Genomic DNA, 1,153,433 nt, shown 5'->3' with positions numbered 1-1,153,433 from the left:
CGTGCATAACCTAGCAAGAACTTCCTTTGTCTGCTGTGTGTACCAGCGTTCTCCTTTTGCCGCCATGGTTGCCAAATAAAAAATAGAATAGAAAAACGAAGAGAAGGGAGGGGATACTCGCAAGTACACAAAATTATCTCAGGACTAGTAACCACGGAGTCTGTTCTCCAAAACCTATGATGCAGGATTCCCGCAGGTACCGTGCAGGTTTTTAGTGAGAGGAATGATTGCTGAAACCAGATCACTAATGCTCTATGATCATCCCACCGCTCTGCCACCAATATGTCACGATCCCACCGCTGACACCAATGTGTCACAAACCACCGCTGACATGGGTATGTCAGCTGACGGAGGGATGCGACGCACTGCCGACACACGGCTATCACAGGCACAGTGGGGGCTTATCTTAGTTATCACACTGCTGGCACCATGTGACAAAAAAAACAGCAAGCTACTCTTGCCCTAACAATTTATCACAGGGGGTGTCACATCCACCATGTCCGCCATGTCTGTTTTGCCTCATGAACCCCTGGAGCGGTGTGCACGTGCACCTTGTATCTGCTATCCTACTTGTTCCCTAGAGCAGTGTGCACACTCACCTCATGTCTGCTGAGCTGCAAGATGCCTGCGTTTCTGCTTTGCCTTCTGTGATCTTCTCGTCATGTCTAGAATCCCTGATCATGTGACGTTTCCTAGGATCCTGCACTGTCTGGTTCTGCAATCATCTCGTCATGTCTGAAACCTTGATCATGTGACGTTTCCTAAGATCCTGCACTGTCTGGTTCTGCAATCATCTCGTCATGTCTGAAACTCTGATCATGTGACCTTTCCTAGGATCCTGCACTGTCTGGTTCGGTGATCATCTTGTCATGTCTGAAACCCTGATCATGTGACTGCGCTCTGTGATCCTGGAGCATCTGAACTAGGAAGTTCTCCCCTGGTCCTGACCCGGAAGAGGAGGTGCTGTGCCCTATATGAGACCACCCCTTCCTTTGCTCAGGGCCTGATTATTGTGTTGCTTCCCTGCATGGCTCTTGGTCTGTGGGGTTGCTCCCTCTACTCTGTGCCCTTGCACTTTGCTCTGTAGTGCGTCTCTGCACACGCTCCGTGCTCGTATTCCGTCTCTTGTCTTGTGCCATGTCTTGTGTTGTCTCTTGTGCCATGTTTGTCTTTGCCTTGTAGTCCTTCTGCTGTTCTCTGTCTTAGTCTGTTTTGCTATGTCTCGCCTTAGCTATTCTTTGACTTGTAGTCCTTCCTCTGTTCTCTGCCTTACCTGTTTCGCCATGTCCGGTCTTTGCTATTCTGAGCCTTGTAGTACTTCTCATGTTCTCGTTTCTGCCTGGTTTTCCGAACTCTGTCCTATGGTGCTCTCTTGCACATTTCCAAGTCTAATCCCAAGGTCTTCCCTTGGCCCGGCTCTGGGCTTCTGCCTACGCTCCGCTGCTAGACTCTGTCCTGGCTCTGTTTCTGCCTATGTTCCGCTCCTTGTTCCTTGCCTTGTTCTTGCCTTGAACCCCGGCGTGGGTTCCCCTTGGCCGTCTCCTGTGCCGTGGTAAGTGCCTCGTGTTTGTGTACAGCCGTGTGCACTGGCCAGTTAGGCATGCCTCCTGCGTGGCTCCTAGCACGCAGCCCTTCCTTGAACCCTGGCGTGGCTCCTAGCACACACCCTGCTTTGAACCCTGGCGTGGCTCCTAGCACGCACCCTGCCCTGAACCTGGCGTGGCTCCTAGAACGAAGGTTCCTTTGCCTGCCTCCTGTGCCAAGGTCGTGCCTCGTGCTGGCGTTACAGCCGTGTGCACTGGCCAGTGAGGTGTGGTTCCCGCGTGGCTCCTAGCACGCGTCCTGCTCTGAACCCTGGCGTGGCTCCTAGCACGCACCCTGCCTTGAACCCTGGCGTGGCTCCTAGCACGCACCCTGCCTTGAACCCTGACCTTGGTGTGTCTCTACACACGCACTCTATCTTTTACCTTGTGCTTTGGCGTGTCTCTACACACGCACTGTCTTGTACCTTGGCGTGTCTCTACACACGCATTCTGTCTTGTACCTTGTACCTTGTGCCTTGGCGTGTCTCTACACACACACCCTGTCTCAATTTGTGAACCCTGGCGTGTCTCTACACATGCACCTTGCCTTGCACCTAGCCTTGAACCCTGGCATGTCCCCTACACACGCACCTTGTCTTGCACCTAGCCTTGGACCTTGGCGTGTTCCCTAACACATACCATGCCTGGATATCTGTCGTGCCTCCTTGCCTGAACCCTGGTTTGCCTGCCGGATGCCCGGAACCTGCCGATCGCTGCCAGAGATCGTAAGCTGAATGACTGCAGCCTGATGTGTTATGATTGAGTCACCGTAGGAGGCAAAAATAGAAATGCTAGCTAAGTCCAGAAAACCAGAGAAGTTGGAAGCTATCGGATTACAGACCCCTGAACCTATCAACACAACTAGCAGTAGCCGTGGGGGGCTCCTACGATGCCCTAGGCCCCTCGATCACAGCCGGAGGACTATATAGCCTAAAGACAGAAAGGGAAATCTAAACTGCCCCAGAGCAGACCCCAAAGCAAAAGGCAGCCCCCCACATATAATGACGGTGAAGCAAGAAGAAAGAACAAAACACAGACAGAAAGATAGACTGAGCACAGATGGGGCCCAAGCTAGCTTGGATAGGAAAGGACAGGAAGGCTGCTGTCTGCAATCCGTGAAAAAACCCTATGAAAGTAAGAGCCAACAAACTGACAGTAAAAAAGGCCCTGAAGACGCTAGGCTTCAAAAAAGGCTATGTCAGTACTCAGGAATATTCTGAAGACAGAGCAACAGGCAAAAGGAGATTCAGCTCACCCCAGCAGGGAATGGCAGAATCCAGAAAAGCAAGGAAAACAAAACACTAATGCAAAAAGGCAAAGCAGAAATCTTAGCTTTAGATGAGCAGGAATCAGACTGGTTTCCTAGAAGTCCACAGAGAAATCACCCGCAGGCCAGAAGGGCGTCGGCAGCCTTATATCCAGTCATTAACTCCACTCAGCCAGTCATCATCATCAGCCCCAGGTGTTTGACAATCAGGCTCACTACCTTTCTTCACCAGAAGAGGGAGTTCCTCGGGCCTCAGTAGTGAAGGGGAAAATGAACTCACAACAGTACCTCCCCCTTGAGGAGGGGTCACCGAACCCTCAACCACGCCACCAGGGCGATCAGGGTGAGCCCGATGAAAGGCACGCACCAATCTTTTGGCATGAATATCAGAGGCAGAGACCCAGGAATTATCCTCCTGACCATAACCCTTCCACTTAACCAAATACTGGAGTCTCCGTCTAGCCAGACGGGAATCCAGTACTTTCTCTACCTCATATTCCATGTTACCTTCAACCAATACAGGGTCTGGAGGTGCAACCCCCGGAACAACAGGTTCAACAAACCTCTTCAACAAAGATTTATGGAACACATTATGGATTTTAAATGTGACAGGAAGAGCCAAACAAAAAGAGACCGGATTAATAATCTCCAAAATCTTGTAAGGTCCAATAAATCTAGGCTTAAACTTAGGAGAAGCCACCCTCAAAGCAATATTTTTTGATGATAACCACACCATATCACCAACCTTAAACTGGGGACCACTGGTCCTATGTCGGTTGGATAACCGCTGGGCCTTTTTCTGGAAGAGAGATAACTTATCCACCACTTGGTCCCAGATCTGGTGCATTCTCTCCACCACAGTGTCAACACCTGGGCAGGCAGAGGGCTCCACCTGCCCTGAAGAAAATCGAGGATGAAACCCAAAGTTACAAAAAAAAGGTGACATCAAAGTGGCAGAACTAGCTCTATTATTTAAAGCAAATTCGGCCAAGGGCAAAAATGAAACCCAATCATCCTGATCAGCAGAAATAAAACATCTCAAATATGACTCCAAGGTCTGGTTTGTTTTCTCTGTCTGCCCATTGGTCTGAGGGTGAAAAGCAGAGGAGGACAACTGAATTCCCAGCTAGGAACAGAAAGTTCTCCAAAATCTAGACACAAACTGGACTCCTCTGTCAGATACAATGTTCTCAGGAATACCGTGCTAGCGAACCACCTGTTGTAAAAACAGGGGCACCAATTCAGAGGAAGACGGCAACTTAGGGAGTGGTACAAGATGAACCATCTTAGAGAACCTATCACAAATCACCCAAATAACAGTCATCCTTTGAGAGACAGGCATATCAGAGATGAAATCCATTGAAATATGGGTCCATGGCCTCTTGGGGACAGGCAAAGGCATCAACAACCCACTAGAGCGAGAACACGATTTAGACCGGGAGCACGTCCCACAGGACTGCACAAAATTCCTGACATCACGAGACAAGGAGGGCCACCAAAAAGACCGACTCACCAGATCTCTAGTACCAAAAATACCTAGATGACCAGCCAAAGCAGAGAAATGAACTTCAGACATCACTCTCTTCTTCCACTGGTCAGGAACATACAACTTTCCACTGGGACAACGCTCAGGTTTGTCCTCCTGGAACTCTTCCAGAGCACGTCTCAAATCGGGCGAGATGGCAGAAAGAACTACCCCTTCGCCTAAGATGGTAGCAGGCTTGGTCACCACAGGAGAATCAGCAAAGAAGCTCCTAGAGAGGGCGTCAGCCTTGACATTCTTAGTTCCAGGAAGAAAAGAAACCACAAAATCAAAACGTGTAAAAAACAAGGCCCACCTAGCCTGTCTAGGGTTCAAGCGCTTAGCCAACTCTAGGTAAATCAAATTCTTCTGGTCAGTGAGGACCAAGACTTGATGCTTAGCTCCCTCCAACCAATGTCTCCACTCCTCAAATGCCCATTTCATGGCTAACAGTTCCCGATTCCCCACATCATAGTTACGTTCAGATGGAGAGAACTTTCGGGAAAAGAAAGCACAGGGATTCATTTTAGATGTTACAGGATCCTTTTGGGACAAAACAGCTCCTGCACCAATCTCAAAAGCATCCACCTCTACCTGGAACGGAAGTGAGACATCAGGTTGCCGCAAAACTGGGGCGGAGGTGAATCTTCGCTTCAGCTCCTGAAAGGAAGAAACAGCCTCCGGAGACCAATTTAACACATCAGCACCCTTCTTTGTCTAATCAGTCAATGGCTTGGCAATACTAGAAAATTTTGCTATAAATTTCCGATAAAAATTAGCAAAACCCAAAAACTTCTGGAGGGCCTTCAAAGAAGTGGGCTGAACCCAATCGTAAATGGCCTGTACCTTGGCCGGGTCCATTTCAATAGTTGACGGGGACAAAATAAATCCCAAAAAAGAAATCCTCTGTACTCCAAAAAGGCATTTAGATCCTTTGACATACAGGGAATTCTCCCTCAAGATCCGGAACACAGTCCAAATATGTTCCACATGAGAATCCCAATCCTTGGAGAAGATCAAAATATCATCCAGATAGATACTCAAAAATTTATCGACAAAATCTCGGAAAATATCGTTCATGAAGCACTGGAAGACAGAAGGGGCATTAGTGAGCCCAAAAGGCATCACCAGGTACTCAAAATGTCCCTCCGGAGTATTAAACGCCATCTTCCATTCATCCCCCTGCTTAATGCGAATAAGATTATACGCCCCCCTGAGGTCAAGCTTGGTAAACCAGCAAGCACCTTTAACTCTGGAGAATAGATCATAAATCAGGGGTAACGGATACTGATATTTAACAGTAATTTTGTTGAGAGCACGATAATCAATACAAGGTCTTAATGATCCATCCTTTTTGGCTACAAAAAAAACCCGGCACCTAAGGGTGACGAGGATGGTCTAATATGACCCTTCTCCAACGCCTCCTTAATATAGGATCGCATAGCCTCGTGCTCGGGTACAGATAAATTGAAGAGCCGACCCTTGGGAAATTTACACCCCGGGCTCAGTTCAATTGCACAGTCATAACTCCTATGAGGAGGCAGAGATGCAGACTCATTCTCACTAAATACATCATAAAAGTCCGCCAAATAATCAGGAACATCATGAGGAGAGTTGGAAAACACCGGAGCCTCACTAAAGGCACACCGACAACCCCAACTCACCACAGACACAGATTTCCAATCCAAAACTGGATTATGAATTTGTAACCAGGGAAACCCCAGAACAATAGTATCATGCAGATTATGTAACACCAAAAACCTGCAATTTTCTTGATGGCCTGGGGCGACCCGCATTACCACCTGGGTCCAAAACTGAGGTTTATTTTTAGCCAAAGGAGTAGCATCAATCCCCCTCAAAGGGATAGGCGTCTGCAGAGGTGTCATTGGAAATCCACAACGTTTAGCAAAATCCAAGTCCATTAGGTTTAGAGCTGCTCCCGAATCCACAAAAGCCTTGGCGGAAAATGTGGACAGGGAGCAGATCAGAGTAATAGCCAGAAGAAACTTAGGTTGAACACCACCAACAGAAAACGTGTGTGCAAGGCGTTTCTCGCGTTTAGGACAGACAGAAATAATATGCGAGGCATCTCCACAGAAAAAACACAACTTATTACGCCTTCTGAACTCCTGACGCTGCTCTCTGGAAAAAACTCTATCACATTGCATAGGTTCAGACATCTGTTCAACAGGTGGCAACACCTCTCGTGCAGCTCTGCGTTCGCGCAAACGCCGATCAACCTGAATGGCTAAAGACATAGAATCGTCAAGACCAGAGGGAACAGGAAATCCCACCATAGTATCTTTTACGGCTTCTGACAACCCCTTCCGAAAGAGAGCAGCCAAGGCATTATCATTCCAGGTAGTAAGTACTGCCCACTTTCGGAATTTTTGACAGTACAATTCTGCAGAATCACGACCCTGGTTCAATGCCAGCAGGGTCTTTTCAGCCTGATCAATGGCATTAGGTTTGTCATACACCAACCCCAAGGCCTGAAAAAATGCGTTCACATTAGTCAGAATAGGATCATCTGGTTTCAAAGAAAACGCCCAATCCTGGGGATCGCCACGCAGCAAAGAGATGACAATTTTAACCTGCTGCGCGGAGCTCCCTGACGAGTTAGGCTTCAAGGCAAAAAATAATTTACAATTATTTTTGAAATTCAAAAATTTAGACCGATCCCCAAAAAATACATCAGGTGTAGGAATCTTTGGTTCAGCAGCATGTGAATGAGCAAGGTAGGCGGAAATTCCCCGCACTTCCGCAGCGAGCTGCTCCACACGATCAGACAATTGCTTTATCTCCATTGAGAGAAAAAAAAATTCCCCCTACGGCCTCAGAGATATAGAGGAAAAATATACACTTTTTTTTTTTTATACAATTCTTTCCTGCAATTGAGTACTCTAGGATCTGCGGTATGGCGGGTGATTCTGTTATGATTGAGTCACCATAGGAGGCAAAAATAGAAATGCTAGCTAAGTCCAGAAAACCAGAGAAGTTGGCAGCTATCGGATTGCAGACCCCTGAACCTATCAACACAACTAGCAGTAGCCGTGGGGGGCTCCTACGATGCCCTAGGCCCCTCGATCACAGCCGGAGGACTATATAGCCTAAAGACAGAAAGGGAAATCTAAACTGCCCCAGAGCAGACCCCAAAGCAAAAGGCAGCCCCCCACATATAATGACGGTGAAGCAAGAAGAAAGAACAAAACACAGACAGAAAGATAGACTGAGCACAGATGGGGCCCAAGCTAGCTTGGATAGGAAAGGACAGGAAGGCTGCTGTCTGCAATCCGTGAAAAAACCCTATGAAAATAAGAGCCAACAAACTGACAGTAAAAAAGGCCCTGAAGACGCTAGGCTTCAAAAAAGGCTATGTCAGTACTCAGGAATATTCTGAAGACAGAGCAACAGGCAAAAGGAGATTCAGCTCACCCCAGCAGGGAATGGCAGAATCCAGAAAAGCAAGGGAAACAAAACACTAATGCAAAAAGGCAAAGCAGAAATCTTAGCTTTAGATGAGCAGGAATCAGACTGGTTTCCTAGAAGTCCACAGAGAAATCACCCGCAGGCCAGAAGGGCGTCAGCAGCCTTATATCCAGTCATTAACTCCACTCAGCCAGTCATCATCATCAGCCCCAGGTGTTTGACAATCAGGCTCACTACCTTTCTTCACCAGAAGAGGGAGTTCCTCGGGCCTCAATAGTGAAGGGGAAAATGAACTCACAACACTGATGCCTTGATCATGTTGATCGTCGCCAGCGGTCCGAAGTCCGATGCCATTTTGCCTTTACCTGTACCTAGGCGTGCCACCTGGCATGTACTATGCTATGGACCTTGGCATGCCCACGCGCGCACCTTGCACGTTTTGCTTGTTTTCACGTTTGCACTGAACGTGATCCTGAAGATCTTAATGAAGATACCTTGCACTTACCTCTTGTCTTGTCTTGTTTCCTGCTTGTCTCTGGTCGTCAGAAACTCCCATAGTGTTCCCCTGAGTCGGCCGTCTGATCCCAGCATTCGTGGTGGCTCACTCCCTTGGTCTTGCCCCTGAACTCCCTGTATAGGGGGTGGATTCTCACAAGGTCAGCTCGCCCTCGGTGGGTGGGTGCCACGACCCAGAGGGTCCACTCAAAAAATGGGCTCAGCAGGAGCTGAGTCCGTCACAGGGGTGTTATTTTGGATGCCCCACCACTGCTAACAATCTTCCACGAACTGCGGGGATTTATGGATATCCCACTTTCTCAGTTCCACTTTGGAACTCGCAGCTCTCCGGCGCCCCCTTATCCTCAGGTCAGTCAGGGAACTACACCTAGGATAATTGGTCACCGGACGGACTGCTTGTTGTGCACGGGCGATCAGGCCGCTGCACTGAGGGAATTATCAATGCATGGCCTAAGCAACCCAATCAGCATATGAACACCCTTCCATCACTGCCAGCTAGCCCAACCAACCAAAACACACCACGCCGCCACCAGCTCCAGATTTCTCTGCTTAAGTTATAGACTTAATAGAGGGGTTCGAAGCCAACCCAATCAGTAGCGTAATTATCTTAAAGGCGCTTAAGTTCATCTCTTAGAGCATGAAGACAGACTAATAAGTTTACAATTTATTCCCCAAAGTGGGGCAGTGATTACAAAGATAAAACGATTTTACAATGTTGAGACAATAGATATGTACATTGCAAATATAAAATAAATGGGATTAAAAGCAGAAATTAAATTTACAGTTGCTTAATGGTCTTTAGGCAAGCCATGTGGCCGGGGGAGGGGCAGTCAGCCATACATCCCCATTCATCTGCGAACCTCTAGGCATGAAGTCTCAGGCAGAACTGACTGGTTTGTTCAAGGGATTGCCTTATGGCCTCTGCTGTGTGACATCACAGAAGGGGGAGTCTGGAGAGGTTTAGCCCCTTTCTCTGGAAGTTACAATCTATTTACAGAACTTATAATAACTATATCTTGTAGAGGAGAGCTCGTATAAACACGCACGTGGTATCATCCTTCGTAGTTTGTTGATTACAATAATTAAAAACCAAACATGCAGTAGTTCCGTTACACCGTTTGGGAGTAATCCATATGTTTCTGGGGGTGCTAGAACCGTGAAAATTAGGGATCAGAACGTCTGTTTCGTTGCCTACGCAGAGATGTGATTTTTATAACTCTGCTGCGAGCGAAGTGCACGCTAGAGATTCTTTTAATATTTCCTATACCTGTATCCAGCCTCATGGCCAGGACAAAGACACTCTTTCCACTCAGCTTAATTAACATTCCTTGCGGGGGGGAAGGAGAGAGAGAAGAATCCTCACTGACGTTTCAGGTTTCACAGAGCTGCAAGCAGAGAGACACTGGTCTGTGTCTGTGTAAACTGTGGGCGAAAAGAGGAGTGGGTCGCAGCTGACATGCAGGGTCTCACAGAATGGAGGATTCTGGAAGGTTGCAGCAATATCATATCTTACAGACATATCTTATTATTATAGTACCTCGTATAGAAACACGCATAGTATTATCTTTTCCAGCTCATCGCTGGCGATCATTCAAAACCCAACTCGAACTAGTTATTTCACATGGTTCAGGAGAAATCCATTTCTCTGGTTCTGTTGGGGCTAGAAGTTAGCAAGAACCACTGTGGTGAAGCACGATCGAAGCACGTCCTGATATGTCAGTTTCATATTTCTGTCACGGACAGGGTCTGAGGTAGGCCCATTTTACTACCTCCCATATATATGAGAGCACATGTTCTCTTAGACAAAGAGCATTCCTTTCTGCTAATTAACATTCGTGGGGGGAGGAAGGAGCTAGTGTAGTGTTACAAGCTGTGAATTCAGCTGCAGGCAGGGGAATACAAAGCTGCAATGCGTGACAGGCACACAGGAACAAGAACAGGGGGAGTCGACTACAGCGTGAGTGAGGGGAAATAGAAGAGTCTGGAATGTTCCAGCAACAGTGATAATCAGGGGAATCTTACATCATATTTTACATTATCATTACACACACACACATACACACACATATATATATATATATATATATATTGCATAGAGAGATAGAATAGCCGGTAATTCATTTATCGGCTTCTGTAAAATCACTGCAGGAGCCGACAGGATAGAAGACATGGTTTACATACACTAAATAGATGCTGAATAGTAAGATATGTATATGTCAGTGACCAATACAATTAGTAGTGTGTGCCAAAATTAGGGAACATGTATGTAATTAATGAAAGATTCTTTTGGGGGCAAAAAATGGCGTGGGCTCCTGTCCAATTTTCCAATCCAGAGAGGAAAAGCCAGCGACTGGGGGCCGATGTTTATAGCCTGGTGTGATGGGGTATGCAACAGAGCAGGAAGAGACACCAGGTCGATAAACAATCCAACAAGATTTATTTGAACTGAGAACTGGGCAGCACAAATGAAGGTAATTCTGTAGCATCCATAATTAGCCCACAATGAGTCCACACAAAGGGAGCAGATCCAGGGGCACCACCTGGCAATCCGACGCCAGGAAAATAGAAATAGTTCTTGCGTGCATTCAATGGATCCAGTAGATGAGGGACATAACACAGTCCCACGTGTCAGCTTCTAACAATACACACGGTCATCGGGATCTCGCCTCAGCATAAGATGCCAGCCCTTCACAAGCCACCACACAACTGATCTCGGCCAACACATGAGTCTATTGTCCTGTGTCCTGGGATCAGCCCATGGATGGGGAGATACACACCAACTTTTAACATGTGGCAACATTGAGAAGTTTCCAGAAGCTATTGGATGTGTCCCATGCTGAGAAGAACAAAGACAGAATCCCCCACTAGATGCAGTATAAACAAGTGGACCTACATTACAGTCCAGGAACACAGGCCGGGGGAGGGACGCGCTGTTACACCTAGGAAGGGGTTAATACCCATGGTTCTTCCCAGGCTATGAATATCATCCCACAGCTGTATATTTAGCCTTTACTGGCTATTTAAAAAGGGGTTCCCTCTATAATTAATAAGCAGAAAAGGCTATGCAGACAGCTGGGGGCTATTTATAGCCTAGGAAGGGGCCATGGATATTGCCCCCCCCCGGCTACGAACACCAGCACTCAGCTGCCCCAGAAATGGCGCATCTGTAAGATGCACCAGTTCTGGCACTTAGCCTCTCTCTTCCCATTGCCCTGTAGCGGTGGCATATGGGGTAATAGTTGGGGGGTTGATGTGACCTTTGAATTGTATGGTCATATCAAGCCCAGCTTAGAAATGGAGAGGTGTCAATAAGACACCTATCCATTACTAATCCTATAGTTGTTATAAGTTCAATAAAGACACAGCCGGAATAAAGACTTTTAATGAAATAAATAAACACACATTTTTTTCCATCTTTATTTCACTCCCAATCCATTCGAAGCCATCGTTCTTCTGTAAAAAATCCAGAATAAAAGAGCAACAATATCCCATACCAGTCTGCCGTACAGTCAAGTCCCACGCCGCAATCTATCTGAAGGGGTTAAATAGTTTACAATCGGGACCAATGCTAATGCGACCAGCCCGGCTGTAAACCACGGAGGAATGAAAGAAAAGCTGCCTGCACAGCCTTCCCGCCTGACCGCAGATGAACTGATTAGCGTGGGAAAGTTTCTAAATACTTTCCCATGCTGTCAGTTCAACGCGGGTCAGGCGGGGAGTCAGTGCAGCCTTAGTGACATCTTTTTTCTTAATGTGTGTTTTTTTTAACCCTTTCAGACTAGTGGATTAATAATGAATGTGTCTTATTGACACCTCTCCATTATTAACCAGGCTTAATGTCACCTTACAATAGCAAGGTGACATTAACCCCTTATTACCCCATATGCCACCCGCTACAGGGCAATGGGAAGAGAGTGGGTAAGTGCTGGAATTGGCGCATCTTACAGATGTGCCTTTTCTGGGGTGGTTGGGGGCAGATTTTGTTAGCCAGGGGGGCCCAGAAACAATGGTCCCTCCCTAGGCTAATAATTTCTGCCCTCAGTCACTGGCTTGCCCTCTCTGGCAGAGAAAATTGCACGTGAGCCCACGTCAGTTTTTTCCTTGAATTAATCCTTTAATTTAACACCTACAGCTCCAAAATTTAACACACATACACTGCTAACATTATTAGTGAGTAGTGAGGGACATATATAAATCTAACGGATATGCAATGGTTTACTGTATGTAAACTATGTCTCATATCCTGTCGGGTTCGGTAATGATTTTACAGAAGCCGACAATTGAATTATCGGCTATTTTGCTATCTACCTCTGTATGAGATATAAATAAATATATATATATAAATATACACAGTATATATATATATATATATATGTGTGTCTCACTGACATATACACTCACTGGCCACTTTATTAGGTACACCATGCTAGTAACGGGTTGGACCCCCTTTTGCCTTCAGAACTGCCTCAATTCTTCGTGGCAGAGATTCAACAAGGTGCTGGAAGCATTCCTCAGAGATTTTGGACCATATTGACATGATGGCATCACACAGTTGGCGCAGATTTGTCGGCTGCACATCCCTGATGCGAATCTCCCGTTCCACCACATCCCAAAGATGCTCTATTGGATTGAGATCTGGTGACTGAGGAGGCCATTTGAGTACAGTAAACTCATTGTCATGTTCAAGAAACCAATCTGAGATGATTCGAGCTTTATGACATGGCGCATTATCCTGCTGAAAGTAGCCATCAGATGTTGGGTACATTGTGGTCATAAAGGGATGGACATGGTCAGCAACAATACTCAGGTAGGCTGTGGCGTTGCAACGATGCTCAATTGGTACCAAGGGGCCCAAAGAGTGCCAAGAAAAAATTCCCCACACCATGACACCACCACCACCAGCCTGAACCGTTGATACAAGGCTGGATGGATCCATGCTTTCATGTTGTTTACGCCAAATTCAGACCCTACTATCCGAATGTCGCAGCAGAAATCGAGACTCATCAGACCAGGCAACGTTTTTCCAATCTTCTACTGTCCAATTTCGATGAGCTTGTGCAAATTGTAGCCTCAGTTTCCTGTTCTTAGCTGAGAGGAGTGGTACCCAGTGTGGTCTTCTGCTGCTGTAGCTCATCTGCCTCAAAGTTCGACGCACTGTGCGTTCAGAGATGCTCTTCTGCCTACCTTGGTTGTAACGGGTGGCAATTTGAGTCACTGTTGCCTTTCTATCAGCTCGAACCAGTCTGCCCATTCTCCTCTGACCTCTGGCATCAACAAGGCATTTCCGGCCACAGAACTGCCGCTCACTGGATTTTTTTTCTTTTTCGGACCATTCTCTGTAAACCCTAGAGATGGTTGTGCGTGAAAAACCCAGGAGATCAGCAGTTTCTGAAATACTCAGACCAGCCCTTCTGGCACCAACAATCATGCCACGTTCAAAGGCACTCAAATCACCTTTCTTCCCCATACTGATGCTCGGTTTGAACTGCAGGAGATTGTCTTGACCATGTCTACATGCCTAAATGCACTGAGTTGCCGCCATGTGATTGGCTGATTAGAAATTAAGTCTTAACACACAGTTGGACAGGTGTACCTAATAAAGTGGCCAGTGAGTGTATATATATGCACTGTATATATAGACTGTATATATGTTTTCACAAATATTTGAGACTATGGACCCATTTTGCAAGCCGGCGAGAAAATCTCGCTGTACGAATGCCATATGGATGTCACACGGATACTTTGATGCGAGAAAATCGTATCCTCGCATTGCACACAGATGAAATATGGATCACTGTTCATGAAACATTTGTGCGATTCTCGTCCGTGAAAAACGAACCGATTTTTTTTTTATTCATCTAGTGTGACTCTGGCCTAAGATGGAAACCCTGAAGTAAGGGCTCAGTGTAGAGCACAAGATAAATGTGATCAACAAACATCTAGGATGTAGTTGGTGGGCAATAGCAAAGGCAGCTGCCAGTGGTGGATCTTGATGATTAACATGTCCAAGTGCAGGCAGTGCACTAGAACATCTGAGACTTTAATTTTTTTTTCTTATGGGCCTAATAAGTTACAGGCAGGCTGACGGTGACATCATGTCGACACAAGTGCTTTTATTCCACTCTGCTCTTGTGAGCAGACATGACTGCTGATGTCATGGTGATTGACAGTCATCTCATCGCTGCATAAATACACAGAAATGGCTGTCAATCAGCATAATATCGGCTGTCACACTCCATTGATAGAGCTTCCCAGAAGAGAGAGAACTGCTCTTTACAGTCATGGCCAAAAGTATTGACACCCCTGCAATTCTGTCAGATAATATTCAGTTTCTTCCTGAAAATGATTGCAATCACAAATTCTTTGGTATTATTATCTTCATTTAATTTGTCTTAAATGAAAAAACACAAAAGAGAATGAAGCAAAAAGCAAAACATTGATCATTTCACACAAAACTCCAAAAATGGGCCGGAAAAAAGTATTGGCACCCTCAGCCTAATACTTGGTTGCACAACCTTTAGCCAAAATAACTGCGACCAACCGCTTCCGGTAACCATCAATGAGTTTCTTACAATGCTCTGCTGGAATTTTAGACCATTCTTCTTTGGCAAACTACTCCAGGTCCCTGATATTTGAAGGGTGCCTTCTCCAAACTGCCATTTTTAGATCTCTCCACAGGTGTTCTATGGGATTCAGGTCTGGACTCATTGCTGGCCACCTTAGAAGTCTCCAGTGCTTTCTCTCAAACTATTTTCTAGTGCTTTTTGAAGTGTGTTTTGGGTTATTGTCCTGCTGGAAGATCTATGACCTCTGAAGTAGACCCAGCTTTCTCACACTGGGCCCTATATTATGCTGCAAAGTTTGTTGGTAGTCTTATGACTTCATAATGCCAAGCACACAGTCAAGCAGTCCAGTGCCAGAGGCAGCAAAGCAACCCCAAAACATCAGGGAACCTCCGCCATGTTTGACTGTAGGGACCGTGTACTTTTCTTTGAATGCCTCTTTTTTCTCCTGTAAACTCTATGTTGATGCTTTTGCCCTAAAAGCTCTACTTTTGTCTCATCTGACCAGAGAACATTCTTCCAAAATGTTTTAGGCTTTTTCAGGTAAGTTTTGGCAAACTCCAGCCTGGCTTTTTTATGTCTCGGGGTAAGAAGTGGAGTCTTCCTGGGTCTCCTACCATACAGTCCCTTTTCATTCAGATGCCGACGGATAGTACGGGTTGACACCGTTGTACCCTCGGACTGCAGGGCAGCTTGAACTTGTTTGGATGTTAGTGGAGGTTCTTTATCCAACATCCGCACAATCTTGCATTGAAATCTCTTATCAATTTTTCTTTTCCGGCCACATCTAGAGAGGTTAGCCACAGTGCCATGGGCTTTAAACTTCTTGATGACACTGCGCACGGTAGACACAGGAACATTCAGGTCTTTGGAGATGGACTTGTAGCCTTGATATTGCTCATGCTTCCTCACAATTTGGTTTCTCAAGTCCTCAGACAGTTCTTTGGTCTTCTTTCTTTTCTCCATGCTCAATGTGGTACACACAAGGACACAGGACAGAGGTTGAGTCAACTTTAATCCATGTCAACTGGCTGCAAGTGTGATTTAGTTATTGCCAACACCTGTTAGGTGCCACAGGTAAGTTATAGGTGCTGTTAATTACACAAATTAGAGAAGCATCACATGATTTTTCGAACAGTGCCAATACTTTTGTCCACCCTCTTTGTTATGTTTGGTGTGGAATTATATCCAATTTGGCTTTAGGACAATTCTTTTTGTGTTTTTTCATTTAAGACAAATTAAATGAAGATAATAATACCAAAGAATTTGTGTTTGCAATCATTTTCAGGAAGAAACTGAGTATTATCTAACAGAATTGCAGGGGTGTCAATACATTTGGCCATGACTGTAGATATGAAGTAGCAGAATTGCTGACAGGAGTGGTCTGTGATTCCTGTGAGTCTCTGACAGCGACATTTAACATGATTGCGGTGGAAGCTCGTCAATAATCCCGCCTATCTTCGCCCGTGTCGCCGAAGAGGTGGCATTACAGCCAGGGCTGCAGCCTTGCTCAATGTAGCACAAGCAATCAGATTATCGCAGCTTCTAGTCTCCCATGGAGACTATTGAAGTCAGTGTAAAGTAAGATAAAAATGTTTTTAAAAATATTTAAAAAATGTAGAAAATTTAAATCACCCCCATTCGCTGAATTCAAAATAAAACAATTAAAAATACATATGTTTGGTATTGCCGAATTCAGAATCATCCGATCTATCAATATATAAAAACTAGTTGGAGGCCCGATGCTATCGCATTGGGAGGGCAGTAATGTCTCGATGAGAGCAGGCTTTGCAGCAGTGAGAATCTCTGCCCCATGTGCTTACACATCTATCCACTCTCTCTTTCCCCATGTGCTGACTTCTCCCGTCTGTGCTCTCTTCTTTGACCTGTCTGCCCCATGTGCTATCCCCCTTGTCTGCTGTCTCTCTCCTTCCGGTGCTGTGTTCTCCCCACATGTGCTGTCCCGTCTGAGCTGTCTCCCCCCTGTGCTCTGTCTCTCTCACCCCTATGTCTGACCATGTACAGAACATACCACAGCTCCTTGGCAGGGGAGGTAGCAAAAGACAATACTGACATTACAGCAGGAGATCGCAGAGGATACATTTTGTGATGTAAAATATTGTTTAAAAACAGTCAGTGAAATATTTTACCTCACAAAATGAAACTTCTGTGATCCCCAGCTGTAATGTCAGTATTGTCTTTTGCTTCCTCCCCTGCCCAGGAGATGTAGTATGCTCCGTACATGGGCAGACACAGACAATTTTTAAAATGAACTTTTGTTCGTGGGAAAACCCCTTTAATGTGACCAGCTTTCTTTGCCTGTAGACACGTAGCGCATCAGCCGAATGATTCACTGTGCCTGCTCGGAATTCACGCAGGCGCAGTGCAACGATGTTCCGCTGGTGGTACCGCCCAAGTGGCTATGTGAGTGTGTGAGTGTGACTGAGTGTGAATGTGAATGTGTGACTGTGTGAGTGTGTGAGCACGAGAGTGAGTGTATGAGTGTGACTGTGAGAATGTGAGTGTGAATGTGAGAGTGTGAGTGTCACTGAGAATGTGAGTCTGAGTGTGAATGTGTGTGTGAATCTGAGTGTGAAAGTGAGTGTGTGTGAGAGTGTATGAGTGTGTAAGTGTGTGTATGTGAGTGTGACTGAGTATGTGAATGTGAGTATGTGAGATTGTGTGTGTGTGGTGCGTACAGCATATAGTGTGTGTGAGATTGTGTTAGAGTGTGTGAGTGAGACTGTGTGTGTCTGGTGAATACGGCATATAGTGTGTGTGACTGTGTGAGTGTATGAGTGAGTGTGAGAGTGTGTGAAAGTGTGTGTGTGTGTGTGGTGCGTACGGCATATAGAGTGTGTGTGGTGCGACGGTGTTCCGCTGGTGGTACCGCACAATACGTTTTCATTTTGATACACCCATCACTTGGGTGTCCCAATATGGTGGTCGGTGAACTTCCTCTGCTTGGAATTCTGGGATTCAGTGACATCTGGACAGAACAGGAAATGAAAACGTTACAAGGCAATTATATAGATAGATAATTAATGTGATAGATAGGTAAACGGCGAAGCAAGAAAAACATCAAAACACCAGAATTACAGTTTTTGGTCGCTGCAATATTGCATTAAAATGCAATAACGGGAGATTAAAAGATCATATCTGCACCAAAATGGTATCAATAAAAACATTAGCTCAGTGAGCAAAAAATAAGCATGGTGAAGAGGTTAAAGTGAATAGGTAGATGCATGTGTACAAAGGGATTACATCTAGTACAAAGAGGCGCAGCAGGAAGACAACCATGGATGGTGTGTGTTATCTTCATCTAGGAACCATTTGGGGAAAGGATGTACTGGCAGGTATTAGGTAACAATTTCCGTGCATACAAGACATAATAAGTACCCATATAGATGAATACCAGGAGGAAACAGAGAGCATGCAATAAAAATTATATCAAATTTTATTCAAGTAAAGTACTACAAACAACATGTGTGTAATAGTGTACATTTTAAGGACAAAAACAGACAGTATCCACCCATGATGCCCCAAACCTCCGTATAGATGGAGAATAATCCCAGACTGGGTCCCCGGGGAGTGCTTAAACCCCACAAACAAGGTTGATGTACAATGCCCAGGCAAAATGGCCAAAAGATAATTGTAATAGGGTAGAGGGCGTCATAATAGTAAAATAAACCGCAGGTGTAAAGCTGCAGTATGAGAGTGGGGGAATGTAAACCCCAGGGGCACTTACCGGGAATGGAGGCAAGGGGGAACCAGGCTGTACCACCCCCGACGCGCGTTTCACGGCATCTCAGGCCGCTTTCTCATACGTCATATGATGATTATAGGGCTTTTGATTTCAAGTACCCATATAGGTAGGTATTTCACATAAAGAAAGGGTGTAGCTCATATTAGGAAGGTCACATACCAGGCATTTGAGGGTGCAATATAACAAAATATGAGATGTTGCGGTGCAAGCACAGAAGGTGGGCATTACATATGTAGGCAGCTTCTATATAGGCAGTATTGTTGTCTTACGTAGGTAGGTTACATGCAATAGGTGGGAAGCCACATTTGGGTAGATCACACAAAATTAGATGTTCGATTGTAAGTAGCTAGGATAGGATTGGGGCACTGCACATAAATGTGCTTCTCACAAAATTAAAATATCAAAATCTTAATTTATTTCAGTTTTTCAATACAAAAGTGATACAATAAAATGGATTTTAATTGCCGAGTAGGAAGAATCCACTGGAATTATTTGTTGTTTCCCGTGGCTATTGCATCATAGGTGTGCCTCTCCCATTTCAACTCTGTGTGGCTTCATGGCAGTAAGTGGATCTCCTGAAGACGACAGACTGGGTGAGCTGGCTATGACTTTTAGGCTATGTGCCCACGTTGTGTTTAAATCCGGACACTGAAAACCGGACTCCTTCCCAGAAATCGCGCGTTTTTTTCCGCGCGATTTTACTGCGATTATGTTCGCGATTTTGCCGCGATTTTCGCGTGCGATATTCGAGCACTTTCCAAGCGATTTGAAGCATCGCTTGGAATGTGATTGACAGGTTGGTCACACTCGTCAAACATAGTGTTTGACAAGTGTGAGCAGCTTTTTACTATTGAGGCCGCCTATGCGGCATCAATAGTAAAAGATAGAATGTTAAAAATGATAAAAAAATAAAAAATCGGGGTATATTTACCTTCCGTCATCCCGCACAGTCTCAGCGACGCTCCCGTTCCCAGCGATGCCTTGCGAGACCTGTGATGACGTTGGTCTCGCGTTGCTATAGCGATCTCACGAGACCGCTAGAGTCACGCGAGACTACATCTTCACAGGACCTTGCCGCAAGGCATTACTGGGAACGCTGAGGCCCGGGAAGGCTGCGCGTGACACCGGAAGGTAAATATACCCCAATTTTTAATTCTTTTTTTACAGGGGTATGGTACCCAGGGCCTGGAGGACAGTCTCCTCTCCTCCACACCGTGGGTACCAACCGCACATGAGACGCTTAACTTCGCGCATGGTGGGCATAGCCACATGCGGGAAGTAAGCGGTTCTCATGCATTCCTATGAGCATGCTGCGATTTTTTCCGCGATGCGATTCCGCCACGGAAAAAAGCGCAGCATTAGCACAGCATGTGTGGAATGCCATAGGAATGCATGGGGTGCGTTCTGTACAAGATTTTTAACCGTTTTTGCGCCGAAAACCACGGCAAAAATGCTTAAAAATTGCATCGTGGGCACACAGCCTTACTGTTTTAATTTATTTTAGTTCTTCAATACAAAAAGTGAAACGCATATATTATATAGAATCATAACAAACAGAGTGATCTATTTCAAGTGTTTATTTCTGTTATTGTTGATGATTATGGCTTACTGCCAATAAAAACCCAAAAGTCATTATCTCAGTAAATTAGAATAATTAGCGAAAACATCTGCAAAGGCCTCCTAATGCTAGGTTCACATTAGCTTTTCTGTGCGCAGCGTATCATCTGCATGCACAAACGCATGCAAACGCATGTTTACACATCGTTTTTTATCCGCATCATCTTACGCATGATGCAAAAAAAAGCTGCGTGTGCATGCATTTGTATGCGTTTTGGCATGCGTTTGCGTTGTTTATGCGCATGCGTTAGAAATTTCCAATGTTTCACAGTAGCTTTTCCTTGACATCAGACACCCAGTAGGCGTGTCTCATGGGATATATATATATATATATATATATATATATATATACATACACACACTGCACTGATGAAGTCCTCGTCTCTGCTGTATCTAGCTGCAAGATGGATCTTGACATGGACAGCTTCTATGAAGATCAATATTCAGAATTGAGAGTCCTCGATGGTTGATGCCTTTTAATGGCTAACTGAAAAGAAGGTAACAAATTGCAAGCTTTCGAGACTACTCAGGTCTCTTCATCAGGCATAGACTAATACAAAATCTGAAGAGTCACAAATTTATGCACAACACAGCACAGAAAAAATGCAATAGATGAGACAAGTGACGTGAAGCAGAACTATCATTATGGGAGAGGGAGAAACATAAATATTGGACCAGTTCATAGATATGGTGTCTGGATGTTTTATTGTCCTCTGATTGGGGTCTCCTAATGTGTTGTGATGCCCCCACAAGGTCTTTGGAGCAAATTCCTTAATTGATGTAAAATACATAAATCCATGCGACACATTCATTCCAGCATTGATAGTGTCAAAGGTCATCATGAGCTTGTACTCCCAGACTCTTCTCTCTCTCTGAGATGTGAAGTTACCTTTCAATACCAGTAATTTCATATCCATGGTGATGTGATCAGGCATACAAAAATGTTTTGCCACAGGTAGATCCATTCTTTTTTCTCTTATTGTGTGATGATGAGAATTCATCCTTGTTCTAAGCTTTTGCCCTGTCTCCCCCACATACAGACCCCCAGTTGGACATTTAGTACAAATAATTAAGTACACCACATTAGATGTGATGCAGCTAAAAGTACCTGGGATCTTGTAGTCCTGATGTGAATTGGGAATCTTTATCTTGCCCGTGGTCATTATAAATAGACAGGTTTTACTCTTTTTCTGGTTGCAAGGAAAGGTTCCTGCAGCTGTTGGAGAGGACAGGGAGCTTCTGACAATGATGCTTCTTAGATTTGGGGGCTGCCTAAAGCACAGTAGTGGGGGGTTTGGAAAAATGGATTGTAATCGAGCATCTTTTTGTAGTAAAGGTTGTAATTTCTGCGCAGCTCCCCTTAGCACTTCCAGATTTGGATTGTAGGTGACTACTACAGGCACCCGGTTATTTTCTTCTTTAGCTGTGTAATGTAGCAGGTGATTCCTTGACATTCTGGTGGCTCTTGTAATTTGGTTTTCAATTGTTCTTGGATGGTAGCCCTGATTCAAAAAGGTCTTTTTGAGGTAAATGTCGCTGTCCATTTGTGCACGTTTTTTCAGAAGTGGTTTTAGTTCCGTAAAGATGTGGTACCACATCTATGAAGATCTGGATTTACAATTGAAATTGGCTGCTGCCTTTGCTGTGGCTTGTCAAGAAGAAAGAAGAGAAAGACGGAGAAGTCGTCGTCGCTATTGGCAACACCCCATCCTTGAACTCAGAGAGCCGTGGAGCCTACCACTCTTTGTACACAGAGCTGTGGCAAAACCTGGAGAAGTTTTTTGACTACTCAAGGATGTCGGAACAGAGCTTCCATGACTTGCTGCTACGTGTCCAAGGATCCATCGCCAGGTAGAACACACAGCTCCATTGAGCAATTCCTGCTGAGGAATGTCTGTTGGTCACCCTGAGTTACGTAATTTGGAGAAAAAAAACACCTGGCATTAATATGATTGCTATAAAAGCCATGTACTGACTTTTTTTTTCTCATTTTCTGTTCTGCCGATTCCTGGCTACCGGAGAGACATTATCATCACTCCATTTTCAATTCAGGATTGGAGTGTTCACACTTTCTGGGATTATTGGCGACACCTGTCGTGCTTTAGGTGACGTTCTGCTGCAAGAATTCCTCCCCCAACCCACAACTAAAATATGGCTGGAAAACGCTTCAAAATTCCAGGAAATCTGTAATTTTCCTAACTGTGTGGGGGCTGTGGACGGCAAACACATTCGGATTACGAAACCTGCTGGAAGTGGAACAGAGTATTTCAATTATAAAAAATACTTTTCCACTGTTCTAATGGCTATTGCAGATGCCGAGTGTAGATTTGTTGCCGTAGACATTGGCTCATTTGGATGAGGAAATGACTCACAGACTTTCAAAAACTCTGACATGGGCCAACGTTTGTATGGGAATGATTTTAATTTTTCGCAGCCACGACCTCTTCCCAACACTGAAGGACCGCCAATGCCTTTTGTTGTGGTTGGGGATGAGGCGTTCCAAATTAAACCATACTCAAGTCGGAACTTAAATCACACAAAAAAAATTTACAACTACCGACTGACAAGGGCACAAAGAACTGTGGAGTGTGCATTTGGATTGCTGGTATCTAAATGGTGCATTTTGGGTACATCCATTAATCTAAAAATTTACACTATTTTTTTTATATCAATAATTTTTATTAAGATTTTATATAAAACAGATTAACAGATTATACACCGCAACAAACATGCGGACAGTTGAAAAATTTGTCCTATAACAGCAGGACACTAAAATTCAAAATAAAAACAGATAACAGCTGAAAATTCTGCATAGTAGGGTTAGGGAGATACAATTTGCAACATAGGAAGCAAGGGTAGGGATGATAGGTAATAAGATCACAGGTCCACCAATCAGGACTGGAAGGACGAGAATTTGGACACCACCCAGGGGAGCCAGCGATTCCTTATTTTATTTTTGGTAAACATATCTGAGGTCAGAAGGAGCTCTTATTGGTAATGTTTATTGATTTTTTGGATAATTTCCAATTTAGAGGGGATAGCTATTTCTGTCCAGTGGTCTGCCAGACACATACATGCTGCTATTAGAAGGTGTGATACAATTAGTCTCAAATCGCCAGGGAATATATGTAAACCGATCCCCAAAACCGCTAGCGGACCGCTCAAACTTCCAGCCAGGCCTGTAACTGAGGTAATAATGTTAGACACTTCTTCCCAAAAAGGCCGGATGAGCGGGCAATCCCACAACACGTGCCCTAGGGAACCAACACCCGAACAGCCCTTCCAGCAGGATCGTGGATAGGAACCATGGAATTTGGAAATCTTCAGCGGGGTGTAATACCAGTCAAAGTGAACTTTCTTAAGCTGCTCAAGATGATTGATACAGGAGGAATATTTCTGCAAGTCTCCAGAAGCGGACCACCATTGGTCCGGGGTTGAGGAGAAAGCAAGAGCCCCTTCCCAGCGCCTCATATACGCTTGTTTAGGACCATTACCGGGGGAATTAAACACTTTATATACTACCGAGAGGCCGTGTTTTTGAGAGGAGGAAGAACTAAAAAAACGCTGTATTGGCGAGCAAACAGCATTATGGGAGAATAAGGGAAATACACATGAATTTAAAAAATGCAGAATTTGCAGGTACTGGTAGAAGTTATTTCTGTGAAGGACAAATTCATCTATTAGGACAGAGAAAGGTTTCAACTCCTGAATTAAGAGGATATCTTTCATGACCACAATACCATTCCTCACCCAATTGCCTAACGTGAGGCCATCCACATGAAGCTCCAAGGCTCTAATAGAGATTGACTCAAATTTAATCACCTGACGACAAGACACCACATCAGACCAGTAAGAAAATGCCACTTTTATTATCTGCAAGGGAAAAGAGGGGGCAAAGGAACTAAGCACTCGGGCCTCCAGTAGAAATCTCAAAGTCCCACGCGGGGCCAAGTATTTCTCCACAAGCACCCATTTGTGAGTACTAGAATCATCATACCACTCCCTTAACACCTCTAGAACTGCTGCTTTATGGTACAAATAAAAATTCGGGACCCACAGACCACCATGTGAATAACTGTAAAATAAGGTAGACATACCAACCCTAGGTTTCTTTCCTGCCCAAATAAATCTGCTCACAACTGCCTGCAGAAGAGAGAGAAACCTCTTGGGGAACCTCAAGGGAAGACAACGGAATAAATAAATAATTTTTGGTAGGAACATCATCTTAACTATCTGAATGCGCGCCATCCAGGAAAGGGGTAAATGTAATTGATTGTCTATGTCCTTTCGAATGGAATCAAGCAGAGTATTAAAATTCTGTTTGACAATATTGGAAAGTTTACAAATCCTTAGTCCTAGGTACGAGAAGCCGTCCCGGGCCCAAGCATATGGGACAAGTGAGGAGATTCTATTTCTAACAGATGGTGGAACATTAACCGAAAAGAGAACCGATTTTCCTTCGTTTAGCTTGTAATATGAAATCTTAGAAAATTCAAGGAGAGCGTTTTTGATCCCTATCAATGATCTTTCACTATCAGTGCAAGAGAGAATTACATCGCCTGCATATAGACCGATCTTATGCTTTACAGGGCCTATTTTAACTCCAGAGATTTCCGGGTTCAGCCTAATGGACTCCGCCAGGGGCTCCATGACTAAAGCAAAAATTATAGGGGAATGGGGGCAACCCTGGCGGGTCCCATTAGTCAGGTCAAATCTATCAGAATAGAAGCCAGCTGCACAGACCGAAGCATTTGCTTTTTTGTATAAGGCCATAATAGCACCCTTTATATTACCAGAGAAACCAAATGTGTCCAAAACGGCGTCCACATAGCCCCAGTGTACCCTGTCAAACGCTTTTTCCGCATCTAGAGACAGGAATACACCGGGGGTACCACTGGACTCAAGAAAATCAATCACTTTTCTAGTGCCATCTCTAGCCTGCCTTCCTGGGACAAATCCCACTTGATCAGGGGAGACCAGGGCCGGCAAAACTGAGAGGAGTCTATTAGCCCAGACTTTTGCATATAACTTCACATCACAATTCAAAAGAGAGATAGGTCTGAAGTTACCAGGAGAGGTTGGAGGCTTCCCCGGTTTAGGAATAGTAGTGATTGTCGCAGCCAAGCTTTCAGATTGGATATCAGATGAGTTTAGCAAGGAAAGAAGAAATTTCACCCTTCGTGGGCTGGTGTGTTTTAGGATCTGACTTGAGATTATATAGTTGGGAATAGTATTCTTTAAACTCACTAGCTATATGAGTAGGGTTTAAAATTTTGGACCCGTCGTGCTTAATTAAAAAGGGAATGGCCATCCGAGCCTCCCTTTTCTTCACTCGACTTGCTAGGACCCTACCGGCTCTATCACCCAAGCTATAGAATTTGGATTTAAGCTTTTTTAGATTTTTTTCATAGGAATACAGCATAATTGATCTCAGCTGATCTCTCAGACCTCTAATAGAGTCAAGGAAAATGTCAGAGGGGTGGGCCTTGTTTGCCCTTTCCAGGAGCTGGAGTTTAGACAAAATATCATTAAATGTTTTAAACCTTTCCCTTTTCTCCATTGCTGCAATTTTGATGAGTACACCTCTAGCAAAGGCCTTATGGGCCACCCAAAGAGTTTCATCCGAGACCATTTGATTATCATTAATGGCAAAAAATTATTTTAATTGCATCGCTGGTATCTTGGTTAGTGAGGATATAATCATTCAGTTTCCATTTGGAAGGAGACCGGGTAGGACCCCCGTCTGAAATTGTTAACATAACGGGCGCGTGGCCCGACCACGTAATGGGGCCAATGTTAATCTGGTCACAACCCAACAGTAACGAATCATCTACTAAGATATAATCTATTCTAGAGTAGGTATTAAACCTTAGGGAGTGAAAAGATTAGTCTCTCTCTCCTGCATGAGCATATCGCCATATATCATGAAAACGAAACTCACGGATCAGATGGCCCATCTCTTTTCTGGCCGGGGCTTGGTGGGAACAATCTAGGAATTTACACATAGGGACATTAAAGTCTCCGCATATCACCGAGGAACCCTTTGCTATTCCCCTAAAAGTCTCCAAAAATTTACGTATGAATCTCAACTGGCCCACATTGGGAGCATACACTGAAGCAATAGTAAATTGCACATTGTTTAGTAGACCAATTAAAATGACATATCTCCCCTCAATGTCCCCCACCACCCTTTCAAGCTGGAAGGCTACAGAGCTTTTAATGAGGAATCCCACACCCGCCCTTTTGTGGACATTTTTGGCAAAAAACTGATGAGGATAATTAACATTTTTCATTCTACCATTATCCTGGGCTAATAAATGTGATTCTTGAATGCACAAAACATCACTACTCGCCTTCCCTGCCTCCTTCCAGACCCATGACCTTTTATGCGGAGAATTTAATCCCTTTACAATTAGAGACTATACCTTTAAACCCATGGTATGTAAGGCCAGAAGTGGCTGTGATCGCTGAGAATCTGCTTCCTTTGGAGTATTAACCCTGCAGAAAGAAACGGTACAAACAGGCAAGACCTATCGACAAATAACATGACGTAATTGTTTTAAAGAAAAACTGAGAAACAAGTTGCTCCTCACATAACATGACGGAGCTACACAAGGACTAACAAGCAGTCAAAGCAGTAAGAGCGAAAAAAAGACGCTCGTGGGGCAGGAACTGCAGGTGGGCTGGTTGCGGTCACAAAATTTAGTAGCCAGCACCCTCTGCAGAAACAAAAAAAAAAATCCAGAAAAATGGAGACCACAACCTCAAAAGGCGAAAGTTATGGAAACTTCAAGCTTTAAACCATTCAGGGTTAATTCTCCTGTTTTGGGGTGAACCTTTATCCAAGGAAGATGGCGGAGGGGGTGGAATATCCCAGTCCTCAAACACTTTCCCAAGTTGCGCAGTAGAGAAGCAAACCCGAGTGTTACCATATTTACTGACAATGAGCTTGATAGGGAAACCCCAACGATATATAATGCCTTTATCCCATAGAATCTTTGTAAAAGGGGTTAATTCTCTCCTCCTCGCAAGCGTGCCAGCTGAGAGGTCTGGGAATACCGAAAGGCGAGTAAACCTGTCTGGCAGGGAAGGTTTCTTCTTTAAACCAAGCAGGAAGGCCTCCTTTGTTTTATAGAGGTGAATGCGGGCAATAGTATCTCTGGGAATCGAAGGGTTAAGTCCTCGAGGCTTAGGGATTCTGTGAATCCGGTCCACTAAGATATATCTCCCTTCTGCTTCAGGCACAACAGCTTGAATAAAGTCCTGTAACAGGGGGAGCAAATCTTTATCATGTACTTCTTCTGGTATTCCTCTTATTCTAACATTGTTTTTCCTGGATCTGTCCTCCAGGTCCAGCATTTTAGATGTTAACTTGCGGACTTCAGCTTTAAGTTCCTCATGCTCATCTATCAGTGCATTGTGGGACCCTGTTAACTCCTCTATTTTGTTCTCTAAATAATCTGTGCGGTTCCCTATAGCTCCTACTTCCCCCTTCAGCTCTGCCAACATGCTCTTTATATCATTTTGCATAGATTTCCTGAAAGCTGCAAAGAGGGATTTCATCTCCTCCTTTGTGACAGGCTGGTTGTCAGGGCTTGCCATTTCCACAGTGCCCGCAGTCTCCATGGAGCCTTCTCTGCTTGAGGCAGAGCAAGTAGCAGAACGTGCTGATCCTGCAGACTTTGCAGCATGAGGGGAGGCAGCAGCCATCTTAGAACTCCTCTCCAGCCTGGAGCCTCTGGCAAAGAAGTCAGATACCTTTCTGGGGGAGCTCCGGAGCCCGGTTTTGGACCGCCTCATCTGATCCCAGGGTGATACTAAGTGCCTGGAGAAAGATTCACCGCTGAAGGAACAGCCGGTAAGATGTGTGAGCCGCTTCACCGCCTGAAGTCTTCAGAGCTCCTGGATTATGTGACCAGCACCATGCTCTGCTAGGCCACGCCCCCTAAAAATTTATACTATTGATGAGGTTGTGAAAGCGTGTGTTGTTCTGCACAACTACATCCTGCTAAAAGAGCGACAAAACTTACAACCTCAGGAACCTGTTACATTGCATGATTACCAATTTCACCCTCTGAGAACTACAGTGGAAGTTGCCCAGATGAGGGATAAGTTTGCTGCTTACTTTGTTTCAGATAATGGATGTGTGGCATGGCAAGACAAAATGATTTAAGCCGCTAAGTAAAATGTACCTTTAATTTTAAAATGTACCTGTTATGTGTAAATGCACCTGTAATGTAAAAATTACATACCTGTTATGTTTTATGTTTAAATGTACCTGTGATGTAAAAATGTACATGTAATGTTAAAAGTTATCTTTAATATTTGCTGAGTTAAATAATAAAATACCTCCAGTAAAACTTACAAGTTCCCTCAAAAATACAATGTATGTGTTTGTGGTGGCGGTGCATAAAGATACAAATAAAACACAAGCTATAGTGCAAACAAAATACAAATTTTATTTAAAAAAAAAATTAGCAAAAAAGAAGAGTTAAGGATCGGGGTGATTGGGTTTAGCATCGTAGTTTACCTGAGGGTGAGATGGGATGGACCTTGGTAGTTGATGAGGAAGGGGTTACAGAGGAAGGGTCTACAGGGAAGGGGCAACAAACTGAAGGATTTGATCATGGATGGCAGTGGAGACATTGGGGATAGATGACAAAGTGAAATCATGGGAGTCAATAGACAAACTGGAAGGTACAGACAGAGACACAAGGAAGGTAGTGACAAATTGGTAGGAGAGGGTGGAGGTGGTGCGTTCAATTTGGGAATGGTTTTTTGGCTCTGGGTTTTCGTTCTGGTAGAAAGATGTTTCTTTTTGTCTTCGGTTTTCTTAGCCGAGTGGGAATGGTGGCCTCTGTAGCAGTCATCTAGCATGGTGCTGGACTGGGCAGCATTGTGGATACTGCTGGCTGCAGGGGTGCTGGACTGGGCCGCATTGTGGATAGTGATGGCTGCAGGGGTGCTGGACTGGGCTGGGGTGCTGGACTGGGCAGCATTGTGGATAGTGATGGCTGCAGGACTGGGCAGCATCATGGATACTGCTGGCTGCTGGACTCTGGAACATGGTGGATGCTGTCGGCTGCAGGGGTGATGAACTCGGCAGCGTGGTGGATCTGTGAACTGGAGGCGGTGGTGGAGGATAGTTCGGTGCTGTGGAAGTTGGAAAATAGATAGGCTGCTGATAATATCCTCTGGCCTGTGGATTGTAGCTTTGGGACTGCTGCTGCTGCAATGCGTGGCTGTAAACAGCCTGGCAGGCTTGCATGATGTTCAGCTGGAGGTGAGGTGTAAGGTTTTCCGACACGCTCTGCTCTATTGCTGAAAAAAATGTCATGCCGGTCTCTCAAGGTCTGTTTCCATGCGGTCAAGGCGTTTGTTGACATCCTGTATATGTGTCTTCACATGGTTGAACCCACTCTTCAGTCTGTCACCAAGCACCCTAATCCCATCCTGGAAGACCGAGCTTAAGTGCATAAACTCGGGCATGCCTGACCTCTCCCAGGCCCTCTGCCACTATCGAGAAGACCCAACTAAAGCAGAGGAAGAGGGCTGGGAGAGGGGGAAACCAGATGAACCGGCTGCCTGTTCCCCAGCCTGTGAAGCCTGCAAGGTTGCTCCGTTGCTGGTGGATGATTGGGACTGCGTCTGTTCAGTGGCTGGTAGATGAGGGGCCGCTTCAACAGAGAATGATCCAGGATGTGTTGTGCTGCACCAGGTTCTGTGTGGAAAAGAAAAGAAAAACATTAGCTATAAAATCCAGGTTGTGATGTGCTGCTCCAGGTTCTGTGTGGAAAAAAAAAATAAAACATTATTAAAAAGAAAAAAAAACAAAAGATACTTAAGTTCTCTGAGCAAGCACAGGCCTCAGAAAAGCAAGGATACGGTGGTATTTGTATTTCCTTAACCTTTGTACGTAACCCCCCTTCTCATGTACAGCACCATGGAATTAATGGTGCTATATAAATAAATAATAATAATAACCTTTGAGCAGCACCACTTTGAACCAGAATCTCCTCTCTCATGTCCTTGTAGAAGCGGTCCTTCATCGAACGCCAACAGATTTTGATTCTCTTCACTGTGAAGGGGGAAAAAAAATGAAAAAATTAATTAGAAAACAATGCACATACATACAGGTTCACTGCAGTGTTAGACTACATTGCAATACTTACCAAAATCATTTCTGGCACATGGCACGCTCAATCAGCCAGCAGCAATGTTGCCACTTCTTCACAGAGTCGTTGAATCACCACATTGTCGGCGTGCTGATGGTTGCGAGTGTCCCACAACAGTATTCGCTCTTGCACAAGGTTGATTAGATGGTTATTGATCAAATATAAAAAGGAATTTTAAGTAAAACTGGAAAAAAAATTCTATTACAACTCTGATGAAAAGACTATTATTATTATTAATTTATATAGCACCATTGATTCCATGGTGCTGTACATAAGAAGGGGTTACATACAAATTACAGATATCACTTACAGTAAACAAACTTACAATGACAGACTGATACAGAGGGGAGAGGACCCAGCCCTTTCGGGCTTACATGCTACAGGATGGTGGGGAAGAAGACAGTAGGTTGGTGGGTTGCAGCAGTTCCGGTGTTGGTTGAGGTGATATCTCCAGTAGTGGTGAGGAGGTAGCGGGGTCATTGCAGGCTGTAGGCTTTCTTGAAGAGGTGGGTTTTCAGGTTCTGTCTGAAGGATCCGAATGTGGTTGATAGTCGGACATGTTGGGGCAAAGAATTCCAGAGGATGGGGGCTATTCGGGAGAAGTCTTGGAGGCGGTTGGGTGAGGAGCGAATAAGTGTGGAGGAGAGAAGAAGGTCTTGGGATGACTGTAGATTACGCGAGGGAAGGTATCGGGAGATTAATTCAGAGACATATGGAGAAGACAGGTTATAGATGGCCTTGTAGGTCAGTATTAGTAATTTGAACTTGATACGCTGAGGGAATGGAAGCCAGTGAAGAGATTTGCAGAGGGGAGAAGTGGAGGAGTAGAGAGGAGAGAGATGAATTAGTCGGGCAGCAGAGTTAAGGATGGACTGGAGAGGTGCAAGGGTGTTAGCAGGGAGACCACAGAAAAGGATGTTGCAGTAGTCGAGGCGGGAGATGATGAGGGCATGCACAAGCATTTTAGCAGATTGAGGGTTGAGGAAAGGACGGATTCTGGAAATATTTTTGAGCTGGAGGCAACAGGAGGTAGAAAGAGCTTGGATGTGCGGTTTAAAGGACAGGGCAGAATCAAGGGTTACTCCGAGACAGCGGACTTCCGGTACTGGGGAGAGCATGATGTCATTAATTGTGATAGATAGATCAGGTAAGGAAGAGATGGAGGAAAGATGATGAGTTCAGATTTGTCCACATTGAGCTTGAGGAAGCGAGAGGAGAAGAAGGAGGATATGGCTGACAGACACTCCGGGATTCTGGACAGCAGAGAGGTGACGTCTGAGCCAGACAGGTAGATCTGAGTGTCATCAGCATAAAGGTGGCACTGGAATCCATGGGACTTTATGAGTTGACCCAGGTCAAGGGTATAAATTGAGAAGAGTAAGGGTCCTAAAACAGAGCCTTGGGGGACTCCAACAGAGAGAGGGTGGGAAGAGGAGGTAGTGTGGGAGTGGGAGACGCTGAATGTGCGGTTTGAAAGGTATGAGGAGATTCAGGATAGGGCGAGGTCTTTGATGCCAAAGGAGAAGAGGATCTGTAGTAGGAGGCAGTGGTCAACTGTGTCGAATGCAGAGGACAGGTCTAGAAGGAAGAGTATAGAGTATTGTCCGTTTGCTTTGGCTGTAAGTAGGTCGTTAGTAATATTAGTCAGGGCTGTCACAGTGGAGTGATGGAGGCGGAAACCAGATTGTAGACTGTCAAAGAGCAAGTTAGATGAGAGGTGGGAGGAAAGTTCAGCGTGGACGTGCAGCTCCAGGAGTTTGGAAGCGAATGGGAGCAGTGACTACTTACGCCCCGTCTTTCCTCCTGAGACACATGGGCCAGACGATCCTGGGAAGCTTCATTTCCACTTGACTGATCCTGGGCGGTACCTGTAAAGAAATTACATGACTTAACACATGTGTAGTATTGCCAGTCAATACACACCAATCAGTATAGAATATGTGATTACATAATCGGTGTCATGTCCACTTGAGGACATGTTTGAAGAGCAGGTAGCAGTAAAGTGAAACACTACAGAAAAGAACAGAGAAGAAAAATTAAACTTGTTAAGATCCAAACACTATGTAGGCAAAAAAAAAAAATCAATGGACACCAATACTTACATTACAAGCAGTAGTACAACAGCACAGCAGTAAGCACAGGCCAGGGACAGACGGCAGCACCAGATAACAACCGCAGCACCAGGAGACAACCACAGCACCAGGAGAGTCAACCAGTCTACAAGGAATAGAAAAAGCAGTGAGAGATAAAGACATTTTCAAAGCTTCTATACTTACATAGACAGTGTTGTCCTCACCAGGACAGAAAGCAGCACCAGGAGACAACCGCAGCACCTGGAGACAACCACAGCACTAGGAGAGTCGACCAGTCTACAAGGAACAGAAAAATCATTGAGAGAGACAGACATGGGGCCGTGGCCTGGCTGCTCTGGGGATAAGATGTGACTGACAACAGCACCTGCAAAATTTGCATTAAACTAAAGGAAAAGTGAGCCCTTTGTTAAAAGCAGACCATGACAGTCGACCAGAACTTATCCTGCACCTTTTGGGGTGAAGCTAGGACCGCAAAGTGACACCTTGCCATCCCTGGCTGAGCAGCAGGACAGATTGTGAAGATCCAGCCGGGAAAAGACAGACGCCATTTGCATACCACAAGGAGCTGTGAACCAAGGCAAGTGGTTTGTACCACGGAGGTACCGTCCATCGGGACTGTCGGGCTCCCTCCTCCCCCCCCCGTGCCCACACTGGCTAGTTTCGCTGCCGACCCACCATCCCCCTTCGACTCCCGGCGCTGATACCCTGATCATAGTGGGACTGCCCCTGCACACTTCCGGTGCTTCTCTCCTCTCCCCTGCATGACTGAGAGGCATCTGCCAACGAGCATTTTGCAGCTTGTTGTCACCGCTGTGAGGCGCGGTGCTCCCTCTCCGATCCCCACCCCGCTTGTAACCGGGGACGGGGGCCTGAGGGATAGGACCCGAAGCTGTGGCGAGGGTGCCTGGTATTTTCCCGCCCTTGGCTGGCGCCATATTGGTTGGTGCGCTGCAGCACGGAGAGCCGGAGTAGTGGTGGCCGGAGCAGGAGGTGTGTGGTCGTCTTGCTGACACCGCTGCTGCTCAGGACCCCCCATGTTGAGGATAACCGGCTGCTCCCCTCCTCCACCCATTGCGCTTGGTGCTGGAGCTGCTAAGTGGAATTTGTGTCTACAGAGAGGGAATAAACTGTGTTGCTGCCGTTATGATGTTCCACGGGAGTTCCAGTGGAGCTTTGCTGACACCTAGTGTCTGTTTAAAGAATCTGCTTATTCCAGATACTATACTTGGAGCTCCTGTGAGAATCCCCCAGTCCATCTCATCCTGAATAATATCAGGCTACTTAGTATAGGGGCGAAGCCAGGCCTGCTGCACCTCAAAGCCACATCACTAAATGAATTATATAAAAAATCCTCCAAAACGGCACATTAGAGCACAATTTCACTGTTATGACTTTACTCTGTGCAACTGCTATGCTCTACTAAACCTCACAGCTTGCTGGAAGGGGGAGAATAATAGCAACTTGACATAAACTAAATCTCAGAGCCCACTAAAATTTACCATGGGGAAAACTAATGTAAAGACCTTGAAGGGATCTTCTAAAGCCACAAAATCTATAACACAGGCTGAAGTGGACAAATTCCTGAAAAAACAAGCTACTCTCCCAGATCCTATTAAATCTCCAAAGCAAATTAACTCATAATTGGAAGAGGACACGGACTCAGTCTTAGAGAGTGACTCTGACAGGGAGGGAGCTATGAAAGATAATTTGGTGTCCCGCTCATTTATTAAAAGAATCCTCTCAAAAGTTATGGAACCTATAGGAAGGGAATTGGCAGAGATAAAACCGGACTTGTCGCAACAAGGCCATAGGCTTGAAGCGGTTGAGAGTTACCAGACAACATTGACACAACATACCAATACCTTACATGATTGTCTCAGCGAACATGAAAACCAGACACATGTGATTCAGTCTAAGTTAGAAGACCACGAAAATCGTGAGCGTAGAAACAATATTCGCATTAAGGGGCTTCCGGAATCAGTGGCATTTGAAGCAGTAACTAAAGCTTCAACAGAGATCCTTAGCAAACTATTGCTGGATGACGACCCCAGTGAAATTGAACTCATTAGGGTGCACAGGTCTCTACGTCCCAATCCGCAACAGGGAGAACCCCCACGAGATGTGCTGTGTCGCTTTCTTGATTACCAAGTGAAAGACCTGATTCTCCACAGAGCACGTGAAACACAAGAAATCATGTACGAAGGCTCACAAGTAAGACTTTTTCAAGACTTATCGGCCACAACACTTAAAAAGCGTAAGCTCCTAAAACCTTTTACAGAAGCTCTGATACAAAAGGGGTACTGCTCTGATACAAAGGGGTACTGCCTGAATGGGAATGGCTATTCCCATTCAGGATCTTCATAACAGCTGGAGACAAAAAGCTACAGGTCAGGTCATCCTCTGACATCAGGGAAGTATGCAAGACCCTGGACATTTCCCTGGAGATATTCCATAGTCTTGAGACATTCCACTCAGCCTCACATTATCAACATTTGTCAACTCCAACTCCGTGGCACCTGGTAGGGACTCCAAAATTCCAGAGACAAAAGAGGAAATCTACCAGGACCCCGACTACAAGAGGAGACAATGAAGCAACATGAATTCAAGATTTCCCAGCCATCTCGCTGTTTCACCGAAGATTCTCTCATTGACCGCAGAATCTCATAGTTTATACTTTTATGAGAACTAGTTCAAAACCCATATTTTGGTTAATGTTACATTTAATATCAACATCCTCTTACATTAAGGTAGACATATACCCTCGGGGCTCTAGGAACTAGAGTATATTCTCCCTTAAAAGAAGCCCGCAAGAATGACATGCAAGTTTTCTAACATTGTTTATTGTTGTTCTTTAAATATTGTGCTGTTTACTAACATCATTATGTTTTCTCTTTTCTTCTTTCCTCACATCATCCGTCCATCTTGTTTTTCTCCTCTCCTCACCCTTCATCCTAACCCCTGCATCAAAAGGCACCCGGGACATCAGCGGACGCTCATTCAACTAATCCTAATTCGTCTCATCATCCATATACATGGCTACCCATAATAAGGTATTTACCTTTGCCTCTTTTAATGCAAACAGCCTAAATTCCCCGATCACCAGACAACATACATTAGACGTTCTTAAAAGACAAAAAGCTGACATCTTGCTGATCCAAGAAACACACTTCAAACCAGATAAGTTCCCCAACTTTGAGCAAACATTAGGACACATGGTTTCATGCTACGACAACTCAGATGGGCTCAAAAGGTGCCTCTGTGGCGATACATAAAATGATGAAGGACCCCAATTGTCGTTTTGTTCTAATCAAAGGTCTTTTGGTCGGAAACTTGATCACTATCTGTAGCTTATACGCTCCCAATAAGAAACATTTGAAATGGCTATTGGCGACTCTTAGGAAAATAGAAGACTTTAGGGAAGGGACTCTCATTATAGAGGGAGACGTGAATGTGGCATTGGAACCTTTGATTGATACCACAAAAAGGAACAGCAAAATATCCCCAAGAGATCTAGTTAGGATTAAAACGCAGCTTGGATCTGTGCAGGTGCTGGACATTTGGAGATATCTACATCCAACTGATAGGGACTTTACCTACTACTCCCATTCGAATAGGACTTATCACCGACTGGACTACATTTTCAATCCTAGGCAACTACTCCCCAATGCTCAGAGTTCAGACATACTTCCTAATCTGTACATATATGATAATGCCCAGTATCAGAAAACGAGACAAGGCGGTGACCATGGTCCAAAAACGCCTTGTACAAGGATTACCACTCCATATGCTAATCTTAAAAAGGAGAAAACGGAGTAACGGATCCAAAATATATGCAAAAGTATAAATTTTATTAGTACTCACATCAAGTGTTGACAAGTATACAAATTGACTAAAATAGGGGGGATAAACCCCAATGATACAACAATCAGGACAGACAAGGACAGGGTAAATAAAATGATACCAATGCTCCAAATCTACATGGCACAACGTTCAGTCAGCCCATGGGCATTGCACATAACAGACATATGTCTAATAATAAAAGATAATGAAATATGGCATACTCAGTTGAATGTGTATTGTACATAGTTGTACATGTCTAGAGCGCAAAGGAAGGAGAGGAGTCAATGTGCAAGTCCAATGGACACTGAACAAAGATGAATCAATGACATGTGAAAAGATTCTTAAATAGTTAATGACAAATGTATCAACATATCAAAACTATGCAATTGTGCCAGAGAGAACCCGGGAAATAACCCAAATGACCGAAGTGTGGAAACAAGTAAAGGCAGGCTGCTTACCAGGGAGCAGAGGCGGTGAAGGCCCATACAACGACCCCCGACGCGCGTTTCGCGCCCGCCACAGGCGCTTTATCAAGGGAGTGTTGACTGAGGTGAACCACCATGTTTTTATGCAGAAAGACCTCCCACTTGAAAGCGGTCACATGGGGCAGGTCTACCAACCAAAGGCAGCGGACAGAGCATGCGCAGTGCAGCTCACTCAAACCAGGAAATGATTAATAGTATGGTCACAAAAAACCACACTTATATAAAAAACTAGATAGCATCGTTACCCTAGACGCCTGCGCAGTGTATTGCGTTGACAAAAAGTGTCAGAGCTCAATAAATAATAAAGATGTAATCAGACCATAATAGCGGCGCATACTCAGTGCAACACCTCAGTCCTCCAAGAAATGGGGCAGGCGTCACGCGTCAGGGAAAACACAAGGGGAATTAACCCCGTGTATAACCTGAGGCGGACAGACGCCCAAACCCATACCGGAGCAACGGGTGAGCACAGGGATGCGCACTAAGGTCACAGCATAAGGAATCAGGAGAAAAAATTTTAAAAAATAAATAAATAAATAAATAATAAACCAGGTCACGAGGACAGACCATGGAGGAAATACAGTGAAAATAGTGACATCAATCATAATTGGGGCAAACAATATAAACACATTATATAATAATGTGTGCTACCGAAAATCCGGAGCACCAGTAAGGATTGTAAAGGCACAATAAGATTGATGCAACAGTCAAGAGAAACTTTTTTTAAAGTAATAGATGAGTGACCCGAACACAAAGGAGTGTCCGCATTCTCCATAATATCAATATGCCATGAAACGATGATGAAGATAGATATTCTTTCCAGATCCAACAGATAATGAGCGCAGGCGTGGGTACGGACATCCAGAATAGAGGGGTCCACACCACACAATGGTACCAGTGAGTCCAGATGTAGCCAACACAGAAAACACAGGAAAACTAAAATAAACATAAAAAGACAAAAGGTTAAAATCATACAAACCGAACGTTGATAGGGCCTAAAAGTAAAAATAAAACAGTGGTGAGTGCAGCGGAGACAGCAGAAGCTACAAAAATGAGGAGAAACTCAGAGATTCGTTAAGTCCTTTGGGGGTCATGGTATCCAGAGTGACGATCCACTTAGCCTCTCTCTGGGCCAACACCTTTTTGTAGTTTCCAGCTCGGATTCCCAAATGTACACATTCAATACCTCTTACCATGAAGGACCCAGGGTCACAATCATGGGAGGATCTGAAGTGACGTTGGATGGTCTTAAGAGTAGTAGGATCGACCACAGTCTTGGCCGCCCGAATGTCCCTAACATGCTCACGAACTCTCACACATAATTCTCTTGATGTGAGGCCCACATATATCAGTGGGCACCCACATGTCGCGTAGTATATGACATTAGTACTACTGCAGGAAATATGTTGTTTGATGTGAAAATCTTTTTCACCATCGGAGGACTGAAAAGAGGAGCAGCGAAGGACATTCGGGCAGGCAACACAGTGGCCGCAGGGAAAGTACCCCCGAATTGGACCAGTAGATCCAAAGGGGTTCATTGTCGTCGCGATGTAATGGCTCTTGACCAAAAAATCCCTCAAGTTTCTACATCTTCTTGAAGTCATCAGAGGACGATCACCGATAACCTGGCCCAAAGATGGCTCCGAGCCAAGAATTGCCCAGTGTTTGGCCAAAATGCTCCTCATGTGTTCCCATTCATGGTTGAAGGTAGAGATGAAACGTATTGGGGCAGATCCACCTGACTTAGCAGATCTCCCAGTATTATCACGCCTCGGATAAAGCAAGTCCCTATGGGCAGTAGCCCTGGCTCTACTGTAACCCTTTCGTATGCTCCTGTTACTATATCCCCGGTTGCGAAAACGAGTCTGTAGGTCCCTAGCTTGCCTTTCAAAACCATCCTCGGTGGAGCAGATCCGCCTCATCCTGAGGAACTGACCGACAGGAACGGCCCTGATGGTGGAGGTGTTATGTGCGGACTCAGCATGGAGTAAAGAGTTAACAGAAGTGGGCTTCCTGTACACGTCAGTCTGGATCCGGCGTGTATCGTCGATCTCCAGTGTGACGTCCAGGAAGTCAATAGTTTTAAGATCATATTTAAATGTCAATCTAATGTTAAAAGTATTAACATTAAGCCATGCCATGAAGTCCCTGAGCTGCTGCAGCGTCCCGTCCCAAAAAAATAAAACATCATCGATGTAGCGGTGCCAGCACAGCACATGGGAAGCGGCCGGCGCGCCCTCGTCGCCAAAGATGGATCTCTCCCAGGCACCCAAGAAGAGATTAGCGTACGAGGGCGCACAGGCCGCGCCCATCGCCATGCCGCACCGCTGAAGGTAAAATTGATCTTTGAATACAAAAAAATTGTGGGTAAGGACAAACTGCAGCAGCTCAAGGAGTAGTCCACACATCGGGCCGTCCAGGCCGGACATCCCCAGGAAGAGGCGGACCGCATCCAAACCGAGGGTATGGTCAATACATGTATATAGGGACTCTACGTCCGCGGTCACCAAAAAGGTGTGACCGTCCACAAGGGCGCCGTCAACCCGCGTAAGGACGTCCGTTGTGTCTTTAATGTAAGATGGTAATAATTCTACCAGTGGTTTGAGGTAGAAGTCAAGAAATTTACATACTGGGTCACAGAACCCTTCAATACCAGACACAATCGGACGGCCAGGCGGCTCGACGGCGTCCTTGTGGATCTTGGGCAAGAGATAGAAGGTGGGTGTCTTTGGGGTTCGGACCATCAGCCCCTCAAAGACCGTTTTGGTTATAATACCCCCCTCCAAAGCTCGAACAAGAATGCGCTGAAGGGAGAGCGAGAAGGAGGCAGTCGGGTTATAGGATAACCTTTCGTAAGTATTACGGTTTCTCAATTGCCTATGTGCCTCACGTTCATACATATGTGCAGGCCATACCACGACATTCCCCCCCTTGTCAGCAGGTTTAAAAACAACCCCTGAAAGTGATTGTAATTCGGAGATAGCCTTCCGCTGTCTCCATGTGAGGTTGTCAAATTTACGTCTAGATGATAATTTTCTGAAATCCTCTGCGACTAGTTTTGTAAAAATGTCGATGGCAGGACTAAGAGACAGGGGGGGGAATCTCGTGGATTTCGGCAAAACGTGTGGAGGAAACTTACTCCTACTTGGTGGTGTCTGCTCATCGAGAAGATCCTCCAAAACTCGAAGTGCCTCCATCTCACTCTCCGTCAACGACTCCTGAGAGATATTCTTATGGTGTAGCTGGCGTAATAGTAGCTTTCTGGAGAACAAGTGAAGATCCTTCAGTGCTACAAAAAAGTTAAAAGGATTAGTGGAGGAGAAAGTCAATCCATGACTCAAAACCTCCAACTGGGGTTGTGTAAGAGCATGTGTTGAGAGGTTAACTACCTGAAGGCCACCAGCTGAATAATCAATAAAATTGCGTCCGGTGTATGTCTTCTTTCTGGCAGATTGCCGTGTAACCACACGTTTAGTTACAGGATCAGAGTTGGAACTGAGGGTACCACCTGGATGAGACAGCTGCACCGATGCCTCATCATCAACAGAAACAGTAGATTTAATAGATGTAGATCTAGATCGAGAACGTGACATACTCCTATGTAACTGTCTGGATCTATCAGGAGGATGGCGCCATCTGTACACATGGGCCGTTAATTTATCCTGTATATCTCGTTTGAGTTTCTTCGTCTTGGTTGCTTGTGTTTCTTGGGCCCATTTTTGGAGGTCAACATCAAGTTCATCGTTAAACTTTTTGAGTGATTCCCCAGTTAAGCCTTTTTGTAAATCCAATTGAATAATTTCGATCTCACTCTCAAGAAGAGTAAGCGTATTTTTATTTTGTGTTTTCAATAGGTCCAAAAAACCCATAGAACATACATTGGCCAACTCCTCCCACTTGGCTTTGAAATCATCATCCTGAATGGGGAAAGAGGGGAAGACCTGGATACGCAGACCCCTAGGAATAAGATTATTCTGAATATATTTGTCAAGAAATTCATGGTTCCACCATATACGTGTGCGTTTCCTGAGCAGATCTCTGAATTTCAACATAGCTGCTTGCATATCACCGCCGCAACCACCAGTGTCCCCGCCACTGCTGTCCTGGAAGGCATCATTAAGCTGCGCACGCCACGTCGTGTCGCGTGCACGAAAATCCATGTTCGGGCAGAAAGATTCTGTGAAAAACACAGATACAATCAGTACATATATGATAATGCCCAGTATCAGAAAACGAGACAAGGCGGTGACCATGGTCCAAAAACGCCTTGTACAAGGATTACCACTCCATATGCTAATCTTAAAAAGGAGAAAACGGAGTAACGGATCCAAAATATATGCAAAAGTATAAATTTTATTAGTACTCACATCAAGTGTTGACAAGTATACAAATTGACTAAAATAGGGGGGATAAACCCCAATGATACAACAATCAGGACAGACAAGGACAGGGTAAATAAAATGATACCAATGCTCCAAATCTACATGGCACAACGTTCAGTCAGTTTTTTTCTCCTGATTCCTTATGCTGTGACCTTAGTGCGCATCCCTGTGCTCACCCGTTGCTCCGGTATGGGTTTGGGCGTCTGTCCGCCTCAGGTTATACACGGGGTTAATTCCCCTTGTGTTTTCCCTAACGCGTGACGCCTGCCCCATTTCTTGGAGGACTGAGGTGTTGCACTGAGTATGCGCCGCTATTATGGTCTGATTACATCTTTAGTATTTATTGAGCTCTGACACTTTTTGTCAACGCAATACACTGCGCAGGCGTCTAGGGTAACGATGCTATCTAGTTTTTTATATAAGTGTGGTTTTTTGTGACCATACTATTAATCATTTCCTGGTTTGAGTGAGCTGCACTGCGCATGCTCTGTCCGCTGCCTTTGGTTGGTAGACCTGCCCCATGTGACCGCTTTCAAGTGGGAGGTCTTTCTGCATAAAAACATGGTGGTTCACCTCAGTCAACACTCCCTTGATAAAGCGCCTGTGGCGGGCGCGAAACGCGCGTCGGGGGTCGTTGTATGGGCCTTCACCGCCTCTGCTCCCCGGTAAGCAGCCTGCCTTTACTTGTTTCCACACTTCGGTCATTTGGGTTATTTCCCGGGTTCTCTCTGGCACAATTGCGTAGTTTTGATATGTTGATACATTTGTCATTAACTATTTAAGAATCTTTTCACATGTCATTGATTCATCTTTGTTCAGTGTCCATTGGACTTGCACATTGACTCCTCTCCTTCCTTTGCGCTCTAGACATGTACAACTATGTACAATACACATTCAATTGAGTATGCCATATTTCATTATCTTTTATTATTAGACATATGTCTGTTATGTGCAATGCCCATGGGCTGACTGAACGTTGTGCCATGTAGATTTGGAGCATTGGTATCATTTTATTTACCCTGTCCTTGTCTGTCCTGATTGTTGTATCATTGGGGTTTATCCCCCCTATTTTAGTCAATTTGTATACTTGTCAACACTTGATGTGAGTACTAATAAAATTTATACTTTTGCATATATTTTGGATCCGTTACTCCGTTTTCTCCTTTTAAAGATTAGCATATGGAGTGGTACTCCTTGTACAAGGCGTTTTTGGACCATGGTCACCGCCTTGTCTCGTTTTCTGATACTGGGCATTATCATATATGTACTGATTGTATCTGTGTTTTTCACAGAATCTTTCTGCCCGAACATGGATTTTCGTGCACGCGACACGACGTGGCGTGCGCAGCTTAATGATGCCTTCCAGGACAGCAGTGGCGGGGACACTGGTGGTTGCGGCGGTGATATGCAAGCAGCTATGTTGAAATTCAGAGATCTGCTCAGGAAACGCACACGTATATGGTGGAACCATGAATTTCTTGACAAATATATTCAGAATAATCTTATTCCTAGGGGTCTGCGTATCCAGGTCTTCCCCTCTTTCCCCATTCAGGATGATGATTTCAAAGCCAAGTGGGAGGAGTTGGCCAATGTATGTTCTATGGGTTTTTTGGACCTATTGAAAACACAAAATAAAAATACGCTTACTCTTCTTGAGAGTGAGATCGAAATTATTCAATTGGATTTACAAAAAGGCTTAACTGGGGAATCACTCAAAAAGTTTAACGATGAACTTGATGTTGACCTCCAAAAATGGGCCCAAGAAACACAAGCAACCAAGACGAAGAAACTCAAACGAGATATACAGGATAAATTAACGGCCCATGTGTACAGATGGCGCCATCCTCCTGATAGATCCAGACAGTTACATAGGAGTATGTCACGTTCTCGATCTAGATCTACATCTATTAAATCTACTGTTTCTGTTGATGATGAGGCATCGGTGCAGCTGTCTCATCCAGGTGGTACCCTCAGTTCCAACTCTGATCCTGTAACTAAACGTGTGGTTACACGGCAATCTGCCAGAAAGAAGACATACACCGGACGCAATTTTATTGATTATTCAGCTGGTGGCCTTCAGGTAGTTAACCTCTCAACACATGCTCTTACACAACCCCAGTTGGAGGTTTTGAGTCGTGGATTGACTTTCTCCTCCACTAATCCTTTTAACTTTTTTGTAGCACTGAAGGATCTTCACTTGTTCTCCAGAAAGCTACTATTACGCCAGCTACACCATAAGAATATCTCTCAGGAGTCGTTGACGGAGAGTGAGATGGAGGCACTTCGAGTTTTGGAGGATCTTCTCGATGAGCAGACACCACCAAGTAGGAGTAAGTTTCCTCCACACGTTTTGCCGAAATCCACGAGATTCCCCCCCCTGTCTCTTAGTCCTGCCATCGACATTTTTACAAAACTAGTCGCAGAGGATTTCAGAAAATTATCATCTAGACGTAAATTTGACAACCTCACATGGAGACAGCGGAAGGCTATCTCCAAATTACAGTCACTTTCGGGGGTTGTTTTTAAACCTGCTGACAAGGGGGGAATGTCGTGGTATGGCCTGCACATATGTATGAACGTGAGGCACATAGGCAATTGAGAAACCGTAATACTTACGAAAGGTTATCCTATAACCCGACTGCCTCCTTCTCGCTCTCCCTTCAGCGCATTCTTGTTCGAGCTTTGGAGGGGAAATTATAACCAAAACGGTCTTTGAGGGGCTGATGGTCCGAACCCCAAAGACACCCACCTTCTATCTCTTGCCCAAGATCCACAAGGACGCCGTCGAGCCGCCTGGCCGTCCGATTGTGTCTGGTATTGAAGGGCTCTGTGACCCAGTATGTAAATTTCTTGACTTCTACCTCAAACCACTGGTAGAATTATTACCATCTTACATTAAAGACACAACGGACGTCCTTACGCGGGTTGACGGCGCCCTTGTGGACGGTCACACCTTTTTGGTGACCGCGGACGTAGAGTCCCTTTATACATGTATTGACCATACCCTCGGTTTGGATGCGGTCCGCCTCTTCCTGGGGATGTCCGGCCTGGACGGCCCGATGTGTGGACTACTCCTTGAGCTGCTGCAGTTTGTCCTTACCCACAATTTTTTTGTATTCAAAGATCAATTTTACCTTCAGCGGTGCGGCACGGCGATGGGCGCGGCCTGTGCGCCCTCGTACGCTAATCTCTTCTTGGGTGCCTGGGAGAGATCCATCTTTGGCGACGAGGGCGCGCCGGCCGCTTCCCATGTGCTGTGCTGGCACCGCTACATCGATGATGTTTTATTTTTTTGGGACGGGACGCTGCAGCAGCTCAGGGACTTCATGGCATGGCTTAATGTTAATACTTTTAACATTAGATTGACATTTAAATATGATCTTAAAACTATTGACTTCCTGGACGTCACACTGGAGATCGACGATACACGCCGGATCCAGACTGACGTGTACAGGAAGCCCACTTCTGTTAACTCTTTACTCCATGCTGAGTCCGCACATAACACCTCCACCATCAGGGCCGTTCCTGTCGGTCAGTTCCTCAGGATGAGGCGGATCTGCTCCACCGAGGATGGTTTTGAAAGGCAAGCTAGGGACCTACAGACTCGTTTTCGCAACCGGGGATATAGTAACAGGTGCATACGAAAGGGTTACAGTAGAGCCAGGGCTACTGCCCGTAGGGACTTGCTTTATCCGAGGCATGATAATACTGGGAGATCTGCTAAGTCAGGTGGATCTGCCCCAATACGTTTCATCTCTACCTTCATCCATGAATGGGAACACATGAGGAGCATTTTGGCCAAACACTGGGCAATTCTTGGCTCGGAGCCATCTTTGGGCCAGGTTATCGGTGATCGTCCTCTGATGACTTCAAGAAGATGTAGAAACTTGAGGGATTTTTTGGTCAAGAGCCATTACATCGCGACGACAACGAACCCCTTTGGATCTACTGGTCCAATTCGGGGGTGCTTTCCCTGCGGCCACTGTGTTGCCTGCCCGAATGTCCTTCGCTGCTCCTCTTTTCAGTCCTCCGATGGTGACAAAGATTTTCACATCAAACAACATATTTCCTGCAGTAGTACTAATGTCATATACTACGCGACATGTGGGTGCCCACTGATATATGTGGGCCTCACATCAAGAGAATTACGTGTGAGAATTCGTGAGCATGTTAGGGACATTCGGGCGGCCAAGACTGTGGTCGATCCTACTACCCTTAAGACCATCCAACGTCACTTCAGATCCTCCCATGATTGTGACCCTGGGTCCTTCATGGTAAGAGGTATTGAATGTGTACATTTGGGAATCCGAGCTGGAAACTACAAAAAGGTGTTGGCCCAGAGAGAGGCTAAGTGGATCGTCGCTCTGGATACCATGACCCCCAAAGGACTTAACGAATCTCTGAGTTTCTCCTCATTTTTGTAGCTTCTGCTGTCTCCGCTGCACTCACCACTGTTTTATTTTTACTTTTAGGCCCTATCAACGTTCGGTTTGTATGATTTTAACCTTTTGTCTTTTTATGTTTATTTGAGTTTTCCTGTGTTTTCTGTGTTGGCTACATGTGGACTCACTGGTACCATTGTGTGGTGTGGACCCCTCTATTCTGGATGTCCGTACCCACGCCTGCGCTCATTATCTGTTGGATCTGGAAAGAATATCTATCTTCATCATCGTTTCACGGCATATTGATATTATGGAGAATGCGGACACTCCTTTGTGTTCGGGTCACTCATCTATTACTTTAAAAAAAGTTTCTCTTGACTGTTGCATCAATCTTATTGTGCCTTTACAATCCTTACTGGTGCTCCGGATTTTCGGTAGCACACATTATTATATAATGTGTTTATATTGTTTGCCCCAATTATGATTGATGTCACTATTTTCACTGTATTTCCTCCATGGTCTGTCCTCGTGACCTTGGTTTATTATTTATTTATTTATTTATTTTTTTAAATTTTTCTCCTGATTCCTTATGCTGTGACCTTAGTGCGCATCCCTGTGCTCACCCGTTGCTCCGGTATGGGTTTGGGCGTCTGTCCGCCTCAGGTTATACACGGGGTTAATTCCCCTTGTGTTTTCCCTGACGCGTGACGCCTGCCCCATTTCTTGGAGGACTGAGGTGTTGCACTGAGTATGCGCCGCTATTATGGTCTGATTACATCTTTATTATTTATTGAGCTCTGACACTTTTTGTCAACGCAATACACTGCGCAGGCGTCTAGGGTAACGATGCTATCTAGTTTTTTATATGAGTGTGGTTTTTTGTGACCATACTATTAATCATTTCCTGGTTTGAGTGAGCTGCACTGCGCATGCTCTGTCCGCTGCCTTTGGTTGGTAGACCTGCCCCATGTGACCGCTTTCAAGTGGGAGGTCTTTCTGCATAAAAACATGGTGGTTCACCTCAGTCAACACTCCCTTGATAAAGCGCCTGTGGCGGGCGCGAAACGCGCGTCGGGGGTCGTTGTATGGGCCTTCACCGCCTCTGCTCCCCGGTAAGCAGCCTGCCTTTACTTGTTTCCACACTTCGGTCATTTGGGTTATTTCCCGGGTTCTCTCTGGCACAATTGCGTAGTTTTGATATGTTGATACATTTGTCATTAACTATTTAAGAATCTTTTCACATGTCATTGATTCATCTTTGTTCAGTGTCCATTGGACTTGCACATTGACTCCTCTCCTTCCTTTGCGCTCTAGACATGTACAACTATGTACAATACTCATTCAATTGAGTATGCCATATTTCATTATCTTTTATTATTAGACATATGTCTGTTATGTGCAATGCCCATGGGCTGACTGAACGTTGTGCCATGTAGATTTGGAGCATTGGTATCATTTTGTTTACCCTGTCCTTGTCTGTCCTGATTGTTGTATCATTGGGGTTTATCCCCCCTATTTTAGTCAATTTGTATACTTGTCAACACTTGATGTGAGTACTAATAAAATTTATACTTTTGCATATATTTTGGATCCGTTACTCCGTTTTCTCCTTTTTAAGATACTTCCTAATCTACATTCAGACCACTCTATAGTAACTCTTCGGATGACGTTAGTCAAACCTTTCTTCATAAATAGAACATGGCAACTAAATGAGTCGACACTGGCCTATCGAGAAGTTCGCGCTCATATCACTAAAGCACTTAATAAGTACTTTGACCAAAATGACACAGGGGAGGTTTCAGCTCCGATTTTGTGGGAAGCGCATAAATCAGTAGTCAGGGGGGAACTAATATCGATCAATTCATACCAGAACAAACAAAGACAACGAGAAATGGAAACTTTATATGAAGAAATATTTGACTAGGAAACCAAGCATAAAAAACAAGCAAATTCACAATTGATGACCACGCTGACCAAGAAAAGACAACAACTGAAAGACATTTTAAATATAAAATAAGCAAAATGGAATGCCTCGTGGCGAACTAGAATGTTTGTGCATGGAGACAAAGCCACTAAATTTATGCTCTCAAGAATAAGAAGGCGTCAAGCCAGTACCTACATTCATTCAATTAAAATGTCGAGTGGACTGGTCCTTCTGGGAACGGATGCAGAAAAGGTCTTCGACAGGGTAGATTGGATCTACTTAGAGGAAATATTAATTGAATTTGGATTTCCATCTCAAATAGTCTTAACCTTAATGAAGATGTTTAAAGACCCAAAGGCCTGCACACGACAGGGTTGCCCACTGTCACCATTGCTTTTCGTGTTAGCGATGGAACCCTTGTTAAGCGCTGTGCAACAATGTCAAGAAACAGAGGGCATCAAAATTGGAAAATTGCACTATAAGACAACGGCTTTTGCTGATGATTTACTTGTCATGATGACAAAGCCACTCAGAAGCTTCCCTGCCCTTGTGAAGATTGTAGACGAATACAGTAGTCTTTCAAACTTTAAGATTTATGTGTCTAAATCTGAGGTATTGGATCTAAATGTTCCACAGCATACTCTTAGCAAATTGAAGAATCTATACCCATTCACTTGGCCCAAACGTTATATCACTTATCTAGGAGTTAAAATAAGCAGAACTGATAAAAAGTTACTTGCACACAATTATTACCCACGCCTAGATTATGCTGCCGCTATCATTCGGTCTTGGAGAGATCCATTTTATCATGGGCGGGAAGGAAAAATCTTTTAAAGAGAAGCCTGATACTGCCCAAGTTTACCTATATGTTCCAAATGCTGTCCATTCATATCCCAGATTCTTACCTTAGCAAGGTAAATTCCCTTTTCTCTAAATATATGTGGAAAAGCACAAAGCCTCGTATAGCTTTCCGCACACTGACATTGCCTAAAGTGAGGGGTGGAATGGGCGGTTTTAGGAAGTTTCGCCCCCAGCATTTCGCCCCCAGCAGTTCGCCCCCAGGTACACTTCGCCCCCGAATATTTCGCCCCCAGGTTGTTTCGCCCCCGCACATTTCGCCCCCGCACATTTCGCCCCCAGCAGTTCCGCCCCCGGATGTTTCGCCCCCAGCAGTTCGCCCCCAGCAGTTCGCCCCTGGATGTTTCGCCCCCAGCAGTTCGCCTCCAGCAGTTCACCCCCGGATGTTTCGCCCCCAGCAGTTCGTACCCGGATGTTTCGCCCCCGGATGTTTCGCCCCCAGCAGTTCGTACCCGGATGTTTCGCCCCCAGCAGTTCGTCCCCAGCAGTTCGCCCCCAGCAGTTCGCCCCCGGATGTTTCGCCCCCAGCAGTTCGCCCCCAGCAGTTCGCCCCCGGATGTTTCGCCCCCAGCAGTTCGTACCTGGATGTTTCGCCCCCAGCAGTTCGTCCCCAGCAGTTCGCCCCCAGCAGTTCGCCCCCGGATGTTTCGCCCCCAGCAGTTCGCCCCCGGATGTTTCGCCCCCAGCAGTTCGCCCCCGGATGTTTCATCCCCAGCAGTTCGCCCCCAGATGTTTTGCCCCCAGCAGTTCGCCCCCGGATGTTTTGTCCCCAGCAGTTCGCCCACAGCAGTTCGCCCCCGGATGTTTCGCCCCCTGCTTTTTGCCCCCAGATGTTTCGGCCCCAAATTAGGCAGGGAATTTTGGCCTTGTGTTTTAGCCCTAAGACCGCTTTCACAGTAGCCACTTTCCCAAGTGCTAAGCACTGGAAAATCGCTAAGAAGATTGCCAATTTTGAATATACTACATGGTGGCCCGATTCTAATGTATCGGGTATTCTAGAAGGCACAGCCACGTGGTATGTTGCACAGGTTATGTAGTATATTGGACAGTCCACGTAGTACATTGTACAGGCCACATAGTATATAGGACAGCCGACGTAGTATTTTGGACAGCGCACGTAGTAAATTGCACAGTCCACATAGAAAATTGCACAGCACACATAGTAAATTACACAGCGCACATAGTATATTGGCCAGCCAACGTAGTATATTGCACTGGTCATGTAGTATATTGCACTGTCCACGTAGTCTAGGAATGTGGGCACTATATTCGTGTTTAAAAAAAAATAATAAAGATATACTCACCTCAGCCACGGACCCTGAAGTCCTCGCGCCTCTCTGCAGTGCTGGCGGTGGCTTCCAGTCTGAGCGTAGGACCTGCCATGATGTCGCGGTCACATGACCGTGACATCATCGCAGGTCCTGGACAGTGTGCATTGGAGAGAGGCTCGGAGGACAGCGCGACGTTGGAGGGGGTGAGAATAACTTTTTTTTTTTATCATTATTATTTTTAGCATTACATCTTTTCACTATTGATGCTGCATAGGCACCATCAATAGCGAAAAGTTGGTCACACAGGGTTAATAGCAGCGTTAACGGAGTGCGGTACACCGCGATCCGTTAACGCTGGCATTAACCCTGTGTGAGCGGTCAGCGGTGAGTGCAGGGCAGTGAAGCAGCGGCCATTTTTATGGCAGACTGTGACCGTCGCTGATTGGTCGTGGGCGTTTTGCCAAGACCAATCAGCGACTTGGATTTACATGACAGACAGACGCCGCGACCAAAGAATATACGAATAAAACGTTACAGACAGAAAGACGAAAGTGACCCTTAGACAATTATATAGTAGATAAGTCAATGGCTAGAAAAGCGAGGTGTTGTTTCGGCCAGCTCTTTTTATTTTATTACAGGAGCTATTTTTGAGCACTTAGCGTTCATCAATAGCCTGTATCTTATGGGTCATTACCGAGAGCGCTCACAAAAGCGCTCTGAAAAATGCCAGTAAAGCACGTGCTTTGGAGTTCTAAAACAGTGGCAGCATAAGGGTGCTTTCACACTTCCGCTACATATGCACTACAGGCCGCCCGTTCGCTTCTTTAATGCCGCATTCCGCTAACCTGCAGCGGAACGAAAAGAAGAAAATGCTCTTCTTTTTGTTCTGACACTGATAGCGGAATGCGGCATTACGAAAGCGAACGGGCGTCTGCAGATCGCGGAACCCAGCCGTTCACTTCTATGGGCAATGCAAGCGGAATGCCAGCATTCAGCCAGCATTGCCCTGGGGTCAGCTGGATGTCAGATCCAGAGCGGATCGACCTCTGGCGGCCACAAACACAAGTGTGAAACCACTCTAAAATTACAGTGTGCAAGAGGCCTAAAATCTAAACAATTTTGAACTTTTACCTGACCCAGCACTGACCTGCTTTGTTGCAAGTTTTGTTGCAGATGTAACAAGTAGCATGGTCACATGTCCTGCAAGTTACATTAGACTAGCTTTTATTCCATCTGTATATCAGAATATAGCAGTGTCTGAAATCTCCACAAAGAGAGAAGTGTACTGCCACAAAAAATCAGTCAGCTTCCACAGCAATTCACTTTCTACAACTATGAATTCAGTTCTGTCCAAACGTGGAAGGAGCAAGTTGGTCCATGAGAATCACATTTACTTATTTTCCAAATGAACCGCTGATGATGTCCATTCCATCTGGGTGTGTGAAAAACGGTCGACTTGCAAGGGACGTGTTTGGACCAATGAAGAATCTGGCGAAGTTGTGAAAGTAGTCAATCTTCACAATCACGCAGCACAAGCTGCAAGACCTGAAGCAATCCGACTTGTTAATGAGGCTGTGACCAGGGCAAGGACAACACAGGAGACACCACAACAGATTCTCACAGAAGTCATTTCAGGAGCCCATTCTAATGTTGCAGCACTTCTCCCAAGGAAAGCATCACTGAAGAGGACAATACGATTAGCAAGGCAACTTGGCAATATCCCAAGGTTACCTCAAACCCTTGATCAACTTGTTATCCCCCTCGAGTTCCAGGAGATCAGTATTGATGGTGTCCAGCAGCAGTTCCTTCTGCATGACTCTGGTAAGCTACTTAACCATTTAACATTGTATTAAAACAATTCCATTATGCATAATTATTGCAAAGTTTATTTTGCACAAATGTGAAAAATGCTACACTATAAGGTGCTGATATAAAATACTATGTGATTTTTGCCTTCAAGGGAAACTTTGAGGGTAATATAATGTAGTGAGGCCTACTGATTCCAACTAGTGTTGGCCGATCACTGGAAAGATAGGATCAGATCGGGCTGATCATACCGAAAGATTGGAATTAATTCAGATCCAATCTCCAGAGCTAGATGTAGATATATATATATACAGTGCCTACACGTAGTATTCAACCCCCTGCAGATTTAGCAGGTTTACACATTCGGAATTAACTTGGCATTGTGACATTTGGACTGTAGATCAGCCTGGAAGTGTGAAATGCACTGCAGGAAAAAAAGGATGTTATTTCTTTGTTTAATTTTTTTTAAAATTGTGAAAAGTTTATTCAGAGGGTCATTTATTATTCAACCCCTCAAACCACCAGAATTCTGTTTGGTTCCCCTAAAGTATTAAGAAGTATTTCAGGCACAAAGAACAATGAGCTTCACATGTTTGGATTAATTATCTCTTTTTCCAGCCTTTTCTGACTATTTAAGACCCTCCCCAAACTTGTGAACAGCACTCATACATGGTCAACATGGGAAAGACAAAGGAGCATTCCAAGGCCATCAGAGACAAGATCGGGGAGGGTCACAAGGCTGGCAAGGGGTACAAAACCCTTTCCAAGGAGTTGGGCCTACCTGTCTCCACTGTTGGGAGCATCATCCGGAAGTGGAAGGCTTATGGAACTACTGTTAGCCTTCCACGGCCTGGACAGCCTTTGAAAATTTCCTCCCGTGCCGAGGCCAGGCTTGTCCGAAGAGTCAAGGCTAACCTAAGGACAACACGGAAGGAGCTCTGGGAAGATCTCATGGCAGTGGGGACATTGGTTTCAGTCAATACCATAAGTAACGTACTCCACCGCAATGGTCTCCGTTCCAGACGAGCCTGTAAGGTACCTTTACTTTCAAAGCGTCATGTCAAGGCTCGTCTACAGTTTGCTCATGATCACTTGGAGGACTCTGAGACAGACTGGTTCAAGGTTCTCTGGTCTGATGAGACCAAGATCGAGATCTTTGGTGCCAACCACACACGTGACGTTTGAAGACTGGATGGCACTGCATACGACCCCAAGAATACCATCCCTACAGTCAAGCATGGTGGTGGCAGCATCATGCTGTGGGGCTGTTTCTCAGCCAAGGGGCCTGGCCATCTGGTCCGCATCCATGGGAAGATGGATAGCACGGCCTAACTGGAGATTTTGGCCAAGAACCTCCACTCCTCCATCAAGGATCTTAAGATGGGTCGTCATTTCATCTTCCAACAAGACAACGACCCAAAGCACACAGCCAACAAAACCAAGGCCTGGTTCAAGAGGCAAAAAATCAAGGTGTTGGAGTGGCCTAGTCAGTCTCCTGACCTTAACCCAATTGAAAACTTGTGGAAGGAGCTCAAGTTTAAAGTCCACATGAGACACCCAAAGAACCTAGATAACTTGGAGAAGATCTGCATGGAGGAGTGGGCCAAGATAACTCCAGAGACCTGTGCCGGCCTGATCAGGTCTTATAAAAGATGATTATTAGCTGTAATTGCAAACAAGGGTTATTCCACAAAATATTAAACCTAGGGGTTGAATAATAATTGACCCACACTTTTATGTTTAAAATTTATTAAAATGTAACTGAGCAACATAACTTTTTGGTTTGTAAGATTTATGCATCTGTCAATAAATCCTGCTCTTGTGTGAAGTTTGAAGGCTCTAACTTATTTGCATCTTATCAAACCTGCTAAATCTGCAGGGGGTTGAATACTACTTGTAGGCACTGTATATATATATATATATATATATATATATGCACACTGTACGCCCGAACAGTGTGTGTGTGTGTATATATATGCATATATGTGGGTGGGTGATGGTGGTCTGGCACTTTTGCAACTTTGAAATGCAATAAAGGATTTGTATAGGACTTCAGGAGCGCGGAGGTCTTTCTTCATGGATGCATGTTAAGTACGGGCGGAAGCCAACCCCTGCTCTAGCAGCACACTGAGTCCTCAGCAACAATCTCAGTTGAGCCACTCTTCTTCCAGCTTTCTTGCATATATATAATGGCCCCAAGCTGCGCTGTTAAAAAATAAACAAACCCAGTTATTCAACTCTCTCTCCGGTGTCCAGCGCTGTCTCCGGCGGTGCAGGGAATTCCGAAATCCCAATGCTATGCATTCTGGGTTGTGCATCACCACCTCTGCACATGTGCCGGGCTGTTCTGTGACGTGATGTGGTGCTTTCCCAGGACCGTCTAGTGAGCGGTCCTGGGATCACTCTCCACTGTAGTTATAGTACGGCAGGCACAGAGGCGGCGATGCGCCGCCTGGATTTCAGGATTCCCTGCACTGCTGGGCTAGGAGCCGGAGCCAGTACTGGACACTGGAGAAAGAGGTGAGTAACTGGGTTTGTTTATTTTTTAACAGCGCAGCCTGGAGCCATTTACTAAAGCTAAATATGCACACACGCTGTACACCTGTATAGTGTGTGTGTGTGTATATATATATATATATATATATGCGCACACTGTTCGGGAGTGTATGCCCGGACAGTGTTTTCAGATTACGGAGGATTCCGATTTCTAATTCAGATCATCATCATGATCTGGCTACAAATCGGATCGTAATTTAAAATAACGATCAGCCTGAAAATCGTAATAAATTACGATCTTCAGTGATCGGACCGGCCAACACTAATTCCAAATATGCAGCATTGTACTGGCCATACCTGTCCTGGATGCTGCCCCGGAGTTCAGCCTCGCCTGTCTGCGACATGCACGGACTGAACTGCCATCGCCGGCTGATTCCTCGGCTCTCGTAGTTCAGTCCTGCAGATCCGTGGACAGGTCGGGCTGAACTCCGGAGCTCAGGTGAGATACGCCATGATTTGCAGATGCGTTTTGCCTGCTGCTTCCAAGCACTTTTTAAGCACTTTGCAAGCGCTTTGGCAAAACGCTTCTGCAAATAGGGGACGTGGCCAAGCTCTGCTATGGGCATGGCCATGCCCTGCTATGGCCTAAACCGAGCGTATTTGGCGTGGTTTGCAGGCATTTTTCGGGACGTTTCCCTCTTGCCCATTCCCATTCCTTCCGGGATCCGCCAGAAAATAGCTTTGAAGCTATTTTCCGGTGGGGCGTTTTCCGGCCCCGGCCGGAATCCGCCCGTAACCCGCACCATAGACATGAAAGGGCGGGTTTCAGGCAGGAAACACAGCACGGAATACGCCTGTAAATCCAGCTTGTCTGGATAAAGCCTGAGGCCTCGTGCCCACTGACGGAAGGGGATTGTGGAGCGGCATCTCCACAGCGGCTGTAATTGCGGTAGCAATTGGAGATCCCACAGGAATCTATTTGTGCCTGCAATTGTGGCCACTATTGTGGTACCCTAATTCTGTATCAAAATCTTCACTTAACTCTATGGATTTAGATGCAGGTTTTAGTGCAGGATTTCAGCCCCTTGTCTGAATGGCTGGAATTTTGTTTGTATAATGGCAGCATACATTGACATGCTGCACTGCATGTTTTTTTTTGTAAACAAAATTTTTTCATCAGCATGTGGATGGGATTTACACATTAATGCTGCATATGACTCCAGCCTAATGGACCATTCAGTTATGCCTTAGGCCAAAAGCACACTGGTGATTTTACTGGCGTTTTTTGCGTCCTGCACAATCCTCTCAATGAGACAGCATAGGCAGCGCGAACGTCACGAACATCCGCGCTGCCCACCCGACGACTAGCGTGCCCATCCGCCTGAATGGAATACCCCATTCAGGCGGGCGGACCGCCCAGTCGTTCATTCAGACGTCCAGCCGCACGCCGCGTCTGGATGCGGCTGTCAACTAGACGGCCCGTTCAGCATAGTGGCGATCGGCCGTGCTGAACGGCCGTCTAGTTGAAGGGTCTAAAGGTACCCTAAAAATGTGACCTATTTCAAGTTTGGAAGTAATTTTAATTTTAAACAAAAATATATAATTTTCCACTGGGACAATATATGTTGTAAAAAACTATTGGTTGGCCCCTTCACACTAGATTTTGCTTCAGTTTTTTATTATGAAATCAGAAAATCTGGAGCAAAATGTGAGTATTTAATGTGAGATATGAACAGAGTCTTCTGATTAGGATATTTTTTTTGTGAATTTATCCCAAAACTCTGTCTGCTGCTTGTTACACTTTTCCTGTTATTTCCTCTACTAATACTTTCATTTTAAATTAGGAAATGGACACAGCCGTATGTTGATATTTGGAACAAGAGACAATCTCCATCTACTGGCACAAAGTAAAGAGTGGTTTGCTGATAGCATGTTTTTCACTACACCAGCCTTGTTTAAGCAACTTTACACAATCCATGTAGTCCACAGCGGCCTTGTTGTTCCTGTAGTGTACACCTTGCTGACAGACAAGAGCCGTTCTACATACCAGAGGTTGCTGCAAGAGCTGAAGAACTTGCAGCCTGGACTGCAACCAGACAACCTGATGTTGGATTTTGAACTAGCTGCAATACAGGCGTTTGAAAGTGAATTCCCCAACCTTGTGAAGACTGGTTGCTTTTCCACCTATCACAGTTGGTTTGGCGTAAAGTTCAAAATGAAGGACTCAAGATGCAATACCAAGGTGACCATGAATTTGCCCGTTGGATACGCATGATACCTGCCCTGGCCTTTCTACCACCACAGAATGTTGGGCAATCATTTGAAGAATTGGTGGAAGATCCTGACTTTCCACAAGAAGCAATACCTATTGCCAACTATTTTGAAGACAGCTATATTGGTCGAATGAATCGCAGAGGACGTCAAGCACCTTTGTTTCCAGTTCAATTCTGGAATGTGTATGAACGAACATTGAATGATCAACAGCGAACAAATAATGATGTCGAAGGATGGCACCGTAGCTTTCGAGAAACATGTGGTACTCTTTTCCAAAATATATACCGATTCATTAACTGTCTGAAACATCAGCAAGAGCTCCATAGTTTTGAAATTATTCAGATAATAGCAGGAAATCCCATCGCTGCAAGAAACAAAAAGTATGCTGCAATTTCAGCAAGGGTTAAACGTATCGTGCAAGATTTCGATAATAGAAGCTTGATGGATTATCTGAGAGGCATTGCCTACAGCTTTGATTTTTAGTTCATGGTCACATATTGTATGTTTTGAGAGCAGTGTTTTTAGCTGTAAAATAATTCAAGCATTATAACCTGCAATTTGTATTTTCTCTTTTTCTCTAATCCTTCCCCTCTATACCTTTTTATGTTTCTTGTTAAAACAGTTTTGATATATACAGTTAAAGCATAACTCTGCAAAAAACATGTTATGTTATAGTACCTGTGCCCATGATATTCATTTCCAAAGGAGACCTTCCAGCAGCTTCACTTCTGTGTGAAAAGTCTCATCCAAGTTAAAGCTCCATGTGCTGCAGGATTTCAGTGGTTGCTAAGGAGGTTGAACTGCTGGAGGCGAACTGCTGGGGGCGAAACATCCGGGGGCGAACTGCTGGGGGCGAAACATCCGGGGGCGAACTGCTGTGGGCGAAACATCCGGGGGTGAACTGCTGGAGGCGAACTGCTGGGGGCGAAACATCCGGGGGCGAACTGCTGGGGGCGAAACATCCGGGGGCGAACTGCTGGGGGCGAAACATCCGGGGGCGAACTGCTGGGGGCGAAACATCCGGGGCGAACTGCTGGGGGCGAAACATCCGGGGGCGAACTGCTGGAGGCGAACTGCTGGGGGCGAAACATCCGGGGGTGAACTGCTGGAGGCGAACTGCTGGGGGCGAAACATCCGGGGGTGAACTGCTGGGGGCGAAACATCCGGGGGCGAACTGCTGGGGGAGAAACATCCGGGGGCAAACTGCTGGGGGAGAAACATCCGGGGGCGAACTGCTGGGGGCGAAACATCCGGGTACGAACTGCTGGGGGCGAACTGCTGGGGGCGAAACATCCGGGGGCGAACTGCTGGGGGCGAAACATCCGGGGGTGAACTGCTGGGGGCGAAACATCCAGGGGTGAACTGCTGGAGGCGAACTGCTGGGGGCGAAACATCCGGGGGCGAACTGCTGGGGGCGAAACATCCGGGGGTGAACTGCTGGGGGCGAAACATCCGGGGGCGAACTGCTGGGGGAGAAACATCCGGGGGCGAACTGCTGGGGGAGAAACATCCGGGGGCAAACTGCTGGGGGCGAAACATCCGGGTACTAACTGCTGGGGGCGAAACATCCGGGGGTGAACTGCTGGAGGCGAACTGCTGGGGGCGAAACATCCGGGGGCGAACTGCTGGGGGCGAAACATCCGGGTACGAACTGCTGGGGGCGAACTGCTGGGGGCGAAACATCCGGGGGTGAACTGCTGGGGGAGAAACATCCGGGGGCGAACTGCTGGGGGCGAAACATCCTGGGGCGAACTGCTGGGGGCGAAACATCCGGGGGCGAACTGCTGGGGGCGAAACATCCGGGGGCGAACTGCTGGGGGCGAAACATCCGGGGGCGAACTGCTGGGGGCGAACTGCTGTGGGCGAAACATCCGGGGGTGAACTGCTGGAGGCGAACTGCTGGGGGCGAAACATCCGGGGGCGAACTGCTGGGGGCGAAACATCCGGGGGCGAACTGCTGGGGGCGAAACATCCGTGGGCGAAACATCCGGGTGCGAACTGCTGGGGGCGAAACATCCGGGGCGAACTGCTGGGGGCGAAACATCCGGGGGCGAACTGCTGGGGGCGAAACATCCGGGGGCGAACTGCTGGGGCGAAACATCCGGGGGCGAACTGCTGGGGGCGAAACATCCGGGGGGCGAACTGCTGGGGGCGAAACATCCGGGGGCGAAACATCCGGGGGCGAACTGCTGGGGGCGAAATGTGCGGGGGCGAAATGTGTGGGGGCGAACTGCTGGGGGCGAAATGTGTGGGGGCGAAATGTGCGGGGGCGAAATGCTGGGGGCAAAATGTTCGGGGGCGAAGTGTACCTGGGGGCGAACTGCTGGGGGCGAACTGCTGGGGGCGAAACTTCCAACTCCCGGAATGGGCACCCCTGATATTAGGAAATATTATTATGCCGCAGTGCTGTCATGAACAGTAAGCTTAATCCAAGGCTCACAAGACAAACAGTGGATCGCAGTGGAAGGAGAGCTTTCGCCCTTGCCTCTTAGACCACTTTTATTGATCTATTCTAGGGGACACCCACTCCCTCCTCATCCAAACCCACTCACACATGTACTATTTAAAGTGTGGGGAAAACACACAATATTCTTGTACCTCCTTCGTTGCCAATATTAACACTCTCTGATATTCTGGCCCATCCCGTAAAAACCTTAACCAAAGATGAGAGACACAGACAAAATGTTTCAATAGACCAATTAATGGTGGATGGGGTGCTCCTCTCGCTGTCGGAAATCTGTAAACTTCCTGGCCTCGCTAGCTTTAACTTCATGCAATGCACCACACTCAAAGAAACACTGAAAAGAATACATTACAACTTGGATATGGCACGCAAACCCATGCCATATGAGGCTCTATGTTCCAAGTCATCCAGACTCTCAAAAGTACTATCTTCGATCTATCAAGCGCTCCTATCAAAAGACCTCTGTCTCAAGAGGGCTTTTATAGTAAAATGCATTTTCAAAAGCACAAGTACTCCATATTTATAAACACTCTCATGGCCCGATGAAATGCGTAAAAAATCAAGAAAACTCCTATAAAGTAGAGTCCAGGTGGTATATTTCGCAGATACAATTTCAGGTCTGGTGGGTAAACTCACATACTAGATGCTGAATATTCAGGATTGAGAGTCCTCAGTAGTTGATACCTTTTAATGGCTAACTGAAAAGATGGTAATACATTGCAAGCTTTCGAGACTACTCAGGTCTCTTCATCAGGCTAGACTAATACAAAATCTGAAGTCACATATTTATGCACAATACAGCCTAGAAAAAATGCAATAGATAAGACAAGTGACGTGAAGCAGAACTATCAATATGGGAGAGGGAGAAACATAAATATAAACATTGGACCAGTTCATAGATAAGGAGCCTGGATGTTTTATGGTCCTCTGATTGGGGTCTAGTTCTGTGTTGCCCCGCAAGGTTTTAAAAGGAAATTCCTTAATTGATGTAAAAAGACATAAATCCATGCGACACATTCATTCCAGCACTGAGAGTGTCAAAGTTCGTCATAAATTTGTACTCCCATAAATTTGTACAAATTTATGACGAACTTTGTAAAAAGACATAAATCCATGCGACACATTCATTCCAGCACTGAGAGTGTCAAAGTTCGTCATAAATTTGTACTCCCATAAATTTGTACAAATTTATGACGAACTTTGACACTCTCAGTGCTGGAATGAATGTGTCGCATGGATTTATGTCTTTTTACATCAATTAAGGAATTTCCTTTTAAAACCTTGCGGGGCAACACAGAACTAGACCCCAATCAGAGGACCATAAAACATCCAGGCTCCTTATCTATGAACTGGTCCAATGTTTATATTTATGTTTCTCCCTCTCCCATATTGATAGTTCTGCTTCACGTCACTTGTCTTATCTATTGCATTTTTTCTAGGCTGTATTGTGCATAAATATGTGACTTCAGATTTTGTATTAGTCTAGCCTGATGAAGAGACCTGAGTAGTCTCGAAAGCTTGCAATGTATTACCATCTTTTCAGTTAGCCATTAAAAGGTATCAACTACTGAGGACTCTCAATCCTGAATATTTTTCTATCCACTGGCTAACACGGTACAAAGATATACATCTTTCCTATACTAGATGCTGGAGATGCTGAATCGGAGACAGCTATTACCTACATCTATGGTGGTCATGCCCAATCATAAGCCGCTTCTGGACACTAACACAAAAAATTATTCAGGACATAACGGGGAAAAAGGTGAAACTGACACCTGAGACTGCATTGCTCAACTTTCCAGAGTGGCCTGAACATAAACGGATTTGTAGTCTTGCCCACAACATAATAGCAGCAGCCAAACTCTTAATACTCACATACTGGAAATCAACAAGTAGTCCCACGTCCCAACAAATGCTACAGAAAATAGACCAACTGTATTACATGGCTGAATTGGTGGCCCTAGTAAACCACACGCAAACAAACTTCAAAGAGACCTGGCGCCTCTGAATTCATTTCAGATTGAGCGACCACCTTGTCACAACATAACAAACTTAGATATAAAAATGTGCTAACCTATGATGCCCCCTCTACCCGTACGCCATATACCTCTATTTACCTTCTTTGTTTTCTTTTATTCTCTGCTGTTTTATTTTCAGTCTTTATTCAAACTTATCAACATTATTTAATTGCTGGAAACAATATCACGTCCTTTAATATTAACTTACTTATATTCTGTTATCTCTGGCTCAAAGGCTAATAGGCATTATATTTGTTATTTTAGGCAAATTGTAAGTACCATACGCTTAATCACAATTCTCTGAAGTTGACTTGCTATATGCTTCTTTGAGCATTGATTCTTGTTTGTTTAATAACATGCTTTAAAATTTAATAAAAAGACCACTGAAAAGAAAAGAGAGAGACAGACATTTTCAAAGCTTCTATACTTACATACAGTGTTGTCCTCACCAGGACAGAAAGCAGCACCAGGAGACAACCACTGCACCAGGAGACAACCGCAGCACCAGGAGAGTCGACAAGTATAAAAGTAACAGAACAAAAATTAGTACAAAATACAAACTGCAGTGAGAGACAGACAAAGGTTCTATACTTACATAGCCAGTCTTGCGCTATCGTCCAGAGAGTTATGGCCTTGCAGTGTCCACACTTCCTTTTATACAGCTGGCAATTAGCAGGTAGTGAAATCACTTCCTGGACCAACTCATTAGAAGTACGCATGCGTATCGAATGCATATGCGTGCGAATGTTCTTGCGTACCAATGCGTTCCCATAGACAGTAATGCGTTTTTTTGACTCACTCATCCGCATTGCTGACTTGACCGATGTTCAGAAGGCAGTCATTGACACACTCCACAAGGAGGGTAAGCTACAAATGGTCATTGCTAAAGAAGCTGGATGTTTACAGAGTGCTGTATCCCAGCAGATTAACAGAAAGTTGAGTGGTCTGAAAAACCGTGGTAGAAAAAGGTGCACAAGCAACAGGGATAACCGCAGCGTTGAAAGGATTGTTAAGAAAAGGCCATTCAAAAATTTGGGGGAGATTCACAAGGAGTGAACTGCTGCTAGATTCATTGCTTCAAGAGCCATCACACACACACACACACATGTCCAGGACATTGGCTACAAGTGTCGCATTCCTTGTGCAAGCCTCTCATGACCAATCGACAACACCAGAAGAATCTTATCTGGGTCAATGAGAAAAAGAACTGGACTGTGGCTCTGTGGTCCAAGGCATTGTTTTCAGATTAAAGTAAATTTTGCATTTAATTTGGAAATCAAGGTCCCAGAGTCTGGAGGAAGAGTGGAGAGGCACACAATACAAGCTACTTGAGGTCTAGTGTGAAGTTTCCACAATCAGTGATGGTTTGGGGCGCCATGTCATCTACTGGTGTAGGTCCACTGTGTTTTATCAAGACCAAAGTCGGCGCAGCCGTCTACCAGGAAATTTTAGAGTGCTTCATGCTTCCCTTTGCCGACAAGCTTTATGGAGATGAAAATTTCATTCTCTAGCAGGTCTTGGCACCTGTCCACATTGCCTAAAGTACCAATACCTGGTTTAAAAACAAATGTATCACTGTGCTTGATTGGCTAGCAAACTCTCCTTACCTTAACCCCATTAACAAGCTATGGGGTATTGTCAAGAGGAAGATGAGAGACACCAGACCCAACAATGCAGATGAGCTGAAGGCTGCTATCAAAGAAATCTGGGCTTCCATAACACTTCAGCAGTGCCACAAGCTGATCCTTTCATGCCACGCTGCATTGATGCATTAATTGATACAAAAGGAGCCCCGACCAAGTATTGAACAAACATTTCAGTAGGCCAATATTTTGGATTTTAAAATAATTTTTCGAGCTGGTGTTATAAAATATTCTAATTTACTGAGATAATGACTTTTGGGTTTTTATTGGCAGTAAGTCATAATCATCAACATTAACAGAAATAAATGGGTCGCCTTCCCAGGGCCATGGGGTATTCGGTACTGGGCCCGATGAGCTTCAATGGGAGTTGTCACGGCAGCTGGGACCCGGCCCGTGGCCCTGGGCGCCCATTGTAAAAGGGGGGATAGTTCAGTGTGCTTTTGATGATTAGAGTGAATGAGTCGTGACGCCACCTGTGGTGTTTGGCAATGAAGATGTTAAGCCAATGCTGCAGGCAGGTCCTCTGGGACAGATGGTGTGGTGCAGAAATGAGGTTATAGCCCTCCACAGGCAGGGCTGTAGTCCCAGGGCAGAGTAGGTGAAGTGACACGTAGATGGTGTAGTGTCGGGCGCAGGGGAGGTAGCAGTGCCGGGCAGGTTGACGCAGGAATAAGTGGAGGACACCAGGGCATGTAGTTCCAAAGCTTTACTCACAGTCTGTTGTGGCACAAGAGCCCGCATCCGTGCCATGTCCTCTGGGTTAGGAGCTCAGCCAACTTCCAGGCAAGATGAAGTACTCCTTTCCCACACTCCGCCAACATATGTGCCTTTTCTGAACGTCTCCCTCTTAGCGCCTTTAGTGAAGTACTCACAGTACTGAGTTACACTGGAGTTCCTCCTGTCAGATGTTCCTAAGAACTCTACTTGTACGGCAGACAGCTGTAGCCTGCTTCAGGGACTACTTGCTACCAAGTCCCGGCTCACTATCATTGCTGTTGTGCCCCCAAGTCTTGTGTGGGAATAAAGTGGTGACAACGTCTATTACCCCAGTGTCTGCTGCAGGACCATTAGTATCCATACAACCTCAGGGACCGGACCCCGGCATTGCGCTTAGAACTTGGGAAGGGTTCTCCTCTAATCCTAATCCTTAGTTCTCTTCTTCTGCTCACGTTCCGTACTAATCCTTTCCTTCTTATGGAGAGTCAGGCTTTTCTATCAATGTTCCTTTCCTGTGCCAGGGGACCCAGGTCACTGAGGTCGGCTGCAGCACTTCCTTCATCCATCCCACTCAGGGGATCTTCTTTCACCGACTGACCTCGTCAGACTCCTGTGACAAACTGACTAAATCCTACACTCTTCCCGCTCTTTTAGTGCAGACTAAACTCCACCCGCCTCCCAGCACGCTTCGTGTTCCAAGCAGGGAGCCACCAAAGGGTGCTTTGCTACACTACTATGTTGTGTGGGATGCAGATGTTGAAGCGTGGTCAGGTGTCTCCACCTTACCTGAATGGTGGGGCACCACACCTCAGGAGGGGGTGCAGTACCTCTGTGGTGACTGAACCCTCAGGGGCACCACATAAACACTTGAAATAGATCATTCTGTTTGTAATGACTCTATATAATATATACATTTCACTTTTTGTATTGAAGAACTGAAATAAATTAAAACAGTAAAAGTTATAGCCAGCTCACCCAGTCTGTCATCTTCAGGAGATCCACTTACTGCCAGGAAGCCACACGGAGTTGAAATGGGGGAGGCACACCTATGATGCAATAGCCACAGGAAACAAATAATTCCAGTTGATTCTTCCTACTCGTCAATTCAAATCCATTTTATTGTGTCATCTTTTAAAAAATATTTCATTTAACAGAAATCCTTATTATACACAGAGGGATCAGAAAAAAAGGGCACACTGCTGCTTTATGCGTGCAGACAATGCGTTTCGACCTTCTTAGGTCTTCTTCTAGGTCTTAACAGGTTCCGTGATACTGTGATAAGTGGTACTGTGCAGTTTATATAGACAGATACTGAAAATTAAACCCAGTATATAGGACATAAGTGGTACTGTAAGGTATATATAAACAGAATAATACAGACACTGAGAATCACAGCCATTGGAGAGAATGAGAAATCCTGCATCACATCCATATGTGAATTCATTATAAAATAGAATTTATTATCAGGTTAAAAATTTTACATAAAGTGGGCTCACAATGTGAGGTGGATCCTCCAAACCCAAGGTCCTGGTGTGCACATGGACCACGGGGGTCAGTGCAGCAGCTAGGTGAAGCATTCGGGACATGCTAAAAAACACAGGCAGGTGGAAGACATACAGGATCACATGCAGATCAGGGCCAGACTAGGACAAAAAAGCAGCCCTGCCACACAAACCCCTCCAGTCCACATACTATAACACTCCCCCCACACCCGATCAGTGGATTTTGCTATACTGTGTCGAGTGTGTCGTGCTCTTCAACACTCCTTTTAAAGGCGTTATCTATTATCCATGAGTGAATGCCGCCGCAGTGCGCATGATTGAATACTTCTTTAGAGCGCCGGTTCTCGGGATCGTGGGGGTCCCAGCAGTCGGACCTCAGAGACTACGAAGTTCTTGGGATAGGGGATTACTTGATATAATCCATTTAAATGGGTTTTCCAATATATATATACTAGCTATGAACCCGTTCTACGCCCGGGTGGCGAGCATTTTTATTGGTATATGGTCTCCCATATGGTATGTGCTGCCACCGTCCTATCCTGGTATGCATGGCACCCCTCATTCCTATCCTGGTATGCATCGTACCCTCACCCCCCCCCCCAAATCCTGAAATGCATGGCATTCCATTCTTCATCCTGGTATGCATGATTCCCTCACCCCCCAATCCTGGTATGCATGGTACTCCCTCATCCCTATCCTGGTATGCATGGTACCCTCACCCGCCTAACCTGGCATGCATGGTACCCCTCATCCCCCAATCCTGGTATGCATGGCCCCCTCACCCCCCAATCCTGGTATGCATGGTCCCCTCACCCCCTTATCATGGTATGCATGGTCCACTCACTCCCGTATCCTGGTATGCATGGTCCTCTCACCCCCCTATCCTGGTATGCATGGTCCTCTCACCCCCTATCCTGGTATGCATGGTCCTCTCACCCCCCTATCCTGGTATGCATGGTCCTCTCACCCCCCCTATCCTGGTATGCATGCTACCCCTCACCCCCCTATCTTGATAAGCATGGTCCCCTCACCCCCATTCCTGGTATGCATGGTCCTCTCTCCCCCCTTTTCCTGGTATGCATGGTCCTCTCATCCCCCAATCCTGCTATGCATGGTCCTCTCACCCCCCCATCGTGGTATGCATGGTCCTCTCACCCCCTATCCTGGTATGCATGGTCCCCTCACCCCCCAATCCTGGTATACATGGTCCTCTCACCCCCCAATCATGGTTTGCGCATGGTCCCCTCACCCCCCTATCCTGGTATACATGCTACCCCTCATCCCCCAATCCTGGTATACATGCTACCCCTCACCCCCCAATCCTGGTATACATGGTCCCCCTCACCCCCCCTTCCTGGTATGCATGGTCCCCTCACCCCCCTTTCCTGGTATGCATGGTCCCCTCACCCCCCCATCCTGGTATGCATGGTCCCCTCACCCCCCCAATCAGGGCCGGACTGGGACTAAAATTCAGCCCTGGCATTTGAAGTTACACAGGCCCACTAGTCACATAGTGACTATATAATATTTTTGTACACTTGTAGGTTACAAGAAGTGAGAGTAGATTAACATGACTATATAACATGTAGTCAGAGCTGTGCCCAGTATTTCAGCTCAGTCCTATTTATTGCTTTTAGGTACAGTACTTCTCCCAAAGCTCTGTCCCCTTTTGTACGCACGATGACAGAATTCCTGGCAGAACTGCTATCCATTGGGCAACCAGACCTGTGGTCATGGCAGCCCCTATCATACCTCCCAACTTTTGAAGAAGGGAAAGAGGGACAAAGGCTGCGGCGCGCATAGCGCGCCGCTGCAAATTTTAGGCCATGCCCCGGCCACACCCATTTCACAACTAGTCACATCCATGTCCACGCCCAACTGCACCCATTTAGCACTGCTGATCACACAGACTGGTACTGAGGGCACAGTGGCTGGCATTATTGGCACAGTGACTGGCACTAAGGAAGAGAGAAAACATAGAGAGAGAGAAAAAAGAAAACAGAGAGAGAAAGAAAGGAGAGCGAGAGAGAAAGAAAGAACAGAGAGAGAAAGAAGAAAGAACAGAGAGAGCAAGAAAGAGGGGAAAGAACAGAGAGAGACAGAGAGAAAGAAAGTAAAGAAAAGAAAGAACAGAGAGAAAGAAAGAGAGAAAAGAATAAGAAAGAGGGGAAAGTAAGAACAGAGAGAGAGAGAAAGAAAAAAGAAAGATTAGAGAGAGAGAGAAAGCAAGAACAGAGAGAGAGAGAAAGAAAATGAGGGAAAGACAGAACAGAGAATGAGAAAGAACAGAGAAAGAAAGAAACAGAGAGAAAGAAATAAAGAAATATTCTATAAAGATACTATAGCAGCCCGGCTCCCATTGTAGTGCCCACCTGAGCCTCCCGATGCACGACATATCATGATCCGCTCACATGGCCGGCATCCCCGATTTCAAGGCGATCCTGCTGTCTGCGCTGTCGGAGGAGGACATGGTGATGGATCTGAAGCATTCCTAGTTCCGTCACAATCTCCTCATGAAATTATCTCATTTCCGGTAAGCTTCCAGCACATCACTTCAGGTGGAACGTCATGTGCGAGTTTTAAAATGCTCCTCGGGGCTCTGCCGTGTACTCCTGTGTCCGTGGGAAAAGCCTGCTTTGTATGCTTCGTACACACTTGCCTCCGCTCCGTTCATCCCGTACACATATGGCTCCACTCCGTACACATGCAGCTCCTCTCCGCACACCTCGCACACACGCGGCTCCTCTCCGTACACCTCGTACACACGCGGCTCCGCTCCGTACACCTCATACACACATGCGGTTCCACTTCGTACACATCCGGATCCGCTCCGTACACCTCGTACACACACGGCTCCACTCCGTACACCTCGTACACACACGGCTCCTTTCCATACACCTCGTACACACACAGCTCTGCTACATCTATCCTGCAAACCCCTCCTGACCCCGCACATACTTCCCTCATCAGCACCATGACAACCAGCACAGCTGAGTTCTGCAGACACCAGGAGGCAGGGCTGTGCGCACAGGACCTGTGATGAGGTCACAGGAGGGGCGGGGTCAGGGGTCACATGATCATGGGTCTGGACAAAGGCTTCTGATCATGTGACCCCTGACTCCTCCCCTCCTGTGACCTCATCAAAGGTCCTGTGTACAGAGAAGAGAGCAGGCAAGCGACGCTGTGAGTGGCTGCGGGGGGGGGTCTCATGCTAGGGCGTGGATGGAGCGCGTGGGGGGGCGTGGATGGAGTGCATGGGGGGGAGGTCTCATGCTAGGGCGAGAATGGAGTGCCAGTGCCCCATCAGCTGGCAAGCGTCCAGCGACCAGATGATCGGGCGCTGCCGCCCTCAGCCCACATGATAGTGGCCCAGCGGGAAAATGCCCGGTTGGGTATATTACCAATCCGGGCCTGCCCCCAGTCCTGGTATGCATGGTCTCCTCACCCCCCCAATCCTGGTATGCATTGCCCCTTCACCTCCCTTTTCGTGGTATGCATGGTCCCCTCACCCTCCTTTCGTAGTATGCATGGTCCCCTCACCCTCCTTTCGTGATATGCATGGTCCCCTCACCCCCCTATCCTGGTATGCATACTACCCCTCACCCCCCTATCCTAATATGCATGGTCCCCTCACCCCTATTCCTGGTATGCATGGTCTTCTCACCCCCTTTTCCTGGTATGCATGGTCCTCTCACCCCCCTAACCTGTTTTGGATGGTCCTCTCACCCCCCAATCCTGGTGTACATGGTCCTCTCACCCCCCCAATCATGGTTTGCGCATGTCCCCTCTCCCTCAGGGTAGCGGTCATATACTGGACCCCAGGCTCACCCACCCACTTCCTTGACCACTTTTCAGCCTGGCTTCCGCACTTCATGTCCTCAGAACTTCCAACCCTCATCCTGGGAGACTTCAACATCCCCATTAACAGCCCTGCTTCCACATCTGCATTCCAGCTTCTATCACTAACCACCTCTCTAGGCCTCTCACAGCTTTCAACCTCTGAGACACACAAGGACGGTAACACCCTTGATCTGGTCTTCGGCCGGCTCTGTTCAATCTCCCACCTAAATAACTCACCGCTTCCACTCTCTGACCACAACATTCTATCCTTCACACTCACAAATCCTCGCCCACCCCAGCTCACTCCCACCTACCACACAGTCAGAAATCTACAAGCCATTAACCCTCAGACACTTTCAGATTCCCTCATCACTGTCCCCTATCTCCTCTTTTTCCTTTCCTAATCTGGCTGTTCATCACTACAATGACACTCTTAGAAGCACCCTTGACCAAGTAGCTCCCCTCACCCTCAGAGCCTCAAAACACAGAGTAAAACAGCCCTGGCTCACATCACAAACTCAACTTCTCCAGCGATGCTCTAGGAGTGCTGAACGCCTATGGAGAAAAACCCACACACCAGAAGACTTCATCCACTTCAAATTTATGTTAAGAACCTATAACGCTGCCCTTCACCTCACCAAACAGACCTATTTCACCACCCTGATCTCCTCACTAGCCAACAACTCCAAGAAACTTTTTGACACTTTTCACTCCCTCCTCAGGCCAAAAGCACAAGCCCCTATCACAGACATTTGTGCTGATGACCTGGCCTCCCACTTTACAGAAAAAATAGATAATATCCGTCAGGAAATCTGCATCCAACCACCAAGTGCTGTGACTCCCATCCCTTCCTGCATCTCCCCTGGCTCACTTTCCACATTTGATCCCATCACAGAAGAAGTCTCCAGACTCCTCTCTTCTTCTCGTCCGACTACATGCACTACCGACCCCATGCCCTCACATCTCCTCCAGTCTCTCTCTCCAGTCGTCACAACCCACCTAACTACAATCTTTAATCTCTCCCTCTCCTCGGGCATTTTCCCATCCTCCTTCAAACACGCCATTGTTACTCCATTACTAAAGAAACCCGCTCTCGACCCATCCTGCACAAACAACTACAGACCAGTCTCCAATCTCCCCTTCATCTCTAAACTTTTGGAACGCCTAGTTTACTCCCGCCTTACCCGTTACCTCTCCACTCACTCCCTTCTAGACCCTTCACAGTCCAGCTTCCACCCCCTACATTTGACTGAAACTCCACTCATCAAAGTGACCAATGACCTTCTGACAGCAAAACGTAACAGTGACCACTCTCTGCTCATTCTTCTTGACCTATCTGCAGCTTTCGATACTGTTGACCACCATCTCCTACTCTCTAGGCTCCAGTCACTAGGCATTAAGGACACTGCACTTTCCTGGTTCTCTTCCTATCTCTCTGACCGCTCCTTCAGTGTTTTGTTCTCTGGCTCCACGTCATCTCCTCTTCCTCTTGCTGTCCGGGTACCTCAGGGCTCAGTCCTTGGCCCCCTTCTTTTCTCTCTCTACATGGCCCCAATTGGACAGACCATCAGCAGATTTGGCTTTCAGTACCATCTTTATGCTGATGACACACAACTATGTATGTCTTCCCCTGACCTTACCCCCGCTGTACTACAGAACGCCAGTGACTGTCTGTCTGCAGTCTCCAATTTCATGTCCACTCTCTATCTGAAACTCAACCTCTCTAAAACTGAACTTCTTCTGCTCCTGCCGTCTACTAACCTCCCTAAATCTGACATTTCCCTCTCCGTGGGTGGTACCACAATAACACCCCGGCAGCAGGGTGTTATGTTTGACACCAATCTCTCCTTCACATCCCATATACAATCTCTTGCCCGCTCTTGCCGCTTACCCCTAAAGAACATCTCTAGAATCCGCCCTTTTCTCACTATGGAAACAACAAAAACCCTCACTGTTGCATTGATCCACTCCCGCCTGGATTACCGCAACACTCTATTAATTGGCCTCCCCGTCACTCGACTATCCCCTCTCCAGTCCATACTTAATGCCGCGGCCAGGATCGTCAATCTGGCTAATCGGTACTCGGAGGCATCCGCTCTTCGCCAGTCCTTACATTGGCTGCCCATTCATTATAGGATACAATTCAAAGTACTTGTTCTCACCCACAAAGCTCCCCACAGTGCGGCACCCCCTTACATCTCTTCCCTCATTTCTGTCTATCGGCCTAGCCGATCGCTGCGCTCTGCAAACGACTTTCGACTAACCTCTGCTCTAATCCGTACCCCCCACTCCCGACTCCAAGACTTCTCCCGTGCTGCTCCTATCCTCTGGAATGCTCTACCCCAAGAAATCAGGACTATCCACAATTTGCAGTTTTAGGCGCTCCCTCAAAACACACTTGTTCAGAAGGGCCTATCACGTTCACTAATCAAAGTCATTCTATGTGTAAGTGTGCGTGTGTAGCCCATTCACTATCGCCATCCATCCTTCACTCCCTCAAGATGGCTGGACCTTCACTGTAAATACACAATTGTAAATACACACCTGTACTTTGTATCTCCCTCATCTCATTGTAGATTGTAAGCTCTCACGAGCAGGGTCGTCTTATTTCGTCTTATTTTGCTTTAATTATTGTATTCTTAATGTTGTTACTTATGACTTGTGTTTTGAAACTGTTCAACTGTAAAGCGCTGCGGAATATGTTGGCGCTATATAAATAAAGATTATTATTATTATGTTCCCCTCACCCCCTATCCTGGTATACATGCTACCCCTCACCCCACAATCCTGGTACACATGCTACCCCTCACCCCCCTTTCCTGGTATGCATGGTCTTCTCACCCCCCTTTTCCTGGTATGCATGGTCCTCTCATCCCCCAATCCTGCTATGCATGGTCCCCTCACCCCCTTATCATGGTATGCATGGTCCACTCACTCCCGTATCCTGGTATGCATGGTCCTCTCACCCCCCTATCCTGGTATGCATGGTCCTCTCACCCCCAATCCTGGTAAGCATGGTCCTCTCACCCCCCTATCCTGGTATGCATGGTCCTCTCACCCCCCTATCCTGGTATGCATGCTACCCCTCACCCCCCTATCCTGATAAGCATGGTCCCCTCACCCCCATTCCTGGTATGCATGGTCCTCTCACCCCCAATCCTGGTAAGCATGGTCCTCTCACCCCCCTATCCTGGTATGCATGGTCCTCTCACCCCCCTATCCTGGTATGCATGGTCCTCTCACCCCCTATCCTGGTAAGCATGGTCCTCTCACCCCCCTATCCTGGTATGCATGGTCCTCTCACCCCCAATCCTGGTAAGCATGGTCCTCTCACCCCCCAATCCTGCTATGCATGGTCCTCTCACCCCCCATCGTGGTATGCATGGTCCTCTCACCCCCTATCCTGGTATGCATGGTCCCCTCACCCCCCAATCCTGGTATACATGGTCCTCTCACCCCCAATCATGGTTTGCGCATGGTCCCCTCACCCCCCTATCCTGGTATACATGCTACCCCTCATCCCCCAATCCTGGTATACATGCTACCCCTCACCCCCCAATCCTGGTATACATGGTCCCCCTCACCCCCCCTTCCTGGTATGCATGGTCCCCTCACCCCCCTTTCCTGGTATGCATGGTCCCCTCACCCCCCCATCCTGGTATGCATGGTCCCCTCACCCCCCCAATCAGGGCCGGACTGGGACTAAAATTCAGCCCTGGCATTTGAAGTTACACAGGCCCACTAGTCACATAGTGACTATATAATATTTTTGTACACTTGTAGGTTACAAGAAGTGAGAGTAGATTAACATGACTATATAACATGTAGTCAGAGCTGTGCCCAGTATTTCAGCTCAGTCCTATTTATTGCTTTTAGGTACAGTACTTCTCCCAAAGCTCTGTCCCCTTTTGTACGCACGATGACAGAATTCCTGGCAGAACTGCTATCCATTGGGCAACCAGACCCTGTGGTCATGGCAGCCCCTATCATACCTCCCAACTTTTGAAGAAGGGAAAGAGGGACAAAGGCTGCGGCGCGCATAGCGCGCCGCTGCAAATTTTAGGCCATGCCCCGGCCACACCCATTTCACAACTAGTCACATCCATGTCCACGCCCAACTGCACCCATTTAGCACTGCTGATCACACAGACTGGTACTGAGGGCACAGTGGCTGGCATTATTGGCACAGTGACTGGCACTAAGGAAGAGAGAAAACATAGAGAGAGAGAAAAAAGAAAACAGAGAGAGAAAGAAAGGAGAGCGAGAGAGAAAGAAAGAACAGAGAGAGAAAGAAGAAAGAACAGAGAGAGCAAGAAAGAGGGGAAAGAAAGAACAGAGAGAGACAGAGAGAGAGAAAGAAAGTAAAGAAAAGAAAGAACAGAGAGAAAGAAAGAGAGAAAAGTAAGAACAGAGAGAGAGAGAAAGAAAAAAGAAAGATTAGAGAGAGAGAGAAAGCAAGAACAGAGAGAGAGAGAAAGAAAATGAGGGAAAGACAGAACAGAGAATGAGAAAGAACAAAGAAAGAAAGAAACAGAGAGAAAGAAATAAAGAAATATTCTATAAAGATACTATAGCAGCCCGGCTCCCATTGTAGTGCCCACCTGAGCCTCCCGATGCACGACATATCATGATCCGCTCACATGGCCGGCATCCCCGATTTCAAGGCGATCCTGCTGTCTGCGCTGTCGGAGGAGGACATGGTGATGGATCTGAAGCATTCCTAGTTCCGTCACAATCTCCTCATGAAATTATCTCATTTCCGGTAAGCTTCCAGCACATCACTTCAGGTGGAACGTCATGTGCGAGTTTTAAAATGCTCCTCGGGGCTCTGCCGTGTACTCCTGTGTCCGTGGGAAAAGCCTGCTTTGTATGCTTTGTACACACTTGCCTCCGCTCCGTTCATCCCGTACACATATGGCTCCACTCCGTACACATGCAGCTCCTCTCCGCACACCTCGCACACACGCGGCTCCTCTCCGTACACCTCGTACACACGCGGCTCCGCTCCGTACACCTCATACACACATGCGGTTCCACTTCGTACACATCCGGATCCGCTCCGTACACCTCGTACACACACGGCTCCACTCCGTACACCTCGTACACACACGGCTCCTCTCCATACACCTCGTACACACACAGCTCTGCTACATCTATCCTGCAAACCCCTCCTGACCCCGCACATACTTCCCTCATCCAGCACCATGACAACCAGCACAGCCGAGTTCTGCAGACACCAGGAGGCAGGGCTGTGCGCACAGGACCTGTGATGAGGTCACAGGAGGGGCGGGGTCAGGGGTCACATGATCATGGGTCTGGACAAAGGCTTCTGATCATGTGACCCCTAACTCCTCCACTCCTGTGACCTCATCAAAGGTCCTGTGTACAGAGAAGAGAGCAGGCAAGCGACGCTGTGAGTGGCTGCGGGGGGGTCTCATGCTAGGGCGTGGATGGAGCGCGTGGGGGGGCATGGATGGAGTGCATGGGGGGGGAGGTCTCATGCTAGGGCGAGAATGGAGTGCCAGTGCCCCATCAGCTGGCAAGCGTCCAGCGGCCAGATGATCGGGCGCTGCCGCCCTCAGCCCACATGACAGTGGCCCAGCGGGAAAATGCCCGGTTGGGTATATTACCAATCCGGGCCTGCCCCCAGTCCTGGTATGCATGGTCTCCTCACCCCCCCAATCCTGGTATGCATTGCCCCTTCACCTCCCTTTTCGTGGTATGCATGGTCCCCTCACCCTCCTTTCGTAGTATGCATGGTCCCCTCACCCTCCTTTCGTGATATGCATGGTCCCCTCACCCCCCTATCCTGGTATGCATACTACCCCTCACCCCCCTATCCTAATATGCATGGTCCCCTCACCCCTATTCCTGGTATGCATGGTCTTCTCACCCCCCTCTTCCTGGTATGCATGGTCCTCTCACCCCCCTAACCTGTTTTGGATGGTCCTCTCACCCCCCAATCCTGGTGTACATGGTCCTCTCACCCCCCAATCATGGTTTGCGCATGTCCCCTCTCCCTAAGGGTAGCGGTCATATACTGGACCCCAGGCTCACCCACCCACTTCCTTGACCACTTTTCAGCCTGGCTGCCGCACTTCATGTCCTCAGAACTTCCAACCCTCATCCTGGGAGACTTCAACATCCCCATTAACAGCCCTGCTTCCACATCTGCATCCCAGCTTCTATCACTAACCACCTCTCTAGGCCTCTCACAGCTTTCAACCTCTGAGACACACAAGGACGGTAACACCCTTGATCTGGTCTTCGGCCGGCTCTGTTCAATCTCCCACCTAAATAACTCACCGCTTCCACTCTCTGACCACAACATTCTATCCTTCACACTCACAAATCCTCGCCCACCCCAGCTCACTCCCACCTACCACACAGTCAGAAATCTACAAGCCATTAACCCTCAGACACTTTCAGATTCCCTCATCACTGTCCCCTATCTCCTCTTTTTCCTTTCCTAATCTGGCTGTTCATCACTACAATGACACTCTTAGAAGCACCCTTGACCAAGTAGCTCCCCTCACCGTCAGAACCTCAAAACACAGAGTAAAACAGCCCTGGCTCACATCACAAACTCAACTTCTCCAGCGATGCTCTAGGAGTGCTGAACGCCTATGGAGAAAAACCCACACACCAGAAGACTTCATCCACTTCAAATTTATGTTAAGAACCTATAACGCTGCCCTTCACCTCGCCAAACATACCTATTTCACCACCCTGATCTCCTCACTAGCCAACAACTCCAAGAAACTTTTTGACACTTTTCACTCCCTCCTCAGGCCAAAAGCACAAGCCCCTATCACAGACATTTGTGCTGATGACCTGGCCTCCCACTTTACAGAAAAAATAGATAATATCAGTCAGGAAATCTGCATCCAACCACCAAGTGCTGTGACTCCCATCCCTTCCTGCATCTCCCCTGGCTCACTTTCCACATTTGATCCCATCACAGAAGAAGTCTCCAGACTCCTCTCTTCTTCTCGTCCGACTACATGCACTACCGACCCCATGCCCTCACATCTCCTCCAGTCTCTCTCTCCAGTCGTCACAACCCACCTAACTACAATCTTTAATCTCTCCCTCTCCTCGGGCATTTTCCCATCCTCCTTCAAACACGCCATTGTTACTCCATTACTAAAGAAACCCGCTCTCGACCCATCCTGCACAAACAACTACAGACCAGTCTCCAATCTCCCCTTCATCTCTAAACTTTTGGAACGCCTAGTTTACTCCCGCCTTACCCGTTACCTCTCCACTCACTCCCTTCTAGACCCTTCACAGTCCAGCTTCCGCCACCTACATTTGACTGAAACTCCACTCATCAAAGTGACCAATGACCTTCTGACAGCAAAACGTAACAGTGACCACTCTCTGCTCATTCTTCTTGACCTATCTGCAGCTTTCGATACTGTTGACCACCATCTCCTACTCTCTAGGCTCCAGTCACTAGGCATTAAGGACACTGCACTTTCCTGGTTCTCTTCCTATCTCTCTGACCGCTCCTTCAGTGTTTTGTTCTCTGGCTCCACGTCATCTCCTCTTCCTCTTGCTGTCCGGGTACCTCAGGGCTCAGTCCTTGGCCCCCTTCTTTTCTCTCTCTACATGGCCCCAATTGGACAGACCATCAGCAGATTTGGCTTTCAGTACCATCTTTATGCTGATGACACACAACTATGTATGTCTTCCCCTGACCTTACCCCCGCTGTACTACAGAACGCCAGTGACTGTCTGTCTGCAGTCTCCAATTTCATGTCCACTCTCTATCTGAAACTCAACCTCTCTAAAACTGAACTTCTTCTGCTCCTGCCGTCTACTAACCTCCCTAAATCTGACATTTCCCTCTCCGTGGGTGGTACCACAATAACACCCCGGCAGCAGGGTGTTATGTTTGACACCAATCTCTCCTTCACATCCCATATACAATCTCTTGCCCGCTCTTGCCGCTTACCCCTAAAGAACATCTCTAGAATCCGCCCTTTTCTCACTATGGAAACAACAAAAACCCTCACTGTTGCATTGATCCACTCCCGCCTGGATTACCGCAACACTCTATTAATTGGCCTCCCCGTCACTCGACTATCCCCTCTCCAGTCCATACTTAATGCCGCGGCCAGGATCGTCAATCTGGCTAATCGGTACTCGGAGGCATCCGCTCTTCGCCAGTCCTTACATTGGCTGCCCAATCATTATAGGATACAATTCAAAGTACTTGTTCTCACCCACAAAGCTCCCCACAGTGCGGCACCCCCTTACATCTCTTCCCTCATTTCTGTCTATCGGCCTAGCCGATCGCTGCGCTCTGCAAACGACTTTCGACTAACCTCTGCTCTAATCCGTACCCCCCACTCCCGACTCCAAGACTTCTCCCGTGCTGCTCCTATCCTCTGGAATGCTCTACCCCAAGAAATCAGGACTATCCACAATTTGCACAGTTTTAGGCGCTTCCTCAAAACACACTTGTTCAGAAGGGCCTATCACGTTCACTAATCAAAGTCATTCTATGTGTAAGTGTGCGTGTGTAGCCCATTCACTATCGCCATCCATCCTTCACTCCCTCAAGATGGCTGGACCTTCACTGTAAATACACAATTGTAAATACACACCTGTACTTTGTATCTCCCTCATCTCATTGTAGATTGTAAGCTCTCACGAGCAGGGTCGTCTTATTTTGTCTTATTTTGCTTTAATTATTGTATTCTTAATGTTGTTACTTATGACTTGTGTTTTGAAACTGTTCAACTGTAAAGCGCTGCGGAATATGTTGGCGCTATATAAATAAAGATTATTATTATTATGTTCCCCTCACCCCCTATCCTGGTATACATGCTACCCCTCACCCCACAATCCTGGTACACATGCTACCCCTCACCCCCCTTTCCTGGTATGCATGGTCTTCTCACCCCCCTTTTCCTGGTATGCATGGTCCTCTCATCCCCCAATCCTGCTATGCATGGTCCTCTCACCCCCCATCCTGGTATGCATGGTCCTCTCACCCCCTGTGCTGTATTGCATGGTCCTCTCACCCCCCCTATCCTGGTATGCATGGTCCTCTCACCCCCCTATCCTGGTTTGCATGGTCCTCTCACCCCCAATCCTGGTATGCATGGTCCCCTCACCCCCAAATCCTGGTATACATGCTACCCCTCTCCCCCCAATCCTGGTATACATGCTACCTGTCACCCCCCAATCCTGGTATGCATGCTACCCCTCACCCCCCTTTCCTGGTATGCATGGTCCCCTCACCCCCCTTTCCTGGAATGCATGGTCCCCTCACCCACCTATCCTGGTATGCATGGTCCCCTCACCCCCCTATCCTGGTATGCATGGTCCCCTCACCCCCCCAATCCTGGTATACATGGTCCCCTCACCCCCCCAATCTTGGTATGCATGGTCCCCTCACCCCCCTTTTTGTGGTATGCATGGTCCCCTCACCCTCCTTTCGTGGTATGCATAGTCCTCTCACCCTCCTTTCGTGGTATGCATGGTCCCCTCACCCCCTTTCGTGGTATGCATGGTCCCCTCACTCCTCTTTCATAGTATGCATGGTCCCCTCACCCCCTTTTCATGATATGCATGGTCCCCTCACCCCCTTTTCGTGGTATGCATGGTCCCCTCACCCCCCTTTCCTGGTATGCATGGTCCCCTCACCCCCCAATCCTGGTATGCATGGTCCCCTCAATCCCCAGTCCTGGTATGCATGATCCCCTCACCCCCCTTTCGTGGTATGCATGGTACTCTCACCCCCTTTCCTGGTATGCATGGTCCTCTCACCCCCTATCCTGATATGCATGGTCCCCTCACGCCCCTTTCGCGATATGCATGGTCCCCTCACCCCCCAATCCTGGTATGCATGGTCCCCTCACCCCCCAATCCTGGTATGCATGGTCCCCTCACCCCCCAATCCTGATATGCATGGTCCCCTCACCCCCCTTTTGTGGTATGCATGGTCCTCTCATCCCCCTTTACTGGTATGCATGGTCCCCTCACCCCCCTATCCTCATATGCATGGTCCTCTCACCCACCTATCCTGGTATGCATGGTCCCCTCACGCCCAAGTGACGGGTGTCGCAATATGGAAACTGCTGCCGGTACCAACCTATTGTGCTGTACCACCAGCGGAACACCGTCGCACCACATACACACATACACTATACGCTGTACGAACCACACTCTCACACGCAGCCTCTTGCATGGTACCACCAGCGGAACACCGTCACACTGTGCCTACGCGAATTCCGTGCAGGTGCAGTGAATCATTCGGCTGATCCTGGCAGCAGATGCATGATATGTCTGCAGGCAGATGAAGCCGGTCACATTAAAGGGGTTTTCCCACGAACGAAAGTTCATTTTCAAAAATTGTCTGTGTCTGACCGTGTACGGAGCCTACCACATCTCCTGGGCAGGGGAGGAAGCAAAAGACAATACTGACATTACAGCAGGGGATCACAGAGGATTCATTTTGTGAGGTAAAATATTTCACTGATTGTATTTAAACAATATTTTACCTCACAAAATGAATCCTTTGCGATCACCTGCTGTAATGTCAGTATTGTCTTTTGCTTCCTCCCCTGCCCAGGAGCTGTGGTATGTTCTGTACTCGGTCAGATAGAGGGGTGAGAGACAGAGCAAAGGGGGGAGACAGCTCAAACGGGACAACACATGAGGGGAGAACATAGCACAGTAAGGAGAGAGACAGCAGACAAGAGGGATAGCACAAGGGGTAGACACGTCAAAGAAGAGAGCACAGACGGGAGAAGTCAGCACGTGGGGAAAGAAAGAGTGGATAGGTGGGTTAGCACATGGGGAGAGAGATTCTCAATGCTGTAAGGCCTGCCCCCATCGTGACATTACCGCCCTCCCGATGAGATAGCACCAGGCCTCCACATAGCATCTATAATATAATGCTGTAAGCGTCACTCTGTCCGAAGCCTTTATAAACTGCGCAAGCATGACGCGCCTGCGTAGTCTGGCTCCAGACAGAATGAGGCATCCAACGGTGAGGAGTGTGTATGGTGCCGGAGATGGCGGTAGCATACACACTGCATACCACCATCTCCGGCGCCATACTTACCTGACCGGGAGGAGCGTTGCCACGGCGCTTCTCTTCGGCCAGAGACCGGGGCAGGAGTGCTAATGGAATCGGGCATGCGCATAGCGTGATCTGGCGCCGTTTTACTGAAGACACATTTTCAGTGTGTCTCCATCAATATGGCGCCAGACAGCGTAATGGGCATGCGTGTCCTCCGGCGCCACACTCCTCCCCCGGCCTCCAGCAGAACATGACAGCGAAGGGCGAGTATAAATGTTTGTTGTTTTTTTGTAAGTGTGTAGTTTAATAGGGGTGAGGGGACCATGGGGTGCTAAAATTGAAAGAGAAGAAAGCATAAGCAAAAAGGCACTACAGCGTCTCTCATACCAGCAGCATATGCGTCCAGCCAAAGACTAAGGTAATATTTTTAAGAGATCCAGCTCATTTCTTGCTGGTTCTCTACTTTATCACATTGACAGCATTTTCTCATTTTTGCAGCGCTATCCCTCTGCACCTTCAGTGCTTCTCCTGAACAGCGCGTTCACTCTCCCTGTGACACACTTGCCTCCCTGGGCAGGACAGACCATTTGGAGAATCACAGGTGACACTAGCTCTCCCAGACAACATTAGGGCACCACTATTGTACCAACTAGTGCCTTTTTGCTTATGCTTTCTTCTCTTTCAATTTTAGCACCCAGTTGTGGACATTCATGCCTGTCACAAACAATACAGGATAGTTTCCTGAATATATTACAGGTGATTTTACACTTCTTAATACAGTGTTCACCTCACATTCTTTGTCCTCAGGGCTACTCATACTTTCTACATGTTTCAATTGCAGTACAAATTTCTGGACACCCACACCAATTATTGGATCTACCGGTCCCTGTATAACCCAAGGTGTCAAACCCGTGGGTCTGGTGATTTCCTACATGAATGGGTAATTCAGTTCACATTGCGTGCATATCCTCAGCATCTCAGTACACACATTTATACTCTTTTTTTTATTTTTTTAATTTTTTTATCATCCTCAGTGTCCTTTCATCCTCAGTAGCTGCTGCTTCCCAGACGTCTGTTTCTCCACATTATTAATGAATATACCCAGGTATTAATTGACTGTTTTGGATTTTTTCTCCTTCCTCATTCACATAACATCGCCCAATATGTTTATGTTTATGTGCCATAGTCACTCACCGTCTTGTTCTTTCTCTTTTTTTCCAGTACTGAATAGTGCCTACTTATGACAGCGGTTCTTTAATAATAATATATGGAATTTTCCATTACAGTTCCTCTCAGGTACCTGTCTTGGCACTCATTCCAGTCGGCTATTACTTTTCATGTGGTATTGCACATCCAGTAGCACCAGTCGACCATGAATCTCACTGTATCCTTTATTTACCAGTGTCACACTTGTTTGTTTTCAACCTCCTAGGGCACGTCTTTTACATATGTTCCTTACATACCATCACAGCACGGACTCTCTATCACTGCCCATGGAACCTGTGGAGTTTCACTAAGCTCACTTGAACCTTGTCTCAGGATTCGCTATTTCAGTATTTATCTAGTCATCGACCTTTCGTCTAAACTTTACATGATGTTCATACGGTCATTATCAGCATCCTGTTGCTCAGATATTTGTTATATACTTATTTGTTCACTAACCAACCATACTGTCTTGTCTTCTTGTAAACTCATTCTAGTTAAAACCAACTGTGAAAAAATTCTGTTTCTGATGAAGGTCAATTGTATGACCGAAAACGTTTAAAGAAGTAAAAGAAGTATATTTAACTGGATGCCTTTTGCAATAAAGGAACTGTCAAATCAATTTTTCTTTTGAGTGCCAAGTTTTTGTACTACATTGTTAGTTGGCTGGATACCCGACTTGTGCACCTCCCTCCACACTGAGTGCCGTGTTTTTTCTATTTTGCAATATCCAAGAAGTATCATTTCTCCTTGCGTAGAATGACATGCTAAGCATGCCGAGATGAGGAGACAAAGCCGCAATGCTCCTCTGGGAAATATGCAAATTGTAACAAGGCTTGTTAAAGGGTTGACATTGACTTTTTGTCATGATCCAGGTTGGATATGACAGAGATAAATGCACAAGAAACCTTTTTTTTCTGTGAGCTGTTTGCTCAAGGTTTGGTTTTTGCCCCCGGTGGCCATTAGGATTGTTACACAGTGGTGCCTTTTTCTTAGTTCCCCCCGGTGGCCATTAGGGTCATTGCACTTTGGTTACTTTAGTTTTGTGCACGTAATTATAAAACAGGTGTGATTGCTCTATTAAGGAGTGTCAGGTGTGGTAATCACTGTTGGTGATAAGTCCTCAGTTACAAGCAAGCCTGGGTGAAGGATGGAGCTGAAGGAGAGTCCCGGGCAGCTCAGTGAGAGTCCTGGAGTGGCAGCTATGGTGTCTGCGAGGAGGGCTGGCATGGCTTGGTGGAGTAGCAGCTATGGTGTCTGCGAGGAGGGCTGGCATGGCTTGGTGGAGTTGCAGCTATTGTGTAGAGCTGCACTCATGATGCTGGACTCGGTTGCTGGAAAGCTGGACTCAAGATGCTGGACTCTCTTGTTGGAAAGCTGGACTCATATACTGGACTCTGTTTCTGGACAGCTGCACGCAGGTGGTGGACTCTGTTTGCTCCAAGGCTGCACTATGGTGTTGAATCCGGTTGGAGGAAAAAATGCACGCAGGTGGTGGGCTCTGTTGCTGGGAGCGTAAGCAACAGAGCAAAGCTAAATGGTGTTCCCCTATTTTGTCTCTTTTCCTTATGTGTGTTTAGTGCAGTGGTGGGATTAGTTTCCACACTGGCTATTTCACTAGATAGGGCTAGGTGGAGGGCGAGCTAGGGTTTAAAGGTATCCTGAGCAGCGCCCGGTGCGGAAGCGGCCTAGGGAACGTCAGGAGTGTAGAGACTCTGACTCAGGGGAGTGCAGGAGGTCTCCACTTCTCCGTTCCCTATCGCAGGGCCACCATTGTTATTTTTACCCTGGTTTTCCCTTTTATTGTTTAAATTTGCCTTACTGGAGGCGGGGTTTCCAGACATACGTGTATTTCCGAAATTCGCCTGCTGGAGGCGGCGTATCAGCTGCACGTTTTATTATTTAAATTCGCCCAACTGGAGGCGGTGTATCCAGGGTCACGCGTGTCATCTAAATCCACCCTGCTGGAGGCGCTGTGTCCAGCCACGCGTGACCATGACACTTTTAATTTATTTTAGAAATTGTCTGTGTCTGGAGGTGTACGGAGCATACCACATCTCCTGGGCAGGAGAGGAAGTAAAATACAATAATGAAATTACAGCAGGGGAACACAGAGGATTCATTTTGTGAGGTAAAATATTTCACTGACTGTTTTTAAACAATATTTTACCTCACAAAATGTATCCTCTGCGATCTCCTTCTGTAATGTTAGTATTGTCTTTTGTTTCCTCCCCTGCCCAGGAGCTGTGGTATGTTCTGTACATGGTCAGACACAGGGGTGAGAGAGAAAGAGCACAGAGGGGAGACAGCTCAAACGGGACAGCACATGAGGCTCCACACAGCACAGGAAGGAGAGAGACAGCAAGCAAAGGGGATAGCACATGTAGTAGATAGGTCAAAGAAGAGAGGACAGACGGGAGAAGTCAGCACATGGGGAACGAGAGAGTGGATAGATGGGTGAGCACATGGGGGAGATTCTCAATGCTGCAAAGCCTGCTCCATCGTGACATTAGCGCCCTCCCGATGCAATAGCATCGGGCCTCCATCTAGTCTAAATATATACTAGCTGAAGAGCCCGGCGCTGCCCGGGCATAGTAACTAACTGTGGTTAGTTATAGCAAATTATAATTATTCTCCATCCCATAGTCCCATGCCCATATACCCATCATACATATCCACGATCCCATAGGCCCTTGCCCATATACCCATCATACATATCCTCCATCCCATAGTCCCATGCTCATATACCCATCATACATATTCTCCATCCCATAGTCCCATGCCCATATACCCATCATACATACTCTCCATCCCATAGTCCCATACCCATATACCCATCATACATATTCGCCATCCCATAGTCGAGTGCCCATATACCCATCACACATCCTTCATCTCATAATCCCATGCCCATATACCCATCATACATATCCCTCCATCCCATAGTCCCGGGCCCATATACCCATCATACATATCCGCCATCCCATAGTCCAGTGCCCACATACCCATCATACATATCCGCCATCCCATAGTCGAGTGCCCATATACCCATCACACATCCTTCATCTCATAGTCCCATGCCCATATACCAATCATACATACCCTCCATCCCATAGTCCCGTGCCCATATACCCATCATACATATCCGCCATCCCATAGTCCCGTGCCCATATACCCGTCATATATATCCTCCATCCCATAGTCCAGTGACCATATACCCATCACACATCCTCCATCGCATAGTCCCGTGCCCATATACATATCCGCCATCCCATAGTCCCGTGCCCATATACCCATCACACATCCTCCATCCCATAGACCCGTGCCCATATACCCATCATACATATCCTCCATCCCATAGTCCCATGCCCATATACCCATCATGCATATCCTCCATCCCATAGTCCCTTGCCCATATACCCATCATACATACCCGCCATCCCATAGTCCCGTGCCCATATACCCATCACACATCCTTCATCTCATAGTCGAGTGCCCATATACCCATCATACATATCCTCCATCCCATAGTCCCGTGCCCATATACCCGTCATACATATCCTCTATCCCATAGTCCAGTGCCCATATACCCATCACATATCCTCCATCCCATAGTCCAGGGTTCCCCAACTCCAGTCCTCAAGGCCCACCAACAGATCATGTTTTCAGGATTTCCTTAGTATTTGCTCAGGTTATAATTGCTTCACCTGTGCAATACAAAGGAAATCCTGAAAACAAGACCTGTTGGTGGGCCTTGAGGACTGGAGTTGGGGAACCCTGCCATAGTCAACCATTATGACATCATAATGAGCGGCGGCGGGGCTTGCAACCTATGATGACATCAGCGTCGCCATGGCAACCATTGTGACATCATAATGAGGGGCGGGGCTTGATACACACACACTGTTTCCCCATTATGCAAATAGGGGCATTATGACATCATAATGAGGGGCGGGGCTTGACACGCACACACTTTTTCCCCAGTATGTAGATAGGGGCAAAATTGTTTGGTAAATTGGAACGTGCAGGGTTAAAATTTCGCCTCACAACATAGCTTAGGACGCTCTCGGAGTCAAGACGTGTGACTGTGCCAAATTTTGTGGCGGTAGCTGCGACGGTGCGGATGCCTATCCCGGACATACACACATACATACTGTGATAAAACACTCCGGGATCGCCTTTGCTGGGGTCAAAGGTCACGTGCGTTCAGCATAAAACTCAGGCGCAGAGCTGGGATTCGGGTATAACTGACTCTGGGTCAGGTTTATTAATGGTGAAAGCAATGCATAAAAGAAATAAAACATAAAACAAATCCTTGCCTGTCCGGCACTAACTAAACAAAGTACAATCTAACTACCAACTGGCGGGCTTCTCCCGTCCAGCCAAACCACAGTTGCAGTGGGCACTGCTTCCACTCACGTGTGTGTCTCTCACACGGACAGGCTCTCTGTGTTCCCAGGCTGAGACACTCACACAACCACCTTGCATCCTTTTATATCCACCTCCCATTATCCATTAGTAAGCAGGTGCGATACTGACCAGACTAGGCCACATAGGAAAGGAATCTGGGTGAGATATACCTGCCCTCATCCACTATTCCCACATGATTCTCACATATCCCCCCCCCTCTGCTCAGACCACTCCGGTCGAGCAATGACACCCGCCAAACAGTGCACTCGGGACAGGGCATCTGCGTTTCCCATCTGTACTCCTGGGCGGTGCTCCACCGTAAAAGTGTAGGCCTGCAGGGCAAGGAACCACCGGGTCACCCGGCTATTCCGTTCCTTGTTTAAGTGCATCCACTTGAGAGGGGCATGGTCAGTGATCAGCCTGAACTTTCGGCCCACCAGGTAATATTTGAGGGCCTCTAGAGCCCACTTAATGGCAAGGCACTCTTTTTCTACGACTGCATACCTTTGCTCGTGTTTATTCAGCTTCCTGCTGAGATAGAGGACTGGGTGTTCCACTCCGTCCCTCACTTGTGAGAGTACGGCCCCGATACCGGTATCAGAGGCATCCGTTTGTACCACAAACTCGCTGCGGAAGTCCGGAGTCACCAGTACGGGCTGAGAGCAAAGTGCCCGTTTTAGGCTATGGAAGGCTTCTTCAGCCGCTAAACTCCATTTAATCATGACGGAGTCTTTCCCTTTTGTAAGATCCGTCAGGGGGGTAGCGATGGCTGCAAAATTGGGTATGAACCGGCGATAATAGCCGGCGATCCCCAGGAAGGCTTGCACCTGCTTCTTGTTGACAGGTTGTGGCCAGTCCTGAACCGCCTGAATCTTATCAACCTGGGGTTTAACAACACCCCTCCCAATTACATACCCCAAATACCGGGCTTCTTCTAGCCCGATGTGACATTTCTTGGGGTTCGCGGTTAGACCTGCCTCCCACAGGTCGTCAATCACAGCTTGTACTTTCTGGAGATGAGTCTCCCAGTCCAAGCTGTAAATGACAATGTCATCCAAATAGGCCGAAGCATACCGCCTATGTGGCCTCAAGACTCGATCCATCAGTTTCTGGAAGGTCGCCGGTGCCCCGTGCAGTCCAAACGGCATATACACATACTGAAATAAACCTTCCGGCGTAGCAAATGCCGTCTTTTCTCTGGCAGCCTCAGCCAGAGGGATCTGCCAATACCCCTTTGTTAGGTCTAGGGTCGTAATATACCGGGCTTTTCCTAACCGGTCTATTAACTCGTCGACCCGGGGCATGGGGTAGGCATCAAATTTTGAGACCGCATTCAGTTTCCTGAAGTCATTGCAGAACCGGATGGTGCCGTCCGGTTTAGGAATTAGCACAATCGGGCTGGACCACGCACTGTGCGATTCCTCAATGACTCCTAACTCTAGCATTGCCTTCACTTCTCGGGAAACGGCTTCACGGCGCGCTTCCGGGATTCGGTAGGGCTTTACGTGAACTGTGACACCAGGTTACGTTACGATGTCATGTTTCATTAGCATAGTCTGCCCGGGTTTTTCTGAGAAAAACTTTTGGTTGTGAAGTAGAAACTGCCTGACTTCAGTCTTTTGCCGCTCCGAGAGAGTCTCTGCAACCCGTACCTCCGGTACGGTATGCGAGCAGACGGGACGGGCCAGCTCCGCTGACAAGGCAGACCGATCTTTCCAGGGTTTTATCAGATTTACATGATAAATCTGTTCAGGTTTTCGTTTACCTGCCTGGTATACTTTGTAGTTTACTTCACCAACTCTTTCCTTAATCTCAAAGGGGCCCTGCCACTTTGCCAGGAACTTACTGTCCACCGTGGGGACCAGGATCAACACCCTATCTCCGGGTGTAAACGTACGGATCTTGGCGCCCCTATCATAGATTCTTTTTTGGGCTCCTTGAGCCTGTATCATGTGTTCTTTGACGATAGGCATAACAGCCGCAATACGGTCCTGCATTTGTGTGACGTGATCTATCACTGTTTTAAACGGAGTGACCTGACCCTCCCAGGTTTCTTTTGCAACGTCTAACAGTCCGCGAGGACGTCGGGCGTACAATAACTCGAAAGGCGAGAATCCTGTGGAAGACTGGGGTACTTCCCTGATGGCAAAAAGCAAATACGGAAGTAAATAGTCCCAGTTCTTCCCATCCTTGTCTATCACCTTTCTCAGCATCTGCTTCAGAGTTTTATTGAACCGTTCGACCAACCCGTCTGTTTGAGGGTGATACACGGATGTGCGTAACGGTTCGATTTGTAACAATCGGCAGAGCTCCTTCATTACCCTGGACATAAAGGGGGTCCCCTGGTCGGTGAGTATCTGTTTTGGTATACCGACCCGACTAAACACATGCACCAGTTCCTTGGCAATCGTCTTGGTGGCCGTGTTACGCAAAGGGATGGCCTCCGGGTAACGAGTGGCATAATCCAAGATGACCAGGATATGTTGGTGTCCACGTGCAGACCGTGGAAGGGGCCCAACTAAATCCATCCCAATCCTCTCAAACGGGACTTCAATAATAGGTAGGGGTACCAAAGGGCTACAGAAACGGGGCTTAGGTGCAGAGGCTTGGCAGTCAGGACAAGACTCACAATATACTCGAATATCGTGATGCATGCCTGGCCAAACAAAACAGTGTAATATCCTTTCGGTGGTTTTCTGGACTCCCAGGTGACCTCCCATCACATGTCCGTGGGCCAGGTCCAGCACCTGCCGCCGGTAGGGTTTTGGCACGACTAATAGTTGCACCGTATCTTCCCCCTTTTTCTCTATCTGATAGAGTAAATCATTCTCCAGAACCATGTAAGGATATGCCAGCCTAGAGCCAGGTTCTACGGGTACCCCATTTATCACTTTTACATTTGTCCTAGCCTGAGAAAGGGTAGGATCCTTTATTTGCTCGCTTTGGAAGTCATCTTTCTGAACTTCTAAATCCGGCAAACGGGGAGGTGGACGGCTGTCGGCCTCCTCCTCTTCCCCGGTCTCCTCCGTATCACCAGCCATGACAGAAAACGGGAACTGCAGGTCATTTCCCGCAGACTCTTCCCCCCGAGTCTTTCGGGGAGACCTCTTCCAGGGGTTCGGGACCCACACGCACCCTGGGAGAAGAATCATGTACCCGATTACCCGAGGGCATCAACTGATTCTCCCACAATTGCCAGAAGTGGGGAAAATCCCGGCCCAGGATAACATCATGCAATAACGCCGGGACGAGTCCCACTTTATGTTGCACAGACCCATAGGAAGTAGTAATGCATATGACCGTGGTGAGGTACGAACAGGTGTCTCCATGCACACACGTTACAGAAAATTTGTCTGATGGTCCAGTCGGGGCTGACACCAGACTGGCTTTCACCAGAGTCACCACACTTCCCGAGTCTAACAATGCCACCACATTTTTGCCATCAACAGTTAAATCACACAAGTGTTTTTCCACATCCTTTTGACCGGCATTCACACTCACTACCCGTGCAACCATAGACATGCGGTTTTTAGAGTCTGTGATGTCGCACTGCATGGGTTCAGTAGTGACCGGACAGTTCGCAGCAATATGTCCCATCTCTTGGCAGCGGAAACACCTAACGGGCCCCTTGCTTAGACCATAGTTCGTTACTCTCGGCCTCGCAGTGCGGGCAGTCCCGTTTTCCTCCCCCACTGTCTTAGGGATTTTTCCATCTCCCCTACTCCCTGGAACAGTCTTACCGGTTCCACGTGGAGATGATGAAGAACGAGGTGGGGTAGCGTCGTCTCGGAGTCCTTCCGCCACGGAGTAACGTTCAACCAGATCCACCAGTTGATCTGCCGTCGTAGGATTTCCATGGCTTACCCACTTCCTCAGGGCTGGCGGTAGAGCTCTCAGGTACTTGTCCATGACGACTCTCTGGATTATCTCTGGCGCTGTCAACACCTCGGGTTGTAGCCACTTCTTCGTCACGTGGATCAGGTCGAACATCTGTGACCGCGGTGGTTTATCCGGCTGATAAGTCCATTGATGCACTCTCTGTGCACGGACAGCGGTCGTCACTCCCAGCCGGGCCAAGATCTCGGCTTTCAATTTGTCAAAGTCCTGCGCAGCTTCAGGTTCTAAGTCGTAATACGCCTTTTGGGCCTCATCGGAAAGAAACGGGGCAATCAGGCCGGCCCATCGTGCCTTCGGCCATTTTTCTCGTACCGCCGTCCGTTCAAACGTGGTCAGGTATGCCTCGACGTCATCTTCGGTCGTCATCTTCTGCCAGTACCGACTCACGTGAATCACTCTCGACTCGGCTTCCAGGTTAACCTCATGTAGGCTTGCCAGGCGCTGCGCCACCTGCTGGAGAAGCGACCTATCGGTAGCTGTCATGTCCACCAACTCCTTCAGCTGGGCCATCATCACCCGATTAGCTTCTTGCTGGACGGCGGTGGACTGTACCAGCGCATTCACCACGTCCTCCATGCTCATGCTTGCAACGTGATGCCCGCGTTCTCCACCACAATGTGATAAAACACTCCGGGATCGCCTTTGCTGGGGTCAAAGGTCACGTGCGTTCAGCATGAAACTCAGGCGCAGAGCTGGGATTCGGGTATATCTGACTCTGGGTCAGGTTTATTAATGGTGAAAGCAATGCATAAAAGAAATAAAACATAAAACAAATCCTTGCCTGTCCGGCACTAACTAAACAAAGTACAACCTAACTACCAACTGGCGGGCTTCTCCCGTCCAGCCAAACCACAGTTGCAGTGGGCACTGCTTCCACTCACGTGTGTGTCTCTCACACAGACAGGCTCTCTGTGTTCCCAGGCTGAGACACTCACACAACCACCTTGCATCCTTTTATATCCACCTCCCATTATCCATTAGTAAGCAGGTGCGATACTGACCAGACTAGGCCACATAGGAAAGGAATCTGGGTGAGATATACCTGCCCTCATCCACTATTCCCACATGATTCTCACAATACATACATACACACTTTGAGCTTTATATATTAGACTAGCTGAAGAGCCCTGCACTGCCCGGGCATAGTAACAAACTGTGGTTAGTTATAGCAAATTATAATTATCCTCCATCCCATAGTCCCGTGCCCATATACCCATCATACATATTCACGATCCCATAGGCCCGTGCCTATAAACCTATCATACATATCCTCCATCCCATAGTCCCATGCCCATATACCCATCATACATATTCGGCATCCCATAGTCGAGTGCCCATATACCCATCACACATCCTTCTTCTCATAGTCCCATGCCCATATACCCATCATACATATCCTCCATCCCATAGTCCCGTGCCCATATACCCATCATATATATCCTCCATCCCATAGTCCAGTGCCCATATACCCATCACACATCCTTCATCCCATAGTCCCGTGCCCATATACCCATCATACATATCCGCCATCCCATAGTCCCGTGCCCATATACCAGTCACACATATCCTCCATCCCATAGTCCAGTGCCCATATACCCATCACACATCCTCCATCCCTTAGTCCCGTGCCCATATACATATCCGCCATCCCATAGTCCCGTGCCCATATACCCATCATACATATCATCCATCCCATAGTCCCATACCCATATACCCATCATACATATCCTCCATCCCATAGTCCCGTGCCCATATACCCGTCATACATATTCGCCATCCCATAGTCGAGTGCCCATATACCCATCACACATCCTTCTTCTCATAGTCCCATGCCCATATACCCATCATACATATCCTCCATCCCATAGTCCCGTGCCCATATACCCATCATATATATCCTCCATCCCATAGTCCAGTGCCCATATACCCATCACACATCCTTCATCCCATAGTCCCGTGCCCATATACCCATCATACATATCCGCCATCCCATAGTCCCGTGCCCATATACCAGTCACACATATCCTCCATCCCATAGTCCAGTGCCCATATACCCATCACACATCCTCCATCCCTTAGTCCCGTGCCCATATACATATCCGCCATCCCATAGTCCCGTGCCCATATACCTATCATACATATCCTCCATCCCATAGTCCCATGCCCATATACCCATCATACATATCCTCCATCCCATAGTCCCGTGCCCATATACCCGTCATACATATCCTCCATCCCATAGTCCAGTGCCCATATACCCATCATACATATCCTCCATCCCATAGTCAACCATTATGACATCATAATGAGCACGCGTGCACGCGTGCAACAGATATTAAGTGCAACAGGATCAAGTGTTTTGCAGTTAGACAATGCAGTTGGACAGGGCAGGAGACAGGTAAGGTGCATAAGTTTTTCATGCAAGCATGCTTCTTGGACTGTCGTACTACATATGAATTGATCATATCAACCTGCTGCTTATTTGTCTTCACTTCTGCTTTTTAACAACTCGCCTGCCCTTTTACACATTCTGTGCACTCTCTGCATATCCACCCTCCCTTTTCCCCTCTCCCATGTATAACTCTGAGGCTCTATTGACATTTCTAACCCACACCAAACCATCCAAAACCTCCATGCAGCACTCAAAACGTTCATACAAATCATCCCACCACCTGCTTTTTCTGTTTATTCTCCTTTTACTAGTTGCAGGTGACATCTCCCCCAACCCTGTGCCTCCCTCCACCAGCATACGTTACTCTCCTCCAGCTGCATATAGAAACCCTGCTAATCTTATTAACATTCAGTGCATGCCTTCTCCTATCACTTTCCAATGTGCTCTCTGGAATGCACGGTCTGTGTGTAACAAACTGACTTACATTCACGATCTTTTTCGCTCTAATTCCCTTAACCTTCTGGCTATTACAGAAACCTGGATCCAGCATTCAGACACCACCGCTGCTGCCGCTCTCTCGTTTGGTGGGCTGAAATTTTCACTTACCACCAGACCTGAGAACAGACAGGGTGGAGGTGTTGGTTTGCTCCTTTCATCACAATGTGCTTTCCAGGTCATCCCCCCGGTTCCCTCACTTACATTTCCTTCCTTTGAAGTCCACGCCGTCAGACTCTTTAAGCCCTTCTCCTTACGATTGGCGGTTGTTTATCACCCTCCAGGCTCCTCCTGCCAGTTTCTAGACCACTTCGCCACCTGGCTTACTCACTTTCTATCCTGTGACATCCCCACCCTCATCATGGGAGACTTTAACATCCCCATCAATGATCCGCTCTCCCAGTCTGCCTCTCATCTTCTTTCTCTAACTTCTTCATTCGGCCTCTCACAGTTTACTAATTCTCCTACACATGAGGACGGGAATACTCTGGACCTGGTTTTCTCCCGTCCCGGCTCACTGCACGACTTTACTAACTCACCTCTCCCGCTCTCAGACCACAACCTTCTTTCCTTCTCAGTAAAGAATTGTCTCCTCACCCGGGACACCCCCACTTACCACACTTATCGGAATACACGTACCATTAATACCCAACAGCTTATGGACAATCTCCACACATCTTTAGCCCCCATCTCCACCCTCTCCTGTCCAGACATAGCATTGTCACACTTCAATAATACACTGAAGAATGCCCTAGATGAAGCAGCACCTTCTATACGCAGAAAGACCCTGGCACACAACGCAAACACGCTTTCTTCAGCGCTGCTCAAGGTGTGCAGAGCGGCAGTGGAGAAAATCTCTCTTAGCAGAAGACTTCACCCACTATAAGTTCATGCTCAAAACCTATAACTCTGCCCTTCATCTGGCCAAACAATCCTACTTCACCACCCTCATCACCTCACTATCCAACAACCCAAGACGACTTTTTGAAACCTTAAACTCCCTCCTGAAACCTAAAGTACAGGCCCCCATCACCAACCTCAGCGGTGAGGATCTGGCCACTTATTTCCTAGAAAAAAAATCAACCACATCCATCAGGATATCTCAGCCCAATCTCCTCAGTGCCTGGATCCCCTTCCCGGCCGCACCTCAAGCTCACTAGACATCTTTGAGCCTGTTTCAGAAGAAGAAGTTTCCAAGCTCCTCGCTTCTGCTCGGCCTACAACCTGCAACAGTGACACCATTCATTCACAGCTCCTGCAGTCTCTCTCACCAGCGGTCACCACTCACCTGACTAAAATATTTAACCTCTCTCTTTCTTCAGGTATATTTCCCTCCTCATTTAAACATGCCATCATAACCCCTTTACTTAAAAGCCATCCCTGGACCAGAACTGCACTGCTAACTACAGACCTGTCTCTAACCTTTCCTTCATCTCTAAACTCCTGGAACGCTTGGTCCACTCCCGTCTAATCCGCTATCTCTCGGATAACTCTCTTCTCGACCCCTTACAATCTGGTTTCCGCTCTTTACACTCTACTGAAACTGCCCTCACTAAAGTCTCTAATGATCTAATAACAGCTAAATCGAAAGGTCATTGCTCCCTGCTGATTCTCCTGGATCTCTCTGCCGCATTTGACACTGTGGATCACCAGCTCCTCCTCACTATGCTCCGCTCTATAGGCCTCAAGGACACAGCCCTCTCCTGGTTCTCCTCCTACCTCTCTGACCGCTCCTTCACTGTATCTTTTTCCGGCTCCTCTTCCTCTCCTCGTCCCCTTACTATCGGGGTCCCGCAGGGCTCAGTCCTAGGCCCCCTCCTCTTCTCTTTATACACTGCCCCTAATGGACAAACAATCAGCAGATTTGGGTTCCAGTATCATCTCTATGCCGATGACACCCAATTATACACTTCTTCCCCTCACATCACCCCTACCCTAATTCAAAATACCAAGGATTGTCTGTCTGCTGTCTCTAGCATCATGTCCTCCCTCTATCTGAAACTAAATCTCTCCAAAACTGAACTTCTTGTGTTTCTCCCCTCTACTAACCTCACTCTACTCAACATCGAAATAACCCTGGAGGGTTCAACCATAACTCCCAAGCAGCATGCCCGCTGTCTTGGGGTCATATTCGACACTGAACTTTCCTTTACTCCCTACATCCGATCACTCAGTCGCTCTTGTCACCTGCATCTTAAAAACATCTCCAGAATCCGACCTTTTCTCACCTTTGAAACTGCTAAGACTCTTACTGTCGCTCTTATTCATTCTCGTCTGGACTACTGCAACTCTCTTCTGATCAGTCTCCCTCTTACCAAACTTTCTCCTCTCCAATCCATCTTGAACGCGGCAGCCAGGGTCATATTTCTGTCCAGCCGCTTCACCGATGCCTCCATCTTGTGCCAGTCATTACACTGGCTACCTATTCGCTACAGGGTCCAGTATAAACTCATCTCTCTCACCCACAAAGCTCTCCACTGTTCTGCACCACCTTATATCTCCTCTCTCATCTCTGTCTATCGCCCTACATGTGCCCTCCGTTCTACAAATGACCTAAGACTAACATCCCCCGTAATCCGAACCTCGCACCTCCGTCTCCAAGACTTCTCTCGTGCTGCTCCAGCTCTCTGGAATGCACTTCCCCAGACGATCAGACTGATACCTAGCCCTGACCTATTCTATTTTTCATATCTTTGTGGTGATCCCTATTTGTGTGCATATACTTTTCCCTTTACATGAGCCCTGACCTATTCAAGCGCGCTTTGAAAACCCATCTCTTCAAACAAGCCTACCACATCAACTACTCAGCAAACTAACTTTGCCCTGTTCCCTCCTTCCAAATATTATTCTGAATCTGCACCCTACTATTCATCTGTCTCCACACCCTCCATGTACACGATAACTGCACTTGATACTTGTCTATTGCACTTAAACACACGGGCTGATGACTGGATCATGCAGCTTTATATGAAAATCCCTATTTATTATAATTGCCAGACCTGAATTAACAAGCACTTCTCACCTACTGTGTCCCCCCATTTCCTTGTAGATTGTAAGCTTGCGAGCAGGGACCTCACTCCTAATGTCACTGTTTGAATTGTCTTAACTTGTATTTAACTTGTATTGAATTTATTGTCTGTACATGTCCCCGCTTAATTGTAAAGTGCTGCGGAATATGTTGGCGCTATATAAATAAAAATTATTATTATAATTATTATTATTATTATGACATCATAATGAGGGGCGGGGCTTGACACGCACACACTTTTTCCCCAGTATGTAGATAGGGGCAAAATTGTTTGGTAAATTGGAACGCGCGGGGTTAAAATTTCACCTCACAACATAGCTTAGGACGCTCTCGGGGTCGCATACATACATACACACTTTGAGCTTTATATATTAGATAAAGCTGCATATATGTATGTGTGTGTGTATTTGTGTATCAAGCCCCGCCCCGCATTATGTCATAATGGTTGCCATGGTGACTCTGATGTAATAATGGGTTGTAATGGCGACGGTTATGTCATAACCGTTGCCATAGTGACAATGATGTCATGATAGGTTGCCATGGCAAAGATGATGTCATAATAGGTATATGGGCATGGAAGTATGGGATAGAGGATGTTTGATGGGTATATGGGCAGTGGACTATGGGATGAGGATATGAATGATGGGTATATGGGCATGGGACTATGGGATGAGGATATGAATGATGGGTATATGGGCACTGGACAATGGGATGGAGGATAATCATTACAATTTGTTATAACTAACCACAGTTAGTTACTATGCCCGGGCAACGCCGAGCTCTTCAGCTAGTCATACATATTCACCATCCCATAGTCCCGTGCCCATTTACCCATCACACATCCTCCATCCCATAGTTCCATGCCCATATACCCATTATGACATCATCTTTGCCATGGTAACCTATTATGAAATTGTCCCCATGGCAACCATTATGACATCACTGTCACCATTGCAACCTATTATCCCACGGGACTGTGGGATAGAGGATATGTATGATGGGTGTATGGGCACGGGACTAAGGGATGGAGGATATGTATGATGGGTATATGGGCATTGGACTATGTGATGGAGGATATTCATTATTATTTGTTATAACTAACCACAGTTAGTTACCATGCCCGGGCAACCCTGGGCTCTCCAGCTAGCATACTATATACAGGAGGAGATGACATACAAGTATATACTATATACAGGAGGAGATGACATACAAGTATATACTATAAACAGGAGGAGATGACACACAGGTATATACTATATACAGGTGGAGATGACACACAGACATACACTTTATACAGGGAAGATGACATACAGGTATATATACTAGCTATGAACCCGTTCTACGCCCGGGTGGCGAGCATTTTAATTGGTATATGGTCTCCCATCCTGGTATGTGCTGCCACCCTCCTATCCTGGTACGCATCGCACCCCTCATTCCTATCCTGGTATGCATGGTCCCCTCACACACCCCCTATACTGCTATACATGGTCCCCTCACCCCCAATCCTGGAATGCATGGCCCCCTCACTCCCTATCCTGGTATGTATCGTCCCCTCACCCCCTATCCTGGTATGCATGGTACCCATCATCCCCCAATCCTGGTATGCATGGTCCTCTCATGTACCAATCCTGGTATACATGGTACTTCCTCATCCCTATCGTGGTATGCATGGTACCCCTCATCCCCCAATCCTGGTATGCATGGTACCCTTCATCCCCCAATCCTGGTATACATGGTACGCCCTCATCCCCCAATCCTGGTATACATGGTCCTCTCACCCCCCCTATCCTGGTATGCATGGTACCCCTCATCCCCCAATCCTGGTATGCATGGTCCTGTCATCCCCCAATCCTGGTAGGCATGGTACCCCTCATCCCCCAATTCTGGTAAGTATGGTCCTCTCACCTCCCCTATCCTGGTATGCATGGTCCTTTCACCTCCCCTATCCTGGTATGCATGGTCCTCTCACCTCCCCTAGCCTGGTATGCATGGACCCCTCACTCCTATTAAACTACACACATACAAAAAAAAACAAACATTTACACTCATCCTTCTTTCCTGTGCTCCAGCGCTGTCACCACGTTCTGCTGGAGGCCGGGGGAGGAGTCTGGCGCCGGAGTACGTGCATGCCCATAGCGCTGTCCAGCGCCATATTGCTGAAGACACACTGCAAGTGCATCTCCGGTGCCATACACACTCCTCACCTCATAGTCGAGTGCCCATATACCCATCAAACATCCTCCATCCCATAGTCCCATGCCCATATACCCATCATACATATTCTCCATCCCATAGTCCCATGACTATATACCCATCATACATATTCGCCATCCCATAGTCGAGTGCCCATATACCCATCACACATCCTTCATCTCATAGTCCCATGCCCATATTCCCATCATACATATCCTCCATCCCCTAGTCCCGTGCCCATATACCTATCATACATATCCGCCATCCCATAGTCCAGTGCCCATATACCCATCACACATCCTCTATCCCATAGGTCCCGTTCCCATATACCCGTCATACATATCCTCCATTTCATAGTCCAGTGTCCATATACCCATCACACATCCTCCATCCCATAGTCAACCATTATGACATCATAATGAGCGGCGGGGCTTGCAACCTATGATGACATCAGCGTCGCCATGGCAACCATTATGACATCATAATGAGGGACGGGGCTTGATACACACTTTTTCCCCATTATGTAGATAGGGGCAAAATTGTTTGGTGAATTGGAACGCGCGGGGTTAAAATTTTGCCTCACAACATAGCTTAGGACACTCTCGAGGTCCAGACGTGTGACTGTGCCAAATTTTGTGGCTGTAGCTGCGACGGTGCGGATGCCAATCCCGGACATACACACACACATACATACATACACACACTTGAGCTTTATATATTAGATAAACGAGTGTGTGTGTATGTACACTCACTGGCCACTTTATTAGGTACACCATGCTAGTAAGGGGTTGGACCCCCTTTTGCCTTCAGAACTGCCTCAATTCTTCGTGGCAGAGATTCAACAAGGTGCTGGAAGCATTCCTCAGAGATTTTGGACCATATTGACATGATGGCATCACACAGTTGGCGCAGATTTGTTGGCTGCACATCCCTGATGCGAATCTCCCGTTCCACCACATCCCAAAGATGCTCTATTGGATTGAGATCTGGTGACTGAGGAGGCCATTTGAGTACAGTAAACTCATTGTCATGTTCAAGAAACCAATCTGAGATGATTCGAGCTTTATGACATGGCGCATTATCCTGCTGAAAGTAGCCATCAGATGTTGGGTACATTGTGGTCATAAAGGGATGGACATGGTCAGCAACAATACTCAGGTAGGCTGTGGCGTTGCAACGATGCTCAATTGGTACCAAGGGGCCCAAAGAGTGCCCAGAAAAAATTCCCCACACCATGACACCACCACCACCAGCCTGAACCGTTGATACAAGGCAGGATGGATCCATGCTTTCATGTTGTTTACGCCAAATTCTGACCCTACCATCCGAATGTCGCAGCAGAAATCGAGACTCATCAGACCAGGCAACGTTTTTCCAATCTTCTACTGTCCAATTTCGATGAGCTTGTGCAAATTGTAGCCTCAGTTTCCTGTTCTTAGCTGAGAGGAGTGGTACCCAGTGTGGTCTTCTGCTGCTGTAGCCCATCTGCCTCAAAGTTCGATGCACTGTGCGTTCAGAGATGCTCTTCTGCCTACCTTGGTTGTAACGGGTGGCAATTTGAGTCACTGTTGCCTTTCTATCAGCTCGAACCAGTCTGCCCATTCTCCTCTGACCTCTGGCATCAACATGGCATTTCCGGCCACAGAACTGCCGCTCACTGGATTTTTTTTCTTTTTCGGACCATTCTCTGTAAACCCTAGAGATGGTTGTGCGTGAAAATCCCAGTAGATCAGCAGTTTCTGAAATTCTCAGACCAGCCCTTCTGGCACCAACAATCATGCCACGTTCAAAGGCACTCAAATCACCTTTCTTCCCCATACTGATGCTCGGTTTGAACTGCAGGAGATTGTCTTGACCATGTCTACATGCCTAAATGCACTGAGTTGCCGCCATGTGATTGGCTGATTAGAAATTAAGTCTTAACACACAGTTGGACAGGTGTACCTAATAAAGTGGCCAGTGAGTGTATATGTGTATGTATGTGTGTGTGTTTCAAGCCCCGCATTATGATGTCATAATGGTTTCCATGGCGGCATTGATGTCATAATAGGTTGCAATGTTGACGGTTATGTCATAATAGGTTGCCATGGCGATGATGATGTCAGAATGGTTGCCATGTTGATGATGATGTCATAATGGTTGCCATGGTGACTGTGATGTCATAATAGGTTGCCATTGCGACAATGATGTCATAAAGGTAGCCACATATGATGGGTATATGGGCCTATGGGATGGAGGATATGTATGATGGGTATATGGGCACTGGACTATGGGATGGAGGATAATCATAACTTGTTATAACCACAGTTAGTTACTATGCCCGGGAAACAATTTATGTGCAATATAATCATTATAATTTGTTATAACAAATACACCACAGTTAGTTACTATGTCCGGGCAACGCCGGGCTCTTCAGCTAGCACCCTATATAGGTAAAACTGCGACTGTGGCATGTACGCCATATAGGTTACACCACTGTGTACTGAATATATACTGCGACCACTTTGTATAGCCCATATAGACCAGCCACAGTGTATATGTATGTATACACACACACATCTACACTGGGGCTGGTCTATATGGGTTATACACAGCCGTCACAGTATATATGCAGCAGTATCATCATGCATATATTGCATTTATAGGAGTCACAGTATCACCTATATAATGTATATAGACTGCTATACATACATTATATAGGTGATACAGTGATTATATGCAGCAGTATCACCTATATATTGTACATACAGCCTCTATGTACATTATATAGGTTGAAACTGCAAATGCTGTATATTCATAAAAAAGCTTTCATCTTGGTACTTACCTGAGATGGGGGGAGGATGAGGTGGGTCCACTGTTCATCCAGCATCGGAGATGCAGAGGACTTGGAACGGATGCCGGCTAGGGTGACGAGAGCCCTGTTCTCAGTGTCTGGCCAGCGTCAAACAGAGTGAAGTTCAGGCAGGCGTCCTGTGCGTGCCGTGGCAGCGGCCTTTTCAAAATTCTGCACAGGCTCTCTGTGTGCACGCTTTCCTGCTTGCCCACGCTGACAAGGGCCGCAGCCGACGCATCCATTGTCAGCGTGTGCACTGAGAGAGTGCACGCACCAGGGCCTGTGCAGAATATTTAAAGAGCCGGCGGCCCTTGTTATACCTCAGAGCTGCCAATGGGGCACCCTGCGTCTTTGCCGCCACAAAAAGGTTAAATATGTGCTGTTTTGCAAGTAATGGGAGTTATGCTTTCTCTGCTAGAGACCACAACACACACAATTTACCTCACTCCCTTACTTGTCTGAAGCTTAGAGCTTTGCAGATATACCCTAACTGGGAGGGGGAGGAGTCGGGAGTTGTTGTTTTCAGTGAAAAAGAAGGAGAAGAACGCACCTGGCAGCCATGATGACATGAGCTCCATCCCAGGAGTAAAGCTAATAAGAACCAGGGAATCAGCCCCTAGACCATCCATGCTTTCAGAGCAGGGTGGTAAGCTGAGAGACTGTGTGAGTTTATACAACCAACAGTGGAGTGTTTCCCCCAGAAAAACTGCAGAAAACTAAGATCAGTGAAGGATTGTGCAGGAAGAGCTTCACACAGGAACCAAGCTGCAAGTTGCCAGAGGAGGAAAACACAGTGAGTAGTGGCTATACTGGAAAGTTCTAAACTCTGGGAAGCCTTGGTCCCAGAAGGGATTAGATTAGCAGGAAGCTTACACTATGTCACAGCAGAGTGAAGGATAACTCCCATTCTGCAGAGCAGACTATCCTGGTGAGAGTTGTAATATCTCCTCTGAACTGCACCTGAACTAAAGTAAATGATAAAGTGACTTTCCTTGTCTCCTGCCTTATTACTTTGTGCCTTCTACTTCCATCACAATCTCTGGGGGTCAGCCCTGGTTGAAGAGGGTTAAACATCTGCACTGTCATCACCATTTACTCCCCCAGGGATCATCTGCAGTGCCGGTTATACTACAGTCGAACACTCCAACTGGCATCACAAATCACTACCTAAACTTTATCCCTAATCAATACTACCCTTTTACATGACCGCCTGGGGCCACGGACCGGGTCACTGCCACTGTGACATATCCCTTTAAGACGACCGGCCCGGTACCGAGTATTCCACGGCCACTGGGGCACATCATTTTGGCATCACGAACAGGATATGAACAGGATACCGTGCGTGCCTAAAGTCCTTCAGGAGCAACGACCTGCAGCAACTGAAGCGGTGAGTCGCACCCCTGCAAGGGTTAACTAGGGGGGGAGATGTCTAATCCCGGCGACACTCAGGGTGCAGCAGCTGCAGCTCCCATATTGTCTCTCACCATGCCTTATATACTGGGTGTGACATGGCTGCCACAGTACACTGGCGAATCGCACACCATAATTGACTTCAAAGAGAAGCTGTGCAGCATGTTTGAAATTTACCCTATGTCAGAGGAGCAGAAAGTCAGTATACTTACAAGTCAGTTTAGTGGCGCTGCTCAGAGAGAAGTTAAATCTTGGCCAGCAACTGATAAAAAAGACTGTAAAAGACATTTTTGCTAGACTAAGGGATACTTTTGACACCCGCACTGCTTCAGAAATAAAGATGCGATTTTTCAGCTACAGACAAAAATCACAGGACAGTATTAGAGACTATGCCTTAAACCTGCAGAAGGCGCTGCGGGCCATTAAACAAATTGATCCAGACAGTGTAAGAGATGAGAACAAAATGCTGAAAGAGCAGTTCATTGAAGGTCTTTTGTCTGATTCCAGTAAGGCACGACTGCGCATGATGTCATTGCAGAATCCGGACATGGACTTCGTTCAGTTTAAGAACAGATCCATCCGTATCTTAAGAGAATCAACCTATGTCTGCACTGAGCCAGTTAAACATCCAGCAGTTACATACCCCCAGGGGGCAGTATCATCACCCCAGGTGCCTGCAGTACAGCATGTGCAGATTCCAGTTGATGATTCTACTGCAGATTTCCGGCTGCAAGTACATGAACTGAATAAAAATATGGCTGCTCTATGTAAAACTGTTCAGACTCTCCAGACTTGTTCCCCCACAGAGAGGATCCAACTAGCATCAAGCCCGGATGATATCCCATGGCGACGGACAAAGAGGATGCCGCAACATCAGCGACAACTGACTCGCACCGGCAGGAGAACAACAGACCGATTTGACTCTTCTGGGAGACCCATTTGCAGACGGTGCCATAAGGTTGATCATATTGAAAGGGAATGTCCCTTAAATGGGCGACGCCTGGGGCCGAGGACCAACCCCCAGGAGTAAGAAAATCTGGTCCAACTAACTGGAGAAACAGGTATGTTGGAGGACGTCCACTTATACCCGTGGTAGTGGATGGTATCCCCTTTACCGCCCTCATGGACACTGGATCACAGGTAACCACAATGCCTCACACACTGTGCCAGAGATATTGGACTGATGCTGATCTCACCCAACTTCCTGATGGTGACTTGTCATTACTAGCAAGTAATGGTCAACCTCTGACACAGGTGGGGTACAAAGAGGTTGTCATTAAAGTGGGGAAGGTGGAGCAAAAGCTCAAAGTCTCGTGCTGGTAGAGGTGGAAAGAGCAGAGTGTCAACCTATCATAACATTAGTACCAAAAAAGGCTATCAGTATTAAAGCTCATCCATTAGAACAATATATATACCAAAGAAAAAATGGAACCAAGAGCAATAAATAAAATATATAATTTTATTGTTATCCAAAAATTAATAAAATACAAGTCTGTAATAAATAAATCACAGAATTTGAGATATATAAGGGAATCAGCAACACCCGGTTACCACACATGGATAAGGAAGGGTAAAAAATGGTGATATGTAAACAGTTGCATAAAATAATAATGACCTAGTGAAATGCACAAAAATATATAGATAGTATTCAAAATTTGTTACTCTCTACAAGTAAGGAGGGGAAACAAATACAAAAAATATTAAGTATATATATGTATATATCCCTGATATGAAAAGGCGCAATTTTTACTCATCATTTATATAAGGTGCATTAGGGCATAATAAAGTGATCCCTGAAAGGACCTACAAATGACCAGTTACAAATATTGATTATGACCTAATAGAGTGCATAAAAAATGATAGTATTGAAGATTTATGACCCATCACAAATGAGGAGGGGAAAGGATACAAAAAATATACACACTTACATATACTGTATATCCTTTATATAAAAAAGGCACAATTCCTTGTCAACATTCATATAAGGTGCAGAAGTGTATAATGAAATGATCAATCAAAGGACCTACAAAGTAGAACATGGAACACAGAGAAAGAAAAATGTAGCCTGATATCAGATATAACTGCTGCCGAAATACATACACTAGTCTGAAGAGAATAATGTGATGCTATAGCCAGGTCTGCAATGTAGCCTCAGACAAGGGAACCATAAGTCAATGTTAGTTGTGACTACTATCTAGATATATCAGGCAAAAACTAATTATATGCAATACATGCAAATTCTAAACCTTTTGACAAAACCAACCTTTCTGTGATGTGGGCTGCGGGACCCCAACGCGAGTTTCGCTACTTGCTTCTTCGGGGGGCATGATGTCTGAGTGTAATAAGCCGGTTTATATGTGCTAATGGGAGGAAGCCTCTCTGAGCGGCGAGAAAGCGGTGCTTCCGGTCAAGTGATGGCGAGTCAGAGGCAGTGGACTCGGTGTCTGACGTCACAGACACACCCCCACCAGCAGGACGTCACCGCTAGGCGGAGGATAAGTCTGCGGCACTGTGAGACGCGTAGCTACGTCAATGAGTCAGCACCCTCAACAGGAAGCGCTCCCCACATCACATGACAAGTTTACAAAAGTAAACGAATATGGATCTGCACGGGGGGCAAAGAAAAAAAAAGTTTGTATGCAGATGTGTGTATACTTATGTGCATACACATTTTTACCATGTATTGTCATATTTCTCACATGCACTTTTTTGCATCATGGTCCTTTTTGATGGCCTATTTTTATATTCAGGTCTATGGGCATGTATCTCTTGTATTAATAGAAGATACTTTTCCTTAGTTTTTTATTTTTTATTTTTATTTTTTCATTATTTAGTTTTGCTCCTTTGGCAGCGTCTGATGAGCTGAACTGCCAGTGAACCGCTCAGCTGATCAGACGCTGCCAAAGGAGGAAAACGAAAGAGGTGGAGGGAGATGGGGGCAGGCGAAGCTAAAGCTGTTCAATGCGCAGGTGCAAGATTCCCAGCCCCGCAGTGTGAATACTTCATAATACACTGCGGGGGGGGATCAGGGGGACAACAAAACACACAGGCTTGATATCCTGATGCCAGTTCTCGGGCAGCGCATACTGCGCATGACTGAGGACTGTTGGAACAACGCAGGCGCCCTCCAGCATCCAACACAGGAGGAGACGCTGCCGGACGCTACAGGGGGGTTGATGGACAGCTGGGAGGCGGCTTAAACAGAGGGACACTCCATACCTCTCTGACTGATTCCAGGTATGAGGACCAAATTATAAACGTCAATATTTCGCTGTTATTGGGGGTCAGAAACAGAAGAGCCTCCATCACAGAATGCAGCCTTAGTGCTGCTGAAGGTGGCTCTTTTAGTTAAAAATGCCCTGGGGGGATGACAGGTTGCCTTTAAATGTTAACCAGCGATTTCTCATTTTTACACCACCATTTTTTGGGGAGGACCACATCACATTTGAAATCACTTTGAGGGGTCTATATGATAAAAATACCCAAAAATGATACCATTCTAAAAACTGCACCCCTCAAGGTGCTCAAAACCACATTCAAGAAGTTTATTAATCCTTCAGGTGCTTCACAGGAGTTTTGCAACGCCTACGTAGGCGTCATGCTATAAATAGCCCCCCTGCGGGTCGGGTGACCGGGGTCACTGAAAGGTCACCCGACCCGCACACAAAGGACACTCTACAGTTAATCCCTGGGGGCGTGGCTTAGCCCCCACGTGCCCACGATCGCTCTGATTGGCTGTTAAAAGTGAAACAGCCAATCAGAGCGATTTGTAATATTTCACCAATGAAATCTGGTGAAATATTACAATCCAGCCATGGCCGGTGCTGCAATAGCATCGGACATGGCAGGACACCGACACCCGACCCCCCCACACACCGACTGGCGGGGCCGATCGGCCCCCGCCACCGATGGACGGCGGCGATCGGTCGCTGCCGTCATCATCTGCTCCCCCTCCCCTTCCTATCGCTCCCTCCCACCTTCCGATCCCCCCGGGACCTCCGATGATGCTCCCGATGTCCCGCCGTGGCTCCCGGCATCCGGATCATGGGTGGCGCCATCTTGCAAAATGGCGGACGCATGCGCAGTGCGACTGCCATTGTCCAAGATGGCGGCGCCCATGAATTTGCCGGTTGCCCGTTCATTTTTCATTTTGATCACTGTGATACACTCTCACAGTGATCAAAATGAAGAAAAAAGTAAATACACCCCCCTTTTATCACCCCCATAGCCAGGCGCAAATAATAAAATAAAAAAAATATTTTTTTTTCCATTTAGGGTTCGAACTAGGGTTAGGGTTGGAATTAGGGTTAGGGTTGGAATTAGGGTTAGAAATAGGGTTAGGGCTGGAATTAGGGTTAGGGCTGGAATTAGGGTTAGGGCTGGAATCAGGGTTAGGGCTGGAATCAGGGTTAGGGCTGGAATCGGTTAGGGCTGGAATCAGGTTTAGGGCTGGAATCAGGGTTAGGGCTGGAATCAGGGTTAGGGCTGGAATCAGGGTTAGGGCTGGAATCAGGGTTAGGGCTGGAATCAGGGTTAGGGCTGGAATTAGGGTTAGGGCTGGAATTAGGGTTAGGGCTGGAATTAGGGTTAGGGCTGGAATTAGGGTTAGGGCTGGAATTAGGGTTAGGGCTAGAATTAGGGTTAGGGCTGGAATTAGGGCTGGAATTAGGGTTAGGGCTGGAATTAGGGTTAGGGCTGGAATTAGGGCTGGAATTAGGGTTAGGGCTGGAATTAGGGTTAGGGGTGGGTTGGGATTAGGGTTAGGCTTGTAGTTAGGGTTAGAGTTGGGATTAGGGTTAGGAGTGTGTTGGCGTTAGGGTTGTGGTTAGGGTTATTATTAGAGTTGGGTTAGGGGTGTGTTGGGGTTAGAGTTGGAGTTAGAATTGAGGGCTTTCCACTGTTTAGGCACATCACGGGGTCTCCGAACGCGACATGGCGCCACGATTTATTCCAGCCAATTTTGCGTTCAAAATGTCAAACAGCACTCTCTCCATTCCGAGCCCTGATGTGTGCCCAAACAGTGGTTTACCCCCACATGTGGGGTATCAGCGTACTCAGGAAAAATTGCACAACAACCTTGGGAGTCTAGTTTCTCCTGTTACCCTTGGGAAAATAAAATATTGGGGGCTAAAAAAATGATTTTTGTGAAAAAAAATGATTTTTTTTGTTTTCACGGCTCTGAGTTATAAACTTCGGTGAAGCACTTGGGGGTTCAAAGTGCTCATCACACATCTAGATAAGTTCCTTGAGGGGTCTAGTTTCCAAAATGGGGTCACTTGTGGGGGGTTTCCACTGTTTAGACACATCAGGGGCTCTGCAAACGTAACATGACGCCCGCAGACCATTCCATGAAGTCGGTATTTCAAAACGTCACTACTTCCCTACCGAGCCCCGATGTGTGCCCAAACAGTGGTCCCCCCCCACATATGGGGTACCAGCGTACTCAGGACAAACTGGACAACAACTTTTGGGGTCCAATTTCTCCTGTTACCATTGTGAAAATAAAAAATTGTGGGCTAAAAAATCATTTTTTGAGGAAAATTTTTTTTTTTATTTTCACGGTTCTGTGTTATAAACTTCTGTGAAGCACTTGGGGGTTCAAAGTGCTCACCACACATCTAGATAAGTTACTTCAGTGGTCTAGTTTCCAAAATGGGGTCACTTGTGGGGGGTTTCCACTGTTTAGACACATCAGAGGCTCTGCAAACGTAACATGACGCCCGCAGACCATTCCATCAATTCGGTATTTCAAAACGTCACTACTTCCCTTCTGAGCCCCGACGTGTGCCCAAACAGTGGTCCCTCCCCATATATTGGGTACCAGCGTACTCAGGACAAACTGGACAACAACTTTTGGGGTCCAATTTTTCCTGTTACTATTTTAAGATAAAAAATAGCGGGCTAAAAAAATCATTTTTTGAGGAAAAAAAATATTTTTATTTTCACAGCTCTGCGTTATACACTTCTGTAAAGCACCTGGGGGTTCAAAGTGCTCACTATGCATCTAGATAACTTCCTTAGGGGGTCTAGTTTCCAAAATGGGGTGATTTGTGGGGGAGCTCCAAAGTGTAGGCAGACAGGGCCTCTCCAAACATGACAAGGTGTCCGCTAACGATTGGAGCTAATTTTCCATTCAAAAAGTCAAATGGCGCTCCTTCCCTTCTGAGCCCTGCCGTGCGCCCAAACAGTGGTTCCCCCCCACATATGGGGTGCCAGCATACTCAGGACAAACTGAACAGCAACTTTAAGGGTCCAATTTATTCTGTTACCCTTGTGAAAATAAAAAATAGCGGGCTAAAAAATCATTTTTGAGGAAAAAAAATGATTTTTTATTTTCATGGCTCTGCGTTTATAAACTTCTGTGAAGCACTTGGGGGTTCAAAGTGCTCACTACACATCTAGATAATCTCCTAGGGGGGTCTAGTTTCCAAAATGGGGTCACTTGTGGGGGGTTTCTACTGTTTAGGCACATCAGGGGCTCTGCAAACGCAACATGATGCCCGCAGAACATCCCATCAGTCTGCATTCCAAAATCGCGCTCCTTCCCTTCTGAGCTCTCCCAAGCGCCCAAACAGTGGTTTCCTCTGACATATGGGGTATCGATGTACTCAGGACAAATTACACAACAACTTTTGTGGTCCAATTTCTCCTGTTAGCCTTGTGAAAATAAAAAATAGCGGGCTAAAAAATCATTTTTTATGAAAAAAAATATTTTTTTATTTTCACTGTTCTGCGTCATAAACTTCTGTGAAGCACTTGGGGGTTCAAAGTCCTCACCACACATCTAGATAAGTTCCTTGGGTGGTCTAGTTTCCAAAATGGGGTCACTTGTGGGGGAACTCCAATGTTTAGGTACACAGGGGCTCTCCAAACGCGACATGATGTCCACTAACGATTGGAGCTAATTTTCCATTCAAAAAGTCAAATGGTGCTCCTTCCCTTCGGGACCCTGCCGTGTGCCCAAACAGTGGTTTATGACCACATATGAGGTATCGGTGCACTCAGGAGAAATTGCCCAACAATTTTAAGGATCCATTTTATCCCATTGCCCATGTGAAAATGAAAAAACTGAGGCTAAAAGAAAATTTTTGTGAAAAAAAAAGTCCTTTTTTTTTTTTTACGGATCAATTTGTGAAGCACCTGGCGGTTAAAAGTGCTCACTATGCAGCTAAATAAGTTCATTGGAGGGTCTAGTTTCCAAAATGGGGTCACTTGTGGGGGAGCTCCAATGTTTAGGCGCACAGGGACTCTCCAAACGCGACATGGCAACCGCTAAATATTCTAGCATATTTTCCATTCAAAAAGTCAAATGGCGCTCCTTCCCTTCTGAGCCCTGCCGTGCGCCCAAACAGTGGTTTATGACCACATATGAGATATCGGTGTACTCAGGAGAAATTGCCCTACAAATTTTAGGATCCATTTTATCCTGTTGCCCATGTGAAAATGAAAAAAATTGATGCTAAAAGAAAATTTTTGTTGGAAAAATTAAAATGTTCATTTTTCCCTTCCACATTGCTTTAGTTGCTGTGAAGCACCTGAAGGGTTAATAATCTTCTTGAATGTAGTTTTGAGTAGCTTGAGGGGTGCAGTTTTTTAGAATGGTGTCACTTTTGGGTATTTTCTGCCATATAGACCCCTCAAAATGGTTTTGTAAATTTTGTTGTAAAAACGAGAAATCGCTGGTCAACTTTTAACCCTTATAACTTCCCAACAAAAAAAAATTTTGTTTCCAAAATTGTGCTGATGTAAAGTAGACGTGTGGGAAATGTTATTTATTAACTATTTTGTGTCACATAACTCTCTGGTTTAACGGAATAAAAATTCAAAATTTTCAAAATTTTCGCCAAATTTCCATTTTTTTCACAAATAAATGCAAACATTATTGACCCTAGTTTACCACTAACATGAAGCCCAATATGTCATGAAAAAATAATCTCAGAATCGCTAGGATCCGTTGAAGCGTTCCTGAGTTATTACCTCATAAAGGGACACTGGTCAATATTGCCAAAAATGGCCAGGTCATTAAGGTCAAAATAGGCTGGGTCATGAAGGGGTTAATGTTTTTTAAAAAAAGGAACATTTAAGTTTTTTTCACAAAAAAATTTATTTCAAGACCAATTTTTTTTATTTTCCCAAGGGTAACAGGAGAAATTGGACCCCAAAAGTTATTCTGCAATTTGTCCTGAGTACGATGATATCCCATATGTGGGGGTAAACCACTGCTTTGGCGCATGGCAGAGCTCAGAAGAGAAGGAGCGTCGTTTGACTTTTTCAACGCAGAATTGGCTGGAATTGAGATCAGACGCCATGTCGCATTTGGAGAGCCCCTGATGTCCCTGAACAGTGGAAACCCCCCAATTCTAACTCCAACCCTAACAGGAAAATGGAAATAAATACTTTTTTAAAAATTGTATTATTTTTTCCCTAACTAAGGGGGTGATAAAGGGGAGTTTGATTTACTATTTATAGCCGTTTTTATAGAGGAGGAGATGACATACAAGTATATACTATATACAGGGGAGATGGCATACAGGCATATACTATATACAGGAGGAGATGACATACAAGTATATGCTATATACAGGAGGAGATGACATACAGGTATATACTATAAACAAGAGGAGATGACACACAGGTATATACTATATAAAGTATATAAAGGTGTAGATGCACACAGGCATACACTTTATACAGGGAAGATGACATACAGGTATATCTACAGTATCTATCTATCTATATATATATATATATATATATATATATATATACACACACACGAGTGTACAGTTGTGGCCAAAAGTATTGACACCACTGCAATTCTGTCAGATAATGCTCAGTTTCTTCCTGAAAATGATTGCAAACACAAATTCTTTGGTATTATTATCTTCATTTAATTTGTCTTAAATGAAAAAACACAAAAGAGAATGAAGCAAAAGGCAAAACATTAATCATTTCACACAAAACTCCAAAAATGGGCCAGACAAAAGTATTGGCACCCTCAGCCTAAAACTTGGTTGCACAACCTTTAGCCAAAATAACTGTGACCAACCGCTTCCGGTAACCATCAATGAGTTTCTTACAATGCTCTGCTGGAATTTTAGACCATTCTTCTTTGGCAAACTGCTCCAGGTCCCTGATATTTGAAGGGTGACTTCTCCAAACTGCCTTTTTAGATCTCTCCACAGGTGTTCTATGGGATTCAGGTCTGGACTCATTGCTGGCAACCTTAGAAGTCTCCAGTGCTTTCTCTCAAACCATTTTCTAGTGCTTTTTGAAGTGTGTTTTGGGTCATAGTCCTGCTGGAAGACCCATGACCTCTGAGGGAGACCCAGCTTTCTCACACTGGGCCCTACATTATGCTGCAAAATTTGTTGGTAGTCTTCTGACTACATAATGGCATGCACACGGTCAAGCAGTCCAGTGCCAGAGGCAGCAAAGTAACCCCAAAACATCAGGGAACCTCCGCAATGTTTGACTGTAGGGACCGTGTTCTTTTCTTTTTTTCTCCTGTAAACCCTATGTTGATGCCTTTGCCCAAAAAGCTCTACTTTTGTCTCATCTGACCAGAGAACATTCTTCCAAAACGTTTTAGGCTTTTTCAGGTAAGTTTTGGAAAACTCCAGCCTGGCTTTTTTATGTCTCGGGGTAAGAAGTGGGGTCTTCCTGAGTCTCCTACCATACAGTCCCTTTTCATTCAGATGCCGACGGATAGTACGGGTTGACACTGTTGGTTGTACCCTCGGACTGCAGGGCAGCTTGAACTTATTTAGATGTTAGTCAAGGTTCTTTATCCAACATCCGCACAATCTTGCGTTGAAATCTCAATTTTTCTTTTTTGTCCACATCTAGGGAGGATAGCCACAGTGCCATGGGCTTTAAACTTCTTGATGACACTGCGCACGGTAGACACAGGAACATTCAGGTCTTTGGAGATGGACTTGTAGCCTTGAGATTGCTCATGCTTCCTCACAATTTGGTTTCTCAAGTCCTCAGACAGTTCTTTGGTCTTCTTTCTTTTCTCCATGCTCAATGTGGTACACACAAGGACACAGGTTGAGTCAACTTTAATCCATGTCAACTGGCTGCAAGTGTGATTTAGTTATTGCCAACACCTGTTAGGTGCCACAGGTAAGTTACAGGTGCTGTTAATTACACAAATTAGAGAAGCATCACATGATTTTTCAAACAGTGCCAATACTTTTGTCCACCCTCTTTTTTATGTTTGGTGTGGAATTAGGCTGTGTGCACACGCTGCGGATTTTGCTGCGGTTCCGCAGCGGTTTTGGCCGCTGCGGACCCGCAGCAGTTTCTGCTGCGGTGTACAGTACAATGATTCCCTATGGGAATCAAAAACCGCAGTGCAGACGGTGCGGAATTTTCCGCGCGGATTATCTGCGGTTTTCAATCCGCAGAAAGAATTGACATGTCAATTCTTTCTGCGGATTCTCCTGCGGTTTGCCATCTCCTCCATTGAGGAGATGAAAAACCGCAGGGCAAAACCGCAGAGCAATCCGCAGGTAAAACCGCAGGTCTTTTGACCTGCGGTTTCACCTGCGGATTGTACAAAATCCGCGCGGATGAATCCGCACCTTTTCCGCAGCGTGTGCACACAGCCTAATATCCAATTTGGCTTTAGGACAACCAAGTATTAGGCTGAGGGTGCCAATACTTTTGTCTGGCCCATTTTTGGAGTTTTGTGTGAAATGATCAATGTTTTGCTTTTTGCTCTTTTGTGTTTTTTCATTTAAGACAAATTAAATGAAGATAATAATACCAAAGAATTTGTGTTTGCAATCATTTTCAGGAACTGAGTATTATCTGACAGAATTGCAGGGGTGTCAATACTTTTGGCCACAACTGTATGTATGTGTGTATGTACGTATATGTGTGTGTTTATCAAGCCCTGCCCCGCATTATGATGTCGTAATGATTTCCATGGCGACGTTGATGTCATAATAGGTTGCAATGGTGACAGTTATGTCATAAAGGTTGCCATGTTGACAATGATGTTATAATGGGTTGCTATGGCGATGATGATGTCAGAATGGTTGCCATGTTGATGATGATGATGTCATAATGGTTGCCATGGTGACTGTGATGTCATAATAGATTGATGGGTATATGGGCATGGAGCTATGGGATGGAGGATATGTATGATGGGTATATGGGCACTGGACTATGGGATGGAGGATAATCATAATTTGTAATAACCAACCACAGTTAGTTACTATGCCCGGGCAACAATTTATGTGCAATATAATCATTATAATTTGTTATAACAAATACACCACAGTTCGTTACTATGCCTGGGCAATGCCGGGCTCTTCAGCCAGCACATAATATAGGTAAAACTGTAACTGCAGCATGTATGCCATATAAGTTATACCACTGTGTATATATACTGCGACCGCTGTGTATAGCCCAGCCGCAGCGTATATGTACAGTGCCATGCGAATGTATTCGGCCCCCTGGAACTTTTCAACCTTTTCCCACATATCATGCTTCAAACATAAAGATACCAAATGTAAATTTTTGGTGAAGAATCAACAACAAGTGGGACACAATTGTGAAGTTGAACAAAATTTATTGGTTATTTAAAATTTTTCTGGAAATTCAAAAACTGAAAAGTGGGGCGTGCAATATTATTCGGCCCCTTTACTTTCAGTGCAGCAAACTCACTCCGTTTTTGAATTTCCACAAAAATTTAAAATAACCAATAAATTTTGTTCAACTTCACAATTGTGTCCCACTTGTTGATTCTTCACCAAAAAAATTACATTTGGTATCTACCCTTCAGCTGCTGGATGTACCGCTGCAGTCGCTGTTCGTCCGGCATTACTAGCCAGACCCTGGCGCTAATATGTTAGGGCTGGCGGAACGCACAAAATAATAAAATGATAGTAAGGCGCGTTCGCAACCCGGGGTCCCCCGTGCAGAGGTGGTGAACTGCTGCTTAGTAATGGCGGATGCAATATGGCGGTATACAAGACCACACGCAGGTTAATAGTCACCCGATGTGTACAAGAGCAGACTCTGTTACGTGTCAGAGCCGCACTACCGTGGAACATAAATGCCGGAGTCTGTTAGAAATCCCAGAGCTCGGCAAGGGAGCGCACAGAATGCGGTCACAGAACCCTGCCCCAAGGACACGGGGTCAGAGTCCCTCTAAACCTTGTGAACGCGCGGCGTCGCACCTGCGGTCGCCACTATAGATGCTGACTATGGTGGAGTGTCGAGCTAGTGCACCGTGGTGTGTAGAGCCACCGGTGGACACTGATGCCAGTCTCTGACTCTACCTACACCTAAGCCTGGGCGCTTAACAGGCTAGGATGCACAACACATGCATACCAAGGGTAGGGGTTTCTTAATGAGTCATTCACCAGAGACATTCATACATGCATACAACACTCACTCCATATAGTCTAATCTTTTTCTGTATTAGCGCATGGCCGGGCGGCCATGCTAAACTTCTATAGTTGCAGGCTTCCGGGACCTTCATGGTGGTCCAATCAGAGCAGCAACAGGACCTGAGCATGTGACCTCCGACCTCCAATGAGAGGTCATCCCACGGGCATGCTCAGTAGGAGAAAAGCAGGACTTAGTCCTAGGAATGTGTGCTTTCCGCTGACTCATGCATGGTAGAATAGCTGAGCCTGGAGGAGTAACCAGACGCCTAGCATTAACCTGGGCAAGACACTGGGACCGACGTCTCTGCTGAGCAGGAACCTCTGCGGCCGCAGAATAATGGGAGACCGCAAAGGACACGGCTCGAGACTCCCCCTGTGCAGTGGGAGAAACTTGACACCTAACAGTATCACCCATATATTGCATTTGTTGCAGTATCACCTATATAATGTATATAGACTGCTGTACATACATTATATAGATGATACAGTGATTACCGTATATACTTGAGTATAAGCCGACCCCCCTAATTTTGCCACAAAAAACTGGGAAAACTTATTGTCTCGAGTATAAGCCTAGGGTGGGAAATGCTCCATAGATTATTCCCCCATATGCTGCCCCCATAAGAAGCTCCATAGATTATTCCCCCATATACTGCCCCCATAAGAAGCTCCATAGATTGTTCCCCCATATGCTGCCCCCATTAGAAGCTCCATATTGTTCCCCCATATACTGCCCCCATTAGAAGCTCCATATTGTTCCCCCATATACTGCCCCCATTAGAAGCTCCATATTGTTCCCCCATATGCTGCCCCCATTAGAAGCTCCATATTGTTCCCCCATATGCTGCCCCCATTAGAAGCTCCATATTGTACCCCCATATGCTGCCCCCATTAGAAGCTCCATATTGTACCCCCATATACTGCCCCCATTAGAAGCTCCATATTGTACCCCCATATACTGCCATTAGAAGCTCCATATTGTTCCCCCATATACTGCCCCCATTAGAAGCTCCTTAAGATTATTCCCCCCATATGCTGCTGCAGCATGTAAAAATAAAAAAAATGACATACTCACCTCTCCGTTGCTGGGTGTCAGATTCTCACCTGTCCTGCGTCCATGGCTGCTCACCTCTATCTGCCACGTCATCAGTCAGTGACGTCCAGACTGCAGGGGGCGCGGCCCGCACTAATCACATCACCGCGCCCTCTGCTGTCTCAAGTCACTGACCGATGACAGACAGCAGCAAGCAGCGATGGACACAGGACAGGTGAGTATCGCTATACTTACCCGTCCTGACGCTGTGTCTTGAGCCCCCAGCTTCTCCGCGCTCTCTCTTCCTGCCTTCAGCGGTCACGTGGTGCCGCTCATTAAAACTCATGATATGCGCATATTCATGAGTTTTAATGAGCGGCACCACGTGACCGCTGAAGGCAGGAAGAGAGAGCACGGGGAGAAGCTGGGGGCTCAAGACACAGCATCAGGATGGGTAAGTATGACCTGACACCCCCGCCCCCCTCCCCCTCTGACCCCCCGGTGTATATGACTCGAATATAAGCCGAGAGGGGGACTTTCAGCCCAAAAAAACGGGCTGAAAATCTCGGCTTATATTCGAGTATATACGGTATATACAGCAGTATCATCTTTATATTGTACATACAGCCTCTATGTACATTATATACATTGAAACAGCAAATGCTGTAATATACATAAAAAAGCTTTCATCTTGGAACTTACCTGAGATGGGGGGAGGATGAGATGGGTCCACTGTTCAGCCAGCGTCGGGGGTGCTGAGGACTTGGAGCGGATGCTGGTCAGGGTGACGAGAGCCCTGTTCTCTATGTCTGACGCTGGCCATCGTTAGACAGAGTGAGGCTCAGGCAAGCATCCTGTGCACACCATGGCGGCGGCCTTTTCAAAGTTCTGCACAGGCCCTGTGTGCGCCGGCATTTTCAAAGTTCTGCACAGGCCCTGTGTGCGCATGCTTTCCTGCTTGCCCACACTGATGAGGGCCGCGCTGACACGGACTGACGTATCCCTTGTCAGCGTGTGCACCAAGGGAGTGCGCGCACCAGGGCCTGTGCAGAATATTTAAAGAGCCGCAGGCCCAGCGGGCATCTGCCCGCCTGGGCAGATTGCAGAGTTACTGAAGACCTTGGGCAGATTGCAGAATTACTGAAGACCTCGGGCATATTGCAGAAAACGGACTATTCACATTTCATTGTTTTCACATTGATATGCTTTAACACGATTGCGTGCAACCTTTTTCGTATATTGTACATGTAAGTAGCGGTGTTTTGGTATGCACCTGCTCAGATTAGTTCAGTTTTCTGTTATTTGTATGTAGATCAAGAAATTGACTAAAGCCTTCATACACTATTGACAGCTGTCCGATCGTTTGGCTGGCAGTATCTCGCCCAACTCCCCAAAAAACAGGATTTCTCACTCTATCGAGGGTTCCTGTATTCTCTATGAGAGCCGCTGTTAGACATCTCTGGCAGCAGCTTTCCACTTTTGAGAGCAAAACGATGTACAGTTCAAAATCGGACATGCTGGATTCTGATCTCGCCTGGCAATCATCAGTCAGAGGCCCCCATACACATTGGACTGTCAGCAGAATCTGTTGGTATCAGCAGGTTTGGCCCAAATTATTCTGTGTATGGGGAACGTAACTACTATTTTACTATCTGAAGCGTATGAGCACTGTCAGAGTATATGAACACAACTTCTTTTAGACTTCTGTGTATCCATGGAGTTTTTCAGATGGAAGATGTTTCAGGAGTGGACACAATCATCATTTTGTCCTAAGTAACTTTGTTTTTTGCTTCATTTTTGGTCGTCTCTCCCGACATTTTTTAGCCATCAGTTTTTGTTTATTTTTTTAAAATGGACCAGTCACTTCTTTTAGCCGCTTCATGTCTTGAGAAACCTTAAGTGGTTGAAAATCTCAAGATTAAACATATGAACAGCGAGTTGTTTTACACAGTGCAGTGCATGAGTTCATTTTTTTTACGATATATACACGTGGTAAAAATTGTTGGTACCCCTCGCTTAATGACCGAAAAATCCACAATGGTCACAGAAATAACTTGAATCTGACAAAAGTAATAATAAATCAAAAATCTATGAAAATGATCAAATGAAAGTCAGACATTGCTTTTCAACCATGCTTCTACAGAATATTTACCCGGGCCAATTTTTACAATTCTGACCACTGTCCCTTTATGAGGTAATAACTCTGGAACGCTTCCATGGATCCAGGTGATTCTGACATTGTTTTCTCGTGACATATTGTACTTTATGTTAGTGGTAAAATTTCTTTGACATGAATTGCGTTTATTTGTGAAAAAAAAGAAAATTTGGCAAAAATTTTGCAATTTTTCAACTTTGAATTTTCAAGCTCTTAAATCACAGAGATATGGCACACAAAATGCCACATATATACTTGTGTATAAACCGAGAATTTCAGCCCATTTTTTTGGGCTGAAAGTCCCCCTCTCGGATTATACACGAGTCATATACTGTAAGGGGGTCGGTGGGGGAGGGGGAGTGGGTGGTGTCAGAGACCATACTCCCCCCTCCTGGCATGGTCTCTGCAGCCCCTCTGCTTCCCCCATGATCTCAATGTCCCAGCTGTTCCTGTATTCAGCGGTCACATGGTACCGCTCATTAAACTCATGAATATGCGCATATTTAATGAGCGGTACCACATGACCGCTGAATGCAGGAACTGCTTGGACGCCAACATCATGCTGGAAGCAGGGACTGAAGAGACTGGGCGCCAGGAGGGTGGTGAGTATGACGGGGGAGGACGGGGAGCTGAGCAATACTTGCCTCTCCCCGTTCCATTGCTGTCTCCGCTCCTCTGGCTGTGACATTAGCGGAGGGTGCGATGACGTAGTCCGTGCGCGCCCTCTGCTGACGTCACTGCACAGGACCCGGGAAACAGCGATGGAACCGGGAACGGTAAATATAACCAGTGCCGAGGGCCTGAGCCAGCGGCTACACTGGCACCTGGCCCCCAGCGACGGAGAGGCGAGTATGTCTTTTTTTTATATAGCAGCAGCATATGGGGGGTATTTATGTATGGAGCTTCTACTTGGGCCACTATTAACCCTTGTGCAGCATATGGGTTATTTATATATGGAGCATCTACTTGGCCCACCATTAACCCTTGTGCAGCACATGGGTGGTGTTTATACAGTATATGGAGCATCTACTTGGGCCACTATTAACCCTTGTGCAGCATATGGGGGTGTTTATATATGGAGCATCTACTTGGGCCACTATTAACCCTTGTGCAGCATATGGGGGGTGTTTATATATGGAGCATATACTTGGGCCACTATTAACCCTTGTGCAGCATATGGGTTATTTATATATGGAGCATCTACTTGGCCCACCATTAACCCTTGTGCAGCACATGGGTGGTGTTTATACAGTATATGGAGCGTCTACTTGGGCCACTATTAACCCTTGTGCAGCATATGGGGGTGTTTATATATGGAGCATCTACTTGGGCCACTATTAACCCTTGTGCAGCATATGGGGGGTGTTTATATATGGAGCATATACTTGGGCCACTATTAACCCTTGTGCAGCATATGGGGAGTGTTTATATATGGAGCATCTACTTGGGCCACTATTAACCCTTGTGCAGTATATGGGGGGTGTTTATATATGGAGCATCTTGTTGGGCCACCATTAACCCTTTTGCAGCATTTTATGGGGGTATTTATCTATGGAACATCTTTTTGGACCACCATTAACCCTTGTGCAGCACCACCCTCGGCTTATACACGAGTCAATAAGTTTTCCCAGTTTTTTGTGGCAAAATTAGGGGGTCGGCTTATACACAAGTGTATACGGTACTTAATAAGTATCATTTTCCACATGTCTACTTTACATCAGCACAATTTTGGAACCAAAATTTTTTTTTGTTAGGAAATTATGAGGGTTAAAAGTTAACCAGCGATTTCTCATTTTTACACCACCATTTTTTGGGGGGGACCACATCACATTTGAAGTCACTTTGAGGGGTCTATATGATAGAAAATACCCAAAAATTATACCAATCTAAAAACTGCACGCCTCAAGGTGCTCAAAACCACATTCAAGTTTATTATCCCTTCAGGTGCTTCACAGGAATTTTTTGAATGTTTTAAAAAAAAAATGAACATTTAACTTTTTTTTCACAAAAAAATTATTTCAAGTCCAATTTTTATTATTTTCTCAAGGGTAACAGGAGAAATTGTACCCCAAAAGTTATTGTGCAATTTGTTCTGAGTACGCTGATACCCCATATATGGGGATAAACCACTATTTTGGCGCATGGCAGAGCTCAGAAGAGAAGGAGCACCGTTTGACTTTTTCAACTCAGAATTGGCTGGAATTGCGATCAGATGCCATGTCATGTTTGGAGAGCCCCTGATGTGCCTGAACAGTGGAAACCCCCCAATTCTAACTCCAACCCTAACCCTAATGGGAAAATGGAAATAAATACTTTTTTAAAAATTGTATTAATTTTCCCCTAACTAAGGGGGTGATAAAGGGGGGTTTGATTTACTATATATAGCGGGTTTTTATGTTTGGCAGCTGTCACATGCTAAAAGACGCTTTTTATTGCAAAAAATTGCTTTTGCATCGACACATTTTGAGAGCTGTAATTTTTCCATATTTTGGCCCACAGAGTCGTGTGAGGTCTTATTTTTCGCGAGATGAGTTGATGTTTTTATTGGTACCATTTTCGGGCACATGACATTTTTTGATCACGCTTTATTATGATTTTTGGGAGGCAGAATGAACAAAAACCAGCAATGAATTTCTTTTTTTTTGGGGGGGGAAGGATTTGGGGCGTTTATACCGTTCCATGTGTGGTAAAATTGATAAAGCGATTTTATTCTTTGAGCCAGTACAATCACAGTGATACCTCCTCAGTGATACCTCATTTATATCATTTTTTTAATGTTTTGGCGCTTTTATACAATAAAAAAATTTAAAAAATAATTATTTTTGCATCGCTTTATTCTGCGAGCTATAACTTTTTAATTTTTTCGCTGATGACACTGTATGGCGGTTCATTTTTTGCGGGACAAAATGACATTTTCAGCGGTACCATATTTATATCCGTCTTTTTGATCGCGTGTTATTGCACTTTTTGTTCGGCTGTATGATGATAAAGCATTGTTTTATGCCTTTTTTAGGGGTTCACTAAAGGGGTTAACAAGTGGGACAGTTTTATAGGGCGGGTCGTTACAGACGCGGTGATTCTAAATATGTGTACTTTTATTGTTTCTTTTATTTACGTAAATAAATAATTTATTGGGAAATATTTTTTTCTTTATTTAGGAACTTTTTAAAAAATATTTTAAATTATTATTTTTTATTGCTTTTTCTTTTACTTTTTACATTGTCCCAGGGTAGGAAATCACTATATAGTGTCAGATCGCTGATCTGACACTTTGCACAGCACTGTGTCAGATCAGCGATTTGAAAGGCAGTGTAGGAGGCTTCTCAGCGCCTGCTCGCAGCAGGCACTGAGAAGCCACCTCTCTGCAGGACCCCGTGGCCATCTTGGATCCAGGGGCCTGCAGGGAGGAGGCCCTCGGAACAACGTGATCACATCGCGTTGTTCTGAGGGTCTCAGGGAAGCATGCAGGGAGCCCTGTTCCTGCGCGATGCTTCTCTATGCCACCGGAACACTGCGATCATGTTTGATCGCAGTGTGCCAGGGGTTAATGTGCCGGGAGCAGTCCGTGACCGCTCCCGGTGCAAAGTGCCAGATGTCAGCTGTGATCAGCTGACACCCGGCCGCGATCAGCCGCACTCCCTCCGTGAGCTCAACTGATCACTATGATGTACTATCCCATCCATGGGCATACGCAACATGGATCAGAGGAAGCGAAGGAAAGAGTTGTCTCAGGAGATTAGAAAGAAAACTATAGACAAACATGTTAAAGGTAAAAGTTATAAGACCATCTCCAAGCAGCTTGATGTTCATGTGACTACAGTTCCACATATTATTCAGAAATTTAAAATCCGTAGAACTGTAGCCAACCTGACTGGATGTGGCCGCAGTAGGAAAATTGATGACAAATCAAAGAGACGGATAATACAAATGGTAACAAAAGAGCCCAGAAAAACTTCTAAACATATTACAGGTGAACTTCAAGCTCAAGGAACATCAGTGTCAGATTGCACCATCCGTCGTTGCATGATCCAAAGTGGACTTCATGGGAGACGACAAAGGAGGACACCATTGTTGAAAAATAAAATCATAAAAAAGCCAGACTGAAATTTGCCAAACTACATGTTGACAAGCAACAAAGCTTCTGAGAGAATATCCTATGGACAGATGAGACAAAAATTGAACTTTTTGGCAAGGCACATCAGCTCTATGTTCACAGATGGAAAAATGAAGCATATCAAGAAAAGAACACTGTCCCTACTGTGAAACATGGAGAAGGCTGTTATGTTATGGGGCTGCTTTGCTGCATCTGGCACAGTATGTCTAGAATCTGTGCAGGGTACAATGAAATCTAAAGACTATCAAGGGATTCTAGAGAGAAATGTGCTGCCCAGTGACAGAAAGCTTGGGACTCAATTGCAGGTCATGGGTCTAGCAACAGGATAATGGCCCAAAACGCGCAGCAAAAAACACCCAAGAATGGCTAAGAGGAAAACATTGGACTATATTCTGAAGTGGCCTTCTATGAGCCCTGATCTAAATCCTATTGAGCATCTTTGGAAAGAGCTGAAACATGCTATCTGGAAAAGGCAACCTTCAAACACGAGACAACTGGAGCAGCTTGCTCTTGAGGAGTGGCCCAAAATACATGTCGAGAGGTGCAGAAGTCTCATTGACAGTTACAGGAATCATTTGATTGCAGCGATTGCCTCAAATAGTTGTGCAACAAAATATTAAGTTAAGGGTACTATCATTTCTGTCCAGGCCTATTTCATGAGTTTTATTTTTTTTTAATTCTGTGGAAGCATGGTTGAAAAGGCATGTCTGACTTTCATTTGTTAATAAATCAAAAATCTATGAAAATTATTACTTTTGTCAGATCAAAGTTATTTCTGTCACCAATGTGGGTTTTCTGTCATTAAATGAGTGTGTATTTAGCACTTTTTCAGGTGGCTTACAGAGCGGACTTACCATAAAAAATTGATGTGTTCACATATCCTTAAGGCCCCGTCTGACACAAAGCGGAGATCGGCCCCCCGCTGGATATCGCTGATCGTGCTCGAATGTCCTAGGCCATTTTTTGATCATTGGCGTCCCGCTGGCCAGCATGCATTGCTGTGTTTGACGCTGACGAGCGACCTCATTGGCGACGCAGAACTCAGGGACGCAGGCGTGAGTAGCCAGAATAGCTGCTGTGTGACAAGGTCAACAACGACTGCCGAGGTCGTTAAACGGATCGCCGTATCATTGCTGCGTCGTTGAATAGATCTGCCTGTTTGACAGCTTACTAGCGACCATGTAGCGACGTACCAGCGATCCTTACCAGGTCGTATTGTTGTCATGATCGCTGGAGCGTTGCTATGTGTAACGGTACCTTTAGTCTGACTGATCAGTAAGGAGCGTACCACTTAAAGGGCTTAGGGCAGCATGAATGCCAAATATGGACCAGGGGAATTACTGGCAACACAACTGACACATTTAAATGTCATTCATTTTTGTTTGCTCCTCTGGTTCAGGGACAAAGTGGCTTCTCACCAATCTGTCCCTAGACTTGTTCCTTTTCAGAACGTAATCAGAGGTCTCTCAATAAAGATCCTCATGATCAAGCAAAATGTACCAATACCTATCAACAGCCTTTCAGAAGACTCTATCCAGATATCTTCTCTCCCTAAATCATTGTCTCAAGTTCCCCGTGTGCAACAAAAAGTCTCTTGTATTAGAGAAATTTCAACAGATTAGAGGTATCGTCCCTTCAGTATCGCTAGGGCATATGGGTGGGCACTCAGCCACTTAAGGAGACTTAACCCCTTACCTACAATTGACGTAATATTCCGTCCATGTGACCATGGACCTAATTACCATGGACGGAATATTACGTCATCGCGATCAGCGGCGCCCACGTGGTGAGCGCCGCTGATCGCGGCCGAGTGTCAGCTAATTATCATAGCTGACACCCGGCACAATGTGTCAGGGGCGGTCACGGACCGCCCCCGACACGTTAACCCCTTGCACACCGCGATCAAACGCGATCGCGGTGTACCGGGGGTTAAAGGGAAGCATCGGCAGGGAGGGGGCTCCCTCCGTGCTTCCCTGAGCCCCCCACGGCAGCGCAATGTGCAGCGCTGCTGCGGGGGACTCCCTTCCTCCAGGCCCCCGAATCCAAGATGGCGACGGGGGCCTTCGGGGGCCTGAGGAAGCTGGCTTCCTCAGTGCCTGCAAAGTGCAGGCATGAGGAAGTCTGCAGCAGTGCCTGTGACAGATCGCTGATCTGTCACAGTGATCTGTGATGTGACAGATCAGCGATCTGTCACAGGACAGTGATGTCCCACCTGGGACAAGGTAATAAAGTAAAAAAAAAAAAAAAAAAAGTGTTAAAAATAATTTAAAAAAAATCGCTAAATAAATTAGTTAAAAAAAAAAAAATATTCCCCAATAAATCCATTTTTTGAAAATAAAAAAAAACCAAAACAATAAAAGTACACATATTTGGTATCGCCGCGTCCGTAATGACCTGCCCTATAAAACTGTCCCATTAGTTAACCCCTTTAGCGAACCCCTTAAAAAATAAAAATAAAAAACGAAGCAAAAAATAATGATTTATTATCATACCACCGAACAAAAAGTGCAATAACGCGCGATCAAAAAGACGCATATAAATATCCATGGTACCGCTGAAAACGTCATCTTGTCCCGCAAAAAACGAGCCACCATACAGCATCATCCGCAAAAAAATAAAAAAGTTATAGCTCGCAGAATAAAGCGATACAAAAATAATTATTTTTTATATAAAATTGTTTTCATTGCAAAAAACCGACAAAACATAAAAAAAGACCTAAATGAGGTATCGCTGTAACCGTACTGACCCGAAGAATAAAAACGCGTTATCAATTTTACCGCACGCGGAACGGTGTAAACGCACCACCCAAAAGAAATTCATGAAACGCTGGTTTTTGTTCATTCTGCGTCCCAAAAATCGGAATAAAAAGCGATCAAAAAATGTCACGTGCCCGAAAATGGTACCAATAAAAACATCAACTCGTCCCGCAAAAAATAAGACCTCACATGACTCGGTGGGTCAAAATATGGAAAAATTATAGCTCACAATATGTGGTGATGCAAAAACTATTTTTACAATAAAAAGCGTCTTTTAGCGTGCGACAGCCGCCAAACATAAAAACCACCATAAATCGTAAATCAAACCCCCCGTTATCACCCCCTTAGTTAGAGAAAAATAATAAAACTAAAAGAAAATGTATTTATTTCCATTTTCCCGCTAGGGTTAGGGCTAGGGTTAGGGCTAGGGTTAGGGCTAGGGCTAGGGTTAAGGCTAGGGTTAGGGCTAGGGTTAGGGTTAGGGCTAGGGTTAGGGATAGGGTTAGGGATAGGGTTAGGGCTAGGGCTCAGATTAGGGTTAGGGGTGTGTTGAGGTTAGGGTTGGAGTTATAATTGGGGGTTTCCACTGTTTGGGCACATCAGGTGCTCTCCAAAGGCAACATGGCGTCTGATCTCAATTCCAGCCAATTCTGCGTTGAAAAAGTCAAATGGTGCTCCTTCCCTTCCAAGCTCTGCCATGTGCCCAAACAGTGTTTTACCCCCACATGTAGGGTATCAGCCTACTCAGGACAAATTACAAAACAACTTTTGGGGTCCAATTTCTCCTGTTACCCTTAGGAAAATAAAAAACTGGGGGCAAAAATATAATTTTGCGGAAAAAAATGTTTTTTTTATTTTCACGCCCAGGCGTTATAAACTTCTGTGAAGCACTTGGGGGTTCAAAGTGCTCTCCACACATCTAGATAAGCTCCGTGGGGGGTCTAGTTTCCAAAATGGGGTCACTTGTGGGGGGTTTCCACTGTTTAGGTACATCAGGGGCTCTCCAAACGCAACATGACACCCGCAGACCATTCCATCAAAGTCTGCATTCCAAAACGTCACTACTTCCCTTCCGAGCCCCGACGTGTGCCCATACAGTAGTTTTCTCCCACATATGAGGTATCAGCGTACTCAGGACAAATTGGACAACAACTTTTGGGGTCCAATTTCTCCTGTTACCCTTGGGAAAATAAAAAAATGGGGACTAAAAGATCATGTTTGTGGAAAAAATACGATTTTTTTATTTTCACGCCCGGTCGTTATAAACTTCTGTGAAGCACTGGGGGGGTTCAAAGTGCTCACCACACATCTAGATAAGTTCATTAGGGGGTCTAGTTTCCAAAATGGGGTCACTTGTGGGGGGTTTCCACTGTTTAGGTACATCAGGGGCTCTCCAAACGCAACATGACACCCGCAGACCATTCCATCAAAGTCTGCATTCCAAAACGTCACTACTTCCCTTCCGAGCCCCGACGTGTGCCCATACAGTAGTTTTCTCCCACATATGAGGTATCAGCGTACTCAGGACAAATTGGACAACAACTTTTGGGGTCCAATTTCTCCTGTTACCCTTGGGAAAATAAAAAAATGGGGACTAAAAGATCATGTTTGTGGAAAAAATACGATTTTTTTATTTTCACGCCCGGACGTTATAAACTTCAGTGAAGCACTGGGGGGTTCAAAGTGCTCACCACACATCTAGATAAGTTCCTTGGGGGGTCTAGTTTCCAAAATGGTGTCATTTGTGGGGGGTTTCTACTGTTTTGGTACATCAGGGGCTTTCCTAATGCGACATGGTGTCCGATCTCAATTCCAGCCAAAAACGTCAAATGGCGCTGCTTCCCTTCCGAGCTCTGCCATACGCCCAAATAGTGGTTTACACCCACATGTGGGGTATCAGCGTACTCAGGATAAATTGCACAATATCTTTTAGGGTCCTGTTACTTTTGGAAAAATAAGAATTGAGGGTGAAAAGATCATTTTTGTGGAAAAAATATGATTTTTTAATTGTACTGCTGTACGTTATAAACTTCTGTGAAGCCCTTGGGGGTTCAAAGTTCTCACCACACATCTAGATAAGTTCCTTGGGGGGTCTAGATTCCAAAATGGTGTCATTTGTGGGGGGTTTCCACTGTTTTGGTACATCAGGGGTTTTCCAATCGCGACATGGTGTCCGATCTCAATTCTAGCCAAAAACGTCAAATGGCGCTGCTTCCCTTCCGAGCTCTGCTATGCGCCCAAATAGTTATTTACACCCACATATGGGGTATCAGCGTACTCAGGACAAATTGCACAAAAACTTTTAGGGTCCTGTTACCCTTGGAAAAATAAAAATTGTGGGTGAAAAGATCATTTTTGTGGAAAAAATATGATTTTTTAATTGTACCGCTGTACGTTATAAACTTCTGTGAAGCCCTTGTGGGTTCAAAGTTCTCACCACATATCTAGATAAGTTCCTTGGGGGGTCTAGTTTCCAAAATGGGGTCACTTGGGGGGGTTTCCACTGTTTAGGTACATCAGGGGCTCGCCAAACGTGACATGGCGTCCGATCTGAATTCCAGCCAATTTTGCATTGAAAAAGTCAAACGGCGCTCCTTCCATTCTGAGCTCTGCCATGCGCCGAAACAGTGGTTCCCCCCCCACATATCAGGTATCAGCGTAGTCAGGACAAATTGCACAATAACTTTTGCAGTCCAATTTCTCCTGTTACCCTTGGTAAAATAAAGAAAATTGAACCTGAAGTATTTTTTTTGTGAAAAAAGTTAAATGTTCATTTTTTTTTAATATTCCAAAAATTCCTGTGACGCACCTAAAGGGTTAATAAACTTCTTGAATGTGGTTTTAAGCACCTTGAGGGGTGCAGTTTTTAGAATGGTGTCACTTTTGGGTATTTTCTATCATATAGACCCCTCAAAGTGGCTTCAAATGTGAAGTGGTCCCTAAAAATAAAATGGTGTTGCAAAAATGAGAAATCGCTGGTCAAATTTTAACCCTTATAACTTCCTAGCAAAAAAAAATTTTGGTTGCAAAATTGTGCTGATGTAAAGTAAACATGTGGGAAATGTTATGTATTAAGTTTTTTGTGTGCCGTATCGCTGTGATTTAAGGGCATAAAAATTCAAAGTTGGAAAATTGCGAAATTTTCAAAATTTTCGCCAAATTTCCGTTTTTTTCACAAATAAACGCAAGTTATTTGAATGCAATTTTACCACAAACATGAAGTACAATATGTCACGAGAAAACAATGTCAGAATCACCAGGATCCATGAAAGCGTTCCAGAGTTATGACCTCATAAAGGTACAGTGGTCAGAATTGTAAAAATTGGCCCGGTAGTTAACGTGCAAACCACCCTTGGTAGTGAAGGGGTTAAATAAATCCACCAACAAGCACACATGATGTTATTCATTACGCAGAAAAGTCAGTGTGATGGATCATGTTACTGGACACACCAAAAACTATATGCAAAAAAACACAAAAAAAGTGTACTAGTCCAAAAGATTTTCTCATGAATAATGCAAATATTTTATTATTAAAATTTCATACAAAAAATTATTACACAGAACAACACAGGAGAAAAACATAAGGGAATGATGGACAAAAATGTGCAAAGAATGCTGCGGTTAATTAAGGGACGTACCAACCCCCTGGAGAGGACAACCACAAGAGCTATATTATATATATATCTCATAAAGAGAAAATATCTCAATATTGAAAAAAGAGCCAAATATCATGGGTAGCGGTGACAAGTCCACCCCACATCTATAAATAATTACTATTGTGCTAGTACAATGTGTGGGCACATGAACAGTATTACCTGTATATCCAACCAGGCTCAGCTGCTAGAGGTGATCCAGGGGGGTGTGCGCGCCCACCCCAACGCGCATTTTGGCCTTTGCCTTCATCAGGGGGCACACGCACACTCTTCCTAGTGCAGCCTTTTATACTACCTATACTCTATCAACCTATGTGAAAAGGAGGCCGTCATCTGCCTGAGAAACGCCCACCGGTAGTGACGTCATGTTGCCAAGCAACATACAATTGCATAGCGTTCAGAACAAGAAAGGGGGTGTGCAGGCTAAACAATAAACATGTTAAAGAACATATTAAGAACAGTCGGATTCCTCCAATACAAGTGTCTACTGGGCATCTCGCCCTGACGATATTAAGTAAAGAGGCATTGCCTCTTACAACGCTGTGAGACTGTACAGATGAGAACGCCCACAACCGCCACAATTGATGAAGTGCAGATCACTACGGCGACAACCACCACCACGTCTGTCAGGAAGGAGGTCCGCACACATGTTGTGACGCACGTGGCACCACGGCAACCAGGACACTGCCCGGCGTCGGCGTCCCAGGGTCGAAGACCGGCCCTGTGTGGACGCCGAAAGCCGAGAGGGTACGAGGTGCCCCGGCGGCGTGCGCATACCTGTGGGAGGCTGAGTCCTGAAGGCGCGGGGTTGGGGAATTATACTGTACATGTATATGAGTTAGCAGCAATGTTAGACTGCAACCCATAGTTTAATAGTGGTGCAAATATAATTAAACAGTGCTCCACAGTCATATGAGAAAACAGGAGGGCAATATTGATTTAGATGAACACTAAATTAACCCCTTCAATAGTATATATATATTTTTTAACAATAAAAAGCCCCATATACAGTACAGACCAAAAGTTTGGACACACCTTCTCATTCAAAGAGTTTTCTTTATTTTCATGACTATGAAAATTGTAGATTCACTCTGGAGGCATCAAAACTATGAATTAACACATGTGGAATTATATAATTAACAAAAAAGTGTGAAATAACTGAAAATATGTCTTATATTCTAGCTTCTTCAAAGTAGCCACCTTTTGGGGGCGTGGCCTGAGCTGGCGATGGTGTAACACGCACGGCTCAGGATCTCTGAGGAGGCATCTTCTAAAGCGACAAATAAAGCAAAAGAAAATCGCTCTCGTCGATAACGCACGGAAGGATTGTTTTCTCGTTACTCAGAGGTACATTCTGATACCCCTTGTCTGAGCTTTGGACATTAAAAAAGACATTTTTGAAATCTGAGGCCTTTTCCTGCCATTTTACTGCAAGGTCACACCATTCTGTCCTTGTCCTCAGAAAAAGTATCTCCACGCTTGTCTACCACATTTTAAAGATTTTTATTGTCTTTTAGAGATACTTTTTTACAAAAATCCTGTCATATACCAGCTGATTGGCGGAAGGATACAAAATAGTCCCCACCCTGTGCCTAATCTAACAGGATTTCTCTCGTTGCATAATTAAAAGACATTGACTTTTTTTTTGGAATCTCCTCTTCTCTGTTTTAGACCCTTTGGAAGTCCCAGGGTGTCCTAATTTAGCTATATTCCCCTGCTTTGTGCGAGGCTGTGGGAGCTATAATGGCTGCGGAGGGATCTCTTTCATCTCACCGTCCTATCTCAAGTACGCCATTTTCCTGTCATGACAGATCTGTGAGGCGGAAGGACACAAAATAGCCTGTGATTTGTGCCTATTTCTATGTTACCTCCGCTCCCCACCGCTCCCCACCGCTCCTGTGCGGCTCCACTGGGGTGATCTGCCCTTCTTCAGCGGTGCCATGTATCAGCTGCTGGCTCCCCTGTTGCATATTTTATGAGCGGGGACTGACGTCACTGAGACCTGCCGCCTGTCACGGCTGCATTTAAAGTCACAGGGAGCGCGTCTATATCGGCACGCAGTTAATAAAGGATTTTACTGTATGCATCATACAATATTAAAAGCGCCATCTGATTCTGTGGTGTATCTCATTCCTCACGGTCCCTTTCATAAAAAGGAATAGGAATACACAAAAATGTTCTATATTTTTAACGTTTATTCAGTATAAACATCACCAATAATAACAATTCTCTCTAATATAATACCTGCAAGGCAGGATTCAAAAAAGGGCACAAGATGAGTCACAAGGCTACTCCAGTGTCCAAATCAACGAAAGTGTCTAATACGACTCCTCAAAAAGCACAAAAATTTCAGGATTCTTACAATCCTCACTTTAAAGATCAAGTGGATATCGTTAACCCATTTAAGGCCAGATCTCCTCATAAAGAGGTCATGGATCCATCTCTCTCATCAAAAAGGAAAAATCCTGGTAAAACTTCTGAAAAATTCACATCGCCAGCCGACGCTTCAAGTCCTGAGTCTGGAGATAATTCACCAAACTTTTCGCCGGAAAGGTCAAAATTTAAGATGGATAACACCAATCCTTCGCCTTCTCAAAATCTGGTTGTTATATCCATACACTCTTACATGGATACTCTCGCCCAGAAAATCACGTCCAGTATGTCGCAATCATTTGAAAACCAAAATAAAATTTTACAGTCCACCTTGGATAAATTTAGCAGCAGGTTAGACAACCATGAAAAACGGCTAACTGTAGTGGAAGAACACACTGATGATTTATCAAAAGACACCCATGAACTCAAATCTGAATTTCACAGACTTAAAATTAAAGTTGCTGATATAGAAGACAGGAACAGACGAAACAACTTGAAAATAAGAGGAATACAAGAATCTATCTCACCGGATAAACTAGAAGACTTTGTCAAGACAATTTTCAAAAATTACTACCGACACTTACAGACCAAGATCTCATCATATATAGGATCCACAGACTTCCCAAACCACGGAATATCGATAAAGATCTACCTAGAGATACCATCTTAAGGGTACACTTCTTCAAGATTAAGGAAAAAATTCAACAATCGGTTAAACAACTAGGAGGTTTTCCAGAACCCTATGCTCACCTTCAGCTATTTACGGAACTTCGATTGAAGGAAGAAAGTCTTTTAAGCCAGTCACTTCCACCTTGAGGGAAAATAATATCCCCTATAAATGTGGCTTCTCACTTAAACTTTTGATAATCTACAAAGGAAAGACGACCGTCCAATTCTCACCTAAAGAAGGAAGAGATTTCCTGTCCTACTACAGGATACCTGACCGCCATAGAATCTCCAACTCTCAAGACCCTGGGCCCTCGTCAGAGAAGGGATGATCCAACGGAGAGACCTGGCCAATATATTTACTCACCTTGTTATAAGGCCTCTCTACACTTCTTGATTATTTGGTCAATGTATTGTACTGTACTGCTTATTATTCTTCTTTCCACAGGTTTTCTCACTTCTCTACTACTTTATGGACTCATATATCACATGAGATTATTTTCCTTCTGGGAATAGTGTTGTTATGCCAAGGGATGCCTCCAATGGGATCCATACACAAACTTTCCCCACTAAGGAATTAGAGCCTTCCGGATCGGCTCTTCCTGAAGGACAATTTTGTTCTTATTGTTTTTGTGTCTCTTTTGTTTTTGGTTTCAAATAGGTATATAGTTTGAGGTATTTGGACAACTATCTTCTACAAAGGTAGGTGCACTCTGGTTTCTGCATTTCCTCTACCCCACTTCATACGAACCCAGACATTCTTGTAACATGAAAATAAAATTTGTTTCATACAATGTCAGGGGGCTAAATAGCCCTTGGAAGAGATTTTCCATTGGTAGGGAGATTAACGATGCATCCTGAGGTTGTATGCCTTCAAGAAGCCAAGTTCAAAAAAGACAACCACCCTTCTATAAATCTCAAAAATTTCCCATTTGTATTTGAATCTTGCGGTCCACGAAAGAAAGCTGGGGTTTTAACCCTGATTAGTAACTCAATTTCCTTTGAATTGCTTTCTGAAGTAAAAGACGAAAAAGGACATTATCATATTCTCCTGTGCAAATTGAACGGCCAAACCTTCACAATAGTTAAAACTTATGTTCCCACCATCAGACAAATTAGCTTCCTGAATAAGCTAATGAAAAAATTAGACACCTTACGATCAGGAACCCTACTTTTGTTATGGTGCCAGATGATGTACTAGACTCCACCTCTCCCAGCAGACAAAAAACGCAATCCTTGAACAGCTGGATTTATAATCACGAGCTATTCGACTCATTCCGATGTTTGAACACCACATCTAGAGAATTTACTCATTTTTCTGATGGCCATCAGTCGGCATCTAGAATAGATCTGATACTCACAGATGTCTTCTCCTTGCCAAGGTTCTCCTCCAGCTCCATACTTAATAAATCTATTTCAGATCATTCCCTGGTAACTGCAGAACTGATAATAGGGCCCCAATTCATGTGGAAATTCAACTCCTCTCTGCTTCATAACCCCACCATTAAATCAGAAATCAGCTCAGCCTTACAAAATTATTTTAGTGAAAACGAATCAAACCTCCTCAATCCATTTACCTATTGGAATGCTCACAAGGCGGTGTTGAGGGGAGTCTTGATTCAAATTTCCTCCAGACAAAAAAATTAATAGGGATAAAATCCTTACCCTACAACAGTCTATTAAATCTAAAGAAGAGGAACTATGTTGATCCTCTGTTTCCTAAAACAAACAAGCTGTACTATCAGAACTTACTGATCTCAGGTTGCAGTTAAGGAAAATCATATTCAATTTTTACGACTCAGCTATTAGATCAGCAAAATGCAAACATTACTTATCTATAAATCGCCCTTCAAAATACATGTCAAACAGAATAAAGAATATACGGAAATGGAATAGAATTGACAGTATAACTTCCTCTAATAGTACATCCCTGGTCCACCCTAAAGATATTGTAGGAGCTTTTGCCGATTATTACAAAAATCTGTACAATATCAACCAAGACAACCACAATATGCAGCCATCTACCTCAGAGATTGGATCATTTCTTTCCAGCATGAACCTTCCAAAGCTTAACCCTGAAGACTTATCATTTTTGTCTTCTCCCTTCAATGAACAAGAAGTCCTAGATACCATAAACAAACTTAAAACACTCAAATCACCCGGCCCAGATGGGTTTAGTAATGATTATTTCAAGTCTTTTAGTAATATATTAACCCCCCACTTTGTCAAAGTATTTAACTCAGCTTTCCAAACAGGTCAATTTCCTAAAGAGATGCTGGAAGCAACAATTATCGTAATCCCAAAACCAAATTCTGACACTAGCCAAATTTTAAATTATCGACCTATATCCCTCATCAATACAGACGTAAAAATTTATGCAAAGATCCTGGCCAATAGACTAAATCAATTCCTCCCGAGTTTAATTTCCAATGATCAGATAGGCTTCATCAAAGGAAGACAATCCATAGATGGTATGAAAAGACTCATTAACATAATTAAGCTTATTTCCTTGAACAAACTCAGGGCCATTGTTATCTCTCTTGATGCTGAGAAAGCGTTTGACCGCCTTAATTGGTCATATCTCGAAGCAACTCTCAAAAAATTTGGAATGGCTTCTCAGATCACGAGAGGTATTATGGCTTTGTACTCCGGCCCTGGTGCGAGGGTTTATTCCAACAATCATCTTTCCTCTACGTTTAATATAGCTAATGGGACCAGACAGGGTTGCCCATTGTCACCATTGCTTTTTGCATTAGCTATTGAACCTCTGGCCCAACTAATCAGGAACAGGACAAAGATCTTGGGAATCAAAACTTTACACAGAGATTTTAAAATAGCATTGTATTCAGACGATATTATTCTTACCCTCACAGATCCAAGCAACTCTATCTCTGCCTTACAAGACTTAATCCAGACTTTTGCTAAAATCTCTTATTTTAAAATAAACGACTCAAAATCCAAAATACTTGGCTTTAACCTAGGATCAGATCAAGAGGAAATTGAGGGCCTCTCACCTTGGGGGTGGGCCACTGATGGGCTGACATATCTAGGCCTAAAATTCGTCAAAAACGTAAACTCTCTAATAAAAATAAACTTAGAGTTGCTTACTGAAAAGCTTTTTAATGAATTCCGTACATCTAGAGATGATGGGCTTTCTTGGTGGGGAAGAATCATGATGGTCAAGTCGTATATTTTCCCAAAAATCCTATACCTACTTCTCTCACTGCCTTTAAAAATACCCACTTCCTCTCTCACAAACCTTCAAGCCTCATTAAACTCCTTTATATGGAATAACAAAAGACCCAGAATAGCAAAAAATATTCTATACAACCATAAATCTTATGGTGGAGCTGGTTCCCCAAATATTACGGCCTATTACATTGCAAATTTAGTCAAACAAAGCTCATACTGGTGGCCTCATGATACAACACCAGCTTGGCATGAACTAGAACTGTTCTTTAATAATTATAAACCTCTTCACCTACTAATTCTGAACAAACTCCTTCATAAAAAATTAATTACAAATTCTCATCTGATTTTTCAAGCTATTTCTGAAGCTTGGAAAAAATTTTCTGCTCCAAAAAGAGGCTCTAACAAAGAAGTCACAATAAAAAATCTGGCTCTATCAGTTATCTTTCAAGCGTCTAATCAGACCATTGACCCCATTTGGTCTGAACTTGGACTTAAAAAAATTAAAGATTTATACGATGGCGTTACTTGTACACCTTACAATAAACTCAAGGAAAGATTTCAATCTACTAACCCTGCTTTCTTACAATATGTTATCCTCAAAGACATAATCCATGAGTTCCTTACTATCTACCTGAGAATCTCTGAACCAACAGTTAACCTTATTTGTAATATAGATCATAATAATTTTTGGAGTTTTGAATACATGTACAAATGGTGCAACAATAGCTTTGAAGCGGTAAAGACTCAAAATACTGTCAAATGGGAAACCGAGTTGCACACGACAATTGACCCTTCTGACCTTGAACAGGCATGTACCCTCTCGTATGCCTCTTCCATTTCCTTATTACTACAAGAGACCCACTTCAAGCTTTTAACGAGATGGTATTACACCCCCGTTAGACTTCATAGAATCAACCCTGACAATTCTCCGCTCTGTTGGAGGGGTTGTGGAAGGCCAGGAAATATCTTGCATATATTTTGGCAATGTCCCAAAATTGTTCCCTTTTGGAGAAAGATTTCTAACCTTATCGATTTTATCCTAGGAACACGACTTATTTTGTCTCCTCGTCTGGCCCTTCTTTCTCTGGACGCAGACAAAATTGATACTTCTAACAGGTTATTGATTATGCACATTTTACTAGTCTCCAAACATAGTATTGCCTTTCTTTGGAAAAACCCAAAACCCCCACAAATTAATGAAATTATAGACAAACTTAGCCTTCATCATTCTTTTGAATTGAAATTTGCAAATGTGCATGATCAATTTGCTAAATATTCGAGGAAATGGTCTAGATGGCTGGAGTTGTTCTCTTAAGTCTTCACCCAGAGTGCACCTGCCTAAGGCCCCTTGTGTATGGGTCTTTGGAACATATATATTAATATATTATATGCTTAAATACCTACCTTTGTAATAATTCACTGCATAATATGCTTCTGCATTAACTTGTTTAATTTTGTCTTCTTTATATTTGGACTTTATTGTCCTTCCTTTTTCCTTCTTTCCCTTTACATTTTTCCCTCCTCCCCTTTTTTTTCCCCATCTTTCCTCCCCCATCCTCCCCATTTATTGAAACTCAAATAAAACATTTGGAAAACAAAGTAGCCACCTTTGCTTTGATTACTGCTTTGCACACTCTTGGCATTCTCTTGATGAGCTTCAAGAGGTAGTCACCAGAAATGATTTTCACTTCACAGGTGTGCCCTGTCAGGTTTAATAAGTCGGATTTCTTGCCTTATAAATGGGGTTGGGATCATCAGTTGTGTTGTGCAGAAGTTTGGTGTATACACAGCTGATAGTATTACCGAATAGAATGTTAGAATTTGTATTATGGCAAGAAAAAAGCAGCTAAGTAAAGAAAAACTAGTGGCCATCATTACTTTAAGAAATGAAGGTCAGTCAGTCCGAAAAATTGGGAAAACTTAGAAAGTGTCCCCAAGTGCAGTGGCAAAAACCATCAAGCGCTACAAAGAAACTGGCTCACATGAGGACTGATAAAGGAAAGGATAAGTTCATCTGAGTCACCAGCCTCAGAAATCGCAGCTCAGATTAGAGACCAGGTCAATGCCACACAGAGTTCTAGCACCAGACACATCTCTACAACAACTGTTAAGAGGAGACTTTGTGCAGCAGGCCTTCATGGTAAAATAGCTGCTAGGAAACCACTGCTAAGGACAGGCAACAAGCAGAAGAGACTTGTTTGAACTAAAGAACACAAGGAATGGACATTAGACCAGTGGAAATCTGTGCTTTGGTCTGATGAGCCCAAATTTGAGATCTTTGGTTCCAACCACCGTGTCTTTGTGCGACGCAGAAAAGGTGAACGGATGGACTCTACATGCCTGGTTCCCACCGTGAAGCATGGAGGAGGAGGTGTGATGGTGTGGGGGTGCTTTGCTGGTGACACTGTTGGGGATTTATTCAAAATTGAAAGCATACTGAACCAGCATGACTACCACAGCATCTTGCAGCGGCATGCTATTCCATCTGGTTTGCGTTTAGTTGGACCATCATTTATTTTTCAACAGGACAATGACCCCACACACACCTACAGGCTGTGTAAGGGCTATTTGACCAAGAAGGAGAGTGATGGGGTGCTACGCCAGATGACCTGGCCTCCACAGTCAGCAGACCTGAACCCAATCGAGATGGTTTGGGGTGAGCTGAACCGCAGAGTGAAGGCAAAAGGGCCAACAAGTGCTAAGCATCTATGGGATCTCCTTCAAAACCAATGGAAATATGATATTCTTTTTGCAAATCTTCACCATGGTGTTGGTATATCGAGGTTGTAGTCCAAAAGGTGGAAATAGACAGAAGTCTGTTGGATAGGGTTCTCATAGGTTGACAGATGGTTCATCGAGTATCAAGCAGAAAATCAAGCAGGCAAAAAAAGTGTGCTGCATAGGGAGTAAGATAATTATTAATTAAGAGGAAAATAAAAACAATAAAAGAGAATGAATTGTATTAAAAATAAAACAGACAAACGTTACACATAAATATACCACCGCACAAAACTGATCATAGTCACAAAAAAGGGACAAAACTAAGATTCTCATTTAGGCCAGATGGATGGATTGTGTTCAGTCTCCAAATCCATCTGGCCTCCATTTGTGCCAGTTTTCTCAAAATTGCACCGCCCCGCATATTGGGTATAATCATGTCAATACCTCTTATCCTTAAGAGACTACCATCACAGCCATTATGAAGCTTAAAATGGCGCAGAATTGTTTTTAAAGTGGATGGATCATCCTGCAATGCCGCTGCTGCAATACCCAAAATGTGTTCCCTACTACGCACTTTTAACTGGCGTGTGGTAAGGCCTACATAAATTTTGGCGCATGGACAGGTCGCGTAGTATATGACGTTGGTACTGGTACAGGTGATAAGAAAATGTATTTTGAATTGCCGAGTGCCATCTGAATTAGTAAAACTGTCACAACGATCTATATTTGGGCATGCCACACAGTGGCCGCAGGGAGCACATGTACTTCTAGGGGTCCGATCATTAAGGAAGGTTGTCGGTATAGGGCTTACATAGTGGCTGCGAACCAAAATATCTCTTAAATTCTGTGATCTACGTGCTGTGATTGATGCTTTTTCAGATAAAAATTTATTTAACACTGGGTCAGCTTTAATGATTGGCCGTTTTCTCAGGGATTCGAATTGTGAGTGGTAATTCGTTAGTTTTAAACTGTGGTTTGAATAACAACTCATGCCTAGATGAGTGTTTTGCCCTGTTAAAGGCTTTTTTTTAATTCTCCTTCCGCTATATCTGCGTTCTCTCATCCGCACTTTTAGATCTGCTGCTTGTTTCAAAAAATCTTGCTGATTTGAGCATAGTCTTCGCAGCCTTAAAAATTGCCCAGTGGGGACGGCACTAATGATGTGACTTGGGTGGGAAGAGGAAGCATGCAATAAAACATTGGTTGCTGTCATTTTCCAAAAAATGCTGGTTTGGATTTCATCCCTCTCATCTCTTGTCTAGAGAACGTCAAGGAAGTCAATCTCATCAGCGCTACATTTGAAAGTTAAATGGATATTACGGCCATTCTTATTCAGTGTTGAAAAAGAATGAAACTAATGATTCCTTGGATCCCTGCCAGATCAGAAATATGTCGTCAATGTACTACGCCCAGGACAGGACGTAGCACAGTGACGACAACTGACTGAACAGGAAGAGGTCCCTCTCCCACAGTCCCAGGAAGAGATTCTCGTATGCGGGTGTGAATTGCGCCCCCATAGTGGTCCCCTGGAGCTGTAGGAAGAAAGACCCCTTAAAAATAAAAAAGTTATGGGTTAAAGCGAAATGTAATAATTCAATCAACATTTTAACCCCTTTACCCCAAGGATGGTTTGCACGTTCATGACCGGGCCAATTTTTACAATTCTGACCACTAATGACCGGAAAACCCACAATGGTCACAGAAATAACTTGAATCTGACAAAAGTAATAATAAATGAAAGTCAGACATTGCTTTTCAACCATGCTTCTACAGAATATTTAACCCCTTTACCCCCAAGGGTGGTTTGCACATTAATGACTGGGCCAATTTTTACAATTCTGACCACTGTCCCTGTATGAGGTAATAACTCTGAAATGTTTCCATGGATCCCACTGATTCTGACAGTATTTTCTCATGACATATTGTACTTCATGTTAGTGGTAAAATTTCATTCACATGACATGCGTTTATTCGTGAAAAAAACGGAAATTTGGCGAAAATTTTGCAATTTTCCAACTTTGAATTTTTATGCCCTTAAATCACAGAGATATGGCACACAACAAACTTAATAAGTAGCATTTCACATATGTTTACTTAACATCAGCACAATTTTGGAACCAACATTTTTTTTAGTTAGGAAGTTATAAGGGTTAAAAGTTGACCAGCGATTTCTCATTTTTGTAACACCATTTTATTTTTACGGACCACATCACATTTGAAGTCACTTTGAGGGGTCTACATGATAGAAAATACCCAAAAGTGACACCATTCGAAAAACTGCACCCCTCAAGGTGCTCAAAACCACATTCAAGAAGTTTATTAACCCTTCAGGTGCTTCACAGGAATTTTTTGAATGTTTAAAAAAAAAAATGAACATTTAACTTTTTTTCACAAAAAAATTACTTCAGGTCCAATTTTTTTTTTATTTTACCAAGGGTAACAGGAGAAATTGGACTGGAAAAGTTATTGTGCAATTTGTCCTGAGTAAGCTGATACCTGATATGTGGGGGGGAACCACTGTTTCGGCGTATGGCAGAGCTCAGAAGGGAAGGAGCGCCGTTTGACTTTTTCAATGCAAAATTGACTGGAATTAAGATGGGACTCCATGTCACGTTTGGAGAGCCCCTGATGTGCCTAAACAGTGGAAACCCACCACAAGTGACCCCATTTTTGAAACTAGACCCCCCAAGGAACTTATCTAGATATGTGGTGAGAACTTTGAACCCACAAGGGCTTCACAGAAGTTTATAACGTACAGCCGTACAATTAAAAAATCATATTTTTTCCACAAAAATGATCTTTTCACCCCCAATTTAAACCACTATTTGGGCGCATGGCAGAGCTCGGAAGGGAAGCAGCGCCATTTGACTTTTATGGCTGGAATTGAGATCGGACGCCATGTCGCATTTGGAAAGCCCCTGATGTGCCAAAACAGTGGAAACCCCCCACAAATGACACCAATTTACAAACTAGACCCCCAAGGAACTTATCTAGATGTGTGGTGAGAAATTTGAACCCACAAGGGCTTCACAGAAGTTTATAACGTACAGCGGTACAATTACAAAAATCACATTTTTTCCACGAAAATGATCATTTCACCCCCAATTTTTATTTTCCCAAGGGTAACAGGACCCTAAAAGTTATTGTGCAATTTGTCCTGAGTACGCTGATACCCCACATGTGGGGGTAAACCACTATTTGGGCGCATGGCAGAGCTCGGAAGGGAAGCAGCGCCATTTGACTTTTTTGGCTGGAATCGGGATTGGACGCCATGTCGCGTTTGGAAAGCCCCTGATGTGCCTAAACAGTGGAAACCCCCGACAAATGACACCATTTTGGAAACAAGACCCCCCAAGGAACATACCTAGATGTGTGGTGAGCACTTTGAACCCCCAAGGGCTTCACAGAAGTTTATAACGCCCGGGCGTGAAAATAAAAAAAACATTTTTTCCGCAAACATGATCTTTTAGTCCCCAATTTTTTTATTTTCCCAAGGGTAAGAGGAGAAATTGGACCCCAAAAGTTGTTGTCCAACTTGTCCTGAGTACGCTGATACCCCATATGTGAGAGAAAACTACTGTATGGGCACACGTCGGGGCTCGGAAGGGAAGTAGTGACGTTTTGGAATGCAGACTTTGATGGAATGGTCTGTGGGTGTCACGTTGCCTTTGGAGAGCCCCTGATGCACCTAAACAGTGGAAAACCCCCACAAGTGACCCCATTTTGGAAAATAGACCCCCTAAGGAACTTATCTAGATGTGTGGTGAGCACTTTGAACCCCCCAGTGCTTCACAGAAGTTTATAATGCCCGGGCGTGAAAATAAAAAAATCATATTTTTTCCACAAACATGATCTTTTAGTCCCCAATTTTTTTTATTTTTCCAAGAGTAACAGGAGAAATTGGACCCCAAAAGTTGTTTTCCAATTTGTCCTGAGTATGTTGATACCCCATATGTGGGAGAAAACTACTGTATAGGGACACATTAACCATCAGAAGAAAGGGGAGTACACGTCCAAAATTACAAATAGATATCCAATTTTATTTACCACATAAGTAGTACAAAATAGTACTGACATAACAAATATATACAATACATAAAAGAAAGATGAGGTAATACAAGCTGCTTTTGTCCTGAAAAAAATATGTAAAGTGTGTGGTGTAGTGACCACTGTGTCCGCTAGGGGGCGCTGTGTGGGTGTCCCAGGACAGGCATATAAGCATTTCCAGTGTCCTGATAGGAGTAGGATGCTGAATGATCGTAATGTATCTCAAGGTGGGTGGCCTTGGGATGAAGGCTTGATTATGTGCTGATCAGCGGAGCTGATCTTTCATGCCAATGTGTTAGGGAGAGCTACCTACAAATCCACCTAGAGGTGTGTCTAAAAACGCCATAGTAAAGTATGTGTATGAATGCTTGAAGGACCTGTGATGAGGTCATAGCCATGTGATCCAGTGGGCGTGGCTACGGACCATATAAGGTGGCCAGGGTAGGTCACATGAGTGAATGCTGGGACTCGATTGGTCCGTATGAAAGGTCTCATCTGGGCTGATGTGAGACCGATTGAAGGAAGATGGGTCTGCCTTCCTATACACGTGAGACGTATGTGTGAGAGTTCCCTGGAGGGAATGAATGTCTGCACTGAGAAGCAGCCATGAGGTAAACCCGGACAGGGGATATAACTCTGAGACTAGAGAGCCTGTGTACTGGACATTGCACAACCTGTGTGACCACAGGATAAGCAGAGTGAAGCTCTGTCATGGACGCTATGCTTTTTATATGAACTTTCTGTTGCTGTTCCAGGTTTATGATGCCTAATAAACCGCATGGACTGATTGGAGTTATGTTAAGAAACCTGTGCCGGATGTGATTTATTGGCTGCCAAGCGAGTGTCCCCTACCCGAATGACAGCGCTACCTTACAAGTGCTAAGTGCTTTATATAGTGATGGGCCAATTGTTAGGGACTCAAAGATTAGAGGAGGTCACAAACAGGTGCGCATCCTGAATGAGGACCCCATTACCCAACGCAATAGTGCTTACCCATCGTAGGCCAAATCAGGACAAGTGCAACACCACCACTGACGTGCATTTCGCCTCTTTTTCAAGGTGCGCACCTTTTTCAAGTGATACCTCATTTATGTCTTTTTTTATGTTTTGGCACTTTTATGCGGGACAAGATGACGTTTTCAGCGGTACCATAGTGTCAGGGAAGCATGGAGGGAGCCCCCTCCCTGCTGATGCTTCCCTAAACCCCTGGTACACTGCAATCGTGTTTGATCGCAGTGTGCCAGGGGTTAATGTGTCGGGGGCGGTCCGTGACCGCCCCTGACACATAGTGCAGGGTGTCAGCTGTGATAATCAGCTGACACCCGGTCGCGATTATCGGCGCTCATCCCATGAGCGCCGCTGATCGCTATGACATATTATCCCGTCCATGGGCATAGGGGCCCGGCTCCCATGGACGGCATAGTACATCAGATGTCAGAAAGGGGTTAATACCTCCAGGGAGTGCCGACGCACACAAGAAGAACTCTATGGCTCTAAGGCCATCTTGATGACGTATGCTGGTGTAGAGTGACTCTACGTCCGCAGTTACCAACATAGCATCTTTTTCTAGTTGAAGATTATCAACCTTCCGAAGGAGTGCCTGTATCTTTCAGAAAGGAGGGTAATTCCTCAACCAGTGGTTGGAGTTTAGAATCAATCCACTGGTTTAAATTTTCTAGGAAATTCCCACTGACCGATATAATAGGGGGATCAGGAGGGGACTGTAAACTCTTGTGGACCTTGGGCAATGAATAGAGGGTAGAGATAGTGGGTTCAACTAGTATGAGAGCAGTTGCAAACTCCTTGATAAGTATATATCTTTGGTGACAATTTGTACAAAAAGATCAATGTTTGAACATGACGACAACGGGGGGAATTTCCTAGAATGCAGTCTGATAGCAGGGGCAATCTTACCTCCTTCGGTTATGTTGCTTTCCACGGAGAGTTCATCTAGCGTACGTATGGCGACTTGTTCCTCCTACCCGTGATATTTGGCTCTTTTTTCAATATTGAGATATTTTCTCTTTTTGAGATATATATAATATAGCTCTTGTGGTTGTCCTCTCCAGGGAGGGGGGTGCGTCCCTTAACTAACAGCAGCATTATTCCCTCATGTTTTTCTCCTGTGCTGTTCTGTGAAATAATTTTTTGTATGAAATTTTAATAATAAAATATTTGCATTATTCATAAGAAAATCTTTTGGACTAGTACACTTTTTTGTGTTTTTTTGCATATAGTTTTTGGTGTGTCCAGTAACATGATCCATCACACTGACTTTTCTGCGTAATGAATAACATCATGTGTGTTTGTTGGTGGATTTATTTATGTCTAATCTTTTTTGTGTTTTGCACAGAATTCTCCCCCAACATGGATTACAAAGCCAAAGCCAAAGTTTGGCTATCTCAGATCGACCAGGTGTTTGGCAATCATGAGGGTAATACCACCGCACAGACAGCTGATCATGAGTGCGAAGCGAAAACATCCCACCTACAGAGACTGGTCATTAAGAGGACCAAACTCTGGTGGAATCGTGCATTTCTTGAGATATACCTATCCAGCAAGTTAATCCCAAGAGGTCTACGTGTAAGGGTACCGTTACACATAGCGATGCACCAGTGATCCCGACAACGATATGGATCGCTGGTGCATCGCTAAGTGGTCGCTAGTGAGCTGCCACACAGGCAGATATCACCAGCGACATCGCTGGGGTCGATGGTCGCTTCTTACCTGTCAGATGCGGCGATCCTGACGTTCTCCCGCCCGCGTCCACGTGTCGCTCGTCGGCGCCACAGGAAGCGCAGCAGGAAGTGGCCAACGAGAAATGATCCAGGACCTTCTCACGTGACCAACGATGAGCAGCGGGGGAGCCGGTCGGAGGTAAGTATCACATGCAGCGATATCGCTAGCAATATCGCTGCAACGTCACAAAATCGGTGACTTTACAGCGATATTGCTAGCGATATCGCAGTGTGTAACGAGGGCTTAAGGATAATACCCACATTTCCCGTGGATGATACTACATTTGTCAAACAATGGGAAGAAGCATGCAGTAATTGCTCCAATATTCTAATGAAACTGTTGAATAATCTTAATTCTGACAATATCACTAAACTGGAATCAGAAATTGGTATTATTGAGAATGAATTGAAAACTCTTGGATCTAATGAGAATATTCAAACCTTCAACAATCAGTTGGAGAAAGTAATTGATGCTACTGTTAAAAAAATCCATAATACACAAACAACCAAATGTAAAAGAGATATGCAGGATTATCAATCTAATAAGGTTGTGACGAACAGCCCACCGCCGTTCGCCACTTACGGGCGACTAACGGGGGTCCCGCTGCCACCAAAATGCGACGGACAGCGGACCCTGTGTCACCACTATGTCACAGTCCCATCACTGACATGGGTGTATCAGTGGACGGAGGGACGAGGCACAATGCCGGCACACGGCTATCACAGGCACAGTTGGGGCTTATCTTAGTTATCCCACCACTGGCACCATGTGACAAAAATATCCAGCAAGCTAATCTCGCTCTACAATTTGCCGCAGGGGGAGTTTAATTTGGATGCCCCACCACTGCTATCAATCTTCCAAGTACTGCGGGGATTTATGTATATCCCACTTTCTCAGTTCCACTTTGGAACTCGCAGCTCTCCGGCGCCCCCCTTACCCTCAGGTCAGTCAGGGAACTGCACCTAGGATAATTAGTCGCCGGACGGACTGCCTGTTGTGAACCGGCAATTAGGCTTCTGCAGTAAGGGAATTATCAATGCTGTGGCCGCAGCCCCTCATTCAGCAATATAAGACCCTTTTAGACTGCCAGCAAGCCGCAATAGCCGTGCACAACGTGCTGCCACCAGTCACGGTTACTTAATTCACAGTGTTAAATTAAGAGGGTCCGTGGCAAACCCCTTGAATTAGTAGCGATTATCTATCAAAGGCGTATAGTTCGATTCTTAGAGCATAGAGACAGAACTAAATAATTTTATAATTTATTCCCCGAAAAAGTAGGGCAGTGGTTACAGATAAAAGTTGCTATAAAATTGAGACATTAATTATGTACAGTACAGATATAAAATAAAGGGATTAAAAACAGAGGTACACTCACGGTTGTTCATGACTCTTTAGGCAAACCCATGCGGCGGAGAAAGAAGGCGGAGCCACACATCTCCACTCATCTGGAGTTCTTGTCAGCACAAGGATTGGAGCTCTTCTGAGCTGGTTTGCCCAGGGAATGCCTTATAGACTTTCCTATGTGACATCACGGAGAGGTGCATTCTGGGTTGATCCCACCTCTCTCATCCAAGTTATGTTTTGGCTACAAAACTTAGATTAGCTATAACTTTATGGGAGAAGCTGGTATGGACTCATCAGTGGTATCATGTTTCCCAGCGTAATGAGCCCATCAAGAAAACATCAAACATCTATGCGATATGACCGTCCATTTGGGAACAAATCATATCTCATGTTCTGGACAGGGTAGAACTTCGAAAGATACGCGGTATCGAAGCTGGGACCACTCAGGTTACAAAAATATGATTTTCATATCTCTACTTGGTACAGTTTTCGCAGGGCAGGCTCTTAAAGGTTTACTTCTAACTCCTGATTTCAAACAAAGAGTTTTTCCCGCACTTTTTTCTCTTTCAGCTGAGAGAAGAGGAGCCAAATGGTGTGACAGGAAGTCTCCTAGCTAATTAACATTCCTGCTCTGCCAGAGGAAGTGGCAGGGTTGATAAAACCTGGGGGGAAGGAATTCATACTACTGACAGTTTACAATGTCCTAGGATGGAGGATTTCTAGCACAGTCCAACAGAAAACATATTTTGCAGACATTGTATATCACACCTCCCCCCTTAAGAGGGCGCTAAGGAGGCATTACCTCTCGGTAATCGGCCATGCGCACCTCAGCGGGTTTGCCCCGGCGGGACAACCCATCGGCACTGCCGTTTTCACTGCCCTTCCTGTGTTTTACAGTAAAGTCATACTGCTGAAGGGCAAGGCTCCAGCGGAGCAATCTTCCATTGGTTCCCGACACTGTGTGCAACCAGCTCAGAGGGTTGTGGTCGGTTACCACCGTGAAGGCGCGCCCGTACAGGTAGGGCTGCAAACGTTGCAGTGCCCACACCATGGCCAGACACTCCTTCTCGATGGTCGAGTATGCCACTTCCCTCGGCAAAAGTTTCCGGCTCAGGTACAACACGGGGTGCTCTTGGTCCCCCGAGTCGACCTGGCTAAGCACAGCACCGAGGCCAAACTCGCTGGCGTCGGTCTGTACCAGAAACGGGCGACTGCTGTCGACTGCTCTCAACACTGGAGAGTTGCACAGGGCTGCTTTCAAAGCTTGGAAAGCCGCCTCACAGTCATCTGTCCAGTTGACTGTTTGGGGTAGCCTCTGCTTGGTGAGGTCAGTCAAGGGTTTGGCAAGGGCGCTATAGTCCTGTACGAACCGCTTATAGTACCCTGCAGTGCCCAAGAAGGACTTCACCTGTTTCTTGGTCCTGGGAAGGCCCGTACGTCGTCCACCAACAGCTCAACCCGGTCACCTACGTGGTCACGCTTGACCATGCTCGGGGTAGGCGCAAGGCCTTTCACGTCAACATGCTGAAGGCGCACTACGAATGTGAAGCTATCTGTGGAGAAGCAAACAACTTTCCAAGGATAAAAATCAACATTTGGAATCACTCTTTTCTGCCTCCTCAGTCAGTGATGTCTCTGAAGCTTCTAGCTCTGCTATGATCACTCGATCAGGAGCTATTTTCAAGAAGTCCAGAGAACTGAATTTCCATCTGCACAAACGTGACGGGGAATCAACCAGATTCAATAATAAGGTAAGCAACCTTAGTGGACACATACTCTCTCGAACGGACCTTGGTCTGCTCGAAAGAGGTTTGTCCTTCTCGCCAGCAGCTGCATTTGATAAGTTCACGAGTATAAAGGATCTTCATTTATTTGCACGTTACTTATTGTTTAAGAAATATTTCCATGATCCTAACATATATTTATATCCGACAGAGGAGGAACAAGCTGCCATACGCACGCTAGATGAACACTATGTGGAAAGCAACATAACCAAAGGAGGTAAGATCCCCCCTGCTATCAGACCGCGTTCTAGGAAATTCCCCCCGTTGACGTCATGTTCAAACATTGATCTTTTTGTACAAATTGTCACCAAAGATCTACAAAAACTGTCATGTCGTATTCACAAAGACAATTTAACTGCACAGGAGAGGGAGCGTTTGCGTCATCTTGTGGACCTTCCTGATGTTATTTATAAACAAGCGGATAAGGGTGGCAACATTGTCATTTGGCCAAAAATAGATTATGAAAAAGAGGCGTTTAGACAGCTCAGTGACAATAGATGCTATAAGAAACTCCACTTTTTCATCTGAACTAAAGAGCATCATTACTTGGGCAATGGAAAGTAATATAATTACCAAGGAGTTGGCAACTACTCTCATAAATCACAGGAAGAAAAAAATACGATCAAATAAAGTCCAAAGACAAAAAATTATTTGAAAATATGAAAAACAATTTTATTGAATATACAGGAAACAGGAAAAATGGGGATTGTGTCAGAATGACCATAGGGGCACATAGGCTGAAAAAATGGAGCAAACATTTGGGTGTAAAGACCAAGGGATTAGAAATACATCAACATTGATGGGCTAACATGATGGTAAGTATATTGCACCTATCCCACATTAAAGTAATAATACTAGGCAGGGTACGAAAGAATGTATATAATCACATCACAAGAAGTCTTTTACCTGTCAGTATAGTAGATAGAGGTCCACCCAAGGCATGCCCCCTCCCTTAAACGTGCGTTGGGAGGGGGCATGCCTTGGGTGGACCTCTTCAATAAAATTGTTTTTCATATTTTCAAATAATTTTTTGTCTTTGGACTTTATTTGATCGTATTTCTTCTTCCTGGGATTTTTGAGTCTTTCTGCGATTGTCCTCTAATTTCCATAAGTAAACCCACATATAAGACTGCTTTTTAAGTGTTTTCTACTGGTTTAATGGGTTTCTCTTCCATGATATGGTTATGGTTTAACTACTCTCATAGTAGTTGAACCCACTATCTCTACCCTCTAATTATTGCCCAAGGTCCACAAGAGTTTACAGTCCCCTCCTGGTCGCCCTATTACATTGGGCAGGGGGAATTTCCTAGAAAATGTAAACCAGTGGATTGATTCTAAACTCAAACCACTGGTGGAGGAATTACCCTCCTTTCTGAAAGACACAGGGGCACTCCTTCAGAAGGTTGATAATCTTCAACTAGAAAAAGATGCTACAGTGGTAACTGCGGACATAGTCCCTCTACACCAGCATACGTCATCAAGATGGCCTTAGAGCCGTAGAGTTCTTCTTGTGTGCGTCGGCACTCCCTGGAGGCATTAAAAAACTATTGGTTGAATTATTAAATTTTGCTTTAATCCATAACTTTTTCATTTTTAAGGGGTCCTTCTTCCTACAGCTCCAGGGGACCGCTATCGGGGCGCATTTCACACCCGCATACGAGAATCTCTTCCTGGGGCTGTGGGAGATGGACCTCTTCTTGTCGGATCAGTTGTTGTCAATGTGCTGCTTCCTGTCCTGGACGCGGTACATTGACAACATATTTCTGATCTGGCAGGGATCCAAGGAATCATTAGTTTCATTCTTTTTAACACTGAATAAAAATGACCGTAATATCCGCTTAACTTTCAAATGTAGCGCTGATGAGATTGACTTCCTTAACATTCTCTTGACAAGAGATGAGAGGGATGAGATCCAAACCAGCAAATTTCGGAAAATGACAGCAACCAATGCTTTATTGCATACTTCCTCTTCCCACCCAAGTCACATCATTAGTGCCGTCCCCACTGGGTAATTCTTAAGGCAGCGAAGACTATGCTCAAATGAACAAGAGTTTTTTGAAACAAGCGGCAGATCTAAAAGTGTGGTTGAGAGAACACGGGTATAGTGGAAAGAGAATTAAAACAGCCTTTAACAGGGCAAAACACTCATCATGAGTTGTTATACAAACCACAGATTAAATCTATTAGTGAGATAGTTCGCTTTGTAACAAATTACCACTCACAATTCAAATCCCTGAGAAAAATTTTAGATAAATCATGGCCAATCCTTAAAGCTGACCCAGTGTTAAATACTTTTTTTATCTGAAAAAGCATCAATCACAGCACATAGATCACAGAATTTAAGAGAAACTTTTGGTTCGCAGCCACTATGTAAGCCCTATACCGACAACCTTCCTTAATGATTGGACCCCTAGAAGTGGATGTGCTCCCTGCGGCCGCTGTGTGGCATGTCCAAATATAGATCGTTGTGACAGTTTTGCTAATTCAGATGGCACTCGGCAATTCAAAATAAATTTTCTTATCACCTGTACCAGTACCAACGTCATATACTACGTGACCTGTCCATGCGCCAAAATTTATGTAGGCCTTTAACGCCAGTTAAAAGTGCGTAGTAGGGAACACATTTTGAGTATTGCAGCAGCGGCATCGCAGGATGATCCATCCACTTTAAAAACAATTCCGCGCCATTTTAAGCTTCATCATGGCTGCGATGGTAGTCGCTTAAGTATAAGAGGTATTGACATGATTATACTCAATATGCGGGGTGGTGCAATTTCGAGAAAACTGGCACAAATGGAGGCCTGATGGATTTGGAGACTGAACACAATCTATCCATCTGGCCTAAATGAGAATCTTAGTTTTGTCCCTTTTTTGTGACTATGATCAGTTTTGTGCGGTGGTATACTTATGTGTAACGCTTGTCTGTTGTTGTTTTTTTTTAATACAATTCATTCTCTTTTATTGTTTTTATTTTCCTCTTAATTAATAATTATCTTACTCCATATGCAGCACCCTTTTTTTGCCTGCTTAATACTCGAGTACCATCTGCCATCCTATGAGAACCCTATCCAACAGACTTCTGTCTATTTCCACCTTTTGGACTACAACCTCGATATACCAACACCATGGTGAAGATTTGTAAAAAGAATTTCACATTTCTATTGGTTTTTGTACCTATCATATGTCTCTTTGCCTTGCATTTATAATTATGAAGCCCTTGTCGACCATTGAAATATATGGGGCTTTTCATTGTTAAACTATATATACACTCACTGGCCACTTTATTAGGTACACCTGTCCAACTGTGTGTTAAGACTTAATTTCTAATCAGCCAATCACATGGCGGCAACTCAGTGCATTTAGGCATGTAGACATGGTCAAGACAATCTCCTGCAGTTCAAACCGAGCATCAGTATGGGGAAGAAAGGTGATTTGAGTGCCTTTGAACGTGGCATGATTGTTGGTGCCAGAAGGGCTGGTCTGAGTATTTCAGAAACTGCTGATCTACTGGGATTTTCACGCACAACCATCTCTAGGGTTTACAGAGAATGGTCCGAAAAAGAAAAAAAATCCAGTGAGCGGCAGTTCTGTGGGCGGAAATGCCTTGTTGATGCCAGAGGTCAGAGGAGAATGGGCATACTGGTTCGAGCTGATAGAAAGGCAACAGTGACTCAAATTGCCACCCGTTACAACCAAGGTAGGCAGAAGAGCATCTCTGAACGCACAGTGCGTCGAACTTTGAGGCAGATGGGCTACAGCAGCAGAAGACCACACTGGGTACCACTCCTCTCAGCTAAGAACAGGAAACTGAGGCTACAATTTGCACAAGCTCATCGAAATTGGACAGTAGAAGATTGGAAAAACGTTGCCTGGTCTGATGAGTCTCGATTTCTGCTGCGACATTCGGATGGTAGGGTCAGAATTTGGCGTAAACAACATGAAAGCATGGATCCATCCAGCCTTGTATCAACGGTTCAGGCTGGTGGTGGTGGTGTCATGGTGTGGGGAATTTTTTCTTGGCACTCTTTGGGCCCCTTGGTACCAATTGAGCATCGTTGCAACGCCACAGCCTACCTGAGTATTGTTGCTGACCATGTCCATCCCTTTATGACCACAATGTACCCAACATCTGATGGCTACTTTCAGCAGGATAATGCGCCATGTCATAAAGCTCGAATCATCTCAGATTGGTTTCTTGAACATGACAATGAGTTCACTGTACTCAAATGGCCTCCTCAGTCACCAGATCTCAATCCAATAGAGCATCTTTGGGATGTGGTGGAACGGGAGATTCGCATCAGGGATGTGCAGCCGACAAATCTGCGCCAACTGTGTGATGCCATCATGTCAATATGGTCCAAAATCTCTGAGGAATGCTTCCAGCACCTTGTTGAATCTCTGCCACGAAGAATTGAGGCAGTTCTGAAGGCAAAAGGGGGTCCAACCCGTTACTAGCATGGTGTACCTAATAAAGTGGCCAGTGAGTGTATATATATATATATATATATATATGTATATATATGTATATATATATATATACACTATTGAAGGGGTTAATTTAGTGTTCATCTAAATTAATATTGCCCTCCTGTTTTCTCATATGGCTGTGGAGCACTGTTTAATTATATTTGCACCACTATTGAACTGTGGGTTGCAGTTTAATATTGCTGCTAACTCATATATGCAAATTGTCTCTTCAGAGAGGAAGAGGACTAGAACTCTATTGCCACCTATTGGAGGTAGCAATCCTAAAAGTCAATGTCGACCCTTTAACGAGCCTAGTTACATGACTTAGGATAAAAGCCAAGCCAGAATCTCTATTTGCAGACACTGTGTTTCGGGGTACTGCCCCTCATCAGTGCAAAGTGGGAGATCTGGTTTGGCTGTGAGAGAGGCGTTTGACCGATATCCAAGAAGTATCATTTCTCCTTGCGGAGAATGACATGCTAAGCATGTCGAGGTGAGTCGGGGCAGTACCCCGAAACACAGTGTCTGCAAATGGGGAATCTGGCTTGGCTTTTATCCTAAGTCATGTAACTAGGCTCGTTAAAGGGTCAACATTGACTTTTAGGATTGCTACCTCCAATAGGTGGCACTAGAGTTCTAGTCCTCTTCCTCTCTGAAGAGACAATTTGCATAATTAGCATATTTCCCAGAGGAGCATTGCGGCTTTAAGTCTCCTCACCTCGACATGCTTAACATGTCATTCTCTGCTAACTCATATACATGCACAGTATAATTCCCCAAACCTGCGCTTTCAGGAGTCGGCCTCCCGCAGGTACACGCGCCACCCGGGGACCTCATACCCTCTCGGCTTTTGGCATCCACACAGGGCCGGTCTCCGACCCTAGGATGCTGGGCGGCATCCTGGTTGCCGTGGGGCCGCGTGCGTCACATGTGGGCGGACCTCCTTCTTGACAGACGTGGCGGTGGGTGTCGCCATAGCGATCTGCACGTCATCAATTGTGGGCAGTTGTGAGCGTTCTCCTCTGTACAGGCTCACAGCGCTGTAAGAGGCAATGCCTCTATACTTAATAAGATCAGGGCAAGATGCGCAGCAGACACTTGTATTGGAGGAATACGGCTGTTCTTAACCCCTTTCTGACATCTGACGCACTATCCCGTCCATTGGAACCGGGCCCGTATGCCCATGGAGGGGATAGTACGTCATAGCAATCAGCGGCGCTCACAGGGTGAGCGCCGCTGATTGCGGCCGGGTGTCAGCTGATTATCACAGCTGACACCCGGCACTATGTGTCGGGCGGTCACGGACTGCCCCGACACGTTAACCCCTGGCACACTGTGATCAAACACGATCGCAGTGTACCGGGGGTTTAGGGAAGCATCGGCAAGGAGGGGGCTCCCTCTGTGCTTCCCTGAGACCCCCAAAGTAGCGCGATGTGCAGCGCTGCTGCGGGGGCCTCCTTCCCTGCAGGTCCCCGGATCCAATATGGTGGCAGGGACCTTCGGGAGCCTGCAGGAAGGCGGCTTCCTCACTGCCTGCAGACAGCAGGCATGAGGAAGCCTTGTGCAGCGCCTGTGTGAGATCGCTGATCTGTCACAGCGATCTGTGATGTGTCAGATCAGCAATCTCACACATGACAGTGATGTCCCCCCTGGGACAGTGTAATAAGGTTAAAAAAAAAAAAAAAGTGTAAAAATAATTTATAAAAAAATCACTAATTAAAAAAAAAAATATTCCCTAATAAATTCATTTTTTGGAACTAAAAGAAAACAAACAATAAAAGTACACAAATTTAGTATCGCCGCGTCCGTAACGTCCCGCCCTATAAAACTGGCCCATTAGTTAACCCCTTTAGCGAAGCCCTTAAAAAATAAAAATAAAAAACAAAGGAAAAAATAATGCTTTATTATCATACCGCCGAACAAAAAGTGCAATAACGCGCGATCAATAAGACAGATATAAATAACCATGGTACCGCTGAAAACGTCATCTTGTCCCGCAAAAAACGAGCTGCCACACAGAACCATCAGCGAAAAAATTAAAAATTTATAGCTCGCAGAATAAAGCGATGCAAAAATAATTTTTTATTTAAAATTGTTTTCATTGCATAAAAGCGCCAAAACATAAAAAAAGACATAAATGAGGCATCGCTGTAATCGCACTGACCTGAAGAATAAAACCGCTTTATCAATTTTACCGCACGCAGAATGGTGTAAACGCACCCCCCCAAAAGAAAGTCTTGAAATGCTGGTTTTTGTTCATTCTGCGTCCCAAAAATCGGAATAAAAAGCGATAAAAAAAGTCACGTGCCCAAAAATGGTACCAATAAAAACGTCAACTTGTCCCGCAAAAAATAAGACCTCACATGACTCGGTGGGTCAAAATATGGAAAAATTATAGCTCTCAAAATGTGATGATCCAAAAACTATTTTTACAATAAAAAGCGTCTTTTAGCGTGTGATAGCTGCCAAAAATAAAAACCCGCTATAAATAGTAAATCAAACCCCCTTTATCACCCCCTTAGATAGGGAAAAATAATAAAATTAAAAAAAGTATTTCCATTTTCCCATTAGGGTTAGGGCTAGGGTTAGGGCTGATATTAGGGTTAGGGGTGTGTTGGGGTTAGGGTTGGAGTTAGAATTGGGGGGTTTCCACTGTTTGGGCACATCAGGTGCTCTCCAAACGCAACATGTCATCTGATCTCAATTCCAGCCAATTCTGCGTTGAAAAAGTCAAATGGTGCTCCTTCCCTTCCAAGCTCTGCCATGCACCCAAACAGTGTTTTACCCCCACATATGGGGTATCAGCCTACTCAGGCCAAATTGAAAAACAACTTTTGAGGTCCAATTTCTCCTGTTAACCTTAGGAAAATAAAAAATTGGGGGCAAAAATATCATTTTTGTGGAAAAAAAATATGATTTTATTTTCACGCCCAGGCGTTATAATCTTCTGTGAAGCACTTGGGGGTTCAAAGTGCTCACCACACATCTAGATAAGTTCTGTGGGGGGTCTAGTTTCCAAAATGGGGTCACTTGTGGGGAGTTTCCACTGTTTAGGTACATCAGGGGCTCTCCAAAGGCAACATGACACCCGCAGACCATTCCATCAAAGTCTGCATTCCAAAACGTCACTACTTCCCTTCCGAGCCCCGACGTGTGCCCATACAGTAGTTTTCTCTCACATATGAGGTATGAGCGTACTGAGGACAAATTGAACAACAACTTTTGGGGTCCAATTTCTTCTGTTACCCTTGGGAAAATAAAATTGGGGACTAAAAGATCATGTTTGTGGAAATATGATTTTTTTATTTTTACGCCCGGGCGTTATAAACTTCTGTGAAGCACTGGGGGGGTTCAAAGTGCTCACCACACATCTAGATAAGTTCCTTGGGGGTCTAGTTTCCGTGTCATTTGTGGGGAGTTTCCACTGTTTAGGCAGGGGCTTTCCAAACGCGGCATAGCGTCCAATCCCAATTCCAGCCAAAAAAGTCAAATGGCGCTGCTTTCTTTCCGAGCTCTGCCATGCGCCCAAATAGTGGTTTACCCCCACATGTGGGGTATCAGCGCACTCGGGACAAATTGCACAATAACTTTTAGGGTCCTGTTACCCTTGGGAAAATAAAAATTGGGGGTGAAAAGATCATTTTTGTGGAAAAAATGATTTTTTAATTGTACGCCTGTATGTTATAAACTTCTGTGAAGCCCTTGTGGGTTCAAAGTTCTCACCACATATCTAGATAAGTTCCTTGGGGGTCTAGTTTCCAAAATGGGGGTCACTTGTGGTTTTTTTTTTACTGTTTAGGCACATCAGGGGCTCTCCAAACGTGACATGGCGTCCGATCTGAATTCCAGCCAATTTTGCATTGAAAAAGTCAAACGGCGCTCCTTCCCTTCTGAGCTCTGCTATGCGCCGAAACAGTGGTTCCCCCCACACATATCAGGTATCAGCATACTCAGGACAAATTGCACAATAACTTTTGCAGTCCAATTTCTCCTGTTACCCTTGGTAAAATAAAAAAATTGGACCTGAAGTAATTTTGTGAAAAAAAGTTAAATGTTCATTTTTTTTAAACATTCAAAAAATTCTTGTGAAGTACCTGAAGGGTTAATAAACTTCCTGAATGTGGTTTTGAGCACCTTGAGGGGTGCAGTTTTTAGAATGGTGTGACTTTTGGGTATTTTCTATCATATTGACCCCTCAAAGTGACTTCAAATGTGATGTGGTCCGTAAAAATAAAATGGTGTTGCAAAAATGAGAAATCGCCGGTCAACTTTTAACCCTTATAACTTCCTAACAAAAAAAAATTTGGGTTCCAAAATTATGCTGATGTAAAGTAAACATATGTGAAATGCTATTTATTAAGTTTTTGTGTGCTATAGCTCTGTGATTTAAGGGCATACAAATTCAAAGTTGGAAAATTGCGAAATTTTTGCCAAATTTCTGTTTTTTTCACAAATAAACGCAAGTTATATCAATGAAATTTTACCACTAACATGAAGTACAATATGTCACGAGAAAACAATGTCAGAATCAGTGGGATCCATGGAAGCATTTCAGAGTTATTACCTCATAAAGGGACAGTGGTCAGAATTGTAATAATTGGCCCGGTCATGAACGTGCAAACCACCCTTGGGGGAAAAGGGGTTAATATGTTCTTTAACATGTTTATTGTTTAGCCTGCACGCCCCCTTTCTTGCTCTGAACGCTATGCAATTGTATGTTGCTTAGCAACATGACGTCACTACCGGTGGGCATTTCTCAGGCAGATGACGACCTCCTTTCCACATAGGTTGATAATAGAGTATAGGTAGTATAAAAGGCTGCACTAGGGAGAGTGTGTGTATGCCCCCTGATGAAGGCAAAGGCCGGAACGCGCGTTGGGGTGGGCGCGCACACCCCCCTGGATCACCTCTAGCAGCTGAGCCTGGTTGGATATACAGGTAATACTGTTCATGCGCCCACACATTGTACTAGCACAATAGTAATTATTTATAGATGTGGGGTGGACTTCTGTGCTAGTCACCGCTACCCGTGATATTTGGCTCTTTTTTCAATATTGAGATATTTTCTCTTTTTGAGATATACAGTCATATGTAAAAGTTTGGGCACCCCTATTAATGTTAACCTTTTTTCTTTATAACAATTTTGGTTTTTGCAACAGGTATTTCAGTTTCATATATCTAATAACTGATGGACTCAGTTATATTTCTGGATTCAAATGAGGTTTATTGTACTAACAGAAAATGTGCAATCTGCATTTAAACAAAATTTGACCGGTGCAAAAGTATGGGCACCCTTATCATTTTCTTGATTTGAACACTCCTAACTACTTTTTACTGACTTCCTGAAGCACTAAATTGGTTTTGTAACCTCATTGATCTTTGAACTTCATAGCCAGGTGTATCAAATCATGAGAAAAGGTATTTAAAGTGGCCACTTGCAAGTAGTTCTCCTATTTGATTCTCCTATGAAGAGTGGCATCATGGGCTCCTCAAAACAACTCTCAAATGATCTGAAAACAAAGATTATTCAACATAGCTTTTCAGGGGAAGGATACAAAAAGTTGTCTCAGAGATTTAACCAGTCAGTTTCCACTGTGAGGAACATAGTAAGGAAATGGAAGAACACAGGTACAGTTCTTGTTAAGCCCAGAAGTGGCAGGCCAAGAAAACTATCAGAAAGGCAGAGAAGAAGAATGGTGAGAACAGTCAAGGACAATCCACAGACCACCTCCAAAGACCTGCAGCATCATCTTGCTGCAGATGGTGTCACTGTGCATCGGTCAACAATACAGCGCATGCATAACGCCTTTTTGTATGACCAAACAACTCAATCTTTGTTTCATCAGTTCACAGGACCTTCTTCCAAAATGTATCTGGCTTGTCCAAATGTGCTTTTGCATACCTCAGGTGACACTGTTTGTGGCGTGCTTGCAGAAACGGCTTCTTTCGCATCACTCTCCCATACAGCTTCTCCTTGTGCAAAGTGCGCTGTATTGTTGACTGATGCACAGTGACACCATCTGCAGCAAGATGATGCTGCAGGTCTTTGGAGGTGGTCTGTGGATTGTCCTTGACTGTTCTCACCATTCTTCTTCTCTGCCTTTCTGATAGTTTTCTTGGCCTGCCACTTCTGGGCTTAACAAGAACTGTACCTGTGTTCTTCCATTTCCTTACTATGTTCCTCACAGTGGAAACTGACTGGTTAAATCTCTGAGACAACTTTTTGTATCCTTCCCCTGAAAAGCTATGTTGAATAATCTTTGTTTTCAGATCATTTGAGAGTTGTTTTGAGGAGCCCATGATGCCACTCTTCATAGGAGAATCAAATAGGAGAACTACTTGCAAGTGGCCACTTTAAATACCTTTTCTCATGATTTGATACACCTGGCTATGAAGTTCAAAGATCAATGAGGTTACAAAACCAATTTAGCGCTTCAGGAAGTCAGTAAAAAGTAGTTAGGAGTGTTCAAATCAAGAAAATGATAAGGGTGCCCATACTTTTGCACCCGTCAAATTTTGTTTAAATGCAGATTGCACATTTTCTGTTAGTACAATAAACCTCATTTGAATCCAGAAATATAACTGAGTCCATCAGTTATTAGATATATGAAACTGAAATACCTGTTGCAAAAACCAAAATTGTTATAAAGAAAAAAGGTTAAAATTAATAGGGGTGCCCAAACTTTTACATATGACTGTATATATATAAAATAGCTCTTGTGGTTGTCGTCTCCAGGGGGGTGGTGCGTCCCTTAATTAACCGCAGCATACTTTGCACATTTTTGTCCATCATTCCCTCATGATTTTCTCCTGTGTTGTTCTGTGTAATAATTTTTTGTATGAAATTTTAATAATAAAATATTTGCATTATTCATGAGAAAATCTTTTGGACTAGTACACTTTTTTGTGTTTTTTTGCACTTAAGGAGACTGCAATGCTTTTTTGTAAATATCTGGCTTGAATTTATTAACTACATCCCTTGAAATCTGTACATCCAAAAAGGGGCAAATTGAATTTATTACACTGACGTAAATCTCAATCCTATTTCATTGGAGTTAAGCGTTTTCACAAAAAGTCACCCAACATTTCGTGTCCACAAAATAAAGATTTAAACAATGAATCTAAGAAGCTATATTGTTACCGTATGACGTCAGTGGCCTAGTTAATCAGAAAACACATTGGTCTCCCACCAGCCGAAGAGCAAATTAGAATATGAGGGGCACAAGGGCTCCCAATGGCTGTGCTTCTGCGCTGGTGGTAGTAGCATCCATTAAACATGTCAAGTTAAACTTCAACAATCAAAGGACAAACTCATTATGCTTCTTCATTAACAGAGGAGCTAAAGCTAAGATATAACTGGCATGATATTAGATGAGAATAATGGAAACAAAATCAAGAAAACTAATCTAGAATCTATGTAGATAAAAGGCATTGTTTCTGTACAAAATGAGTAAGATTCCCTTACTTAAATATAAGTAAGACAGGGAATGCATCAACCAAGGTATTATTTATGAACGAGTGTTTTTCATGTAATAAATATCCAAAAAGGGAGCTCTGTAACTGGAGTAATAACCGTTTGAAGATTTAATTAAATAGAATCTTCTCCAAAAATGAACTTTTGATTTTTGCCTCATTAAGAATTATATCGTTGAGGATGATCTACCCGAATATCCCTTCTCATAAGAGATTATAGAATACAAAAAAGTGGATATGTTAATTCAATTCAAGTGGTGATGGAGTGATGGCTTATTAAATATTGACAACACATACTATTTATATTGAAATCATATTTTAATAATTCAATAATAAAATGTAATATTTTAATACAAATAATATCCAATCAGTTGATTTGTTATCTAAAGCGGACAAAATGTTGTACTAAAACCGTACATGTGGTAATAAAGTCCTTACGAATTTAGCAGTCTCGTATATTAACAATAGTCGTGTCAATACTGTGCTTTTTGAAAAATACTGCCATTGGGGGAATAGGCCTTTGACTTTTTTTTTAAAGGAGTGTATGAAATAATGCCATTCCGCTGTTTGCTTATTATTAATAATGCAGTTTAAACAGAATTTTGTTTTTTCAGAAAAAATATATATGTACTTTTATAGATTTTGAAGATGTAGCAACCCCAAAAAGATTTTTTTTTAGTAAAACATAAAAGTGTCCTACCTTTCACAGTAGGTGCTCTAAAAATGAATCACAAAGATGTGTGCATTCAAAAATAGTACTGCTCTTCCAGCACAAAAAGCCCTCATACATTTTATTTCTATTTGTAGTGTAGAATATCATCAAAAAGTCAGTTCTTCAATACAAAAAATGAATCTCATAGTATATAGAGTCATTACAAGCAGAGAGATCTATTTCAAGTGTCTATTTCTGTTAATGTTGACGATTATGTCTTAAAGCCAATAACAACGCAAAAGTCATTATCTCAGTAAATTAGAAAACTTTCTAACATCAGCTTGAAAAATGATTTTAAAATACAAACTTTTAGATTATTGAAATCGAACCTGAGTGCTGGACATTACCTCAGCCTGTGTAACCATAGGCCTGAGGAGGCAGAATCCTTCCGGGACCTGTGTGAGGTCAAGGTCATGTGATCTGGCCATGTGAGTTGGCAGTGGTTGGTGTCTTGAGAGAGCAGGAAGTCTCATAGCTCTCGTAGGAGCTAGAGGACTGTGCTACGGATACTGATGCTTTGTTTTGTCTGCTCTAAATGCTGTTTCCGGGTTTATGAAGCAAATAAATCCATATGGAATTTGAAAGGAACGTGCCTTCTGTCTTCCTCCTATCGCACCTGAGTACAATTCCTACACACTACTGAGGTGTTATAGAAGCCCAGGCTGCTTTGATAGCAGCCTTCAGCTCGTCTGCATTGTTGAGTCTGATATCTCATCTTCCTCTTCACAATATCCAGATTCTCTATGGGCTTAAGGTCAGGCGAGTTTACTGGCCGAGAGACACTGTTGTTTTTAAACCAGGTATTGGTACTTTTGACAGTGTGGACAGGTGCCAAGTCCTGCTGGAGAATTAAATTTCCATCTCCAGAAAGCTTGTCGGCAGAGGGAAGCATGAAGTGCTCTAAAATTTCCTGGTAGATGGCCGCGCTGACTTTGGTCTTGATAAAACATAGTGGACCTACAACAGCAGAATACATGGCTCCCCAATCATCACTGATTGTAGAAACTTGACACTAGACCTCTATCAGCTTGGATTGTGTGCCTCTCCACTCTTCCTCCAGACTCTGGTATCTTGATTTTCAAATGAAATGCAAAATTGACTTTCATCTGAAAACAACACCTTGGACAACTGAGCAACAGCCCAGTTCTTTTTCTCCTTGGCCCAGGTAAGACACTATTGGTCATGAGTGGAGGAATGCGACACTTAAAATGTCCTGGACATGTGTGTGTGGTGGCTCTTGAAAACAATGACTTCAGCAACAGTCCTTGTGCATCGCCCCCAAATTTTCTAATGGCCTTTTCTTAACAATCCTTTTAGGGTTGCGTTTATCCCGGTGGCTTGTGCACCTTTTTCTACCACACTTTTTCCTTTCACTCAACGTTCCATTAATATGTTTGGATACAGCACTCTGAACAACCAGCTTCTTTAGCAATAACCTTTGGCAGCTTACCCTCCTTGTGGAGTGTGTAAATGACTGCCTTCTGGACATCTGTCAAGTCAGCAGTGTTTCCCTTGATTGTGGAGCCTACTGAAACAGACTAAGGCTATGTGCACACAGTGCAGATTTATCTGCGTTTTTTTTCTGACCCAAAACCGCAGCTGTTGGCATAAACCGCAGGTCTCTCCTTTCTGCGGTTTTGCTGCGGTTTTTACCTGCAGTTTTGTCTGCGTTTTTTGAGGTAATGAATACCCATAAAGTTTATACAAACAACACTGGAGAAAAAAAAAAAATGTCACTTCCTTGTCCAGCCCCTTCTTCTTCCAATCTCCATCTTGACAAACAAAATGAGTCAATGGGAAAAACAGGACCAGAGTGCCCAGCGCACTGAACAGCAGAGCAGCCAGCAGAGCGCACATTACAACACAGTGCCCTGATACGGCTCCGCAGGGCTGATAGAATTCGGATTCTTGAGTCCTTGCTCAATATCTTCAACTGCCACACACAGCAAGTAAGCAAAAGTTTTTATGTGCGTGTGATTCCACTAGTGCAGATGCAGCATGTGCAACAGCAATGACATATGGACCCTCAGATGCTGCAGACCATGGTTCTGCCCAGAATGACAGAATATTGCAATTGTTGGGTTCACATTGTGTCATGCGTTTTACGCGTCAGTTACATTGTGACATATACATTAACGCACACATAGACTGCTGTAGACAAGCGCATTGCTAACGCATGTCATAATTGGCGATGTGCTGTCATTCTGTCACGGATCCTTGGATGTGGGCTGTAGCGTTCAATGTGCCGTCACTGCTAGCGTGATTGCATAATGCAATCATAAAGAAGTTGTGTTAGCGCAGTCAGTTTGACGCATGTGTTGAAAGGACTGCCATAATGCAATGTAAACCTAGCCAAATTATGTCAAGCGTTAGCAATGCGCTTGTCTATGGCAGCATATTGGTGCATAAACGCATCTGTTACATAGCAGTAATGGCGCTATGTAATGGATGCGTTAAATGCACACCTTTAATGAAATGTGAACACAGCCTTTGGTTTATCACTGTTTTGTGTACTAAACACTTGATTTTTTTTTTCGGTGCAGCAGCAGAGAAGAGAACGATCAAGAAAAATGTGGGTTCACCCAATCGTAGTGGAGCGGACAGAAAAGGGACATTTTTATGTGCTCTACAATGATTTGAGGAGGTAAGTATCCAAATTTCTACATCCACATTATAATGTGTCTGTAAAACACTAATCCTTTTTTTTTAATGTTTTTTCTGTTCAATTTCCAGATTTCCGGACAAATTCATATCCTTCTGCAGACTAAGCATCCCGGCATTTGACCGACTACTTGAAATAGTCGGACCCCAGCTTACGTTCTCACATACGGTTATGAGGAAGGCCATCACTGCTGAAGAAAGGCTGCTCATCACCTTGCGGTAAGTAAATTTTTTTGGTTTTGTATGTCATTCAGTAGACCTCTTTCACACGTCCATGTGTCTGGTATGTGTCATGACAGTTTTCACATGAACTGCTGACACTAGTGAAGACGCACTACAGGAAGCGCAGTTACCTGGTGGCAGGTGCTGAACATAGTGGCTTCATTCTCCCCTGGTCTGCAGGATTTAACCACCATCAGGGAAGAATGGGCTTTGTTTTCACCACCTGCCACCGTGTACAAACTTTTCTTGAGCGCTTTTTCCCAGCAAGCCATTCGTGTTTGAATGGTGCAGCACATGGCTGCCACATACGTGCCATACACACCGACATGGATATCTTTGGTACAGTGTTTTGCTGTACTGGACATATCCTGGTGTTTTTGTGAAATAACATAACCTGTCTGCATTTTGGCCAGATCTTATTGCGCCCATAAATGCTGCCAGGTTCCACTACATTTTTGTGTGAAATTTCTAATATTTATTTTTTGTTTCTTTACAGATTTTTAGCCACAGGAGAGAGCTACACATCCCTACACCTCCAATTTAGAGTTGGTAAATCCACCATCTCTCAAATTGTGAGGTGCACATGTGCCGTCATCTGGCAGAAGTTGCAGCCCATGGTGATGCCTTCCCCAACCGAGGAGACTTGGCTGCAGGTGGCAGCAGGCTTTCAGTCTGTGGCCAATTTTCCAAACTGCATAGGTGAAGTTGATAGTAAACATGTAAGAGTGCAGAAGCCACCACGATCAGGATCACGCTTCTTTAATTATAAGAAGTATTTTTCGGTGGTCCTGATGGCGGTGGCTGATGCACATTACAAATTTGTTGCCATTGACGTTGGCGCCTACGGCAGTACTGGGGATTCTCGGGTGTTGCGAACATCACAGATTGGTCAGCAAATTCTTCGAGATGGCGGAACGCTCCCAGCCCCAAGACCTTTGCTGGGTTCCACACATCCAGTGCCCTTTGTGATGGTATCGGATGAGGTGTTTCCCTTAACGACAACCCTGCTGCGCCCATACCCACGGAGGAGACTGGATGACCGGCGGAGGATTTTTATTTATCGGCTGAGTCGTGTACGCAGATATGTGGAATGCACCTTCGGGATCATGAGTAGTCAGTGGAGGATCTTTCACACTGCCATCCAGTTGGATCCTGACACCATTGACACTGTGATTAAGGCCTGCTGTGTACTCCACAACTACACTCGGGAGTACAGTACTAACGTAGATGTGGAGTACCAGCAGCCACAATTTAATCCAGTGCTCAATGCGGGAAGGCCATTCAACTTGGGTGTGCGTGTGAGAGAAACTTTTGCTGACTATTTTCTGAGTCCTGAAGGTGCCGTGCACTGGCAATACTCCTGTGCCGGTGTTGAGCGGCCTGAACAGCAGTGAAGGATGGAAGAAGATGGAGCAACAACAAAGAAGTACCCTTCATTTTGTTGACTTTGGTTTCTAAATTGAATCTCACTTTGTAGTTTGTTTTAATAAAATATTTTTACATTTGAATTTCAGGTGTGTTATGTTTTTAATGGACTGGGTTGGTTCCAATTTTGAACTTTACACAGTGCAGGGGCACAACTAGGTACAAGGCATGGTACGTGGCAGGTGGCACACCAGTGTTTAAACAAGTGCTATACAGGATTAGGTTACGGACATCTGGCAACTGTCTTCAGTATCTGGACATCAGTTTGAGGGCAACAGCTCCGGACATCAGGCCGCAGTCATCAGGCTCTGGAGCTCAGGAAGCGAACAGCAGGCTCCAGGCATCAGTAAGGGAATCAAGGGTTGAGGCAAGGAGGCACAACATATTTCAACACAGGGTGCATATTACAATACACGCCAAGGTACAAGGCAAGTTTCAAGCCAGGGTGTGTGTGGTTGGGGTTACACCATGGTCCAAGTAAAGGAGCGTGATAAGGGATACGCCAGTGTTCTGGCTATGGCAAGGGCCTGCGCATGTTAGGCGGCACGCCAGAGTACAGGAGAGGGCCTATGCGTGACAAGAGGACACACAATGCACAGTGCGGACATAGCGTGGGTTCAACGAAGCACAGAGCACGTATGGGGCCCTGGCTAGATGGTCAGGCTGAGGCTCTGAAAGGAGGGAAACACTTTAGGCGTTCACGAATGAGTCACAACAGGCGGACACAGCAAAGTCAATGCCCTGACAAGTAGAACATATCCAAAACATTTATTAACAAAATAGCCTGAAAAGCATAGTAATGTATTAATAATGGATACATAAATTAGGGGACAAATATTTTATATATCTGCATATAATACATTTTTTGAGTGCAATCATTCAATAGAATTTTATATTCATCCATACAGGGCATTTATGAGAGATGTGAGACCTCTTTTACATTGTCATAACCTAGGATAGTCTCTAATTGGAGCCTTCAACTATATCAGCGCTCCTGCCAAAGTGCTCAGCGAGTCTTCAAAATATGTCTATTTTTTAAAGTAACGAGGTAGAAACTGTAACAGACCAACAGGGTGTCTAAAAAACATATCACAAGTAATGATAGTCTGGGCTGTATCCATACAAATATGGTGACTGATCGGAATGTAATGGGGCTGGTGTTGCTGGTCCATTACTTTGGGTGGGCCCAAAGTTTGAGGGCTGCTGGGGTGCTTGGGTGGGCCCAAAGTTTGAGGGCTGCTGGGTGGGCCCAAAGCTTGAGGGCTGCTGGGGTGCTTGGGTGGGCCCAAAGTTTTAGGGCTGCTGGGGTGCTTGGGTGGGCCCAAAGTTTGAGGGCTGCTGGGGTGCTTGGGTGGGCCCAAAGCTTGAGGGCTGCTGGGGTGCTTGGGTGGGCCCAAAGCTTGAGGGATGCTGGGGTGCTTGGGTGGGCTGGAAGAGTCCGAAAAGACCCATGAGTATGGAACTGTACGGTGCGATTGGGGCAGGGTCCTCCAAAGCTGTCAGACTCACCTGGGCCAGGCTCATAAAAATGGACTGCCTATCCAGCGTCAGCAAGCGAGCCTTATTTGCTATTGATAATGAAAAAAAATCAAACATATCCTCTGAAGTACTTTTTTTAAGCAACTCCAGGGTTTCGGTTGCAGCTTTGACAGTCTTATCTTCTATTTTTTTTTTTTTGTTTTTTATTGGTTCGCTCACCTCTCACCGGATAGGCAGTCCTTCCAGTAGCAACTGCTTCTGCGGAGACAGATGGGCCAGCAGCTGCAGATGGGCCAGCAGCTGCAGATGAGCCATCAGCAGCTGAAGAATTTGTCCCAGCAGAAGCAGTTGCTACTGATGGCGAAGATATGTCGACAGCTCCAGAGGAACCTGCCCCATCTTCAGACTCTTCGTCAGCCAGACACATGTTCCAGTCAGTCCTGTTGAAAGAAAACCAAATAAACATTTTTCAAAGCTGATTATGACCAACAATTTATACGCCTAAAAAAAAAATTTTTTACCTCCTCAATGTCCGGCTAGTGAAAAGGAACTGCAGCTCCTCATAGAAAGGGAAACTGTGCCTCCTTGGCGGTGAAGATCCACTTTTATCCAAGGTTGCGATATATTTATTAAATCGATCCCGAACGGACCGCCACCTCTGCTTCACATCTTTCGCTGCAAAAAGAGAAAAAGAAAACAGAAATTAATTCACTATCCCTTTCTTAACAAATGGAATCAAATGTGTAGAATATCATTATCATTACCGATTTCCCCCTGCTTGACACTTGGGAAGGAATGCCATTCCGGGTACAGTTCCACTAAGATCTTGTTCCAGCAGATCTCTTTGAAGTAGTGATCTTTGAAACTCTCCTCGGCCTGGTCCCATATTGTGGGATAGTCACGGACCTACAATTTATATAATTTTTATTACTTACTATATCAAACACGCAAAATCTTCTTATATTAAAAGCCTAATCAGAATACAGCCATAAACCAATTGCACAATAGGTTTGTGAATTGGAACTAGAAGGGTTTAAATTTAAGATTATAGCATAGCCTGTCACGCTCTGAGTGTCTAGACGTGCGACTGCGCTAAATTTTGTGGCTGTAGCGGCGACGGTGCAGATGGCAATCCCAGTCATACACACATACATACATACACACACATTGAGCTTATAAAGTTAAAGTGTTGGCCAAAAATAAAGTAGTTTGACGAGGGTTCCCCCCAATATTTTTGGCCAACAAAGCCTATGCAGCCCGCTGCAGCCTGATTAGGACAACCTGGGAAATTGGGTTAATATACATGTCCCCTTTCCCAGGTTGTCCTAATCAGGCCGCAGCGTTCTGCATAGGCTTTGTGGCCCTAAAATATGGGTGACCCCCAGGTCATTATTTTGATTTTTGAGGCCCTGGTTTTAACAGCCAGATAAGCTACGCAGACAGTTGTGTAGCATGATATGTACCACCTGGGAAAGGGGGTTAATATCCAGGTCCCCTTTTCCCGTAGCTTAACTGGCTGTAAAAACCAGGGCCTCAAAAATCTAAATAATGACGTGGGGGTCCCCCATATTTTAGGGCCAGAAAGGCTAAGCAGACAAGTGCAAGCTGATATTTCCAACCTGGGAAGGGGTTAATATCCATGTCCCCTTTCCCAGGCTACGAATATGAGCCCGCAGCTGTCTGCGTAGCCTCTCTGGCTCTAAAAAAAAGGGGAGACCCCCCAAAAAAAATGACGTGGGGGTCCCCCATATTTTAGGGCCAGAAAGGCTAAGCAGACAAGTGCGAGCTGATATTTCCAACCTGGGAAGGGGTTATTATCCAAGTCCCCTTTCCCAGGCTACGAATATGAGCCCGCAGCTGTCTGCGTAGCCTCTCTGGCTCTAAAAAAAAAGGGAGACCCCCCAAAAAAATGACGTGGGGGTCCCCCATATTTTAGGGCCAGAAAGGCTAAGCAGACAAGTGCGAGCTGATATTTCCAACCTGGGAAGGGGTTAATATCCATGTCCCCTTTCCCAGACTACGAATATGAGCCCGCAGCTGTCTGCGTAGCCTCTCTGGCTCTAAAAAAAAGGGGGACCCCCCAAAAAAAATGACGTGGGGGTCCCCCATATTTTAGGGCCAGAAAGGCTAAGCAGACAAGTGCGAGCTGATATTTCCAACCTGGGAAGGGGTTAATATCCATGTCCCCTTTCCCAGGCTACGAATATGAGCCCGCAGCTGTCTGCGTAGCCTCTCTGGCTCTAAAAAAAAGGGGGACCCCCCAAAAAAAATGACGTGGGGGTCCCCCATATTTTAGGGCCAGAAAGGCTAAGCAGACAAGTGCGAGCTGATATTTCCAACCTGGGAAGGGGTTAATATCCATATCCCCTTTCCCAGGCTACGAATATGAGCCCGCAGCTGTCTGCGTAGCCTCTCTGGCTCTAAAAAAAAGGGAGACCCCCCAAAAAATGACGTGGGGGTCCCCCATACTTTAGGGCCAGAAAGGCTATGCAGACAGCTGCGGGCTCATATTCATAGCCTAGGAAGGGGTCATGGATATTGCCCCCCCCCGGCTACAAATATGAGCCTGCAGCCGCCCCAGAAATGGCGCATCTATAAGATGCGCCAATTCCGGCACTTAGCCCCTCTCTTCCCACTCCCGCTCCGCGGCGGCGGGATGTGGGGTAATAAAGGGGTTAATGCCACATTTGATTGACAGGTGACATTAACCCCGGTTAATAATGGAGAGGCGTCAATAAGACGCCGATCCATTATGAAGCCCATAGAAACAATTTTTTTTAAAAAAACAGACACAAACAAAAACATTTTTATTGAAATAAAAAAACATTGTTTTTGACTAATTTTTTTATTGTACCCTCAATCCTATGCGATGCCCTCGATCACCTAAAAAAAGCAAAAAAAAACAAACAAATTCTATACCTACCGTTCCGTCGCAGTCCATTCAACGAGTGTCCCACGTCAGGTGATGTGACCATTCTCCATGCCTGCAGAAACACACTGACAGGAGCTCTCCTCCTGCAGTGTGTTACTGCGCATGTGCCAAGAGTTTACCTGAGTTCAGTGACTCAGGTAACCTCCTTTACGGCACTACTGCGTGGGAAAGGTCAAACGCAGCAGAAGAGCCGTAAAGCGAGGTCCCGGAGCGGCCGAACACCGGAAAACTCGGCGATACACTGCAGGAGCACCGCTCCTGCTAGTGTATCGCCCGAGGACTGCTGAGATCGCTGCGGGACACTCTATTTTTGGATTTCTGCGGACAGGGAGTATTTTGTGGTTTTTTATTTTATTTTTTTCCCTAGGTGATTTCAAGGGCTTCGGGGAACAAAATGTGCCGTATGTGGTGAGTATGTATTCTATGTTGTATGTCATGTCTGTCATGTATACATGTATTCTATGTTGTATGTCATGTTTGTGTTTTTTGTTACATGTTTAACACTTTGTGCTCGGGGCCTACCGCCGCATGGACACTCTCCGGACACACACAGACTGACACACAGACAGACACACAGACAGACAGACGCACACACAAACATACAAACATACATACCAGATCTATCAGACGCTCCACATCAATGTCCATGTGACGGTAGGCCATGGCGACGTCTTCTTCCCTCCTCCCACACACTTCCTCTTCCGCCCCCTCACTTCCGTATCCTGCGGTTTTTACACCCCAAACCGCAGCAAAAAACGCAGATCTTTTTACATCTGCGGTTTTTGCTGCGGAATACAGTGACTCAATGCAAGTCTATGGGTGCAAAACCGCTGCAGAACCGCAGAAATAATTGACATGCTGCGTGAAAAAAAAAGGTGCTTTTCCGCACGTTTTTTTCCGCAGCGTGTGCACAGCGGCTTTGCAAACCCATAGAGTAACATGGCAATGTACACTGTCTATGGAACTGCTGCGGCTCCGCAGGACTAATACCGCTGCGGAACCGCAGCAAAAACCGCAGCGTGTGCACATACCCATAGTGACCTTTTCAATGCTCAGGAAGCCTTTGTTGGGGGTTTTTTTTTTAAATTATTCTTATATACTGAGATAATGACTTTTGGGTTTTCACTGGTTGTAAGCAATAATTATCAACATTAACAGAAATAAACACTTGAAATAGATCATTCTGTTTGTAATGACTCTACATAAAATGAGTTTCAATTTTCGTATTGAAGAAGTGAAATAAATTAACTTTTTAATGATATTTTAATTTTGTGAGAAGCACCTGTATATACACTCATACATAGACACACATATGCATACCCTAGTAGGTCAAAGAACTGAACACTAGCTGCCACCACCAATCATTTATACTGACCGATTGGACACCGGTTACAGGTAGCATATGGCTTCAGGGGTGCGGTTTACAGAGCAAGAGAAACAGAGCTACTACACTTTATATATGTAGTCCAGAAAGATAGGCAGTGTTTATAAAAAATATACAAAGATGATATAGAATGGGAACAAAACAATACGACATATACAATTACGTACAATAAAAAGGAATAACAAAAGAGAATTAATAAACCTGATGTCGTGGAAATGGCTCAGAGCTTGGAGGAGGGAAGCACTCAGATTGGAAATATTGAACACTCTTACAGCGAACTTAAGATTTCCAGAATGAAGAAAGACCAAATCCAATTTCTGCTTTTCATTTGATCTATGTTACACCCATACATCTCCCCTTGATTACCTCATGTGGGGGCTTATTGTGGTATGTCCTAGGTGTGTTAGAATTTTATGAGATATTGTCGTTATGTTTCTTATCACGATTTTAGCTTTATATAGAGATCAAATATGGCATGTATAACATCATCTATCAAACCCATGTTAAGTAGGAGGGGTGATATGAGTGAATGTGTTACCCGTGTCCCTTCGCTGCAATGCTGAAAATATATCTCACATAAATATTGGACTGTTGCAAAATCCCAATATTCATATCTGCATACTGGAGATAGAATATGTACCTGCAATTGTCCAGTTTTCTTTCATCAGAGGAAGCTCTTTCCTGGGGAAGAATATTTCCCCGCCTCTGCATAAAAAAAATCACAGTTTTAATGTCTCTCCTGAAACAATTTATCTGCAGTAATTACCTGGTCAGTGCAGGAGGTCCCTGCTTCAAAGGATGTTGAAGTGTCAGCTTTTTTGAACTTCTTCAGTTTCTTTCTTCCCTAGTTGTAATTATTCCCATATATTCAATGTGAGAGTGACATGTCCCCTCCATGGAGATGTGTTATAGATTTTTACTTTTTATCTGTAACATACATAGTAACATAGTTATTAAGGTTGAAGGAATACTTTAAGTCCATCTAGTTCAACCCATATCCTATCCTAACTTGCCCTAACATGTTGATTCTGAGAAGGCAAAAAAAACCCCATGTGACAAACAGTAAGCTTCACATTGGGGAAAAAAAATTCCTTCCCGACTCCACATACGGCAATCAGACTAGCTCCCTGGAACAGCAAAAAAGAAAGACGCTACTGCATAATTATGCACCCTAACCAGAAGATGATTGAGTATAATAGAAAAAAATCTTTATTGATGTACAAAAGACTTAAAACATAAGTAAAACACATGACTATGACCACCATGATGTCTGCAGTACAAAAAAACAAGTCACATAGAAAATAGTAGTAACATGCAGAGTACAAATATATACCCGGCTAGATGTAAACAAACCATCCAATAGCAATCCAACTGGAAATGCACAATGCGAATATAACCTGCCTAATGCTATGGCTCATGAGGACATAAACCCCTATAAAATGTGGTAAGAACTGTATATAATATTATAAGGGGAGGCAAAATGCGAACCATAGAGCTTAGAAAAGGCCCCTAATAGAGCCTGACCTGGGTTACAATAAACCCTGGTCACCTAAAGTACAAAAAACCAGGCCCAAAGTACATCAAGTCAGCAAGTGAAAATCAGCAAGACATGGTAAGAGAATCAAAAAAAATTATCATAAGGCAATCATACATCAAATATGAAGCAGACCCATGGATGTCAAGTCTTTAAAGCATAGCCCCACGCGTATCGCCGTAACCCGTACGGCTTTGTCAGGAGAAGTGTGGAGATACTAATTTTCCGGGCTTAGATACCTTATAGATGTCTGTAAAAGTGCTCAGATGTGCTGGAGGCCGTCACTGAAGTAAACCGGAAGTAAACAGACCGGCTTCCCGGTCACATATCTGAAGCGCCTGCGCTCAGTTGAACGCAACCTCAATAGCTCAAGCCACATATTAACTGCGCCTGCGTCCAGTGGAACGCACGCTTAATGGCTTGAACCACATAATCACTGTGCATGCGCCAAGTGAGCTCACACCAAATCAATAGGGAGCAGGTATAAGAGTACGCGCGCAGCTCCCGGGAGACATACATATGGACAGAACACAGACAAACAGGACACAAACAAGAGAGAGGGGAGGGCAACATAGACATACATTTATATCAATAAATCAGGCACAGTAAAATATCATGGCACTTCAAGTCGAGAAACATAGGTCCAAAAGTTAGAATATTATGTAAATTTACGAGTTAAGGAAAGCAAAGGCATGTTTGAGCACAATCCCAATTTTAAATGAAAAAGTAGAACCACATGCCTAAAGAAAAGGGCCAAAAAATGTCCATAGTCCCATATTTGACTAAAGACACCTGGCCAATATAGCCATAATGCACGCAAGGATTCTCCCAATAATGGAAATCCTTATATACAGGTATATCCCAGGTGCCATATATTGATGATAAGAAACAGGGGGAAGGGAAAATACGGAAAAAATATATGAATTGGATTTTACAAGGGGAAAAATTTCCAGAAAAACATGTCAGGAAAGATCTATATATAATTAATCCAGAGTGCAACCCCTATATATATAGAAAACATGGATTTTTGTGAGTACTCACCGTAAAATCTTTTTCTCCGAGACGCTCATTGGGGGACACAGATACTGTGGGTGTATGCTTCTGCCGGTAGGAGGCTGACACTAAGTGAAAAAAAGAGGTTAGCTCCTCCTCCGCAGTATACACCCTCGCCCCTATTGCGGGCGGAAACCAGCTTGGTGCCAAAGCAGTAGGAGGACAACAAATCAGCCTTAATACAGGTACAACATGTCCAAAGGAAAACACCCCCCTTATATCAAATAAGTAAACACATTCATCTAAACAAGAGCCAACTGGCTAATAGGGTGGGTGCTGTGTCCCCCAATGAGCGTCTCGGAGAAAAGGATTTTACGGTGAGTACTCACAAAAATCCATGTTTCTCCTTCGTCTCATTGGGGGACACAGATACTGTGGGATGTCCTAAAGCAGTCCCTGGGTGGGAGATTGACTCACCGATCCAAGCTACATGCACCTCCTGTTTAAAGGTGCGCCACCGTTGCTTGGAGAATCCTTCTACCCAGGCTTGCATCCGCCGAGGCCTGAGCATGGATATTATGTTTGGCAAATGTGTGCAGGCTGGACCAGGTTGCTGCCTTGCAAACCTGTTCCATCGAAGCCTGATGCCGAAGCGCCCAAGAGGCGCCCACCGCCCGGGTAGAGTGCGCTCTGATCCCTGCTGGAATCGGCGTGCCTCTAATGCAGTAGTACTCCTGAATAGTCAAACGAACCCATCTGGCTATGGTCGACTTTGAGGCAGCGAGTCCCTTCCTGCGTTCTTCAGAGAGTACGAACAGCGTGTCCGTCTGAGGAAAGGGTGCCGTCCGCGACACGTACCTCCGGAGGGCTCTTACCAGGTCTAACGTGTGAAGAGAGAGGAACGGAGCTTGGCAGGATAGAGCCGCCAGCTCTGAAACCCGCCTGATGGAAGTGATGGCCACTAGGGGAACAACTTTCCAGGAAAGGTACCTCAAAGCGATATCCTGAAGCGGTTCCAATGGAGCTTCCTGCAGAACACTTAGGACTATGTTAAGAACCCAGGCGTCCATCGGCGCCATATAGGGAGGTATCAAGTGGGACACTCCCCAGTTGAAAAGTTTTCACCTGCAAATTCGTAGCAACCCTGCACTGGAACAGGACGGATAAGGCCGACATTTGTCTCCTGCGGAAGCCTGGGGTAAAGCCCGAGTCTAATGCTCTACCGACTGAGCTATCCGGGCTCTCTGAGCCCGACTGGAGAAAAACCAAGATGTTGGAGATCGAGAATCTTAACGGAGAAACACCGCGGCCTCGACATCAAGCAAAGAACACCTTCCAGGTGTGGCGATAAATTCATGCTGAAGTAGGCCTCCGGGCGCTAATCGTTGCAGCGACCACCTTGCTCCCGAACCCTGCCTGGGCTAGAATCCAAGATTCAACGGCCCTGCCGTCAAACACAGGGTCCCTGAGTTCGGGTGGCAAATTGGCCCTTGAAACGGTAGATCTGGGCACTCTAGCAGGCGCCCAGGAACATCGGCGAGCAGCTGCCTTAGATCTGCGTACCACGCTCGACAGGGCCAGTCTGGGGCCAGCAGAATCGCCGGCCCCCCTTCCGTCTTGATCCCATTGCTGACTCTCGAGAGTAGTGGCAGTGGGGGAAATAGATATGGGAGGCGAAACTGGTTTCATGGCAGTACCAACGCGTCCACCGCGTATGCCTGCGGGTCCCTGGCCCGAGCGACATATGTGGGCACCTTGGCATTCACTCTGGAAGCCATGAAGTCCACATTCGGAGCTCCCCACCGTTAACAAATCTGTTGAAGAACTTCGGGATGTAGAGACCACTCTCCGGATGCAAGACCCTGCCGGCTGAGGAAGTCTGCAGCCCAATTTTCCATGCCCAGGATGTGGACAGCCGAAATCACCGAGTGGTTTGCTTCGGCCCACTGAAGAACGTGCTCCACCTCGCGCATGGTTGTTCTGCTGCGGGTGCCCCCCTGACGAATTATGTAAACCACCGCCGTGGCAATGTCCAATGGAATCCAGACGGGGCGGCCTGCTAGAAAGTGATGAAACTTCTGCAGAGCCAGCCGAATTGCTCGTATCCCCCATAAGTTGATCGGGAGGCGTGCCTCCTCTGGCGACCACCGTTTCTGGGTTGTGTGGTGGCGAAACACCGCTCCCCAACTGAGGAGACTGACGTCGATTGTCATTATCAGTCCATGACATGGGGGGAAAGGTTTCCCCTAGGCCAGAGAGGAACTGGTTATCCACCATCCGAGTGACTGCCTGACTTGAGAGGATAGTTTGCACCACCGATCGAGCGTGAAAGGATTCTTGTCCCAGGCTGACACGAGGCGTGCTGCAGGGGGTGAAGGATGGAACTGGACGAAAGGTATCGCTTCGATTGCTGCCACCATTTTCCCTAGGATCCTTATCGCGGATCGGATGGTATGAGGGACTGGTTGGCGTAGTGTCCGGACTCCCTGCCGGAGACTAGCGCCCTTTCCTGAGGGAGAATTATCAACCTTCAGCAAGTGTCGAAGATCATTCCTAGGAAGGAGATCCTCTGAGCTGGCACAAGGGATGATTTCTTTGCATTGACCAACCATCTAAGCGGCAAGAGTATCTAGCGTGATGTTGACACCTTCCTCACATGCCCGTATTGACAGGCCCTTGACCAAGAGGTCGTCCAGATAAGGCAAGACGACTATGCCTCGAGAATGCAGTGTGGCCCTGACAATTGCCATCACCTTTGTGAACACTCTGGGAGCCGTGGCTAGCCCGAAGGGTAGCGCTACCAACTGAAAATGCTGAACGCTGATTGCGAAGCGTAGACGCCTCTGATGAGGAGGAAAAAATGGGAATATGCAGAAATGCGTCCTGGCTGTCAATTGAGGCCAAGTATTCTCACTGCTCCATGACCGCTATGACTGAACGGAGAGACTCCATCCAGAAATGTCTGATCCTGATGAATTTGTTCAGAAGCTTTAGGTCCAAAAACAGGCCTGACAGACCAGTCCTTTTTGGGAACCACAAAAAGGTTGGAATAGAACCCCTGAGCTCTTCTGTGTTCCGGCACTGGAACAATGACTCCGTTGTGCAGGAGCGACTTGATGGCTCCCAATAGAGCCCTTACCTGGGTATCCACCCTGGGAAGCCGGGAAAGAAAAAACCATCTTGGAGGGCATCTGCAAATTCTATTTTGTAAACTGAGGACACCAATTCTTTTACCCAGGCGTCGTGAGCGATGTTGGCCCAGACGTGGTGAAAACAGAGTAGGCTGCCGCCCACTTTGCTGGTGTCGTCTGGTAAAGACCTAGAGTCATTTGGCCAATGATCCTTAGGATCTGGGTCCCCTCGATCTGGCCTGTTGAGCACGCATTCTCCCCAATGGGCTGGCTCTATATGACCTGCCGCTCCCTATCCTGGTTGGGGCGGCCCGAGGTGGTGGAATTGGGCCCCGTAGTCCACCCGGAGTCTTTTAACACATGACCCTGGCCCGGTCTCCTATTCGGGTCCCGGACCAGGCTCAGGCTGCTTAGCGGCCGCCACCTGACCAATGCTGTCACACCCGGCCTAGAATGGCCGGTGGCACTGCGAAAGGCCCGAAAACGTGCCTGAACCGGGTGACGAAAAAACGATTTAACCTTCTGTTGAGGGAGAAACCCGCTCTTTCCTCCTGTGGAGTCGGAGATAAGTTGATCCAAAAATAGGCGGCTGCACTGATAAGGCAGGGAAGTCAAGGACTTCTTGGAAGTAGAATCGGCCCGCCATGTCCTCAACCATAGGGCTCTTCAGATAGAGATTGCACTAGCGGCAGCAAGTGATGAACAATTGGCCGCATCCAAAGACGCATTCAATACATAATCTCTGGCTATCGTCATCTGACCTGTGACCTCCGAGATCTCTGCAGGTAGATCCTGCCCCTGCGCGACCTTGTTTAATGTTTCTGACTATGATATCATAGCCTTGGCTACCAAAGTTGCTGCGAACGAGGGAGCGAGTGCAGACCCTGACGCCTCATATACAGAACGAGCTAGGCTCTCAATAAGGCAGTCCGTGGGATCTTTAATGGAAGAAACCCTAGGGACAGATAACAGGGTCTTAGTGGACAGGCGTGAAACCGGAGGATCCACTATCGGGGATTCCATCCATTGTTTACGGAGGTCCAGGGGAAAACGGATAACGCGTTTCGAGTGCCCTTTAACCCGAGAAAAACGTCGTTTTGGACGTTCTCTGTGCCGCTGCACTATGTCCTCAAACTCAGGGTGATAGGAAAAAATTCTGTGCGGCCGCTTCACTCGTTTACATGCCACTTTATGCCCCGTAGCCGCTGCGGTATCATCCTCAATCCCAAGGGTCTGATTGATGGCTTCTATGAGGCTGTCCACTGTTTCACGTGACTCTGGAGTGTCCAGGTCAATGGGCTCGTCTGAGTCGCAATCTGAGGTCTGCTCGCTATCAACCACTGGTGACGGGGAGCGAGAAGCAGATCTTACGGATGCCGAAGGCACCGAATGGACTGGGCGACACCGTGTGGATTCGTTTCCCCCGGGTCTGCCTGGAGTGAGGGCGGCCCCTGCAGGCCGGATGCTTCTGTGAGGTGGAGGTTCCCTCTAAAGGCGGCGAGACACTGTCCCTGCCCCTATCTGGGGCTTGAAGGGATTCTATTGCTCTTGTAAGCGACGCCACGTACTGTGACAGTGATCGGGCCCACTCTGGGGGATTTGACACATTGGTCACGGTCGCAGGGGAGGGCTCCTGGGCGCATTTGGATTCGCAGACTTCGCATAAAATGCTTGCTCTGCGCCCGCGGAAACGCAGCCCGACAAGAGATGCATGCCGCGTAAAAGAACGTGTGCTTCTTTGCTTTTTTCGGACATGCTGTATCTGTCCGCTGCTGGGGATACGGGGAAGAGGTAGCCCCTTGTTTTTCCCTATAGCGTGGCCTCTCGGGCAGCACTTACCTCAGTCCTGCGCCCCCCCGACCTGGATGCTTCCTTTAAATCGCGCGCCGACATCTGTGGCGCGCACCAGCCTCCGGCCGAAGCCGTGGCCTCAATTTTTCCCCTACCCGAACAGGGTGGGGGGGGCGCGGTACCAAAAGTGGCGCTACTGACTGGCGCAGCGTTCCTGTCCTGACAGATCCAGCCCTTCTCTTGCATGGCTAGTGGCGCCGCGAGGCGTGCTGTGGCTGTGGGCTCCAGCCCGAAATCTTCGCAGGAGCCCTCCCCGACCCTCTCCTCACCGATGATCCTCTTCAGCCTGAGCGCAGGTATGTGAGGGGGGTCTTTGATAAAAAATAGGACGGTGCAGGCACCCTAGCTCCATCTAACCCCTTCAGGGGGTGATGAGAGGGACCGTCCGCCACCTTGCAGCACCGCCATCTAGCGTTGGTGGAGCAGTGGGGGCCGCACAGACTAGTCTTTTGCCTCTGTGCAAGCCCATGGTTTCAATACCTAGGGGTGGACAGGGCTAAGTCTGGCATAATGTCCCACGTCGCGGGAAAGGATACGTGGAGGGATACTAGCACGTGCTCGCCCGTTGATGGTTTGGGGAAATCGGATCCTTTCAATAGGATGCGTTGCCCCTGTCTCATCTTCATAAAATAACAAACAAAAATAGAAGTCTGGGGAAAAGTCCCAGAAATGTCCTTCGGTGCAGGAAAGTATATGCGGAGACGATACTCAACGCGTGCTTGCCCATTGATGGTTTGGGGAGATCGGACCCTTTCAATAGGATCCGTCTCCCCTGTCTCATCTTCTTACTAAACTAGAAAAAAAATAGTCTGGAGAGATCCAGACTGTGTGTGCCTCCATAGGACACCAAGCAAAAAACTGGTTTCCGCCCGCAATAGGGGCGAGGGTGTATACTGCGGAGGAGGAGCTAACCTCTTTTTTTCAGTTAGTGTCAGCCTCCTACCAGCAGAAGCATACACCCACAGTATCTGTGCCCCCAAGGAGAAAACAGAATAGAACAGAATAGAAAGGGTGCATAAGCAAATTGCCAGCCTCAAATTGAATAATTCATTTTTAATTAAGGAGGCTGACAAGGGTGGGAATGTGGTGTTGTGGCCACACGTTAGAATCTTTATATTCGAACATTGACCATTCAGATGGCATCACGGCGGTTCTATATTTTTTTGATCAGGTGTATACTATGAGTTATTTTTAATGGTTTCAACACTCCAATTAATTAATACCAACTATTGATATAGTTTCAATCAGCTCTTTAAACCTTCCAAGGTCATTGAAACTTGTTTCAACCAGATGGTCAAATTGTCCAAGCAGAGCAAATAACTGGCTTACACTTATCTACCAACAAAGGACCTTCATTGCCATAATTAGATTGGGTGGGTAAACATTCCTCCGAAGCCCCTCCTCCAGCTTGCTGTATTACTGCCATGTGGCACACATGAGGCCCCTTTCCTCCAGCTTCCTGTATTATGTACTGGTTAAAACAGGTATTGAGGGGATGTGTTTATAGCCAATGGACAATAGACTTGTGACATCATTCCCCATATGGTGGGGCTGGACACACCTTTTAGCTGGACATTTTAAAAGAACTAGGACACATGTTCTCTCTCTTGGCTCATGGAGGATGACTGGTCGACGTCTATCTGAATAATGTAACGTATGAATAATGCTTGTTTCTGATTAATGCATTTGTATTTATAGTTTTATATTGTTTATTATTAAATCTTATCATTTATTAAGTAAATCAATTTAGTAAATTCAATTCTTGTGTGAGCATTTTCTTATTCATCACAATTCATTGGAACCCTTACAATACATCAGGTGACACAGTCAGATAGATCTATGACCAGAGAGTCATGCATTCTATTAGATTTCATCATGAAGCACAATTTCTTCATTTTTGATAGAGCATACTATCTTCAGACGTCGGGTGTGGCTATGGGGGCCAGATGTGCCCCTGCCCTCGCTAATCTCTTTTTAGGGTGGTGGGAGGCCACACGAGTGTATTCCTCCAGCTGGTTCAAAAATAAAGTGCGACATTGGTCGCGCTTTATTAATGATATATTCTTTGTTTGGCTTGGCACAATGGAAGAATGTTGTACTTTTATTGACTCACTAAATTCTAACCCACACAATATCATGTTGACTTACTCTGTGTCCTCTCTTTCAGTTACCTTCTTGGATCTTTTAGTCTCCAATGAAAATGGCACTATTTCCACTAGACTGTTCCGTAAACCAACGGCTACAAACAGTCTATTGGATTATCGAAGTTTTCACCCAACTCATACAAGAAATGGAGTCCCCATTGGACAATTTTTAAGAACAAGAAGGAATTGTACCTCAGATCTGGACTTTCATGAAGAGGCCTTACAACTAACAAAACGTTTCAATGAAAGGAAATATCCACGTAAAAGCATCTCGCTGGCATATCAATGAGCAAAAGGATGTACACAGGATTCTTTGCTTGTGACACGTAACAATACCCGACGAGACTCTAAACCTTGGTTTATTACATAGTATAAAAACCAATGGTCACAGGTGAGGGAGGTTCTCAAAAGACACTGGGGGATACTCACGACAGATTTACAAACGTGTGGTATTGTGTCTGAGCAACCATGTATTACAGCTAGGAGGGCCCCCAATCTTAGAGATCTCCTAACTAGGAGTCACTACATGAGACAAACTGTTAGACTACATCAGGGGGTTACCCTAAGGGGTTCTTTTGCTTGCGGAAATTGATCGATCTGTCCACATATGCTCCCCATGAGGGATAATTTTATTAACTCGGGGGATGGCACGAGACATAGATTGAGATCACATATTAACTGTAAGACCAGTTGTGTGGTCTACGCTATAATCTGTCCGTGTCAACAGGTTTATGTCGGCCAGACATCTCAGGAACTACGTCGAAGAGTACAGAAGCACTTTTCCACCATTAATTTGGCTTCCACGGATCAAATGAAGGGCAAGACCTTGACCTCTGTAGCGACCCATTTCCTGGCCTACCACTCGGGTAAGCTTGCTAATATCAGGGTGATAGGATTAGAGAGGATCTTTACTTCCAACAGGGGTGGTTCCACAAAAAAGCAGTTGTTACAGATAGAGTCCCGTTGGATTTTCAATTTGGGCTCTCTGACTCCAGGAGGACTAAATGAGGAGTTGCCATTTACTGGCTTTTTGGGCTAATTGTCCTTGTTGTCTCTCTCCCCCCCCCCCTTCAGGTTTTCAATTTTGATGGTTTCATATACATACCTATGTCGGAATGATGGCCTTTGCTACAAATGACCCTTTGATCTGGCTATTAGGATGGGTTTTGATTCATTTGAGAATCTGCCTCGTTGATGGAGTTAAGAACCTGGAAAAGTCCATAATTGTCCGAGTCTGGGACACATTTTATTTGGACTTACTTCACTTAAGAGTTTCCTCTTTATGAAATAAATATTACCATTTTGTCCATCTTATGAATATTGGTGATTTGTAGAATATAGGTTTTACTGGCTCATGCAGTCCATATCTTTGAGTAGGTTTGGAACCTTTTATACATACATGATGGTTTCCCCTATGGGGTTTTTTCATCTTTGCACTGTATTTCATCAGGAAGTATATGGGCATTACATACCTTTATTCACGTTCTATTGTACGGGAGAAGGGATTCTGCGAGTTTATGTTCTTGCTTAGATTGGAAACGATTGGTTATTTCAAGGGGATTCCTTGGAAATAGTATCATCTCTTTTGGGGAATTTTTTTCTCCCCTTATTTTCATCATAATCATATTTTGCTTATGCACCCTACTTTAGTAACATAGTTTTGAAGGCTGAAGGAAGACCTTATGTCCATCTAGTTCAGCCTATTTTTAGTGCAGCTGTTCTGCATTGTTGATCCTGGGGAAGGCAAAAAAACCCACAGAGTAGAAGCCAATTCTCTCCATAGGGAAAAAAATTCCTTCCTCTAAGCTGGGTCAACCATCTACCTATAATATTATGTTATTCGCAACCTTCTATACTGTTACTCACAAGAAAAGCATTCCTTCCTTTCTTAAATTCATTCAGTGAGTTGGCCATCACCACTTCCTCAGGAAGAGAATTCCAGAGTCTCACTGCTCTTACCGTGAAGAACCCTCTTCTATGCTGGTGCAGAAATTGTCTTTCCTCCAAACGAAGAGAATGCCCCCTTGTTCTTGTCACAGTCCTTGGTACAAACAGTTCATTGGAGAGATCTCTGTATTGCCCTCTGATAATTATACACATATATTAGGTCTCCCTTAAGTCTTCTCTTTTCTAGAGTAAATAGACCTAATTTTGATAACCTTTCTGGGTATTGTAGTGAACCAACTCCATTTATCATTTTAGTAGCCCACCTTTGAACACTTTCAAGTTCAGTAATGTCTTTCTTGAGCACCGGCGTCCAAAATTGCACACAATACTCCAAGTGTGGTCTGACGAGTGATTTGTACAGAGGGAGAATTATGTTTTCATCTCGTGTCCCCAGACCTCTTCTAATGCATCCCATGACCCTATTATCTCCAATTTAGCTTCTTATTGACTAAGATGCCCAAGTCTTTTTCCATGTCTGATTTCCCCAGCAGTTTCCCATTTAGTAAGTAATTGTAGCAACTGTTTCTCCTTCCCATGTGCATAACCTTACACTTATCTGTGTTAAACCTCATTTGCCATTTTTCAGCCCAATTCTCCAATTTACTCGAACCTGTCTGTAGTTGCAAACTGTCCTCCTTTGTGTTAACTACCTTACATAGTTTTGTATCATCTGCAAATACTGATATTTTACTCTGTGCTTAAGCCATCCACTAGATCATTAATAAATATATTAAATAGTAGGGGGCCCAATACAGAACCCTGTGGTACCCTGGCCCAATCTGAGCATGCACCATTAATAACAACTATTTGTTTTCTATCACTAAGCCTACCTACCCATCTACACACATTTTCCCCTAGCCCAAGCTTTCTCATCTTACTTACCAATCTTTTATGCGGGACAGTGTCAAATGCTTTAGAGAAGTCGAGATAAATGACATCCAATGATTCTCCTTGGTCCATTTGAGAGCTTACATCCTCATAGAAGCTGATAGGTTAGTTTGACAGGAGCGATCAGGATACTTTCTATTCTGTTTTTCTATATATAGGGGTTGCACTCTGGATTAATTATAGATAGATCTTTCCTGACATGATTTTCTGGGAACTTTTCCCCTTGTAAAATCCAATTCATATATTTTTTCCGTATTTTCCCTTCCCCCTGTTTCTTATCATCAATATATAGCACCTGGGATATACCTGTATATAAGGATTTCCATTATTGGGAGAATCCTTGCGTGCATTATGGCTATATTGGCCAGGTGTCTTTAGTCAAATATGGGACTATGGCCATTTTTTGGCCCCTTTCTTTAGGTATGTGGTTCTACTTTTTCATTTAAAACTGGGATTGTGCTCAAACATGCCTTTGCTTTCCTTAACTCGTAAATTTACATAATATTCTAACTTTTGGACCTATGTTTCTCGACTTGAAGTGCCATGATATTTTACTGTTATTGATTTATTGATATAAATGTATGTCTATGTTGCCCTCCCCTCCCTCTTGTTTGTGTCCTGTTTGTCTGTGTTCTGTCCATATGTATGTCTCCCGGGAGCTGTGTGCGTACTCTTATACCTGCTCCCTATTGATTTGGCGTGAGCTCACTTGGCGCATGCGCAGTGATTATACGGTTCAAGCCATTAAGCGTGCGTTCCACTGGACGCAGGCGCAGTTGATATGCGGCTTGAGCCATTGAGCTTGCATTCAACTGAGCGCAGGCGCTTCAGATATGTGACCGGGACGCCGGTCTGTTTACTTCCAGTTCACTTCAGTGACGGCCTCCAGCACATCTGAGCACTTTTACAGACATCTATAAGGTATTTAAGCCCGGAAAATCAGTATCTCCACACTTCTCCTGACGAAGCCGTACGGGTTACGGCGATACGCATGGGGCTATGCTTTAAAGACTTGGCATCCATGGGTTTGCTTCATATTTGATGTATGATTGCCTTATGGTAATTTTTTTTGATCATCTTACCATGCCTTGCTGGTTTTCACTTGCTGGCTTGATGTACTTTGGGCCTGGTTTTTTGCACTTTAGGTGACCAGGGTTTATTGTAACCCAGGTCGGGCTCTATTAGGGGCCTTTTCTAAGCTTTATGGTCTGAATTTTGCCTCCCCTTATATTATATACAGTTCTTACCACATTTTATAGGGGTTTTTGTCCTCATGAGCCATAGTATTAGGCAGGTTATATTCGCATTGTGCATTTCCATTTGGATTGCTATTGGATGGTTTGTATACATCTAACCGGGTATATATTTGTACTCTGCATGTTACTATTATTTTCTATGTGACTTGTTTTTTTTGTACTGCAGACATCATGGTGGTCATAGTCATGTGTTTTTACTTATGTTTTAAGTCTTTTGTACATCAATAAAGATTTTTTCTATTATACTCAATCATCTTCTGGTTAGTGTGCACAATTATGCAGTAGTGTCTTTCTTTTTTTGCTTGTCATGTTATTTCTACTGCTCTTGCACCTCTCCTTAATATAACCAGATGATAATATTACACAGTTTAGTGTGCCTAGGCCTTCTCTTTAATAGCTCCCTGGATCAACCTAAACTAGTGTACATAACCTGTAATATTATACTTTTCAAGAAAGGCATCCAGTCCCTTCTTAAATTTTAGTAGAGAATCACTCATTACCACATCATATGGCAGAGAGTTGCATAGTCTCACTGCTCTTACAGTAAAGAATCCGCGTCTGTGATTATGCTTAAACCTTCTTTCCTCCAGACGTAGAGGATGCCCCCTTGTCCCCGTCAGAGGTCTACAAGTAAAAAGATCATTAGAAAGGTCTTTGTATTGTCCCCGCATATATTTATACATTGTAATAAGATCACCCCTAAGCCTTTGATTTTCCAAACTAAATAGCCCCAAGTGTAATAACCTGTCTTGGTATTGCAGACCCTCCCCAGTGCTCTAATAACCTTGGTCGCTCTTCTCTGCACCCGCGCCAGTTCAGCTATGTCTTTCTTATACACCGGAGACCAGAACTGTACGCAGTATTCTAAGTGTGGTCGCACTAGTGACTTATATAGAGGTAAAATTATGTTTTCCTCATGAGCATCTATGCCTCTTTTAATGCATCCCATTATTTTATTTGCCTTTGCAGCAGCTGCCTGACACTGGCAACTAAATGTGAGTTTGTCGTCCACCCATTCACCCAGGTCTTTTTCAGTGAGAGTTTTGCCAAGTGTTTTACAATTAAGCACATAATTATACATCTTGTTCGTTCTACCCAAGTGCATGACCTTACATTTATCCACATTAAAGCTCATTTGCCATTTTTCATCACTATACAGGATATTTATTATCACTATACAGGATATTTATTATCACTATACAGGATAGTTAATTATAGTAACAGTTATCAAGGCCGAAAAAAGACATTTGTCCATCCACTTCAGCCTATATTCCATCAGAATAAATCCCCAGATGTACGTCCTTCTGAAGAACCAAATAACTGTAAGAAACAATATTGTTACGCTCCAGGAAGACATCCAGGCCTCTCTTGAACTCCTCGACTGAGTTCACTGCCCTAACAGTAAAGAATCCTCTTCTATGTTGGTGGAAAAACCTTCTATTCTTCAGACGCAGAGAATGCCCCCTGTGACCGTCACCTTCCTTGGTATAAACAGATCCTCGGAGAGATATTTGCATTGCCCTCTTATGTCCTACAACCATTCTTTCCTCACAATTTTTTAACCCCTTCCCGACCCATGATGCCTACGTAGGGGTCATGAAAAGTAGTGCCCAAACGACCCATGACGCCCCCGTAGGCGTCATGGTATAAATAGCCCCCCTGCGGGTCGGGTGACCGGGATCAAAGGTCACCCGACCCGCACACACAGGACCCTTTGTGCTTCACCACAGGGGGGTTGCTTAGCCTCCACGTGGCTATGATCGCTCTGATTGGCTGTTGAAAGTGAAAGCCCATCAGAGCGATAGTAATATTTTATCAATGAAATTTGATGAAATACTACAATCCAGCCATGGCCGATGCTGCAGTGGCATCGGACATGGCTGGAGACACTGATCTGCCCCCCCCCCACCGGCTGGCGGGGGCAATCGGCCCCCGCCACTGACTGATAGCAGCGATTGACCGCCGCTGTCACAATATGGCTCCACCTCCCCTTCCGTCCGCTCCCCCTGCCATCCTGTCACCCCCACTCCACAGTGTTTCCGAGTCCCCGCTCTGGCTCCCGTTGCCCTGCCGTCCCGGATCATGGGCGCCACCATCTTGAAAATGGCAGGCGCATGCACAGTACGATTGTAATATTTCACCAATGAAATTTGGTGAAATATTACAATCAAGCCATGGCCGATGCTGCAGTAGCATCGGACATGGCTGGATACACTACCCTGACCCCCCACACACTGGCTGGCGGGGGCAATCGCCCCCGCCACGGACTGATGGCAGCGATCAGACGTTGCCGTCATGATCTGCCCCCCTTCCCTCCGCTCCCCCCCGCAGTCCGATCCCCCCCCTCACCCTCCCCGGTACCTGTTATGTCCCGCTCTGTCTCCCGGTGTCCCGCCGTCACTCCTGCATGGGTGCCGCCATCTTGGAAAATGGCGGGCACATGTACAGTGATCAAAATAAAAAAAAAGTAAATTGCCCCCCTTATCACCCCCATAGGCAGGCACATATAATAAAATAAAGAAAATATTTTTATTTTTCCATTTAGGGTTAGGGCTAGGGTAAGGGCTAGGGTTAGGGCTAGGGTAGGAATTAGGGTTAGGGTTGGAATTGGGGTTGGGATTAGGGTTAGGGTTGTAACTAGGGTTAGGGTTGGAATTAGGGTTAGGGGTGGGTTGGGGTTAGGGTTAGAGTCGGGATTAGGGTTAGTGGTGTGTTGGGGTTAGGGTTGTGATTATGGTTATGATTAGGGTTGCGATTAGGGTTAGGGGTGTGTTGGGGTTAGGTTTGGAGTTAGAATTGAGGGGTTTCCACTGTTTACGCACATCAGAGGGTCTCCAAACGCGACATGGCGCCAACATTTATTCCAGCCAATTTTGCATTCAAAAAGTCAAACAGTGCTTCCTCCATTCCGAGCCCTGAAGTGAGCCGAAACAGTGGTTTACCCCCACATATGGGGTATCAGCGTACTCAGGAAAAATTGCAGAACAACTTTGGGGTTCTAATTTCTTCTGTTACCCTTGGGAAAATAAAAAATTGGGGGCTAAAAAAATTATTTTTGTGGAAAAAAAATGATTTTTTTATTTTCACGCCTGGGCGTTATAAAATTCTGTGAATCACTTGGGGGTTCAAAGTGCTCACCACACATCTAGATAAGTTCCTTGGGCGGTCTAGTTTCCAAAATGGGGTCACTTGTGGGGGGTTTCTACTGTTTAGGCACATCAGGGCTCTGCAAACGTAACATGACACCTGCATTCCATCAAGTTGGCATTTCAAAACGTCACTACTTCCCTTCCGAGCCGCGACGTGTGCCCAAACAGTGGTTTACCCCCCACATATGGGGTACCATCGTACTCAGGACAAACTAGACAACAACTTCTGTGGTCCAATTTATCCTGTTACCCTTGTGAAAATAAAAAATTGTGGGCTAAAAATCATTTTTTGAGGGAAAAAAAATAATTTTTTATTTTCATCGCTCTGCGTTATAAACTTCTGTGAAGCACTTGGGGGTTCAAAGTGCTCACGACACATCTAGATAAGTTCCTTGGGGGGTCTAGTTTCCAGAATGGGGTCACTTGTGGGGGGTTTCTACTGTTTAGGCACATCAGGGGCTCTGCAAACGTAACAGGACACCTGCATTCCAAAACGTCACTACTTCCCTTCCGAGCCCCGACGTGTGCCAAAACAGTGGTTCAGCCCCACATATGGGTTACCAGCGTACTCAGGACAAACTGGAAAACAAATTTGGGGTCCAAATTTTCCTGTTACCATTGTGAAAATAAAAATTAGCGGGCTAAAGAATAATTTTTTGAGAAAAAAATAATTATTTTTATTTTCACGGTTCTGCGTAATAAACTTCTGTGAAGCACCTGGAGGTTCAAAGTGCTCACTATACATCTAGATAAGTTCCTTAGGGGGTCTAGTTTCCAAAATGAGGTCATTTGTGGGGGAGCTCCAAAGTTTAGGCTCACAGGGACTCTCCAAATGCGACATGGCAACCGCTAAATATTCCAGCATATTTTCCATTCAAAAAGTCAAATGGTGCTCCTTCCCTTCTGAGCCATGCCGTGCGCCCAAACAGTGGTTCCCCCCAAATATGGGGTACCAGCGTACTCAGGACAAACTGGACAACAACTTTTGGGGTCCAATTTATCCTGTTTCCCTTGGGAAAATAAAAATTAGCTTGCTAAATATAATTTTTGAGGAAAAAAATGATTTTTTATTTGCTCTGTGTTATAATCTTCTGTGAAGCACTTGGGGGTTCAAAGTGCTCACCACACATCTAGATAAGTTCCTTTGGGGGTCTAGTTTCCAAAATGGGGTCACTTGTGGGGGAGCTCCAATGTTTAGGCACACAGGGACTCTCCAAACGCGACATGGCAACCGCTAAATATTCCAGCATATTTTCCATTCAAAAAGTCAAATGGTGCTCCTTCCCTTCTGAGCCATGCCGTGCGCCCAAACAGTGGTTCCCCCCAAATATGGGGTACCAGCGTACTCAGGACAAACTGGACAACAACTTTTGGGGTCCAATTTATCCTGTTTCCCTTGGGAAAATAAAAATTAGCTTGCTAAATATAATTTTTGAGGAAAAAAATGATTTTTTATTTGCTCTGTGTTATAATCTTCTGTGAAGCACTTGGGGGTTCAAAGTGCTCACCACACATCTAGATAAGTTCCTTTGGGGGTCTAGTTTCCAAAATGGGGTCACTTGTGGGGGAGCTCCAATGTTTAGGCACACAGGGACTCTCCAAACGCGACATGGCAACCGCTAAATATTCCAGCATATTTTCCATTCAAAAAGTCAAATGGTGCTCCTTCCATTCGGAGCCCTGCCGTGCGCCCAAACAGTGGTTTATGACCACATATGAGGTATTGGTGTACTCAGGAGAAATTGCCCAACAAATTTTAGGATCCATTTCACCCTGTGGCCCATGTGAAAATGAAAAAACTGAGGCTAAAAGAAATTTTTTGTGAAAAAAAATACTTTTTTTTTTACAGATCAATTTGTGAAGCACCTGGGAGTTCAAAGTGCTCACTATGCATCTAGATAAGTTCCTTGGAGGGTCTAGTTTCCAAAATGGGGTCACTTGTGGGGGAGCTCCAATGTTTAGGCACACAGGAACTCTCCAAACGTGACATGGCAACTGCTAAATATTCCAGCATATTTTCCATTCAAAAAGTCAAATGGCGCTCCTTCCCTTCTGAGCCCTGTCGTGCGCCCAAACTGGTTTATGACCACATATAAGGTATCATTGTACTCAGGAGAAATTGGCCAACAAATATTAGGATCCACTTTATCCTGTTATCCATGTGAAAATGAAAAAATTGATGCTAAAAGAAAATTTGTGTCGGAAAAATTAAAATGTTCATTTTTTCCTTCCATGTTGCTTTAGTTCCTGTGAAGCACCTGAAGGGTTAATCTTCTTGAATGTACTTTTGAGTAGCTTGAGGGGTGCAGTTTTTATAATGGTGTCACTTTTGGGTATTTTCTGCCATATAGACCCCTCAAAGTGACTTCAAATGTGAGGTGGTCCCTAAAAAAATGGTTTTGTAAATTTCGTTGTAAAAATGAGAAATCGCTGGTCAACTATTAACCCCTATAACTTCCTAACAAAATAAAATGTTGTTTCCAAAATTGTGCTGATGTAAAGTAGACATGTGGGAAATGTTATTTATTAACTAGTTTGTGTAACATAACTCTCTGGTTTAACAGAATAAAAATTAAAAATTGCGAAATTTTCAAAATTTTTGCCAAATTTCCGTTTTTTTTTAACAAATAAACGCAAAAATGATCGACCTAAATTTACTACTTACATGAAGCCCAATATGTCATGAATAAACAGTCTCAGAATCGCTAGGATGCGTTGAAGTGTTCCTGAGTTATTACCTCATAAAGGGACACTGATCAGAATTGCAAAAAATGGCCAGGTCATTAAGGTCAAAATAGGCAGGGTCATGAAGGGGTTAAAGGGAATCTGTCACCTACCCTTTGGCGGGCGATGAAAACGAGGTCGGTCCGGTCCGATGGGCGGTGTTCCCGATGTGTGCCGCCTCCCCATCCTTGCCCGCCGTCCGCAGGTTATTGCTGAATTGGAGTTGGTGTACGCCATTTTTTGCGCGTGCGCTAAGCATTCATAGCTAGCGCACACGCAGTATGCTTTGCCCAACTGCGGGCAAAGCCGAAAAGCCGGACTCCGCATGCGCCGGTTAACTAAGCCCCGGAACACAGCAAAATACTTCCGGGGCTTAGTTAACCGGCGCATGCGCAGTCCGGCTTTTCCCGCAGTTGGGCAAAGCATACTGCGTGTGCGCTAGCTATGAATGCTTAGCGCACGCGCAAAAAATGGCGTACACCTACTCCAATTCAGCAATAATCTGTGGACGGCGGGCAAGGATGGGGAGGCGGCACACATCGGGAACACCGCCCATCGGACCGGACCGACCTCGTTTTCATCGCCCGCCAAAGGGTAGGTGACAGATTCCCTTTAAGGGGTCTACACATTCACTTATGATTCTTTTACTATTGATGTAGTTGAAAAACAATTTGGGATTAGTTTTACTCTCCTTAGCTATGTGCTTCTCGGTTTCCTTTTTAGCAACATTAATTACTTTTTTAGATGAAGTATTCTTCTCTCCCTATAGATTATAGAGCTTCAACAGTGCCATCCTGCTTTAGTAGTTTATTTGCTTTCTTTTTACTCTTATTTGCCCCTCTTACTTTTTTGTTTAGCCACATTGGGTTTTTCCTATTTTTTGCCCTTTTATTCCCACAATGTATAAACCGCTTACAGTGCCTATTAAGGATGTTCTTAAACATTTCCCATTTATTATCTGTATTCTTATTTCTGAGGACCTTGTCCAAGTCAACCAGATTAAGGGCATCTCTAAGCTGGTCAAACTTTGACTTCCTAAAGTTAAGTGTTTTTGCGACGCCCTGACATGTCCCCCTAGCGAAAGACAAGTGAAACTGTACAATATTGTGGTCGCTATTTCTTAGATGCCCAACAACCTGCAGATTTGTTATTCTGTCAGGTCTATTAGATAGTATTAAGTCTAAAAGTGCTGCTCCTCTGGTTGGATTCTGCACCAATTGTGAAAGATAATTTTTCTTGGTTATTAGCAAAAACCTGTTGCCTTTATGGGTTTCACAGGTCTCTGTTTCACAGTTAATATCCATGTAGTTATAGCCCCCCATAACAAGGACCTCATTATGGGTTGCAGCTTCATCTATGTGCCTTAATAGTAGACTTTCCATGATTTCTGTTATATTTGGGTGTTGCGAGTTCATTTTTCCCTTCATCATTGAGGTCTGATGAACTCCCTCCTCTGGTGAAGGAAGGTAGTGAGGCTGATTACCAAACACCTGGGCAGCTAGATGATAACTGGGTGGCTGGAATTGAGGACTGGATATAAGGCTGCCGACGCCCTTCTTCCTGGCTGGTGACTTTCCTGCTGGATTCTTGGAGACCAGTTTGATTCCTGCATCTCAAAGCTAAGTTTTCTGCTCTGCTTTGTACTCTTCAGTTTTGTTTTTGTTTTGCCTTGTTTTTTGGGAGTTCTGCCATCCCCGGCCGGGGGTGAGCTGAATTCCATTATTGTCTCTGATCTGTTGATCTTTTGCTCTGTCTTCAGAATATACCTGAGTGCTGATATAGTCTTTTGAAGCCTAGCGACTTCAGGGCCTGTTTTTCCTATCAGTCAGTTGGCTCATTTTGATAGGGGTTTTGCGGATGGCAGACAGCAGCTTTCCTATCCTGTCCTATGTAGTTAGCTTGGGCCCCATCATTTGCTCAACCTATCTTTCTATCTGTGTTAGTGTTTTCATCTTGCTTCACCGTCATTATATGTTGGGGGCTGCCTATTGCTTTGGGGTCTGCTCTGGGGCAGTTTAGTTTTTCCCCTTTCTGTCTTTAGGCTATGTAGTTCTCCGGCTGTGATCGAGGGGTCTAGGGCACCGTAGGAACCCCCCACGGCTACTGCTAGTTGTTGTGGATAGGTTCAGGGGTCTGCAATCCGATAGCTGCCAACCTCTCTGGTTTTTCTGGACCTAGCTGGTATTTTGTTTTTTCCTCCTTCGGTGACTCATCATAACATTTGGGGGTTTGTAACAGACCCCAATGAGAATTTTGTTATGTTTCCCTAAATGTATTTCGACCCATATGGACTCGACATCCTCATTCCCTTCGCTAATATCCTCCCTTAAAGTGGACTTTAGACAAGACTTTAAATAAAGACAAAGCCCTCCTCCTCTCTGATTTTTTACAATCCTTTCTAAACAGACTGTAACCCTGTAAGATACCTGCCCAGTCATAGCTTTCATCTAACCATGTCTCGGTTGTTATTAAATGTTGAACACTTGGAGAGAGTAAAGAGAAAATTTGTGAAAAAATAAGAATCAAACAAACATTGGTCAATAATCAAATGCATATATATTTTTACTCTGTGGTATCAAATAATGATTTGTAGCAAACATGATCTGCATGAATTAATAAAAGTGTAGTATTGTAAAAACAAGGCACATTTCCTTTATATGTTTCACATAGAAATTCCAGAAAATAGTCACAAAAATAGTACAGGCTTTTCCTTTTAGTACAGATGCTGGGTGTGATACATTGGCTAAATGTTTACTTAGATAGAAATGTATGTTGATGATTACTTAGTGAACATAACAATAATGATCACACATATGTAACGAGCAAAAATAATTTTTAAACAAAAATTCAGTAAGATTTTGCACTGACACTTTAAAGATTGAGACCTCAAGAGCAGTTAGAGGAACATCTCTGCAGCAATAAATTGTGGCATGTGTCACATACACGGACAGGCTTAGGATATGATGGCAAAGAAAGTTCATTACTTGAGCAGGTGTTGCAAAATATATCTCCACAGTTTCGACAATGATGCTAAAAAAAGTAAAGAAGAAATGTAAACATGTATCATAAACTACCATTACTACTGATGTCATTCATCAAGATCACTTATATATCATGGTCTCATAATGTCTCATCATGGTTGTCAATGACACTTCAAGAGCTTGCATAATGTAACGACAATATCATCAAGCAGTTTTTGCGAGTCTCAGTTTTCTGTTTATATTACTTATATGAAACATTCAGAAATGCTGATAGTACCCCTTTAAAATTTACTTACCTTAGGGAATGGAAAGATGCAATTGCAGATTACTGCTGATTTTGACACATTACAATATCACATGTGGCCATTGTGGTGAATTACTATCAAAGCCAAAATTTGCAAATGAGCATCATTTTGCCAAAGGACTTTGTTTGGTATTGCAATGAATGGTATAGGAATGAACAGCAATCTCTTTGCAAAAACAGCCATGTTTTTTCCTAATCTCATGCCAATGTTTATGATGTCAGCATGAACACTTCTGCTGATTCTCATATCGGAGCCGCTAGCAAAGACTGACACCTTTCATGGAAGAAACAGTGCAGCAGCTCAATAAGGATGTCAAAATGATGAACACCTAGGGGGAAGTTAATGGGTATCATAATGTGGCCTGTTGGGTACCGCTGTCGACAAATTCAGCACAGTGTTGAAAAATATGTCAGCAGAACCCAAAAAGGAAAGCAATAGGATACTAAAGTAACAATCATTATTTGTGCATTCATCAATACAATATTTATATGAAAACAGAAGGCCCGATTCCATCAAAGCTTTTATGCCAGAATTCAGGAGTTAAAAAACTTTGAAAAGTCACAAAATTATGGAGCAACACTAAGCGATGATAACATTTTGTGACCTTTGGCATTCTCACACCAGTTTCACCCAGCTCTAACAAAGCAAGTGGGATGTTGGCATGGAAAACCCAGTTTGTCACATTTATGATGAGCGTTAGTGTCCCTTATGCCAGCAGTTTTGGGGTCAGAATCATACTTGTTCGTTTTAATGAATCATGAGCATCTGACTCCAATGCAACACCTCATAAAGATCGGCATGAACAAAGCAGGGCTTGAAGAATCAGGGCCACAATGTTTATTAGAAAATTAACCAGAGTATTCCTTATGAATCCTGTTCACCATAAATACCACAAGATAAATGCAAAACTAGCTAGAAAAAGTGGTTGCATAAAATAACTTCCCCTTTAAACAGGAAATTTTGAGTGAATTAACTGTTGTATAGGAAGACATAAAACTCTTCCATTTGAATTTCCTAAGTAGGGGGTTTATGAAGTTGCTTATAAGCTAGGTTTCCCAAGCAGGGAGCCTTTTTCATTGGCTTTATTTACATGGTGTTTTGGAATATTCACACTTGTTTTTAGAGAGGTGTGTGCCTCTTTTTATTGAACTTAACAGTAAAGGTTAAGTTTTAAAACCACTTTTTATAGCTAGTTTTCCACAATGTTTATTAGCTATATATATTAAAAGGTTAAAGAAACACACCCAACAAAAAGTGTTATTTCCTAATCCCTTATTAATATGTCCATATAATATATAGTAATATGGATGTAATTACCGTATATGCTCGAGTATAAGCCAAGGACCTAATTTTACCTAAAAAAAACTAGGAAAACTTTTAGACTTGAGTATAAGCCTGGTATGCATTGTCCCCTCATCCACATCCTGGTATGCACGGGCTCCTCATCCCTATCCTGGTATGCCAGGCTCCTCATCCCTATCTTGGTATGCATGGGCTCCTCATCCCTATCTTGGTATGCCAGGCTTCTCATCCACATCCTGGTATGCACGGGCTCCTCATCCCTATCCTGTTATGCCAGGCTCCTCATCCCTATCCTGGTATGCCTGGCCCCCTCCCTATCCGTGAATGCATGATCCCATTTTTATCCTGGTATGATTGACTCCCATCAAAAAACATAAAAAAATAAACCATCACACTTGCCTTCCTGCGCTCCTTTGCAGCGTCTTGTTCCGGTGCCAGCTGCTGCTTTATGCTTGTAAGCAGCGCATGGCAGGGATGTCATGTGCTGCTCACAAGCAGAGGACAGCTGCCGAAACACTCACCGCTCGTGGAGGGCAGTGAGTATTAAGTAGCACGCATAGTGTCAGCCAACGAGCGGTCACATGTGCAGATACTTAAGAGTAATGAATATTCACCTCTCTCCACTCCCATGGAAGTGACGAGAGGTGAATATTCATAAGCTCCTAAGTAGCGGCACACGTGACTGCCCAGTAGCTGCAGGAGTCGGCTGCTGCAGCTGACGCTGTGCGTGCTATTACAGAGAAATTAATATTCTTTGCCAGCGCAGTGAATATTCATTTCTCTTTAGCAGCAGGAACAGGAGTTAGCTGCAGCAGCCTCCTGTGACCCGCTGCTCCACTGCTGCCCCTTCCCCTCTCTAGGTTTTGGACACCTCACTCAAGTATCAGTTGAGGGGGGGGTGTTTTCAGCACAAAATAGCTGAAAAACTAGTCTTATACTCGAGTATATACGGTAAATACTTACCAATCGCTCTCTTCTCCCGTTCCCAGCAATGATTCTATCCCTTTTTGAACCACATGACTGCCAATTAGACTACTCCATTCACAAAGCATCTTTTTGTTGACCTATAGTTGTTGCTTTCCCTGTGAAAGTCTATGAAATTCACATCCAGGCTTACATTTAGAAAGTGACTTCCGATCCAAACAGAAAATGCTGTGTGAGCCATCTAGTCTGAATTGTGGTGACATGGTTCAGAGAAGGATAAAAATTGCTCTGTGAATGAGAGACGATGGGAATTGGTAAGTATTTTAATACATTCACACTACAATACATGCATATTTACAATGAAATCGCACAACGTTTTTCGCTGGGATTGTTTATTATAACGGTTAGTATTAATAGTACTGAATGAACCTAGCACTCATTAGCAGATAAAGAAAAAAATATTTATTTCAGTCATGGATAGTAATAATAGATAAAAAACGTGACATTTTGGTCTCCATGAACTTCAAGCACACATCTACTAGCAACGGCTGTCGCTCTATTCAAAGCGCACACTTGCCTGACTTCATACAGCTGTCACTGCTCCACCTAACATCAGTGTATGTTTGATGAAGGTCATTGAGAATGAAACGGCACAATATTTTATATTATACTACTTTAGATGACATGAATAACTATTTTCATTATTAACTTCTGAGTGCCAGATTAATTCATTACTGTGTATGGTGGTGGGACTCTACACAAGCACCTATATAGCCAAGTAGTGCAGTATTTCCTTACTTATATGCTAGCATTAGTTGCCAGTGATACAGGTGAAAAAAAGTACCGTATTTTTCGCTTTATAAGACGCACCTGATTATAAGACGCACCCCCAAATTTGGAGAAGAAAAAGACAAAAAATGTTTTTTTTTTTTTATGTTTAATGGAGGTGTGTCTTATAATGCCAGTGTCCATCCTACAAATCATATATATGTCCCCCATCCTGGCACATGGCCCCCTTGTGCTGGCACATAGCCCCCCATCCTATCCTGGATATGGCACCCCCGGTCACTATATGCCCCCCTGCTGGCACTCACATGGCCCCCCTCTCTCTATATGCCTCCCTGCTGGTACGCACACCGCCCCCCGTCCCTATATTCCCCCTGCTGGCACACATTGTCCCCCCATCCCTATATTCCCCCCTGCTGGCATTCACACAGCCCCCCCGTCCCTATGTTCCCCCCTGCTGGCACACATTGTCCCCCCGGTCCTATAATCCCCCTGCTGGCACACATTGTCCCCCCCGGTCCTATAATCCCCCCTGCTGGCACACATTGTCCCCCCCGGTCCTATAATCCCCCATGCTGGCACACATTGTCCCCCCTCCATATATTCCCCCCTGCTGGCACACATTGTCCCCCCCTCCATATATTCCCCCCTGCTGGCACACATTGTCCCCCCCTCCATATATTCCCCACTGCTGGCACATATTGCCCCCTCCCATCCTCTATATTCCCCCCTGCTGGCACACATTGTCCCCCCATCCCTATATTTCCCCCTGCTGTCACACATGGCCCCCGTCCCTATATTTCCCCCCTGCTGGCAAGCACATGCTAAAATAATAAACAGTTAACTCACCTATTGATGATCGCTCCTGCTCCCAGCTCCCCCATGGCTTACCTGTGCTGAGTCTGCGGTCATCCTCCTCCTGCAGGGCGCACGCAGCTGCTACTCATTCAGGCAGCTCATTGTAGCTACAGGACCTTCCATGATGTGACCAATAGGAGCTGCTCAGCTGCGGTCATGTGACTCGCAGTGCACACTGGGAGTCATGTGACCGCAGGTCCTATGGTCACATCATGCAAAGTCCTGAAGCGATGAGCTGCCTGAATGAGCTGCTGCTGCCGCTCGCCCTGCAGGAGGAGGATGATCGCAGACTGGACACAGGAAAGCCATGGGGAAGCTGGGAGCAGGAGCGATCATCAGTAAGTGTCTATAGTGATGGGGGGAGAATGCAGGCACATGTAATATGCACCGCTCCCCTGTCTACCAACTCGGTGATGGACAGCGGGTGCAGTGAATATTACATGAACCTAATGAGCGGGAGCACAGGACCTCCCGCTGTCTCTGCAGCCCCCATCCAGCCCATCCCAGCCCCCTGACTCCATGCCAGAGCCGCCCCCCACTCTATAGCACAGCAGCACACAGATTCGCTTTATAAGACGCACTCCCCACTTTCCCCAAAAAGTTTGGGGGAACAAAAGTGCGTCTTATAAAGCGAAAAATACGGTATATTGTTAAAATGTATAAGAAAAAAAAAGTTCACCTTTCGTCTTGAAATAGAGAACTCTTTGTTACATTGTTTGCAGCCTGTTGCTTCATCATCCTTTAGCCATGTATGGCCCTTTAAAAAACAATAATAAAATTAATGTCTACACACACCAGTATTATATAGCTCTGCAAAGAGAATAATCAACCATGTATAGCACTAATATACAATGCTTCTCTCTAATACTGCAAGAGCACTTCTCTCTCTCCATTATACTATGAAGAGGCATCATGGATTCTATGCTAATCAGAATCCTGTTAGAGGAAAACAGACATGTCCTATGGAAAGATGAATGCAGACAGAGGTCTTCTCAAGCTTATGTTTTGTGTTAATGAGAAATGGTTTTCAACTTCTGAATAAACTAAAACACTAAAAATGATGTCCTCTAATATAGGCTATTTTTTGTTATACTCAGAAAATTATGTTCATCAGGTGCAAGCAAGTTACATAATTTTGAGGCAGCAAATAGAGTGAAGTCTATTCTGCACACTAAAGGGAATCTGTCAGTAGGATCAACCCTCCAATGTCATCTATATGGGCATGTAGGTCATGTCTCATTACAGATAGGTTTGCTGCAGCTCACAGCTCTGCTGTATTTCAAAACTGTGTGCCTGTGAGATGGAAGCTGAAGAACGGAGTGTATACCTGCAGATGTGTTTAATGTTGTCTGTGTCAGTTATAATCACGCACAGCTCTGCAGTGAGATCAGGAGAGCATAATATCAGTCATTACATGTCTCACACTTGTTAATTAAAACAAGCTCTAGAGGCAGATTCTCATGCAGATCAGTGTCTGACCCCCAGTTCTTAACAGCTTGTTTACATATAGGAACAATTTGGTTTTCATTGGAATTGGACAACAAGATCAAAGATATCAAGGTATCACTTTATTCAGCTTCCTATGACTGTTGTGAGTTCATTTTCTGGTCTACCAGTTGTGAGTTCTCCTTCCAGGCTCCCTCTGGTGGTAACAGGAGGTAGTGAGGCTGATTTAATCAGTAGAGATCTGCCACCTGATAATGAGGATGAAGATTGGACCTCAGGAATCTCAGATTGGATTTAAGACAGCCGACGCCCTACTCTGGTGCTGGCGACTCCTTCTGCTTGTCAGGTCTTGGTTCTCAGCTCTGTTCCAGTCAGCTCAAGCTAAGTTTTTCTGCTAATATTCACACTTGATTTTGTTGTTCTATTCAGTTTTTTGTGTGGTCAGCCAGCTACCCGTGCTGAATTTCCACTCTTATTTATCTGTATTTGCCAATTTGCTTTTTGTCCCTTATTAGATTGGCCTCTTTTTGCTCTGTCTCAGAATATTTCAGAGTGCTGATATAGTGGGAGAAGTCTAGTGACTTCAGGGTTAATTTTGTTATCAGAAGTGTTGGACATTATTTAGTAGGGTTTTGGGAAGATTGCAGACAGTGTCTTTCCTTTCTAGTTAGTTTGGGCCCCATCGTTTGCTCAGCCTATTTTCCTGCCTGTGTTTGTGTTTTCATCTTGTTTCACCGTCAATACATGTGTGGGGGCTGTCTATTCCTTTGGGGTCTGCTCTGGGGCAGTTAGTTTTCCCCTTTTCTTGCTTTAGGCTTATTTAGTCCTCCGGCCGTGACGAGGCATCTAGGTTCATCGTAGGTACGCTTCACGGCTGCTGCTAGTTGTGTGGTTAGGATCAGGGATCTACAATCTGCATAGTTACCAACCTCTCTGGTTTTTCTGGGGCTTAGCTTGTTTAGGTTTTTTCCTCCTCGGTGACGCATTCATAACATATGACCTACAGTCACAACCTGAACGTTCACTGGTTGTTTTGAGGTTTTGCATCTGTTCCTACAACTGTGAATATTTGGTTTTCTTTTTATTGTGAACAAAAACACAAATAGGTCAAAATAACTGAAAACTTCAGCGTGCATAACTATTCACCCCCTAAAGTCAGTACTTTCTAGAGTCTCCATTTGTGGCAACTACAGCTGTAAGTCGCTGTAGATAAGTCTCTGAGCTTTCCACATCTGAGCACTGGGATTTTTATCCATCCCTGAAAAAAAACCTATCCAGTTCCTTCTAGTTAGATGGTTTCCTCTAATGAACAGCAATCTTCAAGTCTGGCCACAGATTCTCAATAGGATTAAGGTCTGGGTTTTGGTTAGTCCACTACAAAATATTGACATGTTTCCCCTTAATCCCCTCGAGTGTTGCTTTAGCAGCATGCTTTGAGTCATTGTCTTGCTGGAAGGTGAACTTCTGTCCCAGTCTCAAAACACTGACAAACAGGTTTTGCTCCAGAATACCCATGTATTTTGCACCATCAATTTTCCCCTTGACTCGGACCTTTTTTTCTGTCTCTGCTGCTGAAAAACATCCCCACAGAATGATGATGGCACCATCATGCTTCTCAACTCAAAACGAGCCTTACGATTTTTGTGTGTAAAAGTAAAGGCTTTTTTTGTAGCCACTCTTCCATCAATGAAATCTCTATGGTGTGTACGGCTTACTCCGGTCTCTGCAGCTCCTCCAGGGTTACCTTTGGAGGTATGATAGAGATGCTGCCTCTCTGATTAAAGCTCTCCTTGCACGAGCTGAGAGTTTTAGTTGATGGCACTTTCTTGGCAGGTTTGTTGTCTTGTTTGTTATCAATGTTTTATTTATTATGAATCAGAATCAAATCGGTAACGAGATACAAATTCAATGTTGAATACAAGAGGTAAACACTGATACAAAAGTCTTCGAATGCCACTAAAGGTCTTAATAAAAAAGACATTACCGTAGTTAGTTTACCTTAATAATAAACCACAATAACCGCTGTATAATTAAAACAGAATAAAAATGATTCTTATTTACTATTTTTAGCAACAGACAGTTATAGAACTGTAGAATCATGTAGTCAAAAAACAAAAATCACAGATTGGTGAAATAATTCAGAAACAAGAATAGGAGAATACAGAGTGGGTAGACAGAACAAGAAGGGTGGTATGAAGATAGCCAGGTGAAAGATGGGAAAAGGCAGGAGACAGTCCGATGTAAGGTCAATGATGTCTAGAATCATTATGAGATGTCAGGTACACACAAAATTATAAATTTATCAGAATTCCTATAAACTACCCAGGGACTCCACACACACAAAAAGGAGGCATAGTTATGTATAGAGAGTGCTGCCAACTCTTCTGTATAGTACAATTGGTCGATCTTAAGGATCAGCTGATTTTTATTTGGAACTAGCTGAAGAGCCCGGCGCTGCCCGGGCATAGTAACTAACTGTGGTTAGTTATAGAAAATTATAATTATCCTCCATCCCATAGTCCCGTGCCAATATACCCATCATACATATCCACGATCCCATAGGCCTGTCCCATATACCCATCATACATATCCTCCATCCCATAGTCGAGTGCCCATATACCCATCACACATCCTCCATCCCATAGTCCCATGCCTATATACCCATCATACATATTCTCCATCCCATAGTCGAGTGTCCATATACCCATCACACATCCTTCATCTCATAGTCCCATGCCCATATACCCATCATACATGTCCCTCCATCCCATAGTCTCGTGCCCATATACCCATCATACATATCTGCCATCTCATAGTCCTGTGCCCATATACCCATCATACATATCCTCCATCCTATAGTCCAGTGCCCATATACCCATCACACATCCTCCATCCCATAGTCCCGTGCCCATATACATATCCGCCATCCCATAGTCCCGTGCCCATATACCCGTCAAACATATCCTCCATCCCATAGTCCAGTGCCCATATACCCATCACACATCCGCCATCCCATAGTCCCGTGCCCATATACCCGTCATACATATCCTCCATCCCATGGTCCTGTGCCCATATACCCGTCATACATATCCTCCATCCCATAGTTCCGTGCCCATATACCTGTCATACATATCCTCCATCCCATAGTCCGGTGCCCATATACTCATCACACATCCTCCATTCCATAGTCAACCATTATGACATCATAATGAGCGGCGGCGGGGCTTGCAACCTATGACATCAGCGTCGCCATGGCAACCATTGTGACATCATAATGATAGGCGGGGCTTGATACGCACACACTGCTTCCCCAGTATGCAAATAGGGGCATTATGACATCATAATGAGGGACGGGGCTTGACACGCACACACTTTTTCCCCCAGTATGTAGATAGGGGCAAAATTGTTTGGTGAATTGGAACGCACGGGGTTAAAATTTCGCCTCACAACATAGCTTAGGACGCTCTCGGGGTCCAGACGTGCGACTGTGCCAAATTTTGTGGCTGAAGCTGCGACGGTGCGGATGCCTATCCCGGACATACACACACACATACATACACACACACTTTGAGCTTTATATATTAGATGTTAGAGGAGCGCCACAACGTGGGGATCAGGAGTTTACTAGCGGTTATAATAAAGGCGACTAATCTAGAGATATTATTGTTGTTCGGAACTATTGGAAGATTTAAGAAACCATGTTCCAGTTTTGATTTTAAACATATATGTAGCACATTGTCTAGTGTAAGAGATACAATGTTCCAGAAGGACCACCAAACATGAAAATAAGAACCTCCTTCCATTTCACATCTCCAACACACATCTGAAGTGGTAGGAAACCACTTATGCATAAGGAGAGGCATTGTATACCAATGGGTTATTATTTTGTAGTTTTCTTGGGCTCTAACACATTGTTAAGGGCCATATGTGTTTTTGTAGATGAGTTTAGTTTGGGAGTCAGTAAAAGTATGTCCCAGATCCTTTTCCCATCTCAACAAATATGCTCTTTTCAGGGGCACAGCTCTCATAAGCAGGGCGTTATAAAGAACCAAGAGTACCTTTTTTGGAGGCTTTGTTTGAGCATAGTAATTCATAAGTGGTGGGCAGTCGCACTAGATCCCCGTGAATCATGACTTGGCGTAACGTTATCTTGAGGGCTTCATAATGGATAAAGGTATAATTAGACAAAGTAGGTAGCCCCTTCAACTCATGAAAGGACATGAAGGTTCCTTCTTCAGATAACTGATCTAATAAGGGTGATTTGTCAGTTGGTGTAGACTTCAATTGTCCAGGGGTCATGACGTGCGATACCCGGCTTAAAGGTGAGAGAGATGGGGAGAAGTAGGGTGCTACAGACTTCCAACATTTGACAGCCACTTGCGTGAGAAGATTTGGAATTGCAATTTTATGTGGTGGGTCAGGAGATAAAATGATAGATCTTAGTTATATTGGGGACATGTGGTTCTCTATGGAGAGCCAGGGCTTCTCCCTTGCTTTCCTCACCCTTTCAACAGTGCTTGATAGCACTGTGGCCAAATAATAAGTATGGATATTGGGGGCTCCCATACCACCATGTCCTCTAGGCAGTGGGATTGTGTGGCAATTAAGCATAGGGCGATGCATATTCCATATATAATCAGAAATGAGCGGTTGATTTGAGTTAGAAAAGTTTTGGGTATAGCTACAAGAAGCATTTGAAATAGGTACCGTATATACTCGTGTATAAGCCGACCCCCCTAATTTTGCCACAAAAAACTAGGAAAACTTATTGACTCGCGTATAAGCCTAGGGTGGAAAATGCAGCAGCTACTGGTAAATTTCAAAAATAAAAATAGATACCAATAAAAGTACAATTAATTGAGACATCAGTAGATTAAATGTTTTTGAATATCCATATTGAATCAGGAGCCCCATATAATGCTCTGTACAGTTCATGATGGCCCCATAAGATGCGCCATACAAAATACACCCCATATAATGCTGCACAAAAGATAATAATGGCTCCATAAGATGCTCCATAGAATAATATGTTGCATATGCTGCTCCATAAAGGCTATGGCCCCATAAGATGCTACATAGATCATGCCCCCATAAAATGCTCCATAGATTATGCCCCGATAAAATGCTCCATAGATTATGCCCCCATAAGATGCTCCATAGATTACAGTATGGCCCCATAAGATGCTCCATAGTTTACAGTATGCCCCCATAAAATGCTCCATAGATTACAGTATGCCCTGATAAGATGCTCCATAGATTATGCGCCATAAGATTCTCCATAGATTATGCCCCCATAAGATGCTCCATAAGATCCTTCATACATTATGCCCCCATAAGATGTTCCATAGATTATGCCCCCATAAGATGCTCCATAGATTATACCCCCCATAAAATGCTCCATAGATTATGCCCCCATAAGATGCTCCATAGATTATGCCCCCCATAAAATGCTCCATAGATTATACCCCCATAAAATGCTCCATAGATTATGCCCCATATGCTGCTGCAAAAAAAAAAAAATGGCATACTCACATCTCGTCGCTGGGGACCAGGTGTCAGATCATGAGCAGGTTGAGACACTGGTGCGCTATGGGAGCCAGGTGCCGGTGTCACTGCTGGCTCAGGACCCAGCACCTGAGATATTCACCTGTCCCCGGTCCATTGCTGCTGTCTGCCGCATCCTGTCAGTGACTGTTCAGGCAGCAGAGGGCACAGCGTGCACTAACCACGTCATTGCGCTCTCTGCTGCCTAAACGTCACTGACAGAGGACGCAGCAGACAGCAGCAAGCAGCGATGGACCGGGGACAGGTGAATATTGGATATACTTACCCCCTCCTGGCGCGGTCTCTGCAGCTCCCCCCTGCTGCTTCTCCCACGGTCTCCCTTCCTTCCTTTAGCGGTCACGTGGTACCGCTCATTAAACTCATGAATATGCGCATATTCATGGAGTTTAATGAGCGGTACCACGTGACCACTGAAAGAAGGAAGGGAGACTGTTAGACTCTACACCCCATTCTCCATACGAGTGGCAGTGGTATATCGTCCTCCCTGCCCCTCCCATCAGTTCCTGGATCATTTTGCCACTTGGCTTCCACATTTTCTCTCCTGTGACATCCCTATCCTCATCATGGGCGATTTCAACATCCCCATTGCTCTTCCCCTCTCCCCATCTGCTACTCACCTTTTATCTCTAACCACCTCATTTGGCCTTTTGCAGCTTACTAATTCTCCAACGCATGAAGACGGAAACTCCCTCGACTTGGTCTTCTCTCGGCTTTGTGCAGTGGATGATTTTGTCAACTCCCCTCTCCCGCTCTCTGACCACAAGTTTTTTTCATTCTTTATCAAGAACTGCTAGGCTGCTCAGGTCACCCCCACTGTCCATATTTATAGAAACATACAGGCCATTAACACCCAGAAACTTATGAAGAACTTGCAGTCTTCATTGGCCCCTATCTCCTCCCTCTTATGTCCTGATTCTGCATTGAAGCATTACAATGAAACACTTCAAAGTGCCCTGGATGAATTTGCTCCTCCTATACATAGAACACCACAACACAGACGGCGACAACCCTGGCACACCCTTCAAACACGTTTCCTGCAGCGGTGCTCCAGGTGCGCCGAACGTCTGTGGAGAAAATCCAACCTACCCGAAGATTTCATCCATTATAAGTTTATACTTCGAACATACAACACTGCCCTTCACCTCTCAAAACAAACCTATTTCAACACCCTCATCACACTTCACTGTCCAATAACCCTAAACGTCTCTGACACTTTTCATTCTCTACTCAACCCAAGAGTACAGGCCCCAACCACGGAGCTTCGAGCTGACGATCTGGCCAATTACTTCAAAGAAAAAATTGACCAGATCCGACAGGAAATTATCTCCCAATCACCTCTTGCCATCCACTGTCCTCCCTCACCCACAGCATCTATCTCACTGTCTGATTTTGAACCAGTCACAGAAGTAAGCAGGCTCCTTGCATCTTCTCGCCCAGTCACTTGCACCAGTGACCCATTTCCGTCACATCTACTCCAGCCCTTTTCCCCTGCTGTCACCCCTCACCTAACTAAAATATTTAACCTCTCTCTCTCTTCTGGTATCTTTCCCTCCTCATTTAAGCATGACGTCAAACATCCACTACTTCAAAAACCATCCCTCGACCAAAACTGTGCCGCTAACTATAGACCTGTCTCTAATCTTCCCTTCATCTCTAAACTCCTGGAATGCCTGGTCCACTCCCGTCTTATCCGCCATCTCTTTGATAACTCTCTTCTCGACCCTCTCCAATCCGGTTTCCGCTCTTTACACTCTACTGAAACTGCCCTCACTAGAGTCTCTAATGATCTACTAACAGCTAAATCAAATGGTCATTACTCCATGCTAATTCTCTTGGATCTCTCTGCAGCATTCGACACTGTGGATCATCAGCTCCTCCTCACTATGCTCCATTCCATTGGCCTCAAGGACCCCGTTCTCTCCTGGTTCTTCTCCTCTCTCTCTGACCGCTCCTTTACTGTATCTTTTGCTGGCTCCTCCTCTCATCTTCCCCTTACTGTTGGGGTTCCTCAAGGATCAGTCCTAGGCCCCCTCCTCTTCTTTGTATACTGCCCCTATTGGTCAAACAATCAGTAGATTTGGTTTACAGTACCATCTCTATGCTGACGACACCCAATTATATGCTTCTTCTCCTGACATCATGCCTGCCTTTCTAGAAAACACCAGCAATTGTCAAAACGCTGTGTCTAACAACATGTCCTCACTATATCTGAAACTGAACCTGTCAAAGACTGAACTCCTTGTGTTTCCTCCCGCTACTAATGTACCTATACCAGACATTGCCATTTCCGTGTGTGGTTCCACTATTACTCCCCAGCAACATGCCTGCTGTCTTGGGGTCATACTTGACTCCGTGCTTTCCTTTGTCCCCCACATACGATCACTGGCTCGCTCTTGTTATCTGCACCTCAAAAACATTTCTAGAATTCGACCTTTTCTTACTTTTGACTCCGCAAAAACTCTGTTTCTCTTATTCATTCTCGTCTCGACTATTGTAACTCCCTTCTAATCGGTCTCCCTCTTACCAAACTCTCCCCCCTCCAATCTGTCTTGAATGCTGCTGCCAGGATCATATTCCTCGCCAATTGTTACACCGATGCCTCTACCTTGTGGCAGTCATTACACTGGCTACCCATCCACTCCAGAATCCAGTACAAACTTATTACCCTCACCCACAAAGCTCTTCATGGCTCTGCACCACCCTACATCTCCTCCCTTGTTTCAGTATACCATCCTACCAGCGCCCTCCGTTTGGCTGATGACCTGAGGTTAGCATCCTCAATAATCAGAACCTCCCACTCCCGTCTCCAAGACTAGACATGTGCTGCGCCAATTCTTTGAAATGCACTTCCCAGGTCAATACGATTAGTCCCCAATCCCCACAATTTTAAGCGTGCCCTGAAAACTCATTTATTCAGAATGGCCTACCGCCTCAACACATTAACCTAATCTATCCCTATGTGGCAGAGCCAAAAGTTTTTACCATAACCAGGTTCCTCACATCATGTTCCCACATGCTTTATGCATCCATTAGCCCTCTGCATCCGTACTGTTACACACTTAACATTATGGCTGGTCCATACAATCAGGGCAACTGTTACCACCCACCTTTCGTGTCTCCCCTTTTTTCCTCATAGATTGTAAGCTTGCGAGCAGGGCCCTCATTCCTCTTGGTATCTGTTATGATCTGTGATTATTGTTATGCTGTAATGTCTATTGTCTGTACAAGTCCGCTCTGAAATGTAAAGTGCTGCGGAATATGTCGGCGCTATAGAAATAAAATTTATTATTATTAATGTACAATATATAAAAGACAGGCTATTACATGTAAACAGAGAAACCTCTTGTATAACCAATAGATAGTAGCAAGTCTTGTCTTTTGGGGTATTAATAGACCAAAGAAAATATAGATTCCATAAGCTACCAGTAGATAGTAGCAATCTTGTCTAGAGAGGCTGGAAGCTAAGTTTAGGTTAACCCCCAGCTGTTTCTTTGATTTTTTCTGGCAATTGATATCATTCATTGCCTTCAATGGGAACCAATATGGATATAATTCTGATGTTCCTTTATTGAACTACGCTATTTTTTACTTCTTGTCTGTGCTTGTCTGATTTACTGCAGAGAGATTGTTTTTGGCTCTGATAATGCATTTGGAATCTATGTTTTCTGTAGTCTATTAATACCCAAAAAGACAAGACTGCCACTATCTATTGGTTATACAAGAGGTTTCTCTATGTTTACATGTCTTTTATATATTGTACATTAATAGCCTGTGTATTATATTAAGCACTATCTTTTTCATCTTTTATTTGCTTATTGTTTTCCCACCTGTAGTTTATATGGGTCATTTAGGGCGAGTCTGGGACAGCCGCCGCGGAGTGGGGGCCCAAATCGTATCTTTTAGGGTGCCAACCTCCACTGTCAGCAAGGGATAGCAGGCTAGTGTAGGGCTATCGTAGGCTATTATTGTACAGAGTTTGTCAAATGTGTTATTGCACTAGGGAGGTGTTTTTTTACCTCAATTTGTTAAAGTTTCATGTTTTTAAAGGGATCATATGATTGCACTTCCATCACCGTTATAAAAAGCAATGACGAGAGAGGGCACCCCTGCCTTGTACTGTTGTGGATCATAAACGACTTGTAAAGGGAATTATTAATCTTTATTTTAGCTGATGGGTGGGAGCACATCTGAAATACGGCCTCCGTTATTATGGGAGGGAAGTTAAAAATTTAGGGTTTCCTGAAGGAAGATCCAGTCCACTCTGTCAAATACTTTCTCCGCATCGGTAACCAAGAGCACTAATGGAAGTTTGTGAAGGTTAGAATATTTTATTAAATGGAGAACTCGCCAAGCGTTTTCCTTACCCTTCCTAACTTTAATGAAGCCTGTTTGGTCTGGCGAGCATACTAGGATACATTTTGAGATCCACATTCAGGAGGGAAATCGGTCTATAGTTACAACAGAGTTCTGGATCTCTGCCCTCCTTATGTATAAGGGATATATGGGGTTCCAAAGTTTGAGGGGGGAAAGGCTTACCTTGGAGTACTTCATTACATAATTTGAAGAAGTGGGGTTCGAGTGTCTCAGAGAAAGTTTATATGAGCTAGAGAAACCATTGGGTCCTGGGGTTCTCCCGGTAGGATTATTTGACAGAGTGGATCGGACCTCGCCCAAAGTCTTTTGTTGTTCTAATGTAAGTTTAGGCAGATGAAGACTAGATTAAAAAAAAAAAAAAAAGACTGAATTTTCCGACGTTTCCTTATCTTATCTGATTCGGTTTCATCTGGTTGTAGATTATAAAGGTTTGCGTAATACTTTAAAAATTCCGATGATATTAAATTTAGATCCCATGTGCTTTGCCCACTAGTAGTTTTCAAGGAGTGAATGAATGTTCTGGCTTGCCTTATTTTAATTCGTAACATCAGAAGTCTGGAGGTTTTATCGCCATGTACAAACATATGATTCCTCCAATTGAGGTAATATTTTGCTGACTGCTTATTGAGCAAATCTTTTAATTGTAAGCGCTTGGCTGTCAGTGCCTCCAGGCTTTGATGCAATAGAGATCTTTTATGTTGTGTTTCTAATCTGGCTATTTCTTTGTAGAGGTCGTGTTTTATCTTTTTGCGTTGCTTGTCGAGGTAGGAAGCTATGGATATCAGTTCACCTCTAAATACTGCTTTGTGGGCCTCCCACACAAACTGGAAGCTTACGGTACTTCTGACGTCATTATTCTTAAGAAAAATAAAAAAAATCAAGAAAAGTGTTACGAATTCTGTTTGTTAGGGTCTGAGGTTAAGATTGAGTCGTTTAGCTTCCATGTACGAAATGTGGAGTGAGATTTTGAGATTGAGAAGCAGACTGATAATATTGTATGATCAGAGTGAATCGGGGGGAGTATCTCTGCCCATCAGAATTTTAGGTAATAAGGGCCTTGGGAGGAAAACATAGTCAAGTCTGTGGTAAGAGTTATGGGGATGAGAAAAGTAAGTAAAGTCCAGATCGGAGGGATGCAAGTGTCTCCAGGTATCTACTAATGAGAGAGCATGGAGTGATTTTTTTTACCTTGACAATATTTTGGTACGAGATCTGGAATTTCTTTGTGGATGAATCTAAGATAGGGTCCATGGGTATGTTAAGATCTCCTCCGAGAATTGGTGTGCCCTCTATGAAAGAGCGGAACTGATTTAGTTTGGAAGTGATCCATTTGATTTGTTTTTTTGTTGGGGGCATATAGGTTGCCGATTGTAACCAAAGTTCCCGCCAATAGACCTTTCACGAAAATATATCTCCTTTCCGTGTCAACCGACGAATCAGTTAGAAAAAAGGGAGTTTTCTTATCAAATGCAATTGACACTCCTCAAGAGCCCCTCTGAGGGGTAGTAGTAGTATGGTACCACCGGTTATAGTGCGCCCTTTCAAAAGAGGGAAGTTTCTCAAGTTGAAAATTTGTTTCTTGTAGGAGGAGAATGTTAAATTTTTCCTTTCTAAACCTATTCAGTGTCTGGGATCTCAGGATAGGTGAATTTAAGCCGTGCACATTGAAGCTTGCTAACTTGAGGATATCTTGTTTAGTCTCCATGAGAGAAAAAGTAGGCGTGCGGACAATTAGTTTGTATTGCACCCAAGTTGGACCGAAAGAGGAGGGGTGAGTGGAATATCGGAGGAAAATTAGGGCAGGGAAACATAAAAACTACATTAACACCAATTAAACATAAGTCCAAACAAGTGCCGTAAACATTAACATGAAACATTTTGATATAAAACAGCATTAATGGGGGTGTGATGATGCCAACGCTAAGGGCTCCATATTTAATCAGTTTTCTCCAATCCCGTGTGTCCAATCCCTTCTGTCCCTCCACGGCTAAAAAATACGAAGAGAATATCAGATCGGCCTCACAGGGAGGGAGATACTGGGCAAATTATTGAGGACCAGGTTCAGATACATGCAGAGCATTAAAAGAGCACAAGAGTCAGACGGCCAAAAGCCATAATTAAGCATAACTCTGCCTGTAGAGGAGAAAAGAAAACAAATAGGAACAACCAGGAACAATAACGATGCAACCGAGCATTCATGAATCCAGACAGTCCTAGCATTAGAAGGTAACCAGGTCTGGGAATGGTCTGTCTGCATTCAAATCAAATCCAGTTCCTCTCCAACGATTCATCCATGTTCATCATCTGGTGACATGAGATGGAGTTTTGCTGCCTTGTGTCTGGATCATTGAGCTTATGCAGTTTAGACCACGTTTCAAGTTGCTATCTGGGGTACAAGATTCAGCGAAGATGTTAGGTGAGATGCTTCCAAATCCGGATATTTTTCCAGTGTGATCCCCAGCTCTTTACACACATCTAGGATATTCTCAGAGGTCCTGGCTTGAATTTGCTTACCTTTATATGTTATAATAATGCAAAAGGGATAAAGCCAACAATACTGACACTGATTATGGCGTAAGGCTTCTGTAAAAGGTTTCAAAAGGCGTCTCTTGTTAAAGCGTCGATGCCGCTAGGTCTTTGAAGATTAAGATCAGTGAGTCTTCAAATATGACATTTTCTGCTTCCCTTGACCACTGCAGTATTAAATCTTTAGTGCGATAGTTCAAAATATATGCAAATGACATCTCGTGGAGGTTCTCCTGATTTAGGTCTGGGTCTCAACAACCTATGAGCTCTCACTATTTTTAATGAGTGGTGTATCCTCTTGAGACAATATTTTACTGAATATTTCTATCAAAGTCGGAGACAATGCTTCAGCTGCAACTGATTCGGGAATGCCTTTTATCAGAACATTATTCCTTCTTTCTCTATTCTCATGATCTTCAAGAATCTATAATAATAAATGCCCTAACCAGCTTCCGGTTGTAACAACTTCCGTCCAGTTGTAACCGGTGACGTCACCACACACACACGCACATGTTAACCCTCAACACACCACACCGCCTCAACACACACTCCTCTCACCTTTCACCTCCACTCATGTCCACTCACTCTTTCACTCCACATACGTTCCTTTCTCTCACTCCGTTTCTCATACTCACACCGTCATCGTCGCTGCCCCGACATCTTCCTCCGCCGCCGCGATCCAGGATCCAGACGTTCTCCAGGCCGTCGACATGTTCTTGCGGGACGCCATCTTGGATGTCGTGAAGTCCCGCGAGATTCAAGATGGCGTCGCCGCAACAATATGTCGCTGGCGTGGACGACATCGGGATCCAAAAAGATGGCGTCGGCGAAATCTCGCGAGATTACGCCGACGCCATTTTGGATCCCGATGTCGCCCATGCCAGCGACATGTTGTTGCGGCGACGCCATCTTGAATATCGCGGGACTTCACGACATCCAAGATGGCGTCCCGCAAGAATATGTCGCTGGCGTGGGCGACATCGGGATCCAAAATGGCGTCGGCGTAATCTCGCGAGATTTCGCCGACGCCATCTTTTTGGATCCCGATGTCGTCCACGCCAGCGACATGTTGTTGCGGCGACGCTATCTTGAATATCGCGGGATTTCACGAAATCCAAGATGGCGTCCCGCAAGAACATGGCGGCCTGGAGAACGTCTGGATCCTGGATCGCGGCGGCGGAGGAAGATGTCGGGGCAGCGACGATGACGGTGTGAGTATGAGAAACGGAGTGAGAGAAAGGAACGTATGTGGAGTGAAAGAGTGAGTGGACATGAGTGGAGGTGAAAGGTGAGAGGAGTGTGTGTTGAGGCGGTGTGGTGTGTTGAGGGTTAACATGGCAAGAGGTGTTAACGACGTCGGTGAAATCTCGCGAGATTTCGCCGACGCCATCTTGCATTCGTGAAATTGCGTCATTTACCTCACGCCGACTTGCTGTGCGGACGCTTGGCATTGCCTGTACCACCATAACTACTGCTGCCTTGGTCCTATGCCTGTTTACTGCCGGTGTCTAATTACTGGACCAATTTGCCTGTACCGCCATAACTACTGCTGCCTTGCTCCTCTGCCGGTGTCTAATTACAGGACCAATTTGCCTATACCGCCATAACTACTGCCTTTGTCCTCTGCCGGTGTCTAATTACAGGGCCAATTTGCCTATACTGCCATAACTACTGCTGCCTTTGTCCTCTGCCAGTGTCTAATTACAGGGCCAATTTGCCTCTATCGCCATAACTACTGCTGCTTTGGTCATCTGCCTGTTTACTGCCGGTGTCTAATTACAAGGCCAATTTGCCTCTACCGCCATAACTACTGCTGCCTTGCTCCTCTGCCGGTGTCTAATTACAGGGCTAATTTGCCTCTACCGCCATAACTACTGCTGCCTTGCTCCTCTGCCGGTGTCTAATTACAGGGCTAATTTGCCTCTACCGCCATAACTACTGCTACCTTGCTCCTCTGCCGGTGTCTAATTACAGGGCCAATTTGCCAATACCGCCATAACTACTGCTGCCTTGCTCCTCTGCCGGTGTCTAATTACAGGGCCAATTTGCCTCTACCGCCATAAGTACTGCTGCCTTGCTCCTCTGACTGTTCACTGCCTGTGTCTAATTACAGGGCCAATTTGCCTCTACCGCCATAACTACTGCTGCCTTGCTCCTCTGCCGGTGTCTAATTACAGGGCCAATTTGCCTCTACCGCCATAACTACTGCTGCCTTGCTCCTCTGCCGGTGTCTAACTACAGGGCCATTTTGCCACTACCACTTCATAACTACTGCTGGGCAATTACAGGGTCAATTAGTATCTGTTTACTCTACAATACTCCAGGACGCCTTCTTTACTGCCAGATAACTGCCAAATAGACTCCTTTACCTGTGCCAACATGAGTCATAACAAAAAGTATGCCAATGCCAGTGAAAGGAAAGCAGCTTTAGCACTACGACAAAAACAACGCCGTGCTAATGAGACTCCTGAGGAAAAACACCATCGCCTTGAGAAGATTAAGGCTTATAAACGCAGTCGCCTCACACACGAATCCCCTAACTCTAAATCCATAAGATTGGCTGAAGAAGCCTCTGCACGCCGTCACCGCCGACAACAGACGGCCTCTTCCTCATCATTATTATTAGACTCACAACAGGATGCTTCCACATCAGCATGTGGAACAATTTACTGCTACACTTCATCCCATATGCCGTTCACTGACATAACTAATCAGCAATCTGTTTCTGCCCTATCAATACCACCATTCAATACCGATGCACAGTATGCCAATGCCAGTGAAAGGAAAGCAGCTTTAGCACTACGACAAAAACAACGCCGTGCTAATGAGACTCCTGAGGAAAAACAGCATCGACTTGACAAGATTAAGGCTTATAAACGCCGTCGTCTCACACACGAATCCCCTAACTCTAAATCTATTACATCGGCTGAAGAAGCCTCTACACGCCATCACCGCCAACAACAGACGGCTTCTTCCTCATCATTATTAGTAGACTCACAACAGGATGCTTCCACATCAGCATGTGGAACAAGTTACTACCACACTTCATCCTATATGCCGTTCACTGACATAACTAATCAGCAATCTGTTTCTGCCCTATCAATACCACCATTCAATACCAACGCACAGTTTCTTCACATACAAGCTGCAGTTAGCCCGCAGAAAGTGCAACCAAGACAAATATACGTTGGTCTCAAAACTAGGCGCACCCCATCGGTTGGACATGCACTTCTACTACAACCTCACATTTTCACTAATGATGAAAATAGTATTACCGAACACAGCTGTGGTGACATGACCCATGTATGTGAGCATTGCGAAGCTTTGCATTTTGTAGCAGAGATACCTTCTGATAACAACTTTACGCTCTGCTGTCAGAAGGTTAAAGTCCATGTACCCATACTACAATATCCTGATGTCTTTACACGTTTGCTGAAAGGGCAAAGTGAATTTAGCAAAAATTTCATGGATAATATTCAAAGTATTAACAGTTCCTTTGCTTTTGCCTCCATGGGTGCAAATATTTCACCACCTCCTGGATATGGCCCATACTGTTTCCGCATACATGGCCAGATCTATCATAGAACTGGAACACTACATCCCTCAGATGACCAGCAACGCGCATTTGCCCAACTTTACATTCTCGATACCACTACCGCAAACGAACAACGCTTACGATGTAAAGAAAATCAAAAATGTCATCCTACATTGATGAACATTATTGCCCTTCAAATCCAAACTATTAATCCTTTTGTGGAAGCTTATCAAATGTTACGTGATGTGGAAGAACAAGAAAAAATTAAATCTCTACAAAACGGAACTGTCATGCCAAACATCACTATGGCTATTAAACAAGATCGTACTCAAGACCCTCGACGCTACAATAATCCCACTGTCAGTGAAGTAGCAGTCGTGTTTCAAAATGACAATGGTGAGCCACCTTTCAATAGAGACATATTAATTCATTTAAAACCTGATCCCCATAACCCTTTAGCTCCAAAAACACAACAAATTAGTATTCTCCATAGCAATTTGGATGCCCTCCTCTATCCAATATTTTTCCCTTATGGAGACCAAGGATGGCATGATGGACTCAAACAACAAGGCAAAAGTTCGAGGAGGATCACTCAACTCCAATACTATTGCTATATGTTATCTGTCAGAAATTACTTTAATCCACTCCTCAATGGTGGTAAGCTAACAGCAATATTTAGTAGATGCTTATGTCAAAATCGAAGCTAATCGCCTACATTACATCCGCAAACACCAAAAAGATTTAAAAGTGGAGGATTACTGCCTCCTTCAAGAACATCTACTCAAAAAATCGGTTCAAAAGGGCATCCCTATTGGGAAAACCGTCATTTTACCATCTTCTTTTGAAGGCAGTCCAAGGAACATGCAGCAGCGCTACCAGGATGCTATGGCTATTGTTACAAAGTATGGTCGACCAGATCTATTTATCACCATGACATGTAATCCTAAGTGGAATGAGATTACTACACATTTAGAACCGTGGCAGCGTGTTGAACACAGACCAGACTTGGTTGCACGTGTCTTTAAAATTAAACTGGAATCCCTCTTAAAAGACATTAGCAGTGGATTATTTGGAAACGTCACTGCAATGGTCCATGTCATTGAATTTCAGAAGCGTGGTCTCCCACACGCTCATATTTTAATTATTCTTGACAGCCTGTCTAAATTACGGACTGAGGCGGACATAGACAATATAGTCTGGGCTGAAATACCTGATGAAACAATCTACCCTCAGCTCCATAACATTGTTCTTCAACACATGATTCATGGTCCCTGTGGAGAACACAATCCTAATTCTCCCTGTATGGATCTTGGAAAGTGTAGCAAAGGTTTCCCAAAACAAAACCAACCATATACCATCAAAGAAAAGGATGGCTATCCCACTTACCGCAGACCCATTGGCAAAACATATGAACACCATTCTAAGATGATTGACAATTCATGGGTAGTTCCATATAACCCATTTTTACTCACCAAATACAAGTGCCATATTAATGTAGAAATATGTGCTTCCATTCAAAGTGTAAAATATTTATTTAAATACGTTTACAAAGGACATGACAAAGCCAACCTTGAAATTTCCCAAAATAACATCCAACATGATGAAACACACCAATTTACGGATACCAGATATGTTAGTGCACCTGAGGCTGCATGGCGGATATTTGCTTTTCCTATGCATAAACAATCTCATGCCATCATTCGCCTAGCCGTACATCTGCCTAATTCTCAACCACTCTATTATCATGAGAATGACTCTGCAGACAACATCCATCAAAAGCTCAATTCCAATTCTACACTTATGGCGTATTTCAACCTTAATAAGATCGACCACAATGCACATAACTATTTCTACCGCGAAATTCCAGAACACTACGTTTGGAAACAAGGCACATGGGAACAAAGAAAACGAGGGGGTCTCACAGTTATTGGAAGAATGTATACTGTTAGTGTGAAAGACCAAGAACGCTATTATTTACGTTTGTTGTTACTGCATGTAAAAGCTGCTACCAGTTTTGACAGCATTAAAACCGTCAATGGAGTTATGCATGAAACCTTTAAGGATGCTGCGTTAGCACTTGGATTATTATTCGATGATAGCATCTGGAGACATACTTTAACAGATGCTTGCATTCTTAACATGCCTTCCCAACTTAGAGACATGTTTGCTTATATCTGTATTTTTGGCCCCCCCAGTAATCCACTTGAATTGTGGAATGAATTTAAGGACCATTTTTTACAAGACTATTGACATACCACAGCAACACTGAAGAGTGTATCGATTGTGAAGGATATGCTATGAAAGATGTCCAAGATGTCCTCATAGTCCATGGAAAAACTTTTGCTGATTATAATTTACCACGCCCAGCAAAAAATATTAAACAACTCCTTAAACAATATGATAAGGATTATGAGTTAAAAAAAGCTGCAGAGATGAAAGAAACTCTTAATCAGGAGCAACTTTTTGCCTATGATGTCATTACTGAAGCTTTACAAAATAGCAGTTTAATACCAAAGTGCTTTTTTCTCGATGGACCTGGTGGCAGTGGAAAGACCTACCTATACCATCTACTTACACATCATTTAAGAGGACAAGGAGAAATTGTGTCACCTGCAGCAACTACAGGAATAGCATCTAACTTGATACAAGGAGGCCGAACAATCCACTCTCTATATGGCATACCTATTCCGATCAACGAAACATCTGTTTCCAGGATTAAAAACGATACAAATGCAGGAAAACATTTACAGAGTACAAAACTTTTTATTATTGATGAGTGCACTATGGTCCAAAAACATGCATTGAATGTGATAGATAGACTTCTACGTGACATCATGACAACAAATGTTGCTGAAAAAAATAAAACACCATTTGGAGGTAAAGTTATTGTTCTTGGAGGAGACTTCAGACAATGTCTTCCCATCATCGCTCATGGAACAAGAATAGACATTGTAGATTCCTGCATTAAATATTCATAACATTGGCAACATTTTACCAGACTACCGCTAATTAACAACATGCGCTCCACTGATCCTGAATACAGCACTTGGTTGCTTAAACTTGGAAATGGTGAGCTGTCTAATGAACATAACCTTGGAGAGGATGTCATTGAAATTCCTCCAGACATGCTTTGCACTGGCTCTATAGTAACCGAGATCTTTGGAGACCATATTTGCATTGATGTTAATGACCAACAAAGCCTCGACACTGCTGCATCACATGCTATACTATGTCCGAAAAATGATGACGTCGATTTTCTGAACTGTAATGGATCGCATTAGTGGTGATTATACTGTATATACAAGTGATGATTCTGTCGATGCTGATGAGGCAGAGGAATGTGAAAACTACCCAGTTGAATTTTTAAACTCTTTGACACCATCAGGAATGCCATCACATCTCTTAAAACTTAAAATTGGCACCATTGTGATGCTATTAAGAAACCTAAACACCAAGAAAGGTCTCTGCAATGGCACTCGCCTCATTGTCATTGCCTTACTCCGCAACATCATACAGGCTAAAGTGATTACTGGCTCAGCTGAAGGAGACATTGTGTTTATTCCACGCATCGATTTGTGTCCTTCAGAAACTGGGTTACCTTTTAAATTAAAACGTCAACAGTTTCCTCTAAAACCTGCTTTTGCTATGACCATTAACAAATCCCAAGGACAGACCCTCAATCGAGTTGGAATTTTTTTGCCCGAACCTGTATTTGCCCATGGACAATTGTATGTTGCATTCTCCCGAGTAAAGCAACGCAGCAACGTTAGGGTCAAAGTGGTGGATACACCACTTCAAGGACAATTGCTACCTAATAGCCCAAAAATCTTCACTAGAAATGTCGTTTACAAAAATGTCTTACTTTAAACTATTTAAGTTGGTCCTGGAATTGATAGATATATAGATATATAAATAATAGTTACATTCTAAATAGATATAGATAATAGACTTCTAAGACTTCTATACATAGCTTGATATATGTTATATATATATATATATAAATATTTTAAGCAGATAGATATATCTTACACTAATTATCTCTTTCACATATATGTCATAGACATTTAAATCCATAAAAATATACATAGGTATAGGTATATATAGATTAAAAAAAAAAAGGCAAAAACAAAAAAAATTTAGGCAAACATACGTAGATTTCAACTACATAGCTAACACATACCTACATAACTTAGGTAATAATAATTAATTTTTTATTTATTAATAGAGTACTATTATTTCAATAGCACTTTACATACATCAGTAATACTGTCCTTCTTGAGGCTCACTATGTAAATATCTTATCCACATAAAAACATAGGTGTGATACATCTATCTACTATAATAAATGCGCTAAGCAGCTTCCGGGTTGTAACAACTTCCATCCAGTTGTAACTGGTGATGTCACAGCACACCTCTTGCCATGTTAACCCTCAACACACCACTCCTCCTCAACACACACTCCTGTCACCTTTCACTATCTCCACTAACGTCCAGTCGCAGGATTTTAGAATACTCAAGATGGCGTGGCCGCAAGAACATGTCGCCGGCGTGGACAACGTCGGGATTTAGGATGGCGCCGTGGAAGAAGATGTCGGGGATCGTGGAGCAGCGATGATGACGGTGTGAGTATGAGAGACGGAGTGAGAGAAAGGGTCGTATGTGGAGTGAAAGAGTGAGTGGAGATGGTGAAAGGTGAGAGGAGTGTGTGTTGAGGCGGTGTGGTGTGTTCAGGAGGAGTGTGTGTTGAGGGTTCACATGGCAAGAGATTTGTCACTATCCTCCCGATGCGATAGCATCGGGCCTTAATCTACTATAATAAATGCGCTAAGCAGCTTCCAGGTTGTAACAACTTCCGTCCAGTTGTAACTGGTGACGTCACAGCACACCTCTTGCCATGTTAACCCTCAACACACCACTCCTCAACACACACTCCTCTCACCTTTCACTATCTCCACTAATGTCCACTCGCAGGATTTGAGAATACTCAAGATGGCGTGGCCGCAAGAACATGTCGCCGGCGTTGACAACGTCGGGATCAGGGATGGCGCCGGTGGAAGAAGATGTCAGGGAACGTGGAGCAGCGATGATGACGGTGTGAGTATGAGAGACGGAGTGAGAGAAAGGGTCGTATGTGGAGTGAAAGAGTGAGTGGACGTGAGTGGAGATGGTGAAAGGTGAGAGGAGTGTGTGTTGAGGCGGTGTGGTGTGTTGAGGAGGTGTGTGTGTATTGAGGGTTAACATGGCAAGAGGTGTGTCACTATCCTCTCGATGCGATAGCATCGGGCCTTAATCTACTATAATAAATGCGCTAAGCAGCTTCCGGGTTGTAACAACTTCTGTCCAGTTGTAACTGGTGATGTCACAGCACACCTCTTGCCATGTTAACCCTCAACACACCACTCCTCAACACACACTCCTCTCACCTTTCACTATCTCCACTAATGTCCACTCGCAGGATTTCAGAATACTCAAGATGGCATGCCCGCAAGAACATGTCGCCGGCGTGGACAATGTCGGGATCCAGGATGGTGCCGGCGGAAGATGATGTCGGGGATCGTGGAGCAGCGACGATGACGGTGTGAGTATGAGAGACGGAGTGAGAGAAAGGGTTGTATGTGGAGTGAAAGAGTGAGTGGACGTGAGTGGAGATGGTGAAAGGTGAGAGGAGTGTGTGTTGAGGCGGTGTGGTGTGTTGAGGAGGACTGTGTGTTGAGGGTTCACATGGCAAGAGGTGTGTCACTATCCTCCTGATGCGATAGCATCGGGCCTTAATCTACTATAATAAATGCGCTAAGCAGCTTCCGGGTTGTAACAACTTCCGTCCAGTTGTAACCGGTGACGTCACAGCACACCTCTTGCCATGTTAACACTCAACACACCACTCCTCAACACACACTCCTCTCACCTTTCACTATCTCCACTAATGTCCACTCGCAGGATTTCAGAATACTCAAGATGGCATGGCCGCAAGAACATGTCGCCGGCGTGGACAACGTCGGGATCCAGGATGGCGCCAGCGGAAGATGATGTCGGGGATCATGGAGCAGCGACGATGACAGTGTGAGTATGAGAGACGGAGTGAGAGAAAGGGTCGTATGTGGAGTGAAAGAGTGAGTGGGTGTGAGTGGAGATGGTGAAAGGTGAGAGGAGTGTATGTTGAGGAGGTGTGTGTGTATTGAGGGTTATCATGGCAAGAGGTGTGTCACTATCCTCTCGATGCGATAGCATCGGGCCTTAATCTAGTAGAATATATTTGGCTGAAATGTCCTTCCTGACCTTGTGCGCAGGTTATGATAGTGTTAGCTTGTTTGATTAAGATGGAATTTGAGGCCTCCAGCGCATCCACTCTGTGACCCATTTGTGAAATCTCTTGTTTGATATCAGACAGGTCTTTGACAACCGGTTCTAGAGATTTGGCATGTATCCTTTTTATGTAGGATCTGGATACAGGCTGTTCTCCTATGATTCCTCTGTCCTCCACCTCACTTTCCATTTCAGAGTCAGAGTCACCTAGAGAATGAAGGCCTGTGGGTGGTGGGGACTTGTACTTAGGTGTAGCGGCTTTTGTTTGCCTTTATTTAAGGAATTTATTCATGCCCATTTGGGTTAGAGGAGCATTAGATCTGGTAGCAGCTCCTGAAGCACTATTGCCAATCTTGACCATTGTAAAACATTCAAATTCAGCCTTGGCGAGTGAATATCTTGGCACCGATCACAAACCTCCAGTGCATAGAGTTGGTGAAAATTACATTTCTAAAGGGCAAGGAGGCAAATAAATTCCTCCTTTACTATATCCTTCATCCTAAATGTGAGAGGGAGCGCTATCGAAAGTCCTTCCTTCCTGCTCCAGTTAGGCTGTATAACCAGCACTGTCCAAAACGGAGAACGACCCAAACAGTGAACTGATAGATCCAAAGTTGTGACAGTCCGGTTACATTTTTTTTTTTTTCCCAGTATGCCTACTGTCAATGTAATGCCTTTATGCATCTGTATCTGTACTTGTTCCTGCCTTGCTACTGTAATGCTCTTTCCCCATGGTGGGACGATTAAAGGATTATCTTATATGGAGTATTTTTGGGTGCAGGTCGGTATACGGCCACTAGATGTCACCTTTGTCCCAGAGATATACGGTATCTGAGCTGGAAAAGAGCATAATAGTTCCTGGTAGTCTTCTCTTTTATTTTTGATGGTTATGTAAAACTCAGAGGTATTAAAAAAGAAATCAGTATGACATGGACTTCCAGGGGTATTAGCTTAATAATTGGTTAGCCTTCCGGTTATGTGTTTTTACTTTAGGCAGTGCTGGGCATCTTCTAGCTTAACCCCTTCACTACCAAGGGTGGTTTGCGCGTTCATGACCGGGCCAATTTTTACAATTCTGACCACTGTCCCTTTATGAGGTAATAACTCTGGAACGCTTCATTGGATCTCGGTGATTCTGACATTGTTTTCTCGTGACATATTGTACTTCATGTTAGTGGTAAAATTTAATTCATATAACTTGCGTTTATTTGTGAAAAAAATGGAAATTTGGTGAAAATTTTGAAAATTTCGCAATTTTCCAACTTTGAATTTTTATGCTCTTAAATCACAGAGATATGGCACTCAAAAAACTTAATAGATAACATTTCCCACCTGTTTACTTTACATCAGCACAATTTGGGAACCAAAATTTTTTTTTGTTAGGAAGTTATAAGGGTTAAAAGTTGACCAGCGATTTCTCATTTTTACAACACCATTTTATTTTTAGGGACCACATCACATTTGAAGCCACTTTGAGGGGTCTATATGATAGAAAATACCCAAAAGTGACACCATTCTAAAAACTGCACCCCTCAAGGTGCTCAAAACCACATTCAAGAAGTTTATTAACCCTTCAGGTGCTTCACAGGAATTTTTTGAATGCTTAAAAAAAAATGAACATTTAACTTTTTTTCACAAAAAAAATTACTTCAGGTTCAATTTTTTTTATTTTACTAAGGGTAACAGGAGAAATTGGACTGCAAAAGTTATTGTGCAATTTGTCCTGAGTACGCTGATACATTATATGGGGAACCACTGTTTGGGCGCATGGCACAGCTCGGAAGGGAAGGAGCGCCGTTTGACTTTTTCACTGCAAAATTGGCTGGAATTCAGATTGGACGCCATGCCATGTTTGGAGAGCCCCTGATGTACCTAAACAGTGGAAACACCCCCCCACAAGTGACCCCATTTTGGAAACTAGACCCCCCAAGGAACTTATCTAGATATGTGGTGGGCACTTTGAACCCCCAAGGGATTCACAGAAGTTTATAACGTACAGCCGTACAATTAAAAAAATCATTTTTTCCACAAAAATGATCTTTTCACCCTCAATTTTTATTTTCCCAAGAGTAACAGGCCCCCAAAAGTTATTGTGCAATTTGTCCTGAGTACGTGGATACCCCATATATGGGGGTAAACCACTATTTGGGCACATGGCAGAGCTCAGAAGTGAAGCAGCGCCATTTAACTTTTTTGGTTGGAATTGAGATAGGACGCCATGTCGCGTTTGGAAAGCCCCTGATGTGCCAAAACAGTGGAAATCACCCAATTCTAACTCCAAACCTAACCCTAACTCTGTCCCTAGCCCTAACCCTAATGGGAAAATGGAAATAAATAAAAAAAAAAAAATGTATTTTATTATTTTTCCCTAACTAAGGGGGTGATAACAGGGGGTTTGATTTACTATTTATGGCGGGTTTTTATTTTTGGCAGCTGTCATACGCTAAAAGACGCTTTTTATTGTAAAAATAGTTTATTCATCACCACATTTTGAGAGCTATAATTTTTCCATATTTTGACGCACCGAGTCATGTGAGGTCTTATTTTTTGCGAGACGAGTTGACGTTTTTATTGGTACCATTTTCGGGCACGTGACATTTTTTGATCGCTTTTTATTCCGATTTTTGGGACGCAGAATGAAGAAAAACCAGCGTTTCATGAATTTCTTTTGGGGGGTGCGTTTACACCGTTCCGCGTGCGGTAAAATTGGTAAGGCAGTTTTATTCTTCGGGTCAGTACGGTTACAGCAATACCTCATTTATGTCATTTTTTATGTTTTGGTGGTTTTATGCAATGAAAATAATTTCTATTTAAAAAATTAATTATTTTTGCATTGCTTTATTCTGCGAGCTATAACTTTTGTATTTTTTGCTTATGACGCTGTGTTGTGGCTCGTTTTTTGCGGGACAAGATGATGTTTTCAGCGGTACGATGGATATTTATATGCATCTTTTTGATCGTGCGTTATTGCACTTTTTGTTTGGCGGTATGATAATAAATCATTATTTTTTGCTTCGTTTTTTTATTTTTATTTTTTAAGGGGTTAACTAATGGGACAGTTTTATAGGGTGGGTCATTACGGACGCGGCGATACCAAATATGTGTACTTTTATTGCTTTGTTTTTTATTTTCAAAAAATGAATTTATTAGGGAATATTTTTTTTTTTTTTTTTAATTATTTTTACTTTTTTTTTTTTTTAATTTTATTATAATGTCCCATGGGGTCATCATTGTCCTGTGATAGATAGCTGATCTGTCACATCACAGATCGCTGTGACAGATCAGCGATCTGTCACAGGCACTGCTGCAGGCTTCCTCATGCCTGCGCTCTGCGGGCACTGAGGAAGCCAGCTCCCTGCAGGCCCCCGAAGGTCCCCGTCACCATATTGGATCCGGGGGCCTGCAGGGAATTCGACCCCCGCAGCGGCGCTGCACATCGCGCTGCTGTGGGGGGTCGCAGGGAAGCACGGAGGAAGCCCCCTCCCTGCTGATGCTTCCTTTAATCCCCGGTACACCGCGATCATGTTTGATCGCGGTGTGCCAGGGGTTAACGTGTCGAGGGCGGTCCGTGACCGCCCCTGACACATTGTGCCGGGTGTCAGCTGTAATAATCAGCTGACACCCAGCCGCGATCAGCGGCGCTCAACACGTGAGCGCCGTTGATCGCATTAGACGTACTATTCCGTCCTTGGGACTTAGGTCCCAGGTCACATGGACGGAATATTACGTCCAATGTAGGAAAGGGGTTAATCCCCTCTTCTCCCAGTTCCCTCCTTCACGCCCCCAGTTCTGCCCAATTCCCTCTCCTCAGATTGCTATGCAGTAGGTCGTTACCTCGGTAGCAGAGGTGTCCGCCGTGCCGCGACCTTGTCTACTGATGTTCAGTCCAGTTGCCCCAGCCCCCAGCAGTCAGGCATGCCATCCCCAGGAACAGAGGGGATGCCAGAAGGAGAACACCGCACTTCACAGCAGTGATTAACTGCCACGTGCTTTCTGCAGGCCGACGCTTCTCTGCACCCTCAGAAGGACGGGGGGGATGGGTGTCGGAGGTGCGCAATCCAGGCCCTGCAACGCTCGACAGCTCAAAGTCAGGAGCCGAAAGGGGGTCGGCAGGGGGAGCTGACCTCCACCAAAGTGGAGAGGAGCACGTCAGGGGTGAGGGAGAGCCACCGGAACTCTTGAAAGGTTCTTCAAATGTGCATGCTATTGTCCCTAGGGCGGCCGCCGTCAGCAGCAGCTTGCCTAGTCAGGAAGATGGCACCTGTCCTCTCCTGGTCTGATCTACGCAGCCTTACTCACCACTCAGAGGTGGCCAGATATCTCTCCTCAGCTTCAGTCGTGTCCCTAAGGGATATAGGATGTGTTCAAATTGCCCAAAAGTTCAAATTGTGGTACGTGGAACCATTTGTCCTAGAATTTCTCTGAGTTTTGCAGGAGCTCTCATTAGGCACGTCTTGCTCCCAGTTCATCCAGGCCACTCCCCCGGCAGGCTTGTTGTCATACCATGTTTTTTACATTTGAGGATACTAGATTTGATAGTTCTCCAGGGGATCATCAAAGATTGGGTCATTTATTTATTTTATAACCAAACTATGACTTGTACTTCTCAACAACTTTGTCCCTGACTTGTTTGGAGATCTTCTTGGCATGGTTTCTTTAGTGGTGTCTTTTGCTTAATGGTGTTGCAGCCTCTGTTCAGCACCGAATCAGGTGCCTAGACGACATGTCACCGATGGTGATGGTGGTTAGGCTCTTAATGGTTAGTCACCTGCTGACCTTTTTGTCTCAAAACGCTCTTTAAAAAAGTCCCAGACTGGGGAACACCTAACTCTTTCACATAGAAATTCAGGAGTGTCTGTGCTCTTCGGAACAGTCGCCCGCCTTTTCTCTCTGGTCACCCTACTGCCTCTTCCTACCTGTTTTGGTGCTGCTGATCAACCCTTCCTCCCCTTTAGTCCTGCAGGTCCCGCTCTGCATGAAAGCTTCCCAGGTTGGAACGATGACTTCGTCATCCACCACCTTGTCTTCTACCGCCACACCCTGGTCCTCCTGACTTGGTGACTTAACAGCAACCTGACTTACCGGAAACTGTGTCTCAGCATCATCTTATTCCTTAGACAAAACTTGCTGTTTAGAGCAGCCATGGGCATAAGAAAGTGATGATGGGGAATGGCATCTCCTCCTTTCCCTCTTGGACCATGCAGACTGAGAGACCAAAATCAAGAAAGAGATCCTGAGGAGTGTCATAGTGCGGGATCATCAGTCTCCTGGGACTCAACATGGTGGTAAAGAAGGAGGATCAGAGTGAGCACCAAGTGATCTAGACTCTTGGCTGGTGAGACTGGACCGAGTGGAAGACTGGGTGATGCTACCAAACATGTCGGAAACATTATCTGCTATCCAACTGACCTGTTCGCACTGGTGTGTCTTCAGAAGTGGTGTATCGTACCTCTCTGCAAAGTTGGAAGGAATCTATTTGTTGTGGATCGGTGTGTTTCTTGTGCTGCAGCAACAGGCGTAGTTGCACCTACTCCATGTCTTCAACATCTGTGTGCAACATCATCAGCACATTCACTTCCCCGTCCCTTACCGCACAGCTTATGCATTTTATAATTGCTAGGTGTCTTGATATAAAGTTTATTTTTAATTAAAAAAAATTGGTCACCTGCAGCAGCCAAAGCATTTTCTTGGAGTTTAATTTCATCTTAATGTCAAACAAAGAATGTAAAAGTGTATGGATGACAAATTCAATCCTTAAAAAATTTTTAATACTTTTTTTGAGCGTCACATACCACTGAAATTTAATACCAAGCACGTAATACTCTATGGATGTCTAACTGAATCCAGAAAAAGTTTTGAACGCTTTTTTTTTAGTGTTATATAACACCGAAATTTAACACAAAACACGTAACACTCTATGGATGACAGTATAGTCAACTCTTTTACCCAAAAATAAAAGAATGTGGTCATGTGCAGCAAACATATATTTAGCAATGGACTGCAAACCTCTAAGCCCTGCCTAGAGGCTGTATTCTACCACTCTCCCTGCTCCAGCAACTGTACCTCCCTAGGCTAAACTCAGAATATGTCTGATACAAACAGCAAAGCACAATATTAGCCCTTAGAAGGACTGTTAGTATGATGGTTCACCATCAGCACCAGTGTCAACACTAGAGGAATCTGATCCGTTAAACTGTGCACACACAAGCCTGAAAAACCACTCTATCCAATTAGAACAGTCCCTGAGCTACACAATGGCATCAGTGTGCCGAGCCTGGAGACGTCTGTTCTTTTATAACCCCTGTTGACGTAATGCGGCCAACCAGTCACAGTAATTACACTACCAAGATGGCTACGGCATTACAGTTACTAATGCTCGCCGAATGCCGAGCACATCCAAGCACCCAGATACACGAATGATATCCGAGTTTCACCAAGCACCTTCGTTCATCCCTAGTTGTTATGAAAAATATAGGAAAAAGGCCAAGGGGGTGAATACTTTTGCAAGCCACTGTACATGGCCATATAGATGGCTTAGAAGGATTGATCCTTTTGTCAAATTCGGTTTAAACTTTTCTTGGAAACATTATCCTACTTGTTGAGAATGGATTGGGTGGAAGCTACAAAACCTTTTTTGCTACTTAGTAATCCTCTATTACCCTAATTAAGAAACAATATTCAAATATCAAAATGTACTTTGGACACAGCGGTGTACAGTAGCATAAAAAAAAGAGTGCTCCTAATGATTCTACCATTTTATAAATCATTAACAAGTATGGCTTAATACTGTGTGTATGTGAAACCTACAAATTCCAATGATCCTGGCTAAATGCCGGAAGACGCTAATAGAATAATCCAAACCACACCAGATAAGTCTATGTGGTTGGCTACTGCTGTACATACACTAAAAATGTTGGAAAACTGAATAGGATGGCCTCTTCAGTGCTGGAAAATGATGGAGAACATGTATACTTAAGGCTGGTTTCACACTAGAGTTCAGGAGGGCTGCGGACGGCAGCCTACTTCCTCCTTTCTTCTTCCGTGAAGTTCCGCCCATGCTTCGCCTCCTGCCGCATGCGTCCAGCGTTTCCTTGCGGACCTATCTTTAACATTGGGTACGCATTGACATGTGTTGTATGCGGCAATTTGATGTGTGCGGCGACTGCACGGAAATGCAAAATTTGCGATGCGGTGGCCACTGGGAAAATGGCAGCTGGGGGGTGGCGCATGCTCAGATTCAGAACTCATCCCAAGATCTCATCTCTTGAGATCTCGGGACGAAATCTCGGTGCCAGATCTCAATCTGAGCATGCGCCGCCCCTGGCGGCCATTTTCCCGTAGGCCACCTCATCGCAGCAATGGGTCTGCGGGGGTCTCCGGGCATTCCCAAAATACTTGCAGATCCCCGCCGCACCACAGAGCACCATTGCTGCACCAACCTGGGAAGGAAGGCTACATCGCCCTGCAGCGTTGGGCTGGGACCGCCGCCACAGTATATGTAAGTATATTCCGACTAGAAGACGCACCCCCATTTTCCCCAAAAATTTTTGGGGAAAAAGGTGCGTCTTATAGTTTGAAAAATACATTATATACATACACACACAGTTGTGTGAATAAGTTATTGCCCCCTTCCTGATTTCCTATTCTTTTGCATGTTTGTCACACTTACACGTTTCAGATAACGGGAAAAAATGTAAATATTAGACAAAGATATCACAAGTAAACACAAGTTGCAGTTTTTAAATGAAGGTATTTATTATTAAGGAAAAAGATATCCAAACCTATACACCCCTGTGTGAAAAAGTGATTGTTCCCTAAACCTAATAACTGTTGGGCCACCCTTAGTAGAAACAACTGCAGTCAAGTGTTTGTGATAACTGGCAATAAGTCTTTTACAATGCTCTGGAGGAATTTTGGCCCACTCATCTTTACAGAATTATTGTAATTCAACCACATTGGGGGGTTGGCAAGCAAGAATTGCCTTTTTACGGTCATGCCACAGCATATCAATCACATTAAGGTCAGGACTTTGGCTAGGCCACTCCAAAGTCTTAATTTTATTTTTCGTAAGCCATTCAGAGGTGGACTTGCTGGTGTGGTTTGTATCATTGTCCTATAGCAAAACCCAAGTGCACTTTAGATTTAAATCACAAAGAGATGGTCGGACATTCTCCCTCAGGAATTTTTTGGCAGGCAGAGGAATTCATGGTTCCATTTACCACAGTAAGTCTTCCAGGTCCTGAAGCAGCAAAACAGCCCCAGACCATCACACTAGCACAACCATATTTTAATGTTGGTATATTGTTCTTTTTCTGAAATGTTATGTTACTTCTATCCCAGATGTAATGGGACATACCTTCCAAAAAGTTCAACCTTTGTCTCGCCAGTCCAGAGTATTCTCCCAAAAGACTTGGGGATCCATCAAGATGTTTTCTGGCAAAACTGAGATGAGCCTTTATGTTCTTATTGCCCAGCAGTGGTTTGTGTCTTGGAATTCTGCCATGCAGGCCATTTTTGCCCATTCTCTTTCTTATGGCGGAGTCAAGAACACTGACCATAACTGAGGCAAGTGAGAACTGCAGTTTTTGGATGTTGGTGTGGGGTCTCTTGTGACCTCTTGGATGAGTCGTCACTGTGCTTTTGGGGTAATTTTGGTGGACCGGCCAATTCTGGGAAGGTTTACTACTGTTCCATGTTTTCTCCATTTGTGGATAACGGCTCTCACTGTGGTTGGCTGGAGTCCCAAAGCTTTAGAAATGGCTTTATAACCTTTTCTAGACTGATAGAACTAAATTACTTTATCATTTGTTCCAGAACTTCTGTGGATCTTGTTAGGATGTCTATCGTTTGAGTATCTTTTGGTCTACTTCACTTTATCAGGCAGATCCTATTTAAGCCATTTCTTGATTGAGAACAGGTGTGGCAGTAATCAAGCCTGGGTGTGGGTGTGGATAGAGAATTTGAACTCAGCTTCCCAAAGATGTGATAAATCACAGTTAATTTATGTTTTATAGAGGGTGGGGGCACTTTTCACAAAGGGCCCTGTAGGTTTTGGAAGTAGGAAACGCAAGGGCTGCACTCCAGATCCTTTGCAGACACAAAGCTGCATGCTGATTGAACCTACCAAGGAGATGCAGAGCAGTATCGCTGGGTTATTGCTGACTCACCAGCACAATAGTTACCTTTATATACAGAATCCCTAGCAATTTTGATCATCTTTTGGAGCAGCACTGCGTACCATTCAAATAAATGTCAGCAGCACATCTAGTATAAGTCACAGTGCCGGACAGGGCACAGACAAGCAAACTGCTGCTCACTTTCCCTTGATGCACTGCATCATGGGAGAATGACAAACAGGTGAGCTTGGGAATTCCCCGGGAGTAGACTTCAGCTGAAGTTGACTCATTTGAATGAGAGGTTCCTGCCAAGAAGGGGCGTTTTTCTTTCACCTTTCACTTTGTATATGCTTTTTTTTATAATTTTTCTGTGACATCATTAATACCTCTGATTTTACATTAAATACAAAATTAATTACTTTGCCATACCTTAAGAGCTTTGTTGACTTCTTTAATATCTTCCATTTTTAATTTTGATCTAAAATAAAACAAAAAATTGTAAAAAATTTACATTTAACTATCTAGATAAAATTTTGTGCAAAAATGTTGAAACACTAGGAATTCTTTGAGAAGAATTTGAGCCATTATGTTCATGATAAGGCTGAAAAGAAGCACCAATAAATATGAACCTGCAGCATTGAAAATAAAATACAACCTATAAGCCAGTACGATGCGTTGGTTTCGGCAGTTTATTTTTTTTTCTGTTTTTTTTACAAGTTTAAAGTATAATAATCACAAAAAATAAAATATAATGCAGAAAGGTGACCTGTTGATATACTTACAACCAGCAACAAAAATTATAAAACTGGCACAAAAATGGGCATTGAAGTGGGCACAGTAGGGTGCTATTGAAAAGGTTAAGTGACTTTGAACCACTGATCTCACACCACCATTAAATCGGTAGTGATGCCCCACAACAAATTCAGGTCACTTCAGTCTGGCCTAAACAGCCTCTGGGCATCAGAATTGGCGTCAAAGTGGATAAATAGCCAATTGTCTCAGTATTGAATAAGTAATTGGTGTTTTTAAAGGGTTAAATGACTTTGGGCCACTGATTTCACACTACCATTACACAAAAAACAGTTACCTAATCAAACTGTAACAGCTGACTGTCTCTGCCCACTTTGATGCCAGTTCTGATGTCAGAACCCAACTGGGCCAGGCTGGTGTGATCTGAATCAGATCTGGGGCATCACTATCTGTGTGCCTATATTGTGAAATTAGTGGCCCATAGTCATTTAACCCTTTCAATAATGCCTTTCAAAGACCACTTTGATGCCATTTTTGATGTCCAGAACACATTTGGGTCAGGCTGGATTGACCAGAATTTGATGTGACATACAGTATCACTATCTGAGAAATGGTGGTGTGACTCTTTGGCCCAAAGTCATTTAACCCCTGAAAAACACCAGTTACTTATTCAAATCTGGGAGAATTGGCTATTTGCCCACTTTATTGCAAGTTCTGATGCCCAAAACCCATTTGGGTCAGGCTGGAGTGACCTTAATTTGATGTGGGCCATCACTTTGTATGTGATGGTGGCGTGAGATCAGTGGCCCAAAGAAATTTACCCCTTAAAAACACAAGTTACTTATTCAAATTGTTCGACTGCCCACTTTGATGCCAGTTCTGATGACTAGAACCCTTTTGGACCAGGCTAGAGTGATCTGAATTAGATGAGAAACATCACTATCTGTGTGTCTCCATTGTGACATCAGTGGCACAAAGTCATTTAACCCTTTCAATAACGCCCTTCAGTGCCCACTTGATGACAGTTTTGACACCCAGAACCCATTTGGACCAGGCTGGAGTATCTTGAATTTGATGCGAGGCATCACCATCTGTGCTTACTAGAGCAAAAAGAATTTGTTTAACAAAGAAAGCATTTAATGAAGAAAGCATTAACATAATAAAACAGACTACAAAATGGGGGATACAAGAAACACAATATCGAAAGTTTGTTTAATGAAGTTCAAAGTATGTCAAGACATAAATGTTACACTGTATTACAAACAATTCAAAACATGAAAACAATGACTGCTCACATAAAAATAATACCAAGAACTATACTACTAATGATAATGATATGCTATTTTTAGCACTCCTTAGGCTACTTTCACACATCAGGTTTTCGGCGTCAGGCGCGATCCGGCGTCGTGCCGGAACGCCGGATCCGGCAAATATTTCATAAAACCGGATGTGACGGATCCGTTTTTCTGCCGGATCCGTCTTGTTCTTGACAGACAAAACCGGATCCGTCTCATCCGGTTCATCCGTTTTTCGATCCGTTTTTCGACGGATTACGCCGGATCCGGTTTTTAAAAACACCCCTTGTGGCCTTCCGAACGGGATTGGCTACTGGAAAACTATATATAGCGTGTTCCTACAGCCCTTCTTTGACAGGTTGTAGAGGAGAAAGTGCAGGTTGGAGAGAAGAGCAAGTTACTGGCGAAGATGGATGTTGTCATTGGAAATATTTTGAAGAATTTGGCGGATTTTACAGCGGAGGTGAATCGTTTGAGGGTGATTGTTCTGGAGAAGGAGAGAGTGAGACACCAGTGCATCATGCATCGTAGACGACGTTTGTGGATCCACCCCATCACAGCCAAGAAAATGACGCGTGGGGTCTATTCTACACTCTGCATGGACCTTCGTCGAAACCCGGATAAATTTTTTGGATATGTTCGGATGAAAATGGAGAATTTTGATTACTTGGTGGAGCGCATTGCACACCTCATAAGAAAAGCGGACACCTATTGCCGCTTCTCTGTTTCACCCGCAGAGCGTCTGATGGTGACTTTAAGGTAAGCCACATTTATTGGATATGCTCGCATCAGAGCACACTTTCACTGCAATCTTGTTGGTGGTAGTTTGTATCTCCAAGTAGTTTTGGTATGTAATGCTGTGATTTAAAACTAATTGATTGTTTTTTTAATTCCCCACAGATTTCTTGCAACTGGAGAATCCCTTTCGTCACTGCATTTCCAGTACAGACTCGGGATTTCCACCATATCTGGAATAGTGAAGTACACATGCCGTGCACTGTGGGACTCCTTAGCTGAAGAGTTTTTACCAGAGCCCACAACAGAGAGGTGGATTGAAATTTCAGAAAATTTTCAACAGATATGTCAGTTTCCCAACTGCTTGGGCGCTGTGGACGGGAAACATATCCGCATTGTAAAGCCAGCCAGCCGGATCGGGATCGGAATATTTCAATTACAAGAAATATTTTTCAATTGTCCTCATGGCCATCGCTGACGCGGAATACAAATTTATTGCTGTTGATATTGGGGCCTATGGCCACTCCAATGACTCTCAAGTTTTCAAACTGTCTGCCATGGGGCGTAAACTGTATGGAAACACCTTCCATTTCCCACCCCCTAGACCGCTGCCGCAAACATTTGGTCCACCTATGCCATTTGTCTGTGTAGGGGGATGAAGCCTTCCAGCTGTCAGAACACCTTTTGAAACCGTACTCTAGCAGAGGATTGACAAGAACAAAACGCATTTTTAATTACCGCCTCACAAGAGCAAGAAGAATGGTTGAATGTACCTTTGGTATTCTGACAGCCAAATGGCGGGTCCTATTGACTGCGATCAACCTCAAGACAGAAACTGTGGACGAGGTGATCAAAGCTTGCGTGGTACTCCACAATTTTGTTATCTGCAAGGAACCCATTTCCATTGAGGACACCTCTGAAGAAACCACCTTGCAAGATTACCATGACATTACCACTAGAAGTTCTGTGACGGTTTCAGTAATGGGGGACAATTTTGCACTATACTTTAGGTCACCTCAAGGCAGAGTACACTGGCAGGATGACAGAGTGTGAAAGATTTGTGCCCTAACCAAACTTGTGTACCTTCTGTACCAACAGTATATACCTTTGCCAACCAAAGTTGGCTATCTTGTCATGGTCTCTATTTTTAGCTTTAGGCCACAGGTGTGTACCTGGTTGTGTTTTATGCAAAGTATTTCACCTTTTAACAAAAGTTTTGTACATTGTTAGGAAATCACCAACAATAAACACAACTTTTTAGGTGAAATACTTTGCTTCAAACACAACCAGGAACACAACTGTGGCAAAAAGCTAAAATTTACCCACAGTTATATACCTGGTTTTGAATACCTTTTTACCTTTTAAATACCCTGTATTTAACCTTTTTTTTAAACATATTTTGCCGCAGAAAGAAATGACAGACAACCAGTGTAAACAATAATTTAACTTTTATTTAAAATATTTTTTTTTTGTAAACTGTTTTTAAAGTTAAAAAAAACTTTTTTAATAAAGGTTTGAAACCAACTGGGCATTTTTATTACAAAACACATCATAAATCTGTGTAGTGTGGGGTGGAAATACTGCTAGAGGGGCTGCGGGACACTTCGACACTGGGAGTGTGGAGAGAGGACTGGGATCGTGGTGGGGAAGGAACAGTTAGAGGTGAAGGTGTGGAAAAAGCTACAGAATGGGTGGACATGTGGGAGGCAGAAGAGGTGGTGGGCGGTGGAGTGGAGGGTTGGGCAGGGACTGTAGGAGCAGATGATGTTGATGGCAAGTTGTATGGGGAAGGAGTTTGGTATGGGGCAGGTTGCTGGAAGTGGGGAGATGTCTGGTACTGGGGAGGTTGCTGGTACTGGGGAGGTTGCTGGTACTGGGGAGGTTGCTGGTACTGGGGAGGTGGATGGTATGTAATAGGAGGGGGAGGATGGAAAGTGGCTGGAGGGGGTGCAGATGTAATAGGAGGGGGGAAAGTGGCTGGAGGGGGTGCAGGTGGAGGAACTACTGGGGTGGGAAGAGGAGGTTGGGAGGTAACGTGCTGGAGAGCACCGTGGCATGAATGCATTACATGCATCTGCTGGGTAGGAGAGAGCGTTTCCATGTGCTCCACAACAGACCTGAAAAAGGTGTGGTTTGGCGAAGATCTTGCTTCTGAATGCATGGTTTGCAGAAGTGTCTTCACCTCCAGAATGCTGGAGTTGATCTGCTGAAAGCCTGCGGAGATTTGCTCTGACAAGACTTTTAGACAGTTCTGGAAAGATGCATTCAGATGCAAGAACTCTGGCGCATAAGTCTTTTCCTGACCCCTCTGCCGCTGCCGCCCAGTACCCGCAGGTGTACTAGAGGTGGCAGGGGCAGAAGGGTGGGGTAAAGGGAAATCGATCTCCTCACCAGCAGCTTCATGTAATGTAGGCGGCCACGATGCTCCTGTGCTGGTGGATGGGACAGATGGGTCGAATGTGTGGGAAGGCTGGGAAGGTGCAGATGTACCGGGGCGGTCGAAGTGTCCCTCGGTGCCGGTCTCCTCAGGGATCGCCTCAGAAGGGTCCAATCGTGCAGGCTCCCGAGTGCTGCTCACCGTGCTGTGGAATAAAGAGAAAAAAAAACAATTAAAATAGTGACATGGTATGGCCCTGGCTGAAAAAAAAAAGTTACATCTAACATTTTTTTTCACATGTGGTGTGTAATATTTACCTTCTAGTGACCATTGTTTCCCGGAAGAACGACAGGGCTTGTGCGTACTTGTACTTGCTCCTGCGTCCTCCAGATTCACTCGGGGCCCGCATCTCTTTATTGAACTCCTTCTTGAAACGATCCCTCACAGACCGCCACCGCTTCACAATTCTGTCCCCTGAAACGAGAAAGGAGGGGTTAGTATACAACATCAGTGTTTCCCAAACTCCAGTCCTCATGGTCCCCAGGGTTCATGTTTTCAGGATTTCCATAGTAAATAGAAATCCTGAACACATGATCCGTGGGGACCACGAGGACTGTTGTTCGGGAAACACTGGTTTACATCAAGCAACCGGTACTGTATATACTTACGCTCTTTAATCTGGGCCCGAGCATCGAGGTCCTCCCAGCGGTCCACAAGGAGCGAACAGATTTCCTCCCAGAGTCGCTGGGTAACGATCAGGTCAGCGTGGCGGCGGTCAGCCATATTCCAGAGCGGCTCCCTTTCTCTGACGGGATCGATGAGGTGGTCCACATCGAGTCCTCCATCCTCACCGTCAGAGTCGGGAGCACGCTGTGAAGGCTGTTAAAGAAAAAGACAAAAATAACATAATTAGCCTCCACAAAAGAAATGAAATAAAAAGTGCAAAAAAACAAAGCAAAAATATTTATACTTACACGCTGGTGACCGCCGCGTTGCTGTCGCCGACGACCCTGGGAGGCACTGCGAGGACCTCTTGGCCGAGCACCAGATTGGGAAGACTAGAGAAGAAAACAAAAAATGTTATGTCTTTGGATGTAGGCATTTGTTTGCTGTGTGTGGTCTGCAGAACATTGTTTTCTATGTGTTGTGTGTAGTGTGATGTTGTGTTTCTGCGTTTGATGCAAAAAACTTACCAATTGTGAGCCCACTCCAGGTGTCTGTCCACCCCTTCCTTCTTCTTCTGGGAGCTCCTCTTCATCTTGTGATTCCTGTTTTGAAATAAAAGGCAATGAATAGACATATATTACAGAGATGATGGATTTTGGAAATAAAAACTTACCGTCAAACGCTGACGATGCGAGGGAGGGCTCCCAGAAGAAGATGTGCTGTCTTCCTGCTGGCCAGACTCCATGCCTGTGGGTGGTGGTACTGCTGCTGCCAGTGCTTCCAGTGCTGCCACTGTTGCTGCTGATGCATCTCTTGGGCGGCTGTTGAATAAAGAGAAACAAAGGGGCAATGAATATCTTGATATTCCATGGCCCTAGTTTTGAGGAATGGGGGATTTGATAATTACCGTCTCTCATCTGCTGCTGGACTCCCCTCCCGTTGTTCAGCATGCTGCTCCATTTGGGGTGGTGGTGGTGCTGATGGTGCTGCAGTGGTCTCCTGCCTTGTCCTGCGCCTGGTTGCTGTCTTGGGTGCCATGTTGGGTGTGGCTGAGGGTCCCACTGTCTTGCTTTTATATATGTGTCTTGTGGGCAGAGCTACTGAGCATGCTCAGACCAAAAATACCGGATCCGGCCACCGGATCCGGCTTTCGCCAGATCCGGCGCATTGCAGCGCTCATAGGCTTTCATTGTGTGAAAAAGCCGGACGCGCCGGATCCGGCGTGTCCGGCTTTTTCGCCGGAGACAAAAAACGTTACAGTAGCCGTTTTTTCCAGACGCCGGATTGAGACACATTGCCGGATCCGGCGAAAACCGGATGAAACGCATGGCCATCCGGCGCAAATGCAAGTCAATGGGGGGGAAACCGGATCCGGCATTGCATTTCGCCGGATCCGGTTTTTGTCAAAAGCGCCGGATCGCGCCTGACGGCGAAAACCTGATGTGTGAAAGAGGCCTTATAGTCTTCAATTTAAAGATATAAAACCATTAATAGTAAATACATTCCAATTTTTTTTCAGGATTCAATCCCCAATCAAATCCTCTCAGAAGGGCATAGATATGTTTCCAAAAGAGGACGATCCCTTGGAAATATTTTGTCTCCTAGTATGTATTGTATATTGCAACTGGAAATGGCTTTCAGTCTAGATTTTTTTCTTAATGTGAAGGTGTTAAATGTAATGCCCAAACTCGCATACAAAACACACAAAAAAAAAAAAATCGACACACAGCTTTACATACATTGTCATCACTGTCCCCAATCAGTGGGCCCTGAGAGAGAATGTGCACCAAAGTGGATTTAGAAGCCCAGTGAGCCACCCTGTCTCTAAAACGGCCGACGCGCCAAAGTGATTCTTAAAGGGCCGGAGCATCAAAATGAGTCTTAAAGGGCCAGCGCGCCAAATCGAAAACTGAGTGACCCCAGGCTCCAAATCGGAGGCTGAGCCACCCCGACCTCCAAATCGGACCCAGCGTGGCCCCGCTCAAAAAATCAGACCTTGAGGGGGTCCGCCCACAAAATCAGACCCAGAGTGGCCCCGCCCACCAAATTGGACCCAGATGGGCTCCGCCCACTTAATCAGACCCAGAGTGGCCCCGCCCACAAATTCGGACACTATGGGGCCCCGCCCATCAAATCGGACCCTGAGGGGCCCCGCCCACCAAATCGGACCCAGAGTGGTCCCACCCACAAAATCGGATCCAGAGTGGTCCCACCCACAAAATCGGACCCTGAGAGGCCATGCCCACAAAATCGGACCCTGAGGGGCCACGCCCACATAATCGGACCCTGAGGGGCCACGCCCACAAAATCGGACCCTGAGGGGCCACGCCCACAAAATCGGACCCAGAGTGGCCCCGGCCACCAAATTGGACCCAGAGTGGCCCCGCCCACCAAATTGGACCCAGATGGGCTCCGCCCACCAAATCAGACCTAGAGTGGCCCCACCCACCAAATCGAACCCTGAGGGGCCCCGCCCACCAAATCAGACCCAGCCCACCAAATCGGACCCTGAGGAGCCCCGCCCACCAAATTGGACCCAGAGGGGCCCCGGCCACACAATCGGACCCTGAGGGGCCCCACCCACAAAATTGGACCCTGAGGGGCCACACCCACAAAATCAGACCCTGAGGGATCCCGGCCACCAATTCAAGCCCTGAGGAGCCCAGGCCACCTAATCGGATCCTGAGGGGCCCCACCCACCAAATCGGACCCTGAGGTCAAAGTAGCCCGAGAGGCACCCACAGTTAAAACAGATCCTGAGTTGAAAGTCTTGCAGGGGCAGCAGACAAGTCTCTCTTAACCCCTTCACTACCAAGGGTGGTTTGCACGTTAACTCCCAGGCCAATTTTTACAATTCTGACCACTGTCCCTTTATTAAGTAATAACTCTGAAACGCTTCCATGGATCCCGGTGATTATGACACTGTTTTATCGTGACATATTGTACTTCATGTTAGTGGTAACATTTCATTCAAATAACTTGTGTTTATTTGTGAAAAAAAAGGAAATTTGGCGAAAATGTTTAAAATTTCGCAATTTTCCAACTTTGAATTTTTATGCCCTTAAATCACAGCGATACGGCACACAAAAAACTTAATAAATAACATTTCCCACATGTTTACTTTACATCAGCACAATTTTAGAACCAACATTTTTTTTTGTTAGGAAGTTATAAGGGTTAAAAGTTGACCAGCGATTTCTCATTTTTGCAACACCATATTATTTTTACGGACCACATCACATTTGAAGCCACTTTGAGGGGTCTATATGATAGAAAATACCCAAAAGTGACAACATTCTAAAAACCGCACCCCTTAAGGTGCTCAAAACCACATTCAGTAAGTTTATTAACCCTTCAGGTGCGTCGCAGGAATTTTTTTGAATATTTAAAAAAAAAAATGAACATTTAACTTTTTTTTCACAAAAAAAATACTTCAGGTTCAATTTTTTTTTATTTTACCAAGGGTAACAGGAGAAATTGGACTGCAAAAGTTACTGTGAAATTTGTCCTGAGTGCGCTGATACCCCATATGTGGAGGGGAACCACTGTTTCGGCGCATGGCAGAGCTCAGAAGGGAAGGAGCGCCGCTTGACTTTTTCAATGCAAAATTGGCTGGAATTCAGATCAGACGCCATGTCACGTTTGGAGAACCTCTGATGTGCCAAAACAGTGGAAACCCCCCACAAGTGACCCCATTTTGGAAACTAGACCCCCCAAGGAACTTATATAAATATGTGGTGCAAACTTTGAACCCCCAAGGGCTTCACAGAAGTTTATAACCTACAGCAGATTAAAAAATCATATTTTTTCCAAAAAAATGATCTTTTCACCCCCAATTTTTGTTTTCCCAAGGGTAACAGGACCCCAAAAGTTATTGTGCAATTTGTCCTGAGTACGCTGATACCCGACATGTGGGGGTATACCACTATTTGGGCGCATGGCAGAGCTCAGAAGGGAAGCAGCGCCATTTGACTTTTTTGGCTGGAATTGGGATTAAACGCCATGCCGCGTTTGGAAAGCCCCTGATGTGCCTAAACAGTGGAAACCCCCACAAATGATACCATTTTGGAAACTAGACCCCCCCAAAGTACTTATCTAGATATGTGGTGAGCACTCGGAACCCCCAAGGGCTTCTCAGAAGTTTATAATGCCGGGCGTGAAAATCATAGTTTTTTCCACAAACATGATCTTTTAGTCCCCAATTTTTTTATTTTCCCAAGGGTAAAAGGAGAAATTGGACCCCAAAAGTTGTTGTCCAATTTATCCTGAGTACGCTGATACCCCATATGTAGAAGAAAACTACTGTATGGGCACACGTCAGGGCTTGGAAGGGAAGTAGTGATGTTTTGGAATGCAGACTTTGATGGAATGGTCTGCGGGTGTCATGTCGTGTTTGGAGAGCCTCTGATGTGCCTAAACTGTTGAAACTCCCCACAAGTGACCTCATTTTGGAATCTAGACCCCCCATGGAACTTATCTAGATGTGTGGTGAGCACTTTGAACCCTCAAGTGCTTCACAGAAGTTTATAACGCCTGGGCATGAAAATAAAAAAATATATTTTTTTTTTTTCACAAAAATGATATTTTTGCCCCCAATTTTTTATATTCCTAAGGGTAATAGGAGAAATTGGACCCCAAAAGTTGTTTTGCAATTTGTCCTGAGTAGGCTGATACCCGATATGTGGGGGTAAAACACTGTTTGGGTGCATGGCAGAGCTTGGAAGGGAAGGAGCACCGTTTGACTTTTTCAACGCAGAATTTGCTGGAATTGAGATCAGACGCCATGTTGCGTTTGGAGAGCAACGTATGTGCCTAAACAGTGGAAACCCCCCAATTCCAACCCTAACCCCAACACACCCCTAACCCTAATCTCAGCCCTATCCCTAACCCTAGGAAAATGGAAATAAATACTGTTTTTTTTAAATTTTATTATTTTTCCCTACTAAGGGGGTGATAAAGGGGGGTTTGATTTACTATTTGTGGCAGGTTTTTATGTATCGCAGCTGTCACACGCTAAAAGATGCTTTTTATTATAAAAATAGTTTTTGCATCACCACATTTTGAGAGCTATAATTTTTCCATATTTTGACCCACCGAGTCATGTGAGGTCTTATTTTTTGCGGGACGAGTTGACATTTTTATTGGTACCATTTTTGGGTACGTGACATTTTTTGATCGCTTTTTATTCTGATTTTTGGGACGCAGAATGGACAAAAACCAGCGTTTCATGAATTATTTTTGCATTGCTTTATTCTGCGAGCTATAACTTTTTTATTTTTTCGCTGATGATGCTGTATGGCGGCTCGTTTTTTTGTGGTACAAGAAAACGTTTTCAGCTGTACCATGGTTATTTATATCCGTCTTTTTGATTGGCCCCCGAAGGTCCCCGCCGCCATATTGGATCCGTGGACCTGCAGGCAAGGAGGCCCCCGCAGCAGCGCTGCACATCGCGCTGCTGCGGGGGTCTCAGAGAAGCACGGAGGGAGCCCCCTCCCTGCCGATGCTTCCCTAAACCCCCGGTACACTGCGATCGTGTTTGAAATCCCATGCCTACTATGCATGCACTGATGCCCGTGGCTCACCTCGTCTTTCCTGACCGCAGCATGTACATTTACCTTGCGGAGACGCAAATCTCCGCAAAATACATATCACCCATACAATGTATTGGGACTATTTAATAAAGTAAAAAAAAAAAATAAAAAAAAATCGCCAAATAAATTACAAAAAAAAAAAAAAAATATTCCCCCAAATAAATCCATTTTTTGAAAAAAAAAAAAAGACAATAAAAGTACACATTAGGTATCGCCGCGTCCGTAACGACCCGCCCTATAAAACTGTCCCATTAGTTAACCCCTTTAGCGAACCCCTTAAAAAATAAAAAACAAAGCAAAAAATAATGATTTATTATCATACCGCCAAACAAAAAGTGTAATAACGCGCCATCAAAAAGACGCATATAAATATCCATGGTACCGCTGAAAACGTCATCTTGTCCCGCAAAAAACGAGCCACTACACAGCATCATCAGCGAAAAAATAAAAAAAAGTTATAGCTCGCAGAATAAAGCGATGCAAAAATAATTATTTTTTATATAGTTTTCATTGCATAAAACCGACAAAACATAAAAAAACGACCTAAATGAGGTATCGCTGTAACCGTACTGACCCGAAGAATAAAACCGCTTTATCAATTTTACCGCACGCGGAACGGTGTAAACGCACCCCCCCAAAAGAAATTCATGAAACGCTGGTTTTTGTTCATTCTGCGTCCCAAAAATCGGAATAAAAAGCGATCAAAAAATGTCACGTGCCCGAAAATGGTACCAATAAAAACGTCAACTCGTCCCGCAAAAAATAAGACCTCACATGACTCAGTGGGTCAAAATACGGAAAAATTATAGCTCTCAATATGTGGTGATGCAAAAACTATTTTTACAATAAAAAGCGTCTTTTAGCGTGCGACAGCCGCCAAACATAAAAACCGCCATAAATAGTAAATCAAACCCCCCCCGTTATCACCCCCTTAGTTAGGGAAAAATAATAAAATAAAAAAAATGTATTTATTTCCATTTTTCCATTACGGTTAGGGTAGGGTTAGGGCTAGGGTTAGGGCTGAGATTAGGGTTAGGGGTGTGTTGGGGTTCGGGTTGGAGTTAGAATTGGGGGTTTCCACTGTTTGGGCACATCAGGGGTTTTCCAAATGCAACATGGCGTCTGATTTCAATTCCAGCCAATTCTGAGTTGAAAAAGTCAAATGGTGCTCCTTCCCTTCCAAGCTCTGACATGCGCCCAAACAGTGTTTTACCCCCACATTTAGGGTATCAGCCTACTCAGGACAAATTGCAAAACAATTTTTGGGGTCCAATTTCTCCTGTTACAATAGGAAAATAAAAAATTGGGGGCAAAAATATCAATTTTGTGGAAAAAAATGATTTTTTATTTTCACGTCCGAGCGTTATAAACTCTGTGAAGCACTTGGGGGTTCAAAGTGCTCACCACACATCTAGATAAGTTCCGTGGGGGGTCTAGTGTCTAAAATGGGGTCACTTGTGGGGCGTTTCAATAGTTTAGGTACATCAGGGGCTCTCCAAACGCACATGACACCCGCAGACCATTCCATCAAAGTCTGCATTCCAAAACGTCACTGCTTCCCTTCCGAGCCCTGACGTGTGTCCATACAGTAGTTTTCTCCCACATATGGGGTGTCAGCGTACTCATGACAAATTGGACAACAACTTTTGGGGTCCAATTTCTCCTTGTTACCCTTGGGAAAATGAAAAAATTGGGGACTAATTGATCATGTTTGTGGAAAAAATACTATTTTTTTATTTTCATGCCCGGGCATTATAAACTTCTGTGAAGCCCTTGGGGGTTCAAAGTGCTCACCACACATCTGGATAAGTTCCTTAGGGGGTCTCGTTTCCAAAATGGGGTCACTTGTAGGGGGTTTCCACTGTTTAGGTACATCAGGGACTCTCCAAACGTGACATGGCGTCCGATCTGAATTCCAGACAATTTTGCATTGAAAAAGTCAAACGGCGCTCCTTTCATTCTGAGCTCTGCCATGCGCCGAAACAGTCGTTCCCCCCCACATATCAGGTATCAGCGTACTCAGGACAAATTGCACAATAACTTTTGCAGTCCAATTTCTCCTGTAAGGCTAAGGCTGGTTTCACATTAGCGCTTTTTAAGCGCACGCACGGCCGGGGGTAGCTCCGCCCCCGAGCCGGCTCTCTGCCCGGCGTGCCCGCCCCTTGCTTGTAGCGCCGCCTCCTAGCGCACAGCAGCGCCTGCGATCGGCACACCCTATCTTTAGCATAGGGTGCGCAGATCGTGCGCAGGCCGTGCGCTAGTTGCGCTTTGACCTGCGCTGCGCACTTTTGACGGTGCGCCGTGCTCGCCAAAATCAAACTTTTCGGATTTTGGCGTGCACGGCGCACCGTCAAAAGTGCGCAGCGCAGGTCAAAGCGCAACTAGCGCACGGCCTGCGCACGATCTGCGCACCCTATGCTAAAGATAGGGTGCACCGATCGCAGGCGCCGCTGTGCGCTAGGAGGCGGCGCTACAAGCAAGGGGCGGGCACGCCGGGCAGAGAGCCGGCTCGGGGGCGGAGCTACCCCCGGCCGTGCATGCGCTTAAAAAGCGCTAATGTGAAACCAGCCTAATTTCACACTTGCTTTTTTTTGCAGCGCATTTTTCCCGCAAAAAAACGCATTGAAAAAACGCATACAAAAGCATACAACTGCTGCGTTTTTTTCAAGCATTTTTATGAGCATGCATGAAAAAAACGCAGCGTTTTTATGCGTTTGTATGCGTTTTTAGTGCGTTTTTAGTGCGTTTGCGTTTTTTCCAAACATTAGGTGGCCCCTCACACTAACTCAAACCATGACTTTACTAACCCTAACCCTGACCCTAACCCTGACCCTAACCCTTAACCAAACCATACTTAACCCTAACCCAAACCCTAACTAACCCTAACCATGACCCTAACCCTGACCCTAACCCTTAACCAAACCATACTTAACCCTAACCCAAACCCTAACTAACCCTGACCCTAACCCTTAACCAAACCATACTTAACCCTAACCCAAACCCTAACCCTGACCCTGACCCTAACCCTGACCCTAACCCTTAACCAAACCATACTTAACCCAAACCCTAAACCCTAACTAACCCTAACCCTGACCCTAACCCTTAACCAAACCATACTTAACCCTGACCCTAACCCTAACCCTGACCCTAACCCTGACCCTAACCCTTAACCAAACCATACTTAACCCTATCCCAAACCCTAAACCCTAACTAACCCTAACCCTAACCCTGACCCTAAACCCCCTTAACTAACCCTAACTCTAACCCAAACCCCTAAATTCCATGGTTAACAAAAAAAAACGCATGTGCAAAAAAACGCATACATAAGGCTGGTTTCACATTTGCGTTTTTTAGCGCTGGAAAAAAACGCATACGTGCGCATGCGATTTTTCCCCTATATTTAACATGGGTGCGCATACCTGCGCGCTGGCATGCGCACGTATGCGATTTTCATGCGCTGCGTTTTTTTGGGGTGTGCGTTGGTATTTTCCAGACGCAGCATGTTGGAAAAAAGCGCATGCGCACGTATGCGCACGTTTTGCGCTAAAAATGGCCATTATAGCCTATGGATGCGCATACGTGCGCACTGGCATGCGCATGTATGCTTTTTTTTAGCGCTGCGTTTTTTGGGTGGTGTCCACTTGTTATCCTAGTTATAATCTTCTAAAGTAAAAAAAAAAAAGTCTATATAAAGGAGGTGCCTGCCAAAACTCTGCCACTACTACACTGACAGATTGAAGAGCAGACAGTCAACCAAGAACCCATTATATCAGCGAAGAATGTGAGTATATTACATTATATGCCTGTCCTTTTAAATTATGTATGTACTAATGATTTTTATTATTTTTACATGCAGTATGTCTTCAGAATCCGAGTATTCCCCATCGCGGCAGGAATTGGCGCAAGCAGACCGTGAGGTGATTATTTTCGTGCATCTGGTAAGTATATCTGCTGCTTCTCCAAATCTCTTACGTTTTTTTCAACTTTTTTAAGACATCGTCATCATCATCTGCGGACGGGACTAGTGAGGACGAAGAGCAGGAGCAGCGAAGCCAAGTCCCGGTGGTGATACGGAATGTAAGTATCAAATGATTTGTAATGTTCTTTATTTTTTATCTTCTATTTTTACTCTTTTTTTTGTTTCTTTTTTTGTAACTTTTTATTCAATTTAAATTTGATTATTCTAATGAATGTGTTTTGTCTAGGTTCCACAACGGGATGAAGACGTCTACCTGGATAATGAGCAGCTCATCAGCCTGGTCCAGGAGCGTTCGCCGTTGTGGGACAGCCGTGACCGGCTGTACAAGGACAATGTGGTGACCCGGCGGCTATGGAATGAGGTGGCCGCAGCGTTGATGGATGGCTGGGACAGCGCCACAGCATCCTCCAAAAAGGCGTTTAGTGAGTATTTCCCTGCTCTGTATTGTGCCGCAGTGACTGTTGTCCTTGACGGCACTGTTGGGTTTCGTGCTAGGCATATTCTAGCAGGAAACCCAACAGTGTCATCGGGGTCTACAGTGACTGCTTTGAGTATTGTATTGCTACATTGTGCCTCAGTGACTGTTGTCCTTGACGGCACTGTTGGGTTTCGTGCTAGGTGTATTCTAGCAGGAAACCCAACAGTGTCATCGGGGTCTACAGTGACTGCTTTGAGTATTGTATTGCTACATTGTGCCGCAGTGACTGTTGTCCTTGACGGCACTGTTTTTTTTTTATCAACAGTGGACAAAGTCCGAACACGTTGGCGTTCGATCAAGGACCGCTTCAACAGTGATGTTCGTGCTGAGGGCCAGGTTCGCAGTGGATCTGCGTCAAGGACCAGAACTAGATACCGTCACTATCACGCGTTGCAGTTCCTAAGACCGGTCCTTGCCACGAGATCGTAAGTATTATAAATTTTGGGTTTTTATTTTTATTAATCTGTGTTTTTCTAATCCACAGCTGATGCTTCTTGTAAAGGCATGGTAGTAATGATTTTCCTTTCTTCCACAGCACCTGGAGCAGCACCCTGCAACCTGGCCCTGGAGCGGTCCTTCCTCGGACGTCCTCTGACCCGTCCCAGCCATCCGACAGCCAGGAAGCACCTTGCAGGTCAACCTCACACACAGCTGGTGACCAGGAAGCTGGGCCATCAGGTGTTCCCCTGTCCCAGGTCTCTGCCACTGGTTATGCGGGCACTACCCGCCAGCGGCAGAGGGCCTTGGACAGGAATGTCTTGCCCGAGTTTATGCATTTGAGCGAGACATTTAATTCCAGCCTCAAGTCACTGTCCGACAGAGTTGAAAGCGGTTTTGCACTCATGGAACGTGGTTTTAACCACTTTGAACACCGCTTCAATTCTGTAGAACAGCGCCTTGACCGTCTGGAGGCCGACCTCAACAGACCAGCACACCATTTTTTTAGTAAGATTGAAAAGGGCATGGCGGAACACCTTAGTCCTGATCAACAGCTGAATGTGCTGCAGGCCTGCAACAATGCTTTCTTGCAGGCTATGCAGCATAATCGGTATGGTCAGCAGTCAGTGGTGTCCTTTCCACTTGTGCCACCATTGACTCGCTTCACCTCACTACCGACTTGTGCTGCATACCACTGCACGGACACCTCTATTCAAAGCCAGGACACCCACCGTTACACCACCACAAGTCTGAGTGCAGCTGGTCACTTCACCGACACCACCATGGCAAGCGCTGCTCCTGTCTGGAGCACCACCGCCAATCCCATGCATGCGTGGAGCTCAGCCACCACTAGGCAAACATGGAACAGCCCTGCCGCTACAACAACATGTAGTAGCCCTGCCACCACCACCACTCTGCAAACCTGGACCATCACTGCCGCCACCAGTCCTCCTGCAAGGACGAGCACTGACAACGAAGAGCAGCAGCAGCCACCTCAGCAGCAGCAGCCACCTCAGCAGCAGCAGCAGCCACCTCAGCAGCAGCAGCAACCACCTCAGCAGCAGCAGCAACCACCTCAGCAGCAGCAGCAACCACCTCAGCAGCAGCAGCAACCACCTCAGCAGCAGCAGCAACCACCTCAGCAGCAGCCGCCACCTCAGCAGCAGCAGCCACCTCAGCAGCAGCAGCCACCTCAGCAGCAGCAGCCACCTCAGCAGCAGCAGCCACCTCAGCAGCAGCAGCCACCTCAGCAGCAGCAGCCACCTCAGCAGCAGCAGCCACCTCAGCAGCAGCAGCCACCTCAGCAGCATCCGCCACCTCAGCAGCAGCCGCCACCTCAGCAGCAGCAGCCGCCACCTCAGCAGCAGCAGCAGCCATACCAGCAGACGGGGGACCTACATTCCATATTTGCCCCTAGTTCAAGGCGAAATCAATCAAGGCGGGCATTGGGCCAAAGTCGGTCCAGGCACACAAGCCTACGGCGACATGCCATTACAACTAATGTACCTGAACAGATTTCCTCTCCTCCAAGTGTTCCTAGTTTAATTCCCTTAACTGGACTACCTTCCCCCACAAGTTTTGTTGCCCCTTCCCCTCAAACACCGTCTTCAACTGCAAGTGTTGCATATTCCCTGCACACCCCCAAATTGAAACCATCTGCCCCCAAACGCCGTAAAAAATAATTTTTAGGTTTATTTTTGTGATAAAAAATAAATTTACATTTGTGGTTCACCATTACTAAGTTTCATTAATGTTGTTTGCGCCGCTCACACACACTGATGGGTAAATACATGTTAAAAACCAACCCAAGGCCTAGTATAGTCATATGTGAAATAACACGGACTAGTATAGTCATACCAAGGCCTAGTGTAATAACTCGAGTTTTACCAACTTGGATCTGGTTTCATGAAAAACAAACTGTTGAAACTTGTCTTAAAAATAATTTTCTTTCTAGTTTCACCAGTTTGTATTTTGTGAAACAAGATGCTAGTTGTTAAAAATCGAGTTATTACAGTAGGCCTTGGTATGACTATACTAGGCCGTGGTATTTCACATATTACTATACTACTAGCCCCAAGGCCTACTATACTCATATTTGAAATACCACGGCCTAGTATAGTCATTCCAAGGCCTAGTGTAATAACTCTAGTTTTACCAACTAGAATCTATTTTCATGACAACTAGAATCTATTTTCATGAAAAACAAACTGTTGAAACTTGTCAAGTTTCAACCGTTTGTTTTTCGTGAAACAAGATACTAGTTGGCCAAAATCGAGTAGGCCTTGTTATGACTATACTAGGCCGTGGTATTTCACATATTACTATACTACTAGCCCCAAGGCCTACTAGCCCCAAGGCCTACTATACTCATATTTGAAATACCACGGCCTAGTATAGTCATTCCAAGGCCTAGTGTAATAACTTGTAATGGAGCAGATTACATGAGCAGATTACATTCATCCACTCAATGCTGACTTGTATTCCCCATGGACTTTCATTGGGGTTGGGTTTTGAGGGTTGTGTTTTGAGAAAATCACATACTTTGTTTTAAACTAGTTGCACAATTTTCTCTTGAAAAAAAATGGTTTCCTGATTCATGGCCTGCAGCTTTGCTCATTCCAATATATTTCACGCAGACTAGCAATGCTGCATTTTAATGTGTATTTACCTGCCCAGGTGTGTGAACATAAAAAAATTCAGTTATACATGGGAAGTTTTTTAATTAATTGGAGTTTAAAAAATATAGTGCACTCAGTAATGGTATCAAATAAGGATTTTTATTACCATAAACAAACAACAACATTACACCATTTCATCTTGCCAGTGCACCCGTCCTACATCAGAAATAAAGTAGGCCGCAAATTTGGCCCTCATTTGGCCAACTTCAACGGATGACCTGAGAGTGTGCTGAGTGAATTCAGGCAATGGGTTAGGAGCATCATCGTCCAGTTCAAAGGTCGGGTGCTCTTTAGCCATCACAAAGTTATGTAGAACCACACAGGCCTTCACCACCTCATCGACTGTTTCAAGTTTAAGATTAATGGCCGTGCCCAGAATTCGCCATCTGGAAACAAGAATCCCAAAAGCACACTCGACAGTTCTTCTGGCCCTGGTCAGCCTGTAATTAAATATTTTTTTGGTGTGGTCCAAGTCACGGCTGGAGTAGGGTTTCAGTAAGTTTCCGCACATTTGAAAAGCCTCATCGCCAACCATTACAAAGGGCAGTGGCGGAGCTTCGGTGTGAGGAAGAGGCCATGGCATAGGGAAATTAAATTGGTTGCCATACAACCTCCGGCCCATGTCTGAGTTTTTAAAAGCCTGTGAGTCATTACCACGGCCAAATGCTCCAATGTCCACTGCTACAAACATACATCCGGCATCCGCAATCGCAATGAGTACTATTGAAAAGTACTTTTTGTAATTATAGTACTCAGATCCCGTTCTTTGGGGTTTGATGATCCGTATGTGTTTCCCATCAACAGCTCCCAAACAGTTGGGAAAATTGCATACTGTCCAGAATTTGTCAGCAATTTCCATCCACTTTTCAGCGGTGGGCAGGGGCATAAATTCTGGACAAAGAACATTCCAGAGAGCCCGGCAGGTGTCAGCAACAATTCCAGACAAGGTAGAGATTCCAATACGGTACTGGAAGTGTAGTGAAGATAGGGTTTCTCCAGTCGCCAGGAATCTGTGAACAGACAAAGAAGTAAAATTAATATTTATGTATATTATTTTTAAAAACTATAAAATAAAATATTAGTACATTCACGAAAACTAATTACCCAAGGTTTTGAATACTAAATTTACAAAAAAAAACATCAGACCACACCCCTTGGTTTTTAAAACATACCGTAATGTCACCAGTAGCCGTTCCTCAGGAGGAATCGCACGACGGAGCTGTGTGTCCTGTCTCCGGATGGATTGTTGGACACGAGCAAGCAAATCCATGAAACTTTCGTGGGACATCCGGATATAATCTGTAAATTTCTCCGGGTTTGCCCGTAGCTCGCTGTAGAGGGTGTGGTATGCCCCACGGCTCTCCCGGAGTTCAACAATCGGATGTATCCACATACGCCGCCGTCTTCGCTGCCTCTCTCTCTTCCTTTGTTCACGGCAAGCAACTGCATACGCCTGAGCCATCGCAATGTCCAAATCCAAGTTGAAGTGAAAACTCTTCCAGCGCAGATCCATGGTCACGAGAAGAATCAAGCAAATGTGAAGAATACTGTAGACAGGGTCTATATATTAACATACCACACCCACAATGAAGTCCCATTGGTCTTGTGTGTTGTTGAATGGTTGTTTTTTCATTTTTGTGGGGTTTTTCAAAAATCTGTAAAAAAACGCTAACGCACAAAAAACGCAAACAAACGCGCAAAAACGCTGCGTTTTTTTCCTGCATGCGCATAAAAATGCTTGAAAAAAACGCAGCGTTTGTATGCATTTGTATGCGTTTTTTTAATGCGTTTTTTTGCGGGAAAAACGCGCTGCAAAAAAAAGCAAGTGTGAAACTAGCCTAAGCATGCCAATGCGCACATATGCGCACCCATAGACTTATAATGGGTGTCTTGCTGTAAAAAAACGCATTGCGCGCGCATGCGTTTTTTTGAGGCAAGTCGGACGCCCAAAAAATGCAACAGGATGCATTTTGTGCGCCCGAGCGCATACCGCAAAAAAACGCATGCGCGCAAAAACGCATACAAACGCGTGTGTATGCGCACATAAGCGCATCCCATGCAAAGTATAGGAAAAAAACGCATGCGTTTTTTAGCGCTAAAATCCCGCGAAAAAAAACGCAAGTGTGAAACCAGCCTTACCCTTGGTAAAATAAAAAAAATTGAACCAGAAGTATTTTTTTTGTGAAAAAAAGTTAGATGTTCATTTTTTTTTAAATATTCAAAAAAATTCCTGTGACGCACCTAAAGGGTTAATAAACTTCTTGAATGTGGTTTTGAGCACCTTAAGGGGTGCAGTTTTTAGAATGGTGTCACTTTTGGGTATTTTCTATCATATAGACCCCTCAAAGTGGCTTCAAATGTGATGTGGTCCGTAAAAATAAAATGGTGTTGTAAAAATGAGAAATCGCTGGTCAACTTTTAACCCTTATAAGGCTGGTTTCACATTAGCGCTTTTTAAGCGCACGCACGGCCGGGGGTAGCTCCGCCCCCGAGCTGGCTCTCTGCCCGGCGTGCCCGCCCCTTGCTTGTAGCGCCGCCTCCTAGCGCACAGCGGCGCCTGCGATCGGCGCACCCTATCTTTAGCATAGGGTGCGCAGATCGTGCGCAGGCCGTGCGCTAGTTGCGCTTTGACCTGCGCTGCGCACTTTTGATGGTGCGCCGTGCGCGCCAAAATCAAACTTTTCGGATTTTGGCGCGCAAATGTGAAACCAGCCTAACTTCCTAACAAAAAAAAATTTTGGTTCCAAAATTGTGCTGATGTAAAGTAAACATGTGGGAAATGTTAGTTATCAAGTTTTTTGGGTGCCATATCTCTGTGATTTAAGGGCATAAAAAATCAAAGTTGGAAAATTGCAAAATTTTCAAAATTTTCGCCAAATTTCCGTTTTTCTCACAAATAAACGCAAGTTATTTGAATGAAATTTTACCACTAACATGAAGTACAATATGTCACGAGAAAACAATGTCAGAATCACCGGGATCCATGGAAGCGTTCCAGAGTTATGACCTCATAAAGGTACAGTGGTCAGAATTGTAAAAATTGGCCCGGTCATGAACGTGCAAACCACCCTTGGGGGTGAAGGGGTTAAAGATAGGGTGTGCAGGTCGCATGCGGCCATGCGCGATAATAGGCGGTGATGTCAGGAGGGGGCGGGGCTTATCGGCGGCCGTGCGCAGACGGCAGAAACGCTAGTGTGAAACTAGCCTAAAGATATTGTTACTTTACCCCACTCATACTCATTAGCTCATAATGAAAGTTTAATTACTATGACTTTTTTTTCTGTTTTGTTTTGTCTAAACCCATGTGCATTCAATAGCCTGATGCGTCTTATAGTCAGAAAAATATGATAAAATGCAAAAATGCATACATAATGGCACTTTAAAGAGAAATTGTCAGATCCCCGACTCTCCAACTGATACTACATGGGGGGTATGCATGCCAATTCCTTTATTCCAACTAGGTGTTTTATGTGCTTTTGAATCTGAACTTTTATTCTGCAGCATTACATATGCTAATAAGCAAAACTAGTACGTAGGGCATCTTGTTCTCCAGACTAGTCCTTCTAATCATGCCACAGTTGGCATGAATGACAACTTGCATAGCAGTCCTAAGAATGAATATTGTATGTAGGCCATCACCCATGCCCTGTAACCTAAGTAACCACATAAAACACCTTATTAGAATAAAGGAATCAGTATGTTCACTTCTATAATTGGCACAGAGGACAGTCAAAGACCAGACAGGTTCATTTTAAAAACAAATGCAAAAAAATGACTTACTGACTAAGATGAAAGCCCATTTCTTGCAGGGCCTGTTCTTGTTCTTCACACAGATTCTGCAATTGTGTTTTCTCTAGGCGCAACATATCAAAATCCTGTCTCAAAGAAAATAAGAAAGAGTTAAAGGCTAGAGAAAAAAACAACCATTCTGTGAAAAAGTATAATTTACAAGATTAAATGGTTAACTCTATATCATGCATATGAATAAACCAAACGAATAGGTTTTATTTATTTTGTGAAAATACAAGTATTTCTTAGAGACCCATTCTATAACCGAGTAGAGGTGGTGGATGGATATTAGAAGGTTCTAAACAACACTTTGCCTATCTAGCTATCACGAAGAGGCCAAGGTGGCTAGGACTGATGTAAAATTGGATGCTGAAAGATTGCGTTTTGAACACCTTTTGATGTGACAACAATTCAACTGTGGATATAGAATATAATTTAGACTTGTTCTCCCCCTTTCTTTTCTTTATTTATTTTTGTGGCTGAATCTGTCGAACAATAGAAGCGGACCAGGCTGTGCTCTGTCACGTTTGAGGATTCTGGAGCTGCTTGCAAATAAGATGAAATATAATATCAAATATCAGTCACATATCTGAATATATAAATCATATATTGGATAACCACCATTCTTCAAACAGGCTAAGAAAGAAGAAAAAGTGACAAGAGACAAGAAAGAGAAAAGTGGAAATAATGAAAGGTGTATTTGATAAGTAAAAGAATGTAAGGTGGGCCCAAAAGGGAGGGCAGAAAAAGAAAAATGTAAGACAATTTGAGCAGAATATTAACAAAAAGAGAAAGAAACGGAAAAAAAAGGGTAAGTGGAAGAAAAAAAAACTAGGAACTAAGGAAAATATAATCTAGACCGAGGCCCAGAGACTAAGGCTGTGTGCACACGCTGCGGATTTTGCTGCGGTGTACAGTACCACGATTCCCTATGGGAATCAAAAACCGCAATACAGACGGTGCAGAATTTTCCACGCGGATTATCTGCGGTTTTCAATCCGCAGAAAGAATTGACATGTCAAATCTTTCTGCGGATTCCGCTGCGGTTTGCCATCTCCTCCATGGAGGAGAAGAAAAACCGCAGGGCAAAACCGCAGAGCAATCCGCAGGTATTTTGACCTGCGGTTTCACCTGCGGATTTCATAAAATACGCGCGGATGAATCCGCACCTTATCCGCAGCGTGTGCACACAGCCTAAAAGTGAGGAAATTTCATATGAGTTGGTGTCTCTTTTTGGGTAATTTTTGCATGTGATTTCAGAATTCTTCTGATTTATCAATATAATAAGATGTCAAAATGATGAGCAATAAGCAAAAAAACAAACAAACAAAAAAGATGACAAGGTAAGAATGATGATCAGTTAAAAGATTATATGGAAAAATTTGCACAAACTTCCCTAACCATTACTAAGAAGTTCGTGTGTACTCCACTGACAAAACAACATATAACGTCTGATAAGAATCACTGTAAATTATCTAACATTGCAAATAGGAACATAAAACAGCTGTGCCAGTAAGTTAGTCGATGCAGTAATAGAATAGAAGCGAGAGTGGAAGTTGGCTCTATGAGAGAGAGAGAATACAACTCAAGACTTTGGGAGGCAGAAAATAGAACACGTGGATAAGAAGTTACAGTTATAAGATGAAAACATAAATACAGCCCTGGCAAAAATTAAGAGATCACTGCAAAATTTTCCATTTGTCTGATTTTTCTCTTTATAGGTATATTTTTGAGTAAAATGTAAATTGCTCTTTTATTCTATAAACTACTGACACCATGTCTTCGAATTTCCAAGCACTAAATTTTGTATTTATTTTCTGAATATGAGAAATGGTCAAAAGAACAAAAAAATGCAGTACTTGCAGACCTCAAATAATGCTAAGAAAACAAGTTCATAATCATTTAGAAACCACAATACTAATATTTTAACTCAGGAAGAGTTCAGAAATCAATATTTTGTAGAATAACCTTGATTTTTAATCACAGCTTTCATGCGTCTTGGCATGCTGTCCAGCAGTCTTTCACACTATTTTTGATTCATACATCTTTCGCAAACATTAACCTGCCCAATTCCAGCTTTGCTGACGCATCCCCAGATCATCACCGACCCTCCACCAAATTTCACAGTGGATGCAAGACACTGTGGCTTGTAAGCCTCTCCAGGTCTCTGTCTAACCATTAGATGACCAGGTGTTGGGCAAAGCTGAAAATTAGAATCATCAGAGAAGATGACCTTACTCCCGTCCTCTATGGTCCAATCCTTAAAGTCTTTGGCAAACTTATAGCTCTCAAAATGTGGTTACAGTTGTGGCCAAAAGTATTGACACCCCTGCAATTCTGTCAGATAATACTCAGTTTCTTCCTGAAAATGATTGCAAACACAAATTATTTGGTATTATTATCTTCATTTAATTTGTCTTAAATGAAAAAAAACAAAAAGAATTGTCCTAAAGCCAAATTGGATATAATTCCACACCAAACATAAAAAAGAGGGTGGACAAAAGTATTGGCACTGGTCGAAAAATCATGTGATGCTTCTCCAATTTGTGTAATTAACAGCACCTGTAACTTACCTGTGGCACCTAACCGGTGTTGGCAATAACTAAATCATACTTGCAACCAGTTGACATGGATTAAAGTTGACTCAACCTCTGTCCTGTGTCCTTGTGTGTACCACATTGAGCATGGAGAAAAGAAAGAAGACCAAAGAACTGTCTGAGGACTTGAGAAACCAAATTGTGAGGAAGGATGTGCAATCTCAAGGCTACAAGTCCATCTCCAAAGACCTGTATGTTCCTGTGTCTACCGTGCGCAGTGTCATCAAGAAGTTTAAAGCCCATGGCACTGTGGCTAACCTCCCTAGATGTGGACGGAAAAGAAAAATTGACAAGAGATTTCAACGCAAGATTGTGCGGATGTTGGATGAAGAACCTTGACTAACATCCAAACAAGTTCAAGCTGCCCTGCAGTCCGAGGGTACAATAGTGCCAACCCGTACTATCCGTCGGCGTCTGAATGAAAAGGGACTGTATGGTAGGAGACCCAGGAAGACCCCACTTCTTACCCCGAGACATAAAAAAGCCAGGCTGGAGTTTGCCAAAACTTACCTGAAAAAGCCTAAAACGTTTTGGAAGAATGTTCTCTGGTCAGATGAGACAAAAGTAGAGCTTTTTGGGCAAAGGCATCAACATAGAGTTTACAGGAGAAAAAAAAGAGGCATTCAAAGAAAAGAACATGGTCCCTACAGTCAAACATGGCGGAGGTTCCCTGATGTTTTGGGGTTGCTTTGCTGCCTCTGGCACTGGACTGCTTGACGTTGTGCATGGCATTATGAAGTCAGAAGACTACCAACAAATTTTGCAGCATAATGTAGGGCCCAGTGTGAGAAAGCTGGGTCTCCCTCAGAGGTCATGGCTCATCCAGCAGGACAATGACCCAAAACACACTTCAAAAAGCACTAGAAAATGGTTTGAGAGAAAGCACTGGAGACTTCTAAGGTGGCCAGCAATGAGTCCAGACCTGAATCCCATAGAACAAATGTGGAGAGATCTAAAAATGGCAGTTTGGAGAAGGCACCCTTCAAATATCAGGGACCTGGAGCTGTTTGCCAAAGAAGAATGGTCTAAAATTCCAGCAGAGCATTGTAAGAAACTCATTGATGGTTACCGGAAGCGGTTGGTCGCAGTTATTTTGGCTAAAGGTTGTGCAACCAAGTATTAGGCTGAGGGTGCCAATACTTTTGTCTGGCCCATTTTTGGAGTTTTGTGTGAAATGATAAATGTTTTGCTTTTTGCTTCATTCTCTTTTGTGTTTTTTCATTTAAGACAAATTAAATGAAGATAATAATACCAAAGAATTTGTGTTTGCAATCATTTTCAGGAAGAAACTGAGTATTATCTGACAGAATTGCAGGGGTGTCAATACTTTTGGCCACAACTGTATGCAAAAACTATTTTTTGCAATAAAAAGTGTCTTTTAGTGTGTGACAGCTGCCAACCATAAAAACCCGCAACCAATAGTAAATCAAACCCCCCTTTATCACCCCCTTAGTTAGGGAAAAATAATAAAATTAAAAAATGTATTTATTTCCATTTTCCCATTAGGGTTAGAGTTGGGCTAAAGTTACGGTTAGAGTTCAGGCTTGCTGAAGCATTCCCAGATTATCACCGATCCTCCACCAAATTTCACAGTCAATGCAAGACACTGTGGGTTGTATGCCTCTCCAGGTCTCCGTCTAACCATTAGACGACCAGGTGTGGGGCAAAGTTGAAAATTACACTCATCAGAGAAGATTACCTTACTCCAGTCAACTATGGTCCAATCCTTATGGTCTTTAGCAAACTTCAACTTGGCTCTCCTTTGGTTCACATTGATGAAAGGCTTTTTTCTAGCTTTACATGACTAGAGCTCTACCTCTAGGAGCCTGTTATGAACTGTTCTTGCCGGGCACTTCACCTCAGGTGCCATTTGCCATTCCTTTTCTAGGTTACTTGATATCATCCTGCGGTTGCTAAGTGACATTCGAATAAAATGACGGTCATCCCGATCAGTGGAGAGTCGTTTTTGCCCTCTGCCGGTCTGTAGCTTTGTTGTCCCCAATGTCTGCTGCTTGACCTTGTTGTAATGGACATATGTCTTAGAAATTTTAAGGATGGAGGCAACATAACGCTCACTGTATCCCTCTGCTACTAAAGCCAGGATTGAGCCCTTCTTTTCCTCACTCAAGACTTTTCTTTTCAACTCCTTTGGCATGGTTAACTCCTTTCCTACATTAGATGTACTATTCCGTCCATGTGACCTGGGACCTAATTACCAAGGACGGAATAGTACGTCATAGCGATCAGGGGCGCCCCCCGTGGGGAGCGCTGCTGATCGCGGCCGGGTGTCAGTTTATCACAGCTGACACCAGGCACTATGTGTCAGGGGTGGTCACGGACCGCCCCCGGCACACCGCAATCAAACATGATCGAGGTGTACCGGGGGCATAGGAGAGAAGCGTGGAGGGAGGGGGCTCCCTTCGTGCTTCCCTGAGACCCCCCGGAGCAGCGTGATGTACAGCGCTGCTGCGGGGGCCTCCTTCCCTGCAGGTCCCCAGATCCAATATGGCGGCGGGGACCTTCGGGGGCCTGCAGGGAACTGGCTTCCTCACTGCCAGATGAGCGCAGGCATGAGGAAGACTGTGCAGCACCTGTGTCAGATCGCTGATCTGTCACAGCGATCTGTGATGTGACAGATCAGCAATCTGTCACATGACAGTTATGTCCCCCCCCTGGGACAGTGTAATAAAGTGAAAAAAAGTGTAAAAATAATTAAAAATCGCTAAATAAATCGGTAACGACCCGCCCTATAAAACTGTCCCACTAGTTAACCCCTTTATTGAACCCCGTAAAAAATAAAAATAAAAAACAAAGCAAAAAACAATGCTTTATCATCATACCGCCGAACAAAAAGTGCAATAACGCGCGATCAAAAAGACCGATATAAATAACCATGGTACCGCTGAAAACGTTATCTTGTCCTGCAAAAAATGAGCCGCTACACAGCATCATCAGCGAAAAAATAAAAAAGTTATAGCTCGCAGAATAAAGCGATGCAAAAATAATTATTTTTTATCTAAAATTGTTTTCATTGCATAAAAGCACCAAAACATAAAAAAAGACATAAATGAGATATCGCTGTAATCGTACTGACCCGTAGAATAAAACTGCTTTATCAATTTTACCGGACGGGGAACGGTGCAAACGCATCCCCCCAAAAGAAATTCATGAAATGCTGGTTTTTGTTCATTCTGCATCCCAAAAATTGAAATAAAAAGCGATCAAAAAATGTCATGTGCCCGAAAATGGTACCAATAAAAACATCAACTCGTCCCGCAAAAAATAAGACCTCACATGACTCGGTGGGTCAAAATATGGAAAAATTATAGCTCTCAAAATGTGGCGATGCATAAACTATTTTTACAATAAAAAGCGTCTTTTAGCATGTGACAGCTGCCAAACATAAAAATCCGCCATAAATAGTAAATCAAACCCCCCTTTATCACCCCCTTAGTTAGGAAAAAATAATAAAATAAAAAAAATGTATTTATTTCCATTTTCCCATTAGGGTTAGGGCTAGATTTAGGGTTAGGGTTGGAGTTAGAATTGGGGGGTTTCCACTGTTTTGGCACATCAGGGACTTTCCAAACACGACATGGCATCCGATCTCAATTCCAGCCAAAAAAGTCAAATGGCGCTGCTTCCCTTCTGAGCTTTGCCATGCGCCCAAATAGTGGTTTACCCCCACATATGGGGTATTGGCGTACTCAGGACAAATTGCACAATAACTTTTGGGGTCCTGTTACCCTTGGGAAAATAAAAATTGGGGGTAAAAAGATCATTTTTGTGGAAAAAATATGATTTTTTTAATTGTACGGATGTACGTTATAAACTTCTGTGAAGCCCTTGGGGGTTCAAAGTGCTCACCACATATCTAGATAAGTTCCTTGGGGGGGGTCTAGTTTCCAAAAAGGGGTCACTTGTGGGGGGTTTCCACTTTTTAAGCACATCAGGAGCTCTCCAAACGTGACATGGCATCGGATCTGAATTCCAGCCAATTTTGCAGTGAAAAAGTCAAACGGCGCTCCTTCCCTTCCGAGCTCTGCCATGCGCCCAAACAGTGGTTCCCCCCACATATCAGGTATCAGCGTACTCCGGACAAATTGCACAATAACTTTTCCAGTCTAATTTCTCCTGTTACCCTTGGTAAAATAAAAAAATTGAACCTGAAGTAAATTTTTTTTTGTGAAAAAAAGTTAAATGTTCATTTTTTTACAGCATTCAAAAAATTTCTGTGAAGCACCTGAAGGGTTAATAAACTTCTTGAATGTGGTTTTGAGCACCATGAGGGGTGCCGTTTTTAGAATGGTATCACTTTTGGGTATTTTCTATCATATAGACCCCTCAAAGTGACTTCAAATGTGATGTGGTCCCTAAAAATAAAATGGTGTTGTAAAAATGAGAAATCGCTGGTCAACTTTTAACCCTTAGAACTTCCTAACAAAAAAAAAATTTGTTTCCAAAATTGTGCTGATGTAAAGTAGACATGTGGGAAATGTTATTTATTAACTATTTTGTGTCACATAACTCTCTAGTTTAAGGGCATAAAATTTCAAATTTTGAAAATTGCAACATTTTCACCATATTTCCATTTTTTCATAAATAAACGCAAGTTATAGCAAAGAAATGTTACCACTTAAGTGAGGTAAAATATGTCACGAGAAAACAGTCTCAGAATCGCCTAGATCTGTTGAAGCGTTCCTGAGTTATGACATCATAAAGGGACAGTGGTCAGAATTACAAACCACCCTTGGTAGTAAAGGGGTTAAAAGTTATTTTTTCATTATTATAACTTTTGGGATATTACTAGCACTTGTTTTGGCATCCAGCTTGTCCTATTGCAAGTGGATTGTGAACACCACAGCAGGGTTTTTTTTATACTTTCCTTCGTTAAATGAGATTTGGTTCAGGCGATCACCTAATCAGAAGCACATTAAGTAGAATGACACTGGAATGGCTGTCAGACATGTAGAGAAGCTGAGGCTGTGTGCACACGCTGCAGATTAGGTGCGGATTCATCCGCGCGGTTTTACCTGCAGATTGCTCTGCGGTTTTGCCCTGCGGTTTTTCATCTCCTCAATGGAGAAGATGGCAAACTGCAGCGGAATCCACAGAAAGAATTGACATGTCAATTCTTTCTGCGGATTGAAAACCGCAGATAATCCGCGTGGAAAATTCCGCACCGTCTGCATTGCGGTTTTTGATTCCCATAGGGAATCATGGTACTGTACACCGCAGCAAAAACTGCTGCGGGTCCGCAGCGGCCAAAACCGCTGCGGAACCGCAGCAAAATCCGCAGCCTGATTTTTATAAAACTGTGCAGTGGTCTCTTAATTTTTGCCAGAGCTGTAGTTGAAACAACAGCTCAATGTAACATTTCCATGCAAAAGCTTCTAGAACTAGAGAAATGGTCAGGCAGAACAAATGCAAGATGTATTGACATAGCTGAAGAGGCGGAAGGGACACATCTAGTTTAGTGTTACATGAGAAAATTGTTCACAGTTGAGAACATTTAATAATTTTGTGCAACAATCCTACCGGTTACTGCTCAGAACACCACTTGCCACCTGGAAGCCCAAGGACCTCTTGATAAAATATGCTATTCTAAAGGCACTGTCACACTAAGCGATATCGCTAGCAATATCGCTATAACTTGTGACGTTATAGCGATATTGCTAGCGATATCGCTGTGTGTGATACTTACCTATGACCCGCTCCCCCGCTGGTAAACTCTGATCGCGCGAGAACACCCAGGACTGTTTCTCGTCGTCAGCTTCCTGCGGCGCTTCCTGTGGAGAGACGAGCGACGAGCGTGGAGCCGGGCGGGAGGACGCAGGATCGCCTAGTGTGACAGGTAAGTAGCGACCCCCAACCCCAGCGATGTCGCTGGTGAGATCTGCCTGTGTGGCAGCTCACTAGTGACCACTTAGCGATGTACCAGCGATCCTGACTGCGTCATATCGCTGGTACATCGCTAAGTGTGACAGTATCTTAAGAGACAGAGGTATAAGGCCCTGATTCATCCAAGCAATTATGCCACAATTCTGGGTGTACATTGCTTTGTAAAGTTGTTTTGAAAAGACTGTTGGCATTTTAATGACAGTTTTTCTCAGCACTGCCAAAATGGGAGCTGGGCCCAGATGGCTCTGTAAATTGTGGCCTCTGTTCACACAGAATGCATTTTAGTAAGCACTAGGCTAGCCTAATCTAAGAGTATGGGCGTCATTAAGCTGTAAGCCAGATGCTCTGCATCCAGTGTGCGAACAGTGCCACATACAGATTGTATCTTTTGTCCACTGGTGTACCAAATGGCCAATCAATGATTGTAGGCTGTCTCATCGGTATTACTGCACCTGTGTAGCCGCCATCTTTATTTGGGTCCACTGCACCCTGATGGTGCATTTGTTTTGAGGCCTAGGCAGGTAAGCATCTCTGCCTGTTTTTTTATGTTTTTTCTAGAATTACGGAGGATTTTCAAATCCTCTTTTGTGGTTTAACCCATCAAGGCTAATATGCAGATTATGGACCCATGTTGTCACGCTGTGCAACTAAGCACATTCAGCTGCCACCAGGAACAGCTGATCAGCAGGGGTGCCAGGTATCATACCCTCACCAATCTGGAAGTGATGACTTATTCTAAGGATAGGCCATCATCAATATTAAAGTAACGGACAACCCCTTTAAAGGTAAATGAGTTGAGAATTTCTTTTCTCCAACTGCATGCAATTTAAAATATAAAAGGCATGTTGTTTTTTGTTACATTACATAGACTTGCACATTGTGCACTTATGTCCATACTGTGATAAAGGGGCCACTAACATTACCCATTCCAAAGATAAAGTTACTGTAATCAGAATAATAGTACCACACTTATTTGATGACAAACAATCAGATTTACAACATGAGATTCAGTCATGTGGATGCTTTCAGAATTATTTTTTGGCATTTAAAAAAAAAAAAAGTTGATGAACTCCATCATGCTATATGAACGTATTGAAGCTACCAGAGCTGACATGTGGGACTCCTTCTTTAACATATGGAATCAGTGGATAGATCTAGATCCGAACACACAACTAAAGGTACTGTCACACTAAGTGATATCGCTAGCAATATCGCTATAATTTGTGACGTTATAGCGATATTGCTAGCGATATCGCTGTGTCTGATACTTACCTACAACCCGCTCCCCCGCTGGTTATCACTAATCGTGCGAGAACGTCCAGGACTGTTTCTCGTCTTCAGCTTCCTGCAGCACTTCCTGTGGAGAGACGAGCGTGGACGCGGCCGGGAGGACGCAGGATCGCCTAGTGTGACAGGTAAGTAGCAACCCCCGTCCCCAGCGATGTCGCTGGTGAGATCTGCCTGTGTGGCAGCTCACTAGCGACCACTTAGCGATGTACCAGCGATCCTGAAAGCGTCATATCGCTGGTCGGGATCGCTGGTACATCGCTAAGTGTGACAGTACCTTAAATCAGGCCTTATGTTTGTCACCCTGAGGGAGCAAAACCTGAGGGTCTTTGGAAGGACATCAAAACACAATACTAAGGATTTAATCACATGTTTCTGATTGAGCAGACCTGATTATAAATTGTATTCTTTCTTTTTCTACCTTAAATTTACACCTCCTGTATGACCTAATCAGAATATCTTATGTTGTTGACATTACGTGCGATAGATGATAATGAGCTGATGTAAAACACACTGTGGATTACCTGTTTGTCTAGCTTTTGTACTATCCTCCCCCTATTTCGGTCTTGTCTCCCCCTATGTAAAAATTTGTATTTGTTCATTATTATTGAAATTTACACCTCCCTTGCCTGGGAGAATATATTCAAACAGTTGTATACTTTCAATATCATATTTCTAAACAAAACTTATTGAAACTAAAAAAAAAAAGTTGATAGCCAAAATTCTTTTTCAAGAAAAAAAAAATGTCACTGTAAGGAGGTAGCAGAGACCCTTCTTTGCCTCCTCTTTTGTGCACACGGAGCCCATTCAACCCTTTTATGCGAATATGACATGTTTCATATGTAAAGTTTTATGTTTGTTGTGTACTACTGTTATTGATGTGGCGTTCCCTTTAATTCTGTGCCTATGTTCAGGTTAGGGACAGAAGTAGTTAACTGGAGGATGCTGGGCTAACAGCCCCAAAAGGAACAAGAAGTTCCTGTCTGAAGTAAGTGCCCGGGCAGGCTTGCCCAGGGTAGGTGCTCAGCAGCCTCTGGAGGAAAAGACTCCCCTGGAGGGGAGAATGTGCTGCCCTGGACACCCGGGCAATGAATTAGGCACCGGGACTGCCCCGCCGAGGACTGAGAGTCCAGATACTGGCTTTTGAACTACTACTCCTGATGCTGTTACTGTTGCCGCTGATGCTGTAGTGGATTTTGCTATGGAAAGTGCAGGAAGTTTTAACCAGTTTATGGCAATTTCCTTTTCTACGATAAATCGTTTTCCCTGGTGGATTAAAACTGCGCCTGAGTGTTTCCCTGGACCCTATTCACCAGCGACTGCAGTGACTGTGACGGAAAGGTAATTGCCTGGGATTGCATCTGTCCTGTCTGTTTTATGTAAAAGGAGCCGGGGTGTTTGTGGGCCGTTGATTTAAATGGATTTGGTTGTGACTACCACCCTGTGCCACCTTGTTACATTGCCATTTTCCGAGACCCATAAGGGTTTAAATCTTTGGGATATGAGGCTATGTCAATGCTCATTTTTGGCGCCTTGAGCTGGCGTTTTTTACTGATACCATTTTGAGGTAGATACAAATTTTTGATTACCTTTTGTTGCTGGATTTTTATAAAGCTGGGAAATTTGCATCATCTGGCCTTTCCTAATGATGATTATGAACAAGTCATAACCCTAACAGGCTAATTATGGTCTGAAACCTTGGTCAATGTTATCAGAACACACACATCTATAAGGGTGGCCTAACTTTTGCAACAACCCATTTCTCTTTTGTAATTTTTAAATTGAAAAGAATGACACTTTTGTTTTTGCTTAAATTGCACTAGAAAATATGTCAACTTTTACTTTAGTACTTTTAGAGATCACTTCATTTTCAACTTCCTTAACTGTTCACAATAACAGTAATATTGACCAGGTGTGCCCAACTACATGCCACTCTATAATGGCATCCATCACCATTAGAAAAATGTATAAGGTCATGTATATTACTCCTGCTTTGACGTTGAAAATTCTTTATATATGCGGGTTTTTCAGTTAACTCCTTCAAATCACAATTTCCTTTCACCATCATATTTGATAACATTTCATTGTTACCTTTTTTAGTTGTGAATATTGCAGCAATTCATTTTGTAAATATTTATTCTTCTCCTTCTCTTTAGAAAGCTCTTCCCGAAGAGTTTTCTGTTGTTCTTTCTCAGATTGTAGATTGTGCTGTAAATTGGAGCTACAAAGGAGACAAATATAAGTATTAACATTAATGGTCATATAACTGGTCTCAACAGTCTGTATTCTCTATATACACTCGCAGTTCAATATGTAATTAAATGGGATGCATGTTTTTAGACAGCCCATGCTGAACTCCATCAATTAGATTGTTGCAGCTTTGTGACGGGGAAGCTTTGATGAGTATTTTGCATAAATTAGAGACTGGCTGAACACCCTTTTGGCCAAAATCTTCATGGTATATGCATTTTAAGTGTTGTTACAATGACTCTGATACCAAATGTATGTATTGTTTTATTTAGTGATTATTCCTACTAGGAATTCTTTTTTATTGATCCCATGACCACATCCCTGGAGTGAACATCCACTGTTGGATTAGAAACTAGTGGATATAAAAGGGGATACTTCTCTTCTACTCAATGCATGGTGAAAAGCAGGGCTGTGGAGTCGGTAAGCCAAACCTGCGACTCCGACTCCTCAATTTCCCTTACACCGACTCCGACTCCAACTCCGACTCCGACTCCCACACATATTGCTTATATTTAAGTGAAAAATTTATTGTAGTACAATGTGAACCTCAGACATTTAATCATTTTTATGATCCAATAATCAAGATATTTAGATAGAACAGAATATATATTGGTGTACTACCCGGTTTTCATTCTTTTTGGTACAGATATGGATAAATGGATAGATAGAGCAGATTTCTAATCTGCTTTTGCTATTGAAAACATTATCTATGAGCTCAAAAACCTTTCAGGTGATGCAGTTTTTTAAAAAGATGATCAGCTTTTGCAGCTGAAAAACGTATCCTCAAAAAACACAGGAAAAACGCTGTGTGTGAATGTAGCCTTAGATCAGGAATAGAACAGCCATTTATAGGACATTTCATAACTTTCCCAAACTCCTATGAAAAAATATTCAGCACATCCTGCATTGAATTACTGTACCCAATTTATTATATACTGTATTTTAGGAGTCGGAGTCGGTCCATTTTATACCGACTCCAACTCCGACTCCACGACTCCGACTCCACAGCCCTGGTGAAAAGTTCAGGAAAGCTATATGTACGTGCATATATATCTACAGAGCCTTAAAAAAAGTATTCATACCCAGTGAACTTTTCCACATATTTTTACGTTACACCCACAAAATGTATTTTATTGGGATATTATGTGGTATACCAACACAAAGTAAGACGGAACAAACCGATAATATAGTCCAAGATTTCAAACCTAAAAAATGTACAGTTTATTAGTTGATCAGGTAAAATTATAGCAGAAAAAAGACCAATGCAGGAGTAAATGCTAATGTAAAAATAGGGACGCTACATCCAGTATAAGGTATCAAGCATGTACATCTTAGTGAGTGGTACACATAGTAACACCATGAAAAAATGGAAAAATACAAAAAAAATTGTAAAATAAAAGGTAATAAGAGGGGGTCAATATGAGTCAAAATATTCATTCAAAATTATCTTTCACAAAGTGTCACAATATAATAAAGTGCCAGTGCAATCAGACACCAATCAGTGGATTCACTATTTCTGCCACCAATTAGCATTCCTTTAATTTTAATTTTTGCTTTACAAACACAAAGTAGCAAGAATTTGTAAAGTGTAAAATAAGTGATACATGGTTTTTTAAATATTAAAAAATATAAATCTGACAATTGCGAAGTGCATTTGTATTCAGTCCCTGTAGTCTGATAAAATCCCGAGTGACCAATTGCCTCCAGAAGTCACATAATTATTGAATTGAGTCTTCACCTTTCTGTGAAATTTTATACATAGCAATTAAGTCCAAAAATATTAGCCACCTTAATTCAATACATATATTACAACTTCTGCCACTAATCTGTGCAGACAAAAAGGCAATAGGCAAATAGATAAATCAATAAAATCAATTATTTATTCATATAATTTCATAAAATAGTAACAAGGAAATTTCTCAGAAAAAAAACAGGTATGAACATAGTTAAGGCGCACACAGAAATAAATATAATGTCATATGATCATGAGTTATATCAAACTTCAAACATACTTATACCAGTGTACCATGTTACATGATCAAAAAATCAGCGCTTCCAAAAACTGTTATAACAAAAGTGAGCTCCTCACACGTAAACTCGCTTAGCGGTACATACCATCAGTGTCCTAAATAGCTTTAGTAGCAAAGGGAACTAGTCTTTAAATAAACATCATAAAGTGCATAGTGCTAAAGATTAATTGCTTCGCTATATTCCCTGCATAATATGCCTGCCATAATGGCTAAGAACACTCCTCAATTCAACAGCATAAAGTGCATAGTGCTAGAGATTAGTTAACTTCGCTATGTTCCCTGCAAAAAATGCCTGCCAGAATGGCTAGGAGCAGGGAAAACTGTTGCTGGGCGTCATACGCCCCCTACTGAGGAAGCCAGTACGACGAAACGGCGCTGTCGGGGTAGCCGGGTACACGAGTGAAAGGGCCACGTAAGCTGCATTCAATCTTGAGCGCTGTACATTATACACTGCTCCATCCAGCATACCGGGTTTTTTTCTGAGAAATTTCCTTGTTACTATTTAATGAAATTATATGAATAAATAATTGATTTTATTGATTTATCTACTTGCCCATTGTCTTTTTGTCTGCACAGATTAGTGGCAGAAGTTGTAATATACCTTTCTGTGAAAGCCTCAGCATCATAAAAACAAAAGGAACACAATAGACAGGTCAGGGTTAAATTTGAAAAGGCGAGTAAAGCACAGTTAGGTTGTAAAAAAAATAGCCCAAGCTCACAACATCTTATGGAGAACTGTTCAATCCATCATACAAAAATGGAAGGAATATGGCACAACTTCAAATCTGGCCGTCCACCTAAACGAACATCACAAGCAAGCAAAGCACAAATTAGAGAAGCAGCCAATAGGCCTATGGTCATTATGGGAGAGCTGCAGAAATCTACAGGTCAAATGGTAGAATGGTAGAATCTGTCAACGGGACAACCATCAGTTGTATACTGTTGTGAGTTCATTTTCCCCTCCGTCACTGAGGCCTGGTGAACTCCCTATTCTAGTGAAGGAAGGTAGTGAGCCTGATTATCAGGCACCTGGGACTGGTGAAGACGATTGGCTGAGTGGAGTCACTGACTAGATTTAAGGCAGCCTACGCCCTTTCTGCCCTGCGGTTGATTTCTCTGTGGACTCTTGGACACCAGTCTGATTCCTGCTCTCCTAGAGCTAAGTTTTCTGTTCTGCCTTTTGCATCTAAGATTTGTTTTTGTTTTTCTTGCTTTTTGGATTCTGCCACTCCCTGCTGGAGTGTGCAGTGTTCCGTGAGCTCTGTCTTCTGAAAGTACCTGAGTGCTGATTTAGTTTTTGAAGCTTAGTTGCTTCAGGGCCATTTTTATATCAGCTTGTTGGCTTTTTTCTCTGATAGGGTTTTGGCAGATTGCAGACAGCAGCCTTCTTATCCGTTCCTATCTAGGTAGTTTTTGGGCCCCGTCTTTGCTCAGCCTGTCTTTCTGTCTGTGTAAGTGTTTTCATCTTGCTTCACCGTCACAAATTTGGCTTTTATGGAAGAGTGACAAGAAGAAAGCCATTTTTGAAAACAAGCCATGAGTACAGTTTCAAAAAAAAAAGTCATGTAAGGGACACAGCTAGCATATGGAAGGTGCTCTGGTGGAAAACTAACACTGCATATCAACCTTGAAAACACCATCCCCACTGTAAAACATGGTGGTGGCAGCATCATGCTGTGGAATGCTATTTTTTCTGCCATAATGGACAAAGGAACCAGTTGCTGCACACCTTCCCCTTTGTACATTATGGCCACAGGTAATAATCTATTATAGGTTCTACAGTATAGGTTGAACATGATACAACTATATAGCAACTGTAATACAGCGCTTACTGCATGTGTTGGGGACACTTGCTTGGCAACGGGATTAAAGCACATAGGACCAGTTTTATCACACAGTCTGTTTTATTCAGACATCATAAACCACCACCGTATGCCATGTGACACTTCATAGGCTTAACACATAGTCCATAACACTTCTTAGTACACGGCTTTAATAAGCAGAATCTAAACACGCCAGACTTCTTCGCCCAGTTACTATGCCAAACAGTTCATTAATGTCCACGGAACACAACAGGCACCAACAGACGACATTAAGTTGCAGTCTCTAAACATGCTGGACCTTACTCTGTCCAGTTACCATGGGTGACCGCACAGTTCATAAACATCAATGGAACATCATAGGCACTAACAGTCTGTTCCACTGGCAGATACTTGTCTGCCCATAACCCCCTTGTCTGGAGTTATCTTACAGGAGCTCCTGCTCCACACGCTGACTCCTGTCAGTCCTCTCTCCTGGGGGAAGCTGCCTTACTGGGACCACCGTCCTTGTGACCAGGGCACTCCCAACAGTCCAGACCCGCAGAAGAAACTGTAGCTTCCCCTTCACAGTGTTGTCACAGACTCTGCACATACGGCCTCTCCATGTGCTATTCAGGAAGTCCACTCCTTGGATCATCCAACACACAGGCCTCCAGGTCCATGGCCTCACCTTGTGCTTTCAGGAATCCGATCCTACTCCCAGGATCTTCCAACACAGGCCATCCAGGACCTTACACTCTGACCATTCAGGTCCATATACTCAGATCATGTGACCCAAACCCATGGTCATACTATGTAGCTGTAGCCACCTCCACAAGTGGGTGGTGTATGTGTGGTTAGTCGTCCCGCCCAGCTCTCCAACTAACCCTGTAACCCTCCATTATAAGTAAACAAACAAAAACAAAGCTCGCAGGACTACAGGTCCCAGAGCAACACTACCGGCTTACAGCGCAGAGGATCTCCTCTGTGCCACATACCGGCCATTCACAATGATGCCGGTCACTGTCTCACTATCACAATTACCCCTCCATGCGTATCCTGAGGATCACATACAGCGCCCCCTAGCTGTAACAGGGGACACTGCCTCACACAACATAAATACCCATGTGTGTCTTTCTGTGACATAAAATATAGGATAAAGATGCATCTCACAAAATTAGAATATCATCGAAAAGTTAATTTATTTCAGTTCTTCTATACAAAAAGTGAAACTCACATTATAGAGAGTCATTACAAACAGAGTGATCCATTTCAGTTAATGCCGATTATGGCTTACAGCCAATAAAAACCCAAAAGTAAATATCTCAGTAAATTAGAATACTTTATAACAACAGCTTGAAAAAAATGATTTTAAAGTCCGAAATGTTGTCCTACTGAAATGTATTTTCAGTGAATGCACTCAATACTTGGTCGGGGCTCCTTTGGCATCAATTACAGCATCAATGCGGCATGGCATTGAGGCGATCAGCCTGTGGCACTGCTGAGGTGTTATGGAAGCCCAGGTTGCTTTGATAGCATCCTTCAGCTCGTCTGCATTGTTGGGTCTGGTGTCTTTCATCCTCTTCTTGACAATATCCCATAGATTCTCTATGGGTTTAAGGTCAGGCAAGTTTGTTGGCCAATCAAGCACAGTGATACTGTTGTTTTTAAACCAGATATTGGCACTTTTGGCAGTGTGGACAGGTGCCAAACCCTACTGTAGAATTAAATTTCCATCTCCAAAAAGCTTGTCGGCAGAGGAAAGCATGAAGTGCTCTAAAATTTCCTGCGCTGACTTTGGTCTTGATAAAACACAGTGGACCTATACCAGCAGATGACATAGCTCCCCAAACAATCACTGACTGTGGAAACGTCACACTAGACCTCAAGCAGCTTGAATTGTCTGTCTCTCCACTCTTCCACCAGACTCTGGGACCTTGATTTCCAAGGTCTAGTGTGAACAATCTGTGTTGTTTTGTCCCCTTTCTAAAATCTTTTGTAAATTTTTTTTTTTTTTTTTTTTATAAACACTGCCTATCATTCAGGATTAGATATAAACATTTTCTAGTTCTGCTCCTTTTGTTCTGTAAACTGCATCCTGAAGCCATACGTTTTAGAACCAAGCGTCCAGTTGGCCTGTGTATAAAAAACGACCGATGGTGGAAGTGAGTTGTTCTTGGATTAACGTGGAGCTAGCGGTGACCGGGGGTTGTTCTTGGATTAACGTGGAGCTAGCGGTGACTGGGCGTATATACTTATTCCATGAGGGAGAGTAGGAGGTGTATATACCATACGCTCACTGTTAGTTTCAGAATAACTGGCCTTAGTGGAAACACCTGCAGCATCCTCTGTTAATCAATGGTCAATTGTGTAATTGTCCAAATGATTAGGGGGCAGCAGAGGTCTGTTTGTGACAAAAAGATAACAGCGAGTGGATCTGTGCAACCCTCCTGGCTGTAATCTTTGACAATTGGTAGCAGCAAGTGGCTCTGTGCAGGCCACCTGGCCGTGATCTTTGACAAATTGTGGCAGAGGTGGTCTCTCCAGCACCATCCCTTGAAAATCGTTTATTTCCTTTGTATGTATCGTAACAATACAGAAAAACAGAGATAAAAAGGCAATCGGACATAGTTTCACACAAAACCCCCAAAATGGGCTTGGCAAAATTGTTTTAACCCTCAACTTAATATTTGTTGCACACCCTTTGGAATAAATACCTGCAGTCAATTCCTATAACTATCAACAAGGTTCTTGCACCTCTGAACTGGAATTTTGGATCACATTTCTTTTGCAAACTGCTCCAGGTCTATCATTTGATGGGCGCCTTCTCCCAACACCAAGTTTAAGATCTCTCCACAGGTGTTTAAGGGGATTTAGATCTGGACTAATTGCTGGCCTCTTCAGATCTCTCCAACACTTTGCTTCCATCCATTTCTGGGTGATTCTTGAAGAATGTTTGGGGTCATTGTTCAGCTGGCCTAGGACAAAAACATGCTTTCTGACACTGAGCACCAACACTGCAACCCAAAATGCTTTGGTAATCTTCAGACTTCATGATGTGTTGCCCATAGTCAAGGCACAACTTCCGGAGGGAGGAAAACAACCCAAAACATCTTTGAACCTCCACCATATTTGACTGTAGGCATTGTGTTCTTTTCTTTGTAGGCCTCATTTCATTTTTGGTAAACAGTAGAATGATGTTCCTTTCATAAATTTTTCTCTGCCGTCCTCGGAGATTAGCTACATTGTCGTGGGTTGTAGACTTCTTAATTATGTTGTGCGCCGTGGACAAAGGAACATCAAGATGTCTGGAAATGAACCTGTAACCTTGAGACTGGTGATATTTTTCAACAATTTTGGTTCTCAAGTTCTCAGACAATTCTATTCTCTTTCTGTTCTCCATGTTTAGTGTAGTAAACACAGACACACAATGCAAAGAGCGAGTCAACCTCTCCTCTTTTAATCTTGTTTTAAATGTGATTTTCTTATTGCCCACACATTACTTGCCACATCTGAGATTAAATGAGCATCACATGTTTGAAACAAAGTTGTTTATCCAAAATTTTGGAAAACTGCCAACAATTTTGTTGGCAAACAGAAGGTCCAAATTCATAAATGCGAACATAAATGGAACCCACAAAAGTAATAAGTAATATCATCACCTGTGACAAATGCCAGGAATTTTTTTTTCATAGACCCTTCGGTGTGTATGTGATTTGAAGTGGCCTTTTAACATAACTTTCATATTGTTTATGGTGTGTCCTGGACCACAGAAATGTTTAGCCACAAGTTGTTTTTTTGTGCTTGTAATCGTATGGTAATGAGCTCTCATTTTCTGTTCTGTTCGTCCAACACAGAGACCCCCAGTAGGACACCTAGTACACAATTAAGTACACCAAATTGGAAAAAAAAACAAAACATGTGAATGTCTCGGGAATTTTTTAGTCCTGCTGTGCCTTGCGGCTCTATATTTTGTCTGTCGTCTTTACATGAATGCAGGTGCAGGTTTTGCAAGGATTAGGTTCGCTCTTGGTGTATCAGAGGGCATTGAGCTTTAGATCACAATATTTATTAACCCCTTTCCGACATCGGGCGTAATAATATGCCAATGTCGGACACCCTCCCTTTGATGTGGGCTCCGGCGGTAAGCCCACATCTTTCCTGGCACGTCAGCTGTTTTGAACAGCTGATAAGTGCCTGGAACAGCCACGGGTGGAATCGCGATCCACCCACGGCTACTAACCCGTTAAATGCCACTGTCAAACTCTGACAGTGGCATTTAACACGGGTCATCGATGAGTCGGCATGACAACCAGAGGTCTCCAGCAGATCTCTATGGTTGTCAATGCTGGATTGCCATGAGTGCCGCTCATAGCAAGTCGGCAATCTGATCATCACCAGTATGTAGCAGAGCCAATCGGGTTATGGCAGTTTCTAGTCTCTCATGGAGACTATTAAAGCATACCAAAAATTTAAAAAAATGCTTTTAAAAATATAAAAAAATAAAAAAAATATATAAATATATAAAAGTTCAAATCACCACCCTTTCGCCCCATTCAAAATAAAACAAAAAAAATCAAACACACATATTTGGTAACGCCGCATTCAGAATCACCCGATCAATCAATATAAAAAAGAATTAACCAGATCGCTAAACGGCATTAAAAAAAAAAGTAAAAACGCCAGAGTTATGTATTTTTGGTTGCCGCAACATTGAATTAAAATGCAATAACGGGCGATTAAAAGACCGAATCGGCATGAAAATAGTATCATTAAAAAGTCAGCTCAGTATGCAAAAAATAAGCCCTCACCTAACCGAGATCACAAAAAATAGACAGGCTATGGGTATCGGAAAATGGCGCAATGTTTTTTTTTCTTTTTTTTTTTTTTTTATTTAAAAACAAAAGTTTGTATTTTTTTCACTACTTAGATAAAAAAGAACCTAGACATGTTTGGTGTCTATGAACTCGTAATGAAATGGAGAATTATATTTTTAGCCGGTCATCTTTGTGTTGGATATGGTGAAGTTTTTGGCAGTTTTTCTGAGCACTTCAAGCTGTGGGCTGTAGGTCACCACAAAAGCTACGCGGTCATTTTCCTCTTTTTCTCCATCTTGAAGTACTTAACTTTTAGTGTTCCTTTTGTTATTCCACGCCTGATGAAGAGAACCAAGTAGTCTTGAAGGCTTGCTTTGAAACATCACTTCTTTTTATTAGCCATTAAACGGTATCATAACTACAAGATATTATTTTGTTTCTCCCACTGAGAACAGATCTCAGTACCAAAAGCTTTTATTCCCTAGACCTTAACCCCTTCCCAACATGCGCCGTACTAGTACTGCTCAGCGGGAGGTGCGTTCCCGCAAACAGCAATACTAGTACAGCGCATGTTGGGAAAGGGTTAAGGTCTAGGGAAAAAGAGGGAAAAAAGCTTTTGGTACTGAGATCTGTTCTCAGTGGGAGAAACAAAATAATAATCTTGCAGTTATGATACCGATCGCACGGCCTCACGCTGAGTGCCACGGCGATCGTGTGTGGATGTCACCGATCGCAGGCATTTAACCCCTCTGATGCCGCTCTCAGTAGTGATAGCGGCATAGAGAAGCATCGTGCAAGGAGGTGGCTCCCTGCGAGCTTCCATCGGGACATCACAATGCAAACGTGATGGCCTGATGGTCTCCACTGAGACCCCCAGCACCAAGATGTCTGTGGGATCCTTCTGGGTCCTGCAGGGAGGTGGCTTGTGAGCACCTGCTGAGCAGTGAAAAGTCTCAGATCAGCGATCTGACCTTATATAGTGATGTCCCATCCTGGGACAATGTAAAAAAGTTTAAAAAAATTAGAAAGTGTAAAAATAATTTTTTAAAAATTCCTAAATAAAGAAAATAATAAAATAAATATTTTCCAATAAATACATGTAAATAAAAAAAAGCAATAAAAGCACACATTTCGTATCGCCGTGTCCGTATCCCACTAGTTAACCCCTTCAGTTAACACAGCAAAAAATAAGAGACAAGGCAAAACAATGCTTTATTATCATACCCCCAAACAAAAAGTGCAATAAAACGCGATGAAAAAGACGGATTTAAATTAAAATGGTACCGCTGAAAACGTCATCTTGTCCCGCAAAAAATAAGCCGCCAAACAGCTCCATCAGCAGAAAAATAAATAAGTTATAGCTCTCAGAATAAAGCGATGCAAAAATAATTATTTTTTCTATAAAATAGTTTTTATTGTGTAAAAGCGCCAAAAAATAAATAAATAAATAAATGAGATATCGCTGTAGTCGTACTGACCTGAGGAATAAAGCTCTCTTACCAACTTTACCAAACGTGGAAGTGTATAAAAGAAAAGAAAAAACAAAAAGCAATTCCTGAATTGCTGGTTTTTGTTAATTCTGCTTGTCCTGCAAAAAAACAAGCCATAACAGTACTCTGTTGGCCGAAATATGAAAAAATTATAGCTTTCAAAATATGGTGATGCAAAAACTAGTTTTCGCAATAAAAAGCGTCTTTTAGTGTGTGACAGCTGTCAAACAAAAAAAAACCCGACATAAATCTGGTATCGCTGTAATTGCACCGACCCGAAGAATAAAGTCACCTAATTACTTATACCACACGATGAACGGCATAAAAATAAATAAAACCAATTCTTTACATGCTGTTGATTTTTTTCATTCTGTTTCCAAAAGATCGCAGTAAGGCTCTGCGCACATTTATCCTGCGCTCTGCGCTGAGCGCGTACACCAGGGTTTCTATGTAAATCTATGAAATACGCGATTCAGACAGAACCCCCAGCGGAAGATTCCCTATAATGAGGCAGAAGAAGGCACTAAGGACGCTGTTGGACCTGCGATCCGACGGTGTCCATCTTTTTAGCATTGCATAAAAGTGCCATCAGCCACAGTTTTGTGCACTTCTGAAATGGACAATACTGAACAGAGGCCAGACTGAGTCCAGAGTAAATCTGCTGCCTCATTATAGTGAATGGATCCCTCTGGAGTTTCTTCTGTCATGTCACTCAGAGATTTAGATGGAAACCCGAAAGTGCTCCGCATTGAGTGCGGATAAATGTGATCCCTAAAGCGCCCGTTACACATAGCGATATCGCTAGCAATATCGCTGTAACGTCACCGATTTTGTGACGTAGCAGCGATATTGCTAGCGATATCGCTATGTCTGATACTTACCTCCGACCGGCTCCCCCGCTGCTCATCGCTGGTCGCGCGAGTACGTCATTTCTCGTCGGGCGCTTCCTGCTGGGATTCCTGTGGGGCCGACGAGCGACGTGTGGACGTAGGCGGGAAGACGTCAGGATAGCTGCGTCTGACAGGTAAGTAACGACCCCCGACCCCTGCTATGTTGCTGGTGAGATCTGCCGGTGTGGCAGCTCACTAGCGACCACTTAGCGATGCACCAGCGATCCATATCGTTGTCGGGATCGCTGGTGCATCGCTAAGTGTAACAGTACCCTAACACTATGTAAAATGGTCACAATAAAAGCTTCAACTCAATCAACAAAAAAAGCAAGTCCCCACTCAGGTCCGTCATCTGTTAACGGAAATATAGGGGGCTTCCACCTTACTGGTAGCACAAGGGATTTAGAAAAGCTAAATGGCTTCACGCTCCTCAAAAGAAATTGAGCAAATTCTGCGCTCCCAAATCCAAATGCCCTCCCTTCTGAGCTCCAGTGTGCCTAAACAACATTTAGCGCCCACGTTTGGCATTTCTGTAGTGATGAGAGCCCGCCTAATTTACAGGTGCGCGTCACCAGAAGAGTGAGCTGTGCATAATGTACTGGTCACTACAACGGCTGTTTGCAATTTTCACTCAGCAACATCCACTGCTGCCTGTTTCTGGAAAACACCCCATGAAGTCAAAATCATCACTACATCTGTAGATAAATTCCCAAAGGGGTATAATTTCCAAAATATGGTCACGAGTGGGGTTTCCACTGTTTAGACAGATCAGGGACTCTCCAAACGCTACATGACACCCGCTAATTATTCCAGTAAATTTTACATTCAAGAAGTCACATAGCGCTCCTTCCCTTCCAAGCTCTGCCATTCTCATCAGTAGTATTCCTTCACATATGGGGTATCGGTGTACTTAGGAGGAGAAAATGCACAACAAATTGTATGGAGCAATTTCACCTGTTACCCTTATGAAAATGCAAAATATGGCGTTAAAAAAGATTTATTTTGGAAAAATGTGATTTTTTTTATTTCCACGGCTCTATGCTATAAACTTCTGTGAAGCACCTGTGAGTTTAAGGTACTCAATACATACCTAGATAAGTTCCTTAAGGGGTCTAGTTTCTAAAATAGTGTCACTTGTGGGGGGTTTCCACTGTTTAGGCACATCAGGAGCTCGCCAAACGCGACATGGCAAATCGGTAATTATTCTAGCATATTTTACATTCAAAAAGTCAAATGGCGCTCCTTCCCTTCCAAGCCCTGTCCGTGTGCCCAAACAGCAGATTTCCCCCACATTTGGGGTATCGGTATGCTCAGGAGAAATTGCACCACAAAATGTATGGTCCATTTTCTCCTGTTACCCTTGCAAAAGTAACAAAAATTAGGTCTAAAGGAAAATTTTTGTGAAAGAAAAGTAAAAGTTTATTTTTTACTTCCACATTCCAAAAATTCATGTGAAGTACCTGAAGGATTAATAAACTTCTTGAATGTGATTTTGAGAACCTTGAGGGGTGCAGTTTTTAGAATGGTATCATTTTTGGGTATTTTCTGTCATATAGGCCCCTGAAAGTCGCTTCAAATGTGAGGTGGCCCCTAAAAAATGGTTTTGCTAATTTTGTTGTAAAAATGAGAAATCGTTGGTCAACTTTTAACCCTTTTAACTTTCTAACAAAAAAAATTGTTTCCAAAATTGGGCTGATGTAAAGTAGACATGTGGGAAATATTATTTATTAACTATTTTGCGCAATATGACTCTCTGATTTAAGGGCATAAAAATTAAAAGTTTGAAAATTGTGAAATTTTTGCAAAATTTCAATTTTTTTTATCAAATAAACGCAAGTCATATCAAAGAAATTTTACCACCATCATGAAGTACAATATGTCACGAGAAAAATAAATCTTAGAATCAGCAGGATCCGTTGAAGCGTTCCAGAGTTATGACCTCAGAGTGACAGTGGTCAGAATTGGCCTGGTCAGGAAGGTGAAAACAGGCTCCTGGGTGAAGGGGTAAAAACATACCACAAACACCAAGGCCAATTTTACCCTAAGGGCTCATATTCACTGGCGATAAAATCGGACGTTTGGATTTTTTTCCCATCCAAAATCAGACTGAGTAAAAAATCACAGCATGCTGCGATTTGCTGCGATTTTCGCCAATGCAAGTCAATGGGTGCAATTAAAAAAACGGACCAAAAACGAACCATCCGTTTTCCATCCGTTTTAAATGGATACATTACCATTCTGTGGCATAGAACACTGTAAATGGTCCTGTAAATGACTGTAGAAAAATAGTTGCTGAGAAAAAAAAACGGATTGCAAACGGATGTAAAACGGATGCAAAACTGTAAAACGGATTCAAAACGGATAGAAAGATTAAAAATCGCATAGAAATCGCATGACACTCGCATAGCACTCTACCCTTTTTTACAGTCCAGACATCGGACTGTTCTTTTAATCGCCAGTGAATATGAGTCCTAAAGGATAAAAACATCTCTATAAGCCATGAAGAAGTCTCATTTCCTCACTATGAATTAACCCTTTGCCAAGGCTACATGTATTATGAGCTGACTTGACATGTTATACAACAGCTAGAGAACACACTTGTATGAAGCAGAAGTCAAAAGAAATTTCAGCTCCCTGTTTCAATGCATGTGATTGTGAAGCTGAAAGTAAAACAGGACCAGTGTCCCTTCTTGCTGCAGCTAGTTTTGGCATTTCTGACCAGGAATCTGACTTTACATGCTAACAACTTTGGAATGCCTCTTCCTAACCCAGAGATTCTGAAATAGTTCTATTTACACATGGTTATCAATCAAAATGAGCCAAAATTCTATAGTATTTACAACCCAAAAAGTATTTAGCATTTACAACCATATTTATTTGTTTCGGACACTTTTTGGGCCTGTTTGATGAGAGGGTGTGGCCTTGCCAGAAATGGGTGTGGCTTACCGGAAAGGTGTATGGTCTAATATTGACACAATGTACAAAAAAAATGATCAAAATTGTGGTGCACATTCTGGACACAACATAAAACCCCTAAAAAGTGGTGCAAAGTTATAGTAGGCAGTCTTAAAATAAGACAGATTTATCAACAATTTCAACCACCATGATACATTTTAAGACTGTCTAGTTTATGCTTGCATTGTCTAAAAATTAGAGAGAACTGATAAGTTGGCCCCAATATGCTTTACATTAGTGGTAAATTTAGGTCAATATGATTTCCAGCATTGAAAACATCTGAAGCTTGTAGAAAATTTAGAAAAATCAGCAATTTTCCAAATTTTTATATTGTTAAATCAGATAGTTATATGAAAAAAAAAATATTGATAAATAAAAGTTACTATAGTATGTATATTTTACACTGGAATTTTTAAAACTTTTTTATGGTTTTCAGATGTTAAAAGAATTACGTTTCACAGAATTTTATATCATTGGTCAATGAACAAAAAAAAATTCCATTAATTTTTTTTATACTAGGGTAATGACACAGCATTTGTTCTTGATTAGGCCAGACGTGTACTGTACAGGACGTCAGTTTAACCCCTTCACCCCCAAGGGTGGTTTGCATGTTAATGACCGGGCCAATTTTTACAATTCTGACCACTGTCCCTTTATGAGGTAAGAACTCTGGAACGCTTCCATGGAAGCCAGTGAGTCCGACATTGTTTTCTTGTGACATATTGTACTAATTGATAGTGGTAAAATTCCTTTGATATGACTTGCGTTTATTTGTGGAAAAAAAATGGAAATTTGGCGAAAATTTTGAGAATTTTGCAATTTTCCAACTTTGAATTTTCATGCTCTTAAATCAGAGATATGGCACACAAAAAACTTAATAAATAACATTTCCCACATGTTTACTTTACATCAGCTCAATTTTGGAACCAAATATTTTTTTTTAGGAAGTTATAAGGGTTAAAATTTAACAGCGATTTCTCATTTTTACAACACCTTTTTTTTCAGGGACCACATCTCATTTGAAGTCACTTTGAGGGGTCTATATAATAGAAAATACCAAAAAGTGACACGATTCCAAAATCTACACCCCTGAAGGTGCTCAAAACCACATTCAAGAAGTTTATTAACCCTTCAGGTGCTTCACAGGAATTTTTGGAATGTTTAAAAAAAATAACATTTAAGTTTTTTTCACAAAAAATGTATTTCAGATCCAATTTGTTTTATTTTACCAAGGGTAACAGGAGAAATTGGATGCCAAAAGTTGCTGTACAATTGTCCCTTAGTACGCAGATACCCCATATATGCAAGTAAACCACTGTTTGGGTGCATGGCAGAGCTCGGAAGGGAAGGAACACCGTTTGACTTTTTCAACGCAGAATTGGATGGAATTGAGATTAGACGCCATGCTGCATTTGGAGAGCCCCTGATGTGCATAAACAGTGGAAACCCCCCACAAGTGACACTATTTTGGAAAGTAGACTCCTTAAGGAAATTATGTAGATGTGTGGTGAGCACTTTGAACCTCCAAGTGCTTCACAGACATTTATAACGCAGAGAGCTAAAAATAAAAAATCATATTTTGTGCCCCCAATTTTTTATTTTCCCAAGGGTAAAAGAAGAAATTGGACCTCAAAAGTTGCTGTGCAATTTGTCCTGAGTATGCTGATACCCCCATATCTGTGGGTAAACCACTGTTTGGGTGCATGGCAGAGGTCGGAAGGGAAGGAGCATGCAGAATTGGCTGGAATTGAGACGCCATGTCTCGTTTGGAGAGCCCCTGATGTGCCTAAACAGTGGAAACCAGGGCGGTGGAGTCGGTAAGCCACAGTTGCGACTCCGACTCCTGGATTTTATCAGGCTCCGACTCCAACTCCGACTCCTTCATAAATGGCCAATTCATAACAACAAATTTACTGTTGTAAAATATTAAACATCGTGCTTATTCAGTTTCTCACCATCATATAAGTAATCAGACCACTTAGAGCAAAAACTACATTTATTAGAATACAATTAGAATATATCAAATAACTTTTATAAACTTTTCTAAACTGTAAGTAAATATGCAATAAACACTTTTATGCAGTTAATAAGAAGAAATCTATAAATTTGTCCTCAGAAAAAGTATTGCCTCTGTCAGATCCTCCTTCATGGATGCCCTCAAATCTGATCTAATTATTTTGAGAGCAGAGAACAACCTCTCTACACTAACTTGTGTTGGTGGCAAAGCAGTAACCACTCGGGCAACATCTCTGACAATGTCAGGATACAGAGGAATCGCTTGTTGCACTGTTATTTTTGATGAACGGACAAATTTCTCAATTTCTTTTAGTGCACATGAAAAATTCTGCTGAAATGTACTGGCTGTGTTCCTTGATGGGGATGACTCTTCTTCTATGCGGGAACGCTTTGCACGGTCCTTGTGATCCAAATATTTTTCGAAATTAAATTCTTTATCAGTTGATGATGAGGGTGAAGATGTGGCAGGACGACCAAATTCTTCTTGTTCCTCCTGACTGTTCTGCAACCCTTTCATCCCTACTGCTATTTCAAACAGAGCTTCTTTTCCTTTACTTAGCTGTTGATCATCTAGAAGAATCCGATGCATTGGGTCTACATAAACAGCTGCCAAAAGAATGTTATTTTGTAATAGTAGCTCCTCTCTCCGTTTCATTGATGTAGCAATGCCACTTGCAATTAACCCTCCTCTTTGGGACAGGCGAAACATCAGGTTCTTCCACTCCTTTAAGAAAATACCTGGAGTTAAGTCCTCTGCTTGTAATTTTTTAGTCACTGTAAATGGGTGCTCTAGCAATTTTTCCAGCTCAGTCACCTGATTCCACTGACTTTCATTTAGCGTCAGTTGAGGGTTAGCCATGTCTACAAGAAAGGTTTTCAGTTCAACCAAGCGCTGAATCATTAAGTAAGTACTGCCCCATCGTGTGGCTTGATCAATAATTGCCCCTTTTCCAGCACGTCTCTTCAAAATTGAGTCAACTTTAGGGGTTCTGGCAACAGTAGCCAATTTTCTCACCTTGCCAATCAGTGCAGCAGCATGTCCTTCTTGCAGACTGTCTCTTATAGCCAGCTGTAGCGTATGCACAACACAGCGCATGTGATGAATGAAAGAACATATTGACACAGTTTCAACAAGATCATCTAAACTATCATGTTGCTGTTCATCTGAAGCAACTTCAGTTTGCTCCTCAGTTACAATACTGTGGTTCCTCTATTTCAAACATTTCTGTGTCTGTGGACCCAGAATGTTCTTCTAGCTGCTGGTCACCATCATTACTCTCATTCATTAGCTTAATAGTACTTATCATATTTGAAGCATTGTCAGTTATGACAGAAAGAACTTGCTCTTTTTTAAGTTCATAGTCTTGCAGAACCTTTTCCACCAAGACCTGGAGAAACTCACTGGTGTGATGAGCTTTGGTGTCTTTTACTGCCAATGTCTTGGTAACTATTTCATTTTTGTCACAAACAAATCGGACATTGATGGCAAAATAGTTCACTCTGTGACGTGTGCAGGCATCCATTTTAAGAAACAGAAAGCGTCCCTTGAGAGTTTTTTTAAGTTCTTCCTTTTGTTTAAAAGCTTCTTCGATTACTAATTTTCTAATACTCTCTCTCTCCAGAGAAACACCAAGCTTGCGGGCCATTTCCCCATTCAGACACATAAAAGCTGGTCGTGAAAATAATGAAATAGGCACACTATCCTTTACAACAAGCTCTATGATCTGTTTTTTAAATGTATCTACTGTCATTGTCACAGTAACTTTGTCACTGACAAAATATCTTGCAACTGATGGCTGCAAAGTTCTCTGCTCCTTTGTTTGGCTGGAAGAGCTGGGCACTGGTTCATTGGTTTGGATGCAGTCTTTCTCATCCACTGCTTTCAGTACTTCTGGATGAAAGCGCTGTAAATGTCTCTTTAGATTAGAAGCTCTGGTAGGAGCATTTTTATCTTTGCCTGAATATGCACTCATCTTGGCTTCACAGCATTTGTTTTCGTCTGGATCATTTGTCATACACTGACAGACATAATGTTTTCTATCTTGAGTGATGGTGAAATGTTCAAATACTGCTGATTTAATGTGATGCTTCTTTGACATTCTCAGGTTTTTAATTCTGCATTCACAATCCAAATGACAATTGTTTTTCCTAAAAACAATTGTACAAAATTATTGCCAGGTCGTACAACTGATATAGTGGTCAGTAATACTGTTATTATTCCTCATGTACTCACAGTTAACTGATGCAAAGTTTGTTGAAAGGATAATACTTCTTACAGTCTTCCTCTTCTGAGTAGCAGGCAGCTGTAAGATGCTTGGAAGATGCACACCTAGTATGATCTAGTCTAGAGGAGGAGCTTTACTACTAAGAATTTGCAACACATTTTCACTTTCAGTTTCATACATTGTAAGTAGGGGGGTTGGGGCAGCATGAGGTTAACCAAGTATAAGATTAGATAAGGGCAGTGGAGAACAGTGACACACAAGAAGTAAGAAATGTCTCTATCTCCAGCAGAACTGCTTATCACTGTTGTTCATAGTTTGATAGAACATATATATTTGAGTAACATTTATAAAATTCATATGAAAGTTCAATTATGAAATATTAATAAATTTTTTTTAAAGCTGGAGTCGGAGTCGGTACATTTCTACCGACTCCGACCAAAACTAACTCCGACTCCACGACTCCGACTCCACAGCCCTGGTGGAAACCCCCCAATTTTAACTCCAACCCTAACCCAAACACACCCCTAACCTTAACTCCAACCCTAACCACAAACCTAACCCTAACACAACCTTAACCCTAATCCCAACCGTAATCCAAACCCTAACCCCAACTCTAGCCCCAAACCTAACCCTAACTTTGTTTATGCTTTCTCTCTTTAAGATGATACTGAAATCACTCAATATGTGTTTGAAGTTTAGTTTCTTTCAATGCGAATTCAGTTTCAGTGGAGAATTTTTTAGTAATTTCAATATGCTCTTTTAATTTCTCATTCAGTAGATTAAGGGTCACCCTTTCCTCGTCCAATAGAAGCTGCATGAAGCGTAGGGAACTCTCTGTAGCCTCCCGTTCCCACTTGTGTATGAAGGCTGAATTTTCATATCTATTACCCGATGTTACACATGATTAGTACTTTTATTTGACTGATTAAAGGTTATATTTTATATTTCACCTACTGCTTTATATTCCATAGAATATGGCCCCATAAGATGCTCCATAGATTATGCCCCCATAAGATGCTCCACAGAATATGCCCCCATTAGATTCTCCACAGAATATGCTCCCATAAGTTGCTCGACAGAATATGCTCTATAAGATGCTCCACAGAATATGCTCCATAAGATGCTCCACAGAATATGCCCCCATAAGATGCTCCACAAAATAGGCCCCCATCCCATAAGATGCTCCACAGATTATGCCCCCATAAGATGCTCCACAGAATAGGTCCCCATAAGATGTTCCATAGAAAAAACCCCATATGCTGCTGCAAATAAAAAAAAAATGACATACTCACCTTTCCGTCGCTGCTGGCTCAGGACCTGGCACCTGAGATATTCACCTGTCCATGTTCCCATGCTGCTCACCGCTGTCTGCCACGTCATCTCTCAGTGACGTTCAGGCAGCAGAGGGCGCAGCGCGCACTAACAACGTCAACGCGCCCTCTAACCTGAACATCACAGACAGAGGACGCGACAGACAGCGGTGAGCAGCGTGGCAACGGGGACAGGTGAATATCGCTATACTTATCTCCTCCTGGCGTGGTCTCTGCAGCCACTTTCTCCCACGGTCTCCGGCACCTGCTTTCAGCGGTCACGTGGTACCGCTCATTAAAGACATGAATATGCGCATATTCATGTCTTTCAAGGTGCATAAGAATGAATGAATGTCGCACTCATCGAGTGAAAAGTTTATGGGTTTATTGGCATATAAATATGTTCATGCCAAGCCGGGGGAGTGACAAGAAGTGCAGAAAAGGCGGACAACGGCCGTTTCGCGCTACTCGAGCGCTTCAACGGGTCATATTGTGGAAGGAAGTGACGGATTCAAATAAAGAACACGTCTAAACACCTCCTCCTTCCACAGCTTTATATAAGTGACAATGTGAATTAAACAAAAACATATAGAGATGCATAACAACGAACAACAAATATTGATACTAATACAAATCTTGGCTAAGCTAAATTCAATTACAGAAAAGAACAAAAAAAGAAACAAATCCAAAGTAAAATTATCTTACTCCGGGTAAGCATAAAAATGCCTCATATAAGTGAGACTAAATCCACTCTCCAACCACAATGCTTATAATCCGAATATTTAAATTATTTTAAATAGAGTCATAAAAGTGGGTATAAGATCAACTAATCAATATTGCTCTGTCTAACAAGACACATATATATTTATCCATATACAGGAAAACAAATTAAACAATGGCATTTTAAAGAACCAGAATATGCAGGAAAAATAGCACATTTAGGGTATGTGCACACGCTGCGGTTTTGGCCCTGCAGAACTGCAGCAGTTCCGCAGACATGGTACTTTACCATGTTAGCCTATGGGTTTTCAAAACCGCAGTGCTCACGCTGCGGTTTTTTACCTGCGGAAAAGCTGCGTTTTTTTTTCCCGCAGCATGTCAATTGTTTCTGCGAATTCTGCTGCGGTTTCACACCTTTAACATAGTAGAGGTGTGAAACCGCAGGGCAAAACCGCAAGCCAAACCGCAGCAAAACCGCAGGTCACTTTACCTGCGTTTCCGCGGGAAAAAACCCGCATCAGAATCCGCAGCGTGTGCACTCACCCTAATAATCTTCATACATATTATTAAACAGCTTGTAAGTTCACAAAACACAGAGGCCTATATCCAAGTACCTACCATGAAAATGTGCATGCAAAGATATGTATGTAAAAAAACCTACCCAGAATGTTGGGAAATATCCTAGCCGAAATACTACATCACAATTCAAAAATGTGGGAATAGAAAAGGAATCTTTTATATACTTTCCATGTATGTTAACTACGAGGCTTAGTCCCTAACAAATAACGGGATCAATTAAACAGAACTAATCAATGATACAATACACATGACCAATGATCTTTACAAGAAAATGGCCATGTCTATCTTTTCATTGAAACCTATCGGACCTGTTACATTGGTTTTCATTAGCCATTTAGATTCTCGTCTCAAAAGAATTCGGCTTAAATTCCCTCCTTGAGGGGGTAAAGAGACTTTTTCAATTCCTAAAAAGGAAAGGACATTCGGATCACCTCCATGGATATCTCTAATATGACCAATCAAACGTGAAACATCTTTCCCTGTTGTAATCGATTTAAAGTGCTCCCTGAACCGGACAAAAAGGGGACGTATGGTTTTCCCTATATAGAAGAAAAGGCACGGTCAGAAAATCGCATATACTACATAATCTGTCTTGCACGTGATGAAGTCAGAAACTGTGTGTGTAATGGCACCTAGACGGACAGTTCAGTCAGTACAATGAAATCTACAATATGACCAATGACCGCATTTAAAATTACCTTTAGGGGTACCTTTACTTAGCCAAGTCCCCCGTTCTGTAACTACCCGATTTCTCACTAGAACATCTCGAATTCTGGTGCTAAGTTTGCAAGAAAAAAAAAGAGGGCCTCTAGATACCATATCACTCAAGTCTCTATCCTGTTCTAAAATATGCCAGTTCTTTCTAATGGCTAATCTGATCTGACGATCCATAGGACTGAAACGAAAACAGAAGGTAAATCTTTTGCCCTTTTGTTTTGTGGTCAATCATGTCTCTCCTTTTTATACTACTAAGATCCAAAGATCTCACTCTATCCAATGTAGTATTTAACAAGATATTTGGATATCCTCGCTGTCTGAGCCTATTATATAGCTCCTTTGATTGTAAATCGAAACCCTCCACTGTATTATTCAAACGACGTACTCTTAAAAATTGACTATATGGCAATGAATTGATAGTATACATAGGATGGAAGCTGTCATGATGCAGTATTAAATTAGTCGCGGATGGTTTCCTAAAAACTGACGTACATATTTTATCATTTTTTATTTCCACTAATACATCAAGGAACTCCAACCGTGAACCTCCAAAATTGTACGTGAATAGCATGTTCATCTGGTTGACGTCATTGAGATGTGTGATGAACTCTGCAAAAATGTCACAGGAACCATCCCACACGATGAACACGTCATCCACGTACCTCAAATATAATTTGCTATGTGGAAGAAATCGATTGGTGTTATATACATATTTTTCTTCCAAGGCGCCTAAAAACAAGTTGGCGAAAGTGCATGCTACGGGAGTACCCATCACAGTACCTACATTTTGCAGATACCAAGATGCATCGAATATGAAAGCGTTATGCATGAGTATAAATTCAATGGATTCACACACAAAGTTAACAAAATTCTGCTCCTTTCCCGTAGCATTTAAAATCTCTCTAATGCTACTCACCCCCAATTTCTGGGGAATTCTGGTATACAGACTCTCCACGTCTATAGATGCCAGCATGAAGCCTGGTTGCCAGACAAAGTCTAGAATCACATGTAAAAAGGTATTAGTATCCTTAATGTAAGACGGGATATCCGCCAGCAAGGGACGTAGCAACCAATCAAGATACTGGGACAGGGGTTCTGTAACAGATCCTATCCCAGAAACGATTGGGCGTCCCGGAAGAAAAGAAGCAGATTTGTGAATCTTTGGTATGTGATAACAGTGAGGACGCAAAGGGTACTCTGGTAGCAATTTTTCTGCCTTATTTTGGGAAATGACATTCATCTCTACATATTTTCTAAGGAACGATCTCAGCTCCCCGATATACTTAGATGTAGGATCCGCTTTCAGTTTGACATATGTTACTGCATCAGACAGCTGCCGATATGCCTCAGAAAAGTACATTTCCTTAGGTAACAAAACAGTGTTTCCTCCTTTATCAGAAGGTCTCACAACAGTGTCAGACCAATTTTTTATTTCTTTCATGGCTCTCCTCTCTCTTACTGTTAAATTGGAGGGTATTACTGGATAAATGGCAGATTCTAAATCTTTAATAACCTGCGCCTCAAAGACATCAATAAGATTGCCCGGAGATATAGGAGGCATATGTTGAGAGGGAACCCCTCCCATAAACGGTGTATGTGCTTGCTGTACTACAGTACTACCCAATTCTTCTGAATCCGTTATACTAAGCAGAAAAGCCGCATCTCGTTGTATGTCTGCCAAGGCACCCGTACCTGCCATAAAACCTAATGGTCCAACTTTACAGGGTGTTTCCCCTGGTAAAAGAACACTACCGGAGGGTTTGGACAAGAAATTCTTGTACAAATGAATTTTTCTTGTTCATTTAAATAGATCTATTTTAAATTCTGTCAAATCGAAATTCTGTGGTATACAGAAATTGAGACCTTTGGATAGTAACGACAAATGTGTTTGATCTAAGACATGTTCTGTAAGGTTAATTACTGACAATACTTGTGAGTCCATTAATACTTCTGTCTCCATGAGACTTGTTTTCTCTTGCGATAATCGAAAACTGTGCCTTCCTTCCTCCTCTTCTGATTCTCCGCCTAAAGGGGCACTTGCTCCAGCTACGGTATCATTAAACCTTGACTGCTGACCGGGAGAGGTGGAAGCACTGTTGATTCCTTCACCTGCACTGGAATCAGAGTCCGTAGTAATATAATCTTTTTTAACAAGATGCTGTTTCTGTTTATTACCAATGCGTTTATTTTTCCTGAACTGTCCCACATTAGAACCAAAACTGGATTGTTGTTTATTCCAGTTAAAAATCTGGCCAGTAGCAAAGTCATTTTTATCCCTCAGAAACTTATCACGTTTTCTGGATTTAATCTCTGATTGTATAGGTAAAAGTTTATTATCCAGTTTTTTATTGAATTGCACCCACTGGTTCTCAGTTAGCCTAGATTTTAATTCTTCCTGTGATTCCAGTAAATCGGTTTTCACCATGTCATAATTCTGCAAATTAGTGGTTAACGCCAACTGTAATAAATCCTGTGAGCATTTTAATAAAATCTTCTCCCACTCCACACGAAAAGACTCATTATCATTGAAGTTAGAAATGGCTTTCATAACTCGTAGACCTCGTGGAACCCGTCCACAATCACTATATGATTTCAGCGAATTGTTTGTCCAGAATAATTTAATTTCTCTCTCAGCCAGATTCGTAAGTTTATACTCTAATTACTTCGTGCTTAATGTTCGCACCTCATCACGTTTCACACTCCTTAAAATAATTGTCTACATCCTCCCGGCCTGCTTGTAGACTCTTTCATAATGTAGCTACCTCCGGCTCCATGTCGACAGACATTAAAATATAAGTATTACTGTAACCGTTAAAGCAGTATCTGCATGCCATATAAGCTGTCAGCGATGAATTCTTGTGCACACAGAACTGAGAGACTTCCTGACATGCACTGCACATAACAGGAAGTTTCTCAGCTCTGGAGACCCGGGTTTCCATGGCAGCGATTGGGACCCCACAGCGTGCCGCGGGGTCTCCGATCCAAAGGCAGAGGGGCTGTCAACCCCTCTGCCAGGTCCGGAATGCTGCGATCTTGTTTGATCGCAGTGTTCCAGGGGTTAAAGTGCCGGGAGTGGTCTGTGACCGCTCCAGGCACTTAGTGTGAATCAGCTGACACCCAGCTGCGCTCCCCCCATGAGCGCGGCCGATCGACTATAACGTACTATCCCGTCCATGTGAAGTAAAGCCCAGGTCACATGGACTGGATAGTACGTCCATTGGCAGAAAGGGGTTAAGGGAACATGGCAACAGCTGGAAGAATACAGATCTGCTCCAGTGACCATCTCTGAACCTTCAAAGACGATTGGAGAATCCAGGTTGAGACAATCAGATGACCTGGCCACATACCTCACTGCACTTGGTCATATTCCTAAGCTTTGCACTACCTCCTCTCTGTGGGTGCCCTCCAAAAGTGGGGTGCTACTGGTTGGGATAGTAGGCCCTGGATGCCCTGAAGTCGCAGCTGCTCTATTCCCGGCAAGCCAGCGGAAAGGTGAGTGTCATTTGCACTATCTTGTGTATTTGCTCTGACTGTGCTATAGGGCAGCACAGTGGCTCAGTGGTTAGCACTGCAGACTTGCAGCGCTGGGGTCCTGGGTTCAAATCCCACCAAGGACCAACATCTGCAAGGAGTTTGTATGTTCTCCCCGTGTTTGCGTGGATTTCCTCCGGGCACTCCGGTTTCCTCCCACACTCCAAAGACAAACTGATAGGGAATTTAGATTGTGAGCCCCATCGGGACAGCAATGATAATTTGTGCAAATTGTAAAGAATATGTTAGCGATATATAAAAATTAGATTATTATTATTATTGTTGGTGGTTCAATAAAGTAAATATTGTGTTACCCTCACCATGTGTTGTCTGAGTAGCATTCTACCACGGGGAAGGAGTGCGGGCGTTCAGAGGGATGAGTCCATGCAGTCTTTCTAAAGGCAGCCAGGCCAGCGAACAAGGAGTACCCACTAACCGCCGTGTCTCCACAATTAGATTTCTCTTTTATACAAGTGCAATATTAGAAAACAGACCCCTCAATCAATTTGTTACACAGATTGGAAACCACTGTTTGGGCAAATAGCAGGGCTGAAAAGTGGACTGCTATTTGACTTTTGTAGCATAGATTTTCCTGGAATAATTTGTGGGTACCGTTTGCAGACATCATAAGGTGCTAAAAAAGCACCCAACAAGTTTGCCCCCCCAATCTGGAAATTCATCTATGGGTACAGTGATCATCTTAACCACACAGCTATTTTTTAGAAATACGCAGCCAATTAATGTTTCAGAGTGAAAATTGAAAATTTACCAAATTTAGTGCCCAATACATTGAGTCCAGCTCGTGCTTCTACTGTAGAGACATGTGATCTTGTAAATTGTTAAATTTGTCCTCCTTGCTACATCAAAACCATACACAGGGATGCTAATTGCTGTCTATTTATTTTACTCTCTTATATAGTGCCATGAATTCCACAGCGCTTTCCGGACATTATCGGCGCCGTTCCCATTGGGACTCACAATCTAGATTCCCTATCATTTTTTTCTTTGAAGTATGGGAGGAAACCGGATTACCCAGCAGAAACCCACGCAAAAATGGGGAGAACATACAAACTCCTTGTAGATGTTGTCCTTGGTGGGATTTGAACCCAGGACCCCAGTGCTGCAAGCCACTGTGCTACTAGGCGCACTATGGGGCTAAAAAGGGAAGAGGATCATATGGCATTGAAAGAATAGATTTTGCTGATTTTTTTTCTTTTTTATGGAGAGGGGATGGTGTGGGGGTGGATGGTCAAGGGAGTCTTGTTGCTTTTCCAAAGCTTTTAAGCTACCACTGATGTGGAAACTCCTTTTTTTCCATTGACATGTTTTAAGCCTGAGTGGAGACTTGTTTTTAGAAGTATGGGTTAAAGTTTAATTGGTATCGTTTTTAGATAAAACACATTTTGGATCGCTTTTAAGTTAGCTAGCTTCAAATGTACTCTGTGCTCTATGCTGAGGACTTGCATCAAGTCTTCTGTCTACAGTGAAAAACCTGATTCAGATGAAACAGACGCTGGAATTATTTGCTTCAGTGTGACATACTGGGTCACACCGAATTGCGTCTGGCCTCTAAACCAGTGTCGTCTAACTCTTAGGAGGTTTACAAAAGTCAACAGCACTTTTCTGCTGGTCTGAAAGTCCAAAATGAATCCATCTGGCTCCTAGTGAATGGTTCCAGTAGGGGTTTAGTCTGATTCCTGGTTTTTGGAGATATATACGGAAATCCTGAGGAAAGCGCTCAGTGTAGAGCACAGAAAAGAGCCTTATTCTTAATTTTGGAAAGGCAGAATGAACAAACAGCTGTTCAGGATGTCTTGTGCTGTTATTCATAATATTCAAATGATCAGGTAACTATTCTTTGGGTTAGAAAATTACAGCAATGTCCGATTTTTTTATTTCTTTTTTTATTTTTAGAAGCCAACTTGTGTTTCTTTTACCATATTATGAGAGGTTAAACTTATTTTTCTTTTGGCACAGCTGTGTATGGGATTGTTTCTTTGAGGAATGAGGAAGTTTTTATTGGTACCACTTTGGGGCTCATTACATATTTTGATCACTCTATTCTAATTTTTGGGGCAGCAGAAAAAAACAATTGTTTTTGTTTAGTTTATTTTTTCATTATATTCATGCCATTTATCAAGCAGTACAGGTGATAAGGCAAATTTATTCTTTGGCATCTTGCGATTGAGGTAATACTAGATTTGCATCTTTTTTCTTATGTTTTGCTTTTTTTTTTTGCAAAATAATAAAAAAAAATAGTTTTCGCAACCTTCTTTTCTGAACGCAAGAATTTTTATTTTTCTGCCAACACATCTAAGTGGGGCTTGTTTTTTGCAGAATGAGTTGATGTTTTTAGTAATAAAAATTTTCTTTACATATGATTTTTTCATCACGTTTTATTCTACTGTTTGTGCGGAAATGTTATGTTGGAAAAAAATGTTATGAGCAAAAAAATGTTTTTTGTGTTTTCTTTTTTTTTTTTTTTTTTTTTTACAATGATCAATATAGGAGTTAAATATTTTGACAGTTCTATAGTTTGGGCAGTTATGGACACACCAATACCAAACGTATTAAAAATGTGTTTTAAAAATGTTAAAATGTTTTTTCCGTTTTTTTGTTCTTTATTTTTACAAATATTATTGAATTTTCTTTTTATTTTGTCCCATTATGGAGCTTGAACATTGAATAGTCCGATTGCTTTTCTAATAGACTGCACCCTGCAGTGTATTTAAAGGGGTTTTCCCCTAAACAAAGTACATTTCATTTAAAATATCTTGGACACTCATTAGCAAATTATGGTTACGACATGGGAATGCAACATCCACACAGTTAACTTTGCATTTCCGACCACAAAAACTTGGAACTATTATTGCAGGCTAGGCCATGACGTTTACAGGAACCAAAAGCAACAAGATTCATCTCTTGTAGTAAATACTTATTAACTAAAAGTTTGGTAATTGTAAGCTCCAAAGAATCCTTACCCTTTAAGAGTTTGGCCTTTTTTAAGTGTTGGACAGTAGTGTGTACTTTGGGGGCTCATCAACCCGCTCGTTGGGCGAGTAATGGCAGCATGTTGCGTACTGTATACAGGGTGTGGACTATGTTGGGGTAGATTTATTGACAGGAACATCTTCCCAAATAAGACATACTATTACGCCTACTGTTGATAAATGATTAAAAAGGGGTTTTCCATTTTCAGAAAACCCCTGTCCCCGGGATGTAGCTTGTTTTAAACATATACATATTGCAGATATGGTGAATTTCTGCCATGCAAATTTGCTAGCAAAACCTGAAGCAATCCTGATGCCAGCAAAGTGAATGAGACACCCGACGTGTCATGCACATGTTGCTTATTTGTGACTTGCGGATTTGGTGCAGAAAATAATCCGCAGCATGTCAATTCTCTGTGCGTTTTTTTTATTTCACTTAAATCTGTCAAAAGCACAGGGAAAAAACATGCGTTTTTCCTGCCAAGAGATACAGAAATGATGCAGAAATTTTACTAAACGTGTGCACATAGCCTGGCTGGTTAAGAAAGGTTCAACTGGATGGACACATGTCTTTTTCAACTAATTAACTATTTAACATGCCTTGTAGGAAAATTAATTTTCATTTTTACCATTGTGAGTCCAACTTTTGAAGATGCTGTTTCAAAGTTTCTGTTTTAGATTCCACATCCTTATTCATTTTAATATAAATTTCTTCAGATTCTTGTCTACCTTTTTCAGATTCTTGTAGTCTAAGAGAAACAAAGAATTTGAGATATAAAAATCGTTCAGGACTTTCAACCTCAAACAGATTAATTTATCTCCGAAATATACAAAAAAGATCACACAAACTTCTCACATGAGCTATAGTACTTGTGACACTTGAAATTGTCTAAGGCCAAGTACACACTTGCTTATGGCTGGTCTGCGTATGGCTGTGTATTTCCACCCATAAGCTCCGCCTACTTCCGTATGCATCCCGCGTACCTATCTTTAAAGGGGTTGTCCAGGCTTTTCACATAATCTCAGTACATATCTGGGCTGCAGAATTATAACAATAAGTAATTTACTTTCTGTCACTAGTTTCACTAGTTTGCACGGTTTTCTAGATATTCTGAACAGAACGTCCAAGGGGGGGTGTTCTGGCATTGAAATGAGAACTAGTCATAACCTCCTACTCTACTCCAAACATGCCCTCTATAGCAACAACCCCACCCTCCATAGGTACAGGCCCTCCCCATCCACATGAAGAAGCTCTCATCACACCGTAACAAATCCTCCCCCTCTAGCAGCCTCACTGCAGAGAGCAGACCACCCAGCTGCTCCTCCCCCAGACACACACTGAACAGTGATCTATGGAAAGTGAAAGTAGTGAGGAGGGAAAAATCACACAAAACTCCAAAAATGGGCCAGACAAAAGTATTGGCACCCTCAGCCTAATACTTGGTTGCACAACCTTTAGCCAAAATAACTGCGACCAACCACTTCGGTAACCATCAATGAGTTTCTTACAATGCTCTACTGGCATTTTAGACCATTCTTCTTTGGCAAACTGCTCCAGGTCCCTGATATTTGAAGGGTGCCTTCTCCAAACTGCCATTTTTAGATCTCTCCACAGGTGTTCTATGGGATTCAGGTCTGGACTCATTGCTGGCCACCTTAGAAGTCTCCAGGGCTTTCTCTCAAACCATTTTCTAGTGCTTTTTGAAGTGTGTTTTGGGTCATTGTCTTGCTGGAAGACCCATGACCTCTGAGGGAGACCCAGCTTTCTCACACTGGGCCCTACATTATGCTGCAAAATTTGTTGGTAGTCTTCTGACTTCATAATGCCATGCACACGGTCAAGCAGTCCAGTGCCAGAGGCAGCAAAGCAATCCCAAAACATCAGGGAACCTCTGCCATGTTTGACTGTAGGGACCGTGTTCTTTTCTTTGAATGCCTCTTTTTTTCTCCTGTAAACTCTATGTTGATGCCTTTGCCCAAAGAGCTCTACTTTTGTCTCATCTGACCAGAGAACATTCTTCTAAAACGTTTTAGGCTTTTTCAAGTTAGTTTTGGCAAACTCCAGCCTGGCTTTTTTATGTCTCGGGGTAAGAAGTGGGGTCTTCCTGGGTCTTCTACCATACAGTCCCTTTTCAATCAGATGCCTACGGATAGCACGGGTTGACATGGTTGTACCCTGGGACTGCAGGGCAGCTTGAACTTGTTTGGATGTTAGTCGAGGTTCTTTATCCAACATCCGCACAATCTTGCGTTGAAATCTCTTGTCGATTTTTCTTTTCCGTCCACATCTAGGGAGGTTAGCCACAGTGCCATGGGCTTTAAACTTCTTGATGACACTGTGCACGGTAGACACAAGAACATTCAGGTCTTTGGAGATGGACTTGTAAGCCTTGAGATTGCTCATGCTTCCTCACAATTTGGTTTCTCAAGTCCTCAGACAGTTCTTTGGTCTTCTTTCTTTTCTCCATGCTCAATGTGGTACACACAAGTCAACTTTAATCCATGTCAACTGGTTGCAAGTGTGATTTAGTTATTGCCAACACCTGTTAGGTGCCACAGGTAAGTTACAGGTGCTGTTACTTAAACAAATTAGAGAAGCATCACATGATTTTTCGAACAGGGCCAATACTTTTGTCCACCTTCTTTTTTATGTTTGGTGTGGAATTATATCCAATTTGGCTTTAGGACAATTCTTTTTGTGTTTTTTTCATTTAAGACAAATTAAATGAAGATAATAATACCAAAGAATTTGTGTTTGCAATCATTTTCAGGAAGAAACTGAGTATTATCTGACAGAATTGCAAGGGTGTCAATATTTTTCGCCACAACTGTACACGTGGTTAAAAAACTCAAATAAGGGTGTTAAAGCAAAGGGGTGAGGAAAAGAATCAATTGTGGTATATGTCTACATCAACATTTAACAAAACATATCAAAAATAAATAAAATCCATTAAGCATCGTTACTTTTGTCACTACATATGAATAGTTGGACAAAAATGTCAAAGAATGTGAGCCCCCGTAATATTTCATCAAAGGGGGCACTTGGGATCATTTTGCCTTTATTAATTTAATGTTATTAGTTTTTATTAATGGGGTACATTCCATTTATCATTCATTTTCATCCACCCACCCTGTTTCATAAGGTTCTGTTAGTGGTATCAACCTTCTAGAGGTTTCTTCAGTATGTCATGTGATAAGGCAGATTTTGGTAACAGGAATTTGATTGGCAGTTGGCAGTTTAGGCAGGAAACGGGCATCTATTGTTTTAAACCTCTGCTTTCTGGATCTGAAGCTGTCGGACTGAAGATTTCTACACGGAAGCATCACCCCATTCACCCGCCCCTATTTTATTGTTATTTGTTTTCTTGTCGTGGTGTTTCTTTTGAGGGGGGTCATTCAACTAATGCTGGGTGGACAGGATTTTAATGTACTGAGGTAATTTTGGTATACTGTATATACTCGCGTATAAGCCGAGATTTTCAGCCCATTTTTTGGGGCTGAAAGTTCCCCTCTCGGCTTATACGCGAGTCATATACGCCAGGGGGTCAGCAGGGGAGGGGGAGCGGGAGTGTCAGATCATACTGACCCCCCTGGCGCGTCTCTGCAGCCCCCCTGCTTGTCCCATGGTCTCAGGCGCCTGTCTTCAGCGGTCACGTGGCACTGCTCATTAAAGTAATGAATATGCACATATTCATGACTTTAATGAGCAGTACCACGTGACCGCTGAAGGCAGGCACTGGAGGCCGTGGGACAACGGGGCTGCAGAGACCGCGCCGGGGGGTAAGTATATGGGATATTCACCTGTCCCCGTTCCCACGCTGCTTGCCGCTGTCTGCCACGTCCTCTGGCTGTGACATTCAGGCAGCAGAGGGCGCGATGACTTAGTGCACGCCGCACCCTCTGCTGCTTGAATGTCACTGACAGAGGACACGGCAGACAGCGGCGAGCAGCGTGGGACTGGGGACAGGTGAATATCTCAGGTGACTGGTACTGAGCCAGAGGTGACACCGGCACCTGTTCCCCATAGCGCGTCGGTGTCACCGACTGCTCAGCACACTGGCATCTGGCTCCCAGCGACGGAGAGGTGATTATGTCATTTTTTTTTTTATTTGCAGCAGCATATGGGTCATAATCTGTGGAGCATCTTATGGAGCATAATATATGGAGCAGCATATGGGGGAATAATCTATGGAGCATCTTATTGGGCAGCATATGAGGGCATAATCTATGAAGCATCTTATGGGGCAGCATATGGGGCCTATTCTATGGAGCATCTTAAGGGGGCCTATTCTATGGAGCATTTTAGGATGATGTCTCAATTTTACTTTTATTGGTATCTTTTTATTTTTGAAATTCACCAGTAGCTGCTGCATTTTCCACCCTAGGCTTATACGTGAGTCAATAAGTTTTCCCAGTTTCTGTGGCAAAATTAGGGGGGGTCGGCTTATACATGAGTATATACGGTAATTATTACATATTTGATTAAAATGTATTATCTGAATTTAATTTAGGTAACCCTAAAAAAACACTGCGGCCTTTACACCAACTTCTGTTGTGTCTCAGATTTCTTTATTTACATAATATTTAGACTGTAATTTATAGGCAAATATGAGCCCATGGAAAACAAAAAAAGGGAAGAAAAATGTATGTGTCTGTCTATGTGCCATTGAAAAAAAGAATAAATAAATGGAGGGTGCTAGCCTCTTACTTCTTGTGGTGTGTCATTTCCTTTTAGGTCTCTCTTTAAATGATGTGCTCTCTCTAAACATGTGGAGTAGGAGATTAACAGCTGCAAGTGTCTATGTGAAACAGAAAGAAATCCTCATCATTGAAGACAAAACAGAAATTCACAAGAGGAATATCAACAATCAATCAATATGAATATAGTGAGGATACATGAATGGTGTTCATGATCCCTACTGATAGAAAATAATTAAAAATACACTGCTCAAAAAAATACTTAAACAACCGAATATAACTACAAGTACCGTAAATCAAACTTCTGTGAAATTAAACTGTCCACTTAGGAAGCAACACTGATTGACAATCAATTTCACGTGTTGTTGTGCAAATGGAATAGAGAATAGATGGAAAATATTGGCAATTATCAAGACACCCTCAATAAAGGAGTGGTTCTGCCGATGGGGACCACAGACCACATCTCAGTACCAATGCTATCTGTCTGATTTTTTGGTCACTTGTGAATGTTGGTTGTGCTATCACACTCGTAGTAGCATGAGACGGACTCTACAACCCACACAAGTGGCTCAGGTAGAGCAGCTCATCAAGGATGACACATCAATGTGAGCTGTGGCAAGAAGGTTTACTGTATTTGTCAGCGTAGTGTTCAGAGGTGTTCAGAGGCTGGAGGCGCTACCAGGAGACAGGTCAGGTCACTAGGAGACGTGGAGGGGGCCGTAGGAGGGCACCAACCCAGCAGCAGGACCGCTACCTCAGCCTCTGTGCAAGGAGAAACAGGAGGAGCACTACCAGAGCCCTGCAAAATGACCTCCAGCAGACCACAAATGTTCATGTGTCCACACAAACAGTTAGAAACTGACTCCATGAGGATGGTCCAAAGAAATGCCACCCAACACCATTACTGACCCACTGCCAAACCGGTCATGCAGAAGGATCTTGCAGGCAGCAGATCGCTCTCCATGGCATCTCCAGACTCTGTCACGTCTGTCACATGTGCTCAGTGTGAAGCTATTTCATCTGTGAAGAACACAGGGTGCCAGTGGCAAATTTGCCAATCCTGGTGTTCTGTGGCAAATGCCAAGAATCCTGCACGGTGTTAGGCTGTGAGCACAACCCCCATCTGTGAACGTCGGGCTCTCAGACCATCCTCATGGAGTCGGTTTCCAACCGTTTGTGCAGACACATGCACATTTGTAATTCACACAAAAAAGGAAGCACACTGTAGCACCATAAAATGCAAACATGAAAATTGAATTGCATAACTGCATTAGAAGTACGAAAAATTGAGAAAGTTTAGCGCATAAAATGGCCAAGTTAGGTGTACATGGAAGCCACGGTAAGGCATTTCTCGTTTTCCAGGACCCTATCTACAATACTACATGGTTACCCAATAACGTGAAAGGGTGTTTTAGATGTGGTCATTGTGTTGTTTGTTCCCATATTATTCCAGGTAATAGTTTTGTCAGTAACGGCAAACAATACAAAATCAGAGAATTTATCAACTGCAGTAGTAAAGGAGTAATCTACAAAGCTACTTGCTTGTGTGGTAAAGAATATGTGGGCAAAACTATTAGGGAATTTAAGCGCAGGGTTAGGGAACACATCGGAGATATCACCCATAAGAGGGACACCCCTATTTCACGCCACATTAACACATGTCAAGGAGGTAACATCAATTCTATTAAGTTTGCAGGTATTGAGAGGGTGAGCAAACCACCAAGGGGTGGAAATTGGGACAGGTTGATTTTACAAAAAGAAACCAGATGGATCTTTCAACTGAATACTGTATTACAGCTGCTATATATAGAGTTTTCAGATTTGTGATAGTTTGCATTAAGAGTCAGTATGTTTACCTAGCTTATACTGTTAATACCTAGTTTATTGTTTTCAGCTACCACCTTTATTCTTAGTTTTGTTTTTGTAACTATCACCCACCTATGGGCATTTTGATTACTAGGCCTTATGGGTTAATAACCCCTTTTTTGCAATTGCAGTCATTGCATTATGTTTGGAATATCATGAACCTTATATGGATTTGATATTATGAGGTTATAATGTCCGGAACTATTTTGTCTTATCGGCGTTGAATAGGGACGCATATTAAGGCTGCACTGTTTTGAAGTTGGCAAGAATTCCCACTTATTAAACCTGACAGGGCACACCTGTGAAGGCAAATTGACAGCTGCCAGATGTGAACAAGGGGGACTTAAAGAATGAGAGCGATGGCGCCAAAGAGTATATACCGTACAGTTGCTAAGGTGGGGTCCTGACATGGGATACTCACCACACACGGGGATATGAACACACACACAAAATGCGCCACACACTACCACGTGCTTCAACATATAAACCACCCTCAGCACACATTTCACCACACATACACCAACCTCGCCACATAAAAGTCGAAACACAAAAGTCGCCACTCAAAACTCGCCACGCTGTTCCAGAGCTGTTTAAAAGATGAAAAATGAGCTGTGATTGGTTGCTATCAGCAACAGTTTTCTTTGTAGACAGTTGTGGTAACTGAGGCCTATTATTCTTATCATTTCTATGGTGTTATCGTCCTTCTGTAAAGCTGGAAATAACACAATTTATTACCGTGCCAACAAAGACCACAATCTGACACAGACTGCAGGGGGAGCCCAGTATCACACAGGATAGGATTAGATACACGGCACAGCAGTCAGTATCACACAGGATAGGATTAGATACACAGCTCAGCAGTCAGTATCACACAGGATAGGAATAGATACACGGCTCAGCAGACAGTATCACACAGGATAGGATTAGATACACAGCTCAGCACACAGTATCACACAGAATAGTATTAGATACACGGCTCAGCAGACAGTATCACACAGAATAGGATTAGATACACGGCTCAGCAGTCAGTATCACACAGGAGAGGAATAGATACACAGCTCAGCAGACAGTATCACACAGGATAGGATTACTGTATTTTTCGGACTATAAGACGCACCAGACCATAACCATAAGACGCACCCCAATTTTCAGAAGGAAAATAGGGAAAAAAATAATGTGTCAAATGGGGGACCGTCTTACAGTCCGAATTCAGCTTACCTGGGAAGGGATCCAGCACAGGTGGAGGAGTGGTCACAGGGGTCATTCAGTGGTCCAGGCTGGTGCGGTGGCGGCGGCTCTGTGCTGGGGCAGGTGGGCTGTGCTGGGGCAGGTTGGTTGTGCTGGGGCAGCTGGGCTGTGCTGGCGCAGCTGGGCTGTGCTGGGGCAGCTGTGCTGGGGCAGGTGGGCTGAGGCAGCTGGGGCAGGTGGGCTCTGTGGGGTGAGGGTGGAGGCGGGCGGGACGAGATCTGAACCTGCGCATGCGCCGTCCCTGGACCGGCGGCCATCTTCCCGGCGTCCATGTTCCCGGAGGCCACCGCAACATGGCAGCAGCCAGCAACAGATGTGCGGGGGCCTCCGGGCTTCGAGGAAATGCCGGCGGAGCCCCCCCACGGAGCACAGAGAGCCGCTTCCCCCCTGCACCGGAGCACAGCCCGCTGCCACCACCGCACCACAGAGCCCCGCGGCACCCGCATCAGCCACCAGCCATGGACGGATGTAAGTATATTGCGACCATAAGACGCACCCCCCACTTTCCCCAAAAAATTTTTTGGGAAAAAGTAAGTCTTAGGCTGGTTTCACATTTGCGTTTTTTTTCGCGGTAATTTAGCGCTAATTAGCGCATGCGTTTTTTTTCCTATACTTTGCATGGGATGCGCTTATGTGCGCATACACATGCGTTTGTACGAGTTTTACTGCGCATGCGTTTTTTTGCGGTATGCGCTCGGGCGCACAAAATGCAACCTGTTGCATTTTTTGTGCGTCCGATTTGCCTCAAAAAACGCATGCGCGCGCAATGCGTTTTTTTACAGCAAGACACCCATTATAAGTCTATGGTGAGCATATGTGCGCATTGGCATGCTTATGTATGCGTTTTTTTGCACATGCGTTTTTTTTTTACCATTAGTTTAGACAATGGAATTTAGGGGTTTGGGTAAAGTTAGGGTTAGTTAAGGGGGTTTAGGGTTAGGGTCAGGGTTAGAGTTAAGTATGGTTTGGTTAAGGGTTAGGGTCAGGGTTAGGGTCAGGGTTAGGGTCAGGGTTAAGTATGGTTTGGTTAAGGGTTAGGGTCAGGGTTAGGGTTAAGTATGGTTTGGTTAAGGGTTAGGGTTAGGGTCAAGTATGGTTTGGTTAAGGGTTAGGGTCAGGGTTAGGGTTAAGTATGGTTTGGTTAAGGGTTAGGGTCAGGGTTAGGGTCAGGGTTAGGGTTAAGTATGGTTTGGTTAAGGGTTAGGGTCAGGGTTAGGGTTAAGTATGGTTTGGTTAAGGGTTAGGGTTAGGGTCAGGGTTAGGGTTAAGTATGGTTTGGTTAAGGGTTAGGGTCAGGGTTAGGGTTAAGTATGGTTTGGTTAAGGGTTAGGGTCAGGGTTAGGGTCAGGGTTAGGGTCAGGGTTAAGTATGGTTTGGTTAAGGGTTAGGGTCAGGGTTAGGGTTAAGTATGGTTTGGTTAAGGGTTAGGGTCAGGGTTAGGGTTAAGTATGGTTTGGTTAAGGGTTAGGGTCAGGGTTAGGGTCAGGGTTAGGGTCAGGGTTAGTAAAGTCATGGCTTGGGTTAGTGTGAGGGGCCACCTAATGTTGGAAAAAAACGCAAACGCGGTAAAAACGCACTAAAAACGCAAACGCTTAAAAACGCTGCGTTTTTTTCATGCATGCTCATAAAAATGCTTGAAAAAAACGCAGCAGTTGTATGCTTTTGTATGCGTTTTTCAATGCGTTTTTTTGCGGGAAAAACGCGCTGCAAAAAAAAGCAAGTGTGAAACTAACCTTATGGTCCGAAAAATACGGTAGGTACACGGCTCAGCAGTCAGTATCACACAGGATAGGGTTAGATACACTGCTCAGCAGTCAGTATCACACAGGATAGGATTAGATACACGGCTGAGCAGTCAGTAACACACAAACACACGATAGGATTAGATACACAGCTCAGCAATCAGTATCACACAGGAGAGGAGTAGGTACACAGCTCAGCAGACATTATCACACAGGATAGGGTTAGATACACAGACACATGTTGTTTATCAAAAGGCTCTTGAATGAGTTGAAAATAAAATACTATCAATACTTGGGTAATCGTTAATTTGTGTTGCAAATCTGTAGTTTTGAATATATGATGTGAAATGTTTTTATGTGCAATATAATCATTATAATTTGTTATAACTAACCACAGTTGGTTACTATGCCCAGGCACCGCCAGGCTTTTCAGCTAGTGTATATATTTTCTCATTATTGTGCTCTCTGCACCGCATCTTGACTGAAAAAACGGAAATGTATAAATTTTTGCAAATTTATTAAGAAAATTAAAAAAGAAAAACTGAAATATCACATGGTCATAAGTATTCAGACCCTTTGCTCAGTATTGAGTGGAAGCACCCTTTTGAGCTAGTACAGCCATGAGTCTTCTTGGGAATGATGAAACAAGTTTTTCCAAACATAGATTTCGGGATCCTCTGCCATTCTTCCTGGCAGATCCTCTCCAGTTCCATCAGGCTGGATGGCGAACATTGGTGGACAGCCATTTTCAGGTCTCTCCAGAGATGCTCAATTGGGTTTAGGTCAGGGCTCTGGCTAGGCCAGTGAAGAATTTTTCAGAGTTGTTCTGAAGTCACTCCTTTGTTATTTTGGCTGTGTGCTTAGGGTAATTGTCTTGTTTGAAGGTGAACCTTCGTCCAAGTCTGAGGTCCAGAGCACTCGAAGAGGTTTTCATCCACCATGTGTCTGTACTTGGCCTCATTCATGTTTCCTTCAATTGCAACCAGTCGTCCTGTCGCTGCAGCTGAAAAACACCCCATAGCATGATGGTGCCACCACCATATTTAACTGTAGGGATTGTATTGGGCAGGTGATGAGCAGTGCCTGGTTTTCTCTACACATATCACTTAGAATTATCACCAAAAAGTTCTATCTTCGTCTCATCAGACCACCAGAGAATTCTATTTCTCATAGTCTGGGAGTCCTTCATGTGTGTTTTTTAACAAATTCTATGCGGGTTTTCATATGTCTTGCACTGAGGAGAGGCTTCCGTCAGGCCACTCTAACATAAAGGCCCGACTGGTGGAGGGCTGCAGTGATAGTTGACTTTGTGGAACTTTATCCCATCTCCCTACTGCATCTGTGGAGCTCAGCCACAATGATCTTGGGGTCCTTCTTTACCTCTCTCATCAAGGCTCTTCTCCCACGATTGCTCAGTTTGGCTGAACGGCCAGGTCTAGGAAGATTTCTGGTGGTCACAATCTTCTTCCATTTAAGGATTATTGAGAACACTGTGCTCTTAAGAACCTTGAGTATTGCAGAAATTCTTTTATAACCTTGGCCAGATCTGTGCCTCGCAACAATTCTGTCTCTGAGCTCCTTGGCCAGTTCCTTTGACCTCATGATTCTCATTTGGTCTGACATGCACTGTGAATTGTTATATAGACAGGTGTGTGCCTTTACAAATCAAGTCCTATCAGTTTAATTAAACACAGCTGGACCCCAATGAAGGAGTAGAACCATCCCAAGGAGGATCACAAGGAAATAGCATGTGACTTAGATATGAGTGTCTGAGCAAAGGGTCTGAATACTTATGACCATGTGATATTTCAGTTTCTTTTTTAATACATTTGCTCAAATTTCTACATTTTTGTTTTTTTCAGTCAAGATGGGGTGCAGAGTGCACATTAATGAGAAAAAAATAAAACATTTTTTGAATTTACCAAATGATTGCAATGAAACAAAGAGTGAAAAATTTAAAGGGTTCTGAATACTTTCCATACCCACTGTGCGTGTGTGTGCGCATATATATAATATATATATATATATATATATATATATATATATATAATTGCTTTGTAATGTTTTTATTTCCTGTTCTGTCCAGATGTCACCGTATCCCAGAATTCCAAGCGGAGGAAGTTCACCGACCGCCATATTGGGACACCCAATTGATGGGTGTCTCAATATGGAAACTGCTGCTGGTAGCAACCTGCTGGAACACCGTCGTATCACACACACATACACTCTATACGCTGTACGCACCACACACACACACACGCTCAGACACACACATGCACTCACACTCACACACTCATGCAGCTTCTTGCGTGGTACCACCAGTGGAACATTGTCGCACTGTGCTTGCGCAAATTCGGCTGATCCCAGCGGCAGATGCGCGACGTGTCTAGAGGCAGAGGAAGCCTAAGGCTGGAACTTTTTTCTACTGTACACAATTATATATTTACAGACCACAGCCTCGCCTTCTGCTGGTTGATAGTAGCCATATCCACGTAGATATTCAGTGAGAGGTGACTGCATACAGTTTCTGTTCTTACTGGGGTTATGGAGACAGCCAACCAAGTGCCAAAAGCAAAATGAATAAAATATAAGTTTATATAACTTATTCAATTCACAGATAATACAGACTATCTGGGAGAGTTTCATATTTACTTATTATACAGGAGCACATTGGTTTACACCTTGTTTTCACAGCAGCACTCCAGAGGTTTTTTTTTACTCTACAGCAGGAGTGGTGTTTCTAATCTAAGGTCCCTCACTCTACTCTCATAATCATCTGTCGCCGTCTTCATCTTTTATCACCTGACACGCATCTCCAGCAGTTTGTGATCTGCTGGATCACTTAGTGTTCATGGAGTGAGTTGGAGGTCACAACTCAAGGCAACTCTATGAAAGCTTCATTATGGCTCTCATAGAATTGCATTGAGAAATTGTGACGTAACGTATGGTAAGGTTACGGTTATAAGATGGCGCTGCAGGACCGGAACGGCACCAAAAAAGGTGAAGACGACAGATAGCGAGTATAAGACTGGGGGTATAAGACCTTATATTAAAAGCACCACTCCAACGATGACAAAAACAACCCTGCAGGAGTGGTACTTTAATGTAGCCTGCAAAATTATTGCTTAAAGGGATTGTCCTTTCTCAGAAGAATAGTTTGAGCTGTAGACTGTTGAGTCATGACCGTATGTAATATGCATACGATTCTCACTCCCCTGTATGTCATGTGATCACATGTATGAGATATGCATATCTGCAATCACATGCCGACTAGTCTCTCCCGGCTTCTCTCAATAGTAATAAGATAAGTGCAGGAGTTAAGTCTATTCTAGTCTGTAAGAGCAATACAAGGAAATTGTGACCCTGTATGCATCACACACTGTTATGATTCTACAGCTCCTGCAGACTTTTCTTCTGAGATTAGACAACCCCTGTAACAGGGCAATGTGAAGTTACTTGTATCTCCTTGAATGACAAGACAGAGTATTGACAAAGAAATAAAATGCACACCTTTCTTCCAGTCCTCTTGTTGTAGAGTCTGTCAGGTCCAGTTTAGCTTGCAGTAAACATAGCTGCTCACTCTTATTTTGCAAGGCAATTTCAGATTCCTTTAAAAACAAAAATATAACAGGGTTGGAGAAATGTGTGAGTACCGATTTTCTTACTAATGCATTGCAGCAGCTGTAACTACACCTATGATGGCCCAATGCATCACGGTTGTGTCAATTCTACTGATTTTCTGTCATGTAACTATTATCCTAGTATCTACCACTCTACAGTTTATTTATCTTATTTTACTCATTTATATAGCGCCATTAATTCCACAGTGCTTTATTATACCATATGACTCCGGTAATACATCTCTTCCATTACTGAGGTGTCATTATGCCTACATCCACTGCTAGTCCAGCAATGTAGGCATTATACTGGTGTCACCAATATGTAGAACTACTAATATAACTACTACTCGTCATGCGGTCACTATTCTTCCATCTCTACTATTTCCGGGCTCATTACAGCAGACAACTGTACCAATAATTATCGCCACTACTGGTCCTCCAACAGCTTCACTACTACAACTGTGTCACTACTGCCAGACCCACATCACTGTTCTAATTAACCTCATGTCTCTGTAACCAGTATTCCTATACCCCACACTATGATTATTATTTGAAGAGTGCTGGGTTCAATTTAACACTTTAACCCCTTCACCCGGGCCTGTTTTCACCACTGTCACTTTATGACCTAATAGCTCTGGAACGCTTCAACAGATCCCACCGATTCTGAGACAGATTTCTTGTGACATATTGTAGTTTATAATAGTGATACAATTTCTTTGACTAGCGTTTATTTGCATACAAAAAAAAAAAAATTGGAAATTTTATGGACAAATTTTACATTTTCTAACTTTTAATATTTATGCCCTTATATCAGATTTATGTCACACAACATAGTTAATAAATAACATTTTCCACATGTCTACTTTACATTAGCACAATTTTTGAACCATAAATTTGTTTGCTAGAATGGTTAAAAATTGCCCAGTGATTTCCAAGCCTTAGCCTGTGATGTCACACGCTGTCAGTGCAGGACAGTGTCGGCCCCCCTCAGCTGTGCATCCAGGACGCTCCCGGCCAGAGCTATCCTGGCCCTGCCCAGCTCTTTTCTTTACTTGCACCTCAGTCAGCCAGCTCATTCGCTTCATCCTCCCAACTTCTCACCTGCTTATCCAGCATTTCTGTGGATCATTCACTGTGATCAGCACAGCACCTTCATTCAGCAGAGCTAGGGTATGTTTGTATAAGTCCTTTACTGTTCATCAGTGTATCTTGCTGTGGTAGATTTGTATCTCCTGTACTTTTTGATTATCGGGCTTATGTGTGAAAGGCAGGACTTTCACTTTTACGTCATCATCTTTGAATCGTCCTGTGAGCGCGGTGCCTTTCTCTATTTACTTAAGTTCACGTAGTATATTTGATGCGGCTTCCTTTGGCCTGGCTGGTGTACCTTGTAATTTATTTCGCTCAGCTTCTCCACCACCCCGTATGGGCCTTGCCACTTGGCTAGGAACTTGCTCTCAACCGAGGGAATAAGCACTAGCATGCAGTCCCCAGGTTGGAACTGCCTCACTCTCGCTGACCGGTTGTACACCCTTGCCTGGGCTTCCTGCGCCTGAAGAAGCTGCTCCTTCACGATTGGCATCACTTTCGCCATCCTCTCCTGTACATGGGCAACATGCTCTATGACGCCCCAGTATGGCGTGACCTCAGCTTCCCAGGTTTCCTTGGCAATGTCCAGGAGCCCTCTTGGGTGTTGACAATAAAAGAGCTCAAACAGTGAGAAGCCAGAAGAAGCTTGTGGCACTTCCCTGATTGAGAAGAGCAGGAACGGAAGCAGATAGTCCCAGTCTTGGCCATCCTTCTCAATGACCTTCTTGAGCAGCGACTTCAAGGTCTTATTGAAGCACTCTACTAGGCCATCTGTCTGCGGATGGCAGACTGAGGTTCGCAGCTGGGCAATCTGAAGGACCTTACACAATTCTCTCATTACCTTGCTCATTAGGGAAACAGGGTTCCTTGGTCAGTCAGGATCTTCGGTAGAACTGTTCGTGCAAAAATATGAACAAGTTCCCTGGCGATACTCTCGGCTGAGGAGCTTCTGAGGGGCACTGATTTCTGGTACTGGGTCACGTAGTCCATGACCACTAAGATGTATTGGTGCCCTTGTGCAGATTTAACTAAAGGCTACACTACATCCATGGCAATCCTTTCAAATGGTAACCCTATCACCGGCAACGGAACTAGGGGGACTTTGGAAGTGAGTAGAGGGAGAGGTTATCTGGCAGGTGGGACAGGATCTACAATAATTTAAGATCTCCTGGTAACACCCCAGCCAATAGAATCTCTGCATTATTCATTCCTGTGCTTTCTTAATCCCCAGATGTCCCCCCAAAACAGAGGAATGGACCATGTCTAAGGGCCCCGTCACACATAGCGACTCACCAGCGATCCCGACAACGATATCAACTTGTCAGGATCGATGCTAAGTCGCTACATGATCGCTGGTGAGCTGTCAGACAGCTTCACCAGCGATCAGCACCAACGACGCCGAGCGCGCGGCGTCGCTGTGTACTTTAGTTACCAGCGGGCTGATGCAGGGAGCTGGTAACTAAGGTACATATCGGGTTTCTAAGGGACGTGCGTCACTTAGAAACCCAATGTGTACCTTGGTTACCAGCTCCCTACATCAGCGCGCTGGTAACTAAGGTACACAACGGGTTTCTAAGCACCGCCCGGTGCTTAGAAACCCTGCATTTAACTTAGTTACCAGTGCGCTGATCGCTGGTCTCCCGCCTGTCACACGCAGCGATGCGTGCTGGCCAGCGGGAGACCAGCGATCAAAAAAATGTCCTGGCTATTCCAGGAAGATCAGCGATAATCGGCAGGGGGGGGCCAGTCGCTGGTCAGTGTCACACACAGCGATCTCGCTGGTGAGATTGCTGCTGCGTCACAAAACTTGTGACTCCGCAGCGATCTCGCTAGCGAGATCGCTATGTGTGACGGGGGCTTAACACCCTCCGACAGTAGGGATCTGCAACCAAAAGCTACTCCATTATCTCCTCTCCCCTCAGCATGGTTACCTGATATAGTAACTCGCCATTCACGGTGAAATGTATGAACCTGGTGTCAGCCCCCAGCTCTTGAGCAACCCCATCAATTTCAGATACATTTTCGAATGCATTCTTTAGGGTAACATCCCGCATCTGAGCAGAGATAAAATTTTCCTCAGAAACCCCCAGATTAAAAACCTCAGCCTCACTGACCTCCGCCTCATCCTTGTCACCCGCCATGACACATAAGCGGAACTCTTCCACCTCTGGCTGTGACGGGGATTGAGCAGGGCTGGACTGGCTTCTGTCTGAGCCACCTAGACTTCCCCCATAAGACCCAAAAGAGGCTGAAGTCCTGGCCGATTATCACGGGGTGTAGCAAGTCTTTCACAACACCGACCGCATGGGACTCAGTGCCACAGTTGGTTTTTATACAGAATTTGGCAGCGGACACTCGCGTGTATCCCTGGAATCAGCAGGTTGGAGAGTGTAGACCTTATCAGGGTCATCAAACTCCCCGAGTCCAATAGACCTGACACCAGTCCCACGTTTATGGACACAGGACATGACTGAGGCCCATCCCTGGCCGGTGATGGTCCACACTGCAAGCAAGATAAGCAAAATATGAGCAGCGCTTGCCTAGACTGCAGTCCATCTGCTCAGAAGACATAGGACACCGGGCAGCGACGTGTCCAGGACCATGACACCGCCAACAGATCAAGTCTTTACCAGCAGTCTTTTGAACCCCTTCAACAGGACCTTGGGACCTCCACCAGTAGTGGCTCCATTACCCCTCTTTTTGGCTCGGGCTCCCGCTGGGCAGCCCAGTATGGAGAAGCACCACCCCCGGCTTCTTTAGGGACCTCTCGATCTCCTGGTATCCTTCTACTAGGTCGACCAGGTCATCTGCATTCAGAGGATCCCCCCTTGGGCCACCCATGTCTGTGCCAACCTAGGAAGAGAATGGATAAACCTGTCCATTACAACCCGGCTGCAACCATTTCTGCACCAGGTGGAGTAAGTCAAACATTAGGATTTGGGAGCGAGGTGGCTTATCACCGCAATATGCCCAGTGATGAACCCTTTGGGCTCGGATAGACAGTCACCCGTGAGCGTGCCAGTATCTCAGTTTTCAGTTTGACATATTCCCGGGCATCCTGTAAGGCCAAGTCATAATAAGCCTTCTGGGGCTCGTCGGTTAGATAGGGGACTATCATCTCCGCCCACTGGTCTGGCGGCAGTCTCTCTCGCTCTGCCACCCGCTCAGAAACAGTCAAAAAGGCCTCTATATTGTCACCAGGGGTCATTTTCTGCATCACTTGTCTTATTGCCTTCCGGATGTGCGTGTAGTCACTTGGACTACTGGGCTGGGCTTCAGGTCTTCCCCGAACTGCCTCAGCAAGCAACTCAATCTGCTGCTGCTACTGTCTGAATTGGTCCTGATGCTGCTGCTGCAGTTGCTGGATGAGCAACTTACTCATCTCATGATGGGCCAGCCGTTATTGCTGCTGTGCGCTCACCAGAATCTTGAGGTCATCCATTTTGCCTGATGCCGTCCGCCCGCTTGTGGCCTCCTTTACACAGGACATGTGGCTTTGACCATGGCTGCTACCAACGTTCCTGGAACGATGCCCGCATTGTGGTATTTCACTCACGTGGTGGCACACAGAGGTAGGGAAAAATGGGAACACCGTCTTTTTAATCCTCGTTGGCTTTTTGTAAGGCAGCATAAACAACTTGTGGGGAAAACAAACTCAGCCTTTCTGGCTAAAACAGGAACAAAACAACAAACGAAAGGAAAATGCTTCAACACAGTCTGTATGTTGCCTGTAAAGCTCGGTTATTTTAAACCCAAGCCTGTGCCTTTCCCCATCATGTGATTGATCACATGATCATGACCTCACGCAGGTCCTGGCGAGTCTGCCAGGGAAGATAAAGTGGACCTTCTTCCACTCGCTCTATGAAGGTCCACATAAAACCAGCCATATTTATGCATCTTAACCCCTCACAACACGTAGTGTACTGGAGAAAAATGCTCTGGTTTCATATCACTGACGCTGTTAAGCGCAGTGACACATATCTGCCCTCCATCACCTTACCAGTGACCCTGTCACACCGGGCACCTAGCCAAGCTAACCAACTACAGCGTGCCTGTTTTAGGTGTGGTCAAAGCGGGCATTTCAAGGGGGATTGCCGTTCTCCCCAGCATCTCTGCTTCCCGCCACCCAGACCAGGGGTTTAAGGCAACTATGGACCACTTCCCAATTCTAACCATGCCTTCCAGCCAAGCATCAACCTGATCAATATGGACAACAACACTAGCAATTGGGCAAACCCATGTCTATGTTGGCCTCTGTTCCTTCCGGTCCCGAGGCTAAAGTTACCCTCAAAGTAGAAGACAGCAGAATTCCCTTTCTTGTAGACACGGGCAGCAGCCTGAACGGATGCCATCAAGACCTCTTTCTCTTCCTTTACAACAGATGAATTCATCACCTGCATAGGTGAGGATGGGACTCTCCGGGAGTGTTATCTGACCAAGCCTATACAGATCAGCCCATATCAAGATACAATGATCCAGTTGGTCATCTCTCCCACGTGTCCAGTCAATTTACTCAGAGCAGAGCTTTTGTCCAAACTTAAAGGGAACCTGTCACCCCCCCCAGGGCATTTTTAAGTAAAACAGCCACCTTCAGCAGCACTAATGCTGCACTCTGTGAAGGTGGCTCTTCTGTTTCTGACCCCTAGTAATGCCGAAATATTGACTTTTATAACTAGGTCCCCATACCTGTAATACATCCCATAGGTATGGTGTGTCCCCCTGTATCAGCCGGCTCCCAGCCGTCCATCATGCCCCTGTCTTGTGTCTGGGTGCCGCCTCCAAGGCGTCCATCATGCCCCTGTCGTGTCTGGGCGCCGCCTTCCATCCATCCATCATGCCCCTGTGTGCCCCCGCCTCCTCCTGTGTGGTATGCCAGCGCCTGCGCTGTGACAACAGTTCTTGGGCATGCGCAGTGTGCGCTGCCCGGGAACTGACATCAGGCCATCAAGCCTGCGTATTTTGGAGTCCCCCGATTTACCAGCCCCGCAGTGTGTCATGAAGTATTACTGAAGTCTGCAAGATGGCGGAAGGGAATCCAGATGAGCTTTTGGGGTCGCTCATGACTTTGGACAGCTATGGGTTGCCAGAGGATTCCAAACCTCAGCCGGAACCACGATGAAAAACGCAAATTCAATTCACCAACTGATGATACCCCATTCACTCCCCAAAGCAGTGGCAGTTATCAAAACCAAGGCACATGGCAGATTAAACTCAGTGCACGCAAAAGGAAATAACTTTGCTGACCAGATGGCTAAACAAGCAGTCCTCTGGTACCCAGGGAAAGAGGAAGTAGGAGTGTATGTTGTCACAAGGAGTGGGAATAAAGATACAGAAGAGGGAAAAGAATCACAGCTACCCTCAATAGCTAAACTGAAGACAAATCAAAAGCAAGTGGAACCTGAAGAAATGGACCAATGGCTCAGTAAGAAAGCAGTGAGAGGCCAAGATGGATTGTGGCTCATAGGCACTAAACTGTGCCTCCCCAGAAGTCTTTTCTCCCCAGTCATTGCATGGGCAATGTAGGGATGTGAAAATTAGATCCAGACTAGAAGGGAATTGGACAGGCCAGTGTACCCTAGCAAAAGCCCACCCACTTAGTAACTGAAGACCCTCCTGTTACTAGTCCACAAGAATCACCCCGATGGCCAAAAAAAAGATATTGCCCCGAGGGAAAGTTTTGACATTATAAATACACTGCTCAAAAAATAAAGGGAACACTTAAACAACAGAATATAACTCCAAGTACATCAAACTTATGGAAAAAGAAGCTGTCAACTTAGGAAGCAACACTGATTGACAATCAATTTCACATGCTGCTGTGCAGATGGAATAGACAACAGATAGAAATTATCGGCAATTATCAAGACACCCTCAATAAAGGAGTGGTTCTGCAGATGGGGACCACAGACCACATCTCAGTACCAATGCTTTCTGGCTGATGTTTTGGTCACTTTTGAATGTTGGTTGTGCTATCACACTCGTAGTAGCATGAGACAGACTCTACAACCCACACAAGTGGCTCAGGTAGTGCAGCTCATCCAGGATGACACATCAATGCGAGCTGTGGCAAGAAGGTTTGTTGTGTCTGTCAGCGTAGTGTCCAGAGGCTGGAGGCGCTACCAGGAGACAGGCCAGTACACTAGGAGACGTGGAGGGGGCAGTAGGAGGGCACCAACCCAGCATCAGGACCGCTACCTCAAACTTTGTACAAGGAAGAACAGGAGGAGCACTGCCAGAGCCCTGCAAAATGACCTCCAGCAGGCCACAAATGTGCATGTGCCTGCACAAACGGTTAGAAACTGACTCCATGAGGATGGCCTGTTAAATATTAATAATTCGTTAAATATTTCTTATTACACCCAGTTCTGTAGAATGCTTTAGCTTACACGACATAGGCTATTTTTAAGCTTGGCTCATGGTAGAAATGTCAGCTCACTACATATTTAAGTTTAGCCTTGAGGTAAATGTCAAACTCCATATATGTAGAGACCACGTGCTTTAGGAGACGTATATAATTCATGGCTAACTGTAGAGGTCGCTCTTCTTCTTCCCTCACCATCATGAGACACAGACGCAAGATGACATAACTCAACAGCTGGTATGTTACTTTATTACGAAGAAGCCGAACTGAGAGACAGACGCCATTTGCCATGTGAGATCCCGGAGAGAAAGAAGAATACATGCTGCTTTGCTATGAACAATGGACAATATCTCTTTCACTTATTTTTATTCACCTGTTTTTCTGTAATAACCTTTCTTTGATGGAAGAATCCAAATAAACCACTATATTTTTATCTGGTAACTAGTCCTGAGTATTTTACAGGATATGCATTATTTTACATTGGAGAGCCAGCCAGATCTGAATTTTTGTACTTTTTTGCGGATTTCCCTCAACTTGCCCACACGGGGGATTGGACTTTGCTAACGTCAAATCATATGTGCAAGTTATCGGGAATTCCACTACTTACAAGAATCACACAGAACCTAGAAGTAAGAATTGCCAGATAGATTGAGAAGTACTACAAGTGCCAAAGTGCCAGACGTGCTGAAACCAAGACAACAGGAACCCAGCGCTGTCCATCAAAGGAGCTGAGACATTTCAAGGTAAGATAAAATGGATGTCATTAATTGTCTTGCTAAGCAGAGTAAATTGAAATTTAAGTCTGTAGACAATTCTAATTCAGAAGTTTTATGGTTAAGTTTATATGCCGAGTGTGAACTCGAGAATCAGAGGTTAGATTCTAAGTTTTTCAATAGAGAAAGAGAGAGATTAAAAAATATTCTACAGATGGTAGATATATTTCATAGATCTGTGTCAGAGAAATCCAAAAATGATTGTTGTGATGTTCTCGAGATTGGCTGTAAAGTTAGGGAGATTGACTGTAATCAAGTGTCTGTAGCAGCCATTGAAGGTGACCTTGCAGACGTGGAACAAGATGGAGAAGTAGGAGACTTCAGAAGTGACGTAGAGGACGTATAAGGGAAAGACGTACCACTAAAAATAGAAGACTCACAGGCCCAAATCCGAAGTAGCGTGAGGAAGGATTTGATAAAGATATGCCAAATAATTCCTGCTTATGACAACAAAATAGATGTTTGTAGAAACTCTGAGATTTTTGAATGTTGTGCTGATAAATTTGATTTATCTAACGAGGAGAAGAATCAGTTGTTCAAAATGTGGATCCCTGTAAATTTTGCTAGGAGATTGTCTTTAAAGTTATCTGGTGAGACACATGAGAATTTAACTGATAAAGACAGATTAAAAATTCTCATTTTTTGTTCATCAAATGAAAATCATCCAGATATTGATATTCTTCAAAAATTAAGAATTGGTCGGAAGGAATGTATTTTTACGTTCATGTCCATATATGAACGTTTGTACAAAGTGCTGAGTGAGAATGTCAAAACACCGTCCCTCATAAGGAGTTTTGTAAGCAAATTTTGGTTTCTAAATCCTGCATCTCGTGTTATTGCGTCACAAAAAGATTCTTTGTTTGAATGTGCGCAATCCCTTGATTTTGCCAGAAAACACGAGAATCGTGAGAGGAAAGTAAATTGTGCTAATTTTGTAAAGACAGGCAGAGTAAAATCTTATCAGAAGCCTGTATTAGCAAAGCCTTCTAAAATGAGATTTCCCCAAAATCAAATCTACGAAGAAAGAAAAAGAAAATCACATGTTTGTTATAAGCCATATGGAATGATGCAAAGGAACACCGAAAAGACACAAATGGAATTAAGAAAAATGATGAGTTCTGATTTTCTTTCTGTAACAAAGATGGCCGAATTTAACAGACAGAAACAGGTGGTGAGTGACATCATGGCCTGTAAACTGAATACTCTGCTCCAAGAATCTATCAGCTTTAAAATGGCAAGAACCTTTCAGGATATTTTTTGCAGAGAAATAAGTATGGGTGTAGGAATTGGCTAGGAAAAAAGTAATATATATTGTGTAACAGTGTTATACAATTAGTGAGTTATAGAGTATAATCCTGTAGTTTTATGGTTTGTGGATATATACATAGTCATACAGTATATATAGAGTGTTTGTAGAAGTAGAAATAGTAGAACTGTATTTTTTAATGAAAATTAAAATCTACATCAGTAATAATATTTAGAATATGAATATGATATTAACCTTATTTTTTATGTTTCCTTAGAATTTTCATTTCAAAGCAGGACTTAATCGAGAAAAATTCTCTTCCAAGGATTTATGCCTTTATTTACACAGGAAGTTGCAATATTGCATGATTTTATATATCTAACCCATAAAAGGAAATAACTAATTGCTTTTTAAAATGTTCTGGGTGTGTGCTTTACTGCATGGTTTGAATGACAACCACAGCGGGGGAATTTGAACCTTGTTCTAATAATACAAGTATACCAGTATACTATGTCCCTGTTCCTTAGGGAAAGAATTTTTAAGGGGGTCTCAACTTTTGCAAAGCAATGGAATTTTTTTTCAGGCCTAAATGTCAAGTATAGCTATACATATACATATATTTATGTCATGTGTATTTGGGGAATATTCAAAGAAATATTAAGAGACTAAATTGAAATAGTTTACAATGCATTGATAATTAGGATAATTTGGGTTAAAATACGTGTATTCATCACACCTTCATATGTGAGGTATTTGGTTTAAAGTTAATATGTGACACAGTCTGAGTGACAGTGACTGAGTGTATGAGCAGCTGCTGAGCGAGTGATGTGATACGTTTGTATGAGGCCTCAGGATTCTATAAGAGAGAAAAAAAAAAAACCCCAAAGCTTTTATCTTTAGGAGAAATATGCAGATCAGTTAGATTATTAGAATATTAGGATATATAATGAAATATTATCTATACAACATATATTTCTATATTTCTATAGTAATTATTATTTCTTGATTTAGTTAATTGTGGATAAGTGCAAAGTGCAATTGCACATCAAAATGGTTTATGCAAATTAATTTTTCCAAAGGATAATTTTATGATATTCAAATTAATTTTAATGGTTACACATCTTCAGACAAATAATGGTATAAGCAAGTATAAATTTACATAATTTATACATTAATTATTTTTAATTTTGGTTTTGATAAATGAATTATTTCATAGAACAATATTTTTTGGTATTAAGGGGGAAAATATGTTTTTGATCCTGACTACATCATCACATTTGATTAATACTTCTTCTTCACACATTTTAATAGGAAAAAATATTAATAAGGTGCAATGGTATAAGTATTGGGTATAATAACAAGTATTATAAAGAGTCATTTCTTTACACTAAGAGGAATTACATGCAAAGTTGCATAATTTGAATATTTTGGTAACACAAGTTTATGACAATTATGAAATAATCCAGATCATGGAAATATTAAGGGTATATGTTACTGAAGACATAACTACTCTGCATCAACATAAAGGCCTTATTCTTATTCTTATTTTTATTCTTATTTTTCATTATTTTTAATTCTTTCACCAATATTTAGTAAAGTAATATCTACTGAGAATATTGCTTCATTAAATATAGCAATTATATGGTTCTATTACTAAGGAAAATGTTTCACTTCTGAGTTATATGCAACAATTCTTTTATTCATTCATTCGCTCACTCATATATTCTTATTTTGGTTCATGGCTTTACATTCCTACATATTATTAGTATAATGAATATATTCCTTATTAATAAAGATGATAACACTGGTTACATAAAACACAGTGACACCTATGGGTTGAAAAAGGTAATTACACCTATGACATAAAAAAATGTTCTATCACATGAAAAATGCGGATAATAATGTATTATCGTTTATTATTTCAAATATTGAAATCCATATATGGTACAAATTCTGATAATAATTATATGGATATTACTGATTGCTATGGTACGCTGTGATATTATGGGATAGGGAAATTACCAGATTTGGTATAGAATAGGGAATGAAGACTTCAAGCAAGATACTGAAATTATGTTAATAAAGACTTTTCACATTTCTAAACTTCATTGATTTTTATCAGTTGCAAGAAGAAGAATGCCGCGATCCACAAGTCCCAGAAGGTAACAAAGCTATGATTACTGAGTAATAGACTGTGTTAATTACAAATGCAGTATCCACCACTGACAGTCACAAGTGCAGTATCCACCACTGACAGTCACAAGTGCAGTATCCACCACCGACAGTCACAATTAAAGTGTCTAACCTGACAACCAGAGGACGATGATCCTATGATGCTGAGATGAACTGTGTTATCACGCTCTTATCAAGTTCCAGAGGTTTTCAATCACCTGAAAAGCTTCGATGAAAGCTGGTGAACAATGAAGGTAATTATCAGGAAGCTACAACCCTGATATATGTCCTGTGCATTAGGACAAGGACTGGTTATGGTGCTATGTTTAGCAAGGAAGAGTCATTTTAACCCTTGCTTTGCTGACCAAAGACGTCACACCTGTTCAAAGACCAGTACCGATGGAGGATTCCAGAATATCCAAGGCGAGCCAATATAAGCCCAGGTTTTTAAAGATGACACTGCACTGAGGAGGTAAAAGTGGCTGGGACCCTAGGAGGTAGCGACCATGCTATTTTAGAATTTTGGATTACTAGAGGTGGAAGACTTGTGAAGACTCAGACGTCAAGGTTAGATTTCAGAAAGGCAGATTTTAAGGGATTCAGAAAGAGAATTGGAGGGATCCAATGGCTGGATATCCTTAAAGACAAAAATGTCCAGGAAGGATGGGAAATCTTGAAAAATGAAATTCTCAAAGCACAGTTGTTAACAATTCCGAAAAGAGGGAAGAATAGGAAGCATTTAAGGAAACCAGGATGGATGAACACAGAACTTAAGCACATGCTAAAAAGGAAGAAAAAAATGTTTATAAAATGGAAAGAGGGAGGCATATCTAAAGAAGAATATAATGCTGTCTGCAGAACCTGCAGGGCACAAATCAGATTAGCTAAAGCTGAAAATGAACTGAGGCTTGCAAGAGATGTCAAAAGCAATAATAAAGGATTTTGGGGATATGTCAAAAGTAAAAGAAAAGTCAAAGATGCTATAGGATTTTTACAGGATGAAAATGATGAAATGGTAAGACAGGATGTTGAGAAGGCTGAACTTTTAAATTCCTATTTTGCATCTGTTTTCTCTCAGAAAGGAAATGCAACATCAACTGTTATTCACTGTCCTATTAAGGGAATAGAAGAATCCAGGATATCGATAAACAGAAAGATAGTGAGGAAACACTTAGCTAACCTAAATGAATTCAAGTCTCCAGGTCCAGATGAATTACACCCCAGAGTACTGAAGGAGATAGCAGAAGAAATTTTTGAACCCCTCTCCATAATCTTTGAAAATTCTTGGAGAACAGGAGAAGTGCCAGAAGACTGGAGAAGAGCAAATGTTGTTCCTATCTTCAAAAAGGGGAAGAAGGTGGACCCAGGCAACTATAGGCCGGTGAGTCTGACTTCTATACCAGGAAAGATCTTTGAACAAATTATTAAACAACATGTATGTCAATACCTGGATAAGAATGAAGTGATTAAACAGAGTCAGCATGGGTTTCTAACTAATAAGTCATGTCAGACTAACTTAATTTCCTTCTATGACGGTATCACTGATTGGGTGGATCAAGGAAATGCTGTAGATATAGTATATCTTGACTTCAGCAAAGCATTTGACAAAGTCTCTCATACAATCCTTATTGAAAAAATGATTAAGTATGGAATGGACAAGGCAACTGTTAGGTGGATTCATAACTGGCTTAGTGATCGGACCCAAAGAGTGGTCGTAAATGGCTGCACATCCAGTTGGAAGAATGTCTCAAGTGGGGTACCACAGGGCTCTGTCCTGGGCCCTGTATTGTTCAACATCTTTATCAACGATTTAGATGAAGGAATTGAGGGTAAACTGATTAAATTTGCTGATGACACAAAGCTAGGAGGGATAGCTAATACTAGAGAAGAGAGAGAGAGGATTCAAAAAGATTTAAATAAACTGGAGAAGTGGGCAGCAACTAACAGAATGGTTTTTAACAGGGAGAAATGCAAAGTACTACATCTGGGCAATAAAAATGAAAAAAGCATATATAGAATGGGAGGAATAGGGCTAAGTGACAGCACATGTGAAAAAGACTTGGGTATACTAATAGATCACAGACTGAATATGAGTCAACAGTGTGATGCAGCAGCAAAAAAGGCAAATGCAATTCTAGGATGTATTAACAGAAGCATACAGTCTAGATCACGTGAAGTCATTATTTCCCTCTACTCTTCTTTGGTCAGACCTCATCTGGAATATTGTGTCCAGTTTTGGGCACCACATTTTAAAAAAGACATCAACAAACTGGAGCAAGTTCAGAAAAGAGCGACCAGAATGGTGACCGGTCTGCAAACCCTGTCTTATGAGGAAAGGTTGCAGGATTTGGGAATGTTTAGTTTGCAAAAGAGAAGACTGAGAGGAGACTTAATAGCTGTCTACAAATATCTAAAGGGCTGTCACATTGTAGAAGGATCAACTTTATTCTCATTTGCACAAGGAAAGACTAGAAGCAATGGGATGAAACTGAATGGGAAGAGACACAGATTAGATATTAGAAAAAACTTTTTGACAGTTAGAGTGATCAATGAGTGGAACAGGCTGCCAGGAGAAGTGGTGAGTTCTCCTTCAATGGAAGTCTTCAAACAGAGGCTGGACAGACATCTGACTGGGATGATTTAGCGAATCCTGCTTTGAGCAGGGGGTTGGACCAGATGGCCCAGGAGGTCCCTTCCAACTCTACGATTCTATGATTCTATGATATTAAAGCTGCATAGACTTTGTTTTCGTATTAACATTTGAAATTATGGACTTTGATTTGATACACAACACAATTTCTATATGCTATAGAAAAACTGTGTTTTTAAAAGAACCAAGAAGAAGACAGAAGACATCAAAATGAAGACCAGATGACACCAGATGATGATGACTGGACCTGAGATGCTTCAATTTAGACTTAGGGAAGTATAATTATACATATTTTATATGAATATTGTTCACGGCTTACCATAACATGAATTCACATCAATTATGTCATTGAGTACTTATAACGGTAATCTAATATTATTATTATTATTATTATTATTGATATTAAATTATTTTGTCAAAGAAGAAGAAAAGAAGAAAAAAGATCGTTATATTTGAGGGTTCCAATTAATGTCTGTCTCCCTCAAAAGGGGGAATTGTTAAATATTAATAATTCGTTAAATATTTCTTATTACACCCAGTTCTGTAGAATGCTTTAGCTTACACGACATAGGCTATTTTTAAGCTTGGCTCATGGTAGAAATGTCAGCTCACTACATATTTAAGTTTAGCCTTGAGGTAAATGTCAAACTCCATATATGTAGAGACCACGTGCTTTAGGAGACGTATATAATTCATGGCTAACTGTAGAGGTCGCTCTTCTTCTTCCCTCACCATCATGAGACACAGACGCAAGATGACATAACTCAACAGCTGGTATGTTACTTTATTACGAAGAAGCCGAACTGAGAGACAGACGCCATTTGCCATGTGAGATCCCGGAGAGAAAGAAGAATACATGCTGCTTTGCTATGAACAATGGACAATATCTCTTTCACTTATTTTTATTCACCTGTTTTTCTGTAATAACCTTTCTTTGATGGAAGAATCCAAATAAACCACTATATTTTTATCTGGTAACTAGTCCTGAGTATTTTACAGGATATGCATTATTTTACATGGCCTGAGTGCCGGATGTCCACAGATGCCATGAGTGCCAAGGGTGGTTCCCGATGGGTTCAAGGCGAGGGACCAGGTGAAAGCAGGTTTCGAGTCTATACTCCCCATAATCGCTGTCAACAAGAATGTGGACTGGATTAACTAGATTAACTACATATACTATAACCAACAGCGATTTGTCAACTATACTAGACATGCATTATGTCATGATCCATGCTGGATCAGGACTGATATAAAGCACAGGTAAGCTTTTTTTTCCCAAAGCTGTGCTTAGGTTTGGTTTCTGCCCCCGGTGGCCATTAGGATTATTGCACTGTGGTGTTGTTTGTTCTAAGTTTGCCCCCGTGTTATGATTGAGTCACCGTAGGAGGCAAAAATAGTAATGCTAGCTAAGTCCAAAAAAACAGAGAAGTTGGCAGCTATCGGATTGCAGACCCCTGAACCTATCAACACAACTAGCAGTAGCCGTGGGGAGCTCCTACGATGCCCTAGGCCCCTCGATCACAGCCGGAGGACTACATAGCCTAAAGACAGAAAGGGGAAATCTAAACTGCCCCAGAGCAGACCCCAAAGTAAAAGGCAGCCCCCAACATATGACGGTGAAGCAAGAAGAAAGAACAAAACACAGACAGAAAGATAGACTGAGCAAAGATGGGGCCCACGCTAGCTTAGATAGGAAAGGACAGGAAGGCTGCTGTCTGCAATCCGTGAAAAGCCCTATGAAAATAAGAGCCAACAAACTGACAGTGAAAAAGGCCCTGAAGACGCTAGGCTTCAAAAAAGCTATGTCAGTACTCAGGAATATTCTGAAGACAGAGCAACAGGCAAAAGGAGATTCAGCTAACCCCAGCAGGGAATGGCAGAATCCAGAAAAGCAAGGAAAACAAAACACTAATGCAAAAAGGCAAAGCAGAAATCTTAGCTTTAGATGAGCAGGAATCAGACTGGTTTCCTAGAAGTCCACAGAGAAATCACCCGCAGGCCAGAAGGGCGTCTGCAGCCTTATATCCAGTCATCAACTCCACTCAGCCAGTCATCATCATCAGCCCCAGGTGTTTGACAATCAGGCTCACTACCTTTCTTCACCAGAAGAGGGAGTTCCTCGGGCCTCAGTAGTGAAGGGGAAAATGAACTCACAACAGTACCTCCCCCTTGAGGAGGGGTCACCGAACCCTCAACCACGCCACCAGGGCGATCAGGGTGAGCCCGATGAAAGGCACGCACCAATCTTTTGGCATGAATATCAGAGGCAGAGACCCAGGAATTATCCTCCTGACCATAACCCTTCCACTTAACCAAATACTGGAGTCTCCGTCTAGCCAGACGGGAATCCAGTACTTTCTCTACCTCATATTCCATGTTACTTTCAACCAATACAGGGTCTGGAGGTGCAACCCCCGGAACAACAGGTTCAACAAACCTCTTCAACAAAGATTTATGGAACACATTATGGATTTTAAATGTGACAGGAAGAGTCAAACGAAAAGAGACCGGATTAATAATCTCCAAAATCTTGTAAGGTCCAATAAATCTAGGCTTAAACTTAGGAGAAGCCACCTTCATAGCAATATTTTTTGATGATAACCACACCATATCACCAACCTTAAATTGGGGACCAATGGTCCTATGTCGGTTGGAAAACCGCTGGGCCTTTTCCTGGGAGAGAGATAACTTATCCACCACTTGATCCCAGATCTGGTGCATTCTCTCCACCACAGTGTCAACCCCTGGGCAGGCAGAGGGCTCCACCTGCCCTGAAGAAAATCGAGGATGAAACCCAAAGTTACAAAAAAAAGGAGACATCAAAGCGGCAGAACTAGCTCTATTATTTAAAGCAAATTCGGCCAAGGGCAAAAATGAAACCCAATCATCCTGATCAGCAGAAATAAAACATCTCAAATATGACTCCAAGGTCTGGTTTGTTCTCTCTGTCTGCCCATTGGTCTGAGGGTGAAAAGCAGAGAAGAAGGACAACTGAATTCCCAGCTTGGAACAGAAAGTTCTCCAAAATCTAGACACAAACTGGACTCCTCTGTCAGATACAATGTTCTCAGGAATCCCGTGCAAGCGAACCACCTGTTGTAAAAACAAGGGGCACCAATTCAGAGGAAGACGGCAACTTAGGGAGTGGTACAAGATGAACCATCTTAGAGAACCTATCACAAATCACCCAAATATCAGAGATGAAATCCATTGAAATATGGGTCCATGGCCTCTTGGGGACAGGCAAAGGCATCAACAACCCACTAGAGCGAGAACACGATTTAGACCGGGAGCACGTCCCACAGGACTGCACAAAATTCCTGACATCACGAGACAAGGAGGGCCACCAAAAAGACCGACTCACCAGATCTCTAGTACCAAAAATACCTGGATGACCAGCCAAAGCAGAGCAATGAACTTCAGACATCACTCTCTTCTTCCACTGGTCAGGAACATACAACTTTCCACTGGGACAACGCTCAGGTTTGTCCTCCTGGAACTCTTCCAGAGCACGTCTCAAATCGGGCGAGATGGCAGAAAGAACTACCCCTTTGCCTAAGATGGTAGCAGGCTTGGTCACCACAGGAGAATCAGCAAAGAAGCTCCTAGAGAGGGCGTCAGCCTTGACATTCTTAGTTCCAGGAAGAAAAGAAACCACAAAATCAAAACGTGTAAAAAACAAGGCCCACCTAGCCTGTCTAGGGTTCAAGCGCTTAGCCGACTCTAGGTAAATCAAATTCTTGTGGTCAGTGAGGACCACGACTTGATGCTTAGCTCCCTCCAACCAATGTCTCCACTCCTCAAATGCCCATTTCATGGCTAACAGTTCCCGATTCCCCACATCATAGTTACGTTCAGATGGAGAGAACGTTCGGGAAAAGAAAGCACAGGGATTCATTTTAGATGTTACAGGATCCTTTTGGGACAAAATAGCTCCTGCACCAATCTCAGAAGCATCCACCTCTACCTGGAACGGAAGTGAGACATCAGGTTGCCGCAAAACCGGGGCGGAGGTGAATCTTCGCTTCAGCTCCTGAAAGGAAGAAACAGCCTCCGGAGACCAATTTAACACATCAGCACCCTTCTTAGTCTAATCAGTCAATGGCTTGGCAATACTAGAAAATTTTGCTATAAATTTCCGATAAAAATTAGCAAAACCCAAAAACTTCTGGAGGGCCTTCAAAGAAGTGGGCTGAACCCAATCGTAAATGGCCTGTACCTTGGCCGGGACAAAATAAATCCCAAAAAAGAAATCCTCTGTACTCCAAAAAGGCATTTAGATCCTTTGACATACAGGGAATTCTCCCTCAAGATCCGAAACACAGTCCAAATATGTTCCACATGAGAATCCCAATCCTTGGAGAAGATCAAAATATCATCCAGATAGATAATCAAAAATTTATCGACAAAATCTCGGAAAATATCGTTCATGAAGCACTGGAAGACAGAAGGGGCATTAGTGAGCCCAAAAGGCATCACCAGGTACTCAAAATGTCCCTCCGGAGTATTAAACGCCGTCTTCCATTCATCCCCATGCTTAATGCGAATAAGATTATACGCCCCCCTGATGTCAAGCTTGGTAAACCAGCAAGCACCTTTAACTCTGGAGAATAGATCAGAAATCAGGGGTAACGGATACTGATATTTAACAGTAATTTTGTTGAGAGCACGATAATCAATACAAGGTCTTAATGATCCATCCTTTTTGGCTACAAAAAAAAAAAACGGCACCTAAGGGTGACGAGGATGGTCTAATATGACCCTTCTCCAACGCCTCCTTAATATAGGATCGCATAGCCTCGTGCTCGGGTACAGATAAATTGAAGAGCCGACCCTTGGGAAATTTACACCCCGGGCTCAGTTCAATAGCACAGTCATAACTCCTATGAGGAGGCAGAGACGCAGACTCATTCTCACTAAATACATCATAAAAGTCCGCCAAATAATCAGGAACATCATGCGACTGAGGAGAGTTGGAAAACACCGGAGCCTCACTAAAGGCACACCGACAACCCCCAACTCACCACAGACACAGATTTCCAATCCAAAACTGGATTATGAATTTGTAACCAGGGAAACCCCAGAACAATAGTATCATGCAGATTATGTAACACCAAAAACCTGCAATTTTCTTGATGGTCTGGGGCGACCCGCATTACCACCTGGGTCCAAAACTGAGGTTTATTTTTAGCCAAAGGAGTAGCATCAATCCCCCTCAAAGGGATAGGCGTCTGCAGAGGTGTCATCGGAAATCCAAAACGTTTAGCAAAATCCAAGTCCATTAGGTTTAGAGCTGCTCCCGAATCCACAAAAGCCTTGGCGGAAAATGTGGACAGGGAGCAGATCAGAGTAATAGCCAGAAGAAACTTAGGTTGAACACCACCAACAGAAACCTGTGTGCAAAGCGTTTCTCGCGTTTAGGACAGACAGAAATAATATGCGAGGCATCTCCACAGAAAAAACACAACTTATTACGCCTTTTGAACTCCTGACGCTGCTCTCTGGAAAAAACTATCACATTGCATAGGTTCAGACATCTGTTCAACAGGTGGCAACACCTCTCGTGCAGCTCTGCGTTCGCGTAAACGCCGATCAACCTGAATAGCTAAAGACATAGAATCGTCAAGACCAGAGGGAACAGGAAATCCCACCATAGTATCTTTTACGGCTTCTGACAACCCCTTCCGAAAGAGAGCAGCCAAGGCACTATCATTCCAGGTAGTAAGTACCGCCCACTTTCGGAACTTTTGACAGTACAACTCTGCAGAATCACAACCCTGGTTCAGTGCCAGCAGGGTCTTTTCAGCCTGATCAATGGCATTAGGTTCGTCATACAACAACCCCAAGGCCTGAAAAAAATGCGTTCAGATTAGTCAGAATAGGATCATCTGGTTTCAAAGAAAACACCCAATCCTGGGGATCGCCACGCAGCAAAGAGATGACAATTTTAACCTGCTGCGCGGAGCTCCCTGACGAGTTAGGCTTCAAGGCAAAAAATAATTTACAATTATTTTTGAAATTCAAAAATTTAGACCGATCCCCAAAAAATACATCAGGTGTAGGAATCTTTGGTTCAGCAGCATGTGAACGAGCAAGGTAGGCGGAAATTCCCCGCACTTCCGCAGCGAGCTGTTCCACACGATCAGACAATTGCTTTATCTCCATTGAGAGAAAAAAAAATTCCCCCTACGGCCTCAGAGATATAGAGGAAAAAATATACACTTTTTTTTTTTTAAATTTTATTTTATTTTATACAATTCTTTCCTGCTATTGAGTACCCTAGAATCTGCGGTATGGCGGGTGATTCTGTTATGATTGAGTCACCCTAGGCAAAAATAGTAATGCTAGCTAAGTCCAGAAAACCAGAGAAGTTGGCAGCTATCGGATTGCAGACCCCTGAACCTATCAACACAACTAGCAGTAGCTGTGGGGGGCTCCTACGATGCCCTAGGCCCCTCGATCACAGCCGGAGGACTATATAGCCTAAAGACAGAAAGGGGAAATCTAAACTGCCCCAGAGCAGACCCCAAAGTAAAAGGCAGCCCCCAACATATAATGACGGTGAAGCAAGAAGAAAGAACAAAACACAGACAGAAAGATAGACTGAGCAAAGATGGGGCCCACGCTAGCTTAGATAGGAAAGGACAGGAAGGCTGCTGTCTGCAATCCGTGAAAAGCCCTATGAAAATAAGAGCCAACAAACTGACAGTGAAAAAGGCCCTGAAGACGCTAGGCTTCAAAAAAGCTATGTCAGTACTCAGGAATATTCTGAAGACAGAGCAACAGGCAAAAGGAGATTCAGCTAACCCCAGCAGGGAATGGCAGAATCCAGAAAAGCAAGGAAAACAAAACACTAATGCAAAAAGGCAAAGCAGAAATCTTAGCTTTAGATGAGCAGGAATCAGACTGGTTTCCTAGAAGTCCACAGAGAAATCACCCGCAGGCCAGAAGGGCGTCGGCAGCCTTATATCCAGTCATCAACTCCACTCAGCCAGTCATCATCATCAGCCCCAGGTGTTTGACAATCAGGCTCACTACCTTTCTTCACCAGAAGAGGGAGTTCCTCGGGCCTCAGTAGTGAAGGGGAAAATGAACTCACAACACCCCCGGTGGTGGTGAGCGTCATTGCACTCTAGTTTCTTTAGTTAAGTGCACATGATTATAATGCAGGTGTGATTGCTGGCTCTGCTATAAAAGAGTCACAGGTGTTGCAGTCAGTGTTGGCGATAGTGTTCATTTCAACCATCCTTGGTGGAGGAAGGAGCTGGAGAGCAGCTCTGACAGAGCTTGGTGGCAGCGATTCAGGAGGAGAGCTGCATGCTGGTGGTGGACTCTGTTGCCAGGAGCAAGTGCAACAGAGTAAAGCTAAGTGGTGTTTCCCTGTTTGTGCTTTCCTTAGTGTGTATTAGTACAGCAGTGGGGCCAGTGCCTGCGCCACCCAGCTCCCTAGCAAGGGATAGGTGTAGGGCAACAGGTTCCTGATCGGCGCCCGGTGCAGAACCAGCATAGGGAACGTTAGGAGCGTTAGGGACACTGACTCAGGGGAGTGCAGGAGGTCTCCACGTCCCCTTTCCCTATCGCAGGGCCCACTGTTGTAACTGTTTCCCTACCCCTTGTCGTGTTGTTTTAGTTACCGGCCTGCTGGTCGCGTCACACAGAACGGGTCCACGTGTCACATTATAGGGAATAGCTGAGCAATTAGGCCCCACGCCCAGAATGGCTTTCCAAAACCAAATGGCCCTAGACATGTTGCTAGCAGAGAAAAGGGGTGTATGTAAAAGGATTGGTGAAACCTGTTGTACATTCATTCCCGAGAACACTGGCCCTAATGGAAAAGTTACCCTGGCTACCAAGGAACTTGAGTCTCTATCAGAGGAGCTGAATAAGAATCCAGGAGTCAAAGATCCCTGGGATACCTGGTTTGGGTGGAAGACAGGATGGCAAAAGAGGCTGGCCCAGATTGGTATAATCATTATGGTTATTCTTATTTTCATAGCCATAGTTTTCTGTTGTGTATTCCCCTGTATAAAAAAGATGATCACCAAGAGCGTAGATGACTTAACCCCTACCTTGATTTTTCAGTAAGATGAAAACAATCAGGACTCCGCCATAAAACCTCCAAAGACCAATTCAACCCAATATAATTCTATGAGGTAAGGGACCGATGTATCTGACTTCCATATGTGTAAAGTGTGTACCAAGGGGGGCAAAGGCTTAGCATTGTCCGTCTAGTGGACAGCAGAATGAAGAGTGCGAGAAACAGATATGTTAGGCTCTGGTAGGGACAGATTGGGTCATTAATTGGATTTAGGGGGGACTGTGAAGGAAAGTATGATGAAATCAATTACTGACCTTACATAAGCTCGCTTAAGCAAAATATAGCAAGATGGCGCCTGTATCCAGGACAACACCCTGTTATGCAAGATAAATCTGGGAGGAAGCTGATGCAACACACAAGACCACATAAAGAATCAGCTAATCACGGACATACATGTGGCTTGCAAGCTACACATTCTCTCCACCCTATCACTTTCTACTATATAAGGTACTGTATCTGTACTAAAGAACGAGTTATGTGCCTACTCTAATCAAGAGAGGGGCATGCATTTGTCCCTGTGCCGGGTGTCATTTCTTCTGCGCATGCACTTGATTTATAGATTAGATCAGGAGTAGGCAATCGAGGGTGCTGAATTAAGAGACCACCCCAACACAACCACAAGATGGATTTCATCAACCAAGGTATCATTTTAATCAGTATAACGGCGCTGACCTGACACGGTCTGCAGGTTACAGTGCAAAATCCTGCTGACAGGTTCCCTTTAATAATTAGCAGACGCCATGTCACGTTTGGAGAGCCCCTGATGTGCCTACATAGTGGAAACTCACACAAGTGACTATTTTGGAAACTAGACGTCTCAAGAAATTTATCTAAACATGTGGTGAACAACCCTGAACCCACAGGAGCTTCACATTGTTTCACAACATTGTTCTGTGAAAGTAAAAAATATACATTTTGAGATTTTTCTGGATTGAGAGTGTCATGTCACATTAGCAGAGCCAATGAGGTGTCAGAACAGCAGAACCCCCATAAATAACCCCAATGTACAAACCACACCTTTCAATGAATTCATTATGGGTGCAGTAATCATATTGACACCACAGGTGTGTCACAGAATTTTATATCATTAGGCAGTGAAGAAAAAATAATTACATTTTTATCACAAAAATTTAACTTTTTTGTGGATTGAGCTGAAGCTTTTATTGAGAACATTTTACATAACGTATGGGATCACATTTATCCGGCGCTCTACGCTGAGCACTTACATCAGGGCTTCCATCTAAATCTCCAAATGACGTGATTCAGATGAAAACCCCCCAAGGGAGCCATTCACTATAATGAGGCAGCAGAGTTGTTCTGGACTCCTTCTGGCCTCCATTCAGCATTGCCCTTCTTTTCAGAAATGCATAAAACTGTGGTGGACTGCGCTTTTACACATGCCTAAAAAGACGTACACCACCGGATCACAGGTCAGACAGTGTCCACAGTGACTCCATCTGCCACGTTATAGGAAATCTTCTGTGGGGGTTCTCCGTCTGCACACAGTGCAGGATAAGTGTGAGCCGAGCCTTACTGCGATCTTTGGAAGGCATAATGAACAAATCAACAGCAGGTGAAGAATTGGTTTTATTTTTTACACCGTTCTTCATGCGATATAAATGATTAGACTACTTTATTCTTCGGGTCGGTGCGATTACAGCGATACCAGATTTATATTTGTTTTTTATTGTTTGGCTGCTAAAAGACCCCTTTTAGTTAAAAAAAATTTAGAGAGCCATAATTTTTCCTTATTTCGGCTGAGTCTTGTGGTGGCTTGATCTTTTGTGGGAGGAGAGTTGACAATTTTAATTGGTACCATTTTCAGGCAAATTACACTTTTTGATTGCTTTCTATTCCAATTTTTGGGAGGATGAACGATCAAAAACCAGCAATTGAGGAAATTTTTTTTTTTGGTCTTTTTATGCTGTTCCATGTGTAGTAAAATTGATAAGGCAGCTTTAATCTTCGGGTCAGTATCATTACAGCAATACCACATTTATATTGTAGTTTTATGATTTAGCGCTTTTACACAATAAAATATATAGAAAATAGAATTATCAATTTTTTTCTGAGAGCTAAAGCTAGATGTTTTCAGATATACCATTTTAATTTACAATCGTCTTTTAGTTCACTTTTTGTTTTTGAGTATGATTGTTTAGTTTTTTTATTTACTTTTTTAACGGTGTTCATTGAAGGGGTTAACTAGTGGGACAGTTTTATAGGTTCGGTCGTTCGGATGCGGCAATACCAAGTATGTGTACTTTTCCTTTTTTTTTATTTAGTGAATTTTTATTTTTTTATTTATATTTTTGCAATTTTTAATAACTTTTTTTATTTTTTTATTTTTTTTTAACATCGTCCCAGGATGGGACATCAACTTTCTCTGTCCTGATTGCATACCTAATACTCTGCAATGTTTTTGCATTGCTGGGCATCGCAGGCAAGGTGGAATGTGTGCTAGATCTTGCGCTGAGCAGGAGCATATAGGGCACCGCCACTGGGTGACCCTACGGCCATCTTTTGGGCCAGCGTCACCATAGAGACGCATCTGATGCAGCTGTTAATAGTGACAGCGACATCGAGGGGCACATTGTGCCGATGAAAGCAGAGAGGGCGCTCCTCCCTTAGCAATGCCCCTCGATGTCGCTGTCACTATTCACAGCTGCATCAGAAGGGTTAAGTGCCCGTGATCAGTGCTAGCATATAAAGCTAACACCCGCACTTGATCACGGCAGTGCTCAACATGTGCCCGCGTAACCGTGAATCAGCCAATTTTCCATATCTGCTCTTTCATTGTTTACTCCCTTTCTTTCAAGAGCCACAACTTTTTTCATTTTATGATTACATAGCTGTTTGAGGGCTTTTTTTTGCGGAACAAGTTGTAGTTTTGAAAAAAATCCAAGTGTGGTGATACTGCTTAACGGAACCCTAAATTCTGCAATTGTCTTTTGGATTTTGTTTTTACTGAACTCATTGTGCAGTAAAAAATGACCTGGCAATCAGATTCACTGATGTCCGTACAATTATGGTAAACCGGTAAACAAAAGTTGTTTTTAACTTATTGTAGGGATTTGTACTTACTCAGGTGTGCTAGAGGAAAACAGGAAAAAAGTCTGTGCGGGTTTATTTACTCCATAAACCCAGCAGTAACAATAAATGGTAAACGGCATTCAGAGCAGGCAAAACAACACAAAACTGTCTTTAGCCTGGTCCTCTGCTCCCTCAGGCCTGTGGGCACACAGCCTGGGCAATGTCTAGCACACAGGCTCGGTCAGGAGCCACACACACAGGAGGACTTCTACCTCCCAAGACAAAGCTCATGTACCAAACAAGAGCCTCCATTATGTAGCCTGTAACCACACCCACAGGTGCGATATATGGGTAGCCAGACCCACCCATCTCTCATAGCAGTAACCCGGACCCAGGTGCACTAAACAACATCCTAGTGCTTACATGCACTAAAGCAAAATACTCCGGGCTGCCTTGCAGGGAGCAGCCATTTCTGCGACACATACCTCCCATTGACTACACGGCCATTAGCCTCCTTACATACCTCCCCCTCTGCCTAAATCTGTGGGGCTTAGCACCTTCCATTACCCGACTAAAGACCCCTCTCGGGCACGTTTCATAGTACACCTGTCTGTAAAAACCGGGCCCCGTCACTGAACTTTTTTGAAACAATGTATCATCTGACTCAGTCACCTCCTCTGGTAGAGTTGCTCCTTTTCCAGATCATTCTCTCCCTGACCACCTCCACTGGTATGTGCGGCCGCGAGACTCCCTTACAGTTGGGCCTACTGTCTGGTCTGAGTCTGACCCTTTGTCACTACGTCCGCTACAAGGTCTTCTGCCTAGTGTACTCAGCACTGAGTTAACAGAGGAGTCACTACTTCTAACCCTTTTAGCTTCAGATTGCGCACTTCTAGTCTCTAGAGAACCCCTTTGTCTCTCTATACCTTGGGGTTGGAAGTGGTCGCCACCATCTTTCCATTTCCTGTAGCTGTACCTTTCCATTTTCCTCTAGCTGTAATCTGCAGTCTTTCCCGCCTCAGCTGCTCTAACTCTTGTTAGAAGAAGACGACCTAGTAAGGTCGAAACGCGTGTCTGCACGCATAAAGCAGCAGTGTGCCCTTTTTTCTTCTGACCCCCTGTATATATTTGGGTTTCTGCCACATGGAACTATTTTAAAAGATAAAAATAAAATGGATTTTATGGCCAAGTAGGAAGCATCCGCTGGAATTATTTGCTGGTTTTTGTTTCTAACTCTTGTAGGTACGCCAGCCGATATTCCAGGAGTATCTCTACTGATCTGATAAAGAATAGAACCAACCCGTCTTCACCAGCTACCTGGGCTTCTGCATCAGCCGGGATCCTCACACTCGCCACACCGGACTTATTTACAATTTCCTGCATCACTTGTCCAAATTTCCCAATGACTTTCCTCACCAGACTACTGGGCACTTGAACGATGTCTTCCACAAACTCCAGCCGACTTTGCGCTTTTCTTGCATACTCCAGTCGTCGAGCGGCTTCCTTATTCTTCAGCAGTATCATCTGTTTTCAGAGACCGTGCATGTTACTCAGAATAACCACCCGTTTCACTGTGACTTCCCTAGTCGATAGTATAACCAACTGCTCAGTCTCTGGCGCCCAGTTCACACTACATGCCTCCTTTCTTAATGCCTCATGCACCGCCTCACTGGCACACGCTTCTCACACGTCTGCGGGTACCTCTACCACGCACTGGACGAGCGAAGTCTCACTTTCATGGATATAGCGTTTGATCTCCTCTTCCAGAGAGTCAAGATGCATTTCCAAGACATCGACCTCCCTTACGAGGCCACCCACGCTTGGCACTTCCCCTACTGGATTTCTTCCTCCCTGGAGGCCACTTCTTTGGTCAGCCTCTTCAGCTCACTCCCCTTCATTGCAATCAGATTGTGAGGCACGACAGTTCGTTCTGTAGAGCGGAAAGATCATTTTTCCGGCTATCCATGTATTTCTGGAGCTGGACCTTTCGCCTTCTGCTCGATCCTGAGCTCTCTGAGAACTTTATCCCGCTCCCTTGCCAGGCAGCGATGCTCGTCCTCTCTCTGGTGAAGCTCCTGATGCTTCTCATGGGCCTCTCTGATGTATGCATTCTCCTCCAAGTCAGCAGACCGTTCCCGAAGGGCTTGTTCTTGTCTTTGCTCTCCGCATTGAACTTATTTTTGACTCTAAGGCTGCAATTTCTTCAGACTTCTGCTCTTCCAGACACTTTAGTTTGGCCTGCAAATCTGCCACTTTTTCCTTCTCACGAACAAACTCTTTGGCAAGGTCCTGGAACTCCTGTGCTTTGTCGCAGCAGGTATTTTGCAGCTGGGACACGTGCTCTGCGACCTTCTGCTGAGCAGAGCACAGCTTCTATTTGGTGGAGCGGATGGTATGAAGCAGCTTCTGCGCTTCCTTCTCGCCAAGATGAGCCTTGGCTGCCGAGAGCTCATCCGATTCAGCTGCGCGGAGTTGGCTGCTTCCATACTCTACTTTCAACCTCTCATTTGCCAGCTGTTGACAGTGCTCGTCGTCCTCTTTCCACAAGCACATTTCCTTTGTCAGTTTGAGGATTTGATCCTCTTGTTGTCAGGTGGCAGCAGTTGATTCAGACAGCTTTTCCTGCAGGGTCTTTGTTTTTTCTCGGCGTTCTTCTCCAACTGCGACTTTAGCTGTTGAATCCCTACACCACCACCCTGGGTCAGATTTATTTTTCCCACATCATCGACTACCTCTGTGCTGGGATTTGTCAGTGGTAAAGGGACCCCTTTATAAAGGACATTAACCTTATTTGCCCCTGACCCTGCCTTTCTGCGGTCGCCGTGTCTCATGACGAGACAAAGACTTGCCATTTGTACCCGGGTCCACCTTACCGCAATCTTTTTACCTTGCATCAGTCTGAATGGCAGTCACCCTGGAACAACAAGTCCCTATTTAAACATTTGTCGGACCCCTTTCCTGGAGCCATCTCGTTTTAATGGTCACACTGCTGGTCACCTCTGCTAAGTCCCAGAGTTGGTCAGACCCACACTTTTCACTGGTCACTCCAAATTCTGGGACATCGACCTTAGGGGGCGCTATCTCGTCTTTATGCATCTCACCCCCAGGAACCCCAACAGCTGCCTGCTACGGTGGGTCTCCCTTAGGCTCATTCCAGCTCCCCTCAGCCATCAGACACTCCCCTTTCGGGGCGTGGTCTGACCGGGATGATAGCAGACATCTGAGGCAAGAGCTCCCGCTCACCATCAGCTATTATATTGTTTGCAGCCTTTAAACCCTGGATCAAATACCCACATTTATCAGAGGAAACCACGGCTAGTGCGGTGCATACAAAGGTCCATACCTGCAGAGCAATGATAGGCAGAAAGAGTTCTAGAAGGGCTGTGGGCGAGCCAGAGAGAAGGATCCAAGATGGCACTGGCCGGAAAGAAACGCTGCCAGTGGAGCTGGAGGAGGCAGGGGAGAACTTCATCACAGGTGGATGTGACTCAGAGCCTGGTAATTAATGGGACATTAGGAGGAGATGAGGGAGGAGGAGGGAGCAGAAAGTGATGGATGGAGCTGTGCGGACACAAAGGAGGAGGATGAGGGGGACTGTGGAGAGACACTGCAACATGCATAAGTGGGCTTCAAATTCCTGAATAGCCCACTCTGAAAGATGTGTTTAAAGTGGTCCTTCACAGTCATACTACTATCACCAATGTGGCTGCACAATTAGGGGTCCTGCAAGCGGACATGTCTAAACTGCAGCATTCAATTTATGTGACTAAGTAAAGAATGGGAGAGGCTGAAAAGCGCATTAGCAATGCTGAGGACTATATAGCAAAAGCCAATAAGGCCACTAAACGCATGAGTGCTGCGATTTCTGCCATACAAGCGAAAACAATTGACCTTGAGAACAGGTCTAGGCACAATAATTTGCGGCTGATTGCAGTGCCAGAAAAGATGGAAGTAGCGGCACCGACAGAGCTTTTTGAAAAATGGTTACTAAACATCATTGGCTCTGACAAGTTGTCCAGCATGTATGCAATTGAAAGGGCCCATCGTGTTCCTACACATCCCGTCCCCTCTGGACGCCCTCCCAGACAAGTACTGGTTAAGGTCCTGCACTACCGTGACAGAGATGCAATTCTTAGACATGCCAGAGAGCATCCAGATCTCAAGATAAACGGCTCCAGGATCTCTATATTTCCTGACTTTTTCATAGAAATGCAGATACAAAGGGCCAAATTTGTGAATATTAAGAGGAGGCTGAGGGAGCTGGGTGTCACCTACTCGATGTTGCACCCGGAGAAATTGAGGGTGGTCGCAGAAGGGGCAGTACAATTTTTTATGGAGGATAAGGAGGCACTCAGATGGCTGGACAACAACGAGCTACACCTGCGCCAGGCAAAATCAAAGGACTCAGCGGGTTGACGGGGACGCTCTCCTTTCCTACTGCTGTATTTTTCGTAGTGATCCGATGGCTCTTTTTTCCTCTTTGGTTTTGATACTTTTATTTTCATTTTTTTTGGGATCGCGTTTATGGATCTCTGTTGGTCGTGAGTCTTTTTGGAAGAATTGGAAACTGTGGTGACTTACTTGGCTGCAATCTACAAGTCATGTGAAAGTCCCAATAGATTGGGATAAGTGGCGGGACTGTTGGACGGGGTTAGCAGACTGTTTTGGATAAAGTACGCTCTCTCCTTCATGTTGGGAGGAGATGGAAAGATGGGATTGGCATTTGTTGGGGGAAGTTTTTTGTTGTTTGGGGGGAGGGGGACGGGGTGGGAAGGGGGATTACATTTATATAATGTACGTCACTCTGATCACGGTTGTTATGGCTTCAGCTGTACTTGGATGAAACAATGCAGGGCAGTATGTACTGAGGAGGGAAAATGTCGGGAAGAATGAGAGTGGTGAGTTGGAATGTCAGGGGTTTTGCGTCTGGTGTGAAACGACAAGCTGTGTTTAAGTTTTTGTGTGATGCCAAGCCGTCTGTGATCTGCTTGCAGGAAACTCGTATGGTTAAAGAGAGAACACATTTTCTTGCTAAGAGATGGGTACAGGCGGGATATCAAGCCACACATCATACTCTAGAGGGGTCAGTATTCTTTTTGTGCTGGGGTACCTTTTGAATATCACAAAGTGATTATTGACCAGATGGGTAGATTTGTATGCCTGCTTTGTAAATTTTATGGATCCTTGATGTGGCTGGTCTCAATATATAAACTGTGTTCCAAATTATTATGCAAAAAGAGTTTAGGAGTGATAAGGTTAGAACTTTTTTGTTTGTCATTTAAACTCATTGATGGTGATGTGTGTCAGGGCTCTTTATATCACTGTAAGCAATTGCAGATACCTGTGCAAATTAGTTTGGCAGGTGTGTCCAAATAAAGGCAAGACTACTTAAGAAGGCTGTTCCACATTATTGAGCAGCCTACATTTTTTGCCAAAATGGGAAAGAAAAAGGATGTGTCGGCTGCTGAGAAGCAACAAATTGTGGAGTATTTAGGTCAAGGCATGACTACAATCAACATTGCCAAGACACTTCATCGTGATCATCGCACAATCAAGAAGTATGTAGCAGATTCCCAGCACACACGTGTGCGTGCTGATAAGGAAAAATTGAGGACTCTTTCCAACAGGCAATTGCGTCCAGTTAAAAGAGCAGCTGCAAATATGCCTTGTCATAGCAGCAGACAAGTTTTTGAAGCTGCTGGTGCCTCCAACGTCCCCCGAACAACAAGATGCAGGGTCCTTCAGAGGTTTGCAGCTGTGCGTAAGCCATCCTGTCGACTACCTCAATCCACTGCACACAAGCAGAAACGGCTCCAGTGGGCCAAACGTTACATGAAGACTGACTTCCAAACAGTTTTGTTCACCGATGAGTGCCGTGCAACGCTCGATGGTCCAGATGGATGGAGTGGAGGATGGCTGGTTGATGGACACCCCATGAAAACATGGCTAAGGAGCCAACAAGGAGGAGGTGGAGTAATGTTTTGGGCTGGAATCATGGGGAGAGAGATTGTCGGCCCCTTTAGGATCCCTGAAGGGGTAAAGATGAACTCCATAATCTATGTAGAGTTTCTAAAACAGCACTTCCTGCCATGGTTCAAGAGGAAGAACCGTGCTTTCCGCAGCAAGATCATTTTCATGCATGATAATGCACCCTCTCATGCTGCAAATAACACATCTGCATCTCTGGCTGCTATGGGCATAAAAGAGGACAAACTTATGGTGTGGCCACCATCTTCCCCTGACCTCAACCCCATTGAGAACCTCTGGAGCATCATCAAAAGAAGTGTCTATGATGGCGGGAGGCAGTTCACATCTAAGCAACAGCTCTCGGAGGGTATTCTGTCCACATGCAAAGCAAGTGAAGCACAAACCATCCAAAAACTGACAAATTCAATGGACGAGAGAGTGCAGAAGCTTCTTTCGAACAAGGGGTCCTATGTGCAAATGTAACATCACCTAGAATAAAGTTTTGACTTGAAAACTGTTTGATTTCATTTTGCAATAAGCTGATAATGCTTATAATTTCACAATTGACCATTTTTTTGTTCAAAATAAAAATAAAAAGGTTGAAAACTCTGCTGTGCATAATAATTTGGAACATGCATTTTGAGTGTTTCTTATTTTTAAAAATATACTGTTTTCATAGGCAGTTTGTTCAAAAACATTGCAATTATACTAGAATATTAGGTGACTGGAAAATAACTGACTGCAATTCATATAGGTAATTTAGTGAAAATATGAGGAAATATTTTTTGCACAATAATTTGGAACACAGTGTATTCCACCACCATATTGTGGGAGACTGCTCTACAGAGTTCTAGAGATAATGGATGAAACCCCAGGGATACCATTTCTGATTATGGGCGATTTTAACAACATTCCAGACACACATTGGGACAGGAGCAGACGGGAGCCGTTGAGACCGGGTGGTAATTGTACACCATTTGGAGCGGTCCTGAAGGAAACTGCTCTGCATGATTTAAGGAGGATTTCCCATCCTGGTGTGTATAAGTATTCCTGTTTCTCGTCCTCCTTTGCATCTTTGTCGAGGATTGACCTGGTGTTGGGCAACACTCAGATGTTGGGCCTTGTTGGGGAAGTAACATACATGGATAGAACAAAGTCGGATCATTCCCCCATGAGTGTGACACTTAAGGGAGTGGGATCTGTACCTGCTAGAGGGTGCATGTGGAGGCTGAACCCATTCTGGTTACAACTTACTGACCTGGACGGACATATAGGGGGCGATATTAAAGAGTACTTTAGAATTAATGGTGGGACAGCGTTGGTTTTGATGATTTGGGAAGCTATGAAGGATTATTTTAGAGGGCTCTGCATTAAGGAGATATCCCGGGTAAAAGCAGAAACTGGCAGGAAGGACCAGATGCTGATTAGAGAATTGGAGGAAGCAGAGGAGGCACTAATCAATGATCAGTCCCCGGAGGCACAGGGAAGGTTGTAAGAAGCCCAGACTAGAGTGTGTCAGATGGCAATGAAAGCGGCAGAACGCAAGAGAATGTTTCAGAACATTAAATATTTTGAGGAGGAGGACAGGGTGGGCCATCTCCTTTCTAGGATAGTGGCAGCACAGAGGGATTCCACACAATTAGCTGCTCTGAGGGGAATGGATGGGTGTGAACATACTGGTAGCAAAGCAGTTTTGGAGGTGTTGACGGGTTATTTTTCGGATCTTTACAAATCACAGGTGTGGACAACGGAGGAGATGGATGGTTATTTGGCAGAAATACATCTCCCCAGACTCTCGGAGGATGACCAGGGGCTTCTTGAGGAGCCATTTAATTTGGAGGAACTTGATGCCACACTGGCCCCTATGGCTAATGATAAAGCCCCAGGGATGGATGGGATCCCGGGGGAGGTGTATAAAAAATATCGTCCAATCTCGCTGTTAACGACAGATGTTAAAATTTTGGCTAACCGCCTAAATAAAGCAATAACGACATTAATACATAGGGATCAATCCGTATTTATGCCCAATAGTTCTACAGCACATAACCTCAGGCGATTGTTTCTTAATTTGCAGGCAAAGGTGGATAATATGGGTTGGAGGGTTGTGGTGTCTTTAGACTCTGCTAAGGCATTTGATAGTGTGGAGTGGCGGTATCTGTGGGCGGTTCTGAGTTCTATGGGTTTTGGCGAGAATTTCATAAGTTGGGTGCAGCTATTATACGCATCTCCGAGTGCTACGGTATGGGTGAATGGCCTTCTGTCTGAGGATTTTCCTTTCTATAGGGGAACGCGGCAGGGGTGCCCTTTGTCTTCTGTGCTGTTTACGATTGCTATAGAGCCTCTGGCGGCGGAGATACTGAGGGATAGGGATATAAAGGGTTATAGATATGGAAGTCATGAAGAGAAGACAGCCCTGTATGTGGACGATGTATTATTATTTCTGGAAGATGCGCAGGAGTCTGAGAGTGGCTATGCATAGCATTACTAAATTTGGGGCTCTTTGGGGCTCTTTCGGGACTATCTGTTAACTGGGACAAGTCTGTGTTGTTGCCCTTGGACGTGGCGGCTCCTTTGACACTTGACCCTGGAATCCCCTTAAGTGTTGCAAATTCCCTTGTTCAGACCTCTGAGCCGGAGCCAACGATCAGCAAGGCTCCCAGCGTTCTAAGCAGGCGCTGGGAGCTGGTCTCTAAGGTAAATATCGGGTTACTAAGCGGCGCGAGTCACTTAGTTACCTGATGTGTACCTTAGAAACCTGCGTGCTGGCAGCTCCCGGTGCGAGCACGCAGGTTTCTAAGGTACACATCGGGTACCTAAGTGATGCGCGCCGCTTAGTAACCCGATATTTACCTTAGAGACTAGCGTCCTCGCTGGTGCTGATCGCTGGTGAAGCTGCCTGTTTGGCAGCTCACCAGCGATCATGTAGCAATGCACCAGCGATCCTGACAAGGTCGTATTATTGTCGGGATCGCTGGTGTATCTTTATGTGTGATGGGGCCTTTATTCACACTAAATACATCAGAAAAATCAGCCAAATAGTCAGGAACATCTTGAGACTGGGGAGAGGTGGAGAAAACAGGAGTGTCACTAGGAACACATTGACAACCCCAACTCACCACAGACACAGATTTCCAATCCAAAACAGGATTATGGGTTTGCAACCAAGGAAAACCCAGTACAATAATATCATATAAATTGCGCAACACCAAAAATTTACAATTCTCTTGATGGTCCGGGGCGACCCGCATTATCACCTGGGTCCAAAACTGCGGTTTATTCTCCGCCAAAGGGGTAGCATCAATCCCCCCTCAAGGGAATAGGGGTCCGCAGGGGCACCATGGGGGAACCACAACGTTTGGCAAAGTCAAGATCCATCAGATTCAAAGCTGCTCCTGAATCAACAAAGGCCTTATCAGAAAATGTAGACAAGGAGCAGAACAAGTTAACCTCCAACAGGAACTTAGGCTGTGCACTGCCCACCGCAAATGAGTAAGCAAAATGTTTTTCTCGGAAATATACAAATTGACCTGCGCTATAGGACTTAGAAAAATAAACAATAATAAAAATAGACAATAATAAAAACCAGACAAAGAAACAACTCACTCTAAAATGTATGCATGGATAAAATAAATATTATATATATATATATATATATATATATATATATATATATATATATATATATACACATATATATACATATAGAATAATAGCATGTACAGTATATATGACGTATCAATCACCAGTAAAAGGCAGATGAATAGATGTGATGCAGATTAGTTGCTGTGCCTGCCGATCTTTGACAGAGGTGAGAAGACACACAGCAAGTGTCTTAAGGGGGTTTTACACCAAGCGATATCGCTAGCAATATCGCTAAAACGTCACGGGTTTTGTGACGTTATAGCGATATTGCTAGCGATATCGCTATGTGTGATACTTACCAACGACCGGCTCCCCCGCTGTCCATCGCTGATCGCGCGAAAATGTCCGGCTCCATTTCTCGTCGTCTGCTTCCTGCTGAGACTTCCTGCTGTGACGACGAGCGACGCGTGGACGCGGGCGGGAGGACGTCTGGATCGCTGTGTGTGAAAGGTAAGTAACGACCGCTCCATATAGGGAAAGTGCAGGGCATGTGCAATATAGGGCTAGTTGTGGACTGCCCTTGTAAGGGCAGGAGTCTGGGGATCAGTTTAATGGTTAGCATGTAAGGGAACTGACAGGGTATTGCCTTCCCGTCGCTACCTTCCTGTAGGCATACAGAGTATCCCTGATGACTCCTGACCGTCTGCATTAACTGGTGAGATTGTTCCTTTTTTTGAAATCTCGTTCCTACTTTGAAATCTCGTTATTTGGGGCTATGAACCCTTGGTCTGGTCTCAAACATTATACATGTGTATACATGTGCGATTGGTTATAGTACTGTGCTATTTTTCATGCTGTATCCATCATATAGGTTGTTGTCTGTTCTAACAGCTACATTCTATATCCCTAATGCTATGCTTTTGGGTGTTTTCAAATATCCTCTGAGGATCACCCATTCATTCTGCATTTTAACAAATTCACTTGTGGGTGACATTATTTTTGGTATTGTTTTAATTGGTATATTAAAAGTTATATTTTATCTCATTTGCTGCTTTATACAGAGGTGAGAAGACACACAGCAAGTGTCTTAAGGGGGTTTTACACTAAGCGATATCGCTAGCAATATCGCTAAAACGTCACTGGTTTTGTGACGTTATAGCGATATTGCTAGCGATATCGCTATGTGTGATACTTACCAACGACCGGCTCCCCCGCTGTCCATCGCTGATCGCGCGAGAATGTCCGGCTCCATTTCTCGTCGTCTGCTTCCTGCTGAGACTTCCTGCTGTGACGACGAGCGACGCGTGGACGCGGGCGGGAGGACGTCTGGATCGCTGTGTGTGAAAGGTAAGTAACGACCGCTGCATCGCTGCTGCATCGCTGTGAGATCTTTCTGTATGAAAGCTCACTAGGGATCATTTAGCGATGCACCAGTGATCCTGACCGGGTCGGATCGCTGGTGCATCGCTAAATGTAAAAAGGGCCTTTACTCCAAGGAGTTAAATGAGCCGTGCTCCTTAACAATGGCGATGGCTGCTTGAAAGGAGAGCTCTGTGCTTCAGCAGGATAAACCAGCTCTTATCAGCTCACAGATAACAGGATTACCAGCTACAGGAGGTGTGAGTAACCCCAGCCCTTAGCGATGCCTAAAGGGCCTGTCACACTAAGAGATATCGCTAGCAATATCGCTATAACTAGTGACGTTATAGCGATATTGCTAGCGATATCGCTGTGTGAGATACTTACCTACGACCGGCTCCCCCGCTGGTTATCGCTGATCGCGCGAGAACGTCCAGGACTGTTTCTCGTCGTCAGCTTCCTGTGGCGCTTCCTGCTGTGAAGACGAGCGACGCGTGGAGCCGGGCGGGAGGACGCAGGATCGCCTGGTGTGACAGGTAAGTAGCGATCCCCGTCCCCAGCGATGTCACTGGTGAGATCTGCCTGTGTGGCAGCTCACTAGCGACTACTTAGCGATGTACCAGCGATCCTGACCCCGTCATATCGCTGGTCGGGATCGCTGGTACATCGCTAAGTGTGACAGTACCTTAAGTTGAGACCTAAAAAAACTGGCACTCCAGCCAAGCTGACAGACTTTTACCCCCGGGATAGAGAAGTCTCCTCACCTAGCAAGATGGTGCTGGCTTCCCACTCAGCATCTTCCCACTCCTCACAAGGAGATACAGGCTGCGTGAGAGGCAATACAGGCATTCCTCTGACAGAGGAAACAATGCAATCTCTGCTGAAAACGCTGAGGGCTTCCCTACAGGGTGATCTCAGAGAAATAGTCAGAGAGCTGAAGGAAGAAATCAGGTCTCTGGGTGATCGCACAGAGCATGTAGAAACTAAAATGGCTGAATTTGCAACATCACATAACAATCTGATAGATGCTAACACAGCTTTGGAAAAGGAGGTGGAGGCATTAAAACTTAAAATCAGTGATATAGAGGACAGATCCCGAAGAAATAACCTAAAAATCAGAGGGATTCTCTCATCTGTAGCAGATAAAGACCTCCATGAATACTTCCACAAGTTTCTGCAGCTTATACTTCCTGGATGGGATGCCAGAGACCTGATAGTGGACAGAATTCATAGAGTCCCTAAATCCAAAGACATAGATCCAGCTCTGCCTAAAGATGTCCTGGCTAGACTTCATTTCTATAAAACAAAAGAAGCTGTGCTGTACACACTGAGGGAAAGTCCAGCCCTGCCAGACACTTTCATGGGACTAAAAATCTTCCCAGATCTTTCTGCTACAACTCTTAATAAAAGAAGAGAATTCGCCCACCTTTCTAAACTCCTTAGAGATCAAGACATCAAGTACAAGTGGGGTTTTCCGGTGAGGATGATAATTTTCAAAGATGGAGGCACTTACATATGTCATACTCCTTCTCAGCTGGGCAAATTGCTGGATGACTGGGGAATAGCCCACCCACCAAACCCTGGCGGGCGGGAGAATCAAAGAAGATCTCCAAACAGGATTAACCCTGAATGGTCAGCAACTTAGCTGGGACTCCTTCCTGCTTATGGCACCTGCTGTCCTTGCTCCTGTGACACGGGATGTCACGTAGCCCCCCTGATGTTCTCGCCTGTGGCGAGCGGTTATACTCCGGTCACCCTACTCGGGGCAAACCGGTGTTGATGGAACTTTTTTGTTTTTGTTCTTCTTCTCAAAAATGTTCTTTAATTTTTTTCGGAAATTTCTTTCAATTCCTTGTTGGTCTAACCCTTCTCATCCCTGATGGCGTTCCTAGGAATTTAACCCCCCCGCGGCTCCAATATGAAAATTAAGATATTGTCTATTAATGTGAACGGACTCAACTCCCCAGCAAAAAGGTCAATGATGTGGAGAGAGGTGATGGCATCTAACTGTGATATAGCGTGCATTCAGGAGACCCACCTTCTTTCCACAGATAATAAACGGCTACTTCATCCCAGGTTTCAACACGCCTTTTTTGCTAATGACTTAAAAAAAAGAGGAGTGGCCATTTTAATAAAGAACTCAGTGGCCTTTAAATTGATAAATGTCAGTTATGGAGCGGATGGAAGATATATTATTTTGTCTTGTTATATTAACAGTGTCCCTTATACCTTGGCAACGGTCTACTCCCCAAATTCATCGCAATTGACCTTTGCTAGGAAATTTTTCCAAGCATTCAAGGATACTGCCACAGGGGCGGAAATCATCTGTGGAGATTTTAATATACCTGTTATACGCTCCATGGATTGCTCCAACATCAACATCTCACATGCTAAGGAACTTAAGCATCTCATCAATGAATTCCATTTTCATGACATCTGGAGATATTTATATGCATCAGAAAGAGACTATACATTCTTCTCTTCCAGGCATCGCTCATACAGTAGAATTGATTTCTTTTTGGTCGACAGCAAATCTATAAGTAATTGTGTTGCAGCTGATATTGGTTTAATCACTTGGACAGATCATGCGCCGATCTCTTTGTCTGTTCAGGGTGGCTTTAATGTTCTAAATTCCCCCAGGTGGAGATTGAATACTAGCTTGCTTGGTAGGCAGAAGGTACATGATGAAGTAGAGTCAGTGTTAACAGAATATTTCAAACTTAATAATAATGGGGAAATTTCTGACGAGACCCTGTGGGCTGCTCATAAAGCAGTAGTCAGGGGGCAGTTCATAAAACTGGCCTCCATCCAAAAACGGCAAAAAGACGCAGATATTAAATATATATTAACCCGTATTCATCACCTTGAATCCCTGAATAAAGCCAAAGCAACCCCTAACTTGACTAAAGAAATTGTAACCCATAGATTTCAACTAAGATCCCTACTCCTGCAAAATTACGAACATAATCTAAAAAAAAATAGATCGACATTTTATGCTATGGGGGATAGAGCGGGGTCCTTATTGGCAAGAAGGACGAAAAAACGTGAGATTCAATCTAAAATAGAATTCCTGAGGGACCCAAATGGAACAATCACTAGACATCCCATTGAAATATCAGAAGCATTTGCGAAATATTATGAGGCCCTGTATAATCTAAAAAATGATTCCAACACGTCACAGCCGACTCAAGTGGATATACAGGGCTTTCTAGACACCCTGGATCTTCCCCGGGTCTCAGATGAGCAATTAGAGGAACTTAATCTTCCCTTTACTACACATGAAATCCTAGGTGCCATCAAAATGACTAAGTCTAACTCTGCCCCGGGCCCCGATGGGCTGCCATACGAATATTACAAACAATTTACATCCACTCTGTCCTCCTTTATGTTAAAAACCTTCAATTTTTGGCAAAATAAAGGGTCAATTTCCCCAGACAACTTGGAAGCGATTATTATCACGCTACCCAAGCCAGGGAAACCTGCAGACACCCCGGGTAATTTTAGGCCCATTTCACTCCTAAATTGTGATGTTAAAATTTATGCCAAACTAGTGGCGGATAGACTTCATAAAGTGATCCTGGCCTTAGTGGCCCCAGACCAAGTTGGTTTTGTGGCAGGCAGGCAATCTAAGGATGGCACCAGACGGATGCTTGACTTGATTGGACTGGTGGAGATATCGGGTGAACCCATTGCATTCCTGTCTCTTGATGCTGAAAAAGCCTTTGACAGGGTGCACTGGGGATACCTGGAGAGAGTTCTAACAAAATTCGGGTTCTTGGGAAAAATTAAGTCATCCATTCTAGCTCTCTACTCTTACCCAAATGCGTCAGTGTTGGCATCGGGGTTTCTGTCATCTAAATTTCAAATAAGTAATGGCACTCGCCAGGGGTGTCCATTGTCTCCCGCTATTTTTGCTTTAGTGGTAGAACCTCTGGCGGAAGCTATACGAAAAAACATAGCCATTTCTGGTATAAGAGTTGGGGAATTTGAACATAAACTTGGTTTATACGCAGATGATGTGATAATTTCCTGTTCTAACCCTGTAGTTTCGATTCCAGCAGTGGTAAACACATTATCGAACTTTTCTAAAGTGTCGTATTATAAGCTTAATGCGGCAAAGTCTTTGATATTGCCGTTTAATGTACCGGTGGAAGCCAGGAGTGTGCTGGAGGGGGCCTTTCAATTCAAATGGTGCGACAGGGGGATACCTTATTTAGGTATTAAGCTGACACCATCGCAGATGTTAATTAAAGAAAATTTGGAACCTCTGATCCAAAATTTAGAAAAGGAATTGGGAAGGTATGAAAAAATATCGTTGTCCTGGATGGCCAGGATACAGTCCTTTAAAATGGTTTTCTTACCCAAAATATTGTATGTACTCAGATGCTTACCCATCAAAATTTCTCACAAAACCCTGATGAAACTTCAATCGTTGACTAACAAATTTGTCTGGGGTAATAAAAGGGCCAGGGTCGCAGGTAAAGTGTTATATCCCCCATATGACTCAGGGGGACTGGGCACTCCAAACATATCGGCATATTATAAAGCCTTACTAATTTGAAACACTAAAGGAATGGTGGCGTCCAGGTAATTCACATAGATGGGCTCAGATTGAAAATTTCCTGTCCCGCCAGGGCTCGGTCAGAAGAATGATGGAAGCAGAATATTCGAGCCGTTCACGGTTCTCCCCGTGTGTTCCCACCATGTCAGCTTCCCTGGAGGTCTGGCGAAATGACTTGATTCATAAGATTCAGATTCCTCTTTCACAGATTTCCCTCAAGTCATTGGAATCTCAAATCCCCTTTTTGAATCTAGCCAGGTGGGAGGAATCGGGCATTACAGTGCTGGCGGATCTACTCTCTGATTTGGGTGTTAACCCCTTTAATGAAATAGTACGGAAACACCCCTCTTTAAAGGGTTGTTTCTATCAACACATCCAAATTAGTCATTTTCTGGCCTCTAAATTTCCTCTAAAGTCGAATCCTCTGTTACCTACAACAAAGGCTTTGGTATTTAAAAAGATAATTAAATCCAAAGGTATCTCCTCAACATACAAATGGCTCAATAACCCCCCCGAAGAGCAAAAATCTCCTTATATGAATAAATGGGACGTGGAGTTGAATGTTTCTACCTCTCCTTCAAACTGGCACTCGGCTTCAGCAAATATCCAAAAATATTCCAAGTGCATAAATCATCTGGAGCAACTGAAAAAAGTACACCTGCGATGGTATCGGTCCCCAGCCAACTTAGCACAGTTCCTCCCAAATTATTCGCCACATTGTTGGAAGGGCTGCCTCCAAAGGGGTACTCTTGGTCACTGCTGGTGGGCTTGTCCCAAGGTTTTCTCGTTCTGGCTGGAGGTGTTTGGCCTGATGGGTGAGCTGACAGGCAATACTATTAATCCGAATCCGGGTCTGGCAGTGCTAAACGTGGGTATAGAGGAGTTCTCTTGGGAATCCAGGGGATTATTGGTTCACATTCTAGTTGCTGCCAGATATTGCATAAGTAGCTATTGGAAATCCCCAAAGACACCTACATTAGCTGAACTATATAACCGAATTAATCTCCATTGCCAATACGAGTTCTGTCTGGCTCACTCCATCCGCGCCAAAAACAAAATACTTCAGACTTGGGACACGTGGCTAAACTCTGTATATGCATCCCCTGTCAGGCATCTGTTTCCAGGGCAAACTGTCTGAGATTAATAAAATGGGTCAAATAGGGTCAAAGAGAGTGTTATGCAGGGAGTTCATCCGTACCACATGTCAATATTCAAGGTGTTTATATCTATGTTGTTGTTACTGCTCGGGCTACCCCGGAACGCCATCTAATTCCCTAGCTCTCCCCCCCTCCCTGGTTGCCTCTTTGCAACCATCCATGGTTCTCCCCCCCCACCTCTTCCTCCCTTCCCCTTTCTTATCTTCCTTTCTTACTCTCTGGTTCTGGTTGTTTGAAACCCTCGTTTTGAGGATTAAAGAGTAAATGGTAGGTTGACTTTATACGTATTAGGTGTTGATTAACCAAAAAAAAAAAAGTTGTAACTTGTATCAGACATGATTGTTGGTGGTGTGATGGGAAATGTGAATCATAATCAAAAGATATACTACCACGTGTTACAGCGTTGTTCTCTCTGTGTATTAATGCCATTGATACCTGAATTTTTTCCTTTTTCTAATGTAACTTCCTACAATAAAAATTGATTGGAATAAAAAAAAAACCAATACAAATGACAGCTTGTGAAAGCTGAAGAGAGTGAGCACTACTAACAATGGCCTGAAGCCTGATAAGCTCCAAGGCAGTGGGGCTGTAATAAAACCCAGCACAGGGAGAGAACTGTAGAGAGGCGAGACACTGGCTAGCACAAGTTGTTGTAATATAGTAATAAGCTAAAAAAAACTTTATTATAAATACTCTCTAAAAACAGTAAAATATAGTATAGTTAAAAATGCATAACAAGCATAAAAACCTCACTCCAAAGACATATACACTCACTGGCCACTTTATTAGGTACACCATGCTAGTAACGGGTTGGACCCCCTTTTGCCTTCAGAACTGCCTCAATTCTTCGTGGCAGAGATTCAACAAGGTGCTGGAAGCATTCCTCAGAGATTTTGGACCATATTGACATGATGGCATCACACAGTTGGCGCAGATTTGTCGGCTGCACATCCCTGATGCGAATCTCCCGTTCCACCACATCCCAAAGATGCTCTATTGGATTGAGATCTGGTGACTGAGGAGGCCATTTGAGTACAGTGAACTCATTGTCATGTTCAAGAAACCAATCTGAGATGATTCGAGCTTTATGACATGGCGCATTATCCTGCTGAAAGTAGCCATCAGATGTTGGGTACATTGTGGTCATAAAGGGATGGACATGGTCAGCAACAATACTCAGGTAGGCTGTGGCGTTGCAACGATGCTCAATTGGTACCAAGGGGCCCAAAGAGTGCCAAGAAAAAATTCCCCACACCATGACACCACCACCACCAGCCTGAACCGTTGATACAAGGCTGGATGGATCCATGCTTTCATGTTGTTTACGCCAAATTCTGACCCTACCATCCGAATGTCGCAGCAGAAATCGAGACTCATCAGACCAGGCAACGTTTTTCCAATCTTCTACTGTCCAATTTCGATGAGCTTGTGCAAATTGTAGCCTCAGTTTCCTGTTCTTAGCTGAGAGGAGTGGTACCCAGTGTGGTCTTCTGCTGCTGTAGCCCATCTGCCTCAAAGTTCGACGCACTGTGCGTTCAGAGATGCTCTTCTGCCTACCTTGGTTGTAACGGGTGGCAATTTGAGTCACTGTTGCCTTTCTATCAGCTCGAACCAGTATGCCCATTCTCCTCTGACCTCTGGCATCAACAAGGCATTTCCGGCCACAGAACTGCCGCTCACTGGATTTTTTTTCTTTTTCGGACCATTCTCTGTAAACCCTAGAGATGGTTGTGCGTGAAAATCCCAGTAGATCAGCAGTTTCTGAAATACTCAGACCAGCCCTTCTGGCACCAACAATCATGCCACGTTCAAAGGCACTCAAATCACCTTTCTTCCCCATACTGATGCTCGGTTTGAACTGCAGGAGATTGTCTTGACCATGTCTACATGCCTAAATGCACTGAGTTGCCGCCATGTGATTGGCTGATTAGAAATTAAGTCTTAACACACAGTTGGACAGGTGTACCTAATAAAGTGGCCAGTGAGTGTATATGCATGTAACACCTGCAGGCGCCCAAAAGTTGTAAAGAATAAACACAAGTTGAAAAATAAAAATTAAAATTAAACTAACAAAGGGTGCACTAACCGTCGTAGATATTTAACAGGTTCACATAATTGATGAATTGATATACATAATTGTACCTACATTCCAACGAAAAACCAATTAATTGACTACAATAGCTAAAAGCTAGGTGTGAATAAGTGCATAAGCGTCTAAAAAATGAGTTATAAACTAAAAATAACAGTAGAATATGTATTTAAAATGTATTTAAATATAGTATCTAAAATGCCTATGGGCAAAAACAGGCTCCAGCGCACGATTATTGACTGCAATAAGTTACTGGAAAGCAAAAATCTCCAGTTCCTGATTAAGACTTTTTGGAGCCAAGCAGTCAAGAGTGTAAATCCATTTGGACTCAGCTCTTGACACAGCTTTGATGAAATCACCACCTCTAGGATTCTGATGCACCTTCTGAATACCATAAAAAACTGCACCTTTCACTGTTTATGAAAATCTCTGAAATGGCGTGATAACGGATGTCCATCAAAGCCCTTTTTTATATTGGTAAGGTGCTCTTTTATACGTATCATACGTTTTCTTTTAGTACGTCCCACGTACAACTTACCACAAGGGCATTCTATGATATAAATAAGCCCCGTGGTATAGCAGGAGAGATTATCCTTAATGTGATATTTCCTGCTTCCTGAATCCATACAGGTGGAACGATGAAGTTTTCTAAAGGTTGTGGTAGTGCAACAGAAACAAGTGCTGCACGGTGTAAATCCTGACCTCGGATGCTGAGCTGTCTTAGATACGACTTGTTTAGATTTGTATTTGATGGTGGTGAAATGAGTGGTTAGCTCCATTTTCGTGATGTCAATCTCACTGAGGCACAGTAAAGGTTAATGCAGCAGTCACCGAGGGTATTTATGGGTGTCATCTCAGGATCATAGGCAACCTGATGAGGAAGGCAGCTTGGGCCTTTGAAACACGTTGGTCAGCTTTTTGATCCCCATGTTGCCCTGTACGGGCTGTGATGTCACACGCTCAGGTACTTTCGGGCGGCTGTTTCTAAGCGGGTATCCAGGGACGCTTTCGGCCGGAGCGTTCCCTGTTCTTACCTTGCACATTCAATCTCCCGCCCTTCCTCCACTCTGTGCTAGCCAGCGTCTCGCCTCTCTACAGTTCTCTCCCTGTGCTGGGTTTTATTACAGCCCCACTGCCTTGGAGCGTATCAGGCTTCAGGCCATTGTTAGTAGTGCTCACTCTCTTCAGCTTTCACAAGCTGTCATTTGCATTGTTAAGGAGCACGGCTCATTTAACTCCTTGAAGTAAAGGGGGTTTTACACATAGCGATATCGCTAGCAATATCGCTAAAGCATCACCGATTTGGTGACGCAGCAGCAATATCGCTAGCGATATCGCTATGTGTGATACTTACCGCCGACCGGCTCCCACGCTGTCCATCGCTGATCGCGCAGCTCCATTTCTCTTCGGGCACTTCCTGCTGGCGCCGACGAGTGACGCGTGGGCGCGGACGGGAGGACGTCAGGATCGCCGCGTCTGAAAGGTAAGTAACAACCGCTAGATCGCTGCTATGTCGCTGTGAGATCTGCCTGTGTGACAGCTCACTAGCGACCATTTAGCGATGCACCAGCGATCCTGACAGGGTCATATCGTTGTCGGTATCGCTGGTGCATCACTATATGTAAAGGGGCCTCAAGACACTTGCTGTGTGTCTTCTCACCTCTGTCAAAGATCTGCAGTCACAGCAACTAATCTGCATCACATCTATTCATCTGTCTTTTACTGGTGAGTGATACGTCATATATACTGTACATGCTAATATATGTGTGTGTGTGTGTGTGTGTGTCTCTGTCTGTCTGTCTGTCTGTCTATGTGTATATATATTTATTGTGAGGTGCCAAGGGGAGAGGTACTAGAAAACAGGTATATTTCTCCCCGTTTCATTTCATATGTCTCCCTGTACTGATGATGAAGCCAGTTTATTTCACTGTAATCTAGTCCTGGTTTCCTTAGTGATCAGCATGGAAAGGACTGGTAGTTCCCCCTCCACTTATTCAATCCAGGTTTTGGTTTCCTGACTGGTCCAGCTGATATAATCAGGAGGAGCTGGGAGCTCTGAGTCTATCTCGTCTGCTGAGCTGGTAGCTGACACAGTAAGATTACATGGACTTGTTTGCTGTTATATAGGTTTATTTTGTAGTTAGCCTGCTATTGTTAGTTAGTGGCCAGACGGCCTTAGATGTTTTATTTCATGTTTGGCATGTGTAACATTGAATAACAAGTGTGCACAATAAATATGCCGTGTCCATATTCATGTGGAACTTGCTAGTCTGCTGAAGTGACTTCATAGCCACACGCTTGTGCCAAAGCAAAGATCCCAACTGAGCTGTCTATTCCCCAAAAATGGTGTTTCGAATGCGGGCACTTGTGGCTGCTGGACTGTGACTGCAGAGAAAACGCTGTGTATGTCCTGGCTGAAAGCTTCTGCGCTTTTGAAGAGCCAAGAGTCCAGTAATATGGAGAAACTAGTGAAGCAGTTATTGCAAGCAAATGTGCAACAACAGCAGACTAATACTTGCTTCCAGAAGGCTCTGGAGCAGCAACACCAGATGCAGCAAGAGCAGTTGGAGGCAATAAAACAGGCCTTGGTTCGGCAACCCCGAGATGAGGGAGACCGTGCACAAAGCGCTGCTAGTGCGCAGAAAGCCGTACAGAAGACTTTGCTTAAAATGACCGCAGACGATGATGTGGAAGCATACCTCACCGTGTTTGAACGTATTGCAGAACGTGAGCACTTACCACTGGACAGATGGGCTGAGGTAGTTGCTCCATTTCTGAGCGAAGATCCACCAAAGGCCTATTACGATCTGAGTGGAGCGGATGCTATGGACTATATTAAACTCAAAGGTGAAATCCTGGCAAGGCTGGGAGTAAACACGTATGTACGTGCACAGAGGGTGCATTTATGGAATTTTGTGGAGCATCAGCCAGCCCGCTCACAAATGCATGATCTCATCCATCTAGTAAAAAATGGCTGCAACCAGAGGCTTTGACGTCCGCACAGATGGTGGAGCGTGTTGTTTTAGACAAGTACCTGCGGTCCTTACCCACTAAGATCCAGAGGTGGGTTGGACAGGGTGACCCAACTACCGCTGACCAGTTGGTGAATATGGTCGAACGCTACAATGCTTCTGAAAGCCTACTCCAAGGGACGTTAGCACCCCACTGGCTCCCCAAGAAATCGCTGGAGAGTCCTGCGAAACCTACTTCATCTTCAAAAGAAGAGAACGTCATAATGAAGGGTAGCAGACCTACAAAGGACTATGGAGGTGGTACGGGCTCACATCAAGCCAGCAGACCTCGTCTGGGATATCCATCGAGGAGACAAGGGCCTATACAATGTTGGCGATGTCGCGGGCTTGGCCATGTAGCAGCTAACTGCCCAATGACTACAGAGCCAATGGACTAACGCTATGAGGCGTTTTTCGTTATATGTGCAGTCAGTCTGTGTGGCGGAGACCCTCACGGGAAATGAACAACACGTGTGCCACGTCGAGGTTGACGGTTATAGTGTGAATGCCGTCTTGGATTCCAGCAGTCAAGTAACTTTGGTACATGCCAGTTTGGTGGACTCTAGCGCCCTAATGAACTTAACCGTGGGCATTAGTTGCATCCATGGGGATACTAAGAACTACCCTACTGCCTAGGTTACTCTTGCCACGCCAGTAGGGACCAAAAGACATCAGGCGGCAGTCATAAAGTCTATGGGACACAGTGTAATCCTGGGGAGAGACTTTCCCTTATTTTGGGACTTGTGGAATTTCAAAAGTGGCATGAACCCTCTAGTTGAAGACGGTACTCCGGAGCTAGCCCCTGAACCATTGCAGCAAGACGACGGAGAACCCATCTCAGAGGAAGTGCTAGAATCTGCGGACTCTCCTCTGGCTGTGTATGCAGGCGAGGCAGACCAGCTAGAGGATGTTTTAGAAATGCCTGATCTTGAGGTGGCCCGGGGTAAGTTCGGGACCTCTCAGCACCAGGATCCTACTCTAGCAAGGGCGTGGGAAAACATAAAGGTCTCCGAGGGAAGACCATTGTACCCAGGGGCTCAAAACGAGTTCCCACACGTGGCGGTGCAGCAGGATATGTTGTATCACATAGACAAGGTGCGAGGGGTGGTGGTAGAACAACTAGTGGTACCTAAGTCCTTTCGCCAGGTAGTTTTGGAGTTGGCACATAAACATCCCTTGGGAGGACACCTGGCGGTAGAAAAGACAAAACACCGTATTCTGCAACGTTTCTTTTGGCCGGGTCTAGTGGGAGACATGACCCAGTACTGTCGGTCCTGTCCTACGTGTCAATTGACCGCACCTATGTCACATTTTAGAAGCCCCTTAGTGCCCTTACCAATAATGGAGGTGCCCTTCGAGAGGATAGCAATGGATATAGTCGGTCCATTAGTTAAATCTGCCAGGGGTCATCAGTACATTTTTGTAGTATTGGATTACGCCACGCGTTATCCCGAAGCAGTGCCCTTGCGGAATGCCAATGCGAAATCAATTTCAAAGGAGCTGGTTAATATGTTTTCCCGCACCGGCATTCCGAAAGAGATACTTACGGATCAAGGGACCCCCTTTATGTCTCGTATACTTAAGGATTTATGTAAACTACTAAAAATCTCCCATTTGCGTACCTCAGTATATCACTCTCAGACTGACGGTTTGGTGGAGCGCTTTAACAAAACCTTAAAGGGAATGTTGAAAAGGGTGGTGGATAAGGACGGGAGAGATTGGGATGCCCTACTACCATACCTCCTGTTCGCTATACGTGAGGTACCCCAATCCTCCACAGGCTTTTCACCTTTTGAGTTGGTTTATGGGCGGTGTCCTAGAGGCCTGTTAGATATTGCCAAGGAGACTTGAGAACAAGAGGTGACTCCTTATCGCAGTGTAATTGAACACATAACACTTATGCAGGACCAAATTGCAGCAGTTATGCCAATAGTTAAAGTGTTTAGAGCGTGCACAACATGCCCAAAGCACGGTATACAACCGAGCGGCAAAAACACGAGTCTTTCAACCCGGAGACAGGGTGTTGGTATTGGTGCCTACCGTAGAGAATAAATTTCTTGCGAAATGGCAGGGACCATGCGAAGTGCTGGAACAAATAGGTGAAGTAAATTATAAGATACACCAACCAGACAAGAGAAAGCCCAAACAAATATACCACATAAACTTGCTTAAGGCCTGGCGGGACAGGGAGAGTCTGGTGGCAGGAGCTGCCCTTGAGGATGGGCCTCGAGGGGCGCCACCTTCTAAGGTAAAAGGACCCCTAGGTAGCTCCGCCAGAAGTGGGTATTGCAGACACGCTATCCGAAAGCCAAAAACGAGAGACCAGGGAGTTCATACAGAGGAACGCAGATATTTTCTCGGAACTTCCTGGCCGGACTCACCTAATTAAACATGACATTGTTACTGATCCACAGGCGTGGGTACGGCTAAAACCATATCGAATTCCGGAGGCTCGGAGACAAGCCATTGCCCAGGAAGTGAAGAAGATGTTAGAGCTCGGGGTCATTGAGGAGTCCCGGAGTGATTGGGCTAGCCCTATCGTACTGGTGCCCAAACCCGATGGGACTATCCGATTTTGTAACGATTTTCGGAAAGTAAATGAAGTATCGAAATTCGATGCCTACCCGATGCCAAGAGTCGATGAACTGATAGAGAGACTGGGTTCGGCCAGGTACATATCCACTATTGACTTAACAAAAGGTTATTGGCAGATTCCCCTCACGGAATCAGCCAAAGAGAAAACTGCCTTTGTTACGCCCCAGGGATTATTCCAGTACCGAGATATGCCATTTGGGTTGCATGGTGCCGCAGTCACCATCCAACGTCTAATGGATATTGTCCTAAAACCCCATGGCGAGTATGCATCCGCGTACTTGGATGACATCATTATCTTTAGCGATGACTGGGACACGCCATTTGTCAAAAGTACAAGCCGTCTTAGACTCCCTAAAAACAGCTGGGTTGACTGCCAATCCCAAGAAATGTACGTTGGGATTGGAAGAGGCTCGCTATCTGGGATATAGCATAGGGAGAGGCGTCGTGAAGCCTCAAGCCAATAAAGTGGACGCTATTCAAAATTGGCCACGACCAGTAACCAAAAAACAGGTTGGAGCTTTTTTAGGGATCGTTGGTTATTATAGGCGGTTCATCAAACATTTTGCGGCCATCGCAGCTCCTCTCACAGATCTTACTAAGAGGTCGAAATCTGTCACAATAAAGTGGAACGCAGAAGCAGAGGAGGCCTTTCAGTGATTGAAAACAGTCCTCTGTGACCAACCAGTGTTGGTTGCACCAGACTTTAAACGGGAGTTTATTGTCCAAACGGACGCCTCTGGGGTGGGCCTCGGCGCGGTTTTGTCTCAAGAAGTAAATGGCGAGGAACACCCAATGGCCTATCTAAGCAGAAAGCTTACGAGAGCAGAAAATAACTACAGTGTAGTTGAGCGGGAAGCCCTGGCTGTGAAATGGGCCCTGTGCACCTTGCGCTATTATTAACTAGGTCACCAGTTTAGACTAGTGACGGACCATTCGCCCCTAACGTGGATGTCCCGGGCAAAAGAAGGCAATGCGCGGGTGACGCACTGGTTCTTAGCATTACAAGGGTTTAAATTTTCCGTTGAGCACAGGGCGGGCACAGCGCACAGAAATGCAGATGCGTTGTCTAGAACGCACTGCTTGGTGACTTGTCGTGTCCGACCCCACGGGCTCGAACAGAGGAGGGGGGTGTGTGAGGTGCCAAGGGGAGAGGTACTAGAAAACAGGTATACAGTGGGGCAAAAAAGTATTTAGTCAGTCAGCAATAGTGCAAGTTCCACCACTTAAAAAGATGAGAGGCGTCTGTAATTTACATCATAGGTAGACCTCAACTATGGGAGACAAACTGAGAAAAAAAAATCCAGAAAATCACATTGTCTGTTTTTTTTTCATTTTATTTGCATATTATGGTGGAAAATAAGTATTTGGTCAGAAACAAGCAATCAAGATTTCTGGCTCTCACAGACCTGTAACTTCTTCTTTAAGAGTCTCCTCTTTCCTCCACTCATTACCTGTAGTAATGGCACCTGTTTAAACTTGTTATCAGTATAAAAAGACACCTGTGCACACCCTCAAACAGTCTGACTCCAAACTCCACTATGGTGAAGACCAAAGAGCTGTCAAAGGACACCAGAAACAAAATTGTAGCCCTGCACCAGGCTGGGAAGACTGAATCTGCAATAGCCAACCAGCTTGGAGTGAAGAAATCAACTGTGGGAGCAATAATTAGAAAATGGAAGACATACAAGACCACTGATAATCTCCCTCGATCTGGTGCTCCACGCAAAATCCCACCCCGTGGGGTCAGAATGATCACAAGAACGGTGAGCAAAAATCCCAGAACCACGCGGGGGGACCTAGTGAATGAACTGCAGAGAGCTGGGACCAATGTAACAAGGCCTACCATAAGTAACACACTACGCCACCATGGACTCAGATCCTGCAGTGCCAGACGTGTCCCACTGCTTAAGCCTGTAAATGTCCGGGCCCGTCTGAAGTTTGCTAGAGAGCATTTGGATGATCCAGAGGAGTTTTGGGAGAATGTCCTATGGTCTGATAAAAACAAACTGGAACTGTTTGGTAGAAACACAACTTGTCGTGTTTGGAGGAAAAAGAATACTGAGTTGCATCCATCAAACACCATACCTACTGTAAAGCATGGTGGTGGAAACATCATGCTTTGGGGCTGTTTCTCTGCAAAGGGGCCAGGACGACTGATCCGGGTACATGAAAGAATGAATGGGGCCATGTATCGTGAGATTTTGAGTGCAAACCTCCTTCCATCAACAAGGGCATTGATGATGAAACGTGGCTGGGTCTTTCAACATGATAATGATCCAAAGCACACCGCCAGGGCAACGAAGGAGTGGCTTCGTAAGAAGCATTTCAAGGTCCTGGAATGGCCTAGCCAGTCTCCAGATCTCAACCCTATAGAAAACCTTTGGAGGGAGTTGAAAGTCCGTGTTGCCAAGCGAAAAGCCAAAAACATCACTGCTCTAGAGGAGATCTGCATGGAGGAATGGGCCAACATACCAACAACAGTGTGTGGCAACCTTGTGAAGACTTACAGAAAACGTTTGACCTCTGTCATTGCCAACAAAGGATATATCACAAAGTATTGAGATGAAATTTTGTTTCTGACCAAATACTTATTTTCCACCATAATATGCAAATAAAATGAAAAGAAAAACAGACAATGTGATTTTCTGGATTTTTTTTTCTCAGTTTGTCTCCCATAGTTGAGGTCTACCTATGATGTAAATTACAGACGCCTCTCATCTTTTTAAGTGGTGGAACTTGCACTATTGCTGACTGACTAAATACTTTTTTGCCCCACTGTATTTCTCCCCGTTTCATTTCATATGTCTCCCTGTACTGATGATGAAGCCAGTTTATTTCACTGTAATCCAGTCCTGGTTTCCTTAGTGATCAGCATGGAAAGGACTGGTAGTTCCCCCTCCACTTATTCAATCCAGGTTTTGGTTTCCTGACTGGTCCAGCTGATATAATCAGGAGGAGCTGGGAGCTGACACAGTAAGATTACATGGACTTGTTTGCTGTTTTATAGGTTTATTTTGTAGTTAGCCTGCTATTGTTAGTTAGTGGCCAGATGGCCTTAGATGTTTTATTTCATGTTTGGCATGTGTAACATTGAATAACAAGTGTGCACAATAAATATGCAGTGTCCATATTCATGTGGAACTTGCTAGTCTGCTGAAGTGACTTCATAGCCACACACTTGTGCCAAAGCAAAGATCCCAGCTGAGCTGTCTATTCCCCACAATATATTATTTATATATATATATAATTTTTATCCATGCATACATTTTAGAGTGAGTTGTTTCTTTGTCTGGTTTTTATTATTGTCTATTTTTATTATTGTTTATTTTTCTAAGTCCTATAGCGCAGGTCAATTTGTATATTTTCGAGAAAAACATTTTGCTTACTCATTTGCGGTGGGCAGTGTACAGCCTAAGTTCCTGTTGGAGGTTAACTTGTTCTGCTCCTTGTCTACGTTTTCTGATAAGGCCTTTGTTGATTCAGGAGCAGCTTTGAATCTGATGGATCTTGACTTTGCCAAACGTTGTGGTTTCCCCAAGGTGCACCCGGGGACCCCTATTCACTCGAGGGGGATTGATGCTACCCCTTTGGCGGAGAATAAACCGCAGTCGGACACCCCGGACCATCACTAGAATTGTAAATTTTTGGTGTTGCACAATTTACATGATATTTTTGTACTGGGTTTTCCTTGGTTGCAAATCCTGTTTTGTTTTGGAAATCTGTGTCTGTGGTGAGTTGGGGTTGTCAATGTGTTCCTAGTGACACTCCTGTTTTCTCCACCTCTCCCCAGTCTCAAGATGTTCCTGACTATTTGGCTGATTTTTCTGATATATTTAGTGTGAATAAAGGCCCCATCACACAAAGATGCACCAGCGATCCCGACAATAATACGACCTTGTCATGATTGCTGGTGCATTGCTACATGATCGCTGGTGAGCTGCCAAACAGGCAGCTTCATCAGCGATCAGCACCAGCGAGGACGCTAGTCTCTAAGGTAAATATCGGGTTACTAAGCTGCGCGCGTCACTTAGTTTCCCGATGTGTACCTTAGAAACCTGCGTGCTCACACCGGGAGCTGCCAGCACGCAGGTTTCTAATGTACACATTGGGTAACTAAGTTTCGTGCGCCGCTTAGTAACCCGATATTTATCTTAGAGATCAGCTCCTAGCGCCTGCTTAGAGCGCTTGGAGCTTTGCTGATCGTTGGCTCCCGCTGCCACACGCAGTGATGCGTGCTGGCCAGCGGGAGACCAGCGATCGAAAAATTACCCAGGCCGATCGAGCACAGCCCGGGATACCCGGCGGGGGGGCCGGTCACTGATCCCCGTCACACACAGTGATCTCGCTGGCGAGATTGCTGTGGCACCACAAAATCAGCGATCTCGCTAGCGAGATCGCTGTGTGTGACGGGGCCTTAAGTCCGTGTCTTTGCCTCCTCATAGGAGTTATGATTGTGCAATTGAGTTAATGCCCGGTTGTAAATCTCCCAAGGGTCGGCTTTTCAACTTATCGGTACCTGAACATGATGCTATGCGATCTTATATCAAGGAATCATTGGAGAAGGGTCAAATCAGACCATCCTCTTCGCCTTTGGGTGCTGTTTTTTTTTTGTGGCCAAAAAAGATGGCTCATTAAGGCCATGTATTGACTATCGTTTCCTTAACAAAATCACTTAAATATCAGTACCCGTTACCCCTGATTTCAGATTTATTTTCCAGAGTTAAAAGTACTTGTTGGTTTACCAATCTTGACCTCAGGGGGGCATATAATCTTATTCGCATCAAGCACGGGGATGAATGGAAGATGGCGTTTAATACTCTGGAGGGACATTTTGAGTACCTGGAGATGCCTTTTGGGCTCACAAATGCCCCTTCCGTCTTCCAATCTTTTGTGAACGATATTTTCTGTGACCTTGTGGATAAGTTTTTGATCATTTATCTGGATGATATTTTGATTTTTTTCCAGTGATTGGGATTCTCATGTGGAACATGTCCGGAGTGTGTTACGGATTTTGAGGGAAAATACTCTATGTTAAGGGATCGAAATGTCTTTTTGGTGTACAGAGGTTTTCGGTTTTGGATTCATTTTGTCCCCGTCGGCTATGGAAATGGACCCGGCCAAGGTACAGGCCATTTATGATTGGGTTCAGCCCACTTCTCTGAAGGCTCTTCAGAAGTTTTTGGGTTTTGCTAATTTCTACCATAAATTTATAAGTAATGTTTCTGGTATTGTTAAACCTCTGATGGATCTGTCCAAACAGGGCGCTGATGTGGTGAATTGGTCTCCAGAGGCAGTCTCGGCATTTCAGGAGCTTAAGCAGAGATTCACTTCTGCTCCGGTTCTACGGCAATCTGATGTTTCACTCCCATTTCAGGTGGAGATAGATGCTTCTGAGATTGGTGCAGGAGCCGTTTTGTGTCAAAGAGATCCGGTAACCTCTAAGATGAATCCCTGTGCCTTATTTTCTCGAAAATTTTCTCCATCTGAACGTAATTATGACGTGGGGAATCGGGAATTGTTGGCCATGAAGTGGGCATTTGAGGAGTGGAGACATTGGTCGGAGGGAGCTAGACATCAAGTTGTGGTCCTCACCGATCACAAGAATTTGAATTATCTTGAATCAGCCAAGCACTTGAATCCTAGACAGGCTAGGTGGGCCTTGTTTTTCACGCGTTTTAATTTTGTGGTCTTCTTTCTTCCGGGCACTAAGAATGTTAAGGTGAACGCCCTTTCTAGGAGGTTCTCTGCAGATTCTCTTGATGTGACTGAGCCTACCACCATTCTAAATGAGGGTGTAGTTCCTTCTGCCATCTCTCCCGATTTGAGACGTGCCCTGGAGGAATTTCAGGAGGATAAACCTGAACGATGCCCTATGGGGAAATTGTATGTCCCTGACCAGTGGAGGAGAAGAGTAATGTCTGAAATTCATTGCTCTGCGTTGGCTGGTCATCCAGGTATCTTTGGTACCAGAGATTTGATGAGTCGGTCTTTTTGGTGGCCTGCCTTATCTCATGATGTCAGGAATTTTGTGCAGTCCTGTGGGACTTGTTCTCAGTCCAAGCCCTTTTCTCGTGCTATCCTTGCATGTGTCCTGCGTACCCATCTTTGACATTGGGTACACAGGGACATGCATTGTATGTGGATGTATCCGCGTGCGGCGTTTTGACGTGCCCGCAGAACACATGTTGCAGTTCTGTGCGTCTGGCGGGCACGGCAAAATGCCGCATGTGGATGCGTCCGCATACAACGCATGTCCCTGCGTACCCAATGTTAAAGATAGGTACGCAGGACGCATGTGGAAGTAGACAGAGCGTAGGCAGAGCTTAAGGGAGGAAGTACACAGCCATACGCAGACCAGCCAAACTCAAGTGTGAACCCGGCCTTGCAACAAACGGTAAATGGCCTTTAGAGCAAGCAAAACACAAAACTGTCCTTAGCCTGGCTCTCTGCTCCCTCAGTCCCGTGAGCACTCAGGCTGGGCAATGTCCAGGACACCGGATCGGTATGGAGCCACACACACAGGAGGCCTTCTGCCTTCCAAGATACAGACCAGGTGCCAAACATCCGCCTCCATTATGTAGGTTGTAACCACACCCCCAGGTGAAGTGGGGAAAAAAAAGTTTTTAGTCAGCCACCAACTGTGCAAGTTCTCCCACTTAAAAAGATGAAAGAGGCCTGAAATTGACATCATAGGTAGAGCACAAATATGAGAGTCAAAATGAGAAAACAAATCCAGAAATTCTCCTTGTCTGATTTGGCAAGATTTTTTTTTCAAACTATGGTGGAAAATAAGTATTTGGTCATTAACAAAAGTTCATCTTAATATTTTGTTATATATCCTTCTTTGGCAAAGACAGAGGTCAAACGTTTTCTGCAAGTCTTCACAAGGTTGACATACACTGTTGGTGGTATGTTGGCACATTCCTCCATGCAGATCTCCTCTAGAGAAGTGATGTTTTGGGCATGTCGCTGGGTAACATGGACTTTCAAATCCCTCCAAATGTTTTCTATAGGGTTGAGATCTGGAGACTGGCTAGGCCACTCCAGGACCTTCATATGCTTTTTACAAAGCCACTCCTTCATTGCCCTGTTGGTATGTTTGGGATCATTATCATGCTGAAAGTCCATCCACGTTTCATCTTCAATCCCCTTGCTGATGGAAGGAGGTTTACACTCAAAATCTCACGATACATGGCCCCATTCATTCATGTACACGGATCAGTCATCCTGGTCCCTTTGCAGAGAAACAGATCCAAAGCATGATGTTGCCACCCCCATACTTCACAGTAGGTATTGTGTTCTTTGGATGCAACTCAGCATTCTGTCTCCTCCAAACAGGACGAGTTTTCTTTCTACCAAAACAGTTCTAGTTCGGTTTCATCAGACCAAGTCAAATTCTCCCAATACTCTTCTCCCAATGCTCTCTAGCAAACTTCAGACAGGCTCGGAAATGTACTGGCTTAAACAAGGGGACACGTCTGGCACTGCAAGAATTGAGTCACTGGAGGCGTTAGTGTGTTACTGATAGTAGCCTTTGTTACGGTGGTCCCTGCTCTTTGCAGGTCATTCACTAGGTCCCCCGTGTGGTTCTGGGATTTTTGCTCATCGCTCTTGTGATCATTTTGGCTCCACAGGGTGAGATCTTGCATGGAGCCCAAGATCGAGATCAGGGAGATTATCAGTGGTCTTGTAGGTGTTTCATTTTCTTATTATTGCTCCCACAGTTGATTTCATCACACCAAGCTGCTTGCCTATTGCAGATTCAGTCTTCCCCAGGATGGTGCAGGAATACAATTTTGTTTCTGGTCTCCTTCGACAGCTCTTTTGTCTTCACCATAGTGGAGTTTGGAGTGTGACTGTTTGAGGTTGTGGACAGGTAGCTTTCATACTGATAAGTTTAAACAGGTGCCATTGCTACAGGTAATGAGTGGAGGACAGAGGAGCATCATAAAGAAGAAGTTACAGGTCTGTGAGAGCCCGAAATCTTGCATGTGTTTAGGTGACCAAATACTTATTTTCTACCATAATTTGCAAAAAAAATCTTGCCAAATCTGACAAGGTGATTTTCTGGATTTGTTTTCTCAATTTTGACTCTCATAGTTGTGGTCCACCTATGATGTCAATAACAGGCCTCTCTCATCTTTTTAAGCGGGAGAACTTGCACAATTGGTGACTGACTAAATACTTTTTTTCCCCACTGTATATGGGTAGCCAGACCCGCCCATCTCTCATAGCTACTCGCATCCCAGACCCAGGTGCACTAAAAAACATCCTAGTGCTTACATGCACTAAAGTAAAATACTCCGGGTTGCATCGCAGGGAGCAGCCATCTCTGCAACACATACCTCGCATTGACTACACTGCCATTCGCCTCCTTACATTATTTATATATTTATTTTTCAATGTAAAATAAAAAACATAAATGGCTTTTTGTCATAATATTTTCATTCTAATGTCAATTGAATTGTGTGAGATATTGTTTGTGTGGCAATCTGATATTATTGATATCATTCACAATCTGGCTTCCGACAGCATAACTCAACTGAAACTGCCCTAACTAAAGTCACTAACGACCTACTAACCACCAAGAGCAAGCGACACTACTCTGTCCTCCTTCTCCTGGACCTGTCTTCTGCCTTCAACACCGTGGACCATTCCCTCCTGCTACAGATTCTCTCATCTCTTGGCATCACAGACTTGGTCCTATCCTGGATCTCATCATACCCAACAGACCGAACATTTAGTGTCTCCCTCTCACACACCACCTCCTCTCCTCGCTCCCTGTCTCTTGGTGTTCCTCAAGGCTCAGTCATAGGACCCCTACTCTTCTCAATCTACACCTTCGGCCTGGGACAGCTCATAGAATCCCATGGCTTGCAGTATCACCTCTACGCCGAAGACACACAGATCTATCTATCTGGACCTGACCTCACCTCCCTACTGACCAAAATCCCACAATGTCTGTCTGCTATTTCAGCCTTCTTTTCTGCTCGCTTTCTGAAACTGAACATGGACAAAACAGAATTCATCATCTTTTCCCCATCTCACTCTACCCCTCCACCAGACCTATCAATGTCAATGGCTGCTCGCTTTCCCCAGTCCCGCATGCTCGGTGCCTTGGGGTGATCCTCGACTCTGCCCTCTCTTTCAAACCACATATCCAAGCCCTTGCCACCTCCTGCCACTTCAAACGCAAAAGTATTTCACGAATCTGCGCATTCCTCAACCATGCAACCAAAAAGAAAAAAAAAAACTAGTGCAAGCCCTTATCTCCTGCCTCGACTACTGCAACCTCCTACTCTCTGGCCTCCCCTCCAGCACTCTGGCACCACTCCAGTCCATCCTACACTCTGCTGCCCGACTAATCCACCTGTCTCCCTGCTATTCCCCAGCCTCCCCCCTATGCCAGGCCCTTCACTGGCTTCCTATTGCTCAGAGGCTCCAGTTCAAAACCCTAACCATGACATACAAAGCCATCTACAACCTGTCTCCATACATCGGTGACATGGTCTCCCGGTACCTACCCGCACGCAACCTTCGGTCCTCTCAAGATCTCCTTCTCCTCCCCCCTTATCTCTTCTTCCCACAACCGCATACAAGACTTCTCCCGTGCTTCCCCCATACTCTGGAACTCTCTGCCGCAACACATCAGACTCTCTTCAACAAAGGAAACCTTCAAGAAGAACCTGAAGACCCACCTGTTCCGACAAGCCTACAGCCTGCAATGATCCTCAGTCTACTGAACCACTGCACAACCAGCTCTACCATCTCCTAGTGTATCCTCATCCATCCCTGTAGACTGTGAGCCCTCGCGGACAGGATCCTCTCTCCTTCTGTACTTGTGTGTCCCTTGTCTTGCACATGTATATTGTACTTGTCTATATTTCCCCTTTTCACATGTATAGCACCATGGAATAAATGGCGCTATACAAATGCATAATAATAATAATAATAATAATAATAATAATAGTAATAATAATCATTTGGGGGTAAAAATGCAATTCTGGCCGTTTATTTTTAATCCTATTTAAGGTCTTTACTGATGAGGTTAATTATTTTACATTTTGATAGATCAGAAATTTAGAGATGCAACAATACCACAAATATATATTTTATTTCTTTAATTTTAATGTAGGGAAAAGAAGTAATTCGCATTTTCATATTTTTTCCATAACATTTTTTTTAGTTTATTTTTTAGTTACCACTAGGGACTTGAATTTTGAACAGGCGATACATTTGATTACATTGATGATGCCCTGCACTACTCATGTAGTGCAGAACATTATCAGGCCTGTCAGACTATTAGACCCCCTCCGTGGCACGGGCTATTAGGCTTTGGTCTATGGTAGACCTGAAAGCTACCATCAGGCCTAAAGCTCAAATAACTATTGGCTAACCACAATCTTACTATGGAAAGCCAATGGAGAGACATGGGTCGAGATCTCCCTTTGTCACACTCATCACATGCAGGGTTAGCTATTGATAGCAGTATCTAAAGAATTAATTGGGGGCATGAAACACTTTAGTAATAAATTTCCTCCGCTACATTATGGCTGGCAGGGAATATTAAACGCCATTGGGCAGTGGTTGCTACATGAACACGATCATGGAGTGAATAAATTCTGCATTTTCACATTCCATTAGGGGGAGTGTTTAGTTCACTCAGACATGAAAAGTCAGTGAGCTGTCACAATGAACTTAAACTATGTATTTTTTTTGCTATGAATTAAACCAAATTTCCTTTTGTATATTAAAAATTGTTTTGCACATAATCCTCACTTTATACGTTTTTCAAAAAAGCAACAAAACAGTGATTTTTATAAAACTAGGAAATAAAACAGTTACATTTATTATATGTTGAAATTATAAGTAATGCAAATCCTTATATACTGCAAGTAAGCACTCGAAGGGTATGTTCATATAGAACTTTTGACGTGGATAATGGAACAGGATCTGCTTCAATATCCACATCAAAAACCACATGAAATACGCCTTGAAAACTCCTTAATATGGATTTTAAAGCAAATCTGCTATAAAATGTGGATGTGTGGCAAAAAATTAGGGAAAGACAGTAGGGTGTGTATGTTTTAGGCAGCTTTCTAAAACACAATTTCACTTGCGAAAGTGTCACAACACTTCTTATTGGCAAGAGGGCTCACTAGCCTTGCTGCTCAAATATGGACGAGCCATATTTCATCCCACCTTCCCATAACGGCACTCTGCAGGAATTAATGGGTGCCAGTGCAATCACATGCACCAGGTCTGTTCTATCAGGAAAATAAATAAATGGTGTCTACCTGAACGACAAATTACTCATTAGCTTTTCCTGAGAATAGACATTTAACACCAAGCTACTGGATATGAGAAAAGATTCTGATGGCTGGGGGCCACACTGCTGGGAACTCTATTGTTACAAAAATTGGGGTTGGCACTTAAGTAGGCCCCTTGATTTAAAGACGATGGTACTGATAAAGATAGTTTAGTACTGACCATTTCTCTACTTTTCATTTCATAAGAAAAAAACTTTAATCCGTAAGGCTGACAGTTTCATATTTAATAGTAATAACAGGAAAAAAATGGATCCATCATTTGTAGGTAATGATCCTCCAAAAATGAACTATATTTGATTAAAGATGACCTGGCACCAGGACAAGTGTGAATAGTTTTTGTCCAAACTCATGTTATTTATTTCTCAAATTCCCCATATGGTTCCAGAGATAATGACCTTTTTTGGTGATTTTAATGGGATTTACCAAAAGGCAGGGATTCACAAGGAAAATTGAAGAGGAGCCTAAAGACACATCTCCAGGGAATCATGTGAACCACATATCTTTTGCAAAGACCTTACAAACAGAACTAAATATAAAAGCACAAGATCTTTAGTAACGTAAGGCGGAATTGACTTTGGGTATCAGTGGGAGTAAAAGAAGATCAAAAATTGGCCACTGTTGACATGGTGACAGGTCCTCTTTATGATCAACTCTATCCAAAATACAAACTGATCATGTTACTTTGTGAAGTCCAGCTGATATTAGTTCTGAATTAGTGGCAAATGGCATAACTGAAGGATAATGTGGTTGGTAGAGTTATTTACCTTGACTTTTTGGCACATTTGAAGATTAATGGATTTTACATCATCCAATTGCTTCCGTAAGACTACAAGTGTATCCTGCTTTTCATGGATATCCTTTTCAAGAAGTTTCATAGCCATCTCCATTTCAGTCTTCATTCCAAGTTGTAAATCCAGCTCCTTTTCTAAATCCTAATAATATTTAACACAGTGTCAGTGTTGTAAATGGAGACGAGTATGCATCACGGATTTAAAGAATTTTCTGGGGATTAAAAAAAACAAACTGTCTACTATATTTAAAAATAATGTCTTAAAAGCATTGCCCAGTACTGGGACAGAACCTGCTTAATCAATTTAGGACCCCAATAACAATAAAAACAATTCTCCCACAGCACTAACTTTTCATCCTAGCAGGGATGTGACATCAAGGTGTCAAATAAACACATTAGCCAATCAATGGCCGAAGGCTTGACTGCAGCCTTTAACATTGTCAGAGCAGACAACCTTTATGAATGATCGTAATATTGATGAATTGCAGATAAATAGAGGCTGCCGATTGGCTTTAGCAGGCACATGACAACAATATCACGTCCCAGCTGGAATGGTGCCCGTGCCCTTTTAATTGTGGTCCTTGATTAATTAAACAATGGTTTCCAGTAGTAGACAACCCCATTAATATATTGTACACCAACTGAGGCTTACAATCAAGCCCCAACCAAAACATGAGCATTAATCTTTAAATATCAAAGTTTATTAATAAATTATTAAAAAATATTTGCATAATTATGTTACAAGGTACAGAAACAAATATTAATGACAAATCTGACTCCATGGTATTAGTATAAATTTAAATTGCCGCATGGTATGAGACATGATACAATCTGTTTGTAGAGCAATGAATATTGACTATATTCACTATAATAATCCCTGAGAAAACCAATGCCCCACATTTACCTGTGACTACATAAAGCCAATAATGCCGCTCAGGGGTTTACAACAGGGAACTAGGTGCCGTGAATCCACTGCATCTCAACTCACAACACTCAGGGATTCAACAACTCGAATCTTACTGGTAAGGGTTAAAAGGCAGGATCCAATACACTCAGCGAAGTAACTAGCAAAAAGACGCTCAAACAAAGGTAGTTAATCCACATGTACACATTACCTGGATCACAGCAGTATGCAACACAGTGGACAGGAGCCTTGTCACCCGACCCCGACGTGCACGTTTCGCCCTGCTTCCTCGGGGGGCGTGTCCGAGCAGAGGGTGTGCTCTCCTTAAAAATGCACTTCAACCAATGGGTAAGTCCTTGTCATTAACTAGAATACACTTGCCCGTGTGTGCGCTCTAGGCGCATGCGCCGACGGAGCACTGCTCTCATCAAGGGAGGCATATCAGGCGCGGTCTCGATGGCTAAACCACACCCCCCGCGAGTAGTGACGCGGAGATGGGATGTGGCGCCAGCGTCTATGACCATCGTCTATATGCCCCGAGCACGCCCAAATCAGCGCATGCGCACTGGCACCTGTGAGGCTGCAAAGGGAAAGGGAAAACCATACCAGTGTTTTACTAGTGTTTTACTATCGCACATCTCCGCATGCGTGGGGTCGGCGCTACATCGAATGATAAGGAAAAACAAGCGTCAAAACAGCACGGGAGTAGGTGCGAGCATGGTTTTAACACAAGAGTACCTGGCCAAAAGACTAAATTGCCTAAGGCCTCTTTCACACTTCCGTTTTTTACAATAAGTCACAATCCGCCAGGTTTTGAGAAAAAACGGATCCTCAATTTTTTTTTGAGGATCCGTTTTTTTCCCCATTGACTTGCATTAATGGCGGATTGTGACGGATTGCGGTCCGTTGCATCCGTTTTTTGTGAGGATCCGCCAAAAGTTGCTGTCCGTCACCATCCTCAAAAATTTCAAAACGGAGCTTGTAACGTTTTTTTCTCTGGCGGATCCTGCAAACACTGATTTAACTCGAATTTCTTTCTGGGTGCCGGACAAAAAAAAAAAAAATTCTCTCTCTCTCTCGCCAGCGATTCCTTTAAATTTCTTCATTTTCAGGATCCGTCTGAAAACGGATCCTGTGCCATCCGTTCACAACAGTTTAGAACGGATCCGCTTGTCCGCCTTTTTGGCGGATTATAACTGATGCAAAAAACTGAAGTGTGAAAGAGGCCTTAGGCATACTAATCTATCGCCCAATCAACTGCGCATGCGTGATACCCGCATTGAAGCACAAAATGAGAGTTCAAAACCTAAATAGCATGGAAAACAGCGTTAGCAGAGTATTCACAGGAATGCTTGGCAAAAAATCAGTTACCTAGAAGGTTCAGATTACTAAAAGATTCGCACATATGCCAAACACCCAAAAATTGGCGCATGCAAAAAACATTTTGCTTGTACCGCAAGACAAAAGGCACCCATTGAAGAGAAAAGTACAGACTAAAATCTCTAACAGCACCAATCAAGTCAAGGTTACTAGCACAATTCAGCACCAAAAAAGATACAATATATCAAACACATTTTTAAAAAAATGACATATGTATATTGTCCTATTACACCATAATAGTGGCATTCAAAGCATACAATAAATCCCACCTTATAAATTCCAACCGTACCCACCCACATATACAAATTTCTTTAAAATCCAAAGTGGGAGGGGAAATCTATAAATCTCTAACCCAAGTTGGAAAAGCAGGAAGAAAACTTTTTTTTTTTATTTTAGCCAACCCAGCTACTATAGAATATAAAAAAGTTATTTTATCTTAGAAAAAGGGGTCTATTAAGCCAAAAACCAATCATGGTCTAGAGCTGATGCTCACAGATTTGATGCAATAAAAGGGTTCCTTATTGAACCAAAAAGTCCAACTTTGTATCCCCCAGGCTTCCTTCAAAAAACTTCAGTATTTTGACACGGAGTTCCTCCACGTTGATTTCATCACCGACATCATTTTCGGAACTGTTCACATAAAAATATGACAGGCTACACCAAGCCAGAAGTATAGCACGCTCCACCAAACCCATGCCAAGAATATGCAAAAAAAGGAGAGCAAAAAATAAATGCAAATTAAAAACTATGCAAATACAGCATAAGCCATCACTATCATAAAAAGTCAGGAAAACTCTGTCTCTGTGTTACTCTCCCCTTCCGGGAGTATTTTAGTTTTCTATTCCTGACTTTTTATGATGGTGATGGTTTATGCTGTATTTGCATGGTTTTTAATTTGCATTTATTTGCATCAACTTCTACAATAAATGGCTGAGTGACATCAGGCTGTATAGGAATTGGAGCAGTTGCATCACAAGTCTCACGCCAGGACTGGGCCGTTTGTAAAAGTCCATCCCTTTCCTGGTAAATTCCGTCAAGGATTAGGCCACTACCAAAAAGTTTATAAACTTTCGGTAGTAGTTGGCGAAACCCACAATTTTTTTTAAGGTCTGGATGTGATTATTAGTGGAACTGCTGAACAGAAGTGTGGCAAATGCTTACCGAACCACTGACTCCCAACAGAACCATGATTATAATTTTGTAAAGCAGACTATCCTGGATTACCATGCTATCACCCCAGACTCACATAGGGCCCAGTTCCGAGACTGCCCATGCACCATGGGGGGGGGGGGGGGGGGGAGTGGTTTAGGATGTATGCCCATAAGATCACTGGAGCATTAGTTAGGTCATTGTGCTGGTTTTCGCATGTGTAGCTACATACAGCTTTGACCTCTATTTGACCCCTGATCTGTTTTTTTGGGGTACCCTTTGATCATTTATGTGATGGTGTTTTGCCAAGTACTTAAAGGGCTCAGATAAGCCTTCAAAGAATGCGATAAATTTTATTGCAACAATTAAATGATTACAGAAAACAGGAAAGTGTGTGATATTGCGTACACTTTTGCATAATATAAACCACAAAGGTAAAGTACTTACATTGCGCACTACACTAGCAAAAAGCAAAACTTCACCAGGAATAGCGACATTCCTGGGATATTCACACCATAGACCAACATGGGTATCTCCTCCGGTCTATAGGTTACAGGCTTCTGTCTTAGCTGAAGTCTTCCCCCTGCTTATGTCTTGCTTGGAAAAAACAATGGTTGCGTGACCAAATGTTACACAAGCTCTGCAGGTTCTATTTGTTCAGTATTGTATCCCTCATACTAAGTGGCCAGCTCTGTAGATGTCAAACACTTGACAAATACGTCATCGAATAAACCATGCCCAAAATCTTTCCTAGCACGAATGTCATCTATCACTAAACATTAATAACAAAACTATGCAGTAACTGGATGCATGATATAAATATACGCTTTCCCACTGAATATAAACATACACCATTCTCACCAAACACTGATAGCGAAACTTTGTGATAATTGGATGAATACTATAAACAAGCATGTTCTCAACAGAAACTATGCAGCACAGGTGTTTGGAGAATTACAGCTAAACCATTACTGTTTAAATATCTTAAAGGGGTCTTTTAAAGACAGGCTACCAATATGCATTCCCAATGGTCATTAATATCTTAGCACTACAGATGGGTACGATTACGTGACCCTATTATATTGATATTGTATCATTATTGGATTCAATGTTTGGTACTGCTCACCAGCAAATATTGTATTATACTGTATCTTTGTCTGTTGGCCATCCGGTCTGGGACCCTACTGTCTGTCACTCTTGTTTTTATCTGTTTGGGATTTGTGTCAGCAACAATAAAGATGTCTATTTTCTATATGGGAGTGTGCACAATCTTTGGGTAGGCCTTTCTCTCTTTTGCTCGACTGTATACCCATAAGATGACACAGGCATGTTGGAGATGGCTTGAAGCAGAAAAAGCCTTTACTGTGGAAGAGGTTATACAGGTGTTCCTTATAGAACAAATTTTTGGCAAGTGCCCAGCAGAATTACGGGAAAGGGTCCGGGAGCGCACGCTGTGCACCATGGACAGAGCTGCAGCCCTGGCCGATGAGGCCCTTACTATCCGACTGCAATGGAGGAGGCTTCTGGACAATAAACCACAGCCTGATACTTCTCCCTGCCCCCTCGAGACTATATCTGCCCTTCAAACCAGCTGCAGGCTGATGACAATCACGCCTCACAATCCTGGGCCCCAACAGTTCCAACCACGACCTGAGGGTATCACTGAGTGGAGATGTTTTGGGTGTGGGCAACCTGGGCATTTGCAATCCAGCTGTCCCTCAAGTATTCGGAGGGAGCCCCACGCAGCCCCAACTCGTCCAGTGCATTTTGTGCACTCCATCCTACCTAAAGAGCTACCATCACCCCACCCGAATGGACCACCGACCACCGCACCATAGATATTCCTCCTGGAGTGTACAGAACTCGTCCTTTGTCCCTCAGCTATCTAGAGCAATGTCGGCGCCACCAGCAGGATGTCTTAATTGATGGATACAAAGTGTCGGGATTTGTTCCATCCGAGGCAATTCACCAGGGCCCTGGAATTCCCATTGTCCTTGCAGCAGGTGCCCTCAAATATACACAGCGAGCTTCTGTGCATTTGAATTATGGTTTTGGAGAAAAACGGTGTTGGATTGGAGTTATGGAAGGACTTCCTGCAGATGTCCTCCTTGGAAATGACATTGGGGAGTTACAGTGCCATTTTGTGGGAGCAGTCACCCAACTACAGGCCACTGAAGCATCAAGACACACCTGGACCTCACCGTGGAGCAACCACCACAAACTGCATCAGAGTTGCACCTTGGCCCAGCCCCTAATCGACCTGACCCGCAAGAACATGCCTAGAACTGTGACGTGGATGACCGAATGCGAGGATGCCTTTTCAGCATTAAAGATCGCCCTCATCACTGCTCCTGTCTTGGCTGCTCCTGACTATATATTCCTGGTGCAGACAGATGCATCCACCTTCAGGATTGGGGCAGTACTTAGCCAAGTGAGTGGCACTGGAGAAGAGCATCCTGTTGCTTTCGCCAGTCGGAACTATTGGATCGGGAAGTTGCATATGCAACCATTGAAAAGGAGTGCCTTGCCATCATGTGGGCACTAAAAAAATTGCAGCCATACTTGTATGGCAGAGACTTTAGAGACTTTACAATTGTCACAGACAACAACCAACACACATGGCTGAACCGTGTATCAGGGGACAATGGAAGATTGCTGCTGTGGCTTTTGTTTTTACAACCCTACAGCTTCTCCATCCAATACAAACGGGGAAGCCAACATCAGAACACCGATGGACTGTCTTGAAAAGAGGAACCATAGTCTCCCTCAGGCCATCCTACCCATGCCAATGTACAAGTAACTATAAACAGTGGAGCAAAGTGGACTAAAGTGAGAAGGCCAGAGGTCTGTGTAGACCTCATGGCGTGCTCACTTAAGAGTGGGGAGAGGTTGTGATGGTATGGTATGTGGGTATCATTTTGTTTGTATTAGTATTTTACTGATTTTCATGGTGTTCTCTAGTAGGATGAGTTATTTGCAAATTGATGAATGGCGGCTGTTCACATCTGATATCATCCCCCACAGTACTGTAATCTTTCCACAGGGTTAGTGAATAATGCTGTTTGCTAATATGCTAATGACATATTGACCTAACTTGTTGAAACAATGAGCCACTGCGACCTCCTCCCCAACCTGTGAATAAGAGGAGGGACTTTTAAAATATCAGGGAGGTGAGACACTATAATAATAATAATCTTTATTTATATAGCGCCAACATATTCCACAGCGCTTTACAGTTGAACAGTTTCAAACACAACAGTCATAAGTAATAACGTTAACAAAACAATAATTAAAGCGAAATAAGATGACCCTGCTCATGGGAGCTTACAATCTACAATGAGGTGGGGGCGATACAAAGCACAGGTTTGTATTTACAATGATGCATTTACAATGATGGTCCAGCCATCTTCAGGGGGTGGGGGATAGATGGAGCTAGTGAATGGGCAACACACACACAAGCATAAAATGACTGATTACTGAATGTGATAGGCCGCTCCGAACAAATGTGTTTTGAGCGAGCGCCTAAAACTATGCAAATTGTGGATGGTCCTAATATCTTGGGGTAGAGCATTCCAGAGGATTGGCGCAGCAAGGGAGAAGTCTTGGAGTCGGGAGTGGGAGGTACGGATTAGGGCAGAGGTTAGTCGAAAGTCATTTGCAGAGCGCAGTGGTTGGTTAGGCCGATAGACAGAAATGAGGGAGGAGATGTAAGGGGGTGCCACACTGTGGATAGCTTTGTGGGTGAGAACAAGTACTTTGAATTGTATCCTGTAATGAATGGGCAGCCAGTGTACCGACTGGCGAAGAGCGGACGCGTCCGAGAAATGATTAGCCAGATGGACAACCCTGGCTGCTGCATTAAGGATGGACTGGAGAGGGGAGAGTCGAGTGAGGGGGAGGCCAATTAATAGAGCGTTACAGTAGTCCAGGCGGGAGTGGATCAGGGCGACAGTGAGGGTTTTTGTTGTTTCCATGGTGAGAAAAGGGCGGATTCTAGAGATGTTCTTTAGGTGTAAGCAGCACGAGCGGGCAAGAGATTGTATATGGGAGTGAAGGAGAGATCGGAGTCAAACATAACGCCCAGACAGCGCGCCTGCTGTCGGGGTGTTACTATGGTGCCACCCACAAAGAGGGAAATGTCAGATTTAGGGAGGTTAGTAGATGGCAGGAGCAGAAGTAGTTCAGTTTTGGAGAGGTTGAGTTTCAGATAGAGAGCAGACATGATGTTGAGACTGCAGGCAGACAGCAGGGGTAAGGTCAGGGGATAATGTGTATAGGTGTGTCATCAGCATAAAGATGGTACAGAAAGCCAAATCTGCTGATGATCTGTCCAATTGGGGCTGTGTAGAGAGAGAAGAGAAGGGGGCCAAGGACTGAGCCCTGAGGTACCCCGACAGTGAGAGGAAGAGGAGATGAAGTGGAGCCAGAGAACAGAACACTGAAGGAGCGGTCAGAAAGATAGGAGAACCAGGAGAGAGCAGTGTCCTTAATGCCTAGTGACTGGAGCCTAGAGAGAAGGAGAGGGTGGTCAACAGTGTCGAAAGCTGCAAAAAGGTCGAGAAGAATGAGCAGAGAGTGGTCACCATTACGTTTTGCTGTCAGAAGGTCATTGGCCACTTTGATGAGTGCAGTTTCTGTCGAATGTATGGGGCGGAAACCGGACTGTGAAGGGTGTAGGAGGGAGTGAGTGGAGAGGTAACGAGTAAGGCGGGAGTATATCAGGCGCTCAAAGAGTTTAGAGATGAAGGGGGAATTGGACACTGGTCTGTAGTTGTTTGTGCAGGATGGGTCGAGGGTGGGTTTCTTTAGTAATGGAGTAATGATAGAGTGTTTGAAGGAGGAGGGGAAAATGCCAGAGGAGAGGGAGAGATTAAAGATTGTAGTTAGGTGAGTTGTGACGACTGGAGAGAGAGACTGGAGGAGATGTGAGGGAATGGGGTCGGTTGTGCATGTAGTCGGACGAGAAGAGGAGAGGAGCCTGGAGACAACTTCTTCTGTGATGGGATCGAATGTGGAGAGTGAGCCAGGGGAAGGGATGGGAGTCACTGAACTTGTTGATTGGGAGCGGATTTCCTGGCGGATATTGTCTATTTTCTCTATAAAGTGGGAGGCCAGGTCATTAGCACAAATGTCTGTGATAGGGGCTTGTGCTTTTGGCCTGAGGAGGGAGTGAAAGGTGTCAAAAAGTTTCTTGGGGTTGTTGGATAGTGAGGAGATCAGGGTGGTGAAGTAGCTCTGTTTGGCAAGGTGAAGGGCAGAGTTATATGTCCTTAACATAAATTTGAAGAGTATGAAGTCTTCTGGTGTGCGTGTTTTCCTCCATAAGTGTTCAGCACACCTAGAGCATCGCTGGAGAAATCGGGTTTGTGATGTGATCCAGGGCTGTTTCACTCTGTGTTTGGAGGTTCTGAGGGTGAGGGGAGCTACATGGTCAAGGGTGCTTCTAAGAGTGTCTTTGAAGTGATGTACAGCTAGATCAGGACAGGACAAAGAAGAGATTGGGGACAATGATGAGTGTAGGGAGTCTGAAAGTGTATGAGGGTTAATGGCTTGTAGATTTCTGACTGAATGGTAGGTAGGAGGGTGTTGGGGTGAGCGAGGATTTGTGAGTGTAAAGTAGAGAATGTTGTGGTCAGATAGGGGAAGCGGTGAGTTCTCTAGGTAGGAGATTGAGCAGAGGCGGGCGAAAACCAGGTCCAGGGTGTTACCGTCTTTGTGTGATTCAGAGGTTGAGAGCTGTGAGAGGCCTAGAGAAGTGGTTAGTGATAGAAGCTAGGATGCAGATGTGGAAGTGGGGCTGTTAATGTGGATGTTGAAGTCTCCCAGGAGGGCTTGAACTCAAGTTTTCTATTTCATAATCCAGTAGCTTAACCACTCAGCCAACAGCTCAACAGACTGTGAAAGGATCCTTTTTCTTCCCTTATGAGATGAACCATGCAAGTACTTTAGTGAAGAGTATCTGAAAAACATTTTGATTTTGATGTTTGACTGAAGTCAAGTATCAGGTATCAAGTATCCAACTCATTCATTGAAATCACACAGCTAGGAGTTACACCACATGTTTACATCGACAGTCAGATAAGCAAAGAAAAGACTGGTATTTTCCAATTGACAGTATAGCACACTGGTTAAGTGTAGGCTTAGTAACAGAGCAGCAATGGAACTTAGGCCTCTTTCACACATCAGGTTTTCGCCGTTAGGCGCGATCCGGCGCTTTTGACAAAAACCGGATCCGGCGAAATGCAATGCCGGATCCGGTTTCCCCCCCATTGACTTGCATTAGAGCCGGATCGAGCCGGATGGCCATGCGTTTCATCCGATTTTCGCCGGATCCGGCAATGTGACGCGATCCGGCGTCTGGAAAAAACGGCTACTGTAACGTTTTTTGTCTCCGGCAAAAAAGCCGGACACGCCGGATCCGGCGTGTCCGGCTTTTTCATACAATGAAAGCCTATGAGCGCCACAATGCGCCTGATCTGGCGACAGCCGGATCCGGTGGCCGGATCCGTTTTTTTTGGTCTGAGCATGCTCAGTAGCTCTGCCCACAAGACATATATAAAAGCAAGACAGTGGGACCCTCAGCCACACCCAACATGACACCCAAGCCAAGAACCAGGAGCAGGAGAAGGCAGCAGACATCTGCAGCAGCACCATCAGCACCACCCCAAATGGAGCAGCATGCTGAACAACGGGAGGAGAGTCCAGCAGCAGATGAGAGACGGTAATTATCAAATCCCCCATTCCTCCAAACTAAGGCTATGGAATATCAAGATATTCATTGGCCCTTTGTTTCTCTTTATTCAACAGCCGCCCAATAGATGCAGCAGCAGCAGCAATGGCGGCAGCAGCAGGAACACCACCCACAGCCATGGAGTCTGGCCATGAGGAAGACAGCACATCTTCTTCTGGGAGCCCTCCCTCACATCGTCAGCGTTTGACGGTAAGTTTTTATTTCCAAAATCCATCATCTCTGTAATATATGTCTATTCATTGCCTTTTATTTCAAAACAGGAATCACAAGATGAAGAGGAGCTCCCAGAAGAAGAAGGAAGGGGTGCACAGACACTTGGAGTGGGCTCACAATTGGTAAGTTTTTTGCATCAAACGCAGAAACACAGCATCACACTACACACAACACATAGAAAACAATGTTCTGCAGACCACACACAGCAAACAAATGCCTACATCCAAAGACATAACATTTTTTGTTTTCTTCTCTAGTCTTCCCAATCTGGTGCTCGGCCAAGAGGTCCTCGCAGTGCCTCCCGGGGTCGTCGGCGACAGCAACGCGGCGGTCACCAGCGTGTAAGTATAAATATTTTTGCTTTGTTTTTTTGCACTTTTTATTTCATTTCTTTTGTGGAGGCTAATTATGTTATTTTTGTCTTTTTCTTTAACAGCCTTCACAGCGTGCTCCCGACTCTGACGGTGAGGATGGAGGGATTGATGTGGACCGCCTCATCGATCTCGTCAGAGAAAGGGAGCCGCTCTGGAATATGGCTGACCGCCGCCACGCTGACCTTATCGTTACCCGACGACTCTGGGAGGAAATCTGTTCGCTCCTTGTGGACCGCTGGGAGGACCTCGAAGCTCAGGCCCAGATTAAAGAGCGTAAGTATATACAGTACCGGTTGCTTGATTTAAACCAGTGTTTCCCGAACTCCAGTCCTCGTGGTCCCCACGGATCATGTGTTCAGGATTTCTATTTACTTTGGAAATCCTGAAAACATGACCCCTGGGGACCATGAGGACTGGAGTTTGGGAAACACTGATGTTGTATACTAACCACTTTGTCCTTTCTCGTTTCAGGGGAGAGAATTGTGAAGCGGTGGCGGTCTGTGAGGGATCGTTTCAAGAAGGAGTTCAATAAAGAGATGCGGGCCCCGAGTGGATCTGGAGGACGCAGGAGCAAGTACAAGTACGCACGAGCCCTGTCGTTCCTCCGGGAGACAATGCTCACCAGAAGGTAAATATTACACACCACATGTGACAAAAAAATGTTTAGATGTAACTTTTTTTTTTCAGCCAGGGCCATACCATGTCACTATTTTAATTGTTTTTTTTTCTCTTTATTCCACAGCACGGTGAGCAGCACTCGGGAGCCTGCACGATTGGACCCTTCTGAGGCGATCCCTGAGGAGACCGGCACCGAGGGACACTTCGACCGCCCCGGTACCTCTGCACCTTCCCAGCCTTCCCACACATTCGACCCATCTGTCCCATCCACCAGCACAGGAGCATCGTGGCCGCCTACATTACATGAAGCTGCTGGTGAGGAGATCGTTTTCCCTTTACCCCACCCTTCTGCCCCTGCCACCTCTAGTACACCTGCGGGTACTGGGCGGCAGCGGCAGAGGGGTCAGGAAAAGAGTTATGTGCCAGAGTTCTTGCATCTGAATGCATCTTTCCAGAACTGTCTAAAAGTCTTGTCAGAGCAAATCTCCGCAGGCTTTCAGCAGATCAACTCCAGCATTCTGGAGGTGAAGACACTTCTGCAAACCATGCATTCAGAAGCAAGATCTTCGCCAAACCACACCTTTTTCAGGTCTGTTGTGGAGCGCATGGCAACACTATCTCCTACCCAGCAGATGCATGTAATGCATTCGTGCCACGGTCCTCTACAGCAGGTTACCTCCCAACCTCCACCTCCCACCACTATAGTTCCTCCACCTGCACCCCCTCCAGCCACTTTCCATCCTCCCCCTCCTATTACATCTGCACCCCCTCCAGCCACTTTCCATCCTCCCCCTCCTATTACATACCAGCAACCTGGCCAGTACCAGCAACCTCCCCAGTACCAGACATCTCCCCACTTCCAGCAACCTGCCCCGTACCAAACTCCTTCCCCGTACCAAACTCCTTCCCCGTACCAAACTCCTTCCCCGTACAACTTTCCATCAACATCATCTGCTCCTACAGTCCCTGCCCAACCGTCCACTCCACCGCCCACCACCTCTTCTGCCTCCCACATGTCCACCCATTCTGTAGCTTTTTCCACACCATCACCTCTAACTGTTCCTTCCCCACCACGATCCCAGTCCTCTCTCCACACTCCCATTGTCGAAGTGTCCCGCAGCCCCTCCAGCAGTATTTTCACCCCACACTACACAGATTTGTAATGTGTGTTTTGTAATAAAAATGCCCAGTTTTTTTTCAAACCTTTATTAAAAAAGTTTTTTAACTTTAAAAACAGTTTAAAAAAAAAAATATTGTCTGTCATTTCTTTCTGCGGCGAAATATATTTAAAAAAGGTTAAATACAGGGTATTTAAAAGGTATTCAAAACTAGGTATATAACTGTGGGTAAATTTTAGCTTTTTGCCACAGTTGTGTTCCTGGTTGTGTTTGAAGCAAAGTATTTCACCTAAAAAGTTGTGTTTATTGTTGGTGATTTCCTAACAATGTACAAAACTTTTGTTAAAAAGTGAAATACTTTGCATAAAACACAACCAGGTACACAGCTGTGGCCTAAAGCTAAAAATAGAGACCATGACAAGATAGCCAACTTTGGTTGGCAAAGGTATATACTGTTGGTACAGAAGGTACACAAGTTTGGTTAGGGCACAAATCTTTCACACTCTGTCATCCTGCCAGTGTACTCTGCCTTGAGGTGACAAAGTATAGTGCAAAATTGTCCCTCATTACTGAAACCGTCACAGAACTTCTAGTGGTAATGTCATGGTAATCTTGCAAGGTGGTTACTTCAGAGGTGTCCTCAATGGAAATGGGTTCCTTGCAGATAACAAAATTGTGGAGTACCACGCAAGCTTTGATCACCTCGTCCACAGTTTCTGTCTTGAGGTTGATCGCAGTCAATAGGACCCGCCATTTGGCTGTCAGAATACCAAAGGTACATTCAACCATTCTTCTTGCTCTTGTGAGGCGGTAATTAAAAATGCGTTTTGGTCTTGTCAATCCTCTGCTAGAGTACGGTTTCAAAAGGTGTTCTGACAGCTGGAAGGCTTCATCCCCTACACAGACAAATGGCATAGGTGGACCAGATGTTTGCGGCAGTGGTCTAGGTGGTGGGAACTGGAAGGTGTTTCCATACAGTTTACGCCCCATGGCAGACAGTTTGAAAACTTGAGAGTCATTGGAGCGGCCATAGGCCCCAATATCAACAGCAATAAATTTGTATTCTGCGTCAGCGATGGCCATGAGGACAATTGAAAAATATTTCTTGTAATTGAAATATTCCGATCCCGATCCGGCTGGCTTTACAATGCGGATATGTTTCCCGTCCACAGCGCCCAAGCAGTTGGGAAACTGACATATCTGTTGAAACTTGTCAGCAATTTCAATCCACCTCTCTGTTGTGGGCTCTGGTAAAAACTCTTCAGCTAAGGAGTCCCACAGTGCACGGCATGTGTACTTCACTATTCCAGATATGGTGGAAATCCCGAGTCTGTACTGGAAATGCAGTCACGAAAGGGATTCTCCAGTTGCAAGAAATCTGTGGGGAATTAAAAAAACAATCAATTAGTTTTAAATCACAGCATTACATACCAAAACTCAGCTATAACACTTGGAGATACAAACTACCACCAACAAGATTGCAGTGAAAGTGTGCTCTGATGCGATCACATCCAATAAATGTGGCTTACCTTAAAGTCACCATCAGACGCTCTGCGGGTGAAACAGAGAAGCGGCAATAGATGTCCGCTTTTCTTATGAGGTGTGCAATGCGCTCCACCAAGTAATCAAAATTCTCCATTTTCATCCGAACATATCCAAAAAATTTATCCGGGTTTCGGCGAAGGTCCATGCAGAGTGTAGAATAGACCCCACGCGTCATTCTCTTGGCTGTGATGGGGTGGATCCACAAACGTCGTCTACGATGCCTGATGCGCTGCTGTCTCGCTCTCTCCTTCTCCAGAACAATCACCCTCAAACGATTCGCCTCCGCTATAAAATCCGCCAAATTCTTCAAAATATTTCCAATCACAACATCCATCTTTGCCAGTAACTTGCTCTTCTCTCCAACCTGCACTTTCTCCTCTACAACCTGTCAAAGAAGGGCTGTAGGAACACGCTATATATAGTTTTCCAGTAGCCAATCCCGTTCGGAAGGCCACAAGGGTCAATTTTAAAAACCGGATCCGGCGTAATCCGTCGAAAAACGGATAGAAAAACGGATGAACCGGATGAGACGGATCCGGTTTTGTCTATCAAGAACAAGACGGATCCGGCAGAAAAACGGATCCGGCACATCAGGTTTTACACAACATTTGCCGGATCCGGCGTTCCAGCACGACGCCGGATCGCGCCTGACGCCGAAAACCTGATGTGTGAAAGTAGCCTTAGTTTTTTTGTTATTTTTCTTATTATTTTAAAACATAACTATGCGTGATGCAGATGCTTCACCATTAGGCTAGAGATTATTTTATTATAAATCGGGAGGATAATAAGAATGTTAGATATTGAAAGTGGAACAGGATTGAAGATTTTTTTTTGTAACCTGCATAACTTTTAAAAAAAAAAAAAAAAATTACAAACATGGGACTTAAACCCAGAAAAAGCTTCACTCTAGAGATAGCAGCCAGCAACCTTACCATTGTGTTACAAGGTCAAGTGATGCCAAATACTAATTTTCTTTGGAAAATATCTTTTTAAACTTTCAGTGAGGGGAAAAATCATTTGGATTTCCATTTTGACATATGATATGTGACTTTCTTCACTCATCAAAGTGAAACATCTCTGGAGTTTGTGTTCCAGTAAGCATGGGTTAAAAAAGTATTAAGTTACGTGTATTAAGTTACGTACCGGTAACAGTATTTTTTGGAAGCCCATGACAGCACCACGAGAGAGGGGATCCGCCCTTCAGGAACAGGAAACCTACAGATACAAAAGGGCAGCACCTCTCCCATGCATCAGTTAGATTACAGAGCTTGTGGCTACCATGGTTAGTGGCACAGCATATATACAATATATACAATCTATACATCCTATTTACAATTTATATGTAATCTTTATTCCAAAATAAGGTAAATCCGTGAAATATCTTCCTAAGAGGAAGGAGTGCACCTCTATACGTGAACAAGGGAGGGAACTAGGTGCTGTCATGGGCTTCCGAAAAATACCGTTACCGGTACGTAACTTAATACTTTATTCGGACTCCCATGACAGCACCACGAGAGAATTACAGAGATGTAAACTAATTTAGGAAGGGACTACAGCCTGCAGCACCCTTAGCCCAAAGGTGAGATCCGAGGAGGCACCCATATCTAACAGATAGTGGTTAAAAAAGGTGGAATGAGATGACCAGATGGCTGCCTTACATATCTGGTCAATTGACACTCCATATCTCTCTGCCCAAGATGACGCCATGGCACAAGTGGAATGCACCCTCAGATTCTGTGGAGCCAGACCGCCCCCTGTTGTGTAAGCAAGACAGATAGCCTCTCTAATCCACTTTGCTAACGTGCGTTTTGATACCCTAAACACTTTATTAGGACCTTGGAAGGATAAAAATAATGCGTTCTCTTTCCTCCAAGGATCAGTAGCCGATATATATTTTCGTAGGCATCTTTTAACATCTAACGCATGAAGCTTCTGCTCTTTAGGGTTGGTAGGATTAGGGAGGAAGGAAGGGAGAACTATCTCTTGTGTCCTGTGAAAGTGTGACGCTACCTTGGGCAAGTATGCTGGGTCTGGTTTTAGGATTACTCTATCATCTAAAATCTCTGTATAAGGGGGCAACCTAGAAAGTGCCTGTATATCACTTATCCTACGTGCGGATGTTATTGCTACCAAAAAAGCTGTCTTAAGGGATATAATCTTCAACGAGGCCGAATTCAGAGGTTGGAATGGCTTCTCTGTCATAGCTGTAAGGACTAAATTCAAGTCCCATGGTATACCATTATCCCTGTGTATGGGTCTAGATCTACTAGCAGCTTTGATGAATCTAGTCACCCAATAGTTGCTGGCAATATCACAGGTAAATAGGGCCCCCAAGGCTGAAACCTGCACTTTTAAGGTACTTGTGGAAAGACCCAACTTGAGACCCCTCTGAAGGAATTCTAGAATCTGTTTCGTGTGTATTCCATCCCAGAGATTAAACTCAGAGGTGGACCGGAATCGCCTCCAGGTTCTAGCGTAGATGTCTGTAGTAATCTGCTTCCTGCTCTTCAGGAGGGTATTAATTAAATTTTGGGAGAAACCTCTATTCTTCAACAGTGCCCTCTCAAACTCCATGCCGTCAAATGGAGTCCTGCTACTTGTGGATGGTTGACAGGCCCATGGTAGAGAAGATTCGGAAGGTTCGGCAGTACCCAGGGATCGCATACTGACATGGTCCTCAACCATGCAAACCAGGTCCTCCTGGGCCAGAATGGGGCAATTAATATGACCCTTGCTCGATCTTCCCTGATCTTTCTCACCACCAGAGGTAAGAGGGCTAACGGTGGAAAGGCATATGCCAGAGAGAAGTCCCATTTTATCAGGAAGGCATCCACTGCTAGTGGATTTTCCCTGGAGTTCAGAGAGCAGAACTTTTTTACTTTTCTGTTTTCTTTGCTGGCAAAAGAGGTCTACCTTCGGCTGACCCCATCTGCGGACAATCTGGTTGCAAACGTCCGTGTTTAAAGCCCATTCTCCTTGCCTTAGGACCCTGCGGCTTAGAAAGTCTGCCTTCATGTGGTCTTTCCCTCTGATATGGAGCGCAGTTAAAGAATGAAAATTTCTCTCTGCTATTTGAAATGGACGTTCTGTTATCCGCATCAGGGCCTCGGAGCGTGTTCCCCCTTGGTGGTTGATATAGGCTACTGCTACCTGGTTGTCCGAGAGGATCCTCACATGATGACCCTGTAGGTACATAATGGAGTTTTTTAACTGCCAACTCAATCGCCAACAGCTCCCTCTGGTTAGACGAGGTCTCAGTATTTGGAGTCCCAATGTCCCTGGACCACTATTACCCCATATGGGCCCCCCAACCAGAGGGGCTAGCATCTGTGGTTATTATGCGGGTTATCCGCGTCACCCAAGGCACCCCTGAGGATAAGTTGTTCTTATCAAGCCACCATCTAAGAGATGTAAGAGTCAAGGGGCTCAAAGATATCTGACCAAGGCCCTGTCGCTAACTAGGACATCCCTCTGAAGAGATCTAGTGTGAAACTGCGCCCACCTGACTGCTGGCATACATGAGGTCAGAGAGCCTAACAAAGACATGGCTTGCCTGAGGGTCATGGAAGGTTTCTCAATCGCCCGAAGTACCTGCTGTTGTATATAATCTAACTTATCTGATGGCAGAAGACACTGCTGGGTTTCTGAATTTAACAGTAAGCCTAGGAACTTTTGGACTCTTAGGGGCTGAAATCGGGATTTCTCGTAATTTATTATCCATCCGAGGTGCTCTAGTCTGGACTTAACCCTTTCTATCTGAGATAGACAATGGTCCACCGAATTCCCTACAACCAAAAAATCGTCTAGGTAAGGGACAATCAGGATATCAACCTCCCGTAGATGAGCCATGACTTCAGCCACTATCTTCGTAAATACCTGGGGCGCTGCTGAGACCAAAAGGAAGAGCCCCAAACTGAAAATGACGGATTAGACCGTCCATTGAAACCGCCACTCTCAGGAACTGCTAGAAGTCTGCGTGGATAGGCACATGGTAGTACGCATCTTTCAAATCCACGACTGCCATAAAACACCCTTTAAACAACATCTTTATTGCTGAACTGATAGACTCCAACATAAAAGGTTCGGTTAACCAAAAATTCATTAAGGGAACGTAAATTAATAATGGTCCTAAATGATTTATCCGGCTGTTGGATCAGAAACAAGGGAGAGTAGAAGCCTCTACTTCTCTCAGATTCCAGAACCTCCACCAGGACTTTCTTTAAGCATAGACTCAAGATTTCTGCTTCTAAAGCAGTTTGTTCAAGTGGCGAAGATCGTAAGGGAGTTAGTTTAAAGGTATCCCGAGGAACATAACTAAACTCCAGCTTGAGTCCAGTGGACATTACGCTCCGCACCCAGTCACCCTGTTCCGAACAAATATTCCCCTTCGCACGGGATAGTGCAGAGTTTCGACCTGGATTGAATGTCTCCCGGCCAGCATTTTAGCCACAGGGCTCTACGAGCCGCATTGGAAGGTCCTGCTGCCCTAGCCGCCATTCTAACCGCACCCGCTGAGGCGTCCACTAGGAAGGCTGCGGCCCCTTGGATTACTGGTAGGGCCCCTAAAATTGTCTGTCTAGGTGTCCATTGTTTTAATTGAGACTCCAATTGGTCTAACCAGATCATCATGGACCTGGCCGTACATGTTGAGGCTACTGCTGGTCTTAAGGAACCGGCTGCCATCTCCCAGGTTCCATTAAGGAAGGTATCTGCCTTCCTGTCTAGGGGGTCTTTAAGGGTCCCCATGTCCTCGAAGGGTAGTGAGGATCTTTTTGATGCCTTGGCGATTGCCGCATCTAATTTAGGGGCTTTGTCCCAAGTGTTGACCGCAGGATCATCAAAGGAGTATCTACGCTTGAGGGCTGGTGGTAGCGAACCCCTCTTATCTGGTCTTTTCCATTCTCTACGAATTAGATCCTGAATCTTTTCGTTCAAAGGGAAGACCCTTCAATTTTTCTGATCCAGCCCCCCGATCATGACATCCTGCATGGATAATTGTGGTTTAAGGCTCCTCCACTTCCATTGTCCCTCTCACCGCCTTTACCAACTTGTCCACCCATTCTAGCGGCAGACAAAACCGGCCGGAATCCTCTTCCTCCGAGGAGGACGAGGGGGATGAGCCAGGGAAGTCCTTACTTCTCCTCCATTCCACCGAGGAATCTGACTCCAAAGGGTCCCTAACCCTCGAGCTCCCCGGTTGGGACAGGGATTTCAGGGTTTCTCTCATCTCTGCCCTGACTATGTCTTTTAGACTTGCAGCGATTTTAGGCGATTCTTCCTCCACCGTCTGCTGGATACAGGGGGACACAACTTTTTTGGGCATGAGTCCGGTAATGGGCATGCACAGAGAGCACATTCCCTGTGATTTTTCTTACTCGTGAACTTCTTCCCCTGAGAATAAAAACATAGAGGGAGGCCCCGTCACTGAGTGAACATTCACGGAGAATGAGGGGGATCTTTTTCAGTCGATGCTCCAGTCTGTCTGGAGGAGCTTTTATGACTGGATTGGTCACTCCATTTGGCACACTCCTTACTGTCCTGGGATTCTTTCTTCTTTTGCTTAACCTGCCGAAGGTCCTCTAGGGGCGGTAGTGATGATTGTCGCTGCTGCTGCCGCTCTTGTTCGCTCTCCATCATTGCGTGCAATAATGTCGCCAAAAGCATGGAACCCCCTTGGGCCCTGCTTAAATACCTCTCCTCCGGTCAGCAGATATGCCGTGCCCCCCTCTGATTGGTCTCCCATTCCCTGCTGGCACCACTGTCGGCCCGGTGAGCCAGCGCTTACTGGCGCCTGTTCCGATGGGCGCCGCCATCTTGGAATCTTCGCCCCTGCGCAGTGGCGCCGCTGACCCAGAAGTGCCCCGAGGTTCCGCCCTCGACATCACCGCAGCCCCGCACACACTTCCTGTGTAACCGGAGGTCACGCGGGAACAGGAAGACCTCCGGGGGCATACTCACCGGCGGCCGCCTTCTTCCACGGAGGCGGATATCCTCCGGACACCGCTCCCTGCTGTAAACGCCACTGCCGTGCAGCCCAACTATGACCACCGTGGCGTCTCCAGGAGCTCCGCACCTGGCCGAGGTAGGAGACCCCCCCCCCGCTACCTGTACCGGCTGGTCGGCCTGGGATCCATCCGGATTCCATCTGTACGATCCCGTCCCCTCAGGAACAGGAAACCAACTGATGCGTGGGAGAGGTGCCGCCCTTTTGTATTTGTACATTTCCTGTTCTTGAAGGGCAGATCCCCTCTCTCGTGGTGCTGTCATGGGAGTCCGAACAAATAAAGTTTACTTACTTTGTGGCTTGAACTCATGTTTTCTATTCCATAAGGCAGGCATTTCACCACTCAGCCATTAGCTCAACGGGCAGTGAATGGATCTCTTTTCAACAATTATAAGATGAACCATTCACATACTGCACTGAAGGTATCTGAAACACCTTCTGATTCTGATGCTTGAAAGAGTCAGGTGCCAGAGTCAGGTGCCAGAGTCAGGTGCCAGAGTCAGGTGCCAGAGTCAGGTGCCAGAGTCAGGTGCCAGAGTCAGGTGCCAGAGTCAGGTGCCAGAGTCAGGTGCCAGAGTCAGGTGCCAGAGTCAGGTGCCAGAGTCAGGTGCCAGAGTCAGGTGCCAGAGTCAGGTGCCAGAGTCAGGTGCCAGAGTCAGGTGCCAGAGTCAGGTGCCAGAGTCAGGTGCCAGAGTCAGGTGCCAGAGTCAGGTGCCAGAGTCAGGTGCCAGAGTCAGGTGCCAGAGTATTTCTGATGTTTGGCTTTGATATATGATAACGTCCTAAAATGGACACTGTAAAGCTGTATAGGTAATAGAGTAAATCCTCTTTGGTGCATCAGCTCGTTTCCCAAGTCCTTTCTAATAGCATGCTCTTGTGCTTTCCTATTCCCAGCACGCTGGGTGATAAAAACGATCAGGCTAGTCTCCCTCACTGCATCCGATCGTTTTTAATCCCTATGCGTTCACCATCAGTAGTCACTGCCATGATCATCAGGGGCTAGCAGTATTTTCAGATATTCATTTTTCAATCAACTATGTTGCAGTTAGCTCTGGTACTTTCAGTTTTAACATCTCGGCATGGCTGCAGGCCATGTTTGGCGGCCAAATCCACATGTATCTAAAGGCAGGATCTTCCAGCCCTTTCCTCTCCTAATTCAGGATAAGCAAATCACTCAGATATATCCCGTAGGCTTTACCTCCAAACTATCCCAGTCCCACCTTTACCAGGGGATCGTCTGTGGTAGCCACGAAGCAAAAATAGCAATTGTTAATTTTAGTATTGTTCATTAAAAGATATATAAAATGTAATCGCTCCAATTGGGCTAGTGAATACTAGAAGCAATGGATTACACAGTACAGTAATCATATAAATAAGGTAAATAGTATTGACATTCACTTTCTTACTAAATTATCCCTTTTATTTTGATCACCTCCTCTATTGTACCAAAAGACCCACACTGACTCACCGAAATATACAGCGTCTTATGTTTGACCTGGAAGTCAGCTTTATTACGTATTTATATTAAAGTCTTAGTAAGCAAAATAACATTAGCACTACTTACCTTATATATGATACAATTGCACCATACAATAACAATTTTTCAGAGGGTGCATTTTATTTGAAAGACTTAACCGTTTAAGTGTGTAAAATATGTGCTGGCTTTTCAGAACTATTAGTCAGCAGTAAGCTGGTGAGTCAAATAATCAGAATTACATGAAGTTGCAGGCTAGGGGGGATGAGAAGGCTTCTTAACCCCTTAGTGACGGGGCCAATTTTTTACATTCTGACCAGTGTCACTTTATGTGGTGATAACTCTGGAACGCTTCAACATATCCCATTGATTTTGAGACTGTTTTTTCATGACACATTATAATTTATGATAATGGTAAATTTAGGTCGATATGTTTTGTGTTTATTTATAACAAATACCAGAAACTTGACAAAAATTTTAAAACAAATGCAATTTTCAGTCTTTGAATGATTATCCCTTTAATCCAGATAGTCATACCACAGAAAAACATTAATAAATAACCTTTCTGACATGTCTGCCTTACATCAGCACCATTTTTAAAATGATAATTTGTTTTGATAGCATTTTAGGAGGTTTTTAAATGTAGCAGTACGGTAATTTATAATTTTTTCAAGGAAAGTTACAAAATATATTTTTTTGAGGAACCCATCCAGGTTTGAAGTGACTTTGGGGGTCCTATATATTGGAAAACCCCAAACGTGATACCATTTTAAAAACTGCACCCCCTGACATATTGAAAACTTCTGTCAGATAGTTTATTAACCCTTCAGGTGTCTTTCAGGAATTAATGCAAAGTGATATAGCGGGAATGAAAAAGTGTTTATTTACCACCTAAATGTCGCTAACTTCTGAATTGACCGCTATAGCCGGGACAGTCTATTTGGCCATGAACTGCTAGGGCAAACATCTGGACCACACAATCATGATCTCGGTGTGTCAATTAGATTAAAGTGGAAGCCTCCATAATCTATTAACCATTTATTTGATGTAGTCACTTTTGATAGCAGGAACTAAGGGGTTAAACAGATATGGTCATTGCCAACCCTGATCGTTTGTGATGCATCAAGTTGTCAGCTATAGTGTACAGCCAACAGCTGCTGGATTGTCACCTGTATGGGGATGATATTCTCTTATATCTCAGGTCAGTAAAAAGACGTATCGGCTGTCATTAATTAAAGAAGCTCTCCAGTTCAGGTTTTCATTTCCTAAATCTGTGGATGAGTGTGAGTATATTTTCTAGTGTTTGCATGCTCATATACTCACAAATCGACGACTTCTACGGTATCAAGCACAGTTCTGCTTCACCTCTCAGTAATGTCACCGCTCTTCTGACTCTCCAGGTCACACCGCATTCCGCGTGCCCCAGCTCTGGATTTTACAGTGTACACCTGGGATCCAAGAAGTAACGTTTCTCCTTGTGGAGAATGACATGCTAAGCATGCTGAGATGAGGAGACTTAAAGCCGCAATGCTCCTCTGGGAAATATGCAAATTGTCTCTTCAGAGAGGACGAGGACTAGAAATCTAGTGCCACCCATAGGAAGTAGCAATCCTAGAAGTCAATGTCTACGCTTTAACGAGCCTTGTCATATGACTTAGGATAAAAGCCAAAACCAGAATCTCAGTTTGCAGACACTGTTTTTCGGGGTACTGCCCCTCAATTGAGATTCTGGTTTTGGCTTTTACTTTGGCTTTTAACAAACGTTACTTCTTGGATCCTGGTTAGACGCCTCTCACAAAGCCAAACCAGATCTCACACTTTGCACTGACGAGGGGCAGTAGCCCGAAACAGTGTCTGCAAATTGAGATTCTGGTCTTGGCTTTTATCCTAAGTCATGTAACAAGGGTCGACATTGACTTCTAGGATCGCTACTTCCAATAGGTGGCACTAGAGTTCTAGTCCTCCTCCTCTCTGAAGAGACTATTTGCAGTGTAAGTCTATAAAACATCAGAATGAGACTCCATAGACTTACAGTGTAAAATATAGTTCCGGCTCATGTATAGACCTGGGGAGCCTGATGAGTGTTGACGCCACTGGGAAGAGGAAAGGAAAGCAGCTGGTTACCAGAGAAGGCAGCGTTACAAGAGTATATTAACACCCTGAAGCACACTACATACACAAACATACTATACAAAAAAATAATGGGAGCGCTTCTTTAATGTTTAGAAACATGAGAATATAGTTCTATATGTGCAGTGTGGAAGTGACATGTCCTTTATCTACTCACTTCTGTAAAGTGTGACTTTCAGTAAGCTGGTAAAGGGTTTGTACGCACAGCACAGGAAATGTTTCTGTTCAGAAAGAAGCTTCCTAACCACATACCATAAGGCTTAGAACAGAAGCGGCCAGGAGCAGATAATGCCAGCTCCCTCCTACTTCTACTCCAGTAGGTTCTGGGGAAGAGATTTACTGCAGGTAAAGCTTTCTACAGGTCAATAGTGGAATAACATACCAATCGGACTTGCTTTTCTACATTCAATTGCTTCCAGACTTCATTATACATTTCATCCAGTCCTTGACGAGATTGCTTGTAAGTTTCCAACTCAACTTTTGTATCCTGAATATTAACCTGAAATCATACAGATTACATGTTAAATTTGCATTTAATGCATAGCTATTTAGTGTAGGCAATAAAATCTGTAATATAATTTTTCAACAAAGAATACGTTTCTCCACTGATGAGACTCATCCTTGGCTATTGGAAAGTCTGCAACAGCTCAGAATTGCTGCAGTCACTGAAAATATTTACTATAGAAGGTAGCGAAGTTGTAGGAGTTTATAAGTTAACCTGCCAGCTGAATTATGCTGACCAATCCACGAGCAGCATTAATCCGCTACTGGCTCTGTCACTTCAGACAACATAATTCTAAAATCCAGAGGGACCATGCTACTCAAGGGGATTAGTCCAAGAGGCCAGTCCCCACACACATGGGGGGAGGGGAGACCTGGCACTCAAGGGAAGTGGGGGTGGCCAGTTTTCAAGCGTATGTGTTCTCTGAAATGCCAAAATCATTTTGAGTAAAAATATCTGTCTGAAATAATGGAGACCGTGTCCGATTCATGATGCCCATAGTTCGAGCAGCATTATTCATCTGTCAGGCTCATTTTAAGCCTGTAAATATATAAGAAGAAAACCCAGACCAGGAGTCTATATAATAAAAGGTCTAGCTTTATTAAGTACATAACAATTAAAATGTGGAAACGGTGGTAATGAACAGACAGATGAAAAGCGGATGTAATAAACAGGGACAACTATATGCTAAAATATAAATAAATCTGCATAGAGCTGATGGAAATGCAAATACAATAAGGCAAATGAAAGTGCCGACAAAAGAATATAGTACAAAATAATAGCATAAGGTGCATAAGTGTATACCAGTGATAATTTGATTCAAATGCCTGGTTGGAAAATTGCAAGTAAATAGAATAGAAAGTATCTAAATATATATTGTATATTATAACACAGGTAAGCAAAAGTAGAAATCAGATAAAGTGCATGTGCATAAAGCAAGTAGTAAGGTAATGGTTAAAAATAAACTAAATATATATGCACCAAGTGTATAAGGAGACCGCATATAAACCAATGTGTAAGTGTCCTGGGAAAAGTATTACTTTACCAGAGTGTCAAAAGGAATGCAGATGTCCCTGGACACGTTCACCCCGATGTGCGTTTCGGCGTCTGCATTCGTCGGGGTGGCTTCATTCATGAGGGGAGTTTAAAAGGGGAATGGGACCAATGGGAGCAGGTGTGGGTGTGGCGCGACACGCGCGTCTGCATAGGAGGTACGCCGAGCATCACTGCCCCACGCGACCTCCAACGCTGAGATCACGTGAGGCGGAGACAGGAGGAGGTGGAGCCCGGAGGCGGAGACACCCGAACCGCAGCCATTGGATATGATAATTGAGTCATATGTGCCTGCAACTGATATAAGAGGGGACTAATTAATAAATGGCTTATATACACACACACACACATATACATATATATATATATATACACATATATATATATTCAAACAATGTGAAAAACATATAGCCAGCTCACCATAAAGGAGTTCCTCTTGGTGCAGTGATCGGTGTTCACCCTATACTTTACACGTATCCAGGCAGGGAGTATGCCCCAACAAATAGAAATATGAGGAAATTGGGATCCAGCAAAAGGATGAAAGTTCACCAGATTTGTAAAAACTTCTTCTTTATTAATCCATTATGTCATAAAAAATATAAGGAACTCCAATCAATTAATAGCATTCCAGCAAGGGACTACATGTTTCAGCACTATGTGCCTTCCTCACGGTCCTATTTGAACTGAGCTCCAACACTAGCAATATATCCTCCTTTGTGGAACATATTCAAATGACCCTTAATATAAATTACTATATGACAAAATGCAACAAAAATTAAATAAACTGGAGGATACCATTATTGAGACTAAAAAAAGAAAATATACACGAGATTTGGAGGATTACAAATCTCAATAATGGTATCCTCCAGTTTATTTAATTTTTGTTGCATTTTGTCATATAGTAATTTATATTAAGGGTCATTTGAATATGTTCCACAAAGGTGGATATATTGCTAGTGTTGGAGCTCAGTTCAAATAGGACCGTGAGGAAGGCACATAGTGCTGAAACATGTAGTCCCTTGCTGGAATGCTATTAATTGATTGGAGTTCCTTATACTTTTTATGACATAATGGATTAATAAAGAAGAAGTTTTTACAAATCTGGTGAACTTTCATCCTTTTGCTGGATCCCAATTTCCTCATATTTCTATTTGTTGGGGCATACTCCCTGCCTGGATCCGTGCAAAGCACAGGGTGAACACCGATTACTGCATCAAGAGGAACTCCTTTATGGTGAGCTGGCTATATGTTTTTCACATTGTTTGAATATTGCTTTGGGAGTATTAGCCGAGCACCCATAATCAAATTATTGAACTTGAAGTTCTATTACATATGACTAATCCCATTAGTAAAAAACCTTTTTTTGCTATGGAAGCGGATTACTGCAATACAAGACGCAATAAACTTGCCTTGACATTTAATGATAATACTAATGGAGTGGATACAGCATCAGAGGGATTGAATTCCATCATGTATAAATTGGAACGTATTATGATAAAGGAACAGAAATTATGGTGGGACCACAATTCTCTCACCTGTTATTGGGAGAGGAAAATGATCCCACGTGGTCTGAGATTAAAAAAAGTGGCTACAACAGCTTACAATAATGAATTCCAGACCAAATGGGAAAATGTCCTTAGTGAATGCTCTCTCAACCTTATAAAATTAATTATTGAAGAAGAGGAGATGGAACTTACAAAACTCAGTGATGAAATGAAGATTGTGAAAGATTCTTTGGAAATTTATCAAGGCAATGATTCTTATAAATTACTATATGACAAAATGAAACAAAAATTAAATAAACTGGAGGATACCATTATTGAGACTAAAAAAAGAAAATATACACGAGATTTGGAGGATTACAACAATAAATGTGTTTACAATTGGAGCAAGAATCCGTCATCAATATTAAAAAAATGGAAACCCTGGTTTAGGAAGCATAAAGTGACTTTTCAAAAAATTCAAGAAAATATGGACACTACTTTTGGTGATACTTCGGATGATTATTCAGATTCATGAGTGGCTTGTGCATCCAACAATAGTATGGAAAAAAGAAAAAAATCTTACCAAAGAAATTATAACAAAGAGGGAGCCAAACCAAAAAACGGATTAGAAGGAGAGGAGGAAGATGCCATAAGAGAACAGGCTTACCAGGACAAACTCCGGAAATGGAAAAAGTAACTGTACCAGTCTATAATCTTTCCAGTTATATTCTTTCAGCACCGCAACTTTCACTTTTGTCAAAAGGACTTAGTTTTTCCCCGGCATGTAAATTCAACGTATATGACACAGTGTTGGATGTTAATCGTCTAGCACGTTGTTTAACCCTAAAATGTCATTTTGAGGATAACATTTGTACTGATAATCCTTGTCCTATAGTAAACAGGGATGTTGAAAGGTTACTTACGTTTGAAGAACAGGTGGGTTTGTATAATTTGAGACAATTGGAATCTGAAAGCTCCAAAGAATACCAGATTAATTTAAATAATTCTTTTCACGTAAAAAATACAAATTTTTACCCACTTAAATCTAGACCTCCGATGCTAGATGTTTTTCAAGAAGCGGTGGAAAGGGATTTGGTGGAATTAAATAACAGAGTTGAATTGACCCATCATAATCTGACATTTTATGAGCATAAAGCTCTTCAGGAATTGAGTAAGAATAAAGATCTAAAAATTGTTCAGTCGGATAAGGGTGGATCAATTACTATTCTGGATGTCGGTCTATATAAAAAACTTAATTTAATCGCATTGGGTAACTAGTGTGTATAGGAAATTAAATGAAAATCCTACTCTCCCTTTTAATAGGGAAATGAAAAAAATTTTGCAGGAAGGTGTATGTACAGGAGCTATTTCAGAGAAATTGAGTGAAGCTTTATATTGTGACCATCCTATTACACCTATTTACCACTCACTCCCCAAGGTGCATAAGGAAATTTTTCCTCCCCCACTAAGACCTATTGTTTCGGGGATAGGATCTTTTAGTGAGCGCCTTGGAGAGTGGGTGGACCATTATTTACAACCCCTTGTGGCTTTGACTCCTAGTCATTTGAGAGATAGCAAAGCAGCTATTAATATAGTAGAAAAAATTGAGTGGGAGAATGATTTTCTGTGGCTCTCATGTGATGTTATTGGATTATATCCATCCATTCCACATTCTGTTGCATTGGAGAGCCTCAAATATTATCTAAATATAGTGAGTATACATTTGAAATTCAACATTTTTTTGTTGCTTGCAACACATTTTTTGCTCACTCATAACTATTTTGTTTTTGATGAGAAATATTATTTACAGATACAGGGAGTGAGCATGGGGGCCAAATTTTCACCATCCTTAGCAAATTTAACTATGTCAGTATGGGAGGAGAGATATATTTTTCATCTTAATAATCCATTTGGTTATAACATTTTTTGGTTGGGACGTTTCATTGATGATTTGGTTTTTGTGTGGAGGGGGAAGAAGGATTTAGTATCCTCCTTTTCATATTTAAACAACAATAGTTTTAATCTCAAATTCACATGCCACATGAATGAGTTGTCAATCAATTTTTTGGATTTGACCGTGAAATTAGATTCGAATAGAAAAAAAGTGTTGGTGGAACCCTATCGTAAATCTACAGCTGTGAACAGTATATTGATGGCAAATTCATGTCACGCTAATCATGTAATTAGGAATATACCGACTGGTGAACTGATTCGAACGAAAAGAAATAGTACAGAAAAAGATACTTATATGAAAGAATCTGAACTTTTGGTAAAAAGATTAAAATCTAGGGGTTACCCGAACTGGTCTCTAAAAAGAGCGAGAGGCATAGTAGACAATTTCAATAGACAGGAATTGTTGGAATATAAAAATATCAAAGAAAAAAAACAATGACTTGGGTATAGTTTTTAGCACCAAATTTAGTCCACAGTATCAAGAAATAGTCTCCATTATTAAAAAACATTTGCCCATTTTAGAACAAAGTGGTGAATTGAAAGAAATATTAAAAAAAACACTCAATTAAATTTGTTGCGAGGAGAGCTCCTACTATAGGTTCTATGTTGACGGCAAGTTTATTTACTGATCCAGACAAAAAATTGAAACAAAATTGGATGAAAATTGTAGGCTGTTATGGTTGTGGTGCAAAAATCTGTAAGTGTTGCAAATATATTGTCAAAACAAAAACATTTTCTTCTATAAAAAATGGAAAAAACTTTGAGATTTTTTCCTTTATCAATTGTAATACAGAAAATGTAATATATCTTATTGATTGCAATATTTGCGGACTTCAATATGTGGGTTGCACCACTAATTCATTGAAACAGCGTATGCGAAAACATTTGTCGGATTCGGTTAATTTGCCTATTGCAGGAGCCTCTGCGGTTTCTAAACACTTTGCTAATGTGCATAAAGGAGATTTAAAAAGTTTTTCCTTTAGGGGAATAGAGATAGGGGTGGTGACTTTAAAATTAAAATCTTATCTAGAGAAAGTAGGTGGATCTTTTTATTAGAGACTAGAGTTCCAGACGGACTGAATAGTAGAATGTATCTCATTACACAATATTAGGTATATATTTTTTTTTTTTTGTTAAGGAGGAAAAGAGGAAAGGGAGAGGATAAGAAAAGGGATAGAGTTCATGTATGAATTTACAATAGATTATATCTTTATCTTAAACCTACTCTATGATATTATACCTTCTGAGAGTTATTTTTGTGATTGTTTCTGATGTTTAGATCATGCCTACTATATGATGCATCTTTTCATGTATGTTTATATATTGTTGTTTTTTGTGGCAGTTATTCCATATCATTGTTGATTCATTACTAAATGTTTATATCATTGGTCTATGTATAAAACATGTTCTATATAGGCATTTTTCTGGCAACATTTTTGAACTGAGTTTCAACCATCTACTCAAATGTTTTTAATTGGTTTGTTCCACTGTTTTTAATTAAGGGTCATTTGAATATGTTCCACAAAGGAGGATATATTGCTAGTGTCGGAGCTCAGTTCAAATAGGACCGTGAGGAAGGCACATAGTGCTGAAACATGTAGTCCCTTGCTGGAATGCTACTAATTGATTGGAGTTCCTTATATTTTTTATGACATAATGGATTAATAAGGAAGAAGTTTTTAAAAATCTGGTGAACTTTCATCCTTTTGCTGGATCCCAATTTCCTTATATATATATATATATATACACATACACACACACACACATATATACACACGCTTATACATACATGCATGCATACCATATTTTTCGGGCTATAGGACGCAATTTTTCCACAAAACATTTTGGGGGAAAATGGGGGTGCGTCTTGTAGTCGGAATAAAATCACAAATACTGTGGCAGCAGCAGGAGTCAGGCGATTCTGCGGCGGTCCCGGTCCGATGGCTGCGCTGACTTTAGTCTTGGAAAAAAAAAAGTGTACCTACACCAGCAGATGACATGGCTCTCCAAACCATCACTGATTGTGGAGATTTCACACTAGACCTCAAGCAGCTTGGATTGTGCGCCTCTCCACTCTTCCTCCAGACTCTGGGACCTTGATTTCCAAGGTCTAGTGTAAAGTATCCACAATAAATTATGGTTTTGGGAGCCATGTCATCTGCTGGTGTGGGTAATCTGTGTTTTATCAAGACCAAAGTCAGAGCAGCCATCTACCAGGAAATTTTAGAGCACTTCATGGAGATGGAAATTTCATTCTCCAGCAGGACTCGGCACCTGTTCACACTTCCAAAAGTACCAACACAAGGTTTAAAAACAACAGTATCACTGTGCTTGATTGGCCAGCAAACTCGTCTGACCTTAACCCCATAGAGAATCTATGGCGTATTGTCAAGAGGAAGATGAGAGACACCAGACCCAACAATGCAGATGAGCTGAAGGCTGCTATCCAAGTATCCTGGGCTTCCATAACACCTCACAAGTGCCACAAGCTGATCATCCCTATGCCACACCGCACTGATGCAGTAACTGATGCAAAAGCAACCAGGAACCCCAACCAAGTATTGAGTGCATTTACTGAACATACATTGCGGTAGGCCAACATTTTGGATTTTAACCCCTCATGACCCAGCCTATTTTGACCTTAATGAACAGGCCATTTTTTTGCAATTCTGACCAGTGTCCCTTTATGAGGTAATAACTCAGGAACACTTCAACGCATCCTAGCGATTCCGACTGTTTTTTGTGACATATTGGACTTCATGTTAGTGGCAAATTAAGGTCGATAATTTTTGCATTTATTTGTGAAAAAATTGGATATTTGGCGAAAGTTTTGAAAATTTTGAGAAAACTTTGAAAATTTCGCAATTTTCAAATTTTGAATTTTTATTCTGTTAAACCAGAGAGTTATGTGACACAAAATAGTTAATAAACAACATTTCCCACATTTTTATTTTAGCATAATTTTGAAAAAAAAAAAAAAAACATTTTTATTAGTAAGTTATAAGGGTTAAAAGTTGACCAGCGATTTCTCATTTTTCCAACAAAATTTACAAAACCATTTTTTTTAGTGACCACCTCACATTTGAAGTTACTTTGAGGGGTCTATATGGCAGAAAATACCCAAAAGTGACACCATTCTAAAAACTGCATCCCACAAGCTACTCAAAACTACATTCAAGAAGATTATTAACCCTTCAGGTTCTTCACAGGAACTAAAGCAACGTGGAAGGAAAAAAAAGGAACATTTTAATTTTTTCAACAAAAATTTTCTTTTAGCATCAATTTTTTCATTTTTACATGGGCAACAGGATAAAATGGATCCTAAAATTTGTTGGGCAATTTCTCCTGAGTACACCGATACCTCATATGTAGTCATAAACTACTGTTTGGGCGCACAGCAGGGCTCAGAAGGGAAGGAGCGCCATTTGACTTTTTAAATGGAAAGTTAGCGGACACCGTTTCGCGTATAGAGAGCCCCTGTGTGCCTAAACATTGGAGTTCCCCCACAAGTGACCCCATTTTGGAAACTAGACCCCCCAAGGAACTTATCTAGATGCATTGTGAGCACTTTGAACCCCCAAGTGCTTCACAGAAGTTTATAACTCAAAGCCGTGAAAATAAAAAAAATAATATTTTTTCCTCAAAAAATGATTTTTTTAGCCCGCAATTTTTTATTTTCACAAGGGTAACAGGAGAAATTGGACCCCAAAAGTTGTTGTCCAGTTTGTTCTGAGTACGCTGGTACCCCATATGTGGGGGAGAACCATTGTTTGGGCACACGTCGGGGCTCGGAAGGGAAGTAGTGATGTTTTGAAATGCAGACTTTGATGTAATGGTCTGCGGGCGTCATGTTACATTTGCAGAGCCCCAGATGTGCCTAAACAGTAGCAACCCCCCACAAGTGACCCTATTTTGGAAACTAGACACCCCAAGGAACTTATCTAGTTGTGTGGTGAGCACTTTGAACCCCCAAGTGCTTCACAGAAGTTTATAACTCAGAGCTGTGAAAATAAAAAATCATTTTTTTTCCACAAAAATATTTTTTTAGCCCCCAATTTTTTATTTTCTCAAGGGTAACAGGAGAAATTAGACCTCCAAAGTTGTTGTGCAATTTTTCCTGAGTATGCCAATACCCCATATGTTGGGGTAAACCACTGTTTGGGCACATGACGGGGCTTGGAAGGAAGGGAGCACTGTTTGACTTTTTGGACGCAAAATTTGCTGGAATCAATGGTGGCGTCATGTCGCATTTGAACATCCTCTGATGTACCTAAACAGTGGAAACCCCTCAATTCTAACTCCAACCCTAACCTCAGCACACCCCTAACCCCAACACACCCCTAATCCCAACCATAACCCTAATAAGAAGCCTAACCTAATCCCAACCCTAACCCTAATCTTAACCCTAATCCCAACCCTAATGGAAAATTATAAAAATATTTTCCTTATATTATTTCACTCTACCTATGGGGGTGATAAAGGGGGGGGGATTTACTATTTTTTTAATTTTGATCACTGTGATAGGGTTTATCACAGTGATCAAAATGTACCTGGAATGCATGAATGAATCTGCTGGCTGATTTGACAGGCGTATGCGCCCGACATTTTGGAAGATGGTGGCACCCATGATGGAAGACGGTGGCACCCATGATGGAAGACGCAGGGACACGGGGACTTGGGAGGTACTGGGAAGGGAGGGGGGGATCAGAAGGCGAGGGGGAGCAGAGGGCAGGGGAGGGGGAGCAGATACTAGCAGCGCCGTCAGTTGGTGGCAGATCGCCCCTGTCAGTCGGGGGGGGGCAGTTCATGGTCTCCAGCCATGGCCGATGCTGCAAGTTTCATTGGTGAAATATTACAATCGCTCTGATTGGCTGATTCACTTTCAACAGCCAATCAGAGTGACCGTAGCCAACCCCCTGGGGTGAAGTAGAAGTCTTCCTGTACCTGCGGGTCGGGTGACCTTTCAGTGACCCCGGTCACCCGACCCGCAGGAATGCGATTTACACCATGACGCCTACGTAGGTGTCATGGGTCATAATGGCACGAGTTTTCATGACGCCTACATAGGTGTCCTAGGTCGGGAAGGGGTTAAGAGAGGCCTGGAGTCAAAACCAAAGCGCTGGATGGATTTGCTCTGACTTCCATACCAATGATCCCTTTAAGAGGGAAGATGTGCCTATATGATGGAGGATGTGTGATGCGTATATGGGAACAGGAGGGGGGGGATTCATTTCTGTCGTGCTGTGCTCCTTTCTGGGGGGCAGACAATGGCTGGGAGCTTATGTTTCCAGGGATGCTAGATTTCTCCCACGTCAGTCTCTGCTGAGGTGTTATCAAGTGGGAAAACTTGCTCATAGCAACCAATCACAGCTCAGCTTCTTTTAACCAGCTCTAGTGAAATGAGAGATGCTTAGTGATGCTTAGTGATTGGTTGAAAGGAAAACTGTTGCTCATAGCAACCAATCACAGCTCAGCTAATTTTGAACAGCTCTGTTGAAATGAAAGATGCTTCATGATTGGTTGGTAATACACACACATTCAGTTTTGTATATAGAGATTCTAATTTACTGGGATAATGACTTTTGGGTTTTCATTGGCTGCAAGCCATAATCATCAACATTAACAGAAATAAACAATTGAAATACATCACTATTTGTAATGACTCTAATATATGAGTTTCACTTTTTCTATTGAAGAACTGTAATAAATTAATTTTTTGATATTCTAATGTGAGCTGCACCTGTAATTAATAATAATAATAATTTTTATTTATATAGCGCCAACATATTCCGCAGCACTTTACAATTATGCGGGGACATGTACAGACAATAAATTCAAGTTAAGACACTTTGAACAGTGACATTAGGAGTGAGGTCCCTGCTCGCAAGCTTACAATCTACAAGGAAATGGGGGGGACACTGTAGGTGAAAAGTGCTTGTTATTTCAGGTCTGGCAATTATAATAAATAGGGATTTTCATATAAAGCTGAATGATCCGGTCATCAGCCCGTGTGTTTAAGTGCAATAGTCAAGTATCAAGTGCAGTTATCATGTGCATTGGAGGGTGTGGAGACAGATGAATAGTAGGGTGTAGATTCAGAATAATATTTGGAAGGCGGGAACAGGGCAAATTTAGTTTACTGAGTAGTTGATGTGGTAGGCTTGTTTGAAGTGTTTGAAGAGATGGGTTTTCAAAGCGCGCTTGAATAGGTCGGGGCTAGGTATCAGTCTGATCATCTGGGGAAGTGCATTCCAGAGAGCTGGCGCAGCACGAGAGAAGTCTTGGAGACGGAGGTGCAGGGTTCGGATTACGGGGGATGTTAGTCTTAGGTAATTTGTAGAACGGAGGGCACATGTAAAGTGATAGACAGAGATGAGAGAGGAGATATAAAGCAGTGCAGAACTGTGGAGAGCTTCATGGGTGAGAGAGATGAGTTTATACTGGACCCTGTAGAGAATAGGTAGCCAGTGTAATGACTGGCACAAGATGGAGGCATCGGTGAAGCGGCTGGACAGAAATATGACCCTGGCTGCCACATTCAAGATGGATTAGAGAGGAGAAAGTCTGGTAAGAGGGAGACCGACCAGAAGAGAGTTGCAGTAGTTCAGACGAGAATGAATAAGAGTGACAGTAAGAGTCTTAGCAGTTTCAAAGGTGAGAAAAGGTCGGATTCTGGAGATGTTTTTAAGATGCAGGTGACAAGAGCGAGTGACTGATCAGATATAGGGAGTAAAGGAAAGTTCAGTGTCGAATATGACCCCAAGACAGCAGGCATGCTGCTTGGGCGTTATGGTTGAACCCTCCAGGGTTATTTCGATGTTAGGTAGAATGAGGTTAGTAGAGGGGAGAAACAGAAGAAGTTCAGTTTTGGAGACATTTAGTTTCAGACAGAGGGAGGACATGATGTTAGAGACAGCAGACAATCCTTGGTATTTTGAATTTGTGTAGGGGTGATGTCAGGGGAAGAAGTGTATAATTGGGTGTCATCAGCATAGAGATGATACTGGAACCCAAATCTGCTGATTGTTTGTCCAATAGGGGCAGTGTATAGAGAGAAGAGGAGGGGGCCTAGGACTGAGCCCTGCAGGTCCCCGATAGTAAGGGGACGAGGAGAGGAAGAGGAGCCGGCAAAAGATACAGTGAAGGAGCGGTCAGAGAGCTAGGAGGAGAACCAGGAGATGGCTGTGTCCCTGAGGCCTATAGAGCGGAGCATAGTGAGGAGGAGCTGGTGATCCACAGTGTCAAATTCGGCAGAGAGATCCAGGATAATCAGCAGGAAGCAATGACCTTTCGATTTAGCTGTTACTAGATCATTAGAGACTTTAGCGAGGGCAGTTTCAGTAGAGTGTAAATAGCGGAAACCAGATTGTAAGGAGTCGAGAAGAGAGTTATCCGAGAGATAGTGGATCAGACGGGAATGGACCAAGCATTCCAGGAGTTTAGAGATGAAGGAAAGGTTAGAAACAGAGATCTCTAGTTAGCAGTGCAGTTCTGGTCCAGGGATGGCTTTTTAAGTAAAGGGGTTAAGATGGCATGTTTAAATAAGGAGGGAAAAATACCTGAAAAAAGAGAGAGGTTAAATATTTTAGTCAGGTGAGTGGTGACAACTGGTGAGAGAGACTGCAGGAGATGTGAAGGAATGGGGTCACTGCTGCAGGTTGTAGGCCGAGCAGCCGCGAGGAGCTTGGAAACTTCTTCTGAACAGACTCAAAGATGTCTAGTGAGCTTGAGGTGCAGCAGGGAAGGGGATCCAGGCACTGAGGAAATTGGGCTGAGATATCCTGATGGATGTGGTTGTTTTTTTCTAGGAAATAAGTAGCCAGATCCTCACCACTGAGGTTGGTGATGGGGGCCTGTACTTTAGGTTTCAGGAGGGAGTTTAAGGTTTCAAAAAGTCGTTTTGGGTTATTGGATAGTGAGGTTATGAGGGTGGTGAAGCAGGATTGTTTAGCCAGATGAAGGGCAGAGTTATAGGTTTTGAGCATGAACTTATAGTGGATGAAGTCTTCTGCTAAGAGAGATTTTCTACACTGCCTTTCTGCACACCTTGAGCAGCGCTGACGAAAGAATGTTTGCATTGTGTGACAGGGCTGCCGTTGTCTATGTCGGGTCTTTCTGCATATAGAAGGTGCTGCTTCAACTAGGGAATTCTTCAGTGTATTATTGGTGTGACAATGCCAAGTCTGGACAGGAGAGGGAGGAGATGGGGGCTATATATATATATATATATATATATATAGCAATTAACAGGTGTCAGACACATACCCTCATTAATAAAACAGTACATAATGAGTTAAAAGCACACACACACCTATGTAGGAGCAATAACATAATTAACCTACATATGCTGTAGCAAAACAGCAACTGTCAGAAATCTGCCTGATACAAAATATCTGTTTATTTTTCAAAAAATGTAAAAAAAAATTGCATGGGTTCCCGCACAATTTTCATACCCAGCAGATGGAAAACCGACGGCTGATGTTGTATTTCTGGGAAGGAGCCAATAGCCATAAAGGTTCCCAGGCTATTAATATCAGCTCACAGCTGTTTACTTAGCTATTACTGGCTAGTTTACAGGGGAACCCCAGAAATTTTATTTTACTTTTTTACATGGGGTCCCCTTATAAAATCGAACCAGCAAAGGCTAGGCAGACCGATGCGGGCTGATATTAATAGCCTGGGAAGGGGTCATGTATATTGGCACCCCCCAGGCTAAAAATATCAGCTCTCAGCTGCCCTAGAAATGGAGCATCTTATAGATATGCCAATTCTGGCACTTAGCCTCGCTCTTCACTTGCCTTGCAGTGGTGGCAAGTGGGGTTCATATTTGTGGGCTTGATGTCACCTTTGTATTGTCAGGTGACATAAAGCCCAAAGGTTAGTAATGGAGAGGCGTCTATAAGACACCTATCCATTACTATTCCTATAGCTATATGGTAAATAAACACACAGCCAGAATAAAGTCCTTTATTTTAAATAATGACAGACATCTTTAGTGAATCTAAATTAACCATACTTCCTGAATGTCTAATCTCCGATGCCCTCGTCTCCTGCAAACAATCAAAAAATAATAAACCAACATATAATACTATCCTGTCCGACGTATTCCATTTAATACTGAGTGTCCCACAGCGATCTCAAGCGTAGAACAGTCACATTGGGCGATGTGACTGCTCTACCCACGATACACTGTGGGAGATTACCTCCTGTCAGTGTATTACTGTGCTGCTGTGAGAGTTCACCGGATTTCATCAGCTCCGGTGCTCTCATGGCACTACCGCTGTGTGAGAACTTTCTCATGCAGCATTGCCGTGAGAGCACAGGTGTTGATCAGCTGATGTACTCCGGTGAACTCTCACGGTGGCTCAGTGATACACTGCGGGAGTGATTACATCCTGTCAGTGTATTGCCGACAGCCGGGTGACATCAATGTGGGACACTCGGTATTAAATGGACTACGACGGACAGGGAGTATATGTTGGTTTATGTTTTCATTGCTTGCAGGGAGAGGCGGGCGTCAGGGATTAGGTGTTCAGTGAATATGTATATTGTATGTGATGTCAATGTTTTGATTTTTTGTTTTACAATTGAACACAGTAGCCAGATGAGGAGACTATTCTCCCATCATCGGCTCATGCTGTCTCTGTTATATGTGACAGCAGACATAGCCGGATGGGAGTAGTAGTCCCATCAGATGATGCCCAAGTACAATCACTATGGGCTGTTCGTCGAATGGGTACACACACGCGCATACACCTGCAGACACCCGCAGACAGACACACAGACACCTGCATACTAATGCAGACATGATGCTGCATATAAGGACGGAAATTTCCGGATCATGTGCATAACACTTCAGGATTGTCACTGATTAACCTTGCTTTACAAATCCATTGCGTTTTTGGAGAAAAAAAATGCTGCGAAAATGCAACAAATCCGCATTCTGTGCACATAATATTAATAATCATCTTTATTTATATAGCGCCAACATATTCTGCAGCGCTTTACAGTTTAACAGTTTCAAAACACAAGCCGTAAGTAACAACGTTAACAATACAATAAATAAAGCGAAATAAGACGACCCTGCTTGTGAGAGCTTACAATCTACAATGAGGCGAGGGAGATACAAAGTACAGGTGTGTATTTACAATTGTATATTTACAATGATGGTCCAGCCATCTTGAGGGAGTGAAGGATGGATGGATATAGTGAATGGGCTACACACGCACACTTACACATAGAATGATTTTGATTAGTGAACGTGATAAGCCACTCTGAACAAATGTGTTTTGAGGGAGCGCCTAAAACTATGCAAATTGTGGTTAGTCCTAATTTCTTGGGGTAGAGCATTCCAGAGGATAGGAGCAGCACGGGAGAAGTCTTGAAGTCGGGAGTGGGAGGTATGGATTAGTGCAGAGGTTAGTCGAAAGTCGTTTGCAGAGCGCAGTGATCGGCTACGCCGATAGACAGAAATAAGGGAGGAGATGTAGGGGGGTGCTGCACCGTGGAGAGCTTTGTGGGTGAGAACAAGTACTTTGAATTGGATCCTATAATGAATAGGCAGCCAGTGTAATGACTGACGAAGAGAGGACACGTCCGAGTACCGATTAGCCAGATGGACAACCCTGGCTGCTGCATTAAGTATGGACTGGAGAGGGGATAGTCGAGTGACGGGGAGGCCAATTAATAGAGCGTTGCAGTAATCCAAGCGGGAGTGAATCAATGCTACAGTGAGGGTTTTTGTTGTTTCCATGGTGAGAAAAGGGCGGAAACTAGAGATGTTCTTTAGGTGTAAGCGGCAAGAGTGGGCAAGAGATTGTATATGGGATGTGAAGGAGAGATTGGTGTCAAACATAACGCCTAGACAGCGCGCCTGCTGCCTGGGTGTTATTGTGGTACCACCCACGGAGAGGGAAATGTCCGATTTAGGGAGGTTAGTAGATGGCGGGAGCAGAAGTTGTTCAGTTTTGGAGAGGTTGAGTTTCAGATAGAGAGTGGACATGATATTGGAGACTCCGGACAGACAGTCACTGACATCTGTAGTACAGAGGGGGTAAGGTCGGGGAATGACGTGTATAGTTGTGTGTCAACAGCATAAAGATGGTACAGAAAGCCAAATCTGCTGATGGTCCAATTGGGGCTGTGTAGAGAGAGAAGAGAAGGGGGCCAAGGACTGAGCCCTGAGGTACCCCGACAGCAAGAGGAGATGAAGTGGAGCCAGAGAACAAAACACTGAAGGAGCGGTCAGAGAGATAGGAAGAGAACCAGGCGAGAGCAGTGTCCTTAATGCCTAGTGACTGGAGCCTAGAGAGTAGGAGATGGTGGTCAACGGTATCGAAAGCTGCAGATAGGTCAAGAAGAATGAGCAGAGAGTGGTCACTGTTACGTTTTGCTGTCAGAAGGTCATTGGTCACTTTGATGAGTGCAGTTTCAGTCGAATGTAGGGGGAGGAAGCCGGACTGTGAAGGGTCTAGAAGGGAGTGAGTGGAGAGGTAACGAGTAAGGCGGGAGTAAACTAGGCGCTCCAAAAGTTTAGAGATGAAGGAGAGATTGGAGACTGGTCTGTAGTTTGTGCAGGATGGGTCGAGAGCGGGTTTCTTTAGTAATGGAGTAACGATGGCGTGTTTGAAGGAGGATGGGATCTTTACCATAGCCTTAGTCCAACAAGAAAAAACACACTTATGGCATTATTAGTGTTACACTAACATGCAAACAGTTTGTCCTCCAATTTGTGCTGCTTTAACAATTATGGAACACTTTCTTTTCTTCTGTACCCCTCCATCCCAAAGCTATAACCTCCAGCAATAATTATGTCAATTTTCCCTTCAACAAATGGGCACATACCACAGAACTTCTCTATAGGTGCGTTTTTTTTTTTTATTTACTAGCGTAGAGAACAAGTAAAGGATCCAGGCAAGCAGAACCATCTTCAAAAAATAAATTCTTCCTATCCAAGATAAGAAAAGGTCTTTCTATGTTTTTAAGTCAGCTTTAAGCCATTTTAAAATAGGATCATAATTCCACTTAAGTGATTCTGACACTGAAATATGGCAAGTGGATTAGAGTATTAGGCCGGGGTCACACAGGCGAGGAATACGGCCGAGTGAGAGGCGCTAAAAGCACGCATTAGACACGGACCAATGATTCTCTATGGGGTCCCTCGCACCAGCCGTATATTTCTCATCCGTATTCGACGGTCCGTGCCAATCGCATTACTGTCTATGGGAACGCATGCATACGAAAGGACATGCATAGGCACATGCGTTCTATACGCATGCGTTTTTTTAATGAGTTGGTCCAGGAAGTGATTCAACCACCTGCTAATTGAGAGCTCTATAAAAAGGAAATGTGGACACAGCAAGGCCATAACTCTCTGGACGATACCACAACACTGGCTATGTAAGTATAGAACCATAGAAAATGTTATCCTCTCTCACTGCTGTTTGTACATTGTACTACGTTTTTTTTCTGTTTACTTTTAGATGTGTCGACTGGCCTGGTGCAGTGGTTGGCTCCTGGTTCAGCGGGTTTCTCCAGTTCGTCAACTGGTGCTGTTTTCTGTCGTGGTGAGGACAACACGGTCTATGTAAGTATAGAAACTTTGGAAATGTGTCTCTCTGATTGCTTTTTATGTTCCATGAAGACTGGCCGATTCTCTCTGACGAAGTGGGTGTCTCCTGGTGCAGCGGTTTTCTACTGGTTGTCTCCTGTTGCTGCTGTCTGTCCCTGGCCTGTGCTGACTGCTCTGGTGTTGGATTACTGCCTGTAATGTAAGTATTGTTGTCCATTTTTTGGGGGGGTCTACATTGTTTTTGGATCTTTACCAGTTTAATTTGTCTTCTGTTCTTTTCTGTAGTATTTCACTTGACTGCTGCCTGCTCTTCAAAAGGTCCTCAAGTGAAGAACAGACTTCTTCCCAGGATGGACCCGGCAAAGATATGTAAATCACATTTGCTATACTGATTGGTATACATTGACTGACAATACTCCACATGTGTTAAATCATTTAAATTTCTTTACAGGTACTTGGCAGCGATGAAGAGCAGGAGCAGTCGAGTGGAGAGGATTCTTCCCAGAGTCGTCGAGCTCATGCGTCTCAGTAGGAAAGACGGGGTGTAAGTATTCTTTTCATCAGAGACAACAGGCAACTAATCCACCTTGTGCATGAGCGAGAACCGTTGTGGGACACCTGTGACCATCAGCACTCTGACAATGTGGTGATTCCACAGCCCTGGGAAGAAGTGCAACATCACTGCTGCCTGGTTGGGACCGTGCCACGCCGCGTGCCAGAACAGATTTTGGTAAGTATTGCAATGTGGTCTGAACCGGCAGTGAACCTGTGAATGAATGTGCATTGCTTTCTAATTTTTTTTTCCCCTTCACAGTGAAGCGAATCAAAATCCGTTGGCACTCAATGAAGGACCGCTTTAACAAGGACATGAGAAAGGAAGTTCGGGTTCGAAGTGGTTGTGCTGCAAGATTCCGGAGATACAAGTACCACCGGGACCATGCCTTTCTGAGGCCTGCGCTTGCTCAGCGAATGCCAGTATATAATTTTTTTTCTTTTTACGAATGTTTAATTTTTTTCCACACACAAAACCAGGGGCAGCACAACACAACCTTGATTTTTGCACTTGTGTTTTTCTCTTTTCCACACAGAACCTGGTTAAGCACCACACAACCCGGATCATGCTCCATTGAAGCGGCCCCTCATCTACCAGCCACTGAACAGATGCAGTCCCAGTCATCCACCAGCAATGGAGCAACCTTGCAGGCTTCACAGGCTGGGGAAGTGGCAGCCGGTCCATCGGGTTATCCCCTCTCACAGCCCTCTACCTGTGCTGGGTCTTCTCATCAGCGGCAGAGGGCCTAGGAGAGGTCAGGCATGCCTGAATTCATGCAATTAAACTCGGTCTTCCAGGATGGGATTAGGTTGATTGCTGACAGAGTAAAGAGTGGGTTCAAGGAAGTCAACAAACGCCTTGACTGCTTGGAAGCTGACCTTGAGAGACCGGCGCAACATTTTTTTTTTCTGCAATTGAGCGGAGCAGGTCAGAAAACCTTACGCCTCAACTCCAGCTGAACGTCATGCAGGCCTGCCAGGTTGCTTACAGCCACGCATTACAGCAGCAGTAGTCACAATCCTACAATCAACAGGCCGGAGGATATTACTAGCAGCCAATCTACTTTCATGCTCCCACAGCCACCTCCACCCTCACCTACCAATTTGTCACTACCGTCCCTTGTGTCTGTTTCTTCCAGTTTGTCTATTAATTCCCATGATTCCACTTTGTCATCTATCCCCAATGTCTCCACTTCCATCTCTGATCCAATCCTTCAATTTGTTGCCCCTTTCCCTGTAGACCCTTAACCTGTAACCCCTTCCTCATCAACTACCACCCAATCCTCACAGCTCCACACCCCCAAGGTCCTCACCATCTCACCCTCACATAAACCCGAAGGAAAAACACATCACACACACACATTTTACATCACAATGTAAAATTGTTTTAAATAAAAGTTGTATTTTGTTAGCACTATATCTTGTGTTATTTGTATCTTTATACACCGCCGCCAACACAAACACTTATTTTTGAGGGAAGGTACGACACACACTTTATTTTTGAGGGAAGGTACGACACACACTTTATTTTTGAGGGAAGGTAGTTTATTATATTTAACTCAGCAAACATTGGGGTAAATTTTTACATTACATGTACATTTAAACATAACAATTATGTAATATTTTACATTACAGGTATGTTTTAAACATAATAGGTACATTTTACTTGGCAGCTTAAATCATTTCGACTTGTCATGCCACACGTCCATTATCTGAAACAAAGTAAGCGGCAAACTTATCCTTCATCTAGGCAATTTCCACTGTAGTTCTCAGAGGGTAAAATTGGAAATCATGCAATGGAACAGGTTCCTCAGGTTGTAAGCTTTGTCGCTCTTTTACCATGATGTAGTTGTGCAGAACAACACATGCTTTCACAACCTCATCAATAGTGTCAATTTTTAGATGAATGGATGTGCACAAAATGCTCAATTTAGATACCAGCAATCCAAATGCACACTCCACGTTTCTTCGTGCCCTTGTCAATCTGCAGTTGAAATTTTTTTTTGTGTGATTTAAGTTACGACTTGAGTATGGTTTAATGAGGTTGGCACACATTTGGAGCGCCTCATCACCAACAACAACAAAAGGCATTGGCGGTCCATCAGTGTTGGGAAGAGGTCGTGGCGTCGGAAAATTAAAATCATTCCCATACAGATGTTGGCCCATGTCTGAGTTTTTGAACGTCTGCGAGTCATTTCCTCGTCCAAATGAGCCAATGTCCATGGCAATAAATCTACAATTGGCATCCGCAATAGCTATTAGAACAAATGGAAAAATAATTTTTATAATTCAAGTACTCTGTTCCACTTCCAACTGTTTTCATAATCCTAATGGTGTTTGCTGTCCACAGCCCCCACACAGTTAGGAAAATTACAAAATTTTCTGGAATTTGGAAGCATTTTCAATCCAGAGTTCACTTGTGGGTTGGGGGAGGAATTCTTGCCGCAGAATGCCAACTAAAGCACGACAAGCGTCTACAATAATCCCAGAAAGAGTGGCTACTCCAGTAAGAAATTTGAAATGTAAGGATGACAATGTCTCTCCAGGAAACTGCGGAAAAGAAAATGAAAAACAAAAATCAGCGCACTGCTTAGGGTTAGGGATAGAGTAGGGTTAAGGTTATTTGTGACAGAAGTTTCTTTTTCAACACTACGTACCTCTGGGTGACCAAGCAACGTTCCTCAGCTGGAATTGCTCAACGGAGCTGTGTCTCCTGCCTGGCGATGGATCCTTGGACATGTAGCAGCAAGTCATGGAAGGTCTGTTGCAACATCCTTGTGTAGTCAAAAATCTTTTCTGGGTTTTGCTGCAGCTCGGTGTACACTGCTCTCTCGGAGTTCAAGGATGGGGTGTTGCCAAAAGCGACGACATCTTCTCAGTCTTTCTCTTCTTTGTTCTTGACAAGCAAAAGCAAAGGCAGCAGCCAAATTCAGTTGTAAATCCAGATCTTCTAGGAACCTGTCCAGGTCAAGATCCATCTTGCAGCTAGATACAGCAGCGAAAGACTAGGATATCCTCAGTGCAATGTGTATATATATATATATATATATATATATATATATATATATATATATATATATATATATATATATATATATATATATACACACACATACACACACATATACATACATATACACACACACACACACACACACACACACATACACTGTATATACATATCCCATGAGACATGCCTACTGGGTGTCTGATGTCAAGGAAAAGCTACTGGACAACATTGGAAATTTGTAACGCATGTGCATAAAAAACGTAAACGTATGCAAAACCGCTTACACACGCATGCAAACGCAGCGGTTTTTTCTGTCATGCGTAAGATGCGAATAACAAAACGCTGTGTAAACATGCGTTTGCATGTGTTTTTGCAAAAATATCTGATGAGGCAGCTGTTAAATATTAATAATTCGTTAAATATTTCTTATTACACCCAGTTCTGTAGATTGCTTTAGCTTATATGACATAGGCTATTTTTAAGCTTGGCTCATGGTAGAAATGTCAGCTCACTACATATTTAAGTTTAGCCTTGAGGTAAATGTCAAACTCCATATATACCGAGATCACGTGCTTCAAGAGACGTATATAATTCATGGCTAACTGTAGAGGTCGCTGTCTTCTTCCCTCACCATCATGAGAGACAGACACGAAGATGTCGCCTGTGTTGGGCCATGACATGACATAACAGCTGGTATATTACTTGACGGCTATGTGAGAAGCCGAACTGAGACACAGCAGCTATTTGCTATTCAGGATCCCGGAGAGAAGAAGAATACATGTTGCTTTTGCCATGTGGGATCTCAGAGAATGAAGATGGAAAGCTTTTGCTATGAACAATGGACAATCTTTCTTTCACTTATTTTTATTCACCTGTTTTTTTTGTAATAACCTTTCTTTGATGGAAGAATCCAAATAAACCACTATATTTTTATCTGGTAACTAGTCCTGAGTATTTTACAGGATAAGCATTATTTTACATTGGAGAGCCAGCCAGATCTGAATTTTTGTACTTTTTTGCGGATTTCCCTCAACTTGCCCACAAGGGGGATTGAACTTTGCTCATATGTGCAAGTTGTCAGGAATTCCACTATTCACAAGAATCAGACGGAACCTAGACGTGAGGACTAAGAAGTGCCAGATAGATTGAGAAGTACTACAAGGGCCAAAAGTACCAGACGTAAGCCAGACGTGTGAAGACAGGAACCCAGCGTTGTCCATCAAAGGAACAAGCTGAGACATTTCAAGGTAAGATAAAATGGATGTCATTAATTGTCTTGCTAAGCAGAGTAAATTGAAATTTAAGTCTGTAGACAATTCTAATTCAGAAGTTCTATGGTTAAGTTTATATGCCGAGTGTGAACTCGAGAATCAGAGGTTAGACTGTAAATTCTTCAATAGAGAAAGAGAGAGATTAAAAAATATTCTACAGATGGTAGATATATTTCATAGATCTGTGTCAGAGAAATCCAAAAATGATTGTGTAGAGGATAGTGATATTCCCGAGATTCACTGTAATGTGGAGAAACAGTTACAAGTAGCAGCAGCTATTGAAGGTGACCTTGCAGACGTGGAACAAGATGGAGAAGTAGGAGGAGACTTCAGAACTGACGTAGAGGACGTACAAGGGAAAGACGTACCACTAAAAATAGACGACTCACAGGCCCAAATCCGAAGGAAAGTAAGGAAAAGTTTGCTAGAGATAGGCAAAATAATACCTGCATATGACAACAAAATGCATGTTTGTAGAAACTCTGAGGTTTTTGAAAGTTGTGTTGACAAATTTGATTTATCTAACGAGGAGAAGAATCAGTTGTTCAAAATGTGGATCCCTGTAACCTTTTCCAGGAGGTTATCTTTAAAGTTATCTGGTGAAACACATGAGAATTTAACTGATAAAGACAGATTAAAAATTCTCATTTTTTGTTCATCAAATGAAAATCATCCAGATATTGATATTCTTCAAAAATTAAGGATTGGTCGGAAGGAATGTATTTTTACGTTCATGTCCATATATGAACGTTTGTATAGAATGCTGAGTGAGAATGTCAAAACACCGTCCCTCATAAGGAGTTTTGTAAGCAAATTTTGGTTTCTAAATCCTGCATCTCGTGTTATTGCGTCACAAAAAGATTCTTTATTTGAATGTGCGCAATCCCTTGATTTTGCCAGAAAACACGAGAATCGTGAGAGGAAAGTAAATTGTGCTAATTTTGTAAAGACAGGCAGCGTAAAATCTTATCAGAAGCTTGTATTAGCAAAACCTTCTAAAATAAGTTTTCCCCAAAATCAAATTTATGAAGAACAAAGGAAATCACGTTTGTTATAAGCCATATGGAATGATGCAAAAGAACACCGAAAAGACACAAATTGAATTAAGAAAAATGATGAGTTTTGATCTTCTTTCTGTAACCAAGATGGCCGAATTTGACAGACAGAAACAGGTGGTGAGTGACATCATGGCCTGTAAACTGAATACTCTGCTCTAAGAATCTATCAGCTTTAAAATGGCAAGAACCTTTCAGGATATTTTTTGCAGAGAAATAAGTATGGGTTTAGGAATTGGCTAGAAAAAGTAATTATATATATTGTGTAAAAGTGTTATACAATTAGTGAGTTATATGTAATTATTATATAGAGTATAATCCTGTAGTTTTATGGTTTGTGGATATATACATAGTCATACAGTATATACAGAGTGTTTGTAGAAGTAGAAATAGTAGAACTGTATTTTTTAATGAAAATTAAAATCTACATCAGTAATAATATTTTAAATTATGAATATGATATTAACCTTCTCTTTTATGTTTCCTTAGAATTTTCATTTCAAAGCAGGACTTAATCAGGAAAAATTCTCTTACAAGGATTTATGCTTTTATTTACACAGGAAGTTGCAATAATTGCATGATTTTATATATCTAACCCTTAAAAGGAAATAACTAACTGCATTTTAAAATATGTTCTGTGTGGGTGCCTTCACTGCATGGCATGAATGACAACCACAGCAGGTGAAATTTGTACCTTGTTCTAATAATAAGTATACCAGACCAGTATACTATGTCCCTGTTCCATAGGAAAAGAATTTTTAAAGGGGTCTCAGCTTTTGCAAAGCAATGGAATTTTTTTTCCAGGCCTAAATGTCAAGTATAGCTATACATATATTTATGTCATGTGTATTTGGGGAATATTCAAAGAAATATTAAGAGACTAAATTGAAATAGTTTACAATGCATTGATAATTAGGATAATTTGGGTTAAAATACGTGTATTCATCACACCTTCGTATGTGAGGTATTTGGTTTAAACTTAAATATGTGACACAGTCTGAGTGACAGTGACTGAGTGTATGAGCAGCTGCTGAGCGAGTGATGTGATACGTTTGTAAGAGGCCTCAGGATTCTATAAGAGAGAAAAAAAAAACCCCAAAAGCTTTTATCTTTAGGAGAAATATGCAGATCAGTTAAATTATTAGAATATTAGGATATATAATGAAATATTATCTATACAACATATATTTCTGTATTTCTATAGTAATTATTTCTTGATTTAGTTAATTGTGGATAAGTGCAATCGCACATCAAAATGGTTTATGCAAATTAATTTTTCCAAAGGATAATTTTATGATATTCAAATTAATTTTGATGGTTACACATCTTCAGACAAATAATGGTATAAGCAAGTATAAATTCACATAATTTATACATTAATTATTTTTAATTTTGGTTTTGATAAATGAATTATTTCATGAAACAATATTTTTTGGTATTAGGGGGGAAAATATGTTTTTGATCCTGACTACATCATCACATTTGATTAATACCTCTTCTTCACACATTTTAATAAGGAAAAAATATTAATAAGGTACAATGGTATAAGTATTGGGTATAATAACAAGTATTATAAAGAGTCATTTCTTTACACTAAGAGGAATTACATGCAAAGTTGCATAATTTGAATATTTTGGTAACACAAGTTTATGACAATTATGAAATAATCCAGATCATGGAAATATTAAGGGTATATGTTACTGAAGACATAACTACTCTGCATCAACATAAAGGCCTTATTCTTATTTTTATTTTTATTCTTATTTTTCATTATTTTTAATTCTTTCACCAATATTTAGTAAAGTAATATCTACTGAGAATATTGCTTCATTAAATATAGCAATTATATGGTTCTATTACTAAGGAAAATGTTTCACTTCTGAGTTATATGCAACAATTCTTTTATTCATTCGCTCACTCATATATTCTTATTTTGGTTCATGGCTATACATTCCTACATATTATTAGTATAATAAATATATTCCTTATTAATAAAGATGAAAACACTGGTTACATAAAACACAGTGACACCTATGGGTTGAAAAAGGTAATTACACCTATGACATAAAAATGTTCTATCACATGAAAAAAATGGATAATAATGTATTATCACTTATTATTGGTTTATTATTTCAAATATTGAAATCCATATATGGTACAAATTCTGATAATAATTATATGGATATTACTGATTGCTATGGTACGCTGTGATATTATAGGATAGGAAAATTACCAGATTTGGTATAGAATAGGGAATGAAGACTTCAAACAAGATACTGAAATTACGTTAATAAAGACTTTTCATATTAAAATTGATTCTTATCAGTTGCAAGAAGAAGAATGCCGCGATCCAGAAGTCCCAGAAGGTAACAAAGCTATGATTACTGAGTAATATACTGTGTTAATTACAAATGCAGTATTCACCACTGACAGTCACAAGTGCAGTATCCACCACTGACAGTCACAAATGCAGTATCCACCACCGACAGTCACAATTAAAGTGTCTAACCTGACAACCAGAGGACGATGATCCTATGATGCTGAGATGAACTGTGTTATCACGCTCTTACCAAGTTCCAGAGGTTTTCAATCACCTGTAAAGCTTCAATGTAAAGCTGGTGAACAATGAAGGTAATTAACCCTGACATATGTCCTGTGCATTAGGACAAGGACTGGTTATGGTGCTATGTTTAGCAAGGAAGAGTCATTTTAACCCTTGCTTTGCTGACCAAAGATGTCACACCTGTTCAAAGACCAGTACCGATGGAGGATTCCAGAATATCCAAGGCGAGCCAATGTAAGCCCAGGTTTTTAAAGATGACACTGCACAGATATTAAAGCTGCATTTCATCTATAGACTTTGTTTCTTATCAACATTTGAATTTATGGACTTTGATTTGATACACAACACAATTTCTACAACATCTATATGCTAGAGAAAAACTGTGGTTTTAAAAGAACCAAGAAGACAGAAGACATCAAAATGAAGACAAGATGACATCAGATGATGATGACTGAACCTGAGATGCTTCAATTTAGACTTAGGGAAGTATAATTATACATATTTTATATGAATATTGTTCACGGCTTACCATAACATGAATTCACATCAATTATGTCATTGAGTACTTATAACGGTAATCTGATATTATTATTATGATTGATATTAAAATATTTTGTCAAAGAAGAAGAAAAGAAGAAAAAAGATCTCATTATATTTTGAGGGTTCCAATTAATGTCTGTCTCCCTCAAAAGGGGGAATTGTTAAATATTAATAATTCGTTAAATATTTCTTATTACACCCAGTTCTGTAGATTGCTTTAGCTTATATGACATAGGCCATTTTTAAGCTTGGCTCATGGTAGAAATGTCAGCTCACTACATATTTAAGTTTAGCCTTGAGGTAAATGTCAAACTCCATATATACCGAGATCACGTGCTTCAAGAGACGTATATAATTCATGGCTAACTGTAGAGGTCGCTGTCTTCTTCCCTCACCATCATGAGAGACAGACACGAAGATGTCGCCTGTGTTGGGCCATGACATGACATAACAGCTGGTATATTACTTGACGGCTATGTGAGAAGCCGAACTGAGACACAGCAGCTATTTGCTATTCAGGATCCCGGAGAGAAGAAGAATACATGTTGCTTTTGCCATGTGGGATCTCAGAGAATGAAGATGGAAAGCTTTTGCTATGAACAATGGACAATCTCTCTTTCACTTATTTTTATTCACCTGTTTTTTTTGTAATAACCTTTCTTTGATGGAAGAATCCAAATAAACCACTATATTTTTATCTGGTAACTAGTCCTGAGTATTTTACAGGATAAGCATTATTTTACAGCAGCCAGCCTCCAATCAGGACATGGCCGCTTGGTATGATAATGCACAAAAAATAGAATCTGTATTTGGCAGTGTTCACACAGAAAATGCAAAGTATCCGGCTGAAACTATTAGTGACGCCCATACTATTAGATCAGGCGGGCCAGCTAGTGCTAAAAGATGCATACCGTGTGAACAGAGGCCACAGTTTACAGAGCCATCTGGGCCCAGCTGCACCCTGAAAAAAAAAAAAATATATTATATCTAATATATAAAGCTCAAAGTGTGTATGTATGTATGTATGCATGCATGTGTGTATGTATGTGTGTATGTCCGGGATAGGCATCCGCACAGTCGCAGCTACAGCCACAAAATTTGGCACAGTCGCACGCCTGGACACCCAAGAGCGTCCTAAGCTATGTTGTGAGGCGAAATTTTAACCCCGCGCGATCCAATTTGCCAAACAATTTTGCCCCTATCTGCATACTGGGGAAAGTGTGCGTGTCAAGCCCCGCCCCTCATTATGTCACAATGCCCCTATTTGCATAATGGGGAAACAGTGTGTGCGTATCAAGCCACGCCCCTCATTATGATGTCACAATGGTTGCCATGGCGACGCTGATGTCATCATAGGTTGCAAGCCCCGCCGCCGCTCATTATGATGTCATAATGGTTGACTATGGGATGAAGGATGTGTGATGGGTATATGGGCACTGGACTATGGGATGGAGGATATGTATGACGGGTATATGGGCACGGGACTATGGGATGGAGGATATGTATGATGGGTATATGGGCATGGGACTATGAGATGAAGGATGTGTGATGGGTATATGGGCACGGGACTATGAGATGAAGGATGTGTGATGGGTATATGGGTACGGGACTATGGGATGGCGGATATGTATGATGGTTATATGGGCACGGGACTATGGGATGGAGGATATGTATGATGGGTATATGGGCACGGGACTATGGGATGGCGGATATGTATATGGGCACGGGACTATGGGATGGAGGATGTGTGATGGGTATATGGGCACTGGACTATGGGATGGAGGATATGTATGACGGGTATATGGGCACGGGACTATGGTATGGCGGATATGTATGATGGGTATACGGGCACGGGACTATGGGATGGAGAATATGTATGATGGATATATGGGCATGGGACTATGGGATGGAGAATATGTATGATGGGTATATGGGCATGGGACTATGGGATGGAGGATATGTATGATGGGTATATGGGAACGGGCCTATGGGATGGAGGATAATTATAATTTGCTATAACTAAACACAGTTAGTTACTATGCCCGGGCAGCGCCGGGCTCTTCACCTAATATATATATATATATATATATATATATATATATATACACATACATACACACACACATATATACACATATATACACACACACACACACACACACACACATACACACAGTGCAAAAAACACATAGCGGTATATGTGCGGTATTAGTTTATATTATGGCCACAATACTTAACCTCAGTCAAAGGTCCCCACTTTTGCGAGTCCCTACTCTAACAAGAACACCAAAAAAGATTAGGTTGGATAAAAACACCAAAATGCAGGCAAAGATGCTTACCTGCCAAGGCCACAGAATAAATGCACTATAACAAGGTGCAGCGGACCCGGACAACAGGAGTGACAAAACAGAGCAACCTGGCGTGAAATACTCAAAAAAATAGCGTATAAGAAGAGAGGACAGTGGGAAAGAAAATATGAGTGCCTATAATAAAGATATATATAATGTCTGGTATTTTGCCGTCGATAGATGTGTGGCGTATATACAGTGGGGCAAAAAAGTATTTAGTCAGTCAGCAATAGTGCAAGTTCCACCACTTAAAAAGATGAGAGGCGTCTGTAATTTACATCATAGGTAGACCTCAACTATGGGAGACAAACTGAGAAAAAAAAATCCAGAAAATCACATTGTCTGTTTTTTTTTCATTTTATTTGCATATTATGATGGAAAATAAGTATTTGGTCAGAAACAAAATTTCATCTCAATACTTTGTGATATATCCTTTGTTGGCAATGACAGAGGTCAAACGTTTTCTGTAAGTCTTCACAAGGTTGCCACACACTGTTGTTGGTATGTTGGCCCATTCCTCCATGCAGATCTCCTCTAGAGCAGTGATGTTTTTGGCTTTTCGCTTGGCAACACGGACTTTCAACTCCCTCCAAAGGTTTTCTATAGGGTTGAGATCTGGAGACTGGCTAGGCCACTCCAGGACCCTGAAATGCTTCTTATGAAGCCACTCCTTCATTGCCCTGGCGGTGTGCTTTGGATCATTGTCATGTTGAAAGACCCAGCCACGTTTCATCATCAATGCCCTTGCTGATGGAAGGAGGTTTGCACTCAAAATCTCACGATACATGGCCCCATTCATTCTTTCATGTACCCGGATCAGTAGTCCTGTCCCCTTTGCAGAGAAACAGCCCCAAAGCATGATGTTTCCACCACCATGCTTTACAGTAGGTATGGTGTTTGATGGATGCAACTCAGTATTCTTTTTCCTCCAAACACGACAAGTTGTGTTTCTACCAAACAGTTCCAGTTTGGTTTCATCAGACCATAGGACATTCTCCCAAAACTCCTCTGGATCATCCAAATGCTCTCTAGCAAACTTCAGACGGGCCCGGACATGTACAGGCTTAAGCAGTGGGACACGTCTGGCACTGCAGGATCTGAGTCCATGGTGGCGTAGTGTGTTACTTATGGTAGGCCTTGTTACATTGGACCCAGCTCGCTGCAGTTCATTCACTAGGTCCCCCCGCGTGGTTCTGGGATTTTTGCTCACCGTTCTTGTGATCATTCTGACCCCACGGGGTGGGATTTTGCGTGGAGCACCAGATCGAGGGAGATTATCAGTGGTCTTGTATGTCTTCCATTTTCTAATTATTGCTCCCACAGTTGATTTCTTCACTCCAAGCTGGTTGGCTATTGCAGATTCAGTCTTCCCAGCCTGGTGCAGGGCTACAATTTTGTTTCTGGTGTCCTTTGATAGCTCTTTGGTCTTCACCATAGTGGAGTTTGGAGTCAGACTGTTTGAGGGTGTGCACAGGTGTCTTTTTATACTGATAACAAGTTTAAACAGGTGCCATTACTACAGGTAATGAGTGGAGGAAAGAGGAGACTCTTAAAGAAGAAGTTACAGGTCTGTGAGAGCCAGAAATCTTGATTGCTTGTTTCTGACCAAATACTTATTTTCCACCATAATATGCAAATAAAAGGAAAAAAAAACAGACAATGTGATTTTCTGGATTTTTTTTTCTCAGTTTGTCTCCCATAGTTGAGGTCTACCTATGATGTAAATTACAGACGCCTCTCATCTTTTTAAGTGGTGGAACTTGCACTATTGCTGACTGACTAAATACTTTTTTGCCCCACTGTATATGTATATGTATGATGCATGACACCACCGTTTATATATATCTTTTTTTGTTACTCGATTATGTTACATGACATGGTGCGGGGATATATTTCTATATTTTTAGTAATTCCATTTTCTCTTTCCCTGCCTCCCCTCCTTATATTCTATTTTTCTGCGTTTTTTGTGACAGGTTACGCTGCACTCCTGCTTTTGCAGGATATATGCCCTCATTTGTGCCCTCTTACAAGATGGCCGCCGTATGTCATACTGCTTTTGCGCAAGTACTGGACGGTATTTTTATATATCTTTATTATAGGCGCTCATTTTCTTTCCCACTGTCCTCTCTTCTTATACGCTATTTTTTTGAGTATTTTATGCCAGGTTGAGCCGTTTATTCACCCCTGCATTAGTAGGAGATATGCCCTCATGTTTGCCCTCTTACAAGATGGACGCAGTGTGTTATTCTGCTTCTGCGCATGCGCTGGATGGCGCAGCTTCCGCCCTGCTTACTTCCGAACGCGGTCTGGCGTCTGACGTCACGGGGACCCTCACGGAGGACCCGTACGCTCGTCAGCTGCGATGGGTTGGGGGGGCTTGTCTGCGCTACCTAGCACTACTGGCTTAGTTTTTTACAGGCACCTATAAATAGCTTTCACATCAGCATTCCTACACGCCCCCTGAGGAAGGAATTTTTTCCGAAACTTGCGTTGGGGTTGGCAGTGTGTGGTGTACAGTGTCCCTCCTATCCTGGTGTGTGCCTGATTTAGTTATTTGGTTTATATGGCTCCAAAACTTATATACTACTAGCTGAAGAGCCAGGCGCTGCCCGGGCATAGTAACTAACTGTGGTTAGTTATAGCAAATTATAATTATCCTCCCTCCCATAGTCCCGTGCTCATACACCCATCATACATATCCACGATCCCATAGGCCCGTTCCCATATACCCATCATACATATCCTCCATCCCATAGTCCCATGCCCATATACCCATCATATATATTCGCCATCTCATAGTCGAGTGCCCATATACCCATCACACATCCTTCATCTCATAGTCCCATGCCCATATACCCATCATACATATCCTCCATCCCATAGTCCCGTGCCCATATACCCATCATACATATCCGCCATCCCATAGTCCAGTGCCCATATACCCATCACACATCCTCCATCCCATAGTCCCGTGCCCATATACATATACGCCATCCCATAGTCCCGTGCCCATATACCCATCACACATCCTCCATCCCATAGGCCCGTGCCCATATACCCATCATACATATCCACCATCCCATAGTCCCATGCCCATATACCCATCATAAATATCCTCCATCCCATAGTCCAGTGCCCATATGCCCATCACACATCCTCCATCCCATAGTCCCGTACCCATATACATATCCGCCATCCCATAGTCCCGTGCCCATATACCCATCACACATCCTCCATCCCATAGGCCCGTGCCCATATACCCATCATACATATCCTCCATCCCATAGTCCCATGCCCATATACCCATCATACATACAGTTGTGGCCAAAAGTATTGACACCCCTGCAATTCTGTCAAATAATACTCAGTTTCTTCCTGAAAATGATTGCAAACACAAATTCTTTGGTATTATTACACAGGTCAACGAAAAAAATTTTTTTTTCTGGTGTCCAAAATATTTTAATGAATTTGGGGTATTTTTGGGGTGCTGATTCTGAATATGTCATCAGTTTTGCCAGATTGGCTCAAGTTTTTGAGATTTTTGGTATCTTATTTATAGCACTTGTTGGTAAATGCGACGCATCATCTCATTAATTTCTTTGGATTAGTACTTGAACTGAGCAGTTCTCAATATAGTTTTGTGTTAATTAGTGTTCTAAAAGTTTGTTCATAGCTTGATTTTTGCACTAACTTTATGTTGTTGTCTGTTTTCCAGTGAAAAGCATGAACTCATCATGAAGAAGTTGTCTTAACGATCCAGACTCATTCTGTTACATTTGTGGTGAATATACACTGCCAAAACATAGAAGAAACATAACAGACTTCGTAAAAAAAGTGTATTTTGCCTATTTTGGGGTTATGCTTGGGGACCAAGACAAGTTTTGGGCACCACACATAGTGTGCAAAGCATGTATCGAATTATTACGAAAATGGAGCAAAGGACAAAGAAAAAGCTTCAAATTTGGTGTTCCAATGGTGTGGAGAGAGCCAAAAAATCATCATGATGACTGTTATTTCTGTGCAGTGCAAGTGCAAGGATTCAATAAGCATAAGAAACGAAAATGGGAGTAACATGGAATCTGCAAGAAGGCCTGTCCCTCATTGTGAAGATGTGCCTGTACCTGTGTTTACCATAAATAACAGTCATCATGATGATTTTTTGGCTCTCTCCACACCATTGGAACACCAAATTTGAAGCTTTTTCTTTGTCCTTTGCTCCATTTTCGTAATAATTCGATACATGCTTTGCACACTATGTGTGGTGCCCAAAACTTGTCTTGGTCCCCAAGCATAACCCCAAAATAGGCAAAATACACTTTTTTTACGAAGTCTGTTATGTTTCTTCTATGTTTTGGCAGTGTGTATTCACCACAAATGTAACAGAATGAGTCTGGATCGTTAAGACAACTTCTTCTTGATGAGTTCATGCTTTTCACTGGAAAACAGACAACAACATAAAGTTAGTGCAAAAATCAAGCTATGAACAAACTTTTAGAACACTAATTAACACAAAACTATATTGAGAACTGCTCAGTTCAAGTACTAATCCAAAGAAATTAATGAGATGATGCGTCGCATTTACCAACAAGTGCTATAAATAAGATACCAAAAATCTCAAAAACTTGAGCCAATCTGGCAAAACTGATGACATATTCAGAATCAGCACCCCAAAAATACCCTAAATTCGATGAAATATCTTTGGCACCAAAAATGCTGTTGACCAGTGTTATCTTCATTTAATTTGTCTTAAATGAAAAAAAACACAAGAGAATGAAGCAAAAAGCAAAACATTGATCATTTCACACAAAACTCCAAAAATGGGCCAGACAAAAGTATTGGCACCCTCAGCCTAATACTTGGTTGCACAACCTTTAGCCAAAATAACTGCGACCAACCGCTTCCATTAACCATCAATGAGTTTGGAATTTTAGACCATTCTTCTTTGGCAAACTGCTCCAGGTCCCTGATATTTGAAGGGTGCCTTCTCCAAACTGCCATTTTTAGATCTCTCCACAGGTGTTCTATGGGATTCAGGTCTGGACTCATTGCTGGCCACCTTAGAAGTCTCCAGTGCTTTCTCTCAAACCATTTTCTAGTGCTTATTGAAGTGTGTTTTGGGTCATTGTCCTGCTGGAAGACCCATGACGTCTGAGGGAGACCCAGCTTTCTCACACTGGGCCCTACATTATGCTGCAAAATTTGTTGGTAGTCTTCTGACTTCATAAAGCCATGCACATGGTCAAGCAGTCCAGTGCCAGAGGCAGCAAAGCAACCCCAAAACATCAGGGAACCTCCGCCATGTTTGACTGTAGGGACCGTGTTCTTTTCTTTGAATGCCTCTTTTTTTCTCCTGTAAACTCCATGTTGATGCCTTTGCCCAAAAAGCTCTACTTTTGTCTCACCTGACCAGAGAACATTCTTCCAAAACGTTTTAGGCTTTTTCAGGTAAGTTTTGGAAAACTCCAGCCTGGCTTTTTTATGTCTCGGGGTAAGAAGTGGGGTCTTCCTGGGTCTCCTACAATACAGTCCCTTTTCATTCAGACGCCGACGGATAGTACGGGTTGACACTGTTGTACCCTCTGACTGCAGGGCAGCTTGAACTTGTTTGGATGTTAGTCGAGGTTCTTTATCCAACATCCGCACAATCTTGCGTTGAAATCTCTTGTCAATTTTTCTTTTCCGTCCACAGCTAGGGAGGTTAGCCACAGTGCCATGGGCTTTAAACTTCTTGATGACACTGTGCACGGTAGACACAGGAACATTCAGGTCTTTGGAGATGGACTTGTAGCCTTGAGATTGCTCATGCTTCCTCACAATTTGGTTTCTCAAGTCATCAGACAGTTCTTTGGTCTTCTTTCTTTTCTCCATGCTCAATGTGGTACACACAAGGACACAGGACAGAGGTTGAGTCAACTTTAATCCATGTCAACTGGCTGCAAGTGTGATTTAGTTATTACCAACACCTGTTAGGTGCCACTGGTAAGTTACAGGTGCTGTTAATTACACAAATTAGAGAAGCATCACATGATTTTTCGAACAGTGCCAATACTTTTTTCCACCCTCTTTTTTATGTTTGGTGTGGAATTATATCCAATTTGGCTTTAGGACAATTCTTTTTGTGTTTTTTTCATTTAAGACAAATTAAATGAAGATAATAATACCAAAGAATTTGTGTTTGCAATCATTTTCAGGAAGAAACTGAGTATTATCTGACAGAATTGCAGGGGTGTCAATACTTTTGGCCCCAACTGTATCCTCCATCCCATAGTCCCATGCCCATATACCCATCATACATATTCGCCATCCCATAGTCGAGTGCCCATATACCCATCACACATCCTTCATCTCATAGTCCCATGCCCATATACCCATCATACATATCCTCCATCCCATAGTCCTGTGCCCATATACATATCCGCCATCCCATAGTCCCGTGCCCATATACCCATCACACATCCTCCATCCCATAGGCCCGTGCCCATATACCCATCATACATATCCTCCGTCCCATGCCCATATACCCATCATACATATCCGCCATCCCATAGTCCCGTGCCCATATACCCATCACACATCCTTCATCTCATAGTCCCATGCCCATATACCCATCATACATATCCTCCATCCCATAGTCCCGTGCCCATATACCCATCACACATTCTCCATCCCATAGTCAACCATTATGACATCATAATGAGCGGCGGCGGGGCTTGCAACCTATGACATCAGCATCGCCATGGAACCATTGTGACATCATAATGAGGGGCAGTGCTTGATACGCACACACTGTTTCCCCATTATGCAAATAGGGGCATTATGACATCATAATGAGGGGCGGGGCTTGACACATACTTTTTCCCCAGTATGTAGATAGGGGCAAAATTGTTTGGCAAATTGGAACGCGCGGGGTTAAAATTTCGCCTCACAACATAGCTTAGGATGCTCTCGGGTTCCAGACGTGCGACTGTGCCAAATTTTGTGGCTGTAGCTGTGATGGTGCGGATGCTTATCCCGGACATACACACATACATACATACACACTTTGAGCTTTATATATTAGATTACTCTTGGTGATCAGCCTTGGACTTTTCCTTATACTTGTTTATATGCTGGCCATCCACCTATACTTAACCCTTGGTGGCTGTTTTTGTGACCATATGAATGTTACTTAAATCTATTCACATTACCAGGTTCATGCTACCTTTTAAGGAGTATTGTGTACCATCACTCTGCTGTCTGTTCGTGTGTCACTTTTTTAGCCACATATGTTTCTTACCTGGTATTTCAATCAAGATTTGTGATTTTTTAACCACAATATACTTGGACTTTTTGCATTGCTTTTTTCCTTTGGTTTATATTCACATGTTTGCAGTGTGTCCTGCACTGTCCCTACAATGAGCTGGAGTGTTTATTTTGATCAATCCTATTCATGAGTACTTTAAATATGATGTTACTTTTATCTAGCTTTTTGTGCTGCCATTTTTGCTTACTATTCCTTCAGATATTTGTAGACAGCTATTAAGTCTCATTTCAGCCTTCTTTTTTGTAAGCTAAACATTCCCAGATCCTTTAACCGTTCCTCGTAGGACACACTTTGCAGTCTGCTTACCATCCTGGTAGCTCTTGTCTGAACTTCCTCCAGTTTTTCAAATGTCTTTTTTAACATGTGGTGCCCAGAACTGAACATAGTATTCCAGATGAGGCCTGACCAAGGAGGAGTAGAGGGGGATAATTACTACACGTGATCTATGCGTCTCTTAATACATCCTAGAATTGTGTTTGCCTTTTTTGCTGCTGCATCACACTGTTGACTCATGTGCAGTCATTGATCTATTAGTATACCGAAGTTTTCACACATTCTGTTACTTAGTGCTATTCCTCCCATTCTATAGACGTAATTTTTGTTTTTCTTGCCCAGATGTAAAATCTTGCATTTCTCCATGTTAAATAACATTCTATTAGTTGCTGCTCATTTTCAAGCTTATCTAGATCCCTCTGAATCCTTTCTCTGTCTTCTCTAGTTCTAGGTATCCCTCCTAGCTTTGAATTGTCTGCAGATTTGATTAGTTTGCCTTCAGTTCCCTTATCTTGATCATTTATAAAAATGTTGAACAACACTTGGGCCAGTACAGAACCTTGTGGTACCTCACTCAAAACACTTCGAATTGAATGTGACATCATATATTACCACTCTGAGTACAATCACTGAGCCAGTTATGAATGCAAATAACTGTAGCCTTGTCAATCTCACACTTGGTCATTTTTCCAATAAGGAGATATGATATTTTATCAAATGCTTTACTGAAGTCGAGATATCCTATAGCTATTGCAATTCCCTGATCCACCTAGTCAGTGATTCCACCAGGAAATCAGATTAGTCTGGCGTGACTTGTTTGCTACAAACCCATGCTGGCTCTTGTTATTGTATTCTTATCCAAGTATTTACATGCTTGCTGTTTAATAATTTGGCTCACTGGCCAGTTGCTTTCCTTTTATGACGATAGTGACAGCATTTGCCCTTTTCTAATCTTCTGAGACTTCTGTTCTCCAGGATTTTTCAAAGATTATGGCTAGTGGTTCTGCAATTTCCTCTGCTGACTCTTTCCATACTGTAGTGTGTAATTAACCTGGACCAGGAGATTTAAATTAATTTACATTAGCTAAGTCTTCCCTTACTATGTCTGTTTATAGATAGTGTGTTTTATTTTATTCCTTTGATGGCACCGTGAAGATCAGTTGATGTTACAGTTGCTTTCTTAGAGAACACAGATGCAAAAAAGGAATCTAAAAGTTCAGCATTCCCAACTTCACACTTTTTATCCTGTAAAAATCCTATAGCATCTTTGACTTTTCTTTTGCTTTTGGCATACCCTCAAAATCCTTTATTACGGCTTTTGATCTCCTTTGCAAGCCTCACTTGCTCTTTACGGTTGCCCTGCATTCCTTGCAAACAGGATTATATTCTTGCTTAGATATGCTCCCCTCTTTCTATTTAACATACATGTCCCTTTTACCTTTTTAACAAGTGATTAAGTTCTGAGTTCATCCATCCTGGTCTCTTTAAATGTTTCCAATTCTTCCTTCTTTTCAGGATTGTTACAGATTGTGTAGTGAAAAAAGTCAAATGCTCATTTTTTCCTCCCACTTTCTAAATATTTCTAATACAGCTCCAGTGGTCCCATTGCCAGACTTCTCTCATCATAAGCAGCGTACAGGGTAGGGATAGTGGCCCAAACACCTTTCTTGCACAAGGTTCCCAAGCTGTTCGTGTCAGCCCCTGGTATAGTTGCTAGACAGGCACAAACAGGACTGGTACGGGAACACAGGACGGCCACAGGTATGGGAACACAGGTGCAGTAACACGTGCAGGATCAGTAGCAGGACTAAGCAAATCAGGATGGATATGGGTATGGGTTCAGCAGGATGGACTAGAACAGGTGCAGGCAGGGTGGACAGGATCAGGAAAGAAGAGCGAGTAGGATTAGAATGCATGGTTATGGGGACACACAACTAGCTAGCAGGATAGATAGTGATTACTAAAGTTGCTAAGGTACTTTCTAATAAGGGATGATTCCTTATATACCAAACGCCTCCCAGCTATTGGCTTTGGACGGTTGTAGAAGCGTGCATACTGGTCATTTAAGAGGCGGGGAGCGTGTACTGCGACCTAAGTACACTCCCAGGAGACCTGCGTGCTATACGCAGGTCCTGGGAGGTAAGCAGATGCTGGGGCAGTGCGGATAGCCAAGTTAACACGCAGGCATCCCTGCAGGAGGGAGGAATTTGACACATGCAGGGGCGCCAGCAATGCTGTAATAGTATGTCTTAAGGGGCCATTATTCGAACAATCCACTTCAAAAATTGTTTTATCATTTTTATAAAATGCTCTAGATGGGAGATAGTGAAGAAAATGAGAAAGTTGATCAATTCCCCAGGATCCCAAGGGTGAAGGAGTCAAGGGAGCCTGTGGGTGTTTCTTTGGAGGCCATACGTTTCTCTGTTCGAAATATGTCACTCTCAAATAGCCACTGTTTAGCCAGGAGCAAAAAAAAGTCATCCTCCATTCCTTGGGGGAAAAAATTACCTAAGATAGGGTACATAGAGGACAAATGGGGTATAATTGATGAACGATCAGAAAGATTATTGCAACATGCAAGAGTGGCCCCAATCAAGGGATGAGTTTTGAGCATCGAAACAGTCAATGAGTCTTAACCAGGGAGTGGTTATTAGAGGAATGTTTGTAAAACTTTCTTCAATCACAACTCAGGCTTTTCCAGAAGCATTCCTACCCCAATCTAGAACTCTAAAAAGATGAGAGGTAACGTAGTACGACCATGATCTGAAATCAAGAAGCGCTATAGCCCCTGAGGGCTTTGGGCGGTACAGTGTGGTTCTATCAACACATGGAAGTTTGCCAGACCATATAAATTTAGTTTGGACGGCAGCGAGACTCCTAAAGGAAGATGATGGATTGCCGATCAAAAGAGCTTGAATAACGTATAGGATCCAAGAGAGAACATTCATCTTAAAGATTGTGCTTCTGCCAAACCATGTAAAGGCACTCCTCGTCCTTATCGAGCAGTTCTCCAGCATCGATTTAAGTAACTTGTAAAATTAAAACTAAAAGGTGGATGTAAAACTAAAGGTGGTTTTCAATGGTGTCAGATTAAGGCTGTGTGCCCACGATGCGTTTTGTTAAGCTTTTCCGCAGCGTTTGTGCCGGATCAGACACTGCAGAAACGCTTACAAGATGCTTCTAATTAATTAGCATGCGTTTTTGGCTTTTTGTGCCAGTGCATGCGTTTTTGACCGCTCAGGAATCGCTTAGCGGCTAAAAACGCAGCATGCTCATTAATTCCCGCAATGAGGGCGTTTTTAGCCATCCCCAATGTTCCCAGAAAAAGCGTGTCAAAAAACGGGTCAAAAACTAGCGGCTTTTTGGCAAAAACTGCGCAAGAAACGCGCGGAAAAAGACGCGCTGTTTCTGGGAAAGGGGATCCTTTTCCTGAGCGTTTAAAAACGCTAGCGTGGGCACATAGCCTAAAGTTCATTGCTTCAGATTTTGAAAAGTTAATTTTAAAATTTGATAGTCAATTGTATGTACTGAATTCTGACATCAGGTTAGGTAAAGAAATATTCAGTTTATTGATGACGAAAAGTAGATCATGTGCATAAGTCACAATCTTTTATGGAGAACCGTGGATGCAGAGGCCCACTATGTTAGTGTTAGACCAAACTCTCAAATGAAACGGTTCCAATGTGAAAATGAAAATCAGAGAGGAAAGTGCACACCCTTGTCAAGTGTCATTACATATATCAAAAACCTTAGATAAGACCTGTTTACCTTTACCCTGGCGATTGGCTTTGAGTACAAGGCGTAAATCCGGCTTAGCATATTGGATTTCAGACAGTCGAGAAAGTGTCTCATTCAAAAAAGCCGGATTACTTACCGGTAATGCTCTTTTAATGAGTCCACGACAGCACCCACTGGAGGTATCGGATCCGCCCATTTGGAACAGGAAACCCTACAGGAAAGATAAAAGGGGCGGTCCGCCTTTCCTCCTCAGTTTTACGTTTCAGAGTACCAGAAGGACCGCCAAGGATTAGGCAATGTTCTCTTATTTTAACATCTTTCTTATCCATTATTTGGTTAATATACTTTAACTATTGATATCTTTAGGGGGGGAAGTGAGCGGGTGCTGTCGTGGACTCATTAAAAGAGCATTACCGGTAAGTAATCCGGCTTTTTACTCTTCGCCACGACAGCACCCACTGGAGAGATTCCAGAGACCATCACCTGGGTGGGACCACCGTGCCAAGGATAGTCCTGCCAAAGCTTAAGTCAGAGGTTGATGAAAGATCAAGTCTGTAGTGCTTATAGAAGGTAGAAGGGGATGACCAAACTGCCGCCTTACATATAGTTTCAATCGGAACATCTCCCTTTTCCGCCCAAGAGGTTGCCATTGCCCTGGTGGAATGCGCCCTGATGTTCCCTGGAGGATCTTCGTTTTTTGCGGAGTAGGCTAAACGAATGGCCTCTCTGATCCACCGGGAAATGGTGCTCTTCGTGACTCCATACCCCTTCTTACAGCCCTGAAATGAAACAAATAGGGCCCTGCTCTGCCTCCAACTGTTGGACCTCTCAATACATTTTAGGACAGTTCTTTTGACGTCCAGAGTATGGAACTTCTGCTCTTCCGGAGTAGAGGGATTTTTATAGAAGGTTGGGAGGAGTATCTCCTGAGATCTATGGTATTTTGTTGCCACTTTTGGCAGGTAGGCAGGGTCTGGTTTTAATACTAATCTGTCTTGGTATTCTTGGAAAAAAGGTGGATCTATTGACAAGGCTTGGATATCACCCACTCTTCTAGCTGAGGTTAGTGATACTAAGAGGGCCATTTTAAGTGCTAAGTATTTGAAGGGTATTGTGTCGATCGGCTCAAAGGGGTCTACCGTTAGGGCGTCTAAGACCAGATTTAGATCCCATGTAGGGACGGAGGGTATGTGGATTGGAGCTATTCGTTCACATGCTGTAATAAAACGAGTTATCCACTTGTTGCCTGCTATATTATGGCCATATAGTGCTCCTAATGCCGATATTTGTACTCTCAGTGTATTTACTGCTAAGCCTAAGTCTTTCCCCTTCTGCAGAAATTCCAAGATTGGGATTATCGGAACTTCTGCTGTATGAGGTACTGTATGGAATTGAAGAAATTTTTTCCATATTCTAGTGTAAATTTGGGTTGTGGACTGTTTTCTACTTTGTAGTAGTGTAGTAATTAAGGACTCCGAGAATCCTCTTGTCCTCAATAACTGCCTCTCAAATTCCACGCCGTCAAGTGCAAGCTGAGCACTTGAGGGTGGAAAAAGGGGCCTTGGGAGAGTAGATTGGCAGTCGGAAGGATCCAAGGATCTGTTATTGACATAATCTGCAGCCACGAAAACCACGGTCTTTTTGGCCAGAACGGTGCTATTAAGATTATTCTTGCTTTGTCGTCTCTGATCTTCCGAATTACTTGAGGTAGGAGGATCAATGGAGGGAACGCATACGCTAGGTTGAAATTCCATGGAACTAGAAAGGCGTCCAGTATGTTTGGGTGATCTGACGGAGATAGGGAGGCAAATGTTTTTATCTGCCTGTTCTCCCTTGTGGCGAAAAGATCCACCTCGGGTTGTCCCCATGCGGCTACTATGTCCCTGAAGACCTTCCGATTGAGGCACCACTCTCCTTGTCGTAGAGTGTGACGGCTTAGGAAGTCTGCCTTTTGATTGCTCTCGCCTCTGATATGAAGGGCCGAGAGGGACAAAAAATAGTTTTCTGCTAAGTTTAAAATTCTTGCCGCTGAAGACATCAGAGTCTCTGATCGAGTTCCTCCTTGTCTGTTTATATATGCCACTGTGGTGGTATTGTCCGACAGGATCCTTACATGCTTCTGTTGGAGCTGCGGAAGGAAGTTGTATAGAGCATAGAACACTGCAGTCAGTTCTTTTAAATTAGATGAGTAATCACATTCCTCTTTACTCCACCTTCCCTGATAAAACCCATTCTCCATGTGGGCTCCCCAGCCCTGGGGACTGGCATCGGTGGTTACGATACAGGATGGAACTATAACCCATGGAACTCCTGAACATAAATGGTCATCGTCTAACCACCACTCTAGGGAAGTCAAGACTTCTTGTGACAGGGTTATTTTGCTCTGTAAATGACCACTATGTCGCTTATCCTCCTGGAGGATCTGGTGTTGTAGCGTACGGACATGGTACTGGGCCCACCGGACTGCCGGGGTGCAAGAATTTAGTGATCCTAATAGTGACATTGCTCCTCTTAAGGATACACGTGGTTTATCTATAGCTGCTTGTATTTTTTGTTTTGTGAGGATGATTTTTACCTGGGGTAGTAGACATCTCTGGGTCAAGGAATCTAGTTGAAATCCTAGAAATGTCTGGAGAGATTGCGGATCGAGTCTGGACTTTTGGATATTGATGATCCAGCCAAGGCTCTGAAAAGAGGAGATTGCGTCAGTCACGCGTTCAGTACATTGTTTGACTGAATTCCCAATTACTAGGAAGTCGTCTAGATGTGGCACAATTAGTGTGTCCTTTTGGCGAAGGTAGGCCATCACTTCTGCCCTGCCATCACCTTGGTAAATATTCTTGGTGCCGTGGAAAGCCCGAAGGGCATTGCCGCGTATTGGAAATTATGAATCCTTCCCTCGACTTCCACTGCGACTCTTAGGTATTTCTGGAATCTGTTGTGTATAGGGAGATGATAATAAGCATCTTTTAAATCAATCCCTGCCATTACGCAATTTGGGAAAAGAAGCTTTATAGTGGATCTAATTGATTCCATTTTGAACTTATAATTTTTTATAAATGAATTTAGCTTCTTTAAATTAATAATGGTTCTAAATGTACCGTCTGGTTTAGACACCAAAAACAGGGGAGAGTAAAAGCCTCTACCCTGTTGTTCCTTAGGGACGTCAACTAAAACTTTTTTAGCTAGCAGGACTCGAATCTCGTCTTCGAGAGCCTTTTGCTGAAGTAAGGAATTAAGGCGAGTTATAACAAAGAACTCATAGGGGATCCGAAGGAATTCAATCTTTATTCCTTCCTTGATTATGTTCAAAATCCATGGGTTTAACGTAATTTGTTCCCACTTGGTAAAAAAAAATTTTAATCTACCCCCAACTGGTGGGTCTAAACTTTTAATTTTTATCTCTCCTATATGTTGGCCCTCTGAAGATGGTACCCTTCTGCTTTTCGTCTTTCGTGGCCCATCTATTCGTTCTGTCCGATTGTCTTCTTCTCCCGAATGGCCGTCTCTTAAAGGTTTTCCTATAAAACGGAATGGGAGAATCACTGAAGGCCTTTTTCCTTTCTTTTGCCTTGGCGAGAATTTCGTCTAAGGCTTTTCCGAAGAGGAACTCACCCTCGCATGGGGTTGCACTAATTTTGGATTTTGACTGTGCATCCCCTTTCCAGCTCTTTATCCACAGCGCGCGTCTGGCGTTATTCACCAGGGCTGCCGATCTTGCTGCCAGTCTTAGGGTGTCCGCTGAAGCGTCTGCCATAAAGGCAGCTGCCCCTCTTATCAACGGGATGGCTGCACGCAGTTTCTCCCTTGACACTCTTTGCTCAATCTGCTGGTCTAATTGATCTAGCCATACCAGCATTGACCTAGCAGTACATGTGCTGGCTATTGCGGGTTTGAATACCCCGGTGGTGGATTCCCAGGACCTTTTGAGCGAAGATTCAGCCTTTCGGTCCAATGGGTCTGCTAACAATCCTGCGTCCTCGACCGGGATCGAGGTTTGTTTGGAAGTGGAGGATATGACAGCGTCCACCTTTGGTATTTTAGTCCATTTTAATAGATCTTCATCAGTGAACGGGTACTTCCGTTTTGAAGCGGATGGGAGAAAACCCCTCTGGTCGTGTTTTTCCCACTCCCTTTTGATGAGATCTTTAATTGCCGGTATTACTGGAAATGATCTCCTCTTTTTCTCTGCCAATCCCGCAAACATAATGTCCTGCGCGGTCTGGGCTCCCCTTTCCTCTTCACACCCCATAGTATTTCTAACCGCTTTTACCAGGTTATCTACGCTGTCCAGTGGAAAACATGCGCGTCCTTCCACCTCCAAGGATGATGATGAGGACGTGGATGCGGAGCCTGAGTTTAGCTCCTGTTCTTCCTCTGACTCTGAACTAACAATGACCTGTTTTCTATGACTGGACTCTGCGGGAGTGCTGGCGCGGTTGATGGCTTGTATTTCCTCCCTAATTATGGCTCGGATATCCTTAGAAGATATCGTCGACCCCTGCCTGGTCTCTTTAATGCATTGTTTGCAGAGTTTTTTGGGGTAGGAGTCAGGGAGAGGCTCTGAACATAATGCGCATTCTTTATGTTTTGTTTTTTCCTTTTTTCTTTGACTGAAGTGGGAGGTCAAAGGTAAAGAGAGGGGGGAGGGGGGGGGAGGAGAGGAGGTTAGCTTAATAGGTAGAGCATATACTTTGCACACTCACCCAGTGAAGCTTAATACCGGTTCGGATGGCTGAGACTGTTTGGATCGGGTTTCTGCTGCCTCGCTCCTGCGGGCAGTCTCTGTCCTGGCGCTGCGGTCCCTGGTGGAGTTGCCCCCAGCTGAATCCCCTGCTGGGGTCTGCGACTCTGCGGGGGACGACATGGTTCCAACGTTGCAGCGCTGTTTTATCTATACACTTATCGTACCCCCGGAAGTCGCCCTGTCACAGGGCGCATGCGCCGCGTCATCGCCATCTTACCCCGGAAGTTCAACCATTACTTCCGGGGTATAGGAGCGTCGGGCGCCGGCCCGCTCCCGCGCCACCGCTACGGACACGCGCGGCTCGCGCGCTCATGGCCTCACCATCCACGCTATACCCCCACCGATGGGGGGGGGGGATCCCCCGGATGCCAGACCGGCCCGCTCCCTGGTAAGACCGGGCGGCCCTCCCCGGACCCGGCCATTACCACTATGCCACCAGACGAGGGGGGAGCCGTCAAACGGAGTCTCCCCCGATGCTGCTTCCGGACCGCAGCCCCTGCCGTTCCCGAAGAGACCGCACAGGCGGATGCATGGCCCAGGTAAGATCCTGCAGGATCCTGCTCCATTTGGAACAGGAAACCAAAACTGAGGAGGAAAGGCGGACCGCCCCTTTTATCTTTCCTGTAGGGTTTCCTGTTCCAAATGGGCGGATCCGATACCTCCAGTGGGTGCTGTCGTGGCGAAGAGTAAAATAACCAGTTTACCCTATCGAATGCCTTTTCTGCATCGGTAGACAAAAGCATAAGAGGCTGAGATTTAAGTCTGGTTCTATATATTAGGTTTAAAGGCTTAGTTGTATTGTTCCCTTGCCTCTCTACTTCTCACACAACCCATCTGATCTGGATGGATAATATCCAGTAGAAGGTGGGAGACTCTGGATGCAATCATTTCCGCACACAGCTTAATGTCTACATTAAAGGTACGGTCACACTTAGCGATGCACCAGCCATCCCGACCAGCGATATGACGCGGTCAGGATCGCTGGTACATCGCTAAGTGGTCGCTAGTGAGCTGCCACACAGGCAGATCTCACCAGCGACATTGCAGGGGTCTGGGGTCGCTACTTACCTGTCAGACGAGGCAATTCTGACATCCTCCCGCCCGCGTCCACGCGTCACCACAGCAGGAAGCGGACGACGAGAAACGGCTCAGGACGTTCTCGCGCGATCGGCGATAACCAGCGGGGGAGCGGTCGGAGGTAAGTATCAGACATAGCGATATTGCTAGCGATATCGCTTAGTGTGACAGGCCCTTTAGACGAGAAATAGGTCTATAACTTGCACATTGGGAAAGTTCTTTCCCTTTCTTATGGATAGAAGATACAGTATGTGAGCTGGCAGAGAGTATCCCAGGAGAGAAGATCCTTTGGATAACACATTTAAGCTAGAGATAAGATAGGTAGAAAAATTCCAGGAACTTATAATATGGCAGTGAACACCCGCCTGGGCCAGGGGCTTTCCAGGAGTTGGCTTCCTTTACAGCTGTTTGCACTTTCCCTATAGTAAAGGGTAGCTTGTGAAAACCCGTTGCAGTGTCAAACAAAGAGGGAAAACCAGACTCCTCAATGTATGTTTGAATGCGCAATTTAAAATCGTCACTTTGTGTAGTAGGGATAGTTGAGTCTACTGCGCATAATGAGTAGACATTTTTAAATGTCTCCGCGATCTCAGGAATAAGGTGCTTGTCTCTGTGTTTGATCCATGATCAAAAGGATATACAGTATGTGTTAGCTTTCTGTATTCTTACTGCACTCGCCAGAGACTTACCGCTTTTATTGTGATGTTGCTACACATATTAGGGCTTCAGCTATGTGTAGCAGAAATGCTCACCTGCTATGAACGCTGACCATGGGATGGCGCTCATAGCAGATCGACAGTGACAATAATGGGGTGCTCCTGCAGACCCTGGGTTGTCATGCCAACCCATCAGATCTCATGTGACAGGGGTGCCTATTGGCCGGGTTAGTGACATGCTCCCCGCGTGAGCATGTTGAATGCCGCTGTCAAAGATGGATATAGCGGGCATTTAACATCTAAACAGCCACAGGAGGATCGTGATTCCATCCGCAACTGTTAGGGACACATTGACAGCTGATTAAATAAGCTGTCATGTGCCAGGAAAGATGCAGGCTTAGCGCCAGAGCCTGCATCAAAGGGTGAAACACGACACATTTCTTGACGTAGTATAACAATCCTCTCAGCACCTATTGTGCTGGAGCCTTCCCTCCAGGATTCACATCATTTAGGCTAGTCACTTCAGTGACACATACACTCCAACCAGTACTTACTGTAGTGCTAAGATATTAAAGACCATCAGGAATCCATATTGATGGTCTGTCTTTAAAAAACCCTTTAAGATACTATACAGTAACAGTTCAGTTTCTATTAGCTTGTATTTTCTGTAACTTACTTAACACCTGGTGTACCAATTACTGCATAGGTTTGTTATCAGTGTTCAGAGAGAACATGCTTACAGTACCATCCAGTACCAGCTAACTACTGCATACCTTTGTGATTAATGTTAGTGAGAACAAGCATCCTCCAAATACTACATATTTTCGTTATCAGTATTCAGTAAGAAAGTGTATGTTTATATTATGGTAGAATATTTGGTGCCAGGAAAGCTTCTGGGCATGTTCTGTGTGATGACGTATTTGTCCAAAGGTGACTGATATCTGAAGAGTTGGCCACTCAGAAAGAAGGATATTACTTTGGACAAGTAGAATCTGCTAGAGCTCGTCTAACACTTGATTACACAAGCATTGTTTTTTCTAAACAATATATAAGCTGGGGAAGACTTTAGCTAAGACAGAAGCCTGCAACTTATAAACTGGAGGGGACGCTTGTGTGGGTCTATAGTGTGGATATCCCAGGAATTTATCTGTCTTCGGCTTCTCACGGTTGATGTTTCCGGACATATGACGCTCTTTTCCTGATGAAGTTTTTCTTTTGTAGTGTGTAATGTAAGTACTTTACTTTTGTGATGTATATTATGCATAAGTGTATGCAATATCACACTATTTCCAATTTTCTGTAATCAATGAATTATTGTAATACAATTAATCGCCTTCTTTAAAGCAGTATCCGATCCCTTTAAATACTTAGCAAAACAACCTGCCCAGCTGAAAGCCTTCAGTTGCTACAAGAGGATTAAAATGTGTATTTTTCCTAACATTAGGCCAAATTTGTACAGTTGTCAAAAAATAGGGTGATCCCTAAATGACTATAAAATTTCAAAATCTATGTAGTGTAGAAGAGTCACCATAAAACCTGCATTTACCAAAAGGTTAGTACATGTGGATCTACATCCCACCCAGTCCAGGGAATAATGCAAAATAGCTGCTAAGGCTTATAACATTTTAGGAGAAAATTATCCTTTTGTGATTTAAAAATACTGACGCTGTTAGCTGCTCCAACTCCCCACATAAACTGTCTAAACATTCTCTTGACAAGTTTTTCATGAGAGGTTTTTTTTTTTTGTAAATGTGAGGAAGAGTCTAGAGCAAAAACAATATTCTATGGAAAGGCACCATTTTAAGGAGATTATATTTTCCAGCGTAAGACAGTGAACTTTTTTTTCTATATGCTTATCTCCTAGTTTAAAGGGGTTGTCCGGGCTTTTCACATAATCTCAGTACATATCTGGGCTGCAGAATTATGACAATAAGTAATTTACTTTCTGTCACTAGTTTGCACGGTTTTCTAGATTTTCTGAACATAACGTCTAAGGGGGGGGTGTTATGGCATTGAAATGAGAACTAGTCGCAACCTTCTACTCTACTCCAAACATGCCCTCTATAGCAACAACCCCACCCTCCATAGCTACAGGCCCTCCCCATCCACATGAAGCAGCCCTCATCACACAGTAACGAATTATTCCCCTCCAGCAGCCTCAGTACAGAGAGCTGCTCCTCCCCCAGACACACATTGAACAGTGATCTATGGAAAGTGAATCTAGTGAGGAAGGAAAATCGTCCTGTATTCTGGGACACTCCATGATTACAATACATAACTCATTATCAGTAATTCCTTCCCTCACTGTCCCAGGCTGCTGGGAGCAGTGAGAACAGACTGTGTGATGGCCAGTGATGGGGGTCTGCAGCTTCTAATCTGCACAGGGGATTGCAGTCACTGATGTAACCTGTTGTGTGACAAAGCCTCTGCTGTGTGAATGAGACAGCTCTGTGTCACTGATGTCTTCACACAGCAGCAGATTTGGTGCAGTGTATGTGTGAGCACTGTGTCTCTAATGACACAAATACTGATGGGAGCAGCCTGTCCAATCAGCAGCTGTAACAGTGTGAAGTGTTGGGGGGTGTATGTATGTAAGTATTGTGCTGCTTTCACAAATACAGGATCACTGCTGTGTTCTTTCCAATGCTGGAATGATGATAAAGATGAGTGCTGGTGCAGTTTACTGACAGCCAATGAGTGGGCAGTGGGTGGTGCTGGTCACTGGAGCTTGCTGGGAGTTTGGTGGAGCTTCGCACATACACTGCACCAAATCTGCTGCTGTGTGAATACATCAGTGACACAGAGCTGTCTCATTCACACAGCAGAGGCTTTGTCACACAACAGATTACATCAGTGACTGCCATCCCCTGTGCAGATTAGAAGCTGCAGACCCCCATCACTGGCCATCACACAGTCTGTTCTCACTGCTCCCAGCAGCCTGGGACAGTGAGGGAAGGAATTACTGATAATGAGTTACGTATTGTAATCATGGAGTGGCCCAGAATACAGGACGATTTTCCCTCCTCACTAGTTTCACTTTCCATAGATCACTGTTCAGCATGTGTCTGGGGAGGAGCAGCTCTCTGCACTGAGGCTGCTGGAGGGGAAGAATTTGTTACTTTGTGATGAGGGCTGCTTCATGTGGACTGGGAGGGCCTGTAGCTATGGAGGGTGGGGTTGTTGCTATAGAGGGCATGTTTGGAGTAGAGTAGGAGGTTATGACTAGTTAATGCCATAACACACACCCCCCTTGGACGTTCTGTTCAGAATATCTAGAAAACCATGCAAAACTAGTGACAGAAAGTAAATTACTTATTGTCATAATTCTGCAGCCCAGATATGTACTGAGAGTATGTGAAAAGCCCGGACAACCCCTTTAATGTCTGTATAATCTGAGTAATATTATGGGATAAAGTTTGACGATCAGATGTTAGAATGATTCCCAAGTAATTCAGGGACTCTGTTCACCAAGTAAAAGTAAAAATATCATTATATTCCCTCACAGTTTATGTGAGCGAGTGATTTGAAACGAACAATAATTGTAATCATAAGGGTATGTTCACACTGGGTGTTTTTTCTGCATTTTTTTTGCTGATTTTCAGCTGCTTTTTACAGTACCAGCAAAGCCTATGAGATTTCAGAAGTCTCAAGCACACACATAGGTTTTTAGTCATCAGGATTTTGTTTTTCTTTTTTTACATAGAGCATGTCACTTCTTTCAGCGTTTTTACAGCGTTTTTCACCCACTGACTTGGATGGATGGTGAAAAAAACTCCGCAAATACGCAGGTTGACTTTTTTTGCAGCATATACGCTGCAGTAAAGTCAAGGACAGCAGGATTTGACCTCACACTAGGTTCTGCAACATCTAGATGTCAGGCTAAATGATGCGTCCATACAGCCTGTCATCCAGCAGAGCGGACCCGAACCCCATTCTCTTGAATGGGGGACCGGACAATATAGTGTTTGACACGCTGTCATATGCAAAACAGCACGGCAAACACCGCCTCTGATCGGCAGGGAAATCATCCCCGCCAGTCAGAGAGCTGCAGTTCCCACACTATCAAAAGACAGCGTGAGTGCTCAGCTGTGATCGGAGGTATACAATTTACCATCGCTCACTGGTGTCAGCTGACGGGACTACTGATTCCATCATCTGACATCTGCTACCGCTAATTACAGTGAGAGCAGGAGAGTTGGATGGGACTATTCATCAGCCGCTGCTGCGCTGTAAATAATTAATTTAAAAAGAAACCTGCGTTGGTTCCCCCCAATTTTTGATAACAAGTCATGCAAAACTCACAGCTGGGGGCTGCAACCCTCAGCTGTCAGCAAGGCTAGTTATCAAGAATAGATGGGTTCTCACAATGTATTTTTTAATTATTTAAATAAATGATTAAAAAAAAACGGCATTAGGTCCCCCCATTTTTAACAAGCCTTGCTAAATCTGAGAGCTGGTATTCTCAGGCTGGTAAATGGCCATGGATATTGGCCCCCCAGCCTAAAAATAGCAGCCCGCAGCTGCCCAGAAAAGGCACATCTATTAGATGTGCCAATTCTGGTACTTTGCCTGGCTCTTCCCACTTGTCCTGTAGCGATGGAAAGTGGGGAGACAGTTGGGGGGGTTGATGTCACCCTTGTAATGACAGGTGACATCAAGCCCCGAAGTGACTAGCGGTGACATCACTGAGGATGCGTTCTCAGCCAGGCTGAACTGAGGGGACCTTGGTGAGATCCCTGCTAGCACCGTGAGAAAGTTGCATGGAGCAGAGGCGAGTTCACTGGGAGAATTTCACTGCGGTGAATTTCAACTACGGTGAACTCACCAGTGGTTTTCAGCCTGGACAGTCACACCTTGGCACCGTACAGGATAAAAAACAATTCTACCCCAGGCATGGATTATGGCGTGGGACAGAACGACGGACAGGTAAGGTATATAGTTGTTTCTCCATTACTACGCCGTGGGCTTGATGTCACTGGACAATACAAAGGTGACATCAACCTCACAAATATGAACCCCACTTGCCACCGCTACAGGGCAGGTGGGAAGAGTATGGCTAAGTGTCAGAATTGGCACATCTTAGAGATGCGCCTTTTCTGAGGTGGCTGAGATCTGATGTTTTTCGCTTGGGTGGCAGTATCCATGGCCCCTTCCTAGGCTATTAATATCAGCCGGCAGCTGTTTGCATGGGCTTTCCCCCTGCTGGTTACAGAAATTACGTGGGCGCCCATGCCATTTTTTTCAGAAAAATAATCTTATTAATTGAATACATGTCCAGTAAGCTGCACACACACTTTACTAATTGTATTTGTCACTGATATCTGTATATCTACCTATTCTATTTGTATTTACTGTATGTAATCCATCTCTTCTATCCTGTCGGCTCCTGCTGTGATTTTACAATACCGCGACTGCTGAATTGCCGGCTTTTCTTCTATCTGTGTAATATATTCTATATTATGTATATATACAGTACAGACCAAAAGTTTGGACACACCTTCTCATTCAAAGAGTTTTCTTTATTTTCAGGTCTATGAAAATTGTAGATTCACTCTGAAGGCATCAAAACTATGAATTAGCACATGTGGAATTATATAGTTAACAAAAAAGTGTGAAACAAGTGAAAATATGTCTTAAATTCTAGGTTCTTCAAAGTAGCCACGTTTTGATTTGATTACTGCTTTGCACACTCTTGGCATTCTCTTGATGAGCTTCAAGAGGTAGTCACCGGAAATGGTCTTCCAACAGTCTTGAAGGAGTTCCCAGAGATGCTTAGCACTTGTTGGCTCTTTTGCCTTCACTCTGCGGTCCAGCTCACCCCAAACCATCTCGATTGGGTTCAGGTCTGGTGACTGTGGAGGCCAGGTCATCTGGCGTAGCACCCCATCACTCTCCTTCTTGGTCAAATAGCCCTTACACAGCCTGGAGGTGTGTTTGGGGTCATTGTCCTATTGAAAAATAAATGATGGTCCAACTAAACACAAACCGGATGGAATAGCATGATGCTGCAAGATGCTGTGGTAGCCATGCTGGTTCAGTATGCCTTCAGTTTTGAATAAATCCCCAACAGTGTCACCAGCAAAGCACCCCCACACCATCACACCTCCTCCTCCATGCTTCATGGTGGGAACCAGGCATGTAGATTCCATCCGTTCACCTTTTCTGCGTCGCACAAAGACACGGTGGTTGGAACCAAAGATCTCAAATTTGGACTCATCAGACCAAAACACAGATTTACACTGGTCTAATGTCCATTCCTTGTGTTCTTTAGCCCAAACAAGTCTCTTCTGCTTGTTGCCTAGCAGCTATTTTACCATGAAGGCCTGCTCCACAAAGTCTCCTCCTAACAGTTGTTGTAGAGATGTGTCTGATGCTATGCTGCTAGAACTCTGTGTGGCAATGACCTGGTCTCTAATCTGAGCTGCTGTTAACCTGCGGCGATTTCTGAGGCAGGTGACTCGGATGAACTTATCCTCTGCAGCAGAGGTGACTCTTGGTCTTCCTTTCCTGGGGCGGTCCTCATATGAGCCAGTTTCTTTGTAGCGCTTGATGGTTTTTGCCACTGCACATGGGGACACTTTCAAAGTTTTCCTAATTTTTCGGACTGACTGACCTTCATTTCTTAAAGTAACGATGGCCACTCATTTTTCTTTACTTAGAATTTGTATTATGGCAATAAAAAAAGCAACTAACAGGCTATTCAGTAGGACTATCAGCTGTGTATCCACCAGACTTCTGCACAACACAACTGATGGTCCCTACCCCATTTATAAGGCAAGAAATCCCACTTATTAAACCTGACAGGGCACACCTGTGAAGTGAAAACCATTTCCGGTGACTACCTCTTGAAGCTCATCAAGAGAATGCCAAGAGTGTGCAAAGCAGTAATCAAAGCAAAAGGTGGCTACTTTGAAGAACCTAGAATATAAGACATACAGTATTTTCAGTTTTTTCACACTTTTTTGTTAATTACTGTATATACTGTAATTCCACAAGTGTAAATTCATAGTTTTGATGCCTTCAGAGTGAATCTACAATTTTCATAGTAATGAAAATAAAGAAAACTCTTTGAACGAGAAGGTGTGTCCAAACTTTTGGTCTGTACTGTATATGTATTCTATATACACACAGTGTGTCCGTAAAGTCATGGTGCACTTTTGACCAGTCACTGGAAAGCAACAAAAGACAATAGAAATGTGAAATCTGCTCCAAATAAAAGAAAAACTCTCCCAGTTTCATACCTATTCAGTGCAGTTCAATGTGGGCGCCATTTGTTGCCCTACACATATCCAAACAATAGTGAAATTATTGCCACACACGGATAAGGACGTCTGGTGTAACAGAGTGAATAACGTCTGTGATTCTCTGTTTTAAGTGATTAATGTCGTTGATAATGCAGCCCACATCCAACTGCACTGAATAGGTATGAAACTGGGAGAGTTTTTCTTTTATTTGGAGCAGATTTCACATTTCTATCATCTTTTGTTGCTTTCCAGTGACTGGTCAAAAGTGCACCATGACTTTACGGACACACTGTATATATTCTATATGTGTGTGTGTATATATATATACATACATATATATGTGTAATAGTATCACCACGCTATTGGTCCTGGGAATGGTAAAAATATATACTTACTCCTAAGATCGTTGGTGGTGTGGTGGGTAGATCAAAAATTACTAGGTACGCAGTAAAGAGAAGATCCACTAGGGCTGTGGGATGAATCGCCCGCTAGATGGAAAAAGTTGTATATTATTATGGATGAAGACCAAGGAGCAAAAGGTGGGCTTTTGAATGAGCGTACTTACTGGTTTGTAATGCTCCAGGGTATCATGCCTGATTTACTGCTCTAATTAGAGTCAATGGGGCTATGCTGGGTACCTTTAGAAAAATATGGGTGATTTGGTGTAAAAAAATAAATAAATAAAAAATAGAATTAGTCTTACCGGTAATTCGACGAGATCCAAGATGGCCGCTGACCTGGGAGGTCGCATCTAACACAGCTCCCTGTCACACTCCACCATCCGAGCCATCCAGCCTTGGAGAACACCTACTTTGCCATCAAAAATACACCAGCTGCAACCTGTAACATCAGGGTCTTGGAGGATTTGGATCTGGTAGACTGCCGAACCTCTGCACGCTCTCCCCAGGTTGGTGACTGCTGCGCCCCCCCTCCTCTCCATCTTGGACTGTCTGGGTTCCTCCCTGCTCCCTGACACCCAGCATCACCAGCCCGCATATTTCCAGTTACATACTGAGCTATCGTCAGCAGCTGTGCACAGGGCCTTTCGGGTCTGGGGTGGTTCAGCAGAGAGCAGAGATAAGATAAGCAGAGATAAAAGAAGCACGGAGAGCAGGGGGAGAGGCCCTCACTTCCTGTCCCACCACCATTAACATGAGGAGCACAGGCTAACAGCAGTTGGGAGATACAGCAGAACATAGTAACATAGTAACATAGTTATTAAGGTTGAAGGGAGACTTTAAGTCCATCTAGTTCAACCCATATCCTATCCTAACTTGCCCTAACATGTTGATCCAGAGGAAGGCAAAAAAACCCCATGTGGCAAACAGTAAGCTTCACATTGGGGAAAAAAATTCCTTCCCGACTCCACATACGGCAATCAGACTAGCTCCCTGGATCAACGCAATATTAAGGAAACTAGTGTATATACCCTGTAATATTATACTTTCCAAGAAAGACATCCAGGCCTTTCTTAAATTTTAGTAGGGAATCACTCATTACAACATCATATGGCAGAGAGTTCCATAGTCTCGCTGCTCTTACAGTAAAGAATCCACGTCTGTGAGTATGCTTAAACCTTCTTTCCTCCAGACGTAGAGGATGCCCCCTTGTCCCCGTCACAGGTCTAAGAGTAAAAAGATCATTAGAAAGCTCTTGGTATTGTCCCCGCATATATTTATACATTGTAATAAGATCACCCCTAAGCCTTCGATTCTCCAAACTAAATAACCCCAAATGTAATAACCTGTCATGGTATTGCAGACCCCCTAGTTCCCTAATAACCTTGGTCGCTCTTCTCTGCACCCGCTCCAGTTCAGCTATGTCTTTCTTATACACCGGAGACCAGAACTGTACACAGTATTCTAAGTGTGGTCGCACTAGTGACTTATATAGAGGTAAAATTATGTTCTCCTCATGAGCATCTATGCCTCTTTTAATGCATCCCATTGTTTTATTTGCCTTTGCAGCAGCTGCCTGACACTGGCCGCCAAATGTGAGTTTGTCGTCCACCCATACACCCAGGTCTTTTTCAGTGACTGTTTTGCCTAGTGTTTTACAATTAAGCACATAATTATACATCTTGTTCGTTCTACCCAAGTGCATGACCTTACATTTATCCCCATTAAACCTCATTTGCCATTTATCAGCCCAAGCTTCTAGTTTACATAAATCCTCCTGTAATATAAAACTGTCCTCCTCTGTATTGATTACCCTGCAGAGTTTAGTGTCATCTGCAAATATTGAAATTCTACTCTCTATGCCCCCTACAAGGTCATTAATAAATATGCTAAAAAGAAGCGGGCCCAAAACTGACCCCTGTGGTACCCCACTGCTAACCGTGACCCAGTCCGAGTGTGCTCCATTAATAACCACCCTTTGTTTCCTATCCCTGAGCCAGCTCTTAACCCACCTACACATATTTTCCCCTATCCCCATTGTTCTCATTTTATGTATCAACCTTTTGTGTGGCACCGTATCAAAAGCTTTTGAAAAGTCCATGTACACCACGTCCACTGCATTCCCTTGGTCCAGTCCGGAACTTACCTCTTCATAAAAGCTTATCAGATTAGTCTGACAGGAACGGTCCCTTGTAAACCCATGTTGATATTGGGTCATGAGGTTATTCTTCTCCAGATACTCCAGTATAGTATCTCTTAGGAAACCCTCCAGGATCTTACCCACAGTTGAGCTTAAACTTACTGGCCTATAATTTCCAAGTTCAGTTTTTGTCCCCTTTTTGAATATTGGCACCACATTTGCTATACGCCAGTCCTGTGGTACAGACCCTGTTATTATGGAATCTTTAAAGAATAAAAATAATGGTCTATCTATGACTGTGCTTAATTCATGCAGTACTCGGGGGTGTATCCCATCCGGGCCCAGTGATTTGTCAATTTTAGTGATTTTAAGACGCCGCCGTACTTCCTGCTGGGTTAAGCAGGTGACATTTAATGGAGAATTTTTATCCCTGATCATGTTATCCGTCATGGGATTTTCTTGTGTAAATACTGTTGAAAAAAAGTCATTTAGCATATTGGCTTTTTCCTCATCCTCCTCCACCATTTCACCCAGACTATTTTTAAGGGGGCCAACACTATCATTTTTTACTTTCTTACTATTTATGTAGTTAAAGAATATTTTGGGATTATTTTTACTTTCTCTGGCAATGAGTCTCTCTGTCTCAATCTTTGCTGTCTTGATTTGCTTTTTACAGAATTTATTTAATCTTCTGTATTTAGTTAATGCCTCATCACTACCTACTTGCTTTAATTCTTTAAATGCTTTATTTTTATCTCTTATTGCGCCCCTTACAGCTCTAGTAGAAGTGCTACTGAACTTCAACACAACTGACCTTGGCACTTAAAACTGCTGATAATTCAGGCTGACAACTGATATTGCTGGTCTGTTTTCTCTCCTAATTGCTCTGGGACCATAAACATCAAAGGCTATCAGCCTGTGTAAGGCAGAGACAGACGGTAACCAGAGCCACTGTTACCTTGATTTACCCTTTATAGCCCTGCTCAGAGAAGCTCTAGCTCACTGCTCGGGCTGCTTTTGGGATTGCAAGCTGTGTCCCTGGACTGACGTCTTGTGTATTTTGGAGGCAATAGAGAAGCTGTGCATAGAGCTTTACTACACACCACAATAAGCTCTCATCTTAGTGGATTGTACAGCTTTTTATTCTCCACTCATGGTGTACCACAACTTTAACCAGTAGGATCTACCAGTATTATACCCGGATTCATACCATAAAGCATTGACTGATAAACAATGTTGTTTTAAACACCCCTTAGCCAGCAAGGGGAGCCATTGCACCATAACCTGACTATAGTCTCCTATACAGAGCATTCCTGCAACACTATGGGGAAGTCGAGTGTTAAACCCCCCCAAAATACATCTAAAGCTGTGAAATCTGTTACCCAAGCTGATGTTGACCAATTTTTAAAGAAACAGGGCACTACAACAAACTCAACAAAACCCGCCAAACGCACAGATTTGTCCTATATAGATGATTCTGACTCTGAGGTGGAGAGTGACACAGATGGATAGAGCTCGTCTAAAGACCCCATGGTTACCCGCTCCTTCATAAAGCGTATATTGATTAAAGCCCTTGAACCAATTGGTCTTGAGTTGGCAGAGATAAAGCATGACCTAACCCAACAGGGCCACAGACTGGAGACGCTTGAACTGTCCCAAACTGCATTCTCACAGCAATCCAATGCGCTGCTTGATAGCCTGAACACTCATGAACGGCAACTACATCTGATCCATAATACCCTGGAAGATCACGAGAACCGAGAACGCCGCAACAATATTAGGATTAAAGGCCTTCCCGAATCTGTGGCATTTGAGTCTTTGGGCAAAGCTGCATTAAAGATTTTCAGGGGCCTGCTTGCTGACGACGATACCCAAGATATTGAGCTAATCCGGGTCCATAGGGCCCTCCGCCCCAAACCACCCCAAGGAGAGGCGCCCCGAAATGTATTATGTCGCTTTCTGGACTACCGAGTCAAGGATCTGATTCTGCGTAGAGCAAGGGAACAGCAGGAGATCATCTATGAGAGCACACGGATCCAGCTCTTTCAGGATCTGTCGGCTATTACTCTGAAAAAACGAAGGTTGTTGAAACCCTTCACGGAGGCTATATTGCAGAGGGGTCACTGTTTCCGTTGGCTATTCCCTTTCGGAGTCCACGTGACAGCAGGAGACATGAAGATCGTCGCCAGGTCATCCGCAGATGTTAGAGCTGCCTGCAAAACCCTTGGCATAACTCTTGAATCCTTCCCGGATCTGGAGACATTCCGTTCTGCGACGATGATTCAACCTCTTCTGAGCCTAGTCCCTTGGCAACAAACGACTCCGAGGGCACAGCGCGTGAGGAGAAAGTCAGCTAAAACCAGACTCCTAAAATACCTGATAAGGACACCTGAGTGGTATTTGCACTCAATGTTGTTCCATTTTGTCGCCTGTCTTTTCCTAGTCATTTAAGGAAGGGAAAACTGTTGTGATTCTTTCTCCTTGGACGCTGTTAGTCTAAGTCAAGGGATCCAAAAATAGGTTGCGGCTTTTCTTCTTTCTTGAAGCCCTAAGCATGCCATTTGTCTCGCTCTACCCCTTCCCCTTCAGTCCTTGGCTCCATTGTTCGCTACTTCAAGTAGCTCATGTTACGCATTGCTCAACAAGAACGACTTCGTTAAATATAGTTTTGTATGTTGAACGTGCTCCCCAAAACTCGCTACCAATGCCACGCATTATATATGTTATCTGAGTTTGAATCTGAAAATGTTATATATAGTTTTCTGTTAACAAAACTAATGTTTCTCCTTTTCCATCTCTCTATGGTTTCTAGACTTTTCTCTTCTCCTTCCACTCTTCCTATCCCTTCCCACCTCCTAATCCCTATAGGCACAAACAGCACCTTTTTACGGGAAACACCAGACAAGATTGTTCTATATCACTAAGCCGGACACCGATAAGGTAATTACTTTTGCATCCCTACACGCCCATGGCCTAAATTCACCGAGCTCCAGACACCCCACACTACATAGACTTAAAAAACAAAAGGCGGACGTGATATTTGTCCAGGAGACCCATTTTAAACCTAATAGACTACCGAACTTTGAACGATCAAGCTATGACACATGGTACCATGCCACCTCAACCCAGTCTGGTTCGAGGGGAGTTTCCATCGCTATACTGAGGGGAGTTTCGTTCCAATTCAGAGAATCCCTCATAGATCCTCAAAGGCGTTACGTATGTGTTAAAGGTTTACTCAATGGCTTGTTGATGACTCTTCGTAGCCTGTACGCACCCAATAAAAAACTGTTAAAATGGTTAATATCGACCCTAAAAAAAATAGAGAGTTTTAGAGAGGGTGTGCTCTTGATCGGAGGAGACCTAAACATTGCAATGGAACCTATGCTGGACACTTCCAAACAAAAAAGCGCTCTCTCTCCTAGAGATCTGATGAGACTGCGTACTATTCTTAATTCTATGCAGTTAATTGACTCCTGGAGATACTTAAACCCCTCCGCACGAGATTACACTTTCTATTCCAACCCCCATAAGTCCTATCATCGTATAGATTACATTTTTGTGCCGAGATCGCTCTTGCCAAACTGTCTACTGCAAACATAACCCCGAACGCTTACTCAGACCATGCCACTGTTTTATTATCAATTTCTACACCCAGAATGCACTCAGATACCAGGTCTTGGCAAAAAAATGAATCACTGCTGGGCTTACCTGATATTCGGGCGCGACTTAATAAAAGACTTCATCAATACTTCCAACAAAACGAAATAGAGGGGACCTCCACCCAGACCCTTTGGGAAGCGCATAAAACAGTGCTGAGAGGCGAACTTATCTCCATTGCATCTTATTACAATAAAAAGAGACATCAGGAAGTCCAGAGCTTATACGACGATATAGCTGAGCTGGAGATGCGACACAAAAAAAACATTGCCCCTACAACCCTAGCCTCCATCACTCACAAGAGACAAAAATTGAAAGATATTCTTAATGCCAGTTCGGCGAAAATATATACCTCATGGAAAAATAGAATGTTTGCGCATGGAGATAAGGCCTCCAAATTCTTTCTATCCCGGCTCCGTAAAAGGCAAGCCCGTACCCAAATCCACTCCATCATGAACTCCCATGGTGTTACAGCACAGAACCCCACCCATATTGAGACGGCCTTCCTGGAATACTATACACAGCTCTATAATCTCCGTCCAGGTGACACGGGGGCTCATATGCTGCAGAGAAGGTCAAACACTGCTCACTTTCTGCAGACGTTGAATCTCCCTACATTAACAATATCTCAACAGAATAAAATAACTAAACCTTTCACGTTGGAGGAGCTCCGGTCTACCCTGTCGAAGTGTCCTAAAGGCAAAGCCCCTGGCCCAGATGGGTTCTCGGCACAATATTACAAGACTTTCGCCCCCCTCCTCTTGCCCCATCTCCTGAAGATCTGTAACGATACACTTGAGGGTCAACCACTTCCACAACAAATGCTCGAAGCCAAAATATCATTAATACACAAAGATGGCAAGGACCCGACCTTATGTAGCAGCTACAGACCCATATCTCTGTTGAATGTTGACCTCAAACTACTGGCCAGCATGTTTGCACGTAGGATTGCCGAGTTCTTGCCAGATCTGATCTCATTGAATCAAACTGGTTTTGTGGGCGGGAGAGAGGGAAAGGATAATACTCACAAAATTCTACACCTCCCTCAATATGACAAAGCTCACAAGATCCCTTTAGTTTTGCTGGGTACAGATGCTTCGACAGGGTGGACTGGATTTATTTGGAGGAGACACTCTTACGCTTCGGCTTGCCATCTGCGCTAGTTACAGCCATTACGGCTATGTATCATAACCCGACTGCACGCATCAAGATTAACGATTCATTGACGAACACATTTACCATCCACAATGGGACCAGACAGGGCTGCCCGTTGTCTCCACTGTTTGTCCTGGCAATGGAGCCTTTATTGATTTCAATACAAGAAAATCAGAGGATAGAGGGCATCAGAATATACAATTCTCATTTTAAAACGGCAGCTTTTGCTGATGACCTTCTAGTCCTCTTATCCAATCCTCTAAAGGGTCTCCCTGCTTTGATGGCGCTAGTGGAGCAATACGGCAACCTCTCTAATTTCAAAATAAATTTGTCCAAATCGTAAGCCCTGGACTTTCATGTCCCCACACACTCCCTAACAAAACTGAAAAAGTTATACACGTTCACTTGGCCTAAGTCCCATATCACATATCTTGGGGTGAAGATAGATAGATCAGACCGGGATTTATTTAAATTGAATTTTCTCCCTCTGCTTGACTCCACAGTAAAGTCTCATTAAGCAGTGGAGAGACTCCTATCTATCATGGATGGGGAGGAAGAATATAATGAAAAGTCTGATTCTCCCTAAATTTACCTACTTATTTCAGATGTTACCCATAAAAATACCATTGTCTTATCTTCAGAAAGTGAACTCATATATATGTGGAAGAGTAAAAAGCCCCGCATATCTTACCGCTTGCTGACGCTCCCAAGGACATGTGGGGGGATGGGCGCACCAGACATCAGATGCTACTATGGAGCTGCAATCTTGTCTAGGACGGTGGACATCATACGAGGTTCCAAAGATAGGCAGTGGATCGAGGTTGAGGAGGCACTTGCCCCCCTTCCTCTCAGATCCCTTTTCCTAATACAGTCCCATAATCGACCTAACACTCCTCTACTAAATTCACATACTAAAGCCACACTCAAAATATGGCAAGACTCCATAGATATCTTAGCCCCACCTCTCTCCCCCTTACTTAGACTCTCGGACATTCTAGCCCATTCAATGCCACACTCAGGGCAAACTAGAGATCGTCTAAAGTACTCTAACATTTCTATTGATCATTTACTACAGGAGGGATCGCTCGCCCCTCTACCGGAATTGCAGCATCACCCAAGTTTATCATCTTTAAACTTTGTCCAATACGGCTCCATCAAAGAATTTATAAAATGACATATTAAACATACCAATCTAGCCAGAGTTCTAACTAACTATGAAATGCTTTGCACCAGAATCTCTAGACCCAAAAAAATATTCTCTACTGTCTACCGGACCCTATTGACCTCTGATACCTGCCAGAAGAAAGCATATATTTCTCATTGGGAACGAGACTTGGGTTATCACTTCACACCGGCCCAGACTTTATATTTAGAAGCACTCCCATGGCCCGATCCAGTGTGTCCGAGCACAGGAGAACTCTTTCAAAATAATCACGAGATGGTTTCATACACCACTCCGGAGTTCTGGTTGGAGTGCAGATGCATCACCTACGTGCTGGAGATGTGGAACGGGTACTGGCAGCTATTTTCATATTTGGTGGCAATGCCCCATCATCCTTAAATTCTGGCAACAAGTTGAGCACCTTATTAATAACGTGGTACAGAAAAAACTGAGTCTGAAACCAGAGACAGCTTTATTGAATTTCTTGATTTGGCCTGAACATAGAACGGCATCGATTTTGGCCCAACATATTCTTGCTGCGGCCAAATTGTTAATACCGGTCCACTGGAAAACTACTAACCTTCCCACTTTACTGCAACTCCAGGATAAGGTTCACTTGCTGTATCATGTGGCAGAAACGGTGTCCCTGGTGAACCACGCTCAGACTTCCTTCCTGGACATTTGGCAACCATGGGTTAACTATAGATCCTCATCCCTTACTAAATAAATTAAATCTTACTTGGTCGCATTCCACGACCTACCGTGCCTACCCCCCTCCCCCTATCCTCTTCCTCCCCCTTTCCAACTATTTCCCCTCTTACTGTACCTATTCTTATCTCCATTCCTCTCTCTTTAGTCTTACTCTCTGCTCTCCTTTTTTTTCGTATTTATATCTATAGATGATTCTCTACACTTTGATTTTCAGGCAAGATTGGTACACCTGAACGGACTCAAATATGTATTACTTTATTCTTGCAATGGACTTACACTCCGCACCATAACCGGTTCGTCCGGTTCTCTGAGGACTGAATCACTATCATGGTGCGGACCTCTTTTCTCACCTTGTTTGTTCTCATAATGCTATCAACCGCTCATTTCACATTACCTAATCCCGTTTCACGTGTAGGAATCGTAACCTTCATGTGAATGTCTTATTTTTACTCTTTAATAAAAAGAATTTTGAAGAAGTCTTACCGGTAATTCGGTTTCTAGGAACCTTCCACGACAGCCATATCGGAGGATGTCTCCCCGCCCTAATGGGGGACAGGAAATGCACAAGAGGTTAAATAACCCTCCCCTTCCTGCTATCTCCAGTGTTTTTTCTAGCATGTATAGTTACCGCCAAGGTGTAGGAATCATCCAATAAGAGTATCAGATAGGGAGGGAAAGTAGTGCCGTCGTGGAAGGTTCCTAGAAACCGAATTACTGGTAAGACTAATTCTATTTTCTCTAGTCACCTTCCACGACAGCCATATAGGAGAAATACCAACAACTAATTTCTTAGGGAGGGACAACAGCCTGCAGAACATATCTGCCAAACATTAAATCCCTGTTGAAATTTAGTGTATAGTGTCTGGTGAATGTATGTACAGACGACCAGGTGGCAGCTCTACATATCTGCTCAGAAGATGCGTCCCCTCTTCCTCTCCATGATGTTGATACTGACGAGTAGAGTGGGCTTTCAGAGATGTAGGAGGAGGAACGTTCTGTGACGAGTAGGTGAGGCTGATAGCTTGCCTGATCCAATTCGCGATTGTAATTTTTGCCTCCTTTTTGCCTTTATTCAGATTGGAAATTTAAATAAAATCTGGTCAATCCTCCAACTCTCCGTCTGCTGGAGGTAGAAGAGGATTACTCTACAGACGTCGAGGGTGTGAAAGGTTTCTTCTTTCGTGTTGGAGGGGTTTATACAGAAGGAAGGTAATACAATGTCCTGGAACCTATGAAAGTTTGAGACTACCTTAGGCATAAAGGAGGGATTTAACATTAGGAAGATGCTATATTCCGTGATGGTCAAGTATGGCTCCTGTATTGAAAGGGCCTGTAATTCTCCTATGCGCCTTGCGGTAGTAATTGCTACCAAAAACACAGTTTTTAGTGTTAAGATTTCCAGAGCCGTGGAAGACAGTGGCTCAAATGGTTCCCTGGTCAAGCCTTTGAGAACTAGGTTCAAGTCCCAAGGAGAAACTGACTACGGAGTCTGGGACGGATTCTAGTTGCTGAGGTTATGAATCGCTTGATCCATTGATGGCTTGCCAGATTTTGATTGTAAAATGAACTAAGAGCTGACACCTGTACCTTTAGTGTACTAGGAGTGAGCCCTAGAACTAAGCCGTCTTGAAGAAATTCTAAGATCTGTGTGATATTAGGATGGAAGGGGTCCAGGGCACTTAGGGAACACGAAAATGAGAACATCTAAAAAACCTTCCCGTAGAGGGGGCGTGGCCAGCAGCACATGGAGAAAGAAGCACAGTAGAGCTTCTCCGGTGCATACTGACCCCATAAAGCGGCACACAGCTACTTACAGCAGCGGCTCCAGACCCGACGGACAGCGGAAGGCAGCGGGAGTGTGGGGCCATGAAAGATTTACGCAGCAGCAGAGGCAGGGGGAGGAAAAGCCCCCTTAAACTCACCCAGTTCTACCCAGCAGCAGAGAGCGAGCAAAATGACGCTGGGAAGCACAGGCGCGGCATGGAGGTACAGCGTCCAGCCGCCCCACGCATACGGGGAGAGGTAGGAGAGACTCCACGGGGGACTGCGGAGGGGAAACGCAAGGGGAGCAGCCTATCTGACTATGGTAGTGAGGATCATGAAGGAGCTAAGTCCGGGGTCCCCACGGCTCAGGAAGACAGGGACCAGGGGGAGGACCCAGAAATCCAGCCCCAGGCCTCCCCTCCTAGAAGAGGCCTGAAGGCCACAAGCAGCCCCACAGAATACAGGCAGAGCATTGCACTAGCTACTGCTGGAGAACCATTAAATGAGCACACTATGAGACAACTTATGTCTGAAATAATGTCTACCTTTAAAAAAGACATGCAAAACATGCTTAGATCTATGCAAAGGGACATTAATGTTATAGAAGAACGCACGTCCCACATAGAAGATAAGATGGCGGAGTTGACCACTGCGCATAACGAGGTGGTGGTCTCCGTGGTGTCCATGGATGAAGAGGTAGATGCACTTAAACTTAAAGTAGCAGATATGGAAGACAGATCTCGCAGCAACAACGTCCGTCTGAGAGGCATTGCAGAAACAGTGAAAACTGAAGACCTCAAAGAATTTCTTACTGATTATTTCTCATGCCTGTTGCCGGACACCACACAGCTTGATTTGATCATGGACAGCGCCCACAGGCTTCCCAAGCCAAACCGTCTCCCGACCGCGATACTGAGAGATGTTATAGTTAGAATCCATTTCTTTCACATAAAAGAGAAGGTGATGGAGGCTGCTCGAAACTCGCCGTCTCTGCCTGACCGCTTTAAAGATATATCTTTATATGCGGATTTATCAGCTTTCACCCTAGCACGCAGGAGAGCATTTTCATCATGCACGGGGATCCTGAGGGAACACAATATCCTGTACAAATGGGGGTTCCCAGTGAAGCTGGTAATAACAAAAGATGGGCGCAAGCATGTGGTGAACAACCCGGAGCAAGCTTTACGCCTTTGCAAAGAATGGAATCTTCCTTTCAACGCTAGGGAAGGCCAAGAAAGAAACCCACTACCACGACCAATTTTGGAGGAATGGTCCCAAGCGTGATCAGCATGCAACGAGGAACTGGTTTAGTCTCATGGAACAGGATATGGAGGCCTGGAGGGGTCCTCTGTTAGTTAACACTTTTCAGGGGAGCCCTTATGGTTTAGTTTTTTGGTTATACAAGTTGAGAGCAGCAAGCCCCTTTGGGGAAAGACAATCCGGGTCTGAGAAGCCAGGGGTCACTTATGGCAGGACCCCATCGGATACGGCTATTGGGACTTGGACATGGATTATTTACCAGGATTTTCTGACCTCCTGTTTTTGTTTTGTTTTTTTCTTCACACTGAGATCTTACATGCAACCTTTTTGATTTTTCATTTTTTCTTATTTTTTATGGTTTTATTTTCTGTTTTTCTCCGGACCCGGTACTTTTTCTGTTTTCGGTTCATTTTTGGGACATATGTCAGAGCCCAGGCCGCATCTGGTCCGTTTGGTTTCTGCTGGGCTCCTGATACCCGTGACAGCCAGCCTGCATGGGCTCCCTGTATTTCTGCCTTTGAGAGCATAGTTATTAGTTTGAATGTTACTTGTGTTTGTGCTTATTTTTTTCTTTATCCACAGTGGCAGCATTTTCCAGTTGGATCTACAGGGGTGGAAAAGGGGGGCGAGAAGCAATTTGAACAAGCAATGGCCTTGGGCACCAGTGTCCCGGATGAGTATGAGATTGTATGTTTGACACCATGTTCTGTAGGCCCACACATGGGAAGAGGGACAAAACAAGTACAGCAGGTTCCAAAAAACTACCATAGGAGAAGAAACGCGGTAAATGAGTATGACACTAGATTAGTCTACCCCACCAGTACACACAAGACAAGGGGGATAAAATATACACAGCAGAGACACTCAGCAATCTTGACCACATTCATAGATGGTGATTAAATTCTTATCTGTGAATGCCAAAGGCCTAAATTCCCCATACAAGAGGTCAATCTTATGGAAAGAAGCACTGAGGAACAATGCAGACATGTTGTGTGTACAGGAGACTCATTTAAACAGTGAAGACACAAGTAGATTAAAACATAAAAGATTCCCACATGTGATTCTGGCGCCGGCGGATAGAAAAAAAGGTGGGGTGTCGATCGCAATAAGGGACTCGGTGGCCTTTTCCCAAACCAACCAAATTATAGATCCTCATGGAAGATACATTATATTGCAATGTTTAATCAACAATATCCCATACACGTTGGTAACCATATATGCCCCCAACAAAGGACAATATACTCACATTAAGAAGACAATAGTAAAAGCCATCAAAGTCAAGAAAGGCTCTCTAATACTAGTAGGGCATTTCAATGTAGCGTTGTGGCCCAACATGGACTCCACATCTAGATCGAATAAACTCAACCCTAGCCCACTTACAAAACTGTTTCACATGCAAGAATTATACGACATTTGGAGACTAGAAAAAACCCATCCACACGAGATTACACGTTTCTTTCCCACCCGCATAATACCTACACGAGAATTGATTTTTTCTAGTTGATAAAACAGTAATCCCACGAGTGTTAACTGCCAAAATAGGAAATATAACTTGGAGCGACCATGCTCCTATCACATTAGAAATAAAGGAGAAGCACGAAACAGATAGATCTCCAATTTGGAGGCTTAAGGCTAATTTCACACTTGCTTTTTTTTGCAGCGCGTTTTTCCCGCAAAAAAACGCATTGAAAAAACGCATACAAACGCATACAAATGCTGCGGTTTTTTCAAGCATTTTTATGAGCATGCATGAAAAAAACGCAGCGTTTTTATGCATTTGTAGTGCGTTTTTACCGCGTTTGCGTTTTTTTCCAACATTAGGTGGCCCCTCACACTAACCCAAACCATGACTTTACTAACCCTAACCCTGACCTTGACCCTAACCCTTAACCAAACCATACTAACCCTAACCCTGACCCTAACCCTTAACCAAACCATACTAACCCTAACCCTAGCTAACCCTAACCCTAGCCCTAAACCCCCTTAACTAACCCAAACCCCTAAATTCCATTGTCCAACTAATGGTAAAAAAAAAAAACGCATGCGCAAAAAAACGCATACATAAGCATGTCAATGCGCACATATGCGCACCCATAGACTTCTAATGGGTGTCTTGCTGTAAAAAAAACGCATTGCGTGCGCATGCGTTTTTTTGAGGCAAGTCGGACGCCCAAAAAATGCAACAGGATGCATTTTGTGCGCCCGAACGCATACCCCAAAAAAACGCAGCGCATGAAAAACGCATACGTGCGCACGTAAGCGCGCCCATGTTAAATATAGGGGAAAAAAACGCATGCGCACGTATGCGTTTTTTTCAAGCGCAAAAAAACGCAAATGTGAAACCAGCCTAACACCTATATCCTGAACCACCTCACTTATGCATCACAAACGCAACAATCCATCCACGATTATTTTATACAAAATGACAACGGAGAAGTATCGGACACAACTCTATGGTGTGCACATAAGGCGGTCATGAGGTGGCATTTTATAAAACAGGCCTCTCACTACAAAAAAAAACTACGCAAACTGCAGTAAATGATATCCAAACCAAGTTGGGAAGTTTACATAGAATGCACAAGCAATCCTACTCACCCACAAGAGCGGCAGAGATTTCAGATCTACACAAACAGCTACATGAGCTTAATTTAAACACCTACGAGAAGCCCTCAAAAAACTCAAAATGAAATATTATTGGCATGGAAATAAATCCGGGGAATTATTGGCCAAACAGGTGAAAATAAGCGCGGCAAAATCCTGTATCCCATATTTAAATGGCCCCAATAAGGGAAAAATAATAGACCCTCAGCGAATCGCAAACGAATTTGCTAAGTATTATGAAACCCTATAGAACTTAAAAGGAGATGATTGAACCCACCAACCAAGTGATGCAGAAATAGGGACATTCTTCGACTCAGTAAGTTTACAAACATTATCACCCACACAAAAAGAAACCCTATCTCAGGCACTCACAATATTGGAAATTCATAGAGCTACTGATACCTTGAAATTACATAAGGCCCCAGGACCAGATGGCATTCCAAACGACTACTACAAAAAGTATAAAAACTCAATTTCCCCTTACTTGGTGAGAGTGTTCAACGAGGCTACCAAGAACAGTGCCTTCCTAGTAGAAATGCTGAACGCTCATATTATTACCTTGCCCAAGTCAGGAAAGGACCCAGGCACCCCAGCGAACTTTCGGCCAATTTTGCTCTTGAATACGGACGTCAAATTATTTGCTAAAGCACTGTCTCTAAGGCTCCTGCACATCCTTCCCGAGCTGGTCCACTGGGATCAAGTTGGATTTGTCAAAAATAGACAAACCAGTGACGGAACCAGACGCCTTATCGATTTAATTGCTGAGGTGGAGGGGGGGGGGTCGAACGCCTTCGCTGCTCCTGTCACTGGACGCGGAAAAGGCGTTTGACAGAATCCACTGGGGATTTATGGAGAGGACGCTTAGATACTTTGGTTTTGGGGGACCCATTCTATCTTCCATTATGGCACTATATTCGAGGCCCTTGGCCAAGGTATATGCAAACGGGTACCTGTCTCTGGGTTTTAATATCACAAATGGAACGAGGCAGGGGTGCCCTCTCTCCCCATTGATATTCGTCCTATTGATGGAACCGTTTGCCAAGCTATAAGAATGGAGAAAGAAATTTCCGGGATCAGCGTGGGCGCTGTGGAGAGTAAGATAGATCTATTTGCTGATGACGTCATACTATGTGTCACGAATCCTGAGGTCTCCCTGCCCCATATATTCAGACTAATTACCCAATTCGGGCAAGCTAGCTATTATAAAATTAATTTAAGTAAATGTTTAATTCTTGATATGGGCATCCCACAGGCCACGAAACAGAAACTAATGGAACAATATCCACTGACTTGGAAGGCTGACACAATTCCATACCTAGGGATTCAATTAACTTACCCAATCAAAAACCTGGGGAAAATAAATTATGCACATTTATTGGAAAATATCCATAAGGAAATACAATCATTTCCCAAGGCAAGGATATCCTGGTTAGGCCGGATATCAGTGGTAAAAATGATGGTATTACCCCAAATTTTATATTATTTTCGCAACCTGCCTATCCAAGTTCCACTGCATAGCCTCCACAAGCTCCAATCAGCTTTAATGAATTACATATGGAACCAACAAAGAGCGAGAGTATCAGCGAAATTCTTGTTCATGCCAATAAAATTTGGGGGGCTAGGATGCCCATGTGTACGCGCATACTACCGAGCCACGATGCTAGATCAACTAAGATACTGGTGGGATGGGAACTCTCCAAAGGCCTGGGTAAAATTGGAAGCGCAAATAGTGGGGCACCCCTCTATGGCCTCATATGTGGCACCTCCGTTTGGCCAAAAAAGAGCAATTGCCAGGACACCCCACAATACGAGCAGGCGCGAACACTTGGTTAATGCAGACGATAGGGCAGAAATTACTCCCCACGAGAATACATAAGCTTCCAATGAATATTGTGGGTAACGTGATCCAAAATATAGATTTGGGAGACTGGATCTCAAAAGGAATAATTAAAGTAGGAGACATTATGAACACCTTGGAACTTAGACCGTTTGGTGATCTCGTTAGTGTTTTTGGGGTAAACAAGAGGGACTTTTACAAATACCTCCAAATCAAACACTTATTATCAAGTGTTAAAACAGAACAACAGTAGTTGGTCTCACCATATGAAAATTTTTTTGAGGTTAACAAAGACACAAAAGGGGGAATATCAAGGGCGTATGAGGTCTTGAATGACACACGCAGCCCGCACTCCCTACCTTTTGTGGGGAAATGGGAAACTGATTTGAAAACACAATTCCAGGAAGAACAATGGGATTACTCTTTTCAAATACACAAAAAAAGTCTCACTGTATTAATCACTTGGAAACATCAAGGAGAATTATATACAGATGGTATTATACACCAGCACGCTTACAGAAAATATATCCTCAAATCTTAGACACGTGTTGGAGGTGTAACAAACAGCCGGGCTCATTGCTTCACATCTGGTGGGAGTGTAAGCTGATTCAACCAGTTTGGACAGAGACACAACAGTGCTTAAGCTCGATACTGGGTTACAGTGTGGAGCTGGGGCCTGAAACTGCCTTGCTGTCCATAGGTCTGGAAGACATGGACCACAACGACGTAATAATAACCATACAATTCTTGACAGTGGTAAGAGTGTGCATCGCAAGCAAATGGAAAACATCGCAGGTACCGACTGCTCAAGAACTAAGGGCCAAGATGCGACATAATTGCAGTATGGAGAGAATGATAGCAATCAGTAACAATAGAGGGTACAAATTTGAAGTCACATGGGGGAAGTGGTTGGATTACTCCGATTCCAGGCGAGATTAGGAAAAGGGGAATGCTGGTGCTCGCGTCCATCTGGTGTCAAAGTAGAGGTACAATCATTGGGGTTTCGATGTTACATATTGATTGTTAATATTTGGAAACTAGAAGTCAGAATATAGACAATTATTTACTATTAAGGATCACCGACTGGACAAAAATGAAAATGAATAATACTACCCATAATTTGTATGTTCAATTTTTATTGTTATAATTCAATAAAAACTTATGGTTTAAAAAACCTTCCCGTAAATGGCGTTAGTCATGCTCAGCCTAGAATGGCCGGTGGCCCTGTAGAGTTTGGATCACTTCCTCAGAAAGGCCTTAAGCCATTAGAATTCCAGCTTCAGTAGCCAGGCCGCAAGGTTTATTCTGTGCCGGTCTGGGTGCAGTAGAGGGTCTTCGTGAAGGAGTCTAGCCCTCTAGGGGCAGAAGTATTGGGCCTCCTGAGCCATGTTCCGTAGGGCTCCGTACTAGCTTTTCCCTGGCCACAAGGGAGCCACTAGGATTGTAGAGACTTGTTCTGCCCGTATCTTCTGCAGTGTTCTCGCTACCGTGGTAATTAGAGGGAAGGTGTAAGCCAGATTGAACTCCCACGGATGGGAGAAGGCATGTACTCCCCACGATCCGTCGGTGGGACTGAGGGAAAAAAGTTCCCACCTTCGCGTTTTGACTGTTGCAAAAAAGGGACCACATCGGGATTTCCCCACCTTGACACCTGAGGCAAAAATACTGTTTGGTCTAGGCTCCATTCCCCGGAATGAGCGTCCTTCCTGCTGAGGAAGTTCGCCTGCTGATATGGACAACTGACGTTTCTCTGCCCAAGAAAAATTTCTTGCAGCTGCCAATTTTTTGGTTGAAGAATTTCGTGCCTCCTTGGTGTCGGATGTAGGACACTGTAGTCGCATTGTCTGGGCAGACACGTACATGATGATTTGGACAAGGGTTGATGCTGCTTTCAATGCTTCCTCCAGTTTTCAGTTCTCTCACATTTGAGGAGCTGGCTCTGACGTCTGGGGGCCATACCCCCTGGAAGTGCGATTTCTCCACTATAGCACCCCAGACTTTCTGACTGGCGTCTGTGGTGACAATTTTCAGGAAAAGCTGATCCCAGCTGACACCCCGCTGGAGGTTCTGGTAGTCCAGCCACCATAGGAGAGACGCCTTCATAAGACCAGGAAGAGGGGTTCTCTTGGTCAGAGTATTCTGATACTTCTTCGAACCCCGGAGTACATAGGACTGAAGGAGCAGAGTATGGTCTTGAGCCCAGGAAACAGTTTGGACGCACGCTGTGAGCGAACATAGGATGGACATTGAGTCTCAGGGTTGGTAACCTCTGGTCTCCGAACCTGGTGGAACTCTGAACAAGGTCGAGTTGTCGTTCCCTGGGTAAGAAAGATGTTCGCCTTCCCGAGTCCAGGATTATCCCTAAGAACTTATTCCCTGATGAAGGAAGAAGGTCTGATTTCTCCAGGTTGGGGATCAAACCCAAGGACTGTAAAATCTCCAGGGACTTTCCTACGTCCTGGTTCAGGCGAGACATGGATGGAGCCCTTATTAGAAGGTCGTGCAGGTATGGGACAATGCAAATCCCCTGCTGGCAAATTAAGATCATTGCCTCTGCCATTATCTTGGTAAACACTTGATGGACTGACGACACCCCAAACGGCAGGACATTGAACTGGTAGTGGTTGACCAGGGGACCCTGGAAAACCGCAAACCTGCGGAATTCCCTGTGGTCTGGATGAATCGGGACATGATAGTAAGCGTCCCTCAGGTCTATTGTGGCCAACACCCAATTTGTCCTATGAGGGGGGATTGCCGATTTAACCGACTCCATCCTGAATCATCTGTACTTTACCACTTGGCTCAAGGGTTTTAAGTTTATTATAACCCTGCTTTCCTGAGGGTTTTAGAATTACGAAGAGGCGAGAGTAGTGGCCTCTATCTCCTGTCGTGGAACTGGGGAGATCGCCTTGCAGAAGTGTCTTTACGTCTGATAGCAAGGATTTTTGGAGGTACGCCTGCAAGGACATCGCTCTTAGGCATTGAGGGGGAGGACTCTCGAACCTCAATTTCAGTCCATCGTGAAAGGTGTGAATAACCCATTGGTTTGAGGTTATGGATTGCAACAATCTATGAAATTCAAAGGTCGGCCCCCGACCGGAGAACCGTGAATTCTGGGAGGACTGGTCATGGGGAGGGAGACGAAAAAAATTGTTTCCTAGGTCCGGAAGTCTTTTTATCAGTGGCTTTCTCTAGGATATCATCCAGAGCTGGGCCGCATAATAATTTCCCTGAAAGGGAAACGTATAGCCGTTTGACATAAAGTCTCCTCCCCAAGCTTTCAGCCATAGAGTTCCCCTGCTGAGTTGGAGAGGTAAATGCATGACCCGTGACCTGCGATTGCAGGCTGGTCTCCCATTCGGGTCCCGGCCCAGGCTCAAGCTGCTTAGCAGCAGCCACCTGACAAACCTAGAAGGGCCAGTTGGCACCACAGATTTTGCTGCTACCCGAACGGACTTAGCGGAAGCATCCGCTAGGAACCCTGTTGCTTTTGTAATCGGGAAAGAGAGTCAAGGGTTTCTTCCCTGGAGGTCCCCTGAGTGAGGTGATCCTCCGGCGTACGCCACCAGCAGACAGGGACCCGGCTACACACGTAGAGGCTATATTGGTCTTAAGCAGGGTTGTGGAGGCATCCCAGGATTTCCTGAGCAAGCTTGCCATTGAGAGTTGCCCTTAAATGGAAGAGCCGCTCTCCTGCACGTCCACTTTAGGGACTTCCCATAAGGAACCATCTCAGTCCAAGGGAAAAACCGATTCCTCAATTTAGAGGTGACACTTAGTCTCTCTCGGGAGGGGCCCATTACCAGCTGTGAATGGGAAACCCCTTTGGGGCTTTAGGCTTCAGCCCCTCCAAACATCTCATCCTATATAGAAAATTCCACTTCCTCCTCTCGTACCAACTAATCTGGTTTCTCATTCCGGTCCCGGCCCTGCCTCAAGCTGCCTAGCGACCGTGACGAATGTAGTTACGCTCAGCCTAGAATGGCCTGAGTGTTGTGAATTCACTTTCTGGCCTACCTCTGGTTGCTAGTGAAGGTAGTGGAGCTGGTTGTATTGACAGAGGAGTCGCGAGTTCTCTTTCCGGGCTCCCTTTGGTGGTTAGAGGAGGTAATGGAGCTGATCTAATTGACAGAGGCCTGCCACCTGATAATGAGGATGACGATTGGGCATCTGGAGTCTTTGACTGGATTTAAGACAGCCGACTCCCTCTATCCCTGCTGGTGATTTTTCCTGCCTCCTGAGGTCTTAGTTTCCAGTTCAGTCCCTGCATGCTCAAGCTAAGTGTTCTTTGCTATTGTTCACATTTGATTAGGTTTTGTCTATTCAGTTTTGTGTGGTCAGCCAGCCCTGGTTGGGGCTGTGCTGAATTTCCATCCTTATGTTACTGTTTGTGCCAGTTTGTTTTTTGTCCCGTATTAGATTGGCCTCTTTTTGCTCTGCTTTCAGAATATGCCAGAGTGCTGATATAGTGGGTGAAGTCTAGTGACTTCAGAGTTTTTGCTATCAGAAGTGTTGGACATTTTTGCAGGGTTTTTTGCATGATTGCAGACAGTGTCTTTCCTTTCCTGTCCTTTCTAGTTAGTGTGGGGCCCATGGTTTGCTCAGCCTATTTTCCTACCTGTGTTTGTGTTTTCATCTTGTCTCACCGACAATATATCTTTGGGGGCCATCTATTCCTTTGGGGCCTGCTCTGGGGCAGTTTAGATTTCCCTTTTTCTTGCTTTAGGCTTTAGTTCTCCGGCTGTGTCGAGGCGTCTAGAATCATCGTAGGTACGCTCCACGGCTACTGCTAGTTGTGTGGATAGGATCAGGGGTCTGCAATCCGCTTAGTTACCAACTTCTCTGGTTTTCTGTGGCTTAGCTTTGTCTTGTTTTCCTCCTCGGTGACCCAATCATAACACCGGAGGCACCTTCGGAAGAGAAATAGTATTCCCAGATCTGAGGGTGGAAGTGGAACCCTCATTTTCCCAAGCATCCTCTGAGTTAGAGGTATCAAATTCGCCCAAGCCAATCAGATTCCACAGGTGCCAATTTCATCCTAGCAGGAGGGGGCTGTGGCTGGGGAAAATGTCGTCATAGAAGATTGGACTTCTTGTCCGATGAGAGTTTTTATACTGTCCAGTAGTGAGGGCTGCTCTGTACGTAATACATCGTCCATGCAGGGCTGACAAAGCTTCTCCTATATGAAGAGGGAAGCCTGGAACCACACCTGGTTTATTCTTTTTAGGGTCAGAGGCCTTGTCTCCCTAAAACAGAGAGAGAAGGCATACTAAGTCACCTCAGAGACCACTTAGACAGAATAAAGGGGGACCCACCCCGCTACTTACAGTAGGAGGGTGACGCTGTGCTCCGCAGCAGCAGGCAGTAAGGGTTTGTTGCCGTCCATGGTCAGTCTGCCACGGTCACTGTACAGATAATGGCCTTACCTGGACACAGCCAGACCAGGATTAGAATAACCGAGGTCCATCCAGCATGTTGTGTGTTCCTCCTCCCCTCGGTCCACGGGTGGGGGTCATTTCAATCACCCCTCCACACAGCTGAATTCCCCAGCTGCTCAGCGGCTGCCCCTGCAAACTCGGCGGTGCTCCATTCTGGTCCCGGCCCGCCTCAAGCTGCTTAGCGGCTGCCTGACGAGAGCAGCCACGCTCAGCCCAGAAGGGCCGGTGGCTGGGGCCCCAGACCGCGCGTGCAGTCCGGTAAATGCAGGCCGTGCGTGCGTTCCCGCCTGGCACGCAGGTGGAAGGCAAACCAGAAGTTCATCGCCGGTCCGACGCCACTTCCGGTGTGCACGTGCGCACCCGAATCGCATGCCGCATGGGGAGGAGGACACCGGGGAGCTCCAGGAGGACCCCGGCCGCCCAGCACTGCCCTGCTTTACCCTGCTGAGGGGGCGCAGGAGGGGCGGGCAAGGGTCCCGTGTACGACCAAATTGGAGACGGGAGCAGCCTTCCTACAGAGGAGAGCAGATCCCCCGACCGTTGACTGCCCGGCATTACAGGTATCTGATGTTGTAGTGCCTCTGGTCGCCGGCAGCACTATCAGGACCTCTTCATGCCCCATAAGGGACAGGAAAAACACTGGAGATAGCAGGAAGGGGAGGGTTATTTAACCTCTTGTGCATTTCCTGTCCCCCATTAGGGCGGGGAGACAACCTCCGATATGACTGTCGTGGAAGGTGACTAGGGACAAGGAGGTTTATATATACTGTATTATAGTTTAGTATTTACTTACTGGTATTAGGACAGTTTCAATTTAGCTCAAGGAACCAGTAGTGATTATTTGCTAGAATTTGGCCTCCGGTGGTATTAGCACTGGTTAGGAGGGCCTTTTTGTGTATTTGGTACAGGCCCCACCGAAAGAGATAGTATGGTTTTAGTGCTTTTTATATTGATATGACTACAGCACAGGCAGAAAAATATGTCACATGTACTTACTATTTAAACCGGTGGTGGTATAGGGTGTGTGGACAGACCAAGTTAGCTGTACAGGATCTCCTGAGCTTGGTATTTCACCAAGGGTGGTGTTGTATATCCAGGTACTTTTGTGCAGGCAGCCACAGAGATTGTAGATTGCGCTGTATCGTTGGTGGTATAGCGTGCAGAGCTCCTGTGTCTGTGGAGCGGCAATCGGGCGCAGGATCTCCTACTAACTGTGCTGGATGCTGGGCAGCAGGGAGATGCCGGATCCTCGTGCATCCCGGCCGGAAGCTGACCTGAGGTCTCGGTGGGGATGAAAGGGGGCGGAGCTTGCAGTGACGTCACTGGGAGGCTCGGACTAGTGACGCTGCCCCAGTGATACAGCGCAGTCCTCTACACTCTCTGCGGCTGTCTGCACAAAAGTAACTGGATATACAACACCACCCTTGGTGAAATACTAAGCTCAGGAGATCCTGTACAGCTAACTTTGTCTGTCCACACATGCTATACCACCACCGGTTTAAACAGTAAGTACAAAGTAGTCCAAAAGAGATTGACTATATGCAAAATTGTTACTGAAGAAACATGGAACCTTTTTAATGGAAAAATAAAAGTTATATTTTACCCCACCATTGGACTGATCACTGGAGAAACCATACTATTTCCTTTACATGCAAGGATTTATCCCAATCCGCTTTCCGTGTGAACTGTTACCACAGGCTGGACTTATTCCTGGTTTTCTTCAAAGCGGTGAGCTGGCTATGCCAAAAAATTTTTTTTCAAAACTAATAAAATATTTTACTTTCCTTGTTCAATATACAGTACGCCCTTGTTTATATGTTCTCTCTGTTTTAGCATAGATCAGTCCCTTAGAGAGTCCTACCTAGATGCTACAAATGTGTTGATCTTTTGCAATTATGTTCTAGATCAAGCCTGGGCAAACTGCAGCCTGAGGGCCACATCCGGCCCCCTGAGAGTTCCTGTGTGGCTTGCTGACACTCACAGCCTGAGAGGTGGAGTCCTCTCCTTTGTATGTGAGAGTTAACCCTTACCTCCCTCTTCGCTCCCAGCTTGTACTGTTGTCTGTCCTGTGCAGGACAGGTAAGGGTTAAGTCCCCCATAGTGCTTCCCCCAGTGATCTGTGACTTATCACATCCACTCCATAGACTGCAGTAAGGATTCCCACCCCCTCCTGTCAGCTCCTGTCCATATGTGAGGTGGATCTCTGCATGTGGAATAGAGCTGGGAGAAAAACTTTTTTCCAATGTTCCAAAATTATTGCTTGATCAACTGCTATTACGTGTTACGATAAGCTTCATTGCAACAAGTATTGTCAGGCCATGTTCACACAACTGTAATATTTGTCCAAGTGCTGTCTGTGGAAAAAAATAAATCCGACCTCAGCCAGAGCATGTGGAGCAATGTTATGGAATTGAGCTATTTAGATTAAGCTTGAAAATGTCCGTGAGAAAGATCCCTGCACCCACCGGTCTCTTCTGTATTTCGGATCAGACTTGCCTGTTCAAGTCTATGGGTGTGTAAAAATGGAAAAAAAAAAAATTGGATCCCATATGAATCATCCATATAGCATCTGACTTTTACAAATGCATTTCCATCACTAACACAGGACACTGCATTTCTTCTTTAAAATTTTATTCACTTATAATGTATAAAAATGGATGCCATACGGATGACAATACAGATGGAAAATAGTCTTTCTGGATAAAAACAACAATATTTTTTATATGCTCATGTAAACTTCATTACATAAGCAACTGCTTTTTATATAGTGACAAAATTAATATTATGCAGAATTAACCACTTAACCCCCAAGGGTGGTTTGACGTTCATGACCGGGCCAATTTTTACAATTCTGACCACTGTCCCTTTATGAGGTAATAACTCTGGAACGCTTCCATGGATCCTGGTGATTATGACACGTTTTCTCGTGACATTGTACTTCATGCTAGTGGTAAAATTTCATTCATATAACTTGTGTTTATTTGTGAAAAAAACGGAAATTTGGCGAAAATTTTGAAAATTTCGCAATTTTCCAACTTTGAATTTTTATGCCCTTAAATCACAGAGATCTGGCACACAAAAAACTTAAATAACATTTCCCACATGTTTACTTTCAGAAATAAACATGAGCCCAATACTTTCAACAACACAATGCGGCAATCCAAGAAAATAAGCTGCCATAATAATATTATGTTCCGCTCCATAAACATACAGTTGTGGCCAAAAGTACTGACACCCCTACAATTCTGTCAGATAATACTCCGTTTCTTCCTGAAAATGATTGCAAACACAAATTCTTTGGTATTATTATCTTCATTTAATTTGTCTTAAATGAAAAAACACAAAAGAGAATAAAGCAAAAAGCAAAACATTGATCATTTCACACAAAACTCCAAAAATGGGCCAGACAAAAGTATTGGCATCCTCAGACTAATACTTGGTTGCACAACCTTTAGCCAAAATAACTGCGACCAACCGCTTCCGGTAACCATCAATGAGTTTCTTAGGCTGAGTGCAGACGTACTTTTTGGCCCTGCGGATTTTTCCGCGCAGAATGGAAGAAATCCGCAGGTCAAATGACCTGCATTTTTCCTGCGGATTTCTTACATTTTTCATGCGGTTTTCATGTTTTTGTGCGGTTTTCCACTGCGGTATTCCCCATGCGGATTTGGTGACAGGGGAGATGGAAAACCGCACAAAAGTAGTAACATGCTGCGGATTTTGTACGGCAGGAAAACCGCGCGGAAAAATCCGCAGCGTCTGCACCGCGTTTTTTTTTTTCATTGATTTTAAGGCTACTGTACAACACAATGCGGATATGCAACGTTTCAGCGCGGTAAAATCCGATGCGGATCCGCTACAAATCTGCATCGTGTTCACACAGCCTTACAATGCTCTGCTGGCATTTTAGACCATTCTTCTTTGGCAAACTGCTCCAGGTCCCTGATATTTGAAGGGTGCCTTCTCCAAACTGCCATTTTTAGATCTCTCCACAGGTGTTCTATGGGATTCAGGTCTGGACTCATTGCTGGCCACCTTAGAAGTCTCCAGTGCTTTCTCTCAAACCATTTTCTAGTGCTTTTTGAAGTGTGTTTTGGGTCATTGTCCTGCTGGAAGACCCATGACCCCTGAGGGAGACCCAGCTTTCTCACACTGGGCCCTACATTATGCTGCAAAATTTGTTGGTAGTCTTCTGACTTCATAATGCCATGCACACGGTCAAGCAGTCCAGTGCCAGAGGCAGCAAAGCAACCCCAAAACATCAGGGAACCTCCGCCATGTTTGACTGTAGGGACCTTGTTCTTTTCTTTGAATGCCTCTTTTTTTCTCCTGTAAACTCTATGTTGATGCCTTTGCCCAAAAAGCTCTACTTTTGTCTCATCTGACCAGAGAACATTCTTCTAAAAGGTTTTAGGCTTTTTCAGGTAAGTTTTGGCAAACTCCAGCCTGGCTTTTTTATGTCTCGGGGTAAGAAGTGGGGTCTTCCTGGGTCTCCTACCATACAGTCCCTTTTCATTCAGATGCCGACGGATAGTACGGGTTGACACTGTAGTAACCTCGGACTGCAGGGCAGCTTGAACTTGTTTGGAAGTTAGTCGAGGTTCTTTATCCAACATCCGCACAATCGTGCGTTGAAATCTGTCAATTTTTTTTTCCGTCCACATCTAGGGAGGTTAGCCATAGTGCCATGGGCTTTAAACTTCTTGATGACACTGCGCACGGTAGTCACAGGAACATTCAGGTCTTTGGAGATGGACTTGTAGCCTTGAGATTGCTCATGCTTCCTCACAATTTGGTTTCTAAAGTCCTCAGACATTCTTTGGTCTTCTTTCTTTTCTCCATGCTCAATGTGGTACACACAAGGACACAGGACAGAGGTTGAGTCAACTTTAATCCATGTCAACTGGCTCCGTTTGTTCCACGGCTGGGGGTAACTGTGCACCACCTGGCAAGCTTTTTCCATATGACTGTCGCTGATATATGATGTAACTTATGATGAATGTTATGGATTCTGCTTGCCGTCATTAGCCCTATTGCCTGATTACACATCGGCTGGTTGCCCTGAGGATATTTTGTCCAGCCTATATGGCGATTATTTGGCATTTGTAACAGCCCTTGTGTCAGCATATTTTACAAACTATCCTGGCTAATGTTATATACAGGTGCAGTCTTTTTTTTTTTTACCCGCACCTGCTTTCTTAATATTGGTGTCTATTGGTCATCTGCAACTTTGCTGGTTATTTATATATATATGGTCTGTGCTCGCATTTAATAAAGGATTTTGATATTTTTATACTACTTTGATTCGTTTGCTCCCTTTTTTCTCCTAAATTTGTATGTTTAATTTACATCAGCACAATTTTGGAACCCAAATATTTTTTTCTTAGGAAATTATAAGGGTTAAAAGGTGACCAGCAATTTCTCATTTTTGCAACACCATTTTATTTTTACGGACCAGATCACATTTGAAGCCACTTTGATGGGTCTATATGATAGGAAATGCCTAGAAGTGACACCATTCTAAAAACTGCACACCTTAAGGTGCTCAAAACCACAATCAAGAAGTTTATTAACCCTTCAGGTGCTTCACAGGAATTTTTTGAATATTTAAAAAAAAAAAATGAACATTTAACTTTTTTCACAAAAAAAATACTTCAGGTTCAAATTTTTTTTATTTTACCAAGGGTAACAGGAGAAGTTGGACTGCAAAAGTTATTGTGCAGTTTGTCCTGAGTACGCCGATACATGATATGTGGGGGGGAACCACTGTTTCGGCGCATGGTAGAGCTCAGAAGGGAAGGAGCGCCGTTTGACTTTTTCAATGCAAAATTGGCTAGAATTCAGATCGGACGCCATGTCACGTTTGGAGAGCCCCTGATGTACCTAAACAGTGGAAACCCCCCACAAGTGACCCCATTTTGGAAACTAGACCCCCCAAGGAACTTAGCTAGATATGTGGTGAGAACTTTGAACCAACAAGGGCTTCACAGAAGTTTATAACGTACAGCGGTACAATTAAAAAATCATTTTTCCACAAAAATGATCTTTTCACCCCCAATTTTTATTTTCCCAAGGGTAACAGGACCCTAAAAGTTATTTTGCAATTTGTCCTGAGTACGCTGATACCCCACATGTGGGGGTAAACCACTATTTGGGCGCATGGCAGAGCTTGGAAGGGAAGCAGCGACATTTGACGTTTTTGGCTGGAATTGAGATCGGACACCATGTCGCGTTTGGAAAGGCCCTGATGTACCAAAACAGTGAAAACCCTCCACAAATTACACCATTTTGGAAACTAGACCCCCCAAGGAACTTATCTAGATGTGTGGTGAGCACTTTGAACCCCCCAGTGCTTCACAGAAGTTTTGTAACGACCGGGCGTGAAAATAAAAGAATCGTATTTTTTCCACAAACATGATCTTTTAGTCACCAATTTTTTTATTTTCCCAATGGTACTAGGAGAAATTGGACCCCAAAAGTTGTTGTCCAATTTGTCCTGAGTATGCGGATACCCCAAATGTGGGACAAAACTACTGTATGGGCACACGTTGGGGCTCGGAAGAGAAGTAGCGACGTTTTGGAATGCAGACTTTGATGGCATGGTCTGCGGGTGTCATGTTGCTTTTGGAGAGCCCCTGATGTACCTAAACTGTGGAAACCCCCCACAAGTGGCCCCATTTTGGAAACTAGACCCCCTAAGGAACTTATCTAGATGTGTGGTGAGCACTTTGAACCCCCAAGTGCTTCACAGAAGTTTATAACGCCCGGGTGAGAAAATAAAAAAAACATTTTTTTCCACAAAAATGATATTTTTGCCCCCAATTTTTTATTTTCCTATGGGTAACAGGAGAAATTGCACCCCAAAAGTTGTTTTGCAATTTGTCCTGAGTAGGCTGATACCCTATATGTGGGGGTAAAACACTGTTTGGGCGCATGGCAGAGCTTGGAAGGGAAGGAGCACCATTTGACTTTTTCAACGCAGAATTGGTTGGAATTGAGATCAGACACCATGTTGCATTTGGAGAGCACCTGATGTGCCCAAACAGTGGAAACCCCCCCAATTCTAACTCCAACCCTAACCGCAACACACCCCTAACCCTAACGGGAAAATGGAAATACATTTTTTTTTAATTTTATTATTTCTCCCTAAGGGGATGATAACGGGGGGTTTGATTTAATATTTATGGCGGTTTTTATGTTTGGCACACGCTAAAAGACGCTTTTTATTGTAAAAATAGTTTTTGCATCACCACATATTGAGAGCTATAATTTTTTGACCCACTGAGTCATGTGAGGTCTTATTTTTTGCGGGACGAGTTGACGCTTTTATTGGTATCATGTTCGGGCACGTGACATCTTTTTTTTTTATCATAAAGGTTTTTATTGAGTTTTCAGAAAAAATACAAACTTCTCATACAAAAACATCAAGAACAGGAGCAATGAGTAGCAAGAGGTGGAATAACCTCGAGCCATTATTAGAATATCAATCTGGGACATTAAATACCCCTTCCAACAACAACTTGAACATAGAAGCGGGGAGAGGGGGGGGGAGGGGGAAGGGGAAGCAGCTCTACATGCATGGCATTCTTAGGCACAATCAATTTATTTATGGTGTAGGTGTCTGTATCTGGGGGAGGGCCGTTGCATAAAGGGAAGTGGCCCACGGATGCCATTGTTTAAGTCTCACCGTTCTCTTCTCTAGATTGGGGGTCAAGTTGGTTTCGTATAGCCAGTGTAGGTTGGTCCTCTCAATTAGTTCTGTTTTTGTAGGGGGGCTCACCGACCTCCACTTGTATGCCACACAGTACCTGCCGGCTATGAGAATGTGAGAAATGATATTTTTTAAAAGATCCGGGATCCCATCTAGGCCAATGTGTAGCACCGCTAAGGTTGGGTTTGGGGAAAGACGGAGACTAGTAACCTCATGGATTAGATTGAACACCTCCTGCCAGAAGTTAGATAACTTAGGGCAAAACCACCACATATGACACAAGGTGCCCCTGTGGTTGCATCCCCTCCAGCACAAAGGTGACATATGTGGGGAAAAAGAAGCCAGTTTAGTAGGGGAGTTGTACCACCGCAGATGAACCTTTTTTAAATTGCTCTATGTGATTGAGACATGAAGAGAATTTGTGGATCCATTTTGAGGCCGCGAACCATTCTTGCGACGGAAGCTGAGAGGCTAGATCTTTTTCCCATTTGAGCATATACGGCAATTGTTTGTCCGGTTCCGGGGAGTTTAGCAGGTTATGGATGTATGAAAGGCCTTTGATTTTGCTATTTTGAAAGAATTTTATAATTGCGGCGTGGTCGGCTGTTGTGGGAACCGGTAGGTGAGGAGCGGACTGAAGGAAGTGACGTATTTGAAAAAACTGGAATAAACTGTGTCGGGGGAGGTTAAATTTAACACACATTTCTGAGTACGGGAGTAGGACGCCTTCTCTATAGAGATCTGCTAGGGTAATTGGACTTCCACGTGTCCAGGCGGCAAGATTCAAATTCGGAATGAAGGCTTCCAGCGATCTAAGGGGAAGGCTGGGACCTAGAGCCTGTGACACTGGCTTGCTCCATAAGGACCAAGCTTTCTTTAGAGCTGCTGTGGTGGGTAGAAGATCGCCGGGGGGCGAAGGGGTTAGGAGCAGGGAGTCTATGAATTGTTTAGGGGAGTGGGCCTGTGCCCAGGTGTACTCAATCTGTAACCATCTCAAGTCTGAATCATTCTTCCACCAATCTCGAGCCGGTTCCAGGATAGCAGCTCTGTGATATGTTAGAATATTAGGAATACCCATTCCTCCACCACTGAACGGGGCATGCATACATCTCAGGGCTATTCTAGGTTTTTTCCCAGCCCATATAAATTTACTCATTAGCGAATGAATTTTGGTGAGATACCGTTGCGGAATTGTTAGGGGCAGGCACCGAAGTAAGTAGATAATTTTTGGGAGGCAGATCATTTTAAAAGTCTGCATTCTCGCCACCCAAGAGAGCGGGAGAAGAGAAAGGCGAGTAAGTTCTTTATCCAATGAGGTGTGCAGGGTCAGCAGATTTTTCCGGATCACGGAGTGTAGCGGGGCCAGTATAATACCCAGGTAGGGGATTCCCTCGTCTTCCCATTTGAAAGGGTAAAGATGAGAAAGAGTGGCTCTGGTAGAGGCTGGCAAGAAGAGCGGAAAAATTAAGGACTTGGTAATATTAAGCTTGTAATACGAGACTTGAGCGAAGGAGGACAGGATCTCCATTACGTGTTGTAGGGACACCTCTACATTAGTGCAAGATAAAATCACGTCATCTTCATATAGACTGACCACATGATTTATACTCCGCACTCGAATCCCCGAGATCCGAGGGCATTCACGGATAGTCTGCGCCAGAGGCTCTATAGCAAGGGCATAGATGATAGGGGAGAGCGGACACCCCTGGCGTGTCCCATTGGTTAATTCAAAACTCCGAGATATAAATCCGGATGCCAGAACTTTGGCGTTAGGGTTAGAGTACAGCGCCATTATGGCATTAAGTATGGGGCCTTTGAAACCAAACTTGGCCAGAACAGATTTCAGATATCCCCAGTGCACCCTGTCGAACGCCTACTCTGCGTCCAGGGACAGGAATACACTGGGGATTTTCCTCCCCTCAGCCACCGCAATCAGATCCAGCATACGTCTCGTCCCATCTTTCGCCTGCCTCCCCGCCACAAACCCCACTTGATCCGGGGAAATCAGTGATGGAAGAACTTTATGTATTCTAGCTGAGATTATTTTGGCGTACAATTTTAAGTCGCAGTTTAGGAGGGATATTGGCCTGAAGTTTCCTGGTGAAATAGGGGGTTTTCCTGGTTTTGGCAGGGTAGTTATAATGGCCTGTAGATTATTTGGTGAAATATCTGCTGTGGCTCGCCAAGAGGAGAAAAGTCTCAGGAGGAAAGGAGACAGGGTTTCAGTGAATTGCCTATAATAGGAGTTAGTGAGGCCGTCTGGGCCTGGAGCTGAATTTCTTTTGGCTGTGGTCACCGCCTGGCGAACCTCTTCCAGAGAAAAAGGGGAATTTAGTTGCTCCAGCTGTACTGCAGATAACCGAGGAAGATTAATATTGTTTAAGAAGGAATTAATTGCCGTTTGGGTAGGCTTTGGGGCAGTGGGGTCATTTTTAAGGTTGTAGAGAGACTGGTAAAAGTCAGCGAATGCGTTGGCTATTTCCGTTGGGTTGCGTATTGTGGCATTCAATTTTATTTTGCATTTCTCGTTTTTTAACCCTCCTGGCTAGTAAGGCACCCGCCCTGTCACCCATCACATAGTACCGCTGTTTGAGGGATCTTAAGTTTTTCTCATAGTCTGCCATCAACACCTGGCGGAGCTGTGTTCTTAGTTTCCTGAGTTCATCAGATGTTGACAAGTTTGGGGCAGATTTATTGTGGGCTTCCAAAAGTACTATGTGGGACAGTAGAGCTTTGTAAGTTGCCTGACGCCTCCTCTTCTCCCTAGTGGCAATTTTGATGAATGACCCCCTAATATAGGCCTTGTGTGCAGACCAAAGCGTTTCCTCTGTCACCTCCTTGTTATCATTAAAGTTAAAAAACTCTGCGAGGTCGGCCTGCAACTCCTCAGAGATTTGTCTACAGGCTAGGAGGGAGTCATTCATGCGCCACCGGGCAAAAACAGGCACGCGGTTTTGCTCCTGAACTGTCAGGTATATGGGGGCGTGGTCCGACCAAGCTAGAAGTCCAATTTTTGAATCTGAGCAATCCATAATAAGTGAGCTATCAACCAAAAAGTAGTCCAATCTGCTGTAAGAGGTGAACCGAGGCGAGAAGAATGTGTAGTCCCTCTCATTTGCATGTTGGTATCTCCATATATCATGGAGATGCCTTTCTGAAATTATTGTGCTCATCTCCTTCCTCTTTACAGCAGTATTGGAGCAATCCAGAGTGCTGGACATTACCATGTTAAAATCCCCGCAGATTATTTGCTTACCCTCTTTAACGGCTGAAAGCTTGGAAAGAAACCTCCGCAAAAAGCTGATCTGACCAGAGTTGGGGGCGTAAACGGTTGCAATAGTATACTTAGATCCATTTATGGAGCAATTAATAATGGCGTATCTACCGTCAGGGTCTAAATGTTGTGAATGTAGTGTGAACGCAACAGTATTTTTTACACAAATGAATACTCCAGCCTTTTTTTTTTTTTTCCACAAGCCAGCAGTATGAAAGGAAATTTAGCATTATTTAACCTGTGCGAGTCCCCTTGGAGGAGATGAGACTCCTGACCACATATTACATCACATTTGGATTTAACCACTTCCCGCCAAAACATGGATCTCTTGGCTGGCGAGTTCAGACCCCTAACATTTATAGACATACAGTTCAGTACCATTGTACATGAAAAAAAAGTCTCTTGCCTAGAGCTGCAGGGGGAAAAGGAAGGTTAGGCAGGAAAGAGATAACACTAACAATATTGACATCACTAACATTACTGATGTAGGGAGCATCAGTCCACAAAGAAAAAAGCCCAAAAAAGGGGCCTGCGGTATGGTGGAAATTTACCGCCATGGGGTTCAGGGTCCTGGTTGAACAGAACCAGCGGACCTTAAAAGTAGCAACTAAGTCTCAGCCGCGACTCAAACATATCACATAACTCACACGACGGACCAATCTTCATTCACTTTATCCTGTTGGGATGATCCTGTAGCTCTTGGAGATCTGGCCGGGAGATTTGCCAAGTTCCATGAGGATAGGAGCTTTTCCAACTGCTGTGGGGATTGCCAGGCGTGGGTATTCCCTGCTCGGAAAAGCAGGATCTTTACAGGGAAACCCCATCTATAGGATATAGCTTCATCCCTGAGAACTTAGGTATAAGGAGCAAATTCCCTCCTTTTTGCCAGGGTTCCTGCAGACAGATCTGGAAAAATGGACAGGTGCCGGAATTGCTCAGACAGAGGGGGTCTCTTTCTCAGGGCTTGCAGCAGGGCTTCTTTGGTCTTGTAAAAGTGCAGGCGAGCTAAAGTGTCCCGAGAGACATCAGCACTGAGGGATTTAGGCTTAGGGACTCTGTGTATTCTGTCCACCAGGAAATCAGTTGCAGTCAGGTCTGGGAGCAGCTCCTGCAGCAAGGAGCCCAGAAAACTCTGCAGCCCCTTGTCTGGTATGGCCTCTGGAATTCCTCTGATTCTTATATTATTTCGGCGGGACCTGTCCTCTAAATCCAAGACCTTGGTATGGAGCTTTTGCACTTGTTCCTCCAGTGCTGCATTGGCATCAATGAGGCTATTGTGTGACTTTGTCAGCTCCCCCATTTTAGATTCAATATGTGCTGTACGGCTGCCTATGGCAGTGATATCTCCCCTCAGCTCAGCCACCATATCTTTCCAATCCTGCGGCAGTGATGAGCGGAGGGCACTGAGCAGTTTCTGCATTGTACCTTTGGTAAGCGGTATATCTGCAGCGTCTGTGTCCAAGTCTGGGCCTGCTGTGGATCCCCTCCTGGATGAGCGTGAGGAAGCTGTGGAGGAGGATGCTGCCGCCATTTTCCCTTGCCCCGTGCTGGAGAAGAAGTCTGTAACTTTCGCCGGGGACGGCTTCTTCTGGGATTTTCCCCTTGGCATGCTACGATCCTGGATACCTCCGCAGCACTCCCCCCCCCCGTGTGCAGAGAGATTGGTGCCGCTGGCGAGCCGCAATGAGCCGATTAGGAGTCGAAGTGGCTGGAGCTCAGCAGCTAAGTGACCGGTGCAATTAGCAAGCAGGCCACGCCCCCCGCACGTGACATCTTTTGATCGCTTTTTATTCCGATTTTTGGGACGCAGAATGAACAAAAACCAGCGTTTCATGAATTTCTTTTAGGGGGGGTGCGTTTACACCGTTCCGCGTGGGGTAAAATTGATAAAGCCCTTTTATTCTTCGGGTCAGTACGGTTACAGCGATACCTCATTTAGGTCGTTTTTTTAATGTTTTGGCGCTTTTATGCAATGAAAACAATTTTATATAAAAAATAATTATTTTTGCACAGATTTATTCTGCGAGCTATAACTATTTTTTCACCGATGACGCTGTATGGCGGCTTGTTTTTTGCGGGACAAGATGTCGTTTTCAGCGGTACCATGCATATTTATATGCGTCTTTTTGATCACGCGTTATTGCACTTTTTGTTCGGCGGTATGATAATAAATCACTTTTTACTTCGTTTTTTATTTTTGTTTTTTAAATGGTTCGCTAAAGGGGCTAACTAATGGGACAGTTTTATAGGGCAGGTCGTTATGGACGCGGCGATACCAAATATGTGTACTTTTGTTTGTTTTTTTATTTCCAAAAAATGAATTTATTAGGGATTTTTTTTTTTTTTCATTTATTTAGCGATTTTTTTAAATTTATTTTTACTCTTTTTTTTTTTTTTTTTTAACTTTATTACATTGTCCCAGGTGGGACATCACTGTCCTGTGACAGATCGCTGATCTGTCACATCAGAGAGCACTGTGACAGATCAGCTTTCTGTCACAGGCACTGCACAAGGCTTCCTCCTTGCCTGCGCTTTGCGGGCATGAGGAAGCCAGCTCCCTGCAGGCCCCCGAAAGTCCCCGTTGCCATCTTGGATTCGGGGACCTGCAGGGATGGAGCCCCCCACAGCAGCGCTGCACATTGCGCTGCTGTGGGGGGCTCAGGGAAGCACGGAGGGAGCCTCCTCCCTGCCGATGCTTCCCTTTAACCCCCGGTCCGTGACCGCCCCTGACACATTGCGCCGGGCGGCCTCGATCAGCGGCGCTCACCACGTGGGCGCCGCTGATCGCTGTGACGTACTATCCAGTCTCTGGGAATTAAGTCCCAGGGCATATGTACGGGATAGTACGTCACACGACAGAAAGGGGTGAACTGAAACTGAAGGTGACTTTCATACTAAATTTAAATCATAATCTAATCTCTTTTCTAATATATTTCAGTTAAAAAAAATTTCTAACATTCCCTCTCTACTCTAACTTCCTGTCTGCTTGTGTTTTTTTTTTTTTTTTTTTTTTTTTTTAAACTTCCAATGACATTTGTTTGAGAATCTCAGTGCATTTTGGGGTACTCACATGGGACATCATCAGGGGGCAGAGGATGCAGTCACTGCCACAGCTGCTTTCCCCACCATGAAAAGAAGCGTCATCTGTTTCAGAGACTGGACTGGTCCCTGCCGGGTCATGTCGTTTCCTTAGCGCCAGCAAGGGAGTGCACTGTGCATTCAAAGGAATATAGCACAGGGAGATCATACTGAGTATGCATCAGAATTTACGTAAGACGCATTATCAGCTGAGCAGGACTATCTGAGCCTCCAAGACAGACATCACTGACGGCGCCTAATTTAAGAGAGGGCGCCGAGTCTGCAGCAGTGACCGCAGCTTCTGCCCCGTGATGACCGCTCATTTGTGTATCCTCGAAAAAAGTGGTTTGGTACCGTATTAGCCAGTAGAAAAAAAATATATAAAGTGCTCTCAGTGAGAGAAACAAAATAAGAATCTTGTGGGTATGATACCTTTTAATAGCTAACAAATTTCACTATTATTTGTTAGCCATTAAAAGGTATCATACCCACAAGATTCACTATTATTTGTTAGCCATTAAAAGGTATCATACCCACAAGATTCTTATTTTGTTTCTCTCACTGAGAGCACTTTATATGTTTTTGAGTATCCTAGCATGCACTGGTGAATCGCGAACATAATGTCATGGGACGTTAAAAAAAAACAAAACGACAAGTCATAATGTAAAGGGTACGTGAGGGAATTTTTCATTGAAGTATATTAGAAAACAAGATGAGATTATTACACTGAATAGATATACATTTAATATGAAATTCACCCTTGGTTTCGGACCATCCCTTTAAGTTCAGCTGATTGGTTCGGCCCCCACAGCAGTGCCAGTTTCTCATGTGGCCCCTTGGTAAAATTAATTGCCCATCCCTGTTCTAGATTATTTATTAGCATATCCTGCTATGGATTCAATTTTTGCAGTAGTTTCTTTCCTGCCAAGAAATCAGATTTTTCTGCAGGAAAAAAAGCAGCAAAAACACCCAGTGTGAACTTACACTTAATATCTATTTAATGTAATAATCTAATTGCATTTCTAATATACCTTAATTAAAAAGTCCTCATCATTCCCTCTCTATTCTCTGTATTTTTTTTACCTACTACTAGTTTGATGACCATTCATTTGAGAATTCCCACTGTATGCTGGCATTCTGAAACAAGACGTTATCATGGGGCCGGGGCTGTAGTCACTGCCGCAGCCTGCGTCTACACCTTTAAAGAAAAGTCATCAGTGACGTCCGTTTCAGCAGCTGGGCTAGTCCCAGCAATACTTGCCAATTTCAACAATGCACAATGACAGCAAGCTCCCTCGCAGGCTCTAATGAGAAGTGAAGAGCCAACAAGAGAGCACTATCTGCAGATTATAAGAGAAGCACACAGAAAACAAAGACAGACACACCCTCGAAAGTGACATCTCTTCTCATTAGATTTGCGGAGGGAGCACACTGTCACTGTGCTTTGATAGTCTCGTAGATCAAACGCAGAAATTCTCACACAGTTGTCAAATAGCTAATACAGCAGAGCCCATCTTCAGTAACTTTAGTCACTCACTCCTAAAGAGCCACAGATAAATACCTAAATTCATGGGGATCTTATGCACCTCTAGTCAGCCTCAGTGCTTTTTCAGATTGGCTTTCCACTTAAAGAACACGTGGAGCCAAAATGTTGTGTGATGTCATTTGAAAAGGACGAAATAAATGCCTTAGCATTTTGGACTTAGCCCAGAGCTATTATCATTAAATTACCCAAATATTTTTTATCTTTTTCTTAATCTTCTATGAAATGGGGGATGTGTCCTTCTGTTTGAAGCTTCAAGCGACTGCGCAAAGTCGCGCCATGAGCGCTTGCGCATACCACACTGTGGCGCCATTTCATTGAACACACTGTGTATGCTAATTCGCAGACAGTGTCTTTAACAAATTGGCGCTGGAGTGTACTGCAACGCACGAACTTGCCAGGTCCGTATGCCACAATACACACTACCGGCCAATCATAAGCCAGCAGCTGATGTCGGCATGCATGTGACTGGGCGCATAGCAGTAACGTCATACACCCCCATTGCTAGGACGCTGAAGTCAGCGAGAAGACGAGGATGCATTGCAGGGGAACGGGGGAAAGGTGAGTAGGAGCATTTTTCTGTGTACTGAACAACTTCAGTGCAGGTAGGAGGAAATATGCCAGCATGGGGTAACATATTCCAGGATGGGGAGCATATGCCAGCATGGGGGGAGATATGCCAGGATAGAAGGGACATATTTTTCTAAACTAAAATTTCAGTCTTCATGTTAAGTTGCCATGTTGGCACTCTGTCTTTAAAAGGTTTGCCATCACAGTTGTAGTGCCTTGCTTAAATAAAATGGCGTTGTGGTCAGCGCATGCACATACAGCGATCTCCGGGGTGGCTTTATTGAATACACTGTATATATGCACATTCGCAGACGCAGTGTCTTAAAAAAAAAAATGGCGTAAAATTAAAAATGTACCAATAGAAAAGCTTATGCTATATGCTATAGGGGGCATATACCAGGAAGGAGGGAAACATACCAGGAAGTTGGGGCAAATACCAATATGAGTGGGGGGGCAAATACCAGGAAGGATGGGGGAGCATATATCAGGATGGGGGGAGAGCATATATCAGGATGGGGAAGGGGCATATGCCAGGATGGAGAGAACATATACAAGAATTGGGGTATCATATACCAGGATGGGTGAATATACACCAATATGAGGGTAGCATATACAAGGATAGGAGGATAGGGGGAGCATATGCCAGGATGGGGGGGGAGGGGACATATACCAGGGTGATGGACATACGCAGAGGATGGATGGACATATGACAGGATGGGGGGTATATACCAGGATGGGGGAGAATATTCCTTTATATCTGCAGTCTGGTACTCCTGTTCCTGTCTGTGGCTGCACTTTGTTGCCACAACCTTCTCTCTGCTGCTTCCGCCTGATCTCTGTACGAGTTGTTTTTTTTCTAAACTAAAATCTCAGTATTCAGGTTACATTGCCAAGTGTACAATAAGTCCTTACAGAATACAAACAAGCTGAAGCCATCTAATAATGATCAATGACATCAGAAAAATGCCACAGAAATCAATGGGAATGTTACAGAAAACATAAAACCAATATCTACAAATTAATTGGAGTAATAACAGTTAATTCAGTCATAAAACACAAATAAAATTGTGAATTATTACCATTATCTTACCTCTAAATGTCTTTCACTTTTCTTTTGAATGCGTGCACTCTCTTGTAGTAACTGATTATGTTCATCCTGCAGTGATACAATACGATCCTTTGCAGCAACAAGCTATGCAGGGATTAGATTAAAAAAAATACATAATCAGAAATAAATCAGAGTCCTGAACAAACTTAGAGGATTTGTATAAAGCAGGTGCTATAGATTTGATCGCTTTCACCAACAATGGGGGAGCAAAAACGGATTACTTTTATGAGACATTTGTTTAAGGGAATCGGTCACGTTGAATACTACTACTACTAACATGAGGATATGGGGTTAATCGACAGGTTAATAGAGTTAGCCCTGCACAGCCTTGTGATTTTTAGCTTTTCAGTTTTAACTTTTTCCCTCTTATTCCAAGAGTCATAACTTTTATTTTTCCATTCCCATAATGGTATGAGGTCTTGTTTTTTTTACTTTTAAATAACAGCCAGCATTCATTTTAACATGTGATGCAATGGAAAGCGGGAAAAATATCCAAGTGCGTTGAAATTGCAATAAAAGTGCAATTTCACAATTATTTATTATAGTGCTATTTATTCCATGGCGCTTTACATGTGAATTGGGTTATACATAATAAAAAAAGTACCACAATAATGTTTAACAATACAAGTCAGGAAATGGTACAGGAGGAAACAGGACTCTGCCTGCGAGGGCTCAAAGTCTTATGGTATGTTCCCACGGTAAGTAGACGCTGCAGATTGGACGCTGCGTACAGCTGTAGCGTCCAATCCGCAGAAGCCAGATGTTACAGCATAGTGGAGGGGATTTTATGAAAGCCCGTCTTCACTATGCGTTCAAAGAGCGGCGTGTCTTTATAGACCGCAGCATGTCTTTATCTTGCAGAGATGCGGAATCACTGAGCGTAGAAAAGCCGGCAGCACTTTGGGCGGAGCTGCATCCAAAGCGCTGCATATACGGAACTTGGAGACCCTTAAAGATTTTTATTTATTTTTTTTACCATGTTCACTACATGGTAAAACTGACTTGAAATATAATTCTCCAGGTCTGTATGAATACACAAATCCCCCAAAATATAGTTTTGTCATTTTTGTATTTAAGTGGTGAAAAACAAAGATTTTTTTTTTTTTTAAGAACAGGTTTTTTTTTTTGCTTGTGTCTACATTAACGTTTTAATTTGTCATGATCTGGAGATGGGTGATGGCTTACAAATGCAGTGATACCAATTAGGTATGGTATTTTTTTAAATGTTATTTTTAATAGCTCAAGGGGGGATTTGAACTTGTGTATTTATTCCAATTTTTTAAAACTTTTTTCCAATTCTTACTGTATTTATTAGGCTCCTTAATGGACTTGAACATGTGATTGCTTGTTCTATACATAGCAGTGGATCAATGGATGTCCAGATGAATAGATCCGAGTACTGTTCCCGTCCCTGAACCTAAGTTTTTTTTTTTTTTTTTTTTTAGATGTTTGACAGAACCCACCGGACCCATACATCCACAGGCTCATCCATCATCAATTGTGATGGAGAACCCACTGGCATTCCACTACGGTGCACGTGAGGAGGCCCACTGCTAAACAGGCATGCCCTCCTGCTTGTCGTTCGCCCAGTTCTCCTGACATTACCTGTTCAGTGTTGACACGTGCACAAATATTGCCGATGCATGTGTAGACTCATTCCGGCTTAAAAAAAAGATCTCTTGACCTTACTATATGTATAAATGTATAACAAAGATACATGATAACAGAGGTTGGGAGGGAGGTCTTCTAGTACTAACCCTGACAAGCAGAACTTATAAATCATTCATTAATACAATCTTCTAATGGCAAGAACAGTGCTGCTAATCTTTAGAGATGAGTGAGCACTAAAATGCTTGTGTGCTCCTTGCTCAAACCGAGGCATTCCTAATACTCACATGCTCGCTTCAAGTAACGAGTATAATGGGAGTCAATGGGAAAGCCAAGCTTTTTTTCCAGCAAACCCTACAAAGAGATCTGGAGGGCAGTGAAAATGTTCAAATGGATGGGAAAAGTACTGAATGTTAAGAGAACAGCATGGGGAAGACCCCTGGAACCATATCTGACTAGAAGATCACTGCTGAGAACAATGGTGTCACACTTTTAACTTCACTTCAAGGAGTGAGAATAAAACATTTCAAACTTACAAGAAATTTCAGTTTACAGGAAAAAAAAAATGTTAAGAAACAAATTTTCCTGTGTAATGTCTTATATATAAGGCCAAATTTAAAAACAATTTTAAAAATATATAAATTTAATTTATTTTTTTAATTAAAAAATAGAAATTTTCAGTGTAATTTATGAAGGAAGCAAGAACTGCCAAAAATAAGGGACTCAGATACACCCTGTATTAGACATAAAGGAGGGAATCTGACGCATTCTGGTCAAATTGCCATGCATTGGTTCTCATATAGTCATAAAGGCTATGCACTATTGAGGGCTATATATCAAGGAAATGTACTCCAGACCACGGAAGTGTATGGGTGAGCAATATAATACTGATACTACTGATAAGGATGTCTGCACACAATGAGTAAAATTTCTGCATCTCTTGGCAGGAAAAATGCATCTGCAAAAACAAGCGTTTTTACCTTGTTTGTGATGCATTTTTGCCTACATTTTCAATTAATTTCAGTGAAGTGAATGGTGAAAAACATAGGGCACAAATGCACAGAGAATTGACAAGCAGCAGATTATTTTCTGCACCAAATTTGAAAGTCAAAAATACTCAACGTGTGCATGACACTTCATTTTTCTCATTCACTTTGCTGGCATCATATGTTGCTTCAGGTTTTGTCACAAATGCACGCAACAAAAACACATCAAATGTGCAATGTTTGCACAAAATCCAAGTTTTTGAACAACTTATTTGAGGTTTTTACAGCAACGAAATGTACCCAAGATGATGTAATACCCTATGGATGAACAATGTAATGCTGATACATTTTTAAACAAGCTTTTTTAGGGTTATATACCAACAAAATGTACCAAAGAACTAGTAATACTGTATGGCTGAAAAATGTAACCCAGAAAAATCTGTAAATGTTTTTTCTTGAGTGTTATATATTACACAATTGTACTCCAGAACATGGAACAGTGTATGGGTAAGAAATGTGAACAAGGAAGCAACATTTTCAAATGCTTTTTTGTACTGTACAGTCATAAAGGCTTTGCAAAAAGTACAAATTCAGACAGAAATTATGAGGGGAGTCAACAATAGACCACTGAAAAGGAATAGTTGCTTGGCCTCATTAAAATATTGACTATTACAAACACTATGTGCTGCTGACATCTGGTGGTGTGGAAAAGTCTGGGCTAATCCAGGCTTTGTTCATTTTTATGAGAGTGAGCCTGTCTGCATTCTCTGATGACAGGCAAAAGTGCCTGTCTTATGATGGTGGCACTAAAAACCAGCTCAAACAAGATACAAGCAGCAGGCCAGCACAACACATCCAAGGAATAGAGGGACAGCTTATGCCAGGTGTCAAGCTTTGAGACCCAATAGTTGAACGTCACAGAGGAATTAGGGAGTAAGTCAGTTTGGTTGGCCAGGTATTGCTTGACCATCTTTAAAAACTTTTTACTCCTTGTCAAAAATACCTAGTCATCAGGCTCTGGGCTGGCGTCATGAAATTTACCCACACCTTTGTACTCCTGCCTTTGCTGTGCGTCTCCCTGGCCTCTACTACTCAGTTGAGCAAGGAAGCTTTCCACCTGCCGCCAGTGATGTCTGATGGGAATTTTATAAACATATTTTTCACAATGTCCTTTCGGTACATCACAATTTTAGAAGACCTCACCACCTCAGCAAGAAGAGATACAAATTTGTCCTTGTAGCGCAAGTCTAGCAGGGTGAATGACAAGTACTCTTTTTGGCCAAGATGAATGTAACGTGAGTCACGGGAAAGGCAGCTGTACATAGTCGGCCATATGTGGCAAGCTCAATACAGCCTGTCTCCACCATGATGACTATTTTTTATCTCCTTCTCTTCCCTCTCTTTCACCTCTTTCCCATCCCCAGCCCATCCACGTAAGATAGACGTGACAAAGGCTGTATGGCTACAAGCCTCTGTTGCGCTAGCCAACAGCTCCTGTACCTCCTCCTCAGTGTCCACCTCTTATTGTTACCCAATTCACACAGAGCAGAGGATATGAGGCTGGATTGGCTAAAATTTCTCTGTGTTATGGCTTCCTCCAACCCCACCTGGTCCGCATGCAAAGCTTCATGTTTAATTGTAAGGAATGACTATTTTAGTAGGCACAGAAGCGGATAGTTGCACTGACTATGGTGTCATTGCTGCTCACCATCTTTGTGGAGTCCTCAAAGTCTTGGAGAATGAAACAAATGTCAGACATCCATGCCCACTCTTCATTTGTTATGTGCAGAGGCTGACAAAAATATTGACAGGTGTGTTGAAGCTGGTACACAACCACTGGCCTCTTCTGCTCATAAAGTCCTGTCAGCATGTGCAGTTCCAATGTGTGGTGACATCATACATCAGTTGGTGAGCTGGCATTTGAAAGCACTGCTGCAGCACTGCCAAAGGCATCAGCTGTAGCCAACTTGCGGAAATGGGCGCTGATGTGGAGTAACTTGACCAGAAACTCTGGCAAATCTGGGTATGCGTTCAGAAACTGCGGAACTACCAAGTTGTGCACATGTGAGAAGCATGGTACGTGTGTGAGCTTGCCAAGTTTCAGAGCCACCAGGTTACGTCAATTATCACACAAGACCAAGCCTGGTTGGAGGTTCAGCAGCAAAAACCACAGATCTGTCTGGTCTGTTATTCCTTTAAGCACTGCCGCAGAGCTTCCAGCTTCAGGATGATGTGGACGACGTGCTCCAAGATAGCACATCGAAGATGGAGGGTGAGGAATAGCAGGAGGGAATTTAGGAACTGCTGAAGGAGTTGGTAGGAAACCTAGATAGAAATAGAGTCAATAAGGGCACGGGTGATATTTCTGGACACGTGCTGGTACGAGGCAGGGACACAACTCCGGAAGAAAACGTGAATGCTGGGGATCAAGTACCAAGGGACAGTTGCTGCCATGAGTCGGCGGAAATCCTACCAGCCTAAATGGCAATATTTTCACAGCAGGCAGCCTAGAAATGTGCCCGTTTAGCATTTGGGTCTGCAGGTGGATTGCTAGGAACTTTCCTTTTCGTTTCGAGTCCTAGGATGGGGACAGCTGAACGCAGGGCTGGGACAAGGATTTGGAAGTGCCTGATGATGGTAAGTCAAGGAAAGGTGCAGAGCAGGAGGCATCTACGCCGGTGTTTTGGGCAGGGGGATTGAGAAGCACCTAGCACAGGAGAAAAGGCAGTAGTGTCACCAGATGGCATCAATCGTGGACCCAGGTTAATCATGCTGGCGGTGGTTAGATTCTCAGTGTTCAGGCCCCTGCTGATCTTTGCATGGCACAGGTTGCAAATGGCCATTTTGTTTGTCTCAGAACGCTCTTTAAAAAAGTTTCAGACTGGGGAACACCTAACTTTTTGACGGAGAAATGCATGAGTGTTGATACTCTGAAAGTTTCCCGCCTTTTCCCTTTGGCTATCGCACTGCCTCTTCCTGCCCGTTTCAGTGCTGCTGGCCTTGCTCTACATGCTACCCTTCTAGGTTGGGTCAGTGACTTCGTCATCCACTACCTCGTCTTGCACCACTGCACCCTGATCCTCCTGACTTAACAAGACATAGCGACATCATCATCATCATCTTACACCTTATCCCAAATTGCCATTCTCCACCATTACGTTCTTGTGGCCATAGCTGGGCTAGGGTCTGTGCATCACAAAACAGCACGTCCTCCTGTCCCTTTTGGAGCATGCAGGATGAGAGTCCACAATCAAGAAATGGCGTCATAAAGAGCTCCTTGGAGTGTCCTTGTGTGGGATCACTAGTCTCCTGGAACTTAACATAGTGGGAGGAAGGAGGATCAGGGTAAGGATTAAATGACCCAGACTTTCCCCGGATGTTAAGGACTCGTGGACAATTGTCTTGGTTGGGAGTAAAGTTGTATTGCTTGTATTCATCTACTTATCTGGTTTCAATTATGTTAACCTGAATTTTGTTTTGAGTCTTTAAATAAAGAATTATGGAAAAAAAAAAAAAATGATCCAGACTTTAGGTGTGGTGCTGCCAAGACTGCTGAAAGCATCTGCTATACAACCAGTCACCTGTTTGTATTGCTCTGGCTTCAGAAGCTGTGTACTGTGCCTTTCTGCAAAGTGGGACATGAACCTGTGTGTCATGGATGAGCATGTTTCTTGTGCTCAAGCAACAGGCGTTGTCACACCTACTTCACATCCTAGGCAATTGCGTGCACCATCATCAGAACTTTCACTTCATTCTGTAATTGCTAGGTCTCTTGAAACTAAGTTTATTTTTAATAAAAGAAAAAAAAAATTTGGTCACCTGCAGTAATCAAAGCTTTTTTGAGAGTTTTCTCTACCGTAATTCAGTGGGTATGGAAAGTATTCAGACCCCTTTAAATGTTTCACTCTTTGTTTCATTGCAGTCATTTGGTAAATTCAAAAAAGTATTTTTTTCTCATTAATGTACACTCTGCACCTCATCATACCTGGAAAAAACAGAAATGTAGATTTTTTTGCAAATTTATTAAGAAAGAAAAACAAATATCACATGGTCATAAGTATTCAGACCCTTTGCTCAGTATTGAGTAGAAGCACCTTTTTGTACAGCCATGAGTCTTCTTGAGAATGATGCAACAAGTTTTTCACACCTGGATTTGGGGATCCTCTGCCATTCTTCCTTGCAGATCCTCTCCAGTTACGTCAGGTTGGATGGTGAACGTTGATGGACAGCCATTTTCAGGTCTCTCGAGAGATGCTCAATTGAGTTTAGATCAGAGCTCTGGCTGGGCCAGTCAAGAATGTTCACAGAGTTGTTCTGAAGTCACTCCTTTGTTATTTTATCTGTAGTTTAGGGTCACTGTCTTGTTGGAAGGTGAACCTTCGGTGAAGTCTGAGGTCCAGAGCACTCTGGAAGAGGTTTTCATCCAGGATATCTCTGTACTTGGCCTCATTCATGTTTCCTTCAATGGCAACCAGTCATCCTGTCCCTGCAGCTGAAAAACACCCCCATAGCATGATGCTGCCACCACCATGTTTCACTGTTGGAATTGTATTGGGAAGGTGATGAGCAGTGCCTGGTTTTCTCCACACATACCGCTTAGATTTATCACCAAAAAGTTATATATTTGTCTCATCAGACCAGAGAATCTTATTTCTCATAGTCTGGGAGCCCTTCATGTGTTTTTTTAGTAAACTCTATGCAGCACTGAGGAGATGATTCCGTTGGGCCATTTTGCCATAAAGGTGTGACTGGTGGAGGGCTGCAGTGATAGATGACTTTGTGGAACTTTCTCCCATCTTCCTACTGCATCTGTGGAGCTCAGCCACAGTGATCTTGGGGTCCTTCTTTACCTCTCTCACTAAGGCGCTTCTCCCACGATTGCTCAGTTTGGCTGGACGGCCAGGTCTAGGAAGACTTATAGTGGTCCCAAACTTCTTCCATTTAAGGATTATGGAGGCCACCGTGCTCTTAAGGGCATGTCACACTAAGCGATATCGCTAGAATATCGCTATAACTTGTGACGTTATAACGATATTGCTAGCGATATCGCTGTGTCTGATACTTACCTACGACCGGCTCCCCCGCTGGTTATCGCTGATCGCGCGAGAACGTCCTGGACCGTTTCTTGTCGTCAGCTTCCTGCGGCGCTTCCTGCTGTGACGACGAGCGACGCGTGGAGCCGGGCGGGAGGACGTCAGGATCGCCTGGTGTGACAGGTAAATAGCGACCCCCGTCCCCAGCGATGTCGCTAGTGAGATCTGCCTGTGTGGCAGCTCACTAGCGACCACTTAGCGATGTACCAGCGATCCTGACCACGTCATATCGCTGGTCGGGATCGCTGGTACATCGCTAAGTGTGACAGTACCTTTAGGAACCTTGAGTACTGCAGAAATTCTTTTGTAAACTTGGCCAGATCTGTGCCTTGCCAAAATTCTGTCTCTGAGCTCCTTGGCCAGTTCCTTTGAACTCATGATTCACATTTGGTCTGACATGCACTGTGAGGTCTTCTATAGACAGGTGTGTGCCTTTACAAATCAAGTCCTATCAGTTTACTTAAACACAGATGGACTCCAATGAAGGTGTAGAATCAGATCAAGGAAAATCATAAGGAAATGAACAGCATGTGACTTAAATTGGAGTGTCTGAGCAAAGGGTCTGAATACTTATGACCATGTGGTATTTCAGTTTTTCTATTCTAATAAATTTGCAAAATTGTCTACATTTCTGTTTTTTTCAGTCAAGATGGGGGCAGAGTGTACATTAAAGAGAAAAAAAATTAACTTTTGTGAATTTACCAAATGGCTGCAATGAAACAGAGTGAAAAATGTAGAGGGGTCTGAATACTTTCTGTACGCACTGTATAACGCAAAGAATGCAAAGTGCATGGATTACAATTAAATTTAATCCAGAAAAATGTTTCAATGCTTTTTCTCAGTTTTAGAGATCGCAGAAACGTTCACAAACTATGTAACATTGTGTTTCGAGTGAGTCACGTCCTCCTGTGAGATCTGGGGTTAGGCAATCATTACGTATTGTTAATCTCAGGTCTTCCATTTAGCATGCATGTGTGTTTTGTGTTACATATTAAATGGACTTAACTTATGGATAGTTATGGACCCAGCTCTAGAGACAGTGGTAGAGGGGCGGGGATTTGAGTTTTACATCGAGCACCGCCCATTACTCTGAGTAAAGAGCACATCCAAGCACTGTGATAATCGAGTGATAGAGCATCACCATGCACGTTGGCTCATCCCTATTGCTCTTTACACGGTATCAGTATTGTTGGATTGGAAGAGTCCGGTGCCCTCTAAATGATTTTGGTAGTGCTGACTTGAAATGGACTTACTTTAGCTAAGGATAGGGCATATTAGGTATAGGAAGGCCAGATGTTGTGGCAGTAATACATTCACAACACAACTGAGGGCTGCAAAAGGCAGGTGCCGCTATGGATCTTGGCTGACCAGCGGCTATGACAAGAAAGCTACGTCTAGTCTGATCTTTAAAAGCTGATCATGTCAGTGAATCCCTTTCAAAATACATACATAATTGCAACCTTTGTTCCCTCGCAAAAAAAAATATATTCTTGTTCTTGACTGAATTAGATTTTTTTTTGTTTGTGCCAGTTTTAGTTATCTTATTGTGTTGATGGTGTGGTTTATACATTTAACATAGTGGCATACTGCTTTTTTTTTTCGTATTCTGCAGTGTGTGCATATATTGTTTTTGGGCTAGTGAGATTTGTATGTCATGGGGTAGATTTTTTTGGTCCCAGTCCAGCCCTGACAAATCTATAGTAGTTAGTAGAGGAAATTTAATGTTAAACCTGGGTCTCGTGACTGATCGTTATTGGATGCTAAAGTGATTACATTTTTGCTAATATAGACATTTAACAACTATCCACATAATAGGAGATGTGTGTCTAATCACTGTGGACAAATTCCTGGTGACCGAGAGGTCAAATGTTGTTCATGGCATTACTACCTTAGGCTATGTGCACATGTTGCGGATTCCGCTGGGGGGTTTTCCGCGTGGAAACGCAGGTAAAACCGCAGGTAAAGTGACCTGCGGTTTTGTCTGCGGTTTTGCCCTGCGGTTTCACATGTCTACTATGTTAAAGGTGTGAAACCGCTGCGGAAACCGCACAAACAATTGACATGCTGCGGTTTGTAAACCGCAGCAAAACTGCGCTGAAAAAACCGCAGCGTGAGCACAGCGTTTTTGAAAACCCATAGGCTTTCATTGTACTGTACCACGTCAGCGGAACTGCTGCGTTTCCGCAGGGCCAAAACCGCTGTGGAAACGCAGCAGAATCCGCAACGTGTGCACATAGCCTTTAAAAGATTGTCCAACATCTGGAAAAGAAACGCAGAAAAGTATTTAAGAACAACAATAAAAAAAAAGTATTAATTTTGAATGCCCTTATGTAGGCCTACATATTGCAAATTTGAATAAGTGAGAATTACATACACCTGCATGGATAAAAATACTAATCAAAAATACCAAAATGGACAATTTTTACCCTGCTGTAAAATATGTAGTGTGTCCTTTGCAGAAGCAGGGAAAAGTTCTATGAAGGTGGTTCACACACTGAACCAGCTCCATACATACATAGCAGCTACTGGTTGTTTTACAAAGCAGGCATCCACCAAAACTGCTAAGGTTGGGACAGTTCATCCTCCTTAGAGGTCATGGTGAACAACAGTCAAGACATCAACATGGTTAAACGGAGAGAGCCCTATGTCATGCGTATTAGTCTCCAGCAGTGCATTAATGGATACCAAAGTAGTTGGCTTGATAGCAGTTAGGGGCCTCAATTCAGACCTTAGTTATAACAAACGTTTAAATTGGCGCACCTTAATTTCTCTGTAGGCCCATGGGAGAGCCCCTTCAAATTCATTACTCACTGTAATAGGAGCAAAAAGCACAGTCTGGCAAGGTATCACATCTGCAACAGGTTCACAATATCAATAGTATTATCATGCAAAAAAAATGCCCAATTTTTTATATTTTTGCCCTTAAGCTGGTGATACCCCACAGAACATAAATTATACTATTGCGGTAACCAAGATATATACCAAACAGGACTTAGTACCACACAATGGTGTATCAATGATTAAAATATCATTTTATTGAAATCTATAAAAACAAAGTACACAAGAAAGATACTGGAAAATAAGGAGGGACTTTAAACCATGGAACCTCCCACCACAACACAGCAAAATATGTCTAATGCAATCCACATAACAATGATAGTGACAAAGCTGCAAATAACATAGGGCAAAAAAAGATACCGCCAAGTATATTCCTAAATAAAACATGTGCCCATCACGGGTATACATGAAGAACTCTAGATTTGTAAAGTGTGTAATGGACTAACACTAGCCCTCACAAGGCGTTACCCTAGGTTAAATAAACTGAACAAGTGAAAAAAATGATGCGTGGTTACATACCAGTGTATGCTGGAAGGGGAGTCCCGGCCGTCACCTCCGCCCCTATTTAACCTAGGGTAACGCCTTGTGAGGGCTAGTGTTAGTCCATTACACACTTAATAAATCTAGAGTTCTTCATGTATACCCGTGATGGACACATGTTTTATTTAGGAATATACTTGGCGGTATCTTTTTTTGCCCTATGTTATTTGCAGATTTGTCACTATCATTGTTATGTGGATTGCATTAGACATATTTTGCTGTGTTGTGGTGGGAGGTTCCATGGTTTAAAGTCCCTCCTTATTTTCCAGTATCTTTCTTGTGTACTTTGTTTTTATAAATTTCAATAAAGCATGATATTTTAATCATTGATACACCATTGTGTGGTACTAAGTCCTGTATGGTATATATCTTGGTTACCGCAATAGTATAATTTATGTTTTGTGGGGTATCACCCGGTTAAGGGCAAAAATATTAAAAAAAATTGGGCATTTTTGTGTGTGATAATACTGATTGTTGCGGTTGTCTAAACAGAGCCCAGTTACATGGATTTCAAAGCCAAAGAGAGTTCTTGGCAAGCTAAGGCTTCAAATATTTTTCAGAAAGGTGCTGGAATACATCCTACTTCTACTTCTAGTGGTTATCATGAGAATGTAAAAAAAATAAAAATAAAAATGCATTGCATAAAAAAATTAAAATCTGGTGGACCAAAGTCTCCTTGGAAAACTGTCGTTCAAAAGATTGTCCCTAGGGGACTAAGGATCAATATTTTCCCTATGTTTGATTTGGGTGATAAAAGCTTGATTAATCGGTGGATAAAGGCGGCAAATGCGTTTTCAATGGAATTTATTAATATCATTATATAGAAAAATACCTTATCACTTAAAACCATTGAAATGGAAATTGAGGTGTTACAGAAGTCCATTCAACAAGAATTGAGTGTTGAGAAATTCCAGGAAATGATTAAAAATCTTGAAAAAGGACATTGAAAAATGGGAAAGTAACATCAGTCAGAATAAGCAGAAAAAGTATGAAAGAGATCTTGGGGATTTTGAATTTAACAAGATTTTCCGTTGGCAAATGAGAAAAGAATCCATCAAAAGAAATTTATCGAGAAGTTCTTCTATAGTCTCCAACTCTTCCATGAGTGAAGGTGGTGGGTCGATACACGATGGGAGATATAGACCCAGAACCAGGCAATTTTATAAGAAGAATACATCCTTTAGGAAATCTGAAAAGGATGGGGTCAAGGAAATAAATCTGTCGACACATATTGACGGAGGTACCGGAGAGTGTATTATATAAGGGGCTGACTTTTTCGCCATCATCTGATTTAGATCCATTCACAGTCGTGAAAGATCTTCACCTCTTTTTGAGGAAATTAATCCTGAAAAGGTTACATTACAAAGGAGAAGGTGATGGGGATTGGCCTAATAATGAGGAACAGCAGGCCTTGGAAGCTTTGGAGTCATTGATTGAAGAAAACACTTCAACTTCTACTTCTATAGTAAGTAGTAATTTTCCAATGAAAATGATAACTAAATCAAAGAAATTCCCCCCATTGACAAGAGTTCCTGCTGTAGATACCAAAATAGTATCCTTAGAGATAGAGGAGTTGAGAAGGTCTAAAAATACGGTGTTTAACAATCTGACAAAAGCAGAGGGAAGCTTTACAGCAATTAAAGGAATGGGATGATGTTGTCTTCAAGATGGCCGATAAAGGGGACAACATAGTTATATGGCCTAACACTATGTATGAGGCTCAGGCATATAAGCTGTTGAATAATTCCATCGAATATAAGTTGCTTACCTACAACCCTTTGATTAAATTTAAGATGGAACTGGTTGATATACTAACTAAGGCCTTTGAAGAGATCATCACTCCAAAAAAAGTTTTTGGAAATTTATAAAAAATGCAATCCTAGACTAGCTGCATTTTACTTAATTCCAAAAGTGCACAAAGATCCCTTGAATCCACCAGGGAGACGGATCATCGCAGCTAATGAGCGTCTATGCGAAATCATCTGCGATGTGGTAGACTTTTTCTTGAAACCTCTTGTAGTTCAACTACCTTCCTTCATTAAGGATACTACCGCAGCCCTGGGCCACTTGGAAAATATTCAGCTAACGGAAGAAATGGTATTAGTCACTGCCGATGTTGAGGCGTTGTAATCCTCCATTGGTCATACTGATGGACTTAATGCAGTTGAGAAGTACTTATGCCACAGCAATTTGAGTGGGGAAATGTCCTCATTCATTTTGACTCTACTGAGATTTATCTTAACGCACAAAGCCTTCACTTTTGATGGCAAAATATTCTTGCAACAAAGAGGTACTGCAATGGGGGCTTCCTGCGCCCCCTCTTATGTAAATCTTTTCATGGGGGCATGGGAGTGGTCCATCTTTCAGGGAGAGGGCATCCCGAATGTTGACCGGGACCACAATTGGATCCGTTTCATTGATGACATTTTGTTCATCTGGGAGGGACCAGTTGTGGACCTGGAGTCATTTATGAACCAACTTAATAATAATGACCAGAACATCAGACTACCTTACAAATTTGGATGTAATATCGACTTTTTGGATTTATCCATTTCAGCACTCCCAAATGGGCGCTTATCTATCGGAAACCCACATCAACTATTTCGTTATTACATGTCGCCTATGCCCACCCAAAATCAACGATTCAGGGTATACCGATTCAACAATTATTGCGTGTCAAAAGGATTTGTTCCGAAGAGTCGCAATTTGAAGAACAATCTAGAATTTTAAGAAGGCGTTTTCAAGATCGCGGATATGGCCATCTAGCTATTCAAAGGGGATACAGGAGAGCCAAAAATACGCCAAGAGACCAACTTTTGCATAAAAACCAGCCCATTATACCGCAGGATGAGGGTAATAAGCAGGTAAGATTTATTACAAATTATAACAGTAGGTGGTTTGACCTTAAGAAGATTGTTGAAAAACACTGGAAAATACTGTTGGTTGACCCCATTCTTAAACAAGGTCTGCCTGCTACTCCTTTTGTGGCAAAATGGGCCCCCAACCTGCGGGACATTTTGGTACACAGTTCATATGATCCCAAAGGAAAGGAGAGGAGTAAGAGAAATTCTGAACGCAAAGGGTTTTTCCCTTGTGGTTTCTGTAAGGGTTGTGCGAACATGAGGAAGGGGTTGTTTTTCTTTAATTTTGATCAGTCTAGGAAGTTTGACATCAGGGCCCATATTACATGCTTGTCTAAGGGGGTCGTATATTATGCAGAATGCCCGTGTGGGAAAATCAATATAGGCATGACAAGTCGAGAGATCAAAGTAAGGGTCCGTGAGCATTGCCTAGATATAGAGAAATCCAAAACTGTGACAGACATTTCTGCTTTGAAGACCCTTCCTAGGCACTTCAGGCGGTACCATCAATGTAACTCTAGGTTACTTGTCATCAAAGGGATTGATATTGTAGACCTTGGTCCTAGAGGGGGGGGATGTATGTAGGGTACTAGCAAAAAAATTGAGGTCAATGGATTTATAGATTAGGGGCACTCACTCCCAAGGGACTGAATGAGAGTTTTGGATTTAGTGCATATCTTTGATAACCCTAGGAGTATTTTGGTAGGGGGTTTTTCTTACTTTTTTAATTTATTTTATGTTTTCTGGTTTTTTAATCAATTATTTTTTTAATCCTAGTCGTTTCTTCATCTTTACTGCTATGAGGTCTTCACATGCATCCTTTTCAGCCATGGACCATTGGAGGGAGAGGATTACTTCTCATATCTGCACGCCTGCTGTGATTTTTCATCAAGGAAAAATAAATTGTCCTTTTTCCCTTGGGGGCAATTATTTGAGATTTATTGTATTGTCACTTTATGTATTTTATCAAAAAACATAAATCATTGTTTTTGTTATATGCTATCATATTATATCTTATTGTAACATGAAAATGTATATGTATATTATAACAATTTATGCTTATTATACACTATTTAGCACCTTTTATTATTGTTCATTTATGTATGGGCACATCATCGGTGCTTTTTAATGTCAGCACTTTAATGAATAGAAATTAATTATTTAGTAAAATAGAAATTGGTGCACGTTAAACTTATGGTTATGATATTTGTAACTCATGACACAAGTATGTGTTTCAGTCATGCGGTAGTTTTTAGAACTGACACTATGGACACAGTTTACAATACTAATACACACAATCACATTGTAGTCCTCCTTTTTGTTCACATTTTAATACATATATTTACATTTTAGTCCTTTTTGTGGCAGTGCGCATGTGGGGTATTTTGAGCCGCCGGTATGCATGAAGCGGTCAATAGTGATCCCTTGAGGACCTGGCGTTATCAGATCACATGACCGCTGATTAGCATTCCAATTGGATGACAGGACTCACGAGATCCCGCGCATGCGCCATGAATGCCTTTGACTTTATCAGGGAACAGGACCTTCTATTTGTGCCGCGCAGGCGCCGCCACTAGCTGTATCTCACTGGCAACATTCACACAGGTTTAGGTAATCATTTATTTATCATGTAAGCGAGACTTCTATTTAAACCGGATCGCTCCCTGCCCTGACACGCCTCCCGAGGAAGCTGTGCAAAATGCGCGTGGGGCAGAGGTGACGGCCAGGACTCCCCCACCAGCATACACTGGTATGTAGCCATGCATCATTTTTTCACTTGTTCAGTTTATTTAACCTAAGGTAATGCCTTGTGAGGGTTAGTGTTAGTCCATTACACACTTCACAGATCTAGAGTTCTTCATGTATACCCGTGATGGGCACATGTTTTATTTAGGAATATACTTGGCGGTATCTTTTTTTGCCCTATGTTATTTGCAGCTTTGTCACCATCATTGTTATGTGGATTGCATTAGACATATTTTGCTGTGTTGTGGAGGGAGGTTCCATGGTTTAAAGTCCCTCCTTATTTTCCAGTATCTTTCTTGTGTACTTTGTTTTTATAACTTTCAATAAACCATGATATTTTAATCATTGATACACCTTTGCGTGGTACAAGTCCTGTTTGGTATATATCTTGGTTACCGCAATAGTATAAAATAATAAATATCGATAGTATGCTGTACTAAGTACTAAAGATGCTTGTCATGAAAGGGATTATTTTAGGATTGCAGTAGTTCTGAAAACTGGTATTTTGAATTGGAGAAACCACTTGTTATATCAGACCCAATAGCAAATGGAAGTAATAAAGCCCAAAATAAAATAAACTCGCTATTCTATTTGGGTTTAGCTCGTTAACCTGTTCTTAACTCATTGGTTTACTGCAAACAGCAGAAAGCTTGTACATTTTTCTGACAAAAAAATATACATACATAACATCTAAGGAAAAAAGGCAGACCTCCAGTTCTGCTTAACTGAAAAAAACAGCAACTCAAACAAAACAAAATGGACTATCAGACACCTTTAGGAATGCTCAATATTGTGTTTGGAGCTGAAAAGTTGTATTTGTATTCACTTTATGTAAATAAAATCAATAAAGTCCATCTGTTCTACTTAAAAATGGGCTGTCTCAAATGCAGCATAATGAGCAAACTGCTCCAACCCACAAATTCCTGCTTTTCAGGGTCAGTGCACGCCTGAAGACTGACAGTTCAGACAAGCAGCAAAGTAATGCAGCTGGTCCAAACTTCTCGCTTCCAGACTACTAGCAGAGACAGCTTAATGGTGGAAGGTGCAGGGGAACTACAGCTGGTAAGCAGAAAACGGACGCAAGCTAAAAGGAAGACGTGATCTCATTCTGCTGAGACTGAGTAAAGTGATGTGACTGACACTGTACTGTTCAAAAGTTTTTGACAGGATTGAAGAAATGCTACAAAGGAACAATACTTTAAAAACTAGAAGTGGTTGTATTTTGTTAATGAATGAAAAAGATGGATTTTTGGTTCTTACCGTAAAATCTCTTTCTTGGAGCCTTCATTGGGGGACACAGATTACCATGGGTGTATGCTGCTGCTGCTAGGAGGCTGACACTATGCAAAAACAAGAAAAGTAGCTCCTCCCCGGCAGTATACACCCACCGACAGGCACCAAGCACCTCAGTTGGTGAAAAAGCAGTAGGAGAAGCAACGAGAAAACTCTAAACAGAGGTACCAACCCAACAAGGGACTCTAAGACCCAACACGGTACGACTTATACAGGGAGGGTGCTGTGTCCCCCAATGAAGGTTCCAAGAAAGAGATTTTACGGTAAGAACCAAAAATCCATCTTTCTTTATCGCCTTATTGGGGGACACAGATTACCATGGGACGTTCCAAAGCAGTCCCAAGGGTGGGAACAGCAATAAGGAACAAAAGTAACGGAAAGGCTTAGGTCGGCCGGTGAGCCACCGCCGCCTGCAGAACCTTCCTACCAACCACAGCATCAGACGAGGCCTGGGTATGAACCCTGTAGAACCTCGTGAAAGTGTGCAAAGATGACCAGGTTGCGGCCTTGCAAATTTGCATGGCCGAGGCCTGGTGACGAGCAGCCCACGAAGCCGCCACAGCCCGGGTGGAATGAGCTCTTACTCCCGGAGGGGGCCGCTTTTCCTGAAGACGATACGCTTCCAGAATGGTAGAACGAATCCAGCGAGCGATCGTGGATTTGGAAGCCGGAATGCCCTTCTGGCGACCTTCAGAGATGATCAGCAAGGAAACGGACAGACGAAAGGAAGAAGTCCTGGCGAGATAGACACGCAGGGCTCTAACTACGTCCAGTTTGTGGAGAGACTTCTCAAGCGGATGAGAGGGAGCCGGACAAAAAGAAGGAAGAACGATATCCTCATTGATATGGAAAGCGGAAACCACCTTTGGAAGAAAAGAAGGAACGGGCCTGAGGACGGCTTTGTCCTGATGGAGAATGAGGTAAGGGGAACAACATGACAAGGCCGCCAATTCAGAAACTCTTCTGATGGATGAAATGGCGATCAAAAAGGTGACCTTCCAAGAGAGAAGGGACAAAGGAATGTCCTGGAGAGGCTCGAACGGCGCCTTCTGGAGAGCGCTAAGGACGAGGTTGAGATCCCATGGGTCTATTGGCAAATGATGAGGAGGAGCCACGTGGGAAACCCCTTGCAGAAAGGTTTTGACCTGTGGTAGAGAAGCTAGCTCTCTTTGGAAGAGGATAGAGAGAGTAGAAACCTGGCCCTTGAGCGTACTGAGGGACAGACCCGCGTCTAACCCAGACTGAAGAAACCCCTGGATAGATGGGATAGAAAAGGCCATTGGGAAGACTCATCATCGCACCAACGGAAAAAAGCCTTCCAGTACCTATAGTAAATGCGGGAAGAGGATGGTTTCCTGGCTCTGATCATAGTTTGAATAACCTGACTGGACAGACCTGATTCCTTCAGAATTGCGGTCTCAACGGGCATGCCGTCAAACTCAGAGACTGAGAATTCTCGTGGTAAAGGGGGCCTTGCGAGAGAATGTCTGGACGGTCTGGAAGCCTCCAGGGGATGTCCGCGAGCATGTTGACCAGTTCCGCGTACCAAGGCCGTCTCGGCCAATCTGGAGCGACTAGAATCACTGGTACGCCTTCCGATTTTATCTTTTTGACCACCCGAGGGATCAATGCCAGAGGCGGGAACAGATACGGAAGTTGAAACTGGGACCACGGAGTCACCAGTGCGTCGCACGCGACGGCTAGAGGGTCCCTGGACCTGGCTACGAACTGCGGCACCTTGTGGTTCATTCGAGATGCCATGAGATCGACATCCGGGGTGCCCCAACGGTCGCATATCTGAGAGAAAACTGCGGGGTGCAGGGACCATTCGCCAGACGCTAGGCCCTGGCGACTCAAAGTCGGCTGCCCAATTTTCCACCCCTGGGATATGGACGGCGGAGATTGCCGGAACCTAACGTTCTGCCCAGCGGAATATCTTGGCCACTTCTAACATTACTTGCTTGCTGCGCGTGCCCCCCTGATGGTTTATGTACGCCACGGCCGTGGCGTTGTCCGACTGAATACGGACCGGCTTGCCGGATAGGAGGGGCTGCCAATGAAGAAGGGCCAGGAAGATTGCTCTGATCTCCAAAAGATTGATTGGGAGGAGAGACTCCTGTGGCTTCCAGCGGCCTTGGGCCGCTTTCTGATGGAACACTGCTCCCCATCCTAGAAGGCTCGCATCGGTGGTGATGACTTGCCACTGAGGCGGAAGGAAGGACCTCCCTTGGAGAACTGACGCTGGCCGTAGCCACCAAGTGAGAGACTGCCTCACTCTGAGAGGAAGCCGAATAGGACGGTCCAAGGACATCGTGGTCTTGTCCCAGGCTGAAAGCAGAGACAGCTGGAGGAGGCGAAGATGAAACTGCGCAAAGGGTACTGCTTCCATGGAAGCCACCATCTTCCCCAGGACCTTCATGCAGAACCGAATGGGAATGGGAGCAGGCCTCTTGAGAGTTCTGGAGCCCTTGGAAAGAGTTGTAAATTTTTCCCTTGGAAGAAAAACACGGGCTAGCTTCGTGTCGAATTCCATGCCCAGAAAGGTCAGACGCTGGGTGGGGATCAGAATGGACTTCTCCTTGTTGACTAGCCAACCTAGGCGGCTAAGTGTCCAGGGTTATCTGAAGGCTCCGGAGACAGTCCTGGCGAGACGAACCCTTGATCAAAAGATCGTCCAGATAAGGGATGATGAGGATCCCTCTGGAGCGAAGGATGGCCATGACGGTCGCCATCACCTTCGTGAAAACACGGGGCGCTGAAGCTAGGCCGAAAGGAAGAGCTGTGAACTGAAAGTGGTCTCCCTGAAACGCAAATCGAAGATACTTCTGATGCTGCACACAAATTGGAATGTGCAGATAGGCATCCCGAATGTCCACCGAGCAGAGGAATTCCCCGGGCTCCATGGAAGCAACCACCGACCGAAGAGACTCCATCTTGAAATGAAGAATCTTCACGTGGCGATTGAGCAATTTGAGGTCCAGAATAGGACGAAGAGAGCCGTCTTTCTTCGGGACTACAAAGAGATTGGAGTAGAACCCGGAAAACCGTTCGTCTGAGGGAACGGGAACAATGACTCCGGCGGAAAGAAGGGAGGAAATGGCCTGCAGAAAACCCGGAATCTGGGCCCGCTGTCGCGGAGACCAAAACCGGAAAAACAGTCTGTTCGGGAGTGAAGCAAATTCGATCTTGTATCCGGATGCGACGAGTTCTCTGACCCAAGCGTCGTCGACAACGGACAGCCAAGCATCCGCGAAAAAGGAAAGTCTGCCTCCCACCCTGGAAGAAATTCCAGGTGGGGTTGACCCGTCACTTAGACGAAAATCTGCCGGAATTGGCTCCTGCAGATCTGGAATATTGTCCTCTAGATCTCCAGCGAGGAGCGGGTTTGTAGGCAGGTTTCCTCTGATCCCGCTCCCTGGTGGCGGCCGGCCGATCCTGTTGAGTGGCTCTCTGTGGCAGAGAAGGGACGAAAGGGCCTGAATGGTCGAAAACCCTTTCTGTTGAAAAGACGTTTTGGTCGAGATTGGGGAAGCGAAGTACTTTTACCTCCAGTGGCATCGGAAATTATCTGATCCAGCTTTGCTCCAAAGAGTCTAGAGCCATGGAATGGCAGATTGGTAAGCGATTTTTTTGAAGTAGTGTCCGCATTCCATGACTTTAGCTAGAGGACTCGGCGTACAGCTACTATGTTGCTGTTAGCCCTTGCTACGCAGCCGGCCGCTTCCAAGGAGGCGGCCAAAAGGTATTTACCCGCATGGTTAATCTGATCTGCCAGATCCGCCAATTCGTCTTGAGGAGCTGACGCTAAGATGCCTCTGCGAAGAATTTTTGCCCAAGCGGAAATGACTTTCGCCACCCAGGCGGATGCGAAAATAGGGCAGAGAGAGGCGCCAGCTGCCTCAAAGATAGACTTAGCCAGAGATTCAATCTGCCTGTCAGTAGGATCTTTGAGCGATGCCCAGTCTGGCAGAGAGAGCACCGTTTTTGAGGCTATCCGGGAAACTGGAGGATCCACCTCGGGAGCCTTGGACCACTTTGAGAGCAGTTCTGCGTCAAAGGGGTACAGAACGTCCAAGTACTTGCGGCCTGAGAAACGTTGCTCAGGGCGCTCCCAGTGTTTGGATAAGGTAGTATCGAAATCGTTGTGATTGGGAAAGGTTCGAGACGGAGGTCTGGCTCGTTTAAGGAGAACCGAGCATTCCTGAGGTGGAGCCTCATCCTGTTTAATTTTTAGTGTTTGGAAGATAGCTGCAATAAGACTATCGATCATGTCCCGCGTTTTAGAAACGCTGTTCCCCTCTGAACTAGCTTCCGATTGAGAATCATCGCCTGACTGAAGGTTGTCATCCGAGGAAGGAGAAGGAGGCCTGGGAGCGGAAGGGCCCTGCGAGCTCGAGGACGAAGTGGACAGAGCCCGCTTCCTAGAAGTCCTTCCCTGTCTGTCTCTCTGAAGGTCGCGGTCAGGTGTGGACGACTCACCCCGAGAGGCGGTCGGGGCAGAGGTGGCCGAGGATAGCTGAGGCAATCGTTCTAAGACCTGGACCAGCGACTGTGATACTTTTGTCAAGTCAGAAACAGACTGACATTGTAACGGCCCACTCCGGGGGGAGAGAGGAGGGAAGAGCGCCCTCCGCCCGGGACTCTGTGCGTTCCTGAGATGCTGACATATCTGAAGGACTGCAGGGGGGGCAGAATGGGGACGACCGACCCGATGCCCACTTCTTTTTACAGCGCGCACAGGCGTAAAAGGTAGCGGTGGGCCTGAAGCAGAGATCCCCTGAAGGGTTGGGCATAAGTAAACTGCACTGAATGGCCGCAGAAATTAGGGAATAACTGCCGAGGAGAGCTAATCCTTGCCTCAGAGCCGAGCCTACCGAGATTCTGTGCGAGCAGCAGAAGAAACGCCGAAGTGTCCCCCAAACAGCGCAGGAAGGAGTGATTCAGGCATCAGGAAATCCTTGTGCTGGAAGATGGAGGCGGAGCTTAGCGGCTGCGCCGCGACTGGTTAATAGCGACGGAGAGGGCATGGCAGAAGAGGGGGGCTGGCATCCAAAAGAGAAAGAAGCCCTGTGATGGGCTAGAAAAGGCGCGCTGAAAGGAGCGCGCTCAGGAAGGGAGGAGGGAGAGCAGAGGAATTCCCCGCGCTGAGGGGAAAGTGAAAGTGAAAGTGCCTCCCACCCTGACGGCGCCGCAGCCCCATGCCCGACATACCGCGCTAAGGATGGCAATCTGACCCGGTCCTGCCGTTTGCGATGCTGCGGTGAGTGAGGAGATCCCCCGAGACTCCCTGACTAGAGCAGGGAAAGTGGAGGAACACAAGCGGCTGTGTGAGCGCGCGGGAGGCAGAAAGGGCGGGAGATTCAAATCTGTGGACCTGAAACCAACAAGGTCCCTTCTTCTCCCATGTCACTGAAGCTTATGCGGGGCCGGAGGGAACGTACAGGCACTTACCTTACGTCCCTGAAGAGGATGACCACAGGGGCCCACGGGGAAACGGCAGGCCGCTGGGAGGGGAAGGAGTCCTCTGTACCCGCATCCTGCAGAAAACGGCTTGGAACACCTACGATCGCCGTCTTCCTCTCAGCCCTGTCCCGAGAAAGGGGTGAGGAGGGGGATTCGGCAAGGACCAGCCACCTGTCCGCAACCCTTATCACCGGAAGGTGATAGGGAAAATTCCTGCCTGCGGTACTGAGAGTTGCGATGTGGGTGACACCACACTGCTCGCTCAGCCGCATGATATAGGAAATCAGGGTGATAACTATACCCTGTTTCCCAATGGAAAAAACCTAAAAGACAAAAGAGGGAGAAAATTAAAAAGTTCAAACTAAACCTGAAAGGAAAATTGGATTAAAACTGCGGATCTGGGGAGATCCCGGTCCGCCTCCTACAGACACTAAGCACAAACTGAGGTGCTTGGTGCCTGTCGGTGGGTGTATACTGCCGGGGAGGAGCTAATTTTCTTGTTTTTGCATAGTGTCAGCCTCCTAGCAGCAGCAGCAGCATACACCCATGGTAATCTGTGTCCCCCAATAAGGCGATAAAGAAATAAGATGTTTACTGATTGAACAATTGAGAAATCTAAAATCAAATCAATATTTGGTGTGACCATCATCCCCTTCAAAAATCACATCAAAAGCCACAAATTTTCTAGGTAAACTTGCACACAGTTTTTAAAGGAACTCATCAGGGAGAATGTTCCAAATAACTTGAGCAGATCCTTCTGTCTAGGTAATCAGAGAGACTCGATGTTCGGATCAGAGCTCTGTGAGGGCCATATCATCACTCCCAGGACTCATTGTTTTTCTTTATGACGAAGAGATTTATTCATGTCATTGGCTGTATGTTTGGAGTCGTCCTGACGCAAAATAAATTTGGAGCGTGTAAAACATTTCCTTGATGACATGGCATGATATTAAAAGCATCTACCTGTACTGAGAAATCAGTATTGAAAACATCTAACACACCAAATCTCAAAACTGACTTGCTGAAATGCAGCCCCAAACTTGCAAGTAACTTCCACCACAGTTCACTGTTGCCTACAGACACACATTATTGTAATGCTCTCCAGCCCTTCGTTGAACAAAGTGGCTGTGGCTTCTGTTATAGCCAAGTATTTCATATTTTGGTGTATCAGTCTACAGCACATGCTGTAATTATTCTGTTCCCCAGTTCCAATGTTTTTGTACACAGTTGAGCTACTTGGCCTTGTTTCCATGTCAAAAATATTGTTTTTTGCCACAATTCTTCAATGAAGACGATTCATGAACAGACTTTTCCAAACAGGAGATGTGTGTAGCTGGGTCTCCATTGGTTGCTACCAGTTCTATGCTGATGACACGGATTTGAAATAAGAAAATCCAAGGGAAGTAAGCATGGACTGTCTCATCTTCTGCACCAAGTTTCCTTGGTTAATGCGTCTATGGTCCTCAACGTTAACCATTTCTTGATGTCCTCACTGCTAAGAAATACAGGCTGATATTTACTCATCATGTAACACCATCAAGAAGGCATCTGACTGGCTTCAAAAGTAGAAAACAATCCTAAACATGCAGCCAATGTCATTAAGAACTATCTTCAGGAGACTTCCGGGAGGTGGAGCCAAGGAATGGCTGTATTCAAACAGAGCTCCCTGGCTATGGAGAAAAATCCCTCTCCATCCCCTTAACTGGGTAATTAAAAAGCCGGGATAAGGACCAGACAAGGGCCTCCACTAACAGACCCAACTCTCCAGAGACCCCGGGGCAGATAGGCGCAGGCAGCACCATACAAAACAGCAGAACTCCAGAGGAGGCAGCGAGAACGCCAAGGACCACGCTACTCACCAGGTCTTGAGAAGAGAACAGGGGCTGAGGACCGGATCGGTCTCCATCTGTGGGTGCCTGGCGGCGACATGAAAGGCGGGAGGAAAACGGAAGCCAGGACAACCATGTGAGTGCTGGATGCGAGTCGGCATTGTGCAGGCGCCATTCCCCCCTCCTGAAATGTGAGGGAGCAGTACTGGAATAGATAAAGGCTGGATGATTCAGACTGAATGGGCCCTGAGGGTCCTCTGATTGAAGATAGTTTGGGACACTAGTGAGACAGGCTGGGAAACTCCCTGAGCTGGCACATGAGTGTGTGAGAAATTCCTCCCCAAAGAAGGCGCTGGTAAGTGATAACAGCAGAGGCAACCCACAGCCCAAGCTATAATGGACCGCCTAATGCCAGAGATTGACAACCGGCTGGTGGCTTTCCAGGCTTCGCTGGAGGTAATAGTGTCACAAGTCAATACACAGGGTTCACATCTCACGGAGGCGGAGGAGTTTCTGATCTGGAGGACGCTGTAAAGGACATCACAGGAAGACTAGAGGCCAAAGAAAAAGAGAGACTTCTTTTCTATTGGACAAGGTCGATGACCTAGAAAATAGATCTCATCGCAATAATTTAAGGCTGTTGGGCCTTCCAGAGTCGGTACCATCATCTGATCTCATTAACATCACATCAGAATGGTTTCCAAAATCATTGAATTTAAACCGAGCTTCAGGGGAAATTAGGATTGAGAGAGCCCACCATGTGGGTCCACCAAGGAATGACGAGAAAGACAGACCGCAGACTGGTCATCTTTAGGGTCCTGGACTTTCAAGACAAGCTACGAATACTTTCAGCCTTCAGGAAGAAACGGAAGTTATCCTATAACAACAACAAGCTCCTACTTTTTATGGACTATTCTGTGGCCCTAGCAGCGAAACGTAAAGTATTCAGCCCAGCATGCAAAATCCTGGTGGATAACAACATTCGGTTTGGACTACAATACCCAGCTGTCCTACGTTTTACCACATCCAGAAAGAATTGGGCTTTGATGATCCAACAAATGCCCACTATCTACATTCCGAGATCCAGTCATCACCTCAAGATCTGTGTGACACTTGAACATGCGGGTCACCATGCTTACACATTTCTATGACGTCACTGAATTTTAAAGGAAGTGGCTATTTTCACATGTTTTGCATTACCGTTATGTTATGGTTGTTTTTATTTTTTTCAAGTTATGATAGTTTGTGGGAAGAAGTATTGTTCAACAAGGGAGGGGGAGGGTCTCTGCATGCTCCTATACAGCTTACAGGTTTTAGCAGCTCCAACATTTACTCGCTGGGATGAGTGGGCAACTTGCATACAAATATTGATAATTTCATGGCTGTTTCCACACTCAGGCATAGGTTAATGGTGGATACAGCCAACTCAGAGGTATCCATAACATAATCTCTTTATTGGTGTTCTTGGAACCTAAATGGGCTTAACTCCCCTGCAAAAAGGAAGAAAGTCCTGAACCATTTACAACTTGCAAACTTCCATATTCTTTTTTACAGGAAACGCATTGGGTAAAGAATAACCATCCTTTTTTCCTTAGCAATAAATATACGGTATGAGCGGAGGCCTCTTAGGTCAAAAAACAAAGGGGAGCAGCTATTCTCTTTAACAAAGGTATTAACCATGATATATTCAATGTTGTGCCAGATCCTCAAGGAAGATTTCTGTTGGTTAAAGCTAACATAGAAGAGGTTACTTACTGTTTGGTCAGTGTGTATGCACCTATTGTTTTTGATCCTCAATTTCAGGCGCAATTAATGGCAAGCATACCTGGCTGCGAATCGTACAATTTAATAGTAGGGGGGACTTCAATGAGGCCCATGATGTGCTATTGGATAGGTCCAACCCCCACACCTTACACCAGTCATCACAGAGCGGTTATATACAGTCACTATTGGATGATCTGGGATTGAATAACATATGGAGACTGCAACACCCCATAGAGAGGGATTATTCATATTACTCTCACGTACACGATTCCCATGCTAGATTGGACTGATGGTTGCTGGGGACATCTATGCTGCAACTGGTGCTCCAATCAGATATTTTGAATATCCAAATATCAGATCATGCACCTGTAACTTTTAGATCCCGCTTGGTGAGCCCAATGAAGAGGGACAGAAGTTGGAGATTTCCCGCATATTTTATATAAATCATATGACTTCAGAGCATTCCTGCAAACCTCTTAGGACACTTGTAAGAATAACAAATCTGGAGAAGAGTCAAAATGCTACCTTATTTAGGCAGCCTCCAAGGCTGTGATAAGGGGACAAATTGTCTCCTACATCTCGATATATAAAAATGAATGAATGAATGAATGAATGAATGAATGAATGTATGTATGTATGTATGTATGTATGTATGTATGTATGTATGTATGTATGACCAACCAATCACTAAGCATCTCTCATTTCTCCAGAGCTGGTTAAAAGAAGCTGAGCTGTGATTGGTTGCTATGAGCAAGTTTTCCCACTTGACAACACCTCAGCAGACACTGACATGGTGGGAGAAATCTAACATCCCTGGGAACATAAGCTCCCAGCGATTGTCTGCCCCCCAGAAAGAAGCAGAGAGCACATGACAAATGAATCCCCCCTCCCGTTCCAATATACCCATCACGTATCCTGTATCCCATAGGCACATCTTCCCTCTTAAAGGGATCATTGGTATGAAGTCAGAGCAAATCCATCCAGCGCTGTGGTTCTGACCCCAGGGTCTCATAAAGGGATTATTGGTATGGAAGTTACGGCAAATCCACTCTGCGCTTTGGTACTGACCCAGGCCTTTCTTAAAGGGATCTCCGGTATGGAAGTCAGGGCAAATCCATCCAGTGCTTTGGTTCTGACCCCAGGCCTCTCTTAAAGGGTTCCCCGGTATGGAAGTCAAGGCAATTGCCTTCAAATGTTCTGGTAATGACCCCAGACTCTCTTAAAGGGATCTTCTCTATGGAAGTTAGGGCAAATCCCTCAGCGCACTGATTCTGATCCCAGGGTTCTATTAAAGGGATCATTGGTATGCAAGTCAGGGCAAATCCACTCAGTGCTTTGGTTATGACCCCAGGCTCTCTTAAAGGGATTCCCAGTATGGAAGTGAGGGCAAATCCACTCTGCACTTTGGTACTGACCCCAGGCCCCTCTTAAAGGGATCTCTGGTATGGAAGTTAGGGTAAATCCCTCAGTGCTCTGATTCTCACCCCATGCTTCTACTAAAGGGATAATTGGTATGGAAGTCAAGGCAAATCCACTCAGCGCTCTAGTTCTGACGCCAGGCCTCTCTTTAAGGGATCCCTGTATGGAAGTTAGGACCGTTCCACGCAGCGTTCTGGTTCTGACCCCAGGCTGATGGGATGATGTGGGATATTAGGGGTAGTAGTCCGGTGGCTCTGGCTGATGGGATGATGTGGGATATTAGGGGTAGTAGTAAGGTGGCTCTGGCTGATGGGACGATGTGGGATATTAGGGGTAGTAGTCTGGTAGCTCTGGCTGACGGAATGATGTTGGATATTATAGTGAATGTGGCTATGCGGAGAGGGCGGGGCTCTACACTCAGCTTTACATTAATATATCTATATATATATATTAATGTAAAGCTGAGGGTAGAGCCCCGCCCTCTCAGCATAGCCACATTCACTATATATATATATATTATAGTGAATGTGGCTATGCTGAGAGGGCGGGGCTCTACCCTCAGCTTTACATTAATATATCTATATAATATATATATAAAATATACTGTAGATATATTCATGTAAAACTGAGTGTAGAGCCCCGCCCTCTCCGCATAGCCACATTCACTATAATATCCAACATCATTCCGTCAGCCAGAGCTACCAGACTACTACCCCTAATATCCCACATCGTCCCATCAGCCAGAGCCACCTTACTACTACCCCTAATATCCCATATCATCCCATCAGCCTGGGGTCAGAACCAGAACGCTGAGTGGAACGGTCCTAACTTCCATACAGGGATCCCTTAAAGAGAGGCCTGGCGTCAGAACTAGAGCGCTGAGTGGATTTGCCTTGACTTCCATACCAATTATCCCTTTAATAGAAGCATGGGGTGAGAATCAGAGCGCTGAGGGATTTACATTAATATAATCATAAATTTGTTATAACTAACCGTAGTTAGTTACTATGCCCGGGCAGCGCCGGGCTCTACAGCTAGTAAGTAATAAAAAGCAAGAAATTAATGGAAAACACCATAGAAACATAAAGGTTGCTGACACTAACATATAAGAACTTTAAATCCAACAATACTCCCATTAACAATCAAAAATTCTTGGAGGCGAAAGAAGTAGCGGACACATTGGCACACGAAAGGGCAATGCATAATTTAGACTACCAAAAGCATAACTATTTTAAATGGGGTAACAAACCAGGACTGTTGCTAGCATCCCTTACTAAACCCTTTAGAACACAAACTAGGATAAATAGGATTCACAAAAAAAGTGGCCAGACAACATCTAAAAAGACTTTTTTTTAGCTCTTTATATGAGAAGGGTGTAAAGGGACTCGACGGTGGCTCGTTCTTTTCCCGGAGCGACGTTACCCCTACACTCACAGAAGAGCAAATAATAGCTCTTAACACATCCATCACTCCAATAGAGGTGGTGCAAACCATTAATACTCTAAGTATATCTAAAGCTCCTGGACCGGATGGAATTGGTAATGAGCATTAAAAAAATATTAGCCGCTGCAGTAGGCGCACACCTATGTGAGGTGTTCAATGGAATAGTAAGAGATGGTAAATTTCCTGACCGGTTTAATGAGGCTAATATTATTGTTTCCCAAACCGGGTAAAGACCTCCTGCAGGTCGAAGGGTATAGACCAGTCTCGTTACTCAACTCCGACTTTAAAATCTTTGCAAAAATGTTGGCAAATAGATTCCAACAGATGATTCCTGATCCAATATCGCCGCACCAAACGGGATTTATCCACAGAAAATCTATCACGTATAATATCAGGACAGCGACAGGGGTGACATCCTCTAGCAGAATGCATGGACACAAGAAAAGCATTGTGGTCAGCCTTAATGCAGACAAGGCCTTTGACTGAGTATCTTGGCTCTACTTGCATAAATTGCTAGAAACTCGCAATTTTGGTCCATGGTTCTGCGAGGCTGTCAAGTGAATATATAAAAACTCCACATCCAGACTCTACATAAACAATACATTTTCCAAACCCTTTCAAATACAACGAGGTATGAGACAAAGCTGCACACTATCCCCATTATTATTCAACCTAGCATTGGACCCCATCCTCAGAACCCTTCAAAATTTACCTGCTTTCCAAAGAATTATAATGGGAAGCACATCAGTTAAATCACTAGCCTTTGCTGATGACATTGTCGTTTATTGCTAACCCGGCTAAAGTCATCCCAGCCATTATAAGGATCCTGGACTTATTTGGAGGAAATTCTGGCTTAAAGGTAAACTATAATAAGTCGGAGGCTCTAGCGCTGTTCCGATCGGGAAGGATAAAAGATGCAGTGTTCCCATTCCACTGGAGTGAGCAATCCATTAAGTATTTGGGCATTCGACTCCCGGCAGAACCTTCAAAGTTATATAAAACTAACTTTAGACCACATATAGCGTTGATAATTGGGTCTTTTAAACTCATGGAGACATTTTGCACTATCCTTTTCAGGTAGATGCTATTTGAATAAAATCATCATTCCAAAGTTGCTATACTTATTCGAAGCTCTCCTGCTACTATTGTCACAACCAGATATTAAACAATTAAATGCAGCATTTAGGAGGTTCATATGGGGTGAGAAGGGAAGAACGCATATAAGATTGCTCAAGCTACAATTGCCCAAAAGAGGGAGGAATTAATTTTCTGGATACTGGTAGATGCAATCTGGCAACTAACTTTAGGTACATTGTAGATTGGATTTGCGGGGTCTCTCATTTTGCCAACATACAGTTGGAGCAACAGTTGAGTCCTCAGGTGTCACTAACCGCTCTGATCCATCTGGGTAACGATAAGCTCTCTGATATTAGGGAGCACTCTGTTTTGTGGCAAACTATTTTGACATGGAGAAGAGGGAGAAAAATTTGTGAAGGGACAAGAGATCTGTTTCCCTTTCAGCCATTTCTAGGCAACCCTAAATTTATGAATAATTGTCAACCTGAACATTATGTAACCTTGGCAAAACAGGGATGCACCATGGAGGCTGACATGTTGGATCAAAATTTCCCCCTATCTTTTGAAACAATGACACAGCACTTTCCTTTTTTTAGGTACAGGCCGTTCCTCTTCCTTCAGGCACGTAGCCTAGCCCAAAAATATACTAGTGGTAGGAAAGACACCGCTAAGATGAATAACAAGGAGGTCTTTCTTAAAACCTTGAGGTTGCAGAATGCTTCAACGAGCAAAATATACTCCATACTACGTCAACGTTGGTCTTGGGAGGAGAGTGACACTGGGCCTTCTAGATGGGTGAGATATCCCAGGGTTTGAAGTTAAATCAAGAAAGGCACATCCAGCCCATAAACGGCAGCGCTTCCCAGGGCTCACATCCAAAGATGATATTCCATATTTTTTATTTCATAGGTTAAAAAAGAGATACAACGCGTTTCGGATACAGTGTATATCCATCTTCAGGTATCATAAAAACTAATAGTACAAAATTCAGTTACACTTATATATAGTAGCAACCTGTTATCCCAGTCTCAGAAACTTGATTTGGGGTGTGGACCAAGTTCAGGAACACACCCACTGATTGATCCAACCTTGACAACATAGATGCAAGACGGGGAAAAAAAAAAAAAAAAAAAACCCCAAAAGGAAAAAAAAAACCCAGGGAGATAAAAAAAAAGGCAACGTTCAAACTCTCTCTATGATATCATTCAATCCATTTGGATATAATGTTCCGAGACGATATATCCAAAACGTTTCTTTCCGGTTTAAAAGAGCATTCCTATTTGCAAACCAGAGGGTATCTTCTTCACTGGAGTTACTTTTATGTTAAAAATTTTGTTATGTTTAATTAGTAGATGCCTTGAGAGACTGTTTTAAAAAGCCGTTTTTTGCTCTATTTCTGTGACTAACTGAATTTTAGACTATTAGGATTTGTACTGTTTTTATGATACCTGAAGGAGGATATACACTGTATCCGAAACGCGTTGTATCTCTTTTTTAACTTATGAAATAAAAAAATATGGAATATCACCTTTGGATGCGAGTCCTGGGAAGCGCTGCCGTTTATGGGCTGGATGTGCCTTTCTTGATTTACTCATCCTGTGTGAGCCTAAACCTGGCTCTTTCACTTGGATCCACCCGAGGCAAGCTGCAAGCCCTGTCTTCTGGGAAGTATCCCAAAAGGAAGGATTTTTGAGGATACATAATCTAAAGCTATATTAGTCTTCTATCAGGTGAGTGCATAAAATTGTGCACCCTTTAAAGACTACAATATTGTGTTTACGCACTTAGGGCGCCGCAAATTGTCTGTTCTTCTCTCCCAAACAGGGTTTTTTTTGCACAGGGTTTGAAGTTGGGGACTTTTTGGATGCTACGATGTCACAGAAGAAATTTATTCCCTATAGTAGTTACACGGACATGGCTTTATTGATTCTCCATAGGGCATACGTCACTTCGTCAATGCATGCCAAAATGACACCGACAACATTGTATACATGCTCAAAATGTGGAACACACAACACAGACATCCTCCATCACCTGTGGAGTTCTCTAAGAATACAAGATCTGTGGAATAGGATATATCTAGAACTACAGACTACCTTTTATATTACATTCCCACTTACACCGCAATGGGCAATCTTCAAAATGCTAGGGGAATCTCAGCAATCTGTGACCAAGCATATAAAAGCAATTTTGGTAATATGGGCTTTGGCAGTTAGGAAGAGCATATTACACCATTGGCTGAACCCTAATCTACCATCCCAGTCACTAATACAGACAAAAATAATGTTCCTATTCAAAATGGATTGGTTGGAAACATTAACTGACAGAGTCTAACAGGGAAGTTTCTCACGACTTGGTCTTTTCTTATTCCTACATTATCATGGGCTATTAAAGATAGACTGAGAGCTCAGTTGAAGGACACCAGATGGTATCTCCTTAAATGTATTGATGGACATATCCCAATTCCATAAAATCTAGATTTTTATGGATGCACGAAGAGAGGTGGGGGTTAAGGGGAGGGATTGCAGAATAGGTAAAGTTTGGACAAGTTTATTGTTTTGACAATAATGTCATATTGAACAGAATGGAAAAGACAACTTGACATGGATTCTATGACATGTCATTGGTTTGATATATACTGTTTAAAACGAATAAAAAGAGTTTGAAAAAAAAGAACCATCTTCAGTGTAAAGAAGAGCAAGCAGTCCTGGAAATAATAACAAAGTCCCACAAAATCATAATCTTCATGTCAAGTCAGAAGTATTTGTTCAAGCATACATCCACAGAAGACCTGTGGTTTGCTCTCCAGGATGTTGGAAATAACTTTACTGCTGAGGTTTCTACAAAACTTGTGTATCCAATTTTGCTTGGCATAGACTGCATTTGCAAAGCCTTGGGAATGTCAAAAAGCTGAAACATCTAAATGACACAATTTTCAAAACTACATTTCTACATTAGCATTTATTGCAAGGTCACTAGGCACTAATTATTCATCTAGATCGCACTTATATTTACTTTTGTTTTGTTAATAATTACATCTAATAATATTTTATACATCCCTGAACAAGATTGGAATTGGTTCCCCGTACTGGGCATTCTGTGATATTTTTATGCATTTTAATATATTTTTTAAATAATTGGAATTAAAGACTATTATTTTGAATCTACCAGATGGGTCTCTTCCTTCAGCTAAAAAGGATCCAAGTCTGAATTTTTGCTCTAAATGTTTATTTGAAGTGCCATCGCTTCTTACAAATTGGACATTTGTGTATTATTACCTTCTTAGGTAATGTAAAGCTACTCCCTTATCTCTGTTGTTGCAATTAAAACTTGTGACTGGGCATCTGAGATTCAGACTAGCAAACAGACTCTGGTTGTGTACCCTGGCCTCTATTTGATAGATTCCCTGATTTGATCAAAACGGGCCAAACGAGTGAAACCTTTTAAGTTTCTCCTAAAACTTTTCATACAGGTTTCCTCATCAATATGTAAATTAATATATACAAATAGTCTTTGTTTTGGATTAGGAAAAGGCGGGTGATTAGCCACTTAAACAAATACAGTCACCGACAGCAGTATTTAACAGAATTGATTAAAGCTACCTCTGAAAGCTGCTGTCAACGGCAGGCAACACTGGAATAAACCATCAACAACCACCATGTATAGAGCAGGCTAAGCTTCAGAGCCTGCCCCATATCTGCACCCAAATGACCTCAATGTTGGGAAGCAGTTAAAAATCAGTCTAAAAAGAATTAGGACAAACCTCGTCATTTAACTTTGAATTTGTCTTCTCCAAAAGCTCAATTTTTGATTGAAGATCTCCAACAGTGCAACTAAAACATATAAATGTAGTTATTATTAATCATTGACAGTCAATTCTTATGCTGTAAAAACAATTATTGGTGGCAAAATTTATAACTAAGTGCTGCTTAAAAAGACATTTACAGTGCCTTGCAAAAGTATTCGGTCCCCTGGCACTTTTCAACCTTTTCCCACATATCGTGCTTCAAACATAAAGATACCAAATGTAAATTTTTGGTGAAGAATCAACAACAAGTGGGACACATTTGTGAAGTTGAACGAAATTTATTGGTTACTTTAAATTTTTGTGGAAATTCAAAAACTGAAAAGTGGGGAGTGCAATATTATTTGGCCCCTTTACTTTCAGTGCAGAAAACTCACTCCATAAGTTCATTGTGGATCTCTGAATGATCCAATGTAGTCCTAAACGACTAATGATGATAAATATAATGCACCTGTGTGTAATCAAGTCTCCGTATAAATGCACCTACTCTGTGATAGTCTGCGGGTTCTGTTTGAAGCACAGAGAGCATCATGAAGACCAAGGAACAAAACAGGCAGGTCCGGGGGGGGCGTGGTCTGGATCGCTTGTGGGGAGGACGTGTTGTGCTGTTGCTCCCGCTGCCAGCCACGAAGTGAGCCCTGTTCTGACCCCAACGGGGGTGTCTGTGTGCCCCCCGGAGAGAGCTGGACCAGGAGAGAGTGGTGGAGGACTGCGTGGAGGGAACCGCGGCTCTCTGAGAGGAGAGCGGTCGCGGGGAACGGGCCTTGGCGCCGAAGGTGGACAGGCGCCATCTTTGCTGCGTCTTCCTGCTTCTTCCTGAGCTGCGTGGGCCAGAAGACTGCGGAGAGCCGTTGGAGGGGGTGGAGGGCCGCGGCCTATGCTGGAGGAGAGACCGCTGACCGTTAAAGAAAGGAAGGAGAAGGTCTGCTTACCGGAGGAGAGGGAGGTGAGCTGGTCGCAGGAGCCTGGCTGGTGATCAGAGGGTGGCCGCAGTGCTGGGTGCTCCTGGTGACTGGGACGGGCGCTCCTGCTGTATATAGTGACTGGGGGTTTGGGGGTACTGCTCCCCCTTTCCAGAGACGCTAAGACCGGCCTGATCCCATACCACAGCAGTGAGAAACTCTATATATAGGGCACCATATCAGGGCCTTAATTACTAATGCCAGCGCTCCACCTTTTAAGACGCATGAGGATATCTTCACCTATGAACATGCATTAATAGACTTTCCCTGAATGCACGAGGAGTGATTTAAATGCACGCTTTAATTCAACATTATGGTCAAATCTAATAAAGAGCGTGCAAAACCGCTGGATACTAGGGTACATCAAGGCAGGCAAAGCGAAATGGAGAAATTTTTGAAAAATAAACCTGGGTCGGCTAGGCCCACACCAAAAAAGCTACATACAAATGCTGAGGTAGAGGAACGGGTCGAGGACTTGGACTCAATTGAAGATGTCTCAGGCAGCGACATTACCCACTCAGACTCTGGGAAGTTCTCTAGATCAGTATTTAAAAAACTTCTGACCCAAGCATTAAAACCTTTGGTTACAGAGATATCTGGTATGAGAGCAGATCTGTCACATATTGGTAACAGAGTGGAGTCCCTTGAATCATCTCAGTCCTCTCTCATTAGCCACTCTAATGCCATGAGGGACCATTTGGACTACCACAGAGCACAGCTTAACGCTCTTCTGGCCTTGGAAGATCAAGAGAACAGAAGTCGCAGAAAAAATATAAGGATTAAAGGATTTCCTGAAAGTGTCTCTGCAGAAATACTGGAAAAATCCACAAAAGAAATCTTTGCTCTCCTAATCCCGCAAGAAAATCCCACAAGAAAAATGCGACCAAATTGTAATTGAGAGGGTCCATAGATCGCTCAGACCCAAGCCAAAGCCCTCTGAACCCCCGAGGGATGTGATCTGTGGCTTGTTGAGTTATGTGGACACCAATGTTATTTTGTCTGCTTCAAGGGATGTTAAAAATCTCGCCTACAAAGGATCTGCTATCCAACTCTACAAGGACATTGCGCCGTCGACCCTTGCAAAGAGAAGAATCCTGAGACCCTTATTGGAAATACTACGCTCGCGTAAAATTCTCTATAAATGGCTGTTTCCGCTTGGAATATCGGTAAATGGGGATGGCAAACAAGTAACAGTGAGAAGTCCCGAAGACTTAAGCAAAATATGGGACACTTTTGACATTGCTTCTATTGATATTCCTTCATGGTTACCTTTGGATATGGATCTTCGCACACCTCCTCCTATCAACGCTTATACAGGAGGTCAGGGGGATTGGGCCTCAGTGAAGAGACGCATGCCCCCTAAGCGAGGGAAATCTGGGGCAAGAAAAGAGATGCCCCCCATAATTTTGTTTTATTCGGTCTAGTCATATTTTCTTGCATTTGGACCCAGTAGTTTTGGTTTAACTTTGCAATGTTTTGGATCACTTTAGTTTGCCTTGATTGGCACCTGCCTAGGTGTTGATGCTTTCATTTAACTGCCGTATAAGCTAACATGTGCTACTCGTGTGTTGGGGATGTGATTCCCTGCTCTGTCATGGGGGGCATGTTGGACCCCCTGCTCCTGCCGCAAGCAGGTAGTTGGTTATTGTTATCTATTGGTTACTGTTATTTTACCTTGCATTTTGTATTTTTTGTGGTCTGTCGGCATGGGACACTTTATCATTTATTTTTTCTTTTGCTACATCTAATTTATTATGGGTGACAAGGAAAAATTTGCCACTATAGTAGTGGCTCCGTATAATGTAAAGGGGCTACGCTCCCCGTGTAAGAGAAATCAGGTATTGAACCTTCTGCATGCAAAAAAGGCTAGTGTGATCTTTCTACAGGAGACACATTTTAAAGCGGGGAGAGTACCAGACATGTCCAGATCTCGTTACCCGACCTGGTATTATAGTACAGGTGGGTCGGCATCTAGAGGAGTGAGTATTGCTATTAAAAAAAATGTTCCTTTTGTCTTGCATGATTGCCTTTCAGATTCTGAAGGAAGGTATATTATACTGAAGGGCCTTATTGCCAATACCAAAGTTACCCTATGTAACTTATATGCCCCAAACAAGAATCAGATTGGATGGCTGTGCAAGACAATGAATACCTTAAAACTATTTACTTAGGGTTTATTGCTGATGGGGGGATATTTTAATGTACCACTTAATCCATCTTTGGATACTTCCACGGGCAAGTCGACCCTTTCTCAAAAGGCACTGAGAAAACTACACCTTTCTTTCCAAGAATTACACTTGATAGACCCCTGGAGGACACACTCTCCTTCGGGCAGAGACTACAATTTTTATTCCCATCCGTGTGGTAGCTATCATAGAATTGACTATATATTGATACAAACAACCAACCTCTCATTTGTCAAAAATGCGACCATAGACGCCATCTCACTATCGGACCATGCTCCTATTTTTCTTGACATAGGCATAGAAACCCTTCCGCGACCAGCCAGGTCATGGTCGCTTAATGAGACATTATTAGATTCAGATTCCCACATTAAGAAACTGCAGAAATGACGTGGAAGTGCAATAAGAACTGCGCTTGCTTCTGGTAGAGTAAAGGGTTCTTTATTCAGCCAACGCGTTTCCTGAGCCTGCTGGCTCACTTCATCAGGGCAGATTACATTGGAAGACAGTGAAACATACTTATAGAGAAAAAAGGCGCCAATACAGGGTCAAACAGAATCAGCAAAGGTCAAAGAGAAAAAAAAAAAAACAAACAATGAAACTTTATTACAAGCATAAAAAACACAACAATAAAAGTATATATAGAAAAGGAAAAAATAAAAATATGTAAAAGTACAAAAAATTAAAATATAAAACAGAGTGCTATGGATCACGGGGTTAAAACATGGCTATAGTTAAAAAAGGTGAGTCCTCAAGGGGTATTAGAACCTGGCTCATAAAATGCAAATGGAAGGTATTAGTCCACTAGACCATTAAGCTTGACTGTGGTGGTGTGAAGAATAAATTGAGGGGTTGTTTGTCACTTTATTTAGAGAAAAAAAAAAAAAAATATAAGTAAAGGTCAAAAATGGTAAAGAATAAAAACAATGAGATTTAATCACAAACATAGAAAATACAACAATAAGAGTCAATATAGAAAAGAAAAAATAAAATTATGTAAAAGTACAAAAAATATGAAACAGAGTGCTAAGGATCACGAGGTTGAAACATGGCTATAGTTAAAAAAGGTGAGTCCTCAAGGGGTATTAGAACCTGGCTCATGAAGTGCAAGTGCAGACTATGAAGTGCAAATGTAAGGTATTAGTCCACTAGACCATTAAGCTTGACTGTGGTGGTGTGAAGAATAAATCCTTTCCCCCTTTTCTATCAAATAAAAGCATCATTGATAATATTGAGGCCATAGGGACCAATTGTCTTTAATTTATAAATCCAATAGACCTCTTTTCTATTCAGTGCTTGGGTTCTATTGGAAACGTGTTCAGGGATGTGTTCTATAGGAAAAATGATAGCTTTAGAAAAATCTCTTTGGTGAAATAAATCAAAGTGACGTGACAAACCGTGTTTTTGGTACCCAGTTTTAGTGTTGTGTCTATGAGAGTTCATCCTACAGTGAAGGGGTTGTGTGGTTCTGCCAACATACAGTTTAGGACAAGGACAAAGGATGACATAGATGACAAAGGAAGACACACAGGACAGGTGGTTGGTGATGGTGAATTTTTCTAAGGTGAATGGATGTGAAAAGATGAATGTATTATGAGCAATATTACTGCATAGGCTGCACCTGGGTTTCAGGCATCTGAAAATGCCTGGTGTCAAGCCAGTGCAGTTATCAGGAGTACACTGGGTCAATCTGCTAGGGGCCAGATGGTTTTTTAGTGATCTGGCCTTCCTAAAAGTGACAGTAGGTCTATCAGGCTGAACTTTATTGAGTATTGGATCTTTTTTGATAATATACCAGAGGTCACCCAACATATTTTTTATCTCTTTATGTTGGGAGTTATAAGTAGTGATAAAGTTGGCCTGATAGTTATCATGTGCATCCTTTTCTTTAGATCTCTCACTTAAAAGAGTTTGCTGATTAAGATTTTTAAAAACATTATTAAAAGTAGAATGAACCAATTGGGAGGGGTATTTTTGAGCAAGGAATCTTCCCTTGAGGACCTCAGCTTGATTATTAAAATCCTCGTCCTCTGTGCAATTCTTTCTGATTCTCTGAAATTGATTATGAGGGATGTTAAAAAGCCATTTGGAATAGTGGCTACTCTTAAAATGGACATAACTATTGGAGTCAACTTTCTTAAAAAAGGTTTTGGTGTGAATTTTGGAATTTTTTATAAAAAAAGTGATATCAAGAAAGTCCATCTGGGTATTACTAATGTGGGGGGTAAATTCCAAACCCCATGTGTTATTTTGTATAGAAGAAATAAAAGCATCAACTGAAACGTGACTGGTGTCCAGGATTAAGAATAAATCATCAATGTATCTTCTATATAAAACAATACCCTCTAAAAATGAATCGATAGTAATAAAAGCATTCTCAAAGACCCCCATAAAAAGATTAGCATAAGTTGGCGCGACCCGTGATCCCATAGCGGTGCCTCTGATCTGATGATAAAAATCCCCCAAGAAAGTAAAAAAATTATTATGTAAAATAAAATCCATCCCATTAAAAATAAATTCCTTTTGAGGGTCAGACAGTCGACTGTCAGTTAAAAGAAATTTTTTAAAACAGCTCAAACCCAGTTGGTGATCAATGTTGGAATACAAAGCAGATACGTCAAAAGAAATAAAAACATAAGAATCTTTCCAAGGTGTGTTATTAGTTAAATTGATCAGTTGTGTAGAATCCTTTAAAAAACTAGGGAGCTGTGAGACATGAGGCTGCATGATTCTATGTAAAATGATAGATTACTGGTGAGGGAGTCAATACCCGAAATAATGGGTCTTCCTGGTGGATTAATAGTATTCTTGTGTATTTTGGGTAAATGGTACAGGAAGGGAGTGGAGGGGTTCTTGACTGTTAAAAACTTTTTTTCATGGTCATTAAGAACCCCAGAATCATGCGCCTTTTTAATAAAATTATTGTAAAAAACAGTGGCTTGGGGGATGGGGTCCTGGGTAATGGGTGAATAAAATTTGTCAGATAAAATTCTAAAGAACGTGTGGCACTGGAAAAATTAGAGAAAAACACTAATATCGTGATCAAATCTGCAGACAAAGGTGGAGGGATAGTGATTCAAGATAAAACTGACTATGTGAACGAGGCTTTTAGAATTTTATCTGACAAAAAATTTTATTCACCCATTACCCAGGACCCCATCCCCCAAGCCACTGTTTTTTACAATGATTTTATTAAAAAGGCGCATGATTCTGGGGTTCTTAATGACCATGAAAAAAAGTTTTTAACAGTCAAGAACCCCTCCACTCCCTTCCTGTACCATTTACCCAAAATACACAAAAATACTATTAATCCACCAGGAAGACCCATTATTTCGGGTATTGACTCCCTCACCAGTAATCTATCATTTTACATAGATAGAATCATGCAGCCTCATGTCTCACAGCTCCCTAGTTTTTTAAAGGATTCTACACAACTGATCAATTTAACTAATAACACACCTTGGAAAGATTCTTATGTTTTTATTTCTTTTGACGTATCTGCTTTGTATTCCAACATTGATCACCAACTGGGTTTGAGCTGTTTTAAAAAATTTCTTTTAACTGACAGTCGACTGTCTGACCCTCAAAAGGAATTTATTTTTAATGGGATGGATTTTATTTTACATAATAATTTTTTTACTTTCTTGGGGGATTTTTATCATCAGATCAGAGGCACCGCTATGGGATCACGGGTCGCGCCAACTTATGCTAATCTTTTTATGGGGGTCTTTGAGAATGCTTTTATTACTATCGATTCATTTTTAGAGGGTATTGTTTTATATAGAAGATACATTGATGATTTATTCTTAATCCTGGACACCAGTCACGTTTCAGTTGATGCTTTTATTTCTTCTATACAAAATAACACATGGGGTTTGGAATTTACCCCCCACATTAGTAATACCCAGATGGACTTTCTTGATATCACTTTTTTTATAAAAAATTCCAAAATTCACACCAAAACCTTTTTTTAGAAAGTTGACTCCAATAGTTATGTCCATTTTAAGAGTAGCCACTATTCCAAATGGCTTTTTAACATCCCTCATAATCAATTTCAGAGAATCAGAAAGAATTGCACAGAGGACGAGGATTTTAATAATCAAGCTGAGGTCCTCAAGGGAAGATTCCTTGCTCAAAAATACCCCTCCCAATTGGTTCATTCTACTTTTAATAATGTTTTTAAAAATTTTAATCAGCAAACTCTTTTAAGTGAGAGATCTAAAGAAAAGGATGCACATGATAACTATCAGGCCAACTTTATCACTACTTATAACTCCCAACATAAAGAGATAAAAAATATGTTGGGTGACCTCTGGTATATTATCAAAAAAGATCCAATACTCAATAAAGTTCAGCCTGATAGACCTACTGTCACTTTTAGGAAGGCCAGATCACTAAAAAACCATCTGGCCCCTAGCAGATTGACCCAGTGTACTCCTGATAACTGCACAGGCTTGACACCAGGCATTTTCAGATGCCTGAAACCCAGGTGCAGCCTATGCAGTAATATTGCTCATAATACATTCATCTTTTCACATCCATTCACCTTAGAAAAATTCACCATCACCAACCACCTGTCCTGTGTGTCTTCCTTTGTCATCTATGTCATCCTTTGTCCTTGTCCTAAACTGTATGTTGGCAGAACCACACAACCTCTTCACTGTAGAATGAACTCTCATAGACACAACACTAAAACTGGGTACCAAAAACACGGTTTGTCACGTCACTTTGATTTATTTCACCAAAGAGATTTTTCTAAAGCTATCATTTTTCCTATAGAACACATCCCTGAACACGTTTCCAATAGAACCCAAGCACTGAATAGAAAAGAGGTCTATTGGATTTATAAATTAAAGACAATTGGTCCCTATGGCCTCAATATTATCAATGATGCTTTTATTTGATAGAAAAGGGGGAAAGGATTTATTCTTCACACCACCACAGTCAAGCTTAATGGTCTAGTGGACTAATACCTTACATTTGCACTTCATAGTCTGCACTTGCACTTCATGAGCCAGGTTCTAATACCCCTTGAGGACTCACCTTTTTTAACTATAGCCATGTTTCAACCTCGTGATCCTTAGCACTCTGTTTCATATTTTTTGTACTTTTACATAATTTTATTTTTTCTTTTCTATATTGACTCTTATTGTTGTATTTTCTATGTTTGTGATTAAATCTCATTGTTTTTATTCTTTACCATTTTTGACCTTTACTTATATATATTTTTTTTTTTTTTCTCTAAATAAAGTGACAAACAACCCCTCAATTTATTCTTCACACCACCACAGTCAAGCTTAATGGTCTAGTGGACTAATACCTTCCATTTGCATTTTATGAGCCAGGTTCTAATACCCCTTGAGGACTCACCTTTTTTAACTATAGCCATGTTTTAACCCCGTGATCCATAGCACTCTGTTTTATATTTTAATTTTTTGTACTTTTACATATTTTTATTTTTTCCTTTTCTATATATACTTTTATTGTTGTGTTTTTTATGCTTGTAATAAAGTTTCATTGTTTGTTTGTTTTTTTTCTCTTTGACCTTTGCTGATTCTGTTTGACCCTGTATTGGCGCCTTTTTTCTCTATGTTTCACTGTCTTCCAATGTAATCTGCCCTGATGAAGTGAGCCAGCAGGCTCAGGAAACGCGTTGGCTGAATAAAGAACCCTTTACTCTACCAGAAGCAAGCGCAGTCCTTATTGCACTTCCACGTCATTTCTGCAATTCTGTCCTAGGACCCTGTGCAGACTTGCTGCTGCTTCTCAAGCGTTCATGGGTGTTGTGACTTCCTCACAACCCCAATAGGTGAGCACCTTCCCTACTGTTCCACAATTTTAATTGTTTTATACGGATTTCACACAGTGGATGCGCCCTGTATCTCTCCTTTTATCACATAAAGAAACTGACTGACACTCTTGAATTCTTTTTTCAGACAAATTTGCACTCTGGCCCACCCATACCTGTGGTGTGGGAATCACATAAAGCGGTAATGAGGGGAGAATTTATAGCTTTGAGTTCCCATCTCAAAAAAGAAAGGACAAAACAGGTTGTGTCTATTTTGCACCAAATTAATTCCTTGGAAAGATTGCATAAGAGATCTCAAGTAATTAAGATACTAACTGAACTGACGGACCTAAGAAATTCGCTAAAAAAATCTTTTAAATATCCAATCGGCCAAAACCTATATGAGATGTAAACAGAGGTTCTATCTCCATGGCAATAAAAGCAGTAAGCTTATGTCTTCATTGCTTAAAAAGCAGCAGGAAAGGACGTTTATTAGGCAACTCAAAACTCTGGATGGCTCCTCAATTTTCGAGACCGCTGACATTGCCGAGGAGTTTAGATCCTTTTATGACAGCTTATATAATCTACCAGATAGTATGCAAGATCCAATAAAAGCTATAGAAAAAATTAGAGAGTTCCTGACTCCACTAGTTTTACCTAAAATAACCCCGGAAGGCCAAACTTTGTTAACTGCTCCGGTTACCCCTAAAGAAATTTTGGATACTCTTTCCACCATTCCAAATGGAAAGGCCCCAGGCCCGGATGGTCTCCCCATTATATATTATAAAAAGTTTATAAAATAATTTTTACCTCAATTGGTGACCTTGTTTAATTCCTATTTCAAAGGCCAGCTTCCCCCTAAGCAATCACTGGAGGCATATATTACGGTTCTCCCGAAGGAGGGTAAGGACCCCAAATTGTGCACCAGCTATAGACCAATCTCATTACTTAATGCGGACATAAAACTGTGGGCTAAAATACTAGCGGGTAGTATAAGCAACTTTTTACCCAAATTGATTCATGCGGATCAGGCGGGCTTTGTGAGGGGTAGGGAAGGGAAAGATAACTCCACTAGGGTCATACAGTCTATAATGTTTGCCAAAACCCGGCAGGTCCCCTTGGTACTCTTGTCAACGGATGCCGAGAAGGCTTTTGACAGAGTGTGCTGGAGATTCATGGAGCAGGTGTTGATTAAATTCGGCTTTCCTCCTCAATATATAACAGCAGTCCTCTCTCTCTACTCCCAACCGACGGCCAGGGTCAGGATAAATGGCACCCTATCAAAAAGTTTGGAGATTCACAATGGGACTAGGCAGGGATGCCCTCTGTCCCCATCTTTGTTCATTTTAGTTATAGAAACTTTGATACAAAGCATCAGACAAGAACAACGCATAGAGGGGTTGTCGGTGGGCCCAGGGACATTTAAAACGCTAGCTTTCGCAGACGATTTGCTTTTCCTCATATCCAACCCATCTCAGGCATTCCCGATCATCCTCCGAATTTTTCAACAGTTTGGCTCCCTTTCCAATTTTAAAATTAACCTAGCCAAATCTGAAGCGTTAAATATCACTCTCCCTCATTCCCAACTTTCCATTCTTCGTACACAGACTCCCTTCTCTTGGGCTAATGGCTCTATTAAATATTTAGGAATATTCATAACTAGGGACCCCACTAACTTATTTCAAAGTAATTTCATACCTTTATTGAAGAAAGTTACCAATCTGATGCATAAATATAACCTACCCACTTTATCTTGGTTGGGTCGCATCAACGTGTTTAAGGCATATATCATGCCTATCATTCTGTATCCCATGAATATGGTACCGATTCAGATACCCCTGACCTTTTTCGGGTCATTAAAGTCACCAATAGGAAAATTTATCTGGAAATCTAAACCGGCTAGGTTGCCTTATAGGCTTCTTACTTACCCAGTCTCCTCTGGTGGATTGGGAGTTCCAGACCCCCTATTATATTATAAAGCAATCCACCTTGGCAGATGGTTAAAGGTGGTGTCTTGCACTGAGGGTGGGGAGGGAGCTTGTGTCGACCTGGCTTTACTGGGCCCGAGGGGTTTGCCTTATCTCTGGACTAGGGCTAAACCACCGGTTACTCTTAGACTGGACGAGATAACTTCTACTACATTACTTATCAAAAGATCGATGTTGGGGGAATTACCGGAGGACACTTTTCCTTCGACATTAACGCCGATTAGCTCAATACCGTTTCTATTGGATTTTGATTTTCAGGATCCTTATAATCTATGGTCTACCCTCCCTAGAGATACATTGAATAGCTTTTACGGTAATAAAATATTACAGGGAGGAGTTTGGCCATCAAATGCAATGAGTCAACCAACTAATTTTCTTCAGTGCCAGCACATTCGACGTACGCTTCTGCAATTTAATTCCCAACCAAATCGAACTGGTCCTGGTTAGATATCATGATCAAACTCCCGCTTCCACGGCTAAAAATCTTGTCTCGTATTTACTCACATCTGATCTCTCCGGGAGTACATTTTAAGCCCTCATTTATTTACTCCTAGGAAATGGAACTTAATACTACTTTCACAGAGAAACAAGTATCTAGAATGCTATCTAGTGCACGGGGATTCTCCTGGTGTGTTCTATTGCAAGAAAATTCTTATAAAATATTGACCAGGTGGCATTGGACTCCCGCGAAGCTCTTTCAGAGGGGTCTTGCTGATAATGCTTGTTGGAGATGCCTCAACTCTGGAGGACATCATACACACATATTCTGGGATTGTCCCAAATTGAGACATTTTTGGGACGGTGTCGAGCTAGTTCTCAAGAAATTGCAATTAATAAAGACCAATCTCAGGGCTACGGAGGTTCTTCTTTCGTGCCCATCAAAGGATTTCTTACCAAAAAAACATGGCCTACTCCCATTGATACTAAGTGCTGCAAAACAACTGATAGCTGTACATTGGAAAGATGTCGCTCCCCCCACATTGGAGGAGTGGCATGGTAAGAGAAATCAGATTTCTCGTCTGGAGGAGCTGTCTAGCTGGGAGATCTTCAATCACAAATCTTATGTGTTGACCTGGGCCCCGTGGACTAGATATCTGGGGGATAATCCTCGAGGTGAGAGATCGGATAATACATGAGTCTTACTTAGACCTGATGGCCTTTATTTTGGGGTAGCTGGTTCCAAGGTTACTTATAGAACTGTTCACCTACTCTATTTTCATAATACACTCATTTATTGCTAGTGTCGATGCCGACGACTGCTTTGTGTTGATGTTATTGTTAGCTATTATGTATCCCTCTTTTCCCTTCCCTTCTTCCTTTTTCCCACCCACTTCCCCCCCCCTTTATTTTCCCCCCTTTTTTATTTTTTAACACCTTGGACCGACGTCTAAGCAATAATTAACCATCTGTATTTGTAAAACGGTGTTCTGTCTTATAGTGTGGTTTAAACTTGAAAATAAAGAATTTAAAAAAAAAAACAAAAAACAGGCAGGTCCGTGATACTGTTGTGGAGAAGCTTAAAGCCAGATTTGGATACAAAATGATTTCCAAAACTTTAAACATCCCAAGGAGCACTGTGCAAGCGATCATATTGAAATGGAAGGAGTATCATACCACTGCAAATCTACCAAGACCTGGCGATCCCTCTAAACTTTCATCTCAAACAAGGAGAAGACTGATCAGAGATGCAGCCAAGAGGCCCATGATCACTCTGGATGAACTGCAGAGAACTACAGCTGAGATGGGGCAGTCTGTCCATAGGACAACAATCAGTCATACACTGCACAAATCTGGCCTTTATGGAAGAGTGGCAAGAATAAAGCCATTTCTTAAAGTTATCCATAAAAAGTGTCGCTTAAAGTTTGCAACAAGCCACCTGGGAGACACACCAAACATGTGGAAGAAGGTGCTGTGACGTATACTGACCACGGGTAGGTTACGTCCGAGAGTGGACCCTCTGGATCGCGGCACTGGAGCTCCCAGGGGCGAGTGCGCCAGGTGGTGCCGACCCCTATACAGGGGCCGTTAAGAGCAGGCCCTCGGAAGACAGATGCCGCGACTGCTAGACCCAAGAGGGGCGGCTCAAAAGACCGAGTGAGGGGTGCAGGACTGAGCACTGAATGAAGAAGGGGGTAGGAAGTACAGAGTGGGAGCAGGACGGAAACACGGAGTATAGGACTGGGCACTGGAGTACAGAACGGAGACACGGAGTACAGGACAGAGACAGAGAGTGAGAAGGGCAAACCCCTAAACACTGTGCCAGGATACTGTAGGAAAGGCACGCGATAATCAGGCGTCTCCACCATGTTGGAGATGCCTGATATACCTGGTGTTGCCGGCTGATTGGGGGCCTAGGCTTCTGGGCGGGCGCTCCAGGGTTAAGAGACCTGGAAAGCGCGCGCCTGCGGCCTAAGGCGCCCGCAGGAAGCAGGCACGCGCCGGATAGAGGAAAAGGAGGAGGCGGGCACAGAGAGGGGAGGCGAGCGCCGGTGAGTATAGGCGGCGGCAGGCCCCGCTGCTGCTGGGACGGCGGTGGCTTCCGCCACTGTCGTGACAGTACTCCCCCTTTACGTCTCCCTCTCCTGAGGATAGATAAAAATCTCTTTAATAGAAGAGGAGAATAAACAAACATTCTCCCTGGGTTCCCAGGACCTCTCCTCGGGACCAAAACCCTTCCAATCAATGAGGTAGAGAGTACGCCCCCGAACTATTTTCGCGGCAAGAATTTCTTTCACCTCAAAGACGTCATCGGCCCCTACTGACTGAGGAGAAGGAGGTGGGACTGGGTGAAACCGATTCAGAACAACAGGCTTAAGGAGCGAGACATGGAAGGCGTTAGGGACCCGAAGCGAAGCTGGCAACTTCAATTTATAAGCCACGTTGTTAATGCATCCCAAAACCTCGAACGGACCGGTGTACCGAGGACCCAGTTTGTAAGAAGGTATCTTCAAACGGATATACTTAGTTGACAGCCAAACTTTGTCGCCAGGTTGGTATGGCGGAAGATCCCTGCGCCTCTTGTCTGCATGTCTCTTAATCCGGATACTGGATCTTTCAAGTGCCTCTCTGGTCTCCTTCCAGACTTGAGAAAATTCGGTAGCGAGGGCATCTGCTGCGGGAACACCAGAGGGCGTAGAGAGAGGTAGTGGAACACCAGGGTTCTGGCCGGAAACCACAAAGAACGGCGTTTTAGTGGTGGACTCATTAGGATGATTGTTGTGGGCGAACTCTGCCGACGGCAGAAGAGACACCCAGTTGTCTTGATGGGCGTTAGAGAAGTGACTTAGCTAGGCTGTTAATACCTGATTGATCCATTCCACTTGCCCATTGGACTGAGGGTGATAAGTCCAGAGATATACCCATTAGCTTGCTGAGTGCCCTCCAGAAATGGGAGGTAAATTGGTCCCCTCGATCGGAGACAATTCGTTGAGGAAGCCCGTGAAGCCTAAAGATCTGGTGTATGAAGACCTTGGCTAGCTCAGAGGCCGTAGGCAACCCGGGCAGCGGGATGAAATGGGCCATCTTGGAGAAGCGATCGACTACTACTAAGATGGTAGTGCACCCGGAGGAGCATGGTAGATCGATGATAAAATCCATACCAATCTGTCGCCAAGGGACTTCCAGAAGAGGCAGAGGGTGGAGCAGACTGGACGGCAGACGACTTGGTACCTTGTTCAGAGCACAAGTCGTGCAGGAGGCTATATAATCGATCACATCCTGGCGAAGGGAAGGCCACCAGTAGTAGCGCGAAAGGAGGCTGAGGGTTTTCTTGACCCCAACGTGACCCACAACCTTGGAGGAATGCCCCCAATCCAGGACCTCCGACCTCTTATTCTGTGGGATGAAGGTTTTGCCTGGCGGAATGGGAGAGAGCGTCACGGGCGCCACGGTGATAACTTTGGCAGGCTCAATGATGTGAGACGAACCCTCCTCGACTTCAGGTGACTATAGGGATCTGGACAGAGCGTCTGCCTTGATGTTTCTGTCCCCAGGCCGAAAATGAAGTTTGAAGTCAAACCGGGAGAAATATAGCGACCACCTGGCTTGCCTGGAGTTGAGCCTTTGCGCGGACTGAAGATACGCCAAATTCTTATGGTCCGTGAAGATTACGAAGGGATGAACTGCCCCTTCTAAAAGGTACCGCCACTCCTCCAGAGCCATCTTAATGGCCAGTAATTCCCGGTCTCCAATTGCATAATTGCATTCTGCGGGAGAGAATGATTTAGAGAAGTACCCACAAGGTACCACTTGACCCGAAGTTGTCCGATGAGAAAGGACCGCTCCTGCACCAGTAGAAGAGGCATCCACCTCTAGGATGAAGGGCCTGTTGACTAACAGCCGATGTAAAATCAGAGCAGAAGCAAAGGACTGTTTCAAGGTGAGAAAGGCCTCTTCAGCCTCTGGAGTCCAGGCATTTGGTATGGTCCCTTCTCGGGTCAACGCAGAGATGGGCTTAGTCACCGAAGAGAAGAAGGGAACGAACTGTCGGTAGTAATTCGTGAAACCCAGGAACCGTTGGATGGCTTTTACTCCAACCGGACGTGGCCATTTGAGCACAGCAGACAACTTTTCGGGATCCATCTTTACTCCGGAGTCCATGATGATATACCCTAGGAAGGGCAATGAGGTTTGCTCGAACAGACATTTTTCTAGTTTAGCGTAGAGCCTGTTCTCTCGTAGACGTTGCAGAACCAGCCAAACACTCCTTCTGTGAGTGGATAGGTCAGGGGAAAAGATGAGGATGTCATCTAGGTATACAACGACATGAGTAGAGTAGGTCTCGAAAGATCTCGTTAACGAACTCCTGAAAAACCGCCGGAGCATTACAGAGACCAAAAGGCATAACCCAATACTTGTAATGGCCATCCCGAGTATTGAAGGCCGTCTTCCACTCATCCCCGGCGCGGATCCGGATCAAGTTATAAGCTCCCCGCAGATCCAATTTGGTAAAGATCCGGGCCCCTCTCAAGCGGTCAAAGAGTTCTGGGATCAGCGGAAGGGGATACCTATTTTTGACCGTGATGCTGTTCAGGCCTCGGTAGTCAACACATGGCCGAAGGGACCCGTCTTTCTTCCGAACAAAAAAGAATCCTGCCCCAGCAGGCGAGGATGGCTTCCGAATAAAACCCCGAGCCAAGTTCTCCTGGACATATTCGGACATGGCCGCGGTTTCTGCCGGAGACAAAGGATAAATTCTTCCCCTGGGAGGAGTCGCTCCTGGAAGAAGCTCAATTGGGCAGTCGTAGGTACGATGCGGCGGTAGAGTTTCAGCCTCCTTCTTACTGAAGACGTCGGCGTACAAGTGGTAAGCCATAGGAAGCCCAGGAAGATCGATAAGAGCTTGCTGCGGACTTGGGCGAGATACAGGCAACAGGCAGTGTTCATGGCAAAAGTGTCCCCAGCGGATGATCTCCCCGGAACGCCAATCTAGAACGGGCTCATGTAGACGAAGCCAGGGTAAGCCAAGGAGCACGGCGTGGGACAAACTGTGCAAAACATAAAAGGCGATTTTTTCTCGGTGAAGAGCTCCAACTTGTATCTCCACCTCGACAGTGACCATGGTGATGGGTTCAGGTAGTGGTTTGCCATCCACGGAGGCGATAGAATGTGGATTCTCTAACGTAATAACCGTAATTCGGAGCTTGTCCACTTCTTTGAGCCGGATGAAGTTACCAGCCGCACCCAAGTCCACATACGCCTCCACAGAACTGCGCTCCCGACCCAAAACAATTAGAGCTGAAATAGTAAGGAGCAGAGAGGAATCGGTGTCACCTAGGAAGGCCTCTCTTACCTGGCCTAGGCGGAGGCATTTCCCGGCTGCACTGGGCAAGTACGCACAAAATGATTAGCCCCACCACAATAAAGGCATAGGCCCTGCGTCCTTCTCTCCCTGCGTTCTTGCTCGGACAACTTAACTCTGTCTACTTGCATGGGTTCAGGGGTGGAATTACTAGAGAATGCCGGGGAGCGGGGGATGGGCGCTTGGTATAGCCTAAAAGATCTCTTCTCCCTAACTGACTCCCGGGTGCGTTCCTGAAACAGTAAATCTATACGGGTAGCTAGAGATATGAGATCTTCCAGGGTGGTTGGAGTGTCTCGGCCGGCAAGCTCGTCCTTTATTTTACCGGAGAGGCCCCTCCAATACGACCCAACCAAAGCCTCATTATTCCACCCCAGTTCAGAGGACAGTGTCCGGAAGCGGATAGCATACTGTCCCACGGTGAGGGAACCCTGGCGAAGATTGAAAAGAGCCTCAGTGGTAGAGGCCACACGGCCAGGCTCATCAAATACCCTGCGGAAAGTATCCAAGAAGTTATGGATACTTGATACCACCGGGTCATCTCTCTCCCACAAGGGATTCACCCACGCTAAGGCCTCCCCCTCAAGATGGGACACAATGAAAGCTACCTTGCTGAGGCAGGAGCTCAAAGTGCAAGCGACACTGGTTTAAAAACCGACACAACTTGGGGTCGCCACTAAACCTGGGGGGTTTCCCCAGGCGTGGTGGCGGATGGGATTGGGGGTCCCGAGGTAGGGCTGAGGCGACCGCAGAGGACTGTAGGGATTGGAGTCGGTCGTCCACGGACACCATGTAGCTCAGAATATGGGACTGGGCGTCACGCTGCTGTGCGAGCTCCTGCTGGAGTCCCACTAGTAACGGGGCATTCCCCGGATCAGTAGTTTGCAGGGCAGAAAGGCGGGTGTCCATGGACTTCATAAAGGACATTATCCTAGTTTGATTTTCACGCAAGAGCAATTCTTTCTGGGTGGCCGCCGAGGCTCTAGCAGGGTCCATGGCCTGATTATACTGTGACGTATACTGACCATGGGTAGGTTACGTCCGAGAGTGGACCCTCTGGATCGCAGCACTGGAGCTCCCAGGGGCGAGCACGCCAGGTGGTGCCGACCCCTATACAGGGGCCGTTAGGGGCAGGCCCTCGGGAGACAGATGCTGCGACTGCTAGACCCAAGAGGGGCGGCTCAAAAGACCGAGTGAGGGGTGCAGGACTGAGCACGGAATGAAGAAGGGGGTAGGAAGTACAGAGTGGGAGCAGGACGGAAACAGAGTATAGGACTGGGCACTGGAGTACAGAACGGAGACACGGAGTACAGGACAGAGACAGAGTGAGAAGGGGAAACCCCTAAACACTGGGCCAGGATACCGAAGGAAAGGCACACGATAATCAGGCGTCTCCACCATGTTGGAGACGCCTGATATACCTGGTGCTGCCGGCTGATTGGGCGCCTAGGCTGCCTAAGGCAACTGCAGGAAGCAGGCACGCGCCGGACAGAGGAAAAGGAGGAGGCGGGCACAGAGAGGGGAGGCGAGCGCCGGTGAGTACAGGCGGCAGCAGGCCCCGCTGCTGCTGGGGCAGCGGTGGCTACCACCGCTGTCGTGACAGGTGGTCTGGTCAGATGAAACCAAAATCGAACTTTTTGGCAACAATGCCAAATGATATGTTTGGCGTAAAGACAACACAGCTCATCACTCTGAACACACCATCCCCACTGTCAAACATGGTGGTGTCAGCATCATAGTTTGGGCCTGCTTTTCTTCAGCAGGGACAGGGAAGATGGTTAAAATTGATGGGAAGATGGATGGAGCCAAATACAGGACCATTCTTGAAGAAAATCTGTTGGAGTCTACAAAAGACCTGAGACTGGAACGGAGATTTGTCTTCCAACAAGACAATGATCCCAAACATAATGCAAAATCTACAATGGAATGGTTCACAAATAAACATATCCAGGTGTCAGAATGGCCAAGTCAAAGTCCAGACCTGAACCCAATCGAGAATCTGTTGAAAGAGCTGAAAACTGCTGTTCACAAATGATATCCATCAAATCTCACTGAGCTTGAGCTGCTTGCCAAGGAAGAATGGGCAAGAATTTCAGTCTCTCGATGTATAAAACTGAGAGACCTACCTCAAGCAACTTGCAGCTGTAATCGCAGCAAAAGGTGGCGCAACAAAGTATTAAGTTAAAGGGGCCGAATAATATCGCACGTCCCAATTTTCAGTTTTTGAATTTCCACAAAAATTTTAAATAACCAATAAATTTAGTTCAACTTCACAATTGTGTCCCACTTTTGTTGATTCTTCACCAAAAATTTACATTTGGTATTTTTATATTTGAAGCATGATATGTGGGAAAAGGTTGAAAAGTTCCAGGGAGCCGAATACTTTCGCGAGGCACTGTATTTATAAATTAATTATTGTGAACTTTCAAGCAACTTTGCACTTTATTATTGATCTATGCAATTGTTTATGAATTTTTTAATTGCTTATTCCATTGATATTTCTGCTGGTTTTTATCTCCCCTCCCCTTTTCTGGAGGTCCATTTTTGTCCTGTTTTTTAGCTTTATTCCTTACTATTTTAAATATTGTCTAATAAAATTATTACTTTTAATTCACTACATTGTTTCTTTCACTTTGTATCTCTTATGGTTCCTTTCATAATTGATTTTGTATAATGCACTCCAATAAGCCTTTGAAGCCACGTACTGGATGGCCACATGCAACCCTAGTTCCCAGTATTCATTTGGTACTCCCATATTGTTTGCTTATCCATTGAATGCAAGGCCTGCCCTGCACCAAAGTTATATGCACCCCAATAAGCCTTTGAAGCAACGTACTGGATGGCCACATGCAACCACACTTCCCAGTATTTATTCTGTACTCCCATACTGTTTGCATATTCATTGAATGCAAGGCCTGCCCTGCACCAAAGTTACATGCACCCCAATAAGCCTTTGAAGCCAATCACAGGATGGCCACAGGAAAACCCACTTCACATTATTCATTTGGTACTCATATACTGTTTGCTTATGTATTGAATGTAAGGCCTGCCCTGCACCAAAGTTACATGCACCATAATAAGCCTTTGAAGCCACGTACTTGATGGCCACATGCAACCATAGTTCCCAGTATTCATTTGGTACTCCCATACTTTTTGCCTATTCATTGAATGTTAGGCCTGCCCTGCACAAAAGTTACACGCAAACCAATAAGTCTTTGAACCCACGTATTAGAAGGCCACAGGAAAAACCAAGCTCACAATATTCGTTTGGTACACATTGAGGATTAGGAGGAGGATAACCGCAAATAGCCAAAATCAAGAAGCGTATACCCATGTATGGGTGTGAAGAGGTGCATGGGAATATACCTCACAAAAAAAGACACTGTATTTAAGGTTAGGTTTCACTGTTATGGATGACTGACCATGCTCTCCTCCTCCCTGTCCTCAGGCCATCCACGCTGAACAGACAGTATGACAGTTGTGCTCGTAGTACCAACTATAGCGCATGAAAGTAGCTCCTGTTCTTCCTCCTCCTACTCTTTCTCATTGTCAACCAATCCACATTGAAATGACATGAGGCTGGGCTGTGTGAAATCACCCTGTATGCTTCCTTGCTCCATCTCATCATGCTCAGCCTGCAATGCCACCTATTTGATTGTGAGAGAAGAGCGTTTCAGAAGGCAGAGAAGCGGGATGGTGACACTAGTTATGGCGTCATCGCTGCTCACCATCTTGGTGGACTCCTCAAAGTATAGTAGGATGGTACACGTCTGACATCCATGTCCACTCCTGAGGTCTTATGTGTGGAGTTTGAACTGAATACCCACGGCCTTGTTGATGCTGGTAGTCAACAACTGCCCTCTTCTGCTCACAAATCCTTTCCAACATGTGCAGTGTAGAGTTCCAAAGCGTGGGGACATCACACACCAGTTGGTGAGCCGGAATCAGCAAATGCTGCTGAAGCACGGCAAGGGCGGCGGAAGCGGGAGCTGACTTTCTACTATGGGCACACAGGCGAGGTACTTTGACAGGCGGATCCATCAACTCAAGGTAGCTTTTGAGAAACCGTTGAACAACCAGGTTAAGCACATGGGCCAGGCATGGTATGTGTGTGAGCTCGCCTCAAAGCTGCCACCAGGTTCCGGCCATTGTCATACATGACCATGCCTGAATGCATGTTCAGCGGTGTCAGCCACACATCTGCCTGCTCTTTCAGAGCTGTCCACAACTCTTCAGCATTGTGTGGTTTGCCACCTAAGCATATTAGCTTCAGTACAGCCTGTTGATGCTTGGCTGAAGCAGTGCTGCATTGCTTACAGCTTGTGACTGATGTGGTTATTTTGGAGATGGAGGCTGAAGAGGAGGAGGAGCAGGAGCTGTAGACTGTAGGGGCAACCCTGATTGACGTAGGGCCCGCAATCCTCGGCATCGGGAGGACGTGTTCCATCCCAAGGTCCGTCTGGGTCCTCGGCTTCCACTATGTTAACCCAGTGTGCCGTCAGCGAGATGTAGCGTTCCTGCCCTCAAGCACTTGTGTCCGTAGATGGGTGGACTTTCCCAGTCGCTGCATTGTTCATGGCACGGTTAATGATGAGGGACACGTGCTTGTGTAATGTCGGGATGGCACATCGGGAGGAATTGTGGCGGCTGGGGACTGAGTACCTTGGGACGGCCACCACCATCAGGTTGAGGAAAGCTTCCATCTCCACAAGCCTAAAAGGTAACATTTCGACCGCAAGCAGATGAGTAATGTGTGAATTTAGTACTGTGGCCTGAGGGGCGTTGGCTGCATATATACGCTTACGTTCCAATGACTGGGGTACGGACAACTGAAGGCTGTGCTGGGACAAGGACGTGGATGTGCTTGATGATGATCGTAGTGGAGTGTGGGCAACGACAGATGAACGGCAGGAGGCATCTTCGCATGCACTGTGGACTGGAGATTGGTTTGCACGCACAACAGTGGAATAAACAGACACTGTTCCTCGAGCCTGGGGTTCGGCCCAAAAAGTCGGGTGGTTTGCTGCCATGTGCCTGATCATACTGGTGGTGGTCAGGCTGTTAGTTTTGCTACCCCTGCTGATGCAGGCATGGTAGGTGGTGCAAATGGCCTGTTTGGGGTTATTGGCAGAGTCTCTAAGGCCTCTTTCACACTTCCGATTTTGGTTGTCAGTTAAAATCCGCCAAAATGGCGGAAAGCGGATCCGTTTGTAACTGATGCAAACGGATGCCACCGGACCGTTTTTTCGACGGATCCATTTAATGCAGAATTTTAAGGGAACCGCGGGGAGGGGGGGAGAGAGAGAGAAAAAATTTTTTCCACCGCCAGAAAGGATTTTAGGGTTAAATTCCTGGCTGACTTCCTTTCTCCGGGCATGCGGATCCTACAGCAAAAAAAAGTTGCAGGGTCCATCCAGGCATGCCGGCGGACGCTAACATTTTGGCGGATCCGCAAAAAACGGATCCAACGGATGCCCATCCGTCAGGATCCGCCAGTAATGCAACTCAATGGGGGAAAAAAGGGATCCGCCAAAAAAAAAAGGCGGATCCGTTTTTTTCAGAAACTGGCGGATTTTGACTGATTGTCAAAAACGGAAGTGTGAAAGAGGTCTAACCCTTTCTCGACATATGACGTACTATCCCGTCCATGTACCCTGGGTCTCAATGCCCAATGTGCCGGACCGCTCCCGGCACATTAACCTCAGCACACTGCGATCAAACATGATCGCAGTGTTCCATGGGCAAAGGGAAGCATCACGCATGAAGGGGGCTCCCTGCTTGCTTCCCTGAGACCCTCAGAACAACACGATGCGCTCGCGTTGCTCCGAGGGCCTCCTCCCTGTAGGCCCCCGGATCCAGGTACGGCAAGGAGGTGGCTTGTCAGTGCTTGCTTAGAGCAGGCGCTGAGAAGACGCCTGCACTGCCTGTCAGATTGCTGATCTGACGCAGTGCTCTGCAAAGTGTGAGATCAGCGATCTAACACTATATAGTGATCCCCCCCCCCCCGGGACAAAGTTAAAAAAGAAAAAAAAACAATAAGAGAACACATTTAGTATTGACGCATCCACAACGACCTGCCCTATAAAACTGCCCCACTAGTTAACTCCTTTATTGAACCCCTTCACAAAAAAAGGCTTTATCATCACAACGCCGAACAAAAAGTGCAATAACACGTGATCAAAAAGACTGATATAAATAAAAAGTGGTACCGCTGAAAATGTCATCTTGTCCCGCAAAAAATGAGCCACTCATACAGAGTCATCAGCGAAAAAATAATAAAATTAAAGCTCGCAAAATAAAGCGATGCAAAAATATTTTTTTATATAAAAGTTTTTATTGTATAAAAGCGCCAAAACAAACAAACAAAAAAGATATAAATGAGGTATCGCTCTAATTGTACTGACGCGAAGAATAAAACTGCTTTATCAATTATACCACATGCGGAACCGTGTAAACGCACCCCCCCAAAAGAAATTCATGATTTGCTGGTTTTTGTTCATTCTGCCCCCCAAAAATCGGAATAAAAGCAATCAAAAAATGTCATGTGCCCGAAAAAAATGGTACCAATAAAAAAGTCAACTCGTCCCGCAAAAAATAAAACCTCACATGACTCTGTGGGTCAAAATACAGAAAACTTAAAGCTCTCAAAATGTGGTGATGCAAAAACCATAAAAACCATTTTTTTGCAATAAAAAGCATCTTTTAGGGTGTGACAGCTGCCAAATATAAAAAGCCGCTATAAATATTACATCAAACCCCCTTTATCACCCCCTTAGTTAGGAAAACATAATAATAATAATAAAAAACGCATTTATTTCCATTTTCCCATTATCCCATTATGGTTAGGGATAGGGTTAGGACTAGGGTTAGGATTAGGGGTGTGTTGCGGTTAGGGTTTGAGTTAAAATTGGGGGGTTTCCACTGTTCAGGAACATCAGGGGCTCGCCAAACGTGACATTGCGTCTGATCTCAATTCCAGCCAATTCTGCGTTGAAAAAGTCAAACGGTGCTCCTTCCCTTCCAAGCTCTGCCATGCATCCAAACAGTGGTTTACCCCCACATATGGAGTATCAACCTACTTAGGACAAATTGCACAACAACTTTTGGGGTCCAATTTCTCCTTGGAAAATAAAAAATTGGGGGCAAAAAGATCATTTTTGTGGAAAGAAAAAATATGATATTTTTATTTTCACGCCCGGGCGTTATAAACTTCTGTGAAGCACTTGAGGGGTTCAAAGTGCTCACCACACATCTAGATAACTTCCTTGTGGGGGAGCTTACACTGTTTTGGCACATCATGGGGTCTCCAAACGTGACATGACACCTGCAGACCATTCCATCTAAGTCAGCTTTCCAAAACGTTACTACTTCCCTTCCAAGCCCCGACATGTGACCATACAGTAGTTTACTCCCACATAAGGGGTATCAGCGTACTCAGGACAAATTGGGCAACAACTCTTGGGGTCCAATTTCTCCTGTTACCCTTGGGAAAAAAAAAAAAAAAATTGGGGACCAAAAGATCATGTTTGTAGAAAAAAATGATTTTTTTTTTTTTTATTATCCCGCCCGGGCGTTATAAACTTCTGTGAAGCACTTGGGGGTTCAAAGTGCTCACCACACATCTAGATAAGTTCCTTGGGGGGTATAGTTTCCAAAAAGGGGTCACTTGTGGGGGGTTTTCACTGTTAGGCAAATCAGGGGCTCTCCAAACACAACATGGCGTCCGATCTCAATTCCAGCCAATTTTGCGCTGAAATAGTTAAACAGCAGTCCTTCCCTTCCGAGCTCTGCCATGCGCCGAAACAGTGGTTCCCCCCTCCACTTATCAGGTATCAGCGTACTCAGGATAAGTTGCACAATAACACTTGCGGTCCAATATCTCCTGGTACCCTTGGTACAATAAAAAAATTGGACCTGACGTAATTTTTTTGTGGAAAAAAGTTAAATATAATTTTTTTTAAACATTCAAAATATACCTGTGAAGCACCTGAAGGGTTAATAAACTTCTTGAATGTGGTTTTGAGCACCTTGAGGGGTGTAGTTTTTAGAATGGTGTCACTTTTGCGTATTTTCTATCATGTAGACCCCTCAAAGTGACTTCAAATGTGATGTGGTCCCTTTAAAAGAAAAAAAAAAAAAAAAAAAGTGGTGTTGTAAAAATCATAAATCGCTGGTCAACTTTTAACCCTTATAACGTCCAATCAAAAAAAAAATTTGGTTCCAAAATTGTTCTGATGTAAAGTAAAAATGTGGGAAATGTTAATAAGTATTTTGTGTGCCATATCTCTGTGATTTAAGGGCATGAAAATTCAAAGTTGGAAAATTGTGAAATTTTCAAAATTTGCCAAATTTCCATTTTTTTCACAAATAAATGCAAGTCATATCAAAGAAATTTACCACTAACTTGAAGTACAATATGTCACGAGAAAACAATGTCAGAATCACCAAGATCCATGGAAGCTTTCCAGAGTTATTACCTCATAAAGGGACAGTGGTCCGAATTGTAAAAATTGCCCCGTCATTTACATGCAAACCACCCTTGGGGGTAAAGGGGTTAAAAAAACAACCAGACTTGGGAAGACCTAACATTTGTACTGCCAAATTCCTTCGTGTTGGTGGTACGAGTAACAGCTGCTCGCCTTCTGTCTGTGGCCACCACACTGCTTCTTCCTGCCTGTTGGGGTGCTACACCTCCCTCCTCCTGTGTGCTGCTGTCCTTGCTCTGCACAACGTCCTGCCAGGTTGGGTCAGTTAATATATCATCCACCACCTCGGCTTCCACTTCCGCACCCTGGTCCTCATCCTGACTTGCTGGCAATCGTGTCTCATCGTCGTCCACCTCTTGTTACACATTCCCACCGTTGCCTTCGTGTGACCATGGCTGCTCAAATATTTGGGCATCACTACATGTGATCTCATCTTGCCCCATTTCAAGTGGACCGGGCGAGAGGCTCGAATCTCTAAATCGAAAAGTGAACAGCTCTTCAGAGTGTCCAAGTGTGGGATCAGTTGTCTCCAGGCACTCGGCATGGTGGGAGGAAGGAGGATCAGAGTGAGGAATATGTGGTCTAGACTCACGGCTACTCAGACTTATCCGTTTGGAAGACAGGGTGGTGGTGGCAAACTGACTGGAAGCATTATCCGCCATCCAACCAACAACTGTGCGAGAAGATGTGTGTGTTTGCTGTGACACAATTTCAGCTTGCCCTCGGCAACGGCATGCACCATCACGTCCACTTTCCCATCCCTAGCCACTCGCCTTGCCCATTTTAAATGGACTACAATATTTTCCATGTTGACTACAAATGGCTGAATTGGGAGTGAACTTGTATGTGATCCGTGTGCGAGAAAACTACACTTTAACCCCTTTCTGCCATCCGACGTACTATCCCGTCCACGGTACCCGGGCCCGTATGACCGGGGACGGGATAGTACGTCGGGCCCTTTAATGCGATACCGCGACTAAAGTCGCGGTGATCGCATTAAAATTCCGACGCCATCTCACCTTAGAAAAGATGGCGTCGGCATCCCGGGCTGCGATCCCGCCCCCCGGCATCCAGAGCGCTGTGATTGGCTGTTCAATTCTGAACAGCCAATCGCAGCGTTTCTCATTGTTTCAGCCAATCAGCTTGGCTGAAACAATGATGTCCTAGGCGGGGATCGAGTACCGATGTACTCGATCCTAGAGCCGGTGCCTGGCAACGCCAGGCACCGGCAAAAAGCACCCGGATTGGCGCGATCGCCGATCTGATCGATCGCGCCAATCGCAGTGCACAGCGGCGCTATATCGCCGCTGTGCCCTGCCATATTAGCACCGATCGTGCTGGAGCCTGATGCAGGCCCAGCAGGGCCTGCAGGAGTTGGCTGGCGCGATCGAATAGATCGGCGATCGCGCCAACCACAGGGCACAGCTGCGGTCACCATGTGACCGCTCTGTGCCCTGCTGGTGACCTGGGCATGACCTGCCTAGTAATCGGAGCTGTGAGCTCCGAATCTAGGCAGTTGCCATGGTCACCAGGCAGATCAGGGATTGGTGGGATCGATGTAATCATTCGATCCCACCAATGACAGGTCACAGCAGCGATGTGACCGCTCTGTGACCTGCCCCCTGACCTGCCTCTGACCTGTCTGCAGGGGTCCTCACTCTAGCTGAGGATTCCTGCAGAGAGGTCGGACGCAGCAAGAGCTCCTGTGCTGGGTATTGTGGTGCCACAGCTTGTAGCATCACAATCCCTGCAGAAGAAAGGAGAAAGAAAACCACAATTGTAAGTGTTAATTGATCCCTGATCCCCTGCCCAATCTATCTTCACCCCCCCAATCTATCTTCATCCCCCCTCCACCCCCCCCTTACCCCCCTTCACCCCCCTCCACCCCACTTTTGCGCCACCTCCGTGCGCAGCCGGCGAGCGTTGATCGGTGACGCAGTTCACCGATCAACACTCGCGCTCGCCTTTTTTTCCTTAGCCCCCTTTGCGCCACTTCCGTTCACACATTCCGCAGCCGCAAAAGTTGGATAAGTGACACACGTCACTTATCCAAGCTTGTGCCTGCCGTTTTTCATTTTTTTCACCCCCCCTTTGTGCCACCTAACTACAACCCTAACTGTTGATCCCTGCCCAATCTATCTTCATCCACCCCAATACCCCCATCCCCCTTCCCCCTATTTTTACCCCCCTCCACCCCACTTTTGCGCCACCTCCGTGCGCAGCTGCCGAGCGTTGATTGGTGACGCAGTTCACCGATCAACACTTGAGCTCGTTTTTTTTTCCTTAGCCCCCTTTGCGCCACTTCCGTACACACATCCCGCAGCCGCAAAAGTTGGATAAGTGACACACGTCACTTATCCAAGCTTGTGCCTGCCGTTTTTCATTTTTTTCACCCCCCTTTGTGCCACCTAACTACAACCCTAACTGTTGATCCCTGCCCAATCTCTCTTCATCCACCCCAATCCCCCCCATCCCCCTATTTTTACCCCCCTCCACCCCACTTTTGCGCCACCTCCGTGCGCAGCCGCCGAGCGTTGATTGGTGACGCAGTTCACCGATCAACACTTGAGCTCGCTTTTTTTTCCTTAGCCCCTCCGTACACACATCCCGCAGCTGCGAAACTTGGATAAGTGACACAGTTCACTTATCAGAGTTTGCCGTTTTCCTTTTTTTTTTTTTTTTTCCACCCCCCCCTTGCGCCACCCCGTGCGCACATCCAGCAGCCTAGTTTTGATAAGTGACACTTATCAGCTAGGGCCTGCTGTTTTATACTTTTTTCCACAGCTTTTTCTTTACAGAAAGTTTACACCAATCACTTCCCCCCCCCCCCCCTCACGTACACATACAGTTTTCAATAAAGTGTACACCCAAGCACCATATTTACACAAAAATGTCATCAAATTCATCCCAACAGCGCTATTCAGTGGAGGAGGCATATGCTTTACTTGCCTCCGAAACTGATAGCGATTTGGATGACGATCCGACTTTTCTTTATTTTTCGGATTCTTCATCCTCTTCTTCTTCCTCTTCCCCCTCCTCATCTTCCTCCTCGGGTCCTGCGGAACCGCCACGCAGACGCTCCAGGACAGAAGATGAGGCAGCGCCCACCATGCCCGCAGCTGACCCAGTGCTCCCCGTATGGACCTCACCCCCCGAAAATTACGAGCCACTGATTCCTGATTTTGTGGCAGAATCAGGAATCAAGCTTGACACCACCGGCCTCACAGAAATTGACTTTTTCAAAGTCTTTTTCTCTGAGGATTTTGTTAACCTCATGGTGGAGCAAACTAATTTGTACGCTCGTCAATTTTTGGAGCAAAACCCGCGTTCAACATTTTCAAACTGGTCTCCTGTAGACGCAGTTGAAATGACGCAGTTTTGGGGCCTGGTCCTCCATATGGGGATACTGAAGAAGCCGGAAATTCGGCAACATTGGAGTGTTGATATTTTATACAACACTCCAGTGTTCCCAATGGTCATGGCCCGGACGCGTTTTGAGGCCATCCACAAGTTTCTGCATTATACTGATAATGCAGCGTGTCCCGCACAAGATGACCCCAACTTTGACCGTCTGTTCAAAGTTCGGCCGGTCAACGAACACTTCAACAAAAAGTTTGCTGAAGTGTACGTGCCCCAAAGGGACATCTGCGTGGATGAGTCCTTGGTTCACTTCAAGGGAAGGCTGCGATTCCGTCAATACCTGCCCAGTAAGAGGGCCAGGTACGGAATCAAACTCTATAAGTTGTGTGAGAGTACCTCAGGGTACACCCACAAGTTTAGAGTTTACGAAGGGAAGGACACCCGGATTGAACCCCCTGAGTGTCCTCCTTTCCTGGGAGTGAGTGGGAAAATTGTGTGGGATTTGGTGCACCCACTGCTGGATAAAGGTTATCACCTCTACACTGATAACTTTTATACCAGCATCCCACTCTACAAATCCCTCTCTGAGCGACGTACCGCAGCCTGCGGTACTGTCCGCAAAAATCAGAGAGGCCTCCCGAAGACGCTACTTGGGCAGATGCTCCGAAAAGGTGAGAGCAGAGCCCAATGTAGCGACCACCTGCTGGTGGTCAAGTACAAGGACAAGAGAGATGTCCATCTCTTGACCACCATACACGGTGATGGCAGTACCCTCTGCACTGTGCGGGGTACCTCTACACAGGTCCTAAAACCTACATGTGTAGTGGGGTACAATAAAAAAATGGGGGGAGTTGATCTCTCCGATCAACTCCTCCAACCGTACAATGCATTGAGGAAGGCCAAGGTGTGGTACAAAAAGCTGGCCGTGCACATCGTCCAAATTGAAATGCTCAACGCATTCCTGCTGTCACAATGTACATGCCCCAGCGATACGGCGTACCTTCATTTCCAGGAGGTAGTGGTTAAGGCCATGATGTTTGGCGCTCAGGAAGGAGCGGGCCCCAGTACTTCAGGAACTGAAGGTGCTCGTATTGTCCCAGGTCAGCATTTTCCGGGGGTGGTCCCGCCAACCCCAAGAAAAGTTAAGCTGCAAAAAAGGTGTCGAGTGTGTTACAAAAAAGGAATACGCAGGGACACCACTTACCAGTGCGACACCTGCCCCGAAAAACCTGGCCTGTGCATGAAGGATTGCTTCAAATTGTACCACACCTCCATGCACTACTAATTTACATTAGATTAGTTGGGGGCACATCTAGATTTGTTCATTGGGGGTCTAGTATCCAAAATGATGTCATATGTGGGGTTTTTTCCTGTTTAGGCACATCAGGGACTCTGCAAATGGAACATGACGCCAGCAGACCATCAAAGTCTGCATTCCAAAACAACACTACTTCCCTTTCGAGCCCCAACGTGTGCCTAAACAGTTTTTTCCCACATGTGGGGTACCAGAGTACCCAGGACAAATTGGACAACGACTTTTGGGGTCCAATTTCTCCTGTTACTCTTGGGAAAATTAAAAATTGGGGACTAAATGATCATTTATGTGGGAACAAAACAGGATTTTATATTTTCATGCCTGGGCATTATAATCTTTAGTGAAACACTTGGGGGTTCAAAGTGCTCACCACACATCTAGATAAGTTCCTTAGGGGGTCTAGTTTCCAAAATGGGGTCACTTATGGGGGGTTTCTACTGTTTAGGAACATCAAGGGCTCTGCAAATGGAACATGACGCCCGCAGACCATTCCATCAAAGTCTGCTTTCCAAAACGTCATTACTTCCCTTTCGAGCCCTGACGTGTGCCCAAACAGTAGTTTTCTCCCACATGTGGGGTATCAGGGTACTCAGGACAAATTGGACAACAACTTTTGGGGTCCAATTTCTCCTGTTACTCTTGGGAAAATTAAAAATTGGGGACTAAATGATCATTTATGTGGGAACAAAACAGGATTTTATATTTTCACGCCCGGGTGTTATAAACTTCTGTGAAGCCCTTGGGGGTTCAAAGTGCTCACCACACATCTAGATAAGTTCCTTAGGGGGTCTAGTTTCCAAAATGGGGTCACTTGTGGGGGGTTTCCACTGTTTAGGCACATCAGACGCTCGTCAAACGTGACATGGCGTCCGATCTCAATTCCAGCCAATTTTAGGTTGAAAAAGTCAAACGGGGCTCCTTCCCTTCTGAGCCCTGCCATGTGCCTAAACAGTGGTTCCCCCCCCACATATTGGGTATCAGCGTACTCAGGACAAATTTGACAACAACTTTTGGGGTCCAATTTCTCCTGTTACCCTTGGGAAAATAAAAAAATTGTTGCTAAAATATTATTTTTGTGACTAAAAAGTTAAATGTTCATTTTTTCCTTCCACGTTGCTTCTGCTCCTGTGAAGCACCTGAAGGGTTAATAATCTTCTTGAATGTAGTTTTGAGTAGCTTCAGGGGTGCAGTTTTTAGAATGGTGTCACTTTTGGGTATTTTCTGCCATATAGACCCCTCAAAGTGACTTCAAATGTGAGATGGTCCCTAAAAAAAATGGTTTTGTAAGTTTTGTTGTAAAAATTAGAAATCGCTTGTCAAATTTTAACCCTTATAACTTCCTAACAAAAAAAAAAATGTTGTTTCCCAAATTGTGCTGATGTAAAGTAGACATGTGGGAAATGTTATTTAGTAACTATTTTGTGTCACATATTTCTCTGTTTTAAGGGCATACAAATTCAAAGTTTGAAAATTGCAAAATTTTCAAAATTTTTGCCATATTTCTGTTTTTTTCATAAATAAACGCAAGTTATAGCGAAAATTTTTTACCACTAAAGTGAAGTACAATATGTCACGAGAAAACAATCTCAGAATCGCCTAGATCCGTTGAAGCGTTCCAGAGTTATAACCTCATAAAGGGACAGTGGTCAGAATTGTAAAAATTGGCCCGGTCATGAACGTGCAAACCACCCTTGGGGGTGAAGGGGTTAAAGTATCTGGACTGTAGGTAAAAATTTATTTTTTGTTATCAAACTGATCTCAATAACTATGGTAAGACACAGCAAAAACATTGGAATGGAGGCCTGAAATGCAACTATTTGTAGGCCACAGATAGATGACGCGTCTGATGGAGATACCACAATGTTCTATATGTGGCCTGTATTTTTTTATTTTTTACCCCAAAATAGTGTATAGAACTAGGGATACAGACAGCAAATAAAGTAGAATGGAGACCTGAAACTCCACAATTTCTAGCGCACAGATAGATCTGGCGTCTGACGGAGATACCAGACTGTTAAATATGTAGCCTGTATTTTTTTTATCCCAAAATAGTGTATAGAACTAAGGTAACAGACAGCAAATACAGTAGAATGGAGGCCTGAAATGCCACAATTTGTAGCCCACAGTTAGATCAGGCATCTAACGGAGATACCAGACTGTTGAATATGTGGCCTGTATTTTTTGCCCAGCTAAATTGTGTAAACAAGTAGGCTAAGACAAGAAAGAAAAAAAATTCTATGGAGGCCTGAAATGGCACAATTCTGAGCGCAATGATATGCGATCCGTGTGGCAGACAAAACCCGGTGTAAAATATCTGCCTTGTAAAGAAATATTGTTTTGGCAGCTAAGTATTTTTTGGGCAGCAAAATGGTGTCAAGAAATTCTATAAGACACTCCAAAAAAATTTAACATTACCACAAAAATGTCAGAAAATTCTGTGCACTCAGATGTGATAGCTGGGTTGGGCAACCCCGTTTAAAATAGCTGGTTTTTCACGCTGTATTATAAAAAGGATATGGCTGTATTCTGCAGTGTCAACAAGCAAATGGAGAAAAAAAAGGGGGCTCTGGATTGCTTTGGAATAAAATAAAATAACCAGGATTAAGAGGCCAAAAAAAGTATTCCTGGACACTGATATCTGGTGCTACATATATGGGCAATATATGTAATAGACAGCAGCAGCAGACAGTAATGGAATGGACCATCTTGATGTATACAATGAAGTATGACACATACAATGCCTGCCTGCTACTGATATCTATATAGCCACATACAGTGCCTGCATGCCTTGCACTGATGTGTATATAGCCACATACACTCCCTGCGTACCTAGTACTGCAATCTATATACCCCGTAATTAGTCCTTAGAAGGACTATTGGTTTAGCTGGATATGTGGATTCAACAATGGTATACCCACACTAATAAAAGCACAAATCTCTCCCTATCTCAGCAGCAACTCTCCCTACACTGTCTGATTCTGGAGGGGACTGTGCCGAGCAGGGCGGTGCCAGGTACGATATAGACCTGCCAATCACTGTAATACCACAACAAAGATGGCTGTGGCATTACAGTGCGTGGCAGACAATTCCTGCATGTTGATTGGCGGCCTAAAGAGCAGCAAACTTGCAGGGCGGAGACCTGAGCTCCCGCCGAATAATCCTGGAAATGCTCAGTGCTTGCCGAGTACAGCAACACGCAAATTGGAGGGATACTAGGACTATCCCAGTGAAGGGAGTGACTGACCAAGGGGTTGAGTGCACGTGCGACTGTGGGCTTTCCTTCTCTGCCAAGGGAGGTCACATTATGCAGCGTGTTGGAAGAAACCAGAAATAACTGGCCCACACATCTAGCATGTGGTTGCCAGCACCAAACTGCCGAACATCAAGGCTGATTTTCTTATCATCTGCGTATTCTTTTGTACTACCACATGTATTTGCATATCTGGCTATTGTATATGTATAACCATGGGGTATAAATATATATAAATAAATCTTCCTTCTCACCCCCACTGGGGGTGTTCTTTGTTGTCCTTCCTCATTCTCGGGTCCTCTACCAGAGGCCTGGGAGCTTAAGGTTCTGCGCAGGATCTTAGTTCTTCTCAGTATTGCACATTTCTAGACAGAGAGCTCAGGTGTTGCTCCTGGAATCTGTTGTAGCCAATCTTCCAACTTAAAGGTCATTGCTCCAAGTGCTCCTATCACCACTGGAATCACTGTTGCCTTCACCTTCCACATTTTCTCAAGTTCTCCTTTGAGGCCCTGGTATTTCTCCAGCTTCTCATTCCCTCTTTCTAATGTTGCTGTCACTTTGCACTGCCACATCTATTATCACTGCTGTCTTCTGATCCTTGTCTACTATGACAACGTCTGGTTGGTTAGCCAACACCTGCTTATCAGTCTGGATCTTAAAGTCCCACAGGATTTTAGCCCTTTCATTCTCCACCACTTTTTCTGGGGTCTCCCACCTGGACTTAGGAGGAATTAGCCCATATGCTTTGCAGATGTTACTGTATACAATTCCCACTACTTACAATCTCAGAATCGTAGAGTTGTAAGGGACCTTCTGGGCCATCTGGTCCAACCCCCTGATCAAAGCAGGATTCGCTAAATCATCCCAGACAGATGTCTGTCCAGCCTCTGTTTGAAGACTTCTATTGAAGGAGAACTCACCACCTCTCCTGGCAGCCTGTTCCACTCATTGATCACACTGTCAAAAAGTTTTTTCTAATATCTAATCTGTGTCTCCTCCCTTTCAGTTTCATCCCATTGCTTCTAGTCTTTCCTTGTGCAGATGAAAATAAAGATGATCCTTCTACAGTACAATGTGACAGCCCTTGAGATATTTGTAGACAGCTATTAAGTCTCCTCTCAGTCTTCTCTTCTGCAAGCTAAACATTCTCAAATCCTGCAACCTTTCCTCATAAGACAGGGTTTGCAGACCGGTCACCATTCTGGTCGCTCTTTTCTGAACTTGCTCCAGTTTGTTGATGTGTTTTTTAAAATGTAGCTCCCAAAACTGGACACAGTATTCCAGATGAGGTCTGACCAAAGAGGAGTAGAGGGCAATAATGACTTCACGTGATCTAGACTGTATGCTTCTGTTAATACATCCTAGAATTGCATTTGCCTTTTTTGCTGCTGCATCACACTGTTGACTCATTGTCATGTGCCTCGTCCTCAAAACCCTGACTCGCCCTGCACCTAAACCCTCACTAGGGAATTAGTCAGTGCGGAAACTAATCCCACCACTGCACTAAACACACATAAGGAAAAGTGACAAAACAGGGGAACACCACTTAGCTTTCCTCTGTTGCTTACGCTCCCAGCAACAGAGCCCACCACCTGAGTGCATCTTTTCCTCCACTGTGTCCGACATCTGGGTGCGCTGTCCAGAAACGGACCTTCTCAGCATCATAGTGCAGCCTTGGAGCAAACAGAGTCCACACCTGCGTGCAGCTGTCAAGAAACATAGTCCCGCAAACGAGTCCAGCTTTTCTGCCAAAAAGTCCAGCATGCTTGAGTCCAGCTTTCAGCAACCAAGTTCAGCATTTTGAGTGCAGCTCTACACCGCAGCTGCCACTCCACCAATCCATGCACAAACTCCTTGCTGACACCATAGCTGCGACTCCACCACACCATGCCAGCACTCCTTGCAAACACCATAGCTGACACTCCAGGAATCTTCCTGAGCTGCCCGTGACTCTCCTTTAGCTCCATCCTTCACCCAGGCTTGCTTGCAAATGAATACTTTATCACCAACAGTGATTAACACACCTGATACTCTCTTATAGAGCTATCACACCTGTTACCTAATTACGTGCACAAACTAAGGTAACCAAAGTGCAATGACCCTAATGGCCACCGGGGGGAAAACTACAACTGAAATCACCACAGTGCAATGACCCTAATGGCCACCGGGGGCAAAACCACCTTTGGCACACAGCCAAGGGAAAAAAAAAGGTTACTTTGTGCATTTACTCTGTCATATCCAACCTGGATCATGACAGTACCCTCCCCTTAATGAGGGGCCTCTGGACCCTCAGGACCACTCCTCATCAGGGCACCACCTACAGCGGAGATGCCTAGATCCAGAGTTCACCCCAACCACTACCTGCACATCAAGTTTATGACAAACGCACCGCTGGTATTGGCAAAGTATGTTCTGGAGGCACCACTCATCTCCAAAGCGTCGACCTGGGAGACGAGTTATGTATGAGTATGTGTATGCTCGGTTTGAGCTGGTAAGACTCCGCAACACACTTCCACAAGATGGTTTTTTGGTGGCCACCCATACATGCTCGTTCACACACAGGTCCGGACCTGAACGTTTATTGCCAAACATTCGTTTGTCATATTTCGGTGAACTCATTCTAGGATCGACAACAGAGGCGTCCCCGTGTCACCACACTCACACCCCCACCAAGGGGTACACCACCCCCCAACCCTTTACACCACGAGGTCTGCGCCTCCCAGGGTGGGCTAATGGCGAGGGTTGAGATTTGCCCCTACTCCCTCACAGCACACCTGTTGCTCACACCAGTGAGGGAGGGGCCTGAGAAATGGAGGAAAAATACACTCCCTGGTCGCCTTCCTCCGAACGACCAGGAGGGGTGGCTACTTCGGTGGTAAGGAAGATTTGGCGTAAACCCCGCGGACTATCACACCAGTCTGCTAACTACAGGGACGCGCCCCTTCACCTCGGGGAACCCCAGACAGCACCATGGGGACCAACTCCACCCACCTGTCTGGGTACGTCCGCCTGTAAAAAGCAAGTCCCGCTCCCCAGCAGCGACTCTAGGGGCTTCATTGCCAGCCGCTATTTGATTTCCTGGTTGAGCCAAACGGGAGGCCCCAGACCCTGATAATTGCTGCTGAACTGCTTCACACCACGCAGCTCCTCAATCTCCTCAGTGAGGCCCAGCAGCAAATACTCACAGATCTGAACATGGCCTGAGGCGAACCACAAAAAAAAAGTAAGGTTGGTGATAATGTCACGTGCCCCGTCCTGAGTGACACAGCCAGCAGGCCGGTAACTGATACAACAGGACACGGCAATAGACCAATTAAAATGACATATCTCCCCTCAATGTCCCCCACCACCCTTTCAAGCTGGAAGGCTACAGAGCTTTTAATGAGGAATCCCACACCCGCCCTTTTGTGGACATTATTGGCAAAAAACTGATGAGGATAATTAACATTTTTCATTCTACCATTATCCTGGGCTAATAAATGTGATTCTTGAATGCACAAAACATCACTACTCGCCTTCCCTGCCTACTTCCAGACCCATGACCTTTAATGCGGAGAATTTAATCCCTTTACATTTAGAGACAATACCTTTAAACCCATGGTATGTAAGGCCAGAAGTGGCTGTGATAGCCGAGAATCTGCTTCCTTTGGAGTATTAACCCTGCAGAAAGAAACGGTACAAACAGGCAAGACCTATCAACAAATAACATAACAATTAAAAAAAAAAAACTGAGAAACAAGTTGCTCCTCACATAACATGACGGAGCTACACAAGGACTGACAAGCAGTCAAAGCAGTAAGAGCGAAAAAAAGACGCTCGTGGGGCAGGAACTGCAGGTGGGCTGGATGCGGTCACAAAATTTAGTAGCCACCACCCTCTGCAGAAGCAAAAAAACAAATATCCAGAAAAATGGAGACCACAACCTCAAAAGGCAAAAGTTATGGGAACTTCAAGCTTTAAACCATTCAGGGTTAATTCTCCTGTTTTGGGGTGAACCTTTATCCAAGAAAGATGGCGGAGGGGGTGGAATATCCCAGTCCTCAAACACTTTCCCAAGTTGCGCAGTAGAGAAGCAAACCCGAGTGTTACCATATTTACTGACAATGAGCTTGATAGGGACATCCCAACGCTATATAATGCCTTTATCCAGCAGAATCTTTGTAAAAGGGGTGAATTCTCTCCTCCTCGCAAGCGTGCCAGCTGAGAGGTCTGGGAATACCGAAAGGCGAGCAAATCTGTCTGGCAGGGAAGGTTTCTTCTTTAAACCAAGCAGGAAGGCCTCCTTTGTTTTATAGAAGTGAATGCGGGCAATAGTATCTCTGGGAATCGAAGGGTTAAGTCCTCGAGGCTTAGGGATTCTGTGAATCCGGTCCACTAAGATATCTCTCCCTTCTGCTTCAGGCACAACAGCTTGAATAAAGTCCTGTAACAGGGGGAGCAAATCTTTATCATGTACTTCTTCTGGTATTCCTCTTATTCTAACATTGTTTCTCCTGGATCTGTCCTCCAGGTCCAGCATTTTAGATGTTAACTTGCGGACTTCAGCTTTAAGCTCCTCATGTTCATCTATCAGAGCATTGTGGGACCCTGTTAACTCCTCTATTTTGTTCTCCAAATAATCTGTGCGGTTCCCTATAGCTCCTACTTCCCACTTCAGCTCTGCCAACATGCTCTTTATATCATTTTGCATAGATTTCCTGAAAGCTGCAAAGAGGGATTTCATCTCCTCCTTTGTGACAGGCTGGTTGTCAGGGCTTGCCATTTCCACAGTGCCCGCAGTCTCCATGGAGCCTTCTCTGCTTGAGGCAGAGGAAGTAGCAGAACGTGCTGATCCTGCAGACTTTGCAGTATGAGGGGAGGCAGCAGCCATCTTAGAACTCCTCTCCAGCCTGGAGCCTCTGGCAAAGAAGTCAGATACCTTTCTGGGGGAGCTCCGGAGCCCGGTTTTGGACCGCCTCATCTGATCCCATGGTGATACTAAGTGCCTGGAGAAAGATTCACCGCTGAAGGAACTGCTGGTAAGATGTGTGAGCCGCTTCACCGCCTGAAGTCGTCAGAGCTCCTGGATTATGTGACCAGCACCATGCTCTGCTAGGCCAAGCCCCGGTCCCGATGCCTTTCTGAGCTGGATTCATGTACTGGTTCACATGGTTCTGTAGCTTAGTGGTTATAATGCCTCACAGGAGTTTCCATGTTGTTGTAAGGCAGGTTATTGGGTGGTAGTTGGATGGAACTGTTCCTTTATAAGGATCCTTCAAGATCAGCACTGTTCTACCTTGTGTTAGCCAAGCTGGTTTGTGGCCTTCTAGAAGTTGGTTCATCTGCTTTGCCATGTGTTTATGTACCGCTGTAAATTTCTTTAGCCAGTAGGTGTGGATCATGTCTGGGCCAGGTGCTGTCCAGCTCTTCATGTTCTTGACCCGCTGTTGGATGTCTGCTTCTGTAATGGGGACTGGTTCTTGCTCTAGGTGGTTGCTGCATTTCATTCTCAGATCTTGCAGCCACATTGCACTGGTGTTGAGAGTTTTTTCCTTTTTCTTTATATATTTTTTTTGACACACACACATACATATCAAAGTACTATCTACTGTGCCCCTAAGGCAAATGAATGTATAATTTAACCTTTGGCTACTCTTATCGTGATCTGCGATTTTAATGTCACATGCTACCGGGACTAGTTTCTGGCCCGATAATCCAGCTAACAAACCGGGCTGATCTAATCTAATGAGGAATTGGTGGCAGTCCTACCGGGCTGACAGAGCTCTGTTTCAATGGTGCTAGTGAAAGGGGGCTCTCAGCCTGTCAGTTGTGAGAAAGTGTGGTGCCGCATCAGTGGCTGCGTGGGCCACCTTCTCTCACTCCCTTCATCACTGGGCCAGTGTTGACAGGAGGTGTCTGTGTAAAACTGTGCCAAGCTGACCTTAAGAGATCCTACGGGATGCGGAACATCGCGTTGGTGCAAACAAGACCATACCACGTGATCCCTCCGGCGTAATAATGAAGTGAAACAAGATGGCGAGGAGCTGGTTCATCACGTGGTGGCAGAGCAGTGAGATCGAGATAATAGTTTGTGTGAGTGTGGGACCCATACTCCCAGACATTAAAAATTACCAGCAGCAATTTTTTGCTGCTAGGGTCTTAAGATCAGCTCAGCACTATACAGTCCAAGAGCAAATATTGTAATGTGTGTGAGTACATCAGATTGCAGCTCTGTGTCAGTGACCAAAGACTGCGACTGCAGGGATGATCAGTGGCATCAGGGGGTAGAGCTAGGGAGATAGCCAATGCTACGGACTGTGGAAGGCGATGTTGCTAAAGCCAGTCGCAGTGGGTCACTCACCACTTGCCTGTCCCCCCCAGCCAGGCAGGCTTGGATGCCTTCCTTCAAACTATTCTGACCAATCTCCATTAAGAGCAGTTGACCAATTGTTGACGCGATTGGAGCTCACCACCATCAAGCAGCTGAAGGAGCTTATCACAACCAAGCACTTTTTGAGGAACTGCCAGGAGGTCCTCCTGCTGTAGAGCACCGTGGCACGAATGCATTACATGCATCTGCTGGGTAGGAGATAGTGTTGCCATGCGCTCCACAACAGACCTGAAAAAGGTGTGGTTTGGCGAAGATCTTGCTTCTGAATGCATGGTTTGCAGAAGTGTCTTCACCTCCAGAATGCTGGAGTTGATCTGCTGAAAGCCTGCGGAGATTTGCTCTGACAAGACTTTTAGACAGTTCTGGAAAGATGCATTCAGATGCAAGAACTCTGGCACATAACTCTTTTCCTGACCCCTCTGCCGCTGCCGCCCAGTACCCGCAGGTGTACTAGAGGTGGCAGGGGCAGAAGGGTGGGGTAAAGGGAAAGCGATCTCCTCACCAGCAGCTTCATGTAATGTAGGCGGCCACGATGCTCCTGTGCTGGTGGATGGGACAGATGGGTCGAATGTGTGGGAAGGCTGGGAAGGTGCAGAGGTACCGGGGCGGTCGAAGTGTCCCTCGGTGCCGGTCTCCTCAGGGATCGCCTCAGAAGGGTCCAATCGTGCAGGCTCCCGAGTGCTGCTCACCGTGCTGTGGAATAAAGAGAAAAAAAAACAATTAAAATAGTGACATGGTATGGCCCTGGCTGAAAAAAAAAAGTTACATCTAAACATTTTTTTGTCACATGTGGTGTGTAATATTTACCTTCTGGTGAGCATTGTCTCCCGGAGGAACGACAGGGCTCGTGCGTACTTGTACTTGCTCCTGCGTCCTCCAGATCCACTCGGGGCCTGCATCTCTTTATTGAACTCCTTCTTGAAACGATCCCTCACAGACCGCCACCGCTTCACAATTCTCTCCCCTGAAACGAGAAAGGACAAAGTGGTTAGCATACAACATCAGTGTTTCCCAAACTCCAGTCCTCATGGTCCCCAGGGGTCATGTTTTCAGGATTTCCAAAGTAAATAGAAATCCTGAACACATGATCTGTGGGGACCACGAGGACTGGAGTTCGGGAAACACTGGTTTAAATCAAGCAACCGGTACTGTATATACTTACGCTCTTTAATCTGGGCCCGAGCTTCGAGGTCCTCCCAGCGGTCCACAAGGAGCGAACAGATTTCCTCCCAGAGTCGTCGGGTAACGATAAGGTAAGCGTGGCGGCGGTCAGCCATATTCCAGAGCGGCTCCCTTTCTCTGACGAGATCGATGAGGCGGTCCACATCAATCCCTCGATCCTCACCGTCAGAGTCGGGAGCACGCTGTGAAGGCTGTTAAAGAAAAAGACAAAAATAACATAATTAGCCTCCACAAAAGAAATAAAAAGTGCAAAAAAAACAAAGCAAAAATATTTATACTTACACGCTGGTGACCGCCGCGTTGCTGTCGCCGACGACCCCGGGAGGCACTGCGAGGACCTCTTGGCCGAGCACCAGATTGGGAAGACTAGAGAAGAAAACAAAAAATGTTATGTCTTTGGATGTAGGCATTTGTTTGCTGTGTGTGGTCTGCAGAACATTGTTTTCTATGTGTTGTGTGTAGTGTGATGTTGTGTTTCTGCGTTTGATGAAAAAAACTTACAAATTGTGAGCCCACTCCAGGTGTCTGTCCACCCCTTCCTTCTTCTGGGAGCTCCTCTTCATCTTGTGATTCCTGTTTTGAAATAAAAGGCAATGAATAGACATATATTACAGAGATGATGGATTTTGGAAATAAAAACTTACCGTCAAACGCTGACGATGCGAGGGAGGGCTCCCAGAAGAAGATGTGCTGTCTTCATCATGGCCAGACTCCATGGCTGTGGGTGGTGTTCCTGCTGCCGCCGCCATTGCTGCTGCTGCTGCATCTATTGGACGGCTGTTGAATAAAGAGAAACAAAGGGCCAATGAATATCTTGATATTCCATAGCCCTAGTTTGGAGGAATGGGGGATTTGATAATTACCGTCTCTCATCTGCTGCTGGACTCCCCTCCCGTTGTTCAGCATGCTGCTCCATTTGGGGTGGTGCTGATGGTGGTGCTGCTGCAGATGTCTGCTGCCTTCTCCTGCTCCTGGTTCTTGGCTTGGGTGTCATGTTGGGTGTGGCTGACTGTCGCCGGATCAGGCGCATTGCGGCGCTCATAGGCTTTCATTGTATGAAAAAGCCGGACACGCCGGATCCGGCGTGTCGGGCTTTTTCGCCGGAGACAAAAAAAGTTACAGTAGCAGTTTTTTCCAGACGCCGGATCGCGTCACATTGCCGGATCCGGCGAAAATCTGATGAAACGCATGGCCATCCGGCTCGATCCGGCTCTAATGCAAGTCAATGGGGGGGAAACCGGATTCGGCATTGCATTTCGCCGGATCCGGTTTTTGTCAAAAGCGCCGGATCGCGCCTGACGGCGAAAACCTGATGTGTGAAAGAGGCCTAAGTGTAACGGTACCCTTAGACAACTCTTCTGATAATTCTTTTCATTCTGCTGTCTGAAATTGTGTGGGGAGCATCTAGTTGTGGTAAGTTTATGGTGAAATGTTTTTCTTTCAACTTCCGGATTATGGTCCCAATAGTGCTTATGCGAACCTTCTTGTTGCTTAAAAATTCTTATTTAACCAGTACCATCAGAAAGTTTTGCAATAGTAATGTTGAAAAAGGGCTTGAGACAGCTCACTGGTTTTTCTGCATCAGGAAATGTTATACGTGTTGCGCCTTAGTAATGAGACATCTTTTTAAAGGTTATAAGTGTAAAACAATATGAGCCGTTTCAACTAAGTGGCAGGAATGCTTTTTAATTACTAATAGATTTCATCTGGTGCCATGGCTTTTTGAAACTCTCCTTCTTCATGTGTTCAATACTTTTTCCCGGTGTCATTTCTCATTATTACACATAATTTATGGACCTCTATGGTTTCATTTATTTGCCTGTGTGGAATGGATGGGTGATTACAGGTATTGGATGGGTGATTACAGGCATATGGTGAGAATTTCATGTCAATAGCCTCTTTAGAAATGTATAGCGCTCTCTCATACAGACAGAGATATATAGAGATGTACAGATGGAAGATAGATAGAAATAGTTATACATATCTATCGATATCTGTCCAAATCATATCTGTCTCTAATGTTAGCAGGCTGTATAATTGGACATATTCGTTGATTGTTCTGAGGCTGTAATTTTCATCAAACATAGGAAACACAGTAGCCAGCAGTTGAAAAAACACAGAAGTGCCAATGTCACTGAGCACACAGGAAGCAGCTGAAAGAGCAGGAGGCAGCGCTGAGATAAACTGCTGTTATTAAGCTCCTCCTGCCCTGTCACCTGACTGTCCTGTATGCTCCATAATATCGGCACTTCTCAGAGTACAGCACACAAACACACAGGACAATCAGCTGACAGGGCAGAAGGAGCTCAGAAACATCCATAGGCAGTTCTCCTGCCCAGTCAGCTGGTTGACCTGTATGTCTTTCTGCTACACACTGAGAAGTGCCGATGTTGCAGAGCACACATGACAATCGGCTGACTGGGCAGAAGAAGCTGTGTTCCGAAGACGGAGGTAACCTGACAATGCACTGATAAACAGTGCATTGGGTTCAGCCAAGAGTGTGCACCCCATTTAGGCTCTGCCCCCACCCTTAGAGACGTATTGAGTATCTGTGGAACCTAATATGGATTTACCCTGACAACCAGCATATTGTCTGGTTCACAAACAGCAGATTTTTTAAAGGATTTCATTTATACTAGAAATTTTATTAAAACAGATTGCTCTACATTATAATTATTAAATAAACGTAAAATGACAGTTACACTTTAACCCTTTTGCGCCAGAGCCTGTTTTTTCCTTTGTGAGCGGGGCAATTTTTTCAATTTTGACAAGTGCCACTTTATGAAATCATAACTCTAGAACACTTCAAAGGATCCTGGTGATTCTGAGACTGTTTTTTTTGGGACATATTGTACTTTATGATAGTGGTAAAATTTATTTGATATGACTTGCGTTTATTTGTTAAAAAATATAGAAATTTGGTGAAAATTTCGCAATTTTCAAACTTAATTTTTATGCCCTTAAATCAGAGAGCCATATCGCATAAATAGTTAATAAATAATATTTCACATATGTCTACCTTACATCAGCACGATTTTTGAAACTTTTTTTTTTTTATAGAAAGTTATAATGGTTAAAATTTGACCAGCGATTTCTTATTTTTCCAACCAAATTTACAAAACCATTGTTTTTTTAGGGACCATCTCACATATGAAGTGAGTTTGGAGGGGTCAATATGACAGAAAACACCCAAATGTGACACCATTCTAAAAACTGCACCCCTCAAGGTGCTCAACACCACATTCAAAAAATTAATTAACCCTTTACATGCTTGATTGGAACTGAAGCAATGTGGAACGACAAAATTTAAATTTAACATTTTATTTCAGAACCAATTTTTTTTAATTTTCACAAGTGTAAAAACAGGAAGTGAACCACAAAATTTTTTCGGCAAATTCGCCTGAATATACTGGTACCCCATATGTGGGGGTAAACCATTGTTTGGGCGCATGGCAGAGCTCGGAAGGGTAGGAGCGCAGTTTGACTTCTTCAATGCAGAATGGACTGGAATTGAGATCGGACACCATGTCACGTTTGGAGAGCCCCTGATGTGCCTAAACAGTGAAAAAACCCCACAAGTGACACCATTTTGGAAACTAGACCACCCAAGAAACTTATCTGGATGTGTGGTGAGCACTTTGAACCCCCAAGTGCTTCACAGAAGTTTATAACGTAGAGCCGTGAAAATTAAAAAACAAAAAAAACGTTTTTCCACAATAATGGATTTTTCGCACCAAAATTTTTATTTTCCTCAAGGGTAACAGGAGAAATTAGACCCCCAAAGTTGATATGTAATTTGTCCTGAGCACGCCGATACCTCATATGTGGGGGTAAACCACTGTTGGGCGCACGGAAGAGCTCGGAAGGGAAGGAGCGCAGTTTTACTTTTTCAATGTAGAATTGGTTGGAATTGATATCAGACGCCATGTGACGTTTGGAAAGCCCCTGATGTGCCTAAACAGTGGAAATCCCCCACAAGTGACAGCATTTTGAAAACTAGACCCCCCCCCCCAAGGAAATTGTTTAGATTAGAGTTGAGCGAAACGGGTCGAACAAATTCAAAAGTCCCCGACTTTCGCCAAAGTCGGGTTTCGTGAAACGAAACCCGACCTTAGCGTGAGGTCGGCCACGAGGTCGGCGACTTTAGCGCCAAAGTCGCGTTTCAAAAGATGCTTTAGCGCCCTTTTGCAGCCAATCAGGAAGAACGGACACTGTGGGCAACGGGATGACATAGGCAGCGGTCACCACCATCTTGGAGAAGGGCATGCAAGTGATTGGCTTGTTTTGTGGGGCGTCACAGGGGGTATAAAAGGGCGTGCACGCCGACCGCCATGTTACTCATGCTGATCTCAGAATAGGGAGAGCTGCTGATGCTGCTGATTCTGTAGGGAGAGCGTTAGGGAGGCAAAAAGAAAAAAAAACTGCTTCTGCTGATAGCGCTTTTCACTGTAGTTACTGTGCAGTGAAAGGTGAAGATTTTTGCTTTTGTGCAGCAGCGCTGGTGGTGATTAGCCTGCCTTTTATGGCTAGCTGCATTGCTGTGTGCACACTGGTGTTCAAACTGCTTTTTTAAAAGCAATCCAAATTGTATTGTTTTGCCCTGGTGAGGTAGTGAGCGTTCATTTTTTCACACACCGTACAGCGGTGTATGCTCCTCACATAGTACCGTGTAACGGCTGGTATCACGGCCAAATCGAAGCTATATACGTGTGTGACTCTGTAAGGAAAAGTCGAGGAATTTGTCCATTCTTACAGACCTACACCTTATAGTTTTGTCCGTTTTTCAAACAGTTTAGTATATTTGCTGTTTGATTACATTCAAAACTAGAGAGAGACAGCGTGCATCAGTCCGTATACAAAAACACGGAGATTGACACTTTTACATACACCGTACAGCGGTGTACGTGTACGCTCCTCTCTCAGTACCGTGTAACGGCTGTTATCACGGCCAAATTGAAGCTATATACGTGTGTGACGCTAAGGAAAAGTCGAGGAGTTTGTCCGTTCTTACAGACCTACACTCTAGGGAGATTCCAATTCTGCCCAATTCTATATACACCTTGTAGTTTGTCATACACTAAGCAATTTCTGCCTGTCACATTGCGGTGTAATATACACAGGGCCTGACAGAATCCAACTGTGTCCTGAAGTCTACAGAGATTCCAATTCTCACCAGTCCTCTATACACCTTTCTTACACCATCCAGAATTTGCCTGTCACATTGCGGTGTAATATAAACAGGGCCTGAGAGTATCCAACGGTGTCATGAAGTCTACAGAGATTCCAATTCTCACCTGTCCTCTATACACATTTCTAAGACCATCCATAATCTGACTCACACTGCGGTGTAATATAAACAGGGCCTGAGAGTATCCAACTGTGTCCTGAAGTCAACATAGATTCCAATTCTCCCCACTACTATATACACCTTGTCCCTTCTTTTACAGGACTATAGAATTGTTGGTTTTTATGGGGACATTTTCTCCAAAAATGAGGAAGTGTGGTGGAAGAGTCCGTGGAAGTGGGCGGGGGTTGGCAGCTGGTAATGATGGTGTTGGTGTTGGATCTGCTGGTAGTGACAAAAGCAAAATAGCACCTAATGCAGGACGTGTTGAGCCTGCGTCATCGTCGGCCTCCACAAGGCCTTCGAAGGCTCCCTTTTCTGGGAGTAGGTAAACCACTTTTAAAGCCGGAGCTTCAAGAACAAGTTTTGGCTTACATTGCTGACTCAGCCTCCAGCTCTATGGCCTCCTCTTCTGAAATTTTAAAAAAGAAAAGCACCGAGTCGTCATTGGAGGCTCATGGTCATGAACCACAACTTTCCTTGTGTCCTTCACCCCAACCAAAATCGAAGGATGCGGCAGGCCACACTACAGATTACTCCATGGAGCTGTTTTCACATACCATGCCTGGATTATCAAGTCAAATCGTGAATTACCAAGGCCAAGATGAATCTGACATGGAGTGCACTGATGCACAGCCACTGATAGATGATTCTGCTGGTACATTCACTCAGAGCACTACATTGTCCTCGCAGTGTACTGAGCCAGAATCTGACCCTGATGAAACTCAGGTGCCCCTTCCCGCATACTATACCACCGTACACGGTGACACAGAGGAAGGTGCACATGACATTGAAGAGGAGGTAATGGATGACCCAGTTGTTGACCCAGATTGGCATCCATTGGGGGAAGAGGGTGCCGCAGCCAATAGCTCAGAAGAGGAGGATGAGCATCCGCAGCGGGCATCGACATCGCAACAGCTGTTACCTGGCAGGCCCGGAGCAGTCCAAAAACAGGTTACAATAACCAAAAGAGTTGCAGGACAGCTTGGCCAGACGGTCAAAATAGCACAGCGTGCAAGCCTCAAAATGTCTTCCCTAGTAGGAAGAGTGCACTGTGGAACTTTTTTGAACAAAATCCAAATGATCAGGCAAAGGTTATCTGTAAGAAGTGCGCAGAGACCTTTAGCCGAGGGAAAAATCTGAGAAATTTGAATACCAGTTGCATGCTAAGACATTTAACCACCATGCACTTGCAAGCGTGGACGGACTACCAAAACTCACGTACCACATGTGCAACTGCTCCCAAAGAAGGTAGTCAGCAACACTACATTGTTTCCCCCACTGTAAGCCCACCGGTTAGCACACCCCAAGCAGCAAATGTTGAGTTGTCGTCGCAAGGGCAAATCAGTCAGGGAATCACACGGTTATTGCAACGAAAGACTGAATCTAGGCCATCAGAAAGAACACCAACTCCATCACCATCATCAACCCTCTCTCAGTCCGCCATGTCCACCGCTAGTTCCACCATATGCAGCTCTCAAGTCCAGCTCACCCTACCAGAGACGATGACTAGGACAAGAAAGTACTCATCCTCTCATCCGCGTACACTGGATTTGAACGCCCACATTGCCAAACTAATCTCGTTAGAGCTGATGCCCTATCGCTTGGTTGAAAGCGCAGCTTTCCGCGAACTCATGGCCTACGCAGTACCACGCTATGACCTACCCAGTCGCCACTTTTCGCGCAAAGCCATCCCAGCCCTCCACCTTCATGTGAAAGACCGCATTATCCATGCACTCAAGCAATCAGTGAGTGGAAAAGTGCACCTCACAACTGATGCATGGTCCAGTAGGCATGGCCAGGGCCGTTACGTGTCCATCACTGCGCACTGGGTTAATGTTGTGGATGCAGGGTCCACAGCGGTGGTGGGACAGTACTGCCTAGCCCACGGTATAGGAAACCGTTGGCTGTAGGCATTCAACCTTCCTCCTCCAGAAGCGAAAGCTCGTTCACAGAGCGCAGTCGCACGAGCACTCCATCCGCAGCTGCCAGTGTTGCACACGAGGCGTCCCCCTATCGATCAGCTAGTGGAAAGCGTCAGCAGGCTGTGTTGAAGATGATGTGTTTGGGCGACAGACACACCGCGGAGGTACTGGCCGACTACTTTCAGCGACAAACTGAGTCATGGTTGGGCAGTCTACATCTTGAGGCAGGCAAGGTAGTTCGTGATAACGGCCGGAATTTTGTGGCAGCCATAGCGCTTTCAAAACTCAGACACATACCTTGCTTGGCTCACACCTTGAACCTTGTGGTGCAGTGCTTCCTCAATTATCCGGAGTTAACAGGCCTGCTCCATAAGGTTCGAAGACTGTGCTCGCACATCCGCCGGTCGCCCGTACACTCCAATCGTATGCAGAAGCAGCAGCGATTGCTCCACCTTCCCAAGCACCGCCTAATTATCGACGTTGCAACAAGGTGTAAATCCACCCTGCACATGGTGGAGCGGCTGTGCGAACAGAGGCAGGCTGTAATGCATTTGTGGGAGGGTACTAGGGCAGGCACTTTGAGGGCAGACATGGAGTTGACAGGTGTGCAGTGGTTGAAGCTGAAAGACCTCTGTAAAGTCCTTCAGTGTTTTGAGGAATGCACACGGCTGGTAAGCGCAGACACGCCATCATAAGTATGAGCATCCCACTTATGCGTCTGCTCATGCAAACCGTGACGCACATTAAGGAGCTGGCGTCTGCAGCCAAGGATGATGAGGAAGAGAAGGAGGGAAACCTTGATGACAGTGAGCCATTGTCTGCTCAGGGACCTCTTCTGGACGAGGTGGAGGAAGAAGAGGAAGAGGAGGAGGAGGATGATGATGGGGATGATTATTTAGGGGAGAAGGATGCTTCTCGTGGGGCAAGAGAAAATGTTGGTGTGGCAAGGTCTGGTACAGGCTTTGTGCGTGACTGGAGGGATGTGGATTTGCCAGAAAGTGCTCCTCCACCCAGCACTCGCAGTGCATCATTGATACCGGGAACATTGGCTCACATGTCAGATTATGCCTTGCAGATCCTAAAGAGGGACCCCCGCATTGCCAAAATGATGAACAATGACGACTACTGGTTGGCCAGCATCCTGGATTGGATCCACGCTATAAAGGCAAATTCCAAAACATCATGACACAGGAGAACCTTGACCTAATATTGGCTAACAAACAAGCAACTCTGGTAAACCGGTTGGTTGAGGCATTCCCAGCACACAGCAGCGGTGATGGTTCTCACACGAGCCGTAGGGGCCGGGGGCAACTTGGAAGAGGTGTTGGTGGTGCACACATCAGAAGTGGCGTTGGAGACAGGGGTTTCATGACCATGTTGTGGACTGATTTTTCTAGTCCCGCTCACACGACTGGTAATACTGCATCGATTGAAAGCGACAGGAGACAGCACTTGTCAACTATGCTTACAAATTACTTCTCGTCCCATATCGATGTTCTCCCTCACAGGTCATTCCCATTTGACTATTGGGCCGCTAAACTAGACGCCTGGCCTGAATTGGCCCAATATGCCTTACAGGAGCTCGTTTGCCCAGCTGCAAGTGTGCTATCGGAAAGAGTCTTCAGTGCTGCTGGATCAATCCTCACAGAAAAAAAGGACCCGTCTCTCGACCCAAAATGTGGATGATCTAACCTTCATTAAAATGAACCATGCATGGGTTTCCAAGGATTTTGTCACACCTTACCCTGATGACACATAGGGTGACAGAAAAATGGCTTGCTTTGGTCCACCTCTTCCTGGGACTTGACCTATTTCGCCATTTGCATCAGCTGAATGTCCAACATCAACATATGCCATTTTGTAAACCTCCCTAACTGGGCTGCCTCCTCCCCCCATGGCCGGGGTCACCACCTAGCGCACGCAACCGTGCGAGTGCCGTTGCCCTGGACAGGTGGGTGGGCCGAGTCTTGGGCGCTGGCACTGGCACAGGGTCCCTCATAGTGCAATCAAGTGTCTCTGATGGTGGGGGTGCACACCCGCCGTCAGACACACCGCCGTACTATGAGGGGCCCAGTGCCAGTACCGATGCCCACGAGTGTGCCCCCCTTGCTTGGGCAGGGCCCCAGCATTTGCAATGTTTACCTCTCCCTGCTCCTCTGCTGTGTAGTCTGGGCTGTAAAATCCTTCACTGGGACTGCCACTACAAATTTGGTGAACTGATAGAAGATGATGGTCAAGACGAAGCTATGCCCTGTCCCGCTGGCCGGGATCTAGCTTTAGATGATCAACGGCTTCCATTTCTTATGGACGTCGACTCGCAATGAGATGCAGTGGTGGTTTCTCATCAGCGTTCACAGTTTTTCTACCCACAGACGTGTGACATTCCAGTGCACATTTTTAAATGTGCCCTCTCATGGCAATCCAATTGAATCGCCTACGGCCTGTGGCTTCTGTGTTTTGCACTCCAAAGTTACGTGACAGATCATGATAGACAGTGAGCACCATGTTTACATCTCTCCCTGTGATCAAAATTGGATGGATATGAGTAACGGTGATGGGATCAACGGTACTGCGATACAGCAAGACTTTCTTCACAAACAAAGGTTTTTGCTGTCTCCACACACTAATTAATTGAGGGTCAGCATCGCCTCTGAGAATTGTGACGGAAGTTTTTCCCGTGAATAGTAATTCCTAGATTTCTGCAATCGCTAGACTTTATGTCAGTAATTGTATGCATCTCATTTCCTATTGCGGAAAGTCTGGACTGTCTTACTGAGGCAGAAATATAAATGAAGATTAAAAAATAGCACCAAAACTGTATACTGGTCTACGCTTCAAATACATTTCCTTTTTTCTACTTTTTAGATTGTTGTCTAACCCATACTGAGAACACGGAGATTTTAAATGTTTAAACTATGCTATACACTCACTGGCCACTTTATTAGGTACACCATGCTAGTAAGGGGTTGGACCCCCTTTTGCCTTCAGAACTGCCTCAATTCTTCGTGGCAGAGATTCAACAAGGTGCTGGAAGCATTCCTCAGAGATTTTGGACCATATTGACATGATGGCATCACACAGTTGGCGCAGATTTGTCGGCTGCACATCCCTGATGCGAATCTCCCGTTCCACCACATCCCAAAGATGCTCTATTGGATTGAGATCTGGTGACTGAGGAGGCCATTTGAGTACAGTAAACTCATTGTCATGTTCAAGAAACCAATCTGAGATGATTCGAGCTTTATGACATGGCGCATTATCCTGCTGAAAGTAGCCATCAGATGTTGGGTACATTGTGGTCATAAAGGGATGGACATGGTCAGCAACAATACTCAGGTAGGCTGTGGCGTTGCAACGATGCTCAATTGGTACCAAGGGGCCCAAAGAGTGCCCAGAAAAAATTCCCCACACCATGACACCACCACCACCAGCCTGAACCGTTGATACAAGGCAGGATGGATCCATGCTTTCATGTTGTTTACGCCAAATTCTGACCCTACCATCCGAATGTCGCAGCAGAAATCGAGACTCATCAGACCAGGCAACGTTTTTCCAATCTTCTACTGTCCAATTTCGATGAGCTTGTGCAAATTGTAGCCTCAGTTTCCTGTTCTTAGCTGAGAGGAGTGGTACCCAGTGTGGTCTTCTGCTGCTGTAGCCCATCTGCCTCAAAGTTCGATGCACTGTGCGTTCAGAGATGCTCTTCTGCCTACCTTGGTTGTAACGGGTGGCAATTTGAGTCACTGTTGCCTTTCTATCAGCTCGAACCAGTCTGCCCATTCTCCTCTGACCTCTGGCATCAACATGGCATTTCCGGCCACAGAACTGCCGCTCACTGGATTTTTTTTCTTTTTCGGACCATTCTCTGTAAACCCTAGAGATGGTTGTGCGTGAAAATCCCAGTAGATCAGCAGTTTCTGAAATTCTCAGACCAGCCCTTCTGGCACCAACAATCATGCCACGTTCAAAGGCACTCAAATCACCTTTCTTCCCCATACTGATGCTCGGTTTGAACTGCAGGAGATTGTCTTGACCATGTCTACATGCCTAAATGCACTGAGTTGCCGCCATGTGATTGGCTGATTAGAAATTAAGTCTTAACACACAGTTGGACAGGTGTACCTAATAAAGTGGCCAGTGAGTGTATATACCTGCTATCCAGTGATAATGTACCCTTTCTCAACTTTGTACAATCTGGTCAAATCCATGCTGGGCCTGAGAACGTCTGAGCCTGCCTCCTGATCTATATACATAGGTTTTTAATGTGTAAACAATGCTACATATATACGTGTTATCCGGTGAAACTGTACCCTTTATCAACTTTCTAGAATCTTGTCGAATCCATACTGGGCCTGAGAACGGCTGCCGAGCTGTTAAGCAAGCTACAGCACCTTTGTTTTGGACATGTAATTTTTTCATTTTGTCAGGAATGCCAGTTAGGCCTAATTCCGTAATTGCGGTTGACCTGCACTTACTGGGAAATCATCGTTCGCGGGGAATAATTGGAATCACAGATCCCCATCACTAACGGTGTTCAGCGGGTTATCAGCACCTGTAAGCGACAAAAGCTGGTCCTTTCAGTGTAGCGCGCATGCAGCCCCGGACATGTAAGGCCATGATAGACCTGATATTGCTCGACCTCGCGTGCCAGAGCCTCGCGTATCCCTCTAATAAGCTTGATGTGTACCGCGGGGGCATGCCGGAGTCACGTTCGTTAACGGAATAAAGCTGACAAATCGCTAGCACAACTACAAACGGACATACCACACCACACACAGAATCGACAAAGCTTTCAATGTGTGCATCTTTTCTTGAGGTGGCATGGTAGTGGTTTCCCGGGTGGATTCCAATGAAGCCGCAGGCTCCACTCCTGGTGGTGCCCTTTTGGACATTCCTTTAAGGTTCAGCTTTGCAATCATACTGCCCCCCGGAAAGCAAACGCTGTTTGGATGTTCGTGGGAATAACGCCGCCCGATCACCAGTTGGCATAATTTATTGGTGGGAAGTCCGACGGTATATGATCGTGTTCGATTTCATTTTTTTTTTTGGTTTGTTTTTTACATTTTTAGTACAGCCTTTCTTGCCTTCATTAAGGGCATGACAAGCCTATATCTGTGTCTCGTCCACCTCCTGCTTTTACTCCTCCACCTCTTTTCTAAATGTAGTTGCCCTTTTCCATATGTTATTTTTGTCTTCTGAGCATTTTGTCGGCTTTGGGACACCGTTTAAGGTGTTTTGTAATTGTTTTCTATGTGTTTGTATGTGTATGTCTGCCATTGTTTTCAATGTGGTTCGACGAACATTCAACAAACTTGCCTCCTGTGCGACGAACCAAAACACTAGTGGGGTGGCTCAACACTACTCCTGATATATAGACGTACATTGTTAATGTTTAAACTATGCTATATATACCTGCTATCTGCTGATACTGTACACTTTGTCTACTTTTTATATTCTTGTGTAATCCATACTGAGCTTGTGAGCGTCTCTGTGTGACTGATGGAATATATATGGAGATTGACAATTATCCTTTGACTGAATAGAGCTGTACGCTTCTGATACAGTGCCATATATCTGATATTATTTTGTGTCTATTTTGTGCTAAATTTGGAAGTTTGGTGGAAGAGGCTGCAGACGTGGGGGGGCCAGCTGGTGCTGATGGTAGTGGTGCATCTGCTGGTAGTTGCAAAAGTACAATAGCAGCTAAGGCAGGAGGTGTTGAGCCTGCGTCAGGGTCTGGCTCCAGAATGCCTGGAAGGCTACCTTTTCTGGGAGTAGGTTAACCGCTTTTAAAGCCAGAGCATGGGGAACTGGTTTGGGCTTACATTGCCGAAACAGACTCCAGCAAATATGCCCTCCTCTTCTGAAGTTTCAAAAAATGCAAGCACTGAGTCGTCAAGTGCTGGCTCCTGGTCATGAAGAACCCCTTTCCTTGTGTCCTGCACCCCCACCCAAAGTGAATGATGCAGCAGGCCACACTTCACATTAGTCCATGTAGCTCTATCATACCATGTCTGGATTATCAAGTCAAATCGTGAATTTCCCAGTCCAAGATGAATCTGACATGGAGTGTGGGTGGCCAGCCAGGGCAGTGGAGTTAATCGTTACCGGGCCGATGTCTCACAGGGATGTATCACGGTGGTGGTGACCTGTTCCGTGGCCCTGGGCGTCCATGCAAAGGGGTAAATTACGTTTATAGGAGAATGATACGTGATTCCACCTGTGGTTTCTGATTAGATTGACCAGCGCTGCAGTGGCACTTCTCTGGGACAGATGTTATGGTGCAGGTAAGATGTAGAAGCCCGCTGCACAGGTAGGGCCGTTGTCGCAGGGCAGATGAAAGAGTTGGTAGATGGTGTGCAGTGCAGGATGTAGCAGAGCCATGCGCCAGGCGAAAGAGGACAGACACAGTCGTGCAGTTCCTTTACCTGGACTTGGTAAATGCCGTCCAGGACCCAGAGTACAGATGGAGGAGTTTGTCAGCCTGGAAGCCAATTTGGAATTCTCTCTCTGCAGATAGGTAGTGTGGCCTCCGTTCTAGCGCTTATCTGAGGTACTCGCAGTGCTGAGTTCAATGAAGTTACCCCTGTTGACTCTCTCTTGGAACTTTCTCACATGGCAGGCAGCCGTAGCCTTTTCCTTCTGGCTCCCACACGTCGCTGCTGGGGCCTCCGAGCCTTAGTTGGGTACAGAGCATTTACAGCTGCTACTTCCTCCGGTTTCTGTTGCTGGAACGTCAGTGTCCCTACAAAATCGGAGACCGGAATCCAGACCATGCGCTCCAGCTAGGAGTGAGCCTTAACTCTGCTCATCCTCCAGCTCCCCTTCTCACGTCCACACACTTCCCCTTCCCTTCACAGACTGCCCTAACTTCCCTCCTCCCGACTACAGAGAGCAGCTCCTCAGCAGTCAGGTTCAGAGGTCTCCCTGCTGGCCTGGAGTGGGAAATGTGTTGTGTGTTGGTTTAACTGCTAGAGAGATCCTTCGTTGCTCCCAAGCATGACATCACACTCCCTAGGAGGAAGGTTATGCCACTGTGGCGACTGTACTCCTGGGGGCGCCACAAGTGCACTGATGCCCAGCCACTGCTAGATGATTCTGCTGGTAAATAGACCCAGACCACTACATTCCCCTCGCACTCTACACAGCCAGAATCTCACCCTGATGAAACTCAGGTTACCCTTCCCATATACTGTACCACCTTACACGGTGACAAAGAGGAAGGTGCAGATGAAAGTGCAGGTTCGGCCCACCCGCCGTCAGGCACACCGCTGTACTATGAGGGGCCCTGTGCCAGTACCGTCGCCAACGAGTGGGCCCCCCCTGCTTGCTCAGGATCACAGCACTTGCAAAGTTGAAATACTTACCTCTCCTTGCTCCACCGCCATGACGTCTTCCGCGTTTCCTGACAGTGATATTCTGATCAGAGAGCGCAATGACATCACATCTGTACGCCCAGACTAGTACAGGGATTCCCTAGCGAGGAGACTTATTTGAGGAGACTTATTTAATGGTTTTCAATGTTGGGACAGCAATTTTTGGGGCGCACTATACTCTGGAGAATGATATATGGGGCCTATCATAGACTGGAGCATTCCAAAGGTGGACCTCAGACACTGGAGCATTAGAAATGGGGCCCATTATATATAGAGCATTATTTGGGCCCATAAGACAGAGTAGCTTCATCCATGGGGACCAACATATACTGTAGCATTATGTGGAGCTCATCATATACCGTTTCAAACATTATATGGGACCAGTGATTCTGTATGGATAAATATATGGGCCTCATTACTCTGTATAGCGCACTATGCGGTGGCCATAATACTGTATGGAGTAATATACTGTCCGTTTTTGGAACTATTGGAGAATTTAAAATGGATATCAGTCATGAGATGTAAAAATAGAAGTATTTTTCATTGTACTATACCGCTATTTCTCTGTCATATCGGAGCATCATGAGTTGTGCTATGTGTTAAAGGGGCGGTCTTTGGCCCAGGGCACATGAAAACCTGGAGCCAGCCCTACCCCCCCACAAATTTAGCCAAATAACCCCCATTTTTCAGTGCGTAACTAGTATTATGAAGTAAATTAAGGTTGAAATGCTTCAGTAATAAGAATTGATGTTTTTGGCATTTAAAAGGGCACTGTAGGTGTGTTTCCTGTCCTCCACTCCCTGCCGACTTTGCTTCCCCATTGACTTGCATTGGGTTTCACGTTTCAGTCGGCCTTCGACTTTTCACAATAATCGGCCGATTTCGTTCGACCCGACTTTTGCGAAAGTCGGGTTTCATGAAACCCGACTCGACCCGAAAAAAGGCCAAGTCGCTCATCTCTAGTTTAGATATGTGGTGAGCACTTTGAACCCCCAAGTGTTTAAAGTTTATAATGAAGAGGCATGAAAATAAAAAATCATTTTTGTCAAAAAAAAAAAAAAAAAGATTTTTAGCCCCCAATTTTTTTATTTTTTATTTTCACAAGGGTAACAGGAGAAGTTGGACCCAAAAGTTGTTGTCCAAATTGTCCCGAGTATGCTGGTATCCCATACGTGGGAGAAAACTACTGTTTGGGCACACGGTGGGGCTCGGAAGGGAAGTAGTGACATTTTAAAATGCAGACTAAGAGATGGAATGGTCTGTGAGCGTCATGTTGCGTATGCAGAGCACCTCATGTACTTAAAAACAGAAGAAACCCCCACAAGTGACCCCATTTTAGAAACTAGACCACCCAAGAAACTTATCTAGATGTGTGGTGAGCACTTTGAACCCCCAAGCATTTCACAGAAGTTTATAACGTAGAGCCATGAAAATAAAAAAATCATTTTTTTCCACAAAAATAATCTTTTAACCCCCAAATTTTTATTTTCCCAAAGGTAACAGGAGAAATTTGACCCCAAAAGTTGTTGTTCAATTTGTCCTGAGTACACCGATACTCCATATGTCGAGGTAAACTACTGTTTGGGTGCACGGCAGAGCTCGGAAGGGAAGGAGCGCCGTTTGACTTTTTCAACACAGAATTGGCTGGAATTGAGATTGGACGCCATGTCGCGTTTGGAGAGACCCATGTACCTAAACAGTGGAAATCCTCCCCCAATTCTAATTCCAACCCTAACCACAACCCTAACCCCAACACACCCCTAACCCTAATCCCATCCCTCACTTTCGTCCAACCCTCACTTTAGCCTAACAGTAAAACTTAACCCTAACAGTAACCCTAACTTTAGCCTAAAAGTAACTGTAACCTCAACTTTAGCCTAACAGTAACCATAACAGTAACCCCCAACTTTAGCCTAACAGTAACCCCCAACTTTAGCCTAACAGTAACCCCCAACTTTAGCCTAACAGTAACCCCCAACTTTAGCCTAACAGTAACCCCCAACTTTAGCCTAACAGTAACCCCCAACTTTAGCCTAACAGTAACCCCCAACTTTAGCCTAACAGTAACCCCAACTTTAGCCTAACAGTAACCCCAACTTTAGCCTAACAGTAACCCTAACTTTAGCCTAACACTAACCCTAGCTATAGCACTAGCCCTAACCTACCTTATCTGTTTTTTTACTTTAGAACAAGATCGCTGACTGGCACAGCTGTTGCCAGCAGCACTTGTCACCGTTTCTCCTCCAATCTTTCACTGATAGGAGTTCAGAGGAGAAACAGTGTTACTATGAGGTAGATCGCCAGGAAAGTTCTTTGCTACAACAAACTTTCCCAGTGATCTTTCTCATTGGCTGGTGTGACGCTGACATCATCAGGACCTGAACCATCAGGTCTCGATGAGGTTGGGGGGGGGGTCACAGGAAGCGTTGTGCGCCAAGATCCAATCGTTATAAGGTACGTGGGGGTTCCGATCAGCACAAAACCCTCGACCATAGACAAATGTCGGCACTGCACAAAGTCCTGCTAGCGCCATCATTTATCTACCGTCGGCGGTCATGTAGCAGATGAAGAGAATCAAGAAAAAGGGGTACAGAGAATGTCAACTAAAATGTCCACATTCACCATATTTACAGAAGCACAGTCATATTATGTGAACAAAGACCTTACCTCTGCTTTTATCACATGGTCAGGTAAAAAGAAAAAAAAAAAACAGAACAGCTGCTGTACCCACTGAAAATTTTGGAAAAGATATACAGCAATGTATATTCCCTTAAAGGGTATTTTCACACAATCAGTAAACGCTGCGTGTTGAACGCTGTGTACTTGCGCAGCGTCCCGATGTTACTGCATTAAGAAATCCAATGCCCACTATGTGTCCACAGACGCCTGCGGATCACCCACGGAGATGGACATGCGACGCATCTCCATCTCTGCAAGATAAATTTCATTGATAGAAGTGTATTGGACTGCACGGTTTAGTGAACAAATGTGGATTTTCCTGCATTCAATAGACAGCAACGCTTTGGACGCAGTGAACATGCGCTGCTACTTCCAGATCATCTGCACATACCCCAAGGTAACTGTCACGATCCATGTTTGGATTTGTGGCAGCTCTGATTCCTCTCAGTTTAAAACTTTTTTCCTTTCAGGCCATCGGGGGTTAATGTCAGTTCCCCCTTCCCCCACTGGCCTGCTGGTGTAATTGCATTGCTGCTGGCTTTGCTGATGTTTGGTGACCACTCACACATCCTTTAAAAGGTCACCTGTTGCATCAGCTGACTTGTTGGTGATACAGGTCCTTTCTGGACACCAACCTAGCAGGAGCAGCTAGCTCTCTAGTGTCTACCACTTTTGGTGTTAAGAGTCCTGTTGCTGTTGATATCTGCAGTGTGGAGGTTTGCAGAGGTGCATATAAGCCAAGTGCTGTATTTATGTTACCTCGTCCCGTCTGTGTCTGTTTCCCTCCCCCTGTGATTCTTATCAGCGTCCTATGCCGGCCAGTGCACTAGCGAGGGCAGTTTAAGGTGAAAGTTTAGGGACGAGGTATCCGGACGTCGGCAGGGGGAAGGACCTGCATAGGGTGTTAGGGGAGATCAGGGACAGACTCAGGTTGGAGCTCAGGAGATCACCTTCCATGATTCCCTATTGCCATGCCCTTCCTTTCCCCTGTTTCATTGGCGTTGTGTTGCTGTGTTGTTTGGTGACCGACCAATCATTGGGTCGTGTCACATTGGGCCAGTCACTACGCGACAATAACCCAGTCCTATCGTGTTCATTGCATTATCTTGACGAGTTAAACATGATATAACTGGTCCTTTACAGGGAATTTAGCACCAGGTTTTGTAACCTAATCTCAGCGCAGTATCATGTATGGGAAGAGATGTGTCACTTGCTGGGCTGCTTGCTTTAGTTTTAATAACAATCATTGTTTTATCAGCAGGATATTATGCTAGAGAACTAGTAAACCTACTGTAATGATGTCCTCCATATTCATGAGTTCATTTTATTCCTGACCCCACCACTGACTGGAGCATTATGCCCATGTATAAGCTGTCTATTAGTGTTGGGGGTTATACAGAGCACAGTAGAAAATTAGTAGATCTGCAGCAGATAATAGTCATGTTATCAAAATGACAGTAGACCAGTAAGTGACATCACTACAATACGGGTCTCTTCCCCTACATCATACTACTCTCAGAAGGGTGGGGGTAAAAACCTAGTGGCATGTTCCCTTTTACAATGACAACATCTGTAAACACTTAAAGTACCAAGACTGGAATTTTTAAAGTAGTTGGTAATAAATCCTACCTCAGATGTCGGTTTAGCTCTTCAACATAGTGCTTTTGGTCCAGAACAGTAGTAATTTCATCTGCTCTGTGAAAGTAGAAAGAAAAAAAAAAAAACCACATCAGAAACAAAACACCAATCGGCTTTTCACCCACTGCCGCATGTGATGGGAATATCGCTAATGAGATTAAACTTGGTGATCGATACTGACCGCAGAGCGGTCAGCACACATTAGGCACTGGCTGTATAATCTCAGCTAGGCATTTCAGACTCTGACATACAGCAGCATTTCAGAGAAAAACCTACTTTAAAAGCCGCGTATGCTGCCTTGGATTGACAGGTCTCTCCCTACATGTGCATACACGCATACAGGACCCGTCATTCCAAGGGAGCAGGCAGGAAGATGCTGCGGAGAACCACTGGTCTGACTAGTCTCCAGCGCAGCTTGGTCCCATGGGGCTTTAAAGTATTATTTTTCTCTGAAACACCGCAACGTTTCAGAGAGAGACAAACATGCCTGATGCATGCTGCTCCCCGATCACTGCAGAACAGCCAACAGAAATTGCTTTCTATCCTTCTATTAGTTGCTCTGCAGTGGACAGTTAGTCTCTATGCAGAGTAAAGGGCATGTCACACTAAGCGATATCGCTAGCAATATCGCTATAACTTCAGACGTTATAGCGATATTGCTAGCAATATCGCTGTGTCTGATACTTACCTCCGACCGCTCCCCCGCTGGTTATCGCTGATCGCGCGAAAACGTCCTGGACCGTTTCTCGTCGTCTGCTTCCTGCGGCGCTTCCTGCTGTGACGATGAGCGATGCGTGGAGCCGGGCGGGAGGACGTCAGGATCGCCTAGTGTGACAGGTAAGTAGCGATCCCCGACCCCTGCGATGTCTCTGGTGAGATCTGCCTGTGTGGCAGCTCACTAGCGACCACTTAGCGATGTACCAGCGATCCTGACCGCGTCATATCGCTGGTCGGGATCGCTGGTACATCGCTAAGTGTGACAGTACCTTAAGCACCTGTGGGGTTAAGGACTGGACATGTGACTATCAGAAGCACTAATTAGACAGACCCGACACATTGCTTTAGACTTTGAACACCAGGTAATGGCTCACTATGTAAGAAAATGTCCAACTACGTAAACTGCAATCATTTTTGGACAGGACTGCTTTTTTGCACCTGAACAATCTTACTAAAGACATTGATAGCATATGTCAAAGATTTATGCATATCAGTTAGCTCTACTCCGAGTTGCAGTATGTGGGGGTGCATTCACTGGGAAGGTGACCACTACTTGCCAAAAACTCAGCATGTCAAACTGGATTGTACAACATCATGCCAAGAAACACAAATTATGCCTTACTTAACCCATTCCTGCCACTGGACGAAACTGTACCCAAATTGCAAATATTTACTAAAAATACAGTGTACAGTTGCATCTGATGTATGGATGTACTGTAGAGTTTCACTGCCAGGAGGTAGGCAAGCATTAGGCAGTGTCCACACACAGGCATTGCAGTTTTGGTTCCAAATATGTGCAGGTTTATTGCTTTCCACAAGTTGCTTAGCACCAAAACAAACTAATAACTTGTCCAGCAACTAACAAAAGAGAAGAGACTCTAGCTACTCAAACATGGCTGAGCTAATCCTACCTCGGTCAAACAAAAAAGTTATATTTTATAGCAACCACTGATGCGTGCAGTTCTCTGTACATGGCCTGTGCAGACTCTTCTCAGAGATTTTGGCCCATCTTTCGCTCCAAGACACCTCCAGTCTGCTTCCCTAGCAGAGTGACTTAGATGAACACCTAGCCTATTATATGCAGAGCGAACCAGGTGAAATAATCAAAGACTGCAGTATTTAACTCTAGGCTACCACCTGGCATTGCTACATACCATCCCCCTCTGACCAAAGCTGAGGACTGGACATAATCTGCCAACACCCCAGTAGACTGTTGGAGGTCACTTTACCAAAACTAATTTTGTGAAGGGACTTAGCCAGTTTTGTATTGTCTCCTCTGAGACTACCTCCTGGTGGACCTCAGGAATTGTACAGGGCTTTAAATGGACCCAAGTGGGACGTTCATGTTTGATGACATGAATGTAACTTGGTTGTCTTTGGGAAGGTGACAAATTTCCTGCTGCTTTGACATCCTGAATGTTGGCTTCTGACTGTGTCAATAAGCAAGGGGTTTCTGGTGGGTACCTATCCCTACCAGGTTTAAGTAGGCTGCCATAAATTTATGGGAAAGGGCTTTCTTTTCCCAGGTCAGTGTACTTTATAGTCCTCTTCTACCACCTTACAGGGCCACTGTCATTTTTTATGGAACCTGTTCTCTCCTGTCGGCATAAAAACAAGAATTCACTCCATAGGTTTAAATTGTCTCACTTGAGCCAACCAATTATACCCCATGGATTGTGCCTTGAAGAGGTGCCCTTTTCCCTGGCCTATCACTTTAGTCCCTTGACAACAGATCCATTATATCTAGCAAATTACGGAAAACAATTATCTGCAATGTAAAGAAAACCATGAATGATGGATCTATAACTGCACTACAGAAGATTTAAAAGGAGATCCAGGATGTGATATATTGAAAACTGTGATTTTATTAGTCAGCACATTTAAAGTTTACAGACGTAACCCCTTAAGGACCAAGCCATTTTGTAGGTTAATGACCAGGCCTTAATTTTTAAATCGGACCACTGTCACTTTATGTGCTTATAACTCTGGAACGCTTCAACGGATCCCGCTGATTCTGAGACTGTTTTTTTCATGACATATTGTACTTCATGTTAGTGTTAAAAATTTCTTCGATATGACTTCCGTTAATTTATGAAAAAAAAAACAAATATGGTGAAAATTTTTAAAATTTTGCAATTTTCAAAATTTTAATTTTTATGCCCTTAAATCAGAGAGCAATGTCACAAAAAATAGTTAATAAATAACATTTCCCACATATCTACTTTACATCAGCACAATTTTGGAACCAAAATTTTTTTTGTTAGGAAGTTATAAGGGTTAAAAGTTGACCAGCGATTTCTCATTTTTACAACAAAATTTACAAAACCATTTTTTTTTTAGGGACCACCTCACATTTAAAGTGAGTTTTGAGGGGTAAATATAACAGAAAATACCCAAAAGTGACACCATTCTAAAAACTGCACCCCTCAAGGTGTTCAAAACCACATTCAAGAAGTTTATTAACCTTTTAGGTACTTCACAAGAATTGAAGCAATGTGGAAGGAAAAAAAATGAACATTTAACTTTTTTTCCCCAAAATTTTTCTTCGGACACAATTTTTTAAAATTTTGCCAAGGGTTTCAGGAGAAAATAAAACCACAATATTTGTTGTGCAATTTCTCCTGAGTACACTGATACCCCATGTGTGGAGGAAGATCAATCTTTAGGCGCATGGAAGTGCTCAGAAGGGAAGGAGCATCGTTTGAGATTTTGAATGTCAAATTGGCTGGAATCGACAGCGGACGCCATGTCGCGTTTGGAGAGCCCCGATGTACCTAAACAGTGGAAACCCCCATAAGTGACCCCATTTTGGAAACTAGACCCTCAAGGAACTTATCTAAATGTGTCGTGAGCACTTTGAACTCCCAAGGGATTCACAGAAGGTTATAACGTAGAGCCGTAAAATTAAAAAATCATTCCCCCCCAAAAAAAAATACCGTATATACTCGTGTATAAGCCGACCCCCCTAATTTTGTCACAAAAAACTGGGAAAACTTATTGACTCGCGTATAAGCCTAGGGTGGGAAATGCCGAAGCTACTGGTAAATTTAAAAAATAAAAATAGATATCAATAAAAGTAAAATTAATTGAGACATCAGTATAATACTTATAATGCTGCACACTGACCGGCCCCGTATAATGCTGCACAGTGAGCGGCTCCGTATAATGCTGCACAGTGAGCGGCCCCGTATAATGCCGCACAGTGAGCGGCCCCGTATAATGCCGCACAGTGAGCGGCCCCGTATAATGCTGAACAGTGAGCGGCCCCGTATAATGCTGAACAGTGAGCGGCCCCGTATAATGCTGAACAGTGATTGGTGGCCCCTTATAACGCTGCACAGTGATTGGTGGCCCCTTATAATGCTGCACAGTGAGTGGCCCCAATGCATTCTCAAATTGCACAGGTAGCTAAGGTAATCCAGTCATTTAGCTGCTGCCGCTGCCTCAATTAAAAAAGAAAACCTATATACTCACCTCGTCGCTGCTGCTCATCAGCGTTGCCGGCTCTTAAGTGACTGTTCAGGCAGAGGGCACGTGCTAACTACGTCATGGCGCCCTCTGACCTGAACGTCACTGCCAGAAGACGCAAGACAGCAGAGCGACGTGCAGCGGTGGAACGGGGGACAGGTGAATATGGCTCCCCCCGTCATACTCACCTCTCCTGGCATGTCTCTGCAGCCCCCCGTGCTTGTTCCATGTTGGCGGCGTGCTGTTCTTCCTGCTTTCTGCGGTCACGTGGTACCACTAATTAAACTCATGTATATGCGCATATTCATGAGTTTAATGAGTGGTACCACGTGACCGCTGAAAGCAGGAAGAACAGCGTGCCGACAACATGGAACATGCACGGAGGGCTGCAGAGACATGCCAGGAGTGGCGAGTATGATCTCCGACACCCCCCGCTCCCTCTCCCTGGCCGACCCCGGTATATGACTCTCGTATAAGCCGAGAGGGGGACTTTCAGCCCCAAAAAATGGGCTGAAAATCTTGGCTCATACGCGAGTATGTATTTTTTCACCCCCAATTTTTATTTTCCCAAGGGTAACAAGACCCCAAAAGTTATTGTGCAATTTGTCCTGAGCACGCTGATACCCCATATGTGGGGGTACACCACTGTGTGGGTGCACAGCAGAGCTCGGAAAGGAAGGAGCGCTGTTTGACTTTTTCCAACGCAAAATTGGCTGGAATTGCGATTGGACGCCATATCGCGTTTTGAGAGCCCCTGATATACCTAAACAGTGGAAACCCCCCCACAAGTGACCCCATTTTGGAAACTAGACCTCCCAAGGAGCTTATCTAGATGTGTGGTAATCACTTTGAACGCCCAAGTGCTTCACAGAAGTATAAAACGTAGAGCCCTGAAAATAAAAAAATCATTTTTTTTTTTCCACAAAAATGATCTTTTTGCCCCCAAATTTTTATTTTCACAAGGGTAACATGAGAAATAGGGTCCCTAAAGTTGTTGTGCAATTTATACCGATACCCCATATGTGAGGGTAAACCACTGTGATCGCCTTACTGCGATTTTTGGGAGGCAGAATGCACAAATACACAAAAGGTGAAGAATTGGTTTTATTTTTTACACTGTTCCTCGTGCGGTATTATTGATTAGGTGACTTTATTCCTCAGGTCGGTGAGATTACAGTGATATCAGATTTAAACTTTTTTTATGTTTAGCTTCTGTCACACACTAAAAGACGCTTTTTTGGAAGAATTTTTTGTAAGAAATGTTTGCATCGCCGTTTTTTGAGAGCTATGATTTTTCTATATTTCGTCCGACAGAGTCATGTGCAGGCTTGTTTTTTTGTGGGACGAGCTGACGTTTTTACTGGTACCATTTTGGGGCGCACAACATTTTTTGATTGTTTTCTATTCCAATTTTTGTGGAGGCAGAATGAACAAAAACCAGCAATTCAGGAATTGTTTTTTTTTTTTCTCCATTCCACATGTGGTAAAATTGGTAAGGCAGTTTTTTTTCTTCGGGTAACTACGATTACAACGATACCTGATTTATATTTTTTTATGTTTTGGTGCTTTTTACACAAAAACTTTTATAGAAAAAAATATTTTTCCATCACTTTATTCTGCAAGCTATAACTTTTATTTTTCAGTCGATGGAGCTGTATGGTGGCTTGTTTTTTGCAGGAAAAGATGACGTTTTCAGCGGTACCATGTTTATTTATATCCTTCTTTTTGATCATGTGTTATTGCACTTTTTCCAAGCGGTATGAGGATACCGCTTGGAAAAAGTATAATTTGCTACTTTTGTGTTTGTTTTTTTTACGGCGTTCACTGAAGGGGTTAACTAGGTGACACTTTTATAGATGGGATTTTTACGGACTCGGCAATACCAAACATGTGTTTTTCTATTTTATTTTTTTTACATAAAAATGTGTATTTAATAGGGGATTTTTTATTTTTTAATATTTAAAAAAAAAAAAAAATGTTTTTTTTTTTTTTTTTTTTTTTTACCTAGTACCTTTATGGGACTTTCACTTTCATTGCAGGTATAATACATTGCAATGTTCCAGCATTGCAATGTATTATACCCTATGCTGAAAGCTGCTGAGACCATGCTGTGAATGCGCAGCTGGATGACCCAGAGGTTGTCATGACAACCTCCGGGTCATCATGGCACAGATCAGGCCCGGTGATTACATTGCAGGGACGCGGATCTGATGCAGAAAGATCCCCCCGACCCTCTGCCTCGCCCCTGAAAGCTGCGATTGCGTTCAATCTCAGAAGTCAGGGGGTTAACAGCCAGGGGTCCCTGCACCCCTTGCCGTGCCTGTCAACTGCCGGCACTGAACTGTCACTGCGTGTTCACACGCCGCGACAGTTCAAATGCATGACGTGCACAGTCTGTCATGATGCGGTAAATTACACCCAGCCATGACGGACTGTGGACGTCCATAGACGTTAAGGGGTTAATCAGGACAAAAAAAAAAAAAATGAACTGATAAAAAAAAAAAAAAAAAAAAAAAGAAAAACATGCAAACACACATTTGGCAAGGCTATGTTTGTAATAACCTGTACTAAAAAAACTATATAATTTTTCATGCCATATAATGAATACAGTTTTAAAAAACTAAACACAATATGCCATAACTTTTGTTAACCCCTTAAGGACCAAGCCACTTTGTAGGTTAATGAACAGGCCTTAGTTTTGAAATCTGACCACTGTCAATTTATGTGCTTATAACTCTGGAAAGCTTCAACGGATCCCGCTTATTCTCATTTTGTTTTTTCCTGATATATTGTACTTTATGATAGTGGCAATATTTCTTCAAAATTTCTTGGGTTTATTTGTGAAAAAAACTGTAAATTTGGCAAAAATTAGAAAATTTCAGTTTTCAAACTTTTAAATTTGTTGCCCCTTAATGAGAGCGTTATGTCACACAAAATGGTTAATAAATAACATTTCCCACATGTCTACTTTACATCAGCACAATTTTTAAAATATACATTTTTTATGTTAGGAAGTTATAAGGGTTAAAACTTGACCAGTCATTTCTCATTTTTCCAACAAAATTTTCAAAATCTTTTTTTTAAGGGATCACCTTATATTTGAAGACACTTTGGGGGCCTATATGACAGAAAATACCCAAAAGTGACACCATTCTAAAAACTGCACTCCTCAAGGTGTGCAAAACCAGATTCAAGAAGAATTGAAGCAATGTGGAAGTACAAATTAACATTTAAATTTTTTCACAAAAATTTTACTTCAGACACAATTTTTTAATTTTGTCAAGGGTATTAGGAGAAAATGAACCACAATGTTTGTTGTGCATGTGTGGTGGAAGACCACTCTTTAGGGCTCGGAAGGGAAGGAGCATCAATTGACGTTTTGAATGTAAAATTGGCTGGAATCGAGAGGGAACGCCATGTCGCGTTTGGAAAGCTCCATATGCACCTAAACAGTGGTAACCCCTCATAAGTGAACACATTTTGGAAACTAGACCCCCACAAGGAACTTATCTAGGTGTGTGGTGAGAACTTTGAATGCCAAGTGCTTCACAGAGGTTAATAAATTAGAGAAGTGAAAATAAAAAATTATTTTTTTCCACAAAAATATTTTCGCCCCAAATTTTTTATTTTTCAAAGGGTAACAGGAGAAATTGGACCCCAAAAATAATTGTACAATTTGTCCCGAGTACACGGATACCCCATATGTGGCGGTAAACCACTGTTTGGGAGCATGGCAGAGCTCAGAAGGGAAAAAGCGCCGTTCGACTTTTTCAACGCAAAATTGGCTGGAATTGAGATTGGACGCCATGTTGCACTTGATGTACCTAAACAGTGGAAACCCCCCATAAGTCACTCCATTTTGAAAACTAGACCCCTCAAGGAATGTATTTAGATGCATGATAAGCACCTTGAACCCACAGGTGCTTCACAGAAGTTAACAGAGCCGTGAAAATTAAAAATCACATTTTTTCTTTAAAAATCATCATTTAGCACAATTTTATTTAATTTAACAAAGGTAGCAGGAGAAAATGGACCCCAAAAATTGTTGTGCAATTTCTCCCGAGTTTGCCGATACCCCATGAGTGGAGGAAGACCACTGTTTGGGGGCGCACGGCAGGACCCGAAAGGGAAGGAGAAAGGTTTGACTTTTTTTTTTTTTTTTTTTTTTTTAACACAAAATTAGAGTCATATTTAATATTTTGTGTGACTTCCATGAGCTTGAAGTACTGCATCCATGCGGTTCAGCAATGATTCAAACGATTTATTAATTAAGTCATCAGGAATAGCAAAGAATGCAGTCTTCCATGCCTCCCAGAGTTCATCTAGATTCTTTAGTTTTGTCTTCCAAGCTTCCTCTTTCATCCTACCCCAAACATGCTCAATGATGTTCATGTCTGGTGACTGGGCTGGCCAGTCCTTGAGCACCTTGATCTTTTTTGCCTGGAGGAACTTTGTTGTAGAGATGGATGTATGAGATGGAGCACCATCCTGCTGCAGAATTTGACCCCTTTTATGATTTGGAATATAAGAGGTAGCTAATACTTCTTGATATTTTAGGCTATTCATATTGCTTTCCATCTTGCAAATGTTTTGCACACCCCCATACTGAAAGTAACCTCAGACCATGATCTTTCCTCCACCAAATGTAACTGTTTTCTGGGTGTATTTTGGATCTATACGGGCTCCAGTAGGTCTGCTGTAGTAATTGGAGCGGCTGTTGGTGTAATTCTACTGAAGATTCATCAGAGAAATCCACCTTCTGCCACTTTTCCAGTGTTCATCTGTTTAGCAGGTTGTGGGACTTTGCAAATGCCACACGGTTTTTTTATTTGCCTTTTATTTAGTGCTGGCTTCTGGGCGCTGATTCGACCATGGAAGCCATTTCGAGACGGAATCCTACAAACTGTTCTAGTTGACACAGGGACTTGAGGTGACCAGGCCTGTTGGAGCTCTGCTGCAGTGGAAGAGTGGCTTGCTTTGGATTTTCTAATCAACAAACATTCCTCCTGAGCAGTTGGGGTTTCAGCTTTCAAAAGAATATTTTATACAAACAATGGATGAATTTAACGTCAGGTTATAAGCTTTTATTTACATAACATGGATAAGCGACATAACTTGTCAGGGAGTGTACAAAAAAAAAAAAAAATAATAAGTCAAAGCCGATCGAGGCATCTACTACAGAAAGCAAAATCAATTATGCAACAACCATTGTTACATTCAATCACTTATTACCTTCTACTCAACCAGCCCTGCATCAAGGTGTATCCTCAAAAAAAACGGAGCGATTACGAGGCATAACCCCGGTGAGCACAACCGCCATGGGCCCCTGGCTAAGCCTATAAAGAAGCTGCCCAGCAGCCATATCACGGTTTTAAATAAGGATTTTTATCCACCTCCAAAATTTGTCAACATCATCAAATATTATAAAATCCATGCACGGCAAAAAAATCTAAAAACCGACACGCGAATTCCCCGAGATTTTACAAAAAAAACAAAAAAAATAGGCAAGATGGCGGGCCAATTTATATCATTGTCATTCAAAAATCTCAGAGTCTTGCCTTTAGGTATTGTTCCCAAAAAGAACCCGGAAATATCGGCTAATACACCACCGTTCCAACCTTAAAGAACCCATACATGCAGCGGGGCCTTCCGCCCAGGGCTGTGGAGTCGAAGTCGGAGTCGTGCTCATTTTGGTGGAGTCGGAGTTGGAGTCGGTATAAAATGGACCGACTACGACTCCTAAAATATATAATAAATTGGGTACAGCAGTTCAATGCAGAATGTGCTGAATATTTTTTCATAGGAATTTGGGAAAGTTATGAAATGCCCTATAAAAGGCTGTTCTAATCCTGATCTAAGGCTACATTCACACACAGCATTTTTGCTGTGTTTTTTGTGGATACGTTTTTCAGCTGCAAAAGCCGATCAGATTTTTAAAAAAAACGCATCACCTGAAAGGTTTTCGAGCTCATAGATAATGTTTTCAATATCAAAAGCAGATTAGAAATCTGCTCTATCCATTTATCCATATCTGTCTCCATATCTTATCTGTACCAAAAAGAATGAAAGCTGGGTAGCACACAGACTAACACTTCCTGCCAGGCAAAGGAGGAGGAAAGAGCGTCTCAAACATCATTAACAAGATATTTTGTAAGTGACAAAGTTACTGTAACAATGACAGCAGATATGTCTAAAAGACAGCTCATACAGCTTGTTGTGAAGGACGGTGTACCATTATCATTATTTGCACGACCAGCTTTTACAGCTCTTAATAGAGAAATGGCCCCCAAACTTGGTGTTTCTCTGGAAAGAGAAAGTATTAGAAAATTAGTGACTGAAGAAGCCCTTAAACAAAAGGAAGATCTTAAAAAGACTCTCAAAACACGCTTCATGTTTCTTAAAATGGATGCCTGCACACGTCACAGAGTGAACTATTTTGCCATCAATGTTCGATATGTTTGTGACAACAAAAATTGTTACCAACACGCTGGCAGTAAAAGATACTAAAGCTCATCACAGCAGCCAGTTTCTCCAGGCGTTAGTGGAAAAAGTTCTGCAAGATTACAAACTCAAAAAAGAACAGGTTCATGCTATTGTAACGGACAATGCTTCAAACATAAGTACAATTACACTGATTAATGAGAGTAATGAACAACAGCTAGAAGAACATTTAGGATTCAGTATGTTTGAGATGGAAGGCCACAGTGCTGTTCATGTAACTGAGGAACAAACAGATATTACTACAGAAGAACAGCAAAATTATACTGTAGAAATAGATGATCTTGTTGAAGCTGCTTCAAAACACTTGCCTATTCATCACATGCGCTGTGTTGTGCACACGCTGCAGCTGGCAATAAGAGATAGTCTGCAAGAGGGACATGCTGGAAATCTGATTGGAAAAGTGAGGAAATTGGTTATTGCCGCCAGAACCCCTAAAATTGATTCCATCTTGAAGAGACGTGCTGGAAAAGAGCAATTGTTGATCAACTAAAACCGTTTCTTATAGATATGGCGAACCCTCAGGTAACCCTAAATGAAGGTCAATGGACACAGGTGGCTGAATTGAAGGAATTGCTTAATCACCCATTTACTGTGACTAAAAAATTACAAGCTGAGGATTTAACTCCTGGCATTTTCATGAGGGAGCGGAAGAACTTGCTATTTTGCTGTTTAATCGCAGATGGCATTTCTGCTTCAATGAAACGGAGAGAGACACCGCTATTGGAAAATAAAATTTTTCTGGCAGCTGTTTATGTGGACACAAGTCATCGTATATTGCTTGATGATCAACAGCTTACTAAAGGAAAAGAAGCTCTGACTGAGGTAGCAGTTAGGAAGAGTGGCCTACAGGAGGACTGCCAGGCCCAAGAGGACTCGGGTCCTGACAGTGCTACTGCGGCCATATCTTCATCCTCATCAGATGAGGAGTTTTACTTTGACAAGTATTTGTATGACATGGAGCAGGCAAAGCGTTGCCGCAAGGAAAAAGATTTCACTCTGTCTCCTATAGCAAGCAGACTGACCATATTTCAGCAAAATGTTTCACTTGTTCTCAAAGAAATAGAAAAATTCAACCGTTCCTCAAAACTGACATGAGGCAATTCCTTTATACCCGGAAATTGTTAGAGATGTTGCCCATGTGGTTACGGCTTTGCCTCCAACCCAAGTTACTGTAGAGAGGTTGTTCTCTAGCCTTAAAATTATTAGGTCAGATTTGAGGTCATCTATGAAGGAGGATCTGATGGAGGCAATTTTATTTCTTAGAACAAATCCATAGACTGCACAAATGTTATTTACTATGTCTTTGTTGAAAACTGTTTTCTGCCACTTATGGTTTATTACATAGGGATATATATATATATATATATATATATATATATATATATATATATATATATATATATATATATATATATACACACACACATACATACATACATTGGGGAAAAAAGTATTTAGTCAGTCAGCAATAGTGCAAGTTCCACCACTTAAAAAGATGAGAGGCGTCTGTGATTTACATCATAGGTAGACCTCAACTATGGGAGACAAACTGAGAAAAAAAAAATCCAGAAAATCACATTGTCTTTTTTTTTTCATTTTATTTGCATATTATGGTGGAAAATAAGTATTTGGTCAGAAACAAAATTTCATCTCAATACTTTGTGATATATCCTTTGTTGGCAATGACAGAGGTCAAACGTTTTCTGTAAGTTTTCACAAGGTTGCCACACACTGTTGTTGGTATGTTGGCCCATTCCTCCATGCAGATCTCCTCTAGAGCAGTGATGTTTTTGGCTTTTCGCTTGGCAACACGGACTTTCAACTCCCTCCAAAGGTTTTCTATAGGGTTGAGATCTGGAGACTGGCTAGGCCACTCCAGGACCTTGAAATGCTTCTTACGAAGCCACTCCTTCATTGCCATGGCGGTGTGCTTTGGATCATTGTCATGTTGAAAGACCCAGCCACGTTTCATCTTCAATGCCCTTGCTGATGGAAGGAGGTTTGCACTCAAAATCTCACGATACATGGCCCCATTCATTCTTTCATGTACCCGGATCAGTCGTCCTGGCCCCTTTGCAGAGAAACAGCCCCAAAGCATGATGTTTCCACCACCATGCTTTACAGTAGGTATGGTGTTTGATGGATGCAACTCAGTATTCTTTTTCCTCCAAACACGACAAGTTGTGTTTCTACCAAACAGTTCCAGTTTGGTTTCATCAGACCATAGGACATTCTCCCAAAACTCCTCTGGATCATCCAAATGCTCTCTAGCAAACTTCAGACGGGCCCGGACATGTACAGGCTTAAGCAGTGGGACACGTCTGGCACTGCAGGATCTGAGTCCATGGTGGCGTAGTGTGTTACTTATGGTAGGCCTTGTTACATTGGTCCCAGCTCTCTGCAGTTCATTCACTAGGTCCCCCCGCGTGGTTCTGGGATTTTTGCTCACCGTTCTTGTGATCATTCTGACCCCACGGGGTGGGATTTTGCGTGGAGCACCAGATCGAGGGAGATTATCAGTGGTCTTGTATGTCTTCCATTTTCTAATTATTGCTCCCACAGTTGATTTCTTCACTCCAAGCTGGTTGGCTATTGCAGATTCAGTCTTCCCAGTCTGGTGCAGGGCTACAATTTTGTTTCTGGTGTCCTTTGACAGTTCTTTGGTCTTCACCATAGTGGAGTTTGGAGTCAGACTGTTTGAGGGTATGCACAGGTGTCTTTTTATACTGATAAGTTTAAACAGGTGCCATTACTACAGGTAATGAGTGGAGGAAAGAGGAGACTCTTAAAGAAGAAGTTACAGGTCTGTGAGAGCCAGAAATCTTGATTGCTTGTTTCTGACCAAATACTTATTTTCCACCATAATATGCAAATAAAATGAAACAAAAACAGACAATGTGATTTTCTGGATATTTTTTTCTCAGTTTGTCTCCCATAGTTGAGGTCTACCTATGATGTAAATTACAGACGCCTCTCATCTTTTTAAGTGGTGGAACTTGCACTATTGCTGACTGACTAAATACTATTTTTCTCCACTGTATACACACACACACATACACACTATATATGTAATCGAAATTACATAGTGCATTACATGTTTACAATTTATTACAATTTTTTGTGTTCTAAAGTTGTATTCCAATAAATATTATGTTCTATCTAAATATCTTGATTATTTTATCATAAAAATGATTTAATGTCTGATGTTCACATTGTACTAGAATAAATTTTTCACTTAAATATAAGCAATATATGTGGGAGTCGGAGTCGGTGTAAGGGAAAATTGAGGAGTCGGAGTCGCAGGTTTGGCTTACCGACTCCACAGCCCTGCTTCCGCCTACTGCCTGTGCACCCCGAATGCTTCCATTTGTTGGACTGTAAGGTGGACCAGCTGTTTTTATTTCGACATGTGGCTGCTCCATCTTAGGCCTTTATTTCGAGTTTTACAGTACCTTCATAGACTGGGTAGTGCGATATGAAATAGGCAGCAATTCAACAAACTCACTACCTCGATGGCTTTTTGTTCGTCGGACCCTGTGACCCTCAACTATGCTCCTTCCTTCTCCGAAAGTTTAAGTTTATACCTTGGCATTTTGGAGTACCACCATCACAAAAGAAAGAAAAAAAAAAAAAAAGAAGGTGGTCATTGTACAACAGATGCAGTCTTTGCTAGGTTTGCTCAAATTTGCTTGTTGGGAAATACCAGTGGGCCGAGCTTTTTCGCATCGATTATCGTTGGCAACAAAGGGACCCACCCAGTCGGGCCACAGAATTAGATTCAACCGCTACCTAAAAGACCAATTGGTTAGTTTGGAGGACTTTCTTAGAATCCTACAATAGCCATGCATGTGTCATGTCACAGGAAATGCCAAGCAAGGATTTGGGTCTAGCCGTTGGTGGAAATATCGCAAACGGTTTTGTCTCAGTCTAGTGGTGGGTGAAGATCTCACTAATGGCTTTGTCGCAATCTACAAGAACCAATGGTGCAAAAGCAGCTAGCCGGACCTATGGACCTCAGTCACCTGGGGCCGCAACCCAGTTTTGTTGGAGATTTTTGCTATAGTAATATCAGTCGAACTTTGGGGTGACAATAGCTTAGTTACTCACCGATAACGGTGTTTCTCGGAACCCATGACAGCACCACGGAGAGAGGGGGTCCGCCCATCAAGGACAGGAACCTACAGACAAAAGAGCGGCACCTCTCCTCCGCCCCCAGTTGGTTACAGAGCATCAGAGGGTCTCCCGGTTAGTTAATAACAAAAGTATATACATAACATTATAATTTGTATACTTATAGAGAAACCTCGTGTCTAAGAACACACTCTACACACATTAAATCGTGCTCACCGCACACGTGAAAAAAGGGGGGGAATTAAGCGGGTGCTGTCATGGGTTCCGAGAAACACCGTTATCGGTGAGTAACTAAGCTATTCTCCCTCACCCATGACAGCACCACGGAGAGAATTTCAGAGATTGGTAGCTTAGGGAGGGACCACCGCCTGAAGGACCCTTCTCCCGAAGGTCAGGTCAGACGCAGAGGCTAGATCTAGGCGATAGTGTTTGAAAAAGATATTAGGTGTTGACCAGGTGGCCGCCTTACAGATCTGTTCTATTGATACCTCTGATCTTTCTGCCCATGAGGTCGCCATTGCTCTTGTAGAGTGGGCTTTTAGACCCTCCGGGATGGTATTCCCGCTGCATGAGTATGCCAGGGCAATCGCGTCTCTTATCCATCTTGCCAGGGTACTTTTGGATGCCCCGAGCCCCTTACGAGGTCCCTGGAAACACACAAAGAGAGATCATTCCTTCCTACATCCCTTGGTGGCCTCTAGGTAGTGCACTAAGCACCTCTTCACATCTAATGTGTGAAATTTCTCCTCTCCTCTATTCGTAGGGTTTGGGCAGAAGGAAGGAAGGACTACCTCCTGTGATCTATGGAAGTGTGTTGCTACCTTGGGCAAATATGCAGGGTCAGGTTTCAATATAATTCTATCCTCCATAATTTTAATGAATGGGGGTAATGCCGATAAGGCTTGAATGTCACTTACTCTGCGGGCCGATGTTAGGGCCACTAGCAGTATCGTTTTTAATGATAGGGTCTTTAGTGGAGCTGACTGAATAGGCTCGAATGGGGGTCCTGTTAGGGCTGACAACACTAAGTTCAGATCCCATGATGGTACTTTCTGGGTAGCTATTGGTCTAGACCTGGCTGCGGCCCTCATAAACCGTGACACCCAAGGGTCGCTCGCCACCTCCTGATTATAGAGGGCGCCCAGGGCCGCTACCTGTACCCTCAGTGTGTTAGTCGCTAGTCCCTGTTCTAACCCCCTTTGGAGGAATTCCAGGATTTTATCCATTTGTATTCCATCCTGAACCTTTGCCCCCGAACTGGATAGGAATTTTCTCCAGGTTCTACCATAGGCTTTGATTGTAACTGTTTTTCTACTTTTTTGTAACGTGGAAATTAGATTTTCTGAAAATCCTTTCTCCCTCAGCAGTGACCTTTCAAATTCCATGCTGTTAAATGGAGGTTCACTGCTTGGGGGTGTAGCACAGGGCCCTGCGATAGAAGGTCGGGGAGATCTGGTAGAACCCAGGGGTCGGTTACTGACATTATTCTGAGCCATGAAAACCATGTTCTTTTTGGCCAGAAAGGGGCTATAAGTATTACCCGAGCCCCCTCTTCCCTGACTTTCCTTATCACCGCCGGAAGGAGAATGGTCGGTGGGAAGGCATACAGTAGACCCCGTGTCCATGGGAGCATAAATGCGTCCAGGGTGTGAGGATTCCCTTTGGGATTTAGAGAACAGAATGTTTCCACTTTTTTGTTTTTGTGGTCTGCAAATAAGTCTATGTCTGGGGTTCCCCACATTTCCACAATCTTCTGAAAAACGGACTGATTTAGAGCCCACTCCCCCTGATGTAGTTGGGTACGGCTCAGAAAGTCTGCCGTTTGGTTCTCTACTCCCCGTATATGTAGCGCCGATAGGGACAGTAAGTTTTTCTCTGCTAACCCGAATATCTCGAAGGATGCCTCCATTAGCGTTCTGGACTTGGTTCCCCCCTGGTGGTTTATATAGGCCACTGTTACTCGGTTGTCCGAGAATATCTGGACATGATGGCCTTTTAATGCTGGCAAAAAGTGACTCAAGGCATAATTTACTGCTAGCAGTTCTTTTTGATTCGAGGAGGCTTTTAGTTCTTGACTTCTCCATCCCCCTTGAGCCACGCTGATGCCCATGTGTGCTCCCCATCCCACAGGACTGGCGTCGGTGGTAATTACATGTGTGATTTTGGCCTCCCAGGGGATCCCTTTGGACAAGTTGTTTTTGTCCTCCCACCAGGCTAGGGAAAGAATAGTTTTTGAACCTAGCGTAATATGATGTTCCAAGTGGTCTCCTAAGGTCCGCTGGTTGGTTAGGATATCCCATTGCAGATCCCTCATATGTATTTGTGCCCACTGGACCGCCGGCAAGCATGCAGAGAGGGACCCTAACAGGGACATTGCTCGTCTTAGTGTCATAGAGGGGTTTTGCCTCGCTTTTTGTACCATATGAATAATTCTGTCCCTTTTGTGATCTGGCAAGTAACACACTTGGATGTTTGAATCCAGTGTCAGGCCTAGGAACTCCTGGACTCTCTTTGGTTCCAGCCTTGACTTTTTCAGGTTCAGAAGCCACCCGAGGTTTTTTAGAGTGCTCATCACTCGGTCCCTCTGTTCTGTGCATTTCTGGCCTGAGTTGCTCGCTATTAAAAAGTCGTCCAAATAAGGCACTATCAGAACATCCTGTTCTCTTATGTGAGCCATCATCTCTGCCACCAATTTCGTAAAGACCCGTGGAGCCACTGAGATCCCAAATGGCAGGGCCTTGTATTGGAATTCTCTTATTTCTCCTGCTATCGAGACTGCTAGCCTGAGGTATTGCCTGGATTCTTTGTGAATGGGGACATGGTAGTAGGCATCGCTGAGGTCTAGGACCACCATAAAGCATTGCGGAAAGAGAATTTTGATGGTCGATTTGATAGATTCCATCTTGAATTTTTCGTTCTTGATATAGCAATTCAGTCTTTTTAAATTTATGATGGTGCGGAAGGTGCCGTCTGGTTTGGTTACCAGGAAGAGAGGCGAGTAGAACCCCCTGCCTCTCTCCTGTGGGGGAACCTCCTGTAGGACTTTTTTGTCCAACATACTCAGAACCTCCTTTTCGAGGGCGTCCTGTTCGTTTTTTGACGACCTTATCGGGGTAATTATGTATTTTTGCGGCGGGAGAGAATAAAAGTTTATCCTTAATCCTGATCTTACAAGATTTATCAGCCAGGGATTGTTGGATATTTTCTCCCAGGCTGGGAGGAAAAAACTTAGTCTCCCTCCCATCCTGGGCCCACAGTCACTTGGCGGGTTTTTTATCCCGGGACGAGTTACCGAAGATGAACCCCCTTGTCCCTTCTTCTGTCTTCCCATTTTTGGTCGCTCGGGGGTCTCCTCTGGAAGAACTTTTTGTTCCGAAAGGACCGTTTAAAGCCTGTGGCGGTCACTGGTCCTAGGTTTGGGAAGCCTTTCTTTTTGTCGCCTGCCTTTTCGAGGATGTCATCCAAGGTTTCCCCGAAGAGGAATTTTCCTTCACAGGGAATGGCGCATAATTTTATTTTTGTCTGGAGATCCCCAGGCCAACATTTTAACCATAAAGCTCGTCTAGCTGCATTCGATAAGGCTGCTGTTTTAGATGACAATCTTATCGAATCAGCCGAAGAGTCGGCCAGGTAGGCTGCCGCCCCTCTTATCATTGGCATGGATTCCAGGATTTTATCTCTGGGAACCCCTTCCCTTATCTGTCTCTCCAATTGGTCTATCCATACCATAAGAGCTCTGGAGGTACAGGTTGCCGCTACCGCCGGCCTGATGTTTCCCCCTGCTGATTCCCAGGTGCCCTTAAGTAGGGTATCCGCTTTTTTATCTAACGGGTCTTTCAGGGTACCCATATCTTCAAAGGGGAGTGCAAACCTTCTTGAAGCTTTGGCTATCGCCACGTCTAGTTTGGGGGCCTTATCCCATGATGTGGATGCTTCCTCCTCAAATGGGTACTTCCTTTTGATGGAAGGAACCGTCGAGCTTTTCCTATCCGGTTTTTCCCATTCTTTATCTATGAGGCCTTGGACGTTCTTATTTAACGGAAATACCCTCCGTTTCTTTTGACTCAGTCCCCCGAACATAATGTCCTGGACTGATCTATCAGTCCGGGGGTCTTCCACCCCCATAGTGGATCTTACCGCCTTTACTAAGGCATCCACTTCGTCCAGGGGGAAACAATGACGACCTTCCGTCTCCTCATCGGAGGATGACGAGTCAGTATTTACAGTATGGGAGGTGACTTCCCCTGACGATAAGCTGTCTGATTGGGACTCTATCACCACGTCCCCCTTCCTTCCCTTCCTTTCCCGTTTTCTGGATGAAAGGGCACTCTGAATTTCTGCGCGGATTACCGCCCTTAGGTCTGCGGCATGATCCGGGGTTTCACTGCCGAGGACCTCCTGTATACAGGAGTCACACAATTTTTTCTCCCAGGGCATTGGTAATGGTTTCCCACAGGTGGGGCATTCCCTGTTCTTGGTCTTTTCTTTCTTCTTTCCCTGATAAGGGAAAGAAGTCTATTACAATGGGGAACATTCATGAAGATCCACTTACCCCTCATGCGCGGTTGCAGGTACCAGTTCTGGAAGTGGATCCAAATCCCTCACTGGGCGATCCACGGCAGGTGACTTGCTCCTTGCAGTAGACTGCTGCGTGGAGTGGCTGCTGGACCTGCTCCCCCGTCCGTCTTTATCCTTTTGGCGGCGCTGGTGATGCTGCCTTTGTTGCTGCTGCTGCTGCTTAGGCTGCTGTAGCTCCTCATGCCGGTCGCTATCCATCGCGCCTGAACGCTTCCAGCCCTGAGGCTGCTTTAGCGTTCCCAATTTGAATAAGCCGCCCTGGCGTCACCTGTCTTCCCGGCCTGCACCGCTGCTTCCCCCGGGGAGTGCGCACTGCGCATGTGCCGACCGCGGGGACCCGGAAGTTCCTCATTCTACTTCCGGGGCAGCGCCATCTTGGTACACCTCTGTACCCGGCGCTGCCCCTATACCGGCGTCCCCCGGCCCCTACTCCTCCCGGAGCGGCGGCCCGGTCCTCCCCGCCCGCTCACCCTGGACAGCCCCTCAGCTGCAGCGGTGGCGGCTTCGGCAACAGACCCCGCCGCGACAGGGGCCTTCCCGCTGTCTGACCGCGGACGGGACGGTCCCGGATCTTCACCTTCCGGTAAGCGCTGCGCTCCTGCTGCCGTGGTTCACCCGTCAAGGACAGGAACCCAACTGGGGGCGGAGGAGAGGTGCCGCTCTTTTGTCTGTAGGTTCCTGTCCTTGATGGGCGGACCCCCTCTCTCCATGGTGCTGTCATGGGTGAGGGAGAAATTAAAAATACAAACATCAGATTTTTAACCAAACAACCGGGTACCGCTAAATGCTTGAACAGTATTGTCCTCTTCATCGCCACCGGTTCTCGCACTGTTGTGCTGCCTTACATTACTATGCCTTAGACACAACATCTGGTGCCGCCCCAGAGTTACATCTACTGTGGATGATAAGATGGTTAACTCTTTGTTGTCTTCCAATTGGCAGGCCTTCAAAGTCTTCCTTCCCAGCACAGAACCAACGGGCCTACTGTGTCCTCCCTCCCTTTGGGACATGGTGGCCAATCACTGATGCCCTTGATCCGCGCCTGAGAGACACCGGCTACCTGGCAGGTTTATGGTAAGGCATGGGAAGAGTGGTGCTCGTTAATTAAAGGAAGGCCAGTCAATACGTGTGATCGGGCAAGATGCGACGTGGTGGTAGAATTCCTGAACCAGCTCAAGCGTAGAGGCACGTCGGGTACATCAGCGCAACGGCACTTATCTGGAATAGCCTTTTTCTTTGAGCTAATGGGAAGGGCGGACATAACTAAATATTTTTTTATCAAGCAAGCAGTTAAAGGATGGAAAAGGCTTCAACCTTGTCAAGAATGTTGCCCCGTTTCTTTAAGTCTGTTGCATAATACTATCACAATCTCTAAGACGGTATGCAGGTCACAATACGAGTCAACCCAAATATCTACAGCGTTTGCAATCGCATTCTTCGAGGCGCTACGAATTAGCAAACTAGTGCCGCAGTCAAAAACAGCATCAGTAGGCAGGTTAATTAAGGAGGATCTCGTAATATGTAGTGACGCTTTGCGCATTAGAGTGAGGAAATCCAAATATGACCCCACCGGTCGAGGGTCGTGGGTCCTGGTCAAGGCTTTAGACGGCCTCAAATGCCCTGTTAAAATAGTCAGACACTACACGGTTATAAGACATGAAAGCAGATTCTGTCTCTCACACACCGACGGGTCCCCGCTTACTAAATATAAATTTCACGCAATTTTTAAGCAACGTCTAGAAGCTGTCGGAGTAAACACTAAAGAATACGGAATGCATTCTTTCAGAATCGGAGCGGCCACCGAAGCAGCTAGGGCCGGTGTAGCGGAAGTTGAAGTACAGAGATTGGGCAGTTGGAAATCCGCATGCTTTGCAAGATACATAAGACCAGACCTGCTCTAAAACATCTTGTCTCTTCCAGGAGGTCATAAGCCCACAGTATGGGTAGTGGGACATTATTTTATTTATTGGGCGTGCAAAAGAGGCAGAATACGCCCCAGTGGGAAAATTTTTTACTTCCCACACCTAGAGGTCAACTGGAGAGACATCATAGGGCTCCAGTGGCGTCAGATCTTCCTGGAGGTGGTAAAAATTGCTAAGATGGCCAAAGGACCGCTGATGTTGGTATTAAACGCCGGAGGTAACGATTTGTGCAAGAAAACAGGTGCTGAGCTCTACACAATAATGTCAATGGACATAGAGCGGTTTGTTTGTTTTATACCAGATATGGTGGTGTGATCAAACACAATACCACGAGCGGTATGGAAAGGAGCTAAAGACCCTAAAGCCATCAACAAATCAAGGAGGAAGATCAACTCGAAGATGGCCAAATTCGTCAAAGAGACGACACAGCCAGATCACAGGTCCAATGGTGTTCACAGTGCCTCTATCTGCCTCATTATAAGGGAATCTTCTGCCTGAATCATGTATTTCAGAGATTAACATGGAAACCCCGATGCGAGCACTCAGCGTGGGATAAATGTGCGCCAAGCCTTACTGCGACCTTTAGGAGAAAGAATGAGCAAATCCACAGCAAGTGAAGAATTGGTGTTATTTATTTTTTACGCCGTTCCTCGTGCGGTATAAGTGATTGGGCGACATTCTTCGGGTCGGTGCAATTTTAGCGATACCAGATTTATATACTTTATGTTTAGCTTCTGTCACACACTAAAAGACTTTTTTTGCACCAAGTAGTTTTTGCATCGACATATTTTGAGAGCTATAATTTTTCTATATTTTGGCCCTCAGAGTCATGTGAGTTCTTGTTTTTTGTGGGACGAGCTGGCGTTATTATTGGTACCGTTTTCAGGCACATTACATTTTTTGATCGCTTTCTATTCCAATTTTTGTGGAGGCAGAATGAACAAAAAACAGCAATTCGGGAATTTTTTTGTTTTTTTTTTCTCTGTTTTGCATGTGGTAAAATTGATAAGGCAGTTTTATTCTTCGGGTCAGTACGTTAACAGCGATGCCACATTTATATCTTTTAGCATTTTTTTTATGTTTTAGCATCTTTACACAAAAACTTTCAGAAAAAATTATTTTTGCATTGCTTTATTCTGAGAGCTATAACGATTATTTTTCTGCTGATAAAACTGTATGGCTGCTTTTTTTTTTTGCAGGACGATAGCGCTTTCAGTGATACTATTTGTTTTACCATTCGTCTTTTTGATCGCGTTTTATTCCACTTTTTCCAATCAGCATGATGATAAAATATAATTTGCTACTATTTTGTGTGTTTTTTTTTTTTTTTAAGGCGTTCACTGATGGGGTTAACTAGTGACACTTTTATAGTTCGGATTTTTTCCGGACATGGCGAGACCAAACATGTACTTTTTTGTTTTAATTTTTTTTTACATAAAAATGTGTATTTATTAGTGGATTTTTATTATGTAATTTTTTACATTTTAAAAAAAATATTTTCTTTTTCACTTAGTCCCTTTATGGGACTTTCACTTTTTTCGCTTTGATTGCAGATATAATACATTGCAATGCACTAACACGGCAGTGCATTATACCTACACTGAAAGCTTCTGACACCATGCAGTGAGCGTGATCTCAGAGGCTTTCTGTAGCATGATGACCCGAGGGTTGTCATGACGACCCCGGGTCACCATGGCAACGATCAGGCCCCGCGATGACGCCGATCTGAAGGAAGAGGGAGCTCCCATCCATCTGCCTCCCTCCTGAACGCTGCAATTGAGCACTATCGCAGCAATTAGGGGGTTAACAGCCAGGGGCGGCATGGACACTGCTCCTGGCCGTTTGTGCAGACACTCAGCCACTAGCAGAGCTTAGCTGTTGCACTGATTGGGCAGGAAGTGCTGATATTTCAGCATCTCCTGCACGGTCATGTAATCTGGGTGCGGGAACCGACAGCATGGGTCCCTGCACCTCTTCCCGTGCCTCTTGCAGTCACAGACAGCTGTCCGCACTGAACTACCACTGCGTGTTTAAACGCAGTGATAGATTAAATGCATGACGGGCATAGCCCGTCCTGGTGCGGAAACTGACACCCGGTCATGACGGACTATGACCGTCAATGGACGTTAAGGGGTTAATCTGAACCAAAATAAATGTAAAGAAAAAATTATCAAAACACTGAATGCATTCCAAAATAGTACCAATAAATACTACAGAGATTGTTATGCAAAAGTAAGATCATACATTAAAAACATGAAAAAGTTGAAGTTCTTACAATTTGACAACCAATAAAAAAGCTATTTCTTCAAAATGATTTCAAAAACATTACAAAAAGGCATAACCTAATCTTATCGATAGGCAAAATCTCAGCGGTAGTCAAATATATATATATTTTTTTTTAAATGTGCAGTGATGAAACCACCAAGAAGAGTAAGATTAAGTAAATGTATTAAAAATCCAAAAAATTACAGAAGATACAAAAAATAAAAAAAATATTAAAAACAGCAACTATTGTAGAAGACTCACGTATAAGATCAGGTACACATTAGACATAGGTGCTTCTCACAAAATTAATAAGTTAATTTTAGTTCTTCAATACAAAAAGTGAAACTCCGAGTCATTACAATCAATCAGTGATCTATTTCAAGTGTTTACTGTATTTTTTTTTTTTTTTAGACTATAAGATGTACTTTTTCCCCGCCAAAATTTGGGAGAAAAATGGGGCGTGCTTCTTATACTCCGAACGCAGGCTTACCGGGGGGATTGTGGCAGTGGTGTAGCAGCATCCCTTCCTCAGAGAACCGGCAGCAGCAGAAGTGTGGTGATGCCGAAGTACGGTGTCGGCGGTGAGCAGTGTGGAGTGCATCACTGGTTTCCCTGCGGCCATCTTCCTGAAACCGTGGGCCGCTGCTGATGGCGCGTGCTCAGATAGAGATACCGGCTGACCTCTCGCGCTCAATTTTCCTGAGGCTGTGGGCTTCAGGAAAATGGCCACCAGAGGCCGTGCTTGCACAGATTGAGATCATTGATTGAGGCCATTTTCCTGAAGCCGAGGGCTGCCGAGAAACTGAAGGAAGCACTTGGATCTGCTCTCCGTGGACGCCGGACCACAGCATTGCCACATTTCTGCCGTCGGCATCCTGAGGAAGGGACCCTGTTCCATGCAACACATTCTGCTGTGCCTCACCGCCGACATCAGACCCATAGCAACGCACCGCTGGGATAACCCGGGTCTGCAGCATTGCCCCACTTCTGCAGCTGCCAGCTTGTTGAGGAAGGGACCATGCCTCCTGTGACCCCGCTCTCCCACCGCCAGCCCTCAGGTAAGATACCATAAGATGGACATCCTTTTTATTTTTACTATTTTCCATCCTCAAAATTTGGGGTGTGTCTTATGGTCCATTATACGCCGAAAAATACAGTATTTCTGTTAATGTTGATTATGGCTTACAGCCACTGAAAACCCAAAAGTCATTATCCCAGTAAATTAGAATACTTTGCAACACCAGTTTGAAAAAAAGATTTTAAAATCCAAAATGTTGGCCTACTTAAAGTTCAGTAAATGCACTCAATACTCGGTGGGGGCTCCTTTTGCATCAATTACTGCATCAAAGCAGCATGGCATGGAGACGATCAGCCTGTGGCACTGCTGAGGTGTTATGGAAGCTCAGGTTGCTTTGATAGCAGTCTTCAGCTCGTCTGCATTGTCTGGTGTCTCTTCTTGACAATACCCCATAGAGAATCTATGGGGTTAAGGTCAGGTGAGTTTGCTGGCCAATCAAGCACAGTGTTACTGTACTGTTGTTTTTTAAACCAGGTATTGATACTTTTGGCAGTGTGGACAGGTGCCAAGTCATGCTGGACAATGAAATTTCCATCTCGAAAAAGCTTGTCGGCAGAGGGAAACATGAAATGCTCTAAAGTATCCTGGTAGACCGCTGCGCTAACTTTGGCCTTGATAAAAACACAGTGGACCTACACTAGCAGATGACTTTGCTCCCCAAACCATCACTGATTATGGAAACTTCACACTAGACCTCAAGCAGCATGGACTGTGTGCGTCTCCACTCTTGCTCCAGACTCTGAAACCTTGATTTCCAAATGAAATGAATTTACTTTAATTGTGGAGTGTGTCAATGACTGCATTCTGGGCATCTGTCAAGTCACCAGTCTTCCCCATGATTGTGGAGCCTACTGAACCGGACTAAGGCACCTTTTCAATGCTTAGGAAGCCTTTGCAGGTGTTTTTTGTTAATAATTCTAAATTTACTGAGATAATGACTTTTGGATTTTCATTGGCTGTAAGCCATAATCATCAACATTAACAGAAATAAACACTTGAAATAGATCACTCTGTCTGTAATGACTCAATATATGAGTTTCACTTTTTGTATTGAAGAACTGAAATGAATTAACTTTTTGGTGACATTCTAAATCTGCGAGAAGTACCTGTATAAAGAATAGAAGGGTAGCATGATTAACCCCTTCTCACCCCCCAGCCTGGTTTAATAACGCTGAAACGCTTCAAAGGATCCTAATGATTCTAAGATTGTTTCTTCGTGACATATTGTACATAATGAGAGTGAACACATTTGTTTGACATGACTTGCATTTGTGAAATATTGGAAATTTACACGCGAGAGAATTTTCATATATTATGCCATAAATTTGCTTTCTGCAGATTAAATTTATGACAGCCTTTAAGAAAGTGAATTGGAGCATTGCGATATGATAAATTAAAATCATATACCGCATTATGTATAATTAAAGGAAGTGCAATAAACACCAATAATATATCAATAAACACAAAATTTATTAATAATAATGAATAAAAAAAATCAAGAAGAAGGTGTAACAATAATAAAAAGTATCATGTATTTTTTCCAAGTATCACACCTTCCTGTTATGAGCTCATTTTCTGCTCCACCAGCTGGGAGTTCTCCTTCCATTCTCCCTCTGGTGGTGACAGGAGGTAGTGAGGTTAGTTTAATTGGTAATGGTCTGCCACCTGACGAGGAGGATAATGATTGGATCTCTGGAGTATCAGACTGGATATAAGACAGCCGACGCCCTATCCTGTTGCTGGTGATTCAGTCTGCTTCTCAGGTCTTGGACTTCAGCTCTGCTCTAGTCAAGTTTTGTTGTTTTTGCTAATGTTCACACTTGCTCTTGTTGGTCAGCTCAGTTTTTGTGTGGTCAGCCAGCCCGGCTGGGCTGTGCTGAATTTCCACTCTTATTTATTTGCATTTGCCAATTTGCCTTTTGTCCTTTATTAGACTGGCCTCTTTTTTGCTCTGTCTCAGAATATTTCAGTGCTGATATAGTGGGAGAAGTCTAGTGACTTCAGGGTTAATTTTGTTATCAGAAGTGTTGGACATTATTTTGGGTAGGGTTTTTTTGGAAGATTGCAGACAGTATCTTTCCTTTTCTGGCCTTTCAAGTTAGTTTGGCCCCATCGTTTGCTCAGCCTATTTTTCTGCCTTTGTTTGTGTTTTCATCTTGCATCACCATCAATACATGTGGGGGGCTGTCTTTCCTTTGGGGTCTGCTCTGGGGGAGTTAGTTTTCCCTTTTCTTACTTTAGGCTTATTTAGTTCTCCGGTTGTGACGAGGCGTCCAGGACCATCGTAGGCACGCTCCACGAATGCTGCTAGTTGTGTGTTAAGATCAGGGATCTGCAATCTGCATAGTTACCAACCTCTCTGGTTTTCTGAGAATTAGCGTGTGTTGTTTTTCTCCTCGGTGACCCATTCATAACACCTTCCAGAACATTCCAGAATCTTCTATTCACATACTGAACTCTGCTATGTCAGCTGTGAGGGCTTGACCCCCCTTCCTTTCCTTAGCCTGCCAGCAGCTGCAACTTTCTCTCACTCACAGCCTGTGACACTGTCCACCCCCTTCCCCCCCCTCAGCCTCCACACACTCAGTGTAACCTGAGATACCAGTGAGTGATTTCCCTCCTCCCAGCAGGGAGCCCCTTCATCTTTCTCATGTGCTCTGACTTCTCATAAACTATAATGGGAATCTAATAATTTGGTCATAAAGCTACGTGAATTTATTATAGAAATGTGAAAATTACTGTGGTGTAGTGACGACAGTCGGTATCCACTAGGGGGCGCTGTGTGGGTGTCCCAGGACAGGCGTATAAGCATTTCCAGTGTCCTGATAGATGTAGGATGCTGAATGATCGTAAAGTATCTCAAGGTGGGTGGCCTTGAGATGAAGACTTGTGTATGTGTTGATCAGCAGTGATACTGCTGAGGTTTCGTGCCAATGGGTTAGGGAGAGCTGCCTACAAATCCACCCAGGGGTGAGTCTAGAATGCCATACTAAAGAATGTATGAATGCTTGTAGGACCTGTGAGGAGGTCATAGCCATGTGTCCCGGTGGGCATGGCTATGGACCATATAAAGTGGCCAGGGTAGGTCACATGAGTGAATGCTGGGACCCGGTTGGTCCGTTGTGGAAGGTCCAGCTGGGAGATGGGGCTTCCTGCCTGACAGCACATGAATGCTGTGAGTAATGGCTGCAAGCATCTGAGAGTTCCCTGGAGGGAATGAATGTCTGTGCTGAGAAGCAGCCATGAGGTAAACCCGGACAGGGGATATAACTGAGGCTAGAGAGCCTGTGTGCTTGACATTGCACAACATGTATGACTACAGGATAAACAGAGTGAAGCTCTGTCATGGACGCTATGCTGTTTGTATGAACTTTATGTTGCTGGTCATGGTTTATGATGCCTGAATAAACCGCGTGGACTGTTATGGTTTTATGGAAAATCAGTGCCGGATCTGATTATTTGGCTGCCATCGAGTATCCCCTACTTGAATGACAGCGCTACTTTACAATTGGTGTAAAATGCTACGGGCAGTGTTGTAGCCTTGTTGCTAGAAGCAACGGAAGGACTGCAAAATCCGGTTGTTAAGGGCAACGGTTTCCAAAGGCACATGGTACAGTGCTGGCAACGCTGAGCCAGGAGGGCTGACGGTCATGAAAGCCGTGTGATGTGCTGACCGTGGTCAAAGAAAGACTGTGGATTGCTATAGGGTGCCTCTGTGAATATGAGGTACCCGAGGACCTGTGTTGCAGACACAGGTAACGGACAGGTGTTCGTGTTGTACTGACCAGGGACAGTGAGAGACTGTGTACCTGGTGGGTTCAGTGTGCAAAGGTTCTGGAGGGTCAGTGTTGGGAGGTTCTGGGAGAAGAATCGGATCCCTGGTGCACATGTGGACTTGGACCTGGTGAGGCGTTTCTGTTGGACAGTCTCAGGCGGAGACGGATGTCCTGAATAGCACCCGCCGAGCCCCTGGACCTGGTGAGGCCGGTGTGTTGGGAAACCCGGGAAGGAGGGTCGGCTCTCTGAATAGCACCCGGTGCGCCCTGTGTGTTGGACGGTCTCAGGAGAGGAGACGGACGTCCTGAAGAGCACACAGACAGGGCACGTGAGTTGTGTGGTGTTTTTTTTTTTCTCTTGTGTTAACTCAGCTTGCGGTGGCTCAGTGGGGGGTCAAGGTGACAAGCGGCTTGCTGTAACTCAGTGGGGTTACAAAGGGGACAAGCGGCTTGCTGTAACTCGGCGGGGTTACGAAGGTGACACCAGCAGCTGTGTGTGAACGGCAGCCGGAGGTGTCGGTGATCGGTGACAGCAGGAGCTGTGGTGGTGGCAGCAAGGATTTGTGTGGTATCGTTAAAGACAAACTGCTTTGGTGTGAACTGTGGTCTAAGACGACCTGTAGAACGGACATGGGGAAATCCCGAAAGGGGGTGGAGTCCCAGAGAGGGGTGGTGACCCAAATCGGGGTGGTCCAGAGAGGGGCCGGTGTGTCAAAAGAGGAACAGCAATGTTCGCATATAACTTTTTCAGAATGTGGGATATTCTTTCCAGATAACGACGGGCCACAGGTGGGTACCGTAATGCTGCACCGAGGAGTCTCGGGTCGGCTGCTCTCAGAGTCAGGTGACTGACAGGAACTCCTCTCACTTTCTGTCTGGCCGAGAAAATGGTCCAGGTTCGCTGTAAACATGGGGTCACGGTGAACTATGCGGTAGACAGAGTAATGTTTGAGGGGTCCACAAGTGGTGAGTGCCAAGGTGGCGGGATACCACCTGACTTAGTGTATGCCTTGGAGAGGGGCCGGGACTTTATCGTGTTTGATGATATATGGCAGGAGGTTGGAGACGTTTCTACTGTTGGGCTAACAGATATTAAGACGGTGACGGCTTCTAAAGTGGACAGGTCAGAGGTAGACCTGACCGGAAGAAGGGGTACGTCTGCCCAACGGACGGTCCTGATGTCTCGCGACAGGACTGACGTTGACCGGATTGATAAGACGGCTGAAGTATTCACACAGTTAGTGGGTAACTGGAAGGATTACTCGACAGGCCGGGGTGACTCAGACTCTGGGGGTGACTGTGGCTCTGAGAGAGAAAGGGAGCACAGAATAGAAGAGCTAGAGAAAGAATTTTCTGAGCTTAAGGTCACCTGTCAACATGGCAAAACGTGAACAAGACCCTTAGGGAAGAGATTGAAGAACTCAGAGGAGTAGTAAAAGGTCTTCTGTGGGAAAAGAGCTTGGACAGAGACGTACAACAGCCGGGTTCGACTGATGGTGGGACGGAGCTGCCAGTGCCCGTCTTGGCAGAGGCTCGTGAAGAGATGAGATCTCGTGAAGTTGGGGAGCTAAGAACTGAAGAAGATAGTCACCCGGTCGGGTCAACTGTAGTGAGGGAAGTGTCCATGGTAGAGCCAGAGCCTCCTGGCCAGGAAGAGAGCAAGGCCACGACCTTCAAGTCTGTAATTGACGTGCCCGAGGACATGCAAGAAGCCTGTGCTGGGGAAGGTGTGCATGAGGCTTTTAAAGAGGCGGTCAAGGCGTGTAAGGTGCACTGGACACCTGAGACTCGGCAGTTGGTGATAGTATCAGCCAGGGAAGACACAGCAAAGCGGGTAGCTGTCCTGAAAAACATGCATCTGCAATGTCTTCACGCCAAACAGTTGGTCAGGCGGAGTAATATGAAAGCTGCTCGACGCCTAGAGTTAGCAAGGGAGGCTATGGATCGGCTGGGTTTGCGGAAAGATGTAGTTCCGGTACCCAAAGGTCTGATTGGGAGAATCATTGGAAGATTCGTGAAGGTAATGCAAGACCTTGTGAATATCTCTGGTGTGGTGAAGGTGAGGATCCCTCCTGATGAAGACCAGGTATCCAGTGAAGAGGGTAGGATTCCCATCATGGTGGTTGGCTCTGTGGAAAGCCTGAGAAACTTTCGGATGCTTTTGAAGTATCGAGTGGGGTACCTGCAAGAGATTGAGCAGATGAGGCTGGACCGTCGTCGGAACAATAAAGAGGTATGGAACACCAGGTGGTGGCCGCCTTCAACCCAAGATGTAAGGACCCGAAGGGTTCCTCCAAGTAGTGACATGGCAGGTGGCCGAAGAATGTCAGCAAGTGGCAGTTCGACAGGCCGTACGAGGCTGAGAGACCTTAGTTCCTGTGAGACGCTGAATGGGTCAGACTTAGGCCAGACAGTACGCTCGATTAAGACTTATGACCGCACCAACCGTGAGAGCCGGTCAGTGAGAGAAAGGAGTGTGGTGACTAAACAGTGTCTGATGACGCAGACAGACTGACTGGAGGACCAAAGATCAGGGCCGATATTCTGACGGCGGGGGGGGGGATTAACGTAGAGATGAGGCCGTATGACGGACGGAGACGGTTCTCTCAACCTGTGGGGGCAAGGTGTAATGAGTGCCCGGTCACGAGATCCTGGGGTAATGTGTGTTCGACCCCACAAGTTTAAACAGAGGAAAGAGGTATGTGGTGTAGTGACCACTGTGTCCGCTAGGTGGCGCTGTGTGGGTGTCCCAGGACAGGCGTATAAGCATTTCCAGTGTAATGTATCTCAAGGTGGGTGGCCTTGAGATGAAGACTTGTGTATGTGTTGATCAGCAGTGATACTGCTGAGGTTTCGTGCCAATGGGTTAGGGAGAGCTGCCTACAAATCCACCCAGGGGTGAGTCTAGAACGCCACACTAAAGAATGTATGAATGCTTGTAGGACCTGTGATGAGGTCATAGCCATGTGACCCGGTGGGCGTGGCTACGGACCATATAAGGTGGCCAGGGTAGGTCACATGAGTGAATGCTGGGACCTAGTTGGTCCGTTGTGGAAGGTCCAGCTGGGAGATGGGGCTCCTGCCTGACAGCACGTGAATGCTGTGAGTAATGGCTGCAAGCGTCTGAGAGTTCCCTGGAGGGAATGAATGTCTGTGCTGAGAAGCATCCATGAGGTAAACCTGGACAGGGGATATAACTGAGGCTAGACAGCCTGTGTGCTTCACATTGCACAACCTGTATGACTACAGGACAAACAGAGTGAAGCTCTGTCATGGGTGCTATGCTGTTTGTATGAACTTTATGTTGCTGGTCATGGTTTATGATGCCTGAATAAACCACGTGGACTGTTATGGTTTTATGGAAAATCCGTGCCGGATCTGATTATTTGGCTGCCAAGCAAGTATCCCCTACTTGAATGACAGCGCTACCTTACAATTGGTGGAGAATGCTATGGGCAGTGTTTGTAGCCTTGTTGCTAGGAGCAACGGAAGCGGACTGCAAAATTCGGTTAAGGGCAACGGTTTCCAAAGGCACATGGTACAGTGCTGGCAACGCTGAGCCAGGAGGGCTGACAGTCGCGAAAGCCGTGTGATGTGCTGACCGGGGTCAGAGAAAGACTGTGGATTGCTACCTTACACTACATATCCGGGAAGGTCTTTGACGGGACTATTTAGCCTGTGTGTTTCCAAATTCTAGCTTCAGCGGAATCAGAAAGTGGATTCTTGCGCAGCTGGGGCAGCCCGATGCTTCGGGTTTGGTTTTGAATAAACGCCAGCGTCAAGCTGAATAAGATACTATGTGCATTTCTATACGAGGTACCCTCTGCGAGATATGATTATTTTAGTTTTCTTAGCCAGATTGTAACTCTGAAAGCAGGGGGAGGACTGCCACAAACCAGCCCCCTTAGTGATGTCACAAGCCAAAAGGTATAAGGTACTTTCCCTCAGTCTGCAGTCACTTCGTACCTGGGAAACTGCTGCAACCAGACCCCTCAATGCATTGTGATGTCTGGCTCCTCCCACCAGCATGGTTTTGCCCAAGATGATCTAAGCAATACGTGAGTTTATTTCTGCTTTTAATCCCCTTTTATTTGTATTCGCTTTGTACATAATTTAATTGTCTCATATTGTAAAATCTTTTTTATACCTTCTGTAAAACATTGCCTACCTTTTGAATATAAAACTACTAGTTTGTTTCCATGTTCTATACCGAACTTTTACGTGCCTGAAGTAATTACGCTACTAATTTGGGTTGGCTTCGTACTACTTTATTAATTTTAATTATTAATAGAGAAATCGGAAGCTGGTAGCAGCGAAGTGTGCTCTGGGCTAGCTGGCAGTGACGAAAGGGGTTATATAAGCAGATTGTCTGGCTTCGTACAGAGCCTCTATATTTCCCTCGCTGCAGCGGGCCTAATAGCCTGTGAACAACAAGTAGCCCGTCCGGCGACTAATTATCCTAAGTGCAATTCCCTGACTGACCTGAGGGTAAGGGGGGCGTGACACATTGTGGCAGCAGTGGGATAACTACAATAAGCCCCTGCGGTAAATTGTTAGGGCAAGACTATCTTGCTGTTTTCATCACATTGTTGGCAGAGGTGGGATAACTAAGATAAGCCCCCCGGTACATGTGATAGTCGTGTGCGGCCAAAAGTCAATAAGCCCCGACCGTGATAGAAGGCAAGTGCCGAAACACGCGTAGAGGACCTGCTGACATTCTTTGATACACCTAGTGACACAGCATATCTTTTTCATTAGCACATTACCTTCTAACATTGTCATATTCTCCTCTTGCACTTTTATCACTTTATATTTCTCTTTATTGGCTCACACAGCCTATGCTGCATTATTTAAGAATTTGTCATTGCATTTTTTGCACACCTTTTTGCACTTACCTTTTTATACTTTCTTTACATTAATTCACTCTGAGATTTCTTTTTTCCTGATTTTTAATTACATATGTTATACTATTAAGGGGCTATCATGTTACTTGTATATTGATTATTTTTTGGGCATTATGCAATATTTACTTTTTATAAACCTATCAGGGGCATAATGAAATTTTAATGTCATTATCATTATATGTGTTACATGCTCCATTACCTCACTCAGCTATTTTTTATTTTATTATTCACTAGCTGAAGAGCCCGGCGTCGCCCGGGCATAGTAACTGACTTCATCACTATGAAAATTGTAGATTCACTCTGAAGGCATCAAAACTATGAATTAACACATGTGGAATTATTTAATTAACAAAAAAGTGTGAAACAACTGAAAATATGTCTTATATTCTAGGTTCTTTAAAGTAGCCACCTTTTGTGGACCCGAGTCATCGTATATTGCTGGATGATCAACAGCTTACTAAAGAAAAACAAGCTATGATTGAGGTAGCAGTTAACATCGTAACATAACAGTTTTGAAGGCTGAAGGAAGACCTTGTGTCCATCTAGTTCAGCCTTTTTTCAGTGCAGCTGTTCTGCATTGCTGATCCTGGGGAAGACAAAAAACCCACAGAGTAGAAGCCAATTTTCTCCATAGGGAAAAAAATTCCTTCCCCTAAGCTGGGTCAACCATCTACCTATAATATTCTGTTATTCGTAACCTTCTATACTGTTACTCACAAGAAAAGCATCCATTCTTTCTTAAATTCATTCACTGAGTTGGCCATCACCACTTCCTCAGGAAGAGAATTCCAGAGCCTCACTGCTCTTACCGTGAAGAACCCTCTTCTATGCTGGTGCAGAAATTGTCTTTCCTCCAAACGAAGAGAATGCCCCCTTGTTCTTGTCACAGTCCTTGGTACAAACAGTTCATTGGAGAGATCTCTGTATTGCCCTCTGATATACTTGTACATATATATCAAGTCTCCCCTAAGTCTTCTCTTTTCTAGACTAAATAGACCCAATTGTGATAACCTTTCTGGGTATTGTAGTGAACCAACTCCATTTATCATTTTAGTAGTATGCCTTTGAACCCTTTCAAGTTCAGTAATGATGAGTGGGCTACAGGACGGCCTAGAGAGGACTCGGGTCCTGCCAGTGCTAATGCTGTTTCTTCCTCCTCATCAGATGAGGAGTTTCATTTTGACAAGTGTTTGGATGACATGAAGCAGGTAATGCGTTGCTGCAGGGAAAAAGATTCCACTCCCATAGAAAACAGATGCAACATTTTTCACTTGCTCTCAAAGAAGAAGAGTTCAATCGTTCATCAAACCTGACTGTGCACAAGGCAATTCCTTTATACCCTGAAATTGTTATAGATGTTGCCCATGTGGTTACCGATTTTCCACCAACCTCAGTGTAGAGACGTTAAAATAATTAGGTCAGATTTGATGTCATCTATGAAGGAGGATCTGATGGAGGCGATCCTATTTCTCAGAACAAAATCATAGACGGCACAAATGTTATTCAGTACGTTTTCCATTTACTGCACAGTGTATAATAAACTGCAACTATGCAAAAGTGTTTTGCTTTAAAGTTGTATTCCAAAAAATGTATTTTATGTTCTATCTAAATGGCTTGATTATTATATCATAATTAGCTGAAGAGCCCGGCGCTGCCCGGGCATAGTAACTAACTACGGTTAGTTATAACAATATGTATATATACACATACATACACACACACACACACACACACACACACACATGGGTTGGACAAAATAATGGAAACACCTAACGTTTTGGCATCATAGTCTTCGAACATGTTATAAACATGGAAACCGTGACATATGGTAATGTTTTGTAGTTGATTATTTGTGTTAGGTGATATGTGTTATGTGTATGTAAATTAACGGTTTGTTTTGCAGAATTGTAAGAACATTGATGAAAACCTGATACCAATGGCAGACCTCTCGGATTTTCAAAGAGGCCAAATTGTTGGTGCCCGTATGGCAGTTGCTACTGCAACAGAAAGTGCACGAATGCTTGGCGTGTCAAGAGGTACTGTCTCCAAAGTAATGACTGCGTTTGAAAAAGAAGGAAAAACATCCGCAGCAAAGCACAGGTTCGGCAGAAAGTCTAAGTTGACTGAGAGAGACGTCGGACTCTAAAGCGAATTGGGGGAGGATCGCAAGACCACGGCTCCAAAAAAATCACTGCTGAGCTCAATGAACACCTACAGAACCCAGTTTCCACGAAAACTGTTCGTCGGGAGCTGCACAAATCTGGATTCCACAGAAGAGCTGCAATTCGAAAACCACTGCTCTAAATGACAAATGTTTCCAAGTGTTTAGAGTGGTGTAGAAACCTCCAGAAAAGGTCCCTCGAGCTGTGGAAACATGTGATATTCACAGACGAATCATCGTTTACCCTATTTCCAACCTCTGGCCGAGTGTACATTTGGAGACAGCCGAAAGAAGCATTCCATCCAGACTGCCTTCTCCCAAACGTAAAACATGGCGGAGGTTTTGTGATGATCTGGGGTGCTATTTTGTGGAGATCCGCTGGGCCAAGGATATCCCTTCATGGAAGAATTGAGAGCCGAGATTATTTAGGCATTTTGGGCGACCAAGTGCATCCTATGGTCCAAGCTCTGTTCCCGGAGGGGGAACGCCATCTTTCAGGATGATAATGCACCAATTCATACACCTAGAATCGTTACAGCATGGCACAAGGAACATTGTAATGAAGTTGAGCATCTCATCTGGCCCCCCACAATCCCCAGACCTCAACATTATTGAGCATTTATGGTCAAATTTAGAGATTCAAGTTAGACGTCTATTTCCGCCGCCATCGTCGCTCAAAGAACTGGAGGGTGTTTTAACTGAACAATGGGCTAAAATTCCTTTGGAAACAATTCACACCTTGTATGAATCCATACCTCGGAGAATTGAGGCTGTAATCGCCGCAAAAGGTGGACGTACACCGTATTAAACTAACTTTTGTTGATGTTTCCATTATTGTGTCTAACTCCTATATATATATATATATATATATATATATATATATATATATATATAATATTACACACCGCCGAGATTTTCAGGTCATTTTTTGGGGGCGGAAAGTCCCCCTCTCGGCTTATACACGAGTCATATACCGGGGGGGGGGTCGGCGGGGGAGCGGGGGTGTCAGATCATACTCACCCTCTGCAGCCCCCCTGCTTGTTCCATGTTGTCGGCGCTGCTCTTCCTTCCTGCTTCAGCTGTCAAGTGTAATCGCTCATTAAATATGCGCATATTTAATTAGCGGTACCACGTGACCACTGAAGCGGGAAGGAAGAGCAGCGCCGACAACATGGAACAAGCAGGGGCTGCGCTATATATGCTCAGCCGCCACAAAATCAGATCCGGCACAGATTTTCAATAAAATCATAACAGTCCATGCGGTTTATTTAGCAGCATAAACCCACAGAAGCAACATAAAGTTCTTATACAGCATAGCGTCCATGACAGAGTTCAGCTCTGTAATCCCTGTGGTTACACAGGTTAAACATACACCGGCTTTCTAGCCTCAGTTATCTCACTCACGTCAGGGTCACTCATGGTTAATAATAATAATAATAATAATAATAATAATAATAATAATATTTATTTTTATATAGCGCTAACAAATTCCACAGCGCTTTACAGTTTGCACACATTATCATCACTGTCCCCGATGGGGCTCACAATCTAAATTCCATATTAGTATGTCTTTAGAATGTGGGAGGAAACCGGAGTACCCAGAGGAAACGCACGCAAACAAGGGGAGAACATACAAACTCCTTGCAGAGGTTGTCCTTGGTGGGATTCGAACCCAGGACCCCAGCGCTGCAAGGCTGCAGCGCTAACCACTGAGCCACCGTGCCGCCCATATGGTCCTTTACCATGCGGCAGACGTCCATTCCCTCCAGGGAACTATCAGGCACATGCAGCCATTAACACAGCGTTCCCTTGCTGTCAGAAGGGAGCCCCATCTCACTCAGACGGGACCTTCCACACTGGACCAACCAGGTCCCAGCATTCATCACATGTGACCTACCCTGGCCACATTATATGGTCCATAGCCACGCCCACCAGGTCACATGACAATGACCTCATCACAGGTCCTACAACCACTCACACTCTTTACAACAGGGTTCTTTAAACCCCCCTGGGTGGGTTTGCAGGTAACTGGCCCGCCCATCTCCCTAGTTACCTGGAGACTTCTCCCTCACATTAAAGCAGCACCTCAGCAGTATCACTGCTGATCAACACATAAGTCTCCATCTGAAAGCCACCCACTTTGAGATACATAATGGCCATTCAGAATTCTGCCATTCATCCTTTCTCCTGGGACATCCACACAGCGCCCCCTAGAAACACAGTGGTTACTACACCACTAATATATATATATATATACACACACACACACACACACACACTCTCTGAGTGTAGAGCCCCGCCCACTCCGCATAGCCACATTCATTATAATATCCCACATCATCCAGTCAGCCAGAGCCACCGGACTACTACCCCTAATATCCCACATCATCCCGTCAGCCAGAGCCACCGGACTACTACCTCTAATATCCCACATCATCCCGTCAGCCAGAGCCATTGGACTACTATCCCTAATATCCCACATCATCCCGTCAGCCAGAGCCATCGGACTACTACACCTAATATCCCACATCCTAACTTCCATACCAGGTGTCCATTCAAGAGGGAAGATGTGCCTACGGGATGGAGTATGTGTGATGGGGATATGGGCAGGGAGGGGGGATTCATTTTTGTCATGTGCTCTCTGCTCCTTTCTAGGGGCAGACAATGGCTGGGAGCTTATGTTCCCGGGGATATTAGATTTCTCCCACCATAACAGTGTCTGCTGAGGTGCTGTCGTGGAGTGAGAAAACTATTGCTCATAGCAACCTATCACAGCTCAGCTTCTTAGCTTAGTGATTGGTTGCAAGGAAAATTGTTGCTCATAGCAACCAATCACAGCTCAGCCTTTTTTAAGCAGCTCTGGTGAAATGAAAGATGCTTCGTGATTGGTTGGTGATACACACACCGTATATGCGCGTGTATAAGCCAACCTGTGTATAAGCTGACCCCCCTAATTTTGTCACAAAAACTGGGAAAACTTATTGACTCGCATATAATCCGAGGGTGCACAGTGAGTGGCCCCAGATGAGTCATGTGTGAGGGAGTCAGAGTTGGAGTCGGAGTCATAGAAATTGAGGAGTCGGAGTTGGAGGTTTGGCTTACCGACTCCACAGCCCTGGTTTTCATTGGTACCGTTTTCGGGCACATGAAATTATTTGATCACTTTTTATTCTGATTTTTGAGAGGCAGATTGTTTTTACCGTTCTGCATGTGGTAAAATTGATAAGGCAGTTTTATTCTGTATCGCTGTAATCGTATTGACCCGAAGAATAAAACTGCCTTATCAATTTTACCATGGAACTCGTTCCGCAAAAAATAAGACCTCACATGACTGAAAATATGAAAAATTATAGCTCTCAAAATTTGGTGATGCAAAAACTATTTTACAATAAAAAGCGTCTTTTAGCGTGTGACAGCTGCCAAACATAAAAACCCGCCATAAATAGTAAATCAACCCCCCCCTTTATCACCCCCTTTGTTAGGGAAAAATAATAAAATTAAAGAAAAATGTATTTACTTCCATTTTCCCATTAGGGTTAGGGCTAGGGCTAAGATTAGGGTTAGGGGTGTGTTGGGGTTAGGGTTGGAGTTAGAATTGGGGGTTTCCACTGTTTAGGCACATCAGGGGCTCTCTAAAGGTGACATGACGTCAGATCTCAATTCCAGCCAATTTTGCGTTGAAATTGTCAAACTGCGCTCCTTCCCTTCTGAGCTCTGCCATGCGCCGAAACAGTGGTTCCCCTCCACATATCAGGTATCAGCGTACTCAGGACAAATTTCACAATAACTTTTGCAGTCCAATTTCTCCTGTTAACCTTGGTAAAATTAAAAAAAATTGGACCTGAAGTAATTTTTTTAGTGAAAAAAAGTTAAATGTTCATTTTTTTTTTTTTTTTACAGAAAAGCTGTATATCATTGTACCGTGTTAGCCAGTAGATAGAAAAATTTTCAGAATTGAGTCCTCAGTAGTTGATCCCTTTAAATGGCTAAGTGAAAAGATGGTAACAAGTTACAAGCTTTCGCGACTAGCCTGATGAATAGACCTGAGTAGACTAAAATAAAATAATTTTTTGTTAAACATTCAAAAAATTCCTGTGAAGCACCTGAAGGGTTAATAAACTTCTTGAATGTGGTTTTGAGTACAGTCAGAGGTGCAGTTTTTAGAATGGTGTCACTTTTGGGTATTTTCACCTTCAAATGTGATGTGGTCCAACAAAAAAGAACAAAAAAAAAAAAAACATAGTGTTGTAAAAATGAGAAATCGCTGGTCAACTTTTAACAAAAATGCAAGACAGCGCGCTTTTGTGCACTGGGCGCAGCGCCAGCAAAATCATACCAGCGCACGGTCAGCGTACCCAACGCTAAATATAGGGTACGGTGATCGCATTCAGTGTCATGCGATCCTAGGAGGAACTGACCGGAGGGGGCGCGGCCGGTGGCGGGGCTTAGCGGCGGCCCTGCACCCCAGAACGCTAGTGTGAAACTAGCCTAAGTCAATGTATCAAGGAAAAAACTAAAACTTCAGAATCACTGGGATATGTTCAAGCATTCCAGAGTCATTATTAACACTCAACGTGACATGTCAGATTTGAAAAAAATGGAGCCTGGTCATGAAGGTCAAAATTAGCTTCAAAGGGGTTAAAATATACAACATTAGAAAACATGTTACATCATGGAAAATAAAATCAATTGTAATACATACTTTTTTTCACTATCATTTAGCTGCACATCCTTGAGACAGAAAGAAAAGTCAATGATGCCCACCTAAAACAGCAAAAAAAAAAAAAAACAAAGAAAGAAATTAAAAAAACAAAACAAATGTGTACACAAAAGAATCACAAAGGAAAACCCTCTTTAAAGAGAATCTGTCGTGTGAAAAAAAGCTATTACCCTGCAGATATTGCGTTAATCTGCTGGCTAATTGTGTTGTGAACATTCCCAATGCTGGAATTTAAACCTCCACTGCCGGGAGGAAATAAACTTTATTCCGCCAGGCACTGTTTGGATTCCAGTCAAGGAGGTGGTACCAAGGAGGTTTGAGTCACTGATTTGTGTATAGGGAGCAGGGGCTGTAATCGCGCCCCCAACACGGACTTGACAGCCGATACTAATATTGAGTTGCTGTCAGTGTCGCTGCTCTTTAAACAAAGCGGTGACTGAACCCATGCCGACACTGCTTGCATGACTGGAACCAGAATGCTGCTTGAGGGAATAAAGTTGTTTTACTGCCTCCCAGTAATACCCAGATATATGATATTTGGTCTTAAATGAAAGATAATTTTGTAAGAAGACATATTATACTTCTGTCATCACTCTTTGAGCCTCGCAGCCAGAGACATGGCCCGCAGAAGTTTTTTTTAGTAACTTTCAAAAGGGGAGTACATTCCCTAGCTCTGCACACTCTGTGAGGTCATCGAGGGGGGAGATCCTTGGTTTTGGGCAAAGGTTTAAATCTCAGAGGCCCATACAAAGGGAGGTCTTTTGCCCGGGTAATCAGCTATGGAAAGCTGTACATTTTGACAGATTGCTCTTGGAAGGTTCCCCTCCACCCTCCTCCACATGGCGTGCCAGTGACTGAGATGTGTAAGTTTCATATTTTAATCCATTTATTTTGTAACCATCTGTATATACTGCATCTTGTCTCTTTTATAAGGCTATTTTCACACTAGCGTATTACCGAGGTACGGACAGCTACGGGCTTCATCTGTGAAGCTCCACCCACTGCCGCACCTCCTCCCGTCAGCGCCGCCTACCTCGGCATGCATACCCCATCTTTTGCATTGGGTCTGCAGGCCGTGCCGATGTATGCGGATTCCTCCGCATGCGTCGTTTTGATGGTGCGGCGACCCGTGCAAAACGCAACGTGATGCATTTTGGTGTGGTCGCCACACAGTCAAAACGACACATGCAGCGGCATCCGCATACATTGGCACGGCCTGCGTACCCAATGCAAAAGATAGGGTGCGCATGCTGCATGTTGAGGTAGGCGGTGCGGCCATGGGCGGAGCTTCACAGAGGAAGCCCGCAGCCGTCCACACCTTGGCAATACGCTAGTGTGAAACTAGCCTAACATCTTTTATATTTTTGTAAACACTGCCTATATTTTCTGGAGTAAATCTACAAAAATTACTAGTTTTGTTTTCCTTGCTCTATAAACATACCGCCACGACCTCCGTGCTAATTACGCTACCTTGTGGGTGGGCTCCTGACCAGATATTGGTTTTGATGTCTAACGAGGAGCTGGTGGCAGCCAAGTGTTCTGGGAGACTCTGGCAGTGATGGAACGGAGGGTTTATGTGTATTACCCGCCCTGGGACTGGAGATATACATACCGCCCTCACGGCAGAGTGTCCAATAGCCAGTACACAGCAAGGCAGCCTTTCAGGTGACTACTTATCCTAGGTGTAGTTCCCTGACTGACTTGAGGGTAAGGGGAGTAAAAGAGCTGCAAGTTCCTAAACTGGAACTGAAAAGTGGTATATAATAAATCCCTGACAACTGGGGGCAACCACGCATCCCCCGGTTCCTGACACTTCCCATAAGTTAGATGGGCAGGCTTAGCCACACGTCATCCTGCCTATGCTGCACACATTTTGGAGGAGTTGGCCAAGACTGGCATGCAAATGTCAAAAGTTGTAAAAATGTTCTCAACTTGCAAGCTCCACTAAAAAAATTTGCAACTTTTAAGGTGTTTTAGGATAGAGTTCTGGTATAAAATTTTATAGAATAGAACACTTCCTCAATGTTGAAAAGTACAGTATGTAGAAACAGAGCACAATTACATAGAGTTCTAAAATAAGGCAAAATTATAAAAGGTGTGCTTTCAAGCATACCAGCCACAAGGCAGTGTAAGGTAGAAGACATTGTCCAACAAGCCTAGCAAATGCGTGTACCAGTTTTGCAAACTCATTTTAAGATAATATTCATAAATCTTCCAAATAACAATGTATTAATATCTTGTTGTATAATAATAATAATAATAATAATAAATAATATTGCTGACATTGTGGTGAATCCATAAGCTTATCCAAGTATAATTCTACTTCTAGGCGACCGCCCCTTCCATGAATTGGTAGCTGTGGCAGTGGTTGAGTATTTTGCCTCCGCTGTTATCAAGGGGGCTGATGCATCCTGTAAGTGCATTAGTTTCTGACCTGTGTTGGTAAACATGGCTGCATTTTTTTCTGCTGAGTTTCTACATTTTTTAGTTCCCTTTTGATTTTAATTTAGTGTAGGTACTCAAGACCAAGAGGACCCTTGACATTGGTTTCAAGCTAGCGTATTTTGGTCAAAATATCGAGCAATACTTCATACATATGATTTATATTTTACTACACATTTTTTCATTTCTATGCAGAATTCAGTCAGGCACATCTTTGTTGGCCTTGAAAACTGGGGCGCCTGTCCATGTTGGGGTGTACTTATATAGTGCTGGGCAGCCTGATCTATTAGTACGGTCACTAATAGACTGTAACCAAACACTGTGCACTTGATCTGTGTGAGTGGCGCCCTATACATTCCTTATCTAGGTACCATTCTACTTCTAGGGGATCCCCCCCCCCCTCCGTGAATTGGTTGGTGTGGGTGGTTGTTTCATCAGTATTTTGCAATGGCCTTTTTTCTATGTTTTTTTTTAAACCATAGACATGTGAGCAGTAGCCATGCTTATTTTACTACATTTCTACTTGACTTAAAATAGCGCAAGCTAAAATTCATAAAGTCCATTTATTTTGTGTACTCTTACCTGAGAATCTAAATCTTCTCCTTTGAGGCATAAATTTGCATCAATCATGTTAAGTCCCATGAGAAGACCAACAATAACAGCTCCTTCTTCCTCCATCATTAAAGCTTCGTGCTCATAAAAGTCACTTGTTCAAAACCAAAAAAAAGGCAGCATTAGTCAAAGCAGTGACATATAATGGTAAATTAGAGCAGTTGTCCACCTTTGTAGACATGCTTTCATACTTAAATGCATGCAATTGGGTCCAAAATTAATTTTTGCTATTGGGTTTCATGACAAAAGATATACGTTAGCCCTGTATTACACGTTCTATTGCTGGCTGCACAATGAGGGTTGGCCACATCAGCTTTCGTTTAACAGATATGTTGGGAATATAATTTTGTAGCACTAAAAGGAGCACTCCCACTAAGTGCATGTAAAGTAGTGTGAGTGTAGCAATACTCGCCTACAGGTACTCTTTCCGGTGTCCACTGCCGTTCTGCTTCACTTCTCAGTGATGGAACAGCAATATAAACTAGCTGGTTCGCTCTTTCCTCTATGCGGGAGCCAGAAGTCTCTTATAGTGAAAGCCTATGAAACCTCATTCTGATGCTCCATAGACTTAAATTGTAAAAAGAGACTTCCCAGTTCATGGAGTGCGCTGCATGACCCAGAGAGTCTGAAGAGCTGTGACGCGACTCAGATACCGAGCAGAATGGCAGTGGACACCAGAGAGAGCAGCGGCAGATGAGTATATTACTACACTCACACTACATTACATGCACATAAGATTTGATGCATAAAAAAAAAAAAATAAAGAAAAAAAACTTTGAGGAAGTGCTTCTTTAAAAAGAGAACCTGCCAGCTGATACAGGATGCTTGGACCCAAGGCCAGCACGTACCAGGCGCTGGATGTATGATCTCAGGTATGTTTGACTCAAATGCTGCAGCGTGAGCGAAAAACACACTTTAAAATCCAATGAGGACCAAGCTGCACTGGAGTGGGCGGTCCCTGGTGTTTTCTCCCCACCAAACTGCAGGTATCATGTTACAGAGCAGGGTAGATGAGCAGACTGATATACTAAATATTTTCTCACAAACCTATATACCGTACATACTCATTTATAAGTCAACTCAAGTATAAGCCAAGGTACCTAACTAGCAGAAAAAAAACTGGGAAAATATATACACTCGAGTATAAGCAGGGTATGTATTGTCCCCCCCATCCCCGTCCTTGTCTGCATGGCTCCCCATCCCAGTCCCTGTCTGCATGGCTCCCCATCCCAGTCCCTGTCTGCATGGCTCCCCATCCCCGTCCCTGTCTGCATGGCTCCCCATCCCCGTCCCTGTCTGCATGGCTCCCCATCCCCGTCCCTGTCTGCATGGCTCCAAATCCCCGTCCCTGTCTGCATGGCTCCCCATCCCCGTCCCTGTCTGCATGGCTCCCCATCCCCGTCCCTGTCTGCATGGCTCCCCATCCCCGTCCCTGTCTGCATGGCTCCCCATCCCCGTCCCTGTCTGCATGGCTCCCCATCCCCGTCCCTGTCTGCATGGCTCCCCATCCCCGTCCCTGTCTGCATGGCTCCCCATCCCCGTCCCTGTCTGCATGGCTCCCCATCCCCGTCCCTGTCTGCATGGCTCCCCATCCCCGTCCCTGTCTGCATGGCTCCCCATCCCCGTCCCTGTCTGCATGGCTCCCCATCCCCGTCCCTGTCTGCATGGCTCCCCATCCCCGTCCCTGTCTGCATGGCTCCCCATCCCCGTCCCTGTCTGCATGGCTCCCCATCCCCGTCCCTGTCTGCATGGCTCCCCATCCCCGTCCCTGTCTGCATGGCTCCCCATCCCCGTCCCTGTCTGCATGGCTCCCCATCCCCGTCCCTGTCTGCATGGCTCCCCATCCCCGTCCTTGTCTGCATGGTTCCCCATCCCCTTACTGGTATGCATGAGTCCTCATCCCTATCCTTAAATGCATGGCTCCTCATCCCTGTCCTGGTAAGCATGGCTCCTCATCCCTGTCCTGTGACAGGGAAGGCAAGTAGGAGGTTGTTTTTTTTCTACAGCTGATGTAAGTCGGTGGCTGTGGCTGACATTGTGCGCGCTATTAGAGAAATGAACATTAATTGCCAGTGCAGTGAAAAATAATTTCTTTTTAGCAGCGGGAACAGGCTTTAGCCGCAGCCTCAGGCTGTTACCTCCTGTGACCCACCTCTCCCCCGCCCCTGCCAGCTTCTCGGACAATGACTTGTGTATAAGTCGAGGGGGGCATTTTCAGCACAAAAAAAATGTGCTGGAAAATTTGGCTTATACACGAGTATATATGGTAGCTTGTGTTTCTCGGTCACTTCACTACAGACACAAACCATGGGGTTAGTCTGCTGCCACCTGGAGGCTGACACAAATACATCCTAGCATAGGAAAGTTGATTCCTCCCCAGCAGACAATGATGCCTTTGCTGCTAGCATCAGGTCTCAGTTAAGTGAGAAAGCAGTAGGAGAAGCAAAAAGAATTAATGTACGAAAGGAAAATAATCCAGTTACGAGAGAAAAACAAAGTAAATACACGCCTGATCAGGCAACCAAGGGTCGATGCATTGGCACCAATTAAAGACCACAAGAAAGATTTTAAAAATCTTTTTTTGGGTCGCTTCATTCAATCCCTGTGGTGGGAAAGAAAACCAATTCTAAACTAAATATACTAAGCCTAAGTAAATATGTTTGGTATATTTAGTTATGTTTCAGTATAACTAAGTATACTGTTACCACAGAACTATTCCACTCCTGCTGCCTGCAGTATCTTCCTGCAATCTCCCAGGTTTGGACCCGATAGGCTTGATCGAACTGACAGGATAGCTCTAGTTCGGTTGCCCAGCTGACTAACAGCCTACCTAGTTCTGAAGGGTGACTTCACATAGCAGCGACCAGAAAGTGGTGGGGAAGAGGCATGAGATGAGGTGAAGTCACGAGCTGAGACTGGACAGCGGCCTGGAGAAGCTGAGCCAGAGGCAGGGTGGTGACACATTATTCCTGGTGACAGGTTCTCTTTAAGATGTATCATTTGCGTTAGCCTCTTACCAACATATGACTTACTGGTACAACATATGCCAGCTCCCTGACTGAGGTGGGCTTAGATTTCTTGGCAAATGCTGGCCAATTTAATCATTCATCATGTGCGTTTAACAGGTGTGGGTGGAGCCAAGCTCTGCCCAAGGCTGTTAACCTGTCAAATTCCACTGTCAAAATTAGACAGCGGCATTTAACATGCGCTGGCAGGGGCAGCGAGTCATTCCATAACAGGTTGCTATGATAGGTGGGGTCTGCTGATGACCCCGCCCCGTGCCTGTCAGTATGACACTCCTGTAAAAGCCAGCATTTAGCTGGCATTCATAGGAGATTGTGATTTTTCACTAAGCATGCAGTGGTGCTTTCGCAATAGAAAACTATTATATATAGTACAAGCAATCAAATGATCACAGCTTCAAGTCCTCTAAAGATACTAAATACAGCAAAAATTGAAAATAAGTTCAAATCACCAACCTTCTATTCCATTAAAAAACATTTAGCATTGCTATGTTCATAAGAGTCCAATCTATCAAAATATAAATCAGTCTATACCAGGAAAAGGTGTAACGAGAAAAAAAAAAAAAAAAAAAGACTGAAACACCAGAATTACTAAGAGTAATGAGAGGCAAAACATTGTTCAACTCCAATATGGTATCAGTAAAAATGTCAGCTCAAGGAGCAAAAATAAGCCTTCACACAGCCCTATATACCGAAAACATTAAAATGCTCGAAAAACAGTGGCATGAGCAATTATCTTTTACAATTCACACAAGTTAAAGAAAGAAAGCTATGCATGTTATGTATCTGCATAATTGAACTAACCTATAGAATAATATTGCAAAGTCAATTTTACAGTGTAGCAGTAAACAAAAAAAATGTGGAACTGCACTTTTTTTACGATTTCAATGTACTTGGAATTTTATTCCTGCTTTATAGGACATCACATTATAAAATGAATAGGATCATTAAAAATTACAACTTATCTGGAAAAACAAGCCCTCATATGGTTATGTGGACGGAAAGAGTTAAGAAACAAGAGCTTTCGTGTAGCATGTGTATTTAAAGAGCCTGATGTTGATTTAGTAGTAAGCGGGTTAAAGCCTGTTTCACACTTCCGCTTTTTGGCGTCAGTCAAAATACGCCAATTTTTGAAAAAAACGGATCCGCCCAAAAAGGGGCGGATCCGTTTTTTCCCCCATAGACTTACATTAGTGGCGGATCTTGACTGACGTTCGTCCGTCCCACCCGTTTGACGGATCTGCCAAGATTTCAGCGTCTCCCGGGTGGATGGGACGGACACTGCAACTTTTTTTTTGCTTTGACGGTCCGCTATTTAGCTGTGCGCATGCCCGGAAGCTTCACGCCGGGAAGCATTTTAACTATGAAATGCCGTTCCAGGGAGCGCCAAAAATTCTCTCTCTCTCTCTCTCCTTTAAAATGCAGACTTCGGCGGATCCGTCAAAACAGTCCGGAGGCACCCCTTAGTATCTCAACAGAAACGGATCCATTCTCCGCCTTTTTCACGGATTGCAACTGACAGAAAAAACGTAAGTGTGAAACAGGCCTAAGAGGTTCATCCTAAGAACACTACCTGATCCAGCAGAAAAGACCTCTGCACAATGATTAAAGGTTTTCTTATTCGAGGGGTTGTCCACTGCTATGACAACCCCTTCTCGATCAAAACGTTTGGTCCCCATATAATAAAGCTTATACTCCTACGCTGATTGGGCACCGATGTCACATGTCACAACAACAGCACGGGAGACCGAGTGTCGACACTGTAAAGGCTTTAATAATTTATCGAGGCCAAGCGGGGGGTACGAGAAGAAGTTGTCCAAGTAGTAGACAACTTGTTTAAGACTGAAAACTCAAAAATGATTTGTGGATGTAATCATGGTCCCTAGCTGTAAATCGCCAAGTCAGTATAAGAACGTGGAGGGCGAGAGTGCATTAATAATGGTCTCAGATTTTGTCATGTCATAAAGATGCACAAAACTAACGTTTCAACTCTAATAAATTTGGGAAAGATGGAGTTTAGTGGCTAGCGATAAATCAATCTGTATATGTAGTCATGTTTTGGGCAGGGCCTCCTTACAGGCCTGAAATGTCACCGTTTGATTCTTTAAACCTACAGTATGTTAAGTTATTGGACTAAAAAAAAAAAAAAAAAATAAAAAAAAAATAAAAAATTTTTTTTATGGGATCATTGGCTGGATTTATACAAGATTTAGGTTACTTCCTATCACAACAAGGAGGAGGAGGAGGGAAGCAAACCTTGTCAGACTAGCTATAGAATAGGGAACCAAATAGAAATCATTGGAAAGCCATTATCCACAATGACATCCTCTGGACTATTTGTTTCAGCAATAGGAAACCCATTTTAACGCCTTAACAACGTCCGATGCACATTACAGCGATGGCTGCTAAGGGACCTTATTCCCTCATTGCCGTTTTAAAACAGTGATTGGGAATAAGGGTACCGTCACACTTGGCGACGCACCAGCGATCCCGACAACAATATGACCTAGTAGGGATCGATGGTGAGTCACTACATGGTCGCTGGTGAGATGTCAGCCAGATCTCACCAGCGACGCAGTAACGATACGACGGTCGTTGTGACCCTGTCTCTCACACCTGTAGTATTGAGGTCGTTCGTCATTGTCCTTGTCAAACACAGCGATGCATCCTGGCCAGCGGGACACCTGCAATCAAAAAATGGCCCAGGACAGCAGGGGGCCCATTGCCGCTTTGTGTCACATGTAGCGAGATCGCTGTTGCGTCACAAAATCGGTGACGCAACAGCGATCTCGCTATGCGAGACGGGGGCTTTAGGCTATAGCTCCCCCCAGAGTCAGCAAATCTCAGGGGTCTTGACTATGGGGGGGGAGCGGAGACCGAGGAAAACACGATCAGGGTGGGATTTTCCAGTCCCCGATCACGTGATAGCCATTATTCAGTGAATAACAGTGATCACAAAAATATGATTTCTCTCTCTTCTGACATGATCTACACGTCAGAGAGAAATTATGCTGCATGAGACCCCTATACCTCCCCCATCCCCCGAGCCCTCCTGATACATCCCCCGGACCTCCATGTCGCCTTCCTGAAAAAAAAAAAGTTGGTGGGCGCATGCGTAGTGCACCCACTGAGGTCTGACGGCCGGTACTCGGGAACAATAGGAAAATTTTCTTATGGATTCCTTTTTAATCACTGTGATGGAAACTATTACAGTGATCAAATTGTTTCCATTCTTTGCAGTTGGCGGTTAGGGTTGGGGCTAGAATTGGGTTCTGTCAAAAGTTAAAATATGATTATATGATGGCTAGTGTTTACCACAAGCGCTGGCTAACCAAGTTTGCATCGGCTGTTAGAGTATGAACAAAGTAGCACGCATGCTCGCATATTTTTTTGGGCGTCTACCAGCAGCAAAACATGCAGGGCAGTGACTTGAGCAAGTAATTCGAGCACCAGTGATATCTGGTGCATATCCAAGCACCCGATGTAAACTGGGTAGTGAGCACTGCACTCAACACCAATGACAACAAACTCAATATGACAATCTAAGGCTATGTGCACATGTTGTGGATTCTGCTGCGGATTCGCATCGTTTCAGCCTCTGCGGGTCCGCAGCAGATTTATCTGCGTTGTACAGTACCATTGTTTTCAATGGTAAAACAAAAAACGCTGTGCACATGCTGCGGATTTTTCCGTGCGGATTTGCTGCAGGTTCAAATTCGCAGCATGTCAATTCTTTGTGCGGAATCCACAGCAGTTTCACACCTCCATTTTAGAGGTGTCAAACCGCAGAGCTAAACCGCAGGCTAATCCGCAGGTCTTTTGACCTGCAGATTTACCTGCGGATTTTTGCTAATCAGCGCGGAAAAATCTGCAGCTCTTTCAACTATGTGTGCACATAGCCTAAATGTTATCAAATACTGTGTCGTACTAGTGAGTAGAGATGAGCCAATTTGTTCGGCTTCTGCTCCGAATACTATTGGAATAGAATATTGTTTTTGCAATATTCGAACAAAGTCAATGGATGTAAAAATTACCGAACATGTTCGGAACCGATCATAAGACATACATTCGGCACGAATAGTGTTCAAATATGGCCCTAAAATGTCAAAATCAGATTCGGGGACAAAATCCAAACAAATTCGCTCAACTATACTTGTGAGATCAAAATGCTCACTATACCCCGGATAAAATCCAAGCCCTGCCTTGCACTAAAACAGTGGCTTTCCTCCACATACGGGGTATCGGCATACTCAGGAGAAATTGCACAACAAACGTTGTGCTCTATTTTCTCTTGTTAGCCATGTGAAAATAAAAAAGTTTCTGCCTTAAATACATTTTTTTAAATGTTCATTCCTTGCACATTGCTTCCGTTCTCTTAAAGCACCTGAAGGGTAAATAAACTTCTTTAACCCCTTTACCCCCAAGGGTGGTTTGCACATTAATGACCGGGCCAATTTTTACAATTCTGACCATTGTCCCTTTATGAGGTAATAGCGAACGTTTCCATTGATCCTGGCGATTCTGACATTTTCTCGTGACATATTGTACCTCATGTTAGTGGTAAAATTTCATTCATATAACTTGCGTTTACTTGTGAAAAAAACGGAAATTTGGCAAAAATTTTGAAAATTTCACAGTTTTCCAACTTTGAATTTACATGCCCTTAACTCACAGAGATATGGCACACAAAAAACTTAAAAAATAACATTTCCCACATGTTTACTTTACATCAGCACAATTTTGGAACCAAAATCTTTTTTTGTTAGGAAGTTAGAAGGGTTAAAAGTTGACCAGCAATTTCTCATTTTTACACCACCATTTTTTTTTTTTTTTTTTTTTTTTTTTTTTTTTTTTTTAGGGACCACATCACACTTGAAGTCACTTTGTGGGGTATATGTGACCGAAAATACCCAAAAGTGACACGATTCTTAAAACTGCACCCCTCAAGGTGCTCAAAACCACATTCAAGAAGTTTATTAACCCTTCAGGTGCTTCACAGCAATTTTTGGAATGTTTAAAAATGAATATTGAACTTTTTTTTCCCCACAAAATAATTACTTCAGGTCCAATTTTATTTTACCAAGGGTAACAGGAGAAATTGGACCCCAAAAGTTATTGTGCAATTTGTCCTGAGTACGCTGATACCCGATATGTGGGGGGAACCATTGTTTTGGCGCATGCAGAGTTCGGAAGGGAAGGAGCGCCATTTGACTTTTTCAATGCAAAATTGGTTGGAATTGAGATTGGACGCCATGTCGCGTTTGGAGAGCCCCTGATGTGCCTAACCAGTGGAAACCCCCCTACAAACGACACCATTTTGGAAACTAGACCCCCCCAAGGAACTTATCTAGATGTGTGGTGAGAACTTTGAACCCCCAAGGGCTTCACAGAAGTTCATAACGTACAGCTGTAAAATTAAAAAAAATAATTTTTTCCACAAAAAAATGATCTTTTCACCCCCAATTTTTATTTTCCCAAGGGAAACAGGACTGCAAAAGTTATTGTCCAATTTGTCCTGATTATGCCGATACCCCATATGTGGGAGTAAACCACTGTATGGGCACAAGTCGGGGCTCGTATTGGAAGTAGTGACGTTTTGGAATACAGACTTTGATTGAATGGTCTGCGTGTGTCATGTCCCGTTTGGAGAGCCCCTGATGTGCCTAAACAGTGGAAAACCCCTACAGGTGACTTTATTTTGGAAACTAGACCCCCCAAGGAACTTATGTAGATGTGTGGTGAGCACTTTGTACCCCCAAGTGCTTCACAAAAGTTTATAAAGTAGAGCCATGAAAATAAAAATCAAAAATGATCTTTTAGTCCCCAATTTTTTTTAATTTTCCCAAGGGTAACAGAGAAATTGGACCCCAAAAGATGTTGTGCAATTTGTCCTGAGTAGGTTGATACTCCATATGTGGGGGTAAACCACTGTTTGGGCGCATGGCAGAGCTTGGAAGGGAAGGAGCACCGTTTTACTTTTTCCAACACAGAATTGGCTGGAATTAAGATCAGATGCCATGTCGCGTTTGGAGAGCCCCTGGTGTGCCTGAACAGTGGAAACCCACCAATTCTAACTCCAATCCTAACCCCAACACACCCCAAACTCTAGCCCTAACCCAAACCCTAGCCCTAATAGGAAAATGGAAATAAATACATTTTTTTTAATTGTATTATTTTCCCTAACTAAGGGGGTGATAAAGGGGGGTTTAATTTACTATTTATAGATGGTTTTTATATTTGGCAGCTGTCACACGCATTACACCATCACAACACATTTTGAGAGCTATAATTTTTCCATATTTTGACCCACAGATTCATGTGAGGTCTTATTTTTTTAGGACGAGTTGACATTTTTATTGGTACCATTTTTGGGCACATAACGTTTTTTGATCGCTTTTTCTTCCAATTTTTGGGACGGAGAATGAACAAAAACCAGCAATTCGTGAATTTCTTTTTGGGGGGGAGTTTACACTGTTCCGCGTGTGGTAAAGTTAATAAAGCAGTTTTATTCTTCGGGTCAGTACAATGACAGCGATACCTCACTTATATAATTTATGTTTTATACAATAAAAACAATTTTTATTTTTGCATTGCTTTATACTGCGAGCTATAACTTATTTTAACGCGGTTCGTTTTTTGCGGGACAAGATGACGTTTTCAGCAGTACCATGTTTATTTATATCTGTCTTTTTGATTGCGTGTTTTTGCAAAATACAGTGCTTTAAGGGGTTGACTAAAGGGGTTAACTAGTGGGACAGTTTTATAAGGCAGGTCGTTACGAAAGCGGCGACACTAAATATATGTACTTTTATTGTTTTTTTATTTACAAAAAGAAATTAATTTACTGAAGAATTTTTTAAAAATTATTTTCACTTTTTTTTTTTCACTTTTTTGACCATTTCTATGTAGTGTCAGATCGCTGATCTGAAACTTTGCACTGCACTGTGTCAGATCAGCGATATGACAGGCAGTGAAGGAGGCTTCTCAGCGCCTGCTCGCAGCAGGCACTGAGAAGCCATCTCCCTGCAGAACCCCGTGGCCATCTTGGATCTGGGGGCCTGCAGGGAGGAGTCCCTCGGAACAACAAGAGCATATTGCGTTGTTCTGAGGGTTTCATGGAAGCACGCAGGGAGCCCTCTCCCTGCGCGATGCTTCCCTATGCCATCAGAACACTGCGATCATGTTTCCCCCCGGGAGCGCAGCTGATCGCGATGACGTACTATCCCGTCCATGGGCATTAAGGCCCAGGGCACATGGACGGGATGGTACGTCAAATGTCAGGAAGGTGTTAATGTGGGTTTCAGCACCTTGAAGGGTGCAGTTTTTAGAATGGTGTCACTTATTTCTGTTATACAAGTCCCTGAAATTCACTTCAAATGTGAGGAGGTCCTTAAAAAAAAAAAAAAAAAATGGTTTTGTAAATTTTGTTGGAAAAAGGAGAAATCACTGCTCAAATTTTAACCCTTATAACTTTCTAACAAAAAAAAATTTTGTTTAAAAAAAATTGCATTTCGGCGCGCACGGCGCACCGTCAAAAGTGCGCAGCACGCTACTTTCAGACTGGCAGAGCATGATCTGCGCACCCTATGCTAAAGATAGGGTGCGCCGATCGCATGCGTGCAAATGCGATAGTAGGCGGTGATCCCGGATGGGGCGGGCAGGGAGCCGGATCGGGGCGGGGCTTACCGACGCAGTGCGCAGCGTTGTTTCAACGCTAATGTGAAACCAGCCTAAAGAAGCAGCTTACAAAAAGGTTTTTTTTTTTTTTTTTAACGTAGCAGTTTTACAGTTCATTAAAAAGGAGACCCCAATGTGTGTGCATGAAATTCCTGAAATTTCATAGCTTTTGCTGGTACTGTAAAACACAGCTTAAAATTTGCATTAAAAAAGGGCAGCAAAAAAACATAACGTGTGAACATACAGTTGTGGCCAAAAGTATTGACACCCCTGCAATTCTGTCAGATAATACTCAGTTCCTTCCTGAAAATGATTGCAAACACAAATTCTTTGGTATTATCTTCATTTAATTTGTCTTAAATGAAAAAACACAAAAAGAATTGTCCTAAAGCCAAATTGGATATCATTCCACACCAAACATAAAAAAAGAAGATGGACAAAAGAATTGGCACTGTTCGAAAAATCATGTGATGCTTCTCTAATTTGTGTAACTAACAGCACCTGTAACTTACCTGTGGCACCTAACAGGTGTTGGCAATAACTAAATCACACTTGCAGCCAGTTGACATGGGTTAAAGTTGACTCAACCTCTGTCCTGTGTCCTTGTGTGTACCACATTGAGCATGGAGAAAAGAAAGAAGACCAAAGAACTATCTGAGGACTTGAGAAACCAAATTGTGAGGAAGCATGAGCAATCTCAAGGCTACAAGTCCATCTCCAAAGACCTGAATGTTCCTGTGTCTACCGTGCGCAGTGTCATCAAGAAGTTTAAAGCCCATGGCACTGTGGCTAACCTCCCTAGATGTGGACGGAAAAGAAAAATCGACAAGAGATTTCAATGCAAGATTGTGCGGATGTTGGATAAAGAACCTCGACTAACATCCAAACAAGTTCAAGCTGCCCTGCAGTCCGAGGGTACAACAGTGTCAACCCGTACTACTAGTCGGCGTCTGAATGAAAAAGGACTGTATGGTAGGAGACCCAGGAAGACCCCACTTCTTACCCCGAGACATAAAAAAGCCAGGCTGAAGTTTGCCAAAACTTACCTGACAAAGCCTAAAACATTTTGGAAGAATCTTCTCTGGTCAGATGAGGCAAAAGTAGAGCTTTTTGGGCAAAGGCATCAGAGTTTACAGGAGAAAAAAAGAAGCATTCAAAGAAAAGAACACTGTCCCTACAGTCAAACATGGCGGAGGTTCCCTGATGTTTTGGGGTTGCTTTGCTGCCTCTGGCACTGGACTGCTTGACCGTGTGCATGGCATTATGAAGTCTGAAGACTACCAACAAATTTTGCAGCATAATGTAGGGCCCAGTGTGAGAAAGCTGGGTCTCCCTCAGAGGTCATGGGTCTTCCAGCAGGACAATGACCCAAAACACACTTCAATAAGCACTAGAAAATGGTTTGAGAGAAAGCACTGGAGACTTCTAAGGTGGCCAGGAATGAGTCCAGACCTGAATCCCATAGAACACCTGTGGAGAGATCTAAAAATGGCAGTTTGGAGAAGGCACCCTTCAAATATCAGGGACCTGGAGCAGTTTGCCATAGAAGAATGGTCTAATATTCCAGCAGAGCATTGTAAGAAACGCATTGATGGTTACCGGAAGTGGTTGGTCACAGTTATTTTGGCTAAAGGTTGTGCAACCAAGTATTAGGCTGAGGGTGCCAATACTTTTGTCTGGCCCATTTTTGGAGTTGTGTGAAATGATCAATGTTTTGCTTTTTGCTTCATTCTCTTTTGTGCTTTTTCATTTAAGACAAATTAAATGAAGATAATACCAAAGAATTTGTGTTTGCAATCATTTTCAGAATTGCAGGGGTGTCAATACTTTTGGCCACAACTGTAGCCTTAGACTGAATGGGCAGGTTACTTTTTTTTTTTTTTCAGTTTAATGTGGAGTATTCTGGTGTAGCAAGTGAAGTGTTCCAGAGATGGGAGAACATCAATAAAGAATATGCTGATCAATGTCCCAAAGAGTTACATCGTTTATCAGTAAGAAAGGAAGCCATGATCTCCAACTGCTAAATGATGTAAGGCAAGCCCGGATATTCATCATCATGTGGGAAGAGTCACACAAGTGGGACAATTTTTTTTCTCACTGTGTGTAGTCCATATGAATTTTTTTTTTCTTTACCCTAGCAAGCTGTTACAAAATTGAAAAGTCGGTCCTCTAAAGTGACATAGGAAACTGTCATGTATCAGTAACAAATTATCCTGTCGCTTCATATGGCATCCAATTTTTTGCCATGTTTAAACCCAGGCGGGTGCAGAGGTGCTCCACCAGCATTTTGTGAAAGCCTGTAGGCCACGCAGAACCATTACTGCGATGCGGTAGCCTCCGGGAAAATGGCCTCCAGGGGCGGCGCATGCTGAAGTTGAGATCTCGTCCCGAGATCTCGGGAGATGAAATCTCAGGACGAGATCTGAATCTGAGCATGCCCCACCCCCAGCGGCCATTTTCCCGGAGGCCACCGCATCGCAGCAATGGATTTGGGGGGCCTCCGGGCTTTCACAAAATGCCGGCGGAGCCTCGCCGCCAGGGCTGTGGAGTCGGAGCTCATTTTGGTGGAGACGGTATAAAATGGACCGACTTCTAAAATACATAATAAATTGGGTACAGTAATTCAATGCAGAATGTGCTGAATATTTTTTCACAGGAATTTGGGAAAGTTATGAAGTGTCCTATAAATAACTGTTCTATTCCTGATCTAAGGCTACATTCACACACAGCGTTTTTCCTCCATTTTTTGAGGATACGTTTTTCAGCTGCAAAAGCAGATCAGCCTTTTAAAAAACCACATCACCTGAAAGGTTTTTGAGCTCAAAGATAATGTTTTCAATAGCAAAAGTAGATTAGAAATCTGCTCTATCTATCCATTTATCCACATCTGTCTATCCATATCTTATCTGTACCAAAAAGAATGAAAGCCAGGTAGCACACAGACTAATACTCCTTTTTTTAGCACCAGTCAGTAACACCTCACTGCTGCACAAAAGGATGCCCAGGACAGGCATTGCTCGTCCTTAGTAACACATCAACATCAATTGATAGTTGGAATAAATAGACTGCATTCATCACCACATCATGGTGCAGGCTTTATTTTCAAGTGTAGGGGTGTGCAGTATGAGGTTCTGCAGCAGCTGAGGTGTGCAGTATGAGGTTCTGCGGAACAGTATGAGTTTCTGCCCCCCCTAGGTTGATCCTGGCTATGCCCATGGTGTGAATGTAGCCTGAGGATCTAGGGTTTGTCATATAGATACCTTTCCTATGTGGCCTAATCTGGTCAGTATCTCACCTGGTTACTAATGAATAATGGGAGGGCGGATATAAAAGGATGGCAGGTGGGTGTGCGAGTGTCTCAGCCTGGGAACACAGAGAGCTTGTCTGTGTGAGAGACACATGTGAGTGAAAGCAGTGCCCACTGCAACTGTGGTTTGGCTGGATGGGAGAAGCCCGCCAGTTGGTAGTTAGGTTGTACTTTGTTTAGTTAGTGCCGGACAAGCAAGGATTTGTTTTATGTTTTTTTTCTTTATGCATTGCTTTCACCTTTAATAAACCTGACCTGGTGTCGGTTATACTCGGACCCCGGCCGTGCGCCTGAGTTTCATGCTGAACGCACGTGACCTTTGACCCCAGCAGATATATATACACACATATACATATATATACACACACACACACACACACACACACACACATATATAATCAGTACAGACCAAAAGTTTGGAAAGACCTTCTCATTCAAAGAGTTTTCTTTATTTTCATGACTATGAATATTGTAGATTCATTCTGAAGGCATCAAAACTATGAATTAATACATGTGGAATTATATAATTAATAAAAAAGTGTGAAACAACTGAAAATATGTCTTATATTCTAGGTTCTTCAATGTAGCCACCTTTTGCTTTGATTACTGCTTTCACCTCTTGAAGCTCAACAAGAGAATGCCAAGAGTGTGCAAAGCAGTAATCAAAGCAAAAGGTGGCTACTTTGAAGAACCTAGACTATAAGACATATTTTCAGTTGTTTCACACTTTTTTTATTAATTATATAATTCCACATGTGTTAATTCATAGTTCTGATGCCTTCAGAGTGAATCTACAATTTTCATAGTCATGAAAATAAAGAAAGCTCTTTGAATGAGAAGGTGTGTCCAAACTAACTTTTGGTCTGTAATATAATATATATATATATATATATATATATATATATATATATATATATATATATATATATATATATATATATTAAAGAGAAAAAAAAAAAAAAAAAAAAAAAAAAAAAAAAAAAAAAAATCGATATTACATAGTGTATTACATATTTACAATTTATTAGTTTTTTGTGTTCTAAAGTTGTATTCCAGTAAATATATATTATGTTGTATCTAAATATCTTGATTATTGTATCATAAAAATGATTCAATGTCTGATGCTCACATTGTACTACAATACATTTTTCACTTAAATATAAGAAATATATGTGGGAGTCGGAGTCGTGGAGTCGGAGTCAGTTTAAGGGAATGTCATGATCTCAGTGCGGGTTTGACTCGCACACGTGGGGTTAATGCCTGGAACCAGTGCTGATGACTGGCATTTCTGGGGTTAAAGGTTGTTATCCCGGTGCAGGCTTACCTGCACACCTGGGGCTATGATTGTGGCCTCTCCCTGGTTCTGGGGGAGGCTTCTTATAGACTCAGGACGCTCCCATCCCTGTCAGTTATACTTTCGCCCATGGCATTGTGTGGTGACCCCTGGGTGTGTTTGTGCTGTGTTCTGGTTACTTGATTCTCTGTGTATGACTCGGTCTGTTCCCTGGATATCGCTTTGGATTCTGCCTGGTACCTCCTATGTCTGTTTGGTTTTGATCTCTGCTTGGCCCTGATTATCCGCTCTGTCTCCTCCCTGGTACTGTACTGATATCTTGTGTATGACCTTTGGCTTTGTCTGACCTCCCGTCTGTTTATCCCTCCTGTACCTCACTGGTCTGTACTGTGCATGACTTCTGCTTTGCCATAATCTGAGTTCTCTGGCTTCTCTGACGCCAAGCCCCGCCCCCTTGCAGTCACATGACCGTTCACATGACCATAGGTCCTGTGCAAGCTTGCTCATTTTCAGTGTCTGCAGGTCCCGTGCCTCTTTACTTTCCAGTGCTGACTGGACCCTGACACTATTAGCTTGAAGCACGCTTTGTCACCTCTGCTGCCCTGCTCCCCAGGTAACTCTTAGCACTGCTTCTGTACTCAGGACACGCGCACTGGCTCTATGAGCAAGTGTAGTGCGGTGTCTTTGACACTATAACTGACCGTTTTGGTTTTTTTTTTCCTGAAGGAAAAAAAAACCTGAAAGTGTGTTATCCTCATGGATCCCATACAAGCCTTGGCTGATCAGGTCAAGCACCTGACCCAAATGATCCATAAGCTCAATGTGGAACAACGCACGATGGCCCAGACCCAGCAACAGTTGGGCTGTCGATGCAGGGGCTTCAAGTTCTGTGGGTAGGGATGTGTCATTAGCGTCCCCCGAATCTCCGGTCAAATCACCAGACCTTTTCTCAGGGGATAAAAAGGAGTTCAGGTCTTTCAGAGAAGGATGCAAGCTTTTTTTTTCTTTAAGGCCCCGCTCCTCCGGGGATGAGTTCCAGAGGGTGGGGGTCATTATTTCCCTACTTCGGGGGGCTCCGCAAGCATGGGCTTTCTCTCTGTCTTCCTCTGCTCCTGAACGTATGTCAGTGAACACATTCTTTGAGGCCCTCGGGCACATTTATGATGAACCTGACCGAGTGCGATTGGCAGAGGACATGTTGATGAGTGTCTGTCAGGGGAAACACTCAGCTGAGTGGTTTTGTTCTGAGTTCCGCCGCTGGGCAGCAGAGGTCTCTTGGAGCGACGCCACACTCCGAGGACTCTTTCGCAGAGGCTTGTCCGAGCGGCTGCAGGATGCCTTGGCGTTACATCCCCCACTTAACTCTCTCGACGACGCCATGACCCAGGCCGTCCGGACAGCAGGCTGCGGGCCAGAGGGGTGATGCAGGTGGATACTCCATTATTCCCCAGTGGAAAAAAGAGACTGCCCCTGAGCCCATGGATGTAGGCGCCCTCTCCCTGAAGGATACGGAGAGGAAACGCCGGAAGGACAAGCAGTTATGCTTTTACTGCGGTAAAACGGGACATTGGAAAAGGGAGTGCCCAAATTGCCCGTCTTCAAACCCGGTCGGCGGGAAACGACTAGGTCAGGGTAGTCAACGGGGAGGCTGCTCAGACCCTCAGGTACCATTTTCCTTGTTTTCTAAAGTAGTATTGCCTGTGGAACTGTTTGTGGATGGTAGTTCTTTTTCCTCTACAGCCTTCGTGGACTGCGGATCATCTATTAATCTTATTGACTCCCAATTGGTCACACACTGCAAGATAGGGACAGTTAGGCTCAAGGTTCCGATCAAGGTGATGGCCATTGACTCCTCTCCCCTCACTAAGGAGGGAATTCGCTTTATGTCTGATGTGTTTTCGCTCAGAGTGAGCGCTACTCATGTGGAAAACATAAGTTGTTTTGTGCTGGACAATCTACCTGCAGGGTTGGTGTTGGGCATGCCCTGGTTACAACGCCATAACCCAGTTATTAACTGGAAAACGGGGGAGATTGTACAATGGGGGTTTAATGATTTTGAGTTGTGATAAATCCGCACTGCTGGTTGAACCTGTTAAATCTGTGTCTGTATCATCTGTCGAGCTGGAAGGTATTCCGGAATGCCTGAAGGACTTCGAAGATGTATTCTCCGAAAGCGAGGCCGAGACGTTACCGCCACATAGACCCTTTGACTGCGCTATTGAGCTGGTCCCGGGGGCTAAATTACCCAAAGCCCGTCTGTTTAATTTGTCCGGTCCTGAGCGCTTGGCTATGAAGGAGTACATTACTGAAAGTCTGCGCAAAGGACACATGCGTCCTTCAGTCTCACCTGTGGCGGCAGGTTTCTTTTTTGTAAAGAAAAAAGATGGCGGGTTACGTCCCTGTCTCGACTTCCGGGAGCTTAATCAAATTACTGTACGGAATCCGTACCCCCTTCCGTTGATTCCCGATTTATGTAACCAACTATCAGGGGCAAAGTGGTTTTCTAAACTGGACCTTCGGGGGGCATATAATTTGATAAGGGTCCGAGAGGGGGATGAATGGAAAACCGCGTTCCTCACGACCGAGGGACTATTTGAAAATTTAGTCATGCCGTTTGGTCTTACCAACGCCCCTGCCATATTTCAGAATTTCATCAACGTGGTATTCTCGGATCTCATTGGTCGTTTTGTCGTTATCTACTTAGATGATATTTTGATATATTCCCCCGACAAGTATTCTCATTTGGAACATGTATGAACTGTGCTTCAAAGGCTTAGAGAAAATCATTTGTATGCCAAATTGGAGAAATGTGTATTCTGTGTACAAGAGTTGTCCTTTTTGGGGTTAATTGTATCCGGTGAGGGTTTTCGCATGGACCCCAAGAAGGTGCAGGCCATTGCGGATTGGGTGCAACCCCGAGATCTTAAGGGTCTTCAGCGCTTCTTGGGGTTCGCCAATTATTACCGCAGAATTATCCGGGGGTTTTCGCAAGTGGTCAAACCTCTCACGGATCTAACATGCAAAGGTGCGGATGTGAGAAATTGGTCCTCGCTCGCAAAAGAGGCCTTTGCAACGCTGAAAAAATGTTTTATGTCTGCTCCTGTGTTAGTGCAGCCAGATCCGTCCAAACCATTCGTCGTGGAAGTGGACGCCTCTGAGGTGGGGGTGGGGGCGGTGTTGTCCCAAGGGCCTGCCACTCTAACCAACCTCAGGCCATGTGCTTTCTTTTCCAAGAAGTTCTCTGCTACGGAAAGAAATTACGACGTAGGCAATAGAGAGCTTCTTGCGGTCAAATTGGCGTTTGAAGAATGGAGGCACTTTTTGGAGGGGGCCAGTCACCCGGTTACGGTGATCACGGATCACAAAAATTTGTCGTACACTGAGTCTGCTAAAAGACTAACGCCCAGACAGGCCCGTTGATCACTTTTTTTTTCCCGTTTTCAGTTTACGATTACATTTCGTCCAGGGTCTAAGAATGACAAGGCTGACGCCTTATCACGCAGTTTTCAGCCGGTGTCGCCCCCTGAGCCACCGTCCTCCATTCTTCACCCTGGGTGTCATGATCTCAGTGCGGGTTTGACTCGCACACGTGGGGTTAATGTTTGGAACCAGTGCTGATGACTGGCATTTCTGGGGTTAAAGGTTGTGATCCCGATGCAGGCTTACCTGCACACCTGGGGCTATGATTGTGGCCTCTCCCTGGTTCTGGGGGAGGCTTCTTATAGCCTCAGGACGCTCCCATCCCTGTCAGTTATACTCTTGCCCTTGGCATTGTGTGGTGACCCCTGAGTGTGTTAGTGCTGTGTTCTGGTTGCTTGATTCTCTGTGTATGACTCGGTCTGTTCCCTGGATATCGCTTTGGATTCTGCCTGGTACCTCCTACGTCTGGGTTTGGTCTTGATCTCTGCTTGGCCCTGATTATCCGCTCTGTCTCATCCCTGGTACTGTACTGTGATCCTGTGTATAACCTTTGGCTTTGTCTGACCTCCCGTCTGTTTGTCCCTCCTGTACTTCGTTTGCCCGTACTGTTGTGACCTCCGTTTTGCCTGACTCTGAGTTGTTGTATGGTGTACTGTCATATCTGAAAGCAGGACGTTAAGCCCCGCCCCCTTGCAGTCACATGACCATAGGTCCCGTGCAAGCTTGTGCATTTTCAGTGTCCGCAGGTCCCGTGCCTCTTTACTTTCCAGGGCTGACTGGACCCTGACACTATTAGCTTGAAGCACGCCTGGTCACCTCTGCTGCCCTGCTCCCCAGGTAACTCCTAGCACTGCTTGTGTACTCAGGACACACGCACTGGCTCTATGAGCAAGTGTAGTGCGGTGTCTCTGACACTGGGGTTGTGATAGCAAAGGTCTCATCTGAATTTGAACGGGAGATTCAGGGGGCCCAGTCGCAGGCCTCGGCGGCCAAGCCGGAGGGGAAGTTGTTTGTCCCAGAGCAACTTCGCCTGAAACTCTTGCAGGAGTTCCATGAATCCAAGCTGAGTTCTCACCCTGGTATTTCAGCCACACGTCTGGCGGTGGCTAGGATCTTTTGGTGGCCTACCCTTGGTTCGGACATAAAAAAATTCATTGCTGGTTGTGGGGTCTGCGCTCGTTCTAAAAGCTCTCATAGCCGGCCGGCAGGGGAGCTGATACCCTTGGCAGTGCCTGAAAGGCCATGGACTCACTTATCCATGGATTTTGTTACCAATCTCCCTCCATCTAAGGGTAATACAGTGGTATGGGTAGCGGTTGACAGGTTTTCTAAGCAGGCTCATTTCGTACCCCTGTCCGCACTACCGTCAGCTGAGACGTTGTCCAGTTGTTTGTGCAGCATGTGATCCGGTTGCATGGGGTACCCCTGAATGTGGTGTCTGATCGTGGTGTGCAGTTTGTGGCTAAGTTTTGGTGTGCTTTCTGCAAAAAATTAGGTATGTCTCTGTCCTTTTCGTCTGCATACCATCCTGAGAGCAATTGGCAGACGGAGCGCACTAACCAGTCCCTGGAACAGATCCTCAGGTGTCTAACCTCTGCTAGACAGAATGACTGGTGCGATGCACTGCCGTTGGCTGAATTTGCCTTCAATAGTCGGGTGAGTCAATCCACTGGTAGGTCCCCTTTCTTGATTAACTATGGGTTCAAGTCCTCATTTTGGTGAGTTTTCTCGTCTTGATTCGGGGTGTCACGGGGCTGAGGACTCTGTTCAGCAGTTAAAAGATACATGGGCAGAAGTCCAGCGGCGTATATCTAGGTCTCAAGGCAGGTATAAGATTTTTGCGGACAGGAAACGAACACCTGGTCCCATGTTTCGGGTGGGAGAAAAAGTTTGGCTCTCCACGCGAAACATTAAGTTAAAGATTCCATCAGCCAAGTTGGGACCCAAATTCATTGGCCCATACAAGATTGAGGAAAACATCAATCCAGTGACGTATAGGCTGTGCCTTCCACCTTCTTTCAAGATCCCTAACGTCTTCCACAAATCTCTACTGAAACCTTTTGAAGCAGTCCGGGGAGACTCAGTCTGCCGCTCCTCCTGTTTTGGTCGAGGGGCAGGTGGTTACGAGGTTGGTCATATCGTAGATTCCAGGTTGGTACGGCGGTCGGTACAGTACCTGGTTCATTGGAAGGGGTATGGTCCAGAAGACAGATCCTGGGTACCGGCCCGGTTCATGCATGCTGATCGCCTAGTGCGGGCTTTCCATGCTAAGTACCCGGGCAAGCCTGGGGGTCCAGAGGCCCCCCGTTGAGAGGGGGGTACTGTCATGATCTCAGTGCGGTTTTGACTCGTACACGTGGGGTTAATGCCTGGAACCAGTGCTGATGACTGGCATTTCTGGGGTTAAAGGTTGTTGTCCCGGTGCAGGCTTACCTGCACACCTGGGGCTATGATTGTGGCCTCTCCCTGGTTCTGGGGGAGGCTTCTTATAGCCTCAGGACGCTCCCATCCCTGTCAGTTATACTTTCGCCCATGGCATTGTGTGGTGACCCCTGAGTGTGTTTGTGCTGTGTTCTGGTAACTTGATTCTCTGTGTATGACTCGGTCTGTTCCCTGGATATCGCTTTGGATTCTGCCTGGTACCTCCTATGTCTGTTTGGTTTTGATCTCTGCTTGGCCCTGATTATCCGCTCTGTCTCCTCCCTGGTACTGTACTGATATCTTGTGTATGACCTTTGGCTTTGTCTGACCTCCCGTCTGTTTATCCCTCCTGTACCTCACTGGTCTGTACTGTGCATGACTTCTGCTTTGCCATAATCTGAGTTCTCTGGCTTCTCTGACGCTAAGCACCGCCCCCTTGCAGTCACATGACCGTTCACATGACCATAGGTCCTGTGCAAGCTTGCTCATTTTCAGTGTCTGCAGGTCCCGTGCCTCTTTACTTTCCAGTGCTGACTGGACCCTGACACTATTAGCTTGAAGCACGCTTTGTCACCTCTGCTGCCCTGCTCCCCAGGTAACTCTTAGCACTGCTTCTGTACCCAGGACACGCGCACTGGCTCTATGAGCAAGTGTAGTGCGGTGTCTCTGACAGGGAAATTGAGGAGTCTGAGTCGCAGGTTTGGCTTACCGACTCCACAGCCCTGCTCGCCACACCACAGAACACCACCACCGCATCTGTCGCAAAATGCCAACGAAGCCCAGCTGCACCACAGAGCACCACCACCACACCTGTCGCAAAATTCCGGCGGTCCCGCCACACCACAGAGCACCAACACCGCAGATGTTGCAAAATGCCAGTGGAGCCCCCCCGCATCACAGCCTCCCCAGCCTGGGATGAGATTTTCCAGAGGCCACCGCACCAGCCTGGACCACCAATCAACCCCTGTGACCACGCTCCCCTGTGACCACTCCTCCACCTGTGCTGATCCCCCCCCAGTGAGCTGAATTCGGACTGTAAGACTGATCCCTATTTGACACATTTTTTTTCCCTATTCTCCTTCTGAAATTTGGGGTGCGTCTTATAGTCCGAAAAATATGGTACTCAAAACCACTTTCAAGAAGTTTATTATCCCTTCAGGTGCGTCACAGGAATTAATGGAATGTTGAACGTTTTTTTCTTTTTCACTGAAAAAATGGAACCCAAAATTTGTTGCGTCATTGCTCCAGAGTACGCAGATACCCCAGATATGACAGAATCATCAGTTTGGTCTAAGCACTTTTCTATCGCCGTTAATCTATTTCAGCAATTTTATGTCAAAGAAAAAAAAAAAAAAAACACACAACAACTTTTTCCAACCCATTTCACCAGGAACAAACATGAATATGTTGGTTATGTTATACGAAGATTACCTTAGTAGATTTTTGTGATCAATGAGAACTTGCAAGTAATCAGCCATTTTCTTTTGCATCAATGAAAGGTGCAACCAAGCTCTGCCTCTACCGAGAGAAGTCCTTAAAAACAAGAAATAAACTTGATATCAACTAGAATTCTTCACAACTAACAAGTTTGAAAAATTGTAGACCCAATTCTGGCATAAAATTCTGAAATTTTGAAACTTGTTGGCATTTTTACATCAGATCAAGTTCCACAAAGCTCTGTCACTTTTCTAAGAGTTGAGAGGATATCGTAGAGCAGAGTGCGGCCAACATGTTCACCATACCGTATTTTCCGGCGTATAAGACGACCTTTTAACCCCTGAAAATCTTCTTAAAAGTCAGGGGTCGTCTTATACGCTGTGTGCAGACCAATCTGCATATGGTGGGGGAGTGGTCCCAATGATGAAGAAAGGGGGAGTCTCACAGGGAAGGTGTAAGTGGAGTCATCATCCCCCTTTTACCTCATTGGTGGCAGCGGTGCTATCTGCGGGTCTCTGTGCTGGGGTTCAGCGGCAGCTCCTCTTTGTGCAGTGTGGGGGCTCTATGCTGGGGGGTGGTTGCGGCGGCTCTTTGTCCAGCGTCGGGGGCGTGTTGAAGTTAGGCGCTCCAGATTCATTAAGAGGTGCCCGCCTCTTAAATTAATCAGAAGTGGGTAGTTTTGTGCAATGTCCTAACATAGAAACAAAGGTCCGAAATCATCATAGTGTTTGTAATGCCGATGGTTGTGTACCCACTGCACCTCAGGCCTTGTTTACCCTGGTGGGGCATGACTAATAAACTACCTGGTGTTTACTAGAGCCTTTGGTGGCAAGGTTAGGCTTGGCTGCAGGTAGCCACCAGGTGCCACACCAGGGCACTCACCGGTACAGCAGCAGTTGACCAAAGAGTCAGAGGACGGGTATGGGGAGGAAGGCAGGGGCTAGACAGAGGGTGAAATCAGACGGTCTGAGGTTGGGGCAGGCAGCACAGGATCAGAACACATTTCCACTGTTTCAAGAGTTCAGGAGCGAAGAGGTCCAGACTAGAAAACAGGCCGGGTTCTTAACGATAAGCTGGATACAAGAGGTTGCATGCACATAGCTTAGGCCTCTTTCACACATCAGGTTTTCGCCGTCAGGCGCGATCCGGCGCTTTTGACAGAAACCGGATCCGGCGAAATGCAATGCCGGATCTGGTTTCCCCCCCCCATTGACTTGCATTTGCGCCGGATCGCGCCGGATGGCCATGCGTTTCATCCGGTTTTCGCCGGATCCGGCAATGTGTCGCGATCCGGCGTCTGGAAAAAACGGTGACTGTAACGTTTTTTGTCTCCGGCGAAAAAGCCGGACACACCGGATCCGGCGCGTCCGGCTTTTTCACACAATGAAAGCCTATGAGCGCCGCAATGCGCCGGATCCGGTTTTTTGGTCTGAGTATGCTCAGTAGCTCTGCCCACAAGACATATATAAAAGCAAGACAGTGGGACCCACAGCCACACCCAACATGCCACCCAAGAAAGCAACCAAGCGAAGCAGGAGACCACTGCAGCACCACCACCACCCCAAATGGAGCAGCAAATAGAACATGCTGAGGAGGGGAGGCCAGCAGCAGATGAGACGGTAATTATCAAATAACCCATTCCTCCAAACTAGGGCTATTGAATATCAAGATATTCATTGGCCCTTTGTTTCTCTTTATTCAACAGCCGCCCAATAGATGCAGCAGCAGCAGCAGCAATGGCAGCAGCTGGAACACCACCCACAGGCATGGAGTGTGGCCACCAGGAAGACAGCACATCATCTTCTGGGAGCCCTCCCTCGCATCGTCAGCGTTTGACGGTAAGTTTTTATTTCCAAAATCCATCATCTCTGTAATATATGTCTATTCATTGCCTTTTATTTCAAAACAGGAATCACAAGATGAAGAGGAGCTCCCAGAAGAAGAAGGAAGGGGTGGACAGACACCTGGAGTGGGCTCACAATTGGTAAGTTTTTTGCATCAAACGCAGAAACACAACATCACACTACACACAACACATAGAAAACAATGTTCTGCAGACCACACACAGCAAACAAATGCCTACATCCAAAGACATAACATTTTTTGTTTTCTTCTCTAGTCTTCCCAATCTGGTGCTTGGCCAAGAGCTCCTCGCAGTGCCTCCCAGGGTCGTCGGCGACAGCAACGCGGCGGTCACCAGCGTGTAAGTATAAATATTTTTGCTTTGTTTTTTTGCACTTTTTATTTCATTTCTTTTGTGGAGGCTAATTATGTTATTTTTGTCTTTTTCTTTAACAGCCTTCACAGCGTGCTCCCGACTCTGACGGTGAGGATGGAGGGATTGATGTGGACCGCCTCATCGATCTCGTCAGAGAAAGGGAGCCGCTCTGGAATATGGCTGACCGCCGCCACGCTGACCTGATCGTTACCCGACGACTCTGGGAGGAAATCTGTTCGCTCCTTGTGGGCCGCTGGGAGGACCTCGAAGCTCGGGCCCAGATTAAAGAGCGTAAGTATATACAGTACCGGTTGCTTGATGTAAACCAGTGTTTCCCGAACTCCAGTCCTCGTGGTCCCCACGGATCATGTGTTCAGGATTTCTATTTACTATGGAAATCCTGAAAACATGACCCCTGGGGACCATGAGGACTGGAGTTTGGGAAACACTGATGTTGTATACTAACCACTCCTTTCTCGTTTCAGGGAACAGAATTGTGAATCGGTGGCGGTCTGTGAGAGATCGTTTCAAGAAGGAGTTCAATAAAGAGATGCGGGCCCCGAGTGGATCTGGAGGACGCAGGAGCAAGTACAAGTACGCAGAAGCCCTGTCGTTCCTCCGGGAAACAATGGTCACCAGAAGGTAAATATTACACACCACATGTGAAAAAAAATGTTATATGTAAAATTTTTTTTCAGCCAGGGCCATACCATGTCAGTACTTTAATTGTTTTTTTTTCCTCTTTATTCCACAGCACGGTGAGCAGCACTCGGGAGCCTGCACGATTGGTCCCTTCTGAGGCGATCCCTGAGGAGACCGGCACCGAGGGACACTTCGACCGCCCCGGTACATCTGCACCTTCCCAGCCTTCCCACACATTCGACCCATCTGTCCCATCCACCAGCACAGGAGCATCGTGGCCGCCTACATTACATGAAGCTGCTGGTGAGGAGATCGCTTTCCCTTTACCCCACCCTTCTGCCCCTGCCACCTCTAGTACACCTGCGGGTACTGGGCGGCAGCGGCAGAGGGGTCAGGAAAAGACTTATGCGCCAGAGTTCTTGCATCTGAATGCATCTTTCCAGAACTGTCTAAAAGTCTTGTCAGAGCAAATCTCCGCAGTCTATCAGCAGATCAACTCCAGCATTCTGGAGGTGAAGACACTTCTGCAAACCATGCATTCAGAAGCAAGATCTTCGCCAAACCACACCTTTTTCAGGTCTGTTGTGGAGCGCATGGAAACGATCTCTCCTGCCCAGCAGATGCATGTAATGCATTCATGCCACGCTGCTCTCCAGCAAGTTACCTCCCAACCTCCTCCTCCTCCCACCACAGTAGTTCCTCCACCTGCACCCCCTCCAGCCACTTTCCATCCTCCCCCTCCTATTACATCTACACCCCCTCCAGCCACTTTCCATCCTCCCCCTCCTATTACATACCATCCACCTCCAGCCACTTTCCATCCTCCCCCTCCTATTACATACCATCCACCTCCAGCCACTTTCCATCCTCCCCCTCCTATTACATACCATCCACCTCCCCAGCACCATCCACCTCCCCAGCACCAGCAACCTCCCCAGCACCAGCAACCTCCCCAGCACCAGCAACCTCCCCAGCACCAGCAACCTCCCCAGCACCAGCAACCTCCCCAGCACCAGCAACCTCCCCAGCACCAGCAACCTCCCCAGCACCAGCAACCTCCCCAGCACCAGCAACCTCCACAGTACCAGCAACCTCCACAGTACCAGACATCTCCCCACTTCCAGCAACCTGCCCCGTACCAGACATCTCCCCACTTCCAGCAACCTGCCCCGTACCAGACATCTCCCCACTTCTAGCAACCTGCCCCGTACCAAACTCCTTCCCCATACAACTTGCCATCAACATCATCTGCTCCTACAGTCCCTGCCCAACCCTCCACTCCACCACCCACCACCTCTTCTGCTTCCCACATGTCCACCCATTCTGTAGTTTTTTCCACACCTTCACCTCTAACTGTTCCTTCCCCACCACGATCCCAGTCCTCTCTCCACACTCCCAGTGTCGAAGTGTCCCGCAGCCCCTACAGCAGTATTTCCACCACACACTACACAGATTTATGATGTGTGTATTTAAATAAAAATGACCAGTTTTATGGTTTCAGTTTTATAGTTTCAAAGTTTTATTAAACAAGTTTATTAAAATTTTAAAAAAGTTTACTAAAAAAAACATTTTTCAATAAAAGTTAAATTATTTTACACTGGTTGTCTGTCATTTCTTTCTGCGGCGAAAAAGGTTAAATACAGGGTATTTAAAAGGTGAAATGGTATTCAAAACTAGGTATATAACTGTGGGTAAATTTTAGCTTTTTGCCACAGTTGTGTTCCTGGTTGTGTTTGAAGCAAAGTATTTCACCTAAAAAGTTGTGTTTATTGTTGGTGATTTCCTAACAATGTACACAACTTTTGTTAAAAGGTGAAATACTTAGCATAAAACACAACCAGGTACACACCTGTGGCCTAAAGCTAAAAATAGAGACCATGACAAGATAGCCAACTTTGGTTGGCAAAGGTATATACTGTTGGTACAGAAGGTACACAAGTTTGGTTAGGGCACAAATCTTTCACACTCTGTCATCCTGCCAGTGTACTCTGCCTTGAGGTGACAAAGTATAGTGCAAAATTGTCCCTCATTACTGAAACCGTCACAGAACTTCTAGTGGTAATGTCATGGTAATCTTGCAAGGTGGTTTCTTCAGAGGTGTCCTCAATGGAAATGGGTTCCTTGCAGATAACAAAATTGTGGAGTACCACGCAAGCTTTGATCACCTCGTCCACAGTTTCTGTCTTGAGGTTGATCGCAGTCAATAGGACCCGCCATTTGGCTGTCAGAATACCAAAGGTACATTCAACCATTCTTCTTGCTCTTGTGAGGCGGTAATTAAAAATGCGTTTTGGTCTTGTCAATCCTCTGCTAGAGTACGGTTTCAAAAGGTGTTCTGACAGCTGGAAGGCTTCATCCCCTACACAGACAAATGGCATAGACCAGATGTTTGCGGCAGCGGTCTAGGTGGTGGGAACTGGAAGGTGTTTCCATACAGTTTACGCCCCATGGCAGACAGTTTGAAAACTTGAGAGTCATTGGAGCGGCCATAGGCCCCAATATCAACCGCAATAAATTTGTATTCCGCGTCAGCGATGGCCATGAGGACAATTGAAAAATATTTCTTGTAATTGAAATATTCCGATCCCGATCCGGCTGGCTTTACAATGCGGATATGTTTCCCGTCCACAGCGCCCAAGCAGTTTGGAAACTGACATATCTGTTGAAACTTGTCAGCAATTTCAATCCACCTCTCTGTTGTGGGCTCTGGTAAAAACTCTTCAGCTAAGGAGTCCCACAGTGCACGGCATGTGTACTTCACAATTCCAGATATGGTGGAAATCCCGAGTCTGTACTGGAAATGCAGTGACGAAAGGGATTCTCCAGTTGCAAGAAATCTGTGGGGAATTAAAAAACAATAAATTAGTTTTAAATCACAGCATTACATACCAAAACTGACCTATAACACTTGGAGATACAAATTACCACCAACAAGATTGCAGTGAAAGTGTGCTCTGATGCGATCATATCCAATAAATGTGGCTTACCTTAAAGTCACCATCAGACGCTCTGCGGGTGAAACAGAGAAGCGGCAATAGGTGTCCGCTTTTCTTATGAGGTGTGCAATGCGCTCCACCAAGTAATCAAAATTCTCCATTTTCATCCGAACATATCCAAAAAATTTATCCGGGTTTCGTCGAAGGTCCATGCATAGTGTAGAATAGACCCCACGCGTCATTCTCTTGGCTGTGATGGGGTGGATCCACAAACGTCGTCTACGATGCCTGATGCGCTGCTGTCTCGCTCTCTCCTTCTCCAGAACAATCACCCTCAAACGATTTGCCTCCGCTGTAAAATCCGCCAAATTCTTCAAAATATTTCCAATGACAACATCCATCTTCGCCAGTAACTTGCTCTTCTCTCCAACCTGCACTTTCTCCTCTACAACCTGTCAAAGAAGGGCTGTAGGAACATGCTATATATAGTTTTCCAGTAGCCAATCCCGTTCGGAAGGCCACAAGGGTCAATTTTAAAAACCGGATCCGGCGTAATCCGTCGAAAAACGGATAGAAAAACGGATGAACAGGATTAGACGGATCCGGTTTTGTCTGTCCAGAAAAAGACGGATCCGCCAGAAAACCGGATCCGTCACATCCGGTTTTACGAAACATTTGCCGGATCCGGCGTTCCGGCACGACGCCGGATCGCGCCTGACGCCGAAAACCTGATGTGTGAAAGTAGCCTTAACAGACAAGAAACCACTAGTGATGAGTGAGCATGCTCGGATAACACAATATCTAAGTATCCTAGGCGTACTGAAGTAATATCTTTGAGTCCCTGTGGCTGCATGTTTCGTAGTTGTTACACAGCCGCAAGACATGCGGGGGATTGCCTAACAGGCAATCTCTGCATGCTACGGGGATTCTAACATGTTATTCGAACTCCCAAGATAGTCGGATTACACCCAACCCGATATCCGTGCACGGTCGCTCATCACTAGAAATCACATTTGAGCAAGGGGTGCAGAGGAGCTTCTTGAAATAGAGCCTGCTTGCATGGGATATACTGGAGAGCCAAAAATCTGCAGGACCCAACAGGGTATAAATTCCTGCAGAGTTTGGCCATGCCCCCTTAAGGCCAGATGGACTCACCATGCTTTAGAAGGAGTGCAGTCGAATGCATCAGGAAACAAGCCTCAGTGAGGAGCCGCCATGCAGTAACCATGGTAGTTGGGTGGCGCTGTGGAGGCACGCTAAAGTTATTGCTGTGACCGTGATTACATCAGATTTCTGAAGTAAATCACTTTGATAAGTTGCAGCTTTTGACTTTTTCGCATGACACCACAGCTCGTTTAATTAATGATGAGGTGTGTGGAGTTTCTTATGCCAGAAATATTGCTCCTGTTCATGACTTGTAATTGTTGCAAAGTGACACTTCTGATTAATTTAAGAGGCGGGAACCTCTTAATGAATCTGGAGCGCCTAACTTAAACACGCCCCCGACGCTGGACAAAGATAAATGACTGCATCAGCTAGTCATTCGCCACAGCGGTCAAATGCTGTCTAATACGGTCTAGAACAAAAAGTAAGAAAACAGTCAAGTGAGCAACAGAATGTTGCAAGTGGAGTGATGGCAAATAGGCCAAGTACACTGCTTAAAAAAAAAAAAAAGGGAACACTAAAATATTGCATCTTAAGGCCCCGTTACACATAACGATGTCCCAGCGATCCCACCAACAATCCGACATGGATGGGATTGCTGGGACATCGTTAGACAGCCCCTCCAGCGATCAGGACCAGCGAGCAAGCTGGTTTCCAATGTAAACAGAGGGTATCTAAGAGCCGTGCTGGCGAGATCGCTGTGGCGTCACAAAATCAGCGATCTCGCTGGCGATATCGCCGTGTGTGACGGGGCCTTTAGAGATCACTGAATTAAATATTTCAGTTGCAAATCTTTATTCATTATATAGCAGAATGCATTGAGAATAAAAAAAAAAATGATCAACGTAAATCAAAATTAAAGGGGATCTGTCACCCCATTTTTTGCATATCAGCTGCGGCCACAGCCATCAGGGGCTTATCTACAGCATTCTGTAATGCTGTAGATAAGCCCCCGATGGAACCTGAAAGAAAAAAAAAAAAAAAGTTAGATTGTACTCACCCCGGCGTTCGGTCCGGTCCAATGGGTGTTGCCATCCCGTCCGGCGCCTCCCATCTTAATACGATGATGTCCTCTTCCTTGCTTCTCCTTCAGCTCCTGCGCAGGAGTACTTTATCTGCCCTATTGAGGGCAGAACAGAGTACTGCAGTGCGCAGGCGCCAGAGCTCTCTGACCTTTCCCAGTGCATTACAGTACTTTACTCTGCCCTCAACAGGGCAGAGAAAGTACACCTGCGCAGGAGCCGAGGGAGAAGCAAGGAGGAGGACATCATTGTATGAAGATGGAGGCGCCGGACCGGACCGCAACACCCACCGCACCCGACCCCACCCCCTTGTAAATATAATCTAACATGTTTTTCTTATCTTTCAGGTTTCATCGGGGGCTTATCTACAGCATTACAGAATGCTGTAGATAAGCCCCTGATGGCGGTGCCGGTAGCTGATAGGCCGAAAATTAGGTGACAGATTCCGTTTAATATCCCGTAGAGATCTGGATTTGGAATGATACGAAAATCAAAGTGGAAAAAACATTTAAAGGCTGACCCAACTTGAGTGAAAATGCCTCAAGACAATTAAATGATGCTCAGCAGTGTGTGTGTGGCCTCCACGTGACTGTATGACCTCACTACAATGCCTGGGCATGCTCCTAACGATACGGCGGATGTTTTCCTGAGGGATCTCCTCCCAGACCTAGATTAAACAGTCAACTCCTGGACATTCTGTGGTGCAAAACGGTGTTGGTGGACTGAACGAGACAAGATGGCCCAGATGTGCTCAATTGGATTCAAGTCTGGGGAACGGGCAGGCCAGTCCATAGCATCAATGCCTTCATCATGCAGGAACTGCTGACACACTTCAGCCACATGAGGCCTAGCATTGTCATGCATCAGAAGGAATCCAGTGCCTACTGCACTTGCATATGGTCTCCTGTTCCTCCTTGCACCAAGGAGTAGGAGGTTGTCCTGCTGCTGGGTTGTTGCCCTCCTACAGCCCCCATCCACTTCTGGTGTACTGGCCTGTCTCCTGGGTATCTGCTCTGAACACTGTGCTGACACACACCGCTTCAAACCTTGCCAAAGCTCTCATTGATGTGCCATCCTGCATGAACTGCACTACCTGAACAACTTCTGTGGATTGCAGACACCACCTCATCCTACTGTACAAGACCTCTAATGGTCAGAGCAATGACCAAATGCAAAAAAGTGACCAAAACAGCAGCTTAAAAGAATGAGAACAGAGAAATTAACTGTGGTCACCCCTGCAGAAGCACTCATTTATAGGGGTTCTCTTTCTAACTGCCTATCATTTGTACCTGTTGTCTGTTCCATTTGCACAACTCCAGGAGAAAATAATTCACAGTCCGTGTAGATTCAGAACTGGACAGGTTGATTTCACTGAAGTGTGACTGACTTGGAGTTACATTGTGTTGTTTAAGTGTTACCTTTATTTTTTTGAGCAGTGTAGCTGACACTCAAATGCTCAGATTTTAGGCAATTTTGCAAAGATTTCTGAAAAATTGGTTACGGATCAATAAAGTTATACTTATTTGTTTGTTTTGCAGGGTTTGCTTTATAGTTGCCATTTTACAGACAAAAGAAAAAAAAATCACATCTTCAAACCTTTTTTTGTAGTCTTGATTTTCACTGCTGAGTTCTACTTACTTAATTTCAGGAAGATTCCTTATGTTTGTAAAGATGTCAGCAGATTCAGGGCAAAGTTTTTCTATCAGTTCCAAAGGGCCAAAGAAAGATTTATTTTGACCAATAAAGCTCTTTTTAACTGCAAAAAAATTACAAATAAAATTCAATTAAAATTGTACACGACACATTTTTATAGTAAGAGATATGCATCAGACACACATATCTACATATTCACAAACCTATCTCTATAATGTCTGTATGAACACACATTTATATAACCCCCATCTATTTGATCTGTACATAGACATCAGTTAGACATAGGATAGTTGCAATTTGGTGCTTAAACTACTAACCATATTCAAGTGAGGCTTCATAGATGGTCTATGTACAGAATCATAGCTTGTGAATGGTCAAGTCTCCTATACTGCAATGCATTAAGAGCAGTAAAAAATAAAATGTTGAAATACTAAAGAGGAGTTATACAGTTAATTGTATACACCTCCACCCTCATACTATACTCCACAATTGACAACTTTTCCAAGTTGCAATTTAGAAGACAAATGCCTAGGAGAGTACAAAGTGTAGCCAGAACAAGGACACCTTTAGGAGGGCATGTAGTTTTATGTCCTCCAGGACCCAGTTCACACCTCATTCCAGACCACTATGAATGACAGATTATGGGAAGGGTGGACACAAGCTTCCAGTAGACTCTTAGAAGTCTCCCCCTTTTATGTGAGATTCTGACATTCAGGGAGAGTCATCTACACTATTCTCAGAGAAGACCTCAAAAAGAGGAAAAAATCCTCCAAAAAAATTCAGATACAAACCAGACAGGCCTAAATGCATCTGCACTAATACAAGGTGCAGCGGACCCAAGTAAAATGGCAGCTGCACAGGTGCTGTTTCATTTGGTATTTATGCACCTGTGCAGCTGCCATTTTACTTGGGTCCGCTGCACCTTGTATTAGTGCAGATGCATTTATGTTATGATTGAGTCACCGTAGGAGGCAAAAACAGAAATGCTAGCTAAGTCCAGAAAACCAGAGAGGTTGGCAGCTATCGGATTGCAGACCCCTGAACCTATCAACACAACTAGCAGTAGCCGTGGAGGGTTCCTACGATGCCCTAGACCCCTCGATCACAGCCGGAGAATTAAATAGCCTAAAGACAGAAAGGGAAATCTAAACTGCCCCAGAGCAGACCCCAAAGCAAAAGGCAGCCCCCCACATATAATGACGGTGAAGCAAGAAGAAAGAACACAGACAGAAAGATAGACTGAGCAAAGACGGGGCCCAAGCTAACTAGATAGGAAAGGACAGGAAGGCTGCTGTCTGCAATCCGTGAAAAACCCTATGAAAATAAGAGCCAACAGACTGACAGTGAAAAAGGCCCTGAAGACGCTAGGCTTCAAAAAGACTATGTCAGTACTCAGGAATATTCTGAAGACAGAGCAACCGGCAAAAGGAGAATCAGCTCACCCCAGCAGGGAATGGCAGAATCCAGAAAAGCAGGGCAAACAAAAACAAAACACAAATGCTAAAAGGCAAAGCAGAAAACTTAGCTTTAGAGGAGCAGGAATCAGACTGGTTTCCTAGAAGTCCACAGAGAAATCACCCGCAGGGCAGAAGGGCGTCGGCAGCCTTATATCCAGTCCGTGACTCCACTCAGCCAGTCATCATCATTAAGCTCAGGTGCCTGATAATCAGGCTCATTACCTTCCTTTACCAGAATAGGGAGTTCACCAGACCTCAGTGACGAAGGGGAAAATGAACTCAACACATTTAGGCCTGTTTGGTTTGTATTCTCAGAGAAGGTAGCATAAAAAACCTGATCATGACATGTTGAAAAAAACATTTTGTACTTAAACGGAGCAGCCTGATGTAGGCAAAGAGAAGTGGAATCCAAAAGATATATCACTTAGATTACTGGGTGCAGCCGTTCTCACACAGAGCTTTTACCTTTAACAATGAAGCAGAGCTCAGAAAGCTGCACCCGCCCACACCGCGCTCTCAAAGTCACCCTCAAAATGCAATTCAACATTTATAAGGGCCTTCGCCCCTATAAACTGAATATCACTGGTAGGATTTTTAAACATTTATATAAGGGGCTTGGCCTCTATAAACTGAATATTACTGGTATGATTTAGTGTAGTAGCTGCAGATAAATTGACTTTTAATGAATCTGCAAATGAGGGCGCTTCGGCACACTTTTGGCGTGGTCAATGGCTTGGTGCACTGTTGAATCGTCTGAGGACGAAAGGAGGAAATCCAGCATGTGGTGACGTCCATACAGTAGCTTCCAAAGTACAGAACATCACTGTCTGAAAATGATGCTTTGCACAGTACTAAAAATGAACATTTTATTTTCGATAAAGTTCAATTACTTTTGAGCTCCTGGAGGAGGCTTTGTAGAAAAATGGTTGGAATTCCTAAACATTTCATAGAAGAATATTTAGAATTGAGAGTCCTCAGTGGTTGATACCTTTTAATGGCTAACTGAAAAGATGGTAACACATTACAAGCTTTCGAGACTACTCAGGTCTCTTCATCAGGTTAGACTAATACAAAATCTGAAGGGTCACATTTATACACAACACAGCAAAGAAATACTATATTGCAATAGATAAGACAAGTGACGTAAAGCAGAACTATCATTATGGGAGAGGGAGAAACAAATATTGAAACAGATCATAGATAAGGAGGTGAAAGTTTTATTGCCCTCTGATTTGGGGTCTGGTTTCGTGTTGTGATGACCCCAGGAGGTCCGAGGAGCAAATTCCTTAATTGGTGTAAATAGACATTACTGGCATGGTACAAATATATATCTTTCCTGTAAATATTTCATAGGATTTTTTTTTTTTATCACTCCTTTTAATTAAACCTGAAAGTCTACACTTCAATTGCACCTCAGCCATAGCGCCCAACCATCCTGGAATCGGCGGGACTGTCACGATTTGAGGGCTCAGTTCAGTGTCCCGTCACGTCTGAGCTGTTCTCCCAGTTTCTATACTCACCTCTCCGACGATTTCATCGCTCCCGTAGCTCCTCCTCTGTGGGGGGATGGGGGGGCAGCTTCTCTCTGCTGAGTGCATAAATTAAATTATATTCACTTCTCCCTCCTGTGATTGGGTCTCCCCGAGACTCAAACTCACATCTCAGTGTCCACAGGCTGCTGCTTTACCAATGAGTCACAGCTAACAATGCTGGAGATAGGAGGAGACTTTGGTTATCTTTGCCTTTATATTGCAATGAACCCAGAAGTAGAGTATGCATATCCATAGAAATAAATGGTGTACATAATGTATTTTTATGGTGCCAGTAAACTGAGGTGAACAAAAAGATTTTTTATGTTCCTATAGATCTATTAAAAATAAACGATTCAATTTTTTTCTTTTCTGTGAGTTTCCCAGGTCTTGAACCCACAACCATAACATTACAGAGATGGTTTAACCCCTTAACTCTTAGAACTTTTTTCGGTTTTCGCTCCCCCACTTTTCAGAGCCATAACTTTTTTATTTTTCTGTCAATATGGCCATGTGTGGGAGTGTTTTTGCAGGATGAGTTGGTACTTTTGAATGACACCATTGGTTTTACCATGTTGTGTACTAGAAAACATGAAAAATTCCAAGTGAAATTGCAAAAAAAGGTCAATCCCACACTTGCTTTTAGTTTGGCTTTTTTACTATGTTCAATAAATGCTAAAACTGACCTACCGATATGATTATTCAGGTCATTACGAGTTCATAGACACCAAACATGTCTAGTTTCTTTTTTATCTAAGTGGTGAAAAAAAATTCTAAACTTAGTTAGAAATTTTTTTTTGCCATTTTCCAATACCCGTAGCGTCTCCATCTTTCATGATCTCGAGTTAGGCGAGAGCTTATTTTTTCCGCGTCGAGCTGACGTTTTTAACGATTTCATTTTGGTTCAGATACGATATCTTGATTACACATTATTGCATTTTAATGCAATGTTTTGGGGACCAAAAAAAACAATTCTGGCATTTTGACTTTTTCTCGCTACACCGTTTAGTGATCGGGTTAATCCTTTTTTAATTGATCGGGCGATTCTGAACGCATTGATACCAAATATGTGTATGTTTGTATTTTTTTTATTGTTTTATTTTGAATGGGGCGAAAGGGGGGGTGATTTGAACTTTTATAATTTTTTTTATATTTTTAACCTTTACCCCCAAGGGTAGTTTGCATGTTAATGACCAGTCCAATTTTCACAATTCTGACCACTGTCCCTTTAGGAGGTAAAAACTTTGGAAAGTTTTAAATGGATCCCGATAATTCTGACATTGTTTTCTCATGACATATTGAACTTCATGATAGTGGTAAAATATTTTTATAAGACTTGCGTTTGTGAAAAACACAGAAATTTGGCAAAAATTTTGAAAATTTCGCAATTTTCATGCCCTTAAACACAGAGATAGGTCACATAAAATACATAATAAGCGACATTTCCCAAATGCTTACTTTACATCAGCACAATTTTGGAACCCAAATTTTTTTTGTTAGGAAATAAGGGTTAAAAGTTAAACAGTAATTTCTCATTTTTACACTTTTTTTTTTTTTTTTTTTTTTTTTTTTTAGAGACCACATCACATTTGAAGTCACTTTGAGGAGTCTATATGACAGCAAATACCCAAGTGACAGTTCTAAAACCTGCACCCCTGAAGGTACTCAGAACCACATTCAAGAAGTTTACTAACCCTTCAGGTGCTTCACATGAATTTTTGGAATGCTTAAAAGAAAAAAAAATGAACATTTACATTTTTTTCACAAAAAATTTACTTCAGATCCATTTTATTTTCCCCAAGAGTAAAGGAAGAAATTGCACCGCAAAAGTTATTGTGCAAATTGTCCTGAGTACGCTGAAACCCCATATGTGGGGGTAAACCACTGTTTGGGCGCATAGCTGAGCTCAGAAGGGAAGCAGCACCAGATTTTACTGTTATGGTTTGCAGGTGCCATGACTCACTGGGATAGCCTATGAGGTCCAAAACAGCAGAACCCTCAATAAGTGACACCACTTAACGAACTACACATGTCAATGAATTCATCCAGGGGTGCAGTGATCATATTGACACCATGGGTTTGTCACAGAATTTTATACCATTAGGCAGTGAGGACAAAATACCCTATATACTCGAGAATAAGCCGACCCGAGTATAAGCCGAGGCACCTAATTTTGCCACAGAAAACTGGGTAATCTTATTGTCTCGAGTATAAGCAGGGTATGCATTGTCCCTTCATCCCTATCCTGGTATGTGTGGCTCTCGCAGCTGTATGCATGGCTCCTCTGTCCTCCCTCTGCTGTATGCACGGCTCCCCAATCCTTCCCCTTTTTGTATGCACGGAACCCCCATTCTCCCCCTTTTGTATGCACGACTCCTCCGTCCTCGTCATACTCACCCCCTTCTGGCAGGGTCTCTGCACTTCCTTGCTTCTCCAATGGTATCCAGCGCCGGCAGCTTCTTCCTGTGTTTAGCGGTCACATGGTACCACTCATTAAAGTAATGAATATGCATTCCACACCTATGGGAGTGGAGTCACGTGAATATTCATTACTTTAATGAGGGCTACCACGTGACCGATGAACACAGGAAGAAGCTGCCGGCGCTGGAGACCACCTGAGAAGCAGGGAAATACAGAGACCGCGCCAGGAGGGGTTGAGTATGATGTGACAGTCACCGCTCCTGCAGCTCCCCCTCCCCCCGCTGAGTCTGACCCCCTGGGACAATGACTCAAGTATAAGCCGAGAGGGGCTCTTTCAGCCTAAACAAAGAAAAAAAAAAAAAATGGGCTGAAAATCTTGGCTTATACTCGAGTATATACGGTAACTACATTTTTACCACCAAAACTTAGTTTAGCCACAGATTTTACATTTTCACACAAGAAGTGGGTAAAAATAACAAAATTTGTCTCATAATTTATACTGAATGTGGCATTATCCCATATGTGTCTGTACAGTACTACTTAGCCATGCAGAGAGACTCAGGAGGAACGGAGCGCAATTTGTCTATTCAAGTCAATGGGTCTGTGCACATGTCAGAGTGTTTCCACGAACCGTGTGTCCGTGGGCAAAACACGCTGACATGTCCGTTTAATGTCAGCATGGACCATAAAACGTCCCACACCCGTGCATACACATAACACACATTGATGTCATCCATGTGACATGCATCGTCTCCGGGGAAGAAGTGTTACAGACAGAAGGTGGCGGCTGATGGGACTATTCATCTACCGGTCCTGTGCTGTAAATAAATATGGTAATTCAAAAAAAAAAAACAAAAAAAAAACGGCGTTGGCTCCACCCTATTTTTGACAACCAGCCAGACAAAACTCACAGCTGAGGGCTGCAACCCTCAGCTGTCAGCAAGGCTTGTTATCAAGAATAGAGGGGTCCCACGCTGATTTTTTTAAATAATTAAAAAACGGCGTGGGGTCCCCCCCATTTTTGACAACCAGTCTTGCTAAAGCTCACAGCTAGGGCTGGTATTCTAAGGCTTGTAAGGGGCCATGGATATCGCCCCCCCGCCTGAAAATAGCAGCCCACAGCTGCCCAGAAAAGGTACATCTATTAGATGCACCTTTTCTGGAGCTTTGCTCGGCTCCTCCCACTTGCCCTGTAGCGGTGGCAAGTGAGGTAATAATTTGTGGGATTGATATCACCTTTCAGGTTACATGAAGCCCATGGCTTAGTAATGGAGAGGTCTTTAAGATACCCATCCATTACTAATCCTATAGTTGTATTGTAAATAAATCACCGATACCCAGAATAAAGTTTTTTTTTTTTTTGTTTTTTTTTTAAGAAAGGGTTGCAGCCTCCAGCTAAGCGTTCCATCTGGCTAGTTATCAAAAATAGGGGTGAACCCACACCGTTTTTTGTTTTTTTTTAAATTACCTTTTTTTATTTAAAGCGCAGGAGCGGCAGATGAATACTCCCATCCTCTACTCCTGCTGTCACAGTTATTAGCAGCAGCAGGGGTAGGCTGATGAGAGTAATAGTCCCAAAAGCCCCCACCTGCTATCATTGTTCTGACATTAATATAACGCTCATCATTCTCTTCTGCTCATCAGCCACCGCCTGCTGTCTCTTTTATACCTTAAATGTAACTCATCATTCTCCCCTGCTTGCGTCGATCGCCAGCAGCTCAGGGGAGAATGATGAGAGCAATTTTCAGCACCCGACGCCAGCGAGCAGCGCTTACTGTAATGCTTCTTCCCTGGCGCCCGTCCTTGTGGTACTGATGCAGCACACGCATACCACATGTGTGCCGCAAGTATTACGCACACTGACATCTCCGGTAACGGAAATATCAGGACCACACGCTAAAAGACGCTTATGCTTTTTATTGCAAAAAAATAGTTTTTGCATCACCACATTCTGAGAGCTATAATTTCTCCATATTTTTGCCCACAGCATCATATGAGGGGGGGGGGGGGGGTGTTTATACCGTTCCGTGTGTGGCAAAATTGATAAGGCAGTTTTATTCTTTGGGTCAGTACGATTACAGAGATACCTCATTTATATTTTCTTAGGTTTTGGCGCTTTTATATAATAAAAACTATGATAGAGAAAAAACATTTTTGCATCTCTTTATTCTGAGAGCTATAACTTTTATTTTGCCGCTGATGGAGTTGTATGGTGGCTCGTTTTTTGCGGTACAAGAGGAGGTTTTGAGCGGTACCATGTTTATTTATATCCATCTTTCTTATGTTATTCCACTTTTTGTTCGGCGGTATGATAAAGCATTGTTTTTGCCTGTTATGGTGTTCAGTGAAGGGGTTAATTAGTGGGACAGTTTTATAGGTCGGGTCATTGTGAATGCAGCATTACCAAACGTGTACTTTTATTGTTTACATTTTTTTAATTCAAATATTTATTTAGTGATAGAATATACAGTTCTGGCAAAAATTAAGAGACCACTGCAAAATTTTCAAGAGGGCTTTAAACTAGAAGAAGAAGAGGGGATGGGAGGAAAAACAGAAGACAAGAACATGCAGCAGAAGGACAAACTAATCAAGGATACTAGATGTGGTAAAGAGGACCCAAGACAGGGTACTCAGAAGGAAGCAAAGAAAAAGGAAGCAAAACTTCTTTCCTGCATGCTGACCAACGCAAGAAGCCTGACCAATAAGATTGAAGATCTGGAGTTGGTAATGTATGAGGAAAAATACGACATAGTAGGAATAACTGAGACATGGTTAGACGACAGTTATGACTGGGCGGCTAACTCGCAAGGATATGATTTGTTACGGAGAGATCGTGAAAAAAGTTAAGGGGGTGGAGTCTGTCTATATATAAAGTCCACTTTAAAGCCCACACTAAGAGAAGATATACAAGAGGGAAATGAAGAGGTGGAGTCTCTATGGGTGGAGATACAAGGAGGGAAAAGTAATAAAATCCTCATAGGGGTTTGTTATAAGCCACCAAATATAACAGAAACCACTGAAAATGTATTATCGAAACAAACAGACAAAGCAGCAAATCACAATGAGGTGATTGAAGTCCCCCCATAACTACCCCGACAGACTGGGAAACTGAAACCTGCGTATCTCAGAAAGGAAGCCAATTTCTGTCAGTGACCAAGGATAATTATCTGTCACAACTTGTGCGGGGCCCAACTAGAGGGACAGCCCTTCTGGACTTAATTTTAAGCAACAGGCCAGATAGAATAACAGAAGTACGAGTCGATGGGCACCTAGGGAACAGTGACCACAATACAATTTGTCAGCACCGTCGCTCCTGGCCCCGCTGCCCCTGCCGCCTCCATACTCACCGCTGGTCCCGTCGCCGCTTCTGCTTCCGGCCCGGGTCCCTCCTGTCTCTCGGCTCCAGCACGCGCCTCCCGTCTTCCTCCTTTCCAGCGGGCGGCTTCCCGGCGCGCTCCTCCTCTGCCCTCGGCCGCGCGCACTGTGCCTCTGCGCACGCGCCGGGGTGCCAGACCACGCGTCCGTGCAGTATGGACGCCTCCCAGCGTGACCTGACCCGGACTCTCCGCCTGGCCTATCAGAGGCTACCATCAGGTATTTCAGGCCGCCCTCCCTTTGGGAGGCGCCTGACTATCGAGTTACTACTCACTGTGTCTAGGCCCTGCTCGCTGCTGTTAGCCCCTGCTCCAGCTCTCTCTCCCGGCTCCCGTGTCCTTCTCCTCTGGTTCCCCGCTAACCTTCTCTGTGTTTTCCTTTTTTCAGTCCGCTGTACCCTGCCTCTGCCTGGTCCCGTTGTCCTCCTTCCTCCGCCAGCTTCACTCTCACCAGTCCCTGGACCCTGGTTCTTCCGGACGTCTCGCTAGGTTCTCCTCTGCTGCTCCTCTTCTCAAGCCGACCCCTGATCCTGGCTGCCGTGACGTTAGAACTCCTTGAGCCTGCTCCCAAACGGTCCTTGTATAGGGGTCGGTCCACCTGGTGCGCTCGCTCGGGGAGGGTTCGACGTCACGGTCCAGTGGGTCCACTCTTGCTCCTGTCTCCAATAGCGTAACAGAATAGTCAGGCCATGGACCCCGCCGGGACCGCCGCCCAAAAAGAGCTAGTGTTCCTACGGGAGAACCAAACCCGTATAATGTCTTTTATGAAGACCATGGACTCCCACCTGTCGGCCTTGCAGGCCGCAGATCCCAGCAACGACTCCCAATTGGCCAGTCTTCAGCAGGTGCTGGGCCAGAAACGAGATACCCAGGCACATATTCTCTCCTACATGGCGTCGGTCGATGATCGGCTGCTCTCGCTCCAGGCAGCAGCTGCACGAGACGCGTCTCGCGGCCCAGATCCTGGACCTGTCCCGTCCCCTAGGCTTAGGAAACCGCCACGGTATGGCGGCGACCCAAAGTTGTGCAGGGGTTTTTTGAATCAGTGCAGGTTACACTTTGAACTCCTACCTCAGCAGTATCCCACTGACCGGGCAAAAGTAGCCTTCATTGTGTCCCATTTAGAAGGAGAGGCCCTCTTGTGGGTGAATCCCTTGTGGGAACGGGACGATCCCATAGTCTCTAGTGTTCGGACCTTCACGGACACGTGTCGTAAAGTTTTTGATGAGCCTGGCGTCTACAACTGAGTCCCTTTTCTGCCTCACTCAGGGTTCTCTTACAGTCGGACAATACGCCATTCGGTTCCGTACCTTGGCCTCTGAGTTGGGGTGGAATAATGAGGCTTTGGTTGGGGCCTTCTGGCGTGGTCTATCGGGCAAAATTAAGGACGAATTGGCGGGACGGGATACCCCGGCTACCTTGGAGGATCTCATTTCTTTGGCCACACGGATTGACCTCCGGTTCCAGGAACGCGCCCGCGAGGCCGCTAGGGAGAGGAGACCGCTTAGACCTTCTCTTCACAGGCCATCCAGTCCAAGTCCTCTTGAGTCGTCCTCCAGTCCGGAGCCTGAGCCGATGCAAGATCGGGTCAAGTTGGCAGAACAGCGCCGGAGGGAGAGAGTGACGGATGGCTTGTGCCTTTATTGTGGCAGCGCGTCTCACTTCCTGCGTTCTTGTCCTGAGGGGCCAGGAAACTCCTCCACCTAGGCCAGGTAAGAGAGGCAGTCCTAGGTGTGTCTCACTCCTCTCATCCTCTTACTATTTCTGTACAGCTGGTTTTTGGTCAGAGACGTGGTTCGGAGGTGGCCTATGTGGACTCGGGCACGGCGGGAAACTTCATCCGGTTGAAGGAGGTGAAGAAGTACCAGATTCCTGTGATTACTCTGAAGACGCCACGTGTTATCACCTCTGTTGATAGGAGACCTTTAGTGTACATAAAAATCCCCTTAAAACACAATTTTATTAATGATCATAAAAACACACCTTCCCAGTGACGTTGAAAAAATGTCAAAAAATAAACCTAGTATAAGGTGCTGCATAGCCCTACATTAAGGCCTAACTGATACCTTCCTATCCGTGGAGGTTGGCACCCTAATAGTACGATATTGGCGCCCCCACTCAACGAGGACTATCCCTCACTTCCCTAGTGATCCCTAGTATCACAGAGAGGAAAACAATTTCAAGATAGAACAGTAATGAAAGGATCAGAATGCCCTAGGACTTATGCAGACCAAACAGATAATACAGCAATAAAACATTACCCACATCATGATATCATGTGACCCAAAAAAATAGCAGCTATTCTCACTTGGAGAGATAAACATCCTCAAATACAATCAGCAATAAATGAAAAGGTCACTTATGTCTCATGGGGGACCCTCAACGCGTTTCCCCGCCGTAGCGGTTCATCAGGAGGAATAGTCATATCAAAAATATTGTTGCTGCTTCATGCCTGATACCTTCAATAATAGTGGCACCAGAAGTCTAGGAAACCGGATTTAAATAACCGGTGTGATTGTTTTGCATACCACCCACTATCCGGTAGTCCAATCGGTGTGAAGATGCAAATAACTGAGAGCCAGGTGTGCAGCAAAAAATATCATACCTGAGAGCCCGCCGCTGCATTCAAAATTCAAAGCGGAAGAAGGGGTCATTAGCGTGCGTTCCACCGTGGGGCGTATCCAGTATGGCGCCCAAACTTCCGGTCGCGCAACCCCCTCAGCGGGTTGTAGCCTCCGGAACCATCCTGTGCGGGCAGAGCGGAGGGGAATCAAAGATGGCGCCGGCACTTCCGGTCACATGTTTCCCCTTAGCTCCCGGACACGCCCATAGTAACCAGCAATGGGCGCATCACCAATGTGGGCCGGACCTTTCGATCACATGTTTTCTCCCTGCTCAATGATGTAAACAAACAGAGCGCATCACATGAAATCGCCAGGAAATCAAGAGTCTGCCCGCAATACAATGTCCCACAGATTTATCGCAGTAAGGATGACCCCAATAAATCTAGTAGTACCAATGTCCTCATATTCGGCATAATGCTGCACATCAGAAATTCAAGGAATGTAGAAAAATAAAAATGCATATTGCTATGCGATAAATCAAATCAACCATCCAATGTGGTCCATGCCATACAGGCATCATCCAATATGCCAGACATATAGAACCCCTTATCATAACTCCCTATAACAGAAAAAAGGGGGCAAGTTCAACCAACCAGAGACTCAAAAGATCATAAAAAACAGGCATATGAGATGCATTCATTCATCCCATTAGGGAAAACCGATTGCAGTCTGAACATCCATTCACACTCCCGTCTCAGAATTAAATTGTCCAGATTACCTCCCCTAGCCCTTGGTTTGATTAATTCTATCATATTAAAGGTGATGTCACCCATTCGACCCTGATGTATACCATTGATGTGTCTGGCGACAGGAGTATCACGTTTATTTCTGATATCCCCCAGGTGTTCACCCACCCTCACCCTTAATTCTCTAGTGGTTTTTCCCACATAATCCAATGGGCAGGTACACGTGGCCTTATAGACCAGACCTGTTGATTTACAGTTTCCAAAATCCCTCAGATAAAAGGTCTTACCATTGTGTGAACTCATAAAGGTCTTACATTGAAGCATATATTTGCATTTAGTACAGTCCCCACACTTGAAGAAGCCCAAAGGTTTTCTATCTAACCATGTACCCGTTCCCTTGGGTCTTTGGTAGAGGCTGTGCACAAGCCGATCCCCTATAGATCTCCCTTTTCTATATGTAATAGAGGGTTTAGGTGGTATCAGCCCCTTCAAGTTCGGGTCAGCTAAGAGTATCCCCCAGTGCTTTTTAAGAACATGGTACACCCTGTCTGACTGACCATCATACGTGCCAATAAGTCTGACAACAGTGTCCCTGACAGTATCTTCTTTTTTTGACTGGAGGAGAGAGGGCCTATCCGCTATGAATGCTTCATGCCATGGCCCATTCAAGAAACGTGGGGGATAACCCCTGTTTCTAAATCTATTATATAGGTCATTGGCTTGTTTTCTATAGACACTCAACTCCGTGCAGTTCCTTCGAACCCTAAGGAACTGTCCTTTGGGTATCCCCCTCCTCAAAGGTTCCGGGTGATGGCTTGTCCATCTCAACAGACTATTTGTTGCAGTAGGCTTCCGATAGGTACACGTACTAATCCTTCCATCACCATTCTTTGAAATCGTCAAATCCAGGAAGTTAATACTTGTGGTGTGACACTCTGAGGTAAATCTAAGTCCCACTATATTCCCATTGATATATTCAATGAAACGAAGAAAATCTGACTCAGGGCCAGACCAAAATATCAGAATGTCATCGATATATCTGGCCCATAGATTGATAAACGGAGTCCACCACTCCTCTTCCCCCCCAAAAATATGGGTTTCCTCCCACCAGCCCAGGAAGATATTAGCATACGTGGGGGCACAGGGGCTCCCCATCGCAGTCCCCCTGAGCTGGTGGAAGTACTTACCATCGAAGAGGAAGTAATTCCTGGTGAGAACAAATCCCAACAATTCTTTAATGAAACAATTATGTGTTTGACACTCAACTGCTCTCATTTGTAGAAAATGGGTAACTGCCTTCAAGCCCCACTCATGTGGAATACAACTATACAGTGCCTCCACATCGATAGACGCCAGCAGGGTGTTTTCCTCCAGAACAACACCCTCCAACAGGTTCAACAAATGTGATGTGTCACGTATATAGGACGGTAATGTGGTCACAAATGGTCTTAGGACTTTGTCCAAATATACACCACTATTCTGAGTGAGCGAGTCTATTCCAGAAACTATAGGGCGACCTTTAAGTGGTTCAAACCCCTTATGAACCTTTGGTAATGCATAAAAAGTTGCTATTGTGGGAGAATTCGGAAATAAAAATCGAAATTCATTATCCGAAATCACCCTATTCTCTTTAGCTTCACTTAGAATAGATAATAACTCATTTTTATATCCAGATGTTGGATTATCCCGTAGGACCTCATATGTGTCCTCATGATTCAGGAGCGCATAGCACATTGCCCTATATTTATTATGATCCAGAAGCACCAGGTTGCCCCCCTTATCCGAGGCCTTAATAATTATTCTGGCATTTTTTTCAAGGCCCTCAAGAGCCAACTCTTCAGAACGGGAAAGATTAGATGGATGACTCTGATTTATACTTGAAATTTTACGGAGATCCTCCTCCACCATCTTGGTAAAAATATCAATGCTCAAAACCTCATTATTAGGTGGCATCCTGGTGCTCCTATTTTTCAGAGTAGTGAAGGGGCCCAAACCCCGTGGTTGCTCGTTTTCCCTTAGGAGACTAGTCAGAGCTTCCAGGCCCTCTATGTCTTCATCAGCTAAACCCAGTTGGAGACACTGTTCACGATCATGCTGCTTAAAGAAAAGTTTCCATTTCAGATTGCGACAAAATAAGTTCAGATCTTTGACCCAATTAAAGCAGTTAAATGTATTAGTTGGTACAAAATTAAGACCCTTCTGCAACACACAATATTCATCTTTAGACAATTCATATGATGACAAATTGATAATTTGCCCCTGATCAATTACATTTTTCTCCTCAGGTCGTATCCTACTGTTGGACCTCTGTCCAAAAAAGATTGTGATACAGAGGATGATGATCCCGAGGAGGAATGTTGTACCCCCCTCCCTCCCCCCATATCCCTTTGTCTGTGCTGATTTCTTGGTGGACGCCATCTCGGCCTATTGTGTCCACTTCTTCCCCGGAGACTGTTTGAGTTATCTACTCGTTCAGTGTCAGATGTATCAATATCTGAGGAAGATACCTCAGTTTGATTTACCACTTGATATCCGTAAGCCCTGTTCTCTTTAAAATCAGTCAGATCACGTGTAAATTGTAAGTGTTTACGATCCTTAAGATTGGTCTGAAACTTCTCGACTGATGTTTGAAGAATATCCTCCCTTCGTACAAAATCTGGATCAGTTTTAAATTTTTTTGCCTTTTCAATTAGATCATTTAACTTTTTGGTAGATTCCTCAAACAACCTTTTCTCCTCAGTTAGGAGAAGTAACATAAAGCGAGTAGAGGACTCAACAGACTCTTTAGTCCAATTAGCAAGAAACTCAGGATTGGCCGTTCGGGGAGAGGGCTGTATATTAATACGTAAGCCCTTGGGTACAATTTTATTTTTAATGTAACTTTCCAACCCCCTTATCTCCCACCAGGATTTTATATTTTCCCTGTAGGCATGATAGAGGTCTTTAAATAAAGTTTTAAGAGAGGGGCTATCAGAATTATCAAGTAATGGATTTGTAGAAAACACCTGGTTGGCATCCTGTGCCCACAGTTCAGTATTAATTGGGGTTGATAAGAAGCTGGCCATATCAGAACAAACTTAAACCAGAAAAAATTAATTAATGGAGATTGGAAAAGACTTAGTGTACATAAAAATCCCCTTAAAAACACAATTTTATTAATGATCATAAAAACACACCTTCCCAGTGACGTTGAAAAAATGTCAAAAAATAAACCTAGTATAAGGTGCTGCATAGCCCTACATTAAGGCCTAACTGATACCTTCCTATCCGTGGAGGTTGGCACCCTAATAGTACGATATTGGCGCCCCCACTCAACGAGGACTATCCCTCACTTCCCTAGTGATCCCTAGTATCACAGAGAGGAAAACAATTTCAAGATAGAACAGTAATGAAAGGATCAGAATGCCCTAGGACTTATGCAGACCAAACAGATAATACAGCAATAAAACATTACCCACATCATGATATCATGTGACCCACAAAAACCACCATGGTTACTTACCGGTAGCCGGTTTTTCCGGAACCCATGACAGCACCACATGAGAGAGGGATCCGCCCCGCCAGGACAGGAACCTACTGAGACATAAGGGGCGGCACCTCTCCCCCGCTTCAGTTGGGTTACAGAGCATTGAGAGGACTTCCCGGTTAGTTACATGTTTATCCAACACCACAACACTCAAAACACCCTACTAATTGTGCACACCATACAGTGAAAAAGGGGGGAATGTACGGGTGCTGTCATGGGTTCCGGAAAAACCGGCTACCGGTAAGTAACCATGGTGGTTTTCCCTTCACCCATGACAGCACCACATGAGAGATTTTTGGAGACTTCGAAACACCTTAGGGAGGGACCACCGCTTGCAGCACCCTTCTACCAAAGGTTAAGTCAGCAGAGGAGGATAGATTTAATCTATAGTGCTTAAAGAAGGTTGAAGGTGAGGCCCAGGTAGCGGCCTTACAAATTTGTTCGATTGATACCTCTGCCTTTTCAGCCCAGGAGGTCGCCACGGCTCTGGTGGAATGAGCTTTGATGCCGTCAGGAATCGGGATACCACTAGCTGAATAGGCTACACTAATGGCTTCCCTGATCCATCTAGCAATAGTCCCTTTTGAAACCCCATAGCCTTTCCTGGCACCCTGAAAAGCTACGAATAGGGACTGTGACCTCCTCCACTGGCTAGTGGCAGATATATATTCTACAAGAGCTCTTTTAACATCCAGACTATGGAATTTTTCCTCCCCCAGATTTTTTGGATTTTCGCAAAAGGATGGAAGAACAATTTCCTGACCCCGATGGAAATCTGACACTACCTTGGGCAGATAACTGGGGTCTGTTCTTAACACTACCCTATCCTGAAAGACTTGCGTATAAGGAGGATTTACTGAGAGAGCCTGTAAGTCGCTTATCCTGCGGGCTGATGTGAGGGCTACTAACAGGATCGTTTTTAGGGTCAAAAACTTTAGGGGTAGCTGATGTAATGGCTCATACGGTTCTTTTGTAAGGGCTTCTAACACCAGGTTTAAATCCCAGGGGGCTATTCTAGGTATTGGAATAGGTCTAGCTCTATGGCAGGATTTAATAAATCTGGCTATCCACCTATCTGATGCCAGTTTGCAATTGTAGAGCGCCCCTAGTGCCGACACCTGAACCTTAAGTGTGTTTACTGCTAACCCCATCTGCAACCCAGATTGTAAGAACTCTAGGATGTCACTAATCGGAGGTTCTTTCCCTAACGGCTTACCCAAGAACTGTAGGAACTTATCCCATGTTCTGCCGTAGATGTTAGTAGTCACCGGTTTCCTGCTTTTTTGCAGAGTGGCCACCAGCCCAGGGGAGAACCCCCTATCTATTAAAAGCGACCTTTCAAATTCCACGCCGTCAGATGGAATCCTTTGACCTGAGCGTGTAATATTGGACCCTGAGCTAGTAGGTCCGGGATTTCTGGCAGAACCCAAGGATCGGAGAGGGACATCTTCCGTAGCAGAGCGAACCAGGGCCTTTTTGGCCAAAATGGAGCTATTAGAATCACCCTGGCTTGATCGTTTCTGATTTTTCTTACCACAGTCGGGATCAGAGCTACTGGGGGGAACGCGTAAGCCAGTCTGAAGTTCCACTGGATGTGCAATGAGTCCACTGCCCATGGGTTTTCCCTTGGGTTTAGAGAGCAGAACCTTTCTGTTTGCCTGTTGTGCTTGTTTGCAAAGAGGTCTATCACCGGTTCCCCCCAAAGCTGAATTAACTTTTGAAAAATGGATCGGTTTAGTGCCCATTCTCCTTGCCTCAGGGTATTGCGACTCAGGAAATCTGCCTCTATGTTTTCTGCCCCTTTTATGTGTAGGGCTGTCACGGAGTGTAGGTGATCCTCTGCCCTGCTCAGAATGTTTGTTGCTGCTTCCATTAAGGAGTGTGATCTTGTCCCTCCTTGGTGGTTGATGTATGCCACTGCTACCTTGTTGTCTGACATGATGCGTACATCTTGACCCTGGAGTAGCGGAATGAAGTGGTTTAGGGCCTTGCCCACTGCACACAGTTCTCTCAGGTTGGAGGATGCCTTCCTTTCTTGAGGTGTCCAGGAACCCTGACCTATGAGGCCCCTTAGGTGTGCCCCCCACCCCGAGGAGCTTGCATCTGTTAAAATTATATCTGTCGCCTGTCTGTCCCATGGTATTCCTAAGGTCAGATTTGTCTCGTTCAACCACCAGTTGAGAGAGTCTCTGGTTTTTAAGGAAAGCTCCAGCTTTCCTTCCAAACGCCCTCTTAGCGATCTTTGTGCTCTTAGTATCTCCCACTGGAGTTGCCGGGTGTGAAACTGAGCCCACCTGACCGCCGGAATACAGGATGTTAGGGTACCTAGCAGGGACATTGCTTTTCTTAATGTCATACATGGTTGGTTTCGGCCTGCCAAGGCCAGATTTTGCACCTTCTCTATCTTGGACTCTGGGAGCAGACACTCTTGCCTTTCTGAGTCCAGTATAAATCCTAGGAAGGTCTGTTTCTTTAGGGGTTGTAATTTTGATTTTTTGAAATTGACTATCCACCCTAACTCTTGCAAGGTGTTGATCACCTGAGTCAGCTGTGCTGTACAGTGGTCCTCTGAACTGCCCACTATAAGAAAATCGTCCAGGTATGGTATTATGACCGTATCGTGAATCCGGAGAAAGGCTGTCACTTCCGCTATGACCTTGGTGAAGACCCTCGGGGCTATGGATATGCCAAACGGAAGAGCCCTGAACTGAAAGTGCCTTAGTGTGCCCTGAATATAAAGCGCTACCCTCAGGTATTTCTGGTAATCTGGATGGATAGGGATGTGGTAATACGCATCCTTTAAATCGACTACGGCCATGAAGCAATCTTGATGTAGCAGCTTCACTGCCGTAGTTACTGATTCCATCTTGAAGGTCGGGTTCTTTATCCATAGATTGAGGCGTCTGAGATTTATGATTGTCCTGAACGACTGATCCGGTTTTTTTATTAGGAAAAGGGGTGAATAAAACCCCTTTCCTTCCTGTAAGCGTGGCACCTCGGACAGTACCCGCTTGTCTATCAGGCTCAGGATTTCTGTTTCTAAGGCCAGTTGTTCTTCGGTCATCTTCCTGATAGGTGTGATGACGACCACGGATTTTGGCTGACGAATAAAGGGGATTTTCAGGCCTTCTTTTAGGATGCTCAGAATCCAGGTGTTGGAGGAGATCTTTTCCCAGGCCTGGAAAAAGAGTGCCAATCTCGCTCCTACTGGAATACTGGCGTCACTGTGGTGACTTTTTGGAGGTGGAGGTGCCTCCACCAAACATAAACCCTGATTCTTTCTTCTTTTTATCCTCCCATCTTCTCCTGTCAGCGGGAGGACGTCCTCTATTGAATCTTCCCCTCCGAAAGGGCTGTCTCCTCTGATCCATAGGGAATCTGGGGAAGCCTTTTTTCTTATCGCCTGCTTTCTCCAGAATATCATCCAAGTTTTTGCCGAACAGGAATCGGCCATCGCAGGGGAGAGAGCACAATTTGGTCTTGGACTGAAGGTCACCCGGACAGCCTTTAAGCCATAACGCGCGTCTAGCAGCATTTGATAGTGACGCTGCTCTGGCTGTTAATCGCATAGAGTCCGCCGAGGTATCTGCCAGAAAAGCCGCTGCCCCGTGCAAGAGATACATGTCTGATAAGATCTTCTCTCTTGGGACCCTTGACGCCAGCTTCTCTTCTAACTGCTGCAGCCAGATCATGAGGGAGCGTGCCGTGCAGGTGCCCGCTATCGCCGGCTTAAGACCTCCTGCTGTTGCTTCCCATGCGTGCCTCAAATATGAGTCCGCTTTTTTGTCTAGCGGGTCTCTAAGAACCCCTGCGTCTTCCAAGGGCAGGGCCGACCTTTTGGAAGACCTGGACACCGCTGCATCTATTTTTGGGACTTTGTCCCATATTTCCGTATCCTTGTATTCAAAGGGGTATCGCCTCTTAGAAGCGGATGGAAGGGCCCCCGATTTTTCAGGCTTTTTCCACTCCTTCTCAATAAGCGCCTGGATTTTCGCGTTTACTGGGAAGGTTCGTTTTTTCCTCTCCTGAAGCCCCCCAAACGTGACGTCCTCTAGGGTTTTGGCCGCCCTTTCTTCCTGTAGGCCCATTGTGGTTCTAATGGCCTTTAGGAGGGCATCTGTATCTTCTACAGGGAAACATGGCTTACCCCCTGTGTCACTATCTGAGGAGTCTGAGGAGGATGATTTTTCCGCCTGAGATGATACTGATGCGGAATCTGAGGGGGAACTAGGGAAATCCTTCCTGCTTTTTTTCCCTTTTTTCAATAAGGACTTAATTGAGCCTTCCATTTCTGACCTGAGGGCAGATATTAGATTGGCTGCGAAACTAGGTGCTTCCTCCGCCATAGTTCGCTGAATGCACGAAGCACAGAGATCTTTTTGCCAGTCTCTTGCTAGGGGAGATTTACATATAGCACAATCCCTATTGTTCTTCTTGCTTCCTGCTTTTCTGGGCCTTTCCTACAGGGTGAAGCATACAATAGAAAAAACCCCCTATTAACATACTGCTGACATTCACGAAGATCACTCACCACCCGTAATCAAGGGTACCGGATTTGGAGGCTGCGTCGGAGCACCTGACCCGCGCTCTTTGGACCTTGAGGAGTGCCCCGACCTGCGGCTGGGGCGACTGCTGCTTGAATGGCTTCCATGCTTTCTGCCAGAGGGCTGTGAGGGAGGCAGGGACGCTGAACGTTCCTGCTCGGACTCCATCTTGCACCGCCGATCTACCGCTGTCTTCCCCTTTAAATCTGCATGCCTCCGCCTGGTGAGCGTCTTCCTCCCCTCCCCCCTGCGACCGCCGGCCCAGCGCTTCAGAAAGCCGGCCGGCGTCGCACCCGGCGCCATTACACCGTCGCCTTCTGCTGACGTCAGCCGGCGCACCCAGCATTCCAAGCGCCGCTGACGTCAGCGGCCGGAAGACGCCAGCGTCTCTCCCCTGCCACGGGGATCGAGATGCGGCGTGCGCGAGGGGAGGGCGGCGCGGTGGGGGCTTCCCGGAGCCACCGGGATCCCATCCACGCCCGCACGAACCCGGAGCCCCAGGGACCCCGGGGACTGCGCTTCCAGGACCCGACGGCCGGCGCTACAGGTAAGCTACCTGTTCTTCCCGCGCCGGGACGGGCCTGGGTCTTCTTTCTCTTCGCCCATGACAGGCACCGCCACAGTGGGATTCCTTCCAGGACAGGAACCCAACTGAAGCGGGGGAGAGGTGCCGCCCCTTATGTCTCAGTAGGTTCCTGTCCTGGCGGGGCGGATCCCTCTCTCATGTGGTGCTGTCATGGGTGAAGGGAAAATAGCAGCTATTCTCACTTGGAGAGATAAACATCCTCAAATACAATCAGCAATAAATGAAAAGGTCACTTATCATGTCTCATGGGGGACCCTCAACGCGTTTCCCCGCCGTAGCGGTTCATCAGGAGGAATAGTCATATCAAAAATATTGTTGCTGCTTCATGCCTGATACCTTCAATAATAGTGGCACCAGAAGTCTAGGAAACCGGATTTAAATAACCGGTGTGATTGTTTTGCATACCACCCACTATCCGGCAGTCCAATCGGTGTGAAGATGCAAATAACTGAGAGCCAGGTGTGCAGCAAAAAATATCATATACCTGAGAGCCCGCCGCTGCATTAAAAATTCAAAGCGGAAGAAGGGGTCATTAGCGTGCGTTCCACCGTGGGGCGTATCCAGTATGGCGCCCATACTTCCGGTCGCGCAACCCCCTCAGCGGGTTGTAGCCTCCGGAACCATCCTGTGCGGGCAGAGCGGAGGGGAATCAAAGATGGCGCCGGCACTTCCGGTCACATGTTTCCCCTTAGCTCCCGGACACGCCCATAGTAACCAGCAATGGGCGCATCACCAATGTGGGCCGGACCTTTCGATCACATGTTTTCTCCCTGCTCAATGATGTAAACAAACAGAGCGCATCACATGAAATCGCCAGGAAATCAAGAGTCTGCCCGCAATACAATGTCCCACAGATTTATCGCAGTAAGGATGACCCCAATAAATCTAGTAGTACCAATGTCCTCATATTCGGCATAATGCTGCACATCAGAAATTCAAGGAATGTAGAAAAATAAAAATGCATATTGCTATGCGATAAATCAAATCAACCATCCAATGTGGTCCATGCCATACAGGCATCATCCAATATGCCAGACATATAGAACCCCTTATCATAACCCCCTATAACAGAAAAAAGGGGGCAAGTTCAACCAACCAGAGAATGGGTGACATCACCTTTAATATGATAGAATTAATCAAACCAAGGGCTAGGGGAGGTAATCTGGACAATTTAATTCTGAGACGGGAGTGTGAATGGATGTTCAGACTGCAATCGGTTTTCCCTAATGGGATGAATGAATGCATCTCATATGCCTGTTTTTTATGATCTTTTGAGTCTCTGGTTGGTTGAACTTGCCCCCTTTTTTCTGTTATAGGGGGTTATGATAAGGGGTTCTATATGTCTGGCATATTGGATGATGCCTGTATGGCATGGACCACATTGGATGGTTGATTTGATTTATCGCATAGCAATATGCATTTTTATTTTTCTACATTCCTTGAATTTCTGATGTGCAGCATTATGCCGAATATGAGGACATTGGTACTACTAGATTTATTGGGGTCATCCTTACTGCGATAAATCTGTGGGACATTGTATTGCGGGCAGACTCTTGATTTCCTGGCGATTTCATGTGATGCGCTCTGTTTGTTTACATCATTGAGCAGGGAGAAAACATGTGATCGAAAGGTCCGGCCCACATTGGTGATGCGCCCATTGCTGGTTACTATGGGAGTGTCCGGGAGCTAAGGGGAAACATGTGACCGGAAGTGCCGGCGCCATCTTTGATTCCCCTCCGCTCTGCCCGCACAGGATGGTTCCGGAGGCTACAACCCGCTGAGGGGGTTGCGCGACCGGAAGTATGGGCGCCATACTGGATACGCCCCACGGTGGAACGCACGCTAATGACCCCTTCTTCCGCTTTGAATTTTTAATGCAGCGGCGGGCTCTCAGGTATATGATATTTTTTGCTGCACACCTGGCTCTCAGTTATTTGCATCTTCACACCGATTGGACTGCCGGATAGTGGGTGGTATGCAAAACAATCACACCGGTTATTTAAATCCGGTTTCCTAGACTTCTGGTGCCACTATTATTGAAGGTATCAGGCATGAAGCAGCAACAATATTTTTGATATGACTATTCCTCCTGATGAACCGCTACGGCGGGGAAACGCGTTGAGGGTCCCCCATGAGACATGATAAGTGACCTTTTCATTTATTGCTGATTGTATTTGAGGATGTTTATCTCTCCAAGTGAGAATAGCTGCTATTTTTGTGGGTCACATGATATCATGATGTGGGTAATGTTTTATTGCTGTATTATCTGTTTGGTCTGCATAAGTCCTAGGGCATTCTGATCCTTTCATTACTGTTCTATCTTGAAATTGTTTTCCTCTCTGTGATACTAGGGATCACTAGGGAAGTGAGGGATAGTCCTCGTTGAGTGGGGGCGCCAATATCGTACTATTAGGGTGCCAACCTCCACGGATAGGAAGGTATCAGTTAGGCCTTAATGTAGGGCTATGCAGCACCTTATACTAGGTTTATTTTTTGACATTTTTTCAACGTCACTGGGAAGGTGTGTTTTTATGATCATTAATAAAATTGTGTTTTAAGGGGATTTTTATGTACACTAAGTCTTTTCCAATCTCCATTAATTAATTTTTTCTGGGATAGGAGACCTTTACAAGTATCCGTGTCCTTGGTTACGGAGGAGGTACGTCTGCAAGTCGGGGCCTTGCACCAGGAGCTGATAGCCTTCTGTGTCCTACCAAACCAGTCTCACGCCATGTTACTTGGTCTCCCCTGGCTTAGGACACATGAATCCGTTTTCGATTGGCGCTCCGGTGAGGTCCTCCGCTGGGGTCATCCTTGCCAAGAGAGGTGCCTAGGTTCCGTTCTTCCTGTCACTCCTCTCCCAGTCTCCTCGAGGCCTGCGGGCTTACCTGCCGCATACTGGTCGTTTTCTGACGTGTTCGATAAGGAGGCAGAGACGCTTCCCCTGCATCGCCCGTATGATTGTCCTATTGATCTACGACCCGGGACCACTCCGCCCAGGGGGCGAATTTATCCCGTCTACAGCTGAGACTACGGCCATGTCCGACTACATCCGTGATAACTTAGCCAGAGGGTTCAAACGGAAGTCTTCATCTCCTGCCGGTGCCGGGTTCTTCTTTGTGAAAAAAAGGACGGTTCGCTCTGACCTTGCATTGATTTCCGGGGATTAAACAACATTACGATAAAGAATAAGTATCCCTTGCCTCTCATTCCTGAACTCTTCGACCGCTTACGGGGAGCCCGTATCTTCACGAAGTTGGACCTACGTGGAGCCTATAATCTCGTCCGCATTCACTCCGGCGACGAATGGAAAACGGCCTTTAACACCCGGGACGGGCATTATGAATATCTTGTTATGCCCTTCGGCCTCTGTAATGCTCCTGCGGTGTTTCAGTAATTCGTTAATGACAACTTCCGAGACCTGCTGTACTCCTGCGTGGTCGTGTATCTAGGATGACATCCTTATTTTTTTCTTCGGATCTGGCGTCCCACAGGAGGTGTGTTCGTCTGGTACTGCAGCGCCTATGGGAGAATCAGCTCTACGCGAAGCTTGAGAAGTGTCTCTTCGAGCAGTCTTCGTTGCCCTTGGGCTACATTGTTTCGGATTCGGGGCTGGAAATGGATCATGAAAAATTGTCGGCAATTCTTCAATGGCCTCGTCCGGTGGGGGTCAAGGCGATCCAACGGTTCCTCGGCTTCGCCAATTACTATCGTCAATTTGTGCCACATTTTTCATCTCTCAAACCCATTTCCAGTCTTACTCGCAAGGGCACCAACTCCTCGCTCTGGCCTCCAGAGGCTGAAGAGGCCTTTTCCAGTTTGAAACAAGCCTTTGCGACAGCACCTGTGCTCCACCGACCCGAGGCTAACAAGCCATTCGTTTTGGAGGTAGATGCCTCATCCACGGGAGTAGGTGCAGTTCTCTCTCAGAGATCCCCGTCTGGAAGGCTGGTTACCTGTGGGTTCTTCTCAAAGGCCTTCTCTCCAGCTGAGTGTAATTACTCCATCGGGGACCGCGAGTTGTTGGCCATAAAATTGGCACTGGAGGAGTTGCGCTATCTTCTTGAGGGATCGGTCCACCCGTTTACCATCTTTACCGATCACAAAAATCTGGCGTACCTCCAGTCAGCCCACAGACTGAAACCCGGCAAGCCAGATGGTCTCTTTTTTTTGTCCGGTTCGAGTTTGAGCTGCGTTTTCGTCCCAGACCTAAAAACGTCAAGGCTGATGCATTATCCCGCTCGCTGCAGTCTCCTGATTTGGCGGAGGAACCGACACACATCATCGATCCGGCCAAGATCATCATGGTGGCTCCTGTCAGACTGATCACTCCTCCCCCAGGCAAGACCTACGTTTCTGAGGAAGACAGAAAGGAGGTGCTGCATTGGGGACATTCCTCTAAACTCTCTGGGCATGTCGGAGTCAAGAAGACATTGGGTCTCATTGCTCGTTTTTATTGGTGGCCTTCACTTCGCCAAGATGTAATTGACTTCACGGCGTCGTGTCCCTCTTGTGCCAAGGTCAAGGTTCCTAGACGGCCACCCTCCGGTCTTCTGCTTCCTCTGCCAATCCCCTCGGTTCCATGGCAACATGTAGCTTTGGATTTCGTCACCGATCTGTCAAACTCGTCCGGATGTACGACTATCCTGGTCGCAGTCGATCGCTTCTCTAAGATGGCCCACTTTATTCCTCTTCCAGCACTGCCCTCTGCTCCAAAGTTGGCGAAGATCTTTATCCAGCATGTCTTCCGCCTTCACGGCTTCCCACAGCATATGGTCTCTGATCGTGGTGTGCAATTCACCTCTCGGTTTTGGAGAGCCTTATGTAAACTACTGGACGTCAGATTGGACTTTTCTTCCACATACCATCCTCAGTCCAACGGGCAAGTGGAACGCGTCAACCAGGTGCTAGCATCATACTTACGCCTGTTTTCTAATGCTCACCAAGATAACTGGGTCCATCTCCTCCCCTGGGCGTAATTCTCTTACAATAATCATTCAAGCGAGTCCTCAGCCAAGTCTCCATTTTTTGTGGTGTTTGGGATGCATCCAGGTATTCCGCTTCCAATATCCACTACCTCCGGTGTGCCTGCAGCGGATTCCCTGGCCATAGAGTTCTCCAAAGTTTGGTCCGAGACTAAAGAGGCTCTCAATAAGTCCAGGGAGCGCATAAAGAGACACGCTGACAAGAGACGCTTGAACTCTCCGAATTATCTCCCGGGTCAACAAGTTTGGCTTTCGGCCAAGTATATTAGGCTGAAGCTTCCTTCCTACAAGTTAGGACCTCGCTACACTGGGCCTTTCGAGATTTTTTTTTTTTTTTTCCCCAAAATCATATTTATTGAAATTTTACATAGTTAAAACATGAAAACACATCAATTCCGCAAACAGTGCAGAGTAGATTAATAATACATCAACAGACATACAAACGTAGGAGGCAAGGAATAAGGGGGGGAAAAGGGGGTAGGTACACCTAAGTATACGACTGTAAATTACTTAGATCAAAGGTCTTAACAGAAACTGATCTGCTAAAGTGCAGGTTCCTGAATATCAAAGTGGCATATAAGCTAGACACATAGCAGGGTTCATCACGGGCAGGGAATATCAGACCCTGAATCGAAGTAGCACAAGCATCATCACGGTGGAATGGAGAGACTGCTACCAAGCCATGGTTCCCAAATCTGGGACTTTTTCTTTTTAGATGACGCAGATAATACCAGAGCCCTTTCGTATTGGCAATGAAGGTTCATCCTGTCAATCACAATTTGTATGGTCGGAGCGCTGGCCACTCTCCATTTGGATGCCACTGCCAGTCTAGCGGCTATAAACAAATGTGAGAACACTCCTCTCAACACATACGGGATCTCATCCAAACCGATATGCAATAAAACCATACTGGGTTGTAAGGCCATCCGGATCCCAGTTACCTCAGCTATCACGTCCTCTAGGATAGCCCAAAAATTTAGTAATTTCGGGCACGACCACCACATGTGGCTAAGTGTCCCCAACATACCGCAGCCTCTCCAACACAATGGGGAGCACTGAGGGCCAAAGCGAGCAACTTTAACTGGGTAATAGTACCAGCGTAAGTGGACTTTTTTCAATTGTTCCAGATGGTTTAAACAAGAGGAAACTCTACGAACCTCTAACACCGCCTCTCGCCACCCATCAGGCGCTAGGGTGACCTGCAAGTCATCCTCCCATTGTCTCATAAATTGCAGTTTAACCTCTGGGTCAGGATCATTCAGGGCTCTATACAAGATAGATACATTGTGAGTACTAGGTCCAGGCACCAGGAAGAGGCCGTTTACTGTACGGTCTAGGTTAGAATTAAAGAAGTATGACGGTTGTGTAGTGTGTATAAGATGTCTTAGTTGCAAAAACTGATAAAATCTATGTCGAATATATCTGGGTGTTTTGCAACTAGGCGGTCAAACGGCTTAATCGTTGTGCCGTCACACAGCTGGTGAAGTGTTTTTACCCCAGCCAGTACCCATGGCTGTAAATCTATATACGGGATATGTAATTCTAGCGCCTTCAGTGACACTTCAGTTAACAGGATTTTAATAAGAGTCGGGACCGTCTGTCTCCAAAAATGCAGTACAGTAGACATGGTTGGTAGAGGGAGATTACAAGGCCGCGGCCCAAAGGCTTCAACCTCTAACATAAATCGGGTGGAGCCTCTAGTCGCATAGAAATTTTCGATTTGCAACCATCTACGATCCTTATCTAGCTGCCACCAATCCCGCAGCCCTGCTACCACTGAGGCCTTATAATACACCATCAAATTTGGCAATCCCATTCCCCCCAGATCATAAGGGTAATACAAAAGGGACTTGGCCACTCGAGGAGTTTTGTGGGCCCATATGTATTTGTTTGTTAAGCGCTGAAGGTTTGTTATAATTTTGCTTGGGACCCTCAAAGGGAGACATCTGAAATAATGTAATATCTTGGGGAGAATTTTCATCTTGAAAATATTAATTCTAGCCACCCAGGAGGTCATAAACAGATGTAAGGTGCCCAGCTCAGTCTTTATCTGTCTGAATAAAGCAGTATAGTTCGCCTCTATGATATGTTGAGAGTGTGTAAGCTTTATTACCAAGGTAAGGGATACTCTGATCAGTCCAACGAAAGGGAAACTTATTCTCCAATTCAGCTTTGGTAACCAAAGGGACCGCGACAGGGAATACCAGTGATTTGGACGCATTCAATTTGTAATAGGATACTGACGCAAACTCCTCTAGTTCAACCATGACGGCCGAAAACGACCACTCCAGGTCCACACAGGCTATGATGATGTCGTCCGCGTAAAGACCTATCTTGTGAGCAGCCGGGCCCACCATCAAACCTGAGATATCAGAGTTAAGACGGATTTTCTCCGCCAGTGGCTCCATGCATAATGCAAATATAATGGGGGATAGTGGGCATCCCTGTCGCGTCCCGTTAGTGATCAAAAAGGGGGTAGATACAAACCCAGAGGCTAGGACTCTGGCAGAGGGGGTGGAATATATAGCTAAAATCGCCGAAAGGATGGGGCCCTCCAAACCAAACTTCCTAAGAACACTTCCCAAATATCCCCAGTGCACCCTATCAAAGGCCTTCTCAGCGTCCAAGGACAGGAATGCACTGGGAAGGCCCGACAGTTCCGCCACCCTAATGAGATTCAACATTTGGCGGGTACCATCCTTGGTTTCCCGGCCAGCCACAAAACCAACCTGGTCAGGAGAGACAAGAGAGGGGATTATCAAATGAAGGCGGGAGGCTAGCAATTTGGTATATATCTTTAAATCACAATTCAAAAAAGCAATGGGTCTAAAATTCCCAGGACTATCAGGGGTCTTACCTGGCTTTGGGAGAGTGGTAATAGTAGCTTCCAAATTAGGGGCAGCAACTTTGCCTGAATCCTGCCAACTTGTAAACAACCTCAATAGATATGGGCCAGAAGTTCCTGAAAAGTGCGATATTCATTTGAAAGTCCATCCGGACCAGGCGCGGTGTGTAGCTTACTGCTTTTAATAGTTTTTTTGATCTCCTCTTCTGTAAATGGGGCGTTTAACAATAATAATTGTTCCTGGGATACACGCGGTAAATTAACTGATTGCAGATATGAATCGACTGCTACCTGATTAGGTTGACGGGTCTGCGGGTCAGAATGTAAGTTATATAAATGGGAGTAGTACTTTACAAATGTCTCCGCGATGTCAATCGGATTCCTAACCAGACACCCATTCTGATCTTGTAAACCATCTATTCTGGATTTAGCCTCTCGTTTACGTACCCTACGTGCCAGTATTGCTCCCGCCCTATCTCCAGTGGCGTAAAAGTGAGTTTTAAGCTTACGTAAATTACGGGCATAGGCAGAAAGCAAAACCTCCTGCAACTGAAAGCGAACCCCGTATATCTCATCCGACACCGCCTGCGATGGTAAAGTTTTATTCAGTGATTCCAACTGGTCAAGTCTAGCTAATAGGACATCCCGAATCCCTCTATTACGCTTCAGTATGGAGGCTTGTTGTATGAGATATCCCCGTATAACCACTTTATCCGCAGCCCATAGCGTTTCATCTGAAACTTCCCCATTATCGTTAACATGGAAGTAGTGAGTCAACTCAGTAGAGATACCACACGTCACCTTCTCATTTAGTAAAAGAGACGGGTTCAGACGCCACCGAAAAGCAGGGTTCGCATGATGTTTTAATGCTAACTGTTTCACAATGGGAGCATGGTCAGACCAGGTAATTAATCCTATGCTGGAGGAGACGCACCTAGGAAGAACCGAAGTATCCACCAGAATATGGTCTATCCGAGTATATGTACGGTGTCGGAAGGAAAAAAAAGGTATAATCTTTTTCACTCGCGTGGGAGTACCTCCAGATATCGTGTAGATGATATTCTTTGGCTATGCCTTTCAACTCCCCCCTAGGCCGAATGCCACCTCGTGAGCAGTCTAGATCCCTGTCCATGGGAAGATTAAAGTCTCCACAGTATATCTTTTCACACTGCGCCAGACCATCCACTCTATGTAGTACTTTGCGGATAAATGTCTGTTGCGAATGATTTGGGGCGTAGATGACTGTGATAGTGTGCAACTCACCATTCAATGTGCATATGAGGGACAGAAATCTGCCCGCAGGATCCGCTACCTTCCGAAAACAATTGATGGCTAATGTATTTTTAAAGATGATGCACACCCCAGCCTTTTTAGTGTTATTATTAGCAAAGTAAATATTAGAGCACTGTGGGTGACGCAGCCTAAAATTATCAGCTTCTATCAGATGCGTCTCCTGCAGGCAGATAATCTCTGCACCTGATTTTTTCACCTCTTTCCATAGGATGGACCTCTTACAGGGGGAATTCAACCCCCTAACATTTAAAGACATAATGGTAACACTCATAATTATACATTATAAATCTTGCTATCACACATACATCTTCATGAACCCACATCATCCGCATCTGGGGTCGTGTGTTGGTAACAGAGAACCACAGTAACCACATTAAAAAGACCCATCTCGGAGGTGCACCTAAAAAAACAGGAGACAAGGGAAACAAAACACAGAGAAAAGTTAAAAAAATTCTAAAACAAAGTCATGCAGCCACTAGGCCAAAGGCCAGGCTAGTCAGGCAGTGAAACGCCTGAATGGTCAGTCCTAGACGGCAGGTAAATGCCAGCTCAGGGCAGTTCCAAGGTTCACTCCCAAAAAGATGGAAAATAACCGAGAGTTATCTTGGACGGGGTGCTGGAGCAAAAAGAAAAAAAAAAAAAACGGTGACAAAATCCGTAGCACCCTCACAGCAGAGTCCTACATCCGGACAGCATTTCATCCTCCTCTTCAAGTTTTCTTTCCCATCGGGTTCTGGCGGGGAGCAAAGGAAATCTTCCAATCGGTTAGCTTGTTCTCAGCCTGTTTGGGAGATTGGCAGACCACACCACGACCTTCATAAGATATTATCAGCCTCACAGGATTGAATCCCCATTTGTATCGGATATGAACATCACGTAGTGCTTTACAAACATGAGCGAATTCTCGCCTCCTTGTCAGCGTGGACGCTGATAAATCTGGGAATACCTGTAAGCCTTGGTATTCAGCAGGGAGCTCAGGGGGTTTCCTCATCCCCTGCATGAAGGCGTCTTTGGTAGTATAGAAGTGGACGCGCGCCAAAGTGTCTCTGGGCAAGGCTGGGTCCACATGCCGGGGTTTGGGGAGTCTATGTATCCTGTCAATCAGGAAATCCCTGGGGAGCAAGGTTGGGAGTACAGTTTGCATGAATTTAAGCAAAAAGTCAGCCAGATCCTTATCTGGAATGTCCTCCGGTATTCCCCTGACATACACATTATTCCTCCATGATCTATCTTCCAGATCATACATCTTATCCTGGACCACAACCATATCCTGTCTCAAAGCTTCGTTCTCATCCACTAGTGCATTTATAGTCTTGGCATATTCAGCCATCTTGCTCTCAACATGAGCAGTTCTCTCCCCCAGGGACGAGACTTCCCCTCTTATCTCCTGCAGCATGGATTGCATGTCTTCCTTTAGGGAAGCACGAATGGAGGCCAAAAAAATCTCTCATGTCTCCTTTAGTAATAGGAGACAGGTTGCTGTGAGTCTCAGAGGCCCCCCTCCCCCAGAGCCACCAGATGAGTGTGAGGAAGCTGAAGGGGAAGCTGCAGCCATTTTACCTGCAGCATGTACCGTTTGTCCTCGGGGGAAGAAGTCTGGGAGCTTCGGCGGGGAACTGCATTTCTGCGCTCTCCCTCGGGTCATCATGTGCCCAGGGAGGAGGAGAGGTAATATACAGTGCTGTTATTAGCCGGTTTAAGTCCAGAGAAGCAGGAGCCTGTGAGTTGTGGCCTCTCTGGTGTGCATGCAGGCCACGCCCCCGGCCTTTCAAGATTCTCAAACGCATCAACGTGTCCTACCGGTTGGAGTTGCCTGCCTCGCTCCGGGTTCCCAACACCTTCCACGTCTCTCTCCTTAAGCCAGTTGTCCTGAATCGTTTCCACCCGGCTCCAAACTCCCCCCCCCCACATGTCAGCTCTGATGATGTTTTTGAGGTGAGAGACATTTTGGCCTCAAAAAGGGTAAGGGGTAAAACATTTTTTCTCATTGATTGGAAGGGTTTCGGTCCCGAGGAGAGATCCTGGGAGCCACAAGAGAACATCAATGCTCCACGCATCCTCAGGAGGTTTCTATCCAGACACAGTAGAGGGGGGTGTAAGAGAGGGGGTACTGTCAGCACCGTAGCTCCTGGCCCCACTGCCGCCTCCATACTCACCGATGGTCCCGCCGCCGCTTCTGCTTCCGGTCCCTCCTGTCTCTCGGCTCCAGCACGCGCCTCCCGTCTTCCTCCTTTCCAGCGGGCAGCTTCCCGGCGCGCCCCTCCTCTGCCCTCGGCCGCGCGCACTGTGCCTCTGTGTATGCTCCGGGGTGCCAAACCACGTCTCCGTGCAGTATGGACACCTCCCAGCCTGACCCGGACTCTCCGCCTGGCCTATCAGAGGCTACCATCAGGTATTTCAGGCCGCCCGCCCTTTGGGAGGCGCCTGACTATCGAGTTACTACTCACTGTGTCTAGGCCCTGCTCGCTGCTGTTAGCCCCTGCTCCAGCTCTCTCTCCCGGCTCCCGTGTCCTTCTCCTCTGGTTCCCCGCTAACCTTCTCTGTGTTTTCCTTTTTTCAGTCCGCTGTACCCTGCCTCTGCCTGGTCCCGTTGTCCTCCTTCCTCCGCCAGCTTCACTCTCACCAGTCCCTGGACCCTGGTTCTTCCGGACGTCTCACTAGGTTCTCCTCTGCTGCTCTTCTTCTCGAGCCGACCCCTGATCCTGGCTGCCGTGACGTTAGAACTCCTTGAGCCTGCTCCCAAACGGTCCACTGGTTGGTCCACCTGGTGCGCTCGCTCGGGGAGGGTTCGACGTCACAGTCCAGTGGGTCCACTCTTGCTCCCGTCTCCAATAGCGTAACACAATTCCACTTGTCCTTCAGTAAGGTGCCCTGGAAGGGGGTTACAAAAATGCTGAATTTCAGGAACGCAAAGTTTGATCAGCTTAGAGAGGACCTTCGCCGAATTGATTGGGACAATGTCCTCAAAAATAGGAGCACAGAAAAATAAATGGGAAATATTTAAATCAGTCTTACACACCCACTGCGAGCTAGCCATACCGTACAGAAATAAAAGGGCTAGGAACAGGAGAACACCAATAAGGATGTAAAAAGGGCAATAAATAACAAGAACAAGGCATTTAAGAAGCTAAAACAAGAAGGCAATGAAGAAGCATTAAAAAGTTATAGAGAAAAAAAATAAAATGTGTAAAAAAAACAAATACATTTAGCAAAAGTGGAAACTGAGAGACTCATTGCTAAGGAAAGTAAAACAAACCCCAAACTATTATTTAACTATATAAACAGTAAAATTATTAAAATTGATGGTGTCGGCCCTTTAAAGAACAATGAGGGTGAAATTGTTATGGAAAAATATATGTATATGTATTTTAATCTAGATATCACTTGCCTGCTCTAGGCTATATACTCATATACACTCTAAAGTATATATTTCTATATGCGCACTTAGAGATATATTAACAGCTGTCTTGAACTTTGTAATCAGTTGCTAAAGATGACCTAACCCCATGAAGCCAGAGCATTGTCTTGTGACATTTGTCCCAGACATACAGAAGAGGAAGTTAGGCCAGATGGTCCAAGCCGATATTGGAGTCTTGACAAGGGGCAGTATATCATCTGATGCTTAAGTCACCTTAGGTCAGACACCCATATATGTTCATGTATTTAAACTTACCAATTAGATAAGAAGTTCAGCCTTTATGTTAATGAGTAACCACTCCTTTGCACGAACTGATAAAAAACCATGTATATTTCAATAAACCAGCAGAGTTTTGCTGGAAGGTATTGCTGCTAACCAGGTGTGGCGTCTTTCCTTCCTTGAGCGCTCAATAAGACTGTCTAGTTAGGACAGGCCACAGCACGCACAAGGGTATATCTACCCAATCAGTCAAAAAATCCACAAAAAGTGGCGCCCAACGTGGGGCTGTGGATGAAAACGCACGGGGATCCTGCTGACCGGAGAGGACAGAGGTGCCGGCCAAGGCCTTGGCTCATGGGAACGGAGATTTGCGCAACTCCATAAGTAAGGTAAGAAAATCTAGTTATCTTACCTGAATGTTCCCTGTGCCCAGTCCGGGTCAGCAACTCTAGCCGGTCAGTGTGGTCACCAAACCCAGGTAGTGTAAAAAAAAAGTCCATGCTCTTATCCAAACCCTGGGATAAGCAAAGTGTCTGCTGTGGTCCTGTGTGTCTAAGATCTGGGTGAGAGAGCTGGTGGAAACACGGTGACTGATTGTGCTTGTGGTTGCTGGGAAACCGATAACAGGGGAGTTTGACCCGCTCAGATAGGTCCTCACAAATACACCTGGACACAGGGGGAGGACAGGAGAAGCCTTGCCCAGGGACAGGTGGTGGGGCCTTATGGAGATATTACAAGGCGAATCACATCAAGATATCAAAACAAACACCCGTGCACAGGAAGGGACAACAGCGCCCACGCCAGGCCATGCGGTGGTGTTAGCTTAGGGGAGATATTGCAAGCCAAACTACTTGACAAATTGCCACCAACACACCTGGTCACAGGGAAGGACAGGAGAAGCCAGCCCAGGCATCAGGTGGTGGCAATTTCGTGGGATTTATCATATTCCTGTTACGGACGAGCCAGCCAGGACGTCCGAGACAGCGTGGTAAACATTCCCGGAGGTCCAGCGCAGTGCACCCAGTGTGGTTGGCAGTTATCGGTTACCAGCAGCTGTTTGACATACGAGTCACAAAACAAGGGCTTCGATCTCTCCCCGGACGTCTATATGTGAATTCATTGCAGGTTTCCACAAAGATCTGAAGCAGAAAAATTTTTCCAATTATTGTACACTTCCTCTTTTGCCTGTAGGGTGTGCCCCTGATATATGTTTTTCATATTGTCATATTTGTACTCTGCTTTTCCCTATTTTATGTTTTATCTTGCATTTTTGGTGGAGATTTTGATTCTTGTTACTGTAATGCGAGAATTTTCGGGAAAGCTGGGTCTTTTTGAGCATATCAATGTTTGTTTGTTTTTTCCCTCTTCATGTCACTGAAAGACACAGGCAGAAAAAAAGGGAAGTGTGTGCATCCTGCATCATGTCTGCATTAACCCTTTTATTGTTGGAAGTTGTACTGACTTTTAGATTCTTTTAGTTTTCACTTCTTTCTTTCAGTTTTTGTTAAAAAGAGAATTTTTACCTGCGTTGGGGTTATTCCTGTGTTCTCTTGTCAATTTTGATTTTCTTTCTTTGTTTCCACTACTTTTGGTTATTTTCACTAAATATTCTTGTTTTGTTTTTCCTTCCCTTTTAAGCAGGTTAAAAGGGGTTGCAAAGTTTTTAAAGTTTTAATCACTTTTCTCCAGTCTTTAGAACAGACACAGTATGTGGTTTTGCAAGAACAGTTTTTATTCATTAAGCTGTAGCATGACATGATGTATTGAAAAGAAAAGGGTAGTAGCTAGTAATTGCCGTCTGCATTTCTTAAAGTGACAGCGTAGAAGGTGCTAACAGATAGTGTGAATAGGAAAGGATAGTTTTTTTTACGTTTAGAAAAAGTGTTTTCAGCGGCATTCTAATCTGTGCCGTCTGAGAAGGACCACAGATCTAAGAATGCCTTCTGTGATGGCAGAAGGGGGGAAGCAGGTTGCTCCCCCCACCATCTCCTCTCTCCCCACTCTTCCCTCCTCCCATCTTTCTCACCTCCCTCTATCTCCGCTATTCTCACTCCCACCTCCCCTCTCTCATCTATTTCTCCTCCTATACCTCATCCTCCCTCACCATCTCTCCCTCTCCCTCCTCTATCTTCTTCACCTCCGCCCATCTCTCCCCCTTCTCTCTCTCTCTCTCTCTCTCATCTCTCCTCCCTCTCCCACACACGAAGACCCACACACAATGGCACAGTTTCTCCTCTGATGAACATGAAGAGGAGATTATGCTGCATAGTACTAGGGGAAACTCACAGACACCAAGTAGGCAGGGGCAGATAGAGCCAGAACTCTTACACTATGTGCCTTTCACCCCTAGTCAGGTGTTCAGTATTCTAAGAAATCTGCCAGACCCAGATATGGACCCCATGCCATTTTTCCGAAGAATGCAGCAGACATATGCTGCAACCTGGAGTGATCTCTGGTCCATAATGGAGATAAAAGCAGGTGAAACACTCTGCCCAATCATGAAGGAACACTTCAAGCTTCCATCAGAATTAGATGTGCATTCCTGGGAATCAGGATCAAAGCTAATTGAACAGCTCAGAGAGTGGGCAAAAGCCAGACAAGCACTCAGCCTGCATAACATGAGCCAAGCCGAGAGAGTCTGTAGACGAGTTTCATGGCAGAGGGAGGCAAGTATTCCAAATTTTAAGCTTCACTATTCATGATCAGGTACACGGACAAATGTTGGCACAGGCCTTTGTGCATGGACTAAGAGAACCAATCAAGAAACTGCTGGTAGTGGCCAGGCCTGAGTACAGGACAATAGCAGTAGATGTCCTGCTCGCAGTAGCCAGTCCCTCCCAGGAGTGCGGAGGACAGGCCCTCCTGTGGTGGCCACTGACATGGAGGAGCAACCACCCTGCAGGGACAGGAGACCTGTCAGGTGTTTCAACTGTGGCAACCTTGGCCATTTCTGGAACCAGTGCACAGCACCCTGGCAACCCAGGTCATCCCGCAGAGGAATAGGCCAAGAAAGAAACACAGAAGACAGTGAAGAACCCTGTCCATAGGACAGAGACAAACCAGGTCCGCCAGACGTCACACCCCTGACATGTGAACCCCATTAGCGGACCCAATACCTCAAATCACTGGGGCTGTCATATCTTTCCTTGTGGACACTGGTGCAGTCAGAAATGAAAATCCCCGACCCCACCAGTCTATCAGACCACTCTGTCTTGTACGGGGACTGCAGGTCAAGACAGACGTTCCCCAGCTTGCAAGCCCCTGAGCATGTGGACACAGCCAGGACACTACATCCTGCTCCAGTTTATGGTGGAGGCCTGCCCACCACACCTGATGAGAGCAGACCTACTGCAGGAACTGAAGGTGACCAAAGTGTCCCATGAAAATGTGACTTTGACCTCTTCTCCACCCCAGGCCCAAGAAAAATCAATCACGCCCATGCTGGTGGATCTACAAGAGCCTCACTCGAACAACCGATGCAAGCCTACCCAAGGAGGTGCTGGACATAGCACCTGGAAGCCTATGGCCCAAGGGAGACTTCAAGTTGCGCCAGTGTGGATGTCACTCAAGTCTGGAACCTCGGACACTCAGAAGGCCCAGCATCCGCTGCTCATCACCCAGAGCCAAACTGCCTCTGACCAACTGGAGGTCTAAGTGGAACTGCTGTTCAAGAAACAGCCTAAGAACTTTGGCATGGGCCAGGAAAACTCTCAACCCAGAGGGACCACACCCGCTTCATGGAATGGCTGCACTGCTTCCGGCTCCAGCGCCAGAGGATCATCTTGGACAAGATTCTGAAGGTGCTCCCTGAAGTTAATCCAGGCCCTGGACTAGAAGACAGCCACTCAGCTCCTCAAATTGGTTAACAAGATGCTGACCTGGGATCAAGCTGGGTGAAAGGAACTGCTGCTGGCTGGTAAAGAAGACGCCCCAGCAGAAAGACCCCCTGTGAGAGCAAGGAAGCTCAGCCGGACGTCATCTCCAATGAAGAAGACCCCAGAAAATGGCTTGTTTTCCTGCCAGCCTTGTGCCAGAAGTTGGGAGTCACTCATGGCACTGTGAAGAGCAAGACCAGATTGAGCCGGCTCACCCATGGGAATCATCATGCAGTCCTAGCTTTTCTCGATCAAGAGGAAGACTATGAAAGGAAAACCAGACTGGATTGAATGGTGCATAAACTTAAGGGCTGTGAGCGAAGCAACCGTGTTTGAAACCCCAAGCTGTGCCAGATCTGCACACTCTGCTGACAAACCTGCCAGCCACAGCAACGGATCTGCTCGAAGCTCCCCTCAATGTTCCCCCTCACCTGGATGACCAGTTCCTGAAAATGCACAAGGGGGGTGAGGAACAAATGGACAGTGATGCCCAAGAGGGCCCAGAATAGCCCTTCACAGCTCACCAGAGCATTGTCCTCCATCCCCGTCAACTGGATTGCGGAGCATGCAGAAGTCATCAACATCGGTACCTGCACAGCGCTTTCCATGTCTCCTCTACTCTGCCTGGCGGAGCAGCAACATAAGTTCTGCAAAAACAGAGTCCAGTGGTGTGAAAAGCAAGTTCCTGAAGACACCGTATCACTCACTAGATGAAACACTTGACAGATGACCGGAGAACCGCAGAGAAGATGGCTCCCTCAACAACTCCGAAGATGCAGGCCTCCCTGGTGGTCTAGTCTCGTACTGCAGAACTTGGATCCCTGGTGCTCCAGGCTTAATACAGCCTTCATCTCGGGCAGGAAACTGAAAGACTTCATGGTCTCTGCACCAGCTCTAGGCCTCACTGACTACGAGAAGCCATCCCGTCTTGGCCGAACGGAAAAGGAAGGACAAAGATGGAGAAGGTCATGCTACTGGCCAGTCCTAAAACAGACCCCGCCGAGGAAAACCAGAGGCCTCTAGACTACCTCTCAGCCGGCTTCAATCCAGTTGCAAGGGGGGCCCTCCTGCATGAAAACAATATCTGCAGCACACGCCCTCCTGACAAGGCTGCTCTCCACCACTCTTCAGTGCTCTCAGCCGTTACCTGTCTCTACTCCCGCTCCCAAGGGGGGATGCGGATACGGACCCTCAGATGAAAAATCTGCAAGATACTGTAGATGGCTCCAGTTTTGCAAATGATGAAGGAAGATTCCACACGGGATGTGCAGTGACCAGCAATCAAGACATCCTATGGTCCAGAAGTTTGTCAGCCAAAGAGCCCAAGAAGCGGAACTGATAGAGCTGACGAAAGGCCTGCCAGATTGCGAAAAACAAAACTCCCAGGTACTCGCATGGCATAGCACATGACTTCAGACCGATCTGGGCTGCAAGAGACTTCATCACAGCAAGCGGGTCGACCATGAAGCACCATGGAGCCATCAGAGACCTGCTGGACACTCTCAAACTACTAAAAGTGGTGGCAGTGTTGAATGTCAAGGCACACGGAAAATTGAACACAGTAGAGACACGGGGCATCAACATGGCAGACGTGGCAGCCAAAGAAGCAGCCAGAGGAAGACAATATGGAAAATGGGAGAGGTTGTAGAGCCGGACGGCTACTACATGACGACTGAAGACGAGAAAACCTGGCATACAGAAATCAATGGGAAAACCGGTGAAGACGCCATCTCTGAATTGGATAGAAGTGTTGTCTCCTCCTCCACCAGCCAACGAGCTGAATCACTTCCAGGATGAAGACTCTGACGTGGATATGAATTCTGAGGCAGAAGAATGGTGCACACCTTTACCAGAAAGGACGTACCGGTATTTGATGGAGAACATTTCAGAAGATTGTCCTCCACCACCCCCTCGTGGGGAAGCTTCTTTTCTTCTCCAGCACAGTCCTACGGTCAGAAGTCCACAGCAACACTTACCCCATCCCCCCGAGACGAGCTGCATGAGTCCGAAGGCATCCCAAGGCTACAACAGTTTGACCTTCCCCCTCATCCCCGGAGAATACCAGCTGGATCTGTACCAATGCAAAGAGCCCCAAGTCCTCCTCTGACACAGTCTAACCCGAGTCTTCATACAGAGGGAGGCACGGACATAGACGAAACCTCAGCTAAAATCCCACAATCAGCTCAGAGAATGTCAATTACCACAACCCAGTCAACTAAACTTGACAAAATGACTTCCTGAAACCTGTACAAGAAGTAGCAGGATCAGATTCGGAAGGAGGAGAAGGAAAGCTGGATGCTGTATGGCAAAAGCACTGGGCTCCAAGAAACCTGTCTACCTCAAAACGTCTACCTCAAGACAGACCCAGTCTACTTCAAAGTGTGTACCCTACAGTGGTTCAATGGGCACATAACCCCCGCACAGAATTGAAGACACAGATGAATGACCCGATTAGGCTGGACTCCCACCTTAACAGCCAAATTCCTAGCAGCTGCCTGGCCTCCGACAAATTCAACATCGGACAAGCGGGAAAAGTTCCCCCACGCCATCGGCCTAAAGACTTCCCAGTAAGGAACCGGTTGGCGAAGACTACTGCAAAGAAGCTATTCTCAAAAAAATAGTGAGCAGATATGGGTTCCAGAAGCAATAGCAAGTGATCAGGGACCCACATACACAGCAAACCTGACAAGAGATCTGATCAGCAGTAGGGTCAGACTTAGGCCTACACACACTACCCACCATTCCGCATCATAGACTAGGTGGGACACTAAAGAGCAGCATGCTAAAAAATTCTGCCAAAAAACAGACAAACCCTGGCATTAGACACTCCCATAGGCTCAGAAAAAGCTGTCACCAATATGAGACTTTATTTGGGTCTAACCCCCAGGTTAGGGGTATTCTTTACTTGGCAGTTAACTATGCAAAATGATACTTTGTCTGCATGTGTAATTGAATTTATCAAGAATCTTGCTAACGTCCATTCTCAAGTTTTCTCCTTCATTGCCAGGTCCAGATTCGGTGCCTGGTATGCACGCCCTGAAGTCAGGAGACTGCTGAGTATTGGTGGAAAAAGTCCGTAAAGAGAAGCACTTAATCCCAGATCGGATGGCCCGTCTCCAAGTGCTGACGCCTCCAACCTGGAGGGAAAACCCCCACCTGGATCCACGCACCGCATTGTGGGAAAAGGCCTTCATACCAGAAGATACACCTGAGCTGGAATGATGCTGTGGATGACCTACCTGACTGAATAAATTACCTACCTGATAGTGCATGTGTATTGTCTAACTGCATAGACTGCTAACTAAGAGACTTTGATTACATCACACCAAACCCTCGTTAGGGACAGATCTCTTAACCGCCCATTTGCAAAAGTCTGTACAGAGGAGGATGTATGCACTAGGCATATGTCAGTCCACTGGCAGCATAAAAGTCGCAGCGCTTTGGGCAAGGAGCAGGATTTTAGGGCAAGTGATATCTAAGGGGGGATTGTTATGGAAAAATATATGTATATGTATTTTAATCTAGATATCACTTGCCTGCTCTAGGCTATATACTGCTATATACTCATATACACTCTAAAGTATATATTTCCATATGCGCACTTAGGCTAGTTTCACACTTGCTTTTTTTTTTGAAGCGTGTTTTTCCCACAAAAAAACGCATTGAAAAAACGCATACAAAACCATACAGTACAACTGCTGCGTTTTTTTCAAGCATTTTTATGAGCATGCATGAAAAAAAACGCAGCGTTTTTATGCGTTTGTATGCGTTTTTAGTGCGTTTTTACCGTGTTTGCGTTTTTTCCAAACATTAGGTGGCCCTCACACTAACCCAATCCATGACTTTACTAACCCTAACCCTGACCCTAACCCTTAACCAAACCATACTTAACCCTAACCCAAACCCTAAACCCTAACTAACCCTGACCCTAACCCGACCCTAACCCTGACCCTAACCCTTAACCAAACCATACTTAACCCTAACCCAAACCCTAAACCCTAACTAACCCTAAACCTAACCCTAACCCTGACCCTAACCCTTAACCAAACCATACTTAACCCTAACCCAAACCCTAAACCCTAACTAACCCTGACCCTAAACCTAACCCTAACCCTGACCCTTAACCAAACCATACCCTAACCCTAACCCTTAACCAAACCATACCCTGATCCTAACCCTAACCTTGACCCTGACCCTAACTTTAACCCTTAACCAAACCATACCCTAACCCTAACCCTAACCCTGACCCTAACCCTTAACCAAACCATACCCTGATCCTAACCCTAACCTTGACCCTGACCCTTAACCAAACCATACCCTAACCCTGACCCTAACCCTTAACCAAACCATACCCTGATCCTAACCCTAACCCTGACCCTAACCCTTAACCAAACCATACCCTGATCCTAACCCTAACCCTGACCCTAACCCTTAACCAAACCATACCCTGATCCTAACCCTAACCCTGACCCTAACCCTTAACCAAACCATACCCTGATCCTAACCCTAAACCCCCTTAACTAACCCTAACTCTAACCCCTAAATTCCATTGTCTAAACTAATGGTAAAAAAAAAAACGCATGTGCAAAAAAACGCATACATAAGCATGCCAATGCGCACATATGCTCACCATAGACTTATAATGGGTGTCTTGCTGTAAAAAAACGCATTGCGCGCGCATGCGTTTTTTTGAGGCAAGTCGGACGCACAAAAAATGCAACAGGTTGCATTTTGTGCGCCCGAGCGCATACCGCAAAAAAACGCATGCGCGGAAAAACTCGTACAAACGCATGTGTATGCGCACATAAGCGCATCCCATGCAAAGTATAGGAAAAAAAAACGCATGCGCTATTTAGCGCTAAAATACCGCGAAAAAAACGCAAATGTGAAACCAGCCTTAGAGATATATTAACAGCTGTCTTGAACTTTGTAATCAGTTGCTAAAGATGACCTAACCCCATGAAGCCAGAGCATTGTCTTGTGACATTTGTCCCAGACATACAGAAGAGGAAGTTAGGCCAGATGGTCCAAGCCGATATTGGAGTCTTGACAAGGGGCAGTATATCATCTGATGCTTAAGTCACCTTAGGTCAGACACCCATATATGTTCATGTATTTAAACTGACCAATTAGATAAGAAGCTCAGCCTTTATGTTAATGAGTAAACACTCCTTTGTACGAACTGATAAAAAACCATGTATATTTCAATAAACCAGCAGAGTTTTGCTGGAAGGTATTGCTGCTAACCAGGTGTGGCATCTTTCCTTCCCTGAGCGCTCAATAAGACTATCTAATTAGGACAGGCCACAGCACGCACAAGGGTATATCTACCCAATCAGTCAAAACATCCACAACAAAATCATAGAGAGTGATGTGGGAAAAGCAAATGTTTTAAATACTTTTTTCTCAACAGTTTTCACACAGGAAAAGGATTTGCCAGGGGAAAAGCAGAGTGATAATGTAAACTCCCCATTAAGTATAACCTGCCTAACCCAGGAAGAAGTGCAGAACCGCCTTAGTAAGATTAAAATTGACAAATCGCCAGGCCAGGATGGCATTCACCCTCAGGTATTAAGGGAGTTAAGTAATGTGATAGCCAGGCCTCTATTCCTTATATTTAAGGACTCTATAGAAACAGGGTCTGTTCCTTTTGATTGGCGGCAAGCAAATGTGGTACCAATATTCAAAAAAGGGGTGTAAAAGGGAACCTGGAAACTATAGGCCGGTAAGCTTAACATCTGTTGTGGGTAAAATTTTTGAAGGGTTTCTAAGGGATACCATTATGGAATATCTCAATGTTAATAAATGTTTAACTCCATATCAACATGGATTTACGAAGGATCACTCCTGTCAAACTAACCTGATCAGCTTCTATGAGGATGTAAGCTCTCAAATGGACCAAGGAGAATCATTGGATGTCATTTATCTCGACTTCTCCCACATAAAAGATTGGTAAGTAAGATGAGAAAGCTTGGGCTAAGGGAAAATGTGTGTAGATGGGTAGGTAGCTGGCTTAGTGATAGAAAACAAAGAGTGGTTATTAATGGTGCATACTCAGATTGGGCCAGGGTTACTAGTGGGGTACCACAGGGTTCTGTATTGGGACCCCTACTATTTAATATATTTATTAATGATCTAGTGGATGGCTTACACAGTAAAATATCAGTATTTGCAGATGATACAAAACTATGTAAGGTAGTTAACACAAAGGAGCACAGTTTGCAACTACAGACAGATTTAAGTAAATTGGAGAATTGGGCTGAAAAATGGCAAATGAGGTTTAACACAGATAAGTGTAAGGTTATGCACATGGGAAGGAGAAACAGATGCTACAATTACTTACTAAATGGGAAACTGCTGGGGAAATCAGACATGGAAAAAGACTTAGGCATCTTAGTCAATAAGAAGCTAAATTGGAGTGCCCAGTGTCAGGCAGCTGCCACCAAAGCAAATAGGGTCATGGGATGCATTAGAAGAGGTCTGGGGACACGAGATGAAAACATAATTCTCCCTCTGTACAAATCACTCGTCAGACCACACTTGAAGTATTGTGTGCAATTTTGGACGCCGGTGCTCAAGAAAGACATTACTGAACTTGAAAGGGTTCAAAGGCGGGCTACTAAAATGATAAATGGAGATGGTTCCCTACAATACCCAGAAAGGTTATCAAAATTAGGTCTACTTACTCTAGAAAAGAGAAGACTTAAGGGAGACCTAATATATACAGTATGTACAAGTATATCAGAGGGCAATACAGAGATCTCTCCAATGAACTGTTTGTACCAAGGACTGTGACAAGAACAAGGGGGCATTCTCTTCGTTTGGAGGAAAGACAATTTCTGCACCAGCATAGAAGAGGGTTCTTCGCGGTAAGAGCAGTGAGGCTATGGAATTCTGTTCCTAAGGAAGTGGTGATGGCCAACTCACTGAATGAATTTAAGAAAGGAGTGGATGCTTTTCTTGTGAGTAACAGTATAGAAGGTTACGAATAATAGAATATTACAGGTAGATGGTTGACCCAGCTTAGGGGGAAGGAATTTTTTTCCCTATGGAAAAAATTGGCTTCTACTCTGTGGGTTTTTTTGCCTTCCCAGGATCAACAATGCAGAACAGCTGCACTAAAAATAGGCTTAACTAGATGGACATAAGGTCTTCCGTCAGCCTTCAAAACTATGTTACTATGTTACAATTTTTCTCTTTATAGGTATATTTGAGTAAAATGTAAATCGCTCTTTTATTCTATAAACTACTGACATGTCTTCAAATTTCCAAGCACTAAATTTTGTATTTATTTTCCGAAAATGAGAAATGGTCAAAAAAACATAAAAATGCAGTGCTTGCAGACCTGAAATCATGCTAAGAAAACAAGTTCATAATCATTTAAAAACAAAACTAATATTTCAACTCAAGAAGAGTCCAGAAATCAATATTTTGTGGAATAACCATGATTTTTCATCACAGCTTTCATGTTTTATTGGCATGATTTCCACCAGTCTTTCACACTGCTTTTGGGTGACCTTATGCCACTCCTGGTATAAAAATGTAAGCAGTTCTTCTTTGTTTGATGGCTTGTGCCTATCCGTCTTCCTCTTGATTACATTCCAGAGGTTTTCAATGGGGTTCAGGTCTGGAGATTGGGCTGGTCATGACAGGGATTTGATGTGGTGGTCCTTCATCCACACATTAATTGACCTAGCTGTGTGGCATAGCGCATTGTCCTGGTGGAAAAACCAGAGGAGTATTGGGGAATATTGCCTGAGCAGCAGGAATCAACTGTTTTTCCAGTATAACGTTGAATGCGGCTTGATTCATATGTCCTTTGCAAAGATTAACCTGCCCAATTCCAGCCTTGCTAAAGCATCCCCAGATCATCACCGATTTTCCACCAAAGTTCACAGTAGGTTCAAGACACTGTGGCTTGTACGCTTCTCCAGGTCTCCGTCTAACCATTAGACGACCAGGTGTTGGGGAAAGATGAAAATCAGACTCAGCAGAGAAGATCACCTTACTCCCGTCCTCTATGGTCCAATCCTTAAGGTCTTTGGCAAACTTAAGCCTGGCTCTCCTTTGCTTCTCACTGATGAAATGCTTTTTTCTAGCTTTACACAACTTGAGCCCTGCCTCTAGGAGCCTGTTACGAACTGTTCTTGCCATGTGGTGTACTTAATCACATGTACTAAATGTCCAACTGGGGTCTGTATGTGGGGGAGACCAGGCAAAAACTGAGAACAAGGATGAATTCTCATCGGCACGCAATCAGAGAAAAAAGAATGGATCTACCTGTGGCAAAACATTTTTGTATCCCCGGTCATGGCATGATGGACATTAAATTACTTGTATTAAAAGGTAACTTCAAGTCTCAGAGAGACAGAAGAGTCTGGGAGTATAAATTTAGGACAACCTTTGACACACTCACTGCAGGAATGAATGTGTCGCATGGATTTGTGTCTTTTTACATTGATTAAGGAATTTGCTAGCATCAAGGACTGAAGGTTTTCCCGCCAAGAATTTTTGTTCTTATCCCAAAATCTTCAAAGTCAAATTTAACCCCTTCCTGACATCTGATGTACTATCCTGTCCACGGTACCCGGGCGCCTATGACCGGAGACGGGATAGTAAGTCATCACGATCAGCGGCGCTCCCGGGGGGCGCCGCTGATCGCGGCCGGGTGTCAGCTGATTATCACAGCTGACACCCAGCACTAAGTGTCAGGGCCGGTCACCGACCGCCCCCGACTCATTAACCCCTGGCACACTGCGATCAAACATGATCGCAGTGTACCGAGGGTTTAGAGAAGCATCGGCAAGGAGGGGGCTCCCTCCGTGCTTCCCTGAGAACATCTGGAGCAGCGCGATGTGCTGCGCTGCTCTTGGGGCCTCCTTCCCTGCAGGTCCCCGGAATATAAAATTGCGGGGACTCCCGCTGACGTCACTGAGGCTGCAGGGAGTCCCCGTAATTTTTAGCAACAAATTAACCCCTTTAATTAACCCCTACAACTCCAAAATTTAACCCACAAACCCTCATCTGATTACTAGTGATAGACATCTAAAAAAAAACCATGAAATGAAATGGTTAACTGTATGTAAACCATGTGTCATTTCATGTCGGGTAGGAGAATGATTTTCCAAAAGCCGGCAAATGTTTCAGCGGCTATTCTGCTATGAAGAACTGTATGAATTACAAATATATAAATGTGTCTATATGACATGTATAATATATATTATACACATGTCTAGATCTATTCTTTCGCTTCTTTATTTAACTGGTCAGTGTGATTTTACTGTATTGTAAAAAGAATTGCCGGCTTTTGGTAAAGGACACCGGGTGCGATTTTATCACAAGTCACGCATCTGGTCCGTTTGTCATCCAATTTTTTCTCGCCCCCATAGACTTGCATTGGCGAGTCCGATCCGAAAATCGGTGACAATCGCAGCATGCTGCGATTGTCTCGGTCCGAGGAACAGATCCGACAAAAAAAAAAAAAAAAAAAACGCATGATGGGAGCAGCACCACAGAATAAGATTGGGACGAATGCAATACGATTTTTTATCGCATTGCATTCGTCCGATTTAATCGCTAGTGTGACTCCAGCCTAAAAAGCGTCTTTTAGCGTGTGACAGCTGCCAAACATAAAAACCCGCCATAAATAGCAAATCAAACCCCCCTTTATCACCCGATTAGTTAGGGAAAAATAATAAAATACAAAAAAGTGTTTATTACCATTTTACCATTAGGGTTCGGGCTAGAGCATTAGAATTGGGGGGTTTCCACTGTTTAGGCACATAAGGTGCTCTCCAAACATGGCGTCTGATAATCAATTCCAGCCAATTCTGCGTTGAAAAAGTCAAATGGTGCTCCTTCTCTTCCAAGCTGTGCCATGTGCCCAAACAAAGTTTTACCCCCTCATATCGGGTATCAGCGTACTCAGGACAAATTGCAAAACAACTTTTGGGGTTCAATTTCTCCTGTTACCCTTGGCAAAATAAAAAAAATTGGGGACTAAAAGATCATGTTTGTGGAAAAAATATGATTTTTTTATTTTCACGCCCGGGCGTTATAAACTTCTGTGAAGCCCTTGAGGGTTCAAAGTGCTCACCACACATTTACAGAAGTTCCTTGGGGGTCTAGTTTCCAAAATGGTGTCATTTATGGGGTGTTTCCACTGTTTAGGCACATCAGGGGTTTTCCAAACGCGGCATGGCATCCGATCCCAATTCCAGCCAAAAAAGTCAAATGGCGCTGCTTCCATTCCGAGCTCTGCCATGCGCCCATATAGTAGTTTACCCCCACATGTGGGGGGTATCAGCGTACGCAGGACAAATTGCACAATAACTTTTGGGGTCCTGTTACCCTTGGGAAAATAAAAATTGGGGGTGAAAATATAATTTTTGTGGAAAAAATGATTTTTTTAATTGTACAGCTGTACGTTATAAACTTCTGTGAAACCCTTGGGGGTTCAAAGTTCGCACCACATAACTAGATAAGTTCCTTGGGGGGTATAGTTTTCAAAATGGGGTCACTTGTGGGGGGTTTCCACTGTTTAGGTCCATCAGCGGCTCTTCAAACATGACATGATCTGAATTTCAGCCAATTTTGCATTGAAAAAAAAAAAATCAAACGGCGCTCCTTCCCTTCTGAGCTCTGCCATGCGCCTAAACAGTGGTTCCCTCCACATATCAGGTATCAGCATACTCAGGACAAATGGCACAATAACTTTTACAGTCCAATTTCTTCTGTTACCCTTGGTAAAATAAAAAAATTGGTCCTGAAGTAATTTTTTGGTGAAAAAAAGTTAGATGTTCATTTTTTTTTTTTGAAACATTCAAAAATATTTCTGTGAAGCACCTGAAGGGTTAATAAACTTCTTGAATGTGGTTTTGAGCACCTTGAGGGGGGGAGCAGTTTTTACAATGGTATTGCTTTTGGGTATTTTCTATCATAGAGACCCCTCAAAGTGACTTCAAATATGATGTGGTCCTTAAAAATAAAATGGTGTTGTAAAAATGAGAAATCGCTGATCAACTTTTAACCCTTAACTTCCTAACAAAAAGAAATTTTGGTTCCAAAATTGTGCTGATGTAAAGTAAACATATGGGAAATGTTATTTATTAAGGTTTTTTGTGTGCCATATCTCTGTGATTTAAGGGCATAAAAATTCAAAGTTTGAAAATTGCTAAATTTTCAAAACTTTCGCCGAATTTCCGTTTTTTTTTTTCACAAATAAACGCAAGTTACATGAATGAAATTTTACCACTGACATGAAGTACAATATGTCACGAGAACAGTGTCAGAATCACTGGGATCCATGGAAGCGTTCCAGAGTTATTACCTCATAAAGAGACAGTGGTCAGAATTGCAAAAATTGGCCCAGTCATGAACGTGCAAACCACCCTAGGGGTTAAGGGGGTTAATAACTCACAGTAATCCTAGAAACATGAAAATTGGATTTCCAGGATCTGGAACGTAGGGTTAGGAATGGCAATGTTTTGTGGCTGTTAGGACCATCAAAAACCTGGAAAAGGAATTTCTGCCCCCAAGTAACACGCAGACATGCCGTGTTTGGTAGCGTACCATTGTGGTGTTATAGGATAATCATGGCAGTGAGAGATAGGAGGTTTATGTGTGTATTCCCGGCCTGGGACTGGTTATATACATACCACCCTCATTGCAGAGTGCCTCGCTAGTCAGTACGTGACAGAGCAGCCTTTCCGGCGAGTACTTATCCTAGGTGCATTTCCCGACTGACCTGAGGGTAAGGGGAGGGGGGGGCGCCAGAGAGATGCAAGTTCATGAACTGAACCAAGTGCGGTATGCCTGACAAGTAGTTATGAGTAGTGATGAGCGAATTTGTTCGGAAAACGATCGCCAAACAAATGCGGCACGAATATGGCACATCCGGATTCGTAATCGGAAACAAGCAAAATTTTATAAAAATCAGAAGAAAAAATAAAATAAATAATCGGTAACATTTAGTAAAAAGTGAACGAAAATATTTGTGTTGCCACAAAAGTATTTTCAGTACTTTAACAATGATAATGGTGGTCTATCATGAGCGTCTGGCACGTGTTTGATGAGGGGAGGGGGATTGCAGAGCTCAGAGCCGTGACGTTCTTGTAAACACTATTTTTTCACCCTTACTTTCTGTGTGCACATTGCAGCTAGGAGGTCAGGCCACAGGAAACACCCACAAAGTCCTGACAACAGCTTGTGTCATTGGCTGCTGAAATCACATGTCCCTCTCCATATAAAGTGTGGACATCTTGTTTTAGTGCCATTTTGACACTAACAGCGCAGAGAGGCTGCTCCTGATGCTGGCACTGTTAGCAGCAAGATTTTAGCTAGTTAGGTGGTTGTATATCAGTCAGATAGTGTATCTAGCTAGTGTCCAGTGTGGCTGTTAAATTTACCTTCCAGCATTTTTTTTGGCCATTACTGTGGTCCACAGACAAAGCCAGCCACATGTGTCCTACAAGTGTGTTGTGCACTGCTTCTATTGTGCTACATGTACGAGTATAGCATTTTAATTAATATTTTTTCACTATGTAAGTGTTTAACAACCTGCTGTATCCCACCTTGTCATTTCGTGCTGTGGTGATATAAAACTGTCTGAAGACCTAGGGCACATTAAAAAAAAAATATATAAACTTTTCAGTTGCAAATAGTTAGCCCGCAATATCACACTTTGTCATTTTGTTGGGTTGAAATTAAGCTGTAGGAGGCCTGATCCAGAGGCCACCCAAAATTTCTTCTGTTCCTAACGTTATATAGTAGGGGACCAGATTTTAAAATAGTTTGTAGCACCTACAGTAGTATGTTATAGAGCAGGGGTCCCCAACCACCGGTCCGCGGCCCATCACCGGGCCGTTGCAGTGCCCTTGCCGGTCCGCGGACACAAGGGGAGCCGGCGGCGGTGCAGCAGCTGATACTCACCTAGTGGTCCCTGTCGGTGCGGCGGCTTCATCCAGTGCTGAGCGGTCTAGTGTACCGCTCATTTAAGGTCATGAATATGGACGCCACTCATCTCCCATAGGCGTGGCATCCATATTCATAGACCTTAATGAGCGGTAGCACGTGACCGCTCCGCACAGGAGCTGAAGCGCCGCGAGATGCAGGGAGGGAAGTTCAGCGACGGGAAGGAAGGTCAGCGATGTGAGGGTAAGTAGGATGGGGGAGCAGAGCGGAGCCATATATACAATTGAGGGAGAGTGGGAGCGGAGCTATATATATATATATATATATATATATATATATATATATATATATATATGAGAGTGGGAGCGGAGCCATATATACAAGGGAATGAGAGTGGGAGCGGAGCCATATATACAAGGGAATGAGAGTGGGAGCGGAGCCATATATACAAGGGAATGAGAGTGGGAGCGGAGCCATATATACAGGGGAGGGAGAATAGGAGCGGAGCCATATATACAAGGGAGGGAGCGGAGCCATGTATACAAGGGAAGGAGAGTGGGAGCGGAGCCATATATACAGGGGAGGGAGAGTGGGAGCGGAGCCATATATACAGGGGAGGGAGAGTGGGAGCGGAGCCATATATACAAGGGAGGGAGAGTGGGAGCGGAGCCATATATACAAGGGAGGGAGAGTGGGAGCGGAGCCATATATACAAGGGAGGGAGAGTGGGAGCGGAGCCATATATACAAGGGAGGGAGAGTGGGAGCGGAGCCATATATACAAGGGAGGGAGAGTGGGAGCGGAGCCATATATACAAGGGAGGGAGAGTGGGAGCGGAGCCATATATACAAGGGAGGGAGAGTGGGAGCGGAGCCATATATACAAGGGAGGGAGAGTGGGAGCGGAGCCATATATACAAGGGAGGGAGAGTGGGAGCGGAGCCATATATACAAGGGAGGGAGAGTGGGAGCAGAGCCATATATACAAGGGAGGGAGAGTGTGAGCAGAGCCATATATACAAGGGAAGGAGAATGGGAGCGGAGCCATATATACAGGGGTAGGAGAGTGGGAGCGGAGCCATATATACACGAGGGAAGGAGAGTGGGAGCGGAGCCATATATACAAGTGAAGGAGAGTGGGAGCGGAGATAGATATATATATATATATATATATATATATATATATATATATATATATATATATAAGGGAGAGTGGGAGGGGAGCCATGTATACAGGATGGGACAGGGAAGCCATGTATACAGGATGGGAGAGTGGGAGCAGAGCCATGCATACAGGATGGGAAAGTGGGAGCGGAGCCATGTATGCAAGCATGGGAGGATGGGAGCAGAGCCATGTATACAAGGATGGGACAGGGGAGCCATGCATACAACAGGGGGAGCCACACAGAGCTGGACAGGAAAGGGGGAACCACACATACATTTTCTGATGATTAGAAAATAATCAGCATGTACAATACTCCAGTACAATTTTTCTTAAGTGCTCCATTTCCTTGTAGGTTCCAATCATCATTAGCAGTGACGGTCATCAGTAGAAGTAGCCCAGTGCTCCCACTGAAACAGAGAAACAAGCCAGGTGCTCCCACTCATTCAAAACCTATGGGGAGTTGAGTCACATATTTAATTATAACATTTATAGATAAGTATGCACTGCTAAACTACCACCGCGTCCATAGCCCCGCCCCCTTATGACCAAAGCCCCACCCCGTCACACCTCCATCCCCACCCTGCCGGGCCATGGAAGAATGGTCTTGCTTGAAGCCGATCCCTGGTGCAAAAAAGGTTGGGGACCACTGTTATAGAGGCCTGATCCAGAGGCCACCCAAAAATTCGAGTACTCCTAACGTCATACAGTAGGAGACATCTGACTTTCAAATTGTTTGTAGCATATCTTTGCCATACAGGTCTCATCCACAATCAAAATTCTCTCTTCTGTGACTAACACGATACAGCACGCCATATTTCACCTTGGAATTTACGGTCGTTGAAATTCAGCTGTTTGCAGAGATGGTACAGAGTTTAAAATCTAATTTTCTGCTGATAATACTGTGCTCCTACCACACTAGCTGAGCAACATGACTGGGAAAAAGCAAGGGAGTGGAAGGGGAATTACGCTATGTGCACACGTTGCGGATTTTGTTGCGGATCCGCAGCGTTTTTTCCATGTGAAATTGCATTAAATCCACAAAGGGTAGCTCAAGCAATGTTAATCAATGGGAATCCAGAATTGGTGTGGTCATGCTGAGGAACATTCCATACTGATTCGCATAGTTTTATTTTCCGCAGCATGTCAATTCTTTTTGCGGATCTGCAATGTTTCTGCACCCATTGACTTCCATTGAGTCAGTCAAATCCACAGCTTAACAGCAGGTGTAAAAAGGTTTGCTGATTAGCTGCGGATTTGCGTGCCAAAAACGCTGCAGAAAGGAAGGAGGAAGAGTGTGCGGGCGGGCACTGTCTGACTGGACTACTACTTCCATCCGGCTATGTCTGCTGTCACACACAGTACAGACCAAAAGTTTGGACACACCTTCTCATTCAAAGAGTTTTCTTTATTTTCATGACTATGAAAATTGTAGATTCATTCTGAAGGCATCAAAACTATGAATTAACACATGTGGAATTATATAATTAAAAAAGTGTGAAACAACTGAAAATATGTCTTATATCCTAGGTTCTTCAAAGTTGCCACTTTTTGCTTTGATTATTGCTTTGCACACTCTTGGCATTCTCTTGATGAACTTCAAGAGGTAGTCACCGGAAATGGTCTTCCAACAGTCTTGAAGGACTTCCCAGAGATGCTTAGCACATGTTGGCCCTTTTGCCTTCACTCTGCGGTCCAGCTCACCCCAAACCATCTCGATTGGGTTCAGGTCTGGTGACTGTGGAAGCCAGGTCATCTGGTGTAGCACCCCATCACTCTCCTTGGTCAAATAGCCCTTACACAGCCTGGAGGCGTGTTTGGGGTCATTGTCCTATTGAAAAATAAATGATGGTCCAACTAAACACAAACCGGATGGAATCAGGGTGGATTGATTTAAATCACGCCGATTTAAATCATGATTTAAATCACGATTTAAATCAAAAGATTTTTTTCTATTTAAATCGGATCGATTTAAATCATGATTTTAATCATGATTTAAATCACTGATTTAAATCAAAAGGTTTTTTTTTAATATAAATCACGATTAAAATGAGAAGTGAGAGCAGTGTGCATGTGCGCCCATAGTTACACGGACGAAACTAGGGGCAACGATCTAACGCCAGGGTGAGGGGGGGACCCCAAAGTAAGTAAAAATCTTTTTTGTTTTACTATATGGCAATAGGTAGGTGTTTAAAAGCAGCATGTCTTAATTGTATAAACTATTAATAGCCTCCACATTTTGTTCATACTGCCCCTTTAATTCCACACTTCTAGCTTGGTTTCAGTTTTGGTTTAGTTTCTTTTTCCCTGCATTCAGTTGACATGCCCAAACTTGTTGGATAGTCAGCAGTACTTGGCTCAGGCTGTAGTAACATCAGCAGTGCTTGGCTCAGGCTGTAGTAACAATCAAACTTCATAAGTGATCTGTGTGAGCCTGCCATGGCAGCAGGTCGTAAGAGAGACCCTATTTGGGTTCATTTTGTTGAGATGCCAGCAGCAGATCTTGGAAAGAAAGGTGCAAGAGCAAAGTGCAAATACTGTCAAAAGGATATCCAAGGACTTGTTTGCCGTTTGAAATCACATTATGAAAACTGCAACCAGAAGGGAAATGAAGATGTTGATAGTGATACAACTAATGTCAATGAACCCCCACAGCTTCTTATGCACCAGGAGCCTAGTACTAGTGGTAAGTCTGGCAATTAATTTACAACCTATTTTTTAACAGACATTTTACTGGGATGGTTAAAGTCTATGAAAAGAAAAATTTCTAGCACTGGTAGTTCTGGAGTATAGAATTTAAATTTATGTTAAGGCAATATTTCACAGAAAATTAACGCTAAAGGACATGTGCACCTTTATTTTTTTAAGGTGCACATGTCCTCCCCCCGCAGCGCTCTTACCTCCGATCCCCGCAGCGCTGAGATCCGTGGCTTCGTTTTGACCGTCCGCCTCCCGTCCTCCGGTTGCGGCCTACTCGCAGTGATCCAGCGGCGTGACGTCAGCGGGCCGCACGCTCCATTGAAATGAATGGAGGCGCGCTCGCGGACGGGCAGAACGAAGCCACGGATCCCCGCAGCGCTGACATCGGAGGTAAGAGAGCTGCGGGGGGAGGACATGTGCACACTGTGACTGGCTGCACCTTAAAAAATAAAGGTGCACATGTCCTTTAAGTAAAAATAAAGTGTGTATACGCTTATTTTTTTTTATTGTAGGCTGCAATTCACTTTTGAAGTCTGCCAAATTGACCATTTTAAAAAAAAAACATTTTTAAAACTTTTGTGACATAATTTTTTTCAGTTGCTGAGGCTCTGATATTAGTTACCAGTATTACAGCAACCTCACCGGAAAACTTGAGTAGCATAACTTTTGAGACAGCCCTTATAGGACGAGGACCATTACATTGTTCAAAAAGTTTGTTTCAATATTTTCGTTATATTTCTTCAAATACGCAGTCGATTTATATTTTTAATTTCTGTGCTTTCAGGGTCAAATATGGCTTGTGCTGCACGTGACAATCAATATCTGGGTACAACTTCAACAAAGCAGCCCAAAAAAAAACTTTGCGTGCAAAGTGTAGAAAAATTCATCTTAAAGACTACGACGAGCCAGAAAGAACATTTTGATGAATTAATTGCTAAATTCATATTTGCAACCAATTCTTCTTTCCGACTAGTTGAGCACCCATTGTTTGTACAAATGATCGAAGGAATTAGACCAGGCTACAAACCACCAAGTAGATTTGATATCTCAGGAAAACATCTTCAGGCTGTATACGACATAGAAAGAGCGGCTTGTACAAAATATTTGAAAGACAAGGTTGTTAACATGAGCTTGGATGGTTGGAGCAACATCCACAACGACCCCATAATTTGCACTTGTGTCACAACAGAAGATGGTGAAACTTACCTTACAGACACAATCGACACATCTGGAAATTCACATACTGCTGAATATTTACTTGAAATTGCTAAGAACTCAATTCACCAATGCCAAGAACAGTTTGGATGTAAAGTAAGGAGCTTAGTTACTGATAACGCAAGCAATGTGGCAAAAATGCGAGCGGAACTGGCACAGGATGACACAAATGTCATTACATACGGTTGTTCTGCCCATTTGTTGCATCTTTTGGCAAAAGACCTGCATATTTTGGGTGTCAAGGAACATGTTGTAGAAATTGTTAAATATTTCCGCAATAATCATTTTGCACATGCAACCTACAAGGAAATGGGAGGACTGAAGTTGGTTCTACCACAAGATGTTAGATGGAATACCTTGGCTGACTGCTTGGAACTGTTTATTAACAACTGGTCAAAATTACTGTCCATTTGCGAAACACATCGGGATAAAATTGATGCTAATATACGAAGCAAAGTATTAAATCTTGGTGTGAAGAGAAATGCCGAGGACCTTTTGGAAAGGTTAAAGCCAATATCGATTGCGTTGGATAAAATGCAGAAAGATACTGCAACCATAGCTGATGCCACAGAAGTTTGGAAAGATTTAGAAGGTTCTCTAGATCTCTTGAACCTCTCAAACATTGTAAAGGTTGCAATACAGCACCGCAAGGACCAAGCATTAAAAGAAGAACACTATTTAGCCAATATCTTGCATCCCATCTACAGAGGGAAAAAATTATCTGAGGCGGAAATCAACTCTGCAATGGAGTGGCTCGCCAATACTAACCATGACATTGTGGCAACTGTGCTGAAATTGAAGTGTGAATCTGCACCATTTCAAAAATACATGTTTGCAGATAACGTCGTTAATGAACTAAAACCACTGGACTGGTGGAAGTCGCAATCACTTGTTCTTCCAGCAAAGATAATAAATCTAGCTACTCAGCTACTGACTGCATCGGCTTCATCCGCAGGAGTAGAGAGATTGTTTTCTTCATTTGGTTTTGTGCACACAACAGTCCGAAACCGCTTAGGAACTGCTAAAGCAGGACAACTGGTTTTCCTATTAAAAGTCCTAAATAAACAGTAGGCTTAAAGGACTGATGTATTCACTGAAGATGTTTGCTTACTTCAAACGTTAGAGATAGGCTATTGTTAAAAAGTACTTACTCTCTGTAGTTCAATTCTGAGTGTTTAATAGTGCAAATAAAAATTATTAGGTTTCATAATCAACTGTTTTAATATTTTTATTTGTGTAAAACAATTAGATTTGCAAAAAGACAAAGTTTTGCTTGTGTACAACTTGATTAAAAAATCTGATTTAAATCAAATGATTTAAATCAAAAAAATCTGATTTAAATCAAAAAAATCTGATTTTTTTGATTTTTTTTTAAAAAATCAAGATTTTTATCCACCCTGGATGGAATAGCATGCCGCTGCAAGATGCTGTGGTAGCCATGCCTTCAATTTTGAATAAATCCCCAACAGTGTCACCAGCAAAGCACCCCCACACCATCACACCTCCTCCATGCTTCACGGTGGGAACCAGGCATGTAGAGTCCATCCGTTCACCTTTTCTGCGTCGCACAAAGACACGGTGGTTGGAACCAAAGATCTCAAATTTGGACTCATCAGACCAAAACACAGATTTCCACTGGTCTAATGTCCATTCCTTGTGTTCTTTAGCCCAAACAAGTCTCTTCTGCTTGTTGCCTGTCCTTAGCAGTGGTTTCCTAGCAGCTATTTTACCATGAAGGCCTGCTGCACAAAGTCTCCTCTTAACAGTTGTTGTAGAGATGTGTCTGCTGCTATAACGCTGTGTGGCATTGACCTGGTCTCTAATCTGAGCTGCTGTTAACCTGCGATTTCTGAGGCTGGTGACTCCGATGAAATTATCCTCCGCAGCAGAGGTGAATCTTGGTCTTCCTTTCCTGGGGCGGTCCTCATGTGAGCCAGCTTCTTTGTAGCGCTTGATGGTTTTTGCCATAGCACTTGGGGACACTTTCAAAGTTTTCCCAATTTTTCGGACTGACTGACCTTCATTTCTTAAAATTATGATGGACACTCATTTTTCTATACTTAGAATTTGTATTATGGCAAGAAAAAACCGGATTACTTACCGGTAATACTCTTTTGTAGAGTCCACGACAGCACCCACTGAGAGAGGGGATCCGCCCCCGGACAGGAAACCTACAGAGAGATAAATGGGGTGGTCCCCTCGCTCCCTCAGTTTGTGTTACCGAGAACAACGGAGGAACCGCCATACATGTTTTAGTCAAATTGTTTGGGCGATTCATCTATTTTACCCCTATGTAGTTTTAAGCTTACTAAGTGTAATCACATATCTAACTTAAATCATAATCTCCACCACCAAGGAGACCCATGTGTGAAAAATTTTTACGGGGGGGGGGGGGGGGGGGGGGAGTGAGCGGGTGCTGTCGTGGACTCTACAAAAGTAGAGTAAGTAATCCGGTTTTTCCTCTTCGCCACGACAGCACCCACTGAGAGATTTCCAGAGATAATCACTTGGGAGGGCACACCGTGTTAAGGACAGATCTACCAAAAGTTAGATCCTCGGTAGAGGACAAATCTAGTCTATAGTGACTATAAAAGGTAGACGGAGAAGACCAGGTTGCCGCCTTACATATTTGTTCAATTGGGACGTTCGCCCTCTCGGCCCAGGAGGATGATATGGCTCTAGTGGAGTGCGCCTTAATCCCCAGTGGAGGGTCTTCTCCCTTTGCCAAATATGCCATCTTGATCGTATCTCTAATCCACCTGGATATCGTGCCCGTTGTAACTGCAGACCCCTTTCTGCTGCCCTGGAAGGAGACAAAAAGAGACCTACTCTGCCTCCAGGGACTGGTCCTATCTAGATAGGCTAGCACGGCTCTCTTCACATCTAAGGTGTGATATTTCTCCTCGTCCTGTGTTGACGGGTTCTCATAGAATGAAGGTAGGCATATCTCTTGAGATCTATGAAATTTAGTTGCCCGTTTGGGCAAGTAGGACGGGTCCGTCTTCAAAATCAGACTGTCTCGTGTTATTAACAGGAACGGAGGGTCTACTGATAGAGCGTGAAGATCACTCACCCTCCTAGCCGATACTAAGGCCACTAGCATAGCCGTTTTCAATGAGAGGCACTTTACTGATGCTGAGCTTATGGGCTCAAACGGTGCCTGAGTGAAGGCATCCAAAACTAGAGTAAGGTTCCACGCTGGTAGCTGAGGCATATGCACCGGTTCTGATCGTTGACAAGCCGAGATAAAACGAGTCACCCATCTATTTGCTGCCACGTTATAGTTAAATAGGGCTCCTAGGGCTGATACGTGGACCTTTAGAGTGCTCACTGAGAGTCTCAATTCTCGGCCTCTTTGTAGAAATTCTAGAATGGCCGTAATGGGTACTTCACCGGCTAGCTTTGTTGGGTGAAAGGCCAGGAACTTCCTCCACACCTTAGCATATATCTTTGTCGTGGACTCTTTCCTACTTTGTAGCAGGGTATTGATTAGGTTCCTTGAGAAACCCTTCTGCCTCAGTAGCTCCCTTTCAAATTCCAGGCCGCTAGGTGCAGGGCTTTGGCCTGTGGATGGTAGCAGGGGCCCTGCGAGAGAAGATTCTGGTGCAGCGGCAGGATCCATGGGTCGATTAGTGACATGGCTCTCAGCCATGAAAACCACGGTCTTTTTGGCCAAAACGGGGCTATCAAGATGACCCTCGCCCTCTCCTGTCTTATCTTCCTGACTACTGTTGGTAGTAGAACCATTGGAGGGAAGGCATAGGCTAGCTGGAAAGTCCAGGGTGCTTGGAGGGCATCTAGAATGTCTGGGTTGTCTGACCTGTACAGCGAAGCAAACCTTCTTACGCGCCTGTTGGCTCTGGTCGCGAATAGGTCTATCTCCGGTCTGCCCCATTCTGACACTATCATTTCGAAGACGTGCCTGCTGAGGACCCACTCGCCCTGATATAGGGTCTGGCGACTGAGATAGTCTGCTTGGGAGTTGTCTACTCCTCTTATATGGAGCGCTGACAGGGAGAGAAGATGTACCTCGGCTATTTCTAGGATTTTTCCCGCAATAGACATCAATGGTCCTGACCGCGTGCCTCCTTGCCGGTTTATATAGGCCACTGCGGTGGTATTGTCTGTCTGAATTCCCACGTGGGTGCCCCTTAACTGTGGAAGAAAGTGAGACATCGCATAGAAAATCGCTGTTAGCTCCTTTACATTAGAGGAGGTTTCTATTTCATCATTACGCCACCAGCCTTGTACCATGTGCTCCTCTAGGTGGGCTCCCCAACCTAAGGGGCTGGCATCCGTAGTGAGTATCTTGGAGGGAGTCACCCACCATTGCACTCCCTTTGATAAATTGGAAGGATTTAACCACCATTTTAGGGATCTTACCACCTCGGGCGATAGGGACATCCTCCCTTCCAGCCGCCCCTGCAGTCTGTCTGTCTCCTGCAGAATAGCCCACTGCAGTTCTCTGGAGTGGAACTGAGCCCATTGCACCGCTGGAATGCACGATATCAGAGACCCCAGCAAGGACATACCCTGTCTCAATGATATTACGGGTCTTCCTGTAGTATTCTGTATCTTATCGATTATGGCCATTACTTTGGCGTTCGGCAGAAAGCACTCCTCAGTTACGGAGTCCACTTGCAGGCCCAGAAACCTCTGACAGGTCACTGGTTCTAGTCTGGACTTCTCCCAGTTAATTAGCCAGCCCAGTGTTTGTAGGGATGAGATAATCCTAGCTATTCTCGCTTCGCACTGTGAAACAGAATTCCCCACTATGAGTAGGTCGTCTAAGTAAGGGACAACTAGGGTGTCATTCAGCCTTACATACGACATCACTTCCAGCATCAATTTTGTAAATACCCGAGGAGCCATGGATAGCCCGAATGGCATTGCCGCAAACTGGAAATGCTGAATCCGACCTTTGAACCAGAATGCTACCCGCAGGAACCTCTGGTGCCCTCGATATATGGGGAGATGGTAATAGGCGTCCTTTAGGTCCAAGACTGCCATATAACACCTGGGGAACAAAAGTTTTATTGCAGACTTAATCGACTCCATTTTAAACGACCTCAGTCTTAGGAAGGTATTAAGCTTCTTTAAATTTATTATAGTCCTGTAAGAGCCATCTGGTTTTGGGACTAAAAATAGAGGAGAATAAAAGCCCATTCCTATTTCGTCCTCTGGGACCTCTACTAGGACCTGTTTAGTTAGGAGTACTGCAATCTCCATTTCCAGCGCTTCCTGCTGTGTCAGGGACTTCATGGAAGTCAATAGGAAGGAGTTCGGTGGATACCGAACAAATTCTAATTTCAGGCCTGATGACACAATATTCATGGCCCATGGATTTGATGTCACCTTCTCCCATTGGCGGCTGAATTTTAATAGCCTGCCAACTACCGGTATAATGATTTTATCGGGATCTGTCTCCCCTGAAGGGACGTTTCCCGAATAGGTTGCCCCTTTGTTTGGGGTCCTTATTTCCCCAGCGGTCCTGGGGTCTAAAGTCCTTTTTACCAAACGGCGGCTTCCTGTAGGCCCTCCTGTTAAACGGAACATACGGGTTAGGGAAACCCTTCTTCCTCTCCCCCGCTTTTGTCAAAATCTCATCCAGTTCCGTGCCAAACAAGTACTTACCCTGGCAGGGTATAGCACACAGTCTAGTCTTTGTTTGTGTGTCTCCTTTCCACCCCTTCAACCATAAGGCCCGCCTGCCTGCATTGGTCTGTCCTGCCGCTCTAGCCCATAACCGGAGAGAGTCCGCGGAGGAGTCGGAGAGGAAGGCCGCTGCTCCCTTAATGAGGGGCATAGAGGAAAGGAGTCTATTCCTAGCTACTCCATTCTTAATATTGTCCTCTAAGTCATTCAGCCACACCAACAATGATCTTGCCGTCCACATGGCTGCTATTGCGGGCTTAAAGGCTGCCGTACATGCTTCCCAAGATCTTTTAAGAAATGTATCGGTTTTACGATCCAAAGAATCAGCCAAAGTTCCCGAATCCTCTACCGGCAGAGAGGATCTACGAGAGGTAGAGGCCACTGCCGCATCCACCTTGGGGGCTCTCGACCAGGCTATTAACTCCTCATCGTCAAAGGGGTACTTACGCTTTGACGTTAAGGGGAGGAAGGTTCTTTGACCTTGTTTTTCCCACTCCCTTTTAACTAGCTATTTAACAGCTGGTACCACTGGGAATGCCCGGACCTTTCTACGGGAAATGCCTGCAAATATTATGTCCTGTGGGGTCTTGGGGTCCTTACTTTCTGGCAACCCCATGGTATTTCGGACAGACTTCACTAAATTACTGACACTGTCCGTGGGGAAACACGTTTGGTCCTCGTCCTCTGAGGAAAGGTATTCCTGGGACTTGTCGGAATCTAGTTCCCCGGTTTCAGATGGCGACTTTGACGCCAGCGAGGCTCCTCCTCTTGGCGAACATATTTCTCTCGCGGAGGAGTGACCCCCCAAACTACTGGAACCGCCTAAGGCCCGTAGCTCCTCTCTTATCATTGCCCGGATATCCTCCTTCTTTCGTGAGGACTCCTCCTGTAAGGCCTCCTCAATACATGATTGGCATAATCTCTTAGGGTGGCCATCTGGGAGGGGCTGAGAACATAAGGCACACTCTCTATGTTTCGCCTTCTCCGTTCTTTTAGCCTAAAGGGGGTATGGACCAGAAAGAGAAGGTCATCAATTATATATTCTGACCACAAAACCCTCACCCGTGAGTTTCGTCAGTAAACTACCGGCTGCGGGGTCCGCGACCCAGGCTGAGGCGAGGCATGGGACGACTTCTTTTCCTTGCGTTTTTTCTCCAAGGGCTCATCTTGCCTGGAAGGTCCACTAGATTCCTTCCTGGAGCTGCCACTTTTCCTGGCGCTACTACTTCTCCTTGTAGCACTGCTCTGTCTACTGCCATGTGGGGATTGCACTGGCTGACCTAACGGGAGCGAAGCTGGGTCATCTAAGGACGACATGACTGCGCACCAGTGCTGCGTCTGTGGCTTCTTTTTATAGCCGCTGCTATAGCTGCTCCTCTTCCCCTCTTTTTTTTTTTTTTTTTTTTTGCGCTTCTGCGCATGCGCAGGCGTTCCCCCGCGATCTCTGCCTCCTGTCCTAACCCCGGAAGTTCTCTCCACTTCCGGGTTGCGTCTCCTGGGGAAGCGCTCGCTCACAGCAGAGCACTGATGCGGCGGCCGTCCGGCTGTGCCTCCCGGGTATCTGCACCCTGCCACCAACACACGGGGTCCTTCTCCCCTCCGCAGGTATGACCCCCAGTAGCGCTGCCCAGCACAAACGCTCGAGCCCTTTGCTGGGGGGGGGGGGCACCATCAACCCCGGTCATTGGTATCTGTAATGCGCCCCCCTCGGGGGGGGGGGGTTCCACTGTCCTCCCCAGTGAGCCTTGGCACCAGTCTCACCTCCGGCCTCACCTGCATTACCAGCTCTAGGGGGGGGGGGATATACCTCTCCGCCCGACGCTGCCTCCGGTCCTGGGGCCCCTGCTGCTCATATTCTGCACGCAGGCGGCTACCAGACCAGGTATCCTCTTCTGCGGGTTCCTTCCCAGGAACAGGAAACCAAACTGAGGGAGCGAGGGGGACCGCCCCATTTATCTCTCTGTAGGTTTCCTGTTCCGGGGGCGTATCCCCTCTCTCAGTGGGTGCTGTCGTGGCGAAGAGGAAAAAAGCAGCTAACAGTCTATTCAGTAGGACTATCAGCTGTGTATCCACCAGATTTCTGCACAACACACTGATGGTCGCAACCCCATTTATAAGCTAAGAAATCCCACTTACTAAACCTGACAGGGCACACCTCTGAAGTGAAAAACCATTTCCGGTGACAACCTCTTGAAGCTCATCAAGAGAATGCCAAGAGTGTGCAAAGCAGTACTCAAAGCAAAAGGTGGCTACTTTGAAGAACCCAGAACATAAGACATATTTTCAGTTGTTCCACACTTTTTTGTTAATTATATAATTCCACATGTGTTAATGCATAGTTTTGATGCCTTCAGAGTGAATCTACAATTTTCATAGTCAAGAAAATAAAGAAAAGTCTTTGTATGAGAAGGTGTGTCCAAACTTTTGGTCTGTACTGTATAACAGTGACCGCATGAGCCGATGATGCAGTGTGTTCAATTGTAAAACAAAAAAAAAAAAAAAACACCTAATCCGACGCCCTCAATCTCCTGCAGCAAGAATAAAATAAACCAACATATACTTACCTTTCCGCCGTGGTCCATTTAATAACGAGTGTCCCACGACGATCTCACGTGTAGAACCGGTCACATCAGGAGATGTGACCGCTCTACCCGGGCTCCGATGATAAACTGACAGGAGGTAATCCTCCCACAGGGTTCACTGGAGTTCGTGCTGTCACTTGGGGCACCGCTGCTTGAGAAAATTCTCACAGCGGTAGTGCTGTGAGAGCACGAACTCCAGTGAACTCTCAGTGATAACACTGACAGGAGATACACTGCAGGAGCGATTTATCACCGTAGGCCGGGTATAGTAGTCACATCTCCCGATGTGACTGGTCTACACGCGAGATCGTCATGGGACACTTTGTAAATGGACTACGTCGCACAGGGAGTATTTATGCTGGTTTATTATTTTATTTTTGTTGCAGGTGATCGAGGGATTCGGGGATTAGGCAGTGCAGTAAGTATGGTAAATTAAGATTCAATAAAGGAGTCTGTGTGATTATTTCAAGTCAAGGACTTTATTCTGGCTGTGTGTTCATATACCATATAACTATAGGATTAGTAATGGATATGTGTCTTATTGACACCTCTCCATTACTAATTGGTGGGCTTGATGTCACCGGACAATACAAAGGTGATATCAACTCCACAAATATTACCCCACTTGCCACCACTAGATGGCTAGTGGGAAGCGCGAGGCCAAGTGCTTCTGGGGTGGCTGAGAGCTGATGCTTTTAGCCTGGGGTGCCAATATAAATATGACCCCTTTCCAGGCTATTAAAATCAGCCCGGAGCTGTCTGCATAGCCTTTGCTGGTTCGATTTTATAGGGGGGGACCCCATGTCAATTTTTTTCTGGGGTTCCCCTGTAAACTAGCCAGTAAAGGCTAAGGAAACATCTGTGAGCCGATATTAATAGCCTGGGTACCTTTATGGCTATTGGCTCCCTTCCAGAATATTAACCCTCAGCCGTCGGCTTTCCCTCTGCTGGTTATGAAAATTATGCAGGAGCCCACGCAAATTTTTTTTTTTTACATTTTTCTGAAAAATAAAACATTGTGTTTCACACAAATTGTGTGTCTTATTTAACTCTTTATGTACCATTTTATTAACTAGTGTATTTGGCTGACATATATATTGTGGTGTAGTGACCACTGTGTCTGCTAGGGGGCGCTGTGTGGGTGTCCCAGGATAGGCGTATAAGCATTTCTAGTGTCCTGATAGGTGTAGGATGCTGAATGATCGGAATGTATCTCAAGGTGGGTGGCCTTGAGATGAAGACTTGTGTATGTGCTGATCAGCAGTGATACTGCTGAGGGTCTGTGTCAATATCTTAGGGAAGTCTTCAAGTAGCTGGAAAGACGGGCGGGACCAGCTACCTACAAATCCACCCAGGGGTGTGTTTAAGAACGCCATAGTAAAGTGTATGAGTGTGTGAAGGACCTGTGATGATGTCATAGCCATGTGACCCAGTGGGCGTGGCTACGGACCATATAAGGTAGGTCACATGGAGTAAATGCTTGGACCCGGTTGGTCCGTTGTGGAAGGTCCCGCTGGGAGATGGGGCTTTCTGCCTGACAGCACGTGAATGCTGTGTGTAATGGCTGCAGTGAGCTGAAGCAGCCATGAGGTAACCCTGACGGGGTGATATATCTGTGAGGCTGAAGAGGCCGAGAACTGGACATTGCGTAACCTGTGTGACTACAGGCTTAACAGAGAGAAGCTCTGTCATGAACGCTATGCTGATTATATGAACCTTATGTTGCTGCTGTGGGTTTATGATGCCTGAATAAACCACATGGATTGTTATTGTTTCATGGAAAACCCGTGCCGGACGTGATTATTTGGCTGCCAAGCGAGTGTCCCCAACCTTGAATGACAGCGCTACCTTACAATATACAGGTATATATTTTATATTCACTTTCATTTGTTTTTGTGTGTAAACATAATATTTGAACATAGTATGTAGTGATATTATGGTCTTCAATGGAGAATGTAAAAGGAGAAGTTGGATAAGGAAATGACATCACTTTTTTTTGTTAAATATATATATATATATATATATATATATATATATATATATATATATATATATATCTTTGTATAGCTTGCAAATCTGCATCAAAACTGCGCAGATTTTCAACTGCGTTTTCTGCCAAGAGGAAGAATCCACGCAGAATTTTACAACAGCAAATCCGTAATGTGTGCACATAACCTTAGGTTAAGGTTGAGAAAAATTGCACACTGAACGAAGCAATAGTATATACTAAAAAATACTGTATCGAGCATTAAAGAGTAAGATTAATAGTAGGTACACTTATATACTTGCTTATGGAATAAATGGCAGACCATTTGGAAACAAAATCATTAAAATCAGGAGGTACAACCGAACAATAATGCAAAAAAAAAAAAAAAAAAAAAAAAAAAATGATGATGAAGGGAAAACAGTTGTAAAGAGTAACACATTTATTCAGACAAAAAAGAAGGGATAAAAGGGTGGCACTAACGACATACAGCGAGTACCTGCACACACAGGTGACCAGGTATTACTGATAGGAATCAAGGATAGTGGACCAAAAATGCCAAGTGACAAAACTATATAATATGTTACTAATGCAATACACAATGGTAGCAATATGCAATAAAATATCTAAGTTGTGCATATGAAAAGGTAAAAAGGGTACAAAACCTGTAAATGGCGTATCAACAATTGTAGAGAATGTGTATATATCGTCAAAAATATATAAATGGTATATACTCCAACATAAAGTGTGTGTATGTGACTGTAAAAATGAAGTAAAGGGTTCATAGATGGTAGCCGTATACGATGTGCCCGTGTACAGACTATAATGAAGAAACAAAAAAATAACCAGTGGGTTACATAGGAGGTACATGGCTGGTGTATAATGGGAAATAGCACATGAAAAAATAGTGGTAAAGAACAGGGAAAATGGGTATACACAGTTATAAGAAGACAATGGGTAATCACGAAAGAATGTATCTAATATATAAAGCTCAGTGTGTGTGTGTGTGTGTGTGTGTGTGTGTGTGTGTGTGTGTGTGTGTGTGTGTGTGTGTGTGTGTGTGTGTGTGTGTGTGTGTCCTCTGTCTATGTCCGGGATTGGCATCTGCACCGTTGCAGCTACAGCCACAAAATTTTGCACAGTCACACGTCTGAACCCCGAAAGCGTCATAGGCTATGTTGTCAGGCGAAATTTTAACCCTGCGCGTTCCAATTCACCAAACAATTTTGCCTACTATTCCTATAATTTCTATGGTGTTATCGTCCTTCTGTAAAGCATAACAATTTATTACCGTGCCAACACAGACCACCCTCTGACACAGACTGCAGGGGGAGCCCAGTATCACACAGGATAGGATTAGATACACGGCTGAGCAGTCAGTATCACACAGAATAGGATTAGATACATGGCTCAGCAGTCGGTATCACACAGGATAGGATTAGATACTGACTGCTGATCAGTGTAACACACAGGATAGGATTAGATACACGGGTGAGCAGTCAGTAACACAGGATAGGATTAGAAACACGGCTGAGCAGTCAGTAACACGATAGGATTAGGTACACAGCGCAGCAGACATTATCACACGATAGGGTTAGATACACAGATACACAAGTTGTTTATCAAAAGGCTCTTGAATTAGTTGAAAATAAAATACTATCAATACTTGGGTAATCGTTTAGTTAATTTGTGTTGCAAATCTGTAGTGTTGAATATATGATGTGAAATGTTTTTATGTGCAATATAATCATTATAATTTGTTATAACTAAGGCCTCTTTCACACATCAGGTTTTCGCCGTCAGGCGCGATCCGGCGCTTTTGACAAAAACCGGATCCGGCGAAATGTAATGCCGGATCCGGTTTCCCCCCCATTGACTTGCATTAGTGCCGGATCGAGCCGGATGGCCATGCGTTTCATCCGGTTTTCGCCGGATCCGGCAATGTGTCGCGATCCGGCGTCTGGAAAAAACGGCTACTGTAACGTTTTTTGTGTCCGGCTTTTTCACACAATGAAAGCCTATGAGCGCGGCAATGCGCCGGATCTGGTTTTTTTTGGTCTGAGCATGCTCAGTAGCTCTGCCCACAAGACACATATATAAAAGCATGACAGTGGGACCCTCAGCCACACCCAACATGCCACCCAAGACAGGAACCAGGCGCAGGAGAAGGCAGGAGACCAATGCAGCAGCACCATCAGCACCACCACCACCCCAAATGGAGCAGCATGCTGAACAACGGGAGGGGAGTCCAGCAGCAGATGAGAGATGGTAATTATCAAATCCCCCATTCCTCCAAACTAGGGCCATGGAATATCAAGATATTCATTGGCCCTTTGTTTCTCTTTATTCAACAGCCGCCCAAGAGATGCAGCAGCAGCAACAGTGGCAGCACTGGAAGCAGCAGTAACACCACCCACAGGCATGGAGTCTGGCCAGCAGGAAGACAGCACATCTTCTGGGAGCCCTCCCTCGCATCGTCAGCGTTTGACGGTAAGTTTTTATTTCCAAAATCCATCATCTCTGTAATATATGTCTATTCATTGCCTTTTATGTCAAAACAGGAATCACAAGATGAAGAGGAGCTCCCAGAAGAAGAAGGAAGGGGTGGACAGACACCTGGAGTGGGCTCACAATTGGTAAGTTTTTTGCATCAAACGCAGAAACACAACATCACACTACACACAACACATAGAAAACAATGTTCTGCAGACCACACACAGCAAACAAATGCCTACATCCAAAGACATAACATTTTTTGTTTTCTTCTCTAGTCTTCCCAATCCGGTGCTCGGCCAAGAGGTCCTTGCAGTGCCTCCCAGGGTCGTCGGCGACAGCAACGCGGCGGTCACCAGCGTGTAAGTATAAATATTTTTCCTTTGTTTTTTTGCACTTTTTATTTCATTTCTTTTGTGGAGGCTAATTATGTTATTTTTGTCTTTTTCTTTAACAGCCTTCACAGCGTGCTCCCGACTCTGACGGTGAGGATGGAGGGATTGATGTGGACCACCTCATCGATCTCGTCAGAGAAAGGGAGCCGCTATGGAATATGGCTGACCGCCGCCATGCTGACCTGATCGTTACCCGACGGCTCTGGGAGGAAATCTGTTCGCTCCTTGTGGACCGCTGGGAGGACCTCGATGCTCGGGCCCAGATTAAAGAGCGTAAGTATATACAGTACTGGTTGCTTGATGTAAACCAGTGTTTCCCGAACTCCAGTCCTCGTGGTCCCCACGGATCATGTGTTCAGGATTTCCATTTACTATGGAAATCCTGAAAACATGACCCCTGGGGACCATGAGGACTGGAGTTTGGGAAACACTGATGTTGTATACTAACCACTCCTTTCTCGTTTCAGGGGACAGAATTGTGAAGCGGTGGCGGTCTGTGAGGGATCGTTTCAAGAAGGAGTTCAATAAAGAGATGCGGGCCCCGAGTGGATCTGGAGGACGCAGGAGCAAGTACAAGTACGCACAAGCCCTGTCGTTCCTCCGGGAAACAATGGTCACCAGAAGGTAAATATTACACACCACATGTGAAAAAAAAAAATGTTTAGATGTAACTTTTTTTTTTTCAGCCAGGGCCATACCATGTCACTATTTTAATTGTTTTTTCTCTTTATTCCACAGCACGGTGAGCAGCACTCGGGAGCCTGCACGATTGGACCCTTCTGAGGCGATCCCTGAGGAGACCGGCACCGAGGGACACTTCGACCGCTCCGGTACATCTGCACCTTCCCACACATTCGACCCATCTGTCCCATCCACCAGCACAGGAGCATCGTGGCCGCCTACATTACATGAAGCTGCTGGTGAGGAGATCGCTTTCCCTTTACCCCACCCTTCTGCCCCTGCCACCTCTAGTACACCTGCGGATACTGGGCGGCAGCGGCAGAGGGGTCAGGAAAAGACTTATGCGCCAGAGTTCTTGCATCTGAATGCATCTTTCCAGAACTGTCTAAAAGTCTTGTCAGAGCAAATCTCTGCAGGCTTTCAGCAGATCAACTCCAGCATTCTGGAGGTGAAGACACTTCTGCAAACCATGCATTCAGAAGCAAGATCTTCGCCAAACCACACCTTTTTCAGGTCTGTTGTGGAGCGCATGGAAACGCTCTCTCCTACCCAGCAGATGCATGTAATGCATTCATGCCACGGTGCTCTCCAGCACGTTACCTCCCAACCTCCTCCTCCCACCCCAGTAGTTCCTCCACCTGCACCCCCTCCAGCCACTTTCCATCCTCCCCCTCCTATTACATACCATCCACCTCCCCAGCACCAGCAACCTCCCCAGTACCAGCAACCTCCCCAGTACCAGCAACCTCCCCACTTCCAGCAACCTCCCCACTTCCAAACTCCTTCCCCATACAACTTGCCATCAACATCATCTGCTCCTACAGTCCCTGCCCAACCCTCCACCGCCCACCACCTCTTCTGCCTCCCACATGTCCACCCATTCTGTAGCTTTTTCCACACCTTCACCTCTAACTGTTCCTTCCCCACCACGATCCCAGTCCTCTCTCCACACTCCCAGTGTCGAAGTGTCCCGCAGCCCCTCCAGCAGTATTTCCACCCCACACTACACAGATTTATAATGTGTTTTTTAATAAAAATGCCTATTGGTTTTAAAACCTTTATTAAAAAAGTTTTTTGCACATTAAAAACATTTTACAAAAAAAAAAATATTTTAAATAAAAGTTAAATTATCGTTTCACAATGGTTGTCTGTCATTTCTTTCTGCGGCGAACTAAGTTTAAAAAAAAGGTTAAATACAGGGTATTTCAAAGGTAAAAAAGGTATTCAAAACCAGGTATATAACTGTGGATAAATTTTACCTTTTTGCCACAGTTGTGTTCCTGGTTGTGTTTGAAGCAAAGTATTTCACCTAAAAAGTTGTGTTTATTGTTGGCGATTTCCTAACAATGTACACAACTTTTGTTAAAAGGTGAAATACTTTGCATAAAACACAACCAGGTACACACCTGTGGCCTAAAGCTAAAAATAGTAAGACCATGACAAGATAGCCAACTTTGGTTGGCAAAGGTATATACTGTTGGTACAGAAGGTACACAAGTTTGGTTAGGGCACAAATCTTTCACACTCTGTCATCCTGCCAGTGTACTCTGCCTTGAGGTGACAAAGTATAGTGCAAAATTGTCCCTCATTACTGAAACCGTCACAGAACTTCTAGTGGTAATGTCATGGTAATCTTGCAAGGTGGTTTCTTCAGAGGTGTCCTCAATGGAAATGGGTTCCTTGCAGATAACAAAATTGTGGAGTACCACGCAAGCTTTGATCACCTCGTCCACAGTTTCTGTCTTGAGGTTGATCGCAGTCAATAGGACCCGCCATTTGGCTGTCAGAATACCAAAGGTACATTCAACCATTCTTCTTGCTCTTGTGAGGCGGTAATTAAAAATGCGTTTTGTTCTTGTCAATCCTCTGCTAGAGTACGGTTTCAAAAGGTGTTCTGACAGCTGGAAGGCTTCATCCCCTACACAGACAAATGGCATAGGTGGACCAGATGTTTGCGGCAGCGGTCTAGGGGGTGGGAAATGGAAGGTGTTTCCATACAGTTTACGCCCCATGGCAGACAGTTTGAAAACTTGAGAGTCATTGGAGTGGCCATAGGCCCCAATATCAACAGCAATAAATTTGTATTCCGCGTCAGCGATGGCCATGAGGACAATTGAAAAATATTTCTTGTAATTGAAATATTCCGATCCCGATCCGGCAGGCTGGCTTTACAATGCGGATATGTTTCCCGTCCACAGCGCCCAAGCAGTTGGGAAACTGACATATCTGTTGAAAATTTTCTGAAATTTCAATCCACCTCTCTGTTGTGGGCTCTGGTAAAAACTCTTCAGCTAAGGAGTCCCACAGTGCACGGCATGTGTACTTCACTATTCCAGATATGGTGGAAATCCCGAGTCTGTACTGGAAATGCAGTGACGAAAGGGATTCTCCAGTTGCAAGAAATCTGTGGGGAATTAAAAAACAATAAATTAGTTTTAAAAGACAGCATTACATACCAAAACTCAGCTATAACACTTGGAGATACAAACTACCACCAACAAGATTGCAGTGAAAGTGTGCTCTGATGCGAGCACATCCAATAAATGTGGCTTACCTTAAAGTTACCATCAGACGCTCTGCGGGTGAAACAGAAGCGGCAATAGGTGTCCGCTTTTCTTATGAGGTGTGCAATGCGCTCCACCAAGTAATCAAAATTCTCCATTTTCATCCGAACATATCCAAAAAATGTATCCGGGTTTCGTCTAAGGTCCATGCAGAGTGTAGAATAGACCCCACGCGTCATTCTCTTGGCTGTGATGGGATGGATCCACAAACGTCGTCTACGATGCCTGATGCGCTGCTGTCTCGCTCTCTCCTTCTCCAGAACAATCACCCTCAAACGATTCGCCTCCGCTGTAAAATCCACCAAATTCTTCAAAATATTTCCAATCACAAAATCCATCTTCGCCAGTAACTTGCTCTTCTCTCCAACCTGCACTTTCTCCTCTACAACCTGTCAAAGAAGGGCTGTAGGAACACGCTATATATAGTTTTTCAGTAGCCAATCCCGTTCGGAAGGCCACAAGGGGAGATTTTAAAAACCGGATCCGACGTAATCCGTCGAAAAACGGAACAAAAACCGGATTAACCGGATGAGACGGATCCAGTTTTGTCTGTCAAGAACAAGACGGATCCGGCAGAAAAACGGATCCGTCACATCCGGTTTTACGAAATATTTGCCGGATCCGGCGCTCCAGCACGACGCCGGATCGCGCCTGACGCCGAAAACCTGATGTGTGAAAGTAGCCTAACCACAGTTGGTTACTATGCACAGGCAACGCCGGGCTCTTCAGCTAGTATGTATATATGCAGATAAGAGGGGAACAACAGCATATACAGTACAGACCAAAAGTTTGGACACACCTTCTCATTCAAAGACTTTTCTTTATTTTCTTGACTATGAAAATAGTAGATTCACTTTGAAGGCATCAAAACTATGAATTAACACATGGAATTATATAATTAACAAAAAAGTGTGAAACAACTGAAAATATGTCTTATATTCTGGGTTCTTCAAAGTAGCCACCTTTTGCTTTGATTACTGCTTTGCACACTCTTGGCATTCTCTTGATGAGCTTCAAGAGGTAGTCACCGGAAATGGTTTTCACTTCAGAGGTGTGCCCGGTCAGGTTTAATAAGTGGGATTTCTTGCCCTATAAATGGGGTTGGGACCATCAGTTGTGTTGTGCAGAAGTCTGGTGGATACAAAGCTGATAGCCCTACTGAATAGTCTGTTAGCATTTGTATTATGGCAAGAAAAAAAGCAGATAAGTAAAGAAAAACGAGTGGCCATCATTACTTTAAGAAATGAAGGTCAGTCCGAAGAACTGGGAGAACTTTGAGGCTATGTGCACACGGTGCGGATACTGCTGTGGAATTTTCCACGCAGATTTTGCTAAATCTGCAGGTAAAATGACCTGCATTTTACCTGCAGTTTTAGGCTATGTGCACACACTGCGGATTTGTCTGCGGATTTTTATCTGCAGAACCGCAGGTAAAAACACCTCAAGGTTTTACCTGCAGTTTTGCCCTGCGGTTTGCCACCTGGACAATGGAATAGGTGGCAAACCGCAGCAGAATCCGCAGAAATAATTGACATGTCAATTGTTTCTGCGGATTCAAAACTGCAGCTTTTCCGCAGTTAAAAATCTGCAGGTATGTGCACAGCAGAATGTTAATCCCATAGGATAACATGTTACTGTACACTGTCTGCAGAACTGCTGCGGCCAAAACCGCAGCGGAACCACAGCAAAAACCGCGGCGTGTGCACATGGCCTTAGTGCAGATTTTGTGCGGATTTCCCCTGCAGCTTTCACTTGAACATTTCTATAATGGAGCAGGTAGAAAACTGCAGCAAAACCGCACAAAAGCAGCGACATGCTGCTTTTATTCTGCACCAAATCTGCGCAGAAAAATCTGCAGCATGTGCACAGCGTTTTTTGTTTTAGATAGCCTTAAATGGTACTGTACATCACGTGCAGTTCTGCAGGGCCAAATCTGCTGCAGAACTGCACCGTGTGCACAGGGCCTGAAAGTGTCCCCAAGTGCAGTGGCAAAAACCATCAAGCACTACAAAAAAACTGGCTCACATGAGGACCCCCCCAGAAAAGGAAGACCAAGAGTCACCTCTGCTGTGGATAAGTTCATCCGAGTCACCAGCCTCAGAAAACGCAGGTTAGCAGTAGCTCAGATAAGAGACCATGTCAATGCCACACAGCGTTCTAGCAGCAGACATCTACTACAACAACTGTTAAGAGGAGACTTTGTGCAGCAGGCCTTCATGGTAAAATAGCTGCTAGGAAACCACTGCTAAGGACAGGCAACAAGCAGAAGAGACTTGTTTGGGCTAAAGAACACAAGGAATCGACATAAGACCAGTGGAAGTCTGTGTTTTGGTCTGATCAGTCCAAATTTGAGATCATTGGTTCCAACCACCATGTCTTTGTGCGACGCATAAAAACTGAACGGATGGACTCTACATGCCTGGTTCCCACAGTGATGCATGGAGGAGGAGGTGTGATGGTGTGGGGGTGCTTTGCTGGTGATACTGTTGGAGATTTATTCAAAATTGAAGGTATACTGAACCAGCATGGCTACCACAGCATCTTGCAGCGGCATGCTATTCCATCCGGTTTGCATTTAGTTAGACCATAATTTATTTTTCAACAGAACAATGACCCCAAACACACCTCCAGGCTGTGTAAGGGCTACTTGACCAAGAAGGAGTCTTGGTCTTTTCATGGTCATGAAAATAAAGAAAAAACCTCTTTGAATGAGAAGTTGTGTCCAAAACTTTTGGTCTGTACTGTAGTTGTCCACAGTGAAAGAGTAAAAATATTTATACAGTGCCAAAGTGCAGACCTGCTAGATGGTGCAGGAAGAACTAACCAACATACAACAAGGAGGTAAAGTGTAGGTAAAGAGTAACAGGCACAAAGATAGATTAATACATAACTTAGGCCTCTTTCACACATCCGGTTTTAGTAATCCGGCACGATGCGGCGACATTTTTAATAACCGGATCCAGCACCGGATCCGGTTTTGTCCCATAAACTTTCATGGTTGCCGCATCGTGCCAGATGGTTATGCGTCGTGTCCAGTTGTTGCCGGACACGGCATAAATTAGCCGTCCGGCATCTGCAAAAAACGTTCCCTGCAACGTTTTGTCAGCGCCGGACCGGCTTTTTCCACAGCGCATGCCCGGACTCTGTGAATGTTAACCCCACAAGTGCCCGGCGAGAGAGAGAGATCTCTCTCTGTCACCCGGACACTTGTGGGGTTAACACTCACAGTGTCTGGGTGAGAGAGAGAGAGAGATCTCTCTGTGGGGTTAACCCCACAAGTGCCCGGCAAGAGAGAGAAATTCTCTCGCCTGGACACTAAGTGTTAAGCCCCCCATGTCTCTCTCTCTCCACCCCCCTCCCCTCTCCTATCCTCTCCTCCCCTCCCCTACCTTTCAGCAGCTGTCTCTCATCGGCTGCCTCTGTCCACCTCGTCCTGCGGCTCCTTTAAGTAATGTCCGAGCCGTATCTCTCGCCGCACACACATCCGGTGTCACGGCTGCAGGCCGGATCCGGCGGCCCGGCTTTTCGCCGCACGCCGCCGGACCCCACACACCGGATGTGTGAAAGTAGCCTAAGCGTGGCTGTGATAAGGGGTGGGTGCAGGAACACGCCTCGATGCGCATTTCGGATCAAGTCGTTCGTTAGGGGGTGACGTACATAAAACACCGGGAAGTTTAAAAATGGGGATGTGGCCAATGACAGGAGACCGGGGAGATGGTTGCCGCATGTGCAGCCATGAGGACCCGGAAGTTATGAGCGCACGTGTCATGCAGCCACTGACGACAGGGCACATGTCTGGTGACCCATCACCACATCAGCATAGAGATGCCGGAACCCGCCGACATCTAAGACGCAGGTGGCGCATGCAATGCATGAAGAGTGGGGGTTAAGACGTCATGGGCATGAAAAGATGTGATTGTAAGAGGAAAATTTGGGTAAACAATGGGATGGCTAAGCAGAGGGTGGCACAATAAAGAGCACAATGGAACAGACGGATATATGGCTATATATGATGGGGAATGTAACTACCGTATTTTTCGCTTTATAAGACGCACGTGATTGTAAGGCTGCGTTCACAAGTCGCGGCGGTTTTAAACGCGCGATTTTGCAGCGAAAAATAAGCATCTCATGCATTCCTATGGGATTCCGCAATGCTGTGCTTATGCTACGTTTTTTTCCGCGGTGGAATAGCTTTGCGGTAAAAAACGCAGCATGCTCATTAATTTAGCGGAATTGCGGCGATTCCACCCACATAGATGCATTGTTCTGCTTACTTTCCGCATGGGGCTGTGCCCACCAAGCGAAAAGTAAGCAGAACATTTGCGGATGGTACACACAGTCCGGAGGAGAGGAGACTTTCCTCCGGGCTGTGGGTACCATATTCCTGTAAAAAATAGAATTAAAATAAAAAATATTGTTATTCTCACCTTCCAGCGTCCCGCGCAGCCTTCCCGCCTCTCTCCACGCTCTCGGCATCTTCCGGTCCCGGTAGCGGGACGTCTCACGGTCATTTGCGTAAAGGATTACTGGGACGGAAAGATGCCGGGAGCATAGAGATGCGGGAAGGCTGCGCGGGACGCCGAAAGGTGAGAATAACAATATTTTTTTTTATTATTTTTCACATCCTATCTTTTACTACTGATGCTGCATAGGCAGCATCAGTAGTGAAAAGTTGGTCACACTTGTCAAACACTTTGACGAGTGTGACCAACCTGTCAATCAATTCTCCAAGCGATGCTCCAGATCGCTTGGAAAACGCTAGCATTCTGCAAGCTAATTACGCTTGCAAATCGCTAGTTTTTCCCGCGGGAATTTAAAATGCTATTTTCCCGCGGAATGGAATTCCGGAATTCTCGTGGCAACTTCTGCGGGAGTACCGCTACGTGTGAACCTTTGTAATGTCAGGTGACATCAAACCCACGGCTTAGTAATGGAGGTGTCTATAAGACATCTCTCCATTACTAATCCTATGTGGTATGGTAAATAAAGATACAGCCAGAATAAAGTCCTTTATTTGAAATAAGACTAAAACAGTTTTCCTATTTTTATTTAAACTCCTGCTAAGAAGATTGATTATACGGAGGATGTGAATCAGAGGGACCACCACAACAGTTTCATCTATCAACATTTATCTATTTTTCTCCCAGTGTTCTCTTTCCTTTTAAAAAATATTTTTTTGCTCATTAAGTGTAATATATATCATAACATTATTGTTCGGTTGTTCCTCCTGATTTTATGTATTGATGTTCACGTCCTATGCAAAGACAACTGACAACTTCTGTTACTACTGGGTGGGCTACTCCACTACCCTTCTTTGGCGCACTAACAGCAGTATGTCTTGTTGACGAGGCCCAGAAAGAAGATGTGCAAGTGGATGGCAAGTGCAGCTTCAGGTGGTCTCAACTCCTCTTCCTCCACATCGCACTCACTACAGTCCACAGAGGTGGCACCCAAATTCCCCTTGCGCCCCCCCCCCCCCCCCCAACCGTGTCCAAACTCTCCAACTGACTGTACAGAACCACAGATAGGAGAGTCTGAAGAGCTGTTCACACACTGCCATGGTCATTAGAAGTGTACTCAAAAGTTTCACAGAGTCAAGAGGAAGAAATCTGCACCGACGCCCAAAATTTTTTTAGCTTGGATATGGGGCAGGAAGAAGTAGGGTCCGAACAGACCCTCATCAGATGTTAACTCCTGAGGAGGGGGGTTATCCTCAGGAGACTCATATCTGAGGATCACGTGGACTGCTCTGTGCTGTCAGGGCAGAAAGAGGAGGAGGTTGACTCCAAGGGTGAGGAATGTGATAACACAGAGGATGATGATGTGGTATTAGATCCCAGTTGGCGTGAACATAGAGGCGCACAGCTGAGTAGGTTATATGTGGAAGAAGACAAGGAGGTTACGTAGCGCCGTACGTGATGCAGCCACGATGAGCAATGCATCCTTGGCCACAACGGTGACTGTGACCAGCAGTGTCCGCAGCTCACAGGAGTGATAAGGATTGCCTAGCCTGGGCCTTTTTTGACACTGCAAAGGATATGCCAACTCACGTAATCTGCCAACTCTGCAAAAAAAAAAAAAAAAAAAAAAGTTGGGTTATATTCACCTTCTGGCGTCCCGCACAGCATTCCCGGGCCTCGGTGATGCTCCCGTTCCCAGTAGTGCCTTGCAAGACCTTTGATGACGTCATGGTCTCGCGAAGAATAGGGACCGCTACGTCAAAGGTCTCGCAAGGCATTACTGGGAACGGGAACATTGTTGAGGCTGCGCCGGAAGGTGAATATAACCCGATTTTTTTATTCTATTTTTTACAGGGATATGGTACCAAGAGCCTGGAGGAGAATCTCCTCTCCTCTGGACCGTGGGTACCATCCGCAAACGTTCTGCTTACTTTTCGCATGGTGGGCACAGCCACATGCAGAGAGTAAGCAGAACAATGCATTCCTATGTGGGCGGAATCGACGCAAATCCACAAAATTAATGAGCATGCTGCGTATTTTTCCGCGATGCGATTACGCCGCGGGAAAATCTGCAGCATTAGCACAGCATTGCGGAATCCCATAGGAATGCATAGGATGCTTTTTTTTTGCGTTTTCGTGGCAATTTTGCACGGTAAAAACCGCCGCGAAAAAAAACGCAGTGTGAACGCAGCCTAACAGAAGCTGACATGCCTGCTGTTTTTGACCAATATCAGAGAACGATCATGCCAAAACTTTCTCAATCCACCGTAACATCTCCACCTGCACCTCTAACGGTCCAGAAGTTTTGTCCAATTCACCGTACTCCGCCCTCTCATCATAGCAGCCAGCCCACAATTCTGCATTTGTGGTCACGTAAAAAAAAAAAAAAAAAATTGCTTTCTCCTACGCATGATTAAGCTAAGAGGTTTAACTCCATCTCCAATCTACTGGCCATGGAAATGCTGCCTTTCTGCCAGGTAGATACAGACAGTTTCCGAAAGCTGATGGCAGTCACAGTCCCCCAGTAACAATTGCCCAGTTGCCATTACTTTTCTAAGAAAGCTGTGCCTGCGCTACACCAGCATGTCACAGACAACATCACTCATTCATTGACTAAATCTATGTCTGCAAGGGTGCATTTCACCACACACCACAGACGCTTGGACGAGTGCAGGGCTGTGGAGTCGGCATAAAATGGACCGACTCCTAAAACATATAATAAATTGGGTACAGTAGTTCAATGCAGAATGTGCTGAATATTTTTTCATAGGAATTTGGGAAAGTTATGAAATGTCCTATAAATGACTGTTCTATTCCTGATCTAAGGCTACATTCACACAGCGTTTTTTGAGGATACGTTTTTCAGTTGCAAAAGCAGATCAGCTTTTTAAAAACTATCACCTGAAAGGTTTTTGAGCTCATAGCTAATGTTTTCAATAGCAAAAGCAAATTAGAAATCTGCTCTATCTATATATCCATATCTGTCTATCCATATCATATGTACCAAAAAGAATGAAAGCCGGATAGCACACAGACTAACACTCCTTTTTTTTTAGCACCAGTCAGGTACACCTCATAGCTGCCCAAAAGGACGCCCAGGACAGGCATTGCTCGTCTTCAGTAACACATCAATTGATAGTTGGAATAAATAGACTGCATTCACCACCACATCTTCTTAAGGTGCAGGCTTTATTTTCAAGTGTAGGGGTGTGCAGTATGAGGTTCTGCAGCAGCTGTGGTGTGCAGTATGAAATTCTGCAGAACAGTATGAGGTTCTGCCCCCCCCCCCCCCAGGTTTGATCCTGGCTACGCCCATAGTGTGAATGTAGCCTGAGGATCTAGGCTTTATCTTAGCCGAGATAAGTCATAGTGTGTGTGCGTGTATGTGTGTGTGTATATATTATATATACACACGCACACACACTGACTTATCTCGTGTGTGTGTGTTTATATATATATATATATATATATATATATATATATATATATATACACACACACACACACACACACACACATATACACACACACCAAAAGTTTGGACACACCTTCTCAATCAAAGAGCGTTTTCTTTATTTTCATGACTATGAAAATTGTAGATTCACTCTGAAGGCATCAAGACTATGAATTAACACATGTGGAATTATAAAATTAACAAAAAAGTGTGAAACAAATGAAAATACTGTGTCTTATATACTAGGTTCTTCAAAGTAGCCACCTTTTGCTTGATTTCTGCTTTGCACACTCTTGGCATTCTCTTGATGAGCTTCAAGAGGTAGTCACCGGAAATGGTTTTCACTTCACAGGTGTGCCCGGTCAGGTTTAATAAGTGGGATTTCTTGCCTTATAAATGGGGTTGGGACCATCAGTTGTGTAGTGCAGAAGTCTGGTGGATACACAGGTGATAGTCCTACTGAATAGACTGTTAGAATTTGTATTATGGCAAGAAAAAAGCAGCTAAGTAAAGAAAAACGAGTGGCCATCATTATTTTAAGAAATGAAGGTCAGTCAGTCCGAAAAATTGGGAAAACTTTGAAAGTGTCCCCAAGTACAGTGGCAAAAAACATCAAGCGCTACAAAGAAACTGGCTCATATGAGGACCGCCCCAGGAAAGGAAGACCAAGAGTCACCTCTACTGCAGAGGATAAGTTCATCCGAGTCACCAGCCTCAGAAATCGCAGGTTAACAGCAGCTCAGATTAGAGACCAGGTCAATGCCACACAGAGTTCTAGCAGCAGACACATCTCTACAACAACTGTTAAGAGGAGACTTTGTGCAGCAGGCCTTCATGGTAAAATAGCTGCTAGGAAACCACGGTTAAGGACAGGCAACAAGCAGAAGACACTTGTTTAGGCTAAAGAACACAAGGAATGGACATTAGACCAGTGGAAATCTGTGCTTTGGTCTGAGGAGTCCAAATTTGACATCTTTGGTTCCAACCACCATGTCTGTGCGACGCAGGAAAGGTGAACGGATGGACTCTACATGCCTGGTTCCCACCGTGAAGCATGGAGGAGGAGGAGATGAGATGGTGTGGGGGGGTGCTTTGCTGGTGACACTGTTGGGGATTTATTCAAAATTGAAGGCATACTGAACCAGCATGGCTACCACAGCATCTTGCAGCGGCACGCTATTTCATCCGGTTTGTGTTTAGTTGGACCATCATTTATTTTTCAACAGGACAATGACCTCAAACACACCTCCAGGCTGTGTAAGGGCTATTTGACCAAGAAGGACAGTGATGGGGTGCTACGCCAGATGACCTGGCCTCCACAGACACCAGACCTGAACCCAATCGAGATGGTTTGGGGTGAGCTGGACCGCAGAGTGAAGGCAAAAGGGCCAACAAGTGCTAAGCATCTCTGGGAACTCCTTCAAGACGGTTGGAAGACCATTTCCAGTGACTACCTCTTGAAGCTCATCAAGAGAATGGCAAGAGTGTGCAAAGCAGTAATCAAAGCAAAAGGTGGCTACTTTGAAGAACCTAGAATATAAGACATATTTTCAGTTGTTTCACACTTTTTTGTTAATTATATAACTCCACATGTGTTAATTCATGGTTTTGATGCCTTCAGAGTGAATCTACAATTTTCATAGTCATGAAAATAAAGAAAATTCTTTGAATGAGAAGGTGTGTCCAAACTTTGGTCTGTACCGTATGTAATCGATATTATACAGTATTACATATTTACAATTTATTAGTTTTTTGTGTTCTAAAGTTGTATTCCAATAAATAGATATTATGTTCTATCTAAATATCTTGATTAATGGATCATAGAATTGATTAAATGTCTGATGTTCACATTGTACTACAATACATTTTTCACTTATATATATGCAATATATGTGGGAGTCGGAGTGTCAGAGTTAGAGTCGGAGTAAGGGAAATTGAGGAGTCAGAGTCGCAGGTTATGCTTACCGACTCCACAGCCCTGTGAGTAAGCATGGCCAAAAGGCGTTAGATCTCGCTCACTGTGCGGCTCTGCTGGCTGTGGGTGCAGGCGCTGCTCCACAAGTCTTGGAATCACCTAAGACCTGCAGGACAAACCTCTATATTTAACATTCCGCCACTGCTTCTGCCTCCTCTAGAGCCTCCACCTGCGCCCTCAACCTCTACCTTAATGAGACACACGCTCCAACAGTGCAGAGCGAATCCCAATCACCTCAATACTGCGCAGCCAGGGCTCACCGCAATCAGGCAATATTAAAATTGATATGCCTTGGAGATCGCAATCATACAGCTTAAGAGTTGTGGACAGCTCTCCAGGACAAGATCAGAGCATGCTAGGATTGTAAAGCCAAAAGTTAGGAAAGAAAAATTAAAAGAGGTAGGAAGTAACCGACTTTAACGACCTTCTGACAAAAGATGAAGAACAAAAGCAATATGTCCTGCAAGTTGTAAGCAAATGCCGAGCATTATATTCTGACGTTTCAAAAACTACTTTAACAAAAGCTCTAGAATAGATTAGATAACTATGTAAAATTATCAACTCATGTAGGTTAGCGTGCTCTGATGGTTCATCTGTGCTACTGAGCAATTTATTAGCCATTAACAACTTTTCATTGTCTGTAATGGTGGGATCAAAAAACGATAATCCCACCAACTCAGCATTCAAATACCAAAAATGGTTCGAAAATTTGGTCAGGGCTATTTCTGCAATGGTGTTGTCACATTCTTTATAGTCTAACAGACTATGCAAAATACCTAAATCTTAAAATACCTCAATTTGGATTTTTTCAAACTTTGAGCGACGAGCGGCACGGGTTAACGTCGTTTGATCGAGCTCAAATTTTGGCTATCTCAATATCTGGAAAGGGGAATAGTTTTGTGGGGTCCAGACGGACAAGATTCCAACATTTTTTCCCCCCCATATGAGATCCGGTCACCCTAGTGTACACACACACACACATATATATATATAACTTTAATCACCTATATCAATTATCCTCCACTCTAAATGAAAAACTATATACACAACGACCCACCAACCAAAGAGTGAAAGCTTAGTAACGGGAGGGAATACAAGGGTACTGCCATGGGTTTTGGTAAAAACACATTAACGGTAAGCAATATACGTGTTTTCCCATCTCCCATGACAGCACCAACAAGAGAATTACAGAGAATTACTCTAACAGGGAGGGAACCACAGCTTGTAGAACCATTTTCCCAAAGGCAGAAAGATCCAGTCTATAGTGACTATAGAAGGTGGAAGGTGACGACCACGTGGCTGCCTTACAGATTTGTTTAATGGATACATCTGCTCTTTCCGCCCAAGATGCTGCCATCGCCCTTGTAGAGAGCCCTCAGATCGTCCGGGACCAGTCTCCTTGCACACTCTTATGCCATCCTGATAGCTTCCCTTACCCATCTGGATAGGGTACCCTTTGAGGCTCCCATCCCCTTCCTAAGACCCTGGAAGGAGAGAAACAGAGCCCTATCCTTCCTCCAGGATTTTGTTGCCCGTAAATAGTGAAGGAGGCATCTCCTAACATCTAGGGTATGGAATTTCTTTTCTCTATCATTTTTTAGGTTAGGACAAAAAGACGGCAGAGATATCTTTTGTGATCTATGGAACCTACACACCACCTTAGGCAGATAAGCAGGATCAGGCTTTAAAACTACCCTATCATCCATTACTAACGTAAAGCGAGGATCTGCTGAAAGGGTCTGTATTTCACTGATTCTCTGTGCCGATGTAAGGGCTACTAGGAGTATGGTTTTTAATGTAGTCAGTTTCATGGAACCTTCCGCTAAAGGCTCAAAGGGTGTTCAGTCAAAGCAGTTAAGATCAAGCTCAAGTCCCATGGAGGGACCCTGGCCATTGGGACTGGTCTGGATCCAGCGCAGGACCCGCTAGGTCGTAACTATAAAAAGCTCCCAGAGCTGACACCTGAACTCTCAAAAGGTTCTTCATGCCAGGCCCCGTTCTTGCCCTTTCTGAAGGAACTCCAGGATCTCTTTCAGGGGGTGCCTTTCCTTCTGGAGAACACCCTGTGGGGGATAAAAAAACTTTCTCCACGTTCTACCATAAATTTTTGTAGTGACCGGCTTTCTATTAGCAAATAAAGTGGAAATGAGATTGGCAGAGATCCCCCACCCTCTAGCACTGACCTTTCAAGTTCCAGGCTGTCAAGTGCAGCCCAGTCACCTGAAGATGAAACACAGGCCCTTGAGCTAGAAGATACCAGAAAACCCAGATATGGTGACAGCGCACTATACACTCAACCACAAAAAAAAAACAAAAAAAAAAAAAAAACTCCAAAATAAGCATTATAAAACAGGATAAGCACAGGAGTGTTTAAAAATGTACAGAAATACTTTATTAGCACCTAAAATATTACAATACTAATCACACACAAACAAGTACAAAATAAGGACACACAGTAGTGGTTCTCTGCAGAAGTGTATAATTACAGAAGATACAGATACAGTTCAGAAAATTCTTTATGGTAAAATCTGCTATGCAAACTTTGTCGTGTCCTTAACATAACATGGCAAAGTTTCAGACGTCCTAACCAGGGTTGATGGCGTCTCTGTGGAAGCTGGAACTCTAATTGTAACAGCGAATTTAGAAACGCTGTATACCTATATTAACCATTCAGATGGCTTGGGGGCGGTTTGCTTCTTCCTTGGGACCTCCGACCTAGATGGCCTGTGTTAGCTGATCCTCGAGCTGTTGTAGTACGTTCTGCCGCACAATTTTTTTTTTTTTTTTACTTTTAATAACCATTTATTTCATCAAAAACGTGGCACAGCCATAGGTGCGGCCTGCGCGACCGTGTACGCCAACCTCTTCCATGGGTTTTGGGAGAGGTTGGGTTTTGACTATGTGCTGTGCTGGTTGCATTATATAGCTATGGTTTTATTTTTTTGGAGCGGAACGATGCAGCAGCTCGGGGATTTTATGACTGTTGAATACAAATCCCTACAATATAAGATTAACTTACCAGTATGATGTCCAAAAAGTCCATTTTTATATACATTAGTCCGGCATCTAGTCCGACGCGTTTCGTAGATCTACATCTGTCAATACTTTAATACATGCCAAGTCAGCACATTGCCAAGTCACCATTAGGGCTGTCCCGGTCGGACAGTTCCTAAGGATTAGGCGAATTTGCTCCATGGATAATAAATTTCAAACACTGGCTCAAGACCTTGAAAACCCGGTTTGAACAGCGTGGATATCGTAAGCGATACATCCCATATGGATATAATCGAGCAAAATCTAACCCCCCAAATCGTTTATTGTATCAACATATAAAGAAGGAAAAGGGAGATGAGGCAATTCGCTTTATATCTGTAATTCAATCATGACTGGGATAATATGAGAGCCATTTTGACAAAACATTGGCCTATACTAAGTACTGAGCCCTCCCTGGGACCCTATCTGGCTGATCGTCCGTTGATGATCCCATGGAGATGTAAAAATTTAAAAAACACCTCTTGGTTAGAAGCCATTTTATGGTTAGTAACCCATTTGGCACCAGGGGACCTTTAAAGGGGTGCTACACCTGCGGTCATTGTCTTGCCTGCACCAATGTCCTTTGCAATACTTACTTTCACTCTGCTAATGGGAATAAACATTTTCAGATCAAGAAATACATTTCCTGTGGCAGCATGAATGTCATTTACTATGCCACTTATTTATGTAGGGCTCACCTCTAGAGAATTGAGGGGGAACATGTGAGGGACATTGGCACGGCCAGGACAGTAACCGACCCCTCTGAATAGAAAACCATTCCAAGACATTTCAGAGCAGTGCATAACTGCGATCCCAAAGAGTTTATGGTTAGAGGAATAGACTTAGTCCATACTGGTATAAGAGGTTAGAAATATTAAACAACTACTGGCAAGACGAGAATTTAAAATGGATTGTAACATTGGGAACAATGAAACCAGATGGTTTGAATGATGCCCTGAATTTTTCTCCTTTTATATAAAAAAAGATCGCTTAACTAGTTCTCCTGAGGTTCCTCTCTGTTTTTAATGTGTATTTGGATTTTTTTGTGCACAATTGTCAATTTTTTTTTTATTTTTTTTATTCGCCGTTTCCATGTTTAACTGGTTCCACAATTATATTTCATGACCTTGGCTTCCATCTTATGGCAAATGATATGACTTTACCCACCATGATGAGACTATGAAGATTTTCTATCTGAATATGGTCCATTTGGATTATACTTTTATGGATAAAGTGAAGTATGATGAGAATATGGAAAAAAATTCCTGAATTGAAGAGGAAGCAATGTGACACTTAGATTCCTTCATTATTATCCATTATATTGCATTTGTAGTGTTATATTCATATATATTTGCTCAGATTGTGTTATGCTGCGCTCACCAGGAGGCGGGGCTTCGGTCCCGACGTCACTCCCTCCGGTATGGCAGTCCCTCGGGGGCTCCCGTCGGGTGCGCACGTGCAGCTCTCGTCCCCAGGGCTCCTCCTCCATTTCACGTTTGCGCTTGCGAACTCCTGTCAGTGCTGTCTCCGGTTCGGTCCCCTCTATGGTAGTGGAGGACCTGACCCGGAAGCTGTAGTGTCATGTGCTTTCTGGCTAGGATCTGACCTGGAACCTGTCATGGTCATGTGCTATATCAGGCTACCTTCCCCTATGGGAGGTGCCTGATTATTGTTGTGCTTCCTGGCTGGGACGTCTGTCTCTGCCAGGCTGTTCGCTGTACTCAGGTCCTCTGTTCCGCCTTGTGTTCCTGGTGCTCCAGGGCACCCTTTCTGAACTTCCATTCCGCTCTGTCTTTGCTCAGTCGTGCCCTCTGGCATCCACTCGGATCTTGTGCTCTGTCTCTTGCTCCGCTGTGCCTCCGGGCACTCTCTGTCCCTATACTCTAATACTCCTCCTGGCACGGCTGCTGCTCCATTTTGTACTCTGTCGTGCTCCTTGCACGCGTCTTGCTTGGTTTACGGTTTACCTCCGGACGTATTACTCGCCATATGTGCTCACGTGTACCTGTCTCGCACTATCCTGTAGTTAGCGCACTTCCGTGTACACACCTGGTGTTCCTAGTATCCAGTACCGTCCCTCAGTCATACCCACCCGTGTCTCCTGTGAGCCGTCCCTCTCGGGAACCTGCTACCGTGATACTCGAACCCCTGGGCCTGCTCCTAACGGTCCCTGTATAGGGGTCGGTTCCACCTGGCAGCTCGCCCGGGGCCCCTCGGTGCCACGGTCCAGAGGGTCCACTCCTGGAGTCTCAGGCTCCAGACCATCCACTAACAGTATAATCAGGCCATGGACGCCGCTGGTATTACGGCTTCCGTCCAAAAGGAGCTGGCATTCCTCCGGGAAAACCAGACTAGATGTTATGTTATTTCTCAAGTCCATGGAGTCCTGTTTATCTGCCTTACAGTCCTCTGAGCCTGGGAATGCTGCCCAGTTGGCCAGTCTCCAGCAGGAACTCACGCAGCAACGCGACTCCCAGGCCCAGATCCTCAACTATATGTCATCGGTAGATAATCGGCTCCTATCTATACAATCCGTTTCTGCCCAGGCCATAGTTCCTCTCTCGCTACCGCGCTGATGTACGCCACCTCAGTATGGTGGTGACCCTGTGTTGTGTCGCGGGTTTTTGAATCAGTGTCGTTTGTATTTTGAGTTTTTGCCGCAGCATTACCCCACCAATCGTGCTAAAATAGCATTTATAGTTTCTCACTTAGAGGGGAAGGCCCTTGCATGGGTTAAACCCCTTTGGGAGCGGGATGACCCACTCGTCTCTCAGCTTTCCGTCTTTTTGGACACCTTCCGTAAGGTGTTCGACGAGCCGGGTCGCCTTCGCTTCCACCACAGAGTCACTCTTTAATCTCCGTCAAGATACTCTAACAGTTGGACAATACGCAATATGTTTTCGCACCTTGCCTTCCGAACTTGGTTGGAATAATGATGCCCTCATAGGGGCCTTTTGGCGTGGTCTGTCCAGCCGGATCAAAGACGAACTGGCGGGCCGAGATACTCCTACCATTTTAGAGGACCTCATCTCTCTCGCGACACGCATTGATTTGCGCTACCAGGAGCGCACCCATGAGTCAGCCAGAGAGAAAGGGGCTTCCCGCCTCTTCACCTCCACGCACAGTTCTTCCCATCCGTTACCCGAGTTATCTGCAGTAGATCCGGTACCTGAGCCTATGCAGGTGGATAGTCTCCAGATAGCTCAACGGCATCATGTAAAGAGGCATGCACAAGGGCTGTTTCTATTGTGGGGATGCCTCCCACTTCCTACGCTCATGTCCCAAGAGGCCAGGGAAGTTTCTCCGCCTGGGACAGGTAAGCGAGCTCTCCTCTGGTGTATGTGATTCCTCTTTACCCCTTACCGTGCCTGTGTCCCTGAATTTTGTTTCCGAGAGTTGCACTGTGAAGGCTATTGTGGACTCTGGTGCAGTGGGTAACTTTATTAATTAGTCTCGAGGCAGTTAAGAGGTTTCGGATTCCTGTCAGATCCCTGGAGACTCCTAGGTCGGTAGTTCCAGTCGACGGTAAGCCCTTGCAGGACACCGTTAACCAGGTCACTGAGGAAGTAGAGTTGCAGATTGGCACATGTCAATCGGGAGCGAATCTCCTTCCACGTATTGCCGACTTTGGCTCATACTCTTCTTGGTCTTCCTTGGTTACGAACTCACGGGCCGACCCTGGACTGGCAATCCGGTGATATACTCCATTGGGGACCGTCCGGTCAAAAAAGTTGCCTGCTGTCCGTTCATCCGAAGAACCCTGCTTGCTCGTCTTCGGCGGTTACAGGTCCGCCGTCCGCTAACCGGTCTGGGACGTATGACATTGTCGAGAAGGGGGCTGAAAGTCCGTCTCCACATCTGTCAAGCAACCGGTCTGTGACGTGTGACATTGTTGAGAAGGGGGCTGGGAGTCAGTCTCCACATCTGTCAAGTAACCGGTCCAAGGTAATCACCGTGGCTTCCGTCAAATTAACATCCCAGTGCCCGGGGGGAGACCTTTGGGTCTAAAGGTAACCGTAAAGGTGTGTTATCCTGGGGACATTCTTCTCCGGTTGCCGGCCATGTTGGTGTCAAGAGGACACTCTCCCGTTTATCCCACTACTACTGGTGGCCGTCTATTGCTCAGGATGTCAAAGACTTTGTGGCTGCTTGTCCGTCCTGTACAAAGAAGGAAGTTCCCAAGCAACCATCCTCCGACAGCTTGCCTCTTAGGGCTGATAACCGCACCAGCACTTCGCCCTCCAGGCATCTCGGTGTGCCTCTGCCGGTTCGACTGTCTCGGGCATACCTGCCCCCGACTCTGTCCGTGGAGTTCTCCAGGGTATGGCAGGAGACCAAATTTTCTCGTATTGAGACTCTGGATCCGATTGGTCCTTATGCAGTTAGGAAGTGTCTGGATCACGCTCCTAGTGTCAAGGTGCTATTTTCCAGTTCTGGAAAGAGGGGGCACTGTTATGCCGCGCTCACCAGGAGGCGGGGCTTCGGTCCCGACGTCACTCCCTCCGATACGGCGGTCCCTCAGGGGCTCCCGTCGGGTGCGCACGCGCAGCTCTCGTCCCAGGGGCTCCTCCTCCATGTCACGTTTGTGCGCTTCTGTCAGTGCTGCCTCCGGGTCGGTCCCCTCTATGGTAATGGAGGACCTGACCAGGAAACTGTAGTGTCATATGCTTTCTGGCTAGGATCTGACCCGGAAACTGTCATGGTCATGTGCTATATCAGGCTACCTTCCCCTATGGGAGGTGCCTGATTATTGTTGTGCTTACTGGCTGGGACATCTGTGTCTCTGCCAGGTTGTTCGTTGTACTCAGGTCCTCTGTTCCGCCTTGTGTTCCTGGTGCTCCAGGGCACTCTTTCTGAACTTCCATTCCGCTCTGTCTTTGCTCAGTCTTGCCCTCTGGCATCCACTCGGATCTTGTGCTCTGACTCTTGCTCCGCTGTGCCTCCGGGCACTCTCTCTGTCCCTATACTCTAATACTACTCCTGGCACAACTGCTGCTCCATTCTGTACTCCACTCCTGGAGTCTCCGGCTCCAGACCATCCACTCTAACAGATTGTTATGCGCGTGTGCCCTTGCCCAGTTTCTGCCTTGCGTCATCCGGCCCTCTGGCTTCCTCGCCTTGCGACAGGGCGGTATGGCAACCGCCTGGCTCCTTCTCGCCTGCACTTTGGGGTTGGGCAGGGTTGCGTGGGATCAGTGCGGCTGGCTGTGGGAGCACACGCCATCCAAAACAACCATTAAACAGCCGATCTCGTGGTACAACACGTGACCGGTCTCCTAGGACACAAAAGGTCCTTGCAGGTAATAGTCTAAAACAATCATTAAACAGCCGGTCATGTGGTATAACACGTGACTGGTTTACTAGGATATAAAAGGTCTTTGAAGGTAACTACATAACACCTCCCCTTCAGAAAGCATGGCGATTTAGCGGGCGAAACGCGTGTCGGGGTTGTTTATTTATGCGGGGGTGGTGTCTCTGGGACTTGCTAAGGTTGTAAATGCTACTATTAATATACACACACCTTAGTGAGTTACTATGCCAATCTTGCATATATAACTTCCTTATTCCACATTTGTGTTTGTACCTCTGAAGGGATAGTAATGATTGTTTTTGATATGGGAGATTTGTTATGTTTTCCCCTATCTGAGGTAGTATCTAATTAAAGGGATTACAAACTTGAATAGTAGACCTCACCATAAAGAATTTTCTGAACTGTATGTGAACCTTCTGTAATTATAAACTTCTGCAGCGAATCACTACTGTGTCCTTATTTTTCACTTGTGTGTGTGATTAGTATGCAATATTTTAGGTGCTAATAAAGTATTTTTGTACATTTTAAACACGCCTGTGCTTCCTTTTTATAATACTTAAGCTAGAAGGTCTGGGCTCTCTGGAAGGACCCACGGCTCCGTGACCGACATACTCCTCAGCCAAATGAACCAGGGACTCTTGGGCCAAAAGGGGGCTATGAGTATTACCCTCGCCCTGTCTTGCCTGATCTTCCTGAGGACTGCTGGTATCAGACAGATTGGGGGAATGGCGTATGCCAGGGAGAACCCCCATTTTGATTTGGAAAGCATCCACTGCCTGGAGATTTTCTCTCAGATTCAGGGAACAGAACTTTTTCACTTTGGAGTTGTCGGGTGGCAAAAAGGTCAAATCTCTGTTCCCCCCCACATGTACACCAAACGTCTGAATACGGTCATCTTGAGGGACCATTCGCCCTGTAGAAGTGGCCTGCGGCTCAAAAAGTCCACGGTTATATTGTCCTTTCCGTTGATATAGAGGGCCAACAGCAACAAGATATTCTTTTCTGAGAGACTGAAAATTCGCTTTGTTACACGCATATTAGGGACATAGACCGTGTACCTCCCTGATGATTTAGATATGCCACATTGACCTGGTTGTCTGACAGTATCCTCATATGGTGGCCTTGCAGGAATGGTAAAAGAGTCTGCAATGCATTTTCCACTGCGTGAAGCTAAAACATATTTGAGGAAGTTTCCCTCTCTATCAGTGACCATGTCCCCTGAACCAGATAGTTGTTCAGATGTGCTCCCCACCCCCTGGTACTGGCATCTTTGGTAACTACCCTGGAGATGTGAGGAAACCACGGGACCCCCTCCCAAAGGGATTTTATGCCCAACTACCAGTGTAGAGAATGTATAACCTCCTGTGGTAGTGTCAGTGAACCTTCCAGATGCCCCTGCAATGAATGTTAGCTTTCCAGGATGAAGCTCTGCAATTCCCTTGAGTAGATGTGGGCCAACTTTACTGCCAGGATACATGAGGCCAGGGAGCCCAGGACATAGCACTTCTGAGAGTCCTCACCGGATTTTGTATTGACCTGGAGAGGAGACTGAATAATTTCCTTCTTTTGCTCTAGAAGGCGACATTCCTGCAGGTGGGAGTCGAGCAGAAGTCGTAAAAAGGTCTGCGTCTTTTGTTGCCACAACCTTAATTTTTCCAGGTTTAAACACCATCCTAAGCTTTTTAAGATGGTGACTATGTTCTCTACCTGATTGTGGCAATGAGTGAAGGAACAGCCCATTATTAGGAAATCGTCCAGGTAATGGATGAATAGCCTGGTTCCTCTCTCTCTGAAGTGAGCCATAACCTCCGCTGTCACCTTTGTGAAAACCCACGGGGCCACTACCAGGCCAAAGGAGTGCCTTCCACTGATACCGCCACCCTGAGGAATTTCCTGAATGCCATGTGTATTGGCAGGTCCAGGACGGCCATGCAGCAATCCAGGAAGAGTAGCTGAATCGCTGACTTAAATCGACTCCATCTTGAACTGTGGGATCTTCAAAAATTTGCTAAGGCCCTTTAAGTTGAAGATCGAGCCATGCGGCTTCTTTATTAGGAACAGGGAGAGTATAACCCTTAACGCTCTTCTTCCGCTGGTACATTCTGCAGAACATTCTTCCCCAAGAGGCACAGTACTTCTGACTCCAACGCCATCTGTACTGACACGGACGCTCGTGGGGCCATAACAATGAACCTTTTGGGGGAAAAGCTCTTGAATCCCAGTTTCAACCCCACCCCCACCAGGTTGAGAATCCAAGGACTGAATGATATTTTCTCCCAGGCTGGAAGCAAGAGGGAGAGCCTTCCTCCCACCTGGGAAAGTCACTTGGAGGACTTCCGATCACTTCGGGAAGAGGTACCGAACAGGAACCCCTTGGAATTTTAAGGTCTGTCGTCACGTCTCCTCTGCTCCGTGGACGCTCTCCTTCTATTGTGCCTTTTCCCCCAAAAGGACTGTTTGAAGGAAGAGAAGGGAAGCTTTGAGAACCCATTTTTCTTGTCGGCCGCCTTTTCCAAGAAGTCATCTAGAGCCGGACCAAATAAATATTGTCCTTCGCAGGGGAAGGAAACATAGCTTCCCTTTTGCCTGAACATCTCCAGAGCAGGCTTTCAATCAGACTGTGCTCTGGCCTGCATTAGATAGTTGCAGATGATCTTATTGCCAGCCTGGCTGAGTCAGGCAAAAAGGCTGCTACTCCCTTGATCATTGGAGTGTTGTTTTAATGGCATTACTGGGCGAATCATCACCTAGCTGATCTTCTAACGTTCTCAACCAGACCATAAAGAGATCTTGCCTTGCAAGTTTCTGCAATGGCAGGTCTCAATGCCCCTGCTGATGAATCCTATGTTGACTTAAGAAAGGTATCCACCTTCATATCAAGAGGGTCTTTAACAACCCTGAGTCCTCAAAGGGGAGGGATGAACTTTTTGAGGCCTTCGTAATGGCAACATCTAATATGGGAGCCTTACCGCAGGATGAAGAGGCCTCATCTTCAAATGGGTATTTTCCCATCTGGCTTCTCCCACTCTCTAGTCATGAGAATCTGTAGTTTGTCATTCATGGGCAAAACATCTTTCAGTCCTACGGTCCACCAGTCCCATTGTGGACCTTACTGCCGTGACTAAACTGTCGACCTCCTCCAGGGGGAAGCAGTAACCCGAGGCAGAGTCACTTTCCGATGAGGACAAACCCGAAGTATCCTGCACAACTCCCTCATCAGATGACATTGACGGCGAAGGAGATACCTCAGCCCTATCCCTGCTTGATGTCTCTCCTGAACAGGACCGGGAAGTTGTTGAGATTTCCACCTCGGCTCTGATGAGAGTTGTCAGGGTGGTAGAAAACTCAGAGGTTTCCTTAGTCACCATGTCATTGATACACTGCTGGCATAATTTCTTGGGCCATGTGCTACTCAGATCCTGTCCACATATTTAAAGCACAAGTACTCTTTCTAGGGGGCTCCTACCCGAAAGCCATAAAGAAAGAAAGGGGGGGGGTTAACAGCTGCATTAACAAATGACGTTCTCGTAGCTCACTGACCACTCCAAATAATTTAAGGGTACCGGAACTTGAGGCAGGATGTCGTCTGAAAGGTCTCGTTTAGGGACCGTGGAATCCTTCATCATGGAAGAGCTTTGCCAACTTGTCCTGGAATCCTTGGACCTGCGTGCCCTGCTGGAACCTTCAGAACTCTCCTGGCATCGGGGTCGCTGTGGCTGCTCTGACTCTCCTTGCTGCTGTCATGGGCTTTGCTGCCCTACATTGCAGCACCGGTGCCCCTGCCTGGCCGGCAATCCTCCCTTAAGAACTTTGCTCCCAGGGGATCTGCCGGCCGGCGTCTCCTGCAGTTTTCCGGTACCACCCCCAGAAGTTCCCGGGTGCAAAAGTCCTGGCAGTGTCAGAGCGAGACTTCCTGTTTCTGGCCGTGCTCTGACACCGTGCCGGAACGCAGGGCTGGCGGCCACCACACCCCATTGGGCCCCCACGGCGCTTCCAGGACTACTGGTGCCGGCCGAAGCAGAGCCGGTGCCCTGTCGCCATTGACCGGCCGGGGCCTGGGAATCCTTGTTTCTTCATCGGATGCCGCCATCCAGGTAAAGGCTCCGCACATCAAGGACAGGAAACCACTGATTTAGAGAGAGGAGCCGCCCTTTTTATCTTAAAGGTTCCCTGTCCTTGAAGGGCGGATCCCCTCTTTCGTTGGTGCTGTCATGGATGATAGGAAAAAAGGTCCACATTTGGGACCTAAATGTTGCACAAGGGCCAATAAACTGCATGTGAGTTCTACTTACTGGTGTGCTGCCTTCGATTTTTTTTTTTTTTATTTATTTACAAGGTTTGCTATATGACTGGGAGGCTTCTTTGCACCCAACAATCCAACAATATTTTTGTGCCGCTTTTTGCTTTTCTGTTTTCTAGTTATGAGGAGAGAGAATGACAGAGACAGCACAGTGAATGCTGATCCTATCCCAGAAATTAAATTACCTTTTAGCCCATGTTTCAGGCAATGCTCCAGGACGTAGAAAAACTGTTGCAGCGGAGGGAAATCAGATTCCAGGCTTCTGTCTAGATTTAGAGCAGCCTGGATCAATACCTTTACCGTAATCTTCATCATACTCATTAAGTTAGCGCGTTCATCCATACTGATTTCTGTATAAAACACTGAAACAAGTAAAAATAAAAAATAAAATTACATCTAATGGTTCTGTCACAATATACCAAAAAGTCTTGAGATATTTTGAACCACAAAGTAACAGAACAAACAGGAAGCTTTTAATTTACCGTATATACTCAAGTATAAGCCGACGTGAGTCTAAGCCGAGGCACCAAATTTTGCCAAGGAAAACTGGGCAAGCTTATTGACTCGAGTATAAGCCGAGTATGCATTGTCCCCTTATCCCTGTCCCGCTATGCGTGCCTCCCCCCTCACCCTGTCCCGCTATGCGTGCCTCCCCCCTCACCCTGTCCCGCTATGCGTGCCTCCCCCCTCACCCTGTCCCGCTATGCGTGCCTCCCCCCCTCACCCTGTCCCGCTATGTGTGCCTCCCCCCCTCACCCTGTCCCGCTATGTGTGCCTCCCCCCCTCACCCTGTCCCGCTATGTGTGCCTCCCCCCCTCACCCTGTCCCGCTATGCGTGCCTCCCCCCCTCACCCTGTCCCGCTATGCGTGCCTCCCCCCCTCACCCTGTCCCGCTATGCGTGCCTCCCCCCCTCACCCTGTCCCGCTATGCGTGCCCCCCCCCCTCACCCTGTCCCGCTATGCGTGCCTTCCCCCCCCCCCCTCACCCTGTCCCGCTATGCGTGGCTCCCCTGGTCTCGCATGACTCACACCCCGTCCTACTCACTCTGTACGCGCCATCCTGTGCTCGGGGGTTACGTGGTACTGCTCCTTAAAAGTAATGAATATGCCCTCCACGCCTATGGGAGTATATTCATTACCTTAATAAGCGGTACCACGTGACCACTCAGCAAAGGAGAAGAGCTGCCGGGATGGAGATGCAGCGATGGCGCGAGGAGGGAGAGTATGAAATCTTTTTGAAGCCGGTGGCTGCAGCGGTCACTGTGCCACAGCCGCCGCTGCTCCAACGCTCCCCCTCCCACAATGTCTACCTGGACAATGGCTCATACATAAGCCGAGGGGGATGTTTTCAACACAAAAAAATGTGCTGAAAGTCTCGGTTTATACACAAGTATATACGGTATTTTTTCTCCATATTTCATGCTTTTTGCAGCCAAAACAAAGAAAAGAAAAAAAAAAAAAAAAACAATTCATAATACATCAAAAGCAGAACATTTTAAAAATTATATAACTCCCACTGAAGACCTAAAAACTCAGGCACTACTATAGTAAAGCAAAGCACGCCTTTTCCTCTATGTAAGGCCTCATTGAATGAGTCATTTTTCAGATTCAAAACACGGTGCGATTTTAAAAACTAAAAAAAAGTTAGAAACAAAGCAAATAGATGACCTGTGCGGTATAATTTTCATGGACTGAGACATGTAATGGCGAGTTTGTTATATCACTGAAAAACAGATGACTGAATGAAGTCCAATGCTCTTAGGGATCATAGAAGCCAAGATATATGGCACTGTAGTCATTTTCACTACAAAGATTTAGTCTAGGACAGAGCTGATAAATTTCTTCTAAAGGGGTGGTTAACTTTTTTTTTTTTTTATTATTAGACCCCATGACAGTGATCAAAATGAACAAATTCCCAATTGTTTCCGGGTACCGGCCTGCAGATCTCAGCGAGCGCACTGCGCATGCACCTGCCATTTTTTTCCAGGAAAATGACATGGAAAGGTGGCAGATGGAGCACGAGGGTCTGGGAATGAATGAAGTCCCTGGGAGGGGGCTCAGAGGACCCCATTTACCTTTTGTCAGATATGCTAGATCATCAGAGAAGAGAGAAGTTAATTATTAATCAGACCTAGATTTTGGACATTTTGTGTCCTTGGGGCATTACACCCTTATTGCTCAGTGCCATTAAAAAGCAGACCTGAGTAATGAGTATCATTAACTGCCGCTGTTAAAAGGCATTTCAGCTGTCATTAAGGGACTAAGTATGTGATGGTCATTCAAAACTCACCAATGGCAAGTAACAGGTGTGGACAATATGAAACCAGGAGAAGAGTCCTGAGGAGATCATTTGCATACTCCCCGTGCCTTCTGGGATAAGTGAAGAGTCTCCGCGAGCTCAACGATCACTGGGTTTTGGCCGTTGCAGCTGAAAAGAGGAAATCGGAAAACCAGGGGAAGAATTTTGGCTCATCTCTCATTGTTTTTAAGAAATCTCAATAAGGAAGAGGCCAGGAGCCATTTGGTGAGCTGCATTTCTTGCTACATGTTCACAGGCTTACCAGTGGAAAAGCCAAACTTCACATGCCACAAATGCAAGCTTGAGTCCTTGTTGGAGGTAAAGTGGCAAAATCTCGAAGAGAGGTTAGCTACGTTGAAGAGCATTAAGGAAGGTGAAGAGTTCTTAGACAGAGCAGAATTATCTCTTCATGTTACAGAAAGAGAAGAAATTCGAAGTGCACCTGAAGAAACAGAGGAATGGAAACATGTGACCCAGAGAAGCATGAGGATCAGGAGGCAGTCAGCAGCCATACTTCTCAGGAACCAGTACCAGGCTCTCACACAGTAAAACGATGAAGAAATACATCAGGATAAGACTTTGCCCACAAACAGCAATCTTGTATGCCGTCAGAGTTCTCCTGGATGGAGAAAGAAAAATGTTGTGAAGAAACGGAGAGTGGTGGTCATGAGGGATTCCCTGTTGAGAGGAACAGAGGCCGCTATCTGCAGACCGGATATAACTTCAAGAGAAATGTGCTGTCTTCCAGGTGCAAAAATTATAGATATCAGGACTCTTCAGACCTACAGATTACTACCCATTCCTGCTACTACATGTGGGGACAAATGACACCTCATGAAACGACCTGGAAACCATCTGCAGAGACTTTGAAAACTTAGGCAAGAAAGTGAAAGAACTGGGAGCGCAGGTGGTCTTCTCTTCCATCCTTCCAGTGGATGGCCATGGAACAAGGAGGTGGAATAAGATTCTGCAGGTGAACAACTGGCTACATCAATGGTGCCGTCAGCAACGATTTGGATTTCTGGATCACGGAGTGAATTACCTATACGATGGACTACTTGCTAGAGATGGGGTGCACCTTACGAAGACTGGAAAACATGTATTTGGAGGTCGCCTTGCTACACTTGTAAGGAGTGCTTTAAACTAGAACAACATGGGAAGGGAAGCAAAAGACCAGAAAAAGCCATACACCTGACAAATGCTATTGAGAACTCTGCTATTAGAAGTGGAAAGGAAGAACAAAGACAAAAGAATCTAATTAATACAAATATTGGAGAAAGAGAAACCAAATCACAAACTAAAATGTTTCTATACTAATGCACAAAGCATGGGCAACAAACAAGGAAAATTGGAACTACTAACGCAGGAAAAGAAATATGATGGCATTGGAATCACTGAAACTTGGTGGGACAATACACATGATTGGAATACAAGGCTAGAAGGATACAACTTATTTGCAAGAAACAGACTTGATAAACGAGGAGGAGGTGTCGCATTGTATGTTAGAAACGCGTATATCTGCACAGAGTTGAAGCTTCAGAGACTGGGAGTTCTGTGGAAACTGTTTGGGTAAAAATACAAGGACAGAACAATGGAAAGGACACCATTGTAGGCATTTACTACAGGCCACCTGTGCAAGCTGAAGATATGGATGAACTCTTTATGCATCAAATGGCCAAGTTCTCCAAGAAATATGACATAGTTGTCATGGGAGATTTCAACTATCCAGACATTTGTTGGGAATCACTCTCAGGCAAAACTAACAGGTCAAGGAAATTCTTATCCTCTCTTGCTGACAACTTTATCTTACAAAAGGTAGGGGAGAAAACAAGGGGAACTGCTACCTTGGATCTAATCATTATAAACAGGGAGGAAATGGTTGAGGAGGTAAAAGTGGCTGGGACCCTAGGAGGTAGCAACCATGCTATTTTAGAATTTTGGATAACTAGAGGAGGAAGACCTGTGAAGACTCAGACGTCAAGGTTAGATTTCAGAAAGGCAGATTTTAAGGGATTCAGAAAGAGAATTGGAGGGATCCAATGGCTGGATATCCTTAAAGACAAAAATGTCCACAAAGGATAGGAAATCTTGAAAAATGAAATTCTCAAAGCACAATTGTTAACAATTCTGAAAAGAGGGAAGAATAGGAAGCATTTAAGGAAACCAGGATGGATGAACACAGAACTTAAGCACATGCTAAAAAGGAAGAAAAAAAAAAAAGGCTTATAAAATGGAAAGAGGGAGGCATATCTAAAGAAGAATATAATGCTGTCTGCAGAACCTGCAGGGCACAAATCAGATTATCTAAAGCTGGGGATATGTCAAAAGTAAAAGAAAAGTCAAAGATGCTATAGGATTTTTACAGGATGAAAATGATGAAATGGTAAGACAGGATGTTGAGAAGGCCGAACTATTCCTATTTTGCATCTGTTTTCTCTCAGAAAGGAAATGTAACATCAACTGTTCTTCACTGTCCTATTAAGGGAATAGAAGAATCCAGGATATCTATAAACAGAAAGATAATGAGGAAACACTTAGCTAACCTAAATGAATTCAAGTCTCCAGGTCCAGATGAATTACACCCCAGAGTACTGAAGGAGATAGCAGAAGAAATTTTTGAACCCCTCTCCATAATCTTTGAAAATTCTTGGAGAACAGGAGAAGTCCCAGAAGACTTGAGAAGAGCAAATGTTGTTCCCATCTTCAAAAAGGGGAAGAAGGTGGACCCAGGCAACTATAGGCCGGTGAGTCAGACTTCTATACCAGGAAAGATCTTGGAACAAATTATTAAACAACATGTATGTCAGTACCTGGATAAGAATGAAGTGATTAAACAGAGTCAGCATGGGTTTGTAACTAATAAGTCATGTCAGACTAACTTAATTTCCTTCTATGACGGAATTACTGATTGGGTGGATCAAGGAAATGCTGTAGATATAGTATATCTTGACTTCAGCAAAGCATTTGACAAAGTATCTCATACAATCCTTATTGAAAAAATGACTAAGTATGGAATGGACAAGGCAACTGTTAGGTGGATTCATAACTGGCTTAGGGATCGGACCCAAAGAGTGGTTGTAAATGGCTGCACATCCAGTTGGAAGAATGTCTCAAGTGGGGTACCACAGGGCTCTGTCCTGGGCCCTGTATTGTTCAACATCTTTATCAATGATTTAGATGAAGGAATTGAGGGTAAACTGATTAAATTTGCTGATGACACAAAGCTAGGAGGGATAGCTAATACTAGAGAAGAGAGAGAGAGGATTCAAAAAGATATAAATAAACTGGAGAAGTGGGCAGCAACTAACAGAATAGTTTTTAACAGGGAAAAATGCAAAGTACTACATCTGGGCAATAAAAATGAAAAAAACATACAGAATGGGAGGAATAGGGCTAAGCAACAGCACATGTGAAAAAGACTTGGGTATACTAATAGATCACAGACTGAATAGGAGTCAACAGTGTGATGCAACAGCAAAAAAGGCAAATGCAATTCTAGGATGTATTAACAGAAGCATACAGTCTAGATCACGTGAAGTCATTATTTCCCTCTACTCCTCTTTGGTCAGACCTCATCTGGAATAGTGTGTCCAGTTTTGGGCACCACATTTTAAAAAAGACATCAACAAACTGGAGCAAGTTCAGAAAAGAGCGACCAGAATGGTGACCGGTCTGCAAACCCTGTCTTATGAGTAAAGGTTGCAGGATTTGGGAATGTTTAGTTTGCAAAAGAGAAGACTGAGAGGAAATTTAATAGCTGTCTACAAATATTTAAAGGGCTGTCACATTGTAGAAGGATCATCTTTATTCTCATTTGCACAAGGAAAGACTAGAAGCAATGGGATGAAACTGAATGGGAGGAGACACAGATTATAGAAAAAACTTTTTGACAGTTAGAGTGATCAATGAGTGGAACAGGCTGCCATGAGAAGTGGCGAGTTCTCCTTCAATGGAAGTCTTCAAACAGATGCTGGACAGACATCTGACTGGGATGATTTAGCGAATCCTGCTTTGAGCAGGGGGTTGGACCAGATGGCCCAGGAGGTCCCTTCCAACTCTATGATTCTATGAAAATCACACCTGACCTGAAACCAGATATAAAAGGGGAGAAGTTGACTCAATCTTTGCTTTGTGCCACAATAAGCATGGAGAAGAGAAATTGAAGAACTGAGCACTTTAGAGTCAAAATTGCTAAGAAATATCAACAATCTCAAGATTGCAAGTCCATCTCCAGAGATCTTAAGTATTCCTTTGTCCACATCATAATCAAAAAGTTTCCCACCATGACTCTGTAGCTAATCTCCCTGGACATGGACGGAAGAAAAATTGATGAAACGGTACAATGCAGAATAGTCCGGATGGTGGAGAAGCAGTCCCAATTAAGTTCCAAAATAATTCAAGCTGTCCTGCAGGCTCAGGGTGCATCAGTGTCAGCGGCAAACTATGCGTCAACATTTCAACACAATTAAACTTTATGGCAGGAGACAAAGGAGGACCCCACTGCGCACACAGACATAAAAAAGCTGGACTGTAGTCTAGTAAGTAGAGTAGCAAGTACAACCCCTGGCAGAAATTATGGAATCATCGGCCTTGGAGGATGTTCATTCAGTTGTTTAATTTTCTTGAAAAAAAAAAATAAAGAAGCAGATCACAGACATGGCACAAAACTAAAGTCAATTCAAATGGCAACTTTCTGGCTTTAAGAAACACTAAAAGAAATCAAGAACAAAAATGTGGTAGTCAGTAATGGTTAGTTTTTTTAGACCAAGCAGAAGGGAAAAAATTTTGGAGTCACTCAATTTTGTGTGAAAAAATTATGGAATCATGGAAAAAAAAAAAAACACTCCAACACATCACTAGTATTTTGTTTCACCACCTCTGGCTTTTCTAACAGCTTGCAGTCTCTGAGGCATGGACTTAATGAGTGTCAAACAGTACTCTTCATCAATCTGGCTCCAACTTTCTCTGATTGCTATTGCCAGATCAGCTTTGCAGGTTGGAGCCTTGTCATGGACCATTTTCTTCTACTTCCACCAAAGATTTTCAATTGGATCGAGATCCGGACTATTTGCAGGCCATGACATTGACCTTATGTGTCTTTGTTCAAGGAATGTTTGCACAGTTTTTGCTCTATGGCAGGATGCATTATCTTGAAAAATGATTTCATCATCCCCAAACATCCATTCAATTGATGGGATAAGAAAAGTGTTCAAAATATCAACATAAACTTGTGCATTTATTGAAGATGTAATGACAGCCATCTCCCCAGTGCCTTTACCTGACATGCAGCCCCATATCAATGACTGTGGAAATTTGCATGTTCTCTTCAGGCAGTCATCTTCATAAATCTCATTGGAACGGCACCAAACAAAAGATCCAGCATCATGACCTTGCCCAATGCAGATTCGCGATTCATCACTGAAAATGACTTTCATCCAGTCAACCACAGTCCACGATTGCTTTTCCTTAGCCCATTGTAACCTTGTTTTTTTCTGTTTAGGTGTTAATGATGGTTTTCGTTTAGCTTTTCTATATGTAAATCCCATTTCCTTTAGGCGGTTTCTTACAGTTCGGTCACAGACGTTGACTCCAGTTTCCTCCCATTCGTTCCTCATTTGTTTTGTTGTGCATTTGCTGTTTTGGAGACATATTGCTTTAAGTTTCCGGTCTTGACGCTTTGATGTCTTCCTTGGTCTACCAGTATGTTTGCCTTAACCTTCCCATGTTTGTATTTGGTCCAGATTTTAGACACAGCTGACTGTGAACCACCAACATCTTTTGCAACATTGCGTGATGATTTACCCTCTTTAAGAGTTTGATAATCCTCTCCTTTGCTTCAATTGACATCTCTCGTGTTGGAGTCATGATTCATGTCAGTCCACTTGGTGCAATAGCTATCCAAGGTGTGATCACTCCTTTTAGATGCAGACTTATGAGCAGGTCTAATTTGATGCAGGTGTTAGTTTTGGGGAGGAAAATTTACAGGGCGATTCCATAATTTTTTCCCTCTGCCTCGTCTTAAGAAAAAAAAACAAAACAAAAAAAAAAAACACAATAACCATTACTTACTACCACATTTTTTGTTCTTGATTTCTTTTAGTGTTTCTTAAAGCCAGAATGTTGCCATTTCAAATTACTTTAGTTTTGTGCCATGTCTGTGATCTGCTTTTATTCTACAAAATTAAACTGAATGAACATCCTCCAAGGCCAGTGACAACAATTTTTACTAGGGGTTGTAAGCTAAAATCTTTTTGGGAAAGTGTCTTATGGAGAGATGAGACCAACAGAGTTTTTTGGTAGAGAACATTATACTAATATGTTTGACTAAAACAGGATTAGGCCTACAAAAAAAAGAATACAGTACCTACAGTTAAACATGGTGAAGGGTCAAAGATCATCTAGGATTGTATTTCTGCTTCTGGCTCTGGGTGCAAGTCATCATAAAGTCCAAAGATTACCAAAAGGATATTGAGTTGCAATGCAGTGCCCAGTGTCCAAAAGCTGGATTTGCATCCTAGGTCATGGGTCTTCCTGCAGGACAATGACCCCAAACATACTTCAAGAAGCACCCAGAAATGGATGGAAATAAAGCACTGGAGAGTTCTGAAGTGACCAGAAAATCTCATTGAACACCTTAAAAATGCTGTTGGGAGAAGGATCCCTTCAAATATGAGAGACCTGGACCAGTTTGCAAAAGAAGTGTGGTCCGAAATTCCAGTTGAGAGTTGTAAGAAGCGAGTGATTGCAGTTATTTATTCCAAAGGGTGTGCAACCAAATATTAAGTTGAGGGTAACCACAATTTTAAGGTTGTGTGTAAAATTATGTCCAATTTGCCTTTTCTTTCCCATTTTTTTTTTTTGTTGTTCTAATACACAAATGAAATAAAACATGTATAACAAAACATGTGTAATTGCAATAATTTTCTGGGACAATTTAGGCCATGACTAACTTGCCAGCCAAAGGTTTAGCGCTGTGTTTACGCTGCTGCCCCAATCATTATTGTTTAGATACACGTCATATCACCAGCGCTGTAGCCAATCAATGAGCTCAGCTGTTTATGCCAGCCACATCAGCAGAGCCGTTGACCTCAGGGATTGGCTGCAGCGCTGCCAACATGAAGTGACCACTGCACCTTACACACAATTAGTGGCACAGCACTGGAGGCACAGCTATGGACCTGGAGAGGGTTGGTAAAATGTGGTTTGTTTTTACAAAGCGAACTGAGCTGGCAGGCACAAGTTTTATGATGGGGACAAGCATGCATATGATGTGATCTACCTGTACCAATAAGTTTTTATTAAGCATCAGCAATGGATGTCTAAGGCCTCTTTCACACATCCGGTGTCAGGGGTCCGGCGGCGTGCGGCGAAAAGCCGGGCCGCTGGATCCAGCCTGCAGCGGTGACACCGGATGTACATGCGGCGCCTGATGTGGCTTGGAGGACATTTAAAGGAGCCGCAGCATCGGGGGACGAGAGAGCCAGCCAAAGAGAGACAGCGGGGGACGAGAGAACCAGCCAAAGAGAGACAGCGGGGGACGAGAGAACCAGCCAAAGAGAGACAGCGGGGGACGAGAGAGCCAGCCAAAGAGAGACAGCGGGGGACGAGAGAGCCAGCCAAAGAGAGACAGCGGGGGACGAGAGAGCCAGCCAAAGAGAGACAGCGGGGGACGAGAGAGCCAGCCAAAGAGAGACAGCGGGGGACGAGAGAGCCAGCCAAAGAGAGACAGCGGGGGACGAGAGAGCCAGCGAGAGACAGCGGGGGACGAGAGAGCCAGCCAGAGAGACAGCGGGGGACGAGAGAGCCAGCCAGAGAGACAGCGGGGGACGAGAGAGCCAGCCAGAGAGACAGCGGGGGACGAGAGAGCCAGCCAGAGAGACAGCGGGGGACGAGAGAGCCAGCCAGAGAGACAGCGGGGGACGAGAGAGCCAGCCAGAGAGACAGCGGGGGACGAGAGAGCCAGCCAGAGAGACAGCGGGGGACGAGAGAGCCAGCCAGAGAGACAGCGGGGGACAAGAGAGCCAGCCAAAGAAAGGTATGGAGCGTATGGAGAGAGAGGGAGAGAGAAGGGGAGAGAGAGATGCGCGCCAGGCACTTATGGGGTTAAAACTCACAGTGCCCGGGCATGCGCTGTTGAAAAATCCGGTCCGGCGCTGCAAAAAAACGTTGCAGCCAACGTTTTTTGCAGACGCCGGACGGCGCATGTTTGCTGTATCCAGCAAAACCCGGAGGCGCCGCATGGCCATCCGGCACGATGCAGCGATCATTACATTCTATGTGAAAAAAACGGATCCAATTCCGGTTTTCACAATTTTCGCCGCATCGTGCCGAATTTAAAAAAACGGATGTGTGAAAGTAGGCTAATAGAGCAGGTTACTAACAGAAGCTTTCATTATGCCAGCCATGTTTTTCACCTGTCATATAAATGCATTATGTGTAATAGAAATAAAATGGCTAATAATGCACCAACACACACACACACACACACACACACACACACACACACACACACACACAAATGATACACCATTTGAAAGGTAAACTTGCCCCCTTCAGCTAGAAAATAGCCAAACAAACCACACATCGATGATTTGATCACACAATACAGTTTAAACATTCATTTTCATAAACCTGCAGCAAGGAAAAATGACCTGCAGGTGGCAGCACAGTACCCCAAAGCACACTACTAACATTTGTAAACATGCAATGCTTTTTCGCTGATTACTTCGCCCCACACACACGATTTTATCACTAAATACAGTTTAAACATTCGTTTTCATAAACCTGCAGAAAGACGCAATGACCTGCAGGTGTCACCTCAACCGGAAAACATTTTTTGGCCTCTAGTTATCAAAACAATATATTGTATTACCAATCTACATATATACTGTAAATACCTGTCTGTGTTCATTAGCTCATGAAATACATTTACATTTCAACAGCTTACTTTCTGAAATTGCCTGCGCCCCCGACGACCAATGTGCGAAAATGTTGCACGGGCCAACCTAGTCACATATATATTGATCAGAGCATTATGTACCCATTATACTGTAGTCTTTGGGCCTGTTCATGTGTCAATTTTTACTTTGCACACCGATTCTCTGCAACAATAAAGAAAAAACAAAACCGAGGCACATTGGACATCCAAGTCTATGGGTCTGTGAAAGATTTGGACAGCCCATGGATGTCACATGAAGCCTCGCTACAAAGCTTCCTCCATGCCGACACATCCGGGGCACACGAAGCCAAGCTACAACGCTTCCTTCCTGCCGCCATATCCGGGGCACACGAAACCAAGCTACAACGCTTCCTCCCTGCCGCCATATCCGGGGCACACAAAGCCAATCTACAACGCTTCCTCCCTGCCACCATATCCGGGGCACACAAAGTCAAACTACAACGCTACCTCACTGCCGCCATATCCGGGGCACACAAAGCCAAGCTACAACGCTTCCTCCCTGCCGCCATATTCGGGGCACACGAAGCCAAGCTACAACGCTTCCTCCCTGCTGCCATATCAGGGGCACACGAAGCCAAGCTACAACGCTTCCTCCCTGCCGCCATATCAGGGGCACACGAAGCCAAGCTACAACGCTTCCTCCCTGCCGCCATATCAGGGGCACACGAAGGCAAGCTACAACGCTTCCTCCCTGCCGCCATATCCGGGGCACACGAAGCCAAGCTACAACGCTTCCTCCCTGCTGCCATATCCGGGGCACACAAAGCCAAGCTACAACGCTACCTCCCTGCCACCATATCCAGGGCACACAAAGCCAAGCTACAATGCTTCCTCCCTGCCGCCATATCCGGGACACACAAAGACAAGCTTACAACGCTTCCTCTCTGCTACTCCACATTCATTTTTTTGAGAATGACAATTCTTGTCTGACATCTAGAGATGAAAAGTCTAGAACACGTCCTGAGCTCAGGCAGTCTCCTCAGATTTACCGTATCTGGTATCCAAAAATGTAGAATTGTTCATCAGTATTGGCCAGTTCTTACCATCAGTGATTTTCAGTAACAAAGCTTCTCCTATGTGTTACGTTAATCATGGACTGATAATTATAAATGCAAGATTTTGTCCCCTAACTCAAAAACGGACACGTTGCCGTGACACTTGAACAGCCCCATGGAGTATAAGTGGTGAGTGTTCTATAAGTGGTGCATGTAAGGCCAGGTTCACATAGCGTTAATGCAGTCCGTGCACTCCTAATAGAAGTGAATGGCAGCGTTAACGGATTGAGCTACATCGCGTTATGCCGCGGTGTAACACAATCCGTTAAACGGACTGCCCTAACGCAGTGTGACCCCAGCCTAACTTAGGTAGGACACGTGAATGACTGACGTCTGACGGAGTCCGTGATGTTAGCCCACAACCAAAGTCGCTACAGGCATCAGACATACCGGGCTGATGTCACCGAATACGCCACAGGCACTACAGACGTCAGAGACATACCGGGCTGATGTCACCGAATACGCCACAGTCACTACAGACGTCAGAGACATACCGGGCTAATGTCAGCGAGTACGCCACAGTCACTACAGACATCAGAGACATACCGGGCTGATGTCAGCGAGTACGCCACAGTCACTACGGACGTCAGAGACATACCGGGCTGATGTCAGCGAATGACTGACGTCTGACGGAGTCCGTGATTTTAGCCCACAACCAAAGTCGCTAAAGGCATCAGAGACATACTGGGCTGAAGTGAATACACCACAGATGTCAGAGACATACCGGGCTGATGTAAGCGAGTACGCCACAGTCACTGCAGTCATCAGAGACATACCGGGCTGAAGTCAGCGAGTACGCCACAGTCACTACAGACGGCAGAGACATACTGGGCTGATGTCACCGAATACTCCACAGTCACTACAGACGGCAGAGACACACTGGGCTGAAGTCAGCGAGTACGCCACAGTCACTACAGGCGTCAGAGACAAACCAGGCAGATGTCAGCGAATACACCACAGTCACTACAGGCGTCAGAGACATACTGGGCTAATGTCAGCGAGTACGCCACAGTCACTACAGACATACCGGGCTGATGTCAGCGAGTACGCCACACTCACTACAGGCGTCCGAGACATACCGGGCTGATGTCATCGAGTACGCCACAGTCACTACAGGCATCCGAGACATACTGGGCTGAAGCGAATACACCACAGATGTCAGAGACATACCGGGCTGATGTCAGCGAGTACGCCACAGTCACTACTGGCGTCCGAGACATACTGGGCTGAAGCGAATACACCACAGATGTCAGAGACATACTGGGCTGATGTCACCGAATACTCCACAGTCACAACAGACGTCAGAGACATACCGGGCTGATGTCATCGAGTACGCCACAGTCACTACAGGCGTCAGAGACATACCGGGCTGATGTCATCGAGTATGCCACAGTCACTACAGGCGTCAGACATACTGGGCTGAAGCGAATACACCACAGATGTCAGAGACATACAGGGCTGATGTCAGCGAGTACGCCACAGTCTCTACAGGCGTCAGAGACAAACCAGGCTGATGTCAGCGAGTACGCCACAGTCTCTACAGGCGTCAGAGACAAACCAGGCAGATGTCAGCGAATACACCACAGTCACTACAGGCGTCAGACATACCGGGCTGATGTCAGCGAGTACGCCACAGTCTCTACAGGCGTCAGAGACAAACCAGGCAGATGTCAGCGAGTACGCCACAGTCTCTACAGGCGTCAGAGACAAACCAGGCAGATGTCAGCGAATACACCACAGTCACTACAGGCGTCAGACATACCGGGCTAATGTCAGCGAGTACGCCACAGTCACTACAGACATACCGGGCTGATGTCAGCGAGTACGCCACACTCACTACAGGCGTCCGAGAAATACCGGGCTGATGTCAGCGAGTACGCCACACTCACTACAGGCGTCCGAGACATACCGGGCTGATGTCATCGAGTACGCCACAGTCACTACAGGCGTCCGAGACATACTGGGCTGAAGCGAATACACCACAGATGTCAGAGACATACAGGGCTGATGTCAGCGAGTACGCCACAGTCTCTACAGACGTCAGAGACATACCAGGCTGATGTCAGCGAGTACGCCACAGTCTCTACAGGCGTCAGAGACAAACCAGGCTGATGTCAGCGAGTACGCCACAGTCTCTACAGGCGTCAGAGACAAACCAGGCTGATGTCAGCGAGTACGCCACAGTCTCTACAGGCGTCAGAGACAAACCAGGCAGATGTCAGCGAATACACCACAGTCACAACAGATGTCACCGAATACTCCACAGTCACTACAGACGTCAGAGACATACCGGGCTGATGTCATCGAGTACGCCACAGTCACTACAGACGTCAGAGACATACCGGGCTGATGTCATCGAGTACGCCACAGTCACTACAGGCGTCAGAGACATACCGGGCTGATGTCATCGAGTACGCCACAGTCACTACAGGCGTCAGAGACATACTGGGCTGAAGCGAATACACCACAGATGTCAGAGACATACCAGGCTGATGTCAGCGAGTACGCCACAGTCACTACAGACATACCGGGCTGATGTCAGCGAGTACGCCACACTCACTACAGGCGTCCGAGACATACCGGGCTGATGTCAGCGAGTACGCCACACTCACTACAGGCGTCCGAGACATACCGGGCTGATGTCATCGAGTACGCCACAGTCACTACAGGCGTCCGAGACATACTGGGCTGAAGCGAATACACCACAGATGTCAGAGACATACAGGGCTGATGTCAGCGAGTACGCCACAGTCTCTACAGACGTCAGAGACAAACCAGGCTGATGTCAGCGAGTACGCCACAGTCTCTACAGGCGTCAGAGACAAACCAGGCTGATGTCAGCGAGTACGCCACAGTCTCTACAGGCGTCAGAGACAAACCAGGCTGATGTCAGCGAGTACGCCACAGTCTCTACAGGCGTCAGAGACAAACCAGGCTGATGTCAGCGAGTACGCCACAGTCTCTACAGGCGTCAGAGACAAACCAGGCTGATGTCAGCGAGTACGCCACAGTCTCTACAGGCGTCAGAGACAAACCAGGCTGATGTCAGCGAATACACCACAGTCACTACAGGCGTCAGACATACCGGGCTGATGTCAGCGAGTACGCCACAGTCTCTACAGGCGTCAGAAACAAACCAGGCAGATGTCAGCGAATACACCACAGTCACTACAGGCGTCAGACATACCGGGCTAATGTCAGCGAGTACGCCACAGTCACTACAGACATACCGGGCTGATGTCAGCGAGTACGCCACACTCACTACAGGCGTCAGAAACAAACCAGGCAGATGTCAGCGAATACACCACAGTCACTACAGGCGTCAGACATACCGGGCTAATGTCAGCGAGTACGCCACAGTCACTACAGACATACCGGGCTGATGTCAGCGAGTACGCCACACTCACTACAGGCGTCCGAGACATACCGGGCTGATGTCAGCGAGTACGCCACACTCACTACAGGCGTCCGAGACATACCGGGCTGATGTCAGCGAGTACGCCACACTCACTACAGGCGTCCGAGACATACCGGGCTGATGTCAGCGAGTACGCCACAGTCACTACAGGCGTCCGAGACATACTGGGCTGAAGCGAATACACCACAGATGTCAGAGACATACAGGGCTGATGTCAGCGAGTACGCCACAGTCTCTACAGACGTCAGAGACATACCAGGCTGATGTCAGCGAGTACGCCACAGTCTCTACAGACGTCAGAGACATACCAGGCTGATGTCAGCGAGTACGCCACAGTCTCTACAGGCGTCAGAGACAAACCAGGCTGATGTCAGCGAGTACGCCACAGTCTCTACAGGCGTCAGAGACAAACCAGGCAGATGTCAGCGAATACACCACAGTCACTACAGGCGTCAGACATACCGGGCTGATGTCAGCGAGTACGCCACAGTCTCTACAGGCGTCAGAGACAAACCAGGCTGATGTCAGCGAGTACGCCACAGTCTCTACAGGCGTCAGAGACATACTGGGCTGAAGCGAATACACCACAGATGTCAGAGACATACAGGGCTGATGTCAGCGAGTACGCCACAGTCACTACAGGCGTCCGAGACATACTGGGCTGAAGCGAATACACCACAGATGTCAGAGACATACAGGGCTGATGTCAGCGAGTACGCCACAGTCTCTACAGACGTCAGAGACATACCAGGCTGATGTCAGCGAGTACGCCACAGTCTCTACAGGCGTCAGAGACAAACCAGGCTGATGTCAGCGAGTACGCCACAGTCTCTACAGGCGTCAGAGACAAACCAGGCAGATGTCAGCGAATACACCACAGTCACTACAGGCGTCAGACATACCGGGCTGATGTCAGCGAGTACGCCACAGTCTCTACAGGCGTCAGAGACAAACCAGGCAGATGTCAGCGAATACACCACAGTCACTACAGGCGTCAGACATACCGGGCTGATGTCAGCGAGTACGCCACAGTCTCTACAGGCGTCAGAGACAAACCAGGCTGATGTCAGCGAGTACGCCACAGTCTCTACAGGCGTCAGAGACAAACCAGGCTGATGTCAGCGAATACACCACAGTCACTACAGGCGTCAGACATACCGGGCTGATGTCAGCGAGTACGCCACAGTCTCTACAGGCGTCAGAGACAAACCAGGCTGATGTCAGCGAGTACGCCACAGTCTCTACAGGCGTCAGAGACAAACCAGGCTGATGTCAGCGAGTACGCCACAGTCTCTACAGGCGTCAGAGACAAACCAGGCTGATGTCAGCGAGCACGCCACAGTCTCTACAGGCGTCAGAGACAAACCAGGCTGATGTCAGCGAGTACGCCACAGTCTCTACAGGCGTCAGAGACAAACCAGGCTGATGTCAGCGAGTACGCCACAGTCTCTACAGGCGTCAGAGACAAACCAGGCTGATGTCAGCGAGTACGCCAGTCTCTACAGGCGTCAGAGACAAACCAGGCTGATGTCAGCGAGTACACCACAGTCACAACAGGCGTCAGAGACAAACCAGGCTGATGTCAGCGAATACACCACAGTCACTACAGATGTCACCGAATACACCACACAGAGGAATGCAGGAGCCTGAAACAAGGGGTGGCAATAACAATAAGTGATGAGCTGCCGGCCAGCACCCCCTGAAAGTGGCACAAAACCCAACCTGTGTCCAATTACCAGGATGACCCAGCTGCGGTGTAGGGTATACAGTAATGCAGTGCTGCACCGCTGCCAGCCGGATAACACGTAGCTGGGAAAACTACTGACCTCTAGCGTCGCACAATCGTTCTCAGAGCAATCCAGGGCTGGTGCGGACAGAGCAGATCCAGCGCCGCTCGCTCAGCCTCCAACTGATCCCTGTGAGGGACAGGTGATGACACCAAATCACGTGATCGGTCACATGCACGGAAGTCAGACTGTGCATTTTTTTTTTTTTTTTAGAGCGGGGGTTGTTGATGCTAGAATATATGGGCTCCTGGTAGGAAGCCGTCAGCTGTTCCCGTGTCTCTGTGGTCACGTGGTTCTATGCAGGCGTGTCCTGGCTACGGCCATAGTGTGGCGCAACTTGCGGGCATTTGTCAGGTTAGAGGCCGGAGCTTCTCTGCTCTCGGGCACTGTGTTCATGAGAGGGGCGTAGAGTAACGTCCTCGGAGTGTAGGGGAGGATGTCTGTATAATAAGGGAGGTGAGGTGGTACCTGGAGGTGGGGGTGACTGGTGGGATTTCAGGAGCCGTCATGGCGGGGTGTGTCGTAGGATTTGGGATCTATAATGGTGGGATATGTCATGGGATTTCGGTTCTTTAACCCCTTCAAGACCGCCAATATGTATATATACTGACATGAGATATAAGAGAATATCATTCCCATAAAGGTGACAATCCAGCAGCTGTCGGCTGTCAACTATATCTGACAACTTGCTGTTTCACAAATGCTCGGTGTTGGCACCGTCCATATCTGTTTTAACCCCTTAGTTGCTGCTGTCAAAAGTGACTACATCAAATAAATGGTTAAAAGATTGTGGGGGCTTGCATTTTAATCTAATTGATACACTGAGATCATGATTCTGTGATCCTGATGTTTGCCATAGCAGTTCATGGCCCAATAGCGGCCTTAGAGTCTCCCGGATATAGCGGCCAGTTCAGAAGTTAGTGACATTTAGGTGGTAAACAAACACTTTTTCATTCCGGCTATACCACTTTGCATTAATTCCTGAAAATCACTTGAAGGGTTAATAAACTACCTGACAGCAGTTTTCAATATGTCAGGGGGTGCTGTTTATAAAATGGTATCACCTTTGGTGTTTTCCAATATATAGCACCCCTAAAGTCACTTCAAACCTGGATAGGTCCCTCAAAAAAATAAATTTTGTAAATTTCCTTGAAAAAATGAAAAATTGCTGCTACATTTTTAAACCTCCTAAAAGGCTAACAAAATAAATGACAGTTTTAAAAATGGTGCTGATGTAAAGCAGACATGTGGGAAATGTTATTTATTCATGTTTTTCTGTGGTATGACTATCTGGATTAAAGGGATAATCATTCAAAGTTTGAAAACTGCATTTTTTTTTACGTTTTTGTCAAGTTTCTGATATTTTTATAAATAAATACAAAACATATCAATCTAAATTTACTATTACCATAAATTATAATGTGCCACGAAAAAACTATCAAAATCACTGGGATTTGTTGAAGCATTCCAGAGTTATGACCACATAAAGTGACATTGGTCAGAATTTAAAAAATTGGCCCGGTCACGAAGGGGTTAATGATGGAGTGTGTCGTGGGATTTGGAGACTAACGGCTTGGTGTGTAGTTAGTAGAATTTGGGGTCTATAATGGCGTTGGTTGTGTCATGGGATTTGGGTAGTTGTCATGACGTGGTGTGTTGTGGGATTAGGGCCTATGTTTGCGTGTTGGGATTAGGACCTATATTGGCAAAGTGGGATGTGGGCATATATTGGGGTGTGTTGTGGGATTAGGGCCTATATTGATGGGGTGTGTTGTGGGATTAGGGCCTATATTGGCGGGGTGTGACGTGGGATTAGGGCCTATATTGGCGGGGTGTGACGTGGGATTAGGGCCTATATTGGCGGGGTGTGACGTGGGATTAGGGCCTATATTGGCGGGGTGTGACGTGGGATTAGGGCCTATATTGGCACGGTGTGATGTGGGATTAGGGCCTGTATTGGCGAGATGTGTTGTAGTCCTAGGGCCTATATTGGCGGGGTATGTTTTGGGATTAGGGCTTATATTGACGGAGTGTGACGTGGGATTGGGGCCTATATTGACGTGGTGTGTTGTGGGATTAGGGCCTATATTGGGGTGTGACGTGGGATTTGGGCCTATATTGGGGTGTGACGTGGGATTAGGGCCTGTGTTGGCAAGGTGGGATGTGGGCATATATTGGGGTGTGTTGTGGGATTAGGGCCTATATTGATGGGGTGTGTTGTGGGATTAGGGCCAATGCGGGGTGTGACGTGGAATTAGGGCCTATATTAGCGGGTTGTGTTGTGGGATTAGGGCCTATATTGGCGAGATGTGTTGTAGTCCTAGGGCCTATATTGGCGGGGTATGTTGTGGGATTAGGGCCTATATTGACGGAGTGTGACGTGGGATTGGGGCCTATATTGACGGAGTGTGTCATGGGATTAGGGCCTATATTGGGGTATGACGTGGGATTAGGGCCTATATTGGCGAGGTGTGTTGTGGGATTAGGGCCTATATTGACAGGGTGTGTTGTGGGATTAGGGCCTATATTGACGGGGTATGTTGTGGGATTAGGGCCTATATTGACGGGGTGTGTTGTGGGATTAGGGCAGGGCTGTGGAGTCGGAGTCGTGGAGTCGGAGTTAGTTTTGGATGGAGACGGAGTCGGTAGAAATGTACCGACTCCGACTCCAGCTTTAAAAAAAATGTATTAATATTTCATAATTGAACTTTCATATGAATTTTATAAATGTTACTCAAATATATATGTTCTATCAAACTATGAACAACAGTGATAAGCAGTTCTGCTGGAGATAGAGACATTTCTTACTTCTTGTGTGTCACTGTTCTCCACTGCCCTTATCTAATCTTATACTTGGTTAACCTCATGCTGCCCCAACCCCCCTACTTACAATGTATGAAACTGAAAGTGAAAATGTGTTGCAAATTCTTAGTAGTAAAGCTCCTCCTCTAGACTAGATCATACTAGGTGTGCATCTTCCAAGCATCTCACAGCTGCCTGCTACTCAGAAGAGGAAGACTGTAAGAAGTATTATCCTTTCAACAAACTTTGCATCAGTTAACTGTGAGTAAATGAGGAATAATAACAGTATTACTGACCACTATATCAGTTGTACGACCTGGCAATAATTTTGTACAATTGTTTTTAGGAAAAACAATTGTCATTTGGATTGTAAATGCAGAATTAAAAACCTGAGAATGTCAAAGAAGCATCACATTAAATCAGCTGTATTTGAACATTTCACCATCACTCAAGATAGAAAACATTATGTCTGTCAGTGTATGACAAATGATCCAGACGAAAACAAATGCTGTGAAGCCAAGATGAGTGCATATTCAGGCAAAGATAAAAATGCTCCTACCAGAGCTTCTAATCTAAAGAGACATTTACAGCGCTTTCATCCAGAAGTACTGAAAGCAGTGGATGAGAAAGACTGCATCCAAACCAATGAACCAGTGCCCAGCTCTTCCAGCCAAACAAAGGAGCAGAGAACTTTGCAGCCATCAGTTGCAAGATATTTTGTCAGTGACAAAGTTACTGTGACAATGACAGTAGATACATTTAAAAAACAGATCATAGAGCTTGTTGTAAAGGATAGTGTGCCTATTTCATTATTTTCACGACCAGCTTTTATGTGTCTGAATGGGGAAATGGCCCGCAAGCTTGGTGTTTCTCTGGAGAGAGAGAGTATTAGAAAATTAGTAATCGAAGAAGCTTTTAAACAAAAGGAAGAACTTAAAAAAACTCTCAAGGGACGCTTTCTGTTTCTTAAAATGGATGCCTGCACACGTCACAGAGTGAACTATTTTGCCATCAATGTCCGATTTGTTTGTGACAAAAATGAAATAGTTACCAAGACATTGGCAGTAAAAGACACCAAAGCTCATCACACCAGTGAGTTTCTCCAGGTCTTGGTGGAAAAGGTTCTGCAAGACTATGAACTTAAAAAAGAGCAAGTTCTTTCTGTCGTAACTGACAATGCTTCAAATATGATAAGTACTATTAAGCTAATGAATGAGAGTAATGATGGTGACCAGCAGCTAGAAGAACATTCTGGGTCCACAGACACAGAAATGTTTGAAATAGAGGAACACAGTATTGTAACTGAGGAGCAAACTGAAGTTGCTTCAGATGAACAGCAACATGATAGTTTAGATGATCTTGTTGAAACTGTCAATATGTTCTTTCATTCATCACATGCGCTGTGTTGTGCATACGCTACAGCTGGCTATAAGAGACAGTCTGCAAGAAGGACATGCTGCTGCACTGATTGGCAAGGTGAGAAAATTGGCTACTGTTGCCAGAACCCCTAAAGTTGACTCAATTTTGAAGAGACGTGCTGGAAAAGGGGCAATTATTGATCAAGCCACACGATGGGGCAGTACTTACTTAATGATTCAGCGCTTGGTTGAACTGAAAACCATTCTTGTAGACATGGCTAACCCTCAACTGACGCTAAATGAAAGTCAGTGGAATCAGGTGACTGAGTTGGAAAAATTGCTAGAGCACCCATTTACAGTGACTAAAAAATTACAAGCAGAGGACTTAACTCCAGGTAGTTTCTTAAAGGAGTGGAAGAACCTGATGTTTCGCCTGTCCCAAAGAGGAGGGTTAATTGCAAGTGGCATTGCTACATCAATGAAACGGAGAGAGGAGCTACTATTACAAAATAACATTCTTTTGGCAGCTGTTTATGTAGACCCAATGCATCGGATTCTTCTAGATGATCAACAGCTAAGTAAAGGAAAAGAAGCTCTGTTTGAAATAGCAGTAAGGATGAAAGGGTTGCAGAACAGTCAGGAGGAACAAGAAGAATTTGGTCGTCCTGCCACATCTTCACCCTCATCATCAACTGATGAAGAATTTAATTTCGAAAAATATTTGGATCACAAGGACCGTGCAAAGCGTTCCCGCATAGAAGAAGAGTCATCCCCATCAAGGAACACAGCCAGTACATTTCAGCAGAATTTTTCATGTGCACTAAAAGAAATTGAGAAATTTGACCGTTCATCAAAAATAACAGTGCAACAAGCGATTCCTCTGTATCCTGACATTGTCAGAGATGTTGCCCGAGTGGTTACTGCTTTGCCACCAACACAAGTTAGTGCAGAGAGGTTGTTCTCTGCTCTCAAAATAATTAGATCAGATTTGAGGGCATCCATGAAGGAGGATCTGACAGAGGCAATACTTTTTCTGAGGACAAATTTATAGATTTCTTCTTATTAACTGCATAAAAGTGTTATTGCATATTTACTTACAGTTTAGAAAAGTTTATAAAAGTTATTTGCTATATTCTAATTGTATTCTAATAAATGTAGTTTTTGCTCTAAGTGGTCTGATTACTTATATGATGGTGAGAAACTAAATAAGCACGATGTTTAATATTTTACAACAGTAAATTTGTTGTTATGAATTGGCCATTTATGAAGGAATCGGAGTCGCAACTGTGGCTTACCGACTCCACAGCCCTGGATTAGGGCCTATATTGACGGGGTGTGTTGTGGGATTAGGGCCTATATTGACGGGGTGTGTTGTGGGATTAGGCCTATATTGACGGGGTGTGTTGTGGGATTAGGGCCTATATTGACGGGGTGTGTTGTGGGATTAGGGCCTATATTGACGGGGTGTGTTGTGGGATTAGGGCCTATATTGACGGGGTGTGTTGTGGGATTAGGGCCTATATTGACGGGGTGTGTTGTGGGATTAGGGCCTATATTGACGGGGTGTGTTGTGGGATTAGGGCCTATATTGACGGGGTGTGAGGTGGGATTAGGGCCTATATTGACGGGGTGTGACGTGGGATTAGGGCCTATATTGACGGGGTATGTTGTGGGATTTGTGGTCTAGAATGGCAGTTGGTTGCCATGACAGCTGGAGTCTGCTGATGACTGATGTGCCTGTGAAAGCCGCCTAAGGGGACTGTGCTATTAAATACAGTAAAAAGTTCATAAAAAATAATAGACGTTTAAATCACCTCCTTTTTACCCTATTAGAAATTAAACCATTAAAAATTAAAGAATTGAAAAAATACATATTTGGTATCACCGCGATCAATAGATCATATCGACCTCAAAATAAAAATGTCAGCTCAGAGAGCAAAATATAAGCCCTCGCCCAAACCCAGAGCCTAAAACTTGAAAGTTTTATGGCTGTCTGTCTCTGCCCTCTCTCCACTCTCCACTGCAGGTTATGGGATGTGACACGTTACAAGTAAGCACAAACCCCATAACCTGTTGTAGAACCGTGTGCATTTATTGTCTCTTCCACATCAGGTTACAGTGGGTATGGAAAGTATTCAGACCCCTTTCAATTTTTCACTCTTTGTTTCATTGCAGCCATTTGGTAAATTCAAAAATGTTCATTTTTTTTCTCATTAATGTGCACTCTGCACCCCATCTTGACTGAAAAAAAACATAAATGTAGAAATGTTTGCAAATTTATTAAAAAATAAAAATATCAAATGGTCATAAGTATTCAGACCCTTTGCTCAGTATTGAGTAGAAGCACCTTTTGAGCTAGTACAGCCATGAGTCTTCTTGGGAATGATGCAATAAGTTTTTCACACCTGGATTTGGGGATCCTCTGCCATTCTTTCTTACAGATCCTCTCCAGTTCCGTCAGGTTGGATGAAAAACACCTCCATAGCATGATGCTGCCACCACCATGTTTCACTGTTGGGATTTTATTGGGCAGGTGATGAGCAGTGCCTGGTTTTCTCCACACATACCGCTTACAATTATCACCAAAACGTTCTATCTTCATCTCATCAGACCAGAGAATCTTATTTCTCATAGTCTGGGAGTCCTTCATGTTTTTTTTTTGTTTTTTTTCCCAGCAAACTTTATGCGGGCTTTCCTATGGCACTGAGGAGAGGCTTCCGTCAGGCCACTCTGCTATAAAGGCCCAACTGGTGGAGGGCTGCAGTGATAGTTGACTTTGTGGAACTTTCTCCCATCTCCCTACTGCATCTGTGGAGCTCAGCCACAGTGATCTTGGGGTTCTTGTTTACCTCTCTCCCCAAGGCTCTTCTCCCACGATTGCTCAGTTTGGCTGGAAGGCCAGGTCTAGGAAGACTACTGGTGGTCCCAAACGTCTTCCATTTAAGGATTATGATGGTCACTTTGCTCTTAGGAACCTTGAGTACTTCAGAAATTCTTTTGCAACCTTGGCCAGATCTGTGCCTTGACACAATTCTGCCTCTGAGCTCTTTGGCCAGTTCCTTTGACCTCATGATTCTCATTTGGTCTGACATCCACTGTGAGCTGTGAGGTCTTATATAGACACGTGTGTGCCTTTACGAATCAAGTCCTATCAGTTCAATTAAACACACCTGGACTCCAATGAAGGAGTAGAACCATCTCAACGAGGATCACAAGGAAATGGACAGCATGTGACTTAAATATGTGTGTCTAAGCAAAGGGTTTGAATACTTATGACCATGTGTTATTTCAGTTTTTCTTTTTTAATAAATTTGCAAAAATTTCTACATTTGTTTTTTTACAGTCAAGATGGGGTGCAGATTGTACATTAATGAGAAAAAAATGAACTTTTTTGAATTTACCAAATGAAACAAAGTGAAAAATTGAAAGGGGTCTGAATACTTTCCATACCCAATGTATATTGACACAATTTTTTGGAGAAGATTTAGAAGCAGATTTTGCTTCGAAAGCCACGTGAAGTGTATGAATAAGCTTCCTATTGATTTTAATGAAAAATCCTCAAGATTATTTGAAAAACAGCACTTTCTGCACAGTAGGAGCTTTTTCTCAATTATTATTTGTGGCTTAATGAAGAGTATTTGAAGCATTTTTTACGTGGTTTTTGCAGCCAAATCTTCTAAACACTCTTCAAAGGTCTCTGAATCTGTCATTAGTGTGACGTGGAGGAGGAAGTGTCATGGAAGTAGAATTTGCATTTTTCAGACATTTAAGGCCTCTAACACATCAGTGTGTCTTGTATGTGTGGTGACAATTTTTACACATACCAGAGACACTTGCACACTTAAGGCCCCATTACACATAACGATGTCCCAGTGATCCCACCAATGATCCGACATGGATGGGGATCGCTGGGACATCGTTAGGCTGATCGCTGGTGAGCTGTCACATAGACAGCCCCTCCAGCAATCAGGACCAGCGATCAAGCTGGTTTCCAATGTAAACAGCGGGTATCTAAGAGCCGCGCGGCTCTTGGATACCCGCTGTTTACCCTAGATACCAGCGTGCATGCTGGTTTCCAACGTAAACATCGAGTAACTAAGCCGCGCGGGGATTCCCGCTGTTTACGTTGGAAACTAGCGTGCGCTGGTATCGGGTAAACAGCGGGTATCCAAGAGCCGCGCGGCTTAGTTACCCGATGTTTACATTGGAAACCAGAGTTGCTGATCGCTGGTCTCTCACTGCCACACGCAGCGTGCTGGGCAGCGGGAGACCAACGATCAAAAAATGGCCCTGGACGATCTGCACGTTCAGCGATACTCAGCAGGGGGGCCGGTCGCTGATCCCCGTCACAGCGATATCGCTGGAGAGATCGCTGATGCGTCACAAAATCAGTGATCTCGCTGTGTGTGATGGGGCCCATAGACCCATTCTAGTGTATGGGTCCATGTACATGTCAGTGTGTTTCCACAGACGGTGGGTCCGTGGGTAAAATATGGTGACGTCCAATTTTTACCAGCAGCACGGGCCACAAAACGTCCCACACAGGCACACAGATGACACACAGCGAAGCAGTGGTACAGTTAGTGCTGTTCCCTTGCGCCAGGTGCTGGAGATGGCTCTCCTCATTCCCCTCTGCTCTGCTGGTGATGAACGCGAGCAGGGGAGAATGATGAGCGTTATATTCAACTGATAACAGCAGGCGGCAGCTGGTGGGACTATTACTCCCATCAGCCTATACCTGCTGGCACTAATAACAGTGAGAGCAGGCAGTGGCTGATGGCATACCGGCTCCTGCAGTATAAATAAATAAAAAATCTGTCATGGGTTCCCCTGCATTTTCTATAAAGCCAGGCAAAACTGACAGCTAGGAGCTGCAACCATCAGCTTCAGCAAGGCTTGTTATCAAGAATAGAGTGGCCCCACGCTGTTTTTTAAAATTAAATAATTTAAAAAAACTGCAGTGGAATCCACTTCAATTTTTACAACTAGCCTTGCTAAAGCAGACAGCTGGGGGCTGGTATTTTCCAGCTGGTAAGGGGCCATGGATATAGGCCCCACCTAAAAATTGCAGCCTGCAGTTGCCTAGGAAAGGCACATCTGTTAGAGTGTAAGAGTGGCAAGTGGGGTTCATATTTGTGGGTTTGATTGTCTTAGTAATGGAGAGGCGTTTATAAGAAAGCTGTCCTTAAAAAAAAAAAAAATGATAGTGTTGGCCCCCTTAAAAATAGTCTGGGTGAAATGGTGGATGAGGAAAAAGTCCGTATGCTAAATGACTTTTTTCAACAGTATTTACACAAGAAAATCCCATGAAGGATAACATGATCAGGGATAAAAATTCTCCATTAAATGTCACCTGCTTAACCCAGCAGGAAGTACGGCAGCGTCTAAAAATCACTAAAATTGACAAATCCCCGGGCCCGGATGGGATACACCCCCGAGTACTGCAGGAATTAAGCACAGTCATAGATAGACCATTATTTTTAATCTTTAAAGATTCCATAATAACAGTGTCTGTACCACAGGACTGGCGTATAGCAAATGTGGTGCCAAAATTCAAAAAGGGGACAAAAACTGAACTTGGAAATTATAGGCCAGTAAGTTTAACCTCAACTGTAGGTAAAATCCTGGAGGGTTTTCTAAAAGATACTATACTGGAGTATCTGAAGAAGAACAACCTCATGACCCAATATCAACATGGGTTTACAAGGGACTGTTCCTGTCAGACTACGGTAATCTGATAAGCTTTTATGAAGAGAAGTTCAGTACTGGACCAAGGGAATGCAGTGGTGTACATGGACTTTTCAGAAGCTTTTGATACGGTGCCACACAAAAGGTTGATACATAAAATGAGAACAATGGGGATAGGGGAAAATATGTGTAGGTGGGTTAAGAGCTGGCTCAGGGATAGGAAACAAAGGGTTGTTATTAATGGAGCACACTCGGACTGGGTCACGGTTAGCAGTGGGGTACCACAGGGGTCAGTTTTGGGCCCGCTTCTTTTTAACATATTTGTTAATGACCTTGTAGGGTGCATAGAGATTAGAATTTCAATATTTGCAGATGACACTAATCTCTGCAGGGTAATCAATACAGAGGAGGACAATTTTATATTACAGGAGGATTTATGTAAACTAGAAGCTTGGGCTGATAAATGGCAAATGAGCTTTAATGGGGATAAATGTAAGGTCATGCACTTGGGTAGAACGAACAAGATGTGTAATTATGTGCTTAATTGTAAAACACTGGGCAAAACTGTCAATGAAAAAGACCTGGGTGTATGGGTGGACAACAAACTCACATTTAGTGGCCAGTGTCAGGCAGCTGCTGCAAAGGCAAATAAAATAATGGGATGCATTAAAAGAGGCATAGATGCTCATGAGGAGAACATAATTTTACCTCTATATAAGTCACTAGTGCGACCACACTTAGAATACTGTGTACAGTTCTGGTCTCTGGTGTATAAGAAAGACATAGCTGAACTGGAGCGGGTGCAGAGAAGAGCGACCAAGGTTATTAGGGAATTAGGGGGTCTGCAATACCAAGACAGGTTATTACACTTGGGGCTATTTAGTTTGGAAAATCGAAGGCTTAGGGGTGATCTTATTACAATGTATAAATATATGCGGGGACAAAACAAAGACCTTTCTAATGATCTTTTTACTCTTAGACCTGTGACGGGGACAAGGGGGCATCCTCTAAGTCTGGAGGAAAGAAGGTTTAAGCATACTCACAGATGCGGATTCTTTACTGTAAGAGCAGTGAGACTATGGAACTCTCTGCCATATGATGTTGTAATGAGTGATTCCGTAATAAAATTTAAGAAGGGACTGGATGCCTTTCTTGAAAAGAATTACAGGGTATATACACTAGTTTCCTTAATATTGCGTTGATCCAGGGAGCTAGTCTGATTGCCGTATGTGGAGTCGGGAAGGAATTTTTTTCCCCAATGTGAAGCTTACTGTTTGCCACATGGGTTTTTTTTGCCTTCCTCTGGATCAACATGCTAGGGCAATTTAGGATAGGATATGGGTTGAACTAGATGGACTTAGTGTCTTCCTTCAACCTTAATAACTATGTAATCCTACAGGAACCTCACTTGTCACTGCTACAGGGCAAGTGTAAAGTGCCGGGAAAAAATGGAGTGGTGACTAGTGTTGAGCATTCCGACACCGCGAATATCGGGTATCGGCTGATATTCGCAGTATCGGAATTCCGATACTGAGTTCCGATACTTTTTGCATATCGAATACCGGAATCGGAAGTTCCCATAATGTTATGAGCCAGTTTGATTTGATTCAGCCAATGAGGAATCCTCAGAAGTGTGGGCACATCCTGTTAGGCATGTAGGCATGTTAACTAATGGCATGACTGTGATTGGCTGCTCAAATTATGTCATGATGCACTATAAAAGCCGCTGCCGCCGCCATTTAGGGTTCACTGTGCTGTGAATTCAGTTAGGGACAGGCTGCTGTTCAAGACTCTGAGGGACAGTTAGAGATAGCGATTTGTTAAATAATATTGTGCTTTACGCAGGCTACATTATCAATCACTGTAGCTTTCTTTTGCCTTGCAGCGCTGTTCACAGCTGTCTGCAAGGTCTGTGTGAGTGCAGCTCACGCTGTAGTGTTTCCTGCAGCCACCTCTGGTTGTAGGCCGCTCAGCGTGCGTCACTGCTTCATACATATGTTTGTTTTATTGCTGCTCATTTTTCATTAATTCTCCTATTTGTGTGCATCCATCTGTATCCATATACATTGGTTGCAAACACTATATGAGTAGAGAGCGGAGCCTTTCTGCAGCCTTTCAGTGCTAGTGCCCAGTTCTCTGCACTGTTCACGGCTGTCTGTGAGGTCTCTGTGTGTGAGTGCAGCTCACGTTGTAGTGTGTTCTGCACCACCTCTGGTTGTAGTCTGCTTAGCGTGCGTCACTGCCTCATACATAGTCCTTTTTTTTGTTTTATTGCAGCTCATTTTTCTGATTTTTTTCTCCTATTAGTGTGCTTCCATCCGTATCATCTACATTGGTTGGTTGCAAACACTATATAGGAGTAGATAGAGGAGCCTTTTTGCTGGCTTGTGCCCTGCAGCCGCAGCCAGATTAGTATTAGCTTATTTTTTGGAGCCTCATCTATTGAATTGTAGGTTACCTTCCTGAATTGTAATAGTTCCAAAAAGTTTGTGATACTATCACTTTCACATCTTTGGTCACATCCTATTTGTTGTTTTGAAAAAAAAAAACACGTAAATAAAGTTCACCAAACACTCCACTTGACAGTTGTGTAGGCCACATTAGCTCATATTAAAGTGTGGTCCACACACTTTATAAAATTAGTGTTTCTTATACCTGTTAGCAGCTGTTCAGGAATAAGCACACTAAGCCCCCCCTTTGTACTTTTCTGCCTATCTTTATCAGTCTACCAAGATGAAGAAGGCAGGGAGTAAGGCACGTGGTCGTGGGCATGGAGTTTCAGCAGGGAAAGGACGTGGGGATTCTGTGCCTGCTTCGGGCACCAGTGACTCAGCATCCCCCTGTTTTACCAGGCAACAGTCCTTTATGCGTAGCTTTGTAGGACCTCGCCGTACCCCACTGCTGCGGGACGAACAAATTGAAGCCGTTGTCGGATGGATGGCAGCTAACGCATCGACTTCAATGACTTCCACATCCTCTCAGGTCCAGAGCACTGAAGAGCAACCATCTGTCTCTTCACCACCTGCCAAATTGCCCAGGCATTCAGAGAGCCCTGGACAGGAGCCATCTCTACTTCTGTTCTCTGAATCTCTTGGCTTGGAAACAGGGGGCCAGCCAAGAAGCATTCTAGAATGTGAAGAAGAGGGAGTATGCATTGATGCGCAACTGCTTTGTCCCTCTGAATCTGAAGAGGTGGGTGGGCCAGTGCCTATGGTCAGCACACCTCAGTACGCATCAGATGATGAGAATCAGGTGCCACTTTCTGGTGCGTACTGTGCAGTCGAGACTACCCAAGAGAAGCAGGTGTCTGAAGAGGGGAGTGTAGATGATCAGGTCCTTGACCCATCATGGCGTGAGGAAAAGGAAGGTGGTGGGAGCAGCTCTGAGGAAGAGATTCCCCGAACGGCCAAAACTGGAGGGAGAGGGAGGGTTGCCTGTAGCCTCCACTTCGGCACCCGTTAGGAGCATTCCTCTTCCAAAACCCAAAACGGGCGCTCCCAGGACTTGCAGTGCGTGGTCCTTTTTGACACAGTTGCAGATGACATTTGCTTTGTCAAATGCAAGCTGTGTAATCAAAGTCAAAAGAAGGAAATGTGTCAGCAACCTGAATACCACAAATATGTGGAAACATGTGCGGACCAAGCACGTGGTGGAGTTACAAAGACACACTGAAGACATAGGCCAACCTACAGCACCACCTACCATCTCTTCAGCTCGTGCTGTAGCCTCTTCCTCCAGCTCACACACAGCTGGTTCGGCTTCATCACAGGATCGCCATGGAAGAACCTCTGGCACTGTTGTCCAGAGACCCAGTGACATTCCACCCACAGCACCACGTTCCCTGTCATCCTCACTCCCTGGCCACTCTACAGCCATCGGTAACACAGGCATGGGAGAAAAGGCGGCCATACTCGGCAAACCATCCCCGAGCACAGGCTCTGAATTCTGGCATTGCCAAACTACTGGCCCTTGAAATGCTCTCATTCAGGCTGGTGGACACAGACACCTTCCGTAACTTCATGGCATTGGCAGTCCCACAATACACCGTGCCCAGCCGCTTTTATTTCAGCAGGCAAGCCGTCCCTGCCCTGCAAAAGCATGTGGAGGGAAAAATTAAACATGCGCTACTAAACGCCGTCAGTAGCAAGGTCCACCTGACCACCGATGCGTGGACCAGTAACCATGGACAGGGACGATACCTTTCCCTCACTGCCCATTGGGTCAATGTTGTGGAGCCGGGTACAGATCTTGAGAGAGGCGCTGTACGTGTTCTGCCAACTCCAAAAATTGCAGGAAACCAGTCTGTACACATTGACTCCTCCTCATACTCCAGTTCCTCAGAATCAGCGCTGCAGGAGCCTGTTACGACCGATATGAGCACAGCCGTGGCCAACGGCAACAGGCCATACTGAAATTAATTTCTTTGGGGAATCAAAGCCACACAGCGCATGAGCTCTGGAATGCCATCAAGCAGGAGAGCGACGTGTGGTTTGTGCCAGCGAATCTCCAGCCAGGCTTGGTAGTGTGTGACAATGGCCGAAATCTGGTGGCAGCTCTGGGCCTAGGCAACCTCACTCACACCCATGTCTGGCACATGTGCTCAACTTGGTCGTGCAGAGCTTTCTGAGGGACTATCCGGATCTTGATGCACTGCTGCACAAGGTCGGCATAGAGTGCGCTCACTTGCGGCGTTCCAGCATGGCAAGATCGCACATTGCAGCTCTGTAGCGCCGATTCCGCCTTCCGGAACATCGCATCATATGTGACCTACCCACCAGGTGGAATTCAACATTACATATGTTGGAGCGGTTGTGTGAGCAGCAGGCAGCAGTAATGGAGTACCAGCTGCATCAGGCGCAAACAAGTCGCACTGTGCGCCGGTCACACTTCAGCACCACTGAGTGGGCCTCTACGAAGGACATCTGCCACGTTTTGCGTGCCTTCAATGATTCCACGCGGATGGCGAGTGCAGATGATGCACTAGTCAGCATGACTGTCCCCCTTATCTGCCTGCTTCAAAAAATACTGCAAGCACTAAGGGAGGAGGTTTTGGAAGAGGTGGAGGATAAGGAGTCACAAATGCCATCTGCTTCTGGACAGTCTGCGCAACGTGGTTCCTCACAAAGGCCTAGGCAGGGGACACTTTGTGAGGAGGATGAGGAGGAGTCAATGGAGGAGGAAGACATCTCTCCAGAGGAGGGAGGTGCACAATGCTCTAGTAGTCAGTATGTACAGCAAGGGTGGGGTGATGCAGAGCAGGCAGAGATGACGCCTCAAGCAGGGGACAGCGTTTCTTGGGCAGTTGGGAGTCTGCAGCACATGGTTGATTTCATGCTGCAGTGCCTGAGAAACGACCGCCGCATCGCCCACTTTCTCAACACGGCTGATTATTGGGTCTACACCCTCCTAGATCATCGCTACCAGGACAACTTACAAAGCCTCATAACACCGTTGAACCGGGAGCGTAAAATGCGGGAGTACCAAGACACACTGGTGCAGTCCATTATGTTCTCCATACCACCTGACAGCAGTTCTGCTAGTGCTTTACAAAGCAGCTCTGTGCGTTGAGGCAGTGGAGGAAGCTCTGCACAAAGAGGGAGCAGAGGCAGCACCTCAGCACAAGGCAAGACCAGTATGGCCCAAATGTGGCAAAGTTTTGTGTGCCCGCCACAAATGTCTACACCATCACAGACGGCTCCAGTCAGCAGGAGGCAACGTTTCCGTCAGATGGTGACAGACTACAGTACATGTCTTGCCCTGTCAGTGTACTCCCAGACGGCTCCTCCCCCTTCAAGTTTTGGGTCTCTAAGCTGGATACATGGCCAGGGCTTAGCCAGTATGCATTGGAGGTGCTGGTTTGCCCTGCTGCTAGTGTATTATCGGAATGCGTCTTAGTGCCGCAGGTGGTGTACTAACAGACCGTCGCACGGGACTATCCTCCGATAACGTTGACCGGCTTACTTTTCTGAAAATGAACAAGGCCTGGATCTCGCCGGAATTTGCCAGTCCTCTTCCAGAATAAATAATTGGTTGGCAACAGTATCCAGGTCTCCTGTTGTGTTCATGTTTCTATCACCTGAACTGTAATCCCTGGGCTCCAACACCGCCAGTTGTTGCTCAGAAGTGCCGTCTGCACAGAGAAAAACACTAGCTCCTGTGTTAGTGGTGTTCAGTAACGCCAGCTGCTCCCCTGCTGTGTGTCCAGCAAAGTCTCCTGCTGCCTCCACATTCAAACTACATCAGATATAAAACTTGCTCCAAGTAGGCCTCAGCCTACTCCATGATTGAGCTCAAATAGAAGAAAAGATGGGCTAAAAAAGCCCTTGCCAGGTTTGCACTATGCTAGTAATTTGCAGCTGTGATAAAGACCCATGTAGGGTTGAAACGCGTAGTTGTTGTCTCAGTACAGTACTCAGTATGTTGTGCCTCATAGCACATCCATCCACTCCTGAGGAGTAAGCCGCTGTACTATTTTAATTTTTCAATAAAGCAAGAAATTTTTTCAGCTGGAACGCCCCTTATGTTTCTGTCTACTCCATGATTGACCCTGGGTTCCAACACTGCCATTTGCTGCTCAGAAGTGCCGTCTGCACAGAGAAAAACATATGCTCCAGTGTTAGTGGGGTTCAGTAACGCCAGCTGCTCCCCTGCTGTGTGTCCGGCAAAGTCTCCTGCTGCCTCCACATTTAAACTACATCAGATATAAAACTTGCTCCAAGTAGGCCTCAGCCTACTCCATGATTGACCCTGGGCTCCAACACCGCCAGTTGTTGCTCAGAAGTGCCATCTGCACAGAAAAAAACACTAGCTCCTGTGGTAGTGGGGTTCAGAAACGCCAGCTGCTCCCCTGCTGTGTGTCCGGCAATATCTCCTGCTCCCTCCACATTCAAACTACATCAGATTTTACACTTGCTCCAAGTAGGCCTCAGCCTACTCCATGATTGACCCTGGGCTCCAACACTGCCAGTTGCTGCTCAGAAGTGCCATCTGCACAGAGAAAAACACATGCTCCTGTGTTAGTGGGGTTCAGTAATGCCAGCTGCTCCCCTGCTGTGTGTCCGGCAATATCTCCTGCTCCCTCCACATTCAAACTACATCAGATTTTACACTTGCTCCAAGTAGGCCTCAGCCTACTCCATGATTGACCCTGGGCTCCAACACCACCAGTTGTTGCTCAGAAGTGCCGTCTTCACAGAGAAAAACACTAGCTCCTGTGTTAGTGGGGTTCAGTAATGCCAGCTGCTCCCCTGCTGTGTGTCCGGCAAAGTCCCCTGCTGCCTCCACATTCACACTACTACTGATTTCAAACTTGCTCCAATTAGGCCTCTGGCTCCACTCTGTCTCTAGTATTTATCCTGGCCTCCAACACCACCAGTTGCTGCTCAGAAGTGCCATCTGCACAATCAACACTTGTTCCTGTGTTACTGGGGTTCAGTAACGTCAGCTGATCCCCTGATGTGTGTCCGGCAATGTCTCCTGCTCTGTCCACATTCCCATGCTGCGTTCGGCGCACACGGGCGCCCCTTCAAAAGTGCGCAGCGCACGTCAAACGCACGGCCAGCGCACGATCTGCGCACCCTATGCTAAAGATAGGGTGCGCAGATCACAAGCGTCCATGTGCGATAGTAGGCGGCGATGACCGGATGGGTCGGGCAGGGAGCCGGCAGGGGGCGGGGCTTAGCGGCGCCGTGCGCTGCGTCGAATAAACGCTAGTATGAAACTAGCCTAACACAGGAACAATAAAACAAGGGGAAATTACCAAGTGATGTACATGAACCACAATTGATGAATGTGTGTGTGTAAAAAATTAATAAACACCATAGAAAATATAACAAAAATAGTATTTATTATAGATTCTGGCACAATGTACAACTACAATAGATAAAAAACATGTAGAAATGTTATAATATGACAAAAGGAACCCGTAGATGTATTAATACTCTGGTAACATATTATATTGATTTCACCACTGCACAGAAAGGTTTATTGTAGGATACAAATCCAGCATATATAATATAGTCCCCGAATAAAGCAGCAAAAAAATATGTATGTAAGTGCATAAAGATAGTGAAGTGATAAAATACAATAATAAAATTGTCAAATATAAATCACTATACCAAGATTTGTAATGTAGTTCACAAAAAAGGAAAAAATAACAATGAAGTGTGTAAAAAACAATTATATATGTTGAAAAAAGGGAAGTGAATAAACACAAAATTGTGAAAAAATAGCTGCTGGGATGATGGGGTGAAAGGTACTAAACTCACAAGAAGAGTGCTGGAATATGCAATATATGGGGGAGCGCTTATACAGTCATGGCCAAAAGTATTGACACCCCTGCAATTCTGTCAGATAATACTCAGTTTCTTCCTGAAAATGATTGCAAACACAAATTCTTTGGTATTATTATCTTCATTTAATTTGTCTTAAATGAAAAAACACAAAAAGAATTGTCCTAAAGCCAAACTGGATATAATTCCACACCAAACATAAAAAAGAGGGTGGACAAAAGTATTGGCACTGTGCGAAAAATCATGTGATGCTTCTCTAATTTGTGTAATTAACAGCACCTGTAACTTACCTGTGGCACCTAACAGGTGTTGGCAATAACTAAATCACACTTGCAGCCAGATGACATGGATTAAAGTTGACTCTACCTCTGTCCTGTGTCCTTGTGTGTACCACATTGAGCATGGAGAAAAGAAAGAAGACCAAAGAACTGTCTGAGGACTTGAGAAATCAAATTGTGAGGAAGCATGAGCAATCTCAAGGCTACAAGTCCATCTCCAAAGACCTGAATGTTCCTGTGTCTACCGTGCACAGTGTCATCAAGAAGTTTAAAGCCCACGGCACTGTGGCTAACCTCCCTAGATGTGGCCGGAGAAGAAAAATTGACAAGAGATTTCAACGCAAGATTGTGCAGATGTTGGATAAAGAACCTCCACTAACATCCAAACAAGTTCAAGCTGCCCTGCAGTCCGAGGGTACAACGGTGTCAACCCGTACTATCCGTCGGCATCTGAATGAAAAGGGACTGTATGGTAGGAGACCCAGGAAGACTCCACTTCTTACCCCGAGACATAAAAAAGCCAGGCTGGAGTTTGCCAAAACTTACCTGAAAAAGCCTAAAACATTTTGGAAGAATGTTCTTTGGTCAGATGAGACAAAAGTAGAGCTTTTAGGGCAAAAGCATCAACATAGAGTTTACAGGAGAAAAAAGAGGCATTCAAAGAAAAGTACACGGTCCCTACAGTCAAACATGGCGGAGGTTCCCTGATGTTTTGGAGTTGCTTTGCTGCCTCTGGCACTGGACTGCTTGACTGTGTGCATGGCATTATGAAGTCAGAAGACTACTAACAAATTTTGCAGCATAATTTAGGGCCCAGTGTGAGAAAGCTGGATCTATCTCAGAGGTCATGGGTCTTCCAGCAGGACAATAACCCAAAACACACTTCAAAAAGCACTAGAAAATGGTTTGAGAGAAAGCACTAGAGACTTCTAAGGTGGCCAGCAATGAGTCCAGACCTGAATCCCATAGAACACCTGTGGAGAGATCTAAAAATGGCAGTTTGGAGAAGGCACCCTTCAAATATCAGGGACCTGGACTAGTTTGCCAAAGAAGAATGGTCTAAAATTCCAGCAGAGCATTGTAAGAAACTCATTGATGGTTACTGGAAGCGGTTGGTCGCAGTTATTTTGGCTAAAGGTTGTGCAACCAAGTATTAGGCTGAGGGTGCCAATACTTTTGTCCGGCCCATTTTTGGAGTTTTGTGTGAAATGATAAATGTTTCGCTTTTTGCTTCATTCTCTTTTGTGTTTTTTCATTTAAGACAAATTAAATGAAGATAATAATACCAAAGAATTTGTGTTTGCAATCATTTTCAGGAAGAAACTGAATATCTGACAGAATTGCAGGGGTGTCAATACTTTTGGCCATGACTGTATATACAATTTGGACACTATATAAAATGCTATACAATGATCAAAATGTCCAACACTTCTAGAATACAAAAAGCATATGACCCAATATAATAAGATAAACTGCCATGTAGCGCTATCTGGCAATAATAAGCCAGCACAGAAAAATAGTGTATAACAAAAATGTGTCTAGCACTCAATGGCAAGATATATGACCTAATATGTTAAGATCAATTACCATACAGCGCTACATAGCAGAAAAAGGTCAACACAGAAATACAATCTGCAATTAAAGAAGCGCTTATATAGACAAAAATCTAGCGCGCCATATGCACAATGAGAGAAAGATCCAGCGCTCTTGTACCACAGAAGGCATATGACCCAATATACTGAAGTAAACTGCCATACGGCACTATATATAAAGAGTGCAAGAAAAAACTTGTGTAAATCACTGTGCAATAAGCAAAATAACTGGCGCTTAATGGCAAGACATATAACCTGGTATGATAAAATGAATTGCTATGTAGTAAAAATGGGCCAGCACAGGATTACAATCTCTAGCATTGTGCAATGCACAGAGTGTCTAACGCCCAAAAGTAAAGAATGCATGTAGCCTAATAAAGCATGATATATTACCCAGTGAGCTGAATAGAGGACAGTGGTGAAAGCGGGTTGCCAAGATAACGCGCCCCGATGCGCGTTTCGGAAGAACTCCTTCGTCAGGGGGATATTTCTGACTCAGAAGGTCTATATATAGTACACAGATTCAGGTGTATAAAGTAAAGTGGCGCATGCGCTGTCGCCATCAACCAGAGATATGCAAGGCTAATTGACGTCATGCCATTAATTACCGCACAGCAGTGCATGTTAGCGGGTGCATAAAGACGCCAATGCCTTGCAGTCTACCAGGACGTCAATCAGCAATGCGTGCAACTATATACAAAACCTGAATGTGTGTTTAAGCCTATTGATTCTACAGCATACAAAAAACTCATACAGATAAAAATATCAATTGGAAACAAACCAAATATAAAGAAATATGCATATGCATGTATCTCAAAAAAAGCATAATAATTATAAAACTTGTGTATCAAAATACTAACTATCTGGAGAAATAATTACCGCTCACAATACAAATGTAATATGTTGTGTATAGTCCATACTGTATAATAATATTTATATGAGAAACATTTACATTATTTACTGTATATAGAGCAGGAAAATAATAAATTGTGAGTTATATGTAGTCAATCATGCTACAAGAATTTGTGACACCATACACATATAAAGAAAAATCAAAAATAACATAATGCAAATGTATATATATGAAACCAGCAATCAACACCATACACATATACACAGATACATACATATAAAAAAAAAGACAAAGAAAAAATTGTATATATATAATCCCATTATTTGTGAAATCTAATAGACAAATAAATAATGTATGCTTCTTAGCCAAGTATATGGGAAAGATGTCTTCAATTATCGGTATCAGGATTTCCAGATATACAATCTCTTATCATTTCAATACATCCAAATAGATTCAAGAATGTTCCATAAGGTCATTCAATAGACATTCAACTGAGAAAAAATAAAAATAAAAAAATATATCATGCTTTATTTTGCTTATTGCACAGTGATTTACACAAGTTTTTTCTTGCACTCTTTATATATAGTGCCGTATGGCAGTTTACTTCAGTATATTGGGTCATATGCCTTCTGTGGTACAAGAGCGCTGGATCTTTCTCTCGTTGTGCATATGGTGCGCTAGATTTTTGTCTATATAAGCGCTTCTTTAATTGCAGATTGTATTTCTGTGTTGACCCTTTTCTGCTATGTAGCGCTGTATGGTAATTCATCTTATTATATTAGGTCATATACAGTATCTTGCCATTGAGTGCTAGACACATTTTTGTTATACACTATTTTTCTGTGCTGGCTTATTATTGCCAGATAGCGCTACATGGCAGTTTATCTTTTTGTATTCTAGAAGTGTTGGACATTTTGATCATTGTATAGCATTTTATATAGTGTCCAAATTGTATATATAAGCGCTCCCCCATATATTGCATATTCCAGCACTCTTCTTGTGAGTTTAGTACCTTTCACCCCATCATCCCAGCAGCTATTTTTTCACAATTTTGTGTTTATTCACTTCCCTTTTTTCAACATATATAATTGTTTTTTACACACTTCATTGTTATTTTTTCCTTTTTTGTGAACTACATTACAAATCTTGGTATAGTGATTTATATTTGACAATTTTATTATTGTATTTTATCACTTCACTATCTTTATGCACTTACATACACATTTTTTTGCTGCTTTATTCGGGGACTATATTATATATGCTGGATTTGTATCCTACAAAAAACCTCTCTGTACAGTGGTGAAATCAATATAATATGTTACCAGAGTATTAATACATCTACGGGTTCCTTTTGTCATATTATAACATTTCTACATGTTTTTTATCTATTGTAGTTGTACATTGTGCCAGAATCTATAATAAATACTATTTTTGTTATATTTTCTTTGGTGTTTATTAATTTTTTACACACACACATTCATCAATTGTGGTTCATGTACATCACTTGGTAATTTCCCCTTGTTTTATTGATACCGGATGGTCTGCCATCCAACCTTAAAGGAACACATTGCTAATTTATTAAACTATATGTAATATATTGATTCATAATATATTGCTGGAGTGTTCTTTTTCTTCTAACACAGGAACAAGTGTTGATTGTGCAGACGGCACTTCTGAGCAGCAACTGGTGGTGTTGGAGGCCAGGGTAAATACTAGAGACAGAGTGGAGCCAGAGGCCTAATTGGCGCACGTTTAAAATCAGTAGTAGTCTACAACAGATATTAAAGTTGATGAAATTAGGCCTCAGCCTACACCGATTGACCCTGGGCTCCAACATCGCCAGTTGCTGCTCTGAAGTGCCGTCTGCACAGTCAACATATGCTCCAGTGTTATTGGGGTTCAGAAATGTCATCTGATCCCCAGCTGTGTGTCCGACAATTTCTCCTGCTCTGTCCACACTCACACAACTACAGATTTTAAACTTGCTCCAATTAGGCCTCTGTCTCCACTCTGTTTGTATTATTTTCCCTGGGTTCCAGCACCACCAGCTGTTTCCCGGCATTGTCTTTGGCACAGGTACACCCTCCTGCCCGGCCTGGTTCCAGCACGCCTGCTGTTTCCAGGTAGTGTCAATGTCACTTTGCCACCAATACGTTGTCCTGTCCTGTTGCGGTCGGGTTAGCCGAGTCTATGGTGCCTGCAGTTTATGGGCTTCCTATGTGGGCTGCGGGATCTGGCAACAAAGGCTGTGTTAGGAGCGGCGGAAGACACTAAATAAAAAATATAAATAAAGTGCCTTCGCCACTCGGGGTCCACCGTGCGGTGGATGGAAAAACCGCAGCTAGTAGATGCCGAGCACTGTGGCGGTAAGCGGTAATGTGCACAGGGTTGGATATCACCCAGGTGCAAATTAGCAGTCTCTGTTATGGACACAGAGCTGCAATGGCAGACAATGGAACTGAAAACGCTGAGCCTGTTAACAGCACAGGTACTAAGCGGCACACATGCAGTAACCGGTCACCGGAGTAGTTATAAAAATAACGTCACTACATCCGAAAGGACCTACCGTAACTGGACATGTGCGTGGCGTCGCAACTGCGAATGCCGGGCAGGACTGCAAGCGCAGCGCGGTGTAAACTGTGCCGCAGAGATGGCACCGCTATATTGCAAGCGCTATGCAGGATGCTAACTGCTGAGGTAGATGGAGCATAGGCGCGCTGGCGCTAGCGCTGCTACTGGCTGAACCCAAACACTCACACAATCGTATTATCAGAGGGAAGGGGTTTCTTAATAAGTCAGTCACCAGTAAAAGCATCAATCAGCAAACATACAGCAGCAAGTATGAAAAATTCTAGCGCATGGCGGAACAGCCATGCAGACTTTTTATAGTGAACGGGACTTTCCGGAAGTCCTCAGAGCCCTGGGCTGAACCAATGGAATCAGGAGCAGGACCTGAGCACCTGACTCTTGAACTCCAATGGGAGCTTATCCCATGAACATGCTCAGAAGAAGGGACGAAGGACTTAGCCTCCGGAGAGAGTTGCTGTAAAGCAATCTCCTGCAATCTCCTTTGCATTAAACACAGAGTAGGAGACTGCAGCATGTGAGGGTCTAGATTCCTGCCTGGCAATGGCTGAAATCTGACTCCTAACATTACCCCCCCCCTCCTAAGGCCCCCCCTCCCTGAACCCTCCGATCCACCAGCCTGTGCCCGACAGTGGCACAGACCTCAGACTCGCCCAAAAGCGAGCCTGATGTCCTGGTAGGTGAAACAGTGAACCGGGACACACGACAGGCATCAGCGGAGGCCAGATCGCCGGGTTTGAGGAGGGACACCCGAGAGACAATGGGAGCGGGAGTTTCAGGGACACGCCGCCGTGTGTCGACGGCCGTCGCCACACCCCGTCTGGGCAGGCTATCCCGAGCACAAAAAGTGCATGCCCGAATAAACCTCTTCACATCCCGAGCCCTGTGCTGCCAACAATACGAACCGGCCAGAGACTTCATGATCTGCATATAGCCACGGTGGCCGTCCGCATTGGACGCGTGTGCTCACGTGACAATTTTGGGCCGCTGGCGAGGAGGGACAAAAGTCTCGCCGACCAACTCACAGTCAGACCATTGCGGGGCGCTGTCTTCCTGGGAAGCAGCGGGTAGAAGGTGACAACCGCACATGAACTCTTGAGCCGGGCGTGTCTCTGATATGGCGTGAGACACCTCCATGGGCTCAGGAGGTAGAACCTCTGGCTCGGGCAGCTCCAGAGGCTCAATAAAGTTGGGAGCCGGAGTACTTCTCCGTTTGGAGTGAGCACGCTCCATACCACGCTCCAAAAAACGGAGGTCGATACGGGAGGAAATGGAGATTAGCTCCTCCAGAGTGGTAGGGATCTCTCTAGTGGAGAGAGCATCCTTAACGTGCTCCGCTAATCCTCTCCAAAAAACAGGGATCAGTGCCTTGTCAGACCACTCCAACTCGGACGCCAGTGTCCGAAAACGGATGGCGTATTGACTAACTGGGAGTGATCCCTGAGACAAGGCGAGCAATTGGAGAGAAGTATCATGGGTGACCCGTGGACCAAGAAAAACTTGCTTGATGGCCGTTAGCAAGTGAGCAGCGGTCCGAATCTCGGGGTCACCGCACTCCCACAGAGGCGTAGCCCACTCCAACGCCTTGCCCGACAGTAGGGAAATGATAAAGGCCACCTTGGCCCGTTCTGTAGAGAACTGCACAGCCAGCAGCTCCAGGTGTATCGAGCACTAGCTGATGAAACCCCTGCAGAAGGTGCCATCCCCATAATATTTTTCGGGCAATGGGAGGCGGGTAACTGTCGGCACAAGGGCGGACATGGACATACGCCCTACCGCATCTGTGAGTGCCTGAACAGCAGCATCCGTGGCCTGCGCAGCTGCGAGAGCCCTCTCAAGGGTAGCCAAGCGAGCCTCGAGCTGTCGCACGCACTGCAATAGTTGCTGCTGGTCTGCCATCTCTAGCCAGACCCTGGCGCTAGTATTATGTTAGGAGTGGTGGAAGACACTAAATAAAAAATATAAAGTGCCTTCGCCACTCGGGGTCCACCGTGCGGTGGATGGAAAAACCGCAGCTAGTAGATGCCGAGCACTATGGCGGTAATGTGCACAGGGTTGGATATCACCCAGGTGCAAATTGTCATGATCCCAGTGCAGGTTTTTTGAGCTGCACACCGGGGGTTAATGTCTGGAGCTCTGTGCAGGTTTTGACCTGCACACTTGGGGTTAATGATTGTGGCCTCTTTCTGGTTCTGGGAGAGCTTCATAAACCCCTGGGTAGCTTCAATCCCTGCCAGTTATACTTTTGCCTTTGGCCTAGTGTGCTGACCCCCGTGTGCTTGTGTGTTGTTATAGCTTGTTTATATGGTTCTGACCCGATTCTGTTTCCCGTTGTGAGTTTGCCTGTTGATTTTGTACTGCGTTATTATCTGTGTATGATTCATCGCCTGTGACTTGACTACTCTCTGCTCGCCCCTCTTGTACCTTGCAGCTATCTGTGTATGACTCATTGGCTACGTCCTGACTATTCTCACTGTCTATGCCCCTGGGTAACTTTGTCTCGCAGTTACTCTGCTAGGAATTGTCTTGCAGCTCCTAGCTCTGTGGAGTTTAGGCCACGCCTCTAGCAGTCACGTGCTTCAGCTCCTGCGGCTCTGAAGTACGCATCTATTCGGTTGCTGCCCGCTCCACAGGTAGCTTTGAGCACAGTTCGCTTTACTCAGGACACGCGCACTGGCTCAGTGAGCAAGTTCAGTGCGGTGTCTCCTGACACAAATTAGCAGTCTCTGTTATTGACACAGAGCTGCAATGGCAGACAATGGAACTGAAAACGCTGAGCCTGTTAACAGCACAGGTACTCAGCGGCACACATGCGGTAACCGGTCACCGGAGTAGTTATAAAAATAACGTCACTACATCCGAAAGGACCTACCGTAACTGGACGTGTGCATGGCGTCGCAGCTGCGAACGCCGGGCAGGACTGCAAGCACAGCGCGGCGTAAACTGTGCCGCAGAGATGGCACCGCTATGTCGCAAGCGCGATGCAGGACGCTAGCTGCTGAGGTAGATGGAGCATAGGCGCGCTGGCGCTAGCGCTGCTACTGGCTGAACCCAAACACTCACACAATCGTATTATCAGAGGGAAGGGGTTTCTTAATAAGTCAGTCACCAGTAAAAGCATCCATCAGCAAACATACAGCAGCAAGAATGAAAAATACTAGCGCATGGCAGAACAGCCATGCGGAATTTTTATAGTGAACGGGACCTTCCGGAAGTCCTCAGAGCCCTGGGCTGAACCAATGGAATCAGGAGCAGGACCTGAGCACCTGACTCCTGAACTCCAATGGGAGCTTATCCCATGAGCATGCTCAGAAGAAGGGACGAAGGACTTAGCCTCCGGAGAGAGTTGCTGTAAAGCAATCTCCTCTGCAATCTCCTTTGCATTAAACACAGAGCAGGAGACTGCAGCATGTGAGGGTCTAGATTCCTGCCTGGCAATGGCCAAAATCTGACTCCTAACAGGCTGGTTCCGTAGTACCAATAGGACAAGCACCCCCTGTAGGACTGTGGGTTTCGATAACTGCGGCCGGCTCGCCGCCTTGCAACTTTGTTTTTCATGGGTACCTTCTGCTACCCATCCGGGTTCCAGCACCGACAGCTGGTTCTCGGTAGTGCCTTTGGCTGAGGTGCCTCCTCTGTGCGAGTTCCAGCAACGTCTGCTGGTCCTTGGTAGTGCTTTCTAGCACAGGTACCTCCTGCTTAGTAACCGGGTTTCAGCACCGTCAGCTGGTCCTCGGTAGTGCCATTGGCTCTTGTTCCTTCTGCTGCCCCTCCGGGTTCCAGCACCGTCAGCTGGTCCTCGCTAGTTCCATTGGCTCTTGAAGCTTCTGCTACCCATCCGGGTTCCAGCACCGTCAGCTGGTTCTCGGCAGTGCCTTTGGCTGAGGTGCCTCCTTCTCGGTATCCGAATTCCAGCAACGTCTGCTGGTCATTGGTAGTGCTTTCTAGCACAGGTACCTCCTGCTTAGTAACCGGGTTCCAGCACCGTCAGCTGGTCTTCGGTAGTGCCATTGGCTCTTGCTCCTTCTGCTGCCCCTCCGGGTTCCAGCACCGTCAGCTGGTCCTCGCTAGTTCCAATGGCTCTTGCAGCTTCTGCTACCCATCCGGGTTCCAGTACCGTCAGCTGGTTCTCGGCAGTGCCTTTGGCTTAGGTGCCTCCTTCTCGGTATCCGAGTTCCAGCAACGTCTGCTGGTCCTTGGTAGTGCTTTCTAGCACAGGTACCTCCTGCTTAGTAACCGGGTTCCAGCACCGTCAGCTGATCGTCAGTAGTGCCATTGGCTCTTGTTCCTTCTGCTGCCCCTCCGGGTTCCAGCACCGTCAGCTGGTTCTCGGCAGTGTCTTTGGCACGGGTACTCCCTCCTGCCCAGCCTGGTTCCAGTGCGCCTGCTGTTTCCGGGTAGTGTCAACGTCACTTTGCCACCAATACGTTGTCCTGTCGTGTTGCGGTCGGGTTAGCCGAGTCTATGGTGCCTGCAGTTTATGGGCTTCCTATGTGGGCTGCGAGATCTGGCAACAAAGGCTGGTTCCGTAGTGCCAATAGGACAAGCACCCCCTGTAGGACTGTGGGTTTCGGTAACTGCGGCCGGCTCGCGGCCTTGCAACTTTGTTTTTCATGGGTACCTTCTGCTTCCCATCCGGGTTCCAGCACCGTCAGCTGGTTCTCGGCAGTGCCTTTGGCTTAGGTGCCTCCTTCTCGGTATCCAAGTTCCAGCAACGTCTGCTGGTCCTTGGTAGTGCTTTCTAGCACAGGTACCTCCTGCTTAGTAACCAGGTTCCAGCACCGTCAGCTGGTCCTCGGTAGTGCCATTGGCTCTTGTTCCTTCTGCTGCCCCTCTGAGTTCCAGCACTGTCAGCTGGTCCTCACTAGTTCCATTGGCTCTTGCAGCTTCTGCTACCCATCTGGGTTCCAGTACCGCCAGCTGGTTCTCGGCAGTGCCTTTGGCTTAGGTGCCTCCCTCTCGGTATCCAAGTTCCAGCAACATCTGCTGGTCCTTGGTAGTGCTTTCTAGCACAGGTACCTCCTGCTTAGTAACCAGGTTCCAGCACGTCAGCTGGTCCTCGGTAGTGCCATTGGCTCTTGTTCCTTCTGCTGCCCCTCCGGGTTCCAGCACCGTCAGCTGGTCCTCGCCAGTTCCATTGGCTTTTGCAGCTTCTGCTACCCATCCGGGTTCCAGTACCGTCAGCTGGTTCTCGGCAGTTCCTCAGCCTTCTTGTACCTTCTGCTACATTTCCAAGTTCAAGCTTTTGGAAATGGTTTTTGGTTATCCCTCTGGATCTCCCTGACGATGACCCTGGAGACGACGACCCTGAAGACCACGCCGAAGAAGACGACGACCACGAAAACGATGACCCTGAAGACGACGAACCGGAAGACCACCCCGAAGAAGACCAAAAAGATGACCCTGAAGAAAATGACCAAGAGGACAAAGAACATGAAGACAACCACCAAGATACAGAAAAACAAGAGACAGAAGACCAAGAAGCAGAAGACCAAGAAGCAGAAGAACAAAAAGCAGAAGAACATTAAGCATAAGACTAAAAATCAGAGCAAAAGATATTATCTAAATTATAAGCAGAAGAAGACTAAGCAGTGTATGGGGGTGGGTCCGTTCCTCCTTGTGGTGCCCCTGGAAAATGCCTGCTGCTGCAGGCCAAACTGAACGCGGACAAATCCTGTTGTAAATCTTTTGTGACAGGCAGAACGGAAGGTGTAATCTTCAAACTTTTATAGATAACAACTACAGGAATGACTGTCACAAATAAGAAAATGATGAAGAAGAAGAGTAGGAAGAAGATGAAGAAGTAGAATATGAAGAAGAATAATAGTTGAATAAGAAGAATATGAAGAATGTAAAAAAAAAAGAATAATAGGAAGAAGGTGAAGAAGAAGAAGATGAATAAGGTGAAGAAGAAGTTGATGAAAAAGATGCTGCTGCTGAGGATCATGAAGGAGAAAGTGTGGGAGATGTAAAAAAGAAGGTGAAGAGCATGGAAGTAGTGAAACATACATATCTAACAAAATATAAAAAAGGTTAACATAGTCAATATCTTTGTAACTCCGAACGTCTTAAAAAAAAAAATTAATTCCTGCTATTCCATTTGATTGGGCTAAACCTCTATGCCTTTAATGTCTCCTCCACCTCCCCCAATACATTCTACATTATTCTTAGTTGTTTTTCTTCATGTAGAATTAACCTACAAGGAAAGAAAGGTTTTTTTTAATTCCGATATTTCTGTCCCATTGACTTGCATTGGTTTCCGTTATCAGAAAAAGCGATATCCGATACTTTTTGGGTATCGGTCCGATCCAATCCGATTCGATATTTCACGATATCGGATGGTATCGCTCAACACTAGTGGGGACCCCTCTATTCTTGATAACTAACCTTGCTGAAGCTGACAGCTCAGGGTTACAACCCCCATCTGTGAGTTTTGCCTGGCTGGTTATCAAAAATACTTGGGAACTCACACTGTTTTTTTAATTTATTTATAGAGCAGGTGCTTTAAAGTGCAGGTCTGCTAGTAACAGTGGGAGCAGAAGGCGGCTGATGGAAGGATTTATCAGCCTCCTCTTGCTCCCACTGTTATTAGTGGCAGCAAGTGAGAGCGGTCTTCAGCACCCAGGGCCTGGGAACAATGCTAACTGTACTGCTGATTCCTTGGTACCGGTACCTGTGGTACTGATGTGCCGACTCGGGGGGTGGTCCTTTTTCGCTGCGAACAGACTGGAGACAGAAACCGATGTGCGTTCAACAGGTCCTCTATTGGCCGTCCTCCCGACGACCACAGCAACACAACAGCAGCATGACAGCTTCTACGCACAGCCCTGAGTACCCTTCTCATTCTCTTTCCTTTATTATTATTAATATTTATATAGCACCATTGATTCCATGGTGCTGTACATGAGAAGGGGTTACGTACAAATTACAGATATCAATTACAGTAAACAAACTAACAATGACAGACTGATACAGAGGGGAGAGGACCCTGCCCTTTCGGGCTTACATGCTACAGGATGGTGACGAAGGAGACAGTAGGTTAGTGGGTTGCAGCAGTTCCGGTGTTGGTTGAGGTGATATCTCCGGTAGTGGTGAGAGAGTAGGAGGTAGCGGGTTCATTGCAGGCTGTAGACTTTCTTGAAGAGGTGGGTTTTCAGGTTCCGTCTGAAGGATCCAAATGTGGTTGATAGTCGGACATGTTGGGGCAAAGAATTCCAGTGGACAGGGGCAATTCGGGAGAAGTCTTGGAGTCGGTTGGATGAGGAGCGAATAAGTGTGGAGGAGAGAAGGAGGTCTTGGGAGGACCGGAGATTACGTGAGGGAAGGTATCGGGAGATTAGTTCAGAGACATATGGGGGAGACAGGTTATAGATGGCCTTGTAGGTCAGTATTAGTAATTTGAACTGGATACGCTGAGGGAATGGGAGCCAGTGAAGAAATTTGCAGAGAGGAGTAGCGAGGAGAGAGATGAATTAGCCGGGCAGCAGAGTTAAGGATGGACTGGAGAGGTGCGAGGGTGTTAGCAGGGAGACCACAGAAAAGAATGTTGCAGTAGTCGAGGCGGGAAATGATGAGGGCATGCACAAGCATTTTAGTAGATTGAGGGTTGAGGAAAGGATGGATTCTGGAAATATTTTTGAGCTGGAGGCGACAGGAGGTAGAAAGAGCTTGGATGTGTGGTTTGAAGGACAGGGCAGAGTCAAAAGTTACTCCGAGGCAGCGGACTTCCGGTACTGGGGAAAGCGTGATGTCATTAATTGTTATAGCTAGGTCAGGTAAGGAAGATCTGTGGGATGGAGGAAAGATGATGAGTTCAGATTTGTTCTCATTGAGCTTGAGGAAGTGAGAGGAGAAGAAGGAGGATATGGCTGATAGACACTCTGGGATTCTGGACAGCAGAGAGGTGACATGTGGGCCAGAGAGGTAGATCTGAGTGTCATCAGCATAAAGGTGGTACTGGAATCCATGGGACTTTATGAGTTGCCCCAGACCAAGTGTATAGATTGAGAAGAGTAGAGGTCCTAAAACAGAGCCTTGGGGGACTCCAACAGAGAGAGGGTGGAATGAGGAGGTGGTGTAGGAGTGGGAGACGCTGAATGTGCGGTTGGAAAGGTATGACGAGATCCAGGATAGGGCGAGGTCTTTGATGCCAAAGGAGGAGAGGATCTGTAGTAGGAGGCAATGGTCAACTGTGTTGAATGCAGAGCACAGGTCTAGAAGAAGGAGTATTGAGTATTGTCCATTTGACTTGGCTGTAAGTCGGTCGTTAGTAATTTTGGTCAGGGCTGTCTCAGTGGAGTGATGGGGGCGGAAACCAGATTGTAGATTGTCAAAGAGCAAGTTAGATGATAGGTGGGAAGAAAGTTCAGCGTGGACGTGCTGCTCCAGGAGTTTGGAAGCGAATGGGAGCAACGATATTGGGCGATAGCTGGACATAGCAATTGGGTCGAGGGTAGGCTTTTTAAGGATAGGTGTGATTGTGGCATGTTTGAAAGCAGAAGGGATGGTACCGGACCTTAGCGATAGGTTGAAGAGGTGGGTTAGGGATTGTATAAGTGTGGTGGTGAGGTTGGGGAGGAGGTGGGATGGAATGGGATCAAGTGCACAGCTTGTGAGGTGCGATTTGGAGAAGAGACAATTAAACTCCCCTTCAGTGATGTTGGAGAGTGAGGTTATGGGGTTGGGGCATTGGTTTGGTATACAAAGTGGTTGTGGTGGTTGAATGATGAAGACTTGCCTTGTTTGATCAATCTTAATTTTGAAGTGTGTGGCAAAGTCCTCAGCAGAGATGAGTGAGGTTAGAGGGGGCAGTGGTGGGCGGAGGAGGGAGTTAAAAGTTCTGAATAACTGTGGTTGTAAGATAGGGAAGATACGACGGTTGTGAAGTAGGCCTGTTTTGCAGAGGTGAGGGCAGATTTGAAAGCGAGTGTTGCCTGTTTGAATGCGGTGAAGACATCTTGAGAATTTTTTTTTCTTCCAGCGCCGCTCTGCAATCCTGGACACTTGCCGGAGCTTTTTAGTGGTGTTATTGTGCCAAGGTTGTCTGTTGATACGTCGCATTCTGCATTCTGATTTCCTTTACAGTGACGTTCCTCGAGGCTCTTTCACTGTGGCTGCCTTAGGCCCATCACCACAGCGCTTCACCTGTCCGAGTCCATCCGTCTGGTACCCCCGGGCTTCCTGTGGCTCTCCTGTCAGGGCCACCCCCCTGACTGTTTCTCCTTCCAGTCTCTCCCGGAGTTCTTCCTCTCTGTCTCTTCCTCCTTCAGTCTCCTCCTCTCCTGAACTCCTCCTCTGGACTGGTTTCCTTCTGGAACTCTCTCTACTTTTTTATATCAGCCCCCTCCGCCCACCATGACTATGCGGTTTCCTAGCCTTAAGCTGCTCTTAAAGGGAATCTGTCACCCTTTTTTTCGGCTTGCAGCTGCCGGCATAGACATCGGGGGCTTTTCTACAGCATTCTGTAATGCTGTAGATAAGCCTCTGATGTAACCTGAAAGATAAGAAAAACACGTTAGATTATACTCACCGGGGTGGGCGGTCCGGTCCGGTGGGCGTTGCGGTCCGGTGGGCGTTGCGTTCGGTCCGACGCCTTCCTTCTTCATGCGATGACGTCCTCTTCTCCCGTCCTGTAATGGCTGCGGCGCAAAAGTGCACTGCTCTGCCCTGTTGAGGGCAGAGCAGAGTCCTGCAGTGCGCAGGCATCGGGAGAGGTCCGGCGCCTGCGCACTGCAGAATTCTGCTCTGCCCTCAACAGGGCAGAGCAGTGCGCTTGCGCCGCAGCCATTACAGGATGGGAGAAGAGGACGTCATCGCATGAAGAAGGGAGGCGTCGGACCGGACCGCAACGCCCACCGGACCGGACCACCCACCCCGGTGAGTATAATCTAATGTGTTTTTCTTATCTTTCAGGTTACATCAGAGGCTTATCTACAGCATTACAGAATGCTGTAGATAAGCCCCCGATGTCTATGCTGGCAGCTGCAAGCCGAAAAAAAGGGTGACAGATTCCCTTTAAAGGGAAGGTGCCATCCCAAAAAAAATTTTTCAGCAATTGAAAAAATGTAAAGAATTAATGTTTACATTTTCTTAAAAAATATTATCATTTGTTTTTAATTTTGCAAAATATGAAAAATAATTTTAAAAAGTTTGGCATTTCCACTTGTTAACACTAGGGGGAGCAGCTACTGAAATCTGGCAAAAAAACCTATGACATCTAGGAACACAGTGAGCAGCCATTTTGATGGGGCCTGCAAAGTTACTGACTGTCTTTGCATGTAAACTCTGGATCAGAACGGCCATCAATCAGCCTGATCCAGACTTTGCAGGCAAAGACCCCATTCCCCTCCTCAGATCCTGTCCTGGCGATGTGTGAAAGCGAGGCGACAGGCGCAGTCCGGGGTGACGCTGGGAAGCAGGATGGGGGAAATGTAGCCATACAGTAACGATAAAAATGAGACCCCTCTCTTCAGCTGCCTCACCAGCCCTCCTCTGACTGCACCTATTACCCCTGACCTGTGTGCAGGTGCTCAGCCAGAACCACCCTAGAATGGGTCCCCTTTTAGCAGATAATACTGCCATAGGGTTCTCACATAATACCGCCATATAGATCATACACAATACCACCATGTAGATCTCACACAAAACCAGCAGGGTGACAGCAGCACAGAGTATTTCAGGAGAGCAGTATCACACGGGATAGGATTAGATACACGGCTCAGCAGGCAGTATCACACAGGAGAGGATTAGATACACGGCTCAGCAGTCAGTATCACACAGGATAGGATTAGATGCAAGGCTCAGCAGACAGTATCACACAGGATAGGATTAGATACACAGCTCAGCAGACAGTATCACACACGATAGGATTAGATACACAGCTCAGCAGTCAGTAGCACACAGGAGAGGATTAGATACACAGCTCAGCAGTCAGTATCACACAGGAGAGGATTAGATACACGGCTCAGCAGTCAGTATCACAGGAGAGGATTAGATACACGGCTCAGCAGTCAGTATCACACAGGAGAGGATTAGATACACGGCTCAGCAGTCAGTATCACACAGGATAGGATTAGATACACGGCTCAGCAGTCAGTATCACACAGGAGAGGATTAGATACACGGCTCAGCAGTCAGTATCACACAGGAGAGGATTAGATACACGGCTCAGCAGTCAGTATCACACAGGAGAGGATTAGATACATGGCTCAGCAGTCAGTATCACACAGGATAGGATTAGATACACGGCTCAGCAGTCAGTATCACACAGGAGAGGATTAGATACACGGCTCAGCAGTCAGTAACACACATGATAGGATTAGATACACGGCTCAGCAGTCAGTATCACACAGGATAGGATTAGATACACGGCTCAGCAGTCAGTATCACACAGGAGAGGATTAGATACACGGCTCAGCAGTCAGTATCACACAGGATAGGATTAGATACACGGCTCAGCAGACAGTATCACACAGGATAGGATTAGATACACGGCTTACAGATATGCCCACACTGGTGTAACTGCCCCCCCCATACACTAGACTATGGGCTGTATAAGTCACTGTCCTCCTCAGACAGCCATAAAAGCTGTCATAAAAGGGAAGGTGTCAGATTACCGGAGATCACTGGGGCTGTGTGTGAGTGAGGAGGCCGAGACAGAGCAGAAGAACACAGTAGAGCAGGAAGCACAGGGCCAAGCCTGGAGTAAGCAGGACAGAGGAGCATAGATGAAAGTCACCCGCACTCACCACACTCCATCCTCCGGCTCCAGTGAGCGCTTCTCTCCTCTGCTGACCACCTTCTCCATATCTTCAGCCTCTCCTCACAACACAGGACCCGTTATGCCACAAGTGGTCCTGTAATAGAGGGTAAGTGGAGCTCAGCAGATAGCACTGGGCTACAGCAAAAATGGCGCCCAGCCACACCTACAGCAGTGAATGGTGCAGCCCACAGGGGCGTGCCCAGTTCACTGCTAATGAGGCTGCAATGTGGGGTCGGGAGCCGACCACAGTCTTCTATGTCCAGCAGACTGTATGAGTCCTCCACAGATCTGCAAATCAAGATGGCAGCGCCCAGTGGCTACATTAAAACATTATTACAAACAAACCATAAATCCTGGTTAGTACAACATTTGCTGAAACAACATGTTTTGTTACTTACTATTTTTTTGCAAATTATATAAAATTGCGGCACCTTCCCTTTAAGCCCTTTCGCCACTGCTCTCTGCCTCCATCTTGTGGCCAAACTTTAGTACTGAACCGTCTCTTTCTCCTGCTGTTCTTGGTCTCCCCTTAGTGGTCAAAAACCCAGTACTTTACCATCCTCCACTGTCTCTAGCTGTCTCCCCACATACATCTACACCAGTTCACGTCAAGTACTTTTATGGCACATTTTGCATTCACCTTCCTGCTGCAGACAGGTCCATAGGTCAGTCCACTTCCCTACAATTACACGTGCTCACACTGATATCTCCAGTACCAGAAATATCAGGACATGTGAAATAGGCCAAAGGTATACTGTATACTCTTGATGCACACTTCTCAGCATGTGATGTGGGGTGCACCTGCAAGGATTAATTTATCTCCTCTCACTCAATCCAACTCTCAACCTCTGTTCTTGTCAATAAAGTGAGCATAAATTACACCCCAACACAGTTCACACACCCAAGTTACTTTAAGGGAAGGTACCACGATTTTTAATTTTGTATTATTGGTTATATAATTCAATTATTTTTAATGCAAAATTAAACATACAACTTTATTTTTATTTTTTTTATTAATTTTTACTTTAACCACTGGGGGCTGACATTTTCATTTGGGGGGGTGTTTCTGTCTGGGCACGATAGTTACACACCTGACTTACGGCAGACCCTGGGCATAAGAGCCTGCAGTCAGACTGCGACCACATCTCTTGTATTGAGGCTGCTACTCCTGCCTCTCGCTATGACCTGGGCCATGCCCCATGAGCTGTACTGGTCACAGTTACGGGAGGAGATTGCAGCCATTTTGTTCTAGCCCGCAGCATTTGCAGTCGGCAACATACATTTTCCCCTGTCATTGCACAAACTGCTCAGTGCATGCGATGACAGGAGCTGCTGGAGTGCGGAGGTCTCAAGTGAGGCGAGTATTTGTGTCAGCAGGTAGCAGTTATATCAGCTTGTCACTCTTACAGTACAGTCTGTGATCACCGCTGACTAATTCACGGTGCAGCAGGGAGATCATGACATTGCTGTTCTGTGAACACTTTGAACAGAATGCAGTGGCGTAGCTAGAGCTTTTGCCGCCCGGGGTTTTTCCCGAATTTGGCGTCCCCCCCGGCTCAATACACACAAAGGTTACCAAAAAATAGTCAGAACAACACGCACAGAAACAAAACTCTTTATTCTTTAACTGAAACTTTAAATTGTCACTTTGGGAGTAAAGTTGATTTCAATTGTTCTAGAATCTTACTTTTCTTGCCTTTCTGTTTGCAAAATCGTTGACAACATCATCAAAGTCTGTTTTTTTACTCAGCTGATGTTCAATAGACAGAATGGCCATATTTCCTAAACGCATGGCGCTCATTGTGGATCTGAGGTAATTTTTAATCAGCTTTAACTTAGAAAAACTCCTCTCACAAGTAGCAACACTTATAGCAATAGTGAGAAAAATTCGAAGGAGTATCACAATATTTGGAACTGAGTTCTCTAGACTATACTTTACAATAAACTGCAACAGTTCAAGGGGACTGGCCTCCTTCCATGTCTCTTTTTTGTCTTGTGTAACAGCAACAGAAAGAAACTTTTAAGCCTTTTTCTCTCAATGAGGAACTCTTCCTTATTAATATCATCGTGATCTTGATTTAGCTGACACTCATACTTCTCGTCCAAAAGGTGTGATGGAGTAAGGAAGGCATATTTTTCAGCAAGAGCATGAAGCTGTTTAAATCTTGTTGTGATCTCCTGGATCACTCTGTCCAACGAAAGGTACATTTCTCTCATCAACTCCATTTCATATGGCAATTCAGCGTCTTGTGATTCTTCACCTGCCATTCTTTTCTTCTTTCTAGAGCGGCGATCCATATCTATTCACAAATCTTCACAAATTTCTTTTGCATAAGCTACTGAATGCTTAACTAATTCCTCTCTGTTTTCAGTTAAAAATGCTTTTAATGCTCCAAGTTTTGTGTCACATTGTTGGATATTTAATCCTTTGGTCTGTAGGTAGACCTGTGTGTCATTAATTTTTTTAAGCACAGATTCCCACAGGCCAAGAAAGCACAGGAAGGAAAAAGATTGTAATGCAACAAGCAACACGCCAGCATCTGACCTGGTAACTCTATTTTCTTCTTCACCAGTTAAATGATCTACAGCCTGTAAAATTTTGGAGTAATTTTTTTTTACTGCACTCACAGCATCTCCCCGTGTACTCCACCGAGTTTCTAATACACACTTGACACTTTGACCAGTGACTGAAATCAGAACATCCCAGCGATGGGTGGAAGAAGAAAAAAATGTGAACAAACGCTCCACAGTTCCAAAAAATGTAACCAAACTCAGTGCAACAGAAGCTGCATGTACACCTGCCAAATTCAGAGAGTGATTTGTACATGCAACAAATTCAGCTTTTTTGTTTATTTCCTTGATGCATCTCTGAACGCCGTATGTTGACCAGCCATTACAGCAGCATTATCATATGCTTGTCCTCTACAATTTTGGATGTCAATTCTGTATTTTTCTAATTGTTGAAAAATCATAGTTGAAATACTCTCTGAAGTTTTACCTTTTATTTCAATGAAATCAACAAATGATTCCACAACCTTCACTTCATTTCCATTGATCATAACGTAGCGTAAAACTTGGCACATTTGATCCTTATGAGAAATATCAGGGGTGCTGTCAAATATCATAGAGAAATACTTTGCTAATTTTACTTGCTCCTCAACTTTGCTTCTTACTTTCCCTCTCCCAAATTTCTATAAACTCATTCTGAATTGTAGGAGACAAATATGATGTAGCAAACTTTTTTCCCAACTTGATTCTTAGAATATGTTCACGTAGCACTGGATCATATTTCGCCAACAAATGAACTAATTCTAAAAAATTTCCCTTATTTCCAGGTGATTCAGGTTCGTAATCAGTCTCATGATGAATTACTTCTCTGTGTAACAATCCTGCTGGCATCACTGCATGGTCTCCCAGCTCCCGCACACCTACTTACTTTCTGCTTCAAGCCATACTGTGAAATCTGTCTGTTGCCAGCCCTGAGCTCCATGTGCTATGCCTCTTGTTTTCCTGCTTGCTCTCCATGTTTCCTGACTGTGTGTATAGTGGGGCGGCGCCTGAACTCTCTGGTTCTTATGCAGTCTGTGTGCACCTGGGTAATCTGTCCCTGACCAATCACCTGGAGCCCTTGACTATTTAGTTTCACCACTCCCACTGAAACATTGCCTGTGCAATGTCTAAACTCAGTTAGCTCCTTGCTGCTGAACTAGCCAGGCCCTGTTCTGTGTATCTCCTTCTCTGTAGGAATACTCTGTCTCGCTTCGTACCTTGTCCGCCTGCCAGGAGGCAGAATATCCTGGTCCTTGTATCTTTGTCCCTGTGTCTCTGTCTGAACTCAGTCTTACCTCTGTCTGTCAGTCTCCTTGTTTGTGGTTCCTTCTCTGCCGTGTCTTTCCTTGTGTCCTCCCTGTCGGTGCATCTGCACCCTCGCAGCTTTGCCTGTTCCGCACTCCTGCGGCTCTGCCTGCTCCGCACTCCTGCGGCTCTGCCTGCTCCGCACTCCTGCGGCTCTGCCTGCTCCGCACTCCTGCGGCTCTGCCTACCTGCACCTCCTGTGTGAACAGGTCCAGACCTGTTCCTTCATATTCCACGCCTGTTTGCATCCATACCTGCACCTCCTGTGTGAACAGGTCCAAACCTGTTCCTTCATATTCTACTCCTGCCTGCCTGCATCCATACCTGCACCTCCTGTGTGAACAGGTCCAGACCTGTTCCTTCATATTCCACGCCTGTTTGCATCCATACTTGCACCTCCTGTGTGAACAGGTCCAAACCTGTTCCTTCATATTCTACTCCTGCCTGCCTGCATCCATACCTGCACCTGCTGTGTGAACAGGTCCCTACCTGTCCTGTGTCTCAAGCCGTGCCCGCCTGTCCTGTGTCTCAAGCCGTGCCCGCCTGTCCTGTGTCTCAAGCCGTGCCCGCCTGTCCTGTGTCTCAAGCCGTGCCCGCCTGTCCTGTGTCTCAAGCCGTGCCCGCCTGTCCTGTGTCTCAAGCCACGCCTGCTTGCCCAGTGTCTCCAAGCCACGCCTGCTTGCCCTGTATCTGTCGTACCTTCTTGCCCTGTGTATCAGCCTGCTTGTCACTCGCACCTATCCAGGTGTCCTGTTCCCGAGTGGGATCAGCAGCCACAGCCAGACACCACCCTGGAGTGGCACCCGGCAGCTACCTGCCGCACAAGCCTGACCTCACCATCAGAGGCTCCAGTGAAGACCAAGGTAGCTGCCGTAGTTACGCCCCTTCCAGGGTAGTCTGGTTTGTGGCATAGTGGGGCCACAACCCCCCGGCTCGCGCCATTCAGCCAAGGCGCGAGCGTGACAGTTTGCACAGGCCATGGTCCCCGCTGAGTCCCATGTCCTTCCGCTCGCAGAGCGTCATGAACTCTCTCCCTGCCAGTGTGACCCACCGGAAGAGTTTGTTCCGCCTTGTGTGGTTCCAATTGTGGAGACTTCTGAACCACTCATAGTCTCTAAGGCCATCTATGAGCAGCTCCTGGCCTACGAAGAGCACGACCCAGCAGATCCGCCTAGGTTCTATGGGGACCCCAAAGAGTGACAAGGGTTCCTGAAAAAGTGCCTGCACTACATCCTGCAGAGTGCAGTTTGTTTCCCCTCTGACCGGGTCAAGGTGGCATATATCATGTCCTACCTAGCTGGTGATGCCTTGAATTGGATCTGTCCCCTTTTGGAAGCAGGGGACCCTGTCGTCATGAGCCTGGGGGCCTTCCTGGTGGCCTTCCGTAAAGTTTTCGACATGCCTCGTCCAGCTGCTCTTGAGATGTCTTCCCCTTCAAGCTTCCAGATACAGACCAGACAAGAGGAACCTGTGGATGAATCGTCTCAACCACCTATGACAGTCCAGCCATCACCTGTTCCACAGTCTGCCAATGCGGCCTCCCGTGCAAGATCCAAGAGGTCTAAAAAGAAGAAGCGGGCCAAGTTGCAGCCGGAATCTGGCCTCTGTCCTGTGAAGCCTGTACTCCAGAACCCTGGGCCAGTAGAAGAGGCTGTCCCTGGTGAGAGTACTCCCTCTCCATTAAACTCTTTAACTGTTTCTCTGCCTTCAGGGAGCTTTGGTGTATTTAAGTCGCCAGTCTTACAGAGTCAGTGTGTGGTCTCTGTCATACAGCTCCTGAAGCCGGCGTGGGCGTTGTCTCGAGGTGGCCGAGCCCTATTGGAGAACAGTCTAGTCCTGCAAGGACAACTACAGCTCCAGGTCGGAGCCTTGTATACGAAGAAGTTCGTCTTCCATTTGCTGTCTAGTATGCCCATGGGTCATTCTGAACCAGAGATCCTGATGCCCATTTATGTTTGGAGACCCAGCAAGGCACCACACTTGAAACAACCAAGTGACAAGAGGTGTCTGGTTCCCTTGTGTCGCATTCAGTCAGCAAAGTCGTCTTCTTTGCCTGGTTTGCTAGTCGCCGAGTCAAGGTGTGAGGATGCCTCTGAAGAGGGGGAGGTGGTCTCAGTCTCCTCACACATCCCCAGCGACTATACCAGTGTTCTGCTCCAAAGAGCACCCCTGCCTCTTGATTGTCTTCCCCAGGATAAAGGGCTGAAGATGGATCCAGAGTGTATGCCTTCAGCTCCCCTGTGGCCTAGGGGTGAAGGTCCCAAGACAGAGCTTCACTCATCTAACCAGGAGGATGTGGTCCAGTTTTTTCAGGGTAACAGGCTGAAGTGGCTCCCCGTATGTATGCCTCCAGCTTCCATTTGGCTGGTGGGTGAAGAGGTTGGAACAGTGACCCACGTATCTCCATTTCTCATCAACCAGGAGGAGGAGGTCCAATTTTTCTGGCATGTCGGGCTGAAGTCTGACTTAGTGAAGGTGTCTGCTGTTTCTTGCTGGCCGGCTGATGTAGGGGTCAAGTCTGAAGCTTCCAGGTCCCTGCTCTCTGTCAATCAGGAGGAAGAAGTCTTTGTACCCTCTGTGTTGGAAACTGACTCCCTTAGGCACCAAGAAACCGGGCAATCTGTGATTCCTGATGGCACACATACTCCACCCTACCTGAAGGATGTCGTGTCAACCTGGACTGTGTGTGGTCCCGTACTCCTTCTTCTGGTCATTCTGGCAGGCTTGAGGAAGAGGGGCCGTAAAGGGGGGGGTACTGTAACAATCCTGCTGGCATCACTGCATGGTCTCCCAGCTCCCGCACACATACTTACTTTCTGCTTCAAGCCATACTGTGAAATCTGTCTGTTGCCAGCCCTGAGCTCCATGTGCTATGCCTCTTGTTTTCCTGCTTGCTCTCCATGTTTCCTGACTGTGTGTATAGTGGGGCGGCGCCTGAACTCTCTGGTTCTTATGCAGTCTGTGTGCACCTGGGTAATCTGTCCCTGACCAATCACCTGGAGCCCTTGACTAGTTTCACCACTCCCACTGAAACATTGCCTGTGCAATGTCTAAACTCAGTTAGCTCCTTGCTGCTGAACTAGCCAGGCCCTGTTCTGTGTATCTCCTTCTCTGTAGGAATACTCTGTCTCGCTTCGTACCTTGTCCGCCTGCCAGGAGGCAGAATATCCTGGTCCTTGTATCTTTGTCCCTGTGTCTCTGTCTGAACTCAGTCTTACCTCTGTCTGTCAGTCTCCTTGTTTGTGGTTCCTTCTCTGCCGTGTCTTTCCTTGTGTCCTCCCTGTCGGTGCATCTGCACCCTCGCAGCTTTGCCTGTTCCGCACTCCTGCGGCTCTGCCTGCTCCGCACTCCTGCGGCTCTGCCTGCTCCGCACTCCTGCGGCTCTGCCTGCTCCGCACTCCTGCGGCTCTGCCTACCTGCACCTCCTGTGTGAACAGGTCCAGACCTGTTCCTTCATATTCCACGCCTGTTTGCATCCATACCTGCACCTCCTGTGTGAACAGGTCCAAACCTGTTCCTTCATATCCTGCACTTGCCTGCATCCATACCTGCACCTCCTGTGTGAACAGGTCCAAACCTGTTCCTTCATATTCTACTCCTGCCTGCCTGCCTGCATCCATACCTGCACCTCCTGTGTGAACAGGTCCAGACCTGTTCCTTCATATTCCACGCCTGTTTGCATCCATACTTGCACCTCCTGTGTGAACAGGTCCAAACCTGTTCCTTCATATTCTACTCCTGCCTGCCTGCATCCATACCTGCACCTGCTGTGTGAACAGGTCCCTACCTGTCCTGTGTCTCAAGCCGTGCCCGCCTGTTCTGTGTCTCAAGCCGTGCCCGCCTGTCCTGTGTCTCAAGCCGTGCCCGCCTGTCCTGTGTCTCAAGCCGTGCCCGCCTGTCCTGTGTCTCAAGCCGTGCCCGCCTGTCCTGTGTCTCAAGCCGTGCCCGCCTGTCCTGTGTCTCAAGCCACGCCTGCTTGCCCAGTGTCTCCAAGCCACGCCTGCTTGCCCTGTATCTGTCGTACCTTCTTGCCCTGTGTATCAGCCTGCTTGTCACTCGCACCTATCCAGGTGTCCTGTTCCCGAGTGGGATCAGCAGCCACAGCCAGACACCACCCTGGAGTGGCACCCGGCAGCTACCTGCCGCACAAGCCTGACCTCACCATCAGAGGCTCCAGTGAAGACCAAGGTAGCTGCCGTAGTTACGCCCCTTCCAGGGTAGTCTGGTTTGTGGCATAGTGGGGCCACAACCCCCCGGCTCGCGCCATTCAGCCAAGGCGCGAGCGTGACACTCTGTGACCCCGTAAAGCCAAATTTTGTTTAGCTAGGAATCTAATGATATCCAACAATCTTGAAAGTATCTCCCTCCACTTCTTCACATTATTTTCTACTTCTTCCTGTACTTTTTTATCAATTGTTACGCCACGTTGGAGTCTAATTTCCAACTCCTTCCATTTTGTGAAACATTCTACACGGGCCACACTAGATTCATGGTTGTATACTTTAGGATTAAGTTTCCACCATGTGTTGAATCCATTCACTTAATCAAAATTAGACTGACTTGTTTCTGCATCTGCAAATAGTCTGCAACAAAAGCAGTAAAGGGCTTTTTTGGAAGGAGAGTACAGCAACCATGACCTCAACATTTTTTCATTATTTGGCAGAGTTTTAAAAAAACAGTTGCGTTTAAGTTTTCTGTTTTGTCCTTTGATTGATACACCCTCACGAACCACTTCAGCAAAGTCTGAGTCTAGATACTGAACCACTGATGCATCTTGACGTACCAGTAAGATCCTTGTATCATTATTAATTTTACTTGGCTAAAGACCAACATCTTTTAAGTCAATAGCAGGAATATTTTGATCATCACACTCCTCATTGCTTCTTGAAGTTGAAGGAGCACTTGTGTCAATGTTTTGGTCATCACACTCCTCATTGGTTCTTAAAGTTGAAGGAGCACTTGTGTCAATGTTTTGGTCATCACACTCCTCATTGGTTCCTGAAGTTGAAGGAGCACTTGGGTCAATGTTTTGGTCATCACACTCCTCATTGGTTCCTGAAGTTGAAGGAGCACTTGGGTCAATGTTTTGGTCATCACACTCCTCATTGGTTCCTGAAGTTGAAGGAGCACTTGTGTCTAATGCTGTGAATTTAGGAATCTCATCAGCAACAGGAGTAGTGGTATCGTGGCTGAGCTATTTTAGTAGTGCACCTTCATTTTTTTTCAATTCTTCCTCCTTAGCCTTTTTCTTTTTTCTAAACATTGCACCACTTTCTTTTCTTCGCTTCATTTTATCTAAGCCTAACAAAATAACAAAAAAACAAAGTAAGGTCAGACCGGGGCCCGGGCAGTGCCAGTGCCCAGGCCACCAAGATGGCACTCCTGCAGCCGGCAAAAGAGCGGGACTGGTTGCAGACACTGACTCCAGCATTCCCAGAATGACGTCACTTTCTGCCTACATCTGGGTGCTGCTACACATAGTCCAGCCCTAGCCCTCCCACCAAATGACCTATCGGCCCGGCAGTGGAGTACTTGGTAAAGCCTGTACGCTGTAAAGGAGTTGGAGCCTGCCACTCGCATTTCTGAATGAATGCGCTGTGTCAGACCACGTCGTGGCTTTAGCCGCATCTGACACACGGCAAACCGGAAGTAACCCGGCTTGCCGTTTGCCGGAGCAGACAGGATAGAGACTGATCCTGTCTGCTGGGAATACCCCTTTAATCTCTGTGTACAGAAACCTATGCATTTTTTATAGTCTAAAACGTACACCAAAATAACAGCGTGAACACAGCCTTTGTGACTTTTCTATGTCCCTTGTACCTTTATAAATCCCTATAAAGAAATCTTTCAGAAAAGGACAATTACAGAATTTCAGAACTGTACAATACCAGAAAGTAATGGTCTGCTTCCTGCACGGTGCACCCCCTAAACACACACCAAGAATTACACAGCGCTGCTGGTTAGCCTTACAGATAGTAAGAGTAGAGTGAACATGTGGAGTATTCTCTTTTTTAGTCACTGTGTCACCCTCTGCATTATTTGCACACTTTTTACCTGCAACTCTAGAACTGACTAGTTAGGAAGAAGGAGCCGAACTGCCAACTGCCGCCCGCCTCACACACTCTGCCGTCACGTCGTTCGGACCGCCCACTTCCCCGCAAGCTCCTTCATACCGGCAGAGGGGAGCGGCGGGGGGCGGGGCCTGTCACAGGACGCTTACGAGCTGTCTGACCAGGTGCCGGATTGTAGTTGGAGCGTGAGTGCAGACCGCAGCGGATGGCTTCCTACATCTCCCCGCTAGGCGCCTTTGCTCCCGGGACTAACTTTAATTAAATAGAAAAAAAAAAGTTTGCTGCACCACCGGCGGCCCGCCCCCCCGCACCCCCCTTCCTATGCCGCTGACAGAATGTAGCGCTGCGTGGGAGCGCAGGGAAGGTAAGCACAAGTGTTTTGTTTTTTTTCTATGTATTGGATATATGGGGCCATATATACCAAGATGGGGCCCATTCTACTGTGAGGCACTATATGGGGCCATTATTCTGTAGGACACTATATGGGGCAAGTATACTGTGGGGCACTATATGGGACCTCTATTTTCTGTGGAGCAATATGTGAGGCCATTATACTGTGGAGCAGTATATGAGGCCATTATAATGTGGTGCACTAAATGGGGCCATTATACTGTAGTGCACTATATAGGGCCATTACACTGTGGTGCACTATATGATGACATTATACTGTGGTGCACTCTATGGGGCCATTATACTGTGGTTTACTATATGACATCATTATACTGTCGTGTTTCATATGGGGCAATTATACTGTGGTGCACTATATAGGGACACTACGCTGTGGTGCACTATGGGATGCCATTATACTGTTGTGCATTATAGCTGACCATTATACTGTGGTGCACTATATGATGCCATTATACTGTGGCGCAATATGAGGGACACATTATATTATACTATGAAGTACATTTTACTGTATGTTACTATTACTGTGCTGCATTATATGGGGTCATCATACTGTGGGGCACCATATGACGCCATTATACTGTGGTGTTATATATGGGGCCATTATACTGTGGTGCACTATATGATGCCATTATACTGTGGTGCACTTTATGGGGGTCACTATACTGCAGGGCACTATATGACACCATTATAGTGTGGTGTACTATATGTTGCCATTATATTTTGGACACTATATGACGCAATTATACTGTGGAGCACTATATGGAGCCATTATACTGTGGGATACACATTGTAATGTAGATCATCATACTGTGGTTCACTATATTGGGTCATTATACTGTGGAGCACTATGTGAGGCATTATACTGTGGTGCACTATGTGGGTCAATTATACTGTGGAGCACTATATGGGTCCATTATAGTGTGGTGTACTATATGGGGCCATTATACTGTGAGGAACTATATGATGCCTTTATACTGTGGTTTACTGTGTGAGTCCTTTAGGCTGGGTTCACACGTAGGGGAATTCCCGCGGAAGTTACCGCGAGAATTCCAAAATTCCATTCCACGGGAAAATCGCATTTTAAACTCCCGCGATTTTCCCCGAGGAAAAACTAGCGATTTGCAAGCGTAATTAGCTTGCAGAATGCTAGCGTTTTCCAAGCGATCTGTATCATCACTTGGAGAACTGATTGACAGGTTGGTCACACTCGTCAAACACAATGTTTGACAAGTGTGACCAACTTTTTACTTTTGAGGCTGCCTATGCAGCATCAGTAGTAAAAAGATCTAATGTTAAAAATAATTAAAAAAAATAAAAAATCGTGTTTTTCTTACCTTCCGACATCCCGCGCTGCGTCCGCAGGCCTCCGCGATGCTCCCGGCAGGTCCCGTTCCCAGTGATGCATTGCGGCAATGACCTTTGATGGCGTCGCGGTCTCGTGAGACGCAACGTCAGCAAAGGTCATGGCAATGCATTACTGGGAACGGGAGCTGCCGCGTGTATCGCTGAAGCCTGGGGACGCTGCGCGGGACGTCGGAAGGTGAATATAACCCTTTTTTATTTTGATTCTATTTTTACAGGGATATGGTACCCAGAGCCCGGAGGACAGTCTCCTCTCCTCCAGACCGTGGGTACCATCCACAAATGTTCTGCTTACTTTTCGCATGGTGGGCACAGCCACATGCGGAAAGTAAGCAGAACAATGCACTCCTATGTGGACGGAATCGCTGCGATTCCGCAAATTAATGAGCATACTGCGGATTTTTCGGCGATGCGATTCCGCCGCGGGAAAATCTGCAGCATTACGGAATCCCATAGGAATGCATGGGATGCAGTTTTTTTGCGTTTTCGCAACAAAATCGCGAAAAACTTGAACGTGTGAACGCAGCCTTATACTGTGATGCACTATGTGGGTCGATTATACTGTGGAGCACTATATGGGTCCATTATAGTGTGGTGTACTATATGGGGCCATGACACTGGAGCACTATGTGATGCCTTTAGGCTATGTGCACACATTGCGGATTCTGCTGCGGATCCGCAGTGTTTCTGGCCCTGCGGGTCCGCAACAGATTTAGCTGCGTTGTACAGTACTATTGTTTGCAATGGTAAACCGAAAAACGCTGTGCACATGCTGCGGATTTTTCCGCTCAGATTTGCTGCAGATTCAAATCCGCAGCATGTCAATTCTTTTTGTAGTTCTGCAGCATTTCTGCACCCATTGACTTCCATTGAGTCATGCAATTCCGCAGCAAAACCGCAGAGGGAAAAATATCTGCGGTTTGTGTTGCGGAATGGGGTGAGAAAACGCTGCAGAGGGAAGTGATGTCAGGCGGGAGGAAAAGGAAGTGTGTGTGCGGAGTGTAGTGTAGGGAAGAAGGAGTTGCCATCTTTTACCATCATGGAAGGCTATCGTCGCATGGGGATCGATGTGGGCCGTCTCATTGATTTGGTATTAATGCATGTATGTGTGTGCGTCAGTCTGTGTGCGTCAGCCTGTGTGCGTCAGTCCCCATGCGACGGTAGTCCCACAATTGTGCTCAGTCGCCGTATGGGACTGCTGCTCCCATCCGGCTATAGGATGGGAGAGTAGTCCCCGTCTCCGGCGACCGAGCACAATTGTAAAGTAAAAAAAACACAAAACACATAAAACATACAATATACATGCAATACATGTAACATACATGACATACAACATAGAATACATACTCACCACATACAGCAAATCTTGGTCCCCGAAGCCCTCGATCACCTAGGAAAAAAATGAAATAAAAAAGCACAAAAATACTCCCTATCCGAAGAAATCCAATAAACGAGTGTCCCGCGGCGATACTGTAGCAGGAGCGATGCTCCTGCACTGTATCGCAGAGTTTCCCGGAGTTCTGCAGCTCCGTGCACTTGCTTTAGGGTAGGGATTAGGGTAGGGATTGTGATTAGGGTAGGGACTGTGATTAAGGTAGGGATTAGGGTAGGGATTGTGATTAGGGTAGGGATTAGAGTAGGGATTGTGATTAGCGTAGGGATTGTGATTAAGGTAGGGATTAGGGTAGGGATTGTGATTAGGGTATGGATTAGAGTAGGGATTGTGACTAAGGTAGGGATTAGGGTAGGGATTGTGATTAGAGTAGGGATTAGGCTCTGGATTAGGGTTGGGGTTAGGGTTGGGTTTAGGGGTAGGGTTAGGGTTGGGATTATGATTAGGGTTGGGATTCTTTTTTTGGGTTGTTTGTGTTATGTTTTTCCCTGTGGTTGTGTTATGGGTTATATTAGATTTTTTTTGTTTTTTTTTACGGTTGTTGGATATAGTATCTAATGAGATTAAGCTATACATTGTAGGTATGTGATTTTGGACCGTTATTACCGTGACCACTGCTAGATAAAAGTTTTACGGCAGCTCTATCCTGAATGGGATTCTTTTCCCAATGCAACACAGTTGCAAATTGGTAATTATAATGTTCTTAAAACTCTTTCTATTATTTTGGATAAATATGATTAATTATTTTTGTTGTTTTTTTATCTTAGAGAAAGATGTAAAGCAAAGGTGGAAGTCTGAGAGGGACAGATTCCACAAATTTGTGTCAAGCTGTGCCAAAAGTGGCTCCTCTCCCACCCGGCAAACCTTCCCATTTTATGAAGAGCTTCAATTATTGATAACAGGCAGGACATTGCGGAGGTAAATACGTTTTATTTAAAAAAAAAAATTATAATTGCATCTATCCTCTATTTTTCAAGGTGGTATAGCACAATCGGCTGCGTATTGAGCGCTGCATACAACTGCAGCGTTCAATTTGTATTATCCAGATAGAACAGCATAGTGGAGGAGATGTGATGAAATTCCCTCTCCACTATGCGTACAAACATTGGAGGTGGCAGACCTTCATCCCCGGACATGTGGCACGTCTTTTGTCACCACAGCATGTCACTTGTCTTGCGTTTGCACTCTGTCTACGCAAGATTAGTAGCACAGTATACTGAGATCATGCGTTGGTTCTGCCTGTGTTTTAAACCTGCGTTATCACCATGTGTAAAAAAAAAAGGCAGCGCTTGCGGCTGAGCGTTCTTTTGGCTGCCTCAAAATCGTTGCTCCTATGAAGCATGTAAACATACCCTCATTTTTTTGGGGGGGTTTTCAAACAGCACTCAAGGGAACATTTTACTTCCGGCTGAGGATGAATCAGAAGAAGGATCAGGACCTTCAACTGGAGCAGCCGTGACATCTTCTTCAGATCTTGAAGTTGCTTCTGCTGGTGCCCCATTGTCAGCAGATGCTGGCGGTCCGGTGTCAGGAGAGACAACCCAAAAAAAAGCAAAAATAAAAAAACCGAGGATAAAACCATCAAAGCTGCAAATGAGACTCTAGCATTGATCAAAAAGTCGACGACCGAAGACGAGTTCGATTTTTTTGCCTTGCAAATTGCAAACAAGGCTCCCTCGCTGACACCGGATCGCCAGTCCATTTTCACAAGTCTTGTACAAATGTCGCTGACAGCTCTGCAGGATCCGACTCCAATTTTGCCATATGATGAAATTTTGATGGGTGTTTTCGGATTATTCCGTAAAAAAAAAACAAGGCCAACAACAAACCCAACATGAATATTAATCAAGTCGACCATACAGCAGTGAAATAATGGGACCCACACCAAATGCTAGTTACCCTACGAATGTTTCAACACCCTATGGCTATTACCCGCAGTACCATAATTTGAATTAAAAGTTACTTTTGTGGTTGACCTTTTTGTTGTTGGTCCCAAATGTTTCATATGTGCCTATCAGTTATATTTCAAATTGAAAAATGAATGACAATGTTTGTCATGAATAGTTTCTTGTTTCTATAATAAATAGTTTTTTTCAAATTTACTTTGTGTTCTTTCTAAAAATTATATTAAAGGGGCTATACAACGGCTAGATCCGGACTGTGTCATGGGTACATGAACACAGGACTATTGGGTAGAGGATATGTATGATGGTGTAAGGTCACGGAACTATGGGAAGTAGAAGAATCTTGAAACATTTTTTAAATAAACCACACATAGTAAAAAGAAAAAAATTATGACCATAAAATTAACAATCCAAATATTTTTTATTGCATAATGATAAAATAAATATTGCTTGACGGGTCCTTTGGTGCCACTCAATCTTCTTCTTTCATCTTTCACTGCTCTTCAGGCTGCCCAACACCAGCACAGGAGTATTGCCAGTGCACGGCACCTTCTGGACTCATAAAATAGTCAGTAAAGGTTTCTCGCATAAACACACCCGAGTTAGATGACCTTCCCACACCAACGTTGTGCACATGTTGTGGAGTGTCCTGCGGATTACATTGTGGCTGCTGGTACTCCACATCTACCTCGGAGCTGTACTCACGAGCGTAGTTGTGGAGTACACAGCATGCCTTAATCACAGTGTCAATGGTTTCTGGATCCAACTGGATGGCAGTGTGAAAGATCCTCCACTGACTAGTCATGATCCCGAAGGTGCATTCCACATATCTGCGTGCACGACTCAGCCGATAATTAAAAATCCTCCGCCGAGCATTCAGTCCCCTTTGTGGGTATGGGCGCAGCAGAGTTGTCATTAAGGGAAACATCTCATCCGATACCATTACAAAGGGCACTTGATGCGTGGAACCCGGCAAAGGTCTTGGGTCTGGAAGCGTTCTGCAATCTCGAAGAAATTGCTGACCAATATGTGATGTTCGCAACACCCGAGAGTCCCCAGTATTGCCATAGGCACCAACCTCAATGGCAACAAATTTGTAATGTGCATCAGCCACCGCCATCAGGACCACAGAAAAATACTTCTTATAATTAAAGACGCGTGATCCTGATCGTGGTGGCTGCTGAACCCTTACATGTTTATCATCAACTGCACCTATGCAGTTTGGGAAATTGGGTTTCAGTCTGTGACCTGCAGTCAAGTCTCCTCGGTTGGGGAAGGCATCACCATGGGCTGCAAATTCTGTCAGATGACGGCACATGTGCACCTCACAATTTTAGAAATGGTTGATTTACCAACTCTAAATTGGAGGTGCAGGGATGTGTAGCTCTCTCCTGTGGCCAAAAATCTGCAAAGAAAAAAAAATATTTAGAAATGACACAAAAAATTGTAAGGGAACCTGTCAGCAGTTATGGCCGCTATAAGATGCGTAAACAGCCTTTCAGGTCATCTCTGAAGCATTCTATGGTGTCGCTAACACCCCGGTCTGACTTGAAAGCTGTAAATAAACACAATATTAGCAAAAAATGCGTGGGGCGTTCACGTCAGATGGGAGTTTAAGGTACGTGTACGGCCACTCCAATGTTTTCACACCGCCACCGCCCTCCTGCTTGCTTCAACGCTCTACTGCTCAGCCGTAGTTATCTGGCCTGTTGAGGGCAGAACAAATTCCTCCAGTGATCAAGCGCCAGGAAAGCTCTGCAAGGCCCAGCACATGCACACCTCTGGACTTTGGTATATACTCATCAGAAAAGAAAAGTACGCCTGCGCAGTACAGCAAGGAAGCAAGCAGGAGAGTGGTAGCGCATTAACCGGGGGCTTAATTATAGAATGCTGTATATAAGCCCTGAAAGACAGTGGCGGCATCTTATAGCAGCAACAAATGATCTGGATATTTGTGGTACCGTAAAAGACTGTACCAAACATATCCATGTCAATGTGTGAGTGTGTGCGCGGCACATATATGGCAACCGTGTGCCGCCCATGTGCTGCATCATTACCACACTGATGGCTGGCAGGGAACAAGCGCTATAGAAAGTCCAGTTCCAAGGTGGCAGGTGCTGAAGACAAATCCCATTCTTCCCTGATGGCTGTGAAATCCTGCAGAGCATGGGTGAATGATGCCAGAGTTTTTATCACCTGCCGCTAGGGAACAGCGCTTCCTGTAGCGCTTATTCAACAGTGCAATGCAAGTCACACAGAGGACATCAATGTATGTTCTCCGTGTGCACATGTGCATGACACTTTGTGGCCCGTGCAACTGCTAAAAATCTGACATGGAAGCGTGTTTTTACCACTGACACATGGTCCACAAAAACACCATGACATGTACATAGACCCATTAATTTGAGTGGGTCTACCTGTGTCAGTGTCTCCGGTACATGTGAAAACTTTCATCACACGTACCGGATACACTGATGTGTGAAAGGGGCGTAATGACATACAAACAGAAAATTAGTTACTTACCGCAAGGTGATGAGCCGCCTTTCCTCAGCAGTAATCGCCTTCCTCATGACCGTATTGGCCAATGTAAGATGGGGACACAAGATTTGTAGCAGATTATCAAAGGCGGTGATTGGAAGCAGGCAGAACGACACAAACTTTTCCGGATATCTGCAAAGCAGACATAAAAAAATGGTTAGCTAATGATTAGATATTTTAAGACACATTTTAAGTTGTAAAGTATCTTGAGATATTTGGCCACTTACCTCCTCAAATCGTTATAAAGAACGTAAAAATGCCCTTTGTCTGTTGTCTCCACTAAGAGTGGGTGCACCCACAATTTACGGCCTCGCATTCTCCTTCTGTGCTGCTGCTGTGCCTAAAATAAAAATATAGTTTTAGTACACAACACACTCAAAAAACAAAGACATGTCAAGAATTTTCGGAATCCCAACCCTCATCCCAAAAATATTCCTAATCCAAACCATGATAGAAAGGCTAATTCCAACAATAACCCCAATCCCAAATCTATTCCTAATCCAAACACTAATCACAACCATAACCCTAATCCCATACCCAATCCCTAATCCCATACCCAATCCCAAGTCTATTCATAATCCAAACGCTAATCACAAACCTAACCCAATCACAACCCTAATCCAAATCCCAACCATAACCCTATTCACAACCATAACCCTAATCCCAACCATAACCCTAATCCCATACCCAATCCCAAGTCTATTCCTAATCCAAACACTAATCACAACCCTATTCCGAATCCCAACTATAACCCTATTCACAACCATAACCTTAATCCCATCCATAACCCTAATCCAAACCATGACCCCAATCCCCACCATAATCACGTTACTAACCCTAATCCCAAAAAATCTCAACCCTAACCTAATCCAACTCTAATCTACTTTATCATACCTGCTCTCTGTTCTGCATCAGGATTTGCAGCAAACACCCCAGCATGAGAATTCAGAATGGCCTGCGGACCGATAGGTACTGCGCGCTATACTCTTCAGCCCACTGGGCACTCTGCTGCTCATTTCTGGCACTGATCATTGTTGCTTTGGTAAAAGCAAAATGGATAATGGAAAATGAGGGGTTGGACAAGGAAATTACATCTTTTTTTTTCTTGAGTCTAGTTTGTCAAAGTTTATTTATCTGTTGCTGTGAGAAAACCGCTGACAATTCCGCAGGAAAACCGCACTAAAAAACCGCAGCAAAACACTCCACAACATGTGCACATAGCCTTATACTGTTGTGCACTGTGCGAGGCCTTTATATTGTGGTGTGCTATATGGGGCCATTATACTGTGGTGCACTATGTGAGTAACTATATGGGGCCATTATACAGAGGGCTTGGCGACTCCGATGAGCGGTGTACTTACTGGCGTCACCTCTGTTCAGAGCTGCTGGATCTCGCAGAGCGCAGCGGACTCAGACTGGCTGCTGCTACAGCCTATGGTGCTTAGTTCCCTGAACGAATCTCCATAGCCTTTGGACTTCAGATTCGGGGATTGTTGTGGGAACGCCATGGCTAGATCAGTTCTGCATGGGAACTTTTTGTTCTAATTGGTGAACCAGGGACAATGTCTTGTCATTATTCATCTTGTTTTTTTCAGGTTTCCATTTGTGGACTATGGCAGACATGCATGTTTTTTTTTTTAAATAAATTAGTGAACCAGGAAACATGGCGCGGAGTGTTTTTTAAATAAAATTTATTTTTATTTCATTATTGGGTTAGTAATGGGGGTGTCTGATAGCTGCATTTCCATTACTAACCCCTGGGTGATTTTTGACAATTCACAGCTGTCATCAGCTCCCAATAGCATTACCCCGATTGCCACCGCACCAGGGCCATCTGGAAGAGTGAAGGCAAAGTACCAGAATTGGCGCATCTAATGTGATTTGCCAATTCTGGAATATCTGTGAGCTACTACAGACCCATGTATATAATCCCCATCCTGCATGATACGCTCCAGACCAGTGTACCTAATCCCAATCCTACATGATCCTCCCCAGACCTGTATGTCTATTCCCCATTCTACGCGATACGCCCTATACCTGTGTGTCAAATCCTCATCCTACTTGATACATCCCAGACCCGTGTATCTAATCCCGATCCTGCATGATACGCCCCAGACCTATGTATCTAATCCCATCATTGGTATGGGTGATACGTCCCAGACTCGTTTATCTAATCCCATTATGCGCGATATGTCCCAGACCAGTGTATCTGATCCCATCAAGGGTATAGGTGATATGTCCCAGACCCGTGTATGCAATCACATCATGGACATGTTTGATATGCCCCAGACTCGTGTATCTAATCCCATCATGGGCATGCTTGATACCACACAGACCCGTGTGTCTAATCCCTATCCTATGTGATATACCCAGACCCGTGTAGCTAATCCCCATCTTGCATGGTTCGCCCCAAACCAATGTATCTAATCCCATCATTGGCATGGGTGATACGTCCCAGACCCGTGTATCTAATTCCATCATGTGAGATATGTCCCAGACCAGTGTATCTGATCCCATCAAGGGTATGGGTGATACAGTGGAGCAAAAAAGTATTTAGTCAGTCAGCAATAGTGCAAGTTCCACCACTTAAAAAGATGAGAGGCGTCTGTAATTTACATCATAGGTAGACCTCAACTATGGGAGACAAACTGAGAAAAAAAAATCCAGAAAATCACATTGTCTGTTTTTTTTTCATTTTATTTGCATATTATGGTGGAAAATAAGTATTTGGTCAGAAACAAAATTTCATCTCAATACTTTGTGATATATCCTTTGTTGGCAATGACAGAGGTCAAACGTTTTCTGTAAGTCTTCACAAGGTTGCCACACACTGTTGTTGGTATGTTGGCCCATTCCTCCATGCAGATCTCCTCTAGAGCAGTGATGTTTTTGGCTTTTCGCTTGGCAACACGGACTTTCAACTCCCTCCAAAGGTTTTCTATAGGGTTGAGATCTGGAGACTGGCTAGGCCACTCCAGGACCTTGAAATGCTTCTTACGAAGCCACTCCTTCGTTGCCCTGGCGGTGTGCTTTGGATCATTGTCATGTTGAAAGACCCAGCCACGTTTCATATTCAATGCCCTTGCTGATGGAAGGAGGTTTGCACTCAAAATCTCACGATACATGGCCCCATTCATTCTTTCATGTACCCGGATCAGTCGTCCTGGCCCCTTTGCAGAGAAACAGCCCCAAAGCATGATGTTTCCACCACCATGCTTTACAGTAGGTATGGTGTTTGATGGATGCAACTCAGTATTCTTTTTCCTCCAAACACGACAAGTTGTGTTTCTACCAAACAGTTCCAGTTTGGTTTCATCAGACCATAGGACATTCTCCCAAAACTCCTCTGGATCATCCAAATGCTCTCTAGCAAACTTCAGACGGGCCCGGACATGTACAGGCTTAAGCAGTGGGACACGTCTGGCACTGCAGGATCTGAGTCCATGGTGGTGTAGTGTGTTACTTATGGTAGGCCTTGTTACATTGGTCCCAGCTCTCTGCAGTTCATTCACTAGGTCCCCCCGCGTGGTTCTGGGATTTTTGCTCACCGTTCTTGTGATCATTCTGACCCCACGGGGTGGGATTTTGCGTGGAGCACCAGATCGAGGGAGATTATCAGTGGTCTTGTATGTCTTCCATTTTCTAATTATTGCTCCCACAGTTGATTTCTTCACTCAAGCTGGTTGGCTATTGCAGATTCAGTCTTCCCAGCCTGGTGCAGGGCTACAATTTTGTTTCTGGTGTCCTTTGACAGCTCTTTGGTCTTCACCATAGTGGAGTTTGGAGTCAGACTGTTTGAGGGTGTGCACAGGTGTCTTTTTATACTGATAACAAGTTTAAACAGGTGCCATTACTACAGGTAATGAGTGGAGGAAAGAGGAGACTCTTAAAGAAGAAGTTACAATTCTGTGAGAGACAGAAATCTTGATTGCTTGTTTCTGACCAAATACTTATTTTCCACCATAATATGCAAATAAAATGAAAAAAAAACAGACAATGTGATTTTCTGGATTTTTTTTTCTCAGTTTGTCTCCCATAGTTGAGGTCTACCTATGATGTAAATTACAGACGCCTCTCATCTTTTTAAGTGGTGGAACTTGCACTATTGCTGACTGACTAAATACTTTTTTGCCCCACTGTATGTCCCAGAAATGTGTATGCAGTCACATCATGGACATGTTTGATATGCCCCAGACTCGTGTATCTAATCCCATCATGGGCATGCGTGATACCACACAGACCCGTGTGTCTAATCCAATCATTAGTATGCATGATCCGCCCCAGACCCATGTATCTAATCCCCATTCTGCGTGAATCGCCACAGACCGTGTCTAATCCCTATCCTACGTGATATACCCCAGACCCGTGTATCTAATCCCCATCTTGCATGAGTCTCCCTAAACCAATGTATCTAATCTCATCATTGACATGGATGATACACCCCAGACCCGTGCATCTTATCCCATCATGGACATGTGTGAAATGCCCCAGACCCGTATATCTAATCCCATCATGGACATGCGTGATACGCCCCAGACCGGTATATCTAATCCCATCATGGGCATAGGTGATACGACCCCGACCCGTGTATCTAATCCCATCATTTGCATGGATGATACGCCCCAGACCAGTGTATCTAATCCCATCTTGCGTGATACACCCCAGACCAGTGTATCTAATCCCATCTTGCGTGATACACCCCAGACCAGTGTATCTAATCCCATCATGTGATACAATACACGAAACCCTGTATACGTGGTGTTCAACACACTGGAATTAATCACAGTACGTGATGCACTCCACATATCTAACCCCAGCTTATGATACAGCGAGCATCACTAACTGTGTCCAAGCATGCTCTATGGCTAAGGTTAGCACCAGAAACAGGTCAGAAGTTTCTGTACAGTGGACACATATGGACTTTTAACCCCTTAGTGACCACCAATACGTCTTTTTACCGACCTCACGTATCAGACAATAGCATCCCCCGACTGGTGAAAATGCGTCAGCTGTCGACTGTACACTATAGCTGACACCTTGCTGTATCAGCCTTGATTGGTGTTGGTGCCAACCATGGCTTTTTAACCCCATAGATGCTGCTGTCAATAGTGACTACAGCATTTAAATGGTTAACAAAGTGTAGGGGCTCCCTCTTTAACCCTATTGGCATCCCAAGATCATGATTGAGTGATCCTGATGTTTACCATGGCAATTCACAGCCATATATTGGCCTCAGAGTCTGCCAGCTATATAGAGGCCTGTTCAGAAGTTAGCAATATTTAAGTGGTAAAAATAACATTTTTCCTTCCTGTCATGCCACTTTCTATTCATTCCTGAAAAGCACCTGAAGGGTTAATAAACTTACCTGACAGCAATTTTGAATACCTTGAGGGGTGCTGTTTCTAAAATGGTATCACTTTTGGGAATTTATCGAGATATAGGTCCACCAAAGTCAGTATCTCAGCGATGTGCGCCGGGTCTATGCACGGCTGAGATCATTGAGTTAGCCGGCGAGGCCTGAAGTCTAGTGTGCCGGAAAATGAGGCCGCCTGGGTCTGTGCACATGTGGGACGCAGGAGGAGATCTGATGCGCCGGGGACGTCAGCAGCCATCCGGGTCTGCGCGTGTGCAGGGCTAAGGGATCCCCTGTACACTGCTCCAGATTTAAAACTTCAAGAGGCGGGGGTCACCTGATATTTAAAGGGAAGTGCCCAGGAAGATGGTGGCATTTCTTGCAGCTTTCAGACATGGATGAGCCACAGCAGCAACGTCGCCAGGCCCAACCACAACAGCAGCAACCGCCACCACTACCACCATCTTTTTTGCTGCAATCAACACAGGAGCCCTTTCAGCGCAAGCAGCACTGTCGTGAAGAGCGCAATGGCAGTTGTACAGGCAGCAGGACCAGCCTGAAGAGTAAGACAGATCATGAGCTCACTGCCAGTACCGTCTCCGGTACTATAGATTGATCAGCTGGATGGTGAGTGATCTATGTGAATGTATACGATACTAAAAACAGCACCCTTTCGCTCTGTTTTCCTTGATAGGGAAGTCCGCTGAAGTGCAGTACGAAGCAAAATAATAGGGAGTGCACCCTGTGCAATGGGGATTTACCCATCTCTTATAATAAGAGACTCTGCCCTGGGTGTATACAGCAGACAATCTCAGAGGAGACACAAGGGTTTGAACATCATTACATTGGAGGTCCAGGAGTCCTTAACCCCTTACTGCCATGTGACGTACTATCCCGTCCATGTGCCCTGGGACTTAATTCCCAGGGACGGGATAGTACGTCACAGCGATCAGCGTCGCCCACATGGTGAGCGCCGCTAATCGCGGCCGGGTGTCAGCTGATTATCACAGCTGACACCCGGCACAATGTGTCTAACCCCTTGCACACAGCGATCAAACACGATCACGGTGTACCGGGGGTTAATGGGAAGCATTGGCTGGGAGGGGGCTCCCTCCTTGCTTCCCTGAGCCCCCCACAGCAGCGTAATGTGCAGCGCTGCTGCGGGGGTCTCCTTCCCTGCAGGTCGCCGAATCCAAGATGGCGACAGGGACCTTCGGGGGCCTGCAGGGAGCTGGCATCCTCAGTGCCTGCAAAGCGCAGGCAAGAGGAAGTCTTCTTTAATGCCTGTGACTGATCTGTGATGTGACAGATCAGTGATCTGTCACAGGACAGTGATGTCACCCCTGGGACAACCTAATAAAGTAAAAAAAAAGTGTAAAAATAATTTTCAAAAAATCGCTAAATAAATTAAAAAAAAAAAATTCCCTAATAAATTCATTTTAAGGAAATAAAAACATTAAAAGTACACATATTTGGTATCGCCGCATCCGTAACAACCTGCCCTATAAAACTGTCCTATTAGTTAACCCTTTTAGCAAACCTCTTAAAAAATAAAAATAACAAACGAAGCAAAAAATAATGTTTTATTATCTTACTGCCGAACAAAAAGTGCAATAACGCGCGATCAAAAAGACGCATATAAATATCCATGGTACCGCTGAAAACGTCATCTTATCCCGCAAAAAACGAGCCACCACGCAGCATCATCAGAGAAAAAATAAAAAAGTTATAGCTCGCAGAATAAAGCGATGCAAAAATAATTATTTTTTATATAAAATTGTTTTTATTGCATAAAAGCGCCAAAATATAAAAAAAGACATAAATGAAGTATTGCTGTAACCATACTGACCCAAAGAATAAAACCGTTTTATCAATTTTATCGCACACGGAACTTTGTAAACCCACCACCCAAAAGAAATTCATGAAACGCTGTTTTTGTTCATTCTGCGTCCCAAAAATCGGAATAAAAAGCGATCAAAAAATGTCACGTGCCCGAACATGATACCAATAAATGCGTCAACTTGTCCCGCAAAAAATAAGACCTCGTATGACTCAGTGGGTGAAAAGATATGGAAAAATTATAGCTCTCAATATGTGGTGATGCCAAAACTATTTTTACAATAAAAAGCTTTCTTTAAGCGTGTGACAGCTGCCAAATATAAAAACCGCCATAAATAGTAAATCAAACCCCCCGTTATCACCCCCTTACTTAGGGAAAAATAATAAAATTAAAAAAATGTATTTATTTCCATTTTCCCATTAGGGTTAGGGTGAGGGCTAGGGTTAGGGCTAGGGTTAGGGCTAGGGCTAGGGTTAGGGTTAGGGCTAGGGGTGTGTTGGGGTTAGGGTTGGAGTTAGAATTGGGGGGTTTCCACTGTTTGGGCACATCAGGTGCTCTCCAAACGCAACATGGCATCTGATCTCAATTCCAGCCAATTCTGAGTTGAATAAGTCAAATGGTGCTCCTTCCCTTCCAAGCTCTGCCATGCGCCCAAACAGTGTTTTACCCCCACATATGAGCTATCAGCCTACTCAGGACAAATTGCAAATCAACTTTTGGGGTCCTATTTCTCCTGTTGCCCTTAGGAAAATAAAAAATTGGGGGCAAAAATATCATTTTTGTGGAAAATATATGATTTTTTTATTTTCACGCCTGGGCGTTATAAACTTCTGTGAAGCACTTGGGGGTTCAAAGTGCTTACCACCACACATCTAGATAAGTTCCGTGGGGGGTCTAGTTTCCAAAATTGGGTCACTTGTGGGGAGTTTCAATAGTTTAGGCACATCAGAGGCTCTCCAAACGCACATGACACAGACCATTCCATCAAAGTCTGCATTCCAAAACATCACTACTTCCCTTCCGAGCCCCGACGTGTGCCCATACAGTAGTTTTCTCCCACATATGAGGTATCAGCATACTCAGGAAAAATTGGACAACAACTTTTGGGGTCCAATTTCTCCTGGTACCCTTGGGAAAATAAAAAAATTGGGGACTAAATGATCATGTTTGTGGAAAACTACGATTTTTTTATTTTCACACCCGAGCATTATAAACTTGTGTGAACCCCTTGGGGGTTCAAAGTGCTCACCACGCATCTAGGTAAGTTCCTTAGGGGGTCTAGTTTCCAAAATGGTGTCATTTGTGGGGGGTTTCCACTGTTTAGGTACATCAGGGGCTCTCCAAAGGTAACATGACACCCGCAGACCATTCCATCAAATTCTGCATTCCAAAACATCACTACTTCCCTTCCGAGCCCCGACGTGTGCCTATACAGTAGTTTTCTCCCACATATGGGGTATCAGTGTACTCAGGACAAATTCATCAACAACTTTTGGGGTCCATTTTCTCCTGGTACCCTTGGGAAAATAAAAAAATTGGGGACTAAATTATCATGTTTGTGGAAAAAATACGATTTTTTTATTTTCATGCCCGGGCATTATAAACTTCTGTGAAGCCCTTGGGAGTTCAAAGTGCTCACCACACATCTAGATAAGTTCCTTAGGGGGTCTATGTTCCAAAATGGGGTCACTTGTGGGGGGATTCCACTGTTTAGGTACATTAGGGGCTTTCCAAACGCGACATGGTGTCCGATCTCAATTCCAGCCAAAAAAGTCAAATGGTGCTGCTTCCCTTCCGAGCTCTGCCATGCGCCCAAATAGTCGTTTACACCCACATATGGGGTATCAGCGTACTCAGGACAAATTGCACAATAACTTTTAGGGTCCTGTTACCTTGGGAAAATAAAAATTGGAGGTGAAAAGATCATTTTTGTGGAAAAAATATGATTTTTTAATTGCACCGCTGTACGTTATAAACTTCTGTGAAGCCCTTGTGGGTTCAAAGTTCTCACCACATATCTAGATAAGCTCCTTGGGAGGTCTAGTTTCCAAAATGGGGTCATTTGTGGGGGGTTTCCACTGTTTAGGTACATCAGGGGCTCTCCAGACGTGACATGGCATCCGATCTGAATTCCAGCCAATTTTGCATTGAAAAAGTCAAATGGCGCTCCTTCCCTTCTGAGCTCTGTCATGCGCCGAAACAGTGGTTCCCCCACACATATCAGGTATCAGTGTACTCAGAGCAAATTGCACAATATCTTTTCCAGTCCAATTTCTCCTTTTACACTTGGTAAAATAAAAAAATTGAACCTGAATTATTTTTTTTGTGAAAAAAAGTTAAATGTTCATTTTTTTTTTAAATATTCAAAAAATTCCTGTGAAGCACTTGAAGGGTTAATAAACTTCTTGAATGTGGTTTTGAGCACCTTAAGGGGTGCAGTTTTTAGAATGGTGTCACTTTTGCGTATTTTCTATCATATAGACCCCTCAAAGTGACTTCAAATGTGATGTGGTCCACAAAAATAAAATGGTGTTGCAAAAATGAGAACTCGCTGGTCAACTTTTAACCCTTATAACTTCCTAACAAAAAAAAATTTTGGTTCCAAAATTGTGCTGATGTAAAGTAAACATGTGGGAAATGTTAGTTATTAAGTTTTTTGTGTGCCGTACCTCTGTGATTTAAGGGCATAAAAATTCAAAGTTGGAAAATTGCAAAATTTTCAAAATTTTCGCTAAATTTCCATTTTTTTCACAAATAAACGCAAGTTATATGAATAAAGTTTTACCACTATCATGAAGTACAATATGTCGCGAGAAAACGGTGTCAGAATCACCGGGATCCATTGGAAGCGTTTCAGAGTTATTACCTCATAAAGGGACAGTGGTCAGAATTGTAAAAATTAGCCCGGTCATGAACATGCAAACCACCCTTGGGGGTTAAGGGGTTAAAACAGGGTTCCCCAACTCCAGTCCTCAAGGCCCACCAACACATCATGTTTTCAGGATTTCCTTAGTTTGCTCAGGTGATAATTGCTTCACCTGTGCAATACAAAGGAAATCCTGAAAACATGATCTGTTGGTGGGCCTTGAGGACTGGAGCAGGGGAACCCTGCCTTAAAAGACCTGATGGGGCAAAAGAGGAAAGGGGAAGCCAGAACCACTGTCTTCAGAGTCTGAAAGATTGGTGTAACTCGGAGGGGAGAGTTCGGACCCGGCGGAGTCATCCACCTCTTCCTCCTCCGATGAGGACACGGACGTAGGCCCTGCGTCCCAACTGAGGATACTAGAAGATAGGACCGTTGGCACAACCCTATAGTATTTTGTGGTGCACAAGTAGGATCCCAATCCGTGACTTGTAATATACAGAAACTTGGCACACACTGGTGAATTCTGATGCAGAAAGGTGATTTTGAATAAAGTACAGTACATACATACATTTGTAACATGGAAAAAAAGGAATATAGCGTATCAAGTGGTCACATTTGACGTTAAAGATCTGTACACATCCATTCCTCACATAGAGGGTATTCAGTCGGTACGGAGATTACTTGAAGTATCTAAATTTCATCCAGAACAAATTAACCTTTGCTGTGAACTACTATCCATAGTGTTAACAAAGAATTTTTTCCTTTTTGAGGATACGTACTATCTACAGACCAAGGGGACCGCGATGGGTTCCAACACTGCACCTCCATATGCTAATTGCTACGTAGCCCATTTTGAGGATTGTGTCATATATCGTGATGATCTCTTCCGCACTTACTCCATAGTGTGGAAGAGATACATCGACGATATCTTCTGTATCTGGGGCAGACCACTTGATACACTATATTCCTTTTTTTCCATGTTACAAATGTATGTATGTACTGTACTTTATTAAAAATCACCTTTCTGCATCAGAATTCACCAGTGTGTGCCAAGTTTCTGTATATTACAAGTCACGGATTGGGATCCTACTTGTGCACCACAAAATACTACAGGGTTGTGCCAACGGTCCTATCTTCTAAACGTTAACCCTTACGCTGAGCACACCCTCCTGGGCTATGTCATCGCTGACTTTCTCGTATAATGCAGAGGAGACATCTAACATTATAGCACAATCAACCTTGCCAAGTGATTTCCTCAGACTCCCTCCTAAGGAGACTAGGGGTCGTGATCTAGAGAGGACACTCAGACGCTGCACTAACCTTGAGTTACATTGTGTCACTCTCACGGAATACCTCAAAGTTCAGAGGATTCCTAGGGGATTGCGAGTCCCCTTACGTCCCAATCTTTTCAGTGATTCACATGACTTGTGCTCATGTTTTGAGCAAATTATTAATAAATGTTCTTTTGACCTTATCACCCTCACGTTAGAGCATCTGCATCTAGGAATCACCAAATGCAAGGAAGAAATTTCCAACATTGAAACACAGCTAGCATCCTCAACAATCACCGAGGAATTCAACAATTTAAAGACCAAGATCAACGGTATTATCGAACAACATCGACGGGATACAGAGACTAGGAAGAGGAACAAGTTTGTCCGTGACACAGAGGACTACGAACAAAATCGTGTTTACAAATGGCGAGAATCCTACAACTCCGGGAATTTCAACATTCACTCAAATTACAGGTCAGCCACAGACATTTCATCTTCAGGCTCAGACTACGAGAGACAGACGTCATCGAGTCATTTTTTAGGACAGAGACGCAGATCATCAAAAAGAAGAGGACCCGGAGGGGGAAGAGACCTACGCAGAAACATGGACTTTGGTCGCATAACACGGTCACAGGTAATGACCCACTAGTAGTCAATATTTCGTCAAAAAACTTAGGTATAGCTGAACACCGTATGTTACAAAGGGGTCTCTCCTTCTGTCCTAGTTACAAATACAATACATTCAATTTAGATATGGACCTACAAAGGTTCTACAGATCTTTAAGACTTAAACTACATTTCTCTAATACCAATGACACCAGAAACGAATATACACCACCACAAGCCTCTCTGATATCATCAGATAGCCTGGGCCTCAGAAATAAGAGCAATTATAGACCACCCATGGGTTCCCACGCCTTGGAGACTTTTATCTCGTTCATAGATGATACATTTCAGAGTTTGAGGGATGACATAAATAAAGGTAAGGTTCACTTTCCATCGAATTTCACTACACTTCACTTTCCATCGAATTTCACTACACTTGACCAACTTGCTCTCAAAACCCTACAAGATGACAAGGATATAATTATTAAACCAGCTGATAAGGGGGGAGCCATTGTTGTTCTTGATAAATCCATGTACTTGGATGAAATTTATCGCCAACTTAGTGACACATCGGTTTATGCACCGCTGTCGCATGACCCTACTAATGAAGTTAGACAACTAATCCAGGACACTCTATCAAAATATAAATCGAGTGGAGTGTTGGATGATAAAACCTGTGTCTATTTGACTAAACAATTTCCTATCACACCCGTTTTCTACATACTCCCTAAAATACATAAGAATCTGAACAACCCACCAGGCAGACCCATTGTGGCCTCCACCGAGTCTATTTTCTCCCCAATTTCTAAATATCTGGAAAAAATTCTGACACCTCTGGTGAAATTAACACCTTCCTTTTTATTGGACACAGGGACTTTTCTTGATATCATTCATAATTTAGGCCCTATCCCACAGGAGGCCTTTCTAGTCACATTTGACGTTAAAGATCTGTACACATCCATTCCTCACATAGAGGGTATTCAGTCGGTACGGAGATTACTTGAAGTATCTATATTTCATCCAGAACAAATTAACCTTTGCTGTGAACTACTATCCATAGTGTTAACAAAGAATTTTTTCCTTTTTGAGGATACGTACTATCTACAGACCAATTGGACCGCGATGGGTTCCAACACTGCACCTCCATATGCTAATTGCTACGTAGCCCATTTTGAGGATTGTGTCATATATCGTGATCATCTCTTCCGCACTTACTCCATAGTGTGGAAGAGATACATCGACGATATCTTCTGTATCTGGGGCGGACCACTTGATACACTATATTCCTTTTTTTCCATTTTACAAATGTATGTATGCACTGTACTTTATTAAAAATCACCTTTCTGCATCAGAATTCACCAGTGTGTGCCAACTGAGGATACAGACAGATTGGTTAGAGCTGTAAGGTCCACTATGAGCATTTCTGATCCCAAGTCAACCAAGACAGTATAGGACTTTATGTTTGTGGGCTTGGGTCAGAGAAAGAGGCGTTGCTTTCCGGTTAATGAAAACATCAAGATGCTCATTAACAAGGAATGGAAGAAGCCAGAAAGGAAAGAGCCCCTACCATCTTCTTCGAAAAGGAGACATCCTTTTGATGAGGAAGAGGCAGGCATATGGGAGAAGAACCCAAAAATTGATGCCGCAGTGGCTAAATCAGTTAAAACATCCATGTTGCCCTTCGAAGATCTAGGGACTCTAAGAGATCCTTTAGACAAGAAGTCCGAAACCTTCCTAAAGCAAGCCTTCCGTGGGTTCATTAAAACCGGAGATAGCTGCAACCTGCACAGCAAGATCAATGATGGTGTGGTTACAACAGCTAGGCGACCATCTGAGAGACAATACCCCAAGGGAAGAGATTCTGGCAGATCTTCCACTGTTGCAGGGAGCAGCTTCCTTTTTGGCAGATGCCTCGGCTGACTCAGTTAGGTTAGCAGCAAGATCAGCAAACCTCTCTAATGCTGCCTGTAGAGCGCTATGGCTCCAAAGATGGCCAGGGGGATGCTCAGTCCAAGACTAGGCTATGTGCTATTCTGTGTGAGGGCAAATAACTTTTTGGTTAAGCTTTGGACGATATTCTTGGTAAGACAGCAGACAAGAAGAAGGGCTTCCCTAGTGTATCACATCCTCAGTTTAAAAGTTCCTTTCGGAAGAAAAAATATAACTGGAGTATACCACCCAAGGAACGAGGTGACTGGAGAGATAAGAAGCCAAAAAGCAAGGTTTTCATGTTTGGCGGTTCCTCATCGAGGAGCTAGAATTTCTCCAAGTGATGTGCAGTGCCAGGTAGGAGGAAGGCTGTCCCACTTCCAAACTGCCTGGGAAAGAATCTCAGACAATGCCTGGGTGCTCAGTATAATAAAATTGGGGCTGAGACTGGAGTTCACATCTATCCCCAGGCACAGCTTCAGGATCTCATCCCCCAGATCCTGGAAGGAAAAACAGGTCCTGAAAGTGGAGGTGTTTCTTTTGCTTGAAAAGTGGGTGCTAGTGGGGGTATCCGTTCAGCAGCAGGGAAGGGGATTTTATTCTCCCATGTTTCTGATAAAGAAGCCAGATCTGTCATTCAGGACTATCATCAATCTGAAAGGCCTCAACAGGTTCCTGGTCTACAGACCATTCAAAATGGAGTCAATAAAGACAGCAATCAAGATCTTGTTCCCGGGCTGTTATATGAGTGTCTTGAATTTAAAGGACGCATATTACCATGTTCCCATTCATCAGGAAGACCAGCAATTCCCAAGGGTAGCGGTATATTTAAAAGGACAACTCAGACATTTTCAGAACAGAGCGCTGCCCTTTAGTCTGTGCATGGCCCCGAGAATCTTCACCAAGATTGTTCTGGAAGTGACGTCACATTTACGGGAAAAGAACGTGCTAGTTGTATCATATCTGGATGATTTTTTAGTGATTGGCACAACAGAACACAAATGCAGTACTCAACTAAATTACATCTGAAACACTATGTCCAACCTTGGTTTTATGATAAATATCAAAAAGTCGAGGCTGCAGTCCCTGAAGGTTCAACCCTTCTTGGGGATTATTTTGGACTCAGAGAAACAGGTCTGTCTCCTACCAGAGGAAAAGAAGGACAAGATTATAGCCCTAGTGTCAGCAGTTTTGACCAACCCGATCATGTTTCTGAGGAAAGCCATGTCTTTTCTAGGATCAATGACATCATGCATTCCAGCAATACAGTGGGCCCAATGTCATCACAGGGTCTTTCAGCAGGATGTCCTAGAAGGGGAAAGGAAGCTGGTTGGACTTCTGGAGGGGAAGATTATGCTTTCCCAGGAAGCAGTAGACACCATGGTCTGGTGGCTGGATCCAGGAAATCTATCGTGTGGCGTTCCATGGTCCCTCCCAATATTAGATGTGATAATGACAGACGCAAGCGTGGAGGAATGGGGGATTACAGAGACCATATAATTCAGGGAATCTGGTCAGAAACAGAAGCAGACGGTTCCTTAAACTACAGGGAACTGCTAGCAATAAAAAACACAGTCATAGAGTTCCTTCCCCGTTTAGAAGGGAGCCATGTTTGAATTTTGTTGGATAATCAAACTTCTGTAGCCTATATCAGTCACCAGGGGGGAACAAGATCGCGGCCCCTAATATGGCTAGCTCAGGAAATTCTCCAGGTGATGGAGGAACATCAGCTACAGATATCGGCTCTACACATAAAGAGGAAAGAGAACGAGGAAGCAGACTTCCTCAGCCGGACAACCTTGAAACAGGGGGAATGGGAGCTGGATCCATCTATCTTTTAGCAGTGAATTTTTTGGGGCAGCCATAGATAGATCTATTTACCATCAGAAAGAACAGGAAGACAAAGAGATGCACTACACAGATCCCTTGGGATGTCCGACTGGCCTATGCCTTTGTGGCGCCCCTGAGGGTTCAGTTGCCACAGAGATACTGCACCTCCTCCTGAGGTGTGGTACCCCACCATCCAGGTGAGTTGGAGGCTCCTAACCACGCTCCAACACTCGCATCCCACACAACACAGTAGTTCAGCAAAGCCACATTACGGCTCCCTGCTTGGAGTGTAGCAGAGCACCTTAGGTGGCTCCCTACTTGGAACACTAAACATGCTGGGACACGGGTGGAGTTTAGAATACATAAAAGAGTGGGAAGGTTTAGAATTTCAGTGAGTTCAAGGTCAGTGAGTGAGGAGAGAAGATCCCTGGGAGAGGGATGGAGGAAGGAGGTGCTGCAGCAGATCTCAGTGACCTGGGTCTGCTGGCACGGGAAAGGAAAGAAAGAGAAAGACATTGAACAGAAACCTGATCTTCCATAAGAAAGAAAGACTAGTACGGAACGTAGGAGTAAAAGGGAACAGAAGACGTGGGTTAGAGGAAGAACCCTGCCTAGAAGTTCTAAGCGCAAGGCCGGGGCCCAGTCCCCGAGGTTGTACGGACACTAATGGTTCTGCAGCAGACACCGGTGGAGTAGTGGGCTGTAAATGCACTACTCCCATCTTAGACTTGGGGCACAACAGCAACATTGATAGTGAGCCGGGACTCAGGAGTAAGGAGTCCCTGAAGCAGGCTACAGCTGTCTGCCGTGCAAGTAGAGTTCTTGGGAACATCTGTCAGGAGGAACTCCAGTGTAACTCAATACTAGGAGATCATCACACTTAAAGGCGCTATAGAGGACACGTTTAGAAAGGCACATGTTGGCGGAGAGTTGGAAGGGAGCGTCCTATCTTGCCTGGAGGTCGACTGAGTCCCTGACCCGGAGGACACAGCACAGAGACAGGCACCTGTGCGTGTACTACAGACTGTGAGTAAAGCTTTGGAACTACAAGCCCTGGTGTCCTCCATTCATTCCTGCGCCTACACACCTGGTACCGCTACATCTGGGTACTAGCTTCTACACTGCCTGCGCCTCTCAGCTACCCCTACATCTACACTGCCCTGGGACTACAGCTCTACCTGTGGGGAGCTTCACCATCTTGGCTGCAACACACCACCAGTCCCAGAGGATCTGCATGCAGCGTCGGCTTAACATCTCCCTTGCCGAACACCACAGGTGGCGTCACGAACTATTCATCAATTCTATTTCATTGTTCTTTCACCTCCTTTTGCCATGGAGCCACCGGGCCATGGACCGGGTCACAGCTTCCGTGACAACTCCCACTGAGATCAACGCCCTGGTCGGGCGCTCCATATTTCCCCCATTAATATTGATCCCGACAGTTCTGAGGAAAATTCGGGAGGAGGCAGTGGATGTCATCCTCATTGCTCCTTTCTGGCCCAAGAGACCATGGTTCTTTTGGAAGAGGAGAATGTCCTTGGCATATCCCTGGATTCTCCTGGATGTTCCAGGTCTCCTCAGGCAGGGCCCAGTGTCACATCCTCAGAGGTCAGGTCTTTGTTTCACGGCCTGGATTTTGAGATGGCGCTGCTAACACAGAGGGGGTTTTCTCCAGCCTTGGTAGCTACTCTGATGCAGAGTAGAACGCCCATAACAACTAGGATTTTTGGCAGAATATGGGCTAAATTTTTGGCTTTCCCAGAGCAGTCTGATGGGCGGTGCAGGTATCTGCCTTAGGAGCCCTTTACAACTATATCCTGGCGGCAGATCGGTGGGTGGTCAGGTTCAATTAAGCCTGCCAGAGGTCTTAAAAAATTCTTTAGTAGAGATTCTATGTGATTAATGCTTAACATGTTAAGCATGTTAGTTATTTTACCAGTTTAATATGTTATTGTGTTTCTGCTGTTTGATCCCAGGGCGAGCTACCCTCTATGGAAAGCGGGCTTCCACTAAGGGGATCTACATTCCGCTAGACGGGTGTGGAATTTGATACTTCCCCCTATCAGTCCTTTTCTTTGAGGACTTTCTTTGTGGTTGGGAAAGTCTCCCATCCGATTGTTTTTATTTTTATTTTCTTTCCTTTCCTGCTTCCCCCTCCCCCCTTTTTTTAATGGAATTTTCCTCTTTTACCGGTCTTTTCTCAAACCCTATTTCTGGTCCGTGAAATGAACTCAGTCAAATTCTGTTCACTGAATGTTAGAGGTCCTAATATCCCTCAGAAGCGTTCTCAGATTCTTTACTCTATGCATAAACAAAAAGTCAAAATTCTTATGTTACAAGAAACACACTTTAAATCTGATCATGTTCCTAAGTTAAAAGATAGGTACTTCAACACCTTGTTCCATAGCACAAATCCTGAATCAAAGTCCAAAGGTGTCTCCATTGCAGTCCTTAAGTCATTAGCATTTTCTCTTATTGATACACATGTAGACATAGAGGGTAGATATGTATTTCTCAAGATAAAAATTGCAGACTCAATATACACAATTGCTAACTGGTATCTTCCTAATAAGGGCCAGATTCCAGCATGCCGTGCGTTCCTAACCTCACTTTCTAATTTCGCAGAAGGTACACTGATCGCAGGTGGAGATTTCTATTTTACAATGAACCCAAAGGTAGACTCTTCTTCTGGGAGGGAAACTGTTTCGGTGAGACAGTTGCGTTCTCTTAAAAGGGTTCTCCATGCCCTCCGACTGACAGATGTTTGGCGGATAATGAATCCTCAGGGGAAGCATTACACATATTATTCTCATATACATAATTCTTATAGCCGCATCGACCTCTTTCTCTTTCTGCTTTGTCCTGGCAACCCAAGGCCACAATCGGAGACATTCTGTGGTCGGACCACATTCCGATTTTTCTGTCCTTGTCTCTGCCATCTCTGGTCCAACGTTCTTGGACTTGGAGATTGAATGATAAACTTATCAAGGATATTTTATGTGCTTCAGAGCTGAAAGAGTCTATTGACTCCTTTTTCCAAATACATGCCTCTAACCAAACTTCAGCTCCCATGCAATGGCAAAGTTTGAAATGCGTTATGAGAGGGATTCTGATAAAGCATGGTTCTAGGTTAAAGAGCTCAGAAAGTGGATGAATTATTACAGCAAATTCATTCCCTTGAAATTTCACACAAACTCTATCTGCTTCCACGCTTGCTGACTTGACAAAAAAAAATAATGAATTAAGAGAAATTTTAGATAAAAAACATTTTCAATCCATGGAAAAATCTAAACGTTTTTTCTATGACCTATCGGACAGGTGCGGGAGACCATTATCCAGACTGCTCCACCCACGTGCGTCGGCTAACATAGTAACATAGTTTTGAAGGCTGAAGGAAGACCTTATGTCCATCTAGTTCAGCCTATTTTTAGTGCAGCTGTTCTGCATTGTTGATCCTGAGGAAGGCAAAAAACCCACAGAGTAGAAGCCAATTTTCTCCATAGGGAAAAAAATTCCTTCCCCTAAGCTGGGTCAACCATCTACTTATAATATTCTGCTATTCGTAACCTTCTATACTGTTACTCACAAGAAAAGCATCCATTTCTTTCTTAAATTCATTCAGTGAGTTGGCCATCACCACTTCCTCGGGAAGAGAATTCCAGAGCCTCACTGCTCTTACCGTGGAGAACCCTCTTCTATGCTGGTGCAGAAATTGTCTTTCCTCCAAACGAAGAGAATGCCCCATTGTTCTTGTCACAGTCCTTGGTACAAACAGTTCATTGGAGAGATCTCTGTATTGCCATCTGATATACTTGTACATATATATTAGTTCTCCCCTAAGTCTTCTCTTTTCTAGAGTAAATAGACCTAATTTTGATAACCTTTCTGGGTATTGTAGTGAACCAACTCCATTTATCATTTTAGTAACCCGCCTTTGAACCCTTTCAAGTTCGGTAATGTCTTTCTTGAGCACCGGCGTCCAAAATTGCACACAATACTCCAAGTGTGGTCTGACGAGTGATTTGTACAGAGAGAGAATTATGTTTTCATCTCGTGTCCCCAGACCTCTTCTAATGCATCCCATTTGCTTTGGTGGCAGCTGCCTGACACTGGGCTCTCCAATTTAGCTTCTTATTGACTAAGATGCCTGTATTGTAAGGGTTTCCAATGGATTGTAATGAATAAGAAAATGCTCACACAAGAATTGAATTACTAAATTGATTTACTTCATAAATGATAAGATTAAATAATAAACAATATAAAACTATAAATACAAATGCATTAATCAGAAACAAGCATTATTCATACGTTACATTATTCAGATAGACGTCGACCACTCATCCTCCAGGAGTCAAGAGAGAAACATACAAGGAAAAGGGGGAGTGACAGTACAGACAATGAATTTAAGACTGACCTAAAGTTAGATGACTGATAATATACTGGGAGGTTGACAAGATAAATAGATGACTTATTTGTACTAAGTGTTTGTCTTTGTCACTGTATGTGCTTTGTGTATTTGTCATGGATATCCCTTGGTAAAATTGGTTCACAGCCAAAGAAAAAATCCACGTGGTATTTTTATTTTTACTTTTTATTTGGTATATTTTTATTTTTTATGAGCTCATTTTTTGAATTTTAATGGTACTGTGCTTAGCATTCTTGTTTTTTAAAGGAATTGTTTTTTTTTCTCTTTTCAGTCCAGTACATGTTGGATTGGGGGGTGGGGGGTGTATTTAACCTTATGTTTGCAGGAGTAAAAGAAGAAACCTTGACCATTTAATTAACATGTAAATACAGTGCACAGTAGAATAGTTCATTTCTGCAGTAGTGAAAAAGGAGTCCATCTACCTAATATAAGATGATATTTTATTACTTATTTTTGAGTTTTAACTTTTTTTATTTTTTGGGAGCTCCCGTGCAAATTGGGTTTTGAAGAACATATATGTTAAATGATTTCAATGAATGCTAGTTTGTTAATGTCAGTCTTTTGTTCTCGATATAGCTTTGTTCACCTACACCTGAGTCATACAATGCAAATGTGTGGTACTGGTTACCCAAAGTGTGTGTTTGTCTATATGTAAATGAGAATCTCTCCTGCTTACTGAATGAATGCATTAGGTGAAGCCAGAGTGTGTGTTGATGTAATGTGTATATTATTATGTAAAAATAATAATTTGCTAGAATTGGGTTAATAGCAAATTGGTTTGGGTTCTGTTTTCCTTAACATGCAATTGTACTGATTCTGACTAGTAGTAACATTATTTTGTGATCTCCATGAACATGATTGTACTGGTAATTATGATCATCGTTATTATGCAAATGTGATTGACATGAATTTGATGTGTTTGATAACTGGTATCTGATATTTTGATATTATGATTTATTTCAGTGTATAAGTCTATACACATATGATATATTTTATGTAGTAGTTATTATCTAGAGTAGAAATATTTGCTACAGTAGAAAATTTCAAAGGTCATTCTGGGCACAATTAATTTGGACCAACAAACCTACGGTAATTTTGTTTGATTCATTTGATCAAGGGGTGAAAAAAACAAGCCACCAGGACTGAGTTATATTGAACAAGTTATTCTATCTTGGACTGTGAATATATCATAGACTGAGTTATTTTGGACTGTTGCTTTGGACTGAGTTAGCTCTGCCAAGACTTTGGAGCTTTCAAGTATGATTGTGAATTTCACTTTCCCTCAGTGCAGGCTGTGTCTTGTGTGTAGACTGAAGATGTCCAATTGAGCGCAGAGACTGAGCCCAGATGACGCTGAACCGTCACCAGGGTGAATCCTCATGACTGCCAGCTGATGACAAGGAGGGGACAACTAACCCTAGAAACCAAATGGCATATAAAGTGAGGCCCTGAACTGCTGCAGCAATAGAAGATGAAAGGACTCTTATGCTCAGTCATTGGACACCTGCACCGAGGGGTTAATGTCATGAAGGGCAGGGATAGATTCCTCTTTAGAGTCTGTTCTTTTGCTAACCAGGGAAAGTAGTGAAGTCACCCCAAAGTGATGAGGGCATAATGCTCCCCGTGTTTCCCTGCAACAGACACCCATTTAAAAATTGCGGTCAAGAAGATCCGAAGAAAGAAGATTTCTACAGACATTTGATATTTCAGCACCTGCTGGTCCAATGTTGTTTTTGTTTTGATTTTTTCCGTTTTTAAGCCCAGGATGTTGTTTTTTACCAAAGCGGTTTTCTATTGGTAGCAAATAAATAAATATATACATATGTAGGAGCAATGCAATAAATGATAAATGGTATAGTTTAGTGGCAGGTTAATTAATTAAAGTGATTGAAACCAGTGGTGGAATGTATAGTACAAGTTATTTTTAATGGTTTCAACACTCCGATTAATTATTTTGCTAATATGTATACTATATATATATCTATATATAATTCCCCCACATGTGCTCCGAAGCCCCTCCTCCAGCTTGCTGTATTTCTGCCATGTGGCACACATGAGGCCCCCTCCTCTAGCTTCCTGTATTATATACTGGTTAAAACAGGTATTGAGGTGATGGGTTTATAGCAAATGGACAATAGACTTGTGACATCATTCCCCACATGGTGGGGCTAGACACACCTTTTAGCTGGACATTTAAACGAACCAGGACACATGTGCACTTTCTCTCTTGTCTCCTGGAGGATGAGTGGTCCACGTCTATCTGAATAATGTAACATATGAATAATGCTTGTTTCTGATTAATGCATTTGTATTTATAGTTTTATATTGTTTATTATTTATTAACTAAATCAATTTAGTAGTTCAATTCTTGTGTGAGCATTTTCTTATTCATTACAATCCATTGGAAACCTTTACAATACAATGCCTAAGTCTTTTTCCATGTCTGATTTCCCAAGCAGTTTCCCATTTAGTAAGTAATTATAGCATCTGTTTCTCCTTCCCATGTGCATAACCTTACACTTATCTGTGTTAAACCTCATTTGTCATTTTTCAGCCCAATTCTCCAATTTACTCAAATCTGTCTGTAGTTGCAAAGTGTCCTCCTTTGTGTTAACTACCTTACTTAGTTTTGTATCATCTGCAAATACTGATATTTTACTGTGTAAGCCATCCACTAATAGATCATTAATAAATATATTAAATAGTAGGGGGCCCAATACAGAACCCTGTGGTACCCCACTAGTAACCCTGGCCCAATCTGAGTATGCACCATTAACAACCACTCTTTGTTTTCTATCACTAAGCCAGCTACCTACCCATCTACACACATTTCCCCTAGCCCATGCTTTCTCATCTTACTTACCAATCTTTTATATGGGACAGTGTCAAATGCTTTAGAGAAGTCGAGATAAATGACATCCAATGATTCTCCTTGGTCCACTTGAGAGCTTACATCTTCATAGAAGCTGATCAGGTTAGTTTGACAGGAGCGATCCTTCATAAATCCATGTTGATATGGAGTTAAACATTTATTAACATTGAGATATTCCATAATGGTATCCCTTAGAAACCCTTCAAAAATTTTACCCACAACAGATGTTAAGCTTACCGGCCTATAGTTTCCAGGTTCCCTTTTACACCACTTTTTGAATATTGGTACCACATTGGCTTGCCGCTAATCAAAAGGAACAGACCCTGTTTCTCTATAGTCTTTAAATATAAGGAATAGAGGCCTGTCTATCACATTACTTAACTCCCTTAATACCCGAGGGTGAATGCCATCAGGGCCTGGTGATTTGTCAATTTTAATCTTACTAAGGCGGTTCTGCACTTCTTCCTGGGTTAGGCAGGTAATACTTAATTGGGAGTTTACATTATCACTCTGCATTTCCCCTGGCAAATCCTTTTCCTGTGTGAACACTGTTGAGAAAAAAGTATTTAAAACATTTGCTTTTCCCACATCGTTCTCTATGATTTAACCCCCATTGTTCTTTAAAGGGCCGACACCATCAATTTTAATCTTTTTACTGTTTATATCATTAAAGAATAGTTTGGGGTTTGTTTTACTTTCCTTAGCAATGAGTCTCTCAGTTTCCACTTTTGCTAAATGTATTTGTTTTTTACACATTTTATTTTTTTCTCTATAACTTTTTAATGCTTCTTCATTGCCTTCTTGTTTTAGCTTCCTAAATGCCTTGTTCTTGTTATTTATTGCCCTTTTTACATCCTTATTTAGCCATATTGGTGTTCTCCTGTTCCTAGCCCTTTTATTTCTGTATGGTATGGCTAGCTCGCCGTGGGTGTGTAAAACTGATTTAAATATTTCCCATTTATTTTCTGTGCTCCTATTTTTGAGGACATTGTCCCAATCAATTCGGCGAAGGTCCTCTCTAAGCTGATCAAACTTTGCTTTCCTGAAATTCAGCGTTTTCGTAACCCCCTTCCAGGGCACCTTACTGAAGGACAAGTGGAATTGTATTATATTGTGGTCACTGTTCCCTAGGTGCCCATCGACTCGTACTTCTGTTATTCTATTTGGCCTGTTGCTTAAATTTATGTCCAGAAGGGCTGACCCTCTAGTTGGGCTACATTTATTCCGTTTGTTAAAAAGCAAAATGGCAGGGATACACACAGCCCAAAAGAAATTGTGGATCTCTTTCAGTCTTACTATAAGAATTTATACAACATTAAGAACCAATTCGCAGATATGCCCCCATTAGACCTCTCTTATAAGATAAAAGAATGCATTCAGGAACAACCTATGTTGAGTAGTTCAGCTCTGAAAGCTTTAGAGGAGGAGATTCCAATAGAGGAGATCAATTTGGCAATACGGTCCTCTCCGTCGGGTAAATGCCCTGGTCCAGACGGATTTACACCGGCGTTTTAAAAAAACTTTAGGGAACAACTCTCTCCAATAATGGCAAAAACTTTCAGTGCTATTGATGAAAGTACTGGATTTGTTCCCCAGTCTCTAGAGGCACACATTAGTGTGCTCCCTAAGCCAGGTACAGACCCTTCGTTAATTGCCAACTTTAGACCGATTTCTCTCTTAAACATAGACATTAAATTATTTTCAAAAATCTTAGCTGAGAGGCTAGCCCCTTTACTTCCTTCCCTAATCAATAATGATCAGGTAGGATTCGTCAAAGGACGAGAAGCCCGGGATAATACTATTAAGACATTACTTATTATCTCCAAGGCAAAAACTAGCTCCACACCACTAGGTCTTTTATCTGTAGATGCAGAGAAGGCTTTCGATAGAGTCCATTGGGGGTTTATGGAGGAAGTCTTAAGACAGATAGGTCTAGGTCCTCATTTTCTACAGAAAATCTTAGCCTTATATAATTGTCCAACAGTGCGGGTTAGAATAAATGGTTCATTATCCAGCCCATATAAGATCAACAATGGAACCAGACAGGTCTGCCCACTTTCTCCATTACTTTACGTAATGGTAATGGAACACCTAGCCAACGCTATCAGAAATAATATCAATATTCATGGATACATGATAGGACCTAACTCTTATAAAACAGCTCTGTATGCAGACGATTTACTCCTTTATATATCACAACCACAAATATTGTTTCCAATGATTTTAAAGGAATTTGATAGGTTCGGATCACTTAGTAATTTTAAAGTCAATTATTCCAAATCAGAAGCCTTAAATATATCCCTTTCTCAGAATGAGGTCCTTCAAATCATAAATAAATTTCCATTTAAATGGCAAGGAGAGTCATTGAAATATCTAGGGGTCGTGGTCCCTTCTGATTGTTCGAACTTAACTATCAAACTTTATTAAGCAGAACATACAGAGACCTAGCGAATTATAGTAAATTTAAACTGTCCTGGTTCAGAAGGAAAAATGGACGTTTTACCCCGTTTCTTATACATATTCCAAACTATACCAATTTCCCCCCCTCTTAGTTTCTTCTGTAAATTACGATCAGCTTTAACCAAATTCATATGGGGTAAACTCAAACCTCGCATAAGCATACAGACCCTTTCTCGACCTAAATCTATAGGTGGTGCTGGTCTTCCCAATTTTAAGAGGTATTTTCAGGCTACTACATTACTTAGGATTCTAGACTGGCACTTTCGGGCTGATGCTAAACAATGGGTGGGGGTGGAACAGGAGGGTTTAGATATACCTTTGAGACATCTGCCGTAGTGTTCTGGGGAGTCATTGACTATTGTCAATTGTAATTTAACTAGAGACACACTTAAAATATGGCACACTCTGAGAAAGAAGGGGTTCCCAGATAGGAATATTACCCCACTTACATAATTGTTTTTCAATCCATCCTTTCTCCCTGGATACTTGCGCGGATCTTTTCGCGGTCGGAGGGCAGTGCAGGATACCCGATTGTTTCAGGTGTTAGAAAATGGGGAGTTGCCTTCTTTTGTCTCTATACAGGCTCAGTTTCCAAATAAGAAAATTAGGTGGTTTGAATACTTGCAATTACAATCCTTCCTAGGGACACATAATTTTGATAAAATTTCGAATTCAAACTTCACCTTTTTTGAGAAATTGTTCGTAGAGGAAAATAAGCCGCCACATGCTATATCAGTGATTTATGGGGGATTAAGCAGAGAGGGTGAAGCGGAGAAGTTAACATTTCAGCAGGCGTGGGAGAGAGACTTGGGGATAAGCTTGTCTCCTGAGGAATGGGAAAGGGGGTTTCTCTTCACTCATAAACTTGCTAGCGCTGGGATTGCACAAGAGAACTATAATATACTTATGAGATGGTATCATTACCCTTCTAAACTACATGCAATATATCCAGCAGTTTCAGGGGCTTGTTGGAGATGCGAGAGGGAGGTGGGCTCTATGATTCACATTTGGTGGGAATGCTCTAAGATCAAGCCATTCTGGGAGAAGGTTTTCGACAATTATCAACGAATTACGGGAAACTGTGTAGCAAGGTCCCCTCAAATAGCTCTTTTGTCAATTTTACCTTCTTCAATAGGGACTCAGAAGAGAGATATTCTTCGGTTTTGTCTAACAGCAGCACGAATGGTAATCCTGCGGTTTTGGAAACTTACCAACCCCCCTGACATATTAGACTGGTATTAGGAAATGGACAATCTGTGTAGAATGGAGGAGCTGTCTGCAGACTGCAATGGTACAAACGATAAATTTAGAAGGATATGGAGTGGATGTATTTTGTTTAAGGACTCACCTAATTTCTATAATTTGTTCCACTGACTTTTTCACTTACATAGGAATTTGCACATTAATATATATATGATTTTAAGGACCTCTTTATCCGTAATCCCTCCTCCCCCTTCCCTTATCTTTATTTCCCACTTTTTTTTATCCTATGTCTTTCCTCTGCATAATATAGAGAATACTTCCTCTCTTGAATACCTTGTTGGTGTTTGCCATATTGTTACTGTTATTGTCTACCATGGTATGTTTGACTTACTGATAGAAAGTTGTATTCTCATTTTTGAATACTAGATATTTTCTATGATTCTATATATTATCTGTTTGCATATAATATATTCTTTGTTTATAAAATGCTTAATAAAATAGATTGAACATTAAAAAAAAAGCCTGCCAGAGGTCTAGGCCTGTGCCAGCTTCAAAAATGCCTCCATGGGATTTAAACTTGGTCCTGGAAGCCTTAATAAAATCACCCTTTGAGCCCATACATGAGGTGCCAGATAAAATTCTAGCACTAAAAACAGTGATTCTAGTGGCCCTAACATTGGCGCATAGGGTTAGTGATTTGCAGGCCCTTTCTATTAATCATCCTTTTATGCAGGTGTTAGATGATAGGGTGATGTTAAGGCCAGATCCAGCGTATCTCCCCAAGGTGGCCTCAAAGTTTCATAGGAGTCAGGAGGTAGTTCTTCCCTCCTTCTATAGTGAACCAAGGACTGCAGAAGAACACAAACTTCACACATTAGATGTCAGGAGAGCCCTGATACAGTACCTGGACAGAACTAGGCAGTGGAGGACGGTTGAAGCCTTATTTGTGTCATTCCAGAGAATCAGGAAGGGGTGTGGTGTTACAAGGAGGACCATAGCTAGATAGATAAGGGATGACATTAGTGTGACGCCCCTGAGAGTTCAGTCACCACAGAGGTACTGCACCTCCTCCTGAGGTGTGGTACCCCACAATTCAGGTAAGGTGGAGACACTTGACCACACTCCAACACCTGCATCCCACACAACATAGTAGTGTAGCAAAGCACCTTTGGTGGCTCCCTGTTGTGAGTTCATTTTCCCCTTCACCATTGAGGTCTGATGAACTCCCTCTTCTTGTGAAGGAAGGTAGTGAGGCTGATTACCATGCACCTGGGCAGGATGATGATGACTGGGTGACGGGAATTGCTGACTGGATATAAGGCAGCCGACGCCCTTCTGCCTTGCTGGTGATTCTCTGAGGGATTCTAGGAGACCAGTCTGATTCCTGATCCTCAAAAGCTAAGTTTTCTGCTCTGCTTTTTGCTTTTGTGTTTTGGTTTTGTTTTGCCTTGTTTTTCTGGATTTCTGCCATTCCCTGCTGGGGTGAGCTGAATTCCTTTTTGCTCTGTCTTCAGAAAATACCTGAGTACTGATATAGTCTTTTTGAAGCCTAGCGTCTTCAGGGCTTTTTTCCCGATCAGTCTGTTGGCTCATGTTTTGATAGGGTTTTTGCGGATTGCAGACAGCAGCTTTTCTATCCTGTCCTATTTAGTCAGCTTGGGCCCCATCATTTGCTCAGCCTATCTTTCTATCTGTGTTACTGTTTTTTCATATTGCTTCACCGTCATTATATGTTGGGGGCTGCCTATTGCTTTGGGGTCTGCTCTGGGTCAGTTTAGATTTCCCTTTCTGTCTTTTGGCTATTTAGTTCTCCGGCTGTGATCGAGGGGTCTAGGGCACCGTAGGAACCCCCCACGGCTACTGCTAGTTGTTGTTGATAGGTTCAGGTGTCTGCAATCCGATAGCTGCCAACTTTTCTGGTTTTCTGGACTTAGCTAGTATTTCTGTTTTTGCCTCCTACGGTGACTCAATCATAACAGCTCCCTGCTTGGAACACGAAGAGTGCTGGGGGGTGGGTGGAGCTTAGTTGCACAAGAGAGCCGAGATTATTAGGACTAGGTCAGTCTGTGAGAGGAGATCCCCTGAGTGGGATGGATGGAAGGAGGTGCTGCAGCAGTCTCCTGTGACCTGGAGCTGCTGGCACTGGAAAGAGATATAGAAAGCCTGGAACATCTTAAACTTGGGTTTAACCACAAGTACTTCATTACAAGCACTAGAAAGGAGACATTCAGAGAAGGCATATGTTGGCGGAGTGTTGGAACGGAGTACTTCATCTTGCCTGGAGGTTGGCTGAGCACCTGACCTGGAGGACACAGCACCGAGGCGGGCACCTGAATGCACAACAGACTGTGAGTAAAGCTTTGGAACTACATGCCCTGGTGTCCTCCGCTTATTCCTGTGCCAACCCACTCAGCACTGCTACATCTCTGTGCTTAACACTGCACCATTACGCTCTCCTCACTAGCTCTTCATCTACACTGCCCTGGGACTACAGCCTTACCTGTGGAGGGCCACAACATCGTTGCAGCACCACACCATCTGTCCCAGAGGATCTGTCTGCAGCGTCGGCTTAACACCTTCATTGCCGAACACCACAGGCGGCGTCACGAATCATCCACTTATAAACTTTAATCAGCCACGCTTAACACCATTCCTGTTACATGGGCGCCCAGGGCCACGGACCGGGTCGCCGCTACTGTGACACTTCCCTCTGAGATACCGGCCTGGTACCAAGTATCCCACGGCCCTGGCGGGTGACCCATACACCTCTAGCAGGAGACCAGTTCCTGGATACCTGAAAGCCCATTCTAAAAGGGTAGTGTCGACCTCCTGGGTTAAGAGTGCGGAGGTGTCCATCGACGGAATATGTAAGACGGCCATATGGTCTTCCCCTTCTACCTTTTATAGACACTATCGTCTCAAACTGTCCTATTCTGTTGACCGGTCCTTTGGGAGGAAGGTATGACAAGCAGTGATCCCTCTCTAGGGTGGTTTGATTTATATAAATCTCTCAGGTGGTGCTGTCATGGGAGAACAGAAAAAAATCTAAGTTACTTACTGTTAACAGGATTTTACAGAGCCCATTTTACAGAGCAGGTATTCCCTTCCCCTGCTTTGTCACTTGTGGTGAGCACTATTAAGGGTGTTAAGAAAATTGGATTTGGTGATGGTTATGCTACTAACTGTCTGGAGGGTCTCTTGTGCTCTGAAACCAACCTGATGAGGAGGAGAGGTACCGCCTTTTTATTCTGTAGGTTTCCTGTCCTGGTAGGAGAATACCCTCTCTCCAGTGGTGCTGTCTTGGGCTCTGTAAAATCCCGTTAACGGTAAGTCACTTAGATTTTTCAGCATGATATGTGCTGAAGGAGTTAGGCAGCCATGTTACAGGTGGGTTTTTAGGTGAGTAGGTAAGAGATGGGTGGGACGCCTACTCACCATATCTTCACCTCAAGGGTGTGGCTGGGGAAATAAATGTCCAGCCAGTTTTTTTTCTTTTGTCTGTGTTGGGTAGAGGCAAGTCTGATGCTCCTTTGAGAGCTGCCATATGTGTGGGTCCAGAAGTGCTGGCCAGGACTGTTTATGAACTTTTTATTTCTTTTTGAGCCAGAAAGGCTTTTTTTCTGTTACCATTTTGGGTTTATGATGCAATAAACCACCCAGAGACTTTAACCCCATGTGTGCCTGTGTCTACCTCGAGGAGCAGCTAAGTGAGCCGACCTTCCACAAGGGATAATCATTCAAAGTTTGAAAATTGCAAATTTTTTACATTTTTTGACAAATTTCTGATATTTTTATAAATAAACTCAGAAAATATCGACAAATTTACTATTAACATAAAGTACAATGTTTCATGAAAAAACATTCTCAAAATCAATGACAAATGTTGAAGCCTTCTAGAGTTATTACCACACAGAATGACACTGGTCAGATTTGAAAAATCATTAAGGGGTTAAAGATATGGATTTATAATAAAGCTAGAAGATTTTTTTTTATCTTTGGATGTGCTTATCCTAGTTTTTCTCAATATTGGGCATTCCTGTTTGGTCAGCAGTCTTAGGCTAGTTTCACTATTGCGCCTTTTTGTGCAGCGCTTCATGCGCACTTTAAACGCAAGCAAAAACGCTTGCAAACGCATGTAAACGCAGTGATTTTTAGACGCATCAGCGTGCGCATGACGACAAAAAACTGCAGTGTTTGTATGCGCTTTAATGCGTTTTTGCATGCGTTTGCATTTTTATGTGCATGCGCTCTCTAGGTGTCACATTTCACAGGATGAAAATCCTTGAAACATACTCCACCAATGGGACACCAGTGGGCGTGTGTCATGGGAATTCTTTATATATACCCTACAGCTGAATTCTTCAGATTTTGTTGCCTTTTCCTTTGTCAACATGGATCTGCGGTGGAAGAGTTTTCGCTTCAGCTTGGATCTGGACATCACGCTGTCTCAGGATTTTGCATTTGCTTGCCAGCAACAAAGGGAGAGAGAGAGACAGCGAAGACGGCAGGATCAGCGATGTTTGTGGATACATCCGATTATTGAAGTCCGGGAGAGGTGTGAAACATACCACACCCTCTACAGCGAGCTCCAGGGAAACCCGATGAAATTTATTGACTATACCTGGATGTCCCAAGAAATCTTCATAGATTTGCTTGCTCGTGTTCAAGGAGCCATCCGGAGACAGGACACACAGCTCCATCGTGTGATTCCTCCTGAGGAACGGCTCCTGGTCACATTATGGTTCGTAATATTTAAAAACCAATGCCTGCATAATTGTTTTTGATCTGCCATGTACTAATCCAAAGCCTGTAGAATTATTGTTCTGCCATGTAGTAAACAAAAGGCTGCAGAATTATTGTTATGCCATGTACTAATATTTTTTCATTTCAGTGTTTTACAAAACCCTAGACATAAATATTAATTTTTGTTCTTTCTCAGTTTGGCAGATTCCTGGCTACTGGAGAGACCCTATCTTCACTCCACTTCCAGTCCCGGCTTGGAATCTCCACCTTGTCGGGAATAGTTGCGGACACCTGCCAGGCTTTGTGGGACGTTCTCTGTCCAGAATTTATGCCCCTGCCTACCGCGGAAAAGTGGATTGATATTGCTGAAAAATTCTGGACAGTCTGCAATTTCCCCAACTGTTTGGGAGCGGTTGATGGGAAACACATCAGGATCAACAAACCCGCAAGAAGTGGATCGGAGTACTATAACTATAAAAAGTACTTTTCTACAGTACTCATGGCCATTGCTGATGCAGGCTGTCTGTTTGTTGCAGTGGACATTGGGGCATTTGGCCGGGGGAATGACTCACAGGCTTTTAAGAACTCAGACATCGGCCGTAGGTTGTATGGCAACCATTTTAATTTCCCCATACCACGGCCTCTTCCCCACACCGAAGGTCCACCACAGCGATTTGTAATGGTTGGGGATGAGGCCTTTCAAATGTGCCAAAACCTGCTGAAACCCTACTCCAGCCGGGACTTGGACCACACGAAAAAAATATTTAATTACAGACTGACCAGGGCACGAAGAGCTGTAGAGTGTGCTTTTGGAATTCTTGTCTCCAGATGGCGCATTCTCAGCACAGCCATTAATCTTAAACTGGAAACAGTGGATGAGGTGGTGAAGGCATGTAACATACATAGTAACATAGTAACATAGTTTTGAAGGCTGAAGGGAGACCTTATGTCCATCTAGTTCAGCCTATTTTTAGTGCAGCTGTTCTGCATTGTTGATCCTGGGGATGGCAAAAAACCCACAGAGTAGAAGCCAATTTTCTCCATAGGGAAAAAAATTCCTTCCCCTAAGCTGGGTCAACCATCTACTTATAATATTCTGCTATTCGTAACCTTCTATACTGTTACTCACAAGAAAAGCATCCATTTCTTTCTTAAATTCATTCAGTGAGTTGGCCATCACCACTTCCTCGGGAAGAGAATTCCAGAGCCTCACTGCTCTTACCGTGGAGAACCCTCTTCTATGCTGGTGCAGAAATTGTCTTTCCTCCAAACGAAGAGAATGCCCCCTTGTTCTTGTCACAGTCCTTGGTACAAACAGTTCATTGGAGAGATCTCTGTATTGCCCCCTGATATACTTGTACATATATATTAGGTCTCCCCTAAGTCTTCTCTTTTCTAGAGTAAATAGACCTAATTTTGATAACCTTTCTGGGTATTGTAGTGAACCAACTCCATTTATCATTTTAGTAACCCGCCTTTGAACCCTTTCAAGTTCAGCAATGTCTTTCTTGAGCACCGGCGTCCAAAATTGCACACAATACTCCAAGTGTGGTCTGACGAGTGCGTGTCTTCTCCTCTGCTGGCGAGCGTCCTATGCAGGTAACCAGCTTTTTCAATCTCTGCTCTGAATCCACTCCTGTGTCTCCATTCAATGTCAGCAAGCAGTTAATCCTGAATGCTATCTATGTGTTTTCAACTATGCAAGCTTATATCTGGTAACCAGCTTTTCCAATCTCTGCTCTGAATCCACTCCTGTGTGTCTCCATTTAATGTCAGCAAGCAGATAATCCTGAATGCTATCTATGTGTTTTCAACTATGCAAGCTTATATCTGGTATATAGTTTTTTCAACTTACTCTGCTTGTCCCCTTATGTTGTGAGGTCAAGAAACTTTTCAAAGTGCTTTATGATCCATGTAGCGCTGGACATGTGTTTATTTGACCACAACATTTTATTGGGTCCTGGTGTCTCAATTTAGTGTGATTGATTAACGAGAAGAGAGAGAGCAAAAAAAATAAAAAATCTTAGCCTTAACCTCCTATATATTCAGACATAACTAGGGGGAGCATTTATGCAGGGGGCATTTATGCACATGTAATCGAAGTACATGTATCAAAGTACTACTGGCAGTTGTAACATGGCAGTTAGACAGGGCAGGAGACAGGTAAGACATTTATATACATCTACTCCCTGTACATTTGGAGCACATCAAATATATACCATATGCATTTGTGTAATTTTTATCCTGGCCGCTGCATTCACACACATCCACCGCCCTGGCATTAACGCTCTACAACTCCATCCATATCGGCTCCTCGCTCCTTTCCTCTCCTATGTATAGCACTCACGCTCTTTTCACATTGTTAAATTGCACAGACCCAGTCAGTCCCACCATTCAACATCAGAGACGCTCTCACAAATCACTTAACCATCTGCTCACTCTTTCTATCCTCCTTCTCCTAGTCGCAGGAGACATTGCTCCCAACCCTGGTCCCCATGTTATAGAAAGTCAAACCCCCCGACTGCTACACTCAGAAACCCCTCTAATCTTATTAATATTCCCTGCATGCCATCTGTCTCTCTTAATTGTGCACTTTGGAATTCTCGCTCAGTGTGTAACTGTTTCTCTTATTCATTCTTGTCTCGACTATTGTAACTCTCTTCTAATTGGTCTCCCTCTGACCAAACTCTCCCCTCTCCAATCTGTCTTGAATGCTGCAGCCAGGATCATATTCCTCACCAATCGTTACAACGATGCCTCTACCTTGTGCCAGTCATCACTCTGGCTACCCATCCACTCCAGAATTCAGTATAAACTTATTACCCTCACCCACAAAGCCCTCCATAGCTCAGCACCACCTTACATCTCCCTTGTTTCAGTATACCACCCTACCCGTGCCCTCCGTTCTGCTGATGACCTGAGGTTAGCAACCTCAATAGTCAGAACCTCCCACTCCCGTTTCCAAGACTTTACACGTGCCGCGCCAATTCTTTGGAATGCACTTCCCAGGTCAATACGATTAGTCCCCAATCCCCACAATTTTAAGCGTGCCCTGAAAACGCATTTATTCATACTGTCCTATCGCCTCAACACATTAACCTAATCTATCCCTGTGTGGCACAGCCAAAAGTTTTACCATAACCAGATTTCCCGCATCATGTTCTCACATGCTTTATGCATCCATTAGCCCTCTGTGTTTGTACTGTTACACACTTAACATTATGGCTGGTCCATACAATCAGGGCAACTGTTACCACCCACCTTTCGTGTCTACCTCTTTCCTCATAGACTGTAAGCTTGCGAGCAGGGCCCTCTTTCCTCTTGGTATTTGTTATAATCTACTGTATGTGATTGCTGTAATGTCTATTGTCTGTACAAATCCCCTCTGAAATGTAAAGTGCTGCGGAATATGTCGGCGCTATAAAAATAAAATGTATTATTAATTTATTATTTATTATTTGTACAGAGGGAGAATTATGTTTTCATCTTGTGTCCCCAGACCTCTTCTAATGCATCCCATGACCCTATTTGCATTGGTGGCAGCTGCTTGACACTGGGCACTCCAATTTAGCTTCTTATTGACTAAGATGCCTAAGTCTTTTTCCATGTCTGATTTCCCCAGCAGTTTCCCGTTTAGTAAGTAATTATAGCATCTGTTTCTCCTTCCCATGTGCATAATCTTACACTTATCTGTGTTAAACCTCATTTGTCATTTTTCAGCCCAATTCTCCAATTTACTCAAATCTGTCTGTAGTTGCAAACTGTCCTCCTTTGTGTTAACTACCTTACATAGTTTTGTATCATCTGCAAATACTGATATTTTACTGTGTAAGCCATCCACTAGATCATTAATAAATATATTAAATAGTAGGGGGCCCAATACAGAACCCTGTGGTACCCCACTAGTAACCCTGGCCCAATCTGAGTATGCATCTTTAATAACCACTCTTTGTTTTCTATCACTAAGCCAGCTACCTACCCATCTACACACATTTTCCCCTAGCCCATGCTTTCTCATCTTACTTACCAATCTTTTATGTGGGACAGTGTCAAATGCTTTAGAGAAGTCGAGATAAATTACATCCAATGATTCTCCTTGGTCCAATTGAGAGCTTTCATCCTCATAGAAGCTGATCAGGTTAGTTTGACAGGAGCGATCCTTCATAAATCCATGTTGATATGGAGTTAAACATTTATTAACATTGAGATATTCCATAATGGTATCCCTTAGAAACCCTTCAAAAATTTTACCCACAACAGATGTTAAGCTTACCGGCCTATAGTTTCCAGGTTCCCTTTTACACCCCTTTTTGAATATTGGTACCACATTGGCTTGCCGCCAATCAAAAGGAACATACCCTGTTTCTATAGAGTCTTTAAATATAAGGAATAGAGGCCTGTCTATCACATTACTTAAGTCCTTTAATACCCGAGGGTGAATGCCATCAGGGCCTTGTAATTTGTCAATTTTAATCTTACTAAGGCGGTTCTGCACTTCTTCATGGGTTAGGCAGGTAATACTTAATGGGGAGTTTACATTATCACTCTGCATTTCCCCTGGCAAATCCTTTTCCTGTGTGAACACTGTTGAGAAAAAAGTATTTAAAACATTTGCTCTTCCCACATCGCTCTCTATGATTTCACCCTCATTGTTCTTTAACCCCTTCACCCCCAAGGGTGGTTTGCACGTTCATGACCGGGCCAATTTTTACAATTCTGACCACTGTACCTTTATGAGGTCATAACTCTGGAACGCTTCCATGGATCCCGGTGATTCTGACATTGTTTTCTTGTGACATATTGTACTTCATGTTAGTGGTAAAATTTCATTCAAATAACTTGCGTTTATTTGTCAGAAAAACGGAAATTTGGCGAAAATTTTGAAAATTTTGCAATTTTCCAACTTTGAATTTTTATGCCCTTAAATCACAGAGATACGGCACACAAAAAACTTGATATCTAACATTTCCCACATGTTTACTTTACATCAGCACAATTTTGGAACCAAAATTTTTTTTTGTTAGGAAGTTATAATGGTTAAAAGTTGACCAGCGATTTCTCATTTTTACAACACCATTTTATTTTTAGGACCACATCACATTTGAAGCCACTTTGAGGGGTCTATATGATAGAAAATACCCAAAAGTGACACCATTCTAAAAACTGCACCCCTTAAAGTGCTCAAAACCACATTCAAGAAGTTTATTAACCCTTTAGGTGCATCACAGGAATTTTTTTGAATATTTAAAAAAAAATGAACATCTAACTTTTTTTCATAAAAAAAATACTTCAGGTTCAATTTTTTTTATTTTACCAAGGGTGACAGGAGAAATTGGACTGCAAGTTATTGTGCAATTTGTCCTGAGTACGCAGATACCTGATATGTGGGGGGGAACCACTGTTTCGGTGCATGGCAGAGCTCAGAATGGAAGGAGCGCCGTTTGACTTTTTCAATGCAAAATTGGCTGGAATTCAGATTGGACGCCATGTCACGTTTGGAGAGTCCCTGATGTACCTAAACAGTGGAAACCCCCTACAAGTGACCCCATTTTGGAAACTAGACCCCCCAAGGAACTTATCTAGATATGTGGTGAGAACTTTGAACCCACAAGGGCTTTACAGAAGTTTATAACGTACAGCGGTACAATTAAAAAATCATATTTTTTCCACAAAAATGATCTTTTCACCCCAATTTTTATTTTCCCAAGGGTAACAGGACCCTAAAAGTTATTGTGCAATTTGTCCTGAGTACGCTGATACCCCACATGTGGGGGTAAACCACTATTTGGGCGCATGGCAGAGCTCGGAAGGGAAGCAGCGCCATTTGACGTTTTTGGCTGGAATTGAGATCGGACACCATGTCGCGTTTGGAAAACCCCTGATGTACCAAAACAGTGGCAACCCCCCACAAATGACACCATTTTGGAAACTAGACCCCCTAAGGAACTTATCTAGATGTGTGGTGAGAACTTTGAACCCCCATGGGCTTCACAGAAGTTTATAACATAAAGCCATACAATTAAAAAATCATATTTTTTCCACAAAAATGATCTTTTCACCCTCAATTCTTATTTTTCCAAGGGTAACAGGACCCTAAAAGTTATTGTGCAATTTGTCCTGAGTACGCTGATACCCCACATGTGGGGGTAAACCACTATTTGGGCGCATGGCAGAGCTCGGAAGGGAAGCAGCGCCATTTGACGCTTTTGGCTGGAATTGAGATCGGACACCATGTCGCGTTTGGAAAACCCCTGATGTACCAAAACAGTGGAAACCCCCCACAAATGACACCATTTTGGAAACTAGACCCCCTAAGGAACTTATCTAGATGTGTGGTGAGAACTTTGAACCCCCATGGGCTTCACAGAAGTTTATAACATAAAGCCATACAATTAAAAAATCATATTTTTTCCACAAAAATGATCTTTTCACCCTCAATTCTTATTTTTCCAAGGGTAACAGGACCCTAAAAGTTATTGTGCAATTTGTCCTGAGTACGCTGATACCCCACATGTGGGGGTAAACCACTATTTGGGCGCATGGCAGAGCTCGGAAGGGAAGCAGCGCCATTTGACGTTTTTGGCTGGAATTGAGATCGGACACCATGTCGCGTTTGGAAAACCCCTGATGTACCAAAACAGTGGAAATCCCCCACAAATGACACCATTTTGGAAACTAGACCCCCTAAGGAACTTATCTAGATGTGTGGTGAGAACTTTGAACCCCCATGGGCTTCACAGAAGTGTATAACATAAAGCCATACAATTAAAAAATCATAATTTTTCCACAAAAATGATCTTTTCACCCTCAATTCTTATTTTTCCAAGGGTAACAGGACCCTAAAAGTTATTGTGCAATTTGTCCTGAGTACGCTGATACCCCACATGTGGGGGTAAACCACTATTTGGGCGCATGGCAGAGCTCGGAAGGGAAGCAGCGCCATTTGACGTTTTTGGCTGGAATTGAGATCGGACACCATGTCGCGTTTGGAAAACCCCTGATGTACCAAAACAGTGGAAATCCCCCACAAATGACACCATTTTGGAAACTAGACCCCCTAAGGAACTTATCTAGATATGTGGTGAGAACTTTGAACCCCCATGGGCTTCACAGAAGTTTATAACATAAAGCCATACAATTAAAAAATCATATTTTTTCCACAAAAATGATCTTTTCACCCTCAATTCTTATTTTTCCAAGGGTAACAGGACCCTAAAAGTTATTGTGCAATTTGTCCTGAGTACGCTGATACCCCACATGTGGGGGTAAACCACTATTTGGGCGCATGGCAGAGCTCGGAAGGGAAGCAGCGCCATTTGACGTTTTTGGCTGGAATTGAGATCGGACACCATGTCGCGTTTGGAAAACCCTTGATGTACCAAAACAGTGGAAATCCCCCACAAATGACACCATTTTGGAAACTAGACCCCCTAAGGAACTTATCTAGATGTGTGGTGAGAACTTTGAACCCCCATGGGCTTCACAGAAGTGTATAACATAAAGCCATACAATTAAAAAATCATATTTTTTCCACAAAAATGATCTTTTCACCCTCAATTCTTATTTTTCCAAGGGTAACAGGACCCTAAAAGTTATTGTGCAATTTGTCCTGAGTACGCTGATACCCCACATGTGGGGGTAAACCACTATTTGGGCGCATGGCAGAGCTCGGAAGGGAAGCAGCGCCATTTGACGTTTTTGGCTGGAATTGAGATCGGACACCATGTCGCGTTTGGAAAACCCCTGATGTACCAAAACAGTGGAAATCCCCCACAAATGACACCATTTTGGAAACTAGACTGTCATGATCCAGTGTGGGATCTGGCGGTATTAATTGCACTGGGTTTACTTTTTTTACTTTGGAAAGTTCCCAGGTGTCTTGACTGTCACCGGTGGTGGTTAGCAGTATTGCACTTTAGGTTTTTGTGCACTTAATTAGGGATCAGGTGTGACACCCTATAAAGGTGTGCTAGGGGGTGCAATCACTGCCTGTGATATTGTGAGTTTGTGTTCACTCTGAGTTTGGAGAGCCTGGATGAAGGATGGAGCTGGTGAGGAGTCCTGCGCAGCTTAGCCAGGGGGGAAGAGTGTCAGCTATGGTGTCTGGACGAAGGGCTGGCATGGCGTGGTGGAGTCGCAGTGATGGTGTCAGCGGGAAGTGTCTGCATGGGCTGGTGGAGTGGCGACTATGGAGAGTGGCACTCACCATGTGGGACTTGGCCGCTGAGCTGGACTCAAGCATGCTCGACTTCGTGTCAGCAGCTGAACTCATCCTTGGGACTCTGGTTCTAAGCAGCTGCAACTGGTTTTGGACTCTGCTCCAAGGCTGCACTAAGGTGAAGGATCCTGTTATGGTGAAGGATCCAGGTGGAGGAGAAGATGCACTCAGGTGGAGGGCTCTGTTGCTGGGAGCGCACGCAACAGAGCAAAGCTAAGTGGTGTTTCCCCTGTATTGTCTCTTTCCTCATGTGTGTTATTAGTGCAGTGGTGGGATTAGTTTCCGCACCGACCTATTCCCTAGTGAGGGTTTAGGGTCAGGGCGAGCTAGGGCGTTGAGGTACGCGTGCGGCGCCCGGTGCGAAACCGGCATAGGGAACGTTAGGAGTGCAGGGACACTGGCTCAGGGGAGCTCAGGAGGTCTCCAATTCCCTTTTCCCTATTGCAGGGCCCACCATTGTTAATGTTTCCCAGGTCCCCCTTATTATTTAAATTCGCCATACTGGAGGCGGGGTTTCCAGAATGTTTATTAACGTGTAATACCTAAATTCGCCAGGTGGAGGCGGTGTATCCACCTGCACGTATTATTATTTAAATGCGCCCCACTGGAGGCGGTGTATCCAGGGTCACGTGTGTTATGGGTCCGCCTTGCGGTAACATCTGTGTCCTGACACACGTGATCATGACATAGACCCCCTAAGGAACTTATCTAGATATGTGGTGAGAACTTTGAACCCCCATGGGCTTCACAGAAGTTTATAACATAAAGCCATACAATTAAAAAATCATATTTTTTCCACAAAAATGATCTTTTCACCCTCAATTCTTATTTGTCCAAGGGTAACAGGACCCTAAAAGTTATTGTGCAATTTGTCCTGAGTACGCTGATACCCCACATGTGGGGGTAAACCACTATTTGGGCGCATGGCAGAGCTTGGAAGGGAAGCAGCGCCATTTGACGTTTTTGGCTGGAATTGAGATCGGACACCATGTCGCGTTTGGAAAACCCCTGATGTACCAAAACAGTGGAAATCCCCCACAAATGACACCATTTTGGAAACTAGACCCCCTAAGGAACTTATCTAGATGTGTGGTGAGAACTCTGAACCCCCATGGGCTTCACAGAAGTTTATAACATAAAGCCATACAATTAAAAAATCATATTTTTTCCACAAAAATGATCTTTTCACCCTCAATTCTTATTTTTCCAAGGGTAACAGGACCGTAAAAGTTATTGTGCACTTTGTTCTGAGTACGCTGATACCCCACATGTGGGGGTAAACCACTATTTGGGCGCATGGCAGAGCTCGGAAGGGAAGCAGCGCCATTTGACGTTTTTGGCTGGAATTGAGATCGGACACCATGTCGCGTTTGGAAAACTCCTGATGTACCAAAACAGTGGAAACCCCCCACAAATGACACCATTTTGGAAACTAGACCCCCTAAGGAACTTAACTAGATGTGTGGTGAGCACTTTGACCACCCCAGTGCTTCACAGAAGTTTATAATGCCCGGGCGTGAAAATAAATAATTCGTATTTTTTCCACAAACATGATCTTTTAGTCACCATTTTTTTATTTTCCCAAGGGTAACAGGAGAAATTGGACCCCAAAAGTTGTTGTCCAATTTGTCCTGAGTATGCTGATACCCCATATGTGGGAGAAAACTACTGTATGGGCACACGTCGGGGCTCGGAAGGGAAGTAGTGACGTTTTGGAATGCAGACTTTGATGGAATGGTCTGCGGGTGTCATGTTGCCTTTGGAGAGCCCCTAATGTACCTAAACAGTGGAAACCCCCCACAAATGACACCATTTTGTAAACTAGACCCCCCAAGGAACTTATCTAGATGTGTGGTGAGCACTTTGAACCCCCCAGTGCTTCACAGAAGTTTATAACGCCCGGGCGTGAAAATAAAAAATTCGTATTTTTTCCACAAACATGATCTTTTAGTCACCATTTTTTTATTTTCCCAAGGGTACCAGGAGAAATTGGACCCCAAAAGTTGTTGTCCAATTTGTCCTGAGTATGCTGATACCCCGTATGTGGGAGAAAACTACTGTATGGGCACACGTCGGGGCTCGGAAGGGAAGTAGTGACGTTTTGGAATGCAGACTTTGATGGAATGGTCTGCGGGTGTCATGTTGCCTATGGAGAGCCCCTAATGTACCTAAACAGTGGAAACCCCCCACAAATGACCCCATTTTGAAAACTAGACCCACTAAGGAACTTATCTAGATGTGAGGTGAGCACTTTGAACCCCCAAGGGCTTCACTGAAGTTTATAATGCCAGGGCATGAAAATAAAAAAATCGTATTTTTTCCAGAAACATGATCAATTAGTCCCCAATTTTTTCATTTTCCTAAGGGTAACAGGAGAAATTGGACCCCCAAAAGTTGTTGTCCAATTTGGCCTGAGTACGCTGACACCCCATATGTGGGAGAAAACTACTGTATGGGCACACGTCGGGGCTCGGAAGGGAAGCATTGACGTTTTGGAATGCAGACTTTGATGGAATGGTCTGCGGGTGTCATGTGCGTTTGGAGAGCCCCTGATGTACCTAAACTATTGAAACTCCCCACAAGTGACCCCATTTTGGACACTAGACCCCCCACGGAACTTATCTAGATGTGTGGTGAGCACTTTGAACCCCCAAGTGCTTCACAGAAGTTTATAACACTCGGACGTGAAAATAAATAAATCATTTTTTTCCACAAAAATGATATTTTTGCCCCCAATTTTTTATTTTCCTAAGGGTAACAGGAGAAATTGGACCCCAAAAATTGTTTTGCAATTTGTCCTGAGTAGGCTGATACCCTACATGTGGGGGTAAAACACTGTTTGGGCGCATGGCAGAGCTTGGAAGGGAAGGAGCACCATTTGACTTTTTCAACTCAGAATTGGCTGGAATTGAGATCAGACGCCATGTTGCATTTGGAGAGCCCCTGATGTGCCCAAACAGTGGAAACCCCCAATTATAACTCCAACCCTAACCCCAACACACCCCTAACCCTAATCTGAGCCCTAACCCTAACCCTAGCCCTAACCCTAGCCCTAACCCTAACCCTAGCCCTAACCCTAGCCCTAACCCTAAGGCTGTGTGCACACGCTGCGGATTTTGCTGCGGCTCCGCAGCGGTTTTGGCTGCTGCGGACCCGCAGCAGTTTCTGCTGCGGTGTACAGTACCATGATTCCCTATGGGAATCAAAAACCGCAGTGCAGACGGTGCAGAATTTTCCACGCGGATTATCTGCGGTTTTCAATCCGCAGAAAGAAATGACATGTCAATTCTTTCTGCGGATTCTCCTGCGGTTTGCCATCTCCTCTATTGAGGAGATGAAAAACCGCAGGACAAAACCGCAGAGCAATCCGCAGGTAAAACCGCAGGTCTTTTGACCTGCGGTTTCACCTGCGGATTTTACAAAATCCGCGCGGATGAATCCGCACCTAATCCGCAGCGTGTGCACACAGCCTTACCCTAACGGGAAAATGGAGATAAATACTTTTTTTTAAATTTTATTATTTTTCCCTACCTAAGGGGGTGATATCGGGGGGTTTGATTTACTATTTATGGCGGTTTTTATATTTGGCAGCTGTCATACGCTAAAAGACGCTTTTTATTGTAAAATAGTTTTTGCATCACCACATTTTGAGAGCTATAATTTTTCCGTATTTTGACCCACTGAGTCATGTGAGGTCTTATTTTTTGCGGGACGAGTTGACGTTTTTATTGGTACCATTTTCGGGCACGTGACATTTTTTATCGCTTTTTATTCCTTTTTTTGGGACGCAGAATGAACAAAAACCAGCGTTTCATGAATTTCTTTTGGGGGGGTGCGTTTACACCGTTCCGCGTGCGGTAAAATTGATAAAGCGGTTTTATTCTTCGGGTCAGTACGGTTACAGCGATACCTCATTTAGGTCGTTTTTTTATGTTTTTGTCGGTTTTATGCAATGAAAACTATTTTATATAAAAAATAATTATTTTTGCATCGCTTTATTCTGCGAGCTATAACTTTTTTATTTTTTCGCTGATGATGCTGTGTTGTGGTTCGTTTTTTGCGGGACAAGATGACGTTTTCAGCGGTACCATGGATATTTATATGCGTCTTTTTGATCGCGTGTTATTACACTTTTTGTTTGGCAGTATGATAATAAATCATTATTTTTTGCTTCGTTTTTTATTTTTATTTTTTAAGGGGTTCGCTAAAGGGGTTAACTAATGGGACAGTTTTATAGGGCGGGTCATTACGGACGCGGCGATACCTATTATGTGTACTTTTATTGTTTTTTTTTTATTATTTCCAAAAAATGGATTTATTGGGGGAATATTTTTTTTTTTTTTTTGCTAATTTATTTGGCGATTTTTTTTAAATTATTTTAACACTTTTTTTATTTTTTTTTTTACTTTATTAAATAGTCCCAGGTGGGACATCACTGTCCTGTGACAGATCGCTGATCTGGCACATCACAGATCACTGTGACAGATCAGCGATCTGACACAGGCACTGCAAAAGGCTTCCTCATGCCTGTGCTTTGCAGGCACTGAGGAAGTCAGCTTCCTCAGGCCCCCGAAGGCCCCCGTCGCCATCTTGGATTCGGGGGCCTGGAGGAAAGGAGCCCCCCGCAATAGCGCTGCACATTGCGCTGCCGTGGGGGGCTCAGGGAAGCATGGAGGGAGCCCCCTCCCTGCCGATGCTTCCCTTTAACCCCCGGTATACCGCGATCATGTTTGATAGCGGTGTGCAAGGGGTTAACGTGTCGGGGGCGGTCCGTGACCGCCCCTGACACATTGTGCCGGGTGTCAGCTGTGATAATCAGCTGACACCCGGCCGCGATTAGCGGCGCTCACCACGTGGGCGCTGCTGATCGCGGTAGACGTACTATCCCGTCCACGGTCGTACGGGCCCGGGTACCGTGGACGGGATAGTACGTCGGATGTCAGGAAGGGGTTAAAGGGCCGACACCATCAATTTTAATCTTTTTACTGTTTATATAATTAAAGAATAGTTTGGGGTTTGTTTTACTTTCCTTAGCAATGAGTCTCTCAGTTTCCACTTTTGCTAAATGTATTTGTTTTTTTACACATTTTATTTTTTTCTCTATAATTTTTCAATGCTTCTTCATTGCCTTCTTGTTTTAGCTTCCTAAATGCCTTGTTCTTGTTATTTATTGCCCTTTTTATATCCTTATTTAGCCACATTGGTGTTCTCCTGTTCCTAGCCCTTTTATTTCTGTACGGTTTGGCTAGCTCGCAGTGGGTGTGTAAAACTAATTTAAATATTTCCCATTTATTTTCTGTGCTCCTATTTTTGAGGGCATTGTCCCAATCAATTCGGCAAAGTTCCTCTCTAAGCTGATCAAACTTTGCTTTCCTGAAATTCAGCGTTTTTGTAACCCCCTTCCAGGGCACCTTAATGAAGGATAAGTGGAATTGTATTATATTGTGGCCACTGTTCCCTAGGTGCCCATCGACTCGTACTTCTGTTATTCTATCTGGCCTGTTGCTTAAAATTAAGTCCAGAAGGGCTGTCCCTCTAGTTGGGCCCTGCACAAGTTGTGACAGATAATTATCCTTGGTTACTGACAGAAATTAGTTTCCATTCTGAGATACGCAGGTTTCAGTTTTCCAATCTATGTCGGGGTAGTTGAAGTCCCCCATAATAATCACCTCATTGTGATTTGCTGCTTTGTCTATTTGTTTCAATAATACATTTTCAGTCGTTTCTGTTATATTTGGTGGCTTATAACAAACCCCTATGGGGATTTGGAGGCCGGTGGTCGCTCAGCCTCCAATTTGGAGGCCCTGGTGGCTCAGCCTCCGATTTGGAGGCCGGGGTGGCTCAGCCTTCGATTTGGAGGCCGGGTTGGCTCAGCCTCCGATTTGGAGGCCCTGCTGGCTCAGCCTCTGATTTGGAGGCCGGGGTGGCTCAGCCTTCGATTTGGAGGCCGGGGTGGCTCAGCCTTTGATTTGGAGGCCGGGGTCGCTCAGCCTCCAATTTGGAGGCTGGGGTGGCTCAGCCTTTGATTTGGAGGCCGGGGTCGCTCAGCCTCCAATTTGGAGGCTGGGGTGGCTCAGCCTCCGATTTGGAGGCCGGGGTGGCTCAGCCTCCGATTTGGAGGCCAGAGTGGCTCAGCCTCCGACTTGGAGGCCGGGGTGGCTCAGCCTCCAATTTGGAGGCTGGGGTGGCTCATCGTCCGATTTGGAGGCCGGGGTGGCTAAGCCCCCGATTTGGAGGCCGGGGTCGCTCAGCCTCCGATTTGGACCCCAGGGTCGATCAGCCTCCGATTTGGAGGCCGGGGAGCTCAACCTCCGATTTGGAGTCCGGGGTCCTATTTGGAGGCCGGGGTGGCGCAGCCTCCTATTTGGAGGCCGGGGTGACGCAGCCTCTTATTTGGAGGCCGGGGTGGCTCATCGTCCGATTTGGAGGCCGGGGTGGCTCAGCCCCCGATTTGGAGGCTGGGGTCGCTCAGCCTCCGATTTGGAGGCTGGGGTCGCTCAGCCTCTGATTTGGAGGCCGGGGTGGCTCAGCCTCTGATTTGCAGGCCGGGGTGGCTCAGCCTCCGATTTGGAGGCCGGGGTTGATCAGCCTCCGATTTGGAGGCCTGGGTCGATCAGCCTCCGATTTGGAGGCCGGGGTCGATCAGCCTCCGATTTGGAGGCCGGGGTCGATCAGCCTCCGATTTGGAGGCCGGGGTCGATCAGCCTCCGATTTGGAGGCCGGGGTCGATCAGCCTCCGATTTGGAGGTCGGGGTCGATCAGCCTCCGATTTGGAGGCCGGGGTCGATCAGCCTCCGATTTGGAGGTCGGGGTCGATCAGCCTCCGATTTGGAGGCCGGGGTCGATCAGCCTCTGATTTGGAGGCTGGGGTGGCTCAGGCTCCGATTTGGAGGCTGGGGTGGCTCAGGCTCCGATTTGGAGGCCGGGGTTGATCAGCCTCCGATTTGGAGGCCGGGGAGGCTCAGCCTCCAATTGGGAGCCTGGGGTCACTCAGCTTTCGATTTGACGTGTCGGCCCTTTAAGACTCATTTCGGTGCGCCGGCCCTTTAACAATCACTTTGGCAAGTCGGCCCTTTAAGAGCTAGTTTGGCTCACTGGGCTTCTTCTAAATCAACTTTGGCGGACATTCTCTCTCAGGGGCATGTGTCATGTGATGAAGCTAGATTTGCATTTGTGCTGTGGGTTTCACTTTAAGGCTGTGTGCACACGCTGCGGAAAAGGTGCGGATTCATCCGCGCGGATTTTGTACAATCCGCAGGTGAAACCGCAGGTCAAAAGACCTGCGGTTTTACCTGCGGATTGCTCTGCGGTTTTGCCCTGCGGTTTTTCATCTCCTCAATGGAGGAGATGGCAAACCGCAGGAGAATCCGCAGAAAGAATTGACATGTCAATTCTTTCTGCGGATTGAAAACCGCAGATAATCCGCGCGGAAAATTCCGCACCGTCTGCACTGCGGTTTTTGATTCCCATAGGGAATCATTGTACTGTACACCGCAGCAGAAACTGCTGCGGGTCCGCAGCGGCCAAAAACGCTGCGGAACCGCAGCAAAATCCGCAGCGTGTGCACACAGCCTAAGAGCTGATATTATGTGGCAGAAGCTCTGTACTGGGGGCGTCATGTCACGTTCGTAGGCATTGGCATAGTAACTGGGTGTGCCTGCGCATATCAATAAGCTTAACTGTCATTTCAATCGCCTCAGGGCACGTTTTGCCATTTCCCATTGAAAAGCATTCCAATGACGGGGAAAAAATTTTTCAAACCCAAATTGCGCAAAAACTACAAATCTGATCGACAAGAAAAATACTTAGCACAACTCTCATGGATGCTGGCTTCGAAACGACACCTCAACGGAGTCTGTGCGTGTAGCGGTTCGGGCTGTATTAATTGCGGAAATCAACTTAATAATAATAACTAGATGTGTATTTCCTGAAGGAAGTACAGATAGTGGTTTGAAATGGTGCCTGGGCTGCCCCTTTAAGAGAGACTTGCCTGCTGACCCTGCAAGACTTTCAACTCAGGATCCGTTTTAACTGTGGGTGCCTCTCGGGCCACTTTGGCCTCAGGGTCCGATTTGGTGGCCAGGGCCCCTCAGGAGCTGATTTTGTGGGTGGGGCCCCTCAGGGTCCGATTTTGTGGCCGGGACCCCTCAGGGTCCGATTTGGTGGTTGGGGCCCCTCAGGGTCCGATTTGGTGGCCGGGGCCCCTCAGGGTCCGATTTTGTGGGTGGGGCCCCTAAGGGGCCGATTTTGTGGACGGGGCCCCTCAGGGGCTGATTTTGTGGGTGGGGCCCCTCAGGGTCCGATTTTGTGGCCGGGGCCCCTCAGGGTCCGATTTGGTGGTTGGGGCCCCTCAGGGTCCGATTTGGTGGCCGGAACCCCTCAGGGTCCGATTTTGTGGGTGGGGCCCCTAAGGGGCCGATTTTATGGACGGGGCCCCTCAGGGGCTGATTTTGTGGGTGGGGCCCCTCAGGGTCCGATTTTGTGGCCGGGGCCCCTCAGGGTCCGATTTGGTGGTTGGGGCCCCTCAGGGTCCGATTTGATGGCCGGAACCCCTCAGGGTCCGATTTTGTGGGTGGGGCCCCTAAGGGGCCGATTTTGTGGACGGGGCCCCTCAGGGTCCGATTTTGTGGGTGGGGCCCCTCAGGGTCCGATTTTGTGGGTGGGGCCCCTAAGGGGCCGATTTTGTGGACGGGGCCCCTCAGGGGCTGATTTTGTGGGTGGGGCCCCTCAGGGTCCGATTTTGTGGCCGGGGCCCCTCAGGGTCCGATTTAGTGGTTGGGGCCCCTCAGGGTCCGATTTGGTGGCCGGAACCCCTCAGGGTCCGATTTTGTGGGTGGGGCCCCTAAGGGGCCGATTTTGTGGACGGGGCCCCTCAGGGTCCGATTTTGTGGCCGGGGCCCCTCAGGGTCCAATTTTGTTGTCGGGGCCCCTCAGGGTCCGATTTGGTTGCCGGGGCCCCTCAGGGTCCGATTTTGTGGGTAGGGTCCCCTGGGTCTGATTTGGTGGGCGGGGCCCCTCAGGGTCTGATTTGGTGGGGGGACCCTCAGGGTCCGATTTGGTGGGTGGGGCCCCTCAGGGTCCGATTTGGTGGGCGGGGCTCCTCGGGGTCCGAATTTGTGGTTGGGCCCCCTCAGGGTCTGATTTTGTGGGTGGGGCCCCTCAGGGTCCGATTGTGTCCGGGGCCCCCTCAGGGTCTGATTTTGTGGGTGGGGACCTTCAGAATCCGATTTGGTGGGCGGGGCCCCTCAGGGTCCGATTTGGTGGGCGGGATCCCTCAGAGTCCGATTTGGTTGGCAGGGCCCCTCAGGGTTTGATTTGGTGGGCGGGGCCCCTTCATGGTTTGATTTGGTGGGCGGGGCCCCTCAGGGTCCGATTTGGTGGGCGGGGCCCCTCAGGGTCCGATTTGGTGAGCGGAGCCCGTCAGAGTTCGATTTGGTGAGCGGGGCCCGTCAGAGTTCAATTTGGTGAGCGGGGCCCCTCAGGGTCCGATTTGGTGAGTGGGGCCACTTAGGTTCCGATTCGGTGGCCTGGGCTCCTCAGGGCTTTAATTGGTGGCCGGGATCCCTTAGGGTCTGATTTTGTGGGTGTGGCCCCTCAGGGTCCGATTTTGTGGGCGGGGCACCTCAGAGTCCGATTTTGTGGGTGGCGCACCTCAGGGACCGATTTTGTGGGTGGGGACCCTCAGGGTCTGAGGGTGTGTGCAGACGCTGCGGAATCCGCTGCGGATTAATCCGCACGGATTTTGCAAAAACCGCAGATAAAACCGCAGGTCAAAAGACCTGCGGATTATCTGCTGTTTAGCCTGCGGTTTGGTCCTGCGGTTTCACCATCTCCACAATGGTGAAGATAGGAAACCGCTGCGGATTCCGAATTCTTTCTGCGGTTTCAAAACCGCAGGAAATCTCCGTGGATTTATCCGCACCGTCTACACAGCTGTTTTTGTTTACCATTCATTTGAATGGTACTGTACACCGCAGCTAAAACTGCTGCAGGTCCGCAGCGGCCAAAACCGCTGCGGAACCGCAGCGGAATCCGCAGCGTGTACACATACCCTGATTTTGTGGCCGGGGCCCCTCAGGGTCTGATTTTGTGGTTGGGCCCCTCAGGGTCCGATTTTGTGGCCGGGGCCCCTCAGGGTCCGATGTTGTGGTTGGGGCCCCTCAGGGTCCGATTTTGTGGCCGGGGACCCTCAGGGTCCGATTTTGTGGTGGGGCCCCTCAGGGTCCGATTTTGTGGTGGGGCCCCTCAGGGTCCTATTTGGTGGGCAGGGCCCCTCAGGGTCGAATTTGGTGGGCAGGGCCCGTCAGGGTCCGATTTGGTGGGCGGGACCCCTCAGGGTCCGATTTGGTGGGCGAGGCCCCTCAGGGTCCGATTTGGTGGGCGGGGGCGCACTTTGGTGCACATTCTCTCTCGGGCATGCGTCATGTGATGAAGCTAGATTTGCATTTGTGCTGTGGGTTTCGCTTTAAGAGCTGATATTATGTGGCAGAAGCTCTGTCCTGGGGGCGTCATGTGACGTTCGTAGGCGTTGGCATAGTAACTGGGTGTGCCTGCACATGTCAATGAGCTTTACTGCCATTTCAATCGCCTCAGGGCACGTTTTAAGTTGCCATTCAAATGCATTGAGACAGTGCATTCCAATGATGGGAAAAAAATTCTCAAACGCAAATTGCGCAAAAAATACAAATCTGATCGACACGATAAATACTTAGCACACCTCTCATGGACGCTGGCTTCGAAACGACACCTCAACGGGAGTCTGTGCGTGCAGCTGTTCGGGCCGTATTAATTGCGGAAATCAACTTAATAATAATAATAAGAAGAACTAGATGTGTATTTCCTGAAGGAAGTACAGATAGTGGTTTGAAATGGAGCCCGGGCCGCCCCTTCAAGAGAGACTTGCCTGCTGCCCCTGCAAGACTTTCAACTCAGGATCCGTTTTAACTGTGAGTGCCTCTCAGGGGCCACTTTGGCCTCAGGGTCTGATTTGGTGGGTGGGGCCCCTCAGGATCTGATTCCTTGGCCTGGGCTCCTCAGGGCTTGAATTGTTGGCGGGGATCCCTCAGGCTCCGATTTTGTGGGTGTGGCCCCTCAGGGTCCTATTTTGTGGCTGTGGCCCCTCAGGGTCTGATTTTGTGGGTGGGGCCCCTCAGGGTCCGATTTTGTGAGTGGGGCCCCTCAGGGTCCGATTTTGTGGTTGGGACCTCCCAGGGTCTAATTTGGCGGGCGGGGCCCCTCAGGGTCCAATTTGGTGGGTGGGGCCCCTCAGGCTCCAATTTGGTGGGCGAGGCCCCTCAGGGTCCAATTTGATGGCCGGTGCCCCTCAGGGTCCAATTTGGTGGGCGAGGCCCCTCAGGGTCCAATTTGGCGGGAGGGGCCCCTCAGGGTCCAATTTAATGGCCGGGGCCCCTCAGTGCCCAATTTTGTGGGTTGGGCCCCTCAGGGTCCGATTTTCTGGCCGGGGCCTTTCAGGGCCTGATTTTGTGTCCGTGGCCCCTCAGTGTCCGATTTTCTGGCCGGGGCCCCTCAGGGCCTGATTTTGTGTCCGAGGCCCCTCAGGGTCCGATTTTGTGGTTGGGACCCCTCAGGGTCTGATTTTGTGGTTGGGGCCCCTCAGGGTCCGATTTTGTGGCCGGGGCCCCTCAGGGTCTGATTTTGTTGGGGCCCCTCAGGGTCTGATTTATCTGGAGGCCGGGGTCGATCAGCCTCCGATTTGGAGGCCGGGGTCGATCAGCCTCCGATTTGGAGGCCGAGGTGGCTCAGCCTCCGATTTGGAGGCCGTGGTGGCTCAGCCTCCAATTTGGAGGCCGGCGTGGCTCAGCCTCCGATTTGGAGGCCGGCGTGGCTCAGCCTCCGATTTAGAGGCCGGGGTGGCTCAGCCTCCGATTTGGAGGCCTGGGTGGATCAGCCTCCGATTTGGAGGCCGGGGTGGCTCAGGCTCTGATTTGGAGGCCGGGGTGGCTCAGGCTCTGATTTGGAGGCCGGGGTGGCTCAGCCTCCGATATGGAGCCTGGGGTCACTCAGCTTTCGATTTGGCGTGTCGGCCCTTTAAGACTCATTTCGGTGCGCCGGCACTTTAACAATCACTTTGGCGCGTCTGCCCTTTAAGAGCTAGTTTGGCTCACTGGGCTTCTTCTAAATCAAATTTGGAGGACATTCTCTCTCAGGGGCATGCGTCATGTGATGAAGCTAGATTTGCATTAGTGCTGTGGGTTTCGCTTTAAGAGCTGATATTATGAGGCAGAAGCTCTGTCCTTGGGGCGTCATGTGATGTTCGTAGGCGTTGGCATAGTAACTGGGTCTGCCTGCGTATATCAATGAGCTTAACTGCCATTTCAATCGCCTCAGGGCACGTTTTGCCATTTCCCATTGAAAAGCATTGGAGACTGCATTCTAATGACGGGAAAAAAAATTTCAAACGCAAATTGCGCAAAAACTACAAATCCGATCGACACGAAAAATACTTAGCACAACTCTCGTGGACGCTGGCTTCGAAACGACACCTCAACGGAGTCTGTGCGTGTAGCGGTTCGGGCTGTATTAATTGCGGAAATCAACTTAATAATAATAACTAGATGTGTATTTCCTGAAAGAAGTACAGATAGTGGTTTGAAATGGTGCCCGGGCTGCCCCTTTAGGAGAGACTTGCCTCCTGCCCCTGCAAGACTTTCAACTCAGGATCCGTTTTAACTGTGGGTGCCTCTCAGGGGCCACTTTGGCACCAGGGTCTGATTTTGTGGGTGGGGCCCCTTAGGGCCCGATTTTGTGGGTGGGGCCCCTCAGCGTCGGATTTTGTGGCCGTAGCACCTCAGGGTCCGATTTGGTCAATGCGGCCCCTCAGGGTCCAATTTGGTGGCCGGGGCCCCTCAGGCACTGATTTAGTGGGTGGGGCCCCTCAGGGTCCGATTTTGTGGCCAGAACCCCTCAGGGTCCGATTTTGTGGGTGGGACCCCTCAGGGTCCGATTTTGTGGGTGGGACCCCTCAGGGTCCGATTTTGTGGCCGGGGCCCCTCAGGGTCCGATTTTGTGGCCAGGGCCCCTCAGGGTCCGATTTGGTGGGTGGGGCCCCTCAGGGTCCGATTTTGTGGCCGGGGCACCTCAGGGTCCGATTTGGTGGGTGGGGCCCCTCAGGGTCCGATTTGGTGGCCGAGTCCCCTCAGGGGATGATTTGGTTGGTGGGGCCCCTCAGGGTCTGATTTTATGGCCGGGGCCCCTCATGGTCTGATTTGGTGGTTGGGGCCCCTCAGGGTCCAATCTTGTGGCCGGGGCCCCTCAGGGTCCGATTTTGTGGGTGGGGCCCCTCAGGGTCCAATTTTTTGGCCGGGGCCCCTCAGGGTCCGATTTGGTGGGTGGGGCCCCTCAGGGTCCGATTTGGTGAGCGGGGCCCCTCAGGGTCTGATTTGGTGTGCGGGATCTATCAGAGTCCAATTTGGTGGGCGGGGCCCATCAGGGTCCAATTTGGTTGGCGGGGACCCTAGGGGACCGATTTGGTGGGCGGGGCCCCTCGGGGTCCGATTTGGTGGGCGGGGCACCTCGGAGTCCGATTAGTTGGGCGGGGCCCCTCGGGGTCCGATTTGGTGGGTGGGGCCCCTCGGGGTCCGATTTGGTGAGCGGGGCTACTCTAGGTCTGATTTGGTGGGCGGGCCACTCAGGGTCCGATTTTGTGGGTGGGGCCCCTCAGGGTCCGATTTTTTGGTTGGGGCCTTTCAGAATCCGATTTAGTGGGCGGCGCCCCTCAGGGTCCGATTTGGTGGGCGGGGCCCCTCAGGGTCCAATTTGGTGGGCGGGGCCCTTCAAGGTCCGATTTGGTGGGCGGGGCCCCTCAGGGTCCGATTGGTGGGCGGGGCCCTTCAGGGTCCAATTTGGTGGGCGGGGACACTGAGTCTGATTTTGTGGGTTGGGCCCCTCAGGGTCCGTTTTTGTGGCCGGGGCCCCTCAGGGTCCGATTTTGTGTCCGGGGCCCCTCAGGGTCTGAATTTGTGGCCGGTGCCTCTCAGGGTCCGATTTTGTGGTTGGGGCCCCTCAGTGTCCGATTTTGTGGCCGGAGCCTCTCAGGGTCCGATTTTGTGGTTGGGGCCCCTCAGGATCTGATTTTGTGGCCGGGGTCCCTCAGGTTCCGATTTTGTGGCCGGGGCCCCTCAGGGTCTGATTTTGTGGCCGGATCCCCTCAGGGTCCGATTTTGTGAGTGGGGCCCCTCAGGGTCCGATGTTGTGGTTGGGGCCCCTCAGGATCCGATTTTGTGGGTGGGGCCCCTCAGGATCCGATTTTGTGGTTGGGGCCCCTCAGGGTTCAAATTTGTAGGTGGGGTCTTTCAGGGTCCGATTTTGTGGCCTGGGCCCCTCAGGATCCGATTTCGTGGCCGGGGCCCCTCAGGGTTCAATTTTGTGGGTGGGGCCCCTCAGGGTCCGATTTTGTGAGTGGGGCCCCTCAGGGTCCGATGTTGTGGCCGGGGCCCCTCAGGGTCTGATTTTGTGGCCGGATCCCCTCAGGGTCCGATTTTGTGAGTGGGGCCCCTCAGGGTCCGATGTTGTGGCCGGGGCCCCTCGGGGTCTGATTTTGTGGCCGGATCCCCTCAGGGTCCGATTTTGTGGGTGGGGCCCCTCAGGGTCCGATTTTGTGGCCGGGGCCCCTCAGGGTCCGATTTTGTGGGTGGGGCCCCTTAGGGTCCGATTTTGTGGGTGGGGCCCCTCAGGGTCCAATTTGGTGGGCGGGGCCACTCTGAGTCTGATTTGGTGGGCGGGGCCACTCTGGGTCCGATTTGGTGGGCGGGGCCACTCTGGGTCCAATTTGGATGCCAGGGTTGCTCAGCCTCGTTTTTGTAGGCCAGGGTCTATCAGCCTCCGATTTGGAGCCTTGGGTCACTCAGCTTTCAATTTGGCGCGCCGGCCCTTTAAGATTCATTTTGGTGCGCCAGCTCTTTAAGAATCACTTTGGCGCGTCGGCCCTTTAAGAGCCAGGGTGGCTCACTGGGCTTCTAAATCCACTTTGGCGCACACATTCTCTCTCAGGGGCATGCGTCATGTGATGAAGCTAGATTTGCATTTTTGCTGTGGGTTTTGCTTTAAGAGCTGATATTATGTGGCAGAAGCTCTTTCCTGGGGGCGTCATGTGGTGTTTGTAGGCGTTGGCATAGTAACTGGGTGTGCCTGCGCATATCAATGAGCTCAACTGCCATTTCAATCGCCTCAGGGCATGTTTTAAGCTTCCCATTGAAAAGCATTGGAGATAGTGCATTCCAATGACGGGAAAAAAAATTTTCAAACGCAAGTTGCGCAAAAAGTACAAATCCGATCGACACGAAAAATACTTAGCACACCTCTCATGGACGCTGGCTTCGAAACGACACCTCAACGGAGTCTGTGCGTGTAGCGGTTCGGGCCGCATTAATTGCGTAAATCAACTGAATAATAAGAAGAACTAGATGTGTATTTCCTGAAGGAAGTACAGATAGTGGTTTGAAATGGTGCCCGGGCTGCCCCTTTAAGAGAGACTTGCCTGCTGCCCCTGCAAGACTTTCAACTCAGGATCCGTTTTATGTGTGGGTGCCTCTCAGGGGCCACTTTGGCCTCAGGGTCTGATTTGGTGGGTGGGGCCCCTCAGGATCCGATTTTGTGGGTGGGGCCCCTTATGGTCCGATTTTGTGGCCGGGGCCCCTCAGGGTCTGATTTTGCGGGTGGGGCCCCTCAGGGTCCGATTTTGCGGGTGGGGCCCCTCAGGGTCCGATTTTGCGGGTGGGGCCCCTCAGTGTTCAATTTGCTGGTGGGGCCCCTCAGGGTCCAATTTTGTGGCCGGGGCCCCTCAGGGTCAGATTTTGTGGCCGGGGCCCCTCAGGGTCCGATTTTGTGGCCGGGGCCCCTCAGGGTCCGATTTTGTGGCCGGGGCCCCTCAGGGTCCGATTTTGTGGCCGGGGTCTCAGGGTCCGATTTTGTGGGTGGGGCCCCTTAGGGTTTGATTTTGTGGGTGGAGCCCCCTGGGTCTATTTTGGTGGGTGGGGCCACTCTGGGTCCGATTTAGTGGGCGGTGCCCCTCATGGTCTGATTTGGTGGGCGGGGCCCTTCAGGATCCGATTTGGTGGGCGGGGCCCTTCAGGATCCGATTTGGTGGGCGGGGCCCTTCAGGGTCCGATTTGGTGGGCGGAGTCACTCTGGGTCCAATTTGGTGGGCGGGGCCCCTCTGGGTCCGATTTGGTGGGCGGGGTCACTCTGGGTCCGATTTGGTGGGCGGGGTCACTCTGGGTCCGATTTGGTGGGCGGGGCTCCTCAGGGTTCGATTTGGTGGGCGGGGCTCCTCAGAGTCCGATTTGGTGGACGGGGCCCTTCAGGGTCCGATTTGGTTGGCGGGGCCACTCGAAGTCTGATTTGGTGGGCGGGGCCCCTCAGGATCTGATTTGGTGGGCTGTGCCACTCTGGGTCTGATTTTTTTAGCGGGGCCACACTGGGTCCGATTTGTAGGCCAGGGTGGCTCAGCCTCCGATTTGGAGCCTGGGGTCACTCCGCTTTCGATTTGGCGCGCCGGCCCTTTAAGACTCATTTCGGTGCGCCGGCCCTATAAGAATCACTTTGGCACGTCGGCCCTTTAATAGTCAGGGTGGCTCACTGGGCTTCTAAATCCACTTTGGCGCACATTCTCTCTCAGGGGCATACGTCATGTGATGAAGCTAGATTTGCATTTGTGCTGTGGGTTTCGCTTTAAGAGCTGATATTATGTGGCAGAAGCTCTGTCCTCGGGGCGTCATGTGACGTTCGTAGGCGTTGGCATAGTAACTGGGTGTGCCTGCGCTTATCAATGAGCTCAACTGCCATTTCAATCGCCTCAGGGCACGTTTTGCCATTTCCCATTGAAAAGCATTGGAGACAGTGCATTCCAATGACGGGAAAAAAAATTTTCAAACGCAAATTGCGCAAAACCTACAAATCCGATCGACACGAAAAATACTTAGCACACCTCTCATGGACGCTGGCTTCGAAACGACACCTCAACGGCGTCTGTGCGTGTAGCGGTTCGGGCCGCATTAATTGCGGATATCAACTGGAAAATAATAATAATAAGAAGAAGTTAGCAGCGTTCGGATTACAATATAATGGTTTTTTCAAACCACTATAACTAGATGTGTATTTCCTGAAGGAAGTACAGATAGTGGTTTGAAATGGTGCCCGGGCTGCCCCTTTAAGAGAGACTTGCCTGCTGCCCCAGCAAGACTTTCAACTCAGGATCCGTTTTAAGTGTGGGTGCCTCTCAGGGGCCACTTTGGCCTCAGGGTCTGATTTGGTGGGTGGGGCCCCTCAGGATCCGATTTGGTTGCCTGTGCTCCTTAGGGTTTGAATTGGTGGCCGGGATCCCTCAGGGTCCAATTTTGTTGGTGTGGCCCCTCAGGGTCTGATTTTGTGGGTGGGGCCCCTCAGGGTCCGATTTTGTGGGTGGGGCCCCTCATGGTCTGATTTGGTGGGCGGGGTCACTCTGGGTCCGATTTGGTGGATGGAGCTCCTCAGGGTCTGATTTGGTGGGCAGGGCCCCTCTGGGTCCGATTTGGTGGGCGGGGCCCTTCATGGTCCGATTTGGTGGGCGGGGTCACTCTGGGTCCGATTTGGTGGACGGAGCTCCTCAGGGTCCGATTTGGTGGGCAGGGCCCCTCTGGGTCCGATTTGGTGGGCGGGGCCCTTCAGGGTCCGATTTGGTGGGCGGGGTCACTCTGGGTCTGATTTGGTGGACGGAGCTGCTCAGCCTCCGATTTGGAGCCTGGGGTCACTCAGCTTTCGATTTGGCGCGTCGGCCCTTTAAGACTCATTTCGGTGTGGCGGCCCTTTAACAATCACTTTGGCGCTTCGGCCCTTTAAGAGCCAGTTTGGCTCACTGGGCTTCTAAATACACATTCTCTCTCAGGGGCATGTGTCATGTGATGAAGCTAGATTTGTATTTGTGCTGTGGGTTTCGCTTTAAGAGCTGATATTATGTGGCAGAAGCTCTGTCCTTGGGGCGTCATGTGACGTTCGTAGGCGTTGGCATAGTAACTGGGTCTGCCTACGCATATCAATGAGCTCAACTGCCATTTCAATCGCCTCAGGGCACGTTTTGCCATTTCCCATTGAAAAGCATTGGAGACAGTGCATTCCAATGACGGGATAGAAATTTTTCTAACGCAAATTGCGCAAAAACTACAAATCTGATTGACACGAAAAATACTTAGCACACCTCTCATGGACGCTGGCTTCGAAACGACACCTCAACGGAGTCTGTGCGTGTAGCGGTTCGGGCTGTATTAATTGCGGAAATCAACTTAATAAGAAGAAGAAGAAGAAGAACTAGATGTGTATTTCCTGAAGGAAGTACAGATAGTGGTTTGAAATGGTGCCCGGGCTGCCCCTTTAAGAGAGACTTGCCTGCTGCCCCTGCAAGACTTTCAACTCAGGATACGATTTAACTGTGGGTGCCTCTCAGGGGCCACTTTGGCCTCAGGGTCTGATTTTGTGGGTGGGGCCCCTCAGGGTCCGATTTTGTGGGTGGGGCCCCTCAGGGTCCGATTTTGTGGCCGTGGCCACTCAGGGTCCGATTTGGTGGCCGGGGCCCCTCAGGGTCCGATTTGGTGGCCGGGGCCCCTCAGGGACTGATTTGGTGGCCGGGGCCCCTCAGGGTCTGATTTGGTGGGTGGGGCCCCTCAAGGTCCGATTTTGTGGCTGGGGCCCCTCAGGGTCCGATTTTGTGGCCGGGGCCACTCAGGATCCGATTTTTGTGGCCGGAACCCCTCAGGGTCCAATTTTGTGGGTAGGGCCCCTCAGGGTCCGATTTTGTGGGTGGGGCCTCTCAGGGTCCGATTTGGTGGGCGGGGCCCCTCAGGGTCCAATTTGGTGGGCGGGGCCCCTCAGCGTCCGATTTTGTGGGTTGGGCCCCTCAGGGTCCGATTTTGTGGCCGGGGCCCCTCAGGGTCCGATTTTGTGTCAGGGGCCCCTCAGGGTCCGATTTTGTGGTTGGGTCCCCTCAGGGTCCGATTTTGTGGTTGGGGCCCCTCAGGGTCCGATTTTGTGGCCGCGGCCCCTCAGGGTCTGATTTTGTGGCCGCGGCCCCTCAGGGTCCGATTTTGTGGCAGGGGCCCCTCAGGGTCCGATTTTGTGGGTGGGGCCCCTCTGGGTCCAATTTGGTGGGCGGGACCACTCTGGGTCCAATTTGGTGGGCGGGGCCTCTCAGGGTCCGATTTTGTGGTTGGGTACCCTCAGGGTCCGATTTTGTGGTTGGGGCCCCTCAGGGTCCGATTTTGTGGCCGGGGCCTATCAGGGTCCGATTTTGTGACTGGGGCCCATCAGGGTCCGATTTTGTGGCCGCGGCCCCTCAGGGTCTGATTTTGTGGCCGGGGCCCCTCTGGGTCTGATTTTGTGGGCGGACCCCCACTGGGTCCAATTTGGTGGGCGGGACCACTCTGGGTCCGATTTGGTGGGCGGGGCCTCTCAGGGTCTGATTTGGTGGGCGGGGCCCCACAGGGTCCGATTTGGTGGGCGGGGCCCCTCAAGGTTCGATTTGGTGGGCGGGGCCCCTCAGGGTTCGATTTGGTGGGCAGGGCCTCTCTGGGTCTGATTTGGGGGGTGGGGCCACTCTGGGTAAGATTTGGAGGCTGGGGTCGTTGAGCTTCCGATTTGGAGGCAGGGGTCGATGAGCTTCCGATTTGGAGGCCGGGGTCGATGAGCCTCCGATTTGGAGGCCGGGGTGGCTCAGCCTCCGATTTGGAGGCCGAGGTGGCTCAGCCTCCGATTTGGAGGCCCGGGTGGCTCAGGCTCCGATTTGGAGGCCGGGGTGGCTCAGCCTCCGATTTGGAGGCCGGGGTGGCTCAGCGTCCGATTTGGAGGCCGGGGTGGCTCAGCCTCCGATTTGGTGTGTCGGCCCTTTAAGACTCATTTGGGTGCGCTGGCCCTTTAACAATCACTTTGGCGCGTTGGCCCTTTAAGAGCTAGTTTGGCTCACTGGGCTTCTTTTAAATCCACTTTGGCGCACATTCTCTCTCAGGGGCATGTGTCATGTGATGAAGCTAGATTTGCATTTGTGCTGTGAGTTTTGCTTTAAGAGCTTATATTATGTGGCAGAGGCTCTGTGCTGGGGTTCAAGTGAAGTTCGTAGGCGTTGGCATAGTAACTGGGTCTGCCTGCGCATATCAATGAGCTCAACTGTCATTTCAATCGCCTCAGGGCACGTTTTGCCATTACCCATTGAAAAGCATTGGAGACAGTGCATTCCAATGACGGGAAAAAAAATTTTCAAACGCAAATTGCGCAAAAACTACAAATCCGATCGACACGAAAAATACTTAGCACACCTCTCGTGGACGCTGGCTTCGAAACGACACCTCAACGGAGTCTGTGCGTGTAGCGGTTCGGGCCGCATTAATTGCGGAAATCAACTTAATAACTAGATGTGTATTTCCTGAAGGAAGTACAGATAGTGGTTTGAAATGGTGCCCGGGCTGCCCCTTTAAGAGAGACTTGCCTGCTGCCCCTGCAAGACTTTCAACTCAGGATACGATTTAACTGTGGGTGCCTCTCAGGGGCCACTTTGGCCTCATGGTCTGATTTTGTGGGTGGGGCCCCTCAGGGCCTGATTTTGTGGGTGGGGCCCCTCAGGGTCCGATTTTTTTGGGTGGGGCCTCTCAGGGTCCGATTTTGTGGCTGGGGCCACTCAGGGTCCGATTTGGTGGCCGGGGCCCCTCAGGGTCCGATTTGGTGGCCGGGGCCCCTCAGGGTCTGATTTGGTGGGTGGGGCCCCTCAAGGTCCGATTTTGTGGCTGGGGCCCCTCAGGGTCCGATTTTGTGGCCGGGGCCAATCAGGATCCGATTTTTGTGGCCGGAACCCCTCAGGGTCCAATTTTGCAGGTGGGGCCCCTCATGGTCCGATTTTGTGGCCGGGGCCCGTCAGGGTCCGATTTTGTGGGTGGGACCTCTCAGGGTCCGATTTGGTGGGCGGGGCCCCTCAGGGTCCAATTTGGTGGGCAGGTCCCCTCAGGGTCCGATTTTGTGGGTTGGGCCCCTCAGGGTCCGATTTTGTGTCAGGGGCCCCTCAGGGTCCGATTTTGTGTCAGGGGCCCCTCAGGGTCCGATTTTGTGGTTGGGTCCCCTCAGGGTCCGATTTTGTGGTTGGGGCCCCTCAGGGTCCGATTTTGTGGCCGCGGCCCCTCAGGGTCTGATTTTGTGGCCGTGGCCCCTCAGGGTCCGATTTTGTGGCAGGGGCCCCTCTGGGTCCGATTTTGTGTGTGGGGCCCCTCTGGGTCCATTTGGTGGGTGGGACCACTCTGGGTCCAATTTGGTGGGCGGGGCCTCTCAGGGTCCAATTTTGTGGTTGGGTCCCCTCAGGGTCCGATTTTGTGGTTGGGGCCCCTCAGGGTCCGATTTTGTGGCCGGGGCCTATCAGGGTCCAATTTTGTGACTGGGGCCCATCAGGGTCCGATTTTGTGGCCGCGGCCCCTCAGGGTCTGATTTTGTGGCAGGGGCCCCTCTGGGTCTGATTTTGTGGGCGGAGCCCCTCTGGGTCCAATTTGGTGGGCGGGACCACTCTGGGTCCAATTTGGTGGGCGGGACCACTCTGGGTCCGATTTGGTGGGCGGGGCCTCTCAGGGTCCGATTTGGTGGGCGGGGCCCCACAGGGTCTGATTTGGTGGGCGGGGCCACTCTGGGTAAGATTTGGAGGCTGGGGCCGCTCAGCCTCCAATTTGGAGGCCGGGGTCGTTGAGCTTCCGATTTGGAGGCCGAGGTCAAAAAGCCTCTGATTTGGAGGCCGGGGTCGATGAGACTCCTATTGAAAAGCATTGGAGACAGTGCATTCCAATGACGGGAAAAAAAATTTTCAAACGCAAATTGCGCAAAAACTACAAATCCGATCGACACGAAAAATACTTAGCACACCTCTCATGGATGCTGGCTTCGAAACGACACCTCAACGGAGTCTGTGCGTGTAGCGGTTCGGGCCGCATTAATTGCGGAAATCAACTTAATAATAATAAGAAGAATAAGTTAGCAGCGTTCGGATTACAATATAGTGGTTTTTTCAAACCACTATAATAATAATAATAAGAAGAATAAGTTAGCAGCGTTCGGATTACAATATAGTGGTTTTTTCAAACCACTATAACTAGATGTGTATTTCCTGAAGGAAGTACAGATAGTGCTTTGAAATGGTGCCCGGGCTGCCCCTTTATGAGAGACTTGCCTACTGCCCTGCAAGACTTTCAACTCAGGATCCGTTTTAACTGTGGGTGCCTCTCAGGGGTCACGTTGGCCTGTGGGGCCCCTCAGGGTCTGATTTGGTGGGTGGGGCCCCTCAGGATCCAATTTGGTGACCTGGGCTCTTCGGGGCTTGAAATGGTGGACGGGATCCCTCAGGGTCAGATTTTGTGGCCGAGGCCTCTCGGTCCGATTTTGTGAGAGGGGGCCCCCTTAGGGTCTGATTTTGTGGGCGGAGCCCCTATGGGTCCAATTTGGTGGGCAGGGCACCTCTGGGTCCGATTTTGTGGCCGGGGCCCCTCAGGGTTCGGCTTGGTGGGCAGGGCCCCTCAGAGTCCAATTTGGTGGGTGGGTCCCCTCAGGGTCCGATTGGGTAAGCGGGGCCTCTCTGGGTCCGATTTGGTGGGCGGGGCCACTCTGGGTCCGATTTGGTGGGCGGGGCCACTCTGGGTCCGATTTGGTGGGCGGGGCCTCAGGGTCCGATTTGGTGAGCGGGGCCCCACAGGGTCCGATTTGGTGGGTGGGGCCACTCTGGGTAAGATTTGGAGGCTGGGGTCGCTCAGCCTCCAATTTGGAGGCCGGGGTCGATGAGCTTCCAATTTGGAGGCCGGGGTGGCTCAGCCTCCGATTTGGAGGCCGGGGTGGCTCAGCCTCCGATTTGGAGGCCGGGGTGGCTCAGCCTCCTATTTGGAGGCCGGGGTGGATCAGCCTCCTATTTGGAGGCCGGGGTGGATCAGCCTCCGATTTGGAGACCGGGGTGGATCAGCGTCCGATTTGGAGGCCGGGGTGGATCAGCCTCCGATTTGGAGGCCGGGGTGGATCAGCGTCTGATTTGGAGGCCGGGGTGGATCAGCGTCCGATTTGGAGGCCGGGGTGGCTCAGCCTCCGATTTGGAGGCCGGGGTGGCTCAGCCTCCGATTTGGAGGCCGGGGTGGCTCAGCCTCCGATTTGGAGGCCGGGGTGGCTCAGCCTCCGATTTGGAGGCCGGGGTGGCTCAGCGTCCGATTTGGAGGCCGGGGTGGCTCAGCCTCCGATATGGAGGCCGGGGTGGCTCAGCCTCTGATATGGAGGCCGGGGTGGCTCAGCCTCCGATTTGGAGGCCGGGGTGGCTCAGCCTCCGATTTGGAGGCCGGGGTGGCTCAGCCTCCGATTTGGAGGCCGGGGTGGCTCAGCCTCGATTTGGAGCGCCGGCCCTTTAAGACTCATTTCGGAGCCCTTTAACCCCTTCACTACCAAGTGTGGTTTGCACGTTAACTCCCGGGCCAATTTTTACAATTCTGACCATTGTCCCTTTATGAGGTCATAACTCTGAAACGCTTCCATGGATCCCGGTTATTCTGACATTGCTTTCTCGTGACATATTGTACTTCATGTTAGTGGTAAAATTTCATTCAAATAACTTGCGTTTATTTGTGAAAAAAACGGAAATTTGGCTAAAATTTTGAAAATTTCGCAATTTTCCAACTTTGAATTTTTATGCCCTTAAATCACAGCGATACGGCACACAAAAAACTTAATAAATAACATTTCCCACATGTTTACTTTACATCAGCACAATTTTGGAACCAAAATTTTTTTTTGTTAGGAAGTTATAAGGGTTAAAAATTGACCAGCGATTTCTCATTTTTGCAACACCATTTTATTTTTAGGGACCACATCACATTTGAAGCCACTTTGAGGGGTCTATATGATAGAAAATACCCAAAAGTGACACCATTCTAAAAACTGCACCCCTTATGGTGCTTAAAACCACATTCAAGAAGTTTATTAACCCTTTAGGTGCATCACAGGAATTGTTTGAATATTTAAAAAAAAAAATGAACATTTAACTTTTTTTCACAAAAAAAATACTTCAGGTTCAATTTTCTTTATTTTACCAAGGGTAACAGGAGAAGTTGGACTGCAAAAGTTAATGTGCAATTTGTCCTGAGTACGCTGATACCTGATATGTGGGCGGGAACCACTGTTTCGGCGCATGGCAGACCTCAGTAGGGAAGGAGCGCCGTTTGACTTTTTCAATGCAAAATTGGCTGGAATTCAGATCGGACGCCATGTCGCGTTTGGAGAGCCCCTGATGTACCTAAACAGTGGAAACCCCCCCAAGTGACCCCATTTTGGAAACTAGACCCCCCAAGGAATTTATCTAGATATGTGGTGAGAACTTTGAACCCACAAGGGCTTCACAGAAGTTTATAACGTACAGTGGTACAATTAAAAAATCATATTTTTTCCACAAAAATGATCTTTTCACCCCCAATTTTTATTTTTCCAAGGGTAACAGGACCCTAAAAGTTATTGTGCAATTTGTCCTGAGTACGCTGATACCCCATATGTGTGTGTAAATGACTATTTGGGCGCATAGCAGAGCTCGGAAGAGAAGCAGCGCCATTTGACGTTTTTGGCTAGAATTGAGATCGGACACCATGTCGCGATTGGAAAACCCCTGATGTACCAAAACAGTGGAAACCCCCCACAAATGACACCATTTTGGAATCTAGACCCCCCAAGGAACTTATCTAGATGTGTGGTGAGCACTTTGAACCCCCAAGGGCTTCATAGAAGTTTATAACATACAGCCATACAATTAAAAAATCATATTTTTTCCACAAAAATGATCTTTTCACCCTCAATTCTTATTTTTTTCAAGAGTAACAGGACCCTCAAAGATATTGTGCAATTTATCCTGAGTGCGCTGATACCCCACATGTGGGGGTAAACCACTATTTGGGCGCATGGCAGAGCTCGGAAGGGAAGCAGCAGCATTTGACGTTTTTGGCTGGAATTGAGATCGGATACCGTGTCGCGTTTGGAAAGCCCCTGATATACCAAAACAGTAGAAACCCCCCACAAATGACACCATTTTGGAAACTAGACCCCCCAGGGAACTTATCTAGATGTGTGGTGAGCACTTTGAACCCCCCAGTGCTTCACAGAAGTTTATAATGCCCAGGCATGAAATTAAAAAAATCATATTTTTTCCACAAACATGATCAATTAGTCTCCAATTTTTTTATTTTCCCAAGGGTAACAGGAGAAATTGGACCCCAAAAGTTGTTGTCCAATTTGTCCTGAGTACGTTGATACCTCATATGTGGGATAAAACTACTGTATGGGCACACGTCGGGGCTCGGAAGGGAAGTAGTGACGTTTTGTAATGCAGACTTTGATGGATTGGTCTGCGGGTGTCATGTGCGCTTGGAGAGCCCCTGATGTACCTAAACTAGTGAAACTCCCCACAAGTGACCCCATTTTGGAAACTAGACCCCCCACGGAACTTATCTAGATGTGTGGTGAGCACTTTGAACCCCCAAGTGCTTCACAGAAGTTTATAACGCCTGGGCGTGAAAATAAAAAAATCATTTTTTTCCACAAAGATGATATTTTCGCCCCCAATTTTTTATTTTCCTAAGGGTAACAGGAGAAATTGGACCCCAAAAGTTGTTTCGTAATTTGTCCTGAGTAGGCTGATACCCCATATGTGGGGGTAAAACACTGTTTGGGCGCATGGCAGAGCTTGGAAGGGAAGGACCACCATTTGACTTTTTCAACGCAGAATTGGCTGGAATTGAGATCAGACGCCATGTTGCATTTGGAGAGCACCTGATGTGCCCAAACAGTGGAAACCCCACAATTATAACTCCAACCCTAACCCCAACACACCCCTAGCCCTAACCCTAGCCCTAACCCTAGCCGTAACCCTAACCCTAACCCTAGCCCTAACCCTAGCCCTAACCCTAATGGGAAAATGGAAATAAATACATTTTCTTTTAGTTTTATTATTTTTCCCTAACTAAGGGGGTGATAACGGGGGTTTGATTTACTATTTATAGCGGGTTTTTATGTCTGGCAGCTGTCACACGCTAAAAGACGCTTTTTATTGTAAAAATAGTTTTTGCATCACCACATATTGTGAGCTATAATTTTTCCGTATTTTGACCCACTGAGTCATGTGAGGTCTTATTTTTTCCGGGACGAGTTGACGTTTTTATTGGTACTATTTTCGGGCACGTGACATTTTTTGATCGCTTTTTATTCCGATTTTTGGGACGCAGAATGAACTAAAACCAGCGTTTCATGAATTTCTTTTGGGGGGGTGCGTTTACACCGTTCTGCGTGCGGTAAAATTGATAAAGCGTTTTTATTCTTCGGGTCAGTACGGTTACAGCGATACCTCATTTAGGTCTTTTTTTATGTTTTGTCGGTTTTTTGCAATGAAAACAATTTTATATAAAAAATAATTATTTTGTATCGCTTTATTCTGCGAGCTATAACTTTTTTATTTTTTTGCAGATGACGCTGTATGGCGGCTCGTTTTTTGCGGGACAAGATGACGTTTTCAGCAGTACCATGGATATTTATATGCATCTTTTTGATCGCGCGTTATTTCACTTTTTGTTCGGTGGTATGATAATAAATCATTATTTTTTGCTTCGTTTTGTATTTTTATTTTTTAAGGGGTTCGCTAAAGGGGTTAACTAATGGGACAGTTTTATAGGGCGGGTCGCTACGGACGCGGCGATACTAAATATGTGTACTTTTATTGTTTTTTTTTTCTATTTTGAAAAAATGGATTTATTTGGGAATATTTTTTTTTTTTTTACTAATTTATTTAGCGATTTTTTTAAATTTATTTTTAACACTTTTTTTTTTTTTTTTTACTTTATTGCATAGTCCCAGGTGGGACACCACTATCCTATGACAGATCGCTGATCTGTCACATCACAGATCACTGTGACAGATCAGCAATCTGTCACAGGCAGTGCTGCAGACTTCCTCATGCCTGCGCTTTGTAGGGAAAGAGCCCCCCGCAGCAGCGCTGCACATTGAGCTGCTGTGGGGGGCTCAGGGAAGCACGGAGGGAGCCCCCTCCCTGCCGATGCTTCCCTTTAACCCCCCGGTACACCGCGATCGCGTTTGATCGAGGTGTACAAGGGGTTAACGTGTCGGGGGCGGTCCGTGACCGCCCCTGACACATTGTGCCGGGTGTCAGCTGTGATAATCAGCTGACACTCGGCCGCGATCAGCGGCGCTCACCACGTGAGCGCCGCTGATCGCTGGGCCGTAATATTCCGTCCATGGTAATTAGGTCCGGGGTCACATGGACGGAATATTACGTCCATTGTAGGTAAGGAGTTAAGACTCATTTCGGCGCGCCGGCCCTTTATGACTCATTTCGGCGCGCCGGCTCTTTAAGATTCATTTCGGCGCGCCGGCCCTTTAAGACTCATTTCGGCGTGCCGTCCCTTTAAGACTCATTTAGGCGCGCCGGCCCTTTAAGACTCATTTCTGCGCGCCGGCCCTTTAAGACTCATTTTGGCGCGCCGGCCCTTTAAGACTCACTTCAGCGCGCCGGCCCTTTAAGACTCACTTCGGCGTGATGGCCCTTTAAGACTCACTTTGGCGCGCTGGCCCTTTAAGAGCTAGTTTGGCTCACTGGGCTTCTTCTAAATCAACTTTGGTGGACATTCTGTCTCAGGGGCATGTGTCATGTGATGAAGCTAGATTTGCATTTGTGCTGTGGGTTTCGCTTTAAGAGCTGATATTATGTGGCAGAAGCGCTGTCCTGGGGTTCAAGTGAAGTTCGCAGGCGTTGGCATAGTAACTGGGTGTGCCTGCGCATATCAATGAGCTTAACTGCCATTTCAATCGCCTCAGGGCACGTTTTGCCATTTCCCATTGAAAAGCATTGGAGACAGTGCATTCCAATGACGGGATAAAAAATTTTCAAACGCAAATTGCGCAAAAACTACATGGACGCTGGCTTCGAAACGACACCTCAACGGAGTCTGTGCGTGTAGCGGTTCGGGCCGTATTAATTGCGGAAATCAACTGAATAATAAGAAGAATAAGTTAGCAGCGTTCGGATTACAATATAGTGGTTTTTCAAACCACTATAACTAGATGTGTATTTCCTGAAGGAAGAACAGATAGTGGTTTGAAATGGTGCCCGGGCTGCCCCTTTAAGAGAGACTTGCCTGCTGCCCCTTCAAGACTTTCAACTCAGGATCCGTTTTAACTGTGGGTGCCTCTCAGGGGCCACTTTGGCCTCAGGGTCCGATTTTGTGGGTGGGGCCACTCAGGGTCCGATTTTGTGGCTGGGGCACCTCAGGGTCCGATTTGGTGGGTGGGGCTCCTCAGGGTCCGATTTGGTGGGCGGGGCCCCTCAGGGTCCGATTTGGTGGGCAGGGTCCCTCAGGGTCCGATTTGGTGAGTGGGGCCCCTCAGGGTTCGATTTGGTGGGTGGGGCCCCTCAGGGTCCGATTTGGTGGGTGGGGCCCCTCAGGGTCCGATTTTGTGTCCGGGGCCTCTCAGAGTCCAATTTTGTGGTTGGGGCCTTTCAGAATCCGATTTGGTGGGCGGGGCCCCTCAGGATCCGATTTGGTGGTCGGGGCCCTTCAGGGTCCGATTTGGTGGGCGGGGCCCCTCAGGGTCCGATTTGGTGGGCGGGGCCCCTCAGGGTCCAATTTGGTGGGCGGGGCCCTTCAGGGTCCAATTTGGTGGGCGGGGACACTGAGTCCGATTTGGTGGGCTGTGCCACTCTGGGTCCGTTTTGGTGGGCGGGGCCACTCAGGGTCTGATTTTTTTAGCGGGGCCACGCTGGGTTCGATTTGGAGGCCAGGGTGGATCAGCCTCCAATTTGGAGGTCGGGGTGGCTCAGCCTCCGATTTGGAGCCTGGGGTCACTCAGCTTTTGATTTGGCGCGCCGGCCCTTTAAGACTCATTTCGGTGCGCCGGCCCTTTAAGAATCACTTTGGCGCGTTGGCCCTTTAAGAGCCAGTTTGGCTCACTGGGCTTCTAAATCCACTTTGGCGCACATTCTCTCTCAGTGGCATGGGTCATGGGCAGCACGGTGGCTCTGTGGTTAGCCATGGGTCATGGGTTCGAATCCCACCAAGGACAACATCTGCAAGGAGTTTGTATGTTCTCTCCTTGTTTGCGTGGGTTTCCTCCGGGCACTCCGGTTTCCTCCCACATTCTAAAGACATACTGATAGGGAATTTAGATTGTGAGCCCCATCGGGGACAGTGATGAAAATGTGTGCAAACTGTAAAGCGCTGCGGAATATGTTAGCGCTATATAAAAATAAAGATTATTATTATTATTATGTGATGAAGCTAGATTTGCATTTATGCTGTTGGTTTCTCTTTAAGAGCTGAAATTATCTGCCAGAAACGCTGTCCTAGAGAGGTCATGTGAAGTTCGTAGGCGTTGGCATAGTAACTGGGTGAGCCTGCGCATATCAATGAGCTTAACTGCCACCTCACGACTGTCCCATGTTTTCCCTATGGTAACATTTTCCCATTGAAATGCATAGAGGAAAATGTTTTTTCAAATGCAAATTGCGCAAAAACTCCAAATCCGATCTACATGAAAAATACTTAGCACACCACTCGTGGACGCTGGCTTCGAAACGAGGCCTCAACGGAGTCTGTGTGTGTAGCGGTTCGGGCCGCATTAATTGCGGAAATCAACTGAATAGTAATAATAATACTAGATGTGTATTTCCTGAAGGAAGTACAGATAGTGGTTTGAAATGGTGCCCGGGCTGCCCCTTTAAGAGAGACTTGCCTGCTGCCCCAGCAAGACTTTCAACTCAGGATCCGTTTTAAGTGTGGGTGCCTCTCAGGGGCCACTTTGGCCTCAGGGTCTGATTTGGTGGGTGGGGCCCCTCAGGATCCGATTTGGTTGCCTGTGCTCCTTAGGGTTTGAATTGGTGGCCGGGATCCCTCAGGGTCCAATTTTGTTGGTGTGGCCCCTCAGGGTCTGATTTTGTGGGTGGGGCCCCTCAGGGTCCGATTTTGTGGGTGGGGCCCCTCATGGTCTGATTTGGTGGGCGGGGTCACTCTGGGTCCGATTTGGTGGATGGAGCTCCTCAGGGTCTGATTTGGTGGGCAGGGCCCCTCTGGGTCCGATTTGGTGGGCGGGGCCCTTCATGGTCCGATTTGGTGGGCGGGGTCACTCTGGGTCCGATTTGGTGGACGGAGCTCCTCAGGGTCCGATTTGGTGGGCAGGGCCCCTCTGGGTCCGATTTGGTGGGCGGGGCCCTTCAGGGTCCGATTTGGTGGGCGGGGTCACTCTGGGTCTGATTTGGTGGACGGAGCTGCTCAGCCTCCGATTTGGAGCCTGGGGTCACTCAGCTTTCGATTTGGCGCGTCGGCCCTTTAAGACTCATTTCGGTGTGGCGGCCCTTTAACAATCACTTTGGCGCTTCGGCCCTTTAAGAGCCAGTTTGGCTCACTGGGCTTCTAAATACACATTCTCTCTCAGGGGCATGTGTCATGTGATGAAGCTAGATTTGTATTTGTGCTGTGGGTTTCGCTTTAAGAGCTGATATTATGTGGCAGAAGCTCTGTCCTTGGGGCGTCATGTGACGTTCGTAGGCGTTGGCATAGTAACTGGGTCTGCCTACGCATATCAATGAGCTCAACTGCCATTTCAATCGCCTCAGGGCACGTTTTGCCATTTCCCATTGAAAAGCATTGGAGACAGTGCATTCCAATGACGGGATAGAAATTTTTCTAACGCAAATTGCGCAAAAACTACAAATCTGATTGACACGAAAAATACTTAGCACACCTCTCATGGACGCTGGCTTCGAAACGACACCTCAACGGAGTCTGTGCGTGTAGCGGTTCGGGCTGTATTAATTGCGGAAATCAACTTAATAAGAAGAAGAAGAAGAAGAACTAGATGTGTATTTCCTGAAGGAAGTACAGATAGTGGTTTGAAATGGTGCCCGGGCTGCCCCTTTAAGAGAGACTTGCCTGCTGCCCCTGCAAGACTTTCAACTCAGGATACGATTTAACTGTGGGTGCCTCTCAGGGGCCACTTTGGCCTCAGGGTCCGATTTTGAGGGTGGGGCCCCTCAGGGTCCGATTTTGTGAGTGGGGCCCCTCAGGGTCCGATTTTGTGGCCGGAGCCCCTCAGGGTCCGATTTGGTGGGTGGGGCCCCTCAGGGGTCCGATTTTGTGGGTGGGGCCCCTCAGGGTCCAGTTTTGTGGCCGGGGCCCCTCAGGGTCCGATTTGGTGGGCGGGGCCACTCTGGGTCCAATTTGGTGGGCGGGACCACTCTGGGACCAATTTGGTGGGGGGCCCCTCAGGGTCTGATTTGGTGGGCGGGGCCCCTCAGGGTTTGATTTGGTGGGTGGGGCTCCTCAGGGTCCGACTTTGTGGTTGGGGCCCTTCAGAATCCGATTTGGTGGGTGGGGCCCCTCAGGGTCCGTTTTGGTGGGCGGGGCAACTCAGGGTCCGATTTGGTGGGCAGGGCCCCTAAGGGTCCGATTTGGTGGGCGGGGCCACTCAGAATCCGAATTGGTGGGTGGGGCCCCTCAGGGTCCGAATTGGTGGGCGGGGTCCCCCAGGGTCTGATTTGGTGGGCGGGGCCCCTCAGGGTCCGATTTTGTGGCCGGAACCCCTCAGGGTCCGATTATTTGAGTGGGGCCCCTCGGTCCGATATTGTGGCCGGGGCCCCTAAGGGTCCGATTTGGTGGGTGGGGTCACTCAGAATCCAAATTGGTGGGTGGGGCCCCTCAGGGTCCGATTTGGTGAGCGGGGCCCCTCAGGGTCCGTTTTGGTGGGCGGGGCCCCTCAGGGTCCGATTTGGTGGACGGGGCCCCTCAGGGTCAGATTTGATGGGCGGGGCCACTCTGGGTCTAATTTGGTGGGAGGGGCCCTTCAGGGTCCAATTTGGTGGGTGGGGTCCCTCAGAATCCGATTTGTTGGGCAGCGTCACTCTGGGTCCAATTTTGTGGCGGAGCCCCTCAGGGCCAGATTTGGTTGGTGGGGCCCCTCATGGTCCAATTTCGTGGGTGGGGCCCCTCAGGGTCTGATTTGGTGGGCGGGACCCCTCGGGGTCCGATTTGGTGAGCGGATCCCTCAGGGTTTGATTTGGTGGGCGGGCCCCTCAGGGTCCCATTTGGTGGGCAGGGCCCCTCAGGGTCCCATTTGGTGGGCGGGGACCCTCAGGGTCCGATTTTGTGGTTGGGGCCTTTCAGAATCCGATTTGGTGGGTGGGGCCCCTCAGGGTCCGATTTGGTGAGCGGGGCCCCTCAGGGTCCGATTTGGTTGGCGGGGCCCCTCAGGGTCTGATTTGGTGGGTGGGGCCCCTCAGGGTCCGATTTGGTGGGCGGGGCCCCTCAGGGTCCGATTTTTTGTCTGGGGCCCCTCAGGGTCCGATTTTCTGGTTGGGGCCTTTCAGAATCCGATTTGGTGGGCGGGGCCGCTCAGGGTCCGATTTGGTGAGCGGGGCCCCTCAGGGTCTGCTTTGGTGAGCGGGGCCCCTCAGGGTCCGATTTGGTGAGCGGGGCCCCTCAGGGTCTGATTTGGTGGGCGGGATCTCTCAGAGTCCAATAGGTGGGCGGGGTCCCTCAGGGTACGAATTGGTGGGTTGGGCCTCTCAGGGTCTGATTTGGTGAGCAGGGCCCATCAGGGTCCGATTTGGTGGGCGGGGCAAATCTGGGTCTGATTTGGTGGGCGGGGCCCCTCAGGGTACGATATGGTGGGTGGGGCCACTCTGGGTTCCATTTTGTGGTTGGGGCCCCTCAGGGTCCGATTTGGTGTGGGGTGTGGCCCCTCAGCATCTGATTTTGTGGTTGGGACCCCTCAGGGTCCGATTTTGTGGCCGGGGCCCCTCAGGGCCCGATTTGGTGGGCGGGGCCCCTCTGGGTCCGATTTGGTGGGCGGGGCCACTCTGGGTCCGATTTGGTGGGCGGGTCCCCTCAGGGTCTGATTTAGTGGGCGGGGCCCCTCAGGATCCGATTTGGTGGGCGGGGCCACTCTGGGTCTAATTTGGTGGGCGGGGACTTTCAGGGTCCGATTTGGTGGGCAGGGCCATTCTGGGTCTGATTTGGTGGGCGGGGCCTCTCAGGATCCGATTTGGTGGGTGGGGCCACTCTGGGTCCGATTTGGAGGCCAGGGTGGCTCAGTCTCCGATTTGTAGGCCAGGGTGGATCAGCCTCCGATTTGGAGCCTGGGGTCACTCAGCTTTCGATTTGGCGCTCCGGCCCTTTAAGGCTCATTTTGGTGCGCCGGCCCTTTAAGAATCACTTAGGCGCGTCGGCCGTTTAAGAGCTGGTTTGGCACACTGGGCTTCTAAATCCACTTTGGCTTACATTCTCTCTCAGGGGCATGCGTCATGTGATGAAGCAAGATTTGCAATTGTGCTGTGGGTTTCGCTTTAAGAGCTGATATTATCTGCCAGAAATTGTGTCCTGGGGGCATCATGTAAAGTTCGTAGGCGTTGGCATAGTAACTGGGTCTGCCTACGCATATCAATCAGCTTAACTGCCATTTGAATCGCCTCAGGGCATGTTTTCTCTATGGCAAAATTTCCCCATTGAAAAGCATTGAGACAATACTTTCCAATGACTGGAAAATAAATTTTCTAACGCAAATTGCACAAAAACTACAAATCCGATCGAAACGAAAATTACTTAGCACACTGCTCGTGGACGCTGGCTTCGAAACGACACCTCAACGGAGTCTGTGCATGTAGCGGTTCGGGCCGCATTAATTGCGGAAATCAACTGAATAATAAGAATGAGTTAGCAACTTTCGGATTACAACATTAATACTAGATGTGTATTTCCTGAAGGAAGTACAGATAGTGGTTTGAAATGGTGCCCGGGCTGCCCCTTTAAGAGAGACTTGCCTGCTGCCCCTGCAAGACTTTCAACTCAGGATTCGTTTTAAGTGTGGGTGCCTCTCAGGGGACACTTTTGGCCTCAGGGTCTGATTTGGTGGGTGGGGCCCTCAGGGCCCGATTTTGTGGGTGGGGCACCTCAGGGTCAGATTTGGTGGGTGGGGCCCCTCAGGGTCCGATTTGGTGGCCGGGTCCCCTCAGGGGCTGATTTGGTGGGTGGGGCCCCTAAGGGTCCGATTTTGTGGCCGGGGCCCCTCAGGGTCTGATTTAGTGGTTGGGGCCCCTCAGGGTCCAATCTTGTGGCCGGGGCCCCTCAGGGTCCAATTTTGTGGGTGGGGCCCCTCAGGGTCCGATTTTGTGGCCGGGGCCCCTCAGGGTCCGATTTGGTGGGTGGGGCCCCTCAGGGTCCGATTTGGTGAGCGGGGCCCCTCAGGGTCCGATTAGGTGAGCGGGGCCCCTCAGGGTCTGATTTGGTGGGCGGGATCTATCAGAGTCCGATTTGGTGGGCGGGGACCCTCGGGGTCCGATTTGGTGGGCGGGATCCCTCGGGGTCCGATTTGGTGGGCGGGGCCCCTCAGGGTCCGATTTGGTGAGCGGGGCCCCTCAGGGTCCTATTTGGTGAGCGGGGCCCCTCAGGGTCTGTTTTGGTGGGCGGGATCTATCAGAGTCCAATTTGGTGGGCGGGGACCCTCGGGGTCCGATTTGGTGGGCGGGATCCCTCGGGGTCCGATTTGGTGGGCGGGGACCCTCGGGGTCCAATTTGGCGGGTGGGGCCCCTCGGGGTCCGATTTGGTGAGCGGGGCCACTCTAGGTCTGATTTGGTAGGTGGGCCACTCTGGGTCCGATTTGGTGGGCGGGGCCCCTCAGAGTTCAATTTGGTCAGCGGGGCCCCTCAGGGTCCGATTTTGTGGTTGGGGCCTTTCAGAATCCGATTTAGTGGGCGGGGCCCCTCAGAGTCCGATTTGGTGGGCGGGGCCCCTCAGGGTCCAATTTTGTGGCCGGGTCCCCTCAGGGTCTGGATTTGTGGGTGGGGCCCCTCAAGGTCCGATTTTGTGGCTGGGGCCCCTCAGGGTCCGATTTTGTGGCTGGGGCCCCTCAGGGTCCGATTTTGTGGCTGGGGCCCCTCAGGGTCCGATTTTGAGGGTGGGGCCCCTCAGGGTCTGATTTTGTGGGTAGGGCCCCTCAGGGTTTGATTTGGTGGGCGGGGCCATTCTGGGTCCGATTTGGTGGGCGGGGCCACTCTGGGTCCGATTTGGTGGGCGGGGCCACTCTGGGTCCAATTTGGTGGGCGGGGCCACTCTGGGTCCGATTTGGTGGGCGGGGCCACTCTGGGTCCGATTTGGTGGGCGGGGCCACTCTGGGTCCGATTTGGTGAGCTGGACCCCTCAGGGTCTGATTTGGTGGACGGGATCTATCAGAGTCCGATTTGGTGGGCTCGGCCCATCAGGGTCCAATTTGGTGGGCGGGGACCCTCGGGGTCCGATTTGGTGGGCGGGATCCCTCGGGGTCCGATTTGGTGGGCGGGGCCTCTCAGGGTCCGATTTGGTGGGCGGGGCCCCTCGGGGTCCGATTTGTTGGGTGGGGCCCCTCGGGGTCCGATTTGGTGAGCCGGGCCACTCTAGGTCCGATTTTGTGGGTGGGGCCCCTCAGGGTCCGATTTTGTGGTTGGGGCCTTTCAGAATCCGATTTAGTGGGCGGGGCCCCTCAGGGTCCAATTTGGTGGGCGGGGCCCCTCAGGGTCCCATATGGTGGGCGGGGCCCCTTAGGGTCACATTTGGTGGGCGGGGCCCCTTAGGGTCCCATTTGGTGGGCGGGGCCACTCTGGGTCTGATTTGGTGGGCGGGGCCACTTTGGGTCCGATTTGGTGGACGGGGCCACTTTGGGTCCGATTTGGTGGACGGGGCCCTTCAGGGTCCGATTTGGTGGGCGGGGACACGGAGTCTGATTTTGTGGGTTGGGCCCCTCAGGGTCCGATTTTGTGGCCGGGGCCCCTCAGGGTCTGATTTTGTGTCCGGGGCCCCTCAGGGTCCTATTTTGTAGCCGGTGCCTCTCAGGGTCCGATTTTGCGGGTGGAGCCCCTCAGGGTCCGATTTTGCGGGTGGGGCCCCTCAGGGTCCGATTTTGTGGTTGGGGCCCCTCAGGGTCCAATTTTGCGGGTGGGGCCCCTCAGGGTCCAATTTTGTGGCCGGGGCCCCTCAGGGACCGATTTTGAGGGTGGGGCCCCTCAGGGTCCGATTTTGCGGGTTGGGCCCCTCAGGGTCCGATTTTGTGGCCGGGGCCCCTTAGGGTCCGATTTTGCGGGTGGGGCCCCTCAGGGTCCGATTTTGTGGCCGGGGCCCCTCAGGGTCCAATTTTGTGGCCGGGGCCCCTCAGGGTCCGATTTTGTGGCCGGGGCCCCTCAGGGTCCGATTTTGTGGCCGGGACCCCTCAGGGTCCGATTTTGTGGCCGGGACCCCTCAGGGTCCGATTTTGTGGCTGGGGCCCCTCAGGGTCTGATTTTGTGGGTGGGGTCCCTCAGGGTCCGATTTTGTGATCGGGGCCCCTCAGGGTCCGATTTTGTGGTTGGGGCCCCTCAGGGTCCGATTTTGTGGGTGGGGTCCCTCAGGGTCTGATTTTGTGGGTGGGGCCCCTCAGGGTCCGATTTTGTGATCGGGGCCCCTCAGAGTCCGATTTTGTGGTTGGGGCCCCTTAGGGTCCGATTTTGTGGCCGGGGCCCCTCAGGGTCCGATTTTGTGGCCGGGGCCCCTCAGGGTCCGATTTTGTGGCCGGGACCCCTCAGGGACCGATTTTGAGGGTGGGGCCCCTCAGGGTCCGATTTTGTGGCTGGGGCCCCTCAGGGTCTGATTTTGTGGGTGGGGTCCCTCAGTTTCTGATTTTGTGGGTGGGGCCCCTCAGGGTCCGATTTTGTGATCGGGGCCTCTCAGGGTCTGATTTTGTGGTTGGGGCCCCTCAGGGTCCGATTTTGTGGCCGGGGTCTCTCAGGGTCCGATTTTGTGGCTGGGGCCCCTCAGGGTCTGGATTTGTGGGTGGGGCCCATCAGGGTCCGATTTTGTGGGTGGGGCCCCTCAGGGTCTGATTTTGTGGCTGGGGCCCCTCATGGTCTGATTTTGTGGCTGTGGCCCCTCAGGGTCTGATTTTGTGGGTGGGGTCCCTCAGTGTCTGATTTTGTGGGTGGGGCCCCTCAGGGTCCGATTTTGTGATCGGGGCCTCTCAGGGTCTGATTTTGTGGTTGGGGCCCGTCAGGGTCCGATTTTGTGGCCGGGGTCTCTCAGGGTCCGATTTTGTGGCTTGGTCCCCTCAGGGTCTGGATTTGTGGGTGGGGCCCATCAGGGTCCGATTTTGTGGGTGGGGCCCCTCAGGGTCTGATTTTGTGGCTGGGGCCCCTCATGGTCTGATTTTGTGGCTGTGGCCCCTCAGGGTCTGATTTTGAGGGTGGGGCCCCTCAGGGTCTAATTTGGTGGGTGGGGCCCCTCAGGGTCCGATTTTGTGGGTGGGGCCCCTCAGGGTCCGATTTTGTGGCTGTGGCCCCTCAGGGTCTGATTTTGAGGGTGGGGCCCCTCAGGGTCTAATTTGGTGGGCGGGGCCCCTCAGGGTCCGATTTTGTGGGTGGGGCCCCTCAGGGTCCGATTTTGTGGGTGGGGCTCCTCAGGGTCCGATTTTGTGGGTGGGGCCCCTCAGGGTCCGATTTTGTGGCTGGGGCCCCTCAGGGTCTGATTTTGTGGGTGGGGCCCCTCAGGGTCCGATTCTGTTGGTGGGGCCCCTCAGGGTCCGATTTCGTGACCGGGGACCCTCAGGGTCTGATTTTGTGGGTGGGGCCCCTCAGGGTCCGATTTTGTGGCTGGGGTCCTTCAGGGTCTGATTTTGTGGGTGGGGCCCCTCAGGGTCTGATTTTGTGGCCGGGCCTAGTGATGGGCGAGTCCTAAATTACTCGGAATCGCTTGACTCTAGCGAGTCCGAGCCCGGGACTCGCTACTCGTTGCTAGTCTAGCGAGTCCAATGTTAATGAATGGGGAAGCGAGTCTTAGCGAGTAATGTGCGATTTACAAATTACAAAGGAACATAACAGATTCTATATTTGCGAGTCCCGAATCCAGTATACAGGACTCGGAATCGTAGACTCGCTCAGACTCGCTGTTGACAGCGATGTGATATAGCGAGTCTAGCGAGTGAGAAAAAAAAACTCTGACAAAACTAGGATTGCCATTGACTTGCATTGGACTCGTTACTGTGCGAGTAATCACTGGGAGACTCGCCGAGTAACGAGTCCAGCGAGTCCCTTACTATTCGCCGAGTAACGAGTCCTAGCGAGTAGACTCGCCCATCCCTAGCCGGGCCCACTCAGGGTTTGGTGGGCGGGGTCAATCTGGGTCCGATTTGGTGGGCGGGGCACTTAAGGTTCCGATTTGGTGGGCGGGGCCCCTCAGGGTCTGATTTGATGGGAGGGGCCCCTCTGGGTCCGATTTGATGGGCGGGGCCCCTCTGGGTCCAATTTGGTGGGTGGGGCCCTTCAGGGTCCGATTTGGTGGGCGGGGCCCTTCAGGGTCCGATTTGGTGGGCGGGGCACCTCTGGGTCCGATTTGGTGGGCGGGGCCCTTCAGGGTCCGATTTGGTGGGCAGGGTCAATCTGGGTCCGATTTGGTGGGCGGGGCTCCTCAGGTTCCGATTTGGTGGGCGGGGCCCCTCAGGGTCTGATTTGATGGGCGGGGCCCTTCAGGGTCCGATTTGGTGGGCGGGGTCACTCTGGGTCCGATTTGGTGGGCGGTGCTTCTCAGGGTCTGATTTGGTGGGCGGGGCTCCTCAGGGTCCGATTTGGTGAGCGTGGCCCCTCAGGGTCCGATTTGGTTGGCGGGGCCCCTCAGGGTCTGATTTGGTGGGTGGGGCCCCTCGGGGTCCGATTTGGTGGGCGGGGCCCCTCAGGGTCCGATTTTTTGTCTGGGGCCCCTCAGGGTCCGATTTTGTGGTTGGGGCCTTTCAGAATCCGATTTGGTGGGCGGGGCCGCTCAGGGTCCGATTTGGTGAGCGGGGCCCCTCAGGGTCTGCTTTGGTGAGCGGGGCCCCTCAGGGTCCAAAAGGTGGGCGGGGTCCCTCAGGGTACGAATTGGTGGGTTGGGCCTCTCAGGGTCTGATTTGGTGAGCAGGGCCCATCAGGGTCTGATTTGGTGGGCGGGGCAAATCTGGGTCTGATTTGGTGGGCGGGGCCCCTCAGGGTACGATATGGTGGGTGGGGCCACTCTGGGTTCGATTTTGTGGTTGGGGCCCCTCAGGGTCCGATTTGGTGTGGGGTGTGGCCCCTCAGCATCTGATTTTGTGGTTGGGACCCCTCAGGGTCCGATTTTGTGGCCGGGGCCCCTCAGGGCCCGATTTGGTGGGCGGGGCCCCTCTGGGTCCGATTTGGTGGGCGGGGCCACTCTGGGTCCGATTTGGTGGGCGGGTCCCCTCAGCGTCTGATTTAGTGGGCGGGGCCCCTCAGGATCCGATTTGGTGGGCGGGGCCACTCTGGGTCTAATTTGGTGGGCGGGGACTTTCAGGGTCCGATTTGGTGGGCAGGGCCATTCTGGGTCTGATTTGGTGGGCGGGGCCTCTCAGGATCCGATTTGGTGGGTGGGGCCACTCTGGGTCCGATTTGGAGGCCAGGGTGGCTCAGTCTCCGATTTGTAGGCCAGGGTGGATCAGCCTCCGATTTGGAGCCTGGGGTCACTCAGCTTTCGATTTGGCGCTCCGGCCCTTTAAGGCTCATTTTGGTGCGCCGGCCCTTTAAGAATCACTTAGGCGCGTCGGCCGTTTAAGAGCTGGTTTGGCACACTGGGCTTCTAAATCCACTTTGGCGTACATTCTCTCTCAGGGGCATGCGTCATGTGATGAAGCTAGATTTGCATTTGTGCTGTGGGTTTCGCTTTAAGAGCTGATATTATCTGCCAGAAATTGTGTCCTGGGGGCGTCATGTAAAGTTCGTAGGCGTTGGCATAGTAACTGGGTCTGCCTACGCATATCAATCAGCTTAACTGCCATTTGAATTGCCTCAGGGCATGTTTTCTCTATGGCAAAATTTCCCCATTGAAAAGCATTGAGACAATACTTTCCAATGACTGGAAAATAAATTTTCTAACGCAAATTGCACAAAAACTACAAATCCGATCGAAACGAAAATTACTTAGCACACTGCTCGTGGTCGCTGGCTTCGAAACGACACCTCAACGGAGTCTGTGCATGTAGCGGTTCGGGCCGCATTAATTGCGGAAATCAACTGAATAATAAGAATGAGTTAGCAACTTTCGGATTACAACATTAATACTAGATGTGTATTTCCTGAAGGAAGTACAGATAGTGGTTTGAAATGGTGCCCGGGCTGCCCCTTTAAGAGAGACTTGCCTGCTGCCCCTGCAAGACTTTCAACTCAGGATTCGTTTTAAGTGTGGGTGCCTCTCAGGGGACACTTTTGGCCTCAGGGTCTGATTTGGTGGGTGGGGCCCTCAGGGCCCGATTTGGTGGCCGGGTCCCCTCAGGGGCTGATTTGGTGGGTGGGGCCCCTAAGGGTCCGATTTTGTGGCCGGGGCCCCTCAGGGTCTGATTTAGTGGTTGGGGCCCCTCAGGGTCAGATTTGGTGGGTGGGGCCCCTCAGGGTCCGATTTGGTGGCCGGGTCCCCTCAGGGGCTGATTTGGTGGGTGGGGCCCCTAAGGGTCCGATTTTGTGGCCGGGGCCCCTCAGGGTCTGATTTAGTGGTTGGGGCCCCTCAGGGTCCAATCTTGTGGCCGGGGCCCCTCAGGGTCCAATTTTGTGGGTGGGGCCCCTCAGGGTCCGATTTTGTGGCCGGGGCCCCTCAGGGTCCGATTTGGTGGGTGGGGCCCCTCAGGGTCCGATTTGGTGAGCGGGGCCCCTCAGGGTCCGAATAGGTGAGCGGGGCCCCTCAGGGTCTGATTTGGTGGGCGGGATCTATCAGAGTCCGATTTGGTGGGCGGGGACCCTCGGGGTCTGATTTGGTGGGCGGGATCCCTCGGGGTCCGATTTGGTGGGCGGGGCCCCTCAGGGTCCGATTTGGTGAGCGGGGCCCCTCAGGGTCCTATTTGGTGAGCGGGGCCCCTCAGGGTCTGTTTTGGTGGGCGGGATCTATCAGAGTCCAATTTGGTGGGCGGGGACCCTCGGGGTCCGATTTGGTGGGCGGGATCCCTCGGGGTCTGATTTGGTGGGCGGGGACCCTCGGGGTCCAATTTGGCGGGTGGGGCCCCTCGGGGTCCGATTTGGTGAGCGGGGCCACTCTAGGTCTGATTTGGTAGGTGGGCCACTCTGGGTCCGATTTGGTGGGCGGGGCCCCTCAGAGTTCAATTTGGTCAACGGGGCCCCTCAGGGTCCGATTTTGTGGTTGGGGCCTTTCAGAATCCGATTTAGTGGGCGGGGCCCCTCAGAGTCCGATTTGGTGGGCGGGGCCCCTCAGGGTCCGATTTTGTGGCCGGGTCCCCTCAGGGTCTGGATTTGTGGGTGGGGCCCCTCAAGGTCCGATTTTGTGGCTGGAGCCCCTCAGGGTCCGATTTTGTGGCTGGGGCCCCTCAGGGTCCGATTTTGTGGCTGGGGCCCCTCAGGGTCCGATTTTGAGGGTGGGGCCCCTCAGGGTCTAAGTTGGTGGGCGGGGCCCCTCAGGGTCCGATTTTGTGGGTGGGGCCCCTTAGGGTCCGATTTTGTGGTTGGGGCCCCCCAGGGTTCAATTTTGTAGGTGGGGTCCCTCAGGGTCCGATTTTGTGGCCGGGGCCCCTCAGGGTCCGATTTTGAGGCCGGGGCCCATCAGGGTCCAATTTTGTGGCCGGGGCCCCTCAGGGTGCGATTTTGTGGGTAGGGCCCCTCAGGGTCCGATTTTGTGAGTTGGGCCACTCAGGGTCCGATGTTGTGGCCGGATCCCCTCAGGGTCTGATTTTGTGGGTGGGGTCCCTCAGGGTCCAATTTTGTGGCCGGGGCCCCTCAGGGTCCAATTTTGTGGGTGGGGCCCCTTAGGGTCCGATTTTGTGGGTAGGTCCCCTCAGGGTTCGATTTGGTGGGCGGGGCCACTCTGGGTCCGATTTGGTGGGCGGGGCCACTCTGGGTCCGATTTGGTGGGCGGGACCACTCTGGGTCCGATTTGGTGGGCGGGGCCACTCTGGGTCCGATTTGGTGGGCGGGGCCACTCTGGGTCCGATTTGGTGAGCTGGACCCCTCAGGGTCTGATTTGGTGGACGGGATCTATCAGAGTCCGATTTGGTGGGCTCGGCCCATCAGGGTCCAATTTGGTGGGCGGGGACCCTCGGGGTCCGATTTGGTGGGCGGGATCCCTCGGGGTCTGATTTGGTGGGCGGGGCCCCTCAGGGTCCGATTTGGTGGGCGGGGCCCCTCGGGGTCCGATTTGTTGGGTGGGGCCCCTCGGGGTCCGATTTGGTGAGCCGGGCCACTCTAGGTCCGATTTTGTGGGTGGGGCCCCTCAGGGTCCGATCTTGTGGTTGGGGCCTTTCAGAATCCGATTTAGTGGGCGGGGCCCCTCAGGGTCCAATTTGGTGGGCGGGGCCCCTCAGGGTCCCATATGGTGGGCGGGGCCCCTTAGGGTCACATTTGGTGGGCGGGGCCCCTTAGGGTCCCATTTGGTGGGCGGGGCCACTCTGGGTCTGATTTGGTGGGCGGGGCCACTTTGGGTCCGATTTGGTGGACGGGGCCACTTTGGGTCCGATTTGGTGGACGGGGCCCTTCAGGGTCCGATTTGGTGGGCGGGGACACGGAGTCTGATTTTGTGGGTTGGGCCCCTCAGGGTCCGATTTTGTGGCCGGGGCCCCTCAGGGTCTGATTTTGTGTCCGGGGCCCCTCAGGGTCCTATTTTGTAGCCGGTGCCTCTCAGGGTCCGATTTTGCGGGTGGAGCCCCTCAGGGTCCGATTTTGCGGGTGGGGCCCCTCAGGGTCCGATTTTGTGGTTGGGGCCCCTCAGGGTCCAATTTTGGGGGTGGGGCCCTCAGGGTCCAATTTTGTGGCCGGGGCCCCTCAGGGACCGATTTTGAGGGTGGGGCCCCTCAGGGTCCGATTTTGCGGGTTGGGCCCCTCAGGGTCCGATTTTGTGGCCGGGGCCCCTTAGGGTCCGATTTTGCGGGTGGGGCCCCTCAGGGTCCGATTTTGTGGCCGGGGCCCCTCAGGGTCCAATTTTGTGGCCGGGGCCCCTCAGGGTCCGATTTTGTGGCCGGGGCCCCTCAGGGTCCGATTTGGTGGCCGGGGCCCCTCAGGGTCCGATTTTGTGGCCGGGACCCCTCAGGGACCGATTTTGAGGGTGGGGCCCCTCAGGGTCCGATTTTGTGGCTGGGGCCCCTCAGGGTCTGATTTTGTGGGTGGGGTCCCTCAGGGTCTGATTTTGTGGGTGGAGCCCCTCAGGGTCCGATTTTGTGATCGGGGCCCCTCAGAGTCCGATTTTGTGGTTGGGGCCCCTTAGGGTCCGATTTTGTGGCCGGGGCCCCTCAGGGTCCGATTTTGTGGCCGGGGCCCCTCAGGGTCCGATTTTGTGGCCGGGACCCCTCAGGGACCGATTTTGAGGGTGGGGCCCCTCAGGGTCCGATTTTGTGGCTGGGGCCCCTCAGGGTCTGATTTTGTGGGTGGGGTCCCTCAGTTTCTGATTTTGTGGGTGGGGCCCCTCAGGGTCCGATTTTGTGATCGGGGCCTCTCAGGGTCTGATTTTGTGGTTGGGGCCCCTCAGGGTCCGATTTTGTGGCCGGGGTCTCTCAGGGTCCGATTTTGTGGCTGGGGCCCCTCAGGGTCTGGATTTGTGGGTGGGGCCCATCAGGGTCCGATTTTGTGGGTGGGGCCCCTCAGGGTCTGATTTTGTGGCTGGGGCCCCTCATGGTCTGATTTTGTGGCTGTGGCCCCTCAGGGTCTGATTTTGTGGGTGGGGTCCCTCAGTGTCTGATTTTGTGGGTGGGGCCCCTCAGGGTCCGATTTTGTGATCGGGGCCTCTCAGGGTCTGATTTTGTGGTTGGGGCCCGTCAGGGTCCGATTTTGTGGCCGGGGTCTCTCCGGGTCCGATTTTGTGGCTGGGGCCCCTCAGGGTCTGGATTTGTGGGTGGGGCCCATCAGGGTCCGATTTTGTGGGTGGGGCCCCTCAGGGTCTGATTTTGTGGCTGGGGCCCCTCATGGTCTGATTTTGTGGCTGTGGCCCCTCAGGGTCTGATTTTGAGGGTGGGGCCCCTCAGGGTCTAATTTGGTGGGTGGGGCCCCTCAGGGTCTGATTTTGTGGGTGGGGCCCCTCAGGGTCCGATTTTGTGGCTGTGGCCCCTCAGGGTCTGATTTTGTGGGTGGGGCCCCTCAGGGTCTGATTTTGTGGGTGGGGCTCCTCAGGGTCCGATTTTGTGGGTGGGGCCCCTCAGGGTCCGATTTTGTGGCTGGGGCCCCTCAGGGTCTGATTTTGTGGGTGGGGCCCCTCAGGGTCCGATTCTGTTGGTGGGGCCCCTCAGGGTCCGATTTTGTGACCGGGGACCCTCAGGGTCTGATTTTGTGGGTGGGGCCCCTCAGGGTCCGATTTTGTGGCTGGGGTCCTTCAGGGTCTGATTTTGTGGGTGGGGCCCCTCAGGGTCTGATTTTGTGGCCGGGCCTAGTGATGGGCGAGTCCTAAATTACTCGGAATCGCTTGACTCTAGCGAGTCCGAGCCCGTGACTCGCTACTCGTTGCTAGTCTAGCGAGTCCAATGTTAATGAATGGGGAAGCGAGTCTTAGCGAGTAATGTGCGATTTACAAATTACAAAGGAACATAACAGATTCTATATTTGCGAGTCCCGAATCCAGTATACAGGACTCGGAATCGTAGACTCGCTCAGACTCGCTGTTGACAGCGATGTGATATAGCGAGTCTAGCGAGTGAGAAAAAAAAACTCTGACAAAACTAGGATTGCCATTGACTTGCATTGGACTCGTTACTGTGCGAGTAATCACTGGGAGACTCGCCGAGTAACGAGTCCAGCGAGTCCCTTACTATTCGCCGAGTAACGAGTCCTAGCGAGTAGACTCGCCCATCCCTAGCCGGGCCCACTCAGGGTCCGATTTTGTGGGTGGGGCCCCTTAGGGTCTGATTTTGTGGGTGGAGTCCCCTGGGTCCATTTTGGTGGGCGGGGCCACTCTGGGTCCGATTTAGTGGGCGGTGCCCCTCATGTTCCGATTTGGTGGGCGGGGCCCCTCTGGGTCCGATTTGGTGGACGGGGCCCTTCAGGGTCCGATTTGGTGGGCGGGGACACGGAGTCTGATTTTGTGGGTTGGGCCCCTCAGGGTCCGATTTTGTGGCCGGGGCCCCTCAGGGTCTGATTTTGTGTCCGGGGCCCCTCAGGGTCCTATTTTGTAGCCGGTGCCTCTCAGGGTCCGATTTTGCGTGTGGAGCCCCTCAGGGTCCGATTTTGCGGGTGGGGCCCCTCAGGGTCCGATTTTGTGGTTGGGGCCCCTCAGGGTCCAATTTTGGGGGTGGGGCCCTCAGGGTCCAATTTTGTGGCCGGGGCCCCTCAGGGACCGATTTTGAGGGTGGGGCCCCTCAGGGTCCGATTTTGCGGGTTGGGCCCCTCAGGGTCCGATTTTGTGGCCGGGGCCCCTTAGGGTCCGATTTTGCGGGTGGGGCCCCTCGGTCCAATTTTGTGGCCGGGGCCCCTCAGGGTCCAATTTTGTGGCCGGGGCCCCTCAGGGTCCGATTTTGTGGCCGGGGCCCCTCAGGGTCCGATTTGGTGGCCGGGGCCCCTCAGGGTCCGATTTTGTGGCCGGGACCCCTCAGGGACCGATTTTGAGGGTGGGGCCCCTCAGGGTCCGATTTTGTGGCTGGGGCCCCTCAGGGTCTGATTTTGTGGGTGGGGTCCCTCAGGGTCTGATTTTGTGGGTGGAGCCCCTCAGGGTCCGATTTTGTGATCGGGGCCCCTCAGAGTCCGATTTTGTGGTTGGGGCCCCTTAGGGTCCGATTTTGTGGCCGGGGCCCCTCAGGGTCCGATTTTGTGGCCGGGGCCCCTCAGGGTCCGATTTTGTGGCCGGGACCCCTCAGGGACCGATTTTGAGGGTGGGGCCCCTCAGGGTCCGATTTTGTGGCTGGGGCCCCTCAGGGTCTGATTTTGTGGGTGGGGTCCCTCAGTTTCTGATTTTGTGGGTGGGGCCCCTCAGGGTCCGATTTTGTGATCGGGGCCTCTCAGGGTCTGATTTTGTGGTTGGGGCCCCTCAGGGTCCGATTTTGTGGCCGGGGTCTCTCAGGGTCCGATTTTGTGGCTGGGGCCCCTCAGGGTCTGGATTTGTGGGTGGGGCCCATCAGGGTCCGATTTTGTGGGTGGGGCCCCTCAGGGTCTGATTTTGTGGCTGGGGCCCCTCATGGTCTGATTTTGTGGCTGTGGCCCCTCAGGGTCTGATTTTGTGGGTGGGGTCCCTCAGTGTCTGATTTTGTGGGTGGGGCCCCTCAGGGTCCGATTTTGTGATCGGGGCCTCTCAGGGTCTGATTTTGTGGTTGGGGCCCGTCAGGGTCCGATTTTGTGGCCGGGGTCTCTCCGGGTCCGATTTTGTGGCTGGGGCCCCTCAGGGTCTGGATTTGTGGGTGGGGCCCATCAGGGTCCGATTTTGTGGGTGGGGCCCCTCAGGGTCTGATTTTGTGGCTGGGGCCCCTCATGGTCTGATTTTGTGGCTGTGGCCCCTCAGGGTCTGATTTTGAGGGTGGGGCCCCTCAGGGTCTAATTTGGTGGGTGGGGCCCCTCAGGGTCCGATTTTGTGGGTGGGGCCCCTCAGGGTCCGATTTTGTGGCTGTGGCCCCTCAGGGTCTGATTTTGTGGGTGGGGCCCCTCAGGGTCTGATTTTGTGGGTGGGGCTCCTCAGGGTCCGATTTTGTGGGTGGGGCCCCTCAGGGTCCGATTTTGTGGCTGGGGCCCCTCAGGGTCTGATTTTGTGGGTGGGGCCCCTCAGGGTCCGATTCTGTTGGTGGGGCCCCTCAGGGTCCGATTTTGTGACCGGGGACCCTCAGGGTCTGATTTTGTGGGTGGGGCCCCTCAGGGTCCGATTTTGTGGCTGGGGTCCTTCAGGGTCTGATTTTGTGGGTGGGGCCCCTCAGGGTCTGATTTTGTGGCCGGGCCTAGTGATGGGCGAGTCCTAAATTACTCGGAATCGCTTGACTCTAGCGAGTCCGAGCCCGGGACTCGCTACTCGTTGCTAGTCTAGCGAGTCCAATGTTAATGAATGGGGAAGCGAGTCTTAGCGAGTAATGTGCGATTTACAAATTACAAAGGAACATAACAGATTCTATATTTGCGAGTCCCGAATCCAGTATACAGGACTCGGAATCGTAGACTCGCTCAGACTCGCTGTTGACAGCGATGTGATATAGCGAGTCTAGCGAGTGAGAAAAAAAAACTCTGACAAAACTAGGATTGCCATTGACTTGCATTGGACTCGTTACTGTGCGAGTAATCACTGGGAGACTCGCCGAGTAACGAGTCCAGCGAGTCCCTTACTATTCGCCGAGTAACGAGTCCTAGCGAGTAGACTTGCCCATCCCTAGCCGGGCCCACTCAGGGTCCGATTTTGTGGGTGGGGCCCCTTAGGGTCTGATTTTGTGGGTGGAGTCCCCTGGGTCCATTTTGGTGGGCGGGGCCACTCTGGGTCCGATTTAGTGGGCGGTGCCCCTCATGTTCCGATTTGGTGGGCGGGGCCCCTCTGGGTCCGATTTGGTGGGTGGGGCCCCTCAGGGTCCGATTTTGTGATCGGGGCCTCTCAGGGTCTGATTTTGTGGTTGGGGCCCCTCAGGGTCCGATTTTGTGGCCGGGGTCTCTCAGGGTCCGATTTTGTGGCTGGGGCCCCTCAGGGTCTGGATTTGTGGGTGGGGCCCATCAGGGTCCGATTTTGTGGGTGGGGCCCCTCAGGGTCTGATTTTGTGGCTGGGGCCCCTCATGGTCTGATTTTGTGGCTGTGGCCCCTCAGGGTCTGATTTTGTGGGTGGGGTCCCTCAGTGTCTGATTTTGTGGGTGGGGCCCCTCAGGGTCCGATTTTGTGATCGGGGCCTCTCAGGGTCTGATTTTGTGGTTGGGGCCCGTCAGGGTCCGATTTTGTGGCCGGGGTCTCTCCGGGTCCGATTTTGTGGCTGGGGCCCCTCAGGGTCTGGATTTGTGGGTGGGGCCCATCAGGGTCCGATTTTGTGGGTGGGGCCCCTCAGGGTCTGATTTTGTGGCTGGGGCCCCTCATGGTCTGATTTTGTGGCTGTGGCCCCTCAGGGTCTGATTTTGAGGGTGGGGCCCCTCAGGGTCTAATTTGGTGGGTGGGGCCCCTCAGGGTCCGATTTTGTGGGTGGGGCCCCTCAGGGTCCGATTTTGTGGCTGTGGCCCCTCAGGGTCTGATTTTGTGGGTGGGGCCCCTCAGGGTCTGATTTTGTGGGTGGGGCTCCTCAGGGTCCGATTTTGTGGGTGGGGCCCCTCAGGGTCCGATTTTGTGGCTGGGGCCCCTCAGGGTCTGATTTTGTGGGTGGGGCCCCTCAGGGTCCGATTCTGTTGGTGGGGCCCCTCAGGGTCCGATTTTGTGACCGGGGACCCTCAGGGTCTGATTTTGTGGGTGGGGCCCCTCAGGGTCCGATTTTGTGGCTGGGGTCCTTCAGGGTCTGATTTTGTGGGTGGGGCCCCTCAGGGTCTGATTTTGTGGCCGGGCCTAGTGATGGGCGAGTCCTAAATTACTCGGAATCGCTTGACTCTAGCGAGTCCGAGCCCGGGACTCGCTACTCGTTGCTAGTCTAGCGAGTCCAATGTTAATGAATGGGGAAGCGAGTCTTAGCGAGTAATGTGCGATTTACAAATTACAAAGGAACATAACAGATTCTATATTTGCGAGTCCCGAATCCAGTATACAGGACTCGGAATCGTAGACTCGCTCAGACTCGCTGTTGACAGCGATGTGATATAGCGAGTCTAGCGAGTGAGAAAAAAAAACTCTGACAAAACTAGGATTGCCATTGACTTGCATTGGACTCGTTACTGTGCGAGTAATCACTGGGAGACTCGCCGAGTAACGAGTCCAGCGAGTCCCTTACTATTCGCCGAGTAACGAGTCCTAGCGAGTAGACTCGCCCATCCCTAGCCGGGCCCACTCAGGGTCCGATTTTGTGGGTGGGGCCCCTTAGGGTCTGATTTTGTGGGTGGAGTCCCCTGGGTCCATTTTGGTGGGCGGGGCCACTCTGGGTCCGATTTAGTGGGCGGTGCCCCTCATGTTCCGATTTGGTGGGCGGGGCCCCTCTGGGTCCGATTTGGTGGGCGGGGCCCTTCAGGGTCCGATTTGGTGGGCGGGGCACCTCTGGGTCCGATTTGGTGGGCGAGGCCCTTCAGGGTCCGATTTGGTGGGCGGGGCACCTCTGGGTCCGATTTGGTGGGCGGGGCCCTTCAGGGTCCGATTTGGTGGGCGGGGTCAATCTGGGTCCGATTTGGTGGGCGGGGCTCCTCGGGGTCCGATTTGGTGGGCGGGGTCAATCTGGGTCCGATTTGGTGGGCGGGGCACTTAAGGTTCCGATTTGGTGGGCGGGGCCCCTCAGGGTCCGATTTGATGGGAGGGGCCCCTCTGGGTCCGATTTGATGGGAGGGGCCCCTCAGGGTCCAATTTTGCGGGTGGGGCCCCTCAGGGTCCAATTTTGTGGCCGGGGCCCCTCAGGTACCGATTTTGAGGGTGGGGCCCCTCAGGGTCCGATTTTGCGGGTTGGGCCCCTCAGGGTCCGATTTTGTGGCCGGGGCCCCTTAGGGTCCGATTTTGCGGGTGGGGCCCCTCAGGGTCTGATTTTGTGGCCGGGGCCCCTCAGGGTCCAATTTTGTGGCCGGGGCCCCTCAGGGTCCGATTTTGTGGCCGGGGCCCCTCAGGGTCCGATTTTGTGGCCGGGGCCCCTCAGGGTCAGATTTTGTGGCCGGGACCCCTTAGGGACGGATTTTGAGGGTGGGGTCCCTCAGGGTCTGATTTTGTGGGTGGGGCCCCTCAGGGTCCGATTTTGTGATCGGGGCCCCTCAGAGTCCGATTTTGTGGTTGGGGCCCCTCAGGGTCCGATTTTGTGGCCGGGGCCCCTCAGGGTCCGATTTTGTGGCCGGGGCCCCTCAGGGTCCGATTTTGTGGCCGGGACCCCTCAGGGACCGATTTTGAGGGTGGGGCCCCTCAGGGTCCGATTTTGTGGCTGGGGCCCCTCAGGGTCTGATTTTGTGGGTGGGGTCCCTCAGTGTCTGATTTGGTGGGCGGGGCCCCTCAGGATCCGATTTGGTGGGCTGTGCTACTCTGGGTCTGATTTTTTGAGCGGGGCCACACTGGGTCCGATTTGGAGGCCAGGGTGGCTCAGCCTACGATTTGGAGGCCGGGGTGGCTCAGCCTCTGATTTGGAGGCCGGGGTCACTCAGCTTTCGATTTGGCGCGCCGGCCCTTTAAGACTCATTTCGGTGCGCTGGCCCTTTAAGAATCACTGTGGCACGTCGGCCCTTTAAGAGCCAGGGTGGCTCACTGGGCTTCTAAATCCACTTTGTCGCACATTCTATCTCAGGGGCATGTGTCATGTGATGAAGCTAGATTTGCATTTGTGCTGTGGGTTTCACTTTAAGAGCTGATATTATGTGGCAGAAACTCTGTCCTTGGGATGTCATGTGACGTTCGTAGGCGTTGGCATAGTAACTGGGTCTGCCTGCGCATATCAATGAGCTCAACTGCCATTTCAATCGCCTCAGGGCACGTTTTGCCATTACCCATTGAAAAGCATTGGAGACAGTGCATTCCAATGACGGGAAAAAAAAATTTCAAACGCAAATTGCACAAAAACTACAAATCCGATCGACACGAAAAATACTTAGCACACCTCTCATGGACGCTGGCTTCGAAACAACACCTTAACGGCGCCTGTGCGTGTAGCGGTTCGGGCTGTATTAATTGCGGAAATCAACTTAATAATAATAATAAGAATAAGAATAAGTTAGCAGCGTTCGGATTACAATATAGTGGTTTTTTCAAACCACTATAACTAGATGTGTATTTCCTGAAGGAAGTACAGATAGTGGTTTGAAATGGTGCCCGGGCTGCCCCTTTAAGAGAGACTTGCCTGCTGCCCCTGCAAGACTTTCAACTCAGGATACGATTTAACTGTGGGTGCCTCTCAGGGGCCACTTTGGCCTCAGGGTCTGATTTTGTGGGTGGGGCCCCTCAAGGTCCGATTTTGTGGGTGGGGGCCCTCAGGGTCCGATTTTGTGGCCGGGGCAACTCAGGGTCCGATTTGGTGGCCGGGGCCCCTCAGGGTCTGATTTGGTGGGTGGGGCTCCTCAGGGTCCGATTTGGTGGGCGGGGCCCCTCAGGGTCCGATTTGGTGGGCAGGGTCCCTCAGGGTCCGATTTGGTGAGTGGGGCCCCTCAGGGTCCGATTTGGTGGGTGGGGCCCCTCAGGGTCCGATTTGGTGGGTGGGGCCCCTCAGGGTCCGATTTTGTGTCCGGGGCCTCTCAGAGTCCAATTTTGTGGTTGGGGCCTTTCAGAATCCGATTTGGTGGGCGGGGCCCCTCAGGATCCGATTTGGTGGTCGGGGCCCTTCAGGGTCCGATTTGGTGGGCGGGGCCCCTCAGGGTCCGATTTGGTGGGCGGGGCCCCTCAGGGTCCAATTTGGTGGGCGGGGCCCTTCAGGGTCCAATTTGGTGGGCGGGGACACTGAGTCCGATTTGGTGGGCTGTGCCACTCTGGGTCCGTTTTGGTGGGCGGGGCCACTCAGGGTCTGATTTTTTTAGCGGGGCCACGCTGGGTTCGATTTGGAGGCCAGGGTGGATCAGCCTCCAATTTGGAGGTCGGGGTGGCTCAGCCTCCGATTTGGAGCCTGGGGTCACTCAGCTTTTGATTTGGCGCGCCGGCCCTTTAAGACTCATTTCGGTGCGCCGGCCCTTTAAGAATCACTTTGGCGCGTTGGCCCTTTAAGAGCCAGTTTGGCTCACTGGGCTTCTAAATCCACTTTGGCGCACATTCTCTCTCAGTGGCATGGGTCATGGGCAGCACGGTGGCTCTGTGGTTAGCCATGGGTCATGGGTTCGAATCCCACCAAGGACAACATCTGCAAGGAGTTTGTATGTTCTCTCCTTGTTTGCGTGGGTTTCCTCCGGGCACTCCGGTTTCCTCCCACATTCTAAAGACATACTGATAGGGAATTTAGATTGTGAGCCCCATCGGGGACAGTGATGAAAATGTGTGCAAACTGTAAAGCGCTGCGGAATATGTTAGCGCTATATAAAAATAAAGATTATTATTATTATTATGTGATGAAGCTAGATTTGCATTTATGCTGTTGGTTTCTCTTTAAGAGCTGAAATTATCTGCCAGAAACGCTGTCCTAGAGAGGTCATGTGAAGTTCGTAGGCGTTGGCATAGTAACTGGGTGAGCCTGCGCATATCAATGAGCTTAACTGCCACCTCACGACTGTCCCATGTTTTCCCTATGGTAACATTTTCCCATTGAAATGCATAGAGGAAAATGTTTTTTCAAATGCAAATTGCGCAAAAACTCCAAATCCGATCTACATGAAAAATACTTAGCACACCACTCGTGGACGCTGGCTTCGAAACGAGGCCTCAACGGAGTCTGTGTGTGTAGCGGTTCGGGCCGCATTAATTGCGGAAATCAACTGAATAGTAATAATAATACTAGATGTGTATTTCCTGAAGGAAGTACAGATAGTGGTTTGAAATGGTGCCCGGGCTGCCCCTTTAAGAGAGACTTGCCTGCTGCCCCAGCAAGACTTTCAACTCAGGATCCGTTTTAAGTGTGGGTGCCTCTCAGGGGCCACTTTGGCCTCAGGGTCTGATTTGGTGGGTGGGGCCCCTCAGGATCCGATTTGGTTGCCTGTGCTCCTTAGGGTTTGAATTGGTGGCCGGGATCCCTCAGGGTCCAATTTTGTTGGTGTGGCCCCTCAGGGTCTGATTTTGTGGGTGGGGCCCCTCAGGGTCCGATTTTGTGGGTGGGGCCCCTCATGGTCTGATTTGGTGGGCGGGGTCACTCTGGGTCCAATTTGGTGGATGGAGCTCCTCAGGGTCTGATTTGGTGGGCAGGGCCCCTCTGGGTCCGATTTGGTGGGCGGGGCCCTTCATGGTCCGATTTGGTGGGCGGGGTCACTCTGGGTCCGATTTGGTGGACGGAGCTCCTCAGGGTCCGATTTGGTGGGCAGGGCCCCTCTGGGTCCGATTTGGTGGGCGGGGCCCTTCAGGGTCCGATTTGGTGGGCGGGGTCACTCTGGGTCTGATTTGGTGGACGGAGCTGCTCAGCCTCCGATTTGGAGCCTGGGGTCACTCAGCTTTCGATTTGGCGCGTCGGCCCTTTAAGACTCATTTCGGTGTGGCGGCCCTTTAACAATCACTTTGGCGCTTCGGCCCTTTAAGAGCCAGTTTGGCTCACTGGGCTTCTAAATACACATTCTCTCTCAGGGGCATGTGTCATGTGATGAAGCTAGATTTGTATTTGTGCTGTGGGTTTCGCTTTAAGAGCTGATATTATGTGGCAGAAGCTCTGTCCTTGGGGCGTCATGTGACGTTCGTAGGCGTTGGCATAGTAACTGGGTCTGCCTACGCATATCAATGAGCTCAACTGCCATTTCAATCGCCTCAGGGCACGTTTTGCCATTTCCCATTGAAAAGCATTGGAGACAGTGCATTCCAATGACGGGATAGAAATTTTTCTAACGCAAATTGCGCAAAAACTACAAATCTGATTGACACGAAAAATACTTAGCACACCTCTCATGGACGCTGGCTTCGAAACGACACCTCAACGGAGTCTGTGCGTGTAGCGGTTCGGGCTGTATTAATTGCGGAAATCAACTTAATAATAATAATAATAAGAAGAACTAGATGTGTATTTCCTGAAGGAAGTACAGATAGTGGTTTGAAATGGTGCCCGGGCTGCCCCTTTAAGAGAGACTTGCCTGCTGCCCCTGCAAGACTTTCAACTCAGGATACGATTTAACTGTGGGTGCCTCTCAGGGGCCACTTTGGCCTCAGGGTCCGATTTTGAGGGTGGGGCCCCTCAGGGTCCGATTTTGTGAGTGGGGCCCCTCAGGGTCCGATTTTGTGGCCGGAGCCCCTCAGGGTCCGATTTGGTGGGTGGGGCCCCTCAGGGGTCCGATTTTGTGGGTGGGGCCCCTCAGGGTCCAGTTTTGTGGCCGGGGCCCCTCAGGGTCCGATTTGGTGGGCGGGGCCACTCTGGGTCCAATTTGGTGGGCGGGACCACTCTGGGACCAATTTGGTGGGGGGCCCCTCAGGGTCTGATTTGGTGGGCGGGGCCCCTCAGGGTTTGATTTGGTGGGTGGGGCTCCTCAGGGTCCGACTTTGTGGTTGGGGCCCTTCAGAATCCGATTTGGTGGGTGGGGCCCCTCAGGGTCCGTTTTGGTGGGCGGGGCAACTCAGGGTCCGATTTGGTGGGCAGGGCCCCTAAGGGTCCGATTTGGTGGGCGGGGCCACTCAGAATCCGAATTGGTGGGTGGGGCCCCTCAGGGTCCGAATTGGTGGGCGGGGTCCCCCAGGGTCTGATTTGGTGGGCGGGGCCCCTCAGGGTCCGATTTTGTGGCCGGAACCCCTCAGGGTCCGATTATTTGAGTGGGGCCCCTCGGTCCGATATTGTGGCCGGGGCCCCTAAGGGTCCGATTTGGTGGGTGGGGTCACTCAGAATCCAAATTGGTGGGTGGGGCCCCTCAGGGTCCGATTTGGTGAGCGGGGCCCCTCAGGGTCCGTTTTGGTGGGCGGGGCCCCTCAGGGTCCGATTTGGTGGACGGGGCCCCTCAGGGTCAGATTTGATGGGCGGGGCCACTCTGGGTCTAATTTGGTGGGAGGGGCCCTTCAGGGTCCAATTTGGTGGGTGGGGTCCCTCAGAATCCGATTTGTTGGGCAGCGTCACTCTGGGTCCAATTTTGTGGCGGAGCCCCTCAGGGCCAGATTTGGTTGGTGGGGCCCCTCATGGTCCAATTTCGTGGGTGGGGCCCCTCAGGGTCTGATTTGGTGGGCGGGACCCCTCGGGGTCCGATTTGGTGAGCGGATCCCTCAGGGTTTGATTTGGTGGGCGGGCCCCTCAGGGTCCCATTTGGTGGGCAGGGCCCCTCAGGGTCCCATTTGGTGGGCGGGGACCCTCAGGGTCCGATTTTGTGGTTGGGGCCTTTCAGAATCCGATTTGGTGGGTGGGGCCCCTCAGGGTCCGATTTGGTGAGCGGGGCCCCTCAGGGTCCGATTTGGTTGGCGGGGCCCCTCAGGGTCTGATTTGGTGGGTGGGGCCCCTCAGGGTCCGATTTGGTGGGCGGGGCCCCTCAGGGTCCGATTTTTTGTCTGGGGCCCCTCAGGGTCCGATTTTCTGGTTGGGGCCTTTCAGAATCCGATTTGGTGGGCGGGGCCGCTCAGGGTCCGATTTGGTGAGCGGGGCCCCTCAGGGTCTGCTTTGGTGAGCGGGGCCCCTCAGGGTCCGATTTGGTGAGCGGGGCCCCTCAGGGTCTGATTTGGTGGGCGGGATCTCTCAGAGTCCAATAGGTGGGCGGGGTCCCTCAGGGTACGAATTGGTGGGTTGGGCCTCTCAGGGTCTGATTTGGTGAGCAGGGCCCATCAGGGTCCGATTTGGTGGGCGGGGCAAATCTGGGTCTGATTTGGTGGGCGGGGCCCCTCAGGGTACGATATGGTGGGTGGGGCCACTCTGGGTTCCATTTTGTGGTTGGGGCCCCTCAGGGTCCGATTTGGTGTGGGGTGTGGCCCCTCAGCATCTGATTTTGTGGTTGGGACCCCTCAGGGTCCGATTTTGTGGCCGGGGCCCCTCAGGGCCCGATTTGGTGGGCGGGGCCCCTCTGGGTCCGATTTGGTGGGCGGGGCCACTCTGGGTCCGATTTGGTGGGCGGGTCCCCTCAGGGTCTGATTTAGTGGGCGGGGCCCCTCAGGATCCGATTTGGTGGGCGGGGCCACTCTGGGTCTAATTTGGTGGGCGGGGACTTTCAGGGTCCGATTTGGTGGGCAGGGCCATTCTGGGTCTGATTTGGTGGGCGGGGCCTCTCAGGATCCGATTTGGTGGGTGGGGCCACTCTGGGTCCGATTTGGAGGCCAGGGTGGCTCAGTCTCCGATTTGTAGGCCAGGGTGGATCAGCCTCCGATTTGGAGCCTGGGGTCACTCAGCTTTCGATTTGGCGCTCCGGCCCTTTAAGGCTCATTTTGGTGCGCCGGCCCTTTAAGAATCACTTAGGCGCGTCGGCCGTTTAAGAGCTGGTTTGGCACACTGGGCTTCTAAATCCACTTTGGCTTACATTCTCTCTCAGGGGCATGCGTCATGTGATGAAGCAAGATTTGCAATTGTGCTGTGGGTTTCGCTTTAAGAGCTGATATTATCTGCCAGAAATTGTGTCCTGGGGGCGTCATGTAAAGTTCGTAGGCGTTGGCATAGTAACTGGGTCTGCCTACGCATATCAATCAGCTTAACTGCCATTTGAATCGCCTCAGGGCATGTTTTCTCTATGGCAAAATTTCCCCATTGAAAAGCATTGAGACAATACTTTCCAATGACTGGAAAATAAATTTTCTAACGCAAATTGCACAAAAACTACAAATCCGATCGAAACGAAAATTACTTAGCACACTGCTCGTGGACGCTGGCTTCGAAACGACACCTCAACGGAGTCTGTGCATGTAGCGGTTCGGGCCGCATTAATTGCGGAAATCAACTGAATAATAAGAATGAGTTAGCAACTTTCGGATTACAACATTAATACTAGATGTGTATTTCCTGAAGGAAGTACAGATAGTGGTTTGAAATGGTGCCCGGGCTGCCCCTTTAAGAGAGACTTGCCTGCTGCCCCTGCAAGACTTTCAACTCAGGATTCGTTTTAAGTGTGGGTGCCTCTCAGGGGACACTTTTGGCCTCAGGGTCTGATTTGGTGGGTGGGGCCCTCAGGGCCCGATTTTGTGGGTGGGGCACCTCAGGGTCAGATTTGGTGGGTGGGGCCCCTCAGGGTCCGATTTGGTGGCCGGGTCCCCTCAGGGGCTGATTTGGTGGGTGGGGCCCCTAAGGGTCCGATTTTGTGGCCGGGGCCCCTCAGGGTCTGATTTAGTGGTTGGGGCCCCTCAGGGTCCAATCTTGTGGCCGGGGCCCCTCAGGGTCCAATTTTGTGGGTGGGGCCCCTCAGGGTCCGATTTTGTGGCCGGGGCCCCTCAGGGTCCGATTTGGTGGGTGGGGCCCCTCAGGGTCCGATTTGGTGAGCGGGGCCCCTCAGGGTCCGATTAGGTGAGCGGGGCCCCTCAGGGTCTGATTTGGTGGGCGGGATCTATCAGAGTCCGATTTGGTGGGCGGGGACCCTCGGGGTCCGATTTGGTGGGCGGGATCCCTCGGGGTCCGATTTGGTGGGCGGGGCCCCTCAGGGTCCGATTTGGTGAGCGGGGCCCCTCAGGGTCCTATTTGGTGAGCGGGGCCCCTCAGGGTCTGTTTTGGTGGGCGGGATCTATCAGAGTCCAATTTGGTGGGCGGGGACCCTCGGGGTCCGATTTGGTGGGCGGGATCCCTCGGGGTCCGATTTGGTGGGCGGGGACCCTCGGGGTCCAATTTGGCGGGTGGGGCCCCTCGGGGTCCGATTTGGTGAGCGGGGCCACTCTAGGTCTGATTTGGTAGGTGGGCCACTCTGGGTCCGATTTGGTGGGCGGGGCCCCTCAGAGTTCAATTTGGTCAGCGGGGCCCCTCAGGGTCCGATTTTGTGGTTGGGGCCTTTCAGAATCCGATTTAGTGGGCGGGGCCCCTCAGAGTCCGATTTGGTGGGCGGGGCCCCTCAGGGTCCAATTTTGTGGCCGGGTCCCCTCAGGGTCTGGATTTGTGGGTGGGGCCCCTCAAGGTCCGATTTTGTGGCTGGGGCCCCTCAGGGTCCGATTTTGTGGCTGGGGCCCCTCAGGGTCCGATTTTGAGGGTGGGGCCCCTCAGGGTCTGATTTTGTGGGTAGGGCCCCTCAGGGTTTGATTTGGTGGGCGGGGCCATTCTGGGTCCGATTTGGTGGGCGGGGCCACTCTGGGTCCGATTTGGTGGGCGGGGCCACTCTGGGTCCAATTTGGTGGGCGGGGCCACTCTGGGTCCGATTTGGTGGGCGGGGCCACTCTGGGTCCGATTTGGTGGGCGGGGCCACTCTGGGTCCGATTTGGTGAGCTGGACCCCTCAGGGTCTGATTTGGTGGACGGGATCTATCAGAGTCCGATTTGGTGGGCTCGGCCCATCAGGGTCCAATTTGGTGGGCGGGGACCCTCGGGGTCCGATTTGGTGGGCGGGATCCCTCGGGGTCCGATTTGGTGGGCGGGGCCTCTCAGGGTCCGATTTGGTGGGCGGGGCCCCTCGGGGTCCGATTTGTTGGGTGGGGCCCCTCGGGGTCCGATTTGGTGAGCCGGGCCACTCTAGGTCCGATTTTGTGGGTGGGGCCCCTCAGGGTCCGATTTTGTGGTTGGGGCCTTTCAGAATCCGATTTAGTGGGCGGGGCCCCTCAGGGTCCAATTTGGTGGGCGGGGCCCCTCAGGGTCCCATATGGTGGGCGGGGCCCCTTAGGGTCACATTTGGTGGGCGGGGCCCCTTAGGGTCCCATTTGGTGGGCGGGGCCACTCTGGGTCTGATTTGGTGGGCGGGGCCACTTTGGGTCCGATTTGGTGGACGGGGCCACTTTGGGTCCGATTTGGTGGACGGGGCCCTTCAGGGTCCGATTTGGTGGGCGGGGACACGGAGTCTGATTTTGTGGGTTGGGCCCCTCAGGGTCCGATTTTGTGGCCGGGGCCCCTCAGGGTCTGATTTTGTGTCCGGGGCCCCTCAGGGTCCTATTTTGTAGCCGGTGCCTCTCAGGGTCCGATTTTGCGGGTGGAGCCCCTCAGGGTCCGATTTTGCGGGTGGGGCCCCTCAGGGTCCGATTTTGTGGTTGGGGCCCCTCAGGGTCCAATTTTGCGGGTGGGGCCCCTCAGGGTCCAATTTTGTGGCCGGGGCCCCTCAGGGACCGATTTTGAGGGTGGGGCCCCTCAGGGTCCGATTTTGCGGGTTGGGCCCCTCAGGGTCCGATTTTGTGGCCGGGGCCCCTTAGGGTCCGATTTTGCGGGTGGGGCCCCTCAGGGTCCGATTTTGTGGCCGGGGCCCCTCAGGGTCCAATTTTGTGGCCGGGGCCCCTCAGGGTCCGATTTTGTGGCCGGGGCCCCTCAGGGTCCGATTTTGTGGCCGGGACCCCTCAGGGTCCGATTTTGTGGCCGGGACCCCTCAGGGTCCGATTTTGTGGCTGGGGCCCCTCAGGGTCTGATTTTGTGGGTGGGGTCCCTCAGGGTCCGATTTTGTGATCGGGGCCCCTCAGGGTCCGATTTTGTGGTTGGGGCCCCTCAGGGTCCGATTTTGTGGGTGGGGTCCCTCAGGGTCTGATTTTGTGGGTGGGGCCCCTCAGGGTCCGATTTTGTGATCGGGGCCCCTCAGAGTCCGATTTTGTGGTTGGGGCCCCTTAGGGTCCGATTTTGTGGCCGGGGCCCCTCAGGGTCCGATTTTGTGGCCGGGGCCCCTCAGGGTCCGATTTTGTGGCCGGGACCCCTCAGGGACCGATTTTGAGGGTGGGGCCCCTCAGGGTCCGATTTTGTGGCTGGGGCCCCTCAGGGTCTGATTTTGTGGGTGGGGTCCCTCAGTTTCTGATTTTGTGGGTGGGGCCCCTCAGGGTCCGATTTTGTGATCGGGGCCTCTCAGGGTCTGATTTTGTGGTTGGGGCCCCTCAGGGTCCGATTTTGTGGCCGGGGTCTCTCAGGGTCCGATTTTGTGGCTGGGGCCCCTCAGGGTCTGGATTTGTGGGTGGGGCCCATCAGGGTCCGATTTTGTGGGTGGGGCCCCTCAGGGTCTGATTTTGTGGCTGGGGCCCCTCATGGTCTGATTTTGTGGCTGTGGCCCCTCAGGGTCTGATTTTGTGGGTGGGGTCCCTCAGTGTCTGATTTTGTGGGTGGGGCCCCTCAGGGTCCGATTTTGTGATCGGGGCCTCTCAGGGTCTGATTTTGTGGTTGGGGCCCGTCAGGGTCCGATTTTGTGGCCGGGGTCTCTCAGGGTCCGATTTTGTGGCTTGGTCCCCTCAGGGTCTGGATTTGTGGGTGGGGCCCATCAGGGTCCGATTTTGTGGGTGGGGCCCCTCAGGGTCTGATTTTGTGGCTGGGGCCCCACATGGTCTGATTTTGTGGCTGTGGCCCCTCAGGGTCTGATTTTGAGGGTGGGGCCCCTCAGGGTCTAATTTGGTGGGTGGGGCCCCTCAGGGTCCGATTTTGTGGGTGGGGCCCCTCAGGGTCCGATTTTGTGGCTGTGGCCCCTCAGGGTCTGATTTTGAGGGTGGGGCCCCTCAGGGTCTAATTTGGTGGGCGGGGCCCCTCAGGGTCCGATTTTGTGGGTGGGGCCCCTCAGGGTCCGATTTTGTGGGTGGGGCTCCTCAGGGTCCGATTTTGTGGGTGGGGCCCCTCAGGGTCCGATTTTGTGGCTGGGGCCCCTCAGGGTCTGATTTTGTGGGTGGGGCCCCTCAGGGTCCGATTCTGTTGGTGGGGCCCCTCAGGGTCCGATTTTGTGACCGGGGACCCTCAGGGTCTGATTTTGTGGGTGGGGCCCCTCAGGGTCCGATTTTGTGGCTGGGGTCCTTCAGGGTCTGATTTTGTGGGTGGGGCCCCTCAGGGTCTGATTTTGTGGCCGGGCCTAGTGATGGGCGAGTCCTAAATTACTCGGAATCGCTTGACTCTAGCGAGTCCGAGCCCGGGACTCGCTACTCGTTGCTAGTCTAGCGAGTCCAATGTTAATGAATGGGGAAGCGAGTCTTAGCGAGTAATGTGCGATTTACAAATTACAAAGGAACATAACAGATTCTATATTTGCGAGTCCCGAATCCAGTATACAGGACTCGGAATCGTAGACTCGCTCAGACTCGCTGTTGACAGCGATGTGATATAGCGAGTCTAGCGAGTGAGAAAAAAAAACTCTGACAAAACTAGGATTGCCATTGACTTGCATTGGACTCGTTACTGTGCGAGTAATCACTGGGAGACTCGCCGAGTAACGAGTCCAGCGAGTCCCTTACTATTCGCCGAGTAACGAGTCCTAGCGAGTAGACTCGCCCATCCCTAGCCGGGCCCACTCAGGGTCCGATTTTGTGGGTGGGGCCCCTTAGGGTCTGATTTTGTGGGTGGAGTCCCCTGGGTCCATTTTGGTGGGCGGGGCCACTCTGGGTCCGATTTAGTGGGCGGTGCCCCTCATGTTCCGATTTGGTGGGCGGGGCCCCTCTGGGTCCGATTTGGTGGGCGGGGCCCTTCAGGGTCTGATTTGGTGGGCGGGGCACCTCTGGGTCCGATTTGGTGGGCGAGGCCCTTCAGGGTCCGATTTGGTGGGCGGGGCACCTCTGGGTCCGATTTGGTGGGCGGGGCCCTTCAGGGTCCGATTTGGTGGGCGGGGTCAATCTGGGTCCGATTTGGTGGGCGGGGCTCCTCGGGGTCCGATTTGGTGGGCGGGGTCAATCTGGGTCCGATTTGGTGGGCGGGGCACTTAAGGTTCCGATTTGGTGGGCGGGGCCCCTCAGGGTCCGATTTGATGGGAGGGGACCCTCTGGGTCCGATTTGATGGGCGGGGCCCCTCAGGGTCCAATTTTGCGGGTGGGGCCCCTCAGGGTCCAATTTTGTGGCCGGGGCCCCTCAGGTACCGATTTTGAGGGTGGGGCCCCTCAGGGTCCGATTTTGCGGGTTGAGCCCCTCAGGGTCCGATTTTGTGGCCGGGGCCCCTTAGGGTCCGATTTTGCGGGTGGGGCCCCTCAGGGTCTGATTTTGTGGCCGGGGCCCCTCAGGGTCCAATTTTGTGGCCGGGGCCCCTCAGGGTCCGATTTTGTGGCCGGGGCCCCTCAGGGTCCGATTTTGTGGCCGGGGCCCCTCAGGGTCAGATTTTGTGGCCGGGACCCCTTAGGGACGGATTTTGAGGGTGGGGTCCCTCAGGGTCTGATTTTGTGGGTGGGGCCCCTCAGGGTCCGATTTTGTGATCGGGGCCCCTCAGAGTCCGATTTTGTGGTTGGGGCCCCTCAGGGTCCGATTTTGTGGCCGGGGCCCCTCAGGGTCCGATTTTGTGGCCGGGGCCCCTCAGGGTCCGATTTTGTGGCCGGGACCCCTCAGGGACCGATTTTGAGGGTGGGGCCCCTCAGGGTCCGATTTTGTGGCTGGGGCCCCTCAGGGTCTGATTTTGTGGGTGGGGTCCCTCAGTGTCTGATTTGGTGGGCGGGGCCCCTCAGGATCCGATTTGGTGGGCTGTGCTACTCTGGGTCTGATTTTTTGAGCGGGGCCACACTGGGTCCGATTTGGAGGCCAGGGTGGCTCAGCCTCCGATTTGGAGGCCGGGGTGGTTCAGCCTACGATTTGGAGGCCGGGGTGGCTCAGCCTCCGATTTGGAGGCCGGGGTCACTCAGCTTTCGATTTGGCGCGCCGGCCCTTTAAGACTCATTTCGGTGCGCTGGCCCTTTAAGAATCACTGTGGCACGTCGGCCCTTTAAGAGCCAGGGTGGCTCACTGGGCTTCTAAATCCACTTTGTCGCACATTCTATCTCAGGGGCATGTGTCATGTGATGAAGCTAGATTTGCATTTGTGCTGTGGGTTTCACTTTAAGAGCTGATATTATGTGGCAGAAACTCTGTCCTTGGGATGTCATGTGACGTTCGTAGGCGTTGGCATAGTAACTGGGTCTGCCTGCGCATATCAATGAGCTCAACTGCCATTTCAATCGCCTCAGGGCACGTTTTGCCATTACCCATTGAAAAGCATTGGAGACAGTGCATTCCAATGACGGGAAAAAAAAATTTCAAACGCAAATTGCACAAAAACTACAAATCCGATCGACACGAAAAATACTTAGCACACCTCTCATGGACGCTGGCTTCGAAACGACACCTCAACGGAGTCTGTGCGTGTAGCGGTTCGGGCCGCATTAATTGTGGAAATCAACTTAATAATAATAATAATAATAACTAGATGTGTATTTCCTGAAGGAAGTACAGATAGTGGTTTGAAATGGTGCCCGGGATGCCCCTTTAAGAGAGACTTGCCTGCTGCCCCTGCAAGACTTTCAACTCAGGATCCGTTTTACCTGTGGGTGCCTCTCAGGGACCACTTTGGCCTCTGGGTCCGATTTTTCGGGTGGGGAGCCTCAGGGTCCAATTTGGTGGTTGTGGCCCCTCAGGGTCCGATTTTGTGGCCGGGGCCCCTCAGGGTCCGAATTGGTGGGTGGGGCCTCTCAGGGTCCGATTTTGTGGCTGGGGCCCCTCAGGGTCCAATTTTGTGGGTGGGGCCCCCTGGGTCTGATTTGGTGGGCGGGGCCACTCTGGGTCCAATTTGGTGGGCGGGGCCCCTTAGGGTCCGATTTGGTGGGTGGGGCTCCTCAGGGTCCGAATTTGTGGTTGGGGTCCCTCAGGGTCTGATTTTGTGGGTGGGGCCCATCAGGGTCCGATTTTGTGGTTGGGGCCCTTCAGAATCCGATTTGGTGGGTGGGGCCCCTCAGAGTTCGATTTGGTGAGCGGGGCCCCTCAGGGTCTGATTTGGTGAGCGGGGCCCCTTAGGGTCCGATTTGGTGAGCGGGGCCCCTCAGGGTCTGATTTGGTGAGCGGGGCCCCTCAGAGTTCGATTTGGTGGGCGGGGCCCCTCAGGGTCCGATTTGGTGGGCGGGGCCCCTCAGGGTCTGATTTGGTGGGTGTGGCCCCTCAGGGTCCGATTTGGTGGGCGGGAGCGCACATTCTCTCTCAGGGGCATGTGTCATGTGATGAAGCTAGATTTGCATTTGTGCTGTGGGTTTCGCTTTAAGAGCTGATATTATGTGGCAGAAGCTCTGTCTTGGGGGCATCATGTGACGTTCGTAGGCGTTGGCATAGTAACTGGGTGTGCCTGCGCATATCAATGAGCTTTACTGCCATTTCAATCTCCTCAGGGCACGTTTTAAGTTTCCCATTCAAATGCATTGAGACAGTGCATTCCAATGACGGGAAAAAAAAATTTCAAACGCAAATTGCGCCAAAACTACAAATCCGATCGACACGAAAAATACTTAGCACACCTCTCATGGACGCTGGCTTCGAAACGACACCTCAACGGAGTCTGTGCATGTAGCGGTTCGGGCTGTATTAATTGCGGAAATCAACTGAATAGTAATAATAATACTAGATGTGTATTTCCTGAAGGAAGTACAGATAGTGGTTTGAAATGGTGCCCGGGCTGCCCCTTTAAGAGAGACTTGCCTGCTGCCCCTGCAAGACTTTCAACTCAGGATACGATTTAACTGTGGGTGCCTCTCAGGGGCCACTTTGGCCTCATGGTCTGATTTTGTGGGTGGGGCCCCTCAGGGCCTGATTTTGTGGGTGGGGCCCCTCAGGGTCCGATTTTGTGGTTGGGTTCCCTCAGGGTCCGATTTTGTGGTTGGGTCCCCTCAGGGTCCGATTTTGTGGCCGCGGCCCCTCAGGGTCCGATTTTGTGGCCGGGGCCCCTCTGGGTCCGATTTTGTGGCAGGGGCCCCTCTGGGTCCGATTTTGTGGGTGGGGCCCCTCTGGGTCCAATTTGGTGGGCGGGACCACTCTGGGTCCAATTTGGTGGGCGGGGCCTCTCAGGGTCCGATTTTGTGGTTGGGTCCCCTCAGGGTCCGATTTGGTGGTTGGGGCCCCTCAGGGTCCGATTTTGTGGCCGGGGCCTATCAGGGTCCAATTTTGTGACTGGGGCCCATCAGGGTCCGATTTTGTGGCCGCGGCCCCTCAGGGTCTGATTTTGTGGCAGGGGCCCCTCTGGGTCTGATTTTGTGGGCGGAGCCCCTCTGGGTCCAATTTGGTGGGCGGGACCACTCTGGGTCCAATTTGGTGGGCGGGACCACTCTGGGTCCGATTTGGTGGGCGGGGCCTCTCAGGGTCCGATTTGGTGGGCGGGGCCCCACAGGGTCCAATTTGGTGGGCGGGGCCACTCTGGGTAAGATTTGGAGGCTGGGGTCGCTCAGCCTCCAATTTGGAGGCCGGGGTCGTTGAGCTTCCGATTTGGAGGCCGAGGTCAAAGAGCCTCTGATTTGGAGGCCGGGGTCGATGAACTTCCGATTTGGAGGCCGGGGTCGATGAGCCTCCGATTTGGAGGCCGGGGTGGCTCAGCCTCCGATTTGGAGGCCGGGGTGGCTCAGCCTCCGATTTGGAGGCCTGGGTCGATCAGCCTCCGATTTGGAGGCCGGGGTGGATCAGCCTCCGATTTGGAGGCCGGGGTGGATCAGCCTCCGATTTGGAGGCCGGGGTCGATCAGCCTCCGATTTGGAGGCCGGGGTGGCTCAGCCTCCTATTTGGAGGCCGGGGTGGCTCAGCCTCCGATTTGGAGGCCGGGGTGGCTCAGCCTCCGATTTGGAGGCCGGGGTGGCTCAGCCTCCGATTTGGAGGCCGGGGTGGCTCAGCCTCCGATTTGGAGGCCGGGGTGGCTCAGCCTCCGATTTGGAGGCCGGGGTGGCTCAGCTTCCGATTTGGAGGCCGGGGTCGCTCAGCCTCCGATTTGGAGGCCGGGGTCGCTCAGCCTCCGATTTGGAGGCCGGGGTCGATCAGCCTCCGATTTGGAGGCCGGGGTCGATCAGCCTCCGATTTGGAGGCCGGGGTCGATCAGCCTCCGATTTGGATGCCGGGGTCGATCAGCCTCCGATTTGGAGGCCGGGGTCGATCAGCCTCCGATTTGGAGGCCGGGGTGGCTCAGCCTCCGATTTGGAGGCCGGGGTGGCTCAGCCTCCGATTTGGAGGCCGGGGTGGCTCAGCTTCCGATTTGGAGGCCGGGGTGGCTCAGCCTCCGATTTGGAGGCCGGGGTCGCTCAGCCTCCGATTTGGAGGCCGGGGTCGATCAGCCTCCGATTTGGAGGCCGGGGTCGATCAGCCTCCGATTTGGTGGCCGGGGTCGATCAGCCTCCGATTTGGAGGCCGGGGTCGATCAGCCTCCGATTTGGAGGCCGGGGTGGCTCAGCCTCCGATTTGGAGGCCGGGGTGGCTCAGCCTCCGATTTGGAGGCCGGGGTGGCTCAGCCTCCGATTTGGAGGCCGGGGTGGCTCAGCCTCCGATTTGGAGGCCGGGGTGGCTCAGCCTCCGATTTGGAGGCCGGGGTCGATCAGCCTCCGATTTGGAGGCCGGGGTGGCTCAGCCTCCGATTTGGAGGCCGCGGTGGCTTAGTCTCCGAATTGGTGTGTCGGCCCTTTAAGACTCATTTGGGTGCGCTGGCCCTTTAACAATCACTTTGGCGCGTTGGCCCTTTAAGAGCTAGTTTGGCTCACTGGGCTTCTTCTAAATCAAATTTGGCGGACATTCTCTCTCAGGGGCATGTGTCATGTGATGAAGCTAGATTTGCATTTGTGCTGTGAGTTTCGCTTTAAGAGCTGATATTATGTGGCAGAGGCTCTGTGCTGGGGTTCAAGTGAAGTTCGTAGGCGTTGGCATAGTAACTGGGTCTGCCTGCGCATATCAATGAGCTCAACTGTCATTTCAATCGCCTCAGGGCACGTTTTGCCATTTCCCCATTCAAATGCATTGGAGACAGTGCATTCCAATGACGGGAAAAAAAAATTTCAAACGCAAATTGCGCAAAAACTACAAATCCGATCGACACGAAAAATACTTAGCACACCTCTCATGGACGCTGGCTTCGAAACGACACCTCAACGGAGTCTGTGCGTGTAGCGGTTCGGGCCGCATTAATTGCGGAAATCAACTTAATAATAATAACTAGATGTGTATTTCCTGAAGGAAGTTCAGATAGTGGTTTGAAATGGTGCCCGGGCTGCCCCTTTAAGAGAGACTTGCCTGCTGCCCCTGCAAGACTTTCATCTCAGGATCCGTTTTAACTGTGGGTGCCTCTCAGGGGCCACTTTGGCCTCAGGGTCTGATTTTGTGGGTGGGACCCCTCAGCGCCTGATTTTGTGGGTGGAGCCACTCAGGGTCCGATTTTGTGGCCGGGGCACCTCAGGGTCCGATTTGGTGGGTGGGGCCCCTCAGGGTCCGATTTTGTGGCCGGGGCACCTCAGGGTCCGATTATGTTGGTGGGTCCCCTCAGGGTCCGATTTGGTGGGCGGGGCCACTCGGGGTCCGATTTGGTGGGCGGGGCCCCTCAGCCTCCGATTTGGAGCCTGGGGTCACTCAGCTTTCGATTTGGCGCCCCGGCCCTTTAAGACTCATTTCGGTGCGCCGGCCCTTTAAGAATCACTTTGGAGCGTCGGCCCTTTAAGAGCCAGTTTGGCTCACTGGGCTTCTAAATCCACTTTGGCGCACATTCTCTCTCAGTGGCATGCGTCATGTGATGAAGCTAGATTTGCATTTAAGCTGTTGGTTTCGCTTTAAGAGCTGAAATTATCTGCCAGAAACGCTGTCCTAGAGAGGTCATATGAAGTTCGTAGGCGTTGGCATAGTAACTGGGTGAGCCTGCGCATATCAATGAGCTTAACTGTCACCTCACGACTGTCCCATGTTTTCCCTATGGCAACATTTTCCCATTTAAATGCATTGAGGAAAATGTTTTTTCAAACGCAAATTGCGCAAAAACTCCAAATCCGATCGACATGAAATAATACTTAGCACACCACTCGAGGACGCTGGCTTTGAAACGAGGCCTCAACGGAGTCTGTGCGTGTAGCGGTTCGGGCCGCATTAATTGCGGAAATCAACTGAATAGTAATAATAATACTAGATGTGTATTTCCTGAAGGAAGTACAGATAGTGGTTTGAAATGGTGCCCGGGCTGCCCCTTTAACAGAGACTTGCCTACTTCCCCGGCAAGACTTTCAACTCAGGATCCGTTTTAACTGAGTGCCTCTCAGGGGCCACTTTGGCCTCAGGGTCTGATTTGGTGGGTGGGGCCCTGCAGGATCTGATTCCTTGGCCTGGGCTCCTCAGGGCTTGAATTGTTGGCGGGGATCCCTCAGGCTCCGATTTTGTGGGTGTGGCCCCTCAGGGTCCGATTTTGTGGGTGGGGCCCCTCAGGGTCCAGTTTTGTGAGTGGAGCCCCTCAGGGTCCGATTTTGTGGCCGGGGCCCCTCAGGGTCTGATTTTGTGGCCGGATCCCCTCAGGGTCCGATTTTGTGGGTGGGGCCCCTCAGGGTCCGATTTTGTGGCCGGGGCCCCTCAGGGTCCAATTTTGCGGGTGTGGCCCTTAAGGGCCCGATTTTGTAGCCGGGGCTCATCAGGGTCTGATTTTGTGGTTGGGGCCCCTCAGGGTCCGATTTTGTGGGTGGGGCCACTCTGGGTCCGATTTGGTGGGTGGGGCCCCTCTGGGTCCGATTTGTTGGGCGGGGCTACTCAGGGTCCGATTTGGTGGGTTGGGCCCCTCAGAGTCCAATTTTGTGGCCGGGGCCCCTCAGGGTCCGATTTTGTGGGTTGGGCCCCTCAGAGTCCAATTTTGTGGCCGGGGCCCCTCAGGGTCCGATTTTGTGTCAGGGGCCCCTCAGGGTCCAATTTTGTGGTTGGAGCCCCTCAGGGTCTGATTTTGTGGCAGGGGCCCCTCAGGGACCGATTTTGTGGGTGGGGCCCCTTAGGGTCTGATTTTGAGGGCGGAGCCCCTCTGGGTCCAATTTGTTGGGCGGGACCACTCTGGGTCCAATTTGGTGGGCGGGACCACTCTGGGTCCGATTTGGTGGGCAGAACCACTCTGGGTCCAATTTGGTGGGCGGGGCCTCTCAGGGTCCGATTTGGTGGGCGGGGCCACTCTGGGTCCGATTTAGTGGGCGGGGCCCCACAGGGTCCGATTTGGTGGGCGAGGCCCCACAGGGTCCGGTTTGGTGGGCAGGGCCTCTCTGGGTCCGATTTGGTGGGTGGGGCCACTCTGGGTAAGTTTTGGAGGCTGGGGTCGCTCAGCCTCCGATTTGGAGGCCCTGGTGGCTCAGCTTCTGATTTGCAGGCCGGGGTGGCTCAGCCTCCGATTTGGAGGCCTTGGTGGCTCAGCCTCCGATTTGCAGGCCGGGGTGGCTCAGCCTCCGATTTGGAGGCCGGGGTGGCTCAGCCTCCGATTTGGAGGCCGGGGTGGCTCAGCCTCCGATTTGGAGGCCGGGGTGGCTCATCGTCCGATTTGGAGGCCGGGGTGGCTCAGCCTCCGATTTGGAGGCCGGGATGGCTCAGCCTCTGATTTGGAGGCCGGGGTGGCTCAGCCTCTGATTTGGAGGCCGGGGTGGCTCAGCTTTTGATTTGGAGGCCGGGGTGGCTCAGCCTCCGATTTGGAGGCCGGGGTGGTTCAGCCTCCGATTTGGAGGCCGGGGTGACTCAGCCTCCGATTTGGAGGCCGGGGTGGCTCAGGGTCCGATTTGGTGGGTGGGGGTGCACTTTGGCGCACATTCTCTCTCAGGGGCATGCGTCATGTGATGAAGCTAGATTTGCATTAGTGCTGTGGGTTTCGCTTCGCCCGGAGGCAGAAGCTCTGTCCTCCGGGCGTCATGTGACGTTCGTAGGCATTGGCATAGTAACTGGTTCTGCCTGCGCATATCAATGAGCTTAACTGCTATTTCAACCGCCTCAGGGCACGTTTTGCCATTTCCCATTGATAAGCATTGGAGACAGTGCATTCCAATGACGGGAAAAAAAATTTTCAAATGCAAATTGCGCAAAAACTCCAAATCCGATTTACATGAAAAATACTTAGCACACCTCTCATGGACGCTGGCTTCGAAACGACACCTCAACGGAGTCTGTGCGTGTAGCAGTTCGGGCCGCATTAATTGCGGAAATCAACTGAATAGTAATAATAATACTAGATGTGTATTTCCTGAAGGAAGTACAGATAGTGGTTTGAAATTCTGCCCAGGCTGCCCCTTTAAGAGAGACTTGGCTTCTGCACCTGCAAGACTTTCAACTCAGGATCCGTTTTAACTGTGGGTGCCTCTCAGGGGCCACTTTGGCCTCAGGGTCCGATTTCGAGGGTGGGGCCCTCAGGTCCCGATTTGGTGGGTGGGGCCCCTCAGGGTCCGATTTGGTGGCCGGGTCCCCTCAGGGGCTGATTTGGTGGGTGGGGCCCCTAAGGGTCCGATTTTGTGGCCGGGGCCCCTCAGGGTCTGATTTGGTGGTTGGGGCCCCTCAGGGTCCAATCTTGTGGCCAGTGCCCCTCAGGGTCCGATTTTGTGGGTGGGGCCCCTCAGGGTCCGATTTTGTGGACGGGGCCCCTCAGGGTCCGATTTGGTGAGTGGGGCCCCTCAGGGTCCGATTTGGTGAGCGGGGCCTCTCAGGGTCTGATTTGGTGGGCGGGATCTATCAGAGTCCGATTTGGTGGGCGGGGCCCCTCAGGGTCCAATCTGGTGGGCGGGGACCCTCGGGGTCCGATTTGGTGGGCGGGGCCCCTCGGGGTCCGATTTGGTGGGCGGGGACCCTCGGGGTCCGATTTGGTGGGTGGGGCCCCGGGGGGTCCGATTTGGTGAGCGGGGCCACTCTAGGTCTGATTTGGTAGGCGGGCCACTCTGGGTCCGATTTGGTGGACGGGGCCCCTCAGAGTTCAATTTGGTCAGCGGGGCCCCTCAGGGTCCGATTTTGTGGTTGGGGCCTTTCAGAATCCGATTTAGTGGGCGGGGCCCCTCAGGGTCCGATTTTATGGCCGGGTCCCCTCAGGGTCTGGATTTGTGGGTGGGGCCCCTCAGGGTCCGATTTTGTGGGTGGGGCCCCTCATAGTCCGATTTTGTGGCTGGGGCCCCTCAGGGTCTGATTTTGTGGGTTGGGCCCCTCAGGGTCTGAGTTTGTGGCCGGGGCCCCTCAGGGTCCGATTTTGTGGGTGGGGCACCTCAGGGTCCGATTTTGTGGCCGGGGCACCTCAGGGTCCGATTTTGTGGGTGGGGCCCCTTAGGGTCCGATTTTGCGGCCGGAGCCTCTCATGGTCCGATTTTGTGGTTGGGGCCCCTCAGGATTTGATTTTGTGGGTTGGGCCCCTCAGGGTCCGATTTTGTGGCCGGGGCCCCTCAGGGTCCGATTTTGTGGGTGGGGCCCCTTAGGGTCTGATTTTGCGGCCGGAGCCTCTCAGGGTCCGATTTTGTGGTTGGGGCCCCTCAGGATCTGATTTTGTGGCCGGGGCCCATCAGGGTCCGATTTTGTGGTTGGGGCCCCTCAGGGTCTGATTTTGTGGGTAGGGCCCCTCAGGGTCCGATTTTGTGAGTGGGGCCACTCAGGGTCCGATGTTGTGGCCGGATCCCCTCAGGGTCCGATTTTGTGGGTGGGGCCTCTCAGGGTCCAATTTTGTGGCCGGGGCCCCTCAGGGTCCAATTTTGTGGGTGGGGCCCTTTAGGGTCCGATTTTGTGGGTGGGGCCCCTCAGGGTACAATTTGGTGGGCGGGGCCACTCTGGGTCTGATTTGGTGGTTGGGGCCCCCCAGGGTCCGATTTGGTGGGCGGGGCCCCTCAGGGTCCGATTTGGTGGGCGGGGCCCCTCAGGGTCCAATTTGGTGGGCGGGGCCCCTCAGGGTCCCATTTGGTGGGCGGGGCCACTCTGGGTCTGATTTGGTGGGCGGGGCCACTTTGGGTCCGATTTGGTGGACGGGGCCCTTCAGGGTCCAATTTGGTGGGCGGGGACACTGAGTCTGATTTTGTAGGTTGGGCCCCTCAGGGTCCGATTTTGTGTCCGGGGCCCCTCAGGGTCCGATTTTGTGTCCGGGGCCCCTCAGGGTCCGATTTTGTAGCCGGTGCCTCTCAGGGTCCGATTTTGTGGTTGGGGCCCCTCAGGGTCCGATTTTTGGGGCCGTGGCCCCTCAGGGTCCGATTTGGTGGGCGGGGCCACTCTGGGTCTGATTTGGGGGGCGGGGACACTTTGGGTCCGATTTGGTGGACGGGGCCCTTCAGGGTCCAATTTGGTGGGCGGGGACACTGAGTCCGATTTTGTGGGTTGGGCCCCTCAGGGTCCGATTTTGTGGGTTGGGCCCCTCAGGGTCCGATTTTGTGTCCGAGGCCCCTCAGGGTCCGATTTTGTAGCCGGTGCCTCTCAGGGTCCGATTTTGTGGTTGGGGCCCCTCAGGGTCCGATTTTTGGGGCCGTGGCCCCTCAGGGTCCGATTTTGCGGGTGGAGCCCCTCAGGGTCCGACTTTGCGGGTGGAGCCCATCAGGGTCCGACTTTGCGGGTGGGGCCCCTCAGGGTCCGATTTTGTGGCCGGGGCCCCTCAGGGACCAATTTTGAGGGTGGGGCCCCTCAAGGTCTAATTTGGTGGGCGGGGCCCCTCAGGGTCCGATTTTGTGGGTGGGCCCCTCAGGGTCCGATTTTGTGAGTGGGGCCCCTCAGGGTCCAATGTTGTGGCCGGGGCCCCTCAGGGTCTGATTTTGTGGCCGGATCCCCTCAGGGTCCGATTTTGTGGGTGGGGCCCCTCAGGGTCTGATTTTGTGGCCGGGGTCCCTCAGGGTCCGATTTTGTGGCCGGGTCCCCTCAGGGTCCAATTTTGTGGGTGGGGCCCCTCAGGGACCAATTTTTTGGCCGGGGCCTGTCAGGGTCCAATTTTGTGGGTGGGGCCCCTCAGGGTCCAATTTTGTGGGTGGGGCCCCTCAGGGTCCAATTTTGTCGGTGGGGCCCCTCAGGGTCCAATTTTGTGGTTGGGGCCCCTCATGGATCGATTTTGTGGTTGGGGCCCCTCAGGATCCAATTTTGTGACCGGGGCCCTCAGGGTCTGATTTTGTGGGTGGGGCCCCTCAGGGTCCGATATTGTGGGTGGGGACCCTCAGGATCCGATTTTGTGGGTGGGGCCCCTCAGGATCCGATTTTGTGGGTGGGGCCCCTCAGGATCCGATTTTGTGGTTGGGGCCCCTCAGGGTTCAATTTTGTAGGCGGGGCCCCTCAGGGTCCGATTTTGTGGCCGGGGCCCCTCAGGGTCCGATTTTGTGGCCGGGGCCCCTCAGGGTCCAATTTTGTGGCCGGGGCCCCTCAGGGTCTGATTTTGTGGTTGGGGCCCCTCAGGGTCCGATTTTGTGAGTGGGGCCCCTCAGGGTCCGATGTTGTGGCCGGGGCCCCTCAGGGTCTGATTTTGTGGCCGGATCCCCTCAGGGTCTGATTTTGTGGGTGGGGCCCCTCAGGGTCCAATTTTTTGGCCGGGGCCCCTCAGGGTCCGATTTTGTTTTTGGGGCCCCTCAGGGTCCGATTTTGTGGTTGGGGCCCCTCAGGGTCCGATTTTGTGAGTGGGGCCCCTCAGGGTCCGATGTTGTTGCCGGGGCCACTCAGGGTCTGATTTTGTGGCCGGATCCCCTCAGGGTCCGATTTTGTGGGTGGGGCCCCTCAGGGTCCGATTTTGTGGCCGGGGTCCCTCAGGGTCTGATTTTGTGGCCGGGGCCCCTCAGGGTCCAATTTTGTGGGTGGGGCCCCTCAGAGTCCAATTTTGTGGGTGGGGCCCCTCAGGGTCCAATTTTGTCGGTGGGGCCCTTCAGGGTCCGATTTTGTGGTTGGGGGCCCTCAGGGATCGATTTTGTGGTTGGGGCCCCTCTGGATCCAATTTTGTGACCGGGGCCCTCAGGGTCTGATTTTGTGGGTGGGGCCCCTCAGGGTCCGAGATTGTGGGTGGGGCCCCTCAGGATCCGATTTTGTGGGTGGGGCCCCTCAGGATCCGATTTTGTGGTTGGGGCCCCTCAGGGTTCAATTTTGTAGGCGGGGCCCCTCAGGGTCCGATTTTGTGGCCGGGGCCCCTCAGGGTCCGATTTTGTGGCCGGGGCCCGTGAGGGTCCGATTTTGTGGCCGGGGCCCCTCAGGGTCCGATTTTGTGGCCGGGGCCCCTCAGGGTACGATTTTATGGTTGGGGCCCCTCAGGGTCCGATTTTGTGAGTGGGGCCCCTCAGGGTCCGATGTTGTGCCCGGGGCCCCTCAGGGTCTGATTTTGTGGCCGGATCCCTTCAGGGTCCGATTTTGTGGGAGGGGCCCCTCAGGGTCTGATTTTGTGGCCGGGGTCCCTCAGGGTCCGATTTTGTGGCCGGGGCCCCTCAGGGTTCAATTTTGTGGGTGGGGCCCCTCAGGGTCCAATTTTTTGGCCGGGGCCCCTCAGGGTCCAATTTTGTGGGTGGGGCCCCTCAGGGTCCAGTTTTGTGGGTGGGGCCCCTCAGGGATCGATTTTGTGGTTAAGGGCCCTCAGGATCCAATTTTGTGACCGGGGCCCTCAGGGTCTGATTTTGTGGGTGGGGCCCCTCAGGGTCCGATATTGTGGGTGGGGCCCCTCAGGATCCGATTTTGTGGGTGGGGCCCCTCAGGATCTGATTTTGTGGTTGTGGCCCCTCAGGGTTCAATTTTGTAGGCGGGGCCTCTCAGGGTCCGATTTTGTGGTTGGGGCCCCTCAGGGTCCGATTTTGTGGTTGGGGCCCCTCAGGGTCCGATTTTATGGCCGGGGCCCCTCAGGGTCCGATTTTGTGGCCGGATCCCCTCAGGGTCTGATTTTGTGGGTGGGGGCCCTCAGGGTCCGATTTTGTGGCCGGGGTCCCTCAGGGTCTGATTTTGTGGCCGGGGCCCCTCAGGGTCTGATTTTGTGGCCGGGGCCCCTCAGGGTCTGATTTTGTGGCCGGGGCCCCTCAGGGTCCAATTTTTGGCCGGGGCCCCTCAGGGTCCAATTTTGTGGGTGGGGCCCCTCAGGGTCCAATTTTTGGCCGGGTCCCCTCAGAGTCCAATTTTGTGGGTGGGGCCCCTCAGGATCCAATTTTGTGGGTGGGGCCCCTCAGGGTCCGATTTTGTGGTTGGGGACCCTCAGGGATCAATTTTGTGGTTGGGGCCCCTCAGGATCCAATTTTGTGACCGGGGCCCTCAGGGTCTGACTTTGTGGGTGGGGCCCCTCAGGGTCCGATATTGTGGGTGGGGCCCCTCAGGATCCGATTTTGTGGGTGGGTCACCTCAGGATCTGATTTTGTGGTTGGGGCCCCTCAGGGTTCAATTTTGTAGGCGGGGCCCCTCAGAGTCCGATTTTGTGGCCGGGGACCCTCAGGGTCCGATTTTGTGGGTGGGGCCCCTCAGGGTCCAATTTGGTGGGTGGGGCCACTCTGGTTCTGATTTGGTGGGCGGGGCCACTCTGGGTCCGATTTGGTGGGCGGGGCCACTCTGGGTCCAATTTGGATGCCAGGGTGGCTCAGCCTCCTTTTTGTAGGCCAGGGTCTATCAGCCTCCGATTTGGAGCCTTGGGTCACTCAGCTTTCGATTTGGCGCGCCGGCCCTTTAAGACTCATTTTGGTGCGCCGGCTCTTTAAGAATCACTTTGGCGCGTCGGCCCTTTAAGAGCCAGGATGGCTCACTGGGCTTCTAAATCCACTTTGGCGCACATTCTCTGTCAGGGGCAAGTGTCATGTGATGAAGCTAGATTTGCATTTGTGCTGTGGGTTTTGCTTTAAGAGCTGATATTATGTGGCAGAAGCTCTGTCTTGGAGAGGTCATGTGACGTTCGTAGGCGTTGGCATAGTAACTGGGTCTGCCTGCGCATATCAATGAGCTCAACTGCCATTTCAATCGCCTCAGGGCACGTTTTGCCATTACCCATTGAAAAGCATTGGAGACAGTGCATTCTAATGACGGGAAAAAAAATTTTCAAACGCAAATTGCGCAAAAACTACAAATCCGATCGACACGAAAAATACTTAGCACACCTCTCATGGGCGCTGGCTTCGAAACGACACCTCAACGGAGTCTGTGCGTGTAGCGGTTCGGGCCGCATTAATTGCGGAAATCAACTTAATAATAATAATAATAAGAAGAAGAAGAATAAGTTAGCAGCGTTCGGATTACAATATAGTGGTTTTTTTCAAACCACTATACCTAGATGTGTATTTCCTGAAGGAAGTACAGATAGTGGTTTGAAATGCTGCCCAGGCTGCCCCTTTAAGAGAGACTTGCCTGCTGCACCTGCAAGACTTTCAACTCAGGATCCGTTTTAACTGTGGGTGCCTCTCAGGGGCCACTTTGGCCTCAGGGTCCGATTTTGTGGGTGGGGCCCTCAGGGCCTGATTTTGTGGGTGGGGCACCTCAGGGTCCGATTTGGTGGGTGGGGCCCCTCAGGGTCCGATTTGGTGAGCAGGGCCACTCTAGGTCTGATTTGGTAGGCGGGCCACTCTGGGTCCGATTTGGTGGGTGGGGCCCCTCAGAGTTCAATTTGGTCAGCTGGGCCCCTCAGGGTCTGATTTTGTGGTTGGGGCCTTTCAGAATCCGATTTAGTGGGCGGGGCCCCTCAGGGTCCAATTTGGTGGGCGGGGCCCCTCAGGGTCCGATTTTGTGGCCGGGTCCTCTCATGGTCTGGATTTGTGGGTGGGGCCCCTCAGGGTCCGATTTTGTGGGTGGGGCCCCCTGGGTCTGATTTGGTGGGCGGTGCCCCTCAGGGTCCGATTTTGTGGGTGGGGCCCCTCAGAGTCCGATTTTGTGGCTGGGGCCCCTCAGTGTCTGATTTTGTGGCTGGGGCCCCTCAGGGTCCAATTTTGAGGGTGGGGCCCCTCAGGGTCTAATTTGGTGGGCGGGGCCCCTCAGGGTCTGATTTTGTGGGTTGGGCCCCTCAGGGTCCGATTTGGTGGGCGGAAACCCTCAGGGTCCGATTTGGTCAGCGGGGTCCCTCAGGGTTCGATTTGGTCAGCTGGGCCCCTTAGAGTTAGATTGGGTGGGCGGGGCCCCTCAGGGTCCGATTTTGTGGTTGGGGCCCCTCAGGGTCCGATTTTGTGGGTGGAGCCCATCACGGTCCGATTTTGTGTCCGGGGCCCCTCAGGGTCCGATTTTGTGGTTGGGGCCTTTCAGAATCCGATTTGGTGGGAGGGGCTCCTCAGGGTCCGAGTTGGTGAGCGGGGCCTCTCAGGGTCCGATTTGGTGAGCGGGGCCCCTCAAGGTCTGATTTGGTGGGTGGGATCTCTCAGAGTCCGATTTGGTGGGCGGTGCCCCTCAGGGTCCGATTTGGTGGGCGGGGGAGCACTTTGGCGCACATTCTCTCTCATAGTCATGCGTCATCTGATGAAGTTAGATTTGCATGTGTGCTGTGGGTTTCGCTTTAAGAGCTGATATTTTGTGTCAGAAGCTCTGTCCTGGGGGCGTCATGTGACGTTCGTAGGTGTTGGCATAGTACCTGGGTGTGCCTGCAAGTTTTAAGTTTCCCATTGAGAAGCATTGAGACAGTGCATTCCAATGACGGGAAGAAAAATTTTCAAGCGCAAATTGCGCAAAAACTACAAATCCGATCAACACGAAAAATACTTAGCACACCTCTCGTGGATGCTGGCTTCGAAACGACACCTCAACGGAGTCTGTGCGTGTAGCGGTTCGGGCCGCATTAATTGCGGAAATCAACTGAATAAAAAGAAAACGTTAGCAGCGTTCGGATTACAACATTAATACTAGATGTGTATTTCCTGAAGGAAGTACAGATAGTGGTTTGAAATGCTGCCCGGGCTGCCCCTTTAAGAGAGACTTGCCTGCTGCACCTGCAAGACTTTCAACTCAGGATCTGATTTAACTGTGGGTGCCTCTCAGGGGCCACTTTGGCCTCAGGGTCCGATTTTGTGGGTGGGGCCCTCAGGGCCCGATTTTGTGGGTGGGGCCCCTCAGGGTCCGATTTTGTGGCCGGGGCCCCTCAGGGTCCGATTTGGTGGGTGGGGCCCCTCAGGGTCTGATTTGGTGGCCGGGTCCCCTCAGGGGCTGATTTGGTGGGTGGGGCCCCTCAGGGTCCAATTTTGTGGCCGGGGGCCCCTCAGGGTCTGATTTGGTGGTTGGGGCCCCTCAGGGTCTGATTTGGAGGTTGGGGCCCCTCAGGGTCCGATTTTGTGGGTGGGGCCCCTCAGGGTCCGATTTTGTGGCCGGGGCCCCTCAGGGTCCAATTTGGTGGGTGGGGCCCCTCAGGGTCCGATTCTGTGGCCGGGGCCCCTCAGGGTCTGATTTGGTGGTTGGGGCCCCTCAGGGTCCGATTTTGTGGGTGGGGCCCCTCAGGGTCCAATTTTGTGGCCGGGGCCCCTCAGGGTCCAATTTGGTGGGTGGGGCCCCTCAGGGTCCGATTTGGTGGGTGGGGTCCCTCAGGGTCCGATTTGGTGGGTGAGGCCCCTCAGGGTCCGATTTTGTGGCCGGGGCACCTCAGGGTCCGATTTGGTGGGTGGGGCCCCTCAGGATCTGATTTGGTGGCCGGGTTCCCTCAGGTCTGATTTGGTGGGTGGGGCCCCTCAGGGTCCAATTTTGTGGCCGGGGCCCCTCAGGGTCTGATTTGGTGGTTGGGGCCCCTCAGGGTCCGATTTTGTGGGTGGGGCCCCTCAGGGTCCGATTTTGTGGCCGGGGCCCCTCAGGGTCCGATTTTGTGGTTGGGGCCCCACAGGGTCCGATTTTGTGGCCGAGGCCCCTCAGGGTCCGATTTCGTGGCCGAGGCCCCTCAGGGTCCGATTTTGTGGCCGGGGCCCCTCAGGGTCCGATTTTGTGGCCGGGGCCCCTCAGGGTCCGATTTTGTGGGTGGGGCCCCTCAGGGTCCGATTTTGTGGTTGGGGCCCCTCAGGGTCTGATTTTGTGGCCGGGTCTACTCAGGGTCCGATTTTGTGGGTGGGGCCCCTTAGGGTCTGATTTTGTGGGTGGAGACCCCTGGGTCCATTTTGGTGGGCAGGTCCACTCTGGGTCCGATTTTGTGGTTGGGGCCCCTCAGGGTCCGATTTTGTGGTTGGGGCCCCTCAGGGTTCAATTTTGTAGGTGGGGTCCCTCAGGGTCCGATTTTGTGGCCGGGGCCCGTCAGGGTCCGATTTTGTGGCCGGGGCCAGTCAGGGTCCGATTTTGTGGGTGGGGCCCCTCAGGGTCCGATTTTGTGGGTGGGGCCCCTCAGGGTCCGATTTTGTGGGTGGGGCCCCTCAGGGTCCGATTTTGTGGGTGGGGCCCCTGAGGGTCCGATTTGGTGGGCAGGGCCCCTCAGGGTCCAATTTTGTGGTTGGGGCCCCTCAGGGTCCGATTTTGTGGTTGGGGCCCCTCAGCGTCCGATTTTGTGGTTGGGGGCCCTCAGGGTCCGATTTTGTGGTTGGGGGCCCTCGGGGTCCGATTTTGTGGCCGGGGCCCCTCAGGGTCTGATTTCGTGGTTGGGGCCCCATCAGGGTCCGATTTTGTGGCCAGCGCCCCTCAGTGTCCGATTTCGTGGCCAGGGTCCCTCAGGGTCCGATTTCGTGGCCGGGGCCCATCAGTGTCCGATTTTGTGGCCGGTGCCCCTCAGGGTCCGATTTTGTGGGTGGGGCCCCTCAGGGTCCGATTTTGTGGGTGGGGCCCCTCAGGGTCCGATTTTGTGGCCGGGGCCCCTCAGGGTCCGATTTTGTGGTTGGGGCCCCTCAGGGTCTGATTTTGTGGCCGGGTCTACTCAGGGTCCGATTTTGTGGGTGGGGCCCCTTAGGGTCTGATTTTGTGGGTGGAGCCCCCTGGGTCCATTTTGGTGGGCAGGTCCACTCTGGGTCCGATTTTGTGGTTGGGGCCCCTCAGGGTCCGATTTTGTGGTTGGGGCCCCTCAGGGTTCAATTTTGTAGGTGGGGTCCCTCAGGGTCCGATTTTGTGGCCGGGGCCCGTCAGGGTCCGATTTTGTGGGTGGGGCCAGTCAGGGTCCGATTTTGTGGGTGGGGCCCCGCAGGGACCGATTTTGTGGGTGGGGCCCCTCAGGGTCCGATTTCGTGGGTGGGGCCCCTCAGGGTCCGATTTTGTGGGTGGGGCCCCTCAGGGTCCGATTTTGTGGGTGGGGCCCCTGAGGGTCCGATTTGGTGGGCGGGGACCCTCAGGGTCCAATTTTGTGGTTGGGGCCCCTCAGGGTCCGATTTTGTGGTTGGGGCCCCTCAGCGTCCGATTTTGTGGTTGGGGGCCCTCAGGGTCCGATTTTGTGGTTGGGGGCCCTCAGGGTCCGATTTTGTGGGTGGGGCCCTCAGGGTCCGATTTTGTGGGTGGGGCCCCTCAGGGTCCAATTTGGTGGGCGGGGCCAGTCTGGGTCTGATTTGGTGGGCGAGGCCACTCTGGGTCCGATTTCGTGGGCAGGGCCACTCTGGGTCCGATTTGGATGCCAGGGTTGCTCAGCCTCCTTTTTGTAGGCCAGGGTCTATCAGCCTCCGATTTGGAGCCTTGGGTCACTCAGCTTTCGATTTGGCGCGCCAGCCCTTTAAGACTCATTTTGGTGCGCCGGGTCTTTAATAATCACTTTGGCGCGTTTTCCCTTTAAGAGCCAGGGTGGCTCACTGGGCTTCTAAATCCACTTTGGCGCACACATTCTCTCTCAGGGGCATGCGTCATGTGATGAAGCTAGATTTGCATTTGTGCTGTGGGTTTAGCTTTAAGAGCTGATATTATGTGGCAAAAGCTCTGTTCTGGAGATGTCATGTGACGTTTGTAGGCGTTGGCATAGTAACTGGGTGTGCCTGCGCATATCAATGAGCTCAACTGCCATTTCAATCGCCTCAGGGCACGTTTTAAGCTTCCCATTGAAAAGCATTGACACAGTGCATTCCAATGACGGGAACAAAAATTTTCAAACGCAAATTGCGCAAAAACTACAAATCCGATCGACACGAAAAATACTTAGCACACCTCTCATGGACGCTGGCTTCGAAACGACACCTCAACGGAGTCTGTGCGTGTAGCGGTTCGGGCCGCATTAATTGCGGAAATCAACTTAATAAGAAGAAGAAGAAGAAGAAGAAGAAGAAGAAGAATAAGTTAGCAGCGTTCGGATTACAATATAGTGGTTTTTTCAAACCACTATAACTAGATGTGTATTTCCTGAAGGAAGTACAGATAGTGGTTTGAAATGGTGCCTGGGCTGCCCCTTTAATAGAAACTTGCCTGCTGCTCCTGCAAGACTTTCAACTCAGGATCCGGTTTAACTGTTGGTGCCTCTCAGGGGCCACTTTGGTCTCAGGGTCCGATTTTATGGGTGGGGCCCCTCAGGGTCCGATTTTGTGGCTGGGGCCCCTCAGGGTCTGATTTTGTGGCTGGGGCCCCTCAGGGTCTGATTTTGTGGCTGGGGCCCCTCAGGGTCTGGTTTTGTGGGTGGGGCCCCTCAGGGTCCGATTTTGTGGCTGGGGCCCCTCAGGGTCTGATTTTGTGGCTGGGGCCCCTCAGGGTCCGATTTTGTGGCCGGGGCCCCTCAGGGTCCGATTTTGTGACTGGGGCCCATCAGGGTCCGATTTTGTGGCCGAGGCCCCTCAGGGTCTGATTTTGTTGGGGCCCCTCAGGGTCTGATTTTGTGGCCGGGGACCCTAAGGGTCCGATTTTGTGGGTGGGGCCCCATAGGGTCTGATTTTGTGGGCGGAGCCAATCTGGGTCCGATTTGGTGGGCGGGGTCACTCGGGGGCCGATTTGGTGGGCGGGGCCACTCGGGGGCCGATTTGGTGGGTGGGGCCACTCGGGGGCCGATTTGGTGGGCGGGGCCACTCGGGGCCCGATTTGGTGGGCGGGGCCACTCGGGGCCCGATTTGGTGGGCGGGGCCACTCGGGGCCCAATTTGGTGGGCGGGGCCACTTGGGGCCCTATTAGGTGGGCGGGGCCACTCGGGGGCCGATTTGGTGGGCGGGGCCACGCGGGGGCCGATTTGGTGGGCGGGGCTACTCTGGGTCTGATTTGATGAGCGGAGCCCCTCTGGGTCCGATTTCTTGAGCGGGGCCACGCTGGGTCCGATTTGGAGGCCAGGGTCGATCAGCCTCCAATTTGGAGGCTGGGGTGGCTAAGCCTCCGATTTGGAGCCTGGGGTCACTCAGTTTTCGATTTGGCGCGCTGGCCCTTTAAGAATCACTTTGGCGCGTCTGCCGTTTTAGAGACAGGGTGGCTCACTGGGCTTCTAAATCCACTTTGGCGCACATTCTCTCTCAGGGGCATGCTTCATGTGATGAGGCTAGATTTGCATTTGTGCTGTGGGTTTCGCTTTAAGAGCTGATATTATGTGCCAAAAGCTCTGTCCTGGGGGCGTCATGTGACGTTCATAGGCGTTCGCATAGTAAATGGGTGTGCCTGCGCATATCAATGAGCTTTACTGCCATTTGAATTGCCTCAGGGCACGTTTTAAGTTGCCCATTGAAAAACATTGAGACACGCATTCCAATGACGGGAAAAAAAATTTTCAAACGCAAATTGCGCAAAAACTACAAATCCGATCGACACGAAAAATACTTAGCACACCTCTCGTGGACGCTGGCTTCGAAACAACACCTCAACGGAGTCTGTGCGTGTAGCGGTTCGGTCCGCATTAATTGCGGAAATCAACTGAATAAAAAGAAAAAGTTAGCAGCGTTTGGATTACAACATTAATACTAGATGTGTATTTCCTGAAGGAAGTACAGATTGTGGTTTGAAATGGTGCCTGGGCTGCCCCTTTAAGAGAGACTTGCCTGCTGCCCCTGCAAGACTTTCAACTCCGGATCCGTTTTAAATGTGGGTGCCTCTCAGAGGCCACTTTGGCCTCAGGATCCGATTCGGTGGCCTGGGCTCCTCAGGATTTGAATTAGTGGCCGGGATTCCTCAGGGTCCAATTTTGTGGGTGGGGCCCCTCAGGGTCCGATTTTGTGGGTGTGGCCCCTCAGGGTCCGATTTTATGGGTGTGGCCCCTCAGGGTCCGATTTTGTGGGTGGGGCCCCTCATGGTCCGATTTTGTGGCTGGGGCCCCTCAGGGTCCGATTTTGTGGCTGGGGCCCCTCAGGGTCCGATTTTTTGGTCGGGGCCCCTCAGGGTCCGATTTTGTGGTTGGACCGCTCAGGGTCCGATTTTGTGGCCGGTTCCACTCAGGGTCCGATTTTGTGGGTGGGGCCCCTTAGGGTCTGATTTTGTGGGTGGAGCCCCCTGGGTACATTTTGGTGGGCGGGGCCACGCTGGGTCCGATTTGGTGGGCGGGGCCCCTCAGGGTCTGATTTGGTGGGCGGGGCCCCTCGGGGTCTGATTTGGTGGGCGGGGTTCCTCAAGGTCCCATTTGGTGGGCGTGGCCTCTTGGTCCGATTTGGTGGGCAGTGCCCCTCAGGGTCCGATTTGGTGGGCGGGCCCCTCTGGGTCCGATTTGGTGAGCGGGGCCCTTTCATGGTCCGATTTGGTGGACGGAGCTCCAAAGGGTCCGATTCGGTGGGCAGGGCCCCTCTGGGTCCGATTTGGTGGGTGGGGCCACTCTGAGTCTGATTTGGTGGGCGGGGCCCCTCAGTGTTCGATTTGGTGGGCTGTGCCACTCTGGGTCCGTTTTTGGTGGGCGGGGCCACTCTGGGTCCGATTTGGAGGCCAGGGTGGCTCAGCCTCCGATTTGGAGGCCGGGGTGGCTCAGCCTCCGATTTGGAGCCTGGGGTCACTCAGCTTTCAATTTGGCGTGTAGGCCCTTTAAGACTCCTTTCGGTGCGCCGGCCCTTTAAGAATCACTTTGGCGCTTCGGCCCTTTAAGAGCCCGTTTGGCTCACTGGGCTTCTAAATCCACTTTGGCGCACATTATCTTTTATGGGCATGCATCATGTGATGAAGCTAGATTTGCATTTGTGCTTTGGGTTTCGCTTTAAGAGCTGATATTATGTGGCAGAAGTTCTGTCCTGGGGTCAAGTGAAGTTCGTAGGCGTTGGCATAGTAACTGGGTGTGCCTGCGCATATCAATGAGCTTAACTGCCACCTCACGACTGCCCCATGTTTTCCCTATGGCAACATTTTTCCAATGTAATGCATTGAGACAATGCATTCCAATGACAGGAAAATGTTTTTTCAAACGCAAATTGCGCAAAAACTACAAATCCGATCAACACGAAAAATACTTAGCACACCACTCGTGGATGCTGGCTTCGAAATGACACCTCAATGGAGTCTGTGCGTGTAGCGGTTCGGGCCGCATTAATTGCGGAAATCAACTGAATAGTAATAATAATACTAGATGTGTATTTCCTGAAGGAAGTACAGATAGTGGTTTGAAATGGTGCCGGGCTGCCCCTTTAAGATAGACTTGCCTGCTGCCCCTGCAAGACTTTCAACTATGGATCCGTTTTAACTGTGGGTGCCTCTCAGGGGCCACTTTGGCCTCAGGGTCTGATTAGTTGGGTGGGGCCCCTCAGGATCCTATTCGGTGGCCTGGGTTCCTCAGGGCTTGAATTGGTGGCCGGGATCCCTCAGGGTCCGATTTTGTGGGTGGGGCCCCTCAGGGTCAGATTTTGTGGGTGGGGCCCCTCAGGGTTCGATCTTGTGGCCAGAGCCCCTCAGGGTCAGATTTGGTGGGCAGGGCCCATCAGGGTCTTATTTGTTGGGCGAGGCCCCTCAGAGTCCAATTGGGTGGGTAGGGCCACTCTGGGTCCGATTTGGTGAGCGGGGCCCCTCAGAGTCCAATTTAGTAGGCGGGGCCACTATGGGCCTGATTTGGTGGGTGGGACCCCTCAGGGTCTGATTTGGTGGGCGCGGCCCCTCAGGGTCCGATTTGGTGGGCGGGGCCCCTTAGGGTCCGATTTGGTGGGCGGGGACGCACTTTGGCGTACATTCTCTCTCAGGGGCATGCGTCATGTGATGAAGCTAGATTTGCATTTGTGCTGTGGGTTTTGCTTTAAGAGCTGATTTTATGTGGCAGAAGCTCTGTCCAGGGGGCGTCATGTGACGTTCGTAGGCGTTGGCATAGTAACTGGGTGTAATGCGCATATCAATGAGCTTTACTGCCATTTCAATCGCCTCAGGGCACGTTTTAAGTTTCCCATTCAAATGCATTGAGACAGTGCATTCCAATGACGGGAAAAAAAATTTTCAAATGCAAATTGCGCAAAAACTACAAATCCGATCGACACGAAAAATACTTAGCACACCACTCGTGGATGCTGGCTTCGAAACAATGCCTTAACGGAGTCTGTGCGTGTAGCGGTTCGGGCCGCATTAATTGCGGAAATCAACTGAATAACTTGTGATTGGCGCATTATAATTGTAATACTAGATGTGTATTTCCTGAAGGAAGTACAGATAGTGGTTTGAAATCGTACCCGGGCTGCCCCTTTAAGAGAGACTTGCCTGCTGCCCCTGCAAGACTTTAAACTCAGGATCCGTTTTAACTGAATGTGCCTCTCAGGGGCCACTTTGGCCTCAGGGTCTGATTTGGTGGGTGGGGCCCCTCAGGATCTGATTCCTTGGCCTGGACTCCTCAGGGCTTGAATTGTTGGCCGGGATCCCTCAGGCTCCTATTTTGTGGGAGTGGCCCCTAAGGGTCTGATTTTGTGGGTGTGGCCCCTCAGGGTCCGATTTTGTGGGTGTGGCCCCTCAGGGTCCGATTTTGTGGCCGGGGCCCCTCAGGGTCCGATTTTGTGGCTGGATCCCCTCAGGGTCCGATTTTGTGGGTGGGGCTCCTCAGGTTCCGATTTGGTGGCCGGGGCCCCTCTGGGTCCAATTTTGTGGGTGGGGCCCCTCAGGTTCCGATTTTGTAGTTGGGGCCCCTCAGGTTCCAATTTTGTGGGTGGGGCCACTCTGGGTCTGATTTGGTGGGCGGGGCCCCTCAGGGTCTGATTTTCTGGCCGGGGCCCCTCAGGGTCCGATTTTGTTGGTTGGGCCCCTCAGGGTCCGATTTTGTGGTTGGGGCCCCTCAGGGTCCGATTTTGTGACCGGGGCCCCTCAGGGTCCGATTTTGTGACGGGCCCATCAGGGTCCGATTTTGTGGCCGAGGCCCCTCAGGGTCTGATTTTGTTGGGGCCCGTCAGGGTCTGATTTTGTGGCCGGGGACCCTCAGGGCCGAATTTTGTGGGTGGGGCCCCATAGGGTCTGATTTTGTGGGCGGAGCCCCTCTGGGTCCAATTTGGTGGGTGGGGCCACTCGAGGGCCGATTTGGTGGGCGGGGCCCCTCAGGGTCTGATTTGGTGGGCGGGGCTACTCTGGGTCCAATTTGCTGGGCGGGGCCACTCTGGGTCTGATTTGGTGAGCGGAGCCCCTCTGGGTCCGATTTCTTGAGCGGGGCCACGCTGGGTCCGATTTGGAGGCCAGGGTCGATTAGCCTCCAATTTGGAGGTCGGGGTGGCTAAGCCTCCGATTTGGAGCCTAGGGTAATTCAGTTTTCGATTTGGTGCGCTGGCCCTTTAAGAATCACTTTGGCGCGTCGGCCGTTTTAGGGACAGGGTGGCTCACTGGACTTCTAAATCCACTTTGGCGCACATTCTCTCTCAGGGGCATGCTTCATGTGATGAGGCTAGATTTGCATTTGTGCTGTGGGTTTCGCTTTAACAGCTGATATTATGTGCCAAAAGCTCTGTCCTGGGGGCGTCATGTGACGTTCGTAGGCGTTGGCATAGTAAATGGGTGGGCCTGCGCATATCAATGAGCTTTACTGCTATTTGAATTGCCTCAGGGCACATTTTAAGTTGCCCATTGAAAAGCATTGAGACACGCATTCCAATGACGGGAAAAAAAATTTTCAAGCGCAAATTGCGCAAAAACTACAAATCCGATCGACACAAAAAATACTTAGCACACCTCTCATGGACGCTGGCTTCAAAACAACACCTCAACGGAGTCTGTGCGTGTAGCGGTTCGGGCTGCATTAATTGCGGAAATCAACTGAATAAAAAGAAAAAGTTAGCAGCGCTCGGATTACAACATTAATACTAGATGTGTATTTCCTGAAGGAAGTACAGATAGTGGTTTGAAATGCTGCCCAGGCTGCCCCTTTAAGAGAGACTTGCCTGCTGCACCTGCAAGACTTTCAACTCAGGATCCGTTTTAACTGTGGGTGCCTCTCAGGGGCCACTTTGGCCTCAGGGTCAGATTTGGTGGCCGGGTCCCCTCAGGGTCTGATTTGGTGGTTGGGGCCCCTCGGGTCCAATCTTGTGGCCGGGGCCCCTCGGGTCCAATTTTGTGGGTGGGGCCCCTCAGGGTCCGATTTTGTGGCCGGGGCCCCTCAGGGTCCGATTTTGTGGCCGGGGCCCCTCAGGGTCCGATTTGGCGAGCGGGGCCCCTCAGGGTCCGATTTGGCGAGCGGGGCCCCTCAGGGTCCGATTTGGTGGGCGGGGCCCCTCAGGGTCCAATTTGGTGGGCGGGGCCCCTCGGGGTCCGATTTGGTGGGCGGGGCCCCTCGGGGTCCGATTTGGTGGCCGGGGCCCCTCAGGGTCCGATTTTGTGGCCGGGGCCCCTCAGGGTCTGGATTTGTGGGTGGGGCCCCTCAGGGTCCGATTTTGTGGCCGGTGCCTCACAGGGTCCGATTTTGTGGTTGGGGCCCCTCAGGGTCCGATTTTGCGGCCGGAGCCTCTCAGGGTCCGATTTTGTGTTGGGGCCCCTCAGGATGTGATTTTGTTGCCGGGGCCCCTGAGGGTCCAATTTTGTGGGTGGGGCCCCTCAGGGTCCGATTTTGTGGGTGGGGCCCCTCAGGATCCGATTTTGTGGTAGGGGCCCCTCAGGGTTCAATTTTGTAGGTGGGGTCCCTCAGGGTCCAATTTTGTGGCCGGGGCCCCTCAGGGTCCGATTTTGTGGCCGGGGCCCCTCAGGGTCCGATTTTGTGGTTGGGGCCCCTCAGGGTCCGATTTTGTGGGTAGGGCCCCTCAGGGTCCGATTTTGTGGGTAGGGCCCCTCAGGGTCCGATTTTGTGAGTGGATCCCCTCAGGGTCCGATGTTGTGGCCGGATCCCCTCAGGGTCCGATTTTGTGGGTGGGGCCCCTCAGGGTCCAATTTTGTGGCCGGGGCCCCTCAGGGTCCAATTTTGTGGGTGGGGCCCCTTAGGATTTGATTTTGTGGGTGGGGCCCCTCAGGGTACAATTTGGTGGGCGGGGCCACTCTGGGTCCGATTTGGTGGGCGGGGCCACTCTGGGTCCGATTTGGTGAGCTCGGCCCCTCAGGGTCTGATTTGGTGGGCGGGATCTATCAGAGTCCGATTTGGTGGGAGGGGACGTCAGCATCCAATTTGGTGGGCGGGGCCCCTCGGGGTCCGATTTGGTGGGCGGGGCCCCTCAGGGTCTGATTTGGTGGGCGGGATCTATCAGAGTCCGATTTGGTGGGAGGGGCCGTCAGCATCCAATTTGGTGGGCGGGGCCCCTCGGGGTCCGATTTGGTGGGCGGGGCCCCTCAGGGTCCAATTTGATGGGCGGGGCCCCTCTGGGTCCGATTTGGTGGGCGGGGTCAATCTGGGTCCGATTTGATGGGTGGGGCCCCTCTGGGTCTGATTTGGTGGGCGGGGTCAATCTGGGTCCGATTTGGTGGGCGGGGCTCCTCGGGGTCCGATTTGGTGGGCGGGGCCCCTCAGGGTCCGATTTGATGGGCGGGGCCCCTCTGGGTCCGATTTGGTGGGCGGGGCCACTTTGGGTCCAATTTGATGGGCGGGGCCCTTCAGGGTCCGATTTGGTGGGCGGGGTCACTCTGGGTCCGATTTGGTGGGCGGGGCTTCTCAGGGTCTGATTTGGTGGGCGGGGCTCCTCAGGGTCCGATTTGGTGGACGGGGCCCTTCAGGGTCCGATTTGGTGGACGGGGCCACTCGGAGTCTGATTTGGTGGGCGGGGCCCCTCAGGATCCGATTTGGTGGGCTGTGCTACTCTGGGTCTGATTTTTTGAGCGGGCCACACTGGGTCCGATTTGGAGGCCAGGGTGGCTCAGCCTCCGATTTGGAGGTCGGGGTCGCTAAGCTTTCGATTTGGCGCGCCGGCCCTTTAAGACTCATTTCGGTGCGCTGGCCCTTTAAGAATCACTGTGGCACGTCGGCCCTTTAAGAGCCAGGGTGGCTCACTGGGCTTCTAAATCCACTTTGTCGCACATTCTATCTCAGGGGCATGTGTCATGTGATGAAGCTAGATTTGCATTTGTGCTGTGGGTTTCACTTTAAGAGCTGATATTATGTGGCACAAGCTCTGTCCTTGGGATGTCATGTGACGTTCGTAGGCGTTGGCATAGTAACTGGGTCTGCCTGCGCATATCAATGAGCTCAACTGCCATTTCAATCGCCTCAGGGCACGTTTTGCCATTACCCATTGAAAAGCATTGGAGACAGTGCATTCCAATGACGGGAAAAAAAAATTTCAAACGCAAATTGCACAAAAACTACAAATCCGATCGACACGAAAAATACTTAGCACACCTCTCATGGACGCTGGCTTCGAAACAACACCTTAACGGCGTCTGTGCGTGTAGCGGTTCGGGCTGTATTAATTGCGGAAATCAACTTAATAATAATAATAAGAATAAGAATAAGTTAGCAGCGTTCGGATTACAATATAGTGGTTTTTTCAAACCACTATAATAAGAAGAACTAGATGTGAATTTCCTGAAGGAAGTACAGATAGTGGTTTGAAATGGTGCCCGGGCTGCCCCTTTAAGAGAGACTTGCCTGCTGCCCCTGCAAGACTTTCAACTCAGGATCCGTTTTAACTGTGAGTGCCTCTCAGAGGCCACTTTGGCCTCAGGGTCTGATTTGGTGGTTGGGGCCCCTCAGGATCCGATTACTTGGCCTGGGTGCCTCAGGGCTTGAGTTGTTGGCGGGGATCTCTCAGGCTTCGATTTTGTGGGTGTGGCCCCTCAGGTTCCGATTTTGTGTGGGGCCCCTCAGGGTCCGATTTTGTGGCTGGTGCCCCTCAGGGTTCGATTTTGTGGTTGGGACCAATCAGGGTCCGATTTTGTGGTTGGGGCCCCTCAGGGTCAGATTTTGTGGGTGGGGCCCCTTAGGGTCTGATTTTGTGGGCGGAGACCCTCTGGGTCCTATTTGTTGGGCGGGACCACTCTGGGTCCGATTTGGTTGGCGGGACCACTCTGGGTCCAATTTGGTGGGTGGGGCCTCTCATGGTCTGATTTGGTGGGCGGGGCCACTCTGGGTCCGATTTGGTTGGCGGGACCACTCTGGGTCCGATTTATTGGGTGGGGCCCCACAGGGTCCGATTTGGTGGGCGGGGCCCCTCAAAGTCTGGTTTGGTGGGCAGGGCCTCTCTGGGTCCGATTTGGTGGGTGGGGCCACTCTGGGTAAGATTTGGAGGCTGGGGTCGCTCAGCCTCCGATTTGGAGGCCAGGGTCGATGAGCTTCCGATTTGGAGGCCGGGGTCAAAGAGCCTCCGATTTGGAGGCCGGGGTGGCTCAGCCTCCGATTTGGAGGCCGGGGTGGCTCAGCCTCCGATTTGGAGGCCGGGGAGGTTCAGCCTCCGATTTGGAGGCCGGAGTGGCTCTGCCTCCGATTTGGAGGCCGGGGTGGCTAAGCCTCCGATTTGGAGGCCGGGGTGCCTCAGCCTCCGATTTGGAGGCCGGGGTGGCTCAGCCTCCGATTTGGAGGCCGGGGTGACTCAGCCTCCGATTTGGAGGCCGGGGTGGCTCAGCCTCCGATTTGGAGGCCGGGGTGGCTCAGCCTCCGATTTGGAGGCCGGGGTGGCTCAGCCTCCGATTTGGAGGCCGGGGTGGCTCAGCCTCTGATTTGGGAGGCCGGGGTGGCTCAGCCTCCGATTTGGAGGCCGGGGTGGCGCAGCCTCCGATTTGGAGGCCGGGGTGGCTCAGCCTCCGATTTGGAGGCCGGGGTGGCTCAGCCTCCAATTTGGAGGCCGGGGTGGCTCAGCCTCCGATTGGAGGCCGGGGTGACTCAGCCTCCGATTTGGAGGCCGGGGTGGCTCAGCCTCCGATTTGGAGGCCGGGGTGGCTCAGCCTCCGATTTGGAGGCCGGGGTGGCTCAGCCTCCGATTTGGGAGGCCGGGGTCAAAGAGCCTCCGATTTGGAGGCCGGGGTGGCTCAGCCTCCGATTTGGAGGCCGGGGTGGCTCAGCCTCCGATTTGGAGGCCGGGGTGGCTCAGCCTCCGATTTGGGAGGCCGGGGTGGCTCAGCCTCCGATTTGGGAGGCCGGGGTGGCTCAGCCTCCGATTTGGGAGGCCGGGGTGGCTCAGCCTCCGATTTGGAGGCCGGGGTGGCTCAGCCTCCGATTTGGAGGCCGGGGTGGCTCAGCCTCTGATTTGGAGGCCGGGGTGGCTCAGCCTCCGATTTGGAGGCCGGGGTGGCTCAGCCTCCGATTTGGGAGGCCGGGGTCAAAGAGCCTCCGATTTGGAGGCCGGGGTGGCTCAGCCTCCGATTTGGAGGCCGGGGTGGCTCAGCCTCCGATTTGGAGGCCGGGGTGGCTCAGCCTCCGATTTGGAGGCCGGGGTGGCTCAGCCTCCGATTTGGAGGCCGGGGTGGCTCAGCCTCCGATTTGGGAGGCCGGGGTCAAAGAGCCTCCGATTTGGAGGTCGGGGTGGCTCAGCCTCCGATTTGGAGGCCGGGGTGACTCAGCCTCCGATTTGGAGGCCGGGGTGGCTCAGCCTCCGATTTGGGAGGCCGGGGTCAAAGAGCCTCCGATTTGGAGGCCGGGGTGGCTCAGCCTCCGATTTGGAGGCCGGGGTGGCTCAGCCTCCGATTTGGAGGCCGGGGTGGCTCAGCCTCCGATTTGGGAGGCCGGGGTGGCTCAGCCTCCGATTTGGGAGGCCGGGGTGGCTCAGCCTCCGATTTGGGAGGCTGGGGTGGCTCAGCCTCCGATTTGGAGGCCTGGGTGGCTCAGCCTCCGATTTGGAGGCCTGGGTGGCTCAGCCTCCGATTTGGAGGCCGGGGTGGCTCAGCCTCCGATTTGGGAGGCCGGGGTCAAAGAGCCTCCGATTTGGAGGCCGGGGTGGCTCAGCCTCCGATTTGGAGGCCGGGGTGGCTCAGCCTCCGATTTGGAGGCCGGGGTGGCCCAGCCTCCGATTTGGAGGCCGGGGTGGCCCAGCCTCCGATTTGGAGGCCGGGGTGGCTCAGCCTCCGATTTGGGAGGCTGGGGTCAAAGAGCCTCCGATTTGGAGGTCGGGGTGGCTCAGCCTCCGATTTGGAGGCCGGGGTGACTCAGCCTCCGATTTGGAGGCCAGGGTGGCTCAGCCTCTGATTTGGGAGGCCGGGGTGGCTCAGCCTCCGATTTGGGAGGCCGGGGTGGCTCAGCCTCCGATTTGGAGGCCGGGGTGGCTCAGCCTCCGATTTGGAGGCCGGGGTGGCTCAGCCTCCGATTTGGAGGCCGGGGTGGCTCAGCCTCCGATTTGGAGGCCGGGGTGGCTCAGCCTCCGATTTGGGAGGCCGGGGTCAAAGAGCCTCCGATTTGTAGGCCGTGGTGGCTCAGCCTCCGATTTGGAGGCCGGGGTGGCTCAGCCTCCGATTTGGAGGCCGGGGTGACTCAGCCTCCGATTTGGGAGGCCGGGGTGGTTCAGCCTCCGATTTGGGAGGCCGGGGTGGCTCAGCCTCCGATTTGGGAGGCCGGGGTGGCTCAGCCTCCGATTTGGAGGCCTGGGTGGCTCAGCCTCCGATTTGGAGGCCGGGGTGGCCCAGCCTCCGATTTGGGAGGCCGGGGTCAAAGAGCCTCCGATTTGGAGGCCGGGGTGGCTCAGCCTCCGATTTGGAGGTCGGGGTGGCTCAGTCTCCGATTTGGAGGCCGGGGTGGCTCAGCCTCCGATTTGGAGGCCGGGGTGGCTCAGCCTCCGATTTGGAGGCCGGGGTGGCTCAGCCTCCGATTTGGGAGGCCGGGGTCAAAGAGCCTCCGATTTGGAGGCCGGGGTGGCTCAGCCTCCGATTTGGAGGCCGGGGTGGCTCAGCCTCCGATTTGGAGGCCGGGGTGACTCAGCCTCCGATTTGGAGGCCGGGGTGGCTCAGCCTCCGATTTGGAGGCCGGGGTGGCTCAGCCTCCGATTTGGGAGGCCGGGGTCAAAGAGCCTCCGATTTGGAGGTCGGGGTGGCTCAGCCTCCGATTTGGAGGCCGGGGTGACTCAGCCTCCGATTTGGAGGCCGGCGTGGCTCAGCCTCCGATTTGGAGGCCGGGGTGGCTCAGCCTCCGATTTGGAGGCCGGGGTGGCTCAGCCTCCGATTTAGAGGCCGGGGTGGCTCAGCCTCCGATTTGGAGGCCGGGGTGGCTCAGCCTCCGATTTGGGAGGCCGGGGTGGCTCAGCCTCCGATTTGGGAGGCCGGGGTGGCTCAGCCTCCGATTTGGAGGCCTGGGTGGCTCAGCCTCCGATTTGGAGGCCGGGGTGGCTCAGCCTCCGATTTGGAGGCCGGGGTGGCTCAGCCTCCGATTTGGGAGGCCGGGGTCAAAGAGCCTCCGATTTGGAGGCCGGGGTGGCTCAGCCTCCGATTTGGAGGCCGGGGTGGCTCAGCCTCCGATTTGGAGGCCGGGGTGACACAGCCTCCGATTTGGAGGCCGGGGTGGCTCAGCCACCGATTTGGAGGCCGGGGTGGCTCAGCCTCCGATTTGGGAGGCCGGGGTCAAAGAGCCTCCGATTTGGAGGTCGGGGTGGCTCAGCCTCCGATTTGGAGGTCGGGGTGACTCAGCCTCTGATTTGGGAGGCCGGGGTGGCTCAGCCTCCGATTTGGGAGGCCGGGGTGGCTCAGCCTCCGATTTGGCAGGCCGGGGTCAAAGAGCCTCCGATTTGGAGGCCGGGGTGGCTCAGCCTCCGATTTGGAGGCCGGGGTGGCTCAGCCTCCGATTTGGAGGCCGGGGTGGCTCAGCCTCCGATTTGGAGGCCGGGGTGGCTCAGCCTCCGATTTGGAGGCCGGGGTGGCTCAGCCTCCGATTTGGGAGGCCGGGGTCAAAGAGCCTCCGATTTGGAGGTCGGGGTGGCTCAGCCTCCGATTTGGAGGCCGGGGTGACTCAGCCTCCGATTTGGAGGCCGGCGTGGCTCAGCCTCCGATTTGGAGGCCGGGGTGGCTCAGCCTCCGATTTGGAGGCCGGGGTGGCTCAGCCTCCGATTTGGAGGCCGGGGTGGCTCAGCCTCCGATTTGGAGGCCGGGGTGGCTCAGCCTCTGATTTGGAGGCCGGGGTGGCTCAGCCTCCGATTTGGGAGGCCGGGGTCAAAGAGCCTCCGATTTGGAGGTCGGGGTGGCTCAGCCTCCGATTTGGAGGCCGGGGTGGCTCAGCCTCCGATTTGGAGGCCGGTGTGGCTCAGCCTCCGATTTGGAGGCCGGGGTGGCTCAGCCTCCGATTTGGGAGGCCGGGGTCAAAGAGCCTCCGATTTGGAGGTCGGGGTGGCTCAGCCTCCGATTTGGAGGCCGGGGTGGCTCAGCCTCCGATTTGGAGGCCGGGGTGGCTCAGCCTCCGATTTGGAGGCCGGGGTGACTCAGCCTCCGATTTGGAGGCCGGGGTGGCTCAGCCTCCGATTTGGAGGCCGGGGTCGATCAGCCTCCGATTTGGAGGCCGGTGGAGTCGATCAGCCTCCCATTTGAAGCCTGTGGTCATCAGCTTTCGATTTGGCGTGTCGGCCCTTTAAGACTCATTTCGGTGCGCCGGCCCTTTAACAATCACTTTGGCGCGACGGCCCTTTAACAATCACTTTGGCGCGTCGGCCCTTTAAGAGCTAGTTTGGCTCACTGGGCTTCTTCTAAATCCACTTTGGCGCACATTCTCTCTCAGGGGCATGTGTCATGTGATGAAGCTAGATTTGCATTAGTGCTGTGGGTTTCGCTTTAAGAGCTGATATTATGTGGCAGAAGTTCTGTCCTCGGGGCGTCATGTGACGTTCGTAGGCGTTGGCATAGTAACTGGGTCTGCCTGCGCATATCAATGAGCTTAACTGCTATTTCAATCGCCTCAGGGCACGTTTTGCCATTTCCCATTGAAAAGCATTGGAGACAGTGCATTCCAATGACGGGAAAAAAAATTTTCAAACTCAAATTGCTCAAAAACTACAAATCCGATCGACACGAAAAATACTTAGCACACCTCTCATGGACGCTGGCTTCGAAACGACACCTCAACGGAGTCTATGCGTTTAGCGGTTCGGGCCGCATTAATTGCGGAAATCAACTTAATAATAATAAGAAGAAGAATAAGTTAGCAGCGTTCGGATTACAATATAGTGGTTTTTTCAAACCACTATAACTAGATGTGTATTTCCTGAAGGAAGTACAGATAGTGGTTTGAAATGGTGCCCGTGCTGCCCCTTTAAGAGAGACTTGCCTGCTGCCCCTGCAAGACTTTCAACTCAGGATCTGTTTTAACTGTGGGTGCCTCTCTGGGGCCACTTTGGCCTGTGGGGCCCCACAGGGTCTGATATGGTGGGTGGGGCCCCTCAGGATCCGATTTGGTGGCTTGGGCTCCTCAGGGCTTGAATTGGTGGTCAGGATGCCTCAGGGTCTGATTTTGTGGGTGTGGCCCCTCAGGGTCCGATTTTGTGGGTGGGACCCCTCATGGTCTGATTTTGTGGGTGGGGCCCATCAGGGTCCGATTTGGTGGGCGGGGCCCCTCAGGGGCCGATTTGATGGGCGGGGCCCCTCAGAGTCCGATTTGGTGGACGGGGCCCCACAGAGTCCGATTTGTTGGGCGGGGCCCCTCAGAGTCCAATTTGGTGGGTGGGGCCCCTCAGAGTCCGATTTGGTGGGCGAGGCCACTGTGAATGCAATTTGGTGGGCGGTGCCACTCTGGGTCCGATTTGGTGGGCGGGGCCCCACAGAGTCCGGTTTGGTGAACAGGGCCACTCTGGGTCCGATTTGGTGGGCGGGGCCCCACAGAGTCTGATTTGGTGGGCGGGGCCCCAGAGTCCGAATTGGTGGGCGGGGCCCCACAGAGTCCGATTTGTTGGGCGGGGCCCCTCAGAGTCCAATTTGGTGGGCGCGGCCCCTCAGAGTCCGATTTGGTGGACGGGGCCCCACAGAGTCCAATTTGGTGGGTGAGGCCACTGTGAGTGCGATTTGGTGGGCGGTGCCACTCTGGGTTCGATTTGGTGGGCGGGGCCCCACAGAGTCCGATTTAGTGGGAGGGCCCACTCTAGGTCCGATTTGTAGGCCGTTGTCAATCAGCCTCCGATTTGGAGCCAGGAGTCACTAAGCTTTCGACTTGGAGCGCCGGCCCTTTAAGACTCATTTTGGTGCGCCGACCCTATGGGGTCATGTAAAGTTCGTAGGCATTGGCATAGTAACTGGATCTGCCTGCGCATATCAATGAGCTTAACTGCCATTTGTATCGCCTCACAACTGCCCAATGTATTCCTATGGCAAAATTTTCCCATTGAAATGCATTGAGGAAAATGTTTTTCAAACGTAAATAGCGCAAAAACTACAAATCCAAACGACACGAAAAATACTTAGGTCACCACTCGTGCATGCTGGCTTCGAAACAACGCCTCAATGGAGTCTGTGCGTGTAGCGGTTCGGGCCGCATTAATTGCGGAAATCAACTGAATAATAATAATACTAGATGTGTATTTCCTGAAGGAAGTACAGATAGTGCTCTGAAATGGTGCCCGGGCTGCCCCTTTATGAGAGACTTGCCTGCTGCCCTGCAAGACTTTCAACTCAGGATCCGTTTTAACTGTGGGGTCTCTCAGGGGTCACGTTGGCTTGTGGGGCCCCTCAGGGTCTGATTTGGTGGGTGGGGCCCCTCAGGATCCAATTTGGTGACCTGGGCTCCTCGGGGCTTGAAATGGTGGACGGGATCCCTCAGGGTCAGATTTTGTGGCCGGGGCCTCTCGGTCCGATTTTGTGAGTGGGGCCCTTTAGGGTCCGATTTTGTGGGCGGAGCCCCTATGGGTCCAATTTGGTGGGCAGGGCACCTCTGGGTCCGATTTTGTGGCCGGGCCCCCTCAGGGTTCGGTTTGGTGGGCAGGGCCCCTCAGAGTCCGATTTGGTGGGTGGGGCCCCTCAGGGTCTGATTGGGTGGGCGGGGCCTCTCTGGGTCCTATTTGGTGGGCGGGGCCACTCTGGGTCAGATTGGGTGGGCGGGGCCACTCTGGGTCCGATTTGGTGGGCGGGCCACTCTGGGCCCGATTTGGTGGGCAGGGCCACTCTGGGTCCGATTTGGTGGGCGGGGCCCCTCACGGTCTGTTTTGGTGAGCGGGCCCCAGGGTCCGTTTTAGTGGGCGGGGCCCCTCAGGGTCCGATTTGGTGGGCGGGGCCACTCTTGGTCCGATTTGGTGGGCGGGGCCCCTCGGGGTCCGATTTGGCAGGCGGGGCCCCTCTGGGTCCGATTTGAAGGCCGGGGTCAATCAGCCTCCGTTTTGGAGCCTCGGGTCACCCATCTTTCGATTTGGCGTGCCGGCCCTTAAAGACTCATTTTGGTGCACCGGCCTTTAAGAATCACTTTGGCGCATCAGCCCTTTAAGAGACAGTTTGGTGCAATGGGTTTCTAAATCCACTTTGGCGAACATTCTCTCTCAGGGGCATGCGTCATGTGATGATGCTCGATTTGCATTTGTGCATTGGGTTTCGCTTTAAGAGCTGATATTATGTGACAGAAACTGAGTCCTGGTGGGGTCATGTAAAGTTCGTAGGCGTTGGCATAGTAACTGGGTCTGCCTGCGCATATCAATAAGCTTAACTGCTGCAACTGATCCTCAAATTTGAATCGCCTCACACCTGCCCCATGTATTCCTATGGCAATGCATTGAGACAATGCATTCCAATGATAATAAAAAATTTTTTCAAATGCATATTGCGCAATAGCTACAAATCCGATTGACACGAAAAATACTTAGCACACCACTTGTGAACGCTGGCTTCGAAACGACGCCTCAACGGAGTCTGTGCGTGTAGCGGTTCGGGCCTCATTAATTGCGGAAATCAACTGAATAAAGATAACAAACTTAACACTAGATGTGTATTTCCTGAAGGAAGTACAGATAGTGGTTTGAAATGGTGCCCGGGCTGCCCCTTTAAGAGAGACTTGCCTGCTTCCCCAGCAAGACTTTCAACTCAGGATCCATTTTAAGTGTGGGTGCCTCTCAGGGGCCACTTTGGCCTCAGGGTCTGATTTGGTGGGTGGGGCTCTCAGGATCCAATTCGGTGGCCTGGGCTCCTTAGGGTTTGAATTGGTTGTCGGGATCCCTCAGGGTCCAATTTTGTTGGTGTGGCCCCTCAGGGTCTGATTTTGTGGGTGGGGCCCCTCAGGGTCCGATTTTGTGGGTGGGGCCCCTCATGGTCTGATTTGCTGGGTGGGGCCCCTCAGGGTCCTATTTGGTGGGCGGGGCCCCTCAGGGTCTGATTTTGTGGGTGGGACCCCTCAGTGCCTGATTTTGTGGGTGGGGCCACTCAGGGTCCGATTTTGTGGCCGGGGCACCTCAGGGTCCGATTTGGTGGGTGGGGCCCCTCAGGGTCCGATTTTGTGGCCGGGGCACCTCAGGGTCCGATTTGGTGGGTGGGGCCCCTCAGGGTCTGATTTGGTGGGCGGGGCCCCTCAGGGTCCGATTTGGTGGGCGGGGCCCCTCAGGGTCCGATATTGTGGGTGGGGCCCCTCAGGGTCCGATTTTGTGGGTGGGGCCCCTCAGGGTCCGATTTTGTGTCCGGTCCCCTCAGTGTCCGATTTTGTGGTTGGGGCCTTTCAGAATCCGATTTGGTGGGCGGGGCCCCTCAGGGTCCGATTTGGTGGGTGGGGCCCCTCAGGGTCCGATTTGGTGGACGGGGCCCTTCAGGGTCCGATTTGGTGGGCGGGGCCCTTCAGGGTCCGATTTGGTGGGTGGGGCCCCTCAGGGTCCGATTTGGTGGGCTGTGCCACTCTGGGTTCGTTTTGGTGGGCGGGGCCACTCAGGGTCTGATTTTTTTAGCGGGGCCACGCTGGGTCCGATTTGGAGGCCAGGGTGGATCAGACTCCGATTTGGAGGTAGGGGTGGCTCAGCCTCCGATTTGGAGCCTGGGGTCACTCAGCTTTCGATTTGGCGCCCCGGCCCTTTAAGACTCATTTCGGTGCGCCGGCCCTTTAAGAATCACTTTGGCGCGTCGGACCTTTAAGAGCCAGTTTTGTTCACTGGGCTTCTAAATCCACTTTGGCGCACATTCTCTCACAGTGGCATGCGTCATGTGATGAAGCTAGATTTGCATTTAAGCTGTTGGTTTCGCTTTAAGAGCTGAAATTATCTGCCAGAAACGCTGTCCTAGAGAGGTCATGTGACGTTCGTAGGCGTTGGCATAGTAACTGGGTGAGCCTGCGCATTTCAATGAGCTTAACTGCCACCTCACGACTGTCCCATGTTTTCCCTATGGCAACATTTTCCCATTGAAATGCATTGAGGAAAATGTTTTTTCAAGCGCAAATTGCGCAAAAACTCCAAATCCGATCTACATGAAAAATACTTAGCACACCACTCGAGGACGCTGGCTTCGAAACAATGCCTCAACGGAGTCTGTGCGTGTAGCGGTTCGGGCCTCATTAATTGCGGAAATCAACTGAATAGTGATAATAATACTAGATGTGTATTTCCTGAAGGAAGTACAGATAGTGGTTTGAAATGGTGCCCGGGCTGCCCCTTTAAGAGAGACTTGCCTGCCGCCCCTGCAAGACTTTCAACTCAGGATCCGTTTTAACTGTGAGTGCCTCACAGGGGCCACTTTGGCCTCAGGGTCCGATTGTGTGGGTGGGGCCCCTAAGGGTCCAATTTTGTGGGTGGGGCCCCTCAGGGTCCGATTTGGTGGGGAGGCCCATCAGGGTCTGATTTGGTGGCCGAGGCACGTCAGGGTCCAATTTGGTGGGTGGGGCCCCGCAGGGTCCGAATTTGTGGCCGGGGCCCCTCAGGGTTGGATTTTGTGGCCGGGACCCCTAAGGGTCGGATTTTGTGGGTCTGGCCCCTCAGGGTCCGATTTAGTGGCCGGGGCCCCTCAGGGTCCGATTTTGTGCGTGGAGCCCCTCAGGGTCCGATTTGGTGGGTGGGGCCCCTCAGGGTCCAATTTTGTGGGTGGGGCCCCTTAGGGTCCGATTTTGTGTCCGGGGCCCCTCAGGATCCGATTTTGTGGTTGGGGCCTTTCAGAATCCGATTTGGTGGGCGGGATCGCTCAGAGTTCAATTTGGTGAGCAGGGCCCCTCAGGGTCTGATTTGGTGAGCGGGGCCCCTCAGGGTCCGATTTGGTGGGTGGGGCCCCTCAGGGTCCGATTTTGTTGCCGGGGCCCCTCAGGGCCTTATTTGGTGGGCGGGGCCCCTCAGGGTCTGATTTGGTGAGCGGGGCCCCTCAGGGTTCGATTTGGTGTGTGGGGACCCTCAGGGTCCAATTTGGTGGGCGGGACCCATCAGGGTCCGATTTGGTGGGTGGGGCCCCTCAGGGTCCAATTTGGTGGGCGGGGCCCCTCAGGATCCGATTTGGTGGGCTGTGCTACTCTGGGTCTGATTTTTTGAGCGGGACCACACTGGGTCCGGTTTGGAGGCCAGTTTGGCTCAGCCTCCGATTTGGAGGCCGGAGTGGTTCAGCCTCCGATTTGGAGGCCGGGTTGGCTCAGCGTCCGATTTGGAGGCCGGGGTGGCTCAGCCTCCGATTTGGAGGCCGGGGTCACTCAGCTTTCGATTTGGCGCGCCGGCCCTTTAAGACTCATTTCGGTGCGCTGGCCCTTTAAGAATCACTTTGGCAGGTCGGCCCTTTAAGAGCCAGGGTGGCTCACTGGGCTTCTAAATCCACTTTGGCGCACATTCTCTCTCAGGGGCATGTGTCATGTGATGAAGCTAGATTTGCATTTGTGCTGTGGGTTTCGCTTTAAGAGCTGATATTATGTGGCAAAAGCTCTGTCCTTGGGACGTCATGTGACGTTCGTAGGCATTGGCATAGTAACTGGGTCTGCCTGCGCATATCAATGAGCTCAACTGCCATTTCAATCGCCTCAGGGCACGTTTTGCCATTACCCATTGAAAAGCATTGGAGACAGTGCATTCCAATGACGGGAAAAAAAAATTTCAAACGCAAATTGCGCAAAAACTACAAATCCGATCGACACGAAAAATACTTAGCACACCTCTCATGGACGCTGGCTTCGAAACGAAACCTCAACGGCGTCTGTGCGTGTAGCGGTTCGGGCTGTATTAATTGCGGAAATCAACTTAATAATAATAACTAGATGTGTATTTCCTGAAGGAAGTACAGATAGTGGTTTGAAATGGTGCCTGGGCTGCCCCTTTAAGAGAGACTTGCCTGCTGCCTCTGCGAGACTTTCAACTCAGGATCCATTTTAACTATGAGTGCCTCTCAGGGGCCACTTTGGCCTCAGGGTCTGATTTGGTGGGTGGGGCGCCTCAGGATCTGATTCCTTGGCGGGGATCCCTCAGGCTCCGATTTTGTGGGTGTGGCCCCTCAGGGTCCGATTTTGTGGGTGTGGCCCCTCAGGGTCCGATTTTGTGGGTGGGGCCCCTCAGGGTCCGATTTTGTGGGTGGGGCCCCTCAGGGTCCAATTTTGTGGGTGGGGCCCCTCAGGGTCTAATTTTGTGGCCGGATCCCCTCAGGGTCCGATTTTGTAGGCGGGGCCCCTCAGGGTCCGATTTTGTGGCCGGGGCCCCGCAGGGTCCGATTTTGTGGCCGGGGCCCCTCAGGGTCCGATTTTGTGGTTGGGGCCCCTCAGGGTCCGATTTTGTGGGTGGGGCCCCTCAGGGTTTGATTTTGTGGCCGGATCCCCTCAGGATCTGATTTTGTGGGTGGGGCCCCTCAGTGTCCGATTTTGTGGCTGGGGCCCCTCAGAGTCCGATTTTGTTGGTTGGGCCCCTCAGGATCCGATTTTGAGGGTGGGGCCCCTCAGGGTTCGATTTTGTGGCCTGGGCCCCTCAGGGTCCGATTTTGTGGTTGGGGCCCCTCAGGGTCTGATTTTGTGGCCGGGTCAACTCAGGGTCCGATTTTGAGGGTGGGGCCCCTTAGGGTCCTATTTTGTGGTTGGGGGCCCTCAGGGTCTGATTTTGTGGGTGGGGCCCCTTAGAGTCCGATTTGGTTGGCGGGGCCCCTCAGGGTCTGATTTGGTGGGCGGGGCCTCTCAGGGTCCGATTTTGAGGGAGGGGCCCCTCAGGGTCCGATTTTGAGGGCGGGGCCCCTGAGGATCCGATTTTGTGGCCGGGGCCCCTCAGGGTCCGATTTTGGGGTTGGGGCCCCTCAGGGCCGATTTTGTGGTTGGGGCGCTCAGGGTCCAATTTTGTGGGTGGGGCCCCTCTGGGTTCGATTTTGTGGCCGGGGTCTCTCAGGGTCCGATTTTGTGGCCGGGGCCCCTCAGGGTCCGATTTTGTGGTTGGGGCCCCTCAGGGTCCGATTTTGTGGTTGGGGCCCCTCAGGGTCCGGTTTTGTGGTTGGGGCCCCTCAGGGTCCGATTTTGTGGCCGGCACCCGTCAGGGTCTGATTTCGTGGCCGGGGCCCCTCAGGGTCCGATTTTGTGGCCGGGGCCCCTCAGGGTCCGATTTTGTGGTTGGGCCGCTCAGGGTCCGATTTTGTGGCCGGGGACCCTCAGGGTCCGATTTTGTGGCTGGGGCCCCTCAGGGTCCGATTTTGTGGCTGGGGCCCCTCAGGGTCCGATTTTGTGGCCGGGGCCCCTCAGGGTCCGATTTTGTGGTTGGGGCCCCTCAGGGTCTGATTTTGTGGCCGGGTCTACTCAGGGTCCGATTTTGTGGGTGGGGCCCCTTAGGGTCTGATTTTGTGGGTGGAGCCCCCTGGGTCCATTTTGGTGGGCAGGTCCACTCTGGGTCTGATTTTGTGGTTGGGGCCCCTCAGGGTCCGATTTTGTGGTTGGGGCCCCTCGGGGTTCAATTTTGTAGGTGGGGTCCCTCAGGGTCCGATTTTGTGGCCGGGTCCCGTCAGGGTCCGATTTTGTGGCCGGGGCCAGTCAGGGTCCGATTTTGTGGGTGGGGCCCCTCAGGGTCCGATTTTGTGGGTGGGGCCTTCAGGGTCCGATTTTGCGGGTGGGGCTCCTCAGGGTCCAATTTGGTGGGCGGGGCCACTCTGGGTCTGATTTGGTGGGCGAGGCCACTCTGGGTCCGACTTCGTGGGCGGGGCCACTCTGGGTCCGATTTGGATGCCAGGGTTGCTCAGCCTCCTTTTTGTAGGCCAGGGTCTATCAGCCTCCGATTTGGAGCCTTGGGTCACTCAGCTTTCGATTTGGCGCGCCGGTCCTTTAAGACTCATTTTGGTGCGCCGGCTCTTTAAGAATCAATTTGGCGCGTCGGCCCTTTAAGAGCCAGGGTGGCTCACTGGGCTTCTAAATCCACTTTGGCGCACACATTCTCTCTCAGGGGCATGCGTCATGTGATGAAGCTAGATTTGCATTTGTGCAGTGAGTTTAGCTTTAAGAGCTGATATTAAGTGGCAAAAGCTCTGTTCTGGAGATGTCATGTGACGTTCGTAGGCGTTGGCATAGTAACTGGGTCTGCCTGCGCATATCAATGAGCTCAACTGTCATTTCAATCGCCTCAGGGCACGTTTTGCCATTTCCTATTGAAAAGCATTGGAGACAGTGCATTCCAATGATGGGAAAAAAAATTTTCAAACGCAAATTGCGCAAAAACTACAAATCCGATCGACACGAAAAATACTTAGCACACCTCTCATGGACGCTGGCTTCGAAACGACACCTCAACGGAGTCTGTGCGTGTAGCGGTTCGGGCTGCATTAATTGCGGAAATCAACTTAATAATAATAATAATAATAAGAAGAAGAATAAGTTAGCAGCGTTCGGATTACAATATAGTGTTTTTTTCAAACCACTATAATAAGAAGAATAAGTTAGCAGCGTTCGAATTACAATATAGTGGTTTTTTCAAACCACTATAACTAGATGTGTATTTCCTGAAGGAAGTACAGATAGTGGTTTGAAATGGTGCCCGGGCTGCCCCTTTAAGAGAGACTTGCCTGCTGCCCCTGTAAGACTTTCAACTCAGGATCCGTTTTAAGTGTGGGTGCCTCTCAGGGGCCACTTTGGCCTCAGGGTCTGATTTGGTGGGTGGGGCCCCTCAGGATCAAATTTTGTGGGTGCGGCCCCTTATGGTCCGATTTTGTGGGTGGGGCCCCTCAGGGTCCGATTTTGTGGCCGGGGCCCCTCAGGGTCTGATTTTGTGGCCGGGGCCCCTCAGGGTCCGATTTTGCGGGTGGGGCCCCTTAGGGTCCGATTTTGCGGGTGGGGCCCCTCAGGGTCCAATTTGCTGGTGGGGCCCCTCAGGGTCCGATTTTGTGGGTGGGGCCCCTCAGGGTCCGATTTTGTGGGTGGGGGCCCCTCAGGGTCTGATTTTGTGGCTGGGGCCCCTCAGGGTCTGATTTTGTGGGTGGGGCCCCTCAGGGTCTGATTTTGTGGGTGGGGCCCCTCGGGGTCCGATTTTGTGACCGGGGCACCTCAGGGTCTGATTTTGTGGTTGGGGCCCCTCAGGGTCCGATTTTGTGGCTGGGGCCTTTCAGGGACTGATTTTGTGGGTGGGGCCCCTCAGGGTCCGATTTTGTGACCGGGGACCCTCAGGGTCCGATTTTGTGGTTGGGGCCCCTCAGGGTCCGATTTTGTGGTCGGGGTCTCTCAGGGTTCGATTTTGTGACCGGGGCCTCTCAGGGTCTGGATTTGTGGGTGGGTCCCCTCTGGGTCTGATTTTGTGGGTGGGGCCCCTCAGGGTCCGATTTTGTGACCGGGGACCCTCAGGGTCTGATTTTGTGGTTGGGGCCCCTCAGGGTCCGATTTTGTGACCGGGGACCCTCAGGGTCCGATTTTGTGGTTGGGGCCCCTCAGGGTCTGGATTTGTGGGTGGGTCCCCTCTTGGTCTGATTTTGTGGCCGGGGCCCCTCAGGGTCTGGATTTGTGGGTGGGTCCCCTCTGGGTCTGATTTTGTGGGTGGGGCCCCTCAGGGTCCGATTTTGTGACCGGGTCCCCTCAGGGTCCGATTTTGTGGGTGGGGCCCCTCAGGGTCTGATTGTGTGGCTGGGGTCCCTCAGGGTCTGATTTTGTGGGTGGGGCCCCTCAGGGTCCGATTTTGTGGCCGGGGCCCCTTAGGGTCTGATTTTGTGACTGGGCCCCCTCTGGGTTCGATTTTGTGGCCGGGGTCTCTAAGGGTCCGATTTTGTGGGTGGGGCCCCTCAGGGTCTGATTTTGTGGCTGGGGCCCTTCAGGGTCTGATTTTGTGGGTGGGGCTTCTCAGATTCTGATTTTGTGGGTGGGGCCCCTCAGGGTCTGATTTTGTGGGTGGGGCCCCTCAGGGACCGATTTTGTGACCGGGGCACCTCAGGGTCTGATTTTGTGGTTGGGGCCCCTCAGGGTCCTATTTTGTGACTGGGGCCCCTCTAGGTTCGATTTTGTGGCCGGGGTCTCTCATGGTCCGATTTTGTGGTTGGGGCCCCTCAGGGTCTGATTTTGTGGCTGGGCCCACTCAGGGTCCGATTTTGTGGGTGGGGCCCCTTAGGGTCTGATTTTGTGGGTGGAGCCCCCTGGGTCCATTTTGGTGGGCGGGGCCACTCTGGGTCCGATTTAGTGGGCGGTGCCCCTCATGGTCCGATTTGGTGGGCGGGCCCCCTCTGGGTCCGATTTGGTGGGCGGGGTCACTCTGGGTCCGATTTGGTGGGCGGGGCTCCTCAGGATCCGATTTGATGGGCGGGGCCCCTCTGGGTCCGATTTGGTGGGCGGGGCCCTTCAGGGTCCGATTTGGTGGGCGGGGCCCTTCAGGGTCCGATTTTGTGGGCGGGGTCACTCAGGGTCCGATTTAGTGGGCGGTGCCCCTCATGGTCCGATTTGGTGGGCGGGCCCCCTCTGGGTCCGATTTGGTGGGCGGGGTCACTCTGGGTCCGATTTGGTGGGCGGGGCTCCTCAGGGTCCGATTTGATGGGCAGGGCCCCTCTGGGTCCGATTTGGTGGGCGGGGCCCTTCAGGGTCCGATTTTGTGGGCGGGGTCACTCTGGGTCCGATTTGGTGGGTGGGTCCCCTCTGTGTCTGATTTGGTGGGCGGGGCCCCTCTGGGTCCGATTTTGTGGGCGGCGCCCTTCAGGGTCCGATTTTGTGGGCGGGGTCACTCTGGGTCCGATTTGGTGGGCGGGGCCACTCAGAGTCTCATTTGGTGGGCTGTGCCACTCTGGGTCTGATTTTTTTAGCGGGGCCACACTGGGTCCAATTTGGAGGCCAGGGTGGCTCAGCCTCTGATTTGGAGGCCGGGGTGGCTCAGCCTCCGATTTGAAGCCTGGGGTCACTCAGCTTTCGATTTGGCACGCCGGCCCTTTAAGACTCATTTCGGTGTGCCGGCCCTTTAAGAATCACTTTGGCACGTCGGCCCTTTAAAAGCCAGGGTGGCTCACTGGGCTTCTAAATCCACTTTGGCGCACATTCTCTCTCAGGGGCATGCGTCATGTGATGAAGCTAGATTTGCATTTGTGCTGTGGGTTTCGCTTTAAGAGCTGATATTATGTGGCAGAAGCTCTGTCCTCAGGGCGTCATGTGATGTTCGTAGGCGTTGGTATAGTAACTGGGTGTGCCTGCGCATATCAATGAGCTCAACTGCTATTCCAATCGCCTCAGGGCACGTTTTGCCATTTCCCATTGAAAAGCATTGGAGACAGTGCATTCCAATGACGGTAAAAAAAATTTTCAAATGCAAATTGCGCAAAAACTACAAATCCGATCGACACGAAAAATACTTAGCACACCTCTCATGGACGCTGGCTTCGAAACGACACCTCAACGGCGTCTGTGCGTGTAGCGGTTTGGGCCGCATTAATTGCGGAAATCAACTGGAAAATAAGAAGAAGAAGAAGAAGAAGAAGTTAGCAGCGTTCGGATTACAATATAGTGGTTTTTTCAAACCACTATAACTAGATGTGTATTTCCTGAAGGAAGTACAGATAGTGGTTTGAAATGGTGCCCGAGCTGCCCCTTTAAGAGAGACTTGCCTGCTGCCCCTGCAAGACTTTCAACTTAGGATCCGTTTTAACTGTGGGTGCCTCTCAGGGGCCACTGTGGCCTCTGGGTCCGATTTTGTGGGTGGGGCCCCTCAGGGTCCGATTTTGTGGCCGGGGCCTCTCAGGGTCTGATTTTGTGGCCGGGGCCCCTCAGGGTCCGATTTTGCGGGTGGGGCCCCTTAGGGTCCGATTTTGCGGGTGGGGCCCCTCAGGGTCCAATTTTTTGGTGGGGCCCCTAAGGGTCCGATTTTGTGGGTGGGGCCCCTCAGGGTCCGATTTTGTGGCCTGGGCCCCTCAGGGGCTGATTTTGTGGGTGGGGCCCCTCAGGGTCTGATTTTGTGGCTGGGGCCCCTCAGGGTCTGATTTTGTGGGTGGGGCCCCTCAGGGTCTGATTTTGTGGGTGGGGCCCCTCGGGGTCCGATTTTGTGACCGGGGCACCTCAGGGTCTGATTTTGTGGTTGGGGCCCCTCAGGGTCCGATTTTGTGGCTGGGGCCTTTCAGGGACTGATTTTGTGGGTGGGGCCCCTCAGGGTCCGATTTTGTGACCGGGGACCCTCAGGGTCCGATTTTGTGGTTGGGGCCCCTCAGGGTCCGATTTTGTGGCCGGGGTCTCTCAGGGTTCGATTTTGTGGCCGGGGCCCCTCAGGGTCTGGATTTGTGGGTGGGTCCCCTTTGGGTCTGATTTTGTGGGTGGGGCCCCTCAGGGTCCGATTTTGTGACCGGGGACCCTCAGGGTCTGATTTTGTGGTTGGGGCCCCTCAGGGTCCGATTTTGTGACCGGGGACCCTCAGGGTCCGATTTTGTGGTTGGGGCCCCTCAGGGTCTGGATTTGTGGGTGGGTCCCCTCTGGGTCTGATTTTGTGGCCGGGGCCCTTCAGGGTCTGGATTTGTGGGTGGGTCCCCTCTTGGTCTGATTTTGTGGGTGGGGCCCCTCAGGGTCCGATTTTGTGACCGGGTCCCCTCAGGGTCCGATATTGTGGGTGGGGCCCCTCAGGGTCTGATTGTGTGGCTGGGGTCCCTCAGGGTCTGATTTTGTGGGTGGGGCCCCTCAGGGTCCGATTTTGTGGTTGGGGCCCCTCAGGGTTTGATTTTGTGACCGGGGACCCTCAGGGTCCGATTTTGTGGTTGGGGCCCCTCAGGGTCTGGATTTGTGGGTGGGTCCCCTCTGGGTCTGATTTTGTGGCCGGGGCCCCTCAGGGTCTGGATTTGTGGGTGGGTCCCCTCTGGGTCTGATTTTGTGGGTGGGGCCCCTCAGGGTCCGATTTTGTGACCGGGTCCCCTCAGGGTCCGATTTTGTGGGTGGGGCCCCTCAGGGTCTGATTGTGTGGCTGGGGTCCCTCAGGGTCTGATTTTGTGGGTGGGGCCCCTCAGGGTCCGATTTTGTGGCCGGGGCCCCTTAGGGTCTGATTTTGTGACTGGGCCCCCTCTGGGTTCGATTTTGTGGCCGGGGTCTCTAAGGGTCCGATTTTGTGGGTGGGGCCCCTCAGGGTCTGATTTTGTGGCTGGGGCCCTTCAGGGTCTGATTTTGTGGGTGGGGCTTCTCAGGTTCTGATTTTGTGGGTGGGGCCCTTCAGGGTCTGATTTTGTGGGTGGGGCCCCTCAGGGACCGATTTTGTGACCGGGGCACCTCAGGGTCTGATTTTGTGGTTGGGGCCCCTCAGGGTCCTATTTTGTGACTGGGGCCCCTCTAGGTTCGATTTTGTGGCCGGGGTCTCTCATGGTCCGATTTTGTGGTTGGGGCCCCTCAGGGTCTGATTTTGTGGCTGGGCCCACTCAGGGTCCGATTTTGTGGGTGGGGCCCCTTAGGGTCTGATTTTGTGGGTGGAGCCCCCTGGGTCCATTTTGGTGGGCGGGGCCACTCTGGGTCCGATTTAGTGGGCGGTGCCCCTCATGGTCTGATTTGGTGGGCGGGCCCCCTCTGGGTCCGATTTGGTGGGCAGGGTCACTCTGGGTCCGATTTGGTGGGCGGGGCTCCTCAGGGTCCGATTTGATGGGCGGGGCCCCTCTGCGTCCGATTTGGTGGGCGGGGCCCTTCAATGTCCGATTTGGTGGGCGGGGCCCTTCAGAGTCCGATTTTGTGGGCGGGGTCACTCAGGGTCCGATTTAGTGGGCGGTGCCCCTCATGGTCCAATTTGGTGGGCGGGCCCCCTCTGGGTCCGATTTGGTGGGCGGGGTCACTCTGGGTCCGATTTGGTGGGCGGGGCTCCTCAGGGTCCGATTTGATGGGCGGGGCCCCTCTGGGTCCGATTTGGTGGGCGGGGCCTGCAGGGTTCGATTTGGTGGGCGGGGCCCTTCAGGGTCCGATTTTGTGGGCGAGGTCACTCTGGGTCCGATTTGGTGGGTGGGTCCCCTCTGTGTCCGATTTGGTGGGCGGGGCCCCTCTGGGTCCGATTTTGTGGGCGGGGCCCTTCAGGGTCCGATTTTGTGGGCGGGGTCACTCTGGGTCCGATTTGGTGGGCGGGGCCACTCAGAGTCTCATTTGGTGGGCTGTGCCACTCTGGGTCTGATTTTTTTAGCGGGGCCACACTGGGTCCAATTTGGAGGCCAGGGTGGCTCAGCCTCTGATTTGGAGGCCGGGGTGGCTCAGCCTCCGATTTGAAGCCTGGGGTCACTCAGCTTTCGATTTGGCACGCCGGCCCTTTAAGACTCATTTCGGTGTGCCGGCCCTTTAAGAATCACTTTGGCACGTCGGCCCTTTAAGAGCCAGGGTAGCTCACTGGGCTTCTAAATCCACTTTGGCGCACATTCTCTCTCAGGGGCATGCGTCATGTGATGAAGCTAGATTTGCATTTGTGCTGTGGGTTTCGCTTTAAGAGCTGATATTATGTGGCAGAAGCTCTGTCCTCAGGGCGTCATGTGACGTTCGTAGGCGTTGGTATAGTAACTGGGTGTGCCTGCGCATATCAATGAGCTCAACTGCTATTCCAATCGCCTCAGGGCACGTTTTGCCATTTCCCATTGAAAAGCATTGGAGACAGTGCATTCCAATGACGGTAAAAAAAATTTTCAAATGCAAATTGCGCAAAAACTACAAATCCGATCGACACGAAAAATACTTAGCACACCTCTCATGGACGCTGGCTTCGAAACGACACCTCAACGGCGTCTGTGCGTGTAGCGGTTTGGGCCGCATTAATTGCGGAAATCAACTGGAAAATAAGAAGAAGAAGAAGAAGAAGTTAGCAGCGTTCGGATTACAATATAGTGGTTTTTTCAAACCACTATAACTAGATGTGTATTTCCTGAAGGAAGTACAGATAGTGGTTTGAAATGGTGCCCGAGCTGCCCCTTTAAGAGAGACTTGCCTGCTGCCCCTGCAAGAGTTTCAACTTAGGATCCGTTTTAACTGTGGGTGCCTCTCAGGGGCCACTGTGGCCTCTGGGTCCGATTTTGTGGGTGGGGCCCCTCAGGGTCCGATTTTGTGGCCGGGGCCTCTCAGGGTCTGATTTTGTGGCCGGGGCCCCTCAGGGTCCGATTTTGTGGCCAGAACCTCTCAGGGTCCGATTTTGAGGGTGGGGCGCCTCAGGGTCCGATTTTGTGGCCGGGGCCCCTCAGGGTCCGATTTTGTGGCCGGGGCCCCTCAGGGTCCGATTTTGTGGCCAGAACCCCTCAGGGTCCGATTTTGAGGGTGGGGCCCCTCAGGGTCCGATTTTGTGGCCGGGGCCCCTCAGGGTCCGATTTGGTGGGTGGGGCCCCTCAGGGTCCGATTTTGTGTTCGGGGCCCCTCAGGGTCCGATTTGGTGGCTGGGACCCCTCAGGGTCTGATTTTGTGGACGGGGCCCCCTGGGTCTGATTTGGTGGGCGGGGCCACTCTGGGTCCAATTTGGTGGGGGGCCCCTCAGGGTCCGATTTTGTGGCCGGGGCTCCTCAGGGTCCGAATTTCTGGTTGGGGCCCCTCAGGATCCGATTTGGTGAGTGGGGCCCCTCAGGGTCCGATTTGGTTGGCGGGGCCCCTCAGGGTCCGATTTTGTGGCCGGGGCTCCTCAGGGTCCGAATTTGTGGTTGGGGCCCCTCAGGGTCCGATTTGGTGAGCGGGGCCCATCAGGGTCCGATTTGGTGGGTGGGGCCTCGCAGGGTCCGATTTGGTGGGCGGGGCCCCGCAGGGTCAGATTTGGTGGGCGGCGCCACTCTGGGTCTGATTTGGTGGGCGGGGCCCCTCAGGGTCTGATTTGGTGGGCTGTGCCACTCTGGGTCCGTTTTGGTGGGCGGGGTCACTCAAGGTCTGATTTTTTGAGCGGGGCCACGCTGGGTCCGATTTGGAGAGCATGGTGGCTCAGCCTCCGATTTGGAGCCTGGGGTCACTCAGCTTTTGATTAGGCGCGCCGGTCCTTTAAGACTCATTTCGGTGCGCCGGCCCTTTAAGAATCACTTAGGCGCGTCGGTCCTTTTCAGAGGCAGTTTGGCGCACTGGGCTTCTAAATCCACTTTGGCGCACATTCTCTCTCAGGGGCATGCGTCATGTGATGAGGCTAGATTTGCATTTATGCTGTGGGTTTCGCTTTAAGAGCTGAAATTATGTGCCAGAAACTCTGTCCTGGAGAGGTCATGTGACGTTCGTAGGCGTTGGCATAGTAACTTGGTGAGCCTGCGCATATCAATGAGCTTAACTGCCACCTCCCGACTGTCCCATGTTTTCCATATGGCAACATTTTCCCATTGAAATGCATTGAGGAAAATGTTTTTTCAAACGCAAATTGCGCAAAAACTCCAAATCCGATCAACACGAAAAATACTTAGCACACCTCTCGTGGATGCTGGCTTCGAAACGAGGCCTCAAGAGATTCTGTGCGTGTAGCGGTTCGGGTCGCATTAATTGCGGAAATCAACTGAATAGTAATAATAATACTAGATGTGTATTTCCTGAAGGAAGTACAGATAGTGGTTTGAAATGGTGCCCGGGCTGCCCCTTTAAGAGAGGCTTGCCTGCTGCCCCTACAAGACTTTCAACTCAGGATACGATTTAACTGTGGGTGCCTCTCAGGGGCCACTTTGGCCTCAGCGTCTGATTTTGTGGGTGGGGCCCCTCAGGGCCTGATTTTGTGGGTGGGGCCCCTCAGGGTCCGATTTTGTGGGTGGGGCCCCTCAGGGTCCGATTTTGTGGCCGGGGCCACTCAGGGTCCGATTTGGTGGCCGGGGCCCCTCAGGGTCCGATTTGGTGGCCGGGACCCCTCAGGGTCTGATTTGGTGGGTGGGGCCCCTCAAGGTCCGATTTTGTGGCTGGGGCCCCTCAGGGTCCGATTTTGTGGCCGGGGCCCGTCAGGGTCCGATTTTGTGGGTGGGGCCTCTCAGGGTCCAATTTGGTGGGCAGGGCCTCTCTGGGTCTGATTTGGTGGGTGGGGCCACTCTGGGTAAGATTTGGAGGCTGGGGTCGCTCAGCCTCCAATTTGGAGGCCGGGGTCGTTGAGCTTCCGATTTGGAGGCAGAGGTCAAAGAGACTCCGATTTGGAGGCAGGGGTCGATGAGCTTCCGATTTGGAGGCCGGGGTCGATGAGCCTCTGATTTGGAGGCCGGGGTGGCTCAGCCTCCGATTTGGAGGCCGGGGTGGCTCAGCCTCCGATTTGGAGGCCGGGGTGGCTCAGCCTCCGATTTGGAGGCCGGGGTGGCTCAGCCTCCGATTTGGAGGCCGGGGTGGATCAGCCTCCGATTTGGAGGCCGGGATGGCTCAGCCTCCGATTTGGAGGCCGGGGTCGCTCAGCCTCCGATTTGGAGGCCGGGGTGGCTCAGCCTCCGATTTGGAGGCCGGGGTCGCTCAGCCTCCGATTTGGAGGCCGGGGTCGATCAGCCTCCGATTTGGAGGCCGGGGTGGCTCAGCCTCCGATTTGGAGGCCGGGGTCGATCAGCCTCCGATTTGGAGGCCGGGGTGGCTCAGCCTCCAATTTGGAGGCCGGGGTGGCTCAGCGTCCGATTTGGAGGCCGGGGTGGCTCAGCCTCCGATTTGGAGGCCGGGGTGGCTCAGCCTCCGATTTGGTGTGTCGGCCCTTTAAGACTCATTTGGGTGCGCTGGCCCTTTAACAATCACTTTGGCGCGTTGGCCCTTTAAGAGCTAGTTTGGCTCACTGGGCTTCTTTTAAATCCACTTTGGCGCACACATTCTCTCTCAGGGGCATGTGTCATGTGATGCAGCTAGATTTGCATTTGTGCTGTGAGTTTCGCTTTAAGAGCTGATATTATGTGGCAGAGGCTCTGTGCTGGGGTTCAAGTGAAGTTCGTAGGCGTTGGCATAGTAACTGGGTCTGTCTGCGCATATCAATGAGCTCAACTGTCATTTCAATCGCCTCAGGGCACGTTTTGCCATTTCCTATTGAAAAGCATTGGAGACAGTGCATTCCAATGACGGGAAAAAAAATTTTCAAAGGCAAATTGCGCAAAAACTACAAATCCGATCGACACGAAAAATACTTAGCACACCTCTCATGGACGCTGGCTTCGAAACGACACCTCAACGGAGTCTGTGCGTGTAGCGGTTCGGGCCGCATTAATTGCGGAAATCAACTTAATAATAATAACTAGATGTGTATTTCCTGAAGGAAGTACAGATAGTGGTTTGAAATGGTGCCCGGGCTGCCCCTTTAAGAGAGACTTGCCTGCTGCCCCTACAAGACTTTCATCTCAGGATCCGTTTTAACTGTGAGTGCCTCTCAGAGGCCACTTTGGCCTCAGGGTCTGATTTGGTGGGTGGGGCCCCTCAGGATCCGATTCCTTGGCCTGGGTGCCTCAGGGCTTGAATGGTTGGCGGGGATCTCTCAGGCTCCGATTTTGTGGGTGTGGCCCCACAGGGTCCGATTTTGAGGGTGGGGCCCCTCAGGTTCCGATTTTGTGAGTGGGGCCCCTCAGGGTCCGATTTTGTGGCCGGGGCCCCTCAGGGTCTGATTTTGTGGCCGGATACCCTCAGGGTCCGATTTTGTGAGTGGGGCCCCTCAGGGTCCGATTTTGTGGCCGGGGCCCCTCAGGGTCTGATTTTGTGGCCGGATACCCTCAGGGTCCGATTTTCTGGCCGTGGCCACTCAGGGTCCGATTATGTGGGTTGGGCCCCTCAGGGTCCGATTTTGTGGCCGGGGCCCCTCAGGGTCCGATTTTGTGGCTGGGGCCCCTCAGGGCCCGATTTTGTGGCCGGGGCCCCTCAGGGTCCGATTTTGTGGTTGGGAAATCAGGGTCCAATTTTGTGGTTGGGGCCCCTCAGGGTCAGATTTTGTAGGTTGGGCCCCTTAGGGTCTGATTTTGTGGGCGGAGACCCTCTGGGTCCAATTTGGTGGGCGGGACCACTCTGGGTCCAATTTGGTGGGCAAGGCCTCTCAGGGTCCGATTTGGTGGGCTGGACCACTCTGGGTCCGATTTGGTTGGCGGGAGCACTCTGGGTCCGATTTAGTGGGCGGGGCCCCACAGGGTCCGATTTGGTGGGCGGGGCCCCTCAGGGTCCGGTTTGGTGGGCAGGGCCTCTCTGGGTCCGATTTGGTGGGCGGGGCCACTCTGGGTAAGATTTGGTGGGCGGGCCACTCTGAGTAAGATTTGGTGGGCGGGGCCGCTCAGCCTCCGATTTGGAGGCCGGGGTCGATGAGCTTCTGATTTGGAGGCCGAGGTCAAAGAGCCTCCGATTTGGAGGCCGGGGTCGCTCAGCCTCCGATTTGGAGGCCGGGGTGGCTCAGCCTCTGATTTGGAGGCCGGGGTGGCTCAGCCTCCGATTTGGAGGCCGGGGTGGCTCAGCCTCCGATTTAGAGGCCGAGGTCAAAGAGCCTCTGATTTGGAGGCCGAGGTCAAAGAGCCTCCGATTTGGAGGCCGGGGTGGCTCAGCCTCCGATTCGGAGGTCGGGGTGGCTCAGCCTCCGATTCGGAGGCCGGGGTGGCTCAGCCTCCGATTCGGAGGCTGGGGTGGCTCAGCCTCCGATTCAGAGGCCGGGGTGGCTCAGCCTCCGATTCGGAGGCCGGGGTCGATTAGCCTTTGATTTGGAGGCCGGGGTCGATAAGCCTCCGATTTGGAGGCCGGGGTCGATCTGCCTTCGATTTGGAGGCTGGGGTCGATCAGCCTCCGATTTGGAGACCGGGGTCGATCAGCATCCAATTTGGAGGCCGGGGTGGCTCAGCCTCCGATTTGGAGGCCGGGGTGGCTCAGCCTCCGATTTGGAGGCTGGGGTGGCTCAGGCTCCGATTTGGAGGCCGGGGTGGCTCAGCCTCCGATCTGGAGGCCGGGGTGGCTCAGCCTCCGATCTGGAGGCAAGGGTGGCTCAGCCTCCGATCTGTAGGCCAGGGTGGCTCAGCCTCCGATCTGGAGGCCGGGGTGGATCAGCCTCCGATCTGGAGGCCGGGGTGGCTCAGCCTCCGATTTGGAGGCCGGGGTGGCTCAGCCTCCGATTTGGAGGCCGGGGTGGCTCAACCTCCGATTTGGAGGCCGGGGTGGCTCAGCCTCCGATTTGGAGGACGGGGGGTCGATCAGCCTCCCATTTGGAGCCTGTGGTCACTCAGCTTTCGATTTGGCGTGTCGGCCCTTTAAGACTCATTTCGGTGCGCCGGCCCTTTAACAATCACTTTGGCGCGTCGGCCCTTTAAGAGCTAGTTTGGCTCACTGGGCTTCTTCTAAATCCACTTTGGCAGACATTCTCTCTCAGGGGCATGCGTCATGTGATGAAGCTAGATTTGCATTAGTGCTGTGGGTTTCACTTTAAGAGCTGATATTATGTGGCAGAAGCTCTGTTCTCGGGGCGTCATGTGACGTTCGTAGGTGTTGGCATAGTAACTGGGTGTGCTTGCGCATATCAATGAGCTTAACTGCCATTTGAATCGCCTCAGGGCACGTTTTGCCATTTCCCATTGAAATGCATTGGAGACAGTGCATTCCAATGACGGGAAAAAAAAATTTCAAACGCAAATTGCCCCTCAGGGTCCGATTTTGTGACCGGGGACCCTCAGGGTCTGATTTTGTGGGTGGGGCCCCTCAGGGTCTGATTGTGTGGCTGGGGTCCCTCAGGGTCTGATTTTGTGGGTGGGGCCCCTCAGGGTCCGATTTTGTGGTTGGGGCCCCTCAGGGTCCGATTTTGTGACCGGGGACCCTCAGGGTCCGATTTTGTGGTTGGGGCCCCTCAGGGTCTGGATTTGTGGGTGGGTCCCCTCTGGGTCTGATTTTGTGGCCGGGGCCCCTCAGGGTCTGGATTTGTGGGTGGGTCCCCTCTGGGTCTGATTTTGCAAATTGCGCAAAAACTACAAATCCGATCGACACGAAAAATACTTAGCACACCTCTCATGGACGCTGGCTTCGAAACTACACCTCAACGGAGTCTGTGCGTGTAGCAGTTCGGGCCGCATTAATTGCGGAAATCAACGTAATAATAATAAGAAGAACTAGATGTGTATTTACTGATGGAAGTACAGATAGTGGTTTGAAATGGTGACCGGGCTGCCCCATTAAGAGAGACTTGCCTGCAGCCCCTGCAAGACTTTCAACTCAGGATCCGTTTTAAGTGTGAGTGCCTCTCAGGGGTCACTTTGGCCTCAGGGTCTGATTTGGTGGGTGGGGCCCCTCAGGATCCGATTCGGTGGCCTGGGCTCCTCAGGGCTTGTATTGGTAGCCGGGATGCCTCAGGGTCCAGTTTTGTGGGTGGGGCCCCTCATGGTCTGATTTTGTAGGTGGGGCCCCTCAGGGTCCGATTTTGTGGGTGAGGCCCCTCAGGGTCCGATTTTGTGGCCGGGGCCCCTCAGGGTCCGATTTTGTGGCTGGGGCCCCTCAGGGTCCAATTTTGCGGTTGGGGCCCCTCAGGGTCCGATTTTGCGGGTGGGGCCCCTCAGGGTCCGATTTTGCAGGTGGGGCCCCTCAGGGTCCGATTTTGTGGCCGGAGACCCTCAGGGTCCAATTTTGTGGCCGGGGCCCCTTAGGGTCCGATTTTGTGGCCAGGGCCCCTCAGGGACCGATTTTGAGGGTGGGGCCCCTCAGGGTCTAATTTGGTGGGCAGGGCCCCTCAGGGTCCGATTTTGTGGGTGGGGCCCCTCAGGGTCCGATTTTGTGGGTGGGGCCCCTCAGGGTCCGATTTTGTGGCTGGGGCCCCTCAGGGTCTGATTTTGTGACTGGGGCCCCTCAGGGTCTGATTCTGTGGGTGGGGCCCCTGAGGGTCCGATTTTGTGGCCGGGGTCTCTCAGGGTCCGATTTTGTGGCCGGGGCCCCTCAGGGTCTGGATTTGTGGGTGGGTCCCCTCAGGGTCCGATTTTGTGGGTGGGGCCCCTCAGGGTCCGATTTTGTGGCTGGGGTCCCTCAGGGTCTGATTTTGTGGGTGGGGCCCCTCAGGGTCCGATTTTGTGACCGGGGCCCCTTAGGGTCTGATTTTGTGACTGGGGCCCCTCTGGGTTCGATTTTGTGGCCGAGGTCTCTCAGGGTCCGATTTTGTGGGTGGGGCCCCTCAGGGACCGATTTTGAGGGTGGTGCCCCTCAGGGTCTAATTTGGTGGGCGGGGCCCCTCAGGGTCCGATTTTGTGGGTGGGGCCCCTCAGGGTCCAATTTTGTGGGTGGGGCCCCTCAGGGTCCGATTTTGTGGCTGGGGCCCCTCAGGGTCCGATTTTGTGGCTGGGGCCCCTCAGGGTCCAATTTTGAGGGTGGGGCCCCTCAGGGTCTAATTTAGTGGGCGGGGCCCCTCAGGGTCAAATTTTGTGGGTGGGGCCCCTCAGGGTCCGATTTTGTGGATGGGGCCCCTCAGGGTCCGATTTTGTATCTGGGGCCCCTCAGGGTCTGATTTTGTGGCTGGGGCCCCTCAGGGTCTGATTCTGTGGATGGGGCCCCTCTGGGTCCGATTTTGTGACCTGGGACCCTCAGGGTCTGATTTTGTGGTTGGGGCCCCTCAGGGTCCGATTTTGTGGTCGGGGTCTCTCAGGGTCCGATTTTGTGGCCGGTGCCCCTCAGGGTCTGGATTTGTGGTTGGGTCCCCTCAGGGTCCGATTTTGTGGGTGGGGCCCCTCAGAGTCCGATTTTGTGGCTGGGGTCCCTCAGGGTCTGATTTTGTGGGTGGGGCCCCTCAGGGTCCGATTTTGTGACCGGGGCCCCTTAGGGTCTGATTTTGTGACCGGGGCCCCTCTGGGTTCGATTTCGTTGCCGGGGTCTCTCAGGGTCCGATTTTGTGGGTGGGGCCCCTCAGGGTCTGATTTTGTGGCTGGGGCCCCTCAGGGTCTGGTTTTGTTGGTTGGGCCCCTCAGGGTCTGATTTTGTGGGTGGGGCCCCTCAGGGTCCGATTTTGTGACCGGGGCACCTCAGGGTCTGATTTTGTGGTTGGGGCCCCTCAGGGTCCTATTTTATGATTGGGGCCGCTCTAGGTTCGATTTTGTGGCCGGGGTCTCTCAGGGTCCGATTTTGTGGTTGGGGCCCCTTAGGGTCCGATTTGGTGGGAGGATCCCTTCAGGGTCCGATTTGATGGGTGGGGTCACTCTGGGTCCGATTTGGTGGGCGGGGCTCCTCAGGGTCCGATTTGGTGGGCAGGGCTCCTCAGGGTCCGATTTGGTGGACGGGGCCCTTCAGGGTCCGATTTGGTGGGCGGGGCCACTCAGAGTCTGATTTGGTGGGCGGGGCCTCTCAGGATCCGATTTGGTGGGCTGTGCCACTCTGGGTCTGATTTTTTGAGCGGGGCCACACTGGGTCCGATTTAGAGGCCAGGGTGGCTCAGCCTCCGATTTGGAGGCCGGGGTGGTTCAGCCTCCGATTTGGAGGCCGGGGTGACTCAGCCTCCGATTTGGAGGCCGGGGTCACTCAGCTTTCGATTTGGCGTGCCGGCCCTTTAAGACTCATTTCGGTGCGCCGGCCCTTTAAGAATCACTTTGGCACGTCTGCCCTTTAAGAGCCAGGGTGGCTCACTGGGCTTCTAAATCCACTTTGGCGCACATTCTCTCTCAGGGGCATGTGTCATGTGATGAAGCTAGATTTGCATTTGTGCTGTGGGTTTCGCTTTAAGAGCTGATATTATGTGGCAGAAGTTCTGTCTTGGGGACGTCATGTGATGTTCGTAGGCGTTGACATAGTAACTGGGTGTGCCTGCGCATATCAATGAGCTTAACTGCTATTTCAATCGCCTCAGGGCACGTTTTGCCATTTCCCATTGAAATGCATTGGAGACAGTGCATTCCAATGACGGGAAAAAAAATTTTCAAACGCAAATTGCGCAAAAACTACAAATCCGATCGACACGAAAAATAATTAGCACACCTCTCATGGACGCTGGCTTCGAAACGACACCTCAACGGAGTCTGTGCGTGTAGCGGTTCGGGCTGTATTAATTGCGGAAATCAACTTAATAATAATAATAAGAAGAATAAGTTAGCAGCGTTCGGATTACAATATAGTGGTTTTTTCAAACCACTATAACTAGATGTGTATCTCCTGAAGGAAGTACAGATAGTGGTTTGAAATGGTGCCCGGGCTGCCCCTTTCAGAGAGACTTGCCTGCTGCCCCTGCAAGACTTTCAACTCAGGATCCGTTTTAACTGTGGGTGCCTCTCAGGGGTCACTTTGGCCTCAGGGTCCGATTTTGTGGGTGGGAACCCTCAGGGCCCAATTTTGTGGGTGGGGCCCCTTTAGGGTCCGATTTGGTGGATGGGGCCACTCAGGGTCCGATTTGGTGGGCAGGGCCACTCAGGGTCCAATTTGGTGGGCGGGGCCACTCAGGGTCCGATTTGGTGAGTGGGGCCCCTCAGAGTTCAATTTGGTCAGCGGGGCCCCTCAGGGTCCGATTTTGTGGGTGGGTACCCTCAGGGTCCGATTTTATGGTTGGGGCCTTTCAGAATCCGATTTAGTGGGCGGGGCCCCTCAGGGTCCGAATTGGTGGGCGGGGCCCCTCAGGGTCCGAATTGGTGGGCGGGGCCCCTCAGGGTCCGATTTGATGGACGGGGCCCCTCAGGGTCCGATTTGGTGGGCGGGGCCCCTCAGGGTCCGATTTGGTGGGCGGGGCCCCTCAGGGTCCGATTTGGTGGGCGGGGCCCCTCAGGGTCTGATTTGGTGGGCGGGGCCACTCTGGGTCTGATGTGGTGGGTGGGGCCACTCTGGGTCTGATTTGGTGGGCGGGGCCCCTCAGGGTCCGATTTGATGGACGGGGCCACTCTGAGTCTGATTTTGTGGGTTGGGCCCCTCAGGGTCCGATTTTGTGGCCGGGGCCCCTCAGGGTCCGATTTTGTGGCCGGTGCCTCTCAGGGTCCGATTTTGTGGCCGGTGCCTCTCAGGGTCCGATTTTGTGGTTGGGGCCCCTCAGGGTCTGATTTTGTGTCCGGAGCCTCTCAGGGTCTGATTTTGTGGTAGGGGCCCCTCAGGGTCAGATTTTGTGGCCTGGGCCCCTCAGGGTCAGATTTTGTGGCCGGGGCCCCTCAGGGTCCAATTTTGTGGGTGGGGCCCCTCAGGGTCCAGTTTTTTGGCTGGGGCCCCTCAGGGTCCAATTTTGTGGGTGGGGCCCCTCAGGGTCCAATTTTGTGGGTGGGGCCCCTCAGGGTTCGATTTTGTGGGTGGGGCCCCTCAGGGTCCGATTTTGTGGCCGGGGCCCCTCAGGGTCAGATTTTGTGTTTGGGGCACCTCAGGGTCCAATTTGGTGTGTGGGGCCTCTCAGGGTCTGATGTGGTGGGTGGGGCCCCTCAGGGTCCAATTTTGTGGTCGGGGCCCCTCAGGGACTGATTTGGTGGCCGGGGCCCCTCAGGGTCCGATTTTGTGGATGGGGCCCCTCGGTTTGATTTGGTGGGCGGGGCCCCTCAGGGTCTGATATAGAGGTCGGGGCCCCTCAGGGTCTGATATGGTGGGCGGGGCCCCTCAGGGTCTGATTTGGTGGGCGGGGCCCCTCAGGGTCTGATTTGGTGGGCAGGGCCCCTCAGGGTTCGATTTGGTGGGTGGGCCCCTCAGTGTCTGATTTGCTGGGCGGGGTCCCTCAGGGTCCTATTTGCTGGGTGGGGCCCCTCAGGGTCCTATTTGGTGGGCGAGGCCCCTCAGGGTTGGATTTGGTGGGCAGGGCCCGTCAGGGTTCGATTTGGTGGGCGGGGCCCCTCAGGGACGATTTGGTGGTTGGGGCCTTTCAGAATCTGATTTGGTTGGCGGGGCCCCTCAGGGTCCGATTTGGTGAGCAGGGCCCCTCAGGGTCCGATTTGGTGGTTGGGGCCTTTCAGAATCTGATTTGGTGGGCAGGGCCCCTCAGGGTCCGATTTGGTGAGCAGGGCCCCTCAGGGTCCGATTTGGTGAGCGGGGACCCTCAGGGTCCGATTTGGTGGGAGGGATCTCTGAGTCCGATTTGGTGGGCGGGGCCCCTCAGGGTCCGATTTGGTGAGCGGGGCCCCTCAGAGCTCGATTTGGTGAGCGGCGCCCCTCAGGGTCCGATTTGGTGGGCGGGGCCCCTCAGGGTCCGATTTGGTGGGCTGGGCCCCTCAGGGTCCGATTTGGTGGGCGGGGGCGCAATTTGGCGCACATTCTCTCTCAGGGGCATGCGTCATGTGATGAAGCTAGATTTGCATTTGTGCTGTGGGTTTCGCTTTAAGAGCTGATATTATTTGGCACAATCTGTGTCCTGGGGGCGTCATGTGACGTTCATAGCCGTTGGCATAGTAATTGCCTGCGCATATCAATGAGCTTTACTGCCATTTCAATCGCCTCAGGGCATGTTTTAAGTTTCCCATTGAAAAGCATTGAGACAGTGCATTCCAATGAAGGGAAAAAAAATTTTCAAACGCAAATTGCACAAAAACTACAAATCCGATCGACACGAAAAATACTTAGCACACCTCTCGTGGACACTGGCTTTGAAACGACACCTCAACGGAGTCTATGCGTGTAGCGGTTCGGGCCGCATTAATTGCGGAAATCAACTGAATAACTTGTGATTGGCGCATTATAATTGTAATACTAGATGTGTATTTCCTGAAGGAAGTACAGATAGTGGTTTGAAATGCTGCCCAGGCTGCCCCTTTAAGAGAGACTTGCCTGCTGCACCTGCAAGACTTTCAACTCAGGATCCGTTTTAACTGTGGGTGCCTCTCAGGGGCCACTTTGGCCTCAGGGTCCGATTTTTTGGGTGGGGCCCTTAGGGCCCGATTTTGTGGGTGGGGCACCTCAGGGTCCGATTTGGTGGGTGGGGCCCCTCAGGGTCCGATTTGGTGGCTGGGTCCCCTCAGGGGCTGATTTGGTGGGTGGGGCCCCTAAGGGTCCGATTTTGAGGCCGGGGCCACTCAGGGTCTGATTTGGTGGTTGGGGCCCCTCAGGGTCCAATCTTGTGGCCGGGGCTCCTCAGGGTCCGATTTTGTGGGTGGGGCCCCTCAGGGTCTGATTTTGTGGCCGGGGCCCCTCAGGGTCCGATTTGGTGGGTGGGGCCCCTCAGCGTCCGATTTGGTGAGCGGGGCCCCTCAGGGTCCGATTTGGTGAGCGAGGCCCCTCAGGGTCTGATTTGGTGGGCGGGATCTATCAGAGTCCGATTTGGTGGGCGGGGCCCCTCAGGGTCCAATTTGGTGGGCGGGGACCCTCGGGGTCCGATTTGGTGGGCGGGATCCCTCGGGGTCCGATTTGGTGGGTGGGGACCCTCGGGGTCCGAATTGGTGAGCGGGGCCACTCTGGGTGTGATTTGGTAGGCGGGCCACTCTGGGTCCGATTTGGTGGGCGAGGCCCCTCAGAGTTTAATTTGGTCAGCGGGGCCCCTCAGGGTCCGATTTTGTGGTTGGGGCCTTTCAGAATCCGATTTAGTGGGCGGGGCCCCTCAGGGTCCGATTTGGTGGGCGGGGCCACTCAGGGTCTGGATTTGTGGGTGGGGCCCCTCAGGGTCCGATTTTGTGGGTGGGGCCCCTCAGAGTCCGATTTTGTGGCTGGGGCCCCTCAGGGTCTGATTTTGTGGCTGGGGCCCCTCAGGGTCTGATTTTGTGGGTTGGGCCCCTCAGGGTCCGATTTTGTGGTTGGGGCCCCTCAGCGTCCGATTTTGTGTCCGGGGCCCCTCAGGGTCCGATTTTGTGGTTGGGGCCCCTCAGGATCTGATTTTGTGGCCGGGGTCCCTCAGGGTCCGATTTTGTGGCTGGGGCCCCTGAGGGTCCAATTTTGTGGGTGGGGCCCCTCAGGGTCCGATTTTGTGGGTGGGGCCCCTCAGGGTCCGATTTTGTGGGTGGGGCCCCTCAGGATCCGATTTTGTGGTTGGGGCCCCTCAGGGTTCAATTTTGTAGGTGGGGTCCCTCAGGGTCCGATTTTGTGGCCGGGGCCCTTTAGGGTCCGATTTTGTGGCCGGGGCCCGTCAGGGTCCGATTTTGTGGCCGGGGCTCGTCAGGGTCCGATTTTGTGGTTGGGGCCCCTCAGGGTCCGATTTTGTGGTTGGAGCCACTCAGGGTCCGATTTTGTGGTTGGGGCCCCTCAGGGTCCGATTTTGTGGTTGGAGCCACTCAGGGTCCGATTTGGTGGGCGGGGCCCCTCAGGGTCCGATTTTGTGGCCGGGGCTCGTCAGGGTCCGATTTTGTCGTTGGGGCCCCTCAGGGTCCGATTTTGTGGTTGGGGCCCCTCAGGGTCCGATTTGGTGGGTGGGGCCCCTCAGGGTCCGATTTGGTGGGTGGAGCCCCTCAGGGTCCGATTTGGTGTGTGGGGCCTCTCAGAGTTCAAAAGGTGAGCGGGGCCCCTCAGGGTCCGATTAGGTGAGCGGTGCCTCTCAGGGTCCGATTTGGTGGGCGGGGCCCCTCAGGGTCCGATTTTGTGGGTGGGGCCCCTCAAGGTCCGATTTTGTGTCCGGGGCCCCTCATGGTCCGATTTTTTGGTTGGGGCCTCTCGGGGTCCGATTTTGTGGTTGGGGCCCCTCAGGGTCCGATTTTGCGGCCGGAGCCTCTCAGGGTCCGATTTTGTGGTTGGGGCCCCTCAGGATCTGATTTTGTGGCCGGGGTCCCTCAGGGTCCGATTTTGTGGCCGGGGCCCCTGAGGGTCCAATTTTGTGGGTGGGGCCCCTCCGGGTCTGACTTTGTGGGTGGGGCCCCTCAGGATCCGATTTTGTGGTTGGGGCCCGTCAGGGTTCAATTTTGTAGGTGGGGTCCCTCAGGGTCCGATTTTGTGGCCGGGGCCCCTCAGGGTCCGATTTTGTGGCCGGGGCCCGTTAGGGTCCGATTTTGTGGTTGGGGCCCCTCAGGGTCCGATTTTGTGGGTAGGGCCCCTCAGGGTCCGATTTTGTGAGTGGGGCCACTCAGGGTCCGATGTTGTGGCCGGATCCCCTCAGGGTCCGATTTTGTGGGTGGGGCCCCTCAGGGTCCAATTTTGTGGCCGGGGCCCCTCAGGGTCCAATTTTGTGGGTGGGGCCCCTTAGGGTCCGATTTTGTGGGTGGGGCCCCTCAGGGTACAATTTGGTGGGCGGGGCCACTCTGGGTCTGACTTGGTGGGCGGGGCCACTCTGGGTCCGATTTGGTGGGCGGGGCCACTCTGGGTCCGATTTGGTGAGCTGGGCCCCTCAGGGTCTGATTTGGTGGGCGGGATCTATCAGAGTCCGATTTGGTGGGCGGGGCCCATCAGGGTCCAATTTGGTTGACGGGGACCCTCGGGGTCCGATTTGGTGGGCGGGATACCTCGGGGTCCGATTTTGTGGTTGGGGCCTTTCAGAATCCGATTTAGTGGGCGGGGCCCCTTAGGGTCTGATTTGGTGGGCGGGGCCCCTCAGGGTCCGATTTGGTGGGCGGGGCCCCTCAGGGTCCAATTTGGTGGGCGGGGCCCCTCAGGGTCCCATTTGGTGGGCGGGGCCCCTCAGGGTCCCATTTGGTGGGGGGGCCACTCTGGGGTCTGATTTGGTGGGCGGAGCCACTTTGGGTCCGATTTGGTGGACGGGGCCCTTCAGGGTCCAATTTGGTGGGCGGGGACACTGAGTCTGATTTTGTGGGCTGGGCCCCTCAGGGTCCGATTTTGTGGCCGGTTCCCCTCAGGGTCCGACTTTGTTTCCGGGGCCCCTCAGGGTCCGATTTTGTGGCCGGTGCCTCTCAGGGTCCGATTTTGTGGTTGGGGCCCCTCAGGGTCCGATTTTGTGGCCGGTGAATCTCAGAGTCCGATTTTGTGGCCGGGGCCCCTGAGGGTCCAATTTTGTGGGTGGGGCCCCTCAGGGTCCGATTTTGTGGGTGGGGCCCCTCAGGGTACAATTTGGTGGGCGGGGCCACTCTGGGTCTGATTTGGTGGGCGGGGCCACTCTGGGTCCGATTTGGTGGGCGGGGCCACTCTGGGTCCGATTTGGTGAGTTGGGCCCCTCAGGGTCTGATTTGGTGGGTGGGATCTATCAGAGTCCGATTTGGTGGGCGGGGCCCATCAGGGTCCAATTTGGTTGGCGGGGACCCTCGGGGTCCGATTTGGTGGGCGGGATACCTCGGGGTCCGATTTGGTGGGTGGGGCCCCTCGGGGTCCGATTTGGTGGGCGGGGCCCCTCAGGGTCCGATTTGGTGTGTGGGGCCCCTCGGGGTCCGATTTGGTGAGCCGGGCCACTCTAGGTCTGATTTGGTGGGCGGGCCACTCTGGGTCCGATTTGGTGGGCGGGGCCCCTCAGAGTTCAATTTGGTCAGCAGGGACCCTCAGGGTCCGATTTTGTGGTTGGGGCCTTTCAGAATCCGATTTAGTGGGCGGGGCCCCTCAGGGTCTGATTTGGTGGGCGGGGCCCCTCAGGGTCCGATTTGGTGGGCGGGGCCCCTCATGGTCCAATTTGGTGGGCGGGGCCCCTCAGGGTCTGATTTGGTGGACGGGGCCTCTCAGGGTCCGATTTTGTGAGTGGGGCCACTCAGGGTCCGATTTTGTGGCCGGATCTCCTCAGGGTCCGATTTCGTGGCCGGGGCCCCTCAGTGTCCGATTTCGTGGCCGGGGCCCCTCTGGGTCCGATTTTGTGGCTGGGGCCCCTCAGGGTCCGATTTTGTGGATGGGACGCTCAGGGTCCGATTTTGTGGCCGGGGCCCTTCAGGTTCCGATTTTGTGGGTGGGGACCCTCAGGGTCCGATTTTGTGGGTGGGGCCCCTCAGGGTCCGATTTTGTGGCCGGGGCCCCTCAGGGTCCGATTTTGTGGTTGGGGCCTCTCAGGGTCTGATTTTGTGGCCGGGTCTACTCAGGGTCCGATTTTGTGGGTGGGGCCCCTTAGGTTCTGATTTTGTGGATGGAGCCACCTGGGTCCATTTTGGTGGGCGGGGCCACTCTGGGTCCAATTTGGTGGGCGGGGCCCCTCAGGGTCTGATTTGGTGGGCGGGGCCCCTCGCGGTCTGATTTGGTGGGCGGGGCTCCTCAGGGTCCGATTTGGTGGACTGTGCCACTCTGGGTCCGTTTTTGGTGGGCGGGGCCACTCTGGGTCCGATTTGGAGGCCAGGGTGGCTCAGCCTCCAATTTTAAGGCCGGGGTGGCTCAGCTTCCGATTTGGAGCCTGGAGTCACTCAGCTTTCGATTTGGCGCGTCGGCCCTTTAAGACTCATTTCGGTGCGGCGACCCTTTAAGAATCACTTTGGTGCTTCGGCCCTTTAAGAGCCAGTTTGGCTCACTGGGCTTCTAAATACACTTTGGCGAACATTCTCTCTCAGGGGCATGCGTCATGTGATGAAGCTAGATTTGCATTTGTGCTGTGGGTTTCGCTTTAAGAGCTGATATTATGTGGCAGAAGCTCTGTTCTGGAGATGTCATGTGACGTTCGTAGGCGTTGGCATAGTAACTGGGTCTGCCTGCGCATATCAATGAGCTCAACTGCCATTTCAATCGCCTCAGGGCATGTTTTGCCATTTCCACATTCAAATGCATTGGAGACAATTCATTCCAATGACGGGAAAAAAAATTTTCTAACGCAAATTGCGCATAAACTACATATCTGATCGACACGAAAAATACTTAGCACACCTCTCATGGACGCTGGCTTCGAAACGACACCTCAACGGAGTCTGTGCGTGTAGCGGTTCGGGCCGCATTAATTGCGGAAATCAACTTAATAATAATAATAATAATAAGAAGAAGAAGAATAAGTTAGCAGCGTTCGGATTACAATATAGTGTTTTTTTCAAACCACTATAACTAGATGTGTATTTCCTGAAGGAAGTACAGATAGTGGTTTGAAATGGTGCCTGGGCTGCCCCTTTAAGAGAGACTTGGCTGCTGCCCCTGCAAGACTTTCAACTCAGGATCCGTTTTAAATGTGGGTGCCTCTCAGGGGCCACTTTGGCCTCAGGGTCCAATTTTGTGGGTGGGGCCCCTAAGGGTCCGATTTTGTGGGTGTGGCCTCTCAGGGTCCGATTTTGTGGGTGTGGCCTCTCAGGGTCCGATTTTGTGGGTGTGGCCCCTCAGGGTCCGATTTTGTGGGTGGGTCCCCTCAGGGTCCGATTTTATGGGTGGGGCCCCTCAGGGTCCGATTTTGTGGGTGGGGCCCCTCATGGTCTGATTTTGTGGGTGGGGCCCCTCAGGGTATGATTTTGTGGCCGGGGCCCCTCAGGGTCCGATTTTATGGCCGGGGCCCCTCAGGGTCTGATTTTATGGCCGGGGCCCCTCAGGGTCTGATATTGTGGGTGGGGCCCCTCAGGGTCTGATTTTGTGGCCAGGACCCCTCAGGGTCCAATTTTGTGGCCGGGGCACCTCAGGGTCCGATTTTGTGGCCAGGGCCCCTCAGGGCCCGATTTTGTGGCTCAGGCCCCTCAGGGTCCGATTTTGTTGGTTTGGCCCCTCAGGGTCCGATTTTGAGGGTGGGTCCCCTCAGGGTCCGATTTTGTGGGTGGGGCACCTCAGAGTCCGATTTGGTTGGCGGGGCCCCTCAGGGTCCGATTTTAAGGGCGGGGCCCCTCAGGGTCCGATTTTGAGGGCGGGGTCCCTCGGTCCAATTTTGTGGGCGGGGACCCTCAGGGTCCGATTTGGTGGGCGGGGCCCCTCAGGGTCCAATTTTGTGGGTGGGGCCCCTCTTGGTTCGATTTTGTGGCCGGGGTCTCAGGGTCCGATTTTGTGGTCGGGGCCCCTCAGGGTCCGATATTGTGGTTGGGGCCCCTCAGGGTCCGATTTTGTGGTTGGGGCCCTCAGAGTCCGGTTTTGTGGTTGGGGGCCCTCAGGGTCCGATTTTGTGGCCGGTGCCCCTCAGGGTCTGATTTTGTGGTTGGGGCCCCTCAGGGTCCGTTTCGTGGCTGGTGCCCCTCAGGGTCCGATTTTGTGGCCGGGGCCCCTCAGGGTCCGATTTTGTGGTTGGGCCGCTCAGGCTCCGATTTTGTGGCCGGGGACCCTCAGGTTCCGATTTTGTGGCCGGGGCCCCTCAGGATCTGATTTTGTGGGTGGGGTCCCTCAGGGTCTGATTTTGTGGCTGGGGCCCCTCAGGTTCCGATTTTGTTGGTTGGGCCCCTCAGGATCCGATTTTGAGGGTGGGGCCCCTCAGGGTCCGATTTTGTGGCCGGGGCCCCTCAGGGTCCGATTTTGTGGTTGGGGCCCCTCAAGGTCTGATTTTGTGGCGGGGTCTACTCACGGTCCGATTTTGAGGGTGGGGCCCCTCAGGGTCCTATTTTGTGGTTGGGGGCCCTCAGGGTCCGATTTTGTGGGTGGGGCCCCTCAGAGTCCGATTTGGTTGGCGGGGCCCCTCAGGGTCCGAGTTGGTGGGCAGGGCCTCTCAGGGTCCGATTTTGAGGGCGGGGCCCCTCAGGGTCCGATTTTGTGGGCGGGGCCCCTGATGGTCCGATTTGGTGGGTGGGGCCCCTCTGGGTTCGATTTTGTGGCCGGGGTCTCTCAGGGTCTGATTTTGTGGCCAGGGCCCCTTAGGGTCCGATTTTGTGGTTGGGGGCCCTCAGGGTCCGATTTTGTGGGTGGGGCCCCTCAGAGTCTGATATGGTTGGCGGGCCCCTCAGGGTCCGATTTGGTGGGCGGGGCCTCTCAGGGTCCGATTTTGAGGGCGGGGCCCCTCAGGGTCCGATTTTGTGGGCGGGGCCCCTGACGGTCCGATTTGGTGGGCGGGGCCCCTCTGGGTTCGATTTTGTGGCCGGGGTCTCTCAGGGTCTGATTTTGTGGCCGGGGCCCCTTAGGGTCCGATTTTGTGGTTGGGGCCCCTCAGAGTCCGATATGGTTGGCGGAGCCCCTGAGGGTCCGATTTGGTGGGCGGGGCCTCACAGGGTCCAATTTTGTAGGTGGGGTCCCTCAGGGTCCGATTTTGTGGTTGGATCCCCTCAGGGTTCAATTTTGTAGGTGGGGTCCCTCAGGGTCCGATTTTGTGGCTGAGGCCCCTCAGGGTCCGATTTTGTTGGTTGGGCCCCTCAGGATCCGATTTTGAGGGTGGGGCCCCTCAGGGTCTGATTTTGTGGCCGGGTCTACTCAGGGTCCGATTTTGAGGGCGGGGCCCCACAAGGTCCGATTTTGTGGGTGGGGCCCCTCAGGGTCCGATTTGGTGGGCGGGGCCCCCAGGGTCCAATTTTGTGGGTGGGGCCCCTCTGGGTTCGATTTTGTGGCCGGGGTCTCTCTGGGTCCGATTTTGTGGCCGGGGCCCCTCAGGGTTTGATTTTGTGTTTGGGGCCCCTCAGGGTCTGATTTTGTGGCCGGGTCTACTCAGGGTCCAATTTTGAGGGCGGGGCTCCTCAGGGTCCAATTTTGTGGGCGGGGCCCCTCAGTTTCCGATTTGGTGTGCGGGTCCCCCAGGGTCCAATTTTGTGGGTGGGGCCCCTCTGGGTTCAATTTTGTGGCCGGGGGTCTCTCAGGGTCCGATTTTGTGGTTGGGGCCCCTCAGGGTTCAATTTTGTAGGTGGGGTCCCTCAGGGTCCGATTTTGTGGCCAGGGCCCCTCAGGGTCCGATTTTGTGGCCGGGGCCCCTCAGGATCCGATTTTGTGGTTGGGGGCCCTCAGGGTCCGATTTTGTGGGTGGGGCCCCTCAGAGTCCGATATGGTTGGCGGGTCCCTCAGGGTCCGATTTGGTGGGCGGGGCCTCTCAGGGTCCGATTTTGAGGGCGGGGCCCCTCAGGGTCCGATTTTGTGGGCGGGGCCCCTGACGGTCCGATTTGGTGGGCGGGGCCCCTCTGGGTTCGATTTTGTGGCCGGGGTCTCTCAGGGTCTGATTTTGTGGCCGGGGCCCCTTAGGGTCCGATTTTGTGGTTGGGGCCCCTCAGAGTCCGATATGGTTGGCGGAGCCCCTGAGGGTCCGATTTGGTGGGCGGGGCCTCACAGGGTCCAATTTTGTAGGTGGGGTCCCTCAGGGTCCGATTTTGTGGTTGGATCCCCTCAGGGTTCAATTTTGTAGGTGGGGTCCCTCAGGGTCCGATTTTGTGGCTGAGGCCCCTCAGGGTCCGATTTTGTTGGTTGGGCCCCTCAGGATCCGATTTTGAGGGTGGGGTCCCTCAGGGTCCGATTTTGTGGCCGGGGCCCCTCAGGGTCTGATTTGGTGGGCGAGGCCACTCTGGGTCCGATTTGGTGGGCGGGGCTACTCTTGGTCCAATTTGGATGCCAGGGTGGCTCAGCCTCCTTTTTGTAGACCAGGGTCTATCAGCCTCCGATTTGGAGCCTTGGGTCACTCAGCTTTCGATTTGGCGCGTCGGCCCTTTAAGAGCCAGGGTGGCTCACAGGGCTTTTAAATCCACTTTGGCGCACACATTCTCTCTCAGGGGCATGCGTCATGTGATGAAGCTAGATTTGCATTTGTGCTGTGGGTTTTGCTTTAAGAGCTGATATTATGTGGCAGAAGCTCTGTTCTGGAGATGTCATGTGACGTTCGTAGGCGTTGGCATAGTAACTGGGTCTGCCTGCGCATATCAATGAGCTTAACTGCCATTTCAATCGCCTCAGGGCACACCTCTCATGGACGCTGCCTTCGAAACGACACCTCAACGGAGTCTGTGCGTGTAGCGGTTCGGGCCGCATTAATTGCGGAAATCAACTGAATAATAATAATAATAACTAGATGTGTATTTCCTGAAGGAAGTACAGATAGTGGTTTGAAATGGTGCCCGAGCTGCGACTTTAAGAGAGACTTGCCTGCTGCCCCTGCACGACTTTCAACTCAGTATCCATTTTACCTGTGGGTGCCTCTCAGGGGCCACTTTGGCCTGTGGGGCCCCTCAGGGTCTGATTTAGTGGGTGGGGCCCCTCAGAATCCGATTCAGTGGACTGGGCTCCTCAGGGCTTGAATTGGTGGGCCGATTTGGTGGGCGAGGCCCCTCAGGGTCCGGTTTGGTGGGCACGGCCCCTCAGGGTCTGATTTGGCGGGTGGGACCCCTCTGGGTCCGATTTGGTGGGCGGGGCCCCTCAGAGTTCGATTTGGTGGGTGGGGCACCACAGGGTCCGATTTGATGGGCGGGGCCCCACAGGATCTGATTTAGTGGGAGGGGCCACTCTGGGTCCAATTTGGTGGGCGGGGCCCCACAGGGTCCGGTTTGGTGAGTGGGGCCCCACAGGGTCCAATTTCGTGGGCGGGGCTCCTCTGGTTCCGATTTGGTAGACGGGGCCTCTCAGGGTCCGATTTGGTGGGCGGGTCCCCTCAGGATCCGATTTGGTGGGTGGGGCTCTTCAGGGTATGATTTGGCAGGCGGGGCCCATGAGGGTCTGATTTGGTGGGCGGCGCCCCTCATGGCCTGATATGGTGGGCGGGGCCACTCTGGGTCTGATTAGGTGGGCGGGGCCCCTTAGGGTCAGATTTGGTGGGTGGGACCCCTCAGGGTCTGATTTGGTGGGCGGGGCCACTCTGGGTCCAGTTTGGTGGGCGTGGCCCTTCAGGGTACAATTTGGTAGGCGGGACCACTCTGAGTCTGATTTGGTGGGAGAGGCCCCTCGGGGTTCGATTTGGTGGGCGGGCCACTCTGGGTCCGATTTGGAGGGCGGGGCCACTACGGGTCTTATTTGGTGAGCAGGTCCCTATCAGGGTCCAATTTGGTGGGCGGGGCCTCTCTGGGTCCGATTTGGAGGGCGGGGCCACTCCAGGGCCGATTTGTTGGCCTGGGTGGCTCAGCCTCCGATTTGTAGGCCAGGGTTGATCAGCCTCCGATTTGGAGCCTGGGGTCACTCAGCATTCGATTTGGCGCGCCAGCCCTTTAAGGCTCATTTTGGTGCGCCGGCCCTTGAAGATTCACTTAGGCGCGTCGGCTGTTTAAGAGCTAGTTTGGCGCACTGGGCTTCTAAATTCACTTTGGCGTACATTCTCTGTTAGGGCCACGCGTCATGTGATGAAGCTAGATTTGCATTTGTGCTGTGGGTTTCGCTTTAAGAGCTGATATTATGTGGCAGAAGCTCTGTCCTTGGGGCGTCATGTGAAGTTCTTTGGCGTTGGCATAGTAACTCGGTCTGCCTGCGCATATCAATGAGCTAAACTGCCATTTGAATCGCCTCAGGACATATTTTCTGTAAGGCAAAAATTTCCCCATTGAAAAGTGTTGAGACAATACATTCAAATGACGGGAAAAAATTTTTTCGAATGCAAATTGCGCAAAAACTACAAATCCAATCGACACGAAAATTACTTAGCACACCTCTCGTGGACACTGGCTTCGAAACGACACCTCAACGGAGTCTGTGCCTGTAGCGGTTCGGGCCGCATTAATTGCGGAAATCAACTGAATAATAAGAATAAGTTAGCAGCGGTCGGATTACAACATTAATACTAGATGTGTATTTCCTGAAGGAAGTACAGATAGTGGTTTGAAATGGTGCCCGGGCTGCCCCTTTAAGAGAGACTTGCCTGCTGCCCCTACAAGACTTTCATCTCAGGATCCGTTTTAACTGTGAGTGCCTCTCAGAGGCCACTTTGGCCTCAGGGTCTGATTTGGTGGGTGGGGCCCCTCAGGATCCGATTCCTTGGCCTGGGCGCCTCAGGGCTTGAATTGTTGGCGGGGATCTCTCAGGCTCCGATTTTGTGGGTGTGGCCCCACAGGGTCCGATTTTGTGGGTGGGGCCCCTCAGGTTCCGATTTTGTGAGTGGGGCCCCTCAGGGTCCGATTTTGTGGCCGGGGCCCCTCAGGGTCTGATTTTGTGGCCGGATACCCCCAGGGTCCGATTTTCTGGCCGTGGCCACTCAGGGTCCGATTATGTGGGTTGGGCCCCTCAGGGTCCGATTTTGTGGCCGGTGCCCCTCAGGGTCCGATTTTGTGGCTGGGGCCCCTCAGGGTCCGATTTTGTGGCCGGGGCCCCTCAGGGTCCGATTTTGTGGTTGGGAAATCAGGGTCCAATTTTGTGGTTGGGGCCCCTCAGGGTCAGATTTTGTAGGTTGGGCCCCTTAGGGTCTGATTTTGTGGGCGGAGACCCTCTGGGTCCAATTTGGTGGGCGGGACCACTCTGGGTTCAATTTGGTGGGCAAGGCCTCTCAGGGTCCGATTTGGTGGGCGGGACCACTCTGGGTCCGATTTGGTTGGCGGGAGCACTCTGGGTCCGATTTAGTGGGCGGGGCCCCACAGGGTCCGATTTGGTGGGCGGGGCCCCTCAGGGTCCGGTTTGGTGGGCAGGGCCTCTCTGGGTCCGATTTGGTGGGCGGGGCCACTCTGGGTAAGATTTGGTGGGCGGGCCACTCTGGGTAAGATTTGGTGGGCGGGGCCGCTCAGCCTCCGATTTGGAGGCCGGGGTCGATGAGCTTCTGATTTGGAGGCCGAGGTCAAAGTGCCTCCGATTTGGAGGCCGGGGTCGCTCAGCCTCCGATTTGGAGGCCGGGGTGGCTCAGCCTCTGATTTGGAGGCCGGGGTGGCTCAGCCTCCGATTTGGAGGCCGGGGTGGCTCAGCCTCCGATTTAGAGGCCGAGGTCAAAGAGCCTCTGATTTGGAGGCCGAGGTCAAAGAGCCTCCGATTTGGAGGCCGGGGTGGCTCAGCCTCCGATTCGGAGGTCGGGGTGGCTCAGCCTCCGATTCGGAGGCCGGGGGTGGCTCAGCCTCCGATTTGGAGGCTGGGGTGGCTCAGCCTCCGATTTGGAGCCTGGGGTCGCTCAGCTTTCAATTTGGCGCGCTGGCCCTTTAAGACTCATTTCGGAGCGCCGGCCCTTTAAGAATCACTTTGGTGCGTCGGCCCTTTAAGAGCCAGTTTGGCTCACTGGGCTTCTAAATCCACTTTGGCTCACATTCTCTCAAGGGCATACGTCATGTGATGAAGCTAGATTTGCATTTGTGCTGTGGGTTTCGCTTTAAGAGCTGAAATTATCTGCCAGAAACTCTGTCCTGGAGTGGTCATGTGAAGTTCGTAGGTGTTGGCATAGTAACTGGGTGAGCCTGCGCCTATCAATGTGCTTAACTGCCACCTCACGACTGTCCCATGTTTTCCCTATGGCAACATTTTCCCATTGAAATGCATTGAGGAAAATGTTTTTTCAAACGCAAATTGCGCAAAAACTACAAATCCGATCGACATGAAAAATACGTAGCACATCACTCGTGGACGTTGGCTTCGAAACGAGGCCTCAACGGAGTCTGTGCGTGTAGCGGTTCGGGCCGCATTAATTGCGGAAATCAACTGAATAGTAATAATAATACTAGATGTGTATTTCCTGAAGGAAGTACAGATAGTGGTTTGAAATGGTGCCCGGGCTGCCCCTTTAAGAGAGACTTGCCTGCTGCCCCTGCAAGACTTTCAACTCAGGATCCGTTTTAACTGTGGGTGCCTCTCAGGGGCCACTTTGGCCTCAGGGTCTGATTTGGTGGGTGGGGCCCCTCTGGATCCGATTCGGTGGTCTGGCTCCTCAGGGCTTGAATTGGAGGCCGGGATCCCTCAGGGTCCGATTTTGTGGGTGTGGCCCCTCAGGGTCCGATTTTGTGGGTTTGGCCCCTTAGGGTCCGATTTTGTGGGTGGGTCTCCTCAGGGTCCGATTTTGTGGGTGGGGCCCCTTAGGGTCCGATTTTGTGACTGGGGCCCCTCAGGGTCCGATTTTGTGGGTGGGGCCTCTCAGGGTCTGATTTTGTGGCCGGGCCTCTCATGGTCCGATTTTGTGGCCGGGACCTCTCAGGGTCCGATTTTGTGGCCGGGACCCCTCAGAGTCCGATTTTGTGGTTGGGGCCCCTCAGGGTCTGATTTGGTGGGCGGGGCCCATCAGGGTCGGATTTGGTGGGCGGGGCCCCTCGGGGTCCGATTTGTTGGGCGGGGCCACTCTTTGTCTGATTTGGTGGGCGGGGCCACTCTGGGTCTGATTTGGTGGGCGGGGCTGCACTGAGTTCGATTTTGTGGGCGGAGCCCCTCAGGGCCCGATTTGGTGGGCGGGGCCACTGGGTCTGATTTGGTAGGTGGGGCCCCTCAGGGTCCGATTTGGTGGGCGGGGCCCCTTAGGGTCCGATTTGGTGGGCGGGGCCACTGGGTCTGATTTGGTGGGTGGGGCCGCTCTGGGTCCGATTTGGAGGCCAGGGTGGCTCAGTCTCCGATTTGTAGGCCAGGGTCGATCAGCCTCCGATTTGTAGGCCAGGGTCAATCAGCCTCCGATTTTGAGCCTGGGGTCACTCAGCTTTCGATTTGGTGCGCCTGCCCTTTAAGACTCATTTTGGTGCGCCGACCCTTTAAGAATCACTTCGGCGCATCAGCCGTTTAAGAGCCAGTTTGGCGCACTGGGCTTCTAAATCCACTTTGGTGCACATTCTCTCTCAGGGGCATGCATCATGTGATGAAGCTAGTTTTGCATTTGTGCTCTGGGCTTCGCTTTAAGAGCTGATATTATCTGCCAGAAACTCTGTCCAGGAGGGGTCATGAAAAGTTTGTAGGCATTGGCATAGTAACTGGGTGTGCCTGCGCATATTATTGAGCTTAACTGCTATTTGAATCGCCTCACGACTGCCCAATGTATTCCTGTGGCAAAATGCTCCAATTGAAATGCATTGAGACAATGCATTCCAATGACAGGAAAATGTTTTTTCAAATGCAAATTGCGCAAAAACTATAAATCTGATCGACATGAAAAATACTTAGCACACCTCTCGTGAATGCTGGCTTCGAAACAACACCTCAACGGAGTCTGTGCGTGTAGCGGGCCGGGCCGCATTAATTGCGGAAATCAACTGAATAGTAATAATAATACTAGATGTGTATTTCCTGAAGGAAGTACAGATAGTGGTTTGAAATGGTGCCTGGGCTGCCCCTTTAAGAGAGACTTGCCTGCTGCCCCTGCAAGATTTTCAACTCAGGATCCGTTTTAACTGTGGGTGCCTCTCAGGGGCCACTTTGGCCTCGGGGTCTGATTTGGTGGGTGGGGCGCCTCAGGATCCGATTCGGTGGCCTGGGCTCCTCAGGATTTGAACTAGTGGCCGGGATTCCTCAGGGTCTGATTTTGTGGGTGTGGCCCCTCAGGGTCCGATTTTATGGGTGGGGCCCCTCAGGGTCCAATTTTGTGGGTGGGGCCCCTCATGGTCCGATTTTGTGGGTGGGGCCCCTCAGGGTACGATTTTGTGGCCGGGGCCCCTCAGGGACCGATTTCGTGGCCGTGGCCCCTCAGGGTCTGATTTTATGGCCGGGGCCCCTCAGGGTCTGATTTTGTGGGTGGGGCCCCTCATGGTCTGATTTTGTGGCCGGGGCCCCTCAGGGTCCGATTTTGTGGCCGAGACCCCTCAGGGTCCGATTTTGTGGCTGGGGCCCCTCAGGGTCCGATTTTGAGGGTGGGGCCCCTCAGGGTCCGATTTGGTGGGCGGGGCCTCTCAGGGTCCGATTTGATGGGCGGGGCCCCTCAGGGTCCGATTTGGTGGGCGGGGCCCCTCAGGGTCCAATTTTGTGGGTGGGGCCCCTCTGGGTTCGATTTTGTGGCCGGGGTCTCTCAGGGTCCGATTTTGAGGCCGGGGCCCCTCAGGGTCCGATTTTGTGGCCGGGGCCCCTCAGGGTCCGATTTTGTGGTTGGGGCCCCTCAGGGTCTGATTTTGTGGTTTGGGCCCCTCAGGGTCCGATTTTGTGGCCGGGGCCCCTCAGGGTCCGATTTTGTGGTTGGGGCCCCTCAGGGTCCGATTTTGTGGCCGGGGCCCCTCAGGTTCCGATTTTGTGGCCGGGTCCACTCAGGGTCCGATTTTGTGGGTGGGGCCCCTCAGGGTCTGATTTTGTGGTTTGGGCCCCTCAGGGTCCGATTTTGTGGCCGGGGCCCCTCAGGGTCCGATTTTGTGGCCGGGGCCCCTCAGGGTCCGATTTTGTGGCCGGGGCCCCTCAGGTTCCGATTTTGTGGCCGGGTCCACTCAGGGTCCGATTTTGTGGGTGGGGCCCCTTAGGGTCTGATTTTGTGGGTGGAGCCCCCTGGGTCCATTTTGGTGGGCGGGGCCACTCTGGGTCCGATTTGGTGGGCGGGGACCCTCAGGGTCTGATTTGGTGAGCGGGGCCCCCCGGGGTCTGATTTGGTGGGCGGGGCTCCTCGGGGTCCGATTTGGTGGGCGTGGCCTCTCGGTCCGATTTTTATGGGCAGTGCCCCTCAGGGTCCGATTTGGTGGGTGGGGCCCCTCAGGGTCCGATTTGGTGTGCAGGGGCCACTCTGAGTCTGATTTGGTGGGCGGGGCCCCTCAGTGTCCGATTTGGTGGGCTGTGCCACTCTGGGTCCGTTTTTGGTGGGCGGGGCCACTCTGGGTCCGATTTGGAGGCCAGGGTGGCTCAGCCTCCGATTTGGAGGCCGGGGTGGCTCAGCCTCCGATTTGGAGCCTGGGGTCACTCAGCTTTCGATTTGGCGCGTCGGCCCTTTAAGACTCATTTCGGTGCGCTGGCCCTTTAAGAATCACTTTGTCGCTTCGGCCCTTTAAGAGCCAGTTTGGCTCACTGGGCTTCTAAATACACTTTGGTGCAAATTCTCTCTCAGGGGCATGCGTCATATGATGAAGCTAGATTTGCATTTGTGCTGTGGGTTTCGCTTTAAGAGCTGATATTATGTGGCAGAAGCTGTGTCCTTGGGGCGTCATGTGACGTTCGTAGGCGTTGGCATAGTAACTGGTTCTGCCTGTGCATATCAATGAGCTCAACTGCCATTTCAATCGCCTCAGGGCACGTTTTGCCATTTCCCATTCAAATGCATTGGAGACAGTGCATTCCAATGATGGGAAAAAAAATTTTCAAACGCAAATTGCGCAAAAACTACAAATCCGATCGACACGAAAAATACTTAGCACACCTCTCGTGGACGCTGGCTTCGAAACGACACCTCAACGGAGTCTGTGCGTGTAGCGGTTCGGGCCGCATTAATTGCGGAAATCAACTGGAAAATAATAATAAGAAGAAGATGAAGAACTAGATGTGTATTTCCTGAAGGAAGTACAGATAGTGGTTTGAAATGGTGCCCGGGCTGCCCCTTTAAGAGAGACTTGCCTGCTGCCCCTGCAAGACTTTCAACTCAGTATACGATTTAACTGTGGGTGCCTCTCAGGGGCCACTTTGGCCTCAGGGTCTGATTTTGTGGGTGGGGCCCCTCAGGGTCTGATTTTGTGGGTGGGGCCCCTCAGGGTCCGATTTTGTGGGTGGGGCCCCTCAGGGTCTGATTTGGTGGCCGGGGCCCCTCAGGGTCTGATTTGGTGGCCGGGGCCCCTCAGGGTCCGATTTGGTGGCCGGGGCCCCTCAGGGTCTGATTTGGTGGGTGGGGCCCCTCAAGGTCCGATTTTGTGGCTGGGGCCCCTCAGGGTCCGATTTTGTGGCCGGGGCCACTCAGGATCCGATTTTTGTGGCCGGAACCCCTCAGGGTCCAATTTTGTGGGTGGGGCCCCTCAGGGTACGATTTTGTGGCCGGGGCCCGTCAGGGTCCGATTTTGTGGGTGGGGCCTCTCAGGGTCCGATTTGGTGGGCGGGGCCCCTCAGGGTCCAATTTGGTGGGCAGGGCCCCTCAGGGTCCGATTTTGAGTCAGGGGCCCCTCAGGGTCGGATTTTGTGGTTGGGGCCCCTCAGGGTCCGATTTTGTGGCCGCGGCCCCTCAGGGTCTGATTTTGTGGCCGCGGCCCCTCAGGGTCCGATTTTGTGGCAGGGGCCCCTCTGGGTCCAATTTGGTTGGCGGGACCACTCTGGGTCCAATTTGGTGGGCGGGACCACTATGTGTCCAATTTGGTGGGCGGGACCACTCTGGGTCCAATTTGGTGGGCGGGGCCTCTCAGGGTCCGATTTGGTGGGCGGGGCCCCACAGGGTCCGATTTGGTGGGCGGGGCCCCTCAGGGTCCGATTTGGTGGGCAGTGCCTCTCTGGGTCTGATTTGGTGGGTGGGGCCACTCTGGGTAAGATTTGGAGGCAGGGGTCGTTGAGCTTCCGATTTGTAGGCCGAGGTCAAAGAGCCTCCGATTTGGAGGCCGGGGTGGCTCAGCCTCCGATTTGGAGGCCGGGGTGGCTCAGCCTCCGATTTGGAGGCCGGGGTGGCTCAGCCTCCGATTTGGAGGCCGGAGTGGCTCAGCCTCCGATTTGGAGTGTCGGCCCTTTAAGACTCATTTGGGTGCGCTGGCCGTTTGGCTCACTGGGCTTCTTTTAAATCCACTTTGGCGCACACATTCTCTCTCGGGCATGTGTCATATGATGAAGCTAGATTTGCATTTGTGCTGTGAGTTTCGCTTTAAGAGCTGATATTATGTGGCAGAGGCTCTGTGCTGTGGTTCAAGTGAAGTTCGTAGGCGTTGGCATAGTAACTGGGTCTGCCTGCGCATATCAATGAGCTCAACTGTCATTTCAATCGCCTCAGGGCACGTTATGCCATTTCCTATTGAAAAGCATTGGAGACAGTGCATTCCAATGACGGGAAAAAAATTTTCAAACACAAATTGCGCAAAAACTACAAATCCGATCGACACAAAAAATACTTAGCACACCTCTCATGGATGCTGGCTTCGAAATGACACCTCAACGGAGTCTGTGCATGTAGCGGTTCGGGCCGCATTAATTGCGGAAATCAACTTAATAATAATAATAAGAAGAATAAGTTATCAGCGTTCGGATTACAATATAGTGGTTTTTTCAAACCACTATAACTAGATGTGTATTTCCTGAAGGAAGTACAGATAGTGGTTTGAACTGCTGCCCAGGCTGCCCCTTTAAGAGAGACTTGCCTGCTGCACCTGCAAGACTTTCAACTCAGGATCCGTTTTAACTGTGGGTGCCTCTCAGGGGCCACTTTGGCCTCAGGGTCCGATTTTGTGGGTGGGGCCCTCAGGGCCTGATTTTGTGGGTGGGGCACCTCAGGGTCCGATTTGGTGGGCTGGGCCCCTCAGGGTCGGATTTGGTGGGTGGGGCCCCTCAGGGTCCGATTTGCTGAGCGGGGCCCCTCAGGGTCCGATTTGGTGAGCGGGGCCCCTCAGGGTCTGATTTGGTGGGCGGGATCTAACAGAGTCTGATTTGGTGGGCGGGGCCCCTCAGGGTCCAATTTGGTGGGCGGGGACCCTCTGGGTCCGATTTGGTGGGAGGGATCCCTCGGGGTCCGATTTGGTGGGCGGGGACCCTCGGAGTCTGATTTGGTGGGCGGGGACCCTCGGGGTCCTATTTGGTGGGTGGGGCCACTCTAGGTCTGATTTGGTAGGTGGGCCACTCTGGGTCCGATTTGGTCAGAGGGGCCCCTCAGGGTCCGATTTTGTGGTTGGGGCCTTTCAGAATCCGATTTAGTGGGCGGGGCCCCTCAGGGTCCGATTTGGTGGGCGGGGTCCCTCAGGGTCCGATTTTGTGGCCGGATCCCCTCAGGGTCTGGATTTGTGGGTGGGGCCCCTCAGGGTCCGATTTTGTGGGTGGGGCCCCTCAGAGTCCGATTTTTGTGGCTGGGGCCCCTCAGGGTCTGATTTTGTGGCTGGGGCCCCTCAGGGTCCGATTTTGAGGGTGGGGCCCCTCAGGGTCTAATTTGGTGGGCGGGACCCCTCAGGGTCTGATTTTGTGGGTTGGGCCCCTCAGGGTCCGATTTTGTGGCCGGGGTCCCTCAGGGTCCGATTTTTTGTCCGGGGCCCCTCAGGGTCTGATTTTGTGGCCGGTGCCTCTCACGGTCCGATTTTGTGGTTGGGGCCCCTCAGTGTCCGATTTTGCGGCCAGAGCCTCTCAGGGTCCGATTTTGTGGTTGGGGCCCTCAGGATCTGATTTTATGGCCGGGGTCCCTCAGGGTCCGATTTTGTGGCCGGGGCCCCTGAGGGTCCAATTTTGTTGGTGGGGCCCCTCAGAGTCTGATTTTGTGGGCGGGGTCCCTCAGCGTCCAATTTGGTTGGCGGGGACCCTCGTGGTCCAATTTGGTGGGCGGGATCCCTCGGGGTCCGATTTGGTGGGTGGGGCCCCTCGGTGTTCGATTTGGTGGGTGGGGCCCCTCAGGGTCCGATTTGGTGAGCGGGGCCCCTCAGGGTCCGATTTGGTGAGCGGGGCCACTCAGGGTCTGATTTGGTGGGCGGGATCTATCAGAGTCCGATTTGGTGGGCGGGGCCGCTCAGGGTCCAATTTGGTGACGGGGACCCTCCGGGTCCGATTTGGTGGGCGGGAGCCCTCGGGGTCCGATTTGGTGGGCGGGGCACCTCGGGGTCTGATTTGGTGGGCGGGGACCCTCGGGGTCCGATTTGGTGGGTGGGGCCCCTCTGGGTCCGATTTGGTGAGCGGGGCCACTCTAGGTCTGATTTGGTAGGCGGGATCCCTCGGGGTCCGATTTGGTGGGCGGGGCCCCTCAGGGTCTGATTTGGTGGGCGGGGCCACTCTGGGTCTGATTTGGTGGGCGGGGCCACTTTGGGTCCGATTTGGTGGGCGGGGACACTGAGTCTGATTTTGTGTCCGGGGCCCCTTAGGGTCCGATTTTGTAGCCGGTGCCTCTCAGGGTCCGATTTTGTGGTTGGGGCCCCTCAGGGTCCGATTTTTGGGGCTGTGGCCCCCCAGGGTCCGATTTTGCGGGTGGAGCCCCTCAGAGTCCGATTTTGTGGCTGGGGCCCCTCAGGGTCTGATTTTGTGGCTGGGGCCCCTAAGGGTCTGGATTTGTGGGTGGGGCCCCTCAGGGTCTAATTTGGTGGGCGGGGCCCCTCAGGGTCTGATTTTGTGGGTTGGGCCCCTCAGGGTCCGATTTTGTGGGTGGGGCCCCTCAGAGTCCGATATGGTTGGCGGAGCCCCTGAGGGTCCGATTTGGTGGGCGGGGCCTCACAGGGTCCAATTTTGTAGGTGGGGTCCCTCAGGGTCCGATTTTGTGGTTGGATCCCCTCAGGGTTCAATTTTGTAGGTGGGGTCCCTCAGGGTCCGATTTTGTGGCTGAGGCCCCTCAGGGTCCGATTTTGTTGGTTGGGCCCCTCAGGATCCGATTTTGAGGGTGGGGCCCCTCAGGGTCCGATTTTGTGGCCGGGGCCCCTCAGGGTCTGATTTGGTGGGCGAGGCCACTCTGGGTCCGATTTGGTGGGCGGGGCTACTCTTGGTCCAATTTGGATGCCAGGGTGGCTCAGCCTCCTTTTTGTAGACCAGGGTCTATCAGCCTCCGATTTGGAGCCTTGGGTCACTCAGCTTTCGATTTGGCGCGTCGGCCCTTTAAGAGCCAGGGTGGCTCACAGGGCTTTTAAATCCACTTTGGCGCACACATTCTCTCTCAGGGGCATGCGTCATGTGATGAAGCTAGATTTGCATTTGTGCTGTGGGTTTTGCTTTAAGAGCTGATATTATGTGGCAGAAGCTCTGTTCTGGAGATGTCATGTGACGTTCGTAGGCGTTGGCATAGTAACTGGGTCTGCCTGCGCATATCAATGAGCTTAACTGCCATTTCAATCGCCTCAGGGCACACCTCTCATGGACGCTGCCTTCGAAACGACACCTCAACGGAGTCTGTGCGTGTAGCGGTTCGGGCCGCATTAATTGCGGAAATCAACTGAATAATAATAATAACTAGATGTGTATTTCCTGAAGGAAGTACAGATAGTGGTTTGAAATGGTGCCCGAGCTGCGACTTTAAGAGAGACTTGCCTGCTGCCCCTGCACGACTTTCAACTCAGTATCCATTTTACCTGTGGGTGCCTCTCAGGGGCCACTTTGGCCTGTGGGGCCCCTCAGGGTCTGATTTAGTGGGTGGGGCCCCTCAGAATCCGATTCAGTGGACTGGGCTCCTCAGGGCTTGAATTGGTGGGCCGATTTGGTGGGCGAGGCCCCTCAGGGTCCGGTTTGGTGGGCACGGCCCCTCAGGGTCTGATTTGGCGGGTGGGACCCCTCTGGGTCCGATTTGGTGGGCGGGGCCCCTCAGAGTTCGATTTGGTGGGTGGGGCACCACAGGGTCCGATTTGATGGGCGGGGCCCCACAGGATCTGATTTAGTGGGAGGGGCCACTCTGGGTCCAATTTGGTGGGCGGGGCCCCACAGGGTCCGGTTTGGTGAGTGGGGCCCCACAGGGTCCAATTTCGTGGGCGGGGCTCCTCTGGTTCCGATTTGGTAGACGGGGCCTCTCAGGGTCCGATTTGGTGGGCGGGTCCCCTCAGGATCCGATTTGGTGGGTGGGGCTCTTCAGGGTATGATTTGGCAGGCGGGGCCCATGAGGGTCTGATTTGGTGGGCGGCGCCCCTCATGGCCTGATATGGTGGGCGGGGCCACTCTGGGTCTGATTAGGTGGGCGGGGCCCCTTAGGGTCAGATTTGGTGGGTGGGACCCCTCAGGGTCTGATTTGGTGGGCGGGGCCACTCTGGGTCCAGTTTGGTGGGCGTGGCCCTTCAGGGTACAATTTGGTAGGCGGGACCACTCTGAGTCTGATTTGGTGGGAGAGGCCCCTCGGGGTTCGATTTGGTGGGCGGGCCACTCTGGGTCCGATTTGGAGGGCGGGGCCACTACGGGTCTTATTTGGTGAGCAGGTCCCTATCAGGGTCCAATTTGGTGGGCGGGGCCTCTCTGGGTCCGATTTGGAGGGCGGGGCCACTCCAGGGCCGATTTGTTGGCCTGGGTGGCTCAGCCTCCGATTTGTAGGCCAGGGTTGATCAGCCTCCGATTTGGAGCCTGGGGTCACTCAGCATTCGATTTGGCGCGCCAGCCCTTTAAGGCTCATTTTGGTGCGCCGGCCCTTGAAGATTCACTTAGGCGCGTCGGCTGTTTAAGAGCTAGTTTGGCGCACTGGGCTTCTAAATTCACTTTGGCGTACATTCTCTGTTAGGGCCACGCGTCATGTGATGAAGCTAGATTTGCATTTGTGCTGTGGGTTTCGCTTTAAGAGCTGATATTATGTGGCAGAAGCTCTGTCCTTGGGGCGTCATGTGAAGTTCTTTGGCGTTGGCATAGTAACTCGGTCTGCCTGCGCATATCAATGAGCTAAACTGCCATTTGAATCGCCTCAGGACATATTTTCTGTAAGGCAAAAATTTCCCCATTGAAAAGTGTTGAGACAATACATTCAAATGACGGGAAAAAATTTTTTCGAATGCAAATTGCGCAAAAACTACAAATCCAATCGACACGAAAATTACTTAGCACACCTCTCGTGGACACTGGCTTCGAAACGACACCTCAACGGAGTCTGTGCCTGTAGCGGTTCGGGCCGCATTAATTGCGGAAATCAACTGAATAATAAGAATAAGTTAGCAGCGGTCGGATTACAACATTAATACTAGATGTGTATTTCCTGAAGGAAGTACAGATAGTGGTTTGAAATGGTGCCCGGGCTGCCCCTTTAAGAGAGACTTGCCTGCTGCCCCTACAAGACTTTCATCTCAGGATCCGTTTTAACTGTGAGTGCCTCTCAGAGGCCACTTTGGCCTCAGGGTCTGATTTGGTGGGTGGGGCCCCTCAGGATCTGATTCCTTGGCCTGGGCGCCTCAGGGCTTGAATTGTTGGCGGGGATCTCTCAGGCTCCGATTTTGTGGGTGTGGCCCCACAGGGTCCGATTTTGAGGGTGGGGCCCCTCAGGTTCCGATTTTGTGAGTGGGGCCCCTCAGGGTCCGATTTTGTGGCCGGGGCCCCTCAGGGTCTGATTTTGTGGCCGGATACCCCCAGGGTCCGATTTTCTGGCCGTGGCCACTCAGGGTCCGATTATGTGGGTTGGGCCCCTCAGGGTCCGATTTTGTGGCCGGGGCCCCTCAGGGTCCGATTTTGTGGCTGGGGCCCCTCAGGGTCCGATTTTGTGGCCGGGGCCCCTCAGGGTCCGATTTTGTGGTTGGGAAATCAGGGTCCAATTTTGTGGTTGGGGCCCCTCAGGGTCAGATTTTGTAGGTTGGGCCCCTTAGGGTCTGATTTTGTGGGCGGAGACCCTCTGGGTCCAATTTGGTGGGTGTGACCACTCTGGGTTCAATTTGGTGGGCAAGGCCTCTCAGGGTCCGATTTGGTGGGCGGGACCACTCTGGGTCCGATTTGGTTGGCGGGAGCACTCTGGGTCCGATTTAGTGGGCGGGGCCCCACAGGGTCCGATTTGGTGGGCGGGGCCCCTCAGGGTCCGGTTTGGTGGGCAGGGCCTCTCTGGGTCCGATTTGGTGGGCGGGGCCACTCTGGGTAAGATTTGGTGGGCGGGCCACTCTGGGTAAGATTTGGTGGGCGGGGCCGCTCAGCCTCCGATTTGGAGGCCAGGGTCGATGAGCTTCTGATTTGGAGGCCGACGTCAAAGAGCCTCCGATTTGGAGGCCGGGGTCGCTCAGCCTCCGATTTGGAGGCCGGGGTGGCTCAGCCTCTGATTTGGAGGCCGGGGTGGCTCAGCCTCCGATTTGGAGGCCGGGGTGGCTCAGCCTCCGATTTAGAGGCCGAGGTCAAAGAGCCTCTGATTTGGAGGCCGAGGTCAAAGAGCCTCCGATTTGGAGGCCGGGGTGGCTCAGCCTCCGATTCGGAGGTCGGGGTGGCTCAGCCTCCGATTCGGAGGCCGGGGTGGCTCAGCCTCCGATTTGGAGGCTGGGGTGGCTCAGCCTCCGATTTGGAGCCTGGGGTCGCTCAGCTTTCAATTTGGCGCGCTGGCCCTTTAAGACTCATTTCGGAGCGCCGGCCCTTTAAGAATCACTTTGGTGCGTCGGCCCTTTAAGAGCCAGTTTGGCTCACTGGGCTTCTAAATCCACTTTGGCTCACATTCTCTCAAGGGCATACGTCATGTGATGAAGCTAGATTTGCATTTGTGCTGTGGGTTTCGCTTTAAGAGCTGAAATTATCTGCCAGAAACTCTGTCCTGGAGTGGTCATGTGAAGTTCGTAGGTGTTGGCATAGTAACTGGGTGAGCCTGCGCCTATCAATGTGCTTAACTGCCACCTCACGACTGTCCCATGTTTTCCCTATGGCAACATTTTCCCATTGAAATGCATTGAGGAAAATGTTTTTTCAAACGCAAATTGCGCAAAAACTACAAATCCGATCGACATGAAAAATACGTAGCACATCACTCGTGGACGTTGGCTTCGAAACGAGGCCTCAACGGAGTCTGTGCGTGTAGCGGTTCGGGCCGCATTAATTGCGGAAATCAACTGAATAGTAATAATAATACTAGATGTGTATTTCCTGAAGGAAGTACAGATAGTGGTTTGAAATGGTGCCCGGGCTGCCCCTTTAAGAGAGACTTGCCTGCTGCCCCTGCAAGACTTTCAACTCAGGATCCGTTTTAACTGTGGGTGCCTCTCAGGGGCCACTTTGGCCTCAGGGTCTGATTTGGTGGGTGGGGCCCCTCTGGATCCGATTCGGTGGTCTGGCTCCTCAGGGCTTGAATTGGAGGCCGGGATCCCTCAGGGTCCGATTTTGTGGGTGTGGCCCCTCAGGGTCCGATTTTGTGGGTTTGGCCCCTTAGGGTCCGATTTTGTGGGTGGGTCTCCTCAGGGTCCGATTTTGTGGGTGGGGCCCCTTAGGGTCCGATTTTGTGACTGGGGCCCCTCAGGGTCCGATTTTGTGGGTGGGGCCTCTCAGGGTCTGATTTTGTGGCCGGGCCTCTCATGGTCCGATTTTGTGGCCGGGACCTCTCAGGGTCCGATTTTGTGGCCGGGACCCCTCAGAGTCCGATTTTGTGGTTGGGGCCCCTCAGGGTCTGATTTGGTGGGCGGGGCCCATCAGGGTCGGATTTGGTGGGCGGGGCCCCTCGGGGTCCGATTTGTTGGGCGGGGCCACTCTTTGTCTGATTTGGTGGGCGGGGCCACTCTGGGTCTGATTTGGTGGGCGGGGCTGCACTGAGTTCGATTTTGTGGGCGGAGCCCCTCAGGGCCCGATTTGGTGGGCGGGGCCACTGGGTCTGATTTGGTAGGTGGGGCCCCTCAGGGTCCGATTTGGTGGGCGGGGCCCCTTAGGGTCCGATTTGGTGGGCGGGGCCACTGGGTCTGATTTGGTGGGTGGGGCCGCTCTGGGTCCGATTTGGAGGCCAGGGTGGCTCAGTCTCCGATTTGTAGGCCAGGGTCGATCAGCCTCCGATTTGTAGGCCAGGGTCAATCAGCCTCCGATTTTGAGCCTGGGGTCACTCAGCTTTCGATTTGGTGCGCCTGCCCTTTAAGACTCATTTTGGTGCGCCGACCCTTTAAGAATCACTTCGGCGCATCAGCCGTTTAAGAGCCAGTTTGGCGCACTGGGCTTCTAAATCCACTTTGGTGCACATTCTCTCTCAGGGGCATGCATCATGTGATGAAGCTAGTTTTGCATTTGTGCTCTGGGCTTCGCTTTAAGAGCTGATATTATCTGCCAGAAACTCTGTCCAGGAGGGGTCATGAAAAGTTTGTAGGCATTGGCATAGTAACTGGGTGTGCCTGCGCATATTATTGAGCTTAACTGCTATTTGAATCGCCTCACGACTGCCCAATGTATTCCTGTGGCAAAATGCTCCAATTGAAATGCATTGAGACAATGCATTCCAATGACAGGAAAATGTTTTTTCAAATGCAAATTGCGCAAAAACTATAAATCTGATCGACATGAAAAATACTTAGCACACCTCTCGTGAATGCTGGCTTCGAAACAACACCTCAACGGAGTCTGTGCGTGTAGCGGGCCGGGCCACATTAATTGCGGAAATCAACTGAATAGTAATAATAATACTAGATGTGTATTTCCTGAAGGAAGTACAGATAGTGGTTTGAAATGGTGCCTGGGCTGCCCCTTTAAGAGAGACTTGCCTGCTGCCCCTGCAAGATTTTCAACTCAGGATCCGTTTTAACTGTGGGTGCCTCTCAGGGGCCACTTTGGCCTCGGGGTCTGATTTGGTGGGTGGGGCGCCTCAGGATCCGATTCGGTGGCCTGGGCTCCTCAGGATTTGAACTAGTGGCCGGGATTCCTCAGGGTCTGATTTTGTGGGTGTGGCCCCTCAGGGTCCGATTTTATGGGTGGGGCCCCTCAGGGTCCGATTTTGTGGGTGGGGCCCCTCATGGTCCGATTTTGTGGGTGGGGCCCCTCAGGGTACGATTTTGTGGCCGGGGCCCCTCAGGGACCGATTTCGTGGCCGTGGCCCCTCAGGGTCTGATTTTATGGCCGGGGCCCCTCAGGGTCTGATTTTGTGGGTGGGGCCCCTCATGGTCTGATTTTGTGGCCGGGGCCCCTCAGGGTCCGATTTTGTGGCCGAGACCCCTCAGGGTCCGATTTTGTGGCTGGGGCCCCTCAGGGTCCGATTTTGAGGGCGGGGCCCCTCAGGGTCCGATTTGGTGGGCGGGGCCTCTCAGGGTCCGATTTGATGGGCGGGGCCCCTCAGGGTCCGATTTGGTGGGCGGGGCCCCTCAGGGTCCAATTTTGTGGGTGGGGCCCCTCTGGGTTCGATTTTGTGGCCGGGGTCTCTCAGGGTCCGATTTTGAGGCCGGGGCCCCTCAGGGTCCGATTTTGTGGCCGGGGCCCCTCAGGGTCCGATTTTGTGGTTGGGGCCCCTCAGGGTCTGATTTTGTGGTTTGGGCCCCTCAGGGTCCGATTTTGTGGCCGGGGCCCCTCAGGGTCCGATTTTGTGGTTGGGGCCCCTCAGGGTCCGATTTTGTGGCCGGGGCCCCTCAGGGTCCGATTTTGTGGCCGGGGCCCCTCAGGGTCCGATTTTGTGGCCGGGGCCCCTCAGGTTCCGATTTTGTGGCCGGGTCCACTCAGGGTCCGATTTTGTGGGTGGGGCCCCTTAGGGTCTGATTTTGTGGGTGGAGCCCCCTGGGTCCATTTTGGTGGGCGGGGCCACTCTGGGTCCGATTTGGTGGGCGGGGACCCTCAGGGTCTGATTTGGTGAGCGGGGCCCCCCGGGGTCTGATTTGGTGGGCGGGGCTCCTCGGGGTCCGATTTGGTGGGCGTGGCCTCTCGGTCCGATTTTTATGGGCAGTGCCCCTCAGGGTCCGATTTGGTGGGTGGGGCCCCTCAGGGTCCGATTTGGTGTGCAGGGGCCACTCTGAGTCTGATTTGGTGGGCGGGGCCCCTCAGTGTCCGATTTGGTGGGCTGTGCCACTCTGGGTCCGTTTTTGTTGGGCGGGGCCACTCTGGGTCCGATTTGGAGGCCAGGGTGGCTCAGCCTCCGATTTGGAGGCCGGGGTGGCTCAGCCTCCGATTTGGAGCCTGGGGTCACTCAGCTTTCGATTTGGCGCGTCGGCCCTTTAAGACTCATTTCGGTGCGCTGGCCCTTTAAGAATCACTTTGTCGCTTCGGCCCTTTAAGAGCCAGTTTGGCTCACTGGGCTTCTAAATACACTTTGGTGCAAATTCTCTCTCAGGGGCATGCGTCATATGATGAAGCTAGATTTGCATTTGTGCTGTGGGTTTCGCTTTAAGAGCTGATATTATGTGGCAGAAGCTGTGTCCTTGGGGCGTCATGTGACGTTCGTAGGCGTTGACATAGTAACTGGTTCTGCCTTTGCATATCAATGAGCTCAACTGCCATTTCAATCGCCTCAGGGCACGTTTTGCCATTTCCCATTCAAATGCATTGGAGACAGTGCATTCCAATGATGGGAAAAAAAATTTTCAAACGCAAATTGCGCAAAAACTACAAATCCGATCGACACGAAAAATACTTAGCACACCTCTCGTGGACGCTGGCTTCGAAACGACACCTCAACGGAGTCTGTGCGTGTAGCGGTTCGGGCCGCATTAATTGCGGAAATCAACTGGAAAATAATAATAAGAAGAAGATGAAGAACTAGATGTGTATTTCCTGAAGGAAGTACAGATAGTGGTTTGAAATGGTGCCCGGGCTGCCCCTTTAAGAGAGACTTGCCTGCTGCCCCTGCAAGACTTTCAACTCAGTATACGATTTAACTGTGGGTGCCTCTCAGGGGCCACTTTGGCCTCAGGGTCTGATTTTGTGGGTGGGGCCCCTCAGGGTCTGATTTTGTGGGTGGGGCCCCTCAGGGTCCGATTTTGTGGGTGGGGCCCCTCAGGGTCTGATTTGGTGGCCGGGGCCCCTCAGGGTCTGATTTGGTGGCCGGGGCCCCTCAGGGTCCGATTTGGTGGCCGGGGCCCCTCAGGGTCTGATTTGGTGGGTGGGGCCCCTCAAGGTCCGATTTTGTGGCTGGGGCCCCTCAGGGTCCGATTTTGTGGCCGGGGCCACTCAGGATCCGATTTTTGTGGCCGGAACCCCTCAGGGTCCAATTTTGTGGGTGGGGCCCCTCAGGGTCCGATTTTGTGGCCGGGGCCCGTCAGGGTCCGATTTTGTGGGTGGGGCCTCTCAGGGTCCGATTTGGTGGGCGGGGCCCCTCAGGGTCCAATTTGGTGGGCAGGGCCCCTCAGGGTCCGATTTTGAGTCAGGGGCCCCTCAGGGTCGGATTTTGTGGTTGGGGCCCCTCAGGGTCCGATTTTGTGGCCGCGGCCCCTCAGGGTCTGATTTTGTGGCCGCGGCCCCTCAGGGTCCGATTTTGTGGCAGGGGCCCCTCTGGGTCCAATTTGGTTGGCGGGACCACTCTGGGTCCAATTTGGTGGGCGGGACCACTATGTGTCCAATTTGGTGGGCGGGACCACTCTGGGTCCAATTTGGTGGGCGGGGCCTCTCAGGGTCCGATTTGGTGGGCGGGGCCCCACAGGGTCCGATTTGGTGGGCGGGGCCCCTCAGGGTCCGATTTGGTGGGCAGTGCCTCTCTGGGTCTGATTTGGTGGGTGGGGCCACTCTGGGTAAGATTTGGAGGCAGGGGTCGTTGAGCTTCCGATTTGTAGGCCGAGGTCAAAGAGCCTCCGATTTGGAGGCCGGGGTGGCTCAGCCTCCGATTTGGAGGCCGGGGTGGCTCAGCCTCCGATTTGGAGGCCGGGGTGGCTCAGCCTCCGATTTGGAGGCCGGAGTGGCTCAGCCTCCGATTTGGAGTGTCGGCCCTTTAAGACTCATTTGGGTGCGCTGGCCGTTTGGCTCACTGGGCTTCTTTTAAATCCACTTTGGCGCACACATTCTCTCTCGGGCATGTGTCATATGATGAAGCTAGATTTGCATTTGTGCTGTGAGTTTCGCTTTAAGAGCTGATATTATGTGGCAGAGGCTCTGTGCTGTGGTTCAAGTGAAGTTCGTAGGCGTTGGCATAGTAACTGGGTCTGCCTGCGCATATCAATGAGCTCAACTGTCATTTCAATCGCCTCAGGGCACGTTATGCCATTTCCTATTGAAAAGCATTGGAGACAGTGCATTCCAATGACGGGAAAAAAATTTTCAAACACAAATTGCGCAAAAACTACAAATCCGATCGACACAAAAAATACTTAGCACACCTCTCATGGATGCTGGCTTCGAAACGACACCTCAACGGAGTCTGTGCATGTAGCGGTTCGGGCCGCATTAATTGCGGAAATCAACTTAATAATAATAATAAGAAGAATAAGTTAGCAGCGTTCGGATTACAATATAGTGGTTTTTTCAAACCACTATAACTAGATGTGTATTTCCTGAAGGAAGTACAGATAGTGGTTTGAACTGCTGCCCAGGCTGCCCCTTTAAGAGAGACTTGCCTGCTGCACCTGCAAGACTTTCAACTCAGGATCCGTTTTAACTGTGGGTGCCTCTCAGGGGCCACTTTGGCCTCAGGGTCCGATTTTGTGGGTGGGGCCCTCAGGGCCTGATTTTGTGGGTGGGGCACCTCAGGGTCCGATTTGGTGGGCTGGGCCCCTCAGGGTCGGATTTGGTGGGTGGGGCCCCTCAGGGTCCGATTTGCTGAGCGGGGCCCCTCAGGGTCCGATTTGGTGAGCGGGGCCCCTCAGGGTCTGATTTGGTGGGCGGGATCTAACAGAGTCTGATTTGGTGGGCGGGGCCCCTCAGGGTCCAATTTGGTGGGCGGGGACCCTCTGGGTCCGATTTGGTGGGAGGGATCCCTCGGGGTCCGATTTGGTGGGCGGGGCCCCTCGGAGTCTGATTTGGTGGGCGGGGACCCTCGGGGTCCTATTTGGTGGGTGGGGCCACTCTAGGTCTGATTTGGTAGGTGGGCCACTCTGGGTCCGATTTGGTCAGAGGGGCCCCTCAGGGTCCGATTTTGTGGTTGGGGCCTTTCAGAATCCGATTTAGTGGGCGGGGCCCCTCAGGGTCCGATTTGGTGGGCGGGGTCCCTCAGGGTCCGATTTTGTGGCCGGATCCCCTCAGGGTCTGGATTTGTGGGTGGGGCCCCTCAGGGTCCGATTTTGTGGGTGGGGCCCCTCAGAGTCCGATTTTTGTGGCTGGGGCCCCTCAGGGTCTGATTTTGTGGCTGGGGCCCCTCAGGGTCCGATTTTGAGGGTGGGGCCCCTCAGGGTCTAATTTGGTGGGCGGGACCCCTCAGGGTCTGATTTTGTGGGTTGGGCCCCTCAGGGTCCGATTTTGTGGCCGGGGTCCCTCAGGGTCCGATTTTTTGTCCGGGGCCCCTCAGGGTCTGATTTTGTGGCCGGTGCCTCTCACGGTCCGATTTTGTGGTTGGGGCCCCTCAGGGTCCGATGTTGCGGCCAGAGCCTCTCAGGGTCCGATTTTGTGGTTGGGGCCCTCAGGATCTGATTTTATGGCCGGGGTCCCTCAGGGTCCGATTTTGTGGCCGGGGCCCCTGAGGGTCCAATTTTGTTGGTGGGGCCCCTCAGAGTCCGATTTTGTGGGCGGGGCCCCTCAGCGTCCAATTTGGTTGGCGGGGACCCTCGTGGTCCAATTTGGTGGGTGGGATCCCTCGGGGTCCGATTTGGTGGGTGGGGCCCCTCGGTGTTCGATTTGGTGGGTGGGGCCCCTCAGGGTCCTCATTTGGTGAGCGGGGCCCCTCAGGGTCCGATTTGGTGAGCGGGGCCACTCAGGGTCTGATTTGGTGGGCGGGATCTATCAGAGTCCGATTTGGTGGGCGGGGCCGCTCAGGGTCCAATTTGGTGACGGGGAAACTCCAGGTCCGATTTGGTGGGCGGGAGCCCTCGGGGTCCGATTTGGTGGGCGGGGCACCTCGGGGTCTGATTTGGTGGGCGGGGACCCTCGGGGTCCGATTTGGTGGGTGGGGCCCCTCTGGGTCCGATTTGGTGAGCGGGGCCACTCTAGGTCTGATTTGGTAGGCGGGATCCCTCGGGGTCCGATTTGGTGGGCGGGGCCCCTCAGGGTCTGATTTGGTGGGCGGGGCCACTCTGGGTCTGATTTGGTGGGCGGGGCCACTTTGGGTCCGATTTGGTGGGCGGGGACACTGAGTCTGATTTTGTGTCCGGGGCCCCTTAGGGTCCGATTTTGTAGCCGGTGCCTCTCAGGGTCCGATTTTGTGGTTGGGGCCCCTCAGGGTCCGATTTTTGGGGCTGTGGCCCCCCAGGGTCCGATTTTGCGGGTGGAGCCCCTCAGAGTCCGATTTTGTGGCTGGGGCCCCTCAGGGTCTGATTTTGTGGCTGGGGCCCCTAAGGGTCTGGATTTGTGGGTGGGGCCCCTCAGGGTCTAATTTGGTGGGCGGGGCCCCTCAGGGTCTGATTTTGTGGGTTGGGCCCCTCAGGGTCCGATTTTGTGGCCGGGGCCCCTCAGGGTCCGATTTTGTGTCCGGGGCCCCTCAGGGTCCGATTTTGTGGCCGGTGCCTCTCAGGGTCCGATTTTGTGGTTGGGGCCCCTCAGGGTCCGATTTTGCGGCCGGAGCCTCTCAGGGTTCTATTTTGTGGTTGGGGCCCCTCAGGATCTGATTTTGTGGCCGGGGTCCCTCAGGGTCCGATTTTGTGGCCGGGGCCCCTGAGGGTCCAATTTTGTGGGTGGGGCCCCTCAGGGTCCGATTTTGTGGGTGGGGCCCCTCAGGATCCGATTTTGTGGTTGGGGCCCCTCAGGGTTCAATTTTGTAGGTGGGGTCCCTCAGGGTCCGATTTTGTGGCCGGGGACCCTCAGGGTCCGATTTTGTGGCCGGGGCCCGTCAGGGTCTGATTTTGTGGCCGGGGCCCGTCAGTGTCCGATTTTGTGGTTGGGGCCCCTCAGGGTCCGATTTTGTGGGTAGGGCCCCTCAGGGTCCGATTTTGTGAGTGGGGCCACTCAGGGTCCGATGTTGTGGCCGGATCCCCTCAGGGTCCGATTTTGTGGGTGGAGCCCCTCAGGGTCCAATTTTGTGGCCGGGGCCCCTCAGGGTCCAATTTTGTGGGTGGGGCCCCATAGGGTCCGATTTTGTGGGTGGGGCCCCTCAGGGTACAATTTGGTGGGCGGGGCCACTCTGGGTCTGATTTGTTGGGTGGGGCCCCTCAGGATCTGATTTGGTGGGCGGGATCTATCAGAGTACGATTTGGTGGGCGGGGCCCCTCAGGGTCCTATTTGGTTGGCTGGGACCCTCGGGGTCCGATTTGGTGGGCGGGATCCGTCGGGGTCCAATTTGGTGGGCGGGGCCCCTCAGGGTCCGATTTGGTGGGCGGGGCCCCTCGGGGTCCGATTTGGTGGGTGGGGCCCCTCGGGGTCCGATTTGGTGAGCGGGGCCACTCTAGGTCTGATTTGGTGGGCGGGCCACTCTGGGTCCAATTTGGTGGGCGGGGCCCCTCAGAGATCAATTTGGTCAGCGGGGACCCTTAGGGTCCGATTTTGTGGGTGGGGCCCCTCAGGGTCCGATTTTGTGGTTGGGGTCTTTCAGAATCCGATTTAGTGGGCGGGGCCCCTCAGGGTCCGATTTGGTGGGCGGGGCCCCTCAGGGTCCGATTTGGTGAGCGGGGCCCCTCAGCGTCCAATTTGGTGGGCGTGGCCCCTCAGGGTCCCATTTGGTGGGTGGGGCCCCTCAGGGTCCGATTTGGTGGGCGGCGCCACTCTGGGTCTGATTTGTTGGGCGGGGCCACTTTGGGTCCGATTTGGTGGATGGGGCCCTTCAGGGTCCAATTTGGTGGGCGGGGACACTGAGTCTGATTTTGTGGGTTGGGCCACTCAGGGTCCGATTTTGTGGCCGGGGCCCCTCAGGGTCCAATTTTGTGTCCGGGGCCCCTCAGGGTCCGATTTTGTAGGCGGTGCCTCTCAGGGTCTGATTTTGTGGTTGGGGCCCCTCAGGGTACGATTTTTGGTGCCGGGGCCCCTCAGGGTCTGATTTTGCGGGTAGAGCCCCTCAGGGTCCGATTTTGCGGGTGGGGCCCCTCAGGGTCCAATTTTGCGGGTGGGGCCCCTCAGGGTCTGATGTTGCGAGTGGTGCCCCTTAGGGTCCGATTTTGCGGGTGGGGCCCCTCAGGGTCCGATTTTGCGGGTGGGACCCCTCAGGGTCTGATTTTGCGAGTGGTGCCCCTTAGGGTCCGATTTTGTGGCCGGGGCCCCTCAGGGTCCGATTTTGTGGCCGGGGACCCTCAGGGTCTGATTTTGTGGCCGGGGCCCCTCAGGGACCGATTTTGTGGCTGGGGCCCCTCAGGGTCTGATTTTGTGGGTGGGGCGCCTCAGGGTCCAATTTTGTGACCGGGGCCCCTCAGGGTCCGATTTTGTGGGTGGGGCCCCTCAGGGTCCGATTTTGTGGCTGGGGCCCCTCAGGGTCCGATTTTGTGACCGGGGCACCTCAGGGTCCGATTTTGTGGTTGGCGCCGCTCAGGGTCCGATTTTGTGACTGGGGTCCCTCAGGGTCTGATTTTGTGGTTGGGGCCCCTCAGGGTCCGATTTTGTGGCCGGGGTCTCTCAGGGTCCGATTTGGTGGGTGGGGCCCCTCAGGGTCCGATTTTGTGGCCGGGGCCCCTCAGGGTCCGATTTTGTGGCCGGGGCCCCTCAGGGTCCGATTTTGTGGTTGAGCCGCTCAGGATTCGATTTTGTGGCCGGGGCCCCTCAGGTTCCGATTTTGTGGCTGGGGCCCCTCAGTGTCCGATCTTGTGGGTGGGGCCCCTCAGGGTCCGATTTTGTGGTTGGGGCCCCTCAGGGTCTGATTTTGTGGCCGGGTCCACTCAGGGTCCGATTTTGTGGGTGGGGCCCCTCAGGGTCCGATTTTGTGGTTGGGTCCCCTCAGGGTCCGATTTTGTGGCCGGTGCCCCTCAGGGTCCGATTTCGTGGCCGGGGCCCCTCAGGGTCCGATTTTGTGGGTGGAGTCCCTTACGGTCCGATTTTGTGGCCAGGTCCCCTCAGGGTCTGATTTTGTGGTTGGGGCCCCTCAGGGTCCGATTTTGTGGGTGGGGCCCCTCATGGTCTGATTTTGTGGGTGGGGCCCCTCAGGGCCTAATTTGCTGGGCGGGGCCCTTCAGGTTCCGATTTGGTGGGTGGGGCCCCTCAGGGTCAGATTTTGTGGCTGGGGCCCCTCAGGGTCTGATTTTGTGGCTGGGGTCCCTCAGGGTCTGATTTTGTGGGTGTGGCCCCCACAGGGTCCGATTTTGTGACCGGGGCCCCTCAGGGTCTGATTTTGTGGTTGGGGCCCCTCAGGGTCCGATTTTGTGGCCGGGGTCTCTCAGGGTCCGATTTTGTGGCCGGGCCCCCTCAGGGTCTGGATTTGTGGGTGGGGCCCCTCAGGGTCCGATTTTGTGGGTGGGGCCCAACTGGGTCCAATTTTGTGGCTGGGGCCCCTCATGGTCTGATTTTGTGGGTGGGGCCCCTCAGGGTCCGATTTTGAGGGCGGGGCCCCTCAGGCTCTGATTTTGTGGTTGGGGCCCCTCAGGGTCCGATTTTGTGGCCGGGGTCTCTCAGGGTCCGATTTTGTGGCCGGGCCCCCTCAGGGTCTGGATTTGTGGGTGGGGCCCCTCAGGGTCCGATTTTGTGGGTGAGGCCACTCAGGGTCTAATTTGGTGGGCGGGGCCCCTCAGGGTCCGATTTTGTGGACGGGGCCCCTCAGGGTCCGATTTTGTGGGTGGGGCCCCTCAGGGTTCCATTTTGTGGCTGGGCCCCTCAGGGTCTGATTTTGTGGCTGGAGCCCCTCAGGGTCTGATTTTGTGGGTGGGGCACCTCAGGGTCCGATTTTGTGACCGGGGACCCTCAGGGTCTGATTTTGTGGTTGGGGCCCCTAAGGGTCCGATTTTGTGGCCAGGGTCTCTCAGGGTCCGATTTTGTGGCTGGGGTCCCTCAGGGTCTGATTTTGTGGGTGGTGCCCCTCAGGGTCCGATTTTGTGACCGGGGCCCCTTAGGGTCTGATTTTGTGACTGGGGCCCCTCTGGGTTTGATTTTGTGGGTGGGACCCCTCAGGGTCCGATTTTGTGGCCGGGCCCCTCAGGGTCTGGATTTGTGGTTGGGTCCCCTCAGGGTCCGATTTTGTGGGTGGGGCCCCTCAGTGTCCGATTTTGTGGCTGGGGTCCCTCAGGATCTGATTTTGTGGGTGGGGCCCCTCAGGGTTCGATTTTGTGACCAGGGCCCCTTAGGGTCTGATTTTGTAACTGGGGCCCCTCTGGGTTCGATTTTGTGGCCGGGGTCTCTCAGGGTCCGATTTTGTGGGTGGGGCCCCTCAGGGACCGATTTTGAGGGTGGGGCTCCTCAGGGTCTAATTTGGTGGGCGGGGCCGCTCAGGGTCTGATTTTGTGGGTGGGGCCCCTCAGGGTCTGATTTTGTGGGTGGGGCCCCTCAGGGTCTGATTTTGTAGGTGAGGCCCCTCAGGGTCCGATTTTGTGGGTGGGGCCCCTCAGGGTCTGATTTTGTGGTTGGGGCACCTCAGGGTCTTATTTTGTGACTGGGGCCCCTCTAAGTTCGATTTTGTGGCCGGGGTCTCTCAGGGTCCGATTTTGTGGTTGGGGCCCCTCAGGGTCTGATTTTGTGGCCGGGCCCACTTAGGGTCCGATTTTGTGGGTGGGACCCTTTAGGGTCTGATTTTGTGGGTGGAGCCCCCTGGGTCCATTTTGATGGGCGGGGCCACTCTGGGTACGATTTGGTGGGCGGGGCCCTTCAGGGTCCGATTTGGTGGGCGGGGTCACTCTGGGTCCGATTTGGTGGGCGGGGCTCCTCAGGGTCCGATTTGGTGGGCGGGGCTCCTCAGGGTTGGATTTGGTGGGCGGGGCTCCTCAGGGTCCGATTTGGTGGACGGGGCCACTCGGAGTCTGATTTCGTGGGCGGGGCCCCTCAGGATCCGATTTGGTGGGCTGTGCCACTCTGGGTCTGATTTTTTGAGCGGGGCCACACTGGGAAGGGGATCCTTTTCCTGAGCATTTAAAAACGCTAGCATGGGCACATAGCCATAATGCTGCAACTGATCCTCAAATTTGAATCGCCTCACGTCTGCCCCATGTATTCCTATGGCAATGCATTGAGACAATGCATTCCAATGATAATAAAAAAAAATTTCAAACACATATTGCGCAATAGCTGCAAATCAGATCGACACGAAAAATACTTGTGGATGCTGGCTTCGAAACGACGCCTCAACGGAGTCTGTGCGTGTAGCGGTTCGGGCCGCACTAATTGCGGAAATCAACTTAATAAAGATATCAAAATTAACACTAGATGTGTATTTCCTGAAGGAAGTACAGATAGTGGTTTGAAATGGTGCCCGGGCTGCCCCTTTAAGAGAGACTTGCCTGCTGCCCCTGCAAGACTTTCAACTCAAGATCCGTTTTAAGTGTGAGTGCCTCTCAGGGGCCATTTTGGCCTCAGGGTCTGATTTGGTGGGTGGGGCCCCTCAGGGTCCGATTCGGTGGCCTGGGCTCATCAGGGCTTGTATTGGTAGCCGGGATGCCTCAGGGTCCAGTTTTGTGGGTGGGGCCCCTCATGGTCTGATTTTGTGGCCGGGGCCCCTCAGGGTCTGGATTTGTGGGTGGGGCCCCTCAGGGTCCGATTTTGTGGGTGGGGCCCCTCAGGGTCCGATTTTGTGGCTGGGGCCCCTCAGGGTCTGATTTTGTGGCTGGGGCCCCTCAGGGTCCAATTTTGAGGGTGGGGCCCCTCAGGGTCTAATTTGGTGGGCGGGGCCCCTCAGGGTCCAATTTTGTGGGTGGGGCCCCTCAGGGTCCGATTTTGTGGATGGGGCCCCTCAGGGTCCGATTTCGTATCTGGGCCCCCTCAGGGTCTGATTTTGTGGCTGTGGCTCTTCAGGGTCTGATTCTGTGGGTGGGGCCCCTCAGGGTCTGATTTTGTGACCGGGGACCCTCAGGGTCTGATTTTGTGGTTGGGGTCCCTCAGGGTCCGATTTTGTGGCCGGGATCTCTCAGGATCCGATTTTGTGGCCGGGGCCCCTCAGGGTCTGGATTTGTGGTTGGGTCCCCTCAGGGTCCGATTTTGTGGGTGGGGCCCCTCAGGGTCCGATTTTGTGGCTGGGGTCCCTCAGGGTCTGATTTTGTGGGTGGCGCCCCTCAGGGTCCGATTTTGTGACCGGGGCCCCTTAGGGTCTGATTTTGTGACTGGGGCCCCTCTGGGTTCGATTTCGTGGCCGGGGTCTCTCAGGGTCCGATTTTGTGGGTGGGGCCCCTCAGGGTCTGATTTTGTGGCTGGGGCCCCTCAGGGTCTGGTTTTGTGGGTGGGGCCCCTCAGGGTCTGATTTTGTGGGTGGGGCCCCTCAGGGTCCGATTTTGTGACCGGGGCACCTCAGGGTCTGATTTTATGGTTGGGGCCCCTCAGGGTCCTATTTTATGATTGGGGCCCCTCTAGGTTCGATTTTGTGGCCGGGGTCTCTCAGGGTCCGATTTTGTGGTTGGGGCCCCTCAGGGTCTGATTTTGTGGCCGGGCCCACTCAGGGTCCGATTTTGTGGGTGGGGCCCCTTAGGGTCTGATTTTGTGGTTGGAGCCCCCTGGGTCCATTTTGGTGGGCGGGGCCACTCTGGGTCCGATTTGGTGGGCGGGGCTCCTCTGGGTCCGATTTGGTGGGCGGGCCCCCTCAGGGTCCGATTTGGTGGGAGGATCCCTTCAGGGTCCGATTTGGTGGGCGGGGCTCCTCAGGGTCCGATTTGGTGGGCGGGGCCCCTCAGGGTCCGATTTGATGGGCAGGGCCCCTCTGGGTCCGATTTGGTGGGCGGGGCCACTCTGGGCCCTTCAGGGTCCGATTTGGTGGGCGGGGTCACTCTGGGTCCGATTTGGTGGGCGGGGCTCCTCAGGGTCCGATTTGGTGGGCGGGGATCCTCAGGGTCCGACTAGGTGGACGGGGCCCCTCAGGGTCTGATTTTGTGGCCGGGCCCACTCAGGGTCCGATTTTGTGGGTGGGGCCCCTTAGGGTCTGATTTTGTGGGTGGAGCCCCCTGGGTCCATTTTGGTGGGCGGGGCCACTCTGGGTCCGATTTGGTGGGCGGGGCTCCTCTGGGTCCGATTTGGTGGGCGGGCCCCCTCAGGGTCCGATTTGGTGGGAGGATCCCTTCAGGGTCCGATTTGGTGGGCGGGGCTCCTCAGGGTCCGATTTGGTGGGCGGGGCCCCTCAGGGTCCGATTTGGTGGGAGGATCCCTTCAGGGTCCGATTTGGTGGGCGGGGCTCCTCAGGGTCCGATTTGGTGGGCGGGGCCCCTCAGGGTCCGATTTGATGGGCGGGGCCCCTCTGGGTCCGATTTGGTGGGCGGGGCCACTCTGGGTCCGATTTGGTGGGCGGGGTCACTCTGGGTCCGATTTGGTGGGCGGGGCGCCTCAGGGTCCGATTTGGTGGGCGGGAATCCTCAGGGTCCGACTTGGTGGACGGGGCCCTTCAGGGTCCGATTTGGTGGGCGGGGCCACTCGGAGTCTGATTTGGTGGGCGGGGCCCCTCAGGATCCGATTTGGTTGGCTGTGCCACTCTGGGTCTGATTTTTTGAGCGGGGCCACACTGGGTCCGATTTGGAGGCCAGGGTGGCTCAGCCTCCGATTTGGAGGCTGGGGTGGTTCAGCCTCCGATTTGGAGGCCGGGGTGGCTCAGCCTCCGATTTGGAGGTCGAGGTCACTCAGCTTTCGATTTGGCGCGCCGGCCCTTTAAGACTCATTTCGGTGCGCCGGCCCTTTAAGAATCACTTTGGCACATCGGCCCTTTAAGAGCCAGGGTGGCTCACTGGGCTTCTAAATCCACTTTGGCGCACATTCTCTCTCAGGGGCATGTGTCATGTGATGAAGCTAGATTTGCATTTGTGCTGTGGGTTTCGCTTTAAGGCCGGAGTCACACTGGCGAGGAATACGGGTGCGTGAGAGGCGCAAAAAGCACGCATTAGACACGGACCAATGATTCTCTATGGGGTCACTCGCACCAGGCGTATATTTCTCCTCCGTATCCTACGCTACGTGCCACTCGCAGCATGCTGCGATTGTCAGCGTACTACGCCCGTAGCACGCCAATGCAAGTCAATGGGTGCGCAAAAAATACGGATTACACACTGACCACACGTGTGACCTGCGAGCAATACGCAGGTCTTTTGGCTGGTGAACAGGAAATGGGCCAATCCATCATCAGGAAGCGTAGACATGCAAATGAACTCAAAAAGCGCTCCAGACATCCAGGAAGTACGCCTCCACGGAGTACAGCAGCAGCATGGCGTCCACTTACATAAATGTGGAGATGCTAATTGTGCTGGTGCAGGAGCGTCCAGAAATATGGGACCCACGCGACGCAAACTATGCGAACCGCACACGAAAGGAGGCGTCATGGAGGCGCATCTGTCGCCAGATGTACCATGACTTCGGTGACAGACCACGTGAGGAGCAGCAGAAAATTCGTAAGTGCAACCATAAAAATATAATTAACGTTAGCGCGCGCTATAAAATGACTCTACAATCAGCCCCCCCCCCCTTCCTGGGCATGTAATTTTAGCCTCATGAGGCCGTTACATTAGGATGTGACATGTGGCTTCACACAGCCATAATTAGGGGTTAGGCCACAAGCTCCTCATCCTCCTAGCCACAAAAATTATTTTCAGGGGAGCTAATGAGACCCTGGGTATCGGCCCAATTACATATGCCACCATGGGTAGAACGCACACCCCATAAGGCCCAATGCCTAGACTACTGTTTGAAAATGTGACCACTCAAATATTTGATTTTGACAATCTTTCCTGTCACATTGCAGTGGAAGATGTGATGAAACGGTGGAGAATACCGCCGGGAACGCCAGCAGCGGTCCAGGAGTGGGGATGCTGGCCATGTCAAGCGGAAATATATATATTATGACCGGCTGAACTTCCTCGCCCCAATTCTGGCTCTGAGACCGTAAGTACATACCTCACACCACATGACACAAAAACATTACACAAATACTTTACAGGGACAAAAATATTGATGTATTTTTGCCTCTGTTCAATTTCATAACAGAACTCAATCCAACCTTACGGATCGAGGAATGGCCTCGGAGGCAGAGCCCGTTATTGATCCTGTAGGGGATGAGGTGGCTGGCCCATCTTCTCCCCCTACAAGAAGGATGTCTGAAGAGGAGGCATCACAAGAGCACACAATGGCTGCCCGACACAACACACCACCAGGACGGTCTGCAGCTGCAACCTCACCCATCCTGGAAGAGATGGGCAACTTGAGCAGCAGCCCAACTGCCCAGATCAGGCCCTCCCCACAGGCTGCTCTAGCAACACGGCGAATAAGAAGAAGGCGCCAGGTCGCCATTCAAGAGAGCAGGACCAATGTGGACACTGGGGTGCTGAATTACCTGTCCAGAGTCACTACAGATGATGGTGAGGAGGCCTATGCACGTAGCCTCACCCTTTATCTCCGTGCCCTTACCCGTGAGGTCAGGCTCCGTATTAGGGGGTGTATTCAGATCCTGCTTGACGCAAGCACCCCCCCAATACCCCATATGAGGTGTTTGAATTTCTGGAGAGGTGGCAGCTCTCACCAAGAAATTTAATGCGCATGAGACCATCCACACAGATGCTTGCTCAAGCAGGGTCTGAACAGCCCCTAATACGTGGGCCAACACCTCAACCCCTTCCTCCCCCTACCCATCCTTCTATTCCGCAGCCCCAAATGTCTTCAGCAAGCCAACCCCACCAATATGGCCACTTGTACCCACCCAGTGTTGGAGGCTGGTCCCAACCTGGTTGGGGACGATCTGGCTATCTTGGTGGGTATGAGCCACGGGCCTACCATAGCCAACAAGAAGCCCCTCACCATCATCATTATTACTCTGGGCAGTATCACCAACAGGCCCAGGAGGCTGGACAACAACAGCATCATGGGCAACAGTATGGCCCCACACAGGGCGATGTTGGCCACAATGTCCAGCAGCACCCACAGGCTGTTCCTCCCCGTTCCCCTTCCCCTACATATGAGGATTTAAGAATCCAAACTTTGGAGATGTCCAGTGACATGTAACTGGTGCTTCTAATCTAGAGAAAAAAACAGGTGTTCTTCACCAACATTTAGAACATAATTTAACACTCACATTTGTAAACAATGTTTTCCAAACATATGAAACAATCCATCATGACAGGCAACGCTACCTCACGCCTTTCACACAGATATTACATGTGTGTATAAAAGAGAATATTTAAATGCGCTATACTGTTACCTGAAAGGATGAAAATACACTAATCACTTGTTAATGCATAGGAAAGGTGTGCTTGCCTTTAGTTAAGTAGTCAACTTTGTTATTAGCATTCTCTAGTAAACCAATTTGAGGCGAACAGCATTCACAATATCACGCTCTCTCTATGTCTTAACAAGTGAGTTTTGTATTTTCATCCTTTCCAGTATAGCATGCTTAAATATTGTCTGTTCTACAGACAGGTAATATCTGTGTGAAAGATGTGAGGTAGCCTTGCCTGTCATGGTGGAATCTTTCTATGTTTGGAAAACATTATGAGGAAATGTGAGTGTTATCTTATTGACTTTATTTTGGTGATGGAGCTCACCCTTTGTTGCCTAATCCAGGTTAATGTAGGCATGCAGCAATGTTGTTATTGCATAATGTTTGTTGCAGTTTTTTTCTGTTATGTTAATGTTACATCAAGTTAACGAAGGCCCAAAGGGTCATTTTGGCCATTGCCAAATTTGTGTTATGGCAAAATTATGTTTGCCTTTAAGCAAAACCCAAAAAACAAAACTGCAAAACTAAAAATTTGTCTACTCTAGTTAACGTCTCTGTGTGATTTCTCACTATCCCTCACAACATACTAACAGACACCAACCAATGCAAAGAAACACTCATAGAATCATAACAAGGCTTGAGTAATATATATTTAGACACACTTTGAACCAAAAATAATTAGAACATAGACACAGCATTCTCTTGCCAAGAAGTAGCCCCCTCAGGTGAGATAAAGTAATTAGTGAATATATCACGCACTTTGAGGCCAGAGAGCGGTCTACGTTGAGGGATGATAGGTGGTCTCACCCTGCGCACATTTAAATAAGATGCTTTTGTGGCTGATATTTATGCCCCCTGAGGAAGGAGCTTATTGCTCCGAAACGCGCGTCGGGGAAACGAGCGGTCCGCCCGGTCATCCTGGAGCCTCATTAAGGTAACGGTTTGGGTCTTCATTTTCTTAGGGCCGGTAATTGCCTGCCGGTGCAAATCTGGCATTGTTTGCTGCACCATCCTCCGTCTTTCTATATGTAAGATGTGTTTCATATGGCCCGTGGGTAGTATTGTTTATCTTGTTAACCCCTCCAGTTACCTCCTTTTGGGATAATTTATAGATTTATCCTGTGTGATAGATGATGGGCATTGTTTCCCTCTTTATGTAAGATATATAATGCTCCTTATATGGAGTATTAATACAGGAAATATATGCATTTATCTCGATATATGATGGTTCAGGCTGACTGGGGCGGGTCCTGCTTGTATGAGCACTCATACTATTGCACTTTTTGATTGTTCCTTGCACAGTTCCCCATTTTTTGTCCTGTCTTATTTATAATTCAATAAAGAGTAGTAATTTTATTATTATGGATCTATGGTCGCAATTTTTTACTGTGGTCTCCACAATTCTTGGTGTATACATCAGCGATCGATTCTATTTTGTCCAAACAGAGTGACACCTATGAGGAGTGATATATAATACATTTAGGATGCGGCTCTGTACCGTTGCTATTATAAATTGTCCGGCCTACGCACAACACCATCAGAGGAGGAGCAATCATGTATCCTGGTGAAGTTATGCAGAACAACACAGGCTTTCACAACTTCATTCACATTTTGCTCACTCAACTGAATGGCAGACTGGAGTACCCGCCATTTGGCACAAAGAATCCCAAAGGAACACTCCACCAGTCGCCTAGCACGTGATAGGTGCAAGATCAAAATTCTGCGCCTGTGGTCAAGGTTGCGCCGGGGATATGGCCTCATGATATTACGTGATAACTGAAAGGCCTAATCTGCCACAAGGACATAAGGGACTGATTGTTCGGGGGAGCCTGGTAGCTGGCGTGGTGGTGGTAGATCCAACTGGTTGGTGCGTAGCCGCCGACCCATTATGGAAGTATTGAAGACTCTAGAGTCTCCCGTCCTTCCATAGGCCCCAATGTCCACAATTATAAACTTGTATTGAGGGTCTACCAGAGCCAACAATACAACAGAAAAGTATTGCTTATAATTGAAGAATTGGGACCCTGAGTTCGGCGGCTTACGCACCCTGATATGTTTGCCATCCAGGGCCCCAATACAATTTGGAAACTGGCAGTCCTCCTCAAAGTCCCTTGAAATCCTTAACCAGTCTTCCATCCTGGGCTCGGGTAGGACCACCTGATGGAGTCTTGTCCAGATTTGTGCACATGTAGACCTCACTATGCCTGAATTGGTGGACTTTCCAATGAGAAACTCATGGTGGAGGGCGGCATAAGACAGGCCAGTGGACAGGAAGCTGTAGAACAACAGAAATAGTCCAGGTTAGAATGGCTAAAGTAAAAAAAAATCAGTTACATGCCGACCAAACTTGGTAGGAAATGAGAGAGAACAACACACACATATTTGGTGGCACAATGACTAAGTGATATGCAGTACATATTAGATGTAACATTGTGCTGTGTCAGGTGAAACATATTTTGAGTAAGATTAGGGTATTAAACATTGTCCAAGAAGGCCAAAAAACATAAATTAACACACACATTATGAACATAGAGAATGTGGTTGTGGAGTACATACCGTATTGTGAGTAGAAGTCGCTCCTCTGCAGATATGGCTTGGCGCATCCTAGTGTCCTGAAATGTGATCCCAGGGCGCACTGTTTCCAAGAGGCGATCAAATGTGGAAATGCTCATTCGACAGTACTGGTAAAATTTTTCCGGATGCTCCCGCAGAGACGAATAGAGGCGGTGAAAATGCCCTCTTGTGAGTCGTTGCCTCAAAAGTGGATGTACCCACATGCGTCTCCTCCTCCGCGGATCCACTTTCACAGGATATGGTTGGCCAAAGCGCCGTGACAAAAGCCAGGTAAAGAGAACCTGCTCGGTTGTATTGAATGTCAGACCCTCTGCCATGCTGCACAAAGAACACCAACACACCTCGTGAAAGCAAGGTGAGAAATGTACAGAATGTAGGCAGCCACCTATATTTCTGAGTGTCTAAATAGGGTGCAGGCTAATGATTTAAATTGTTTGCAGGCCTCAAAACCGTTAAATGTCCATTTTGCAAGGCTGCGAGAAAATCTCGCCATACGGATTGCATACGGATTGCATACGGAGACACACATGCGCAAAATACGCGACCTCACCTTGCTTACGGATGACCTACGGACCACTATTTTGTGGTCATTGATCCGTATTACGCATGTAAAATACGGAGCGTATTTTGCGCAGGTTAGTGTGACTCCAGCCTAAGGCCGGAGTCACACTGGCGAGGAATACGGGTGCGTGAGAGGCGCAAAAAGCACGCATTAGACATGGACCAATGATTCTCTATGGGGTCACTCGCACCAGGCGTATATTTCTCCTCCGTATCCTACGCTACGTGCCACTAGCAGCATGCTGCGATTGTCAGCGTACTACGCCCGTAGCACGCCAATGCAAGTCAATGGGTGCGCAAAAAATACGGATTACACACTGACCACACGTGTGACCTGCGAGCAATACGCAGGTCTTTTGGCTGGTGAACAGGAAATGGGCCAATCCATCATCAGGAAGCGTAGACATGCAAATGAGCTCAAAAAGCGCTCCAGACATCCAGGAAGTACGCCTCCACGGAGTACAGCAGCAGCATGGCGTCCACTTACATAAATGTGGAGATGCTAATTGTGCTGGTGCAGGAGCGTCCAGAAATATGGGACCCACGCGACGCAAACTATGCGAACCGCACACGAAAGGAGGCGTCATGGAGGCGCATCTGTCGCCAGATGTACCATGACTTCGGTGACAGACCACGTGAGGAGCAGCAGAAAATTCGTAAGTGCAACCATAAAAATATAATTAACGTTAGTGCGCGCTATAAAATGACTCTACAATCAGCCCCCCCCCCTTCCTGGGCATGTAATTTTAGCCTCATGAGGCCGTTACATTAGGATGTGACACGTGGCTTCACACAGCCATAATTAGGGGTTAGGCCACAAGCTCCTCATCCTCCTAGCCACAAAAATTATTTTCAGGGGAGCTAATGAGACCCTGGGTATCGGCCCAATTACATATGCCACCATGGGTAGAACGCACACCCCATAAGGCCCCATGCCTAGACTACTGTTTGAAAATGTGACCACTCAAATATGTGATTTTGACAATCTTTCCTGTCACATTGCAGTGGAAGATGTGATGAAACGGTGGAGAAGCATCCGGGACCAATACCGCCGGGAACGCCAGCAGCGGTCCAGGAGTGGGGATGCTGGCCATGTCAAGCGGAAATATATACAGTGGGGCAAAAAAGTATTTAGTCAGTCAGCAATAGTGCAAGTTCCACCACTTAAAAAGATGAGAGGCGTCTGTAATTTACATCATAGGTAGACCTCAACTATGGGAGACAAACTGAGAAAAAAAAATCCAGAAAATCACATTGTCTGTTTTTTTTTCATTTTATTTGCATATTATGGTGGAAAATAAGTATTTGGTCAGAAACAAAATTTCATCTCAATACTTTGTGATATATCCTTTGTTGGCAATGACAGAGGTCAAACGTTTTCTGTAAGTCTTCACAAGGTTGCCACACACTGTTGTTGGTATGTTGGCCCATTCCTCCATGCAGATCTCCTCTAGAGCAGTGATGTTTTTGGCTTTTCGCTTGGCAACACGGACTTTCAACTCCCTCCAAAGGTTTTCTACAGGGTTGAGATCTGGAGACTGGCTAGGCCATTCCAGGACCTTGAAATGCTTCTTACGAAGCCACTCCTTCGTTGCCCTGGCGGTGTGCTTTGGATCATTGTCATGTTGAAAGACCCAGCCACATTTCATCTTCAATGCCCTTGCTGATGGAAGGAGGTTTGCACTCAAAATCTCACGATACATGGCCCCATTCATTCTTTCATGTACCCGGATCAATCGTCCTGGCCCCTTTGCAGAGAAACAGCCCCAAAGCATGATGTTTCCACCACCATGCTTTACAGTAGGTATGGTGTTTGATGGATGCAACTCAGTATTCTTTTTCCTCCAAACACGACAAGTTGTGTTTCTACCAAACAGTTCCAGTTTGGTTTCATCAGACCATAGGACATTCTCCCAAAACTCCTCTGGATCATCCAAATGCTCTCTAGCAAACTTCAGACGGGCCCGGACATGTACAGGCTTAAGCAGTGGGACACGTCTGGCACTGCAGGATCTGAGTCCATGGTGGCGTAGTGTGTTACTTATGGTAGGCCTTGTTACGTTGGTCCCAGCTCTCTGCAGTTCATTCACTAGGTCCCCCGCATGGTTCTGGGATTTTTGCTCACCGTTCTTGTGATCATTCTGACCCCACGGGGTGGGATTTTGCGTGGAGCACCAGATCGAGGGAGATTATCAGTGGTCTTGTATGTCTTCCATTTTCTAATTATTGCTCCCACAGTTGATTTCTTCACTCCAAGCTGGTTGGCTATTGCAGATTCAGTCTTCCCAGCCTGGTGCAGGGCTACAATTTTGTTTCTGGTGTCCTTTGACAGCTCTTTGGTCTTCACCATAGTGGAGTTTGGAGTCAGACTGTTTGAGGGTGTGCACAGGTGTCTTTTTATACTGATAACAAGTTTAAACAGGTGCCATTACTACAGGTAATGAGTGGAGGAAAGAGGAGACTCTTAAAGAAGAAGTTACAGGTCTGTGAGAGCCAGAAATCTTGATTGCTTGTTTCTGACCAAATACTTATTTTCCACCATAATATGCAAATAAAATGAAAAAAAACAGACAATGTGATTTTCTGGATTTTTTTTTCTCAGTTTGTCTCCCATAGTTGAGGTCTACCTATGATGTAAATTACAGACGCCTCTCATCTTTTTGAGTGGTGGAACTTGCACTATTGCTGACTGACTAAATACTTTTTTGCCCCACTGTATATTATGACCGGCTGAACTTCCTCGCCCCAATTCTGGCTCTGAGACCGTAAGTACATACCTCACACCACATGACACAAAAACATTACACAAATACTTTACAGGGACAAAAATATTGATGTATTTTTGCCTCTGTTCTATTTCATAACAGAACTCAATCCAACCTTACGGATCGAGGAACGGCCTCAGAGGCAGAGCCCGTTATTGATCCTGTAGGGGATGAGGTGGCTGGCCCATCTTCTCCCCCTACAAGAAGGATGTCTGAAGAGGAGGCATCACAAGAGCACACAATGGCTGCCCGACACAACACACCACCAGGACGGTCTGCAGCTGCAACCGCACCCATCCTGGAAGAGATGGGCAACTTGAGCAGCAGCCCAACTGCCCAGATCAGGCCCTCCCCACAGGCTGCTCTAGCAACACGGCGAATAAGAAGAAGGCGCCAGGTCGCCATTCAAGAGAGCAGGACCAATGTGGACACTGGGGTGCTGAATTACCTGTCCAGAGTCACTACAGATGATGGTGAGGAGGCCTATGCACGTAGCCTCACCCTTTATCTCCGTGCCCTTACCCGTGAGGTCAGGCTCCGTATTAGGGGGTGTATTCAGATCCTGCTTGATGCAAGCACCCCCCCAATACCCCATATGAGGTGTTTGAATTTCTGGAGAGGTGGCAGCTCTCACCAAGAAATTTAATGCGCATGAGACCATCCACACAGATGCTTGCTCAAGCAGGGTCTGAACAGCCCCTAATACGTGGGCCAACACCTCAACCCCTTCCTCCCCCTACCCATCCTTCTATTCCGCAGCCCCAAATGTCTTCAGCAAGCCAACCCCACCAATATGGCCACTTGTTCCCACCCAGTGTTGGAGGCTGGTCCCAACCTGGTTGGGGACGATCTGGCTATCTTGGTGGGTATGAGCCACGGGCCTACCATAGCCAACAAGAAGCCCCTCACCATCATCATTATTACTCTGGGCAGTATCACCAACAGGCCCAGGAGGCTGGACAACAACAGCATCATGGGCAACAGTATGGCCCCACACAGGGCGATGTTGGCCACAATGTCCAGCAGCACCCACAGGCTGTTCCTCCCCGTTCCCCTTCCCCTACATATGAGGATTTATGAATCCAAACTTTGGAGATGTCCAGTTACATGTAACTGGTGCTTCTAATCTAGAGAAAAAAAAACAGGTGTTCTCCTTCACCAACATTTAGAACATAATTTAACACTCACATTTGTAAACAATGTTTTCCAAACATATGAAACAATCCATCATGACAGGCAACGCTACCTCACGCCTTTCACACAGATATTACATGTGTGTATAAAAGAGAATATTTAAATGCGCTATACTGTTACCTGAAAGGATGAAAATACACTAATCACTTGTTAATGCATAGGAAAGGTGTGCTTGCCTTTAGTTAAGTAGTCAACTTTGTTATTAGCATTCTCTAGTAAACCAATTTGAGGCGAACAGCATTCACAATATCACGCTCTCTCTATGTCTTAACAAGTGAGTTTTGTATTTTCATCCTTTCCAGTATAGCATGCTTAAATATTGTCTGTTCTACAGACAGGTAATATCTGTGTGAAAGATGTGAGGTAGCCTTGCCTGTCATGGTGGAATCTTTCTATGTTTGGAAAACATTATGAGGAAATGTGAGTGTTATCTTATTGACTTTATTTTGGTGATGGAGCTCACCCTTTGTTGCCTAATCCAGGTTAATGTAGGCATGCAGCAATGTTGTTATTGCATAATGTTTGTTGCAGTTTTTTTCTGTTATGTTAATGTTACATCAAGTTAACGAAGGCCCAAAGGGTCATTTTGGCCATTGCCAAATTTGTGTTATGGCAAAATTATGTTTGCTTTTAAGCAAAACCCAAAAAACAAAACGGCAAAACTAAAAATTTGTCTACTCTAGTTAACGTCTCTGTGTGATTTTTCACTATCCCTCACAACATACTAACAGACACCAACCAATGCAAAGAAACACTCATAGAATCATAACAAGGCTTGAGTAATATATATTTAGACACACTTTGAACCAAAAATAATTAGAACATAGACACAGCATTCTCTTGCCAAGAAGTAGCCCCCTCAGGTGAGATAAAGTAATTAGTGAATATATCACGCACTTTGAGGCCAGAGAGCGGTCTACGTTGAGGTATGATAAGTGGTCTCACCCTGCGCACATTGTCCGGCCTACGCACAACACCATCAGAGGAGGAGCAATCATGTATCCTGGTGAAGTTATGCAGAACAACACAGGCTTTCACAACTTCATTCACATTTTGCTCACTCAACTGAATGGCAGACTGGAGTACCCGCCATTTGGCACAAAGAATCCCAAAGGAACACTCCACCAGTCGCCTAGCACGTGATAGGTGCAAGATCAAAATTCTGCGCCTGTGGTCAAGGTTGCGCCGAGGATATGGCCTCATGACATTACGTGATAACTGAAAGGCCTAATCTGCCACAAGGACATAAGGGACTGATTGTTCGGGGGAGCCTGGTAGCTGGCGTGGTGGTGGTAGATCCAACTGGTTGGTGCGTAGCCGCCGACCCATTATGGAAGTATTGAAGACTCTAGAGTCTCCCGTCCTTCCATAGGCCCCAATGTCCACAATTATAAACTTGTATTGAGGGTCTACCAGAGCCAACAATACAACAGAAAAGTATTGCTTATAATTGAAGAATTGGGACCCTGAGTTCGGCGGCTTACGCACCCTGATATGTTTGCCATCCAGGGCCCCAATACAATTTGGAAACTGGCAGTCCTCCTCAAAGTCCCTTGAAATCCTTAACCAGTCTTCCATCCTGGGCTCGGGTAGGACCACCTGATGGAGTCTTGTCCAGATTTGTGCACATGTAGACCTCACTATGCCTGAATTGGTGGACTTTCCAATTAGAAACTCATGGTGGAGGGCGGCATAAGACAGGCCAGTGGACAGGAAGCTGTAGAACAACAGAAATAGTCCAGGTTAGAATGGCTAAAGTAAAAAAAAATCAGTTACATGCCGACCAAACTTGGTAGGAAATGAGAGAGAACAACACACGCATATTTGGTGGCACAATGACTAAGTGATATGCAGTACATATTAGATGTAACATTGTGCTGTGTCAGGTGAAACATATTTTGAGTAAGATTAGGGTATTAAACATTGTCCAAGAAGGCCAAAAAACATAAATTAACACACACATTATGAACATAGAGAATGTGGTTGTGGAGTACATACCGTATTGTGAGTAGAAGTCAATCCACTGCAGATATGGCTTGGCGCATCCTAGTGTCCTGAAATGTGATCCCAGGGCGCACTGTCTCCAAGAGGCGATCAAATGTGGAAATGCTCATTCGACAGTACTGGTAAAATTTTTCCGGATGCTCCCGCAAAGACGAATAGAGGCGGTGAAAATGCCCTCTTGTGAGTCGTTGCCTCAAAAGTGGATGTACCCACATGCGTCTCCTCCTCCGCGGATCCACTTTCACAGGATATGGTTGGCCAAAGCGCCGTGACAAAAGCCAGGTAAAGAGAACCTGCTCAGTTGTATTGAATGTCAGACCCTCTGCCATGCTGCACAAAGAACACCAACACACCTCGTGAAAGCAAGGTGAGAAATGTACAGAATGTAGGCAGCCACCTATATTTCTGAGTGTCTAAATAGGGTGCAGGCTAATGATTTAAATTGTTTGCAGGCCTCAAAACCGTTAAATGTCCATTTTGCAAGGCTGCGAGAAAATCTCGCCATACGGATTGCATACGGATTGCATACGGAGACACACATGCGCAAAATACGAGACCTCACCTTGCTTACGGATGACCTACAGACCACTATTTTGTGGTCATTGATCCGTATTACGCATGTAAAATACGGAGCGTATTTTGCGCAGGTTAGTGTGACTCCAGCCTAAGGCCAGAGTCACACTGGCGAGGAATACGGGTGCGTGAGAGGCGCAAAAAGCACGCATTAGACACGGACCAATGATTCTCTATGGGGTCACTCGCACCAGGCGTATATTTCTCCTCCGTATCCTACGCTACGTGCCACTCGCAGCATGCTGCGATTGTCAGCGTACTACGCCCGTAGCACGCCAATGCAAGTCAATGGGTGCGCAAAAAATACGGATTACACACTGACCACACGTGTGACCTGCGAGCAATACGCAGGTCTTTTGGCTGGTGAACAGGAAATGGGCCAATCCATCATCAGGAAGCGTAGACATGCAAATGAGCTCAAAAAGCGCTCCAGACATCCAGGAAGTACGCCTCCACGGAGTACAGCAGCAGCATGGCGTCCACTTACATAAATGTGGAGATGCTAATTGTGCTGGTGCAGGAGCGTCCAGAAATATGGGACCCACGCGACGCAAACTATGCGAACCGCACACGAAAGGAGGCGTCATGGAGGCGCATCTGTCGCCAGATGTACCATGACTTCGGTGACAGACCACGTGAGGAGCAGCAGAAAATTCGTAAGTGCAACCATAAAAATATAATTAACGTTAGCGCGCGCTATAAAATGACTCTACAATCAGCCCCCCCCCCTTCCTGGGCATGTAATTTTAGCCTCATGAGGCCGTTACATTAGGATGTGACACGTGGCTTCACACAGCCATAATTAGGGGTTAGGCCACAAGCTCCTCATCCTCCTAGCCACAAAAATTATTTTCAGGGGAGCTAATGAGACCCTGGGTATCGGCCCAATTACATATGCCACCATGGGTAGAACGCACACCCCATAAGGCCCCATGCCTAGACTACTGTTTGAAAATGTGACCACTCAAATATGTGATTTTGACAATCTTTCCTGTCACATTGCAGTGGAAGATGTGATGAAACGGTGGAGAAGCATCCGGGACCAATACCGCCGGGAACGCCAGCAGCGGTCCAGGAGTGGGGATGCTGGCCATGTCAAGCGGAAATATATATATTATGACCGGCTGAACTTCCTCGCCCCAATTCTGGCTCTGAGACCGTAAGTACATACCTCACACCACATGACACAAAAACATTACACAAATACTTTACAGGGACAAAAATATTGATGTATTTTTGCCTCTGTTCTATTTCATAACAGAACTCAATCCAACCTTACGGATCGAGGAACGGCCTCAGAGGCAGAGCCCGTTATTGATCCTGTAGGGGATGAGGTGGCTGGCCCATCTTCTCCCCCTACAAGAAGGATGTCTGAAGAGGAGGCATCACAAGAGCACACAATGGCTGCCCGACACAACACACCACCAGGACGGTCTGCAGCTGCAACCTCACCCATCCTGGAAAAGATGGGCAACTTGAGCAGCAGCCCAACTGCCCAGATCAGGCCCTCCCCACAGGCTGCTCTAGCAACACGGCGAATAAGAAGAAGGCGCCAGGTCGCCATTCAAGAGAGCAGGACCAATGTGGACACTGGGGTGCTGAATTACCTGTCCAGAGTCACTACAGATGATGGTGAGGAGGCCTATGCACGTAGCCTCACCCTTTATCTCCGTGCCCTTACCCGTGAGGTCAGGCTCCGTATTAGGGGGTGTATTCAGATCCTGCTTGATGCAAGCACCCCCCCCAATACCCCATATGAGGTGTTTGAATTTCTGGAGAGGTGGCAGCTCTCACCAAGAAATTTAATGCGCATGAGACCATCCACACAGATGCTTGCTCAAGCAGGGTCTGAACAGCCCCTAATACGTGGGCCAACACCTCAACCCCTTCCTCCCCCTACCCATCCTTCTATTCCGCAGCCCCAAATGTCTTCAGCAAGCCAACCCCACCAATATGGCCACTTGTACCCACCCAGTGTTGGAGGCTGGTCCCAACCTGGTTGGGGACGATCTGGCTATCTTGGTGGGTATGAGCCACGGGCCTACCATAGCCAACAAGAAGCCCCTCACCATCATCATTATTACTCTGGGCAGTATCACCAACAGGCCCAGGAGGCTGGACAACAACAGCATCATGGGCAACAGTATGGCCCCACACAGGGCGATGTTGGCCACAATGTCCAGCAGCACCCACAGGCTGTTCCTCCCCGTTCCCCTTCCCCTTCATATGAGGATTTATGAATCCAAACTTTGGAGATGTCCAGTGACATGTAACTGGTGCTTCTAATCTAGAGAAAAAAACAGGTGTTCTCCTTCACCAACATTTAGAACATAATTTAACACTCACATTTGTAAACAATGTTTTCCAAACATATGAAACAATCCATCATGACAGGCAACGCTACCTCACGCCTTTCACACAGATATTACATGTGTGTATAAAAGAGAATATTTAAATGCGCTATACTGTTACCTGAAAGGATGAAAATACACTAATCACTTGTTAATGCATAGGAAAGGTGTGCTTGCCTTTAGTTAAGTAGTCAACTTTGTTATTAGCATTCTCTAGTAAACCAATTTGAGGCGAACAGCATTCACAATATCACGCTATCTCTATGTCTTAACAAGTGAGTTTTGTATTTTCATCCTTTCCAGTATAGCATGCTTGAATATTGTCTGTTCTACAGACAGGTAATATCTGTGTGAAAGATGTGAGGTAGCCTTGCCTGTCATGGTGGAATCTTTCTATGTTTGGAAAACATTATGAGGAAATGTGAGTGTTATCTTATTGACTTTATTTTGGTGATGGAGCTCACCCTTTGTTGCCTAATCCAGGTTAATGTAGGCATGCAGCAATGTTGTTATTGCATAATGTTTGTTGCAGTTTTTTTCTGTTATGTTAATGTTACATCAAGTTAACGAAGGCCCAAAGGGTCATTTTGGCCATTGCCAAATTTGTGTTATGGCAAAATTATGTTTGCCTTTAAGCAAAACCCAAAAAACAAAAAGGCAAAACTAAAAATTTGTCTACTCTAGTTAACGTCTCTGTGTGATTTCTCACTATCCCTCACAACATACTAACAGACACCAACCAATGCAAAGAAACACTCATAGAATCATAACAAGGCTTGAGTAATATATATTTAGACACACTTTGAACCAAAAATAATTAGAACATAGACACAGCATTCTCTTGCCAAGAAGTAGCCCCCTCAGGTGAGATAAAGTAATTAGTGAATATATCACGCACTTTGAGGCCAGAGAGCGGTCTACGTTGAGGTATGATAGGTGGTCTCACCCTGCGCACATTGTCCGGCCTACGCACAACACCATCAGAGGAGGAGCAATCATGTATCCTGGTGAAGTTATGCAGAACAACACAGGCTTTCACAACTTCATTCACATTTTGCTCACTCAACTGAATGGCAGACTGGAGTACCCGCCATTTGGCACAAAGAATCCCAAAGGAACACTCCACCAGTCGCCTAGCACGTGATAGGTGCAAGATCAAAATTCTGCGCCTGTGGTCAAGGTTGCACCGGGGATATGGCCTCATGACATTACGTGATAACTGAAAGGCCTAATCTGCCACAAGGACATAAGGGACTGATTGTTCGGGGGAGCCTGGTAGCTGGCGTGGTGGTGGTAGATCCAACTGGTTGGTGCGTAGCCGCCGACCCATTATGGAAGTATTGAAGACTCTAGAGTCTCCCGTCCTTCCATAGGCCCCAATGTCCACAATTATAAACTTGTATTGAGGGTCTACCAGAGCCAACAATACAACAGAAAAGTATTGCTTATAATTGAAGAATTGAGACCCTGAGTTCGGCGGCTTACGCACCCTGATATGTTTGCCATCCAGGGCCCCAATACAATTTGGAAACTGGCAGTCCTCCTCAAAGTCCCTTGAAATCCTTAACCAGTCTTCCATCCTGGGCTTGGGTAGGACCACCTGATGGAGTCTTGTCCAGATTTGTGCACATGTAGACCTCACTATGCCTGAATTGGTGGACTTTCCAATGAGAAACTCATGGTGGAGGGCGGCATAAGACAGGCCAGTGGACAGGAAGCTGTAGAACAACAGAAATAGTCCAGGTTAGAATGGCTAAAGTAAAAAAAAATCAGTTACATGCCGACCAAACTTGGTAGGAAATGAGAGAGAACAACACACACATATTTGGTGGCACAATGACTAAGTGATATGCAGTACATATTAGATGTAACATTGTGCTGTGTCAGGTGAAACATATTTTGAGTAAGATTAGGGTATTAAACATTGTCCAAGAAGGCCAAAAAACATAAATTAACACACACATTACGAACATAGAGAATGTGGTTGTGGAGTACATACCGTATTGTGAGTAGAAGTCGCTCCTCTGCAGATATGGCTTGGCGCATCCTAGTGTCCTGAAATGTGATCCCAGGGCGCACTGTCTCCAAGAGGCGATCAAATGTGGAAATGCTCATTCGACAGTACTGGTAAAATTTTTCCGGATGCTCCCGCAGAGATGAATAGAGGCGGTGAAAATGCCCTCTTGTGAGTCGTTGCCTCAAAAGTGGATGTACCCACATGCGTCTCCTCCTCCGCGGATCCACTTTCACAGGATATGGTTGGCCAAAGCGCCGTGACAAAAGCCAGGTAAAGAGAACCTGCTCGGTTGTATTGAATGTCAGACCCTCTGCCATGCTGCACAAAGAACACCAACACACCTCGTGAAAGCAAGGTGAGAAATGTACAGAATGTAGGCAGCCACCTATATTTCTGAGTGTCTAAATAGGGTGTAGGCTAATGATTTAAATTGTTTGCAGGCCTCAAAACCGTTAAATGTCCATTTTGCAAGGCTGCGAGAAAATCTCGCCATACGGATTGCATACGGATTGCATACGGAGACACACATGCGCAAAATACGCGACCTCACCTTGCTTACGGATGACCTACGGACCACTATTTTGTGGTCATTGATCTGTATTACGCATGTAAAATACGGAGCGTATTTTGCGCAGGTTAGTGTGACTCCAGCCTTAGAGCTGATATTATGTGGCAGAAGTTCTGTCTTGCGGACGTCATGTGACGTTCGTAGGCGTTGGCATAGTAACTGGGTGTGCCTGCGCATGTCAATGAGCTTAACTGCCATTTCAATCGCCTCAGGGCACGTTTTGCCATTTCCCATTGAAAAGCATTGGAGACAGTGCATTCCAATGACGGGAAAAAAATTTTTCAAACGCAAATTGCGCAAAAACTACAAATCCGATCGACATGAAAAATACTTAGCACATCTCTCGTGGACGCTGGCTTCGAAACGACACCTCAACGGCGTCTGTGCATGTAGCGGTTCGGGCTGTATTAACTGCGGAAATCAACTTAATAATAATAATAACTAGATGTGTATTTCCTGAACGAAGTACAGATAGTGGTTTGAAATGGTGCCCGGGCTGTGACTTTAAGAGAGACTTGCCTGCTGCCCCTGCACGACTTTCAACTCAGTATCCATTTTACCTGTGGGTGCCTCTCAGGGGCCACTTTGGCCTGTGAGGCCCCTCAGGGTCTGATTTGGTGGGTGGGGCCCCTCAGGATCCGATTCAGTGGACTGGGCTCCTCAGGGCTTGAATTGGTGGGCTGATTTGGTGGGCGAGGCCCCTCAGGGTCCGGTTTGGTGGGCACGGCCCCTCAGGGTCTGATTTGGTGGGCGGGGCCCCTCAGAGTTCGATTTGGTGGGTGGGGCACCACAGGGTCCAATTTGCTGGGCGGGGCCCCACAGGGTCTGATTTGGTGGGAGGGGCCAATCTGGGTCCAATTTGGTGAGCGGGGCCCCACAGGGTCCGATTTGGTGAGTGGGGCCCCACAGGGTCCAATTTCGTGGACGGAGCTCCTCTGGTTCCGATTTGGTAGATGGGGCCTCTCAGGGTCCGATTTGGTGGGCGGGTCCCCTCAGGATCCGATTTGGTGGGTGGGGCTCTTCAGGGTATGATTTGGCAGGCGGGGCCCATGAGGGTCTGATTTGGTGGGCGGCGCCCCTCATGGCCTGATTTGGTGGGCGGGGCCACTCTGGGTCTGATTAGGTGGGCGGGGCCCCTTAGGGTCAGATTTGGTGGGTGGGACCCCTCAGGGTCTGATTTGGTGGGCGGGGCCACTCTGGGTCCAATTTGGTGGGCCGGGCCCTTCAGGGTACAATTTGGTAGGCGGGACCACTCTGAGTCTGATTTGGTGGGAGGGGCCCCTCAGGGTTCAATTTCGTGGGTGGGCCACTCTGGGTCCGATTTAGAGGGCGGGGCCACTACGGGTCTGATTTGGTGAGCGGGGCCCCTCAGGGTCCAATTTGGTGGGCGGGGCCTCTCTGAGTCTGATTTGGAGGGCGGGGCCACTCCAGGGCTAATTTGTTGGCCTGGGTGGCTCAGCCTCCGATTTGTAGGCCAGGGTCGATCAGCCTCCGATTTGGAGCCTGGGGTCACTCAACATTCGATTTGGCGCGCCAGCCCTTTAAGGCTCATTTTGGTGCGCCGGCCCTTTAAGATTCACTTAGGCGCGTCGGCTGTTTAAGAGCTAGTTTGGCGCACTGGGCTTCCAAATTCACTTTGGCGTACATTCTCTCTCAGGGGCACGCGTCATGTGATGAAGCTAGATTTGCATTTGTGCTGTGGGTTTCGCTTTAAGAGCTGATATTATCGCCAGAAACTGTGTCCTGCTGGGGTCATGTGAAGTTCTTTGGCGCTGGCATAGTAACTGGGTCTGCCTGCGCATATCAATGAGGTAAACTGCCATTTGAATCGCCTCAGGGCATGTTTTCTCTAAGGCAAAATTTCCCCATTGAAAAGCATTGAGACAATACATTCAAATGACGGGAAAAAAAAATTTCTAATGCATATTGCGCAAAAACTACAAATCCAATCGACACAAAAATTACTTAGCACACCTCTCATGGACGCTGGCTTCGAAACGACACCTCAACGGAGTCTGTGCGTGTAGCGGTTCGGGCCGCATTAATTGCGGAAATCAACTGAATAATAAGAATAAGTTAGCAGCGGTCGGATTACAACATTAATACTAGATATGTATTTCCTGAAGGAAGTACAGATAGTGGTTTGAAATGGTGCCCGGGATGCCCCTTTAAGAGAGACTTGCCTGCTGCCCCTGCAAGACTTTCAACTCAGGATCCGTTTTAACTGTGGGTGCCTCTCAGGGGCCACTTTGGCCTCAGTGTCCGATTTTGTGGGTGGGGCCTCTCAGGGTCCAATTTTGTGGCCGGGGCCCCTCAGGGTCCGAATTGGTGGGTGGGGCCCCTCAGGGTCCGATTTGGTGGGTGGGGCCCCTCAGGGTCCGATTTTGTGTCCGGGGCCCCTCAGGGTCCGATTTGGTGATTGGGGCCCCTCAGGGTCCGATTTTGAGGGTGGGGCCCCTCAGGGTCCGATTTTGTGGCAGGGGCCCCTCAGGGTCCGATTTGGTGGTTGGGGCCCCTCAGGATCTGATTTGGTGGGCGGGGCCCCTCAGGGTCCGATTTGGTGGGTGAGGCCCCTCAGGGTCCGATTTTTGGCCGGGGCCCCTCAGGGTCCGATTTTGTGGCCGGGGCCCCTCAGGGTCCGATTTGGTGGGTGAGGCCCCTCAGGGTCCGATTTTGTGGCCGGGGCCCCTCAGGGTCCAATTTTGTGGTTGGGGCCCCTCTGGGTCCGATTTTGTGGGTGGGGCCCCCTGGGTCTGATTTGGTGGGCGGGGCCACTGAGTCGAATTTGGTGGGCGAGGCCCTTCAGGGTCCGATTTGGTGGGTGGGGCTCCTCAGGGTCCGACTTTGTGGCTGGGGCCCCTCAGGGTCTGATTTTGTGGGTGGGGCCCCTCAGGGTCCGATTTTGTGGCCGGGGCCCCTCTGGGTCCGATTTTGTGGTTGGAGCCCTTCAGATTCCGATTTGGTGGGCAGGGCCCCTCAGGGTCCGATTTGGTGGGGAGGGCCACTCAGGGTCCGATTTGGTGTCCGGGGCCACTCAGAATCCGATTTGGTGGGCGGGGCCCCTCAGGGTCTGATTTTGTGGGTGGGGCCCCTCAGGGTCCGATTTTGTGTCCGGGGCCCCTCTGGGTCAGATTTTGTGGTTGGGGCCCTTCAGTTTCCGATTTGGTGGGCGGGGCCCCTCAGGGTCTGATTTGGTGGGCAGGGCCACTCAGGGTCCGATTTGGTGTCCGGGGCCACTCAGAATCCGATTTGGTGGGCGGGGTCCCTCAGAGTCCGATTTTGTGGCCGGGGCCCCTCAGGGTCCGAATTGGTGGGTGGGGCCCCTCAGGGTCCGATTTGGTGGGTGGGGCCCCTCAGGGACCGATTTTGTGTCCGGGGCCCCTCAGGGTCCGATTTGGTGATTGGGGCCCCTCAGGGTCCGATTTTGTGGCAGGGGCCCCTCAGGGTCCGATTTGGTGGTTGGGGCCCCTCAGGATCTGATTTTGTGACCGGGGCCCCTCAGGGTCCGATTTTGTGGCCGGAACCCTTCAGGGTCCGATTTTGTGGGTGGGGTCCCTCAGGGTCCGATTTGTGGCCGGGGCCCCTCAGGGTCCGATTTTGTGGCCGGGGCCCCTCAGGGTCCGATTTGGTGGGTGAGGCCCCTCAGGGTCCGATTTTGTGGCCGGGGCCCCTCAGGGTCCAATTTTGTGGTTGGGGCCCCTCTGGGTCCAATTTGGTGGCTGGGGCCCCTCAGTGTCCGATTTTGTGGGTGGGGCCCCCTGGGTCTGATTTGGTGGGCGGGGCCACTGAGTCGAATTTGGTGGGCGAGGCCCTTCAGGGTCCGATTTGGTGGGTGGGGCTCCTCAGGGTCCGACTTTGTGGCTGGGGCCCCTCAGGGTCTGATTTTGTGGGTGGGGCCCCTCAGGGTCCGATTTTGTGTCCGGGGCCCCTCTGGGTCCGATTTTGTGGTTGGAGCCCTTCAGATTCCGATTTGGTGGGCAGGGCCCCTCAGGGTCCGATTTGGTGGGGAGGGCCACTCAGGGTCCGATTTGGTGTCCGGGGCCACTCAGAATCCGATTTGGTGGGCGGGGCCCCTCAGGGTCTGATTTTGTGGGTGGGGCCCCTCAGGGTCCGATTTTGTGTCCGGGGCCCCTCTGGGTCTGATTTTGTGGTTGGGGCCCTTCAGTTTCCGATTTGGTGGGCGGGGCCCCTCAGGGTCTGATTTGGTGGGCAGGGCCACTCAGGGTCCGATTTGGTGTCCGGGGCCACTCAGAATCCGATTTGGTGGGCGGGGTCCCTCAGAGTCCGATTTTGTGGCCGGGGCCCCTCAGGGTCCGAATTGGTGGGTGGGGCCCCTCAGGGTCCGATTTGGTGGGTGGGGCCCCTCAGGGACCGATTTTGTGTCCGGGGCCCCTCAGGGTCCGATTTGGTGATTGGGGCCCCTCAGGTTCCGATTTTGTGGCAGGGGCCCCTCAGGGTCCGATTTGGTGGTTGGGGCCCCTCAGGATCTGATTTTGTGACCGGGGCCCCTCAGGGTCCGATTTGGTGGGCGGGACCACTCTGGGTCCAATTTGGTGGGCAAGGCCTCTCAGGGTCCGATTTGGTGGGCTGGACCACTCTGGGTCCGATTTGGTTGGCGGGAGCACTCTGGGTCCGATTTAGTGGGCGGGGCCCCACAGGGTCCGATTTGGTGGGCGGGGCCCCTCAGGGTCCGGTTTGGTGGGCAGGGCCTCTCTGGGTCCGATTTGGTGGGCGGGGCCACTCTGGGTAAGATTTGGTGGGCGGGCCACTCTGAGTAAGATTTGGTGGGCGGGGCCGCTCAGCCTCCGATTTGGAGGCCGGGGTCGATGAGCTTCTGATTTGGAGGCCGAGGTCAAAGAGCCTCCGATTTGGAGGCCGGGGTCGCTCAGCCTCCGATTTGGAGGCCGGGGTGGCTCAGCCTCTGATTTGGAGGCCGGGGTGGCTCAGCCTCCGATTTGGAGGCCGGGGTGGCTCAGCCTCCGATTTAGAGGCCGAGGTCAAAGAGCCTCTGATTTGGAGGCCGAGGTCAAAGAGCCTCCGATTTGGAGGCCGGGGTGGCTCAGCCTCCGATTCGGAGGTCGGGGTGGCTCAGCCTCCGATTCGGAGGCCGGGGTGGCTCAGCCTCCGATTCGGAGGCTGGGGTGGCTCAGCCTCCGATTCAGAGGCCGGGGTGGCTCAGCCTCCGATTCGGAGGCCGGGGTCGATTAGCCTTTGATTTGGAGGCCGGGGTCGATAAGCCTCCGATTTGGAGGCCGGGGTCGATCTGCCTTCGATTTGGAGGCTGGGGTCGATCAGCCTCCGATTTGGAGACCGGGGTCGATCAGCATCCAATTTGGAGGCCGGGGTGGCTCAGCCTCCGATTTGGAGGCCGGGGTGGCTCAGCCTCCGATTTGGAGGCTGGGGTGGCTCAGGCTCCGATTTGGAGGCCGGGGTGGCTCAGCCTCCGATCTGGAGGCCGGGGTGGCTCAGCCTCCGATCTGGAGGCAAGGGTGGCTCAGCCTCCGATCTGTAGGCCGGGGTGGCTCAGCCTCCGATCTGGAGGCCGGGGTGGATCAGCCTCCGATCTGGAGGCCGGGGTGGCTCAGCCTCCGATTTGGAGGCCGGGGTGGCTCAGCCTCCGATTTGGAGGCCGGGGTGGCTCAACCTCCGATTTGGAGGCCGGGGTGGCTCAGCCTCCGATTTGGAGGACGGGGGGTCGATCAGCCTCCCATTTGGAGCCTGTGGTCACTCAGCTTTCGATTTGGCGTGTCGGCCCTTTAAGACTCATTTCGGTGCGCCGGCCCTTTAACAATCACTTTGGCGCGTCGGCCCTTTAAGAGCTAGTTTGGCTCACTGGGCTTCTTCTAAATCCACTTTGGCAGACATTCTCTCTCAGGGGCATGCGTCATGTGATGAAGCTAGATTTGCATTAGTGCTGTGGGTTTCACTTTAAGAGCTGATATTATGTGGCAGAAGCTCTGTTCTCGGGGCGTCATGTGACGTTCGTAGGTGTTGGCATAGTAACTGGGTGTGCTTGCGCATATCAATGAGCTTAACTGCCATTTGAATCGCCTCAGGGCACGTTTTGCCATTTCCCATTGAAATGCATTGGAGACAGTGCATTCCAATGACGGGAAAAAAAAATTTCAAACGCAAATTGCCCCTCAGGGTCCGATTTTGTGACCGGGGACCCTCAGGGTCTGATTTTGTGGGTGGGGCCCCTCAGGGTCTGATTGTGTGGCTGGGGTCCCTCAGGGTCTGATTTTGTGGGTGGGGCCCCTCAGGGTCCGATTTTGTGGTTGGGGCCCCTCAGGGTCCGATTTTGTGACCGGGGACCCTCAGGGTCCGATTTTGTGGTTGGGGCCCCTCAGGGTCTGGATTTGTGGGTGGGTCCCCTCTGGGTCTGATTTTGTGGCCGGGGCCCCTCAGGGTCTGGATTTGTGGGTGGGTCCCCTCTGGGTCTGATTTTGCAAATTGCGCAAAAACTACAAATCCGATCGACACGAAAAATACTTAGCACACCTCTCATGGACGCTGGCTTCGAAACTACACCTCAACGGAGTCTGTGCGTGTAGCAGTTCGGGCCGCATTAATTGCGGAAATCAACGTAATAATAATAAGAAGAACTAGATGTGTATTTACTGATGGAAGTACAGATAGTGGTTTGAAATGGTGACCGGGCTGCCCCATTAAGAGAGACTTGCCTGCAGCCCCTGCAAGACTTTCAACTCAGGATCCGTTTTAAGTGTGAGTGCCTCTCAGGGGTCACTTTGGCCTCAGGGTCTGATTTGGTGGGTGGGGCCCCTCAGGATCCGATTCGGTGGCCTGGGCTCCTCAGGGCTTGTATTGGTAGCCGGGATGCCTCAGGGTCCAGTTTTGTGGGTGGGGCCCCTCATGGTCTGATTTTGTAGGTGGGGCCCCTCAGGGTCCGATTTTGTGGGTGAGGCCCCTCAGGGTCCGATTTTGTGGCCGGGGCCCCTCAGGGTCCGATTTTGTGGCTGGGGCCCCTCAGGGTCCAATTTTGCGGTTGGGGCCCCTCAGGGTCCGATTTTGCGGGTGGGGCCCCTCAGGGTCCGATTTTGCAGGTGGGGCCCCTCAGGGTCCGATTTTGTGGCCGGAGACCCTCAGGGTCCAATTTTGTGGCCGGGGCCCCTTAGGGTCCGATTTTGTGGCCAGGGCCCCTCAGGGACCGATTTTGAGGGTGGGGCCCCTCAGGGTCTAATTTGGTGGGCAGGGCCCCTCAGGGTCCGATTTTGTGGGTGGGGCCCCTCAGGGTCCGATTTTGTGGGTGGGGCCCCTCAGGGTCCGATTTTGTGGCTGGGGCCCCTCAGGGTCTGATTTTGTGACTGGGGCCCCTCAGGGTCTGATTCTGTGGGTGGGGCCCCTGAGGGTCCGATTTTGTGGCCGGGGTCTCTCAGGGTCCGATTTTGTGGCCGGGGCCCCTCAGGGTCTGGATTTGTGGGTGGGTCCCCTCAGGGTCCGATTTTGTGGGTGGGGCCCCTCAGGGTCCGATTTTGTGGCTGGGGTCCCTCAGGGTCTGATTTTGTGGGTGGGGCCCCTCAGGGTCCGATTTTGTGACCGGGGCCCCTTAGGGTCTGATTTTGTGACTGGGGCCCCTCTGGGTTCGATTTTGTGGCCGAGGTCTCTCAGGGTCCGATTTTGTGGGTGGGGCCCCTCAGGGACCGATTTTGAGGGTGGTGCCCCTCAGGGTCTAATTTGGTGGGCGGGGCCCCTCAGGGTCCGATTTTGTGGGTGGGGCCCCTCAGGGTCCAATTTTGTGGGTGGGGCCCCTCAGGGTCCGATTTTGTGGCTGGGGCCCCTCAGGGTCCGATTTTGTGGCTGGGGCCCCTCAGGGTCCAATTTTGAGGGTGGGGCCCCTCAGGGTCTAATTTAGTGGGCGGGGCCCCTCAGGGTCAAATTTTGTGGGTGGGGCCCCTCAGGGTCCGATTTTGTGGATGGGGCCCCTCAGGGTCCGATTTTGTATCTGGGGCCCCTCAGGGTCTGATTTTGTGGCTGGGGCCCCTCAGGGTCTGATTCTGTGGATGGGGCCCCTCTGGGTCCGATTTTGTGACCTGGGACCCTCAGGGTCTGATTTTGTGGTTGGGGCCCCTCAGGGTCCGATTTTGTGGTCGGGGTCTCTCAGGGTCCGATTTTGTGGCCGGTGCCCCTCAGGGTCTGGATTTGTGGTTGGGTCCCCTCAGGGTCCGATTTTGTGGGTGGGGCCCCTCAGAGTCCGATTTTGTGGCTGGGGTCCCTCAGGGTCTGATTTTGTGGGTGGGGCCCCTCAGGGTCCGATTTTGTGACCGGGGCCCCTTAGGGTCTGATTTTGTGACCGGGGCCCCTCTGGGTTCGATTTCGTTGCCGGGGTCTCTCAGGGTCCGATTTTGTGGGTGGGGCCCCTCAGGGTCTGATTTTGTGGCTGGGGCCCCTCAGGGTCTGGTTTTGTTGGTTGGGCCCCTCAGGGTCTGATTTTGTGGGTGGGGCCCCTCAGGGTCCGATTTTGTGACCGGGGCACCTCAGGGTCTGATTTTGTGGTTGGGGCCCCTCAGGGTCCTATTTTATGATTGGGGCCACTCTAGGTTCGATTTTGTGGCCGGGGTCTCTCAGGGTCCGATTTTGTGGTTGGGGCCCCTTAGGGTCCGATTTGGTGGGAGGATCCCTTCAGGGTCCGATTTGATGGGTGGGGTCACTCTGGGTCCGATTTGGTGGGCGGGGCTCCTCAGGGTCCGATTTGGTGGGCAGGGCTCCTCAGGGTCCGATTTGGTGGACGGGGCCCTTCAGGGTCCGATTTGGTGGGCGGGGCCACTCAGAGTCTGATTTGGTGGGCGGGGCCTCTCAGGATCCGATTTGGTGGGCTGTGCCACTCTGGGTCTGATTTTTTGAGCGGGGCCACACTGGGTCCGATTTAGAGGCCAGGGTGGCTCAGCCTCCGATTTGGAGGCCGGGGTGGTTCAGCCTCCGATTTGGAGGCCGGGGTGACTCAGCCTCCGATTTGGAGGCCGGGGTCACTCAGCTTTCGATTTGGCGTGCCGGCCCTTTAAGACTCATTTCGGTGCGCCGGCCCTTTAAGAATCACTTTGGCACGTCTGCCCTTTAAGAGCCAGGGTGGCTCACTGGGCTTCTAAATCCACTTTGGCGCACATTCTCTCTCAGGGGCATGTGTCATGTGATGAAGCTAGATTTGCATTTGTGCTGTGGGTTTCGCTTTAAGAGCTGATATTATGTGGCAGAAGTTCTGTCTTGGGGACGTCATGTGATGTTCGTAGGCGTTGACATAGTAACTGGGTGTGCCTGCGCATATCAATGAGCTTAACTGCTATTTCAATCGCCTCAGGGCACGTTTTGCCATTTCCCATTGAAATGCATTGGAGACAGTGCATTCCAATGACGGGAAAAAAAATTTTCAAACGCAAATTGCGCAAAAACTACAAATCCGATCGACACGAAAAATAATTAGCACACCTCTCGTGGACGCTGGCTTCGAAACGACACCTCAACGGCGTCTGTGCGTGTAGCGGTTCGGGCTGTATTAATTGCGGAAATCAACTTAATAATAATAAGAAGAAGAATAAGTTAGCAGCGTTCGGATTACAATATAGTGGTTTTTTCAAACCACTATAACTAGATGTGTATCTCCTGAAGGAAGTACAGATAGTGGTTTGAAATGGTGCCCGGGCTGCCCCTTTCAGAGAGACTTGCCTGCTGCCCCTGCAAGACTTTCAACTCAGGATCCGTTTTAACTGTGGGTGCCTCTCAGGGGTCACTTTGGCCTCAGGGTCCGATTTTGTGGGTGGGAACCCTCAGGGCCCAATTTTGTGGGTGGGGCCCCTTTAGGGTCCGATTTGGTGGATGGGGCCACTCAGGGTCCGATTTGGTGGGCAGGGCCACTCAGGGTCCAATTTGGTGGGCGGGGCCACTCAGGGTCCGATTTGGTGAGTGGGGCCCCTCAGAGTTCAATTTGGTCAGCGGGGCCCCTCAGGGTCCGATTTTGTGGGTGGGTACCCTCAGGGTCCGATTTTATGGTTGGGGCCTTTCAGAATCCGATTTAGTGGGCGGGGCCCCTCAGGGTCCGAATTGGTGGGCGGGGCCCCTCAGGGTCCGAATTGGTGGGCGGGGCCCCTCAGGGTCCGATTTGATGGACGGGGCCCCTCAGGGTCCGATTTGGTGGGCGGGGCCCCTCAGGGTCCGATTTGGTGGGCGGGGCCCCTCAGGGTCCGATTTGGTGGGCGGGGCCCCTCAGGGTCTGATTTGGTGGGCGGGGCCACTCTGGGTCTGATGTGGTGGGTGGGGCCACTCTGGGTCTGATTTGGTGGGCGGGGCCCCTCAGGGTCCGATTTGATGGACGGGGCCACTCTGAGTCTGATTTTGTGGGTTGGGCCCCTCAGGGTCCGATTTTGTGGCCGGGGCCCCTCAGGGTCCGATTTTGTGGCCGGTGCCTCTCAGGGTCCGATTTTGTGGCCGGTGCCTCTCAGGGTCCGATTTTGTGGTCGGGGCCCCTCAGGGTCTGATTTTGTGTCCGGAGCCTCTCAGGGTCTGATTTTGTGGTAGGGGCCCCTCAGGGTCAGATTTTGTGGCCGGGGCCCCTCAGGGTCAGATTTTGTGGCCGGGGCCCCTCAGGGTCCAATTTTGTGGGTGGGGCCCCTCAGGGTCCAGTTTTTTGGCTGGGGCCCCTCAGGGTCCAATTTTGTGGGTGGGGCCCCTCAGGGTCCAATTTTGTGGGTGGGGCCCCTCAGGGTTCGATTTTGTGGGTGGGGCCCCTCAGGGTCCGATTTTGTGGCCGGGGCCCCTCAGGGTCAGATTTTGTGTTTGGGGCACCTCAGGGTCCAATTTGGTGTGTGGGGCCTCTCAGGGTCTGATGTGGTGGGTGGGGCCCCTCAGGGTCCAATTTTGTGGTCGGGGCCCCTCAGGGACTGATTTGGTGGCCGGGGCCCCTCAGGGTCCGATTTTGTGGATGGGGCCCCTCGGTTTGATTTGGTGGGCGGGGCCCCTCAGGGTCTGATATAGAGGTCGGGGCCCCTCAGGGTCTGATATGGTGGGCGGGGCCCCTCAGGGTCTGATTTGGTGGGCGGGGCCCCTCAGGGTCTGATTTGGTGGGCAGGGCCCCTCAGGGTTCGATTTGGTGGGTGGGCCCCTCAGTGTCTGATTTGCTGGGCGGGGTCCCTCAGGGTCCTATTTGCTGGGTGGGGCCCCTCAGGGTCCTATTTGGTGGGCGAGGCCCCTCAGGGTTGGATTTGGTGGGCAGGGCCCGTCAGGGTTCGATTTGGTGGGCGGGGCCCCTCAGGGACGATTTGGTGGTTGGGGCCTTTCAGAATCTGATTTGGTTGGCGGGGCCCCTCAGGGTCCGATTTGGTGAGCAGGGCCCCTCAGGGTCCGATTTGGTGGTTGGGGCCTTTCAGAATCTGATTTGGTGGGCAGGGCCCCTCAGGGTCCGATTTGGTGAGCAGGGCCCCTCAGGTCCGATTTGGTGAGCGGGGACCCTCAGGGTCCGATTTGGTGGGAGGGATCTCTGAGTCCGATTTGGTGGGCGGGGCCCCTCAGGGTCCGATTTGGTGAGCGGGGGCCCCTCAGAGCTCGATTTGGTGAGCGGCGCCCCTCAGGGTCCGATTTGGTGGGCGGGGCCCCTCAGGGTCCGATTTGGTGGGCTGGGCCCCTCAGGGTCCGATTTGGTGGGCGGGGGCGCAATTTGGCGCACATTCTCTCTCAGGGGCATGCGTCATGTGATGAAGCTAGATTTGCATTTGTGCTGTGGGTTTCGCTTTAAGAGCTGATATTATTTGGCACAATCTGTGTCCTGGGGGCGTCATGTGACGTTCATAGCCGTTGGCATAGTAATTGGGTGAGCCTGCGCATATCAATGAGCTTTACTGCCATTTCAATCGCCTCAGGGCATGTTTTAAGTTTCCCATTGAAAAGCATTGAGACAGTGCATTCCAATGAAGGGAAAAAAAATTTTCAAACGCAAATTGCACAAAAACTACAAATCCGATCGACACGAAAAATACTTAGCACACCTCTCGTGGACACTGGCTTTGAAACGACACCTCAACGGAGTCTATGCGTGTAGCGGTTCGGGCCGCATTAATTGCGGAAATCAACTGAATAACTTGTGATTGGCGCATTATAATTGTAATACTAGATGTGTATTTCCTGAAGGAAGTACAGATAGTGGTTTGAAATGCTGCCCAGGCTGCCCCTTTAAGAGAGACTTGCCTGCTGCACCTGCAAGACTTTCAACTCAGGATCCGTTTTAACTGTGGGTGCCTCTCAGGGGCCACTTTGGCCTCAGGGTCCGATTTTTTGGGTGGGGCCCTCAGGGCCCGATTTTGTGGGTGGGGCACCTCAGGGTCCGATTTGGTGGGTGGGGCCCCTCAGGGTCCGATTTGGTGGCTGGGTCCCCTCAGGGCTGATTTGGTGGGTGGGGCCCCTAAGGGTCCGATTTTGAGGCTGGGGCCACTCAGGGTCTGATTTGGTGGTTGGGGCCCCTCAGGGTCCAATCTTGTGGCCGGGGCTCCTCAGGGTCCGATTTTGTGGGTGGGGCCCCTCAGGGTCTGATTTTGTGGCCGGGGCCCCTCAGGGTCCGATTTGGTGGGTGGGGCCCCTCAGCGTCCGATTTGGTGAGCGGGGCCCCTCAGGGTCCGATTTGGTGAGCGAGGCCCCTCAGGGTCTGATTTGGTGGGCGGGATCTATCAGAGTCCGATTTGGTGGGCGGGGCCCCTCAGGGTCCAATTTGGTGGGCGGGGACCCTCGGGGTCCGATTTGGTGGGCGGGATCCCTCGGGGTCCGATTTGGTGGGTGGGGACCCTCGGGGTCCGAATTGGTGAGCGGGGCCACTCTGGGTGTGATTTGGTAGGCGGGCCACTCTGGGTCCGATTTGGTGGGCGAGGCCCCTCAGAGTTTAATTTGGTCAGCGGGGCCCCTCAGGGTCCGATTTTGTGGTTGGGGCCTTTCAGAATCCGATTTAGTGGGCGGGGCCCCTCAGGGTCCGATTTGGTGGGCGGGGCCACTCAGGGTCTGGATTTGTGGGTGGGGCCCCTCAGGGTCCGATTTTGTGGGTGGGGCCCCTCAGAGTCCGATTTTGTGGCTGGGGCCCCTCAGGGTCTGATTTTGTGGCTGGGGCCCCTCAGGGTCTGATTTTGTGGGTTGGGCCCCTCAGGGTCCGATTTTGTGGTTGGGGCCCCTCAGCGTCCGATTTTGTGTCCGGGGCCCCTCAGGGTCCGATTTTGTGGTTGGGGCCCCTCAGGATCTGATTTTGTGGCCGGGGTCCCTCAGGGTCCGATTTTGTGGCTGGGGCCCCTGAGGGTCCAATTTTGTGGGTGGGGCCCCTCAGGGTCCGATTTTGTGGGTGGGGCCCCTCAGGGTCCGATTTTGTGGGTGGGGCCCCTCAGGATCCGATTTTGTGGTTGGGGCCCCTCAGGGTTCAATTTTGTAGGTGGGGTCCCTCAGGGTCCGATTTTGTGGCCGGGGCCCTTTAGGGTCCGATTTTGTGGCCGGGGCCCGTCAGGGTCCGATTTTGTGGCCGGGGCTCGTCAGGGTCCGATTTTGTGGTTGGGGCCCCTCAGGGTCCGATTTTGTGGTTGGAGCCACTCAGGGTCCGATTTTGTGGTTGGGGCCCCTCAGGGTCCGATTTTGTGGTTGGAGCCACTCAGGGTCCGATTTGGTGGGCGGGGCCCCTCAGGGTCCGATTTTGTGGCCGGGGCTCGTCAGGGTCCGATTTTGTCGTTGGGGCCCCTCAGGGTCCGATTTTGTGGTTGGGGCCCCTCAGGGTCCGATTTGGTGGGTGGGGCCCCTCAGGGTCCGATTTGGTGGGTGGAGCCCCACAGGGTCCGATTTGGTGTGTGGGGCCTCTCAGAGTTCAAAAGGTGAGCGGGGCCCCTCAGGGTCCGATTAGGTGAGCGGTGCCTCTCAGGGTCCGATTTGGTGGGCGGGGCCCCTCAGGGTCCGATTTTGTGGGTGGGGCCCCTCAAGGTCCGATTTTGTGTCCGGGGCCCCTCATGGTCCGATTTTTTGGTTGGGGCCTCTCGGGGTCCGATTTTGTGGTTGGGGCCCCTCAGGGTCCGATTTTGCGGCCGGAGCCTCTCAGGGTCCGATTTTGTGGTTGGGGCCCCTCAGGATCTGATTTTGTGGCCGGGGTCCCTCAGGGTCCGATTTTGTGGCCGGGGCCCCTGAGGGTCCAATTTTGTGGGTGGGGCCCCTCCGGGTCTGACTTTGTGGGTGGGGCCCCTCAGGATCCGATTTTGTGGTTGGGGCCCGTCAGGGTTCAATTTTGTAGGTGGGGTCCCTCAGGGTCCGATTTTGTGGCCGGGGCCCCTCAGGGTCCGATTTTGTGGCCGGGGCCCGTTAGGGTCCGATTTTGTGGTTGGGGCCCCTCAGGGTCCGATTTTGTGGGTAGGGCCCCTCAGGGTCCGATTTTGTGAGTGGGGCCACTCAGGGTCCGATGTTGTGGCCGGATCCCCTCAGGGTCCGATTTTGTGGGTGGGGCCCCTCAGGGTCCAATTTTGTGGCCGGGGCCCCTCAGGGTCCAATTTTGTGGGTGGGGCCCCTTAGGGTCCGATTTTGTGGGTGGGGCCCCTCAGGGTACAATTTGGTGGGCGGGGCCACTCTGGGTCTGACTTGGTGGGCGGGGCCACTCTGGGTCCGATTTGGTGGGCGGGGCCACTCTGGGTCCGATTTGGTGAGCTGGGCCCCTCAGGGTCTGATTTGGTGGGCGGGATCTATCAGAGTCCGATTTGGTGGGCGGGGCCCATCAGGGTCCAATTTGGTTGACGGGGACCCTCGGGGTCCGATTTGGTGGGCGGGATACCTCGGGGTCCGATTTTGTGGTTGGGGCCTTTCAGAATCCGATTTAGTGGGCGGGGCCCCTTAGGGTCTGATTTGGTGGGCGGGGCCCCTCAGGGTCCGATTTGGTGGGCGGGGCCCCTCAGGGTCCAATTTGGTGGGCGGGGCCCCTCAGGGTCCCATTTGGTGGGCGGGGCCCCTCAGGGTCCCATTTGGTGGGGGGGCCACTCTGGGGTCTGATTTGGTGGGCGGAGCCACTTTGGGTCCGATTTGGTGGACGGGGCCCTTCAGGGTCCAATTTGGTGGGCGGGGACACTGAGTCTGATTTTGTGGGCTGGGCCCCTCAGGGTCCGATTTTGTGGCCGGTTCCCCTCAGGGTCCGACTTTGTTTCCGGGGCCCCTCAGGGTCCGATTTTGTGGCCGGTGCCTCTCAGGGTCCGATTTTGTGGTTGGGGCCCCTCAGGGTCCGATTTTGTGGCCGGTGAATCTCAGAGTCCGATTTTGTGGCCGGGGCCCCTGAGGGTCCAATTTTGTGGGTGGGGCCCCTCAGGGTCCGATTTTGTGGGTGGGGCCCCTCAGGGTACAATTTGGTGGGCGGGGCCACTCTGGGTCTGATTTGGTGGGCGGGGCCACTCTGGGTCCGATTTGGTGGGCGGGGCCACTCTGGGTCCGATTTGGTGAGTTGGGCCCCTCAGGGTCTGATTTGGTGGGTGGGATCTATCAGAGTCCGATTTGGTGGGCGGGGCCCATCAGGGTCCAATTTGGTTGGCGGGGACCCTCGGGGTCCGATTTGGTGGGCGGGATACCTCGGGGTCCGATTTGGTGGGTGGGGCCCCTCGGGGTCCGATTTGGTGGGCGGGGCCCCTCAGGGTCCGATTTGGTGTGTGGGGCCCCTCGGGGTCCGATTTGGTGAGCCGGGCCACTCTAGGTCTGATTTGGTGGGCGGGCCACTCTGGGTCCGATTTGGTGGGCGGGGCCCCTCAGAGTTCAATTTGGTCAGCAGGGACCCTCAGGGTCCGATTTTGTGGTTGGGGCCTTTCAGAATCCGATTTAGTGGGCGGGGCCCCTCAGGGTCTGATTTGGTGGGCGGGGCCCCTCAGGGTCCGATTTGGTGGGCGGGGCCCCTCACGGTCCAATTTGGTGGGCGGGGCCCCTCAGGGTCTGATTTGGTGGACGGGGCCTCTCAGGGTCCGATTTTGTGAGTGGGGCCACTCAGGGTCCGATTTTGTGGCCGGATCTCCTCAGGGTCCGATTTCGTGGCCGGGGCCCCTCAGTGTCCGATTTCGTGGCCGGGGCCCCTCTGGGTCCGATTTTGTGGCTGGGGCCCCTCAGGGTCCGATTTTGTGGATGGGACGCTCAGGGTCCGATTTTGTGGCCGGGGCCCTTCAGGTTCCGATTTTGTGGGTGGGGACCCTCAGGGTCCGATTTTGTGGGTGGGGCCCCTCAGGGTCCGATTTTGTGGCCGGGGCCCCTCAGGGTCCGATTTTGTGGTTGGGGCCTCTCAGGGTCTGATTTTGTGGCCGGGTCTACTCAGGGTCCGATTTTGTGGGTGGGGCCCCTTAGGCTCTGATTTTGTGGATGGAGCCACCTGGGTCCATTTTGGTGGGCGGGGCCACTCTGGGTCCAATTTGGTGGGCGGGGCCCCTCAGGGTCTGATTTGGTGGGCGGGGCCCCTCGCGGTCTGATTTGGTGGGCGGGGCTCCTCAGGGTCCGATTTGGTGGACTGTGCCACTCTGGGTCCGTTTTTGGTGGGCGGGGCCACTCTGGGTCCGATTTGGAGGCCAGGGTGGCTCAGCCTCCAATTTTAAGGCCGGGGTGGCTCAGCTTCCGATTTGTAGCCTGGAGTCACTCAGCTTTCGATTTGGCGCGTCGGCCCTTTAAGACTCATTTCGGTGCGGCGACCCTTTAAGAATCACTTTGGTGCTTCGGCCCTTTAAGAGCCAGTTTGGCTCACTGGGCTTCTAAATACACTTTGGCGAACATTCTCTCTCAGGGGCATGCGTCATGTGATGAAGCTAGATTTGCATTTGTGCTGTGGGTTTCGCTTTAAGAGCTGATATTATGTGGCAGAAGCTCTGTTCTGGAGATGTCATGTGACGTTCGTAGGCGTTGGCATAGTAACTGGGTCTGCCTGCGCATATCAATGAGCTCAACTGCCATTTCAATCGCCTCAGGGCATGTTTTGCCATTTCCACATTCAAATGCATTGGAGACAATTCATTCCAATGACGGGAAAAAAAATTTTCTAACGCAAATTGCGCATAAACTACATATCTGATCGACACGAAAAATACTTAGCACACCTCTCATGGACGCTGGCTTCGAAACGACACCTCAACGGAGTCTGTGCGTGTAGCGGTTCGGGCCGCATTAATTGCGGAAATCAACTTAATAATAATAATAATAATAAGAAGAAGAAGAATAAGTTAGCAGCGTTCGGATTACAATATAGTGTTTTTTTCAAACCACTATAACTAGATGTGTATTTCCTGAAGGAAGTACAGATAGTGGTTTGAAATGGTGCCTGGGCTGCCCCTTTAAGAGAGACTTGGCTGCTGCCCCTGCAAGACTTTCAACTCAGGATCCGTTTTAAATGTGGGTGCCTCTCAGGGGCCACTTTGGCCTCAGGGTCCAATTTTGTGGGTGGGGCCCCTAAGGGTCCGATTTTGTGGGTGTGGCCTCTCAGGGTCCGATTTTGTGGGTGTGGCCTCTCAGGGTCCGATTTTGTGGGTGTGGCCCCTCAGGGTCCGATTTTGTGGGTGGGTCCCCTCAGGGTCCGATTTTATGGGTGGGGCCCCTCAGGGTCCGATTTTGTGGGTGGGGCCCCTCATGGTCTGATTTTGTGGGTGGGGCCCCTCAGGGTATGATTTTGTGGCCGGGGCCCCTCAGGGTCCGATTTTATGGCCGGGGCCCCTCAGGGTCTGATTTTATGGCCGGGGCCCCTCAGGGTCTGATATTGTGGGTGGGGCCCCTCAGGGTCTGATTTTGTGGCCAGGACCCCTCAGGGTCCAATTTTGTGGCCGGGGCACCTCAGGGTCCGATTTTGTGGCCAGGGCCCCTCAGGGCCCGATTTTGTGGCTCAGGCCCCTCAGGGTCCGATTTTGTTGGTTTGGCCCCTCAGGGTCCGATTTTGAGGGTGGGTCCCCTCAGGGTCCGATTTTGTGGGTGGGGCACCTCAGAGTCCGATTTGGTTGGCGGGGCCCCTCAGGGTCCGATTTTAAGGGCGGGGCCCCTCAGGGTCCGATTTTGAGGGCGGGGTCCCTCGGTCCAATTTTGTGGGCGGGGACCCTCAGGGTCCGATTTGGTGGGCGGGGCCCCTCAGGGTCCAATTTTGTGGGTGGGGCCCCTCTTGGTTCGATTTTGTGGCCGGGGTCTCAGGGTCCGATTTTGTGGTCGGGGCCCCTCAGGGTCCGATATTGTGGTTGGGGCCCCTCAGGGTCCGATTTTGTGGTTGGGGCCCTCAGAGTCCGGTTTTGTGGTTGGGGGCCCTCAGGGTCCGATTTTGTGGCCGGTGCCCCTCAGGGTCTGATTTTGTGGTTGGGGCCCCTCAGGGTCCGTTTCGTGGCTGGTGCCCCTCAGGGTCCGATTTTGTGGCCGGGGCCCCTCAGGGTCCGATTTTGTGGTTGGGCCGCTCAGGCTCCGATTTTGTGGCCGGGGACCCTCAGGTTCCGATTTTGTGGCCGGGGCCCCTCAGGATCTGATTTTGTGGGTGGGGTCCCTCAGGGTCTGATTTTGTGGCTGGGGCCCCTCAGGTTCCGATTTTGTTGGTTGGGCCCCTCAGGATCCGATTTTGAGGGTGGGGCCCCTCAGGGTCCGATTTTGTGGCCGGGGCCCCTCAGGGTCCGATTTTGTGGTTGGGGCCCCTCAAGGTCTGATTTTGTGGCGGGGTCTACTCACGGTCCGATTTTGAGGGTGGGGCCCCTCAGGGTCCTATTTTGTGGTTGGGGGCCCTCAGGGTCCGATTTTGTGGGTGGGGCCCCTCAGAGTCCGATTTGGTTGGCGGGGCCCCTCAGGGTCCGAGTTGGTGGGCAGGGCCTCTCAGGGTCCGATTTTGAGGGCGGGGCCCCTCAGGGTCCGATTTTGTGGGCGGGGCCCCTGATGGTCCGATTTGGTGGGTGGGGCCCCTCTGGGTTCGATTTTGTGGCCGGGGTCTCTCAGGGTCTGATTTTGTGGCCAGGGCCCCTTAGGGTCCGATTTTGTGGTTGGGGGCCCTCAGGGTCCGATTTTGTGGGTGGGGCCCCTCAGAGTCTGATATGGTTGGCGGGCCCCTCAGGGTCCGATTTGGTGGGCGGGGCCTCTCAGGGTCCGATTTTGAGGGCGGGGCCCCTCAGGGTCCGATTTTGTGGGCGGGGCCCCTGACGGTCCGATTTGGTGGGCGGGGCCCCTCTGGGTTCGATTTTGTGGCCGGGGTCTCTCAGGGTCTGATTTTGTGGCCGGGGCCCCTTAGGGTCCGATTTTGTGGTTGGGGCCCCTCAGAGTCCGATATGGTTGGCGGAGCCCCTGAGGGTCCGATTTGGTGGGCGGGGCCTCACAGGGTCCAATTTTGTAGGTGGGGTCCCTCAGGGTCCGATTTTGTGGTTGGATCCCCTCAGGGTTCAATTTTGTAGGTGGGGTCCCTCAGGGTCCGATTTTGTGGCTGAGGCCCCTCAGGGTCCGATTTTGTTGGTTGGGCCCCTCAGGATCCGATTTTGAGGGTGGGGCCCCTCAGGGTCCGATTTTGTGGCCGGGGCCTCTCAGGGTCCGATTTTGTGGTTGGGGCCCCTCAGGGTCTGATTTTGTGGCCGGGTCTACTCAGGGTCCGATTTTGAGGGCGGGGCCCCACAAGGTCCGATTTTGTGGGTGGGGCCCCTCAGGGTCCGATTTGGTGGGCGGGGCCCCCAGGGTCCAATTTTGTGGGTGGGGCCCCTCTGGGTTCGATTTTGTGGCCGGGGTCTCTCTGGGTCCGATTTTGTGGCCGGGGCCCCTCAGGGTTTGATTTTGTGTTTGGGGCCCCTCAGGGTCTGATTTTGTGGCCGGGTCTACTCAGGGTCCAATTTTGAGGGCGGGGCTCCTCAGGGTCCAATTTTGTGGGCGGGGCCCCTCAGTTTCCGATTTGGTGTGCGGGTCCCCCAGGGTCCAATTTTGTGGGTGGGGCCCCTCTGGGTTCGATTTTGTGGCCGGGGTCTCTCAGGGTCCGATTTTGTGGTTGGGGCCCCTCAGGGTTCAATTTTGTAGGTGGGGTCCCTCAGGGTCCGATTTTGTGGCCAGGGCCCCTCAGGGTCCGATTTTGTGGCCGGGGCCCCTCAGGATCCGATTTTGTGGTTGGGGGCCCTCAGGGTCCGATTTTGTGGGTGGGGCCCCTCAGAGTCCGATATGGTTGGCGGGTCCCTCAGGGTCCGATTTGGTGGGCGGGGCCTCTCAGGGTCCGATTTTGAGGGCGGGTCCCCTCAGGGTCCGATTTTGTGGGCGGGGCCCCTGACGGTCCGATTTGGTGGGCGGGGCCCCTCTGGGTTCGATTTTGTGGCCGGGGTCTCTCAGGGTCTGATTTTGTGGCCGGGGCCCCTTAGGGTCCGATTTTGTGGTTGGGGCCCCTCAGAGTCCGATATGGTTGGCGGAGCCCCTGAGGGTCCGATTTGGTGGGCGGGGCCTCACAGGGTCCAATTTTGTAGGTGGGGTCCCTCAGGGTCCGATTTTGTGGTTGGATCCCCTCAGGGTTCAATTTTGTAGGTGGGGTCCCTCAGGGTCCGATTTTGTGGCTGAGGCCCCTCAGGGTCCGATTTTGTTGGTTGGGCCCCTCAGGATCCGATTTTGAGGGTGGGGTCCCTCAGGGTCCGATTTTGTGGCCGGGGCCCCTCAGGGTCTGATTTGGTGGGCGAGGCCACTCTGGGTCCGATTTGGTGGGCGGGGCTACTCTTGGTCCAATTTGGATGCCAGGGTGGCTCAGCCTCCTTTTTGTAGACCAGGGTCTATCAGCCTCCGATTTGGAGCCTTGGGTCACTCAGCTTTCGATTTGGCGCGTCGGCCCTTTAAGAGCCAGGGTGGCTCACAGGGCTTTTAAATCCACTTTGGCGCACACATTCTCTCTCAGGGGCATGCGTCATGTGATGAAGCTAGATTTGCATTTGTGCTGTGGGTTTTGCTTTAAGAGCTGATATTATGTGGCAGAAGCTCTGTTCTGGAGATGTCATGTGACGTTCGTAGGCGTTGGCATAGTAACTGGGTCTGCCTGCGCATATCAATGAGCTTAACTGCCATTTCAATCGCCTCAGGGCACACCTCTCATGGACGCTGCCTTCGAAACGACACCTCAACGGAGTCTGTGCGTGTAGCGGTTCGGGCCGCATTAATTGCGGAAATCAACTGAATAATAATAATAATAACTAGATGTGTATTTCCTGAAGGAAGTACAGATAGTGGTTTGAAATGGTGCCCGAGCTGCGACTTTAAGAGAGACTTGCCTGCTGCCCCTGCACGACTTTCAACTCAGTATCCATTTTACCTGTGGGTGCCTCTCAGGGGCCACTTTGGCCTGTGGGGCCCCTCAGGGTCTGATTTAGTGGGTGGGGCCCCTCAGAATCCGATTCAGTGGACTGGGCTCCTCAGGGCTTGAATTGGTGGGCCGATTTGGTGGGCGAGGCCCCTCAGGGTCCGGTTTGGTGGGCACGGCCCCTCAGGGTCTGATTTGGCGGGTGGGACCCCTCTGGGTCCGATTTGGTGGGCGGGGCCCCTCAGAGTTCGATTTGGTGGGTGGGGCACCACAGGGTCCGATTTGATGGGCGGGGCCCCACAGGATCTGATTTAGTGGGAGGGGCCACTCTGGGTCCAATTTGGTGGGCGGGGCCCCACAGGGTCCGGTTTGGTGAGTGGGGCCCCACAGGGTCCAATTTCGTGGGCGGGGCTCCTCTGGTTCCGATTTGGTAGACGGGGCCTCTCAGGGTCCGATTTGGTGGGCGGGTCCCCTCAGGATCCGATTTGGTGGGTGGGGCTCTTCAGGGTATGATTTGGCAGGCGGGGCCCATGAGGGTCTGATTTGGTGGGCGGCGCCCCTCATGGCCTGATATGGTGGGCGGGGCCACTCTGGGTCTGATTAGGTGGGCGGGGCCCCTTAGGGTCAGATTTGGTGGGTGGGACCCCTCAGGGTCTGATTTGGTGGGCGGGGCCACTCTGGGTCCAGTTTGGTGGGCGTGGCCCTTCAGGGTACAATTTGGTAGGCGGGACCACTCTGAGTCTGATTTGGTGGGAGAGGCCCCTCGGGGTTCGATTTGGTGGGCGGGCCACTCTGGGTCCGATTTGGAGGGCGGGGCCACTACGGGTCTTATTTGGTGAGCAGGTCCCTATCAGGGTCCAATTTGGTGGGCGGGGCCTCTCTGGGTCCGATTTGGAGGGCGGGGCCACTCCAGGGCCGATTTGTTGGCCTGGGTGGCTCAGCCTCCGATTTGTAGGCCAGGGTTGATCAGCCTCCGATTTGGAGCCTGGGGTCACTCAGCATTCGATTTGGCGCGCCAGCCCTTTAAGGCTCATTTTGGTGCGCCGGCCCTTGAAGATTCACTTAGGCGCGTCGGCTGTTTAAGAGCTAGTTTGGCGCACTGGGCTTCTAAATTCACTTTGGCGTACATTCTCTGTTAGGGCCACGCGTCATGTGATGAAGCTAGATTTGCATTTGTGCTGTGGGTTTCGCTTTAAGAGCTGATATTATGTGGCAGAAGCTCTGTCCTTGGGGCGTCATGTGAAGTTCTTTGGCGTTGGCATAGTAACTCGGTCTGCCTGCGCATATCAATGAGCTAAACTGCCATTTGAATCGCCTCAGGACATATTTTCTGTAAGGCAAAAATTTCCCCATTGAAAAGTGTTGAGACAATACATTCAAATGACGGGAAAAATTTTTTTCGAATGCAAATTGCGCAAAAACTACAAATCCAATCGACACGAAAATTACTTAGCACACCTCTCGTGGACACTGGCTTCGAAACGACACCTCAACGGAGTCTGTGCCTGTAGCGGTTCGGGCCGCATTAATTGCGGAAATCAACTGAATAATAAGAATAAGTTAGCAGCGGTCGGATTACAACATTAATACTAGATGTGTATTTCCTGAAGGAAGTACAGATAGTGGTTTGAAATGGTGCCCGGGCTGCCCCTTTAAGAGAGACTTGCCTGCTGCCCCTACAAGACTTTCATCTCAGGATCCGTTTTAACTGTGAGTGCCTCTCAGAGGCCACTTTGGCCTCAGGGTCTGATTTGGTGGGTGGGGCCCCTCAGGATCCGATTCCTTGGCCTGGGCGCCTCAGGGCTTGAATTGTTGGCGGGGATCTCTCAGGCTCCGATTTTGTGGGTGTGGCCCCACAGGGTCCGATTTTGTGGGTGGGGCCCCTCAGGTTCCGATTTTGTGAGTGGGGCCCCTCAGGGTCCGATTTTGTGGCCGGGGCCCCTCAGGGTCTGATTTTGTGGCCGGATACCCCCAGGGTCCGATTTTCTGGCCGTGGCCACTCAGGGTCCGATTATGTGGGTTGGGCCCCTCAGGGTCCGATTTTGTGGCCGGTGCCCCTCAGGGTCCGATTTTGTGGCTGGGGCCCCTCAGGGTCCGATTTTGTGGCCGGGGCCCCTCAGGGTCCGATTTTGTGGTTGGGAAATCAGGGTCCAATTTTGTGGTTGGGGCCCCTCAGGGTCAGATTTTGTAGGTTGGGCCCCTTAGGGTCTGATTTTGTGGGCGGAGACCCTCTGGGTCCAATTTGGTGGGCGGGACCACTCTGGGTTCAATTTGGTGGGCAAGGCCTCTCAGGGTCCGATTTGGTGGGCGGGACCACTCTGGGTCCGATTTGGTTGGCGGGAGCACTCTGGGTCCGATTTAGTGGGCGGGGCCCCACAGGGTCCGATTTGGTGGGCGGGGCCCCTCAGGGTCCGGTTTGGTGGGCAGGGCCTCTCTGGGTCCGATTTGGTGGGCGGGGCCACTCTGGGTAAGATTTGGTGGGCGGGCCACTCTGGGTAAGATTTGGTGGGCGGGGCCGCTCAGCCTCCGATTTAGAGGCTGGGGTCGATGAGCTTCTGATTTGGAGGCTGAGGTCAAAGTGCCTCCGATTTGGAGGCCGGGGTCGCTCAGCCTCCGATTTGGAGGCCGGGGTGGCTCAGCCTCTGATTTGGAGGCCGGGGTGGCTCAGCCTCCGATTTGGAGGCCGGGGTGGCTCAGCCTCCGATTTAGAGGCCGAGGTCAAAGAGCCTCTGATTTGGAGGCCGAGGTCAAAGAGCCTCCGATTTGGAGGCCGGGGTGGCTCAGCCTCCGATTCGGAGGTCGGGGTGGCTCAGCCTCCGATTCGGAGGCCGGGGTGGCTCAGCCTCTGATTTGGAGGCTGGGGTGGCTCAGCCTCCGATTTGGAGCCTGGGGTCGCTCAGCTTTCAATTTGGCGCGCTGGCCCTTTAAGACTCATTTCGGAGCGCCGGCCCTTTAAGAATCACTTTGGTGCGTCGGCCCTTTAAGAGCCAGTTTGGCTCACTGGGCTTCTAAATCCACTTTGGCTCACATTCTCTCAAGGGCATACGTCATGTGATGAAGCTAGATTTGCATTTGTGCTGTGGGTTTCGCTTTAAGAGCTGAAATTATCTGCCAGAAACTCTGTCCTGGAGTGGTCATGTGAAGTTCGTAGGTGTTGGCATAGTAACTGGGTGAGCCTGCGCCTATCAATGTGCTTAACTGCCACCTCACGACTGTCCCATGTTTTCCCTATGGCAACATTTTCCCATTGAAATGCATTGAGGAAAATGTTTTTTCAAACGCAAATTGCGCAAAAACTACAAATCCGATCGACATGAAAAATACGTAGCACATCACTCGTGGACGTTGGCTTCGAAACGAGGCCTCAACGGAGTCTGTGCGTGTAGCGGTTCGGGCCGCATTAATTGCGGAAATCAACTGAATAGTAATAATAATACTAGATGTGTATTTCCTGAAGGAAGTACAGATAGTGGTTTGAAATGGTGCCCGGGCTGCCCCTTTAAGAGAGACTTGCCTGCTGCCCCTGCAAGACTTTCAACTCAGGATCCGTTTTAACTGTGGGTGCCTCTCAGGGGCCACTTTGGCCTCAGGGTCTGATTTGGTGGGTGGGGCCCCTCTGGATCCGATTCGGTGGTCTGGCTCCTCAGGGCTTGAATTGGAGGCCGGGATCCCTCAGGGTCTGATTTTGTGGGTGTGGCCCCTCAGGGTCCGATTTTGTGGGTTTGGCCCCTTAGGGTCCGATTTTGTGGGTGGGTCTCCTCAGGGTCCGATTTTGTGGGTGGGGCCCCTTAGGGTCCGATTTTGTGACTGGGGCCCCTCAGGGTCCGATTTTGTGGGTGGGGCCTCTCAGGGTCTGATTTTGTGGCCGGGCCTCTCATGGTCCGATTTTGTGGCCGGGACCTCTCAGGGTCCGATTTTGTGGCCGGGACCCCTCAGAGTCCGATTTTGTGGTTGGGGCCCCTCAGGGTCTGATTTGGTGGGCGGGGCCCATCAGGGTCGGATTTGGTGGGCGGGGCCCCTCGGGGTCCGATTTGTTGGGCGGGGCCACTCTTTGTCTGATTTGGTGGGCGGGGCCACTCTGGGTCTGATTTGGTGGGCGGGGCTGCACTGAGTTCGATTTTGTGGGCGGAGCCCCTCAGGGCCCGATTTGGTGGGCGGGGCCACTGGGTCTGATTTGGTAGGTGGGGCCCCTCAGGGTCCGATTTGGTGGGCGGGGCCCCTTAGGGTCCGATTTGGTGGGCGGGGCCACTGGGTCTGATTTGGTGGGTGGGGCCGCTCTGGGTCCGATTTGGAGGCCAGGGTGGCTCAGTCTCCGATTTGTAGGCCAGGGTCGATCAGCCTCCGATTTGTAGGCCAGGGTCAATCAGCCTCCGATTTTGAGCCTGGGGTCACTCAGCTTTCGATTTGGTGCGCCTGCCCTTTAAGACTCATTTTGGTGCGCCGACCCTTTAAGAATCACTTCGGCGCATCAGCCGTTTAAGAGCCAGTTTGGCGCACTGGGCTTCTAAATCCACTTTGGTGCACATTCTCTCTCAGGGGCATGCATCATGTGATGAAGCTAGTTTTGCATTTGTGCTCTGGGCTTCGCTTTAAGAGCTGATATTATCTGCCAGAAACTCTGTCCAGGAGGGGTCATGAAAAGTTTGTAGGCATTGGCATAGTAACTGGGTGTGCCTGCGCATATTATTGAGCTTAACTGCTATTTGAATCGCCTCACGACTGCCCAATGTATTCCTGTGGCAAAATGCTCCAATTGAAATGCATTGAGACAATGCATTCCAATGACAGGAAAATGTTTTTTCAAATGCAAATTGCGCAAAAACTATAAATCTGATCGACATGAAAAATACTTAGCACACCTCTCGTGAATGCTGGCTTCGAAACAACACCTCAACGGAGTCTGTGCGTGTAGCGGGCCGGGCCGCATTAATTGCGGAAATCAACTGAATAGTAATAATAATACTAGATGTGTATTTCCTGAAGGAAGTACAGATAGTGGTTTGAAATGGTGCCTGGGCTGCCCCTTTAAGAGAGACTTGCCTGCTGCCCCTGCAAGATTTTCAACTCAGGATCCGTTTTAACTGTGGGTGCCTCTCAGGGGCCACTTTGGCCTCGGGGTCTGATTTGGTGGGTGGGGCGCCTCAGGATCCGATTCGGTGGCCTGGGCTCCTCAGGATTTGAACTAGTGGCCGGGATTCCTCAGGGTCTGATTTTGTGGGTGTGGCCCCTCAGGGTCCGATTTTATGGGTGGGGCCCCTCAGGGTCCAATTTTGTGGGTGGGGCCCCTCATGGTCCGATTTTGTGGGTGGGGCCCCTCAGGGTACGATTTTGTGGCCGGGGCCCCTCAGGGACCGATTTCGTGGCCGTGGCCCCTCAGGGTCTGATTTTATGGCCGGGGCCCCTCAGGGTCTGATTTTGTGGGTGGGGCCCCTCATGGTCTGATTTTGTGGCCGGGGCCCCTCAGGGTCCGATTTTGTGGCCGAGACCCCTCAGGGTCCGATTTTGTGGCTGGGGCCCCTCAGGGTCCGATTTTGAGGGCGGGGCCCCTCAGGGTCCGATTTGGTGGGCGGGGCCTCTCAGGGTCCGATTTGATGGGCGGGGCCCCTCAGGGTCCGATTTGGTGGGCGGGGCCCCTCAGGGTCCAATTTTGTGGGTGGGGCCCCTCTGGGTTCGATTTTGTGGCCGGGGTCTCTCAGGGTCCGATTTTGAGGCCGGGGCCCCTCAGGGTCCGATTTTGTGGCCGGGGCCCCTCAGGGTCCGATTTTGTGGTTGGGGCCCCTCAGGGTCTGATTTTGTGGTTTGGGCCCCTCAGGGTCCGATTTTGTGGCCGGGGCCCCTCAGGGTCCGATTTTGTGGTTGGGGCCCCTCAGGGTCCGATTTTGTGGCCGGGGCCCCTCAGGTTCCGATTTTGTGGCCGGGTCCACTCAGGGTCCGATTTTGTGGGTGGGGCCCCTCAGGGTCTGATTTTGTGGTTTGGGCCCCTCAGGGTCCGATTTTGTGGCCGGGGCCCCTCAGGGTCCGATTTTGTGGCCGGGGCCCCTCAGGGTCCGATTTTGTGGCCGGGGCCCCTCAGGTTCCGATTTTGTGGCCGGGTCCACTCAGGGTCCGATTTTGTGGGTGGGGCCCCTTAGGGTCTGATTTTGTGGGTGGAGCCCCCTGGGTCCATTTTGGTGGGCGGGGCCACTCTGGGTCCGATTTGGTGGGCGGGGACCCTCAGGGTCTGATTTGGTGAGCGGGGCCCCCCGGGGTCTGATTTGGTGGGCGGGGCTCCTCGGGGTCCGATTTGGTGGGCGTGGCCTCTCGGTCCGATTTTTATGGGCAGTGCCCCTCAGGGTCCGATTTGGTGGGTGGGGCCCCTCAGGGTCCGATTTGGTGTGCAGGGGCCACTCTGAGTCTGATTTGGTGGGCGGGGCCCCTCAGTGTCCGATTTGGTGGGCTGTGCCACTCTGGGTCCGTTTTTGGTGGGCGGGGCCACTCTGGGTCCGATTTGGAGGCCAGGGTGGCTCAGCCTCCGATTTGGAGGCCGGGGTGGCTCAGCCTCCGATTTGGAGCCTGGGGTCACTCAGCTTTCGATTTGGCGCGTCGGCCCTTTAAGACTCATTTCGGTGCGCTGGCCCTTTAAGAATCACTTTGTCGCTTCGGCCCTTTAAGAGCCAGTTTGGCTCACTGGGCTTCTAAATACACTTTGGTGCAAATTCTCTCTCAGGGGCATGCGTCATATGATGAAGCTAGATTTGCATTTGTGCTGTGGGTTTCGCTTTAAGAGCTGATATTATGTGGCAGAAGCTGTGTCCTTGGGGCGTCATGTGACGTTCGTAGGCGTTGGCATAGTAACTGGTTCTGCCTGTGCATATCAATGAGCTCAACTGCCATTTCAATCGCCTCAGGGCACGTTTTGCCATTTCCCATTCAAATGCATTGGAGACAGTGCATTCCAATGATGGGAAAAAAAATTTTCAAACGCAAATTGCGCAAAAACTACAAATCCGATCGACACGAAAAATACTTAGCACACCTCTCGTGGACGCTGGCTTCGAAACGACACCTCAACGGAGTCTGTGCGTGTAGCGGTTCGGGCCGCATTAATTGCGGAAATCAACTGGAAAATAATAATAAGAAGAAGATGAAGAACTAGATGTGTATTTCCTGAAGGAAGTACAGATAGTGGTTTGAAATGGTGCCCGGGCTGCCCCTTTAAGAGAGACTTGCCTGCTGCCCCTGCAAGACTTTCAACTCAGTATACGATTTAACTGTGGGTGCCTCTCAGGGGCCACTTTGGCCTCAGGGTCTGATTTTGTGGGTGGGGCCCCTCAGGGTCTGATTTTGTGGGTGGGGCCCCTCAGGGTCCGATTTTGTGGGTGGGGCCCCTCAGGGTCTGATTTGGTGGCCGGGGCCCCTCAGGGTCTGATTTGGTGGCCGGGGCCCCTCAGGGTCCGATTTGGTGGCCGGGGCCCCTCAGGGTCTGATTTGGTGGGTGGGGCCCCTCAAGGTCCGATTTTGTGGCTGGGGCCCCTCAGGGTCCGATTTTGTGGCCGGGGCCACTCAGGATCCGATTTTTGTGGCCGGAACCCCTCAGGGTCCAATTTTGTGGGTGGGGCCCCTCAGGGTCCGATTTTGTGGCCGGGGCCCGTCAGGGTCCGATTTTGTGGGTGGGGCCTCTCAGGGTCCGATTTGGTGGGCGGGGCCCCTCAGGGTCCAATTTGGTGGGCAGGGCCCCTCAGGGTCCGATTTTGAGTCAGGGGCCCCTCAGGGTCGGATTTTGTGGTTGGGGCCCCTCAGGGTCCGATTTTGTGGCCGCGGCCCCTCAGGGTCTGATTTTGTGGCCGCGGCCCCTCAGGGTCCGATTTTGTGGCAGGGGCCCCTCTGGGTCCAATTTGGTTGGCGGGACCACTCTGGGTCCAATTTGGTGGGCGGGACCACTATGTGTCCAATTTGGTGGGCGGGACCACTCTGGGTCCAATTTGGTGGGCGGGGCCTCTCAGGGTCCGATTTGGTGGGCGGGGCCCCACAGGGTCCGATTTGGTGGGCGGGGCCCCTCAGGGTCCGATTTGGTGGGCAGTGCCTCTCTGGGTCTGATTTGGTGGGTGGGGCCACTCTGGGTAAGATTTGGAGGCAGGGGTCGTTGAGCTTCCGATTTGTAGGCCGAGGTCAAAGAGCCTCCGATTTGGAGGCCGGGGTGGCTCAGCCTCCGATTTGGAGGCCGGGGTGGCTCAGCCTCCGATTTGGAGGCCGGGGTGGCTCAGCCTCCGATTTGGAGGCCGGAGTGGCTCAGCCTCCGATTTGGAGTGTCGGCCCTTTAAGACTCATTTGGGTGCGCTGGCCGTTTGGCTCACTGGGCTTCTTTTAAATCCACTTTGGCGCACACATTCTCTCTCGGGCATGTGTCATATGATGAAGCTAGATTTGCATTTGTGCTGTGAGTTTCGCTTTAAGAGCTGATATTATGTGGCAGAGGCTCTGTGCTGTGGTTCAAGTGAAGTTCGTAGGCGTTGGCATAGTAACTGGGTCTGCCTGCGCATATCAATGAGCTCAACTGTCATTTCAATCGCCTCAGGGCACGTTATGCCATTTCCTATTGAAAAGCATTGGAGACAGTGCATTCCAATGACGGGAAAAAAATTTTCAAACACAAATTGCGCAAAAACTACAAATCCGATCGACACAAAAAATACTTAGCACACCTCTCATGGATGCTGGCTTCGAAATGACACCTCAACGGAGTCTGTGCATGTAGCGGTTCGGGCCGCATTAATTGCGGAAATCAACTTAATAATAATAATAAGAAGAATAAGTTATCAGCGTTCGGATTACAATATAGTGGTTTTTTCAAACCACTATAACTAGATGTGTATTTCCTGAAGGAAGTACAGATAGTGGTTTGAACTGCTGCCCAGGCTGCCCCTTTAAGAGAGACTTGCCTGCTGCACCTGCAAGACTTTCAACTCAGGATCCGTTTTAACTGTGGGTGCCTCTCAGGGGCCACTTTGGCCTCAGGGTCCGATTTTGTGGGTGGGGCCCTCAGGGCCTGATTTTGTGGGTGGGGCACCTCAGGGTCCGATTTGGTGGGCTGGGCCCCTCAGGGTCGGATTTGGTGGGTGGGGCCCCTCAGGGTCCGATTTGCTGAGCGGGGCCCCTCAGGGTCCGATTTGGTGAGCGGGGCCCCTCAGGGTCTGATTTGGTGGGCGGGATCTAACAGAGTCTGATTTGGTGGGCGGGGCCCCTCAGGGTCCAATTTGGTGGGCGGGGACCCTCTGGGTCCGATTTGGTGGGAGGGATCCCTCGGGGTCCGATTTGGTGGGCGGGGACCCTCGGAGTCTGATTTGGTGGGCGGGGACCCTCGGGGTCCTATTTGGTGGGTGGGGCCACTCTAGGTCTGATTTGGTAGGTGGGCCACTCTGGGTCCGATTTGGTCAGAGGGGCCCCTCAGGGTCCGATTTTGTGGTTGGGGCCTTTCAGAATCCGATTTAGTGGGCGGGGCCCCTCAGGGTCCGATTTGGTGGGCGGGGTCCCTCAGGGTCTGATTTTGTGGCCGGATCCCCTCAGGGTCTGGATTTGTGGGTGGGGCCCCTCAGGGTCCGATTTTGTGGGTGGGGCCCCTCAGAGTCCGATTTTTGTGGCTGGGGCCCCTCAGGGTCTGATTTTGTGGCTGGGGCCCCTCAGGGTCCGATTTTGAGGGTGGGGCCCCTCAGGGTCTAATTTGGTGGGCGGGACCCCTCAGGGTCTGATTTTGTGGGTTGGGCCCCTCAGGGTCCGATTTTGTGGCCGGGGTCCCTCAGGGTCCGATTTTTTGTCCGGGGCCCCTCAGGGTCTGATTTTGTGGCCGGTGCCTCTCACGGTCCGATTTTGTGGTTGGGGCCCCTCAGTGTCCGATTTTGCGGCCAGAGCCTCTCAGGGTCCGATTTTGTGGTTGGGGCCCTCAGGATCTGATTTTATGGCCGGGGTCCCTCAGGGTCCGATTTTGTGGCCGGGGCCCCTGAGGGTCCAATTTTGTTGGTGGGGCCCCTCAGAGTCTGATTTTGTGGGCGGGGTCCCTCAGCGTCCAATTTGGTTGGCGGGGACCCTCGTGGTCCAATTTGGTGGGCGGGATCCCTCGGGGTCCGATTTGGTGGGTGGGGCCCCTCGGTGTTCGATTTGGTGGGTGGGGCCCCTCAGGGTCCGATTTGGTGAGCGGGGCCCCTCAGGGTCCGATTTGGTGAGCGGGGCCACTCAGGGTCTGATTTGGTGGGCGGGATCTATCAGAGTCCGATTTGGTGGGCGGGGCCGCTCAGGGTCCAATTTGGTGACGGGGACCCTCCGGGTCCGATTTGGTGGGCGGGAGCCCTCGGGGTCCGATTTGGTGGGCGGGGCACCTCGGGGTCTGATTTGGTGGGCGGGGACCCTCGGGGTCCGATTTGGTGGGTGGGGCCCCTCTGGGTCCGATTTGGTGAGCGGGGCCACTCTAGGTCTGATTTGGTAGGCGGGATCCCTCGGGGTCCGATTTGGTGGGCGGGGCCCCTCAGGGTCTGATTTGGTGGGCGGGGCCACTCTGGGTCTGATTTGGTGGGCGGGGCCACTTTGGGTCCGATTTGGTGGGCGGGGACACTGAGTCTGATTTTGTGTCCGGGGCCCCTTAGGGTCCGATTTTGTAGCCGGTGCCTCTCAGGGTCCGATTTTGTGGTTGGGGCCCCTCAGGGTCCGATTTTTGGGGCTGTGGCCCCCCAGGGTCCGATTTTGCGGGTGGAGCCCCTCAGAGTCCGATTTTGTGGCTGGGGCCCCTCAGGGTCTGATTTTGTGGCTGGGGCCCCTAAGGGTCTGGATTTGTGGGTGGGGCCCCTCAGGGTCTAATTTGGTGGGCGGGGCCCCTCAGGGTCTGATTTTGTGGGTTGGGCCCCTCAGGGTCCGATTTTGTGGGTGGGGCCCCTCAGAGTCCGATATGGTTGGCGGAGCCCCTGAGGGTCCGATTTGGTGGGCGGGGCCTCACAGGGTCCAATTTTGTAGGTGGGGTCCCTCAGGGTCCGATTTTGTGGTTGGATCCCCTCAGGGTTCAATTTTGTAGGTGGGGTCCCTCAGGGTCCGATTTTGTGGCTGAGGCCCCTCAGGGTCCGATTTTGTTGGTTGGGCCCCTCAGGATCCGATTTTGAGGGTGGGGCCCCTCAGGGTCCGATTTTGTGGCCGGGGCCCCTCAGGGTCTGATTTGGTGGGCGAGGCCACTCTGGGTCCGATTTGGTGGGCGGGGCTACTCTTGGTCCAATTTGGATGCCAGGGTGGCTCAGCCTCCTTTTTGTAGACCAGGGTCTATCAGCCTCCGATTTGGAGCCTTGGGTCACTCAGCTTTCGATTTGGCGCGTCGGCCCTTTAAGAGCCAGGGTGGCTCACAGGGCTTTTAAATCCACTTTGGCGCACACATTCTCTCTCAGGGGCATGCGTCATGTGATGAAGCTAGATTTGCATTTGTGCTGTGGGTTTTGCTTTAAGAGCTGATATTATGTGGCAGAAGCTCTGTTCTGGAGATGTCATGTGACGTTCGTAGGCGTTGGCATAGTAACTGGGTCTGCCTGCGCATATCAATGAGCTTAACTGCCATTTCAATCGCCTCAGGGCACACCTCTCATGGACGCTGCCTTCGAAACGACACCTCAACGGAGTCTGTGCGTGTAGCGGTTCGGGCCGCATTAATTGCGGAAATCAACTGAATAATAATAATAACTAGATGTGTATTTCCTGAAGGAAGTACAGATAGTGGTTTGAAATGGTGCCCGAGCTGCGACTTTAAGAGAGACTTGCCTGCTGCCCCTGCACGACTTTCAACTCAGTATCCATTTTACCTGTGGGTGCCTCTCAGGGGCCACTTTGGCCTGTGGGGCCCCTCAGGGTCTGATTTAGTGGGTGGGGCCCCTCAGAATCCGATTCAGTGGACTGGGCTCCTCAGGGCTTGAATTGGTGGGCCGATTTGGTGGGCGAGGCCCCTCAGGGTCCGGTTTGGTGGGCACGGCCCCTCAGGGTCTGATTTGGCGGGTGGGACCCCTCTGGGTCCGATTTGGTGGGCGGGGCCCCTCAGAGTTCGATTTGGTGGGTGGGGCACCACAGGGTCCGATTTGATGGGCGGGGCCCCACAGGATCTGATTTAGTGGGAGGGGCCACTCTGGGTCCAATTTGGTGGGCGGGGCCCCACAGGGTCCGGTTTGGTGAGTGGGGCCCCACAGGGTCCAATTTCGTGGGCGGGGCTCCTCTGGTTCCGATTTGGTAGACGGGGCCTCTCAGGGTCCGATTTGGTGGGCGGGTCCCCTCAGGATCCGATTTGGTGGGTGGGGCTCTTCAGGGTATGATTTGGCAGGCGGGGCCCATGAGGGTCTGATTTGGTGGGCGGCGCCCCTCATGGCCTGATATGGTGGGCGGGGCCACTCTGGGTCTGATTAGGTGGGCGGGGCCCCTTAGGGTCAGATTTGGTGGGTGGGACCCCTCAGGGTCTGATTTGGTGGGCGGGGCCACTCTGGGTCCAGTTTGGTGGGCGTGGCCCTTCAGGGTACAATTTGGTAGGCGGGACCACTCTGAGTCTGATTTGGTGGGAGAGGCCCCTCGGGGTTCGATTTGGTGGGCGGGCCACTCTGGGTCCGATTTGGAGGGCGGGGCCACTACGGGTCTTATTTGGTGAGCAGGTCCCTATCAGGGTCCAATTTGGTGGGCGGGGCCTCTCTGGGTCCGATTTGGAGGGCGGGGCCACTCCAGGGCCGATTTGTTGGCCTGGGTGGCTCAGCCTCCGATTTGTAGGCCAGGGTTGATCAGCCTCCGATTTGGAGCCTGGGGTCACTCAGCATTCGATTTGGCGCGCCAGCCCTTTAAGGCTCATTTTGGTGCGCCGGCCCTTGAAGATTCACTTAGGCGCGTCGGCTGTTTAAGAGCTAGTTTGGCGCACTGGGCTTCTAAATTCACTTTGGCGTACATTCTCTGTTAGGGCCACGCGTCATGTGATGAAGCTAGATTTGCATTTGTGCTGTGGGTTTCGCTTTAAGAGCTGATATTATGTGGCAGAAGCTCTGTCCTTGGGGCGTCATGTGAAGTTCTTTGGCGTTGGCATAGTAACTCGGTCTGCCTGCGCATATCAATGAGCTAAACTGCCATTTGAATCGCCTCAGGACATATTTTCTGTAAGGCAAAAATTTCCCCATTGAAAAGTGTTGAGACAATACATTCAAATGACGGGAAAAAATTTTTTCGAATGCAAATTGCGCAAAAACTACAAATCCAATCGACACGAAAATTACTTAGCACACCTCTCGTGGACACTGGCTTCGAAACGACACCTCAACGGAGTCTGTGCCTGTAGCGGTTCGGGCCGCATTAATTGCGGAAATCAACTGAATAATAAGAATAAGTTAGCAGCGGTCGGATTACAACATTAATACTAGATGTGTATTTCCTGAAGGAAGTACAGATAGTGGTTTGAAATGGTGCCCGGGCTGCCCCTTTAAGAGAGACTTGCCTGCTGCCCCTACAAGACTTTCATCTCAGGATCCGTTTTAACTGTGAGTGCCTCTCAGAGGCCACTTTGGCCTCAGGGTCTGATTTGGTGGGTGGGGCCCCTCAGGATCTGATTCCTTGGCCTGGGCGCCTCAGGGCTTGAATTGTTGGCGGGGATCTCTCAGGCTCCGATTTTGTGGGTGTGGCCCCACAGGGTCCGATTTTGAGGGTGGGGCCCCTCAGGTTCCGATTTTGTGAGTGGGGCCCCTCAGGGTCCGATTTTGTGGCCGGGGCCCCTCAGGGTCTGATTTTGTGGCCGGATACCCCCAGGGTCCGATTTTCTGGCCGTGGCCACTCAGGGTCCGATTATGTGGGTTGGGCCCCTCAGGGTCCGATTTTGTGGCCGGGGCCCCTCAGGGTCCGATTTTGTGGCTGGGGCCCCTCAGGGTCCGATTTTGTGGCCGGGGCCCCTCAGGGTCCGATTTTGTGGTTGGGAAATCAGGGTCCAATTTTGTGGTTGGGGCCCCTCAGGGTCAGATTTTGTAGGTTGGGCCCCTTAGGGTCTGATTTTGTGGGCGGAGACCCTCTGGGTCCAATTTGGTGGGTGTGACCACTCTGGGTTCAATTTGGTGGGCAAGGCCTCTCAGGGTCCGATTTGGTGGGCGGGACCACTCTGGGTCCGATTTGGTTGGCGGGAGCACTCTGGGTCCGATTTAGTGGGCGGGGCCCCACAGGGTCCGATTTGGTGGGCGGGGCCCCTCAGGGTCCGGTTTGGTGGGCAGGGCCTCTCTGGGTCCGATTTGGTGGGCGGGGCCACTCTGGGTAAGATTTGGTGGGCGGGCCACTCTGGGTAAGATTTGGTGGGCGGGGCCGCTCAGCCTCCGATTTGGAGGCCAGGGTCGATGAGCTTCTGATTTGGAGGCCGAGGTCAAAGAGCCTCCGATTTGGAGGCCGGGGTCGCTCAGCCTCCGATTTGGAGGCCGGGGTGGCTCAGCCTCTGATTTGGAGGCCGGGGTGGCTCAGCCTCCGATTTGGAGGCCGGGGTGGCTCAGCCTCCGATTTAGAGGCCGAGGTCAAAGAGCCTCTGATTTGGAGGCCGAGGTCAAAGAGCCTCCGATTTGGAGGCCGGGGTGGCTCAGCCTCCGATTCGGAGGTCGGGGTGGCTCAGCCTCCGATTCGGAGGCCGGGGTGGCTCAGCCTCCGATTTGGAGGCTGGGGTGGCTCAGCCTCCGATTTGGAGCCTGGGGTTGCTCAGCTTTCAATTTGGCGCGCTGGCCCTTTAAGACTCATTTCGGAGCGCCGGCCCTTTAAGAATCACTTTGGTGCGTCGGCCCTTTAAGAGCCAGTTTGGCTCACTGGGCTTCTAAATCCACTTTGGCTCACATTCTCTCAAGGGCATACGTCATGTGATGAAGCTAGATTTGCATTTGTGCTGTGGGTTTCGCTTTAAGAGCTGAAATTATCTGCCAGAAACTCTGTCCTGGAGTGGTCATGTGAAGTTCGTAGGTGTTGGCATAGTAACTGGGTGAGCCTGCGCCTATCAATGTGCTTAACTGCCACCTCACGACTGTCCCATGTTTTCCCTATGGCAACATTTTCCCATTGAAATGCATTGAGGAAAATGTTTTTTCAAACGCAAATTGCGCAAAAACTACAAATCCGATCGACATGAAAAATACGTAGCACATCACTCGTGGACGTTGGCTTCGAAACGAGGCCTCAACGGAGTCTGTGCGTGTAGCGGTTCGGGCCGCATTAATTGCGGAAATCAACTGAATAGTAATAATAATACTAGATGTGTATTTCCTGAAGGAAGTACAGATAGTGGTTTGAAATGGTGCCCGGGCTGCCCCTTTAAGAGAGACTTGCCTGCTGCCCCTGCAAGACTTTCAACTCAGGATCCGTTTTAACTGTGGGTGCCTCTCAGGGGCCACTTTGGCCTCAGGGTCTGATTTGGTGGGTGGGGCCCCTCTGGATCCGATTCGGTGGTCTGGCTCCTCAGGGCTTGAATTGGAGGCCGGGATCCCTCAGGGTCCGATTTTGTGGGTGTGGCCCCTCAGGGTCCGATTTTGTGGGTTTGGCCCCTTAGGGTCCGATTTTGTGGGTGGGTCTCCTCAGGGTCCGATTTTGTGGGTGGGGCCCCTTAGGGTCCGATTTTGTGACTGGGGCCCCTCAGGGTCCGATTTTGTGGGTGGGGCCTCTCAGGGTCTGATTTTGTGGCCGGGCCTCTCATGGTCCGATTTTGTGGCCGGGACCTCTCAGGGTCCGATTTTGTGGCCGGGACCCCTCAGAGTCCGATTTTGTGGTTGGGGCCCCTCAGGGTCTGATTTGGTGGGCGGGGCCCATCAGGGTCGGATTTGGTGGGCGGGGCCCCTCGGGGTCCGATTTGTTGGGCGGGGCCACTCTTTGTCTGATTTGGTGGGCGGGGCCACTCTGGGTCTGATTTGGTGGGCGGGGCTGCACTGAGTTCGATTTTGTGGGCGGAGCCCCTCAGGGCCCGATTTGGTGGGCGGGGCCACTGGGTCTGATTTGGTAGGTGGGGCCCCTCAGGGTCCGATTTGGTGGGCGGGGCCCCTTAGGGTCCGATTTGGTGGGCGGGGCCACTGGGTCTGATTTGGTGGGTGGGGCCGCTCTGGGTCCGATTTGGAGGCCAGGGTGGCTCAGTCTCCGATTTGTAGGCCAGGGTCGATCAGCCTCCGATTTGTAGGCCAGGGTCAATCAGCCTCCGATTTTGAGCCTGGGGTCACTCAGCTTTCGATTTGGTGCGCCTGCCCTTTAAGACTCATTTTGGTGCGCCGACCCTTTAAGAATCACTTCGGCGCATCAGCCGTTTAAGAGCCAGTTTGGCGCACTGGGCTTCTAAATCCACTTTGGTGCACATTCTCTCTCAGGGGCATGCATCATGTGATGAAGCTAGTTTTGCATTTGTGCTCTGGGCTTCGCTTTAAGAGCTGATATTATCTGCCAGAAACTCTGTCCAGGAGGGGTCATGAAAAGTTTGTAGGCATTGGCATAGTAACTGGGTGTGCCTGCGCATATTATTGAGCTTAACTGCTATTTGAATCGCCTCACGACTGCCCAATGTATTCCTGTGGCAAAATGCTCCAATTGAAATGCATTGAGACAATGCATTCCAATGACAGGAAAATGTTTTTTCAAATGCAAATTGCGCAAAAACTATAAATCTGATCGACATGAAAAATACTTAGCACACCTCTCGTGAATGCTGGCTTCGAAACAACACCTCAACGGAGTCTGTGCGTGTAGCGGGCCGGGCCGCATTAATTGCGGAAATCAACTGAATAGTAATAATAATACTAGATGTGTATTTCCTGAAGGAAGTACAGATAGTGGTTTGAAATGGTGCCTGGGCTGCCCCTTTAAGAGAGACTTGCCTGCTGCCCCTGCAAGATTTTCAACTCAGGATCCGTTTTAACTGTGGGTGCCTCTCAGGGGCCACTTTGGCCTCGGGGTCTGATTTGGTGGGTGGGGCGCCTCAGGATCCGATTCGGTGGCCTGGGCTCCTCAGGATTTGAACTAGTGGCCGGGATTCCTCAGGGTCTGATTTTGTGGGTGTGGCCCCTCAGGGTCCGATTTTATGGGTGGGGCCCCTCAGGGTCCGATTTTGTGGGTGGGGCCCCTCATGGTCCGATTTTGTGGGTGGGGCCCCTCAGGGTACGATTTTGTGGCCGGGGCCCCTCAGGGACCGATTTCGTGGCCGTGGCCCCTCAGGGTCTGATTTTATGGCCGGGGCCCCTCAGGGTCTGATTTTGTGGGTGGGGCCCCTCATGGTCTGATTTTGTGGCCGGGGCCCCTCAGGGTCCGATTTTGTGGCCGAGACCCCTCAGGGTCCGATTTTGTGGCTGGGGCCCCTCAGGGTCCGATTTTGAGGGCGGGGCCCCTCAGGGTCCGATTTGGTGGGCGGGGCCTCTCAGGGTCCGATTTGATGGGCGGGGCCCCTCAGGGTCCGATTTGGTGGGCGGGGCCCCTCAGGGTCCAATTTTGTGGGTGGGGCCCCTCTGGGTTCGATTTTGTGGCCGGGGTCTCTCAGGGTCCGATTTTGAGGCCGGGGCCCCTCAGGGTCCGATTTTGTGGCCGGGGCCCCTCAGGGTCCGATTTTGTGGTTGGGGCCCCTCAGGGTCTGATTTTGTGGTTTGGGCCCCTCAGGGTCCGATTTTGTGGCCGGGGCCCCTCAGGGTCCGATTTTGTGGTTGGGGCCCCTCAGGGTCCGATTTTGTGGCCGGGGCCCCTCAGGGTCCGATTTTGTGGCCGGGGCCCCTCAGGTTCCGATTTTGTGGCCGGGTCCACTCAGGGTCCGATTTTGTGGGTGGGGCCCCTTAGGGTCTGATTTTGTGGGTGGAGCCCCCTGGGTCCATTTTGGTGGGCGGGGCCACTCTGGGTCCGATTTGGTGGGCGGGGACCCTCAGGGTCTGATTTGGTGAGCGGGGCCCCCCGGGGTCTGATTTGGTGGGCGGGGCTCCTCGGGGTCCGATTTGGTGGGCGTGGCCTCTCGGTCCGATTTTTATGGGCAGTGCCCCTCAGGGTCCGATTTGGTGGGTGGGGCCCCTCAGGGTCCGATTTGGTGTGCAGGGGCCACTCTGAGTCTGATTTGGTGGGCGGGGCCCCTCAGTGTCCGATTTGGTGGGCTGTGCCACTCTGGGTCCGTTTTTGGTGGGCGGGGCCACTCTGGGTCCGATTTGGAGGCCAGGGTGGCTCAGCCTCCGATTTGGAGGCCGGGGTGGCTCAGCCTCCGATTTGGAGCCTGGGGTCACTCAGCTTTCGATTTGGCGCGTCGGCCCTTTAAGACTCATTTCGGTGCGCTGGCCCTTTAAGAATCACTTTGTCGCTTCGGCCCTTTAAGAGCCAGTTTGGCTCACTGGGCTTCTAAATACACTTTGGTGCAAATTCTCTCTCAGGGGCATGCGTCATATGATGAAGCTAGATTTGCATTTGTGCTGTGGGTTTCGCTTTAAGAGCTGATATTATGTGGCAGAAGCTGTGTCCTTGGGGCGTCATGTGACGTTCGTAGGCGTTGACATAGTAACTGGTTCTGCCTGTGCATATCAATGAGCTCAACTGCCATTTCAATCGCCTCAGGGCACGTTTTGCCATTTCCCATTCAAATGCATTGGAGACAGTGCATTCCAATGATGGGAAAAAAAATTTTCAAACGCAAATTGCGCAAAAACTACAAATCCGATCGACACGAAAAATACTTAGCACACCTCTCGTGGACGCTGGCTTCGAAACGACACCTCAACGGAGTCTGTGCGTGTAGCGGTTCGGGCCGCATTAATTGCGGAAATCAACTGGAAAATAATAATAAGAAGAAGATGAAGAACTAGATGTGTATTTCCTGAAGGAAGTACAGATAGTGGTTTGAAATGGTGCCCGGGCTGCCCCTTTAAGAGAGACTTGCCTGCTGCCCCTGCAAGACTTTCAACTCAGTATACGATTTAACTGTGGGTGCCTCTCAGGGGCCACTTTGGCCTCAGGGTCTGATTTTGTGGGTGGGGCCCCTCAGGGTCTGATTTTGTGGGTGGGGCCCCTCAGGGTCCGATTTTGTGGGTGGGGCCCCTCAGGGTCTGATTTGGTGGCCGGGGCCCCTCAGGGTCTGATTTGGTGGCCGGGGCCCCTCAGGGTCCGATTTGGTGGCCGGGGCCCCTCAGGGTCTGATTTGGTGGGTGGGGCCCCTCAAGGTCCGATTTTGTGGCTGGGGCCCCTCAGGGTCCGATTTTGTGGCCGGGGCCACTCAGGATCCGATTTTTGTGGCCGGAACCCCTCAGGGTCCAATTTTGTGGGTGGGGCCCCTCAGGGTCCGATTTTGTGGCCGGGGCCCGTCAGGGTCCGATTTTGTGGGTGGGGCCTCTCAGGGTCCGATTTGGTGGGCGGGGCCCCTCAGGGTCCAATTTGGTGGGCAGGGCCCCTCAGGGTCCGATTTTGAGTCAGGGGCCCCTCAGGGTCGGATTTTGTGGTTGGGGCCCCTCAGGGTCCGATTTTGTGGCCGCGGCCCCTCAGGGTCTGATTTTGTGGCCGCGGCCCCTCAGGGTCCGATTTTGTGGCAGGGGCCCCTCTGGGTCCAATTTGGTTGGCGGGACCACTCTGGGTCCAATTTGGTGGGCGGGACCACTATGTGTCCAATTTGGTGGGCGGGACCACTCTGGGTCCAATTTGGTGGGCGGGGCCTCTCAGGGTCCGATTTGGTGGGCGGGGCCCCACAGGGTCCGATTTGGTGGGCGGGGCCCCTCAGGGTCGGATTTGGTGGGTGGGGCCCCTCAGGGTCCGATTTGCTGAGCGGGGCCCCTCAGGGTCCGATTTGGTGAGCGGGGCCCCTCAGGGTCTGATTTGGTGGGCGGGATCTAACAGAATCTGATTTGGTGGGCGGGGCCCCTCAGGGTCCAATTTGGTGGGCGGGGACCCTCTGGGTCCGATTTGGTGGGAGGGATCCCTCGGGGTCCGATTTGGTGGGCGGGGCCCCTCGGAGTCTGATTTGGTGGGCGGGGACCCTCGGGGTCCTATTTGGTGGGTGGGGCCACTCTAGGTCTGATTTGGTAGGTGGGCCACTCTGGGTCCGATTTGGTCAGAGGGGCCCCTCAGGGTCCGATTTTGTGGTTGGGGCCTTTCAGAATCCGATTTAGTGGGCGGGGCCCCTCAGGGTCCGATTTGGTGGGCGGGGTCCCTCAGGGTCCGATTTTGTGGCCGGATCCCCTCAGGGTCTGGATTTGTGGGTGGGGCCCCTCAGGGTCCGATTTTGTGGGTGGGGCCCCTCAGAGTCCGATTTTTGTGGCTGGGGCCCCTCAGGGTCTGATTTTGTGGCTGGGGCCCCTCAGGGTCCGATTTTGAGGGTGGGGCCCCTCAGGGTCTAATTTGGTGGGCGGGACCCCTCAGGGTCTGATTTTGTGGGTTGGGCCCCTCAGGGTCCGATTTTGTGGCCGGGGTCCCTCAGGGTCCGATTTTTTGTCCGGGGCCCCTCAGGGTCTGATTTTGTGGCCGGTGCCTCTCACGGTCCGATTTTGTGGTTGGGGCCCCTCAGGGTCCGATGTTGCGGCCAGAGCCTCTCAGGGTCCGATTTTGTGGTTGGGGCCCTCAGGATCTGATTTTATGGCCGGGGTCCCTCAGGGTCCGATTTTGTGGCCGGGGCCCCTGAGGGTCCAATTTTGTTGGTGGGGCCCCTCAGAGTCCGATTTTGTGGGCGGGGCCCCTCAGCGTCCAATTTGGTTGGCGGGGACCCTCGTGGTCCAATTTGGTGGGCGGGATCCCTCGGGGTCCGATTTGGTGGGTGGGGCCCCTCGGTGTTCGATTTGGTGGGTGGGGCCCCTCAGGGTCCTCATTTGGTGAGCGGGGCCCCTCAGGGTCCGATTTGGTGAGCGGGGCCACTCAGGGTCTGATTTGGTGGGCGGGATCTATCAGAGTCCGATTTGGTGGGCGGGGCCGCTCAGGGTCCAATTTGGTGACGGGGAAACTCCAGGTCCGATTTGGTGGGCGGGAGCCCTCGGGGTCCGATTTGGTGGGCGGGGCACCTCGGGGTCTGATTTGGTGGGCGGGGACCCTCGGGGTCCGATTTGGTGGGTGGGGCCCCTCTGGGTCCGATTTGGTGAGCGGGGCCACTCTAGGTCTGATTTGGTAGGCGGGATCCCTCGGGGTCCGATTTGGTGGGCGGGGCCCCTCAGGGTCTGATTTGGTGGGCGGGGCCACTCTGGGTCTGATTTGGTGGGCGGGGCCACTTTGGGTCCGATTTGGTGGGCGGGGACACTGAGTCTGATTTTGTGTCCGGGGCCCCTTAGGGTCCGATTTTGTAGCCGGTGCCTCTCAGGGTCCGATTTTGTGGTTGGGGCCCCTCAGGGTCCGATTTTTGGGGCTGTGGCCCCCCAGGGTCCGATTTTGCGGGTGGAGCCCCTCAGAGTCCGATTTTGTGGCTGGGGCCCCTCAGGGTCTGATTTTGTGGCTGGGGCCCCTAAGGGTCTGGATTTGTGGGTGGGGCCCCTCAGGGTCTAATTTGGTGGGCGGGGCCCCTCAGGGTCTGATTTTGTGGGTTGGGCCCCTCAGGGTCCGATTTTGTGGCCGGGGCCCCTCAGGGTCCGATTTTGTGTCCGGGGCCCCTCAGGGTCCGATTTTGTGGCCGGTGCCTCTCAGGGTCCGATTTTGTGGTTGGGGCCCCTCAGGGTCCGATTTTGCGGCCGGAGCCTCTCAGGGTTCTATTTTGTGGTTGGGGCCCCTCAGGATCTGATTTTGTGGCCGGGGTCCCTCAGGGTCCGATTTTGTGGCCGGGGCCCCTGAGGGTCCAATTTTGTGGGTGGGGCCCCTCAGGGTCCGATTTTGTGGGTGGGGCCCCTCAGGATCCGATTTTGTGGTTGGGGCCCCTCAGGGTTCAATTTTGTAGGTGGGGTCCCTCAGGGTCCGATTTTGTGGCCGGGGACCCTCAGGGTCCGATTTTGTGGCCGGGGCCCGTCAGGGTCTGATTTTGTGGCCGGGGCCCGTCAGTGTCCGATTTTGTGGTTGGGGCCCCTCAGGGTCCGATTTTGTGGGTAGGGCCCCTCAGGGTCCGATTTTGTGAGTGGGGCCACTCAGGGTCCGATGTTGTGGCCGGATCCCCTCAGGGTCTGATTTTGTGGGTGGAGCCCCTCAGGGTCCAATTTTGTGGCCGGGGCCCCTCAGGGTCCAATTTTGTGGGTGGGGCCCCATAGGGTCCGATTTTGTGGGTGGGGCCCCTCAGGGTACAATTTGGTGGGCGGGGCCACTCTGGGTCTGATTTGTTGGGTGGGGCCCCTCAGGATCTGATTTGGTGGGCGGGATCTATCAGAGTACGATTTGGTGGGCGGGGCCCCTCAGGGTCCTATTTGGTTGGCTGGGACCCTCGGGGTCCGATTTGGTGGGCGGGATCCGTCGGGGTCCAATTTGGTGGGCGGGGCCCCTCAGGGTCCGATTTGGTGGGCGGGGCCCCTCGGGGTCCGATTTGGTGGGTGGGGCCCCTCGGGGTCCGATTTGGTGAGCGGGGCCACTCTAGGTCTGATTTGGTGGGCGGGCCACTCTGGGTCCAATTTGGTGGGCGGGGCCCCTCAGAGATCAATTTGGTCAGCGGGGACCCTTAGGGTCCGATTTTGTGGGTGGGGCCCCTCAGGGTCCGATTTTGTGGTTGGGGTCTTTCAGAATCCGATTTAGTGGGCGGGGCCCCTCAGGGTCCGATTTGGTGGGCGGGGCCCCTCAGGGTCCGATTTGGTGAGCGGGGCCCCTCAGCGTCCAATTTGGTGGGCGTGGCCCCTCAGGGTCCCATTTGGTGGGTGGGGCCCCTCAGGGTCCGATTTGGTGGGCGGCGCCACTCTGGGTCTGATTTGTTGGGCGGGGCCACTTTGGGTCCGATTTGGTGGATGGGGCCCTTCAGGGTCCAATTTGGTGGGCGGGGACACTGAGTCTGATTTTGTGGGTTGGGCCACTCAGGGTCCGATTTTGTGGCCGGGGCCCCTCAGGGTCCAATTTTGTGTCCGGGGCCCCTCAGGGTCCGATTTTGTAGGCGGTGCCTCTCAGGGTCTGATTTTGTGGTTGGGGCCCCTCAGGGTACGATTTTTGGTGCCGGGGCCCCTCAGGGTCTGATTTTGCGGGTAGAGCCCCTCAGGGTCCGATTTTGCGGGTGGGGCCCCTCAGGGTCCAATTTTGCGGGTGGGGCCCCTCAGGGTCTGATGTTGCGAGTGGTGCCCCTTAGGGTCCGATTTTGCGGGTGGGGCCCCTCAGGGTCCGATTTTGCGGGTGGGACCCCTCAGGGTCTGATTTTGCGAGTGGTGCCCCTTAGGGTCCGATTTTGTGGCCGGGGCCCCTCAGGGTCCGATTTTGTGGCCGGGGACCCTCAGGGTCTGATTTTGTGGCCGGGGCCCCTCAGGGACCGATTTTGTGGCTGGGGCCCCTCAGGGTCTGATTTTGTGGGTGGGGCGCCTCAGGGTCCAATTTTGTGACCGGGGCCCCTCAGGGTCCGATTTTGTGGGTGGGGCCCCTCAGGGTCCGATTTTGTGGCTGGGGCCCCTCAGGGTCCGATTTTGTGACCGGGGCACCTCAGGGTCCGATTTTGTGGTTGGCGCCGCTCAGGGTCCGATTTTGTGACTGGGGTCCCTCAGGGTCTGATTTTGTGGTTGGGGCCCCTCAGGGTCCGATTTTGTGGCCGGGGTCTCTCAGGGTCCGATTTGGTGGGTGGGGCCCCTCAGGGTCCGATTTTGTGGCCGGGGCCCCTCAGGGTCCGATTTTGTGGCCGGGGCCCCTCAGGGTCCGATTTTGTGGTTGAGCCGCTCAGGATTCGATTTTGTGGCCGGGGCCCCTCAGGTTCCGATTTTGTGGCTGGGGCCCCTCAGTGTCCGATCTTGTGGGTGGGGCCCCTCAGGGTCCGATTTTGTGGTTGGGGCCCCTCAGGGTCTGATTTTGTGGCCGGGTCCACTCAGGGTCCGATTTTGTGGGTGGGGCCCCTCAGGGTCCGATTTTGTGGTTGGGTCCCCTCAGGGTCCGATTTTGTGGCCGGTGCCCCTCAGGGTCCGATTTCGTGGCCGGGGCCCCTCAGGGTCCGATTTTGTGGGTGGAGTCCCTTACGGTCCGATTTTGTGGCCAGGTCCCCTCAGGGTCTGATTTTGTGGTTGGGGCCCCTCAGGGTCCGATTTTGTGGGTGGGGCCCCTCATGGTCTGATTTTGTGGGTGGGGCCCCTCAGGGCCTAATTTGCTGGGCGGGGCCCTTCAGGTTCCGATTTGGTGGGTGGGGCCCCTCAGGGTCAGATTTTGTGGCTGGGGCCCCTCAGGGTCTGATTTTGTGGCTGGGGTCCCTCAGGGTCTGATTTTGTGGGTGTGGCCCCCACAGGGTCCGATTTTGTGACCGGGGCCCCTCAGGGTCTGATTTTGTGGTTGGGGCCCCTCAGGGTCCGATTTTGTGGCCGGGGTCTCTCAGGGTCCGATTTTGTGGCCGGGCCCCCTCAGGGTCTGGATTTGTGGGTGGGGCCCCTCAGGGTCCGATTTTGTGGGTGGGGCCCAACTGGGTCCAATTTTGTGGCTGGGGCCCCTCAGGGTCTGATTTTGTGGGTGGGGCCCCTCAGGGTCCGATTTTGAGGGCGGGGCCCCTCAGGCTCTGATTTTGTGGTTGGGGCCCCTCAGGGTCCGATTTTGTGGCCGGGGTCTCTCAGGGTCCGATTTTGTGGCCGGGCCCCCTCAGGGTCTGGATTTGTGGGTGGGGCCCCTCAGGGTCCGATTTTGTGGGTGAGGCCACTCAGGGTCTAATTTGGTGGGCGGGGCCCCTCAGGGTCCGATTTTGTGGACGGGGCCCCTCAGGGTCCGATTTTGTGGGTGGGGCCCCTCAGGGTTCCATTTTGTGGCTGGGCCCCTCAGGGTCTGATTTTGTGGCTGGAGCCCCTCAGGGTCTGATTTTGTGGGTGGGGCACCTCAGGGTCCGATTTTGTGACCGGGGACCCTCAGGGTCTGATTTTGTGGTTGGGGCCCCTAAGGGTCCGATTTTGTGGCCAGGGTCTCTCAGGGTCCGATTTTGTGGCTGGGGTCCCTCAGGGTCTGATTTTGTGGGTGGTGCCCCTCAGGGTCCGATTTTGTGACCGGGGCCCCTTAGGGTCTGATTTTGTGACTGGGGCCCCTCTGGGTTTGATTTTGTGGGTGGGACCCCTCAGGGTCCGATTTTGTGGCCGGGCCCCTCAGGGTCTGGATTTGTGGTTGGGTCCCCTCAGGGTCCGATTTTGTGGGTGGGGCCCCTCAGTGTCCGATTTTGTGGCTGGGGTCCCTCAGGATCTGATTTTGTGGGTGGGGCCCCTCAGGGTTCGATTTTGTGACCAGGGCCCCTTAGGGTCTGATTTTGTAACTGGGGCCCCTCTGGGTTCGATTTTGTGGCCGGGGTCTCTCAGGGTCCGATTTTGTGGGTGGGGCCCCTCAGGGACCGATTTTGAGGGTGGGGCTCCTCAGGGTCTAATTTGGTGGGCGGGGCCGCTCAGGGTCTGATTTTGTGGGTGGGGCCCCTCAGGGTCTGATTTTGTGGGTGGGGCCCCTCAGGGTCTGATTTTGTAGGTGAGGCCCCTCAGGGTCCGATTTTGTGGGTGGGGCCCCTCAGGGTCTGATTTTGTGGTTGGGGCACCTCAGGGTCTTATTTTGTGACTGGGGCCCCTCTAAGTTCGATTTTGTGGCCGGGGTCTCTCAGGGTCCGATTTTGTGGTTGGGGCCCCTCAGGGTCTGATTTTGTGGCCGGGCCCACTTAGGGTCCGATTTTGTGGGTGGGACCCTTTAGGGTCTGATTTTGTGGGTGGAGCCCCCTGGGTCCATTTTGATGGGCGGGGCCACTCTGGGTACGATTTGGTGGGCGGGGCCCTTCAGGGTCCGATTTGGTGGGCGGGGTCACTCTGGGTCCGATTTGGTGGGCGGGGCTCCTCAGGGTCCGATTTGGTGGGCGGGGCTCCTCAGGGTTGGATTTGGTGGGCGGGGCTCCTCAGGGTCCGATTTGGTGGACGGGGCCACTCGGAGTCTGATTTCGTGGGCGGGGCCCCTCAGGATCCGATTTGGTGGGCTGTGCCACTCTGGGTCTGATTTTTTGAGCGGGGCCACACTGGGAAGGGGATCCTTTTCCTGAGCATTTAAAAACGCTAGCATGGGCACATAGCCATAATGCTGCAACTGATCCTCAAATTTGAATCGCCTCACGTCTGCCCCATGTATTCCTATGGCAATGCATTGAGACAATGCATTCCAATGATAATAAAAAAAAATTTCAAACACATATTGCGCAATAGCTGCAAATCAGATCGACACGAAAAATACTTGTGGATGCTGGCTTCGAAACGACGCCTCAACGGAGTCTGTGCGTGTAGCGGTTCGGGCCGCACTAATTGCGGAAATCAACTTAATAAAGATATCAAAATTAACACTAGATGTGTATTTCCTGAAGGAAGTACAGATAGTGGTTTGAAATGGTGCCCGGGCTGCCCCTTTAAGAGAGACTTGCCTGCTGCCCCTGCAAGACTTTCAACTCAAGATCCGTTTTAAGTGTGAGTGCCTCTCAGGGGCCATTTTGGCCTCAGGGTCTGATTTGGTGGGTGGGGCCCCTCAGGGTCCGATTCGGTGGCCTGGGCTCATCAGGGCTTGTATTGGTAGCCGGGATGCCTCAGGGTCCAGTTTTGTGGGTGGGGCCCCTCATGGTCTGATTTTGTGGCCGGGGCCCCTCAGGGTCTGGATTTGTGGGTGGGGCCCCTCAGGGTCCGATTTTGTGGGTGGGGCCCCTCAGGGTCCGATTTTGTGGCTGGGGCCCCTCAGGGTCTGATTTTGTGGCTGGGGCCCCTCAGGGTCCAATTTTGAGGGTGGGGCCCCTCAGGGTCTAATTTGGTGGGCGGGGCCCCTCAGGGTCCAATTTTGTGGGTGGGGCCCCTCAGGGTCCGATTTTGTGGATGGGGCCCCTCAGGGTCCGATTTCGTATCTGGGCCCCCTCAGGGTCTGATTTTGTGGCTGTGGCTCTTCAGGGTCTGATTCTGTGGGTGGGGCCCCTCAGGGTCTGATTTTGTGACCGGGGACCCTCAGGGTCTGATTTTGTGGTTGGGGTCCCTCAGGGTCCGATTTTGTGGCCGGGATCTCTCAGGATCCGATTTTGTGGCCGGGGCCCCTCAGGGTCTGGATTTGTGGTTGGGTCCCCTCAGGGTCCGATTTTGTGGGTGGGGCCCCTCAGGGTCCGATTTTGTGGCTGGGGTCCCTCAGGGTCTGATTTTGTGGGTGGCGCCCCTCAGGGTCCGATTTTGTGACCGGGGCCCCTTAGGGTCTGATTTTGTGACTGGGGCCCCTCTGGGTTCGATTTCGTGGCCGGGGTCTCTCAGGGTCCGATTTTGTGGGTGGGGCCCCTCAGGGTCTGATTTTGTGGCTGGGGCCCCTCAGGGTCTGGTTTTGTGGGTGGGGCCCCTCAGGGTCTGATTTTGTGGGTGGGGCCCCTCAGGGTCCGATTTTGTGACCGGGGCACCTCAGGGTCTGATTTTATGGTTGGGGCCCCTCAGGGTCCTATTTTATGATTGGGGCCCCTCTAGGTTCGATTTTGTGGCCGGGGTCTCTCAGGGTCCGATTTTGTGGTTGGGGCCCCTCAGGGTCTGATTTTGTGGCCGGGCCCACTCAGGGTCCGATTTTGTGGGTGGGGCCCCTTAGGGTCTGATTTTGTGGTTGGAGCCCCCTGGGTCCATTTTGGTGGGCGGGGCCACTCTGGGTCCGATTTGGTGGGCGGGGCTCCTCTGGGTCCGATTTGGTGGGCGGGCCCCCTCAGGGTCCGATTTGGTGGGAGGATCCCTTCAGGGTCCGATTTGGTGGGCGGGGCTCCTCAGGGTCCGATTTGGTGGGCGGGGCCCCTCAGGGTCCGATTTGATGGGCAGGGCCCCTCTGGGTCCGATTTGGTGGGCGGGGCCACTCTGGGCCCTTCAGGGTCCGATTTGGTGGGCGGGGTCACTCTGGGTCCGATTTGGTGGGCGGGGCTCCTCAGGGTCCGATTTGGTGGGCGGGGATCCTCAGGGTCCGACTAGGTGGACGGGGCCCCTCAGGGTCTGATTTTGTGGCCGGGCCCACTCAGGGTCCGATTTTGTGGGTGGGGCCCCTTAGGGTCTGATTTTGTGGGTGGAGCCCCCTGGGTCCATTTTGGTGGGCGGGGCCACTCTGGGTCCGATTTGGTGGGCGGGGCTCCTCTGGGTCCGATTTGGTGGGCGGGCCCCCTCAGGGTCCGATTTGGTGGGAGGATCCCTTCAGGGTCCGATTTGGTGGGCGGGGCTCCTCAGGGTCCGATTTGGTGGGCGGGGCCCCTCAGGGTCCGATTTGGTGGGAGGATCCCTTCAGGGTCCGATTTGGTGGGCGGGGCTCCTCAGGGTCCGATTTGGTGGGCGGGGCCCCTCAGGGTCCGATTTGATGGGCGGGGCCCCTCTGGGTCCGATTTGGTGGGCGGGGCCACTCTGGGTCCGATTTGGTGGGCGGGGTCACTCTGGGTCCGATTTGGTGGGCGGGGCGCCTCAGGGTCCGATTTGGTGGGCGGGAATCCTCAGGGTCCGACTTGGTGGACGGGGCCCTTCAGGGTCCGATTTGGTGGGCGGGGCCACTCGGAGTCTGATTTGGTGGGCGGGGCCCCTCAGGATCCGATTTGGTTGGCTGTGCCACTCTGGGTCTGATTTTTTGAGCGGGGCCACACTGGGTCCGATTTGGAGGCCAGGGTGGCTCAGCCTCCGATTTGGAGGCTGGGGTGGTTCAGCCTCCGATTTGGAGGCCGGGGTGGCTCAGCCTCCGATTTGGAGGTCGAGGTCACTCAGCTTTCGATTTGGCGCGCCGGCCCTTTAAGACTCATTTCGGTGCGCCGGCCCTTTAAGAATCACTTTGGCACATCGGCCCTTTAAGAGCCAGGGTGGCTCACTGGGCTTCTAAATCCACTTTGGCGCACATTCTCTCTCAGGGGCATGTGTCATGTGATGAAGCTAGATTTGCATTTGTGCTGTGGGTTTCGCTTTAAGGCCGGAGTCACACTGGCGAGGAATACGGGTGCGTGAGAGGCGCAAAAAGCACGCATTAGACACGGACCAATGATTCTCTATGGGGTCACTCGCACCAGGCGTATATTTCTCCTCCGTATCCTACGCTACGTGCCACTCGCAGCATGCTGCGATTGTCAGCGTACTACGCCCGTAGCACGCCAATGCAAGTCAATGGGTGCGCAAAAAATACGGATTACACACTGACCACACGTGTGACCTGCGAGCAATACGCAGGTCTTTTGGCTGGTGAACAGGAAATGGGCCAATCCATCATCAGGAAGCGTAGACATGCAAATGAACTCAAAAAGCGCTCCAGACATCCAGGAAGTACGCCTCCACGGAGTACAGCAGCAGCATGGCGTCCACTTACATAAATGTGGAGATGCTAATTGTGCTGGTGCAGGAGCGTCCAGAAATATGGGACCCACGCGACGCAAACTATGCGAACCGCACACGAAAGGAGGCGTCATGGAGGCGCATCTGTCGCCAGATGTACCATGACTTCGGTGACAGACCACGTGAGGAGCAGCAGAAAATTCGTAAGTGCAACCATAAAAATATAATTAACGTTAGCGCGCGCTATAAAATGACTCTACAATCAGCCCCCCCCCCCTTCCTGGGCATGTAATTTTAGCCTCATGAGGCCGTTACATTAGGATGTGACATGTGGCTTCACACAGCCATAATTAGGGGTTAGGCCACAAGCTCCTCATCCTCCTAGCCACAAAAATTATTTTCAGGGGAGCTAATGAGACCCTGGGTATCGGCCCAATTACATATGCCACCATGGGTAGAACGCACACCCCATAAGGCCCAATGCCTAGACTACTGTTTGAAAATGTGACCACTCAAATATTTGATTTTGACAATCTTTCCTGTCACATTGCAGTGGAAGATGTGATGAAACGGTGGAGAATACCGCCGGGAACGCCAGCAGCGGTCCAGGAGTGGGGATGCTGGCCATGTCAAGCGGAAATATATATATTATGACCGGCTGAACTTCCTCGCCCCAATTCTGGCTCTGAGACCGTAAGTACATACCTCACACCACATGACACAAAAACATTACACAAATACTTTACAGGGACAAAAATATTGATGTATTTTTGCCTCTGTTCAATTTCATAACAGAACTCAATCCAACCTTACGGATCGAGGAATGGCCTCGGAGGCAGAGCCCGTTATTGATCCTGTAGGGGATGAGGTGGCTGGCCCATCTTCTCCCCCTACAAGAAGGATGTCTGAAGAGGAGGCATCACAAGAGCACACAATGGCTGCCCGACACAACACACCACCAGGACGGTCTGCAGCTGCAACCTCACCCATCCTGGAAGAGATGGGCAACTTGAGCAGCAGCCCAACTGCCCAGATCAGGCCCTCCCCACAGGCTGCTCTAGCAACACGGCGAATAAGAAGAAGGCGCCAGGTCGCCATTCAAGAGAGCAGGACCAATGTGGACACTGGGGTGCTGAATTACCTGTCCAGAGTCACTACAGATGATGGTGAGGAGGCCTATGCACGTAGCCTCACCCTTTATCTCCGTGCCCTTACCCGTGAGGTCAGGCTCCGTATTAGGGGGTGTATTCAGATCCTGCTTGACGCAAGCACCCCCCCAATACCCCATATGAGGTGTTTGAATTTCTGGAGAGGTGGCAGCTCTCACCAAGAAATTTAATGCGCATGAGACCATCCACACAGATGCTTGCTCAAGCAGGGTCTGAACAGCCCCTAATACGTGGGCCAACACCTCAACCCCTTCCTCCCCCTACCCATCCTTCTATTCCGCAGCCCCAAATGTCTTCAGCAAGCCAACCCCACCAATATGGCCACTTGTACCCACCCAGTGTTGGAGGCTGGTCCCAACCTGGTTGGGGACGATCTGGCTATCTTGGTGGGTATGAGCCACGGGCCTACCATAGCCAACAAGAAGCCCCTCACCATCATCATTATTACTCTGGGCAGTATCACCAACAGGCCCAGGAGGCTGGACAACAACAGCATCATGGGCAACAGTATGGCCCCACACAGGGCGATGTTGGCCACAATGTCCAGCAGCACCCACAGGCTGTTCCTCCCCGTTCCCCTTCCCCTACATATGAGGATTTATGAATCCAAACTTTGGAGATGTCCAGTGACATGTAACTGGTGCTTCTAATCTAGAGAAAAAAACAGGTGTTCTTCACCAACATTTAGAACATAATTTAACACTCACATTTGTAAACAATGTTTTCCAAACATATGAAACAATCCATCATGACAGGCAACGCTACCTCACGCCTTTCACACAGATATTACATGTGTGTATAAAAGAGAATATTTAAATGCGCTATACTGTTACCTGAAAGGATGAAAATACACTAATCACTTGTTAATGCATAGGAAAGGTGTGCTTGCCTTTAGTTAAGTAGTCAACTTTGTTATTAGCATTCTCTAGTAAACCAATTTGAGGCGAACAGCATTCACAATATCACGCTCTCTCTATGTCTTAACAAGTGAGTTTTGTATTTTCATCCTTTCCAGTATAGCATGCTTAAATATTGTCTGTTCTACAGACAGGTAATATCTGTGTGAAAGATGTGAGGTAGCCTTGCCTGTCATGGTGGAATCTTTCTATGTTTGGAAAACATTATGAGGAAATGTGAGTGTTATCTTATTGACTTTATTTTGGTGATGGAGCTCACCCTTTGTTGCCTAATCCAGGTTAATGTAGGCATGCAGCAATGTTGTTATTGCATAATGTTTGTTGCAGTTTTTTTCTGTTATGTTAATGTTACATCAAGTTAACGAAGGCCCAAAGGGTCATTTTGGCCATTGCCAAATTTGTGTTATGGCAAAATTATGTTTGCCTTTAAGCAAAACCCAAAAAACAAAACTGCAAAACTAAAAATTTGTCTACTCTAGTTAACGTCTCTGTGTGATTTCTCACTATCCCTCACAACATACTAACAGACACCAACCAATGCAAAGAAACACTCATAGAATCATAACAAGGCTTGAGTAATATATATTTAGACACACTTTGAACCAAAAATAATTAGAACATAGACACAGCATTCTCTTGCCAAGAAGTAGCCCCCTCAGGTGAGATAAAGTAATTAGTGAATATATCACGCACTTTGAGGCCAGAGAGCGGTCTACGTTGAGGGATGATAGGTGGTCTCACCCTGCGCACATTTAAATAAGATGCTTTTGTGGCTGATATTTATGCCCCCTGAGGAAGGAGCTTATTGCTCCGAAACGCGCGTCGGGGAAACGAGCGGTCCGCCCGGTCATCCTGGAGCCTCATTAAGGTAACGGTTTGGGTCTTCATTTTCTTAGGGCCGGTAATTGCCTGCCGGTGCAAATCTGGCATTGTTTGCTGCACCATCCTCCGTCTTTCTATATGTAAGATGTGTTTCATATGGCCCGTGGGTAGTATTGTTTATCTTGTTAACCCCTCCAGTTACCTCCTTTTGGGATAATTTATAGATTTATCCTGTGTGATAGATGATGGGCATTGTTTCCCTCTTTATGTAAGATATATAATGCTCCTTATATGGAGTATTAATACAGGAAATATATGCATTTATCTCGATATATGATGGTTCAGGCTGACTGGGGCGGGTCCTGCTTGTATGAGCACTCATACTATTGCACTTTTTGATTGTTCCTTGCACAGTTCCCCATTTTTTGTCCTGTCTTATTTATAATTCAATAAAGAGTAGTAATTTTATTATTATGGATCTATGGTCGCAATTTTTTACTGTGGTCTCCACAATTCTTGGTGTATACATCAGCGATCGATTCTATTTTGTCCAAACAGAGTGACACCTATGAGGAGTGATATATAATACATTTAGGATGCGGCTCTGTACCGTTGCTATTATAAATTGTCCGGCCTACGCACAACACCATCAGAGGAGGAGCAATCATGTATCCTGGTGAAGTTATGCAGAACAACACAGGCTTTCACAACTTCATTCACATTTTGCTCACTCAACTGAATGGCAGACTGGAGTACCCGCCATTTGGCACAAAGAATCCCAAAGGAACACTCCACCAGTCGCCTAGCACGTGATAGGTGCAAGATCAAAATTCTGCGCCTGTGGTCAAGGTTGCGCCGGGGATATGGCCTCATGATATTACGTGATAACTGAAAGGCCTAATCTGCCACAAGGACATAAGGGACTGATTGTTCGGGGGAGCCTGGTAGCTGGCGTGGTGGTGGTAGATCCAACTGGTTGGTGCGTAGCCGCCGACCCATTATGGAAGTATTGAAGACTCTAGAGTCTCCCGTCCTTCCATAGGCCCCAATGTCCACAATTATAAACTTGTATTGAGGGTCTACCAGAGCCAACAATACAACAGAAAAGTATTGCTTATAATTGAAGAATTGGGACCCTGAGTTCGGCGGCTTACGCACCCTGATATGTTTGCCATCCAGGGCCCCAATACAATTTGGAAACTGGCAGTCCTCCTCAAAGTCCCTTGAAATCCTTAACCAGTCTTCCATCCTGGGCTCGGGTAGGACCACCTGATGGAGTCTTGTCCAGATTTGTGCACATGTAGACCTCACTATGCCTGAATTGGTGGACTTTCCAATGAGAAACTCATGGTGGAGGGCGGCATAAGACAGGCCAGTGGACAGGAAGCTGTAGAACAACAGAAATAGTCCAGGTTAGAATGGCTAAAGTAAAAAAAAATCAGTTACATGCCGACCAAACTTGGTAGGAAATGAGAGAGAACAACACACACATATTTGGTGGTACAATGACTAAGTGATATGCAGTACATATTAGATGTAACATTGTGCTGTGTCAGGTGAAACATATTTTGAGTAAGATTAGGGTATTAAACATTGTCCAAGAAGGCCAAAAAACATAAATTAACACACACATTATGAACATAGAGAATGTGGTTGTGGAGTACATACCGTATTGTGAGTAGAAGTCGCTCCTCTGCAGATATGGCTTGGCGCATCCTAGTGTCCTGAAATGTGATCCCAGGGCGCACTGTTTCCAAGAGGCGATCAAATGTGGAAATGCTCATTCGACAGTACTGGTAAAATTTTTCCGGATGCTCCCGCAGAGACGAATAGAGGCGGTGAAAATGCCCTCTTGTGAGTCGTTGCCTCAAAAGTGGATGTACCCACATGCGTCTCCTCCTCCGCGGATCCACTTTCACAGGATATGGTTGGCCAAAGCGCCGTGACAAAAGCCAGGTAAAGAGAACCTGCTCGGTTGTATTGAATGTCAGACCCTCTGCCATGCTGCACAAAGAACACCAACACACCTCGTGAAAGCAAGGTGAGAAATGTACAGAATGTAGGCAGCCACCTATATTTCTGAGTGTCTAAATAGGGTGCAGGCTAATGATTTAAATTGTTTGCAGGCCTCAAAACCGTTAAATGTCCATTTTGCAAGGCTGCGAGAAAATCTCGCCATACGGATTGCATACGGATTGCATACGGAGACACACATGCGCAAAATACGCGACCTCACCTTGCTTACGGATGACCTACGGACCACTATTTTGTGGTCATTGATCCGTATTACGCATGTAAAATACGGAGCGTATTTTGCGCAGGTTAGTGTGACTCCAGCCTAAGGCCGGAGTCACACTGGCGAGGAATACGGGTGCGTGAGAGGCGCAAAAAGCACGCATTAGACATGGACCAATGATTCTCTATGGGGTCACTCGCACCAGGCGTATATTTCTCCTCCGTATCCTACGCTACGTGCCACTAGCAGCATGCTGCGATTGTCAGCGTACTACGCCCGTAGCACGCCAATGCAAGTCAATGGGTGCGCAAAAAATACGGATTACACACTGACCACACGTGTGACCTGCGAGCAATACGCAGGTCTTTTGGCTGGTGAACAGGAAATGGGCCAATCCATCATCAGGAAGCGTAGACATGCAAATGAGCTCAAAAAGCGCTCCAGACATCCAGGAAGTACGCCTCCACGGAGTACAGCAGCAGCATGGCGTCCACTTACATAAATGTGGAGATGCTAATTGTGCTGGTGCAGGAGCGTCCAGAAATATGGGACCCACGCGACGCAAACTATGCGAACCGCACACGAAAGGAGGCGTCATGGAGGCGCATCTGTCGCCAGATGTACCATGACTTCGGTGACAGACCACGTGAGGAGCAGCAGAAAATTCGTAAGTGCAACCATAAAAATATAATTAACGTTAGTGCGCGCTATAAAATGACTCTACAATCAGCCCCCCCCCCTTCCTGGGCATGTAATTTTAGCCTCATGAGGCCGTTACATTAGGATGTGACACGTGGCTTCACACAGCCATAATTAGGGGTTAGGCCACAAGCTCCTCATCCTCCTAGCCACAAAAATTATTTTCAGGGGAGCTAATGAGACCCTGGGTATCGGCCCAATTACATATGCCACCATGGGTAGAACGCACACCCCATAAGGCCCCATGCCTAGACTACTGTTTGAAAATGTGACCACTCAAATATGTGATTTTGACAATCTTTCCTGTCACATTGCAGTGGAAGATGTGATGAAACGGTGGAGAAGCATCCGGGACCAATACCGCCGGGAACGCCAGCAGCGGTCCAGGAGTGGGGATGCTGGCCATGTCAAGCGGAAATATATACAGTGGGGCAAAAAAGTATTTAGTCAGTCAGCAATAGTGCAAGTTCCACCACTTAAAAAGATGAGAGGCGTCTGTAATTTACATCATAGGTAGACCTCAACTATGGGAGACAAACTGAGAAAAAAAAATCCAGAAAATCACATTGTCTGTTTTTTTTTCATTTTATTTGCATATTATGGTGGAAAATAAGTATTTGGTCAGAAACAAAATTTCATCTCAATACTTTGTGATATATCCTTTGTTGGCAATGACAGAGGTCAAACGTTTTCTGTAAGTCTTCACAAGGTTGCCACACACTGTTGTTGGTATGTTGGCCCATTCCTCCATGCAGATCTCCTCTAGAGCAGTGATGTTTTTGGCTTTTCGCTTGGCAACACGGACTTTCAACTCCCTCCAAAGGTTTTCTACAGGGTTGAGATCTGGAGACTGGCTAGGCCATTCCAGGACCTTGAAATGCTTCTTACGAAGCCACTCCTTCGTTGCCCTGGCGGTGTGCTTTGGATCATTGTCATGTTGAAAGACCCAGCCACATTTCATCTTCAATGCCCTTGCTGATGGAAGGAGGTTTGCACTCAAAATCTCACGATACATGGCCCCATTCATTCTTTCATGTACCCGGATCAATCGTCCTGGCCCCTTTGCAGAGAAACAGCCCCAAAGCATGATGTTTCCACCACCATGCTTTACAGTAGGTATGGTGTTTGATGGATGCAACTCAGTATTCTTTTTCCTCCAAACACGACAAGTTGTGTTTCTACCAAACAGTTCCAGTTTGGTTTCATCAGACCATAGGACATTCTCCCAAAACTCCTCTGGATCATCCAAATGCTCTCTAGCAAACTTCAGACGGGCCCGGACATGTACAGGCTTAAGCAGTGGGACACGTCTGGCACTGCAGGATCTGAGTCCATGGTGGCGTAGTGTGTTACTTATGGTAGGCCTTGTTACGTTGGTCCCAGCTCTCTGCAGTTCATTCACTAGGTCCCCCGCGTGGTTCTGGGATTTTTGCTCACCGTTCTTGTGATCATTCTGACCCCACGGGGTGGGATTTTGCGTGGAGCACCAGATCGAGGGAGATTATCAGTGGTCTTGTATGTCTTCCATTTTCTAATTATTGCTCCCACAGTTGATTTCTTCACTCCAAGCTGGTTGGCTATTGCAGATTCAGTCTTCCCAGCCTGGTGCAGGGCTACAATTTTGTTTCTGGTGTCCTTTGACAGCTCTTTGGTCTTCACCATAGTGGAGTTTGGAGTCAGACTGTTTGAGGGTGTGCACAGGTGTCTTTTTATACTGATAACAAGTTTAAACAGGTGCCATTACTACAGGTAATGAGTGGAGGAAAGAGGAGACTCTTAAAGAAGAAGTTACAGGTCTGTGAGAGCCAGAAATCTTGATTGCTTGTTTCTGACCAAATACTTATTTTCCACCATAATATGCAAATAAAATGAAAAAAAACAGACAATGTGATTTTCTGGATTTTTTTTTCTCAGTTTGTCTCCCATAGTTGAGGTCTACCTATGATGTAAATTACAGACGCCTCTCATCTTTTTGAGTGGTGGAACTTGCACTATTGCTGACTGACTAAATACTTTTTTGCCCCACTGTATATTATGACCGGCTGAACTTCCTCGCCCCAATTCTGGCTCTGAGACCGTAAGTACATACCTCACACCACATGACACAAAAACATTACACAAATACTTTACAGGGACAAAAATATTGATGTATTTTTGCCTCTGTTCTATTTCATAACAGAACTCAATCCAACCTTACGGATCGAGGAACGGCCTCAGAGGCAGAGCCCGTTATTGATCCTGTAGGGGATGAGGTGGCTGGCCCATCTTCTCCCCCTACAAGAAGGATGTCTGAAGAGGAGGCATCACAAGAGCACACAATGGCTGCCCGACACAACACACCACCAGGACGGTCTGCAGCTGCAACCGCACCCATCCTGGAAGAGATGGGCAACTTGAGCAGCAGCCCAACTGCCCAGATCAGGCCCTCCCCACAGGCTGCTCTAGCAACACGGCGAATAAGAAGAAGGCGCCAGGTCGCCATTCAAGAGAGCAGGACCAATGTGGACACTGGGGTGCTGAATTACCTGTCCAGAGTCACTACAGATGATGGTGAGGAGGCCTATGCACGTAGCCTCACCCTTTATCTCCGTGCCCTTACCCGTGAGGTCAGGCTCCGTATTAGGGGGTGTATTCAGATCCTGCTTGATGCAAGCACCCCCCCAATACCCCATATGAGGTGTTTGAATTTCTGGAGAGGTGGCAGCTCTCACCAAGAAATTTAATGCGCATGAGACCATCCACACAGATGCTTGCTCAAGCAGGGTCTGAACAGCCCCTAATACGTGGGCCAACACCTCAACCCCTTCCTCCCCCTACCCATCCTTCTATTCCGCAGCCCCAAATGTCTTCAGCAAGCCAACCCCACCAATATGGCCACTTGTTCCCACCCAGTGTTGGAGGCTGGTCCCAACCTGGTTGGGGACGATCTGGCTATCTTGGTGGGTATGAGCCACGGGCCTACCATAGCCAACAAGAAGCCCCTCACCATCATCATTATTACTCTGGGCAGTATCACCAACAGGCCCAGGAGGCTGGACAACAACAGCATCATGGGCAACAGTATGGCCCCACACAGGGCGATGTTGGCCACAATGTCCAGCAGCACCCACAGGCTGTTCCTCCCCGTTCCCCTTCCCCTACATATGAGGATTTATGAATCCAAACTTTGGAGATGTCCAGTTACATGTAACTGGTGCTTCTAATCTAGAGAAAAAAAAACAGGTGTTCTCCTTCACCAACATTTAGAACATAATTTAACACTCACATTTGTAAACAATGTTTTCCAAACATATGAAACAATCCATCATGACAGGCAACGCTACCTCACGCCTTTCACACAGATATTACATGTGTGTATAAAAGAGAATATTTAAATGCGCTATACTGTTACCTGAAAGGATGAAAATACACTAATCACTTGTTAATGCATAGGAAAGGTGTGCTTGCCTTTAGTTAAGTAGTCAACTTTGTTATTAGCATTCTCTAGTAAACCAATTTGAGGCGAACAGCATTCACAATATCACGCTCTCTCTATGTCTTAACAAGTGAGTTTTGTATTTTCATCCTTTCCAGTATAGCATGCTTAAATATTGTCTGTTCTACAGACAGGTAATATCTGTGTGAAAGATGTGAGGTAGCCTTGCCTGTCATGGTGGAATCTTTCTATGTTTGGAAAACATTATGAGGAAATGTGAGTGTTATCTTATTGACTTTATTTTGGTGATGGAGCTCACCCTTTGTTGCCTAATCCAGGTTAATGTAGGCATGCAGCAATGTTGTTATTGCATAATGTTTGTTGCAGTTTTTTTCTGTTATGTTAATGTTACATCAAGTTAACGAAGGCCCAAAGGGTCATTTTGGCCATTGCCAAATTTGTGTTATGGCAAAATTATGTTTGCTTTTAAGCAAAACCCAAAAAACAAAACGGCAAAACTAAAAATTTGTCTACTCTAGTTAACGTCTCTGTGTGATTTTTCACTATCCCTCACAACATACTAACAGACACCAACCAATGCAAAGAAACACTCATAGAATCATAACAAGGCTTGAGTAATATATATTTAGACACACTTTGAACCAAAAATAATTAGAACATAGACACAGCATTCTCTTGCCAAGAAGTAGCCCCCTCAGGTGAGATAAAGTAATTAGTGAATATATCACGCACTTTGAGGCCAGAGAGCGGTCTACGTTGAGGTATGATAAGTGGTCTCACCCTGCGCACATTGTCCGGCCTACGCACAACACCATCAGAGGAGGAGCAATCATGTATCCTGGTGAAGTTATGCAGAACAACACAGGCTTTCACAACTTCATTCACATTTTGCTCACTCAACTGAATGGCAGACTGGAGTACCCGCCATTTGGCACAAAGAATCCCAAAGGAACACTCCACCAGTCGCCTAGCACGTGATAGGTGCAAGATCAAAATTCTGCGCCTGTGGTCAAGGTTGCGCCGAGGATATGGCCTCATGACATTACGTGATAACTGAAAGGCCTAATCTGCCACAAGGACATAAGGGACTGATTGTTCGGGGGAGCCTGGTAGCTGGCGTGGTGGTGGTAGATCCAACTGGTTGGTGCGTAGCCGCCGACCCATTATGGAAGTATTGAAGACTCTAGAGTCTCCCGTCCTTCCATAGGCCCCAATGTCCACAATTATAAACTTGTATTGAGGGTCTACCAGAGCCAACAATACAACAGAAAAGTATTGCTTATAATTGAAGAATTGGGACCCTGAGTTCGGCGGCTTACGCACCCTGATATGTTTGCCATCCAGGGCCCCAATACAATTTGGAAACTGGCAGTCCTCCTCAAAGTCCCTTGAAATCCTTAACCAGTCTTCCATCCTGGGCTCGGGTAGGACCACCTGATGGAGTCTTGTCCAGATTTGTGCACATGTAGACCTCACTATGCCTGAATTGGTGGACTTTCCAATTAGAAACTCATGGTGGAGGGCGGCATAAGACAGGCCAGTGGACAGGAAGCTGTAGAACAACAGAAATAGTCCAGGTTAGAATGGCTAAAGTAAAAAAAAATCAGTTACATGCCGACCAAACTTGGTAGGAAATGAGAGAGAACAACACACGCATATTTGGTGGCACAATGACTAAGTGATATGCAGTACATATTAGATGTAACATTGTGCTGTGTCAGGTGAAACATATTTTGAGTAAGATTAGGGTATTAAACATTGTCCAAGAAGGCCAAAAAACATAAATTAACACACACATTATGAACATAGAGAATGTGGTTGTGGAGTACATACCGTATTGTGAGTAGAAGTCAATCCACTGCAGATATGGCTTGGCGCATCCTAGTGTCCTGAAATGTGATCCCAGGGCGCACTGTCTCCAAGAGGCGATCAAATGTGGAAATGCTCATTCGACAGTACTGGTAAAATTTTTCCGGATGCTCCCGCAAAGACGAATAGAGGCGGTGAAAATGCCCTCTTGTGAGTCGTTGCCTCAAAAGTGGATGTACCCACATGCGTCTCCTCCTCCGCGGATCCACTTTCACAGGATATGGTTGGCCAAAGCGCCGTGACAAAAGCCAGGTAAAGAGAACCTGCTCAGTTGTATTGAATGTCAGACCCTCTGCCATGCTGCACAAAGAACACCAACACACCTCGTGAAAGCAAGGTGAGAAATGTACAGAATGTAGGCAGCCACCTATATTTCTGAGTGTCTAAATAGGGTGCAGGCTAATGATTTAAATTGTTTGCAGGCCTCAAAACCGTTAAATGTCCATTTTGCAAGGCTGCGAGAAAATCTCGCCATACGGATTGCATACGGATTGCATACGGAGACACACATGCGCAAAATACGAGACCTCACCTTGCTTACGGATGACCTACGGACCACTATTTTGTGGTCATTGATCCGTATTACGCATGTAAAATATGGAGCGTATTTTGCGCAGGTTAGTGTGACTCCAGCCTAAGGCCAGAGTCACACTGGCGAGGAATACGGGTGCGTGAGAGGCGCAAAAAGCACGCATTAGACACGGACCAATGATTCTCTATGGGGTCACTCGCACCAGGCGTATATTTCTCCTCCGTATCCTACGCTACGTGCCACTCGCAGCATGCTGCGATTGTCAGCGTACTACGCCCGTAGCACGCCAATGCAAGTCAATGGGTGCGCAAAAAATACGGATTACACACTGACCACACGTGTGACCTGCGAGCAATACGCAGGTCTTTTGGCTGGTGAACAGGAAATGGGCCAATCCATCATCAGGAAGCGTAGACATGCAAATGAGCTCAAAAAGCGCTCCAGACATCCAGGAAGTACGCCTCCACGGAGTACAGCAGCAGCATGGCGTCCACTTACATAAATGTGGAGATGCTAATTGTGCTGGTGCAGGAGCGTCCAGAAATATGGGACCCACGCGACGCAAACTATGCGAACCGCACACGAAAGGAGGCGTCATGGAGGCGCATCTGTCGCCAGATGTACCATGACTTCGGTGACAGACCACGTGAGGAGCAGCAGAAAATTCGTAAGTGCAACCATAAAAATATAATTAACGTTAGCGCGCGCTATAAAATGACTCTACAATCAGCCCCCCCCCTTCCTGGGCATGTAATTTTAGCCTCATGAGGCCGTTACATTAGGATGTGACACGTGGCTTCACACAGCCATAATTAGGGGTTAGGCCACAAGCTCCTCATCCTCCTAGCCACAAAAATTATTTTCAGGGGAGCTAATGAGACCCTGGGTATCGGCCCAATTACATATGCCACCATGGGTAGAACGCACACCCCATAAGGCCCCATGCCTAGACTACTGTTTGAAAATGTGACCACTCAAATATGTGATTTTGACAATCTTTCCTGTCACATTGCAGTGGAAGATGTGATGAAACGGTGGAGAAGCATCCGGGACCAATACCGCCGGGAACGCCAGCAGCGGTCCAGGAGTGGGGATGCTGGCCATGTCAAGCGGAAATATATATATTATGACCGGCTGAACTTCCTCGCCCCAATTCTGGCTCTGAGACCGTAAGTACATACCTCACACCACATGACACAAAAACATTACACAAATACTTTACAGGGACAAAAATATTGATGTATTTTTGCCTCTGTTCTATTTCATAACAGAACTCAATCCAACCTTACGGATCGAGGAACGGCCTCAGAGGCAGAGCCCGTTATTGATCCTGTAGGGGATGAGGTGGCTGGCCCATCTTCTCCCCCTACAAGAAGGATGTCTGAAGAGGAGGCATCACAAGAGCACACAATGGCTGCCCGACACAACACACCACCAGGACGGTCTGCAGCTGCAACCTCACCCATCCTGGAAAAGATGGGCAACTTGAGCAGCAGCCCAACTGCCCAGATCAGGCCCTCCCCACAGGCTGCTCTAGCAACACGGCGAATAAGAAGAAGGCGCCAGGTCGCCATTCAAGAGAGCAGGACCAATGTGGACACTGGGGTGCTGAATTACCTGTCCAGAGTCACTACAGATGATGGTGAGGAGGCCTATGCACGTAGCCTCACCCTTTATCTCCGTGCCCTTACCCGTGAGGTCAGGCTCCGTATTAGGGGGTGTATTCAGATCCTGCTTGATGCAAGCACCCCCCCCAATACCCCATATGAGGTGTTTGAATTTCTGGAGAGGTGGCAGCTCTCACCAAGAAATTTAATGCGCATGAGACCATCCACACAGATGCTTGCTCAAGCAGGGTCTGAACAGCCCCTAATACGTGGGCCAACACCTCAACCCCTTCCTCCCCCTACCCATCCTTCTATTCCGCAGCCCCAAATGTCTTCAGCAAGCCAACCCCACCAATATGGCCACTTGTACCCACCCAGTGTTGGAGGCTGGTCCCAACCTGGTTGGGGACGATCTGGCTATCTTGGTGGGTATGAGCCACGGGCCTACCATAGCCAACAAGAAGCCCCTCACCATCATCATTATTACTCTGGGCAGTATCACCAACAGGCCCAGGAGGCTGGACAACAACAGCATCATGGGCAACAGTATGGCCCCACACAGGGCGATGTTGGCCACAATGTCCAGCAGCACCCACAGGCTGTTCCTCCCCGTTCCCCTTCCCCTTCATATGAGGATTTATGAATCCAAACTTTGGAGATGTCCAGTGACATGTAACTGGTGCTTCTAATCTAGAGAAAAAAACAGGTGTTCTCCTTCACCAACATTTAGAACATAATTTAACACTCACATTTGTAAACAATGTTTTCCAAACATATGAAACAATCCATCATGACAGGCAACGCTACCTCACGCCTTTCACACAGATATTACATGTGTGTATAAAAGAGAATATTTAAATGCGCTATACTGTTACCTGAAAGGATGAAAATACACTAATCACTTGTTAATGCATAGGAAAGGTGTGCTTGCCTTTAGTTAAGTAGTCAACTTTGTTATTAGCATTCTCTAGTAAACCAATTTGAGGCGAACAGCATTCACAATATCACGCTATCTCTATGTCTTAACAAGTGAGTTTTGTATTTTCATCCTTTCCAGTATAGCATGCTTGAATATTGTCTGTTCTACAGACAGGTAATATCTGTGTGAAAGATGTGAGGTAGCCTTGCCTGTCATGGTGGAATCTTTCTATGTTTGGAAAACATTATGAGGAAATGTGAGTGTTATCTTATTGACTTTATTTTGGTGATGGAGCTCACCCTTTGTTGCCTAATCCAGGTTAATGTAGGCATGCAGCAATGTTGTTATTGCATAATGTTTGTTGCAGTTTTTTTCTGTTATGTTAATGTTACATCAAGTTAACGAAGGCCCAAAGGGTCATTTTGGCCATTGCCAAATTTGTGTTATGGCAAAATTATGTTTGCTTTTAAGCAAAACCCAAAAAACAAAACGGCAAAACTAAAAATTTGTCTACTCTAGTTAACGTCTCTGTGTGATTTTTCACTATCCCTCACAACATACTAACAGACACCAACCAATGCAAAGAAACACTCATAGAATCATAACAAGGCTTGAGTAATATATATTTAGACACACTTTGAACCAAAAATAATTAGAACATAGACACAGCATTCTCTTGCCAAGAAGTAGCCCCCTCAGGTGAGATAAAGTAATTAGTGAATATATCACGCACTTTGAGGCCAGAGAGCGGTCTACGTTGAGGTATGATAAGTGGTCTCACCCTGCGCACATTGTCCGGCCTACGCACAACACCATCAGAGGAGGAGCAATCATGTATCCTGGTGAAGTTATGCAGAACAACACAGGCTTTCACAACTTCATTCACATTTTGCTCACTCAACTGAATGGCAGACTGGAGTACCCGCCATTTGGCACAAAGAATCCCAAAGGAACACTCCACCAGTCGCCTAGCACGTGATAGGTGCAAGATCAAAATTCTGCGCCTGTGGTCAAGGTTGCGCCGAGGATATGGCCTCATGACATTACGTGATAACTGAAAGGCCTAATCTGCCACAAGGACATAAGGGACTGATTGTTCGGGGGAGCCTGGTAGCTGGCGTGGTGGTGGTAGATCCAACTGGTTGGTGCGTAGCCGCCGACCCATTATGGAAGTATTGAAGACTCTAGAGTCTCCCGTCCTTCCATAGGCCCCAATGTCCACAATTATAAACTTGTATTGAGGGTCTACCAGAGCCAACAATACAACAGAAAAGTATTGCTTATAATTGAAGAATTGGGACCCTGAGTTCGGCGGCTTACGCACCCTGATATGTTTGCCATCCAGGGCCCCAATACAATTTGGAAACTGGCAGTCCTCCTCAAAGTCCCTTGAAATCCTTAACCAGTCTTCCATCCTGGGCTCGGGTAGGACCACCTGATGGAGTCTTGTCCAGATTTGTGCACATGTAGACCTCACTATGCCTGAATTGGTGGACTTTCCAATTAGAAACTCATGGTGGAGGGCGGCATAAGACAGGCCAGTGGACAGGAAGCTGTAGAACAACAGAAATAGTCCAGGTTAGAATGGCTAAAGTAAAAAAAAATCAGTTACATGCCGACCAAACTTGGTAGGAAATGAGAGAGAACAACACACGCATATTTGGTGGCACAATGACTAAGTGATATGCAGTACATATTAGATGTAACATTGTGCTGTGTCAGGTGAAACATATTTTGAGTAAGATTAGGGTATTAAACATTGTCCAAGAAGGCCAAAAAACATAAATTAACACACACATTATGAACATAGAGAATGTGGTTGTGGAGTACATACCGTATTGTGAGTAGAAGTCAATCCACTGCAGATATGGCTTGGCGCATCCTAGTGTCCTGAAATGTGATCCCAGGGCGCACTGTCTCCAAGAGGCGATCAAATGTGGAAATGCTCATTCGACAGTACTGGTAAAATTTTTCCGGATGCTCCCGCAAAGACGAATAGAGGCGGTGAAAATGCCCTCTTGTGAGTCGTTGCCTCAAAAGTGGATGTACCCACATGCGTCTCCTCCTCCGCGGATCCACTTTCACAGGATATGGTTGGCCAAAGCGCCGTGACAAAAGCCAGGTAAAGAGAACCTGCTCAGTTGTATTGAATGTCAGACCCTCTGCCATGCTGCACAAAGAACACCAACACACCTCGTGAAAGCAAGGTGAGAAATGTACAGAATGTAGGCAGCCACCTATATTTCTGAGTGTCTAAATAGGGTGCAGGCTAATGATTTAAATTGTTTGCAGGCCTCAAAACCGTTAAATGTCCATTTTGCAAGGCTGCGAGAAAATCTCGCCATACGGATTGCATACGGATTGCATACGGAGACACACATGCGCAAAATACGAGACCTCACCTTGCTTACGGATGACCTACGGACCACTATTTTGTGGTCATTGATCCGTATTACGCATGTAAAATATGGAGCGTATTTTGCGCAGGTTAGTGTGACTCCAGCCTAAGGCCAGAGTCACACTGGCGAGGAATACGGGTGCGTGAGAGGCGCAAAAAGCACGCATTAGACACGGACCAATGATTCTCTATGGGGTCACTCGCACCAGGCGTATATTTCTCCTCCGTATCCTACGCTACGTGCCACTCGCAGCATGCTGCGATTGTCAGCGTACTACGCCCGTAGCACGCCAATGCAAGTCAATGGGTGCGCAAAAAATACGGATTACACACTGACCACACGTGTGACCTGCGAGCAATACGCAGGTCTTTTGGCTGGTGAACAGGAAATGGGCCAATCCATCATCAGGAAGCGTAGACATGCAAATGAGCTCAAAAAGCGCTCCAGACATCCAGGAAGTACGCCTCCACGGAGTACAGCAGCAGCATGGCGTCCACTTACATAAATGTGGAGATGCTAATTGTGCTGGTGCAGGAGCGTCCAGAAATATGGGACCCACGCGACGCAAACTATGCGAACCGCACACGAAAGGAGGCGTCATGGAGGCGCATCTGTCGCCAGATGTACCATGACTTCGGTGACAGACCACGTGAGGAGCAGCAGAAAATTCGTAAGTGCAACCATAAAAATATAATTAACGTTAGCGCGCGCTATAAAATGACTCTACAATCAGCCCCCCCCCTTCCTGGGCATGTAATTTTAGCCTCATGAGGCCGTTACATTAGGATGTGACACGTGGCTTCACACAGCCATAATTAGGGGTTAGGCCACAAGCTCCTCATCCTCCTAGCCACAAAAATTATTTTCAGGGGAGCTAATGAGACCCTGGGTATCGGCCCAATTACATATGCCACCATGGGTAGAACGCACACCCCATAAGGCCCCATGCCTAGACTACTGTTTGAAAATGTGACCACTCAAATATGTGATTTTGACAATCTTTCCTGTCACATTGCAGTGGAAGATGTGATGAAACGGTGGAGAAGCATCCGGGACCAATACCGCCGGGAACGCCAGCAGCGGTCCAGGAGTGGGGATGCTGGCCATGTCAAGCGGAAATATATATATTATGACCGGCTGAACTTCCTCGCCCCAATTCTGGCTCTGAGACCGTAAGTACATACCTCACACCACATGACACAAAAACATTACACAAATACTTTACAGGGACAAAAATATTGATGTATTTTTGCCTCTGTTCTATTTCATAACAGAACTCAATCCAACCTTACGGATCGAGGAACGGCCTCAGAGGCAGAGCCCGTTATTGATCCTGTAGGGGATGAGGTGGCTGGCCCATCTTCTCCCCCTACAAGAAGGATGTCTGAAGAGGAGGCATCACAAGAGCACACAATGGCTGCCCGACACAACACACCACCAGGACGGTCTGCAGCTGCAACCTCACCCATCCTGGAAAAGATGGGCAACTTGAGCAGCAGCCCAACTGCCCAGATCAGGCCCTCCCCACAGGCTGCTCTAGCAACACGGCGAATAAGAAGAAGGCGCCAGGTCGCCATTCAAGAGAGCAGGACCAATGTGGACACTGGGGTGCTGAATTACCTGTCCAGAGTCACTACAGATGATGGTGAGGAGGCCTATGCACGTAGCCTCACCCTTTATCTCCGTGCCCTTACCCGTGAGGTCAGGCTCCGTATTAGGGGGTGTATTCAGATCCTGCTTGATGCAAGCACCCCCCCCAATACCCCATATGAGGTGTTTGAATTTCTGGAGAGGTGGCAGCTCTCACCAAGAAATTTAATGCGCATGAGACCATCCACACAGATGCTTGCTCAAGCAGGGTCTGAACAGCCCCTAATACGTGGGCCAACACCTCAACCCCTTCCTCCCCCTACCCATCCTTCTATTCCGCAGCCCCAAATGTCTTCAGCAAGCCAACCCCACCAATATGGCCACTTGTACCCACCCAGTGTTGGAGGCTGGTCCCAACCTGGTTGGGGACGATCTGGCTATCTTGGTGGGTATGAGCCACGGGCCTACCATAGCCAACAAGAAGCCCCTCACCATCATCATTATTACTCTGGGCAGTATCACCAACAGGCCCAGGAGGCTGGACAACAACAGCATCATGGGCAACAGTATGGCCCCACACAGGGCGATGTTGGCCACAATGTCCAGCAGCACCCACAGGCTGTTCCTCCCCGTTCCCCTTCCCCTTCATATGAGGATTTATGAATCCAAACTTTGGAGATGTCCAGTGACATGTAACTGGTGCTTCTAATCTAGAGAAAAAAACAGGTGTTCTCCTTCACCAACATTTAGAACATAATTTAACACTCACATTTGTAAACAATGTTTTCCAAACATATGAAACAATCCATCATGACAGGCAACGCTACCTCACGCCTTTCACACAGATATTACATGTGTGTATAAAAGAGAATATTTAAATGCGCTATACTGTTACCTGAAAGGATGAAAATACACTAATCACTTGTTAATGCATAGGAAAGGTGTGCTTGCCTTTAGTTAAGTAGTCAACTTTGTTATTAGCATTCTCTAGTAAACCAATTTGAGGCGAACAGCATTCACAATATCACGCTATCTCTATGTCTTAACAAGTGAGTTTTGTATTTTCATCCTTTCCAGTATAGCATGCTTGAATATTGTCTGTTCTACAGACAGGTAATATCTGTGTGAAAGATGTGAGGTAGCCTTGCCTGTCATGGTGGAATCTTTCTATGTTTGGAAAACATTATGAGGAAATGTGAGTGTTATCTTATTGACTTTATTTTGGTGATGGAGCTCACCCTTTGTTGCCTAATCCAGGTTAATGTAGGCATGCAGCAATGTTGTTATTGCATAATGTTTGTTGCAGTTTTTTTCTGTTATGTTAATGTTACATCAAGTTAACGAAGGCCCAAAGGGTCATTTTGGCCATTGCCAAATTTGTGTTATGGCAAAATTATGTTTGCCTTTAAGCAAAACCCAAAAAACAAAAAGGCAAAACTAAAAATTTGTCTACTCTAGTTAACGTCTCTGTGTGATTTCTCACTATCCCTCACAACATACTAACAGACACCAACCAATGCAAAGAAACACTCATAGAATCATAACAAGGCTTGAGTAATATATATTTAGACACACTTTGAACCAAAAATAATTAGAACATAGACACAGCATTCTCTTGCCAAGAAGTAGCCCCCTCAGGTGAGATAAAGTAATTAGTGAATATATCACGCACTTTGAGGCCAGAGAGTGGTCTACGTTGAGGTATGATAGGTGGTCTCACCCTGCGCACATTGTCCGGCCTACGCACAACACCATCAGAGGAGGAGCAATCATGTATCCTGGTGAAGTTATGCAGAACAACACAGGCTTTCACAACTTCATTCACATTTTGCTCACTCAACTGAATGGCAGACTGGAGTACCCGCCATTTGGCACAAAGAATCCCAAAGGAACACTCCACCAGTCGCCTAGCACGTGATAGGTGCAAGATCAAAATTCTGCGCCTGTGGTCAAGGTTGCACCGGGGATATGGCCTCATGACATTACGTGATAACTGAAAGGCCTAATCTGCCACAAGGACATAAGGGACTGATTGTTCGGGGGAGCCTGGTAGCTGGCGTGGTGGTGGTAGATCCAACTGGTTGGTGCGTAGCCGCCGACCCATTATGGAAGTATTGAAGACTCTAGAGTCTCCCGTCCTTCCATAGGCCCCAATGTCCACAATTATAAACTTGTATTGAGGGTCTACCAGAGCCAACAATACAACAGAAAAGTATTGCTTATAATTGAAGAATTGAGACCCTGAGTTCGGCGGCTTACGCACCCTGATATGTTTGCCATCCAGGGCCCCAATACAATTTGGAAACTGGCAGTCCTCCTCAAAGTCCCTTGAAATCCTTAACCAGTCTTCCATCCTGGGCTTGGGTAGGACCACCTGATGGAGTCTTGTCCAGATTTGTGCACATGTAGACCTCACTATGCCTGAATTGGTGGACTTTCCAATGAGAAACTCATGGTGGAGGGCGGCATAAGACAGGCCAGTGGACAGGAAGCTGTAGAACAACAGAAATAGTCCAGGTTAGAATGGCTAAAGTAAAAAAAAATCAGTTACATGCCGACCAAACTTGGTAGGAAATGAGAGAGAACAACACACACATATTTGGTGGCACAATGACTAAGTGATATGCAGTACATATTAGATGTAACATTGTGCTGTGTCAGGTGAAACATATTTTGAGTAAGATTAGGGTATTAAACATTGTCCAAGAAGGCCAAAAAACATAAATTAACACACACATTACGAACATAGAGAATGTGGTTGTGGAGTACATACCGTATTGTGAGTAGAAGTCGCTCCTCTGCAGATATGGCTTGGCGCATCCTAGTGTCCTGAAATGTGATCCCAGGGCGCACTGTCTCCAAGAGGCGATCAAATGTGGAAATGCTCATTCGACAGTACTGGTAAAATTTTTCCGGATGCTCCCGCAGAGATGAATAGAGGCGGTGAAAATGCCCTCTTGTGAGTCGTTGCCTCAAAAGTGGATGTACCCACATGCGTCTCCTCCTCCGCGGATCCACTTTCACAGGATATGGTTGGCCAAAGCGCCGTGACAAAAGCCAGGTAAAGAGAACCTGCTCGGTTGTATTGAATGTCAGACCCTCTGCCATGCTGCACAAAGAACACCAACACACCTCGTGAAAGCAAGGTGAGAAATGTACAGAATGTAGGCAGCCACCTATATTTCTGAGTGTCTAAATAGGGTGTAGGCTAATGATTTAAATTGTTTGCAGGCCTCAAAACCGTTAAATGTCCATTTTGCAAGGCTGCGAGAAAATCTCGCCATACGGATTGCATACGGATTGCATACGGAGACACACATGCGCAAAATACGCGACCTCACCTTGCTTACGGATGACCTACGGACCACTATTTTGTGGTCATTGATCTGTATTACGCATGTAAAATACGGAGCGTATTTTGCGCAGGTTAGTGTGACTCCAGCCTTAGAGCTGATATTATGTGGCAGAAGTTCTGTCTTGCGGACGTCATGTGACGTTCGTAGGCGTTGGCATAGTAACTGGGTGTGCCTGCGCATGTCAATGAGCTTAACTGCCATTTCAATCGCCTCAGGGCACGTTTTGCCATTTCCCATTGAAAAGCATTGGAGACAGTGCATTCCAATGACGGGAAAAAAATTTTTCAAACGCAAATTGCGCAAAAACTACAAATCCGATCGACATGAAAAATACTTAGCACATCTCTCGTGGACGCTGGCTTCGAAACGACACCTCAACGGCGTCTGTGCATGTAGCGGTTCGGGCTGTATTAACTGCGGAAATCAACTTAATAATAATAATAACTAGATGTGTATTTCCTGAACGAAGTACAGATAGTGGTTTGAAATGGTGCCCGGGCTGTGACTTTAAGAGAGACTTGCCTGCTGCCCCTGCACGACTTTCAACTCAGTATCCATTTTACCTGTGGGTGCCTCTCAGGGGCCACTTTGGCCTGTGAGGCCCCTCAGGGTCTGATTTGGTGGGTGGGGCCCCTCAGGATCCGATTCAGTGGACTGGGCTCCTCAGGGCTTGAATTGGTGGGCTGATTTGGTGGGCGAGGCCCCTCAGGGTCCGGTTTGGTGGGCACGGCCCCTCAGGGTCTGATTTGGTGGGCGGGGCCCCTCAGAGTTCGATTTGGTGGGTGGGGCACCACAGGGTCCAATTTGCTGGGCGGGGCCCCACAGGGTCTGATTTGGTGGGAGGGGCCAATCTGGGTCCAATTTGGTGAGCGGGGCCCCACAGGGTCCGATTTGGTGAGTGGGGCCCCACAGGGTCCAATTTCGTGGACGGAGCTCCTCTGGTTCCGATTTGGTAGATGGGGCCTCTCAGGGTCCGATTTGGTGGGCGGGTCCCCTCAGGATCCGATTTGGTGGGTGGGGCTCTTCAGGGTATGATTTGGCAGGCGGGGCCCATGAGGGTCTGATTTGGTGGGCGGCGCCCCTCATGGCCTGATTTGGTGGGCGGGGCCACTCTGGGTCTGATTAGGTGGGCGGGGCCCCTTAGGGTCAGATTTGGTGGGTGGGACCCCTCAGGGTCTGATTTGGTGGGCGGGGCCACTCTGGGTCCAATTTGGTGGGCCGGGCCCTTCAGGGTACAATTTGGTAGGCGGGACCACTCTGAGTCTGATTTGGTGGGAGGGGCCCCTCAGGGTTCAATTTCGTGGGTGGGCCACTCTGGGTCCGATTTAGAGGGCGGGGCCACTACGGGTCTGATTTGGTGAGCGGGGCCCCTCAGGGTCCAATTTGGTGGGCGGGGCCTCTCTGAGTCTGATTTGGAGGGCGGGGCCACTCCAGGGCTAATTTGTTGGCCTGGGTGGCTCAGCCTCCGATTTGTAGGCCAGGGTCGATCAGCCTCCGATTTGGAGCCTGGGGTCACTCAACATTCGATTTGGCGCGCCAGCCCTTTAAGGCTCATTTTGGTGCGCCGGCCCTTTAAGATTCACTTAGGCGCGTCGGCTGTTTAAGAGCTAGTTTGGCGCACTGGGCTTCCAAATTCACTTTGGCGTACATTCTCTCTCAGGGGCACGCGTCATGTGATGAAGCTAGATTTGCATTTGTGCTGTGGGTTTCGCTTTAAGAGCTGATATTATCGCCAGAAACTGTGTCCTGCTGGGGTCATGTGAAGTTCTTTGGCGCTGGCATAGTAACTGGGTCTGCCTGCGCATATCAATGAGGTAAACTGCCATTTGAATCGCCTCAGGGCATGTTTTCTCTAAGGCAAAATTTCCCCATTGAAAAGCATTGAGACAATACATTCAAATGACGGGAAAAAAAAATTTCTAATGCATATTGCGCAAAAACTACAAATCCAATCGACACAAAAATTACTTAGCACACCTCTCATGGACGCTGGCTTCGAAACGACACCTCAACGGAGTCTGTGCGTGTAGCGGTTCGGGCCGCATTAATTGCGGAAATCAACTGAATAATAAGAATAAGTTAGCAGCGGTCGGATTACAACATTAATACTAGATATGTATTTCCTGAAGGAAGTACAGATAGTGGTTTGAAATGGTGCCCGGGATGCCCCTTTAAGAGAGACTTGCCTGCTGCCCCTGCAAGACTTTCAACTCAGGATCCGTTTTAACTGTGGGTGCCTCTCAGGGGCCACTTTGGCCTCAGTGTCCGATTTTGTGGGTGGGGCCTCTCAGGGTCCAATTTTGTGGCCGGGGCCCCTCAGGGTCCGAATTGGTGGGTGGGGCCCCTCAGGGTCCGATTTGGTGGGTGGGGCCCCTCAGGGTCCGATTTTGTGTCCGGGGCCCCTCAGGGTCCGATTTGGTGATTGGGGCCCCTCAGGGTCCGATTTTGAGGGTGGGGCCCCTCAGGGTCCGATTTTGTGGCAGGGGCCCCTCAGGGTCCGATTTGGTGGTTGGGGCCCCTCAGGATCTGATTTGGTGGGCGGGGCCCCTCAGGGTCCGATTTGGTGGGTGAGGCCCCTCAGGGTCCGATTTTTGGCCGGGGCCCCTCAGGGTCCGATTTTGTGGCCGGGGCCCCTCAGGGTCCGATTTGGTGGGTGAGGCCCCTCAGGGTCCGATTTTGTGGCCGGGGCCCCTCAGGGTCCAATTTTGTGGTTGGGGCCCCTCTGGGTCCGATTTTGTGGGTGGGGCCCCCTGGGTCTGATTTGGTGGGCGGGGCCACTGAGTCGAATTTGGTGGGCGAGGCCCTTCAGGGTCCGATTTGGTGGGTGGGGGTCCTCAGGGTCCGACTTTGTGGCTGGGGCCCCTCAGGGTCTGATTTTGTGGGTGGGGCCCCTCAGGGTCCGATTTTGTGGCCGGGGCCCCTCTGGGTCCGATTTTGTGGTTGGAGCCCTTCAGATTCCGATTTGGTGGGCAGGGCCCCTCAGGGTCCGATTTGGTGGGGAGGGCCACTCAGGGTCCGATTTGGTGTCCGGGGCCACTCAGAATCCGATTTGGTGGGCGGGGCCCCTCAGGGTCTGATTTTGTGGGTGGGGCCCCTCAGGGTCCGATTTTGTGTCCGGGGCCCCTCTGGGTCCGATTTTGTGGTTGGGGCCCTTCAGTTTCCGATTTGGTGGGCGGGGCCCCTCAGGGTCTGATTTGGTGGGCAGGGCCACTCAGGGTCCGATTTGGTGTCCGGGGCCACTCAGAATCCGATTTGGTGGGCGGGGTCCCTCAGAGTCCGATTTTGTGGCCGGGGCCCCTCAGGGTCCGAATTGGTGGGTGGGGCCCCTCAGGGTCCGATTTGGTGGGTGGGGCCCCTCAGGGACCGATTTTGTGTCCGGGGCCCCTCAGGGTCCGATTTGGTGATTGGGGCCCCTCAGGGTCCGATTTTGTGGCAGGGGCCCCTCAGGGTCCGATTTGGTGGTTGGGGCCCCTCAGGATCTGATTTTGTGACCGGGGCCCCTCAGGGTCCGATTTTGTGGCCGGAACCCTTCAGGGTCCGATTTTGTGGGTGGGGTCCCTCAGGGTCCGATTTGTGGCCGGGGCCCCTCAGGGTCCGATTTTGTGGCCGGGGCCCCTCAGGGTCCGATTTGGTGGGTGAGGCCCCTCAGGGTCCGATTTTGTGGCCGGGGCCCCTCAGGGTCCAATTTTGTGGTTGGGGCCCCTCTGGGTCCAATTTGGTGGCTGGGGCCCCTCAGTGTCCGATTTTGTGGGTGGGGCCCCCTGGGTCTGATTTGGTGGGCGGGGCCACTGAGTCGAATTTGGTGGGCGAGGCCCTTCAGGGTCCGATTTGGTGGGTGGGGCTCCTCAGGGTCCGACTTTGTGGCTGGGGCCCCTCAGGGTCTGATTTTGTGGGTGGGGCCCCTCAGGGTCCGATTTTGTGTCCGGGGCCCCTCTGGGTCCGATTTTGTGGTTGGAGCCCTTCAGATTCCGATTTGGTGGGCAGGGCCCCTCAGGGTCCGATTTGGTGGGGAGGGCCACTCAGGGTCCGATTTGGTGTCCGGGGCCACTCAGAATCCGATTTGGTGGGCGGGGCCCCTCAGGGTCTGATTTTGTGGGTGGGGCCCCTCAGGGTCCGATTTTGTGTCCGGGGCCCCTCTGGGTCTGATTTTGTGGTTGGGGCCCTTCAGTTTCCGATTTGGTGGGCGGGGCCCCTCAGGGTCTGATTTGGTGGGCAGGGCCACTCAGGGTCCGATTTGGTGTCCGGGGCCACTCAGAATCCGATTTGGTGGGCGGGGTCCCTCAGAGTCCGATTTTGTGGCCGGGGCCCCTCAGGGTCCGAATTGGTGGGTGGGGCCCCTCAGGGTCCGATTTGGTGGGTGGGGCCCCTCAGGGACCGATTTTGTGTCCGGGGCCCCTCAGGGTCCGATTTGGTGATTGGGGCCCCTCAGGTTCCGATTTTGTGGCAGGGGCCCCTCAGGGTCCGATTTGGTGGTTGGGGCCCCTCAGGATCTGATTTTGTGACCGGGGCCCCTCAGGGTCCGATTTTGTGGCCGGAACCCTTCAGGGTCCGATTTTGTGGGTGGGGTCCCTCAGGGTCCGATTTGTGGCCGGGGCCCCTCAGGGTCCGATTTTGTGGCCGGGGCCCCTCAGGGTCCGATTTGGTGGGTGAGGCCCCTCAGGGTCCGATTTTGTGGCCGGGGCCCCTCAGGGTCCAATTTTGTGGTTGGGGCCCCTCTGGGTCCAATTTGGTGGCTGGGGCCCCTCAGTGTCCGATTTTGTGGGTGGGGCCCCCTGGGTCTGATTTGGTGGGCGGGGCCACTGAGTCGAATTTGGTGGGCGAGGCCCTTCAGGGTCCGATTTGGTGGGTGGGGCTCCTCAGGGTCCGACTTTGTGGCTGGGGCCCCTCAGGGTCTGATTTTGTGGGTGGGGCCCCTCAGGGTCCGATTTTGTGTCCGGGGCCCCTCTGGGTCCGATTTTGTGGTTGGAGCCCTTCAGATTCCGATTTGGTGGGCAGGGCCCCTCAGGGTCCGATTTGGTGGGGAGGGCCACTCAGGGTCCGATTTGGTGTCCGGGGCCACTCAGAATCCGATTTGGTGGGCGGGGCCCCTCAGGGTCTGATTTTGTGGGTGGGGCCCCTCAGGGTCCGATTTTGTGTCCGGGGCCCCTCTGGGTCTGATTTTGTGGTTGGGGCCCTTCAGTTTCCGATTTGGTGGGCGGGGCCCCTCAGGGTCTGATTTGGTGGGCAGGGCCACTCAGGGTCCGATTTGGTGTCCGGGGCCACTCAGAATCCGATTTGGTGGGCGGGGTCCCTCAGAGTCCGATTTTGTGGCCGGGGCCCCTCAGGGTCCGAATTGGTGGGTGGGGCCCCTCAGGGTCCGATTTGGTGGGTGGGGCCCCTCAGGGACCGATTTTGTGTCCGGGGCCCCTCAGGGTCCGATTTGGTGATTGGGGCCCCTCAGGTTCCGATTTTGTGGCAGGGGCCCCTCAGGGTCCGATTTGGTGGTTGGGGCCCCTCAGGATCTGATTTTGTGACCGGGGCCCCTCAGGGTCCGATTTTGTGGCCGGAACCCTTCAGGGTCCGATTTTGTGGGTGGGGTCCCTCAGGGTCCGATTTGTGGCCGGGGCCCCTCAGGGTCCGATTTTGTGGCCGGGGCCCCTCAGGGTCCGATTTGGTGGGTGAGGCCCCTCAGGGTCCGATTTTGTGGCCGGGGCCCCTCAGGGTCCAATTTTGTGGTTGGGGCCCCTCTGGGTCCAATTTGGTGGCTGGGGCCCCTCAGTGTCCGATTTTGTGGGTGGGGCCCCCTGGGTCTGATTTGGTGGGCGGGGCCACTGAGTTGAATTTGGTGGGCGAGGCCCCTCAGGGTCCGATTTGGTGGGTGGGGCTCCTCAGGGTCCGACTTTGTGGTTGGGGCTCATCAGGGTCTGATTTTGTGGGTGGGGCCCCTCAGGGTCCGATTTTGTGTCCGGGGACCCTCTGGGTCCGATTTTGTGGTTGGGGCCCTTCAGTTTCCGATTTGGTGGGCAGCCCCCTCAGGGTCTGATTTGGTGGGCAGGGCCACTCAGGGTCCGATTTGGTGTCCGGGGCCACTCAGAATCCGATTTGGTGGGCGGGGTCCCTCAGAGTCCGATTTTGTGGCTGGGGCCCCTCAGGGTCTGATTTTGTGGCTGGGGCCCCTCAGGGTCCGATTTTGAGGGTGGGGCCCCTCAGGGTCTAATTTGGTGGGCGGGGCCCCTCAGGGTCTGATTTTGTGGGTTGGGCCCCTCAGGGTCCGATTTGTGGCCGGGGCCCCTCAGGGTCCGATTTTGTGTCCGGGGCCTCTCAGGGTCCGATTTTGTGGTTGGGGCCCCTCAGGGTCCGATTTTGCGGCCGGAGCCTCTCAGGGTCCGATTTTGTGGTTGGGGCCCCTCAGGATCTGATTTTGTGGCCGGGGTCCCTCAGGGTCCGATTTTGTGGCCGGGGCCCCTGAGGGTCCAATTTTGTGGTTGGGGCCTTTCAGAATCCGATTTAGTGGGTGGGGCCCCTCAGGGTCCGATTTGGTGGGCGGGGCGCCTCAGGGTCCGATTTTGTGGCCGGGTCCCCTCAGGGTCTGGATTTGTGGCTGGGGCCCCTCAGGGTCCGATTTTGAGGGTGGGGCCCCTCAGGGTCTAATTTGGTGGGCGGGGCCCCTCAGGGTCTGATTTTGTGGGTTGGGCCCCTCAGGATCCGATTTTGTGGCCGGGGCCGCTCAGGGTCCGATTTTGTGTCCGGGACTCCTCAGGGTCCGATTTTGTGGCCGGTGCCTCTCAGGGTCCGATTTTGTGGTTGGGGCCCCTCAGGGTCCGATTTTGCGGCCGGAGCCTCTCAGGGTCCGATTTTGTGGTTGGGGCCCCTCAGGGTCCGATTTTTGGGGCCGGGGCCCCTCAGGGTCCGATTTTGTGGTTGGGGCCCTTCAGTTTCCGATTTGGTAGGCGGGGCCCCTCAGGGTCTGATTTGGTGGGCGGGGCCACTTTGGGTCCGATTTGGTGGACGGGGCCCTTCAGGGTCCAATTTGGTGGGCAGGGACACTGAGTCTGATTTTGTGGGTTGGGCCCCTCAGGGTCCGATTTTGTGGCCGGGGCCCCTCAGAGTCCGATTTTGTGTCCGGGGCCCCTCAGGGTCCGATTTTGTAGCTGGTGCCTCTCAGGGTCCGATTTTGTGGTTGGGGCCCCTCAGGGTCCGATTTTTGGGGCCGGGGCCCCTCAGGGTCCGATTTTGGGTGTGGAGCAGCTCAGGGTCCGATTTTGCGGGTGGGGCCCCTTAGGGTCCGATTTTGCGGGTGGGGCCCCTCAGGGTCCGATTTTGTGGCCGGGGCCCCTCAGGGTCCGATTTTGTGGCCGGGGCTCCTCAGGGTCCGATTTTGTGGCCGGGGCCCCTCAGGGACCGATTTTGAGGGTGGGGCCCCTCAGGGTCTAATTTGGTGGGCGGGGCCCCTCAGGGTCTGATTTTGTGGCTGGGGTCCCTCAGGGTCTGATTTTGTGGGTGGGGCCCCTCAGGGTCCGATTTTGTGACCGGGGCCCCGGTCTGATTTTGTGGTTGGGGCCCCTCAAGGTTCGATTTTGTGGCCGGGGTCTCTCAGGGTCCGCTTTTGTGGCTGGGGCCCCTCAGGGTCTGGATTTGTGGGTGGGGCCCATCAGGGTCCGATTCTGTGGGTGGGGCCCCCCAGGGTCCGATTTTGTGACCGGGGACCCTCAGGGTCTGATTTTGTGGGTGGGGACCCTCAGAGTCCGATTTTGTGGCTGGGGTCCCTCAGGTTCTGATTTTGTGGCTGGGGTCCCTCAGGGTCTGATTTTGTGGGTGGGGCCCCTCAGGGACCGATTTTGTGACTGGGGCCCCTCAGGGTCCGATTTTGCGGGTGGGGCCCCTTAGGGTCAGATTTTGCGGGTGGGGCCCCTCAGGGTCCGATTTTGTGGCCGGGGCCCCTTAGGGTCCGATTTTGCGGGTGGGGCCCCACAGGGTCCGATTTTGTGGCCGGGGCCCCTCAGGGTCCGATTTTGTGGCCAGGGCCCCTCAGGGTCCGATTTTGTGGCCGGGGCCCTTCAGGGACCGATTTTGAGGGTGGGGCCCCTCAGGGTCTAATTTGGTGGGCGGGGCCCCTCAGGGTCCGATTTTGTGGGTGGGGCCCCTCAGGGTCCGATTTTGTGGCTGGGGCCCCTCAGGGTCTGATTTTGTGGCTGGGGTCCCTCAGGGTCTGATTTTGTGGGTGGGGCCCCTCAGGGTCCGATTTTGTGACTGAGGCCCCCCGGTCTGATTTTGTGGTTGGGGCCCCTCAAGGTCCGATTTTGTGGCCGGGGTCTCTCAGGGTCCGATTTTGTGGCTGGGGCCCCTCAGGGTCTGGATTTGTGGGTGGGGCCCATAAGGGTCCGATTTTGTGGGTGGGGCTCCTCGGGGTCCGATTTTGTGGCTGGGGCCAATAATGGTCTGATTTTTTGGCTGTGGCCCCACAGGGTCTGATTTTGAGGATGGGGCCCCTCAGGGTCTAATTTGGTGGGCGGGGCTCCTCAGTGTCCGATTTTGTGGGTGGGGCCACTCAGGGTCCGATTTTGTGGCTGGGGCCCCTCAGGGTCTGATTTTGTGGTTGGGGCCCCTCAGGTTTTGATTTTGTGGCTGGGGTCCCTCAGGGTCTGATTTTGTTGTGGGGCCCCTCAGGGTCCGATTTTGTGGGTGGGGCCCCTCAGAGTTCGATTTTGTGGCTGTGGCCCCTCAGGGTCTGATTTTGTGGCTGGGGCCCCTCAGGGTCCGATTTTGAGGGTGGGGCCCCTCAGGGTCTAATTTGGTGGGCGGGGCCCCTCAGGGTCCAATTTTGTGGCTGGGGCCCCTCAGGGTCTAATTTTGTGGGTGGGGCCCCTCAGGGTCCGATTTTGTGGCTGGGGCCCCTCAGGGTCTGATTTTGTGGTTGGGGCCCCTCAGGTTCTGATTTTTGGCTGGGGTCCCTCAGGGTCTGATTTTGTTGTTGGGGCCCCTCAGGGTCCGATTTTGTGACCGGACACCTTCAGGGTCTGATTTTGTGGGTGGGGCCCCTCAGGTTCTGATTTTGTGGCTGGGGTCCCTCAGGGTCTGATTTTGTGGGTGGGGCCCCTCAGGGTCCGATTTTGTGACTGGGGCCCCCCAGGGTCTGATTTTGTGGTTGGGGCCCCTCAGGGTCCGATTTTGTGGCCGGGGTCTCTCAGGGTCCGATTTTGTGGCCAGGTCCCCTCAGGGTCTGGATTTTTGGGTGGGGCCCCTCAGGGTCCGATTTTGTGGGTGGGGCCCCTCAGAGTCCGATTTTGTGGCTGGGGCCCCTCAGGGTCTGATTTTGTGGCTGGGGCCCCTCAGGGTCCGATTTTGAGGGTGGGCCCCCTCAGGGTCTAATTTGGTGTGCGGGGCCCCTCAGGGTCCGATTTTGTGGGCGGGGCCCCTCAGGGTCCGATTTGGTGGGTGGGGCCCCCAGGGTCCAATTTTGTGGGTGGGGCCCCTCTGGGTTCGATTTTGTGGCCAGGGCCCCTCAGGGTCCGATTTTGTGGGCGGGGCCCCTCAGGGTCCGATTTTGTGGGCGGGGCCCCTGAGGGTCCGATTTGGTGGGCGGGGCCTCTCAGGGTCCGACTTTGACGGCGGGGCCCCTCAGGGTCCGATTTTGTGGGCGGGGCCCTTCAGGGTCCAATTTTGTGGGTGGGGCCCCTCTGGGTTCGATTTTGTGGCCGGGGTCTCTCAGGGTCCGATTTTGTGGTCGGGGCCCCTCAGGGTCCGATTTTGTGGTCGGGGCCCCTCAGGGTCCGAATTTGTGGTTGGGGCCCCTCAGGGTCCGGTTTTGTGGCCGGGGCCCCTCAGGGTCCGATTTTGTGGTTGGGGCCCTCAGCGTCCGGTTTTGTGTGTGGGGCCCCTCAGAGTCTGATTTGGTTGGCGGGGCCCCTCAGAGTCCGATTTGGTTGGCGGGGACCCTCAGGGTCCGATTTGGTGGTCGGGGCCTCTCAGGGTCCGATTTTGAGGGCGGGGCCCCTCATGGTCCGATTTTGTGGGCAGGGACCCTCAGGGTCCAATTTTGTGGGTGGGGCCCCTCTGGGTTCGATTTTGTGGCCGGTGTCTCTCAGGGCCAGATTTTGTGGCCGGGGCCCCTCAGGGTCCGATTTTGTGGACGGGGCCCCTCAGGGTCCGATTTTGTGGTTGGGGCCCCTCAGGGTCCGATTTTGTGGGTGGGGCCCCTCTGGGTTCGATTTTGTGGCCGTGGTCTATCAGGGTCCGATTTTGTGGCCGGGGCCCCTCAGGGTCCGATTTTGTGGCCGGGGCTCCTTAGGGTCCGATTTTGTGGTTGGGGGCCCTCAGGGTCCGATTTTGTGGCCGGGGTCTCTCAGGGTCCGATTTTGTGGCCGGGGCTCCTTAGGGTCCGATTTTGTGGTTGGGGGCCCTCAGAGTCCGATTTGGTTGGCGGGGCCCCTCATGGTCCGATTTTGTGGTTGGGGCCCCTCAGGGTCCGATTTTGTGGGTGGGGCGCGTCTAGGTTCGATTTTGTGGCCGGGGTCTCTCAGGGTCCGATTTTGTGGGTGGGGCCCGTCTAGGTTCGATTTTGTGGCCGGGGCCCCTCAGGGTCCGATTTTGTGGCTGGGGCCCCTCAGGGTCCGATTTTGTGGTTGGGGCACCTCAGGGTCCGATTTTGTGGGTGGGGCCCCTCTGGGTTAGATTTTGTGTCCGGGGTCTCTCAGGGTCCGATTTTGTGGCCGGGGCCCTTCAGGGTCCGATTTCGTGGTTGGGGCCCCTCAGGGTCCGGTTTTGTGGTTGGGGGCCCTCAGGGTCTGATTTTGTGGCCAACGCCCCTCATGGTCCGATTTCGTGGCCGGGCCCCTCAGGGTCCGATTTTGTGGCTGGGGCCCCTCATGGTCCGATTTTGTGGCCGGGGCCCCTCAGGGTCCGATTTTGTGGTTGGGCCGCTCAGGGTCCGATTTTGTGGCCAGGGCCCCTTAGGGTCCGATTTTGCGGGTGGGGCCCCTCAGGGTCCGATTTTGTGGCCGGGGCCCCTCAGGGTCCGATTTTGTGGCCGAGGCCCCTTAGGGTCCGATTTTGTGGCCGGGGCCCCTCAGGGACCGATTTTGAGGGTGGGACCCCTCAGGGTCTAATTTGGTGGGCGTGGCCCCTCAGGGTCCGATTTTGTGGCTGGGGCCTCTCAGGGTCTGGATTTGTGGGTGGGGCCCATCAGGGTCCGATTTTGTGGGTGGGGCCCCTCGTGTTCCGATTTTGTGGCTGGGGCCCCTCATGGTCTGATTTTGTGGCTGTGGCCCCTCAGGGTCTGATTTTGAGGGTGGGGCCCCTCAGGGTCTAATTTGGTGGGCGGGGCCCCTCAGGGTCCGATTTTGTGGGTTGGGCCCCTCAGCGTCCTATTTTGTGGGTGGGGCCCCTCAGGGTCCGATTTTGTGGCTGGCGTCCCTCAGTGCCTGATTTTGTGGGTGGGGCCCCTCAGGGTCTGATTTTGTGGGTGGGGCCCCTCTGGGTTCGATTTTGAGGCTGGGGTCTCTCAGGGTCCGATTTTGTGGGTGGGGACCCTCAGCGACAGATTTTGAGGGTGGGGCCCCTCAGGGTCTAATTTGGTGGGCGGGGCCCCTCAGGGTCCGATTTTGTGGGTGGGGTCCCTCATGGTCTGATATTGTGGGTGGGGCCCCTCAGGGTCCGATTTTGTGACTGGGGCCCCTCAGGGTCCGATTTTGCGGGTGGGGCCCCTCAGGGTCCGATTTTGTGACTGGGGCCCCTCAGGGTCCGATTTTGTGGCTGGGGCCCCTCAGGGTCTGGATTTGTGGCTGGGGCCCATCAGGGTCCGATTTTGTGGGTGGGGCTCCTCGGGGTCCGATTTTGTGGCTGGGGCCCCTCATGGTCTGATTTTGTGGCTGGGGCCCCTCATGGTCTGATTTTGTGGCTGTGGCCCCTCAGGGTCTGATTTTGAGGATGGGGCCCCTCAGGGTCTAATTTGGTGGGTGGGGCTCCTCAGTGCCCGATTTTGTGAGTGGGGCCCCTCAGTGTCCGATTTTGTGGGTGGGGCCCCTCAGGTTCTGATTTTGTGGCTGGGGTCCCTCAGGGTCTGATTTTGTTGTTGGGGCCACTCAGGGTCCGATTTTGTGACCGGGGACCTTCAGGGTCTGATTTTGTGGGTGGGGCCCCTCAGGTTCTGATTTTGTGGTTGGGGCCCCTCAGGTTCTGATTTTGTGGCTGGGGTCCCTCAGGGTCTGATTTTGTGGGTGGGGCCCCTCAGGGTCCGATTTTGTGACTGGGGCCCCTCAGGGTCTGATTTTGTGGGTGGGGCCCCTCAGGGTCCGATTTTGTGACTGGGGCCCCTCAGGGTCCGATTTTGCGGGTGGGGCCCCTCAGGGTCCGATTCTGTGGCCGGGTCCCCTTAGGGTCCGATTTTGCGGGTGGGGCCCCTCAGGGTCCGATTTTGTGGCCGGGGCCCCTTAGGGTCCGATTTTGTGGCCGGGGCCCCTCAGGGTCCGATTTTGTGGCCGGGGCCCTTCAGGGACCGATTTTGAGGGTGGGGCCCCTCAGGGTCTAATTTGGTGGGCGGGGCCCCTCAGGGTCCGATTTTGTGGGTGGGGCCCCTCAGGGTCCGATTTTGTGGGTGGGGCCCCTCAGGGTCCGATTTTGTGGCTGGGGTCCCTCAGGGTCTGATTTTGTGGCTGGGGTCCCTCAGGGTCTGATTTTGTGGGTGGGGCCCCTCAGGGTCCGATTTTGTGACCGGGGCCCCCCGGTCTGATTTTGTGGTTGGGGCCCCTCAAGGTCCGATTTTGTGGCCGGGGTCTCTCAGGGTCCGATTTTGTGGCTGGGGCCCCTCAGGGTCTGGATTTGTGGGTGGGGCCCATCAGGGTCCGATTTTGTGGGTGGGGCTCCTCGGGGTCTGATTTTGTGGCTGGGGCCCCTCATGGTCTGATTTTGTGGCTGTGGCCCCTCAGGGTCTGATTTTGAGGATGGGGCCCCTCAGGGTCTAATTTGGTGGGCGGGGCTCCTCAGTGTCCGATTTTGTGGGTGGGGCCCCTCAGGGTCCGATTTTGTGGGTGGGGCCCCTCAGGGTCCGATTTTGTGGCTGGGGCCCCTCAGGGTCTGATTTTGTGGTTGGGGCCCCTCAGGTTCTGATTTTGTGGCTGGGGTCCCTCAGGGTCTGATTTTGTTGTTGGGGCCCCTCAGGGTCCGATTTTGTGACCGGGGACCTTCAGGGTCTGATTTCGTGGGTGGGGCCCCTCAGGTTCTGATTTTGTGGTTGGGGCCCCTCAGGTTCTGATTTTGTGGCTGGGGTCCCTCAGGGTCTGATTTTGTGGGTGGGGCCCCTCAGGGTCCGATTTTGTGACTGGGGCCCCTCAGGGTCTGATTTTGTGGTTGGGGCCCCTCAGGGTCCGATTTTCTGGCCGGGGTCTCTCAGGGTCCGATTTTGTGGCCAGGTCCCCTCAGGGTCTGGATTTGTGGGTGGGGCCCCTCAGGGTCCGATTTTGTGGGTGGGGCCCCTCAGAGTCCGCTTTTGTGGCTGGGGCCCCTCAGGGTCTGATTTTGTGGCTGGGGCCCCTCAGGGTCCGATTTTGAGGGTGGGGCCCCTCAGGGTCTAATTTGGTGGGCGGGGCCCCTCAGGGTCCAATTTTGTGGCTGGGGCCCCTTAGGGTCTGATTTTGTGGGTGCGGCCCCTCAGGGTCCGATTTTGTGGCTGGGGCCCTTCAGGGTCTGATTTTGTGGTTGGGGCCCCTCAGGTTCTGATTTTGTGGCTGGGGTCCCTCAGGGTCTTATTTTGTTGTTGGGGCCCCTTAGGGTCCGATTTTGTGACCGGGGACCTTCAGGGTCTGATTTTGTGGGTGGGGCCCCTTAGGTTCTGATTTTGTGGTTGGGGCCCCTCAGGTTCTGATTTTGTGGCTGGGGTCCCTCAGGGTCTGATTTTGCGGGTGGGGCCCCTCAGGGTCTGATTTTGTGACTGGGGCCCTTCAGGGTCTGATTTTGTGGTTGGGGCCCCTCAGGGTCCGATTTTGTGGCCAGGTCCCCTCAGGGTCCGGATTTTTGGGTGGGGCCCCTTAGGGTCCGATTTTGTGGGTGGGGCCCCTCAGAGTCCGATTTTGTGGCTGGGGCCCCTCAGGGTCTGATTTTGTGGCTGGGGCCCTTCAGGGTCCGATTTTGAGGGTGGGGCCCCTCAGGGTCTAATTTGGTGGGCGGGGCCCCACAGGGTCCGATTTTGTGGCTGGGGCCCCTCATGGTCTGATTTTGTGGCTGTGGCCCCGCAGGGTCTGATTTTGAGGGTGGGGACCCTCAGGGTCCGATTTGGTGGGCGGGGCCCCCAGGGTCCAATTTTGTGGATGGGGCCTCCCTGGGTTCGATTTTGTGGCCAGGGCCCCTCAGGGTCCGATTTTGTGGGCGGGGCCCCTGAGGGTCCGATTTGGTGGACGGGGCCTCTCAGGGTCCGATTTTGAGGGCGGGGCCCCTCAGGGTCCGATTTTGTGGGTGGGGCCCCTGAGGGTCCGATTTGGTGGGCGGGGCCTCTCAGGGTTCGACTTTGACGGCGGGGCCCCTCAGGGTCCGATTTTGTGGGCGAGGCCCTTCAGGGTCCAATTTTGTGGGTGGGGCCCCTCTGGGTTCGATTTTGTGGCCGGGGTCTCTCAGGGTCCGATTTTGTGGTCGGGGCCCCTCAGGGTCCGATTTTGTGGTTGAGGCCCCTCAGGGTCCGAATTTGTGGTTGGGGACCATCAGGTTCCGTTTTTTTTGTGGCCGGGGCCCCTCAGGGTCCGATTTTGTTGTTGGGGGCCCTCAGGGTCCGGTTTTGTGGGTGGGGCCCCTCAGAGTCCGATTTGGTTGGCGGGGCCCCTCAGAGTCCGATTTGGTTGGCGGGGCCCCTCAGGGTCCGATTTGGTGGGCGGGGCCTCTCAGGGTCCGATTTTGAGGGCGGGGCCCCTCATGGTCCGATTTTGTGGGCGGTGCCCCTCAGGGTCCAATTTTGTGGGTGGGGCCCCTCTGGGTTCGATTTTGTGGCCGGTGTCTCTCAGGGCCAGATTTTGTGGCCGGGGCCCCTCAGGGTCCGATTTTGTGGACGGGGCCCCTCAAAGTCCGATTTTGTGGTTGGGGCCCCTCAGGGTCCGATTTTGTGGGTGGGGCCCCTCTGGGTTCGATTTTGTGGCCGGGGTCTCTCAGGGTCCGATTTTGTGGCCGGGGCTCCTTAGGGTCCGATTTTGTGGTTGGGGGCCCTCAGGGTCCGATTTTGTGGGTGGGGCCCCTCAGAGTCCGATTTTGTGGCTGGGGCCCCTCAGGGTCTTATTTTGTGGCAGGGCCCCTCAGGGTCCGATTTTGAGGGTGGGCCCCCTCAGGGTCTAATTTGGTGGGCGGGGCCCCTCAGGGTCCGATTTTGTGGCTGGTGCCCCTCATGGTCTGATTTTGTGGCTGTGGCCCCTCAGGGTCTGATTTTGAGGGTGGGGACCCTCAGGGTCTAATTTGGTGGGCGGGGCCCCTCAGGGTCCGATTTTGTGGGCGGGGCCCCTCAGGGTCCGATTTGGTGGGTGGGGCCCCCAGGGTCCAATTTTGTGGGTGGGGCCCCTCTGGGTTCGATTTTGTGGCCAGGGCCCCTCAGGGTCCGATTTTGTGGGCGGGGCCTCTGAGGGTCCGATTTGGTGGGCGGGGCCTCTCAGGGTCCGATTTTGAGGGCGGGGCCCCTCAGGGTCCGATTTTGTGGGCGGGGCCCCTGAGGGTCCGATTTGGTGGGCGGGGCCTCTCAGGGTCCGACTTTGATGGCGGGGCCCCTCAGGGTCCGATTTTGTGGGCGGGGCCCTTCAGGGTCCAATTTTGTGGGTGGGGCCCCTCTGGGTTCGATTTTGTGGCCGGGGTCTCTCAGGGTCCGATTTTGTGGTCGGGGCCCCTCAGGGTCCGATTTTGTGGTCGGGGCCCCTCAGAGTCCAAATTTGTGGTTGGGGCCCCTCAGGGTCCGGTTTTGTGGCCGGGGCCCCTCAGGGTCCGATTTTGTGGTTGGGCCCTCAGGGTCCGGTTTTGTGGGTGGGGCTCTTCAGAGTCCGATTTGGTTTGCGGGGCCCCTCAGAGTTCGATTTGGTTGGCGGGGACCCTCAGGGTCCGATTTGGTGGGCGGGGCCTCTCAGGGTCCGATTTTGAGGGCGGGGCCCCTCATGGTCCGATTTTGTGGGCAGGGCCCCTCAGGGTCCAATTTTGTGGGTGGGGCCCCTCTGGGTTCGATTTTGTGGCCGGTGTCCTTCAGGGCCAGATTTTGTGGCCGGGGCCCCTCAGGGTCCGATTTTGTGGACGGGGCCCCTCAGGGTCCGATTTTGTGGTTGGGGCCCCTCAGGGTCCGATTTTGTGGGTGGGGCCCCTCTGGGTTCGATTTTGTGGCCGTGGTCTCTCAGGGTCTGATTTTGTGGCCGGGGCCCCTCAGGGTCCGATTTTGTGGCCGGGGCTCCTTAGGGTCCGATTTTGTGGTTGGGGGCCCTCAGGGTCCGATTTTGTGGCCGGGGTCTCTCAGGGTCCGATTTTGTGGCCGGGGCTCCTTAGGGTCCGATTTTGTGGTTGGGGGCCCTCAGGGTCCGATTTTGTGGGTGGGGCCCCTCAGAGTCCGATTTGGTTGGCGGGGCCCCTCAGAGTCCGATTTGGTTGGCGGGGCCCCTCATGGTCCGATTTTGTGGCTGGGGCCCCTCAGGGTCCGATTTTGTGGTTGGGGCCCCTCAGGGTCCGATTTTGTGGGTGGGGCCCGTCTAGGTTCGATTTTGTGGCCGGGGTCTCTCAGGGTCCGATTTTGTGGGTGGGGCCCGTCTAGGTTCGATTTTGTGGCCGGGGCCCCTCAGGGTCCGATTTTGTGGCTGGGGCCCCTCAGGGTCCGATTTTGTGGTTGGGGCACCTCAGGGTCCGATTTTGTGGGTGGGGCCCCTCTGGGTTAGATTTTGTGGCCGGGGTCTCTCAGGGTCCGATTTTGTGGCCGGGGCCCTTCAGGGTCCGATTTTGTGGTTGGGGCCCCTCAGGGTCCGGTTTTGTGGTTGGGGGCCCTCAGGGTCTGATTTTGTGGCCAACGCCCCTCATGGTCCGATTTCGTGGCCAGGCCCCTCAGGGTCCGATTTTGTGGCTGGGGCCCCTCATGGTCCGATTTTGTGGCCGGGGCCCCTCAGGGTCCGATTTTGTGGTTGGGCCGCTCATGGTGCGATTTTGTGGCAAGGGCCCCTCAGGGCCCGATTTTGTGGCTCGGGCCCCTCAGGGTCCGATTTTGTTAGTTGGGCCCCTCAGGGTCCGATTTTGAGGGTGGGGCCCCTCAGGGTCCGATTTTGTGGGTGGGGCCCCTCAGAGTCCGATTTGGTTGGCGGGGCCCCTCAGGGTCTGATTTTAAGGGCGGGGTCCCTCAGGGTCCGATTTGGCGGGCGGGGCCCCTCAGGGTCCAATTTTGTGGGTGGGGCCCCTCTGGGTTCGATTTTGTGGCCGGGGTCTCTCAGGGTCTGATTTTGTGGCCGGGGCCCCTCAGGGTCCGATATTGTGGTTGGGGCCCCTCAGGGTCCGATTTTGTGGTTGGGGCCCCTCAGAGTCCGGTTTTGTGGCTGGTGCCCCTCAGGGTCCGATTTTGTGGCCGGGGCCCCTCAGGGTCCGATATTGTGGTTGGGCCGCTCAGGGTCCGATTTTGTGGCCGGGGTCTCTCTGGGTCCGATTTTGTGGCCGGGGCCCCTCAGGGTCCGATTTTGTGTTTGGGGCCCCTCAGGGTCTGATTTTGTGGCCGGGTCTACTCAGGGTCCAATTTTGAGGGCGGGGCTCCTCAGGGTCCAATTTTGTGGCTGGGGCCCCTCAGGGTCCGATTTTGTTGGTTGGGTCCCTCAGGATCCGATTTTGAGGTTGGGGCCCCTCAGGGTCTGATTTTGTGGCCAGGTCTACTCAGGGTCCGATTTGGTGGGCGGGGCCCCCAGGGTCCAATTTTGTGGGCGGGGCCCCTCTGGGTTCGATTTTGTGGCCGGGGTCTCTCAGGGTCCGATTTTGTGGCCGGGGCCCCTCAGGGTCCGATTTTGTGGTTGGGGCCCCTCAGGTCCGATTTTGTGATTGGGGGCCCTCAGGGTCCGATTTTGTGGGTGGGGCCCCTCAGAGTCCGATTTGGTTGGCGGGGCCCCTCAGGGTCTGATTTGGTGGGCGGGGCCTCTCAGGGTCCGATTTTGAGGGTGGGGCCCCTTAGGGTCCGATTTTGTGGGCGGGGCCCCTGAGGGTTCGATTTGGTGGGCGGGGCCCCTCAGGGTCCAATTTTGTGGGTGGGGCCCCTCAGGGTTCGATTTTGTGGCCGGGGTCTCTCAGGGTCCGATTTTGTGGACGGAGCCCCTCAGGGTCCGATTTTGTGGTTGGGGCCCCTCAGGGTCCGATTTTGTGGTTGGGGGCCCTCAGGGTCCGATTTTGTGGCCGGGGCCCCTCAGGGTCTGATTTCGTGGTTGGGGCCCCTCAGGGTCCGATTTTGTGGCCAGCGCCCCTCAGTGTCCGATTTCGTGGCCGGGGCCCCTCAGGGTCCGATTTTGTGGCTGGGGCCCCTCAGGGTCCGATTTTGTGGATGGGACGCTCAGGGTCCGATTTTGTGGCCGGGGCCCTTCAGGTTCCGATTTTGTGGCCGGGGCCCCTCAGGGTCCGATTTTGTGGGTGGGGCCCCTCAGGGTCCGATTTTGTGGCCGGGGCCCCTCAGGGTCCGTTTTTGTGGTTGGGGCCCCTCAGGGTCTGATTTTGTGGCCGGGTCTACTCAGGGTCCGATTTTGTGGGTGGGGCCCCTTAGGCTCTGATTTTGTGGATGGAGCCACCTGGGTCCATTTTGGTGGGCGGGGCCACTCTGGGTCCGATTTGGTGGGCGGGGCCCCTCAGGGTCTGATTTGGTGGGTGGGGCCCCTCATGGTCTGATTTGGTGGGCGGGGCTCCTCAGGGTCCGATTTGGTGGGCGTGGACTCTCTCGGTCCGATTTAGTGGGCAGTGCCCCTCAGCGTCCGATTTGGTGGACGGGGCCCCTCAGGGTCCGAATTGGTGGGCGGGGCCCCTCTGCTTCCGATTTGGTGGGCGGGGCCCTTCATGGTCCCATTTGGTGGGCGGGGTCACTCTGGGTCCGATTTGGTGAATGGAGCTCCTCAGGGTCTGATTTGGTGGGCAGGGCCCCTCTGGGTCCGATTTGGTGGGCGGGGCCCTTCAGGGTCCGATTTGGTGGGTGGGGCCACTCTGAGTCTGATTTGGTGGGCGGGGGCCCTCAGTGTCCGATTTGGTGGGCTGTGCCACTCTGGGTCCGTTTTTGGTGGGCGGGGCCGCTCTGGGTCCGATTTGGAGGCCAGGGTGGCTCAGCCTCCAATTTTAAGGCCGGGGTGGCTCAGCTTCCGATTTGGAGCCTGGGGTCACTCAGCTTTCGATTTGGCACGTCGGCCCTTTAAGACTCATTTCGGTGCGGCGGCCCTTTAAGAATCACTTTTGTGCTTAGGCCCTTTAACCCCTTCACTACCAAGGGTGGTTTGCACGTTAACTACCGGGCCAATTTTTACAATTCTGACCACTGTACCTTTATGAGGTCATAACTCTGGAACGCTTCCATGGATCCTGGTGATTCTGACATTGTTTTCTCGTGACATATTGTACTTCATGTTAGTGGTAAAATTGCATTCAAATAACTTGCTTTTATTTGTGAAAAAAACGGAAATTTGGCGAAAATTTTGAAAATTTCGCAATTTTCCAACTTTGAATTTTTATGCCCTTAAATCACAGCGATACGGCACACAAAAAACTTAATACATAACATTTCCCACATGCTTACTTTACATCAGCACAATTTTGGAACCAAAATTTTTTTTTGTTAGGAAGTTATAAGGGTTAAAAATTGACCAGCGATTTCTCATTTTTGCAACACCATTTTATTTTTAGGGACCACTTCACATTTGAAGCCACTTTGAGGGGTCTATATGATAGAAAATACCCAAAAGTGACACCTTTCTAAAAACTGCACCCCTTAAGATGCTTAAAACCACATTCAAGAAGTTTATTAACCCTTTAGGTGCGTCACAGGAATTTTTTGAATATTAAAAAAAAAATGAACATTTAACTTTTTTTCACAAAAAAAATACTTCAGGTTCAATTTTCTTTATTTTACCAAGGGTAACAGGAGAAATTGGACTGCAAAAGTTATTGTGCAATTTGTCCTGAGTACGCTGATACCTGATATGTGGGGGGGAACCACTGTTTCGGCGCATGGCAGACCTCAGTAGGGAAGGAGTGCCGTTTGACTTTTTCAATGCAAAATTGGCTGGAATTCAGTTCGGACGCCATGTCGCGTTTGGAGAGCCCCTGATGTACCTAAACAGTGGAAACCCCCCAAGTGACCCCATTTTGGAAACTAGACCCCCCAAGGAACTTATCTAGATATGTGGTGAGAACTTTGAACCCACAAGGGCTTCACAGAAGTTTATAACGTACAGCGGTACAATTAAAAAATCATATTTTTTCCACAAAAATGATCTTTTCACCCCCAATTTTTATTTTTCCAAGGGTAATAGGACCCTAAAAGTTATTGTGCAATTTGTCCTGAGTACGCTGATACCCCATATGTGGGTGTAAATGACTATTTCTGCGCATAGCAGAGCTCGGAAGGGAAGCAGCGCCATTTGACGTTTTTGGCTAGATTTGAGATCGGACACCATGTCGCGATTGGAAAACCCCTGATGTACCAAAACAGTGGAAACCCCCCACAAATGACACCATTTTGGAATCTAGACCCCCCAAGGAACTTATCTAGATGTGTGGTGAGAACTTTGAACCCCCAAGGGCTTCACAGAAGTTTATAACGTACAGCGGTACAATTAAAATATCATATTTTTTCCACAAAAATGATCTTTTCACCCTCAATTCTTATTTTTCCAAAAGTAACAGGACCCTAAAAGATATTGTGCAATTTATCCTGAGTACACTGATACCCCACATGTGGGGGTAAACCACTATTTGGGCGCATGGCAGAGCTCGGAAGGGAAGCAGCGCCATTTGACGTTTTTGGCTGGAATTGAGATCGGACACCATGTCGCGTTAGGAGAGCCCCTGATGTACCAAAACAGTAGAAACCCCCCACAAATGACACCATTTTGGAAACTAGACCCCCCAAGGAACTTATCTAGATGTGTGGTGAGCACTTTGAACCCCCCAGTGCTTCACTGAAGTTTATAACGTCCGGGCGTGAAAATAAAAAAATCGTATTTTTTCCACAAACATCATCTTTTAGTCCCCATTTTTTTTTTTTCCCAAGGGTAACAGGAGAAATTGGACCCCAAAAGTTGTTGTACAATTTGTTCCGAGTACGCTGACACCCCATATGTGGGAGATAACTACTGTATGAGGACACGTCGGGGCTCGGAAGGGAAGTAGTGACGTTTTGGAATGCAGACTTTGATGGAATGGTCTGTGGGTGTCATGTTGCCTTTGGAGAGCCCCTAATGTACCTAAACAGTGGAAACCCCCCACAAATGATCCCATTTTGGAAACTAGACCCCCTGAGGAACTTATCTAGATGTGTGGTGAGCACTTTGAACCCCCAAGGGCTTCACAGAAGTTTGTAATGCCCAGGCATGAAAATAAAAAAATCGTATTTTTTCCACAAACATGATCAATTAGTCCCCAATTTTTTTATTTTCCCAAGGGTAACAGGAGAAATTGGACCACAAAAGTTGTTGTCCAATTTGTCCTGAGTACGCTGATACCTCATATGTGGGAGAAAACTACTGTATGGGCACACGTCGGGGCTCGGAAGGGAAGTAGTGACGTTTTGGAATGCAGACTTTGATGGATTGGTCTGCGGGTGTCATGTGCGTTTGGAGAGCCCCTGATGTACCTAAACTATTGAAACTCCCCACAAGTGACCCCATTTTGGAAACTAGACCCCCCCACGGAGCTTATCTAGATGTGTGGAGAGCACTTTGAACCCCCAAGTGCTTCACAGAAGTTTATAACGCCTGGGCGTAAAAATAAAAAAAACATTTTTTTCCGCAAAATTATATTTTTGCCCCCAATTTTTTATTTTCCTAAGGGTAACAGGAGAAATTGGACCCCAAAAGTTGTTTTGTAATTTGTCCTGAGTAGGCTGATACCCTACATGTGGGGGTAAAACACTGTTTGGGCGCATGGCAGAGCTTGGAAGGGAAGGAGCACCATTTGACTTTTTCAACGCAGAATTGGCTGGAATTGAGATCAGACGCTATGTTGCCTTTGGAGAGCACCTGATGTGCCCAAACAGTGGAAACCCCCCAATTATAACTCCAACCCTAACCTCAACACACCCCTAACCCTAATCTGAGCCCTAGCCCTAACCCTAGCCCTAACCCTAGCCCTAACCCTAACCCTAGCCCTAACCCTAGCCCTAACCCTAGCCCTAACCCTAACCCTAGCCCTAACCCTACCCTAACCCTAACCCTAGCGGGAAAATGGAAATAAATACATTTTCTTTTAGTTTTATTATTTTTCCCTAACTAAGGGGGTGATAACGGAGGGTTTGATTTACGATTTATGGCGGTTTTTATGTTTGGTGGCTGTCGCACGCTAAAAGACGCTTTTTATTGTAAAAATAGTTTTTGCATCACCACATATTGAGAGCTATAAATTTTCCGTATTTTGACCCACCGAGTCATGTGAGGTCTTATTTTTTGCGGGACGAGTTGACGTTTTTATTGGTACCATTTTCGGGCACGTGACATTTTTTGATCGCTTTTTATTTCGATTTTTGGGACACAGAATGAACAAAAACCAGCGTTTCATGAATTTCTTTTGGGGGGGTGCGTTTACACAGTTCCGCGTGCGGTAAAATTGATAACGCGTTTTTATTCTTCGGGTCAGTTCGGTTACAGCGATACCTCATTTAGGTCGTTTTTTTATGTTTTGTAGTTTTTTTGCAATGAAAACAATTTTATATAAAAAATAATTATTTTTGTATCGCTTTATTCTGCGAGCTATAACTTTTTTATTTTTTTGCGGATGATGCTGTATGGTGGCTCGTTTTTTGTGGGACAAGATGACGTTTTCAGCGGTACCATGGATATTTATATGCGTCTTTTTGATCGCGCGTTATTGCACTTTTTGTTCGGTGGTATGATAATAAATCATTATTTTTTGCTTGTTTTTTTATTTTTATTTTTTAAGGGGTTCGCTAAAGGGGTTAACTAATGGGACAGTTTTATAGGGCAGGTCATTACGGACGCGGCGATACCAAATATGTGTACTTTTATTGTTTTTGGGTTTTTTTATTTTGAAAAAATGGATTTATTGGGGAATATTTTTTTTTTTTTTTACTAATTTATTTAGCGATTTTTTTTAAATTATTTTTAACACTTTTTTTTTTTTTACTTTATTACCTTGTCCCAGGTGGGACATCACTGTCCTGTGACAGATCGCTGATCTGTCACATCACAGATCACTGTGACAGATCAGCGATCTGTCACAGGCACTGCTGCAGACTTCCTCATGCCTGCGCTTTGCAGGCACTGAGGAAGCCAGCTTCCTCAGGCCCCCGAAGGCCCCCGTCGCCATCTTGGATTCGGGGGCCTGGAGGAAAGGAGCCCCCCGCAGCAGCGCTGCACATTGCGCTGCCGTGGGGGGCTCAGGGAAGCACGGAGGGAGCCCCCTCCCTGCCGATGCTTCCCTTTAACCCCCGGTACACCGCGATCGCGTTTGATCGCGGTGTGCAAGGGGTTAACGTGTCGGGGGCGGTCCGTGACCGCCCCTGACACATTGTGCTGGGTGTCAGCTATGATAATTAGCTGACACTCGGCTGCGATCAGCGGCGCTCACCACGTGGGCGCCGCTGATCGCGATGACGTAATATTCCGTCCATGGTAATTAGGTCCATGGTCACATGGACGGAATATTACGTCAATTGTAGGTAAGGGGTTAAGAGCCAGTTTGGCTCACTGGGCTTCTAAATACACTTTGGCGCACATTCTCTCTCAGGGGCATGCGTCATGTGATGAAGCTAGATTTGCATTTGTGCTGTGGGTTTCGCTTTAAGAGCTGATATTATGTGGCAGCAGCTCTGTTCTGGAGATGTCATGTGATGTTCGTAGGCGTTGGCATAGTAACTGGTTCTGCCTGCGCATATCAATGAGCTCAACTGCCATTTCAATCGCCTCAGGGCATGTTTTGCCATTTCCCCATTCAAATGTATTGGAGACAATTCATTCCAATGACGGGAAAAAAATTTTTCTAACGCAAATTGCGCAAAAACTACAAATCTGATCGACACGAAAAATACTTAGCACACCTCTCATGGACGCTGGCTTCGAAACAACACCTCAACGGAGTCTGTGCGTGAAGCGGTTCGGGCCGCATTAATTGCAGAAATCAACTTAATAATAATAATAAGAAGAAGAATAAGTTAGCAGCGTTCGGATTACAATATAGTGGTTTTTTCAAACCAGTATAACTAGATGTGTATTTCCTGAAGGAAGTACAGATAGTGGTGAAATGGTGCCTGGGCTGCCCCTTTAAGAGAGACTTGGCTGCTGCCCCTGCAAGACTTTCAACTCAGGATCCGTTTTAAATGTGGGTGCCTCTCAGGGGCCACTTTGGCCTCAGGGTCTGATTTGGTGGGTGGGGCCCCTCAGGATCCGATTCGGTGGCCTGGGCTCCTCAGGATTTGAATTAGTGGCCGGGATTTCTCAGGGTCCAATTTTGTGGGTGGGGCCCCTCAGGGTCTGATTTTGTGGGTGTGGCCTCTCAGGGTCCGATTTTGTGGCCGGAGCCCCTCAGGGTCTGATTTTATGGCCAGGACCCCTCAGGGTCCGATTTTGTGGCCAGGGCCCCTCAGGGTCCGATTTTGTGGTTGGGGCACCTCAGGGTCCGATTTTGTGGCCAGGGCCCCTCAGGGCCCAATTTTGTGGCTCAGGCCCCTCAGGGTCCGTTTTTGTTGGTTGGGCCCCTCAGGGTCCGATTTTGAGGGTGGGGCCCCTCAGCGTCCGATTTTGTGGGTGGGGCCCCTCAGAGTCCGATTTGGTTGGCGGGGCCCCTCAGGGTCCGATTTTGTGGCCGGGTCCCCTCAGGGTCTGGATTTGTGGGTGGGGCCCTTCAGGGTCCGATTTTGTGCGTGGGGCCCCTCAGGGTCTGATTTTGTGGCTGGGGCCCCTAAGGGTCCGATTTTGAGGGTGGGGCCCCTCAGGGTCTAATTTGGTGGGCGGGGCCCCTCAGGGTCTGATTTTGTGGGTTGGGCTCCTCAGGGTCCGATTTTGTGGCCGGGGCCCCTCAGGGTCCGATTTTGTGTCCGGGGCCCCTCAGGGTCCGATTTTGCGGCCGGAGCCTCTCAGGGTCCGATTTTGTGGTTGGGCCCCCTCAGGATCTGATTTTGTGGCCGGGGTCCCTCAGGGTACGATTTTGTGGCCGGGGCCCCTGAGGTTCCAATTTTGTGGGTGGGGCCCCTCAGAGTCCGATTTTGTGGGTGGGGCCCCTCAGGATCCGATTTTGTGGTTGGGGCCCCTCCAGGTTCAATTTTGTAGGTGGGGTCCCTCAGGGTCCGATTTTGTGGCCGGGGCCCCTCAGGGTCCGATTTTGTGGCCGGGGCACGTCAGGGTCCGATTTTGTGGGCGGGGCCACTCAGGGTCCAATTTGGTGGGCGGGGCCCCTCAGGGTCCAATTTGGTGGGCGGGGCCCCTCAGGGTCACATTTGGTGGGTGGGGCTCCTCAGGGTCCGATTTGGTGGGCGGGGCCACTCTGGGTCTGATTTGGTGGGCGGGGCCACTTTGGGTCCGATTTGGTGGGCGGGGACACTGAGTCTGATTTTGTGGGTTGGGCCCCTCAGGGTCTGATTTTGTGGCCGGGGCCCCTCAGGGTCCAATTTTGTGTCCGGGGCCCCTCAGGGTCCGATTTTGTAGCCGGTGCCTCTCAGGGTCCGATTTTGCGGTTGGGGCCCCTCAGGGTCCGATTTTTGGGGCCGCGGCCCCTCAGGGTCTGATTTTGCGGGTGGAGCCCCTCAGGGTCCGATTTTGTGGGTGGGGCCCCTCAGGGTCCGATTTGGTGAGTGGGGCTCCTCAGGGTCCGATTTGGTGAGCGGGGCCCCTCAGGGTCCGATTTGGTGGGTGTGGCCCCTCAGGGTCCGATTTGATGGGCAGGGCCCCTCAGGGTCCGATTTGGTGAGTGGGGCCCCTCAGGGTCCGATTTGATGGGCGGGGCCCTCAGGGTCAGATTCGGTGGGCGGGGCCCATCAGGGTCAGATTTGGTGGGCGGGGCCCCTCAGGGTCCGATTTGGTGGGCGGGGCCCCTCAGGGTCCGATTTGGTGAGTGGGGCCCCTTAGGGTCCGATTTGGTGGGCCGGGCCCTTCAGGGTCTGATTTTGTGGTTTGGGCCCCTCAGGGTCCGATTTTGTGGGTGGGTCCCCTCAGGGTCCGATTTTGTGGCCGGGGCCCCTCAGGGTCCGATTTGGTGAGCGGGGCTCCTCAGGGTCCGATTTGGTGGGTGTGGCCCCTCAGGGTCCGATTTGATGGGCAGGGCCCCTCAGGGTCCGATTTGGTGGGTGGGGCCCTCAGGGTCAGATTCGGTGGGCGGGGCCCATCAGGGTCAGATTTGGTGGCCAGGGCCCCTCAGGGTCCGATTTGGTGGTTGGGGCCCCTCAGGGTCCGATTTTGTGGGTGGGGCCCTCAGGGTCCGATTTTGTGGGTGGGCCCCTCAGGGTCCGATTTTGTGGCCGGGGCCCCTCAGGGTCCGATTTGGTGGTTGGGGCCCCTCAGGGTCCGATTTTGTGGCTGGGGCCCCTCAGGGTCCGATTTGGTGGTTGGGTCCCCTCAAGGTCCGATTTTGTGGGTGGGGCCCCTCAGGGTCTGATTTTGTGGCCGGGTCCACTTAGGGTCTTATTTGGTGGGTGATGCCCTTCAGGGTCTGTTTTTGTGGTTGGGGCCCCTTAGGGTCCGATTTTGTGGGTGGGACCCCTCAGGGTCCGATTTGGTGGTTGGGGCCCCTCAGGGTCCGATTTTGTGGGTGGGGGCCCTCAGGGTCTGATTTTGTGGCCGGGTACACTTAGGGTCTTATTTGGTGGGTGATGCCCTTCAGGGTCTGATTTTGTGGTTGGGGCCCCTCAGGGTCCCATTTTGTGGGTGGGGCCCCTCAGGTTCCGATTTTGTGGTTGGGGCCCTTCAGGGTCTGATTTTGTGGCCGGGTACACTCAGGTTCCGATTTTGTGGCCGGGTCCCCTCAGGGTCCGATTTTGTGGTTGGGTCTTCTCAGGGTCTGATTTTGTGGCTGGATCCACTCAGGGTCCGATTTAGTGGGCGGTGCCCCTCAGGGTCCGATTTGGTGGGCGGGGCCCCTCTGGGTACGATTTGGTGGGTGGGGCCACTCTGGGTCCGATTTGGTGGGCGGGGTCCTTCAGGGTCCTATTTGGTGGGCGGATTCACTCTGGGTCCGATTTGGTGGGCGGGGCCCTTCTGGGTCCGATTTGGTCGGCGGGGCCCCTCAGGTTCCGATTTGGTGGGCGGGGCCACTCTGAGTCCGATTTGGTGGGCGGGGTCACTCTGGGTTCGATTTGATCGGCGGGGCCACTTAGTCCAATTTGGTGGCGGGGCCCTTCAGGGTCCACATTTGTGGGCGGGGCCACTCTGAGTCTGATTTGGTGGGCGGGGCCCCTCTGAGTCTGATTTGGTGGGCGGGGGCTCTCAGGGTCCGATTTTGTGGCCGGGGCTCCTCAGGGTCCGAATTTGTGGTTGGGGCCCCTCAGGGTCCGATTTGGTGGGCGGGGCCCCTCAGGGTCCGATTTGGTGGGCGGGGCCCCTCAGGGTCCGATTTTGTGGCCGTGGCTCCTCAGGGTCTGAATTTGTGGTTCGGGCCCCTCAGGGTCCGATTTGGTGGGCGGGGCCCCGCAGGGTCTGATTTGGTGGGCGGGGCCCCGCAGTGTTCGATTTGGTGGGCGGGGCCCCGCAGGGTCCGATTTGGTGGGCAGGGTCACTCTGGGTCCGATTTGGTGGGCGGGGCCACTCTGGGTCTGATTTGGTGGGCGGGGCCCCTCAGGGTCTGATTTGGTGGGCTGTGCCACTCTGGGTCCGTTTTGGTGGGCGGGGTCACTCAGGGTCTGAATTTTTGAGCGGGGCCACGATGGGTCCGATTTGGAGGGCATGGTGGCTCAGCCTCCGATTTGGAGCCTGGGTTCACTCAGCTTTTGATTTGGCGCGCCGGTCCTTTAAGACTCATTTCGGTGCGCCGGCCCTTTAAGAATCACTTTGGCACGTCGGTCCTTTAAGAGCCAGTTTGGCGCACTGGGCTTCTAAATCCACTTTGTCGCACATTCTCTCTCAGGGGCATGCGTCATATGATGAAGCTAGATTTGCATTTATGCTGTGGGTTTCGCTTTAAGAGCTGAAATTAAGTGCCAGAAACTCTGTCCTGGAGAGGTCATGTGACGTTCGTAGGCGTTGGCATAGTAACTGGGTGAGCCTGCGCATATCAATGAGCTTAACTGCCACCTCCCGACTGTCCCATGTTTTCCATATGGCAACATTTTCCCATTGAAATGCATTGAGGAAAATGTTTTTTCAAACGCAAATTGCGCAAAAACTCCAAATCCGATCGACACGAAAAATACTTAGCACACCTCTCGTGGACGCTGGCTTCGAAACGAGGCCTCAACAGAGTCTGTGCGTGTAGCGGTTCGGGTCGCATTAATTGCGGAAATCATACTGAATAGTAATAATAATACTAGATGTGTATTTCCTGAAGGAAGTACAGATAGTGGTTTGAAATGGTGCCCGGGCTGCCCCTTTAAGAGAGACTTGCCTGCTGCCCCTGTAAGACTTTCAACTCAGGATCCGTTTTAAGTGTGGGTGCCTCTCAGGGGCCACTTTGGCCTCAGGGTCTGATTTGGTGGGTGGGGCCCCTCAGGATCAAATTTTGTGGGTGGGGCCCCTTATGGTCCGATTTTGTGGGTGGGGCCCCTCAGGGTCCGATTTTGTGGCCGGGGCCCCTCAGGGTCCGATTTTGTGGCCGGGGCCCCTCAGGGTCCGATTTTGCGGGTGGGGCCCCTTAGGGTCCGATTTTGCGGGTGGGGCCCCTCAGGGTCCAATTTGCTGGTGGGGCCCCTCAGGGTCCGATTTTGTGGGTGGGGCCCCTCAGGGTCCGATTTTGTGGGTGGGGCCCCTCAGGGTCCGATTTTGTGGCCGTGGCTCCTCAGGGTCTGAATTTTTGGTTCGGGCCCCTCAGGGTCCGATTTGGTGGGCGGGGCCCCGCAGGGTCTGATTTGGTGGGCGGGGCCCCGCAGGGTTCGATTTGGTGGGCGGGGCCCCGCAGGGTCCGATTTGGTGGGCAGGGTCACTCTGGGTCCGATTTGGTGGGCGGGGCCACTCTGGGTCTGATTTGGTGGGCGGGGCCCCTCAGGGTCTGATTTGGTGGGCTGTGCCACTCTGGGTCCGTTTTGGTGGGCGGGGTCACTCAGGGTCTGAATTTTTGAGCGGGGCCACGATGGGTCCGATTTGGAGGGCATGGTGGCTCAGCCTCCGATTTGGAGCCTGGGTTCACTCAGCTTTTGATTTGGCGCGCCGGTCCTTTAAGACTCATTTCGGTGCGCCGGCCCTTTAAGAATCACTTTGGCGCGTCGGTCCTTTAAGAGCCAGTTTGGCGCACTGGGCTTCTAAATCCACTTTGTCGCACATTCTCTCTCAGGGGCATGCGTCATATGATGAAGCTAGATTTGCATTTATGCTGTGGGTTTCGCTTTAAGAGCTGAAATTAAGTGCCAGAAACTCTGTCCTGGAGAGGTCATGTGACGTTCGTAGGCGTTGGCATAGTAACTGGGTGAGCCTGCGCATATCAATGAGCTTAACTGCCACCTCCCGACTGTCCCATGTTTTCCATATGGCAACATTTTCCCATTGAAATGCATTGAGGAAAATGTTTTTTCAAACGCAAATTGCGCAAAAACTCCAAATCCGATCGACACAAAAAATACTTAGCACACCTCTCGTGGACGCTGGCTTCGAAACGAGGCCTCAACAGAGTCTGTGCGTGTAGCGGTTCGGGTCGCATTAATTGCGGAAATCAACTGAATAGTAAAAATACTAGATGTGTATTTCCTGAAGGAAGTACAGATAGTGGTTTGAAATGGTGCCCGGGCTGCCCCTTTAAGAGAGACTTGCCTGCTGCCCCTGCAAGACTTTCAACTCAGGATACGATTTAACTGTGGGTGCCTCTCAGGGGCCACTTTGGCCTCATGGTCTGATTTTGTGGGTGGGGCCCCTCAGGGCCTGATTTTGTGGGTGGGGCCCCTCAGGGTCCGATTTTGTGGTTGGGTCCCCTCAGGGTCCGATTTTGTGGTTGGGTCCCCTCAGGGTACGATTTTGTGGCCGCGGCCCCTCAGGGTCCGATTTTGTGGCCGGGGCCCCTCTGGGTCCGATTTTGTGGCAGGGGTCCCTCTGGGTCCGATTTTGTGGGTGGGGCCCCTCTGGGTCCAATTTGGTGGGCGGGACCACTCTGAGTCCAATTTGGTGGGCGGGGCCTCTCAGGGTCCGATTTTGTGACTGGGGCCCATCAGGGTCCGATTCTGTGGCCGCGGCCCCTCAGGGTCTGATTTTGTGGCAGGGGCCCCTCTGGGTCTGATTTTGTGGGCGGAGCCCCTCTGGGTCCAATTTGGTGGGCGGGACCACTCTGGGTCCAATTTGGTGGGCGGGACCACTCTGGGTCCGATTTGGTGGGCGGGGCCTCTCAGGGTCCGATTTGGTGGGCGGGGCCCCACAGGGTCCGATTTGGTGGGCGGGGCCACTTTGGGTAAGATTTGGAGGCTGGGGTCGCTCAGCCTCCAATTTGGAGGCCGGGGTCGTTGAGCTTCTGATTTGGAGGCCGAGGTCAAAGAGCCTCTGATTTGGAGGCCGGGGTCGATGAACTTCCGATTTGGAGGCCGGGGTCGATGAGCCTCCGATTTGGAGGCCGGGGTGGCTCAGCCTCCGATTTGGAGGCCGGGGTGGATCAGCCTCCGATTTGGAGGCCGGGGTGGATCAGCCTCCGATTTGGAGGCCGGGGTGGATCAGCCTCCGATTTGGAGGCCGGGGTGGCTCAGCCTCCGATTTGGAGGCCGGGGTCGCTCAGCCTCCGATTTGGAGGCCGGGGTGGCTCAGCCTCCGATTTGGAGGTCGGGGTGGCTCAGCCTCCGATTTGGAGGCCGGGGTGGATCAGCCTCCGATTTGGAGGCCAGGGTTGGCTCAGCCACCTATTTGGAGGCCGGGGTGGCTCAGCCTCCGATTTGGAGGCCGGGGTCGATCAGCCTTCTATTTGGAGGCCGGGGTCGATCAGCCTCTGATTTGGAGGCCGGGGTCGATCAGCCTCCGACTTGGAGGCCGGGGTGGCTCAGCCTCCGATTTGGAGGCCAGGGTGGCTCAGCCTTCTATTTGGAGGCCGGGGTGGCTCAGCCTCCGATTTGGAGGCCGGGATGGCTCAGCCTCCGATTTGGAGGCCGGGGTGGCTCAGCCTCCGATTTGGAGGCCGGGGTGGATCAGCTACCGATTTGGAGGCCGGGGTGGATCAGCCTCCGATTTGGAGGCCGGGGTGGATCAGCCTCCGATTTGGAGGCCGGGGTGGCTCAGCCTCCGATCTGGAGGCCGGGGTCGCTCAGCCTCCGTTTTGGAGGCCGGGGTCGCTCAGCCTCCGATTTGGAGGCTGGGGTGGCTCAGCCTCCGATTTGGAGGCCGGGGTGGATCAGCCTCCGATTTGGAGGCCGGGGTCGTTCAGCCTCCGATTTGGAAGCCAGGGTGGCTCAGCCTCCTATTTGGAGGCCAGGGTGGCTCAGCCTCCGATTTGGAGGACGGGGTCGATCAGCCTTCTATTTGGAGGCCGGGGTCGATCAACCTCCGATTTGGAGGCCGGGGTCGATCAGCCTCCTATTTGGAAGCCGGGGTGGATCAGCCTCCGATTTGGAGGCCGGGGTGGCTCAGCTTCCGATTTGGAGGCCGGGGTCGCTCAGCCTCCGATTTGGAGGCCGGGGTCGATCAGCCTCCGATTTGGAGGCCGGGGTGGCTCAGCCTCCGATTTGGAGGCCGGGTGGCTCAGCCTCCGATTTGGAGGCCGGGGTGGCTCAGCCTCCGATTTGGAGGCCGTGGTGGATCAGCCTCCGATTTGGAGGCCGGGGTCGATCAGCCTCCGATTTGGAGGCCAGGGTGGCTCAGCCTCCTATTTGGAGGCCTGGGTGGCTCAGCCTCCGATTTGGAGGCCGGGGTCGATCAGCCTTCTATTTGGAGGCCGGGGTCGATCAGCCTCCGATTTGGAGGCCGGGGTCGATCAGCCTCCGATTTGGAGGCCGGGGTGGCTCAGCCTCCGATTTGGAGGCCAGGGTGGCTCAGCCTCCTATTTGGAGGCCGGGGTGGCTCAGCCTCCGATTTGGAGGCCGGGGTGGCTCAGCCTCCGATTTGGAGGCCGGGGTGGCTCAGCTGCCGATTTGGAGGCCTGGGTTGATCAGCCTCCGATTTGGAGGCCGGGGTGGATCAGCCTCCGATTTGGAGGCCTGGGTGGATCAGCCTCCGATTTGGAGGCCGGGGTGGCTCAGCCTCCGATTTGGAGGCCGGGGTGGATCAGCCTCCGATTTGGAGGCCGTGGTGGATCAGCCTCTGATTTGGAGGCCAGGGTTGGCTCAGCCACCTATTTGGAGGCCGGGGTGGCTCAGCCTCCTATTTGGAGGCCGGGGTGGCTCAGCCTCCGATTTGGAGGCCAGGGTCGATCAGCCTTCTATTTGGAGGCCGGGGTCGATCAGCCTCAGATTTGGAGGCCGGGGTTGATCAGCCTCCAATTTGGAGGCCGGGGTGGCTCAGCTTCCGATTTGGAGGCCGGGGTCGATCAGCCTCCGATTTGGAGGCCGGGGTCGCTCAGCCTCTGATTTGGAAGCCAGGGTGGCTCAGCCTCCGATTTGGAGGCTGGGGTGGCTCAGCCTCCGATTTGGAGGCCGGGGTGGCTCAGCCTCCGATTTGGAGGCCGTGGTGGATCAGCCTCTGATTTGGAGGCCGGGGTCGATCAGCCTCCGATTTGGAGGCCAGGGTGGCTCAGCCTCCTATTTGGAGGCCGGGGTGGCTCAGCCTCCGATTTGGAGGCCAGGGTCGATCAGCCTTCTATTTGGAGGCCGGGGTCGATCAGCCTCCGATTTGGAGGCCGGGGTTGATCAGCCTCCGATTTGGAGGCCGGGGTGGCTCAGCCTCCGATTTGGAGGCCAGGGTGGCTCAGCCTCCTATTTGGAGGCCGGGGTGGCTCAGCCTCCGATTTGGAGGCCGGGGTGGCTCAGCCTCCGATTTGGAGGCCGGGGTGGCTCAGCCTCCGATTTAGAGGCCGGGGTGGCTCAGCCTCCGATTTGGAGGCCTGGGTCGATCAGCCTCCGATTTGGAGGCCGGGGTGGATCAGCCTCCGATTTGGAGGCCGGGGTGGCTCAGCCTCCGATTTGGAGGCCGGGGTGGCTCAGTCTCCGATTTTGTGTGTCGGCCCTTTAAGACTCATTTGGGTGCGCTGGCCCTTTAACAATCACTTTGGCGCGTTGGCCCTTTAAGAGCTAGTTTGGCTCACTGGGCTTCTTTTAAATCCACTTTGGCGCACACATTCTCTCTCAGGGGCATGTGTCATGTGATGAAGCTAGATTTGCATTTGTGCTGTGGGTTTCGCTTTAAGAGCTGATATTATGTGGCAGAGGCTCTGTGCTGGGGTTCAAGTGAAGTTCGTAGGCGTTGGCATAGTAACTGGGTGTGCCTGCGCATATCAATGAGCTCAACTGTCATTTCAATCGCCTCAGGGCACGTTTTGCCATTTCCTATTGAAAAGCATTGGAGACAGTGCATTCCAATGACGGGAAAAAAAATTTTCAAACGCAAATTGCGCAAAAACTACAAATCCGATCGACACGAAAAATACTTAGCACACCTCTCATGGACGCTGGCTTCGAAACCACACCTCAACGGAGTCTGTGCGTGTAGCGGTTCGGGCCGCATTAATTGCGGAAATCAACTTAATAATAATAATAAGAAGAATAAGTTAGCAGCGTTCGGATTACAATATAGTGGTTTTTTCAAACCACTATAACTAGATGTGTATTTCCTGAAGGAAGTACAGATAGTGGTTTGAAATGGTGCCCGGGCTGCCCCTTTAAGAGAGACTTGCCTGCTGCCCCTGTAAGACTTTCAACTCAGGATCCGTTTTAAGTGTGGGTGCCTCTCAGGGGCCACTTTGGCCTCAGGGTCTGATTTGGTGGGTGGGGCTCCTCAGGATCAAATTTTGTGTGTGGGGCCCCTTATGGTCCGATTTTGTGGGTGGGGCCCTTCAGGGTCCGATTTTGTGGCCGGGGCCCCTCAGGGTCCGATTTTGTGGCCGGGGCCCCTCAGGGTCCGATTTTGCGGGTGGGGCCCCTTAGGGTCCGATTTTGCGGGTGGGGCCCCTCAGGGTCCAATTTGCTAGTGGGGCCCCTCAGGGTCCGATTTTGTGGGTGGGGCCCCTCAGGGTCCGATTTTGTGGCCGGGGCCCCTCAGGGGCCGATTTTGTGGGTGGGGCCCCTCAGGGTCTGATTTTGTGGCTGGGGCCCCTCAGGGTCTGATTTTGTGGGTGGGGCCCCTCAGGGTCTGATTTTGTGGGTGGGGCCCCTCGGGGTCCGATTTTGTGACCGGGGCACCTCAGGGTCTGATTTTGTGGTTGGGGCCCCTCAGGGTCCGATTTTGTGGCTGGGGCCTTTCAGGGACTGATTTTGTGGCCGGGGCCCCTCAGGGTCCGATTTTGTGGTTGGGGCCCCTCAGGTCCGATTTTGTGATTGGGGCCCTCAGGGTCCGATTTTGTGGGTGGGGCCCCTCAGAGTCCGATTTGGTTGGCGGGGCCCCTCAGGGTCTGATTTGGTGGGCGGGGCCTCTCAGGGTCCGATTTTGAGGGTGGGGCCCCTCAGGGTCCGATTTTGTGGGCGGGGCCCCTGAGGGTTCGATTTGGTGGGCGGGGCCCCTCAGGGTCCAATTTTGTGGGTGGGGCCCCTCAGGGTTCGATTTTGTGGCCGGGGTCTCTCAGGGTCCGATTTTGTGGACAGGGCCCCTCAGGGTCCGATTTTGTGGTTGGGGCCCCTCAGGGTCTGATTTTGTGGGTGGGGCCCCTCAGGGTCTGATTTTGTGGGTGGGGCCCCTCGGGGTCCGATTTTGTGACCGGGGCACCTCAGGGTCTGATTTTGTGGTTGGGGCCCCTCAGGGTCCGATTTTGTGGCTGGGGCCTTTCAGGGACTGATTTTGTGGCCGGGGCCCCTCAGGGTCCGATTTTGTGGTTGGGGCCCCTCAGGTCCGATTTTGTGATTGGGGCTCTCAGGGTCCGATTTTGTGGGTGGGGCCCCTCAGAGTCCGATTTGGTTGGCGGGGCCCCTCAGGGTCTGATTTGGTGGGCGGGGCCTCTCAGGGTCCGATTTTGAGGGTGGGGCCCCTCAGGGTCCGATTTTGTGGGCGGGGCCCCTGAGGGTTCGATTTGGTGGGCGGGGCCCCTCAGGGTCCAATTTTGTGGGTGGGGCCCCTCAGGGTTCGATTTTGTGGCCGGGGTCTCTCAGGGTCCGATTTTGTGGACGGGGCCCCTCAGGGTCCGATTTTGTGGTTGGGGCCCCTCAGGGTCCGATTTTGTGGTTGGGGGCCCTCAGGGTCCGATTTTGTGGCCGGGGCCCCTCAGGGTCTGATTTCGTGGTTGGGGCCCCTCAGGGTTCGATTTTGTGGCCAGCGCCCCTCAGTGTCCGATTTCGTGGCCGGGGCCCCTCAGGGTCCGATTTCGTGGCCGGGGCCTCTCAGGGTCCGATTTTGTGGCTGGGGCCCCTCAGGGTCCGATTTTGTGGATGGGACGCTCAGGGTCCGATTTTGTGGCCGGGGCCCTTCAGGTTCCGATTTTGTGGCCGGGGCCCCTCAGGGTCCGATTTTGTGGGTGGGGCCCCTCAGGGTCCGATTTTGTGGCCGGGGCCCCTCAGGGTCCGTTTTTGTGGTTGGGGCCCCTCAGGGTCTGATTTTGTGGCCGGGTCTACTCAGGGTCTGATTTTATGGGTGGGGCCCCTTAGGCTCTGATTTTGTGGATGGAGCCACCTGGGTCCATTTTGGTGGGCGGGGCCACTCTGGGTCCGATTTGGTGGGCGGGGCCCCTCAGAGTCTGATTTGGTGGGCGGGGCCCCTCGTGGTCTGATTTGGTGGGCGGGGCTCCTCAGGGTCCGATTTGGTGGGCGTGGACTCTCTCGGTCCGATTTAGTGGGCAGTGCCCCTCAGCGTCCGATTCGGTGGACGGGGCCCCTCAGGGTCCGAATTGGTGGGCGGGGCCCCTCTGCTTCCGATTTGGTGGGCGGGGCCCTTCATGGTCCGATTTGGTGTGCGGGGTCACTCTGGGTCCGATTTGGTGAATGGAGCTCCTCAGGGCCTGATTTGGTGGGCAGGGCCCCTCTGGGTCCGATTTGGTGGGCGGGGCCCTTCAGGGTCCGATTTGGTGGGTGGGGCCACTCTGAGTCTGATTTGGTGGGCGGGGGCCCTCAGTGTCCGATTTGGTGGGCTGTGCCACTCTGGGTCCGTTTTTGGTGGGCGGGGCCGCTCTGGGTCCGATTTGGAGGCCAGGGTGGCTCAGCCTCCAATTTTAAGGCCGGGGTGGCTCAGCTTCCGATTTGGAGCCTGGGGTCACTCAGTTTTCGATTTGGCACGTCGGCCCTTTAAGACTCATTTCGGTGCGGCGGCCCTTTAAGAATCACTTTGGTGCTTAGGCCCTTTAAGAGCCAGTTTGGCTCACTGGGCTTCTAAATACACTTTGGCGCACATTCTCTCTCAGGGGCATGCGTCATGTGATGAAGCTAGATTTGCATTTGTGCTGTGGGTTTCGCTTTAAGAGCTGATATTATGTGGCAGCAGCTCTGTTCTGGAGATGTCATGTGATGTTTGTAGGCGTTGGCATAGTAACTGGTTCTGCCTGCGCATATCAATGAGCTCAACTGCCATTTCAATCGCCTCAGGGCATGTTTTGCCATTTCCCCATTCAAATGCATTGGAGACAATTCATTCCAATGACGGGAAAAAAAATTTTCTAACGCAAATTGCGCAAAAACTACAAATCTGATCGACACGAAAAATACTTAGCACACCTCTCATGGACGCTGGCTTCGAAACAACACCTCAACGGAGTCTGTGCGTGAAGCGGTTCGGGCCGCATTAATTGCAGAAATCAACTTAATAATAATAATAAGAAGAAGAAGAATAAGTTAGCAGCGTTCGGATTACAATATAGTGGTTTTTTCAAACCAGTATAACTAGATGTGTATTTCCTGAAGGAAGTACAGATAGTGGTGAAATGGTGCCTGGGCTGCCCCTTTAAGAGAGACTTGGCTGCTGCCCCTGCAAGACTTTCAACTCAGGATCCGTTTTAAATGTGGGTGCCTCTCAGGGGCCACTTTGGCCTCAGGGTCTGATTTGGTGGGTGGGGCCCCTCAGGATCTGATTCGGTGGCCTGGGCTCCTCAGGATTTGAATTAGTGGCCGGGATTTCTCAGGGTCCAATTTTGTGGGTGGGGCCCCTCAGGGTCTGATTTTGTGGGTGTGGCCTCTCAGGGTCCGATTTTGTGGCCGAGCCCCTCAGGGTCTGATTTTATGGCCAGGACCCCTCAGGGTCCGATTTTGTGGCCAGGGCCCCTCAGGGTCCGATTTTGTGGTTGGGGCACCTCAGGGTCCGATTTTGTGGCCAGGGCCCCTCAGGGCCCAATTTTGTGGCTCGGGTCCCTCAGGGTCCGTTTTTGTTGGTTGGGCCCCTCAGGGTCCGATTTTGAGGGTGGGGCCCCTCAGGGTCCGATTTTGTGGGTGGGGCCCCTCAGAGTCCGATTTGGTTGGCGGGGCCCCTCAGGGTCCGATTTTGTGGCCGGGTCCCCTCAGGGTCTGGATTTGTGGGTGGGGCCCTTCAAGGTCCGATTTTGTGGGTGGGGCCCCTCAGGGTCTGATTTTGTGGCTGGGGCCCCTAAGGGTCCGATTTTGAGGGTGGGGCCCCTCAGGGTCTAATTTGGTGGGCGGGGCCCCTCAGGGTCTGATTTTGTGGGTTGGGCTCCTCAGGGTCCGATTTTGTGGCCGGGGCCCCTCAGGGTCCGATTTTGTGTCCGGGGCCCCTCAGGGTCCGATTTTGCGGCCGGAGCCTCTCAGGGTCCGATTTTGTGGTTGGGCCCCCTCAGGATCTGATTTTGTGGCCGGGGTCCCTCAGGGTACGATTTTGTGGCCGGGGCCCCTGAGGTTCCAATTTTGTGGGTGGGGCCCCTCAGAGTCCGATTTTGTGGGTGGGGCCCCTCAGGATCCGATTTTGTGGTTGGGGCCCCTCCGGGTTCAATTTTGTAGGTGGGGTCCCTCAGGGTCCGATTTTGTGGCCGGGGCCCCTCAGGGTCCGATTTTGTGGCCGGGGCCCGTCAGGGTCCGATTTTGTGGGCGGGGCCACTCAGGGTCCAATTTGGTGGGCGGGGCCCCTCAGGGTCCAATTTGGTGGGCGGGGCCCCTCAGGGTCACATTTGGTGGGTGGGGCTCCTCAGGGTCCGATTTGGTGGGCGGGGCCACTCTGGGTCTGATTTGGTGGGCGGGGCCACTTTGGGTCCGATTTGGTGGGCGGGGACACTGAGTCTGATTTTGTGGGTTGGGCCCCTCAGGGTCCGATTTTGTGGCCGGGGCCCCTCAGGGTCCAATTTTGTGTCCGGGGCCCCTCAGGGTCCGATTTTGTAGCCGGTGCCTCTCAGGGTCCGATTTTGCGGTTGGGGCCCCTCAGGGTCCGATTTTTGGGGCCGCGGCCCCTCAGGGTCTGATTTTGCGGGTGGAGCCCCTCAGGGTCCGATTTTGTGGGTGGGGCCCCTCAGGGTCCGATTTGGTGAGTGGGGCTCCTCAGGGTCCGATTTGGTGAGCGGGGCCCCTCAGGGTCCGATTTGGTGGGTGTGGCCCCTCAGGGTCCGATTTGATGGGCAGGGCCCCTCAGGGTCCGATTTGGTGAGTGGGGCCCCTCAGGGTCCGATTTGATGGGCGGGGCCCTCAGGGTCAGATTCGGTGGGCGGGGCCCATCAGGGTCAGATTTGGTGGCCGGGGCCCCTCAGGGTCCGATTTGGTGGGCGGGGCCCCTCAGGGTCCGATTTGGTGAGTGGGGCCCCTTAGGGTCCGATTTGGTGGGCCGGGCCCTTCAGGGTCTGATTTTGTGGTTTGGGCCCCTCAGGGTCCGATTTTGTGGGTGGGTCCCCTCAGGGTCCGATTTTGTGGCCGGGGCCCCTCAGGGTCCGATTTGGTGAGCGGGGCCCCTCAGGGTCCGATTTGGTGGGTGTGGCCCCTCAGGGTCCGATTTGATGGGCAGGGCCCCTCAGGGTCCGATTTGGTGGGTGGGGCCCTCAGGGTCAGATTCGGTGGGCGGGGCCCATCAGGGTCAGATTTGGTGGCCAGGGCCCCTCAGGGTCCGATTTGGTGGTTGGGGCCCCTCAGGGTCCGATTTTGTGGGTGGGGCCCTCAGGGTCCGATTTTGTGGGTGGGCCCCTCAGGGTCCGATTTTGTGGCTGGGGCTCCTCAGGGTCCGATTTGGTGGTTGGGGCCCCTCAGGGTCCGATTTTGTGGCCGGGGCCCCTCAGGGTCCGATTTGGTGGTTGGGTCCCCTCAAGGTCCGATTTTGTGGGTGGGGCCCCTCAGGGTCTGATTTTGTGGCCGGGTCCACTTAGGGTCTTATTTGGTGGGTGATGCCCTTCAGGGTCTGTTTTTGTGGTTGGGGCCCCTTAGGGTCTGATTTTGTGGGTGGGGCCCCTCAGGGTCCGATTTGGTGGTTGGGGCCCCTCAGGGTCCGATTTTGTGGGTGGGGGCCCTCAGGGTCTGATTTTGTGGCCGGGTACACTTAGGGTCTTATTTGGTGGGTGATGCCCTTCAGGGTCTGATTTTGTGGTTGGGGCCCCTCAGGGTCCCATTTTGTGGGTGGGGCCCCTCAGGTTAAGATTTTGTGGTTGGGGCCCTTCAGGGTCTGATTTTGTGGCCGGGTACACTCAGGGTCCGATTTTGTGGCCGGGTCCCCTCAGGGTCCGATTTTGTGGTTGGGTCCCCTCAGGGTCTGATTTTGTGGCTGGATCCACTCAGGGTCCGATTTAGTGGGCGGTGCCCCTCAGGGTCCGATTTGGTGGGCGGGGCCCCTCTGGGTACGATTTGGTGGGTGGGGCCACTCTGGGTCCGATTTGGTGGGCGGGGTCCTTCAGGGTCCTATTTGGTGGGCGGATTCACTCTGGGTCCGATTTGGTGGGCGGGGCCCTTCTGGGTCCGATTTGGTCGTCGGGGCCCCTCAGGTTCCGATTTGGTGGGCGGGGCCACTCTGAGTCCGATTTGGTGGGCGGGGTCACTCTGGGTTCGATTTGATCGGCGGGGCCACTTAGTCCAATTTGGTGGGCGGGGCCCTTCAGGGTCCACATTTGTGGGCGGGGCCACTCTGAGTCTGATTTGGTGGGCGGGGCCCCTCTGAGTCTGATTTGGTGGGCGGGGGCTCTCAGGGTCCGATTTTGTGGCCGGGGCTCCTCAGGGTCCGAATTTGTGGTTGGGGCCCCTCAGGGTCCGATTTGGTGGGCGGGGCCCCTCAGGGTCCGATTTTGTGGCCGTGGCTCCTCAGGGTCTGAATTTGTGGTTCGGGCCCCTCAGGGTCCGATTTGGTGGGCGGGGCCCCGCAGGGTCTGATTTGGTGGGCGGGGCCCCGCAGGGTTCGATTTGGTGGGCGGGGCACCGCAGGGTCCGATTTGGTGGGCAGGGTCACTCTGGGTCCGATTTGGTGGGCGGGGCCACTCTGGGTCTGATTTGGTGGGCGGGGCCCCTCAGGGTCTGATTTGGTGGGCTGTGCCACTCTGGGTCCGTTTTGGTGGGCGGGGTCACTCAGGGTCTGAATTTTTGAGCGGGGCCACGATGGGTCCGATTTGGAGGGCATGGTGGCTCAGCCTCCGATTTGGAGCCTGGGTTCACTCAGCTTTTGATTTGGCACGCCGGTCCTTTAAGACTCATTTCGGTGCGCCGGCCCTTTAAGAATCACTTTGGCGCGTCGGTCCTTTAAGAGCCAGTTTGGCGCGCTGGGCTTCTAAATCCACTTTGTCGCACATTCTCTCTCAGGGGCATGCGTCATATGATGAAGCTAGATTTGCATTTATGCTGTGGGTTTCGCTTTAAGAGCTGAAATTAAGTGCCAGAAACTCTGTCCTGGAGAGGTCATGTGACGTTCGTAGGCGTTGGCATAGTAACTGGGTGAGCCTGCGCATATCAATGAGCTTAACTGCCACCTCCCGACTGTCCCATGTTTTCCATATGGCAACATTTTCCCATTGAAATGCATTGAGGAAAATGTTTTTTCAAACGCAAATTGCGCAAAAACTCCAAATCCGATCGACACGAAAAATACTTAGCACACCTCTCGTGGACGCTGGCTTTGAAACGAGGCCTCAACAGAGTCTGTGCGTGTAGCGGTTCGGGTCGCATTAATTGCGGAAATCATACTGAATAGTAATAATAATACTAGATGTGTATTTCCTGAAGGAAGTACAGATAGTGGTTTGAAATGGTGCCCGGGCTGCCCCTTTAAGAGAGACTTGCCTGCTGCCCCTGTAAGACTTTCAACTCAGGATCCGTTTTAAGTGTGGGTGCCTCTCAGGGGCCACTTTGGCCTCAGGGTCTGATTTGGTGGGTGGGGCCCCTCAGGATCAAATTTTGTGGGTGGGGCCCCTTATGGTCCGATTTTGTGGGTGGGGCCCATCAGGGTCCGATTTTGTGGCCGGGGCCCCTCAGGGTCCGATTTTGCGGGTGGGGCCCCTTAGGGTCCGATTTTGCGGGTGGGGCCCCTCAGGGTCCAATTTGCTGGTGGGGCCCCTCAGGGTCCGATTTTGTGGGTGGGGCCCCTCAGGGTCCGATTTTGTGGGTGGGGCCCCTCAGGGTCTGATTTTGTGGCTGGGGCCCCTCAGGGTCTGATTTTGTGGGTGGGTCCCCTCAGGGTCTGATTTTGTGGGTGGGGCCCCTCGGGGTCCGATTTTGTGACCGGGGCACCTCAGGGTCTGATTTTGTGGTTGGGGCCCCTCAGGGTCCGATTTTGTGGCTGGGGCCTTTCAGGGACTGATTTTGTGGGTGGGGCCCCTCAGGGTCCGATTTTGTGACCGGGGACCCTCAGGGTCCGATTTTGTGGTTGGGGCCCCTCAGGGTCCGATTTTGTGGCCGGGGTCTCTCAGGGTTCGATTTTGTGGCCGGGGCCCTTCAGGATTTGGATTTGTGGGTGGGTCCCCTCTGGGTCTGATTTTGTGGGTGGGGCCCCTCAGGGTCCGATTTTGTGACCGGGGCCCCTCAGGGTCTGGATTTGTGGGTGGGTCCCCTCTTGGTCTGATTTTGTGGCCGGGGCCCCTCAGGGTCTGGATTTGTGGGTGGGTCCCCTCTGGGTCTGATTTTGTGGGTGGGGCCCCTCAGGGTCCGATTTTGTGACCGGGTCCCCTCAGGGTCCGATTTTGTGGGTGGGGCCCCTCAGGGTCTGATTGTGTGGCTGGGGTCCCTCAGGGTCTGATTTTGTGGGTGGGGCCCCTCAGGGTCCGATTTTGTGGCCGGGGCCCCTTAGGGTCTGATTTTGTGACTGGGCCCCTTCTGGGTTCGATTTTGTGGCCGGGGTCTCTAAGGGTCCGATTTTGTGGGTGGGGCCCCTCAGGGTCTGATTTTGTGGCTGGGGCCCTTCAGGGTCTGATTTTGTGGGTGGGGCTTCTCAGATTCTGATTTTGTGGGTGGGGCCCCTCAGGGTCTGATTTTGTGGGTGGGGCCCCTCAGGGACCGATTTTGTGACCGGGGCACCTCAGGGTCTGATTTTGTGGTTGGGGCCCCTCAGGGTCCTATTTTGTGACTGGGGCCCCTCTAGGTTCGATTTTGTGGCCGGGGTCTCTCATGGTCCGATTTTGTGGTTTGGGCCCCTCAGGGTCTGATTTTGTGGCTGGGCCCACTCAGGGTCCGATTTTGTGGGTGGGGCCCCTTAGGGTCTGATTTTGTGGGTGGAGCTCCCTGGGTCCATTTTGGTGGGCGGGGCCACTCTGGGTCCGATTTAGTGGGCGGTGCCCCTCATGGTCCGATTTGGTGGGTGGGCCCCCTCTGGGTCCGATTTGGTGGGCGGGGTCACTCTGGGTCCGATTTGGTGGGCGGGGCTCCTCAGGGTCCGATTTGATGGGCGGGGCCCCTCTGGGTCCAATTTGGTGGGCGGGGCCCTTCAGGGTCCGATTTGGTGGGCGGGGCCCTTCAGGGTCCGATTTTGTGGGCGGGGTCACTCAGGGTCCGATTTAGTGGGCGGTGCCCCTCATGGTCCGATTTGGTGGGCGGGCCCCCTCTGGGTCCGATTTTGTGGGCTGGGTCACTCTGGGTCCGATTTGGTGGGCGGTGCTCCTCAGGGTCCGATTTGATGGGCGGGGCCGCTCTGGGTCCGATTTGGTGGGCGGGGCCCTTCAGGGTCCGATTTGGTGGGCGGGGCCCTTCAGGGTCCGATTTTGTGGGCGGGGTCACTCTGGGTCCGATTTGGTGGGTGGGTCCCCTCTGTGTCCGATTTGGTGGGTGGGGACCCTCTGGGTCCGATTTTGTGGGCGGGGCCCTTCAGGGTCCGATTTTGTGGGCGGGGTCACTCTGGGTCCGATTTGGTGGGCGGGGCCACTCAGAGTCTCATTTGGTGGGCTGTGCCACTCTGGGTCTGATTTTTTTAGCGGGGCACACTGGGTCCAATTTGGAGGCCAGTGTGGCTCAGCCTCTGATTTGGAAGCCGGGGTGGCTCAGCCTCCGATTTGAAGCCTGGGGTCACTCAGCTTTCGGTTTGGCACGCCGGCCCTTTAAGACTCATTTCGGTGTGCCGGCCCTTTAAGAATCACTTTGTCACGTCGGCCCTTTAAGAGCCAGGGTGGCTCACTGGGCTTCTAAATCCACTTTGGCGCACATTCTCTCTCATGGGCATGCGTCATGTGATGAAGTTAGATTTGCATTTGTGCTGTGGGTTTCGCTTTAAGAGCTGATATTATGTGGCAGAAGCTCTGTCCTCAGGGCGTCATGTGACGTTCGTAGGCGTTGGTATAGTAACTGGGTGTGCCTGCGCATATCAATGAGCTCAACTGCTATTCCAATCGCCTCAGGGCACGTTTTGCCATTTCCCATTGAAAAGCATTGGAGACAGTGCATTCCAATGACGGTAAAAAAAATTTTCAAATGCAAATTGCGCAAAAACTACAAATCCGATCGACACGAAAAATACTTAGCACACCTCTCATGGACGCTGGCTTCGAAACGACACCTCAACGGCGTCTGTGCGTGTAGTGGTTTGGGCCGCATTAATTGCGGAAATCAACTGGAAAATAAGAAGGAGAAGAAGAAGTTAGCAGCGTTCGGATTACAATATAGTGGTTTTTTCAAACCACTATAACTAGATGTGTATTTCCTGAAGGAAGTACAGATAGTGGTTTGAAATGGTGCCCGAGCTGCCCCTTTAAGAGAGACTTGCCTGCTGCCCCTGCAAGACTTTCAACTTAGGATCTGTTTTAACTGTGGGTGCCTCTCAGGGGCCACTGTGGCCTCTGGGTCCGATTTTGTGGGTGGGGCCCCTCAGGGTCCGATTTTGTGGCCGGGGCCTCTCAGGGTCTGATTTTGTGGCCGGGGCCCCTCAGGGTCCGATTTTGTGGCCAGAACCTCTCAGGGTCCGATTTTGAGGGTGGGGCGCCTCAGGGTCCGATTTTGTGGCCGGGGCCCCTCAGGGTCTGATTTTGTGGCCGGGGCCCCTCAGGGTCCGATTTTGTGGCCAGAACCCCTCAGGGTCCGATTTTGAGGGTGGGGCCCCTCAGGGTCCGATTTTGTGGCCGGGGCCCCTCAGGGTCCGATTTGGTGGGTGGGGCCCCTCAGGGTCCGTTTTTGTGGGTGGGGCCCCTCAGGGTACGATTTTGTGTTCGGGGCCCCTCAGGGTCCGATTTGGTGGCTGGGACCCCTCAGGGTCTGATTTTGTGGATGGGGCCCCCTGGGTCTGTTTGGTGGGCGGGGCCACTCTGGGTCCAATTTGGTGGGGGACCCTCAGGGTCCGATTTGGTGGGCGGGGCCCCTCAGGGTCTGATTTTGTGGCCGGGGCTCCTCAGGGTCCGAATTTGTGGTTGGGGCCCCTCAGGGTCCGATTTGGTGAGCGGGGCCCATCAGGGTCCGATTTGGTGGGTGGGGCCTCGCAGGGTCCGATTTGGTGGGCGGGGCCCCGCAGGGTCCGATTTGGTGGGCGGGGTCACTCTGGGTCCAATTTGGTGGGCGGCGCCACTCTGGGTCTGATTTGGTGGGCGGGGCCCCTCAGGGTCTGATTTGGTGGGCTGTGCCACTCTGGGTCCGTTTTGGTGGGCGGGGTCACTCAAGGTCTGATTTTTTGAGCGGGGCCACGCTGGGTCCGATTTGGAGAGCATGGTGGCTCAGCCTCCGATTTGGAGCCTGGGGTCACTCAGCTTTTGATTTGGCGCGCCGGTCCTTTAAGACTCATTTCGGTGCGCCGGCCCTTTAAGAATCACTTAGGCGCGTCGGTCCTTTTCAGAGCCAGTTTGGCGCACTGGGCTTCTGAATCCACTTTGGCGCACATTCTCTCTCATGTGATGCGGCTAGATTTGCATTTATGCTGTGGGTTTCGCTTTAAGAGCTGAAATTATGTGCCAGAAACTCTGTCCTGGAGAGGTCATGTGACGTTCGTAGGCGTTGGCATAGTAACTGGGTGAGCCTGCGCATATCAATGAGCTTAACTGCCACCTCCCGACTGTCCCATGTTTTCCATATGGCAACATTTTCCCATTGAAATGCATTGAGGAAAATGTTTTTTCAAATGTAAATTGCGCAAAAACTCCAAATCCGATCGACACGAAAAATACTTAGAACACCTCTCGTGGACGCTGGCTTCGAAACAAGGCCTCAACAGAGTCTGTGCATGTAGCGGTTCGGGTCGCATTAATTGTGGAAATCAACTGAATAGTAATAATAATACTAGATGTGCATTTCCTGAAGGAAGTACAGATAGTGGTTTGAAATTGTGCCCGGGCTGCCCCTTTAAGAGAGACTTGCCTGCTGCCCCTGTAAGACTTTCAACTCAGGATCCGTTTTAAGTGTGGGTGCCTCTCAGGGGCCACTTTGGCCTCAGGGTCTGATTTGGTGGGTGGGGCCCCTCAGGATCAAATTTTGTGGGTGGGGCCCCTCAGGGTCCGATTTTGTGGGTGGGGCCCCTCAGGGTCCGATTTTGTGGCCGGGGCCCCTCAGGGTCCGATTTTGTGGGTGGGGCCCCTTAGGGTCCGATTTTGCAGGTGGGGCCCCTCAGGGTCCAATTTGCTGGTGGGGCCCCTCAGGGGCCGATTTTGTGGGTGGGGCCCCTCAGGGTCCGATTTTGTGGTTGGGGCCCCTCAGGGTCTGATTTTGTGGCTGGGGCCCCTCAGGGTCTGATTTTGTGGGTGGGGCCCCTCAGGGTCTGATTTTGTGGGTGGGGCCCCTCGGGGTCCGATTTTGTGACCGGGGCACCTCAGGGTCTGATTTTGTGGTTGGGGCCCCTCAGGGTCCGATTTTGTGGCTGGGGCCTTTCAGGGACTGATTTTGTGGGTGGGGCCCCTCAGGGTCCGATTTTGTGACCGGGGACCCTCAGGGTCCGATTTTGTGGTTGGGGCCCCTCAGGGTCCGATTTTGTGGCCGGGGTCTCTCAGGGTTCTATTTTGTGGCCGGGGCCCCTCAGGGTCTGGATTTGTGGGTGGGTCCCCTCTGGGTCTGATTTTGTGGGTGGGGCCCCTCAGGGTCCGATTTTGTGACCGGGGACCCTCAGGGTCTGATTTTGTGGTTGGGGCCCCTCAGGGTCCGATTTTGTGACCGGGGACCCTCAGGGTCCGATTTTGTGGTTGGTGCCCCTCAGGGTCTGGATTTGTGGGTGGGTCCCCTCTTGGTCTGATTTTGTGGCCGGGGCCCCTCAGGGTCTGGATTTGTGGGTGGGTCCCCTCTGGGTCTGATTTTGTGGGTGGGGCCCCTCAGGGTCCGATTTTGTGACCGGGTCCCCTCAGGGTCCGATTTTGTGGGTGGGGCCCCTCAGGGTCTGATTGTGTGGCTGGGGTCCCTCAGGGTCTGATTTTGTGGGTGGGGCCCCTCAGGGTCCGATTTTGTGGCCGGGGCCCCTTAGGGTCTGATTTTGTGACTGGGCCCCCTCTGGGTTCGATTTTGTGGCCGGGGTCCGATTTTGTGGGTGGGGCCCCTCAGGGTCTGATTTTGTGGCTGGGGCCCTTCAGGGTCTGATTTTGTGGGTGGGGCTTCTCAGGTTCTGATTTTGTGGTTGGGGCCCCTCAGGGTCTGATTTTGTGGGTGGGGCCCCTCAGGGACCGATTTTGTGACCGGGGCACCTCAGGGTCTGATTTTGTGGTTGGGGCCCCTCAGGGTCCTATTTTGTGACTGGGGCCCCTCTAGGTTCGATTTTGTGGCCGGGGTCTCTCATGGTCCGATTTTGTGGTTGGGGCCCCTCAGGGTCTGATTTTGTGGCTGGGCCCACTCAGGGTCCGATTTTGTGGGTGGGGCCCCTTAGGGTCTGATTTTGTGGGTGGAGCCCCCTGGGTCCATTTTGGTGGGCGGGGCCACTCTGGGTCCGATTTAGTGGGCGGTGCCCCTCATGGTCCGATTTGGTGGGCGGGCCCCCTCTGGGTCCGATTTGGTGGGCGGGGTCACTCTGGGTCCGATTTGGTGGGCGGGGCTCCTCAGGGTCCGATTTGATGGGCGGGGCCCCTCTGGGTCCGATTTGGTGGGCGGGGCCCTTCAGGGTCCGATTTGGTGGGCAGGGCCCTTCAGGGTCCGATTTTGTGGGCGGGGTCACTCAGGGTCCGATTTAGTGGGCGGTGCCCCTCATGGTCCGATTTGGTGGGCGGGCCCCCTCTGGGTCCGATTTGGTGGGCGGGATCACTC

At 47.7% G+C, this 1,153,433-nt stretch overlaps 3 protein-coding genes and 6 long non-coding RNA genes across 15 annotated transcripts; 4 read left to right on the top strand and 5 right to left on the bottom strand.

Moving 5' to 3' along the window:
* Nucleotides 1–28,699: 28,699 nt before the first annotated feature.
* LOC141087874 (uncharacterized) lies at nucleotides 28,700–33,147 on the bottom strand. 2 transcript variants are annotated; one of them, XR_012231750.1, is made up of 7 exons: nucleotides 32,735–33,147; nucleotides 32,541–32,655; nucleotides 32,387–32,448; nucleotides 32,227–32,306; nucleotides 30,436–30,563; nucleotides 30,248–30,341; nucleotides 28,700–29,984 (listed from the first exon to the last, which is right to left on the bottom strand). It is a non-coding gene; the product is annotated as an uncharacterized lncRNA (long non-coding RNA). The 2 variants fall into 2 exon arrangements; XR_012231749.1 differs by having other exon boundaries at nucleotides 30,436–32,306.
* Nucleotides 33,148–61,162: 28,015 nt separating this feature from the next.
* On the bottom strand, nucleotides 61,163–104,471 carry LOC141087872 (uncharacterized). Its single transcript, XR_012231747.1, has 3 exons — nucleotides 103,599–104,471; nucleotides 64,067–64,137; nucleotides 61,163–61,211 (listed from the first exon to the last, which is right to left on the bottom strand). It is a non-coding gene; the product is annotated as an uncharacterized lncRNA (long non-coding RNA).
* LOC141087950 (uncharacterized) lies at nucleotides 79,841–80,832 on the top strand. The gene is made up of 3 exons (XR_012231772.1): nucleotides 79,841–80,414; nucleotides 80,509–80,579; nucleotides 80,761–80,832. It is a non-coding gene; the product is annotated as an uncharacterized lncRNA (long non-coding RNA).
* A 56-nt stretch (nucleotides 104,472–104,527) lies between the features above and the next one.
* Nucleotides 104,528–109,743, top strand: LOC141087873 (uncharacterized). The gene is made up of 2 exons (XR_012231748.1): nucleotides 104,528–104,572; nucleotides 109,473–109,743. It is a non-coding gene; the product is annotated as an uncharacterized lncRNA (long non-coding RNA).
* Nucleotides 109,744–163,899: 54,156 nt separating this feature from the next.
* Nucleotides 163,900–165,970, bottom strand: LOC141087871 (uncharacterized). Its single transcript, XR_012231746.1, has 3 exons — nucleotides 165,523–165,970; nucleotides 165,280–165,433; nucleotides 163,900–165,198 (listed from the first exon to the last, which is right to left on the bottom strand). It is a non-coding gene; the product is annotated as an uncharacterized lncRNA (long non-coding RNA).
* Nucleotides 165,971–191,228: 25,258 nt separating this feature from the next.
* RUFY1 (RUN and FYVE domain containing 1) lies at nucleotides 191,229–764,552 on the bottom strand. Of its 5 annotated transcripts, XM_073573702.1 has the most exons (19): nucleotides 764,348–764,552; nucleotides 746,976–747,152; nucleotides 652,519–652,636; nucleotides 642,893–642,994; nucleotides 620,290–620,413; nucleotides 617,248–617,309; nucleotides 577,036–577,101; nucleotides 517,357–517,426; nucleotides 483,616–483,717; nucleotides 480,405–480,545; nucleotides 390,669–390,785; nucleotides 366,601–366,768; nucleotides 304,657–304,754; nucleotides 292,222–292,341; nucleotides 263,365–263,494; nucleotides 251,480–251,574; nucleotides 229,142–229,190; nucleotides 196,527–196,604; nucleotides 191,229–191,721 (listed from the first exon to the last, which is right to left on the bottom strand). In XM_073573702.1, the coding sequence occupies exons 2-19, from the start codon at nucleotides 747,130–747,132 to the stop codon at nucleotides 191,578–191,580; spliced, it is 1,941 nt and encodes a 646-aa protein (XP_073429803.1). In that variant the 5' UTR covers nucleotides 747,133–747,152; nucleotides 764,348–764,552; the 3' UTR covers nucleotides 191,229–191,577. The 5 variants fall into 5 exon arrangements, with proteins under 5 accessions (XP_073429803.1, XP_073429804.1, XP_073429806.1 ...); XM_073573703.1 differs by lacking the exon at nucleotides 642,893–642,994; XM_073573705.1 differs by lacking the exon at nucleotides 746,976–747,152.
* Nucleotides 430,641–437,721, bottom strand: LOC141087870 (uncharacterized). 2 transcript variants are annotated; one of them, XM_073573709.1, is made up of 2 exons: nucleotides 434,118–437,721; nucleotides 430,641–434,023 (listed from the first exon to the last, which is right to left on the bottom strand). In XM_073573709.1, exons 1-2 carry the CDS (start codon nucleotides 434,752–434,754, stop codon nucleotides 433,308–433,310), a joined length of 1,353 nt encoding a protein of 450 aa, XP_073429810.1. In that variant the 5' UTR covers nucleotides 434,755–437,721; the 3' UTR covers nucleotides 430,641–433,307. The 2 variants fall into 2 exon arrangements, with proteins under 2 accessions (XP_073429810.1, XP_073429809.1); XM_073573708.1 differs by having other exon boundaries at nucleotides 434,118–436,897.
* Nucleotides 764,553–813,069: 48,517 nt separating the features above from the next.
* On the top strand, nucleotides 813,070–843,883 carry LOC141087949 (uncharacterized). The gene is made up of 3 exons (XR_012231771.1): nucleotides 813,070–813,524; nucleotides 828,597–829,015; nucleotides 843,640–843,883. It is a non-coding gene; the product is annotated as an uncharacterized lncRNA (long non-coding RNA).
* A 185,038-nt stretch (nucleotides 843,884–1,028,921) lies between these two features.
* On the top strand, nucleotides 1,028,922–1,031,720 carry LOC141087868 (uncharacterized). The gene is made up of 2 exons (XM_073573701.1): nucleotides 1,028,922–1,029,845; nucleotides 1,029,948–1,031,720. The coding sequence occupies exons 1-2, from the start codon at nucleotides 1,029,619–1,029,621 to the stop codon at nucleotides 1,030,924–1,030,926; spliced, it is 1,206 nt and encodes a 401-aa protein (XP_073429802.1). The 5' UTR covers nucleotides 1,028,922–1,029,618; the 3' UTR covers nucleotides 1,030,927–1,031,720.
* Nucleotides 1,031,721–1,153,433: the final 121,713 nt, after the last annotated feature.

The sequence above is a fragment of the Dendrobates tinctorius genome, unplaced genomic scaffold (genome assembly GCF_039654945.1).
Source record: "Dendrobates tinctorius isolate UK_male_01 unplaced genomic scaffold, ASM3965494v1 ptg000036l, whole genome shotgun sequence".
NCBI lineage: Eukaryota > Metazoa > Chordata > Amphibia > Anura > Dendrobatidae > Dendrobates > Dendrobates tinctorius.
Note: the sequence above shows the minus strand (reverse complement) of the source record. Positions and strands in the feature narration are given on the sequence as shown.

Coding starts and splice junctions, on each gene's coding strand:
- LOC141087870 (XM_073573708.1), bottom strand. CDS start 432,370: ATGGGGACAACCCGAGGTGGATCTTTTCGCCACAAGGGAGAACAGGCA.
- LOC141087868 (XM_073573701.1), top strand. CDS start 1,029,619: ATGCCTAGACTACTGTTTGAAAATGTGACCACTCAAATATGTGATTTT. Junction 1,029,846..1,029,947: donor CCAATTCTGGCTCTGAGACC/GTAAGTACATAC, acceptor ATTTCATAACAG/AACTCAATCCAACCTTACGG.
- RUFY1 (XM_073573702.1), bottom strand. CDS start 747,132: ATGGATGAACGCGCTAACTTAATGAGTATGATGAAGATTACGGTAAAG. Junction 617,310..620,289: donor GAGAAGATTTAGATTCTCAG/GTAAGAGTACAC, acceptor TTGCTGTTTTAG/GTGGGCATCATTGACTTTTC. Junction 196,605..229,141: donor AAGTCAACAAAGCTCTTAAG/GTATGGCAAAGT, acceptor TGTTTTTTAAAG/GGCCATACATGGCTAAAGGA.